General features: G+C 43.7%; 4 protein-coding genes, 3 non-coding genes and 1 pseudogene across 11 annotated transcripts; 1 reads left to right on the forward strand and 7 right to left on the reverse strand.

Annotated features, from left to right (window-relative positions):
- Window positions 1–47,996: 47,996 nt before the first annotated feature.
- SPRY4 (sprouty RTK signaling antagonist 4) lies at window positions 47,997–59,518 on the reverse strand. The gene is made up of 2 exons (XM_065874683.1): window positions 59,353–59,518; window positions 47,997–49,879 (listed from the first exon to the last, which is right to left on the reverse strand). Exon 2 carries the CDS (start codon window positions 49,830–49,832, stop codon window positions 48,933–48,935), a length of 900 nt encoding a protein of 299 aa, XP_065730755.1. The 5' UTR covers window positions 49,833–49,879; window positions 59,353–59,518; the 3' UTR covers window positions 47,997–48,932.
- Window positions 59,519–148,773: 89,255 nt separating this feature from the next.
- Window positions 148,774–148,847, reverse strand: TRNAA-GGC (transfer RNA alanine (anticodon GGC)). Its single transcript has one exon. It is a non-coding gene; the product is annotated as a tRNA-Ala (tRNA).
- Window positions 148,848–281,998: 133,151 nt separating this feature from the next.
- LOC136121719 (U6 spliceosomal RNA) lies at window positions 281,999–282,105 on the reverse strand. Its single transcript, XR_010655742.1, has one exon. It is a non-coding gene; the product is annotated as a U6 spliceosomal RNA (small nuclear RNA).
- A 14,633-nt stretch (window positions 282,106–296,738) lies between these two features.
- FGF1 (fibroblast growth factor 1) lies at window positions 296,739–316,856 on the reverse strand. Of its 2 annotated transcripts, none has more exons than XM_065873460.1 (3): window positions 316,655–316,856; window positions 302,070–302,173; window positions 296,739–297,375 (listed from the first exon to the last, which is right to left on the reverse strand). In XM_065873460.1, the coding sequence occupies exons 1-3, from the start codon at window positions 316,821–316,823 to the stop codon at window positions 297,181–297,183; spliced, it is 468 nt and encodes a 155-aa protein (XP_065729532.1). In that variant the 5' UTR covers window positions 316,824–316,856; the 3' UTR covers window positions 296,739–297,180. The 2 variants fall into 2 exon arrangements, with proteins under 2 accessions (XP_065729532.1, XP_065729533.1); XM_065873461.1 differs by having other exon boundaries at window positions 297,181–297,372; window positions 316,655–316,823.
- A 10,714-nt stretch (window positions 316,857–327,570) lies between these two features.
- On the reverse strand, window positions 327,571–327,721 carry LOC136121771 (small nucleolar RNA SNORA36 family). Its single transcript, XR_010655782.1, has one exon. It is a non-coding gene; the product is annotated as a small nucleolar RNA SNORA36 family (small nucleolar RNA).
- A 137,305-nt stretch (window positions 327,722–465,026) lies between these two features.
- Window positions 465,027–950,425, forward strand: ARHGAP26 (Rho GTPase activating protein 26). 3 transcript variants are annotated; one of them, XM_065873120.1, is made up of 23 exons: window positions 465,027–465,180; window positions 578,589–578,684; window positions 580,312–580,373; window positions 585,357–585,428; window positions 590,914–591,015; window positions 597,596–597,706; window positions 604,674–604,778; window positions 606,237–606,366; window positions 609,784–609,884; window positions 617,282–617,376; window positions 635,456–635,534; window positions 709,432–709,468; window positions 744,375–744,440; window positions 754,759–754,833; window positions 773,905–773,992; window positions 775,675–775,733; window positions 777,468–777,573; window positions 848,123–848,282; window positions 871,497–871,635; window positions 884,736–884,889; window positions 935,045–935,320; window positions 941,118–941,209; window positions 950,337–950,425. In XM_065873120.1, the coding sequence occupies exons 1-23, from the start codon at window positions 465,027–465,029 to the stop codon at window positions 950,423–950,425; spliced, it is 2,448 nt and encodes an 815-aa protein (XP_065729192.1). The 3 variants fall into 3 exon arrangements, with proteins under 3 accessions (XP_065729192.1, XP_065729193.1, XP_065729194.1); XM_065873121.1 differs by having other exon boundaries at window positions 935,045–935,155; XM_065873122.1 differs by lacking the exon at window positions 935,045–935,320.
- LOC136121804 (small nucleolar RNA U3) lies at window positions 800,378–800,449 on the reverse strand (annotated as a pseudogene).
- Window positions 950,426–1,001,317: 50,892 nt separating the features above from the next.
- Window positions 1,001,318–1,128,222, reverse strand: NR3C1 (nuclear receptor subfamily 3 group C member 1). Of its 2 annotated transcripts, XM_065874167.1 has the most exons (9): window positions 1,127,847–1,128,222; window positions 1,124,223–1,125,434; window positions 1,031,462–1,031,625; window positions 1,024,844–1,024,960; window positions 1,018,006–1,018,284; window positions 1,017,365–1,017,509; window positions 1,013,481–1,013,611; window positions 1,002,684–1,002,841; window positions 1,001,318–1,002,109 (listed from the first exon to the last, which is right to left on the reverse strand). In XM_065874167.1, the coding sequence occupies exons 2-9, from the start codon at window positions 1,125,419–1,125,421 to the stop codon at window positions 1,001,957–1,001,959; spliced, it is 2,346 nt and encodes a 781-aa protein (XP_065730239.1). In that variant the 5' UTR covers window positions 1,125,422–1,125,434; window positions 1,127,847–1,128,222; the 3' UTR covers window positions 1,001,318–1,001,956. The 2 variants fall into 2 exon arrangements, with proteins under 2 accessions (XP_065730239.1, XP_065730238.1); XM_065874166.1 differs by lacking the exon at window positions 1,127,847–1,128,222 and having other exon boundaries at window positions 1,031,459–1,031,625; window positions 1,124,223–1,125,421.
- Between the last annotated feature and the right edge of the window lie 25,211 nt (window positions 1,128,223–1,153,433).

Genomic DNA, 1,153,433 nt, shown 5'->3' on the forward strand with positions numbered 1-1,153,433 from the left:
GGTCGAAGGAGATACCGCCTGGTCTGAAATCAGTGACAGCCAGTACTCAGCTCTGTTCCCTTTGGGAACACAATCCATCTGATGTTGTTAGAGTTTCCAATTCCTGGATATCTGAATTTTTAAAAATATAAAACCTCCTCTTTTTTTTCTTTTTCTTTTTCTCTCTCTCTCTCTCTCTCTCTCTCTCTTTTTTTTAACCATTAGCAACGAATTTAAATTTAAGGAAACAATGGTTCTTTTATTTTTTATTCATTTTTAAAAATATCTTTATTGGGGTATAATTGCTTTACAATGGTGTGTTAGTTTCTGCTTTATAACAAAGTGAATCAGTTATACATATACATATGTTCCCATATGTCTTCCCTCTTGCGTCTCCCTCCCTGCCACCCTCCCTATCCCACCACTCCGGGCAGTCACAAAGCACTGAGCTGATCTCCCTGTGCTATGCGGCTGCTTCCCACTAGCTATCTACCTTACGTTTGGTAGTGTATATATGTCCGTGCCTCTCTCTTGCTTTGTCACAGCTCACCCTTCCCCCTCCCCATATCCTCAAGTCTGTTTTCTAGTAGGTCTGTGTCTTTATTCCTGTCTTACCCCTAGGTTCTTCATGACATTTTTTTTTCTTAAATTCCGTATATATGTGTTAGCATACGGCATTTGTCTTTCTCTTTCTGAACAATGGTTCTTTTAAAAGAATATCTTCAAATCATACTCAACCCATGGGATTCTCAGGGCCAGTTTGCCCTTTCACCTGAACCCGCATTGGACTCAGATCCCTTTGTCATATTCACCCCACCCCTTGGAAAAGGAAAGCCCTGCGTGTATCTCTGAGCTCTTGAGAAGGAGACTGAATCCAGAAAGAGTGGATAGCTTGCTTATGGTTTACTGAGTCAGGACCAGAGCTGAGCTGAAACCATACAGGCTCCAGGTTTCCACATGAAACCTGCCCTCTGCCTCAAACTGAAGCCGGCCTTACAAGCATTTCTCTGTACTTGTTCATGCTTCCACAGGTGGGCTGTGTGCACAGTGGTATCCGCCTGTGTTTGCTGTAGTTGGCAGGAGGGGCTCTGAGAAACTAGAAGAGTTGGATATAGTTAATAAGTCAGAATATGAACCAGGATCTCATCCTGCAACATGAACAGCTCTCAGCTTGCCCTTCAAGCCTGTGTTGGGAAACGGAACTTTCCCTGGTCCTTGTGCGGAGTTCCCCCAGAGTGCATCATAGGTGGCTTTTTCAAGTTAAGGGATATGTTTTCATCCTAAGGGCACAACAGGGAGAAATATGCTGTTTGCAAAACAAGCATTATACATGAGACTTCAGGAAGAAGAGACTGAAAAATAGGGACATATCTTCCAGAGGTGTGTGTGGACACTGTCTTTCTAGAGAATCTTAGGGATGCCCTAGCTCAGGGCAGCTTGGAGGGCAAGAGCTGGATCCTTTGAGGATCCCTTCAGGAGAGTGTCAGCCCGGGATACAGATCAGGGCCAAGTCCATATGGTTTGAATGTAGCTGCTCCTCTGAGAGTGTGTCTCTGGCTATATTCCTGAGCCAAATGAAAATGGTTTTTGGATTATTCAGTGTTTTGTTTTAATTCAGGCCTCATCTTCCTTCCATTAGTGTAAGCCAAGCCATTGTTACCAGTACTGGTTCAGTAATTACAAGTTGTCATTCGATGTCTCTATGGACCATGGTGGTGGTGGTGGTGTTTGGAGTCAGATTGTCTGAGTTCTAATCCTAACTCCACCATTATTAGTCATGTCACTTTGACAAATTACTTAATTTCCCTATGCCTCTATTTTCCCATCTGTAGAATGGGAGCAATAACATTGTCTACCTCATAAGGTTCTTCTGACATTGAAACGAGAAGTGCATTCATTCAATTCTGAATATTTATTGAGCACCTGGTTCTGGGAGCTGGAAATACAGTAGAGAACTAGGCAGGCAATGCTCCTGCTCTTGAGATGCTATCATTCTCACGCGTACTCAGCAAATATTAGGTGCCATTATTATTGTTGATGTTTTATTGATGTTCTTGCCACCCAACTCACAGGGAAGGAGAGAGATATTATCCCAATCTGTGGCTCACTAGTTTTCTAGAGTAAGTGAGGAAAGATCTCTCCTTTACTGTACAATAACCATTTCTCAGAGCCTGCTCGGTGTGAGAGACAGGCTCCCAGAGTATCTGGACATTTAAAATATGCCCACAAATTATTTGATGTTCTTCCCGTCAAGAAGTAGAGCTGAATTCCCCACCCTTTGAGTGGAGGTTGTACTTAGCAATTCACTTCTAACCAATAGAATGTGGCCGAAATAATGGGGTGTGTGACATCTAAGGGCAGATCATAAAAGGCACTGCAGCTTCCTCCTTGCTCCCTCTGAAATTATTTGTTCTGGGGGAAGACAGCTGCCATGTTGTGAGGACACTCAAGCAGCCCTAGGGAGAGGCTCACATGGTGAGAAACTTAGGTCTCCTTCTAACAGCAAGGAACTGGGGTCTCCTAAAAACAGCCATGTGAGGGTGCAATCTTGGAAGAAGAGCCTCCATCAAGGCTGTTCTTCCAAGAACAGCCTCCATCCCCATCCCCATCCAGCTGTCAGATGACTGTGGCAGCCCTAGCCAGCATCTTGACTGCAACCTCATGAAAGACCCTGAGTCAGAGCCCCACAGTTTCAGCTGCTTCTGGATTCTTGACCCACAGAAACGGCAAGCGAATCAATGTTTGTTGTTTAAACCACTATGTTTTGAGGTAATTTGTTATGCAGCAGGGGATAACATACAATGCCTTTACTGAGAACAGACCTTGTAGGAATATTCTTTCTTAATATCAAGGTAGAAGTCTGTAGGGTTATGTATATCCTAAATATTTATTGAGCACCTGCTTCTAGTGGATTCTGTCTTAAAACATCTCAAAATCTCAGTGGATTTCTATCTTAATAAATGGAGAAAACAATAAGGTAAGGGAAGCTGGAAGATCTTGAGTGTAGCCGTAGGTCTTATTTCACTGGTGTGGAAATCACCCACTCAGACTGAAATCAGAACACTACAGAAGTGGTGCAGCACGATAGCTTGGTATTAATTGTATAAACCTGAGCAGTCCTGCATGTGCAGGAGATGCAGAGGGGAGGGTTTCAAAGATTCACTTTCCATGTCTGAAGATGGTACCCAGTGTAATTCAGCTTTTCATTGATCCACTTGCTTGGTGATGATGCCTTCACCGCCAAAGGACCAGTTCATGATGGGAGCCGTTTGCCTCAGTAGCTGGCAGGGAAATGCTTTTCTAGAGATGGGGGAAGACAGAAGCTGTAAGAGAGTCTCAGTACTGAGGCAGTGACTCAGCTTTCCTCTCCAATAGGGCAGCGTCCACCAGCCATTGGCTTCTCCATGGTCTCCCCTCTTCACCTCTGCCATTTGGTCCTGAGTTAGGCTACTCAGTGTATATCTCTTCCTGGAACATGAGACCCCCCCCCCCATTCCCTTCCTCCCTCCCTTACTCTCCATCTGTGCTGGTCAGTTTTATGTGTCTACTTGACTGGGTCACAGTATGCCCGGATACTGGCCAGTCATTACCCAGAGTGTCTGTGAGGGTGTTTCTGGATGAGATTAATATTTGTATCAATGGACTGAGGAAAGCAGATTGCCTTCCCTAATGTGGGTGAGCCTCACCCAATCAATTGAGGACATGAATAGAACAGAAAAAGCTGGGTAGGAAGGAACTCCCCCTACCAGTCTGCAGGAGCTGGGACACCGCTCATTTCCAGCCTTCAGACAAAATGTTGGCTCTTCCTGGGTCTCCAGCCTGCCAGCTTTGGAACTGGAATTTACGTTATCAGTTCTCCTGGTTCTCAGGCCTTCAGATTCAGACTTGAACTACACCTTGGCTCTCCTAGTTCTTCCAGCATGGTGACAGCAGATCTGGGGATTTCCCGGTCTCCAGAATCATGTGAGCTAATTCCTTATAATAAATCTTTCTGTGTATCCTTTTGGTTCTGTTTCTCTGGAGAACCCTGACTAATACACCCCCTATCAAACCCATGGCTGCAGTCACCTCCCTCCTCTAATTCGCCATCATCTCTCCCCTGCATAACCACTGAATCTCGTCACGGATCTCCATAGTGGATTGAATGGCGGCCCCCCAAAACACGAACAAACCCTAAACCCTGGAACCTGTGATTGTCCACTAATTTGAAAAACAGGTCGTTGTAGATGTAATGAAGTTAAGGATCTCAAGATGAGATCATCCTGGATTAACAGGACGGGCCCTAAATCCAACAAGTGCCCTTATAAGAAAAGGAGAAATGCAGACACACTGGGCAGAAGACAGAGAGGAGACCATGTGAAGCAGAAGCAGAGATTGGTGTTGTGCTGTCACAGCCAAGGAGCACCTGGGACCCCAGAAGCTGAAAGAGACAAGACTCTGTCCTGGAGCCTCAGAGGGAGTACGGCCCTGTTGATGCCTTAATTTTGGACTTCTGCCCCCCCGAACTGTGAGAATACATTTCTGATGTTTGAAGCCGCCAGGTTTGGGGTGATTTGTCGTGGCCACCTAAAGAAACAAATACAGTCCCCTCCTTCCAGCCTTGATCCACTGTGATCCTTCACCACCAGCAGCCACAGTGATCTTTGAGAAATACAAATCCAATGATAATTTCTATTTAAAATACTACAATGTATTTTTTTAAACTACATTTAGAATAAAATACACCTCACTTTCCTCCAAAGCCCAGCTAGATCCATCCCCCAGCATCTGTCATCTCTGAAGGATCTCGCACCACCCTCCCCCCACCTCAGCACACTCCTGTCATCAGACCATCAGTCACTGTCTGAAGCGCACCAAGCTCTCTCCTGCCTCAGGGTCTTTGCAGCCGCCCTATGGCGCTCTTCCCCCAGATCTTGTGGGGCTGGTCCTTTGCCATCCTTCAGGTCTCAGTTTAAATGTCACGATCACAGAGAGGACCTCCGTGTCCAATCTAAAATGCTCTCCAGGGACTTCCCTGGTGGTGGAGTGGTTAAGAATCCACCTGCCAATGCAAGGGACACGGGTTCGAGCCCTGGTCCGGAAAGATCCCACATGACGTAGGGCAGCTAAGCCCGTGCGCCACAACTACTGAGCCTGCGCTCCACAGCCGGTGCTCCACAACAATAGAAGCCACCGCAAGGAAAAGCACGCGCACCACAACGAAGAGTAGCCCCCACTTGCAGCAACTAGAGAAAGCCCACTCACAGCAACGAAGACCCAACGCAGCCAAAAATAAATAAATAGATAGATAGATTTAAAATGCTCTCCATCCACACCCTTGCACTAACCATACTCTCACCATGTTTTTTGCCTTCATGCCCTCTGTCACTGTCTGTAATTAACTCACTTGTCTGCTTGTTAAATCCTCTTCCTGCCCTCACCATGGAAGTAGGGCCTGTGCTCATTTTGTTTCCCTCTGCCTGCTGGACCTCCAGGACAATTTAGCTTTTGACAAATGATTATAGACACACGCTAGCATGAATTGCTTTTTCCCGTTCACCCATTCACTCAATAAACGTGTATTAAGCACTTATTTTGTGTCAAGCATATATCACAACCTCGCTCAGTGACAAGTGTCAGGTTTTCTTTTAAATTTACATTTTGTGTATTTTTAAAATTAGGTAATACTTTCGATGGACCGAAATTCCAGAGGTCACCCAGCTATTCAGTTAAAGCCTCTGCACCAGTGGCTACGACATTGTCTCTCAGCTCCAAACCCATCCTTTTACACTCAGCTTTTGGATGCTGCAGCTGGGGCTCTGCACAGAGCGTTTCTGCTTTGTCAGCCGCCTCATGGGAGATTCTCCCAAGAACGATGTCCGGGAAATTGTAAGGTCAGAGGAGGCAGAAGAAACTTGCTCCTTCTGTGGGCTTCCTGTCTGCTTCCCGCACTGTGAACAGCCCTCACTATTGCTTCTTCATCCTGCCTTCCTGATGCAGCTGAACGCAATTTTGTAGTTTTTCTAATACCAGCTTCCTGGTACCGCCCTCGCAGACACAGCACCAGCCATCGGTGCCCCCCACCTCAGAGGTATCCTGGCACATTATGGGCGGTCCCCTCCCCAACTTCTAAGCTTGATTCATTCACTTAATTCCAACTCTTCCCTTGGTCCCCCCCATACCCAAGCCAAGGGGTGGTGACAGCTTCCTGCGGTCGTTACTGCTATGAAACCTCGGAGTGTTTACATTGCAGTTACCTGGTTAACAATTTTACATCGTATTAACGATTCTTTATATTAAATTTTCTCAGATCAAATAACTTGTGTGGTTTCTGTTTCCTGGGTAGATGTTGGCTGATTCAGCTTCCTTCCCACATCTGTCCCCGCTTCTCCCTGGAGGCTACCAACAAACTAGATTCTTGTGTATCCTCCAGAGATCAAATGCATTTTTTAAGTCAAACAGTTTCATCAAATGTGGAATAAGATAGAAGCCATCAAACTTTGTTAATAATTAAGGTAATAATAACTAACTTTGTTGTTAGTACCAGGTTCTGTGTGAAATGCTACTTTGTGTGGAAGATTTGATTGTTCACCGTATTTTACAGATGAAGAAACAAAGAGTGATTAAATATCCCACTCCAGCTCACACAGTTAGTAAGTGTCAGAAGCAGTGTTTGAATCCAGGCACCTTGGTTCCAGCATCCTCACACTTACCCACTTTGCAATATTCCTCCCGCACGGCGGTGCTGAGAGCGTGGGCTTTAAATCTAAGACGGGAGGCTTGATTCCTACTTACTGGCTTGTATCTTTGAGCAAAACTAACTAATCTCTTTGGACCTCAACCCCAATATGTGTAAAAATGGGTAAAAATATCTATGTCATGGGGCTTTTACAAGATTATGTGAGACAATATATGAAAGCATCTCATCTAATACAGCGTAGGGCATATAGTACTTACTCTGTAAATGTTAGCTCTTGCAATTAACATCATCACTATGCCTTCCCTATTCACTCAGTGGGTGTCTCGTTTGTGGCCTCTCCCATTGCGGAGCGCAGGCTCCGGACGCGCAGGCTCAGCAGCCATGGCTCACGGGCCCAGCCGCTCCGCAGCATGTGGGATCTTCCCAGACCGGGGCACGAACCCGTGTCCCCTGCATTGGCAGGCGGACTCTCAACCACTGCGTCACCAGGGAAGCCCTCTCCTCTTTTAACACATGTATGCAGTGGTGTGCTGGTAAATGCTCAACAACCAGCTTTCTGAAATTAAAACAAAGCCCTAATTCGTAGCTTGCACTGATTTCCGGGGTGTTAAGACTCCCACCGTGGCCAATTTCAAGCTACCAACACAATAACAATTGGCTGGGACTTCCCTGGCAGTCCAGTGGTTAGGACTCTACGCTTTTACTGCCAAGGGCACGGGTTCAATCCCTGGTCGGGGAACTGGGATCCCACAGGCCGCATGGTGTGACCAATAAAAATAAATTAATTAATTAATTAAAGAAATCCTATTCTTTAAAAAACAAAAAACAATTGGCTTACAGATTTCTTAAAAATATAACATTCTTCTCTTGAGACCTGGTCTTGAGGGGGTACAGCACACCACCCCACCTAAGTCTTGGTGAGAAATCCGAGATTCAAGCATTCTTTGTCTAATGAGAGCTTCAGACGCATACACTTTCCAACCACTTAGGGTTCAGGAAGGCAAATCTGAACCGCTGAAGAAGCCCTGCCTTTTGCTCTTGCATTCATGTATTCCGCAGATATCCCTGGGTTCCTGCTGTTTGCTCTATCTGGAAAGAGTTTTTATTCAAGAATGTAAACCTTCAGCTGCCCTACTGAATGGGCTTCGTCCTGGGCTGTGCTCCCTTTCCTGTCCAGGGAGCATCCTTTTCCCTCCTCAGCCTCCCTTCCTTCCTCTCCTCCCACCAGTATCTCCACCAAGAGCCTGAATTGCTGTCTCCCATGACTCCTCTTTGCCTGTGCTTCAGATCCTCTCATGCACTTGAGCTGTCCCTCCCAACTCCCCCAGTGTCCAGCTCTGTTCAGGGGACACCCTCACATTTTTCTGATTAACTATTTGTTTACCCAACCTCCTCTCCCTCTGTCTCCACCTCTCACTAACTGTGCCCTCGGCTCCTCTCTCTCTGCCCAGAGTGCAGTGTCACCCACCAGACATTTGGGTCCACTCCAGACCAAATGAAGACCTTGAGGGGTTGATGTCTTGTTGTGTAGTGGTTTATAGAAAGTCGTTTGGAGTCAGATGAACCTGGGATCAAAACTCAGCTCTGTCATTTACCAGCGCTGTGAACTTGGGCTAGGCGAGTTAACTATTTAAAGCGTCGTTTTCTTTCTCCCTTCCTTTCTTCTTTCCTTTCCTCCCTCCCCCTACATCCTTCCCTTTCCCTCTTTCATTCCTTAAGAGTTGATGGCTATCTTAGTCTGTTCAGGTTGCTGTAACAAAATCCCACAGACTGGGTGACTTATAAACAATAGAAATTTATTTCTCACTGTTCTGGAGGCTGGCAGTCTGAGATCAGGGTGCCAACATGGTCGGGTTCTGGTGAAGACCCTCTTCAGGATTAAAGATCTCTCACTGTGTCCTCACACAGCAAAAGGGACTAGAGAACTCTCTGGGGTCTCTTATTAGGACACTAATCTCATTCATGAGGGCTCCACCCTCATGACGCAATCACCTCCCAAAAGCCCCAGCTCCTAATATCATCACATTGGGCATTAGGATTTCAACGTATGAATTTAGGGGGACACAAACCTTCAGACCATAGCAGTAGCCACACTTTTACGTTTTAGTTAGTTAGTTTTTGTTTTTTTGTTTTTTTGCAGTACGCAGGTCTCTCACTTGTGGCCTCTCCTGTTGCAGAGCACAGGCTCTGGACGCGCAGGCTCAGCGGCCATGGCTCAGGGGCCCAGCCGCTCCACGGCATGTGGGATCCTCCCGGACCGGGGCACGAACCCGCATCCCCTGCATCGGCAGGCGGACTCTCAACCACTGCGCCACGAGGGAAACCCTAGTTTTTCTTTTAAGTCAAAGTACCACCTGTACGTAGTTTATGTAGTACAAGTACAGAAGTACAGAAGTAGAAGTACAAGTACTTGGGCTTCCCTGGTGGCACAGGGGTTGAGAGTCCGCCTGCCAATGCAGGGGGCATGGGTTCGTGCCCCGGTCTGGGAAGATCCTGCATGTCGCGGAACGGCTGGGCGCATGAGCCATGGCCGCTGAGCCTGCGTGTCCAGAGCCTGTGCTCCGCAAGGGGAGAGGCCACAACGGTGAGAGGCCCGCATACCGCAAAAAAAAAAAAAGAAGTACAAGTACTTCTATAAAGCTTATTTTATTTTATTTTTGGCCAGGCCATGCAGCTTGTGGATCTCAGTTTCCCTACCAGGGATTGAACCCAGGCCCTTGGCAGTGAAAGTATGGAGTCCTAACCACTGCACCGCTGGGGAATTCCCTACAAAACTTATTTTAAAATGGCAGGTCTCCGCTAACCCCATTTTCTCCTCCCAAGAGGTGACTACTTTGAAGTCCTTCAGCTCTTTCTTTTGGTAATTACCTCTGCATATCTAAAGAATATACTTAGATTGACGCTTCTTGATTTTTCAGTTTTAGGCATTATCTTTGACTTTACCACTGTGAACCAGGGCCATACGTATCATAATATAAACTGTATTTTTCTATTTGGCAATACTTCCACATGGAATAAAATCAGATCAAACAGTTTTCTGAGAATTCTAGATTGGGACATGAGGATTGCGCCTTCATCCCATCTTCATCCCCTCCCACCATGTACACACTCCTCGCCCTGCGCCCCATCTCCCAATATAGTTACATCTAATATTTATTAGATCGGTATTCAGCATTTATACTATTATGACTGTGGAATGCTGAGCCACGCAGTATTCTAGTAATATTTTTCCTTTCCTCTGTAATTGTTGTTGTTTCCCCTGGAGGTCATACTTACCCTAATTTTGTTTGTTTGTTTGCTAAGTATTTGATGCGATTCTCATAAATTCAACCCAAGGAATCCCTAATTGTGAGTCTCCTGTCAATACACTAAAATACGTGAGACATTCTGTCGACTTCGCCTCAGTGAAATCCCCACAGCTCCTCTGACCATTGGGCCTGGCCTGGTTTTCTCTGGGCCTCAGGTACAACTATGGTCTTGAGGGCCCCCTACACTGTCATCCAGGGCTCCTGTCACTTTCCTCTGTTGCTGGATCCACTTTTGCCAGAATCTCCCGTCTCCTGGTAGATCGCATCATTCAGCAGCTTCCTTAGACTGCGCATGTCTGAAAACGCCTTATTCTATGCTTACCTTTAAGTGATAACTTGGCTGAAGAATTCTAGCTTGGAAATCATTTCTCTGCAGAATTTTGAAGACATGGCTTTGTGTTTTTCTAAATTTCTGAGCTGCTGTTGAGTGACCTGATGTCATTATGATTCTTTGTCTGAAACTCGTTTTTTCTCTCTGGAATCTTGCTTTCTCTTTGTCCCCAGTTTTTAGAAATTTCACAGTGGTGTGACTTGATGTGAGTCTGTTTTCATATTCAAGGCACTCTGTGGACTCTTTTAATTAAAAATGTCCATTCTGATAAATGGTTGCTCTGTGCTGTGTCATCTTAGCTAAGCTGGAACCACGTCTCCCAGAACCCCATTCTCTATCTGGTGTCAAGCTAGTGTTGGCCACAAAGGACATGTTGTACCAAATCTGGAAGGTGAAAATAAAGCAGCAGCCATATTTGTATGCTCTGAATGTTGGCGTCCGGTGTCAGGCACTGAGGCATCTCCTAGCTCACCTGGCTGGTTTGGGACAGCACCTGGACTCACGGCTTCATTAACCCCCACCATATCTGTTCCTACAACCTCTCCAACTTTTCTGGATGGTGTGTGTGTAGCTCTGTGGTGGTGAAAGGGTGCCAGATTCTCCTGTAGGTCACCCACGGCATTCAGGTTGGAGGGAGTGAGAGACAGACATGGGTTCCAGTTTGCCCTCTTGGGTTCCACCTTGTCTTTGCTCTTTTCCACACCCAGTTTTCCTTCCCAACTGCCAGTCCGTAGAGACTTCAGGCTCAACGCTAGTTTTCAAAGGCAGCTGTTTGCATAGACTGCTCCACCAATTCCACAACGGTGGAGGGCCTAACTCCTGTAACAAATCCCTTATCCTGTATCACTTGTGGTGGTTCTGTCTCTCTGTTCAAACCCCGACTGACTCATTTCCTTAATGATTGACTCTCCTTCAGTTTTTCTATTCTTTCATTCTAGAAACCCTGTTAACTGAAGAACGACCTCCTAGATAGGTCCTCTGCTTTTCTTTCCCTTTCTCTCTTACTTTCCACCTCTCTGGTTTTTATTCTTCATTCCAGGAGAGTTCTTCAGTTTTATCCTCCACCAATTCTACTGAGTTTTCGATTTATGCTATCTATTTGTAATTTCCAGGAGTTCTTTTCTATTCTCTTGGTATTCCTTTTTTTGTAGCATACTGTTCTTTTTTCATGAATGCAAAAATTCTCTTAACACCCTGGAAATAGTAATGATAGTTTTTAAAAGAGATTTCCTCTTCATGTACTTTTTCTGCTTCCTCCAAAATGCTATTTTTATGTTTGCTTTGGTCTCTACCTTTCATTTGGCTTTCCTCAAATGTATAGGGACCCTTGTTTGTTCGTATTTAAGAATGAGGTATTTTTTTGGAAGCTCTGCATGACTGTGATCTTTGCTGTATGCTGATCTAGCTGGCTCCCTCATTGGGAAACTCCTGGTTTTAGTATTTTGTATCTTTCCTCTTGGGCTAGTCAAATTCCCCAGAGAAGGGGTTTCTCTTCTGTTGGAAGAGTACAAGACTGACTGCCAGCTTTCTGGGAGCCAAGGTAGAAAGGAGGGCTGGGGGCTCAGCATTCAATATGTCAGTGTCACCATATCCCTCTGTTTTCCCATGGTACCTTTACCCTCAGTTGTAGGGTTTTCTCTAATTCAGACCCCTCCCATTCTAGCCTCTCCTGAGAAAAAAGCTTAGCCTTTTGTCCAGGTGGGAAAGAGGGAGTCACACGGCTGACTAGAGTGAGTGATGGGATCTGGGATCCACCAGCTTCTTCCTTTTTTTTTTTTAAATTTATTTATTTTTGGCTGCATTGGGTCTGTTGCTGTGCATGGGCTTTCTCTAGTTGTGGCGAGCGGGGGCTACTCTTCATTGTGGAGCGGTGGCTTCTCTTTGTTGTGGAGCACAGGCGCTAGGCGTATGGGCTTCAGTAGTTGTAGCATGTGGGCTCAGTAGTTGTGGCTCGCAGGCTCTAGAGCACAGGCTCAGTAGTTGTGGTGCACAGGCTTAGTTGCTCTGCAGCATGTGGGATCTTCCCAGACTAGGGCTCAAACCCATGTCTCCTGCACTGGCAGGCAGATTCTTAACCACTGCGCCACCAGGGAAGCCCCCGCCAGCTTCTTAAACTAACTTTTAAACCAACCAGTCCCCTGATTTTAGCTCCACCCCACCCCTACTTTAGGAGATAACTAGTGCTCCCTATTCTGACCCCTTGGGGAAAGTCTGAGCTGTAATCTGACTGTTCCTCGGCTTTCCACACAGCTGACTTAGGATTCAAATTTCTCAGGTCTGCAAAGTCCATTCATATTCATTTCAGCTTCCAAAAATTTTTTGGTGTGAGCTCAGTGTCTGTTTTATTTACCTTGTAGGATTATTAATTGTTTTCATTTATTACTTTATTCATTTATTCAACAAATACTTATGAGCCTGTACTATGTGCCAGACATTGGTTATCTTTAAAAAAAATCAGGGTTTCCCTGCTGGAGCAGTGGTTAAGAATCCGCCTGCCAATGCATGGGACACAGGTTCGAGCCCTGGTCTGGGAAGATCCCACATGCCGCGGAGCAGCTAAGCCCATGTGACACGACTACTGAGCCTGTGCTCTGGAACCTGCGAGGCACAGCTACTGAGCCTGAGTGCCACAGCTGCTGAAGCCCATGCGCCTAGAGCCCATGCTCTGCAACAAAAGAAGCCACCTAATGGGAAGCCTGCGCACTGCAATGAAGAGTAGCCCCTGCTTGCTGCAACTAGAGAAAAGCCCACAGGCAGCAACAAAGACCCAACGCAGCCAAAAACAAAAATAAATAAATTTATTTTTTAAATATCAGTTAACTCTTTTAATGTAGTTTTAGATGGGAGCAAACACGTTTATGTGTATTCAATCCTTCATTTTCACCTGGAAGTCAAAATCTTTTCTTTTTTTTTAATCAGTTAAAGAGGGTAATAGGGCTTCCCTGGTGGCGCAGTGGTTGAGAGTCCGCCTGCCGATGCAGGGGATGCGGGTTCGTGCCCCGGTCTAGGAAGATCCCACATGCCATGGAGTGGCTGGGCCCATGAGCCATGGCCACTGAGCCTGCGCATCCAGAGCCTGTGCTCCTCAATGGGAGAGGCCACAACAGTGAGAGGCCTGCGTACGGCAAAAAAAAAAAAAAAAAGAGGGTAATAATATTTACCCATGGGGTTGGGAAAGGATTCATTGAGATACTGTGTATAAAGTGGCTAACATAGTGCTCAGCAAATAATAAGTGCCCAGTAAATTGGAATCACTGTGGTTATCATTTTAGTTTTTACTTGTCTAAGGTAGACCCAGTCTGGATGGTTAGGAATTATATAGACATTTTGTTTTGTCTAGGGCAGTATGTTCAAATAGATTATGCACATTGTGGTTATGTTGCAAATGTTATATTTGGGGGGGACCTCTCCCATTAGGCCATTAGAAATGTGCCCAGAGGACACAGTCTCAGCTTAAGGAAAGCCTACGTGCAATTTGGATGGAGAGGAAATCTTATATAAAGATCCAAAGTCAGAGAGACATCACTTTGAAATTTTCACTACTGGTCCCCTCCATTAATATGATACTTAAAATTTTGTTCAATAAGTGACACTTCACAAAACATGGCCACGTTTATTCTCGCATCAACTCTGACAGGTGAGCAGAGTTGGTGGTGGTGTTTTGTTTCATAACTCAGGAAAATGAGTTTCCAAAAAGTGATGCGCCTTGTCTACTGATGTGTAGCCAACCAACAACTAAGTGAAGAATAGAACACAGGGTTGTTCCCTTTTTCTCTGCAATTCTATTAAATGAGAAGAACCTAGGAATCCTGAACTTCTATTGTGTCGTCATGATGAGGTCTAGGAAATAAATAGTTTCTGTAGGTCGGGAATTCAGGAAGGTCTTGGCTGGGCAGTACACACTTGCGGCCTCTTATGCCATTGCAGTCCCATGGCAGCTAGAGTTGCAGCCATCTGAAGACTGGCGGATCCAACGTGGATGACACACGTGCCTGGCATGTTGGTGCTGGCTGATGGCTTAGGACCGACATGTGGCTCTTATATCAGCTACCTAATGCTGTATAACAAGTTTAGGGACTTAAAACCAATCATCTTTTTTTTAAAAATAAAAAATAGATGAGGGCATAGGGTGGGTTCATTGCAAGATAAAACCTTGCCAGGAAATAGCCTCGATATTCATGAGGGCACTGACAACATGAAACGCTGACAAGGATGTGGAGCAACAGGAACTCTCATTCATTGCTGGTGAGGGTGCAAAAAGTTACAGTGACTTTGGAAGGCAGTTTAGCAGTTTCTTACACATCTAAATATACTCTTACCATATGACCCAGCAGCTGTGCTCCTTGGTATTTATCGAAATGAGTTAAAAACTGATGTCCACACAAGAACCTGCACATGGATGTTGGCAGAAGTTTTATTCATAACTGCCAAAAGTTGGAAGCAACCGAAGTGTCCGTCACTTGGTGAACAGACAAACTTTGGTACATGCAGACAATGGAATATTCTTCACTAAAAAAAAAAAAAGGGGCTATCATGCCATGAAAAGACATGGAGGAGACTTAAATGCATATTACTAAGTGAAAGAAGCTGATCTAAAAAGGCTACTTGCTATATAATTCCAACTATATGACATCCTGGAAAAGGCAAGACTACAGAGGCAGTACAAGATCAGTCAGTGGGTGCCAGGGCTCTAGGGGGCGAGAGGGATGGAAGAATAGATGGAGCACAGGAGATTTTTAGGGCAGTGAAACTATCCTGTGTGATACTGCAATGGCGGATACATGACATTAATGCCTTGGTCAAAACCCCTCGTATAGGACTTCCCTGATGGCGCAGTGGTTGAGAGTCCGCCTGCCGATGCAGGGGACACGGGTTCATGCCCCGGTCCGGGAAGATCCCACATGCTGCGGAGCGGCTGGGGCCGTAAGCCATGGCCGCTGAGCCTGCGCGTCCGGAGCCTGTGCTCCGCAATGGGAGAGGCTGCAACAGTGAGAGGCCCGCGTACCCCGCCCCCCAAAAAAACCCTTGTATATACAACATAGAGAGTGAATCTTAATATAAGCTATAGACATTAGTTAGTAATAATATATCAGTATTGGTTTATCAATTGTAACAAATGTATCACACTAATGCAAGACATTAGTGATGGGGCATTATGTGGGAGAGAGGGAATAGGGCATATGGAGTTTCTCTGTACTTTCTGTTCAATTATTCTATAAACCTAAAACTGCTCTAAAAAGTAATGTCTATTAAGAAAAAAAAAAAAGGCTGGGGATATGGGGTGAGTTGGCTGCAAGAGAAAACCTTTCTAAAAAACAAATATAGCCCAAATGTCCCTGAGTGCTTTGTGCTAAATGTTCTCTGAACAAATCAATTGTGTGGTAAAGATACTTTAAGGACCGCGATATATTTGGGGTAATGCTGCACCATCGTGAGATGAGGTACTGGTGTGAGTGACTTTGAGATTGTTTGGAGATCTCCATTTTTAATACACTTGAGCCAGAGGAAAGGAGAGAAGATACTGATGTTCATAACCTTTCTCTCCCATTCCCTCCCACCCCGGCTCTGCTCTCGCTCTTTATTATTCTTACCATATTTTCCTTCAAAACCTGTGCCATGAAGCCCCAGAGACCCAAAGGGGACAGGAACCCTATTCAAAAAAGACAGAGTGAGTCCTGTGCAATGAATAGGGATTCTCACAGAGGGGCATTGTTCAAAGCCAGCACTGATACCCCCAGCCCCATACCCACCTTCGTGACTCACACCATCACCTTTAGATTGGAAGTGCTGCTGAGGGCACCGAGCCCAGAGAGCTTTCCGGGAGGTTGACAATACTTCAAATAACCCAACTGGCCGCTGACGGTTGGTACTGCTCCATGTACACCTCAGGGAGAACCTGTACCAGGCAGCGGCCACAGGACCAGTCCTTGGCTGGGGCAGTTCGAAAGCCCCCTCCCTGTACACGGTGCTCAGTGGTCTATGAATCTCATATAGAATGTTCCCACTTCAAAATTTTGTTCTTACTTGCTGAACACTTTCTTGAGTTCCTTAGACAGACACGCTCTGTGCCTGTGTATCAGGGGTTTTGCTAGTCATTGGGGTACAAAAATGAATCAGGAATAGTCAGTGTCACCAAGGGTTTACACCTTTCTGATGTGCTTACAGAGATAAATGGAGTCCCAGAGCTGGCATGGGAACCATGTGGGACTCATTGCCTGCATTTTCTGATTGTGTCTGTGGCATTGATTCCATTAACAGTCCTCTGATAGTCCTGTGGGCCAGTTATGCCTGCTTGTGCTCAGGTTTGGGTGGGATTGGCCAGCAAGCCTAGCTCCAGGGGTAAACCCTGATTGGCCTGGATCAATCAGTGTATCCCATCCCATGACCATGGTCGTTGTTTGGAGAGGGGCAAGTGTCCCCAGTTTAAGCCAAAAGCAGAGAAGGAATCTTGACCTGTGTAGGAGCCACTAGAAAAACCCTCTTCCTTCTCCTCGAATGGGAGGTGTAAAGGCATATGGTTTGAAACTGTGTTGACCATTTGGCTACTATGGGAGGATGAAGCAGACACTGTGGAGGCAGAGCAAAGAGATAGAAAGATATGAAGTCTTTCACGATGTCATTTGAAATGCTGGATCAAACCTCACCTGGAGGCAAATACTCCATGACATTTTTAGCTATATTAGCCTATACATCCTCTTTATTGTCTGAGCTGTGTTTTCCCATCATTTGTAATTGAATGTGTCATAATTTACACATGGTGTAGAAAGAAATATACGGAACAGGATAAGAAAAGTGGTGGGTGATATTCTATTTGTCTCCAAGGGGCACAAAGAATTTGTGCGTAGGTAGCCAAGGAGTTAGGAAAAACCAGTGTGTGAAAGTGATAGAGCTCCCTGAGGCTACCCAGCATGTGAACCCCCTCCTATGCTTGGGGATCCCCCACTGTAAGAATCCTGATGGTAGGATCTACCTCCTGCTCCAGAAGCCCTCCCCACCCCCTGGAGGTCAGGGTGCGGCCAAGTGAGTGACACTCAGCCAATCACATGTTCCCACTGGGGCTCAGGGTCCAGGATAGGCAAAGCAAAGAAGCAGGAAAAGAGAATTCACCCCAGGCAGTGGCAACTACATCCAGTTTGCAACAGCAGCAAAGTGTTCGACGGTGTGGGGACAGCATTGGTGTCATCTGGTGGGCGACTGGTCCACCTGGATTCCTGCTTGTTTTCCAAGCTCGATTCTTTACCTTTCTGGCAATTTTGTTACCTTGTAACCTCTAAATAAATCCCTGTTCTGCCAAAACAATCAGAATTCTTTTCTGGTGTTTGCAAATGAGAAGTGACTCACCAAGGTAGAGGTCAGTACAGCTAGGAAAAGAGGGACTGGTCAGGAATGGTCAGGAGAGGAGGCTGTGAAAGTCTCCTAGAGAGAAACAGCCTCCATGTCAAGTGCCAGGGATGTGGGGACAGACACACCTGGATTGAATCCCAGCTCTGTCATTTACTCCATGAGTAGCTGTGGACAAGTGACTTGATCTGTCTGAGCCTTGGTGTCTCACCTGTGAGAGGGGTGTGGCAGTAGGACCTACCTAACAGCCCTGTTGGGATGATTAAATGAGATGATACAAGTAGCAGTCTCAGTCCAGATTCTGGCACAGACCTGGTCTTTAGGGAATGGTAGCTATTGTAATTACCTGTAGCTCAAGAGGTGACCTTGTTCACATGGGACTCCATTGCTCCCTCTTTTTGAGCCCACACGTTCTTCCTCTTTATTCTTCACTTACGGTGGGAAGGGAGAAAATAGTCCTGATGTGCAGTGGAAGACATTTCAATTGAATCCAGGTACATGTTTGCTGGTAAGTGCTTAACAACTAGCTCCGCAGGGAAATAAAAGCACTGATTAGTAGCATTTGCCAATTTCCACAGTGTAAATACTCCCAAGCGGCCACCATGATGTTGCTAAACATGGAAGTGGGAAGAGATGTTCTCTAGCCATTCTTAGGAGCCAGCACTGCTGTACCACTCAACCCAGGGAAAGATATCTTAAAAATGCTGGGGAAAATAGGGCTTCCTAAGCCCTGACGCAGATTGTCAAAAGAAACTCCTTCAGTACTGTTGACAAGATGGGGGATGGGCCCATATTTTAACTTGACTTAAAACTTGAGAGTTCTCTTTCAGTCAGCGGTCCCCAGCCTTTTCGGGTTTCAGGGAAGACAATTTTTCCACGGACGGGATAGGGTGGGGGGAGGATGGCTCAGGTGGTAATGAGCGATGGGGAGCAATGGGGAGCGGCAGATGAAGCTTCGCTCACTCACATGCCACTTACCTCCTGCCGTGCGGCCTGGTTCCTAACAGGCCGCGGACCAGTCTGCAACCCAGGGGTTGGGGACCCCGGCTTTCAATGATACCCTTTAACATCCAACACTTAGAGCCAGTCTGCTTCCAGGCCCTGACTATTCCTTATTTAAAATCTCTCCTACATCCGTCCACCCCTTCCTCTTTATGTCCACAGTGGCCACCCCTGCCCATGGGCTCACCTTGTCAACTCTGAAACATTAGTCCATTCCTTCTATACTAGAATGGACCAAGTCTGCCATCCCCAAGCCAGCTTTCAGTATAGCATCCCCACTCAAGGTTTACTGTCCCATCCACTGTAAATGCTGCTGCCAGGCTGTCCCAGCCTTCCTCTGGCCCCACTGGGTCTGGAAGCGGTCTGAGTGCGAGTCTCGGATCCTCTGCTTACTGGCTGTGAGCTCCTGGGCAGATTACAGAAGAGCCTCCTAGCCTTAACTTCCTTACCTCTAAAATGGTCAACATGGATGTGGGAAGAGATGCTCTCTAAAATAGTGAGAATAAAAGAACTTTCTGAGGGTTGTTTTGAAGATGAAATAAAATAATTCTGTCAAAGGTTTGGTATGGTACCTGGTCCTTGGAAATGTTGCATTGAATATCAGCTCTACGGTGGTGATAATTGTTATTGCTGCTTTTGCTAATGGAAAATGGTAGCTAGTGGAAAGATGATTTTCCTCCCACTTGGAGTTCTACCCCACTCTCCTTTGCTATTCCAACACCACTTTCTCCTCAGCTTTGGTTCTTTTTTTTTTTTTTTTCCAATATGCTTTTCCTCTGCCCTCATTAGCTCTTTTTCTCCGAGCTGCCAAGGCAGTTACACCCCACCATGGAACATTTAATTCAATACTGTCCCTTACTGTTCCCTGTTGATGCCAGTCATGTCTTCCTGTCTCCTCTGTAATCGCCTTGCAGGGAGTGGCCTGTCTCCGGCATTTTCTTCTCTGAAGGGTCTTGAATCAGCCAGCACAGTGCAGCGGCCAAAGTGGCCGATGCTGCTAATGGCCCGGAACTGTGCCTGATATCTTACCTGCATCATCTCCTTTTATTTTTTCCGTTCAACCAAGATTTATTTGAGCACTAGCTATGTGCTAGGCCCTGGCGCCACGCAGTGAATGAGTCTCGGTCTTCTGCGAGCCTGCAGCCCACTGAGCGGAGCTGGCCTTAAACACGGGATCACGCAAATCAGGGTCCAATGATGGATGGGGCCAAGTGCTGTGAAGGGAAAGGAGAGGGTGTTGCAGGAGGTCGAAACAGGGGCCTGATTTAGAGAGGGTTGGGTTGGTTAAGTTAGAATTTAAAACTGGAAAGAGTTATCCAAAGAGAAGATTTTCCAGGAAGCTGGTACAATAAGTGCTGAATGGAACGGCTCAGAGGGCTGATGACCTAGATAAGACCAGAGAGCCCGAGGTCCAAGCAGGAAGGACTGTCATGATGGGCAGGCACATAGCCCAGGGCCTGCTGGGCTTCCTAGGCTGGGCTGGGTGTTTTGGTCCCTCTAAGAGTGGGAAGCATTTTTGTCCTCTCAGAAATCTTATGAGGTAGCTGCTATGATCAGCCCCATTTTCCAACAGAGGAAACTGAGGCCCAGAGTGACTGAGTCACTTGCCTGGGGTCACACAGCTAGTTGGCAGCACAGCCAGAAATGTCATTTTTGCCCAACGTGGCCGGGACCCCCTAACAACTGAGTGACTGATGGTGATGCTGACCACTGCAAGACCCACCAGCCTCATCCTTCCCACAGGCTGTTTGGAAAGGGCCCTCTAGTTGGGGCTTTTCTCTGGGGAGAACCAGCCCGACACCAGTCGGGCACACAAAACCAGTCTGATGGGAGTAAACTGTCAGCAGTTCTGATGTCATAGCCGGGTGTGTACAGCGCCTGGCTTGGACGCACTGCATCCCATGGTCACGTCCATTCCCGGGCTCTGCAGAGCTCAAGAGAAACTCTGCCTTTTTTTTTGTTTTGTTTGTCAGAAGTCTTGGGCTGTGGAACCAAGACAAGGAGGTGGTGGTTTACGGCGAGCAGATTTTCAGAAGTTTCGCTGGGATGGTGTTGGCGGAGAAGCCTAGGCACAAAGGGGCCTGAGGAAGTCTCATGGAAACAGGATGTGCTCGGGAGTCTGAAATAGGCAGCGTTTGTCCTCACAACTCCTCTGAGTCCCCTTTGGTCTAAGACCTCCTTCCTTTCTCACCGCCCCCCAGGGAGATTTGGTCTGGAGCCCCTTCCTTGGGCCTCCCTTACCGCCTCGGCTCCCGGCCTGGCCTCCACGGCCCCTCCCAGAACATTAAAACTTGCTTAAGATGCTAATAGGTGATAATGACACCTCCCGGGGCCTGGGACGCTGGCGGTAGTTAAGAGTGGGAATTTCAGGCACCAAATGGAGCAGGCCTTTTGGTCCCCCTCAAGTCACCCCGACACCCCTGGGAGATAACCCCTTTTATTTCCAGAGTCTTCTGTAGTTGGGATAATTCTCTTCATCCGTCAGGAGCCTCCCGACCCCCAGCTCTTGTTTTGTGGAGAGGAAGGGGCCTGCAGTTCAGTGAGCAGAGGGGCCGTTGGACCAGTGAGAGCTGGGAGGAGAACAAGGCAATTGAGCCTCTCAGCGGCTTCCTGCCAAGGAAGGTCCCTTTGTTCGCTCTGAGCCTGGCCCTTCGGCCGCGACATGACCAGAGGCCCTTGGGTCAGGAGGCTCGCCCCCTTTATGGCCTTCTAATGGACCTTCCTTCCGGCCACTTGACCAAATGCCCCTGCCTGCCCGGGAGGGGGGGCCCCGCAGCTCTCCCTGGTTTCCCCAGGGACCCCTCGCCCCAGCCTCACCCTGTGAAGAAACTAGCACCTTGGGGGCTGGAAGAGGAAGACGCAGCCTGCTTTCCCACGGGCTCTTTTGTCAGATGGAATTGAAAGATTCCCTGTCTCCCCAGCCCTAAGGAGATGGCCTCCGTGCCTTCCTCTTTCTTGTTTGTTTGTCTATCAGTTCACAGCTTCCCCATGCTGTATGTTTTAAACTCCACCATCATTTAGCCAGCACAGGTTGGCCTGCAGTTTACATAATGCGGAAATGGTGTCAGCAGGTCCCAGGAACCACTGGTTACCCCCAAACATACATCCCCCAACAATACCTTCAGCTCACCCTAACCTATCCCCCTGCCTTCTTTGGGTCCGTTTACCCCCCAACATGCATCTTGTATCCTTCCCTCCTTTTTCCATTCTCATAGCTACACTCTTAACTGAGCACCTACTTGGCTAATCTCCAAACTGTCTCCTGCATCTCTAAGCTATCCTGTAACTGGCTAGCACATCCGTTTACCTAATCACAATTGCTACCTCTATGGAGCCCTTACTAATTGCAGCTAACATCCTGTGACAATGTCCCGTGAGTCAAGAAGTGTACTAGAAACTCACATCAAGCTGCCCGATATTACCTCCACTTTGCACTTGAGGAAACAGACCCAAGTCACACAGCTCGTAAGTGGCAGAGCCAGGATTCGAACGCAGTGAGCCTGGAAGCAGAGCCTGCACTCCTAACTGACATTAACACAGCATTTAAAATATTTTTCCTATGTGTTTATTATGAAGAAAGCCCTAGCGGAGGTCCTGAGGGCACTTAAACAGGAATAGACGAAACACGCTTCCTCCTGCAGCTCCTACCTCGGGGAGGTGATGATAACAAAGGTCATCTGAGAAGATGAGTAAGGCAAGTCCAGACATGACCTACAGCAGGAGAGGGAAGAGTACGTGCCACAGAGAAGATACACAGAGGGCCTTTGGTACAGAGGATGGAGAAACCGCATCCGTTTGGGAGACTCAGGAAGTCAGCAAGAGTTCCAGGGAGGCTGCCGGGTGGGGGATGGTTTGGAAAGACAGATGGGGTTTGTGGCATGGTGCTGGGGTTGAGGAAGGGCCAGACTGGAGTGGAGGAGGGCGGTCTGACGCCTGGAAACTGCAGAATAAAGGGTGAGAGAATCAGAGCCGAGGTAAAAGCGTCCTGATTACAAGACACAGATCCCTGAGAAGTGAGCGTGGTAGCCGAAGACAGTGCACTCCCTGGATTCTAATTTCTGCTCTAGGACTTGCTTCCCAGCTCTGTAATCGAGACAAATAACCCCTCCCCCGTGTACCAGTTTCCTCATCTGGAAATTGGGTATAATTCAGGGCCAGGACCAAGGTGAGGGGGGTGAGGCACTAGACCTGAGAACAGAATTTAAGAGGTGCCCCACCTCCTCTACCCCATCCCTGCCAAAAGTTCAGAGATCAAGACAAATAATAGGGGCTTCCCTGGTGGTGCAGTAGTTAAGAATCCACCTGCCAGTACAGGGGACACGGGTTCGAGCCCTGGTCTGGGAAGATCCCACATGACGCTGAGCAACTAAGCCCGCAAGCCACAACTACTGAGCCCACGTGCCACAACTCCTGAAGCCCGCACGCCTAGAGCCCATGCTCCGCAACAAGAGAAGCCACCGCAATGAGAAGCCCGCGCACCACAACCAAGAGTAGCCCCTGCTCGCCGCAACTAGAGAAAGCCCGCGCACAGCAACGAAGACCCAACGCAGACAAAAATAAATTAATTAATTTTTTAAAAAAGACAAATAATAATCTCATGCAATATTTTTCAGGAGTCAAAATCAATGCTAAAACTCCATGATGAACACATTGTCAAAAATGTAAACAAGGGCTTCCCTGGTGGCGCAGTGATTGAGAGTCTGCCTGCTAATGCAGGGGACATGGGTTCGTGCCCCGGTCCGGGAAGATCCCACATGCCACGGAGCGGCTGGGCCCGTGAGCCATGGCTGCTGAGCCTGTGCGTCTGGAGAGACCACAGCAGTAAGAGGCCCGCGTACCGCAAAAAAAAAAAAAAAAAATGTAAACAAAGAAGGACCACACAGAGCCATATTGGAGCCTAAGGCAAAAGAAAAAATCAGTAACACTGATCCTGGTTTTAGTTAAGATAAAGGCACTCAGCTTACCCTGGTTCTGGTCCTGATAACAGCACTAGGCACTGGGTGGCTGCAAGGATTCAGTGAGCTAACACATGGCGAGTGGCACGACATCTGGCCAGGGAGTGCCTGGCAGAGTCTAGGAGTCTGAGGCCAGTGGCTGTGGGGAGATGGAGCTGCTGGAACAGCGCTCCGCAACTTTGCCCGTGTGGAACCCGGGTGGCAGCCTGTTTCCTCATCTATAAGTGGGGGCAGCATCTTGCTCATCAGGCTGTTAGGTAGCCTGGGATGAAAGATGCTTGGTGCTTCATGCAGTACTTGCACGTGGAGACCAAGAATCCCCTGTGTTACTCAGCAAGCGGACCTGCACAGCATACAGGCTTTCTGGAAGTTCTTGGTAAATTACTGTTTGTTGGCTTTTTCGTTTTGTTTTGTTTTGTTTTTTTGCGGTACGCGGGCCTCTCACTGTTGTGGCCTCTCCCGTTGCGGAGCACAGGCTCCGGACGCGCAGCCTCAGCGGCCATGGCTCACGGGCCCAGCCGCTCCGCCGCACGTGTTATCTTCCCGGACTGGGGCACGAACTCGCGTCCCCTGCATCGGCAGGCGGACTCCCAACCACTGCGCCACCAGGGAAGCCCTGGTGGCTTTTTTTAAAACTGGTTTTCATGTTATTAGACGCTGCGGGGAGGGATTTAGCTTTATTCCGTGGTCCTAACCGCCAAGCCCATGCCTTGCTCGTATTCCTCTGGGGCATTTTCCTCCACCACCCTCTGTGCTGCTGCTCCTGACCAGACTGTGAGGGATTCCACGACCCTGACTCCTGGAGTTCTGCTGCTCTGACTGTAGCCCTGTCCACTCCTGCCCCTTCTCTGACCACGTCAGGATGGGTTCTGGATTATCTGGTGGTATTATCACTTGAATGCTTGGGGGCCTTGGCCTGGCCCTTCCTGGCTCTCCCTCTCCCCTCCCTCCCTGTCCCCCTCTCTGCTGCCCCTCCAGTGGGAGCACTGCCACTTGGGCACTGACAGCCCATCTTTGATGCCCTGTGGCACCCACCTGTGTGGTACAGTTGATGGTGCTCTTCTCTGGTTCTTAGACTGAACCACTGTCATTCAGTGACCATTGTCATTAAAATGACCCCTTTAAAATCCATCCCTCCCACCACCTACAGTCAGACTGTTGCCTGTGAGACTAGCAGAGCCATTTCCCACTGGGTGACCTCAAGGCCATCTCAGAAATGTGGTCTGACTCCCGTACAGGAAGGTGACATGGTTCCTCCCCTCCATTATACCGGTTCCCAGAGCAGTCTGGGCTAGAACCTGGCCTCCGCTTTCTACTGGTTGTGGAACCCTGAGCCAATCATCGCATGCCTCTAGCCTCAGTTTCCTCATCTGCAAAACGGTACTAATCCTGATGGCTTGCTGTGAGGATTAAGTGAAAAATCAATGGCTGCTCCCATGTTGGCTATTTATATTAACTCACTTGGTTAGAACATGAATTGAGTGAATTCACTCACTGGGCATGTACTCTGTGTACAGTAATGTTGTAGATTGTACAAGGAAATACAAAGATAGTATACGATCCCTGCACACAGTGGTTGCATGGAGAGGGAAAGAAACATGAGCGAAAGATTGTACCGCGAGAGTGAAGTGTCTGACAGGGTAGGCGCACAATAGGCATTTGTTGAATAAATCAAAGAAAGAAAACTAGGAAGACATGAAAACTTAGGAGAGATTTCCATGGTGCAGTCAGGCAGGCTTCATGGAAGAAGCTGAATTTAAGCCGTCAGTATGTCAACATAGTATTAAAAGATCTTTTTAGCAGGCACCAGAGATATAGCAATACATGTTACAGACAATACTCATGGCTTCAAGGAGTTGACACTTTAACAGGGAAGACAAATCATAGCAAATATTTAAGAATAACTCATCATCACAAGTGTGAAGAGTGTTAGGCAGAGATGCTGGGGGACCATCAACTCCTGGAAGATAGGAAGAGTGCACAGGATTTTCCTTTTCCACCGTGCTTATATAAGCTAGACCTGAAGGAGAAAAGTTTTTAAGTTTACAGATAAATTTTAAAGTCTATGTCTTTTTTGGAAAGGTATTACTTGCACGTGGTCCAAAAATCTTAAAATGCCAAAGGGTGTATAGTGAAAAGTCTCCATGCATCTCCTCCCAGAGGGGAGGATGCCACAGTGCCTTGGGTATCATCCCAGACATCCAGCCATAATCCAGCCCTGAGGAATCACAAAAGTGGGGTCATGCCATCCTTACTGGTTAGCACTTACCTTTCTGTTGGAGATTGTTCTAAACCAGTACATAATTCTTATGGCTGATTTGTTCTATCACAATTAGTGGACACTTTGTCTTTTGTTTTCTTTTTTACACTTAAAAGACTTTATTTTTTTAAAGCAGTTTTAGGTATGCAGAAGAATGAGCAGAAACTACAGAGTTCACACGTTACCCCTTCCTCCCTCAATTTTTCCTTTTATTAACACTTTATATTAATGTGGTACATTTGTTACAATTGATGAGCCAATATTGATACACTATTATTAACTAAAAAGTTCATAATTTACATTAGGGTTCACTCTGTGTTTGTTTTACATTCTGTGGGTTTGGACAAATGTACAATAACATGTAGCCACTATCACAGTATCACACAGGACAGTTTCACTTCCCTAAAAGTCCCCTATGTTCTAACTCTTCGTCCCTCCCATCCTCCCTGAAAACACCTGGTGAAATGTAGTTTTTTCCAATCAAAGTTATTTGTGGTTCAAATTTCAGAGCCTTTATAACCTGCTTGCGACCCTCCTTTCCAGCCTCACCTCCTGCCTCTGTACTCTGGCAGCCCAGCCTTTCTCCTGCTCGCTGAAACACACCAGGCACTGAAACATACTGAGTCCCCTGGCCCACACTCCTAGGGGCTGCTATTCCCGCAGGGTACACTCGCATGCCACCTTCTCTAAGAAGGCTTTCATGGTCCAGTCTTACCTCCCGGCTCCCACAGCAGAGTCAAGGTCCCCTCTTCTGTGTGATTCTTTTTTTTTTTTTTTTTTTTGCGGTACACGGGCCTGTCACTGTTGTGGCCTCTCCCGTTGCAGAGCGCTCCGGACGCGCAGGCTCAGCGGCCATGACTCATGGGCCCAGCCGCTCCGCGGCATGTGGGATCTTCCCGGACCGGGGCACGAACCCGTGTCCCCTGCATCGGCAGGCGGACTCTCAACCACTGCGCCACCAGGGAAGCCCCCTGTGTGATTCTTATGTTAATTTATTCATTCATGCAACAGATACGTAGGGAGTGCCTTCCACATGCCAAGCAGGGTACTGGTGCTAAGGATCTGGAAAGGGCTTGGGCATAAGGCCCAGCTCACAGATGGCCGAAAGCTCCTTGAAGGAGATAAAACCAACTAATGCGACGAAAGATGCCAGCATGGTCAGGGAAGGACTCTCGGATGTAGTGACATTTAGGGACCAGAGGGGAGAATATTCAATGTGGAAGAAATAGCATTTGATGCAAACCTGGAGGAACACCTATGATAGCGCACAGAGCGGCCTCCCGTACTCTTCGCAGGAAGCGAAGAGTCCCTAGTCGCGAGTTAACCTGTGTGTGCTCAGTGACCAGCACGGGGTCAGGGACGCAAAGGAGAGCAGGGGGCCGGGCGGGGCCTGTCTCCTCCCAGCACCCACTCCCCACCTCACTCTCCCAGCTGGGCGCTGGCAGCTTTGTTTGCTGAAGCATCTGAGCCCTGGCTACCAAACCCCAATTACCTGAGAGAAGGTTATTGCCTCTTTAAAGAGTTCAAAAGCCCCAGACTTCTTTATAAATAGCTCGTATCCTTTCACCAGCCCTTAAGACTTGGATTTACGGCCCACTTCCCCAGAGGCAGACAGACCAACAGACAGGTTACTTCCCTTGGAGTCCGGGTTCCTACAATTGTGGGATGCTCCCACTTCCTCTTTGCATTTTATGACCTCCTGGCTGGCTAATCCTGAAATGGGTTACACGGGAAGGAGGTGAATTGTGTAGGCCTGCAGCTGCCTCGGAAGCCAGAGGGCCAAGGCAGACTCAGGAAAGGACTGGCAGGGGTGGGGAGGCCCAGGCAGCTAGGCCCCTTGTCCACGCTGGCTCCTCTGGTTCCCAGGGTCTTTCCGCAGCAAGACACCCAGAGCAGAAGCCTCACTGTGACTGGTCCCGTGTGGAGTCTGCCCCAGCGGAACAGACAAGAGGCAAAAATAACCGCGGTTCAAATATCACAGTCTGGTAGGACAAGGTGGCAAAATTAATGAGGAGTCTCTTGTCACCAGGAAACATCACTCTTTCCCTTTTAGGGCCCCGGCATATTCCTTGTTGCCCTTGATTTAGTTCTTACAGAGCTTGGGTGAAGTAGATCTGTGACATCCTTATGACAGACAAGGAAACTGAGGCAGAGACTAGCCCTGGTTGCACAGCCAAGCGGTGACAGGTCCAGATTCTGATCTTGGCTTCCAGTGTAGGGTTGGGGGTCAGAGGCACCAAGAGCAGTGGGAGGTCAGGAGAGGGAGTGAACTTTGGGACAGATAGGTCAACTTCCAAGAGACCGTGAGAAGGGGCCGGGTGTTCTAGGAGGGAACGCAGCATGAGAAAAGGTGAAGCCTGTCATGGGACAGAGACATTGGGCTGGAGCAGGGCTTGGCGGGGGGCACAGAGCTCCAGAGATTTCTCTGCAAGTCTCTTCCATTGACCGCCGGCCTCTCCTTTCCCACAGCTTTTTCTCTAGTTGCTGACCTCTCACCCAGAAGAGCGAGGCAGTGGTCAGGAGCACGGGCTGTGGGTTCAAATCCTTCTCACCAGCCATGGGACTTTGGGCGGATGGCTGCACTTCTCTGATCTCTAGCACAGCTTGATAACGGTAGGGCTGGGGTGAGCCCAGGGCTCAGCAATGAGAGCTGACATTATATTCTTTCTGGGGTTGTTGTCCCCCAGTCAGAGCTTCTCTTTCTCAAATACAGCTCCTAACTTATCATTTGCTCTGCTCAAAAAACCAAGACTGGATGTGCTACTTTGGCACTCCAGGCCCCCTGAAGTCTGATCCTAAACTCCCCCCACAGCTGGACCATCTGCAGATGGTCTGAAATCCTCAGGGGATGGGGACGTACTGTATTAATTCCCTGTGACACAGCGGAAGGAACGCTAGCTTGGGTGTCAAGGAAAGCCAGTGTTCAAATCCTGGCTCTTCCAGCGGTCCCCGTGTGAGGGGCACCTGGCCTCCCAGAGTCCAGCGGCCTTCCCTATACGGAGGGAGCCCTCGCTTCCACTGGCAGATCTGAGAGCCCAGGACCACGAGGTGCTTCATCTCTGGAGTATTGTGGGCGCTCCTTCAATGTGTTTCCTTTCCTTCTTTTCAACAAGTAGCCTGTTCACGTCACACCATCTCTGCTTTTACCCATGATCAAGGGGCTCACCAGCAGAACCCACACCACGCCCCCGTGCCTGGTTTGTCTCCCCAGCCAGACGGCCCGGCTTCCCCAGGGTGGGCCCCAGGCCTGTCTTGCTCATCCCAGATCCTGGCCTGACAAGCAGTCAGCGCTCAGTAAATATTTATTGGATGAATTAATTTTTGAAGAGAAGACCTGAGCGCTGTGCTCAGTGTACAGGAGGCATGTTTGAAACATGTGCTATGAATCTCAAAGGCCTCTGAAAGAAAACACATGCTCCTAAGACTACGCGAGTGAATTAGAATCGACAGGTACCTTATGGCCACGGGCCCTGGATACTGTGTTTGCAGTATGGAAGGGGATCCCCTTATGTGGGTGACTATCCTGCACTTGGCCCTGGCCCTCCTGGCTCGGGGTCCCCCTCCCTCTGGTGAAATGAACTAACATGAGACAGTGCACCTACTATGTCCTCTGTCCTTGGCATCTTACAGCCCTCGTCCCTCTTAAGCTCAACGACAACTGTGTAAGGTGAGAATTATGATCCCCATTTTTACAGATGAGAAAACCAAGGCCAAAAAAGGACAAACAACCCATCCAGATTTCCCAGTCAGTGGGTGGTAGAGTTGCGATCTGAACCCAAGGCCAGACCCCAAACCCATGTTCCCTGACTGACTACCCCATCCTTCCTGCCTCGGCCAGGTTAGACAGCTGTGGCTTTCAAACTGTATGTCTATCACTTGTTTTCTTGGCGCCCATTTCCCAAGCTAGCAGGACCCCTTTTGAAAGACAAGACCGACCCATCAGAGTTTGTTCCCAGCTTCGGACAAGCCCATACTACTCTGTGTGCTGGGTGCAGGCAGCGTTCAGCTGCGTGCTCCCGACAGCCCCCGAAGGGGGTTGAAACTCAGGGCAAGCGGAAACTTCCCCCAATGTGGTGTTCAGAGATGGAATTTTTTTTTTTTTTTTTTTTTTTTTTCCCCTCTTTCCCAATTTTGAAACAGTCAGGGATCAGGGCTACATTCTGGCCTGGGCTCCTCCGGGCTGGATGATTTATTCATCAGGGGGCTTTGGTACGTATATTCCCCCACAGGAATTTGCTGTAGAGGGAAGTGGAGATACCAGGAAACCCAGGGACCTTGTGACCCCCACCCCGCCCCTCAACCCTCACCCAGAGGTGAGCAATGACAATTCTCCGGCTCTGCATCCGAAGCCGGTCGCTTGATTGCTAAAGAGAGAGCACCTGGGCAGCGGGAAGCAGTTAGCTGCCATTGTATTATTTAGGCTGGAGCCAGAGCCAGGTTAGGGACTGGGTGGGAGATTTGCAAGTTTATTAGCTCTCTCCTTCCGTTTCACACACAAGTGTACACTAATCCCCTTGAGCTCGGAGTTGGCTAAGACGATAGTAAGGTCAAGTTGATTTCTTTCCTTCCTTCCTTCCTTCCTTCCTTCCTTCCTTCCTTCCTTCCTTCCTTCCTTCCTCTTTGAATAGAAGTAGCTGGGTTTACCACTTATTTGGGTGGCAATTTGCTTAAACATTGAAAGCCTCAGTTTCCTTATCTGTAAAATGGCAAAATTTATAGTACCTCGGGAGTTTGTCGTGAGGCTCAGATGAGTTAATCCATTTTAAGTGCTTGGCACTTGGCCTGGAACATAAGGAGGACGTACTGAATGTAAGTTTTCACTATTACTGTTGTCAATTAGCAGACAGTGATTATTAGCCTTGCCATGCATTGTGCTGGGGGTTAGAGAGGGTCCACGCCTTCCAGTAACACCCAACTAGCAGGAGGAGATGGGCCATTAAACAGCCAATTACAACACAGAATTGTGAGTGAAATGACAGATGAAACATGATATTAGGACTTAAACGCCAGGCAATTTTTGGAGGTCATTACTTACTTCATTTAATCTTCACAACAGTCTCATGAGGCCGGTACTATTCTTTTCTGCACTTTTTGGATGCAGGAACTGAAGTGCAGAGGAATGAAGTCACCCACCCAAGGCCATCCAACTGTTGGAAGTGGAGTGGGAAGCCAGGCAGACTCTACTGGGTGCCAGAGGGGGGCCTGGCCTGCCTGGGCAGGAGAGGCCGCATTGAAGAAGAGATGTCTGAGTTGACCTGGAAGGTCCATTAGGCCAGGAAGGCCGAGCAGGAGCGAGCAGGGGCAAGGGGAACAGCATCTGGGGCCCCTTCTGCTTGGGGCTCACCCTGCTGTGGAAGGTTCCGGGCTTGGCCTGGTTTCCTTTGTCTTTAAAATGGGAGCCCCACTTAGTAGTATAATGATTTGAGGACTGAACAAAAGAGTGTGGAGTATGTAAGGCGCCTGCCAGGGTGTCAGGGTGTATGAGTGCTCAGTCCATTCATTCATTCATTTATCCAGCCAACATGTTTTTTTTTTTTTTTTTTTGATGTGGACCCTTTTTAAAGTCTTTATTGAATTTGTTACAATATTGCTTCTGCTTTATGTTTTGGTTTTTTGGGCCTCGAGGCATGTGGGATCTTAGCTCCCTGACCAGGGATTGAACCTGCATGCCCTGCATTGGAAGGTGAAGTCTTAACCACTTGACCGCCAGGGAAGTCCCCACCCAACATATTTTTATTAAGTACCTGCCATGAGCCAGGCATTGTTCTGGGCATTGGGAATATAGTGGTGAAAAGAACAACCTTCTCGTCCTCATAGAGCTTACAATCTAGTGGGCAAGACACAAGATAAACAAGTAAACAAAAAATGCATATGTAATATAAGAGCAGGTAATGGTGAAATATAAAACAGGCTAAGGGGAGGCAGGAGGTTAAAGGGGGGACTATTTGGCACAGGAAGGTCTAATAAGGCCTTTCTGAGGAGGTGACAACTAGGCAAAGACCTTAATGATGTGAGGGAATGAGCCATGCAAATACCTGGGCAAAGGGCTTTCTGGACAAGGGACCAGCAAATGCAAAGGCCCTGAGGCAGAAGAGGCTTGGTGTGATGGCAGAACCTCCGGAAGGAAGGCCGTGTGGCAGGAAGGAAGTGAGTAAAAGGAAGGGGAGTTGGAGGAGATACAGTCAGGGACAGATCACATGAAGTCTTATGGGCCAGAGTGGGGCCTTTAGATACTGTTTTAAATGAACGAGAAGCCACTGGGGAGGGTTTGAGCAGAGGACTGACTTCTGGTGTTGTGCTGGGTGGTAGGTACGGTCCGTGACTTCTGGTAACACCCAATCTAGCGGTTAGAGATGACTCTTAGAAAACTGGTTACCATACAGCATGATGAGGGAAATGACAGATCATACAACTAAGACTTACTATGTGCCAGACACTCTTATTTCATTTAATCTTTACAACAGTCTCACAAGGCAGGTACGATTATTTTCTCTCTTGTTTAGATGCAGAGACTGAAGTGCAGAACAGTGAAATCACCTGCCCGAGGCCACCTAGCTGGTAAATGTTCTCAGCAAATTCGCTCTGGCCAACTGCACGGAGAATCAGTTAACTGTCGGGGCTACAGGAGACAGCTGGGAGACCAGTTAGGAAGCCGGTGCAATAATCCAGAGGAGAGAGATGGTGGGTGGCTTGGATGGTGGCCGCGGCAGTGGAGGCGGTGACAATAGATCAGATTCTGGATATATCTGAATGCAAACCTATACGATTTGCTGCTGGATCAGATGTGAGGTGGGAAATCAAGAGAGAAGCCAAGAACGAGCCCAAGATTTTTGGCTGGAGCTATTGGGTAAATTAAATATTTACTGAGATGGGGAAACCTGCAGGAAGAGCAGGTTGGGAGAGAAAGTCAAGACTTTGGCTTTGCTTAAAATGTGTAAAAATGTTTACTGAATGGAGGAAGCTGGCTGCCAAATGTCCCATATCCACCCTTCCCACACTCTTTCATTATAGTTGAGGGGCATCTGTAGTAGTTACAATGGTTGAAAAGTGCTTTTCGGTCAAGTCCTTTTCAAACCTGCCACCGCCCCAGGGATCCAGAGAGAGGCCCATGCCTCCGTGACCTTCTCACTTTGTTTTTACACCTTTAACTTTGTTTTGGCAGCTTGGACCTGAAGAGAGCAGTTTCAACTCAACTTGTGCTCGGGGGTCAAGGGGAGGCATCCTGCCTTGAACTCTTCCCCCAGCTCCCCCTGGGCTCCCCCCGCCCCCAGGCATTTTTTTGGTCTGTAGATTATAGTCCTGGTGGCCTTGAGGGAAGGTGGAGGCGGGTTGGGGGGGCCTGCAGGGCAGGGAAGTGTGAAGTCCCCCCGACCCCTGCAGCTGTCAGAAGAAGCTCTGGTGATTCCGTGAGCTGAGGCGTTAGCATTAGGAAGGAAAATAGAACACAGCGGGGAAATCTCTATCTGGGCCATTTGTCCGCTGCCCGCTCCCCGCTCATGCCCTGGGAGGGGCGGGCGACTGAGTTCTGAGGAACTGCCCATCCAGTTCGTCTCAGGCCTGTTTCATTTGGGCAGCTCCTGCAGACTTTTCTTTGACTTCTCTTTATGGTGTGTGTATGTGTGTGTGTGTATGTGTGTAAGGACCCGGGTCCTGGGAAAGCCTGCGCGGGAAAGACCATTTCTTTATCCTGAGGCTCAGACCTCAATTTCTCACTGGGTTTCAGCTTAAAACATGCCTCCCTCAGAGAGGCCTTCCCTGACCACTCCCTGGGTCATTCTCCACTAGGTCCCCCGATTTCTTTTCCCTGAAGCACTTCCCACTCTCTGAGTGGACCTTGACCATCTCTCTCTGACGTGGGCCTTGTCTGTCCTTCACTGTGAGCACTGTGATGGTGTTGCGGGTGACTAACCCCGGAGCCCAGGCCTGTGTCTGCACGTGTGCAGCCCTCCGTCCCCGCCGGGGCCGGCAGAGTCCTGGAGCAGGGCCAGTCAGCAGGCACCTCCCCCCACCCCCCTGTTGGAGCTCCGCTTGCTGTGAGAGTCCACATGAGATAGTCATTATTGTGCCCACTTTTTAGATGGGGGAATGTAGGCTCAGGGAGACTTGGTGACTTGTCTGTTGCCACAGCCAGTACGTGGTTCAGCCGGGATTGGAACCCAGGTCCTCTGAGGTTTATACTCTGCTGCGACATGGTGCTGACAGATAACAAATGCTATTCCGTGAGAACATGGGGATCTCAGGTCCGCCACTCCAACAGGCTTCTAAGCAGGGAGAGAGGAGGAGTGAGGAAGTTGAGGCGGGGCAGGCCGAGAGGGTGTCTGGATGCGTGGGCTGGGGGTCACACCCTGCGGTCACCCCCCCCACACACACACTCTGCCTCTCTGAGTCCTGCCCGAGGAGAGAAGTGGGGAGCCCCTTGGGTCTCAGGCCAGGTGCTGCCTGAAGGCCTGTCTGGTTTTTTTATAACCCCAAGGCCAGAGCAACTGGGGGAAGTTAGAGCTGGAAGGGGAGAGGCAGGTACGAACGGCCTCTAAGTTCATCTGTGACAGATGTAAGTGAAAGGCTAACTCCAGCAGATCCTTTTTTTGGAAGGAAGTGGTGAGGACAGGAATAAAACTCTCTTCTTATTCAACCTAACAGAAATAGGACCTCTTCAAACTTTCAGGAGGGTTGAAAGGCCAGGATAGGTCAACGTAAACCACCATCTCCCAGGCTGCATTTTCAAGAGGAGTTTGGGGCAGCCTTGGAAATAGCTACGCCCCAGCTCGCCTGGCAAGCAGAAATTATTGTTAGAGAGTAAGGGGAAAAAATGCACCTAATGCGTTATGCTCCCGGCCTCACCCACTGAGTGGGCTGGTGATGGTTATTTACAAGGCTGGCTTATTCATGGCCACTGAAGCTAGGAGAGGGAGGATGGAGACAGAATCGAACAAACGAGTTATTTATATCTACATCCCAGACCTCAGAAGGAAAATTCCCATACTTAGACGTTCCTAGATGGCCTGTGACACAGGGTATTTAAAGTAACAATGGGCCGAATTCTTGCTCACATTTTTGGCAGTGCGCCAGTCTGAAAGTCCACAGGAGAAAGACTTGTCGGGCTGTGCAGCTTTAGCGGGGTGGAGGGAGAAAAGACTGTTTCTAATTCGGGACTTATTTAAGATCTGACTTCCCCCCTCCTTCCTGGAATTGCAAGGAAACATGATTTTGATTATAGAGACAACAATCCATGTAATCGACTTTGGAAGATTCGGGGGGATGTTAAAGAAACAAATAGGAAAGACTTTGAAAAACCCTTGAACTCCTCCTGCATTTTCTTTACCTGAGGGTGGAAATAGCCACTACCTCTGGGCAGTCTAATAGCTAAACTCTGAATGCTGCAGACTACTGTATAGAGCGGGATGGACACGACTCTACAAAACAGTCACTGGTCCACTTAAGACATGACTTTGTGGCATTTGTTCCAAGGAAAATCTCAGAAAGGATTCAAAATGGTGACTTCTTGTACTTACACAGTTGAGATTATAGTCAAGATGACGTCTTACGGCCCCTCCCAAGCCTATGATATTTCTAAACACCAGCCTTGTAAAGAAGTAGAAAATCTACCAGCTCTATCAGTGAGGATGCCTTTGACTGCAACCTCAAACTGGCTTAAATTATACAAAAGATTTATTCAGATAGATAAAAGAAGTCTCCAGGTAGAATGACTTCAGGATTGGCTAACCAGGCAGCTCAGTGATGTCAAAAAGGACCCAGGCCCTTTCCCTGTTTTCTCCCTGCTATCCAACTTCTAGCCTTTATCCTCAGACCACCTCCATTTATGGTACTAAGAAGACTGCTGTTCCAGTGTCATAAGACACTACCATGTGTTCCTTTTTTCTTGGTTTGTCATTTTAAGAATGAAGAAACTTTTCCCAGAAGCCTCCAGCAGATTTCCCCTCACATTCTATTGGTCATTGCTGTATCACATGTCCATACGTGAACCAATCACTAGCAAAGAGACTGGTCAACATAATTTGATTCCACTCCTTAGGGCTTATCCCTGCAGCTGTGAATAGTTACTTTTGTCTGAACTATATGGCAAAGGGGTGAACTCTGGAAGAAATTTTGGGCTGCAAAAAAAACAGGGGATGGATATCAACCAAGGTGTCTGCCACATTAGCTATGAGAGCAAAAATTTGGAAGCAACTGGGGCTTCCCTGGTGGCGCAGTGGTTGAGAGTCCGCCTGCCGATGCAGGGGACATGGGTTCGTGCCCCAGTCCGGGAGGATCCCACATGCCGCGGAGCGGCTGGGCCCGTGAGCCATGGCCGCTGAGCCTGCGCGTCCAGAGCCTGTGCTCCGCAATGGGAGAGGCCACAACAGTGAGAGGCCCGCGTACCACAAAAAAAAAAAAAAAAAAAAAAAAATTTGGAAGCAACTTAAATGTCCATCGATGGGGGATGAGTTCCTTTGTAAAAGGGAAAAAGTTATTGATAACCAGTATGCCAAGTACTGTCTAGACCTGCAGATATAGCAGTGAATAAAACTGCCCTTGATGGGGGGAGACAGATAGCAAATAAGTAAATGAACACCTGGATATATCATGGCAAATTAAAATAAGCGCAGTGAAGGGAAAGACCAGGAGGACAAGAGACAGCCCAGGAAGTCCTCTCTGAGGAGGTGACATTTCAACTGAGAGATGAGAGAAGTGAGCCATGCATAAAGGAGTGGAAGAATATTTTAGCAGGAGCAAGAGGCAGTGCAGGGGCTCAGAAGCAGGAAGGGGCTTCTTGGGGTTGGGGGCAGAGGGTCAACAAGATGAGGGTGGGAAGACCAGATTAGGCAGGGTCTTGTGGGCTTTAGTAAGGAGCTTGCATTTTCATTCTAAATTCAGTGGCAAGAAACTGAAAATTTAAAAAGATATATTTATTTTAAAAACCTTTTGTAAACATTTAAAATAATTATTTGATCTAAGTATAATTGATTTACAATGTTGTGGCAAATTTCTGCTGTACAGGAAAGTGATTCAGCTATACATTATATATATATATATATATTCTTTTTCATGTTCCTTTCCTTTACAGTTTATTACAGAATATTGAATACAGTTCCCTGTGCTATATAATAGGACCTTGTTGTTTATCCACTCTAAATATAATAGTTTGCATCTGCTAATCCCAAACTCTCAATCCATCCCCCCGCTCCCCTCCTTCCCCCTTGGCAACCACAAGTCTGTTCTCTATGTCTGTGAGTCTGTTTCTGTTTTGTAGATAAGTTCGTTTGTGTCATATTTTAGATTCCACATGTAAGTGATATCATATGGTATTTGTCTTTTTCTGGCTTACTTCACTTAGTATGATAATCTCTAGGTCCATCCGTGTTGCTGCAAATGGCATTATTTCATTCTCTTTTATGGCTGAGGAGTATTGCATGGTATATACATACCACATTTTCTTTATCCGTTCTTCTGCCAATGGACAGGTTGTTTCCATGTCTTGGCTATTGTGTATAGTGCTGCTATGAGCATAGGAGTGCATGTATCTTTTTGAATTATGTTTTTGTCGGGATATATGCCCAGGAGTGGGATTGCTGGATATACGGCAACTCTATTTTGAGAAAAAACTTTTTATTTTGAAATAATTTTAGATTGACAGAAGAGTTACAAAGATAGTACAGAGAATTCCCTATATTCTTCACCCAGCTTCCCCTAATGTTAACATCTTATATAACCATAAAATTAAGAAATTAACATTGGTATAATACTATACACACTTTACTCAGATTTCATGAGTTTTTCCACCATGTAGCATGTCTTCTGTCTTTCTTAGTATGTGACAATTTCCCACTTTTTCCTTCTTTTTCATGGCCTTGACATTTTGAAGAGTACTGATCAGGTGTTTTGTAGAACTTCCCTCAATGTGAGTTTGTCTGCTGTTTTCTCATGCTTCAACAGAGGCTGTGAATTTGGGGAAGAATAGGAGAGGTGACATGCCTTCTCGTCACATGATTTCAGGGAGTACATGACATCAGCGTGACTTTACTGGTGATGTTTAACCTGGATCACTTGGTCAAGATGGCATCAGCCAAATCTCTCCACTGCAGAGTTACTGATTTTCCCCTTCCATGCTCTATTCTTTGGAAGCAAATCGCTAAACCCAGCTTACACTCAAGAGGAGGGAGGAGCTGGAGCGTTTTAAGGGCAGTGACAATAAAGGATTGGATAAATAAACAATGGTCACTGTGGAATACACATCTCTAAGTAGTGCAGACCTGGAGCTGCCAGCCCAGTGAAAGCTGTGTATCTTAAAGACAACTGCCTTTCACCTTCCCTCCTGTTCCCTCCTGTTTATTTTCATGGTCATCTTTAAGGTGAATGCTGCACTACCTAGGATTTTGCCCTATGTCAGAGATGTTTCACTTGGCAGTTCTGGGGAGAGAGGACTTTCCTGTGTCCCCCAGTGATGGCCCCAATGGGCTGCCCTGTGTGCAGCCCTGCCACCCACCTTGCCCCATCACACACACAGTCACGGTCCAGCGAGGCTCCTGTTTTTTTTGTTTTTTGTGTGTTTTTTTGCGGTATGCGGGCCTCTCACTGTTGTGGCCTCTCCCGTTGTGGAGCACAGGCTCCGGACGCGCAGGCTCAGCGGCCATGGCTCACGGGCCCAGCCGCTCCGCGGCATGTGGGATCCTCCCGGACTGGGGCACGAACCCATGTCCCCTGCATCGGCAGGCGGACTCTCAACCACTGCGCCACCAGGGAAGCCCTGAGGCTCCTGTTTTTGACCAATAATCTCCTTGGGCAGGGTGAGCAGAGGGTGTGTCTAGTGTGGTTTAGCTGAGGTTGGTGGCTCGGTGTGGAGAGCAGAGCATATCAAAGGGGAGGTGGGAAGAGGAGCCTATGAGGCATAACACAAAATAACACGCAGCACCAGCTATTAGAAAGGAGAAAGTGGAGTGACGGAGGTATGGAAGAAGGTCCAGGTGTGTTGTTGCGTGAAAAAAGCATTTTGCAGGAACAGCTTTGTGCAGTGTGATCCCATGTATGGCTTTAAAGGCGGAAGGATAGTCCCTAGCACATAGTAGACGCTCACTATTTGTTAAATGAACGAATGGTATATAGCAAAATGTTAAACTGAGGCTGGGAATATGGTGGGGAGTGGGGTTTTTTTTCCCCCTGTTGTTTTCTTTTTAGCAACATTCCTGTTATAATTTGACTTTTTAAATTATTTTTAAAAATGAAATACCACCCTGATTTTTTTCCCTGAAGCTGATCGGTAATAGCTCTCATGTTGGCCGGGTCTGAGTGGTGAATATTCAGTACTGACCCTTAATTAATGCTTCTGGTAAGCACACCTCTTCTAGGAGGGCCAGGAGAACCAAATAACATATGTTCCTAAACTGACTTCCTTTTTTCCTCCTTGGGGATGTTCTGTCACAGGCAAGTGGTGAAGGGAACAGAGCGCTGGGAATTTGCCAGATTCAGGTCTGCATACTACTGGCCCCCAAGATCTTTGCATTCCACGAGTGCTTCTACAGCAATGCAGCCAGGTCTTCCTCCTCTGTAGCCAGGGCTCAGGCCTCTTCCCACACATCAGCCATCCCCATAATTGGCTAGCCAGACACCTTGCTTTGCCTCTTCCCAGTGGGAGCACAGGGGTGGGAGCACAGGTAGGAAAGCAGAGGCTCTGGAGTCAGGCTTGTGTGACCTTGGGCATATGACTTCACCTTCTAGAGCCTCGGTTTCTTCATCTGTAAAATGGGTACAGCCACCGAGCCAGGATGAAAGGAAATAATGGATCAAAAGCACTCGGTTGGCACCAGGCTTTAAATACTCAAGTGCTCGTCACACGAGGTAGAAGCTGGTCCTATTGTTTACATCATTCTGATTACATGGTGGAAACCCAACATCCTCTCATATGGCTAGCTTTAGGAACAGAAATAAAGCCTGAGTCCACTTGTCCCTTCCCCTTTGACTCTCTTCTCGGTATATCATTAATTAATTAACACGTTTAACAAATATTTATTGACTGCCACTCACATGCCAGATGCTGTGCTGGAAGCTTCCCAAGGGGCGTGGTGTATATGGAAATACTGATCCCCATGCTCAGGGCAGTGGGTGTGGCTGAGAGAGGACAGAGGCCCGGACCCTGGAGTGCTGCCCGTCACTGGCAAGTGACCTGCGGGTTTACCGCAGTGGAAAGCTTCTATGTGCGCCGTGACAAAGGCCAGGCAGCCCTGAAATCATGAACAAGAAGCCTCAGAACAAGGGCTCATCTCTAGGGGGGAACAGACAGGCTGTGAACAGACAGGTGTGAACAGGTCATCACAACATGTTGCAGGAGGGCAGGAAGGAGACCAGTAAAGATCAGAGAGGACCGGGGCGAGACTGAGGGTGGAGGGGGCTGCTGGTAGCATCATTACTGTTGATGTCACTTTTGGGGAATTTTTGGTAGGAGACACTAGATTGGCTCACAAGTGCTTGAAAACCACAGTTTCCTAGAGAGACAGAAAGCCTGGCTCCTCTTCTTGGCGTTGCAGCCAACCCATTGCGTGACTTGGACAAGCTGCTTTCAGGGCCTCACCTCCCCGTCCATATGATGGAGGTGAGTGGATTGGACCAGTGATTCTTCACATTTTGATGGGTCACATACCCCTCTGAGAATCTGGAAAGTGTCTCTCAGACAAAAAGCACAAACACACAGAAATTTATCTACAGTGTCAAAGGGCTCCCTCTACCCCACCCCCCTACCCCCAAATCCTAGGCTAAGAAGCACCGGCTTCCGTGACCTCAGATGTCCTCTCTGGGATTATGATTCTGGCACCTGTGCCTGAGTGACATGCCTACAGGGTGGGCATCCTTAGGAAGCCCTCTAGATGGGGGTTGGGACATCTTGTTTTGGGTTTAACTGCCCAAGGAGACCAGTCAGACTTGACACCAGCTGGTGTCAGGAGCAGAGAGCAGGCAGATGATGTAAAAAAGAGAAGCAGACTGGGCTAAGGGACATCAAGGTACAAACACCATGATCAATGCCAGCTGGCGCTCAGCCCAGGGGACTCGGGCAGTGAACTGGGGTGGGGGGGATACTATGTGAGAGTGAGGGGACCCTGCCCTGTTAGCAAAAGCCCGTTAGTTGCCTTTCAACTCTGACCATTTGCTGCAATGGGGAGCCCAGAGCAGCCAGCGCTTTTTTTTTTAATTAATTAATTTATTATTTACTTTTTTTGGCTGTGTTGGGTCTTTGTGGCTGTGCGTGGGCTTTCTCTAGTTGCAGCGAGCGGGGGCTACTCTTCGTTGCGGTGCGCGGGCTTCTCACGCGGTGGCTTCTCTTGTTGCGTGCAGAGCACGGCTCTAGGTGCGCGGGCTTCAATAGTTGTGGCACACAGCCTCAGTAGTTGTGGCTCGAGAGCTCTAGAGCGCAGGCTCAGTAGTTGTGGCGCACGGGCTTAGTTGCTCCGCGGCATGTGGGATCTTCCCCGACCAGGGCTTGAACCCATGTCCCCTGCATTGGCAGGCAGATTCTTAACCACTGCGCCACCAGGGAAGTCCCCTGCCAGCGCTTTTTATTTTTCATGAGAAGTTTTAGATCTAGGCTTGGAAACCTCTTCATTTTCAAAGAACAACCAACAGTTTTTGAAAACACTGTGGGCTGTAGTCTGTGGTCTCCTGCCTACATGGTCCACACTTCCAGGCTAAAGACGGAGAAACTGAGGCTAAGAGGAAAGGAGACTGAGTTCTTCTATTCTCCGCCGTCCTATGAGACATATTTTCACCTCTGAGATATTGGTAACAACGTTTATCAGTGCTGCACACAGCCATTGTTGAATCCTCCAACTGCTGTTAGAAGGGCAGTGACCCTCCCGAGGTCACACTAGAGCAGGTGGCAGAGCAGGGCCCTGGGCATTGGGACCATAAGGCTCAGTTGCTCTTCCCAGCACATGGCCCTAAGAGGAGAGGCCTGCGGAAGTGGCAGTCACTTCTCAGTGAGGCCCAAGGCCCTGGCTGTGCCCCCTCTCTGGGAAACGGCTCCATCTGGATGGACACTAGTTCTTTAATCCGATTAGATCCGGCACCTCAGAGAGCCTTGGTAATCCAGGGCTGGCTGGAGCACTGCCTGGAAACTGGTCAAGCAGTAGCCTGGGGGGTTGGGAGGAACTCAGCTTATAAACATGGGTGTCCCAAGACCCTAGCCCTGCTGCCTTCCACTCCACCCGGGCTACTGTGGCCCTGGTCTGTGCCCTCTTTGTACTTTGCCCCTGGAAGCCCAGAGGGGGACCTTCTCCCTTAAACCCTGTGTGTGCGTCTCTCCCGGAGCAGTTCTGCCGCCCCACACACCCACAAGCCACCAGACTACACTTCTGAATTAGCTGGGTTAAGCTCCCCCTCTCCCCTGTTAAGCTTCTTGTCTCTGGCCACCACAGCCCAAATAATTCCACAGGTCTGGGGAAGCAATTCCTCTTTTAATTGCAGAGGAAATGAGGAAGGCTGGCCAAGAGCAAAGTAGGGAGGGTTGTTACAATGTCATGTGGTAACGCAGCATCCTTCCTGAGATCAGTTTGAGGATGGGGCCACAATATTTCATATGGGGTGCTGTGAAGCGGTGCTTATACCCAGGTTCCAGTCCCATCCCAATCAGTCTATGTATTCTTGTTTAAAGATCACCTACTATACTGACTTCTACAGAAGCACTAGGGGGCATCCCAGGGGAGGTGATCTTTGGATCGGGTCTCAAAGTTAGAATAGGACTTTAGCATGCAGTGCACAGGCTGTGGAGGAAGGTCCACCACGTCTCAGCTGTGTGGCCTTGGGTGAGTGACTTACCGTCTCTGAGCCTGGGGGGGGGGGTTCTCCTCTATAAAATGAGACTGATTATACCAACCTAATTTGATTGTTTTCAAGACTGTAAACGCTAATGCAGTGTCTTTGCTCAGAAGCAGTAGCTTTTGTAGTGGTTTCCTAAGGCCACTTGACCTCTGTTACTCTGTGAAGGCTTCTAGAATACCGCAGGTATTCCAACTACTGACTCCAATAGAGAATCACCTGAAGCTCTTCTCTTGCTTTATCACTGGTGGATTTTCTGTTCAGAGTCCGAAGCAACTCCCTCCCTCACCACGTCCAATGAGAGTGGAGTCAGTCAGGAGGCTGGTTGCATAGTCTCTTCAGGTACAGGAAAGAAAGAGGCCAGACCCAAGGGAGAAAGAAGGTGGGGGAGGAAGGGAGCAGGGAGGGTTCCAACCCTTGCAACAGTTAAATGTTAATATAGGTGTCGGCATAGGAAGTGTCTTCTAATGATAGAAGGAAACTAGGGAGTTTTTCAGTCATCTCCTGCTTAAAAGATACAGATGTATTCATAATTATCCCTTGCCTCAGGCCTTGAGGCCCAGGTGGGCTCCAGAAGGCCTGTGTTCCTGCCAGACAACAGTCCTTAAGGAACATCATGTAGACAATTGGAATGCCGTTCATGGTGCAAAACACAATAAAACCCTGAGCTCTCTTCCTGTCTCAGAGACCCATAAATTATGAAAATTATACCTGCCCCAGGCCATGGACATATTGTTTTATTAAAGTTCCGATGAATAAACTTAAGACTCTTAAAAATGTCCTCTCAGCTTTCATCTGGCACACACCTCCATCACGGAGCTGTCTGCCGGGGTGCATTCGATGAGCTCACAAACGAACTTTGGGAGGTTGAGCTCATTTCAAGGTGCAGAGTCAGCAGGGTGCAGGGGCCAGCTGGGGAGCTGCAGGAGGGGCTGGGGGCCTCCTGGCCTGATGACAAAGTTGCCCAAGGGGTTCTGGTTGTCTGCCGTCAGAGTTGGGACCTCCCCACGCTTGCCCCCACTCTTCTGTCGAATGTGCGCCAGGCTTGTGGTGCCCTCATAGGAGGTGTGTGGTTATGGGTGTGGAGAGGGTTGAAATTCTTCCCTCTTTTTTTTTTTAAATTCTATCACTGGGTAGTCTTTTTATTCCATCCTGTGCTTCTTCCCCAAATGAGGTTGCTAAACCTTCAACTTTCCATCTTCCCGTCTACCGTTCAACCATGTAACTAGCAGGCATGTAACACCTTCTCCTAACCCTCAATTTCTGCATCTCTAAGAGGTAACTAACAATGGTTTTCGGCCAAGTGTGTTCGGTGCCTGGCAAAAAGGAACCATTCACTACATGCTAAGCCACCCAAGTCATTTCATAACTGGGAACAAAGAGGAACAGGGCCGGTCAAAGACAGACAGACAGTGGAGGCACATGTGGAACTTTTTCTCTGGACGCTGTATTTTAAAAAGCAAGCTCCCATTTGTTTAGCTCCCATTTCCTCAAGAGTATTTGGGTGAGTCTAAGCAGTAGAAAAAAAGTAAAACCAGGGGCAGGCCTGACCCATGTCCCCACCTGTCAGGACACCCAGACGTAAAGCCTGGTACAGTATCTGGGACTGAGCCAAGGAAAAAAAAAAAAAAAAACCACCTCCAAGTGTCAGTTACTTACCTTGTCAGTGAAGGGAGACGCCATCACGCAGGAGTGGGACAGGCCACAAGGTCGGCCAAGGAGCAGACAAGACCACAATGAGGCAGGACATCTTTTGTGCCTTCTTGGACGGTGACCAGGGAATCCTTGAAATGCAATGGGTTTGGAGGTCTCAAAGAGGACCCTGAGGCTTTCACAACGCCTTGGAAGACACCATAACTGGTGACCCCAGAGAAAACCAGAGCTGGACCCAGGGCTCCTGATCTCACCTCTCCCTCTAGCCCCTTCCCCCCACCATTGCTGGCTGCCAGACCCCACTTACTGGTAACAGAAAAATGTCTATTTCTCAATTCCTCTTTCAGCAAACAAGAGGTACGTGTTCACATAAAAGTTAAACGTTCCTTGTGATTGGCATATAAATCGAAAGTAGATCATCTGAGAAGTGGCTGCGTGGTGGGGAGATAGAGGGATAGATAGATGGAAGGTGCACTGGAAAGGCAGAGGCAAGCCATCTAATAGATGCAAGTCTTTAGAGGTCAGAGGGGACGGGTTTTGTGCAATACGCACCCATCTAGTGAAAATAAGGAAGCTGCCAAGCGCTTTTGTATTTGCCTTCTGTAAGCCTGTAGGTGTTAGGTACGTGAAAATCTGCTTGGGGGCACCAAGGCTAAAAGGAGAGTTGCAGAATTGTCAACTGGGCAGGTCAGATGAACCTCTCCCACCTCCCAGTTTTGCTGTCCATCTGTTATCAGTGCAACCTCGTGTAGGGGAGGGCTTGCCGGAGGACTTAGCACCTGGCAGGATTCAGCTTCATAAGTGAAGGTTTCCTCCACCGACTCTCAGGTCATCCTAGAGGCAGGACAAGGGCCAGGAGCCCTCTCCCCCTGCCTCTTTGTCTGCCAGAGCTTGGCTACTCACTTCCATTTGTTCTTTGACAAACGTGCCACCTTGCTGGGTGAAGATGTTGGGAGTGTGAACACACAAGACACACAGAGAAACGGCAGTCCTGTGTATATTTAACAATATATATTTATATATATTTTCTAGATCAGTACATTCAGTTTTTAACTTGCTTTTTCTTCACAAACAGAAGAACTCTTACAATAGTAGACTTTCTAAAATAAATACTATTAAAATAGAGCTTCAAAATAAATATTCTATACAAAGGAAACCTTCTGTGGTAACTTTTGATGTGGGGTGAGAAGGGGTTACAGTGAAGAGGGAAAATGTGCCAGGGTGGGACCCTTGAACAGCTTTTCTGTTTGTAACATGAAACCAAACCGTGGGGCAGTGAGAAAGCAGGATAAGACACCACACAGTTACCCACAGCAAAACATGGCAGCGCGAGATTTGTCGTCACCTGTCACAGTAAGCAGAGGGCATGAAAATGCTCACCGAAGGCATGAACCAGGTCAGTGAAGCTTGCGGGATGCCCTGGTGACTTGCGCGGTGCCAAGTCGTGCTGCCTACACCCCACCGGACGTCCCCTGGGGCAGCACAGAGACCATGAAGGTGACGGGATGTGGATGCTGGTCCCAGCCCACACTTTCCACACTTGGACTCATCATAATCTAACTGGGCCTCGCTCGATGCCCAACAGGGATGCACGCAGACTCCAGAACGCGTAAAGAACCAGATGCCATCACGTGATGGTCTTCCATCTCGGTCCGCTGTGAGGGGCCCATATCAATAGCAGGGAACTGGTCTTGACTCCTCCCAGCCAGGGACCTTCAGGAGCCTTGGTTGTACCCCGTCTACCTGCGAGGGCTGGGCTCTCCTAGACCCAGTTCCCAGGGTGCCGGCTGGAGTGTTGGGCCTTCACAAACCCACCCTTGAGGGGAAGCAGCCTTGGCCCCTTAGGACAAGCATCCTGGACCCAGGTTTGTGGATCCCACCCCTGGTTCCAGGCAGAGCCACCAGCCACCCCAGGTTGAAAAGAAGTGGGAAGCAGCTGGCACTTTTCAAAAAAAGGTCAACACGAGGCATAATCCAGCCAAGCAGGCCACTGGTGACAGGACACGCAACCAGCCAGAAGCAGCCGCAGAAATGTGTCGTGTTTCTGAGAGCTTGGTTCCTCAGTGGCCCTTGACTGGCCCCCGGGGGCCACGGGCAAGCCAGTTTTATTTTTTCTTTTTGCCAAGGAAAACATGCTGAGGGATAGCTATGCAACAAAGCTGGGTGAACCGAAGCTGAGCACACAGGAGAGAGTTCTGCAGACATCCATCTAGCAGGCTAGATGCAAACCAAAAAGAACAAGCCAAAACAGGGGGAAGGGAAAAAAGAAAGCCAAAACCCAGAAAAATCCATGTTTATAACTATATACACAAAAAGTCAGGGTTCAGGAGGCTGTTTGCCAGGTAACAGGGTCTATGTAGATAGAGACGGTGGGGTAGGGGTATATGTATGTATGTATGTATGTATGTATGTATGTATGTGTGTGTGTGTGTGTGCACAGCTTATGTAAGTCAATTCTCCACAGAATGTGCGTGTAGAACTCCAAAGATCACCAAAGTGCAACTTGCCACTGGGTCAAGTTTCCCATGGAGACATTTGAGGGAGGGGCTTTGGGAAAAGTTCTGAGGTCTCACCAAGCGAGGACGTGTGCCCTCTTTTTTGGGGTAACCTCTGCACACCTGTTCTGAGAAAACATCTCCAGTCCCTTCAGTACACATCTGATACATTCAATTAGGACAAGTGGTTGGCTGAATGTGTTTTTTCTACCATTCCCTCTGATTTGTGCAAGAAAATCCATACATCCATCACGACTGTGGCAAAGGTAGCTACAGGAATCAGCCTTAGAAAACGCAGATGCAGTATTTCATATTTGCCTTTTACAAGCCAGCATATGTTATATAAATAAAGCCTAAAATAATAAGACCCTCCCCTCCTTTCCACCAGTCAATAAATACCTACGGTTACAATTAACTTATTCTAAATCATAAGATGTTACTACTAGTCTTCAAGAAGGAGAAAAAAAAAAAAAGTCCTTGAGAAGCACTGGGCGCATGACCATGGCAGCTACCTGCCTCCTTGCCTCCTTCCTGGAGGCTGTTCTGTTCCTACAGAACAAACTGGAAATGCTACAAACGCTGTGCCTAGTGCACTTCCGATATCACCTGGGGTAGCTTTTCTGACCCAGACTACTTTCTCTCATGGGGGGAAAGAGAGGGAGGCACAAATTACCACACTAAGCAAAAACCCCGCACAATAGCTAGGGAGGAAGGACCGGACACACTACAGCTTTTGCATGCAACAAGTACCTACCCACCGGACGAGCTGCACTTTCTGAGTCCTTTAGCACCTTGAGAGAAAGAGTTGCTACGTCTTTGGGGGCTGTTGGGAGGGGCTCATTATAGCCACGCACAGAAGCAAGGCTCAATCCCAAGAAGCCCCCGGAGAATCTTTCCCCCACCCGCATTCTTCTGACTCCCCCGCCAGGGCTTCCTAACACTAAAATAGACTCTTTTTTCATCATCTGTCTATTTACATTAAAGATACAGACACTGTACACAAAAGGCTATGACAGCAAGCAGCAGAATCAAGAGAGAAGAAACCCACACCCAGCTCGCCTCAACTCTCACTCTGCCAATGGGAGGTGCTGCCTCTCTTCTTTGCTGTTAAAATCCTCTTCTTGGTGGGGAGGGGGATTGTGTTCCTTGAGGTTGCTCACCCCCCAGATTTTGAAATCAGCCCTTCCTGGGGGTGGCCCAAAAGGAAGCAAGTGTTTTACTATTATTTCTTAAAACACCGTTAGCATCTGGTTTAATGCTTCTATAAAAACATAATGACTGGATCCAGAGACCACAGCCTCAGACTCATTGGCAAAATGCTATTTGGTCTCGAATTTGCCGCCCTGGACTTCTCTACCCATAAAGTTTCTGGAAAAGATCTGGGTAGAGAGAACTTGGGACACGTAGTGGGCGGGTGAGTCTGTGACCCAGTAAGAGCCGAAGGACGGTGTTATGAGTGGAACACCCCCAAGAGTTAGTGAGGAAGCTGGAAGGGAGAAAAGGTACTGTGCAGTGGTTCCTAGATCCATCCGTGGCTCCGGGCAGAGCGAGGAACGAGGGGGGTCCCAAGTATATACAACAGGGATCGCCAGGGTCTACACCTTCCCCAAGATGTCGGGGCAAACCGGGGTAGAGGCTGGGAGAAGAAGGTATAGACGGCGAAACTCCAAGGGTCTTCTTCCAAGGTCCCCTGGCCGCTCAGTTACCGATTCCTCCCAGGCAGCCAGAGAGAATGCAAAAGAGCGGGGAGAGAGGGAGGGAGGAGGAGGGCTGGGAAGGCATTCAAGCAGCTGCAACTTCCGGATATGTGTCCACATCTGTGTTCCATCTTCTGAAAAAGAAAAATCGCCCCCAAACCACACCACGCCCCTGCCACTATCTGTTTCACACAAGTTCCAGGACCCTGAAAAAAAAAAAAAAAACCCAAAGTGCTTCTTCATCCTTTTGGGGAAGAGAAGGATGGGCGATTGTGGTCTCTGTTTCTTCAGAAGCTGGGGGTAGGGAGTGGGCAGACTGGCAGGGTCAGCCTGAGGATGCTAAAACCTCTGGCCTCGCTGTGGTGGCCCCCTCTCAGGTGTGAGAAGGGAACCAAGTTTCCAGGGGGAAGCGCCGGGACTTGACCCCAGGTGTCAGAAAGGCTTGTCGGGTCTGCTGGCCTTGGCGTCCCCGGCGGCTGCCTTGCAGATGACGCTGTTCGTGTGCTTGCAGCGGCATCCGGGGCGGCGCAGGCGGTCATAGCCGCGCTGGGCCAGCTTCACGCAGCCGGTGGCGGGCAGGTAGCAGAGCAGGCAGGGCAGCACCAGGGAGAGGGCGCCCATGAAGGACCAGCGGGCGCAGCAGTTTGAGCGCGAGCAGGAGCAGGGGTGGTCGGCGCAGGAGCCCTCATCGTCCTCGTTGGTGCAGTGGTAGAAGACGCCCTGCACCAGGCACATGCAGGTGCCATAGTTGACCAGCGTCTGGGCGGAGCACAGGCACTCCTGGTTGCAGACCCAGCAGGAGGGCAACGTCCGGGGGGACGCGCACTCCTTGCACTTACACTTCCCGCAGGCCTCGCACAGCAAGAAGTGCTTGTCCAGCTCTGGGGGGACGGCTGGGCCCTTGAGGTCCAGTGGCTTGCAGTGGATGGCCTTGGGCTGGATGCGCACGGCCCTCGGGGAGGCCTGGTCAGCCACGGGCGGGGGGGCCATGTGGTCTAAGAGGCGCTGGTCAGAGGACGTACTGCTGCTGCTGCTCACAGAGCTGGGGCGCCCGCTGAAGGAGATCCAGTGGTGGGTGATGTCCTGGTCACAGCGGGCGGGTGTCAGGGCCAGCTCCGGGGCTGCACCCCGGGTCCGCTTGGGGCCGGTGGGGGGTGCCAGGCCAGGATTGTCGATGTAGTCGTTCTCCACGTGGCTGGTCTTCATCTGGTCGATGGGGAGAATGGTGAGGGGGTGCTGGAGCCGGCCGTGGGCCATACGGCTGTCCAGAAGGGGCTGGACCATGACTGAGCTGGGAGTCAAGGGGACGCTCTGTGGGATCGGGGGCTCCATGGGGCCAGAAGTCCTGGGCTGTGCAGAGAAGCAGGCTTCTAGGGGCCCTGGAGTCGGGGGCGGAAGAGAGAATGGATTCCAGGCATCAGTATGTGGCCTGTTAACACCCCCCACCACCCCCACCCCCGTCAGGTCCTCGGGAGCCCAAATGAAATGGGAACTGGAATTCCTTTGGTGGACTCTCCAGCATTATGGCTTAGATGATTAATAATGACAGCAACAACAATAGTAAGTGATAGAAATAACTTATTTAGTACTTACTATGTGCCAGGGACTCTTCTAAGCACCATATTTATTACGTCATTGACTCTTCACAATAAACCTAAAATGTAACTACTATTATTATCCCTTTTCTAGTTACAGGAAACTAATGTTCAAAGTAACTTGTCCACAGTCACACAAAACCATCAGTAGCAGAACTAGGGCTCAAAGCTGTGCCGTCCGAGTTCATTCTTATAACCCCCATGAAACATGCTTCTGATTTAAGACAGATACAGCTTAGCAGTTATAAACACAGGCTCCGGAATCAGATCCAAGTTCAAATTCTCACCTCTGCCTAGCAGCGTTACTGTGAATGAGGTTCTTTAACCTCTATGCCTTAGTATTTTCATCTGTAAAATGGGTTCTTGTGAGGACTAAATGAGAAAATGCATATCTAGGACCTAGCATTTTGCCTGACACACAGCACATACTCTAATTTATCACCATCCCAGAGGGCAACAGTTTAGATTTCCTGAGCACTAATAAGCACGACTATTAAGTACCAAGCGATGTGCTGCGTGCTGAGGATGTGGTGACCACGACAGACGGTCCCTGTATGCTCCCATGTAGTTTATCAGCTGGATAAACAAAAGCCTTTATTTCAGATAATCACGAGAGAAGGAAGAGCTGTATCTGATGCCTGCACATCCAGGATATTAACTTATTACCACTACTTCTGAGAGCAGCAACATCTAGTGGCTAATAACCCCTGGGTAGGTGCACCTCTGACAACTTGGATGGGAAATCCTCCCGAGGGGCTCTCACATCACCCATTGCCAAGTGCTGAGCTGAACATTCAGCCTAAATGCTATTTACTAGAATAGCTAAGCCAACCCTGGATCAGTTTCTAATTTCACCGAGAGAGTGCAATTTTAAGTTGGAATCCGGCCAGAGATTCAACTGCAGTGCCTGACACGGAACCCCAGGAAGTCACTTAAATCAAAGAGCGGAAACGGCTTGGTTCAAATTTAGAAAGTGCACATTGTTTTCTATTAGAAGTGCCATTTCCTCGCCCGCTGACCTTTACATTCAGAATTCGGCTGGAGATCAATTTAAAGAAATAGCAACAGAGGCCAAGACCTCTGCCCAAGGGGGCACGATTTGGAATCCCAGACAAAGATTAGACTCTGGGAAGATTCCACCGGGCTTGGGAGTGGGGGACACAACAGATAGCCAGAGTTCGGATAAAAGGGAAAGATAACCACCTTTGGGGGGGGGCGGAAAAAAGACCATTGGATTAACGTGCTACGGGATGGGGTTTTGGTAAATGCTTTTTCAAGACGCTAATGATGTTCTGATTTGGAGAGCTGACCCTGTACCTCCGTTATTAGGTTCACCTTGCCTCAAAGGTGATGCTTAAGATGGGGATGTGGATAGGTTTCCACTTCCAGTTCTAATCCTGTATCCCTCCAGACTTGGGACACAGCTGGTGATCCCAGTATTCCAATCACAGGAGAATGACACCTGCCCCGAGTGACACATCCATACTTATCAGTGTCTCTATAGTAAAGAATGAAGAGAGAAAAAAAAGGCATTCAGGGCAACTCTGTATTATACTTCCCCTGCTTGGAAACAACAGTTTGATCAGAAATGGTTAAATTGGGGAAGGGCCTCTTTAGATGCTTTCCAGCCTGTCTGAAATAAAGAGCTAGGTCTAGATGCGAAGTTCATGAAGTGGATGAAAGGGAGCTTATCCACAAGGTTCTCATCTGTATACTGCAAGGAAAAAACCATTAAGTCTTTTCTGCAAGGTTCATTGCTCAGTCAACTGATATTTCCCCTTCGCAAAGCCATGAACTATGGGCTCATGAACAAGGGCTCTGCTCCCACAGTCCTATCTACTTAAGAGAGATTTCTGTGCACAGTTTCTCCCATCTCAGAGGATGTCTGCCTAGAGGTAGCCTGCCTCCTGCCTCTGTGTTCCCTCCACATGTCAGGAGAGCATCGTCTTCAAAGAAGAGACTTCCCCGTGGCAGAGTTAGACTTAAGTGTCTGGCAGGTCTGCCACCAAGAAATAGTCATCTGCCAAGGCAGCCTCCTTTGGGGATCCTGGGGTCAGGGCTGGATGAGGGGGGGGATGTTAGTTAAGCATTCAGAGAGAGGAGTTTTTCCAAGGATCAAGTTGGCCATGGGGCAGAACTTCAGGGGATGCTACCTCAGCCCACTTTATTCTTTGCAGGCACTCCAAAGCCTTGCTTCTAGAATAAGTGGGTTTGGGGTCAAGAGAAGGTTAGGAGCCACGGGTCCCAGACCTTTGCCTGGAGGAAAACGTGTGACTAGGCAGAAGAATGGAAAATGCTGACAGAGGCACAGGAGACGACTCTGGCGCCAGCCAAGAGGTGCCTCAGCCAGAACCCTGCAACCAGGGCAAAGACAACACGATTCCCTTATTCCAGAAGCTCAGGGTCCTGCCAACAGAACGTCAGTGGTGGTTTGAAGGCTGTATTGCCCCATGTAGTTGGGCTTTTTGCCTCTTAGGACTAGGATTGGGACTGGCCATGCTGTGGGTACTCCCTCCCCTATACAGTTTATCCACTCTCCTTCCCCTGGTCTATTCCTGGGGTTCTATAAGAACGGGCACACTTTCTATGGAGGAAGCAAAAGGCATGGGCAGTGCCTGGGGATTTTAATAGGCCCTGGAATCACAAGACAGATTCATGGAAAAAGTCCCATGGAAAAGTCCCACCAGGAAGCCAGGGTGGGAGCAGCGCCTGCAGGCGATGGGGATATTGGCATTAGCAGGCTCCCATCACTCTCCAGAGGCAGCTGTCAACATCTGGGCCTGCACTCAGGGCCAGACATGGGGGTGGGAGCTCAGTCCACGATGACTCAGCTCTCTTGGGACATGCCGCATCCAAGATGGCTCCGGCAGGCATATTCTAAAATGCATCTTCCCTATCATAACCCTGATGGAAGATGCCTTCCGGCCACCAGGGGCTCAGAGTTGTACCACTCCAACCTTCTCAGGCTTCATGGCCTCACCTCCCAATTAGCCGGGACCCTCCGCAGGAGGGTGGAATTCATTTGGCTGACAAGAAAAACAACTTCCGGATAGCCTGTTTGATAACCCCTCAACACAGCTCAACGGTGTCTCAAACCCGCCTCCCCCACCAAGTCCTCGGCTTAGAAGATTGATCCCTACTCACTGGGACACACCCACCCTCCAGTCTGAGCAACGCTGCCGAACTTAAGTACAGTTTAATATGTACTCTGCCTCCCCTGCAAGGAAGGAAGAGATTTATAATACAAATAGGAGAGAGGAGGCCTTGCCTCATTTAGGCCGTTTGGGAGACCGATGGCCAATTTGGAAGACTGTGGACAGAGAAACAAAGCCAGCAGTCCACTTAGCCAGAGACGCACCTCTATCGAATTTTTGGTGGCAGCCTTATGGATTAGCATGAGGAAGGGAAACTTTTACCTCCGTTCCAACCTTCTAATAATAATAATTAATAATTAGGGGAGGGCTTCCCTGGTGGCGCAGTGGTTGAGAGTCCGCCTGCCGATGCAGGGGACATGGGTTCGTGCCCCGGTCCAGGAAGATCCCACGTGCCACGGAGCGGCTGGGCCCGTGAGCCACGGCCGCTGAGCCTGCGTGTCCGGAGCCTGTGCTCCGCAACGGGAGAGACAGCAACAGTGAGAAGCCCACGTACCGCAAAAAAAAAAAAAAAAAAAATTAGGGGAGCAGCAAGCATTTATGAAACATTTCTTGGTGTCAAGCTCTGTGCTAAATCCTCAATGATTTTCTCCTTCAATCCTCACCATCCCCTTGGAGGATAATACCCATTTTGCAGAGGAAGAACAAAGGGTCATAGAGCAGGCAAGTGGTCAGGGCAGGATTCGAACCCAGGCAGCAGAGGCTCCAGAGGCTGCAACTTCAGCCCTGCGACCCTGACTTGCAATAACTCCTGGGTATTCATGGAAGGGCACGGAAGCACCCCTCTCTCTTATAGCCATGAACTCCGCCAGTCTCCCAGGTCTGCCACCAGCCCTCAGGGAACCTCATTGGGCCATCTTCGGGTTCTTACCCAACCAGCCTGGAAATGAAGCCAGACAGGGCTGACATCAGACTGGCCCCCCAGTTAGGGGAATTTTCAGTGTGGAAAGCAGAGGCTGGGGGGTTGAAATCTGTCATCAAAGGAAGGGTCAGAGCGCAAGACATCTTCACTTCCATTTTCTTTGGCATCCCTTTTGTCACCTCACACACCCCCATTTTTCTAAGAGTTTTCATTTTTAGTTTTCTTAAGGTTGAATGGGTCTCATTTGTAGGATCTCACCACAAAGCAGTTCCTAAAAGGAAAGCCTAGAGTGGGTGGGAATCCCGTCTCCTCCCACCTATAAAGTTGAACTTAAGGGTCCCTCGGGCACGTTCATGGATGCAGCTTCCTGGTCCAGGTCTGTGGGGAAGGGAAGGAGGAGCTAGGGTAAAAGGAAGGCAGAAGAAGAGAATCCTAGAACACTGAATCAGCAGGATATCGAAAAGCCCAGAGCACACTGTCCTGTATTTGCGGCTTCGTCTGTGAGCCTGACATTGCATGTGTACCTGTGGGGAGGGGCTGAGCATCAAGGCGGCAGACAGCTCAATGCAGGCTGGCTGGAAAGAATCAAGAGGCATGTTAAATGTCTGTTCCACCCATCCACCCCTTCCCCTGGACTTATCCCAGGGAGAGGAGTTGGGAAATATTAGGAAAACCTGACAGTTGTACTTTGAAAACAACAGGTCAGCTAATGCCAAACTGGCAAGGGGCTCTGAATGAAAGGGTAGTTTCTGCACTGCCCCATTCAGTCCCAGCAGGTGCCTTCAGGGAAGGCTGTTTAAGCCTTTAACAGCTCAGAGAAAAAGGTCTCTAGGCTTCATGAGAGCCCGCCCACCACTATCTACCACTCTCGCTTGGGTTCTTTGGGACAACACTCCAGTTTAGTTCATTAAGCTCCAACTAAATAATGACTTATTGCTTCAAAAAGACTTTTTAAAGGGGGGAAGGGGGATGAGGGAAGCCAGGGACTTGCCTTCCCTACACCCCACTGAGGGGGACAATCTCTTCTGCAAATAAAGCATTTAGGCAGCTGGATTTGCCTGAGAAACCTTGTTCCTCCCTGCCACCCACCACTAGCACCAAGGAGCTGACCTCTGGTCATAACCTGTCAGAGATCACAAAAGCAGCTGCTTTTCCTCACGTTGTCCCATCCCCAGTTATCAGTTCCCAACCCTCTTCTCTTCTTTTTCCACAACCAGCTGAGCTCCAAAGCCCCGGTGCTAGGGTGAGTGGGAGAGGTCTTGCTGTACTTGGCTCTGGGCTATTCTAACCCGCTACAAATTTTGGCTTCGATGTATTCCCCTCTGAATTGTTGTCTGCTCAGATCCCCTTAAAGAGGTATCAGAAGTCAAGAGTGAGAAAAGAATGGGGCTAGAAGTCTGTTAACTACTGGTACAGTTGGGGAACCACTGGGCCACATCAAAGTTTGGGATGGGGCACCAGAAATCTAAACCCCAGGGGAAGACCCCCCCTCTCACTGACACCAAGATCATTTTATTTGTCCACTAAGAATTGGACTTACAATAATAGACGTTAGCTTACTCCTGGGATGGGGCAGGAAATGACTCCTCCTTCCCCCCAACCAGAAAGAGACAAGGGAAACCACTTTTCTGCAAAGGGCCACCTGCCCCAGAAGGGCCCCTTCCCTCCTCCGTGAGATCCAGCACATCTGTGCTCCCTCCCCGGTGCCCTTGCTTCCTCCACTGACTGTCCTTGGAAAGAACAATCGTGATCACAGCTGAACGGTGGAGCCTCTTAAACCCAGCCACATGTCCCGGATACATCCCCAGCCTTGTCAGCTGTCCGGATCTGCAGGGTGGCCCCAGGCCCCCTGGAGAGCTAAGCATCCTTCGCCTCTTACATCACACAGCACCCCACATCTCCTGTGGAGGAAGGGGCTCCCTTACAACCAAGCCCTCCTTGCTAGGCACCCAGTAGTAACAAGGGGCACAGTCCCAGCCCTGCACACTTGCTAGCTGCTCAGCTGGCCCTGGCCCCTCGGGAGGAGTTTCTTCTCCCCACTCTGCAGATGGGGAGACTAAGGCCCAGGCTTAGCACATTTCCTAGCCCTTATCTGCTTTGACCCAGCCCCTACCTTGGTCTGGAAGAGGTAATACAGTCTTCGGTTATGTTGCCCTTCATCACCTTCTTCCTTTGGCTCTTTTGAGAGAGTAAAAATATATTCCAATGAGTCATTGCTTTCCCTTCTGTCAGGTAGATCCAAGTTGACCATGAGATGGAACCTTCTCCACTCTTGCCATGTCGACATCCTAAATCCAAAACTTTTTATTCTATCCCTAGATCCAGAGGCTTTCCTCACAAGGGAACTTCCACCTCAGTAGGGCCCAGATGACAGACAACTCTGGATGCAGAACCACATTGAAAGCCGTAACTTTCTAAGAACACTGACCTTCTTCTCTGAAGAGAAGGGGCTCCTCTCTAATAAGCCTCCTGGTACGGTACCATCACCCGGGCCCTACCCAAGAGGATGGACCGGGGAAAGAAAAATAATCGTGGGGGCCGGAAGACGTCACATGAAGGGACTAATAGCATTAGACATTGGAACAGAATCCCCCACAAAGGATTTATACTTTGGTGATACCAAAGTATTAAACCCCAGAGCAACACACCTCAGGGCCATTTCTGAAGGTGTTAATGGGTGTTTTTTCCTCCCTTAGTTTTAAAAATCACTGACTTTCAAATTCTGCACTGAAAGGCTGCCTTCATTTGTTTTTCAAGTCAGCCAAACCTCTGGGCAGAGGCAATGTCAGGTTTACCAAAGTGGGGGGGTGGAGTTCCAAAGAGCCCATCTCTCCACCTATTCTGGAAGGATGAAAACAAAAATGACATCTGTGAGCTCCAAATGCCCCCAGCCTCTGCCCTGCTTTAACCGGGAATCATACTATTCCATGTGATCAGTCTCTGCCCACTTCACCCTACCAAAGCTTTAAGGAGATGTTGCCATTTCAGAGAATAATTTGGTAAAGGTCATGGAATGAGCAGGAGAGCACTTACTCTAGAGTTCAGAATCTACGAAGGAAGATAACCAAGAGACATCTTTAAAGTCTTCCTCATCAAGCTGACCAACATTTGTCCATCAAGGAGATTTTAGAAATCTGCCACCAAAATGCCCCCTACCCAGTACTGGCCACGCAGCTCAGTTGGTCAGGATGTGCACTGCTCATATTAGAATTCGTCTGGAGCCTTCTGGCAAGTGAGGACCCTCCCAAGGGCTAGGAAAGACAGAAAATTTGATTTCACACTGGACACATCTACAACTTCTTTCCCACCCTTCTGCTGAAAGAGAGAGAAGGAGACAGAGAAAAGAGAGAGGGAGAAAGAGAGGGCTGGGGGTGGGGGGGTGAGGAGAGAGAGAGAGGTAGGTGTGGGGGGCATTGTCAATGGCTGCCCTCCCTTTCCTAGTCCTCCCCACACCCACACACTAAGGGAAAAACTGAAACTTTCAGATGTTTATGCTCCATTCCTATGAAGATCCGGGGGAACACTAAACATTGTGAAATCACCAGTGCAATATTGCGTAGGGCCTGAGGCCAGACAGCGCTTATTAAGAGATTGATAAACCCACATCTCCTAAATGCTCTGGGCCTTCACCTGCCAGCTTTGTATCCCCCAAGAGGCTCAGAGAGACTGGAGAGCCTTGGTCAGCTAACCGGACAGAGATGCACTTGCTCTCACCCCTCCCCAAACTGGAGAGAATCATGCCACTGGTTTGGAAGCAGGAAAGAGGGGGTTCACACTGGGTCTGGGCGCCCCACCGAACCCACAACCTTCCTTTCATCGCGAATCATGCTGGGGTTGGGGTGGGGGAAGTGGTCTCTGAGCCTTGATGAGCCAGAAGGCAGCCTTCTGCCCTCATCCAGGCCTGACAATATGGATACCCATCCAGCAGCCGGTACAAGAGGCAGCCAGCAGCTCTTCCCTCTGCCCACCATCCAGCCCCTCCAGCCCAGTTCGCTTCTCCCGTCCATCGCTCAGCCCATCAAGCCATGCAACCATTTTCCGCCTCTCCTGCCTCCTCTGCCCACAACCCCCAGCCCCCAATCAAAGAAAATTGAGAAACCGTCTTCTTGCACAAGAGCAGCTACTGTCTAAATGCTTTTTGATCGTCTGTATGGAGGGGAAACTGGCCAAAGCCCTGCTCCCAGTGATGCAGCCAAGCTCCAGCTGTCCTGGCTGACCGAATTTGCCCTCACCCCCCTTCACTGCCCCCATAGGCTTGGCGATTCAGAATTTTCAGAACGTACCGTCTCTATCCTTCTCTTTTCTCGGTGATGTCAAGCCTGGTACCACCAAGAAGGAAGGAGAGAAAGCGGGAGCCTTATCTCTCCTACGCACGCAGCCTCTTCCTCCAGCTCCCACACGCCCGGCGTTATGGAAACGCACCTTCAGCCCCTACCACAGCCCCAGCGCGGCCCGGGGGCCCCGGGACCTGGCACAGCTCGGTGCCCGGAGATAGGGAGGCACGAGGAGGCCGAGGAGCCCCTCGGGCCCTGCAGAGGCCGGGGAAGAAAAAGGCAACTGCAAGGCAGCTGCACAGCATAAAATGCGGCAGCAGAGCAAAGGTCAGACGGCAAGGAACCGCCTCGCCAAAGAGAGAGAGAGAGCAGAAATGCCCAGTCCCGGCCAGCCCCGCTCTGACCATCGAGGGGGAGGCAGGAGGGAAGAAAATCCAGTCCCTCACGGCTCCGAAGGGCAAAGAAAAACCTACGTCGAGCATAGGCCGCTGCGGCGGGCTGTGGAGATCTACGGCGGAGCTGGCACCGTGGGCAGCGAGCCCGGGGTGGGCGAGCCGCCCAGGGCGAGGGCGCCCGCCGGACCCAAGAGGTGGCTCCTGACGGAGCGTAGAGCCGCCTGTTACAGCGCCCGAGGCCGGTGGTGGCAGGGGTAAAAAGGCCAGGCCAGAAGCAAACTCCCGGGACACGCACGGAGCTTCCGAGTCGTAGAGAGTGGGGAAGCTGTGCTTGGCAGTGCCCGGGGGTCGGGAACGCCGGTGCCAAGCTGTGAACACCCCCGGCGCCTTGCCGGCCCACCCGAGGGCGTCAGGGAGCTGCGGCGCACCGCAGCGGCTCCAGGAGGCGCAGGGAGAGGGAAGGAACACTGAGGCGCGCCTAGAAATAGCGCACCATTTGCCCCAGCCCGAGGGGGAGTCGCGTCGCGACTCAGAGAGGGGCAGCTTCACATCCCGAAGCCGGCCGGGGACTTACTTTGAGGAGCCGCAGAGTCACAAGCATTGCTCCACGTCTGTGTGAATTCCCGAACCCGAGTGGGTCTGACGCCGCTGTCCTCACAGACGCCGGCCGGAGGAACCGGCACTGCTCCCTGCGCTGCTCAGCGCCAGCACCGCGCTGTCAGCCCCTCTCGCTGCCTCCGCGGCGATGTTGCAACCACTGCCTGGGAAAATGGCTTTTTTATGAATGGGAGGGAAGGGAGCTCCTGTGCGCACGCGCGCAGTTCGCGATTCTATGAATGGGTGGGCACAAGAGACCCCGCGCGCGCATGCGCCGCGCTCCTTTTTTTATGAATGGGGGGCCGGAAAAGAACTTAACCCGTGATTGCTGGGGCTGGCTCTCGCTCCTCCAGGGGCCGTCGTTATTTTACAAAGAGGGGTGGAGGTTGTTGTTGCCTTTTTTTTTTTTTTTTTTCCTTTATGAATGGAGGGCGGCGGCGACTGCTGCAGCTGGCTCAGCTGCGCGGGCTGTACCCCCTCCCAGCCTGCGAGAGGAGGTAAAGGCCACCTTCACGCCACTGCGGGCCTGGGCTGGAACCGTCAGTGTTGCTGGGGGGCGGGGGGACAACTGCGGCCTCAGGATCCTGGACTGAGAGCTGGGTGGGGGAGGACACACCTAGATCTAGGGATTTCTACCCGCCGCAGGCAGTCGGGAGGGCGGGGGAACGGGAAAACCCCTGCTGAGGGCCTTCTCTTTCTCTAGACTAGGGGCGTCGGGGGGCGAGGGGTCTTGAAGCTGTGTTTACCAAAAATTAAGAAAATGTCAAACGTCCATATCAAAGAAGGGCGGAGTGGGGATTGCTGAGTGAATCTGGTTCCTTTCCTGACGCTGAGTCTCCCTTGAGTAAGCGCAGACCACCCCTCCCCCCATTTCTTGGGTGTGGACAGCGACTGGGCCTAGGCCTCTTCCGGCTCTAGTACCCCCCAGGGTGATACTGGCTACTCAGCTAGAGACCTGGCTCTCGCCTGGCAGCGACCCCTTCCCCCCCCCACTCCAGGGTAATGTCCGCAGTGCTCCGGCGTCCGCCCGCCCTCAGCTGCCCTGGCTAGTGCTCCCCTCTCCGTGCGTTTCCCAGCCCTCACGGGACGCGGGCCTGAGGGACCCTGTGTCCTCCGAAGGCCACAGCCCTTTGCTGCTGTAGGCGCCTCTCCCCAGCCACCCCTACTTGCGCCCCTCCGGGGAAGCGGGAGCGGCCGAGAATTGGCCAGGTGGATGGGTGGAGCCGTCCGCGCCGAGGATGCTGCCGGGGTGGCCACGGGATTAAATAACAACAGAGCTCTTGAGCCGCAGAGGAAATGGAAATGGCCGGGATCTTTTCTTTGCAGTTAATGATGGGGCGGCGGGGGCGGGGGGAGCGCATCAACCCTAGGCGGTGAAAAGAAAAGCCCCCGCCATTAGGCCTGACTCCGGGAAGGCGGGGAGCCCTCGCAGCAGGCCCAGCTCCGCCCAGGAACGAAGGAGGCTGTAGCCTCCGGGGAGTCCGGGGTAGGGGGTGGCTTTGATGCGGGGATAAGAGCTGGGCCAGGGTCTGAATCCCCTGTAAGGTTCGTCTTGATGGTGTTTTCGCTTCACGGGGAGGTTGTGAGGCAGGTTTTTTCTTCCTACGCCACCATAGATCTGTGCTTGGCTGTTGTCAAGGGAGCCGATGAAAGGCTTCCAGCCCAGGCCAGAGGTCTGGCCTTGGGCTGGATCTGGTGCTGGGGCTGGTGCTGGGGCTGGTGCTGGCGCTCTGGAGACAGGCAGAGGGAGAGACATTTTGCAAACCCAGACCAGAACCCAAGGTCACCGAGTCCAGGCTAAAATGGCTTCTCGCTACTCAAACGCACCTTTGCAGTGTGATTTCCTTACTCAGCTCCTGGGGGCAGAGCAGGCTCTCCCCCGACGAAAGCTCAGTCTTCCTTTCAGGGCCAAGACCTTACTTAATGCCAAGAGAAAAACTCTTTACTAGGACAATAGGGTATTTTACAGTTGTTCAGGTCTTCCCTTTACAGGCATCCAAGCTCAATATCATTATTCCTATTTGTCAGATGTAGAAATTGAGGCCAAGGGTCCTGCACCTGATAAATGAAAGATCTAATAAATGGTGGTGCTGATTTTCTAGATCTTTGCAACCCGGATCTTTCTACTTTGCTACCACCCCATCTTCATATCACAAGCCTAAAAACTTGTTTCTTGCAAGTCACTGAAGCACATTAAACGAGGAAAGTTGGAGCAGTGATTTTCCAGCCAGTGGTTGCTCATGGGCCTTGCTGGGACAAGTAAAAGGATGGGAATAAGGAAATCCTTTCTAAACTATGGAAGAAAGTCAAGATGAGGTAGGGGGTGGCTGTCCTGTGTCCTTAATTAGAGGAATTAGCCAAGAGACAGTGTTCCTTCCATTCCTGGTCTGTTCTCAGCTTTCCTGAAAGAGAAGTGAGGAGACCCCAGCTCTGGTGGGGCTCCATGCAGGAGCCCCCCATCCTGAGCTGGGAGGAGTCTCTGATACCTGAGCAGACTGTGACTCGGTGTCTGGGAGGGCGCTGGGGACCATATTCCACTCTTCCTTGGAACCTAAAGAGAGGAGAGGTTTGGGGGTAACTGTTATGAGAAATCCATCCATCCATCCATCCATCCATCCAGTCAGTCATTCATATATTCTGCCCTGGGGCCTGCCCTGACTCTGAGGCCTTGGTGAGAGACAGACAGTCCTCCCTGCCCTAGTGAAGCTTACAATTCGGGGGGAAGACAGACTGTGCAATTTGAGTCTATGATAAGTGCTAGGAGGGAGACGGAAGCAGGATCTGAGGGTATGGGGAGAGCCGCGAAGGACCTGATTTTAATTTGGGCACCAGGGGGTCTCTTTCTGACAGGGGGCTGTGGTTATGAGTTGAGACTTGGAGACTGGGGAGGCGTGACCTGAAGGAGGATGAGGGGACAGGTTGGGAAGCATCTGCATGAGGAAAGGCTGATGTGAAGGTGCCTGTGGGGAGGCATCTCTGTGACCTACACCCTCTGGTTGGTTGTGTTTTAATCCTGTCTGCAGCCCAGGGGCCAGAGGTTGGGGGAGAGGGGACAGAGTGAAAGATGGTGGGGAATGCAAAGCATTTGTGCCTTCACAGTTTAACGGTACCACCTTCATTCTTTGGATTGAGTGGCTGGTAGGCCTGTGCTGGATTTTTTTTTTTTTTTTTTTTTTCCTACTTCCTGTGACTTTGTTCATTCCAAAGCTGCCCTGTCTCTTCCCCAGGTATAACTCTTCTGCTGGAGGTGGACCCTAACAGCCCTGCATTCCTGCCCGTGCTAATTATAGTCGTTTCACCCTATCACCGTCTTCACCCCTACCAGATCGGGTACAGGGGAGTCCAGTGGCTTCAGTTCTGGGCTTTGCCCTCTTATCAAGCTGGGAGCTGAGTGCAGTGGGAGTGAGGAGAGGCAGGAATTCTAATTCAGTGGCAGACATTTATGGAGCATTTACTGTGTGCCGTTCCTGTGCTGGGCCTGTTTTTATATGTCATGTAGCTTTAAAAAGCTGTGCTCTGGGTCTTATCTTCCCTCCTTTTCAGATAAGAAGTCACAGGCTCTGTTTTAATTATTTACTAATTCCACAAAACATTATTATACACCTCCTGTGCATCAGGCACGGTGCCAGGTATTGGGTTTACAGTGATAGATGCTATTTTTGTCCATATAGAGCTTACAGTCAGTGGTGACACCATGGTGTCACGTATAATCTTCCTCAGCACCCTCATTTATTTCTGTATGCAATTGACCTTTCTCACCCTTATATCAAATAGGAAGCACTGGAACCAAGCCCCCCAATGCAAGTAAATGACCTGCCCCTACCTATAAGGAAACTCTGGAACTGCTACTGTTTATATAGTCAGGAGGGGAGAGAGATGTTAAACAAATAATGATTTATTTGTTTCCAAGAATGATTTAATTACAGTTAACATCAGTGGTGCATTAGAGAGTACAGGAGAGCAAAGGAGGGGCCACAGCCTGGGGGCCCTGGAGAAGTTTCCCTGCATTTCGCATCTGCAGAATGCAGACTCAGCCAGGCAAAGGGGTGGCAGAAGGAACCTTGGGAAGTGCTAGTGCAAGCGAAGATAGCCAGGGCGATGTGTCACACCCGAGGTTAGAACTCTGTTCTGGCAGTAGCAGCCCCTAGGCTTTCTGGCTTTCAGCTTTGGAGCCTGGAGGACTTGAAAGACAGATGTACAAACACTGACCGCAGACTGCTGGGGTTCAATCTCACCTTTACAAGCTCCACAGCCTTGGACAAGTTACCCAAACTGAATGTGCCTCAGTTTCCTCCTCTGTCATATGAAAACTAATAGTAGTACTTAGCAAAAAGGTCTGAGTGGACCTTGAATGGAATAATGCACATTAAAGCCCTTGGAACAGCGTCTAGGTGCTGAATACACGTTTCGATGATTATTCAACACACCCAGCCATTTTGATGAATGGGAATAAGTTAGAATTTTAAGAGAAGCCTATTTATCTGTGCGCATCAAAACTTCAGAAAGTGGAAAACACTCTCAAGTGCAAACGAAGTTTTCTTTATCAAGAAATAGTTCAAAACAGTCATACTGTGCTGTCACTGATGCTTTAACTAGTACAGTTTTTGCAGGATAAAAGTTATATTTTTAACGGTGTGACTGGGTATCTTAAATAGTTCACCAAAGAGTTGATTTTAGATGCTTGGATTTCAGTGGTAGCAGATAAGTGTGATATAAAGCTGGGAATGATGATTCTCTTGTATCAGTATTGGGAGGGGCGGTCGTTAAACACTTGGTGACTTTGCATAATTCTTAATCTCTTCAGATCTCTATTGTAAAAAGGGCGCTAGTCATAGTATCTGCTTCAGGGGATTATCGTGAGCCCTAAAGGGCAAGATATTTTTCAAGTAATCTAGCTGAGAGCCAAGTGCACAGCGGGTTTTGAGGTCCCTCTAATTGCTCTGTGTAATAGGGAAATTTTGAAGATGTTAGTTTGGTTACAATAATACAGGTCACTAGCTTCCTCTTCCCCTATTCTTCCTCCAAGACCCTTGGTTTTCACTCTTTGCTGAACAGGGCAGTGGAAGGTTATGCAAAGAAGCTTTCCTGAAGACCTCACATAGTCCAGAGTGGTTTCCTCATAGGTGTGACTATAAAGTCAGATTTGCATTGTTTCAGCTTTGGCTACTGAATCAAGATTGGCACAGTTCAAATTTGCACTAGTCCACATAAAATGAAGCGCACTGCTCATTTCAGATGTGGGAGCCAAATCCAGAGCAACCACTGAGAGCAGTAGGAAGAGAAGGAGAAAAAAATAAAAGGTCAAGAGGAGCTCCTTTGGTCCTTGCTTGCAAATCACAGAAATTCCCTGGTAATGTTGAAAACTCAGCTGATGCAGTGATTGGTGAGCTGTGACTTTGGGAATGGACGTATTTAGACTTTGCCCAAAGAACTGCCACTTCATTGTTGATGGATCTCAGGTGAGTTACTGATCCTTTAGACTCTCGATATTATATATTTAATGGGCATGATAATTCTACTCCATAGCGTGGTTCAGTAAATACCTCATAAGTGTCTGTGTCCTTCGTACAACAGAATGGGGACCCTGAGAGAAGCACAGGGATAAGGAAGGGATATGTGGACTCTGGAGGGGTCAGCAATTTTCTGGAGGCTGAACTTGGCTTTCACATTCCATGAGAGGGATGGGGGGTTGCGTGCTTCTTTCTGACTTGACTTGTGATTTGGGCTACCCTTTCTCCCCTGGCCTCTATTCATGCCATTTCATTTGGTCAGTCATTCATTGGCTGATTCATTCAGCCAATATTTAAGCAGATTCTAGGTACTAGGCACCATCCCAGGCTGTGAGGGTGCAACAGTGAACAAGTTGTAGGAATCTCCTGCTCTCATATACCTCTCATTAGTCCAATGAGGGAAGCAAATAATAAAAAGTAAACACCCAGATAATAACATAAATTCAGATGTTGGTCAAATCCATGAAGGTGATCATAAAGGGATGTGACAGTGATTGGGGAATGATCTTTAAGGAGGTCAGGAAGAGCCTCTCTAGGAAGTCTGAAGGCTGAGGAATGGGAACCTTGCAAGTGTTTAGGAAGGAGGCCACAGTGAGTGCAAAGAGCAGGGCAGGTGTGACCTGGTGTGTTCCAGGACCACTGACACCTTGGGCCTGAGGCCGGAGAGGCTCATCTCTGCTCGAGGACATTCAGGCCTCCTCCAGCTGACTTGCACTACACCAGGGCTGGCTGGACTCCGGACTCCGGGGTACACGACCACGTGCACCAGCCTCAGGCCCTGGGGAAGAATTTACAACCATCCTGGGCCTGTTTACCACCTGCCAAAGAACACTTGGAAGGCACAGGCTCTTTCTCATAACTAGTTTTTTCAGAGCCACGTATAATACGAAGCAATTAAACTGGGCAGGATTTATTTTTTCTTAAGTAATCCTCTCATTGAAGTATAACATTTTAGTTGGGCCACGTGAAGTTGCTAATATGCAGCGACTTTTCATGGACAAAGTGGCATTTCATATGATTCAACATAAATATATTGTTTTACAACGTAAAAGTGTACAAATTAGAAGTTTATAACTGAATGAATTTTCATGAACTGAACACAACTGTAGAACTAGTGTCCAGGTCAAGAAACCAAACATTACCCAATTCGGGAAGCCCCACTCATGCTCTTCCCATCCCAAACCACCACCATGCCCCACCTCCACCCACAAGGGTAGTCACTATTTTGACTTTTAGCAACATAGATTAACATGGTCTATTTTTTAAAATCTTTCTTTAAAGGGAATTATACGGTAGATACTTTTTCTTGGTGAGATTCAGCCATGTTGCATGTAGTTGTACTTTCATTTTTGTTGCTGTATAACATTCCATTTTATGACTATACTACAATGTGTTTATTTTTTAATTTTTAAAAATGTTTTGGCCGTGCCATCCAGCATGTGGGAATCTTAGTTCCCCAACCAGGGATCAAACCCACGCCCCCTGCGTTGGAAGTGTGGAGTCTTAACCACTGGACCACCAGGGAAGTCCCTACAATGTGGTTTATTCATTCTGCTCGATGGACATTTAGGTTGTTCCAAGCATTTGGTTTTAAGAATGCTGCTTCTGTGAACATTCTTGTGCGTGGCTTTTGGTTGGACACATATTAATATATCTGTGGATATAAACTGAGGACTGGGTCAGTGTTAGTATTTCCAAACAGTTATCCAAAGCGGTTGTACCAGTTCATACTCTCTGCACTGCTTTATTCAATGCCTCCTTGCTGCCTAGCTCTTGGGCCAGGTTCAATGTAAAGAATGAATATGGGGGGCTTCCCTGGTGGCACAGTGGTTAAGAGTCCACCTGCCATTGCAGAGGACACGGGTTCGAGCCCTGGTCCGGGAAGATCCCACATGCCGTGGAGCAACTAGGCCCATGCGCCGCAACTACTGAGCCTGCACTCTAGAACCCGCAAGCCACAACTGCTGAGGCCCGCGTGCCACAACTACTGAAGCCCACGTGCCTAGAGCCTGTGTTCCGCAACAGGAGAGGCCACCGCAATGAAAGGCCTGTGCACCTCAACGAAGTGTAGCCCCCACTCGCCGCAACTAGAGAAAGCCCGCGCGCAGCATGGAAGGCCCAACACAGCCAAAGATAAATTAATTAAATAATTTTTTTTTAAATTTAGCATTTCTTTGAAAAAAAAAGAATGAATATGGGGGTAGTAGTGGGGAGGATACATGACAGGATTCATGGGTTGAATCTCAGTTTGTGTAGTGATTAAGAGCACAAGTCCTGGAGCAGCTAGGCCTGGTTACGATTGTTACTCTTCTCCTCTATTTACCCTCTGCCTCTGTGACCTTGGGCATGTCACCCAATGTCACTAGACCTCAGGTCCTTCATCTACAAAATGGCATAAGTATAGTAGCTCTTATTGCACAGTGTCTGTCACCCATTTTTTTTTTACTTGAGAAATGTTTGTGGAAAGCCTGAAGTGTACTAGGCTCTGTTCTGGGCACTGAGATTTCAAGAGTGAACAAGATAGATGGGACTTTGCTCTCATGGAATGTATGTTCTAGTTAGGGGAGACAGATAATAGTGGAGCTAACAAAAAATTAAGATAATTTCAGATAGCGATACATGCTATGGCAGCAGTAAAACGGTGCGGTGATGGAGCAATAGGGTGAGGGGGGTAGGGGAGTCAGGGAGGTAGTGACTGAGCTGAGAGGCACGTGACCAGCAGGAGGCAGCCATGCGTGGATCTGAGGGATGAGCGCTTCAGGCAGAAGGGCTAGCTGGTACAAAGGCCACGAAGTGGGAACAAGCTTGGTGTCTGTGAGTTGCAGAAAGAGGGTTGATGCTGCTGGAGCCGACTGAGGGGAGAGACCGTTTTACATAAGACAGCAGAAATCATATTCCTGTGGGGCCTTGACTGCGGAGGTAAGGAGTTTACATTTTATTTTAATATCAAGGGGAGTCATTGGAGAGTTTTAAGCAGGGGAGCAACATGAGCTAATTGACGTGAAGATTGAGATACTATATATATGTATATGTGTATGTATATGTATATGTGTATATGTATGTATATGTGTATGTATATGTGTATATGTATGTATGTATATATGCATGTATGTATATATGTATATGTATACGTAAATATGTACGTATGTAAATATGTATGTACGTATAAAGAGCTTAGCACAGAGTCGAGCATAGAGTGATGTTCGGTAAATGTTAGTTGCTGCTACTGCTATTATTATTTATTGATGCTCTTAAACAACAACCTAAAAACTTTCATCCTTATTGAGGATGAGGAAGCCAAGGCATAGACCCATTACCATCCACGTGTAAAGTCAATCAAATCAGAGAACAGGATGTAGATTTTAATAATCAAAGGAAATGCATTTGGTCCCTTTCCCAAATGGGAATTTTGAGGCAGAGGATTTTTCGCTGTGGTTAGCAATTATCTGGAGCCAACCAAATGCAGCTCCTTCCGCTCCACTTTGCCAAAATGGCCAGCGTTCCATCACTTGGGTGCCGTTGACTGTGGCCCTGGCCACCATTTAGGGCCCTGGGAAAAGCTCACGGTTGATTGTTCAATCCATCTGCCTTTGCTCTGGGTCTGATGGGCCAAGAATGGGGAGGCACTCCCTGTTCTCCACCTCGAGGGCCCACCAGGTTTACTGAGATGCCATCCACTGCCCTGGCTTGGAGGCTCTCCCACCACGTTCTTGCCATATGTTCATAAAAGGCTTTTGAAGGAAGCTGCCCTTTGTTATCTCTGACACAGAGAAATGGCAAGTAAATAACCTGTGAATGAATGAATGCAAATTGTGTAACGAAACTGGGCAAAGCTTCTTAGGGTATTTAACACTCATTTTGGGGCAAAGTGTCCTTCTCTTAGTAAGGATGTTTTCATTCCTTCATTCATCAATATGTATTGAGTTTTGCTAGATGCCAGGTGCCAGGCAGTGTACAGTCGTGAGCAAAAAGGGTGCCATTCTTGCCCTCATGGAGTTTCCAGTCTAGTGGAACACACCTTCATCAAATACTTGTACAAATATGAATAGAGAATGACAATAGTGATAAGTGCTCTGCAGGAGACGTATTAATGTCCTGAAGGTATATAATGAAGGTGGAGCTTTGGGAAAGTTCCTCCAGTAAGTGACACTTGAGCTCAGCCCACAAAGATGAGTGGGGATAAGAGGATTTAGAGGGTAGAGTGAGAAGTACTCTAGCCAGAGAACAGCATATGCCAAGGTCCTGAGGTGGGAAGGAACATGCATGGTGAATCCAAGAATATAAGAGAAGGCCACAGTGACTGAAAATGAGGTGGACTCTGGTCCCAGTAAAAGCTGGCGATGTGGCAGAGAAGACTGGTCACAAAAGGCTTTGGAGGCTATGTTAAGGCACTTTTAGCCATCTCAAGGACTATGGGATGCTCTTAAAAGACTTGAAGCTGTAGATGTGTATGAGTGAGTGTGTGTGTTAGGGAGTGTGTCATTCTAGCCACAGTGTGGAAAATGGATTGGAAGGAGCCAGAATGGGTTCTCATAACTGCCTGGCCCTCCTTGGCCTTTCAGTGCTAGAGGTGGTAACAGAGGCCTGTTTTTCCCAGTTCCAGGGTGTTGTGCTTTCCCTGTGGTTTCCTTACACTCTGCCCACGTGTTTGCAAATAGTTCCTTTATCAAACTCTCGTCACATGACCAAATTTGTTCTGATTGACTTTATGGAAAAGTCACATATGGACAAAGCAGGAGAAAACTTTAGCAGCTCCCTAACTTAGCTCTTTTACTTTATTTGTAATAAGCCCCTATTACTGGATTTTGTTTTCTAGCCATTCTGACAAGCTTTGTCTTTTCAATGCAGAGCAAAACATTTCAGTTAGAATGTATTTACGTAAGAGCTAGAAATTACTGAATTAGTCAGATTTCTCTCTCTCTTATTTTGTGCTGTTTGTCCTGGGTGTTTTTTTTTGTTTGTTTGTTTGTTTTTAAGACGTAATTTTTTCAGAGCAGTTTTAGATTTATAACAAAATGGAAAGGAAGGTACAGAGAGTTCCCATGTACCCCCTGCACCTACACATAACTTCCCCTATGTCCTGGTTTATTTTTATTTTTTCCTTCCACTTTATCTTCTTATGGATTGAAGTTTTTAATCACCCCATTGACTGCCTTGGAAGTTACAGTCTCTCTGTCTGTTTATTCTTTTAATGGGTCCTCTAGATATTAAAAATTTAATCACAGGGACTTCCCTCGTGGTCCAGTAGCTAAGACTCTGCATTCCAAATGCAGGGGGCCTGGGTTCGATCCCTGGTCAGGGAACTAAGTCCCACACGTTGCAACTAAAAGAGATCCCGCATGCCGCAAGGAAGATCCTGTGTGCTGCTACTAAGACCTGGCGCAGCCAAATAAATAAATTAATATTTTTTTAAAAATAAGTAAAATTTAATCACAATTTTTACCCTCTTAAACAAAACAATAAGTGACCTTAAACTACTTTAACTTAAACTCCCCCCATCATTTATTTCCTGTTGTAGTCCAGTTTTTTCACTCTTTTTTTTTTTCAGGACAGATGAGACATCATTGTTTCTTTACACAATCAAATGTTGTTCATTGGTGGCTTACAGAAGTACCAATCTCTTTGTTCACGGTTCCTTTTTATAAGAAGCCATCTGAGATTGGCTTCCCTCTGTCTGAAATTCATCCTGCAGTATTTCCTTCAGCGAGAGTCTGTTGGTAGTAAATTCTCTTGGTTTTTGTGAGTTTAAAAATGACTTTCTGGGCTTCCCTGGTGGCACAGTGGTTGAGAGTCCGCCTGCCTCTTCAGGGGACATGGGTTCGTGCCCCGGTCCGGAAAGATCCCACATGCCGTGGAGCGGTTGGGCCCGTGAGCCATGGCCGCTGAGCCTGCGCGTCCGGAGCCTGTGCTCCACAACGGGAGAGACCACAACAGTGAGAAGCCTGCGTACCACACACACACACAAAAAAAAGAGACTTTCTTTCACTATCATATTTAAATTCTTGGATGAAATTCTCGATCACCAGTTATTTTATCTCAGGACATTGAAGATACCGTTCTGACTTCCACTGTGGCTGCTGAGAAGTCTGTGGTCTAATTGTAGTTTCTTTGTCATTGATTTGTATTTGTCCCAAGCCCTGTGCACTTTCACTTTGATGTAAGTACACATGAATATATTTTTCTTTATTCTTCTTGGGATTTCTGAATCCAGAGTTTGGTGTCTTACAACAATTTGGAAAAGTTCTCAGCACAGCCAGCACTAGTGTATAGCCAGTGAGGGCATCAGATTTAAAAAGATGCTCATTCTTGAGTTTGTACGAATGCAGGATTGGCTCTGAGAGTGATTGTCTAAAATAAATTTTAGGCCCTAGGCCCCTCACTCACCTCACACTAGTCCTGGTGTTGACTCTACAAGTACCTCTTCTTCCTTATTCTTTCTTCTTATTTTCTTCTGTAAAGACAATTAAATATATATTAGACCATCTTATTCTATCCTCCAATGTCACATATGTAGTTCTTTTATTCTTTATCTCTTTGTATCCCTGGTCACTTTCTAGATTTCTTCAGGTCCATCTTCCAGTAAATGAATTCTGCCTTTAACAGTATCTAATCTGCTATGTAATCCATTCTAGTTCCTCCCTGCATACCCCCACACCCCCACACCCCCACACCCCCACCCAAATTGGCTTCGTTACTTTTTATAGTCTGTTAGTCTTTTGTTCCTGGCTCATATATTTAAGGCTCACATTTATTGTACTCGATAATTTCTATATCTCAAATTTTAGGGAGTCTAATTAGTTGTTTTTTGTTTCTGCTGGTTTTCTTTATGGTACCTTGTTTCCTTGTATGTTTTGTGAGTTTTAACTTTAGGCACAATTTATTAGAACTTCATGGGCATTCTTTGAGGCATGAGTTGAATTGTAGTCCTTCAGAGAGGATTTGTATTTGCTCTTACCTGTTACTAGGATTCAGTTCCCACCTGAAACCTCCTTAAATTAAATTTTATGCTTGACGTTTTTCAGATTATATAGGGCAGCGGTCTTCAACCTTTTTGGCACCAGGGACCGGTTTCATGGAAGACAAATTTTTCCACAAACCTGGAGGTGGGAATGGTTCAGGTGGGAATGCGAGCGATGGGGAGCAGCAGGCTGCATTCCAGGACCTTGGCCTTAAGCTCATTCTTTTTATTTGGCTGGGTCTCGTGGTCAAGCCAGGGAGAATAGGACATCTTTTCTCCTAGGAATAGAGGGAGAGAAAGAAGTGAGAATGGAGTGATGTGAGGTTGGAGAGCCCTTGGGAGTCACTTTGCAATTTTCTTATCTGCCCATCAGAAATGAAGAGGTTATTCATTCATTGATTGGAAAAAAAAATGTCTTAATTAATCACCTGCTCTGGACTGGGCACTGTGCTGGGCGAGGGGGACAAGTATCAGTGAAGCAAGTATCAGAGATTGATTGACTGCTTATGTAATGCCAGGCCCTGTGTTAAGTGCTTGGTGTACTTCCTGCTCTCAAGGGCAATATAAGACAGGGACTGTTGATGTTGCTTTGGCTTTTTTTACAGGTAGGGGAATGTCCTAACTGAAGCTTAGGATGGTTTGGTAACCCACTGTGGGTCACAGACATATAAGTAAGCAACTTAGACCCAGCCCAGGGGCACTTTTTCCAGCCCTAACTTCTCCCAGGCCCCTGGGCCTTCTATCAGGGTACAGTAAGTGGCTGGCTTAGGGTCCTGCATGAATCAGGCCAAGCTGGGGATAAGCAGTCCGAGTTCCTGCCGTTCTATCCTGTGCTTGGCCTGAGAAAGGAGGTGGCGGAAAGGGTCGGATGTAGGCTAGGATAATAATGCCGAGTCACTGACGATGAAAGCCCTGTGTATGCCCCTCCTCCTAGCCACCACCTAAAGCCCGGCTCAGCCACTGTCTTTGTTGTCACACTCACATCCCTCCCGGCCCCACTGACAACAGCTGGGATTGTGTCTCACGAACCAAAAACGTGTTTCCTTCCTTCTCTGGAACTTCCTCAGAACTACCAGAGAACACAGCCAGATTCTGAAATCCTATTCCCCATTGCCAGGGATTTCCCCTGTGGTCCCAGAGAGAGGGAGAAACGGGTTCTGTGACTCGTATTGCGTGAGATCCTGAGGAAACAGTCCAGTGACCTCTTTCTTCTATTCTGAGGTGAGGAGGAAGGTGGTCCTGCTGCAGTGAATCAGTGGGTCTTGGGACTGAATGCTCGGTGTGAGTGGAGAACTCAGGAGGTAGGACCAAAGGTGAAGAATCACCCCCAGTCTGCTCTAATCTGGCAATCAGAGGCCATAAAGACTTAGGGAGTCCACAGATTTATATATATATATATATATATATATATATATATATATATATATATATATATATATATATGTATAAAATACGTATGTATGTGTATATATATAATTTATGTATTTATATATACAAACACACACACACATATATATTCATCACAATGTTTTAGTAGTAGCAACCTACCGGCCCATCTGTAGAGGACTCATGAAATCAATGAAGGTTGCTCTCTACAAAAGAAATCTAAGTTGCCATAAAATAGCGTGTGCTGTACCTATCAAGTGTGGCTATAGACTGTTAAGTGAGTAAAGCAAGCCACAGAACGGTGTACGTGTGTGTATATGTTTCAGTAGCCATGGATGATTTCTAGAAATACTCGTGAGAATCTGCCAATTGGTTCATTCCGAAGAGTAAGAATGGAGCTTTGGATGGGACGCAAGACATTTGCTCTTCACTTTACACTCTTATATACTTTAAAAAGATTTTTTTTTATAATGAGCATGTATTACTTTTATAATACAATGAGAATGAGAAAGAAAAAGTAGAATAAAGAAAGGCATAAGAAGGTTCACAAGCCAAAGACACCTAAAAGTTTTCAGCGCTGAATCCAGGAGTGCTGAGGGCAGGAAGAAAAACAAAGTGGGGCCTGAGATTACCTTGCATGATGGAACTTGCCCCTAGCCACCGTTTGTAGGCATATGCTTTGACCAGCCAGGGGTGGATACAGAGGTAGGGACTGGCAGGAAATCCCTGTTTGCAAGGCTGACTCAGTGATAGAAAGTCTAAAATAAAATCAAGGCCGAAGTTCAACTTCAAGAAGAGGGATTGGAGTCTCCTATAACCCTGGCTAACATATATTGAGTATTTACCATGTTTCAAAGCAATGTACAAATTGCTTCACTTAGTGTTACCTAATTTATCTTCCTAACAGCGCTATGAGTTAGCACTGTTATTATCCCAATTTTACAGACCTGAGGCTCAGAGGGTCCAAATTACTTGCCCAAATACACACAGTCAGTAATTGGTTAGGCTGGGATTAACCCAGGTCTGTCTGTTGCAGAGGGCACCTCTCTTATCACCTCCTGAATACTACTATGTGTTGAACTCTAAGGGGCCCTTGGGTACAAGAACAGGACATCCTTACACCTTTGCCATCAAGGAGCAGCTGGGCTAGGTGGAGAAGTCCACACTAACCTATGTAGACTGTACAGTGATTGATTTATTTATTTATATAGATTTATTTATTTATTTTTATTTTTGGCTGCATTGGATCTTCGTTGCTGCATGTGGACTTCCTCTAGTTGCAGTGAGCGGGGGCTACTCTTCGTTGCGGTGCACGGGCTTCTCATTGCAAATCAAGCATACGATAACACTGAAACAGGGAAGAGTAAGAGCTCATGGCCGTGCTGGAGGTGTTCATATGGAGGGCCAGGAAAGAGGAAAAGAGAAAGGGGAACATGGCGCACACACTCAGGAGTGCTGTCTCTTGTTGCAGAGCACGGGATCTAGGTGCGCAGGCTTCCGCGGTTGTGGGACGTGGGCTCAGTAGTTGTGGTGCACGGGCTTAGTTGCTCTGCGGCATGTGGGATCTTCCCGGACCAGGGCTCGAACCCGTGTCCCCGGCATTGGCAGGCGGATTCTTAACCACTGTGCCACCAGGGAAGCCGTGTGTAGTGATTTATATAAGGCATCCATCCGGATTTAATTGTGCTGCAAAGATAATAAGCACTATTTGGATTTTAAAGTTGGAGAGATCAGCGAGACCTGAAGTTGTCGATGAAGGCATCTTGGAGGAGGAAAGATGTACATCAGGTCTGGAAGGATGGATGGAATTAAGAGAGGGGCAAGGAGAACATTCCAGAGAAGAGAATGTGCAAATTGTGCAGGAGCCTGCTCTGTTGTTTCTGAGACAGTGAAGCATCTTGCCTAACAGAGTGAACGTTGTATATGTGTGATAAGTGAGCTGGTGTGTTTAGGGAGGGAAAACAGAGCATTAGAAGTCATTCTGAAGGTTGAAAACTGGGAGAGGAGTGATGACTTAATGTGGAAAGAAATTAAGAGCCTCCGAAGGTGTTTTAGACAGTGAAGAGACACTATGAAAAGTAATGCTTCAGAGAGGTTAATCCCATAGAGATGTCAAAGTGACAGAGTGAAAGAGGGGGCCATGTGAAAACCTAGGTGTGGGGTGATGGGGACCTTGAGGGGGGTACCAGCAAGAGGAATGAAACAGGAGGGCTGGTGTGAAAGCTGCTTGTAAAGGGAGAGGAGGCAACAGGACTTGATGATTGAAAAGAAACAGACTATGAAGGAGCAAGTCTGAGCCTAAGAATTCCAGGGCTTCAGATACAGATGTCCAAGGAAGGGAACACCTATATCTGGAAAAAGGAATTGGGAGAGGGTTTTGGTTTGCTATTGGAGATGTGGTGGGAGGAGATGATGAATTGTGTTTTCATTCCAAACCTCTTTTTTTTCCCCAAGACTGTAAGACAGCTTAGGGACTTTTTTTCGCTTCATTTTCTTGGTAGTATAATGCATAGGACTTCCTTTGTCTGGACTAGTTCATTCATTCGACAGCTGTTTATTAAGCTGTCTTATGATTTGGTTGTTGGGAACACAGCAGTGAGCAGGGCAGACCTGGTCCCTGTCCTCATGGAAGATAGATATTGAACAAGAAATTATAAGGGTTCTTTCTGTGCTCCTAATATCAAGGTGGCATTTCTTCCCCCAGACCAATTCTGTTCTATACCTGCAAAATCTGGAGGATGCATCAACTGGTAAGGGCATTTGTTAAACACTTTATTATAGATTGTATCTCATAATAAAGAAAAAACATTGCAACCATTCATTTATTCCTTTGCTCTACAAATATTGAGTGGCACTGTGGCTCTGTATTTTTAGCCCTTATGCTCACAAAGTAGTGGAGGACATAAACAAGTAAACAGGTAACGATAATATGGTGTAATAAGTGTAATGAAGGGGTAAACACCAGGTGTTGTGGGAGCACCTAGGAGGGGGATTTATCTGGCCTTGGGGGGTGCAGCTGGCTGGTCAGGGAATTTTCCCTGACAAGAATAATGAGATGTTAGCTACACAAGGGCGTGGGGTGAGGGTGAGGGTATGTGTTCCACGCAAAAGTAACGTCTAGTTCAAAGACCTGGACACTGGAGAGGCCTAGACTTGATGGGGAATGATTTACAACCTAGAATTTTATACCTACCAAAACTACCAATCAAAATGTGAAGAAAGAATGAAAGGAAAGGCATGATCGGATATGTAAGGTGACAAAAAATTTACCTCCCATGTGTCTTTTCCCAGGAAGCTAGAGGAGGACCTGCACCAACAAAACCAAGGCGTAAATCAAGAGAGTAGACACCATGGAAATAACTGCATGGCGCTCAGGTAGGCAGAGACTGGATAAAAAGTGTTCTATAGGCATAGTGAGGAGTTTGGACTTCATTATAATGACAAAATTACTTAAAGTAATAATAGAATGAGGGACTTCCCTGGCAGTCCAGTGGTTAAGACTCTGCACTTCCACTGCAGGGGGCGTGGGTTCAATCCCTGGTCAGGGAACTAAGATCCTGTTTGCCACATGGTCTGGCCAAAAAATAAAAACTAAAATAAATAAATAAATAAATAAAGAATGATGTTCTAAAATAGTGCTTTTTCCCCCCAAAACTTTGAATTCTAGGGACCATTTTAAGCAACATTGTGATTGGCTTCAACCAGGAACCATAGTTTTAATCTGTTCTTCATATTTTGTGTTCCTTTGAAAAGAATGCTGCTGAGTTTTAAAGAATTTGGAAGTCATCGTACTAGGAAAACCTAAGCGTGTGTGTAACTACTTCTTAAGCAGTCTTGGGCAATTTGGCGGGGCCCCCAGAAACTCCCAGGGTCAAGAGGTTGTAGAAATTTTATTTTATTTTATTTTTTATAAATTTATTTATTTTGGGCTGTGTTGGATCTTCGTCGCTGCGCATGGGCTTTCTCTAGTTGTAGCGAGCAGGGGCTACTCATCATTGTGGTGCGCAGGCTTCTCATTGGGCGGCTTCTCTTGTTGCGGAGCGTGGGCTCATTAGTTGTGGCTCGCGGGCTCTAGAGGGCAGGCTCACTAGTTGTGGTGCATGGGCTTAGTTGCTCTGCAGCATGTGGGATCTTCCCGGACCAGGGCTGGAACCCATGTCCCCTGCATTGGCAGGTGGACTCTTAACCACTGTGCCACCAGGGAAGCCCGAAGAGGTTGTAGACATTTTAAGGTCTATGCAGGTGGCCACAGGGCTATGAAAGTTCCTGGAGCAGTGCATTGTGGGAGAGGGGACAGTGGTATAGGGAGGTGATAAGGGCCAGCTTCCAAATTCCAACAGGACTCTTCACTAGTCAGCCTTCCGCAGCAGAGGAGATCCCTAGAAGAACATTTTTACTAGAACAGATCTGCTTATGAATTCAGTGCTGAAACTGCCTTCCCCAGTGGCTTTCAGACTGCCAAGAAATAAAATTTAAAAATGCAAACATGGGATAGGGGAAACACTGCATGACCAAAGCTCCTTTCCTGCTGAACTTTGCCACAGCTGGACTAAGACAGGGTATGGTTGAGAGACAGAGAGAGAGAGAATGCATGTGTGTCTGCGGGCTCAGAAAAAATTTATGGCTGTGTTATATTTTAGCAAATCATTGTCAAAGCCAGAGCAGGGATCCAGGTGTTCCCTAAGTCTGAAGCCAAGGAGAACATTTTATTTATGGATTCAGCAGACAGACGTTTGTTTTCTTTCTCATATCCGCATTTCAAGTTTGGATGATAAAAGATTAGCGCAGAAACCAAGCAGCGTGCTATGGTGTTTGCTGGTTTTACTGGCCATAACAAAGGGTGTTTCCCAGTTCCCTGTCAGCTGGGAGAAATCCTTTCCCACCGTCTCCTGGTCAACCTCTCTTCCTCCCCCTAAGCAAGTGAATTTTAAACACCACTCTAAAGTTGTTGGCTGGTGACCAGGAAAATTCCTTTTGCTTTGTTCTGCTGTTAATGGCCCATCAGTTTAAACCTCCTACCCCCAGAAACTTCTTTCTCATAACTAGACTGAGGAAGGAGGAAGCAGAATTAGGAAGGATGGAAGGAAGGAAGGAAAGGAGGAAAGGATGAAAGAAGGAAAAGAATCCCTATTTTTAAGGGCTTTGGGAAGATTCAAAGATGGCCTGGGCCGGATGAATGGAAAGAAGGAATTTCATTTGTCTTGACCTATCTGTACAGCAGCCAACACAAGGGCATACGTAAGTAGGGCCTTATTGAATGACTTTGAAGGAAGGTGATAATTTTTGAATGCGGCAATAGCTCAACCATGTGGGATTTTAGTGGACACAGGTCTTCTGGAAGACTTCTAACTCTGGGGGCCAAGGTTCGGACTTGTATTTGAGCTGTGTAAGCTAGTAAACGTGTGACCATTATTGAGCCACTAAGGTCAGTCACCTTCCTTATTCTCATTGTATCATATTTAAAGATACAGTTAATAACTGCCTTGGATCTTGTTACTGTTAGTTATAAAACCAATAATTATTGATTGTGTGTGCCAGGTATAGGGCTCAGGACACTCCCTGTATTATCTCATTTAATTCTCACTGAATAACTCTATGAGGTAAGTACTATTATTATTTCCATTTTAAAGAAGAGGAAACTGAGGCTTAGTGAGGGTGGTAGAGCTGAGACTCCCACCTGGATTCTCTGTCTTTCTAGCTCATGCTCTTAACCTCGACATTTTTCTGTTTATAAAGTACAAAGATCTAAGAAAACATAAATAAGAGGAAGCATCGAGTGGCCATACAGTTCCTCCCTAGAGCATGACGGTTGGTCACCTAGGTCTTGGATTTGCTCAGTAATCACTGGAGGGGACAGTTCTGCATGTAATGTTATAAGCGGATCCCTGTCCCTGGCCTTTCAGATTTCTGGAATAAGGTTCTGACCACAAATCTTTCTCAGGTCTTTGTCTGTCAGATTCCACTTCTCAGCTTCCAAAACAACATATAGACACACAGAGAAATCAGAGCCTTTGAACACCAGTGCCACTCCCTTCCCCTACCTCCACTGCCAAGTAGCACCTGTGGTAATTTTTCCCTCTCAAATGAGCTTTGTCATCTCTTATATCACTTGGAGCTGGCAGCTCTCAAATCCATCTTCTGTAACCCAGAAATGCTGTGGGACCCCCCCCCTGACTGGAGGGGAGGCAGCTGACCAGGTGAGAGACTGCTACTGACATGACACACTGAGGACAAAGCAACTGTGGAAGAGCAATGGGATCATTAACACCAGCTGGAAAGCTCTGCAAAGATGGCATTGCTGGGGGTGTACCCCGGATGGAATTCCCAAGGCCCAGGGTGGGCTTTTACGCTCCCCCTTTAATATTTATCTTTATTATATATAAATAGAAGTATCTTTATCTTTGAAAAATTAATACATGATTGTTGTCAACAATTTAAATAACGTGGAGATTAATACAGAGAAAGTAGAAGTATACCATTAATAGGACACACTCCCCCACTGCCCTCCCCTGACCCCGCCCCTCACCCCGCCATGCATCTGCCCTGGCACCACTAATGACAGTTTGATGTCTGTTCTTCCAGAAGGTTCCGCTGGTTTCCTCTGTGTGGTGTTTACATAATAATCAGTGAGAAGATCCTATTCTGTGCCTCGTGCGTCACAGGCATATTTCTAGTCTACCCATACGGCTCTCTTCTCCTTTTTCACAGCAGCACAGTATTCCACTGTAAGAATGGATCAACTTCCTTATTTTTTCTAATCTCCACTCTAACAGATCTTTTACTCTCCTGGAAACCTGTCTCAGCTCCCACCTACCATGCCCTCATCTGGCTTCTGCCTCAGGAAACTGCACCGATGGGAAGGTGGTCAAGAGGTGAAAGGGGCAGTGGTGGGCCCCATATGGGAGACTGTAGGATGAGTGTAGTCTATCCTCGCCTTGCTGGGGTACACAGGAAGTTCTTCTCTCTTCCTCGCCCTGCCAAATGGTTCTTCTGTCTGGCTGAGACAAAGCTGCACGTTTTATGGGAATCACCTTTGAAAGGATCAAGAGGATCATTTCAGAGAAACATAAAAGACTGTCTTCTTAGACTGTCACACTGTATCATTTGGGACCCCCCCACTCTGGGCATGCACACCTTGGGGCTGTCAGGATGACCAGAGATCATCCAGGCCAGTCTCCTGCCTCTGTCCAAGATGGATGAGCAGCCCCTTGATTAAAGTTCTTCTCTTGGTAGATACTTTGTGTGATTAACAACTCCATTAGTTAGAAATGTGCTGCTCCTTTTCCCTGGAAAGGCACGCTAGCTTCAAGGATTCAGGCGAGACCACTTATTAGCTATGTGCTCTTGATCAAATTTCATATTTACCTGTATCTCAGTTTCCTCACCTGTGGAATGGGGATATCTAATTTGGTACGGCTTTTTTTGTTTTGGTAACTTAAATTAAACATTGATATATACATAGCATATTTGGTGTATTATGTAATAGATCCTAAGCACTCAACGATGGGAATGATTATACCCTGAGTCCGAATAGTTCTCATTGTGCTTTAAACCCAGACTTTAGAGATCATCTAGATCACTGGTTCCTAACCCTGGCTGCACACTAAATTTACCTGGGGAGCTTTAAGAAAAAAGCCAGTGCCCAGGCTGGTCTGAGGTGGGATCAGGGAGAGGGGTCAGTGTTTTTGAAAATCTCCCTGGGGAATTCTAATTTGTACCATGGTTGAGAACTACTGAGTCTAGTCCAGTGATTTCATTTTCCAGATGAGGAAACGGTGAGGCCTAGAGTGGGGAAGGACTTGCCCTGGTTATAGAGCCCCGACCAGAAGGACCCAGGCCTCTCTTATCCTGGATGCCAACCTCCAAGACTTGTCCTTATGCAGGAAACCTGTCCTCTGGGTGCCCTTCAGGTGCTGTGCCAACTTTCAGTCTCTTTCCTGAGAATACTGTATGGATCCCTCAACTAATTCTTCCCAGGAATGGTGCTTTTTCACCCTCTGGTCCCAGTCTGATGGTCACCTGCTCAAAGAGTTCTCTGGATTAAAAGCTGCTGTTCAAGAATATGACCCTTTAATCATAGCACTTAGAGCGTGTGAAATAATCCTGTTCAGTCACTTGTTCGTTCGTTCATTCATTCATTCAAAAATCTAAGCCCCCTGGGGGCAGGGGTTGATTCTATCTTGTTCCTGCTGAACAGAGCCTAGAATGGTGACCAGCGCTTAGTGAAAAATACTCATTAAATGACTGAACGAAAGAAGTCCCAGGAGGGCAGTTGAGTATATTTTATTTTTCTAGTCCTAGCCATCTGATTCTCATTACTCCTACAGCTTGGGAAGCCTCTCTGTGCTTTGGCGTTTTATAAACCTCGTGTGTGTACGTCGACATTTTAACCATAAATCCAGAGTTTAGGGGTGGAAAAATTCGAGGCCAGGAGATTGGAGGAGGTGGAGGTCTGAAGCAGCGGCGGCGCTGCCCCAGGGTTGGAGGGGAAGAGGGGAACCGTCGGGCGGGCGCCCCTCCGCCCCCTCTGTGTCGCCTCGGCGGGTGTCCCCGGGCTGCGACATCTATCAGAGGGGTGCGCAGCTGCAAACTTCTCCTACAGTCCCGAGATGGCGTGGGAGGGAGGAGAAAGCCGCCGCCGCGGGGGAGGGTATGTGGCCCGGGGGCTGCTCGGGCAGCAGCCCCCGCATTCCGGCCGAGCGCGCGCCCCGGGAGGTGGCGCCTTGGGGAGGCTGTAATTTTTTTTTTTTTTTTTTTTGGAGCCGCAGGGGAGCGGTGGGTGGGAGGGAGGGGGGGGGCCAGTGTGTGTCCCTTTAAGAGCCCGAGCGCTGCCCCCGCCTCGCAGGCGCCCGGAGCCTCACAAAAGAACAGGATGTTGTTGATTTGTCACCAAACCACAGAGAGGAAATGATTGTAAATTTCCTTTAAACATCCCCACCGCGCTCCGGCCGCCCCCGCTTCCGCCTCCGCCGCCCCCGCCCGGCCGCGCGCAGCGGGGCCTCGGCGCTCCAGCGGGGCACCCGCGCCCCGGCCTCCCGGCCTCCCAGGCCAGGCCACAGGCCCGGGCCGGCTCCGGGGCGCCTGCGGGAGGAGCCCCCGCCCCCCCGCGCCCCCCGCTCGCGTTCCAGTTGCTTTCTTCTGATTATTTTTTCAGCAGCTGCCGCAGAGAAAGGGCCTCAGCTCGTGTGCAGCCGCGCGCGCCGCCCTTCCTTCCTCCGCATTTTCCTTCTTGAACGGAGGAGACCCGCGCTGTCGCCCCGGGCCCTGCCCAGGAAGGGCCTGAGCGCTCCTCCGCCCCGTTGAGCCTCGCGACTCCTTACACAGGCAGTGGTCATTAGCTCCCCAGGGTCGGGAGGCGGGGAGGAACTAAGGCCCGGGGAAGTTAAGTGATAGCTGAAAGTCACCAGCTCCTGGAATCCCCTGGGTTTGAGACACCCCTACCTAGGTTTGAGACACCCCAAGCTTATGTTTGTAACCCCGCAGCCACACAGCCACCGGAACATCCCAGAAGTCCCAAGCCATCAAAGCAGTTTCCAGTGGGAAGTCCAATGTAACAGTTAACATCAGACCAGGTTATTTCATGAGGCGCATCCCACCGTTTACAGCCGGACACCCGTTTCAGGAGCTGCTTGGGCCTCAGTTACACCCGTGACTTTCAGCGCCGTTACCTGTCCCGCCCCCCTCATTGCTTGGTAAGATTTCTAGAAGCCTCTGGTGGAGTTCAAGTTTGCTCCCAACTTGCGGCCTGTGGTGGAGTGGTCGTCTGGTCTGTGGTCTAGGGAAGGGCTGCCTTTGCTGTGCAGTGTTCTTCGGGAGCAATTAACGCTTGTGACTCCGGCACTGGCTGCACTGGGCTTCTTGGCTTGAATGTTCAAAGCACCAGCTAATGTGCGGTGGTTAGTGCGTTCTCTCATTCCGTCCTTACAATAGTCTCATGAGGTTGGCATTGCTATTCTGTTTATACAGATCAGGAAATTGAGGTTCAGAGAGGTGAGGAACCTGACCAGCTCACACAGAGTAAGGTGCCGGCGATGGGACTCATTCAGTCACCACTCTCTGGTTACTGGTGGTGTCCCTCTTTGGTACTTTAAATCTGATTATTTGGTTAGGGGGACTGGTAGTAAAAGGACGCAGGGAATTTTCGTTGGGTGTTTTGTCACCCCACCCTCCAGGGAGCTCTGGGCCAGATCCCACTTTCTGGGAAAAAAGAACCTGAGCGGCTGATACCCTCAGGCTGGAATCTTCCCTTCTGGGGCTGTAAGAGGTCCTGAGTGGCTTGGAGGAAGAGGGGCGCCTGGTGTGGAGTCTAAGTTCTTTCCACTCTACTGGAATGGGAAAATAGGATCCTTGAAAAAGATTGACCTGGTGCTGTATTCCTAAAGCCAAATAGCCTCTTCATTTCAAGACCCTGGATTCTAAGGTCAGAGCTGGTGAGGTGGATGCGGGTGGGGAGGGGTTGTGTTTGCCTCGGGCTAGCACCAGCGTCCTGTAGAACAGTCACTGGCATCGCATGCCTGCCGTGTGCCCTGCACTGTGCCATGTGCTGTATCTGGGCTTTCTCATTTGATCCTAAGAAGGATCCTAAGAGATGAAAAGTTGGTTTCCAGGGAGGCTGTGCCCCTAGGAAGGGTGGAGTGGGGATTTCCATCCTTCCCCACAGGGTGCCCGTGTATGTGTAAGAGGGAGCCATCCAGGCACCCCAGAAACAGTGCTGCAGTGCTTTCTTTCAGTCGGTGCGGAAAGCCAAGAGGGTCCTCGATGCTGGTGAATTTTGAGAGAGGAGTGCAGTGGCCTTTGGCTCCTTTGTGCTGCAGCTGTCTGCAGTTCCTCAGCACTGAGCACATTTGTTGATGGATTTCCAGAGTGGCTGCGGTATCTCCACCTGTCCTTTTTGCTTTTATAGATTGCCAGTCACTGAGGCATCCGGGTCCGGAGCACTTGGGAGGGAGAGCCATCTGCTTAATTGTTTCCAGTCCTCAGATGAGGAGCACTGGGTACCAATATGCTGAGTTGTTGGTCTGAGCCGGCTGCCTTGAGGCAGGGCAAGACACCAGGAGTCAGGGTCCCCATCCTCCACAGCCATGCAGTTCTAGGCAAGCAGGAACCAGAGGCAGGACATCTAATGTCTCTCGGCTTTAGTTTCCTAGCCTGTGAAGAACTCTGGCCTCTGTGGTCTCTCACGGCCCTTTTAGTCATCGTCATCAGAAAAAATAGCTTCTGTTTATTCATTCAGCTAATATTTATTAAATACCCACTCTATACCAGGCGCCTCTGTTGTAGGTGCTGGAGATACAGCAGTCAACAAAACAAAAGCTCTGCCTTCTTGGAGTTTATCTTTTAGGTGGAGGAAACAAAAAATATATATATATTTATTTATATATGTAAATTAAAAAAATATATATATGTTTGACCCTTTACCCAGGGGTTAGGTTCTCTGACCCCCGCTCAGTTGAAAATCCACGTACTACTATCTCTGCCTCAAAAACAAAGGATTCGATAAATGACTCATCCAAGGGCAGGAAGCTGAAAGAGTTTGGATAGAATCAGGACTCAAAGGCTCAACATGTTCTTTGAATTCCATATATTGTGATCTCTAATAGAACACAAACTTTTCCCCACACTTAATTTAAACATCTGTAAAACGAAAATACAGGTGCTATATTTACTGAAAATATTCGCATATAAACGGACCTGCACAGTTCAAACCCATGTTGTTCAAACTGTGTGTGTGTGTGTGTGTTTGTGTAATACGTCAGGTAGTGTTTTGTGCTATGGACTCAAATGAAGGGGGGATGCAGGGTGTGTGTATGAGAGAGGGGAGTAGTATTTTATTTTATTTAAGGTGGTAAGGGAAGGCTCCCTGATAAGGTGACATTTGAGCTTTGAGATGGAGGGGAAGGACTGAGCCACGCAGCTTTCTGGAAGTTTGCTTTAGCAGTTGGAATGGCAGCACTGAGGGCCATAGATGGGAGCAGGTTGCATAGCACTTAGAGTGTGTTAGGTACTGTGCTAAGTGCTTTATGTCATACATTTAATCCTGTTATCCATGTATTTTATTTGAAGAAGCCGAGTTTCAGAGAGGTTAAGTGATTTGCCCAAGGCCACGCAGCTAGTAGGTAGTGGAGGTGAAATTCAAATGCTTATCTTAACCATCATGTTGCTTCCCACTCGGGGACTCTCCTTATGGAGCTGGTGTTTAATTCATGACGTGTTTTTTGTTTTGTTTTGTTTTTGCCACGCTGCACGGCTTGTGGGATCTTAATTCCTGGACAAGGGACTGAACCGGGGCCATAAGCGCAGAGTCCTAACCACTGGACCGCCAGGGAACTCCCCATGACCTGGTTCTTATGATTTCTTGGGGAGTAAGTGTCAACAGTGGCCAAGGTGACTCCTGGCCCCTGAGTTGCGTGGTTTTGAGGGGGAGAGCTCAGGGCCCGAAGTTCCTTTTTATGAGTGGAAGAAGGTAATCTGTTTGATGCTAGAAAACCCCGTGTTGTGTTTATGGCCGAGTGAAAAACACCTTCAGATAGTGTAAACAAGAGAAATGGGAGAACAGGTAGCCTGAATCCCTCTGCCCCCCTCCTTGGTTTTAATTTCCCCAAGATGGGTCCCACACAGCATGTTGTATGATACAGCGATAATGAAAACACTTGGATTAGTGAACTGAGATTTATAGGGCAAACAGGAGCCAGAGGAGAAGATAGCAGTCATCTCTCTTATTTGCAGGCAGATATCCAAATTGCCACTTGCTTGCTTTTTCTTTCCGACACTGTCACCTACTCTGCTTAATTAGAACCTTCTTCTTCCCCGTATCATTTCCAATGCCTGCACGGCCGGCTGCTCGGCAGAGTTTGTGAAGCTGCATGCAGAACGCTTTCCCAGAGCCCAGGGAAGATGAGTCAGAAACACAGCACATGACAGCCAGGGACGGGACCTGTGCATCAGGCTGTGAGCCTGCCTGTCCACTGGTCTCGTGGAGCAGGACGAGGAGGGCTGGACCCAGGGCCACAGAGAGGAAGCTCCACGTGTCTCCCAGCTCTCCTCAGTTTCCCACCCGAGCACCCTCTTTGTTGTGGGCAGCAGAGACAGTGAATTCCCCAGACAGCAGACCCCTGCCAGCGCACTTTCCAAAACCACATCGAAAGAGTTCAGTCCTGCCCCAAAATATTTATGGAATATTTTACTATGTTCAAAATACCGTTCTAGGGCTTCCCTGGTGGCGCAGTGGTTGAGAGCCCGCCTGCCAATGCAGGGAACACGGGTTCGTGCCCCGGTCCGGGAAGATCCCACATGCCGCGGAGCGGCTGGGCCCGTGAGCCATGGCCGCTGAGCCTGCGCGTCCGGAGCCTGTGCTCCACAACGGGACAGGCCACAGCAGTGAGAGGCCTGCGTACAGCAAACAACAACAACAACAACAAAATTGTTCTAGACTCCGAGAGGGATGAGAGGTAGCCGGGGACTGAGGTGAACAAAACACTGCCAAATCCTACAGTAGAGTAGAAAGGACAGACAAAAATAGCTCATGAGGATTTTTGGCCAAATTCATTTCTTTAATAAATATTTATTGAGTACCTACTATGTATCAGGCGTTGTTCCAGGCACTGAGAGGACCCCGCAGCGGCAAGACATGCAAAAAAGTCCCTGCCCACGTGGATTTACAGTCTACCCGAATGGGGGAGGGGCAGGGCAGTAAGTTCATTACTAAAGAGCCTAAGAACTATGGAGAAAAACAAAGTGGGGCAGGTGGTGAGAGAGCCCCCTGGCTTAGAATTTTAAAAGGAAGTAAGTGAAGGCAGGGTAGTGTGGTGGAGACGGACAGATCTGATCTGGGACCTGGGCTTTGACGTCTACTAGCTGTGTGATCAACTGGTCTGAACCTTATTTCTCATCTGTAAAGTGGGGCTAGTCATAGACACTCCTAAAGGGATTAAGTGAGGAAAAATATATATAAAATACATAATTAGGGGTCTGTGACTGTTAGTTGTTCTTAGTCTTGTGTGTGCTTATAAGGGTGATGGGGAACTGAAGTAGTGGCTAATTACGTTTGGAAATAAAGGGATTATTATCCGTGTCACCTTTCCTTTCTTCTAGGAATCAGTTTGCTCGTACACAGGGAGAAGGCAGGAGTACGGGTGAACTCTGGAAGCTAGGATTCAGATTGGAGGGGATTTAGATAGGGGTTTGGTATATGGGATGTAGTAGGAAGTTGGACGATTGTAGGTATTTTGCATTCTCTTTTTAAATTGATTTTCCGCATGCTTTGTGTTCACCCCAATATTCCAATAACAAGCCTGGCAGGGAGGCCGGGGCTGCCCATTAGACAAATGGGAAAACAGGCACAGGATGTGAGTGCCCAGCCAAGGTCACCTCCAGTCTCCAGAGGAGATCTCCTGCTGGCCCCGAGATGAGTCATCCTGGAGTGTTGCTCCGGGGTGAAATCACAAAGGAAGGAAGGCTTGGATTTATTGCAGGCAGTCCAGGAAGTTTCCTGTTCTTGAGAAATCTCAGAAACAGTAACCCTCCACGGGGGGGGGGGGGCCTTATTCTTTGGAGGTCTGCCTCCTGCGTAGTCCCAAATCCCCAGAAGCTATGGGATCTGACTTGTGAGGGAGATGGTCTTAGAAGCCTTTGGCATAAACAGTGGAGAAAGAAAGGAGATGAAAAGAGGGAGAGGGTGCAGTGGTTGAGAGCTTGGGATCTGAGTTTGGTGGTTCTGCCACTTACCAGCTTGGGAAAGTCCTAGAACCTTCTCCAAGCTTCATTTCCTCATTTGTAAGATGGAATAGTAACAGTCCCTAACTCCCAGGTTGTTGGCAAAGTGACATGCCATGGTGAGTGCCAAGGGTTTAGCACAGCGCCTGGCAGGAGGATGCCCTTAGTAATGTGAGCTGTTATCACTGGAGAGGAAAATGGGGCCGCGCTGGGTAAAGGAGTGAGGGTGAGAGGGCCCCCAGGTTACTGCATCCCTCCTGATGCTGAGCCATTTAGATGAGGTCTTAATGAAGCTCTTTCCACCTGGGGCACTTAGCGTCAGTCACACAGTAGATGAGATCTTGGCCCTCAAGGAGTTTCTGCTGGGACCAGCAGAGCAGGAACAGACAAGCATCCCATGTCCTCTGGTCCTTGCTCACCCTCACTGGCATCGTGATTCAGAGGGCATGGCGGGCCTGCCTGGGAGGGTTCCCCCTCAGTTACCTCTCTCCCCCTCACCTTAACCTTTGCTTCTCCGCCTCAGACCTATTATTCGTCCTGTGTCTGTTGGCTCCATAGAATGAAAATAATGAGCCCATCACCACTGATAACTGTCTACAAACGAATCAAGCCCCATCCCAGTCATCTGCCTCTGGGTGAATACCCTCTGTCTGCTGCGAACCGTCCTGCTGGAGCCTGGTTCCCAAACCCAGGCAGTGCGAACCCACCACCTTTCGAGGGTGGTGACACCCTACTGGGCAGCCTTGTGGTTTGCTGAGGGTGCCTAAGGGTTCTGCAACCAAGGTGGAAAGCTCTTAAGAGTTTTTTTTTTTATGAATCTGCCCTTCATCCTCCAGCCTTACTTCCTCACCACTCCCTGTCCCCCTTCGATGTAGATTTCCTTAAGAAAGCTGATTCCAGCCCATTCCATTTGAGCTGAAGTGTTGCATGGGCTTGGGGTGGGAAAGCTCCAGAGGCTCCAGGTTTTTCTGTTTCATAGAAATTGTCCCAAGAGCAGACCTCTTAGGAATAGTACCCCCTAGCGTGAGTGAGAAGGGCAGGGGTTTTGGTCAGAAGAATCTTATTTAATTGTATTAATCTAGTCCAAAAGAGTCTAATCCTATTAATGTTTGTGTATTTTGTTAAGATATAGCAATCTTAAGTGGGAAAAAAAACCCCAAAACACCATGTGTCTTCTGCTCTTTAATGGACCCTGACCTTTTGCCTGGCATCTGTTCTCATCTTTATCCTCCCACATATGCACATAATGTGAAGTCTCTCAGCAGGAGCCTGGATTGTGCTAAACCTCTTACGTACATTCCACCAAATCTCGCAATAACTCTAGAAGGAAGGAATTATCATCCCTATTCCTTTGATGAAGGGACCGAGGCTCTGAGAGGTCATGTCGTCATGATTGGCAAAACTGGGATTCAAACCCACTTCTGATTCCATCCAAAGCCTGCAGACTATGCGATAGGTATGATTTCTGTGACTGTGTTTTTCATTCAGCATTATAGTATAGACCTTTCCCCCGTGTGCCTCTATAGCCTTCCTAATTACTGTTTAAAATGGGAACGTAAGATTCCCTGAACCATCATTGTGTAACCATTTTCTCCTTTTGGGCGTTTGTGGGCAAGGTCATTGGCTAAGGGCTGCTGAGCTGTGGTGGCAGTAAAGGGACACAGCATGGGAAGGGGGAAAGTTTGGGCTGTTGGAAGCAGGAGCACACTGCCGCTGAGGGGAACACACGGAATGCACACCCCCTCGCTCATTTTTACATTAGGAACTTGAGTTGGCCACTCTGCACTACCTGGTCATTATTTCAGCCATGTGAATTGGTGTGGGGCTGGGTCATGATGGTAGCAGTTCTCAGCTCTAGTGAGGGAGGTAGGGAAGGACTCATCCTCTTGAGGTAGACAGGAGAGGAGTTTTTAAGCTCCATTTTACTGACAAGGAATCTGATCTCGGGGATGGCAGGCGACTTGCCAAAGCATAGGTCTGAAGTGGCGAGCTGAAGAATAGAGCATTGGCGTTCGGACTCCTGGTGCCCTTCTCCTCCGTTGACCTAGCGTTTGTTTCTCCTCCTCTGGTCATCTCATCCAGGCCTCTTTTCTTCCTGATACATGGGGATGTTTCCCAGGTAAACCTTAGATGTACAAATGCAGATTAGATACAGACCTTACGTGGGAATTCCCTGGCGGTCCAGTGGTTAGGACTCCACACTCTCACGGCCAAGGGCCAGGCTTCAATCCCTGGCTGGGGAACTAAGATCCCACAAGTCACATGGCGTGGCCAAAAAAAAAAAAAAAAAAAAGATACAGATGTTACAGAAGGGCTAGCCCCATGTGGATAAGCTGTTTCTAAAGAAGGGCCCAGTGGTTAGCAGAGAAAATCAGAACTTGTTTCCTATAAACTTCCAGGTAGAGGCGGGTTTTTGTCTTGTTGGCCCAGGGTGGAGATGGTAGCTCAATTTCCTCCTTTAAATCTTTAAGATTTAAAGAAGCCTCTCAGCCTCTGCCTGGAGCAGTACTATAAACATCTTTTTCGAGTCCAAGCCGTGGTCACTGCACATTTTTCTTTCACAGGAGAAAGACTGGAGTCCTTTATAGGGGCTTTTGCAAACAGCATCAAGTTTATAGAATGACAAGCCAGATTTAAATGAAAAAAAAAAAATGTTTATGTCAGCTCTGCAGCTTATCAATATAAAATGAAGATTAAGATTCATTTATATGAATAGACCATTTTGGGGAGGGGTGTTAAAAATTCATATGCCTTTGCTAATGGAACCATTTCCACATTCACAATGGGGAAAAAAAAACACAAAAAAACAAGGTTCATAAAAGCTTCCCTGGAACAACCAGAAAAAGGAGTGAGTTCCTGAAAATACAAATTGGCGGTATATCTTTGCATATTAGCAAAATTCTTTAACCTTTCAAATAGTGTATTGTGGACCTGGTATGCTGTTTCGTGAATTTAGCATCTTCTTTTAATTCAGACCTTCTCTAGACTGTGTTTCTCTGCACTCACTCTGAGCCAGCCTGTGCTAGCCCATTTTGTACTCACCGTGGCCTTGCATCCTGACAACTCACCTTTCAGACAGTCGGGGATCCTGTGTGCCTCGCTCCATGAACACAGTTTAAGAATAGCTCCCTCTAGAGTTTTACGACCTGGGACCCTGGAGGTTTAGTTATGAGTGATGACCAAATTCTGAAAGGTTTCTAAGGGGAAGTGAGCGGCAGAGCAAGATTTGAATCCAGGTCTGAATAGCCCATAACACATACTGTTTGGCACTACCGAATTCTGCCTTGAAATGGGCAAGTCTGTGCTGAGCCTCTTCTTTGGAGTAAGACACCCTGTCAGGAAGGTACCTCAAAGGAAATGCCAAGGGGAGTTAGACTGTTCCCTCTCTTCAAGGTACCTTCAATCTAGCGTGTGTTGGAGGGTCATCCTTTATTGCAGAGAAACATTTATTACTTTGTAATCTTCGTTTTAGGGATAAGGAAACAGTGAATCAAAGAGGGCAAGTGACTTGCTCAAGGTCACATAGCTACGATGAGACGAGACTTTTATTAGGTAGGTGCCTGTTGCTGTTAAGTGCTCAGCGGTCCGAGATACTTACATAGACCACCTCATTCCTAGGTACAGGGCCCGTGAAGCCCTTACAGGTCACTCGGAGGCCGAGGTGCCAAGTGCTTGAAGGGTCCATGCTCAGCGCTCCTGAATTGAGTGGAGGGTCTAAGACAGATTTATCCCCAAGGATGCCTCTAGGCTCCTGGGTCCCTATCTGTACGTGCAACAGAACTCAGGGCTCACCCACCTCTCTCTCCCTGTGGGGAAGTGTCCCTGCTTTGGCAGGCCGACTCAGGAGACCTCCCATCCCCAGAGCTTCCCCCAGAGCTTCCCTAGCAGGACAGAGGCCACTGAGGCCTGCTGAGCTGAGCTGTGCAGTGTAGAAATATTTGCTTTGGGCTGTACACGCTGAGGAAAGCCTGCAGGGATGCCCTTTGCTGTCAGAGAGCTGTGAGCCCCGGGGCCTAGGTTTTCCAGGTCCCACCACCTAGGAGCTTTGAGAACTCTCACAGCCCACCTGCTCCGCTCAGAAGTGGGCATCAGGATAACACGGACTCCCTTGCAGAGTTGGGTGGATAGGTGAGAAATGGCTGACTCTGTCGGACACAGGAGTTGATACTTCACTCATGTTTCTTTCCCTCCTCTTTCCTTCTTGCCTCCCTTCCCTTTTAATCTCTAGCTGGTTAATAAGCCCTGTAGGGCTTTCTTGCTACCTTCACATCTGCAGTGACAGCACTTTCCTGTCCTATACTCTAGGCCCCCCAGAAGCTGTCCTGCTGTACATGAAGCTTGTTGGAGCGGCACAGAAGAAGAATGAAAAAATGCTGGGGTCCCCACGTAACATACCAGGAGGGGGTCCAGTGAGTCCATATTTTAGAGGCACCCAGCCTGCGTGTTCATCCTAGCCTCTGCCACGTTGGCTGTGTGACCTGGGGTATGTTATTTAACCTCTCTGTGCCTCTGTTTCCAAATTTGCCAAATGGGAATGAGAACAGTACTTAGAGATGCAGGGAGTATTTAAATGCAATATTGCATTAGAGCCGCTGGCACAGGTGAGTGCTGGGAACTGTTATGTAAAACAGGCACCAAATCCAGTTGGAAGGGACTTTAGACAGCAGGACCTACCTCTCTATTTTAAAAAATTAATTTATGTATGTAATCAACAATAACAAGAGCTAACAGCAAAAGGTAACGTTTATTGAGCACTTACCACGGGCCAGGCACTGTTACCAAGTACTTCTCATTAACTTGTTAAAAAATGTGAAGGTACGGGGCTTCCCTAATGGCACAGTGGTTAAGAATCCACCTGCCAATGCAGGGGACACGGGTTCGATCCCTGGTCCGGGAAGATCCCACGTGCCACGAAGCAGCTAAGCCCGTGCGCCACAACTACTGAGCCTGTGCTCTAGAGCCCGCGAGCCACAACTACTGAGCCTCTGTGCTGCAGTTACTGAAGCCCATGCGCCTAGAGCCCGTGCTCTGCCACAAGAGAAGCCACCGCAAGGAGAAGCCCGCGCACCGCAACGAAGAGTAGCCGCCCCCCGCTCGCTGCAACTAGAGAAAGCCCGCGCGCAGCAACGAAGACCCAACGCAGCCAAAAAAAAAAAGTGAAGGTACAAGTGAGGTGTGTCTCCTTCCCACCCCCAGTTGCCCTCCACAGAGGCAGTCACTCTTACCAATACTCTGTGTGTCTTTACTGATGTCCTCTGTGGATGTACAAAGATTTAAATCTCTTTTTACCCCTTCAACTTTAAATAGAGGAAACTTGGGCTCAGGGAGGAAACACAGCAATTTGTTGTAATAGTTCCTATTCTGTGTAGGGCCGCTGCTCCCTGTGCTGTGTGATTTTGAATCCTTCCTTCAACCCTGCAGAAAAAGCTGTATTGTGTAGAATAAATGCTCCAAGCCTTAGTTTACCTCAGTGCATTGATCGAGGATTAAATTAGATAATCTGTGTAGAGGGATTTATCAGCGTTCCTGGCACATCAGAACTGCTCAGGAGATGGTGGCTGCAGGGGAGGATCAAGATTTTATAGGGGCTCGAAGCTTGTACAATTTGAGAGCTGTCTTTAAGAGAAATAATACAAAATTATGAATCCAATATTAAGAATATTTATTTAGAGTGAGAAAAGAGCTCCAACAGTTTACATATTTTAAAAGCCATCAAGGGCTTCCCTGGTGGTGCAGTGGTTGAGAGTCGGCCTGCCGACGCAGGGGACTCGGGTTCGTGCCCTGGTCCGGGAAGATCCCACCTGCCACGGAGCGGCTGGGCCCGTGAGCCATGGCCGTTGAGCCTGCGCGTCCGGAGCCTGTGCTCCGCAACGGGAGAGGCCACAACAGTGAGAGGCCCACGTACCGCAAAAAAAAAAAAAAAAAAAAGCCATCCAATACCTCCAGCACTATAAAATCCATAAGAATAAATAACAGAACATTTTTGTTAATTAACTGCCTGACACGCCTCTATTATACTTTTCATTCCTACATTTTCTGGCCTCATAGTCATTGTGATCACTTCTTCGTTTGATAACAATTTTCTAAAATAATTTTCTGAAGAGAGAATAAAAGATAATTCAGCCTTTTCTCTGGCCTGGTTGATCAAACTTCGCTTTTTATTATTGACAATTTATTTTATTTTTAAAATTTTTATGGAAGTATAGCTGACTTACAATGTTGTATTAGTTTCAGGTGAACAACAAAGAAATTCAGTTATATCTATATATATCTATTCTCTTTCAGATTCTTTTCCATTATTGGTTATTATAAGATAGTGAGTATAGTTCCCTGTGCTATACAGCAGGTCCTTGTTTATCTATTTCATATATAGTAGAGTGTATGTGTTAATCCCAAACTCCTAATTTATCCCTTCCCTCCCCGCCTTCCCACTTTGGTAACCATAAGTTTATTTGCTTTGTAAATAAGTTCATCTGTATAATTTTTTTTAGATTCCACATATAATTGATATCATATGATATTTGTCTTTCTCTGCCTGACTTACTTCACTTATTATGATAATCTCAAAGGTCCATCCCTGTTGCTGTGGATGGCAATATTTCATTCTTTTTTTGTGGCTGAGTAGTATTCCATTGTATATATGTATCACGTCTTCTTTAGCCATTCCTCTGTTGACGGACACTTAGGTTGCTTCCATGTCTTAGCTATCGTGAATAGTGCTGCTGTGAACATAGGTGGTGTTGTTGACAGTTTAGATGTGGAAAATGAGTAAATCATACAGATACACTCACTGTTTGTAGCATTACTACCTGTTTGTGTCTCATAAACAGAGGAATTTTGGTAAATTCTATTTTGTACAATTCTCATCAAAAATGAAAAAGAAGCTCTGGTATGTTATAACTGACTGCATGGAGGATGTTTCTGACAGAAGAGAACTTCCCTCAACTGGGGGAACCGAATCCTCTCCTTGGGATTTTACAGGTCTATGAATTGTTAGCATTTCTCATAGGCTGGTGTCTGATGCTATACATTTTAAACTTTCCTCCTTCTTCCCTACCACACACGTCCATGTTGGGCTCTGTTGAACACGTTCATGTGGTGATTCCACCACTGATGTGGCGTCAGGAAGTGGCTGGTAGGCCCTGGGTGCAGGCGGACTCCTGGGAGCTGGGCCTCCACTGGACGTTAGCAGTAATTCAGCACATGTGGAGGTGATGGCGCACCACATAAACGTAGCCCACTAAACTCAAAACTCAGTGTCCGCCTCCCGGCTTTGCCTCCTGCGTTGGGAGTCCCTGAATGCCCAAAGCCGCTGGAACATTACCCAGCACGAGGGCAGGAGTGACAGAGGGAAACTGGAGTGAGGAGAGACAGCGCTCTTTCCCATCATGGTCAAGACTTGACTTTGGCAAAGCTTAGAGAAACCCAAGATCACGTGAACACGTTTCTTTGCAGGCCCCCTCCCGGGACCTTGGAAGGGGCTGTTATAAGCAAGGGCTCTGAAGCTTCAGGTCTTTGAGCTCCGCCGAGCACCTGGTTAGTTGTGACCGTGTTCTGGTTAAGAGCAGTGTCGTCTGAGAGAGAGCCGTGCAGCCCGCTTGGGAGCTGTGTGATCCCGGCTTACTGATTCCCTCCAGGAACCTGCTTCCTCAGGAGTAAGCATGACACTCTTCCTAGTATTTAGCTCTCTGGGAACGTGAACTCCATGAGGGCAGGCACCGGTCTGTTTGTTGCCGTGTCCACAGTGTCCAGGACACATGTCCACACCCAAACATCTGTTTTGTGGATTTAATGAAATGCAGGATGTTTGCATGTTGAGCCCTAGGCTCTCAGAGAAAAGGAATCCAAGGCACAGTGAGCTTAATTCCCTTTCCTGTACTATACGTTGCCTCTAGTCAGACCTAAGGCAGACCCTGGGTCTCTGGGCCTCCTTTCCTTCCTGCTGACCCTCCCACGTGAGCTGAATAGGAAGGGGAAGCTTAACTCACTTCTGAGAGCCTGAGATAATCATCTGAGTTATTCCCTCTGTTATGGACATGAGCCAGGGTCCCTGGGTCACATCCCTGGAATTTGCTCTGATCCATGGAATCCACTGTTCCAGAGACTTGCCTGCCTTCTCCCCTTCCCTGACCTGCCCTGCCCTGAGTCCTGGGGGATGGTGGGAAGCAAGGGAGAGTTGGGAGAACCAAGGTGAATGGTTTAGAGCCATGAAATAGCCTGAGAATCAAGTCTGGAAGATGAATGGCTCTGGGGTTTGCAGGGCTTAGCAGGGGCAACACTGGTAATTATGTTCCTACCTGTGGACTCCGGGAGGCCCCTACTTCACAGCTCCCCTGGATTCTGAGAGGTCCTTGAGCACAGCTGGAAGTCATTCTGTGTGGCAGAACCTTGGAGATGAGGCCGGAAGGGCCACCTCAGTGAGTAGTCACCTTGTCACTGACAGGAGCTATGATCTAAAGAGCCAGGTGGCTGCAGGTGGGCACTCGGCCAGCCGTGCAGAGCAGGCAACAAAACTCCAGTCTGGGCCCTGCAGGTGGAGCCCACCTGTTTGCCCTACTTCCCCTCTGCCTGGCATAGATTTCCAGCCAAGCCCTGCACCAGCTTCCACCTCTGTTTTATGATAAGCTGTTCTGATGGGGAGGGCCTGTGCTAGGATGCTTCCCTTTTATCGTGGAGCTCAGGGCAAGGATGGGGGTACACACCGCCCACCCCTGCCCAAACCCTGCCCCATGAATAAGACAACTGGGATGTTGCAGCCTCTGCTTCCAGCCTGATTTGATTCTCTCTCCAGCCCTTGGATAATATTTATATACAAGTGCTAGCTCTGATCTCCACCCAGGAAAACACCAGCTGCTATGGAGCTCTTGTTACACATTATAGAGAGCAGAGCCTCACGTGGGCCCCCGTGAGCTTCTCTGGAGGATGTCGGGGAATGTTCTGTTTGTGTTTTACCAACTTATCCCAGGGCTGTGTCCAGGCAACTGAAGTTCTGTCAGAGCCGAGAAAACATCTGATTCCTTTTAGAAAAGACAAAAGGATTAGGTGTCCCTGGGACTTTGGCAAATGCATTGCTAGTGGTTTTGATTGAGCTTTCGTTTAGGGAAGGTTGAGTGCAGAAGTGAGAATGCCAAAGACCCAGGCTGTCAGTGCTGGAGATGGGCACAGATACACCATTCGTTGGTAGGGATGTAAAGTAATGCAGCCTTTTGGAGGGAAATTTGGCACCATCTTTCAAATAAAATGAGAATGACCTTCGATGCAGTCATTCCATGCCTTGGAACCTACCCTACAGTGTGCCTGCCCATGTACACAAAGACCTATGTTCACAAATGCTCACTGCAGCAAAAGTAGGAAATCACCTGTGTTTCTCAGCGGGGAGCTGGCTCAATGAATTGCGGTTCATCCTAATAATGGAATACAGTCGTCCATTAAAGAAGAACAGGGTAAATCACAACAGTGGCCAACGCATAGAGGACTTACTCTATCCACTATTCTAAGTGCTTTATGTATTTTACAATATTTACAATGTTAACTCATTTAATCTTCACAGCAATCCTTTGATTACTATTGTTAGAATATTTTTATAGATGAGAATAGAGCTGTTAATTAACTTGTCCAGGGTCACACAGCTAGTAAGTTGGGGAGCTGGGCTTCAAGCCTGCTGGCCCCAGGGTCTATAACTACCTCACAAACCCCTGCATGTTCAAATATGGAAAGATGCCTCTGACTTATTAGTAAGTGAAAAATTCAAGTAGCAGAGATACAGAGTGTGGTTTTATTTATGTAAAAAAATTTGTGTATGTGCACTTGTGAACACATCACATGTATTTGTAAAGGTAAAGTAAAAGTTCTGGAAGAATACATATCCAATCGTTGGTTCCCTTCAGGGAGGGATATAATAAGTAAAAAGGATTTTTTTTTGTTAACTTTTAACTGAATATAGTTTTAAAAAGTTTTTTTAAATTGAGGTATAGTTGATGTACAATATTATATTAGTTTCAGGTGTACTGCATAGTGATTCACAATTTTTAAAGGTTATACTCCATTTATAGTTATTATAAAATATTGACTATGTTCCCTGTGCTGTACAATATGTCCTTGTAGCTTATTTATTTTATACATAGTTAACTAGATACAGTTTTATATTTTCTTGAACAAGTGCCTTTGGAATTTTAGAAAAAGTTAGCTTGAGCCCACCGTCAAGGTAATCATAATAAAATAATCCTTTGGTTTCTACTTCTCAATAGCCCCTTAGAAAGGAGAGGCTTCCTATAAACATGGACTCACAGTAACCCTTAATGATTAACTCCAAAGTATAAGACGTAGAAGGAAGCCTAATAGACCTTGCCATAAATTAGATGAAGGTAGTCCAAGGAATTGTTCTTCTGATTGGCTGAAAGGCATTTGAGATAAATACTCTTTTTTTCATTACCCTCAGAAATCTCACCTCCTCCTGGAAGCCTTGGGCCAGACAGTGGAAGAATAATGGTGATTTTCTTGGCATACAACCCCTCCCCACTCCATCTTCACTCCCCCGCCCCCTGCATTTAATGAGTTCACTTAGTGCATTATTGCATCTCAGGTAAACACTCCAAGTACTTGGGCTTTGTTTAATCACTGTCCCTTCAGGGTCATCCTGTAAAAATGGACTCATGTGCATTACATTTTTAGGTGCTTTACAGTTTGTAAATCTTGTCTTCATTCATGATGTCAGTGAACTGGGGCTAGTGCCTTGTCACTGTAAAGCCCTATGTACAATATCTCTTTCAGAGTTAAACCAAGCAGGGGCCTGGGAGAGGGGCTGATGAGGAAAATGCGGGCTATCAAAAATTTAATCCCCATTTTACACCAAGGGGGTAAGGGGTGGGGTGGGAGGAACTGGGAGACTGGGATTGACACATATACACTATTGATACTATGTATAAAATAGACAGCTGATGGGAACATACTGTATAGCACAGGGAACTCTACCTAATGCACTGTGGTAACCTAAATGGGAGGGAAGTCCAAAAGGGAGGGGATATCTGTATGTGTAAGGCTGATTCATTTTGTCATGCAGGGGAGGCTAACACAACATTGTAAAGCAACCATACTCAAATAAAAATTAATTTAAAAATATTTAATCCCCATTTTAAAGTCCCCCGTATTTAAGTATTGATTTGTGAAATGTGACCCAACAGAAAGAATATAGAAAAATAGCTCTACTTACTGTGTCAGGTCATAAAGTACCCCATGTTTCCATGTGCTTTCTTATTTTAATTCTCAAAGCAAGTTTAGGGGATAATTATTTCCATAAGGAAGCTGAGGCCCAGGGAGTTTACATAAAGTCCTCAGTTATACATGTGGACATGAGAGATGAATTTCTCACCCAGGCCTGTCTGTCTGCAAAATCCGAGTTGCTGAGCCTCTCAACAGAGGAAATAATAGAGAAAAAAGTATCACTCAAATACCACCTCCCTAACATACTGTTAGCAACTTAGGTTTATTTCCTTTGTTTATCTATCTAAACAAAACTAAATTAAAAAAACACCACCTTGGTAATCAGAAGTAGTCATGTCAACAGTTGATATCCTGTTTTCTTTTTTTTGCTATCTTTCTTATTGCTTCGTGACGTCATTTTAAAATGACTGCATACTTCTTCCAACTCAATAGTTAAAAAAGCTAATAACCTGGGACTTCCCTGGCGGTCCAGTGGTTAAGACTCTGTACTTGCACTGCAGGCGACACAGGTTCCATCACTGGTCAGGGAACTAAGATCCCACATGCTGCAGGGAGAAGCTGAAAAAAAAACCCCAAAACAAAAACTAATAACCTGATTAAGAGATGGTTTAAGAACTTGAACAGATATTTCTCCAAAGAGGGCTAGAAATGGCCAACTGGTATGTGAAAAAAAGGATCAACATTACCAGTCATCAGGGAAATGCACATCAAACCACAATGAGATACAACCTTACATCTGTCAGGATGTCTATTATCAAAAAATGAAACGCCTCAAAAAGTTGGGTGAAAATTATACTGGAAAACATTAAAGCCCTGTTTTGTGAGTGCTATGAGTCTGAGCTACTCCAGTCGTTGACACCTGAGTCCTACGGACAGTTGAAGTGAATCTTCTTTCCTCGCGGCCAATTTCTTCTGTCAACTCTGGAGCATTTATTCTACTCGATAGAGGAAAGCCATGTACCAATTTGTGCTGTTTGTCAATCGCTTGCTTTTTCGTAAATGTAATTGCTACTCTGATGAAATGTTCAGATTTCCTTGGAAAAGAATAAATAGCTATAAACACTTTAAAACAAAACAAACAAAAGAAAAGCATTGGCAAGGATGTGGAGAAATTGGAACCCTTGGACACTGTTGGTGGGAATGCAAAATGGTGGAGCTGCTATGGAAAACAGTATGGACGTTCCTCAAAAAATTCAAAATAGAATTACCATATGATCCAGCAATCTCACTTGTGGGAATTACCCCAAAGAATTGAAATCAGAGTCTTGGAGCCGTATTAGTACTCCTATGTTCATAGCAGCAGCATTCACAATAGCCAAGATGTGGAACCAACCTAAATATACATCGACAGATGACTTGATAAAGAAACTGTGGTGTATGCACAAAATGGAATACTATTTTGCCCTTAAAAGGAATGAAATTCTGCAATATGTGACAACATGGATGAACCTTGAGGAGATAATACTAAATGAAATAAGCCAACCACAGAAAGACAGATACTACATGATTCCACTTGACATGAGGTTTCTATAGTAGTCAAATTCACAGAATCAAAGAGTGGGACAGTGGTTGACAGGGGCTGGGGGCAGGAGGAAGAGGGGAGTTACTAATCAGTGGGCATAAAATTTCAGTCAAACATGATGAACAAGCTCTAGAGATCTTCTGTACAACACTGTCTAGCGTTAGCTATGAAGTACTATACGCTTAAAAATTTGTTAACAGGGCTTCCCTGGTGGCGCAGTGGTTGAGAGTCCGCCTGCCGATGCAGGGGACGTGGGTTCGTGCCCCGGTCTGGGAGGATCCCACATGCCGCGGAGCGGTTGGGCCCGTGAGCCATGGCCGCTGGGGCTTGCGCGTCCGGAGCCTGTGCTCCGCAACGGAAGAGGCCACAGCAGTGAGAGGCCCGCATGCCGCAAAAAAAAAAAAAAAAAAAAAAAAAAAATTTGTTAACAGGGTAGATCTCATTTTGTGTTCTTACCACAATTAAAATTTAAAAAAAAAAGAAAAGAAAACATACTATTCCAGGAGAGTGATGTTCTTTGGAGAGATTCCTAGACATGGAATTGGTAGGTCCAAGAGTATGAATGTTTTTATGGGTTTTTAAAAAAGTTTTAATGAAAAAAATTGAGATATAATTGACATATAACATTGTATAAGTTTAAGGTATACAAAATATTTTTATATTTTTGGATACACGTTGCTAAATTGCTTTTCAAGAGGGCTGTATTAATTTGCACTTCAACTAACAACTTTGAGTGTCATTTTCATCACATTCTTGTAGGCATTAGTTATAGTTAAAAAATGAAAACACACAAACAAAAGTCTGACGTGTTTGCTTAATATATACCAAATTGTTTGCAGTGGCTAGTTTGGAGAGTGGGTTGGGGCTGGTGGTGGTGAGAGCGGTGAAGGGGGTGTCCCTTTTCCACCTTATGTCATGTGGCGCTATTACAGATATTTTACTATAGGCATATATTACTTGTGTAATAAGTATATTTTAAACTTTTGAAATAATTTGTCTTACAGACAAGTTGCAAAAAGAATACAAAGAATTCCCTTTGTAATATGTTTTTAAAAGATGAAATAATTAAGAAGTGTGCCCCGAATATCAGATGTCAGACCTTCTACCACCAAGACTCTGTAAGTCAGTTTCTTTTATTTATTCATTTATTTATTTATGGTTGTGTTGGGTCTTGGTTGCTGCATGCAGGCTTTCTCTAGTTGTGGTGAGCCGGGGCTACTCTTGGTTGCAGTGTGCGGGCTTCTCATTGCGGTGGCTTCTCGTTGCGGAGCACGGGCTCTAGGCGTGCGGGCTTCAGTAGTTGTGGCTCGTGAGCTCAGTAGTTGTGACTCGCGGGCTTAGTTGCTCTGTGGCATGTGGGATCTTCCCAGACCAGGGCTCGAACCCGTGTCTCCTGCATTGGCAGGCGGATTCTCAACCACTGTGCCATCAGGGAAGTCCCCAGAGTTTCTTATCAGGTAGAGTAGAGCCTAACAGCAACTTGGGGAAATGCTCATTAAAATGCAGACTCCTAGGCTTTAGCAGGATCTATGAAATCAGAATGTTTGGGGGCGGGCCTGAAAATCTGCATTTTAAACAGGCCCCCCTCATCCACACTCCTCTATGCTTCTGAGACCCCTCAAGGGCTGAGAACTACTGTTAAAAAGGTTCCTCCTTTTGATTTTATTTCCTCTAGTAATATTGTGGCTTCCTTACTTGGAAAGCCCTCCAACTTGCAGGGCTGAAGAGAAAAGTGAGTGAAATCTGAGCATCTTTTTTGCAACTTTTCACACTTTGTGCTGCTACTGCTTAGCTGCAGCCAAGCTGTCTGTAATTTGTTTCCTCAAAAGCCTGCTGTCTCCCTCAAACTAGAAAAGACCGTTCCAGGGGAGGCCCGGTCCAAAAAGCCATGTGTTGTGGATGGTGTTGACCCTTCTCCCCAGCGGCTCTCTCATCCTGGATGTTCCAGGGAGTGGCGGTCGGAGGCTTCTGGTCTCCTGCCTTGCAAGTGCAGCCAGGAGGCCCTGAAATGGGGAGGGAGCCCAGATTACAGCCCCAGGTCATTATTCTGTTGTTTCCTTTGCTTTTCCGTGCACAGTTTGTTTCCCTTGGCCACCCTGCGCATGGCCTTGCCCCATGTGTGTTACCTGTATGTTACATGTGTGTTACATTGCCTGGTCAGCTTCACGGGGGCCAGCCTGCTCAGTTCCTCACCTGCCCCCACCTTCTGCACCCCCTGCCTCTACCATCCCACCTTCGTCTCCACCCCCAGAGCTGTTCTTTCCAGCTCATGGATCTGACCATGTCACCTAATAACTTATCTTGGGGACTGAACGACTAGTGACCAGAAGGATAGCAGAAAGCCAGACCGTGGAGAACTGAATTCGAGATGAAAGAGAATTTTTGTCGTTCTAAACGTTGTTTGGTCATAAGTTTATTGTTTTCTACATTAAAAAAGTAATACCACCCACCAGGTGTTACATGCCTGTATGACCTTCGAAGAGGAAGGAAAAGTTAAGGAAAAAATGTACTAATGGTTAATATAGACAATTTGGAAAATAAAAAAGTAGAAAGTAGAGGGGCAACAAGTTGCCAGCCGTTCCACTAGCCAAATTAAGCTACTGTCTGCTTTTGGGTGTGGTATAGCTTGGAGGATAAGGGCACAGGCTCTGAATCGGGCAAATCTTGAGTTCAGATCCCTTCTCTCCCTCGTCAGCTGTGGGCAACCATTGGGCAGTTTCATTATCCTCTTGTAGCTTCCGTTTTCTCCTTGGTTAAGTGAGGAGAAAAATAGTTCCTATCTTGCCGTGAAGATTAAATGAGATAAGAAGGTAAAGCAGTTAGCAGGATGCTTGGTGTTAGTTCCTCTTCATCTTGTTCACTTCCTTTCAGTCCTTTCACTGTAAGTAGTGTTTTTGTTTTCACATAGTTGTGATCACACTGTCTTTATAATTTTATTTCCTGCAGGTATTTCTTAACATGACAGCCCAAGCATTTTCCATGCTGTTTTCAACTCCTCATAAACATACATTTTAGTGGTTGTGTAATATCCAATTGAACAGATATATCAGATACATCACAGTTTCGTTAGCCATTTCTTTATTGTTAGTCATGGGCATTATTCCAGGTTCGTTGTTCGACATAACCTTACGTATGAACACCTTTACGTGTAAAATGTCACCCTCCTCCCGATCACTACCAGTTACAACCATTTCCTTGAGCAAAATTCTTAGAAGGGAGATTATAAGGTCAAGCGGCATGAACACTTAAGTTTTCTGACCTATCCTGCCAAATTGGTTCCTGTAAAGTTGGCCTCCACTTATATTTTCAAGGCAATGGATGAGACTCAGGCTGAGGGACCTAGATTTTGTTATGCAGGGCAACTCTTGGGGGTGTCAGGGTTGGACACAATCAGTTGGAGTTTTAATGGATGCATCTAGCAGCCACTGGGAGGGTGGATGGGGGTAGGGCCAATGTTAGGGGTTACCCGGTGAGACTCTGCACCAGGGCAGAGTCTGTCTATGAACCTGGCCCTCTTCTCATGGCAGCTATGGGTCCCATCTATAGGAGAACCTGTGGTCACAGTCTCACAATCCCGCTTTCTTTCTTTTTTTGTAGGTTCCATACAATTTATTTATTTTTTTCTCTTAAAAAAAAACTGAAGTATAGTTGATGTACAATATTATATAAGTTACAGGTGTACAATAAAGTGATTCACAATTTTTAAAGGTTGTAATCCATTTATAGTTATTATAAAATGTTGGCTATATTTCCCATGTTGTACAATATATCCTTATAGCTTATTTTATACATAATAGTTTGTATCTCTTAGTCCCCTACCCCTATATTGTCCCTCCCCCTCCCCTCTCCCCACTGGCAACCACTGGTTTATTCTCTATATCTATGAGTCTGCTTCTTTTCTATTATATTCACTTGTTTGTTGTATATTTTAGATTCCACGTATAAGTGATAGCATATAATTTTTGTCTTTCTCTGTCTGACTTATTTTACTTAGGGTAATACCCTCCAAGTCCAACCATGTTGCCGCAAATGGCAAAATTTAATTCCTTTTTATGGCTGAGTAATATTCCATTGTGGGTAATATATATATATGTGTGTGTGTGTGTATATATATATACACACACATACACTATGTACATATAGTGTGTGATATATATACATATATATATATGTATATATATCACATCTTTTCTATCCATTCATCTGTTGATGAACACAGGTTGTCTCCATATCTTGGCAATTGTAAATAATGCTGCTATGAACATTGGGGTGCATGTATCTTTTCTAATTTGTGTTTTTGTTTTTTTCAGATACATATCCAGGAATGGAATTGCTGGGTCATATGGTAGTTCTATGTTTAGTTTTTTGAGAAATCTCCATACTGTTTTCCACAGTGGCTGCACCAGTTTACATTCCCACCAACAGTGTTTAAAGGTTCCCTTTTCTCTCACGATCCTGTTTTTTTCGTGTGTTGCTCCACATATGTGAATTTATGCCCTTTCAGTCTTGCATAAGTAGCTTTACATTGTTTTCATCCTCCGTGATCAAAATGACAAGGATTCTTCATCTTTAGGGATCACAGATTAATATAGTGAATCAGTCTGTGAGCCCTGGCGTCACTGCCTGCATTGGAATGTCAGCCCTACCACTTATTATCTGTGATCCTGAGCCTCAGTTTCCCAGTCTGGGAAATGGTACCAACCTCACAGGATTAATTGAACAAGGTATTGTATGTTCAGTAAAGTGCTGCGTGTCTGGTATTATTCTTATCTATTTTCCTTTTTCTAAGTTAAAAGACTCTGGTAGAAGGAAACTAATTCAACCTCTAGATTTACCACTTTCCTTTCTTCTAAACCCAGCAAGGGCATCAGGATTAGGGAGCAATACCAGGAAGCCCACCTTGCCAAAATATGTGCCCTTGTGAAACTGTGGGGATGGGAGGGGAGAAGGTTGGGGAGGCCACAGTGATAGGTGACCAACCATCCTGGGATGCAGTACTTTCAGTGCTAAAACCCGGACAGTCCTTGGCAACCTGGGTGGTTGGTCACCCTAGCGTGATGGTAGTAGGTGACAGCATCTGGTAAAGTTGTCCAAGGGAGAGAGAACCAGATTCTGGAGTATTTGAGAAGGGTTTGCTATTCCTTTAATTGCTGTTGGGCAAACTCATTTCACCTGGGAGGGAACTGGCTGCCAAAAATGAGGCCCACCTGGGGTGCGGGGTAGGGGAGGGGAGATAATTGCCCTGCCCCCAGGAAGCCGGGCCAGGGTAATTCAATATCTTCTAGATTTGAAGGGTGTGCGTGGAGTGAGCGTGCCTTGGCGTGAAGGCTGCGTGCAACCCTTGCTTTCCAGTCCCGGCCGGTTTTCTGCTCTCATGAAGCCGCCTTTCTTGGCAGAAAGAGGGGTCAGTAGCCCTTAGTGGACGACTGAGTGGATGAGGGTTGGCTCCCGCTTCTGCCCAGGTACCTTCCGATTCTCTGGGTCTCTGTACGAACAGTACCCCCAAGACAGAGGCCGAGGGAGGGGAAAGTGGCCACGCTTAGGCTGCAGGCCAGTGCAGGGGGTGGTCAGTAGTTGGTATTTCCTCTTCCAGCCGTTTCAAAGCATTTTAAAATCGGATTAGCTTTTTGACAAACACTTGAAGGTTTGCTCTCCTCTGAGAGGCTCAAAGGGCTGAGGAAGAGCCTTCATCTGTTTACTTTTCCTTTATGTGGAAACTTACTTGGGCTGTTTCTATAACCAGCTTCCCCTCCCCCAGACTCCCTCCCAGAAGCTTTGGAGCTGGTGGGAACGCACCAGCCACTAGGGCCGTGGCCCTCCCTCCGTGGTTTTCGGGCCTAATGAACTCTCATGCCTTCCAGGATTGCAGCTTTGAGCAGTAGGACTCGGGCGGCTTAGTCTGCCTGGCATTGGCCTTGTAAGTTTGCTGGGAGTGGAGAAGTGAGCTGAGAAGGGCTGGCCTGTGGACTCCATTGCCCTCTTGCAGGGCAGCCAACAGAAGTGGCATCTTTCCTCCCCGGGGGTGGAGGAAGCCAGGAAGACGGGGGTGGGTAGCGGGGGTGATGGCAGGGGGGCAAAGCTGGGCCTGGTTTTAGAGAGCAGACCCCATCAGGGCTCCTGTTCCTCTCCCTTTTTAATTAGCTCCCTGCTAGGGGGTCAGGCAATGTGTGTGTTGGGAAGAGCAGGGAGAGAAGACAGGTGATCAGGTGTGTGCATGGATGTACGTGACAGAGGATTCAGGCTGGAGGTGGGTGCTGGAGCTGTGGAAGGGAAGGAGGGCAGGTGGTCAAGATAGACTTCTGTGTTTCATTTTGTTAGTATGTTATATAACAAGTTAAAAGTGCGTATTAAGCCAGAGAAGTATCCCCTGTGATCAGTCTGACCACGGCTAGACGAAATGTAGGGTAAGGAAGATTCAGGAATGGCTTCCCAGAGGAGGTGGCAGGTAAACTGAGACCAAGAGACAGTGGGGGTCACTAGATTTGTACATTCAACGAAGATTTGGGGAGTGTCTGCTGCGTGTCAGATACTGCTCTAGAAGCTAGAGAGCTGGAGGAGAGGAAAACTCATAGAGACCCTGCCCTCATGGAGCTTATAGTTTATAGCCCAGTGGAGGGAGACAGATGAACAGAAAGACCCTATGATGTCGAGTGGTGTTAAAGAAACAGTCCTCTGACACCTGTTGAAGCGGTAGGGAAGCCTTGATTGAAGGCGAGTGCAATAGGGAAAAGAGATTGGGTTCAACTCTGAGCATGGCAAAGACAGCTGGGGTTTAGAACCAATCAACAGACTGAGGGGGTCAGTGGATGAGGTGGACATCAAGGGGAGGCGATTCTCGCTAAACCAACTTAACAAGATTCTTGCAGACGGCAGGCCAAGGACTTAGACATCAAAGATGGGTAATGAGGAACTTGATCGGATCTCAAGGGTAGGGGAAGACTTAGCAGGATTCTTTGCTGAAGGCAGGCCAAGGGCAGGACCTCATTGAGAAGAGGGCTCAGAGGAGCCTGATTAAAGTTTGGTCAAGGAGAGAGCCTTTGTGGGGAAAGGAGCTGTGAACGAAAATAAAGCAGGTGTGGGGTAGAGCGAGGAGAGAGTGATGGGGGTGCTTTTTAGGAGCAAGGCCCCTCTAGGGAGGTAATTTTCAGGCAGAAATTTATATCTCGTGAGGCAGCCAGAATTTCAAACACCCCAGAAGAAGGTCCTCTGGGTAGAAGAAACAGCAAGTGCAAAGGCCCTGAGGTATGTTTGAGGAATAGCAAGGAGGAGGTAGTTTGTAAGGTCGGAGGAGGGGGTGGGTGAGGGTAGAGCACAAGGGCCTTGGAGGCTGTGATGAGAAGGGGTGAGAGGGCAGGAAGGAAGGAGAATTTGGAGCCATGGTAAGAGGAAGCCTGCAAGGGGCTCTGGGTTGCACCAGCATAAAAAAGGAGTATGTGCCCAGGAGCACGCTTGGGGGTGGGGGAGGGAAGGCAGCAAGGAGTGTTTCTGAAATCCTAGGTGTACAATGCGGGAAAAACAAAGGAGGCGTGGGGTGTGGGGTCGGGGCGGGCCTGGTGCAGAGGAGAGGAAGGTGAGGCGCCAAACGGGGAGCGGCAGATGGGGGGGGGTTCATTTGCCATCTTCTCAGTCAGGGTTTCTCAATCATTTAAATGAGAGCCTCTGTCCTTGCGTAAAAATCGGGCAATTCAGGGAGGAAGGCCTCTTTAATTTCAAGGAGAACTATAGAAGCCGGAAAGAAGGGTCGGTTGAAATAAAGTTGGAACTCGTCTAGTCCCTCCGGCTGCGCTTCTTGTAAATAGCGCCCTCCCAGTGTTGGAAAGGCATCAGTAGGGACGTTGCAGCTGCTGGGTAACGTCCTTCCTGTTGAGATGCGCAGGACTTGGCTGCGCCTGTGCATCCGTGTGCCGAGTGCCTGGATGCAGGGCGTGAGAGCGCAGGTCAAGAAGTCCAGGCCCCCGAGCCCACTCATTTTACCCTCAGGGGCGGCCCCACTTCCTCTGGGGGCCCTGGCTTCCCTCTGGCAGGTCTTCAGCTAAGAAGTCTGCAGAAGTCATTGGCCAGGCTTAGAACAGATCCTTTGTGCCAAAGGGGTTGGTGGTGTGGTGTGGAGGGGTGGGAGCTCCTTGGCTGAACCAGGATGCCCTTCACGAGCGGTGAGCCCTGCTGAGCACCGGGATTTTGGGGGGAGAGGGAGAAATGGGATTGGGCGGCCAGGGTAGTTTGGCCACATGTGAGTTAAAAAGCAGATGAAAACCCACAGAGTAACCAGACATTCTTCTCTTTGCATGCAAGATCCTGCCCAATGCTGGAAGAGGAAGGAGTATTTTTCTTGCTTTTTAGACATTACATCCTGTGAGGGGAAGATTTGGAACAGATGGGGGCCAGGGGGCCCCATTGTATTTGCTTATTTCCCCCTCCCCTCCTTCCACAACCAGAAGTGTGTTTTTTTCTTTTTCTTTCTTTTTTTTTTTTTAAACCTAGAGAAGTTAACTCGGGGGAAAAAAAAGTCCTGTATAGTGGGAAAGTAAGATTATCAGGGGTCAGGGAGAAAAATCCACAAGGTTCCAGAAAGAATTTACTTTACCTTGCAAAGCCTTCTTCTAAGTCCAAAGACAGATAATTAACTCAAAATTTCGTTTTAGGTTTAATGGCTCTTCCAGCGACATCTGCATTTATGAGGGGGGAAAGAAAAAGGATCCCTAACAGATGGAGAAAGAGGCCCTCTGGGTGGAGAAAGGTAAGGAGTGTTTCTGAAATCTTAGGCGCACAATGTGGGAAAAACAAAGTGGGTAGTGTCTTGTGAGAGCTGCTCAAGTGTTGGCATGAGTTCCACCCCCACCTGTGTTCTGCTGGATGGGCTGCCTTAGAGAAGACCGTAGGAGAGGTGATGTAAAGTGGTCTGTGATGTATTTGATTGGCTGCGTGGGGTCCCTGGTAGAGTGATGTCCCTGGCATGGCTGTGGGCAGCTGGACGGCTGGTAGGATGTTTGCCCCCAAACCACAGCTGGTCTTTTATGCTGATGAATGTCCAGAGCAGGATTCTCCTTCTTGGGAACCCGGAAGGGGGCTCTGCCCATGGGGTCGGATGGCAGTAACTAGTCCGGGTGGACCAGCTGAACTGCCCACTGCTGTTTTATCTGACCCCCCCCCCCCCCCCCCGCACCCGCCGCAGGGAATGTGGGCTGACTGCCTGTGAAAAGGAGAGGGCAGGACCGAGAGAGCAGCCTTTGTGTTTTCCTTCTAACTGTCCTTCCTTTCTGGCTCGTTGGAGCCTGTGTTGGGCTGGTTTCTTCCTTCTAGGGAGGGGATTGTGTGCTCTGGGGTCTGGTTGAAGAGACAGATTACCAGCTCAGGTTCCCAGTTGCTATGGAGAGCCATGTCTGGGAGTGGAAGGGGCTAGGAAGTTGGGTTCCTCCTCATCCGGTGAGATACATGCAAGTTTCTGCAAGAAAGACACAGCCTAAAAATCACGTGACAGGAGAGGAATAAGGCCTAGTGCCTAGGTAGGATGGGATCTCCTGTCTTGATTCTGTCTTAACTTCTAGCACTAGACGTTATAACTAGATACAGTGCAGCCGGAGCGCTGGGCTGTCCCTCCCTCTGTTGTTAAAATCCCCATAGGCGTTACCTGGTCCTTGGAAAAGATGCTAGAAGCACAGCAGACATTACTTGAGTACCGTTACCTACTGGGCGCTGCATTTTGGACTTCGGGGGACATGTCAGTGAATGAAATAAAGGTCCCACTCCCACAGAGCCCAAATGCAAATGTAAGAGTATTTCACTCTGTAGTGACATCACCAGGGTCAGACAAGCATACACATGAGAGACCATATGAGTTCATTTAGCTGCAGGAATTGAGCACCTGCTCTTTGGGAGACCCTGTGGATGCCCGCAGTGGAGGACAGGACACATCCAGACCCCACCTCCTTGGAGCTGCAGTCTGGTTGGGTATATGGACTCGTAAGAGGTTCTTGAGCTACAGGCTGTGAGCAGTGCTGCAGCAGAGAACCTAAAGGGTGCTGTGGGTCCTTCATGCAGATTTGGGGAATTGGGAACACCTACCCGGAGAAGTGAATGTCAAGTTAATGCACGAGTAAGAAGAGGTAACTATAGTGTTGACTCTCAGTTGGCCCGGGAAGGTCTTCTGGTTCTGACATCATTTGTTTTTTTTAAAAAAAAAAAATTTATTTTATTTTTATTTATTTTTGGCTGTGTTGGGTCTTCGTTGCTGTGCGCGGGCTTTGTCTAGTTGTGGTGAGTGGGGGCTCCTCTTCATTGTGGTGCGCAGGTTTCTCATCACAGTGGCTTCTCTTGTTGTGAAGCACGGGCTCTAGGTGCACAGGCTTCAGTAGTTGTGGCACGCGGGCTCGGTAGTTGTGGCTCACGGGCCCTAGAGCGCAGGCTCAGTAGTTGTGGCGCATGGGCTTAGTTGCTCCGCAGCATGTGGGGTCTTCCTGGACCAGGGATCGAGCCCGTGTCCCCTGCATTGGCAGGCAGATTCTTAACCACTGTGCCATCAGGGACGTCCTAATGTACCCTCTTTTACTCTGAAAAGTGCTTAATTAAGGTGGTGAATTGCATGGCACCCTACTGCGTGCCGAGCAGTTCTGTAAGAGCTCCATGATTAGAATCGTGCTGGCTCATAGTTAAGTACTCATAACTGAGCTATTTGCTGGTCACTTACCTCAAGTCAAAGACTAACAGTGGCGAGGTGGTGGGTGTGGAGACTGAGTTTGCCCTGGCTCTAACGTGGGGGATAGTCTCCAGCAGGACCCAGCCCCCTGAATGTCAGTGTGGAGCAGGCAGATGGTGTGGGAGGTCTGGATTAGACAGTTTGCCATCTCACTTGAGTGAAACCCAAAGGCGTCATCACCTTGCTTTGTTTGAGGCCCTGCCCTTCTCTCCCACCTCATCCCCAGCCTCTCCCACCCTTGCTGTGCTCCCTGCAGCCTCGGGGCAGCTTGCTGTTCCTCAGACACTCCAAGCTCTGGTAGTTCCGGCCTCTGCTCTGGTAGTTCCTTCTGCCCGGAATGCTCCTCCTCAAGGTAATAGCAAGGTGTATGGCCCTTGCTTGCTGTGAGTCCCTCAGAGCCCCTTTTTCACCACGGCACCACCCCCTCTGCCAGCCAGGCTGCTCTGTTTTTTTGCGGTACGCGGGCCTCTCACTGTTGTGGCCTCTCCCGTTGCGGAGCACAGGCTCCGGACGCGCAGTCTCAGCGGCCATGGCTCACGGGCCCAGCCGCTCCGCGGCATGTGGAATTCTCCTGGACCGGGGCACGAACCCGTGTCCCCTGCATCGGCAGGTGGACTCTCAACCACTGCGCCACCAGGGAAGCCCTGTTCTGTATCTTGATTGTGGTGGTGGTCACACAGCTGCGTGTACTCACTAACATTGGTAGAACTCTACTAAAAAGGGTGAGTCTTACTGTAGGTAAGTCATACCTCAGTAAACGTGAGTAAAAAAACCGCTTTCTCACCTAGATTTTCATTGTAGTATTTGGGCATTTCTTGTGACTGTTGGCTAATAATTCATTTTGACTGGGTGGCAAAGTAACCCCAGCTCGATGGTGTCATCCATGCTTACTGCTGCCAGTAAATACCTGTGCCAAGAAACTAACTTGTTCTTATAGTGGAAGAGATTTGTTAAGGTGGAACTCTGTTGGTTTCCTTTCCAGCATCTCCCACTTCCTTCTAGGAAGAGAACACCTTTTCCTGTGTGGCTAGAAGGGACTGACCTTTGCCCTGTGTCCCTAGGACTGGGCTGTTGAATGTAGCCAGTTGAGTCCTTCCTGGCACTTCTCTGCCAGAGCTCTTGAGGAAGATGATGTACTTTTGCTGGAATTGGTAGGATGTAAATGTGAGCCTGTTGGTGAATCCTTTTATTTTAAAGATTTCTTCCACTGAAGGCAATTTATTGATTCTGTTGGTGAATATCTTGCTTGCTGAATGGAGAAAGAAAGACAAATAGAGCGCTGATGTTTGAGCACCTAGATCCAGCTGTGCCTGAAGTCGAACGTACACTCTGGACAACCCAGTAACATGAGCTAATGAATTCCACTCTTCTCCACTTAAGCCATGTCGACTTTGGTGGCTTCTATCAATCATAGCTGAGTTCTGGCTCATACGTTGAAAACGAGAAGTTCTTGATCTATGAGGTGAGAGGATAGTAAAAGATGAGACAGTTAACTAAATTAATGAGTTGTGAGAGGAGGTTCTCCTAATTTCTCCGAGCCTTTTTTTTTTTTTTGCGGTACACGGGCCTCTCACTGTCGCGGCCCCTCCCGTTGTGGAGCACAGGCTCCGGACGCGCAGGCTCAGCGGCCATGGCTCACAGGCCCAGCCACTCCGCGGCATGTGGGATCTTCCCGGACTGGGGCATGAACCCGCATCCCCTGCATCGGCAGGCGGACTCTCAACCACTGCGCCACCAGGGAAGCCCTCTCCGAGCCTTTTTATTATGGAAGCAGGAGCAGGGACAGAGGGTTGAGATAGGGATGAATGAGGGAGATTGAAGGGTCAGTAGACAGGTATACCCCTGGCCAAATGGGGCTGGGAATGCCAGGGCCCCATGCCCTACCAGCTGGGGGTCCCTGGCTGGCTGAAGAGGGTCTGGAATCAGTGGGATTGGAGAGAGCTGGACTGTAAGCCAGCTCTGGGCTCCTGCCCTCAATTCCTGAGCCTTGCTTTCCTTCTCATAAACCCGGGGTGCTGCCTGCCTGCCTGCCTGCCTGCTTGCCCTCCTCAGGGTTTGTGAGAGAGGCTGCAAGGAGTTGACAGTCTCTGAAACAATCATGAAAACCATTGACACTCTGTGGCTTCATTTGGTTAAAGGTAGGAGGCTGGACGAGACAAGGACTAGACAGACCCTCGGTGTCTGAGGGACTGGGGCTGTGATCCACCTTCTTTGCGTGAATTGTGGATGACAGATCTTTGGTGAAAGGAGGGCGAGAGGAAGCATGAAAGTAGGGCCCAGGGACTGAGAGTTCCTTAGGGGTCGGCGATGTGCTTGAGGAAGTTTTCTGAAGGGTGTGCTGAGCAAGGGGCCTGTGGCAGTTTTCTGGCTGGAGTTGTTTAATGCCTTTTACGTATTAGAAAGAAGGAAAGACGTCTTTTCTCCTTTCTGTCTTTTAAAAAATGATATACAGTTTTTCCAAATACAAAAGAATTGCTTATTTAAGGATTTTGAAAATACAGAAAAGTAAACATGAGGAAATAATACCTCCTATGGTCATGCTACTTCTAGAGATAACACTGGTAATACTTCTTTTAACAAATAAATTTATTTATTTATTTTTGGCTGCATTGGGTCTTTGTTGCTGCATGCGGGCTCTTCACTAGTTGCGGCAAACGGGGCGCTACTCTTCATTGGGGAGCCGTGGCTTCTCTTTGTTGCGGAGCATGGGCTCTAGGTGAGTTGTGGCATGTGGCCTTAGTAGTTGTGGCACGTGGGCTTAGTAGTTGTGGCTTGTGGGCTCTAGAGCGCAGGCTCAGTGGTTGTGGTGCGTGGGCCTAGTTTCTCCGTGGCTTGTGGGATCTTCCCGGACCAGGGCTCGAACCCGTATCCCCTACATTGGCAGGTAGATTCTTATCCACTGCGCCACCAGGGAAGTCCCCAACCCTGGTAATACTTTTGTATTTCCTTCTAGTATTTATTTGTGTGCCTGCGTGTATTAGCGATGGCTAATATGTAAATTTTGATTCTACTGTCTATATAGCTTTAGAATTTGTTTTTCACTTAATAGGTAACATAAACATTTTCCTATATCTTTGTGTTTTTGTAGCCTGATTTTTTAGTTTAGTTGTATTTCACCATATAGATGTATCTCTTATTGGACAGAAGGTCATTTCCCATTTTTTTGGATTATAAAATATTGTGGTTAAATCTTTAGATGTATTTTTTTGTACACATCCTTGAATAATTTTGTAGGACAGAGCTTTAGAAGTGGAATTATTAGGTCACATGGGCTGTCCACTTAAGAATTTTTGTCCTCATCTGGCCAGGTTGCCCCTGGTTAAGTCAGGCCACCTTGCTGTCTACTGGTGATGCACCAGGATTCAGATTTCTCTGATCCCTGGCCCTTGCTGGGTATTACTGGGTTTTTAGGAACTTGCTAATTGATATGTGGGAAAAGCTTTCTCGTTTTTATTTTAATTATGCCCTTTTCTGGTTACCAGTAAGGCTGCCCATTTTTTTTCCCCATAGAATTAAGTTATTTGTATGTTTTTGTGAATTGCTCTTCACACCCTTCATTCATTTTCCAGTTGCGGTGCTTGTATTTTTCTTACTGATTTATAATGACTCTGCTTACCGTGAGAGGGTTAGCCCTTTGTGGGGATTGATACATTTTTCAGAGTGCAGTGAGATATCTTAATAATGGATCTTTTATCCAGGTCAAGGCAGAAGTCTTGATTCTGGCGGTGGTGACGGTGGAATCTGATGATGTCCACCCGCTTCCCTGCACACAAATCCAGAAATAGAGTATCTTATAATGTCTTAGAGTGCAGCTGGGCTGTTACCTTTATTTCAAAGACTGTTACCCTTAGCCTGGAAAGGGGTAACTGGCCCAACCCCACAGAGCCGGCTACAGGCAGAGCAGGGGCTCTGCGCTTGTGCTCAGATGACCGCTTTGCATCGCCTGGGAGGTCTACGTCTCTTCTCGAAGGCTTCCAGACCCTCCTCCCTGGAGGCTTTGGGGCCTAGATGATGCGTATTTTTATACTAGCCACTCTACTAGAAAACAAAATCTGTTCAAAGCCGTGTTACAGGTTTTTCCAGAACTTCTAGCTTTTCAGAATCCACCTGCTTCCCTTGCCTCCAGCAGTTACCATTTGAATTTCCCAATCTGCAGCTTCCTTTGTAACCACGCGTTCACTGGGTCCAAAGGGACCTTTCCCCCAAGGGATTTGGTTTCCTGGGTCGGGGCTGGGCAGGTGGAGCCCTTCCACTGACTTGGGGCAGCCCCCCTAAGAGCACTCCCACTCCTGGCATGCGTCCCCCTCCAGGCGTTTCTGCAGGTCCGAGACGGATGTGGACTCTCTTTCCCTCTCTCTCAAAGGTTCTTTCATTTAAATATGTGCATACATTTTTCTTCTGCCGCTCTCCCCCCCCCACAAAAGAATGAAGTTAGAGGCTTCGTTGGCTAAATTTAGCTCCTGCTGACGCACCATCCCTCCTGCTAGCAGTCTCCTCCTGTCTCAGTGTTTCTCTCAGCCTCGCTTGGGGTAGATGAATACCATCACATCCTACATAATGTTTAGCTCTGAGGCATTTCCAGATGGGAAATAACATTTCAGTATTTTCGTGTTCTCTGCGTGAATAGATGGTTGAGAAGTGGGGGGCTGGCAGCCAGCCTGTTAGAAGCAAAGATCCACAGGGCGGTGGCAGGAGAACCAGTGCAGTGGTTGTTAGAGGTTTGCTCGTGCTGGGCAGGGGAGAGAGGTGGCTCTCAGGAGATCCGGGATGGGATTTGACTGGGACATGACTGGAGAATTTTCAGGGAGGGGAGGCCCTCCTACTTGAAGCAAGCCTTAGGGCGGTTAAAGAAAAAATTATTCTGACACTCGTTAAAGTGATAAGGAAAATTCTATTCAGGGCTATTGCAATAGGGGTACTGCAGTAGTGGGGAGAGATGGGGCTCAACTCTGAATACAAAGACAGGTGGGGATTTACCCCCAAGGAACAGGGTGAGGGCCTCAGTGGATGGAAAATTACTAAGAGGTGACATCAAGGGTAGGGGATTCTTGCTAAACTGATCTAACTGGATTCTTGCTAAAGGCAGGCCAAGGACTTGAGACATCAAAGGTCGGGGATTCTCTCTAAACTGAATTAGCAGGATTCTTGCTAAGACTGGGCTGTGTAGGCCTGGCAAGGAAGGCCAAGGTCAAGGCCTCATTGAGAAGAGGGCTTGGCGCTCAGAGAAGCCTAACGACCGTTTGGTCAAGGAGAGAGTCTTTGTCGGTCTGTCCTCTTGTTCAAGGACAGAGGAGACATTTCTCCTTTTAAACATGTAGGTTCATGTCACATTCAGTCACCTTTTGTTCATTAAGGACCAGCTGAACCATCTGTTGGACTTGGCAGTGGAGGATGTTTGCTGGATGGTGTGAACTATCAGGCATTTAAATGAGAGAGTTCATGACCTGTTGTGGTGATGAGTCTTTTGAAGTTTTTATCACATTGTAGTCTAGCTTCAGCTTGCAAGGCTTCTTTAGATCTTGGCGGGAAAGGTCAGTCACGACCAGCCTGTACTTCCAATAAGGAACCGGGCAGTCAGGCTGTAGTGCTCAGTGAATCCACGGCAGGAGGGTGGGAGAAAATGGGAAACTAGAAGAATGGAGTATTTGGTAAGGGCAGAAAATGTGCAGGATGGCAGGATCCAGTACAATTTACAGGGAGGTAACAAAGTAAAAGGGAAAATGTAATTTACCAAGAGGTGAAAAACAGCTCAAAGACAATGAACAGGAGCAGAATTGGATACCCATAAGGGCCTGCTGTAGTTTTTTATTGAAACATAACATTTCTCTCTCCAGTGTCCAGTGTTGGTCACTGAGTGGGTGTGTTAATGTCCATGTGGAAGTGGCCTGGGGTCAGGCAGGCTGGGGGGCGGGGGGGGGGTGGTGGTGGTGGTGTCAAATCCCTCAACCAGCTGTGAGATGTCGAGCAAATTGGTTTCCTTTCTAGGGTCTGTTTTCTGGATTAGGAAATAGGATGCAATCAGGAGCTAACATTTATTGTTTCTCATGGGTCAGGTGCTGCTCTAAGCATTTGACATGCTTCACCTCTTTGAATAATTATTGGGTGCAGGTGAGTGATCATCTCTTCTACAGGAAAGTAAACCAGGGTTTTAGTAAATCACGTGAACTTGTCCACAGATGATGCTGACGTGCAAGGAGAGATTGGTGCTCGTGTATTTAAAGTGAATTGGGCACTTACTAGGTGCTGGCAGAGCGCCTGTCTTCTGCCTTCTGGGGGCGGCTCTCCTGTGAAGGACAGGGAGACTCCGACCCAGCCCTTGGTGGCCACCGGGCAGGACCCAGCTGGGGGAAGTGGCAGGGCAGCTGCGGCCACTTGAGGCTTGCCCAGAACCGCTTCTCACGGGCTGTGCGGGCCTGGCTGCGTACCTGCGGGCCTGTGTCTCCATTGCTCTTCGCGCCTCTGGGGTGGGCCTCTCCCACCCTGCCGTGCAGATGAAATCGAGATTCTCAGAGGGTGAGTACCTGCCCAAACACACAAGAAGTGGTGAGGCAGGGATTTGAGCCCATGTCTGTCTGGCCCAGAGCCCTTGCTCTCTGCTCTGCTGTGCACTGTCAGTGACGAAAGAGGCTGACCCAGGCTAGGGGAGAACCCGTATGGGCAGTGTGGAGGCACTGGGGAAATAGTGGGTAATGGCATGGCCTTTGAAATCAGACAGACCGGGGTTCAGAGTCCTAGCTCTGCGACTTCTGAGCCGTGTGAGCGTGGAAAGTGAGTTAACCTCTCTGACGCTTGGTTCCCCCTCTAAAATGAGGTGGTCATAACTATGAAGGAGAGTGTGGGGAGGACATGAGAGCAAGTCTGTACATAAGCATCCAGTAAATGGTGGCTGCTGTGGTTATGTGGGGCTTGCTGAGCCCTATTTGATTCTTAGGGAGGGCAGACTCTGGAAGGCAAGCCTCTCAGATGTAGGAGAGGCCTTGGGCTTTACTTACTTGTCTTGGGATGTGTCCCTGGGAGCCATATATCAGAAATATAGCCACTAAAATGTGGAACGATGATGGGGGAGACTGGGTCTGGGTACAGTACCCCCAGATCTGTCCAACTCCACTCTTCCTGGTGATGGTCCAACAGGAGAGGCCGGTGGGATGCGGTGGGGATTAAACACTCACGTACATGGCAGGCTTAGCTTCGTGCTTCACATGTGGGGAGTCCCCCAGCTTCTAACTGCGGCTCATTAACTTGTTGATTCCAGCAGTGTTTTAGATTCAGAGGTCACAGTGATGAACAAAACAAAGTCCCCACCCTCACGGAGGTCACATTCTAGCGGAGAAGATGGATAATAAACACGTAGGCAAGTAGATTTGAATGCAGTATCGGGGAGTGCAGAACAATACAGCAGTGTAAGGGGACAGAAGTCTTTTGGGGTGACCAGGAAGGTGACTTGTGAGCGGAGACCCTAATGAAGCGAGGGCACCAATCATGAGAACGCTGGGGGGCTCATCCCAGGCAGAGGCCCCGAGGTGGGGCTGAACCTGATACAGAGCGAAGGCCCATAGGAGTGCGGCTGGGGGAGGGGTAGGTGGGAAATGAGCCAGGGTGGAAGCTACCAGATGTCATCAGGCCTTAAATGATTTTAATATGTTTTAAACAATCATTATTTCCAGATTTCCCCAGGCAGGTTTAGCTCTCCTTCCCCGTCTGCGCACAGCCATTGCAGCAGTGGTCACACGGGGTTGGCTGTTTGACCCCCACCCAGTGAGCCCTTTAGGCCAGGGACCATTGTCTGTTTTGCTTATACCTAGCACGAAGTACGTGCTTCACACATTTAAAAATGAATTTGAGTGATAATGGGTCCTGTCTTTCAGGGGGCTTATGTGTGCCAGTCATGATGGTAAGAACTTACATATTTCATCATCCGATTAAGTCTTTCCAGTAGCTTCTCCCCAGGGTGTTGTCCCCATTTTATTTTATTTTTTTCAATTTATTTTTTTTAAATTGCCTTCTTTTTAAAAATTAATTAATTCACTTATTTTTGGCTGTGCTGGGTCTTCGTTGCTGCGTGCCTGCTTTCTCTAGTTGCGGCGAGCAGGGGCTACTCTTCGTTGCAGTGCGCGGGCTTCTCACTGCGGTGGCTTCTCTTGTTGCAGAGCATGAGCTCTAGGTGCGCGGTCTCAGTAGTTGTGGCCTGCAGGTCCTAGAGCATGCAGGCATCAGTAGTTGTGGCTCAGTAGCTGTGGGCTTGTGGGCTCAGTAGTTGTGGTGTACAGGCTTAGTTGCTCTGTGGCATGTGGGATCATCCTGGACCAGAGATCGAACCTGTGTCCCCTGCATTGGCAGGCGGATTCTTAACCACTGGACCACCAGGGAAGTCCCATGTCCCCATTTTATAGGTAAGGAAATAAGCTCCAAGGCTGGCCTGTGTCCCAAGGAAACACACCTAGGAATCTGCGGAGCTGGGATTTGAAGCCAGGACTGTGTTGAAGTAGCCATGCTTTCAGCTGTGACAAAGCCAGGAGCAGTTGTGGTTTCTGCCCTTACCAGGGTTGTGGTGTGCACTGCCGTGGGTCCTGGCATCCCTCGGTATTCTCGGTCCCTAAGGGGTCACTTTGCATCCCTGTGTGCCTGTGGCATCCTGTGGGGCCGTCCCTTAGCCCTCCTTGCTGCTTCATAATCCACAAATGGAAAAGTGGCACTTAGAGCAAATGTATTCAGGTGGGAGCTGCGTAAGACGTGAAAATAAGGCTTTTGAGCTGCTGCACGTAAACTGGAGTTTAAGTGAAAAGCTTTTTATTTGGTTTCGGAGCCAGACTTCGAGCAGCCAGTGGGGCCGTGTGGTCTGGAAGCGTGCATTACAGGCAGTGGGTCGGAACGGGGGCACTTTGATGGCGAGGAGGGCGAATGGCTCTGGTGCAGCTGGACCAGCCAAGAGGCCAGGATGTCAATAAACGGGACACAGAAAGCCTTTTCCGAAAAGATGGAAGGCGGGGAGGAGAGGAAAGACCGTGCCTCGCTCCTGGCGTATTTGAGAAGGAACATGCTTGAGGTAACACATGTTGGCAGCTTTTATAGCTTCCTCCCACTAATGTGTTGGGCAGGCCCAGAACAGGCCGGTGTTTTATTTTCATGTAACGAAACCCGGTGGATCAGAGGCAGCTCTCCAGCAGCGGCTCGCCTGGGGCCCTGCCCGTGGAGGGAGGCGGGTCCAGGGCAGTGAGACGACCCCGCCCCGCCCCCCCCACGCCCCGCCACTGCCTGCTGCCCCTGCGGGCCTCAGGGAGGTGGGGGCGGGATGCGGGGTGGGATGCCCGGCCGGCTCTGGATGTTGGCTTGGCTTGTCGTGGTCCTTCAGTGTGGTGCCCTATGGCCAGTACCGCTGAGGAAAGTGGTGGCGTTGTGAGAAGGTAGCCGTTCTGGAAGGCAGGCAAGTGCTGGTCGATGCTGAGTGTTGAGGGTTAGGACCTGCGTAGGAACCGTAGCGCCGGGAACCTACAGAATGTTCTTTGTGCCTCTGGTTGCTGCTTGCCAAGGCCCTTTCCATGACTAGATGTAACTTGCATTTATAATCTCCTCTCTTTGGTAATATGTACATATGTGTGTGAGGTATATTTGGACATGGGATTATGTGTGTGGGTAAAAATAACATCTCCATTATGTTTTTGACCCACATGGGTGTGTTCTGCAACATTTTTGAGAGCCATGTGCTTGGGGACACTCCCAACTAGCTACTTTGAGACACTAACAAAACTCAGACTGCCCTTGGATGAGGGTAGGATCTGCTGTTTTGTTTTTGTTACGGACTCTTTCTCCAAGTTTTTTTTTTTTTTTCTCCAAGTTTTTTGTAAAGCATTTTTTAACCTAAGAACTTTAGATTTATTTTTAACCTGTATTAATTGTGGGAAAATGAGAATATCAGCAAAAATAAGCTAAAAGTCTTATCATTCAGTGTTATATATAAAATAGCTAAAGAACAAGGACGTACTGTATAGCACAGGGAAATATCAATATATTAAATATCTTGTAATAACCTATAATGGAAACGAATCTGAAAAAGAATAGATAGATAAATGTATAACTGAATCACTTGGCCATATACCTGAAACACTGTAAATCAACTATACTTCCATTAAAAAAAAATCTTATTATTCAGGATGATGGCTGCTGCCGCTTTTGGTGTTTGTATGTGCTTCCAGATGCTTTCCTAATGACTATAAATTAGTGTGAAATAAAATCTAATTGATGATGGCTAACACTTGAACGTTATTATTCGCCAGCACTTTACATGTGTGCACTGATTTAATCACTCAACAATCCAATGGTTGGTTTTATGATTGAACCTATTGTACAGATGAAAAAGCTGAGGCCCAGAATGGTTAAATACCTTGCTTAAGATACTAAGCTGAGATGTGAACCCAGGCAACCTGGTTCCATAGCCTATGCTTTTAGCTACTCACTACGCTATCTTTAAAAAGAATAGGGTAAAACTATCCATACTGACTTGTAACCTGCTTTTTTTCGCTTAACATATTATGAACCCATTTTTGTGTCAGTAGTCTTACATCTAGAGCATTATTCAAAATGGCTGTGGTGTGATCTATACATGCTGAAAATGAAATTCTGGTTTCCTCTGTGGCCATCTTGGGTAATAATTATTACTGCATTAAAAAATAGCAAACATTGGGGCTTCCCTGGTGGCGCAGTGGTTGAGAGTCCGCCTGCCGATGCAGGGGACAAGGGTTTGTGCCCCAGTCGGGGAGGATCCCACATGCCGCGGAGCGGCTGGGCCCGTGAGCCGTGGCCGCCGAGCTTGCGCGTCCGGAGCCTGTGCTCCGCAACGGGAGAGGCCACAGCAGTGAGATGCCCGCATACCACAAAAAAAAAAAAAAAAAAAAATAGCAAACATTGAGGCTCTGAGCCTGGCGCTATGCTAAGAGCTGTATACATATTATCTAATTTAATCTTCATAGTAACTAGGGCTTCTGGCAGAATAATAAGTTAGGGAGGATCGGGATAGACTTTCCGGGGTATCTCATTTACATAAAACCTCAAATTTAGATTTTTGACTTTATTTTCAGATAACATTATAGATGCAGTAATATTTTTGTGTGTGTTAGTTTTTTGTTTTTTTTTTTTGCGGTATGCGGGCCTCTCACTGTTGTGGCCTCTCCCGTTGCGGAGCACAGGCTCCGGACGTGCAGGCTCAGCGGCCATGGCTCACGGGCCCAGCCGCTCCACGGCATGTGGGATCTTCCCGGACCGGGGCACGAACCCGTGTCCCCTGCATCGGCAGGCGGACTCTCAACCACCGCGCCACCAGGGAAGCCCCTGTGTGTGTTAATTTTTAAAACAACTTGTTATTTTGAAATAGTTTGACTCAGAGGAAGTTGCAGAATAGTACAGAGAATTGCTGTGTACCCTTCTCCTTGCTTCCCCCAATAATACCTTCTGTAACCATAGTAGACTGTCAAAACCAGAAAATTGACTTTTCTATTAGGTCAGGTTCTACATTTGTTATTAATGTTAAAAATTTTTAAAAATAAGTACTTAAAATGCATCATACCTGATAACCTAGTTCAGTACTTTTTGTTAAATATAGAATCTCCAAGTGGAGAGGCTTGAGTTTCTCTCCTGCCTCAGAAAGGTGAACACTGTTATTAGGTAATAACAGTAATGGGTGGAAGTTGAGAGGTTCAGTCACTTTAATGTGGTCACACAGCTATAGTGAGCTTCGGAGCTGGGACTTAAGCCCTCCGATTCTAAGATCTACACTGAGCCCCCATACTCCCCAGCATCCCTCCTGGTTTGTTGCCATTCAGGGCGAGGCTCTGAGTATAAGTAGGTGTGTGTTTATATGCATCCATGCGTGTGCGTGCACACACACGGGTACACACCACAGACGTTGCCCCGCACTCCATAGCTGGAGCTGGAGAGGACCTGGAGTGGGGCGTTTAGCCTCACTCCTCACTTAACAGAGCAGTAAGGCTGGCATAGGGAAGCATCTACTGTGTCCTCTGTTGGCCCAGCCCCTAGGGTTACAGGCCGAATTCTCCCATAAACCCTCTCATTTTCTAGGTTACGTTTTGCAGCTCTCCTCGGGTTGCTGGTTTCCACGTTTGCTGGCTTCCAGCCGCCTGGCTGTCCGTGGGCTCCACTCCTTTCTGGAGGTGCCAGGGGAGCCTGGGCGGTCAGGGGCTGAGCCTCCTGGGTTTCTCCACCCTCCCGTTGCTTTTGCCACCCACCCACTCTGTGCCTCTCAGCCAGCGGCCGGGACTGCAGTAAAGAGAAAAAGCCATTTGTGTAGGGAAGAGACCCAGGAAATCACATTTTGCTGAAGTCCTGTCAGTAGGAAGAGATGGTCACCCGCACCCCCGTCAGGCCCTCTCTTTACTGCCTTCCCTTCCACCTGCATTCAGAGCTTTAGCTGCCTTTTAGGTGACTTTTGTCACACCCAGAACAGACAAAAGCCACCCCCTTCCCCTGCCTTCCCAGCCACAGTCATGGCCTGTCAGCAAAAGCAAGGCTGACGTGTGGGATTGAACACCTGTGTTTCTTGGAGAAATCAGGGTGCCCTCTAGTTGACCTCTGAAACAGCTCTGCCCAGACCGTTACTGGATTTTGCGCCTGGAGCCGTGGGAGTGCAGAGCAGGTTTGTTCCAGACCCTCACCCCCCCCCCCCCCCCCGACTTCAGGAATCCCAGATGTGCCTGCCACTCTCAGCTGACCTGTCCATTGTGTGTGCGTGTAGGTGTGGAAGAGCGTCTGGTGGCCTACATGGACCTCCTGAGCGGCTGGGACCAAACCCTTGCTTGCCGAAGCTTCTGACCACTCTTGGTGGAAGACAGATCCCAGTCCAGGGGCTGCACCTGGCAGGGCCGGGGTGGAGGGTGGTAACTTAGAGGAGCGCCGTCTGAGACAGTGGCGAGAGCTGGTCTGCCAGTTAAATGAGGGTTGCTAAAGGGCATCGCCACCCTAACCTCATTCTGTGCTGAGTCCCGTCCCTTGCCATCCTCTGAGGCACGCAGAGAGATGGGATTTCCTCACCAGAAGCCTCTCCAGGCTGAGAGGACAGAAGGGAGAGGGGATTAACTTGCTCTCCCCTTGGATCTGCATTTCCTTAGCTCCACAAAGCCCAGTCTGAGGTTGAGACCTCTGGTATGCAGGGGTGAACAGCTACCTTCCCTAAACCTAGGGGCGAGCTACCGGGAGAACATTCCAGGCCAACAGGTGACAGGTGCCTGCCAAAGAGGTTTCTTTCTGAAGAGCAGCTAAATGAGGGAAATAGCAGGAGTTCAGCTGCCCTAGTTTTTCAAGTAGTTTGCAGCATTTTAGTATTCACTCATTCTTCCAACCTTGGACCATGCAATATATAATACAAACATGAGTAAGACTCGGTCTCTGCCCTCAGGGATGGTCCATGGTCCAGTCGCATCAGCAGCCCCAGGGAACCTGATAGAAACAGGTTCATCCCAAGTCTTATCCCAACTTGACTGTATTAGTTTGCTTTATCACAGGCTTATATTGTCCCAAGAGCCCCCTGTGTGTCACATGCCCATTCGAGCCCACATGTTCTGCCCCTGCCTTATTCCTTCACCTGTGACAGACAGCTCGTCTGTCGAAGAATTTTTTCACTACTTACATATTTGAGTTGGCACAGGTGGTAAAGTCTCTGTCATCCCTGTTGAAAAAGGAGAGAATTCACTAAAAAATAATTAGAATGCAGTATGATAATTGCACTAAGTGAGGTACAGGCTGCGGGCAGCTAGAGGAAGGTCCAGCCCTTTCTGTGGGGAGTTAGGTATTACATTATGCCCCCCCAAAATATCAGGGAGTCTTAACCCCCAGTACCTCAGAATGTGACCTCACTTGGAAGTAGAGTCATTGCAAATGTAACTGGTTAAGATGAGGTCATTCTATAAAATAGATAGCTAATAAGGACCTACTGTATAGCACAGGGAACTCTACTCCATACTCTGTAATGGCCTATATGGGAAAAGAATCTAAAAAAGAGTGGATATATGTGTATGTATAACTGATTCACCTTGCTGTACACCTGAAACTAACACAACATTGTAAATCAACTATACCCCAATAAAAATTTAAAAAGAGAAAAAAAAGATGAGGTCATATTGGAGTAGGGTGGGCCCCTAATCCCATGTGACTAGTGTCCTTAGAAGAAGAGGAAATAGAGAGGCAGTAAGAAGGCCACGTGAAGATGGGGGCAGAGATAGGAGTTATCTAGCTGCAAGCTAAGACATGTCGAGGGTTGTTGGCAGGACACCAGAAGCAGGGAGAAAGACATGGGACAGTTTCTTCCCTAGATCCTTCAGGGAGCATATGGCTCTGTTGACGCCTTGACTTGGACTTCTAGCCTCCAGAACTGTGAGAATATATTTGTTGTTTTAAGCCCCCCCAGTTGGCAGTACTTGGTTATGGCAGCCCTGGGAAACTAACACAGGGGGCATGGAAGACTTGACAAAGAAGGGCAGTTGAGTGGTTTAGCTGGGCACACCAAGGGAAGCTCATCTCTGTAGAAACAAGGGAGGCCGAGACAGGGAGGGGAGAGGGAGCAGGGGCTTGTTCACATAGTCAGGGGGTGGGTGCTTGAATTTTAAATAGGGAAGGGACAGATTTTGCTGTTTGGAGAGAGGAGCTGGGGCTGAGACCAGCCTTGCTGCTAGTAGAAAAGCAGTGAGGTTGTGTAGAGCTGCCTCAGTATAAACATACAAATACCTTAAATGCTAAAGTAGAAAAAAAATGAAAGGGCAGGAATCCTCATCCCTCATCTGTAGGACAGATAGGTAGTAACACTTCCACAAAGCTTTTTCATTCTCTTGGTGAACATTTGTTGTGCATTGTGCCTGGTGCTGTGATAGCAGAGGGGTGTAGTCAGACAGCGTTCCTGCCTGGAGGAGCTTAAATTGCATGTGGAGGGCAGATGATAAGCAGGAAAGAAACATGCAAACAAGATAACTATGGATGGTGATAAAATTCTTTGAAGGGAATAACCGGGGTGATAGGAGAGAGTGATCTCACATAGGGCAGTCAGGGAGTTGAGGATTAAATGAGATAACTCCCTACAGCACGTGATAGGCACTGGATAAGGTTATTATCCTTGCTTCAGGGGTGAACGTTTACTCTTTCCAGGGGTTTTTAATTTGCAGCAGTAGATGATGAATTTCCACCCCCAAACAAGACCTCTCTTTCCTTGATATGTTTGGGGCAGCCTAACATTTGTCTTACTGCCACGATGGCCAAATGGGCTTCCCAGCCTCTGACCGCAGAGTTCACCTATGCTGTCTTCTCTGTCAAAAACAAGAGTCTACACTGTGTAGAGAGGATTTCAGGGCCTTCTGCTGTTTCCTCCAGTCATGGTAGTCAGCTCTCTCAGAGCGGTCTCTGATGCCTGACCCAGTCCAGCTCTGCATTTTGGAGGAAGGCTTTTTCTATCCTTACACTGCCTTCTCCTGTCTTCCCTTGGAAGCCCGATCCCATTCCCCCTTCTGAGTTGGATGCACGTCTCACCTCACCACTTTTACGGCTCTGCCGGACCACACTAGTGCCTGTTAAGTCTCCCCTTCCCCGGTCTCCTACTTGCCTGCTGAGTGCTTGTTCTGTGCCAGGCCCTGCGCGAGGTACAGTCTCTTGAGTGAAGGGGCACGCTCCCTATCCCTGGAGTGCGGGCGTGTAGACACTTCTCACACTGTCAGACACACCAAAGGAAAATCCCCCGGGACCTAGATGGGTGCCTGCTACCATGAGAGTCTACAGTGGGGCATCTAGCCTGGTCGGGAGAGCTTCCCTGGGGAACTGAGATCAAGGGTACAGCATGTGCAGAGACGAGGTGGTGAGAGAGAAGCCGGGGAGGGAAGGGTAGAAGCTTCCTGGGGGCAGCGAGAGAGCTCTGCCTACCTTGTCTGTGCCATACAGCTCCCCAAATAGCCTGGCTGCCCACCCTTCTAACATCTGTTGTCCAATCCAACAGTCACTTCTCCAACATTGTCGTTTGACCTGTGAGGACTTCCCTGGTGGCTCAGTGGTTAAGAATCCGCCTGCCAATGCAGGGGACACGGGTTCGAGCCCTGGTCCGGGAAGATCCCACATGCCACGGGGCAACTAAGCCTGTGCACCACAACTCCTTAGCCTGAGCTCTAGAGCCCGTGAGCCACAACTACTGAGCCTGCGTGCCTAGAGCCTGTGCTCTGCAACAAGGGAAGCCACTGCAATGAGAAGCCCGCGCACCACAATGAAGAGTAGCCCCCGCTCACCGCAACTAGAGAAAGCCCGCGTGCAGCAACGAAGACCCAACACAGCCAAAAATAAATGAATTAATGTTTGACCTGTGAGCAGTGTTGGGCATGATTGATCATTTCCTTCTCTTTGAAACAGTTTTTCCACGTGGCTCCCAGGACACCACACTCTGCCCGTGTTCTTCTTGCCACCTAGCAACTCCTTCTCAGACTGCCTCCTTGATCCTCTTCTTCAGGCCTCACCTGTTGAGCTGTCCCAGGGTTTTGTCTTGGACCTCTTCTACCTACCCTCACTCTCTTGGTGACCCTCAATGCTGGCTTTAAATACCCTCTCTCAGTGGACCCTCTCCAGCTCTGACCTGACTCCTCAGTGTCGGACTCATATTATCCAACTACCCACTTAGCATCCCCACTCAGATATCCAACAGGCATCTTAAAATTAACAAGCAGCGGGCTTCCCTGGTGGCGCAGTGGTTGAGAGTCCGCCTGCCGATGCAGGGGACACGGGTTCGTGCCCCGGTTGGGGAAGATCCCACATGCTGTGGAGCCTGCGCGTCCAGAGCCTGTGCTCCGCAATGGGAGAGGCCACAACAGTGAGAGGCCCGCGTACCACAAAAAAAAAAAAAAAAAAAAAATTAACAAGCAGCAGTTTTGTCTGCTCCTCCCTACAATTTTGTTCTTCCTACAGTCTTCCCCGACCCTGGGAAGTAATTATTCCACAGTGTACTCAAGCCACAACCCTTAGAGTCAACCTTGACCCCTCTCTCCACCTCCGCTGACACTGAGTGCTTCAGCACACTCTGTCCACTCTGCCTTGTTTATCTGGAGGCAGTTCAGTGCTTTGCATCTCCATCACCACGCTGGCTCTAAGCCACCGCTGCCTCTTGCCTAGAATACTGTGATCAGCTCTTAACTGTGCTTCTGCTCCCAACCCTACCATTCTCAACATGCAGCCAGAAGGATCCCTCTAAAGTATAATCAGGTCATGGTCATGCCACTCTGCTCAAAATCCTTCAATGGCTGCACATGTCACCCGCAATAAAAGCCAAAGTCTGTTAAAATGACAGTGGCCTACAAAGCCCTACCGGAACTGGCCATCTGCTCTTTCTCTGATCTCATCTACTATTACCCTCCCCCTGTTCTCTCTGCTCTCCTTGTTGTTCTCAGAACATTCTAGGCTTGTCCCCATCTTAAAAAATTTTTGTTATTTCCTCTGCCTAGAGTACTTTTCCCGCTAGGCATGATAAGCCTCCCTTCCACACTTTTATCAGGTCTTTAAGACGGCTCCACCCCATCTGAGTTTTCAGTTCCTTTCTCCTGGGTCATTCCTTATCCCCTTGCCCGGCATTGTTTTCCTCCCTAGCACTTATCACCATATGAAGTACATATTTTGTTTATTTTGTCTTTCCTGATTAAAATGTAAGCCCTATGGGGCAGGCATTTTTTTTTTTTTTTGCGGTATGCGGGCCTCTCACTGTTGTGGCCTCTCCCGTTGCGGAGCACAGGCTCCGGACGCGCAGGCTCAGTGGCCATGGCTCACGGGCCCAGCCGCTCCGCGGCATGTGGGATCCTCCCAGACCGGGGCACGAACCCGTGTCCCCTGCATTGGCAGGTGGACCCTCAACCACTGCGCCACCAGGGAAGCCCCAGGCATTTTTTTTAATCTTCCTCACTGCTAAGTCTTTGGCATTTAGAACAGTGTCTGGGACATAGGAGATGTTAAAACATATTCAAATGAATTAATAAATCTATACAGATGAATTATTTAAAAATAGTGAGTCTTCAAATCTGTGAACGTGATAGACCTCTCTGTTAAATTTCGTCTTTTTTTCTCCCAGCAGTGGTTTGTAGTTTTCAGTGTACAGGCCATGCCTGTCTTTTGTTAAATTTATCTGTAAGCATTTTAAGTTTTCAGAATGCTGTTGTAAATGGTATTATTTTTCTGGCTTTATTGCCCTGGCTAGGATTCTAGGACAGTGTTGAATAGAAGTGCTGAGTGGACATTTTTGCCTTATTCCTGTATGTGGACAAGTTTCTTTCCTCTCTGCCTCTCTCCCTGCACAATCTTTATCTCTAGCAGTTTACAGTCCCCTCTATACTGCCTCTGAGGACCCTCACACCAGAATCAGGTGTCATGTTAGTGGTTTGGGACCCTGCCCTTTGTGGTGGCGCTGGAATGTTGCAGGAGCAATGCTCGGCTCTCCTGCACCGTCCATGAGGCCATCTGCATCTTTCACCTTCTTAGGTGTGTAACTATAAATGAGCCTTAGGGTAGGCAGGGACCCTGGACAAAATATTTTAAGATGTTATTTTGTTTTTTTGACTGGTCCTCAGGGGCAGGACACTGAACGAAGTGTACCTCTCCGTGTATCGCACAGCCTTGTCATCGTCTGTGCAAGGCGCCTGCCCCTCCTGTGATGCTGTTGTTTCCCATTCCTCCTCCTGCCCTGCTTCCATTTCCTGCTTTCCTTAGGCCACTGTGTGTATAAGGTGTAGCCTTTTCTATGCATTTTTAGAAAATTTGTATAGTTAACTTATGGGCAAGTTTCTAAAACCTTTAATTATCTAATTGTGATATTTTAACATCTAAGTGGTATGGCTGTAGATGTCATTCTGATTCTTCACTCAGTCCAGTGTCTTTAATCTCTTTATGTTGCTAATGTATGATAACATTACCAGCTACACACACAAGATAAAAGAGTAATGCCATAATTGAATTAAAAAGGAGAAATGAAATTACTTTATAATAAAATACATAATTCGATATATAAATGCACAGGCACAAATGTACTAGAAGACATGATGAAATGGCTGCTTTTAAGGAAAAACTTTAGATTTAAGAGAAAGAAAGATTTGACTATGATTTTTGAAACTTAAAGTTTTTAGTACTTTGAAATAAGAGCTAAATAGATATCCATGCGACTATAAGCAGTTGGTCCACATGCATGTCTGGCAGGACATTTGAAAGTCCTGTGGGGCATGGTGTGTATGTTTCCTGTGCATTGTAAGACCTTGAGCATCCCTGCCCACCAATTGCTGGTTGAACCCCTCCCTCCAGTCACTATGACAAATAACAATACCCCCACAGGTGTTCAGATTGCCCCCCTGGAGATGGACCGTAAGCCTAAATCTAAAACCTAAACTATAGTACTTCTAGAAGAAAACATAGGAGAAAAATCTTTGTGATCTTTGCTTAGGCAAAAATTTCTTAGCTATGACACTAAAAGCATGACCCATCAAACAAAAAATGGATGAATTTGACTACATCAAAACTGAAAACTTTTGCTCTTCAAAAGATACTGTTAAGAGAATGAAAAGATAAGCCACAGACTGGGAGAAAATATTTGCAAAGCATTTTTCTGATAAGGGGTTTGTATCTAGGATATATATAAAGAACTCTTAAAACTGAGTAATAAAACAACTCGATTTAAAAAAATGAGGAAACGATGTGAAAAGACACTTCATCAAAGAAGGTATATGGATAACAAATAAACAGATGAAAAGATTTTCAGCATCATTAGTCATTAGGAAAATGCAAATTAAAACCACAATGAGATAGCACTAGTACCTATTAAAATGGCTAACCATACTAAGTGTTGGCAAGGATGTGAGTACTGGAACTCTGCTACAGTAAAATAGTATGGCCACTTTGGAAAACAGTTTGGCTATTTCTTAAAAAGCTAAGCACACACCTTCTTTGTGATCTAGCCATTCCACTCCTAGTTATTTACCCAAGAGAAAAGAAAGGAAGCAAGATGACTGGATGTGTGAATATTCATAGCACCTTTATTTGTAATAGTGAAAACCCAGAAACAACACAAGTCCATTTACAGATGGATGCGTAAACAAATTGTGGTAGATCCAAAATGCTCCTGGAGTGGTATTTCCCCTCTGACAACCTCAAATCCAAATTTCTAAACTTCATAGGCAAGGCCCTTCAATCTCAATTTCCATTTCTCTTTCCATCCTTCTCTCCTGGCATTTCCCTTCTAGAAGCTCTCAGAATGCTCTGAGTTCTCTGAACACACTGGGTGCTTTTACAAGATTTTGTAAAATAAGGTTGCCCTGTCCTTTATTCTGGCTTTCTTTTCCCAGCAAACTCCTACTGAAGGCACTTCTTAGCTGTTTCTTCTCAGGCACCTCCATCTCCTCCAGAGTTAGATGCTCCTTTACTTTAACCTAGAAGAGCTCTTAAACTTGATGCAGAATGCATTGATGAGTATGTCTGCCCATTGAATTCTTAGTTCCTCAAGGGCAGGAAGTGAGGCTTGGTCTTTTGTTTAACCTTTTGGGCTTAACATAGAGCTTGGTAGACCACAAGTACTTGAATGTATAATTGAGTGAATGAATGATTTGGTGTTCAGTTATATGTTTTACTGTTGAAAAGCTAGTAATCTCAGCAGCTGGGATGGTTTTATTTATGAGTTGGATCTTTTATTCAACTGAAGGTATGCTCCATTTTAGCAACAATACCAAACATCGTAACCCTAATCAGCTGATGGGTCACTGGGACACATACTGTCAACTAAAGGTTCTTAAGATGTACATACTATTTTAACACCCAAAATAGTAATAACCCAAATGTTCTTCAAGTAAGTGATTAAATTTCAGTTCTTGCACATAAGGCAGTTGTGTTGATTAAAAACACTGGGGTAGTTTGGTACAAACTGACATGGAGATATGTAAATAAATACGGTATTGAATAAAAACTTCAAAACTATAGAATATGATCCTGAGTTTGAAAAAGAAAACTGTATATGCACATAGATCTATATGTATACGATGTTAGTATGTTCTTGGAAAAATCTTGAAAGATACTCAAGGAGTTGGAACATGGTGGGGAAAAGTTCTTTTCTTTCTCACTTTGTCCCTTTATTAAAAAACTTTATATGCTTCAGTATTATTTGAATTTGTTATGAGCATGTTTTCGCTTTAGTAATTAAAAAACCCAAACAGATTTAAAAACATATGCCTGACCAGTAAGACTTATTATTAGGAACTTATTTCAGGTACCTCTAAATAACATTAACATTTTAGGTTTATGTAGCATCTGCCTATAATGCAAGCCACTTTTACCTTATGAACTGATTTTCTTTTTCTTTCTTTCTTTCTTCCTTCCTTCCTTCCTCCTTCCCTCCTTCCCTCCTTTCTTTCTTTCTTTCCTTCCTTTTGGTTGCATTGGGTCTTTGTTGCTGTGCGTGGGCTTTCTCTAGTTGTGGTGAGCTGGGTTACTCTTCAGTTGTGGTGCCCGGGCTTCTCATTGTGGTGGCTTCTCTTGTTGCAGAGCATGGGCTCTAGGCGCATGGGCTTCAGTAGTTCTGGCTCGCAGGCTGTAAAGCGCAGGCTCAGTAGTTGTGGTGCACGGGCTTATTTGCTCCACGGCATGTGGGATCTTCCCCGACCAGGGGTCGAACCCGTGTCCCCAGCATTGGCAGGCGGATTCTTAACGACTGCGCCACCAGGGAAGCCCTGAACTGATTTTCATCTGCAGATATCTTTTGGGTGAGGTGGAGTGGGCAGGTGAAGGCCTGGAAGGGTGGCTGCTACATCCAAGTTAGTGTCTGAGTGTAGAGTGTGTCTTTGTTCTCCTACTCCTAGGAAAGCTCAGCTACCACGTCACTGAAATAGGATGATCTTCTTTCTTCAGGTGGGTAAGCACAGGGCTTTGCAGTCACAAACCTGTTTTTTGTTTGTTTGTTTGTTTGCGGTATGGGGGCCTCTCACTGCTGTGGCCTCTCCCGTTGTGGAGCACAGGCTCCGGACGCGCAGGCTCAGTGGCCATGGCTCACGGGCCCAGCCGCCCCACGGCATGTGGGATCTTCCCGGACCGGGGCACGAACCCGTGTCCCCTGCATTGGCAGGCGGACTCTCAACCACTGCGCCACCAGGGAAGCCCACAAACCTGTTTTTTTGACCTCTTGCTTTACCACCTACTAGCTGCCTGACCTTGGCCAAGATTCTTATAGGCTGTGAGTTGGGTTTCCTCATCTGTAACATTAGGATCCTGGTGGTATTTGTGTCCTGGGGTTATTGTGAGGCTTGGATGTGAGGGTCTGAAATGAGTGTGGTGCTTAGTAAATGTTAGCTTTTGTTGTTACTATTGCGAAGGAAAACACAGCACGTGAAAGAAATGAGACTAGATTAAAGGAAATCAAAGGAAGAAAAGGACGATTTTTAATATGGGTTGAAGATACGACTTCAAATTACTATCTCCTCCCACTCCCCACCCCCCTCCTTTTTTTTTAAACTAAGCCTTCTGTTGTTAAGTGCTAGCAGATACATCACTGTTAGCTCAGTAAGAATTGTAGGAAGGCCTGGAGAAAACACTTTTCAGTGTGAGGAGTGAGAGAATTGCCTGGGCTGGTGAAAAACATTTATAGGCAAGGGGCTTGGAAAACCTCTTTGCAATACTGCAGTGATCCAGGAAGCCAGGACTGCTGATATGTGCCTGGTAGTCCCCAGGGTGATGATCCATCATAAAAATATGGCGGAAGGACCAATGCACTAGCCTTGTGCTAAAAGCTCCATGAATTGCCAAGCAGGACCAAGCTTTCCAGTGGGCTTTGTGCCCAGAACACCTCTGTGACGGAAGGTGCTGGCTGAGGAGGCATCCTCAGCTGTTCTGTCTGCCTAGCGGAGTGATCACCAGCCCACTCTCACCCCTGGGGAGTGAGGGGACCAACACGGAGAGGTAACTGATGTGCATTAACGTGCAACGCCCAGAATCCTCCATGGGTCTAGCTGCATGGTGTCCCTGAGTCTCTGGGGATGGCTGGCAGGTGGAAGCAGAGAGCACCTTCTCACCAAACCTTCACAACTGTAGGAGGCTGAGGTCTGTGGTCCCATGAATGCATTAGGTGCTAATGAGACTAAGGTCTCAAAGTGTTGGCCTATACAGGAACTTATATTTATTTATTTATTTTTTAGGCTGCGCTGGGTCTTTGTTGCTGTGCGCGGGCTTTCTCTAGTTGCGGCGAGTGGGGGCTACTCTTCGTTGCGGTGCGTGGGCTTCTCACTGCGGTGGCTTCTCTTGTTGCAGAACGCGGGCTCTAGGCATGCGGGCTTCAGTAGTTGTGGCGTGCAGGCTCAGTACTTGCGGCTTGCAGGCTCAGTAGTTGTGGCTCATGGGCTTAGTTGCTTCAGGGCATATGGGATCCTCCCGGATCAGGGCTCGAACCCGTGTTTCCTGCATTGGCAGGCGGACTCTCAAGCACTGTGCCACCAGGGAAGTCCCTACAGGAACTTCTTGAGAGAAGTTTCTTGTTTGTTCTACACAGTGTTTGCCAAAGTAACAGTGGTACTAGCTAAAACTTGTATGGTGTTTGCTATGGGCCAGGCTCTGTTCTAATCACATATATATTATATATTTATACATACATAAATTTATATATATAATCTACATATTTATGTATCAGATTATGTAGTAAAATTGATATAGAGCCTTTATTCCTCACACTAGCCTTATGAAATAAGCACTGATACCTGTTTTTCAGGTGAGGAAAATGAGACACGAAGAAGTTAAGTAAGTTGTCCAAGGTCACGTGCAGGTAAATGGCAGGACTGGGCTTCAGAAACCCAGCTGATCTGGTTCTAGAGCCCAGGCTCCTAACAGTTGTATTACATTGTTTGCAGATTTGTTGAAGCCAGTTTTTTTTTTTTAATTTTATTTAAGTAATTAATTTTTTTATTGGAGTATAGTTGCTTTATGCTGCTGTGTCAGTTTCTGCTGTACAGATAAGTAAATCAGCCATATGTATACATATACCCCCTGTTTTTTGGATTTCCTTCCCATTTAGGTCACCACATGGAGTCAGTATTTTTTAATTGGGAGATTCCGTATAAAAATCTAGAGCTGGCTTCTCTTGACACATCAGAAGAACTAGGGACACCGGACTGCACCCCTTTGTGGGAACAGTTGCCTTGTGCCCAGTCAGGCCAGGCCCCTCAGTGGTCTCAGCTTCCCCCCCGACCCCCGCTTGTCCTTCTCATTCCTGACTCTGAGTCTCTGCTCACTTGACCCAGTTCCCATACCTGTTTGTACCTGCAGACATTTCCATTTTCAACTCCTGGGTTAAAGTTAAATGACATTTGTGGATAGGAACATTTATAAAAATGTCAGGCACTTTTCCTCCGGGATGGGGAGTATCTTCAGCCCCGTTTTCCCTGTGAGGTTATCACGTAGAGTAACATAGACATGAACTTTGCCCTGGCTCTGTGCTTTGGTTACTGTATTATTCCTCCTCGCCTTGGGACCTGGGGGTTCTTGCGACCCTGTTAGAGATTCTATGGAAAGGCTGATATTAGAGCAGAAGAAATTGCGATATTGAAGGAACTGAGTGTGAAAAAGCCAACAGCCCATGTCTGTTTTTGTCTGTGCACAGAGTAGACAGCTACAGAGCATAGTTGGCTCTCTGTATTGGTTGAGTGAAAAACAGACCAGAAAGAGTTATTCTGGAACAGAGGAGAGAAATCTGACAATATTTCAAAAAGTGAATCAGCACCTGGTATATAAGTTTTAAAATGTTTTGTTTCCTGAACTTACCCCCCTTTATTACTAGAGGAAACACCCTGCTTTTTCTAGCCAGTATCACCCAGGATCTTTGTTTCTTTGGAAGGAAAATACACTGTGGCCCATTTCTCAGGCAAGTTTATTTTAAAATCGCCAGAATTCTCTTGAATCGGTTTGAGAGTTGGAGCACACGCTAACAAGAGCAGCTGAGAAAGGAGGTTTTGGCCTGGTTATTGTCTAACCAGGTGGGTTGGGGGTCTTTGAACTTCAAGAAGCTTTTGTGTTTCCAGCTGTACCGGGGATTAGTGGCTTAGTCCTACCTCATGGGAGCAAGTTTTATTGTTACCTCTTTTAAAGCTGAAACCATAATGTTAGGGTTTTTTACACAACACCATGTGCTTCAGGAGCCCAACATGCTTAGTTAGTTTTCTCCCCCCTGTGACCCCCCCCCCCTTCCAAATGTATCTGCAAGAGTGAATTCACTTTGAACGTAGCAACAGATGTGCTTGGTAATATGTAAGATTCCATCGGTTAGTTTTCAATCATTTCCATGGTCGTTGACCATCTAACGTAGGCAGGGCCGTGTGCCAGACTGCTGTGAAACAAAGCCGTTACCTTCGGAAACAACGGTAACCTAAGAGGCGGTGCCTGCCTTAAGGGACCCAGTTGGGGCATATAAGGCAAAAGCATACAAGAGTATAGTAGCTATAGGAAATTAAAAATGTAATAAGCCAAAGGGAGAATATGCAGCCCACGATGAATTTCCAAATGAAGGGTGCAGATGTTTAGTACTAGAGGGAGTCTGAGTTCTCTTTGATAAGGTTCCTCCTTGAGAAGCGGCAGAGTCTAAAGTGAATGTACACAGTGCAATTAGAGGGACACTTTGAAGGGGAACAAAGCTGCTTGTGTGAGAGCGAGGGGGAATGCTAGTCTCTTCAGCATGGTCCGGAAATTCATTTTGTAACAAAGAACTGTAATTCCAAGTCAATGACACCTTCTAAATCCTCTCAGACTATGCCCAAAATTACAGAGAAGGAATGGCGAGTCAGTTCCTTTCAGCCAGAACTGGATAGTTGTGTACTTTGCTCAAATGCCTGGGATCTAATGGCGATGGGACAGCAGCCAGGAGATAAAGCAAGTCAATACAGGACTGGGAGGACTCTGATGCTGGAGCAGATAATGAGGAAGGGGCCAGGATTTGAAAGCGTGACCTCTAAGTCTTCCTGTGTAATGAACAGAATGTAATGGAGGGCTGAGATCTGAGACCTCGGTGCACCTGTGTCTGGAGCTGCCCAGCCAGCAGCCTGGCTACATCCCTGGATAACTTGCATGAGCTGTGTGGGAACCTGACAGCTTCGGGCTACCTTTACTGCTTATTGAAAAGAGCAGAAGATCAGAGATTTCCTCTAAAGGCGATAGGCATGTAGCTTCATGGTTCAGAGCTCGAACTTAGGCATCAAGGCCTGGCTCTCCCATTTACTGGCTGTGTGGCCTTGAGCAAGTCACTCACCCTTCCTGAGCTTCAGATTCGTCATCTGTAAAATGAAAGAAAAAACTGATAGTCACTACCTTACAGGGTTATCATGAAGACTAAGTAAGATAAGGCATTAAAAAACTAAAAAACCAGGTAGCAGGGTTTCTGGCCCATGTGAGTGTGTGATAAATCTTATCTTTCTTTTTAGTAAAGGAGATGATTATGAAGATAACTATTTAAAATTGCTTTTTCACTCTTTAAGTTCTGGACCTGGATTAGAGACAAAGTGGGAATTATTCCATTCTTCCCCTTAGTTTTCCATCTGTAGCTTTTGAGATGATCAAGAAATAACTCAAGCAATGAGTTGAGGACGGGAAAAGGATTTAGGGAAGGGTCCCCACTTTATAGCCTCAAAACCCAAACTTACTTAAAATTAAAAGGGCGGGGGCTTCCCTGGTGGCACAGTGGTTGAGAGTCCACCTGCCGATGCAGGGGACGCGGGTTCGTGCCCCGGTCCGGGAGGATCCCACGTGCCGCAGAGCGGCTGGGCCCGTGGGCCATGGCTGCTGAACCTGCGCGTCCGGAGCCTGTGCTCCACAACGGGAGAGGCCACGGCAGTGAGAGGCCCGCGTACAACAAAAAATAAAATAAAATAAAATAAAAAATGGCGGATCTCTGGAGGCATAGGTGAATACTGCTGCTGAGGGACCACAGTATTGTTATTTCTCTCTCCTTAGAGAATCTTAGATACCTTAGAGCAGTGCATCTTAAACACTGACATGAGTAGGAGTCACCTGAGATTCTGCATTTCTAACAAGCTCCCAGGTGATGCTCCTGGTCTTCAGAACACATTTTTCAGTAGCAAAGTCCTGAAAGGCCTTGGCTCACTGAGTCCAGTGGCATGGTTGAACCTCTTTACTACCTCCCTGAAAATGCTCTTCCGGTTTTTGTTTGAATACCTCCAATGAAGATAAGCTCTCTACTTGCCAGACAGCCCTTTCTGTTTCCAGATGGCAGGCATGGTAGAAACCTGTGTCTTTTTTTTTTTTTTTAAATTAAAAACTTTCTTTCTCTGAACAGTAATTCTCAACTTAGACTGTGTGTATTTGCATGCTTGTGTGTTTTTGTTTTTTATTGAAATACAGTTGATTTACAATGTTGCATTAGTTTCTGGTATATAGCAAAGTGATTCAGTTATACATATATACATATTCTTTTTCATATTCTTTTCTATTGTGGTTTAATACAGGATATTGAATATAGTTCCCTGTGCTATGTTGTAGGACCTTGTTGTTTTATCTATTTTATATATAGTAGTGTGTATCTGCTAGTCCCAAACTTATTTGTCCCTCCTCCACCCCCTTTCCCCTTTGGTGACCATAAGTTTGTTTTCTGTGTCTGTGAGTCTGTTTCTGTTTTGTAAATAAGTTCATTTGTGTCATATTTTAGATTCCATATGTAAGTGATATCATATGGTATTTGTCTTTTTCTAACTGACTTCACTTAGTATGATAATCTCAGTGCCATCCATAATGGCATGATTTCATTTTTTTATGGCTGAGTAATATTCCATTGTGTATATATATACTACATCGTCTTTATCCACTCATCTGTTGATGGACATTTAGGTTGCTTCCATGTCTTGGCTATTGTAAGTAGTGCTGCAGTGAACATTGGGGTGCATGTGTCTTTTTGAATTATGGTTTGCTCCGGATATATGCCCAGGAGTGGGATTGCTGGATCATGTGGCAACACGATTTCTAGTTTTTTAAGGAACCTCCGTACTCTTTTCCATAGCAGCTGCACCAGTTTACATCCCCACCAACAGTGTAGGAGGGGGAATGTGTGTCTTTTACTGAGCTGATGCTTGCCTCCTTATAATAGCATCCATTGCTACTAGTTCATTACTGCGGCAGGGGTGGGTGTGGGGATATCACACAGGTAATGCCTAATCCTGATGAGGATTTAACCTGGTTTTGGTCTTCTATGGAGGAAGTCCATGGATGGGCTTCTATGGTAGTAATGGGGGTTGCGGGGGGGAAAGCAAGCCCCTGAAAATACTTGTACATTTTCCTGGGGAGAGTTTCCGTAGCTTTCAGTAGTTTTTCAAGAGTGTTCCTTCTAGAAGATTAAGGAGCATTGGTTTCCTTCTTCATGGAATGCTGTGTCCCTCACAAATCTTCTATTTGGAAGGCTAGACCCTCCCGAGTCTCTGTATCTCTTGTCTGTCTGTCTCTCTTTTTAAAATTTCTTTTACGTAATTCTTTGTGTAACATGGTTTGAGGCACCCTGTTCATCCTGCTAAATTTTCCTAGTTTGTCTCTGTCCCTCTAAGGTTGGCACCCCAGAACCATGCACAAGCGAAACTCCAAGAGTCATCTGACCAGCCAGAAGGGTGAGACCTCTCTCCTTGATTTGAGACTTCTTTCATTTCTTCTTCTTCTTTTTTCTTTCTTCCCTCCCTCCCTTCCTCCCTTCCTCCCTCCCTCCCTTCCTCCCTCCCTCCCTCCCCCCCTTCCATTTTTGGCTGTGTTGGGTCTTCGTTGCTGCGCGCGGGCTTTCTCTAGCTGAGGCGAGTGGGGGCTGCTGTTCGTTGCAGTACGCAGGCTTCTCATTGTGGTGGGTTCTCTTGTTGCAGAGCATGGGCTCCAGGCGTGCAGGCTTCAGTTGCTGTGGCACGCGGGCTCAGTAGTTGTGGCTCGCGGGCTCTAGAGCGCAGGCTCAGTAGTTGTGGTGCATGCGCTTAGTTGCTCTGCGGCATGTGGGATCTTCCTGGACCAGGGCTTGAACCCATGTCTCCTGCATTGGCAGGCGGGTTCTTAACCACTGCACCACCAGGGAAGCCCCCATTTCTTCTTTAAAGTGTATCGCCTTTGGAAACCTTAGTATACTTGACAGTATTATCCATTTGGAATGTTTATGTTGCAGATTAAAAAAAAAAAAGAAAGAAAGAAAATTCAATATTTAAAGAGAATTTGTTGATAAATGTAACAGGGCCCTGGGCTGGGGGTTGGCCCTGCTTTCAGGTGAAGCTTGTTCAAAAGGCTCAGATGCGGGCTTCCCTGGTGGCGCAGTGGTTGAGAGTCCGCCTGCCGATGCAGGGGACACGGGTTCGTGCCCTGGTCCGGGAGGATCCCACGTGCCGCGGAGCGGCTGGGCCCGTGAGCCATGGCCGCTGAGCCTGTGCGTCCGGAGCCTGTGCTCCGTGACGGGAGAGGCCACAGCAGTGAGAGGCTCGCGTACCGCCAAAAAAAAAAAGGCTCAGATGCTTTCACCAAGGACCCAGCTTCTTGTCTTCCCTCTTCATAGTCAACAGAGTTCCCAGTCATTTATGCATGTACTACAGTGAGCCCCATCTTCCACCATCCTGAATGTGTTATTGTGTTATTGTTGGACCACATATGCAGGACCTGATATTTATCCCTTTTAAGTGTCTTGTTTGCCCATAGTCCTGGTTTTACCATCTCTCCTGTCAGCTTCCCTGTCCAGCTTAGGATCATCTTCCAATCTGATTGGCATGCCAACAGATTAATGATGTTGAACCAGACGGGGTCAAGAACAGAGCCATAGCTTACCCCCCAGACACTCCTGCCAGGGTTGATGTCATGTACCCTTTGGACATGAATAAACATTTCTCAAAGTGTATTCTGAAGGACACTAGATGGCAAGTTGGTTCTCAAAAATGGAACCCTATAATCGAATACATGGGGATAGGGCTATAGAGCATAATCCTTTCTTGAAGACTCACGCTGCTTCTGAGTTTATTAAAAAATCTAATAACAAATTGTTAAACATAGTTTTCTAAAAACACTTGACTATTAAATTCTCCTCCCTTGCCTGTGGATGTCTCCCTCCTGGTTTTCTGCTCTAGCTGTTCTCACAAATCCCCTCCTTGGTGTCCATCTCTCGCTCGTCCCCTTGGCCTCTGCATGTCCCCAGGGGAAACCACTAACCTCGTGGCTCCTCCGTTCTCGGTCAGTGGCAAACTCCCAGCTGACATCCACAGCGCTTGGAGGTGACCTAGTTTGAGTGAAGTGGTGGCTTTTCAGTTACATCTTCAATAGGCTGAATTGGCAGCTTGTCAGCAGGCTTATGTCACCTAACGACTGTGTCAGTTCCCTCCTTGTCTGGCTTCCTGTTGGTAAGTATCCTCAGGGTGCTCTTGGAACCCAGAAGGTGTGAGAGGCCTGGTAAGGGAGCCAAAAAGAAAGGGGGAGAAAAGCAGAGAAGGCCTACCCTTCCCTGCAAAAAAAAAAAAAAAATTGTACACTAAGAGAAAAAAAACCCCTCAGAATGGAGGGAGAGAAGCTTGCTGAGAGCTGTCTCCCTGCAGAACGATTTTGCTCCAAGAAGGACATTTGTTTTTTTTTTAATTTTTGTTTTTCGGACCTGCTCTGATCTCCTTTATCCCCCACCATGCCCTTCCTTCCTGTTTGGCACTTTTAAAAACGTATTACTTTTCTTCTACAATAGCGGCCTGCTGGGAGTAATAGCAGAGACATTTCCTCTCCTGTGGCTCTAGCTGTCTTTTTAATAACGATCCTCACCCCACCCACTTCCCCTCTGCTGCCCTTCATAAGCATGTTCCCAAGGGTGTGGGTGGAGAAGCTTCAGGTGTGTGCGTAGTGTACCCCAAAGGTTAGCTGAGTTTGAGGCTTTGATTTCCACCCTCTCCCGGGCTGCAGCGCCCCAAGCTTTGCACCCTGACCTCCCCTTTGCACGGGGAACTGCAGCCTTGAGGTTAGGTGGTATAGACTCAGAGGTTTGGCTCTCACATTTGAAGGTAATAGTAATTGCGTGAGCGCATTCCCAGAGGAGCTCCTTTAGGGATTCTAGGCCCTTCCAGCCGGTGTTCTTGGGGTAAAAGCTTCAAGCAGTGTTGAGGGTGCTTGCCTGTCCGACCTTGCCCGGAGTCACACAGGGTCATCCTGGGCAGTTTCATGGTCCTCTCCAAGGACTGCCTCTTTAGAGGGCAAAGTTCATGTTCGCACGAGTCAGAACAGATGAATGGGTTGGAGTTTTCTGTAGGTCACTTTCTCCAAAAGCATGGGTTCATAATCTTGAAGTCTAGTCTCAAATTTTTCACCAAAATACCATTACTCTTAGTGAAAGCGTATCTCCCTGAGTTGAAGGCCTAAGGTAACCGTTCTTCCTTTCCTGCAGCTCTTCCTTCCCTTGATTAATGAGTTCATTAATTCGTCCGTCCGTTTGTTCGTTCATTTAGTAAACATTTGAGTGCTTCACTGCCTGGCGCCAGGTGAACAAAACAGAAAGGTTCCTGTCCTCGTGAGGTTTGCGGGCAGTGGGGGAAACAGTGTCCAGATATAGAAGGTGACTGTTGGCCACCTGCTGGGAACAATGCCATGCAGGGGATGGCACGGGTGCTGGGCTGGAGAAGCAGGGGGAGACCTGGACAGGGTCATCAGGCAAGGCCTATCTGAGATGGTGACATCTGAGCCCAGACGTGAAGGACAAGGGGCCGGCTGGGTGGAGAACTGGCAGGGTCTGTGCAGCATTCCCAGCAGAGGGTCACCACGTGTAAACCATTCCTTGTCGGAAATGAACTTGGCACCTTCCAGAAACTGAGAAGAGGCCGGAGTGGAGAGAGGGAGGCGGGGGGAAAAGAACTTGGAAGAGTTAGCAAGGCCTGGATGTTGAAGTCCTGTATTTTATCTTAAAAACAAAAAAACCCACAAAGACCATGAGATGTGCCGCTAACTCCCATAACATCGCTCTCATTTTCTGTAAAGTGGTTTGAAGAAAGGTAGTGTAGTGTAATGGTTAACAGTGGACTCGAGCTACACGCCTGAGTCTGAACTCCACTGCTGCTGCCTGCTGTCTGTATAACCTCAGACAGCTTATTTAACCTTCCTGGGCCTCGGTTTCTACATTGGAAAATGGGGGCAACTCATAGTACTCACTGTGTGGGACCCTTTTGAAGGTTAAATGAACTGACACACGTGCCTGGGACATAGCAAGTACTCAATAAATGTTACCTGTTGAAAAAATGCTTTCAAGTATTAGACTGACTGTCCAGGAGGGTGTACTTTCTTATCCTGTGGATTTGTGCATTCCTTAGCCTAAGCACATGCCCTCAGATGTGCAAATCCCATTTTGAGATGGGCAGTCCCAAGACTGGCGTGACTGGGACGGCTGCCCAGGCCCGAGGCAGCTTCCGAGGAATGCCGGTTCTCTCCTTAGGCAATACGTGGATGTCCTCCAGTTGCTCTGAGCATCCAGGTCCTGGCTCTCCCAGGGCCGAATGTGGGCTCCATCAATCCGGAAGCCTTCTGTTTCTTCCCTTCCTCAGACCTAGGGGCTCTCCGTTGAACTGCCCATTGTGCTTCTGTTTGGGAGTTGGAGGTTCATTTCAACTCAGCAAACATTTGTTTTGGTCATTGGCAGTGTTCAGGCACGGTGGTAGGTGCTGGGGAATGTATGGGATCCAGCCTACTCATTACCTGGAGGAAGGTAATACCTAGTTAGGGAGTCAGGCTCGTGGACCTGTAATTCCAGTTTAACTAGTTTAAACTAGACCGTGGGACCAGAGGAAGGGTCTTTGGCCCTAACTTTGGCTTTAGAGAGCACATCCTACAGGAAGTGCCCCAGTGAGTCATGAAGACTGATAAGAGGTAGCCAGAGATGGGAAGGGCTTTCCGGGAGGTAGGAAGAGATAGCAAAGGCCCGGGGTGGGTGGGTGGGTTGGGGGGACAGCGTGGAGGGTGAGGGGAAACTGAAAGCAGCTTGATAAGATGAAGGAGGAAAGGGCAGCGTGGAGGCTGAAGCTGCTGAATGAGGTGAGGCTTACATGCCTTCCCGGGGAATGTGGGCCCTGGAGGATCCTAGGAAGGGGCTTCTGTGGTCTGAGCGTTCTAGTCGGACCGTTCTGATTGCAGAGTGCAGGGTGGATTGGGGGAGGGGCGGGGCAGCAGCATGCCACAGCCAGGAAGACTTCGGGGAGGCTGTGGCTCTAGTCCAGGTGAGAGGTAATGAGGACAAAGGTGGGGCTATGGTGGTTGGTGTATGCGGGGTGGATTAGAGGGAAAGGAGGAGATACGGGCAGGCTTTGGTGGAGACGTGAGGGACGGATCCACGGAAGGGGGCTTTCAGGGATGTTGGGACACAGGACAAAGATACTGTTCAGGGACCTGGGCACTGATTCTGCTTCCTGCTCTCCCCACCTCCCCCCGCCCTCAGGGTGATGATGTGTCCTGAATGCTGAGTTCCGTTCAGGGACCAGAAGATCCCCATGTGGGCGAACACTTCCCTAAACAGAAACACAATGAATTTTGGGCTAAATTCTCAGTTGGTGATGTATGCTTGTGTGTGTATAAAATGTAAAAGACAGTGATGTACAAAAATTGTCTTCTCAACACTCATGGGACCCTTGGGGGAAGAGTGCACCATGTCAAGTATTTGGCTTGTGAAAATCTGGGGCCCAGGAGTAGGGGGTGGGGTAAGGAATGCGAAAAAGATATGCAGCATCTGTGCCTACTATGTGTATGGCCCCAGCAAGTTTTATAACCTTGACTGAGTACGTGATGAATTTCTAGCACGTATCTGTGTGCTGTCTCTTCTAATTGAGTCTGTAACCCCCTGGCAAACCTGCTCTTTCATACTCTCCCGATTCCTGCAGCTCATCTGTTCAAGGGAGCAGATTTCCTGAATCCTGTCACAGTTTGAGAGTACTCTGTACAAGGTGTATCATTTACAACATGCTGGGTTATCTGATTATCTTCTTCATTTCTACTCACAGTCCCATGAGGAAGGTGTCGACCACCATTCATGGCGATTGGAACTGTGTTTCCAAGAGGTTAAGTAACCCGCCCAGCTCACAGGCTATTGGAGGGAGGGAGCTGGGAATCAAATCTGCATTGTCGGACTGTTTTTCCACCACGTGGAGTTGCAGTTACCGTCATGGATACCAGTAGGGTAGAGTTTCTGTTTGGAGTCTTCCTTGGAAGGATTAGAACGAGTGAAAAACTGCCCCATAGTCAAATCCTCAGAACCCCCAAAATTTGCATCCTGCAAATCTGCCCCTCCTGCCACCCGTGAAGCCCATTCTGCTTGTCCCACCCTGGTGAGACTTTAAAGCTGATCCCTGAGCTGAAATGACCAGATGGAGTGAGCAGTATGTATTATTATTTAATAAAGCATGTGTTGTTCCCTACTTGGCAATGCGGCCAAGTCGCTGTTCTAGCAGGTGGTGGGTAACTGGACCCAAGCCCCCTGATCCTGGCTCAGGAACTCCCTGGTCCAGCCTTTGATAACAGAACAAGAGGAGAAAACAGTGACACAGGACACTTCCTGTCCCAAAGGGGATGTGATATAGGACACCTGAAACAACAGGCAGAAGAAAAGCTTCACTAGAGCTGCTTGGGGAGAGCTGGCCCCAGGCTGCCCTCCACGGGTCATCTAAGATCTCGTGAAGAGTGGGATTGGGCCAGCTCTTTCAGTGGAGTTCCGCTCAGTGGATTATCACTTGTACTCTGTGGGCTAGGCACAGGCTCACCACTGACAACCCAGCTCCTGCCCTTGTGAAGGGTGTGTTCCAGTGATGGGGAACAACAAGCAACCAGGCAATAAAAATTAGAATGATGAGGTTTAATTTTTTTGTACAGAAAGAGAGCCCAGATGAAGGGTTCCTAAATTATCCTGGAGAAATCAGGGAAGTCTTCCTGGAGGAAGAGGAATCTAGGTTGGGAGCCAAAGGGCGAGTAGGAGTTTGACTATGCACAGTTGCACAGGCTCCAGATGTCATAGGTGGAAAAGAAACAGGAAAGATTAAGCTGACTAATTTGAATAAAAATAGAAAATTAAAACTTCAGTGCTAGTCTTTCCCGCTCCACCAGTTCTGTAGCTCACTATTATTAGAGGTATAATCCACATACCATGTGGGGGCAGGCAGAACAGGCTTGGGCTTATGTTTGATTGATGGTCTCTGGTCTAGATGTATGCAAATTAGAAGGCTTTTATTTTGTAATGTAAAATGTCTGGAAGCAGGAGTCCCAGATTAAGATCACCCAACATCATTTTGAGTTTTTTTTAAGCTGGTGCATATCCAACCAGTAATTCAATTCAGGGCCCTAAAGTGACCTGTTTGAGACTGTCACGAGTCCAAGTGGGTTGTTTGATGCAGTGGAAATGGAGAAAGTCAGGGAGTTTGGGTATTTCAGTCATAATCTCGACCCTGCCACAGGCTTTTCATATGATCTTGGGTAAATCACATCACTTCAACCAAAAATGAGAAGTAAAACTCTTTTATTTGTTTATTTATACATCTATTAGTTTATTCCCTCCCACCCCCCACAACTTTTTACTTTGAAAAACCTAAAACCTACAGAAAAATTGCAAGGATTGAACAAATGCAGTATGTGAGTGTGTGTAGACATAAACAAATATATTTATTTTTGCTGGACTTTCGAAAGTAAGTTGCAGACATCATGGCACTTCCCTCCTAAGGTATTTCAGCCTGCATCTGTGTAGTTTTCTAGCTTAGAGTGGTGGAATTATCAAACTCAGGAAATTTAGCATTGATACAATACTCTTCTCTGATGTACAGTCTGTGTGTGTCACAAGTTCCCTTACGGTCTCAATCTTGTCCTTTATTATTATAAATTTTATTTCTGATCCAGTCTAATCAAAGACAGATGGCATTCAGTTGTCATTCTCTGGTGCGCTCTGGTCAAGAATGGTTCCCCAGCCTTGTTTCTTGGCTGAGTGGACATTTTGGAGGTGTCCGCAACAGTCGTTTTGCAGAGTCCACAGTGTATTCATTCGACAGTTGGCAGTGATTGGACAGCTCCTGTGCGCTGGGCACTGTGCTGGTGGTAGGAAAACATCGCCATCAGGGCCAGTGAGGTCTTTTTCCTTTCGGAGCTCACAGTCTAGTGGGAGAGCGTAAGGAGAAATATGCGAATTGTAGAAAAGTGGAAGATGCCGGGAGGGACTGGAGAGAATTCCTGGTTGGGGCACGCATCTGAAAAAGAAAGAAAATAGGCCTGAGTTGAGGCTGAGCGGGAAGAATATTACTTCCGGTGATGCGACTAAGGAAGGCCTCTGAGGCAGTGATATTTAAGTTGAGATCCAAGAGATGAGAAAGTGCCAGCCGGAGGCAAGTGGTGATTTCATTCCCGGCGAGGGAACAGCACGTGCAAAGGCCTGGAGGCTGGGGCATGTTTGGCCTGGTGGAGGAATGGAGCAAAAGGGCATTTTGACTGCAGAATGGTGAGCAGGGGGCAGGGGGGGATGAGGTGAGCTTGATGCCTTGGGTAAGGACCAGATCATGGAGTGGCTTTTCGACTTCATGTTAGATGCGGTGGGAGCATCAACTTGGAGAGTTGATAACTGGGGCACCTCGTGAGCTGAGGCATGTTTTATAAAGATCCCTGGCTGCTGTTTGAAGCACGTCTGAGTGTGGTCGCCAGGTTGGAATGAAGTCTCTTACACAAACTGAAAATAGTTATACATTGAAGGTATTGTTTGCAAGAACTTAGAGGTACCACAAAAGATGATTGTAAAAATTGTCAGTTATTTTTGTATTTGAAATTAGACCTGAGTAATATCTGACTTGGCCTTCCAGAGAGCTTGGTGGGGACATGTCTTATTTCCTCATCTTGTCTTTGGTTTGTCACTGATGGGAGGTGACGTCCTCCCACCCTAGAAACAACCCAGTGGTCCTGTTGCCTCCCAGGCAGCTTTTAACTTGGTGGTGGGCTAGGGTCTCTGGGGAAACCTGCCTCCTCTGGCTGTGGGGCTCTTGCCTCCCACCTGCTCTTATGCCAACCCCTTCCCAGAGCCCACCCAGCTTGCTTCAGGTCCTTTAAGTGGACCACGCTGGAATCAAACCAAAGCTTAAGAGGAAACAGGACAGCAGGCATAGTGAGGTACCAGCCTCCTTCTGGGCACTGGCTGTTCCCTCTACTGGAATGTTTTTCCTGCCCCACTCGCTTGCTACCCTGGGAAGCCTTCCTTCCCTGACCATACTCCTACACCTGATCACCTTATTACATGCGTGCACGGGGCTATCTCTTTCCTTCAGAGTACGTGATTCTGTTTTTTTTTTCTATTATTATTTATTTGTTTATTTGGCTGTGCAGGGTCTTAGTTGTGGCACGTGGGATCTTTAGTTGCGGCCTGCGGACTCTTAGTTGCGGCATGTGGGATCTAGTTTCCTGACCGGGGATCGAACCCCGGGCCCCCTGCATTGCCAGCACAGAGTCTTAGCCACTGGACCACCAGGAAAGTCCCCGTGGTTCTGTTTTGAATAATGCATGCATGAATGTATGTGATCATTTGATTACTGTTTCTCTCTCCTACTTGGCTATAAACTCTGTGAGGGGCGGGAACGTGTCTGCGGTTGCTCTTCACATCGCCCCAGTGTACCCCGTGCTTAACACTTTGGTGGTCGGGTTCTGCAGAGAACTGCTAGGCACAGATCGAAGCGTGGGAAGTCTGTGCGTGTGGGCGGCTCCCGAAGGCTGGAAGGCAAGGCTCTTTCTCCTGAGGGCCCGAGCTAGTCTGTTGTTGACAAATCCTCTGCAGACTTCAGAGAATCCAGTAAGATGGAAATGAGAGAGGGCTGGAATGCTGAACATGAGAGAGTGTTGGGAGATATTGGGCAGTTCCTGTCCTTCTAAGCAGCAGGAACCCAGGACACCTGAAGTAATAGCCACCCTTTTACCTTCAGAGCAGGCCACAGGGCACCTCCCTCTTCATTTCACGGATCTCACTCCCACCTCTCACCTTTTACGTCTTGGCTTCTATTCCCCCTGTTGGGATTTTCTAGAGAGGAGCCGGGGTGTGTTTCATTTTTCTGTTCTATGCCAAGTCTTGGCTAGGGAGAGGAAGCTCTGCAATCAGCAGTGTTTTCCCTCCTCGGCTCCTTTGTGAGGACGCTGCTCTGAAAGAATGTCCCGTTTTATTGAAGACCCGAGCCAGCCTCAGCATGAGCCCTTATTTCACTTGGATTGTATTTATTCCCAAACGGTGCTGGGCAAACGCTTCTGTGTCCCCACTTCCCTGGGCTGTCCTGCTGGACAGCCTTTTGAATGAAAGCTTAGAATCCACGTGGCAGTGGGTGAATAACTCAGGAGCTGTGTGGAGATGGGGTGGTGACAAGATGGAGGGAGGGTCTCTTCTTGGGTGGTCCCAGACTGGGATGCGAGCCAAGTAGCTTGGGATGAGTACCCAAGTAGCCTTTCTCCTTGACCTCCCAATAAGAATAAAATAGCAACAGTCAGAAGTCAGAGTCTCAGATGTCTATGAAGACGAGGCAGGTGGAGCTCTCCTATAGTTGAAGGCTGCATTCTCTAGTTAGCCCCAGTCTCCACCACTCCCTTTTGCCCTGAAGATAAAAATGACTGTTAGTTTTAAAGGAACAGCCTTCTTAGGTGGTCACACCGCTTAGTTTCTGTTTTAGTTGTTAGGTGTTTTGGGTGGGGACTATGGTGAACCAGAAAGCTTGCGGCTACTCAGGAGGGCGGCTGCCTCAACTCAAGACAGTTGTTGCCTTGTGAGAAGGTGGACCCAATGTCACCAGATAAACTGGGTTTTCAAGAGAAGCTAGATATCTGGATTTGTATGTAAAATTTTCAAACTTTTCAATGTTGACAAGAAACCCATGTTTTGGAAAATTCCGTGTGGGTCAAACAAAGCTTACCTGTGAGTTACCTTTTGACCAAGGGTTGGCAGTTCCCGGATCAACGCAGGGTGGGTCGTCAGGAAGGCTCCATTGCTTTGGGTGGTAGAACCCGAGCAAATGGGTGTAGATGAGAGAAGGATTTAAACCTAAAGAAGAGCTGCAGGGAAGCCACACAGGTAGTGGAGGGAGATGGGCTTTAGTCCAGGGAGGCCCCATCAGTCTACCTCACTGTGCCTCAGATTTCCAGTGTGTGAAATGGGACCAACGGCGTTTGTTTCTTAGAGCATTTCTGGGTGCTCTGTGCGGAGCTGAGTAGCTGTCACCCCAGCAGGCGTTCCTTCAATGTGCTAAAACCACACTTGGCATGGCCCTTGGGTCTTCCTGCTGGGTTTTTTTTTTTGTTTTTTTTTTTTGCGGTACGCGGGCCTCTCACTGTTGTGGCCTCTCCCGTTGCGGAGCACAGGCTCCGGACACGCAGGCTCAGCGGCCATGGCTCACGGGCCCAGCCGCTCTGCGGCACGTGAGATCTTCCCGGGCCGGGGCACGAACCCGTGTCCCCTGCATCGGCAGGCGGACTCTCAACCACTGCGCCACCAGGGAAGCCCATTCCTGCTGGTTTTTAAACAGCCCCACGCTCCCAGTCCCCAGGTAGGGCTCGGCTTTCCCCCTTGATGCCTAGGCATCCTTACAGGCCTGTCCCTCCCCTCTCTGCTGACTCTTTGAATTCCTTCCCTCCTCTTTACTTCTCCTGCCTCCATCTCCTCCAGGTACTTGCCACCTTTCCCCTGGTTTATGTTGTTTCCGTACCACCAGTCCTGCTTCCTCCCTAATCTCCTGACTCCTGTCTCCAGATGACTGACCTTGGAGGTGTAGCTCTGCTTGTGGCAATGTCTGCTTCCCCCAGACCTACTGGTGGAGGGAGGTTCCTCAGCCTGGCTTGTGAGCTCCCTGCAACCCGGCCTCCCATCACTTTCTCCATCTTCTCTGCTGCCGAGCTCTCCAGACTCCTCTCCTGTTCCCTGCCTCCCTTACCTCACCCATGCACCCAAGTCTCTCCACTCTACATCATTTCCTCAAATTTGCCATGTTCCTTCCAGGGTCCTGATACTTGGCACGTTCACTCTTCACTCAGCTAACCCTTACAAGGACCTGCCTCAGATTTCTCTAGTTGCCTCTCTTTGTCTACACGCATCACACCCTAAACTCCTCATCTCATGTCCCAGCATTCATGAATATACACAGGTGATGTGCATAAACTTGTCCGTCTCTGGCTTTCTTACTAGACTGAAGCTCCGGAAAGGCGGTACCAGGCCGGGCTGTTCTGTACATCTTTCATGTTCATTGAATGAATGTCGACGCCCCCTCGTGTCTCTTTGTACACCTGCCGCTGCAGAGAAACGGAAGGACTTGCTGTTCCCCGCACACGCTTCAGGTTCTTCTGTGCCTGGGCGCTGGCATCATCTGCCTGGCCTTAAGTCCTCCTTCTACCCGCTACGGGCTGTACCACGTTGGACAGGTCACTTGACCTCTCCATGTCTTAATTTCTTCAACTGTGAAATGGAGCTGATGATGGTACCTACTTCGCAGCCTCCCTGCCCCACCTCCAGTTAGCTGTGTTCCCCTGGGCCGCTTTGCCTCCCTGAGCTCGGGTCTCCCCATGAGTGAGATGCAGATGGGGATGACAGTATCATCGTCCCCATGTTGGGAGGAGTAAACGAGGGAACACAAGGCAGTGCTGGCCTGCTGCCTTGCATGTGCCCCACGCAGTAAGTGATTTTTGCTGTTCTGATTGTCATTAATCTAGCGGTGGTTCTGGCACAGGTTAGAGAGACCTGTGTTTCTGCTAATGATTCAGGGCCATCTGTGGGAGGTGAATTCGATTCTCCTGGGTCCATCCTGCGCTAACCTTTTCATGCTTTGGCGGTGGGGGTGCGAGGAGAGGATTAGACGGGAAAGACCCTCAGTCTAGTACTTCTCCTTTAACTTGTTCTCAAGCACTTATTCCTCGGACCTGTTAATTGCCTTGAAAATAAAGAATTAGCTAGATAGCCTTTTCTTTGGTCACTGGTGCAGTGTTGGGCCCCATATCCCCTTCCTCGGGGCGGCCTTCCCGGGCCACCCCACCTGAGATCCTGTCCCTGGTCACTGTCCACCTCCTACATGGAAGGAAGTTTATTTCCTTCAGAGGACTTTTCCTGATTGATGATGTTATGGTCTGTCATCTTCCTTCCTAGACTATAAGTTCCGTGAGGTCAGACTGTATGGTGCACTGCGGGAAGGGAATTGCAAGGGACGGAAGAAAAGAAAACCCTATAGAGGTTCTTAAATTTACTCTAAAGGTCTAGGATTTGGATCTGGTGTCAGCTCTGGTCTGGGGGCTGGAAATGACAGGAAACAGGAAGGCAGCTCCCTCCGAGTCAGTGCATTGTGACCTGGCCACCGGTGGATTCTCTAAATTTCACACAGATCTTCCCTTCCGTGTAGCCTGTCAATTTCCAAGGAGGACGCAAAGCCTCCTCACCCAGTTCCAGCCGAAGATGTTTTTCTCCTTTGTCAGCTCGTGCCTGTTTGGCGTCTGCTAGCCCGGCTGTCCCTGAGCCATCTCTGGATGACCTAGATCATGGTGGGAACAGAACAGGTAGTAGGAATAATAGCAACTAGCATTCACCTGTGGAACTTTTCCTTCATGCTCAGTAACTCAGTAAGGATTCCTACCGTCCCCATTTTATGGAGGAAGAAACTGAGGCTTAAAGAGCATAAGTTACTAGCCTAAAATCGTAAAATTTGTGAGTAACAGGGCCAGCGTTTAAACCGTGTCATCTGTCTTAAAAGCAACTGCTCAGCTGCTGGGCTGCCGAGCTGCGGCAGACTTCAAATCACTGCAGTTTGGCTGTGGGATATGCTGTGGGCAGGGAGACAGGGGGACTAAATGTTGCAGATTTATCTTTCTAATTTTCCTTGGCTTCGGCTAATATTAAAATTATTTCGAGCACTCCACCGACAAAGGCGGAAGGAAGAGAGAACCCAGTTCGATATTAAATATTTGCAATGGAAAATTCACAACGTCCTTTTGAGTGGAAGATACGTCCGAGTAATTCCCATGGGACTAATTCGGCCAGTTGTTGCTGCTGCCTGCTTCCTGTGGTTGCTTCATTGTTCTCAGAAATGAACATTCCTGACTTTGAAGTCCTGGGGTTACGCCGGGCTACGCCGGGCTAGATGCTGAACTCTGCCTTGGTTTCCCCGGGCAGTGCGTGGATAAAGGGGAGAGGGCTGTGTGGTGCGCTCAGTTGCTGGCCTTGTAGTTCGGGGCTTTACGAAAACTACATTAAACCAGGCACCTCCAGGCAGGGAAGTGGGATCTGTCACAGTCGTCATAGCCCCAGTAGCTGATGCTGAGCCCTGTGAAGGGTGCTCAGTGCTTTACATGCCCCAACTCTCCTAATTCTCACAACTACCCTGTGGTCAAGGTCCTAGTAACCCTTAACCCTCTTTTATAGACTAAGAAAGAGAGGCTCAGAGAGGGTAAAGCTCTGGGTCCAGTTGGCACGTGGCAGAGCTGGGATAAGAAGCCAGTTCTGTTTGACTCAAAAATCCCATGCCGCACAAAGCACTTTGCTCTGTGCCAGAACTGTCTTCAGGACTTAGAACTGATTGATGGCGGGCCTGGAGACCATTCCAGACCCCTGGCCACCGTGGGCCGGAGTTGCCAGCCCAGGGGAATGGGTGCTCTCCTTGTCTGATTGGGTTGGCCTGTCCCCTGCTGCGTTCCCACGGGTGATCTTGGTTTGGCGTCCATCCAAGCAGGGAAAAATGAGAGTAGCTGCTCACTTGAAGTTGGTGGCCCACGCCGTGAGCCCTTTGGATGAGAAAACCCTTGCGTGTATGAAGTAGCCCTGTCCATTGCTTCATCATGGCCAGGCAGCCTGAATTACTGGTCACTCTGCTGGAGTCTGGTTCCCGACGAGGTAACATCTGGGAAGCAAACTCCAGGAGGACAGGGATTTTGTGAATTACGTTCACGGCCGTGTTCCTGGTACTGGGTACAGCGTCTGGCATGTTGTGAGGCTTTGTACACATTGGTTCACTCTTTACTCCTCGCAGGTCTTTTGCTAACTGTGGACCCCTCCAGTCTGTCTCCCCTTCGGCTAGGCTTTCTAATATGCTGCTCGCTTTGCATAAAACGCTGTTCTCTCTGCATAACGTTACTGTTCCCTACTCTGTGCCTGCCCAGCTCCCTCTCCCCTTCAGCTTAATTGACACCCCTTTAGATTGGGCCCACCCAGATCTCCATGTAGCCTGGCCCCCGTGTCCAAATGGTGTCTCTCTGTTAAATTCTCGCATAACACCCTATACTTTTTCTTCAAGGCACGTGTCCCAGTTTATAATTATGCATATATGAGTGAGTGGAAGTGTTGAACATCTGGCCTCTCAGTAAATCATTAGCTCCACGAGGGCAGAGATCTGTCTGTCTGGCTCACTCTTGTCCTGCCAGGGTTTGGTAGGCACTCACTAAACACTTGAGAATGAGTGGGGTCTTCACCCTCCCCTCTGACACCACATGCTTGCCTCCAGAGTGATGGGTTCTAATGTATTGAATGTTTACAGCTGGATGAAGGTTTTTACCCGCCCCCCCGCAACCCCGCGCCCAGCCACTTCATTAGCATGAATCAGACTCACTGCATTGCGGAAGGGAGTGGTTTCTTTTCCCTTCGGATCTGAGAACACTCAGGTTCGTGGAAGGCTCTCATCATGACACCCTCATCATAGTTACCCATCCCTAGGCCAGGGGAGCCAGGGCTGCTGTTTTGAGGGCCACTGGCTATTTCCGGAGTATTTTAACATTCTTAAGAGTCATACATAAAGAGTCTTAGTTCTCAGCCATTGAGTCAGTCGGCAAGGTGAAAGAAGGTGTGTATCTGCAGACCTGGCTGGCTAGCCCCCCACCCTTCTCTCTCTCTCCTTTCCCCACCTCATGGTGTCTTCCTAGCTTTGAAATGAATGAAACTTGCACTAGAAGATAACGAAGAGGTTGGGAAAAGTCAAAGCCCATTATCCTTTTCATCAAGTGGGCGCTGGGTTAGTGCAGTGTGGGGTGAGCAGAGAGCTCTCCTGTGTGAGGCCAGAGCAGGAGGGAAGCCTCGGAACAAAATCTTTAGCAGATGGAGCGAGCTGTTGCTGGGCTCTGGTATCCTTGGCCTCTCTCACAAGTGACCACTCTGAAGGGTAGGACCTGCAAGAGAGACCAGAAATCCTGCTCAGGCCTCTCCGACCTGGCTCTGTCCTCCCTTCCGCTCTCTTCTTATTGACGAGCGCCACTCAAGCTCATCCTCGCTTGGCCGTTCCTCGTCGGTATTGGCTTTCAGCTTGCCCGGCCGACATCCTGTGGACGCTGCAGTTCAGACAAACAGCAAGATCATCAAAGAGCAGAGCATGAATGAAAAACTGCTTTATGACATGCCTTCAAAGTGTCCTTTTAGGAGTTCAAAGGATGTGGAGAGGAGGCAGGGGAATCAAAGGAGACGGGAGAGCAATGAACTCTCCGAGGAATCATCGGGTTTTTCATTGTATATTTTCTATGACGCTTGTGATGTAAAAATCAAAAGTAATCCCAGCCCTCAAGGGTTCTCTGTGTGCAGATCTGACGCAAAGAAGGAAACGACTCACCTTGCTGGTTGGAGGGCTTTGACCCCTGCCTTCTAAGTCACCTGTTTGGCATCTGCGTTTCCTGTTTGGACCTCAGTTGAATATTTTGATCTGGGAAGACTGTGTCCACAGTTGGAGATTGAATGCTGCTTATGTCGTTCGATGGAGGTGAATAATTTAGTCTGTGCAGAAATTCCCCATTACCTTTTGCATTTAAAGCCAGGCCAGAGTCCAGCTGTAGCAATGGATATGCAGAGCTCAGAAAAGATCTGGCATAGATTGTAAGATTCCAGAGACTTCTGTTCTGACAGATAGAAGGAGAATTGAGACTACTTGAGGCTGGAGCTGGACCTAATTAATATACTCATGGGAACACCACTGATATTTTGATGCTGAAATGCCTTATGCCCAGTCCACTCAGAATGTTTTGGCAACTAACATAGCGCCATCCATGGAGGGTGCTTGAATGAAGTGAATGAATGACCAAACAAATGGACAGCTCTGGTTTGGTAACCCTAGAGTAAATTCTTTCATGGCAATGTTTTCTCTTCTTTTGGGGCCATTCAGGCTCAGAATACGAGGGTGCTATTTCAGTCAAGTTGCCAAGGGATTTCAACTGCAAGGGACAGATACCCCAGCTCAAACTGGATTGAGGTAGAGGAGTTTTGTTGGTTAATATTTTTAAAAACTCCAAAGAGAGATTTGATTTCTGGCTTGTCTGGTGCAATAGACTGAATGTTCGTGTCCCTGCAAAATTTGTGTGTTACAACACCTGTAACCCCCCAAGGTGATGGTATTAGGAGGTGAGGGCCTTTGGGAGATGATTAGGTCATGAGGGTGGAGCCATCAGGAATGGGATTAGTGCCCTTATAGAGAAACTCCAGAAAGCTGTTTCACTCCTTTCACCATGTGAGGACACAGTGAGATGACAGTCATCAGATACTGAGTCTGCCAGCGCCTTGATCTTGGACTTGCCAGCCTCTAGAGCTGTGAGAAGTTTATTGTTTATATGCTACCTAGCCTGTGGCATTTTTGTTATAGCAGCTGTACAGAGTAAGACAACTGGTTCAAGGTGCCCTGAGAATGTCCTCAGGACTCTGTTTTACCCTCTCCACCTCTCAGCTCTGTTTTGTGTGTGTTATCTCTCCGTTTTCTGCAGACCAAGGTGATGCCCTAGGGCACAGGAAGTACTGTTTCATGGTTAAGAACATAGTCTCAGGAATTCTGTGGTGGTCCAGTGGTGAGGACTCCGGGCTTCTATTGCTTGGGGGCATGGGTTCGATCCCTGGTTGGGGAACTAAGATCCCACAAGCCACGCAATGCGGCCAAAAGAGCAAAACCAAACCAAAACCATGGTCTCTATAGCCAGAAGCAGTCTTGATTCAAATCCCCAGGCCATCACCTACTAGTTGCACAACCGTAGACATGTTTCTTAACGTCTCTGTGCCTTAGTTTCCTTGTCTTTAAATGGGACATGATGATGATGGTGATGGTGACAGTGATAGCTAAAATTTGTTGAGCACTTGCTGTTCTGCCTCGTGTTCTTCCAAGTACTCTATGTAAATAAATTCGCTAATCTTCACAACCTATGAGGTAGGTGCTCTTAGTAGCCCCATATTATAGATGAGGAAACTGAGGCACAGAACGTTTAAATAACTTGCCCGTTACACGACTAGTAAATGATGGAGCCAGAAGTTAAATCCAGGTAGTCTGGTTCCAGAGTCAGTACTATTGATCTCCAAACTATGCTGCCTCATATAATAGAACTTATAACTCATGGGGTTGATGTGGGAATTAAATGAGACAGTATATACATAAAGACACTTAAGACAGTTCTTGGCACATAAGGGTCATCTTAAAAAAGAAAAAAAGCTGCCAGTAGCTTTTGGCCCATATTCTGTGCTCTCAGTAACCACAGCAGGGAATGATTTTCTTTTCTAAGAGTTCCACAAAACTCTCAGAACTCAGTCTTGTGGACTGTTTTTTGAGTCGTGTCCATTGTTGAACCAGTCGCTGTGGCCAGGAGATTGTGGTGTTCTGATGAGCCAGGCTGGTGCTAGGGGTGGAACTGACACCAGCTGAACGACATCAACTGAAAAGTGAAGGAGGGTTGTTTCATCAGAGTGAAGAAGCAGAGTTACTAGAGGTAGATAGGGAAATGAGAGAAACCCTCATATCAAGTGTTCACACTGGCAGTAGAGGCTGTCTGGATTTCTCTGGGAAGTCAGTTTGCAGCTGACAAATGAAAAGAGAAGGTGGTCAGAGGCCCTACCTCTAAGTCTCCTGAATCCTCCAGCGGTGGGTAGTGAGGGAAGAGGGATGAGTAGGTTTGAAAAGAAGTACCATCTCTAGGGCTCAACTCACTGTACCACTCAGGGCAGCACGCAGAAGTGAAGTCAGGAGGTGAAGTGCTGGTTCATCTGGATCTGCTGGAAGGTAAAGAGGACGTAATTACTCAGATGGCGTGTGGGCAAGCCCCAAGGCCACCTTGTGAGAAGTGCTGGGCAAGCATTCGCAACCACTAATGATGCCCCTGACAGCCCTGGTGCTGCTCAGAGATGGCGCCACCGGCCCCAGAGTGCCCATTCCCACGGTCCGGGGTGAGTCAGGCCACGCTGAAGCAGGGCCCCTGCCTGATTCACCAGTCCCACTTCCTCTGCTTCCTGGTGGTCCCCACCTACACAACCACCGCGCCCAGCTTAGCATTGACCAGCGGGCCCAAAATTAGCATCTGAGGCCAAAGTGGGCATCGTGGCCCAAGATCCTGTGGGTGGTGGATGAATTACAAAGGGGCCTAGAGGTATAGATATCAGTTTACCAGTTTCTACTTAAGTCCCTACCAACCTCCGCTTCCTGGGCGCTTCCCGTTGCTGGAGGAGGCGTGGAGGGACATTGCCCTCAGTGGCCAAGTCTAATAAGCAGCTGACTCCTGTCAACCATCTCAGGGTTACATCAGGAATGTGAGCGTGTGGTGGGTACCACTGCCGTAAAAAGAGCTTGATGATAGATCTTCAGCTGCTTCCTCACAACTGCTTATTTATATGTGGGTCCACATCTAGTCAGTTCTGCACATTATTGCCTATGCTGCTTGTTCCAAAGACTCCTCTCCTACCTTCTCTTCCCCCTTGCACTGAAGACCTTGCTTAATAATTCATTAAAGACAGCTTTCTCTCTCACAACTCTTTACTGAGGCCCCAGAACCATCTCCTTCTGCAGACCAGGTATTTCATCCGCAGTGTTTCCTTCTCTTCCCCCTGCCCCCCAACTTTATTAATGATCTATCTTTTCTGACTCCTTCCTTTAAACCTACGTTAAAATGACCCATCCTACATGGAATCACCTTCCCTCAACTCTCCACTCTGCCTGTAGCTGTACCCTTTCTCTTCACCCAGTGTCTTGAAAGAGAAGTGTGTTTGTTGCCCTCACCTGTCAGTAGCTATAACAATCTGGTTTCCGCTTCTCCCACCCCAACCAATTTGGAGGTCTCCACACGTTTGGGTTTTTTTTAATATCAATTTATTTATTTATTTTTTGTTGCATTGGGTTTTCGTTGCTGCGCGCGGGCTTTCTCTGGTCGCGGCGAGTGGGGGCTACTCTTCGTTGTGGTGCGTGAGCTTCTCATTGCTGTGGCTTCTCTTGTTGTGGAGCACGGGCTGTAGGCACGCGGGCTTCAGTAGTTGTGGCTCGTGGGCTCTAGAGCGCAGGCTCAGTAGTTGTGGTGCACGGGCTTCGCTGCTCCGTGACGTGTAGGATCTTCCCGGACCAGGGCTCGAACCCGTGTCCCCTGTACTGGCAGGTGGATTCTTAGCCACTGCGCCACCAGGGAAACCCTGTCCCCGTGTTTTAAATGGTTCATCCCTATCAGTGAAAAAATATGGAGGATGTGCCTCAATGAATGAATATTCATTTGTAAATTACAGTTGACCCTTGAACAACGTGGCTCTGAACTGTGCGGGTCTGCTTATACACAGATTTTTTTCAATAAGCGTGAACCACAGTACTACACGATCCACAACTGGTTGAATATATGGATACAGAGGGCCGACTGTAAAAGTATATGAGGATTTTCTACTGCGTGGGAGTCGGCACCCCTAACCCCTGCCTTGTTCAAGGGTCAACTGTGTATACATATGCTAATGTACACATATATTGTCTATATTATAAAATAGAAACCAAAATCAGTATTTTAAAGGATGGTTTATAGAAGTTTGAATATTTTCCCTAGTGAATAGTCTCCTCCATGCTTGGGTCTAAATACTGAGTTCAAAGGTGTTTTTTTTCAGCTTTGAGATATAATTGAATACAGTAAAACCAATTTTAAGTGTACAAGTCAATGAGTTTAGATAGGTATATAAAGTCTTGTAACCACTACTCTAATTATGGTGTAAAACATTTCTATCACCCCAGAAAGATCTCTCATTCCTCTCTGCAGTTAATCCCTGACCTCTACCCCAGCCCCTGGAAACTACTGACTTGCTTTTAATTGCTGTAATTTTGCCTTTTCTAGAATTTTATGTAAATTAAATCACATAGTGTGTAGTTTTTGTGTGTCTGGCTTCTTTCACTTACCATGATACTTTTCAGATTCATCCATGCCGCTGGTGGTTCATTCAGTTTGATGAACTTGATACAGTCTTTTAAATTTTAGACATTCAAATGGGTGTGTAGTGGTAGCTATTGTCATTTGCCATCGATATCTGCTCTTTGAAATATCTCTTCTGCCCATTTTATTTTTATCAGGTTCTTTCTTCTTACTGTGTTGTAAGAGTTCTTCATATATTCTGTATACATTTCTTTTATCAGATATATGTTTTGCAGATATTTTTTCCCAGTACGTAGTTTGCTTTTTTGTTAAGTGTCCTTTGAAGAGCAAAAATGTTTAATTAAAAAAATTTTTTTAAATTAATTAATTAATTTATTTTTGGCTGTGTTGGGTCTTCATTGCTGCGTGCGGGCTTTCTCTAGTTGCAGCGAGCGGGGGCTACTCTTTGTTGCGGTGAGTGGGCTTCTCATTGCGGTGGCTTCTCTTGTTGTGGAGCACGGGCTCTAGTAGGGCACGCAGGCTTCAGTAGTTGCAGCACTTGGGCTCAGTAGTTGTGGCTCACGGGCTCTAGAGCTCAGGCTCAGTAGTTGTGGCACACAGGCTTAGTTGCTCCACGGCATGTGGGATCTTCCCAGACCAGGGCTCGAACCCATGTCCCCTGTATTGGCAGGCGGATTCTTAACCACTGTGCCACCAGGGAAGCCCAGAAATGTTTAATTTTGATGAAATAACGATGTATAAGTTTTTTTCTTTTATGGTTTATATCCTATTTTAAAAATCTTTGCCTAACCCAATTCACTTAGATTTTATCCTATGCTTTCCTCTAGAGGTTTAATAATTTTGGCTTTTACATTGAAGTCTTTGGTTATTTTGAGTTAAACTTTTTGTGGTGTGAAGCAAGGTTTTTTATCTGTTTTTTTGCTTGTTTATTTATTTATTATTTGCATAGGAGTATCCAGTGGCTTCAGTACCATTTGGTGAAGAGATGGTTTTTTTCCTCATTGAATTGCTTTGAGAAATTTAGTTGAAAATCAATTGACCATAAATACATGTATCTATAACTGGATTTTATTCTGTTTCATTTATTTGTATGACTGTCTTTATGCCCATAACAGACTGTCATGATTTCTGTAGCTTTATAATAATTCTTGAAATCAGGTAGAGTAATCCTTCAACTTTTTCTTTGTCAGAATTGTTTAGACCTCTCTACTTTTTAATGTGTTTTAAAATCTGTCATATTGCTATTTGTTTTTTATTGGTCCCATCTGATTTTTGTTTTCTTTTTTCTTTCTGTATTCTTTTGGATTAAGTGTCTTTAATTTTTTAGCAACTTTATTGAGGTATAATTTAAATACCATAAATTTACCCATTTTAGATATACACCTCAGTGATTTTTAGTAAATTTACAGAGTTGTGCAACCATCACCACAGTCTAGTTTTAGAATATTTCTAACACCCTTAAAAGATACCTTGTGCCAATTTGCAGTTGATATGATTCCATTTTATCTCCTTTATTGGTTTAATAATTTTTTTAAAAAATTAATTTGTTTATTTTTGGCTGTGTTTGGTCTTTGTTGTGGTGTGCGGGCTTCTCATCGGGGTGGCTTCTGTTTGTTGTGGATCACGGGCTCTAGAGCTCAGGCTCAGTAGTTGTGGCTAATGGGCTTAGTTGCTCTAACGGCTGTGGGGTCTTCCCCGACCAGGGCTCTAACCTGCCTCCGCTACCTTGGCAGGTGGATTCTTAACTACTGTGCCACCAGGGAAGTTTTCCTTTATTGATTTAATTGACTGTACCTCTTTTTATTTTTTTTCAGAGGTTCCTATAGGTTTTACAGTATACATCTTTAACTAACCACAGTCTTTTTTTTTTTTTTAACATCTTTATTGGAGTATAATTGCTTTACAATGGTGTGTTAGTCTCTGCCTTTTAACAAAGTGAATCCACTCTCCATATACATCTATCCCCATATCTCCTCCCTCTTGCATCTCCCTCCCACCTCTCTAGGTGGTCACAGAGCAACGAGCTGATCTCCCTGTGCTATGTGGCTGCTTCCCACTAGCTATCTATTTTACATTTGGTAGTGTATATAAGTCCATGCCACTCTCTCACTTCGTCCCAGCTTACCCTTCCACCTCACCGTGTCCTCAAGTCCATTCTGTACATCTGAGTCTTTATTCCTGTCCTGCAGCTAGGTTCTTCAGAACTTTTTTTTTTTTAGATTCCATATATATGTGTTAGCGTATGGTATTTGTCTTTCTCTTTCTGACTTACTTCACTCTGTATGACAGCCTCTAGGTCCATCCACCTCACTACAAATAACTCAATTTCATTTCTTTTTAGGGCTGAGTAATATTCCATTGTATATATGTGCCACATCTTCTTTATCCATTCATCCGTCGATGGACACTTAGGTTGCTTCCATGTCCTGGTTATTGTAAATAGAGCTGCAATGAACATTTTGGTACGTGACTCTTTTTGAATTATGGTTTTCTCAGGGTATATGCCCAGCAGTGGGATTGCTGGGTCATATGGTAGTTCTATTTGTAGTTTTTTAAGACACCTCCATACTGTTCTCCATAGTGGTTGTATCAAATTACATTCCCACCAACAGTGCAAGAGGGTTCCCTTTTCTCCACACCCTCTCCAGCATTTACTGTTTGTAGACTTTTTGATGATGGCCATTCTGACTGCTGTGAGGTGATACCTCATTGTAGTTTTGATTTTGCATTTCTCTAATGATGAATGATGTTGAGTGTCCTTTCGTGTGTTTGTTGGCCATCTGAGTGTCTTCTTTGGAGAAATGTCTATTTAGGTCTTCTGCCCATTTTTGGATTGGGTTGTTTGTTTTTTTGATATTGAGCTTGCATGAGCTGCTTGTAAATTTTGGCGATTAATCCTTTGTCAGTTGCTTCATTTGCAAATATTTTCTCCCATTCTGAGGGTTGTTTTTTCGTCTTGTTTATGGTTTCCTTTGCTGTGCAAAAGCTTTGAAGTTTCATTAGGTCCCATTTGTTTATTTTTGTTTTTATTTCCATTTCTCTAGGAGTTGGGTCAAAAAGGATCTTGCTGTGATTTATGTCATAGAGTGTCCTGCCTATGTTTTCCTCTAAGAGTTTGATAGTATCTGGCCTTACATTTAGGTCTTTAATCCATTTTGGGTTTATTTTTGGGTATGGTGGTAGGGAGTGTTCTAATTTCATTCTTTTACATGTAGCTGTCCGGTTTTCCCAGCATCACTTATTGAAGAGGCTGTCTTTTCTCCATTGTATATTCTTGCCTCCTTTATCAAAAATAAGGTGACCATATGTGTGCTAACCACAGTATTTAACGGAACATCATACCACTTCAGATTTAGTATAAGAATCTTAGAACAGTTCATTTCCACCTTTTCCCCCTTCCTCCTTTTGTGCCATTGTTATCATTCATTTCGTTTCTGCGTGTGCTGTGAACCCCTCAAAGCATTGTTGTTAAATTTATTTCCTTTAAATAGTTGCTTCTCTTGTAAGGAGATTTCTTAAAGTAAGAAAAAAGTATTTTATATTTCCCTACATATTTTTCATTTCTGGTGCCCGCCATTCTTTTGTGTAGACCCAAATTTACATTCGCTGTCATTAACCCTCTGAAAGACTATCTTTAACATTTCTTGTAGTGGTGGTCTGTTCATGATGAGTTCTTTCATTCTTTGTTCAAAAATGTCTTTATTTGACCTGTGTTTTTGAGAAGTAGTTTTGCTGGGTATAGAATTCTAGGTTAACACTTGATTTTCTTTCAGTACTTGAAAGAAATTACTGTCTTCTGGACTGCATTGTTTCTGAAGTGTGCTTTCTATCTTTAGTCCTCTTTGTCTTTTTTTTTTTTTTTTTCTAGCCATTCAGATTTCTTTATCACTGGTTGTAAGCAATGTGATTATGATACACCTTGGTGTGGTCATCTTTATGTTTCTTATATTTGAGATTTGTTGAGCTTACTGCATTTTATAGGTTTCATTAAGTTTGGAAATTTTCGAGCCATTATTTTTTCAAATACATTTTTATTCCCCCACTCATGTCCTCTTTTCTTGGACTCCACTTACAAGTATAATAGCCTACTTTATGTGTTCAGTAGCTCACTGATGACTCTCTTTTTGTTTTGCAGTGTGTTTGGTTTTTTTTTCCCTGTCATTGTTTCATTTTGGGTTGTTTCTATTGCTGTGTCTTTAAATTCATTAATTTTGGTTTTTCACCTGCAATAGCTAATCTGCTGTTAACACCATCAAGTTTATCTTACCTCTTGCATTGTATTTTTCATATGTAGAAATCTGACTTAAAACTTTTTTTCTATCTTTCATGTCTCTCCTTAACATGCTCCCGCTTTCCTTTAACTTTCTTAAGCTTATACAGTATAGTTATAATACTGTCTTAATGTTTTTATGTACTATTTCTATCATATGTGACATTTCTGGGTCTGTTGTTTTTCCTCCTTATTATGGGCTTTATTTTCGCTTCTTTGCATGAATTTTTGATTGGATTCCAGATATTGTAAATAATTTTGAGTGCTGGAATTTTTGGTGCTCCTCTAAATGTTGTTGGGCTTTTTGTTCTGGGGTGCTATTAAGGTCTTTGGGGTTAGTGTGGTACTTCTGAGGCTTGCCTTTCAGCTTTGCTTGGGTGACTCCAGAACAAACTTTAGTGTAATCCAGAGGTTGGCAAACTGTGGCCCACAAGCCAGCTGCCTCCTTTGGGAAGTAAAATTGTTTTGGAACACAGCTACACCCATTTGATGACATATTATCTGTGGTATGTTTTATGTTGACATATTTTATGCTCCAACAGCAGAACTGGGTGATTGCAGCGGAGGCTGTGTGGCCCACAGCCTAAAATACTTAGTATCTGATCCTTTAAGAAGTTTGCCAACATCTGATTTAAGCTAATTGGGCCTCGGTATTGAAGCAACACCCTCCTGAGGACCTTCCTGATATTCCATATATTAGGAATTCTCTCCATTCTTGTCAGTTGGAATGTGAACTACTCTTGGCCCCATATGAGCCTCTGGGGGTTGTTCTATCTGTTTCATTAGCCCTTCCTGCACTGCAGCCTGAAAATGCTCTTCAGGCGGTGAGCTGGGGTACCCTTAGGGTTTAATCTATTTGTTTCCCTTCCCTCAGGGGATCATTATCTTGTGCTTTCTGTTGTCCAGTGTTTTAAAAACTGTTGTCTCCTAAATCTTCTGTGTTTTTCTGTTTGTTGAAGGGGTAGAGTCAGTCTCTGTTGCTCCATCATTGCTGGAAGTCAACACCCCTCAACTTTCTCATTTTAACTTTTTCTTGCCTGATTGGAAGAGTAATGTGTTTATAACCTACTGATTTCTCTGCAGCATTGGATCTGATTTGCCACTCCTGACTTCTGTAATTTTTCTACTTTCACAAACGTATCTCCCCCATTTGTGATCTGTTTCTCCTCTTCTTTGCTGGCTCTGCCTCTTCTTTCTGCCTTAAATATTAGGATAGCTGATAGTGCTAACCCTGGTCTGTCCCCCTTCCTTTATCGTCCTGTAACTTCAACCACCATCCGGATAGGGTTGCAATAAATGCTTAGGGATCTAAAGTACAGCTTGGAGTTGTTCAGTCCTGGATTGAAATCTTGGTTCTACCGTTTGTTGTAATGTGGACAAACTCAAGTTCTCTGGGAGTTAATAAGAATAATGTCTATTTTTTTTTTTTTTTTAGTGCCCTTAATATATACCTGGTGATGTACTAAGAATTTTGTTCATGTCATCTCTAACCCTTCACAACAGTTCTATGAGGGAGATACTTTTTTTTTTTTTTTGCGGTACACGGGCCTCTCACTGTTGTGGCCTCTCCCGTTGCGGAGCGCAGGCTCCGGACGCGCAGGCTCAGCGGCCATGGCTCATGGGCCCAGCCGCTCCGCGGCATGTGGGATCTTCCCGGACCGGGGCACGAACCCGTGTCCCCTGCATCAGCAGGTGGACTCGCAACCGCTGCGCCAGCAGGGAAGCCCGAGAGAGATACTTTTGTTATACCCATTTATAAATGGGAAAGCCAGAGTTCCAAGAAGTTAAGTCACTTTTCCCAGGTGCACAGGCCAGAATTTGGACCCATATCTGTCTGACCAGACTAGGTTGACCACCTGCCCTGGTTTTGCTGAGATTTCCCTGGTGTTATAACTGAAAGTCCTCACTAGGGAACCCCTCAGTCAAGTGTGTTTGGCCACCCTAGTAAATTGCTCTGCTCTCGCTGGATCTTCTCTCTTCTCTATACCCACGTAATACTTTTCGTGTAGTTTAAACTCTGTCAATGCATGTGAACCACTTTATGTAGCGCCTGACATAATCAAGGGCTTAAAAGTGGGAGCTGTTATTACTATTCGCATTGCTAACCTTTCTGAATCTCTTGCAGCAGGCATTTGTTATTCTGATTGGATGCCCACTAGCTGAGCATCATTCTTCTGTACAGGGAATCTCCCCGCTTATGAGGCAGGACCCATTTCCGACTCCAGAGACTAATCCCCACTCCCTGTCCCCAGCCTGGTAGCTAGAGCACAGGCAGGTGGCCCAGGCCGTACTTGTGAGATGCTTGTGACCCCAGCTCTGATCAGAAACAGGGCCCATGCAGAATCCGTCCTTTGAGGATGGCGGTGACGGCCACGTTTCAGAATTCAGCAGTGTCCTGGAAGCAGAGTCCTGAGTCAGAGCTGTGAGCTACAGTCTTGTTTCCAGTGGTTTCAACAAGGGGTTCCTCACTGGACCAGATTAGGATGAATGTAATGCTTGCTCCTGGCTGCAGAGGTTCCAGTCTCGGCTCCGTGGCCAGTCTGGAAATTCTGTAAATTGCTAGCTCTCCTTTAGTAATTTCCTCATCTACTTGAATTAGCCGCAGTTGCTTGCTTTTCTCTGCAGCTGAGACTCAGCTCTGATTGATACCTGTACCGTCTGAATGTTGTGGGCATTTCAAACTTAGTGGGTCCCAAACAGAACTCATTCCCTTCCCTCAGGGACCTACAGCATTTTACTCTGAATCTCAAGCACGTTTCCTCAGGATTTATGGATTTATGGAATTAGAAACCATAGTCACCTTCAACTCCTCTTCCCTAACCCCAGCCCCCTCAGTGTTTACCAAGGGAGGGTCCACCTCCCCTGGCTTTTCCTCAGCCTTCGCTGCCTCTGTCTTCACCCAGGCCTTGTGGCTTCTTGCCTTGATCATGGCGCAGCCTCGGATCTGGTCTTTTTTCTGCCATTCTCAGGAAGCAGAGAAGCAGAGAACATCCAGCATGGCTTGCGAGGGTGGAAGATGAGGACAGAACGCCAAGAGAGAGCAAGGGGGATGAGGGTAGATTCAAACCCGAGAAATTCATGCCTGGAGTGGAAGAGAAAAAAAACTTTCTTTAAGGGTTTGAAGGGAGAAGGAGTAAAACAGTTGTTTCTTATTATTCACAGATTCTGTAGTTAGAGTTTCACCTACTCACTAAAATTTGTGACCCCCCAATCAGTGCTGGTGATGCTTTTGTGGTCATTTGGGACGTGATCAGAGTGGAGAAAAATTTGAGTCCCCTGACGTGCACGTTCCCAGAAGAGGTGGAACAAGGTGACGCTTTGCCTTCTTTTCAGCTCGTGTACAATAAATGTGTCCTTTTTACATTCTGTTCTGTGTCACATTTTTGGTACTTTTTCTTGGTGATTACACTGTGTAAAATAGACCCCCCAGCATAGTGTGGAAGTGCCGGCTAGTGTTGCCAAGTGCAAGAAGGCTGTGATGTGCCTTATGGAGAAGATAGGTGTGTCAGATAAGCTTCCTTCAGGCGGTGGAAGGAAGTGCTGCTGACCCTGAGTTTAATGTTAATCAATCATACATATTAAACAAGGTCTTAAATGGAAGCACACATAAAACAAAGAACGTATTGATCAGTTGATGAAATGTGACGAGAGGCTCACAGGAACCTAACCATCTATTTCCCTTAGGAACCGTGGTTCACTTTCATTAATTCAGTGTTCGCGGTGACTGTATGGCACAGAACTCCTGTGAATAAAAAGAACCAACTGCATTCTGGTGCTCACATTCAGCCCCTTGATCCTTAACAGTGCTCGATATGGAAAACGGGAAGTGGTTCATTGCCTCCCCAAGTTTACTCTCTGGGAAATGATTATGTCAGTCAGGATTCAACCAGAGAAGCATAAACCAGTAGGAGATATCTATTCTAATAGATGTATTACAAGGCTTATGTAATTGTGCAGGTTGGCTAAGTGAGCCCCAAATCCGTAGGTCAAGCCGTCAGGAAGGGAAGATGACAAGCCAGCTAGAACCCCATGGGCATGACGGAAGCTGTTGTCCATAGCAGTCAGAAAGGGAAAATCCAGCAAAGCAGTTGTAGATCCAGCTGCTGTTGAAGTCTCTTTCTCTACGAAAAGCTCAGTCTCTTTCAAAGGCTCACCTGGTTAGGTTGGACCCATTGAGGATAATCATCCCTCCTTGTTGTCAGCTGAATAGAGCCTTTGATCACATCTGTAAAATCTCTTCACAGAAGTCCCCACATTCGTGTCTGAATCACTGGGAGAAGGTGTGTGCACACCACAAGCTGGCCTCTGCCCTCTTCTGTCCGTGTCACTGAGTCTAGCCAGGTTAACACCTCTAAAGATCGTCACCATGACGCATCAAATATAAGTTCTGATGCAGCTTATTTCTCAGAGTTGGGATGATGGGTTCTGTGTGAGTGAAGTCACGTGATTTCACTTGGCTGTCTTCAAATCAATCCGAGTTTTATTCAACCTCCACCTCTCTCCTAGGACCAGGCACCATTCTAAGTGTTTTCCATAGAGAAATGTACTTAGACAACATCCTTGTTCTATGTGTGGGGACACTTAGGCACAGAAGTTAGCTGACTCAGTTAAGTGACGGAGCCGGGATTCGACCCCAGGCAGGCCAGAGCCAGAGCCTGTGCTCTGCCCCTTCATGCTGTGCTGAATCTCAACATGGCATTGCGACAAGTCATTTCCATTCTGGACTCCGACTTGTTTTGGGAGGGCAGGGTCTGTACAGGACCATATGGGAACTTGGGGGCTTTGGTGGTCTGGTGGCAGAGGGGGAATGCTCTCTTGTTGGGGACATTAGTGTCCCTTGTAAGGGTTGGGCTGTTAGACTCTACTTGCAGAACTCTGGTCCCTCTTGCTTTTCTCCTGGGGCATGTGCCACCCAGAGTTCCTTGAATCATCTCAACCTCTGTTTTACAGATTCTCCATTTACCCCACACTCAGGCCTTATTCCACAAACACTGTCCCAGATGTTTTCTGAAGCTTCAGCTGAATCTCCTGGCCAGGGTTAGACCCTCCCCAGAACTTTCCTGTAGAGCTCTGGCCATTCACGCACTCAAGCAACCAGTGTGGAGGCATTTACTGTGTGCCAGGCACCTTGCTAGGTTCTGGGGATACAGCTGTTCATAGGACAGACAAGCCCTCAATGCCTTCAAAGCCATTACATCCCCAGGTCCCAGAGAAAAGGCCTGGGGAGTAGGAATGCCTGTCAAACAGGAAAGCTGGACCCACTAAGCCTTGCATACTGCCTTTCTTCCTCATTCAGCAGTTATTTGCAAGTTTGTGTGTTCGTCTTTTCATAGGTGCACACATTAAAACAATTTTACATCGTTAAGAGTTCTTCATCTTCCTTGCCCCTTTTCTCCCTGCCACCCCACAGGTGACCCTTATCCATTTAATGCCTATCTTTCCAGATCTTTCTTTCATGTGTTTATAAACAAATATGAATATATTATATTTGAAAATGTTTATAATTGCACACAGTAGTCATTCCGTAAATGCTTATTGGTGAATGAATGGATGAGTTTCCACATGTGTTTCTCCCAATTTCCTTGCTGCCCTCCCTGATTTCTGTACCCTCTTTGGGCACAGTGGCCACGCAGGTGAGGAGGGTAAGAGCTCTGGATTCCTGGTTTTCCTTGTGAACCGTGTTGTCTGGATGTGGACAAAAGAGCTTGCTGTCAGTGTTAATTAGCTCAGGCTGCCATAACAATATATCACAGGCTGGGTGGCTTAAACAGCAGAAGTTTATTTCTCATATCTCTGAATGCTAAGAAGTCCAAGATCAAGGTGCCAGCGTGGTTGGTTTCCAGTGAGAACTCTTCTTGGCTTGTAGACCGCTGCCTTCTGGTTGTGTCCTCACATTGTTGGGGGAGATAGAGAGATTGAGAGATCTCTTCCTCTTCTTAGAAGGCCACAGTCCTATTGGATTAGGTCCCTACGCTATGGTTTCATTTAACCTTCGTTACCTCCTATGGGCCCTTTCTCCAGATGCAGTCGCATTGGGGTTTAAGGTTTCAACATAAGGATTTTGGGGGGCCACAAGTCAGTCCATAGCGCTGTCTATGATGTCTGCATATGCCTCAGGGCCACCACATACAGAGCTGGGCTGCTCCAGTGCCCTGGTTCAGGCTCTGCTCCCAGCAGGCATGCTCTAGGATGTTTGTTGATGCATGCATTTCTTAGAGTTGAACTACTTGCCCTGGGACCTGGGGGAAGCTGAGGCCCTCCCAATGGCCTCCATCCCTAGCATTCCATGTGAATTAGTGGAAATTTCAGCCACCACTTTGTGAATGGTTCCAGATGTGCACGCTTGGGGAGAGTGAGATGGCTGGAAAGCCAAGCTTGAATTAAAAGTTCAATTAAGCATAGGATGGTAGATAGCTACTCTCTCCTAAGGATCCAAGGAGGGGAAACAGGAGTATCATGAGATACCTCAGGCCTTTTGAAAATGGGGGCTAGCTCTATGCCTTGATGAAACAAGTGGCACGCGAAAGCAGGATAATTAACTTTGTCCTTGGCTCAGATCTTGGTCGGTTTTAAAGGCTCAGAAGGATAAAGAGGCAAGAGAAGGAACTAGAGTCCACAGAGAGTTGCTGAGAAGGGAGGAGAGTTCACTGGGAGATTAAGGGCTAATTAGTTTTCGGAAGGCGGTTTCAAAGGAGAAAGTGTCAGGAGTCACTGGGCGTGGCTCTGAGACACATTCATGTAGTGGTTTGGATGCTAGGGTGAAAGAGGGTGATGCAGGGTTTTAGGGGGATGGAGTGGATGACATTTGTGGAAGAATGTTGGGGGGAAATGAGCTGCTGGCTCGATGTGGCAAGAACGCTCACAAGGCAAGCCGAACACAAAGACTGTGTGTTCTCCAGAAATGAATTGTCCGCTTGATGTGGCCCAAGCGTGTGGCAAATGGGACTGAAAGTTAGATCAGGAAAAACCAAAGGGTTGATGGAGCAACAGGAGGACTGTGAAGCTGGTAAACCTGCTGTCTGGGTGGGTCGACTTACAGCAGCTATGAACTTGGACTTGGGGACAGTTGTTCAGTGTGGGGCATCCATTCCAGGTACCTGCAGTGGGGACAGTCACCGTGTATCATCAGGTAGTGTAGAAAGAATGTACCAGGATGGTTAAGATCAGACAAACTCCAGCACTTTCTGTGGGCAAGTTATAATCTCTGCAAGCCTCGGTTTCCTCACTGGTAAAGGTGGATAAAAATAGTACCTACCTATTAGGGCTGTTGAGAGGACTAAACTAGGAAACGCCTGGTAAATGCATGGTAAATGCTTAACAAATGTTAGCTGTAGTTTCACAGTAAAGCAATACAATTTGTGTCCTTGTGATAAGGAAGGACATTTTTACTTCACTTTCTTAACTCGCCAAGAAAAGGCACGTGGAGAAGGAAATAAACAGAACACAGGTGCAGTCAAATGGATTTTAGCCAAAGTCAGGCCAAAGGGAGCAGAGGAGAGGGCTCGAGCTGTGGTAGAGTGTTTATCAGTTAGGAGAGGGAATTGAGTAACACAGGAATGGGAGGATCGAAAGGGAGACAGAGGAGAAAAAGGAGGGAATTTTATCATTCTGTTACTCTGGCCGTTAGCAGCTTAGGTAGAGCACCCACTCTGTACAGCGTGCCCCATTAGATAGGGGGTTACATGGGGATAGATGGACCGGCCCTGTCTCATGGTCCTCACGGCCCACCTTGTCATGATTGGCAGAGTGAGTGTAGCAATGACAGAAGAATTAAATCCTGAACACGGGCAGGAGCATTAGTCCAGCAGAGGCCTGATGCTGCCTGACTGAAGGCCCACGCCCTCAGGGACTCTCTGTGTATCCAGGACAGAATTGGAGTGCCCACTCCTGTACTGCAGTGTGCCAGGTGCTCTGTGAAGCATGCAGCCTGATCTCTGATTTTAGTCCAAGTTCAGAAGGAAGTACGTGGAGAGAACATTCAGGAGGCTCTGATGAAATTCCAGGAGAAAGGAGATGAACCCCGAACAGGGGCCAGCGGGATTGAAGAAGAGAGGACAGGTGCAGGAGCCAGGGACACAGTGTTGGCAGATATCAGGAGGACTCAGCGAGAATGTGGGAGAAAGGGCAAGAAGCCCAGTGGTCCTCATATTTTAGGGTGTTTGAGTCACCTGTAGGGCTTTAATGTGACAGATTCCTAGCACCCCTCCCAGACCTACTGAGTCTGAATTTCTGCCTTGGGCCCAGGATCTGCCTTTTTTAGCAGGTACCCCAGAGGCTTCTGATGTAGGTGGTCTGCAAGTCATGCCTTGAGAAATGCTGGATTAGAGAAGGTAAACATCTCAGCCTGGCCCTGCAGAGAGCAGAGTCTGAGGCAAGGACTAAGGCACTTAAGTTTTATCAGGGAGGTGAAATCCCAGGAGTGGGAGGGGAAGCGGAGAAGAGGCAGTAGGACACGTGGAATTTTCATGCTGGCCGCTATTTCAGAATAAGCCATGAAGGATCAGGCAGCTGACTCGGCACGGGGGCTGCTGCAGGCAGTTTGCAGGAGGAATCGCACCTCAGCGTAGTTGCGGGGTGATGGATATAGGGGAGTCTGGTTCTCTCCCCGTCCCGCCTGACCCTGTTTCCCGTGGGTGAAAGTCATTGCACTGGAGCTCGCTCCCCTGCCTTTCGGAGTTGTGTCAACTGTCCCCTTGGTGACTTCTCAGCAGGCCAGGTCCCATACCCCTGGCAGTAGAGGGGCAACAAGGGTGGGCAGGGTGCTGGCCTAGAGAGAAAGGAAGAAGGAAGCAGTGAGATGGGGCCCAGCTTTGTCTCCCAGTAGAGGAGGAAGTCAGGCTGGGAAGGGTGGATTGCCAGTTCCCGTAAGGAATTAGAGTTTTGAAGCTGGAGAGTAAGAAGAAAGATTTCTAGGGAAATGATCTAAATGGAATTACATTAACAATGGCAATAAGAAAGGAAGAATTTGTATCCATAGTAAATGTCTTTAAATTCTTCTTTGTTTGTATTTCTTGCCCCAGAAAAACACCAGGGGTCAAATGACACGTGTGAGCGGTGGCGAGTTTTGGCAAAAGGGAGGCGGCAGAAATTCAAGGTATCACCTGTATATTTTTTAATCCTGAATTAAGTTTCTCCCTTCTCAGCCCAAAGTTCTAGTAAAAGGTTCCACTTGGATTGAAGAGCAAATGAGTTTGTGAATCTCATTCAAAATCCCACATCTTTTTTCCTCTGAAGACCTATAAGTTCCTAAGATGCTCTGAAAGGAATTTAAAACTAATCATTGTAATTCTTAAGGGCTGCCAGTGGCCTACGGGATTCCAGAGAGTAATAACCTCATTTAACACTTACGTGAAGCTTTCTGTCTGTGTGTTACCAGAACTTGGTTAACATTACACACTGGCAAATGCATTCGTCTGTCGTAGAAGTAGGGAGAATTTAGTCACAGGAAGTTTAAATAACCGATCGTGTCGTGTAAGGAGCCAACAACGAATAGATGCTTAGATTTATTTTCTGCTGTCATCGTGAACAGAAGTATTTTATCATCCTGAATAAAAGTATTTCAGATGGCTAAGAGGTCAGATCCTAGGAAGAAGATCAGATCAGATCTCTTGACAGTCATAAAGATGTTGATAACTCAGTGGTGACAAGTTGACTTTAGTTTGAATGTGTGTGATGTCTGTGGGCAGGGGGTAAAAATTTGCAGCTGTTGTTTATTTATTTATCTATTCATTTATCTATCTAACTGAAGCGTAGTTGATTTACAATGTTGTGTTAATTTCTGTGGTACAGCAAAGTGATTCCATGTATGTGTATATACACTCTTTTTCATATTCTTTTCCATTACAGTCTGTTACAGGATACTGAATGTAATTCCCTGTGCTATACAGTAGGACCTTGTTGTTTATCTAGTCTCTATATAATAGTTTGCACCTGCTAATCCCAAACTCCCAACCCATTCCAATCCAATGCTGCAAATGGCATTATTTCATTCTTTTTTACGGCTGAGTAATATTCCATTGTATATATGAACCACATCTTTATTCATTCATCTGTAGGTGGACATTTAGGTTGTTTCCATGTCTTGGCAATTGTGAGTAGTGCTTTACAGCTGTTTTAAATACAATCACGGTGCTTGTGAGTAGAGGTAAAAGATGGGTGAGGATGGGTAGAAAACTCATGATTTGAGGTAGAAGTTAAAGGACAGGCAAATGAATAAAGTGTGGATTATTAAGTGCCTGTAGTCAATGTCATTACTTTGAATTGAGAAGTAAAGGTTTTGAGCAACTGAAAGGGCAAAATGGGGAATAGGAAGAAATGCCACGCTAGCATCACGTAAAGAAAGAAAAGGGCGAAGAAAGAGAGATTATTGTAGGAAGTAAATGTAGTCCATTAAGGAATTTATCGCAAGAGATATTGGGCATAAAGAGAGAAGACTCATGAGCTGCATGTTTTAGAGGGAGTGGTTATTGGGGACTGGATCTATAGCGCTCATGCCACAAAGTTTTACTGAGCAACAGATACATACACGGCACTGAGACAGCAATGAGAAGAGTTTGTGTCTTGCTTCCTTGGTCACGTCTTTCCTCTCTGGACCATCAGGTACTACATACCTGTTTAGAAAAAGAAAGACAGAAAATATCGTTAAAAAGGATGCTTTGTCCACAAGGTCTCTTCTAGCTCTAGAATTCTTTGATTCTGGGCCAAGATCCCAAGAGCTCCACAGAGGCTGTAGCAAGTGTATTCTTTTCAGGCTGGATCCCTATAGGGTTGGATGGTTGTTGTTGTGATTGTTTTAACGTCCTGCCTCCCAATCTTATTTCTGCCAGATAGGTTCATTGATTTTTTTGCAAATGGATGGGAAGCCTAACTGAAGCCAGCTTAAGCATGGAAGTAATTTATTGGCTCCCAGTACTGAAAAGTCGTGAGTGGATTTATTCAGGAATGGCTGGATCCAGGACCTTAAGTGCTATCACAGTATTCTGAGTTCCCTCCTTCTCTCTCCTGGTTCTGCTTCCCCTGGGTTGTTTCCATTTTCAGATCTGCTCTTCCCTGTGGCAGCAAGGTGACTGCCACAGCTTCAGACTCATCACCTATACACCTCCAGCTTGGATAGGGAACGTATCTACCCAAGCAGGAGCTGCCGCGCACATCCTGTAAGTCACGCTGATTGTACTGGTTTGGGTCAGATGCCCATCCTGGAATCAGACGCTGCGGCCGGAGGGATGAAATTGTCCTGATTGGTCAGAACTGGGCCAGTGTTCCTCCCGGCCAGCGCCTTGTGGACTGGGAAGCTTGGGACAGCGTAACCAGGAGACGAGGAAATGGATTCTGGTGAGCCAAAAATTAATACTCTGCCACCCCAGGCCCAGTGAAACCTAGGGAGAGACCTGAGGTTCTGATCCCAATACGAAGAAGAGGTCAGAGGGGGGCAAGAAAGACTTCCAACCCAGAAATGGCTCCGGGATGGAATGATGTGTCCCGGGTGGCAGCTCGCTGCCCACGCAGCATGCCGTTTGTTCCACGGGCTGACCGGGGATTCTGTGTAACCCTGGTACATAGCTGCTTTCAGGAGATCACGGGGTGGTGTGTGTGGAGGGGGAATCCTCCACTTCCTGTTTAGGATTACACTCCTCACCCTCCCCTCCCACGCAGGCCATATGTTCATTCTAAGCCTCAGCATCCAGCCAGAAAAACCCTTTGTGTTTTCTTGGCAAAACTAGGGCCCAGTAATTGAAGTCCATATGCAAAGCTGCTCCCCCCAGCCCACACCGAGGGATTTTAATTAGTATGTAATTGGTCAGAGAGGTACTATCAAATAGCTCCCAGTCTGGCCGGCTGGAAATGCGGTACTTGAAAAGTCCCAGACCAGAGAGGGATAATAAATGCTTTCAGTTCCATCTGTTGGAATGATTTGTGTAAGGTAGAAATTTCTGTTCTGTTACTATTTTTAACGCTTCTGCTCCTAGCGTTTCTTCAAATCATGTAACAGCTACCAGAGTATTTACAGGAGGTAGGACTGTAAGCGAACTAGAAGAAGGCTTAGCAAATCCATGTTTCTCCCTTCAGAGAAATTCATAAAATTCGGTGGGGATGGGGATGGAAAGAGGTGAGCTGGGCATTTGGTTTGAGTAGCTGGGCAGGAACTTCGGCTTATGTCCATTCACGACAACAGCCATCAGGGAAATCGGCCTGTTGGCGATTTGTGATCTTTGAAATGAAGAGCGCCCGTGTCCTTTAGCGTTGCCTCCAAAGCACCGTGTGAGTGAGCCCGTCTCCACGGGAGGAGGGACTTGGAATTCACCTTGGTGGACAAGGCTCATCAACAGAGGAGAAGCAATGGGGGCAGGAAACAGGGAGGCAGGGATCTCGTTGCCCTGTGGCAGCGTGCAGGCTAGAGGGAAACTGCAGTGATGAGAATGATAATGGTAAGTGTTACTGTCGTAGTAGCGATGCTCTCATCACCATCATCATCAGGGCAGCCAGCATGTACTCTGTGCTCACTGCAGACTTGACACCACGCTCAGCATCTGCTGTGAATCGTGATGTTCACGCTGTCTGTGACGTTGCTCCTGTCGCTGCCCTGTTGCATAGATGAGGAACTGAAGGCTCCTATGGCTTGGCTGGCTTGCTTGAGGTTACCAGCTAGTCAGTGGCCGAGCCGGGGTTTGAACCCCAGTGGTCTAACTCCAGAGTCTGGGCTCTCAACCACCAGGCTCGCTCCCTCCTCCCCAGCATCACCAAGTGCCTTGGTTTTGCTTGAAGAACATATCCTGGAAAAAGGAAGGTAGAATGAGGTCTGTCTCAGCTCCTGTGCTTTCCTACCCAGCTCTCAAGTATGGAAGTGAGGTGTTGATACCTGCCAGGGCCACACCTAGAGGAGGGGTTGAGAATGTGTGTGGAAGGGATGGGGGCAGAGTATGGAGCGTTCAGGCCCCTAGAAGGCCCACCTAACCTTGGATGGGCCTCTCTGTCCCTTCATGTGGCCGGAACCCTGAGGGTCCAGGCAGTGTTCCCTGCAAGGGACTTTCTCTCCTGTCTTCTCACTCTGCTACTTAGGGGCTAAAAGATGGGCCCTGCTCCTGCCCTGTTTGCCCTTCTAGGTGGAAGTCGTCTTTGAAGCGATGCTTGCGGTCAGTCATTTGGCTTGAGGCCTGCGCCCACTGGGAGAAGGCCTGGCTTGTCTTTTTCCAACCTCTTCTTGTTCTCTTGTCTGTCTGTCCATGCATCCATTCATTCAACCCTGGTCCTTCTCTCCAGTGCACTCATTTTCTCTCCCTTGGCTGGAGAAGGTCTGGGAAGGTGGCCTGGGTTTACTCCACTCTGGGCATGGAGTCCATCACCCCATTTCCTCTGCGTGCTGTTCTCCCTCGGGCGTCACAGTGGTGGCTGGCTCTTGTTGGAGGCTCAGAACTGGGCCTGGGAGTGAACGTTCTGCATCTTCCCTCATGGTCAGCTCGCTCTAGTAGGGAGTCCACAGCCCAGCCGGTCTCTCTGGAGTTTTGCTCGGAGCCCGAGGCCAACACCCACCAACAATAAAGTGTCATTTGGCCTTGCTTGGTTCTCTGTGTGCCCTATTCCCCCACGGGCCTTGTGAGGACAGTGGCTGGTTTGTGGCAGGACTTGGGGTTTTCTGTGTCCCAGCCAATCCCATCATGATGCCGTGTTGCTCTCACTTCTTCAGACGCTGTGTGCACGTACCCTGTACTTGCCCGCCGGCGCTAGACAGACTGTTGCCAACCAAGATGGGTCAATCTGTGTGAATGGGATATGGATTGAGGGAGAGGGGAAGAATTTGTGCTTGTGTCATGGGGCCCTGAACAGAATTCAGGAGATGAAGGCGTTTGTGTAAAGCAGCACAGAACCAGGAAATAGGGAAAAGGAAGGAAGGAAGGAAGGAAGGGGGGGAAGGGGGAGGGGCAGTTGTTGGAAATGACAAGAAACGAAAGTCAGGAAGTCTGGCTTCTAGATGCAAGTCCTTATTGAAGAGAAAACTAGTGATTGTTTAAAAATGCTGTATTGAACATAAATTAGAGGGGATTAAGGCTAGAATCTAGAGTAGGTGTTGTTTGTCTCACACTGAAATCCTTGCTTCTAGAAGGCTTTCTCCTTGCAAAATAACAGTATTCTGGGTTTGGGTCGTGATGCTGTATGAATAGATGTTGGTTTAGAAGAATAATTTTACTAGCTGCCCTATGAGAGCTATATATAGTATTTTTCCTTTCTGTAACATCTAAAACAAAGGTTGGTTTAAAAAAATCTTTGTAGCATTCCTGGTAAAACTAAAGGCCTTGCCTGACACTGCATATGGTTTGGTTTATAATCTAGGGATGGCTCCAGCATGCAGAGATTCAAAGTGGGTTTCTTTGTGGCTTGCTGCACCTGCCGGAGATCTGGTGCGCCGATTAAAGTTACAAGGCAGCTATTAGCCACCAACTGACACCAAGGTTATAGGTTAAAGTCTGAATTGGTTTAAACGGTGTCATGTGTCCAGCAAGGCAGAGAGTGAGGTGGGGGACATGTGTTTGGCAAATGGTAAGAAGCCACTCCATTCTGGGGAAGGACGTCTTCTTCTTAACAGTTACTCACCAAGAGAAGTGGGGTCGGGGTAGGTTTGTAGGAAAAGCCTTGAATCTGGAGTCAGGCAGACTTAAGTTCTGAGTCCTGACGGTGTGACCCCGGTGAGCCTCAGTTTGTCATCTTAAAAATGGGAATGATAATCCCTGATTTATAAAAAGAATTCAGTGAATTGGAAATCACATCATTCTTGCTGGCATTAATGCAACAGAGTTACACTGAGTTGCATTAATAGAAAATGAGCAGCGGGACTTCCCTGGTGGTCCAGTGGTTAAGACCCCGTGCTTCCAGCACTTCCACTGCAGGGGCGCGGGTTCGATCCCTGGTTGGAGAACTAAGATCCTGCGTGCCATGCGGCGTGGCCAAAAAATTAATAAAAACAAAAAAAAAAAGAGAAAGAAAATGAGCAGCCGCAGCATTGGAAGGAGGAGAATGTTGTAGAAGCATCGAGCCTGCTGGATTGGGGTACAGTGTGATGGAGAGAAAGGAGTCCCCCAGCCCTGGATTCAAGTCCTGGCTCCAGAACTTACTAGCTACTTGACCTTGGGCAACCTCTCTGAGCCACGGTATCCTCATCCGGACACTGGGGACAACACTGACAGCGACCTCACAGGGCTGTTGTGAGGAGTAGATGATTCGCTCCAGGTCAGCGCTGGGCTCACGGGCTCCGGAAATGCTCGCAAATGTTAGTCACTTTCGCTGTTAGTCACCTTGCTCCATCAAGCAACACTTCTCCCTCCGGCATCACCACTATTTATTCTAAACTGGGATTTCTTTCTCTTCCTACAAGTATCCTCAGAGGCTTCCTACAAGCATTCCTCAGACTTCAGTAATTGGAGGCCCCCTGCCCAATTCTTGCCACCTATGCATGCCTCCTCTCTTGTTATTTATTATTTTTTCTTCAAGTCAACTTTTTAATCCTTCAATGCACTTAAAGGAAACTTCACATCACAATGGTAAGTGATCTTAAAATAGAATGTTTATGACTCACCTGAAATCTCTGCATGCACTGCCACACACATGTGTATTATACTTGGGGTAATATTGGTCTAATCCTTTGCTAGTCGAAGTGTGGTCCCTGGACCAGCAACATCAGTATCCCCTGAGAGCTTGTTAGAAATGCAGAATCTCAGGCCTCACCCCAGACCTCCTGACACAGAATCTGCTATTTAAGAAGATCCTCAATGATTGGTATACTTTTGGGGGGGGGGCAATTATACATTTTGTTATTGAGGTGAAATTCACATATATACTTTTAAGGTTTGAGAAGCAGTCGTCTAGGGGATCTTTAAAGTTCTTCCAACTCTGAGAACTAATGCCATATATGATATTTCTCCCTCTTTCTGAGATCCAAGTCCATTCTTCCAACCTAGGTGTTCTACTCTCAGCCTAAACCCCACCTCCGGCCTCTCCTAAGAGCTCCCATTCCCCCAGATGCACCTAAAACCATCTTAAACCCCTTCCTCCCCCACCTGCATTTCAGTTCCTGCCAAGCAGACCCAACTCGATCTCCATCAAGACGTTCTCCTTGGACTTCCCTGGCGGTCCGGTGGTTAAGACGCCGCGCTTCCACTGTGGGGGGCACAGGTACAGTCCCTGGTCAGGGAACTAGGATCCCGCATGCTGCATGGCATGGCCAAAAAAAAAAAAAGGTATCTCCTCGATTCCTGTAGCTCCCCCTGCACTGCAGGCCCCTCATCTGAGGGCTGGCTGTTGCCCTCTCCCTGTATTCTTTTTCCTCCAGGGGATCCTTGCTAGCTCCGTGTTCTCGAGGCACCAATGTGGTCATATCATCCACTCTTCAGTCACCTTGTGTGATTCCCTATTACCTACCATGGAGCGACCAGACTCCTCAGTCTGTCCTTTAAGGCCCTCCATTATTTTACTGATACCAGGCTCCCGCCTACATATACCCTGAGCCGTAGACAAGTCGTACAAGGCATTGTTTTATACAAAGCTTTCCCTGCCTCCGCGTCTTTGCTTATGCTTTCCCATTTCTGAAATGCGTTTCTCTCCAGCCTCATGATTTCACGTCTCCACCTCTCAAAACTCTTCCAGTCCAAGACCTCTGCTCACGTTTCACCTCCTTCCTGAAGCCTTCCAAGGCTCCCCAGCTCCATAGCTCTCCTTAATTTCCACCGCCTATGGTGACCTCTGCCTTTTAGCGTGGTTGTATTAGGACTAATCTTAACTCTTCAAGCCTGTACAGCAGGTATGACTCTTAGTGCCACCATGTCAATTTAACTCCCTTTAACTCAGTTTCTATTCTGAGCTCCCCATCTGCTTGCAAATATACCATCCCATTCTCCATTACACTCTCTTTGGCCCCAGGCCGCATTCTCAGTGCTAGAGGATTGGGGCCAAGGCACCTGCGAGGTGGTATATCGCGTCCTCAGATGCCATCTGTCCAGCTGGCATCTACTGGAATGTACATCATTCTGTTAAGCCTTCAATCACTGGACATGTAGGTCGCTGCTGCCTTATCTCATGTTTCCCTTTGCAAGGCCTCTTTAGGTCCAGCAGCTGTACTCTCTTTACTGCACTGGTGTCTCTCTTGGACGCACAGGGCCCTTTTCTGCCCTGTGCCATGCTGGAGCCATACAACTCTGCACAGCTGCCTGATATTTTAGTGTATCACGTAGCTCTACCGCCTAGCTGAGGTCTGGGTGCTTCACAGGGCATGGGTCAGCCCTGCGCTCAGAGCTTCCAAACCTATCTGGAATTTTTGTTGTTTCCTTCTTCCTTAGAGGTCACCCAGTTGGAAAGGTTGGAGTCAGGAAGCCTTATACGATCATGTATTTTCCCTCAAAGTGTTAATTACCAGAATCTGCTCCATTCCAACAGGCTGTAGACTTTGAAGCTCAAAAGGAATTTTTTCTCTCTGCTTTCTTATCCCCAGACTAGCCTGTCAGACTGATTAGGGTGAGGGCCATGGATACAAAGAAACCTGGGGAAAAATCCACCATTAATATTATCAACTATTATCCTGCTACATGATTTGTAAACTGCTTGGGGACAGGGAACTCTGTTAATTCATCCTGATATGTCCCTACAGTAACTGAAATAGTGCGTGCACAGAGAAGGCACTAAACACACGGTTATTAGGCAAGAATATAAATGATAGGTTACTTAAAAAAATTATTTAATTTATTTATTTTTGGCTGCATTGGGTCTTTGTTGCTGCCTGCAGGCTTTCTCTAGTTGTGGCGAGCAGGGCTACTCTTCGTTGCGGTGCGTGGGCTTCTCATCACGGTGGCTTCTCTTGTTGCGGAGCCCGGGCTCTAGGCGTGCGGGCTTCAGTAGTTGTAGCACACAGGCTCAGTAGTTGTGGTGCACGGGCTTAGTTGCTCTGCAGCATGTGGGATCTTCCCGGACCGGGGCTCGAACCCGTGTCCCCTGCTTTGGCAAGCGGATTCTTAACCACTGTGCCACCAGGGAAGCCCTAGGTCACTTTGATTCTGTATTATTAGTGTCATATTCATGGTTTTTCATCTCACTGATGCTAACAGATATCCATCTCTCTCTATATGATGATAAAATAGGAAGAGAGAAAAAAGAAAACCTGGTGATTGGGCTGACTGGATAAAATCTACTAAATAAATGAGAATAATGATATCTGACAGTCATTTATTCATTCAGTCTATTGAATGAGGACTTTCTCTGGGCCGTACACTATTGTGGGGGGCATTGGGAGATATTTGTGGGTGAGACATTCCAGGCCCGTGGTGCATTTGTGAGGAAACAAGTAATTGACACATCCTCAAATAAACAGGGTAACTTCAGAAATAGACAGGTGCTGTGGAGATGGTCACACGCGTAAATGTACAATTGGTAAGCAAGACACGCAGAGAGACCTGGCAGGGGTGCTTGTGCCAAGATCTGAAAAAGGGGTAGGAGTAACCAGCCAAAGGAGACAGTGAAGGTGAGGGAGAGGAGGAGGGGCAGGTCGTTTCAGGCAGAAGGAAGGGCACGTGCAATGGCCCTGTGGCAGGGAGAAGCATCGTATGTATACTAAGTATATAGAGAACGAGGGGTGTGTGAACATGAGGAGGGAGGTGAGCCGAGGCAAGTGCTTCCTTTCATCTTCTCATCCAGTGGGCAGGTATTTGTTGAATGCCCCCTATGTGCCAGGCACACACCGAGGCGCGGTGGTGAACCAATGGACGTGGTCCTTGCCCTCGTGGCGCTCACGGCCAGTCAGTGGAGAGAATGCCCTTTACGCTATTATGGCAAGCTAATGGCTTGTTTAATTGCTGCCTTTTATTTATTTAGGAACTCCTATCTTGCTAAATGTAATTTCTTCCTTTTAAAGGAAATGACGGCATGTTCTTAGTGCATGCTGTTGTGGAATAACATATTCCTGATGAGAACATCACTTTTCAGCTAGGTAAGTCATGAGGTTGAGACCGAAAAGGCCAACATGGGTGTTGATTGTAGTTAGTCTGCTGATTGACTTTACTTACAACCCCTGATAAGGTCTTATGAAAACTCAGCATTTGCAGATGCCAAAGTGAGGCTGTCTAGAGGAGATGGGTAAGATCTGAGCTGTGTATTAGTTCATGGAGCACCAGCTGCCGTGAACAGATACACACCAACATTTCAGTGGCTTATTATGTACAGGTTTATTTCTCACCAGATGTCTCTGGTCAGCAGATGGGTCTCCTCTAAGTGGTGCTTCAGGCTCCCAGGTTCCTTCCATCTCGTGGCTCCACCTTCTTCAACTTGTAGCTTCCAAGGTCACACAGAAGGGGAAGGAACATGGCAAATTACCTGTGGGAGGTTTTTTTTTTTTTGTGGTACGCGGGCCTCTCACTGTTGTGGCCTCTCGCGTTGCGGAGCACAGGCCCCGGACGCGCAGGCTCAGTGGCCATGGCTCACGGGCCTAGCTGCTCCGCGGCATGTGGGATCTTCTCGGACCGGGGCATGAACCCGTGTCCCCTGCATCGGCAGGCGGACTCTCAACCACTGCGCCACCAGGGAAGCCCCCGTGGGAGGTTTTAATGGGCCAGGCCTGAAATGGCATCTGTCACTTCTGTCCGTGCCACTGGCCAGAACTCAGTCACATGGTCACAATGACTGCAAGGGAGGCTGGGAAATGTAGTCTAGCTACGGGCCCCAGAAGAAATGGAAACTGTTTTAATGACTAATGAACCGGGCTCTGTACCATCTGCAGTTTAATTAATCCTGGTGCCTTTTGTACTTGGGTTCACGTTATTCTGTGGCCTTTGTCTATTCCTTTAAAAAAGAAAAGGCCCAAGTTGGAAATATTTGAATTTTTCTTTGTTGATATATGGTTTAAATAATGACACCCCTAAAAGGGTTTCATTACTTTCACTTCCTTTTCTCTTTTCTTCTTCCCTCCTTCCCTTCCTTTCTTCCCTTTCTTCCTTCCTTTCCTCCCTCCCTTCCTCCCTGTGTTGAGAGTTAGGAATTTCCATTAATTCTGATTTAGAATTCACAGGTTTGAATATAGCCAGCTTGCCTTTCATATATTTGTCAGTCTAAAAATGTCAGTGGACAATTAATAAAAATTTAGAAACCACTTATCTCCCTTTGGAGGGGGAATTAGAGGGGTATAGTTAGCTTTGAGAGCATAAGATCATTTGGTTTTGGGGCCACCTTATCTGACCACAGGAAAGGAGGGGAAGGAATTCATGCTCTTCATGACCTAAACCCTCAGTATCTTGTTTCCATCCTTAATAACAAATGGGAAGGGGAGCAGTAACGGGGGCCTGTTTCTGAGAGCTGTTCATTTTCTCCCTAATCATACAGGGCTGTGAAATGTGAAAAGCATCAGGGACTCTGAGCACGGTTCCCCTAAATGCCCCGTTGCCCACAGGGAACCAGCCAAAGGCTGGGGTTGGCTTCAGATGGCTGGACAGGTGGCCTTGTAATTAAAACCTTTCCCTTCTAACTGCAGGCCTTGTTTTGCCAGGAATCTGAGGTGAAGAAAATGTTCTAGTTAGATTCCTATACCAGCTGCTTTGAAAGCTTCCTCACAGTTGTCCCCAGACCACAGCAGACAACCACATCTCTGCTTTCAGAATCTTGGGGACTTAGTGTTACTTGAGATGGGTCAAGCGGGCGTAGAGATGAGGGAAGATTTCTTCCTGATCTCAAAAGTTCGGAGCCTTTTGGAAGACTGGAACAGCACAAAAGAAGGTCTGGAATGTGTACATTTCCTCTTTATATCAACTTTGTGAGATAGGGGCCATTATTAGTCCTTACGTTGTGGATGAGAACACTGAGGCACACAGGGTTTAAGTAGCTTGATCGTGGTCAAGAGGTTAAGCATCAGTCAGGATTCACGTCCAACTAGTGTTGACTCCAGGTTCAGGCATTGGTAACCTCTACTCTCTTTTTTGGCGGTACACGGGCCTCTCACTGTTGCGGCCTCTCCCGTTGCGGAGCACAGGCTCCGGACGCGCAGGCTCAGCGGCCGTGGCTCACGGGCCCAGCCGCTCCGCGGCATGTGGGATCTTCCCGGACCGGGGCACGAACCCGCGTCCCCTGCATCGGCAGGCGGACTCTCAACCACTGCGCCACCAGGGAAGCCCAGTAACCTCTACTCTTAATCAGGTCCAAAATTTAATTCCTGAGCATCCTCCCCGTATACTCTCCATCTTCACTCTTCCCGCCATCCTAGTTCACGGGCCCTCCACCCTCCCAGTTCCTCAGGCCAAAAACCTGGGAGTCATCCTTGACTTCTCCTAATCTCATCCCCCCAGTGGAATTTACCAGGAAATTCATTTGCTTGTGTTTACAATCTATATCCAGAATCTGGGTACATCTCGCCATTTCCAGTGCTCCCAATACCTTAGTCAAAGCTCTACCTGTTCCGTCCTCTAGTCTACAATAGCCTTGACACTGATCTCTCTGCTTCTAGTCTTGCTGTCCTCTGGTCTCTTCCTGTGAAGAGCTCTGCACAAGATCATCATGGACCTGAGCCTCCTTTTCTCTCATTTACCGTCCCTAGGTGGCTGTGTTCATCTTTGTGGTCAGAGCTGCCTCAGCTCCTTGTCTCCCAGAAAGGGAATTAGAGAGGAAATCCTGGCAAACAGTTTCCTTTTAAACAAATGATGCACGATTTGTACACATCATTTCCACTCACATTTCACTGGCAAGTAAAGAGTCACACGGCCAACTTGGCTGCAGGGGCATCTAGGAAATGTGGTCTTGGAATGGATTGTCATATTCCCAACTCCTCAGGAAGAGGAGACTGGATTTGGACATAAGTAGCCGTGTGCCAGAGTCCAAGAGGGGAAGCAGGTAGACCTGTCAGGAGGCTGTTCAGGACCCTTAGGTAAGTGTTGACAGTAGCTCGACCTAGAGAAGAGGCAGTGGGGATGGAGAGAGATGGACAGATTTGCAATGTATTTTGGAGGTAGAATTGGGGGGTGGGGGGTGTAGGGTTGAGGAAAAAGTGGGGATCAAGGATGATTCCCAGATATTTCTGTCTTGAGAGACACAGTGATGCCATTTTCTGGGCTGAGGAGGCAGTCAGGAGCGGCCACCTGGGGACAGTGTGTGAGGCCTGTCGCTTAGAGGGCCCATCTTACGTCATAGTGGAAGCAGCCACACCATGTTGGAATGGCTCCCGGGGAGAGTCTGAGGGGTGGTCTGCCCCGTGGATCAAATGCGTTTTACCTTAAAATGCTTCAAAGGAAGGAGGAGGGCAGCCTATTTTTGGTGCGTTGGTAGGCCAAGTTACTGGCAAGGTAGAGGTTGATTCGAGAAGCCGGGTGCCGTGGAGCCCAAACGACATGTGGTTGCAGCCGCGGGTTAGGCCAGCAGAGCTGCTTTCGGTTTGGGGGAAGGGAGGAGCTCGGTAGAGGCACTTATTTTCCAGCACCTGGGCCAGAAAAGGTCATGCGCCCAGCACCTGGATGCCCCTTGACATTGAGGGCTCCTAAGTGTTTTTCTGTCTCCTGTTTGCCTGAGTTGGAGGTGGTGTAAGAACATGTGTTTGCAGTTAAAGTAGTTAAGAGACGAGGGTCTGGAAGGATGACTGACTCACCCAGCTGGGTGGTTACAAGGCCTGCTCTGGCCATTTTGAGAGGCAGTGTGGACCGGGGCAGGGGTGGAAGGCTCAGGGGTCAGACCCAACTTGAGGCTGATCAATTCTGAAAGAACCTACAAAGCCAAGTTGCTCACCCTGAGTCTGGGGCCAAGATGCTCAGCCTGAGATGAGCCCAGCTGGTTCTGCCACCTCTGAGAAGTGTGCCTGGGACAGTGCTAGTTTTTATAAATGTTCGCTATTTAAAAACATTGTTTAGTATTAATTTCTAAATCACTCAGTATTGTGCCATGTGAGGTTCTTTTCACCTTTCTTTATTTTTGGCTGCGTTGGGTCTTCGTTGCTGCACGCGGGCTTTGTCTAGTTGTGGCGAGCGGGGGTACTCTTTGTTGTGGTGCACGGGCTTCTCATTGCGGTGGCTTCTCTTGTTGCAGAGCACAGGCTCTAGGCTCACGGGCTTCAGTAGTTGTGGGCTCTGGGCTCTAGAGTGCAGGCTCAGTAGTTGTGGCTCGTGGGCTCTAGAGCACAGGCTCCGTAGTTGTGGCTCACGGGCTTAGTTGCTCTGCAGCATGTGGGATCTTCCCAGACCAGGGATCGAACCCATGTCCCCTGAATTAGCAGGCGGATTCTTAACCACTGTGCCACCGGGGAAGTCCCTTTTCCACCTTTTTACTTCACCACTGTGAGAGTTGAAGTTCAGTCTCTAGTACAGAGTACCATGGTAAGGGTTTGAAACATTGCTTGTGAATACGTTGGTGTCCAGCTCACAAACTGGCTCTTTCGGCATCCCCAGGGTTAAGCGTCATCAGGGCCAGGGTAGGTCATGGCCCCCATGGTCCTGCAGTTCAGGAAAAGGGCGTGAGGTCACAGGCCTGGGGTTGAGGCCAGATCCCCCTTCTCTAGCTCTGGGACCCTGGGCCTTTGAGTAACTTGTGTGGCCTCCTGGGGTCTGTTGCCTTTTCTTTAAAGTGGGGAGTAAGCATTTCCCTGCCTACCTTGAGGGTATTGTTGGGAGGATGCCACGAGATGGCCCATGAAGGCATTTGGAAATCAGTAAACCGCAGCACAGCGCAAGATGTCTCTGTGATCTCAAAGAAGTGATCAGAATATGGACATGAGGGCTATAGTGCTTTTAATTTCTGCCTGTAGTTACCATTGATGAGGAGGGAAAGGTGGTTTGATGTTGGGAAACCCAACTTGCGTTTATGGTAGAAGAAAAAAATACCTTTAGATCAATGTTAATAAGAGAAGTGGGGAAAGGCCTTCATTTCCCTGTGATGACTGATGTGTTATTTAGTGATAACTGAGATTCTTGGACCAGCGAATTTGTTGTTATAGCCATACTCTCACCCAAGGGTCAGAACGTGGGGGACAGAGGAGTGGTCATGATCCCATCCAACAGAGGTGGTGAAGGCAGACCTGGACCCCCTGCTGCCATGCAGCATCTGAGCCCAGGGCTCACTCTGACCTACCACCTGGGGAACCCGTGTTAAATTCACCGGGGACTGAGCAGGCTTGGAGTTCCCGTACCAGCAGCAGAGCCTGACTCGTAAGCCAGAGTGCTAACTTAGCAATGTAGCTGGGAGGAGAAAACCTGCGATGTGCTTCTGGGAATTGCATTCTCAGTATCAAGGAACTGGATTGGTCTTAGTAAGCATGAAATCAAAGCAAAGGAGTTAGTGAGACTTGGTGGGCTATTTTATCTAACCTGTTCTGGATGAAGACTTTTTCTTTTTTTTTTTTTTGCCGTATGCGAGCCTCTCACTGTTGTGGCCTCTCCCGTTGCAGAGCACAGGCTCCGGATGCACAGGCTCAGCGGCCATGGTTCATGGGACCAGCCGCTCCGCGGCATGTGGGATCCTCCCGGACCGGGGCATGAACCCGTGTCCCCTGCATCGGCAGGCGGACTCTCAACCACTGCGCCACCAGGGAAGCCCTGGATGAAGACCTTTTGAGCTTTATGTTTGTCACTGACCTTTCAGCAGAGCAGAATTCTCCAGCCCGCCATAGGCAGGGCCTCCTGAGTAAACTCTGATCCTGCTCAGCCTTTCCTTGGAGTCACCAAAAACTTCCGGCCTCTCCACTTTGCTTCCCTTAATCATATGACCGTTCCTGAGGGCTGACCTTCTCTGCTGCTTGCTGCATTGAAATCAGTGGGCTTCCCTGGTGGCGCAGTGGTTGCGAGTCCGCTTGCCGATGCAGGGGACACGGGTTCATGCCCCGGTCCGGGAGGATCCACATGCCGTGGAGCGGCTGGGCCCGTGAGCCGTGGCCGCTGAGCCTGCGCGTCCGGAGCCTGTGCTCCGCAACGGGAGAGGCCACAACAGTGAGAGGCCCGCGTACTGAAAAAAAAAAAAAAAGAAAAAAAAAAAAAGAAATCAGTGTCTTCCTTTTGAGTTACGTAGCCTAGGAGCCTTTAGAAGTCAGACACTTAGACATCTCATTTCTTAGGTAGGTAAATTTCTGGGGGAAAAAGTGCACATTCAACTAACCTCCTATCTTTGATGTTGGGTCTTTTTAGCTTCCGTACAAGAATGAGGCATCTTTTAACCTGCTCTCCGTATTCTAGGTTACACCGTCTTTGATCTTGCCCCCTCCTCTGCCCTGAATATATTTGAGTCCATCCGGTGACTGTTTGTCAGAGGCCTCCCATGTACGAGAATAATGCTTTAGTTAAAAGGCACAGGCTTTTGGATCAGACCTGGGTTCATATCCCAGCTCCACCACTGCTGGCTGAGTCACCGTGAGCGAGCTTTTCTAACTTTAGTTTCACCCCCTGTAAAATGCGGTTAAGAGTACCCACCTGAATAGGGTTTTCATGAGGATTAAATGCCATAGTGTGTGTAAAGTGCTTATAGCTTAGTGGTTGTACATAAGTGCTTAATAAAAATAAACAAAACTTTGAAAATGTGTAGAATGCTGTATGCATTTATTCATATGTTTCGAAACAAATTTGTATGGAGTCCCCTGCATATGCCAGACCGGCTCTAGGCTCTAAGGAGCAGCAGTGGTGAAAGCACATCCTCATAGAGCTCATTTCTAGTTGAGGTGTAGGCAATAAGCAGATAAACTCATAAATGTGATGTCAAAGAGCAAAAAAATGCCTTGAAGAAAAATGAAACAGGGAAAGGGGACAGAATGACAAGGGTGGGGTAGAGGTTTCGTCCCTCAAACCTGCCCCTTGATGTAGGACCTTTGCATTGGCTGTGCCCTCTGCTGGGATGTCCCCCATCCTCCAGGATTGTTCTTATTTCTTTCAGGTGTCTGCCTAAGCATCACCTCATCAGAGAGCCACCTCTTACCTAAAAAATGATACACACACAAGAAATACATAAAGAGATGCCATTCCTTGCTTTGAAGTTTATAGTCCTATAAAGCTGACAAGTAGACAAATGACTGTCCTTCTAGATGAAGGTAGTGGCCTTAACAGAAGTACAAATAACATTCAGTTAAGGGAGTCAGGAAAGGCTATATTCAAGAATAGTACTTGAGATGTTGCTTGGCATAAAAAGAACGGGGACTTTGGAATTGGAGCAAGCTACCCTGGTGACGTGGGGCATCACTCAGAGCATGAAGATAAGGACACGTACCTCCGAGGCCTGTTGTGTTCATTGAGAAACAGGTGAAATCCCAAGTGCCCACGGTAGTATGGGAGGTCGGCTCTCAATGGTGCCCTCTTCCCACTAATAGATAATTAATAGTGGTGTTTAGGGTATGTTCCCATCAGCATTCAGCTCTCATAATGTGCTATTGTCTTGTGATTGTTTATCTGGGCACCCGGCTCTAACAGGAGAAGGAGAGCCTCTTACAGACCTGCACGGCTGTGTCCTTGGCTTGGGTGGCGCCGTGCCTGTCATGCGGGGGCATTTGATCAAGGCCAACGAGTACATCATCTTGCAGAGGCAGAAGTGTTCTGCACAGGCAGGGACCTCAAGGGATGGTCTGTTCTATTCTTCATCTCTGTACCTCAGTACCCCCAAATTGTTTCTGACAGATGGGCGTTTAGCGTGTTCTTGAAAGAAGACTCCACTTCCTCTCTAGGGAAATGCATGCTGGGTTTAACCACATAATTCAAAGCAAGTAAAATGATGCCAGCATGCCTCCCTCTTAGAGCTTTGATTCTATTTTAATGCCCCTGGTTTTTAGAAGGAATTAAAGAATATTGATTTTTCCAGTGCAAGGGCTGTAAACAGATTATTGTTATTTTTAAGATCAGAGATAGTCTTTAAGACATGGAGGTTTTCAGTATCAGTGAAATCTTAGTTATCCTGGAGATGCTGAATATCAAGATAGTGGCCTTTCCAGGCATATTTCTCTTCCTGTATTGTTTTTATTTAAAAAAGAGCTTTCTGTTTGTTTTTGTCTCATAGGAACTCCACCATAAAATAAGCCAGACACAGAAGAGAAACAATCTGAATAATTATGCTTAGGCCATTTCATTAAAATGTGGGAAAAAGGAGAGTGGATGCTGTAGTCTACTGGCGGGCTTGGGGGGGTTCCTCATTGATGGTACTCGGTCACCTTTCACCTCTGTCCTCAATCAACATAGTTTAAGGTGAAAGTCACTGAGAATTTGGAAGTCACATCTGGAGCTGGACGTCGACAGGGGCTCGTGTGTGTTGTTGTGGGAAACTCTCCCTGCTGCTCAGAGCTTCCACCGTGATTGCGGAATGTGGACCACAGAGGCTGGTCTGGAGCTGAGGGCCTCGGGCAGCCCTGCAAGTGCTGCAGCCCCAAACCAGGAGGGGATTCGTTTGTCCCAATGAAAGCCTTGACCCTAACCGTGGGCTGCCAGGGGAACCATTGCCTTAGAATCTGCCTGATTCCCCAGGATAGAAAGTTGCCTCAGAAAAATGCCATGGGGTGCTTTCTTCCTTCCTTCCTGTCTCCCTCCCTTTTAAAAAGTTTATTTATTTATTTATTTATTTGGTTGCACTGGCTCCTTAGTTGCGGCTTGCGGGCTCCTTAGCTGTGGCACGTGGGCTTGTTTTAGTTGCTGCAGGTGTGCTCCTTAGTTGTGGCGTGCATGTGGGATCTAGTTCCCTGGCCAGGGATTGAACTCAGGCTCCGTACATTGGGAGCGTGGAGTCTTAACCACTGCGCCACCAGGGAAGTCCCACGAGGTGCTTTCTAATCATCAAAAATTGCTTTGGCCAACATCTCCTCTAAAGGAAGCCCAAAGGCCTTGGGTAAAAGTGGTACCAACAGTTACTGGGCTTCAGAGTTGAGTGCGACATCAGGCAAACACACTCGCTTTCTCAGATAGATTGATGTACTCATGGGGGAGGGGTGAGTAGAGTTACGTTTACTGTTGCCTTGGTTATGGCAGTTGCTTTTTGTTTTTTGGTTTTTTTTTGTACGCAGGCCGCTCACTGTTGTGGCCTCTCCCATTGCGGAGCACAGGCTCCGGACGCGCAGGCTCAGTGGTCGTGGCTCATGGGCCCAGCCGTTCCGCGGTATGTGGGATCTTCCTGGACCGGGGCACGAACCCGTGTCCCCGGCATCAGCAGGCGGACTCTCAACCACTGCGCCACCAGGGAAGCCCTGGCAGTTGCTTTTGAGGAGAGTTCAGCATAGGGGACGGAGCAAGACATTCATCTGAACCAGGGTGCGCACCAGAGAGGACCCAGCGACTGTGCTGTGGCCACCTCTCAAGCGGTGCGTGGTGCTGTGAGCTTTCCCCTCCACCCGCAGAGCTGCTGCATCCCCTTCCCACAGAGACTCATCATCCAGGTCATCCAGCGTGCGCTTCCTTCCCTCTGCCCCAGGGCTTGGAAGCCAGCTCTGCCCTCCACCACTGCTGCCTGTAGTTCAGGGCATGTGGTGCTAGGCGTCCCCAGGCTCCCCACCCTGGCCTTCGTACCTAATGGGAAAGGATGGACACCTGGGAGCATCCCTTTGAAAGGTTACTAAGCCCCCACCTTGTGAAGGTCCATTAGTAGCCCTCCCATTTCTGAGCATCCTCGTCTGCTGACAGGTTTATCTTCACCTCCAGTCCCCCAGCCTTGGAGTCCTTCTTGTGGTGAATCCGGGCACCTGTGCCTGACCATGGCCTCTCCCTGCTCCCACTCCCTCGTCTTGGACTCGGTTCTGTTGTTCATCCCTCTAGCTTAATTTCTGTAGCCTCCTCTCACTGCTAGCTTCTTTCTTCCCTTTAGAATGTCCAAGTCTCTCTGATCCTACAAAGGGCCCATGCCTTGACCCCATAACCTCTCCAGCTTCTGTTCATCCTTTCTCCTCCCTTTCTCACCTGAGCCATCTATGTGCCCTGTTTCCACTTATCTCTCATCCTCCATCCAGCCCATTGCCATCTGCCTTTTCCCTCGCCGTGCCACCAAGGTGGCTCCCAGGGCACCCACGACTCATCTCCCCAGTGCCGTGTTTCCTTTGGACCCTCCTTTCCCTGGACCTCCCGTTGCATCTGGCACAGGTGAGCACTGTCTCCACCTCCAGACTCTTAGCTCCTGAGACTTCAGGCTCACTTGCTCCATTCTAGTTTCTCTCTCCTACCTGAATTTCTCTTTCTCCATTTCTAAAAAAGTGATGGCTCCAGGGTGTCTTCCTTGACCCACTTCTCCTTCCACTTTGTCTTTGTGTGATGGCATCCACAGCCAGGGCTTTGACCACCATCTAAATGCTAGTGGCTACCAGATGTCTATCTGCAGCTCTGACCTCTTCCCCCTCTCCTGCAGCCCGCCGTTCTCAGCGGGGCATCAGATGGAAATGCCTTCAGGGGCCGGGTGGGTAAAGTTAGTGAATGAAATGGATTGAGTGTGGCAGGCCAGAGAACCTCTTGCTCTAGCTGAAGGGAATGGCTGCCCCTGGTTTCCACCCAACTGTTGACATGTAGGAATTCAGGACCCGTGTTGTCAGATTTTCCAGTTTTCCCTGAGAAGCCTACATAATCCTCTTTGGACTCTCTCAGTGATTAAATGTTGGTTCAGAAACGTCTGTATGGACCAAAGCCTATCTGAGAACCATGTCTGAGTATGGACCACCTGTCTGGGATAATGGTTTGACTCATATACTCCACTGACGGCCCAACACAATTATTTCAATGCCCACAGACCCTTCAGGTTGAACGTGCCCCAAACCAACTTTTCCCCAAACCCTCCCCTCCTTCTCTTGGATTCTTTGGCTCAGTTAGTGGCACTTGCTTTTACCCACTCACCCAAGCTGGAAATATGGAGGGGAGGGTGTCCTTTCCTCCTTCGTTTCCCTTCTCTTCCACATTCAATCCACCACCAAGTGCTACCCACATAACTTCCTAAAGAAATCTTGAATCCATTATCATCTCCCCATCTTTTTACCACCGTTCTCATAGTTTAGGCTTCTAGCATCCTTTGCCTGGACCAGTAGCCTCCCAAGTGTTTCAGGTGATGATTCAGAGTAGTTGATTCCTCCTGTGTATAAGTTATTATTCTAAGCCAAATATGTCATTTTATTTCCTCGATAGTGGATGGTTTTGGAATGGGTTTGTGACCCCATCTGGGACAGTGGGATGGGGAGGGAAGGTTTGCTGGGAAGCTTCTGGGAAAGTTTTCCTTGCTAAGAAGGAGACCAAAGAAGAGACTCCCTTCTGTCTGTGGTCTTTGCTGTGTCCATATGTCACTTGAGGAGCTGCTGCTGCCTCGTCTTCTGAAGATGAGGAAAGGTAGTCTGCAAGCAGAGCCGACTACAGAAAACCCTAGAGTGGAGAGAGATGGCACCTGGGCCCATGGTGACGTTGCTGAGCCACTGAATCAACCACCTGTGCTGTCTGTCATCTCGAAGCTTGCAGCTGTGTTGGATAATGAGTGTCTTGATGAATTCAGCTGGTGAGAGCCAGGGCTTTGTGCAAAGGCAGCAACGGCATCCTGACTGGTGCCCTTGTTTCCTGCCTCCAGGTCTGTGCTCCATCGCTCCACGTGCTACCTGACTGCCAGGGTGGTCCCTCTGGATGCTAATCTGACACATCACCTCCTGCTGTGGCTCCCACTGCCCACAGGATAAAGTCTCAGGACTTGAGCAGAATATACAAAGGCTTCTGCCACAGGCGCCCTGCCTCCGCGGCCCAGTCAGCTGGCACTCCTTAACACAGACTCTGTGCGTCCTTTAGTCTGATCTGCGTGCAGGTCCCTGCATAGCGATGCTGTTTAACTCCTTCATTCAGTTGACAGATTTATACAAGTGCCAATTCTGGGCCAGGAGCAGTTCGATACATACCAGCTACTACCCACAAATCCTCTGCTCCAGCCATCTCCTCTCCCTGGAGTGCCTCCCTTCTGTCTTTATCTGACTCCCACTTTCCTTTTCCCAGTCCAGTGTTCAGCCCTTGTAATATTTATTTACACACACACACATATATCCATGTGTATATGTATATTTTAAGTTGTTTATCCAGTGGTTTTTGAAATTTTTTAAGCATATAGTAAATTAAAAGAATAGTACAATGAACGTTTGTATACCTAGATTCACCAACACTTTGGCGTATTTGTTCTCTCTTCTCCCAGCCCCTGTATGTGCATACGTTATACATACACAGATATGTCCTTTTCTGAACCGTGTGAACGTAATTTATCAATCTCATGATTCCTCGCTCGTAAATAGTTCAGCTTGTATCTCCGAAGAACAAGGAGATTCTCTTACGTAACTGCAGTGCTGTTAACACATCTAAGAAATTTAACATCAATACAGTAACTTTATCTAATACGGAGTCCACATTCATATTTCCTCAATTGTCCCAAAAGTTTATGGCTTTTTTTTTTTCATCCAGAATCTTCTAGGCTAAATTCTCACCGTCTTCGGGAGCCTTCCTTGAACCCCTTCTGTTCCTCCGTGCTTTCCAGTGCCTTGTGCAGATTGCCGTCAGGGGGCTAACCGCTCTGTTTCTCTGGGCTCCCTCCTCTTCACGTGGCGTCCCATTTCATTCTCATCTTCATATTCTCCATGCCCGGTGCAGTGTGTGGCACATAGTAGGTGCTCGGCATTTGTTGGCTGAGTGGGTGATTAAGTGGCAGAATTGGAGATAAAGCTGTTTTTTTCTTCCTTCTATATTTAACTGCTTTTTGCAGACAGTGATGTTAATAGCGTAAGAGCAGAAAGACCCACCTGCCACACAGTGAGGAGAGAGTTAATCCAGATAGAAAATTGTGAACCATGGAAAGAGCCAGCAATTAATGATGGCCAGGGCCGTGCTCATATAGAAGCATGTCCCAGAGAACTGAGAGTATCAGTGGAGAAAAACACCAGCCTTCTAGCAGTTGTTGCAAAGCCCTCATTGTATTTGCAGGTCCATCTTATAAACAGAAACCAGGACCCCTTCCAAGTGAGATTACTGCAAAACCCCACATCTACCCAGAGCTGTCCTTTCTCCCAGAATGCATTTGTCAGCCATCAGAATGGGTCTGATCATACCAGGCAAAGGGAAGTGTCTCTTAGCTCTGATGGCAGTGTTTTTTCCCTCTCAGTTTGACATTTATTTTTGAAGTCAGGTCTGGAAAGTTATCTAAGTTTATAACAGCTGATACCATAATGAATATTTGGATCCAGAGACTCTAAATGTGAACCCGAAGAACATTTCATTCTGCTGCTGCCACTCCCTCAGCCAAGAAGAACGTGGAGTCAGGATCGGGACCGGCGAGGTCGCTAAGAAAGCTTCTGGCCGTTTGCGAGGAAGTGACCACTTGCTGTCTTCCTTGGAGGGCTCATATTTCTTTCCTAACTGGCCACAGTGTTTTTTTGCTTGGCCTCTTAAGACCCCCCTGCATTCCCTGGGAGGGTTCACTGATGAATTAAAAAATAAATTCTTCATAAGCCACTCAAATACATAGGGAGATAGTCTTTCCGGCTACCATAGGGACTGATCCAAAGACAGGGCAATCCAACTGCCCTGCTCTCCTGCTGGACGACAGCTCTGGGCATCTACAAAGGGCCAGGCATTGTGGGTACAAAGGTAAATAAGCAGCTGCCTTCAGGAGCTCATCGTCTACTGGGATGAGGAGACACACAGAGTCTCCACGTTTATGAGGAGCTGCGTGGGCCACCAGCCCAGCTTGGGGAGGGCGAGGCAAGAAAGGGCCGGTAGGTGGAAGCAGGTATAGGATAGGTAGGAATTAGGTAGGCAGGTTGGGGGCGTTCAAGGCCCAGGGCAGGGGGCAAATAATAGGAAGACTTTGATCATCGTGGTGAACACAGGGACAAAGCAGGCATTGCCTCTGTGTGTAGGTGATGCTCGGAGTGTGCCATTTTTGATAACGTCAGTTGCCAACACCAAATCTAAAGGCTGCCTCTGAGCTGACTTGGGAAGACTTTGCCTCCTTGGCTCTGGGTGACCCTTTAATGTTACTCCCACTAAGGGTTAAAGGTAGGAGACCCACCACCCCCCCTCCAAAATAAAAAAAGCCAGTGAAGGTAATTACACCGCCATCTATTTAGCTGCTGAAGAATTTACCATTCAAGGAGATAGGACCCTGCCTCACCAGAGGCGTTTAACAGTCCAACACTATCACATTACCCAGATTGTATAAAGAGTATGAATGATTTCCGCTCACAGACCTCTAATGGAGGTATCTCTTTACAAAGCCCCTACTTCAGGCCAGCTGAATGCCTCAGCAGTGCCTCCGAAATCCCGCAGCCCTAATCCCTTTAGCAACAAAGATCTGTTTCTTTGCTTAGCATGAAGTAGGCCTCAGAGGTCTGTGTGTGTCTTCGCCTGTAGACCAGAAGCCTCCTGTTTACAATTTCCCTATTCCTGTTTTTAATGTTGTTCTGAGAGCAGCCACAAAGGGCTAGTTTTGTCCAACAGGAACAAGGGAGCTATTAGAGAGAGACGGAGGAAGGAAGGAAGGGCGATCGCAGGGAGGACTCCTCGAGGGATTAGCAGACACAGCTGTTCCCGAAGGGAGAGGACCTTTAGGCTGTTTATAATTTCCGTCACATTTACATTTTTAAATATTTTATTTCCTTAATTTTTTTTTTTTTTTCTGATCAGTTTTCCATCCACCATTTAAAGCGAGCATCTTGCTGCCATATTGATCGACTTAGGGACGTGTTTTAATATATTTAGTTGAGATGTGGCTCTTTACTTCAGTGCTGTGCGGCTCTGGTGTGGTGGTCTCTGCTTCCTGTGAGGTCACAGACCCCAGACCACCAGGTGCCTGAGGAAATTGCTGGAGGGGACCGGTTTCACATCTTGTCCCATTTGTGCAAACTGTTGGAATTCTTTAGGCTGTATCTGACTCATTTGGATCCCGTATACCACCCTGTCCTCACCCACTTTTCAAATGCACCTCATTTTTGTCCTAATGTTACGTTTCTAGCTCGTGTGTTATAAAGCGTGTTAAGTGCAGGTAGAGACTTTCATATTGCATATTGCTAAAATGCACTGACTTTAAGAGAAGTATTCATGGTTTCATCCCGAAAGCAAATAAGTTTCCGTTTTTTGTCATCTTCTAGTTCTAGTCTTTGTGCATATTCAATTTTTGCACATTTGTAATAAAACCATAGAACTTTAGTTTTAATTTTCCATACTATTAGACTGTGTATATTTTTCCTATCCAATGACAATCAGTCTGTCTCTCTTTTTAAAAACTCTTTTTCCCTCCTTTCTCTTACTCTCTTCTCTGTTACGAAGACTGGCATCTTGTATATCTTTTCACACCTAGTTCGGTGCGTGAACAATCATATGGAAAGAAACATTTTTATCCTGGATTGGGAGGATTACTGTTGATTTTATTAAAACGGGGTTATGTATTTCCCTACATCTTGGCTTCCTCTCTTAACAGCGTACAGAGGAAATCGCATTTAATATATTTTTAACCTAGCATGGTCTGTGCAGGATCATTTTGCCTAAGACGACTCTGGCTCAAGTGGAGATTCCCATTTATGTGGCAATTTAATTTTCACTCTGTTTTTGTTAATTTTGACTTTTTCCTGGTGAGCTTTAGTCAAGAAGCAAGTGATTTTCTCAAATGTCCACTCAGCCCATTGCTGACCCTTTGGGCTCTTGCTGCCTCAGGGTACGTTTCCAGACTCGAGTGTCTTTTAGATCCGGCTGACTTGCTACTACTGTTACAGAAGTATTCCTGACGATTGTCTCAAAAGTTAAGTGTATGCGGTTTCCTTTTGCAGAGGCCTGGGATGTGAGCTAATCTTTAAGTCCAGGAGAGAAGGGACAGTGATTAACATTCTCCCAACTCACTCAGGGACAGCTGTTCCAAACCCTTCCTTCCTGCTCAAAGTAGTAACTAGTTTTTAAGAGGAACTTAAAATTTTTTTTTTCTTTAAAGAAGAATATGGAGTTCTTCCAGGATTGCTCAATTTTTTTCTTTCTCTAAAGTAAGATAATACAAACCACGTGCCAATCCAAATGCACTGTCTGAATTCGGCCTCACTGGAAATGTGGACCATTAGGTAAGGTGCATAGCCTCTGGGATATTGTTTTCCAGCACTGGCCAGGAAAAAGCCACAATTTCAGTTGCTTTGATTCCCCCCTCCACGTCTTAGAGAGGAACGCTAAGGATATTTGAGGGAACACGAGCTTCCGCAGCCCCCTGTCATCTGCTGCTACTCCTCTTGTACAGGCTCCTTCGGCAGGATTACAGATGTGAGATGGTGATTATTGTTTTGGTGATAATATGCATTTCGGGGGATCGCTTTCTGATGAAAAAAGTTTTTAAGGTGTCTTCCCATTCCAAGTATAAATTAAAGACCCTGTGATTTTTAATAAATGCTTTTATTAAAAAAATAGAATTACCTAATATACATATCCTGTAGGTTATGAGTGTTTTGATTTTAGTAGCCTGTGCCAAAGACGTGCCCTGGGAAGATGGACCTGCCTTGAAGGAGGATCTGTCTTTCTTCTTCTGGGAATGTGGTTTCTTTTTTCTTTTAATTAAGTTTTTAAAATTGCAGTATAGTTGATTTACAATGTTGTGTTAGTTTCTGCTGTACAGCAAAGTGAGTCAGTTATACGTATACACATGTATCCACTCTTTTTTAGATTCTATTCCCATATAGGTCATTACAGAGTATGCAGAGAGTTCCCTGTGCTATTCAGTAGGTTCTTATTAGTTACCTATTGTACATATAGTAGTATGTATATGTCAATCTGAATCTCCCAATTTATCCCTCCCCCTGGGAATGTGGTTTTTTTGATAAGAGGTAGTGGGAGGTACATCCGTGGGACCGTGATGGTGGGGGAGGATTTCTTTCTAGCCATCTAAAGAAACAGAATCAACCCTGACCATCAGTGGGTGACAGACATCACAGTGCAAGCATCTTACATTCATAAAGACTATGTAAATGAAAACGTATAGGAGATAATGCACAGGACCCTTTTATAACTGTATAGTGTATATCAACTTGAATAATTCCATAGACATGTGTAGTAGTTGGGTCACATTATAGGTGGAGGTGCTTTTATTTTTTTTCATTTGCTGATAGGCAAACAATTGAAAAGAAGTATTAACCAAAAGACAAAAAGGAAACTTGGTAAGATATTACTTTTCTTCAAGAGATATTTTCTAAAAGGTAAAAACTGCGTTGGGGGAGGTAAATAATAAAAAAGCAAATGGCACAGAATCCAGCAAAGTAAAAACAAAAATCCACGTGCCCAAATTCCACTCCCCGGTAATTTCTATTTATGTGAGCTCTTAAAATTCATTGAGGAGACATCAGTTCATGCTCCTGTGGCCAAAATAAGGACTAGCTCTAAATGGTGCCAACTCACTTCATTGAAAAATGAAAAAACTGGGACTTTCCTGGGGGCGCAGTGGTTAAGGATCCACCTGCCAATGCCGGGGACACGGGTTTGAACCCTGGTCTGGGAAGACCCCACGTGCTGCGGAGCAACTAAGCCCGTGCGCTACAACTACTGAGCCTGTGTTCTAGAGCCCACGAGCCACAACTGCTGAGCCTGTGCGCCACAGCTACTGAAGCCCGCGTGCCTAGAGCCTGTGTTCCGCAACAAGAGAAGCCACCGCAATGAGAAGCCCGCGCACCGCAACGAAGAGTAGCCCCTGCTCGCTGCAACTAGAGAAAGTCCACACGCAGCAACGAAGACCCAATGCAGCCAAAAATAAATAAATAAATACATTTATTTTTAAAAAATGAAAAAACTCATTCTGAAACGATTTGTTTCATGTATTTGTTTATCCAGTCAGTAGCAGACAAAGAAGATTATTGGGTGGGGAGTAGGGGGAGAGGGCTGAGCTTCTAGAACCACTGCTTTACTAGAGCAATTTCTCTTCTATCCGTTTTACACATTCATCTTCTGCCCAAGACACTGTGTGTGTTTTTATGGCGGGGGGTGGGGGCGGTGGCGGAAGGGGAGGTGGAAGGGGAAGCATTCTGTTGTTGTGAGAAATTACTTGAAAATGAGTTTTATCTAGAGGATAGCTCTTTTTTTTTTTTTCTGCAGTTTTAAAAATTGTTGCACTAGTTTTAATGCTGCATCGATTAATAGTATTTTATTTGGGTCTCATGGGGCAAAGTCACAGTTATGGCTACGAATGGAGTTTTGAAAAGGTGCATACTTTAGAATAGTTCAGATTTTGAATCTTTCAGGGGTTGGAAGTGATTGGGAAATATTTTTCCATGTTGAATATCAAGAGAAAAAACAAACTCCAAATGCCCTAAGATCTATCTATGTTACAAATCTCCCAGACCTTTGAGAATATTTTTCTGTAGGAAAAAATTCATGGTGGCCATCCACACAAAATGTTAACTTTGAGTTGTTGACAAACGCTGCTAGACCACAGTCATGGTCCAACAAATTAAGTTTGTGGAGTGAAGGAATCAGAGGTCTTCCTTCCTATTTTTGATGGTTCGCCTTTTCTCATTCTGATAAAATATTCTTTCCTTGGACTTAACCAGTGACAGTGTACAGAATTAGATCCACATGTGCCTGCTGATTTTCCATTCTCTTTATTTCCAGTTACTTTTTCTTAAATAAGTCTGAAGAAAAGGGGATAGAACATCAACCCTGGATCGCATACATCAACACTGTTAGAGAGTCCTTTATGTAACAAATACTTTATTCTTCGTAGCTGGGAGTGCTGAAGTTATACTGAAATATCCATTATAATCCTCGTTTTCCTTTGCTTCTCACTTTCCAATAAGGTATCCTTTTGGGCTGAAACTTTCCATGCTTAGTTTCAGCTCAAAGGTGAATTTATTTTGGAAAGTTCACACTAATCTAATTCAGGGACTTGGAAGGGAATGTGAGAGTAAAAATATACCTTCTTCGATTCTACAAATAAATGTTAAGACTTCGGTCATAGATAACTCCAGAGCAGCCAAGTAGTGGAACAATAAACAGGTCTTGGAAAATCTCTGTTAAAGTAAAGCAGGTTGAAGTGATTAATCACAAATTTCCTGCATACACTGAACAGCCTGGGCTTCCTTGAGGCTCCATGGTCCCTTCTGAAGGATGATGGCCACAACGGGAAATTTGGGGGTCTATTTGGAAGAGATGAAAGATTTAGTTTGGATCAGAGCAAACTATTTTATGGCCTACGAAGTTTTTTGTTTCGTTTTTTTAAAATTTTATTTATTCTTTGCTGCATTGGGTCTTTGTTACCGTGTGCGGGCTTTCTCTAGTTGCGGTGAGCAGGGGCTACTCTTCGTTGCGGTGTGCGGGCTTCTCATTGCGGTGGCTTCTCTTGTTGCAAATCACTGGCCCTAGAGCGTGCGGGCTTCAGTTGTTGCGGTGTGTGGGCTCAGCAGTTGCAGCACACGGGCTCAGTAGTTGTGGCACGCAGGCTCTAGAGCGCAGGCTCAGTAGTTGTGGCGCACGGGCTCAGTTGCTTCGCGGCATGTGGGATCTTCCCGGACTGGGGTACGAACCTGTGTCCCCAGCATCGGCAGGCGGACTCTCAACCACTGCGCCACCAGGGAAGCCCAAGAGACTTTATTGGGAAGGGGCACCCGGGCAGAGAGTAGCAGGGTCAGGGAACCCAGGAGAACTGCTCTGCCACGTGACTCGCAGTCTCAGGTTTTATGGTAATGAGGTTAGTTTCCGGGTTGTCTCTGGCCAATCATTTCTGACTCAGGATCCTTCCTGGTGGTGCGTGCATCGCTCAGCCAAGATGTATTCCAGCGAGAAGGATTCTGGGAGGTTGGTAGGACATATGGACTGGCGTCTCCTCTCTCCTTTTGACCCTTCTTAAATTCTTTCGGTGGGTGGTAGCTTGTAAGTTCTGCGTTCCTTACCAGGACCTCCTGTCGTAAGGTAACTCATGCAGGTAGTTACCGTCGGGCCTGGCCAGGGTGGGAGGATTCTGTCAGTGGTTCCCCAAACAGGTCCCTCAGTTGTACTTAAGTTTTTTTGCATCTTGAATTCTTCCTTCTCCAGTGAAGCCTTTCCCTCAACCCTCAACCATGTTTCAGAATCTCCATCTTAGAAAAAAATTAGCTGCTCTTATTATTAGAATTTTTAACGTAAAGAAGAGCATTGACTCACCCTGTCAGCAAAAGGTAGCACTAACCACAGCTAGCATGTGTGCCTTTTCCACCTTGACAGTGTTACTCTGTGGTGGGTACTGTCCTATCCTCATCTTCTAGGTAAGGAACTAAGGCACAAGGAAGTGAATGAAGGGGTTCAAAATCACACAGATCCCCACATCTCTACAAGGCCTCCTTACTGTCATTTCAAGGCAAAGTTTTAAATATGCCTTTAAGAATCCAACAAATATTAAGTAAGACAGGGACTTCATCCTGTACATTGGGTAATGCAATGTTGAACACAGTGTCATCCCTGCCCACAGGATGGCCAGTAGTCAGAAGACTTAAACAGACGTGAACCTCAGAGAACAGTGCGAAACGTGAACTGTTACTATAATAAAAGTACAAGCCAAGGGCTATTGGAGTAGAGGCTGCAGAGGCTGTTTAACCTGGAATGGGAGAAAATCAAGCATGTAGATCCCCTTGGGGTACAACACTGTAGTGCCTCCTATGAGACCCACCGTATGGCAAGGACCGTACTAGGTGTGAGGGATGGTGCTTACGATACATTGGGGTCTGGCAGATGTGAATCAGATGACCACATGCATTTAGGTGAGAGAGTCTAGATTTGAAAGAGACATGGTACCATGAGAGTATCTGAGAGATTGGACCAACTTTAGATGGGGCAGAGGTCAGGGAAAGTTTTCCTGAGGAAATGGTGACTAACATGAGAGCTGAAGGATGAGGCATTGGCCAGCTGAGTGGAGTGTGTATATGCGTGCGTGTGTGTGTAGAGATGTACGTATATATGCACATTGTGGGGGTGGGCGATGAGCATGTTTGAGGCCAAGAACCAGCATGTGCAAAGGTCCTGGGGTTAAAGAGAACACAGGGAGCACAAGGCACTAGAGGAAGCCATTGAGACTGGAGGGCAGGGAGTGAGGGGGAGCAGGGGCCAGAGTCTGCAGAGCCTTGTGGGCCTTGATAAGGATTTTACTCTTTATTGGAAGAGCAGTGAACATCATTAAGGGATTTGAGGAAGATGGGTGACATTATCTGATGTGAGTTTTCAAAAGATCCCTTGGGCTGCAGTGTAGAGAATGGATTGAAAGGAGCCAGGATAGATTTGGAGTCATTGTGGTAGTTCAGATAGAAGACCACCACGGAGCACAAAGGCCCGTAAGTGTATTTGCTTTTGTTCTCTTTCATTGAAAGATTTTGCTCATTTAAAAGACAAAAAAAAAAAAATCCAATAGGGTTCCATTCCTAGTTAGCTGGTTCCATGCCTCTCTCCTAGATTTGGTGATTGCTGACAGTTTTTGTCATTCCTTGACTTGTAGATACGTCGCTCCGTTCTCTGCCTCTGTCTTTACATGGCGTTCTTCTCTGTGTGTTTGTGTCTCTGTGTCTCTCCTCTGCAAGGAAACCGGGCATTGGATTTAGGGTCTGCCCTAATCCAGTATGCCCTCGTCTTTATTTAACTAATCACATCTGCAAAGACCCTATTTCTTAATGAAGTCACATTCTGAGGTTCCAGGTAGACATGAATTTAGGGGGACATGGTTCGGCCCACGACACAGACTATCCTGACACTGTGTCGGGATATTGCGTATGAACTTACTTTCAATCAGAAGAGATCTGCAAAAAAACTCTTCCAGAAAAGTGTTCTGAAGTTACAGCTATCGACTAGAGGTGAAAGTAGCTTCTCTCTTTCCACAGGCAGGGTCCCTTCTGGTTGTCACTAGCCTGCTTCGGTCATTTATGTTATCTGGCTGGCTCCCATGGATGTGTGAGTCTGCAATCCCTGATTTAGAGTAAAAAGTGAACAAAATCATGATGCAGAGAGCAAGGGAGGCTTCTGGGTAGTGTGTAATAAGGGGACCCAATACCATAAACATCGCTGAATAAATGAATGGCTCTGTTGGGAGAGTGCAGCCGGGCTGTACTGGCGACTTCGTCTCTGGAAGACCACAGATGATGTCTGTTATGTCCCCACGCGGCAGCCATTACCTTGGAAGCAGGCCGTTCTGACAGCGTGTCAAGGAAATTGTTACAGGGAATTTTTTCAGCCAGAAGAGATCTCTGCAAAGCAATCTGTTCCAGCCTACTGTGTCATGGAGTGGTCCCCATGTCCCCGACTTTTTGCTGGAATTGCAGCAGCAACCAGCATGAAGCCTACACCTGTCATGAGCTAATGTGCGATTCCTGCCAAGGTTTGCACTTGGGCTCCATTAACGGGGGAGAAGAGACCTTCCAGGGAAGTGTGTTAATGTTTAACCCTTTACCCACAAATTCTCTCTCCCTGAGAAACCTGCCACTTGCCAAACCACCCCCAGGCCTTTTGGGATTTTGATTTTTAACATTTTTTGGTTTGGGAGGTAGACCGGAGAAGGGCAAGTTAGTAGAAACTGACCTTCAAGTGCAGGGTCCATAGGCCTTTTTAAAAAATCAAGGAAGAATGAAGCTGAGCCTTGGCCCGGAGAGTGTTCCTTGGCAGAAATGATTTAAAGCTGAGATGAGAACCAAATCTCATTAGCGTCGGATGTCTCCTTTCTCTCCAGCTGCAGCCAGAGCAAAACCTGGATGTCTGGGAAGGAGGTCAGCAGATCCCAAACTTCAAAATAACAATCTGCTGTTTCTGTGTATAGCAGGGGGTGGGGGCAGTTTTCAGATGGGATCTGTGTTTCACTGTGGGTTTTTTTCTACCATGAGACTTGGGTGGGGAGAGATTGGTGAGGAATATCTCTCCCCATTCCTAACCTTTGTAGACTTGGGAACACTCCCCATCAGGTCAAGGGTGGAGTAAATGTAGTTATGTGGTACAGAGGTTAATGGTTACGTTAATATTTGTGGCGGAAGAGTTGAGTGCCTGGGAGGTCAGTTCCTGGGATGGCTGAGGCTCAGGGTCAGAGTTTGGAAACCAGAGCTCAGGAGTTTGGGGGTCCCCAGGGGAAAAGGGCTTGGCCTTAGGAGATATGCTGTGGGGAGTATTAGGGAGTGAAGAAACTCGAGAGAGGGAGGCTCTGTGCTGAAGGAAGAGACTAGTTTACAGAACACGGCTCTGCACACAGTAGGCCCTCAGGAAACATTTGTTAAGAGGGAGAAATCACACGGGCAGTCTCCTGGGGGTGGAGGAGAGGTACTTAATTTTGTTTCTTTTAGGTGTGTTCAGGGGGAGGGGCCCCTTTGCTAGAAAAGACCTATCTGATTTATTTAAACATTTTAATATCATTTCTAATTATGTAAGTAATGCACAAATGCATTGTTCTTATAAACAAAGTCAGAAAATTTCAGGGTAAGACTGAAGTCTCCTTTAACCACTAGTCCAAATCCCAGGGCCCTTTCCCTTTATTCTTTAGAGGACCTAAGGTTTTTCAAATTGGTCTGTAGCCTTGCAGATCTTGATATGCTTATACGTTTGTGTGTGTGTGTGTGTGTGTGTGTGTGTGTGTGTGTGTGTGTGTGACTATATAAAACATACGAATTTATGGTGATGAATGATGACATGTAAATCATATGGTAGGTATTATTCTGCCAGTTGCTTTTGTCACTCAACAAAATGCCCTAGAGCCTCTCCATGTTAGTCTATGTAGATCTACCTCGTTCTTTCTACCTGCAGTGCTGTGTTCCTTGGATTGACTATATCATAGTTTATTGATCCACTCCCCCTAGGTAGTTTCCAACTTTATGCTGTGACCAACGGTACTATGAATAAATATCCCCATATATGCCTCCTTGTCAAGTATGTGGACTTAACCTAATTAATTACCCATCCGGAGTATGGCTGGCATCCTGAGATGGTTGGCATCCCGTAGTAAAATGGTTTGTAAACCTTGACAATTGACTGTGTGCTCTACCGTAAATGGATTTTATAGGGAAGGGACAAGACTTGATAACTGATAAGAAAAAGATGGATACCCCTAATCTAGGGTCTTTGGAGACAAATAATTTACCCCAGGCAGTGTCAGCAGAAAATTCCTAGAGTTTGGGGGAACCATGTGTCATTGCAGGAACCCTTGAGGGGTCTGGAACATAAACTCACTGTGAACAAACCACAGAAGAAACTCTGTGGACTTGAGAGGCGCAGTTCTCTATGCCTACTACTCTGGGGCAGGCTGCCTTCCAGCCCCAATCTGGCCCTTCATCCGCCATGGAAAACCATTGTTCTCTGGATGACACATGCAATGTATGTTTGCTGGCATGTGCTTAAGGGTATCTACACTTGGTAGTGTGTATGTGTGAGTATGTATATGTCACCCTGCAAACCCAGGTCTGCCTGTCTGTGGTCACTGCATACGTGTGGCGGTGTCCCGGCTGTAGGTGGGGAAAATTCCTGATGGCATTTGCGTCTGTCATGTGGGGTTGGTTGTCCCTTCCATCTGAGCTGAGGCTGGAGCCTCCATCAATGAGATTTAACCCACCTACTCTGTTGAGCAACAAAGACTGTATATATTTTAGACACAGAAGGAGTCAGGTCTCTTTGGTGATCTCTTGTCGGACTGAAGCATTCTCTGTACTGTCCACCAGATCGCCTTAACCACTTCAATGCCTTATGCTGCCCATTGTTAGGTCTGCAAATCATTTGTGGACCAAGTTAATAATCCCATCACTAACATCCTCATAATCTTCAGAGCAGTCTGAAACATATGTCATCTCTGTAGATAACAAATAGGGATATCATAATTTCTTACCATTTTTGTGTATGCTGGGCTGCATACTTCTGATCCAGGGGCTTGGTGCTAAAGAGACAGGGTAAAGAGGTTATTGGCAACAGGAATATTTTTCTTGCACTGGATCTTTCAAAAGACAAGGATAAATAAATGCAGGTTTGATTTTCTTTTCTTTCTTTTTTTTTTGTTTTTAGACTATTAATGAAAACTCTTCTCTGATCACTTCTAACAATACTACTTATAGACTTCTTAAAAGTCCTCAAAGATGACACCAAAGGGCATGTTCTTAGCAGTTTTCCTGTTGTCTTTAGTCACCTTTGGCAGACTTCTCTTAGGCAACTCAGTTTACTGAAAGAGAACTTGGACTTCCAGGGAAATCCTTTAACATGCCTCTCATATTTTAATTTGCCTCTCATATTCCTGGCCAGACCCAGGAACCTTCAAAGGGAAAGCTTCCCAACATTATGTCCCTAAAGAAATCAGTGGTTTTCTACCCTTTTTTTTTGATTCAAGAAATCTATTTACTCATAAATTTCTCACCTGGTACACTGAAATCCCTTCAAATTGTAGTAATAATTTTTGTACCACTGCATCTGGTTTGGCTTAGCTATACATGAAAGTCAAGTCTTCAAACTTTTCTCTATTTCTTTTTTTTTCTGTCTTACTTCAGCCTGACCTTTACTGGGTAAATTGAGGTAACACCTCCTTTGTCTCTGTGCTGCTTCAGTGCACAGGTTTTGTAGTGACTTTGAGTCCTGGCTCCATCATTTGCCAGCTGTGACCTAGGCTGTCATTTAAAAATTTTGTGCCGTGGATTTATCACCTGGAAATGCTGATAATGATGGTCTACATTGCAAGTGTATTGTGAGAGTTAATGAGGCAATGTGTATAAAACATAATGCCAGGCACACAGTAAGGGCTCAAAAATGAGGATTGAGGATGATGAAGGTGACATTATTGAGTATTTTGGAGAAATCACCAGTCCAGAAGCTGAAAGAGGAGATTGAGGGCTGGGGGCTGCGGGCAATATGGGTGGAAAACAATAGCTACTTTTCCCCTTCCCCAGTTTTGCATAACTATGCTCTCTTTACATGTGGACAAGTGATGAGCCACAAACTTGTCCTTCTGATGCTTTTAGGTGGTTTTCTAGAAACTTTCAAGGCCAAGACCTATAATAAACAAGATTTTCTAAAAACTGAGAATTCCCATTATTTTTTTAATTTTTTTTTTGCGGTACGCGGGCCTCCCACTGTTGTGGCCTCTCCCGTTGCGGAGCACAGGCTCCAGACGCGCAGGCTCAGCGGCCATGGCTCACGGGCCCAGCCGCTCCGCGGCATGTGGGATCTTCCCGGACCGGGGCACGAACCCGTGTCCCCTGCATCGGTAGGTAGACTCTCAACCACTGCACCACCAGGGAAGCCTGAGAATTCCCGTTATTAATTGGAGAGAATATACGTCAAACCCCTAACCCTCCCCTTGTTCTTGCTGAGAAACTGCCTGTCCTGTTGTTGTTTTATTTACTTATTTATTATTTTTTGGCTGTGTTGGGTCTCTGTTGCTGCACGTGGGCTTTTCTCTGGTTGCGGCGAGCGGGGGCTACTCTTCATTGTGGTGCTCGGGCTTCTCATTGCGGTGGCTTCTCTTGTTGTGGAGCATGGGCTCTAGGTGCGCGGGCTTCAGTAGTCGTGGCTCGCAGGCTCTAGAGCGCAGGCTCAGTAGCTGTGGCGCACAGGCTTAGTTGCTCCGCAGCATGTGGGATCTTCCTGGACCAGGGCTCGAACCCATGTCTCCTGCATTGGCAGGCGGATTCTTAACCACTGCGCCACGGGGGAAGCCCCGCCTGTCCCGTTTTTAAGGGAGCTTCCTGGATCTGCTCCGGTAGAACAGATTCAAGAGTCCACCCACTGGCTGTTCACTGGAGGTTGATGTTGACAACAGGTCACAGGAACAGCCAGCTAAGGCAGTTAAAAGTGATGATAGAACTCAAGACCTTCGAAGTCTCTAGTTCAGCCTGAGATGCTAAAAATGCAGAGTCTCAGTCTTCGGAGGGTTTTCTTATTAGGCGTATCAGCTGCTGAGAGTTTTCTGAGAAATCGCTTATTATAAATCAAGAAAAGGGAAAGAGGGTGAAAAACGTCTCCCTGAAAAAGTCATTTCTCTAGTCCACCCCATGCTGGTCCAAATATCTGGCGACTGCCAGAGTCAGCATAATCTCTTGCTAGATTTCAGGCCACATTGCTGATGTGGTCGATAGCGGTATTGAGGCTGAGTGATTTCCTCTGTTTTTCCATTTTTGTCTTGGCCCGAGCACCTGAAAACCCATGGAAACTATTGTGCTAGGCTAGTGGTTTTCAAGCTTTTTGAATTTTTTGTTTGTTTGTTAATGTTTCTCGATCTGACACACTGATCTATGTAGTCAGGGCCTGGAGGCGGTGGGACAGACACATGGAGAGCACAAGTGTAGAACAGAGTTTGAAAACCAGCGTGGTAGGTAGCCTTGTCCGAAATCCAAATGGGCAGAAATACAATAGCGTTTGACTGTATGACCAATGGATTCTTGCCCAAGGCAGATTTGCTCTACGCCTCAACGGATGGCATGCCCAGCATCCCACCTCACAGGAAATAAGTTGTTTCTTACCGAGCAATGGAATTTTTAATAGTTATCAGACAGGGTTTCCTTCTGGTCGATTTCTCTCTTGTTTAAGTTGGATCAGCAGAGCTGAAGCCACATTGCTGCCATCTCCGGAACCTTCCATGGTGTGCACTGTGTGCTGGCGCTTTCTTTGAGAGGAAACCAGTGTTCCTCACAAGCCTGTTTTATGGTTGACATGGAATTCTTGGAGAATTTTTCCCCTGTTTATTTGTAGAACTAAAATTCATGCAAAACTTGGGCAAGAAGTTCGTTCCATCCTCATTTGAACGCTTCTGGTGGTTGAAAAGATGCAGGGAAGGAGGGCGGTGAAGGGCACTGTTGTGGAAAAGAGAAATGGAGACCGTGAACCTGGGAAGGACAGTGACAGAATCCTGCGAACTCATGCAAAGTTAGAGGGAGACGGGGGAGGGCCACTGGAGGCCGACGGAGATGTCACAGAAAGATGGAAATCCACTGGGAATCTCAGGAATGAGTTCCTCTTCAGAGACGGAAATTGCTTCTCAGCTCACCAGGGCACTGATAAAGTGTATCAGCATCTGTTCCCCCAACAGCAGAATATCTAGTCGGTGTTCCCTGAAGCAAGGTATTGGGATCTCACTTTGGGCTAGAATGTGATTCACAGCTACTGTGTTTCCTCTCTCTTGGACCATGTTGATATAGTGAGAAGAGAGGATGCACAGAACGGTCTCATGACCATCTGCAAAGTCCATTCCCTGCAGCTATCTCTGCCACTCTCTTCTTGTCACCTCGGAGTGAAGAATGCAGGCTCAGAAAAACTTCTGTCCGTGTGTGAGAAATCCCTGGTCTCTGCAAGGGTCTCTCCAACCAGCAGCGGACTTACTGCCTTGGCACAGACCTAAGTGGATTTATTTCTTCCTCACATGGCGTGAAGGGGGCTGTGCTCTGTGTGTCCCAATCAAAGAACTAAATAAGGGCAATGTAGGGAGCTAAGAATTATTGGCAAATTTGATAAACGTGTTTTTGTTTACACATTTTTTCCCCACAGTAGATTGCCCAGAAAAGTGACAAAGTCTTGCTTGTGTTTGTTAGTGTTTTCGTTTTCTCAAATATATTAATATTTTAGAAGCCCTGCGTTTCACACAAGGGAGCCAAACTCATCTTCTTCTGGACTTGTAGGAGCGTTTAGAGTCAAGTTATAGGACCATGTGTACACTGGTGAGTGTTTCCTTACTGCAGCCGTTTTCAGTGTGAGCTCCAGGTTTTAGATCCCTTTAGCATTAAACGCAGCACCTCATGGGAAGGCTCTTATGGATGGAGACAGGGAGGAACGATGGAAGGGTGGATGGGACAGAGGGAGGGCGAGCAGGAAGGGTTCCATAGACAGCATGTGACAGAAGAGTGGTTTTTCAAACATGGGAGTGGGAAAGAATCCCCAGCAGAGCTATTTTGTCAGTGTAGATTCTGGAGCCCGGTTCCCAAGAACTTCCAGTTCGGCCATCTATGTTCTCGACAAGTCCCCCTGGTGATCTTGACGCAGGTAGGCCACTGGCCTCACGCTGAGTAACGTTGTTATAGAAACTGCGAATGTGACGAATCACTTTTACCTTGTAGAGCATGACAGTGGGTGGATCGGCCGCTAGAAGTGTTTCCCAGAGCTGCAGTCCTGACAATGGTTGGAGAAGGAGAGTCGTTGATAGAGTTTTGCAGCGTGCTGGTGAGGGGACAGGCTGATTTACCATTTCTACTTTCAGGGGGATGTAAGGATGTAGTAATCACTGAAAGGTCGGTGTCTTTTAATCCCACAGGGAAACTTGTCCCTGCACACCTAGCAGTTCCCTTTTCCTGGGACTCTTCGCTTTCCTTGAGATTCAAGCCAGCTGCGTCACACGACTTTTATTTATTCGGGGAACGGGAAAATGTAGTGTACCGTAAGTTTAAACTTTGTGGAAGTCTCCACAGCTGGAGTTGGTGCGGCTGCTTCCTCGAGATGGAGATGTTATATAACCGAGCCTCTGCTGTTTGCCCTGTGCCCCAGCTCTTCTCTGGAACTCGTATTTCTTGCAAAGTGGAACCTGCCACTGACTAACAGGATTCTTTTCCAGGCGTTTTGATCCCTTGTCTGACCTCTCTCCGCCCTCACCTCCCCATGTCAAATTGTACGGGGACTGCTGTCGTGCACCGATGTCCTGCCAGCCTGTGTGCTAGATGAGGTGGTATTTACTTGGTGCTGCATCAACCTTGGGAAGGGTTTCCTGTGAAAATAAAGAATTCTCCATCAGTTAAGTCACTTGTGTGCTGAACTGCCTTCCAGGGACTGGCCTTTGGCAGACACAAAAGATCTTTCACCCCGCGCCATCCTCAGCTTCTGGACTGAAGCAGATGTCTGTTGCTTTTGGCTTTTATGTTTGTTGCTGGTAGAGGAGGCAGCAGAAGCCTCCAAATGAGCCCTGTCATTGATACAAATAGGAAACCGAAGCGACTCCTGGGCGGTTGCATTTGGAGGCCTCTTCTGCTTTTGTGACCCTGCGATCAGTGGCACTGTCGTAGCGGTCTCTGATTTGGGAAGATTTCATTCAGGATGCTGGCTGTGGGATGTGGCCGGAGGAAGTCTGTGCTGCTTTATCTTATTGGAAAGGCCAGATGGCAGCGAGCTCTAGAGTTCTCAGTCCCACTTTGCTCCAAGGTGCCTGAGGAATCGCAGCCCTCTGACAGCTTGAAGTATGGCGTGCTGGGTAATTGGCTTCCTCATTTAGTAATTTGTCTGCTTTCTTTCCTCTTCCTCTGCTTCCTCTCTTCTTGTAAACTGATAGCCTCCTGCCTCTTCAGTAGACTGAGAGAGAGTCCTCCGAGCAGTGGCGGAAGGGAGGGGGTGGCCAGAGCCCCACGTGGAGGGTCATTTGGAAACTGACACTGAAAATCACCATCTTTCCTCCTTGCCTTTCCTCTGGCTACCCATCTTGATTCTGTCTCTCTTTCATTTTCTCCTTATCTTCCTCTGTCACTGTCCCCTCTTGCCACTTCACCCTCATATTTTTCTTTCCCTTTTATGGAAGGATTTCCCTATTTTGTCCCCCTCTTTTTCCTTTTTCTATCCTTCCCTTTTTCTTTCATTCTTTGAGTCCCCTCATTCTTTGCCTTCTTTGCTTTTGCAGTTGATCTAAAGTCAATTCAAAAAAGGAAATTGCACCACATTTATGCAGGCTAACCTACCTTTGTCTTTCTTTTTTTTTGTCCTCCAAGGAAGAAAAAAAATGTGGAAACACATTTCCGGCCCTTTCTGGCACCTTCATCCTCTCCAGTGTGTTTGTCTTTAGGTGTCGGAAGTCCCAGAGCACAATATCTCTGCTTCATTGAAAGTACGGATGCACTGCTTTGAGCTTTTACCCCTGGACCTGGGGAATGATATCTGGTTTCACTTAATAAGTCATTTTGTTCTCCAGGTGGAATTCAGATTATTTCGTTGCAAACTTAGGAGCAGACCTGACCCTGGTGCTGGGAGACTTAAGTCAAATGTCTTTGCCCCTCTAGATTGCAAGCAGGCTATGTTGATGTTAACCACCTCTTCAAGGTGTTTTCCCCAGAGGTTGGGCCATCCTGCTGGCAGAGATAGAAAAGGGTTACCATCTCTGCCTTGTGGCAGACCAGTTGGCTCCACCATCACAAGGCAGTCTGAGTGAACCCTATGGACAGGGACTCTGCTCAGAGGTAAAGGGGACAGCTACTGCAGTTCGCCACACTTCCCCATTTTTTGTCTTTAATTATAGTTTACAGACGGCCTAGGTCGGTGGCTCCCATTCTGTTTTATTTATTTATTTTTTAAAAACTTATTTATTTTATTTTTAGCTGTGTTGGGTCTTTGTTGTTGCGCACGGGCTTTTCTAGTTGCAGCAAGCGGGGACTACTCTTCGTTGCAGTGCACGGGTTTCTCATTGCGGTGGCTTCTCTTGTTGTGGAGCACGGGCTCTAGGCACGCAGGCTTCAGTAGTTGTGGCTCGCCGGCTCTCGAGCACAGGCTCAGTAGTTGTGGCGCTCGGGCTTAGTTGCTCTGCGGCATGTGGGATTTTCCCGGACCAGGGCTCGAACCTGTGTCCCCTGCATTGGCAGGCGGATTTTTAACCACTGCGCCACCAGGGAAGCCCCCCCCCCCCCGCCCCCCGCCTCCCTTTCTGTTTTAGAGAGTAGAGGGCAGGCTCTGGAGTCAGGATGCTTGAGTTCACATTTTAATTCCACCAGCTGTGTGACCTTAGGCAAATAATTTGTCCTCTCAGAATCTCAGTTCCCACATAAGCTTCATGGGGAACTTTGTCTCTCTCTTTTTTTAAGAGCTGTATCCCCAGCATCTAATACACACAACACATAGTAGATGTTCAGGAAATGAATTTCAGGCATGAATGTAATGCTTAAGAGCAAGGACTTCATGCGAGACTCTCTGGGTTCAAATTCCAGTTCTGCCACTTACTGACTTTGTAAAGAATAGGATTTATGTTAGTTTCCTAGGACTGCTGTAACGGTTTAGCATAGACTTGGTGGCTTCAAACAACAGGAGTTTATTCTTCACAGTTCTGGAGGCCAGAAGTCCAAAATCAAGGTGTCTACGGGCTGCACTTCCTCCAGAGGCTCTAGGGCAGAATCCTTCCTTGCCTCTTCCAGCTTCTGGTGGCTCCAGCTGTTCTTGGCTTGTGGCTGCGTCTCTGCAGTCTCTGCCTCTGTCTTCACTTGTCTTCCGCTCTTCCCTATGTCTTCTCCTTTTCTGTCTTCTAAGGACACTTGGCAATGGATTTAGGACCTGCCTGGATAATTCAAGAGGATTTCATCTCGAGATTTTTAACTTAATCAAATCTGCAAAGACCCTTTTTCCAAAACGAGTTTACGTCCGTAGTTTCTGGGGGTTAGACCATCGACATACCTTTTTAGGGTCACCCTTCAACTCACTCCAGGGTGTCCCGAGGATCAGTTGAGTTACCACATGTAAAGTGCTTAGGTTAGTGCCTTGCAGGCGGTGAGAGTGAAAGAAGTGATTTTTTTCGACTTCAGTCGTCCTCCAACAAAAGCTGAGACAAGTGTGTATAAAGTAGTACAGTACGTGGCACACAGTAAGAGGCCAGTGAATGGTATTAATTTCGTAAGTTGGTATCAAAGGCCTACTGTGTGCCAGGTGCCCTAAGTATCAGGAATGCAGTGATAATAAATCATATATAATAAGTAAATAATAATAAAGGGTAAAGAACACAGGAAAGGCTTTTCCCTTGACTGTGCTTACATTCCAGTAGTTTTCATCAGGACTGTCTCCATCACCACCACCATCATGGACGCAAGTCTCATAATACCGAACCATCCTAACAAGATGCTGAAGAATTTTCCTAGGTGGAAGGGGTCAAAGCCCACAGCAGGAACCAAATTTCAGCTTGTGGTTCCAGAGGCATGAAAGATCAATTTTAGTTTTAGCGAAACTGAGTTCGAAGGTTTGGGGGTTGGTTTTCTAGGGAGGTTTTGCTTGTTTGTTTGTTTTTGCAATTTGTTGGGATCTGGTAGATGAACAAAGGGCATCAATCTTGTCTGAAAACTGCAGCCGGCTCTTGGTCTGGCAGTGGTGGCAGGCTGCTGGGGGGCAGGGCACTGCCGCATCCTGGCTCAGGGCAGGCAGGGTTGTTGGAGAGGAGGCTGAGGCCTGCAGGCAGTGGGCCACAGGGTGCATTAACCTCAGAGAGCAGCCTTGCTGGTCCTTGTTGCCGTGACAACAGCGGGCTGTGCCAGCAGCCCCAAAGAACGAATTAAATGGAAGGAAATTGCTGGTGCCCTCAGAAGCAAAAAGAAATTAAAGCAGGCTTCTCAGGAATCTGTGGATGTCTCTTTGACCTCCATACTCATGTTAAACATGTCAGCAAGAGATGCTCTCGGGGGTGCGGGTTGGAGGGACCTGCCCTGCCCACAGGATGTCCTTCAGAGAAGAAAGGCAGATGGCACGGCTCACAGATGCTGACTTTCCCTGGCTGGCCCCGGAACAAGAACCCCACTCAGCGGTGGCAGCCTGGGCTCCGCATTGGCGGTGATGGCCTGTTTTATCTCCCAGCTCATCCCACATCTGTCGAGTTTGCCCTGATGGGACGCTGTGACCTGGAAACTCACACAGAGCTCTGTTTCGGAATAGACTATAGAAAATAAACATGTGGGATAAATAAAGCACAGGGCAGGAAGTAATGGTTTGAAAAAGTTACCAGGAAAACCACGGGTGAGGTCAGGTTCAGAAACCGAATGGCTTTCGGAGGCCCTTGGTCCTGACATCACTCAGATTGCTCAGTAGAGACCTCCAAGTGGAGCGGTTGCTTTTGGAGTTTGCCCAGTGCTCAGTGTGCTAGCAGGCAGAAGAGCCCTGACCTACTTTCTTTTCTTTCTTTCGTTCTTTATTTTTAAAGAAAGTTTCACTGCTTGTTGTGAGATCTCCAACAGGGCAGTGAACTTGAAGAAGTGGGGTTTTTTTTTGGGGGGGGGCACTATTTAATATGTCAGGTTCCACATCTCCTTTGTGGAGAGGAGCCAGCCTCCTGAGTGGGCTGTGTGGGGATCGGACCAAAATGAGAGCCTCGGCACAGTGAAATCCCTCCCTCTGTCCACCTCAGCTTAGGCTGCATCCCAGGGCACTGCGATCCGTGTTCAGGGCTCTGCCTCGCTGAGAAAGAGATAAAATGGCCTTTTTGAGCAGTCAGACCAGAGGGCAGGCTGCAGTGAAACCTGGTAATTGGATCATGGGTTGTCATGGCCTCCTGCGCATGCACCAGTGGCTTCCCTCTGCACTTAGAATAACATCCAGGCTCCTTGCCGTGGTCTTCAAGGCCCTCCCTGACCTGGTTCCTGCAAACAGCTTCGACTTCAACCTCTGCCTCTCTCGCATGCCTCTCCAGCTGCTCACATGTTCTTTCTGCTCCCGATGCATTCCACGCTCATTTCCTCCCCAGGTCTTTGCACGTGGTCCTCACCTCTGCTTGAGAAATTGTCCCCAGATCCCCATGTGCTGGCTCCTTCACTGATTCGCATGCAGATGTCACTTCCTCAGCGAGACCTGTGCCAGCACCTTGTCCAGAATGGTCCTGCGCCCCACCAGTCACTCGCCATCCCAGCACTGTGCTTCCTTTCCTGCACGGCCCTATCACTCTCTGACGTCATCTGTTTACTTCTTTGTTGACTCATTTATCGTTGTTGCCCCTCACGCTCGAATGTCAGCTCCATGAAAACAGTGACTGCCTCATTCTTGGTCGCCGCCACTGTAATTCCCCACTTCTAAAAGAGTGCCTGTCGTATTGTTGGTACCCACACTTTTGTTGAGTGCCTGAAGGCTTTCCAAAATTGTGGGCTTTCTAAAATGCTACACAGGAGAAGAGAGATTGGAAATCCGCAAGAGGCAAATGTCTCTTGGCCCAAAATGACCCCTATTTTAAAAGATGTGGACAGTCTTCACAGAGATGCTTTTGGCCAAGAGCTCACGTAAGGGAATCTGGAAATCATAGTTTGGGGTTGGAGGTAACTGTTGGGATAGTTTCTGCTACAAGAAACAGAAAACCCACTTAAAAGCAACTTAAATATTTAGGGTATTTTCTAGCTTATTTAACAAGCAATCCTAGGGTAGGGTTGTTGCAGCGTTGGTTAGTGGTAGTGTCAGGTCCTTACCTTCCCTCTCTCTTCCATTCTGCCACTCTCCATGTATGGCTTTTCCGCTTAGATTTGTCCCCATGTCACAGGATGGCTGCAGTCGCTAAGGGTATCATCTCACATAGTCAACTAGAAAAGTAGGAAAAGGGAATGGTCCTGTCTTGTGACCTTCTTAGGGGCAAAATGAGTTACTGAGCAGACTTTCCTCCTATCTCTTGGCCGGAGTGGCAGTCATACTCATTCCTAAAATAGTCACTGGCAAGAGGAATCCTACTATGTTTGGCTTTGACTAACAAAAATTCATCACCTGGTACAGGGGAGGGGCCCAGCACCCCCTGGCGCACTTGGCTTATAGATCCCTGTGTCGGATAGGGGCTGCTGGGTTGACATCAACAAGTTCCTTTACCAACTGAAAGGCTTTTTTAAAGCATACATCGCTCCATCAGCAAGTGACAGTCCTGGAGACATCCTTAAAAACTGGAGCAAATAACTCTTGGGGCCAAGTTGACAAAAGCATAAGTAGAAGGAAACAGGAAAATGGAGCAAAACGGGGTAAAAGCAGAAGTAAAAGGAGAAAGAGGAAAGTAGAAAGTTTACATGGTCCGTGAGGATGGAATTTTACTGAGAGATGTATCACTTACCTTTGTCTAGTTGCCTCGGTTGTCCTCTATTTATGGAGGCAGTTCTACAAGTTCAACAAACGCTCCCCAGGCATCTGTGATACACTAGATTCTGATCTGGAATTCCTTTTTTCCCCAAGCAGTATGTCACTCAAGCATGACCCTTGTGTCTTCTCAAAGATTTCCAGAAAAGGAGATGCTTACACTAACCTACTAGCCCTTCGGCTGTGACTTCAAGGGAAACTTTTTGCCTAGGGTGCACCTAGGAGAAGAGCAAGCCCTCTGGGTCTTGGAATATGGTTTGTTTGGAGACCAACCTCTTCCAGTCTATGACCGAATGTATTTTTTCAGGATATCACAAAGGATACCTTCGTTTTCCGGATTTCACACTAACTAGGCCTCCTCATTTCTTTGGGTTCTTTGGTGCTATTTTTATGACAGGTTTATTTAGTAAGAAAAAGTGTAACCACATTATCTCCTGTCTGCTGAAAACACTTGGTTTCAAGGCAGCATTTCACATGTGTAGTTATCAGCATCTCCTTTGCTCTGTCCATGAGTAAATACTACTTCTCCAATTTTGCTTTAACCAAATCCTGTAGGAGTTAGCCCTTGCAAAAATCTTTCCATTTCTGCTTCCCACCAGGCTTCTTTCAAAAAACTGGTGACCTAGACTCCCACCCACCTGGCCTCCTCCATGTATTATGGGACTATAACGGACTGTAGCAGTCTCACACAACCTGCTAACGTCTTTGTGGTTGATTTTTGTTTTTATATTAAAATCTTTTTCTTGTCATTATGAAACATTTCAGCCTACACAAATAATACAAACAGACATCCATTTACTCACCGCTCAGATGAACATGTTAACATTTTGTCATATTTGCTTCAGGTCAGTTTTTTAAGACGTGAAACGTGAGGGCTAGTCCTTCCCCAGAAGAAACCATTAACTGAACATTGATGTACATCATTTGCATGCATGCTTCATACTGTTCATTATACCTAATGGTTCACCTAACAGTATATCCTATTTGCATGTTAAGGAGTTATTTAAATGGTATTCTGTGCATAGCCTTTTGGAATATGCTTTTCTTTTGCCGTTGTGTTTTGCAGATTTATCCCTGTTACTTCAATAGACCTACTTCATCTTAATTGCTGGTGACCCACTCTATGGATATGGCACAGTTTGTTTATTCACTGCCCTGTTGATGGATATTTGGGCTTTTAAGGAAAACATTCCCCTTATTTTCCTTTTTTCTTAACGTATAATCGTAAACAGTGCCAAAATGAACATTCTTATACACATTGCCTTGTGCACATACAGGAAATTTTCTTCACTGTTTATAAGTAGAATTGATGGGTCATAAGGTAATGTACATTTTACAATTAAGCAGAGATTAAGAGATTGCTCTCCAGACTGATTCAATGAACTTGTAATACCGTTAGCAATGTACAAGAGCTGTCATTTCTTAAGATTCTTGCAAACACTTAATATCTTCAGATTTAAAATATTTTTTCCAGTCTGATGGGTATGAAAATAGTATACAGTATATAATTTTTTAAATGTTTGCATTTTCTGGAGTGTTAGTGAGATTAAGCATTGTTTTTCATTTGCTTGTTGGGGATTTCATTTGTTTATTTGTATATTGTGAATTGTCTGTATCCTTTGTCCATTTCTATATTGGGTTTTCTATTTCCCACTGATTTGTAGAAATTCTTCATTAAGTATGACTAGTAGGCTTCTGTCAGCTCTGAGTGTTCCAAATATCTTCTCCTAGTTGGTTGCTCATCTTTTCTATTTCAAATCTTATATATAAAGAATTTTTAAAATTTCATGTAGCCAAATTGATAAGTCATTCCTTTATAATTTGTTCTTTTTGCAACTTGTTCAAAAAAATCTTTCCCTATCACAAAATGAAAAAAAAAAAAATTCTCCTTTTGTTCCTTGTAAAGGGAAAGAATTGCTGATTTTTCACATTTATTTTTTTCTATTTACCTAGAATTAATTTTGAGTATGGTGTGAGGCAGGAGTCACTTTTATTTTTTCACATGGGTAGCCGGTTGTCCTGGCTCCGTATTTTGAACAATCTTACCTTTATTATGTATGCAGTAACCTTGGCCTGTTTGAAAATAGGGATGCAGGAAATCTGTTTGTTTTCTTCCACGAGGCTCAGCCCTGTAATAGTTCTTCTCATACCCTGTGCTAGTGATTCTCAAGCTCTAGGGCACCTGAGAATCACTAGGGGAGCGTGTCGGGAATGCAGAGTCCTAGGACCCACCTCTGATCACTAAATGAGAATCTGTGAGCCCAGGAATCTGTATTTTAAACAGATGCCACAGGGGAGTTTGATGCAGGTGGCCTGTAGAGCACAGTGAAAAATCCTGCCCTTAATTTAATACCAGGAAGTACAGTTTTCCCTCTCCAAACTGTACATCTTCCAGGGGACACAGCTGAAAATATTATGCTTTCTCTTTTATACACACATACTCTTACACTCATCAATTAAAGGGCCCCAACCAACCCCTTTGATGAAAATGGAAAGGATTCCAATCTTCAATCTTCTGTGATTGTTGTGGTCATGTTAATTCTCCTAAGGAAGCCAGGTAATATTTGTTAGGCTGGTAAAAATGATGCTAGGAGTCCAGAGAGACTAGAGATCCACAGCACAGGCCGATTTCCTGTTCAGTTTGACCACCATGCATATTCTATACTATTAATTCCTCTCTCCATAATTTTGCTGTTTCCTGCAGAATCTGTGCTGTTCACTCTGGTTGGACCTGGAAGGAGTTTTACAATTTAAAAATCATAATAATTCACCCACAAGCCTCCACCTTTGGTGGTGGTTTCCACTGCTGCTGTCATCAGGGCTTTCCCAGGGGAGGGACTGTGTGGCCTACGATCTAAGCCCTTTCTTGGGATACCTAGACTCCTCGGCACCATGGGGCCGAGGCAGCCTTTCATGGTTTAGAAGCAAGAAGATTGAGTTTCTCAGACTGGCGTGTATGTGTGTGGAAGGGGCAATGTGGATGAGTTGCTGGTGGTAACAGAGGCTTGTCTGCTCATTTCAAATGTTAAAGAGGCCAGAGAAGGAACATTCCTTAATGCAAGCATACAGGAGCTCCATTTGCTGGGACAGTATGTAAAACTAGATGAACACTCAAAAGCCTTCCCCCAAATATTTATTTTTTTACTTGTAAACGAGTCGCTGTTTTCTCTCTTTCACTCTGAAGTGTACTATTAGTTTGATACTATAATGGTTTTGGCTGTCAGGGTAGCATAGCAAGTATATGCAAATCATTAGGAAACATCTATTCTTCCTGTCGCTTCATTTTCAGGAAAATTCCAGACCCTAAAATGAGAACAATGGGAAATCTAATCTTTGAATAAATGACTCTCAATATAATTTCTAGTGGTAACCACACGTTACCACTCTCAGATCTTTTCCTTTGACTTTAGATGGGAAATCTGATCCTTTCCATTGATGTGGAGAGTGCCCTGGCTTTTAATAGGTTTCATGGGGAAGTATTACTTTTGTCTTTGTTCTGAGTATTACTAATTCAGATAGAGGGGGAAAGAGTGACTTATGTGGACAAATATGACCAGTTGTTGGAAAACCAGTAGGAATTCCCAGGAAAAGCGTAATCTTTGTAACAGGTGCAGTTCTCTCTGACTTATCTCTCTGGATCTCTCTTGGGAAATGCTTTGTTGTGTGTTCGCCTGGTGTTGACAACACTGAGTCTACCTCCCTAGCCACAGATAGAATAAGTTGTTCATGATTAACCTCTTGGACTTTGCACGGACACCTGCTTTTGCAATCTAGTGATCCCTGGTGGCCGGAAACTCTTGGGGGGTGTGGACTGTCTCACATCCGCAGTGCAAATACTGAGTGCGGGGATCAGGTCACCTACACTCACAGGTTCCCAGTGCTGAGGTAGATTTTAACGTGGTTGCAGGACATATCAACTACAGTTATATATATGTACAGGGTAATCATTGAGTACAAGAATGGAAAGTCAGATACAGAAGTGAAGTCTAGGAGACACACAAATAGTTGGCCAGTGATCTGTGTTTATTGTTTTAAAAATAGATAGTGCATTAGGAAGAGGCAGAACCAGAACTTGAACTTAAATCTGAGTGATACCAAAGTCTGTATTCTCATCACTAACCTGTATTGCTCCTCTAGGGATTGTAGGAAAGGCCCACGTAACTCATCATTAAGAGGATTGACTGACCACATCACCCGGAGAAAAATTCTCTTATTATACAAAGATTTTCATATATATGTATTCAACATTTTACAAAGGGTGTTAAATGTAGAGCTGTTAGAATCATTGACCACGAGGTCCCTGTTGATAATTAGATGGCAGTGGGATTCTGTATCCATTGATGATAGCTGCATAGTGAAATATACGCTTTTTCCCCTCTTTGGGGACATGTGGAGTACGAAAAGGGAAGCCAAGAACATACAGGCTGCATTTGAATCCAGCTATGCCACACAGTAAAGGCAAGTGGATTTTCCCTATCAGTATACAAACATGTTCTCGTAACTCCAGAATTAAACTGAAAAAAGCTTTCTTTGACCCACATCCCCATTCAGCCACTGGCCAATTTCTTTCCCATTCGCAGTGTAACTTCTACAAATATTCTGCATAATCACCAATATGACGTGCCCCTTCCCTCCAGTTTTCTCCTCAAGGATGACCCACATGGGCTTCAGACCCTCACTCACGGATGCCTTCCCACACAAAATCTAAAGGTTGTTCCCTGTCTTCATTTTCCTCAAATTCAGAGCAGCGTTCAATTCATGATTCCTTCTTTTTTAAAATAGGGTCCTAATTGGCATAGCATTACACATTAGTTTCAAGTGTACGACATAATGATTTGATGTTTGTATATATTGTGAAATGATCACACAAGTCTAGTTGACATCTGTTGCCTTACCTAGTTACACAATTTTTTCTTCTTGTGATGAGGACTTCTAAGATCTACTCTCTTGGCAACTTTCAGATATGCAATACCTTACTATTAGCTAGAGTCACAATGCTGTACATTACATCCCTGTGATGGACTTATTTTATAACTGGAAGTTTATACCTTTTGACCCTCTTCACCCATTTTGCCCACCCCCACCCCCTGCTCTGGCAGCCACTCATCTGTTCTCTGTGTCTGTGAGCTTGGCGCCTAGGTGTTTTTGTTTGTTTGTTTGTTTTTGTAGATTCCACATACAAGTGAGATCATACTGTATTTGTTTTTCTTGGTCTGACTGACTTTATTTAGCATAATGCCTTCAAGGTCCATCCATGTTGTCACAAGAGGCAGGATTTCATTCTTTTTTATGCCTGAATAATATTACCTTATAAATATATACACCATATCTTCTTTATTCATTCATCCATTGATGGAGACAGGTTATTTCCATATCTTGGCTATTGTGAATAAAGCTGCAGTAAACGTGGGAGTGTGTATATCTTTTTGAATTAGTGTTTTCATTTTCTTTGGATAAATACCCAGAAGTGGGGCTTCCCTGGTGGCGCGGTGGTTGAGAGTCCGCCAGCCGATGCAGGGGAGACGCGGGTTCGTGCCCCGGTCCGGGAGGGTCCCGCATGCCGCGGAGCGGCTGGGCCCGTGAGCCATGGCCGCTGGGCCTGCGCGTCCGGAGCCTATGCTCCGCGACGGGAGAGGCCACAGCGGTGAGACGCCCGCGTACCGCCAAAAAAAAAATAAAAATAATAAAATAAAATAAAAAATACCCAGAAGTGGAATTACTGGATCATTAAGTAGGTCTATTTAAAAATTTTTGAGGAACCTCCGTACTGTTTTCCGTAGCGGCTGCACTAGTTTACGTTCCCATCGACAGTGCACGAGGGATCCCTTTTTTCCACATCCTCACCAATACTTGGTATTTCTTTTTGATAATAGTCATTATGTCTTTTTGAAAATAGTCATTCTAACAGGTGTGTCAGCATCTCTTCTTAAAGCTTTTTTTTTCTTTCTAGGATTTTTCTCCTAGCTTACTAGATACCTCTTTGATTTCTCTTCTGCTGGCCTCCTCTCCTCTGCTGAACCTCTAAATTTTGATGAGTCTGAGGGCTTGTTCCTGCAACCACCTCTCTCCACCTCCTCTTTCCTCAATCCCATTGTGTTACATACCTTATGTAAACTGAAGAAGTCAAATCTGTACCTTCAGCTCTCACCTCTGCTTTGAACTCCAGTGTCATATCCAGCCACCTACCTGACACTTCTTCTTACATATCTTATAAGCACCTCAGACTTGATATGTCTTAATATGCCCCACCCCACCTACTTCTTCCTGAGTCTTCTCTATCTCATGAAAAGACACCATTATCTATCTACCCAAGAGCTCAGGCTGTAAACCCACCAATTATCCAAGCGTTTTCTCTGTCTCACCCACCACATCTAATCCTTTAGCAAATCCTGTTGACTTTACATTTGCACATAAATCTGTCTGCTTCTCTCCATTTCTTCAGTTCCCACCGTGGTGTAAGCCACCCCAACTCTTTCCTGGACCATGAAAGTGGCCTCATAACAGGTTTCCTTGCTTCCACTATTGATTCCTGCTACAATTCATTCCCCCATGTAGCAGCCAAAATTATTTCTTTAAGAAGGAAATAAAAGCAGAAACTAACACACCAATGTGAAGCAATTATACTCCAATAAAGATGTTAAAAAAAACAGTAAATAAGTTCTTGTCACTGTCTCATTTAAAACTTTACAATGGACTACTTCCAGTAATACCTAACTCACTCCTATCAGACCAGCTCTCACACAGATAACAACTATAAACTCAGGAAAGAATAGACAAACAACTACCTGGAGGGGCTGGTGAGCCATCAAAAGCAGATACAATTGGAAAGAGTCTGGGCTTGAAAAGTGGGATAGAGCAAAGAAGAGTTGCCCAGAGTCCCGGCTGATCTTTGAATTATGCTTGCGTGGGGTAGACTCCCAACAGCCCAGAATAAGGCCTATAGAACTCAACAGAGATATCAGCTGTCACCCATGGCAGGGGAAGCAGAACTTAGAGTTTCAAGTTAGTCAAGTCAGTTGGCCTGCTAAAAGTGAACAAGATAATAATAATAACACTACTTGGAGAAATATAACAGAGTCCAGAGGTTCTATAGCATTTCATTCTCTCTGGTCAGGAAATAATACAAAATTACTAGACATGGAGAAACAGAATAACATGACTTATACTCAAGCAAAGACAATCTTTGGATACCCACCACTAGATGACCTATTTGTTGTATTTAGCAGACAAAGATTTTACAGCAGCTATTATAACTGTATTCAAGTACCTATAGGAAAATATTCTCACAGTGAATGAACAAACGGAAATCTCAGCAGAAAAAGAAACTACTAAAAGAACCAAATCAACATTTTGGAACTGAAAAATACAGTGTCTGGAAAAATTCACTGGATGAGATTAATGGAAGATTGGAGATAACAAAAAAGAGAGTTCATAAGCTTGGAAGTAGATCAGTAGAAAGCATCCAAGCTGAGGAACAGACAGGAAAAAGATTTTAGAACCTCATGACCTGTGAACAATATAAAAAGGTCTAACATGCATTTGATTGGAGTCCCAGAAATAGAGGAAAGAGAATGGAACAGAAAAATATTTGAAGACATAATGGCTGAAAATGTCCTATATTTAAAGTCATACATTATAATAATTTATGAAACCAAATAAGCCCCATGTGGAATAAGTAAGAAGAAAACTATACCCAAGACAAAACATCATACATCTGAAGAAAACTAAAGATGAAGAGTAAATTTTTTTTTTAAAAGAATATTTAGATTTTTTGAGCACATAAAGGATGGAGACCTTTTTTTTAATTAATTAATTTATTTTTGCTGTTTTGGGTCTTCATTTCTGTGGGAGGGCTTTCTCTAATTGTGGCAAGCGGGGGGCCACTCTTCATCGTGATGCGCGGGCCTCTCACTATCGCGGCCTCTCTTGTTGCAGAGCAGAGGCTCCGGACGCGCAGGCTCAGTATTTGGCTCATGGGCCCAGTCGCTCCGCGGCATGTGGGATCTTCCCAGACCAGGGCTTGAACCCATGTCCCCTGCATTAACAGGAAGACTCTCAACCACTGCACCACCAGGGAAGCCCCTGAAGAGTAAATCTTGAAAGCAACCAGAGAGATGGAATATGAATGACTGGGGGCTTTGTTCCCACTGTTTTCAGGCTTCTGGAGATGACAGTAATTTTAAAATGCTGAAAGAAACAAAAACCAACCTAGAATTCTATATGCAGCAAAAATACCCTGTAAGAAGGAAGGGGGGCACAGAGGGGACATTTTCAGATAAATCAAGTTAAGAGAATGAATTGCCAGTTGACTGCACTACAAGATGTGCTACAGGGAGTTCTCCAGGTGGAAGGGAAATGATACCAGTGGGAAATCTGTAATATCGGGAAGGGATGAAGAGCACTGGATATGGTGAATATGGAGATAAATAGCAAAGGCCATTTTTTCTTCTGATTCCTTTAAAGTACATATGACTGTTTAAAAGAAAAAGTATAACATTGTGTTTTGGGATTGATTAACGGCTCACATCTATAAAAACTACAGTATAAAGAATGGGAATGGAGAAAATGGGTATATACTGTTGTAAGGTCCTTAAACTCATGTGAAATGGTATGATATTAACTCTAAGTAGACTGTGAAATGTTAAGGGTATATATTGTAACCTCTGGAGCACCTGCTGAGTTAAAATAAAACAAAACGGCAAAGAGGGTACCTGAAACGCTAATAGATAAAGTGGGATCCTAAAAAAAATGTTTGATTAACTCAAAAGAAGGTAGACAAGGAAGAACAAAAACAGAGAGGACAGGCAGAAAACAAAATAGTAAAATGTTAGACCTAAATCCAACCATATAATCGTTAAATGTAAATAGAATAAGCACTCCAGTTAAAAGCAGAGATTGACAAACTGCACGAAAATACAAGATCCAACTAATATATGCTCTCTCTAGCCATTTTAAGTATCGAGACACAAACAGATTGAAAATAAATGGATAGATATAACATGCAAACAGTAAGCATAAAATGGCTGGATTGGCTCTACTAGTATCAGGTAAAGTAGACTTTAAGATAACGAGTTCAAGAGAGACATATCATAATGATAAAATGGTCAGTTCATAACTGATCAATCATAGGTATGCATGCTCCTAGTAACAGAGCTTCAAGATACATGAACAGGGGCTTCCCTGGTGGCGCAGTGGTTGAGAATCTGCCTGCCAATGCAGGAGACACGGGTTCGAGCCCTGGTCTGGGAAGATCCCACATGCCGCGGAGCAACTAGGCCTGTGAGCCACAACTACTGAGCCTGCGCGTCTGGAGCTTGTGCTCCGCAACAAGAGAGGCCGTGACAGTGAGAGGCCCGCGCACTGCGATGAAGAGTGGCCCCTGCTCTCCACAACTAGAGAAAGCCCACGCACAGAAACGAAGACCCAACACAGTCAAAAATAAATAAGTTAATTAATTAAAAAAAAAAAAGTAAGATTTAAAATAAAAAGGATACATGAACAAAAGTTGACAGCATTAAAGGGAGAAATAGACATATCCACAGTCATTATTAGAAAATTAACACTACTCTCAGCAATTGATAGAACTACTAGACAAAAAGATAAGTAAAATCATAGAAGATACGAGGAGGGCTATCAACTGTTTTGATCTAATGGATATGTATGCAACAGTGTGTAACAACTGCAGAGTACACATTTTTTTCAAGTGCACATGGTACATTCATCAAGATAGAACACATCCTGGGCCATAAAACATGTCTCAATAAATTTATAAGGATTAAAATTATATGGACAATATTTTCTGACTACAGTAGAATTGCATTAGAAGTTTAAAACAGTGAAAAGTCTAGGAAAACTCCAAATATTTGAAAGACAACACACTTCTGATCGGCTCCTTTTTCTCATTTGAGCCTCACCTTAAAATTTACCTCCTTTATGAGGCCTTCTCTGACTGCCAATTTAGGGTAAGCTCCCCAATGAAGTTTTACTGTATGGCTTTGCTTTCCTTTCACCGTAGTACTATTCGCATTCCCAGATATTTTCTTCTTTGGCCGTTGGTTTAACTGTTTCCCCCCCGCCACTAGTATGTAAGTTCTAAGGAGGTAGGGATCTTTCTTTATTGTTCACTGCTAGAATGGTGACGAAACACAGTAAATGCTCAATAGGAATTGCTGAATGTATGAACAGTAAATACGGGTCCTCCACAATCCATCATAAGCTCATCTAGATGCTGAGAGTGAGAATCATGATAACATCACCACTGATAATAATAAATAAGATTCTACTGGTATTAGTATTGCTCTGACACTTTAACTGCTGTAATCCTCACAGCTGCCTTGCAGTAGTACTTCTGTTATCCCCATTTTACAGAGGGAGAGACTGAGCTACTAAATATTGTAATCGGTGTCACTTGGATAGTGAAGAGGGAGCTAGAAAACGTGGGTTTTCCGATTCCATAGTGCTTGTTTTGAGCCATCAGTAGTTTGTGATGGGAGAGAGGAAGGCTGGTGGTTGTGCGTGCACATTGGTAAATGAGGCAGCACAAGCTCTGTCAAGTGTTAGAAACAAGGCTTTGGTCCTCTGCCTCAAAGCCACAGTCTACTTTCAACTAAAGATGGAGAAGAGTCTTTTCAATATTAATGTCAGTTTCATGTTTCTGTGGACCAGTCCTGATAATGACAGTATTTTAAACCAGTGGAGAAAGGATAGGTTAGTCAGTAAATGGTGTTGAAACAACTGACTAATATTTGGAAACAAACAAAATTAGATTACTGCTTTATGGAATAAATCTAAACAATTTCTAAAAGAATTAAAGATTTAAAATTAAAATATGAAATCGTACACAAGGATGTTAGGGACAAAATGTAGGTGAATATTTAAGCTTGGATGAAGTGGCCTTTCTAAGTGTGGTAGTATGCCCTAGTTGAGCCTGAACTGGGATTCAGATTTTAGTGACTTTTAGTGATCCAGTGGGCCAGCACAGAAGGTGCAGCATATATCTGAGGGTTGGGAAGGAATCCCTTCACCTGTCTTATAAGAGCTTTTAACAGCTGTTCCAGCCTTCCTCTGCTGCAGGAGATGACTCATCTCCCACTATCCAGAGGAAAAAGGGACTAGGGGTTTTAAAGTATAAAGTGATAAACTCATTCATCCTTACCTTCTTGTCATGGGTTTCAGAGGAAGTGGTGTCCATCTTCTTGACCTAAGCCACTCCTTCTACAAATACTTTAAAATTTATTACTTTACAACAAGAAATTGTCAAGCACATAGGTGCCATCCTAAAATGTGTGAGATGATATCTCACTGTGGTTTTGATTTGCGTTTCCCTAATGATTAGTGATGTTGAGTACCTTTCCATGTACCTGTTGGCTATCTGTATGTCTTCTTTGGAAAAATGTCTCTTTAGATCCTCTGCCCTTTTAAAAATTGAATTGTTTGGGTTTTTGCTATTGAGTTGTATGAGTTCTTTATATATTTTGGATATTAATCCCTTATCAGATATATGATTTGTAAATATTTTCTCCTGTTCAATAGGTTGCCTTTTAATTTTGTTGATGATTTCCTTTCTTGTGCGGAAGCTTTTTAGTTTGGTGTAAACTAGTTTATTTTTGCTTTTGTTGCCTTTGCTTTTGGTGACAAATCCAAAAAAAAAAAATCACGAAGAGTGTTGTCAAGGAGCTTACCACCTGTGTTTTCTTCTAGGAGTTGTATGATTTCAGGTCTTACATTTTGAGTTAATTTTTGTGTCTAGTGTAAGATAGTGATCCAGCTTCATTCTTTTGCATGTAGCTGCACCATTTATTGGAGAGATGTCCTTTCCCCATTGTATACTCTTGACTCCTTTGTCATAAATTAATTGACTATATATGCATGTGTTTGTTTAGGAGATGTCTCTTCTGTTCCACTGATCTATGTGTTTTTACGCCAGTACCATACTTTTTTGATTACTATAGCTTTGTGATATAGTTTGAAGTCAGGGAGCATGATGCCTCCAGCTTTGTTCTGCTTTCTCAAGAATGCTTTAGCTATTTGGGGTCTTTCATACAAATTTTAAGATTGTTTTTTCTGTTTCTGTGAAAAATACTGTTGGAATTTTGATAGGGATTGTGTTGAATCTGTAGATTGCATTGGCAGTATGGTCATTTTAATAATATTAATTCTTTCAGTCCATGAGCACAGCATATTTTTCCATTTATTTATGTCTTCTTCAATTTCTTTCATCAGTGTCTGAAAACTTTCAGTTTTTGGCACAAATCTTTCCCCTCGATTAAATTTATCCCTATGTATTTATTATTTTTGATTTAAATGTAAATGGGGTTTTCTTAATTTCTTTCCTGGTAGTTTATTATTAGTGTATAGGAATGGGCAGAATTTTGTATATTGATTTTGTATCCTGCAACTTTACTGAATTTGCTTATTACCTATAACAGTTCTTTGGTGGAGTCTTCAGGCTTTAAAGTATATATAGTTATCATGTTATCTGCAAGTAGTGACAGTTATATTTCCTCCATTCCAATTTGGATGCCTTTTATTTCATTTTCCTGAATAATTGCTCTGGCTAGGACTTCTAATACTATGTTGAATAAAAATGGTGAGAGTGAGTATCCTTGTCTTGTTCCTGATCTTAGAGGATATGCTCTTAGCTTTTCACCATTGAGTATGAGGCTAGCTGTGGGCTTGCCAGATATGGCCTTTATTATGTTGAGGTATGTTCCCTCTATACCCCATTTGTTGAGAGTTTTTATCATCAGTGGATGTTGAATTTTGTCAAATGCTTTTTCTGCATCTATTGAGATGATCTTATGATTTTTATCCTTCATTTTGTTAATATGGTGTATCATATTGATTGATCTGCAAATGCTGAAACATCCTTGCATCCCTGGGAGAAATCCCACTTGATCATGGTGTGTGATCCATTTAAGATACTGTTGAATTTACTTTGCTAATATTTTGTTGAGGATTTTTACATGTGTATTAGTCAGGAAATGTAAATTTTAAATTTAAATGTAAATTTTCTGTGGTATCCTTGTTTGGTTTTGATATCAGGGTAATGCTAGCTTCGTAAAATAAGTCTGGATGTATTCCTTTCTCTTCTGTTTTTTGGAAGACTTTGACAGGATTGGTATTAATTCTTTAAATATTTGGTAGAATTCACCAGTGAATCTGCCTGGTCCTGGACTTTTGTTTGTTGGGGGGTGAGAATGTCTTATTTATCTTTATATTCCCAACCTCTAGGACAGTGCCTGGCTCATAGTGGATTGTGGTAAATATTTAAGGGTAAGTTAATAATATCAGCTAACATTCATTTAATATTTACTATTTTTTGAGCACATGCTAAACTCTATAGATGCACTATCTCATTTATTCTTCACAAGAACCCTGTAAGATGTGGTCTGTTATTTTCTTCATTTAGCAAATGAGGAGACCAAGAAAACTGGCTCAGAGACTACAAGGCTAGATTGAGATCACACAGTTAGGAAGTAGCAGAGCCAGGATCTGACTTCTGAGCTGGTGATCTTTACACTAGGCAGCAGTTATTGTGTGACCTTGGGCAAGTCACTTTCCTTCTCTGGTATTCCACTTCCTCATTGAAACTGATGGGGCAATCTAGACTATCTTTAAAGCCCCTTCCAGTTTTGCTACTCTATTACTCCATTAGAAGTAGAAGACAAAGTTATAACAAATTCCACGAAAATGGAAATCTCCTTAATAGAAAGACTTCCAGGTCCCAGTTAGTGCTCCATTTCTCTACAAACACTAATCATTACATTGACCTTTCCGTTGAATCAAAGAGCTTCCATGGTTTCTCGGAGTTCATTGCCTTCATATTTGGCCAACCCAGTGGACAGGGACCTTGAGCAGGTTCTTCGTCGCCAGCCCCAGAAGCCATTCCGGCGAGTTGAAGCAGAAATGGAAATTTATTGAAGGATATTACGTGGTTCACAGGTTCTTCAGAGGGCTAAGCAGTATCAGACTGTGGCCAGGGACGAGGGCCAAGCCACACGGACATACTGTCCTGGAAAAGCTCCGGGTTTGCCACAGCGAGGTGCAGAGTGCAGTTTGCACCATGGTACTGGACCCTGGGTGCCTAAGATTCCCCTGGGCTGCCCCCCAAGCACCAGATGCTTGGGCCCCTGGCCTCCCTACAAAACGGACTCTGCATGTTACTCTTGAGAAGAGAAGGCTCTCTGGCTCTGATTAGAGAACACCAGTCCCACACCTGCACTCCATCTTTAAGGGCAGCCAGGAATGTGGGTAGGCACCTTCTACCTTCAGGAAGCAGGACTTAGGATGTGGGCCACTCCCTAAACTGGATGATCACACACACTGGTACAGTTGACCACTCTATAGATTTATTACACTGCTCTAGGAAGGCAGCTGGACCTCATCATATAAGTATGTGTCTTAAAACTGAGAACCTCTTTGAATTCGGACGTTGAAATAATAGCGGCTAATACGCACTCTTGGTCAGGCCTTGTGTTAAGCTATGTACACACATTTTCCACTTAGGCCTCGCAACGCTCCCGTGAGGAATACACTATTGTCCTCCGTATGGATTACCTTCCTCATCTGACAGTTGAGGATACTGAGGCCCGGAGAGGAAGTACCGCGTCCTCTATCACTCAGCTAGTAAGTGGTGGAGCGTGGACTCGAACTGGGTGAGCCCCTGCATCGTTTTGCCTCGGGCAAAGAGGTTTGTTGGGTTGACCAACAAACCCTGGTGCTGGGTCACATCTAGCTCTGGCCGTCCTCAGGTCTGAATCTGGGGTGTGCCCAAACCAAAGAGAATTTCCCGAGAAAATTAGGTTGACCAGATTTGTAAGAATCGTTATGCATCTTCCTCTTAATGTTTTCCTAGTGTCAGTGAGTTTCAGACACTAAGATGCTCTTACGTCTAGTTAAAATTGAAGCTTTGAAAATGCTTGGGGTCTTTGTCGTTCACCCTAATGTTCTGGGAACTGGGTCCTGATGGAAAACTATCGCATAAACTCAGTTCCCTGGGGTCCCCACTTCGTACTATGCTGCTTCCTCAAGTTCACACTTGCTGTAAAGTTCTGGAAACCTGGTCTAGGGGAGGAAAAGAATTTTTCTTGACACTCGTAGTGTCCCTGGCTGGGTCCGAAAATTAACCTGGCGAAGACAACTTAACGGGAGAAAAGAATACAAATTTAATATAAGTTTTACATGACACCGGAGCCTTCAAAAGGAAGTGAAGACCTGAAGAAACAGTTAAACCTGAGTGTTTTTATGCTGGGTTTGATGGAGAGCAGACAGCCGTGTAGAAATATGGTAGAACAAAGAGTATGAGGAAATAAGTGTAGTGAACTGGGGAAAACTTAGCAAGTCCTGTTTGGTTTCTTTTCCATGTTTCTCTGACTTGAAGATAAAGATGCTTCTTTCCTCCAGATATGGAGAAAATATCTCTTACAAGAGGGTCTAACGACCTGCTTCAGGGAAGAAGGGGAAGAGGAAGGTCAGAGAGACGTTCCTGCTTCTGCCATTTTTTCAGACTCCTTCAGCTTAAGATAGTCAGTATGCCAAGGTGCTCTGCGCTGCGGTAGTATGTCTTGAACGCCATCACTTGATAGAAGTGGTTCCTGTTCTTACCCCTTCACATGTATTCTTGCAGCTTTTCCAGACAGAGTCAGCAGCCACTTCGGAGAAACAAATATTTAAAACAAAATAACCCTGCCTTCCACCTTGCCATAAATATACGAGCATAAACTCTGGTTGTGAAATTCAATGCTTATTTGGCCTGAGGCAAAACCGTAAAGCAGTTTTACGGGCCCCATTCAGGATAGAGATAAATGCACCAGTGAAAATACACATAACTTGGGGAACACATGCAATTAATGATGACCCGAGGGAAGCACCCTCCCTCCCCAGGCAGACAGCTCTCCTGCATGGTACTGGTTAGAGAGACTTGGCAGGAGGCAGGAAGAGAAGATGCTGCTGCTTCAGCTCGAGATGACAAGTGAAGCCAGAAGGGGAAGGAAGTGGGAGGAGAGGCCAGAGCAGAGGGCCATAATTTCATTATGAATTCCTGCCTATTCAGAGCAGATTGTCCCCAAATTTGTCATTAAAAGTGTAATTTCCTCTATGAAAACTTTCCAAGGACCCCAGGAAAGATGCTGAGAACAGGAAGTGGGGCATCCAGTTATTCATGTGGGTAATGAACTTTATTCTGTATTAATTATTTATGAATTCTGAGTTCTATCCAATCTTTGTTTAGTAATAAAGTTAGTATTACTTTTTGTTCCTTCATTTGTGCGTTTGTCCAACAGACATTTATTGACTTTCCGCTGTGTTGGGACACTGGGCATACTGAGGAGGTCCTGGTTACTTACTGTCCTCTGATGCTTACTCTGTATCAGGAGAGGCAGACATTAAGCATCTAATTACACACCGAAGTTAAATAGTTATCGGGTTGTTATGTGCTATGACGAATCAAAGGATGTGATGAGAGCAGGTAACAGGAGAGGCTGACTCTGTCAGAGGGTCAGGAAAAGTGCATTTGAGCCTGAGGAAGAAAAAGCAATCAGATGCAAGGAATGGGTGTGAAAAGATGTAAAAGTGGTTTCTAAGCATGGGTTTATCATCTCTTTTTCTTATCGTCTTTAATTACATGAGGGTTTTTCTAAGCGTGATCTTTGAGCTACCTGCATCAGAATCACTTGGAAGCGTGTTAAAAATTCAGATTCCCGGGCCCCACGGGCCACTAAATCAGTATCTCTAGGAGCAGGGCCTGGCAAGCTGCACTTAAATATAGCACACTCCCCAGCCCGCCAACGTCCCTGAGATGATTCTTACCCTCACCGTTTGATTTGAAAGCCACTTCCTTATAGTAGAGGAAGCTTTATAATTCTTACAGAGGTTTCTGCTTATGACACTCTTTGATCCCCACTGCAAACTTATATAGTACACAAGCTAAGTATCATTATTCCACGTTTACAGATGATGTATCTGAGACCTGGAAAAGAGAAGGGTTTACCCCCTCATCAGTGAGCCTTGTGCCCTTCTCCTTATACCACGGTGGATTACAGTGGCCATACCTGCTTTACACATGGGATGTAATACACCCAGGAGTGGATTGCAAGCTTGAAGACATACTTACATTTCCTTCACAGTGATTGTTATTGGCATAGTATCACCTAGTAGTTCAGCAGGTCTAAAGTCAGACAGACCTGGAGTCTAGTCCCAGCTCTGCCACTTAATAGCTGTGTGACCTTCACTCTCTACTTCAGTTATCTCATTTGTTAAATAAGGATAAATAATAACGCCTACACCATTGAGTTGTTTCAAAGATTAAGTGAAGTACTGTGTGCGAAACACCAAGTGTAAAGCTTTTGAGTACTTAGTAAGTACTGCAAAGATGACAGCTGTTGTACCTATAATATTCAGGATCCACTGAATGTGCAGTAGTGTTACCTACTGAGTGAAACCCAGATAAAAATCACAAGAGATGTTACACATGGAGGGTTTAAGTAACTGTTATGAGTCATTCAGGCAAAAACATCTGAGACAACTCAGTAACAATCCAGCACCCAAATCTTGGTTTCTAAATACCATTATTCACTAAAGAAACCAGGTCTTCTTGAAGAAATGCTGCTTTAAGTTCTGGAGAAGGGAAAATATGAGGTGATCTGGAACATTTTATTGTGTCACAAAGTATTGAAGTGCTTAAAGACTGATGGGGACATGTCAAAAAGGGATGAGCTAGCCCGAATTGGCTCCCTCTTCTCAAATTTGGAACAGTTTGAACATCAGAAAAAAAATGACAGGGATGTTGACTATAACACATTGAGAAAAAAAATTCGTGAGTTGACAATGGTGGTTAAAAAGGTGGAACAGAGCCAGGAAAGCTTTTTTTAAAACAAAATTCCAGCAACTGTATGTGGAAGGAATGAACAGAGTTAGAAAAGTCACAAAATTTCTGTTTTGTAACACGTATAATAATCGGATTCAGGCAAGGATCATCATGGGAGGCTAAAATCTTTTGTTAAAGGTTGTTGGGAAAACATATTCAGTCTTAAAGATTACTTATATCAATATTATTTATTTTACTATCATATAAAGAGAAAAGTATATCTTTCCTATGGGGAGATCTGGTAAATACCAAATAATCAAATGATCAAATTTAACATCACAAATTATGAGACACACTGACATTATATTCCTCCTGATGTGATGCAGCAGGAAATACACGACCTCACCCATGTGGCATTATTGCCAAAATTGTCTAACCCGAATCAAATTGTAGGAAACAATCAGACAAATCCACGAGGATATTCTATAAGACAACCAGTCTCTACTCTTCAAAAAATTTACTGTTGTAAAAGATAAAAAGTAAAAACAAGGGAAGAATGTTCTAGAATCCAGACTCATGTTCTAGAATTAATGATGTAGAATGGTAAGTGATTTAGATTAAAGGAAACTAAAGACCTGGCAATTAAATGCAGTGTGTAGTCCTTGATTGGACCCTGGCTTTTAAAAAGCTATGAAACAGGGCTTCCCTGGTGGCGCAGTGGTTGAGAGTCCGCCTGCCGATGCAGGGGACGCGGGTTCGTGCCCCGGTCTGGGAGGATCCCGCGTGCCGCGGAGCGGCTGGGCCCGTGAGCCATGGCCGCTGAGCCTGCGCGTCCGGAGCCTGTCCTCCACAACGGGAGAGGCCACAACAGTGAGAGGCCCGCGTAACGCATAAAAAAAAAAAAAAAAAAAAAAAAAAAAAGCTATGAAACAACCCAAATGTTCATCACCTAACAAAGGGATAAACAAAATTCGGTATTTCTGTACAATGTGATCTTTTTCAACCAGGAAAGGAATGAAATAATACATGCTACAACATGAATGAACTTCAAGAACATTATGCTAAGGGAATGAAGCCAGATATAAAAGGCCACATGTTTTATGATTTTATTTCCTTGAAATTTCCAGAATAGGCAAATCCATAGAGACAGAAAGTAGACGAGTGGTTGTCAAGGGCTGCGGGGGAGGGGAGAATATGGGGAGTGACTGATAATTAGTTACTGGATTTCTGTCTGGGTTGATGAAGATGTTCTGGAATTAGATACGGATGATGGTTACACAACCTTGTGAATATATTAAAACTCTGAATTGACTGCTTGGACAGAGTGAATTTTGTGATGCGTGGATCATATCTCAGTTAAAGTTATAAGGACATTGATTGGGGCAAGTGGGGAGATTTGAATACGAGTTGTCAGATGATATTTTTTCGATTTTAAATTTCCGGGATGTGATGATGGTATTGTGGCTGTATAGGAGTATGTCCTACCTCATAGGAAATATTGAGGGATGTATTTAAGTATGAAGTACTGAGGGATAAAATTGTCATGATATTTGTACTTTACTTTGAAAGGAATCAGAAAAAAAGTATTGGGAGAAAGCAAATGTAGTATTTGAACAATTGGTGATGTAGGTAAAAGATATACAGGAGTTCATTGAAGTATTCCTTTAACTTTTTTGTAGCTTGACTTTTTCAAAATAAAACGATTTGAAGGGGGGCCCACTTTTGGGTGTCTATTACACACCAGACCCCTGCAGATTGTGACAAGGAAATTAGGAACGTGAAGGCACAGCCCTCCCTCCTTAGCGAATCCTCGAAGGAGAGTGAACTGTATGCCTCCCTTCAACGCTTCTCTTGGTCCCACTGGCATCAGAGACAAATGGTCAGGCTGTGTTCCAGAAAGTGACTCTGTGCTTGGGCTTCTTAGGTAGAGTGGGCTCCCTGACCATGTTGTCTGACTTGATAGCACTGTCTAGGGGTGTTGAGATCTTCCAGAGATAAAGCGTTAACTGTTATCAGTGAAATCGAAAGGGCAGTGAGATGCAAGTAGGTTGGGGGTGAAGGCCTAAGGACAGGACGGAAGAAGGAGGCGGCATGAGCGCCTATTTAGAGGGAAGGCAAATGGTCCCGGCCAGCAACCAGGGCTTGGCCATTGTTTGAGTAACAAGCAGGAAGGGAGGTGAGCCAATGCCCCAGCCCCATTTGCAGACTCTGAGTAATAAAACCAATCCTCGTGTGCTTCTCTGTTCGGGTCCCAGCTGCTCCTGGCTGGTGGTTAGAAAAGTCCCTGATTGTCCCCCCTACTCACGTCACCCCTTTCAACCAAGGAATCATTGTCATCTGGGGCCTCTTTTTAAAGCCTTTGTTCTATTATTTTTCCCTCAAGGATGCTAGGAGAGAGTCTGCTAGAGTTGAGCTAACTGGTGTTTACTCTTGGACCGAGATGGGCTGGGAGGGGTCTCAACTTGGAAGAGGGGTCGGAGATGTGGAAATGGCTGGTCAGCAGCGATGTAAGGAAAGTTTTGTGAGGCCTACTGGGGAGGGTGGGGAGGACTGGATTTCTGGTCCATCCCGGGCACTCAGGCCTTCTGTTTTTAAAACAGACGTGCTTCATCCTTCCCAGAGCTGGGGCCAACGATGGGAGCTCAAAATGCAAAGTCGCAGCCAGGGAAAGATATTGACTGTTTCTTTTTTTAAGCTAATATTCCAAATTTCTTATGAAAGTCAACTTAGACATTCAGGACACAGGAAACAAGGCAAGAGGCCGCAGCCAGCTGCCTCAGAGGACCCGGGACACTTTCTTAATAACATCCAGATGGTTCCACAGAAATTGTTAACATCTTGAAAAAAGAAAAAAAATCAACTGCAAGAGAAATGAGATTCAAGTGGTTTAGGAAGGACAGCCTGGAGGAGAGTCCCAAGGGATGAGAGTGGGTCTGAAATAGAAACCTCTGTGGTGGGATTACTGCTTCCTATGGCGAGGCTGGAGGGGAGTGGGTGTAAAAGTCCAGGGTTTTAGTAGAGCCTTTGGATTGGAAGGGAGCCCCAACAGAACTGAACTGAACTTCTGGTCATGTTTATCCATTTGCTACCCTGGGTTTGCAATAACTTCACACATTAATATTTTTTTGTTTGTTCTTGAGAGGACTATTTAACTCCCAAATATATCTGTTACGCTCGATAGGCCCAGGGCTTAGAGCCCATGAGATTTTAAGGGCCTCAGGCAATATTTAACCCTGAAAAAATTCTATATAGAGAGAGTATTTTTGTTATATATATATATATATATATATATATATATATATATATATATATATATATATGAGATAGCATAATATAAATGTATTTTTCAACATATGAAAAGAAACCCAGGGACTTCCCTGGTGGTCCAGTGGGTAAGATTCTGTGCTCCCAATGCAGGGGGCCCAGGTTCGATCCCTGGTCGGGGAACTAGATCACGCATGAGGCAACTAAGAAGGCTGCGTGCCGCAACGAAGATCCCGTGTGCCACAACTAAGACCCAGAGCAGCCTAAATAAATAAATATTGAAAAGAAGAGAAACCCGCAAAATTTAGATCAGTAAATGTGTAATTTAATGCCTGCAATAGCTAGCATCATGGCAACTGAATCAGCTTAAATTGTGTCCATTAGATACTTTCATTGGAGAATAATTTATATGTTACATTTTTGCATTTCCCACGCATTGTTCAGACATTAGTTCCCTAGACCCAAATAATTTTTTTTAAAAATTTATTTATTTTTGCTGTGTTGGGTCTTCGTTTCTGTGCGAGGGCCTTCTCCAGCTGTGGCAAGCAGGGGCCACTCGTCATCACGGTGCGCGGGCCTCTCACCATCGTGGCCTCTCCTGTCGCAGAGCACACGCTCCAGACGCGCAGGCTCAGTAGTTGTGGCTCACGGGCCCAGTCGCTCCACAGCATGTGGGATCGTCCCAGACTAGGGCTCTAACCCGTGTCCCCTGCATTAGCAGGCAGACTCCCAACCACTGCGCCACCAGGGAAGCCCCCCCAAATAGTTTTTAAAGTGAAATTTTAAAATCCTTCCATAATCTTACCAGGGAAGAAACACACGTCTTTAAGAGGGGATATAAGTGTTGTGTAATATGTTTACATCAAGTGGAGAAGAGTGGAGCCCTCAAATGAAGAGCCCAAGGGCGTAGGAAGGCCTTAACACGATCCCCCTTTTTCTAAAGAGGTGTGTTTCTTCTGCCCTCTCCTCTCAGTTGCCTTCGCCCAAGGAAGAGGAAATGGTTTGTTTGTGGAGTGTAACTGTTTGCACGCAAATCACTTACTTACTTGGAAACAAAAGTCTGGGAGAGGGAAGTGGGGACCACAGATTCAGGGCTCAGTCGGCATTCAGCAAGCTGCCCCGTGTCACGCCTCTCACCTGGGCCACTCAAAGCCCGTTAGAGGCACCTCCTGCCTCCCACCCTGTTTGAGTGTCCCCCCACCGTAGTAGGATTGGCTTCTCTGTCTGACCGAGATAATAGGAGATAGAGCTGGAGCGACTGGTGAGGGCAGGTTGACTGGCCTTCCTTGCAATTCCCATATCCTAAATAGCATGTAGGAGTGGGGCCTGAAGAGTAAGAGTATACACATCCTGGTACTGCTGGTCTGAAATGCCTAGGGTATTTAGTATGAAAAATCCGTGTATAATTGCAAAAACAACCAAACCAAACCCCAGAACACCTAGTACAGGAATCGGAATTTTCTACACCAAGCAACATTACCAAAGACCAGCAAAGAGAGCCCAGAACTGGGTTATGGAGTGCTAACCAGGTAAACTCATTAGATGGGGGCATCTCTTTCCTTTGGGAGAACATTGACATTGAAACTTTGGCTTCTTGGGATTCAGCTGGAGGACTCCTTGGTGGAATGCAATGACTCCTTCCTTCCTCCCCAAACTGAAATCCGGGCTATTACAATTCCAAATGGACACAGAGTCCTGCCAAGTTTATAGGAAATTGGAATGACAGTATAGGTTCCCACCGCTGGGGATACCAGAAGCTGAAGGCTCTGAGAATAAGTAACATTTCCCTTGTGATTCCCAAATGAGTCTATTTTTATTTTAAGGGGCTCTGTGTTTTCATTCAGTTTTGTGAACTGAGGAATCCATATGGAATTTTCACCAGCTCTACTAAAATAAAAGCATGCAGCTTCTCAGCAGTGTACTGAAATAGCTGCTATGATAGGTCAGAGAGAACTGCAGAATTCACTTCTCAAGATCTGTGAAAAATCATCCACTGATTTTCAATGGGTGCCTTCTAAGCACGTGGCAGAGTACGTACAGTATCAACTGCTTAATTCATACACAAGAGATATTGTCTTTGACATGGTATAGTTCATCATTTAAAAGAAGTCATAAAGTAGCTGCTCTGAGATGGACAGCTTGTATTAATTTAATACATATGAAATACAAGTATATATATACTTTGATTTTAAGTGCAGGATTTTTTGTGGGGCGAGGGTGTCGAAAGAGACTCACAAGTAAGTCCCCATGTATAAAACAGATATATTTTTATTGGTAATTTTAAGAAAGATTTCTTAAAAATACGCATTATTAATAATTATTTAACAATCTTGTTTGCTTCTTGATGGTATTCTTTCCAGCTTCTTCAACTTGAACCTCTGCCTCCCTGTTCCCTCTGTAGCATAAACTCCACAAAACAAGGAGCTTTCCTGTCTTGACTCTATACTCCAGAACCAGAATAGTGCCTGAGACATAATAGGTGCTCAGTAAATGGTTTTCCCCCTCATTCAGTCAACAAATAGAAAATTTCCTTCTCCTTCGCTTTTTAATGGGTTTGTTATGGAAAAAATGAAAAGGTTAGTTGTGGGAAAAGGCATTACGCATTTTCATATAGACGACTGGGTTTTCTATCGTCCTTGGGGCTGTTTGTTTGGTCTTATGCCGCCTGTGAGCCGAGCAGTGTGCGACATCGTTTGTTTTTCAAGTATTCGCTCTGTACCAAGCACTGTTCTAGGGAGAAAATATCCTGTATCCGTGGAACTTGTTTCAGTGGGGAGAGATGGACAGTAACCAGTAAATACATATTCTTTCAAGTGGGGATAAATACTACGAAGAAAAGTAAAGTAGGGTAAAGGGGTAGTTGGGGAAGGTTTCTGATCGGGGGTGTGTGGGGGGGCATGCGAGAGCACCTTGCCGGGAGTGTAGGAGCAGACTTGGCTGACGGCTGGAGGGAGAGCAATGTGGGTAGTAGTGGGTGCTTGCCTGGCGGGGGGAGGGGGCTGGAGCACAGCCAGGGAAAGGTGTGGCCGTGAGGTGGGAGAGGAAGGCTTGGAGGCTGGTATGGATGTGGACTTTTACTCCTCATGAAATGGGGAGGCCCCCCAGAGGGTCTAGAACCAAGGGGTGCCCTGACTTGGCTTAGGATTTCCAAGGTGAAGAGAATGGGTGAAGGGGGTTGGTGAGAGGAGAGCGGCGAGTTAGGAGGCTTTATAGTAACCCAGGTGAGAGGGGGAGTCTCCTAGACCAGTGGGAGTGGTGAGAAGTGGTCAGGTTCCAGATAGGCTTTGAAGGCAGGGCCAATTGGATTGGCTGATGGTTTGGAGGTGGGGTGTGAGAGAGGGAGCTTTCAGACTGAGCACTTGGCAGAAAACCCTGGTCGTTTAGTGAGATGGAGAAGACTGGGAGATGCAGGTTTGGGAAGAACTCAGGAGTCGATTTGGGGTCGTGTCTTAGGTTTCAGCACCTAAATAGAACCTGTAGGGCCCAGATCCAGTAGGCAGTGGGTGGAGTCCTAGCTTGACACATTCGCTGGCATGATGACCACTGAGTCCCAACTAGCCAAGGGCCTAAGAACATGGGCCAAACGTGGGGCCAGTGTCCAGCTACACAGATGCTGAAACGAAGTGGTCTCACATCTGCAAGTCTGGAGCAATGCTCCTCCATCGTTACCAGAAAAAGGAGTCTCTGATTCCCACCTCTCTGAGTCAGCCTCAGGGGGCCGGTTTAGTCTGTTCATGTCACTGTTCTCTTCCTTTGTCTCTATACTCTTATGCTATTTCTTGATCAAGGAACCATAAAGTGACTTGTTTTTAACAAGACAGAAAGCCACAACATGGAGGTTCACTTTGGGGTTTAAACATTTGGCTTTTTGCTGCTAACTGGTGGCCTGTAGGCTGGGACACACAAAAGCATCCTAATTGTAATTCCTAGTGAAGAGCTGTCCCGTGCATGTCTGGGAACCTGCTGTAAGTGACAGGTACAACAGGGGCAGGGACGCTTCAGGTCCCTCGTGGCAGAGACTCCCTGAACCACCAGTCTTTGGTGGCTCTGAAGACGGGTGTCCGATAGGAATGCCTGGAGAGCTGCCACTATCTTCTCTGCAAGAGGAATTAGTCCTTCTTAAACTTGGGCATCTCTGAAGTCCCAAGTCCTTTATGACTGTTAACACTACTGTCTGTGGTCCCCAGGGATCCTGTTTAATCAGCTGACGAATTCCTCTTTCCTTGATTCTAAATCTGATGCCCCACGGGCTTTTCCCATAGTATAAATAGTATTCTATTCCAGTGCATATCATCTTATTCACAGGAAATAGTCTCTGAATTACATCACCAACCAGTTCTACTGTATTCTGCGGACGTTTATTGTGGAAGTTTCATGGGAGTGACATCGCTTCTGTCCCCAAGAGTTAGTATATCCCATTCATGTTCAAGATTATAGAGCTGGGTTCAGAGATGGGAGAAACAGGTGAGTGAAACTCCAGCACATTTTGCTGTCCTTTCATTCTTAAAATATTAGCAAAACATTTTTTCTAAGCTTATAAAGGTAGGTATATGGCAAAGCACGGTACTTTTTCTTAACTATGCCATTCGGTGAGATGATATTTATCTTTGAAAAGTAGGTACTTGGGCAAGGGAAAGTAGGTTAGATCAGTGTTGGAGAAACCACTAACCATCTCCCAGGATCTACTCTTCCCTTCTTCTGTGGTAATAACATAGACACCCCAGTTTTAAGATGTGCGTATAGCTACTTGGCATTAAGACGACATTTCCCAGCTTCCCTTGCAGCTAGGTAGGCCAAAGGACTGAGTTCTGGCCAATGTGAGTAGGTAAAAGTGCCTGGTGGCAGCTTCCAGAAATCCCACTTAGGAGGCATTATGTGTACATACTTTGCCCCTTCTTCTTCACGTCTTCCTCCATCCTGCTCCCTGAAATGTAGAAGCAGCCATCTTGCCCCATGAGGTTGAAGCCATGCACGATGAAGCAGCAAGAGAAAAGGCGTAGCCCACTGTGCCCTGTCTTTGAGGCCTTTGTTTCGATCTTAAATTTTTAATTAATGAGTTAATTAATTAAGTAAGCAAGCCCCTTTGTGGCTTGTGGGATCTCAGTTCCCCGACCAGGGATTGAACCTGGGCCACGGCAGTGAAAGCTCTGCAGTGAAAGCCCAGAATCCTAACCACTAGGCCGCCAGGAAACTCCCCTGAGGCCTTTTACATGAGGGAAAAAAAAGGACTTTTATCATATTTAAGGTGCTGTTACTTGAGATTTTCTGGTCCTCACAGCTGAGCCTAATCCCAACTCATACAACCATATCTAATCTTTCCTTGAACTAGAGGGCTCAGGGCACAATATCATTCTCAGCCGAGGAGAACAATGTACCCGTTCCTGCCAAGTCACCAATCTTTCGTCTCCCCAAGATACTGCACTGTATCATTCGGATCATTCTTCATAAGAGCCTCGTGTAGCGTGCATCACTTACTACCCGAGAACCAAAAAGTGAAAATAATGGTGTCATACCTAATGCGATTTGAACTCATGTCCCCTCAGCCACAGGAACATTGTCCTCCACTTTTGTGTTTCTGTCACTTGGACTCTAGATATAGATGAATAAAGCCAACAGAGTTTCTAAAGGCAGGTGAGAGGGGCGCCCCCCACTCCTGGAGACTGGTTTTTATGATCACAGAAGTAACACACGTAAAAAAGTCAAAACCGTCTATGAGAAAACATGCCCCATACCCCCAGTCCCGCTACCTCAAAGTCACAAAAGCTTTGGGGACACCCTTATAGAACTTTAGCATATGTGTAGAGCCCTTCTTTTTTTTTTTTAAAAAGTGAATATATACATAAATGTATATATGTATAACATAAATGGGAACATATTACATACACCATAGTATACTTTGTTTTTTAAATTAAATAATAATTATAAACATCCTTCCAAATCAGCATCTACACATTGACTTCTGTCTGATGCATAGTATCCCATTGTACAGCAGGTGTCCCACAATTAATTTAAGCAGTCTCCTGTTAATGGCCATTTCTTCCAGAGTTTTGCCATGATAAACACTGGTGAACAGTTTCACTTGTATGTATATCTTTGTGCATATGGACCAGTGTATCTGTAGGAGTAAATCATAGACTTGGAGTTGCTAGGTGAATTGGTATGTTAAATATGTAAGCAGTGCCCTCTGCGTTTATACTCCCACCAACAGGATCAAGCTTTTTAAACTCAGGTTCCCCTCAGGAGCCACAACTTAACGTTCAGTTTATTTCCTGTTCGCTTACTACTTTGTTAATTGGGGTTTCTGTTCAAGGCAGACATCTGCCTTGTCAAAAGACAGATGAGAAGCAGGTGAGTGATCTGCTTCAGTTTAATACTGTGTATCGTTTAAAGGGGATTATGAGCAAAAATCCCACCTTATTGCTGAGAATATGCTAGCAGTGTTTCCTGTTTAAGGTCTGGGCCTAGTGAGCTGAAGGGCTTTGGGGAGAAAGGATCAGCGGTGCAACTAAGAATGTAGAGGCCAGCCTTCTGGATCCCAGACTCCAGAGAAGTTATTCCACCACAAAGACAAAAGGGACTTTGAATATCGTTGGAAATAGAAAGATACCTTATATAAGGGCTGGGAGAAGGTCCAAATTTAGGGTTTATTCAATATCCCATGATCTCTAACCACCTACCCCTACATTTAACACTTCCCTTCTTTTCTCAGGACCTTTTATTTATTTTATTTAAAAAAATTTTTTTTTTTCATTAAATTTAATTTAAAAAATTTTTTGGCTGCATTGGGTCTTTGTTGCTGTGCGCGGGCTTTCTCTAGTTGTGGTGAGCGGGGGCTACTCTTCGTTGCGGTGCGCGAGCTTCTCATTGCGGTGGCTTCTCTTGTTGCTGAGCACAGGCTCTAGGCGTGCGGGCTTCAGTAGTTGCAGCATGCGGGCCCTAGAGCGCACGGGTTTCAGTAGTTGTGGCATGCAGGCTCAGTAGTTATGACGCATGGGCTTAGTTGCTCCGCGGCCTGTGGGATCTTCCCAGACCAGGGCTTGAACCCATGTCCCCTGCATTGGCACGAGGATTCTTAACCACTGTGCCACCAGGAAAGTCCCTCTCAGGGCCTTTTAAAAAAAACCATTAGAGTATGTAAAGGGGTTCATTTAAACCCCTTTTAAAAAAAAGCCCTTAGAGTGGTGATGGGTTATTTAAAATGTTATCCAGAGCCCAGTAAGCTGCTTGGATAAATGCTTGGAACAAAAGGAGAAGCTTTGCGACTGTTTTGCTGATACGTTCATGCTCCCTAGACTCCTAGCTGTCGTCCAATTTAGAAGAAGAGGTCCTTGTATCAGAGGAGGACACGGGGAGTCAGAGCATTTCCCCCCCACCGCACTGGTAAAAGGGCTGCTCAGAAGCCCAAACCCCAGCCTCACTTCAGGGGACAGGCCCTGCCCAGCGTTCTTGGCGAGATTGTCTTAGAAGTAGGTAGCACCCTCTCCTGGGCTAAATCCAAATGTTTTCCGTTTGTCCTGAAGTCATCTAGGATAATAACCGGCATCTCCCTGTCTCTGGTAAGCTCTGCCCCATCACTGCCCCCTCCTGGCCCCTTCTAGTTTTTATTTGAGCGGTGCTCTGGACTGTTTGCAAACCAGTTAACATTGGACATTAGAGATTCCAGGTAAGATTTGTCAGGGAGTAAGAACTTATTTGCATACTTACTATGGGCAGGACACCAGGGCAGGGGTGCGAATGAAAATAAATAAAAGCTTATAGTTACTATAGATAAGGAATATGAAGAATGAATAGTTAAATGCACACAAAATACTATTTTAAACAATTATAAGACAACAGAAGCACTGAAGGGACTCCACTTATGGCAGAAATTTTGGAGTGGTGAGGGGATATTTGTTACCTAGCAGTCTCCTTATGAAATGGCAGATGCTAGGGAAGGAGCTGCCCAGAGAAAGGGGGTAAATCCTCACCCCTAAGAAGTAGTCTCTGGAAATAGTTGCATTGGAAGTTCCTTTCACTGAACCAGTTAACATACAACTGCAAATTTTAAGCCTCTGGGAACCCTTTACCACCTACCACCATTTTCTACCTTCTTTTTTCTTCACTAGACATTAGTATCTCAATGAAATTTACAGAAAACGAAGAGATTTTAATGGTGCCTTCTCAGTTCTGTGTTCTAGTTGCTATTTCATCCAGACATTTATTCTAACTGGCATGTAGGTTCTGCTTTCTCTAACTCTGTCTATGTGCTAAAGACCATGAGCACCGTTCATTTTATCTCATAAGTCACGTCTGTTTTGCATGTTCAGTTTTCAGTGTGGCAACACCAACAAACATGGCTGTCGCTTAGTGGGTCCTTACCTGAAGCCAGGCACAGATGACGCTACATCTTTTCATTTGATGCTCACAGTTACCCGATGGGATAAGAATTATCTCTATTATCCCTGTTTTTACAGATGAGGTGTTTAAGGTTCAAAGACGTTCAGTAACTTGCCCCAGTGGCAGGGATAGGATCTGACCCCGGAAGTCTAGCTCTCGAGGCCTTGTTTTTTTGCCTACGTTGTATATTGTCCGCCTTAGCGTTTGCAAGTAATTAATAAGTGTGTGACTGAGGAAATAATCGTGTGACCAGGTATAGTTCATTTCATAAAGATGCGATTTGGGTATGGTGCAGTTGAGCTAGGGAGGAAGTAAAGCATTTCTGTTGGCCTTTTTGCCTGTTTTGTAATAGAGGAGGCAGTGGGAGCAGGACTGGCTGATTCCAGCACACCCAGCACACACCCTCAGGGTCATAGCCAAGACTCAGTGAACGTTTACCACGTCCTGGGAAGCACTCCCGCTCAAACCCGGCATGTTGTTTCATTTAATCCTCATGACAGTCTCACTTTACAAGACAGGCTCAGAAAGGTGAAGCACCCTGCCCAGGGTCACACAGCTAGTAGATTGGTGGAGTCAGGACACTTGACCGCTGCTCTGAACTCCTCTTACGTGCCATGAAGGAGCTTCTAAGAGCTTCACTTTCTCAGCCCATGAGGGAAAGGTCAGATTGTCCACCCCGCGCCCCCGGCCCCTGAACAAATGTCCTGCCACCTCCCAGAGCATCCCCTCTGAGATGGGGGTGGTGGGCAAGAGGCCGGAATCTGCCAGGACTCTGTCAGATGTGTGCGCTGGGAAAAGTTCCTGGTCCTGAGCCTTTGAAGGAATGTGTCTGCTCCAGGCAAACCCAGGATGGACCTAGAAGTATCGTATTGAGGCCCAGGAGGAGACTGCAAAGATATTTGGACTCTTAAGTCTGTAAAATGTGTCTTCTCATTGTCTTCAGAAGCAGGAGTGCGTCTTGTACCTAACTCTGCTGGTCGGTCATACCACTGGTACTTAAAAAATATAAGGAAGGAAGAAAGAAAGGAATGAATAGATGGATGGATGGATGAATGAATGAATGATGGACAAGGAGAAGGCAGCACCTGTGTTTGGGTAGAAGTCTGCTTAGGAATCTCTTTCTACCAGTGGTTCCGGATGCTCTTATGAAAAATACCTGTAACATATGTTTTCAACTGGATTTTGAGTGTGGGTCTCTGGAGGCAGAATACTGGGGGTCAGATCCTTGCTCTGCCACCCCTAGCTAGTTGTCTGTGGCAGGTCACGGAACCTCTCTGGGTCTCAGTATCCCCTGGAGGGTTGTCGTGTGAGTTAACATACGTGATGCGCCTGGCTCCAGTGAGCATTTGGTAAGTGCCAGGAATGGTCATCGCAGTCCCAGCATGCCAGGCCAGCTGGAGTCAGTGTGGCCGCCGTGCTTGACAAGGGCATCAGGGACTTGTGTCCCTCAGCATGTGAGTGTAACTGCTCAGTCCCAGGTTGAACCTGAACGTAGGGCAACAAACACCTGGCCCCAAATATAATTTCCTCTTGCAGCTCACTGCAGCTGTGAGGGCATCGCAGGGGGAGGGCCGGGGAGTGTGGCACGGTAACCCCATAATTTCCAGAGCCCTTCTCCTAGACTGACACATAATTGTCAGATTGTTTTATGAGAGCAGCTTCCTGCCCCCTTCCTGCCTCGCTTCCAAATGCGCTCATTCCCGAGGAAGCCTCACTTCTCCCTCTCGCCCTTAATCGCTCCTTTCCTGCCTGCCCCGGGGGCTGGGCCGATTTCCTAAATCACTCAGAATTGGCTTCCAGCGCTGGCGCCCAGGGTGGGCTGTAGGAGAGGGTGCGTTTGTTCTAAGTGGCTTGTGACCCAGAGGTCAGAGATGCTTCCATTCTGTTTGATGTCTTTCCCAGGGGGCCTTCCTTCACCCACCCCTTCTCCTTCCCTCCCGAGCTGACTTTAATTCTAAGGTCACGAAGAGATTAAGGAACCAAGTCCTGCTGCTTTTCCTAACCAGTGTGGCACTGGAGACCCAAGTGGGCGAGGGGCCGGTGGGTTGGGGGTAATAGGTGCTGGAGGGCAGGATCCCTGCCTCAGTTCCTCAGCCCTTTAGCCCCTTCCTCACCCACACTCAGGGGATTTCAGAATATTCCATTTCAGATTGAGCTGTGAAAGATTCATCCAAGAGATTCCTCTCCGTCTGGGCATTTCCCTGTCCCTCTCTCTCCAAAAGCCCACACTTAGGAGGAAGTGATAAGTCCTAACATTTTTAGCTTATTTTTTCCCATTTGAGGAATTTCAGAGGAAGCAACATGGGGCGTTTTGTATTTTCACTGTATTTTTTTTTATTGCTAAAGCAATACACAATCACGGTAGTAATTTCAGAAGAATCATTTCCAGACGTAACCACCCTTCACAGCATTTTGTATATCCTTCCAGAAACGTTCTCGGCACATACGAGCGTACAAATCTATATGTATTTTTAACACAAATGAGAGCAAATTGGACATCTTGTTCTACCACTTGCTGTTTTTCACTTTGTTTTGACTGTTTTTCATTTCAATAAATTCAGATTTACTCATAAAAAAAAAAAGTGCTCTAGAGCGTTCCATTGTGTGAAGGTACTAACGTATTTAACAGCTTCCTGTTAATGAATATTTAGGTTGTTTTGCTTTATTACAAACAATGCTACCTATATCCGTATTCAAGTCAGAGTAACTTCCACTTAGAGGTGTATTTTTTAGATTAAAGGGTCTGGGAAGTTAACATTTTGACAGGTGTCAAATTGTCCTTCAGAAAGGTCATACCAGTTTAAAGTCCAGAATTAATGTATGAGAATGCCTGATTACCTACACCGTCACAAATGCCTGTAAAATCAAACTTTTTAACGCTGTCGACCTTAAAATAAGTGTATTTTATTATTATTTAAATTAATATTTCCTTCAGAGTAGTCATCCAGCCTTACTCCCAGATAAATGAGCATTGTTTGATGAACTTCCTGCTCATGTAAACTTGACCATTTTCCTATTATATTATTTATCTGCATCTTAATGAGTTGAGAATCTCATTATATATAAAGGAAAATAATCCTTTTCTGTCCCAAGTATTTATCAGTAGTTCCCCTTTGTGTCAATTGCCATTTGGTTGTGTTTATTTTTTTTCCAGCTAATATGTGAAAAATTATTTTAATGGCAAACTTGTCAATTCTCTCTCTCTTTTTTTTTTCTTCTGGACATACTCAGAAACTCTAACATAAACTATGATTTTTTTTAAAAAGTCACTCATGTTTTCTATTTGTTACATTTAAATCTTTAATCCTGCTAAAATTTGAGGGGGGGAAGAATAAATGATACAATAGAGGGCAAATTTATTTCTCACATAGCCAGTTGTTCCATACTATTCATTAACTAATGCATCTTTTCTTAGCACTTTAAAAAATGAAACTTCTTAACATAAAAACACTTACCATTCCGTAATGATGGCTTTCCCAATGTGTGAAGCTCTTTCGAGAAGAAAATAATTTGATCCTTGACTAACTTTAAGGACACTGAGACCCATCTTCACGAAAGAAGCACAAATTAATTGCTAATATTGGCTAGGTCTTTGTGAAACCAATGAAACCTAAGATGGATTTCCAGAGGCTGTGTTTTCCATTCATTGAGTCCAGGAGCCCTCTGTTGCCACTTTGTGTAGTGGCCTATGGGATCACAGAAATGATTACCAACAGTATTTGCCCTCAGGAAGTTTATAATCTAATAGGGAAGTAGTGGGTCTTTCATTTTGTGGAGTGTGCCTGCATTCATATGTTTACAACTCATTGAGGGGCCTTCAGTTCCTGGGGCCTTGAAAACGTAAGAAAAGGAGATTTACATTTGTTGAATCCATTCTTGCAGGAAATGAGCTATTAAGTAAGTGAAAATTGGAACAGAACCGAAAATATTGTAAGTTAGCTGCATTTTAGGAATAGGTACTCTGTGTGTTTTCATTTGCTGTAGAAACAAAGTCCTTTCTGAGGAGAGCCCCCTCAGATTTAGAATTTCAGAGTTGAGGGGTCAAAAGGAGAATAACTATAGATTATTATATCCATTTTACTGAACTCAAGCTCTGTGTCTTACTCATGGTCATTGCTCAGTAGCACAGGTTGTAATCCAGCTCTTTCTGCTCAAGAGTTGTGATAAATAATATTGTTAGTTGCCTACCCAGTAGCTACCACCACAACCCTTTATGCCTTCGTGTGCTGGGAACACTGGTTTTGTATGGGGTGAGAGTGCCAGCCTAAGACAGTCACGCTGTCCCATTTCCTTTCCTAAGTCTCCCTTTTAGAGACCTTTTGCAGCTAGGGGACTGTGTTAGTTCATTCGGGCTGCCATAAAAAACACCACAGACCGGGTGGCTTAAACAACAGAAATTTATTTCTCCCAGCCTGGAGACTAGAAGGCCATGCTCAGGGTGCTGGCAGGATCACTTCCTCCTGAGGCCTGTCCCTGGGCTTGCAGATGGCTGCCTTCTCGATGTGTCCTTCCTCGTCTTTCCTCTGAGTGCAGCATCCTTGATACACCTCAGTGTGCCAAATCCCCTTGTCTTATAAGAGCACCAGTCAGACTGGATCGGGGCCTACCCTAATGGCCTTATTTTAACTTAATCACCTCTTTAAAGGCCATGTCTGGAGTACAGCCCCATTCTGAGATACTGGGGTTAGGGCTTCAACATATGAATTGAGGGTGGGGGCTGGGGGGTGCTGCCTTCAGCCCATAAAAGGGACCAAACCTAGTTGGGCCATTGAGACCTAAAGAGAAATCTACTGAGTGCTACTAGGTTGGATTTTCTTCCCAGATCAGTGGACCCTTGTGAAGAGAAAGCATGGGATGGTGATGCCTGGAGCAGTGGCAGCTATCTTGACATCATGAATTGAAAAATGTAAGCACAAAAAGCCTCTCTCCACACTGGGTATGATTAAGCAGAAGGATGGAAAGACAGACCTGCAACCTTCCCAAAATTGTTGAGTTGCTGAATGAACTCTGAGATCGTCAATTTCCAGACTTCTTGTAAGTGAAGAATAAATGTCCCAGCAGGGGTAATGCCATTATTAGGTTTTCTGTTATTTGCAGCAGAAAAGATTCCTAACTAATATGTAACTTCATTATTTCTTCAGTGAACTTTACTGACTCCCAGGGGGAGCATGGCTCAGCTCTCTCATGATAATTTTGAAACATGGGGATGCTACTTCTCTCAACAGCCTGCAAGGGCTCATCAGCCAGGAATTCATCTTAAAGCCTCCAGAGAGCTTTTACCTTTTCTGTTCATGCCAACTCCCCAGAGAGAGAGTTTTAGGAGTTCACTTTATGCTAAATCTGGCTTTTGTTTATTTATAAAATTACTCCTATAAAGTTCTCAGGGCTACCAGGGTTCTCATATTCAAGGATTTGGTGAACAAATCTGTATTCTCTCTCTGCATGAACTCTTGTCTTTATGGACCTTAAACGTACCCTTTCTTATGCTGATGATTGGAACTAGAGGTTGGGTGTTCAGGGAGGGTTTTGATTTCTATTTTAGATCCTTCTTTGTGGCTTTACCGTGTTTAAATAATAACGTGTTCACCATGTTATTATTTAACGCATGACTACAAATTGTGGTAACTTGGAAGGGGGCAGGAAGGAAACAGAGCCCATCTCTTAATCTTCGTCTTTGTAATGAGAGCCCTAATATTTTTGTGCCTTTATTATATACTATCTTATCTCTTTGAGTTACCATTCAAGGAAGTGTTTCCCCATCTTGTGAAGGAAAGAGATGAAATGGGAGGTGCTGTGGCAATGGCAAGTAAGAAACAGTCTTTGGAGTTATTCTGTCTAGGTCTGAATTGTGCCTCTGCCCCCTACCAGTTTTGCGACCTTGGGTTCGTTACCTGACCGCTCTAAGCTTCAGTTCCCTCATTTAGGAACAGGGGAGGAAGATAGGGTTCAGGTCATAGAGTTGTTGAGAGGGTTCAGTATGTACTCTCAGCCGAGGGCATGGCTCAGTGCCCAGCATATCATAAACACTTGTGAGGCGTCTGCTATGCTCTTGCTACAAGGTTTCCATGCTGTGCCATCATCATGGATTTTACTTTCTCAGAATTGTATTTTAAAAACTTTTATTTTGCTATAATTTTAGGTTTAAAGAAAAGTTGCGAAGAGGTACAGAGGGTTTTCATATACCCCTCACCCGGTTTCCCCCATGTTTAACATCTTATATTGCCATGGTGCATTTGTCTGAGAAACTAGGAGACATGGGTACATTACTATTAACTCAGCTCCAGAATCCAATCCACATTGCATTCAGTTGTCCTGTCTCCCTAGGCTCCTCTGGTCTTCCGGTTGCTCAGTCTTTCCTTGCTTTTCATGACCTTCACAGTCTCGAGGAGTGAGTCCTGGACATTTGAGCAAAAGTAGGAAAACCCATGCTACTTCCCCCAGCCTGTACCTTTTCTGTTCCAGAGTCTCCTGAGCCCACAGACAAGAGCAGAGGGCACTGATGATCAAAGGAGGTGAACTGCATCCTTCTGTTCTGAGGGTGCATGTACATCTGCTTTTGGAGGAGATCCTTTTGGAAGACTCCACTTGCAACAGGGTTCTGTATATTGATGGAGGGCAGAGTAGGGTGTCCCAGGGGAAAGCTTTGATATATTTGTGGTCAGCTTGGTAACTGGTAAGTCTTGCTTCTCATTTCTTTTTCTTTTCTTTTTTTTTTTTTTTTTTTTTGGCTACGCCACACAGACTGTGGGATCTTAGTTCCCTGACCAGGGATTGAACCCGGGTCCTCGGCAGTGAGAGCACAGGGTCCTAACCACTGGACCACCAGGGAACTCCCATGTGTTGCTTCCCATTTCTGTTGAGAACTGGGTGACATCAGAAGCTCTCTCTCTCTCTCCCCTCATCCTCATCCCTTTCCCTTGGCCCCATTGGATAGCCCTACAGCTACCCCTTCAAGCTTTAGGTGTCCAAGGGACAAAATCCATCTATAAAGGAAAGAGAAAGTCTCCAGTTGAGAAGATCCACAGCCGTGCACGCTAATACCTCCTGGGGCTTAGTAATTCTCCATTCATGGTCACGTCAGACAATCCTGAGGGTCATCTGAGGCTGATTAAGTCCAGATTTACGTTCTTCTCCAGCAAATGGCCGTGCTTCAGAAAGTTTGTTTGTTTAACATAAAATGCAATTGAAAAAAAGTTTTAGGCCCTAGAGTGCAGGAGTTCATGTGACTTCATGCCCCTTTTTCTCGGGTACAATAAACAAAACAGGAGAATGGCAAAGTCTATAGTGTTTTTCCTCCGTCCTCATGGATGGCTAGTTTTTTGTTTATAATACTGTGGGGCAAAACTCCTATTTTGCAGGAAAAAAGAAAAGTTGTTTTCTCTTGAATGGAGTTGTTTGTATTCATATTCCTGGAAGCTGATTACTGTTGGAAAACCTAACTCCTTCCTTATCATTTTTTAGTTAACTTTATTCTTTCTACTTCAACTTGGGAAATTACTCTCATTGCCCGTGTGTGTTCGATATCTTGGGAGGGAGGTTGGACTTGGTGGAATTGAATTATTTAAAACTGTTCCTTATGCAGATGTGTGTGTCTGTGTGCTTGCGTGTGGCTCAGCTGTCCTCCTTAGGGGTGTGTCATAGCCTGTGGGCTTGATAGGTCCCAGCAAAGCTTTTCAGCTAACCAAACCCAGAACCCAGAGTGAGGGGATATCCCTGGGGTCAGGCAGTCCTTCCCAAAGTGAATTTCAGAGATCCTAAAATTAAAAAAAAAAAAAAAATTTAACAGCTTTATTGAGATATAATTTACATACCGTAAACTCACTTTTTTAAAAATTGAGGTTTAATCGACATATTAGTTTCAGGTATATGACATAAATACTCGATATTTGTATACATCGAGTAATGGTCACCACAAGATGTCTAGTGAACATCCGCTACCCAGAGATCTTTTAAACAGTCTTTGAGCCAAGAGATGCCACTTCGAGATGGAGCAGGTATCAAGATAGAGGGCACAGGGAAGGCAGGCTTGGGGAGATCAGAGTCAGAGAAACAGAGAGATAGCATGTAAATGACAAATGGTCATAATGGTATTTGAGAGAGACGTAGGTCTTGATATGAAACATCTCAAAGCTCTATACAGTTGTCAGTCATTGGGAATAATTTGTAGAAAAAGCTAATATTTGACTAAAGAGTTTTTCTCTTCAGTGTATTAATACATTCAACCTGAAAAAACTCCAAGGGATTATCAGACTCTTGGATTGTCTTGGAGTTACATGGTATTAAATATCGCTAGAAATAAATGAGTCTTGGGGGGAGTTTGGAATTATTTTTTGTTGTAGTTATATTCACTGTAATGAGATTTGGTCTACCTGGAACCAAAAGTTCCTGCTAATACAGCTTTGTTAAAATTCCCACATCTATCACAGGTTTTAAGTGGCACTTAGAGTTGTTTTTTGGAATGCTATGAAAAACTGTCAGCTTCTCATTTCAGAGGTGAGGGACACAGATTGAGAGGCGGGGCGTGAAGTCATACAGCACACGGTTGATAGGCACGATTCCTGGCCGCAGGCCTTTTCATGGGCTCTGGGAATCCATGTTCTGAGCTGCTTTCCTGATCTGCAAGCCGCTGCCCTTCACAAATAGCACTAGGAGTGGGACTGAGGACTCGGGGGTCCTGGAGGATGAGCCAGTTTGCTCTTGGGATAAATAGTCCCTGGGCAGGCGAGGTACACGCAGAGGTGAGACCAGGTCCTCGTGTAAAAGTGGTCAGCCTGGAGGTGGGCCTGATGCTGACCATTGTTACCCCTCACTGCCGCCGCAAGGTGCCAGGCAAGGGCAAAGAGGCCCCACCCTTTAACTTCCTTCCCTTTGAGACTGTGTCTTATTTTCGTGCTGTTTTCTCCAGTCTTTCATCATGATTCTAACGCCCATCCTGTCAACATGCTATCTTTGGGAGTCGCCGAAAAGGCTCCACTTTTGGAGAACGTGTCAAAGGAGAGCGAGGGTAGCTCTCCATCCTGCCCCTGTCCCCGTGGCTCCTTTCCCTCAGTGAGCCTGCTGAATGAGTCAAGAATATTCCATTAACCAAATGGGTGCAGCTGCCAACAGGAGTGCTCCAAAGAAAATAAATGAAAACTTGGCTGCTTTGCACTGTTTTGATGGGCGGTCTCTTTTTTCAGTCATGGTGCCTGGGCTGTTTCTTCTCAGGTTGTAGCAGAGTAGAACAAACTCACACTGAAAGGCCTGGCAGTGTTTTCATGCGGTGATAATTCACAGCTCCAAATTTACAGGACTCTGCACTGCTCTCTCCTCACTACCTAAGGCACCGCCTGGTAAGAAACTAAACATTGAAGGAGGCGCATTAAGTCTTTGGAGCCATTGGCTTGCTGATCCAAACTCTGAATGCAGTTACAACAACAACAAAGCAATAACAACAGTTACTGTTATTTTAAAACGTAATCTATGAGCAGTTCAACAACAAAGCAACAACAATTACTGTTATTTTAAAACGTAATGAGCGGGCTTCCCTGGTGGCGCAGTGGTTGAGAGTCCGCCTGCCGATGCAGGGGACACGGGTTCGTGCCCCGGTCTGGGAAGAACCCACATGCCGCGGAGCGGCTGGGCCCGTGAGCCGTGGCCGCTGAGCCTGCGCGTCCGGAGCCTGTGCTCCGCAACGGGAGAGGCCACAACAGTGAGAGGCCCGCCTAACGCAAAAACAAAAACAAAAACAAAAAAACCGTAATGAGCAAACCTCATTATGAATGCCCCTATATCTCTTCAAATGATAAGTCATTGTCAACTGAGTTTGAAGGAGTGAAGAGAACTCCCATCAAATGACCAATGCCATCTTTCTCCACTTTGGAAAATATGGAGTTCTCTTGGTAGATACTGAAGACTCCAAAGCTGGAATTTTTAAAGAGCTAATAATGCACATCCTCAAGGTCCAAATTCTCCTGCTTGTTATTATCCCCACTTTTCGGATGAACCTGCTTGTCTTTAGTTAACTAGTCAAGAGAAGCTACGTAGTAAAGTGGGTAAGAGTCTGACTTTGTCTCAGACAGGTTTGAGTTCAAGCCCCAGCTCTACCACTCATAGCCTGAGTGATCTTGGGTATGTTCCCTAAGCTCTCTCAGCCTGTACTTCACCTACTCCAAGTCCATCTATGTTATTGCAAACGGCAAAATTTCATTCTCTTTTCTGGCTGAGTAGTATTCCGTTGTATGTATACTCCACATCTTCTTTATCTGTCGCCTGTTGATGGACACTTAGGTTGCTTCCATGGCTTGGCAATTGTAAATAATGCTGCCATGAACATTGGGATGCATGTATCTTTTCAAATTAGTGTTGTTTTTTTTTTGGGGGGGGGGTATATACCCAGGAGTGGAATTGCTGGGTCACATGGTAGTTCTATTTTTAGTTTTTTGAGAATCCTCCATACTGTTTTCCACAGTGGCTGCACCAATTCACATTCCCACCAACAGTGTACAAGGGTTCCCTTTTCCCCACATCCTCGCCAGTATTTGTTATGTGTGTTCTCTTTGTTGATAGCCATTCTGACCAGTGCAAGGTGATATTTCATTGTGGTTTTAATTTGCATTTTAAGCACAGTTATTTATTTATTGGCCACGTGGGGTGGCATGTGGAATCTTAGTTCCCCGACCAGGGATCAAACCCATGCCCCCTGCAGTGGTTACAAAGTCTTAACCTCCAGGGAAGTCCTCAAGCACAGTTATTTTAAAGTCCTTCTCAGCTAGCTCTGAAATTGGAATCATCTGTGAATCTGATTCTCTTGTCTGCCTATGATTTTTATCCTTCATTTTATTATTGTGGTGTATCACATTTATTGATTTGCATATGTTGAACCATCCTTGCGTCCCAGGAATAAATCCCACTCTATCTTGGTGTATGATCCTTTTAAGGTACTGTTGAATTCAGTTTGCTAATATTTTGTTGAGAATTTTTGCATTTATGTCCATCAGGGTTGTTGGCCTGTAATTTTCTTTTCTTGTCATGTCCTGATATGGCTTTGGTATTTAGATAATACTGGCCTTGTAAAATGAATTTGAAAGTATTCCCTCCACTTCATTTTTTGGCAAGAGTTTGAGAAAGATTGGTATTAATTAATCTTTAAATGTTTTGTAGAATTCACCAGTGAAGCCATCTGGTCCTGGACTTTTCTTTGTTGAGAGTTTTTTTTTTTTTTATTACTGATTCAGTCTCCTTACTGATAATTGTTCTGTTCATATTTTCTGTTTCTTCTTGATTCAGTCCTGGTAGGTTGTATATTTCTAGGAACTTACCCATTTCTTCTAGGTTATCTAATTTGTTGGTATATAATTGTTCATAGTAGTTTTTTAATGATCATTAGTATTTCTGTGTTATCAGTTATGATGTCTCCTTTTATTTCTGATTTTATTTATTTGAATCTTCTCTCTCTTTTTTTTCTTAGTCTAGGTAAAGTTTTTCAATTTTGTTTAGCTTTTCAAAAAAAACAGCTCTTAGTTTCATTGATCTTTTCTATTGTCTTTCTAGTCTCTATTTCATTTATTTCTGTTATGATCTTTGTTATTTCCTTCCTTTACTAACTTTGGGCTTCATTCATTCTTTTTCTACTGCCATGAGGGGTAAAGTTAGATTGTTTATTTGGGATCTTTTTTGTTTCTTAGTGTAGGTGTTTTTGCTGTAAACTTCCCTCTTAGAACTGCTTTTGCTGCATCTCTTAAGTTTTGGTATGTCATGTTATCACTTTCATTTGTCTCAAGTTGTTTTTTAATTTCACTTTTCATTTCTTCTTTGACCCATTGGTTGTTCAGAAACATGTTGTTTAGTCATGTTTCTGTGAATTTTCCAGTTTTCCTCTTGTAATTGATTTGTAGTTATATACTATTGTGGTCAGAAAATATGCTTGATATGATTTCAGTCTTCTTCAATTTGTCCAGACTTGTGGCCTAACAAATGATCTGTCCTGGAGAACGTTCCATGCATACTTGAGAAGGATGTGTATTCTGCTGCTGTTGGATGGAATGTTCTATATATGTCCACTAGGTCCCTCTGGTCTAACATGTAAGTTCCCTCTGGTCTAACATGTAAGTTAAGTCCAATATTTCCTTATTGATACTCTGTCTGTCGTGATTTATTCATTGTTGAAAGCGGGGTATTGAAGTCCCCTGTTATTATTGTATTGCTGTCTATTTTTCCCTTCAGATCTGTTGATATTTGCTTAATATAGTTAGGTGCTCTGGTATTGGATACATAAATATTCACAATTATTATATCCCCTTGATGAATTGACCCCTTTATCAATATAATGACCTTCTTTGTCTCCTGTTACATTTTTTTGACTTAAAGTCTATTTTTCCCAGTGTAGGTATGGTTACTCCTACGTTCTTTTGGTTTCCCTTTGCATTAAATATCTCTTTCCATCCCTTCACTTTCAGTCTATGTGTGTCCTTAAAGATAAAGTGAGTCTCTCGTAGGTAGCATATAGTTGGGGTTGTTGTTGTTTTATCCAGTCAGGTGCTCTATGTCTTTTTATTGGAGAGTTTAATCAATTTACATTTAAATTAATTATTGGTAGGCGTGGATTTACTATTACCATTTTGTTTATTATTTTCTGGCTGTTCTGTATTTCCTTTGTTTCTTTCCTCCTCTTTGGCTTTTTTCTTTTGTGATCTCATAATATTCTATGTTAGTATGCTTTTATTCCTTTCGTTTTATCTTCTGTGTATTTACTATAGTTTTTTAAATTTTGTAGTCACCATGAGGCTTACATTAAAACATCCTATAACAGTCTATTTTAAGCTGATAACAACTTAACTTCCATCACATACAAAAGCTCTACATTTTTACACTCCCTACCACATTTTATGTTTCTGATGTTACAATTTATATCTTTTTATATTGTGCATCCATTAACAAATTAGTTTAGTTACTGTTATTTTAAGTACTTTAGCCTTTTAACCTTTATACTAGTTATACGTTATTTATCTAGCACCATTACAATTTAGAGTATTCTGAATTTATATATTTACCTTTACCAGTTTGTTTTATACTTTCATATGTTTTCATGTTACTAATTACTGTCCTTTTCTTTCAGCTTGAAGAACTCTCTGTAACATTTCTTGTCCAGCCAGTCTACTGGTGATGAACTCCTTCAGTTTTTGTTTGTCCAGGGAACTCTCTCTCCTTCAATTCTGAAGGACAGCTTTGCTGGGTAGAGTATTCTTTTTTTTTTTTTAGTGGCTGCGCTGGGTCTTCATTGCTCTGTGTGGGCTTTCTGTAGTTGCAGTGCACGGGGTCTACTCTTTGCTGTGGTGCATGGGCTTCTCATTGCAGTGGCTTCTCTTGTTGTGGAGCACGGGCTCTAGGTGCGTGGGCTTCAGTAGTTGTGGCATGTGGGCTCAGTAGTTGTGGCGTGCGGGCTCAGTAGTTGTGGCGTGCAGGCTCAGTAGTTGTGGTGCACGCGTTTAGTTGCTCCGTGGCATGTGGGATCTTCCCAGACCAGGGATCGATCCCATGTCCCCTGCATTGGCAGGTGGATTCTTAACCACTGTGCCACCAGGGAAGTCCCGGGTAGAGTATTCTTGATTGGCAGGTTTTTTTCTTTCATCAGTTTGAATACATCGTCCACTCCCTTCTGGCCTGAAATGTTTCTCTGCAAAATATGCTGAACAAGGGTTCCCTTGTACATAACAAGTAGCCTCTTTCAAGCTGCTTTTAAGATTCTCTGTCTTTAACACTTGACAATTTGATTATAACGTGTCCTATTGTGAATCTCTTTGGATTCTTTTTAGGTATGTTTTGGGCTGCCTGAATCTGGATGTCTGTTTCTTTCTCCAGGTTAGGGAAGTTTTCAGTCGTTATTTCTTTGGATAATCTTTCTGCGGCTCTCTCTCTCTTCTTTTTCTCAGACAACAGTATTATTTATATGCATTCACTTAATAGTATGTCATAAGTCTTTTGAGCTATCTTCACTCTTTTTATTCTTTTTTCTTTTTGTTCTTTTGATAGGGTAGTGGAAATCACCAAATCTTCAAGTTTACTAATCTTTTCTTTTGCTTTAGCTAGTCAGTTGTTGAATCCCTCTATTGAATTTTTCAGTTTAGATATTGTATTCTTTATCTCTGATTTCTCTTTGACACTTTTTTATATTTTTAATTTTCTTTTGTTGAAATTCTCACTTTATGCATTGCTCTCCTGACCTTAGTGACCATTTTATGACCAGTAGTTGGAACTATCAGATAAATCACTTATCTACATTTCATTAAGATTGTTTCTAGAGATTTATCTTATTCTTTTGTTTGGAACATATTCCCTTATTTCTTTATTTTCCTTGACTCTCTGTGTTGGTTTCTACACATTAGATAAAACAACCATCTCTCTCAGCCTTGACAGACTGGACTTGTGTAGGAGATGAGCCTAGTCAATTAGCCCACCTTGAGCTCCTAGTTGCCTCTCAAACCTCTGTGATTGTCCAAGCCATACAACTACATATATATATTGTTTTCAGATTCTTTTCAATCATAGGTTATTACAAGATACAAATGCTATGCTGTACAGTAGGTCTCGTTGTTTATCTATTTTATATATAATAATGTGTATTTGTTAATCCCAGATTCCTAATTTATCCCTTACTCCTCCTTTCCCCTTTGGTAACCATAAGTTTGTTTTCTATGTGCGTCTGTTTCTGTTTTATAAATAAGTTCATTTGTATCTTTTTTTTTAGATTTCACATACAAGTAATCTTTCTCTGTCTGACTGACTTCACTTAGGATGATGGTCTCTGGGTCCATCCATGTTGCTGCAAATGGCATTATTTCATTCTTTTTATAACTGAGTAATATTCCATTATATACCACATCTTCTACATCCATTCCTCTGTTGATGGAGACTTAGGTTGCTTCCGTGTCTTGGCTATTGTAAATAGTGCTGCTATGAGCATGGGGGGCGGTGCACGTATCTTTTTGAATTAGAGTTTTCATCTTTTTTGGATGTATGCCCAGGAGGGGGATTGCTGGATCATATGGTAGCTCTATTTTTAGTTTTTTTTTTTTTTTTTAAATTTATTTGTTTATTTATTTATTTATTTTTTGCGGTACGCGGGCCTCTCACTGTTGTGGCTTCTCCCGTTGCGGAGCACAGGCTCCAGACGCGCAGGCTCAGCGGCCATGGCTCACGGGCCCAGCTGCTCCGCGGCATGTGGGATCTTCCCGGACCGGGGCACGATCCCGTGTCCCCTGCATCGGCAGGTGGACTCTCAACCACTGCGCCACCAGGGAAGCCCTATTTTTAGTTTTTTTTTAAGGAACCTCCAAACTGTTCTCCATAGTCAAGCCACCATCTTTGTTCTTAGTGGTTCCCAGTAGATGAGGATGGGCCAAGATCTGCTGGTGTATGAAAGACATGGGAAATGCCACGTGCCTGTTTGGGTTCCCAGAGGACTACCCATTGCTTCCCCTTTCAGCCCCCTATGCAGGCTAATTGGAAGCCTGACATTCAGGCAGCAGCTGGGAAAACCAGGACATTATATGTAGAGTCTAGCACCTATCAGGAAGAAACTGGGATCTGGGTATTTTTGTTTACTCCCTCTGCGCTGAGCCAGAGAGAATATTTGGGCACATAAGCACTCCCACAGACTAGAACCACCTCTTTGTTTCATGTGGTCCTGGGGGGCTCATGAATGCTGAGCCCCATCAGTTCCCAGAGCTAGGTAATTTGGGAGCCTGTCCCTTGGGTAGTAGCCATAATAGTTGGGGTGCTAGAAGTATGGACAAGTTCCTTCCAGGGAGAAGCTGGTGACTTGGTTTTAGTATTGGAGTGAGCCGTGGGGAGACAGTAGAGGATGTGCCCACCAGCTCTCTTGGGCTTCCAAGAGGATCCCTGTCAGTTCCCACACGCAGGCTGCTTAGAAGCCAGAACCTCAGAAAGCATCTGGAGAAGTTTGCAGTCAGATCACTTCCAGGGAGAAACTGAGGGATGGACATTTTTGTCTGATCTCTCTGAGCAGAGTTGGGAGTTGGGGGGTTGGTAATAGCCATGGAGAGTCCTCATGTACCCATTTAACAACTGCTTATTTATTTGCTATAGTTTTGTGGGATTTATGAATGCAAGCCCCATTGGCTCTCAGAGCTAGGTGATTTGGGGACATGTACCTCAGGTGGCAGCCTTAAGAGTTGGGGCACTAGATGATTTGTGATCCAGATTCTTTGTCCCCCTGGGCAAAGCTTGGAGTTAAGGGTTCCCTCCGAATTGTGAACTGCTATGCCAGGGGCTGAGTTTCTGGGGAGAGTGTTTCTCAGCTTTTCCTTCCCATCTTGATGTGGTTTTTTTTCTCAGTCACCAGTGTGTAGGAGTTACTCAACTAGTTTTTGGATTTCTCTGAGAGAAAATTGATTCACCTGTTCCTGTATACTCAGTGCATCCATGGGAGGCGGAGTCAGGAGCCTCTTATGTCACCGTTGTTTAATGGGTACAGAGTTTTAGTTTGTGCCCAACCATGTGAATGTACTTAATGCCCCTGAATTGCACCTTCAAAAAACGGTTAAGGGCTTCCCTGGTGGCGCAGTGGTTGAGAGTCCGCCTGCCGATGCAGGGGACACGGGTTCGTGCCCTGGTCCGGGAAGATCCCACATGCCGCGGAGCGGCTGGGCCCGTGAGCCATGGCCGCTGGGCCTGCGCATCCGGAGCCTGTGCTCCGCAACGGGAGAGGCCACAACAGTGAGAGGCCTGCGTACGGCAAAAAAAAAAAGAAAAAAAAAACGGTTAAAAAGACAAATTTCATGTATATTTTACCATGACAAAATTTTTAAAAATCCACAATGAACAAAATACCAACATTACCCTTTCACATTACTAATAGTGTCTGTGGATGAACAAAGTAATTAATTTTGTATTAATAATGGAAGTGTTAATTTGTAGATCAATATAATCCAGTTGGTCAGTTGTTCCCCTCTGTGGTAGAATGCTTGTGTCCTATATAAGAAATCTTTGCCTTCCCCCAAATCATGAAGATTTTCCGCTTAGTTTTCTACTACAAGCTATATTGTCTTATTTTTCACATTTAGATCTTCAGTCTATCTAAAATTTACTGATGTGTAGTTTGAAGTAGGGGGTCAAGGTTCTTTTTTTTCTATATGAATATCCAATCAACTCAGACCATTTTATTGAAAAGACTATCTTTTCTCATACTAGTACACACTCAGGTGTGGGTCTGTTTCATCAGTCAGTTTGTCCATTTTTGCATGAATTAGTATAGCCAATGAATGCCTTAATTAATGTAGCTTGGTATTTGGTAGTTTTCAGTCCCTCAATTTTGTTCTCAATTCAAGATTGTCTATTTTATTCTAGCTCTTTGTTTTTCCATATGAATTTTAGAATCAGCTGGTCAATTTCCAGGAAAAAGAAGAAACACCTATGCTGAGATTTTGTTTGTACTTGAGTAGCATCTGTAGTTAAGTGTGGGGAAACTTGAAATAATTGAATTTTGAACTTTCCTGTCTATGAACATATTGTATCTCTTCCTTTTTTAGGTGTTATTTTTCTCAGTAGTGCTTTGTAGTTTTCAGTGCAGAGGTCTTACAGATCTTTAATTTCTTTCCAGGTGTTTCATGCTTTTTGATCCTATTGTAAATGGCATCATTTTAATTTTCCTATTTGTTTGTTGCTTGCATATAGAAGAAAAGTTTGTAATATCAACCTTAAACCAGTGACCTTGTTAAATTTGCTTATTTAAACCTAGTAGATTCTTCTATATTATTCACATATATATAATCATGTCATCTCCAAATAGTGACAGTTTTATTTTTTCCTTTCCAATCCTAAGCCCTTTTATTTATAGCTGTTACCTCTACTTTTTCTTCTTTTATTATTATTATTATTCTAAGAAGGGCCTCTGATAAAATGTCAAAGTCAGGTCTTTTGGTCTTACTCCGTCTCTCAAGCAGAAAGCTTTCAATATTTTACTAATATTTCAGTTAGCCTTTGCTGGGACAAGCCACTCCAAAACACAGTGGCTTAATACAATAATGATTTATTCTTTCTCACCATTCCGTGAACTGGTTGGGTAGTTCTTCTGCTGGATTCGGGCAGGTTCACTCATGTGGCTGCGTGGCTGTTTGCATCCAGGCTGCAAGATCCAAGATGGCCTCACTTACATGTCTTGCAGTTGATGAGGGCTGCTGGCTTGGGCATCTCCTTTGTCCTCCAGGAGGCTTTTCATCCTCCAGTAGCTAAGACCGGCTTCCTTAAAGGTGTCCTAACAGCAGTGTTCCCTGAGGCAGCTTGTCTTTTTAACAAACCATGGTTGACAATTGCAATTAGACATGGCAGCTAGAAAGAGGGAGAAAGCAAAACGAAAGACCTGGAACGTCTATAGATAATTAGCTTATAAATAATCTAGTGTAAGAATCCTTAAAAAAAAATTAAATGTCTGGGTGCTTTGGAAATAATCTTAGGTGTGAAGAAGTGGATGGAAATGTAGGAAATATGAAAAGGCACTTCACGTTTGTACAGTGGAATTATCATCTGGAATTAGGGAAGAATAGGAACTTCCCAGCCACTAACCTTTTGAAAATATTTCTCCTAGTGAAGACTAAAAATACATCCCTGCCCCAGGCAAGCCCCTGACACAGTGATCAGTGGGCCATCCTGGCACCATCTCCATTATTTCAGAAAGTTGGATATAAAATAAAAAAAATTTTAAAAGACCCTTTTAACTAATGCATTATAAAATCAAATAGTTTTAAAGGTAGCTTTTGGATTGGTGTAAACTCCAGTGATTTCCAAGGAGCCACGTGCCAGTCTCACCTCTGCCTGGGTGTTATGCTACTCTAACGTCAGGTTTCTAAGCGAAATATTTTATTCAAAACTTTCTAAGGGGAAAAAAAGGGTATTTAGTAAGTTGCCGCTGCTTAGTGAATCAAGGGAGAGTATCTCACAGATTTCTAATAAACCATTTTGATTATACCTGGAAAATCCCATCTTTAAAAACGAAAGTCTTGCTTAACCTTGAGACTTTCTTGTATACTTATAAGGTTGATGTAGTGAAAGTTGTGTGTCCGGCTTTTAAGAATAGTTTTGAAATCACAGCTAATTCTGTATGTAGAGTAAAATGTTAGTATGTAGAGTAAAATGTTAAATATTCTTTCCTTCAGAAATCAAAGAAAGTCTCTTAGCAAAGTTCACCTCTGTACTGTAATGAAGAAAAACTCGAATCTTTTGATGCAAACAGAAGGTCTGCTGTAAAGATGTCATCTCTTCTATATGAAATTTCACTTCTTGGAATTATTCAGGTAAACCAAAGGGGAAATTGAAAGTTTAATGTTAGGGATATAGACCAGTAGATAGACATGTTTTAAGTTACTTTTATCATGAAATGTGAACAAAAAGAAAGACATTAGAATTGTGACATTGATTCTCTCTTCTCTTTGGTTTTTTAGTCTAATAAAATCTATAGTGGGACTTTCGTGGCGGTCCACTGGTTAAGACTTCGCCTTCCAATGCCGGGGGTGCAAGTTGGATCCCTGGTTGGGGAGCTAAGATCCCATGTGCCTCTCAGCCAAAATCCAAAAGATAAAACAGAAGCAGTATTATAACAAATTCAATAAAGACTTAAAAATAAAATCTATAGAATTCCTATATATGGTTATTATTGTTATAACGTGTTAAGTTTTCAATTGGTGCCATAACAAATTACCACAAACTTAGAGGTTTAAAATAGTACAAATTTATTATCTCACAGTTTTGTAGGTCAGAAATCTGAATGAGCTTGGTCCTTTGTTCTTGGTCTCACAGCCCGAAATCAAGGTGTGGGCAGGGCTGAGTTCCTTTTAGGAGGTTCAGGGGGAAGAATCCACTTCCAAGCTCATACAGGTTGTTGGCAGAATTCAGTTGCTTGTGGTTTCAGGACTGAGGTTCCCATTTCTTGATGGCTGTCATCTGGCGCTGCCCTTAGCTCCTAAACACCTCTCATGAGAAAGCCTTGCCAAAACAAAAAAAAAGGCTTTTAGGACTTGAAGGAAGGGTCTTAACCCCTTGAAAGCCTTGCAGCCTGAGCTCTCAGGGACTGTCAAGGGACATCAAGCCCATGGCTTTTTAGATGCAATGTCTCTTCTAGTTAGTTATTGAGTATTCAAGGGTTTTTAGGGTTGGGGTTGCCACCTTTCCCGAGACTACCGTGGTACCACTTCTAGGGAATCCTCGGTGCTGAAAGTCAGCGGTCCCCAACCTTTTTGACACCAGACACTGGTTTCGTGGAAGACAATTTTTCCACGGACAAGGGATGGGGGATGGTTCAGGTGGTAACGCGAGCGATGGGGAGCGATGGGGAGCGGTTGATGAAGCTTTGCTTGCTTGCCTGCTGCTCACCTCCTGCTGTGCGGCCGGGTTCCCAACAGGCAGCGGACTGATAGCAGTCCGCAGCCCGGGGGTTGGGGACGCCTGCTGTAAGTGATTACGGTTCTTTTGGCCAACCCTTAGCAAGTGTTGTGGTCTTTTAAAAATTAGAGCCTCTATTAGACAAAATTGCTTTCCCAAATTTTTTTTTTTTTTTTTTTTTTTTGCGGTACACGGGCCTCTCACTGTTGTGGCCTCTCGCGTTGCGGAGCACAGGCTCCGGACGTGCAGGTTCAGCGGCCATGGCTCACGGGCCCAGCCGCTCCGCGGCATGTGGGATCTTCCCCGGACCGGGCCACGAACCCGTGTCCCCTGCATCGGCAGGCGGACTCTCAACCACTGCGCCACCAGGGAAGCCCTCAAATTTTTTAAAAGTGAAATTTATTGAACTGTTTTTTACATAAAATAAAAAGCACCCGTCTTAAGCGTACATCTTGATAAAGGTTTGAGAGAGTTATACATCCGTGTGACAGTTCCCAGAGTCATGGTATACAGAATTTCCTTCCTCACCCCTCACCCCTCATCCTCCCTACCCTACCACACCCCAGGCAACCACTGATCTGTTTTTTGTCACCATACAATTGATTCATCTTCTTTACAGCTTTATAAGCTTTATACACACACACACACACACACACACACACACACACACACACACACGATACATACATACACACTTTGTCGGGCTTCTTTTGCTTTGTGTAGTGTTTTTGCGGTTCATCCATGTTGTCCTGCATATCGGTAGTTTCTTCCTCTTCGTTGTTGAGTAGTTTTCTGTTATATAGATACACCCCAGTTATCCTTTTCTGTATCACTAGATTAAATCTGCTAATATTTTGTTAAGCATTTTTGTATTTACGTTCATGAGGGATATTGGTCTGTCGTTCTCGTATAATCTCTTTGTCTGGTTTTGGTATCAGAGTAATGCTGGCCTCATAGATTGATTTGGGAAGTATTGGGAACATTTACTGCTATTTCCAGATGGCTTTTCCTGGCCGTCTGTTGGGCATTACTTCTCCAAGAGGCCCAGAGATGTCCTTCAAAGAGCTCCTTTTACAGGCCCAGGGAAGACACAGAAGCCCCTGGCACTGCCCTCAATTTTCATGGCTTAGCAGCAATCCCCGTTCCTGTTCAGGGTGTGGTACATCAGCAGAGTACAGATGTTCAAGTACTATATACGGCAACTCCCAAACCCTGACCTTCCAAAGAATTTCATCCACCCTCTTGAGTACGGCTGCTTCTGCTGCTTTGGTGCGAAGCAGAGGCCACACTCCTTCCCTCTGGGATGATCTAGTGCAATCCCCTAAATCAAAAATGCAGTTTTCTTCTAAGAGTAGAGGTGAGGGAGAGGGAAGAGGGGAAGAAGGGATGGTGAGATGGGTAGGGTGCTCAGGCCTTGCCTGAGGGTGGAATGGGAAAAGGAAGCATTTTATTGTTCCCTTGTAAGTACCCAGAAACAAAAGTTCAAGAAAAAAGTTAGCGTTCCCCCTGAACACTCTCTAAAAGGCAAACCGAGGAATCTAACACATCGTATAATGTCCATCCTCAACCATTTATCTTTTACAAATGTGGAGAGTGTCTCTCATCTCTATCCGTCAGAGATAGCCAGATGTTTGAAAACTATTATCTTATAAGGTTTTGGGGGCCTGAAGCAAATATGATTGCTGCTGACCTAGGCTGATTCCTCAGATATCCTGAGTTGGCATGCAGATCAGGCTCTTAGAGCCCTGGCTAGCAAAATCAGGATAAGGAACACATTATGATGACTCCCGGCTCAGGACTCAGTTTACTGCATCACGCTGTATAAAATCTCATGTTCTTCAAGTGCCTTCTTGTTGATATTTTGGGCTAAATGTCACAGCAAGAATAATCATCCTCAATACATTGGTTATAATTCTTATTGTGTGAGTGTGTGTGTGTATACACATATATATACAAGTGCAGTAATTAGAGTTATGATTAAGGCATTAATATATTGAAGATGTAATACATAACATTTGAGAGTCTGTTTCCCTGTGCTGTTTGGGAGACTCACTGTAGACTCCTAAATGGGCTGGAACAAGTTACCTGAACCACGGCCATTCACAGAGACTCAGGGATGTCAATCCCCATTCCCAGGTAACTACATTGTAAACCAGACTTGTTGCTTGGATGGGAAACCAGGACTGAGTGGAAGGTTTATAAGGAAAAAGGGTTGTTTGGTTTGAGTGGTTGGAGTTTGACCTTGACTATAGAAAGATAATTGGGTGAACCAGTTCCCATGAGCCAAGGAACCAAGGTGGTTCGGGGAGGCCACGTAGTAGAGGCAAGGAGGAGCGAACCTCAAGAGGGAGGAGGGAATCAAGACCTTTTTTAAAGAGTAGTATCATAAGAGAATGAAAAGGACATAAGATGGAGAGGCAAGTCCCCAAATTCAGGTTCTGCCTCTACCACACTGTAGTTTTGTGGCCTTGGGCCCTTCACTTACTCTCTTTGGGCCTTAGTTTCCGCATTTATAAAAAGAAAGTTAAAGAGTTTGGTGATTAAATATGTCTGGATTTCAAATTCTAAAACTGTCTGTGAGGACATAAGGGTTCCTTATTTATGTTTTCTTGTTTGTTTTATAATGCTGTTGGTAAAGTCATCAGCTGATCTGAGACATTATAAATGGAAACAAAGAAAATTTATTTTGTCTCTGCTTCAACTAGAGGCAATGGTCAGGCACAGTCGAAGAACCTGAAGGAGGGGGCAAGAATCAGAGACTGCTCAACATTCATTCCTTCTAGAAGATTTTTCTCTCATTCTTTCAATGATTTTATGTTACTTAAGCACATGGTGACTTTGCTAAAGGAAGCTGTAAAAGTCCTGATATCCCAAGATGTAAGCAAACCCCACAGAAATCTTGTAATTTTCCTTACTTATGAACAATAAGGTAGGTCCTCTAAATGATTATACTGAGCATAAATATGGAAAACTCTTGGAGTTGGCAGTGGATTGTTTGACCAGCCTCTCCAACTTTCAAGGAACCACTGCTGTCTCCTGGGAACTGCTCCCCATGCATCCCCCCATACCTCCCCACACCCATCCACCCATCCACCTAGCCTGCCCAGGGTGGACAGGTGTGTCTGTAACGTGGTCACCTTCTGGCTGCCTTCTCTTTGCTGGTACTCTGTTGATTTTGAGACTAAAAAAGCATCATGGGAATCACTTTGGAGTAATTTTTGCTTTGGAACTCTGAATTTTCGTGGGTTAATGAGGAGGAATAGATTCGGGACTGAGCAGGGCAGAGCTAAAGACTTTCAAGGTTTTTGCTGATCACCCAACTGGCAATGTCCGGTGAGTCCTTGAACATACAGACCCACAGCTCCCCAAGGAAGGGCAGACACAGGGTGGGGGGCGTCGGGAGAGAGGCTCTCTTTGAAGATGTAGGAACAGCTGTAGTCACCCAAGGAGAGTGGAAGAGGCCAAGAACAGACCCTTATGCAAAAAAAAAAGAGGAAAAAAAGGCAACCAAAAGAGATGCTGAAAGATGGTTAGGGCTGTGGGCCAGGCACGTGTCACTGTCCTTTGCTCTCGGAGGAGAGAGCCAGGGGCTCATTCACGTGTCCTCTGTTCTACAAATCACCAGTTTTCGATATTTTGTGCCTAGGATGTCAACATTCCCAGAATATATTAGTGTTCCAGCTTGTCTAGCAATCTGTCCACATGCACCATTCATTCCTAAGTAGGAGAGAGAAAGTATCTGGCCTTGCTGTGTCTGCCACATTTCCCATCGCTTCCATTCTGTTCAGATTGACGAAGGTACCCATCAGACCTTTTGGAGGGGATCCAAGAGGCTGGACAGCAGTGTCACAGCCCTGGTGACTTGCTCTAGGCCAAAGAAGATAGGGAAGTGTGTTAGAATTCATCTTCTGGCCTCTTGATGTCTTCTTCTTTTTTTGGTGGTGGTGGGGGGAATGGGCTCTGTAACTTTCTTTTTATAGGGGACCAAGAAAGGAAGGGCTTCTGGATCTTGTGGGCAAGCAAGAATGCCCAAGATTCAGATAAGGCCTAGAGTTTTAGATTCTTCCCTTGGGCTTCTCCCTAAGTCTTACCAAATTCTCACCAGTAATGAGATGGAGTTGGATGCTTTTGCTCCAGTAGAGCCTAGTAGCTTCCTCCCGTGTCCATGATACCAGACAGAGAAATATTTGTTTGGTTGAGTGAATGTTTTTATATTTCATTTTATCTGTTTCAGAAAATAAATGGACATAGTTTCAGTTTGAACTACATTCCTAGGCTTTATTTATGTATTTAAAACCTAAGTTTAGGGCTTCCCTGGTGGCGCAGTGGTTAAGAATCCGCCTGCCAATGCAGGAGATACGGGTTCGAGCCCTGGTCTGGGAAGATCCCACGTGCCGTGGAGCAACTAAGCCCGTGCGCCACAACTACTGAGCCTGAGTGCTACAACTACTGAGCCCACGTGCCACAGCTGCTGAAGCCCGTGTGCCTAGAGCCCATGCTCTGCAACAAGAGAAGCCACCGCAGTGAGAAGCACACGCACCGCAACGAAGAGTAGTTCCTGATCGCCACAACTAGAGAAAGCCTGCGCGCAGACAAAACAAATAAATTAAACAGACAAACAAACAAACAAAAAAAACCCCTAAGTTTAGTTTTGCCATTGAGAGGAAGAAAAAAAAAGAAATACTTGGGCTCAGTTCAAAATTCACAAAACGTGCAGCTTTTGGGTACACAGTATGGTTCAAATCCCTGGCTATTTCTTCTCAGATGTCTCCTTCGGAGAGAAGTGGGGTAACATCTTCCCCTTTACTAGAAAGGCCTATGAAAAATTGGTTATTATTTATGATTCCTCCTCTGTTTCTCTCTGGATAAAGATGAATATCCCTAAGTTTACTGAAGTCTGGGTAGATCTTCTTCTCCTTGTCACGTCCTTCCTGTTTTATCTGTGATCTGGCACAACTCTTGTGGTCATACGGGGGGGTTCTTTTTCAGGCAAAGTGTTGCTGTTTCTTTTTCTGCTTGAGTGTTCAGGACGGAACCTCTGTAGTAATTCCCGAGGTTCTTGCCCTCGACAGAAGAACAGTGACGAGGTTAATGAGGTGTCGGAAGATGACAAAACCAGCTCCAGAGTTACGCTTTCCAACTTTTAAATTAGGAACCTGATGAATGGCTTGCTTGTAAAGTATTCTTTCACTGGGTGACACCCCTGCCCAGCGGGGAGAGGTGAGGGAGAACATGATGAGATCAAGCAGGCCAGTGCCTCTCTGTCTGCTTTCTCCCATCTGCCCAGCTCCCACCCAGAGCCTGGAGCTGTCTGTAGCCTCCATAAATAATGCCCCAGGGGCTTCCAGTGTAGCACGAATTGCCACACTAGCTGGGAGCTTTCTCTTCCCGTTTTTCTCCTGCAGACCATTGGTTTGGATCCAAAGTTTCCCACAGCTTTTTGGTGTGTTTGTTAGATGGAGCATTAGATGTGGGCTCTTGTGGGACTGGATCCTTACAGGCACTCAGTCCTGAAACCAGAAGGTTTGGGATGGGGGGACTGTCCTTGTTAAACAGTCTAGGAAGCTCCACTGCTAGAACACAAATTTGCCGAGTTTGGACCTCAGAGGAAGCACTCTGAGCGTTCCCCTCATTGTGTCGTGGTAGATGTGTGCTCTGATACTCTGCAGGACCCTGTGGACGGTAGCACTTGGACACAGCCACATTTCTTTTACCGAGTGAATCAGGTTTTGTCCAGGAAAGGTATCAAGGCTAGGAAGACAAACAGTGTGATTATATGTGGATGGATGAGGTACAGGGAAAATAACTCCTTCTAGGAATAGCAATATGGACCCTTCATTATAATTTTACAAAGCATGTTTTCCAGACTCTGATCTTTGGGTATTTTAAGAGGTAGAGAAATCCATGGGAAACACAGGGAGGTGCAAGAGAGGAGGCGGTGATCAGAGGTTACAAAGAGCAGTGATAGCAATGAGTGCTATTTCTCCTTTTACCCCACTGTTTTTTTAAACTTCACTTTAAAAAACTTTTGATGAGTAGTTCTGAATTTTTTTTTTTTTTTTTGGCTGTGTTGGGTCTTCGTTTCTGTGCGAGGGCTTTCTCTAGTTGCAGCAAGCAGGGGTCACTCTTCATCGTGGTGCGCGGGCCTCTCACTATCGCAGCCTCTCTTGTTGCGGAGCACAGGCTCCAGACGCGCAGGCTCAGTAGTTGTGGCTCACGGGCCTAGTTGCTCCGCGGCACGTGGGATCTTCCCAGACCAGGGCTCGAACCCGTATCCCCTGCCTTGGCAGGCAGATTCTCAACCACTGTGCCACCAGGGAAGCCCTGAATTTTAACATATGCTTAGATTCATATGACTACCACCGCAATGAGGTACAGAACTGCTTCATCTCCCCACAAAAGAACCACTGTGCTATCTCTTTCTTTTTTTTTTTTTCTTTTGCGGTATGTGGGCCTCTCACTGTTGTGGCCTCTCCCGTTGCGGAGCACAGGCTCCGGACACGCAGGCTCAACAGCCATGGCTCACGGGCCCAGCCGCTCCGCGGCATGTGGGATCTTCCCGGACCGGGGCACGAACCCGCATCTCCTGCATCAGCAGGCGGACTCTGAACCACTGCGCCACCAGGGAAGCCCCTGTGCTATCTCTGTATGAGCACACACTTCCCTTCATCCCCAGCCCTTGGCAACCGCTGGTCTGTCCTCCATCCTCGAGTTTTTCTTTCTGAGAATGTAATTAAATGGAATCTTACAGTGTGTCACCTTTGGAAACTGGCTACTTTCACTCAGCATAATGCCCTTGGGATTAATCCCAGTTGTTGTGTGTATCGATAGTTTGTTCAATTTTATTACAATTTATGATGTACCACAGTTTGTTGATCCAGGCACCTGCTGAAGGACATTTGGGTTGTTTTCAGTGACTTGATTCTCTCATTTTAAAAAATTGTGGTAAAAAAATATACATATAACACAAAACTTGCCACTTTAACCATTTTTAAGTGCATAGTTTTATGGTATTAATTACATTCACAGTGTTATGCAACCATCACTACCATTTGTTTCCAAAACGTCTTCATCACTCCACACAGAAACTCTGTAACCATTAAGCAGTAACTCTCCATTCCCTCCAGCCCCTACTAACCTCTTGCCTACTTTCTGTCTCTGTAAATTTGCCTATTCTAGATATCACAAATAAGTAGAATCATCCAATATTTGTCCTTTTGTGTCTGGCTTATGTCATTCAGTACAGTGTTTTCAAGATTCATCTCTGTCGTGGCATGTGTCAGCCTTCGTTCCTTTTTATGGCTGAATAGTATTTCCTTGTATGTACCGCATTTTGTTTATCCGTTCATCTGTTGAGGGATACTTGGGTGGTTTTCACCTTTTGGCAGTTGTGAATAGTGCAGTTGTGAACATGGGTGTACAAGTATCTGTTTGGGTCCTTGCTTTTAATTTGTTGGCCACTCCCATATTTTAGTTTAAATTGGCAACTGGAGCCATGGGGGGGCTTATATGTGAGAATTCTGTTTTCTAAGAATCTGGTGTTTGAATTTGGATACAGGGAAAGTGGAATCCAGGTGATGGACTGGAGCCCACTACTGGAGCCAGCCTCTGTGTGCAACTTTCTCAGGCCATGGTATAATGGCTTGCTTGAGTCAAAGTGGTCTTTGTTAAGTATTTCATGTGATCTACTTTATGTGGTCTTTGCTACATTTCACCAACGTTTGCCATGCCAGTAGGAGGGCACTTAAAGATAGAGGCAGAAAGTGCCAAGTGAGAAATAAGTTTCTCAGAAGAATCTGCTTTTATTTGTAAGATATGTCTGGACCTACCTAGACTCAGGAAACTCAGCTAATTCCTTATCCGTTTAGAATAATTGGCATAGGGCCAACCTAAACTATAAGTATGGGGAATAGATTTTGATTACCTTCAAGGATGTACCTTTGGGACCAAGAGCTTGATAGACTTTCCTTAATTAAGAGATAGCTATAATTTAAGTCACTGCATTTGTATATGATAGGAGCTAAAGTCATTTTTTAAAAATGATTGTATTTTTTAGTGAAAAGTTTCTCCTCCAATGTTGCTAGTTTGCTTATTAAATTTCCCTTGATAAACATGGTAGAGATGGTTCAACCCAGCCTTTCTTATCGTAAATTGCCATCCCATAAAGACTAAAATGATAAGATTTTGTTCTGTACGGTTGGGCTTGCCCTCTTGGTAGACTGAGTTGGTTGTTGTTTGTATATTTTTTGTTTGTTTGTTTTTTGTTTTTAACGTGTAAGCATTCTTTGCCCCTAAAGGATGACAAACCCTCCTTTTTCCGGTCTCCTGCTACAGCCGGTCACCAGGTCTAGGATTCTCACCCCTGGAGGGACTCCTTTGGCTTAAATCTCTTCATGTCCAGGAAGCTGTTAAATCTTAGAGTGGTAATGGTGGTAGTGTGTGTGCGTCTTTCTGTTTCTGGGAGGATCTTTAAAAAGGACTGTAAACCTATTTTGGATCACCTGGATGATTACCCTGTGACTCAGACTGGCCATATTTTTTCAGTTCCCAGGTTTGCATGGGAGTTTAAACTCACAGTGGAACCAAAGGAAGGCCATTGACATCCTGTCACAGGGTAGACTGAAGAGAAAACAGGGTGTGTGAACTGAGTACTTAGGTGGCTCCCACTAACAGAGGCTTTCCAATCTCAAAAGCCTGGCATAGTTGGTACCTTTTTCATTACAGGCAAAGATGCAGCAAAGAGCCAACTTTGTAAGTCCTACCGTTCATTAGGATTTTTGTCCTTGAATGGAATTTTTTTGGTTTTGTATTTTAGGGTACCACATTTAATTGATTACCCTTTCAGAATAATGGAATAGAAGATATAATGGGTTTATTATCAAAAAGAACAAATTACCACCACAACAATAATAATTTATAAACCCCTTTTTGTGGGCTAAGTACTTTGCTCGTGTTGTTGCATTTAATCCTCACAACATCCCTCTGAGTAGGTACTCATCATCTTCATTTTACAGGGGAGGGGATGGGGCTTAAAGAGATGAAGTCACTTGCCCGTATCAAACGGTGGGAGTTCAGCCCAGGCACCCTGACTCCAGACCCATCACACTGAACCTCCTTTGGTAAACGAGAAGACACACAGCTATATCTTTCTGCCATTAAACACAATTTCAGTTCTTTAATCTCAGCAAAATTGTATCTATCACATTTATGTCTGTATTTTGGATTTTATTGGCATTGAAATTTTTAAAAATTTCTTTAAAATAAATCACATATGCTTATTTATAATTTTGGTTTAATAGTCGTGTAAGAACTATAAGCATAAGAGTTTATACCCAGTTTTATATATTTGTGTGTATTTAACTAATTTTATAATAAAAATGGCGTAAGTCAACACAGGCAGTCCACAGTATTAAATCATTAACACCCTCAGTGCATTAACACTGTTTACTTTAAATAAAATCCCTTAATAGCCTAAGAGACTGGACATATTTTGATGGACTGGGAGTGAAGAGGTAATAAGAAAGCTCACAGCAGAAGGTGCTGTTCAGAAATGACTCTAGCTGGTTACGAAGTATCAGCAGGGAGTGGGTTATTTATTTTTTCACAGCATTTAGAAGACCAGATTCTACTCTTTCTTGGCCACTATTGTGCTGAAGAGTCTGCTGCCAGTATAAATGCCACTTTATAGGTAACCACTCTTTCCTCTAGCTGCTTTTGAGATATTCTCTATGGCATTCTCCATAATCACAACTGTGGTTCTAGACGTGGTCATAGTTTTATTTATACTGCATAGGACTTCTTAGGTGTCCTAAACCTTAGGATTCATGTCTTTCATCAAAACTGGAAAATTCTCAGTGAAAATTGCCCCAAATACCATCAGTCCCCATTTCCACTCATCTCTCATACCACAGCTCTTCCTTTCATTCTATTTTCCTTGTCTCTTGAGCTCTCATTGATCTCACGGTGTTCTGGTTAATTTCTTCAGATTTTTTTTTCTGTTTACCCATATTCTCTCTTTAGATGTGTCCATAATATTTAACCCATCTTGTAAGGATTTTTTTAGTGGACAGGAGAGGTATATTTCATCATTTACATTTTTGAACTTTATTGAGATACAGTGTATGTACAGTAAAGCACATCTGTTTAAATTGTACAATTAGATGAGTGTTGGTAAAGGTATGCACACATGGAACTACCACCACAGTCAAAACACAGAACATTTCCATCACCCCTAAGAGTTTCCTTGTGCCCATTTGGGAAGTTTTCAACAATTATTTCTTCATATATTTTTCTCTGGCTCTTTGTCTTTCTCCTCATCCTTTGGAATTCCAGTTTCATACGTAATGAACATTTGGACATTGTACCCTCAGATCTCTGGGATTCTCCTTAATTTTCCCCAGTCTTTATTCTTTCTGTCATTTGGGCGCTTCTGTTTTTCTGTCTTCAAGTTCTCCGATTCTTTGTTCTGCCACCCCCAAATGTGGTTGAGCTCATCTAGTAAACTTTAAAAATTTCAGTTTTTTACTTTTCACCTCTAGAATTTCCATTTGTTCTGTCTTGCTTTAGTTTCCATTTCTCTATTGAGAATTCCTAGCTGTTCATTTGATATTATACCCCAATTTCCTTTAATTCTTTGAACATATTTATAGTAACTGCTTGTCTGTGTTTACTAAACCCAACATCTGGAACCTTTCAGAGTCAGTTTCTATTGGCTGCCCTTTCCCCTGAGTATAGAGCACACTTTTTTTTTTTGCGGTACACCGGCCTCTCACTGTTGTGGCCTCTCCCATTGCAGAGCACAGGCTCCAGACGCGCAGGCTCAGCAGCCATGGCTCACGGGCCTAGCTGCTCCGCGGCATGTGGGGTCTTCCCGGACCGGGGCACGAACCCGTGTCCCCTGCATCGGCAGGCGGACTCGCAACCACTGCACCACCAGGGAAGCCCTAAGAGCACACTTTAATATTTCTTTGCATGTGTAGTAACTTCTGGTTGAAAATTGGGCCTTGTAGATAGTACATTACGGCAACTGTAGATTCTGTTGTATTCATCTTATATATATATCAGATATAGATAGATAGATAGATAGATATAGATATATAATTGGTTCTAGTAGGCAATTAACTTGTCTGGGCTCCAACTGCAAACTTTGTCACCCTTCTGATATGCAGCTGCTAATATCTGTATTCTTATGGCTTTCCATTGCTACTTTTTTTCCTGATCCTTTGTGATTTTTCCTTTTTCTCTATGATTTGCTGGTTAGTCAAGGATTTCAACAGAGATGGAGGTCATTCTTTTTTGATTTTCTTCTAGGGGTTCCCTTCTGCCCAATTTCTAGCTATTTGGATGGTTTGGGGCTCTGTCCCTTATATTTCAAGCTCATAAGATCCAACTTTCTGGCACCTGACTTGTGCATGGTTGGAAAGTTTACTCAGTTTAAAAAAAAAAAAAAAAAGGCAGCAGACTCACAGATAGGGCTGCACATAACTCTGTTATTCAGGAGCAGATTTGTCTCTGGCTCCTGCCCACTTTTTTACCAGGCTGCTTAGGACCTCCTCCTACACATGCGTAGTTTACCTCTCAGCCAGGGATTTGGGCAGAGTTTATACTCAGAGTTGTATATTCCTTCTGTGGTTATTTTTTGCTGCCAGTATTTTTCCTGTAGACTTCTAGCTCCATTTTCAGCCTTGGACTCTGATCTCTGGCACCTTAGCTGGTAAGGCTGTGGTTTTCCACTGCTATTTTTCTTTTTACAGCTCTAGCTGTAAGAGTTGGGCATTACCTCAGGCCAGGAAGACATAAACTCTCAATTCTTACCCTTTACTGTGACAATTTTTTGAGAGTAAACTCTCATCCTTCTTCTTCTTTCAGACTCTCTCCAGGGTTGCTCTTTTAAAAAACTTCTTTAAAATCATGTTTTTATCATTATTATCTGTGTGAGTGTTTCACGATCACTTCAGTCGTCTGGAAGTAGTCCACCCATTTGGTTGTTAATTTCAATATCTCTATTTTTCATTTGAATTTCTATTTTATTCCTTTCTGAATTAAATCTGACTAGGGCCCATGATAGTCTTCTTTTTTAAAAAATTAGTTAATTAATTAATATTTATTTTTGGCTGTGTTGGGTCTTCGTTGCTGCACGTGGGCTTTCTCTAGTTGTGGTGAGCAGGGGCTACTCTTTGTTGCGATGCGCGGACTTCTCATTGCGGTGCCTTCTCTTGTTGCGGAGCACGGGCTCTAGGTGCGCGGGCTCAGTAGTTGTGGCATGCGGGCTTCAGTCGTTGTGGCATGCGGACTCAGTAGTTGTGGCTCGCAGGCTCTAGAGCACAGGCTCAGTAGTTGTGGCGCACGGGCTTAGTTGCTCCACAGCATGTGGGATCTTCCTGGACCAGGGCTCGAACCCGTGTCCCCTGCATTGGCAGGCAGATTCCTAACCACTGCGCCACCAGGGAAGTCCGATAGTCTTTTAGTTTCTCACATTATAAGTCCCTTTTGAAAAATGTTTTTAACTATGCTTATTTTATGGTCTATATCCAATTAATATCTAGTATTTCCAGCACGTGAATTTCTTGGGTGTTCAGCAGTGCTGCTAAACAAGTTATTGTGTCTGCTGTCTCTGTCTCATTCAACTTTTTTTAAAATTAATTTTTATTTGAGTATCGTTACTTTACAATGTCGTGTTAGTTTCTGCTGTGCGGCAAAGTGAATCAGTTATACGTATACCTATATTCCCTCTTTTTTAGATTTCCTTCCCATTTAGGTCACTGTAGAGCATTGAGTAGAGTTCCCTGTGCTACACCGTAGGTTCTCATTAGTTATCTATTTTATACATAGTAGCATATAGATGTCAATCCCAATCTCCCAATTCAAAAAATGTGGAACACTTCACGCATTTGTGTGTCATCCTTGCGCAGGGGCCACGCGAATGTTCTCTGTATCATTCCACTTTTAGTATACGTACTGCCGAAGTGAGCACTCTCATTCAGCTTTTTATAAGTAGTTTTTGGATTATGGACCAGTGATTGGGAGCGCATTAAACATGGAAAAATAGTACATCCTGATTTGGGGGCTTGAATCTGCAGAGAGGTTTTTGTTTGCTTTTCCTGGCGTCCAGGGAATATCATGGACCATCGTCTTATTTTAATTTCTAAGGCCAGGGGCTCTTAGGCCAGGCATGTAGTATAAATTTGTAGCTCAAATCTACTTGAGCACAGGCTCATGATTATAAATTCTTAGAGGGAAACTCTTCTTTCTCATAATACAGAGCTGAGGACACCCATATCCGTAGGCCAATGGATAGACTTCTTTTCCTTGGTCCATCCCTTCACTGACAGTATAGCTCTCGAAACTCCTGGTGAGCAGTAGTCTTGATAATAGTTCTTGCCTCCCTCCTGCTCAAGAGTCTCCTGTGTACCCCACTTCTCTACAGAAGAAGCTTTTAAAACTTCATCTACTTGATTACCAGAGCCATCAGATGAATCCCCAACAGTGCCAATTCCTACTTACTGCCCTGATTTTTCATTTTCTTATTTGATTTGACTTTCTATTCTGGGAAGTTTTGAACAGAAAAGTAAAAAGGATATAATAAAGACCCACACACTCATCCCGTGTATTTAGTAGTTAACATTTTGCCGTATTTGCTTTATCTGTGTGCGTGTGTTTGCTGAACCATTGTAAAGTAAATTATACACATCATGACATTTTACCCCTAGATACAGCGTGCATCTCCAGACATCAGGCTTTTCTTTACAAAATCGTATTACTATTTTCATGCTTAACAAGTTGTATTAATTAGGGGTCTCCAGAGAGATAGAACTGTGAGAGGTGGGGGCGGGGTGGGGGGGAGAGAGAGTGTGTGTGTGTGTGTGTGTGAGAGAGAGAGAGAAAAAAAAAGAACTGAGTAAATGGGAAGGAGAAAATTAAGAAGTTTTACCAGAAAATTCCTTAGCTCAAAAGGTCATGCATTTCTAGATTAAAAGGGTCCAGTGCACACCCAACACAACGAATAAAAAGATCTGCACCAAGGCACATTATTATAACCTTTCAAACACTGGAGGTGTTTGAAAGAGGATATTGAAAACTTCCAGAGAGGAGAAGAGCTGATACTCAATTGATCGGGAATGAGAATGGCATCACACTTCTTCACCTCAGCACCTGTAAGCTTGGGGGACAGAAGAGCAATGCCTTCATGTTTCTGAGTGAGAGTCATTTCCGGCTAAGACTTTCATACTCAGCTAGACTGTCAACCAAGTGTAAGGTTAGCATGAAGACATTTTCAGGCACAAAGTTCTTTTAGAGTAACTTTTCACGTGACCAGTTGTAACACTACTGGAGGAAATATTTGAAACTGGGGGACTAAATAAAAAAGAAGACTGCGTGAGATCCTGGAGCAGCAGAGCTAAAACAGGAGAGAGGCACAAGAAATCCCAGGAAAATAGTGGAGGAAATCACAGGGAGATTGTCCCACAGGAGGCCCTGAGGGCAGCCTCACAGATTGGAGGGCTTCGAGAGGGACATCTCAGTGAAAATTGAACTGATAAATAATGTGGTTGATTGTACTGAGAGGTTTATTAGAGCTTTTGTCAGAAATTTGGGGGCTGAATTAGTGATGAGAAAGTTGAAAATGAAGGAAATGAAAAGCATACTTGTATAAGAAAAGACATGCAGTCATCCGTGTGGCTTATCTGTAACTAATGGTTACATAGTTTTAGTAATGTAAGCATTGAATCTTGTACTGACCAGTAATGTCATGTGAATGTACAGGGAGGATGGGAAGGTCACTCGGATGGGCTGGAGGCTATAGTATAGCTGGCTGGGGGCTAGGGTAAAAAGCTAAATCCTTATCTTCCATAGAATGAAACCAATAGATACTATTTAATATTGAAGAAAAATCAAGAAATGAAATATCAACGTGTTGTTTAGAAAAACAAAGGTAAGTATCAGGAGAGATGTTTAGAAGGAATGAAAGTGGTTGCCTCTGGGAAGCAGGAACCAGGAGTACGATAGGAAAGGGGACAACTGTTTTTTGTTAAAAACCTGTAGTACCATATGACTTTTAAAACAATATACCTACGTTAGTTTGATTTTTTAAAATATTGTTTAAATACAAAAATAAAAAATTTCAGAATTTTAAAAACTCTTTGCAACTAATTAACTGTGACACATTTCATGATGCATTGTAACATTGCCATGTTGGTAAAGGTCTAAGTCATCCTCACTTTCTTCAAGGGCAGGGTGTTCCGAATCTTTACTTCGCATTGTCCAGTGGAGTGGCCAGTAGCCATGCATGACTACTTAAATTAAAATTAGTTAAAATTAAATAAAATTCAAGCTTCAATTCCTCAGTTGCACTGATCACATTTCCAAGTGCCCAGTAGCCACGTATAGCTAGTGGCTACCATATTGGACAGCACTGTCCTAAACCACTCTCAGATTCATCCCTTCGTCCAAGCGCATTGCCATTCTCTCTGAGGCAGTATACAGTGGTGATTGAAGGTGTGGGCTTTGGAGTCAGACTACATCAGCTCAAGCATGGGCTTCATCACTTACTAGCTGTGTGACTTTGAACATATCACATAACCTCTTGGTGCTTCCGTTTCCCCATCTATAAGATGGGGATACTAATAGCGTCATCGTGTTCTAGGGATTGTAAGAAAGACTGTAACATAATGCCTTTAAATGAAGTGCTTAGCACCGTGCCCGGCCCGTAGTAAGCACTCACAAGGTTACCTCTGTAGCTAGTACCATCATCATCTTCACGATCATCATTGTCACGCCCTGCTGCATATCTCTTCAGCCACTTCTGAGCTCGCGTGCAGTCCTGGTGGACAGTCCCCATACAGACTGACAGCTTCTTATTCCAAGGGCCTGCCTCCCTCTTTTTCTCTGCCCAAGGACTTCCTTGGGTGTTACATGACTTTGCTCAGTCGGGAGACAGAGAAGCCCAGAAATGCCGGGACTACGCATCCAGTGGAAGCTCACAACCAGAGAAGTATGGCGTCAGTGGATAAGTACCCACTTTCCTTGTTGGGGCAATTCTGAGGTGTCTTCTCCACTATCTCTAAGAGGCTCCCAGGGGAACTGAGCCCGCCCCACCCCCCACCCCCCCAGTCCACAGCAGTGACCTGATTGGCGAGGCACCTTCGTTGGTCCTTCTGCCATCCCTGTCTTACTTTCCCTCCCTCACTTGTGCTTCTTGGGGTCTGCTTCCAACCTGTACCCGTGTCATGGTCTCAGGATCTGTTTTGGTGGAACCCGCACTAAGACAGTCATCACCACCACCATCATCATCGTCATCAGTTCAGGTTCTCATTATCTTAAGGCCAAGCTCCTACAGTAGCTTCCTGGCTTGTTTTCCCATCTTCTCTTCCATACTCCAACCAGACCTATCTCAGTTTAATATAAATGTGGAGTTATGACTTACCTGCTTGAAGTCCCCATTGCTTCCTTCTTGCCCAGAGGCAGAGACTGAACGTAGTCCTGCAATAAAGAACTTGTACAAATTCCCCAGAGCCTACCTTACTAGCCTCACCTCTTGCTAGTTATGCTGCATACCATCCTTTAAACACACCATTCTCCTTTGCACTTCTAGGTCCTAACACACACTGTCTCCTCTGATTGGAGTAATAATAATTGCAGTGAATGGTTATTGACTACCTACCCTGTACCAAGCAGAGTTCTGTGCAGTCTGCACGGATTAGTTCATTTAATCATTAACTTTATGAAGAAGGTTTTAATATTCTCCCTGTATTAGAGATGGAGAAACCCAGGCTTAGGGAAGTCACATACTTAATAGCAGAGTTGGGTAATTCCAAGCTGATGCCCTATATTTGGCAGGAAAGTGACATCGCACACATGTAGGTAACTTAGAAGAAACCAACTTTACTCACCGAGGAGGGAGAGATGGGGGAATAAAGAGAGAAAGGGAGAGAAAAAAAGGAGAAAGGTCAATAGCGTGGGTGATCTGCCTGCCAGTCTACTCCATGCATATGTGCTTGCAGCGGAGAGAGGGCAAGGCAGGACTCTGCTGTTACCCACGTTTTCTGGGCCCCTTGTACTGGGAGCGCTTTGCTGGCTCAGTGTGATTACAGTGTTTACTTATCTACAACGTTCATATGACATAGCTGCCCAAACACATGCCAGAGACTTCCTGGGAGATGGTGCATCCATCTCCCTGCAGGTTTTCAGGGCTGCCTTTGACTGTGTGTAACTCGCCTGTTACAAGCTAACTCTCCAGTGCCTGATCCATGAACGAGGTGAGACCCCGTGGTCCTGCTTCCTTTCCCCACTTTCCCATCTGGCAGACACCTGCTCATCTCTTCCAACACAGGTCACACACCACCTCTGGGAAGCTTTCCCCGCCTCCCCTGGAAAGAACCTTTCCTCCCACCTGGGCTCCTGCTGCACCCTGTACACGTTTGTTTCAGCGCTCTCCCCTGCTGCCTTCTAATGATTTGTTCATATATCATGTTCCCCAGCTGGGGAGCGGATTCCTCATTAGAGCCCTTTTCTCCCTTCTTTCTCCAGTATCTGCTACAATCCCTTCTCTGTAGCAGCAGGAACTTTTCTTCTTTGTTTGGTTGTCAGGAAGGCAGGTCTCTGTGCCGTCTAGAAAAAGGAGTAAGATAAATTCTGAATGGCTATTTTAATCAGTCATGTTCTTACAGAATCTGGAGACAGAAAATAATCTATTATATCTATATTCTCTTTCTGTCTCTTTCGTTTCTTTGTTCTTTCTATGGGGTTGCTATTTGATCATAGGTCTTTTAGAAGCCAGTTACTGCAAGGGTAATGTGGTCGGTCAAGTTTTCCTCATTAGATCTGTGTAAACATTTTTTAAAAATCTATTTTCATACCCAGATTAAGACGTCTCCATCAGGCAGCCAAATCTCCCCGCCTCCAAACCCTGAAACTGGCACCATGCCTGAAGAGTTTCCAAGTTATCCTTCTGTTTTTCTATCTTGTGAAGGATGTGGTTTTTGGTTGTGTGATTCTTTTTAAGCTGCTTCATTTGTTTTTGGACTGATTAATAGCATAGCTACCCAAACTTGGACATAAACGTTAAATTCAGAATCTCTGGAAGCAACAGCACGAAGACACTAATTAGTTCATGTTTTCCATATGAATGGAACTCAAACACACAATCCCTGCTTTCTTGTTTTCTCTCTCACCCTTGACTATGCTGGCAAACCTTGCTTTCCTTTTTGGATATAAGGGGATTTGTTGGGAACAAAAAACCTTTTCCTGTACTTCACCTGCTGGATGGAATGAATAAAAGCCTCAGGGGAAGATCTAAATATTTAACAAATATAACCTCAACCCCCAAAGTTTTAAGTCTGGAATACATTTTACAGTCCAGATTTGAACCCAGGCCAGAAACATGCATGCGGATACCGATTATTTGTGTTCTTTGGCAGAGGGTCTAGAGAAGTGATATAAATTCAGTTGTGTGGGGAAGGAAAGGGGGAGAGAGAATGATCGTGTAGATATATTTAGCTTCCACTTGGTTATCTACACGTGCTGGAGAGTGGAGTCCACCTACCTTCCCTCTTCCATCGCTGACCTCTGCCTTGCTGGCTGGCTCAGTGCACCCCATGCTTTCCACTCTTGAGCCTCACTGGCACTGTGCTCCCTCCTGCCACAGGGCCTTAGCACATGCTGGTGCCTCTATCTGGAATGTTCTTCACAGCACACACTCCACCTCTTTACCTAGTCAACGCTTACTCTTCTTGCAGATATCAGCTCACTTCCTCAGGGAAGCCCGCGAAGTTAAACTCCCCCCATTATATATTCTGAGGGCACTGAATACTTCTCCTTTGTAAACACCTGTCACACTTGCAATTTTACATTCCCCTGTATGATCCTTTGTGTGAATAGTTTCCTAGGGTGTGGCATATGTATATGGGAAAGATGATATGCAGGTGTTCATTTTTTTCTTTTAAAGTTCTATGTTTAATAAATCCTAAAAAGAAATCTATGTAGTAGTAGCTTATCCCTTTGTGAATATTTCTGCTTATAGTAGGCCTAAAGTAGATAAAACTGTGAACCCACCTTTCATAAGCCATATGAATAAGAAGTACCGTGATCAGGCAATGGGCATATAGGCAAAAATTTTGGAAGCAGTGTGCAAATGACTGAAATTTGGGAAATAGTATGTTCATATGTTTCCCGTCACTAGAACGTAAGCTCCAAAAGAGAGCCTCTTTGTGCACTGTTGTACCCTACCCACCAGGCCTGGTGCATATTTGGGCCGTCGTAAATATTTGTTGAAAGGCTGGACAAGTGATTGAATGAACAACTTAATGACTCCACAGGTGCCCCTCCCAGTGACGTCAGGCCAGCCGCAGGTCAGGTGATTAGAAAGAAGGCCGAGATTTCTCTTGAGGATCATCCATATGGATGCACACAGTAGAGACAGGTTGGAACTTTGTAGACTTAGAACATTCAGCTTTGGATACCCAAAGACTGTGTAGGGTCACGGGGCTGTGGGGGACCTTTGCAGTTACGCTGCTCAGAGCAGTGCCTCGAGCATCCTGGATAGGTGTTATCACAGGCAAGCTTCTCTGATAGCAGACTCCGTGATGAAGCTTAGCATGCCAGAAGTTTATTAGGGAATCTTAGGATGAACACCTGTAGGAAGGGAGGAGGCAGGACAGGGCAGAAGGAGAAGTTGAGGCAGTCTCAATGTAGAGGCCTCAGCTGACTTTATGAGAAGGTCTGAAGCTGGAATGATCCTTCAGGGCTGCCCGAAGTTGGCCGGGCAGTTATGTACATACGTAGGCCGCCTCAGAGGGGCGTGCTCTTGGGCAAGGCAGCTCTCCTCACCAAGGCCATCTACCTGCAGGTAATACTGTCAGCAGCTGGAAGGGTCATTTCTGAAGGGAGACCTGGATGATGCCTCACAGGGTCGACCATAGGTGCCCATCCAGGCTTCGAGGCGGGAGTGGCAGATGTCAGTCACTGTCTGTGGATGTGCTTCAACCATGGTTGGAATGGCTGTAGTTGTTAGAAATGTTTTCTGCTTTATACTGAACCAAAAATCACTTCCTCGTCAAGTTCCAAATACCTGTATTCATTTTGGCTATGACCAAGAAAAACAAAATGAGCCTTGAACGATCTGAAGAGAGCCATAATATCTCATTTTAAATCTTCCCTTGACTGACCTCACCTCATTTCTTCCACTGTTTTTTTGGCATATGCTTTTCTGGCCCCTCACTCTTCGTCTTTTAGCCTCCACGTGACATGTTTTAAATTCGCGAAACTTAATATGCAGCATCTGAAATGAGTCCAATAGCCCAGATGTGGCCTAACCAGCTCATTCTGCAGTAGGACAATTCCGTAACATAATCTGTGCCTTACAGAAGTAAGCTTGGAGGCAGTTAAGATTCTTGTGTCTTTTTCAAATGAATTGCTGTGAAGGAACCTCTCTCCAAATGTAAGTTCATGAAAACAATCACTGGGAACCTAAATGGAGACTCTAAAAGATCATTTTAAGCCCTATCATATTACATAGTGTGTATAGTCATATTTTAATAAAAATAATAGCACATGTTTATTGAGTCCTTATCATACGCCAGATATTGTGTTAAAAATTCTTGCATGTCTGCATCTCACTGGAACCCCCCAACAAGCCTGTGAGGTTGGTACTATGTGTATCCTCATTTTACAGAGGAGGAAACGGGGGACAGAGGATTAAGTAACCTGCCCCAAGTTACCAAGTCAGTAGATGGAAGAGCCAGGACTCCAACTCAGCCAGTCTGACCCCAGAGTTACCTTCTTCTGTATGTGGGTAGTACTTTGGTTTGGGTGATTTAAATGAGTGACTGACTTAACAATATCTAAAGGAAGTACCTTGAACATACAGAGAAGCTTAGAGGGCTTTAGAAAGATGGCATTTTTTAAAGGGACAAAGCTGAAAAAACTTGATGCTTTCATGTAGGGACTTTCTTCACTGCTGTCAGAAGCTTTTTCAGGGTGAGGACCGCATTTGTTCATCTTCTAATTGTGCCCAGCATGGTATTTAAGTCATGTTTTGATACTGGAGCTGGACCATGTAATCATTTCTCCTTTGCCAGCAACCAACTTAAGGTTTGTCAGTAGAGGGCGCTGGAGGGCCACTGCGAGAGGAAGGGGCTTTTCCCTGCGGTTCTTGTGCTTTTCTTCTTGCTCCTGTGGCCCAGTGGCCACTGTGCAGCTTCCTGCTGGAGACCTAGTGCTACACGACCTCCAGTGAGTGTCACTGGCACCCCAGCAAGTTGCTTCCGGAGTTTCACCAGTGTTCCAGTGGGAAGCTCCCTGAAGCACCGTAGTGAGATACTGCATCCCCTGTGGGCCATAGCCCATGAAGTCTGAATCTCATTCTCCAGAGAAGGGCCCCTCGCAAATTTGTTCCTCCTTGAATACTTTCCTCAGCCTTGGGGATAGTAACTGCTTCCTACATCTGCTGTTCCATTTATCTTCAGAGATCGCTTTACCCCTTTGTAGTCAATCCCTTTTTACTAGTTAAAAATTCTTTCCATTAACATTTTCCTGTTTAAATTATTGCCATGGTTTCTGTCTCCTGATCAGACCCTGACTAACCCAGTGCTAGACGCTCAACAGGCGGTGGGTGAATTAGTGGGGAACTGAGGAAGAATGCTTCATTTTCAATTTATTGCTGCTGTTCATCTTGCGGACTGGACTGGATGGACTAGACTTCTGCCGTATCGAACTCTCCCCAGATGTTTAAGTTGCTTGGGAGTTACATATTTTCAAGCAATCTGTAAAACCATCTCTCTTCTTCACTCCAATTAAATATTATGTGACATGTTCCAGTAGCACCAAGGATAAAGAAACCAGTTTCTCTCTCATTTGTCCCCTCTGCACAACCACCCTGGATTGGGTTTTTATCCTGTATTTAATCAGAAATAATCTGGCCAGTGCTAAAACAAACACCACTTCCCAGGTCAGATTCAGGGATCCTAATGCAGGTGTTCCTATTTTGAGAATGCCATAGATTTTACCGTTCATTTCTATAGGAATTGACTGAACTCTGAATGCAGTTGACATTCTCAGGCTATGAGCAGTCCTGCTTCTACAGTTTACACAAAACATGTTAATACGGAATAACATTCCTATAACTTATTTTGGAGAGAATGTTTGGGGCTGAGGCAAATCAGTAAAATAATCTGGCATCTTGCTCTTATGTATCTCTAGGTCACACACAAAATTTTTCTCCTAAGGCAGGAAAACATGAAATACGAAAATCACAATGACATGTGTTTCTGTGATGATTTGCACAAATTACCTGCCTACAGCTACATCCCAGAAGCTGCAGCCAAGTGCACCAAATCCGGACACTGAACACAGTTGCAAAGAGGGAATGCCCAACCCTTCATTAAGGCTGATAGAAAAGCACATCGGGGACATGGTGAGGTTTTGCTTGTTTATATAATAAAATAGACACCAATGTTTAGCTGCTGAGTGTATAAATTTAGCCTGCGTGACAGTGGGAGGCCAAGAAGGAAGGAAGCAATTTGGGAAGCACGCCCTCCCCACATCACAGACATTCTCAGACCCCTCAGAAGACCCCAAAACACCAAAACAAGGTCCTACAATATATGCGTTTTTTAAAGCAAATCCACTCTCTGGCTTCAGGCTGTGTGTGACCTGGTTTCTCTCTTTAATTTTATAGCTATTAGTGGAAAGCTAACAGTGTAGTATGTCATGGTCAGTATGTCAACCGCAAAGTGGGTACCATGTTACAGAAAGATCCCAAGACTCACTTAGTACATTTCCCTTGTAACCTGAGAGGATATTCGATGAATCCTTGGGATCCGGAGCGGCCGATGTCAGATCCCCGCGTCTCAGGTGCTAAGTTGTCTGCCTAGATTTTAGAGTAAATTTTATGTATGGTGGCAAAGAGAGTCTTTCTGGGGGTGAAGAGCAGGTTTAGGGAGCCAAGTAGGAAGGAGGGGCGGTGTGCCACTTTTTATGAGCTATCATTTCAACTTCTAACGCTTGTCAAACAAATCCTTAGTAATTTTGAGATGGAAAGCATACACGTCCCACTGCCTACCTGGGCTTCTTACTTTGCACTACTGCTCCTGAAAAGCATTTTTTTAATTTGTGAAAGTCGAGTTAAGGGCACATCTTTGTTTAGTGTGTCACTTTTACCATGCTTATTAATATGCTAACAACCCAAAAGCGATTAAGGATTTGGGATTCCCCTCCCCCCTTTGCCACAGGGCAGGCAGGACGTCACTCAGGGAAATATGAAAGGTGACTTCGTTTATATTTTTCTCTTTGCAGTCCAGTTCACCCATAAGAGGCCAATTCTCAGCCACCCTAACCCCCCAAACATTTAGGGCATAGGGTTACACTTTTTGGTTGGTTCAGCAAAGATGGGAATTTTTGAATCTCTGAATAAGATATAGTCTGGTAGCAATGATGTTTATCTTGTGACTGAGTCATGAATGGTATACTCTTTTTTTTTTTTTTTTTTTTAGGTAGATAAGAGTGTCATTTCCAAAAAGTGATGGGGGCTGGGGAGGATGCTCAGAGGCCCTGGGTTTCTAGTCTTTTCCTGGCTCAGTCCACTTTTCATGTATTGTTTAGAAATGGTTACGAAGTAGGAATTGTTGGGGCTAGAGAGAGGAATGAAGTGAAGACTGTGGGAGTTAAGGAGGGAATGACCTCAAGCCCCAAAGTGATGAGAAAAGTCCGTAGCAGGGGAGAGGGTCAAAGTCTCCGGGGCTCTGAGAGCAGAAATCTGCTAAGACCAGCATTGGAGGCAGCAGTGGCTGCCCGTGGGGCCTGCATCATTGCATTCATATTGCTTTAGTAGCAAACCAGCTAAAAGAATTCACGATGCCCTCAAAACAGGTGGTTCGTGGGTAACAGGATGTCCCCTTGTATTGTTTATTCAAGAACAAACCGTGCCTTTGAAAACACTAAAGTCATAATACAGGATCCTGGTAGGGTCTGGTCATCTTTGGGAAGAAGAATGGTTGCATTAAGCCAGTGTTTTTCAAACTGTGGTTGTGACTCTGAATGTCATGACCCCATTTAATTGATCTTTGACCAGCCTCTTTTAGGGGAGTGTAATAGAAAAATCTCAGAGCATTTCATATATATAATTTTGTGACATCTTTTGGTTTCAGTTGTGTGTATGTTAAAGGTAATATATGTGCTGGGTTGGAAAATGGGATAGAAAAAATGTAGTTCTTACAGTTGCTCAAGCTCCAAAAAGTAGAAGAATACTGCCTTAGGCAACTTTAAAGAGAAAAGGAGGGATTGATGGTGATATAATTCGTTGAGTGAGCAAACACCGCCCAACAGTTTTTTATAGATGCATGTGTATATGTGAGCATGCATGCATATGTAAATGTGTGTGAGTGTGCATGTGTGTGATCTATTCTGCCACAATGTCTAGGCAACGGTGTACTTCCTCCTCAGAATAAGAAGTCATAAGATTCAGGAGTTTATTTGAGGAGATGTTTTTTAATGTGATAATAATTTCAGAAAATCTGACGGGCAAACCTCTAGCCCCACTTCAAGGTCCTGGAGATGCAAGAGTTGCACCTCTTGCCATTGACTTAAAATTGTAAATAAGTCCTTAAAATTTTTTTCAGGTCACTGTGTTTTTGCCGAAGCGCAAGCTGGTCAGCTTTACAATAGTAGCATAATTTCATATGCTACAGATGAAGAAATAGTGTCAGCTGAGTTAGTTATGGTCCTTGGCGCTTCAGGGGACAAACTTCCTGAATATATTTCCCTAATGGATCCCTAGAAAAGCACCACGATTGCCTTAGGTTTCTAAACAAAATGAAAAATATTATTCCTATCAGCCTTCAAAGTTTCGTATCTGGTAACAAGCTAAGTGTAGAAAACCAAGCAGCCACACCTCAGGGATGCTGGCTGAGTCCTTCAAAAGGAAGATGAGACATGATGATGCTCAAAAAGTCAGAGAGACATTATCCCTTATAAGTGGAACATTTATTAATATTTTTAAGTTGCAAAAAAAAAAAAAAAAAGAGAGAGAGTGATGTAAAATGACAGGCATCTTCTTCTTCAGAGGTCTGCTTTGTAGCCCAGGAACTTGGTTGATTTGAACAGTATGTTCTACAAGGCTGAGGGCCTGGGCTCCATCTCTAACACAAAGCAAGGACCCTGATCTTCATTAACATGTGATGCTCCAGTCAGTTTTTTGTAAGTCCACACTGTTGGCCATAGGAGGCTTTAATTATCACCCCTTCCAAGGAAACAGATCTCCACCACCTCCACCACCACAATGAAAACAATCCAAAAGCATATACGTTCCTGATGCTTTGTATAGAATGTCAGGCAATTCATAACAGTTGGCCTGAAAGTGAATCCACGCGAGAGGCACCTGATGGGCAGATGGCTCCAGGACTTTCTCAAGGGAGAGAGAGAGCAACAGGAATGCTCCATGTTTGAGGAACGAGAACATGTTCAAAACGGAGCAGGCAGCTGCCACTGACTCCCTTCTTACAAGATCGGACAGCCTTTTTTTTCCTGATTTGAAAGTGGTCCCCCTGAACTGACACGGTTCTGCAGTTGAAGTGTTAGGTTTACCTTGCCATGTCCTCTGACACTTCCATAGAGGTTTATCTTACGCTGGGGGTTGCTCACTCTTCCAAAACCTTGGTTTCTGGGCCTTGTTCATTCAGCAGGAACCTACAAAGTCTCTGTTTTTACTTGACTGAAAGAAATGGATCCTCAGCATCTTGCGTCATAAATATAATGCCCTGGGAGAGAATACAGCAGCAAACCAGACAGACAAGGTCCCCAGGAGCCCCAGGACCCAGTAAAACGCCTGGCACACCGTTGGCACTTACATATTCATTGAACAAATACAGGAATAGCGACTGCGCTGAGGTTGTCAAGGTCACAGTAGTATTTCCTCTCAATGCCTTGGGTCTCTGCAACCACAGACTTCCATCTCATCTGTTAGCCACAGCTTTCATTTTTTTTGGCCAATGTTATACTTGAATTTGATTCGTACACTAAAAATTATGGACCTTTATAAATATCTTGGATTTCCTCTGTGGGTACCTTTTTCTGGCCAAATCTTCATAGTCAAGAGATGTCAAGCCACAGTGCACTATTCCCAACTTGCCTGCAAAGATTTACTAAAATAAAATCAAATTGTCTTATCCAAGTTACAAAAACAAAAACAGTTATGAAATGCTTTGCTGTACAAACGCAGAATGATATATAACTGTAGCGTTAACGTGTTTCAGTTCCACAATTGTAGTATCACACTGAACTTTCACAAATTGTCATTTTTCTTCCATTCAGAATAGTTCAGTTACTAAGGAATTACCTTTCAATTGATAATTACTGCAATTGATCATAAAACATGAGCTAGCATTCTCATCAGTTTTTATGCACAATTATATCATTGCTTAAGAATCCCCATTTGCAAAGGAAAATTTATAATAGCACAGTGGAAAACAAAGAAAAATCTCATTTTCTAAGGTAAATGTAGTCTAAGTAGTAGATAATTGAGGAGCTTATATATCGTATCCTATTATTATCATTCTCAGTTTAACTGCCTTTGAGCTATATATTTTTAAATGTGACTAAAAGGTATAGTCTCACAGTAAATTTAAATGGCTTATTAAAGGCCTTTACATGGCAACAGTATCATGTCAGAGATGAATGGTATTTCTAATTTGCTAGCCGCTTGGGTCGGGTTTACTTTAAGCAGGAAGCATATTTATATAAGTAACCGTCACACAAATGGCGTCTTGGGAAAAGCAGTTTGTGAGGGTTTAACATTTTTGAAGTATGCTTTTGTATATCTTCTAAATTGGGCATTTTACAGGCACTGGGCCAAAGTGCCTTAAACCCCGACTCCCTAACTCAGGCATAACTGCTGGTGCTGCCTGAGTGCGGGAAGATCCATGGGACATGCATTTTTAAGGGTGTGGCCGGGAGGGTCGGGGTTTGAGCCCCCTTCATTTGAATAATGCTTTTAGGGACTTTGCTACTTAAAGTACGGGGGCTGGGGAGAGGCAGCAGCATCTACAGCACCTGGGAGCTTGTGAGAAATGGGAAAACTCTACGGCAGACCTACTGAACCAGAACCGCCCATATGATTTGTAAGCACTGCCCCAGGACCCCAAAGGCTCCGCTTTCTGGTGGCCAAGCACAGGTCATGGCGTCCCCTTCTCTTTCCTTCTCACTTCTAGAATCACCCTTTTTGGAGGATAATGTCCCCTCAGCCCATGTTTCCCTTTCTCATCACTCCCACACCCACTCCCCAGACCCAAATGAATTTCCCAATACCCAGAGTCCTGGCTTTTATCAAGAACCTAGTCCTCTTCTCCACCTGACATCATCGAGGGGCTTCCTGCTGCCGAATAACCTTGGGGAAGTCAAGGCGTTGTAAGAAGTCGCAAGGCTTTGCCTTCATTCTGCTCTCCTGTGCCTGAGCCTCTCAGCCTTCATTCATTGCGCATTGAGATCCCATCCGTCTAAGCTGTCCGCTAGAATCCAGTCAGTCTCCCCTTGCCATTTGAATCCCTTCTGAGAGGGGATTTATTCATCCCTGTTTCCACTCATGGAAAGCTGCCTTCCTCTAACGTAGCCATAGCTTCTCTGCTAATAATCGTGGGGGATTGAAAGGATGAAAGGGAGTCATGCCAGGTATTCAGGGGACTTGCGGGCGGGGTTTACTCTGTAGAGGGAATTGCATGCAGTTACAACCCACTCGGCAGCCCTCTGCTCGCACTTCATTTGGTTCCACCCGTGCATTAGGAGGTTCAGCCTGCATCAGATGCCCAGGGGCAACTGGACTTCCAAACCAGACCCAGACTGGCCAGCCAGTTGGCCCCTAAAAGCCATTTGGTCCCTCGGTTCCAAACTGTGCCAGGGTGAAGGGCTTTACAAAAAAAGTGAACTGGGCGTTTAGAAGCACATTACAAGTTTAGGCTCTGTGGGCCAGGGGTTAGCGCGGCCAATGATCAGGGGTACAATTTGGGGTCAGTCGGGTGAGGACCCCTTCGGGCTCCTCTGGAGTGATCAGCACCCAGCACAGATTTCTTTAATCAGAGGAGACTGGCAGGGGAAGAAACAAGATTGCTTTCTGGCCGTAGTGAGTCCGAGGACCGCGTTTGCAGCTACCGTTCTTCTTGAGACCAACGAACCAATTCTTTTCTGCATGCTTCTTGGATGCGTAGGTGTTGTAATGGTTCTCCTCCAACCTTTCCAGGAACAAACATTCCTCATTGGGTGTCTGCTAAAAAAAATAAAACCAGGAAAGAGTAGAATGATTAGTGAGTGGGTTTAGATCGGGTTCCTCTGTTTACTGGCTGTGTGACCTTGGGCAAATTAGTGAGGCTCTCTGTGCTTCGGTTTCTTCTTCAGTGACATTGGGAAAATAACGGAACCTGTCTCTGAGGATAGAAATGACGACTTGGAACGGGACCCAGTACATAATGAGCCTTCAATGTACATCTGCTATTATGTAAACTCCCCTCACATCTGCTCTGCTCAGGACCCTAGAGTCTCCCACTTGGGAAATCCTGAAAGACTTTAAGTACCTTAAGGGTAGAGCTGGGTCTTTTGTCTCTGCAGAGGCCTGGCACCTAGGTTTGACCATGAAAAGCGTCCAAAATGGGTAAAACCAGACTGTGATGCAGTGGGGCATTCTAAAGTTTGGTCTTGAAGAATAAATGAAAACCTACCAATTATACTTTACAGCCTTGTGATTTTCACCAACAGTATCAGGGTTTTACTTTAGTGTTGTTATGAACATAAATGCTTGCATAAAATGTGTCCTAAGCATAAAACATGTCCTGGAACTTAAAGGATTTTTTTTTTCAGTGAGAATAGATTTTTTTTTTTTTTGCTACTTATCAAAAGAATGGAAAAAAAAAAAAGAATGGTACTTGTAAAAACGAAAATCACAACTTTACTTTAAAAAAAGAAAGAAAAAAGAAACAATCACCCCAAAGCACACCCACCCAGATATAGGCACCTATTAACAGTTGATGAACGTCCTTCTGTACCTCTTTATGTATGAGCACACAGAGAGACATAGATAGGGCCATATCGATAGAAACTTAGGGTATTATCAAAATGGCGTACTATGTCTGCTGTTTTAAAAATGGGTGATAAGGGCTTCCCTGGTGGCGCAGTGGTTGAGAGTCCGCCTGCCAATGCAGGGGACACGGTTCGTGCCCCGGTCTGGGAAGATCCCACATGCCGCGGAGCGGCTGGGCCCGCAAGCCATGGCCGCTGAGCCTGTGCGTCCGGAGCCTGTGCTCCGCAACGGGAGAGGCCACAACAGTGAGAGGCCCGCGTACCGCAAAAAAAAAAAAAAAAAAAAAAGGGTGATAAACCTATGAAAACATATTTAATCTCACTAGCAAGAAGATGCAAATTCAAAAATGATTTAACATGTTGGCAATAGTATCTGCAAAGAGCAAAAAGATTTACAAGTCTTAGTATGGGGCAGAGTGTGGGAAATAGTCACTGTCAGACACTGTTGGTGAGGTAAGTTGGTGGAAACTTTGTGAGGGGACTTTGGCAATATGTATCAAAATTTAAAATATGCATTACCTTTGACTCAGGGTTTTCACTTCTAGGAACTGACACTTATGAGATAGTGGTATTTTCAAGGATGTTCTTTGAAGTATTGGCTATAATGGTGACATATTGGAAATAACGTAAATACCCATGGAAAGGTGATTAGTTAAGTGGATAGCGGTACATCCATACAGTGGGATCCAATGCAAATGTAAATTTATTAAGTTGGATAGATAGTTAAAACATATTAAACAGTGCAATTACATTGAAAATATGTACCAACAGTTACTGTTTTACTAAAATTCATCTGTTAGAGTGGGAGGAATCCCAGTTCTTTGCCCTTTCTGTTTGTCAAGATTTTAGAATACATTTATTATATTTGGATATAAACAGGAGTATTAAAATACATATGCTGTGTATGGACTTTGCTCCAATTCCAAGTCATGGGATCTCTGTATTACCTCTTCACCCATATAGTGGTTGGTGAGTCCCTTTCTGGTGGTTTCCAGTCCTATTGTTTATTCTCTATTTGTGGCATGTTTATCTGTTAGACTGTCAATTCTACTGAGGGAAGAGATGGAATCTTGTCAGCCTTGTGTCTCCCCCAAGACAAAGAATTTTGCAGATAATAGGTGCACACCAGCTAGGTGATGAATGTAATCTGATTCTTGAGTTCATGTAAAGTATTCAAAAAAGTTACCTTGTTTAGTAAGGAACTACATAACAGGAAGTATTCTGCCCCTTTTTCATCTGTAGTCTAGTGCAGTGACAACTGGGTGAGACACTTCAGATCATTTTGGAACAAGATGGGACATAGACATAATATTTAATTAGGTGACTCTGTTGCCTCTAGAGGAACTCATCCAGACATTAGTGTTCGATGCACGTTGTCAAGGGTGGGAGGAGGTAGGCAGTTTTGGATCTGGGTGGGTTGCCCACTCTCCTGCAAGGGAGGACTCACCCCATGACACGGCTCAGTGGGCGTCAGGCCTGTGTTCTGTGACGAAGCTCGGGGCGGCCACGTCCCCCACCTGATGTGTCTGTTACACTAGAGCGGTTGACACACAGAATGGCTGAGTCACAGGCTGAGTACGCAGGCCAAATTGGAGAGGCTCTATCTGTGCCCCAACCAGGATTTGTCAGTGCCTACTGTGCACTTCGTGCAATGCCACGGGCCCGGGGATTAAGAGTTGGTTCATGCCTATTGTTTTAATTAACTTCTTTTTTATATTTAGCATGCTTTTTCCCGATTACATAGGTGACAGATACCAACTGTAAAAAATTTGGAAAATTCAGAAAGGCATTCATATATTATAAGATCAGCCATGTACCACTCCCAAAGATAAATATATTAATGTTTTAGAGCCTTTCAGACTTATTTTTTTTAATAAATATGTCCTTTCCACACACATGAATTTGTATCAGGATGGATGAATACCTAAAATTGGTTAAGAGCATGGGACAGAGCCCTGAGATATTTTAGAACTTATCTTTATCAATGGGGGAATATAAAAATTCTTAGGCATAGTATATTAGTATCACCCTATGAATATTTCAGGTGAATCAGTGATGTCCAGGACTATGGTGGGAGAAGGGGGTGTCTGGAGCCTAGACGTATCTGGATTTAGGGGAGTCTTTATCAGATTTTTATACAAGTAAGAGAAGGTTTTAATAAACATCAGAATTGATTTAAAGGAGGAAAAGCCATAAAACTGTAACACATAATGCAAGAAATAATGAGGGTAAGCGATTTGTACACCGACTGCCTTATAGCTGCCATTGCTACACCAGTGGGCGGGTTCTGTGCGTTGTCTCTCTGACTCTTCTTAAGTATGTAAGCATGCGGTAATTATCCGTTACTGTCCTCGTTTCACACAAGGTTCAGAGTAGGTGAGTAACTTGCCAAAGTGGCAGAGGCATGAGATTCATTTATGAGTCTGAGATTGAATGATTGATTGGCCTGTTGATTTTATTGCTGATTGGAAGGCCTGCCTGAAAAAAAACATCTACTCCCTATGTACCAGTCACTGCCTAGCTCCAAACCCTTTCAAGTTGTCCACATCAATCCATATTTCAGCAAACAGCCTGCAGGAACTACCTGTTGCTCTGATGGTCTCATCTCCTGAGCCCTAGTGGGCAGCATGAAAAAAAATGAACTTGTGTTCACATCCCAAACTCTGGCTGAGATTACAGCTTCAAGAGAGAGTTTCCTTTGCCCATTGCCACTTGGCGATTTGATGTAAGTTAAAGGGAGCCCCAAACTAAAATCCCACCTACTGGCTGCCTTTTGGTAGACATCTTTCATAAAAGGGAAGAAGGGGGTTTGGGGAAGCCTTAATGTTCAGTTGTTAGGCTACAGAGAAAGGATCGTTGAAATCCAGAAATATTTTCAAAACTTGCAGCCGTTGGCTTCAGCTGTCTTTCCATTCAAATCGTTTACCGGAGATACCAATGGGGACAAAATCAGATTGACCCTATTCTCTTCTTTTCTCACAAAGATCAATGTGTACCGAGTCAAACATATATAAAGCATTAACTAGGAGAGAGATGGAGCAGGAGATGCAGCAGGATTTTAGCTACTGAATAAACTCTTGGACTTTGCTTCTCCAGGGCAAGGATGTGGCTTATTCACCTTTGCACCCTCTCAGTACCCAACTGTACTTGGACAACAGGAGGCGTTTGCTCAATGTTTGTTGAATTAAGTTATTAAACTTTTTTTTTCTTTTTTTTTTTTGCGGTACGCGGGCCTCTCACTGTTGTGGTCTCTCCCGTTGCGGAGCACAGTCTCCGGACGCACAGGCTCAGCGGCCATGGCTCACGAGCCCAGCCGCTCCGCGGCATGTGGGATCCTCCCGGACCAGGGCACGAACCCGTGTCCCCTGCATCGGCAGGCGGACTCCCAACCACTGCGCCACCAGGGAAGCCCAAGTTATTAAACTTTTTATCCTTTTAGGTGACGCTTCCAGAATAAAAGGGCTATTTTCAAAGTTTTATGCATGAAATATCAACTGCTAGAGTCTGGGCTCTGCAATTTTTGTAAAAAGCCTTAAGAGACACACCTATATAGCCCATGGTAGATGCTCAAGAAACATTTTTGGAATGAAATAATGAAGTGAGATTGGGTATTCTGGAGCGAGTGACTGGATGAGTTACTAAAATTTCAATCAACGTTTTTTCTCTTTGTCTATGTGATAATACGTTGGAGTATTTTGAGAGAATCCCGCAAGAAACTCTTTTATGTTTGTGCCTAAAATAAGGCAGGGTGGAGGGTGGGAATCCTGCTGGAAAAAATAACAAACAGAGGCTAATTGACGCTTTATAGTTTGCATCACTCCATGTAACAAGATTTCTGGAAACCTCAAACCTTGGCCGAGTCTGGAAGCATGTCAGCCTCATACTTACTGAGCCGTACAAAAGCCCGTCGGTGTCCATGGCCAAGTACTGGCCAGTCTCCGTACTCTTTATATACACCTCCCCCACGCTTTCCGCACTGAGCTGCAGCTGAACTGAAATAAAAATAACACGAGCAAAAGTAAATAAACACTAAGCTTTTGCCGATAGGGCCTGGCGGCCAAGACAGTTAGCCACGGAAAATTCTGCTCATCCATCTCACAGAGCCCTCAAGGGTGAGCCTCAAATTAATCAAAACACAGAAATACAGTTCCTTTTTCTTTGCCCTCCAAAGAAAGCTGTCCATTGGGAATCATGTTCTCGAGGGAAGGAGAGATGATGGCGGGCTCGCCCACCCATCTGCCTTGTTCGTTACAGCGTGACCCCACGTGCACTTTACAGGGCACGGTCACAGGAGGAAACAGCATTCACTTCCCTGGCTCCATCATCCCAGTGATCTTGGGGGGATCATAGAGTCAGCAACCGGCCAGCCTGAGGGTGTTCAGTTTCAGTTATCAACCTGCTTTGGCAAGGGTACCTTTTTATGGCCCGGGCCTTCCTGGTGTGGGAGCTTCTCGTGGACAGATTGTTATTTTTCAAAATCTGATAGTGTTATTTTCCCAGATAGAAGAGGTTCCCAGGAAGTTAGATTGCTTGGCACATAAGAAACTCAGGTAACTCACCCACAATGAAGTTCAGTCAACCCCCAACCTCTGTGGCAACCCCACTGGGATACAGGCAGAGGGGAAACCCTGGCGTTTGAAAGGGAGAATGAAGCAGCCACCTGGGAGGGGAATGGTGCTTCTTACCTGGGGATGATTTTGTTCTAGAGGGAACAGTTAGCCATGTCTGGAGACATTTTTGGTTTTCCCAGCTGGGGTGGGATGGTGCTACTGGCATCTAGTGAGTAGAAGCCAGGGATGGTGCTAAATAAATATCCTACAGCGCCCAGGCAAGCCCTTCTCATCAAGGAATTATTCAGCTCAAAAAGTCAATAGTGCCGAGGTTGAGAGACATTGAAGTTGAGGGCGAGGACTGAGATACCCTGAGTTGCCTTCTTTCCATTTATACTGACTGATACTCCCATGGTGCCTTGCTCACTGCTGGATACCTCACTGGAGTCCCACTTGATAATTATTCATTTGTTCATCCTCCCTGGAGTGACTCTGGAGAGAGGTGATTTGATGGTTGCCATTTGGGAATTGAAATGAATTCTGGATTCTTCTGGAAAATTTCTTTGGTCATAGCCATTGTTATGATAAGGAGTGAAATCTAGACTGGGAACCAGTGAGCACCCAGTAGTTCTCTTGGAGTCACCTGACCCCTCTAAGGGTTGACTTTGTCAAAGTTTGAGGCGCAAGGGGTGCTAGAAGGAATACAGGGTTTCGGTTGGCACCTCTAGACCCCTTGTTTTCACTTAATTTCTTAGAATCAGAAATATATTCCCATGTTTCAGACTTGGAAACATAGAAGAGGAGATGGTGAATGTCTTCTCTCAGTCCTTCCAGCCTCCCACTCCCAACTGATGGGGCTACAGGACAGACAGGATCCTTGCCCTTCCTCTGGGGCACGTTCTCCTGGGGAGACAGAGACAAACAAGTAAACTACTCTGAGACATTTTTTTTTTTTTTTTTTTTTTTGCAGTACGCGGGCCTCTCACTGCTGTGGCCTCTCCCGTTGCGGAGCGCAGGCTCCGGACGCGCAGGCTCAGCGGCCATGGCTCACGGGTCCAGCCGCTCCGCGGCATGTGGGATCCTCCCAGACCGGGGCACGAACCCGTGTCCCCTGCATCGGCAGGCGGACTCTCAACCACTGCGCCACCAGGGAAGCCCCCTGAGACATATTTTGAATATATCCTTCTAGAGAGATGTTATCCCTCCTGCCTTTTTTTTTTTTTCTCCTAAGCAAATGGTGAAATACCATACAGTTCTATACCTTGTGTTTTTCGCTTAACAACTGACTGGAAATCTTTCCACTTCAGTGGTTACCTTCTTTTTGCCAGTTGAATTGTGTTCCATTATGTGGCTGTACCATAATCATTTCACCACTTCCTTATTAATGTGTCTGTATTTTCTCATTTCCCTCTTTTTTCCTTATCTTATGATTCATCCTAAGGGTGATACATAGTTACATCACCCGTATTGAAGATGCAGTTCTCTTGTCCTTGGAAGTCTTAGCCACAGAAGCTCAGGGCCTCCTCTGGCAAGTGGCGTTTATTTAATTCACAGGAAGGAAAGCGGAAGCCACAATCTCCTTTCCCACCGGTCTTCCTAACTCCGCTTAGCTCTGAGAGGTAGGCATGAGAGCACAGACCAGAGGCCTCCCCTCTCCAGCCTCGGGTCACACCACTTGCTCCCTGAGTCATTGCCCCACCCCGAGCTCCCTCCTGCCTAAGGCTCTTGGCCTCCACGCTCTGCACAGCAAGTCCTTTCAGCCAGGACCCCTGCCACCCTAGTCCCTGCATCAGTGTCCTTCTCGGTCCCTGTTTGTTTCTTTCACGGCATTTTGTACAGTGTGCACTTATTTTTATCGTTTAGGGCTTTACTCATTAATTTCTACCTCCCCAGGGGACTGCACACTTGGGAGAAAGGGCAGGAATCTTAGCTATCCTGTTCCTCCTTCAGTCTCCAGTGCCTCCCATTGTGCCCTGTGCTCCGGGTACAGACAGTATGCATTTGCTGAATGAATGATGTGAGGCTGATCGTTGCAGAGATGATTCTGTTGGCCCATCATCAGTAAGCTATGCGTTTTGAATTCCGTTTCCAATAATGCTTTGTGGAGTGAAGTAGGATGGGGCCACGTTGAGAGTTGTAAGGGTCAAGGCTGGGCTCTGCTACTGACCAGCAGGGTGACCTTGGCTAGGCTGTTTAACCTTCAGGCTACAGTCTCCTTGTTAGTAAAATGGGAGTGGTTTGGATTCAGTCTCTAGAGTTTTTCCAGCTCTAACAGTCTAGGAATCATGTAAATACATTTAATAACAATGCTGTATACAATAGAGTATTATTTGGCCATAAAAAGGAACAAAGTACCGATGCATGCTGCAACATGGCTGACCCTTGAAAACATGCTAAGTGAAGAAGCCACTCGCAAAGGACCACATATTGTATGATTCCATTTAAAAGAAATGTCCAGAGTAGGCAAACCCATAGAGACAGGAAGTAGGTTGGTGGTAGCCAGGGGCCGAGGAGGGGCTTGGAGAGAGAAGGGGAAACTGTGGTTAAGAGGTATAGGGTTTCTTTTTGGGGTGATGAAAGTTGATTATAGAGATGGTTGCACAAATCTCTGAATGTAAAAAAAACCACTGAATTGCATACTTTAAATGGGTGAATTGTAAGGTGTGTGAATTTATCTCAATAAGTTTTTTTTAATGCTCTCTATTTTCATTGGACTTCACGGTTTTCAGAGAACTTTCAAATGTATTTTGTATCAATTTCCCATCATAATCCTGTATATTTAAGAGAGACCAAAGGAAGGGAATAATCGTTTACTGATTACCTACGATGTGCCAGGCATCATGCTAGTTTCTATCTTGATATAAAGAGTCAACAAAAGAGTTTGGGCTCCAGAAGCAAACTGCAGGAATTCAGATTTTGGCTTGGCTGTGTATTAGCTGTGTGATGATTGGGCATGGTATTTACCTCTAGTTCCTTATCTGTAATGATAGTATCTGCTTCATGGAATTGTGGGGTTTAATGATCTGATGCCTGGAAGTGTCCAGTACGATGACTGCCATTTTTACTGTGTTTAGGTGACCTCATCACTCTTCACGGCATCCCTGGAGGAAGGTGGCGCTGGCTCTGTCCCACAGGTAAGGAAACTGAAGTTTGGTAAGCGCATGTTTTACCAGACATCATACTTATAATCAGGGGCACAACCATGACCAGAACCCAGGCTCACCTATTTCAGGTATCCTACTTTTTCCTCTCTTTCGTACAATACCTTGAGCTCCAGTTATCAGGGAGATGGGTCCAAATCAAGCCATATTCACTTCCCTCCTCGGTCCCCCTTGTGTTCAAGGTCAGACGTGTACCAGATGGCAGATGACCGATGACCATCCAGGATCCCATTTCATGGCCGTAGAATTGAGTGATGTTAGTTGCCTGGGACTTTTTTTTCCACCTACCATCCATATAAGTAGGTATTTAGTCAGACGCATTATAGGTGCAACAAGAGTCCTAAAGGGCAAGTCCTTTTGGGTAATCCAGGAAGATCTTCTTAAACGGACGTTATTTTGTAGAGCAGTTTGGGGTTCACAGCAAAAATAAGGGGCAGGTGTAGAAATTTACCGTACGCCTTCTCCCCTGCATTGTCATCATCCCCCACCAGAGTGATACAGTTGTTATAACTGATGAACCTACACTGACACATCGTTATCACCAAGGAAGAGGTTTTTTTAAAGCTTTTCATTCTCTAGTCCATTTCTGTCCTATGCCTTAAATAGTGCCCATTTGTCTCTCTGTGGGGCTAAGTAGGGTTGACTTTGCTGTCTGAGGAGTCCCGTCTTGGCTGTGTAAACGCCCCACGGAGGTAAACATGAAGCAGAGCTGCCTGGCACACGACTCAGTCCTCGGCCCTGAGCCCCAACACCAGGGCTGTGGCACTGTTGAGAGTTCGTCTCAAGAGTTTCCTCTGTAAATATTATTTCTCCAGGATGTCCAAGTTTCATAGCTCATTTTCACTGGATTTCTTTCTGGCTGAGTTTCTTAAGCATATATCCTTCTGCAAGCAGAGCTGGCAGGAAGGAGTAACACCCAGCGCGTTGCTCGTGTAACTGACTAGGTGTCCAACTCCCTAGTGTGACTTCATTCCAGTTTTCCAAACCTACATCCTCCCGCGGCTGCTGCTCGGGGGTGGGAAGGAGAGCGAGTGAGAGAGGGGGGCTCAGAAAGAGAGGAAGGGCCTGGCCAACAGCCTGGGTGGAAGCAGCAGCTCCTCCCTCCTGGAGCAAGCAGGGGGCTCAGGGAAAGCCACCCAGTCACCACGTTTTCATGCACCGGCCATCGTGTGCTGGGCACTGTGCTCAGTGCCGGCAAGGTCCCTGCCTTCAGGGGCTGACACCCAGTTAGGGGTACAGACGACCCAGAGTGATCAAGCAGCACCGTAGCAAAAACCCCACTTGTTTTTGAGCTAAAAGCAAACAAAAGTGCAACTACAACAAAAACTCTCTTTTTTCTCTCCCTCTGTTTTCCCTTTCAAAGAACAGCAGAAAATAATGTGCAGTGAAAGAAAGCAAATTGCAGAAGACTATTTATGGTAAATCCTTGATGAAATTTTTGTAAAAAACATAAAACTGCGCATAGCTCATGAATAGATAGGGAGTAAAAGATAAAAATGTGCGCTCGATTCAGACCAAATGCATAGCAGTGGCTGCTCTGGGGAGGATGGGAAGGATTGAGGCTGGGGAGGGGAGTGGAAGGAACTTTCCCTTCATCGTAACTCTTCATTTCTTTGAAGACACAGTTCTGAGGTAAGAACAGCCAGGTGATAACAGTGGTTAACTTTGGGTGATGGGGCTGCTGATGTGTTCGTACTTTTGGGGGGTGGGGTGTGGGTGGTTGATGTGTAAAGCCTGGTTCTTGGTTGGTGGGCAGACACTCAGTTTCTTGCTGCTGCTGACCCCTGCCGTGCTCTATGACCCAGTGCAGACTTGACCTCAGGTACCATGTAGACCTGAACATAGGTATCTGCAAAAGGTGCGTCTTCTTAAGGGCAGACAGGGAACCAGGAAAGATGGTGAAGGGCCACTAAAGCCACACCTGCTCTGTTCATTTTCTTCTTCCAGCACCTTCCACCAGGTTAGCACCCAGCTCACAGAGCGGGAGCATCTCTTCCCTCCCATACGGGGAATTTAGGACTTGCTCTCTATGAACGGGAAGGTCAGTGGCTCTGTAGCATCCCAAGGATGAAGGAGCGAGTACTTTTTGAAAAACGAGACAAATCATTTAGCTCTATGGGAACTCAGTGTTCCCTAGTTCTGAAATGCGGACAGCGACTTTTGACTTAGCAGAAGAAATGGAAAGCAGTTGGTTTTTTCTTTTCGGTACACAGGCCACTCACTGTTGTGGCCTCTCCTGTTGCGGAGCACAGGCTCCGGACGCGCAGGTTCAGCGGCCGTGGCTCACGGGCCCAGCCGCTCTGCGGCATGTGGGATCTTCCCGGACCGGGGCATGAACCTGCGTCCCCTGCATCGGCAGGCGGACTCTCAACCACTGCGCCACCAGGGAAACCCGGAAAGCAGTTTTAATAAAGGTACTCCAGTGATAGATACAAGTTTCTTAGAGAAATTCAAATTTATAAAGCACTGCAGGAAGGCTGGAGGCGTTTGCCTGGTGGATTCGTAACCATAGTGTCCCCAGTGGAATCCAATCCTGCTCCGTTTCTAGGAATGCATTAGGGTGTGCTGGTTTGGAAAGAGCTGATGTAGCAAAAGTAAATGTCAAATAACTGAAATGTACCAAATCGCCTTTGCAGACCCTGCTCCTGCTTCATCCTTTGGACCCTCATCCTTTGGATGCCTTCATGCGTCTTTACTTAGGGGAACCTACGTGAGGAGGAATCCAGGGCTTTGAGTGGATATGCTGGTCCCCGACTAGATGTTCTTCCTTTTTTTCCTGAGGAAATATAAGCCGGTATCTCCGGCTTTCTCTTCTGCTCCTCAGACCCTTCCATTAGCTATCAATAGTAGTTGATTCACAGTAAGACACATGATCGCTTACTTTCCAAGGATAGAAAGAAAGAACAGGTGTTAGGAGCCTGCCAGTGGCAAGAGACATGAGCCTTGGGCACCATCCCAGTATCTTCCTGTCCTGCCCTAGGAATTTTTAAAGATAAGATTACAGCCGGTGCATTCAGCAGGATGAACGTCTGCAGGTGGGGGTTCTGCTTCTGCAGCACGTTCCTCCGTGGCCTTTAAAAGAGGCCTGCGTTCTACCTCTGCTCTCCAGAGAGAGGCCAAGAGAGATTACGTGCCTGGTTTATTCTGGGTTGGAGACTTCCCGTCCTTTGCCGTGTTTACCCAAAATGAGGTCACCCTCATTCAGAACGCCGTGAGGTTGTTTTATGTCAGTGGCATTTATAATTAAAATGTAGCCACAAGCCGGGCGCCGTAAAACATTAGAGAAAGACGGAGAAGAAATAAAATGGAGTTTGTGGAAGAAAAAAGTTCCAGTGGTTTAGAATAGGCGCACACACACACACACACACACACACACACACACACACACATGAAAAAGACTTTTCTTAGAATGTGTGAAGGTGTCTGCTTCCCCTTTAGGGTCTGAAAAAGGTGCCTGGGAAATTTTGATATAGTCCATGGACTGTGTGATAGTTAAAAAAAAGTTTATCTGGAAAACCCCCTTCTGTATAAGCAGATAAGGGAGCGGTGGGGAGGAGAGGGAGGGAGGCCTTCGGCATGGCATCCCGCTGGGGAGAGCGTTCCTGCCTGAACACTAGCCCCTCTTTCTGACGCCTGACAGCCTGGCCCGGCTCTGCCCACCATGGTCCTCTGAAAAGCTGTTTTCACTTTTGGCCCAGGCTGATGGGGAACACAGTGCCTTCACCATTAGGTGCCAAGTGGCAGCAGAACCGGAGTCCAGACTGCCCCCAGAACTAGGGGCGGGAGGGATTCACTGCAGGGAAGGAGCCTGCCCTTTGTAAAGGGCTGCCGAGCAGGGTTCTTGGGACCAGTGAACTCCTCTACTGCCTTTAGGATGTGGTTTGATTTATAAATATTTGATTGGCACACACTTTGCTCAGGAACATTTCCATTTGTGTGGTGAGTGGTGCCGGTAATCCCGCTCTCCGTGCAACCTCCTACGTGCCTGGCGAGGCGAGGGGGTGCGCGCCGCAGGAGGGGCTGCAGGTTTGGGATGCTCGTGAGCATTTTCCTATCCTTCAGTTGCTGTTCCAGTTATGAATCCCGTCCAGGAATAAGTCACGGCCCCCTTAGGCAGAGAGGGAACTCCAGCAGGAAGAGCAGAATCAGGCATGGAGCTCCTCCTTGCTTTGCCCAAGACAGCTTGCCGCGCGGAGAGGTCAGACAGGGCAGGGCTTGTGGGGCTGGCGCCTGGGCATGAGGTACCTATGTGCCAGGCCTTCAGAGCTCCAAGCCTGGACAGTCTCGGAGACGCTGAGATGGAGGGAGCTAGTGTAGCATTTGGCTTAACTCAGCAGACTCACAAGATCATATGGTTGGGTAAGGAAGGCCGAGCAAGCTTCAGGGTGATTGATGATGATGAGAAACACCATGTTCCAAGCGCTTATCACGGGCCTGGCAGGGTGTTAAACACTTAAACACTTTCACAAACCACCATAGTTAGAATTGCTACTTTTCTATGAGGGTGGGTACTGTTTTTAGAATGAGGAAACTGAGGCACGTGGAGGAAAAGTAGCTTCCCCGAGGTGACAGGAAACCAGTAAACAGCAGTGATGGGCCCTGCACCTACACCCACCTGACCCACACAGTGGACTCTGTGAATTCAGCAGGTTTATTTGACAGTGTGCGGGATGCACGGCTGTGCTGTTGGTGTCGGGGGTGGTAGTGGGCTATGGAGAGAGTCCTGGAAGATGCAGCTGTGGGTCGGTACCAGGTTTCCCAGTTGCTGGCTGGTGCCAGGCCCTGTGTTCACAGGGCAGTTAGTTTTGAATGATAATTAATAACCTCACAGGATCGTGGCTAAGAGGAAATGAAAGAGTCTAGTGCAGTGCTTGGCATATATCAGGTGCTCGATAGATATTTATGGAATATATTGTTGAATTTGAATTTACCTGCCACCAACACAGTTCATTAACTCATCAGATTAATATTTCTTGAGCATGATCCCAGCTGCCGGGCAATGTGCTAGACACACAAATTGCAGTGTTGAGCTGTAAGAGACAAAGTCCCCGTCCTCAGGGAGCCCAGTGAGGGAGAGAACCATTAAATAATCGCACAAGTAAATGTGAAGTGATAACCCCAAGGAGGGCTGCCTGGTCCACGAGGCGCTCCTCAAACGCCCTGTGTCTGAGATGGACCAGGTCCTCTTTCCCTGCCCCTGTTCCTCCTCCAGGAGCCTCCCTCTCCTGGTGACACGACCATTTACTAGCCTCCCCAAGTCAAGCCCTAGGAGTCAGCATGAAGCTTCTCACACCCTGCCCCCAATGCCCCTTCTCGCAGTCGGCAGCTCTCCTCTGTCATCCTGCCTGGCCTTCCTGGTATGGCGAAGTAACAAACGTAGCCACAACTACTGAAGCCTACACGCCTAGAGCCCATGCTTCACAACAACAGAAGCCACCACATTGAGAAGCCCGTGCACCGCAATGAAGAGTAGCCCCTGCTTGCTGCAAGTAGAGAAAGCCAACAGGCAGCAATGAAGACCCAAGGTAGCCAAAAAAAAAAAAAGCAAAACTGTCACTGTTTGCAGGTGACATGATACTATACATAGAGAATCCTAAATATATCAACAGAAAACTACTAGAGCTAATCAATGAATTTGGTAAAGTTGCAGGATACAAAATTAATGCACAGAAATCTGTTGCATTCCTATACACTAACGATGAAAAGTCTGAAAGAGAAATTAAGGAAACACTCCCATTTACCCCTGCAACAAAAAGAGTGAAATACCTAGGAATAGACCTACGTAAGGAGACCAAAGACCTGTATGCAGAAAACTATAGGACACTGATGAAAGAAATTAAAGATGATACGGACAGATGGAGAGATATACCATGTTCTTGAATTGGAAGAATCAACATTGTGAAAATGACTATACTACCCAAAGCAATCCACAGATTCACTGCATTCCCTATCAAACTACCAGTGGCATTTTTCACAGAACTAAAACAAAAAATTGCACAATTTGTATGGAAACACAAAAGATCGCGAATAGCCAAAGCAATCTTGGGAAAGAAAAACGGAGCTGAAGGAGTCAGGCTCCCGGACTTCAAACTATACTACAAAGCTACAGTAATCAAGACAGTATGGTACTGGCACAAAAACAGAAATATAGATCAATGGAACAAGATAGCCCAGAGATAAACCCATGCACATATGGTCACCTTATCTTTGATAAAGAAGGCAAAAGTGTACAAATGGAGAAAAGACAGCCTCTTCAGTAAGTGGTACTGGGAAAACTGGACAGCTACATGTAAAAGAGGGAAATTAGAGTACTCCCTAACACCATACACAAAAATAAACTCAAAATGGATTAAAGACCTAAATATAAGGCCAGACACTATCAAACTCTTAGAGGAAAACATAGGCAGAACAGTCTATGACGTAAATCACAGCAAGATCCTTTTTGATCTGCCTCCTAGAGAAATGGAAATAACAAAAATAAATAAATGGGATATAATGAAACTTCAAAGCTTTTGCACAGCAAAGGAAACCATAAGCAAGATGAAAAAGACAACCCTCAGAATGGGAGAAAATATTTGCAAATGAAGCAACTGACAAAGGATTAATCTCCAAAATTTACAAGCAGCTCATGCAGCTCAATATCAAAAAAACAAACAACCCAATCCAAGAATGGGCAGAAGACCTAAATAGACATTTCTCCAAAGAAGATATACAGATTGCCAACAAACACATGAAAGAATGCTCAACATCACTAATCATTAGAGAAATGCAAATCAAAAGTACAATGAGGTATCACCTCACACCGGTCAGAATGGCCATCATCAAAACATCTACAAACAATAAATGCTGGAGAGGGTGTGGAGAAAAGGGAACCCTCTTGCACTGTTGGTGGGAATGTAAATTGATACAGCCACTACGGAGAACAGTATGGAGGTTCCTTAAAAAAACTACAAATAGAACTACCATATGACCCAGCAATCCCACTACTGGGCATAGAAAACCATAAGAAACCATAGTTCAAAAAGAGTCATGTACCACAATGTTCATTGCAGCTCTATTTACAATAGCCACGACATGGAAGCAACCTAAGTGTCCATCGACAGATGAATGGATAAAGAAGATGTGGCACATATATACAATGGAATATTACTCAGCCCTAAAAAGAAATGAAACTGAGTTATTTGTAGTGAGGTGAATGGACCTAGAGTCTGTCATACAGAGTGAAGTAAGTCAGGAAGAGAAAAACAAATACTGTATGCTAACACATATATATGGAATCTAAAAAAAAAAAAAAAAAGTTCTGAAGAACCTAGGGGCAGGACAGGAATAAAGATGCAGACATAGAGAATGGGCTTGAGAACACGGGGAGGGGGAAGCTGGGACAAAGTGAGAGAGTGGCATGGACATACATACACTACCAAATGTAAAATATGTAGCTAGTGGGAAGCAGCCGCATGGCACAGGGAGATCAGCTCGGTGCTTTGTGACCACCTAGAGGGGTGGGATAGGGAGGGTGGGAGGGAGACGCAAGAGGGAGGAGATATGGGATGTATGTATATGTATAGCTGATTCACCTTGTTATAAAGCAGAAACTAACGCACCATTGTAAAGCAGTTATACACCAATAAAGATGTTAAAAAAATTTAAAAAAGGAAAACCTGTGAAAGTAGGTTTTCTGTGTTTTTGCCTTGTAGGGCTGGAAGGCGTAAGGTTCTATCTTGTATAATTTATGTAGATTTACCTAAATATTTGATTGGCTTTTAGAAATATTCTTCCTGAAGGAAGTCTTAGGGTGTGGCTCTCTGCTTGTCACCATGGCCTCCAGTCATGCTCAGACCAATGCTCAAAGAATAGAAACCATTCCATCGCCAGGCTGTGCCAACCACTCAGGGATCATCCACTCCATGTCTGCCCAGGTTGATTCTGTTTCTGAAGAAACTTGCAATTCAGAAGGCTTGTGGCAGTACCATCACTGGGCAGAAGAGGGCAACAGAACCACACTTACAGGGCGCATCCATGGTAGGAAGGGAGTCCTCTCGGCTGCAGGATCTCATATAAGAGTGTTCGGCTTTGTCAGGTACACAAGGCAGTGCTGCTCTTTCCGTTGCACAGGTGAGGAAACTGAGCCTCAGTATTTTCCCCCAAGATGAAATAGCTGGGAACACTGGAGACTTTTACATTGCCAGACAAGAGAGAATGATTGGAAGGGTCTTGGGGATGGGGGATGGGAAGCTGCTTTGGCAGAGCACCTTATGCGAAATGGAGAGAATGGTCATTGTCTAGTGCTGCTTCCGTTAGAAAGTGGAAGCATAGGAAGATGAACGCAAGGTCTCTGTCTCTAACTCTAGGGCCCCTGACTCTGCAGGGGCTGTGTGGATTATCCAGTTCTCCTGGCATTGACAGGTACGGGCATGTACTTCTGCTCACTCACCCGACTTTGATTTCTCTCCTCCTTGGCCCTTGTTCTTAGTTCTACACTAAGTAAATGAGCCAACGCAATGACTCTGAATGTTGCCAGAGAGGCCTTGAATCAAAACCTGAATCTAGACCCTTGGCCTTCCTGGAGGGCAGTGTTATTGATTGAAGAGAAGAGACTAGGCAAGGTCCTTAAGTGTTATACTGTATCTCCGTGTGCCGCGTTGAATACATGGAAGTCTTGGTGGTGGTGGTGGTGGTGACAGTGGTGGCAAGAATAGCCACACGTGCTGAGTTGTGGCTCTGGGTCAGGGGACTGTGTCAAGAACTTTCACTGTGTTATCTCACGGAACCCTCCCAAGGAGCCTGTGAGGCAAGTAATATATCATTCTTATTTTACACGTGAGAAAAGTGAGGCCAAAACGGTTAAGTAACTAGCCCAAACTCACTTGGAAAGTAATTAATCCAGCATCACTTGTGTGCAGACCGCCTCACACACACTCCTACGCTATTGTATGCTGCCCTCCAGGGCTCCTGACATCTGAGGTCGGGCAGCTGAATTCACAGCACTATGCAGAAGTTGTCCCAAAGTTCCATACCCAGAGTACAGTCTATAATGTTAACAGTGAAGTCATCTACCATTTGTACAGAAGTTCCAGTACTTGGAATTGTAATTGTAGCTTCTTGTTACCTCAGAATTTAAGGTTTCCCAGAAGAGACAGCTTAACGCCGTGGAACACATCACCAAGGTTGTTTTTTCTCCTGGGACTCTAAGGACCAGGGAGCATCCCCGTTGGTTCGGAAAGCTAAGACTTATTAGAAATGTTTAAAACCTTGGAGAAATTACAACTTGTTCCCTTTGTGTTGTATGAGGCAGATCACATGAATTGTGTAGCTTGTCTGACACAACACAACAGACTGCAGTCTGAGTCCATTTATTTGCAGTAAACATTGCGTCTTCTGTAGGTGTTTGACCTACTCAGCAGTCTTTTTTTTTTTTTTTTTTGCTTCACTCTGGTACCTGTTTTGCATCGGGTATAAGGCATTCAACAGGCCCATCTGAAGACAAGCCATCTAAACCAAGCTAAAAAAATCTAACCCTGCAGAGTCCAGCCCCAACCTCAGTCTTCCTGCTTCTCATCTCAAGGGTCTGCTTGGTGGGCGGGAAGGACAGGACAGTGCCGCCTGGTTTGGTAAGCGCTGGCTTCCATCCCCACCACCTGTGCATCTGAGGATGGAGAGTGAGCGCCACTGGGGTGACCGTTAGTGCTTCGTGCCTGCAACCTTTGGTGCATATCCTATGAATAAGAAAGACTCCCTGATATATAAACCATCACATCAAAGCCAGTGTTCTGCATTTCATTTTAAAGCCATCCCGCAGCAACTTTAATTTCCACCCGTGCTATTCTGTGTCTCCTGATTTCATCCACACGTTCCTTCTCTTGGTGCGTGACACGTCTGACCCTACAGACCCTCCTATCAGGGACCAGATCTGACTTCTGGCTCCTCTCCAACATCTAATGCCTTGGTGGTGCTCAGGGAATCCCCGAGCACATCACAGTAGGACCCAGACACCTAACATCAAACATACACACCACCGCCGCCGGAAGTACTAAAGCACAACGAAGAGATTTTGTTTCTTAGATAGTCGAGGAGATTCTTTTCTCCAAGGTCATACCTCCATTTATCAACACCATCTGGGAGCTGGGCTGGCAGGAAAGCCCGGAAGAGATAGTCAGCCTTTGGCTGGAATCGCTCTTGCCCTTTGGTTTCTATAAGGTCTGGAGAATGACTTCACTCTTCCCGGTTACCCCAAACACATCTGCACGATATGCAGGTGTGAGAGCAAGCACAATTTATGATGTGTAAGACTACGATTATGAACTAGGATTTCACAAATCAAGCCCAGTAGGAAGATAACCTGGAGAGTCAGTTAACTTGAAATTGAGCCCATGTCTTTGGCGGGGGGGGGGGGGGTGGTTTGCCAACCCTGCCCCATGTGGCCCTTCCTGTCATGGAGCGAGCAGGGCCCTGGGGGCCAGACCTCTCGCTAGTTACAGAAATCTGGAACAACTGAACATTGGTAGCCAGTCTGATCTCACAGCAGTTGTGTTAGGTCAACAGAGAGTCCTCTTAAACTCTTGAAATAGGACCTCTTTAGGCAGGCTGTAGCCTTCACAACTCCCCCTTTTCCACACCTAGACCCTTTACACCTTGTTCCCCCTGCCTCTGAGGGTGTCATGCCTGAATAGAGCCTTGGGGAAGAGGGTACAGCCCTTCTTTAGCTATCCTCCCTTCTTCCGTCCTTGACTAAGGAAGGCACCAGAAAGGTGAGATGGGTGCTTACTGTGCTGGTCACTCCTGTCCCTTGTCCCATCCACTGTGCCATCTGGAAGGATCCTCAGGAAGTGGCCCCCGTTGCTACAGTAGAGGAGTTTGGGCTTCTTGTAATTCCCTGGAGGCAGATTAAACTTCTCGGTCAGGGCTGTGAAGGTTGTGATTTCCCCTTCAGCCATGGCTGAGCAGCTCCTGGTTATGACGCTTTCAAGGCTGTAAGAAATTAAACAACCCTGTAGAATGTTCTTCCAGCGAAGGTACAGCGTGCACTTTCAAGAAGGGAAGGAGAGCCTCAGGGCACAGGCTCCTGGGCGGGTGGTAACCACAGACTGCCCAGGTGCTGTCCACAGTAAACAGGCCTGTGCTGTGGCCAGTGGTTAAGGAAGGATGGTCCCTGGTAGGGGAGGGATTTTCAGGCATGTCGCACTTCCCAATTGGACACAGCTCTGGACCAGGCTGTGTGTTTTTTAGAACATCAAATTTGATCGTTTGGCGGAGAGGAAAAAAAATAATGTTTTGGTTCCTCCTTCTGATCCACACACATCCTCAAATTAAACGCCGAAGTTGCACTAAAATAACACTCAGGGTCTGGCTGAAACCCGCAAATGCCGAGAGGCCAGCACTGAGGTTGTGCCCTCCACCCTCCCGCTGTTTTGGCCAGGTGCTGAGGCCCTTGTATGGAGATAGCCCCGGGAGCTTGGGCATGGGAGACCCATGGGGAAGGCGGGGGCGGGGTAGGTGGCGGTGAGGGGCATTTCCGAGGCAGCCAACAGTTAATTTGTAAAGGACAGTTCTGGGTTTACTGGTGGGAACAGAACCAGAGCTGCAGAAGAAGGCACGTGGAGGTGTTGCGGTTTGTTTTTTTTTTTTGCGGTACGCGGGCCTCTCACTGCTGTGGCCTCTCCCGTTGCGGAGCACAGGCTCCGGACGCGCAGGCTCAGCGGCCATGGCTCACGGGCCCAGCCGCTCCGCGGCATGTGGGATCCTCCCGGACCGGGGCACAAACCCGCGTCCCCTGCATCGGCAGGAGAACTCTCAACCACTGCGCCACCAGGGAAGCCCCCATCAGTGGGGTTTTTAAAGGGCAGTCACTGCCAAAGGACAGTTTATGGGGTGGAGCATTTTGAAGGTTCTGCTAGCAATTGTCTGGGTCCACAGCTTCCTGTATATCGTCAGATCACACAGGGAAGACGGTAGTCTGTTCCTAGGACTAAGGCCATCTTCCTCCTGATTATTTTCTAATGAGACGTACTTACTGTTGACACAGAAACCACCATGCTGCCTATTATAATCCTCTAATGTTGTGTATACCCACTATATACAAATTTATATTTTGAGTGTGAAAATGCATCCGTGACACCGCTGAGGACTAAAAAGCAAAGCCAATAAACTTCAGTATTTTAAAATATCTACTTACCCCACCGTTTAGGAGAATGAATTGGTGCTGACTACAAGGACTGTACAAGAAAGAGGTGAAGAGGAGACTGGGAAACCAACATGAGAACTTCACCTTACAAGAGCGAGTAGGTGCTAATTGTACACGTTGATTATCAAGTGGCCTTATCATAATAATGACCATCATTAACATATTGTGGGCTGCAAGTTAACTCCTGTCCCCCTCACCATAATTCTTTGAGGCAGATGCTAATGTTATCCTCATGTTTTTATAAAGTGAAACCAAAGCTTACAGCTGCTCAGTGGCCTGTCCGAGGTCAACAGCTAGTAAGTGAGCCTCAAAAGGGGTCTGTTGAAAGAAAGCCCGAACTTGCCTTTAATCGCCATGACAAGGTGAAGTGACTTTACTGGTACCGCAGTAGTGTTATTAGAAGTGGGGATTTTACCCATTGCCTGGCACCTACATCTGCCCCCACGACCTGATCATTCATTAAGTTACTCATCTGTGACCCAGGTATTGGCTGTCACCACCCACAGCCTCTGCTTTTGCCCCCATGCATCTCTTCATTTCCCAGAGAACCCAAGTCACCAGGTGTTAGGAGCCCTGTGAACTTGACGGAAGGCCAGCCAGCCTCCTGCATTTCTCACACTCCCATCCGCGCATCCTTGGAGCGGCCTCACGGAGCTGCTTGCATAGAAGGTAATTCCATCAGAAATCAAGGGAGCAATTTGGGTGATTTGTCCCGGTGACTTTGGAATTAGGGTTCATGTTGGAAGCCTGCATGTGTTTCCTCTGCTCTAGGCATTTTAATGTGTCTAGTACATCTCTCCCAGTCTACAGCCACAAGGGCTGTGGTTTGAAGTCCCTCCAAGGACCCCCAAAGAGAGTTTTGCATACACCATATAAACTATCTTTAAAGTCAGACCACTCCAAATACCCCCTTCACATATGGTGAAACTCTGTCCGGCCCTTTTCACATAGTCCAATAACAGATGGAAAATTAATTTCATATACATCAGTTTCATAGGGCAGACTGCAGAGTTCACCTTGCACAGCACTTTGCATTTCCTTCCCAAACCCTCACTCTCTCTTCCAAAACCCTCTCTTTATCCACAAGCCTCTGAGCCTCTGTGCCCACCTCTGTCTCTCTCACTCTCTCTCATTGCCTCTGTACTCAGTCCTTTTCCGTCCCAGCCTTTCAATCTTCCTCTCCCTCCGCTTCCTCCTCCGCTCCATTCTGGATCCCCTCAATGTAAAGCAGATTAGTGCTTCCAAACATGGGCATCTTCACCCATCACCTCTCATTAGCATACAACAGTGATCCTTCTTCCTTAAATTACAGCTAAGAGATAATCCATATTTTTTGTTCCATCTTTTTTTGTTTGTTTGTTTTCAAGCATTTACTGAGTACTTAATTTGGTATAGGAGAAAATAGTCATATAGTGGTTGTGGCCATTTCACTGTACCAAGAGCCATTTGTGTTGTCCATCTTAGATGGGCAGAATTCTGTTTCTTGCCGTCCCTGGATTTTCTCAAATGGAGGTCCCCATTAGCCCTGGTTGTGCAGCAATTGCGTGGTGAGGACAGCCTCCCTTCTAGATCCAGCACCCGTGGGGAGTCTCCATTAAGTTGGTTTCTACGTGTTGCGTATGGATTTGGCTCTACCCATTTACATTCTTTCTTCCATCCCACTGGGATGCAGGGAACAGATGCACCAAAAGACTGGCCGAGGTTGGAGGCATCAGTTCTGGCCAAGAATTATACTGATGCTCACATTCATGTGTGTGTAAACCATGAAGCTAAAGGCCTTCTGTCAGAGGCCGGCGGGCATCCCCTCCCCCATGATTGCATTGCAGCCTGGGGTTATACAAGCCCATGCCTCTGATCTCTGCCTGCTCCCCCCAGTAAGAGGGACAGTGATGGTGTGGCTGCACTGACTTCAGATTTCTCCCGTCGCCCTCAAGTTCAGATCCATGCCTGAAACCTGAAGGTGACTTGCTGATGCCTGAAAATAAGCCTTGTGTCAATGTGAATTCGATAGACTGTGTCAGTGGGATTATGAATCGGCCAAAACATACAAAAAAAAGAAATCTCTTTTTGTTGGTGAAGGGAACTGCAGAGGCACAGAATTCCCCTCCCCCCGCTTCGCTTTATTTACAGTTTACCTATATTTTTAGCAGTGGTTGGTCCAGAGTTCCTCGCCAATCTAGTATTGTTAAACGATAGGAATGAAGGAAGTATATGACGCGGTAAAACCATTAGGCAGCAGCCTTACCAGGCCCTTGGGGATTTTCACAAATTGCTCTAACAAATGAATCCATTAACTGTGTGAAATCAGGCATTGAGCATAATGTATAAGCCCTGCTTGTGGTTAGTATTATCTTTTTGTCGGCTGTCAGGGGAAGGGGTTATCTGTGTGTGTGTTGGGAGATGGAAAAGACGAAGCCCAATGGACTCCATGTCATCGCGGTGTGCTAAGCCCAACCCCCTGAGATTTGGGGACCTGGGGAGATTTTTCTGGACTTACCAGTGACACTAAAGTGAGGGGAACACCAAGCCTATTGGAACGTCCATGTTAAGCCTGCTATATTTTGTTAGCTGTAGCCCCGGAAGAGATCCTGAACTCTGACACATGGACAGGATGTTAAGTATACGCTCTCACGCAGGAATACAGGAGTCACTTCTCAGTGTGGGAGAGTGAGCAACACTGTACAGCCCCAGCTACACACAGATTGGCTCTGGGAGCCTGGGCAAGTCATTTGTTCCTTCCGAGATGTTTCCTCTAATCATCCCCACCCTGCCTACCTCAGAGTTGTCTGAAGGGTTAACTGGGCACAGTATTCATAACACTACTTGGAAAGTTTACAACTGTGACCTGACCTCTAGGAGATACAAGTAAGTGGTTTTGTTGAACTAGTTGAATCCTGATGTGCTCTAGGTCAGCTGCGATTGAATGCTTAATTTAAAATAATTTTTTCAGTTGGTATGGAAATAGAGTTTCTCCTTCCCTCTCATATGTGGCAGAAATTAGCTAAGCCCCTCCTCCCTCGTCATTTAAGCCACAAACATAGTAGAGAAGATGGAGGAGGCAAAGGTAAGCCATCGTTATGTAAGAGAGAATCCAGGTCACTGTTTCAGACTCAGTTCTCAGCTTATCGACAGTTATCGAAGGAATGTTTGTGAAGCTTGCTGTTTCTAGGACACGTTAGTGTTCAGTTTGGCCCTGGTGACTAGGTCAGAAGGGAAGACATGGTTCTAAGAATCAAAGGAAGGCAAACAGTGATGTTTATTTTTTTAATTTTGTTTTTAACTCCTGTCACTGCTTAAGCAATGCAGAATACCCATGAAGGAGGATATTTTGCAAAGTATATTAAGCCACTGAAGGTAGATGTGTAGGCATCCGTTAAGGTGATAATTGGGTATGTGCCCTCAAACCCAGCATATGTAAAACAGATCTCACCTTTGGTCTCAAATGTGCCCTAAGTCCTTGATCCTGTGTCTTTGAATGGAATCACCCAAAAGCCTTAACTCTGCCTTAGAGATATTAATTAACCTTAGAATTTGATAAGTCAAGTATGCATGTTTAAACGTTAAGGGTAACTACTAAAGGAAAAGAAATAAAATGCATTAATTCCAGTCAGCAACTGGTAGGGATAAGGGAAAAGAGGTGAAATAAATAAAATTGTACTTATCCAAAGGAATCTAGAAAAAAGAGAAAAATAATAGAAATGTTTTTAGGGCTTCCCTGGTGGCGCAGTGGTTGAGAGTCCGCCTGCCGATGCAGGGGACACGGGTTCGTGCCCCGGTCCAGGAAGATCCCACATGCCGCGGAGCGGCTGGGCCCGTGAGCCATGGCCGCTGAGCCTGCACGTCCGGAGCCTGTCCTCCGCAATGGGAGAGGCCACAACAGTGAGAGGCCCGCGTAACGCATTAAAAAAAAAAAAAAAAAAAAAAGTTTTTAAAAATTACTCATAATTATGTGGCAGAAATAAATTCAAATACATTTATAATCACAATAAATGTAAATGGGCTAAATTTACTAGCTACTGGATTTTAAAAAAATCCATCTACACTCTGACTACAAGAGACACATTTAAAACATGAGGACACAGAAAGGTTAAAAGCAAAAGAATGAAAAACAGACACACACACACACACACACACACACACACACACAACTAGACACCAGATGTTAACAAAAAACTAAAAGTTGGTATGGCAATATTAATATCATATAAAGTAGGTCTAAGACAAAAAGAATGATCAGGAATAAAAGGGATCACTGCATAATGGAGAGTGGATCAGTTCAACAGAAAGATATAAAAATGCTAAACGTGTATACTTAATGACATAGTCTCAAAATATATAAAGTGAAAATTGACAAATACGTAAAGAGAAGTTGTTGACCAATTCATAGTGACGGTGGGAGATTTTAACACATTTCTGTCATAAATGATGGAGCAAACAGACAAGAAAATATTAAGGATGTGGAAGATCGAAATACACAATTAACATGTTTAATGGAATGAACCATGTAAGAGAACCCTGCACCCCACAATTAGTCAACACCGTTCTTCCCAAGGACACATGGAGCATTTACAGAAATTGACCATGTACAAGGTCATAAGGCAAGACTCAGCACAAATAGAAATCATTTTGTTGAGACTATTCTTTGATTAGAGTAGAAATCACTCCCACCCATCTCACTGGTGACAAAGCCCTTTCATCTGTCCCTCTTTAATGTCTCCTAGCATCACCCTCCCTACTCCATTCTCACTGTGCTGCCTGAGTGCAGGTGCAACACCTTCTCTCTCCTGGGCTGCTGAGGCAGGCGGCAGCGGCCTCTCTGCTCCAGCACTGCTCTCTTCCAGTCCACTTTCCACCCTGCTGCCAGGGACTCTTCTAACATGTGAAAATGAGTATCCCTCTCCTGCTGAAGATGTTTGACTGTGTCAGTGGGTTCCCTGCTGCCGTCAGGATAAAACCCAGACCCCACCATGACCTGTAAGGCTTTCCTCATCTGGTCTCCACCTAACCTTGTTGCCTTTTCTCTTATTGGCCTGCTCTTCTTGGAGTCCTCCCATACCCTCACACTCACCCAGCCACGTTCTGTCTCTCCCCCTTCCTCCACCCTTCCACCGTTGCCTTTCTAAGTCATACTCATCCTTCAGAAATTCGTCGCAGATATTTCTTCCTCCAGGAAGCCTGCTTGGACACATCCCCAGCCCTGACATCCCTACTCTTCCTCCATTCCACACACACCAGTTCAGATTAGTTGATTCCCTAATGCTCTCATAGCAGCATTCCATTTACTCTGTCACAGCACTGGGTGTAATGGCTGTGCATATTCCCTGCTTAAAGCCTTCATTGTTTTCCGTTGCTCTGGGATAAAGACTAAGGCCAGAACAAGGCCTGCGGGGCTCTGGGAGGACCAGCCCCGGCCTCTTCCTCTGCCTCATTCCTCATCTCTCCAAACTAGCCTTCCACTTCCTTGAAACCATGCATTCCCGCCTGCCTGAGGACCTTTACCTACTCTGTTCCCTCTCTGGAGCGCTGTTCCTTTCCTCCTCCTCTTTACCCCACTCACCTGGTTAACTCCTACTTTTTCTTGCAGTCTTAGTTCAGTTGTCAGTTCCTCAAGGAAGCCTTACCTGACTTCCCTTAATTGGATCAGGTTCCTCTAGTTCTCAGGGGACCATCTAACATTTCCTCAGAGCTCTTACTTCAGTTTCTAATTACACCTTCATTCTTGTGATTATTTAATTCATGTCTCTCTTCATGACTGAGCTGTCAGCTCCATGACAGTACAAACCAATCTGCCTTGTTCACCATGGTCTCCTAGTACCTGGTAAAATGCCTGGCACTGAATGGGCATTTGATAGATATTTGTTGGAAGCGTGAATAAATATAATTTAACTATATTTGCTTGACTATCTCCTTCATTAGTCTCTGAGGCCCTGAACAGACGCTGTGCCTTTTCTTTCTAGACCCAGCTCTTAGCAGGTGGCTGCACGTCATCAGTGTCTTGTGCACGTTTGTTGATCAAATACCAGGCCAATCCCTTCTCGGGAGACTCTCATGGAAACATATTATCAGCACACCTAATTAGAAGGTGATGTCCTACAGGTATTAACAGAGTAGTTAAGCCAAGAGCACACATGTATTTTAACTGGGTTCAAATTAGGGCTGGAATATCCTACCCTGGGTTAAAAGCAGGGCCAAACCTGGTTCCCATCTTGTAGAAGATACTTCCTTACTTCTTCAAAGGAAATATTAAGGAAATAAAGGATCTAAAGGAAGGGGTCAGACCCTTTGGGCTCAAGTCTGACCTCCTTATCTGACCAAGAGAAAGTTGGTAGGGTCTGGAAAAATGTTCCAGGTGTTGTTATTTCTGCCAGAGAGTGTCAGGTTGGCAGGGACCCACTTCATTCCTCTGGTGAGGAAAGGGAGTGTCTTCTTTCTTTTCTTCCTGCTCCACCCTTGGTGATCTGCACCAGGTCTGAGGAAGGAATGGAGTCATGGCTGACTGGCTTGGGCAATCACTTCCTAAGGCAGTTCTGTTCCATGAGCTGAAATCTCATCTTCCAAAGTTAGCAGTAAACTATGGACATGGCCGGGGGATGGACTTGGCAGTGGTGTGTAGGGGGTGGCTCCTACAAGTTTGGGAAAGCCAATTTTGCGAGCCAGTTGTTGAAACATTAGTGGCTTGAAATTGGCCCCAGTGAGAGTATTTATACCACAGAGAGTGGCAAATGCTTTAAGTCAAGGCTTTTTTTTTTCTTTCTCTCTCTATTCTTCCTTTTCTCTGCCTCCCTCCTTCCCTCCCTCCCTCCCTTCCTTCCTTCTTTTTCCCTCTGACTGCTAAACTCAGGTTGGAGTCCTGGCTGGACACTCACTAGCAAATTCCTCAGAGCCTCAGTTTCCTCATCTCCAGAATGGGGCCCCAAAACTGTAGCTGTTGCACAGAGTTCCATAAGTCTTAAAGATAATGCATGCAAAGTGCAGAGCCCAGCACTTGGAAACTTGTAAGCATTCAATAGACGTTAGCTTGATTTTATCAGCCTCTGTATATCTTATTGTTCAGTTTTGCCAGTCATCCGTGCTATTGACTTAGGACTGAACAAACGTGATTTTTAACATTGAGTGATCTTTGAGCGATATTTGAAAATATCATTTTCTAAGTGATAGGGTAGAATTTTTCCTTATCCCTGATGTACAGTGAAGCTCTCTCTTCTCATTTGCTTAGGTGCTCTGATACACTAGTGACCAGTTCTCAGTATATTTCTTGGGTTTGTGTGTGTTCCCGTCCAGGATGACAGAGAACCTATGGGGTCAGTAGTCTTCGTTTCCTGTTCTTTAATTTAGGATCCTTCTAATCCTTAAAACTCCCAAAGTCACTGAGAATAAACTATTCCCTGGCTTCCAGAATCAGGTATTATATCAGGGAGAGAAAGATGTCATACTCGGGCTTCCCTGATGGCGCAGTGGTTAAGAATCCGCCTGCCAATGCAGGGGACACGGGTTTGAGCCCTGGTCTGGGAAGATCCCACATGCCGTGGAGCATCTAAGCCCATGCATCACAACTACTGAGCCTGCGCTCTAGAGCCCACGAGCCACAACTGCTGAGCCCGCGTGCCACAACTACTGAAGCCCACGCGCCTAGAGCCCGTGCTCCGCAACGAGAGAAGCCACCGCAATGAGAAGCCCGCGCACTGCAACGAAGAGTAACCCCCGCTCGCCGCAACTGGAGAAAGCCCGTGCGCAGCAACGGAGACCCAACTCAGCCAATAAATAAATTTATATTAAAAGAAAAAGATGTTATACTCTGATTGACAACTTCTACTCAGCGCCTGCCAGGAGCAGGACGCTGCAGATGTCCTGGAAATTTACAAAAGAAAAGAAGGGGAAAAAAGGAAAAGAAAAAGAAAGGCCTGAAATCCCTAATCTGTAATTCTGAAATGCAAAAGACTCTGAAAACCAGAAGTCCTTTCATAACTCAAATGTGGCAAAACCTGACCCAAACTGTCCTGAGACTATTTAAAGTCTTTATTTATTCTACTTCGTGTTAATATTCATATAATCTGGTTCAAAGGTACTGACATGCTTGATTATAGGCTATTAGACCAGCGTCTACTGGAGTTGTTCCGTAATATACAGTATACATACCATACTACCTTTCTAAAATCCCCCAAATTCTGGATTCTGAGACATATCTAGCCCCAAGTCTTTTCAAATAAGGGATTCTGGACCTGTAGTAGAAATCACAGTGTCTGCCTTTAAGGAGTTTACAGTTTGGCCCATACCAGAGTCATCAAGCTGTGCTTCGGATAAGAGGGGCATAGATGCTTAGACAGAGTGTAGCCGACAGGAAGTAGGGGGATGTTCATCTAACTGGGCTGTATCACCCAACTGCTCAATCCCAGTCTTAGCTCTCAAACTCCTCAATGAAGAGTAGAAAATCTGAGCAGACATATACATTCTGAAGACTCTCCTCCAATATCCTTCATTCCTTCCCTTGATTATGGGTCTTTAATTCTCTGCAGTCTGGCTTATCCACCCCTAAAACACTTTCCCCATAGAGCCTCATTTAGTTGGAGGTCAGGAATTCTCTTAAGTGCTTAGAGAAAACAGCCTTCATTCGAGAGGAAAAACAGAGCGCTCCCTGGTGCAGCGGTGTGCTCTGCGGGCCCCAGTTCTGTTTGAACTTTAATGGTACACCCCGGACCAGAGCATCCTGCACGCACTTAGTCATCCTGAAGACCTGCACACATCTTCAACGGAAATATCCTTCCTGCAGACGGATGCTTTAAAGCCCTGGGGCTCCGAGTCAAATGCAAAGTGATTCTGCAGGGGCTCTGGCAGCCCTCGCCCCCTTAGTCTAGCCTTCTCTTATTGATGTGTCTCCAAAAATCATTTGAATCTGTTGTGCAAGTTACAGTCTCCAGAACCAGCCCAGGAAGGACATTCCTTTCTTGAAATCAGCAGACCTTCCAGCTCATAGAAAGAGAGTCTGTTTGCTGAGTCTTTTTTTTTTTTTTCTTCTCTCCTGACCTAGAAAATCTGGCTTCTCCAAACTCAGTCTTTTGAAGCATGTGTTTGTTATCTCTTTGGAAATACTGAGGGCTTGCTCTACCATATGTTTCCCAAAAGCCTCCTATGGACATACCCATAAATAATAAAATGTGTCCATAAATAATGAAATAGTGACCTTTTCTCAAGCATTTACTGTGTACCAGGTACTGTCTTAAGTGCTTTACATACATTATTTTTTTTAATTTAATAACTTTACTGGAGTATGATTGCTTTACAATGTTGTGTTAGTTTCTGCTGTATGACAAAGTGAATCAGCTATATGTATACATATATCTCCATATCCCTTCCCTCTTGCGCCTCCCTCCCTCCCACCCTCCCTATCCCACCCCTCGAGGTGGTCACAAAGAATCGAGCTGATCTCTCTGTGTTACATACATTATTTTAATTAATCTCAAAGAAATTCTGTTAGGCAGGCACTGCTATTTTTCCTTCTTTGTTTTTATAGGCTGGGAGGTAAATGAGTAGAGTAATATTTTCTTTTTTTTTTTTTTTTAGAGTAATATTTTCTGTGCAGTGATCCACCCTAGCCAGTTTGATGTCTCAGAGTTTAATTAACAGAACAGGGGAGCTGCCCTGAGCTGAACTCAAGGTATTGCTTTTTTATTCTGCATTTTGCAGTTGAGGACACCAAGGCTCAGAGAGCTGCAGATAATTTGTCTAAGGTCACACAGCTACATAAATGTGAAAGCCGAGAGCTGAAGGGAGGCTTTTCTGACTCCAGAGTCTGTGATTTGAATCGCCAAAGAAATGTGGGAAAGAGAATAAAATGCCCCTTGGACTGAGTGTTCCTTAGTTTTTGTGCTCGTTTTACTCCACCAGCCTCCATAGGTCACAAAGCCCCATGGCCTGGGTTCTGCAGGAGGTACTTCTTTTCCTTGAATGAAGTCTTTGCAAGTTTCTGCTTTGACACATGACTGTCGCCTTCCACAGCGGTACAGTGGCCCTCACCAGCACTTTCCTGATCGTCACTGTGATGCTTCCCCAAAATGACCCAGTGTTGGCCAAGTCCGTCTTGACTTTTGTCACAGCAGGGTCATTTGCCTTTGCTTTTAAAGGGGCTGGGGTGAGGCCAGAGGCCACTGGGCAAACTGAGTAAAAGATCTTCCTTCTTGACTGGGTTGGAAAGGCCATGAAAAAGGGAAGTTCTCATAGACACGGCTTTTGGTTTCTCCTGCATCTTTAACTACTTGCATGACCAGGCAAGTCATTTAATCTCTCTGATCTTCATCTGTAAAAGGAAGCTGTTACGAGGACCGATCCCATCATGGGGCCATGAGGAAGGAGTAGAGTGAGGCCTGGGAAGGGCCTTGCAATGTAGTGAGTGCTTTGGAAATAAAAGGTATCATGAGTGTTATTAATAAGAGCCTATGTTTTAGCGTGTTGATTATTTACATTTTTATAACACTTGGGGTTTCACAAAGCATTTTATATGAGTAAACAAGCATCTTGGGGTGTCTGTTGTATAGACTCTACGTTAGGTACTTGATAATCATTTCGTATTTGCTCTTTCTTCTGTTATACCGGATGGATGAATGGCTCTCCTTTTTCTTTAGCCAAGAGAACCGGGTCGCCCAGAGGCTGCCGGCTTATCAAAGCAAATCTGTGGCTTAGCCAAGAATAAAACCCCAGTCCCAAGACATCAGTTTATCCTGCTGCCTCTCCATGGGGCAGCCTCGTTTCCAAGGGCCCCATGCTCGCTCAAAACATTCAAAAATAAAAAAGACAGAACTCCCATTTCTGCCAGAGAGAGATATCCAAGCATCTCTGGAAAAAGAGTTAGCAGTCCTGGCTTGCGGTTTTGTGTTGTAAGGTGCTTGGATGCGAAGGAGGAACTGTAAACCCCATGGAACTCGTTTCACATGTCAGAGTCTATTCTGGATCTTGAAAGCGGGCCACGGAGGCCCCAGCTGTGCCCCAAGAGCTACGTTCCTGCAGAGGCTTCCAGCACCATGCAGGAAGTGGGCGGGGGAGGGGGGCCCAGGATTCCCAAAGGGACCCAGTGGGTGTCACAGCCCAAGGGCAGGAAGAAAAGAATCCCCCACCCCAACGCCAGCCTTCCAGGGCCTAGTTTTTGCAGAGCCTGTATCAGGACATATAAAACTTGTTTCCTTCTGCATTATTTCTTTTTAAGGACTTTGGCTATTTTTACAGGTTCCTTTCACTTGCCAATTCTCTTTGATCCCACGTGAAAAGTCCAAAATGGACCAGTCTTCAGTTTGCACTGTTTGCCCTGTTTCAGCACATCTGATAGCTCTCGGGTCCTGTGACCAGGTCACTGTCACTGGTATTCCACACACAGGTCCACACGCAGCTTGGCTATTGGCAGGAACCAGGTGGGCTTTATGGGAAGGAGATGGAGCAAGAGAGCATCACCACTGAAGGCCCCGGGAAATGACTGGTGTTTGATAAGGGGTGAAAGAGCTTGGAAGTGAGTTGAAATCTTCTATCCAAGAAGCTCAACTAAGAGATAAATCTGCCCCTGGTATCTAGCGTCTCCAGGGATGTGCACATTGCAGTCAAGATGCCATTTATCAGAAAAATCACAATGGTAGCCCGGGACCAATAATGAGGACAGTACACTCATATGTCAAACATGGCCTCACGGGAGTTGTCTTTAATTTTGGCAGGTAGCTGGAAGCATGGTTTGCCCTCATCCCTTCTGCTCTTCATGGTTTCTCTCCTTGTTTATTTCTTTTCTTCTAACTGACCTTTCAAAGCCATTAATATCCTCCACCACCCACTGCTCCTCTCTCATGTTTTAGAGATCAAAGCACCATTACGTTGGGTGGAGTGGTTTGAAAAATGGAGCACTTCTACGTTATCGGCCTTTGAAAGCAGATTAGGCAACAAGAAGTAAGGAGAAATGTCAGAGAAACTTCTTACTTCTCTGGGCTGCCATCTTTTTGCACATAATTCCTCTTGACTTTCAAGGAGCCTACCTTCCTTGGTTCCTTGACATTGTCATGTTCAAGGGGCTCCTCTGGAATTCGATAAATCTAGACATTTAGGTGGGCCCATGGGGTGGGGCGGTCAGAAGGAAGAACACTTCCTAATGTTTTCATGATACTGTATTCCTAAACCCTTGATGGTGTGAATAACTTTTCTATGGATTTGTTTGTACAGAAAATAGATAAACGGGTGTTGCTTTTCAAAACCGTTCTGCATAGGAGCAGGTCATTAGGTTGTCAAGTTTCACATTCCATAGGGAGCTTGGTTGATCTGATTTGCAAAAGTTCTAACAGCATTATTTGGCAGCATGACTGTTGGGAGCCTCCCTGAGTCTACTTATGTTGAGCCCACCCTGTCTAGGGGAGGTCCCATCCCTTCCCTATGTGTTTGACCCAAATGTGTTTATTGTGTAACATTTATGATAATTTATGATTTTATTTATGTATTTGCTTACTTGTTACTGTCTCACACACATTCTCTCTCTGTCTCTCTCTCTCTCTCTCTAATGGAAGCCTCAGGAGGGCCCAGATCAGGTTCCTTTGGCTCACTTGGTATTGTCAGCACCTAGATCTGTGCCTGATGCATAGTAATTGCTCAGTAAATATATGGAATGAATGAATTCAAGAAATGTGTTCTGAGAAAAGCTGTTGGGAAAAGGTGTAAAAAAACCCCAACTTATCAAAAATATTCCCTGTGGAAGAAGGTGATATTTAAGGTTAGCTTCCTTGCTCTACCAATCCTTTTAAGCAAGGTGAGTAGCACTTTTTAGAGAATAGTGTTTGCCAGACTTGGAGTCACTAGTTATTCCTATAGGACTTTGAAGAAATAGTGGAAGGCCCATCACTTTTCCTTTCTCTTATTTTCCTTTCTATCTATTCATCCTTCCTTTCTTCCTATATTTATTAAATGCCTATCAAGTATACGTAAAACAGGGGTAATAATATACCTACCTCAGAATTGTTGTGAGAATTAAATGAGATAATTGTACTTAACAGTTTTTGGCAAAGTATCTAACATGTTAAGAGCCTGATAAATTTTAGCCATTAACACTTCCATCAGAAATATTTATGAAGCAACTATTTTGCACCTTCTGTCTGAATCTCCAGAGTAAGGAGAAGGGATACTGTCTAAACCATCAGGGAGCTTGTGATGATTTATGTCATTAGTTTTCTTTCCATAATATCTACTTCAGAGCAGAGGGTTACATGGTGGCTTCTTGTGGTACAGGTGGGGACGGTCAGCTAGACAGGACAAGAATGAGGAAATGAACAAAATGTCAAACTTTTACATAAAGACAGGATCAGTTACTCATTTTTCCCTTTTGCCTCAGCTTCCTTATATGGCTTAGCACAGCACTGTTACTGATCCTTTTTTTTTTTTTTTTTGCGGTACGCGGGCCTCTCACTGTTGTGGCCTCTCCCATTGTGGAGCACAGGCCCCAGACGCGCAGGCTCAGCGGCCATGGCTCACGGGCCCAGCCGCTCCGCGGCACGTGGGATCTTCCCGGACTGGGGCACGAACTCGTGTCCCCTGCATCAGCAGGCGGACTCTCAACCACTGCGCCACCAGGGAAGCCCTGATCCTTTTTTTTTTTTTTTTTAAAGAAATTTGATATTTTGTTCAGCATGGGCTTTTCTGCATTAAATTTGATTTTTTAAAAACCTTGCATTAAAATAGTATTTCTCTTGATTTCTGAGTAAATTTTGGACCTGAAGCAAAGTGCCTCCCTCTTCCCACCCTGGTCCCAGCCCTGTTAGCTAGTCAACCTCTCTAAGCTCTCATGATCAAGCCCTTTGACTCTAGTTAAGGGCTATTGAATTTATGTTCTTATCGTCCACTGTCAATACCCAGTCCAATGCACCACCAGCTCCTGTCTTAACTTGTAAAGTAGTCCCCTCTTTTGTTCTTGGCCCCCTCCAGTCATTTCTATACACAGAATCAGATTTCTTAAAACCTATATCAGATGATCACTCCCTGGCTTAAAACCTTCTGTGGCTTTCTACTTCCATGAAGTAAAACCCAGACTCTTACCATGGCCTGAGACCCTGTGACCTGGCCTGACCTCCCATTCCTCCCTCCCTTTGCCTGTTATGTTCCATGCACTCCTGTCTTCTCTTAGATCCTTGAGTCCATGGTGGTCTCCTCCACATGGCTGCCTTCGTACACATGGTTCTCCAGCAACGCCCTTCCCGACCTCTTTCCGCCTCGCAGATGGCGGCTGATGTGTCACCTCCTCAGAGGTCTTCCCTGACCTCCTGGTCTAAGTTCTGGCCCTCTCTGCCTCTCTTAATCTCTTCTGTTGCCTCTTGTTCTTTCCCTTTTCAACACTTCCCATCATTTGTAATTTCATTGTACGTCCATCCATGTGTTTACTTGCTTGATGTCTTTCTCCCCCACTCGCCTGTAAGCTTCTGGAGGACAGAGTCATGCTTATTCACCACCTTCTCCCCAGCCTCTAAACCATGCCGGGCACAGAGGAGTTGCTCAACCCTTTCTTGAGTAAATGAGGGAGGGAAGGGAATGAGTGAGTAAATCAGTCTTCAGCTTGCAAAATCTTGACCTAAAGACTCTGCCACACACTGAGGAACAATGGGACACTTTTATGTCGCATTCTGCTCTCTGTTGTCATGAACTTTGCTCTTCTAAAGCAAGTGTTTTTCCTCTGGATTATTTTTATAGAAAAAGAGAAGCAAATATAGAGATAATTATTGATTCTCACTCATCAAGTCCCTGCTCCCTATCACCAGCATCCTTCTGAGAGCCTGCTGCAGAATTCCTGGGAACCACAGGAAATAAGTCCACTAACCACTTGAAATGCTCTTATAAAAATAGACCGGACTTGACCTTCTTCCTGTGGAAGGGCCTCTTTCCTCAGGGCAAACATTACAAAGAAATTCTATCTGCTCTTAGGAGCCTCCTCCTTCCATCAGTCTTCCAGCAGGACTTATCTGGACAAACTTGGAATCCTCTTCTGAAGTTGTCCCCCATCTGCCTGGGTCACCATCTGAGCAAATTCCTCATTTATTATTTCCATGCTCTTGTTTTTATATTGAAATGATAAGATAAACAGACAAAAATCAAAACCTTGGGGAGCCAGCTATTGGGATGTTCTGCTGTGCACTGATAGTCCATTGGGGTGGTTTTACCCTCACCAGAGGTTACTACCACTGTCCTTGGGCTTCAGTACAGGGGTGCACCTACATCACTCTGACCATTATCCCCTTACCAAATTCCTTACTTTTAAATTTTATTACTGAAGTGCAGTTTTACTTAAGTTCAGTTTCCTTATTTAAAGGAAGCTTTATCTCTCTAGTGTAATTGCAAAAACATCCCATAAATGGAAGGCAGTCGTAAAGACAAATACAGTCAAAGGACAGCAGTCACTGGCTTCTGCTTAGGTGCTGTTGCCTGCCTGTTCAGCTCTTTTGGTTACACAGAGAGAACAACAATTCTTCTAGGGGGGTTGAAAGCAAAATTGTACCAAGCTAAAGCCTCCTCCTTGAATAGTGAAAATGATTGAAGGAGGCTTCAAAGGTTACACCCTTTCTCTCAGCAGTGGTCCTGAAAGGTGTCTTAGTACCACTCAGAATTTCTCCTGTATCAATAGGGGCACATGCCTCATACTCTGGGAAATGAAGGGTTAATACTTGGGCTTTACTCTTATATCAGTTCAACAGATAAGCAGAGGATGCCCGTCAGTCCCCTTAGAAATCCTGAAATATGAGGGAGTGATAGAAAAATTAGAAAATACAGATAAACAGCAGTAAAAAGTTTTAAAAGATTCTCCATGATCCTATCAGCCAGAGATAATTTCTGTTAACATTTCCATTCATGGAGATGTAAGCATTTTACAAAGTGGAATCACGTATGCGGTTAGATGTGGGTTTAGGCCAGATGTGATGTCCGTTCTTCACAGCTGCCCGGCCAGTAGCCTTGGTTACACAGGCCCAGTAGCCTTCCCTGAGAGGGATGGCAGCATCCAGCCAGCGCATGGTACCAGCAGATTAGCTAAAGTCGGATTGAAAAATCTCACCACCAGATATACCCGGAAATATAATTTCCACGGGAGAAGGTGCTGCTGGGGGCATGTGGGCTCATCGATCTTCAGGACCAGATTGGGAAGCGAGGCACCTTGGTGTCTCAGTAGGTGACACAGAATGCAGGGGAGCCAGAGGGACCTTGCCGCCCGACCTGCCGGCTGGTCATTGAGGACCCTTGTTCTTGCTCTTTTCCATCCTGCCCTGACTCACCAGGTGACCGGACAAGTCGTCTGTCCCTCGGCTGTATGTGTATGACTTCAAGAAATGACTTTCCGAGTCATGCTGCTACTAACTTTATAAAATCTACAAGATGGTGTCATCTCTGGCAGGTCTGAGGGCAGGTCAGACAGGCTGGAGGGGACAAAGTGGACCAGCTGGCTCTCAAGATGCCTCTTGGTCTTATGATTCTGTGGGGCTTGGTGACACCAGAGGAGAGGGCTGAGGTCACCTTCAGGGGACTTCACTTGTTCACTCAGGAAATGGTTGTTAAGAGTCTGCTGTGTTGCTGGGCCCGCCCCCAGACGGTGAATGAAACGGCAGAGTCCTGCCCCTGTGGAGCTTACACTGCAGTCATTTCCTGAGGTGTCACTGGTGACCCACACTGCCTCCAAGCTTTCCTGGTCTTGGTATTGAGTAAGAAAGCCCAAGAGTCCCTGGCCTCGAATCCCTCGGTGGCCTCTGAGGAGGGTAAATGTCTTTTGGTTCCAAGCTTGCTGTCACCTCTGGGCCTTTGAACTTGCTTCGCCTTGGCCTGCACCTCTCTTTGCCAACATTCCCCACTGCCCACTCTCACCCAGGGTGTTCCTACTTCTCCCTTAGAATTCCGCACAGGTGTTCCTCAGACGAGCCTTCGCTGACCACTGGCCGCAGGTCCAGGCCCAGCCCCCCGGCGGGTGCCCTTGTCCCTCTGTATTTCACCGCAGCTGCTAACTGACGGTACCTCCCCCTCGGCTTTGCTGCATCAGGGCAGAGCCCTCGATTTTGTTGCTCAGCTTTTTATCTCTAGTATCTTGCACCGACCGGCACATAATACATGCATAGTAGTGTTTGTTGAAAGAAAGGAGGGTGGAGGGCGGGGATGATGGTCCCGGTGTGCTGTGTATTGTATCAGTTTTCCTGAAAAGTCACGTGCTACGCTTAGAAGTCCCCTCGTGAACCAAAGCCTGAGAAACTATACTGATTTGCCAGCTGCCATACTGAACCCAAATATGAGTATTTTCAGTAGATGAAATCAATGTGAAATTCATCCTATATGTTTTCTAAAACCATTGATCCCACACCACCAAAACTAACAAACCAGCCAGGGAGATGAAGAGACTGCAGGAGGAGATGAGGTTGAATCAGTCTATTATTCATTAATTCATTCAACTGAATGCTGTGATTTATCGGGCACTGAGGACACATAGGCAAACAGAACGAGCAAAGTCTCTGCATTCATTGTCTGTTTTTATTCCTATGGGGGAGATATTAAGTTTTTATCCATTGCATCACTGACCTCCCTGCAATATTAAGTTTTAAAAAAGTGAACAGGGACTTCCCTGGTGGTGCAGTGGTTAATAAGAATCCGCCTGCCAGTGCAGGGGACAAGGTTTCGAGCCCTGGTCTGGGAAGATCCCACATGCCGCGGAACACATAAGCCCGTGTGCCACAAGTACTGAGCCTGCACTCTAGAGCCCGCGAGCCACAACTACTGAGCCCGCGTGCTGCAACGACTGAAGCCCGCGCACCTAGAGCCCGTGCTCTGCGACAAGAGAAGACACCGCAGTGAGAAGCCCGCGCATCGCGATGAAGAGTAGCCCCCGCTCACCGCAACTAGAGAAAGCCCGCGTGCAGCAACGAAGACCCAACGCAGCCAAAAATAAATAGAAAGAAAGATGAAAAAAAAGAAGTGAACAGCTGAATGAGAACGTCAGTGCCAGTGCGTGTATCTCCCTGTTGAAATGAGATAGCCGTGACTGGAGGCGGAGAGGGTACCAGTAGATAGAGAGTGGTCGAGATGTCTCGGAGGAAGTGACATTGAGCTGAGACCTTGGAGGGTGGGCAGGAGTTCAGTGGGTGGGCCCAGGGACGTGTGCACGGCCGCATGTGTCCTAATCTGTTTCACCAACTGGAGGGGACTGCATAATCCTCCTGGGTAAGGAGCTGGCACGTTTCAGGAAAGAAACGTTAGGATGCTAAACCTTCTTGCGGTAGTTAGCCCAGCATAGGCAAGGGACTCAAGATAACCCACCAGTTGGGGGGCCACAGGAGTTCATATAATCTTTCCAAGGACAGATGCGTCTCCGGGGGGCCAGTGCTGCCTCGTGACTGAACCTGTCCTGAGCCTCACTAAGCTGAAATTCATTGTTTCCTCCTGCGGCATCCTGCAGCTTGTTGGCTGGAGCTGTTTGTGGCAGTTACTACCTTCTACCCTGCAATTATAGTTATTTGCATCCTCCGGTTGGCCTCCCTAGTGAATTTTCACCCCCTCGAGGGCGGGGACTGGATCTTACGCACTCCCTTCCGCCATAGACACACACTCTTGGCTTGTACCTAATAGATGCTCGGTGCATATTTGTTGGCATTTATTAAACAGGATAACTAAAATTTGTGGCTAATGCTTTGGAAACGTACCTATTTTAAAGAGAGTGTGATTTGGGGGGTGGGAATGATCATTTTGGAGCATGGAACTCTTGCGGGAGACACACCTGGATGGTTCTAGCGGAGACCATTGAATGCCTCAAGGCTTTGCGGCGGGAGGGGGGGGTGCCAGGATAAGAAAAGAAAGCTGTGGGGAGCACAAAAAAGGGCTGGGGGCCAATGAGGACTAACTGGCTGTTTTGGTCTTGATGGTGGTAAAAAGCCATTGAAAATCATCTTGCATTGCTTCGTCCAACAGTATGCCACGCTTGTCCGTGTTTGCTCTGAGATTGTGTCACCTGATTGACTAGCTGGTTGATTTGGGGTTTGATTGGGGTTTCATGTCTTCTTGTGTTCTCTTTGTCATTTCTTTTTTTGAGGGGGTTTATTTTCTATATATACAGAATCTATGGTCCAGAATAATCTAGATATACGCAGCTACAATTTTGTTTTTTTGTATTTTTGTGATAATTAGTATTTTTGAAGTTGAATCAGTGTTCAATCTGGAATTCACGTCAAATGGAAACTTAGTATCACTACTGAAAACGTAAAACCAGTGTCACTTGCCACAGGAGGTAATTATAAGAGTAAATATCAAATAATCCACGTTAAGAAATTTTAAAGATCAAAAGCATGTAACTAAATCTAAATCTAAGGTACTGTCTTATTAAGTATTTCATAGAGATCATCTCATGATTTCGTATAGGAGCTGAAGTAGCATAAACATTGTTGTTCTTGTTTTCACAGAGGAAAAGTCTGAGATTTTGAGAAATTAAGTGGCTCCCGGAGTTAGGAGGTGTTTTAATCTGAATTAGTGTTTAGTTTTGTTTGCAAATGAGACACTGCAGCTGAAAGGTAGAATAGAGGTGGGCCTGGAGGTGATTAACTTTTAAAATGGATACTAAAGTGTTGTTTAACTGTTTACTTTTGTAACTAAAAATAAAATCTAATGAAGCATGGGGAAACAAAGCAAAAAGCAGGAGTAGAAAAGAGCTCTGTCCTGGGAGGGGTGAGGTAGAGCATCCACTGTTGTCAGGGGAGCCAGCTGACCCTTGGCCTGCTGGGCCACCACGTGGATGTCCTTGGCAGTGACGTTGCCTCAGTTCAGGATGAGGAATGGTGGTCCAGGAAGAAAAGGGGGAAGGAACCAGGTGCTTTGCTTCCCTCTTGGCTGTTACTTATTAACTAAAACTCCAGTCCATTTTCTTTGTCCCCTTGGACTGGTAGCAAAGTCTGATGGCGGCCTGAGGGGATAGTTCTGTGGGGCCTTTTCAGGGTCAGAAAACTCACATGCAGGCAGCTTTGTTTACATCAGCGAATCCAGCTACATCGTGCGAGCACTTGACCGGCCAGTGACTCCCAACACAAAACAGATGCCTGGGCTGTGCAGAGGGAGCATGTAGGGCTCCTCAGCTGCTAGGACTTTGTCTTGATGAATTGGGAAAAGGACAGGAGACAGCTGGCACTGGGTGTGCCAGGAGTCGACAATAGCAGCGACCGAATAGACCTGGCTTTGTGCTGGCTTGAGCCATGTGGGCTCCGGAAGGAGATGCTCAGCGGGGGCTGTGAAGGCCAAACCGCATTCCTGCCTGAGAAGGCCACATCGCTGTGTGTGCTGGACTGTGGAGGTTTGAACTCCCTGTGACCAGGATGTGGGAAGGGATGGGGTCCCCTAGGCCAGAGGAGGGGAAGTGGGATCAGAACCAGGATTCCATTCGGTGCTCAGTTCTTCAGTTCTAAAAGCTATTCTTCTACTTTTTTGTCCACATAGCATTGTTCAGTGTCATCCTGCGGTAGATTGTGGTAGATAAATCTCTCGTAATGAATAAGTGATTACCTGATTAGGTTAATCATTACGTTAAATGTTTTTCAGGCAGTGCTTATCAACTAGAAATATTAATAAATAATGAAAAACCAAATCCTCCTGAAAGAACCAGGCACACACACTAGATCCAGCGTACCCCAGGAGGCCCCCATGTCTTCTGCCCACTCATTTGAACAAAGGACCTTGCATTCAATATCACGTTCTACTCTGTCTACTGATATTCGTTTAGTAGATTTGCCAGTTTGAATACTCCAGTACAATTCTCCCTTGAGGAAAAAGGTGAAATTGAGGCAATAACAATTATTTAAGATATTAAGAACTATGATTTTAAAACACAATCCCTATATATATGCGTTGGAGAGAGAGACTACAGATTACACACACAGACATACATACATACATACACAGAGACCCCCCAAAGTGTGACCATAGCCATTATTAGGTGGCAAGGTTACAGGTGATTTTTGTTTTCTTTTCCATAGTTCCCCAATATTTTTATAAGTAGCATATAGTATTTGTGTAGAGACATTTTTATTTTAAAAATTCATTAAAAATACTGTATATACCTCTTGCTGCAATCTAGAGGTTAACACCCTGAGTCACTGCTAAAAGTACCTCGCTAAAGTATAAAATTTGAAAATTTCTCAGTAGGGAGCAATAACTGACCTTAAGATTCAAAATGGTACCCATGAGAGAGGTAATCGCTAAGGAATGAGGCTTCCAATCTCTTAGCATAGAAACAAAACTGTTTTCTTCTATGACCACTTTTCTTCATCTGATGCTCACTTCTTTGCGTCTTCTGTCAACCGACCCTCAGTTTAGTAAAGTAAATCTACATTTGCATCCCAGCTCCACAGTTTGCTAACAGTGGGACCTCGGCCAACCCATTTATAATCTTTGTGCCTCCGTCTGTTGGTCTGCAAACTAATAGGCTTATAATGAGGATTAGATGAAATAATGCACGTAAGCGCATGACAGCACAAGCAATAAAGGCCGGTTATTATCATTATCCCATTGGCTGGTCCAAACCATCTTTTCTAACTGTTTTGCAGAGAATATTTTTCTGATTTATCTGGGCTCTGTAATCTCAAGCATGTACTCAGAACTGTGACCTTACAGAGTGGCCCCAGGAACACCAAAAAAGAAAAAAAAAAAGAGGAAAGCTCAAAACATAGTTCCTACTTACCTGCTGGCGATAGGCTTTTTTCCCCACAGAGCCTCGAAGTCTTGGGTTGAGCAGCAAACTTCACTCATTAAGGAAGTGTCTGAGGGCCTGGCTGTGGCCCCAGTGCCCGCTCCCCTCAGTTAAGTCAGTGCTTCTTTAAGCTGTTCCTTTTGGTTTTTCTGACTCAGTATCTTAGGTCATTCTGAGACAGCCTTCTGCCCCCCGTCTTCCCCACTTCTACCTGTTGTCCTGGACATTTGTCATCCTTTTTGACTGCCCAGCATCTAAAGCCCCGTCCTGTATTCGAGGGATACCCCGCCAGACACGCACACTGGTCTTGGTCTGGCTGGACCCTTCTTGCAGTGTGATTCAGTCCTACCACACCTTCCCAGTGATTCTGTGGGCAACCCCAGCTTCTCCAAATTCTCTTTCTGTTTATTATCAGTCAAAGTTATTTTTGGTTGCTTACAATTAAGGAACTTAGCCAGCTCCTGATTCTCCTATGTTGACATAAATTCTTCAGCTGTTAGTTCCCCAAGCTCTCTGAGCTTCCCATCGTCATAGTCTTTATTACATTCTCCTGGTTATGACATGTTATTGGAATCATCTGCTTATTCTCCCCTAGACTTAGCTCTCTGAAGACAAGAACTAAAGCCATGTAGATCACTGCAGTAGCTCTATCATGGAACAGAGTGCCTGGCACATAGTAGGTCTGCCACAAATGCCAAATGAATAAACAAGCAACCACCCAGGAGAGGACCAGAGCGACCACGGTAGTTCCACTTGGAGAACGAGTTAACTTGCCAACTTTCTGATAGCCTGGCACCATTCCTAGCCTGATTCCGGGAGAAACCAGATTTCCTTTAGGCTTTGGCAAGGAAGAGGATATTCCAGCAGCATCCTGAGTGGGAGGGTGAGATGTTGGCTGCATCCTATAGTGGGTGAGTAATCCCCCAGGCAGCGCTTAGCTTTCAACCCTGGCTTATAATGCGGTCATCTCCTGAAGCTCCCAGCTTAAAATGGAAAGTGGCGTTACTCATGGCGAAGAGCAGACAATAAAAAAACATTGAGGTGGGACCTGACACAATGGAGTGAGTATTCCCTGATGACGGATGAGAGCATCTCTGCTCCGAGGGCTCACGGACCCGACAGACAGCTCAGTCATGGCAGGGCTTTTGAAGTACACCTCCAAATTAGCTCATCACCAAGCTCCTCACTCTTGGGGATGTTGGAAGACATTGCGTTTCCTAGCCTACACCAGGCATGGCGAGAGGAAATGCCCCTGAATCAATATCAGAGGTGATAGAGAGCAGCAGTTATGAATTGAGGCTTTGACGTCCAACAGAGCTGGGTCTGAGTCCTAGTCTTCTAGTTGCTAGCTCTGTGACCCCAAGTGAATTTCTTAACCTCTCTGATTTTTACATCCCTCATCTGTAAAATGGGTTAAATGGTAGTACCTACTACAAGGTCATGAGAAAAGTAAGTCAGACAGTCTGTATAAAACCCTTATCACAGTGCCTGGCTTGTAACCAACACTCAGTAGGTGATGGCTGCTGGCATTGAGAATGTTGTTCTTTTACCATCTTCCTCCAGCAGCTCCGTTACTGCCCCATCCTTTATGTTTTGTTTTGTTTTTGCGGTACACGGGCCTCTCACTCTTGGGGCCTCTCCCATTGCGGAGCACAGGCTCCGGACGCACAGGCTCAGCGGCCATGGCTCATGGGCCCAGCCGCTCCGCGGCATGTGGGATCCTCCCGGACTGGGGCACGAACCTGTGTCCCCTGCATCGGCAGGCGGACTCTCAACCACTGTGCCACTAGGGAAGCCCCCCATCCTTTATGTTTTTATTCTCTTTTCATCTCACTCGACCTCCATACCCTTGCTCCTTCAGGAGGCCTCCCTTACCACTCACACCCTTCTGAGCTGAGGCCACTGCCCAGCCTCCCTCCGTGGTCACTCCTCTCCATTTCTAGCTCGTCTTTCTCTCACTTTTCTCAGTGTCTGTCATCTTGTGTGCCAAGATCCAATGTCTGACCTGTTATGGTCTCTTCCCCACTTCAGAATCCATGACGTGGCACACGGTGACGCAAAGGGCACTGGAATAAATCAATCTGATTTTAGTGACACCTCGTGGACAGATTGGGCCTAAGGTCATAAAATGGTCAGGGCCCAACACCCGTTTCCAGTGCGCCAGCATGATGAACGTGTATCCACAGAAAGCAGAGTGGACCAAAGTCCAGTCTCATCACAGCTGGGCCTGGAGCAGCAGTGGTGACGATTACAAATGCAGTATGTTTCTTAGGAAAGACCGTACCACCAGCTTTTCTAATAATAGGCTTCTTTAGTGAGTTCATAAATTAGATTCAGATTTTTTTAAGGCGTACACTCTTGGCCTAAGCAGGTTACGTGCATTACTGTTGAGAGATGAACAATGATGTCCATGTGCCAAGACTCTTAGCATTGTACTAGGTAGTTCCGTACCAATGATCTGGGGAGTCGGCAAGCATCAGTTCCTCCAGGGTTAAGAAAACCTCCCACCTTTGATCTCCAATGACTAGATTAACCACAGGCTATCATCCCAGGGCGTGTCCTAATCATTTATTTATTCAGCATGTTTAATGAACAGCCTTTTATGTGCTGGGCACATTTCTGGATGTCACTGACAGATACGGTACAAGAGTCGGATGCAAGCCCCGCCCTCCAGGAACTTACGCCCAGCATGGGAGGTAAATACCCACAAATGGGGGGAGAAAGTGACGAATGCTACAAACGAGGTATCACGTTTTAATGAGAGTTCCCAGGAGACACAAATCACACGAATGACAGAGATATTAGGAAGGAGATATATATATATATATTCTTTTTCAGATTCTTTTCCATTGCAGGTTATTGCAGGATAGTGTATATAGTTCCCTGTGCTATACAGTAGGACCTTGCTGTTTGTCTGTTTTCTATATAGTAGTGTGTATCTGTTAATCCCAAACTCCTAATTTATCCTCCCCCACCCCTGCCTTTCCCCCTTTGATAACCATAGGTTTGTTTTCTGTGTCTGTGTCTGGGAAGCAGTATACTTTGAATTAAGGATGGCTCATATATAATGAGTTCATGGGGAAGGGGTAAGGCTGGAAAGGTAATTTATAGCCAGATCTTATAATCCACTTCCTGCTCAACATCTCTACTTGGATGTCCAATAATTATCTTAAACCTAAGATGGTCTAGACAGAACTGTTGGTTCTCCCCACCCAATTCCCCAGCTTTTTTTTCCTCAGGTATTTAAAAATCTTCCTGAGTATCCCTAAAAAGGAACAGTTGTTGTTTCTCTGTCCTTCACCTAGCCCCATTCAGTTCATCAGCCAGCTCTATCTCCAAAATATATTCTCAGTCCAGCCTCTTCTGTTGTCTCCACTATGTTCCAATCCATCATCATTTCTTACCTGCCTTCTTGTTTCATTTCTTGCCCTCATATAGCCGCTTGCTTAAGTCAGATCATATCCCCTTGCTTGCTGAAAACCTCCTAGCATCGGCTTCCCGTTGCTCTATCCATGGGAAGACCGTGTCCTCCAGGCTCATGGTGAGGCTCCAGCCTCTTCCCAGCCTCACCCTCTCCTCTCCTCCCTTGCTCCTCCCTGCTCCATTCACACCACTGGCTCTTCTTGTCTTCCTTGAGCTCACCAAGCATGGACCTGCCGTAGCGTCTTTGCATTTACTGATCCCTCTGTCTGAAACACTGTTCGCCCAGCCTGAAGTGCTCCTCTTTCCTTAGACCTTTGCTTGTCCACCTTCTCATGGCTCGTATCTCAGCTCGGATGTCACCTCTGCAGGTCACCCCTGACCAGCCTAACTAAAGTAGCCCCTTCTCAGTTTTCCTCTACCTCAGAACTCCATTTTTTCCTTTATAGCACTTACCTGAAATGCTCTCCAGTATTTTTCTCTTTTATCACCATCACTTCTACTAACTTGTAAGCTCCATAAGACTTCGTCTTATTTACCACTGTCTCCTTAGTCCTTAGCACAGTCCCCAGCACGTGCTCAGTAGTCATTTACAAATGCAGGTGCCTACACCAGACACCCAGAAATTCTGATTCATTTGTCTGGGTTGGGGCCAGGCAAAAGAGGAGTTAATTTGCTTGAGCTTTTTTTTATCGTATGCATAGTTTTAACTGTGTTATACCTAATACAATTCCCAGGAGTTTTTTAGACGGAGTTAAGAACCCCTGACCTAGAGAATGGAAATCTCTTTTGCTACTCAAAACGGGGTCCTTGGATCAGTATCACCCAGGTACTTGTTAGAAATGCAGATTGTCAGGCTTTACCCCAGCCTTAGAGCATCAGAATCTGTGTAACAAGACGCCCCGGCTGACTTGTATGCGTATTAAATTTGAGAAGCACCTACCGCAGAAATACAGAATTCCTGAGGAGTAAGTGCTTTGAATTTGGCAGGTCGAATTTGCTCTGTCTGCAGGACAGGGAGATGGGTGTATCCCTCAGACAGTTGGAAATGTGGTTCTGAGGTCACGGAAAGCGAACCCAAAAGGAAGTAAGCATCCTCACTAAAATGGTTTTTGAGGGTCAGAGTGTGGGGTGTGGTGAGGTCATGAGTGGAAAGAAGAGAAGACGAAAGCACTGGTGGACCGTGGGGGCAGCCCTGGTATGGGTGTGGGAGAAGGGGAGCCGCGATGAGGAAGTGGGGAAAGAAAGAGACGGATGGAGAATGATGGCACACGTCAGGGCAGGAGGTGAGGTCAGGAATGGGGTGACCCGAAGCATCAGATTCTGCAGAAGAGTCAAGAGACATAGAGACCAAGAAGTGGCCATGGAGTTCTTTTCCCACAGATGGATGGATGGAGGAACCAAGTGAGGGGAGGAGAGGCTTGAGTCAATGGTGAGCGGTTGGAAGCAGTGAGTCCACGCCACCCGCCCAGGAAGGACTGTGGTCACACCAAGAGGAGAATTGTGCCTTGAAGGAGTAGGAATGGAGAGAAGCTTTTCTCAAATGAGAGACCTGGGAATGTTTGTCAAGAAGAAATGTTCAGGGAAAGGGATTGAATAGATTGGAGATTAAAAGAGAATTTAATTGATGAGACTGGGTCCTGGAGGAGGTAGGAGAGAATCACATTAGACTTTGTATGCTTGTTAACACATTGACTGACCTAGACGGGTACAAAATAAACATCCGGCTGCCTTCAGGGAAGGAAACTGGGTGACTAGGGAGGCAGGGTAGCTTTCTTTTTTATTTAAGAAAAACAAACAAACAAAAATTATTAAACACCTGTGTGTGCTCTACCCAGATTTAACAGATGTTAACATTTTCTCAAATTTACTTTAGACTTTTTTTTATATGAAGGAAATAATTGCAGGAGAATGTAGTTACTAGTTCAAAAATAAAAGATAATTTTTGATACCCACTGGAAAAAAAAAGAAATAAACCATTAGAGAGAAAGTTGAAGTTCCTCGTTTCCCTTTTTCTGAACATTTTTGTCCTCCCTCCTCTGAGGCAGCCACTATTATAACTTGTGTGTGTGTGAGAGAGAGAGAGAGAGTCTAATGCCCGTAAACGGTGCACTTTGTATAGTTCTACGATTTGCATTTATTCACGCAACATTATATATGAGATCTATCCATTTTGATACCTTTTATCTGTAATGTTTAACAACAAATATCATATACGTAAATTCTAGAAGTAAGTTCTGATCTTACAGGTAGCCTTTACCGTATTTGCATATATTCTCCAGGGATGGCCATTTACGTTACTTTTAGTTTTCCACTGTTATCCAAATTCCTGCCATGAACACCCTTGCACATGGAGAGATGTACTTATAACCAGCTACTCTTTTAAGGTTTCTAAATTTTTTTAACCACATGCATTTTTAAGTAGTGTTGCAAATAAGAAACATTGGTTTTCTTAAAAAATTTCTCAGTATGATCCAGAGAGCACCCAAATCAGAATTACATGGCCCTTTTGTTATAAAATGCAAATTCCTGGGTCCACATCAGACCTACTGGGTCCACATTATAATGAGCCTCCCCAAGTGATTCTTAGGCATCCTCTAGTTTGGGAAGCACCCAGTAGACAGCTCATTCCTCTGAGAGGAGATGGGGGTGGGGGAGGGCAGGGGCAGATAGATGGTGGAGGAAGGGTGCTCTTGGGGAGGGATGGAGAGTAACATTGATCAGCAGCTCCCCTGTGCCAGGCTATGTGCTAGGCTTTAAAGTAGGAGGGAGAGGGGATCCATGGGGATTTATCAAGATGAAATGTCCAAAAGGTTCAAGAGGCCAGGAAATGTGAGTGTTGCAGTTAAATACAGTCTGTGGAGTCCACTACTTAGTTAGTGGCTGTGTGCCCTTGGGAAGTCACCTAACCTCTCTGAGCTTCAGTTGCTCCATCTGCAAAATGACAGTAGTAGTACTACATACCTAAAAGGAGAAGATCAAATGACATAAGGCACATAACCTGCTCGGAACTTGACACTTCTTACGTGGCTAATAAATGATGACAGTGGTGGCAAGAAGGATGCTTATGGCTGTGATTGTTCAATCCCCTTTATAGTCAATACATATATTTTATAGTTTGGCTCGTAACCTCATTATTTGAAACTCTAACGGTGGTTGATAGTAGCTGGGTATTGCTTTAATATCTCATTTTGGACAGAGATCTTAAATATATAGCCCCCCCGTCACTCTATTATTCTCATGGAAGAATATGATCAATACCTATAATCGGCTACAAGGTGCAGGTTCTAGAAATGTGTTACAGTGGAGAATGGGGAGTTCTTGTGTTGTTGGAGGTGAGGGCCTGAGTCGGAGGGGAAACATTTCAAACTGTGAGTATAGATATATCGCTTACACACACGCTCATTCCAGCATGCAAACACCCAAATGATTCCCCCAGGAGCTGAGTGTGTGTTAACAAGGGAAGGTGGTAACGCAGCCGCATCCATGTCTCCATCCCGTGAACCTTTCGGACAGGGCCACTGGCTCAGAGAGGCAAGCGTTGGGGATCCCTTCTGTAGACCAAGGAACACATAGAGATAACACAGAGGTGCCCGCTGTCCTTCCTGCTGAGCCTCAGCCCGCTTCTTCCCTGTGCCCTGCTTCAGCCCAGAGGAGCTCGAATCTACCACCACAGCCGAGGAAAGCGGGCGAGACCCCTGGCTCTGAGTCTCAGCTCCCGAGAGCTGTGTCACTTAACCTTTTTATCTTTTAATTAATAGACTTTTTTTTTTTTAAGAGCAGTTTTAGGTTTATAGCAAAACTAAGAGGAAGGTGCAGAGATGTCCCATGTGTCCCCTCCAGCACACAAGCAAGCCTCCTCCACTGTCAGCATCCCCCCCACCAGACAGGTACATCTGTTACAATTGATTGACCTACCCTGACATATTAGAGTCACCCCAAGCCCATAGTCTACATTAGAAGTCACTCTCGGTAGTGTACATTCTGTGAGTTGGGACAAATGTATAATGACATGTATCCACCGTCGTAGTATCAGAATAAATTCACGCTCCTAAAAATTCTGTGTTCCACCTGTCCATCCCTACCTTCCTCCCCCTGAAACCTTGGCAGCCACTGATCTTTTTACTGCCTCCGTAGTTTTGCCTTTTCCAGAATGTCGTGTAGTTGGAATCATACAGGATGTAGCCTTTTGTCACATTGGCTTCTTTCTCAGTAATATACATTAAGGTTCCTCCATGTCTTCTCATGGCTTGATGGCTCGTTTCTTTTTAGCTCTGAATGATACTTCATCGTGTGGACACCCAGCCCTTTTTCAGCCTCCGTTTCCTGGGCTGTCATAAGGGGTGATGGGTAGCATAGACCAAGGGAATTCATAATGATGATAAGCATGAAGGTTGAAGTGCTCAGTTCCAGGCTCTCTGCGCTACCTCATCTAGTCCTTCCTGAACCCTATGACGCAGGTATTATGAACACTCCCGTTTTACAGATGAAGAAACTAAAGCCCAGGGAGGTTAAGTCACTGCTCAAGGCCACAGATCCAGGAAAGCATTGGTCTATTATTCGAACCCAGACATTCTGACTTCAGGTGTTAGTATTGGTGCTGTGACCTCCCTGGAAAGTTCTTAACAGTGTTTGACACGTAGTGAAAACATGCTAATGTTACCTCTTATTATTGTAAATATTTCTGATGCAGAGCCACTTAAATGGTCAGGTTGCAATTCTTTTTTTTTTTTTTTTTTAATAAATTTGTTTATTTTTGGCTGTGTGGGGTGTTCGTTGCTGCGCAGGGGCTTTCTCTAGTTGTGGCGAGCGGGGGCTACTCTTCGTTGCGGTGCGCGGGCTTCTCATTGCGGTGGACTCTCTTGTTGCGGAGCACGGGCTCTAGGCACGCGTACTTCAGTAGTTGTGGCACACCGGCCCCAGAGCACAGGCTCAGTACTTGTGGTGCACGGGTTTAGTTGCTCCACGTCATGTGGGATCTTCCCGGACCAGGGCTCAAACCCTTGTCCCCTGCATTGGGAGGCGGATTTTTAACCACTGTGCCACCAGAGAAGTCCCTGCAGTTCTTTTCTAATGAGACATACAAAGCACTGAGATATTCGGAAATTCCCTAGTGCCATGCTGCCAAGGGGTTATAGAACTGGGATGAAAAGCCGTGGGTACAGGAAGCTCCAGGTTGCTCTGAAGAGAGCGCTAATTGATTTGTTAGCGGATGTTTACTGAGAGCAGTTACCGGATAGGTTATCCCATTCCACGCTACAACAGCCCATTTCAGGAAACAGGTGCCCAGGAGCCCAGCCCTGCTCTGCCTACTCCTCTGAAGCTCCTTCCACGTTTCCCATCGCGCCCTACATCCCTTCTCCCCATCTCAGCCCGGGGACCAACATCTGCAGCCCGGGCACGTGTCAGAGCGCAGAAGCAGCCCGGGAGCGCTGGGGTCTGTCCCCAGGTGTGGGTGCCTTGGCAGCCAGCACAGCCCTTCGTCATCACTCTGGTCACGGTACATGCCGGTCCGCAGGCAGGCAGCCTCGGCCTGGGCACACCTGCTCTCACTCCCTGTCCCCTCCACTTCCTTCTGCCCTGCATTTCCAGACAGAGTCAAAAATGGGTTCACATCAAGTGCGATTTGTCTTCTTTCAGTGTAATTTTCTATTTATAGACAGCCTGCTCTCGGGAGGCACTGTCGTCCTTCCTCCGTCTCGGTTTTTTTTCTAGGTAGTTGGGGATAAACTCTTTGGTGGTTGTTTTTGAGCCCTGTGGTCAACAGTCCAGCTGGTCATTCATTCAGAATGTCTCCAGAAAGCCAGCGGTCACCCTTATAGGAGTCTTTGCTGATTTCTGGGGCCTCTGAGACCTCTATGGAACTGTGCCCACGTAGCTAGTGTGAAGTGTTAAAAAGAAATACCTGACCTGGGCCAGCAGGGTCCTCATCCCCAGGCTCATCCTGGTGAGATGATGAGGATGATAATTACAACATTATAACAGCAGCTGATACTCACAGGCACTCCTCGAAGTGCTAAAAGGAATTCCCTCATTCCTTCGAGGTATATGCCTCTCTGATCCCCTTTACACAGATGAGGAGATAAGCACACAGAAGTGAAGGCCATGGCTGACCAGGGGATGCCTGGGATCCAGCCCTGCAGACCTCTTGGCCCAGCCACCCTACCATCTCCCTCCAGCCCTGTGTTCTAGCCACACCAGCTTTGGTTTGGTCCCTTGGATACCCTATGTGATCTCCTGCCACGGGTCCTTTGCACATGCTTTCCCACGCAGGACCACCGTTCCCTCCACTCTACAGCTAATGCACCCTGAACCATCTTTCACATCTCAGTTGCGACTTCTTCAAGGATGTCCTACTCAGCCTTCCCTGACCACATGTCCCATGAAAGCTCCGATGGTGCCGCCTGCCTCTCCTCGATGGCGCTGGTCGAAGTTTCAACTCTGCTTTTAATTGTGCAATTTTCCAATTAATGTCTGGCTCTCCCCCCAGACCATAACTCCATGAGAGGCTTAAAAGTGCTGCCTTGTACATAATTCTACCATTGCACCTACCATGCTGGACTGAAATGATTTGTTTATTCATCTGTCTCATCCCTTGGTCAGTGAATTTCCTGAGGGCAGCGTTCAGGTCTTTTGCTAACACAGTGCTCGGCTCAGTAAATATTTGGTGAGTTGAATTGAATGAACTGGGTTTAATTAAACAGTGTAATTTGGGAAAGGGCACCTGAAAGTTCAGAATTTTGGTTGGAGCGAGCCCACAAAATGCAGTCGTTGAGAATCACCCCTTGGAAATCTGGAGCGATTTTAGAGAGAAGGTTAGCTTTTTTAAAAAGCCAAGTTCACTTATCATTTGGATAGCAGACTAGAAGGATCCATGACTTTCCTAAAGAAGCATCGTATTGCGGTTACAAATCTAAGAGAACTGAGGACGAAGGGATGTCTGCCTCTCCGAGGTTCATCTGAAGTTTAGTAAAAGTCAGAGCATAAATAACTAGTGGAATCTCATTGGACGTTGTGTTGGGATTTGGTGCCTTAAGCACTCGGCCTTGCGTCATTTCCCTGTCTCTCCTGGAAGACCTTGCTGGCTCACTCCCCAGTGCTGTTATTGTTGTCTTTGACTCTGTAAACGTTGTGGTCTGGTTGCAAGGGAGCATTCCCCTCTTTGGGGCTGGTCCTTTCCAGGACCTGATGCCGCTCAGTCTGGCAAATGGGCCCCAGGTCTTCCTTGAAGGAGAAAGAGAAAGGGGGCTTCTCTTCTGCCCAGAGGATGAGCGGGGCAGGGGGCAAGTCGCTGGTTAGAGGCTGGTGCTGACCCAGCAGGGTTCACGAAGAAAGTGCCAGGTAAGTGTGGGCTCCCACATCCAAATGGGGGCCGGCCTCAGCTCTGGCCACCCTGGCTCCAAGGAAAACAGGCAGTTTTTCAGAAGAGCTGTTTCCTTTCATCCTAGCCCCTCCTTCTTGTCATAACAGATTATGAGCGTGTTCTTTGGCGGATTGAATAGCCCCTTTAAAGAAGCTAGAAGCCATTTCTGAGTTGAGAGGATTAACCTAGTTAAATGTAATAGTTGCAGCACATGATAGATTAACAGGTGATTTGAAAGAACTTTATTGAGGCTCCAGTAACCCATTATGATGCTCATAGATTTTCAGCTGTTTTGCAGTAAAAACACATGAGGGATTAAAGTGACACGATCCTCCTCTTGTCCCCCATTGTGAACACCCCTGGCACAGAGTAGGTGCTTGGCAGTATTTGTTAAAGGAATAGGGGAAATAGGAGGCTGACCTAAGGTTCTGACAACTTTCTGCAATGAGACAAAAACCCACAGTCTTAAACAGACTTTGCTCAAATGCATTGGGTAATGACACATACAACTGTTTGACGTTCTCCGTGGGTTTCTAGACCTAGTTCACACTTATCCAAAATTATGAATTTATTCCCGACAGTTAACAAACGTACGAGGAATCCCAGTGACTTAACTCAGATCTAAGGAGGGTATTTTTTTTTAAAAAAAACAGTCACCAAGGAATCATTCTTAAGGGGAGGCAGAGTCCTGTGTAACCTGAAAATGTAGCACAAATATTGAAAAAGAACATCTTGGGGTTTCAGTGGCTAAGGCAGAAGAAACTCAAAGATGTGTTGAAGCTAGAACTGGAGCCGCTTTGCAAACTGAAAATCGGACTTGTCCTGCCTTTGGTGGGCTGGGCCCAGGCTGGTGCAGTGGAGCCCAGGTCCAGAAGAGGGCGCTCTGAGCTAAGTGTGCCGACCGCAGCCGGGAAATCAGGGTCCCTGAAAGAGGCTGTTTATGCTTCACCTTGTTTGTCCTGCCTGTTTTTGTGTTCTCTGTAGGAATGAGAGAGGGTTTTCCCTCCTCTGTACCAAAGAATGATCTTCTGCAAATATAATTAAACTGATGATTTCACGGACCAAATACCAAATCCTAGGCGTTTAATTTTGTTTAAAAAAATTTTTAATAGCCTTCAACCTTTGGTCTCCCTGAAATACGTGATCAAATTTCTCACGTTGTGGCTCTTTTAAGGTATTTCACTGGGCCCTCGGGAATCAGTATCTTCTTCAAATATTGACTCTCATCCTAGAAGGTGGATGTTCAAACCAAGAAGAGTAGAGTGTTATTTTCTCTGAAAGTTATTTGTATTTGTCCCATCTTTATCAGGTTAATGAAGGCGTTACCTATGAATAAGTACCACCCTACTCACAGCATCCTGATTAAAAAGAAAGCTGTATAGTCATCAGATTGGGATACATTGAAGCCTTGTTTTCAATTGTATATAAGCTTCCTTGGAAACAAACCTTCTTCCCTGCATTTTTTTATACCCAGGCCCTGAGGAAGAAGCAGACAGATTGAACAAGTCCTTTGAGGAAGCCGCACACCGTGTGCGGACTCTGTGACCAGTGAGTCCAATATTAAGAGTTTGTCTTATGGAGGGACTCCCCCCAGGGCCCAGAGATCAATGTATGAGGTTCACAGCTGCGCTGTTTGCCACAGAAAGAGCTTGGAAACCATGGTGCATGAGTAGTGAAATGATAAATTATACAGCCAAGCAAATCCCAGGCAGGTGGGAAAAAAAAAAGAGAGAGAGCTGGACATAAAATATATGAACCTAGATAAGTGGGGAAGAGAAAGCTCTAGAACAATATGTGTGAAATTATCCCGTAACTGATTTTTAAAATTACATGTGCCTGTGTAGATACATAGATAGAAACCTGAAAAAATGATTACCTCTGGGGAGTGGGATGGAGTCGGTGGAAATACATCGCAGGTATTCTTCTAATATAAAGAGAAAACAATAACACTTGTAAAGCCCTCTGAAAAGAGGGCAAGAATGCTGTGCTCTCAGCCTTTCCTTTCAGCCCCAAACTTGCTAAACGTCTTCCACCTAAAGGCTCCTTCCCACCGTCCCTGGGGCCTTTCTGCTCCCTCCTCACTATCAGCTTTCCCCACGGCCGAGCTTCCCCCCCAGATGTCACTGCCTCCACCCCTTCTCACTCATCCCCAGCCCTCTGGAGTCCTCCTTCCACCAAAACTGCCCTTGGAAAAGCTTGCCCATGAGGTTCTCCAAAACTGGGCTTGCAGACTGGTGACCCATGAGCCAGAGGTGGCCGGAGGCTGTGTGGTTTGCTGGAGCCGCACTTTGGTCGTAGTTGCTCTTAATCGATTCAACATGTGCCAGTTGGGAGATTTCACTTGGACCCAGCGCCGTCTGCCCTCGCTTTAACCATCAGAAGATCTGACCCATTGCACCCACCTTCAGGCTGAGGGGCAGCCTGACCCAGGGTGTCCGCTGTTTCCTCTTATGGACTCTTCTACCCCCATGGGCAGTAGAGCTTTCAGTCCCGTTCCAGGCAATTCTCCTCTGTCTGGTTTCGACAGTTGCACTGGCTTCCAGGTCCTCTTTAACTGCACTTGCTCAGCGTCTTGTCCTGGCTTCTTGTCGGTTAGCCCCCCTTTGACGTCCAGCATCCCTCAGGGGTCTGTCCGAGCTGTCCTCTCTCAACCATGTGCGTGCTGTCGTCCTCTCCCTGCGTGTCCTTGTCTGCCTCAGCTTCCACCTGTGTCTCCAAAATCCCACACTGCCTCTGCCTTAATGAATGACAGTACAGTGGTTACGGAGTAACCCAGACTCTACAGACCTTGGTCATATCCCCTTTCCCTCGCTACCCACAGGCATCTCCTAATGATTTGACCTAAATATTCCTTACACGTTCGTTCCTTTCCTTCAGCACCATCAGTGTCTTGGGTCGGGCCAGCAGAATCTTGACTCCTATCCAAGGCGATTGCTTCTCATTTTTCTCTCTGTAGCTTATTCCTGTTACCTCACCCACGACACCTCCAGCCTTGTCCTCCCAAGCCACAGATCTGAGCATGCTTCCTCCTCACTCACATACCCTCTGCTCATTCTTCACTGCCTGCAGGCCAAAGCCCAAACTTCTTAGCTTGGCATTCAAGGCCTTTTATGATCTGGTTCCAACCTTTATTCATTCAGGCAACAAACCAAGCACCAAACAACAAACCAAGTATGTCAGGCCTTGGAGATACTTTTGTGAAAAAGGGAATGTTGTCCCTGTCCTTACGGGACCACATTGTACCTGGGACTTCACAGATAATACACGCACCCGCACACATGAATTAAAGGACAAAGACAGAAGAATTCAGTCTCAAGGAACCGAGGCAGAGAATAAAGGGTAAATCCAACTCTAGAATCGTCAGGCAAGACTCCTTGAGGAGGTAACATTTAAGCTGAGACCTGAAGGAAGAGAAGGTGCAGAGATCTGGGGGTAGCTCACCAGGCAAAGCCCCTCCTTCTCATGCCTGCCTCTCTTCGCTCCTTTTTTTTTTTTAAATCTGTTCTGTACTCCATGCCTGCTGAACCACCATCTGTACCTGTATACACTGTACTCTGGGGGTGCTTCTGCCCCAACTGTGAACTTCTCAAAGGAAGGAACTTCCTTGTTCATTTGGGTCCCTGGTGCTCTGTACATATTAGGCTCAATAATTGTGAGATGAAAAAGTGGATGGATCAGTGTATGGGTGGGTGGGTGGGTGGATGGATGGATGGGTAGGTAGGTGGATGGATGGGTGGATGGACAGATGGATGGAAACACACATGCTTTGAGATGAGCTGGGTGTAGTGTCTTTTGGGTATAGTTACATAACCAACAAAGCTGAGGCCTTGAGTTTGCTGGAGTTGCCTTGTGCTGGGGGAAGAGTCACTGAAAAGAATTCTCACTCAGTTTGGCTACTTGTCATTTTTCTATTTAACCATCCTTATTGTTGTGAAGTGGGCAAGTATTTTTTTTTTTACAAATATGAAACAATAACATTAAAAATTTTTTCTTTAATAAACAGCTCTTGCTTCAATTCTAAGGGGAATTTTTAGATAGAAAAATAAGAGGCCGTATACCCGGTGGTCCAGTCCCTGGCCTCTGCAGCCAGGTCACTGTGTTCAAATACTGATCCAAACAGCCACAGAAGATCCTGGGAAACCTCACCAAGCCCCCAGTTTCTTTACCTATAAAGCATAACTAATAAGAGTCCCTACTTTCACAGTGTTGCTGGGAGGATTCGGGGACATGTGTAAGTGTTAGCATAGCACCTGAAACAAAGGGAGGGCTCAAAAAAATGGGAGGAGCCGCAGTTAGAGGAGAGATGTTTTCTCAGCCTGGCCCATCCACATGCCTCCAAAAGCTTCTCAAAGCATCCTAGGTAAACATGGCAAAGGACGTGCACTCGGAGCTGTTTTTCTGGTTCTGGTGGAGAGTTGCCCAGACGGTCCTTGACTCCAGAAGGGACCGCTGGAAGTGGCCACAGACACAGCCACAAGCAGACTTAGGTTGGATTCCACCCACATCCTGTGCCCACTGCCCTTGTGGGCCTGGCTCACTGCTGAGCGAAGCAGCTCACCAGTTTTGTCACCAGTTTTGTCACCAGTTTTGTCACGCAACGTGACTGGAGCTGCTTTTCATTTGTCTGTGGCCTGGACTTCCTCCCAAGACCTCACCTGTTAGGTAGCTGAAGAGCGGCCTCAGTCTCATCCAGTACAAGAAGCTAAAAGGTCCTGTTGGGTGATGCTCCGCCCCCTAGAGTGTCCCCCATCTTTGGCCACCCTCCCTGCTCCTCTCGGAAACACCGTCTAGCTATAAGGGGAGCAGAGGTCACTCAGCCTCTCACTGGAAGAGTCGAGACCCTCACTCAGGGGCCTTTGGGGCCCAAGGTCTAGGTGTGGAGCCCTCTTCCTGTTCTCTTACTGCCCACCCGCGGCCTTCACGGCTCAAGTTGAGGCCCTGGTCTCTCTTGGCTTGGTCAGGACCCAGGGCGGCTCCCCTGGCCGACTAGCTCTTACCGGCCAATGGGCCCTTCTGGGTCTCTGCCTCGCAGCCCAGGAGGTCTGTCCCTAGCACTGCTACAGGTCACCACACAATGGCCTCTGACCCTCATCTCAGCATCTGTATCGCATAGGAACAGCAGGACATCTGGAGTACAGACTACGCCCACTTGCCATGGGCTCAGGCCTGTCCACCCTCTCAGTTCTCCAGGCCTCCCCATGTTGCAGGGCCAGGGTTACCCCCGGCTCACTGGGATGTTGCCAGAGACACAGCCACCTCCACCCCCTACACACACACGCACAGTCATATCATCTTCAAGGCTGACCCCCTGTGGCAGGTGGGCATCCCCTTACACGGTGGTAGAAGCTCCACCGTCTGTCTGCCAGGCCCAGCCCTTGCTATGTTAAAAGGGAGCTCAAGCAATTTCTCAAATCTTCTGTCTACAAATCTTGGCAGTTGAGCCGACTGCCCTCTTTATTTGGCGTTCCCATTTCCTTCCCTGGCTCCAGGTGACGGGGCTCCTGACCTAGCCTCCGGGAAGGGAGGCTCCAAATGGAACATGGTTTAAAGGCAGCAGGATGGGGTAAGGGGGATCAAAATACATTGCTTCACTTTTGCAAAATATTCTCCCTCATCCAAGTCCTCTTCCAGGCCTGCCGTAGCTCATGGAGCCGGTGTCCTTCAAGGCACTTTTCTTTGCTCCATTCTTAGTTACGTTCATTCAGCAACGTTACTGAGCACCTGTGACATGCACGCACTGTGCTGGGAATCAAATCAGTGGCTGCCTCGCAAACATAGTACAGATATTCTCATCTCCATGTGAAAAGACGCTCAACGTCATTAGCCTTCAGGGACACGCGGATCAAAACCACAGTGAGATACCATTCACATCTACTAGGATAGCTATAATCAAAAGATGGATAATAACAAGTGTTGCCAAGGATGTGGGGAAATTGGAGCCCCTGTACGTTGCTGGTGGGAATGTAAAGTTGGTGAGCCGCTTTGGAAAACAGTTTGACAGTTCCTCAAATGGTTATCCATAGGGTTACCATATGACCCAACAATCCCACTCCTAAGGATATACCCAAGATACATGAAAACATATGTTCGTACAAAAACGCACGTATTAATGTTCAGAGTAGCATTGTTTATAATAGCCAAAAGGTGGAAATAACCCAGATGTCCATCAAATCATGAATGAATGAATAAACAAAATGTGGTATATCCATTCAGTGGAGTGTATTATTTGGCTATAAAAAGGAGTGAAGTACTGATAAAATGCTGCAACATAGATGAACCTTGAAAACAATATGCTAGTGAAAGAAGCCGGTCACAGACACTGTATATTATACAATTCATTTATGTGAAATGTCCAGAATTGGCAAATCTGTAGAAACAGAAAGTGGATTTGTGGTTGCCAGGGGCTGGGAGAGGAGGGACTGGGGGGTGATGGCTTAATGGGTGTGCTGGTTTTAGCACAATGAAAATGCCCTGAAATTAGATAGTGGCAGTATTTACACAACTCTGTCATTATAGTAAAATGCATTGAATTGTACACTTTAAATGGGTGAATTGTATGGTATGTAAATTACATCTCAATAAAGCTGTTAAAAAAGTCCTCATCTCTTTCTCTAACTGACTCTCCCTTTCCCAGTTTCTTAGCTCTCCCAGGGCGAGCATGAATTCAACTTGCGGTCGTTTCGAGACTTTCTCCAACATGCTTATTAGAGTCCAGTATTTGGTGGCTAGACTCCAATTTAATGATGTTTAAACCATCCTTGTCCATTAGAAGTGAAGCTTCAAGAGAGCAGGGACTCTTGTTCATGCTTAATACTGGGCCTGGCACATGGTAGGGTACCACAGAGATGTGTCGAATGAAAAGATGCTTCATGACGCTCACATCCTAAACGGATGTAGAAGCCCAGCAGTGGCTGTGAGTCGTTCATTCCCTCAGCACGTATTTACTGTGTCCTCTTGATGCATGGATGGAGTGAATGTATGAAGCAGACAGGTCTCTGCCCTGGGGGAACTCAGAGCACAGGAAACCGCTACTGAGCAGGGTTAGCACTTTAATCAAACACGAAAACAAATGATATTGAACCTTCAGTAAAAGTTTACATAGATGGAAAGTGGAAATTTTGTTGAACTGGGGCTTTGTGGGAAGTTAGGCTGAGTTGAGACGGTCATGCAGAAAAGAAGAGAGATTCTGAAGGACAGGGGCTGCGTGAGAAGAAGCTTAATCAGGAAAAAAAAAGAACATGGGCATTTCCCACTAGAATGATTTTGCCATTAGGAGACGTGTCCAAGTTGTGATTTTAATTTCTCATTGAAGTGGGGAGCAGTATTGAGAAAGTACCCTCCCTCATTTCCAGTGTCGGGAAAGCTCTGAGAAGAGATGTGCAGGGAAAGAGTGACTCAGTGGCCCGGAGGGGAGGGAACAAGGGTGTTTCAAAGAGATGGAGAAGATTTCTTGAAAGCACAATTGCCTCCTTCACTATGGAAAATCATGGGAAGGACAGCCAAGGGGTCACGACAGTGGGCAAGCAGATATATGATGATACACAGCTGGGAAACCAAGAGGCCATCTTGTAGCTACACAGCCCACAGTGGGTGATAGAGGTCTTGGCATCAAAAATTAAAACAAAGAAAGTTGTCCATTTGGTTTTCTCCACACATACTACCTCCTCATTCCACATCTCTTTTCCCCATGTGTTCATTTTGACACGCAGGGATTCTAGAAAGCCTTAAATGAGAAGGAGGTGTGAAACGGGGCTAGGAAGTGATTAAGATGTGAATAAGGCTCTTGAACAAGGGAGGGTCAGGCCAAAGAGTTAGGACACTTGAAAAGATGGGAGGAGGCAAGGAAGATGTGGGAAGAATAAAGTTCAGGGTCAAGGATGATGCAAAATCTGGCACAAATCACCGACTGGAGTTTGGGAAAAGGAGAGATGGGTCAGAGAAAGGCCCAGGACTGAAGAGGTTTATGAACTAGGCGAAGGAAGGGCAGAGCTGCAAAATCTTCTCAAATGGGTCACCTGACCTGGCAACCAGAGGATGACGCATCCCCAGAGTGCAGGGGGAGCTGGAGGCTTGGAGTAAATCCAGGCATAGATGAGCCTGTGAAGATGAGCGAGACAAGGTTTTCTTTTCTCTTGAAGTCAGCGCCTCTGTTGTGTTTTTGGTTTGCTTAGCTGGCTGCCCACCAGAAGGAACAAGTGACAAAGATGGCCCATCTCTTTCAGAGGCAGTGTTGCCTGACGGTTAGGGACAGGGATTCGGGACACAGGAGGTTGCCAAGGACACATCCAGGCTCTCCAGCTCCATAGTGCTGTGTCACTGACCATGACACAGCCTCTGCTGTGTTCTCCTCTCTAAGAGCAGGGGTGAGAAGAAAGGGCTATTTGTTGGCTTGAAGTAAGGTAGCAGAGGCAAGGCTTTTAGCACATCGTGGCACTTAGAACGTTTCCCCAAGCCTCAGATGCAGTTTTCTTTTGGTATTTTAACATCTCTAATATTAGGATATGCATTGATTTCTTAGTGGTACCTAAAATGATGGCATATCTTACAACTTATGGTGCCTTAGGTTTGATACAGAAGGAGCCATCCAGTAAGTGACAGTGGAGGTGTTTTGTGGCTGTTCTACCCAGGCTAGATTTGTGGCTGTGTCCACATCCTGGGTTTCCTTCTCTTTGAGCTGATGGAGCCTTTTCCCTGGGGGACAGGAACCTGGGCCCTGGAGCTAGCCCTGCGGAAGGCAAGGCTTGTCTTGGCTACTACTGGACGTGAGACCGAAGCTAAACAGTGTCACGTCTCTGAACCTCAGTTTCCTCTGCTCTACAAGGGGGATAACAATATTACCTACACTCCCTTATATAACAAGATTACATCTTGTTGGAAGTATCCATGTTGTTATTATTATTCCTGAGTTACCTCAGGAGCCCCACCACAAGCATCCATCTCAGACTCTCGGTGGGAAGAGATCTCAGAACCCAAGTCAGGCCTCATGCTCTGGGACTGTGGCTGGGACTGTAGCCTCCCACCGTCTCACCTTGGACCCCTCCCCCTTCCCTCTGCCTCCCTCAGGACTCTGGACACATGACTTCAGGAACTGTTTTTCTTGGGAAGAGGGCTGGCTCGCTCCCCCTTGGAAAAGGCATCCCAAACCCTGGCTGGGGTTTTCTCAAGCAATTAATGACCCAGGACCTCCCCCAGCAAGGCTCTTCTCTGTCGCTTCATCTTCCCGTCTCCTCTTGTGCCCTTGCTCACTTCACCGAGCTATCTGCCTCTGTCCTTGCTGGCATCCTGTGCCCGAAATGTAAATGGCGTGTTTTTCTCCAAGCTTCTTACCTCTACCTAATGAGTCTTATGTATCAGAATCAATCGAGCTTTACATTTTTAACATTAGTAACTCACACACCCAGAGCCTCCCCATGTCTTCAGATCCCCCCTTGGTCTCGCCCATCCAGAGCTCTCCGTGGTCCTGAGAGCATCACACAGCCTTCCTCTTCAAGTGCCACAAATGAGCTTTTCTCAGGGGACGCTGCAGAGCCTCTCGGGTAGACAGACTTGGCTAATCCCTTTCTTTAAAAAAAAAAAAAAATTAACTAATTAGTTAATTAATTTTTGTCTGCCTTGGGTCTTTGTTGCTGCGCGCGGGCTTTCTCTAGTTGCGGCAAGCGGGGGCTACTCTTCAATGTAGTGTGCGGGCTTCTCATTGCGGTGGCTTCTCTTGTTGCAGAGCACTGGCTCTAGGTGCATGGGCTGCAGTAGTTGTGGTACACGGGCTTAGCAGTTGTAGCTCGCGGGCTCTAGAGCGCAGGCTCAGTAGTTGTGGCGCCCGGGCTTAGTTGCTCTGCGGCATGTGGGATCTTCCCAGACCAGGGCTTGAACCCGTGCCCCCTGCATTGGCAGGCCGATTCTTAACCACTGTGCCACCAGGGAAGCCCGACTAATCCCTTTCTTGAGCCCTAATCTTTCTCGTCATTTCGTGAGCACAGAAGATGGAGCTAATGCCTTTTCCCCAGGTTGGCTCTCTGGCAAGCCTTTCTCTTTTGTGATGAGACATGGTCCCCCACCCCACCCAACCCCCACCAACCCCTGCCCTGCAGTCTGCCTTGTTCTGCCTTTTATAATTGGCCTGCCTTGCTGCACCTTGGCTGGGGGGATTCCGTGTAACACAAGCCACTCTAGTGCGGCATGGCATCTGATAAAAGTCTCAGGCTTTGTCAATGAAACAGCCGCTGCCTCCCTGTCAAGGTCACTTTCAGAGGACTGGCTCTGGAGCAGCATCGTGGGCCTACCCCTCAGCGAAGCTTGGTATTAGGAGTCTTCACTGCATTTGTAACAGAGTGACTCTCGTGGTCTGAGTGTGTTCAAAAAGTCCCAGCTCCTCAAAGCTTGTTTCTGCCCACTTAAAAATCTTCAGGATGGCGGGTAATGTGCTGGAGGGTGTGGGATGGAAGATTTCACAAAATGCAGCAGCAGCAATGTGGCATGGTTGAGTCAGAAAGTAGAAAGCACGGCATGTTAGACAAGATTCCCCACATTTACTTATTTACTAGTCTGTCTGCCTGTCTGTACATGCATGCTCTGACTTGTTCAGAGAAGGGCATATGGAATTTAAGCCAAGATACGGAGCCCAGAGTGGTGTATTGAGATATCTACAGGTTAGTAAGACGAGCAGACTCAAGGCTAGTGAAGATGTAAAGCGAGAGGAGGCCCCCTGGAGCCCCTCCCAGGCCCTTGCAGGGAGAGGCAGTAGGAAGGCAGGAGTGATGCTCTCCCACTACTGAATGTCCCACGCTGCAAGTGTTTTCTTCTGGGGGCGGCTCTGAAAGGTCAAAGTGCCTGATGCTCTCAGGCTTTGGAGGCTGGGGCTCCATTCCTGCAGGCTCTCGGGGGCGAGCTCCTGCCTCATTTATCACAGAAACGAATGGAGTGGGCACCTGGATGGCTTGGTGGCGGCTGCGTGTTCAGCCCTCTGGGAAAGCAGCCCTATTCCGTTCCCAGCCTTCCTGTCCCAGCTCTCCCCTCTGGCCCCGCTCCCAGGACGTGGGATGCCAAGCAGTGCCCGCCCGCCCACCCGCCTGCCCTGCTCACAAAGGCAGGTCTGTCTGGAGCTGAGCAGGGCAGGCCCACGGGGAGGACTGGCGCTCCACACCATGCCCTGTCCTTAAGGAAATGGACAGATCTAGTCCAGTGTCGGGGAGAGGGTATTCCCCTCATGAAGTACCTCCTCTCAGACTCAGTAGAGAGGCCGCGGATATGTGAAAGGAAAGTACTTTGGATGCCTGGACCAACAAGGGCTGTGAATGCAGCCTGTCGCCACCCAAATCCAATCAGATTAAATCCTCTTGGATTCAGTAAGCCTCCATCTAATCCTTTGCCCCTGAATCAGTCAAAAATGTTTAGCTTTGCTCTGAAAACTGGCTCCATTTCCTAGTTAACACATGTAAGAGGAGACGCGGCCACTAAACATCCTGCATTTGCCCAGCGATTGTGATTTGCCATATCACCTTGAGGAGACTGCTCTTGGCTTCACTGTCCCCATTCACTTAATTGAGCCACACCTACTAAGGGCCTATTAAGCACAGGGACCTGACAAGACACAACGAGGGAATAAAGGTGGAGTTGAGGTCAAAGGCATGAGCTCTGAAGTCTGGCTTCCTGGGTTTAAATCCAGAGTCAATTCACCTCTCTGAGCATCAGTTACTTGACCTGTAAAGTGAGGCCAGTGATAGCACCCACCCCACACGTTCATCATGAGGGTGCAAGGAGGTAATGCAGGTAAAAGCACTTAGCACAGCGCCTGGCACATCTAAGGCATCTCATAGTTTTAGCTATTATTTTGTTGTTCGATTGTTCAAGATAAATAAGACAAGTTCCCTGTCCTTGATGGAGGATGAGAAGCTGAATCGTAAGCAAGACAGACTGTGATAAATGCTGTGATGAAGGTGCCAAAGGCTGGAGGGAGAAGCGGTCCAGGAGGATTTAGTGGAAGCTGTGGCAGAGGAACGGGATAGCTTGAACAAAGCCCTGGGCATGGGCAGGTAGAGGTGGTCTGGTCTCAGCCTGAGTGACTGGTGCCGTTGTGGGGGCAGGGGGGTGCATGCAGGATGTACAGGACCTTGCATCTAGTTTGAAGTCACACCATCAAGGACCCCCTAATGATGCCGTCCTAAAGAGTGTAGACTTTTATCTGCAAGCAGTGGGGAACCAGTGGAGAATTTTAAGAAGGGAATGGGGAAGATGCTTCTGGTAACATTTTATAGGAAAATCTTGGTGGGGGTGGGGAAGGACTGGGCAGAGGCAGAGCAGAGGCTGAAGGGCACTTGCTGTGTGTTTCCATCTCAGAAAAATTCATCAGTCTTCAAGTCCTTGCTTTTTTTTTTTCCCCTGTGGTACATGGGCCTCTCACTGTTGTGGCCCCTCCCATTGCGGAGCACAGGCTCCGGATGCGCAGGCCCAGCGGCCATGCCTCACGGGCCCAGCCGCTCCGCGGCACGTGGGATCTTCCCAGACCGGGGCACGAACCCGTGTCCCCTGCATCGGCAGGCGGACTCTCAACCACTGTGCCACCAGGGAAGCCCTTCAAATCCTTGCTTAATCTTCATCTTCTTTACTTGACTGCAAGCTCATGTAGGACAGGGGCCGTGCGCTTCCTTCACACACCTGTACCCCCAGCACAATCCCCAGTGCTTCATAAATAGTTGTTGAATTGAAATAGACAAAAGATGTGAAACTAGAGCTGTGAGAGTAGAAGGGAGGGAATGGGTCTGAAGTCACATGGGGAGATTGGTTCAAGATGGCAGAGTAGAAGGACGGGCACTCACTTCCTCTTGCGAGAGCACTGGAATCACAACTAACTGCTGAACAATCATCAACGGGAAGACACTGGAACTCGCCAAAAAATACCCCACATCCAAAGACAAAGGAGAAGCCGCTATGGGACCGTAGGAGGGGCACAATCACAATAAAATCAAATCCCATAACTGCTGGGTGGGTGACTCACAAACTGGAGAACACTTAAACCACAGAGGTCCACCCACGGGAGTGAAGGTTCTGAGCCCCACATCAGGCTTCCCAACCTGGGGTTCCGACACGGGAGGAGGAATTCCTAGAGAATCAGACTTTGAAGTCTAGTGGGATTTGATTGCAGGACTTCGACAGGACTGGGGGAAACATAGACTCCACTCTTGGAGGGCACACACAAAGTAGTGTGCACATCAGGACCCAGGGGAAGGAGCAGTGACCCCATGGGAGACTGAACCAGACCTACCTGCTAGTGTTGGAGGATCTCCTGCAGAGGTGGGGGGTGGCTCTGTTTCACCGTGGGGACAAGGATACTGGCAACAGAAGTTCTGGGAAGTACTCCTTGGCGTGAGCCCTCGCAGAGTCTGCCATTAGCCCCACCAAAGAGCCGGGTAGACTCCAGTGTTGCGTCACCTCAGGCCAAACAACCAACAGGGAGGGAACCCAGCACCACCCATCAGCAGACAAGCGGATTAAAGTTTCACTGAGCTCTGCCCACCAGAGCAACACCCAGCTCTACCCACCAACAGTCCCTACCATCAGGAAACTTGCACAAGCCTCTTAGATAGCCTCATCCACCAGAGGGCAGACAGCAGAATCAAGAAGAACTACAGTCCTGCAGCCTGTGGAACAAAAACCACATTCACAGAAAGATAGACAAGATGAAAAGGCAGAGGGCTATGTACCAGATGAAGGAACAAGATAAAACCCCAGAAAAACAACTAAATGTGGGTGGAGATAGGCAACTTTCCAGAAAAAGAAGTCAGAATAATGCTAGTGAAGATGATCCAGGACCACGGAAAAAGAATGGAGGCAAAGATCGAGAGGATGCAAGAAATGTTTAAGAAAGACCTAGAAGAATTAACGAACAAACAAACAGAGCAGAACTATACAATAACTGAAATGAAAAATACACTGGAAGGAATCAATAGCTGAATAACTGAGGCAGAAGAACGGATAAGTGACCTGGAAGACAGAATGGTAGAATTCGCTGCTGCAGAACAGAATAAAGAAAAGAGAATGAAAAGAAATGAAGACAGCCTAAGAGACCTCTGGGACAACATTAAATGCAACAACATTCACATTTTAGGGGTCCCAGAAGGAGAAGAGAGAGGGAAAGGACCTGATAAAATATTTGAAGACATTATAGCTGAAAACTTCCCTAACATGGGAAAGGAAACAGCCACCCAAGTCCAGGAAGCGCAGAGAGTCCCATGCAGGACAAACCCAAGGAGAAACATGCCGAGACACATAGTAATCAAATAAAAATTAAAGACAGAAAAATTATTGAGAGCAACAAGGGAAAGATAACATACAAGGGAACGCCCATAAGGTTAACAGCTGATTTCTCAGCATAAACTCTATAAGCCAGAAGGGAGTGGCATGATATATTTAAAGTGATGAAAGGGAAGAACCTACAACCAAGATTACTCTACCCAGCAAGGATCTCATTCAGATTCAATGGAGAAATCAAAAGCTTTACAGACAAGCAAAAGCTAAGAGAATTCAGCACCATCAAACCAGCTCCACAACAAATGCTAAAGGAACTTCTCTAAGTAGGAAACACAGGACAAGAAAAGGACCTACAAAAACAAACCCATAACAATTAAGAAAATGGTCATAGGAACATACATATCGATAATTACCTTAAACGTGAATGGATTAAATGCTCCAACCAAAAAACACAGGCTCGCTGAATGGAGACAAAAACAAGACCCATATATATGCTGTCTGCAAGAGACGCACTTCAGACCTAGGGACACATACAGACTGAAAGTGAGGGGATGGAAAAAGATATTCCATGCAAATGGAAATCAAAAGAAAGCTGGAGTAGCAATACTCATATCAGATAAAGTAGACTTTAAAATAAAGAATGTTACAAGAGGCAAGGAAGGACACTACATAGTGATGAAGGGATCAATCCAAGAAGAAGATATAACAATTATAAATATATACACACCCAACATAGGAGCACCTCAAAACATAAGGCAACTGCTAACAGCTGTAAGAGAGGAAATCGACAGTAACACAATAATAGTGGGGGACTTTAACACCTCACATACACCAATGGACAGATCATCCAAACAGAAAATAAGGAAACACAAGCTTTAAATGATATAATAGACCAGATAGATTTAATTGATATTTATAGGACATTCCATCCAAAAACAGCAGATTACACTTTCTTCTCAAGTGCACATAGAACATTCTCCAGGTTAGATCACATCTTGGGTCACAAATCAAGCCTTGGTAAATTTAAGAAAATTGAAATCATATCAAGCATCTTTTCTGACCACAACCCTATGAGATTAGAAATTAGTTACAGGGAAATAAACGTAAAAAACACAAACACGTGGAGGCTAAACAATATGTTGTTAAACAACCAAGAGATCACTGAAGAAATCAAAGAGGAAATCAAAAAATACCTAGAGGCAAATTACAATGAAAACATGACGATCCAAAACATATGGAATGCAACAAAAGCAGTTCTAAGAGAGAAGTTTATAGCAATACTAGCCTACCTCAAGAAACAAGAAAAATCTCAAATAAACCATCTAACCTTACACCTAAAGGAACTAGAGAAAGAAGAACAAACAAAACCGCAAGTTAGTAGAAGGAAAGAAATCATAAAGATCAGAACTGAAATAAATGAAACAAAGAAAACAATAGCAAAGATCAATAAAACTAAAAGCTAGTTCTTTGAGAAGATAAACAGAATAGATAAGCCAGTTGCCAGACTCATCAAGAAAAAGAGGGAGAGGACTCAAATCAATAAAATTAGAAATGGAAAAGGAGAAGTTACAACAGACACTGCAGATACACAAAGCAACCTAAGAGACTACTACAGGCAGCTCTATGCCAATAAAATGGACAACCTGGAAGAAATGGACAAATTCTTAGAAGGTATAACCTTCCAAGACTGAACCAGGAAGAAATAGAAAATATGAACAGACCAATCACAAGCACTGAAATTGAAACTGTGATTAAAAATCTTCCAACAAACAAAAGTCCAGGACCAGATGGCTTCACAGGTGAATTCTATCAAACATTTAAAGAAGAGCTAACACCCATCCTTCTCAAACTCTTCCAAAAAATTGCAGAGGAAGGAACAGTCCCAAACTCATTGTATGAGGCCACCATCACCCTGATACCAAAACCAGACAAAGATACTACAAAAAAGGAAAATTACAGACCAATATCACTGATGATCAATGCACAGAAACCTACTGCATTCCTCTACACAAATGATGAAAAATCTGAAAGAGAAATTAAGGAAACACTCCCACTTACCATTGCAACAGAAAGAATAAAATACCTAGGAATAAACCTACCTAAGGAGACAAAAGACCTGTATGCAGAAAACTATAAGACACTGATGAAAGAAATTAAAAATGATACAAACAGATGGAGAGATATACCATGTTCTTGGATTGGAATAATCAATGTTGTGAAAATGACTATACTACCCAAAGCAATCTTCAGATTCAGTGTAATCCCTATCAAATTACCAATGGCATTTTTTACAGAACTAGAAGAAAAAAATCTTAAAATTTGTATGGAGATACAAAAGACCCCGAATAGCCAAAGCAGTCTTGAGAAAGAAAAATGGAGCTGGAGGAATCAGGCTCCTGGACTTCAGACTATACTACAAAGCTACAGTAATCAAGACAGTATGGTATGGCACAAAAACAGAAATATAGATCAATGGAATAGGATAGAAAGCCCAGAGATAAACCCACACACATATGGTCAACTTATCTTTGATAAAGGAGGCAAGGGTATACAATGGAGAAAAGACAACCTCTTCAATAAGTGGTGCTGGGAAAACTGGACAGCTACATGTAAAAGAATGAAATTAGAACACTCCCTAACACCATACACAAAAATAAACTCAATGGATTAAAGACCTAAATGTAAGGCCAGACGCTATAAAACTATTAGAGGAAAACATAGGAAGAACACTCCATGTCATAAATCACAGCAAGATCTTTTTTGAACCACCTCCTAGAGAAATGGAAATACAAACAAAAATAAACAAATGGGACCTAATGAAACTTAAAAGCTTTTGCACAGCAAAGGAAACCATAAACAAGATGAAAAGACAACCCTCAGAATGGGAGAATATATTTGCAAATGAAGCAACTGACAAAGGGTTAATCTCCAAAATTTACAAGCAGCTCATGCAGCTCAATATCAAAAAAACAAACAACTCAATCAAAAAATGGGCAGTAGACCTAAATAGACATTTCTCCAAAGAAGACATACAGATGGTCAAGAAGCACATGAAAAGCTGCTCAGCATCACTAATTATTAGAGAAGTGCAAATCAAAACTACAGTGAGGTATTGTATTCACACCAGTTAGAATGGGCATTATCAGAAAATCTACAAACAACAAATGCTGGAGAGGGTGTTGAGAAAAGGGAACCCTCTTGCACTGTTGGTGGGAGTGTAAATTGATACAGCCACTATGGAGAACAGTATGGTGGTTCCTTAAAAAACTAAAAATAGAATTACCATATGACCCAGCAATCCCACTACTGGGCATATACCCAGAGAAAACCGTAATTCAAAAAGACACATGCACCCCAATGTTCATTGCAGCACTATTTACAATAGCCAGGTCATGGAAGCAACCTAAATGCCCATCAACAGATGAATGGATAAAGAAGATGTGGTACATATGTACAATGGAATGTTACTCAGCCATAAAAGGGAATGAACTTGGGTCATTTGTAGAGATGTGGATGCATCTAGAGACTGTCATACAGAATGAAGTAAGTCAGAAAGAGAAAAACAAATATCGTATATTAACGCATATATGTGGAACCTAGAAAAATGGTACAGATGAACTGGTTTTCCTGGCAGAAATAGAGACACAGATGTGGACACCAAGGGGGGAAAGTGGCGGGTGGTGGTGGTGGTGTGATGAATTGGGAGATTGGAATTGACATGTGTACACTGATGTGTATAAAATGGATAACTAATAAGAACCAGCTGTATAAAAAACTAAAATAAAATTCAAAAATTCAAAAAAAACCCCATACACAATAACCTTAGCTATTTAAAAATGCATAGGAGAGATTATATTAAGAAAATATACAGGGCTTCTCTGGTGGCCCAGTGCTTAAGAATCTGCCTGCCAACGCAAGGGACACGGGTTCGAGCCCTGGTCTGGGAAGATTCCACATGCTGCCGAGCAGCTAAGCTTGTGTGCCACAACTACTGAGCCTGCGCTCTAGAACCCACGAGCCACAACTCCGGAAGCCTGTGCACCTAGAGCCTGTGCTCCGCAACAAGAGAAGCCACTGCAATGAGAAGCCCGTGCACCGCAGCAAAGAGTAGCTCCCGCTCACCGCAGCTAGAGAAAGCCTGCACGCAGGAATGAAGACCCAACACAGCCAAAAATTTAAAAATAAATAAAATAAATAATTAGAAACATATATAGGGACACGGGTTCGTGCCCTGGTCCGGGAAGATCCCACATGCCGCTGAGCAGCTAGGCCCGTGAGCCATGGCCACTGAGCCTGCGCGTCTGGAGCCTGTGCTCCTCAACGGGAGAGGCCACAACAGTGAGAGGCCACGTACAGCAAAATATATATATATATATATATATATATATATATATATATATATATATTTATTTATATACCAATTGCTAATGATGATCTTCACTAGGATTCTGGGTGAGTTCTTTTTCTTCATTTAAATTTTCTGTATATCACAACATTGCTCTAATAAGTATGCATTACCCTATAGTCAAATTATATTACTTAAAACTTGATTCATGCAGTTTTGTTAATGCAAGAAGTTGAAACTATATAAAACCAGCAGAAAGTCTGGAAGTATGCCAAAATATTGTCTACACTTTTTTGTATTTTTAGTTTTCTATCAATATATAGAATATGTATTTCTTCTATAGTGGCTGCCACAGCAGTTTCAGTAAATGTCTATGAATGAATGAATAAATAAATAAAGTCACTTGGGGAGGAACATGAAGAGGATTTGGCAAATGCTAGGAACTCAACAAAGGAATAGTCAGAGGTAGCTCAGGGCGCGGGTTGGGAGGATGGGGGGAATGGATGGGAGAATGGACAGAACCAGAAGCCCGATCAGCGGGGCAGGTGCCAAGCGCACTGTGGAGTGGGCTGCATCCCAGGTGAGAGGCACCATCCGTACAGAGCAGAGTGTGAAGCGGGACCTGAAAATGGGACTCTGGAGAGAAGCCAGAGTTGGAAGCAGATGCGGGAGGGTCGGGGCCAAGGGGAGAGAGGGGATATTCAAGGGAGAACGACCTGAAGAGAGAGGCGGACAGAGGCAGTCGCCCTGGGGGACACCCCACATTCTTAGAGACCCCCAATGCAGCCGGTGATCTCAAAGGAGATGTCACGGGAGACTAGAGGCCCCAAGGTATAGGATCACAGAATTCAGAGGGGAAACTGGCTCTGGGCCATGCTGCCCAAAGCTGCTAACAGGCTAACCAGAAAAGGAAAACGGAAGCCGTAGCCTTGAGATTGGTCTCGCAGCGTTGCTGTTCTAATCACTTCTCCGCACGGCCACCCAGTCCCTCTTCTAAAGGAGGACGTGCGCTCTTCCATTATCAGAAACCTTCAATTTCTTTCCACTTCCCAGACATTAAGGCCCTAAGTCCTTGGCAGAGGATTTCCTTGACCCCGTATCTTGTCTGAAAACCTTACCTTCCACCCTGTCCTTCCCCCTCTCAGCCACGTGGGGCCCTCCCCTCCTTGTTGCTTGTCCAGAGCCTGGAAGGCCCTTCCCTTCCAGTCTCTATCGGCTAAAATTCTTCTTATCCTTCAAGGCCTACATCACATTTTACATCCACTGCAAAGCCTTCCCTCATCTCTCAAGTAAGAAAGGTCCTTCCTTCCTTCCTTCAAGGACCCACGGTGCGGTGCTTTGCCTAGCAATACTTTGATGCCTTCTAAGATCCCATCCAGTTGTTGGTTTGTCTCTCCCCTCCACTGGCTTATGACATCATGAGAGCAGAAGACATATCTTGTCTTTGAATCTCCCCTAGTGTGATCTCCACCGACACCCTCAAAGCATAGGAAGAAACGAATACCTAAGGGCAGTAGATGCTGGCAGTTCTACCACTTCCAGTGATTTACTTGGAAATTACAGGGTCTCAGAGTTATTCGACTTCAGGGCTTTGACCTGCAATTAAAATCTTGGCCCAGCATTGGGTTACCTTACAATCAGACGTGTTATCTGTGATCCCCGGAGCCATTTCGATATTGAGAATACACTATTACACATACACTAAGATTTTTCTGAACATTTCCCATATTTAGACAAAAATGGAAAAACTTGGCCTGGTCCTCCAAAGTGCTTTATCACACGTGCTCCCCTGATGGAGGTTTAGAGAAATCCCTACACGGTTCCACCAGGATCATAAACATATTTCAAGAGCCGTGAATTGGGAGGAGAAAGTTTCCCAACACTCAATTTACAAACTCAGAAAGCATCTGTTCATTTAATCATCTGTCATCTTCTTCAGCCCCTCCGAATAGGCTCTGACAGTATTTAGATGAAATGAATATACTGATTTATTTTGCGACAGCTTGCTGTTTGTAAGGAAAACATATATTCAATAAATATATTCAACAGGGTTCAGTGAGCACCTACTATGTGCCAGTAGTGTGTCTTTGCTAAACAGTGTACGATAGATGAGTCAGGTTAATTCTTTCTGTGGTCTGTGTCTTAGGGGTTAGATATTCTCTGTTTTGTTATATAAACCTGAGAGCAATTTAGAACTGTTGTAGATAGTCCTGCAATTTTTTGGTTTGCTTTGTTTTTATTTTAGGATAGACAGTTATAAAACACAGCTGGCAAAATGGAAAGAAAAGGTACATTCCTTATGCAGCTGTGAACAACAGAATTTAAATATATCTCTAATCTAACAGACCTGGTTCTTGGCAAGTAAGGGAAACTGAGTTCATTGTTTTTTTAACACTTTAGACTTCACACTCACACACGTGTGCGTGTGCATACACAAAGGGTAAAAGGGCAATATAGCCAGAGGGTATGTTGAGTGATTTTTTTTTTTTTTTTTTTGGTACGCCGGCCTCTCGCTGTTGTGGTCTCTCCTGTTGCGGAGCACAAGCTCCAGAGGCGCAGGCTCAGCAGCCATGGCTCACGGGCGCAGCCGCTCCGCGGCATGTGGGATCTTCCCGGACTGGGGCACGAACCCGTGTCCCCTTCATCGGCAGGCAGACTCTCAACCACTGCGCCACCAGGGAAGCCCTGTTGAGTGATTTTTAAATTCATTTTCCTCAGATCCTACGGTGTAGGTTGGGAGGGAGTTTCCCAAAGCACTAAACTTGTGAGGAAAGTCTTCCTCTACCTTCATAATAATAGAAATCACCATCTCCTGAGCATTTGTTCCATGCTGGACAGATGCTAGAAGAGCTTTACCTGTTTTACCTCATTATATCCTCTGAGGTATGTGCCATTTACACACAGAAACTGAGGCTCAGAACAGTGAACCAGCTGAAGGTCATATAGCTGCTTAGGGATAGCACTGGGATTTAAATCTAGTTGTCTAACTTTAGGGCCCACATTTTAGCCACAACTGGGATTTTCCTTAACCCACCTCCATTGTAGCAGAATTGCAACAAAAACATACCTGAGAGGTGACAAGTGACCAGGCCTGGGAAAATGTGGAACATTCCAGATGACATCTCCCCATCTTTTAAGTGATTCTGAAGGACAGATGCAAGCAATGTGGTTGGCCTACCCAAAAGAGCCCTAAAAATAGATGTCTTTCTCTCTTTTGTATTTCAATATATAATGTTCTTTCCTCCTTAATTGTAATAGAGCTATGTTTAAATGTTTTTTATGGCATTATTAATAATGGTGACAATGAACTGAATATCCAATAACAGAGGACTCATTAGATTATAGAGGAATACACTGCCACCATTAAAAATTCTGTTTTAGGGCTTCCCTGGTGGCGCAGTGGTTGAGAGTCCGCTTGCCGCTGCAGGGGACACGGGTTCGTGCCCCGGTCCAGGAAGATCCCACATGCCGCAGAGCGGCTGGGCCCGTGAGCCATGGCCACTGAGCCTGCGGGTCTGGAGCCTGTGCTCCGCAACGGGAGAGGCCACAGCAGTGAGAGGCCCGCGTACCGCAAAAAAAAAAAAAAAAAAAAAAAATTCTGTTTTAGAAGAATATTAATTGGAATGGAGAATGCCCATGATATGTTGCTAAATGAAAAAGTAAAAGTCTGTGAAGACAGTATGACCCCACTTTTGTTTCTCACGCACACAGGCAGGTAAGGAGACAGACACACAAATACAGACATACGTTAACACAGGAAAAGAACTGGAGGGTACCAATATTATCAGTATTTTAACTGTGATTATCTCTGGATGATGGGTAGATTTTAATTCTCTTAAATTGTATTTTCTAGTATGACTTAAATTTCCTATAATGAAATAAATTACTTATCTAAAAATAAATTTTTAAGTAATGCATACTCATTAACTCAACAACTTCATTATACAAAGTTTTTGAGAATCCACTATGTACCAGACTCTGTGAATTCAAAACATTAAAAGGAAAACCAAAAAACAGAAAAAGAAAACAAAGTTACTCATATCCCTGTTCTACTGGCATTTTGGATGATATCCATGAGGTCGTTTTCTGTGCTGCTTTTAAACACAGTGGTGACCAAAGCAGACAGCCACCAAGCCCTGGGACGAAGTCAGGAGTCCTGCCAATGGAGGCCGACCAGCCTCTGGGCTGTGACTCGGCCACTTCTACCACCAAACATCATTTCCCTTCCCTTTAAGCCACAGCTCCATCATCAGTAAAAAGGATTAAGAGTGTTACCTACCTCAACAGCCTTTTGGAGAATTAAATGAGTTACAAGTAAAGTGCCTTGAAGTACACAACAAATAGTAACTATTATTACTGTTATTCTATGTAGAATGGCTACCCTGCTGTTCTGCTTTGTTTTCCATCTCCTTTCTTCCAAAGAGTATAACATAGCCGTATTTCTCTTGGAGAGCAGGGACCACTGTTTAGGTCATTCAGGCATATAAAGTCACCTTTGAGTTTTGCATGTAGATCAGATCACTTAGTCAAAGCCATTCGACCTCATATCCCAGGCAAAGTTGTAATGGATAGAGAGAGCTGACGTGGCTTAAAGAGAAACCAGAATATTTCTACACCTTTCAGAAACTCTCGGGAGCCAATGTTGGACAAAGTTCTTACTTAATTCTGTGTGGAGACCTAACACACGTGGCTAGGTATAGGCATTAGGGTAGGTAAACTCTGTTGCTTATTCTGACCAAGTCCATGACTTGGGGGCTTGGTGTTCTGTTTTGTCTTAGTAGCTCTGTTCTCTGAGCTCCTTGGAAGCAACATGCTTAGCAGCCAGCTAATTCCTGGAAGAGACAGCCTGTTTCTAGCTGTGGCCCTGCCTCACTCTTCTAGCCTCTGCCCGGATCATCTCCTTTCTGCATGACTCCCAGGCCTCCTAACTCAGACCCTTGCCTTCCCTCCACCCCTCTTAGAGTTAAATCTCCACTCAGGATCAAATGAGGATCTTAAAATGTCCACTGCTGCGTGGCGCCTCTAATTCGAATCCCCCAGTGGCTTTCAGTGCATTCAGAATAAAGCCCCAACTCTCTGCATGACTCCAGGCTGTACATGATCTTGTCCTTGCATGCCTCTCCAGCCTCATTTTTTTTTTTTCCCAGCCTCACCTTTCCTCCATTGTCTACTCTACTTGATGTATCCTGGCCTCTGCTGGAGTCTAGAACACAAGTCTGCTCTTGCCCACCTCGGGGCCTTATCACATGCTCTTCCCTCCACAAAGGATAGTCTGCTCTTCACCCCTTCTCTTTGCATACCTGGAGCCCCTTAATCCTTCTGGCCTTTGCTTCTATGTCACCTTCCAGAGGCTTTCCCTTTCTACCCAATTTGTAACAGCTTCTCTTGTTCCAGGACCTTGTTTGTTTCCTTTGTAGATCTTATCACAATTTCTACTTATTTCTTTATTTGTTGGCTTACTTGGTGTGTGTGTGTGTGTGTGTGTGTGCGCGCGCGTGCGTGTGTGTGCCTGTGTTTGTATATACTCTGTCCCCCACTCTCCTGCCTCATTAGAATGTAAGCTCCTCAAGGGTGGGGACCATGTCTCTCTCTTCATTGTTGTATCCTTGGGGCAGGACCCCTCATGGAGAAGGTATCCAATACATAGAGAAGGAGGGGAGGGAGGGCGTCTCCGAAAAGGGGGATGCTTTTCCAGGCAGCCCAGTTTCCCGTGAATGTGGGCAGTGTGTCCTGCTCAGCCCTAACATTACCGTACAAGTTTAAAAATAAAACCCCTGGGTGGAGTGAGAAGCCTTTAAAGAGGATGGGGGAGAGATAATGAGAAACAGGAGCTGGCCAACACAGGCCCAGCAGGATGTGGGACTGGCCAGGAAGAGAAAGGGACCTTGACTTCAAGAAAATACTGCAAGAGTCTGATGAAGGTAGGACTCCTCATTAGTCACCAGAGATCTTCCTCTTGGTCTGCAGCAGATGAAAAGACTTTAAAGTCACCAATTCAGGATATGCTTCCATCCTAGAGCAAGACATGTTTAGAGTTTTTTTTTTTTTTAAGAGCTATTCTTTATAGTTCCTGAAACAGAGGCCTCCACACCCCACATCTGACTGCCATGCTGTCAGCAGAAGCAGGAAAGGCGAGAGGTTACAGGGAGGTGATGAAGCCTGCTTTGGCTCACCCTCCCCCTGACCTTCCCCAGGGCCCATTCCAGCGTGGGATCCGAACCTCCCACCACAGTAGGGTCCCAGCCAGACATCCCAAGGTGTAGCCGCCCTCCACAGTCTTGGCTCAGTTCTGGGGCAACGCAAGGCGGGGAGGGTCAGGTCAGTGGGTTGCTAGAAACAACTTGGACATCGCCTTGGAAACGCTCTCCCCCAACTCGCGCTGTGTGCATTTGGACCCATCCTGAACCAGCTGTGTGTTAAATCCTCCGGCCGCAGTGGGAGGTAGGGAGGCATCTGCGGAAGGTCAGAGTGTGTCAGGAAGGGGTCCACCTCCATGATGGGAGACCATCGATCTTCAGGCCTTAGTGAAAGGTCTGATGACCCAGGAGAGCCACGGGCTGAAAATCCGTACTCTGGGCCTGGTCTCCGTGGTGCAAGAATGGGCTGGACCGAGGGTTAGGGCTGCCAGCATCCCCTCCTCCAGACTATGACCTGGACCCCTTCCCGTAATCCATCTCTCTGTGCTGCTCCAAAAGCCAAGTGATGTGCTCATGGTCACCTAGTGCAGGGGAATATTTGCAAACCTCTGCAACATTGATAACCACTGGGTTTTTCCATATTCCCCACTATGTGATGGTCAGGAGGGCCACAGAGGAATGGGAAGGAAATTAGCAAGTATGGAGAGAGACAGCTGGAGCTGTCCACGTCCCCTTAATAACCTCCACAACCCCCTCTCGAGAGGAACTCTTGCAGAGAAGGAAAACAGCACAGAGAGGACAAGTTCCTTACCCACAGTCACTCAGGAGGGTGGGGCAGGGCATCTGGCGGCCTGAATGTAGAATAACTGTGCAATTCACAGCCTACAGCAGGCCGTCAAGTTCGCCCTGCAGTCAGACTTCAAATAATTTAAACTCAAAGCCCAGGGTCAGGGGACACGGAGCAAAAGTTTGAAGGAATCCATGCCCCGAGGAACCGCGCACCCCCTGGAGGGGTGGGAATCCCAAAGCCTTTTAAGGAATTGTGCTAAAGGAGCCTCGCTGAAGTCAAAGATTCTTTAATTGTTTGTTGCAAACGCCTGCAGCTTAAAACTGCTGAACGGGGAGGCTTGTCTGCTCTATGCTTGAACTCTTTAAGGGGGCTTTTGCTTTCTTAGCTAGTTCTAGGTTCCTGACATGTGGATTTTAAGTGCTGAAAGAGCATAGGGTGATAATTGTCCCTTGGAACAAAAAAAGACTGACAGGGGAACAGCAGGGCAGCAGGTGACCTTCATGTTCCAAGATCATTTTTTTTTTTAATTTTTCTAATAGGAATTTTAGTAATAATGATTTTTGTAAAAAACAAAAAACAAAATGATAACACAGAGTGCACACACGAGCACCACAAAAGCCTAACACAAGATCATGTTTTTCAGTTCAAATACATTCTTAGGAAAGCTTCCAGAAAACCTTAGCCAGACTGCGAAGATTGTCAGTAGCAATAATATTTATTTATTTATTTATTTATTTAGGCTGTGTTGGGTCTTCATAGCTGTGTGCAGGCTTTCTCTGGTTGCGCCGAGCAGGGCTGGGGGCGGGGGGCTACTCTTTGTTGCGGAGCACGGGCTCTAGCTGCGTGGGCTTCAGTAGTTGTGGCATGAGGGCTCAGTAGTTGTGGCTCGCGGGCTCTAGAGCACAGGCTCAGTAGTTGTGGCTCATGGGCTTAGTTGCTCCACGGCACGTGGGATCTTCCCAGAACAGGGCTTGAACCCATGTCCCCTGCATTGGCAGGTGGATTCTTAACCACTGTGCTACCAGGGAAGCCCAATAATTAATATTTTATTGAGCAAACACTGTGTGCTATGCATTATGTAGTAAAACATTTTTGTCTCACTGAAGTCTTAAGTCAGCCCTATGAGGGAGTAACGGCTAATGCTGATAATATAACACTTACACTCTCTCAGACTTCACCTGTATGAACTCACATAGTACTGTCAACGACCCTAGGGTATGGGCGCCGTTATTATGTCTCTTTTACAGAAGTGGAGAGATTACGGAACTTGGCCAGGGCTGTGCAGCTATTGTGTGTCAGAGCCAGAATTCAAACCCAAGCGGTCCTGCCCCAACCATTATACTCCCTAGCGTCACGGCCCGCAGACTGTCACTCTGAAATAAGAAAAGGATGCTGAGAGAGACAGGGCAGAAGTGGAGCCATCAGGAGAATTCTTGGTCTCCCACGTCAGCTCTCTTTCCAAGGAACTTAGGGCACTGCCTCCCGAGCCCTCAGCAGAGATCCCAGGACTGACCTGGGAGAACGGCAGCAAGTTCTGTGAGGCCAGCGGAGTGGGGATTTTATCCTTGTGAAGAAACCATCCTGAAGCCGACCTGAATCTCTGCCCCTAGAAACATCCCCATTAGCATTTCAAACACGAAAAACCAGTGGAGGCTTAAGGAGGAACATTTTGCCCCTTTAACGTAAACACCACCCTAGCACTAAAGGCCAAGAAGCTGGGGCCAAGCCAGCCTGGGACCCTGAACCTGGGACGCACTCTCCCAGGGCTGCAGCTTGCCGTGTAGACTCCAAGGAGGGACCCTGAAGTATTCATTCTCCGCTGTCCTCCAGGTGCCATTTCTAAATTCTGACGAAGATTCTGAGGAAGGACAAGCGCAGCCTGGTTTTGTAGCAGCTCTTTGTGTCCCGGAGGTACTGGGGCAGCACTGTGCATGCACTGATTTATCAGTGCAGACGCTGCTTCCGCTCCCATGGGACCTGGTGGCAAAGGCGAGGATGAGCGGCTCCACCCACCTCCCTGGGTGCGAGGGTTGGAACGCGCTGGATGGATGTCTCCCTTCTGGGTGCCTGACATCACTTGTTTGCCTTTGATGCCCATCAGCCAAAAGAAGTTATTCATCTTTGAGCATGAATAATACAACTAGGCTGGATTTTTCCAGGCTCCCAAAGCGAGTTCTCTGAAGAGCTGAGATTGCACACATTAAGCCAGAGCAGCCGACGCAAAGTATGGGGTCCTGGGCCTGCCCACTCGAGTCAGGGTCGGGGACCCCGATGCGCACTTGTCGGTGCTGCTTTCAGACGTAACGTGCCCCTTTCTAGAGCTGTGAGGAGCGACAGAGGCTGGGGGGATCCCACTGCTGTCCTTGGTCTTGGCTTTCCCACTCCCAAGATTGAACCAGTCGCTCATTCACTCATTCATTGGGCACGTACTATGTGCCTAGGCTCTGTCCTAGGCCCTGGGGATATAGCAGGGAACCAGACAGATGAGGTCCTCCCCTCCTGAGGCTTACGTTCTAGGGGCGAGAATGAATCATAGCAAACTTTAAAAATTGACAAGACGACTACAGACTGGTGTAAGTGCCATGAAGGAAACAGAGGTAGGATAGGGAATAACAGGAGAGAAAGTCTCTTCGAGGGGTTGACAAGAGGTCTGCTATGTGAAGAACTGTGGGGAAAGCACTCCAGGCAGATGGAACAGCAATTGCAAAGTCCCAGAGGCAGGAGAGGGCGTGGAACAGCAGAGGAATGGAAGAGAGGCTCGTGGGGCTAGAGCCAGTGGGGGATGTGAGAGAAGTGGGAGGATCTCGCTCCCCACGAGGCCCCCTGGCTGCTCTCACCTTCCTGAAAGTCCCTTCTCTTCTCCAAAGTGTGTTCCACTTGTCCCAAGGGCTCATCCTTGCTAAGCCAAGTCCGGTCCCTCTGCTGGAAGGAAATTCTTTTTTTGTTTGTTTGTTTGCGGTACGCGGGCCTCTCACTGCTGTGGCCTCTCCCTTTGCGGAGCGCAGGCTCCGGACGCGCAGGCTCAGCGGCCATGGCTCACGGGCCCAGCCACTCTGCAGCACGTGGGATCTTCCCGGACCGGGGCACGAACCCGTGTCCCCTGAATCGGCAGGCGGACTCTCAACCACTGCGCCACCAGGGAAGCCCAGGAAGGGAATTCTTTTTGTGGCTGGCAGGACATAAGGCAAAGGCGTGGCGTTCAGTTTGACGTCAGGACTCGTTCATGGATTATGCCGACAACTGCTGGCGTCGATGTGGAGTTTCCCAGTGATGGGAATGGGGTGTGCGTCTCTGGTAGCAGGGGCACAGGAGAGGGCTGCAAACCCCAAGGTGGACTTCCCACAGCTGCGGGCCCACCTTGCTGCTGCTTGTGTGAAATCACGAATAAGACAAATTTTGGCGTCAAGCTCTTTGCGTTCCTCCTTTATACTCTCTGCCTCTTTTCAGACCTGTCTCTGCCCACGTTCACCCCTGGTGCCTCAGGGGGTCTGCCTGGGCTTCTTGCCCCTGCCTCTTTCCCCTTCACAGCTTGAATCTTATACTGAATAATTGGCCTGCTGACTGCTGGCCCTCTCCCATAGCTTCAGGCAAAGTTCAGCAGGCAAAGGAGAGGTTATAGTCACAAGGCCTCTCTGTGTCCTTCAAATGATACCAAAGAAGGGGCCACCTGGTCAACCCCAGTCTGAGCCTGGCCTGGCTGCCAAGTTCACAAATGAACCTCATCAGCAGGAGACAGCTGTCCCCATTTAAACCCTTTCCAGTGGGGCCATGACCAACACCTAGAACATGCTCAGCTGAGGGGGACTGCGCTAGAACACTATTTGGGAAGTGGCCTGGAACTTTATTCCCTAATCATGACACAGCCAACCCTAGATTTGTGAGCTCAGGAAGCCTGCTGTCTTGCTTCAGGGCTGACCCACTGCTGAACCATGCCAGCAACTTGTTTGTCCTTTGCTGAACTCAGAGTTTTCCCTATAGGGGATCTCCTCCTTCTCTGGCTTTCTGTGGCTCTCAGCAAAGGACCGAAATGCTCAGTGTGGCCACTGTGGTCCAGCCTACATCTGCCCCTTTGACGCCAACTTGCCCCCCTGCTTCCCTGCCTTCCAGCTGCACTGGCCTCCCCTCCGCTCCTTGGTGAAGCCACACTTTTTACACCATGTGACCTTTGCTCATGCTCTCCCTCCACCTGAAACATTCGGCCCTCACCCATCTGACCCCTACTCATCCTCCAGATCTCAGCCCAAGCATCACCTCCCCACCGAAGCTTTTCCAGAGCCCCTGACTGGGTCCAGCACTCTGCCCTGTGCCTGCAGGGGGAGTTCCTGCACGATGGATGTCGGTGGACCCACCTAGCCTCTGCCTTGCATGAAAGTAGGGACTGGTGGTCCCAGGCCCGGTGGCCTGCTCCTGGCACCAGGAGGGGCCCAGGAATGAGCTGCATGACCTGAACTGGTCAGGGGTGGCCTCCAGTGTGCCCATCCTGGTCTGCACTCTCTCTCTCTCTGAACTGGTCAGGGATGGCCCCCAGTGTGCCCATCCTGGTCTCCACTCTCTCTCTCTCTGAACTGGTCAGGGGTGGCCCCCAGTGTGCCCATCCTGGTCTGTACTCTCTCTCTCTCAGAACTGGTCAGGGGTGGCCTCCAGTGTGCCCATCCTGGTCTCTACTCTCTCTCTCTCTGAACTGGTCAGGGGTGGCCCCCAGTGTGCCCATCCTGGTCTCCACTCTCTCTCTCTCTCTTTCTGCTCCTGCCTGAACTGGTCAGGGGTGGCCTCCAGTGTGCCCATCCTGGTCTGCACTCTCTCTCTCTCTGAACTGGTCAGGGATGGCCCCCAGTGTGCCCATCCTGGTCTCCACTCTCTCTCTCTCTGAACTGGTCAGGGGTGGCCCCCAGTGTGCCCATCCTGGTCTGTACTCTCTCTCTCTCAGAACTGGTCAGGGGTGGCCTCCAGTGTGCCCATCCTGGTCTCCACTCTCTCTCTCTCTGAACTGGTCAGGGGTGGCCCCCAGTGTGCCCATCCTGGTCTCCACTCTCTCTCTCTCTCTTTCTGCTCCTGCCTGAACTGGTCAGGGGTGGCCTCCAGTGTGCCCATCCTGGTCTGCACTCTCTCTCTCTCTTTCTGCTCCTGCCTGAACTGGTCAGGGGTGGCCTCCAGTGTGCCCATCCTGGTCTCCACTCTCTCTCTCTCAGAACTGGTCAGGGGTGGCCTCCAGTGTGCCCATCCTGGTCTGTACTCTCTCTCTCTCAGAACTGGTCAGGGGTGGCCTCCAGTGTGCCCATCCTGGTCTCCACTCTCTCTCTCTCTGAACTGGTCAGGGGTGGCCTCCAGTGTGCCCATCCTGGTCTCCACTCTCTCTCTCTCTCTGAACTGGTCAGGGGTGGCTCCCAGTGTGCCCATCCTGGTCTCCACTCTCTCTCTCTCTGAACTGGTCAGGGGTGGCCCCCAGTGTGCCCATCCTGGTCTCCACTCTCTCTCTCTCTGAACTGGTCAGGGGTGGCCCCCAGTGTGCCCATCCTGGTCTCCACTCTCTCTCTCTCTGAACTGGTCAGGGGTGGCCTCCAGTGTGCCCATCCTGGTCTCCACTCTCTCTCTCTCTGAACTGGTCAGGGGTGGCCTCCAGTGTGCCCATCCTGGTCTCCACTCTCTCTCTCTCTGAACTGGTCAGGGGTGGCCCCCAGTGTGCCCATCCTGGTCTCCACTCTCTCTCTCTCTGAACTGGTCAGGGGTGGCCCCCAGTGTGCCCATCCTGGTCTCCACTCTCTCTCTCTCTCTCTGAACTGGTCAGGGGTGGCCCCCAGTGTGCCCATCCTGGTCTGTACTCTCTCTCTCTCAGAACTGGTCAGGGGTGGCCTCCAGTGTGCCCATCCTGGTCTCCACTCTCTCTCTCTCTGAACTGGTCAGGGGTGGCCTCCAGTGTGCCCATCCTGGTCTCCACTCTCTCTCTCTCTGAACTGGTCAGGGGTGGCCCCCAGTGTGCCCATCCTGGTCTCCACTCTCTCTCTCTCTCTCTGAACTGGTCAGGGGTGGCCTCCAGTGTGCCCATCCTGGTCTGCACTCTCTCTCTCTCTGAACTGGTCAGGGATGGCCCCCAGTGTGCCAATCCTGGTCTGTACTCTCTCTCTCTCAGAACTGGTCAGGGGTGGCCTCCAGTGTGCCCATCCTGGTCTCCACTCTCTCTCTCTCTGAACTGGTCAGGGGTGGCCCCCAGTGTGCCCATCCTGGTCTCCACTCTCTCTCTCTCTCTTTCTGCTCCTGCCTGAACTGGTCAGGGATGGCCTCCAGTGTGCCCATCCTGGTCTCCACTCTCTCTCTCTCTTTCTGCTCCTGCCTGAACTGGTCAGGGGTGGCCTCCAGTGTGCCCATCCTGGTCTGCACTCTCTCTCTCTCTTTCTGCTCCTGCCTGAACTGGTCAGGGGTGGCCTCCAGTGTGCCCATCCTGGTCTCCACTCTCTCTCTCTCAGAACTGGTCAGGGGTGGCCTCCAGTGTGCCCATCCTGGTCTGTACTCTCTCTCTCTCAGAACTGGTCAGGGGTGGCCTCCAGTGTGCCCATCCTGGTCTCCACTCTCTCTCTCTCTGAACTGGTCAGGGGTGGCCTCCAGTGTGCCCATCCTGGTCTCCACTCTCTCTCTCTCTGAACTGGTCAGGGGTGGCCCCCAGTGTGCCCATCCTGGTCTCCACTCTCTCTCTCTCTGAACTGGTCAGGGGTGGCCCCCAGTGTGCCCATCCTGGTCTCCACTCTCTCTCTCTCTGAACTGGTCAGGGGTGGCCCCCAGTGTGCCCATCCTGGTCTCCACTCTCTCTCTCTCTGAACTGGTCAGGGGTGGCCTCCAGTGTGCCCATCCTGGTCTCCACTCTCTCTCTCTCTGAACTGGTCAGGGGTGGCCTCCAGTGTGCCCATCCTGGTCTCCACTCTCTCTCTCTCTGAACTGGTCAGGGGTGGCCCCCAGTGTGCCCATCCTGGTCTCCACTCTCTCTCTCTCTGAACTGGTCAGGGGTGGCCCCCAGTGTGCCCATCCTGGTCTCCACTCTCTCTCTCTCTCTCTGAACTGGTCAGGGGTGGCCCCCAGTGTGCCCATCCTGGTCTGTACTCTCTCTCTCTCAGAACTGGTCAGGGGTGGCCTCCAGTGTGCCCATCCTGGTCTCCACTCTCTCCCTCTCTTTCTGCTCCTGCCTGAACTGGTCAGGGGTGGCCTCCAGTGTGCCCATCCTGGTCTCCACTCTCTCTCTCTCTGAACTGGTCAGGGGTGGCCCCCAGTGTGCCCATCCTGGTCTCCACTCTCTCTCTCTCTCTCTGAACTGGTCAGGGGTGGCCCCCAGTGTGCCCATCCTGGTCTGTACTCTCTCTCTCTCAGAACTGGTCAGGGGTGGCCTCCAGTGTGCCCATCCTGGTCTCCACTCTCTCCCTCTCTTTCTGCTCCTGCCTGAACTGGTCAGGGGTGGCCTCCAGTGTGCCCATCCTGGTCTGCACTCTCTCTCTCTCTGAACTGGTCAGGGGTGGCCCCCAGTGTGCCCATCCTGGTCTCCACTCTCTCTCTCTCTGAACTGGTCAGGGGTGGCCCCCAGTGTGCCCATCCTGGTCTCCACTCTCTCTCTCTCTGAACTGGTCAGGGGTGGCCTCCAGTGTGCCCATCCTGGTCTCCACTCTCTCTCTCTCTGAACTGGTCAGGGGTGGCCCCCAGTGTGCCCATCCTGGTCTCCACTCTCTCTCTCTCTGAACTGGTCAGGGGTGGCCTCCAGTGTGCCCATCCTGGTCTCCACTCTCTCTCTCTCTGAACTGGTCAGGGGTGGCCCCCAGTGTGCCCATCCTGGTCTCCACTCTCTCTCTCTCTGAACTGGTCAGGGGTGGCCCCCAGTGTGCCCATCCTGGTCTCTACTCTCTCTCTCTCTGAACTGGTCAGGGGTGGCCCCCAGTGTGCCCGTCCTGGTCTCCACTCTCTCTCTCTCTCTCTGAACTGGTCAGGGGTGGCCCCCAGTGTGCCCATCCTGGTCTGTACTCTCTCTCTCTCAGAACTGGTCAGGGGTGGCCTCCAGTGTGCCCATCCTGGTCTCCACTCTCTCTCTCTCAGAACTGGTCAGGGGTGGCCTCCAGTGTGCCCATCCTGGTCTCCACTCTCTCTCTCTCTGAACTGGTCAGGTGTGGCCCCCAGTGTGCCCATCCTGGTCTCCACTCTCTCTCTCTCTGAACTGGTCAGGGGTGGCCCCCAGTGTGCCCATCCTGGTCTCCACTCTCTCTCTCTCTGAACTGGTCAGGGGTGGCCCCCAGTGTGCCCATCCTGGTCTGCACTCTCTCTCTCTCTGAACTGGTCAGGGGTGGCCCCCAGTGTGCCCATCCTGGTCTCTACTCTCTCTCTCTCTGAACTGGTCAGGGGTGGCCCCCAGTGTGCCCATCCTGGTCTCCACTCTCTCTCTCTCTCTCTGAACTGGTCAGGGGTGGCCTCCAGTGTGCCCATCCTGGTCTCCACTCTCTCCCTCTCTTTCTGCTCCTGCCTGAACTGGTCAGGGGTGGCCCCCAGTGTGCCCATCCTGGTCTCCACTCTCTCTCTCTCTCTCTGAACTGGTCAGGGGTGGCCCCCAGTGTGCCCATCCTGGTCTGCACTCTCTCTCTCTCTGAACTGGTCAGGGATGGCCTCCAGTGTGCCCATCCTGGTCTCCACTCTCTCTCTCTCTGAACTGGTCAGGGATGGCCTCCAGTGTGCCCATCCTGGTCTCCACTCTCTCTCTCTCTTTCTGCTCCTGCCTCCTTTTTTCTTTGCTTTCCCTTCCCTCCTTCCTCTTCATCCTTTCCATTCAGTCCTTGTTCCTTCCTGGGCCTTGGGCTTACCTGTGGCTCCCAAAAACACTATTTAAGCCAACAGAAAAGCACTCAGACTTAAAGAAAAAGTTGCCACAGCTTGGCAGAATGTGTTGGCCTTCACCTAGATCAGCCCAGACCCAGGGCCTAGAGGGGGAATCTGCTTCCTACTGTAGCCGTTTCCTAAGGCCGCTGTAACAAGTACCACAGACTGGGTGGCTTACACAGCAGAGATTTCTTGTCTCACAGTTCTGGAGGCCAGAAGTTCAAAATCACGGCATCTGCAGGGTTGGTTTCTCCTGAGGGCTTTGAGGGAAGGATCTGGCCCAGGCCTTTCTCCTTGACTTGTAGATGGCCATCTTCTCCCTGTGTCTTGTCACATCATCTTCCCTCTGTATATGTCACTGTGTCTCAATTTCCCCTTTTTAAAAGGTCACCAGTCATACTGGATTAGGACCCACCCTAATGATCTCTGATAACCAGGCTTCCCTGATGGCACAGTGGTTAAGAATCTGCCTGCCAATGCAGGGGACACGGGTTCGATCCCTGGTCCAGGAAGATCCCACAGGCTGTGGAGCAGCTAAGGCTGTGCGCCACAACTACTGAACCCCGCGTGCCTAGAGCCTGTGCTCTGCAGCAAGAGAAGCCACCGCAATGAGAAGCCCACGCACCGCAAGGAAGAGTAACCCCTACTCGCCGCAACTAGAGACAGCCCGCAGGCAGCAATGAAGACCCAACGCAGCCAAAAATAAATAAATAAATTTATAAACAAAACAAAACAAAGCTGGATGACCTCTGTCAGGACACTATCTCCAAATAAATGAAGTCCTCTGTCAGGACTTCAGTATGTCACATTCTGAAATACTGGAGGTTAGGAGTTCCACATATGAATTTGAGGGGGAAACACAATTTAACCCATAACAACTACCTTCTACCCACCCGTTGACCACACCCTTTTTGATTTATTGAATGAGATAAAAATAGGGAACTACAGGGACACATCATCTTCTGAAGAAATTATATGGGAGTCTTGGGATGGGGGAGGACAAGATAGGAATGTGAAGGGGAGAAAGACACCCAAGAATGAGAAAGGAGGGTTGAACTGACAGAGAAGCTAAAACTATGTTCATAGCCTCGCCCAAGGGTTCTGTGGCTGTGCTCTGGGGATCTGCGGGGCCTGGGTTCATATCTCAGATCTGCCACATACTGGCAGTGGGGTCTTTCCCCTCCCTTGTCAAATGTGATAATAATGGCACCTAACTTACGGGATGGTTGTGAAGGGCTTAGTACTGTGCCCGGCACATGGTAACTCAATACGCAGTAGGCGGGCTGTCGCTGTTATTACCAGCAGCGGAGGTCTAGCCTAAGTAAAAATGGTCCAGGAAGAAGCTGTGACAGAGAAGAGGCTAATTGCCACTGATTCAGGCCCCCTGACTCTGTTCTCATGAACAGCAATGAAGACAAGGGAACCAGAGCAACAGTCAGCCCGAGGTCTCTTCAGCTGTAACCTGTGGACCAAAGGCATCAGAACCAGCTGGGCCCCAGCCAGGAAATGCAGAATCCTGGGCCCCTCATGAACCCGGCTACTTCAGGACTTGTGTGGGTAGGTCCCAGGAACCAGAAGTTTAAAAAATCTTTTTAATTAACTTATTTTTTGAAGTATAGTTGATTTATAATGTGTTAATTTCTGCTGTACAGCAAAATGATTCAGTTATCCATAGACATACATTTTAAAAATATTCTTTTCCATTATAGTGTATCACAGGGTATTGAATATAGTTTCCTGTGCTATACAGTAGGACCTTGTTGTTTATCCATTTTATATGTAATAGTTTGCATCTGCTAACCCCAAACTCCCACTCTGTCCCTCCCTCCTCTTCCCCTTGGCAGCCACAAGTCTGTTCTCTATGAACCTGGTGTTTTAAAGAAGCTCCCATGTGATTCTCATGCACATTAAAGTCTAAAAACACCTGGGCTAGACCACAGGTTCTGGAGCGGCAGAGATGAGGCTTGTCCATCAGTAACCCCAGATCTACACAGCCCTGGTGTGAGGTAGGCACACTCTGACACCTGTTCCTATCGCCAGCATTCCTTGGCTGAAGTCAGAGAGGTGGGCTTGAGCCATTATGCATAAAACAAATCTCTGTGTGTCATGTTCTAAACGTTCAATTGAGAGAGATTGCATTGGCAAATCAAGCCTTTTACATCACTATAAACTTCACTGAGCCCAGATACTACGTTCTGGGTTGCCCATTCCTCCTCTCTCCACTGCTGGAGTCACCTAGTCTTGACCTCGGGCTTAGCTCAAGATGACCTCTGACCTTAGGCTAGAGGGGTGTCAGGATATCTGGCCCAACACCCTTGCTGTGTCCGTCTCTGTACCATTTCCTCTCTTCTTGGGCACCGTCCACTGCCTGCTGCAGGAAGGCCTGAGGCCCACCTTGTCCCCCAGGGCCTGCGTTCATGTCTTGTTCCCAAACACCGAGCCCCAAAGGTCATGGGTCCTCAAGGCTGAGGTTCTGTCCCCAGGCCAGTTTAGGGTTCTGCCGTCTTCTTGGCAAAGCTTCCAAATTCTGGTCTACTTTCTAGGGCCTTCAGATCTCATCTGTTGCTGAAGTCCATCTGTCACCAAACTCCACCTGCCTCTCAGGACACCTCCAGTGATCCCCCAAATCATAGACGGCATACTGGTTAGCAGCACAGCCTGGGTGTAAGCCTGGCTCTGCCGCTTGGAAACTGTGTGACTGTAGGCAAATGGCCCAGCCCACCAAGCTCAGTTCCTGCAGCCGTGACAGCCCTACCTCACAGGGTTGTTACGAGAATCCGGCAAGGTCACACACGTAAAGTCAGGCACGGTGCCTGGCTCATATAAGGGCTCAAGAAACGCTGGCCACCAGCACAGAAGCTCCTCTATTCTGAAAGCTTGGAAATGCAAGCAAAACTCCACACCAAGCAAAAGCACCTCCAGCTGCCCAGAAGGTGGCACCGATGGTCACTCAGAGAGTCACTTTGGACCTTGGAACAAATGGACTCGTGAGCAGCCTTTTCAGAACTGACCTTTCAATGACAATAATAATAGTAATAACAGTAACAACAAGAAATACTTAGGTTTTACTCATTATAAACCAGGCACTGAGCTAAGACTATTACTCATTTGATCCTTTCAGTAATAAGGCTGGTACTTTATTACCCCATTTTACAGATGAGGAGACTGAGGCACAAGGTCACAGGACTAGTAAGTGTCAGAGTCCGAACTGAACCCCAGCTTCTTCCTGGCTGCAGAATCTATGTACTTAACCGCTATTCTGCTGCCTCTCTTAAGTAGTAACATTTAGGAATCAAAATAATTACTATTGGGCTTCCCTGGTGGCGCGGTCGCAGTGGTTAATCCACCCGCCAACGCAGGGGACCCAGTTCGAACCCTGGTCCAGGAAGATCCCGCATGCTGCGGAGCAACTAAGCCCGTGCGCCACAACTACTGAGCCTGCGCTCCAGAGCCCGCGAGCCACAACTACTGAAGCCAGTGTGCCTAGAGCCCGTGCTCCACAACAAGAGAAGCCATACCAACAATGAGAAGCCCGCGCACCGCAACGAAGAGTAGCCTCCGCTCACCGCAACTAGAGAAAGCCCGTGCGCAGCAACGAAGACCCAACGCAGCCAAAATAAATAAATTAAAAAAAAAAAAAAAAGACTTTGCACTCCCAATGCAGCGGGCCTGGGTTCAATCCCTGGTCAGGGAACTAGATCCCACATGCATGCCACAGCTAAGAGTTTGCATGCCACAACTAAGGAGCCTGGGAGCCGCAACTAAGACCCAGGGCAACCAAAAATAATAATAATAATAATTACTATTCCCTCCCTCCCTCTTCTCTTGCTATAGGCCACTGGCCCAGATGCTTGTCCTTGTTCCTCTACCTTGGACTACTTTACCTCCCAGCTGAGTTGGACATCCTGTCAGCCCAGGTTCATTCTCTGCTACCTGCCCCCCGCCCAGGTAAGTCCCCACCTTTCTCTATGGCTGAATGGGCTGGATCCAGTCCCATCTTTAGGTGGGACACCTTGACAGTATTTGATGAACTTGACGAGTGAATCCTTTCTTAAGGAAAAACAGTCATTCACTTACAATTTATGTGTCCTGGATAGTTGTTAGATTGACCTAAAACAGGGTATGTCTGTAGCACGACTGATTGCAGATTATTTTTCCAGTAGCTTAAATCAAGGAGTATTGCATTAGCCAAGTAATGCCTATTTGATGAGGTGGAAGGGGTGTGTCTTCCCCTCTGTATGGTCTCTGACTGCTGGAAGCTGGCACAGGGGGGCGGCGCTCCATGACCTGTAATAGTTTATTCAGGGTCCACATAATGCACGTCAGCAGAGTGAGCGAGCACATCTCTGTCCTGGCATCAGACGTCCCTTTCCTAGGTGTAGATAGAACGCATGGATGTCTGTCCACTGTCACCGTGGAAATATCATCATCAGAGTTGGTGCTACCTGCCTGTGAAATCAAACCATTTTAATTAACTGGTTACTGCTTCCTTAAATCCTTTTTGGAACCTGGCAAGCCATATATGTGTATGTGCACACCAGATTTGGGAGGAAGTTTACAAGTAACTCAATGTCTTGTCCCTTAATTTTTCGTGTATTAACTTTGTTTTTGATGAAGTACTGCATTTACAAATCCATTTCCTCATGCTAAAAAGGTAGAATCAACAGAAGACAGTCAGGTACATGATCTCAAAAGGGGAATTTCCTCGGAAGCCCTCAATGACAACACAAAGAAAACAAAGGGAGTTTGCGACTGTGAATCACAGTCTCCACCAAAATCCACATTCATTCACCCAGACAGCCCTGGGAGGCAGCTGGCCAGCCCTTTTGCTAGACACCACTTGGCAAAGCTGATTTCTCTCCAACCCTTTGCCACTGTTGGGCTGGCTCGCCCCCACTCAGAGCCCAGTTCACCCTCTGCCCGGATGATTGCATCCGCCCACTGGTGTTCACGGAGCTAAATCATAAACAATTGCATCCCTATAGCAAATGAAAGGGAAGGTGCCAGTTACCAAAGCAGGAAAGTGGGGGTGGATTTAAACAGCTGGAGAGAGCACAGAGCATTTGTGTCTGCTGGGGCACAGAGCAAGCCCTTGCACCTGAGAGGCGAGATAAGTGGGTGCCCTCTGGGGTCTCTGAAAAATGGGTCCGTGATTAAACGCCTGAAATTCCCACCCCAGCACCTGGAGGTCTGAAGTTTTCGAGCGCTCCGTCTAGAAGCCTTGCATAACTTTTGGCATATAGTAGTGACGTAGGTGTGGATAGCGTCAGTGCCAGGGAATGTGCCCGGTGGCTAGCCATTCCCATTCCCTCTCTGCCGGTGCCTATCTGGAGGGGCCCTGAAATGAGGGTGTGATTTTCAAAGGGGATCAGGACAGTAAGAAGTAATCCAGGTGACCAGCAGGGCCATCAGAATCCCACCCTCTCAAACACACTCAGAGAATCCTATGTTTCAGCCCAACTTTTATATCAAAAGGTTGAACAAATCTAAGGTGCCCACCCAGTGGACAGGATTTCTAGGTGCCTGAATTTCCAGGCTACCTAAGAGGGTAAGTGTGGCAAGCAGGGTGATGCCAGGCAGGCTCACGAAGGCCACAGTGTCCTGCTGAACCACAAAGGCTTTAGTGAATGAGAACCTTCCGCCCCCTCCAGTCCTCATGGCCCGGCAGTGCAGGGATGAAGATAAAGGGGGCAGCGGGTGCATGATTATTCTCACAGTCTCTGCACTCCAGGTGCTATTTTTACATGTCTGTGCGATTAGCCAGCCCTGCTTTTTTTTCCCAAGCAGCCTTATACTTGCACTGGGACGGACACACACACACACACACACACACACACACACACACACTCTCTCTCTCTCTCTCTCTCTCTCTCTCTCTCTCTCTCTCTCTCTCTCTCTCTCTCTCTTTCACCTCAGCTCTGGATATATTATAACCTGCTCAGAACAGAAACCCTGATTCTTACCTGAACAGCTTGCAGGCTGAGGGCTGCTCCTCTCTCCGGTCGAAGGGAAAGGGGATCCACTTGGTCTCGTCCGCTCTGTGGTGTCACTGTCACCGCGCTGCAGCTGCTTCTCCAGCAGCCCCAAGCCGACTCTCTGAACCTCCCGGTGGCCGCGGCTCTGTGTGGGGAGAGGGGACGGGCCGTGGCATGTACATCAGGTTGCTGGTCCGCCTGCAGACACCGTGCCACAGAGCTGGCTCCCAGTCCCGCAGGGCTGTGCGGGAAGCAGGGAGGCAGGCGGGGGACTGACAATGCAGCCTCTGGGTCTCTCTCTGGCCTCGTTGATCTGCAGAGGGGACCTGCCTTAGCGACCCCACCCACAGGGATGCACACGGAGCTCTAAGGGCCCCCAACCCTGGGCAGCCAGTGGCAGGCCCAGGGGCACAGAGCTGGTGGCCAGCAGGGAAGGGAGGCAGAGACAGCAGACGGCCGTGGCAGCTCTCCTGGGTGTTATTTTAGCGTGGTTTGTCTTGGGGCAAATGGCTGAGCCGAATGGACTACTAGCCTGTCTGAGCAGATTCCTGTTTATTTTGAGGCCTCAGTTGGCAGGGAAACAGCGGGTCGCGGCTCAGAGACACTCCTCTGCAATCAGAAGGCTGCTGGATGAAAGGGAATCCTTTTCGGTTCTGGCATCTGGCATCCCGCACAGGGTGTAGATGTCTGTGTGTGGCAGTGTGTGTGTGTGCCTGTCTGTGCTGTTCCCATTTTGCAAAGCTGCTCGAGGGAGTGGCCATGCAGTTAGGGCTGGGGAGGGGCTGCAGAGAGAATATTTCTGCCCTTCCTCACCAGTGGTCAAGCCTGTCCATGCTGAACTAGGTGAATCATCCGGTGGGGATTTCTTCAATGGACCATGGGTGGCATCTTTGTGCCCCTGGCCAGGATGGGGTAACGAAGAGAGGAAGCTGCCTGTACAAATAACTCTTTGGCTACAAGGTGAGGAATGAAACTGGACTGAAAGGATACAGCTTGGGAGGTGTCTTTGAAGAGACCAAATGGAAACATGATTAATAGTTTCTTATAATTGATGAAGAGTCCTACCTGCTTATGCAGGCGTCTGAGCCTGGGAGGTGTCACAGAGTGTGTGTGCAAGCCTGCCCACCTGGTGATTCAGATAGGAGGTACAGATTGGCCTGTTGGAATTAGAAATATGCTCACTGGTCTCTCCCTCCTCTGGGAAGGTGGGGGTGGAAAACTGTTCTCCAGACTCATCAGGGAGCAGCCAGGGAGACTTCATGTGCCTCTGAAGGGACAGGCTCAGAGAAGCTCACCTCCTGTGACAGAACTAGAGGCACAGACATCACACAGCTCCGATAATGGATGAGCCACAGATCTCCTAAAAGGGACTTGAGAGGTGCAGAAAGAGTTGATTTCTGCAAACTTTATTAACAGGGACCTCCATGAATTGCCACTACCACATATTCAAAGGTCCTAATAATTTGCTTTTTAAAAAACAGTAATTTTCTCGAGCATCTGCACGATTCCAGAGGACCTTCGGACAGTCATCTTCTCAATATTGGAGGATTGCTCTGCTGCATGTAGGGGGCAGGTGCACTGTTTTTAACCGCATGGAATGATAGATTGTAAAGTTAGGAAACACCCTGAAAACACCGAGGACAGAGATACAGCTCAGCGTCTCACCCAGTTTGCCCCCATAGTTTCTTAAGTCCTCACTGGGTCTGAAAGCTGGTCCCCCACCTCAGGCTAGCACCCTTGAACCTGCCCACACAGGGCTGTTGACCATTTCTGGGCTGCTCAGCACCTCAGGGCCCTGACTCCCTGCTTCCTGAAAGAGATTCATGAGGCTTTCCGAGCCACGTCTTTCCCGCAAGCCAACACGATTATGGTGACAATCAAATGTGCCCGAGCGTGTGACGGCACCTTGAACACCGGTAATGCAAGTGTAAGTCATTATTTTAGTGTTACTTCTCCATTACATCTAGTTGTGAAATGCTGTTAAAAAAAAAAAAAAAAAAAGCCAAAAAACCACACAGCTTTCAGGCAAATACAACCACTAGCTACTGATATAAACCAGTTTCTTTATTACATATCAGGTGGTGTTCGGCAATGTTCCTGTCCAGATACTGGGAACTGATTCCTCAGTTCCTTAAAGTACTTACTGTAATATAATTCTCCTTAATATTGAATTTTTTAATGTTTTGGTTTAACTTCCCTCAAGTTCCATATTTATTTCAACTTCCATGTTGAAATGTCTAGATTTATCATTTTTAAAAAATTTATTTTATTGAAATATAGGTGATTTACAATGTTGTGTTAATTTCTGCTGTACAGCAAGGTGATTCAGTTATACATATATATATTCTTTTTCATATTCCTTTCCATTGTGGTTTATTACAGGATATTGAATATAGTTCCCTGTGCTATACAGTAGGACCTTGTTGTTTACCCATTCTCTATGTAATAGTTTGCATCTGCTAATCCCAAACTCCCACTCCATCCCTCTTCCACCTCCCCTCCCCCATAGCAACCACAAATCTGTTCTCTATGTCTGTGAGTTTGTTTCTGTTTCATAGATAGGTTCATTTGTGTCATATTTTAGATTCCACATATAAGTGATATCATGTATTTGTCTTTCTCTTTCTGACTTATTTCACTTAGTATGACAATCTCTAGGTCCATCCATGTTGCTGCAAATGGCATTATTTCATTCTTTTTTATGGCTGAGTAGTACTCCATTGTGTGTGTGTGTGTGTGTGTGTATACCACATCTAGATTTATCATTTAAATAATGTATGTTCAGATGCTTGGAGTCATGAGACATGATAATGTTAATACTTCCTGGCCCCTCTGTTATTTAACATGGGAAGGGACAGGACGTTTCCTAGTTTAAAAGTCTGGCCTCAGAATAGCCTTCCAGCTCTGGGCTAGGAAATAGTCCATGGAAATAATAGCTGTCCAAGCCACTTATTAAGCGTTCACAAGATGCTAGATCCTATAGAGAGTATGTAACAGAAACCATATCTTCCCTCAAAGCGTTTAGACCACTTTTAAAGCCATTAAGACTATTTAAGGTGTTTAAGTGATTAAAACTTTATATGCTTACTAGCCCTGCAGAGGGTGGATCTGAGAAAGGAAGAAAATGACAGATTTCGAGAACCAACAAAAATCCTAGTAGAAGCCGGGTAGGTTTATCCACAGAGGTGTGGCCTTGGCCGGAGTCAGCCACGTCTAGAATGTTCTGGCCGGTGCTGGAGGTGAGATTTCTCCTTCCGTGTCCTAAGAGATTGACTCACTATCAAGCACTTCAGCAGCAGCTATTACAGAAAGTGGTTCTAAACCTCTTATAAGAGCTTTAGAAGGGCGAGAAAGGTAGAATGGGGCGTTTCTTTGGTTTTTTTCTTATTCTGTGCTCAGTGCCTCTGAAAATCAGACGTAAGACTGTCCCTTTTTGACAAATACCGTATGCTAACACATATATATGGAATTTAAGGAAAAAAATGTCATGAAGAACCTAGGGGTAAGACAGGAATAAAGACGCAGACCTACTGGAGAACGGACTTGAGGATATGGGGAGGGGGAAGGGTGAGTTTTGACAGGGCGAGAGAGTGTCATGGACATATACACACTAACAAACGTAGTAAGGTAGATAGCTAGGGGGAAGCAGCCGCAAGGCACAGGGATATTAGCTCGGTGCTTTGTGACAGCCTGGAGGGGTGGGATAGGTAGAGTGGGAGGGAGGGAGACCCAAGAGGGAAGACATATGGGAACATATGTATATGTATAACTGATTCATTTTGTTATAAAGCAGAAACTAACACACCATTGTAAAGCAATTATACCCCAATAAAGATGTTTAAAAAAAAAGACTGTCCCTTTTTAACTGCACCAACATGAAAAAGGAATCAGAGCGTGATAGATTCAGTAGGACTCCAAATGTCCCAGAAAATAAATTTTCTTTCTCTCCCGGCATAACACATAAGTCCTGGCTTCTTGTTCTTGAACCTTGAGGCTGACATTCAGTATTTGCTTTAAAATTTCCCCTTCACACATCCTGTTTACATAAACGGTACAGTTATGTGAAATGCATACCAGACACTGCATTTTCTTTCTAATCTCATTTGACCTTGTTCAGACTCCACAAATCCTAATCAGCTGACAAGAGAAATCAGATACTGCCTGCCAGCTTTCTCCCTGCAGTAAAGTATTTCCTTCTGTTTATGCCCAATCATGCAATTAAATGAAGGGCATGCTGGCCTCCTGGCGAACCAGCTGCCAAGATGACGGAGGGGAGCAATTTGACAAATAGGGCACAGGGAAATACAGCAGACATTCACAGGAAATTGTATTGGTTGCCCAAGGAGACCTGACAGACACAAACATCACCAGAGCTACAGGACAGAAATGGGGTCCAGAGGTCCTCCAGTGAGAAGGTGCCTCGCTCTGATCCCACTCTAACCCAAGAACAGGAACTTGTCCCCGTTTGTCAGCCTGGCTCTCAGTGGCTTCAGGGGAGGAGGCGTAATTAGGGAGGGTCACACCCATGAGAAGTAGGCTTCCTCTTTCTGATCTTGGTCACCCATAGCCTATTGTATGTTTTCCTAGATCTCAGCTTTTCAATTTTTATTTTAAGATATTTTATCTTTAAATAAAAGTAATGCCTTGTGCACATGTTAAAAATGCACAATGTACAGAGAGGTATAAAATGACCCTCACTAACCCCCTTCTTCCCAAGATAACCACTATTTACTTTTTTTTCTGGATCCTTTGAGGGACAGAAATGTCTTTACACATTTGAATGTGTGTATGCTTAAAAGCGATTTACTAGGCACGGTCCTACATTGTTTGTTTTTCACTTAATAATAGATCTTTGCACATTGGTCTGGTACATCCAAGTGCCAATATTCCTTGCCTGCATTATTGCAATACCTCCTCGTCGACTTCCCTGCTTCTTTCTACCCTTACCCCCTACAGTTCATTCCAGAGGGATCCTGCTAAAAGGTAAATCGGATCATGTTTCTATTTGGTCAAAACTGCCCAGTGCCTTTCTTTGGCACTAAGAACAAAAGCTAAGCTTGCTGTTACCACCTGCCCCTCCAAATCCATCCCCGATGCATTCCTCCTTTTCACTGTGCTCCAGCCTCACTGTTCCTCATACAGGCCAAGTGTGGTCCTACCTCAGGGCCTTTGTACTTACTGTTCCCCCGGCCTGAAGTGCATGCATTTCTTTTCTGCCCCTTGATTCTTTACATGGCTGGGCCTTCCTTACCATTCTGGTCTCATTTCAGACCCTCCTCCCTGACCACCTGTTCTAAATCAGCCCCTCATAGATCTTTCTTTTTCTTCATAGATCTTTTTACTAGCCGAGAATTATCATGTTCAGTTATTTGTTTACTTATATGTTGTCTGTCTTCTCCTAGCACACACAGTGGAATGTAAAGTCCGTGAGGAGAGCAGGGATTTTATCTGTCTTTTCACCCTTATATTCCCAGTACTTGGACCAATGGTTCTCAAACTTGAATGTGCATCAGAATCGCAGATGACTGTACCCCAGCTCCAGAGTTTCTCATTCAGTAGGTCTGGAGCGGGCCTGGGAATTTGCATGTCTAACAAGTTCCCAGGTGATACGGATGCTGCTGGTCCGTGGACCAGACTTTGAGAACCACCAGTCTAGACAGTGCCTGGCACACAGTGAGTTGCTTATACGTTTATTATGTGAACACACGAGTCTGCACGGAAGGATCTGCTATTTTCTTTGGAATGGCAGTTTTATTTTCACTATATCGTTTATTTATATTTATTGGACAGGAAACCTCCTCCAATTCTTTGTGACAGGAGGGCCCCAAGTTCTGTCAGCTAAAGTGATGTATCAGCTCCATTGGTTTGTCAGCCAATGATAGAAACCTAAAGTGTTATAGGCCCAGGGGAGCCAGTGAGAGGCACCCCTCGTTCTCTGCCTCAGTAACACGTCAAAGCCAAAGGGGGTGGGATTCTCCCTTCATATGTGACAGAGAACTTTCCCTATGGGGAATCACTTAGGCCTCCCCTGTAATTGTTTAACAACTGTCCTGTTGACTTGCCTTGGTGTGTTGGAATGTATACAACACACACACACACACACACACACACACACACACACACACACACACTTTTTCATACTGAGTTTCAGGAAGTTACAAGATGCCCCAAGTCCATTTTAATCTCAAATTTTAAAACTCCTGATCTAATCATTGGCTATCTATTTGGCAAAACAAACAAAAACAACCTGGATCCCCAGTTTGTTTTTAAATTCCCAATTAAATAAGAGGTTTAAATGTAATAAGACAAACCTTAGAGGACAACATTAGAGAAGAGCATTAGAGGAAAGCATTAGGTAATGAGATTTACCGTCTTAGGATGGGGAATGCTTTTTGAAGCATGATTTGAAACCCAGAAACAAAAACAGAATAGTGAGATTGATTCCATAAAATTTTAAATGATCTGTACAAGAAAGAAGAAAAAAGATCCTCCAGTTTAGACTCTGGGGAGAAATCTATGGAGCCTATCTTTTCCGTCTATATTCTTTCCACTTGAATTGTCTGGGTGGCCTGTGGCCAAGCGTGGTGGGATGAGACATAAGCTTATCAGAGCAGACGGGGTAAGACCACATCCTTCAGCAAAGCCCTGTCACTGGGTTCATTAGCCATGGTTTGGGGGTTTTCTGAGCAATTTTATTGAGATGTAATTCACATACCATGGAGTTTGCCTATTTCAAGTATACAATTAAGTGGTCTTAGTACGTTCACAAAGTTATGCAACCATCACCACTGTCTAATTTAGAACTTTTTTTGGTCATCCCCAGAAGAAACCCCATACCCATTAGTAATCATTCCTCATCCCTGCCCTCCCGCCAGGCCTACACAACCACGAGTCTACTTTCTGTCTCTGTATCTTCGCCTGTTCTGGCCATTTTATATACGTGGGATCATACAGCGTGGGTTTCTTTTCCTTATAAAGCATAATGTCTTTAAGGTTCATCCACATTGTAGTTCGATCCATATTTATCAGAACGTCATCCCTTTTTATTGCTGAATAATATTTCACTGTATGGATATGCCATCTTTTATTTGTTCATCAGTTAATGGACATTTGGCTTATTTCCTCTGTTTAGATATCATGAGTAATGGTGCTGGAACATTCGTGTTGTATACAAGTTTTTGTGTGAATATTTGTTTTTATTTCTCTTGGATCTAGTGGCGGTTTTTCTCTTAAATATTTACCCAAAGGTTATTACTTAGCCTATTTAATTCTTTGGGTTTTAGCTTTGTTCTATCATGACCACCTGGGGAAGCAAGCAGGCTTGGACCTCAGAGGCCCGCTTCCCGGAGTCCCGGCCCCTCCCTGCTTCTGTGTATTTGGGAATGTGCTTTCATCTCACTGTGCCTCACTCGTGGGGATGCCAGCTCTCTGAGCCTCTCAGGGATACTGTGAGGATTCATGGCATAAACCCAATAGGATCTGCTCTCGAGAAGGTGCTAACCCACAAGAGCAGGTTCACGTGCATGAGAGAAACAAGATACCCTCAGACCAAGGGCTCCCAGTACCACAGGTGATGGCATCAACCAAGAGGCCAGTGGCTGGATGCAGAGGCACAGACGTTATAAAACACAAAGTACCGTTTACTTAAGATTTGGGTTTCCTTGGAGATCTGAATTTGCTGAATTTGGTTGCTTTCCAAATCCTGCAAGCTGCCCTCTGAGTGAGGCCTCTGGCCTGGTCACCCTGTTCAGGGGGCAGGAGAAAAGGACAAGGCCATGCCTGGTGATGGGCAGCCGGACGGGCAGACAAATTCTAAAGCCCACCCTCCAGCTAACGTTTCCCCAAAGACCATTCTAATCGAAGAACTCATCTAATCCAAAAGCACCTAGCTCTCTGCAGAGCCCCAGAGGTACCTCCTTTTGTGAAATTCCTCTGCCCCTGACCTTCTTGTTGGCTCTGGGGTAGGGGTGTGACCCCTCATCGCTGGGCGAACCCCCTGTAGAGGCACTGGGAGCCCCGGAGGCAGAAGAGGGGCCTGAAATACCTGAACTTTCTCCTGCTCTCTGACCATCACCTGTGCCTCTCGCTCTTTCACATCAGGCAGCAGGAAGTACCACTGATAAACATGTAACTGAGGAATCTAATAGGAAAGGAGATGGTAGGCTTGCCTGGGTTGTGGCTCCCAGGCTGCCACTTCCTAGCTCTCTGATCTAGGACAAGTGACTGAGTTCTCTGAGACTCAGTTTCCCCATCTGTTAGATGGGGATAATAGTGGTATTTACCTCATAGGGTCCCTGTGAGGATTACCTGAGATGATGCCTGCCAGGGGCTCCAGTATACATTCAGAGCTCCATCGGTGTTTGTCATAGTAGTCAGAATTAAGGATCTCAAGTAATCTAGCCATCCTCTCTAAGCTATTTAGGGAGGCTGTTTTTATTTTTATCTATTTTTATTGGTTGGAAGCACCTAATGTGTGTTAGACACCACAGGGAGGGCTGGGGATGAAACTTAGTTTTCCCCAGGAATGTAAAATTCAAGCTGGGAGAGAAACTAAGATACATGCAGTTCTTAAAGAACAGGTAAACAGTGGACTGCAATGCCAAGGGGCAACGCTGTCCCAGTGTGGAGAGGGAGAGAACAGAAAAGGCTGGATGGGCCAGATGCGGCCTCGGAGGGGAGGCAGCACGGAGTCTGGCCCTTGAAAGGCAAGATGGGTTCACATTAGCAGAGAAGAGAGAGGAAGAAGTGGGCAAAGGTGGGTGAAGGGAAGGGGAGACCCGTGGGAGCAGAAGCCGGTTGGGGGCCCAGTGGGTCTGGGCATGGTGGGTAGTCTGAGCCAGAGACAAGCCTTCTGGTGTCTTTCCCACTCTCAGGTCTCTAGGGATGACGTACCATGGGGTCTTTTAGTCACCTGTTCTACTAATGATTATCCTTTCTATGAGACTTTCTGTCACGCATACATTTTTGTGGACTATAAGAGGGAGGAAAGAGGCGGGGTTATGTTGGAGGAGCTCTGGCTCTTAATCTAGACGATCACAAAAAATGCCGTACAAAGTGCCAACCAATGACCTTGGCCATCCTGCATGCAGCCCCCTTGATTGTCTTTGGGGACCCAGCCTTTCATTGCTTTCAGGCCATGTGGTTTTGGGTGGGGATGACTACACCCCCATGGCAGGGATGGCACAATACCCACATTGGTTCAGTGAATTGTGACCCTGAGACTCTAGCTAGAACTGTTGGGAAAGGGAAACACCTATTCTTGTAGGTTGGCTGGGCCAGTAGGATGTCAGCCCCCAGCTGCTGGCAGCCACCTTACCACCAGGATGAGTGAGTCTTCCTGGGAGTAGAATGACACAGGGATGCAAAGCAAGAAATGGAGAGAGACAGATTCAGGATAATATCATCTGGGCACCTGGATCCCACCATATCAAAACCCTGGCTGTTTCAGTTACATGAGGAAAACATTTTTCCCTTTTTTGGTCTAAGTCTCTTCAAACTGGATTTCAGTCCATTGTCACTAGAAGAATCTTGACTTATTCAAGGAGTTATCTTGTTCCCAGCAATGTTGTTGGCTTTACTCTTAGCATAGATATCTGTGGTCCTGAGCCGAGGGGTGGTGTGTGTCAAGGAATAACGGTATGCGTGTGCAAGCGATGGAGACACCTATCCATACCCTCAATAGGCACAGGTACATGTCACGTGCTCGGGTGGCGGAGATGTTAGAAGGAGAACCCAAAACTCTGCAAAATGTCGTTCTTCTTTGCCCCTTGACTCTGCTTACAGAGCAATTCTCCCCAAACCCTTGATTTTATTCCTCTTGTTCTCAACCAAAGAAGAGAGTTCTTGGATCTGTTAAGTATATTTTGCGGGGTCCTAAAGTCATCAGGGAGAGATGGGGAAGGGGGGAAAGGAATCTCTACAGATGCCGTTTGTGTTTCCTCCCTTTTGCCCAATTACAGGGAATCGGCTGGCATCCTTTTATTTATTTCCTATTCGATGCAGAGCTTTTAAAAAACTAAGCATTCGCATTACTGCAGTGGGATTTGTCTAATGATTTTCTGGGAAATGTCTTCTTGGATCTCAGCAAAGATAATTCACTTTGTAGAAACCCTTTCCTGCTTCCCTGCTAAGAATTCGACTCACCCAGTTCTTTCTGGAAGCAAGCTGGCCTCCGAATGAGAGAAGGGAGTACAGGAATGCTTTAGTCTAGCATCCATCACACAGCCTCAAGCCTGCCACCGACTCAGATCAGGGAGAAGCGGCGGGCGGGGGGTGGGGAGAGCGTTCATGCAGAGCACAAGCCTGAAGCCAAGCGGAAAGTCCACAGCAATCGGAGCCCCTTGGAGAAACGGATGCACTCACCTCTGTACTTTGCTTCTGGGGCACTTTCTTTCTGGGTGATGGCAGCTGCGTAGCCTATGGCATCCACACTGTCCTACCAGGACCGCTGCAGGCAGGCCACCGCGGGAGGAAGGGCGTGGCCTTCACCAAAGGAGGCAATGCCCTTATTCCCCTGGAGTCCAGGCTGTTGGAGCTGCTTGTTCTCTCTCTCCTGCTCCCTCTCTGATGTGTATGGAGCTCAGGGAGCCCCCAGAGAAGGGCCGTGTGCACACCACACACCACACACCACACCCGCCCTGATGCAGGTGGGCTCCGCAGCCTTGGGGAGCCTGGGGAGTGCGTCGTCAGGCCACCCTCATGGGGTCCCTACCAGTGCGGCTGGTGTACCCACAGAAAGCCCAAGGACAAGCACTTGTGTATTTATTTCTCCCCCTCTCATGTGATCTTATTTTTGGACCAAACACAAAAGCTATTTGGGGGCTGGACAGCTGCCAGGTGAAAGGGCAGTTATCTCATCCAACTTGTCTCCATGCCTCTCTCTGAACTATGTCCCTGTTACCTTTCCACGTATAAGGCAGAAGGCGGGGAGGGGGGCTTGCTCTGAACCTTACTTTTAATATATCTGAGCTATTAGTCCAAATTACTAACTGTATTTTAACCAGTTCATCCCCACCCTTTGAGATTTCACAGAATATCTAATGAACAAAGTCACCGCTTTTATATCTGAGGCTGGTGGGCATGTCCTGCAGTCAACACGCATCTGGCCGTCATCTGCACACTGCTGTAGACACAGAGTCCCTCTTAGCAGCACTGGGTGGGACCCCACCCCTGGAAGGCACTTGTGAGCAATGTGGAGGAGTGAGGCCCTTCCACTGAATCACACTGATTCCCCTGGCTGTTTCCGCTTCTAATTCCTAGGCTTGTAAAACTGAACATATTTAAAAAGCTTGGGTTTTTGCCTCTGGTTCTTCCTCTTCAGACCTGAATGGGAAGCTTTGAAACCCTCATGCCTGACAAGAGGCCAATTCCATATCATCTTCGCCATCACCACTGTCATTTCTTGAGCCCTTGCTAAATGCCATTTTCATGCTGAGCTCTCTTCTCGCGTTTGTCTCATTTATCCTCGCAACAGCTGTGTGGGGAAGGTCATCCTATTCCGATCTGACAGCCAGAGAGGCAGAGGCTGGGGAAGGTGAGCTTGCCAAGGAGAGAGATCCCAGCCCCCATCGTCTGACTGAATAGCAGGAACTTTCCTTCACTTTGCTCCCTGTCTCCATAAATTATTGAGATTTCACTGTTGTTTTCATTTTATAAGAAGAATAACAAAAACCTCACATTTGATTCAGACCCATGACTTCAATCCTCAGTTTCTTTTCCCAACCTCAGTTCTTGAAGGGGAAAAAGAATAAGGTTTTCATCTGTTTACAGTCCCAGGCCCTGATTCTAGGTACAGGATGGAGCGTCTCTGGCCTCCATTCTCTGTGGAGCCAGTTTCCTATGAATAATTCACTGTGCAAAGACACACACACCAGAGAGGACTGGGTGGGGCCGCCCAGGCTGTGGTCCCCACTGCATCCAAGGTGAATTGCCCTTTCTGTCTGCTGCCTTGAGGGAGAGCCAGGGAGGTGGAGCCCAATAGCTTGTCCAACACTGCCCTCTGCTGGCCACTGGCATGCATTACCCCTAGGATGGTGGTCTTCAAGACTTTCCAGTGGGCACACCAGGGATCATTTTTAGAGAACCAATTTCCAGGTTCCCAGTTTCTTTAGGTACCTTTTCCTAAAACTGATTTGCCTGAGAACATGTCTGTGTTCATAATAATCCTACCTTTACTGGAAAGCATACCCCTCACTCTTCAAAATTCTTACTAAGGAGCCATAACCCTGAATGTAAAAATTTCCAGGTCCAGGTTCTCAAACTGGAAGCTTCCTTTAAAAATTTAATTCAACTTCCCTTAATAACTAATTAAGGCAGTTTTTAATTGAACAACTTTGTCTCTTCCATCCCTTGAATTTGAGGGAGAGTACCGTGAAAGTTGTAGAGAATATTAGAAATAAAAATAACAGATTAATAGGTACATTTAAAGAATGTTGTCACAGCTTAAATTTTTAATTACAATATTTACAATATGCTGGAAGCTATTATCTTGAATCCATATGAACTTAGTGGTGAACCTTTAACGTCAATTTTTAAATGTGAGTATAAGTAACATTATTTTTCAAAATTGTTTTAGGAGGCACAAGGGCAAAAATGGGTGAATCAGTCAGCCCTTGGCTTTTATCCATCCATCCACCCATCCATCCATCTTTCCACCCATCCAGCCAACACCCATTGAGCATCTATCAGGCATTGTTTTGGGCACTAGACATGAAAATGGTGAGCAAAAACTGACATGTGACATGCCAAATTCTTACTTATGAGTCCCTCTAGGGAATTGAGTGAGGGGAAACAGATTAATTTAGTACTTTCTCAAATAAATGTAAGAATTCACATTTGATAAGTACTTCCAAGGAGGGGTATTCAGTGATGAGAGAACGTATAATGAGGATTGTATGTTACAAAGATTGACCTAACTCATGGTGGAGATGTTAGGAATAAAGTCTGAAGCCAGAAAAAGGTATTCGGCAATCTCTATGAAAGAACTGTGAGAACCCAGGAAGAAAGGCCATTTTAATGTGGGAGGATTGGTGAATAGGATCAACCTTTGCAGAGTCAGTTGTTTTTAGAAAGGGCCTTTGCCCTTACACAAATGCAGTCCATATTTAACAATCACTGGGACCAAATTTTCCCCAGGGAACATTTGGCATTTTGGGTTGCAGCAACTGGGGTTGTGCTCACGGCACCTCGTGGGTAGAGGCAAGGGATGCTGCTAAGCGTGCTGCAGTGTTCAGGATAGTGCCCTCCACAACAAGGTATCCAGGCTAGCCCTAAAGTCAGTAGTATTGGAGTTGAGAAAGCCTGTTATGGATGGGGGCAGGGCAGGCCTCGTCCACGTGTCTACAGTGGATGTGGACCTAGTCATCCATTCATTCATTCGACAGGTGCTTATTGAGTACCCACTATGTTCAAGACACCATTCTGGGCATAATCGAGGCATACCAGGCACCCCCTAACCAAAACTGCCATCTCAAATGGCCTACCTGGGTGTGTTCCTGTTACCCAGCCTAAACTTTTCACCATTAAAATGGTGGCAAAACTGGTCTTGCTATCTGTAGAAAAAGAGACAAAAATCTATGGATATGATTCACAATATGGTTGCTGCAACATTGCAAGAGTGAAAACAGCCTAAATGTCTGTCAACAGGGGAGTAGCTACATCGTTTGGTACATCCATACAATGGTAGACTGAGCAGCCAATAAAAAAAGAAAGAGGCAAATTTCTTTGAGATGACACAGAAAATAACCATGAAGATATTAACTGGAAAAAAATTTCAGAACGGCAGGTTAAATGAGATTGATCTGAGTTGTGTTTTTCAAATTGGTTTTTTGTGTGTGTTTGCTTGTGCATGCAATTGCTGGGAAAGGTCTCACCAAGTTCTTAAAAATGGCTACCCCCAGAAAGTGGGGAAAAATGTGTAACACGTTCGTTGGGAAAAGTTCCCCACCTAATTCCCTCGTTTCACACCAGTTAGATTCTCCTCAGTTCATCCTCTCAGTTACTACCAATATTCAGCCACTCACCAACTTCTGGAGAACATTCAAAAAACTTCCAGGATAGTATCCATTCCTTATTATTAACCCAGGGTCCTTCAAAACTTGCCTCCAGGCAGTCTTTATGGGCTCTTCTTGGGAGCCGCTCTTCCTGCGACAGCCCTGTTCCCACCCCACCTCCCCAGAGCTTAAGTCATAGTGAACTCACCAGGACTTGTCACACCGTACTCTTTCAAGACAGGCTCACCTCTGTGCCTGAAAAGTAGTCCTTTTCCTTTTCTGCTTGTATTAGTCAGGATAGACCAGGTTATACTACGTTTATAAATAATCTCCAAATTTTAGTGACTTAAAGTAACAAAGGTCTGTTCCTCATACATCAACATTGACATGTCCATGTGTAGGTTGGCTGGGCAGGTCTGCTCCATATCATCCTCAGTTGAGGGCCCAGACTGAGAGAGGTCCAGCCCTCTGCTTACAGGAAGGAAAGGGGAGAGATGGTTACTGTTACACTAGCACATGGCAGTTACTCCTACTCACATTTCACTGGTCAAAATGAGTCTTATGGCCACACCTGACATAAAATGAGGTGGAGAATTTTAGTCCTATTATTTGCTTGGAAGGTGAGGAGGTGAGAGTCATAAATATTTGGGGAACCTGAATTCTATCATTGCTGGGGGGGCCTCCCTGGTGGCGCAGTGGTTGAGAGTCCGCCTGCCGGTGTAGGGGACACGGGTTCGTGACCCGGTCTGGGAAGATCCCACATGCCGTGGAGCGGCTGGGCCCGTGAGCCATGGCCGCTGAGCCTGTGCGTCCGGAGCCTGTGCTCCGCAGCGGGAGAGGCCACAACAGTGAGAGGCCCGTGTACCGCAAACACAAATAAATAAATAAAAATATATAATTGCTGGGTGAAAAAAAAAAAAATATATATATATATATAAAATATATATATGTATATATCTCCACGAAGTCAGGTTTACTGATCATGTTCAAACAATCTATATCCTTACTTGTTTATCTGGTCATTTCTTGTGAGTTTTGTCCGTCTTAGCTTCATACGTTTTGAAGCCACATCATAAAATGTATACAAATTTTATAATCACTCTATTTCCCTTGTGAATTGAAATTTTTAAAATTATGATGTATCCTTCTTTAGCTGTAGTAATGCTTTTGGCCTGAAAATATGTTTTGTCTGATATTAATATATACTATAAATATTAATAAGATTTTGCTTAATATTTATGTTTTGTCTACCCTTTACTTTCAACATTTTAAAACTAATATTTTAGATGTGTTTTTTATAAACAATATATAGATTTTTAAAATCCAGCTCAATACTCTTTGACATCTAATTGACATATTTTGTTCATTTACATTTAATGAAATTACTGATATATTTGGATTCAAATCTACCATCTTATTAAATGTTTCCATTTGTCACATGCTCTACATTCTTTTTATCCTCTTTCTTTGTTTGCTTTTGGAGTGGCTAAATATTCTGTTTTACCCTCTCTTACGTTGCAAGTTATATACTTTTTTTACTGTTCTTTTAGAAGTTATCCTAGAGGTCACAATATGTATCTTTGATTTATCAAAGTCTTAACATTTTAATCTTCTTCCATAGTAATACAAGGACCTTAGAACATCTTAGTTCCATTTACCCCTCCCTCCTTACTTATGTGTACTTGTTATATATTTTAACTTTTTAAATCCCCAGTGGACATTGCCATGTTGTTTTGTACAGTCTACTTCATTTGGATTTCCTCAAATTAATCTCTGCATTGTTCTTCGTTTTTTTCCTGCACCTGTAATCTGTCATATTAAATCATTTTCCTTTCCCTTAAAGAACATGCTTTAGTGTCTGCTGCTGGTAAAGAATCCTGAAAATGTCTTAAATTAACCTTTGTTATTAGAGGCTCTTTTCACTGGGCATGGTTTTCTTTCAGCACTTGAAAGATATTTAAATTCTACTAATTTCTAGCTTCCATTGTTTCTGTCAAGAGGCAAGCTAACAGTCTATTCCTTTTTTCAAGTAATGATAGCTGCTTTTAACATTTTTTTCTTCTCTTTGTCTTTGGTTTTCATATATTTTACTATGACGCACCTAGGTGTAGTTTTTATTTATCCTGCTTGGGGTTCCCAGGGATTCTGGGATCTGTGGCTTGTTTTTAGTCAATTTTGGCAATTTCTCAAATATTTTCTCTTCAAATTATTGCTCCTGCCCTATTCTCTCTCTCGTCTCCTTCTAGGACTTCAATCTTCACTTTATCTTCCACATCTCTTATTCCCTCCACTGTATGTTCCATCCTTGTGTGTCTCCATGTTTCATCCTAATGTTTTCTTCTAACCGACTTCCCAGTTCATCACTTCTCCCTTTGACTGTGTCTAATCCACTTTAAACCCATCCACTCAGCTCTTTACCTTTGTTATTATATTTTCAACTCTAAATTACTATTTGGTTATTTTTCAAATCATTATTGTCCCTTTTTTTTTTTAATTTCCAGTTCTCTGCCATATTTTAAAATCTCATCTTTTATCTCCTTTGCACAAAGTCTGTGTCCAGTAACTCCAAAAGTGGAATTCTCTGGGATTGTTTCTATTGTAGTTGTTTCTGTTGGATCTCATTCACGTTGCCTTGTTTCCTCATGTGTCTGGGTACCTTCAGACCGAATTGTATGTGAAAAATTGTTAGTAGAAGTAAAGTGAGACGTTATGGTGTTATCTTCAGAGAGTAGAGTAAGTCCCCTACATACGAACAAGTTCCGTTCTCAGAGTGCGTTCATAAGTCCAGTTTGTTTGTAAGTGCAACAAAGTTAGCCTAGGTACCCAACCAACACAATTGGCTATATAGTACTGTATTGTAATAGGTTTATAATACTTTTCACACAAATAATATATAACAAACAAACAAAAAATAAACATTTTTAATCTCACAGTACAGTACCTTGAAAAGTACAGTAGTGCAGTACAACAGCTGGCATACAGGGGCTGGCATTGAGTGAACAGGCAAGAAGAGTTACTGACTGGAGGAGGGAGAGGAGGTGGGAGATGGCAGAGCTGAAGGATCGTCAGTGATAGGAGACAGAGGGCAAGCTGCAATTTCACTCACGCCTGATGTTGATGGCACAAGTTCTGGTTCCTTGCTGGATTCAATTCTATCTACCCTCTTCAAAAAATCGATCCTGTGATGTCTGGGTAGTAGCTCTTTTTTTTTTGTCACTGTAGATGACACAGTAGCACTGGATTGCATTCTGAACGACTGCTGCAACCCTTGTGTACCGTTCTGTGTTCCGGTGTGCCTCCTCAAACTGAACTATCTTAGGTGATTGGACACACGAACGCACGTTCGCATCTTTGAAACTTTGCAACTTGAAGGTTTGTATGTAGAGGACTTACTGTACTTAGGTTTGCTTCTGCTAGGCACCTGGGGATACTAGCAATCTGGTCTGGCCAATCTGGCCTTAATCCAGTCGGAAGAATTAAGCTCATTGGAAGCTGGGTTGGGACTCTGCAAAATCTGGTTATTTTCAGTTCACCTAGTCTTAAGGTGCAATTTCAGGGTCTTTGTCTAAAACGGGGAGTTACAGTACCCCGGCTCCTTCGGTGGGCACTGGATCCCACCTTGTGTCCCCTTAGACATGCAGAGCTGCCTAGGTACTGCTTAACCTCTCGGCCTCTTAATTGTCTCTTCCTGAGGCAGCAAATATCCCAAGGGGGAAAGGGCCCCCAGTTGTTGGGCTTGTCTCCCTGAATGACCATCCTTTCCCAGAACTTGGTTTGGCAATCCTTCACGACCTTCTTAAGTGTTTGGTGCCTTCAGGCTGATTTTATTCTTATTTTGTCCAGCCTTTCTAATTGTCCCCAGCAGGAAAGCAGACCCGGATGATCTAGTCTGCCGTTACCAGATGGTCAGAAGTGCAAATGTAGGAAGTTGTCCAGGTGTTCGTGCACGTGCACGCCTTACGTGAGTGGTGGGCACTGGGGTCAACCAGAGAGCGTGTGCTCATGTTTGCCTTATGGGGATGAAAGTCTCATGTTGCCAGATCTTCCAGTTTTTTTCAAGAGAAGTAGGAAATGTGGGCTTTTTAAATGTGAAATCCCAATTTTCAATGGTGGTTAAAAAAAATTAACTCTCAATGAGCCAAACAAGAGCCATCTGGGGTCCAAACCGAGCCCACTGGATACCAGTTTGAAATAGCTGGACTACAGTCTGTGTTGATGGGAGAAGTGGGGTGAAGGGTGGCTCTCCTTTACCAGTAAACGCTAGCCTCCAGCGGTCCAGGCTGCCTTGAATAAACACCAGGCCCTCATACAAAAAAATAACTTTAAAACCACTTTATGTCTCTACGGAAATCTCTTAAAAATGCCAAGGGGGAGGATGGATTCCAATCATAACACCAAGAACATTTCTGAAAAGCCGTCTCCCATCTCTCTCCCAAATCCTCCTCATGGCAGCTCAGCAGCTACTCCAGTCCCCCAGAATTCCTCTCTTTAATTCCTCCCAGTTCAGCCCACCCCTGGCTCTTATCTCCCTTGTTCCCCTTCTCACCTTCTGATCTGTTCTGCTTCTTCCATTAGGTGATTCTCCGCCTTTGCTTCGGTGACCCCATCAAGTCATCTGAGTCATAGAACCACACAGGGCAGAACCCCTTCCCATGGTTTCCTACCTTCTGCACGAGACAGGCTCCAAAACTTAGTGGGCCAAAGCTAAATCCTCCTTCACAGGAAGTGGGGGCAGGGAGAAACGATGCTGTAAATACTCGAAAATATGTGTGTTTTCCTGTCCCATCAGCTATGCCATCTGGGATGGGGTGAAGCCAGGACAAGACGTCATTTTGCAAAGGAGGCAGAGCCCATATCAGGATGCCTTGGCACCGGGGTGAGTTTTCAGATGGCTGCCATCTCCTTGTCACTTACCTTCTATTGAAAGGACAGGGTCCCACCCAACCCACCACCCCTCCCACAAACAGGGAGGGAGAAGCCAGAAGGAAGAGAAATCAAAGGGGACTTTTTCTGATGTGTCTAAAAATAGAAAGTTGGCAAAGCCTGTCACAGAATACAAAGTATTTGATAAAAATAGCATCTGTTGAGCTTGGAACTCAAGCTAGAGATGCGTGGAAATGAAACTTATTCCTTCCTTTAGTGTTTCCATATTAGTGTAACAATTCTGTCTCTCTCTCATTGATGAGGGTTCAGATGCTGCTTTCTGTGGCCAAGTGGCTTCCTTTCCCAGGGTCTGATGGTGGAGGAGGTGCTGGCCGAATTAAAGAAAGCACTAGACTCAGAGGGTCATGGGTCATGGGTGTGGGTCCACCACTCTCACACCCACCCTTGACTTTGACTCACAGTGTCAGGGCTCACGTACGCCAGCTTGTGAGTTTTCTAAATAAGCCAGTGTTGCTGACTCACAGAAGCATGAATAGTAATAATAACTGTGTAGTAGTATTACTCCCCCAGAGGGAAGCCACTTGCCATTTTGGCAAGTCCACAGAGGCTGCTGTCTCCCTTCCCCGCCCCCCCCCCCCAGCAGCTCCCCAAGGTGTCTGGGGCTCACATTCTCCTCCTGCTACTGAGGACCCCACAGGGCTGTCTCTCTCAGGTCAGGATGGGACTCAAGACCTGCCCTTTCTCAAAGCACATCCCATAGCCCAGGGAATTACTAGCCACGGGGACTGTCGCCTCTCATCAGCTCTCCCAGATCCCAGCTCCCCAGATGTCCTGCTTTCTGCTGACTTTCCTTTACTGAGAAGCAAAGCTGAGCCAGTCTAATAATAAATGAGAACAAGGGATCAAGTGGCCCCTTTTAAATGAGCTAGGTTTTTTAATGAGTTCTTTTAATTGTGGTAAGATACTCATGACATAAAGCTACCAGCTTAACCATTTTTAAGTCTATAGTTCAGTGGCTTTAAGTACACTCGCATTGTGTTGCAGCCGTCACTGCCATCCATCTCCAGAACTCTTTTCATCTTCCCCAAATAAACTCCTTACCCAGCAACTCCACATTCCCCCCTCCCCCCAGCCCCTGGCAGCCACCATTCTACTTTCTGTCTCTATGGATTTGACTACTCTAGATAGCGCATGTGGATGGAATCATACTGTATTTATTGTTTTGCGACTGGCTTATTTCACGGAGTATAATGTCCTCAAGGTTCATCCATGTTGTAGCCTGTATCAGAATGTCCTTCCTGTTTAAAAAGGGCTGAATACTGTTCCATTGTATGAACATACATACCACCTTTTGTTTATCCATTCGTCCACTGATGGACACTTGGGTTGCTTCTACCTTTCGGCCGTTGTGAATTATGCTGCAGTGAATGTGGGTGCTCTCTTCCTGCTTGTTTTGACCCGTTTGTATTTTAACGGGATTTTTAAGGAAGGTAATCCAAATGGTGCAATATTTCAGGGATCTGAGGATGACCCCTTGCGAGCTGTTTTAGGTGGAGACAGATTTGGTGCTCTTGTATCAAACTATGTCTCGTGCATATGGGGCTGCCCGGGGATATGTGTTCTGGTATCGTGTGATGTGTGCTTTCCTCACTGACAGGGATAGGAACTTATGTCCAGTGGAAGGAAAATGTTTCTGACTGTAAACACTTAAGCTGCTCGGCCATGGGAATCTTGACAGTGGTTGACTGGCAGACAGTGGCGGTGGGAAGTGATGGGGCGGTGCAGATACAAGAAGGCTTTGATATCAAACCAGCAAACATGTGTCCCCCACATGGGCTTCAAACACCTGCCTTGTCCTGATTCTTTAGGGTCCTTGCTGATTCACATCCACCCCCTCCCGAAGATCTCCCGTATCTTTAACTCTTAATTGTCCCCCCATCAGCATTGCAACATGCTCAAGTGTAATGAAACAAAACTGCAAAGCAAATCATAACCTCCCCCCCGACCCTGAGCCCTATCACACTTCTTCTCCCACCCTCTCTCCCTCTCTTCCTCCTGGAGACCTGTCTTCCCTCCTCACTTTCACACCCCCACCCCCACTCACTCCTAAACCCATGACACTCTGGCGCCCATGCTCTCCTGGCTCTGGGTTCCGATATGACCTTGCTGAGCCTCCTGATTTGACCTCCTGACGGACCCGAGTCTCAGCCCCCTGTTCAAGGCAAGAACCCTGCATCCTGAGTGGTCCTGGCATCTTGCTTCAGAGGCAGTCCCTAGAACACCAAGAATTTTATATTTTATTAATTTATTTTTATTTTTACACAGTTTTTAAAGGTTACACTCCATTTACAGTTATTACAAAATATTGGCTGTATTCCCCGTGTTGTACAATACATCCTTGAGCCTGTCTTACTTCCCCACCCCTACACTTCCCCTCCCCACCCTTTCCACTGGTAGCCAGTAGTTTGTTCTCTGTATCTGTGAGTCTGCTTCTTTCTTGTTATACTCACTAGTTTGTTGTATTTTTTAGATTCCACATATAAATGGTATCATACAGTATTTGTCTTTCTCTGTCTGACTTATTTCACTTAGCATAATGCCCTCCAATTTTTTGTAGCTTAGTAATATTAACTTGTATATATTAGCCATAACTGCTTTATCCGTTCATCTGTTGATGGACACTTAGGTTGCTTCCATATCTTGGCCATTGTCAATAATGCTGCATTTATCTATCTATCTATCTATCTGTCTGTCTGTCTGTCTATCTATCTATCTATCTACCTATCTTCCCCATCAAGAGAATGAGATGTAATCCAGAACCACACCCTTATAAACTCAGGAATAAAAGCAATATTTGCAAATCACTTTTCAGACAGTGGAGTGTAGAGATGAGGCAATCACCTCTATCATTAAACAGATTTTGATACAACTCCCGGTTCTGCTAGTTGCTAGCTGGGAGACCTTGGGCAAGTTTCTTAAATGCTGTGCCTCCTCTCCTCACCTCGAGATGCAATTTTAGTTGCACCTACCTGGTAGGACTATTAGGAAAAATAAATAAGAAAATGTGTGTCGACGGAGCAACTAAGCCTGTGAGCCACAACTATTGAGCCCATGTGCCACAACTACTGAAGCCTGCATGCCTAGACCCCGTGCTCCGCAACAAGTGAAGCCACCGCAATGAGAAGCCTGCGCACCACAACGAAGAGTAGCCCCTGCTCACCGCATCTAGAGAAAGCCAGCATGCAACAACGAAGACCCAATGCAGCCAAAAATTAATTAATTAATTTTAAAAAAAGGAAAAAAATGTGTGTTGAGTGCTGAGCACAGCGCACGGCTTATAGAAAGCATTTCATAAGGCTGAGCTCTTATTACTCCTTTTTAATTGGTGTAAGTTGACCTTAGAACTTAAGTCTGTTTTGCTTTTCATACCTGTAAAATTTGAACGAACAAATGTGCTAAGACTAAGGGGTTTATTGCAACATTCTCTAGAGAATAAATGGTTTCCTAAGAGATCAGAAACGTTTACTAAAGACTGCATGAGAATTGCAGGGAGAAACATCGTCTAGAGGCTGCTGAAAGGCAGAGTCCCTGAATGAGGGTGAACATTCCTAGATGTTGGGAGATAAACCAAAAGACTCGAGAGTGTAATTAAACGTATGCCTCGGTGATTAGCGTCAGATGAGATGAATGATCTCTATCATGCAAGTACAAACACAGACTGTGGGAAAACAGCCACTGGAAAAGCTATTGGAACTAAAATTAGATGATAGTCAACAGTCTGGCCACCAGATGAGGAATCTACTGTTTGATAAATTTCACAAAACTGTAGCCCTCATTTTAAAATAAGTAGAGGTATTTCAAGAACAGATTGCAGGGTCCATGAATAGGTATAGGGATCTGATAAAATAGCTGAATTGTAGGCAGAAATTGAAGGACATTGAGGTGACATTGACACATGCTGCTCCACACATGGAGGCTGGAGGGTGGCTGGACTGAGGTGGAGAGTCTAGTCCTGTGTGATGCTGTGTGGCAGCTGGGAGCATGTGTGGCTCTCCAGTACCTGACCTGTGGCTGGTGGACACTGAGAGGTGCCGCGAGTGTAAAAGACGCACAGCTTTCAAAGGCTGAGTAAAAAAAAAAACAATGTGAAATATATCAACAATGTAAAAAATATTAGTTGCATGTTAAAATAGCAGTTTAGATGTAAATGTTGGGTGAAATAAAAGATACGAAAATCAATTTGACTGTTTACACTATTTTAATGTGGCTTCTAGAAAATGTAAAATTACACACGTGGCTTGTATTTGTGAGTTGCTTTATATTTTTACTGGACTCTGCTGGTTGGTTCAGCTCCACACTCCCCTTGCACCACCCAGATCCAGCTGGTATTAACCATGACCTTGGACAAGTTATTTAAAACCCATGGAAGCTTCAGTTTCCTCATCAGTAAAAGAGTGGTTGTAGGAATTAAAGGGGGTAATTAAAAAGCATTAACAGTGTGCCTTGCCCCAGAGTAGGTAGTCAACAAATGTAAGCTATTCTTTTCTGTTAGTTAAACTCACAGAGCTGGAAGTTTCCTATAGGTCAGTAGCATTACGTATTTAAGGCAATACTAGAGGATGCCATCACAGTCTACCAAATGAGAGAGGAAACTCTGCCCACCTTTTAGAGCAGCGGTTCTCAACTGCGGACGTCACGTCTGGTGATGCCTGAGAGGGCTGCTACTGGCCGTCTAGTGGGTAGAGGCCAGGGATGCTGCTAAACATTCTACAACATACAGAATAACCCCCACCCCCAAAAAACACACGCACCAAATCATCACGTCAAAATATCAATAGTGCCCAAGGTGAGAAACCCTGAATTAGAGGCCCTTGGTTATTTGCAACTTACACTGATTAATGGTCAAGGTCTAGAACATGTGTGACATAAAGAGAAACTTACAGATGCCACCCAGGTGCATGCCCCCCAACCAGCAGCATCAGTATCGCCCAGGGAGTTATTAGAAGTGCAAATTCTCAGGCTCCATCCCAGTCCCGCTGAATCAGAATCTCTGGAGGCGGAGCCCCCAAATCTATGGTGTAACAAGCCCTCCAGCTGATTCTAATGTACTGTGAAGTCTGAGAAGCCCGCTGAGCTGACAGTTTCCTGGTTACCATCTCCTGCACATCCCAGGCCCGGGCAGCAGGTGGCAGCAAAGCCTATAAGGATGTTGTAACGCCTGTGAGAAGCTGCGTGCTTGCGATGAATCCGTTGGTAACCGAGCTGGGTGCCGGAGTGTTTGTACACTAGATCACAGTTAATAATGCCAGCCTTCTAATTTCAGGAAAGTCAGAGGGGAAATTGTTCATAATCATCCTAAGGTTCTTTCTTAGTCATATAGTGTTTCCAGGGCTTTGAAATTGTTCAGTTCTAACGTCTGTTACAAAGGCGTCTTCTCCAACAGAGAATTTAGTGAGTAATCCGGTTTGGACTATTCTCCTAAAATACTTCTCACCCTATAAAATCCCAAAGCCATGAGAATAAATCATTTCTGCTGTCCCCAGGCAACTTTGGGCCAAGTATTCGACCCATCATCCGCCTTAATGGACCCTTGGCCCCTCCTCTACACGTGGACCAGATCTAGTGAATAATGAACATCTCACGCTTCCCAGGATCTTTTGTCCAGCAGGTAAAACTAAATTTGTTCAGTAATCTTTAAGGGTAAGAGCGAGCAGGTTACAGTTCAGGTAATTTTCCATTTGTGCCACATGGGGGCGCCCTCCACATTGCCATGGGCATCCATGGTCCAGGTGAAGGCATTGAAGCAGAAGGTTGAGTGACCTGCTAGGCAGTGAAGGGGCGGGGGGGGGGGGGGGGGGGGGGGGGGCGGTGAGGAAACAGTTACTTTTCTTCTATAAAGTAGCTGAGTGATGTGGCTTCACTTAGACCGCAGCCCTGCACTCTAGAGCTGGGTTTCTCAGACGGTGATCCCTGGTCCAGCAGCATCAGCATCACCTGGGAAGTAGTTAGAAAAGCAAATTCTTGGCCCCATCCCAGACCAGCTGCATCAGACGCTCTGGAGGTGGGGCAGTGATCTCTTTTAATAAGTGGCTCCCCACCCCCTCCCTCCAGGTGATTGCGCTGCAGGCTCTAGCTTGAGCACCACTGCTGTCTAGTCTGGAGCATCTCCCTAGTTACCGGCTGGGACACAAAACCACGTTGCTATCTGATCTCATCACACTTCTGCCAGGAGGTGAAATCTAGGAGCCCACCTTCTTGATGCCCAACGTCGTCTTCAGGTCACTTACCTGAGAACACCTGAGGATACTGAGGTCAGTCACTCTGCATGAACCTGTGGAATCCCTGGGCTCTGAGGGATATAAAAGAGCGTTAAGTAGGGTTTCCACCCTCACGGAGCTTCCACTCTCCTGTAGGAGATGGGATTGCCACCGGGAACCAAAAACGGAGAGGGGCCCGGAGGCTGTATTTCTGGCTACAGGGGGAGGCAGCGTGGAAGCACACACCTGCCAAGTTCCCTTCTCTGTCCTTGGCCTTCCATTCTCTCCCGCTGCGGCCGCAGCCCGTCCTTCTCTCCTTCCTGCTCAACCGCCTGCCCTAGGGTTGCCCTGTTTTTCTCTTCCTTTTCCCCCAACCTCACAAATCTCTTGTCCTATTTCTCCCACTCCGTTCTGGTTTTGTTTTAAATCACAAAAGTCCAGGAATAGGTCCATCAGGGACGGGGACCCCAAGGGGCAGGGAGAGAGGAAAGAACCGAGTGGACAAGGGCAGATTTCCACGTGGGGTAAATCCCGAGAGCCCCTGACTGCGCTGGGATCGTGGTTGCTTTTGCCCCAAGTGCTGTGCAAGCCTGGGGGAGGGAGAGGACTCCAGGATGCAGAGTATGGGAGAAGCTTGAGGCGGGGTGTGGCTGGACCTGAGCTTAGCTTTGGCAGGGGCTTCGGGTGAGCAGAAGGGAGGGAGGGCCCGTGCCAGCCCAGTACCAGGAGGATCTGGGGTGTGATGGGGAGTCCTGGGAAGTGAGGCTGGATGAGTCCCCAGATTGAGGAGGTGACAGTTAAAGTTTGAGTTTGATGATGGAAGTACTAGGGAGATATACTAGATTCTTGAGCAAAGGAGAACCGTGCATAAGAATAAATTGTGATTGAGGAGGCATCACCTATGACAGGGGTCACAAACTCAAATGCCTATTTTGTGAAGCGGGCCAGGTAAGAAGCAGTAGGGAGGGGGGAGGGGGGTTGCTGGGGGAGCTAGAGAGCTGGTGTTTGCTCTTAATAAATGAGCGGTTATTACACAAATCAGGACAGTTATCACCATGGGGAAGTAGAAGCCCAGAGCTGCCAACTCTTCGTGCTTCTCAAGAGAAGGCAGAACTCTGGAGTTTTGCTTAACATGAAGTTTCTTAATTTTTAGATACGGCAGCTAATTACAAACTTGAAAGTCTGCGCCTCTGGTTGGCCAGTTCTCACCTGTATTTTTTTTCTAACTTGGGGGTTTGTACCATAGTCTCAAAATACTATCTCATTTCTTCCTAGTTTCCTCCCTCACTCTTACTATCAAATCCATATATTATGAACAAAAAATAAATATAACATTCACCAAACATTAACAATGTGCTCCTTTAAATGCTTCACGTGGATTATCTCATTTAATCCTCCCACAACCCTGTAAGATGTTAGTCCCATGTACAGATGGAACACAGTGTCAGAGAGGTGAAATCAGTGGCTCCAGGTCACATAATTACCAGGTGGAGGAGCTGGGACTCAAACCCAGGTGGTCAGATTCCTGAGTCATGTATTGAACCTGTGTGCCTTTCCTGTGTAGTTTTTGTTACCATATATCTGTCCTGTTTTTCTCTCTTCTGAGCATGAGTGATATTCGTGAGGTTACGCCTACCTTCTTGTGTTAAAATATCAGGCCTGCTTTTTTTTATTGCCTATACCCTGATGCATAAGGCATGTGAGTCAGTTCTGGTCAGTCTGACAGACATTTATTGGGAACCCATCATGTGCCGTGATGGAGGGGGACGGGCACCAGTACAACGTCACGAAGCCATTTTAATAGGGGATTCTGACAAATAGAAATGCCACCTGTCATAATACGGGATATCACATTGGGACAAAGGCATTCTCAGTATGCAATGAGGTCACACTGTGGAGTCGTGAATGTGGGGAGGGGGTGGGTCAGGGGTGTCTTCCTGGGAGAAAGGTTGTGGAGCTGAGTGTCAGAGAACTCTGAGTGGCACCAGGGCTCGAGAGGCCAACCAGTGGGTGAGCCTCAGGGTGGAGGGAAGATCGAGAGAGTGGTGACAAGGCTTCAGGAGGAGCCAGGAGAATCTACCTAGGAGGGCTGTTAGATAGGAAGAAGGGCCAGTGCCAGAGGGGGCAGGGTGGATAGGCTGAGGGGCAGAGTGCATAGAAAGAATAAAGGTTTGATTGTAGAGTGACGAGATCAGTGAACCCACCTAAAGGCAGGAAGAGGACATTGCCTCAGCTCAGCCTGGCACACAGGAAGGGCTGACCGTCCAGCAGCCTGCTGTATCTCTTATTGGTCGTGGCACCTTAGGCAACCTGCTTTGCCTCTTTGATCCCCAGTGTCCTCATCTGTAAAATGGAGTCCCTCGCTCATATAGTTTGGTGAGAATTGCATAAGACGCCCATGCCAGCTCTAGCCCAGTGCCTAGCCCGGGGCGATCACTTAGACAATGTGAGTTAGATTATCACTGTAGGCACTTGGTAAATGTTTGTTGAATGAATGAGCGAGAGCAGTGGCTTAAGCATCCCCAGTGACACCCGCTGGAGGTGGGAGATCAGGACAGGAGCTTAAGCTTAAGAATGACCCATGGGCTTCCCTGGTGACGCAGTGGTTGAGAGTCTGCCTGCCGATGCAGGGGACACAGGTTCGTGCCCCAGTCTGGGAAGATCCCACGTGCCGCGGAGTGGCTGGGCCCGTGAGCCATGGCCGCTGAGCCTGTGCGTCCGGAGCCTGTGCTCCACAGCGGGAGAGGCCACAACAGTGAGAGGCCCGCGTACCGCAAAAAAAAAAAAAAAAAGAGTGACCCATGATTCCACTTGTCTTTGACTGGGAAATGAGGGTTACATTCATTTGAATGAAACTTCAGTTTTATCATAAACTCCAAATGAAGCCGTCTGGTCCCCTTGAGAAGCATCCCACCCAACAGGCAAGTCTGACCACAGCTTCTGCAGTTGAATCAGCCATAATTCAGTGCTGAGGCTGCTGACTTTCCCCAGTGGACTTGTCTGCATGCAGGCGAACCTGGCATTCCTGGAGGTTACCTCGTTCCCACCAGGTGCAGTTAGCCCCTCCGACAGAGCGCTGTCTCCAGGGCAGTTGCAGCAACCTGGCACCTGACGCCGCCGCAGAGTCAGCCCACCAGGTGCTGCTGTGCAGCTGTTCAGGGTGAGCGCCAGACTCGCTGACTCTGGGTGATGGACAGATACAGCTACCGCCACTGCCCCCCTTGCTCCTGAACCATGGAGTGGCCAGTCTCCCAGCCAGGTGGGTGGCTCCAGGTGGCCACTTTCACCTTGGGAAGTCCCACGAGACCCAGGAAAAGAGAGAAAAGCTGTGTAAAATGATCACAATCATACTTTCCATTTCTGTAGTCATTTTTGTTGAGGATCTCAACTGCTGGGGCACATGGGACTTCTTCTCCAGGGTTTCTGTGTCGACAGCTGTCGTACCTTGATTTTCAGCGGGTGATGGGTGCCCCTGGATGAAGAGACCTCAGAAATGAATTCTGGCTGCTGCTTTCTGAATGAAATGCTTTCTGTGGCAGTGGAGCCCCAGCTGTGTGCTGGGTTCCTCTGTGGAGAAGGACACACATAGAGCTGCAAGTTCTGAATCGGTAGGTGGGTGGCCACACCCAGACACCGGGATCTTTAACGAGCTCCTTAGGAGGTATTTCTCACAGTGTGGTCCGCAGGCTGCCTGCATTCAGTTTCCTGGGCACTTGTTCAAAGATGCAGGGTCCTTGGTCCCACCCCAGACTCACTTAAATAGACAGGGTGCGGATGGCTTCCTGTTTAACAGGTGACTTTAACCACAGGTCCCTCAGCAATTTGAACACATTTACATTTGAGGACTGCTGCATAAGTGATGCTGATATACCAGGACACTTGGAAAGCCACTGCTCTACAACAATTAAGCTTGAATTTCTGTCCCACAGACCTTAGATTTTTTTTTCCTGATTCAACTAGACTTGCCTCAGCAACTTAGGCAAGTGTTGGCCAACAGAACACAAAGAAGCAAAGAAAGTAGAAAAGTGATGTAATCTGAGGCCATGTTGAGTCTGAGGCCAAGAAATTGTGATGGAAAAACACCAGGGCTCCTCACCTGGCCTGTGACAGAGCCTTGGTGGGTGAAGGGGAGTGTGTGAGAACTTTCAGAAAATGGTCCACACCACCCTGTTCTTTTTTTTTTTTTGACGGAAGGAGTCTTGTATTTTATTTTTATATATTTTTTTAATTTTAATTTTATTGAAGTATAGTTGATGTACAGTGTTGTGTTAGTTTCAGGTGTACAGCAAAAGTGATTCAGTTATGCATATATTCATTCTTTTTTAGATTATTTTCTCATATAGGTTATCACAGAATATCGAGTAGAGTTCCCAGTAGGTCCTTGTTGGTTATCTATCCTATATATAGTAGTGTGTATATGTTCATTCCAAGCTCCTGATTTATCCCTCCCCCACCCCCCGTTTCCCTTTTGGTAACCATAAGTTTGTTTTTGATATCTGTAAGTCTGTTTCTGTTTCGTAAATAAGTTCATTTGTATCACTTTTTTAAATTAGATGCCGCATATGAGTGATGTCATATATTTGTCTTTGTCTGACTTACTTCACTTAGTATGATAATCTCTAAGTCCATCCATGTTGCTGCAAATGGCATTATTTCGTTCTTTTTTATGGCTAAGTAATATTTCATTGTATATATGTACCACATCTTTTTTTAAAAATTATCTGTTTTTTTTTTACATCTTTATTGGATTATAATTGCTTTCCAATGTTATGTTAGTTTCTGCTGTACAACAAAGTGAATCAGGTATATGTATACATACATCCCCTCCCTCTTGAGCCTCTCTCCCACCCTCCCTATCCCACTCCTCTAGGTGGTCACAAAGCACCGAGCTGATCTCCCTGTGCTATGCGGCTGCTTCCCACTGGCTATCTATTTTACACATGGTAGTGTATATATGTCAATGCTACTCTCTCACTTCTTCCCAGCCTCCCCTTCCCCACCATGTCCTCAAGTCCATTTTCTACGTCTGCATCTCTATTCCTGCCCTGCCACTAGGTTTATCAGTACCATTTTTCTAGATTCCATATATATGTGATAACATATGGTATTTGTTTTTCTCTTTCTGACTTACTTCACTCTGTATGACAGACTCTGGGTCCAGCCACCTCACTACAAATGACTCAATTTCATTCCTTTTTATGGGTGAGTAATATTCCATTGTATATATGTACCACATCTTCTTTATCCATTCATCTATCAGTGGACATTTAGGTTGCTTCCATGTCTTGGCTATTGTAAACAGTGCTGCTGTGAACACTGGGGTGCATGTATCTTTTCATATTATGGTTTTCTCCAGATATATGCCCAGGAGTGGGATTGCTGGATGATATGGTAGCTCTATTTTTAGTTTCTTAAGGACCCTCCATACTGTTCTCCATAGTGGTTGTACCAATTTACATTCCCACCAGCAGTGTAGGAGGGCTCCCTTTTCTTCACACCCTCTCCAGCATTTATCATTTGTGGCTTACTGACATATCATTATTCTTTTTCAGTTGTATGCTATTTTTCTTTCTTATAACAGCTTTATTGAGAGCTAATTCATATACCATAAAATTCACCCTTCTAAAGTCAACAGTTTGGTAGATTTTAGTATATTCACATGATTGTGCAAACATCACCACTATCTAATTTCAGAACATTTTCGTCATCCCAAAAGAAACCCCATACCCAGTAGCAGGCACTGCCCAGTACTCTGTCCCCTCAAGCCCTTGGCAATCAGTAATCTACTTCCTCTCTATATAGATTTGCCTCTTCTGGACATTTCATAAAAATGAAATCATATAACTTATGGCCTTTTGTGTCTGGCTTCTTTCACTGAGCATGATGTTTTCAAGGTCCATCCATCAGTATCAGTATTTCATTATTATGACTGAATAACGTTCCATTGTATGGATATGCCGTAATTCGTTTATCCCTTTATCAGTTGATGGATAATTGGGTTGTTTCCGCTTTGGGGCTATTATGAATAATACTGCTGTGAACATTCATGTACATGTTTTTGTGTGAACACATGTTTTAGTTCTCTTGAGTATATACTTTGGAGTGGAATCCTAGGTCATAGGGTAACTCTATGTTTAATTTTTTTGAGGAACTTTAAAGCTGTTTTCTAAAGCAGCTGTACCAATTTAAATTCTCACCAGCAATGTATGAGGATTCCAATTTCTCCAGATACTCAATAACACTTGTTGTTGTCTGTCTTTTTGATTATAGCCATCCTAGTGGGCATGAAGTGGTATCTCATTGAGTTTTGATTTACAGTTCCCAGAAGACTAATGATGTTGAGCATTTTTTCTTGTGCCTATTGGTCACTTGTGTATCATTTTTAGAAAAATACCTATTCAAATTCTTTGCCCATTTTTAAAAAGCTTTTTATTTTATATTGGAGTATAGCCGATTAACGATGTTGTGATGGTTTCAGGTGCACGGCAAAGCACCTCAGCCACACATGTACATGTATCCATTCTCCCCGAGACTCCCCTCCCACCCAGGCTGCCACATAGCATTGAGCAGAGTTCCCTGTGCTACACAGTAGGCCCTTGTTGGTTATCCTTTTTAAATATAGCAGTGTGTACATGTCAATCCCGGACTCCCTAACTATCCCTTCCCTCCACCCTTCCCCCCACCCCCCACCCAGCCCCGGTAACCGTAAGTTCATTCTCTACGTCTGTGAGTCTGTTTCTGTTTTGTAAATACGTTCATTTGTATCATTTCTTTTTAGAGTCCGCATATAAGCGATACCGTACAATATTTCTCTTTCTCTGTTTGACTTACTTCACTCAGTATGACAATCTCTAGGTCCATCCATGTTGCTTGCAAGTGGCATTATTTCATTTTTTTTTTATTCTTTGCCCATTTTTAATTGGATTATTTGTCCTTTTATTTTTGGGTTCTAAGAGTTCCTTGTGTATTCTGGATACAAGTCTCTCTCTGAAATACGATTTACAAATTTTATTCTCTATTCTGCGGGTAGTCTTTTCCTTTCTTGATTATGATCTTTGAAGGACAAAGTTTTTAATTTTGATGAACTGACATATAAATTTGGGAGCCATCGGCATACAGGTGTTACTTTAAGCCACAAGCCTCCATGACATCCTCTAAGACGTTAGTTTAATAAGGAATTAAAGAATGGAAGAATCCAAGGACTTGCCCATCATTCACAGGTCCAAGATGTGAGAAGACACCAGCAAGGGAGGATAAGAAGGACCCCACTCCCACTTTCCCTCTTCTGGCAGTTTTGGAGTGTTCATCTCTTTCCAGGGCGGTAACAGAAGATTCAGATTTCTTGTTCATTTGTTAGGTAGTGTCTCAATTCTCTCCTTTCAGGCCAGGTGCACCCCAGGAGCCTCTCCCATTCCAATAAGGAGCCCTTTTTCTTCCACGATGCTGATCAGATGACCTGATGGTTTCAGCCCATAAATCTCTATATGTTCTCACCTCAGATTACTTTTGCTTTCACACAAAATGGGTGACCACATGCATCACTTGCGGCTGTACCAACTGAGAAGATTTTCTGTCTCCTTCTCGTCCATTCAAGACCGCCCTTGAATGTGGCTATATTGCAGCCACCATCCATTTTGGCCTTGTACCTGGCAACCAGGCCAACTCATCTGTAAAGCCAGCTAGGCCTTCTTCCTCTGCCTGCAGCTGACCTAAAGGACACCCAACATGGCATAGGTGTGAGCTGGAGACGGGATGCTTGTGCACCTGTGATAGGTGACCTGGGAGTCTGGATCCATGCAGCTCGGTCGCAAACACACCATTTCCAACTTACATTGTACTGCTGCTGGGCCCACCCAACTCTGTGACTTGGTGGATCTGACAGACCCCAGCTCATAACAGGCAGTTGTAGGCTGTCTCTGCCGGGACCCAGCAACACAGCACGAGTTGTTTCTCCAAAGGTGTATGCTTGTCTGCTGTGGATCGCTTGGCCCTGCCTTAGAATCCTGGAACTGCGTCATGATTCTGCCACTGGGTCTGTCAGCAATGCGTCTTTTACTTTAGAGGGGACGTTCTGATACATCTCTGACCCTTGGACCCCTAAAAACTTCACAGTGGCTGTGGCTGGTCCCTGGATCTTCACAGCGTTAGTATCCTGCTCTGTGTGATGCACTTGTCTTCCTAAGTCTTCCAGTGTCTTGTTCATCCTTTTCTTGCTCTTCCTGTCTTATCAGTCTGATGCCATCAATGTAATGAATCAGTGTGATATTAGTTCCGTGGGATGTCCAGGTCTCTTTGGACTGTATTATTACAGAAGGTGAGAGAGTTAAAAGAGCATGGAAGCAGAACTAAATAAGTGTCAGTTTTATGATAATGTGAACTGCTTCTGATCTTCTTTTCTGACAAAAATAGAAAATGCATTTACCAAATCAAGAGCTGCGTACCATGTACTTTAGGCCTTATTAATCTTCTAGAATAAAAATACCACTTCCAGCAGAGTAGCTGCAATCAGGGCTACTAATTGGTTGAGTTGCAGCAATCTACAGTCATTTTCCAGATCCATCTGGTCTCTGCAGGGCTCTAACTGGCAAATTAAGTGAAGATACAAGAGGGACCACCATCCCTGTATCCTTTAAGTTTTTAATGGTGATATGAGTCTTTTCCATCCATCCAGGATGTATTGATAGTATTTTTTATTTACATTCTTGGCCAGGAAGGAGGCACCACCTTCAGAGGTTTCCATTTGACCTTCTTCACTATGACAGCTCCTATGCCAAAGGCCAAGGACCCAATACAGGTATCATACCAACTGCTGAACTTATCAATCCCAATTTTACACTCGGGGATGGGGGAAATGATCACTGGGTGGTTTCACAGACCCAGGGGACCTACCATGAGCCAGACGTTATACCATGATTCCATTTATAACCTGATCCCTACAAGCCACTCCTCTATAGGGGGGACCATGATAATGCTTTGTGTCTCTGGCTATCATTGTCACTTCAGATCTGCCCAGGGGTCTCTTAAATATCTGGATATTCCCATTTTCTTAGTGTACAATCACCTGAGTAAATGTTCTAGTGTGTACTTGCCATGGTGTTGCTGGGTCCTTTCTGTTAAGGACCTGTCTACCTCTTCAATCAGCAGGTTCTGGATCTGAAACTTGACTTGATCCGGAAGCTGAGTGAGGGACCATGACTCTTTATTGGGCCAGTTGCCCCCCATCTCCTGCTCCTCCACTCTTGCTTTGTCGTTGTTTTTATAAATGGTGTCACTCTGAGATGCCCACCTATTCTGCATCTAGGAATGCCTTGCTCTGTCAGCAATCTCCACAACCCCCTGTAGGTTCGTCTCCCTTGGCTGCCCCTCCCAACTTGCCAGTGGTTACGATGAAAGCCAGCAGAGCTGGCTTCTGATGATCGATACCTGGCTTCTGTTACTTGAGAATGAGGGGTCATCCCCATGGACATTAACAAGCCCAGCTCTGTGACTGCCCTTCTGGCCTGCAGAGGAGAGCCACCACTAAACTTCATAGTGACACTGAGTTAATAAGGTCCTGGTGGTCTTAGTTAATGGTGTGTCATCTGGACCCTCCCATGGAACAGTATCCTGTGATCCGCTGGCCTCACATAATGGATCCACTCCAGCATTCAGCTTCTCTATTCCTCCCTCTCCTGTCTTTTAGAGCAAATCAGGCATTTCCACTCTGTTCAGCATGGCTCACTTACTCTCTCCAGCCTCCTAAGAGCTATTGGATTTGTTGTCTCTTGCTATGGAACAAATCCCCTAAAACTTGGTGGCTTCAAACAACAAATATACATTATTTCACAGTTGTTATGGGTCAGGTCGGAAGTGGCTTAGTTTAATGGTTCTGGCTCAGGGACGCTCATGAGGTTGCAGTCAAGGTGTCAGCCGGAGCTGCATCGTCTGAAGCCTTGGTTGGCAGGGGAGGGGCTGCTCCCAAGAAGGCTCACTCCCGTGGCTGGCAACTGGTGCTGGCTGGGATGTCGTGGCTCTCTTCCACGTGACCTCTCATCCTCCAGGACCTCCCTTCTCCGTGTGGCTTCTCCCGCAAGACAGTCTGGACATCTTTACCTGGTGGCTGGACTCCGTGAGAGAAAGAAAAAGTGTGTGTTCAGGAAGAAAGAAAGAGCACCAAAAGGAGAAAGAGAACCGGAAGGAGAGAGAGAAAGGCTAAGACTTAAGCCAACCTAATCATGGAAGTGCCATCCCATCACTTCTGCCATAGTCTCCTTGGTAGAAGTGAGTCATAAGTCCAGCCTATAGGGAAGGGATTACACAGGGGCACGAGTACCAGGAGGCAGGGGGCATGGGGGCCCTCTTGGAGGCTTACCCTAGCAGTAAGTTTGCCTTGACCCCTGGGGTACTGAACAGGAAGTATTAGCTCCCATGTACCAAGAAAGTATCTCCAAGTCCAAGTATTTAGAATCCCACGTTCTTACCCTTTGGTCAGGAACCCTCCAGTCGAATCCCCGAGGTCTCCAGCTCCTGCTGGCACATGCTAGCTAAGTCTTACAGCTCTCATTGTACAGCCTCTTTCCTTCCTTATCAGGCCCAGCACATCCTGGAATTTAATCCTTATTAGCGAAAGGCGAGCGCAGCTCCCGAGAGGCTTTGTGAGGAGAAGCCTCTGCAAGACCATCCAGCACAGGGGAGTGCTAACTCTTACTAGAAAGAGGTGAGCTACCTCTGCGGAGGCACCTCCTAGAGCATCTGTCCAGATGTCCCCATCCCACCACTTCAAGGGCCAGATTTTCCAGCCAGGGTTTGACCTTAGCACAACAGCTAGTCTAGGCTGAACTTTTGAATGCCTCTGGAACTCTGAAACACAGACAATCAAGTCCTGCTTCAGTTCCTCGGCTCTGTTAGCTTCTCCACTGCAGGAAATAAGGGCCTCTTTGTAAACTACCAAACAAACCCTCTGGCTCTCACACTTAGCCTTTAACTGTTTGTTTAACTGTTTGTTAAGGACCCTGGGTTTCTCTTCTGTGGCTGCAGCTTCAAGACATCTTAGCAATAACCAGCTAACTCTGCCCTTCTTGTAGACACTCACCCTCCCTGCCAGTATCATTCAAATTCCTCGACCTGTCAGGCTGTTTCCTTCCACCCGGACACGTCCCCAGGCCACCACCAGTGAAACTCAGCCACTAGGCTGCCGCCTTGTGCCAGTGGTTCTCTGTGTCCCCTGTTCTACTCAGGATGATGTCCTCAGCCTTCCTGGTGGTGAGTGAGGCAGGCCCCAAGCCCCATCTTTTCTGCCTGCCTTCTCAACCATTCCTGTGCTAGTTTGGGTTCTCTGAGAAGCAAATGCCAAGATGTGATGAAGTGCAAGAGATTATTTGCGGAAAAGGGAGGGAGCAGGATTGGGCAGGGAGTGTCTTCAGACTGTTGTGCTGGTCTGATAGCTGTTTAAGGAGACTTGGGGAATGCTGATTGTTAGCATTGAGACTCAAGACCACAGTGTGGTTCTAAGAGCTTCAGCCAGGCCAATGGAGGGTCCTTCAGCCAGAGTTAGAGTCGTGGGCTAGGACCCCACCATGCTCAGTCATTGCTGGGAGCGGCTCTGGAAAGTGCCTGGGCACCAACCCTGGGGAGGATTCAGAGGGGCTGTCAGTCAACTCCACACCCAACCCCTCCCCAGCTTCTGGAAGCAGCAACAGGACTGAGCAGCATTTTTAAAAAAACATTTTATTGGGGTATAGTTGATTTATAATGTGTTAGTTTCAGGTGTACAGCAGTGAATCAGTTATACATATACATATACATATATCCAGTATTTTTTTAGATTCGTTTCCCATATAGGCCATTACAGGGTATTGAGTAGAGTTCCCTGTGCTCTACAGTAGGTTACTGAGCAGCCTTTTGATGGCCCCTAGTCCACAAGTGCCCCGAGTATCAAGAACTCCATTGACTAAGCCTGTTAACTGAGCCTGGTGAGAATATGTAATTACCCTGAACCGCCAAGTACCTGACATTGAGGCCACTTCTGTCCTAGAAGCTCAGCCTGTCCTGGGCTGCCTCCACCCCTCCTCACTGGCCCTGGGTGCAGGCTTAGTTTCACGAATAAAAACTGGTAGCACATGGGATTGTGGAGAGGTGGGCAGAGACAGAGTGGGACACATATGGCATCCTAGGATTTACTGGTCAGGCCCCAAAAAAGCTGGGATGGGGAAGCTCCCTCAACAGCCAAGCAGATTCCTCAGGCCCCAGCCAGAGACTTGCGTTGTGATGTGATGGGGTCCCAGCTATCTCTTGCCCTGCCTTTGTGTCTGAACTTCCATCACTGGAGTCATTCCTTTGTCCAAAACATAATCTTCTCTAGGCTCCTCTTTTTTTTTTTTTGCGGTACGCGGGCCTCTCACTGTTGTGGCCTCTCCTGTTGCGGAGCACAGGCTCTGGACGCGCAGGCTCAGCGGCCATGGCTCACGGGCCCAGCGGCTCCGCGGCATGTGGGATCTTCCCAGACCGGGGCACGAACCCACGTCCCCTGCATCGGCAGGCGGACTCTCAACCACTGCGCCACCAGCAAAGCCCTAGGCTCCTCTTTTTAACTGCTATTCCTCACCCTCATCCCCATCCTGCCCTCACTTCCCAAGAAGGAAGTGATTAAACCTCAAATGCTCCCTTAGGAACTCATTTTCCTGGATCTTTCCTCCATCCAGGAAAAACCCTGGGCAGTAGGGCTGCACTGGGGGTGCAGTGAGGAATGTGGTTAGGGCAGCAGATGGGAAGCCCCAATGATTTAAAAAAAAAAAAAAAAAAAAAGATACACTGCATAATAGACTGCTGTTCCTTGCTAGAAAGGTTCAAGTGATCATATATTTTTCTTTGTGGTATTTGCCCACTTCACCTGCCTCCAGGTATCCTAGGAAGAGATCTTTGTGTCTTTGAGGCAAGAAAACAGTCTTTGATATCATGCAGTGGGTAGGAACGAACTGCTAAGATGAGGCAGTGTTTCTGGCTCCTTTGGTGCCTCCAGCAGATGCTGGGGGAGGGGAGGCACCTCAGTGCTTGCGTGTTGTAACCTCTTCAGGGTGAAAATTATCCCAGCCCAAACCTCTAGAGGAAAGCAATCCCCCACCCCCTTCCCTTGCCCTGCAGCCGTGCAGGACTGAACACCTTGTTCCACCCGGAGAGCAGACTCGGGGATTGTTGTCATCCACAGACAGGCAGGCAGCCCGCTCTTGCTTGTTTCCAGAAGCAAGACAAAGAACTGATGCAGAAAGCCCTAGCCAGGGGATTGGCTTTTGGTCAGGAGTTCACAGACCTTGCAGGCGGAGGGGGTAAGGGCAGGGGTGCAGGTCTCAAGGGGACTGACCTCAAAGTGGAGCCGCCTCTGGGTGCTGAGGGGCAGGGAGCCCCATACTCTGCCACGTACCCCAGAGGGACCTGGAGCTGGCTGCCAAGCATCTCTAGACCTCGGCTTCTCAATCTGTTAGTAGATGGATAGATAGATAGATAGATAGACGGATGATAGATTAAATAGATAATAGAAAATGATAGTAATGATAAATAATAATGATAGCTGGTAATAGATAGTGACAACTAGATAATGATGGTAGATAGATAATAGATAATAGATAATAATAGCACCTCCCTCATAACCTTGTTTTGTGGTTTAAGGGGAGTAAGGGGCAAAAAGTGCCCAGGCCAGGCCTGGCATTCTAAAGTCTTAATAAATGAAGGTTGCTGTAAGTGTGGGTATTTCTTTAGTAGGTATTGGAGCAGCAAGTGGAGTGTTTCCAGAATCACATGCATCTGAAATGTCCCATCGCTTCCTAATTTTTAAAAAATCAAATGAAATCCAACTCTAAGGCCCCATTCCGTCAGACTTTCAGGAGACTCAGTGTCAGTTATTATTCCGGGTTTCACAGGGTGCCCGGATGTGAGGGAGATGCCGATAGGGGACACAAGGACTGAAGCATGCACCTTGTCCAGGTTTAGGTGAGCATTTGACGTCTGCGGACCCTACACTTCCATGCCTCTAGGGCACAGGGCCAGCCTTCACACCTGTCTCCGTGAGCCACCCCATCCTGCAACTCCCAGGTCTCCAGGTGACCCCAGGGAATGTCTCCAGGGCCTCATCACTCACCAGCCTGCGGTCCTCCTCTCCCCATCAAAGCCAGGCCCTCACCCTTCCAGCTCCCTGAGTCCCCTACCATCTGCTCTTCAACGTGGTAAGATCTTCATAACAGAGAAGGACAGGCTGGCTTCAGACAGCTTCTGCTTATAGCTCCACATCAGAGATTCCCCCATGGCGGGGAGGTGGGGAGAGCGGAGGGTTTAAGAGACTGAAATGCACATTTATTTACTTATTTATTCAAGAAATCTTGTCTGTGTGCCAGGTGCCACTGTAGTCCCTGTGATTCATTCGTGAACAAGTTTCCTCTCTCCAGAAGCTCAGTCCTGGGGCAGGGAGGATGAGTCAGATGATAAGTGTATAAACACACATAGTGATTTTGCCCAGTGGTACAGCAGAAAGTGATAGAATAGAGAATGGGGCGGGAGGATGAACAGTTGGTTGGGTGGTTGAGGAAGGCCTCTCCAGGAAGGTGAGGTCTGAGCAGAGCCTCACATGCTAGGAAGCCAGCCAGGCACAGATGTGGGCAGGGGCGGTCCAGGTGGATGGAACAGCCCTGCAGCAGGATGATGGTGCAAAAGGGGGCCAGAGAAGCAACGCGAGGCCAGATCGTGACCTTTCAGGCCACGGCTGGGAGAGTGGATTTGACTTGAATTCCAGCGGGAAGTGCTAAGAGAAGATGTGAAGCAGAGCAGTAACATAATCTGATTTATAGGTCGGTTTTTTTTTTTGTGTGTGTGTGGTACGCGGGTCTCTCACTGTTGTGGCCTCTCCTGTTGCGGAGCACAGGCTCCGGACGCGCAGGCTCAGCGGCCATGGCTCACGGGCCCAGCTGCTCCGCGGCGTGTGGGGTCTTCCCGGTGCCCCCGCATCCTCTGCATCGGCAGGCGGACTCTCAACCACTGCGCCACCAGGGAAGCCCTGATTTATAGTTTTAAAAGATAACTTTGGCTGCTGGGTAGAGGACAGTTTGTATGGGGGCCTAAGTGGGAGCAGAAAATCATGAAGCTGTCTCCGTGGTACTGGGGAGACCAGGGCTCCTGAAATAAGGCAGTGGAAGAAGTGTTCTCTGGGCACACGGCTGCCTCAGTGCTTTGATACTACAGCAGCATGGCTTTCTGTCCCCCCTCCAGTAGACATTTTAATTCTCCTCTTTTTATTTAGGAATAAACACATGAAGTTTCCTGCCAAGTTACTTTAAATGTTATCCTCTGTCACAGTCAAATGAATTTGTGCTTATGGGTAGACGTGTATTCTTACACTGGGCTCTCTCTCTTCTCCGTCTTCCGTTCCTGTTTGGTGTTTCAGAGCCTTACTCCCTCATCCTCCTCTTCTCTCTTCCTTTATCTCCTTATAAGGTATGGATTTGGTCAAATCTTGCCCCATTTCTGTGTCAGTTCCTCTTTGTACTGTTAAAATATAAATGCAGCCATATTAAAATTTTTGAGAGTTTATTTGAGCAAAAAATCATTTCGTATCAGGCAGGGCCCTTCCAGAAGTGGTTAGGAGCGCTCCTCTGACAGGGGCTGGGGAGAGACTTAATGGAGAGAAAATCTGGAAGCAAAGAAAAGAAGTTCTTTGATTGGCTGTAGCTTAAAGCCTAGTTGGCTGTTTGTGATTGGTTGTCCTCAGGTGTTGATTTCGTAAGCTTGAGGTACTTCCAGGCTTAGATTTTGGTTTGCTTACGTAGGCTGTCACATCATGGCATTAGAATCATCTCAGTCTAATGGTCTCCTTGTTTAATTAATTTAATAGTATCCTTTGATGTTCTGCAGTGGGGAAGGACATCAAAGGTAGAATGGAGATTGCTACAATAGAAATCAGTCATACTTAGTTGTAATCATGCATTTCTTAAGCACTTACTGTGAGTCAGGCACCGAGCTAAAAATTTGCTTCATTTAATTTTGCATGGCAACCTATGAAGGAGGTATTGGTTTTGTCCCCGTTTTACAGAAGAAGAAAAGCTCTGGAAAAGTAAGCACATTTCCCCCAGGGCTCATACTAGAGTGAGTGTCGGGGCCAGCTTTCAGACCCAGGCTATCTGATTCCATCCTGCCCTCTTGATTAAACCTCTCACTCCTTCCTGCCCCCGTCGTGGGTTGTTTTAGGCTTGGCTAATGAACCCAGTTTGAAATTAGAAGGATGTGGGGCTATGTGAGCATAGACTGCAGTTCCCTTCTCTGCACCTAAGTAAAATAAACAACATGCAAATTCAAGTTTGAATGCAAATAAGCACCTATTTGTTTTCTGAGTCAACCATTCAAGCATTTTCTGTAGCAAGTCTGTGGCTTTCTGGGTCAGACTAGGACTTGATTGAATGTGATGTTGCTGTCAGTCCAGATTTGTGCCTACACATGTGTGATGGTCCCCGGAGGCCACACAACACTTAGATGTAGCCCAGCAAGGGCTCTTGTGCAACGGTACCTTCCCCCCAAGAGCACAGAGCTGGTGCAGCTCTCCTAGCCCGTCCCAGCCTAATGACTTTCTTCATTTTCCTGCCTTTTGTTAATGATATCTGGCCATCGCACACACACACACACACACACACACACACACACACACACACACACACTAAATAGAATTAGGATGTACTGGAAAATGTGACTTCTGTATAGGAAGTTAAAAATCCAAAAATGGCCATCTGGATTTTATGTCTTCTTACACAGTAAGGCTGCCTCTCAAGACGGCACGTTTTGGGGGCTGCTTGGCAGCATCGTTGCAGCTAGCTTCCTCTCCATCCTTCCAGCTCCCAGCTGCTGAGTCCAGCTCTGTAGCTTGTGGGGTAGGAAATAGGTCAGTGGATACAGAATCCAAGGCTGTGCCTTCTTGTTCTCTGACTGTGACCGCTGATGGGCTAGGCTGCTTCTCTCTGTCTTTGCTCAGGCTACCATGAAGGCTTCTTTTCTCTTCTTTGAAATCTTAATGAGGGACTTCCCTGGTGGCACAGTGGTTAAGGATCTGCCTGCCAATGCAGGGGCCATGGGTTCGAGCTCAGGTCCGGGAAGATCCCGCATGGCGCGGAGCAACTAAGCCCGTGTGCCACAACTACTGAGCCCCCGTGCTGCAAGTACTGAAGGCTGCTTGCCTAGAGCCCATGCTGTGCAACAAGAGAAGCCACTGTATTGAGAAGCCTGCATACCGCAACTAAGAGTAGCCCCTGCTCGCCACAACTAGAGAAAGCCTGGGCGCAGCAGCAAAGACCCAATGCAGCCAAAAAAAAAAAAAAAAAAATGAAACCATCCTCTAGCAAAGTCTGGCCCTCATTCTCTGCATAGGCAGCCCTTAATTGTTTCAGCTGATACAGTGTCCCAGAGGAAGGCAAGCAAGGAGAGGGTAAGCATAAGCTCTCAGTAAATGCTAACCATTCCTACTGCCACTGCTACCACTGGTAAAATCCCTGATGCAGGATCCATGCCTTGTAAGTCTCTTATATTCTAGAAGAGTGCTGGGTACACAATAGACATTTATTAAACACTTAGTGGCCTAGCTATATGCTTCTGTGTCACTACCTATAAAATACTCATCGGTGTTTCCCAAACTTCAGTCATTTCCTCATTACCTTTGCGTATTGGTATACCATCTGTATAATTGTTTTTTTCACTATTCTTCTTTAAATCCATGGATCACTTTGGTTTTACTTGATTTCTTTTACAATTTATTTATTACATCACTTTCACAAATGGAAAAGCAACATCTTATGCATTAAGTAAAAGGGAACTTTAAACCTAATTTATAACTATTAAAAAAAAGTTTGTCCATGTGCCATCCAAAGACTTCTCCTATATTACCTGCGAAACAGGATATTGATGTCAGAGCTTTATTTGAAGGAGGCTGTAGCAGAGGTTCATTGCCCTTTAGACCTTACTTCTTCCTTGTGCTCTAGACCTTTCTAATTAGCCAGGATCTGCACCTGTGTGCTTGAGGGCTTTGTCCAGGACCATAGAAGGCCACCCATGCCTCTGCCCTGCTCTGCGGGCTGTCAGGGAATTCACATCCCCGAGAGTAGCCTCAACCAATGATGATGGAAATTGGTATAAAAGTACCGTAGCTCCCTCACCCCTCTGGTGGGCTACTTCTGAGGCATGGCTTTTATACTGTTTCTCAGAGTTTCTCTGTAGGGTTAAGTTCCAGACACTTGCTGTAGTTGCTGACTAACCAGCACACCCCTTGTTGGCGGCTTTCCTTCCCTCTATCACCTTTACCTCCCACATCAACTAGTTGCTCTCAAATCCAGGTCGGCTTCTGGAGGAACCCAAACTCAGTCAGGGGTTGCTTGCAAATCAGGAGTCGATGGTCAAGTTTACACTCCCCAGCTGAGGTTTGCATGTGTGCTTTGCATGACTGTGCACTGTCTATGCAAATTTATTAAATCCTGAGTGGGAAGAAGTACGACCGCACTTTGACAAATATTTATCCAGGTAACACGTTTCTACCAAAGCAACAATTTGAAAATATTTTCCAGGAAAAATGAAATTGAACGAAGTCTAAACAGTTTCTGGTAGTAATGGCTCTTTCCAACACACACAAGTAAACATGAGACAAAAGTTTTATTTGGATAATGTCCTCCCATAGAAGAAAGTCAATATGCTAAAACCTGGGCATTACTAAGCAGAGAAATTGGTTATAAATGCAAATAATTACTTTGAAAGAATAGTTGAAGGAGATGGTCACCAAATAGTAGTGTCATCACAACAGTGACCATGGTTAATAATTCCAAAATTCTCACAGCTTTATCGTATGTGCTCTCATTTAACTGAACCCTCTGTATAAAAGCTGTGCCATTGTCTCCTGCAAAAACTTAGTCCAGGCGATGAAATAACAAGACAGCTTGGGTTAAAAGGGCAAGTTTATTCTGCTTTGTTGTTGATCTAGATGCTCGGCTTATTTTCTACTTTGTCTCTTCAGAGATTCCAACATTAGTGCAGTTCCTTTGAAGGACTCCTGTGTGCTTTCTTGACATTCAGACTGTTTTTTCAGTCATTGGTGGGGCCGATTAGCAATGGAATCCAATGGTCACCCCCAAAATCTAGTCCAGATTTCTAGGTGCTGGGAATATAACAGCGAGCAAAGGAGAATGAGTCCCAGACTTCCTGGAGCTTATAGACTATTAATCAAACAAATAATTATAAAGCTGAAGTTCTGTGAAGGAAAAGGACAGTATGTTTGAGAGAGAAATCAAGAAAGTATCCTTACTCGTGTGAGGATTATCAGTGGAGGTTTTATTCAGCTAGGAGTAACAGAAATCCAATGAACTGTAGCTTAAACAATTTAGGGTTTGTTTCCTCCCATTGGGGGATGAGAAGTCTGGAAGTAAATAGACCAGGGTTGGCATGGCAGCTCTTCAGTGTCATCAGAGTGTTAGCTTCCTTCTAACTTTCTGCCATCATCAGAATATTGTCCTTGACCTCATGCTGAGTAGAAGGCTGCTGGAGTGCTGTTCGTCATGACAGAGGTCCAGGAGCAGCAAGGGTCAAATGCAAACAGGGCTAGCTTGCTTGCTGTTTGAATTGACCTCCCTTTTAGGGAAATTTTCCAGAGGTACAATCTTAACAGCTTCTCTTCACACCTCATTGGCTTAAACTGTGTCACGTGGCTACCCCCAGTTGCAAGGGGGGCTGGGAAACGTAGTGTTTTACTGGGAACTTCACCACCAACAAAACCAGAAGGATGCACCTAACAAGGAAGAAGGGAGAATGAATCCTGGATAGGCAACTAGCAATCTCTGCTACAGAATAAAGGTTGGAGGAAGCTCCTTTGAGGAAGTAACATCTAAGCTAATATCTAAAAGTGAAGAAGGGCTTCCCTGGTGGTGCAGTGGTTGAGAGTCCGCCTGCCGATGCAGGGGACACGGGTTCGTGCCCCGGTCCGGGAAGATCCCACGTGCCGCGGAGCGGCTGGGCCCGTGAGCCATGGCCGCTGAGCCTGCGCGTCTGGAGCCTGTGCTCGGCAACAGGACAGGCCACAGCAGTGAGAGGCCCGCGTACCGCAAAACTAAATAAATAAATAAAATAAATAAATAAATAAAAATGAAGAAGAGTATCCTGTACTAACAGCAGTGGGAGAGGCACTGCAGGAAGAGAGACCAGCAATATAGGAGAGACAGAAAGAAGGGGAGTAGGAAAGAGCTTAGCTTTCCAGGTTGAGCATCCCATCATGAACAAGGTGAGAGGATTCTAGCCCTTATCTGGCTTCCAATGAAAGGCACGAGGACTGTAGTCAAAGTATGCTGAGTAGGAATATTAAATGCCTGTTCTCAGAAAGAGAATATTATGTATCATCACTCCTCCATGACTCATGCCTTCCCAAATATCTTCAATGTTGAGCGCTTAGTACTTTTTCCACCAGAAGTATGAAATGGTGGTCCCTCTTCCTGCCAAACTTCACGTCAGCTTTGTTCTGGGCGTAGGAATAAAAGAAATCCTGTTTCCTGTCCTTTGTTTCCTGGCTGCAGCCTCTGGTTCCGCCCCCTTCTTGGTCTCACAGTGTCTGTTTCCGTCTAAGGCTCTCAAACAAGCCCACAGATCCCTTTTCTCTTCCACAGTTACTAGTTAGTCACACAGAATTATCAAAGTGGAAAATAACTTCTCTCCCTTTGTGAGGTTTTATTTTTCCCCCTTGGATCTTTTTGTTTTGCTTTATTCTTAGGTTAATTTCCCAGACTCTTCTCTGCAAAGCCAGGAAGAAGCTAAGCAGGTGTGGAGAGCCTGCTTCTCCTAGGGAATATACTGGAGCCTGCTTCTCCTAGGGAATATACTGGAGCAACGTTCTGGTTCCAGACCAGAAATGACATAATCAGGTCACTGGCAACAAAACGAAGACAAGGAAAAACTCCAGGGTTTTCTATCTTGGGTGTGGGAATTGAGATCTAACACTATGGCCAGGACCAGGAGTAAAGGGTACCTTGTCTAAGAGAACAGCTTCTGAATTTGTATAGGTTCTCCCATTTCTAGGCTGGCCGACTTTCGACAAGTTATTTAACTGTTCTAAAGTTTGTTTTTTTGCATTTATAGAAGAGGAGATAATAGTTCCTACCTAATCGAGTCATTGTGAGGATTAAATAAAACAATGAAAGTAAAGTGTTTGTTGAGTGCCACATTGAAAGCACTCAACAAATGATCATCATTATTATTACTAGTGAGATTTAGATCGGGTGCATTTTTTTTTTTTTTTTTTTTGCGTGGGCCTCTCACTGTTGTGGCCTCTCCTGTTGCGGAGCACAGGCACCGGACACGCAGGCCCAGCAGCCATGGCTCACGGGCCCAGCCGCTCCGCGGCACGTGGGATCCTCCCGGACCGGGGCACGAACCCGCGTCCCCTGCATTGGCAGGCGGACTCTCAACCACTGTGCCACCAGGGAAGCCCTAGATCGGGTGCATTTTTAATTAAAATAATAAATAATGTTATTGATTCCAACAATAAGAAGAAAATATATGGAAGATTACTGGTTCCTTCATGGAGAGGCTGGCTTGGGAATCGAGGACATGTACAAGATTGGTATCACCCTGAGCCCTTCCTCTATTATAAACTCCTTAGAGCGAGGGTTACTTAGCCTGGATGATATTATCCAAATGTGTTCTCAGTTTGAGGTCAGTCCCAGCTCTCCAACTCCCCTGGGCAGTGCCAGAGGATGAGGGAGAGACAGCCTGCTCTGGGTTCTCTCTAGATAACAGTGGACTAGTCTATAGATAAATGAGAATTCCAGATTTAGGAATTGTGTTTCTCACTCTCACGATGGCAGAGAAATCTCTTTGATCTCTTTTGGAAAGGTCTCTTTGAATCTTTCCGCTGCTCCGTTAAAACTATTCTGACGGGGCTTCCCTGGTGGCGCAGTGGTTGAGAGTCCGCCTGCCGATGCAGGGGTCACGGGTTCGTGCCCCGGTCCGGGAATATCCCACATGCCGCGGAGCGGCTGGGCCCGTGAGCCATGGCCGCTGAGCCTGCGCGTCCGGAGTCTGTGCTCCGCAACGGGAGAAGCCACGACAGTGAGAGGCCCGCGTACCGAAAAAAAAAAAAAAAACAACTATTCTGACGTTGACTGTGATTCAGAGCTTCATTTCTCTATCCCACCAAACCACTAGCTTCTGGAAATTAATTGTTGACCGAGATGAGCGGATTTAAGCATGGCACCATGAGTATGCCTGTTTTCCATGTCACATGCATTTATTAGCTCTTTGCTGTTTCGGTTGGGATAAGCTAGGTTATGCTGTAGAATCCAGTGGTCGTGAAATCTCTGTGGCTTCAAACAACAAAAGGTTATTTTGCTCACACTACACATCCAGATCCATCTCAACTGACCCTGGCAGGGAGAAGGGGGACATATAAAATCATGTTCTGATTGTTAAAGAGTACTGCCCACATTTCAGTAGCTCATGTAGGTCCTGGTAGCCACACCTAACTTTAGAAAAGAGTTCTGTTGTCCCTGTGTAAGGGTTTTTCTCATTCAAGTGGGCCTACCTGTAGCCAGTGTGATCTAGTGGGTTTCTTGAACCTTTGAAATCATCTGGTTTGAAATTGTCAAGGACTGACCAGTGATCTAATGAAACTGAGGGAGGATGGGGGTTTTGAAGTGCCCGTTAAGAGTCCCTTTTGAGAAAGCAGTAATGTGTCATCTTTGCACTATGTTCAAAGTCAAACCTGTTCCATGCCTCACACTTGAGCCTTGAAATAGAAACAGAAAGTTTGGGCCGTAAAACAGTCAAGGTTTGTGCAATACCAATGGTTATTTTCCTTGAGAAATGATCAAAGCAATCTTTGTAAGGGTAATAGATTTAGTTTCTTGAAACTTTTCCAAGGGAGAGTTCAGGACAGAAGTGTTATGATAAATATGTCCATGCGGCTTCATTGCCTTATTCCCAATGAATTCTGCTCATAATTTAGAAGTTGAGAAAGTCATCTACATGGTTGAAGGATGACTTCAGATTGCACCTGCCACTTAAAACACCAAGAACACACTGGAGTTTTGGACTGTTTTGAATGAAATGTGTAAGTGGAGCCAGCAGAGATCTCGCTGTTCCTAAGTCACAGCTTATTGCCTGCCTATCACGCGCCCTGCACTGGGCAAATCATTCTGTACACATTATCACATTATCATTCTGCCAACAACAGGCAAGACTGCAGAAGCTTTGCGAGCTTACGGAGTTCTGCCCAAGGTCACTCGGCTGGTACAGGGCCCAGCCAAAGGCCTGAATCCAAAGGCCAAACTCTGAAGTAATAGCAGGGAATGAACAAGACTCTACTGAGGGAACCGTATAGACTTGGTGGGAAATTTTGGTTGGTTGTTTATGTCCTTATTTGGCTGTTTTCCACATTTGAGGAACGGAGGCACAAAAGGATATAAATGGGTCTTATATCTACCAAAGATTAGCTCTGGTTCTGAAAGTAATAAAATAACATTATATCCGGTCCTCAACGGAGAGCATCATAGCTAGATTTGAGCATTTTGTGAGCTAACCAGCCCTGGAAAAAAGTATGATTGATACTTCAGCCTTTAGCTTATACTTCCCCTTTCAGATTTTTAGAAACTTCCACTCCTCATAAACTCAAGCCAAAGCATGACTGTGCCTAAAAGATGGAAGAGGAAGAGCTTCCAGGGGTCCCAAGTTCAGAATCATCTGATGCTATTTAAAGGCTTAACCAAACTTACATTGGCTGAATTTTCTAGGGGTACCTAAATTTTCTATTTCCTGGGAAGGGGCTTCTTGACACTAGCCCTTCTTTCTCCTAACCCCGTGCTGGTCCTTAGGTCTAAAGACCCTACAAAATAGTTGTTAGTTCCACAATAATTTTTTGAGCACTTCCTCCATGCTAGACACGTGTGGTGAAACCGTGATGGACAGAACATAGTTCCTATCTTCCAGTACTTTATAGTCAGGAAACAGAACATGACACGAACAGTGAGTTCAATTGCCATTGTATTTGAGATGCAGTGCCTCATTTAATACTCTTTCCAATGATGCTTTGGACTAAGCAGGCACCTTCCATTAAGGCAATAGGGCACAGTGGAAGGAAGGCTTGGGGACAGGTAGGGACACACAGATAATAAATGATTAAGTGATCCTGTTGCCCACTAGCCCTATTGTTTAACCTTACTGAATTCAGTTTTCCCCTCTGTAAAATGGGGATAATAATATGAGTATGAAGGGCCGTTACAAGGATTAAACGAGGTAATGCATGTAAAACATCCAGCGTCATGCCTGGTTCACAGGAAGTGCTCAATAACTGTTAGCTAGAATCATAATAATGAAGACGTCAACAAAGGCAAGAGATAGTAATAACTGTAACAATGAGATGGGGTAGAAATAAAATAGAGGTTGCTGAGAGGAAAGGGTTCAACCACTAAACCACTAAAGCTGTTTCCTCTGTGGTAGTTATGCCTTAAAATGCATATTTGGATGCAATTTCCAACCTCCTTTTAAGTACTTAAAGTGTAGGCCTTTTCTTAAATTTGTGTGTAAAGGTTGAGATGCAGCTGAAGGAGAGATGGTTTAAATGGAAACCAAGCTCTTTTCCTTTTTCCCTTTTCTTTTCCTTCCCTGAGGTCCAGAACAATGAACCTCCTTTAGATAAAGAGTATTTACCCAAAGCCTGTTTCCATTTAAGGTATTTCAGCAGGATAGTGAATAATCTCTTATCCTATTGAGGAGGTTTCACTGTCATTACTGGAACAAAGATGTCATTATTAAAATAAACTGGACTTCCCATAGAATGGTTACTTTAGTTAAAAGAGCATTATTCATAATGGCTTTATAAGAATGGAAGCTATGACACCGTTATCATATAGAGCACTATCAACTCGATTCTAAGAAACAGGATTCCTTGGTGGCAAGCAACAGACCCAACTGTGGCTCATTTAACCAAAAAAAAAAAAAAAAAGAATTTATTAGAAGGGTATGAGGTTGCTCATAGATGCCAAGGAAAAACTGGCGAACCAGGTTCCTGAAAGCACAGGAACCAGAATAGCTCAGGGAGCAGGGTCCCTGGTCACCCCTACCAGATGAATCAACTCCATTTATTTTCAGTCTCTGCTTCATTTGTCCCAAGATTTAATTTCCTGAGAGAGAAACTCTGGTTGGCCAAACTTAGGTCTTGGGCCTACAGGTCAGCCAGGGGGCATAGGAGCACCTTGATTGATATTCCCACCAAGCCCGCCTGGAGTGGAAGAGGGCTTGTTAGTCCCAGGAGAAACTGAGGTGCTGCCACCACAAGGGGGACTAGATTATGGGAAGGCAACAAGAGTTTTACAACACAGAGAGCCTCTGGGGAAGAGGTGTTAGGGAGGGATCATCGCCACAGGACTTAGTGGGGAAACTGCGGCCCTGAATGAGAGTAGTTTGCCTGAGGGGTCACATGTAACAACAGAAATGAAACGTTCTGACTCCTGCCAGCCACATGGGAATTTCTTCCTTATTCTGTCCAGCTTGCTAAAGCAGTGGTTCAGAGACCTGGCAGTGTCTCAGGATTACCTGTGGAACTTGTGAAAAATAGAGGAGCTGGGTTTGGCATGGGGCTGGTGCCTCTGTATTTTTAATAAGCTTCTTATCTGATTCTGTTTACAACCAACTTGGAGGCCCACTACGCCAAGCCCCCACAGGCTCCAATATAGAAGAGGAACATTGTAGAACTAAAAAATGGAAGAAAGTGGCTTTAGGGAAAAGATTCAGGTTTGTTGATAAAAATGTTTGAGGTCCAATTAGTGTTAGCTATCTTCATGGTTTGTGGTTTGGGGGATGTGAGGACAGGGAGAATTCTTCCTTGTTTATGACGAGCCTAGGCCAACTGGATCAGGAGGTTAGGCTGTTGTCCCAGGAAGCACTTGCAATGGAGCACCGGAGAGAGAGGGCTGGGGCCCCTCTGGGGCTGTCCTGACCATCTGTGGTGCTGCAGGAGAAGGGTCAGATTATGTGGGTAGATTACCCAAGTGCTAAGATCTGGAGCACAGAAAAGGGTTGGGAAAAAGACCTGAGCTGGCACAGACAGGAAAGGGATCTGTTACCTTTATCGTTTGTCTCATCACAACTGATGACAGGCCAACCTAAGTCTCTTAACCAACTTGGAACATGGAGGAGAAGGAGGAATGCTATTCTTCTGCTGGGGATCTGCATTCCTCCACTTCTCACCTGGCTACTCACATCCATCCTCCAGATCCTTGCTTAAAGATCGTCCTCTGGGCTTCCCTGATGGCGCAGTGGTTGAGAGTCTGCCTGCCGATGCAGGGGACACGGGTTTGTGCCCCGGTCCGGGAAGATCCCACATGCCGCTGAGCGGCTGGGCCCGTGGACCATGGCCGCTGAACCTGCGCGTCCGGAGCCTGTGCTCCGCAATGGGAGAGGCCACAGCAGTGAGGGGCCCGCGTATCGCCAAAAAAAAAAAAAAAAAGATCGTCCTTCTTCCTGGCCCCCCTAATCTAACTAGGCCCCCCGCTGTTCTCTCTTGTGGACACCTGCTCTTTTCCGGGGCCAGTTTCTTGGCCGTGCAACCTGGGCAATCATACAGGGCCTTGTGCTTAGAAGGACTCCGTGCTTAGTTTAATGCTCTGCTGTTGCCATCTTGAAATTCCTCATAATTTTTGAACAAGGGGCTCTCCATTTTCATTTTGACTGAGTTTTGCTGATTATATAGCTGGCCCTGTTCTTTCCTTTCCTTAAACTTAGCACCATTTAATTGCAGTAGCTCTAACATCTAGCTCTATGCCTACCACTATAGTATAGGTTTGCTAAATATTAACTTTAACCATTTGAAATTATTGTTATTTATGTTTGACTTATTAAAAAAAACATTCATATGGTTCAACCTAAAATACTCTGGATGGATGAATAAATGAATGATAGGAAGAAGGAAGATACCTTGAACACAGTGGGTTGCTGACCCAATATCCACTTCCTTCCTTCCTACCTTTCTTCCACGAATTTTGATCAAGCGTCCGTCCTTTCCCTAGTGACTCAGAGGAGGAGACTCCATCCCTAATTCCAGAGTAGATCCTGATCAGTCTCCATATTCTTTCTCCTAAGAACAATCTTTCTTCTTCCTCTAGACATTGTCAGGTTTGAAGGAGACTCCAGGAACTGCTGCAGCCATCTGCCAGTCTAACAAGTAGACCAGCTCAAAGCAGAGAGCAGAGGCCAAGGAATTTCAGAAAAGCAGAACCAGGATATGTTGTGGATGGACCCTAATTTACCCCTGAACTTCTTGTTACGTGAGGTAATAAAATTTCTGTATTGTTTGTTTTGGTCATCTATTGCTGTGAAACAATTATCCCAAAATGGAGTGGCTTACAACAGCATCCATTTTATTTTATTTTATTTATTTATTTTCTGGTGATGTTTTATTTTTTATTTTTTTTCACATCTTTATTGGGGTATAATTGTTTTACAATGGTGTGTTAGTTTCTGCTTTATATCACAGTGAATCAGTTATACCTATACATATGTTCCCATATCTCTTCCCTCTTGCGTCTCCCTCCCTCCCTCCCACCCTCCCTGTCCCACCCCTCCAGGCGGTCACAGCATCCATTTTATTACAGTTCACAATTTTGTGGTCCAGGAAGCCAAGCAGGTGATTCTTCTGTTCCATGTAGCATCAACTGAGGTCACTCAGTGGTATTCAGCTGGCCGATGGCCTATCTGAAGAGTCTAGGATGGCTTCTCTCATATTTGGCATCTTGGTGGTGATGGCTCGAAGTTTAGGTTCAACTGGAACCTTCAACCAGAGCACGCCCATGTGGACTTTCCTGCGTGGCCATCCAAGGTGGTCAGACTTCTTGCATGAGATGCAGGGCTCCAAAAGTGTTGTAAGAGGCAGAAAGTGGAAGATGCCAGGCTCTTCAGGCCCAAGCGTGGATTGGCACAGGGTCATTTCTATCATGTACTGTGGGTCAGAGCAGGCACAAAGCCCACCCAGCTTCAAAAAGAGATGACATAGCTTCTACCTCTTGATGGGAAAAGTACCAAAGAGTTTATGGCTATCGCTAATCCTCTGTGTTACATAAGTCAACTGGAAACAGGTTTTCTGTTATTTACAGTCAAAAGGATCAGAAATCATTAAAGAAATTCAAGGTTCTCTCAAGACTGGGAAGGTCTTTCTTCCTGTTCCTCTATTATAGCGGTCTGTAAACTTTTTCGCAAAGAGCCAGATAGTAAATGTTTTAAGTTTTACAGGGCACACAACCTCTGTTGCAACTACTTGGCTTTGCCAATGACGTATGAAGCCAGCCATGGAAAATATATAAATGAATGAGATGTGTTCCAAAAAATTTTTATTTATATCACTGAAATTCGAATTTTGTATAATTTTCATGCATCATGAAATATTTTTTTTTCCAGCCATTTAAAAATGTAAAAGCCATTCTTAGCTTTTGAGCTATACAAATAAAGAAGGCAGGCGGAATTTGGTCCCTGGACCATATTTTACCTACCCCTACCGTAATGCAAGCTTGCTGCAAGCTCAGGGGCTTCGCATGTGCTGACCCTCTGTCCTCTCCGAGGTCTTCATGTGGTTTGTACCTTCTCTTCATTTGGGTTTTAACTCAGATATTACCTCCTCAGAACAGCCTTCTCTGATCACTCTATCTAAAATAGTCCCCTAACTCTGAAACATATTATCCCCTTATATTTTCTTTTATTTTTAATGTCTTTTTACTGTGGTAAAGGTCACATAATATGAAACATACTATTTTAACCCTATTTAACTGTACCGTTCAGCGGCTCGAAGTACATTCACGTTGTTGCGCAACTCTCACCATCATCCATCTCCCGAATTTTGCACCTTCCTAAACTGAAACTCTGTCCGCTTCAAACACTAACTCCCCATTCCCCTCCTCCACACACCCCCTCACTCCCAGGCCCCTGGCATCTACCAGTGTACTTTCTGACTATGAATTTGACTATTCTAGGTACCTTGTATAAGTGGAATCAAACAGTATTTGTCTGCACTTAACGTATATTGGAATGCATTTTTAAAGTTAATATATATCCTGCAAACAGATTGTACCTGTTTTTTTCCCCTTGTGCAATACAGTAGGTACTCACCAGCCAACTACTTCGTATATAGTAGCGTACATACATCAATCCCAGTCTCCCAATCCATCCCACCTCTCCTCTCCCCTTGGTGTCCATACCCCTTATATTTTCTTGATAGCACGTCTCACTGTCTGACGTTTTGTTCATTTATTTGTTACGTTTATGTGCTACCTCTCTTTAACCTTCACTGGAGTAGGACCTAGAAGCAGGCCTCTTGCCTGTCCTATTCTCTTCTGTACACCCCTTACCTAGCACAGTGCCTGGCATGTAATAGATGCTCAATTAAATATTTGTTGAATTTGAGTTGAATGGTTACAACGCAGTGCTCTGGGGCTTGACAAGAACATGGAAGACTACTGAATTTATACTTATGTAATGAGAGAAAGATAATTAAAGCAGAAGAAGGAGATCACCTTGTCATCTGCACTCAGAGAAGCATTGGTCCCTTTGTTATTTCCCTGTTATTTCAGGAAAAAGCCAAAGGAAAAATTCTTATCCTCATATAATTCTGAAGAAAGTTATTTTCCATTCTTGGCAGATGTCTCCAAACAGGTACCTTGCCTGTATGGAGGCAGGAAACGGGGATACAACCTTATTTGAGGAGAGAGAGTGTCATCTTGGTAGTTGTGAAATGGTGTCTGGAAGCTAGATTCTTCTAGACCACTAAGGTATGATTTCCCAGAAATTCCCAAGACTCCTGAGGGAAAGTGGCAAAGGTCCTGGGTGTCACGGCAACGGTAGAGATGACAGAGTTGGGAATCACATCAGGCTAAACTTGTCATCAGGAGAGAGGGAAAAAAAGCAGCAGGTACGACATTTGGGACAAGAAGACTTGAGCTCAAACAGAGTGTACCGAGTGGTGTTGGGTGGTGGCCAGAACCCAACCATTTGGCAGTGGGCTTTCCAAGCCTGGGCACAGAAGTGGCTTCCATCCAGTCCTGCCTCTACTTATTAAAACAAACAATTGGCAGGGTAGAAAGAGCCTGCTGTAGGTGAATACAATAAACAGGAAGAGTCCGTGGGAAGCTGTGAGGGCCACAGCAGTGGATCTTAGAACTTAGGGCTTTGTAAGTTCAGTGAGCTCAGGTGATGAATAGAGCTCTGGGACACAAAGTAGCAATGGAGAGGGAGGCTGATGCAGGAGGTGACGAGAGGCTGACCTGAAAATGCCGAGTGTAGTGTGGATTGCATTCATAGGATGGCTGGCCGAAGGAAGTGACTTTGACTTTAGACAGTTGATTCCCAGTTGGTGGGTGAAGCAGAAACAAGAGAGGTGGTATTGTGTCTCTCACGTGGACTTTTTGGTTGCAAGTGGTAGAAAAGCTAACAAAATGTTGCCAAAGTTTAAAAAGGGAAATTTTTAGTTCACGTAATTGAGAAGTGTAGCTTCAGGTGTGGCCAGATCTGGGCTTTCCAAGAATGCCTTTAGTACTTAGTCTCTCTCTCTTTCTTCATCTCTCAGCAATTCTTTCCTGTGTATTAGCTTCATTCTCGGACAGGCTCTCCCCGTGATGAAGTGTTTCACATTAGCTCCTGGTGTATACCCATCCAGCTTTAAGTTCAGTAAAGAATTATCTTTGGCCTGGTCTCTCTAGCAAGTCCAAGAATACTACCTCATTGCCTGATTGGTCATGTACCCATTCTTTAGCCAGTCACTGAACCCAGGGGGTTGCAGTGTTTTATTGACCAGCTCTGGGTCACATGCCCTCTCCTTGAAGCCCAGTGCAGTCAGCTCCACCCAAATGACCTGGACTAGAAATGGGGAAGAAAGTGGTTCCCCAAGAAAAACTCAGGTGCCATTACCATAAAAATGGGTATGGATGCTGGGTAGGCAAAAAACAAAACAAAATGAAAACAATAAAAAACCAGATGATCAGATGTCTACTACCAGTAATCACCACACTCACATGGAATTGACCAGAAGCCACCATCTTTATCACCAGCACATGAAAATAATACTAACTGAATGCTATTGTCAGGTCTTAGACATTCAGCTGTTCTCATACTGACAGTTATATCCTCTGGTTTAAATCAGCATTAGGGAGTTAACACCAAGAACAGAAACTAATCATCGTAAGTGGAAAAAAACCAGTTATCCAAAGTGATTTAAAGCAAAAGCACAGAATAGCACAAACTTGGTAATGAAATTTGGTAACTAGAAATTCAACTATTGCCCAGTAGCCCTTGGATTTCAAGCTTCCGAAACTCTAGAAAAAAAGAAATGCTCATTTTAATCTAGATTTTTCTAGAGACCTATTTCACCTTCAACTTAGAAATAATTCATGAAGCCTTTCTGATACCTGATAATGTGTGTGTACTTGGGTCCTATGTGTACCTCACTTTATTTCCATGACACCACACCCTTCCAGTCCTCCACATTTCTGACTACTCCATTTCTGTGTCCTTTGCCCAAACCTGAACCATTGATGTTTTCTAGAGCTTCATCGTTGATCCCCAGCTCTTCTCTTCTTACAAACTCTCACAGGGTAGCTCTTCATTCATTCTTTTCAACAGGTACCCAAGGAGAGCGTCCTTTGTGCCAGGTACTGTGCCAACCATCCTTGAAGGTTAACTCCTGATCATCCCATGTGCTAATGACACCCAACTCTCTGAAGTCCAGACCCCTCTCCCTTCAGATTCACACTTGGACATTCACAAGGTAGGTAATTTATAAATAGTTCTTGAATGAATGGATAAATGAATGAATGCTTTTCCCTTAATGTTTCAAGTTCAACATACCTAACAATGAAATCATCTTCCTGCCTGATCCTATTACTACTTGTACTTGGTAATGCCCTCAAGGATAGAAACCTCGGTGTTATCCTTACCTCCTCCTTCTTGTCTCCTTCACATCAAGTTCCACTAATTTTAACTCAATATTTCTTAAGTCTGTCTCCTTCTCCCCCATCTCCCCAGCTCCTGCCCTAATTCAGACCTGTAGCACCTTCTACCTGGACGTTGCCATAGCCTCCCTACTGGTCTGCCTGCCTCTAAGCGTGTTCGTGTAGCAGTCACACTCTCCTGCTTCAGTGGCTCTCTGTTGCCTATGAACAAAGATCATACTCCTTAAAATGCTAAATAAAGTTCCCTGTGTCCTGCTCTCTGTCTTCCTTTCCAGTCTCACCTTAAGAGTGGTTTGCCTCGAACGTTTGTGGTTTCCTACACACAGCACACAGATTCATGGCTTTGCTCGTGCTGTACTTCCTGTTTGGAATATGACCTACCCTATACCCCCATTTCTGCACATAATTTAAGCTTCAGCTGAGGTGCCATGTCCTCTAGGAGGCCTTGTCAGTCCTCTTCAGGCTGAGCTGGGTGTCCTCTGGTCGGCTTTCATAGCACACTGGGCATCCCTCTGTCATTGCACTATTAAGATCAGGTCCTCTTGCTGCCACCTGGATTCCCTTGTGAGTTCCTTGAAGACATGGGCATGTCTTGTTCATCCTTGATTCCCCAATGCCTAGCCAGTACCTGAAACACAGTAGGATTTCAATAAACGTCTGTTGAAAGTCTATGTTTCCTCTTAAGTAGAGCAGGTGTTTTAGCCTTGGTACTTTTATAGTGTGAAAAAGGCACCCCCTAAAATACTAAAAGCTAAAGGGTATGTTATTCAAGACCAAGATCAAGATCGTCAAGGGTTATCAGAGGAAACTTGGAGGTAATCTAATTTGCATTTTCTGGCCCAAAAGATTAACTCCAGGCAAGTGTTAAAGACCCTAAAATATTTATGCTGATCTGATGCCTTGGGATCAGAGAATGACTAATAAAAAAAAAAATCAGGGCTTCCCTGGTGGCGCAGTGGTTGAGAGTCCGCCTGCCGATGCAGGGGACATGGGTTCGTGCCCCAGTCCGGGAAGATCCCACATGCCACGAAGCGGCTGGGCTCGTGAGCCATGGCCGCTGAGCCTGCGCATCCGGAGTCTGTGCTCCGCAACGGGAGAAGCCACAACAGTGAGAGGCCCGCGTACCGCAAAAAAAAAAAAAAAAAAAAAAAAAAAAATCAGGCATTTCTCCAGCATAAACAGTTTATTTACTTATAGTCAGATCTTTTAAGCCTTTTCCCAAATTTTCAGACTCATATTTTCTAAATTAATTTGAAGTCCATATGGATTGTCAACCAGATGGAGCAGAGTGAGTTGGGGGAAAAGATGGAAATGAGATGAGAAGAGGCATCCTGGGTCAGATCATGCTTTTCCTTTACTTTGGAAAGATGGAAAACCATTGGAGGGTTTTGCTCAGAGGAGATTATTGATGCAATTTAATGTTCTGAAAGGATCACTCTGGCTGCTTGGAGGAGACTTAACTACAGGCAGCACGGGCAGAAGTAGAGAGACTAGTTTGGAGGCTGCCGTAATAATCTAGGCAAAAGAGGATGGTGGCTTGGACCAGCGTGGGAGCCAGGAGGTAGAAAAGTAGTCAGATTATAGGTGTATATTGGAGACTCAGTCAAGAGAATTTGCCAGTGATTAGATGTGGATGGTAGAGAGGGAAGAAAAGGACAGCTCTAAGGGTTTTGGCTGGAACAACTACGAGGATGGATTTGCCATTGGGAAGAGCAGGTTTGGAGAGAAAATCAAGAGTTCAGTTCTGGTCTCTTTTTAAGTTTGAGATGTCTATTTAGATATATAATACAAGGAGAGTTTGAGCATTCAAGTTATGTGTACCTGTCTGGAGTGCAGAGGAGAGGTCGAGGTGAGGATAGATATTTGGAGGCTGTTAGTGTGCAGATGGTATTTGCAGCCATGAGCCAGGTTGGGGTCATCTAGGAGGTGTGTGTGGAGCAGAGGTTTGAGGAACAGCCTGGAATGATCCAGTGTTCAGAAATTGGGAAAATGAGGAGGAATCAGCAAAGGAAACCAAGGAGGAGGGACCAGTGAGAAAGGAGACCCAAGAGGCAGTGAGTGGGTGGTGACCCAGAGGCCAAGGAGAGAAAGATTATTGTGCCTGAAATAAGAAACAACCTACCAAGTTCTAATTTACCCCAAGTCTCACTGGATAGTGTATTTCTGTACGCATGCACACATGCGTGTGTGTGTGTATAATTTTTTGGCCTGGGGTTGCCCAGCTACCATATATTTCCTTTGTTCCCTCCCCCTAGAAATTCTGCATCCATGTGGTCCCAGACTCCATTACTGGGTCTGGGTGGTCATGAATCTCACTAGTTCTCTTTTCCTCTTGTGGCCACTACAAGATCATTTCACCTTCGTTTCTACACTTCTAAGGAAAGCCTGAAGCCCTGAGCACCTGCCAGGACTGCCCATTCATAAAATCATTCATTTATTCATTCGTTCATTCATTTCACTAGATAGTTACTGGGAATTTACAATACACAGACACTGTCCTAGGCCCTGAGGTTACAGCCATGAACCACATAGTCCCAGCACCATCTTTGCCAACAGGGACCTTACATTCTAGCAGAGTGGGGAGGAGTGGGGCAGAGGAAGACAATGTGTGTAGGGGGTCAACAAATAAACAGAATAACTTCAAATTGTTGTGTCTACACTGAAGAAAACAATCAGGGGTCTAAGATTTAGAATAACAGTGAAGACTAAGACTGGGGACTAGTTTCTAGTAGGAGGGCAGGGAAGCTTCTCTGAAAACTAAGATCCTGATGTCTCCAAAGTAACCAGCAAATCATTTTCTTTTAGGTCCTGAAATGATCCTGGGGCTCTTATAGAACAAGCGTGGAAACCCACCTCCGGTTCCACCTTTACGTGAGCACCTGCCCTTGACAATTTATGGGATTATGCTGAAAAATCAATCTTTTACAATTTCACCTAACATCTGCCAGAGGAAACAAAAGCTTATTAAAAGGGCACTCATCAAAGTTCATCTTCCAACAAAGTGGTTAGTTACCATTTAATTTAGCTAACATTTTTTTGGGGAACACTTACTGCAGTGCAGACACTGGTCTAAGTAAGCTTTTTATATGCATCCTATCGTTTAATCTTCACAAAATTCCTGTGAGGTGGGTACTGTTACTATCCCCATCTTACACTTAAAAATCTCGAAGCTTAGATGGATTAACTCCAAGGTCACAGGGCTAGCAAGTGGCAGGGCTCTGGTTAAAACCCATGTCTGTCTAACGTTCAAGAGTTTGCTTTCGGCATTCCTTTGAAAAAGATGATTTGAGGATGTTCTTTTTTTTTTCTGAGGACATTCTTAACTAGGTTTTAAGTACTACATTCCTTATCTTCACAAAATTTTGTCAGGTAAGAAACAAAAATACAAGTTTAGAGGTGCTAGGATTTCTCTGTAGTTGAATAATCTTTGGGGTATTTCAGTGACAAACTTGTTTTAAGTGGTGTCAGGCAAATCCCTTCCTAAAGTGAAAGTATGTTGGTGATTTCAAGTTTGAAAACAGCCTTACGTTGTCTTCCAGGAATGCTATAAACAGAAATTCAAGGAAGTATTTCAACTAATAAAGATAAAAATATTTTTGGTAGAGCATCAAATATTTAGGTCTTATTTCTTAGCTCAGTTTAAAAACCACAAATTTAATATTTTTTTTTAGCAGGTATGGTAAATTGTGAGATTTTAAAAGTTCATATAATAGAAATTCAAGTTATAATTTATTGAGCATTTATTGTGTGCCTGACAATGTACTGTGTATATTATTTTACTTGTTCTTAACTATAATTCTATGAGATATTAATTATCATTCCTGTTTTGAAGATGAAGACATTGAGACTCAGTTAAGTAACTGAGATTCAAAACCATGTGTCAAATCCAGTGTTTAAATCTGGGAATGGAAACCCTGTGTTCCTTTCATCATAAGAATGAAATTTCTGATTATTTATTTCTGATTCAGGCTTCAGAAGGTATCTTTTCTTATTAGACGAATTTCATTCTCTAAATTAGTGACCTTGGGGAAGTATCTTCCCTAGTATTCAGTTTCCTTGCCTTTAAAACAATGTGATTGCACTGGATGTTTCCCATAATCTCTTTCTGTTCTTCTCTTTTTTATTATTATTTATTGATTTATTTTTGGCTGTGCCAGGTCTTAGTTGCGGCATGCAGGATCTTTTTTTTTTTTTTTAAATTGCAGCATGTGGACTTCATGTGGACTCTTAGTTGCGGCATGCGGACTTCTTAGTTGTGGCATGCAGACTCTTAGTTGCAGCATGCGAACTCTTAGTTGCAGCATGCCTGTGGGGTCTAGTTCCTGACACGGATCGAACCCAGGCCCCCTGCATTGAAAGCACGAAGTCTTACCCACTCTACCTCCAGGGAAGTCCCTCTTTTTATTCTGAAGCTTCACAGTTCTGTGATTCCATAAATAGTTCAGTTCAAAGATAATTCATAGGCGTTCAGTGGGACTCCTGCTTTCATCATTTTTTAAAATTGAAAACAGTAGGAAATTAAATCTTTTAAATCAATTTAGTAGATCTATCTACTGTCAATATTTTCTCTTTTATATTCACGGATATATTATTTGATCCTTCTTAGTTGCAAAATGTTTCCCCACTGTCATTTATAATACTGATCAGTAACAACAGCTCTAAGAAATAGATTTGAATTGCGTTCGCTAACTTAGAGCTGGGAAAACAAGTTATTCCAGTGCTTTAATTTGGTCATGGTTACTCAGTGCCAAGGAAGGATTGGGACCTACACCTCTGGAATTTCTAGCCTTACTCTGTGTTTGGTCACTCATTTTTTCATTTGGTTAGCCCAGCGGTCAGTATCCTATGGTCTGTGGGCCAAATCTAGCCCACTGCTTGTTTCTGTATGGTCTACAAAGTAAGAATAGGTATTACATCTTTAAATGGGAAAAATAATAAAAAGAAGAATATTTTGTGACACATGGAAATCACGTGAAATTCAAATTTTACTGTCCATAGGTAAAGCTCTTTGGGACACCACCACCAAACTCCTTCATTGATGTAGTCTGTGGCTGGTTTCCTGTCACAACGGCAGAGTCAGGTAGGTGCAACAGACCCTGTGGGGCCCTTTATCGAAAAGTCTGCCAACCTCTGGTTAGTCTGTGTTAAATTAAACAAGGAGGCCAAGGAGGCCATCAAACTGAGGTGGCTCTAATGCCTTGGTGGCCTATGTAACCAAAACCTAAACCAAGCCAGTCAGTGTACTGGAATCTGAGAAAATGAAACTTAAGAACAACCAATCACAAACAGCCAATGAGGCTTTCCCAAATAAGGCAACCACTTAAGCTATAGCCAATCAAATAGTTGCTTTGCTTTGCTTCCGAGTCATCTCTCTTAGCTCCTGTGGGTGGAGTACTCTTAACCACTCCCAGTTTCATGCTGCCCAATTCTAATTGATGTTTGCTCAAATAAACTCTTGAAGATTTTAATGTGCCTCAAGCTTTTAGCATCTGTCAAACTGTGTTGATAGTCTACTATTGCTAGGCTCTCTGCAGGTCACAGGGAACACAGCAGCCAACAAGACACACAGGTTCCCTTGGCCCAAGACACTTTTTCTTAACCATCAAATAAAAGATAAAACAAATAATAAACAAAGTTGGAGGGACAGAGGACTTCCAAGTTTTAATTTGCGGAAGGATATTTAAAAAGACTACAGCTACTATCTTCACTCATCATCTTAAAAAAAAAAAGGAGTATGTTAATACCAAAAAATGAGTATACCAGTACCAAATATGTAGGAAGGACATATCTCAAAAAGCACTCATTTAAGTGGAATGCATGTAGCATCATAAAAAACTCATTACACAGTCACTGGTTGTTTTTGTTTTGTTTTGTTTTGTTCATTTCATGACAGATCAGAGAATACTTCTTTCTGGGCAGGCCCAGGTCATCACACCAGCTTTGGGAAGCATAGGGGTAGTTCACACTGTTACTTTTTAGACAACGCAACCTTTAAAATATGTCTAGTTTTTAAGTTGGAAAATTTTAGTATTTTAATTTGAGAGTATTACAGCCATGAGTTTTGTAATAAAATTTTTTTATAGATGAGTTTTGGGTAATAAAAATATAATGATGGTGAATTCTGGAAAAGAACTACAAAGGGAAGTAGGGAAGAAAATAAAAGAAGTCTGGGACTTCCTTGGTGGTTCAGTGGTTAAGAATCCGCCATCCGGGCTTCCCTGGTGGCGCAGTGGTTGAGAGTCCGCCTGCCGATGCAGGGGACGCGGGTTCGTGCCCCGGTCTGGGAAGATCCCACATGCCGTGGAGCGGCTGGACCCGTGAGCCATGGCCGCAGAGCCTGCGCAAACGGAGCCTGTGCTCCGCAACGGGAGAGGCCACAACAGTGAGAGGCCCGCGTACAGCAAAAAAAAAAAAAAAGAATCCGCCTTCCAATGCAGGGGATGCGGGTTCAATCCCTGGTTGGGGAACTAAGATCCCACATGCTGCAGGACAATTAAGCCCAGAGATTGCAACTACTGAGCCTGCGCGCTCTGGAACCTGTGCAACACAGCTAGAGAGCCTGTGCAACGCAACTAGAGAAGCTTGCGCGCTGCACTGAAGAGCCCGTGCAATGCAACGAAAGATCCCAAGTGCCGCAATGAAGATCCCGTGTGCTGCAACTAAGACCCGACACAGCTAAATAAATAAATAATAAAATAAATTAAAAAAAAAATAAAGAAATCTGCCATCACCCACTGTTGTAAATACAGCAGATATTATATCCTCTTTGCGCAGTGTTTAGATGAAGGTAACCCATTTTAGTATTGATTTTTCATACTGGCTTCTCCCTAGAAGAAAGTGATGGAATAATTTCTCTTTTGAAGTATTGCCCTCCTCTGCCCCCAACAGTGCCACCTTCAGTAGACCCAGGCACCCACTAAAAACCACAGCATCACCTCAAAACCAGAGCCATCTAACAGAATATGAATTCCCATGGAAGAAAAGTTCATCCATTAAGTATTTGAAGTTGGTTATGACAGTTTTCTAGTTGCTTTAGAAAGTTTATTAATTCCCCATGACAAAATTTCTATTTTGCAACCACTGAAATGGCAACCAAAAGATTAACAATTAACACTTTCTCCTTATGTCCCTATTCCTGTTGTCTGTGATATTGTTCATTTCCTGAATGTGTTTCCTAGAGCACTATGTGGAATGTAACACTGGAGGAAAAACAGGATTCTGTGTTCCAAGAAATATGAGAAATACTGGGTTAAGCAAAATCTCACAGGATTATTTACTGCAGGACTTCTCAGGACCTCTAATATGCTAATGTGAATTTAAAGTATGCACATGTATGAGAAGATCCAGAGGCAAGAAAGAGAGCAAGGTGTACGGGCCTACTTTAGGTTACTTCGTGTAAGTAAGCTGATTCATTTGGTCATTTCAGCAGCAACAATGGTAAGAAATAGGCCAGTTACTTTTATTGATCCAAGTGACCCAGAGGCTGTATTGAAATTGTCTTCTGACAATTTTCTGGTTTCATCTCAGCTTTTGAAAAAGTTTATGTTTATTAATGGTTTATTGTTTTTCTTAAATATCTTTCCTCATTTAATACACATGCCTGCCCTGTAAATCAGATATTGTCTTTACTCTAAATGTTTAAGAAAACTTTCTTATAAACTTGACCAAGGAGGTGAAAGACTTATATTCTGAGAACTATAAAACACTGATAAAGGATACTGAAGATGATTCAAATAAATGGAAAGATACCCCATGCTCTTGGATTAGAAGAACTAACATTGTTAAAATGGTCATGGTCATATTACCCAAAGCAATCTACAGATTTAATGTGATCCCTATCAAATTACCCATGGCATTTTTTCACAGAACCAGAACAAAAAATCTTAAAATTTATATGGAACCATAAAAGGCCCAGAATGGCCAAAGCAATCCTGAGGAAAAAGAACAAAGCTGGAGCATCACGCTCCCAGACTTCAGACGATACTACAAAGCTACAGTAATCAAAACAGTTTGGTATTGGCACAAAAACAGACATATGGATCAATGGAACAGAATAGAGAGCACAGAAAATAAACCCACACACCTACAGTCAATTAACCTTCAACAAAGGAGGCAAGGATATACAATGGGAAAAATACAGTCTCTTCAGCAAGTGGTGTTGGGAAAGCTGGACAGCCGCATGTAAATCAGTGAAGTTAGAACATATCCTCATACCATACACAAAAATAAACTCAAAATGGCTTAAAGACTTAAATATATGACACCATAAAACTCCTAGAAGAGAACATAGGCAAAACATTCCCTCACGTAAATTGTACCAGTGTTTTCTTAAGTCAGTCTCTCAAGGCAGTAGAAATAAAAGCAAAATAAACAAGTGAAATCTAATCAAACTTACAAGCTTTTGCACAGCAAAGGAAACCATAAACAAAATGAAAAGACAACCTGTGGACTGGGAGAAAATATTTGCAAACAATGCAACTGACAAGGGCTTAATTCCCAAAATATACAGACAGCTCACACAACTCAATAACCACCACCACAACAACAACTCAATCAAAAAATGGGCAGGAGGGCTTCCCTGGTGGTGCAGTGGTTGAGAGTCCGCCTGCCGATGCAGGGGACACAGGTTCGTGCCCCGGTCCGGGAGGATCCCACATGCCGCGGAGCGGCTGGGCCCGTGAGCCATGGCCGCTGGGCCTGCGCATCCGGAGCCTGTGCTCTACAACAGGAGAGGCCACAGCAGTGAGAGGCCCGCATACCACAAAAAAAAAAAAAAAGGGGGCAGGAGACCTAAATAGGCATTTCTCCAAAGAGGACATACAGATGGCCAACAGGCACATGAAAAGATGCTCAACATTGCTAATTATTAGCAAAATGCAAACAAAACTACAATGAGGTACCACCTCACAGTGATCAGAATGGCCATCATTAAAAAGTCTACAAATAAAAAATGCTGGAAAAAAAAAATGCTGGAGAGGGTGTGGAGGAAAGGGAACCCTCCTACACTGTTGGTGGAAATATTTATAAATTGGTGCAGCCACTATGAAAAACAGTATGGAGGTTCCTTAAAAAACTAAAAGCAGAGTTGTCAGATGATCCAGCAATCCCACTCCAGGGCGTATATCCAGGGAAAACTCCAATTCGAAAAGATACATGGACCCCAGTGTTCATAGCAGCACTATTAACAATAGCCAAGACATGGAAGCAACTTAAATGTCTATTGACAGGAGAATGGATAAAGAAGATGTTGCATATATACATAATGAAATACTACTCAGCCATAAAAAATAATGAAATAATGCCATTTGCAGCAACATGGAGGGACCTAGACTTTATCATACTAAGTGAAGTAAGTCAGAAAGAGAAAAACAAATACCATATTATATCATTTATATGTGGAATCTGAAGTATGACACAAATGAACTTATTTACGAAACAGAAACAGACAGACATAGAAAACAAACTTACAGTTACCAAACGGGAAAGGGGGTGGGGGGGGCAATAAATGGGGAGTTTGGGATTAGCAGATACAAACTACTTATATAAAATAGATAAACAATAAGGTCCTAATGTATAACAAAGGGAACTATATTCAATATTCTGTAATAAAGCATAATGGAAAAGAAAAAAAAAGAAAACACCCTTAAAACTAATAATTTTCCATTTTGGAAACTACCTAAGAACCACATATTAATGCAGATGACCAAATTTCAGGAGAAGGTAAAACGGTAGGTTTTGTTATTAGCGCATCTTATCAGTTAAAGTTTGTTTGGCTTTGAGTAGCAGCAAACCCCATTAATGGAGCTTAAAGAGGTTATGTTTTTTTCCCCTTCATGTGATGAGTAGTTGAGAGGTAGGCACTTTGGGGATAAGCTTTGTGGCTCACGGATGTCACCAAGGCATCTGTCTCCCACTGTCTTCCTCCATCAGTCCTTAGCATGTGGTATTCTTTCTCATGATTGCCAAATGGCTGCTGTTCCTCCATGCATTGTACCCACATTCTAGGCAAAAAGAAGAGGGAAGGAAGGTGGGCAAAAGGCATGTGTTAGTTGTCTCCTTATGAAAAAGAAAACCCTACCCAGTAGATTTCCAGTCATATCTCAATGGCCAGTAAAGTGGCCCATGGCCACGAGCAGCTGTGTGAAAGCCAGAGGAATTGAAATCTGTAGCTGGGCACTTGAGGTTCTGCTAGTAACATAGGCTAAGTCTGGAGCTACACTACCAGTTAGAATCTCAGCTCTGTTGCTCAGTGGTTATGTGACTATAGGTGATTCATTTTCATTTTCCTCCTCTATAAAATGGAGATAAGAGTGTTGTTATGAGATTAAGTTTTATAAAGTGTTTAGAAGAGTACCTGGAACATAGTAAATGTTATATAAGTACTTCCTCAGTAAATGAGTAAAGAAGATAGGAGAATGGACATTGGGTAGAAAAGCAGCAGGCATAGAATAAATAAATTATGAAAAAATGGAGGGCTTCCCTGGTGGTGCAGTGGTTGAGAGTCCGCCTGCCGATGCAGGGGACATGGGTTTGTGCCCCGGTCCGGGAAGATCCCACATGGAGCAGCTGGGCCTGTGAGCCATGGCCGCTGAGCCTGCACGTCCGGAGACTGTGCTCCACAACGGGAGAGGCCACAACAGTGAGAGGCCCGAGTACCGCAAAAAAAAAAAAAAAAAAAAATATTGCTAACATATAAAACAGATTTGTGTAGTAGAAGTAATATGAGTTTCATTGATATCTTGAGCCAAAGAATGTTAATTAAGTGCTGTTACCTCCCTTAAAGAACTGCAAGCCAGTGTTTTATAAGGATAGATTACTCTTTTTTCTTTGGAGGAAGATGAGAATTTCATGTCTGCTTCAGTCAGTTGCTACTACACGAATTGTAGGGCCTGGGATTTAAAGCCAAAACAGATTAGAGGCTAGTATAATGATTGATGTATTGGGGACATACTAGCAAAAGGTCCTGGAAAAACACATAGAATTCTCCTCCTCTCTCATTCATGTGTGATTTTATTCCATTTTTAGGTATTTGACTATTATTATTAATTTTTTAACATGTATAAAATGTCTTTCTGATAGACACCTTGTATGGAGATAGTTATTGAAGGCAGATAGATTTGAGTAATAAGCCTAGTTCCACCACTAACTATGTGACCTTAGGCATCTTACGTCTCGAAGCCTTAGCTGCCTTATCTCTTAGGTGGGCCAAAAATTTCTTTCCTTTTTTTTCCGTAAGATGGCTCTGGTAGCACTTAGTTGTCTTTAACTTCATTTGAAACAATTTTGTTAGATTGTATGTGACAGCTGTCATACCAGCGTGCATTTAAAAATAGACTTAACAAAATTGGTGAATTTTTGTGTAGCCATTTTAATATTGAAGATGGAAGAAAAAACCAGCATTTCAGCATATTATGCTTTATTATTTCAAGAAAGGTAAAAATGCAAATGAAACACAAAAAGATTTGTGCAGTGTATGGAGAAGGTGCTGTGACTGATCGAACGTGTCAAAAGTGGTTTGCAAAGTCTCGTGCTGGAGATTTCTTGCTGGATGATGCTCCATGGTTGGGTTGACCAGTTGAAGTTGATAGTGATCAAATCGAAACAATAATTGAGAACAATCAACGTTGTACCGTGCGAGAGACAGCCAACATACTCAAAATATCCAGATCAAGCTTTGAAAATCATCTGCACCAGCTTGGTTATGTGACTCGCTTTGATGTTTGGGTTCCACATAAGTTAAGTGAAAGAAAACCTTCTTGACCATACTTCCACATGCGATTCTCTACTGAAACATAATGAAAACGTTCCGTATTTAAAGTAAATTGTGACGGGCGATGAAAACTGGATACTGTACAACAGTGTGGAATGGAAGAGATCGTGGGGCAAGCGAAATGAACCACCACCAACCACACCAAAGGCCGGTCTTCATCCAAAGAAGGTGATGTGTATATGGTGGGATTAGAAGGGAGTCCTCTATTATGAGCTCTTTCTGGAAAACCAAACGTTAATATCAACAAGTACGGCTCCCAGTTAGACCAACTGAAAGCAGCACTCGATGAAAAGCATCCAGAATTAGTCAACACAAAATGCATAATCTTCCATCAGGATAACACAAGACTGCATGTTTCTTTGGTGACCAGGCAAAAACTGTTACAGCTTGGCTGGGAAGTTCTGATTCATCCGTCATGTTCACTGGACATTCCACCTTCGGATTTCCAGTTATTTGGATCTCTACAAAATTCTCTTAATGGAAAAAATTTCAATTCCCTGGAAGACTGTAAAAGGTACCTGGAACAGTTCTTTGCTCAAAACGATAAAAAATTTTGGGAAGATGGAATTATGAAGTTGCCTGAAAAATGGCAGAAGGTAGTGGAACAAAACAGTGAATGCGTTGTTCAATAAAGTTCTTGGTGAAAATGAAAAATGTGTCTTTTATTTCTACTTAAAAAACCAAAGGCACTTTATGGCCCACCCAATATGAAGGGTATCAGTAGCTACTTCCCAGGATTCTACTAAAGGTTAAGTGAGGAAATACAATAAAGTGCTTAGCATGAATCCTACTACACAGCAAAAGCTTAATAAATATCGTTAACATCACCACCATCATCATTTTTTAAAACCAACTTTATTGAGGTGAGGTGCAGTTTATATACAATAAAATGCAGCCATGAATTTTGACAAATGTTGATGCCTATGTACCACAATCAAGATATAGATTTTCCATTACCCCCAAATCAGTATTTTAAAATAGGAAAATTGATGTCTTATCCAGTAAGAACACAAAGGTGAAGTCACGTGTAGAGAGACATGGTATCAACTATACAAAAGACTGAATAAATGCTAAGGAGAACTACAAAACCAGGAGAATGTAGCAGAAGGAACACTCATTTTGAGGGGGATTGGGGGACCGGTCAGGTGTACTGCATATTATTCCTTCTGCCTCTTCAGCAGCAATTAATTCTCTCTTCTCCTGTTAACAGCACTTTGCTTGTCCTTTGCGGGAACGACTCCTCCCAACGCTTTATGTGTTAGGAGTGGGGCTGTTTCACCTCTGGTTTCAGTCTTGTAATTTCTGCTAGACTTCTTGGAAAGAAAACTCTCTTACTGCTAATAGTGCTTGATGTAAGTTTGGAGAAGCAGAAGGAGTCACTGAAAATGAAGGCATCACAGAGGACGGTCAGCTGGAGTGATGCAGAGAAAGACCTTATACTGATGTCATCACCTAAACTGCCAGAAGCTGCCCTGAAGCTACACTATCCCTGGTCCTCAGTTACGTGAGGACTGATGAACTTTCATCAAAGACCAGCTCCATTCTCTAGCTTGTGTTCAGGAATCATGAGCCAGTGACCCTTGCCCACCTCTGATTGTGTGGGCTTGGAGATAACATATGTGAGAGTGCTTTCCTGTTTTCTACAAATGGGAGGTAATTGTGTGGTAGATATAAAGTTAATTGGAGGGACTTCCCTGTTGGCGCAGTGGTTAAGAATCCACGTGCCAATGCAGGGGACACAGGTTCGAGCCCTGGTCCGGGAAGATCCCACATGCCGTGGAGCAACGAAGCCTGTGGGCCACAACTACTGAGCCTGTGCTCTAGAGCCTGTGAGCCACAACTACTGAAGCCTGCGCACCTAGAGCCCACGCTCCGCAACAAGAGAAGCGACCACAATGAGAAGCCTGTGCATTGCAACGAAGAGTAGCCCCTGCTCGCCACACCTGGAGAAAGCCCGTGCACAGCAAAGACCCAATGCAGACAAAAAAAAAAAAAAAAAAAGTTAATTGGACAATTGAAGGCAGAAATAATATGGATTTAAAATACATTGATATCAGAACTAGAAGTATTTGAACTAACTGGTTAATTTGAAGGAATTCAGATATTCATCCAAAGAAATTCGGCCACATCACGTTGCCTAAATAGTTTCTATATTTCATATGACAGTGATTTCTGGGCCTTAACTGTTCTGTTTGCATTCATGGCCACAACCTATGTTGTTACATGACTCATTGTTTCTTCCTTATTAAACAGGTGCCCCTCCCGCTGGCATTGTGCATTTTTGAAGTGCCCCTTGCTGTCCTAGGTGCTGGGGCTGTATAGTGAACACAGAATCTCTATCTCATGGAGCTTATTTTCCAGGGAGAGAGAGACAGCTGCACCTTCCAGGGGCCAGTTTCTGTACTCAGTACTACTACATTCTGATCCTCTTCTGACAATATTGCAGAAAGTGTGGGAGGTCTTTGTGGAAATTCTGGATTAAATTCAGAAGAAGTTACACACTTGTGAACAGGCACATTAAGGTATATGTTTGTGTATGTGTCTGCGCCACACACTCTTCTTAGCTAGGTAACCTGGTTCAAGTTACAACTCTGGGCCTCAATTTCTCATCTGAAAAATGGGGATTATCCATTATCCTAGTACCAGTCTTCCCTTGTAGGGACTAAATGCATGTACATAATTTAGCATAGTGTCTGGCACAAACTAAGAGCTTAACAAATGATGGGTAATATTTATCATTATCATTCTTACTAATACATATATGTTTATGCACATTTGCCCAATATTACTCAATAGAATAAAAATAAATAATTGTGGACCTCATTTTGTTTCATTCATTTAACATTTATTGAATACTTTGCCTTGTGCTAGGCCCGCAGTGGCAGATTGGTTTTTTTCAGAGATGGCTGCATTAATATCTCCCTTTCTTGTTACTTCCCCATCTGGAGGTACAGTCTAATTACTCTCTCCTTAAATCTGGGCTTGTGACTTGCTTGTACCCAATGAAGGTGGAAGAAGTGTTTGTCTTCCAAGGCTAGGTCATAAAAGGTGATTCAGCTTTCCTCGTGTGAGCTGGAACGTTCACACTGGGGCGCTGAGGCTGCCGTGCAGTGAGGAAACTCACCTAGACCACATTGAGAGACCACATAGTGAAGTCCGGAGCCCACCGAAGAGAGGGAGATGGTCCTGTTACCATATGACTGCAAACATGTGTGAGACCCCAAGCCAGAATCACCCAGCCAAGCTCTCTCCCAAATTCCTGACCCACAGAGATTATGAGAGAAAATAAAGAGATCATAGTTGTTTTAATCCATTAAGTTTGGGTGTGATTTGTTATGTACCATTTAAGAGTCAGAACACCTACTTTTAAGTGCTCAAGATATTGCATTAAACAGATTCAGTTTCATGGGATTTCCATTCCACATCTTTCTCATTCTTGGCAGGTGAGGAACAACTATTTTCAGGGTTTTAATTATCCATCTGATAGCTGTTTGGGCCTGCTATCAAGTCTGAATTTGTAGCTGCAACTGGCAAATAGATCACATTCATTCATTTATGCATTTAATAAATCAGTACCTCGACATCAGTGCCTTCTCTGGCTCCCTGAGTTAGCAATCCCTTCTCCACGTTCCTGAGCACCCAGGCCTTCTATCCTAACTTACCATGCAGCATTGCTATTGCTTGTCGCTTGTCTCTCCCACTAACCAGTAGCCGTCAGGTTTATTCTGTGTTATTCATCTTTGCATCTCTAGCACCTAGCCTAGTGCCTAAACATAGCAGACCTATGTGAAAAACAACAGCAACAACCCCCCCCCCCCCCCCCCGCCGCTCCACCACACAAAACCACCTGACTGGAGGGCTGCTAGTTCCTAGACATACAAATATTTTATTCCAAGACAGTCCCTATCTTGTAGGAGTTCATAGTTCAGCCCTAGACACTGTGGGATCCAGCCTGGCAAGTGCAGTGCGTGAGCTGCCTGGATTGATACTTGTGGTGGAACCAAAGGGCTACAGGGCAACGCATTGGGGGTGGGGTGGGGTAGGAGAGGAAAGGATCCATTCATTTATTCCACAAATATTTATCAATCGCCATAGCACACGGTAAGCGCTCAATATCTGTTATATCTGTTATTAGATGCCGGCCACTGTTTTAGGTGTTAGGGATGCGGCAGCGCACAAGAAAACTGCGGTGGCTCGTGTTCTTGAAGCTCACGATGCAGCAAAGGACGACAGGCAGTGGAGGTAATTATGTAAAATTGTGTTAGGTGCCCAGCAGTGAAACAACAGGCGGCTGAAATTCTCGTAAGGATGTTAGATCCTTCGGCTGAGAGCAGCCGTGGGCGGGTTTTGAGTAGGAGTGGCCGTGAAGGGGCCGGACTGTAGGGGGCGGGAAGACTGCAGGCAAGAGGAGCTGGTAATTTTTAAGATGAAAATATTTTCTGCTCTACTGGAAGAAGGAGCTTGTTCCTAGGGGCGATGTGGTCGCTTGGTGCGCTCGGGGTTCCTCTGGGGCAGGGGGCTGCATTTTGAGTGCAAGCTCGATTGCCTGAAGTGTGAGGGGGACTGCAGCCCTAAATTCCCAGATTTTTCATGTTCGGCACATCTAGGCTCTTCCGCTCCCCAGACCTTCAGACGCACCATCTCGGATGCGGGCGGGCAAGGTACGGGGCATGCCGCAGCGCTCACCTTCGGGTCTCCGGGTCTGCAACACCGCGCGGGCGGGTGCGGGCGGAGCTTGTGCTGCGGACCTAGGCAGTGGCGTGGGTCCCGCCCCCTGGACCAGGCCCCGCCTCCGGACACCGCTGATTGGGTTATAGCCGCGGAAGGGCCGGGCGTACCCGGGAGGCCCGGAGGTCTGATTGGCTTGGCTGGGATTAGGTCATTGCTAGCAGGTTAGTGCGGCCCGAACGCCGGCGGAGCGGCCCAGGCTGCTGTGAGAGGGCGCTCGAGGCTGCTGGAGAGCGAACAGGCGAAGGAGGCGGGGAGGAGGCGGCTGCACTCGCTCGACTTCTCGTTCCCTTCCCGGCGCCGCTGCGGGTCCGTCTCCGCGCTTCCTGCTCCCCGGCCGCTCGGTTGCACGCCGCCGGAGCAGCCGCCCTTCGTTCGAGTCCCGGCTCGGTTCGGAAGTCGTGCGCGCCCGCGGACACCGCGCGCAGGGCTAGCCGGCGCCACACCTGTGGAGCCGGCGTCCGTCCGTCGCGGGTGCCGGCCGGGGTCCCGCCGCGTGCGTGCTCGGGGCTGCGGGCCGCCGGGGCCCCGGGGGAGGCGCGCCCCCCGGCTGGGCGCCGCAGACACCATGGGGCTGCCCGCGCTCGAATTCAGCGACTGCTGCCTCGACAGCCCGCACTTCCGAGAGACGCTCAAGTCACACGAAGCGGAGCTGGACAAGACCAACAAATTCATCAAGGAGCTCATCAAGGACGGGAAGTCACTCGTCAGCGCGCTCAAGAGTGAGTGCCCCCGAGCCTGGCGGGGACGGAGTTCGGGGGCGGGAGGGGCCGTCGGGAGGCGCTCAGCCCTGGGGGTCGCGTGTCCGGCTGGTGTTCTGCCCCCGGGCGCTGAGGGACGGGTGTAGATGCTTGTAGTGGAGCGGGAAGGATACGTAAAATGGGCGAACTAGCAACAAGACGGTGAGGGAAAAGATCCGTCGCCCGGTCGTTTGCGTTCCGGGGTGGCTGGGAGGAGACCGAGCGCGAGTGGCGCTCTGGGGCGCCGCGGCGGGTGTGCGCGGCACACAGGTGTCCTGGGAGTAGGACTGGAGTGCCTGGTGCGCCGCAGCCTGCTGGGAAACCCCTTCGCGTCCACGACTCCCGCTCCCTTGGGGAAGAGTTGCTCACCCCTGGGTGTCCATCCTTGGGAATGGAGTGGGCCCCGCCAAGGGGGCGCTGCCTCCCCTCGGAAAAAGGCGGGTTGTGCCTTCTTCGCTCCCTGGGCGCAGCGCCAGCCTGCTCAGGGCCGCCGGGTTCTCCGAAAGGCACAGCTGCTGCCCAGAGAAGGGGTGGGTGGGATGGTCGGTCAGCTCGAGATTCTCTGGAGTACTGGCAGCCTGTACCTCCCAGATCTAGAATCAGGGTCACGTACGTGTGCAGGTTCTGATTCTTGTGTTTAGCAGAAGGTGATAAGGGTGGGAGTACAGAATCAGAGTGTTCCTTTACTCTAAACTGTGGGCGAGGGTTTAAAAATAGAACGAACATATCCTCTCCCTCTCCCGCTCCCTCGCTCCCCTTTTTACCTCTCCCAATATCCTTGAAAACTCAAAAGTCTGAGAAGGAATGTCCTCGGTCCTCACTCAGAAAGGAGAAGTTTAAACTCATCCTTATAGATCCTCAAACCTTTTGTAAAACAATTTTTGCAAATTTCCCTTTGGCAGGGGAGAAATGAGTTTTGCATTCTGTGTATGATTTGCCTTGTCTTCTGCAGAGCCAGGGAATGTCTCCTTCTGGCCAAACAGGAGTGCTCTAGGGAAGAGCGCCTTGGATTGTTGAGATCTTTTTTTGGGTGCCTTTTCAGTCTACCCATTTAAAAATAGTTTGGTCCATCTTTTAGTTTTGAGAATCAGGAAAAAAGGCAGACAGTGGAATTGTCTTTGACTTTTCCTTTCTCTGTGATGGATTTCTTAATAGGTGGTGTCTTTGAGCTAAGAAAGCTTGCATTGGCAGAGTGGGGCCCTAGCTGTGAGAATTGTCCCCAAGCCTCTATAAAGGAGATGTAAAGTCAAGTGCCTGAGGTGTCATTTTGTGAGCCTGTTGCTTCTAAAAATGAAGAGGGAGACAGTGGAGTCCCAGGGCAGCAAGTGCCAGTGTTTTGGGGTGAAATAAACATGGAACTTTGATGTGATAAGGCTCCTCAGAGGCAGGGTCTCTGCTGGAGGCTGTGACCTGAAGCATATGAACAGACTCTTCTTTTGTCAATGACCAGGACCATCGTTGGTTCAGGGAATATGTGACCCTGGTTTGGAGTAAGTTAGGGGCCCACTTATAGGTTGGGCCCATGAATTTTAAAAAAAAAATTTTTTTTTTGCGGTACGCGGGCCTCTCCCGTTGTGGAGCACGGGCTCCGGACGCGCAGGCTCAGCGGCCATGGCTCATGGGCTCAGCCGCTCCGCAGCATGTGGGATCTTCCTGGACCGGGGCACGAACCCGTGTCCCCTGCATCGGCAGGCGGACTCTCAACCACTGCGCCACCAGGGAAGCCCCGGGCCCATGAATTTTGAGTGACTCTCAGGCTGGCTTTAACTGGGCCTCTGCTTTATTCAGCAAACATTTAGAGTGTTTTCTGTGTGTTAGATATTGCCCCAGGCACTGAAGTAGTAGTGACAGTTCTGCTGCCCCTGTGGTTGTGAAGACTTACTCCATGCCAGGCACTGCTTCAGCCACAAATTATCTCATGTACTGTTACTCATTTTACAAATGAGAAAACAGACTTGGAGAAATCACTAGCGCAGAGCCACCCTGCTCTAACGGCAGGGTGGTTTTTGAGCCTCCACATGGTCTGAGCCAGAGCTGGAGTTCCTGCTGATGCTGAGCTCTTAATTCTGCCCCATCCCTCTTGCCCAGAATGGACCCCCTGGACCAAGCCTGTTGGAACCTGGACTTGCATTTTGTATCTCAGCCTTGAGTCTGAGGAGGATGCCTTTGTGTGACTGGCAGTTTATTTGCCTGCTGCTGTTGTTTTGGGGGGTGGGGAGGGCATGTAAGAATTCTTTGGGTAGGAGGAAACAGTGTAGTGATAAAATTAAAAGAGTTCTTCAAATTGGCTAGTGGAATGGACCAGCTCTGTAACTTGGGGGAGAACTAGGTGTTCTAATCTCTTAATATCCAGCTCTATTTCTAACTATACTCTTCTTACTAGTGCTTGAACAGGTCATGTGACCTCTTAAAAAGGGTGCAGGTGATTACTATTTACCAGACTTCGGGCATTGTGTCGTCATTAGGTGCTTCTTGCATTGTATATTACTATATTAGTGTTTGTGTATTCATTTTCTTTGGATCATCTTTATCACTACTGTAAATGTAAAGCCAGTGTTTTAAAAAAATACATACGTAAAAATAAATACGTAATTGTGTAAGTAACACTGGTTTAGATGATTTATAGGCTTTTCCAGCTCTAAAATTTTATGGTTTTATTTTGTAATTAATTTTCACAGATCTTTGGGGTAAGGTTTCCATTGTGTGTTAATCTGAGACAATAAAACTGGGATTGCTGAAGTTCAGCTAGATCATTATTCTTGCCACTTCCCCTTTATGAAGGAGGAAACTGAAGCTCAGAGAGATTAGTAACCTGCCCAAGGCGTCACAGCAATTAAGTTGTCTGATTCCAGAGCCTGTGCACTTAACTCTGAAGCAAGACTCTAGGTTTGTCTCTTGATTCCCCTTGATAATCTGATAAACAAATGAACTCCTTGAAGTCTTTCCCTGGAGTTCAAACCTCTGGGCTGGACACCTGGAAGATAAGCAATAAAATAATTTGGGACCTACATTTCGAAAAATCCTGCTTTTGGAGAAAGTTCTTGTTTGATGTGGTGACTCCGAGTCACTTTTTTCTGTGCTGATTTGTCCAGGCCTTTTCTGTGGGCACTCTTTCCTCGACTTGATTAATCTGTGTCTCAGTCAAGAGGATTCTGTGTGTTTTAGTCCTTTTTTCTTTCTGTAAAGATGATAGAGGCGGGTGATGAAGTTCAGACTCGTAGAATTAAGAGTTTTAGGATTTTCTGTGTTTCATTCTTGACACCATCACCTACTGATTGACTCTGGGTGAGTCACTAAGCCTGAGCTCCTCCTGTGTAAAATGGGAGTAGCCACTCTGACCTCCTAGGGTTGCTGTGAGCACAAAATGAAACAGTGCGTGTAAAGAAAGCACTTAGCTTGAAGCCTGGTGCATAGCATTGCTCAATTAATGATAGCTGTTATGATCTTCCAGCATTCAGGGTTGTCAAGACTTGGAGCAAGAGTCACTAAGAGCAGAATTGTCCATCCAAATGAACAGTTTTTTGATGTGGATGCAAGGAGTTAGGCCCATGCCTTCTTCACGCCAGTTGTTGGTAACTTACACAGTTGTGTATGTATTAACCACTGGTGGGAAGAAGCCTGGTAATCCTATTTGTATAAAGTCATGGTTATGACAAAAAAGCCCCACAAGTTAAAGACAAAAAATAAAAAGTCTCTCAACATCTCTGTTGTTCCTAATATTCTGATAGCTTAAATTTTCCATCTTCTTGCTAGATTAACCCCTCTACCCCCCCCCCCCCTCCCCCCGCCCCGCAACACCCATCCAGTGGCTGAGCTGGCTGCCTCTCTTTGCCTTGCAGGAAAAGCTTGCAGAACGCACTGGACTTAATGTCTGGCTGTCTCATGGACTCGATGGCAAACCAAATGTAGTTTCACAGAACTGAAAGTGAGTTAGGTTGTTGGTTTTGAGAGGTGATGTGGGTTTTCAGGAGCTGTGTTTCTTTCCACCTTCAGAGTTGGTTTATGGACTTACTACTGGGGATATACCCCTTTAAGTTTGACTTCTTTCTGAGACAGAGTGAGTTCTCTTATTTTGATAGTCTTAGGTGGGAGGAGTGGGGCAGGAATGCACATTTTAGAATATCTTTATTGAGATATAATTTGCCTTAGTATACTGTTCACTCACTTAAAGCATCCAGTTTATGGTTTTTAGTACATTCGCAGAGCTGTACAGCTATCACCACAGTCAGTCTTAGAACATTTTCATTGCCCCCAAAAGAAATCCCGTTCCCATAAGCAGTTATTCCCCACCATTTGCTCCCAACTCCTCCTTCCCCATCCTCCCGCCCTCCAGCCCTAGTCAACCACTAATGTATTTTCTGTCTCTATGGATTTGCCTCTTCTGGATATCAGAAGTGTAATTTTAATAGTTTTCTCTTAGATGGTGGTGGGCATCTTGAGGCACAGTTTTCTTGGTTGGAATTTCAGGTGGGAAACTTTGAACCCATAAGCTACTCTTCTTCAGTGGGGTTTAAGTAGAGGTTGGAGTCCCAAAGACTGAACCATGTCCTAGGGAAAACCCAGGTGTCTCATGAGGGGGAGGGGATGGATTCATTCTAGTTCATGGTACTTTGAAGGACGCAGGGGAGACTACCGAAACAAGACCAAGGATCCAACCCCTTCTGTCAGTGAGCTTTTCAGTCAAGTTGGGGCAGGGTGTGTGATACTGAAAAAAGCCTTGGTAGCCTGCCGGGAGACACGTTTTGTTTTTTTTTTTTACAAAAAAACTATGAGACCATAGTTTTCATGAGACTTTTTGGGGATGACATGCCTTTTTCATTGTATTCGCGGAGGTTAGTAATTCTGACCTGCATCACATCTCCAAGGCAACCACAGAAAATTTTAACAGAAATAAGTAGTTTTATAAGAATGCCAGCAAAAACCACGATAAATTTTAGCTGCTGTTTGTCAATAATCAAATCTTAAATTCAACGGACATTTATCTTTTAGCAGAAATAGGGTTGTATAAATCTGTAGTCATAACTATATATACAAAGCAAAATTCTGTATTTTGGAACTTGAACCCTAGGCATAGAGACACATAAAAAGTCTGCTGTACTTAAGTGAGATCACACTTATAAGATTTTTTGCTAAGGCATGAAGAAAGAATATTTAGGTAGTGCATTACTTAAGGAAAAAAAAAGATGAGATCTAAATAGTTTTAATAATATATGCTAGAGGGCATTCATGAGGCTCAATAGGGACCCTAAACTCACATTACAGGAAAAAAAAAAAAGTAAAAATTATATCTATATTCTTATATAGTGCAAGCTGTCATTAATTGCCATAATCTAAATGCCCAGTCTGACAGATGTGTTCCAGAAAAAGCATGTCTGTCTTAAATGTTTCAGAAATCTTCTCTGGTCCTGGGTTGATAACCACTCATCTCCACGGATAATGTCACATTTCAGAGTGGTCTGGATTCTGGACATTAGTAATCCTAGTGGGCATTGACATAACATTCTCTTTATAGCAGTCCTTCCACAAGATGCCTTCCAAGAATGCATTTATATATGGTTCCGGCCCTTTTATGTAGATAGGGAACACATCAGTATTGAGTTCATTTAAGAAGTGGACTCGGAGGAGTTAACTTGGAGCCCATAATATGCAGCCTGAGGAGACCCAGGTCTGGGGAGCAGAGTGCAATGCAAGGAGCCAGGCCTCTGTTATCAGGCAGATCTGATGTCTAGTCCGAGCTCTACCACATATACGCTGTAAGACCTTGGGGGCACTGTCAGTTTCCTCAGCAAACAAACAAGCAAACAGAAAACCTGAAACCTGGCCAGCAGCTTTTGTTTATTGAACACTCACCAAGGGCCCGGCCCTATGCTAAGTGCACACATTGTCTCGTGAGTCTTTATACCTCTGTCCGGTGGGATGAATACTTATTTGTGTGCACGTTACAGTTTGGGTAACTTGTCTAAGGTCACACAGCTAGGAAGTTGTGCAACCAAGTTTTGAAGCTGACCGTGGACTGCAGGGCCTTCTCTTGAACGTGACCCTTCAGTGCTTCAGTAGACACGCTGGCAGTGAAGATGCAAATTGTTCGGAGATCTAGACACTAGAAAGAAGAAACATGCAGCAGGTGCTAGATTAAGTGAGAATATTGTCCCCGTTGTTTTTCAGACTCTGAGTCCTGAGTAGCAAAGAATAGCTAAGATTCTGTATTGTGCTCTGAAGTTTTGTGTTTCTCTCTTCATCATATGATTAAAGAGCCATTGTAGGCTGGTGAGACAAATGAGGGCGTCTGATTATCTCTTGGCTTTTTGAAGCAGTAGAGTTGCTCTTTGGGGGTAGTAGCACTGATTACCAATGACTCTCTCTCTTTTTAAATATTTTTTATAAAATGCATACGTTCCTAGCATTCATTTATTTTTTTAATTAAAAAATTGAGATATAAATGACACATTTTAGATGTTAGATGTACAACATGATGATTCGCTATTTGTATATAATATGAAATGATTGCTGCAGTATGTCTAGTTAGCATCTGTCACCATACATAATTACGAATTCTTTTTCTTGAGAACTTTTAAGATCTACTCTCATAGCAGCTTTCAAATATACAATTATAGTACTATTAACTATAGTCACCATGCTGTACATCACATCCTATGACGTATTTATTTTATAACTGAAAGTTATTCTCTTTTAACTGGGTAATAAAACATTGAACATGGAGGCCCAAAACTTGTTCTTGAGTCTGATTTGTTAAGATAAATAGTTCATCCTATTTGCTCATTAAAACAAGAGTAAAAAAAAATCAACATCAAGAGTTGTGTGCTTAGAGCATGTCACCCTTTTATACTTCTTTAGGACTTGGTGTAGGCTTTTTATAGTAGTGAGGTGAGTCCTTCATTAATGGTATAAATTCCCAAAGCCTGTTCAGTGCCAACCTGCTTTGTTTAGGAGTAATTATATTACTCACAGACTCCTAATGGAACAAATGCTTATGGAGTTAGGTAGCAAAAAGTTTTTTCTCAGCTCCTTTGCTTTGCTTTAGCACCTTTCAAATAAAAGAAAAAAAAAAGGCATTTCCTAATTATTTGTAAACAGCGGTAATTTGCAGTACTGACATTTGGAGTATTTCTCATACAAATATAAACAACGGCAAATTATATCCAAACAAGATTTTGTAGTTTTTATATAACACTGGCTTTAAAAAAAGTCCTTCTACTTCAATCCAGTTATTCTGTTCTCAATTGGATTGAATAAATTGCGTCTAATCTGTTGCACTCAGCACACTGATTGAGGCTTAAGTTCTCCCCTCCCTCCTTTTTTTAAAAAATATAATTAATAGACTTTATTTTCTAGAGACGTTTTTAGGTTTACAGAACAATTGAGTGGAATGTATAGAGAGTTCCCATAGAGTCCCTCACACCCTTTCCTCTCAGGTGGTACATTTGTTACAAAAGTGATACAGTGTTATAACTAAAGTCCATTGTTTACATTAGGGTTCACTCTTTGTGTTGTATATTCTATGAGTTTTGACAAACGTATAATAATGTGTGTTGGCCATTACAGTATAATGCAGAATAATTTCAACCCTTGAAATACATGTCTTTGTGCAGACATGTGTTTTCATTTCTTATTTCATTTCCTACCTAGGAGTAGAATTGCACGGATGTATGAATAAACTTATGTTTATTTTTTTTTTTTTTTGCGGTACACGGGCCTCTCACTGTTGTGGCCTCTCTCGTTGCAGAGCACAGGCTCCGGATGCGCAGGCTCAGCGGCCGTGGCTCACGGGCCCAGCCGCTCTGTGGCATGTGGGATCTTTCCAGACCGGGGCACGAACCCGTTTGCCCTGCATCCGCAGGTGGACTCTCAACCACTGCGCCACCAGGGAAGCCCATTATGTTTAATTTTTTAAAAAACCTGCCGAAAGGTTTTCTGCAGCAGAGGCATCCTTTAAAATTCCCACCAGGATCGTCTGAGGGTTTCAATTTTTCCACATCATCACCAGTACTTGTTACTGTCTGTCTTTTTGATTGTAGCTATCCTAGTGAGCGTGAAGTGAAATCTCTTGGTTTTAATTTGCATTTCCACAATGACTAACGATGATGAGCATACTTTCATATGATTAAGGACCATTGGTGCATTTTCTTTGCTGACATGTCTATTCAGATCTTTTTGTTGGGCACTATTTTATACCTTGGATTTTTTTTTTTACCCTTTTACTTTGTCCCATACAACTTTTTTTTTTTTTTAGTCCCATAAAACTTTTGATGATTAAGTGAACACCACTCCCCTCGGTAGATTTTCTCTATTTGCCCTCATTTGAGGACTTTCTTCTTCCATTTGCCTCAACCTCAGATGCACTTGACTGATGAGTTTCACATTCCAGGGCTTGGAAGGTGATTCTGACACCGCTGTGGTTCAGATCTCTGCTCCAGCTAGGCCAGCCAGCATCCCTCTGGGCAGAGGCCTCAGGCTGAACTTCCTAGTGCTGGCCAGTGTAAGCTAATGATCACAAACCCCAGGAATTGACCACATGAGAATGGGTCAGGGAGGAACCATTATCACCACCAAGCTATTGGGGAAAGCAATTCATGAAGGTGACTTTGCTACCCTGTTTAGGCCATTGCATTTTTAAAAGTTAGCCAAAGGAGGGATGCCAGTATGAAGCTAACAAAGTGGATTTTCTAGATTAAATTTCTGACTGACCCTAGTTTCAATTTTTAAAATTACAACCCAGTATGTTCCAAATTATATATCTTAGGCCACCAGAGGAAGGCTTTCATTTCAAATATGGAGCTTTGCTCCACTCTTACTGTGTCCTCCAAGCCCTAGCCTAGAGTAAGGGCTTTTAAGGTGGTGGTAACAGGTGCAGAATTCGTGAGGCGGGAGAGATCATGGGGTGTCTGAGGACTAGCAGGGAGACCAGTGTAGCTGGAGCAGAGTGATGGCAAATGAACAGGGAGAGAGGTCGGGAGCCAGGTCCTAGAGGTCTTGAGTCCCAGAAAGGACTTTGGGTTTCATTCTAAGTGTGATGGGAAGCCAGGAGGAGGTTGTGACATCATCCTGCTTGTGTTTTTAAGAGATTATGGGGGCCACTGTGTGGAGAATAATTTAGTGGGGCAAGAATGGAGGCAAGGAGAGCAGTTAGAAGGCTGTTATAATAGGTGAAGTAAGAGGCAATGGCACCTTGGGCTAGGGCGGCAGTACTGGAGATGGTGGTCAGATTCTGGGTGTTTGTGGAAGTAGAGCCCACAGATTTGCTATTTGATTGGATTTGGGCTTTGGGAATAAAAGTCAAGAATGATTAGGGACTTCCCTGGCAGTCTAGTGGTTAATACTTCACCTTCCAATGCAGGGGGTGTGGGTTCGATCCTTGGTTGGGGAGCTAAGATCTCTCATGCCTCAGGGCCAAAACACTAAAACATAAAACAGCAGCAATATTGTAACAGATTTGATAAAGACTTTAAAAATGGTCCACATCAAAAAATCTTAAAAAAAAAAAAAAGAATGATTCCAGTGTTTTTAGCTGGAGCAATTATGTGAATGATGGCGCTATTTTCTGAAATAAAGATGACTTGGGAAGGATTCGTTTTGGAGGTAAAATGGACAGTATGAATGGATGACCTAATCTTACAGTGCAAAGACAAAAAAAATTCATGTACGCAGTTCATGAATACGTTCTCATAAAAGAATCACAGAGTGTGGAACTATACAGAGTAAAGCACCCTTTTGCCCGAGTTAACCAGTGGTGTGCTTTTTTTCTTGTCCTTTTCCTGTGCATATTTTTTTTTTCTTAGGGGGGGTTATAGAATATGAATTATTCTGTGTTTTGCTTTTCTGGTTGAGACTCTCTTTTAGAGATCTTCCATGTCAGTACACATACACAGTGTATTCTTTTTAATGCCTGCAGAGAGCTCTGCTATGTGGAGATACCATAGCTTATTTACCCCCTCTCCTGTTGAGGGATATTTGGATTGCCTCAGCATAGAAGGTGCTGCAGTGATTATTTGCACACCCACCTTTGTGTGTGGGTCCTAGGAGTTCCATGGGATAGATTCCTCAAGGTGGAGTTGTTGCCAGCCTCCATTTTTTAAAGCTCTTTGACATTGACTGTTTAGGTCCTTGCATCCCTGAACAAGCCCTTCTGTTAGGCACTGACACGGATTCTAAAGGAAACGGGGATGGGGTGGGGGTGGGGGGGAGAGAGAGAGATAGAGAGAGATAGAGATTACAGTTAATTGGCTGCGTCCTAATTAGCCTTGGACCTGTCAGAAATCCTTTCTGAGGTGCAAGTTCTTAACAGATAAAATGGGAGATGGAATGTGGCTTTGCCCATATATAATAGGCTATCCTGACCTCAAATTTCAGGGAAATCACATTTGGTAGGGTGAGGAAAATAGCCTTAGTGGCCAAAGGAATATTTACAAATTAGCGTCACTGGGGTTTACACATTTTTGTAGAAACCCAGAGTGGAGAAAGAGAGGAAATAGTAAGGAAAACAGCTTGGCAGTGTGGGCCAGAAGCTGTCACGGTGTGTTTATATCTGGCTCATTTCACCTCGGTTGGAAGGCACAGAATGCTACAGAGGGTGAGCTTGGAGACTGGGCAGTACTTACTATATTTAGAAAGAGGAGATTCCTGGGGCTGGGGGTGTCCGTGTGTGTGTGTGTGTGTGTGTGTCTGTGTCTGTGTATGTGTGTGTTTTCTTTGCCAGATGGACAAAGGGTTGAGGGGCTTGGGAATTCTGGATTAAACCTTGTTAACTGGCTGGCTTCTCTGGGCCAAGCCAGTAGCTAAGGTTTGACTCCTGCTGCTGCCACACAGGAAAAGCCAAAATAAACCCCATTTTACATGGTTTGTAAAACCACCACAGGTAGGTTTCAAAGCTCATCTGATCTTGCTATCATATGTGCTTTTAAGTTTATTCCAGGCTGATTTGAACACTTTGAAAATATGAACTAGCTTCTCCCGTGAGACTTTAGATAGATTTCCAGGCAGATTGAGTTGAACTTGAGGCTGTTTCTGTGCCACAGAGACTGTCAGGCAGATAGGACCCAAACCGTAACAGATTCCTGACTGCACATCTCACTATTACACTTGTGGGTCAGGTGTAGAAGATGATTATCAGTTGAGCAAATGAAACAAAATTAAAAAGCATTTTTATTTTAATTCATACCTGTGTTTCTTTTTCGAAAGTTTATGTCAGTAAGTAATACCTATAAATAGTACACAATTTAGAGGGGACAAGAAGGAATGTTGGCATCCTCAAATTTCTCCTGTCTCCAAATCCTTAGTTGTTCTACTGCAGGCAACATTTTACCCATTCTTGAATATTTTTCAGATATAATTTATGCATGTGCCAGCAAATACAGATTTATATATTTCTCCAGTAGCATACCATATGCACTGTTCTGCATATTTTTGCATTTTGCACGATTTTAATGTATTTTGAATATTATTCAACATTGGTAACGTATAGAGCAAATTCATTTTTAGCATCGCATTGTATTGCACTGGATGGACATAACATAGTTTATTTAATCAGTCCCCAAATAGTAGACATTTAGATGATTTCCAACCTTTTACCATTATAAGCAATGCCGCTGTGAACCTCCTGGTACCTGTCATGGGCATATGAGTGAGTAGATCTGTAGGATGCATTCTAGAAATGGAACTGCTGGGCCAGAGGGTATGTACATTTTTCATTTCAATGAATATCTCATAGGAGTGTTTCTGAAAAGCTCTGAGTGAACTGAATTTTATAAATCACATTTTAGAGTAGAAAGGAAACTCACTATTTGGTTTATTATAGGGTGGCATCTGTAATAAAACAACACTTAGAATTTTCTCCATTTCCTACTCCCCAGTTTGTATGTACTGTTCATTCTGGGATCCGAAGTCACAACAAAGTCATTCCCTAAAATGAGACAGAGCTGGATTGGGGATCACTTGCATGCGGGGCTCCAGAGAGCTTGTTTGTGGTTCTAGTGAGGGTGCTGTTGAGTTTTTATCTTTGTGCAGTGTGCACATTATTTCGGAAGTTTGGCAGGTGTAAAGGAGGGCAGTCTCCCACCTTTGGTGACTGGAGACCGTGACTTTGGGCCAGTAGGCACACCTTGTCTGTCTGCGAAGCTTCTCTGGGGAGTGGCGAGGGAGCTGGGCGCTTTTGTCCTTCTCTCTTCTGGCTGCCTCTTCGGCAGAGCTTAGCACTTCCCCGGTGGAAGGCACGTGTTGGCTGTGGTCTCTATTCCCGTGCCTGGGACTGCTCACGTTGGGGTGGAAGGCTCCTGGTAGTGGAGTTCTGGGACAGGGCGGGCATAGTCCCTGCTCTTCAGGAGGCCAGGGGAGAACAGACAGTCCACAGTACAATGATTCCTATCAGTTTAAAAGGGTCTCTGGGGGAGGGAGCAGAGAACTTGGGGAGAGGCAAGTGAAGACATCAAGTCCGAGGAAACAGTGTTGCTAACCATCAGTCTTTTAAAACCACCTAGGTTATTTCTGCCCCACCTTTACCACATGTATTTATTTTGAAAAGGTCTACTCATTAAAAATTATGTTTATTTCAAACGGGAACTTTATAGCATTCTGAAATCATAGGTTTGATGTGGTTAGCAATATATTTTTTTCTAGAATATCTTTAAATAGTCATTAAATCATAATCATTAAATTGAACAATATTTGTCATTGTATCATCTAAAATAGTCTTATATTTTACCAGTGATTTGAGCTCCACTCTGCTTCGCACTGCCCTGAAGCAGAAGTGTGTGAGAGGACGGACATGTGGCCATCATGCCGGGAGGGGAGAGGAGGGAAGGGCAAAGATGTGCTTCTCATGGGCTTTCCTAGTGGCGCAGTGGTTGGGAGTCCGCCTGCTGATGCAGGGGACGCGGGTTCGTACCCCGGTCCGGGAAGATCCCACATGCCGCAGAACGGCTGGGCCCGTGAGCCGTGGCCGCTGAGCCTGCACGTCCGGAGCCTGTGCTCCGCAACGGGAGAGGCCACAACAGTGAGAGGCCCATGTACCGCAAAAAAAAAAAAAAAAAAAAAGATGTGCTTCTCAGACTAAGGTACAGGTGTCAGGGTAGGTGGCACTGTGCCAGGGAGTATGCAGAGCAAGTGGCGGGGACTACACTTTACTGAAAATCTGTTTTACTCAATGGAATCGTTATTTGAATATTCAAACAAACGCCCATAAATTATAGAGGAGAAATCAAGATTCCATGGCACTTTTCATGGGAGACCTGCTGGTGTGGCTGAAGAGGAGAATGTAGTCAACAGTGGACAGAGGAGGGAGGAGCAGGGGTGTCCCCAGGGTTTCTGTCTTAGGGCTCGGGGCACTGGCTGAACTGTGCACCCCAGGAGAAGAACCGTGGTGTGTGATGGGGGATACAGGGTTAAGTGTCCTTGCTGAGTTGTTTCCATGGGACCTACAGGTGGAGACACCTACCAGGTGGTGGGGAGCACAGGTCAGGTGCTCTAGAGAGAGATGGAGGTACTGCTGTAGGTTTGGGTTTCACCAGATGCTATTAGAGGTCCAGGCAGTGGTTCTCCACCTTAGCTGTCCATTGAAATCCCCTCCAGGTAGATGAGTCTGGGACTCATCCCCAGAGATTCTGATGTAATTTTGTCTGGGCTGCAGCCTGGGCCTGGGGAATTTTAAAGGTTCTCCAGGTACCGCTTGTGCAGCACAAGTAGAGAACCACTGGCACGGAGTAAGAGGAGAGAGTGGGGGCTGTAATTGTGGGGAGTATCCACATTCCGCAGAATAGGTGGGTAGAATAGGGATGGAGAGATTTGTTCTGGTTAAGTACGCGGTGTGTCCTCCTGGCAGTTTGGGTGAGGGCTCGCTCGAAGGTCTTTGGATTTGCCCTTTGGAGGTGAAACTAGAGAAAGCAGTTTAAGTGAGAGGGTGATAACTATTCACCTTCCAATATGATTCTGAGGAATAAATGAGATTCTTGTAGGTATTGTGAGTAGCAGGGTAAGCAGGCCCATGGTAAGTGCCCTGTGATCAGAATGTCATTATTGTCATTTCTAGATTGTCCTTGTTATAAGGTAGCGGTTCTTAAATGTGAATGTGTGTAAGAATTTCCTTAATTGCAGATTCCTGGATTCCCCCCAAGGAGATTATGGTACACAGGCTCTGGGGTGAGGTCCGGAAATCTGCATTCCTTCCAGGGACCTCCGCAGGTGGTTTGCATGGAGGGGGTTCTCGGACCACACATTGAGTTGAATAGGCCTGAGGAGATTCTACATAAGCCTGTCTCAGATCCTTTGTCCCCTCCTTGCAGTGCACAGCTATGCCGGCCGTCCTCAGGTATCTGGAAGGGGAAGTTATGGCAGGTCAAGGAATGATGGGGGATTGTCTCCAAAGGGTGCGAGTTCTCCCGACTTCAGATATCTCAGCATGTGGCTCCATGCCTGGGATCCAGTTGTCCCATGAGCTTAGCCTGTGAGCCAGGACCCTTCTGTGGCATTGGGGGTCGGAGAAGCTCCTGCAGGGAAACTTCATGCTCACGGGCAGACACAGGGCACACATTTTCCCACAGTGAGTCCTGTCAGGGTTAAAGTCATTTGGGGTCAGAGCTTGTAATTACGTTGCACATTTTTTTTCTCTAAAAACCTTGAGGAAGCGTAATGAGCTGTCAGAGCTGTTGCATAGCTAGGGGGGACTCTTGTCTTGGGGAGAGCAGTAGAGGGACTGGCGGATGGTCCTGGAAGGTGAGGTGCCCCAAACCCAGAGAAGGCTCACCTTCACCTGCTGCCTCAGAGCTGCCCTCGGGCAACTCATTTCTGGCAACCGCTCCTCCTTATCTCTGTTCTGATCTCAGCTGGTTTTCAGCCTCTGTGGGAGGGCTGGGTGACAAAGCAGACGCAGCCACTGATGGTGGGACTCCGGGGTGATGGGCCCTGCGGCTTTCCTGCCGCCTATTGTATCTGACTAGTGCCTTGAGATGTTTGACACAAATCCTGCCCTGGGCCGGTACCCAGCCGAGCATCAGTCTCACAACTCTGGCTGTGGGAGGTATGGAGGCCAGGCAAGCCCTGGGGAGGGATGCCTGGCCCAGTCCCGGCTGCGCCCGAGGCATCTGGTCCTCTGACCAGGCCTTGGAGACTACAGATGGCTTTGCTTGCTGCCATCTCCTGGCCCTCTGATCGAAGCCGCCCTGAGCTCAGTGTGCAAGGTCAGCAAGCTACCACTGTTGCCAGCTCTGTGTAGAGCTACAAGATGGTTCTGGCTCCGGAAAGAAATCCCATTTCCCCTTTACAGAGCCAGCATGCTTGGAATCAGTTTCCCAGCAGGGAAGCTCTGCTCCACTGCATAGAAAACTGGAGTGGAACTGAGAGCTTTTGGCCCCCGTGTCTTTTGGGATCTGTCTTTGGCTTGCTTCCTTCTCCCCCACCTCTTCCGGCTGGCATGAGTTCACACCATACTGCAATGAAAAGACAACCCAACAGGGCTTGGGGTTTTTTTTTTGAGGCACAGAGTTCAAGCGTAAAGATGGTCATCAACTGACGAGAACCCAAAATTGGCTTGTTTTCACAAGTTTCAGTTCTGAATGTTGGGGTCTCATCTTCCCCCTCCCCTCAAATCTGGAGAACTGAGTCTCTTTAAGAAAGAAGATTGAAATGCTTTTGGTGGTTATCTTAAATGAAAGACTTGTGAAATGTTACAGAGGAGAAGGATGACTCATGTCTTTTACTGTGACATCTCAAGCAGCAAGATACTGAGCTCCTCAAATGTGCCAGCATGGGTTAGGCAATGGTGGGCAGAGACCTTGGAGGTCCTGTCTCAGGACTTTTTAAAGCAGCTTAATGAGATATATAATTCACATACCACACAGTTCACTCATTTACAGTGTACAGTTCATGGCTCTTAGTATGGTCACAGAATTTTTCATCCATCTCCACAAGTAGTTATAGAATATGTTTGGTCATCATCCGCCAAAGAAACCCTGCACTCCTTAGCCATCATCCCCAACATCCTTCCCATTCCCCCCAGCCCTAGGCAACCACTTCCTCAGGATTTTAACCCACGGTCCAAAGTGTGGTGCTCTCCTGTCTGCTCTCTCCTTAGATAGTGTTAAGCTACATATCCTTTTCCTTCAGTGCATTCAAACAATTTGTGCTTCTCCAGAATGCTGCATTTTCAGTGCCAGGGTGTTTGAATCTGGAACTCCTTCTCTGTTCTGTTCACCCCCCTGACAAATGTGCTAGTGCGGCAGGCCTAATTCACATTCATTCCTGAGTGCATGTAGGTCTCTGGTTAGGACTTCTTTTATCCTGTCTTTCTCTGGGTTTTGATCTTACTTTGGAGAGAGTAATCTCCTGGTGTTAAGTGGGAAGGAACACCCAGTATCCAGTAGGTAGATTCCTTTGTTTTGAGCTGAAGAGAGTAACATCCTTTATTTCTACAGAGGACAAAATTTCAGTGATACACTGATTTGGATAGTCACATTTGGAGGGTTTTAGCTTTATTTTAGGAACTGTTGGTAAAGAAGTAAGTTTCATAGGTGCTGAAATGGCAGTGGTTTGGGGCTATCTAAGGTCTTAACATGAAAGTCCTTCTTCCCTACAAAAGACCTTGTATTGTTCTAGGAACTGCCAGCCCAGATGTAGCTAACGCATTCTCTACCATCTGTTTGTGTTCTCTTTCTCTCAGTTGCTTCTGTCCCTTCTTTTTCTTTCCCTTCTTTTTTCCTCTCATTCTTTCACTGTGCCCTCCCCCCACTCCATTTTGCCTTGCTAAAGGGCCAAAAAAGTGACTGATCTCTAATCTCTTGATTTTGGGAAAAACAAAGACTTTTGTGAAGGGAATGACCTGAAACCAATTTCCAGAGTTTTAGGGCTGTAGTTAAAAAGACTTCTAGATTTGAGGTGATTGTGAATCTGTAGAACTGGGAAGAAATGTGGGCTATCAGTGGTCCCATCTTGTAGAAAACACTGTGTGGGGTCCCCTTTCCTGTTACACTTCCTGTGTTAGATTCCAGAGGTGAAAGGATGCTCAGAACCAGAGAGGGTATAGAACGGCTGGCCAGCTGGTTAGCTTTTCTGATGGGGACCTTATTTTTTTCTTCTCTAAGGGGACCTGATGGCAAGCCTCATTTTTTATCATTGAGATGGGGGTGCTGTTAAGATTGTCTTCAACAAAAGTGGGTCAGTGATTTATATTTCACGAAAATAAATTTTGGGACACTGAATGAGAGCATGGTATTTGGGTTAGTTGAATAGGTCCAGATATAATTATGTATATTTATAATGCCAATTGGGGACCTAGAAACCTATTTAGGATAAGGTTAGGAAAGTGGGTATGAAATCTGAGTCTTTACCAGTAGAATCTCTGGAAACAATTTATTTTGGACATATGTAAATGAGACCTGGATCAGAGAGCTTACATCTCTCTCCCTCCCGCTGACAACCCCATGGTTCGCAAAGTCGTTAACATGAAAAAAGCAGGATGCACCTTCTACCTTCTTTTGAGGTGTATATCCCTGGCCTTTTTCATCATGTAGGCTAATCATTAAAAAAACAAAACAAAACAAACCAAGCATTCCAAAAACAAACTTGTAATTTTTTTTTCTGATTATACCAGTAATGCATGTTGATGAGAGATAACTTAGAAATTACAGGTGAATAAAATACAAATCATACCAATAGTACCGATTAGAGAGACTCATTTTGGTTTTTATCATCTTTTTACTCAGGTTATGATCATCTTTCCATATCATTACCCACTCTCTGAGATTGTTTTTAGTGGCTGTGTAATATTCCATGTGTACTGTTTCAGGACTTACTAATGACCTACTTTTGGACAGTTAGGTTGTTTCTCTCTTTTTTCCACGATCATTAACCAATCTATAATGAACTTTCTTTTAGCTATGCCATCATTAGCTCCTTAGGCAAATGTATATAGGCTGTCCCATTTCTTTCCATATCTTTAAGATTCAGCTCCCATCTCTTTACTTGTTCCCTTTTTTTTCCTGCCAGTTGAGCAGAACCTTGGAGACAAAGATGTCTTTTGAGAGTTCCACAGAATGAAGAGTCCCATATATTGAATGCATGTGGTTACATTCATTTGAACAATAATAATAGTAATAGCATGTTTACCACCATGTAACTTTATTATATGTCAGAACCTTTTGTTACGTGTTTTACAAACTTTATTTCATTGCACCTTCACAACAGTATTATATGGTATGTACTAATACCGCAGTTATAGACTGGAAAACTTGAGACACAGAAAGCAAAAGTAATTCATCCAAGTAAAAAGTATTGGACTCAGGATTGGAGCCTCTATCCACTGTGAACTCTTTTGCTCTCAACCAGTGCTATGCTACTGACTATAATCTTAGCCCATTCCCTTAAATCTTCTGTTTCTTCATTTATAAAGTGGGAATAATAGTGCTTGCTTGAGAACACTCTAAGGGTTAAATGAGCTGTGAACAGCATCTGGGCCCAAGTCACTGCAGCTATTGCTACTCTAATGACTGATGACTTCACCTTTTGTAAGGTAGGAATAATATAGATATTTAAAAAACTGTCTTTGTGCAGTGTCTACATCTGAGTCTCTGGCTTTCTCACTGGAGATGAACCCATGTATTGGGGATTATCTCTAGAAATTAGACTGGGCTTCATACTCTGGTCATTACTATATTGATGTCTTTGTTTTACACACATCCACTCACAAGATTCTGCAGCTTCTTCAGGACTGTTTGGGATGCTGACTTGTCAGAAGCCATTCTAAAAGTAACACATCCCATGGGTGCCTGCCCCACCCCACCCCTAGCCTCACTACCTAGAGGTGAACACCTTCACTTTTTTGAGCAGGCAGCTGACTTCTAACAGGGAGTTCTATCCTTAAGTCTAACCTAAGTATCTGTTGCAGGACTGGACAAAAAGTTGCCTTTTAGATAAGTGTTGGTGTTAAGTGGAGGTTGGTGGTCTCCATCCTCTGGTCATGAGTTATCTCCGTTTCGAACTCCAGTCCTTTTATTTCCCCCCCCGCCCGCCACCTCCCCATCACTCTTGTCTCTCAGCAGACTTGAACACTCAGGCGGTTCTGAGGAAAACAACAGCACACGACATTCTGAGAACATATCTAGGCTGGCTTCTCCGGGGATTCAGGATAAGGCACTTTCTAGCCATAGGACCTTTCCATTGCTTGGAACACCTTTGCTACAGCTCTTCATGGGGTCGGCTTCTTCTCCTCCTTCAGGTTTCAGCCAAAGGTCCCCTTAAAGAGTCCTCCCCTGACCACGTGACCCCCTCCTCTATGCCGTTACCCCATTTTATAGGTAATGTACCTGTCCCACCCTTTAAACTCCCCAGTGCGTGTTGAATGAATGATAGCAAGTGTCCCTTCAAAGAGCCCGACCACTTGACTGTGTGTTCTGAAAGCAACTCTGAGTGTTCATGGCCTCAAGCATCTCTTGGTTCTCTTTAGATTTTATTTTGTTTAAAGAGTCCTTCTTGGACAGATCAGATGTGACTGCTCTGATTGGGTGACAATCCAGTCTACCTTTGGGGTAGCACAGGAAATGATGATGAGTTAGAAGAAGCAAGAATCAGAACGAAGAGGTGCTTGAGGCTTCACCCGCCTCCTCCTTGCTGCCCATCCCTCTGTCTGTGCTGGCTCTTTTTCTCTCTTAGATCTTTCTTTACCTCTTTATCTTTATGTTCAAGAGGCAGAGGAAAGGAAAGAGAAATCTAACGTTTTAAAATCTGTGTCATAAGTAGCACCACGCGAGAGGCCTAGGTCCCCTGGGCTGGGCCAGTTAACCTTCTATGAGGTGATTCTTTTCATAATCTTCACACCTAGAAGAAAGGGACTTACAGCTGATTCTTAAGTCAACGAGGTTGACTGTTCATGTCTTTTTCTTTAAAAAGAGAGATTTTGAAAATTAGGGTAGTCTCTGTACCCTCTCATTTAAAGGTGTTAAGTTTTAACAGTCATTTTAGTTAAAGTAGCACAAATGGGAAGGCATCCTTGATAAGCCTGATAATCAATTTTGAAAGACTTGTTTTTCATTTTCCTCCAAAAAGATTTAAAAAATATTTCTTTTGTTCGTGTTGCAGGCTGTATGTTGTTTGCTGACAGCGTTTCCAGCCGGAACCACATTGTTCGCCCAGGGTATTACTCCCACCCAGGCACACTGTCTGTAGAAAATTTTTCTGAAACCTTGTCGTGACTTTTTTACAAGATTGAATATCACTTCATTTGGATAGTTTTATGTGGACAAACGGGTCTTAACAGGAATCAGCCAACAAAAGACAGTGCTTCCCGTAGAGTCCTTTACTTTCTAGGACTGCTGTCTTGCTAAATAGAATTTAAGCACGAGCATCAGTTTCTTGTCCCTGTCTTTCTTGGGCTCTGTCTCTGTTTTGTGTGGAAAGCCACCGTTCTTAGATATTTAATTTAGGAGTGGGCAGGGAGAGAGAAGAAACAGCATCACTTCTCTCTGTGTGCACACGTATGCCCTGCTTGGCGACATCTGAGCACTAGAGACTCACTGACCCACATTCTTTCCCTCCCTCCCTTGCAGTGTACTGACTGTGCAGGGCTCTGGTGCCACAGTTACTTCTAAAACGTGTTGCCAAAGGCAGAAATCTCTGTCCCCACTCACTTCTCAGTTGTTGGAAATGAGCTCATGACCTAGAGTCACAGAGCATTGTGGCAGTGCTTTCGGCATCCAAATCCTTGGAGGTGGCCAGGGAATGCACAGGATCATGGAGGATTCCAGAAAGTCCTGAACCTGAAACACCAGCTGGCCCGTGTTTTCCCGACTGTGCACCATGCCCTCCGCTCCCTGCTGATTTCTACTATCTTCATAAATAAAAACAGAGCTCTTTCCGTGTCAGAACCTTTTCTCTGTTTTGCTAACAAGGTGTTTCTGAAAGTATTTTTAATCTGTTTTGGGGGCACATCCACATCCACAGCTTACGTTCATTGAAGGGGAAAGTTCGAGGCCGGTGTGGGAGAGCCCCTGAAGACAGCAGGTGCTCTGTGGGCTGGATTTGGCCACTTTTGTAGAACAGCACGAACCCACCCCTGCCCTGGAGTCTCGGGGCATAAACAGGACATGCTGCGTGACCTGGAGGTCTGACATTCGTTCCTTTGCTCTTCCACAGGAATGACAAGGCTGAGGCCCGTTGCCGAGCAACCTTGGACATAATAGAAGCAAGAGAACTCACCCACTGACTGTTAAATTCCCTTTGCCTTTTTTCTCTGTTTTCCCTTGGAGGCTTGAGGGTTACTAGTTTTCGGTGGGAGGAGATCAAGTGTACTAATTTGAAAGACTGACTGTGAGAGTCTTAACTGTTTTAGCCTCACTGGTCTCAGCTCTAATCAGGTAACTCGGCCTTAAATGAGAAGGACAGCTCTCAGGGAGCCCCACATTCCGGGAGCAGTTGGGAGAAGAGGGGCGAGCTTCCCCTGCTGTCAGCATGGACGTGGAGTGTTGGTGAGGTACTTTGCTGACTGTGAAGGCAGCTTTTGTTATCACCATCCTTGCAGTCGGTTTTCATAAAGCACATTGTAGACATGACGATTCCATTCCACTCTGACCATGCCAGACAGGCCACTTTCTATCTCGAGGGAGGGAGGACCCAGTCCAGGCTGCTTACGCAGGAAGAGAATTGATTGTAGTCTGGAGCTGGAAAGCCCAGGGATGTTCTGACTTCCGACCAGCCCGGGTCCCGTGGCTCACACGGTGTCTGTAGGCCCCAGTCTCTCTGCATCTCTCCATGCTGTTTTCCTATAGGTTGATGCCATTCTCAGCCTCTTCCCTCACGTTGGCAAGAGGACCTGTGACCAAGAGTTCGAACTGAAGCCCTGAGCGTGGTTCCCATTGGCTTTTCGTTGAATCACGTGCACATCCTTGAGATAATCCTTGAAGCTCCCCTGGCCTGAGCCCAGAGTGGAGTCAACAGCATATGAGGTCCATGTTCCAAGTGTCAGGAATGGATGGTTTCCCAGAGGAGTATTAGGGTGCTGTAAATACAGAAGAAGAGGGGATAGCTGCTGGGCTGCCAGGGCAACAAAATTCCTCCACCCTGGCCTGCATAGATTGAACAGGGTCATCCAGGGAAGAGAAAGGGCTCTGCTTCCCAAATATCTCATGGTTCTTGGCCATGTTTGGATAAGTTAATTTGGGCTATCAGGCTATTTTTAAGTAAAGTAACCCTGGAAATTCAGATTTGGAGGGCAAGAAATGAGACAGTGAGGAAGCCCTGGGGACCACCAGGATTGGGCAGACCATGGGCAGCTGAGAATAGTGTTTGGGAGCCGTGTGCCTAGTGAGCAGGGCATGGGGTGTCTGGTGGATAGGAGGGTGAGAGGGGACTGCCCCTGCTGGGACAAACTGTAAAAAACACACAACTCTGTATGAGAACTATTAAGTAACGTAGCAGATCCATAACCTCCCAGGCGACAGCTGATTATCTTACAGCCCAGCCAGTACGCGAAAATAGTTCTCCATTTTCCAGAGCCTGTTTCCCCTTGTGATACTTATGATTTGGGAAGCAGAATATATCCTGCAGCGCTTGTTTTGAATCTGCTGATGGCTAGTTTAGTGGATTAGACCACAAGGATCAGCGAACGTTTTCTGTAAAGAGCCAGATAGTAAACGTTTTAGGCTTTGTGGGCAACATACAGTCACTGTCGCATAGTCTTCTTTTATGCCTTTTTTTTTTTTTTTTCTTTTACAACCATTTAATAAGGTAAAACCCATCGTGGCTCAGGGGCCACAGTTTGCTGAGCCCCAGTATGGGTTGTGGAGTCAGACCTGGGTTCCATTCCTGTCCATGTTGCTTGTGAACCGTGTGGGCATTTTAACCTCTCAGAGGCTCAGTTGTCTGAGTTTTCTCATCTGTAAAGTAAGTCTGATAGAAGTACCCACCTCATCGGGTTATTGTGAGGATGGCTCAGAAAGTATTGGCTCCTTGGAATCATGATGGTGACCCTTTGCCACTACACAGCATACTCTGGGGGGAAGATGGGGTTGAGCTCTAAGAGTTGTAATTTCCATTGTTCTTCCTCTTTTGATGCCTGCTTTTTCTCTGTTCTGGACAACTCATCATCAGGTTTTGAGAACTTGGTGCCAATCTCAGTTTCATTTCTGGTCTGTTCAGGAAGCGACCCACATTTTAATCCATATTTGGCAGTAACCGAAATAAATTGTCTTGGTTCATTATCAAAATGCAGAATATGTACTTGTTTTGCTTCCAGCCTGAAATTCCCTCCTTATCCACTTTTTCACTACATTCCAGTTCATCAGCCTATCAAGGCCTCTTATTAAAGCTGGAAGGAGAATTGTTTTTTTTCTGTATATCAGAGAGAATGTTAGTTTTGTGGATTTTTGTTTGTTGAACTTGGTGGATGGATGTCAACCTATTACCTGCACTTCGTACAGGCAAATTATGATGGAATGGGTAGAAATCACATGACCTTTCAAATCCTCAGTATCCTGCAAACTCCCACCTTCTTTAAGTCTTTGCTCAATTGACGCTTTTTCGGTGAGGTCTAACCTGGCAGCCCCTCCCATTCTACTTCTCCATTCTACTTTTTCCTGTAGTACGTTTCTCATTCTAACATACTATATAATTTGTTTATTATGGTTTCTTTTTTGTCTGTCTCTCCCTACTAGAATGAAAACTGTATAAGGTCAAGGATATTAATCTTTGTTCACTTCTGTATTCCCTGTGCTTTGAATAGCATCTGGTGCATAAATAAATATTTGTTGAGTGAATGAATGAATGCTTTGATTCCTATATTGGAATGTTTACTGCATCCCGTTCTCCCTTGCCTAGAAATCCGTGAGACTTGGGTTTGAATATTGACTCTGCCACAAATTGCCTCTGTCTTTGAGCAAATCATTTAATCTCTGGGGACTGTAGTTTGCTTATCTTTAAAATAAGGGTTTAGAGTAAATGATTGCTAGATTTCCTATTTGGTCTATAGTTCTGTGATTATAATCTCAGGTTAAAAGAGACGATGTACTACTATTAAATTTGCCACAGATATTTCCTGAAAACAGTTTGAATTTCATTGGTGGGCACAGTGGGTTGAAAGAGGTTCATAAGACGTTTTTAGAGGTACCTTCTGCCTTCCCTAAAACAGTTCTCAAGTATTATAGTTTGGTTGTTTTCAACCTTTTTTTTTTTTTTTTGCGGTACGTGGGCCTCTCACTGTCGTGGCCTCTCCCGTTGCGGAGCACAGGCTCCTGACGCGCAGGCTCAGTGGCCACGGCTCATGGGCCCAGCCGCTCCGCGGCATGTGGGATCTTCCCGGACCGGAGCACGAACCTGGGTCCCCTGCATCGGCAGGCGGACTCTCAACCACTGCGCCACCAGGGAAGCCCAAGAACCTTTTCACTAGCCCTTTTAGGATAAGGTGCAGATGTCTTGATAGTACTTTCTGAGCCCTGTGTCCTCTGGCCCCTGCCTGCACCTTAGTTTCACATTGTCTTCATGTCTGTGCTCTGTGTTCCAGTCCTCCTAAATTTATTTTGGTTTCTCCAATGGATGATGGGTTCAGCCCATTGAATATTTCTGTTCTTTCTGCCTGGTATCCCTGGTGCCTTCCCCATCCCCTTTGGCCAACGCCTACACATACTTTGGATCTCAATACACAGTGGGTATGGACTTAGGAGGGATTGGCAATAGGGTTCCTAGTAGTAGTGAGATTCTACTAGGAATCTCACTAGCTAAAGCAGAGACTGAAAAGGCCTGAGTTTGCTCAGGAACCGTAACCAGTCTGGGTTGGCTGGAGCATCTGTGCAATAAGCATGCCAGGGTTTTGGGGATTAGGCTATAGAAGACTTGGGTGCCACAGTGAAGAGACTGTCTTCATTTAGTGGATACTGGGAAGCCAGTGTGAGTGTTTTGAGTAGCACAGTGACATAATCAAGGCTATATGAACTAAATAGCACAGATGTACATCTAAGAGCATTGAAAACATCATTTCCCTAATCCGTAAAGCATACTTGGGGGCATAAATGCTAGGGTTCCTGTTTTGCAGTTGGGGAAAAGCTGGGACACATAATGATTAAGGGACTTATTTTAGGCGTCACAGAAAAGCAGTGACTGAGCCAACAAGTATCTTTATAATTAGATAGCATTGTAATCTACAAGATTGATGAATGTTGCAAGTGGCTTTGTTCATTTTTCAAGTGGGTAGCAAGGTGAATAGTTGTGTGAGTGTCTCTCAGAGGTGACTGACTCATAGGTATTTCTGGAATCTTTGGCAGAGGCTTGGATTCTGTTTAGGTGATAACTGGATCCTCTGAGGGTAGATAAAGGATGCTTCATTGTGTCATAGCTGTTGTCGCCCTACATGGTTGCTATATGTGTAGATTTAGCAAAGTCAAGGAGCAGATAGATGCCAATTTCCTCTCCTGGCTAGTTTAGGAAGAGTTCTTTCACAGCAAGCCTCGTCTGTGATTCCAGTTTACTTAAGCTTTACGGGAGGTATTGGGTTTTGCAGCTTCGTTACAGACTGTGTTTTTTTTTAAATTTATTTTATTTTTTAATTTTTTTAATTTTTTGCGGTACGCGGGCCTCTCACTGTCGTGGCCTCTCCCGTTGCGGAGCACAGGCTCCGGACGCGCAGGCTCAGCGGCCATGGCTCACGGGCCCAGCCGCTCCACAGCATGTGGGATCTTCCCGGACCGGGGCACGAACCCGCGTCCCCTGCATCGGCAGGCGGACTCTCAACCACTGCACCACCAGGGAAGCCCTACAGACTGTGTTTAAAGCTGGGTTTAAAAATACAAGACCTCAGTGGTATAATTGATGATCTCCCAAGACTAATTCCCAGCCTGTGATGAAACAGTGCTTCTCAACCTTCAATGCTCATCCAAGTCGCCTGGGGACCTTGTTAAAATCAGGTTCTAATATAGGGCTTGAAACTCTGTATTTCTCACAAGCTCCCAGTTGATGTTGATGCTGTCAAGTTGCAAGGGAAAGACCTGGATCTCCCTTCACCTGAACTTTCTTCCTTTCCTTTCTTCCCCAGCCTTCCTCCTTGGTGTCTCAGACCCTTGTCTCCATTTTGTGGCTGCTAGTATTTGCCACCAAGACTCATTGTTTAGCTTGTGACTACCTCGGTAGCCAGAACGGTCTTTGCAAAGTAAAAACCTGATCGTGTCACCTTACTGTTTAAATCCCTTTAGCGGCCCCCAGTGCACCCCCGTATCCTGGTATGGCCCATTTGCCTTTCCAGTTTCATCTTGTACCATCTTTGCATTTTCCAGCTGCGAGGTGCCTTTTCTGACCCCTTTGATGCTCACGTGCCTCCCATCACAGGGCCTTGGCACTTGCACACACAGTTCCCTCTGATGCTGCCCTCCTCTGCCTCCTTTCCCCTAACTACTACTCCTTCAAATCTCAGCTCAAGTGCTACTTCCTCTGGAAGCTGCCCCAGGCCTCCCTGTTCAGTGACCTTCTGCCTTGGCCTCTTAGGCCATTGCCAGGCCCCTTTGGTCTCTGCCTGGGGTCAGCAGCAAGGAAGTGGGGGGTTTGGCTGGGGCCTAGCTGGATATTATGTTCCAATAGTCCACTCAGTTCAAGCATCGTGCATCATTTTAGGAAGTTGTAGATTGCCCAAGAGCTGCTTTTCAAAAACACCCTGCCTGGGTGGTGATGGCGAAAGTGTTCTTCGTAGTGTGAAGGAGGAAGAGGAAGAGCACAGAGTATCCACTAGGAACCACGTCATGTCATCTTAAGCTGGCTTTCAGGGCTGTTGTTTGTGTGCACGCACTCGGTGAAATCGTCCTGTGTCCCCCTCTCTGCTCCCACACTTCTCCTTTTTCTGTTGTTCTTGCAGTTTTATAATTGCAGAAACTATATCCCAAAGAGAGCAATTGCCTAGCTCAGGGCTGTAGGACATAAGGCTGAGCTGAGAGAAGAATCCAGATGGGATTGCTCCTGGGCCTCTTCACCTGCTGTGCTTGTGCTGCTCTGCATGGGGGGTGGGGGCGTCTCCTTAAAGCCCAGCAGCCCTTTGGCAGCTTCCTGGGCATGCACACAGCCCTGCTGAGGTGAGGCTCTTCCTTCCCAGCTGGAATGCCTTGAAGGGGTACCCGGAATGTGTTCTGCAGCAAACCTACCAAACCTCAGTAATGTGGTCACCTTTCCTGCTGTGTCACAATTCTAACAGCAGTGAATATTATCATGAGTAACAACAGTGGGTTTTTTTTTTTGAGGTAAGATCTATAATTTATTATCCCATTAAAATTTTTTTTTTATTTGTGTACAATTTTTAAAGGTTACTTTCCATTTACAGTTATTGTAAAAGTTTGGCTATATTCCCTGTGTTGTATGATACATCCTTGAGCCTATCTTACATCCAATAGTTTGTACCTCCTACTCCCCCACCCCCCGCATTGCCACCCCTCACTGGTAACCACTGGTTTGTTCTCTATATCTGTTAGTCTGCTTCTTTTTTGTTATATGCACTAGTTTGTTGTATTTTTTTTTTTTTTTTTTTTTTTTTTTTGCGGTGCGCGGGCCTCTCACTGCTGTGGCCTCTCCTGTTGCGGAGCGCAGGCTCCAGACGCGCAGGCTCAGCGGCCATGGCCCACGGGCCCAGCCGCTCCGCGGCATGTGGGATCCTCCCGGATGGGGGCACGAACCCATGTCCCCTGCATGGGCAGGTGGACTCCCAACCACTGTGCCACCAGGGAAGCCCTGTTGTATTTTTAAGATTCCACATGTAAGTGATATTCAGTATTTATCTTTTTCTGTCTGACTTATTTCACTTAGGCTAATGCTCTCCAACTTCTTCCATGTTGCTGCAAATGGCAGAATTTCGTTCTTTTTTATGGCTGAGTAGTATTTCATTGTATATGTGTACCACATCTTCTTTATCCATTCATCTGTTGATAGACTGCAACTATGGGTTTTTTTTTTTTTTTAATTTATGGCTGCGTTGGGTCTTCATTGCTGTGTGCAGGCTTTCTCTAGTTGCGGCAAGTGGGGGCTGCCCTTCCTTGCAGTGCGCGGGCTTCATTGTGGTGTCTGCTCTTGTTGGGGAGCACGGGCTGTAGGCGTGCAGGCTTCAGTAGTTGTGACACACAGGCTTCAGTAGTTGTGGCACACAGGCTCAGTAGTTGTGGCACACAGGCTCAGTAGTTGTGGCACGTGGGCTTAGTTGCTCCACGGCATGTGGAATCTTCCCAGACCAGGGCTTGATCCCGGGTACCCTGCATTGGCAGGCAGATTCTTAACCACTGCGCCACCAGGGAAGCCCACTATGGGTTTTTTTAGAGGCATATTTTAATGTGTTCCCCCTTTCCCCTTTGGAGATTTGTCCTCTGTATTTTGGATCCTTCTCGTAACTTTTTACGACTTAGACTGAAGGGTGCGCCTAGCTTCTAAGCTCCATGAGGACAGGGTCTGGGGCTGTATCCTCAGTTGTCTGCACAGTGACTGGCAAATAATAGCCGCTCCACAAATGGTCATAAGGAGAAACTTATTAATTTGCAATATGGTGAGACTCCCAAGCTCATCTGTCCCCCACTGATCTGATCTTTCAGCAGCCCTAGCAGTGATGCTTTGAGGCGGAGAGGCTTTGTTCTGCCAGCTGTAGGGAATGACATAAGCCACAGGAGCATCGTTGTAATTGGCTTCACGGCTGCTTATTGTCCTGCTTGACTCACTGGCCTGATGCAGTGGGACGCACAGTATTAAATGAAATGGCTGATCCACTGGGGCAAATCTAGAGGTGGTACCTTGTTATCTTCCTTGTATCCCTGAATGCGAGCTCTGAGAGGAGCCGTACTTATCTTGCCTTTGTCTGGCATGGTGAACCAGAGAGCACTGGCTGCAGAATAAATAACTATAAAAAACCCAGACTAAGTGGATGAATGATGAATACATTTGTCCTCACTTAAATGTTGGGGTGCAGAGCTGGGGAGGATCATAGAGACACACAGCTTACTCACGTCTGTTCTTTATGACTCATCGGAGTACCCCCGCTCCCCGGCCCTTTATTTTGGGCTTCTCTTCCATTGAACTACCTTCAGAAGGCCAAGCTCTTTTTCTCTTTTCTTGTCTAATCCCATTGTTTGTGCTTCATTAATGGACCTGCTTGTGGTGGTAGTGCAGTGATTTCCTGACTTTCTGCAGTTCTTCTTGGGAACCCAGCAGCGTGTTTCCAGTGCTCACGTGTGCTTGGAACCTCCTAGTCGTGTGGTGTCTGTCTGCTGGAAGGTCTTGGCATCAGGGTGAGGGGAAAGCAGGGGTCGAGATGATGAGCCAGGCTTATTTCTTGTTCCAGTCTAAGCAAGTGTCTAGGGAGTTACCTGGTGGTCCAGTGGTTAGGATTTGGCACTTTCACTGTGGAGGCCTGGGTTCAACCCCTGGTTGGGAAACTGAGATCCCACAACCCGCGTGGCATGGCCAAAATGAAATTTAAAAAAAAAAAAAAAAAAAAAGCAAGTGTCCAGACCTCCCCATCCTATGAGGAACATCAGGGCACAGACAGGCTCCAGATGGAATGTGTGTGTTTGTATGTATGGTTCAGTCGTCAGCTCACTGTAGGTGCTGTTTCCTGTGCTTGAGGCACCTTTAATTGTGTGGTTGTTGGTTGGGGCCCAGGGCTGATTGCTTTTTCTTTGCTTTTAAAATTGTTTTGACATGGCTTTAATTCACTTCTTTGGTCTTGAGCTGGGGAATTTCCACAGGAACCTTTGAATCGTGTCTTACACACCATACAGTTCTACGTCCTGTCATCTCTAAGCTAACATCCATGCTCCTAGTGCTGTGCTGGGGAATAGTGACAGTCCTAACTAATATGTATCGATGACGCCCTGCGTGGCAGACTTCTGTAAATCCTGTACACGCTCTCAGTGAATCATCAAAACAACCTTAGAAGGTAGTGATGCTATCACCCTTGCCACCATCTCCATTTCATAGGTGAGGAAAGCCATGAGATCCACGTGGAAAGATATTAGAGGCCCTTTTTTGATAAAAACAAACAAAAGGAAACAAACTAAGCATCCTTTGAGAAAAAGTAATGGGTATCTTGCCTGAATCACAGGCATATTTTCTAGGCTGCCTGCTAAGGTGTAAGATTTAGTAGAGGCTTTTTTTTTTTTTTTCCCCTTTTTCTTTTTTAGAATTGTTACCAAGGAGATATATTGCCTCCGAAAGGCAAATATGATGAAGAAATCCCCCCCGCTTTTGTCTACTCCCGTGTTTGAAGAATGTCACCATACCCAACTGTTTTCCTTATAGGGAATAAGGATGAAAAGTCCTTGTCCTGAACTCTGGTGGTTAGAGTATAGCCCACACGTCTCAGGGAAACACTGCATTCTTTAAAAATGATTTAAATCCATGCCATTCATGCTCATCTGTAATGCCAGCCATTGGTTAGAGTATCCATATAAGCTGTGGCCTTCAGTCTGGTGAGACTAGAGTGGGCGTGGGTCAGATTGAGTAACCTTGGAGAAAGTGGATAAAAACTGGACTGAAAAGAAGAACGTCATAGAGGATCTGTTCCCTCTTAAACCCCTGGCAGCTCTAAAGACTGTGAGCCTTGGGGTGAGAAAAACTGTTCTGTGGTACCTTCTGTAAGAATGAGGCCTTTGTTTACAATGAATGTCCAGGGAATTTTCTGTTTTTTAAATGTTATTTATTTATGGCTGCTACTCTTGTTGTGGTGCACGGGCTTCTCATTGAGGTGGCTTCTGTTGTTGCTGAGCATGAGCTCTAGGTGAGTGGGCTCAGTAGTTGTGGCACTTGGGCTCAGTAGTTGTGGCACACGGGCTCAGTAGTTGTGGCTCGCGTGCTCAGTAGTTGTGGCACACGGGCTTAGTTGCTCTGTGGCATGTGGGATCTTCCCGGACCAGGGCTCAAACCCATGTCCCCTGCATCAGCAGGCAGATTCTCAACCACTGCACCACCAGGAAAGTCCCCAGGGAATTTTCTTTTTTACAGTAATGGCTACAATTTTCTCAATTGTAGCCCAGCTCTGATCACTGGTGGTGATGGAGATAAATGGATGTGTTGAGTTGACATTTTTCAAATTGCATTTTGATTCTAGTCTTACTTTCAGAGCATCCTTTAACAGAGTTGTATCCAGTCAGAAGGATTTAACTCGTTTAAGGTTTGGTCACCTTTTTGTTTTTTCTGTCCTTAATTTTAGTGGAAAGGCTCATTAGAAGTGAAATTGCTGAGATCTGGCGGTAGAATGGCAGAGAGGAAAAGCAATTATAATCATCAACCGAAGTGGCTCTAGAGTGTTTTGTGGATTGAAGTTTCTCAGTTTTATTGATAGAGAAGTAGATATTGGATAAACATTTTTTAACAGCTTTTATTGAGATATAATTCACTTACCAGAGCATTGGGAATGTGGAATTAGCTCAGGGACACCTGATAGATTGTAGGCTGAGCCTGGGACTCTGGTGAGAGGCCTTGAGACTTAATAATTTTTAGGTTCAAATTGAGAGGCCCAAACTGGGGTTTGATTCTGTCTCCCCTAAGCCTCAGTTTCCTCACCTGTAAGATAGAGATAATAGTACATGCTCCTCCCTCATAGGGCTAATTTGAGGATTCAGTGAGCTAATAGTGCATAGAAAGTGCTTAGCAAAGTGCTGGTTACAACCTCAGTAAACGGTGGCTTGTATAGACCCTTTAATCCAGCTTCATACAGAGATTCTCGCTAAGTTTGGGAACCTTATCTTTCTGGCCTGCACAGTTTTTCTGTGGTTAAAGAACAATTAATTGAATTGAAGATGCATTCTCCTGTGTCAGAGAAATAAAGTAGTTCTGTGGTACCACTTTAATCTAGAGTTACCAGATGAAATACAGGATACCCAGTTAAACTGGAATTTCAGATAAACAATGAAAATTTTGTAATGTCGGGACAGTCCCTAATATTTGCCGTTTACCTTAAATTTAACCGGTTGGGGCTTCCCTGGTGGCGCAGTGGTTGAGAGTCTGCCTGCCGATGCGGGGACACGGGTTCGTGCCCCGGTCCAGGAAGTATCCCACATGCTGTGGAGCGGCTGGGCCCATGAGCCATGGCCGCTGGGCCTGCGCGTCCGGAGCCTGTGCTCCGCAGCGGGAGAGGCCACAACAGCGAGAGGCCTGCGTACCGCAAAAAAAAAAAAAAAATTTAGCTGGTTGTCTTGTATTTTTATTTGCGAAATCTGGCAACCCTAATTTAATCCCACTGTTTCCCCTGTTTGGAATCATTGTCTAACTTTATGATTACTACAGATGAGTTGAGGAATTTTGAATAGGATGTAGGGATAGAATTTTATTTGCTTCTCCCCTGCAGCCACCATCCTTTGTTGTTGCCAGTAGAAACCCATCATCCACTAAAACGCTCGTTGCATAGCAGCCGGACGTCTTTATTGAGAAATAAGCCAGAAGGAAATCTCTCTGATGGCATTTCCTCTACTGCATGGTATTGCTGAGCTTGTGGTGAGGAGGATGTTGGGAATGGAATCGCAAGAGTCCTGCAGCGATGTTTGCGGTTCACCTTGGAGGAGTTGGGGGTCCGCAGGCAGGGACTCTGGTGGCATCCAGGAAGCTATGTTCTCAGGCTTCAGGAGCCATTTGGAAGCTTTCCCTGGGCAGGACTCCAGCAATGAGCATCCTTTGTCTGCAGGTCTAGGGAACACACGAATACAAAAAATCCCAGTCCTTGGTAACTGAGGAATATATAGTTTCATAGAGAGATAGGATCAGCACGTACCAATAATTGCTGTAATTTACTGAGCACTTCCATGGTGACTTTGCCTCAACACCGGTAGGTGCTTTCCATGCATTGTCCCAGTAATCCTCACAGCTTCCCTAGGAGCAAGGTCCTATGATTATCCCCATTTTTCTGCCAGAGGAAATTGAAGCTTCAAAAATGGGATGGAGCCCGGAGCCACACATAGGTTGGTCTGACTTTTAAATGCCTCTGTTCTCTCTTGTCTCCTACATCAAAAATTGCATGTATAGGTTGAATCACATGAAATTACCAATATTCTACCAACCATTTTTGACCTACAAAAATGACAATTTCATATAGTTCAACCTAATCCAAAGATTTAGATGATATAGGTACACACATATACATACACACATACGCACACATATATGTAACACAATTCATTGTTATATAACTATTACACATAACTTGCTGAGGCTGACAGGAGTGAATGAAGTATGTGGTTCAGGTTACTAGAGAGGGCTTCTGGGAAATTAGTTATCATTTGTTCATTCATTCACGCACCCACTCACTCAGTGGCTCCCTCACCAAATAGAAACTCACTGAATTCTGCCAAACATCATATTAAGCATAGAATTGAGCAGGGACTTTTTTTTTTATTATTATGAAAAATGTCACTCTTGCCCATTTGTAGTCAATCCTGCTCTCATTTGTAGGCAACCACTGATCTGTTTTCTGTATGCTGGTCTTTTCTGGACATTTCATAGAAATGGAGTCATATATATACAATATGTGGTCTTTGTGTCTGGTTTCTTTCACCTACCACATAATTTTCAGGTTCATCTGTTGTAGCATGTATCACTAGTTTGTTACGTTGTACAGATGGACACATTTTGTTTTTCCTTTCACCAGTTCATAGATATTTGGATCATTTCTGTTGTTTGGCTATTATGTATATTGGTACTATGAACATTCTCTACTTTGTGTGGCTTTGTTTTCATTTCTCTTAGGTAGGTAACTAGGAATGGAATTGCTGGGTCATATAGTACATTTCTCCTTGAGCAGATTTTTGAGGAAGGAGAGTAAAGAATGGGTTTACACGAAGGCTCAATAGCGGAAATGAGGTTTGGATTAGCCAGCAAGGCAATGATGACTTGGAGTAAAATGCCAGAACCCAGAAAGGTGAGCTGGACAGATTTTAAATTAGGACAGTTAGGAAGGGCAGCTGGAGTTAGCCAGAAAGATCCTGATGTCCACGGAGGCTAATGCTGCTTCTCTTTTCATATTTGGCAGAGTGGGCAAAAGGCTTCTCTTTCCATTGCTGTTTTTGGACACAGGTATTGGAATACATTTTATAGTCTTCCCACAGTGATAGTCCTTTACAGGAAAGTAGCAATGTCTCCTTCTGGAGCGTCAGTTCTCAAATGCCGGGCCCCACAGTTTTTGCTGAGAAAAATACAGACAATATAACGGGTTTTTCACAAAGCTAAATTTATATAATATGTCTTATTCTGAGAATGCATCTCTCCTATTATTTTGGAATAGTTAAGACTGTTCTTTTTATATTCAGTGATAGTAATAAATTTTTTTTTTAATGGTTGTGGTTGGAATAGTAAAATTGGCACCCAAATGCGCGCATGTGTGTGCGTGCACGTGCACGTGTGCTTCGGTATTTAGTTTAAGTTGGTTGTTGAATCTGGGAACAACTTTTCCAAAGAAGGTTTTGGCAAAGAGGTTGTTGGCATCCATGGTGGCCCTTGTGTTTTGCCTCCTTCCTGATTTTCTTATATAATTGTGGATTGTGGGCATCTGGAGTGATGCCTGGGTGAGACCAAAATAGAAGATTAGAGAAACCAAGAAAGGACTCTCCCAGGCACGTCACCCCCTTCCTTCCTTAGCCGTCTGACTCTGTAAATATATGCAGTGGATGGGCTCATGCCGTCTTCAGTCTCTTTGGTAGTGTGAGGAAGCCAGGCTAAGCTCAGGATGGATTTCTTAGGCATGTTTGGGGCTACCCGACATTTGATTCTCTTCAGGGTAGGCGGTTGTTTTCTTTGCATCTTCTGCTGAGGCTGGAGTCTCTGTAGAAGCGGAACTGTGGTGAGAGCTGTGGGACAGAATAGCAGCCCTGGGTCCCGAGGGGGAGGGGCGCCCCCAGTCTTGCTCTCCAGTATCTACACTCTAGCCTGGGGTCAGGCAGTAGAATTTTTCTGTAACGTGATCCTTAAGTACACATAGCCATTTTTCCCAGTTAATCACAAAAGTGTGGGTTTGACGCAGGAAATTAACAAGAATGCAATGCATGGAGCCCAGCACAGTGCTAATGAGTGCGCTCAGGCATGGTGTAATTTGACCCTAGCAACAGTTGTGTTAGAGAGGTGTGTTTATTCCATTTTTGTGTGAAGCAACTTCCGGTCAGGAATGCTTAGTAACTTGTTCATTTAACTTGCCACTGCATGAGAGATGAAGAGCCGGGGTTCAAACCCAGCCTGTTCTCTTAAAAACCCAGGCCCCTCCGTTCACCCTTTTACCTCAAATCTCATTTCCAGAGGCCCAGCACTTTGGTCCCCCTTCGCTGTGGAGGTCTCGTGTGTGAAAAGTTTGCTGAGGTTGGCTGCCGTGGGCCATGCTTAGCAAGTTCTCCCTGTGGCAGCCCACACAGCTCCGGTGTGTCTGACATACCATACCCTGTTTGCTGCCCCTCTGTCTACAGATGGCTCTATTGATTCAGCCTTGGGAAGTCTTTACCCTGGCTGCCCTCCTCACCCCTTTTGTTGATACATCCCCGGAACGTTCAAGTTCACACCCGAGGTGCAACCCTGGCTCCTGGGGCTGAGGATAGGATGTGAGCGCCTACCCCGGTGCTCATGGGTGTCTGCGGGACAGAGGGTTCTGCTGGGCCATGTGCAAGTGGCTCCCCCCTTGCCTGCCCTTGGGAACCAGGGGCTTCTTATCCGCTGTCTTCATGCAGTTCTTACAGGCCACAGTTTAAATGCTTTGCCATTTCCTGCGGCTAGAAAAGGAGAAATTGCAAAGTTCTATCCATTTCTCTTCTAGTTTCCAGTTTAAGAATTCTGTATTTTAGGTGAACACTGGACTGAACAACAGCGTTGAACCTCTTTTCTGCTCGTTACACTTCAGCCATAGTGAGGTGGTGGAATCCCATGCATCTAACTGGTATCAGATTTTGCTTAGTGGTTCTTAAATAATTTCTCCCTTCCCTTCCCTTTCTTCCCCCTCCCAATTTAACATTTGCCTTGGTTTTTATGCTCAACAGCCTGTGAGATATGGCTGATGGTACTAACCTTTAACGGAGTGACCAAGGCATGCAGTCGTTGAGTTGTGCAGGGTCTGGCTAGAACTGGACCTTGAAATTAGGTCTTTTGATGGCTAGATCAGCTGCTTTCCTTGTCACCACTTTGTGGGACAGACTGGCCATTGACAGTGAGGTCCGAGGACTGGGCAGAAATGGAGGCCCTTCTTAGCCGGTGGTTACGAGCTGCTTAGAGCATGGTCCATCTGTTTGGGACCAGGGTTGGGCCCCAAAATGGACCAACCAGCCCCACGAAGAGAGGAAAGCTCTTCTATCACTGCAGAGGGTACCCTGGCCCCTGTTGGCTTCTGGAGGTTTCTGCCCCAGGAAAGGGTTGCTGCACAGCTTTTCTTACCGTGGATGAATTAGAACATATGTTTTAAACATATATAGCACATTATTTATTAAGCTTGTGTCCTTGTATTTGTCTAATTCTCTGGCACTTTGCCCGGCAGATAGTTGCCCCTTTTATAAGATAAGTGCCTGTATGACCGGGTGTTCTGATTTTAAGTCATGAGCTTTGACTTTTATCAGAAATTTACAATTTGCTTTTCAGAGGACTTGGTTGAGTGCAATTGCATGACATGGCAGTGTTAAATTTTGTAATGTAGAAACGTTCAAGTGAAACTCTATAAAATATGCACTTTCAGTGTCCTTTTTGAATGGTCTTATTTGTGTGTTTCATCAGTCTGTGTTAGACATTTTTATAACTCCAGTAATCTACGTTCATTGTAAAATGATTAGAAAATGCAGATAAGCAAAGAGAGAAAGAGGAAAAGGAAAGGAAAAAAATTATATTCTCTAAATAAAAGTCCCTCTAGAGAAGCCAGGATGTGAAGGACTTTGAACTTTTCAGAAGGAGGAGTCAAGTCTGTTGGTGCAAGTCATTATCATTCTCAGAATTGCTCTTCTCTTCCTTGGTCCAGAGATCAAGACACAAGTTGGGAGTGTCTAAGCATGTCCTGGAGAAAGTCAAAGTTGCATTTGGTTTGCTGCTTTCTGCTATAAGCCCAGTTGGTTCAGGGGTCAAAGGTCCTGCTGTTAATCCACCACCTGCTGTGGGTGGCGGTGAAAAGGGAAAAGTAGCCCTTTGGGGTCTCCTGTTTATACAGATGCTAGTTCTCAAGCAGAAAGGGAGAAAATAATCTTACAGTCATACATACTTCTTCACTTACTCCTTCCAGCACTGCTGGGGCCATCCATCCATCCATCCATCCATCTGTTCACTCACTCATTCACTCCTTGACTGATTGATTGATTCATAATACGTGTTAACCGTGCACCTCCTGAGCACCAGTCACTGATTACGTTTGACTTTGGAGTCAGACAAGCCCCTGCTCTTGTGGAGCTCATGTTGGATTAGAGCAGGTGGTGGTACCGTTGCTTCCCTTTCAGCTTTTCCTTACATGGCCTTGAAGGCATTCTTCTCTCCCAGGAACTGGCCCGACTCCTAGGTTCCGTCCTGGAGCTTAGCTTGTCCTCCCACCCACAGCCGACCTGAAACTTGATTATCCCCAACAGGGAAGGTGAGGAGGAGAAGGCCGCATGTGGCTGGCAGAGTTCTTCTCAAAATGGGACTTTACTTTTGTCTGGGAGGAGCAGGGGGGCAGATCACAGAGGGAGGGGCTCCTGGCTTTATCAGAGAGAGAAGGCCTCATTGTGTGTTGTTGTTGGAACAGGTCCCAGAGACCTCAGTACGAGTCTTTGGACAGGGCTGAGCTCAGCTACCATGCAATAAAATAATAGCCGAAAGAATCGGTGTGGAATTCAGGATGGTATCAAAAGGAGCTCTGTGTTACAGCTCTCCCCAAGCAGAGGGCAGGGCTTTAGCCCCAGCTCAAGCCCTGTTGTTAACTTCATAATATCTTAATGAACATGCCTTTTGTGTTTGTGTCTGTGCGCTCTCTCTCTCTCTCTCTCTCTTTTTCTGTCTTTGTCTCTCTCAATCTCTCTGTCACTGTCTGTGTCTCTCATGTGTAGTCATTTATTAAGAAATTTTGAAGGAAATTCAAAAATTTAGTCTCTGGAAATTCTCTTCCTTTTGAGCTGTGGCATGTCTGGGTGGACGCGTGAGGGGCAGGGATGGGAACATTTGACGCAGAGAACTTAGAAAGTTTCAGGAAACCGCAGTTCCCAAACTTCAGTCACTCACGTACTTCCATGATGATTTTCTGTCACATAACGCAACACCTATTGTTTACCTCATGTGTTTACATAAATGGGAGTACTGTTCTTTTTGAAAGGCCTCTCTTTGTTTGAAAAGGGTATTTTATAATTTGGCCATAAATAAAGTACCAGTATACTTTGGTCAATATAGAAAGTAACCTCAGAGATCAATACATCAGCTCTATTGTGTATTTATGTGCCATGTAAGATGATTTTGTACGCTACGAAGTTGGATGCTCACCGTACTTTGGGAAGTTCTGTCGTAGATGGTACCAGCTCTACTGAACATATTCCTGGTGAGTCAGATGAATCAATCTCTCTCCTTCCAGTCACTTTCCCTCCAGCTCCCCGTTCCACACTCAGGTGAGTTACTGGATATGACACAAATTGGTATGTGAGGCCTCAGGGAGTGTCACAGGTATGAGGGAAGGGCACGTTCTTGGCTGCCCCTTTTTCCGATCATCTATGGGCCCTGGCCCCTTGGTTGACTTTGCTGTGTACTCTGGGTGCAGAGTACCATTGCCTGTGCTAAGGAGCAGAAGGTGTAGACGCTGAAAAGTGCAGTGGACCAAGCTGTCTTCACACCAGGTGATTTCCCCAGCTCTTTAGCGAGCTTTCTCCATTGTGTGTGGCAGAGCAGAAGCTGAGAGCGTGGGATCTGGCACCAACAGCATGGGTTCAAATCCCGGGCCTGCTCCTTCTGTGACATTGACCTGTAACCTCTGTTTTCATTAATTCACCTAATAAATACTGTGTGCCTGCTGTGTCCCAGCCACTGTTCTAGGCACTAGGAATATACTAGTGAACAAAATAGAGAAAAAACTCAGGCTTTCGCAGAGGTTACATTCTGGTCTTATTTTCATGTGTTGAATGGGGGTGGTAATGATGGTTCTCCCTCCTGTGGTTGTTGTGAGGTTTCAGTGAGCCGGTGTGGGAAGTGTGCTTACACAGTGCCTGGCTCAGCGGTTGCCTCGTAAATGCCAGCTGTTTTGTTATGGTACTTAGGTGCCCAGCATCGTACCAGGCTTTGAGCCCATTGAGCCCACCCCTGCCTGCTTTTGCTTCCGCAGCGCCCAACGGAAATATTCTCTCCTTATTTCTTGGCCTTTAAGTAATTCTCGAAGCCCCAGAGCCTCTGGGAAACTTGCATGGCTTGGAGCCTCCTCACCTAATCATAGGACTCTTGAGAACTCCTGGCACCCCCTGAAATAAGCTTACTCATCACCTCACTGCCGTGAAGAGTTGACGTTCTCATTCCCTGGATGACGTCTTTTGCCCTTTTGTTAAGGCTCCCTCTCTCCTGCTTTTCCCCCAGAGCCGCCTCCTCTCTTCCTGTAGTAGGAGGGTTGTTTGGGCAGAAATCCTCCCCCTGCAGTGTGCTGTAAGGAACTGTTTAACACAATTCTTTATTATTGCATATGGGAAAAACTCCCTATAGCGTGTTTGGGCTAAAACCGAGGTATTGGAGCTGGGCCTTGGCACCTGTCCATGGAGGGGTGTGACTGCATTTGAATTCCATTCATTTCCAGAAGGAAAAATTCTACTTATCGCCTTTGTAATTAACTACGCAAACATAAATGGTTTTGTCCTGGGCTCCCAGTCCCAATGACAAAAGTCTCCATTGACTCAAGCACTCAGTACCTGTCTGATCGTGACTTTTGTGCCCAGATGCCCTGCTGTATGTGCCCAGTGTCTGACTGCTTCAGAGGGGAAACCAGTCTGCCTGTGCCCTGCCAAGAGTGGGTGACGGGGAGTGACTTGGAGTTTGGAGTGACTCGAATAGTGTGCATATGTAGTTTGCTGGGGCTGCCATAACCCAGTACCACAGACTGGGTGGTTTAAACCACAGAAATTAATTTTCTCACAGTTCCAGAGGTTCGGTGCCTGAGATCAAGGTCAGCAGGGTTGGTTTCTTCTGAGGCCTCTTTCCTTGGCTTGTAGATGGCTGTCTTTTCTCTATGTCTTCACATGGTCTGCCCTCTGTCATTGTCTAAATCCTAGTATCTTCTTATAAGGAAACAGTCGTATTGGATTAGGGCCACCCATATGACCTCATTTTACCTGTATCACCTCTTTAAGGGCCCTCTCTCCAAATATAGTCACACTTTGAGATCCTAGGGGTTAGGACTTCAACATATGGATTTTGAGGGGGGTGGGGGACACACTTCAGCCCATAACGGTGTGGTTGAGGAATGCAGGTCTAAAATGCACTCCTATCACCTAGGCCTTTACGTGCTCAGATGGGTCTTTGAGGGTGTTAGGGAGGATCATAAAGCCAGCCAGCTTCAGGCTTGGGCTTTGGCTCTTTGGGGGCCACCATTACTGATTTAATGAGATCTTGCTGGTGTCTTACTTAGGCCACCACCACCCTCCTTAGGAGGGTCAGCCAGGCCTCAAGTAGGTGGACAGTTTTGCCCACAACAGGTAGGTAAACTTTGATCATTTACCCTGTGTCCTGGCTACTTCAGACAGGATTTGAGAGAGAGGAGTAGAAATAGATTGGGGAAGGATTTGTTGACAGGGAAAGCATGATATTGTCCTTCATAGACAAGACTCAGAACTTGTCAAGAGTTGGGAAAACCATGGCAAGAGCTTTCCAGTAATCTGAAACCCCGTCTCCTTCCGGTTAGATGTACTGTAAACAGCGACTGCCTACGAGAGGGGTTTGGAGTCTGTTGACTTTGGCTGAGATGTGGCCTGAGAAGATTCATCCGTTTCCAATTCCTGTTCTCTCAGGATATTAAGTATTGCAATGAACTGGAAAACTTTTCCTTATTAAAATTGGAGGAAGAGTTGGGGTGTTTTGAGGGAGACCTAGAACGGGAAGGGAGCTGACACTAGAAATTTCATTGCATTCCTTCAGAAATTATTTCATCTTGTTTGCAATGTCCGTGTTTAGTAGCTTAAATATGGGGGGAGGTAAAAAAATAAATACAATTCCAGGGCTTCCCTGGCGCAGTGGTTGAGAGTCCGCCTGCCGATGCAGGGGACACAGGTTCGTGCCCCTGTCCGGGAAGATCCCACGTGCCGCGGAGCGGCTGGGCCCGTGAGCCATGGCCGCTGAGCCTGCGCGTCTGGAGCCTGTGCTCCGCAACGGGAGAGGCCACAACAGTGAGAGACCCGCGTACCGCAAAAATAAAATAAAATAAAATAAAAAATACAATTCCAGAAGTGCTGACATTATAGCTGGCTTGTGAGGCAGTGTAGCATGGTGGTTAAGGGTAAAGCTCTGGCATCCCACTGATCCTGGCTGTACCGTTCATCGCCTTTGTGACCTTGGACCAGTTATAAATCTCTCTGAGCTTCAGTTTCCTTCTCTGTGAAATGGAAGTGACATTAGTACCTGCTTCATGGGATGTTGTGAAGTCAAATGAGAGAATGCAGGTAACACTCTTAGTTAATGCTCAACAGTTGTTAGCCAGTGGTTAGCCTCTGTCCTTATTATTGATGCAGGATGATTCACAGGCTGTTTATTTTCCCAGTCCGGTGGCCAGCTTCATTCTACTACTTACGGAGTTATATGATTTTTATCAGGTTTCAGCCTTGCTTGCTTTTCCATTCCTAGCTAGGAGAACTTTCTTTAATCTTTTTCTGGGAACAGTGCTCATGCTTAAGGAGGAAATTTCTTTCAAATGGGAAAGAAGCATATATATATATTTCTTAACTTTAGTGTTCTGCTATAGAGCTAAGGTTGGTTGCTTTTACTGACAAAAAATGTATGCTATAGTATGAGTGTGTTTCGTGTTTGGTAATTGCAAACATTGTTGCTTTTGTTGTGGTCATCCATTTATAATGCTTGGTGTCAGTTTATCTATCTCTTGTAAAAATAAAATACAGTGTGTGTGTGTGAAAAAAAATGTATGCTAATTAGGTGTAGGTCATGTATTCATTTTCACTCCATGCATTTACTGAGATGCCCCAGTCACAGTGCATCCTTCTCCTGTTTCCTTCACATTGTCCAATTGCAGTGGCCTGCCATTCTTACCCACCACAGGGCCTTTGCATATGCCACCACCGAAACCTGGAGCACTTTTGCCACTTCCCCTTCTCACCACTCCTCCTTCAGACTCATCCCAGCCTCACTCCTCTGGCTGGCCTTCCTGGCTCCCTGTGCTTCTGTAGGGCCCTGGTTCTTGCCTACTGCAGCACAGAGCCATGCTGACTGCACATTCATCTGGGTAAGCACTGGTTAAAGTTTGTCTCTTCACTAATTGGGAAGCCCGTGAGGGTGGGAACCATGTCTTTTTTGGTTCACCATCATATACCGAGCACCCTGTAGCACCTTGGGACCTAGTAGATGCTGGATAAATACGTGTTGAATGAATGAATGGATATTGTTTTGGTGAAAAGAGCTGTGTTAGGTATGGTGGGGACTGCAGAGATAATCCTGTTCGGTCCCTGCTCCTAAGGCACGTCCAGTCTCATAGAGGAGAAGGCAATTCAGTAGTGCCATCGGAGGAGTACATGAGGGACTCCTGAGTTCACAGGAGGACCCGGTCATTCTCCACAGGGGAATAAGCAAATGCATCTTCCAGGAGGTGCCATGCCTGCACCAGGCCGAGGAGAAAGAGGAGGTGAGTCTGAAAAAGTGGGAGAAAAAGGCACACTGGATGGAGGGAACTGTGTGCTGAGGCTTGGAAAGCACAGCCTGGCTTCAGGGACAGGAGTCACATGGCTTGGCTGGAGCCCAGCAGGCTGGCGGGGAAGCAGTGAGCAGCAGTATGTTGGAAGGTATGTGAAAGCCAGTTTGTGGCAGGCCTCCAGGGCCAGGCAAGGCACTTGGGGTTGGCATGGAGGAAAAGGGGAGGTGCCGTAGAAGGTCCTGGTGACGTGGGTGCTGTGCTTTAAGAAGATAGTGTCTAGTACGGGGTGCCTACAGGCAAGACTGTGGTGGGGAGGCCAAGTGGGAGACACTTGGAGTGTCCTTTTTTTTTTTTTCATGGGGACATGAAAGTGTTTTACTGTACCAGGATTTCCCAAATCTGTGCGCAACACACACCAGTGAGGACTGCACGTCATTGGGGAGGGCAGATGGGGTGGTGCTCAGGACCTGGACAGAGACAGGGACAGAGCCCTTGGACCCACTGTTCACACAGCTTCACATTGGGAAGGGTCAGGGGAGAAGGAACAGGCGGGGTTGGGTGTAGCCCAGCTGTGGGTTTTGGAGAAAGATTGCATAAACTGTGTTCTTTTTTTTTTTTTCACTTTGCCCTGGGCAACCAGGGTGCCTGCCCAGCACTTGGACAGTGAGATGAGAGAGAATGCTGATGCTGACGGGGCGGATCACTGATTAGCCACCAGAGACAGAGGCGATGGTGGGAGGCTGTAATGATTTTTAGCTGTAGGAGCGTGGAGAACACCCAGCACGGTGCCTGGCAAGTGCTGGAAGTTCAGTAAATGCTAGTTCTCTTCCCTGTGCCAGAAATAAGGAACTCAGGCAGAGAAACAGGTAGGAGGGGAGGGAGCAAGATGGAGGTGCCAGCATAGCGCTCAGGTGACGAAGCTCAGCAGGTGGCTGGAAAAGCAGGAGTGGAGTTGGCCGGGGAGAGAGGTGCGTGCCACCTTCGCAGAGTTATTGCTGCAGCCAAGGGAGGGAGAAGGGGTGTCTTAGTGCGTCTGGGCTTCTATGACAAAGCACCACAGACTGGGTGGCTCATAAACAACAGAGGTTGATCTCTCATAGTTTTGGAGGCTGGAAGTCCAAGATGAGAGTGCCAGCATGGTCTGGTTCTTGGGAGGGCCCTCTTCTGGGCTGCAGACTGTCGACTTCCCATTGTATCCTTACTTGGCAGAGAGCAGAGGGAAGGAGCAAGTGCTCTTGTGACTCTTTAGGGCACTAATCCCATCATGGGGCTCCACCCTTATGACCTCATCTAATCCTAATTACGTCCTGAAGGCCCCACCTCCTAAAACCATCACTTTGGGGAATAGGGTTTCAATATGTGAATTTTGGCAAGGATGCAAACATTCAGTCTATAGTAAGGGGTTTGGGCAGCACTTGGGGGACCATCTCCCTCTGAGGGTAAGAGAAGGAAGCAGGGAGCCAAGTGAGGAAGACCCAGAGATACAACAGGTGGGACCCTGAGGGGATGGTGCCTTGAAAGCCTTGGTTTATAAGATGGGTTTTCCTGTTCTCTACATGATGAAGACTAAGAGGACCTTAGGCGGTCTATGGGTGGCATTGGATCTTGGGTCGGCCGCCATTTCAGCCAGCATCTTTGTTACTCAGGTTCCCTGACCATAGGCTGCAACCCCAAATCCCTGCGGCCATCCAGTAAGTGCCCACCTCTCGTAAGCTGGTGAGGACAGTTTGGTGGGACTTCAGTCCTTGGCTCAGTGCCTTGGCCAGAACAGTCATATCATCCAGCCTTGTCAAATTGCACTGTACATTCCTCCCGCAAAGATGGTGAGAAGTGGATGCGTCAGCACTGTTTTCATAGGAAAACTTGCTGCACAAACATTGAAAAGTTCAGGTGCCTTATTTAAAACTCCTGACCACACTTGAGATCTACTTGGAGTTTGGGGAACCTGTCACCTGAACTGTGACAGGTTAGCTGTCCGCTCTGGGTTTCAGGTTTTAGGAATGAGATATGAATAACAGGGGTATCAGAGCAGGCTCTGGGGTCATGATTGAGGTTCTGCTTTCCCTCCCTTAGCATGTCATCCAGTCCCAAGCCCGGGAATATGATTTCTGTCCCAGTATTTGTTAGGAGCTCTGATAGCATGGCTCTTGGACAGGTTTGCTTAGATCTGCCTGACCTGGGAGTGTATCTTCCTTTCCACCCCATGTGGGACCACAGAGGAGATGCCAGGTACCAGTTACTGTTTAAAAAAAAAAAAAAATCACTCTACTTTAACCCTGTGTCTGTGATCTGGACCCAAGCCAGGCTCCACTGGGCCTCGTTTGGGCCAGCCAAACCACACCCCAGCCAGGTGGCACCCCTCTCCCGGCTTCTTACCTTTGCACACCCTTATGTACTTGGTGCTGCGCCCACAGGTGTGGTACTGCTGGCTGGGGTCGGGGACTGGCACAGGAGGCAGGGCTGCTGGAGGGAAGACCCTTTGGTGGCTGCACCTCTGCTGTCACTCAGACACGAGCTCTGCATGGGGTCTCTGTGCTGTCCTGTAATATTGTTTCATAAAGCAACGTAGCGTGATGGGTAAGAGCTCAGACTCTGGAGCTTTATCACCTTGGCAAGCACTCAACTTTTCTGAGTCTGTTTCCTCATGTATAAAGTTGGGAACATAACATTACCACCTTCCTTGGGCTCTTGGGAAGAATAAGTGAGAGCCCAGCTCATATGCCAACACTCAGTAAATGCCAGCTGTGTTTGTCATCTTTCTTACGCTTTGCCACCTTCAGCCTGTGAACCTCTCACTTGGAATGATGTGGAGGGGACCCCCACAAGAATCCCCCTTCCGTGTTCCTGTGATAGGGTTCCAGCCTCACCCTTTCTCTGGGTGTGTCTGGAAGGGTGCCCGCCCTGGCTCCAGCTCCTGGCTGTTGGCCCCTGGCCTTTCTTCCCCTCCACCTGGTCATCTGAGCCGGGGCTGTGCAGCACTAGGAGTCTTAGTTTAGCGGTGATTGGGTTGCAAGGAGCAGCTGCCTGCTCAAACCAGCTGAAGCCGAGAGGAGAAATTTATTGCTGGGATGCTGGCATGTCCCATGGACCCTGAGGGCAGGAAGTGCAGCTGGCCGGGAACCAGGAATTGGGAAGTCTGGAGCTGGGCTGAGTGTACTTTCTCTCGGGGGCTGCTGCTGTCTCCTCTCACTTGACCTCCACAGACCAGCTTTCTCCGCTCAGTGTGTGCACGAGGGAGAAAGAGGCCGCCCCAGCCCAGTTCTGAAACATTCCCCAGTTTGAATGCTCAGCATCAATGAACAGGCTCCTCTGTGCCCTAATTACAGATTCCCCAAACAGAAGCAGGTTGGCCCTGCTGGCTCAGATGCCCACCTCTGTCCCTGCAGTGAGGAGGCAGGGCTGGAGATGGTATGGGCGTGTCTCACCTCATTGATGGGGGCAGGCCGGTCACAGAAAGGGCATGTGGACAGGTCAGTGTGTCATATCTCCTGGCCTTCTGGCAGGAAGGAAAGCCCTCTCTCCCAGAGCCGGCTGTGCCAGGCATACGCAGACTGAGGCTGTGAGGTCGTCTGGGGTTTGCCAGGATAGACAGCCCCTCATGCCACAAGCCACGAGTGCCTCATAAAATCCCCCAGTGGGTCCGTATCTCTGGATGACACTAAAGTGTTGCCCGAAGAGGGGTCGAACTTATGTCACTTAGGTAACGTGGGAGATGGTTTTAGGATATGCAGTGACAATTTTTTTGGTGTTGATAATTATATATTTTACTTGGAAAACTTACAGCTAAGGATCAAACCCACAATTTCACAGCTATTACACATAAAATTTCCTTTCAGAATACATGTAAGTAAAAATGAGTTTATTTAAAAAATTTAAACAAGTATGGATTTGGAAAAAGAAAGTGAAGGTGGTATGTGAATGACTATTGTTGGGAAACAGTGATCGGTGATGTTATAGACAAGGAGTTTTTACCTGTGAGGCCAAGGGAAGACTTCAGAAGGTCTGTGAATCCCTTGAAGTTGTAGGCAAAATTTTGGGTGTATTTATTTGTCTGCCTTTTTTCCTGGGGGATAGGTCTTAGCTTGGTTTAAAATTTTAGTGTGAGTTGGAACTTTCTGGGGGTGATTTATTAAAAACTGGAGTTTCCTTCCCCAGAAATTTTGATGTAGCAGTTGTAGTGGAACCCAGGAATGTGTATTTTCATAAGCATTTAGGTGACTAAAGCTGGTGGTTCTTGGACCTTGCACTGAGGAACACAAGCTTAAAGAGCTCCTGGAGACCCCAAAGTTGAGTACCCAATTCTTACCCACCCCGGTGTCCTTAGGATTGTTGTGCAAACTAGTAAAACTGGCTTTTTTTTTTTTTTTTTTCACTGTACGCGGGCCTCTCACCGCTGTGGCCTCTCCCGTTGCGGAGCACAGGCTCTGGACACGCAGGCTCAGCGGCCATGGCCCACGGGCCCAGCTGCTCCGCGGCACGTGGGATCCTCCCAGACCAGGGCACGAACCCGCGCCCCCTGCATCAGCAGGCAGACTCTCAACCACCGCGCCACCAGGGAAGCCCAAACTAGTAAAACTTTCTTGTTAAGAGTTTCTGAGGTCTGTGGACAAAAGGTTGCTGGATAAATTAACATCACAAATTATTAAGGGTTTCTTACCATTGTGGCTCTTTTTTTTTCTTCTGAACAGCCATTTCGTGTTTGGGTTTGGCCTGGTTAGTTCAAGATGCTAATAAAAACTAAGGCTCGTATTGAACGATGCCAGCCTGGAACTGGAGGCTTTGGATATGATCTTGATTCCGGTGGTAGAGAGACACAATGCCTGGCCACAGTGGTTGTTAAAAGACAATCACAGTGTATTTTACCACAATAAAAAAAAGAAGCAGAAAAGACAGCCACAGGGTTTGTGACTGGCAGCAGCAGCCACCAGCATGGTTCTCTCATGGCTGTTGTGTATCTGTGCAGTGGCAGGACAGTGGGAGCTGGCCTTTGCCCCCCAAGATGCAGCACAGCATTTAAGTTCTTCCATTTAGAAAAGAAAGAACTCTTTCTTTGGGAATGGGTCTTGATCTCTGCAAGTTCATAAAGGGCGTAATAATCAAAACATAATAATAAGGAAACATTTTTAAAGCACTTGCAGTGTGCCAGGCATATCCTGTATGCACTTTCTTATTTTTCCCCAGAATGCTATGAAATGGCATCTGTTCTTAATTGCATTTTACAGGTGAGGAAACTGAGACTTCAAGAGTAAGTAGGCTTTGTTATAAAGCAGAAACTAACACACCGTTGTAGAGCAATTATACTCCAATAAAGATGTTAAAAAAAAGAAAAGAAAGAAAGAGTAAGTAGGGAGGAGAGTCTTCTACTCCTAGGTCTAGACTAGAAACCTAATCATCTGGGAAGGCAATGCCACATAATGGTGGGATGCAGACAGCCTCTGCTCTGCTTAGGACAGACAATGCCGGAAGGGAAGGCTCCTTGAGGTGGAACTCAGGCTCAAGGTGAGTCAGCCATATCTTGGAGACAGATTATGGAGCTTCCTGATATTCTTTCTTTATTTCTCATTTATTATGCATCATCTTTATGGTGTCTTAACTGTGTTACCTTCGACCAAGGGAAGAGCGCATGAATTGCTCACACATGGGCCAAAGTGGTCAAGGGGATGCATCCCTCTACCCCACACCCAGCTTATCTGGTGTTGGCAACAGTAACCGGCAGGCTCCTAAGGCAGAGGTTCTTATCTTGGGTTCCATGGACCACCTCACAGAGGTGGGGAGGCTCCTTCAATTTTGCGTGTATGTGCCCATGGCTGCAAGTGCATTTTTCTAGGTAGTGGAGTCCTTGGCCTCCACTATACTCTCTGAGCCGTCTATAATCCTGAACAGATGCCTCACTGCAAGGGGGATGTTCATTGCTGGATCATGGCTGGCTGGTCTGGGTCCTTGCCTCTCCAGGTATGGCTTGTGGGCCAGGAGCTTCCGTATCATCTGGGAATTTGTTTACAAATGCAGAATCTTGAACCCCACCTGGTACCTACAGAATTGGAATTGGCAGTTTAACAAGATACCCAGGTGATTTATATGAACATTAAAATTTGAGAAACACTGGTCTGGGTAACTCTCTCCATATGGTGAGTGAATCCGTTTCCAATGTCAACTCTGTGCTAGGAGGAATGTTTGTTAAAAAGCCATATTAGCTTAAAATCTGTTTTTAGGAAATAGGGTTCCTTGATGTGTAATATTTCTCATCTTTGTCCTTTGCTCATTGGTGCTCAGCTGATTATAAATTGAGTTAGATCTAGATAAAGGGATTTTTGACCTGCTTTGGTTATTAATTCATGTGAACTTTTATGTTGGCCATAAAGTGGCACCTGACCCAACCCTTTGCGGCAAATAAATTGGAGGTGATAAACGATTGATCTGCTGAACAAACTCCATTCCATAAGGAGTTTCTTCACAGAGTATCACCTTGGGCTTTAAAGAAATAATTGAATTGACTTTTCAGCTGGTCATCATTATCTTGGGGTGGTCTTTGCTCGTTCATTTTCTTCTAGAGTTGGCTCACTCTTCATCTTTCTGTTGCACTCACTTCTCGATGAATTACCCGTTTAGTCTCACACGTGCCTAGAGAGTTGCCTGATGACTCCTACTCACTGAATAAATGCAGCCAGCTGGATGTCTATGAGTCTTCAGTCTTGTGCGTTTTCTGGTGACATACACCCTGGACTCTGTTCATCTCTGAAGGGGGAGGGTATCTTCATTTTGGTGTATATAGATCTGGCAGCTCGTCCAGCTCGTGCTGAACTTTAGCCCACTGTTGAACATTAACTCTCTGTGGGCATGTTGGCAAAAGCAGTGCACGGTTGACTCTTAGGATAATTCCTGTGTAAGGAACAGATACCATATAGTACCTGATATGTATATTTTGGACCCATGTCACAAATAAAATTCATTCTGAATTATGAAAGGGCATTTGTACTGTCTTATTGTGTGGGTGTTTTTTGTTTTAATCTGGAACCTTGGCCACCCTATTGGTTATGTGCACGTCTCCCCAGCAGACTGGAGTTACTGAAGTTTGAGCCGCAGGCTACTCACTGTTGTATCTCTAGCCCCTAGCACGGTGCCTGGCACTTGCGGGAGCGGTCAGTAAATACTTGCTCAATGACTGAGTGGATTAACGACCTTTGCTGCTCTGGTTCACAGGTGAGCCGCCGTTTACGGAAATACTGATGACGTTGCCAAGAGCAGCTGTCATTTATGGAGTGTTCTTGCTGAGACAGGCCCTGTGCTAAGCACTTCCAGTACATTCTGTCATGTAATTCTCTCAACAATCTTACAAGGCAGGTGGTATCACTTTGCCCGTTTTACAGCTGTAGAAACTTATAAAGTAACTTGGCCGGCATCACGTGGCTGGTAAAGATAGAGTGGGGATGGGACCCCGAGCCGTCTGACTTTGAAGCTCGTGCTAAGTACACGAGCATTTAACTCTGTTCAGGTAAGGACACTGACCTGCAGAGAACGATGGGGTACGTGGGGCTGTGGCTTCTGCTTGGCTCCTTTAAAATGTAAACAGATACAGCTAGAAAGTGTTGGCTGCCTAGGTGCTTGGTGGAAGTCCCCACTCGGCACGCTACTCCCCTTCCTCTCTGCAGAAGTAAAGCCACAGACTGGTAAGTGCGGTCCCAGTTCCCCCAGTGTCCACCCTGAAGCCTGGTTGGAGGGCCTCTGTGACCTTAGACACTGCTGTCTTTGTTTTTGGAATACACCGTGTCACCCTGCCGTTATCTAGTGTTAGTGGCAAACCAATCTCAAAGCACTGGTCAGAAGCAAGTATCGTGATTTTAAAAAGGAAAAAAAAAAAGAAGCCTGTTTTCTTTCTCAAGACATAGGATTAAGAGTCTGGTTTGGAACATTTTTTTAGATTAACCTAAAAATCTGTGCTCTGCTGTCTTTAATGTGAATGTCATAATGTGCGTGTTGACAAGCATTTGACAGCTGTAATTGCTTGTGACAGTCTTGCTGATGGTTGTTTAAAGGCAGTCTCTCCTTAGGTTAACCTCCCCCTACCACTGCAGTGAGCAAAACAATTTGTCCTTTTGTAAGGTCTGTCATGGCAGAATTGTCACTTTTTAAAAGTGGGCATCTTATTTGTCACCCTGAAAAGATCTTTTCTTTCAGTGGTTTATAGGTAAACGGCAAACACAATAAGTAGGTATTGTAAAAGGTTTGAGAACCATTTCACTTATTTTCCTGTGGTCCTGGGCTGGGTGTGACTAATACATTTTGGAACAAGCTTCGCAGTTAGTTTCACATCACATATTTTGGTTGTTTGGTTGCGGAACTCTATTTAGGTTTCAAAATGTTTGTGGTGGATGTCGCTGCAGTTTGCTTTCCTCTCACTGTGTCTTACAGGTGTGTGCTGGGATGTTCCTGCCATCCAGGTTTCTGGGAGTATGTGTTGTTGCTTCTTGAGGAGAGCTCTGTCTGTTAGTCGTGCATTTGGCTAAATAGGAGTATTTAAAAATCCCCAAGGAGCTAGGTATGGAGTGGGAGGTATAGACTCTGAGGGTCACCTCTTATCAAACACCTCACCTGGATGTTCTTTGGCAGGACAGAGCTGGAAAGTGTGTGGGCCCTGAGACCCTGGTACCTGCTATTTACCTGCCATCCCGCAGGACTGCAGCCGTAGCATCAGCAGCTGTATAAGCTCCAGGGTGGGTGTCCTGGCAGGAGAGCCAGACAGGTGATTTGTTAAATTATTACCCACGTGCAGCTTCTGGCCTCTGGTGCCAGGCAGCGCGGAGCTTGGCAGGATTAAAAGCAGGCTGATGATGCATCCAGCAAAGGTGGGAGGTGAGACTGCCGGCTGCCACCATGCTTAACTGTCAAGACGCCCACAGAAAGTGGTCCCAGCAGCTGTGTCTCTGTGGGACTTCAGAGCATGTAAGAAATGAGAGATCCAGGCGCAAAGCATTGACTAGAAAAGGATTTCCCAGGAGGCCTTACTAATGGAACATAGCATCAAGAGTACCACCGTAAGGTCTAGGCTTTCAGCAAAATGTCCAGGAACTGTGTTTTAGGAGTTAGGGGAGAATCTGGCTTATGTTAAACAAATACTTATTGAGGGTCTTCTGCCCTCTGCTACTCCAGGCAAAGAAGGGAAGAAGTGGGTTGATACCTTTTCCTGGGATAACTAGTATGAACACAGGCTAAGTGCTCTTTTTATTCATTTATATTTATCCATTGCCTCCTGTATGTGAGATCTGTGTTCTGCCTTCCTTCCAACAAGAAAAAGAGGCTTCTTCCTCTCTCCTTCAAGCTTGGGAAGTGGGCTTGAGTGAAGAGTATGGTTCCCTAGTTGTGTGATCTTAGGTATAATAACATGGCCTCCTTCATAGGCTAGTTGTGAGAATTTAAATCAGCTAATATATTTAAAGTGCTTGCAACAATGTATTACACACAACGCTAACACACAGTGCATACTCTGTATTAGTAATAATAATTCTGTTATCAGAATTATTAATATCATAATATCATCAGCATATTGAGCGAGGAGGAGTAATTCTGGAGGAAGAGGGTGGTTAGATGCTTCCACCCACTGCCAAAGGGTCTGGGGTGGGGGTGGGGGCGTCTCACTTCTTGTCCCGCCTGCTGGAAGTGGACATGAGGATGGGGATATGGAGTCTGAGAGGGAGGACCCCAAAGCCTGGTCCCTCCCCATCGCCCAGCCCAGGAGGGGGCCCAGGTCAGCAGCCTCTTCCTGGAGACTGCCCTCCCAGCCCCCGCCCCCACAGCCTGGGGCAGTGTCGCTGGCTCCGTTGATTTAATCTCTTCCCTGCCCCCAGGCCACCAAAAGTTCAAAGGGTTTTTATTTTTCTATTGTAATTCTTTAGAGGGACGATAAATTCCTCCTGGGACATTCAGGACATTTTTTTCTTTTTTTGAAAAGCAAAATTGGCAACACTGACTGAAGGATAAAGCAAGAAGCACTTAGGAGCCGATATTCTAAGAAGGCCTTTCTGTCTAGCAGAGATTCTAGATCGGAGGGGAGGAAACTTTTCTTGAGCCAGAAAGGATCATTTATAGGTGTCCTTGATGGAATCAGTGCTCAGAACATGTTTTAATATCTGCTTGTGACTTTAAGTGTTGCTTTTCCTCCTGTAGTTGGTCCGCCAGGCCTGGGATTTGTAGAATTCTGCACAGGATGCCTGAGGGTATTCAGTTTCCAGTGGCTGAGCAGAGATGATGAGGAGGAGGAAGCAGAGTCAGAAGGTCTAGATTTTGTCACAGACTTGCTAGTTAGCCCAGGGAAACACAGCTGTGCCCCATGTCTTCATTTGTGAAATTTAGAACATCTTTCTAGCTCACAAGGGTATTAATGACCAGTGAGACAGTATTGAATTTGGGGATTGTTTTTCGAGGAAGGGTGTAGATATTTCCTCAAACTGCAGTTCATATATTTGACAGGCTGGGGCACTTGTGCTTCCTCTGTCCATTATCATAGGGGAGTTGGGGCTGCTTCATAGGTCAGATTTCCAGGTAGCTGAAGATGAGGTGTACAGATGTCACGGTACAGTAAGGCTCCTCTGCAAGTGTTTACAGAATTAACTCGTTTCATCCTTACAATTCTGTAATGTAGGAATTGTCATATCTACTTTGCAGTGCAGGAAAATGAAGTTCAGAAACAGTGAAGTAATTTATTCAAGGTTGCATGGTTTCATTCAGTCACTGAATAATCATTTACTGGATTTCCTCTGTGTGCCAGGCACCGGGGTCATCATCGTGAGCAAACCAGACACGAGTGGCCGGTGGGGTAGTTAGGACTCACCCTAGGATTGCCTGGCTCCAAAGCACATGACTTGTCCCTGTACCGTGTTCTTTCTCACAGAGTTCTAGTGGTGGAAGGGGGAGGGAGGCCCACTCCCTTGCCGAGGCCCCTGAGGTGCGGTGATTTCCCTGGGTCCCTGGCCACAGAGCTGGGTGTGCTGCAGCTCTCAGCACTGAAGCCCAGTGCAGTCCACTGTCCTCTATGCCTGTTTCCACCAAACCCCTCTGCCTCTTACTATTTCAAATGCCAAGACTTGAAAATTTTGAAATACTTGATCAAAACCTGGTTTAAATGTTAGGCATTTGCCTGCTTTTAAAAACAGTGGATGCTTAAGCAGAGGCCAGTTTTTTTCTTGTTGATTCAGGCCTGTTATTATTCGTGTTTCATTCGTGTACCATGTAATTTTGTGTTTTCATTTTTTCATTTTCTTCCCCTTTCTCCGTCATTTGTCACCTCACCTGCAGTCACTGAGATTGTCACTAACTGCGTCTCACTCCCTTTGGGTTGATTGTTTCTAACCTGCTGTGAATGAGGACACTGAGCTTCTGGGCTTTTTATTCTATTTGTGTGTGTGTGTGTGTGTGTGTGTGTGTAATAAAAAGCAGGAAGCTGCTGGGTGAGACTTGAAGAATACGAGCCAGTGACTGTGACAGCCAACTCTGGAGTTGGCCTCCTGGCCTCCGTGGTTGTTTGTATTCAGGTCCCCTGGCCTGTGGTCATGGTCTTGTTACAGCCCTGGTGTCTGCTGGAGGGATTGAGAGCTCAGCCTTTGGAGTCCAAGGGACCCAGCTCAAATCCGGGCTCCCGTACATATTTGAGATCTGAGTCACCTTAACGTCTCTAAGCCAAAGTTTTCTTACCCTGGCACGGCAAGCCTTCCATAAATGATGTCCTCTGTTATTAATGGTGATAGTAGAATTTGTCCTATTGGTGGAGAATGGGGCAGCATGACCAGCCATAGCATTCAGGTAACTGTGTACAGTGTGGGTTAAGAGCATGGCCTTTAGGGCCAGGAAGACCTGGGGTCCAGTCCTTGCCTCCCCTTCTGCCAGCTGGGTGACCAGTAATAGAAGGGTATATATAGTGTAGAGGTCAACAGTGCGGGTACTTGAGTTAACGTGGGGGCCCATTTCTAGCTCTGCTGACCGAAATCTAGAGGTTGCTTCTGGTTTTTCACCTCCGAAATGAGGATGGTAGAAGAACCTGCCTCTCAGGATTGTTGGGGGATGAGCTTAGTGCATATAAGTGCTTCAATTAGTGCCTGGTACATGTAAGAGCTCAATAAATGTCAGTTGTTACCACCTATGACTCCCCCTGGCATCCAGGAAGTGTTAATATGCTTTCTATTCCTTAAATGCTGTGGTTTATGTCCTCTTTTCCAGCGCTGTAATCAATTTCAAGATCACTCTTCCTGGTCTTTGTTCCCTTGGCTTTGCTCGGTCTAGCAAGGATCGAAGTAGGACGAGTAGATGGTTTGTTCTGGGAACAGTTGCACACCCTCTTCTGGGGGAATAGATGCTTTGCTTTGGGAAGTTCCTTCACGGGTAGGAATTATCTCCGTATTGGGGTCCTCAGCCTGACTGCCTGGGAAGCTCTGGCAGGTTGTATGAAATGCTGGAGATACTCAGGAGATAAGTATCTGTTAAAAATGGAAAGTGTTGTCCTCTTTGACATCTCTGCTTGTTCTTATGGAAAAAAATTGGAGTTCATTTTAATGGAAGGATTATTCCTGCACCTTGTACTATTCCACTTTTACCGATTTAATTTTTCTTGTCACAGACTTTTCTTGGGCTTACAGAGTATGCATCATAAAACAAGTCATTATGAATTAAGATTATTTTATTCCCTTTTTGTTTCTTTTAAGCCTAACATATAAACCAAGGTCCTTCCTGGACAATTCTAAAATGGTTGTGAAATTGAAAATTAAAAAAATATATTATTCTTTTACCCAAAGGCTTTTGTTTTGACACAAATTTGCTTTCCTTTTCCTGATAATTAGTAACTAAAATACTATGTCTTTGGGTTAGTTTAAGAAGAAAGGCTTTCCTCTCCTGTGCAGGGACTGCTGATTGACAGCTGCTGTGAGGCTGGGGATGGTCTGATTTTACAAGGATTTGTCGTGTGGGTGATTCTCTGTATTTCAGGAGGTTGGCAGCACCCCGGTACTCTCAGGGAGAGCTGCTACGTGGCTCTTACGTGGTGTTGCCTCCCCTACCAAGACTCGGACTGTTGTGCTGGGTGATTGTGACAAACAGAAGGTGCTTCTCGTTCCTCCGTCAGCCTGACCTTGTCCTCAGCCCAAACCAGCTAGTCTGACTGCATTTCTGCTTGACCTACCTAGGTGCTTCTGTGCTCAAGGTCCTCACTATTGCTGTTATTGGAAATTGGCCACTGTGTTCAAGGGAGAGGCACAGTTTGATGATGTAGGTTAGTAAGTGCTGGTTAGGCGTGTGCTTTTGTGGAGTCAGGGAAAGGCTGGTCCTGAAAGGGAGGGGAGGAGACTTTGAGGTTACTGTAACTTTGTGACCTCTAGATTTCCTTGATTGAAACCTGGTAGAAGGGAGAGAGAAGGCTGTAGACCCACTTCCTCCCTGCCGAGGACCCAGCCAGGATGGACTGTATGTCCTGGGGTCACAGCTGCTATCTCAGAATGATTATTAATAGTGCCCCTTTTCTCAAACCTGCCCTGGTTTGGATATGGTCACCCAATGTATGGATCACATCAGGTTCCTTTGAAACCTTTGTCAGTAGGAATGAGCATCAGCTTCCAGTGGGGTTTTTCCCCAGTAGATGATGACAAGAGTGAGGCTGCCTCCTTGGCCTCCACCCAAGTCAGCAAGAAAGAATGGTTCTGGAAATGGTTGTTACAAGTTCCACCCGTATTAACTTGAAAAAGCTACAGATATGCAGAGCAGTGAGCACTTTAGATCCTCATTCTGGGAGAGAGGAAGGGACGACGTGATGGGATTGGGGGTCTCTGGATTGAAAAAGCAAAACTTCAAGGCTAATTGGCTAAAATCAGATATGATAATTGGGAAGAGTATGAAACCTAAAGGAAATGAGTGATGAGCTTACCCAGTATCACCCAGCCTAGTAGGTAAGGGTGAACCCAGAGTGTCTGGCTCTCTCTGCTGCCCCTTGCTGTCTGCCATATCAGCCTAGTGTCTTCAGTTCATGGCTCTGATATTCCCATCATGCAGGGGAGGAAACTGATTCAGACCCTGAACCACTGTTCCAGCTGGTAACTGGCAGAGGCAACATTCAAACTCAGAGCTTTATACTGTTGTTGCCTTGGAGAGGTACAAATGATGGATATTTTTGGCCTGATGAGAATAGTAGGAAGGGGTGATTAGTGTTAGGATATATTGGTCCATGGTGTACCTTTTTTGAGCCTATCTGTGTGCGTTAAGTCTTTCCCTAGAATGCTGGGCAAGCCTCAGGAACACAGCATGTGGGGATGTTATTCATGTTCAATAAATGTCAAACAGCATCCACAGATTTTTGGGTTTCTAAATCCAAAGAAGCTGCTATTACTGGGGCTTCTTGCAAGCCCTGAATTGCTAGCATTTTTAAAAAAACAATTCTAACAGAACAGCTCATTACTTTCAAGTACAGTTTAAGTATCTGGCTGAGAAAAGCAAGGTGATTTTTGTATCTTTTAATTAGCGCAATTGAGGACATCTATGGTGATAATAAAAAATTATTTTCTGTTGATAATGAGTTGTGGTAGAGGGTAGGAAGAAGAAGTGAAGGATTTCCAAACCCCCCATTTTCCCATTTGTGTAAACTTTCCACAGGTTGGAAATATTTCTGAGAGTGTGTTATACTCTGTTTTTCTATAATTTTCTACTATATTTTGTCGTAGTTGTGATGACCTATGAGTCATCACATTGATTTTTTTCCATGAATGGTCTGCTGAACTCAGACTTTTTAATTAGTATAGCTGTGAAGGTGGATAAGAAAAATCAGCCTTCAAAAATTGTTACTAATAGTACAAGTTTGCACTGGGGCTAACTGACCACATCAGCATGGTTCTGTACGTTTCTCTCCCAAGCAGTTCCTGTGGGAGACAGAGACAGACAGACAGAGAGACACACACACACGCACGCCACACACACGGAGGCCACTGGGAGTTAAATCCATTTGCCATTACAAACATTTTGGGGGTTGTGCTTAGTCCCGCCAGACCACTCCGTACTCTGCCCCCTCTCAGTTTGTATCATTTTCTTTGATAATCTGTTTCCACCTACGTGCCTGCTCTCAAATCTCCATAGCTACATCAAAATATGTATGAGGTTTGTTTTTTCAGACAGGCAAATGTGACGTTGTAGATACGCTCCTTTTATTAACTTTTACACAAAATGCTCTGAATCCAAATTATAATAGCACCTACTTTTGAGGGATGTTTGTGAGGATTAAAGATGATAATCCATACACAATTCCTATCGCGATGCCTGGCACACCCATAGGTACTCAGCCTGTTAGCAGCTGCCTCTTTCTTGCTTTCTGGGGCTCCCTGCTCTGCTCTCACCACCGTTTTGAAACAGCTTGTCCAAGGGTCCCACTGATCACGTGGAAGCCAGATCCAAATGCTCTGTCTCAGCCATTCGGTGTCTCTGTGCCCCGGCTGGTTCTGAGCGCTCCATCCAGCCTGGAGACGTGGCTTTTCTGGTTCATGGCACTGCGTCATGCTGATTCTCCTGCCTCTCTGACCTTTCCTTGTTTCCTTTCCTCGGTTCTTTGGCCTCTCTTTCTGTTGTTTGAAGATGATGGTCTCTGAGTTTCTGTGCTCAGTTCACTTAAGTTTCCTTAGCTATCTTACTTCTGTGGATTGATGTTCGGGTATCCACCTCTGGCCTGACGTCTGGGGTTCATTGCATCCATTTCCAGCTGACTGACTAGCATCACTACCTGGATTTCGCCTGGCAGCTCAGATTCAGCATGCCTCACATGCAAACCACCCTCCCATTCCTTCTGCAGAGCATATCCTCCTCCTCCCATCCCTTGATGTTTGGATGGTCAGCTCTCCCCCCACCTGGCCCCCCCCCCCAGCCCTGACATCTTCCCTTCCCCTTATAACTATCTTTGCCGCTTTTTCCTTCTCTGTGTCTCTCATCTAGTTGGTAACAATTTCCTGTGGATCTGACCTGGGTGATACCCCTTGCATCTACTCTTTCCCCTCTCTCCCTGCTACTAGCACCATAGATATTCCTACTGGCAGCACCACAGCACTCAGTTGACTCCTGAAATGGCTTCTAACGGTAGTTCTCACCTCCTGTGTTTCACATCTGGATCCAGACTTACTGCTCCCTCATTAATTGTTCTAAAGCACAGGTTTGGATATATCACATCCAGGTTCAAATTCTTCCTTTCTTTAAAAATCAAAAAATAGGGCTTCCCTGGTGGCGCAGTGGTTGAGAGTCCTCCTGCCGATGCAGGGGACACGGGTTCGTGCCCCGGTTTGGGAAGATCCCACATGCCGCGGAGCGACTGGGCCTGTGAGCCATGGCCGCTGAGCCTGCGCGTCCGGAGCCTGTGCTCTGCAACGGGAGAGGCCACAACAGTGAGAGGCCCGCGTAACGCAAAAAAAAAAAAAAAAAAAAAATCAAAAAATATTTTAATTTATTTATTTATTTAGGTTTTGCCAGGTCTTAGTTGCGGCACACAGCATCTTTAGTTGAGGCATGAGGACTTCTTAGTTGTGGCATGCGAACTCGTAGTTGCAGCATGCAGGTGGGGTCTATTTCCTTGACCAGGGAACAACCCGGGCCCCCTGCATTGGGAGCGTGGAGTCTTGCCCACTGGACCACCAGGGAAGTCCCTTTTTCATATAATTTTTAAAGGTTACTTTACATTTACAGTTATTGCAAAATACTGGCTATATTCCCTGTGTTGTAAATACATCCTTGAGCCTATCTTACAACCAGTAGTTTGTATCTCCCACTCCTCCACCCCTATATTGCCCCTCCCCCCAGCCCACTGGTAACCACTAGTTTGTTCTCTGTATGTGTGTCTGCTTCTTTTTTGTTATATTCACTACTTTGTTGTATTTTTTAGATTCCACATACAAGTGGTATCATACAGTATTTGTCTTTCTCTTTCTGACTTATTTCATTTAGCATAGTGCCTTCCAAGTCCATCCACGTTGCTGCAAATGGCAAAATTTTGTTCTTTTTTATGGCTGAGTAGTATTCCATTGTATATGTAAACCACATCTTCTATATCCATTCATCTGTTGATGGACACTTAGGCTGCTTTCATATCTTGGCATTTGTAAATAGTGCTGCTATGAGCACTGGGGCGCGTTTGTCTTTTTGAATTAGTGTTTGTTTTCTTTTGGATATATACCCAGGAGTGGGATTGCTGGGTCATATGCTAGTTCTATTTTTAGTTTTTGAGAAACCTCCATACTGTTTTCCACAGTGGCTGCACCAATTTACGTCCCCAGCAACAGTGTACGAGGGTTTCCTTTTCTTTACATCCTCACCAACATTTGTTATTTGTGTTCTTTTTGATGACAGCCATTCTGACTGGTGTGAGGTGATATCTCATTGTGGTCTTGATTTACATTTCCCTGATGGTTAGTGATGTCGAGCATCTTTTCATGTGCCTGTTGGCCGTCTGCATTTCCTCTTTGGAAAAATGTCTATTTCGTGGTTCTTCCCATTTTTTAATCAGGTTGTTTGTTTTTCTGATGTTGAGTAGTATGAGCTGTTTACATATGTTGGATATTAATCCTTTATTGGTAATATTTGCAGATATTTTCTCCCATTTGGTAGGTTGTGTTTATACTTTGTCGATGGTTTCCTTTGCTGTGCAAAAGCTTTTAAGTTTAATTTGGTCCCATTTGTGTTTTTTTTTTAACATCTTTATTGGAGTATAACTGCTTTACAGTGGTGTGTTAGTTGCTTTATAACAAAGTGAATCAGCTATACATATACATATATCCCCATATCTCTTCCCTCTTGCGTCTCCCTCCCTCCCACCCTTCCTATTCCACCCCTCTATGTGGTCGCAAAGCACCGAGCTGATCTCCTGTGCTATGGGGCTGCTTCCCACTAGCTATCGGTTTTACATTTGGTAGTGTATATATGTCCATGGCACTCTCTCACTTTGTCCCAGCTTACCCTTCCCCCTCCCCATGTCCTCAAGTCCATTCTCTAGTAGGTCTGCGTCTTTATTCCCGTCCTGCCTCTAGGTTCTTCATGACCTGTTTTTTTTTTTTTTTTTTAAGATTCCATATATATGGGTTAGCATACGGTATTTGTTTTTCTCTTTCTGACTTACTTCACTCTGTATGACAGACTCTAGGTCCATCCATCTCACTACAAATAACTCAATTTCATTTCTTTTTATGGCTGAGTAATATTCCATTGTATATATGTGCCACATCTTCTTTATCCATTCATCTGTCGATGGACACATAGGTTGCTTCCATGTCCTGGCTATTGTAAATAGAGCTGCAATGAACACTGTGGTACATGACTCTTTGAATTACGGTTTTCTCAGGATATATGCCCAGTAGTGGGATTGCTGGGTCGTATGGTAATTCTATTTTTAGTTTTTTAAGGAACCTCCGTATTGTTCTCCATAGTGGCTATATCAATTTACATTCCCACCAAGGGAGCAAGAGGGTTCCTTTTACTCCACACCCTCTCCAGCATTTACTGTTTGTAGACTTTTTAATGATGGCCATTCTGACTGGTGTGAGGTGATACCTCATTGTAGTTTTGATTTGCATTTCTCTAATGATTAGTGATGTTGGGCATTCTTTCATGTGTTTGTTGGCAATCTGTATATCTTCTTTGGAGAAATGTCTCTTTAGGTCTTCTGCCCATTTTTGGATTGGGTTGTTTGATTTTTTGATATCAAGCTGCATGAGCTGCTTGTAAATTTTGGAGATTAATCCTTTGTCAGTTGCTTCATGTGCAAATATTTTCTGCCATTCTGAGGCTTGTCTTTTCGTCTTGTTTATGATTTCCTTTGCTGTGCAAAAGCTTTTAAGTTTCATTAGGTCCCATTTGTTTATTTTGTTTTTATTTCCCTTTCTCTAGGAGGTGGGTCAAAAAGGATCTTGTGATTTATGTCATGGAGTGTTCCACCTATGTTTTCCTCTAGGAGTTTTATAGTATCCAGTCTTACATTTAGGTCTTTGATCCATTTTGAGTTTATTTTTGTATATGGTGTTAGGGAGTGTTCTAATTTCTTTCTTTGACATGTTAGCTGTCCAGTTTCCCCAGCATCACTTGTTGAAGAATCTGTCTTTTCTCCATTGTATATTCTTGCCTCCTTTATTGTAGATTAATTGACCATAAGTGCGTGGGTATATTCATTCGCTCTCTATCCTGTTCCATTGATCTATATTTCTGTTTTTGTGCCAGTACCATACTTTTTTTTTTGGCTGCATCACATGGCATGTGGGATCTTAGTTTCCCAACCAGGGATTGAACCTGTGCCCCCTGCATTAGAAGTGTGGAGTCTTAACCACTGGACTGCCAGGGAAATCCAGTACCTAATGTTTTGATCACTGTAGCTTTGTAGTATAGTCTGAAGTCAGGGAGCATGATTCCTCCAGCTCTGTTCTTCTTTCTCAAGATTGTTTTGGCTATTTGGGGTCTTTTGTATTTCCCCATATTCTTTCTTGACCTGCTGTTGTGCATGAAATTATGAAGACATACCAAAATCTTATACCTGTCTTTGGTGCACCTTATCAGAAGACACATAGGATGAAGTTTTTCAGCCGTTGTTCTGGTCACAGGTAATAGTCTATTTTTGGTGTCACCTTATTGGTCCACCAGTGAGGTGAAATGTCAGCTTTCATTTAATAATGATATAGACTGAATTGTGCCCCCCCCCCACTTATATATTGAAGCTTTTATACCCAATGTGACTGTATTTGATAGGGTCTCTAAGGAGGTAGTTAAGTTAAATGAGATCATAAGGGTGGGATTGGATAGGATTAGTGTCTTTATAAGAAGAGACATGCGTGTGCACATGTGCTCCCTTGTCTCCTCTCTCTCTTCCTCCCTCTCTCTCCTCCCCTCCCTCCCTCCTTCCCTCCCTCCTTCTCTCTCTCCCCCCCCCCCCCATGCATATGCTCGAAGAAGAAGTCATGTGAGCCCATAGCAAGGAGGTGACTGCCTGCAAGGCAGAAAGAGAGTCCTCCCCAGAACCCAACCATGCTGGCAGCCTGATCTCAGACTTCCAGTCTTCAGAACTGTGAGAAATAAATATCCATTGTTTAAGTCATTCAGTCTATGGTATTTTATTATGGCAGCTTAAGCTAAGACGAATAACAAATACTTATTTTGGATCTTTTGTGTGCCTGGCATGGGACATATAGGAAAACATGGCCACTGCTGCCATGCAGTTTAGGTAAATCCTCTTGTCGTTACCCTGACATCCGGCAACTTTCAGTCAAAATATATTGAGTGCCCATTAAGAGCAAAACACTGTGTTGAACATTGGGTTTACAAAGAAAATGAAGAGCTCAGAGCCTAGAGGGAAAGAAAGATAGATAAATATATTATTGTGATTCAGTGGGAGTTGAGTCTGGTAAAATGTTCAAGATATGTAAACAGCTGAAGTGATGATTCCAGGCAAGGAATGTAAGTAATGGATGAATCATAAAGAGATACTAAAATCATAAAGAGATACTAAAAGAGAAATAGATTATAATGTTAATCACCTTTATTTCAACACATTTTTCCAGGTTTTTACTTTCTTTTCTCTTTTAAGTAAAAAGTGAAGAATGCTTGTACCTTGTAGAAAAATTGAGAATTACAGAAAGTTATAAAGAAGTAGGAAGAAAGACACTCATAATCCTACCACAAAGAGAGAACCTGTTTTCTCTCTCTCTTTTTTTGTTTTTTTGGGCCATGCCTTGTGGCTTGCGGGATCTTAGTTCTTAGATCTTAGAACAGGGATTTAACTGGGGCCGTGGCAGTGAAACCACCAAGTCCTAACTACTTGACCACCAGGGAATTCCCTCTTTTCTCTTTTTAAATGTCATTTAAAAATATCATTTTAAATGTATGTGTATTTCTACTTTATGGATATAGTATAATCTCCTTATCTGATCTCCTAACTTTAACCATTTAGAGTATTTCTGTTCTTATATTTTCGCTGTATTAAAGAACTTGATAGTTTCATACATAAATCTTTGTCCCCATTTAATAAAATCATTTCCTTTGAATAGAGTCCTTGAAGAGGAATTATACTTAGTCAAGGGATATAAACATTGTTAAGGGCTTTGGGGATGTCCTACCAACCACAGACATTTGTTGAGTTCTTTCTGTGAGAACAAGTGACTCTGCTTGGCTTTGGCATGAGAGTGCTGGGACTGGGGGACAGAGAGATGAGAAAGAGATGTGGCCTTATGGAGTTTGTGTGATCTCTTGCAGAACGTTTGGTCCATGCCAAAAAGTCCTTGAAATTTGGTCCTGTCCAAAACTTTCATTGAGAGATTTGGTCCATGATTCATTAAATGATACAAACATTTACTTAGTTAAAATTTTATTTACATTATTTTTATTGTAATTCACGATGAATTTTGGGTTTCACATTTATTCATCCTCATCATGAAGTTTGTCAGGGTTACTCTTAAGTCACTGAGCAATCTTTCAGGTATATATTGACTGATTACTCGTTTTATATTCATTATATGTGTAAACAATTTCAGTAATATGAATTTGATTTTGTTGGTACTTGTATGGGAGTTAATTAAATGCCTGGTATCCCCCGCATGGTGACTCTCACACCCAGACCTCTAGGAGACAAGCAAGGTACTTTGTAAAGTGTTTACATTACACTTGCCTCCCGTTTTACATAGCAGCTTGACCTCTTTCTGTGTGAACAAGTGGCTCTGCTTGGCCTTGGCATGAGACTGCCAAAAAGCTCCTCTTTTCAAACTCAGCTCTTATTGAATGACCCAGCCATATCCAGCCAAATGCCCAGTAACAACATGTTAATGCACCATACATCGCGAGATTCCATCCTCAACTTGTCAGCCATCCTCTGTTCATTTCTCTAACTGTAGGACTCTTCCTGGCTATGCATAGTTAATATAAATCCTGCTCTTTTGTAGGATTTGAACCCTGACCCATCTACCTAGCCCCACGTGGCATTGCCAGCTAGACTACTGAGGCAAAAAGGGTTATCATTGGCAATACAGCCTCAATACAATTATTGGACCAATAAGACACGGCAGTATTTTTTAACGTATTAATCCTGTAAACCAAAAGTGTAAGTAAATGTTACGGGCTGTTTGAACCCAGGGACATTTTCTAAGCATTGGTGTTTTTGGCCGGGCCAAACCTCAAGGACCATGTAACATGGACCAAATATACTCATGGATTCTTTGTTTTTAAAAATAAATTTTATTTATTTATTTATTTATGGCTGTGTTGGGTCTTCGTTGCTGCATGCGGGCTTTCTCTAGTTGTGGTAAACGGGGGCTACTCTCATTGCGGTGGCTTCTCTTGTTGTGGAGCACAGGCTCTAGGCGCAAGGGCTGCAGTAGTTGTGGCACATGGGCTCAGTAGTTGTGGCTCGCGGGCTTAGTTGCTCTGCAGCATGTGGGATCTTCCTGGACCAGGGCTCGAATGTCCCCTGCATTGGCAGGTGGATTCTTAACCACTGTGCCACCAGGGAAGCCCGACTCATGGATATTTTTGATAGGACCAAATTTCAAGGAACTTTTGGTGTGGACCAAATGTCTTAGTGGATGTTTTGGACAGGAGCAAATATCCACTAATCATGTGACCTACCAAGGGAGACATACCTGTGAGTGCAGAAGCTCTGAGGACCTTTTACTTGGGAAATGATTTATACAATCTTTCTGAAATGACATGAAAATTTCAGCACTTGAATATCTTGACCTAGGCATTACAAAGTTTCCTGGGGTTTCAGGATGTCTTTAGATTCATAAATGGGTCATGTTTCTGGCAAGGAAGAAACATGCTCATATTTAACAAGTGAGGTTCAGTTTTTCAAACTGGACTTGTGTGTGTTATATGCTTCTCTGAGGAAATTTTGATCAACATAAGAAATTGTGAGCACGATCATTTATTTCCTTTAGCTACATACCTTTGCTTCTCAATGAGGCTTTGCCAAGAGAGGCTTATTTTAAACTTGGAAGTTTAGTACATATCCAAAAAAGTCCACGGCTTCAGGATTGCACAGTTTGATTATCACAAAGTGAATGCACCCGTGTAATCACTGCTCAGGCCAAGAAATAAAATTATCAGCATCCCATAAAGCTCCCATCCCATCCCTCCTCTCTTAAGGTAACCACTATTGCTAAGTTCCAGCAGCCTAGCTTTTGCCTGTTCTTGAGTTTGAGAAGTTTGAGATAATTTTTGAAATGAGTTTCCACAACAAAGTAAAATCCAGTTAGTGTACCTGTATCCCCTTATCTCTTGCTGTACAACCAATCATCCTGCACCTTTGAGACTGAAGGTGACAATGGTGTCTATTCCGGCAACTCAGTAGATTGGCTGGGTGCTTCTCTTAGCCTCTCCTGGGCTCACTCATGCAAGTGTGTTCGGCTGGGACACAAGGTCTCTCCCATGTAGTCTTTCTTCCTGGGCTTCTCCATGGAATGGCAGTCTCAGGACAGTGTTCCAAGAGGGCAAAGGTGAAAGCTTCAGGTCCTCTTGAGGCCTAGGCTCTGGAATTCACGCAGCATCAGTTCCGCCACGTTCTGTTGGCCAAAAGCAAGTCACAGGGCCAGCCCAGATTCAAGGGAGTGCAGAAATGGACTCCACTTCTGTATAAGAGGAATGGCAAATTCACATTGCAGAGAAGCTTGCGTTAAAGATCTGTGGCCATTTAACAATGTGCCATACTCCTGAAGAGTGCCATTCCTACTGTGTAGACCAAGATTATTGTTAGTAACAGAACTTTACTTACAACATTGAGGCTCTGGTCCACCTGGTCCATAGGTGAACACTGTCACTTGTTAGAGCAAAGTAGCCTGGGGCAGGTGGGGCATCAATTTTATCTTCCTCTGATAGAAAAGGATTGGATCAGAAATAGAAAGAAGTGCTTTTAGGGATTGACATTTTTTTGAACCAAGTTTGAGCTTTATCACATCTTTTCTTGGTATTTCTTTCATGGTTGAGGTGGCCTCTGCCTAGCTCATGAAGTGATATAAAGCTAATGCTTTACCAGCACACAAGCTTTTCTGGATTTTAAATAGGTGTTCTCAAAGCGCATGGCATTTTGAACCATCAGAGGTAAGATTTGTGGTATAGAGACCCCTTCTCTTCTCTTCTGGCCATAGACTCCCAGTGTAAGAGAGTATCAAGGAGACCTTATTTATTTAACTCCTGGGTCCTGGAATCTGAATTAAAATGAAATATTCAAGGTAATATCAAGGCTTGATACAACAAGAGGCTGACTCATAAAAATACCCAATTTGTATGTTACCCAATAGATGCTAATGGGTGATTTTCTTTGAATTGTTTTTACCCAGGTGTCTTTTTAGAACTCTTTAGAATTGTTTTTACCCAGGTGTCTTTTTAGAAGGGGTGTTTTGGGCTTGATTGGGTGATGACGGTAGCAAGAGTGGGTCCCCTTTGTTGAGCCTTTTCTGTGTTCAGGGAGAGCATTGAGCTCAGTGCTTTACTTTCATTGACTCATGGAGCTTTGGGGGACTAAAGGAAGCAACCTATGGTTAGCACATGGTACAGAAGAAAAGCCCAGTAAGGGCTGGCTAATAACACAATGAGGTAGGCAGTAATAGCTTTCATTTAATTGAGCACTTGCTGTGATCAAGGCTCTTTATTTGTATTCACTCATACAGTCCTCACAAAACTGTTTAAGATTGGTTCTCTTATTATACCCATTTTACAGATGAGGAAATCCAGGCACAGAGAGTTGAATCACAGAGCTAGTTAATGGCAGAGCCAGGATTTAAGCCCATGCTGAATCCAGAGCCTTGGTAGCCATTAATGCTTCTCTCAGGAATGGAACTCTTGCATACCTTGACATGATGTCTGGATTGTTAGAGAGCGAAGGCAGGATAGCTGACCCTGTTGCCAGACCCCAGCCTCCTCTGTTGTTGAATTCCAGGGCCAGGCACCTTAAGTCACAAGGCCCTGAACTGACATGCCAAGTCACTGCCTCACTCGGTTAATGATCTCTCTGGGGTTTGGCTTCTCCCTGAATCTAGGGTTCATTCTTAGCCCCTGGAGAGAGGTGCTGGCTTCCTGAAAACCTGATAGCCTTCTCCTCTGTGATGAACGAGTCCTATAGATCATTTACAACTTTAAAGAAGTTTTCCTTCCTCCCAGTACTGGAATTCAATATAACACCTGTAAAGCAAGAGCTAAATGCCCTTACCTGGGTATGTTTATTAGGCCACCTTTTCTCTTTGCTCTGTTTTGGGCTTCGGATGATACTGAGTCTCTTATGCACCCAGTCTGAAGTAATCACCATGGTTTTCATCAGTGGGTGTTTTGACACATCTCAAAGGCATTTGTTTTCACAGGAGTTGTCCCTGGGTTACTTAGAAGAGTGAAGATTGGAAGAGAATTGCAGGGTGCCCCCATCTTTAGTTTCCCTGCAGAGTAGTTTGAAGAGGTCTGAAACTGAACAAATATAAAGATGACTTTATGGCACATTTTTTGCTTGCCTCTTTCCCAATTTAGAAAAACTTTGGGTCAGATACCATGTTGGCATCTCACATACATTAGTGCCTCTGTTCTTTAAGACAGGTCTATGATGTCGGTGTTATTGTGCCCATTTTACAGATGTGGAACCTGAAGGAAGATGATGTAACTTGACCCAGGTCAGATAGGACGTATCCCATGTGGTGCTGGGATCCGAACTTGGGGTTTTCTGATTTCAAGTCCTGTGCTTTTTCCTTGCGACTTACCCCAGGCTACCTGTCCTTCAGACACCCCTTTAAATCTCTCACAGAACAAATTTGGAAACCCAGTGTTTGTATAAACCCATCCTCTGGAACTTGCCATAGTGAATACTTTTTCTCCTCCTCTGTACCAGCTTTCTGTTTTCCCTCTGAGTCCCCAGGATGAAGTAATGAGGTTTGGAGGCGAGAGGCCTGGGATTAGGTTCCCTTTAAGTTACTTGGCAAGAGAAAACAAAAGAGTGAACATCATGAGAAACGTTCCCATTGTATCTCTAAGCACGGTAGAGGATACTCTGTTGGAAAGTCCTGTTCTTCCCATAAGAGCAATTAAGAAAGGGAGGGAAGATCTTGGTGAAATACTATTTGTTTACCCTCTCCTGCCGACCAACCTCAGCACTTGTGTTCACTTCTTTGCTCTCCTCTTTTCCCACCTCCCTTGCAGTTCCTCCTACTAAAGACATCATTCTGACGTGGTATCTTGTTTTTTGAGCTTCATTTGAGCTCTTTTGGGATGATAAGACCCACTTTTTCTGCTGTGGTTCCCAGCTGGCCCACTTTCTCTCCTCCTCTGTCCTGTTCTTGTCCTTTGGTTCTTTGCAGAGCTGAGGAGTATAGGCATTTACCTTTAATTCTCAATGGAACAAAACAAAACAAAAAAGAAATGCAAAGAAATGAATTTTGCAGTGAGACGGCCAAAGGCATAATGGTGTAAGAACACAGGTGTCGGGTCAGGTAAACCTGGGATCGAATCAAGGCTCTGCCACTTACTGGCTGTGTCACCTCAGGCAGTTATTGAACCTCTGACGGTTGTGAACATTAAAAATAATTAAATGAATGAAGCATCCCAGGCAGTGGTCTTGCACCCAGTGGGGCTTAATAAATTAGAGCTCTTAGCTCATTTGCTACAAATGCACAAAACAAGGGGGTATCTGAGGGACTTGGTTCTAGTGGTCAGTTTGTGGGATCAATTTTGAGAAGGAGGCACCTTTGGGATTACCTAGTCTGAAGCCTGCATTTTATTGAGACCCGGAGAAGTTAAGGGACTGTGTCCCACCTGTAGAACTAGTTAGAGGCAAAGCTGAGACTAGAAGCCAGAACTTCTGACTCTGAGCTTTTGCTCTTTCTGTGGCATCATGACTGATTTAGTCCAGATATTTACACCAGCATCTCTAGGGTAGGGTTTGTTGGAGTCATCTGTGGGGGTGTTAAGAAAGCAACTTCCGGGGGCTTCCCGGGTGGCCCAGTGGTAAAGAATCCGCCTTACAATGCAGGGGACTCGGGTTCGAGCCCTGGTCAGGGAACTAAGATCCCACATGCCACGGGGCAACTAAGCCTTTGTGCCACGACTACTGAGCTCGTGTGCCTCAACTAGAGCCCACGTGCTGCAAACTACGGAGCCCATGCCCTCTGGAACACTCGTGCCACAACTATGGAGCCCGCGCGCCCTGGAGCCTGCACACCACAGCTAGAGAAGAGGAAACGTGCACGCCACAACTAGAGAGAAGCCCGGACACCACAACGAAGAGCCTGCACACTGCAACGAAAGATCCCGCATGCCGCAACTAAGACCCAATGCAGACAAAAATAAATTTAAAAAAAGAAATAATAATAATAATAAAAAAAAGAAAGCAACTTCCTGGACTCCATCCCAGACTATTGAATCAAAATCTCAGGAGGTGTAGCCAGGGGTCTTTGTTTTAACAGACACCTCTGATGATCCTTATACATCTTATGAGTTTACAGTTTTATGAGTTGACTATAAATTTGAGCCTCATGGTTCTTGTGCTGTAATAAGAGTTGATACTTACAGAGTTATCCCAAAGCATTATGGCTTCAGTCATAGGAAAAAAATCATCATCTACTGATGTTAACGTTAGTAATAATGATGCTCATGGCAGCCGCTGCTTATGGAGTACCCACCCTCGGCCAGGTATGGTCTGAGTGCCTTTGGGCACTAAGAATAGTGTCTGGCATATGGTAAGCACTTTATAAGTGTTGGCTATACTAGCTCACCCCTTCGAGGGTTATTATTATCTCCATCACAGGTACAATAAACTGATGTACAGAGAAGTTAAGTAACTTGCCCGAGGTCACACAGCTGCTAATTGGTCGAGCTGGTATTTGAACTCATGTATGTCTGATGCTGACACCCATGTGGGATCATAGACAGATGCATGTGAAATGTTCTTTCAATAAATAGTGAAATTTAAAGGATTTTCCTCATTAGAAGAATATCCTTCCAAGTTCGGTTGATTAAAGTCTGCCAAAACAGATCTAAGAGAGCTCTCACACAGGTAAAGAATCCCCATTCTGGCCTATTCAAAACAAAAAAGTTCTGGAGTAAGGCTTTTCTGAGAGTGAACAAGCTGGTAAAAAGAGCTTGTTCAAAAGGGGAATGTTCTCACTTTCCATTCTGTTCGTGCGAATGAAAATGGACAGTGAAGGGGGAAAGTGGCAGCTGGCCGAAGAGCCAGACTCAGCTTCTCTGAGTCCAAAGAGCTTGGAGACCGGAGAACTTGGAAGAGCTTTGTGTGCTGTGCAGTTCTGTATTTTTTCTGCTTCTTGTTTCCCAGAGATTTTGGGATTGTATATTTGTATGTAAATATACACTGCATGTGGACTGAAGTGTTGTTCCCAACCCCCACCCCCCCCCCATTAGGACGTGGCGGTGAGAACTACAGATGAGGGACTGTTATTACTGATTTGGTATGTTGTTCCAGCTATGGTGGCTGAAAAACAAACTACCTCAAAACTCGATGGTTTTAAAGCAACGAGGTTTATTTTACTCATGGATCTGCAGTGTGGGAGGGCTCATTAGGGACGCCTTGTTTCGGCTCTCCCCAGCGTCATCCAGGGTGACCTGAGGGCTGGGGCTGGAATCACCTGACTCATTGGCCCACTCACGTGTCTGGCACCTGGGCTGGGAGGACCAGCACAGCTGGGGGTGGGAGCAACTGGTCATCCCTTTATGTGGTCTCTCTGTATGGTCTCTCCAGCTCCACAAGGTGGCTGCGGGCTCCCAAGTCACGTGTCAAGACCAGGAGGGAGTGCACACCGGGCAGATGCCATCTTGGCTGTTGATCTCGCCTCTGAAGTTGTGCAGTGTCGCTTCCGCCACGTTCTTTTGGTTGAGGCTGTTGCAGTGGCCCATTTGGTTCAAGGGGAGGGGAATGTAGTCCCACTGCTTAATGGATGAGTGTCTGTGTCTCACTCATCGTGAGAAAAACATGTGGGTTGGGCTGTGTTGGTGTGGCCATCTTTGGAGCGTATAATCTGCCACGTGTATGTTGACTCTACTCTTGCTGAATAGGCCCATTCAGGGCCTGGGTAGTTTATTGAGTCCCTGTATCATCATGGTTAGTGTGATTCATGAATTTGCAGTTGTTACAGAGGCTAAGCTCACACAGTTTTTGGGTGGAGCCTGAACTGAGTGCGAATATATCATGGGGAGGGGCTGGCAGAGCTTTACCTCATCATGGAGGAATAATCCATAGACTACTTTTTTCTTTCAGGAAGGAACAAGCCCATCGTCTTTGTTCAGAAGCCTAGGCAACCTCACAAAGCACGTAGTTACTGTTAAGTTCCTTTGACAATTGTTTAATGGGGCCAAAAATGTTCTACATGCTTGTGAACAAGGCAGACAAAGCTCTACTCTTATGACACTCAGATTCACGTGAAAAAGACGGACGGTAAACAAGTAAATGGATAGAAATTTCAGATAGTTACAAGGTTCCTAGGTAAACAGATGGGAGAGCCCGGGGTAAGTGGTAGTTGCCATGATATTATTTCAGCCTCGTTAGTTGGCCAGCAGAGTCAGCAGAAAAGATATCTGTGGAGTTTCACATAGCCTTCTTCTTGGGCTCCCCGTATACATACTCCATTCATAAGCTGGGAGAAAATTTTCAAGGAATGGCTAGGGTAAGCGTGGGCTTGTTCACAAAATCCTAGAATAATAGTTGGATTAGCCACCCCTTTAACATCTATCCTGCAAGTTTTTTCCCTTCTGTTCCCCTCTAAGAAAAGGTTCAATAGAGGTAATTTAGGAACATAAAAAGAAATGTTCCTTTCACACGGTAGATAGTAAACACATGTAATTCATTTATTTTCCCTGAGACTGAAAGTGTGAAAAGTCGTAAGAACAGATTTTATAAACGTATGAAAACTGGATCCGTAACAGTTTATTTCGGGAGGTTAGTAACGTTAGGATCTATCTTTTACCGCATGAGGATCTCCAAGGACTCACTCTGAGCCCAGGTCTGATGGAAACTATGGATTTCTTGGCTCTGCTTGAAGCTTGTCCCATGAGGGCACGGGAGCAAGAGTTGTCAAAAGTCTGACTTCATCTTGGCTTCCTAATTTCAGTTTCCCAGTTTTCCTTAGTATTTTGTTGGAGAGTAGTTGCTAAGGGACAGATCCCCCCGGCTGGTGCAAAGGAGATGGCCAATTGAAGAGGGTGTGAGTCCTGTTGAAGGATGACCTAGGAATAGATATCCAGAGAGAGTGAGAGTTTCATTTCCAGAGGGCGGTACTGTTGCAGAATTTCCCACGTTCACTGTGTCTGCCTCTCCCCACTGCTCTTGTGATCTTTGCTCTCGGTTTTGGGGTTCATAGACTTTTGCTGGCTTGGTCAGAGCCAAGCAAACCTCAAGTCTGGTGGTAATTACTGGAGTGAGGTGGCCTGGTGTACGAGAGTGCATTTACCCTGGTAGAACATTGTAGAACTCTTCAAGGGGGAAAGGGCCTTTAAATGGGAACATTTGGTTCAGATTATTTTGATTTGTGTTAATGGGTGGGTTCCAAAGTCATGACTTGCTTTGGGAAATCTAATGGAGAACACTTGCATGGTATTATGTGTGTGCTTTTTTTTCAAGTGATATTTCCTTTCCATTCTCTTTGGTCACCTTTCCTTATTCTAGAGACACTCTACTAATGTTTTTGGAGTTTTGTTCTCTTGGGAGAAGGCATCTTTTCTTGAAATTGTTCTTGAGAAGAGAGGAGTGTGGAATGTTCTGGGTATGTCGGTCTGTGCGACAGAAGATTCATGGTCACATCCTCCTTTCCCTCATCTGTTAATATCCTCACCTCACGTATACTGTGTATTATTTAAGCCCCTGTCTTGTGTGCTTCTGAGCATAACTGATGCTTGGCTTAGTGGAGTTTATCTTGGGTTCAGTACCTAGCATAAAAAGTATTTTGGATTAGGATAGAGTGGAATAAGTAAGTTCCTCACTTTCTGGAAGGACTAGGAGAAGTAGATGTCTAGAGGCCCCATGGGTAGAACCCAATATTTTGGTTCTGGTTCAAAAGCAATCTCTTTTGTCACCTACTAGCCCTATGACTTTGGACAGGCTACTTTAACTTTCCAAGGCTAATTTCCCATCTGTAAAACAGGGATGGGAATTATCTCAAAATTCCATGCATTTTGAGGCTTAGATGAGATAATATATGTAAGGGACAGTGCAGAGTCTAATTATTTAATAAATGCAGCTGTTATTGTTAACAGTTGTTTTTTGTGTGGAGACGTCATCGATGGTGCTAGAGTTGGTATATTCTGGCTGTGAAGAGTGGGTCCAACTCATGAAAATTATCTTCCTTGAAGAATCACATCAGTTAGATGGGTTTCTTGTAGGGATGAAGCGCCTGTGAGTCAGAGGTCTCCCAAACCTTTGTTCTCCCAAGCCCTTGTCCACCAAAATCCTGGCTTCTTCACCTGTTGGCATATCTGGCTCAGAGGTGGACCTGCCCCACCTTTGAGAACTGCTTATACTTATTTTCTGCTTTTCTTTTCAGTATCTGGAGAAGCCTTCCATGAATATTCCCTACCTCCTGTAATCACCCTGGAGGTTTCCAAGACCTCTCTGCACCTCAGATGATGTCGGAGAGTTGGCTCTGGGACCCAGGCTTGCTCCCAAGTCTTGCTGGCTGCCGCAGCTGGCTTCCCTGGTTGATCAGTGCTGGGAGCCAAAGTGAGGACTCTCTTTCAGCAGCATTTGAGCAGAGTTCAGGGATACAGGGAGGTGGGCTCATTGAAGCAAACAGTGTGGGGTTCATTGACATAAAGATGGCACCTTCGATCACTAGGACATGCGATTTCACCAGATGTTAATAATTAAAATGATGCCGTACCATTCATGAATGCTTACTGCATCCCAGATGTGCATGGAGTAGTCATTTATAATCCCCACTTTTCCAGCAAGGAAATTAAGGCTTTTGGTACTCATGTAACACACCCAGCTTTCTGTATACTTCCTTACGGCTTCTTGTTTCTTTCCTGACATCTAGAAAATTTCTCAGTGTCAGTGTGTGAAGACAGGAAGGGTGGGTGTAGTGGAAAGATTGTTGAACTGTAAGTCAGGTTCTAACCCCCGCCCCCGCTTCCCTTCTGCCCTTCCTTCCACCCTTCCTTCTAGTTTGTAAGATCTGGGGCTTGGCCTGGAGAAGGTGACACTATGATGTGGTGACGAGGATCCTGAGCCCTGGCCTCAGACACTCTTGGGGTTGCATCCTGGTTCTGCCATTTGCTCATCCAGGGGCCTTGGGAAGTGGTATCCTCTTCTAAGCCTCAGTTTCCTCATCTGGGGATGGTGAGTGTCATTTTCCCCTGTCGTGGGGACTGAGTGACGTGACACATGGTAAAGCACCTGGTAAGTATCATTACATGTGAACGAAAAATTAGAGATCATTTTATGTTATTCTCTTTTTCTCAGACATTCTTGTTTTCCCTTAATGAGTTGGTGGTTTTAAAGCCTTTTTTTGAGGGGAGTATCACAGACTTTGTTGAGAGTCTGATGGATGTTCTGGACTGTCTCCCAGGAAAGTACATGTTCACCCCAAATCATATTCAGTTTCAGAGGATTCAGGCAGGACCTTCTAAAGCTCCTTGTCTGTGAACTCCAGAAGGAAACCCTCTCAGACGATTGTGGCCTTCTTTCCGGAGGGACACTGCCTTATCTTCCCTCTGCCCCCGGTCCTTAGCTGAGGCTGGGGTGCATGGAGCAGCCCTCCCTGAGGAATGGGGGATGGGCTTTCTTTTCCTCCTCCACTCCATCTGCTAACAAGCAGCCTCCTGCTTGCCTGGCCCTGGAGTTGCTGCCCAGAACACACACCAGCAATGGCCTTCAGGAGTGAGCTGCCCGGGGAGCAGGAAAATCAGTCTTTGTCTTCCTGGCTGGCTTATTTCAGGGATAAGAGAGGGATGAAGGGAGAGGGAGACCCTGGGATTCCAGGAATGACCAAGCTCCTGTGTATTGATGGCCTGCTGTGTGCCAGGAACTGTCCTAGGTGCTTTGCAGTCTTTTTTAAAATAAATTTATTTATTTTATTTATTTTTGGCTGTGGTGGGTCTTCGTTGCTGCCCGCGGGCTTTCTGTAGTTGCGGTGAGTGGGGGCTACTCTTTGTTGCAGTGCGCGGCCTTCTCATTGCAGTGGCTTCTCTTGTTGCGGAGCACGGGCTCTAGGCGTGCAGGCTTCAGTAGTTGTGGCACGTGGGCTCAGTAGTTGTGGCTCGCGGCTTTAGAGTGCAGGCTCAGTAGTTGTGGCGCACAGGCTTAGTTGTTCCGTGGCATGTGGGATCTTCCCGGACCAGGGCTCGAACCCGTGCCCCCTGTGTTGGCAGGCAGATTCTTATCCACTGGGCCACCAGGGAAGTCCCTTTGCAGTCATTTCGGATCCTCACAAGAACCCTACCAGGTGGATGCGGCGGCTCTCACTCTCACTTTACAGATGAGGAAACTGAGGCTGAGAGAAGTTAACTGAGCAGGGCAAGTGGCAGAGGTGGGAGTTAGGTCCAGTCTGTCTCAGTCGCGGAGTACCTCTGGGCCATGCTGTTCCCCGAGACAGAGTCATCCTCCGGGTGAAGGGTAACTTTACACCCTTTGCTGTTGATAAAGGAAATGCTTTTCCTTCTGGGGCCCAGACATCTGCAGATGCCGGCTTTGTTATGGGCTCTAGATGGCCTTCTCAGTGCTGAACTGCAGATGTGTATTTTTAGAAAAGGAAGAGACTTCTGTGTCTGCTGTTTATGTACAGAGGCATATCAGTTTCTGAAGACTAAAACCAGCTAAAGCAGCCAAGTTGTCTGCCCTGGTTGATGTCCAAATGCTGGTGGCCGATCTCCCAGCTGGCTGATATGTGCTGTGATGGCTCGAGGGGCAGGACTGACACTCGGGTCTCTTTTGTTGATAGACTGAGTGCTGAGTCCCCGAAGGGATCTGTGTCTGCTTTCTCCTGAGTCTGGGCTTGCCACCAGCACAGCTCTCGGCATATCGGCAGCTGGTTAGGCGACATCCTTCTCTTCCATTTCCCTTTTGCATTTTCCCCTTTCTATCCCCACCTACTGGTCTTACCCACTCTGTAAGACCAGCTGCATTTTAAGTTCTTGTTATTGTCAAAGAGGTATAGTTCATGTGCCACACTGAGATCGGCCACATAATTCCTGTGAAGAACCATGCACTGGTTGCTTGGAGTGCACGGGGCCAAGCTGCCGTTCCTGGAAGCAAGGGCAGTGCAGGGCGATGTTGGGGTCCCTCTGTGTCCCCATTGTCTGCCTACGTTTATAGCTGACAGACACCAAGTGCTCCTTACGTGCCAGGCAATGGCTCCGTGGATTATCTGTCCACTCCTCCCATCAGCACTCTGAGGGTAGTTCTGGGATTATCTGGATTTTCCAGATGAGAAGAATGAGGCTTGGATAGGCCCATGACCCGCCCAAGGTCACATGCTGGGATAGTGGCTGCACTCAGGTGGGAGCTGAGGTGCTTGCGTGTGTGAGGCGAGGATGAGTCAGCTCAGAGCAGGAGGAGGGTGGGGTGTGCCACCCTGAGGCACGTGTCTTGCTCCCGGGAGGCTGTCCTTTGGTGTGGCACGGTGAACCAGAATTCCAGGTCCTCTGGAGGATTAGTCTTGTTGACCTTCTCTGCCCCGACAAAGAGGATTTGGATGGGATTTCCCTCCAGTGGGGATTTTGTCTTAGGGAGGGCTGCAGAACTGGGCCTGCTGCTCCTGGGAGGTGCTGTGTCATTCCTGCTCACCCCGCTGCTGTCACCTCTCACACGTTGCCCCTTATAACAATGCATCGGAAAGAGGCTACATTTTGTGCTGCCCTGTGAGGGTCTATATATAGAATGTTAAGTAACCGCTTCTAAGATGCTTCCTTATTTTGGTAGTTCAGCTGATGCCCTTCATTCTTTTCATTTCATGCATTCATTTATTCATTCATCCATTATCTGTTGATTAGTATGATTAAAGCACACACATGTGCCAATAGCTCTCCCTTAAAGGATGCTACCTTTCTGGGGACAGAAAGACCCAGAACCGGTCAGTGTGCTAAGGCCTTTTCCTGTATTATCTCAGAACAGCCCTGTGAGGTAGGTAGGAAACTGAAGAAAAGAAGGGCAGTAGAGCCTAGTGATTAAGAGAGGGCCCGGGTGGAGGGCTGCCGGAGTGGGAACCTCTGGCTCTGCTGCTTGCTGTCTGTGGACTTGGGCAAATCACTCAGCGTTTCTGATCTTCTGTTTTCTCATCTATGAAAGGAGGATGACAGTGCATGCCTCATAGCATTCTGAGGATCAAATGAGACAATGTTTGTAAATTTCACAACGTTTCTCTGGTACATGGTAAGAACTCCCTAAAAGGTGGCTATTTTTCCTTTTATTATTTTTAGGTATTCTTATCTCCTTGTTTTAAAGATACAGAAACTGAGCCTTGGGGAGGCTGTCCCAGCCCAGCCCAAGCCCAGGTCACAGTGAATACTGCAATGGACAGTAACATATTAATTGCCATTACATGCACAAGTAGAGTGACATGAAGAAGTTCAAGGGAGGGGAGTGACGCCTGCTTTGTGTGGGTGGAGGGAGAAGCTGCAGTCGGGCCGGTGTGGCATTGGGGTGGATTTCATGGAGGAGATGGTATTGGACGGATTGGTCCATCTGGACGAGAGGAAACGGGGAAGTTAAACATTGTTGGTGGAGGGAACAGCAAGGGCAAATGCTCAGCCAGGAGGGTTGGGTGGTGTGTGTGTTTGGGGACCCTGGGATCCCTCTGATTCAGAAGAGAGCAGGGCTGTGTAAGCCCCAGGAGGGTGGAGCCTGGGCTGGGTTTGTTCTGACCTAAAATAGTGCCTGCACCTGGGAGGGGCTCCATATAGAGTTGTTCAGCCCAGCAGAATGGCAGTGTCTGGAGGGGGTGGAGTTTTAGTTGGTGAAGGGGTGTGACTTGGGAGAAAGGAATTTTGAACTTCAGTTGGAAAAGTTGATTTCTGCCCACAGTGCGACCTGGGACTGTTTATTTCTGCTGTAGAACGCCAGCCCTCTCAGCCGCCTTACTTATAAACTGTAAGTCACTCTAGACACTAGTTTTGATTTTGCCTGGACTGTGAACAGATACTCCCTGAGCTTTTGGTCAGCATTCTGATGGTGATAGAACATTACAGGACTGGGTGGCCACCTTTCTTCCTGGGGTCATTTAAATTTGAGATGATAGGACCTTGAGCCAAGTAAAAACTTGTTTGAAGTAAATGTCGTGAGTGGCCCTGTGGTTTTCCCAATCATGTTTCCCTCCTTTACTCTCTTCCAGTTTTTCCTTATTTTTTGTGGTCAAGTTCTCACCGTAGGTAGTTCTCAAGCCTTAGCTCATCAGCCAAGGTGAATGCTTCTCGCTTCATGTAACATGGGGTTAGAGAAAGCTCTGTTGTGTATGTGGTGTGGTTGCTACCTAGGTGAGCACTTCATAAAAGAATCTTGCCTACAGTGATTTCTTTGCAAGGCAAAGAATTACTTTAGTTTTTTTGTTTTCTTAACATCTTCATTGGTATATAACTGCTTTACAATGGTGTGTTAGTTTCTGCTGTATAACAAAGTGAATCAGCTATACATATGCATATATCCCCGTATCTCCTCCCTCTTGCATCTCCCTCCCTCCCACCCTCCCTATCCCACCCCTCTAGGTGGTCACAAAGCACCGAGCTGATCTCCCTGTGCTATGCGGCTGCTTCCCACTAGCTATCTATTTTACATTTGGTAGTGTATATAACTCCATGCCACCCTCTCACTTCATCCCAGCTTACCCTTCCCCCTCCCCGTGTCCTCAAGTCCCTTCTCTACTTCTGTGTCTTTATTCCTGTCCTACGCCTAGGTTCTTCATAACCATTTTTTTTTAAGATTCCATATATATGTGTTAGCATATGGTATTTGTTTCTCTCTTTCTGACTTTCTTCACTCTGTGTGACAGACTAGGTCCATCTACCTCACTACAAATGACTCAATTTTGTTTCTTTTTTATGGCTGAGTAATATTCCATTGTATATATGTGCCACATCTTCTTTATCCATTCATCTGTCAGTGGACACTTAGGTTGCTTCCATGTCCTGGCTATTGTAAATAGAGCTGCAATGAACGTTGTGGTACATGAGTCTTTTTTTTTTTTTGTGCGGTACATGGGCCTCTCACTGTTGTGGCCTCTCCCGTTGCGGAACACAGGCTCTGGACGTGCAGGCTCAGCGGCCATGGCTCACGGGCCCAGCCGCTCCGCGGCATGTGGGATCCTCCCAGACCAGGGCACGAACCCGTGTCCCCTGCATCGGCAGGCGGACTCCCAACCACTGCGCCACCAGGGAAGCCCTGCATGACTCTTTTTGAATTATGGTTTTCTCAGGGTATATGCCCAGTAGTGGGATTGCTGGATCGTATGGTAGTTCTATTTTTAGTTTTTAAAGAAATCTCCATACTGTTCTCCATAGTGGCTGTATCAATTTACATTCCCAACGGTGCAAGAGGGTTCTCTCTTCTCCACACCCTCTCCTGCATTTATTGTTTGTAGTTTTTTTTTTGATACATGGGCCTCTCACTGCTGTGGCCTCTCCCGTCGCAGAGCACAGGCTCCGGACGCACAGGCTCAGCGGCCATGGCTCACCGGCCCAGCTGCTCCGCGGTGTGCGGGTTCCTCCCAGACCGGGGCACAAACCCGTGTCCCCTGCATCGGCAGGCGGACTCTCAACTACTGCGCCACCAGGGAAGCCCTGTTTGTAGATTTTTTGATGATGGCCATTCTGACTGGTGTGAGGTGATACCTCGTTGTAGTTTTGATTTGCATTTCTCTAGTGATTAGTGATGTTGAGCATCCTTTCATGTGTTTGCTGGCAATCTGTGTATCATCTGTGGAGAAATGTCTATTTAGGTCTTCTGCCCATTTTTGGATTGGGTTGTTTGTTTTTTTTGATATTGAGCTTGCATGAGCTGCTTGTAAATTTTGGAGATTAATCCTTTGTCAGTTGCTTCATGTGCAAATATTTTCTGCCATTCTGAGGCTTGTCTTTTCGTCTTGTTTATGATTTCCTTTACTGTGAAAAAGCTTTTAAGTTTCATTAGGTCCCATGTGTTTATTTTTGTTTTTATTTCCCTTTCTCTAGGAGGTGGGTCAAAAAGGATCTTGTTGTGATTTATCAGAGTGTTCTGCCTGTGTTTTCCTCTAAGAGTTTTATAGTGTCTGACCTTACATTTAGGTCTTTGATCCATTTTGAGTTTATTTTTGTGTATGGTGTTAGGGAGTGTTCTAATTTCATTCTTTTACTTGTAGCTGTCCAGTTTTCCCAGCACCACTTATTGAAGAGGCTGTCTTTTCTCCATTGTATATTCTTGCCTCCTTTATCAAAAATAAGGTGGCCATATGTGCGTGGGTTTATCTCTGGGCTTTCTGTCCTGTCCCATTGATCTATATTTCTGTTTTTGTGCCAGTACCATACTGTCTTGATTACTGTAGCTTTGTAGTATAGCCTGAAGTCCACGAGCCTGATTCCTCCAGCTCCGTTTTTCTTTCTCAAGATTGCTTTGGCTATTTGGGGTCTTTTGTGTTTCCATACAAATTGTGCAATTTTTTGTTCTAGTTCCGTGAAAAATGCCATTGGTAGTTTGGTAGAGATTGCATTAAATCTGTAGATTGCTTTGGGTAGTATAGTCATTTTCACAATTTTGATTCTTCCAATCCAAGAACATGGTACATCTCTCCATCTGTCTGTATCATCTTTAATTTCTTCCGTCAGTGTCTTGTAGTTTTTTACATACAGGTCTTTTGTCTCCTTAGGTAGGTTTATTTCTAGGTATTTTATTCTTTTTGTTGCAGTGGTAAATGGGAGTGTTTCCTTAATTTCTCTTTCAGATTTTTCATCATTAGTGTATAGGGATGCTAGATATTTCTGTGCATTAATTTTGTATCCTGCTACTTTACCAGATTCATTGATTAGCTCTAGTAGTTTTCTGGTAGCATCTTTAGGATTCTCTATGTATAGTATCATGACAGCTTTACTTCTTCTTTTCCAATTTGAATTCCTTTTATTTTTTTTTCTTCTCTGATTGCTGTGACTAAAACTTCCAAAACTATGTTGAATAGTAGTGGTGAGAGTGGTCAGCCTTGTCTCGTTCCTGATCTTAGTGGAAATGGTTTCACCATTGAGAACTATGTTGGCTCTGGGTTTGTCATATGTGGCCTTTATTATGCTGAGATAAGTTCCCTCTATGCCTACTTTCTGGAGGCTTGTTACTTTAGTTTTGAACATCTGTGCCCTAACATATGATTCTTTGGGAAGTTTTTATCGTTGGGTTTTCCAAGAGCAAGATTGGAAGCTCTTTAAAACAGGGATCTGCTCCCCCACTCTATGTGGTCCAGCCATGGCTTGTGGGAATTAACCAGTGGATTTCTGATCTCTGGGCCAAGCAGTCCTTCCTTTCCTCCTGTTTGGTTTCTTGACCTTATCAAGAAGTGACTGTCAGAGGATAAATATTGGTGTGTTATGGATCCCAGGAGCAGTTAGTTATCTTTGCACTAAAGTGATTTTAAACTGGAAGTAATGCTCCAGATCATCTTTTACTGACTGTCTCTGCTGTGATATTTATCCCTTCCATGCTGATTCCATTCCCAGCTCCAACCTGATTTAAAAAGAATGGTTTTATCGGGACTTCCCTGGTGGTGTAGTGGATAGGACTCTGTGCTCCCAATGCAGGGGGCCTGGGTTCCATCCCTGGTCAAGGAGCTATATCCCACACACATGCCACAACTAAGGAGCCCTGGAGCTGCAACTAAGGAGCCCTGGAGCTGCAACTAAGGAGCCCTGGAACCACAACTAAGGAGCCCGCCTTCTTCAACTAAGACCCCACTCAACCAAAGAAAGAAAGAAATAATTTTTTAAAAAAGGTTTTATCACCATCTTCTCTGAACCACAAACAGCACTTTAAAGGGAAGCAAAGGATGGGAATGAAGATCTGCAGTTTTAAATAATGTTATGAAAGATTGAAACCATTAAGAAGACAGGATAACTTTCATCTTAGTGGAAGCAATTCAAGTAGGTTTTCATGGTGAGTAGGAGTGGACTCTCTCCACTCTGTTGTTTCCTCATCCTTGAGCGAGACATGTTCTCATACAAAACAAGAACAAAACCAACAACACACACAATGACCAGAAATCACAAGACTTCAGAGCAGGTGAAGCAACTGCAGCCGCATCTTTTCTCTTCCCTCCCAAAGCACTCATGTTTGTGTTGGCTTGTCTTCCAGAAAGATGAATGGTGCTCAGGAAGGAACGTGTGTTCGTTTTCAAATATTACCGCCATGTGGTTTCTGAATAGCATATGCTCTATGGTTGGAGACACAGTTAATCAGTAGAGAAGATGGTCACCCTCCTTTCCAGGGAAACCTACTGGTGCTCTTAAAGCTCTCCCTCTTTCTTGCAATCCTCCTCCCTCTCTGGACACTTGCTCTGTTACTGTAGTGCTCAGTGCGTCCTCCTTCCCCCCACGGTGCATCATTAGACTCTCCTCCTTTTCCAGCGGCATATTTTCCTAAAGTTAGGATAAGCACTTGTTCTAGAGGGTTCTGCAGGTTTTCTGTACAGAGGCAGGTAATGCTGGGTTGAGAAATATTAATGAGAAACAAAAGGGTCTTGTGAGTGAGGTAAGCAGTAGGGCTAAATGTTAGAGGACCCTTTACCAGGTAGGGGCTCAGAGCAGCAGGAGGTAGTTTGGAAGGGGCAGGTCTCAGATGGGAGACACTTAGCTTTTGAGGCATTGTGGAATGTTCACAGCTGTTAGTGGGTGTTGTCGAGGGGACCCCATTGTCCTTTGGAGACATGGGACCAGCCCTTTGCACACTCATTGCCGGACTCCTCTTGATCAATGTGTCTGCTGGCCAAGGTAAAAGGCCTTCTTAGAAAAGAAAGTGTGGCAGGATCTGGATTCTTAAACCCATCCTTGTATCTCTCATGACATTCAGAGAGTTTGGTTTCTTCATGGAGGCTGTCTTAGAGCAGATTTATCTTATTTTTCCCTGAATGACTCTAATGATAGGAGTTGTGCTATTAATACAGATGCCTATGACTTGTCGTCACAGGGGTTTTTATCATTTCACACATGCATTCTCACATGTTGATGCAGTTTTGGCTCCTTGCTGCATGTGTACTGCCAGCAGTTGAATTGATTTTACATGATCTGGTTGAGCCCCTGGGTGAGGGCTTATGGAAAGTGTCTTTGATCCAGAGGAGGTCTGTGTTCTGTGTTCCTCCGGACTCTCTGTCATCGTTATAACTATGATCTCTCCCAGTAAGTTTGTGTCTTACCTGTGCATTTTTTTTTGATATTTACTTATTTATTTGGTTGCACTGGGTCTTAGTTGTGGCACGCATGTGGGATCTAGTTCCCTGACTAGGGATCAAACCCGGGTCCCACCGCCTTGGGAGCATGGAGTTTTATCCACTGTGCCACCAGGGAAGTCCCTTACTTCTGTCTTAAAAGACCAACAACAGAAAAGTTTACCAGCCAGAAGCCTTGGGTATCACTCTGCCTGTAGCCAGGGAATTGAACTGTTGTCTTTCCATGCACCATTGAGCCCTTCTTTTGGCACAGAGAGATGTCAGAGTCAATCTCTCTCTCGAAGAGTCTTGCTGCTCTGAAACCTGTGACCTCCCTCACTTCTCAAAATTGCCTTTGTCAGGCTCCAGAGGTGGTGGAAGTACTAATGGGGGAGTGTCAGAGAATCTGCTTAGCAAAATTTGGACTGGAAGAATCGCTTAGACTATAAAGTGGCTTTCTGGGGCAGTTGATGGGCAACTTATCCTTTTGCTGTTATAGCTTAGATTTTAAAATTGTGGGATCTAGAGCCTGACCCTGGGTTTATATCTTGGTTCTGCCACTTAACTGGCAATTTTCCCATTTGTAAAATGGATTTAAACAATAATACTTATCTTAAAGGGATTGGGGGAGAATTAAATGGCATAATACCTTTGAAGCACTTGGGGGCTGGGCACATAGTAAGCTTACAAGAAGTTGTTGTCTTTCATGATGGTGAAAATTCTTCAGAGTAGCCTTAACTCCGTGTTCTGAGAATCTTGCAAGTCCTTCTCAGTATGTAGACAGCATTCTGCTTGGGTGTGCAATTGTAGGAAGCTACAAGCTCCAGGAGAGCTGGGTTATATATGCATTTGTTCGTCGTATAATGGAGAACACAGGGGACAGTATCTGACCTGTAGTAGGTGCTTAATAAATCCTTGTGGAATGAATGAATGAAGCTGTGAGCAGATCAAGAACAGGAATATGGCTGGGAGGGATGTTTGGGGTAGCTAAGTCATTTTTATTGGTTTGTAGCTACAGGAACCTTCATCATCCTGGAGATCATGAGAGGTAGGTAGCAAATTTGGGAGGAGGGGCGGAAATTCTTTTTTTCTTTCTCTTAAACAACTTAATTGGCATACAGAAAACTGCACATGTTAAGTTGTACAATTTGATAAATTCTGACATCTGTGTACACCTGTGAAGCCATCACTACAATGTTAGGGGAATTCTTAATGCCTGTCTCAAGTCTTTTGTTTCTGGATAGCTGATCAGCCACTTCCCCCTCTGCCTTGCATGTGGCTCTCTGCCTCATGGGGAGGGAGGGGGAGTCTGCTTTTCTCCTCTTTACATCATTCCTTCCCAGCTGCCATCCGCATTTTTACATTCTTGCCAGTGAACTTTTAGATGATTAGTGTGTGTGTGTGTGTGTGTGTGTGTGTGTGTGTGTGTGTGTGTGTATCTGTTGAGTGTCTATCCCCACCGGGTTGCAGCTTGGGTAGCACAAGGACTATTATCAGTTTTGTTCAGTGTTTTATTCTCATTGCCTCCCATGGTCCCTGGCACATGGGAGGCACTCAGTGGAGAGGTAAAGCATGAGTGAATGAACTGTTGCTCCGGAAGATACATGTTCCTGTTGGGCCTGAATTGGGAGCAAAGGAAACAATTGTTCTGAGACTCAAAAGTTCTTCTTACCTTCAGCAGAGGGAAATCAAAGGGAAGAAAGGCCTCCTTGGGTCTGAATGACTTGAACTTCATTACTGATGGGAGACCAAGGAGAGCCTGGAAATGCAGGAAATCTAACCTGATACAAGCCAGACCCAAAGATGAGGTGTGTGGGGATCTCCTCTGTTGTTCTGGGACTCAGCTGTTCTGTGCAAGGGTAAACATTTATGTTGGGGCTCTGTTGTGTTTTGTTTGTTTGTTTGTCTTACTACAAACAGTTTCTCTACTACAGCCTGCCATAGAAGTGGGCTTTAACCGGACATGCTGTCAGAGGGACCCCACCCCCACCCTATCCTTTTTCTCTCCAGCTTGTGGTATTTCTACCTGCCGTCCCACAGCCACCCCCCCCCCCCCCCGTCCCCAGGTGTAAATGGTAGTAAATTTTCAGAGCCAGCTCTGATTCCCTCAGAGAAAAGTCTCTCTTAGGTACTTAAAGAATCACAAAAATAATAATTAAGAATGACACAACCAGGTAAGTGGTCTGTGGTGTGCATTTTGGCAAGAGTCAACATTTTAGAGCAGTAAATACTCACCGTGGTGGAGAAGAATGAACCAAACAGGCTTTTTTTTTTTTTTTTTTTTTGTGGTACACGGGCCTCTCACTGTTGTGGCCTCTCCCGTTGCGGAGCACAGGCTGCAGACGTGCAGGCTCAGTGGCCATGGCACGGGCCCAGCCGCTCCGCAGCATGTGGGATCTTCCCGGACCGGGACACAAACCCGTGTCCCCTGCATCGGCAGGCGAACTCTCAACCACTGCGCCACCAGGGAGGCCCCAAACAGGCTTTTAAAACCCCCATTACAGAAAGGGGAGGGGTGGGAAGCAAGAGAGAACATATTTGTGCTGGTGAAGCTGATTTTCTACTAAATATTTACAGAAGAGGTGGATACCAGATTCATTTAGAATTATTATTTCTTTCAGATGCTAGGAGGCAGCTGGTTGGTTTGGGATGAAATGAGGTGGTTCCAGAGGTACCACTTAAGAAGGTTCTGGAACTTTTTTGCACGATGAGGTTGTATTTTGTACAGGTTTCATCCCAGGTGCTTTGCTCCCTGGATATCCATCCATCCATCCTTCCATCTGTCCATCATTATTGAATGCCTGTTATGTATGAGGCTTATCCATATACTAATCTGTCCATCCATCCATCTGTGTATCCATCTATCCTATTATTGACTGCCTGTTACATACCAGGCACTGTCCCCACCCCTCCTTCCATCCATCTACCCATTCTCAACCTATTCTTCCTCCAGCCATTCAGAATTATTGATTGCCTATTATGTGCCAGATGCTGTTCTAGGCCTTGGCAACCCAGAGTAGGAAATAATTTACCAGAGGAAACAGGCTCATGAACAAGATTGGTTTATTGTTTTTCAGCTTCGATGTGAGGTTATTAATGACTGACTGACACCTCATCATCACCATTTATAATGCTATAAAGTCACAGGCTGTGTCTGCTTTTTGCTTACATTTGTCTCTCCAGACTAGTGTATCAGGCACATAGATGCTCATGACATAGTTTTTTGAATGAATAACAGGATAAATGAGTGATCTGTATAGTGTGGGACACGCTGTAACAGGAGTATAATCACAGCTGTGAGAAGTCACACGGAGGCACAATTACTGACACCCATCCCATTTCTGGGCTGAGTAATGAAGAACGAGAGCTGGACATGCATGCCATTGACTTTGCTGTTTGTGCATTGGCTCATGCACTTGATGACATTTTTTTTGTTTTGTTTTGTTTTGTTTTCTTTGCAGTACGCGGGCCTCTCACTGTTGTGACCTCTCCCGTTGCGGAGCACAGGCTCCGGACACGCAGGCTCAGCGGCCATGGCTCACGGGCCTAGCCGCTCCGCAGCATGTGGGATCTTCCCGGACCGGGGCACGAACCCGTGTCCCCTGCATCGGCAGGCAGACTCTCAACCACTGTGCCACCAGTGAAGCCCCCAAGCATTCCTTTTTGTGTTGTTGCAGAAGCCCTAGATTTTGGCCACAATGTGACTTAAAGGCTTAGGCTTCCTAAGAAAGGAGGTGTATTAGCATCCTGGGGCTGCCATAACAAATTACCACAAACTGGGTGGCCCAGAACAACAGAAATTTATTCTCTCATGGTTCTGGAGGCTAGAAGTCTGAAATCAGGGTGTTGACAGGACTGTGCTCCCTCTGAAGGCTCTGTGGAAGGATCTTTTCTTGCCTCTTCCTAGCTTCAGTGGCTCTTGGTAATCCTTGGTGCTGCTTGGCTTGTAACTACATCACTCCAATCTTTGCCCCCTCCTTCCCAGTGTGTCTGTGTCCTCTCCTCTGCTTATGAGGACACCAGTCCTTGGATTTAGGTCCCATTCTAATCCAGTATGACCTTATCTTAGCTAATTACATCTGCAAAGACTCCGTTTCCAGATAAAGTCACATTCTGAGGTTCCGGGTGAGCATGAACTTGGGGGACATTATTCAGCCCACTGCAGGAGGGGATATTGAAGTTGGTGGAGGCGTGCTGAGAGGCTTCCTGTGGGCCTTCTCATTCCTCAGGGCTTCTGGATTGACAAAGAAGCAGGAGACAGGTGGTGGGGAGGGTGGACCAGCAGTGGCTGGAATTCCAGTCTCTCAGGAGGGCTCCTGGCTGTAGGACCCTCCTCAGCCTAAAGGAAGCTGTGAGACCGCAAGAGGTGGCCCTGCTTGTGCATTCCCCGGCTCATGTTCACCCTGTCCTTCCTGCAGCGAGGGGGACAGATGTCAGGGTTCCTTACTGGCTGTCCCTGGAGCACCTTGAAAGAGGAGGAAGTGTCTATAAGAATAAACTGGCCAGAATAATTAACGACCCTAGCCGACAATGACTGAGGGTTTTTCCAGGCTCCTTTTCTTCTCTGGGAACAGTTTCCTGCTTCTTTCTTGGAGGCTTGTTGCCAGGGACTTTCTGGGTCCAGGACGGGACATCGCTTTCCTTTTCTTTCTTGTGTCCCTGCTTTCTCAGGTTCAGTGTCAGTAGTTTCCTCCAGTCCCCTTGCATTTAAACAGATGACTCAACAATGTCTTCCTATAACAGCGGTTCTTAAAGTTACTCTGATTTCCAAATTTTATTGCCAATCTGGAAATTTGATTTTCAGATCTGACTTCCAGATTTGATTCCCAGAACTTCTGATTCAAAAAGTCTGGGGCGGGGCTTCCCTGGTGGCACAGTGGTTGAGAGTCTGCCTGCTGATGCAGGGGATGCGGGTTCGTGACCCGGTCTGGGGGGATCCCACATGCCGCGGAGCGGCTGGGCCCGTGAGCCATGGCCGCTGGGCCTGCGCGTCCGGAGCCTGTGCTCCACAACGGGAGAGGCCACAGCAGTGAGAGGCCCGCGTACCGGGGAAAAAAAAAAAAAAAAAAGTCTGGGGCGATCTGGGTCAGGTGACCTACCAAAGCCAAATCAAGAAACATTGCCCCCACAGGTATGTTTCTGTGTGTGTGTGTTTTCCCTCAAGTGGTACCTGGTGTATTAGAAAGGATGGCTTCTGCATTTGCAAGACGTAATTTGTCACCAGATTATGTATTTAAACTTCTGATATACCTAGATATGCTGTCTAGGTATACAAATGTAAATTCTTTTCCTATAGGCAAAGTGATTTTAAGATAGAAATAGTGGTACCTTGAAAACATTGTAGGCATTCTGTTGGATGAGGAAGAAAGTGAGTGGAGAAAGTGTGTCTTGTGGCTTCAAGGCTAAACCTAGGAAATGGGGTTCCCATTGTTTGATTTCGTGAGTGTAATGGAGTGAATAAAGGGATGGCTGGTCTTCATTTCAGTGATCCAGCTTTCCCTTTATGTAAAAAGAGGGTTGCAGGGTTTGTCACTCTCCTGACTCAACTCTTAAAAAGAGTCACTTGAATTAATTAATTTATTTAAAAAAGTTATTAGGGGCTTACTTACTACATACTAGGATTGTGATAACTGTCCTGTTTTTTTTTTTTTTTTTTTTTTTTTTTTTTTTGCGGTACGCGTGCCTCTCACTGTTGTAGCCTCTCCCGTTGGGGAGCAACAGGCTCCGGACGTGCAGGCTCAGCGGCCATGGCTCATGGGCCTAGCCGCTCCATGGCATGTGGGATCTTCCCGGACTGGGGCACGAACCCGTGTCCCCTGCATCGGCAGGCGGACTCTCAACCACTGCGCCACAGGGAAGCCTGATAACTGTCCTTTTATGAACAAAACACATTGGCTACTGCCTGCTTGGTGTTTCTTATGTCATTGGTGGTACACATTAAACAGCCACGAAAATCAAAGGAAATTACCTATCGTGTAAAGGGGTGGGAAGGGAAGTTCTAGGAGGTGGGAGAGCTTACCATTGAGGGTGGGTGGGGGATGAGAGGAGGCCACTTCCCTGAGGAAGTGACCCTCTGAGCGGAATCTGAAGGGTGACAGCAACAAGGTGGAGAGGGTTGGGGGAGTGCTGTGGGCAGAGGGAACGTGCTGGGCTTTGTGGCTGGAGGGGTCCTGGCACATTAGAGGATCTGAGCCAGCCAGAGGGCCGAGGGAGGGCGAGGCCAGTGGCATGTCCCCTTGAGGTGAGTTTCCCCCACCCACAAACTCTAGTCAGATTTGTAGTTATTTTGAGATGAAAGGGAAGAGTTACAGTTTGGAAGGGGCCGTGACAAGATCAGATCTGCTTTTTGAAAAGGTCATCCTGGGCAGCTGAGTGACACATGGTCTGGAGGGGAGCGGGAGGGGGTGGGCAGACCAGTGAGGAGTGCAGGCCAGAGATGTGCCGGCCTGGGCCCCGTGATGCCGCAGCAGTGGAGCTCTTCCTCAGGGTGCCAGCTGGAGGAAAGGAGAAAGTTACTGCAGGTGGGAAAGCAGTCTCGGGCATGCCTGTGCCCAGGGCTGGCTGCCTCATCTGTGGGGCCCCTTGTTTGTAAACCCCGAATGAGTGCTGGTAAAGGTATTAAAATTAAGGCCTTTTCTTTTATGGTCTCTCTTATAGTGTGTGTTTGTTTGTTTTTTAATTTGTTATTTAATGCTATTTTAAAGAAAGAACAATCGAAAATTTAAACTATTAGTATGAATTTTACTGTTCACCTTGATATTGTGCAATGCCAGTTTAAAATGTAAATGTGAGATCAGCTGACTTGTATGTAGAATCACTGAAATTATACAATTCATATCGCGTAGCTTATATGCATATTAATTTTGCTCTGACCAGAACACTGCACATAATGACTCAACTGGTTTTTTTTTGTAAATAGTTTTTCTATTGAGATATAATTGGCATATGACATTATATTAGTTTCAAGTGTACATTGTAATGATTCAATAGTTGTATATATTGCAAAATGATCATCACAATAAATCTAGTTAAAATCTGTCACCATATGTAGTTACAAGTTTTCTTTTCCCTTGTGTTGAGAACTTTTAAGATGTACTCTCTTAAAAATGAAATTCAAGTAAGCAATGCAGTATTTTTAAGTATAGTAACCATGCTGTACGTTACATCCCCATGACTTTATTTTATAGTGAGAAGTTTGTGCGTTTTGCCCACCTTTACCCATTTTGCCCACCTTTACCCATTTTGCCCACCTTTACCCATTTTGCCCACCTTTACCCATTTTGCCCGTCTGCCACCCCCTGCCTCTGGTAACCACCAGTCTGTTTTCTGTATCTATGAGGTAGTGTTTTGTTTTGTTTTTTTTTCCGTAAGATTCCACATACAAGTGAAATCTCACATCATTTGTCTTTCTGTGGCTTATTTCACTTAGCATAATGTTCTCAAGGTCCGTCCAGGTTGCCACAAATAGCAAGATTCCATTCTTTCTTATGGATGAATAATATTCTAGCATGTGCGCGCACACACCGACACACACCCACATCACATTTTCTTTATCCATTAATGGACACGTAGGTTGTTTCCATGTCTAGGGTATTGTAAATAATGCTGCATAGAACATGGGGTTCATATATCTTTTTGCATTGCAGATATTCCTTGACTTATGATGGGGTTATGTCCTGAAAAACCCATTGTAAGTTGAAAATGTAAGTAAAAAATGCATCTAATACATCTTACCTACTGAATATCATAGCTTAGCCTAGCCTACCTTAAGTATGCTCAGAACACTTACATTAGCCTACAGTTGGGCAAAATTATCTCATGCAAAGCCTATTTTGTAAGTGTTGAATATTTCATGTAATTTATTGAATATTGTACTGAAAGTGAAAAACAGAATTGTTGTCAGTGTATCAGTTGTTTACTCTTGTGATTGTGTGGCTGACTGGGAGCTGTGGCTTCCTGCTACTGCCCAGCATCATGATAGAGTCTCATATTGCATACTGCTAGCCTGAAAAAAAATCAAAATTTGAAGTATGGTTCCCACTGAGAGTGTTTTGCTTTTGCACCATTGTAAGTTGAACCATTGTAAGTCAGAGATCATCTGTATTTTTGTTTTCTTAAGATACATATCCAGAAGGGGAATTGCTGGATCATTTGGTAGTTCTGTTTTTAATTTTTTGAGGACCTTTGATACCGTTTGCATAGCGGCTGCACCAGTTTACATTCCCACCAATAATGCACAAGTGCTCCTTTTTCTCCATATCCTTGCCAAAACTTGTTTCTTGTCGTTTTGATAAACAGCTGTTTTAACAGATGTGAGATAATATCGTATTGTGGTTTTGATTTGCATTTCCCTGATGGTCAGTGATGTTGAGCTTCTTTTTATGTACCTGTTGGCTATCTGTTTGTCTTCGAAAATTGTCTATTCAGATCCTCTGCCCATTTTTAAATTAGACTGTTTGGATTTTTGCTGTTGAGTTGTATGCATTCTTTATATATTTTGGATATTAGCCCCTCATCGGATATATGATTTGCAGATATTTTCTCCCATTCAGTAGGTTGCCATTTCATTTTGTTGATGGTTTCCTTTGCTGTGCAGAAGCTTTTTAGTTTGATGTAGTCTCACTTGTTTATTTTTACTTTTATTGCCTTTACTTTTGGTGTCAAATTCAAAAAATCACCTCCAAGACTGATGTCATGAGGTTTACCGTGTATGATTTGTTCTAGGAGTTTTATGGTGTGGGGTCTTATAGTCAAGTCTTCAATCCATTTTGAGTTAATTTTTGCATATGGTGTAAGACAGTGGTCCAGTTTCATTCTTTTGCATGTGGCTGTCCAGTTTTCCCAGCACCATTTACCGAAGAAGCTCTCCTTTCCCCATTGTATATTCTTAGCTCATTTCTAGTAGATTTATTGACCGTATGTTGTGGTTTATTTCTAGGCTCTCTATTCTGTTTCAGTGATCTGAGTGTCTTTTAAATTTCAATACCACATTGTTTTGATTACTATAGCTTTGTAATATAGTTTGAAACCAGGGAGCATGATACCTCCACCTTTGTTCTTTCTAAAGATTGCTTTGGCTATTTGGGGTCTTCTTTGTTCCATACAAATTTTAGGATTGTTTTATTTCTGTGAAAAGTGCCCTAACAGAGCTGTTTTTATTTCACTTCCTGATAACTTGCACATTCTACCAACACTTTCTCCCTTTGGCTTACTGATGAATAAACAAGGACTGAAAGGAAATGGGACTGTGTTGCTACATCCTTCTCTGCCCTATTATACTGACCATGACTGCCCTGTCATGGACAGTATAATAGTTCACTTATCCAGGGAAATACTGTGAGTAAGGAAGGCCACGGCAGGGTTCCTCAGTCATTCATGTTTCTTAGGATGCTCTTGCCACCTTTTTGCATTTCGCGAGTTCTGGTTTGAAAGGAAAGCGTAGCTTCTCAGGGCTGTCGGTGTTCCCGCTTATTCATTTGTAGACATTACACACTTACCTTGTGCTCGCTCTTAGTCTGGCTCAATTCCCACACATTGTGGGTCCACCAAAGTCCTTTATTCAAGGGGCATCACACCCTATGCACATGGGGCCAAAAGGAACCCTGGCAGACATGCATGACACTCATGTTGTAGCTCTTGCCTCAGCTCACATACATTCTCTACCATCACACCAGACTTCACTTAAAAAACTCAAGTTCAAAGATAAAAATTAAAGAATCTCAAGATGATGACAGGATAGCATTAAACCAAGCAGGCCCTTCCAAGTGTGGGTCCCTGAACGAGGTTGCACACCCCGGAAGCGCCTCAGGTGTATTCTGGATTCAGTGCAGTCTGTGTCAGGTTTACTATTAGCAGGCTCAGAGAAGATTAACTGGGCAGAGCCTGTATTGGCAGCCCCAGCCCAGGCCTGGTCCAGGAGCACTTGGCTCCCCAGGCGCTGAAGGTAGCTGCCACTTCTTTGGGAAGCCTGATTTCTGAATCGGTTTCTAGGCAGTCAGGGCCATTCTTCAGCTCCCAAGTGCCGTGAGCCTGGTCTGTACAAATCAAGTCCTAAATAGAGTGGCTTTCCTAGTTGGTTGTTTGGGCTTCACAGTAGGAGATGTGATTGAGAACATTCTTGGGAAAAGGCACAGGGTTCGGAATTTGTGGTTTTTAAATTGAAGTGTGGTTTTCCCTCCTCCCACCTCTACTGTCACTTTGGGAACATTTGTAAACCTTCTGCCAGAAGTCAGAAGTTCCGGCTTGCTCTTTGCAGAGGAGCTCCTTCATGATCTGGAGAGGTTCCATTATTGGTACGAGTATGAGATGTTCTGAGGGTTCAGGTGGTAGCAGTTTTCAAACTTCAGCATGTATGAAAACTTCTGGGGAGTCCAGATTCCTGGGCCCTAGCCCCAGAAGTTGAATTCAGGTAGCTGGCCTGGACTCCCTAGGAGAGTCTGTCACAAGTGATGCTTCACTATGTTTTGAGAAACACTACTCTTTGGTCTCTCAAATTCTGTGATGGTGTGGGTGAGGGGGTACTCTGAGAACTAGATGAAGCCTGATTTCTTATGTGGACTGGGGGACAGCGCTGGGGAGGGGACAGTTGGGGAAGGAGGCAGTACGGCGGGGAAATAGGGTTTCCTGTGGAACCTGCGAGGAGGGTGGAATGGTACCCACCTGGACTTCCTTGCTTGGTCCGGGGGCACAGCCTCCCTTAAGGGGGCAAGCAGGGAAGTGGCTCGTTAAACAGGGGATAAAAGAAAGTGAAACTAACTTTCCAGAACATTATTAGGTGTGGCTGTGTTCAGAATTGCTAGGTCCTTTCTTTTTTCCCCCTCAGGAGACATGAATTTAATCCAGGGGCAACAGGCAGATTTTCCATTTTTAATTGAACTTTTCTGGTGCTGTGGCGTGGTATTAGTGAGGAGGAGAGTCTGAGCTGTCCCCAGGGATTAGGTGGATTCTTTTTAGATCATAGGAATGGTGGGAGGTCAGCCGGGTGGTGGACGTAAAGGTGGGTGGAAGGAGGCCGAGTGGCTTGGCGGTCCTCTCATCTTTACCCAGAAATACGGCAGCCTGACATTTGATTACGTTATTGCGTAAAACTCTATACTACAAATACCTATCATTTATTGCCTGCTGGCTTAGCCAGGCCTGGTGCTAAGCACTTCTGAGCATCATTTCTTTCTTCACAGAAATCCCCAGAAGCAGCTTTCCTTTCTTCTCCATTTCATACAGGTGGAAACTCAGTACAGAGACCAATGTAGGGGGCTGAGGTGGGCTTTTGAACCTTGCGAGTTTGTTCCCAAAGCCACAGCTCTTACCCACTATTCTAGGCTTATGTGGCTGGTGGAAAGCCTCGCTTTACTCGCTGCGCCTTGTCTTGCCTTGACTACCCTTAAATTATCATAGCTGTTGATGAGAACCACCGGTGATATCGCTGATTTTGTGTTTCAGCTCCAGGTTTTGCTGCCCTGGACTTTCTGAGTTAATAACAGTTGAATGGAAGTTGAGCCCTGATTCTTTTGGTTTGTCTGTTGTTTTCTTTTTGTCCTTTGCTGGAAAGGGTTTGGGGGTTATAGGGAGGTGATGGGCCTTGGCTTCCCTTTTCCTGCTTATCAAGTGAGGTTCTTGCTTGCCTGAATTTGTTCAGAGTGAACATGATTTCACAGACCCAGGAAGAGGCAGGCCTGAGGGTGTGTAAAGATGGTAAATTATAGAACTTACAGATGCTGCATTTTCTTTTCCCAATTCCAACTCCAATCTGAAGACCTTGGAGCAGGAAGATCTGCACCCCAGGATGAGCTGTACCATCCCTAATTTACTATTTTGCAAACGTCCTCTTTTTTATTTTAAAGCTTTACGGTTCTTTTGCTAAATCTCTTAGAAGCCTTTTCTGAGGGAGCAGTATTGGTGTCCTTTCATTATACGCATGAAGGAGGCATGGAGAGACGACAGTTACTTGCTAACTCCCTGGTAGAAGTGATGGCACTCAGATCTGCAGCTGGTTAACCAAGTTCGGGATACACATCTGGGTGATGGGCTGTGTCTGTGTGGATCTAGGATAGGCAGGGCGGCCTTGCTCCAGTTTCTCATCAACTCAGGTTTTCTGGCTCCCTGTCCCGTCTTTGTTTTATTGGCAGGGCCTCTCTTTTACTTATAAACCTCTTCCAAGAAGGTCTGGCTTTCACTGTAAATTTACGACGATAAGTTTTGAGATGGTACACGTCACCCTGTTAATCTAATTGAGCCAGCACATCATTGTGAAGACATCATTTAATTTGGGGGGTATTAGTTGCTATGGTTATTTGCTGAGACCAACAGAATCTGTGTTCTCTCAATTGGATTTTTGGAAACTACTGTCTGAGAATGATAGAGGTGTGCCTCGCTGGAGGAATATCTAGTATATATCCTCACCATTAAAATGATTTTTAAAAAAAGACACAGAAAAAAATATTTTGGGCGGAGTTGTAGAGCTAGAAGGCCTTAAAGATCAAGTGGTTCATCCTTCTGGCTTTCAAATGACTTTGCTAAGGCCGAGCACGTTAAGTAACTCTCCCTAGGTTCACATGCATGGTTGGTGGATAAGCAAGGATGCAGCCCATTTCTGGTTCTGTTTTAGATTCTATTCTGTCCTTTCTGCTACAGTTTAAGTCCTCTCAAGGAAACCATTCTTCCCATATATATATTGAAGTCCTGTATGCCCTAAGCACTGTCCTGGAAGGATAAAGACACCGTGATCTTTGTTTTCAGGGTCTCGGGTGGGACTCCCAACCCTTGGAGAGTGTGATGCTTGGACCAGCAGCACTGACATCACCTGGAAACTTGTTAGAAATGCAGTCTCAGATTCCCAGGCATACTGAATCAGAATCAACATTTTGACGAGATCCCCGGGTGACTGGGTGCATCTTAAAGTTTGAGAAGCTCTGCTCTAAGGGAGGACATTCTAGAAGCAAAAGATAAGTCTTGAGGCCCAAGCTGGGCTTAGTTGTCCCTCCCCCAATCTGTTCCTCTGCTCAGTCTTGAGCATAATGCAGTGATGTTGACCTAGAGGACACTCGCCCTTCTCAGCCTGCACTCTAGCTCCGCCCCCCTGGCCCCTCCTGGTCTTCTCAGTACTCGTCTGACTCACTCTCCCTGCCGGTCCTTTGGTCTGACTTGTGTGGTCTCTTCTTCATGTCCCCCTCCCACCGTTTTCTAAAATATGCCTGTTTTAGGGGCAAAGCACAAATTTCAGCTTCTCAGGAAGCTAGCTAGGCACTTCAGGCCTGTGAATCCTGAAAATCCCGTTTAGCTTGATGTCATGTGAGCACGCTCACTCTTTTATCTGTTTCATCTGGGTCTGGCCTCCTTCCCCAGGCAATTGACATAAAGGGTTTGATGATACCACTCTTTCCCCAGTACATTTAAAAGGTACCACTTGAGTTTAATAAACTTCTCAAGAAGAAACACATATTGCTTTGAGTTATAGGTCAGTTAAAAAACAGTGTTATTTAGTCCAGGACTTTTGTCTTTGCTTTCATCTGCAGTGTGTGAAAGGAAAATTTTAATTTGTAGATGCATTAGGGTTTTCTAAGCATGTGAGGAAAGCCCTTAAGGACTCAAATGTGTTTTTCATAGTTCACTAGAATGGGGTTCTTTGATTAGTTTGGTGAATCAGTGAGGCAAAAATTTCTTAACTCTTATTCTAATTGAGTCTCCTTTTGTCGATTCTGTTATCTCTAACCTGCAAGTAAACTTGCACTCAGCCTGTGCTGTGAGCATCTAAGTTACCAGCATCTAAGGGCTTCCCTGTGCTTTGCTCTTTCATAATATATTTTCTCTTTCTTTCTCTCTTTCTCTCTTTGTCTTTCTTCCTTCCTTCCTTCCTTCCTTCCTTCCTTCCTTCCTTCCTCCCTTCTCTCTCTCTCTCTTTCTCTCTCTCTCTCCCCTCTGTCTCTCCTTCCTTCCTCCCTCCCTTCCACCCTCCCTTTCTTCCTTCCTTCCCACGAGGTACATATTATCCTCATAGTTTTCTGAACGTTTGGGAAGGTTGAGTAATCTGCCCAAAGTCAGACATCTGGTAATTGGCAGATCCAGGGTTTGAACCCCTGTTCATGGCATCCATGCACTTCACACTCTTCTGAATTGCCCTTGACTTTGCTCTGTGCGTGTGCTTGCGCACACATTTGTACTTGAATGGCCTGGAAATACCCTTTTTTATTCCTTTCACTTGATTAGTCCCTCACAAAATGGATTTCTTTGTTTTAACTAAGCAAACCATCACTCTTTTCCTTCAGGGAGTTTTTCCTATGCTGACCTGCTGTCTTATAGGGTCTCGGGGCATTATGTAAATGTAATTGTTCTGAATCCTGTACCTCAGTGTTCTGTGTTCTTGTTCTGCTTTGTGTCAGGGCTGAGCAATTCACATTTAGGGCTGGAGTCTTTAGAGGTTGAGTTTTCATCTGTTGACCTAAAACAAATAGACTGCCAGTTATTTTTCCAGCAAAAAGGGGTTTATTCAGGGTCAACAAAGAATTGCAATGTGGGTTCTGCAACCATGGTGAGCCACATGTGAGTCCCTGCCCAGCAAGGAGAGGTGAACTCTTTTAAATAGGGGAAAAGGAGGTTGGAAGGGCTATAGTAAACAAAGAGTCCATTGGAGGAATTGAGTGTTTAAAATATAGTGGCTTTTCACTGGCTGAGTTTTGACAGTGTCTCATAGGATGAGCTCTTGCCAACAAGAAGAGGAAGTCTTTCCTTTTGGGCTCTGCTATCACTGTTGGGTGTGAGAGCTCCCCCTTCTGGCCTCCCAACTCTATAAATTGAGGTTTTTGTTTATCAATTTTTTCATTTCCCCCTTTTGATCAAGATCCTTCTCTGAAAGCATCACTGGTCAAGAGTTAGGTTTTCTGGTTTTAGCAGCTTTTTGTCCCTCAAGGTAAGGAAGGAAATTTTCTGAGTGTAGTGTTCCACATCGGAGGGAAAGTGCACAGAAACCTACTGAGGTCACATCCAAGTAATAAGGAGGGGTAGGAGGGGGAGCCCTCAGGCACTTTTATCTAAAGTCCATATGTTGTCAAGATCATAGTCATTGGAGACCATCTGAAATATTGTGTCATCATCAAAGGTTTGGCAGGCAAACTTTCTGCAGGCCTGGTCCAGATATCTTGGAAAAGCTGTCTCATCAGATACTGTCTGCTTCAATTCCAGGGAATCTTTACATTCAGGTCACCAGATGATGTGCAGATCCAGTTTGGTTTGCTGCTTTCTTTAGGTGTGTTATGTAAATACAAGAGTCTGTTCCCTGGATTTCGGCTTCATAAAGGTTGGTTAGTAGTACCTGATAGGGTCCTTTCCAGTGAAGTTGAAGAGAGTCTTTCTGGAGGTGTCTTTTCCAGTAAGTGAAACATCCAGGTTGCAAGTTGTGATACTTAAGGTATTCACCTCCCGAGAGTGCACTGTGAAAAGATTGCTCTACCAAAATTTTTTTTAATTTTTATTTATTTTTTTATACAGCAGGTTCTTATTAGTTATCCAAAAACGGTTATTTTTAATAGAAGCAATTAGGCCTTTGCAATATTGGAGTAGCTATCCTTTTACCATATGTGAATTAAAAGAAGCATGAACCAAGTGCATTGGGCATCTTGCGACTGTGTCAAAGGGTGAAAGTTTGAGTTTCAGAAGGGGTGGATCCCAGATTTAGAAAGGTCGACGGCAGTGCTTTTTGCAAAGGTATTTGGAGGGCTGCTACAAATTTTTCCAGTTGAGTCTTAATGATGCCATTAGTGCATGCAACTAAAACAGAGAATTGAGGGTGATAAGCTCAGTGAAAGTGTTATGAAACCAGCCAAACAGTGCAGACTTGTTGAAGTACTTGATCAGTAAAGTGGGTTCCATGATCATTATGAAGGTTGAGAGGAGTTCCCCAGGTAGGGACAATCTTTTCCAAAAGAACTTTAGCCACAGGAGAGGCAGTAACCTGTCTGCAGGCAGAGGCTTCATTCAGTCCGGTATGAAAACATACAATGACTAAAATATATTTATATCAACAGGAGGGAGGAAGCTGTATGAAATCTATTTGCCAGACTTGAATGATCTATTAGGCAGTTTAAAATGTCGGAGAGCAGTACCCAGACTTCCCTAGGTTGTACTTTGGACAAGTGGGACAAGTGAGGTAGGCACTTTTTGCAGTCTTGTTAATGTTTCCCACCAATATTGATTCACAAATGCTATCATTTTGTCAGTAGACCAATGGCTGAATGGATGTACAGTGGTGAGGAGTGGGAATTTTAGAGTTTCTAGTAGGACTGGTTGTTATTTGGTATGAACCAGTGCTTTCTCTTTTTATCAAACCAACGATTGTTTAATTTTCAACCTTGTTTTTCCTTTTTTGAGGCCAATTGTTAGGCTTCTCTAGCCAGCTTTTCTAAGTTACCATTTGGGGAACTATTTATTTGGACTATGACAGAGGTTTGGCTACTTTTGGTTTCTTTAAGGGCAGCATTCCTTGCAGAAATGTCAGCAGGTGATTTCCCATAGCTTCCAGAGAATCAAGTTTAGAATGCCCTGGAATCTTAATAATAACTAAAGTGGTGGGTTAAAGTATCACAACTGATAATTCCTGAACATAGGGGCCATTTAAAATTTTATTTCTCCTGGAAGTAAGGAAGCCATGTTGCTTCCACAACATTCCAAAATCATGAGCTATTCTGAAAGCATATCTACTATTAGTATAAATACTGGCAGTTTTGCCCTTACCGAACATATCGGCCTATGTAAGAGCGTATAATTCAGCCTGTTGGGCTGAGGTAGCCATAGGTAAAGATGTTGCCTCAACAGTATCAAAAGGAGTTGAAATAGCACACCCAGCACAACGTTCGCATTGTCATCTTTTAAATAAGAAGCATCAGTGAACCATGAGAAGTTAACCTTACCCAAAGGAATTTACTACAGGTTGTCACAAAGAGTCAGGAGGTGATCTCTCAGCATTGAGCAGTTGTGAGGGACTTTTTTGGTGACATAGGAGAGAAGAGTAGCTAGGTGAAGTGTATTATAATGTAATAAGTGAGGAGCAGTTAACACAAGGACTTCATAGGAGGTGAGGTGGCTGACAGAAATGTTGAGTGTGATGAAAATTCAGGAGGGCTTCTACTGCATGAGGTACAAAAATGTTTAAAGGGGATCCTACAATGATTTTCTTGTTGGCCTTAACCAAAAGGGCAATGACAGTAATGGGTCTAAGGCAAGAGGGTTTTCCCTGTGCCGTAGCGCCCAGTTGCTGGCTGTAATGCTATCTGGTCGATGGTGGTCCCCATGTTTTTGGGTGAGTACCCCAAGGATGTTCCCTTCCGTTCATTTCCCTATACAAAAAGGAAAAGGGGAATCTGATAAATGGGATGCCCAAGGGCAAGTGGGTTCACTAAATTCTCCCTTAAGCCTTTAAAAGGCTGTGTTGTCTGGTTCTTCCCATAAAATTAGGTCAGGGTGGTTGTTCTTCAGTAAAACACACAGAAGTTTGACCATAAGAGAGAAATTTGGAATCCAGTTTCAGTAATAACCAACTAGCCTGAGAAAACCTCACAGTTGGTTGCTTAGTTTTGGGTTTGGGGGGAACTTAAGACACCATGAAGGCTATCTGGATCTAGGTGTAGCCTTTGTTCTGATACCAGATACCTTAAATATTGAACCTGGGTTTTGGCAAACTGCAGTTTTTTCTTGGTGACCTTATGTCCCTTTAAGGCTAAAAGCTTTAGCAAGTGTATGTTACCTTCCAGTGAGGAGGCTCGAGGAGAAGAAGAAGAAGAACAAAGAAGTAAATCATCAACGTATAGCAACAAAGTAGAACTTCCAGAGAACTTTTTATCATCCAAATCAGCCTTCAGGATTTGTGAGAAATAAATTTCTGAGGCATTACTGTTCAGATGAATTGTTTTTTCTTCCCAATTGAAGGCAAAGAGGTGCTGGCTAACTTCAACTGGAATACTAAAGAACGCCCTGCATTCATCAATTACAGTAAAGAATTTGCTTTCATGGGGGTGGATGTTAGTAATGTATGAGGGTTAAGAACAGCAGGGTGTCGAGGGATAATGTTGTTTCTTGCTCAGGGGTCCTGGACAAACCTCTACCCTCGGCCCTTAGATCTTCTTACCATAAAAATAAGAGTATTACAGGAAATAGTGCCTAGTGCAAGGGATAATGAGGCCTTGAGACTTGTAGTCTTCTATTATGGGCTTTGTACCTTGAAGGGCTTCTTATAGGGTATTGATTAATTCTGGGGAGAGGTTTTGAGGGATCTGTTTGAATCTTGATGCGAGGTGCGCTATGAATTTTGACAATATCAGTTGGAGATTTTGCCCTTAAGAAGGTTGGTAGCTGATTCAATAGGGACAAATGATCAGTGTTTCCAGAATCAGCTCTAGTATCATCAGAAATGGAGCAAATATAAGATGTCAAAGGGTCCTTTAATTCACCTGGCTGGCTGCTTTGATGACTACTGTCAACTCCTAGAGTTATTTTCCCTTTTTAGGAGAAAGAAATCTCAGCACGATACTTTTCTAAGAAGTCTAAGCCTAATAAATGGATGGGGCAGAGGAACTACAGAGGAAAGGGGGTTATCTCTCAAAGAGCCTATACAAAAGGGAGTAGGTTCAGAGACAGGAACCTTTTGAGGTTCATTAGAGATCCTCACTATTTGAACTCATTTAGTATCCTGAGGCTGGGGCTGTTTTGTCATAGTGGGGTTGAGCACTGAGAGTGTAGCTCCAATGTCAGGACTGGAAGAGATTCATCCATAATCTGGAGAAATATTTCTCCTAGCCGATTAAGAAGGAGGGTTGGGAAGAGCCTCTATAGTTCGTGGCAGCCCCGCCATTGAGAATTGGGAGGACGTTGGAAAGGCTGGTTAGAGAGCTGAAGGTACCTGAAGTGCTTACATTTGTAGTAATCTCTTTTCCAATGTCCTGGCTCTTTACAGTAATAGCAGAAACTAGGAGGGTTTTGGTTTCATTTTGGGGCCTTCATTTGCTGTAGTTGAAGATTAAGAATTACAGCAGTCTTCCTTTTAGGTGATTCATCCAGAGTGTGAGAGAGCTGGTTTGCCAGATTAACTAAATCTGGAGTGGATTCCATCCTGGTCCTTTTTACTAGAAGGGAAAGGTCCCAGTTTAGCCCATTAATAAACATAGAGTTAAGAGCTGTGTGAATGGAATCAATATCTGAAGGAAGACCAGAATTTCTTTTAAAAATAATCTGAAGTCAGTTGTAATACTTATGAACAGGTTCATCAGAGTTTTGTTTGAATGCCTGAATTTTGTTTTGATCAACAGACTTTGGAAAAGCCCTAGGAATTGCCTGATGAAATTGCCTAGTGATTGCCTGAGCCTGTTAATACAGTAAGTCAGTGAGTGGGCTGGTTTCCCAGTTGTAATTCTAGGGACTTTCAGGATTTTCCCTATTAGCAGTTTTCATCCAATGCTGGGCCTGGCCTTCACCTACAAGCATATGACTAGCAGATATAAGTCAGAGCAATAAGGTTGATAAACTTGAATGGCTATATTAAATTCCCCAGCAAATCTGTGAGGATTTTTGGTTACTTTGGGAAAATCTTTGACTGTGGTTTGCAGTTCCAACTTTAGTCCAGGGAATATAAGAAATTAAGTGTTTAGCCTCTGGATCCTTAGAAAACTTAATTAGAGGATCAGGTTCTGATAGGTTTAGAGGAAAAGGGGGTGGGAAGAGTTTCAGGAGTAAAGGGAAGTTCGACCAGAGACTTATTAGTATGGGGGAATTGAGGGTATAGAGGTGTAGGTGGCAGAGAAGAAAAGGAAGAAGATGGCACCAGAGGCAGAGCCTGGGACAAAGGAACCCGGGAAGAGGAGCTGGAGGCTTCAGAAGCCACTTTATCTTTCTTTAATCATTTGTTTGTCTCAGTTAATCTTAAGATCTTATTTTGCAGAAAGGCAATTTTAGGCTTCTGATAATGTTTAGAAGCCTCAAAATACCAATCAAAATAGGCATTTCATTCAGTTTTGGAAATTTTTGAGCTGTGGTTGTCCAATTCGGTTTTAAGAAAAGTTTGGGGATTTCAAAAGTTCCCCATAATGGCTTTCATATTCTAAATTGCCTTTGGTTAGGTAGGTCCATTTAGTTAGAAATGCGCCTGAGGAAGGACTGTGGTATTTAAACAAAACTGGCTGGAATCCCGATGTGGGGGAGTGCCCTCAAAATAGTCACATAACTGGGCTCCCATCTCTCAGAGGTTTTTCTCTTGAGCAGAGAGTAATTTTCAAACAGCCTAAACAGCTCAAATAGACTTCAGGTCGAATACCAGCCAGTGCTAAGGGAACAATCTGGTCTTGAAAGAGTTGGGCTGAAGGCTGCACAGCACAGCTCTAATGACACAGCCTAATTCTGAAGGAGTCAGGCCAAAGATATAACAGCACAGTTCCACTAGAGCAGTTCAGTCCCCAAGGAGTTAGGCCAAAGGCTTAACAGCACAGTTCCAGTAGAACACCACCAGCCCCTACTTCAAAAGGAATCAGGCCCAAGGCTGAAGTGGCACAGTTCCAATGAAACAGCCCCTATTCCAAAAGGAATGGACTGAAGGCTAGCACAGTTTGAATTGGAACAGCCTGACTTCAAAAATCAGGCTGAAGTGCCAGGTGAGTGCTTGAATATAGAACAAGGCCTTAACCAGAAAGGACAAAGTCTTAAAAATAGATCCCAAATAAGATCTGCAGAGGTTCAAAATGCAGAGAGGGCAGAAGCTTGGATTTGGAGAGAGGGAGAAAAACTTACCCTCAAACCCCAGGGTTGGTGAGAAAAGCAGTGAGCAATAATGGGCTTGAAGTGGGTGTCACACCTGTTTGCTCACGAGCCTTGGAGTCATTGGGGGTCTTCTCTGGATCCCCATTCGGGCCACCAAAATCTTGACCTCAAACAAATAGACTGCCAGTTATTTCTCTAGTACAAAGTGGGTTTATTTGGGATCAACAAAGATTTTCCCTTTGGGGTCTACAATCATGGTGAGCCACATGTGAGTCCCTGCCCAGCAAAGAGAGGAGAACCCTTTCAAAGAGGGGAGAAGGAAGCTGGGAGGGCTGTAGTAAACAAAGAATCCATTGGAGGAATTGAGAGTTCAAAGTATAGTGGCTTTTCATTGGCTGACTTGTGACAGTCTCTCATTGGCTAAGTTCTTGCCAGGCAAGAAGAGGAAGTCTTTTTCCTCCTGAGCACTAACTTTGTAGGGCTTGAGAGCTTGCCCTTCTGGCCTCCTGACACTATTTTAATTAGAGTTTATTATTTTTTATTAATTTTTATACTTTGTAGGTCTGATGCTGACTCACTTAACATAATGATCATTGATTAGCAAATATTCATTAAGCACCTACTATGTGACATGCACTGTCATTCAGCTAGTCCTTGATTTCCTTATCTATAGAAGATCAAATGTAATCACTTAAACTCTCAATATTCTTATGAGGAAAAGCTAATATAGCACTTGGGAAATACAAATGTCTTTGTATACATCATTTGTATATACAGTTGACCCTTAAACAACGTGAGTTTGAGCTGGGTGGGTCCACTTATATGTGGATATTTTTCCGTTGTAAATACTACAGTACTACGTGGTCTGTGGTTGGTTGAATCTGCAGATGTGGAAGAACTGTGAATACGGAGGGCCAACTATAAGTTACATGTGATTGACCCCCGTGTTGTTCAAGGGTCAGCTGTAATTATGTATATACCATGATGATGCTATTGATCACTCATAACTGGACCTGAACTTGGACTTTTTGGTAGGGAGCAGAGTTTCTTTGAATCCCTCATGCTCTCCTTATCTCCAGGCTGAGTGGTGGGCACCATTGTCCAGGTTGAGAGGTGTCATCCCACAGGGAGAAAGCCCCTTGACTGTGGTTGTGTGTTCTCGGGTGAAGTGGGATGGAAAGTCAGAGTAGAAGTTCCCAAACTAAGTTCTGCGCTAGCTCCTTAGTGAAAGGCTTAATCAGTGTTTAAGTTGATCTAGTCTCTCTTCTGTATAAAAATCTGGTTTCCATTTCCTTGGGGATGAAGTTCAAATTCATTAGCTTGGCATTCAGTTCCTTTTAACTTCTCTTCCCAGTCTTATCTCCTATCCATCAAGCTGGGCTTCCTGCTATTTCTGGGTAGGTCCTCTCCTTTTGCATCTCTTTGCTTCCCATTCCTGCTTCTAGAATACCTTCCCATCCCTGCCTCCCTGCCCTGCACCTCCTCCCATTTCTAGATATCCAAATACTACTGAACTTTTAAGGTGCACTTCAAATGCCACTTCCTATTCTTTTTTTTCTGGGAAGCCTCCTTCAGTGGCCCCAGCTGAAATAGTATCCCTCTTACACTTCTGTGGCTATTTTTTTTTCTTTTAATTCTCAGATTGACTTAACATGCACTGCTTAAATTTATGTTTGTATACACAGATTGACCCTTCTAAATTGTATTCTCCTCCAGGATATGGAATGTGTACATGTCATCTTTTTATTCCTTTGAGCACACTGATATTAGATTCTCAAATATTTGCGTAAATTAGACAATATGGTATAATAGTTAAGAGTTTGGGGATCAGAGAGACCAGGTTTCTTAAACTACCGGTTATTAACTGTGTGGCTGTGACAGGTTATTTAACCTCTCTGAGTCTGTTTACCGGTCTGCAAAATGGGAGTAATAATACGTGCTCAGTACGATGGTTGTAGGGACAAAATGATTTAAATTGCTTAGTAGGTACATATTACACAGTAAGTATCCAATAAACTAATGCATAATATATTTAAAGTTATTTTGATATAGATGAAGGTGGGTTTGGTCTCCCATATTCTTGAAGGATGTTTCATGCAAATAGAATCAGAAACCTCATCCGGAAAAGGATGACACACCTTTCTTTGTTCTCTATTTGATTTCATTTTAAAAATCAACTCTGAAAATTTAATTACCCTTAGTGCTCTGGTTGAAAAAACAGATTCTCCGGAGTCAGTGCTGGCTATGGCCTCATTTAGAAAATGAAGTTCTAGGGGAAATGACCTTAGGGAAACGCACGCAGATGTGTAATCAGAATGGACTTTATGTGACGTGCCGTGGCTGTTGTGGTTGGTGGGCATATCACCCTTTGGAGAGATGAGAGGTTTTCCGAGTCTTCTCCAGCCAGATTTGAAAGAATGCGAGAGACACTTCGGTGGTGACTTCATCCCTCCAGCCCTTCTCCGTGTCTCAGGCTTGAATGGATAAGATCAACACAGCTTCTTGGAATGTATTAGGACACTTCTTCCCCCGTGGAGGCCAGGGCCCCTCCCTCTATTGCTGATTGACAAATGTCCACTGGACATTTGCTTCTCCGGTGGGTGTCTTCATCAGTGGGACAGGTTGAAGGTTGGCCCTGTTGTTTCTCCTTGAGTCTTGGCACACCTTCTCTGATACAGCTGCTCGCCATCTAGAGGCCACAGGCAAGGCTGCACATCACAGTAACTAGACAAATGTTAGTATTGTAAGATTTGAACATGGTCTGTTTCTTTTTGCTTATATAATGTAGGGTTCAGGCCATTTAACAAGGGGACGTCGCTTGCTTTTCTTACAGGTACTCAGTTTAAAATGCCACATGCAGACCTGGGGAAATGCCTCTCTCCAATCACAGGTTTTGGTAGGATGTGTTCTCAGCTTGCCCAGATACCGGGAAAGAGAGAAGAGTCAACTGGGAATGCTTCTTTCATCTGTTTTAGCTCCAGGCTTGGGGACGTGCTGGGGCTGAAAGGGGACACCTAGCTGTGACCAACAGTTGGCGTGTTTGTAGCTCATTTTCCCTGGTCACTTAGTGTAGAGAAGGTTTTACTTTACATGCACGCTGCCAGCTCTTTCTTCAGCTCCGTGGGAATCTTCCTCAATGGACAGCATCAGGGCAGGTGCCTGTATGTTAACAGTAAGCACATTCTTACATATGTAAGCTCCAACCAGACTTACATAAGTTGGAAAGTTTCACCTAATGTACCTAATCTGCTTTTTTTCACTCATCAAGCATAAAATCGGGAATTTCACCTTTGAGTGTGATGAACTAGTGGAGTGCCTGACTTCCTCTCTCCCTTTGTTCTTTCTGTGACACCCGCTCTCAGTCAGGCACTGTGCTAGGTTCTGAGGATACATGATCTGAGGATACAGTGGTGAGCATGAAGGGACACAGTCCTCACCCTTATGGAACTTACAAGTCAGGGAGATACTAATCAGATAATTACCTGAGCGATATAAAATTGCTGTGAAGAAGAGGTACATAGGATTCTGGGAGTGAAATTGGGGCAGGGTTTGGTCTGATTAGACGAGTCAGGGAAGGCTTCCTGGAGGAAGGAATTGTTGAGCTGAGGGCTGCAGGCAGGAGTTGGGCCCGTTCCAGGAACTGGCAGAGGCCAGGGTTTCTAGAGCCCGCTGGGAGGTGGTGGCCCAGACCCTGCAGGACCCCTCAGGCCTTGGAAGGGTCTTTGGTCTTTGTTCTTAGAGCTCTGGGAAACCGTCGCAGGGTTCACTGCTGGAGCCGACACGATTGGGTGGAGAACTGCCGGAGGGACGAAAGTGGATGTGGGGAGACCAGGGAGGGGCAGCTGCAGTTATCCAGGCAATGGGGGTATTTGGTTTAGGGGTTGCTGGTAGTGATGGAGTGTGCAGAACCGAGATACTTAGGAGGCAAAATGGACAGACTTGGGAAGGACACCGTTGCCGTCAAGGACGATGCATGGGTGTCTGACTCTGACTTGTGTGGCAGGATGAATGATGGTGCCCTTTGCCCAATGAAGGACATAGGAAGGGGCCCTTGGTTGGCTCTCTGGGGAGCCAGTAGGAGGGGAGAGAGAATTTCATTTTGAGTGTGTTGAGTTTTACCTGGGAATGGGGCTTGTGGGGAAAAGCTGTAACCTCTTGGGCTCACGTCCACCTCTCAGCTCTCATCGTGGGTCCTCTTATCTGGGGAATCTCAGACACTCCAGACAAGACAAGTTGTGTTGCTGTGGCCAATCGGACGGATGCAACAGGCTTTGAGGGCTACCTTGTTCAGCCCTGTCCTAGGCACTCATTGTGCATTGTGATACAAAACCACTCATGAATAGTTCCAGAGTCATTCTAAATGCGGGGTGATGGGGCACAGAGTGTAAGTGTAATTTGGCTTTCAGAAAAGGGAGACATTAACAAGGCCTAGGGACTTTGGTGTTCTTGTGTTTGAAGCAGCCAGGAGGCCAATCCTGTTGCAAGTGCTTCTTTCGGCAGTTGGTCTTTATTAACTGTAATCAGTTTGTAAGTCCAGGAACATGTGACAGAGTAGCAACACGTTTTAAGGGTAGTTATATCCGATCTTGGTAACTTTGGAGGTCAGATGCACTGAAAATAAATATAATTGTAAGGTTACCTTGAGTCCTTCATTATGTGCGTGTTCACGAGCCTGTGTGTTTGTGCACATGTGTGTTAAGTCTTACCAAAGGAAAAAAAGGAAGTGGCTTGACTGGTGCTATTACTGGTAAAGCTTGTGTAAATCAAGGTATATTCTAACTTTAAAAATTAGGATAGGGCTTCCCTGGTGGTGCAGTGGTTGAGAGTCTGCCTGCCGATGCAGGGGACACGGGTTCGTGCCCCGGTCCGGGAGGATCCCACGTGCCGCGGAGCGGCTGGGCCCGTGAGCCATGGCTGCTCAGCCTGCGCGTCGGAGCCTGTGCTCCGCAACGGGAGAGGCCACAGCGGTGAGAGGCCCGTGTACCGCAAAAAAACAAAACAAAACAAAAATTAGGATAAACCAGCTGTTTTGGTGAAAGAAAGGTTTATGCTTGGCTTACTCTCTTAAACTCTGCAGAATTAGTGTCTGCTGTGGCAGAGCATGGCGTCTCCAGGAAGAGAAGGGCACTTTTCTCTCGTCCCCCAGTGAGCAGGCAGCTTTAGGAGCAGCCCGTCAGGGCCCAGACTTCCAGCTGCTTCCATATCCGAACCCGCCTGGTCTCCTCACTCAGCGGCAGAGCCTCCTTAACTGTGTAAAGCAGATCCTTGTCCTCCCCAGAGGCTGCCAGTCACGCCTTCTCCCCACTCTGGCCAGCATTCTGCCTTTCTAGCAACAGATGTTTCTGCAAAGTAAATATTATTGCCTCTGCTTGGCTGCTCGCTGTGTCTTGCACTGCCTGAACATGAAACAGTGGGGTTATATGAGCAGGGGGCCACGGAGCTTGGCATGCACCCAGCGCCAGCCTCCCTGCCTTCTCCTCTCCTCTTACTGGAATGTGCATGTGAGATTCCTGTGAGCATCGGAGTGAAAGGCTCCAGAAAGAAGTCTCTGCAGCTGCATATCCAACATGATCACCTGCATAAGTTGCCAGCACTCTTACTGGGTGGCAGTAGCCAAGAGGCAGTGGCTCTTGGGTGTTCTCTTTTTGATGTTCTCTCTGTTGTCCCAAGTAATGCATAGGAGTTGATCCGAACGGGGTGAGGCAGCAGGGTGTGCCCACAAGGACCTCAGTTCAGAGGACTCGGTCGAGTTGCAGATCTACTTCTTAGAGGTTGTGTGCTCTTATGTCAGTCCTTTAACTTCTCTGAGCTCTCAGTACCAGTAATCATGCTTCCCTTCCCTGGGTCCTGTTACTGGGGGACTAATGCATTAAGGAAGAGTAGCCCAGCCTTGAATAGAACTGAAGCTGACAGTGTACAGAGTGCTTCCCCCGTGCGTCTCGCTGGCTATCCTGACAGCCCCGCAGCTTCGGTGGGTCTCCTCACTCAGGGGGTGACAACTTCTGTGAGGTGAGTTGACAGAGACTTTATGACTAACCCAGGATTAGCTACATAGCTGGTAAATGGTGGAGCTGCAACTCGAACCCAGAGGCCAGTGGAGGTTGGGGTGAGGGCAAGGGGCTGGGGAAGGGGTTGACCAGTGTAGAACCAGGACCCCATGTAACACAAGTGGAGAAGGGAGGTTCTCCAAAGCAAGCTGGAGATGATGTTCCTAAGTTCGGGGAGTAGATGCTGAATAAGGAAACAGCAGGTGTCCACTGTACCTTTACCCAGAGAGTGCTGTGTCTGGCATGTGTCGTTCAAGCCCATGGTGAGTTCCTTTTCAGATTCCAGTAACTGGGCTTCTCACTCTACCCAGCTGTCCTCCTGGGCCCACAGCCCAGTATTGACTCCATACCAGGACTCGTTACCTAATCTCCCATCCAGGGCACCGGCCTCTTTATCGGCTTCGTGGGGCCCACAGCGCTTCTCGGGGTGTGCTGTGTGCCACCGCACAGGGAATCAGGTTACCTTCTGGTTGTAAGCTAACGGGCCTGCTCCTGGTTCAGTGGGCCTGCTGTGGAAGGCCCCACAGAGGCCCCGTCTTGCATTATGAGCCACTCCTTGATCCTTCCTGGCAGCTGCCCCTGGCAGCATGACTTTTCAGGTGTGTGCCGGGAACTTTCCCAAGCCTGGCTGACTTCTCTCTTTTTCCACTTTGTTGAGAAGATGGTCCAGCTTGAGTCCTGCTTGCCCTATTGGGGAGGCACAGGGGGGTTGCTGAATGGACAGAGAAGCAGTCCTGTTCTTACTCTTTGCTCAGGCCTTTCTCTGTGAGTTCTGATCAGGGAAACATTCTGGCAAAGCCAAGACTGAGTACCACCTGCCCAAGACTGAGTACCATGCACTCCACACGTGGGGCCTCTCGGAGGGCTTTGTCTTTGTCTGGGAAAGATTATTCTCTCTCGTTTTCTTCCTGCCTGCCTGTGGCCGCCCCTGTCCTTCCTCCCCACGGTGTTCTGACTTTCAGATGCATCTGTTTCTTTCTTGACTTGCCAGGGACTGATGTGTGTTCTCGGGGATCTCCTCAGCCTGGGTTGGCCAGTCTTAAGAGATGCCTGATTTCCCTGTCGGCATCTTTGGACTTCTGGCCAAGAACATTCCATTTAATTGACCGAACCAGGGAGAGACCAGAGACTGCTGGCCGTTGGCTCCTGTGTTCTCCTCCACTCCAAGTGCCTTCCTCTTCTGGTGTCGAGTGAGTGGAGGGCCTTGCGCAAGCCACGGCTAGCTGGGGACCCGCGTCATCCGAGCTCAGGTTGGGAGGGTGGTCCCGGAGCAGGAGCCCCTGGTATCCATACGGTGGTCGGAGCCTCAGACCTGAGAACAGCAGGACGGCCCTGCTTGGCTCTTCCACTGGCACCGTTGCTTGGAACGAACACTGGGATCGGAGAACTCAACACTGGCAGCTGGATTTGTGTACAGTCCCCCAGCCCCCTCCTCCATACACGCGCGTTATTCATCATGTACTGAGCAGGGTGCAGTGCCAGGTACCTGGAGAGGAAACACACAAACCAGCAGATGGAAAAAACGTGACCCCTAACGTCGAGGGACAAATCTAAGAGCTGAAGAGAAGGGCTGAGGATCGTGGATGCTTATATTCCAAGAGGCTCTGTTGATCTGTGAAGCCAGAATCCCCGCCCTCCGCTCCCCCCAGTACCTTATTAAAGCCAGACCTCGTTGCCGGTTATGCCGCATCTTTCCCTCCTCTGGGAATTGGAACATAATGCCATTTCCCCTTCAATGAGGGAAACATGTCCGAGGGTAATTTGAATGATTAGCCTCATCTGCAGGAAGGCTGCACGTGGAATTAAGTTAAGCGTGTTTGTGCCTAGCAGCCTTGTCTGTCAGGCCACTTAAAGGTGCCTCGGTGGTTTATACCCTTAACAGAAGCTGAGGGTTCAGGAAGGATCATTGGCTTTTATTACTGTCTTAAATGAAAGCTTATTTTTTAAATTGGACAAGGGCCTCCAAGTGGTTTCTTTATAGATACCATGTGTGGGGTGTGTTTTTACCCCAACTCAGAACACTGCCAGGGCTTTGTTCTCGGGGCAGCGGTGGAACGAGGTGACCCAGGAAACTGGTTCAGGTGGAGATTCGTCAGGTTGGCGGCTGCTCTGCTTTGAGTGGAGCCCAGAGGGTTCTGAGAACTCGGGCCTCCCGCGTCCTTGAGTCGGAAGGGGTGGTCTGGTTGCTCCTGTGAAGTTCCAAGCCCTTTGTGCCAGCTCCCTTGTACCGTTGCACTGGGATGGAGGTATTGTTGAGTCTCATGTGAGGGCAGCTTCACTGACCCCCACGGGTGTCAGCTGGAGGCGGCAGGACTCGATGCGTAGCCTGAGGAATTAGAGAGTGAGGACCAGACTTGTTAAAGCAAATGTAGCGAAAATATTAACTTCTGAATTATTTCATGTTATAAACAAGTATTCACTCTTTTGAATTTATATTCTTTTGTGCTCTGAGATGGACTCAGGAACAGATCTGCTAGCTGCTGTATTAGTAAAAGGACTAAAAAGTGCAGGAAACATGAAAGCAGGTTTATTTCAGTAATTCGTATTTTTTACTCTTTTTTTTTCCTTTTTCGCTAGATTTGTCTTCAGCGAAGCGGAAATTTGCAGATTCCTTAAATGAATTTAAGTTTCAGTGCATAGGAGATGCAGAAACAGATGATGAAATGTGCATAGGTAAGTTCTCACCACATGCAAGAGTTTAAAAAGTCCACTGTGTACCACAGCTTTCAGTGTCCTTCCTGAGTCTTTCCCCTGGAATAGGGAGTATGTAGGTGTTGTAAATTAAGAAGTCAGTATTAAGAGTGGAGCGGGCAGAGTTGAGTGAAGGTCAGGGCCCGGGGCTCTCCAGGGCTTCTCCTCAGAGCCCTGGGATTGCAGTGACTCTCACCCTGCGGCCTGCAGGAGAAAGCGGGAAGGTTTGCTGTGGGGCTCCTGTCTCTGCCCTCTGTTAGCGTTCTGCTTCTGGCTGGCTCTGCAACGTTCTTCCCCCAACCACAGTACTTTAGAATTAGAGCAAAAGCAGAACACGGGTAGATGGGTGAAGAGTTAGATCAGAGGTTGCAGGTGGTGGCTCATGGGCTGAGGTCCTAATGCAGCCATGTTTTCTTGGGCACTCATTTTTTAAAATTGAATTACCATGGAAGTTGAATTTATGTAAAGTTCCAGTTTTCTAGCTTCTTTGAAAATTGGGGAACCTGAGCAGCCGGCCCCTCATTCTGCCCTGGCAACAGTTGGCTAGAGCTCTGTAGCCGTCGCTGCCTTCGGATGGGGAGAGGAGCTCCGTGTCTGGGTCACGGCCCCACCTCTCCCATGCATTTTCCTTAACAAGAGGCTGCGAGCGGAGGTTACCATTTGTTAGCTTTGCAGCGCCGTGTCGCTCTTCACCATCCCCTATCCATCTTCTGTGGGCAACGCTGAGCACAGAGGATTTGCAATGTCAAGACACCTGTCTTTGTCAGGGCCTAGTCATTGCACCTTTTTCTTCCATTGGGCATCTTGGTTGACTCCATTAAGTGAGGAAGAGTTGAGCAAGTTACATTGAATTAAGTCACCAAATGCTTATGGATTCCCTGTTAGCATGCAGAAAATCAGGATCTGGGGATGAGCAGAGGGAATTGGGAGACAGCTGAGAGCGGTGAAAACGTATCATTGTTGTAACTCCTGAATATACAGATGTTTTTCCCAGCATTACATGAATGTCTCAAATATCCTTAGGGCTATTGTATTCAATGCTTATTGCCTTTGGAATAATCCCGGCGAAAGAGACTGTCCACATCTGACTGCTGTGCTGTCAGCTGTGTTGCAGTAATAAGGGGCTCGAGGACTCAGAGAGGAGGAACCCAAGGAAAAGCCAGAGATGTGGCTTCCAATGCCAGCAGTGTTGTTTGTTTAGCTCTGGTGCAAAGAAACGGTTGGGTTCTGACGCAACCCCACGACAAAGGTTGAGGAGGTCAAATCCTGGGCAGGAAATCCTTGAACTCCAGAGAGGAACTCTGCCTGGTCCAGCCTGGAGCCTGGGAGCTGGCCAGGATCCCATCAGTCTTGGGTTCTCTCAGGAATAGGCAGGTCTTTTCCTTGAAGGAAACCCTTCCCTAGCTAGAGTGCCCGGTGGATTATCCTGCATTTCTGGGTCATCCTTAATGGTTAATGATGAAAAGATAAGGGGAGCCTTGGGAAGAGTTGTCTTTAGGTCTCTGCATATGCCAAGGGATTTCAGTCCATAACACAATAGCTGTATCTGGAAGGGTCCCCAAAGGCCTGTCACTCTACTTCCACCTCATGGCCTCTTTCTCTTTTTCAGCAAGGTCTTTGCAGGAGTTTGCCACTGTCCTCAGGAATCTTGAAGATGAACGGATACGGATGGTGAGTATGGCTGGACTGCCATTGGTCCTGGACAGTGTGGTCACATCGAGGGAACACAGGATTTGTTGTCAGAAGAACAGGGTTTGAGTCCAGGCTCTGCCACTTGAGTGCTCTGGGCTCATGAGCAAGCCTCATCTTCTCATCCTTGCTGGGTTTGAAACCTTTTGTAAATATTTAGAGGATTACCCTGGATAACTTAGAACCACATTGTTGTCTTCCTAAAGATTCACTATAAGGTGTATATATAAAGTGTATGACTTAAGGTGGGTCTTTTGAATTATTTAACTTTTGGGAGCCTGAGATTCCTTACTGGCAGAATGGGAATGAAGGTGCCCCACCCTGCTCCCCTCCTTCTCACCTTATTAATAAACCCATCCAAGAGCTCTCCTTCACTTTTTTTTTTTTTTTTTTTTTTTTTTTTTTGCGATACGTGGGCCTCTCACTGTTGTGGCCTCTCCCGTTGCGGAGCACAGGCTCCAGACGCGCAGGCCCAGCGGCCATGGCTTACGGGCCCAGCCGCTCCGCGGCATGTGAGATCTTCCTGGACTGGGGCACGAACCCGTGTCCCCCGCATCGGCAGGCGGACTCTCAACCACTGTGCCACCAGGGAAGCCCCTCCTTCACTTTTAGTTCCAGGGTATCTGACGCAGTGCCTGCCATGTTGGTAGGCATCCAGTCAAGGGGTACTTAGTAAATGATGGGAACTGTAAGAAGTTCTTCAAAGAGAGGCAGTGTGCAAATTCAAGAATCAAACACTGATCTCCAGGTTCTTAAGAGAGATCTTCTGTACAAGGCTTTATTCTGATGTGGTTCAGCATTCATAGATGAGGGATTTTGGATCCACAGGAAGCTCTTTGGGGCCTCCCTCTTATTCCTAAGACATCAGAAATGAAGCTGCATGCTGATCTGTCGCCAGGTGGGCTTGTCTCTAGGCAGCAGTGCTCCAGAGGCCCAGGGAAGAGTCATCAATGAGGATTTTTCTTCTCTTTCCATACTGACAGCCAGTGGTTTCAGGACTAAGTCTACTGAGTTAGTCTGCTTGGGTTGCCGTAACAAAATTCCGTAGACTGGGTGGCTTAAACGACAAACGTTTATTTTTCACAGTTGTGGAGACTGAGTAGTCCAAAATCAAGCTGCTGGCTGATTTGGTTCCTGGTGAGGGCCCTCTTCCTGGCTTGCAGACAGCCACCTCTTTGCTGTTTTCTCACAGGGCAGAGAAAAGGTTGGGGAAACTGTCCTGTCTCTTACAAGGTCACTAATCCCATCACGAGGATTCTCTCCTCATGACCTAATTATCTCCAAAGGCTCCATTTCCAAATATCAATACTATCACATAGGGGGTGTTAAAAGATAAACTGAGGCATGTTTAATTTTTAAGTTTATTTAAACAAAAATTAATTCAAGGGGGTTTCCCTGGTGGCGCAGTGGTTGAGAGTCCGCCTGCCGATGCAGGGGACGCGGGTTCGTGCCCTGGTCCGGGAAGATCCCACATGCCGCGGAGCGCCTGGGCCCGTGAGCCATGGCCGCTGGGCCTGCGCGTCTGGAGCCTGTGCTCCGCAATGGGAGAGGCCACAGCGGTGAGAGGCCCGCATACCAAAAAAAAAAAAAAAAAAAAAATTGATTCAAATTGGGGAGAACCAACCCAGAAGTGGTTAGGAGCACTCCATCAGCAGGAGGTAGGGCAGACTTTTATATAGCAGATGTGTAAACAAAGCAAGGAAATTATTTGATTGGCTCTAGCTTAAGCGGTTGCCTTATTTGGGAAAGTCTAGTTGTTTGTGATTGGTTTCAGCTTCTTAGATTTCAGTTTCTTAACCTTGAGGTTTTGGTTTGCTTATGTAGGCTGCTAAGGCATTAGAGTCACCTCAATCTAATGGCATCCTTGTTTAATTTAACAGGGGTTAGGGCTTCAATATATGAATTTTGGAGGGGATGCAGTTCAGTTCACAGCCTCTACCAAGACATGTAGCCATGCATTTTCTACTTTAACCCTCATGATGACTCTGTGAAGTGGGACCTTTATCATCACCGTTGTCCAGATGAAGATACCAAGGTTTACAGCTGTTTACAGCTGTTAAGTAACATGCCCAAGATCACACAGTTTAATAAGTAGCACAGCCTGGATTCAAACCCAAGTGCGTGTGATACCAAAGCAGCTGGCATTTCTTTAAAACTCCAACCAGAGCAGAAGCCTCTCACTTTCTGCTCTGCGGAGAGAGACACTATTTGCCTTGATTGCTCACTGCTGGGTGCCTGAACCAGAATCAGGAGGGCGGCGGCGGCAGCAGCAGCAGCAGGGATGGCAGTGGGTGGAGGCGGAGGAAGGCTTGTGTGTTTGTGCACGTGCTAGTGCCTCAGAAAGGGAAGTGATTCTTTTGAGTCTGATTCTTGGCAGAGTTATTATTTGGGGGTGGAGGGTATGGTGAGCAAATCACGATGAATACCCTGCAGATTGCTAAGGTCTGGGGTAAGGGAACAATGACTGGATTATACTTTCCAGCTTGCCTCTGCAATTTTATTATTAATGTCAGTGAATCTAGTTTCTACTGTCTGCCTCTGAGTATCTGGCCATCGCAAGCCCCTTCCTTACCTCCTCACCCTGTGACAGCTTCATCATCAATTCGGCTTAGCCTAGCAAAGCTGTACCTTCTTTGGGAAGCCTTCCCTGACTCCCCAGATGGGATATTTGGCCATCCCTTGTGTTTTCTGAATGTCTAGTTCATGCCTCTGATTCTGCATGTACCACACTGTGTCCTGAGAGTCACTGCACGTGTCTGTGAGTTCTTTTTTTGTTTTTCTTTTTTTTTTTTTGGCGGTACGTGGGCCTCTCACTGTTGCGGCCTCTCCCGTTGCGGAGCATAGGCTCCGGACGCGCAGGCTCAGCGGCCATGGCTCACGGGCCCAGCCGCTCCGCGGCACGTGGGATCTTCCCGGACCGGGGCACGAACCTGTGTCCCCTGCATCGGCAGGCAGACTCTCAACCACTGCATCACCAGGGAAGCCCGAAATATGAGTTCTTGAAGGGCAGAGAATGGACTGCTGTGCCTCGAATATCAGCACAGTGCTTGGAACTGAGTGGAAATCACATAGTCATAGAATCTTAGACCCAGACAGACCGTATTCCTCACCGTGTGCAGTCCCTCATTTAAGAGCTAAGAAAAGTGAGGTCTCCTGAAGGCTGATGGCGTGCTGTAGCAGGACTGGGACAAGGACTTGGGTGTCCTGATTCCCAGGTGGGAAGTTAGGGCTTTTGTATATTTAGCATCTAGTTAGGGCTGGATTCTCTCCCATGGGTGTCCACTGGAACAACTTGGGGAGTTTAAAAAACACTGTTGCCTGGATCGAAGTACAGAGATTCTAATTTATTGGTCTGGAGTGTGGCCTGGACATCGGGAATTTTAAAAGCTCCCCAGGTGAGCCTAACCTTCGGCTAATGTTGAGAACCAATGGCTTAGTGGCTCAGAGCTCCATTGTGAGTTTCAGAGACTTACACTTGATTTGTGGAAAAGACTGAAATAAGTGAGCCAATAAAGCAACATCAAATGACAATAAAAATCAAGCAAGTTAAATAACATTGCAACACTCTAGAGTTAAAATGCTCTCTTTTAAAGTAAGTGCTCTCAAAATTGAAGAAAAGGCAAGTGGCAATAAATTCGGAGACCTGCCACCTTCTACCCCTCACATTGTCTATTAGTTCTTTGCTCTCTCCATCTATGGCTTCTGGCATTTACCCTGTTGGTTTCATTGCAATGGATAGGCATGTGATTTAGAAAAATAATGCTTTGTTGTGACGAGATTCCTGGAATAATTAGTTGAATGACAGTGAGCAATGAATGACCTAAAAGGAAAGCTTGTAAAATATTGTGCTGTCTTAGAAAAGACCATAGAATCTTAGAGCTGGAGCCATCCACCCCTCTCATTTTGCAGATGAGGAAATTAGAGCCCAGAGGGGTTAAATGTTTTGCCTGTGGTCACACAGTTGGTAGCCAATCAAGAAATCATTCTTTCATTTAGTCATTGAAAAATGTTTGAGTGCTCCTTTTTTCAGCACTCTTCTGTGTTTTGGGGATGGTGGTAGACAAGTGAACATTTAGAAGAGGGTGGCGTGTGTGTGTGCGCGTGTGTGCGCATGCATGTGCACGTCTTGTAATGCTGAACCAGAAAACTTCAGCTGGCTTACATCTTCTGAAGAAAACACTTGGTGGGGTAGTGGGAAGTTTCTTTGGATTGCATTGGTGGTCAGAGAAGGCCTCTCTAAAGAGGTGACCTGAATTACAATAAGTAATGAGTTGTGCACACAAGTATTTGGGGACAAAGCATCTGAGGGAACAGCCAAATGCAAAGGCTCAGAAGTGGGGCAGGTTTGGCCCATTTGAGGTGCATTCGGGTGACCATTTAGTTGAGGGCAGGACCTGAGGGGGTGAGCGCGGTGAGATGAAGTTGAAAAGCAGCCAGTGGACAGGAGGTACAAGCGACCTGATCCCCGTCCAGAACAGGTAGGGCTACACAGAATCAGGCTTGGGTGGTTTTCATGCCACCAAAAGTGGAGGATTTTTTGGGGGGAGGGTTAACCTAGACTCAGTGTTGACCTCAGTGTTTAAATATATCTACTTAAGTATAACTTGGCTGAATGAGCATTTACAAGAAGATGTCACCTGAAGCTTGAAATTTAGACCCTGCTCTGCCACCAATTCCGCTCTGCCATCAGTGTGGTTGCTTACATTTTTAGAGGTCCTCATTTTTACTTTTAAAGAATCTATCTTACTCATGCACAGGAAGAATGCTGTGTTTTGAACCGATGACTAGATTTTGATTTGGCCTGCTCTTGGGTCAGGTGTAAGGAAGAGGTGACACGTGCACCATTGTGCTTACTGAGATCTTATACTGAAGCATGCGGAGGCCTTTTGTGCCAGCACTGCTGTGGTTCTTTACTGACCCTGCCTCTCTGTCCCCCTCCCCGACCCCTCTGCTTTTCCTCTCCAGATTGAGAATGCCAGCGAAGTGCTCATCACTCCCTTGGAGAAATTTCGAAAGGAGCAGATTGGGGCTGCCAAGGTGAGAATTTCGCAAGCCTTGTTCTTGGGTTTTAGGGCAGGAGGTCTGGAAAACACAACACCTTCTTCAGAAGATCTAAGCCCACCATTTTCAGGGAATCCTGGGCAAATAAGCTTAGAGCCCAGCTGATCTGTTCTTCACAAGTGTCTGAAGTAAGACTGAGGGGTCAACCCCAGAGCTGTCATTCTATTGTTTTGACATCTAATCATGTTGTGCTAGTTCATAAATCATCCAAAGGAAGAAACCACGCCTCCTTTGTGTGAGTAGATACCTGTGTGTTTGGACACCATGGAATTGTATGTTTGTGGAGGTCCAGGACTGGAGCCTAGGACAGGGGTTGCAAATAGGCCCCTGGGGGCATGGGGACCCTCTTCTTAGCCCACTTTAGCTGTGTATGAAAAGGAGCCCTCTGTCATTAGACCGTTACATTTTTTTCAAGAGAAACTGAAAAGTTAAAGAGTTTTGTATGAAATTTCCTGGCTTTCAAAAAATGCTGGCAAATAATTTAAAAAATATATATTACACATTGTGCAAGTCAAAAAGCGGGACTGCTTCAACCCAGAGGTCACCATTTGTTATAGCTGACCTGGAGGGACTGTAGCTGAAAGTTGGCTGACTCTAACCTGTTACTGAAAGACTGAGAAGGAAATTTTATTCATTTTTTAAAGGTGGATTCTCTAGGGTCCCCTGCCCTGTGATAAATCACTAGACAACCCTAGCGAGATTGACCTTCAGTAGAGTGTTAGAGACCACCTGCGGGCAAGATGTTTTCATTGGAATCAATGAAAGCAAAAAGATTTTCAAGATTTTCTTCCTGTTTTTTTTTTTTTTTTTTTTTTTCCTGGAGCTGTGAGTCATTCGGCCTCAGTCCCTTGTGCCACCTGCAGGGGGTTTTGGGCAACATCACCCTCTTACTTGTGGAGAAGGTGTGGATTTTACTCAGTTGTGAAATGGCCTTGAGAGATGCCTGCCTGTAGGTGGGAAAAACATAGCTGAAGTGTAACGAAGTGTGCTCACCCCTCAGCCCCCAACTAAGTGCATGTGCTTTCTAAAAATGAATATGATTAGGACGTGACAGAGATGTTCGGTTCAGTCAGGGTTATTCAGAGGGAGGAATGGCCCTAGTTTGAAGGAGGGACCATGGCCAAGATTCTTCTTCCACTGCTACAGCACTTCCCTACCAACTTTACAGTTTTCATTTATGAAGATACTGGAGCTCATTGGTCTTCTGTCAGAGGTTAAGGAATGTATAATTTAAAGGAAGTCTTATTCCACTAAGATTTTTGTCCGAGACTTGGAAACAAGCCCAGGGATGGATGGGAAAATGCCGAGTGCCCTTCCCTGAGTTCTCAGACCCAAGGAGCACTGTCTCTTTCGTGGCCTTGGGGCCTGTGCTTTCCCCTCCCGCAAACACCCAGTGGCTCATTCACTGAGTTATCTTTCCAGAAGTCACTTCTCCAGTAGGCGTCTCCTGACGCCTCTCACTCCAGCCTCTTCCCTGGGCGGCGTGGGGGTTACCATAGTTACCACGGAGGAAGAGCAGAAGGCTCAGTGGGTTCCTTTGGGGTTAGTATCAGTGATCCGAGTGACAGGAGCAGGTACTTTGCTAGGGGCTATAGATGGTGAGAAACACAAGAATTAAAAAATTTATATGCAATAGTCACTCACCAAAACATGTTTCCCCTCACACACATTCTCTTCTCTCATTCCTGTTGAAGAATGAGGTGATGACGTTGGGGTTGATTTCTCATCCCTCCCCCTTCGTTATTTTATTTTTTTCAGTCTACCTGTTCCTCTTCCCCAACCCCCATCCCCGTACATGTATATCACAGTATTACGTGTGTTTAAGAGAACACAGAGAAACAACCCCTCTACTAGGCCATCTAGGGAGCAGACTCAGGAATACCTCAAAGACCTTACTTCTGGGGCTTCCCTGGTGGCACAGTGGTTGAGAGTCCGCCTGCTGACGCAGGGGACACGGGTTTGTGTCCCGGTCTGGGAAGATCCCACATGCCGCGGAGCGGCTGGGCCCGTGAGCCGTGGCCACTGAGCCTGTGCGTCCGGAGCCTGTGCTCCGCAATGGGAGAGGCCATAACAGTGAGAGGCCCGCGTACCGCAAAAAAAAAAAAAAAAAAAGACCTTACTTCTGAAGTCTGCCCATGTGATGCTAAAATTACCCTTCCTCCTCCTCCCAGGTCTGGTGCACTTCGGTTGCTATAACAACCTGTTGCTACTTGCAGGAAGCCGAAGTTAGAGTTCTGGGGGTGAAGGCTGCATGTGAGGAGGATTCTTGTGCTAACGTGGCTGCTCTGGGGTAGGGCGGACCCTGGGGCTTGGCATAGCTGTGGCTCTGCTTTTAGATTTCTGAGTTTGGGGGAGTTTATTTTCCCTGCAGCCGAAGCTGGGCTCTCCAGTGAAGGTAGAATAGACATCAGAGAGAGTGCCTAAGAGTGGGACTGCTTGAGTCCAAATCCCACTTGTGCCGCTTGCATGTAAACGTGGAGAGGTTGCTGACCTTCTCCACACGTTTCCTGAGCTGAGAAATGGGGATACTGAGAGTGCTTACCTTACAGAGTTATTACGAGGAAGAAATGAGGGAACTCTGATAAAGTGCCGCTCAGAACACTGTCATAAAATCATTTGACGTTAACTATTCTATTCGATACACACAGTTCATTCCTAAAAGACAGGGGAGAGCCTGCTGTGTACCCGGCACCGTGCTCCACACTGCTGTTCGGTGCAGGTAGATGCAGATGTGGTCACCGTGCTCATGGTGTGCAGGGAGAAAGGCACTGGACAGCATGGTATGAATAAGCGTGTGACTGCAAGTTGTGGTGGGTGCTGTGACGGGTCGCCTTCATGGACGTGGAACTTGGAAAGCAAGTGGTGTCCTAATGAGGAGGAGGTGGGGTTAGATGATGGACCACATCATTGCCGCCGCCACCGGCGTCATCAGCACTGAATTCTATCGAGCACTTTCCATGTGCCAGACACTCTACCAAGTGCTGGATATGGTTTATCTCATTTAGTCCTGACAGTCCTACGCTGTGATGAGTGTTCTTTTGCTTTCTTTTGTTAGACAGTCTCTGAGCTGAAAGGGGAGACTTGCGCCATTATTTCGTCTAGTCATCCTTAGTTTATAGATGAGGGAACTGAGTCCCAGAGGGGTAGTGGTTTGTACGGAGTTGGGAATAATTTCCAGGATCCTAACTCTGTCCTGGATCCATTTCACCACCCACCGTGGACTCCCTGGAAGGGGAACACCATCTCCGTACCTGAGTGTCTGAGTCTTACCACCCTCCTGTCTTCTAAGAACATGATCTCAATCCTAGAGGAGTTATTCCCCCAAAGGTCGAGTTGCCAGAAAGTCACAGAATGCCAGTGACTCATGTTGCTGAGCCCTTTCTCACCTCTGGCCCGCTGGACTGTGCTGGCGCAGGGTTCTCTTTTGGGGGGTTGTCGACGAGGCTGGTGGAGTGCCTGTGCGAGCATCAGTCAGAGTTGGAACCCCAGCTCAAAGTCGCTGACTTCCGTGAAGGAAAAGCATTGCTCGAGTCAAGTGTCTTGCCTGTACCTCTCCTCGTTTGAAGGAGTAATGTCTCCTCCAGCTTTGTCTTCACATGCTTCTGTGTGTTTGTTTGTGTATGTAAAACTTTGAAGCAAAATTCAGATTTGTAGAAATGGATACATACCAGCTCAAATGGGTATATGATGATTCTGCCCACTCTGTGAGGCTTAGAGTCTTGCCGTTGACCAGATAAATGGTGTTCTGCGGTCACGGGTGCTGTTCAGAGCTTCCGGTGACGGCTTCTTGGTAATGCCTCCACGCGTAGGCCCAGTGCATTCTGCCCAGAGCATCTGCGCTTACTAGTCTGGAAGGCTCCACCCTGCCCCTTACGAGGTGGGCAGGTCTTGGATCATACCTCCCCTCCCCAGTGAGGCCTCTCTGGAGCACTTCTCTGCAGGAATCTCTGGGACTGCACCCTGTTTGTTTCCTTTGTGGCACCTGCAGCGGTCTGGAATCAGGCTGTTTGTTTACTGGTTAATTGTGTTTCTCCTTCTGCTGGAACGGCCCCACCACGAGGGTGGGGCCGTTTCTGCCTTGTATTGTATTATATTTCCAGTGCCTGAAGGATCCTAACACAGAGTGCTTGCTTGTTATATCGTCATTAAATGAAGAGATGTATCTGAGCTTCCTTATCTGGCTGCAATTCTTTTCTCCTCTTGTAAGCCTTGGAGTTGCAGAAAAATATCTGCTGTGGGCTCCACGTGAGTCAAAAGCCGGAATGATGCACCCAGTTAGTACATTTGATCCTGTTTACCAGGCCATGGTAGACCTTCTTTCAGTCCCCTTGTCCGCCATCCCCACTGAAATGTGGAGGGAAGACAGACCGCCTATGACAGTGTTTCCAGGTGTGGCCGAGAATGTGGACTTGGAGGCAGCTTGTCCTGGGCTCGGACTCCAGCTCCGTCACTCTCTGTGACTTTTTACAGAAGTTAACTTCCCGCATCTAAGTTTTCTTATCTGTAAAATAAGGAATAGACATAGAACTTCAGTGACTTTGGGGGAGCAGGGATTATTCTGTGTAATATGATATATATATATATATTTTACTTTGAAAGCAATAATATAGGATAATAAACATTTCCCAAATGGAGGAAAAAAAAGTCACCCATTATCCCATTTTCTTAACTCATGTATTTTCACTGAAGTATCTTCCCATCTAATGTTTGTCTGTAGGTAGACACATTCTCTGTAGGATGCACCGAGTTTGTATCATGCTAGCCTTCCTAGTTATGTTTATTGGATGCCCCATACTTTAATTATCCCAGATTCTATTCTTGGGCAGCAATGTTGCTGTTGCCTTTTTGTTTTTTTTTTTTGCTATTATAAATGATGCCACAGTGAACATATTTGGGAAGATAATGTCTTCTTTGTTTTGAATTTTTCCTCAGCTTAAAGACCCATATGTGATATTATTGCGTCAAGGAATATTTAGGTCTACAAATTAAGACATACTTTGTGAACACAGTTAAAGCTGGATCTACTCTTAGTCTAGACTTGTCCCATTTAAGGTGTAAGTGGATCTTCCTGTTTGGGGATTAGCTTCACAGGTAACTTCCCTTCTTCCTTTGGCTTTGAACATACTTGTGAGTTAGAAACAAGAGATTTCTGTTTTACAACTGAAATTTCTAGAAGGTGGAATCCTGGCTCTGCCACTATGAAATGCTGGTATTTACCTCATTTCTGGCATAGTAGTGGCACCTCTGTGATAGACCCTTAAAACGGTTGGGCTGTTGTTGATGGGTGGTTGCTTGCTTTCATGGCATTATTGGAAGAGTAGGAGATGGGTGGTGTGCCACTGTTCTGGGTCTGAGGGAATGACGAAGCCATGAAGATGAGCAGGAAGAGTTTGACCCAGGTTGCTTTCATTCCTGCAACATTTTAGTCTTTTTCTCCTTTCCTCTTTTTTGTTTTTGCCAGGAAGCCAAAAAGAAGTATGACAAGGAGACAGAGAAGTATTGTGGCATCTTAGAAAAACACTTGAATTTGTCTTCCAAAAAGAAAGAATCTCAGCTGCAGGAGGTAAGAAACTTTACTAGTGTCTGAATAAAGTGTTTAATCTTTCCATGGTGCTGTGGATATGTTCTGGTTACTCTCTGCTGGAGCTTCATTCTGATCCCTCATTCCACGCTTGCTGCCCGCATTGCCTTTGTCCCTTCCCGATTCAGCCACGCTGTACGGCTGTCCCGCCTGTCCACGGCAAGGAACATGCAGCTGGTCCAGATCACCCTAATCACTAGACTGTGCTTCTTCCTTTCAAACTGAGATCTGTTTTCCTGTTTCTCTCACCCTTGACCTTGATTCTGTACTCTCTTACCCTGCCTTTCGACCTCCTCCTTACATCACTGATTTGAAATGTTAGCATCTGAAACACTTTGGTCATCCTTCCTTAATGTGAAATGAAAAAAAAATTATTACAACCAGTGCTTGACGTTAGTCTTTTTTTTTTTTTAAGCACTATTTTATTGTCTCATGTATTTTGTGCTTAGATAACTTTGTTTCTAAAAAGTAAATTCTCTGGTCTGCCCCTGTTTTTTTTTGGATTTGCATGGGGTCTTTTTTAAGAGTAGTTCTCTTGGAAAGAAAAGTCAGATTTGTGGCCTTGGAGCTGTGACCATTTTTATTTAGTTCATGGAGATTTGCGTGGCGAGGGGGTTTATGTTTTGGGGAGACAGGGCAGTTTGCTAGTGGAACTCCAAACTTGGCTACATGAATATCATCTTATTTAGCTCTTAACAATTTGCTTGAACTATCTCAGGTGTGTGCTAAAGCGAGGCTATGGCTTCCAAGCTAGCCCTCATTCTTCAGTTTCCTTTCTTTTTGAGCAAATTCCTTGCCAGTACTTCTGTTCATATGAAGATGGTAGGGTCAAAGGTTGAAAGATGAGGATTACTCAGGAGATGGTGGAGCCCAGGATTTGTTACACACCCTCAGTTAGGAGTGTGCTCAGAACTCTTTCTTTGAAATGAGTGTTTGAATCAGTTGTTTGAGTGATGGATACAGACTTATTAACAGGAAGTGTTTATAGTGGGCTTTGCAGATCAGTTCTTGGCCAACCAAGCAGCAGCAATTGTATTTGGGGTGAGCTGTAGGAAGTAAGAAACTGCTGACCTTTCCTTGAAGATTTTTTGCTTGAGTTAGGGAGAAAGAAGCCAACGCAGGAGGAAGAGATTCTTGAAGTAGCAAAGCTGCTCGGGTAAATCTTGTCAAATGTGATTGAGAAGGTTAAGGAAATGCTGATTTTCACTGGATGATACAGAAAAGGCTATTCCCAGCTCTACATGGGTCTATGGGCACTAGGAGATACTCAAGGATATGTGAATTGTCCGTGATAAATACGTAATTCCATTTAGGATCTGTCCTGATTGGTTATCATTCTTCTAACATCATTTGGCGTTTAGGGTTTGGAAACGATAGGGAAAGGCATTTTGGCTGGAGCTCACAATCACCAGATCTGGCTAACTCTGTAGTTCCTAAGCAGTTAGGTGACCATGCACCATGAGTGCAGTTTTTCACAGCTGAGAGAATATGTGATTGTTCTAGCACCTACTGGTACTGGGAGGCCCGCAGTACAGTTATCCTACCTGCATGACTTCACCAGACTGAGGCTGCTTCTCCTCTCGGTCTGCTCTCTCGGTGCCTGGCTCCTGGTGAGTTGGTCTGGAATGAGTCCTACATTTTCTTTTAGGGCTGTGCCAATAGCATCTCCCCCTGAGATAGCAATATGGGGACCAGAACACTGGACTGGCAGAGATACCTTCTTTACAAGGCTTGCTCTGCTATGTAGTTGACTGTGTGACCTGGGACAAGTACTTGGTCTCTCTGAGCTCTAGTTCCTTTGTAAAATACTCATAAAATACCTGTCCTGCCTACTTCATGTATGAGAGGGTAAATTACAGCCGCTACACAAATATAAAGTATTATCCCCATAACTGGCCTGTTCCTCCCCCTCCCCTGCTCCCAAATTGGATGGCATTCTTCCTGGCTGCCTTAGTCTGTTCAGGCTGCTATAACAGAATACCCTAGACTGGGTGGCTTATAAACAACAGAAATTTGTTTCTGACAGTTCTGGATATCGGGAAGCCCAGGATCAAGGCACTGGCATATTTGGTGTCTGGTGAGGCCTGCTTCCCAGTTCGTAGATGGCTGTCTTCTAGCTGTCTCCTCACATGGCAGAAAGGGTGAGGGAGCCCCCTTGGCCTCTTTTGTAAGGACTCTATCCTCATGACCTAATCACCTCCCAAGGGCCCCACCCAAATGCGATCACACTGGGGATTAGGTTTCATCATATGAACGTAGTGGTGAGGTGGGCAAACATTCTGTCTGCAGCACTGACTGTCAGTATTTATCTCAGTGGAAACTTTTTCATTATGCTTTTTTGTTACAATCCTTGTCTTTTTTTTTACCCATTCACACTTCCTAAATACTTTGAAGGCAAGGAGTGGGCTGCAGGTCTTTCTTGCAAGTCCTGGTCTGTTCTCAAGCATTGCTTTTTATACCTAAGCTGAATTAAATTGAATAAAAAATCTCATAATAATAACAATAATAATGATAATGTTTTTACTAACAACAGCAATAATAGCAGCCAGTGTTTACTGAATGCGTATTTATGTACCAGGCGCCATGTTAAGCGCTTTATGTGGAATCTGCTCAAATCCTCATAACCCCCCTATGAAGTACAGGTGGATTCCGTCTCTTTTACATAGGAGGAGACTGAGGCTCAAAGATGTTTAAATAGCCTGCCTATAGCTAGTCAGCAAGGATTTGAACCTTGGCTCCTGACTCTGGAGCTGTTTCCCTTAACCCAGTAAGCTCTTCTCTGGCCATCTCGCGGCCATCTCTGGGCTGCCTGCCAGCCATTGTTATTCAGTGCGAGTGTCAAGCTAAGGGAATTGGAGAGCGGGACCTTGGTGATCCCCTGGTTAAACCTCTTAGAATTTCGTACGCAGGACCTGAGTTCCTTGCAGAGGTTATGTGATTTACTCAAGGTCTTCTAGCTATTTAGTGATGATTTTCCTTATATTTATTAAAAGATCAACTTTTAACAATATTATGAATCACCTACTGCACATTTAACGGAAGCTACTTCCTTTGATGGTCCAGAATTATTCCCTGATTGCAGGCCTGAATGAATACTTGTAAATTCTAGCCCATCCTGGACCTCTGGTGACTGAAATGACTGGGCAGCGATGTGGAGTGACACTGCCATCTAGTGGAAGACTTTTTAAAAGCCAGTGTTTTCTTCAGTGGCTCAGAAGCTGGCTTCAAAGATAATAAATCATTCCTTGGACAGATTATTTCTTGGACGCTTCTGTGAAAGTCCGTTCAGGAGTTGGGTGTGTTGTGGGGAGTGAAATGAATGATCGGAACCTACAGTCTAGGAGAATTTTTTTCTTTTCCAAGAAGCACAGAATGGTTGGTGGGTCATGGACAAGCTGGTAGATTGACAGCTTCTTAAGTAACAGGGCAGGGGAACTGCCTGCCCAGGGGTTGGAATCTGGCTTCTGATTCCATCACAAGAGGAGCTAAGGATGTGGTAAATTCTATGGCCCATATGAGAGGGGCATTGGCAGGAGCAACCTGCCATTCCACTCGGGATTTCATCTTCCTTTTCCTTTGGAAATGCATTGTTATGCTTTTTTTCTCAGTGCTGGGCCACATAGAGATCAATTCATTTATTCCTCAAGCATCAGTTGAATGTTTGCTGTGGGCCAGGCCCTGTTCGGGATCTGGAATGGAAAAGTGAGGCAAGGCCTTTGCTGTTATCGACTTTATATTCTAGTAGGCAGTACATGAAAAGAGAGAGAAATAAGTAAGAATTTCATGTAATGATAAGGAAATAAATTGGGAGATAGGATAGAGACTCCCTGGGGTAACATACCTAAAATAACGTCATTGTAGGCTTCTCTAAAGAGGTGACATTTGAATTGAGACCAGAAGGAAGAGAAAGAGCACGCTGGGTGAAAAGCTAGGACAATGTTCTTTAAATTCTGGGTGTGTCATAAGATCTGAGTTACTGGGTCATGACATAGAATAGGCTAGACTAGAGTGAAAAATATGAAAGTGTGTTGCACCTAATTATAAATGTTTGTTTATTGGGTCATAATGTAAAAGGTATTTCTTACTGTGCATTAAAGTTTAAAAAAATTGAATATTTATCTAGGGGAAGAGGTTTTCAGGCAGAAGGAACAGCAAGTGCAAAGATTGCATGGCAGGAAAGAGTTTGGAGTGTCGGAGGGTAGCTAGGAGCCCCAGCTGGAGCTCAGTGGGAGAGGGGTAGGGAAGGAGGGCTGGGCCGGTTCCTCAGGGTCTTCAGACCATGGGAGAGGCCAGGGGGAGGTGTTGAGGGAGCTGTGAGAACAGCTGATGGAGATTTTAGGAAAGTCATTCTGGCTGCTGGGTGGAGGCTGGATTGCGGGAGCAGAGAAAGAAAGCAGGGAGGCCAGTGAGGAGAGGGTTGGAACCGCCCAGAGAAGATGTGGCTGGCTTAGGGTAGGAGCAGGGATTACAGCCCATCTGCTCAGATGTCCCTGGTGATAACCCCCAGTGTGCACAGAACACTTCCTGGTTTTCAAATGTCCACATCCTTTAGCTCATTTTCTCTTTGAAACAGCTCTACTCAGAGCAAGGGCAGATCATAACATCTCCAGCCTTCAGGTGTGGGGAAGAGACCCGGAGAGGATAAGTGACTGGAGCGGGTCCCACCGGCTAGAAAATGATAGAACTGCAATTCCCACCCAGATTGTTGCTCTCCTGGCTCTCTCACTGATGCTGGGCTCTGCTCTTCTTCTCGGAGGACTTTGCTCCTGGCTCCTCCAGCCCTGCCTAACTTGAAGCTTTTCCGAATGACTTTTATTTCTGTTGTGTCTCACTTGGCAAGCCCAAGCAGAGAGGATGTATCGGGGGTGTGGGGGAGGTCAGGGAAATAGATGCATCCCTAGGTGTAAGTGTGTTGGATTTGCACTGTGAGAAATGAAGGACTACAGGGACTTAACGGGCCTTAGCCGGCAGGAGCCCAGGTGGAAGGTGTGTCAGGCACTGGTCCACCGGCTACACCTGGCAGGGGGCGTGGTGCAAGCACTTTCTGAAACCCGGTCTCCAAATAAAGCTCTGTCAGTGCTCAGACATCAGCTCTCATGCTTGGAGGCTTAGGTGATGCCCCCAGGCTTAGCCCTTCATTTTGGTTTTGTGCAGCTGTTACTTAGGGGACTGCCTTCTGCATATTAATATGGAAGTTGCCCCGCGAGGAAGTTGCTAGCAGGAGACTTGAATGGAGTCTTTTGGGTTGTTTCATGGCACCTTGTGCTTTTCCAGAGTTTGTCATTTTCTTTTTATTTACATGATTATTTAATTATCTCTTTTCCTCATCATGCTGTGAACTCCATGAATGAATGAATGAATGATTGGCCAGCTCCTTAAGATGTCAGGTTAGCAATACCATATTTGGCATAATGAAGTAGAAGGTCTGTCCCAGTTTTGTTCTGCAGGAATCTTGACAAAGGAACACTGAAAGAAATACTCCTTTGGGGGCTTTGTCTTTGTAAAGTATGTTATCGAATGACATACTTCATTTCTAAAGAAAAGAGTGGAAAGGGTATGAGCTTTATAGTGATAGTTAAGGTACTCCCCAGCACATGCTCATTTTCTCCCCTGGGTTCTGGATCCCAGATCAGCGGCTTAATTGTAGCCAGGTGTGGACCTTTACAGCCCACACACCTGCACAGAGAGGGAGGTGAGGTTCTGAGGCAGCAATGTAATTACTCTGCTTGGGGTAAACCAATAGTTCATCCTCGTCCAAAGAAAGTATGTGCGACCGTGTGAAAATGTTCTTTTCTGAGGTCCCCTGCCCCCTATCAGCTTGTTTTGTTCATTGAGAAGGATGGGAGGAGGATGGCCCTGCATGTTTTCTTTTTCTCTTTAAAAATCTGTCTTGCATGGAACTTAGGTCGGCCCTAGGGTGTGGGGAGGTGGTAGAGTCTAGTGGTTTAGGAATGTGCAGGGGTCTTGGAGGCAGATCAGCCAGGACAGAAATCCCAGCTCTGCCTCGTACCAACTAGGTCAGGTTCCTTAACGTTAGCAGATTTCATTTACTTCCTGTAAATTACGGGTAAGGATATCTTCTTTTTAGGAACGTAATGAGGGTTAAATAACTGAAAGTATAATGAGGATTGAATAAGATAATGATGTACAGCTTTTTTTTTTTTTTTTTTTTTTTTGCGGTACGCAGGCCTCTCACTGCTGTGGCCTCTCCCGTTGCGGAGCACAGGCTCCGGACGCACAGGCTTAGCGGCCACGGCCCACAGGCCCAGCCGCTCCGCGGCACATGGGACCCTCCTGGACCGGGGCATGAACCCGCGTCCCCTGCATTGGCAGGCGGACTCTCAACCACTGCGCCACCAGGGAAGCCCTGATGTACAGCTTTATGGGCATGGTTCCTGGCACAAAATTAGCACTTGGGTAACCATGATCATTGTTCTTATTTCTGCCTCATGCTACTGGATTTGTTTTTAAAAACCATCTCAAGAGATTTTTTTGCCTGCTTGCTGAATCCTCTCCTCAGATAGTGACCTGATTTTTCTCTGAAATTCCATCTTGTTTGTAGGCAGACAGCCAAGTGGACCTGGTCCGGCAGCATTTCTATGAAGTATCCCTGGAGTATGTCTTCAAGGTGCAAGAAGTCCAAGAGAGAAAGATGTTTGAGTTCGTGGAGCCTGTAAGTAGATGCTCAAGGTTTCATTGTGTACCCAGACTTTCACCCCCCACCCCCTCATTCCAACTACCTAGATGACGAAATGCTCTAAGTTGTTAATGAAGAGATTGACCAGCCCTGATGCTGTGCCTTCTGCTAGTAACAGTGCTTGGTCAACTGGCTACCCTGGGTTCTTCCCAGTACAACCAAAGACATGGGTGTAGAGCATTCAGCAATGGTTCTGTCCTCTAGCTACCTTGCGTTGTGCTGGTTGGTTTCCGAGTCAGAGTAGGGGAGGGGAGGAGTTTTCATCTTGCCAAACAATAGTGATGACACCTTAACTTTCCTCCTTCCTTCCCTGTTTCTTCTCTCCTTCAAGTAACGCAAGTGTAGCAGTAACCCAAGGAAACCATTCTCTTTTTGCCTCCTAAGTTCAAAGCCCCTCCTTATCCCAGGCATGTATTAAAAGATGCGATGTAAAGCAGTTTCTCACTCTAAGTTTGTTATAACCAAGCAGCATGGAGATCGTTCTGAGTGAATCGTGACGGGATTTGGACTTGGACAGAATGTTCCATTGGGCCTGAAGGGTTGCAGTGTGGGGACACGTCTGGCTGTAGCTTAGGCCACCCCAGTGTGGTTGTGGTTTTGTGCAGATGTGGTATTGCTCTACCCCTCTGTGGCACTAGTGTTCAGAATCCATGGAAACACCAAATAAGCATGTGGGCCTCAATTTAAAACTCTTGCAGATCTTGAATTTTTCAGCTGAATGCAACCTCTGATCTAGACCCAAGCCTGGGGTCTCTATACAAATGAGATTACCTACCTAGATTTAAGAAAGTGATTTTCTTAGGCAAATAACAAAACTATAAGAAACTGAAAGAAAGTGACTGCTCTTTTTGGTCAAGAATGTTCTGTGCCCTGTTTCTAATTTATAAACTTTGGGGATGCCTTTTAGGCACGTAGACTTACTGGTAGTTTCAAGACTCCATTTGGCCTTGGAATTTGTTGCGTCCATCTTTTACTTTGCTGGAGCTATTTTGATCTTGGGAGTCTACTCCCAGCCATGTCATCTGGCAGATTCTTCAAAGCTATTAATTACCTCAGTCTTATCTGAATAATGGAAACTTTAGAGCCAGCTTCCTTTCCAGCAATGATCTCTGCCAAGATCTCAGGTCAAAATCCACATCTTTCTGCAGGGTCTGTGAGATGGGGAAAGCCATCTGTCAGAGAAAGCAAGCTTGTTGATTTCCCTGCTTGGGGCCCAGAGGTGTTAAAACTAGCCATTCACTCACAGGTTGACTAAAAGAAAGTCTCATCTCTCTCGTGGCTGGAGGAGGAATTCAAACGCTGTCATGAAGAATTAGCCTTTGGCTTTTTCACTTGCTTTTACTAGAATTTCTAGAGGAAAAAAAACCAGTGTGATTCTCATAATCTTTATGTATACTTTGGTCGATATTATTCTATAAATACCTGATTTTGATGAGTTGCATTTTAATTGACCCATCTTATTTTTGAGTTGTTTTTTTTCTGTGTCCATTTTGATGTCTCCATAGAGTGAATCAGATAGCGTATCTGTTAGCTTTTGCTGGCTAACAGATAACCATAAAACCTTATACAACGATAGACGTTTATTTCTTACGCATCTGTGGGGTTCATCTAGTCTAGGCTGGGCTCAGCTGGTTGACTCTGCTCATCTAGGTGGGCTTTCCTCTCCTCCTCCCCCACCGTATCCTCCTCCTACCTTTCTTCCTCCTCTTTTTTTCTTTTTTAAAGAAGTCTATAAAGATTTATCCTTCTGTTTCCTGGCATGCTACTGTAGTATATCAGTGTCTTAGGTTTTTTGAGAGGCAGTGTAGCATCATCGTCAAGGGCTCTAGAACCAGACTGCCTGCATTTAAATCCCAGCTCAGCCATTTTCCAGCTACGCATTCTGGGGGAAGTTAGTTTTTGAGCCTTAGTTTTCCCCTCTGTGAAATGGGTATAATAATACCACTTATCTTATAAAGATGTTAGGAGGATTACCTGAGTTCATCCAGGTAAGATGCTTAGAATAGAGCTAACCTAAGTAACACCCAGTTACTATATAATTGCTTATTAGGACCCAGTTAGTGATTATTTTTTGTTCTGAAGTAGAGGAATATATCAATTTTGGCCACCCAGGGTCTTCTCAAGTGAGCAAATGAGTCAAGTGCCAGTATTAACAGGGCCTACTTGGTTTAATATAGTCTTGGTAAATCTAAAAGCATTTATTTTCTGAATAGCGTAGAAAATGCTGATGACCCAGCTGCTCTGTCTGAGGAGCTCACAGTCTCCTTGGGGGAATCAGTGTCTATGGTAAAGAGCTAGCCAAGGTAGCAAGCAGTTCAGTGCCAGCATGCATAGGATGGATGTACCAGAGGGATTTAAAACGTAGAGAACCATTGTGGTTTGCAGATGTTTTTGAAGTCATAAAGTGAGGCTCCTGGAGAGCTAATGAAAAAAGTCTCATGTTAGAGTGAAGAGAAAGCGGTAGGGGCTTGTCCTGAGTTAAGTTAAATGAGTTGGCGGAGAGGTTGGATGTAGATGTGTGACCTTCGCTTTTCTGTAGAAGTTCTTGTTTCTGAGCACACCAGTCGATAGGCAGGTGAGTGGCTGGAGCTGTGGGTAGGGAGAAGAGAGTCACACAATGAAAAAGCTACTGACCGGATCACTGGTTCTTAAAGTCATAGAAATACAAATTCTCAGGCTCTACCCCACACCTGAAATTTGTGGGTAGGGCCCAGTCATCTATTTTTTTGTAAGCCTTCCAGGCGATTCTGCCGCACGTTAAAGTTTAAGCCGCTGGCCTAGATTGTACAAAAGAAGAACGTGAAATAACAGTCGATGCTATCAGCTGAAACTCTGTCATGTTCTGTGTGAGTAATAAGTGCTTTACCACATTATGTCATTCAATCCTTATATCATCTCTGAGGGTACGTACTGTTTTTGTTTTCAGGTAAAGAAATGGAAGCACATTTATTTACTTCTGCAAGGTCACACCTAGTAAATAGCAGAGCTGCGGTGGTCTGACTCTTAATCTCTCTGAAACAGCATTTGACTACTTAAGGGTGGAAAGGAAACAAGCAAAAAAATCGATTGGACTAAATTGTTGGGGTGGCTGGTGTGCGTATTCATGTGTTGAGTTGGTTGCAGTCAAGGGAATCTTCCAGCCCTTCAAGGAACCTCCATGTACATCAACTATGTTCATTTGTTTCTTAGAAAGTAACTTCAAGTGCCGGAAGTTAACTGACCTTCAGGAAAAGAAAATTTTAGTATGCTAAGGAAGAAAAATCAGACTCTGGGATCTAAACCGTATATTTTTGTGTGCCCTGGAAACCTTAATTTTCTTGTTGAGGTACTAAATGTTCTGGAGATGGGGATCGCAGATAATGACATGACTGGCTCCATGAAGGTGAAGCCACATTCCGTCTGTTGCCTGAGTTTTCCTAATTGAAGGTTACCTACTGCTGCAGAGAGCTCACTCTCTACATTCGTCACGCTCCACAGCCTCTGAATTTCGCCTCCAGAGTATTTCTTGGTGCTATGCCTTCCTGTCCTTTCTCACGGCTTCTGCCCCATTGCAGGTTGTCATTCTTTCGCTTTGGTCAGTGGCATCCTGTCCTGACCCTGTCAGCACAGTGCCTTTTCTGACACATCGGTCTGATTCTGTCCTTCTTGCTGAGCAGCCCCTGCCAGCACGCCTGTGCTAATTAAGCCCATTACATAGATGATCTCAATCTCTACCATAATCCACTGCAGTAACAGGTTAAAGACAAGTTAAAGGGAGTTACCTGGCTTACCCAGCCCAGCTTTTCATCCCTTTACTGGCTGCCCTTCTCTTCATCAGTGTGAATGAATGGCTCTTGGTAGCTGTATTCTTCTGCTAGGGATGCTGTCACAAAGTACCACAAACTGGGTGCCTCAGAACAACAGAAATGTATTGTCTCATAGTTCTAGAGGCTAAAGGTCTGAGATCAAGGTCAGCACGGCCCTGCTGCCCCTGAAACCTGTAAGGAAAAATCCTTCCTTTCCTCTTCCTAGATTCTGGTGGTTTCCTGGCAGCATCTGTCATTCCTTGTTTTATAGATGCATCACTTCAGTTCCTCATCTTCACAGGACTATCTTCTCTCTGTGTTTGTTACCGTGTCCAAATTTCCCCCCTTTCTAAGGACACCAGTCATTTTTGATTAGGGCCTAATGGATTCATTTTAACTTGATTATCTCTGTACAGACCCTATTTCCACATAAAATCACATTGTGAGATAGTGGGGTTTAGGACTTCATATCTTTTGGGTTTTGGGGAAAAAATTCAACCCAAAACAGTAGCTCTATTCTATAAATGGAAAAAAACTTAAATTTATCACGTAGTCCAGAATGATGTAACCATCACTAATAACGCAGTTACATTTTTGTGTATTATTTTTTAAAAAAATCTGTGTTATCAGCTAGGAAATAGGAATAAATTTTCTTAGTTATTCTCAGAGGAAAACAAGGAAGGGGAAGAAGGCAAAGGAGGGTTGGGAAGGTCTTCCTCTGGCACTCCCTTTGTCATGCTGTGATTGCGTGTCTGGCTGTCCAGGGAGGAGCCTGGGTGGACGACGTGCTGGCTTCTCTTACCTGATAACCAGGTGAGGCTACAGCAGGCGCTTCCTCTGTGTGTGTGAGTAGAACCATTTCTTTGAGGCAGACAGATCCTTGCATCTCGGGGGTCCTTCTGTGGGCCGTGCCCAGCTCCCTGAGCAGTGGACTTTCATTTCCCTTGGGGTCATAGGTTCAAAGATTCATACAGTATGTGGGAGGTAGGGGAGGGGACGAAAGATGCTGTGAGGGGAGAAGGAAGGAAGTGGCCCAAAGATAACAATACCTAAGGCATCATTTCCTGTAGAAAAAATGGACAATCAGCCATGATACCAGAGGAAGTGAAAACCAAAATAAACATTGGCAGCTCTCTGCCTTTGGAGTGCTTGTGTGTATACCCAGGTGGCATCTTAGCAAGCTGTTTGAGATAGTTAATTACCCTGAGTAAGAGAGGCCCTGTTGACGGTACGTGAAGCATACATCAGCGTTAGTAGAAGGGATGACTCGAGAATCAGCTGCTTATCTTCTGCAGTATTCTCCACTAGAGGGTGACTCAGTGCCCTGGAGAAGTGATGGGGCGCAGCCTTCAAGGACAACAGGGAGGGAAGAGATGAGAAAGGACTGTTGTCCTTGTGAATACTGGCACTAGGTTTGGCATAAGAGCTCCTTCTTCTCCATTACTGGAGCCATTTAGAAGGAAAAGTGTGGGCCACGTTCTCAGAAATGTATTTTACATAGAGGACTTTGCAAAGACTTTGGTCATCTTTGAAGAAAAGAGTTCATTATTAGTCTTTGGTGACTCTCGGTGGCTTACCACCCATTCCTTAATTTAGGTGAAGGGTGTATATGTGCTGCCTCTAGATGTTTTTATAGCCAGAGGACCCAGCAGTGCCTGTTCCCTCTCTTCCTGTAAGGATCTAAGGGAACAGATGCTCCAGGGACAATGGCAGCAGGAAGTCAAGGGATCACATTGTTATAAGCTGGGGTTTTGCCTGACTTTCCAGTGCAGAGCTCTTTGATAAAGTGGGCTGGGCATGTGGCTTTGTCTGAAGACAGGTCAGTATATACCTCGGTGCTTACTGTTCCTGCCACAAGCAAAGTGTAAGAGTTTCCTTTACTCTCATTATTAGGGCTGCTTCTCAAAAAAGGAGAGTAGGTGAAACAAAGTGAGATTGTGTTTAATAAGTAAAGGTATGTTCATTTAAGGGCTAGAAGATTAAACACAACAACATAAAGTGGTGCAGCTGTGTCTTGGTGTAACATGTATTTGAGGCAGGTCAGAGGGGACAACTCAGACGGCATGAGTTGGCATTGAGAAGTTCAAGTTAGAATGGGGCTGGTCTCCAAATGTAGTAGAAATGGGCTTGTGATGGAGGTGAGGTTCTGGTTCTTCTGAACCTTGTTCAGGCTTTAACTATAATCCTGTCTTCAGGTTGAGATTTGGGACTGAGACAGGATATGTAGAGCTTGGGAAGGGGCCAGGGAAGCATAACAACAGTGAGGTTTACATATGGGCACTGGGAGGAGAGACGGCAGGAACGTTTATTTAGCTTGGAGAAGTGAAGGCTGGCAGGGGCTCAGCGTGGGGACGTTAATGGTTTTTAAGTATATGAAGGCATGTTGTGAGAATTGTAGTGAACAGATGTTTTCACTCTTCACTGAAGACGAGACTAAACAAGGAATGGGCTTACCTTTTAGGCTGTGACACTTTAAGTGAGAATTTAGGGAAACCACCTAAATGAAAATGTGGAAACATGAGATTATTTTAATAAAGGAGTCCAGAGTGTTTACTTCTGGAGAGCTTCTGGAAAGTACAGAAACATGCTTGAGCTGAAATCTGATCTGGGTGATTTTCTTTGATTTGACTTTGCCTGTTAGACTGCAGACTCAGGACACACCAGCTTCCTTTTCTCCCTTCCTTGTTGGTTATCAACATAACCACACCCTTCTGCATGATAACCTGATATTATGAATATACTAGAAGGAGACTGAGTGGGAGCCCTGGTCTTCCGCTTCTGAAGAAGTGATTTTCTTAGGAGGTGATGAGGCTTCACAGGGGAAGAGCTTGGATGTTGGTGCCAGGAGGCCTGCTTTCAAATCCTGGCTGCCACTTACTGTGTGTTTTGGGGCAAGTTAGTTAACCTCTTTGAATCTGCTTCCTTACTGATAAGTTGGAGATGATAGCAGTATTCATTTCATAGGTTGTTATGAATATTCAGTGAGACACAGGGCATATGAAGTTACAGTGCCTGGCATGTAAGAAGTGCTCAGTAAATGATGGCCATTATTATTACCTTATTCTAGACTTTGAAACCGGGGCTGGGAACTCAGGTACAGCTCCATAACACCTTTTGAACCTGCCTATGTGAAGTGTGCCCTTCTGCCTTCATTACAGCTACTGGCATTCCTACAAGGACTCTTCACTTTCTACCACCATGGTTATGAACTGGCCAAGGACTTCAACGACTTCAAGACGCAGTTGACTATCAGCATACAGAACGTGAGTAGGCGAGGGGACAGGCTTCCTTTCCCTTGCTGTGGGTCTGGTTGCATACAGATCGCTTAAATGGACTGAGATGCAGGTGGGGAGGATGGGTCTTGCTTGGGTTCAAAGGGCAGTGGGGGTCAGGCATTTCTAGGGTGCTTGATGGTCCCAGGTTAGAGCATCATCTTCTCCTCCATTATTGCAAAGCACTATTTATGTTCTCGGAAATGCTGCTGCTGATTATGTTTTAAATCTGTAGCGCCAGAATCAGGATTTCCTTTGGCAGTGGAAGTCCCAGCCCCACCCAGCCTAGCCTCCCTCTGTGCATCTAGCCGCCTGGCCCCATGAAACCATAGAGTGTGTGTGTTCAGGGGATGGGGATGGGGTACACGTGCTGGCCTTGGGCTCAAAGGATGTGCTGTTGTTCAACTCTCAGTGAGGCTGCCAGGAGATCCAAGTAGGTGCGCCTTACTCCCAATCTCCTTTCCCAAATTGTAAGCAGCAGGACCTTTGCGTGCACGGAATCCTGCTGAGGACTCTGGTTAGCGGTCACTGGGGCTCAAACCCCCTTCTTCCCTGTGTGATGGGGCCACTTTAATCTGCATGTTGTCTTTGTCTCTGGATGATCCTGTGTCCAAACAAACCCAAGTATGCCTGTGCGGGTTGGACTGCATGCTTTAAGAAGCCTGAGCTTGCCCCCTCATGGTTCTCTGCAGTGCCTCAGAGAACAGGAATTTGCAGGGTCTTGGATGAGCTGTCACAAAGCATGGCTTCCCTTGGGCCGGGTCCCTCAGAAGGCAGACTCTGAAGTGGAGATTTATACAGAGCAGGTCCCCAGGAGGCAGTGTTGGCAGAAGCACCTGTGACAGAGTGAGGGCAGCAGGCCCTGCTGGAGGAGAAGCTGAGTGGTGAGGACTCAGCCGATGCCCTGGGCCCCCTGGAGCTGGGATGGCCCCTTGACCCTCCCCCTTTGACCCCTGGCTTCGCCTAGTTGCTGGGTGCAGGGTGCCCTGGGGGGAGGGGTAACCTTAAGTGAAGCAGCTCCATTTGAGGAGGGAGCCATCAGCAAACAGCTAGAGAAAGAGCATCTCTGTCCTGGAGGGAGGTGGAGGGCGTACCCTGCTGTGGACCATCTGAGTCAGAGTGGCCTGGGATGCTTGTTAAAAATGCGCATGTCTGGGTTGAGAGTCGCTAAACTTATCTTTCAGGGTGAGAACTGGTCATTTGCATTTCCTGCCGGTTCCCCAGGTGATTTTGATGGTCCCTAGAGTTTGAGAGTCATTCTGACATAGGGCTTTAAGGCCCTATGAAAGTATATTTCTTAAAAGGGAACATTTTTGCCTGATTCCTAGATGGCTGAATGTTCCTTACCTGGTTTTAGATCTAAGAATTCTGTAGGTTGATGTTCTGAAGTGCTAGAGATGGGAACAGGGTTTCATTTCTTTGATTTGAATAAAATTCCTTTCATCCTAGACAAGAAATCGCTTTGAAGGCACCAGGTCAGAAGTGGAATCCCTGATGAAGAAGATGAAAGAGAATCCCCTCGAGCACAAGACCATCAGTCCCTACACCATGGAAGGGTACCTCTACGTCCAGGAGAAACGTGAGTGCTAGGTCGGCCAGCAGTGTGGATGTACTCTTGCCTTTTTCCCAGGAGCTGGGGGGTGTATCCAGTAGTGCCTGGCCTGGAGTACGTATTTCGATGAAGGAGAGTGATTTTATAGTTAGGTTTCCTAGGGCAGAGATGCTGTCCGCCAGGCCTTGTCTACCTCCCAGTGATGTGTTATGTTTCCTTTGTAACTGGGAACTTCCTTGCAACCTGGAATTCATTGAGGCTCTGCGGTGCCACTTCTCTCCCTGGTGTCACCCTACTCTTGAGGTTCCTGTACCTTCAGTATAGCTTTATATACCATACCCTTGGTGTAGAGGCCTGGGAAAGGTCTGGCCGGCTGGACCTTATGGTCATATCCTTCGGTAGACTTAATAGTTGGTGATTCTGTTTTCATTTGAGACTTGTTTCAGCAAGGCCCAAACAATCATGACTTAGGCCCTTTCTCTCTTCTCCTCAGCCCCTGTCATTCCAACACTTAAATTTTATGAAAAGTAGAAACAAAAGCTCACTTCAAGGGCCAGGAAGAAGAGCCATTGACTTGCCCATATGACATCAAGGAAAGAAACGCCAGGTGCTGCTAACCCAGAGTTCACAGCGATGACTCAGATTCGTGCACTGGGCTGTTGCACTCCCAGACTTAATTCATGCGTGAGGTGCTAGAGATTAAAGAAAGTGCATTGTTTTTCTTTAATGGGTAGCTCTTCTTGTAGTCTCGCACGTGTGCTTTCTGGCTGGGCACTGTTGATTTAGGATTAGTTAAATATCTTCACTCCTATCTGCTTCCTAATGGAACAAAACACTCAGTTTCAGTGATTATTCTATTCAGTGATTACTCAAAAATTTCCTTGGACTTAAAATTGTTCCCTGGTGACAAAGGTGTAGTAATGGGGTTGGAGGTTGGGTCATCAGTTGTGATGAGAGTTTTATTTCCCTTATTCTTGCAGGTATGAGCTTGTTTAAGGCTTGTAAAAAACAGAAGCTACTTTAGTTGTGTGTTATACCTGAATATATGGTCATATCTTCTTTGCCCAATGAGAAGACCATCCCCAAAAGTTTTAAGTCAACTTGAAAATAAAAAATTTTAAGACTATAAAAATACAGTTCAGTGTCCACTTATAATACTTAATTTATTAACGTTGGTCACTTACGTGTAAAGTCAGTATAAGCACTCACGTGACATTATACAATTTTATTCAAACACTTCATGTGTTTTTTCAACATTAATGTCTTGATTATCATTAGAACCATATTTTGATTCTCCAGCACAGTGGTCCAGAGCATATCATTAGAATACAGCTTTTTTTTTTTAATTTGGAAGTTTTTGTAACATTATTTTGAAGTAGTTTCAAACTTACAGAAAGTGGCAAGAATAGTATAAAGAACGACCATATGACCTTTACCCAGATTCACGAATTTTTACCATTTTTCCAGTTAGATCATTCTTTCTCTCTCTGTATGGGTGTGTGTGCATATCACAGTCAAACACACACACACACACACATTATAATTTTTTCTGAACCATTTGAGAACAGGTTGCATATACCATGCTTCTTGGCTTCAGTGTGTATTTTCTCAAAACATTCATTTATGTAACCACAGTTACATATCCAGGAAATTTAACATTGATAAGGTATTTCATCTAAACAATATTTCATATTCCCATTTTGTCAGTTGTCCCAGTGATGCCCTTATAGAGCATTTTGTTTTCCTCCAGTACAGGAGCTTATACAGCATTTAGTTGTCATATGACGACTTTAGTCTCCTTTACTAAAGGAGTGTGGGTGTGCATCCCTGGTCAAATCCTACATGAGTAATGCTGTGTTTTTCCCGGGTGCCACATCCGGAGCAAAGGATGTTCCTCTGCCCTCCGTGGTCTTGTTGATTTTGATCACCCAGTCAAGGTACTTTCTGTTTTCCCCACTGTGCTGTCACTATGTTTCCCTTGTAACTGATAAGCGGTCTGTGGGGCGGACACCTTAAGACCGTGCCCTTCCCTCATCAGACTTTGCCTCCCACGGAGTTAGCATCCATTGACAATCCTGGCCTGGACTGACCTTTACTGTGATGGTCGCAAAATGGTGATTTTGCAGCTCTGCCACTCCCTCCACATTTATTAGTTGCCTTTCGGTGTGCTGTAAGGAAGCGTCCTCCCCCTTTCTACCTCCCTCCTTCTCTCCTTTCCTTCCTCCGTCCCTCCCTCCCTTCCTTCCTTTCTTTCTTTCTTTCTCTCTCTCTTTCTTTCTTTCATCTGTCTATCCATCCATCTTTCTACTGTCAGTATGGACTTTTGAGTTCCCATTTTGTTCCTTAGGCTAAATCCATTACTGTCCTTGTTTATTATGATGCTCAAAGTGTCCAAGATACAGCACTTCTGAAATCTTTGTGTTGTGCTGTCACTGGAATTTATTCTCTAAGCCACAGAAACACAGTTGAATGGTTGGTGTTTTCATTTGTCCTTGATGCTCCAGGGTAGACACTCTGTTGCTTTTTAAGTATACTAAGTGACATCCAACACTTGCAATGGGCATTCACACCCTGAAAAAAATTATTAAGTGTCTGCTAAATCTGTTTTCATGTTATCATTATTGTTTTTTAATCATATCTGCTATGTGATCTCTATAAGCATCCAGAACTTGTATTGATTGAGGTCCTTGCAGGCTAATAATGCCAATCATGCCTTCTTTCTCTAACAATACTTTGTTGTTTGAAATAAGGTAATTGGCCAGGCACCTGATAAAATCAGATACTGTCAGAATTTGTCTGTAGGGCATCTGCCTCTTTCCTGAGGGATAATTTTGAGGGACAAACTCCTTAGATTACATTTGAGCATTTACAGTTACTTCTGTTCCACATGTCTGGTGTCTCTGGGTTTTCCTTGTCTGCTTTTCAGATCTTCTTGAGTTCTGCTAAAGTAAAAATTAGGGGTTTGGAAGTAGGTCAGAACCCCTGTACGTGTGTGCACATGGTCGCAGAACAGCTGTGTGGGAAGCATGAAGCCATCACGCCAGATGGGAACAGTGACAAGCACTTTGAGGAGCTTTTCTGTGTTCCTTCTCAGTCATCTTACTCCTGTCAGGGGAGAGAAAGGAAACTTCAGATGGAGATTGATAATATGGGAAAGTGAATTAATTTCCCCAGGGAACCTCTACTTCCCTTGTATTTTAAGACCCATCTGATGCAGCATTTAGTGGCAAACAGTCTTCCTTGGTCCTTGGGGAAAGCCCTGGGTCGGTTCCATTTCCAGCTTGTGGAATCAGATTTCTGCCTGTTCGCGTCTAGCTGGTGTGGAGAGTATATCGCCCCTAGAAACAGTTTAAGGATAGGTGAGCATTGTGAGTTACTGGTTGTGTGCTTTTCCAGCATGCAGTGGATGTGTAGAGATGTTTTATGGGGAATATTACCTTGCAGGTCATTTTGGAACTTCCTGGGTGAAGCACTACTGTACATATCAACGGGATTCCAAACAAATCACCATGGTACCATTTGACCAAAAGTCAGGAGGAAAGGGGGTGAGTTCACTTTTAAATTTCATGCTTGATTTGCTTGGTTAACATATGATGACTATAATGCGTGTTTGAAGTTAACATCTCCAATTTTCACTGTAATTTTCTTAATTTTTATACAGTAGTTCAGGAGGCATGGCACCTGAAAAAGTAAATAAAACAAGATGATTATTTTGAGCACTAAGTTACATTGGCAGCCGCAATTAAGAAAGCTTTTTGTGTTTCACATATATACAGTGTTAAGTGTGTATAATGTGTTTAGATGCTAGAAATTCTTGGATGACCTCATCCTGTGAAACTGATTCTTGTCACTCTCACCCAATACCCAGAGGGCTGCCCGTTGGCAGTTTAGATGTCCTAATTATCTGTTGCTGTGTAACAGGTCATCCAAAAATGTAGCGACTTTGAAAACAACACCAGTCATTTTAGCATTTCCTACACTTTCTGTGGGTAAGATCTTTGCGGAGCATTTGGATAGATGGTTTGAGCTAAGGGTTTCTTATACTGTTTCAATCAGATAGTGACTGGAGCTGGATCATAAGGGTCTGAAGCAGCTCTGGGCTGGTCAGATATAGCTCTCTTCCTTTCTCCTGACCTCCTCTCCCATTCTCTTCCTTCTTTTCCTCTTGCTCTGTATAGTCTCAGGGCCTGTCCTCTGGCCTCTCTACGTGGGCTATTTTGGGTTTCCTCACAGCATGGCAGCCTCAGGGTAGCTAAAGGATTCAAGAGTGAATATTCCAGCAACAAAAGGAGACCCTGCAAAACCTTTTAATGACCGAGGCTTAGAAGTCATATTGCCTTAGGTTGGCCCCATGTGTTGGTTGAAACAGTCATAAAAGCCCACCCAATTTCAGTGTGAGAGGACATAGGCCCTGCCTCTTGATGAACGGAGTATCAAAGTCACATTGCATTGAAGAGCATGTGGGATGGAAGGTATTCTTGTGGCCGTCCTTGGAGGAGATAGTCAGGCTGCATCTGCGGGGTCCCCACTGCTGGGAGCTCCTTGCTGTGCCCCAGTGCTTCTCCTTTCCTCTGGGAGTACTCTGTCTGTCTGCATTTTCTTTTTAGGTGATCTGTCTTTTCTCTCTGGCTCCTCATAATATCTTCTTTTTTTTGTTCTTTTGGTATTCTACATTTCATTATGACAGTCCTTTCTCTGATTTTTTTTCTTTTTTTCCCCAATCTGTTGTGCTTAGGCATTTTGGCCTTTCTGGATTTGAAGGATTGGTGTCTTTCAGTAACTTTGGAAAATTCTCACCAACTATCATATTGAATATTGCCCCCCTCCCCATTCTTTCTATTATTCAGTATCTCCTTCTGGAGATATTTAAATATTTTTTAACAAAAATATTTATATGTTTCATTTCTTTGAATCTCTGGGCTCCGCTCTGGATAATTTCTTTTGTTCTGTCTTTAGTTTAAATAATTTTCCGGCTGTGTCTAATCTGTTGATAAAGTAGTCCTCTGTAAGTATTCCAACCCTGGCCCTCTTCTCTGTGGCAAATTTTTGTGCATCCTGTTGGGTTTGCATATGTGCGGGCATTACAGTGTAGAGGCTAAGAGCACTGGCCCTGAGGTTGGACTGCCCGGGTCACTGATGTCACGCTGTTGTCATTACTGTTAGCTACTCCCCCGTGCTGTCCCCTTGCTCTCTGCCATTTCCAGTTTTTCTTCCTGGCTTTCTTTCTCTTAGACCACAATGCAGGAGTTGATCAGCATCTCTGTACTTCCCTGTATCAAGGCAAAAAAAGCCAAGGCTCTTTTTTTTTTTTTTTTTTTTTTTGCAGTATGCGGGCCTCTCACTGTTGTGGCCTCTCCCGTTGCGGAGCACAGTCTCCGGACGCGCAGGCTCAGCGGCCATGGCTCGCGGGCCCAGCCGCTTCGTGGCACGTGTGATCTTCCCGGACCGGGGCACGAACCCGTGTCCCCTGCATCGGCAGGCGAACTCTCAACCACTGTGCCACCAGGGAAGCCCTAGCCAAGGCTCTTTTAATGTGTCTTGTTAGCGGTAGAGTTGACTTATAAATAATCTCAGGAAAGCAGATATGTGAAAATATCAGAACATAGAGAAATTACAGAGTTAGAAGGAGTATTAAAAATCTCTGTTAATAGGAGTTCCTTATTATTCGTGAACTGGAAATAAAGTTAGGTCTGCCTTTCTTGGGTCAAGTCATAGTCCTTTTCTAACTCCTAGTCCTTCTAGAAATCAGATTCACTGAGTCATTCTCTCACACAGTCTTTATTTTGGGACCATTTATCTTGTGCTTTCCTAAAGCTGGAGTGAAGAACTCTCTTGTATTTTCTCTACTCCTTTCTTACCACGCTTGAAAATGAAGGGCAGAGACGAATTATGGTATGTGTTTGGGACTCCTTAGACTTTAGTGGGATAATAGGAAACACCTCACTGAGTTGTTAAGAGGTTTATATACATTAGTGTATATAAACTTCTTGGGACTGAGCCTGACACATAATAGAGGCTGCCATATTAGGAGCTTGATATTATATGAAATAATTTTTCTAGTAATAATTACTTATATTTAGATTTTGTTTTATATTTTTCTAAAACATTGTCCTTTATCATCCTGTTTTATCCATTTTTCCTACTTTACAAAAGAGGAAATTGGGGGTTGGAGAGAGAGAATGATTTCTAAGGATGTAAGTTGAAAGAGTTACTTTGAACCAGTGCTCAAACCCTGATTCTGGAGCCTACATCTCCTGATTCTGAGGTTCATCATCATAATAAAAGAGAAGAATACTGTATATGTGTAAAATAATAGTTTTCCATGACGCCACTCTGTTTCCTCATCCTCAGGGTGAGGAAATGTGAAGACTGGCCGTCCAGCGGTGATGTCTTCTCAGTTTATACAGGAGAATCATGTGACGTCATTGTATGTGTGCTTGTACAAAGCTCTCCTAGGAGCTGGCGGCAGACTTAACGTAGAATATAGGGTGTTTTCTTTTCCTAACACGCTCTTTGTCTACCCTGTCTCTCCTTCCCTGTTCCTTTCATTTGGATCATTTTCCTTTGAAAGTACCTGCTTTTCTCTTAGCTTCAGTCCAGGAGATGTGAGCGATTTTTCTGCATCCTCTTGGAGACAAGGCCTGTGTGTGGTGAAAGACAGTTCCCCGCGTTCTATCCTGTGAGATGAGGGTGCTCTCTTTGGGAGCCTTGGAGCAGCCCAGAGCTGACCCCGTCCCTTTCCTGGCTTGAAACCCTTCATATGTTCCCACTGCTCACAGTATACAGACCACAGTCTGCATGATCTGGTCCCTGCTTCCCTCAAGCCCTTTCTCAGCCCAGTTTCCCTCTTGCACAGGGATTCCGGACGCACTGGCTTCCCTTCAGTTCCTCCAGGGCTCCATGGACCCCCACCACAGGGCCTTTCCACCTGCTGTTCTCCACCCCTGATCTGTGCTCCTGGTTTTGTCTCCTGTAGATCCTTCGGGTCTCAGCCCAAGAAAGCCTTTGCTGACCTTCCTGCCGAGGTCACATCCCCTTAATGTAGGCGTTTGTAGCACAGCATGCCTCTTTTTTTTTTTTTACATCTTTATTGGAGTATAATTGCTTTACAATGGTGTGTTAGTTTCTGCTTTTTAACGAAGTGAATCAGTTATACATATACATATGTTCCCATATCTCTTCCCTCTTGCATCTCCCTCCCTCCCACCCTCCCTATCCCACCCCTCTAGGTGGTCACAAAGCCCTGAGCTGATCTCCCTGTGCTATGTGGCTGCTTCCCATGCCTCTTTTATTGTAGTGTTTGTTACGGTTGTAACTCTTCATTTATTTGTTTAAGTGATTGTTATCTCCATCCCCTGTTTTTTTAACCATGAGTACTTGAACAGATCATCTTTATAGATTTTGCCTCATATGGAATGGTCGTCTTGGGAACAGCGTCTTATCGTTTTCTTATTTCTGCTTATATTTGACAATCTTTTATAGTTCCCCTGTTTTCTCCTATTTCTCAGGGACACCTCCCCCTAAGCTTTCAAAGTGAGAGGTAGTCCAACGCCATTAAATCAGAAATAGAGTTAGACGTTAACATGGTCAGAAGTCCATATGTTTGGGCATTTCCAGTCATTTACGTGTTGCAGAAGGAGCAGTTCTCAATCTGAGAAATTAATCTTAGCCATTCAGTAAAAGACAATAGATGTAAGACTTGTGAATATAAACTATCTCTTCCTAGGTCTTCTGTGTTTTGTGTGCTATTCTGATATTAGTGGGTGGTTAAGTTTTACCATACGCAGTCACATTTCCTATTATTCAACAAACTAGGCAATTTTGCTAATTTCCCCCCTAGTTTAGGAGAAAAGATTGGCAGATATAGGAGAAAAAGGAACCCTAAAAAATTCCTACGTGACAGGAAGAGAAGAAATCAGGGGCAGAAACCTCTATGTTTTTAGACAATAAATTAGTCTTGTGCGATAAAACTGTTGCATTCCATTTGTACAATGGAATACTACCCAGCAATAAAAAGAACTAAGCCCTTTTTTTTTGTACCATGGATTTTAAAAATTACCTTTATTGTTTTAATGTTTAATTTTTATTTTTTTTATTGACGTATAGTTGATTTACAATATTACCTAAGTTTCAGGTGTAAAACATAATGATTCACAATTTTTAAAAGTTATACTCCATTTATAGTTATTATAAAATACTGGCTATGTTCCCTGTGCTGTACAATATATATCCTTGTAGTTTATTTATTTTATACATAGTAGTTTGTACCTCTTAATCCCTATCCCTGTCTTACCCCTCCCTCCTTCCTTATCCCCACTGATAACCACTAGTTTGTTTTCTGTGTCTGTGAGTCTATTTTTTTTTTTTTTTTTTTTTTTGCGGTATGCGGGCCTCTCACCGCTGCGGCCTCTCCTGCTGCGGAGCACAGGCTCTGGACGCACAGGCCCAGTGGCCATGGCCCACGGACCCAGCCGCTCCGCGGCATGTGGAATCCTCCCGGACTGGGGCACGAACCCGTATCCCCTGCATCGGCAGGCAGACTCCCAACCACTGTGCCACCAGGGAAGCCCCTATTTCTTTTTTGTTCTATTCACATTTGTTTTATTTTTTAGATTCTACAGTGATATTATACAGTATTTGTTTTTCTCTGTCTGACTTATTTCACTAAGCACAGTACCGTCCAAGTCCATCCATGTTGTTGCAATGGCAAAGTTTCTTTTTTAATGGCTGAGTAGCATTCCTGTGTGTGTGTGTGTGTGTGTGTGTGTGTACACCAGTACTTTTTTTTTTTAACATCTTTATTGGAGTATAATTGCTTTACAATGGTGTGTTAGTTTCTGCTGTATAACAAAGTGAATCAGCTATACATATACATATACCCCCATATCCCCTCCCTCTTGTGTCTTCCTCCCACCCTCCCTGTTCCACCCCTCTAGGTGGTCACAAAGCACTGAGGTGATCTCCCTGTGCTATGCGGCTGCTTCCCTCTAGCTATCTGTCTTACATTTGGTAGTGTATATATGTCCATGCCCCTCTCTCACTTTGTCCCAGCTTACCCTTCCGCCTCCCGTGTCCTCAAGTCCATTCTCTACATGTGTCTTTATTCCTATCCTGCCCCTAGGTTCTTCAGAACCTTTTTTTTTCTTTTAGATTCCATATATATGTGTTAGCATACGGTATTTGTTTTTCTCTTTCTGACTTACTTCTTACTTCACTCTGTATGACAGACTCTAGGTCCATCCACCTCACTACACATAACTCAATTTTGTTTCTTTTTATGGCTGAGTAATATTCCATTGTATATATGTGCCACATCTTCTTTATCCATTCATTCGTCGATGGACACTTAGGTTGCTTCCATGTCCTGGCTCTTGTAAACAGAGCTGCAGTGAACATTGTACACCACTACTTCTTTATCCATTCATCTATTGATGGACACTTAGCTTGCTTTCATATCTTGGCAATTGTAAATAATGCTGTGAACATTGGGGTTCATGTATCTTTTTGAATTAATGTTTTGTTTTCTTTGGATATATACTTAGGGGTGTAATTGCTGGATCATATGATAATTCTATTTTTAGTTTTTTGAGGAACCTCCACACAGTTTTATGTAGTGGCTGAACCAATTTACATTCCCACCAACAGTGTACAAGGGTTCCCTTTTCTCTACATCCTCACTAACATTTGTTATTTGTGGTCTTTTTGATGATAGCCATTCTGACAGTAGTGGGGTGATATCTCGTTGTGGTTTTGATTTGTGTTTCTCTGATGTTGAGTGATGTTGAGCGTCTTTTCATGTACCTGTTGGCCATCTGCGTTTCCTCTTTGGAAAAATGTCTCTTCAGGTCTTCTGCCCATTTTTTAATTGAGGTGTTTGCTTTTTTGTTGTTGAGTTGCATGAGCTGCTTTTATATTTTGGATATTAACCCCTTATTGGTCATATCATTTGCAAAAAGAAATAAACTTGATTTGTACGACATGAGTGAATCGCAGACGAATTATGCTGAGTGAAAAACGTCAAACGTAAAAGAGCATTCCATTTGTATAAAGTTACAGAATATGCAAACTAATTTGTGATGACAGAGAACAGATTCAGTGTTTACCTGGGAATGGACTGGGTGGAGGGATGATGGATTACAAAGGGACTTACCAGGAAACTTTTGGGGCTGATGGAAATGTTCACTGCCTTGATTGTGGTGATGATTTCATAGATGTATACAGATGTCAAGACTCATAAGTTGTATGCTTGAACATGTACCATATATTATACATTTAAAAATTATACTTCAATAAAGCTGTTAAAACATACTTATTGCACACCTACTCTGTTCCTGGGACTGTTTGGCCGCTGGTGACACAAGGGTAAGCAAAAACAGACACAGTACAGTATGCCCTCAAGGAGCTTAGAGCCTAATGAGGAAAGAGACATTATTTGAATCATCACTTACAGCAACAGCAAATCTTACCTGTGATCAGTGCTGTGAAGGAAGGAGGGGTACATGGTGCTATATGAACATGTCTGGGGGTGTTTGACCCAGCCCAGAAATGTTTCCCTGAGAAGTGACCATTGAACCAAGGTCATAGAAATCCAGAGTTGGAAGGAGACCTCAAGGTAATCTTGTTTCAACTCTTATCAAACCTATAAATTAAACCTATTTAAGCCAATATCAACAAGAATTTAACCTAGCATGGGTTGATGCTGTACCATCATCTATTAGTACTCAAGACATTGGGCTCTGAGTATTAAACATGGCTTACAGATTTTATTTGCATGAGGCTGTGGTCTGAGAAGGTTTATGACCAACCTTCCACCTCCTGTGGTCCTGAACACTCAGGTTTGAGAAGATGAAATGATCGCTTCTGTTTATGTGGCACGTTTGTCCTGGAGAGGAGCATGGCCTGAGTTCTGGCCTCATCTTGATAGTCTGTGTGTTCCCAACAGGGAGAAGATGAATCAGTCACCCTCAAATCCTGCACACGGCGGAAAACAGACTCTATTGAGAAGCGGTTTTGCTTTGACGTGGAAGCAGTAGACAGGTGAGTAGTTGTCACACTTTTTCTCAGGAACAAACATTGCCAAATTTGGATTTCTTTTCCATTCGTTCAAAATTTTCTGTTTTTTTCCCCCCTCTTTCCCTTCTCCATATAGACCTCAGGCCAGTTACTGATTTGCAAGAATCAGTATAGCCTCCCCATCCTATAGATTCAGCCCTGAACCCCTGATCGGTTGGTTTAATTTTAATGTCAGGGATTCCCTTCTTGGGAATGTGTATTATGTCTCAGGAGGATGAATATATGTTTAAAGAAAACTGTTTAGCATGACTGTTTCAGCTCTTTGAGATTTTTTACTTAAAAATTTTTATGTAATGATTCAAAAGGAGTTAGGTAAAGGGAAAAGTGGAAGAAGTTCTATCAATTAAAGAAAAAGCTTTTATGAGAGAGTAGCATTGACATGTATACACTACCAAATATAAAATAGATAGCTAGTGGGAAGCAGCCGCATAGCACAGGGAGATCAGCTCGGTGCTTTGTGACCACCTAGAGGGGTGGGATGGGGAGGGTGGGAGGGAGACGCAAGAGGGAGGGGATATGGGGATATATGTATACATGTAGCTGATTCACTTTGTTATACAGCAGAAACTAACACAACATTGTAAAGCAATTATACTCCAGTAAAGATGTTAAAAAAAAATTTTTTTTTTTAGTTACAGTATTTCGCCTACCACTGTGTGCGTGCATCCAGGAAAGAAAGCAAACCGCTTTCGATATCAGTCTTAGGAGAGGGAGCTCTGTGTTGCGTTCCTCAAGATTTACAGTCTCATTAAGTTGTACCATTTCATGGTGTTAAGCTAGTTTGACAGCATTCCAGTTCTTTGAGACACTTTACTTGGCAACAGGTTAATTCTTTGAATGAAAGCCATGAGTTAAGCTTATTTGAGCTGTGTATTCAAGATCAGCAGTGCTAGCACAAAGATCCTTAAGTCTCATCATGATTGTTCTATAATGCTGTTAATTTATCCCTTTTATTTTTTACTTGTTTTAAAAAAGCTACACCACTTAGTCAAGCCAGTATCTACCCTGTCTGGGACGTTTACCTGTGGCCACTTTACGGCAGCTCTAGAGGATCTGGAGCGCGAGTACCACCTGGCGTGGGCTGCTCCGTGTGCTGCCAGGTTTGAAATGCCTTCTTGAGGCACGGTGTGTCCCTGTGTTGTGGCCCCTGAGGCTGCTAGAGCACCCGTGGAGAGAGCATGCCTGTTTAGCCTAAATCAGACGTTCATGGAAACTAACCGTGTCTCATTAGCAGTCTAGTTATTACAGCTTTGGCTCTCAGGTCGGCCAACCCGGATCTCAATTTTGACTTTGCTGCTTAGTAGCCATGTGACTTCGGGCAAATCACTTCATCTTGCAGGGTCTTGATTTCATTCTCTGGAAAATGAAGATGGTTATAGTACCTGGTTCCTAGCATTGTCAGGATTCAAGAAGAGAAGGCGTATAAAACACTTGGCAGACTGGCAAATAATAAAAGCTCAACAGTTAGCCTTTATTATTTGTTAATTAGCATGTCCTGCATGTTTACCTGACTTGATATTTCAAGAGCTAGACTCTAAATGCAGAGAAATCAGTGTCATTTGTAAAGAAAAGAGAGTACCCCAATCGTTCACCACGTGTGGGTCGTGAGAGGGGAAGGGAGTGGAGAAGGGCTGTATGGTGGGGTAGGTGGAATTGGGGTAGCAAAGGGGGATTGCAAAAAGTGTGCCTCAGACTAAGATGATGCTTGACTTTAAACAGATCCTGAGTCAGGATGCCTTAAGCCCTTGTAGGCGTCTCCTCTATTCTAAGCATGGAATTTACTGGAGTTCATATTGTTGGAATCCATGAAAGATGGGTTAGCGGGTGTACTTGTGTGGAAATGGAGCCAGTTGTTTGATGCTGGTCAGCTGAATAGTTCCCAGAGCTGATCGCGTGTTTGCAGGACTTCCTGGGTGAGGGCAGTGCCCTGCATTGCAGCTCTTGTTAGATTTGGAAATGAGGTCAATGATTCTTTCTGAAGCTGAATTGTTTTCTTCTTCAGAAGTCTCCCAGAAGTTGCCGAGAGTTGCTTTTTAGGCAATTAAAACTCACCATGGTTCCTCCATCTCATTTCCACCCTTACCAACACTTCCTACCACCTTCCCCCTGTATTATGCCCAGAAAAGCTTTGCACGTCCCAATTATAAGCTGAGAGCAAATGTGTCACATTCAGCATACTGAGTGGGTTTGGGCAGTCGATTTCTTCTAGGTCATCATCTCTGGTTCCCTTGGCATGAAGTGGAGGGGCATGCAGTTGTGGTACAGAATGAGGCTGCTAAATCTCCTCTTAATAAGCAGGAGGGGAGTAGATAGCACTGTTGTATTATTTGTAGTTTTGATGTTCTGTGTATTGTGATGCTTTCTGCCTGGGGAGAGCCTTCCGCCTTTCGGGGCCGACCAGTTCTTAGAGTCAGCCGAGGGCTCAGCGTGGTGAGCGCCATTGATGTGTGGACTTCCGGTCCAGAGCCACAGCACCTCTACTGGCTCCAACAGCCCAGGAGGCAATATTCCTCTACCAGACACCTAGGGACCACTCCCACAGCCTATTAGCACCTGTGAAATTATTCAAACCAGCCACTCCTAAACGGTTTACCTATCCCTGCCTTGCCTTTGCTGCAGAAACTCTTAACAAAGGTCGTGGTCTAGGCTCTCCCCTCCGACCACTTCTGCCTCCTGGATGGTGTTGGTGCTTCGCCATGTGGCCCTGTGTGGTGTGCCAAGCGTCCTGTTTCTAACACCTGTGAATATAAGAAACTTGGTTTGCCTGAGCCCCTTCTGTATCTCCTTTTGTGGTCACACCTGACTGGCCATCACCCGAAATAACACAGAACATCAATGAAACCCCTTCTCTCCATTTTCTATATAGGTTGTCGTCTTTGGTCTCAAAGGTTAGGGTACTGTTGGCAGTATTTTCTTTAGTGTCTTTCTGCATTTCCCCCCCACATCCAGGAAGGGACTGAGGTGAGAGGGAAAAGGCATTTCCACACACTCAGGGGAGGCATTCCTGGGAACTCTGCCCGGAGTCCTGTTCTCTGGAAAACTCCTACACCTTGCTTTTTCACTAGCGTACTTTAGCAAGGAGGTGATGTGCTGCTAGCTGTCGTGCTGTCTTTTCAACCTTCCACAGACTTCTCAGCTTCTACCTGCTGAGCTGGGTAGACAGAGGGGCAAAATGCAAAGTTTAGCACCTAGGAAATGTGAAAGTAAAAGAGGGAATGGTTATATTTAATAGCATGACGTTTTAGACTGTTCCCAGAGTATGTTAACCTGTAGCATGGATAAGCATTATGTAGTATCTATTAGTGTTTTATTCTATCAAAATATTAATACATGCTGAAGTGTGGATTATTTGACTTAGAATATGTGATGATGTGTGGTTTTAAGGTCGAATACTTTTATCCTTCAGGCTCAGTGATGATGTTTCACGTTGCTCTGTAGCCTTCAGGAAGTGATGTTCTAGGAGGTCGGGGTTGCAAGCTGATGACATCAGTGTCTCTTACTGTGTGGTGAGAACCACTCACTCAGCATCCACAGGGGTGCTTGTTAGAACTATAGCTATAGGCCCCAGACCTATATAATCTGACTTTATGCAAGAGAGACCCTGAAATCCACTTTTTGAATAAGCTCTTCTGTTGTCCTCTATTCTTAGTCAGAATTGGTACATTAAACAGCAGGCATATCACAGTACAGTTTTCTCAGAGCACGTGAAAGCATTTTCCTTATTAGAAACATAACAAGCAACAGTAAAACAAAAATAAAAAACCCTCAGGTTTCTTTACTAAGGAGCTTAATTCTTAGCCTTGTGGAGGAGAATATAGCTAGTAGTAAAGGTGATCACCAGCCTCTGTTACAGGTTACCAGGAAAAAAGCAACAGCGATAACCACAGTAAAACCCACTTTTTTAGTTAACTATGGAGGTGGGGTGAGGGGACCAGCAGTGAGGGAGCACTTTCTGGAAGCTGAACACTGTTCATGTATTTCATGTAATTCACATGTAATCCTCACTACAGCCCAGGGTGGCTTGTGCTCCAAGTATCTCATGGTACTGAGGAGGAATCTACAGTTTAGAGGGTGAGTCTTACCCAAGTTTCAGGTGGGATTTGAACTGAGGATCATAGGACCTCATTGTAGGGCACTTTGCTGCCTCAAAACTCAGGGTTTTTAGAAACATTTCGAGTGATAAGCCCAGTGCTATCTGTACTTGGATTTCAGGGCCACCACTGACAGTCACCTTACTGACTGTGAAATCTGAGGAGGGCTTTCTCACTCTTATCATTGGCATTTGGTGCGTAAACTAATGGTGGGTGAACTAAAGCAGCACACTTGCTTCTGTTCCCATATTTCCTGCCCTGTACCCTTCAGAGAGCCCTTGCGTGACTAACGGTTTAAAGAGGCACTGCAGAGAGAGCACAGGCCAAGCACAGGGCACATGGTTCCATAAATGCTATGTATTTTTTGTACACCTCTTCTTTTACCTTTTATTCTTAAGATGACACTCATTTCTGTTTATCTCAGGAGACTAGCATAAGTAAGAAGTCAAAGCAATAGTGCCATTTATCAGTTGATTGTTTTCATTGTATCCCAGCGCGTTGCCGTCAATTTGTTAACCCTCAAATCCTGCTGGAAAGGGCTTAATCCCTGACATTTCCGTCCTCTAGGAAGAACTGTTGTGACTCTGACCCATGAATGAGCTAGAAATCAAATTAAGGGTTAATCCAGAGCTTAGGGATTTAGATTTATAGTTCTTGAACTTCTTGTGTCAAAGATCCTCTTTAATACCGTGGATACATTTCAGAACGTTACTTTTAATTCTTACATCTAAGTTCTCTTACAACTTTGACATCACAAAACTAGACCTGTACTCCCTTCTCTGTATCCTCCATCCTTCCATATTGACTTCCACATAATTATATAACTCTACGTAATTACATCTCATCTATCCCTTTTCTCTAGGGTCTGCCTTTTTTTTTTTTCCCTTTTCCACAGTACTAGTTTTGGGGGGAGGTTCAGACCTAAGAAGATGCTGAAGACCCCCGGACTTTTCTGAGCAAATGTTGCACAGGCTCATATTAGCTCTTCATGCCTTTGGCTTTCTTTGAAGAGAATTTCATTGTTTGCCACATTGAAAAGTGAAAGTCAGTAGAAATTCTTGCGACTTCAGTTCCAAACTGAAACATTGCTTAGCCTGAGGTATCATGTCCATCAAATCAATGTGATGCTTCTTTGAATTTCCCTTCTGGTTTTGTTTTTCAATTCATTTTCAGGACTCTAGCATTTAGAATATTACGTGGCTTTAAATGAACATGTGTGGGTTGTAGTAGTTGCTACAGCATTCTCCAAAGAAGAATATTTTCTTATTTTCCTAGAAGATATTTGTTGACTTGAGTCGTGTACCTCCCAAATTCATACGTGGAAATTCTAATCTTCACTCTCTGACAACGAAAATTATTTGGAGATAGGGTCTTTGCAGAGGTAGTTAAGTTAGAATGAGGTGATTAGTAGGGTGGGCCCTAATCCGGTATGACTAGTGTCCTTATAAAATGGGGTAATTTCGACACAGAGCCAGACAGGTACACAGGGAGAATGCCATGTGACCATGAAGGCAGAGATCAGGGTGATGTGTCTTCAAGCCAAAGAATGCCAGAGATTGCTAGCAGACCACCAGAAGCTAGGAGAAAGGGATGGAAAAGATTCTCCTTTCCATACTTCAAAAGGAACCCATCTGCTGACACCTTGTGCTCAAACTTCTAGATCGAGACTTGTGAGATAATACACTTCTGTTGTTTATGCCACTCAGTTTGTGGGTCTTTTTACAGCAGCCCTAGCAAACCAATACAGTATTGAATAGGAGGGCCTTTCTCACTGAAACAGCCATAAAAGGGGCCCCCGACAGCCTTTTAGATGGATGGCCCAACGCACACTCCTTTCACGTAAATTATCTTCCGTATTCTGGATACTCTTTACGGCAGCCTAAGCTTTCATTAGCTTTTTAAAAAGTCATCCTTTCTTATCCCTTAATAAAGAAGCATTCTTTGGTGCCTTTGTATCACCTTACCATAGAACCAAACATTTGAAAGTTTATATGTTATATTGGTTAATGGACTAAAGAATAGATTTATCATTTCTTCTTTAAAGTGTGTTAACTTTTTGAGGGAGCTTAGTGTAAAATTCCTGGGTAAAAATGGGACTTCATCTAAAAGCAGCTGTTAGGGGTAGTGGCATGTTATACTTGCCAATGTCTGTCTTCAGTCACTTTGAACCATTAACTCCACCGTGCAGTAACTTATGGAAATGAACGAGCAAATGTAGGGGAAATATTTGTTTAAGCTAAAGAATCATGGTGGTAGTCATCTCCCAGCATCTCTGCATTTGTTTATCTTTAAGAGATGTCTCACAGATGTATGTGACACATGTGTATTTTCTCCCAAATGTCTTCCAGGAGGGACCACTAAACCATATGGAAAGTAATAGAAACAAAAGGCTTCTTTTTGATGCACTGAATCAATGTAGTCTCTTGAGAGGTGGTGTTTATACTTGGGGAAAGGAAATAATTAGAATGCTTTATGTTTTCCAGGACTAGCTGACCCCAACAGAAGTCCATACATTTCAAGACGTTATGTAGGGTGTTGAGTGCCCCATTCCCACCCTTGGTACTCTCCAGAGGTGGGCAGCAAAGGACAACTTATTAGGATGACAGGGGTACTGGGTGCTAGTGGTGTCACGGGGACCAAGACAAGCACAGTCCTTGCCTTCATGGATCTTACTGTTGATTGTAGAATGGGCAGACACATACACATACATTCGTGCAACTGAACGTATAAGTACTAGTATGTTGAGTGTTCCAGCAAACTTGAAGGACCAGAATGCTGTAGGGAAGATGTAACACACAGAAGGACTTCACCCTTCTACTCTTACAGAGAATGATGGCATGACTAGAATGCCCTGAATTTTCATTCCCTCTCTCCTCCCCGCCCTTCCTCATTTATTAACCATAACTACATGCTGGAGACTCTACTGACCGTGGACATATAAAGTTTAATGAAGCATTATGAATCTAATGGACTTTCCTTCTTAAAAGTCATCTGATTTTTCTTGCAAACCAAATCCAAAGTCCTCCTTCTGTGAGCTTTCCACGAATAGGTAACGAGAGACAGCTTTCTTCTGAACCAGTCCCAGCCTGGTGTGTCATACCCACTGTCAACTCTATCCTCGCGTCCCACCGTGTACTGTGTATTTGTACAATGTACGAGCTTTTCTTTGTATTGGTTGGCTGCTTGTTTAATTAGGTATGTTTTATATAACTGTTCAATTCTAAATATCTGTCTCAGGTAATTTGCTCCCAGAGGCAGAATAACGTCATTTTATCCAGCTCTTAATCCGGTACTGTGTGCGTGTGGTTGTTCAATTTTGTTTTTTATGGTAATGCAATTTTTGAGTTAGATTATTTTGTTCTTTCCTTCGGGACTTTGGTGAAGTACTGTGTAAGAGACTACAGGAGCTGAATCATATTAGTTGATATTTAAACTAAAATTTGAGCGAGTACACACACAAACTGCATTTCTGTATAGGTAGGACAAAAACAAAACAAAACAAAACAGGAAAATGGGAGATTGGTAAGAATAGTGGCGGCTAGAAAGATTAATGGAAAATCTGAGTAATCTACCCCAACCCTCCAATGAGTCACCACTCTTATTTCAAGTCCATTTTTATAGAAGGCTGCATGGTGCTGGTAAAAGATCGAGGCAGCCCTAAGTTTGAATTTGAGATCTGCTTCTTTACTAGCTGTGTGAGTCTGGGCTGGTGGTTTAACCACATCTGTAAGGTGGGGCTAATCATACCTACCTTGCAGGATTATTTTGAAGGTGGAATGCTGTAATATTCTACCCTGATGGTAGTTCTCTGTCGGAAGAGGTTGTTCCTTTGAAATTTTTTGCTCTACCCTAAAACCCGGGACTTCCTTGTTCTTAATGGTGAGCCATAGCTTTGGAGGGTATTTCTTTGAGCCCGTTTATTTCATTTTGATGGCGTGCCTTTTTCCTATAGTGCCACGACTCTTCAAGTCATCTGTAAGCTGTGGGTGAATACAGGTGCTTTAAGTGTATATCCGCAAAGGGGCTGCCAGGGAAAGAATCTGTTTTCAAATTATATATGCGATTACCCGTTATTTATCTACATTTCCTATACAAGATAAAAGGTTTAAACCCCTCCTTCCAATTTATGGTGTCAAAAGGAAACTGTACTAATTTTAAGTTAAAGTAATACTCTTTTAGTTTGGTATGTGGTGTGTATGCATGTACTTGTTTGTGTGTCTTCGTGAGATTGTGTGAGTGAAGACTGTTTTCCAAAAAGAATCATCTTATGTAACAGACTTTGTTTCAGCGCTCAGCCTCTAGATGGCAGTTTTGTATATGTATTAGTAACTATTAGCTGGTCCTGTTGAAAATTAGCCGTCCTTTATACATTGACATTTAGTAGTCAGTGGTGCGTGCGTGTGTGTGTATGTGTGTGTTTCTGTGGAAGAAATCATCATGTGAGTATTACCTCTTAAAGGAATGGTATTCTAAGTGACTCATTCTTTCTCTAGAAATTCCTTCCTCCCACCCTTTTGTGATACATCATTTCATACCCAGTTTCCTGCAGAAGCAAGCATGCTCAGTTAATGTAACTTCTGTTTAAACATTACATTTAACCTTGCTTTCTGAGCTCAAGTGTCGGGCTCTTTGCTTCAGGGACAGCTTATTTGAGGATAATGAAAACAGATGAGTGATTGGGACAGTCCAGTGTGTATGCTGAGAACCAGCCAGTCCTGCTTTTCCCTCTTGGTGTGGCCTGTCTTTATCTTTTGCAACAGATGAATCCATTTTTCCTGGTTTCAAACTTCCCCTCCCCTCCCCTTCTCACCCCTTGTTTGAAATAATATTTGATTTTGCCTTCCTGCTGGTTGGTTAGAGTGCTGGTCTCAGTGCCATTGACATTTTGGAGAGGAAATGGCTTTTTCCTTCCTCAGAGGGTGTTCTCCTGCTCTGACTTCCATGATTTGGGTGGGTGGGCGGGGCGGGGGGATATTGTACTTTCTGAATTGCTCCTTGGCTGTTCTGTAAAATGAGCTAGCTAAGAAGTTCTTAGAATCTTTAGAATTCATGTACTTTTTAAATTACTGTTTTTTTTCCCTTTTAAAAAGTTAAATGAGAAAGTATTTGCTGATGGATTCTGGTTTAAGTAAGAGTGGGATGTGTTCGTTAATGGACTGTGGTGTGAAGTAAGGCAACCTTATTTATATTACTTCTGTTACTTATTTCTATTCTTATTACTGTTTCTATTCTTTAGCCTGCAGAGTGAAATTTGGAGTTTTACTGATTGAGTATACCAGTTTATTTGCCAGTTTCTAAATATAAAATGAGTTTATTTTTAAAAAATTGAAACGAAAATGTTGCTATCACATAAGTCCAAAGAAAGGAGATGGTTCAACCAGCAAACTCCACTTACCTGCATGTCTGATCATCATGAGATAGAATACTAACAAAGAAAAATTGATAAATGACCTAGAAGATTTCTTGAATTCGAGTATTTTTTAGTTTGTTATCAAAATAACAAGTGTTTGCATTTCCCCTGAGTGTTACTCATCCTGGCAGTTAATAATGCTTTCTCCTGGTGCTGGGCGTTGAAATCTGCTTACTCCTATTTCCTCGGTGCCCATGGCACGCACATCACTGGCACTCAATATGTTTCATTTAAGACCGTGTAACTTAATGTGCCAAAGATGTCTTTGTCTGGGCTTCCTGTTTCATGACTTCAGTCTCCTTTAAAATAAAAGTATAGGAAATTATCTGATGTGATTGGCAATATTACTCTTCAGACTATTATCATTGCTATGGTCCTAATTATTTTAGGACCTTTCCTCCCAGGACGTCACTGCTGTAGGTTATAATAGGTTATGGTTCATTCATTCATTAGGATCAGATCCTTTCTAAACAACTGATTAGAAGCCTGCTTCTGAAAACTTCTTAAGGGGTGTGTGTGTGTGTGTGTGTGTGTGTGAGAGAGAGAGAGTGTGTGTGTGTATGTGTGTTTGGGGTGGGGGGCGGGGGAGAGGAAGTCCCTTCCTCCCTCTCCCCTTTCCTTCCTCCAGAGAGAGAGAGAATGAAAGAGAGAAGTGCCTTCTTTCCCCTCCCTCCCTCCTTCCTCCTAAGGAACTGGTCACCCTGGATCCCCAGGGCACAGACTCTGCCTGCACCAGGGGGCAGTACAGTGTTGTGCTTAAAGTATGGGCCTTGCTGTAGAGTCAGGCCGACTGGGTTCAAGTTGAGGCTTTCTTGCTACCTAGCAGTGCAAGATTGTGCAAGTCATTTCTGAGTCTCAATTTTTAAAAGAAGTATAATGATAGTACTGCTTCATTGCAAGGAACACATGATAATGCAAGCGAAGTCCTTAGCCTGGTGCTTGGCCCATAATAAACACTCAGTAAACCTTAGCTGCAGTTGGTGGGCCACTGGTTTGCAACGTCTGGTTTCCCTCTCACGTTCTGTTTCTCTCACCTGTACCCCACCCAGGTTACCATGCCATATGTATTCTTCTCATGTGCAAGGATAGGTAATGCACAAGCATCGTCAATGGTTGATTATCTCAGAGCATGCATAGTTCTGCAGATTCATAAGTTTTTGTCTCCAGATAGTAGATGAATGTTGCCCTCCTGTGATGACACTGGGTCCACAGTATTGGAAAAAATGGGAAAGTATCCCAGGGTCCTCCTTCATTGATGAACTGGGAAGGCTTCTGCTAAGTTGGACTGTGAGATGCATCAAGAATACAGACATGCATCATTGTTGGTCCCGGTGCACAGGATGACGTTATAACATGTGTTGATGGCCTGGGGTGGAGCTCAGGTAGGGAGAGGCAGAGAAGGACGAACACAGACCCCAGAAATCGCAGGCTGGTGGTCCACAGACATGTTTGGTTTGGCTTGAGTTGTTTAAGGCAACATTTTAAAATGGGAAAAATCTGTAAATGTTGATCGTGACTTCCCATGTGCCAGCTGTTTATACGGCTGAATGGCAGATGCCTCCTTTGGGTGGGGTGTGTGCTCTTCACTTTGCTGCAGTCTCCACCATGCCCTGTTGTCCCCCATCATGATGACAGGGGACAGCTGCCACTTTGCCTTGCATTTGCACTGTTGTTTTTCTCATAGAGGGGAAACTCCCTTTGTTCCTATGACTCTATCAGAAAGCAAAAGTGCAGAAGAATAACAGGCTGCATGTTTTAAGGAAAATGAGACCAAGCCTATTTTCCTTGGGGCAGGGAAGAATCTTACCCAGTTTCACTCATTTTGCTTACTTGCCTGGTCACTATAGATGTCTGACTCTGTAATTTCATACACGCACGGAAGAGGTGTCATTCTCCAGGATTATTCTGCGTTGGCCATATCTTTGTGTAAATGAAGATATGCCATATGTTTGTGTAAATGAAGATCTACTGAAACCTTGCACATTTAAAATTGCCAAGGAACGGCTAGGGACCAGTTTTCCAAGTAGCACTTTAAAAGCAAAGGACCACTTCCTTGGGTGCTTGCGTATCTCTTTTCACCAGTGGATGGCAGTCCATTCTCCAGACCTTCATTGTTTCCCTCTGTCTTCCTATCTAAACATAGTGAGGTAGTTTTCATGTACAGGCTGTGAGTACATGTGTTTCTGTGGATGCCACAGTCCTTCTTTTACTCTGAACTTGACCCTTAAATGTGCCATAGTGTGGATAGAAGCTGGGGAATGAACTCTTGCCAGCAGAAGATTTATAGTCTTATGAATGAGTAAACCCAAGATCTTTGGAGGTCGATTTAGAAAGAACAGTACTGTTAGATTCTGAGTGTGTTTGTTTCAGCGGGGTGGAGCGAGTTAGTAATAGCATTTCCTGGTCCAGTAGGAAGTGGGTGAATTGCCAAGCCACTGAGATCACCACTGTTGACTCAGATTCAGGAATAAGATTAGAGTAGGGAGGTTGTCGAGTAAGCCTGGAATGAGGGCTGGTTGTGATTCTGCTTGCTCCTGGCTGATGAGAAGGCTGTGAGCTGACATCAGTAGTCCCAGGTTCCTGGATGTGCCGATAAACTATGTATTGCTTTATGAGGGCCCTTTGTGTTGGCCAGAGTTGGAAGGAGATAGGGCGGTGGGTAGCAGTTTGCCCTGTGATAGGTGAATAACTGTTTTCTGCATCGCCTATGTAGTGTGAGAGGTGAGGTGCTTAGAGAAAGTTGCAGATCCTTGTTCATGCTTCTCAAGCTGATCCAGATATAGCACTAACCAAGGACATATTCAGAGTGAACAGGAGGTGCTGTATTTGATGTAGAATTGTAGGATTGAGCCACAGGAAGGACTGTAAGTCATTTGTTCCTTCTCTCATCTGGTGGGTAGTGGGAGCACCCTGGCAGATTTTCTAGAATTTGCTGAAGGCTCCTTCTTTGTCCTTAGCAGTTATCGGACATTAATTCCAAAAGGGGGAAGTAGGCCACTGTGATGCTTTATTCAGGAGGAAAAAGGAAATGGCTGTGATGTCAGAACCTGTATGTCAGTCTTTGGCCTGGCTGCTTTCTGGTAGAGGTGTGATTTTTCAGTGCTGTGTGACAGTGTTTTGGGGGTGGGGTCATGCGTATCAGAGGCACCGTGGCTCATTTCTTTTCCTTTTTAGCCTGCTCTTCTCCCTCCATAATTTTGACTTACTGTCCATTCCTTCCACTGACCTGCCGCTCATTTGTCCCTGTGATAACAACTAATTTTTGGAGCATTTACTGTGTGTCTGACACTTTGAAATGCCTTACACATATTTCACTTAACCTTCACAACAACCCCATGAGGTAGGCATTCATTATCTACCTTTTAAAGAATAGCATAGAGTAGTTCAATTACTTGTCTGCTAGGGAGCACTTGAGTCAGGATAACTACTGAGTTTAGATGAGAAGTAGTATATCTTGGGTTTTTTAAAACTTTTTTTTTTTTTACTGAGGTGTAATCAGAGTGAAATGCATAAATCTTAAGTCTATGTCTTAATGACATTACACACACAGACGCACACACAGACACACACAGACACACACACCTGCGTGACCACCCAGGTCAAGTTGTAGAACATTTCTGTTACCCTAGAAGGTCTCCTTGGGCTGCTTCCCACTCACGGCCCCTACTCCTTCCCCAAGACAAAATCACTGTTCTGACTTCAGTCACCACAGGTGACTTTTGTGAGTATTTGAACATCATATAAATGGAATCACATCGTTGGTAGTCTTTTATGTCTGGCTTCTTTCCCTCATTATTATTTTGTTTGTTTGTTTGTTTTGTGGTACTCGGGCCTCTCACTGTTGTGGCCTCTCCCGTTGCGGAGCACAGGCTCCGGATGCGCAGGCTCAGCTGCCATGGCTCACGGGCCCAGCCGCTCCGCGGCATGTGGGATCTTTCCGGACCGGGGCACGAACCCGTGTCCCCTGCATCGGCAGGCGGACTCTCAACCACTGCGCCACCAGGGAAGCCCTCTTTCCCTCATTATTAAGTCTATGAGATTCATTCATGTTGTTGCAGTAGTTGGTTCTTTTTTGTTGTTGTTCCATTGTTTAAGTATACAACAGTTTATTCTTTTATGGATGGGTATTTGGCTTTTTGTTGTTGCAAAATTTGGCCATTATGAATAAAACTGAGTATTCTCGAATGTGTCTTTTGGTGGATGTATGCGCTCATTTCTCTAGGGGATACATCTAGAGGTAGAATTACTAGATCAGAAGGCAGGTGTCCATTTAGTTTTAGTAGATATTTCCAACGTGGTTTTATCACTGTACTCTCTCACTAGCAATGTATGAGAGTTCCAGCAACTCTGCATTCTTGCCAGTACTTGTTATTGGTGGTCTTTTGAATGCTCTCCATTCAGAAGGGTGTTTGTTTTATTTCATTGTGGTTTTAATTGCATTTTCCTGATGAGTCATCGTGTTCACCCTGTTTCTTATGCTTGTGACCACTGGTGTGTCCTCTTTTATGAAATGCCTATTCAAGTCTTTTATCCATTTTATTAATTGGGTCGCTCATTTTTTTCCTATTTATTTGTTGGCATTCTTTGCATATTCTGGATATTCATCTCATTGGAGATAAAAATCACAAACATCTTACTCTCTTAATAGTACCTTTTGATGACTGGAAGTTCTTTATTTTGGTGAAGTCCAATTTATCCTTATTTTTTGTGATTAGTGCTTTTTGTGTTCTTTTACAAAACTCATTGCCTTTCCATCTCTTGGGTATTTAGAGGCAGAAAAAAATGTGGAGAACGACTGCTGTAGAAAGTAAGCCACAGTCACACTGGCCATTATTGGATTCCTGTTTTTGGATTGGCTGTTTGCCTACAGTGGTGTTCTGAGCCCTCATATTTAGGAAGCACTTTAGGTTTCACAGAGCTCTTTATCATTCGCCCTCATTTGATCCCAGGCAGGAGCTCACTAAAGGCCTTGCAGGAGCGTACTAAAGGCCTTGCAGGAGCGTCTAGTCCCTTTTGATGGCAAGGGACGTGGGTGGTCAACACGAGCTCTCTGGGGGCCACAGTATCTCCAACGTTTCCCGTGGCTTTGTGCTTGAGGGCAAAGCATTAGACTGCTTGGTTCAGATCCTGGCTCTGTAACTGTGGACAAGGTACTTAACCTATTTGAGCCTTGATCTTCTCATCTGCTAAATGGGATAATGAGAGTATACCTCCCTCATGATGTAGCTGTGAAGATGAAATGAATTAATTAATAGATAATGCTTAGCACACTATCTGGCACACGGTGCTGGGTTATTATTATTGTAGTTCTTTTATTATATTGTTTGATAGGGTCACAATTTTGTTTTTAAATTGAAGTATAGTTGACTTAAAATATTAGTTTCAGGTGTACAACATAGTGACTTGATATTTTTATAGACTACACACCATACAAAGTTATTATGAAATATTGACTGTATTCCCTGTGCTGTACGTTACATCCCTATGACTTATTTTGTGGTTTGTACCTCTTAATCCCCTTCACCTATTTTGTCCCCCCTCTCACTCTTCTCGCCTCTGGTACCCACTAGTTTGTTCTCGATATCTGAGGGTCACAATTCTTTGCAGAGCTGGAAAGAGCTCTGGTCATTTACTCCATTTCTCTTTTATTGTGTCATATTTTCCTTTTCTCATTCCACACTCCCACCTCGTGAGTTCTGTCTCTTTCCCTCTCTTTTTCTTTCCACTTTTGTTATGAAAAGCCAGATGCATTTCAGAAATGAACTAAATTGATACCTGAATGAAAGCATACTGTCTTACAGGGACTGACATGGAACGTGTAGGGCCATTGAGAGTTTTGTTTGTTTTCTTTTGTTTTGAGGGATGGTGGTTAGTAGGGGCATAGGGATGGTAAATATGGAAAGGAAGTTAACTGCTTGATTCCAAAATAAAGTTGACACATTTACCTTGGTTCTAGGAATTACACACATAAGAGATTTATGTAATAGTGGTTTAAGGTATAACAAAGGAAAAGAAATTTGAAGCTGAGTGTTTTCTAGATGCCTAGAAAGGATAGTACATACAGATCTAGATGTACATACACCAGGCTAAGAGAAAGTTTTCTGAACCTGGGGTGATAGGATTAGAATCAAGTGTGTCAAATCTACTTTATTCAGCTCTCCACCACCCCCTCACACAATAAAAAAGGAGAACAAAACCACATGTGGAAAAGAATGTATATTTTGATATTTCTTCTCGAAATGAAAACAAATCCTGTTGACTTTCCTGGTTGCTAAGGCCAAGTGGCCCACCCTTCACAGCCTCTGAGTTTGTCTGAACTTCCTCTTTGTGGCTCTGGGTAGAAATTTCACACTGTGTGCCATGAAGCTGATGTGACATCTGCGAAGTTCCTGAGACCTTGGTCTGCTAGGCAGCTATTGTGGTCTCACTGTTTGCTGGTGAATACCTAGCAGGAAATGAACTGGAGACACATTGGCATGTAGAGAGTAGCTCTACCCCAGCGGGGAGAGGAGGGCGTCTTTGCTCTCCAGTGTGGGGGGAACAGGAAGGAAAAAGGGGGGCGTCTGGGTGGGCAGAGGGGCCTCAGACCTAACTGTGCCTCAGGATCCCCTGGGGAGATGGTTAAAATCCAAGTTCGCAGGCCCAGCCCCAAAGTTCAGGTTCAGTGAGGTGGGGCTGGGCTGGGCACCTCATATGCATGATTCTGAAGCCAGGGGTCCAGGCACAACAACACACAGAGGTCCAGGCCCAGGGACTAGAGTTCCACAGTGGACTGCAGCTTCGTAGACTTTTTATCTCAAAGCCGTTAAAGCTTTGTGTGTGGCTGGCTTTAAGGTGGAAAAGTAGAATCAGTCCTCCCAGCCCCCGGCCGTAGGGCTGTGGCTGCCAGCAGTCTGCAGATACCCAGTGGGTCAGGCACACTGGGTGTGCTGATAGTGGTGGGAAATGGGCCCTTGGGCCTGAGAATGAGAATTTCTGAGAAGAAGAGGGAGTGTCCTGGCTGGTTCAGGGAGTCACTGTGTCTTCTGAGTCACTGTGTCTGGGTGCCAGCATGCAGTGTGGCCTTCACGGGAGTGACTGCCCTCTCGGGAATCAGCGTCCATCCCATCACCTGCCTCTCATCCACCTGTTACCCCCCTCTCCCCCACTGCTCCTCCCTCTCTGCCCCCCCCCCCAACCTCGTTCACCACCTCACGCACTCACACCCGCACCCCAGTGCCCCTCATCCCCGGCCCATCTCTACTTAACATGTTCACATCTTTGAAAACTTTTTTTCTTCAGGGATGTTGAGGGATGATGACTGAAAAGAAACAAATATGATATTTAAAATACATTAAACATAAGTATTAATAGATCTAGCCTATTCATTGAAACTATGGAAATAAGCCAGGAACAGTGACTATAGGTGGGTTGAATAAACAGGCTTTGGTGCTTGTGGGCCCAGGCTTGTGCTGCGCAGGGCATCGCGGAGCTCGTTTCTGTGTGTGTGTGTGTGTGTGTGTGTGTGTGTGTGTGTGTGTGTGTGTACACTCTTCTGTGATGCTGAGCAGTGCTGCAGTCTTAATTCTTGCTCAGGGGACTTCGGCCTTCCTTTTAGGCTTTCTCAAACTTTAAAGATGAGGATTTGAGTCACTAATTCTTAACTTTTTGTGGGTTGCAGTTTGAATTGTTTGTCCAGAAAAATACATACACATTTGGTGGGGGAGGGTGGCTTATAGACTCTCTGGGACCCATCTGTGGACCCTAACTCAAGAACTCCTGCATTAATGAGCTAAGAGGGCTTGTAGCCCCTTCTACCAAGTTCATGTTTGTGGCACACACCTCTTCTTGTGTGACATGTGTAAGGGGTACGCAACAAACACCATTTGATATTGTGTGCATGCTTTCTGAAGGGTTTGTGCTCAATTTGAAAGAACAAGCAGATTTCAAGGAGAGAGTGAAAAGAGCTAATGCATGTGAAGACCTTAGCATCTGCCATGGTAAAGATTCACTTAAAAATGCTGTATACATTTAGTATAATCATAATTATAACACCCATTACCCCCATAAGGCTTTTTCATGTCAAAAGCAGTTTAGAATCATTGGACTAGATATTAAACCAGGATCCCTCCAGCGTGGATGTTCCCCCTCTTTTTATTGAGCCCAGTAATTCTCTTCACTTAAGAACGTGTTTATTGTACTCCTACTGGGAGTAAAGTACCCTAGTAAGCATTTTGGAGAAGAGGAATGAATATGATCTCAAACGCCGAAGGGAATCAGTTGACTCCTCTGTGTCCCTTACCTGTATGTAGAGTCCTGTCTTCTGTGTTTCCTCCCATCTCCCTGAGGGAGGTGGGCTTATTGAGAGGGATTTGGGGGTGATAGCTTTGCTTTCTGAGGCTGGAAGGTGGCTCTGAAGAGCTGAGGGGTGCTCTCTCTCTCTGTGCCGTCAACCCCAGCAGGCTCTCACTCGGTCACTTAGATGTCTCTTTAAGGCTCACCTTCATCAGGATCTCTCTACCTGTGGCGCTGAGTTCACATCTGTGTCCTCATTTCTCCGCAGGCCTGGAGTTATCACCATGCAGGCATTGTCTGAAGAGGACCGGAGGCTCTGGATGGAAGCCATGGATGGAAGGGAACCTGTAAGTAACAATTCAGGGAAGTAGAGCAAGAATAAAGGTCCCGAGTTGTTTGTTGTTTCCTTAGTGCAGTGATTTTTACCGTTGCTCTAAATAAAGCCTTGGGCTCTTGAGACCAATGTACCAGAGGGACTTTTTTTTTTTAATTCCTGGACTGATGTTTGTGGATATTGACACCGCTTCTGTGTAGATGCAACTCCTAAGCTTTGGCCTCTCAGTCTAAGGCATGGGTCCTGCACGACACCACACCAGAGACCCCCACCCCCCGCCCTTCACCGAGGCAATTGTAGCACCCTGAGGACTCTTAGAGGAAGCACAGTCCAGTCTGGCTTACTGAATACCTATCGATGCCTCCACAAAGTGCAGCGCAAAGCGTTACCTCAGATCCATTTTAACAGGTTTGATGATGATAAAAGTATATACAGATGGTGCAGAACCTTTACTCATTGCCCTCTGGTTCAGCCTCCCATTGCCGTAGTTGGCTCACATCCCATTATAAGCAGTGGGATTACCCGGGCCCACGAAAGGAGTTAAGCCTAGTAATGTGATCCATGCTCCCATTTCAGAGATGCTAGTCTTTGCTGGGTGATGTAATCTTGTGGTTTTTGTGCATCTTGTGACATGAGAAACGCACGGAAAAACCTTGGGGGAAGTCCCTAGAGTCACAGTAGTCATCTTAATTTGCGGCCAAGGATCTCAACCCCAGTATTCAGCATATCTCAAGGTTATAGAAGTTGTAAGAGTACGGTCTAACCACGTCCTATCAGTAAAAGATAAAAAGAACCCACATTGTCAGAGGGCTAGTAATTGGACCAATAATGGTCACTTATGAAGGCACTGTCAAAAGGGGGAAGTGTGTGCAAGGGACATGAGGCATGCATAGCCTCTATTGACTGTAGAACTCTGTGCATCAAGTGGGGTGTCCAGTATAGATGATTCCAGTTCATTTGTGTGTCTCTTTCTTAGCCTACCCTGGTTAGGTGATCTGTATCGATTCATGTCATTTTCTACTCAGGTATTTTGTATCCAAACATGGAACTCAATACAGGCAACTAAGCATAAGCAAATAACTAGTGTTTGTATAACATTTAATAATACAGAGCAAGATTTAAAGAACTATTTAAAGATTTAGGTGCAGTTTGCTAAACTCTAGTTAATTAAACATTATTTAATCTTAATTCTTCTGCTGGGCTAAAATACAGGATACCCCTGATTTTCCCCGAATACTTTGTTACTGATAACTTTTGATAGCTCTCTCAAAAGCAGATACACATTTCTACCTTCGGGGCTTTGTGGGCACAATAGCTGCTTGATGTCATAGGCCTTTGGAAGCAGTTTCCTAAGTAGTCCTTCATGTCTTTGCTGTTGTCAGCTTCCGTTAGTTGTGTGTAAGGCACAGATTTGGCACACGACTTCTCGTAACCCATTTACTCCTCTTAGTGCCTTACAAAGTAAGTGTTATGATTCCATTTCACGGATGAGGAAACCGAAACTTAGAAGAGGTTAAATAACTTGCCCCAAGTTACACAGATTGTAAGTGGCTATATTACTAGGGTACAGGCTATGTTGCTGTAACAGAGGGACTTGAAAGTGCAGTGGCTTAAATAAGATAGAGGTTTATTTCTGTCTCAGAGTTCAGAAGTGAGCAGTCTGTGCCTAACAGGGTCATTGTGCTGAGACAGGCTGGGGACCTGGGGCCCTTTGCTGCAGTGCTTGCACCTGGACACACCTCTCCTCGAGCAACAAAATACAAAGAAACTATAAGGGACTGAAAATAACTGGGTGCATGCGCAGTTAGAGCAAATTCTGGACAAAAGATAAAAAGAGGCCAAAAACCTTACAGCCACTTTTGAAGAACCCAGAGCAAAAGCAGGGGGTCGGGAGCAAAAGCCCGGTACTGTGCATGCCCCCTGCACACAACACCACCTAAGGGGTGGGCAAACCACCTAAGCTACCCCTCCAGCCTGACCCCTGGACACACCCCTACCCTCACCCCATATAAGGAGCAATCTCGACACCCCTCAGGGACTTGTTACTTGTTCTCACTCCCCCTCACCTGCTGCAGCAGTGGACCCAATAAAGCCTTGCCTGAATTTCTTGTCTGGCCTCTAGTCAATTTCTATTGATTGGGGAAGGCCAAGAACCCTGGTTGGTATCAGTGCCATCCTCAACCCATGGCTTTCCATGTTCCATTCATTTCCATTTTCCAGGCAGATAATGGAGATGAGAGCATCTGGGAACCAGAAGATGCAAACCTCACTTCTGTGGGCCCCCCAATAATTACATGGCCACATATATCTACCAAGGAGGATGGGAAAAGTAGGCTGAACATAGGCAGCCATGGGCCCAGCCAGTGCCCAGGGGATCTTATCACTTCAAGGAGGAAGAATAGAAACTGTGGGGTGGCTCACAGTTTCCACCACAGTGGCAAAGCTAGAATTAGAACCCATATCTAGCCCTAAATGTCTTTGGTTTTCATCTTTAATAGAGGTAAAATGTCAAATTGCCTTCTAAGAGTCCTCGCTCAGTACATTTTTACCGTACTTTCTCTGACTCTCTTGAATGTTTCTTCAACTCATAGGGGAGGAAATACCCAGGAAGAAAAATCCTGTCAGGGCATACTATTCTTCGTATGAGTGAAAAACCCACTTTTGTGTGTGTGTGTATGTGTGTGCGTGTGTGTGTGTGTGTGTGTGTGTGTTCCCTCCGATAAGCTGGAGTTCTAAAACTGCTCCACTCACTGCGTTTTAAGCCTCCCCACCTCCCTCTCCCACCACTTGATATTTGCTTTCTGTCTGCATATGCTTGGTTTTCTTACTAACCACCTTAGTTTTCCCGTAGATTAACATCTGGCCTCTGCAGATGGAAAGTGTGCTGTTGAGAGAGACATCTCCTTGCTCCAGAATGTGCACATTAAAACAAGTTTAAGCACAAATAATTGTTTTCTAAACATAATATAAATTTATTTCCTCTCAGCAACATAGAGTTTGCATTGAAAACCACACCTCCGTGTGCTTTTAAGTTTCCTAAAGACAGAGAAATAGAGAAATGTGATGACAGTATTATTGGCAGGAATATTAGGCCTGATTTTGTCTCCCATTGCTGAGAGCCTCTAGGGAGTGTTACCGGCGATATATACCCAGTAGACAATGAGCAGCTCCGGCTTTAATCACCATCTCCCTAATTAGTTAATGCTGTCCCCTTGGGAGTTTTGGCTTTGGTAAGGGAGCAGAAACCTCTTTCTCTAGCTGATCTTAGAGTATTTCCCTTACTTCAGGGAGATGTTAATGGCAGCACCTATCTTTTGTTTTTATACTTACAGCTCGGTTGTTCTGTGATTGATTATTAAGTGTTGGGTATTTTATTTCTTTTTTTTTTTTTTTTTTTTTTTTGGAACCGTTGGTAGTCTTGGTTTCCACCCTTTTTGTTCTTGCATTGTTCAATAACACCTCAGGATGGTTGGTTGGGAAAAAAACCCGTAAATGAACCCCAAATCAGTTGATTTTACAATGTTTTAGTTAATTGTTAAATAAATTACAGTTTTTAGCACCCAGTGACATTCTAGTCTAAAGAAAAGTCAAATGTCTTTCTATTATTGATGGATATGTAATGGAGGAAGAAATTAGAGTTGTGTTTCTATAATGAGCATTATGGTTTTGATCCATGTGATGAATTCGAATTCAAATGAAGGAAACCCAATTCAAATTTGTCTGAGAAAAAGCTGGAGTCATTGGCTTACATAACTGAAAAATATTGGGGTATAGTAGTTCTGGCCCATCTGAATCCAGGGGCTTCCATAATATTTGGAGTTGGTTTCTTCTTTTGTATTGGCTTCATTTCCAAGAGGTTCTTTCTATGTAGTGGTGATATGCTTCCTAACTGTTCCAGGCTTACATCTTATTATCAAGAACAGGAGCCAGGAAACTTTTTCTGTAATGGGCCAGATAGTAAGTAGTTTAAGCTTTGGGGGCTGCATAGACACTATGGCAGGTATTCAGCTTTGCTCTTGTAGCTCAAAAGCAACCATAGACAATATGTAAATGAATGAGTGTGGCTGCATTTCAATAAAACTTTATTTATAAAAACCGGTAGAAGGCCAAATTTCAGTCATGGCCTGATATCCCTGGTCTCTAAGTATAGTAGAAAGAGAGCTTTGCCTAATAATTACAAAGAAGTCCCATATTTGAATTTTAGTGGGCTAAATACTTGGACTAGAGGATGGGATAGGTGAATTGACCAGAGGTGACTCACCCGCCCACTGCACTAGAACTGTATAAACGGTGGAGGAAGGTTGGCTTCCCCTGAGGAGAAATCAAAGTATTGTTATGTGAGGAAGGGCAGTAGACATGAGGTAGACAAAAATGACACAGTTTCTCCCAACTCTGGTATCTATACTCCATTAAATTTTCAGTTCAGAGAGCTTGTTCTTTGATACTTGGCCAGGAGTGAAAACCACAAGTTTACCCTGAACATCATACTTCATGGTGAAAGACTAGATGCTTTCTCCCTAAGAATGGGAACCAGGCAAAGATGTCCACTCTTACCACTCTTATTCAGCATGGTACTTGAAGTCCTAGCTAGTGCAGTAGGGTAAGAAAAGAAAAAAGGCCTACAGATGTTGAAATGATTCTGCTGGATTTTCTTCACTTTCTACTAAATCTGGGTTGACAAGCTATAGAGTCACCATTCCAGCCACATAAGCTTTCATTTTAATATTCTGTGGGCACTGTCTCAGGCTTGAGAATAGACTTTCCATATTTAATGGGACACAGAACCTTAGTTCAAGCTGCATAAACACTGCAACCAGGAGAAATTTTAGAGACAGCAAATTTCCTTTCTCTTGGCTCCTTATAACTGAAGTTCTCTCCTTTTTTTTCTCTTTGTATATTGCTCATAGCATGTTCACTAAATTAAACAAGCAGATTAGAATCAGTACCAGTCTACCGTCATTACCAACATGTATACACCCAACCTGATGTATTTATTATTCTCTCTCCCCCATATGGAAAGATGACTCAGCATGTCATTGGGACTAATAGGGTAACCTGGAGTCTCAGAACCTGGACCACTCTAATCTTTAAACTGTGTTCCCACATATTCCCGTAGCTGTGATTAGTGGCGTGTGTCTGGAAGTGCTTCTCTCACCTCCTTATTTTAGAGGTATTAGTCTTCCTTCACACCCAAAGATTCTTTAGTAAAATTAAATATTTCTCCACTTTGAGCCAGTACTTGAATCTCTTTTGACATCCAGAAAGTTAGAAAGTTGGCAGATGCCAGAATTATGTGGAATTAAATTAAGAGGGAAGAAACTAGCATCAAAGATTGTGTGTAAATACATATATTCGTTTGAAGCTATGAAATTGCCACTTTTGTAAGTCAAAAATGGCCAGATATCGGCGAATTCATACGGCTCAACCTCCTAACTGCAGCAGAATGAAGCCCACAGCCAGGCCAGTATCACGCCCTTATTTATATAAGCGGGAACACTACTAAAAAGGCCAGTCAGTGGTTGATCTTGGGTCAGTTATCCAGGTCTCCTAGCTCCCAGCTCTGTGCTCCTTTTACTACAACCTATGCACTGCTGAATTATTAGGAAGTCTTAGCTGAATGGCATCTACCCATCCTTTTTAAGTGGAACTCCTCTGTTGTGGCTTCTGCTATGGAAGAAGGGAAAAACGGGGAGACTAAGGAAAAACCACTACTCTAGCAAGTGGACAAGACAGCATGGCTTCCTACTGCTCACGTCCATTTTAAAGAAATCTTCCATTTTAGTCCTTGTGGACTTTGAGACTGAACAAAGTGTGCCCTTCTCTCAACCTTTCTCTGCTAAGCCCAAGTTCCAGTCCGTGAGTTCTTAAAGAACTCATAGAATAAATGGGCAGTTGCATTGCATCTTACAGTCTGCACCTGATATCCAAAAGAGTGAGCTGTTTTTTAAAGGAAAAAATAAGATTGATGACTGTTCAGATGAGATCCCGTGGTCAGAGGCAGAATGTCATGGTGGTTAAGAATGTGGGCTCAGGCAGGCTGGCTTTAAATTCCTATTCACCACTAATAGCTCTCTAACCCTGGAAAATGACCTGGTCCCTCTGAGCTTGTTTCTTTGCCTACAAAATGGTGATGACAATAGTATCTTTCTATAAGATTGTTTTGTAAGGACCAACCTATAGGTAAAGTGCTTAGCACAAGGCCTCTACATGGTGAAGTGCTCTTTAAAAGTTAGTTCTTACTATTATCTTCTTGGAGAGCAGGGGCAGGGATACCTGGATTCTCTTTCTAGCTTCGTTTCTAAATTACTTGGCTCATTTAAGCACAGAGTTTACTTACCCACCTTGCCCGGGCTCGCCAGAGTGCAGGGCAGGAACTGCTTTCACTAGCATGGAAAATGTAATTTCATTTAGCAGTCAGTCTGAACTTTCAGGCTATGAGTTGGACAAGCGTGAAGTCATCTTTAGCCTCATTTGCTGCGATGCGGCCCAGGCCTGGTAATTTGTAATCCCAGTTGTATGCCAGGCTCAGCTTATCACTCTACTGCTGATGCTTACATTTTCCTTTCTTAGTAAAATAAGCAATCAAAGGCGTATGGATGGTTAGGAAGGTGTGGGTGGAATTGCTAAGCTCCTGTGTGGTGATGCAGGTCTCACTTCTTTCTGAGTAGAAGGGTGGTTTGGAAGGATACTTCCGCCCGTTTTGTGAAAGCTCTCTTTGTAATGTCACATAGAGTGAACTGATGAAGCGTGTGAAAGCAAGGTTCCTAATTTACTTTCCATTTCCCCACCTCCCACCCCCACTCAGCCCCAAGCTGCTGGGAAATTGGATTATACCTCCATGTTACTTGTTTGTGTTTCTTTTTCTCTTACTGAGTTAAGAAGCCGGTTGCAAGCTTCATCTTTGAATCATGTGTGTGTTTTTATATAGGTAGAATTCATAGCAGTACATATACTGTCACACCAGTGTGCTCAAGTCTTAAAAGAAATTTAGTAATATTCACATCTTTCCTTGTTCCCTTTGGTTAGATGTCCTTTAGAAGAACAGTTTCTCATGAAAATCAGAGAATAGTTAATTGAGGAGCCTGAGCTACAAGTTAGGAGAAAAGAGGAGGTTAGGTGAAATTGTTTTGTGATGGAGAGTTGATGAAACTCTTCTAAGAAATGGAAATGTTGATGGCCAGAAGATTTTGGCTTGAACCTTACACTTTAATAATACACTGGTGGTGCTTCCTCAGCATTTAGCAAACATTTATAGATTGTCCACCAATTACCTTGATGAACAATGAGGATACCAAGATGAGGAAGGGCCACATTAATAGAAATTTCATTTGTTTGCTGCAGTTTCCCCATTGCCGAGCACAGCGGCTGGCCCAGCGTAAGCACTCAGCAAATACTTGTTGAAAAACTAGAGTCAAAACTAAGGGAAGGGGTTGAGGATGACTGAGGTTATTTTCCTTCGCAAACCATGTTGCTTCCGTTACTTGAGACTGTGTGGGTAGATTGGAAGTTATTTGAATTCCTTGATTGTATAGTTCATTTAGATACATATCCACTTACTTGTACCAGAATTTAGCTGAGTGACCATTAATCTTTTTTTGTGCCATGGATGCATCTGGCAATCAGGTAAAGCCTCTAGATCCTTTCTCAGAGTAATTTTTTTTTTTTTTTTTGTGGTACATGGGCCTCTTACTGTTGTGGCTTCTCCCGTTGCGGAGCACAGGCTCTGGACGTGCAGGCTCAGCGGCCACGGCTTGCAGGCCTAGCCGCTTGTGGCATGTGGGATCTTCCCAGACCGGGGCACAAACCCCTGTCCCCTGCATCGGCAGGCGGACTCTCAACCACTGCGCCACCAGGGAAGCCCTCTCAGAGTAATTTTTTAAATGTATAAAACATGTGGCTTACAAAGGAAAAAATATATAGAAATATAATTATCAAAATATTAAAACCAATTGTGATATAATAAATATATACTTCTTTATTACCACAGTAAATAATAAGATATGAGGGCAGTCTGACAACTTCTATAAATAATATTTCAAGTTACCTGCAGCAACAGTAACACATGAAATATCTGTGATTTCTACTGGGGACAAAGTTGCAGATACTGCTAACACTAATGTGGTTGTTTCCCACGTTCATATTTGAAGGAAATGCTAAATTTCAGTTAGAGGCTAATGTAAATAAAGGTTTATTTTCTTCCCCCTGCCATTGAAGTTCATGGACCCTTGTATGCTGTCTATGGGCCCCATTTCTCCATTTCTTTGCAAAGATGTTTTGAGAGACTTTCTTCCTGACTTCCAAGCCTTTGTCCCAGCTTATACTTGTACATCAGTTAGTGCGATTATTTGATTAATATCGGTCCTCTTGCTCGGATAGCCATCTTCCAGAGGACAAGACCATTGTCACTTTTTTTTTTTAAAGGTTTTTGTATCTTTTATACATAGTGTCTGGCACAGAGTAAGTGTTTAGTATCCACTTGTCAGATAATCAGATGAATGAACCTAAGGAAAATGAAAGTATTGGCTTGGTGTGATGCGTTCTAAACTGAAGCTGTTTCTTGGTGATTCCCCACCTACCTTTATCGACCTGCACAGATCCACTGTTTAATATTCTCACTTCTTTGTTCACTTTTTGGGTCTACATAGAACATAAAGGCCCTTTTGCTTGTCTTTAGCATTTTCTGCAAGCCTCAGATCACTGTCAGCTTCATCTCCACACTGCTGCCTTTCTAGGCTTGAGCCCCTGTTATAACATGTCCTCCTTTACTCTCCTGTCATTATTTTTGTCTCTGTTATTTTAGTTTAATCTCAGAGGGTGTAGGATTCATTGTGAGAAGGACTTCTGAATTGTTTGAATTTTTCACAGTCAGCATGTGCTAATTTTGTTAGTAAATAAAAGTAATAATGGAGAGGGTCCCTGTGAGTCACGTTTATTCTTTCAGTCATCTCTCATTCTTCCTTTGTCACTGGCATTAGTTACTTGGGTTGTGGAACCTTTCATTCCTAGCCACATTTAGCTCTAGAGAAGTCCCTCTCTAGAGTTAAACGTGTAGTGTGTGTCCCTCTAGAATTTTCTCTGAGTATTTATTCCTGTACTTGTACATCTAGAAATAAATTCTTCTGTTTTGTAAAATTTTTGAGTTAGTATAGATTTAACATGGATTAGTAGACAGTCTTTGACATTTAGGTTGTTTTCAGATTTTTATTACAAACAATGGTGTAATGAAATCCTCGTTATGTACTTTACCATCTACCTATTTTTTTTTTTTTTTTTTTTTGGGTGATACACGGGCCTCTCACTGTTGTGGCCTCTCCCGTTGCGGAGCCCAGGCTCTGGATGCGCAGGCTCAGCGGCCATGGCTCACAGGCCCAGCCGCTCCGCAGCATGTGGGATCTTCCCGGACCAGGGCATGAACCCATGTCCCCTGCATCGGCAGGTGGACTCTCAACCACTGCGCCACCAGGGAAGCCCCTTTCCTCCATTTTTGTGGCCTAGGTTAACTACTGCTTGACCTTCTCTGAAGAGGTTGGCATAGGCGAGGCTCTAACTCTGAAGGTTTCTGTCGCCAGTTAGTTTTTCATTTGTGTCAGAATTAAGGCCAAATTAAAAGTTCCCTATTTTGTTCCCTCTATCTGCAGGATGATGTTTTTGCAAGTCAAGAATTTATCAGAGGCTGTACGTATGTGTGTGTGTGTGTGTGTGTTTGTGTGTTAGCTTGTTTTTTTTAACTTTTCATTTTAACATTGTTTCAGACTTATAAAAATGTCACAGAAATAGTACAAAGAATTCCAGAGTACCCTTTACACAGGTATCCCAAATGTTACATCTTTCATAACCACAGTATAATTATCAAACCAGGAAATTAACGTTGATGCAATGTTATTATCTGTTTCACAGATCTCAAATTTTGCCAGTTGGCCCACTAAAATATTTTTTTCTAATCCAGGTTTCCACCATGTCACATCTCCTTAGTTTCGTTTAACCTGGAACAGTTTAGAGGTTTGGCTTTTTAAAGGAACATTACCATCAGCAGGCGTCCAGAGGTATGGTCTTAATAGACATTCCGTAGTGGGACCCCCTGCATCTCACAGCAGCACCAATTACTCTTGGCCTTCTTTCAGATATCATGGCAGGGATTCATGGGAGTGGACATTATGGTTGGAGTAGTTTCAATTTTTTTTTCTTCTGCAGGAAAGGCAGTCAATAAAAGAGAGGTTTCTTTTTGAATGACTTTGTTCATTTGAAGAATGATTGAAGTGTTCTTAGGTCTATTTCTGCAGCCTTCTCTTATACCCTAAAAGCCAGAAAGTGGTCATATTTCCTAGTGATTTAAGTCAAGGGTGGTATTTTTTAGAAATATATGGACGGAAGAAGGATTTGGAGGCATTTTGAATATTAGGAGGTCTGCGAGTTAGGTTGTGGTGAGGTGTGGAACAAGGTAAGCATTTTTTGTGAGATTATCTTTGGGTTTGCTGAATCGGGCTCCAGTGTGGTCAAGTTAGGAAGGCTCATGATACCATTGTGACTGCATTCTTTATAGGTGTGTTCCCCAAAATCCTGGCCCACCATCCTGGAAGAAAACACCAGAACAAGTAAACAAATCCGAAAAGTAAAGCCATCTTTCTAATATGGTTTTAAACATCTTTCCTTTTGGTCATTGGGAAAATAGCACAGACGTGTGGTCTAATGGTTACAGCCAAAGGCCGAGCAGAAGGAGAGTGGCCCTGGCCAGGCCCTGGCCAGCTGCCATGGCTCCCGCGTGCTGTGTGGTCTTGACCAAATGCCCAGAAAAGCAAGCTTCCCCCCATCTTCACTTCTATTTTTAAAGGCAAAAAGAGAAGGGGGTGAGGGGAGCCAGAAGCTGAGCTAAGGTTCCTCAGATTAGAAACATGCCCTCTTATAATTAATCATTGCTAATTAGTTTTGCTTTTACCATAAATCTTAAGAGAGCTTTACTTCCGCCAGACTAAGGAAATCATCAACATTGTTGGCGTAAACGGACGTGGATTTTTTAGTTTTGTCTTTTTATTTGTGGGGAGGGGATGCTTAGTGTTGAAGTATGTTGGAGTACTTTTTAACTTTCCCTCTTGGAACTACTTTGCAGAAATGAATGCCATATTTCTCTTAGTGGTTGTTGGCTCTGCCAGACATCTGGATGGATTATGATACCTGGCTTTGGCACTTTCTCCACCTAGTTCATACCTGTGTGTGTTGTCATCTCAGGAGGATGTTGACTTACTTATGGCAGAGAGCGATTATAGTCTTTCTGTCTTTAATATTATTTACCTATAGTGCTTAGTGGTTGGAGTGCATAATAAACACTCATGACTCATTGAATTAACTGGGGGGCAGTGAGTTGAGCTGGGTTCTGTTATGTACTCTACAGTTGAATTCATTTGTTGAATGTCTTGGGTTCTGGTCACTCTTGGGCCCCTCTAAATAGAAATCCTTGAAGGCAAGGATCTTGGTGTTCTTGTTCTTCCCTATATCTCTAGTACTAGAATAGCCTCAGGCCAAATATCGCTGAGCATATTGATTGAGAATCCATGTCAAATAAATATTTTTTGAATGAATGAATGAATGAATGAAGAAAAGAATACCCAGGAGTGTGTTCCTCTTTTTAGCCACAGGCTTTGAATTTAACTACATTTACTTCCGCGCTGCTCAGGAGTTCTTCTCCATTTCTTAGTGATTGTTGGTATGTGGCAGAAGTCAGTGTCCTGAATCAGAGAAAGTCTCAGGTTAGAAGGCTTATTAGAGACCAAAGATCTGGAATTGGTTGAGAAGTTTGTAATATTCTAACTGTTGTATACTGTCTGTAGCACTAACAAAGTTAGGATTCATATGTGTATCTATCTATCTATATACAGATAGATAGATAACACACACATATGTATATATAATATTAGTATACCCATGTACTTGTGTATGTATTGTGTGTGTGTGTGTGTGTGTGTGTGTATGTATCCATCCTTGCTGCTGGCATTCCTTTAATTTATGCAAAATGCATAATTATGCTCAGAGCTATGTTTTTTAGTGGTCAGGTTGCCATGCTGAAGGAGAACCTGTGACCACTAGCATCCTTGTGGCCACGCTGAAGAAGCTAAGAGTGATAGGTTAGGGCTGACCTTAGCCTTCCATTTCCTGAGATGATTACTTTGGCCCTTTATTTATAACATAAAAAATATATACCCTAAGCAAAAGTATGTGCGTGTGTGTGTATATACACATGCACATGCGTGCATGTACACACATACCTGCAGTGATAAGGTACAATCGAGAAGTTGGCAATAGTCATTTATTGTAATTCCACAAATGGGTTTCACTGTGTATGCAAGTGGATTCCTATTGTCCTAGTTCACTTTACTGGTAGGAGGAAAAGTGTTAAATGCATGGGTTTTGGAGTCAGCCAATCTGAATTTGAATCCTGATTCTCCCATGGACCCTTGAACAACTTACCTAACATCTCTGAACCTCAGTTTACCCAGCTGTAAACTGGGGAGAGTAATAGTACTTATGAGACTCGAGGAGATAACATACTGTTTCACATCAATTCTATAAAAATTAGCTGTCCACTTAAAAGTGAATTCCAGAGACTTTTAGATTTTATATATGCCTGCACATAGATTACGTCATTGTCTAGAGACTTGCAAGATCCATCCTGACTGTAGACTGACTGCCTTTTGGGTTAGTTATAGTCAGTGGAACTATAATGATTTATAAAAACCTAAGTATGATGTGCTTACATTTATTTATTTTTTGGAGCAGAGTTTGGAATAGGATATAAAGCAAGAAAGCAAAAATAGTAATACTAAAAAGCAAACAAACAAAAAACCTTGGGGCTAAAAATGTGATTCTCAAGTTGTCAGGCCAGTTTTGTTCATTTATGTCAACATGGCAACAGTACATTAAGCAAGCACAGAAATGTCCTGAGGTTTAATTTCCAGATACCATTGAAGTATCTTGGCAGACAGAATGATGGGGCTACTTAGGGTGTACTACTGTCCAGTCTTTTTGGCAAAGGGCTCAGAGGCCTAGTGATTAATACTTCCCTCCGTGTGAGCGGACTCAGGACCAGAGCCGTTATCACTCTCGCCATAAACGGAATGTGTGCTGTTTCTTTGGGTAGGTGTGTTAGTCAGTATTCTTACTGGGTTGAAGACTGTTCAGTAGATTGTTCTAAACTCCACCCACCGTGTAGTTGACTTGGTCTGTGTACTCATCACAATCCACAGAGGATTGGTACAAGCAGAGGAATTAGACACAGAAGACAAGTTTGAAGTGTGAGGAGGTAGCTAGAACTTGAGTCACTTCCACTGATGCGGTGAACAGGGATGCTAACTCTGGGATCTGAGGGTGGACTAGAGGAGGGGTGTGACAGTAATGTCTGTGAATCCTCTGAAGTGGCATGCAAGATGTCTGTATGTGAGGTGCTAAGGAAAAACGCTCATAGCGTTTCTTAGTTTGTCAGGGGGCACTGTGGTCCACTGCCACCTGGTCATTTCACGTGGACCTGGTTGTTTCATGAGGATAAATATTTGGGGGAGGGCTCTCTCTCTTTTTTCATTTTGTTGCTGTTTTTTTTGGCTGCACCACACGGCTTGTGGGATCTTAGTTCCTTGACCAGGGATGGAACCTGGGCCCATGGCAGTGGAAGTGCTTAGTGTTAACTACTGGACCGCCAGGGAAGTCCCAGCTCTCTCTTCTTAATACCCAGTGAAGGAATGGCATATTGTTTGGTCTGGGTCCATGAAGGAGACTTTGGAAGGCTTTACTGCTAAGTGCATTTGTCTACTGTCTGCTTGCATTTTGAGCTTGCCCAGAGATAAAATATAACATTTCTATTATAGATGAGTTATACAAAGGGCGAACTTTGAAGAGTGAGTGAGTGTGTGTTTGTGTGTGAGAGAAACAAAGAGGGAGGGAGGGTGACAGGCAGAGAACCGGAGGCAGAGGGAGAGAGGGTACACACATGCACTGGGGGGTAGTTTTCAGTCACACCATTGGGCTTCTGTGTTAGGTTGATACCGATATTTACCTCATTTTGGTTAGTGCTTGCATTTTCCTTATTGTGGCTGCCACAATGAACAATTATACTCAGGCTAGTGGTGTGATTTTTTTTTTTTTTTTTTTTTTAATTTTTGAATAGCTTGAAAAAGTTTTGCTTGCCAGAAAAGTAGAATCACCATTGCATTTTCTTTTTCCTGAACAACTCTATTCCTTTCAGTTTCTATTCCCAGTTCAAACAAGAAATCCTTAAGGTGATTCTTTTTTTCTGCATGTTATTTCTTACTTGGTTGCATTGTTCTTTTCAAAGTGTTGTGTGTCTGGCATTGACACCCAGTCTAAATTATTGACCAAGGAAGTCAACTTCATGATTGTAAGGTCTGCGAATCTGCCCTTGTTTTAGTTCAACTTATCCTAGGCCTTTTATGATAGAGATCCCATTGGCACTTGGCAGTTACTGTACTTGCTTGTGTGTTTTTATTAAGATGGTAGCAGCCAGATGGCACGGAGAGGAGGATGTAGCTTTTAACACCTTGCCCCAGCCAGTGCACTGAAGTTGTGCTGTGGTGTAACTTGATAAACTGAGCACCCGTACCACCTAGGATGTCCCTCCCCACTGTCACTCTCCTTCATTGACACATGAGAGGACGTAAGCTGCTCTTCAACATTTTGAGCTTCTGGAGTTCACGTCACTGAACATGTATTGGGTATAAAGTATGTACAGTCACTGTGTAGGCATTGAGAGAATTAATTAACAAGCCAACAGATTAGACACCTGCCCTTGTAGACACCTGCCATAAATAGTTCCCTTTTCCCATCTCTTGTCATACCTTTTTCCAGTCCTGTGCACTACAGTGGCTAGTTGTTTTAAACTTCACAACTTTTTTTGTTTTTAAAACCTCCACGCGAGAGAGTCTCTGTGCACCAAATGTTTATGGATGTGGTGTTTCATAGCTTCAGAGCCTCATTTCCCATAAGTTGGGAGCTTTTGCCAGCCTATTTCAAGCACCTGCTGGTTTCACCACCTCCATCCTCTCTTAACTGGCTGGCCCTTCAAGTCCTGACCCTGGGGGACACTGTCTGTGTCCTGCTGGTTCAGTATTTCAGGACTTGCCAAAATTGAGGCAGCCTGTCTTATATGGACAGGACTGTCCTTTAATTCTTTTTATTTTTTGTGAGGTGGGACTTACGATGGAGTACCAGTTGACAAGAGACCAGCCAAAAGAGTTTTGTTGTAAGGTGCTGTGACTAGGTATTCCCTCTGCCTGAAGGTGAGCTTCAACTGTCCACCTGGGATGGGGCTACAGAGCTGTCTCAGTTTGGTATAAGAGATTCCTGCAGAACCTTCGGACCACTGAGGGGCATGTTTCCACCTATCCTTTTACACATGGTACAAGGCCAGCAAGTGTCTTTTAAACAAAGGGGCTTTTACAAGGGATTTGCGAACACTACATGTTCTAGTTCTGCAGCCTATCTCTGGGAAAGGCCATCTAGACTTTCGGGTGGTTATTACAGACTACCAGACAGTAGTCAAGATCTGTTAATTGCACTCTTCCTGGGAAGTAGAAGAATGTTAAGCCCCATAAATGGGATTTTTTTCTGAGGACTTATTATAATGTTCACCAATTTAGAGCTCAGATCAGGCTATGCGTTTTTTCCTCTGCTCCTGATGTCAGAGTCCCTACATCCACCTTCTTGGCTTCTGGTAGAGTCCCTTTGTTCTTATAATTGAAAATTCACAAGGATACCTCTCCTCTGTGTTATAATGTGTTTTCTAACAAGTTGATGAATTACCCTCTATGCAACCTCAGCCCTTCTGGAGTCATTCATTTGGGCCTGTTTTCTCCCCAGGTCTCTTTTCTTTCTGTCCTAAACACACTCAGCTTCCTTATTAGTTCAGCCTACCAGCTTCCCTTTGGGATCTCTGTATCCTCCCTCTTAGGAACTTGTCAGGTCTTCCTGCCTAGATCAGTAACTTTTTCCAATAGCACAGTATCTGGGACATAGTCCACTCAGGATAGATTGAGAAAGTGCTTGAAACTTGACTAGTATCCAATGGTGATAGGACATCAGCTCAGTTGTGTTTCAGGTGTTTTGATGCCCACCCTGTGTGCTCATGGGGACACTGAAGTATCCGTCTTAGGCTTTTTGGTTTTTTATTCTTTGTTTAGGAACATGCAATTTACCAGTTTACTGATATATTTGATACAGGGCTAATTCCTGTATAGCTGAAATGACATCAATTCAGAGGCACACTGTCAGTTTAATAATCACTTTCGGCGAGCAAGAAGGAGACATTTTATTAAATATAAACAAGGATTATGAGATGCATTCCAATTTCAGGAAAAAAAATTGTCTAGAATTGAGGAAATATGGTCTATATATAAACTCCTAGTTATGTACTGGGATCGGCCTGGAGGAAAATTATGTAGACAGGAGGTATTGGAACAGGGGAGGGAGATGAGAGACTGTTTTAAAAATCCAGTGGATACTGTGGACTATGTGAAAAATGAATATATCCAAATAAGAAGTTTTGGCATAATATTAACGGGCGTTTATGGATCCTCTGCAAACGCCCAGGTTCAAATCTCCAGCATCACACGTTGTAGAATAGCATGTCCTCGTTTGACCCTTTGGGGGAAGCTGTCCAAGGAATAACTGAAGTACTGAAGAAGACATCTTGCAGTGTTTTGTGGTAGGAACCTTGTTTAGGTTAGTAACGCTAAACACTCTGTAGGCCTCTAAAAGGGAGAGTGGAAGTAGACGATGACCGGTTCCAGATGTTAGTGTCCTCGAAGCCTGTCTCTCTGGCCAGGACATGTCTCAGGCTGTCCCCGTGCACCATGCAGCATACCCAGAGTGAGTCCTTGTAAAGCTTGCTGCTTCCTTGGCTTGGCTCACTCGGAATGCCAGAATCCTGGCGTTGGCAAGGAGTGGAATCCAGCCAGCCCAGTTATTTGTTTAGAACAGTCTCTGGAGGGCTTCTTGTACTTATTACTGTAGAAGACAACTGAGGATTAGTTGGGAATGCTTAAACCCACACTACATAATGAAGCTAGGCACGGCTTTAGGCATAATTATGCGGGTATGAGTATTTGTGTTTTCATTATGTGAGTCCCTGAAGTTAGGAGCTTACCTATGGAAGCAGAGGTTATGATTCATTGAAAACATTAACTGATGACAGACCAGTAATAAAATTAGTCACAGCTTAACCCATTGTCCTCCTCCCTTCATACTTTTGTTTGTTGTGAGACATCTTGTCTGTGTCCTGGTCTCACTCTGAATGGCAGATAAATATTCAAAAGCAGGGCACAGGGAAATTGTAAATCTCACAAAAGCTGCAGGATTTTATGAAGTCCACGGAAGTGGTATTGAGTCATACTGAGTGGTATTGAGACCTTTTTGAGTCTTGTGCCTGGTCATAGACAAAGGAGGACCTGGGGATGTTAGACCAGTTAGCAGCTGATGAGGAGAAAACACCTGAGGATGGTAACTTGCTGGACACTTGAAATGAGAATGATTTGAATCAAAGAATTAAGAATGGACCTTGGGAAAATTGATGAGGCTCTTAAATGCAATGTTGACCATATTTTTTATTGTGCAGTTAAAGTTGAACTTAAAGACTATCTTACGGCATTATCAGAGCATCTTCTCTGAAAAGTTTTACTTCTCATCAACAGTCTGTTAAGATTTCGTGCACAGGTGAAATAAGTTAAATCTTGGCGCTTACCTGGTGGTGCAGTGATTAAGAATCTGCCTGCTAATGCAGGGCACATGGGTTCAAGCCCTGGTCTGGGAAGATCCCGGAGCTGCTCCCGTGGAGCAGCTAAGCCCGTGAGCCACAACTACTGAGGCCTGTGTGCCTAGAGCCTGTGCTCTGCAACAAGAGAAGCCACTGCAATGAGAGGCCCGTGCACCACAGCGAAGAGTAGCCCAAGCTCGTCACAACTAGAGAAAGCCCACGCACAGCAACAAAGACCCAACACAACCAAAAATAAAATAAATAAAAAGTAAAAAAATAAAATAAAATACAACTTTGTCATGAATGTAAAAGCTAATGAATCTGGGATTTTCTAAAAACTTCTTTAAAAAAAGTTAAATCTTATATAAAGGAAGCTTATTTTGATTATTTGTTATTTCATTTTTCTAGATAAAGTCCTGATCAACCCCCTCACCCCCACCTAAGACCCCCATTTGATCATAAAATGTTGGTCCCCATGTTAGGGATATTCACCTTGTGGCTTTGATTTTGTAACAATTATCCTGTGATAACGAGGCCCTCCTTCTGATATATGCACACAATGCACTCAGACAGGCAGGTCCTCCTCACTAACAAGGGTCTCTTTTCTGGTTTGATCTAGATTTCTGTGCTGCCCTGTTCTTATTCCCTGCTGCCCTGTATTGGGAAGTATCTTCTTTTATTGCAGCGCACCCTGCTTTTTATAGGAAGTCCTCCAGCACTCTTACGTGACAACTCAGAGTTCAGCTTGAAGTGCAGAGAATTTAGCAATTGAACTGCTTAGGAGACTTGTGCTTATCTAAACACAGCAAAACCCTCTCTCTCTCTCTGTCTGTCTTCTCCCCACAATAATTCCTCCCACTTTCACACATTATCTTGTCATTCGCACATGCTCAGGTTTCCAATGTGGAAAAGTACTTGAACTGCGACACAAGCTCCACACAGCTTTTCTAGAGAGATTTTTATTTCATAGTGTTTCAGTTCAGAATGACTTGCAACTTTAACATGGCATGAGTACATTTGAAATAAGAGGGGAATATATGGAAGGGCCCTTCTCTCTCTGTTTGTTTTAAAACATGAATCAGTAGTGATAAATTCAAAGGATAGATATGAGAATTTGAACAGAGGCCCCCAAACATGTACAGTCATTATTCATTCAGGGAACATTTTTTAGGCTTTAAGTTGTGTATTTAGATATCTATCTTCCCTCCCCCCAACCCCTAATTTGACATCCAGATTGTGTTTTAAATAAGTTTTAGGATTGTGTTGACTCAGCTTTTACACAAAGACGAGCTGTGTAGACTGCCTAAATATTTAGTTAACTATGATATTGAAAAGCCTCTGAGGTGCTCTTACACCAGTGCTAAAAATAAATGCGGCAATCATATGTTGAATATATTTACAACGAGAAGTATTGCAGACTTTTGTTCCGCAACCTTCTTTAAATATTGTGACCCGAGACACAGGTACACTAGCATGCAGGAAAAGATGAGTATCGTTTGAAAGTAAAGTAATAGAGAAAAATGTGCACGTTTGTTTTTAGTTCACTTTTCACTTTTCTTGTGTGATAAGGAATGATTCATCTCACAGAATGTCAGAGCTGGAGGAGACCCTAACAGTCAGCTTGAACATTTCCCTCGTTTGTAGAAGAAAGGCCAAGAAGGAGAATGAATTCCATGCTGAATCCTGCAAGTACTTAGTGGCAGAGCCAGGACTAGACCCCAGGCCTGCTGACTCCTAATTTTATGTGCTTTTCATTATGCTGTGCTCTTACATGGACATTTGTAGGAATGGTATAGTGAGAGCTCATCTGTTTATTCCTTTTGTCATTATTTGGCAGACTGGATACCTGCTTCACCCAGTATATTAATTTTCTGTTGCTTTGTGACAAATCACCACAAACTGGGCTTAAAACAACTCCCATTTATCAGCTCATAGTTCTGAAGCCCAGAAATCCAGCATGGTGTGTCTGGGTTCTCTGCTCCAGCTGAAATCAAAGTGACGGCTGGCTGTGTTCTCCTGTGGATTCAGGGTCCTCTTCCAAACTCAGCCCTGGGATGGGCGGAATTCAGTTTCTTGTGTTTGTAGGACTTGAGTCCACAATCCCCACATTGCCGTCAGCCGGGCCCCACTCGAGCATCCAGAGGCAGCATCTCATTCCTCATCACGTGGCGTCTTCCATTTTAAAGACATCAGCAGCATGTGGAATCCTTCCTATACTTTGACTCTCTCTTTTTCTTTTGCTACCAGCCTGAGAATACTCTCTGCTTTTAAGGGACTCGTGATTAGATTAAGCCCATCCAGATCATCTCTGTGTCTTAAGTTCAGCTGACTTGGGACTTTAATTGGGAAAACTCCGTCACAGTTGTACCTAGACTAGTGTTTGAACAACCACAGGACCAAAGTCTTGGGGGAGCCGTCTTTAGAATTCTGCCTACCATATCTGCTTGATCTGGTGGCCCCACTTTGGACAAACCCTGGCATCTGTGACACTTTTATGAACCTTGAAATAGAGGCAACTATATGGGGTTGATCTATCCTTGTATTCCAAGGGCCTAGTGTTGGAAATAGCCTTTAGGCAGCAATAACTGTCACAAAATCTGTGCATTTGATTGCATAGAAGAGGCAGTGTAATGCATGGCCCAACGGTCATAGCTGAAGTTGTTTCCAATAAGGAAGCTGGGACAACCTGAGTGAAAGTGACTTTTGGTAGTAGAGGAAGAAGAAAGAAGTTGGATGGTAAAAGCCCAGTGATCTTGGTTCAAACGCCTCTGTTCTCCCTGTGGATGACAGCACTAAAGAGTAATGAATACTGAGCCCAAGTCAACAAGAAAAAGTTAAGCTCTGTATCCTCAGTTTCAGAAAAGAAAATCTGTGATCTAATGTGAAAGAAATTCCTGTCAAAAAATGGTCTAACATTTTGGTACCTAAAAAGGCTAAGCTTAATGAGAAAAGTAGTCCACTTTTCGTGGCACCCCAGTAGCTTCCTGCTCACTTAAAATAAAACCCAAACTCCTGGTATGGCCAGAAAGGCCAGCTTCATTGGTCATCTTTCTGTTCCCAAGCCCACCAATCTCTTTCCCTCCTCAGGACCTTTACGCAAACCATTCTGCCAATCAGCTTTCACGTTTTTGTTTTTTTACATAGCTCACTCTTTCATCATATCTCAGCCTAAATTGCAGTTAGTTTCCTAACTGCCCTATTTATAGCATTACCATCTTGCCTCTTCCTAACCTCTGGTACCTTCTGTCCCATCACCCTGTGTATCTTTGGTACACTCTACTCCATTTGCTTGTTTATGATTTGTTTCCCACCTTTAGGATGACACTCCTTGAATTAGACCGTCTCTCACTCACCTTTGTCTCCCCAGTGTCTAGATCAGGGCCCAGCACGTGGTTGACACTCAGTCACTATTTGTTGAATGTTAAAGATGTCCCGAGACATTAAATGTTCCTTTGTCATAAAGGGAAATCATGGCGTTAACAGGAGTAGCACTGTTAGTTTTAGGCAATTTCAGCCTGTCACTGGACCTATTGGTATTCCTGATGACCAGTTTGGCAATAGGGATAAAAATGGCTTGATGACTAGCCTGAGGTCATACAGTTAATCAGAGGAAGAGCTAAGATTAACCTCCCCAACGCTTGATATTTTCCGTCCTCCCACAAGGAACTGGTCTGTGTTGAAAATATTCAACTTTTAGAGGTCTTGCCTTTCTTAAAATTCCATTACTGATAGTCTTCTAATGTCCGTTCTGAACACTGTTTCAGTTCACCCTCCTTACTCTGTTCATATTTTTTCTGCTTGTAGATTCTCTTCCAGATTTGTTGTTTTCATCTTCAATGTCTGTTAAACAAAAATGATGACAGATTCACCTCCCGGTGGAAATTACACATCTTTTGAGCTCTGGCCAATGTTCCTAACCCTCAGCACTCCTGGCTTTGTTAAAAATATCATTTACCCTTTAAGATATAGCTTTGTGGTTGGTATCGGGACTGAATTAATGAGTAACTTCATATTGTTCAAGCAAAGCAGGAGAGATGCAGGTGGCGGAAAAGTACATGGAAATTATTTCCCAAATAAAACTTTCCTGTGCTTATCTTCTACAGATGATGCCAGATATTTCTTTCTCTACTGAGGCTTCTTTCATTTAGGCACCTCCACATGAATTTTACCCTGACAAACTTGAAACTGCTTTCAGTTTTTTGTTTGTTTTGCTTTTTTGCATTCTTTAACCCCCCCTCACCTCTCCCCTCTGGAGTTTTCTTGAGTAAACAGGAATGTACTATTTGGGTGGGGTTGCTTTTGGCTGTTGCCTATGTAGAAGAATGGTGGGGGGGAAGAATAGGAAAAGCCAAGACCCTTTTTGCCAAGTTTCGAGATCATTTGCATTGTTGGGCAGTGATATGATGACTTATATTTGGTATCTTTATAGTCTTAATATATTCCCAGTTTAGGGGCTGCCAGCCAGAAGATCTGCGAGAATTTTCCTTGTTTGACTAACAAGACTGAATGGTGACAAGTCTTTCTTCCTCTTTCTTTTCTTTTTTTTAAATCTCTGGTTGATAAATATCGCTATTTATGTGCGAAGCATTGCTTCTACTTGAGTGGTAAGAGAAGCTGCATGAACCCCAAAACAAACAAGCCAGATGAACTGAGGGTAGAATAGAGTCGGCACAACCTTTTACATAACTACAGAGAATGCTTCATTAACCTTTAATGTCTGAATATCTTGGAAACATAAATTAGGGGCAAGATAACTTAAACGTCAGAAGGATTCCACATAGTCAAACATTATAAAGGGATCACCTGTCTATTTTACTAGAATGTCTACAATATCCATTACAGATGATCTAATAATTAACAAGGGGGAAACTTGAAAGCTGAAGGGTTCCAAGCCCTTAATGAGCAAAAAACAATCAGAAGTCAAGATAAACAAAGTTAAATTATAATGATTTTTTAAATGGACAAAAAGATCAATGAGAAATCAAGATAAAACAAATCTGAAGTTACAGTGTTTTCATTGGACTCACTATGTCTAGTTTTAATCTTTTAACTGACAGCAATTAGAAATGCTAGATGATTTGCTTCTATATAGGTTGCCTAGCAGTTGAAGTAAGACATGATATTAAAATATAACCCTTTCCATTTAAGGATATAACAGTTATGCTGAAGAGATGAAGACATACAAAAGGTGACAAGTATAAAATGTAAATAGGCCTAATGCAGTTTTCCAAACTTCAGTTTTTCTCTACATCCTTCTTCATTTTTGTCACATTCCCAGAACACTTGTCCTATTGTATTTGATTCGTTTCACCTTCTTTACTTAACAAAACTTCCTTTTAAAAAAGAAACAGGACTTCCTTGGTGGCACAGTGGTTAAGAATCCGCCTGCCAATGCAGGGGACACAGGTTCGAGCCCTGGTCCGGGAAGATCCCACATGCTGCGGAGCAACTAAGCCTGTGTGCCACAACTACTGAACCTGTGCTCTAGAGCCCGAGAGCCACAATTACTGAGCCTGCATGCCACAACTACTGAAGCCCGCGTGCCTAGAGCCCGGGCTCCACAACAAGAGAAGCCACCACGAGGAGAAGCCCGTGCACCGCAATGAAGAGTAGCCCCAGCTCGCCACAACTAGAGAAAGCACAGCAACGAAGACCCAACACAGCCAAAAATAAATAAATTTATTTAAAAAAAATATATATATATTTCTCACTAGGTGAACTAGTATCACTTCCTATATAAGGGAACCCTAAAATTAAATAAAATGGAGACAAACCTATATAGTTAAATTTTAACTAGATACATTTACTTGCTGAAACCTCTTAGTTTATGCCCAGCTTTTCTCTCTGTTAAAAAAAAAAAAAGAGTGTTAGCAACTGTTAAATGTTAAAGACATGCCAGTACCAGGTGGAGACTTCTTTTAGATGTACACAAAGCTTAAGAAAGAATAGCAAGGGAATATCTTTCTTACGTTGTAACACAAGTGCTTTTCAAGGATGCACCCCTGGGCCAAATGAAATCTTGTCTTGCACAGGAGCATAGGTGCCACATGTGGGGATGCAGGCTGAGTGTAGGATACTGCTGAGATCCAGCCATGGTGATTTCGTCGGTTTTATGTGCACTTGGGAGTAGAGGCAAGCTTTTGAAAACCATCCAATGTAAATAGGAGGAGCATGGTGATTTAAAGGGCTTGTAAAAATTTGTAGTTTAGTTTAATCTTTAGTAGACAGTTTTAATATAAGACTTTTATTTTATTTTCTCTCCCAGTCCTTTTCCCTTTACATTTTAGACAGTTTGGTTTCTGTTTTTAGTGATTTGCTTTGCAACATACAGAATGGCAATGGTTCTGTATGGCTGGGCTGGTGTAGAAAAGAGTCCAGAAGGGAGTCAAATATTGACACACACTTGCCTTTCTCTCTTGGAGGACTCAGAACCAAGTGGAGTCACAAATAGGAAAGCTATTCCAATGGCATTCACAGCATACCATAGGAGAGGGTGTGTGTACGTACGTACACAGGCAGCTCTCAGGTATCTGTGTGTAGATGACTTCTGGCCTTCTTAGAATTCCGGGACTGATGTCCCCTTGCTCCCCAGCAGCATTCAAATTTGTATTGGTCTTTTAATATTTCAGAGTACTTTCGACATACCTGATCTCTTTTTATCTGCATGCTTTCTGTTGGCATGTGAAGTGTAATTAAGAAGATAAATAATCTGTAAAAGTATGTGTAAATATTTGACCTCCCAATTGTAAACAGAAATAACTTGGATTATCTTCAACTCTGCTTCCTTCTATTAGTGTAGATAATAGTGTTGATTGTAGGCACATTGACTTTTTAAAACTCTTTAGTTTAATAGCCATATGGCTATTAAAAGCCTTAATTTTTTTTTTTTTTTCATAGCCTCGGTCTGATAATCCCAGGGCTGGAAAAATTTATTCCAAGTCCATAATTGAGAAGAAGAAAAGGCATATATACAGGAAGATAACCCGTCAATGAGTTATCTTTTAAAATGGAAGTCATCTATGTTTTCATCAGTAGGGCAATAAATACGTAAACTGTGGTATGACAACTCTTTGAACGTTTATACTGCTCTTAAAACCATAAATAATGAATGCAGAAAAGTGCTTACTCAATAAGTAATATGAGAGTTTGTTATGATTACAACTGTGTAAATTAACACACACACACACACACGTACAAAAACACAGAGAAGATATGAGAAAATAAAACAGCTGCTGTCAGGGTGGTGGCTTTTTAAAAAAATTATTCTTCTTGGGACTTCCCTGGTGGCGCAGTGGTTAAGAATCCACTTGCCAATGAAGGGGACGCGGTTTGAGCCCTGGTCTGGGAAGATCCCACATGCCGTGGAGCAACTAAGCCTGTGCGCCACAGCTACTGAGCTTGTGCTCTAGAGCCCGTGAGCCACAACTACTGAGCCCGTGTGCCACAACTACTGAAGTCCGCGCACCTAGAGCCCATGCTCCGCAACAAGAGAAGCCACCGCAATGAGAAGCCTGCACACCACAACAAAGAGTAGCCCTTGCTCGCTGCAACTAGAGAAGGCCTGCACACAGCAATGAAGACCCAACACAGCCAAAAATAAATTTAAAAAATTAAAAACCAAACAAAAATTCTTCTTCTTCTTCTTTTTTTTTTTTTTGTTAAGATGTTGGGGGTAGGAGTTTATTAATTAATTTAATTTTGCTGTGTTGGGTCTTCGTTTCTGTGCGAGGGCTTTCTCTAGTTGTGGCAAGCGGGGCCACTCTTCATTGCGGTGCTCAGGCCTCTCACTATCGCGGCCTCTCTTGTTGCGGAGCACAGGCTCCAGATGCGCAGGCTCAGTAGTTGTGGCCCACGGGCCTTGCTCCGCGGCATGTGGGATCCTCCCAGACCAGGGCTCAAACCCGTGTCCCCTGCATTAGCAGGCAGATTCTCAACCACTGTGCCACCAGGGAAGCCCAAAATATTCTTCTCCTTAATGTTCTTTTAGTGCTATAATATTTTGTCTGGAATAAAATTCAGGAGAAGGAAAAAAGATACAACTTGACCACATATGTATTAAAACAAGTGACACTAAGACAAAGTCTAAGGCAAAGTCAACTCCAGTTGTATAGGGTAGTTGAGTAATTGGAATCTTAATAGAGACATTAAACTACACGGTTGTGAGAAGTTGTTTGCAGTATCAGTTTAACTTTTGATTGTGTGGTGGTACTTCCCAGTCTCAGTTGCCCACCCTGGCTTAGCACCCAGCACAATGCTGGTCTTCCTATTGTTAATCACTAAAGGGTGGGTAGGTGAATGGCTGGATGGATGGGAAAATTGGAGTTTAAGGTTGAAGTGGTAGTGAAGAAGAAGAATATGCCTCAAACATCAATATATTTAAAGACCAGTCTAGGCACTAAGATATGTAGAGTGGGAAGGGATGGACAGGAAAGGAAAGGGAAGGAAAATAAAACAGTAATTAGGACCAAGAGGATCTACTTGGGTAAGGCTTAATGCACACCACAAAGACAAGGGAAGAACCCAGTTGGAGAACAGAGGAATTTCAAGGCTGGAGAAGTTCAAGGCTGGAGAAGTAACATATGTGTAGCTATGGAGGTAGGAGAAGGTAGTGCATGGATGTGGATTATACTGGCTGGGAGGGAGGTAAACTGATGGGGTTAATGATGAGCAGGAGTTTTCTAGAAGCTCCTGATACCCTTGGAGATGTGCACCTTGCTGCTACGAGAGGAATGGATCAAAGAAAGGCTGGAAGGGCTTGAGTCAGGCTTGTACTTAGAGATGTTTCAAACAGGGCTCCTTGTTCATGGGTAGTATGTCTGAGGCAGCTTGACCTCCTTCTTCTCCAACAGCATCATCATCACCTCCTCCCCCTTTGTTATTAATTGATCTAACCCTCATAGCAACTCTATGAGGTAGGTCTTCTTACTAGCCTCAGTTTACAGTTTGGGGATCTGAGGCACAGAGAGATTAATTTACCTAAAATCACATAGCTCATAAGTGACAAAGGTAAAATTTTGCCCAGATCGTCTGGTATGACAGCCTGTTCTCTTATATATTGTTACATGGGACCATAGCCCCTGGGGTGAGCAATTATTATTCAGTTATTAAAAATAAAGACCTACAACTTCTCCTCAACTTCTCTTTTCTCAAAAGAAAAAGTCACATTAGATCTCCAGCTTGGGTTTTTTGTGATACGTTTCAAAAATTTTTTTAACATGCAAATATTATACGCTCACTCTTAAAAGTCCTGATAATGTGGTGGAAGTAATATGAAGAAGATAATAGTTACCGAAATTTCCACCTTCTAGAGATGACCGCAAGTAACATTTTAGCGACTATCATTTCAGTCCTCTCTAAATAGTTATACTTACTAATGGAATTGCACTCATCCACTGTTTTGTACATGTATCTTTACATGCATGTGATTGTGTGTGTGTGTATTCATTAATTAATGGGATTGTGTTTCGTGTGCTCTTTTGGTTTGTGTGCTCTTTGAATGGCTGTCACAGAGATTTTACCATGTTAATGAATTTAGATGTAGAGCTTTTAGATTTGCAGTTGTGTCTCTACTTCCCAACAGAGTGCTGGCACATAATAGATGTTCAGTAAATCTTTGTTTAATGAATCATGTTGATTGCACTGTCTTATGCTATAATGTTTAAATGACCTTCTTTCTAATGAACATTTAGTTTGTTTCCTATTTTCCACTATAATAAACGACACCATTTCCTCATTTCAGGTAGGCTGGCCATTTTGTGAAGAAACCTTTATAGGTTAGCAGGCTGGGCAGGGTGAGGATGAAGCTCTTTTCCAACTCCATCCAGCTGGACATTTGCAGGCTGCCACTGATCCTTCCATTAGAGACAATTACTCTTGAGAAATTATTCCCTCTTCCACCAGAGGCCAGATTTAAACAAGCACATAAATAAAGTTTGATTTTATGTTGGCCTCTTCCATGGAGACTCTTTATCTTTTGTGGGTAAAACAGCTCCAGTTGAATTATTTCTTGTCTTTTTCCCTGAGTTATGGTCATTTTCACCTAACTGAATTAGCAAGGGAAGAGAAACAAATTGCCAGAAATGCCATTGGTATCCTTTAGAGCAGTGGTTCTCCACCTTTGTGGCATCTTAGACCCCAGTGAGAATGTAACCCAGTTGTGGATCATCTCCATAGAAGATTGCAGACGTGTTCAGAGCAGCGCTCCCCTGAGGGTGAGGCTTACAGGTTGAGAAGCGGGGCACCCAACCGAGCTGTTCCCTCTGCTTTCGTTGCCTTCCTGCTGTGGTCGCTCTGCTCTTCTCATGTGATGGTGTTTCAGTGACACTGCTTTGGAAACTTTGTGGCTTTTGTTGTTGTTGTTGATAGTTTGAGGTTGGGATGTATATAGAGAGTTAATAAATGATGGCTCTTTTGTAGCAAAAGGGAAGAATGCAGCATTTGGTTTTCCACCAGTGTGTATAAACAGCCCCTAATCACATCCCTTCTGTGCATTTTGTTAGTCACATTAAGCTAATGAACCGGGTGCAGGTGAAGCTTTTCTGGAGTAGGATAGTTGGTTGTAGGAAAGTCCCCTCTGAGCACAGTGCTGCCACACATATTGAGCCAGGCCTTCTAATTATGGGCAGAGAAAGGCAGTAAGACATAGTTTCTGCCCTTCATGGGCTCACGATCTTGTGGAGGGCGATGGGCATGTGAAGAAATCAATGGAACCAAGCTGTATTTGTGAGCATGTTTGCTTCCAAATACCAGCAACTGGCCCAAGGCAGAAAAGAGAAGTTTGGGGTATATGTACTGAAAATTCCAGGGGTAGACTTTGTCTATTTCCGTTTTCCTCTCTATTGGTTTCATCTGTAGGTTGCACCTCTGCGTGTGTGAACTAACAGCCATCCACTTCTGGTGGCTCCAGTCCTGCGTCATCATCATCACCAGCAACCCTAATGAGAAGACCTTATTTCCCCCATCTCCCCTGGAGTTCCAACAAAAGTCTTGAATTTGGATTCCATGCTCAGCCCTCAGCCAATCACTGTGACCACAGACAGGAAGGACAGAATATGTTGATTGGCCAGATCTGGGTCATGTGGGTAGGAAGGTCGGGAACCATCTACCTGACATTTGAGGACATTGAGGTGCCATTACGAGAAGTGGGAGTGATGTGGGGAGGTCAGAACAAGGATCACAAAACAGTAATCTACTGTGAATGTTACTGTAAGTTGTGGGTGGGCAAGGGAGGAAAGGCTTTCTGGGGAAGGTGGTGCCTAACTAAGTCTGGAATGATTGAATGAGTCAAAGACTAAATTAGCCAATTTTCAGGATAAGAATACTCTTATATGAAACTTTGTGTGATTCTCTTAGTTTAAATTCAGATTTCAGTCCCACTTTGGTGAAATCCAAGATTCTATAAGTTCTTTAGGTGACATTGGAGATTTGAGTTTGAATGAATTTGGGGACTGAAGTATAGACTTAAAAGTCTTTTTTGTCAGAGATGTGCATTATAATGACACTTGGTATGGTGTTATGTGTGTTTGATACATATTCTAGGTAGAAGAAAGAAAGTTACAGGTGTTTCTCTTTAGCACCTCACATTTGCAAGGGACTGTGTTAGAAACTTTACTGTAAACTCTTGATTACTTAGCAGGGCAGAATTACCACGGTTAAATAAAATAAAATAAAATAAAAAGAACATGTTTGTGAAGAAACCGAAATGGCAGAGGAAGGAAAGCACCTAAAAGGTTCCAATTGCCAGGAACTTGGCCGTAGTCAGTAAGTGTCACACACTATCTTTTGCACCATGGAGACACCCCGCCACACACCCCTTTTCTAGTCAGCTGTGTCCTTGCCTCATTGCAGCCCTGGATTAGCTGCTATCTCCTGGGCTGAGGAGGCCCCAGGGTATAACTAATTAGCCGTACTGCAGGAAGCTTGAGTAGGTTTAATCATATCTCTAAGCAAAAATCTATTTCTTCTGGTAGTCAGAGCCAGAGCACTCTTTTCTGTGCCTGCTCGTTTCTCAAAACTGAGACTGATGATGTCAAAAGTTGCCGACACCTTTTGAGACCTTACTGTGTACCATTCTTTCCGCCAAGAGTGTCACATGTGTTATCTCATGGTCCTGTGAGGTCAGTACAGTTATGGTCCCCATGTCGCATTTGAGGAAATTGAAGCCTAGAGAAGCCATATCCTGAAATGTTTCAGTTCAGCACCAGGCTGATCTGGGGGAAGTTGCGGGGGCCTCTCTGATGAGTGACATCTGAGACAAACAGATGTCTGTGTCATGTCTGGGAGAATGACATTTGAGGGAACTGGCATTAAGCAGGTTAACTTAATTTCCTAACTATGTGATACCTGAGGTTTAGGCTACTAAGCAGTGATACATGGTGCTGAGGTCACTTTGATGGAGAGGAAGAGCAAGTGAGAAGCAGTGAGGGCCACTGGCTGGCTCACCTTCAGTCATTGGAAGGCCTGCTCCCTCTCAGCCTCTGATGCCAGATTGTTTCAAGAGAGTGGTTTGCCCAGAGACCAGCTGCAGCCCCTAGGCTCCCTTCTAACACTGGAGGAAAAGAAAACTCATCTGAATAGGGGACTTAGAGACAACAGGGACTGCCTTAAAAGATTGTTACCACTTTGGATCTTTTTTTAAAAAGACAAAGGCTTGTTCCCAAATCTTTATATTGTATTGTTTTTATTTTTTTTCTATGCTGTTTTAAAAGTGGTAAATATTTCTATATATTGGATATCAGGTTATCCAAGTAAGTCTTCATTTATTCCATTTTACACCATAGTTCAGTAAGTTTTCACTGGTGTTAGGATTGATTTTTGGGTTGTTTTTTAGAGAAGTATTTCCCGACCTTTTTAGTGCAGTTAGTTAACTGCAGGATGAAAACAGACCCTTAATAGCTCAGAGTGGCTTCGAGCGAATGCTAGGGATGCAGATAAGGATGTTCATTGCAGCTTGTTTGAAAAAGCTAATAAATACAGCAGGTGGAGGGATGGATGGATGGATAGATAGATAGATACACAGACAGATACACAGACAGATAGACAGACAGGCAGCCAAAAGAGGAATTGCTCACATGCCTTACTAGCATGGGACTGGTTTATTCCGTTACAGCGCGTCCGTACAGCGGATTACCGTGCAGTGCTTTTGACCTGATGCTGGCCTGCCTGTACTGATGGGAAAAGCAGTGTGACAATGGTGACATGCAAAACTTTTTGAGTAATATGATCTCCTTTGAGTAAATAAAACGATGTTCATGAGTATGCACACGTGCTCTTCCTAGTATATAAATAATTCATTTCCAGGGATGATATTAAAAAATTTAAAGGTTACATCTTTTGTGAGAGAGTCTAGAGGACTTTAACGTTTCATTTTTTATTTTTCTGTATAGTTTGATTTTAACCCATGCATCAGTATTACTTTTATGTAAAAAATAACAGTATTGAAAATAATACCCGTTGGTTATGGCTGAGTAAAAGGGAGGTTTAAATAATAAAATAAGCCCCTTTGAACTGCTTAATGAAAACGATCAGTGTGTTTTGAAGGAGTGAGTTCTGTCACCTACCCTAAGACACAGGACATTTCTCTTCTTTTCTCTCCCTCCTCCCAGGCTTTATGAAACTATGCTTATTTATACCATGGATATTCAAAAGTAGGTCAGCAACAAAACCAAAAAAAACACTCTCCTTTGGCTTTTGGTTGGTGGTGGGGAGAGTGCTGGCAGAGGATGTGAAATTTGCTTCCTTGACCATCCTTGGCTTTTTGTGTTTATTGCTGGCTTCTAAGCCCTTCCCTCTCCTTTTCCACCTACATTTTGAAGAGATTATTGTAGAGAAGGCAATTCCCTAACACTTCTAACTTTTTCTTCTGTATCCTTACGGCATGTTTAGAGTCCATTTGTTGTCTATTTCCTATTTGATCAATTACATTATTTTATATATAGTGTTTTATTCTTACCCTGATTGCTTCTGGTATATTTAGGGGGCGGGTCTGATTTTGGTACTCCCCTGGCTATCTTCTTTGTCTGTACTTCAGTGGTTGCTTTTTGAATATCTGGGTAGTTCAGTGTCTCTGACCCAAATAGCCAGTGGAGCTTTTCTTGGCTTGCCTCCTTGCAATATCCGAAACGGTGTAACCAAGAACCCTCGGGCGGGTGGCCGGGCGGGCCTCTGGTTCTCTGTGTTTCGTTCTCCTGACCTCGGAATCTTGGCAGGCTGATGCCTACAAACGCCTTGTTAATGTTGGAGAATTGGAGGCAAGAGCCCTTTTGACCTTGGCTTTTCATGGGAATGGATTAATTCACATGCAATGATTGCTTACTGTTTAGCTCTTTTTTTTTTTTTAACATCTTTATTGGAGTATAATTGCTTTACAATGCTGTGTTAGTTTCTGCTTCACAACAAAATGAATCAGTTATATATATACGTATGTTCCCATATCTCTTCCTGCTTGCGTCTCCCTCCCTCCCACCGTCCCTATCCCACCCCTCCAGGCGGTCACAGAGCACCGAGCTGATCTCCTTGTGCTATGCGGCTGCTTCCCACTAGCTATCTACCTTAGGTTTGGTAGTGTATATATGTCCATGCTTCTCTCTCGCTTTGTCACAGCTTACCCTTCCCCCTCCCCATATCCTCAAGTACATTCTCTAGTAAGTCTGTGTCTTTATTCCTGTTTTACCCCTAGGTCCTTCATGACATTTTTTTTTTCTTAAATTCCGTATATATGTGTTAGCATACGGTATTTGTCTCTCTTTCTGACTTACTTCACTCTGTATGACAGACTCTAGGTCTATCCACCTCATTACAAATAGCTCAATTTCATTTCTTTTTATGGCTGAGTAATACTCCATTGTATATATGTGCCACATCTTCTTTATCCATTCATCCAATGATGGACACTTAAGTTGTTTCCATCTCCAGGCTATTGGTACATGACTCTTTTTGAATTATGGTTTTCTCAGGGTATATGCCCAGTAGTGGGATTGCTGGGTTATACGGTAGTTCTATTTGTAGTTTTTTAAGGAACCTCCATACTGTTCTCCACAGTGGCTGTATCAATTTACATTCCCACCAACAGTGCAAGAGGGTTCCCTTTTCTCCACACCCTCTCCAGCATTTATTGTTTGTAGATTTTTTGATGATGGCCATTCTGACTGGTGTGAGATGATATCTCATTGTAGTTTTGATTTGCATTTCTCTAATGATTAGTGATGTTGAGCATCCTTTCATGTGTTTGTTGGCATTCTGTATATCTTCTTTGGAGAAATGTCTATTTAGGTCTTCTGCCCATTTTTGGATTGGGTTGTTTGTTTTTTTGTTATTAAGCTGCATGAGCTGCTTATAAATTTTGGAGATTAATCCTTTGTCAGTGGCTTCATTTGCAAATATTTTCTCCCATTCTGAGGGTTGTCTTTTGGTCTTGTTTATGGTTTCCTTTGCTGTGCAAAAGCTTTGAAGTTTCATTAGGTCCCATTTGTTTATTTTTGTTTTTATTTCCATTTCTCTAGGAGGTGGGTCAAAAAGGATCTTGCTGTGATTTATGTCATAGAGTGTCCTGCCTATGTTTTCCTCTAAGAGTTTGCTGTTTTGTTCTTAAATGCGGTAACTTTGTATACTGGTTTAACATTTGCAAAGTATTTTTCTAAACGTTAGCTCATTTAATTTGCTGGTAGTTATAATTGCACTCATCCTCTGTGGATGAGTTAGCAGAGCCTCCTTCTGCATCCAGGCCTTGTGATGCAGGCCCCAGGCCTGTGCTTTTCCCTCCAGACACACACTGTCTCCTCGTGAGGACTATTGAACGTGTCCGGCAGGCATGTCTTCAGGGAAGCTGGTACGTCTTTTTGGAAATAGGTTTTCCTGAGCTATTTAGCATCCCTAATGTGTTCTCCTTCCGTTCCTTTCTCCTTCTCTCCCCTCCTGCTTTAGGTTCTGTCCCTTTCCAAGACCTTCCATTCATTTCACTTGCCACCCTTCTCCCAGACACACATCTCCGCTCTCACACTCTGCATTTCACCTGAATGGCTTTTTCCATTAGTTCAGTTCTGACTTACTTTATAAGATCTAGCACCAAACAAAGTCTTGCCTGACTTGGTATAGCTGACCTTAGTCTTTCCAAATCTCCATTAGCCTTTTGCACACAGTTTTGAAATATCACATCTTATGGATGGGGTGGGGGGTAGTGGAGGGGGCCGATTTGTCATGGATATGGTGGCACACTGAGTCAGGAAAGTCAGTGTCTTGCCCAGTGATGCATTAACTGCATGGCCTTGGGAAAGTTGCTTACCCTTCCTAGGCCTGCAATAATGAAAGCGGGGGAGAATAATCTCCAGATCGGTAGTTTTTCAAAGTATGCTTCAGGAATCTCTGGGATTCTGTGGATTGTTGAGGTGAAAAGAAGGTTTTCTCCCAGCTTCTGCTAGAGCTGCCTCGCTTTCATCTTTTTAGTGTATGGAAGTTGCACATTCGATTGAACCAATGGATTGGTAGATTTTTGATAAAAAGAATTCTGTACTAATAGGTTGAAAACCACCAGATTAGATGGTCCTGATATGATCCCTGTCTCTTACACACAATTAATTACTAGTCACAAAGTAATTTCAATTTGCCTTGGCTTTGTTCCTTAGATGTTTCCCATGTACATAGCCCCCCGCCCCTCTACAGTGTATAACTTCATTATCCCGGGTACCTAAGATTGCTTAATAAAGGACTATATAGGGTGAAGGCAACTCCAGTCTTTGTGTCGTGGGTGACGTGGATAGTGTTAAGTGAAAGCATAATGAGATTAGTTGAGGTACATGCATTTATCTTAAGTGAATTCAACTGTAAGCATCCTGTAAGCAACCCCACTTCATTGTGGCCTCTGAACACAAGCAACTGCTTTGGCAGGTGCTCAGTGGAGGGAGCCACCGAATGGGGGAAAGCCTCTGTGGGACTGACTGATGGGCGGTACAGTACAGTGTAAACAAAGCAGAGTGCACCATGCTATGTGTGCAACTTAAGGGCTTTGCAAGAGAAATTCTCTATCTGGGTTTTGCCTTAAACGTTAGCTTTCGAACCTTATACCCAAGTTAAGGTTTGATATCACCATATTCTATTTCACTTCACTGGCAGTCCTTTCCCATGAAGGATTCTGCAGATTTTTATTACAGGGTGATAATTCCATAATACTGCTTTACTCCTTACAAGCATTTTTGAAAATCTGCCTGAAATAGGAATATGAAACATTTAAAAAGCACCTCCTTTAAGGAAATCATAAGTTTATAAAGGAAATAAGTGAACTGATGTCATACTAGCAGTCTGTGCAGAGCAGCTCCTGTTTCTGAGGGGCAGGGGCTTTTGACTGAGGAAAGGACAGATCCTCTTGGTTTGTGCTTTTGCTGACCCTGAAAGTAACCCAAGGATACGGTATCTGTCATGGCAGGACGTTTGACCAGTCATCATTACTGTATTTTTGTATCGTCTCCATGAAGTCTTTTTTTTTGGCGGTACGCGGGCCTCTCACTGTTGTGGCCTCTCCCATTGCGGAGCACAGGCTCCGGATGCGCAGGCTCAGCGGCCATGGCTCACGGGCCTAGCCGCTCCGCGGCACATAGAATCCTTCCAGACCAGGGCACAAACCCGCGTCCCTTGCATCGGCAGGCGGACTCTCAACCAGTGTGCCACCAGGGAAGCCCTCCCTGAAGTCTTTAACATCCACATGTAATAAATATATCCATTCAACATAAATTCAGCCAAGGAATAAAAGCACACCCAATAAGACTGTGTATTGAAAAATGCAGGGTTCATAAGATATTCTGACAGGGAAAGATATTTTTGACATGCCAAAAATATAAATTGAGAACTTACTAAACTAGATTGGAAAGACAGTTCTGTAGAGACATCTGGTTCCCTATAGGTGGAATTTCAGCTCTTAAAAACAAGCTTATCGGGGCTTCCCTGGTGGCGCAGTGGTTGGGAGTCTGCCTGCCGATGCAGGGGACACGGGTTTGTGCCCCGGTCCGGGAAGATCCCACATGCCGCGGAGCGGCTGGGCCCGTGAGCCATGGCCGCTGAGCCTGCGCAGCCGGAGCCTGTGCTCCGCAACGGGAGAGGCCACAACAGTGAGAGGCCCGTGTACCGCAAAAAACCCACAAAAAACCCAAAAATAACCAAGCATATCAACTTACGTAGTGTGTGAACTACAGAGGATTTAGAGTCTGAACCTGTCAGCTCCTGCTTTTCTTTGCTTGGCGTTGTGCTCAGGTAGGTGCTTCTCACTGTGTCACACACACAGAGGCCCCGGTATACCAGCAGCTCCTGGTTTACACTCTACCCACGTAGCATGCTCAGCACAGAAGAGTTGGAGTTCCAGCAGAAGTCCCGGGGCTGACCGTTTTATTGGCTTGGACCAGGTCTGTTCCCTGAAGTGGTCACTGTGACTGATGGGCCAGACCTGAGTCCTGTGCCAGCCCAGGGGTTGGCTCCACCCGACCAGATAGAGATGAGGGAAGGGGTATGTCCCCAAAGGAAAATTGAGGAGTGTTAACAGTAGAAAGGGGACTAGATCCTGGGCAGGCTGAGGAACGGATAGATGGGCCCCTGAATGAGCAACTGAAAGGGGTCATATAGATGTGCTTCACAGGGGGCTATGGGTGGTGATGGGTAAAGAAAGCTATATAAAAGTAACACATAAGCCCTGGGTTCGTCCCTGAGACTCTGGCTTTGCTTGGTTCGTGATCTGTGCCATTTGTTTTGTGGCATCACTCAGCCAGTAAAGGGAACTTAAAACAGATACACAACACTCAGTTATTGGTGCACAGTCATCAATTAACCTGATGCTGCAAAGAAAGGAGGCAAAGGAAGAATCCTCTTTACATTTCTTGGTTTGTTTCAAAGGCACATAGAAGGTTGGCAAATTGTTGTTGAATTGACTGTACTGGAGGTCACAGGGCTGCCACGGGTCAGCCCAGGTGGGTTTTTTTTCCCCCTGTATGATGCTGATCTTTGGACATTAGCCTCAGGTCTTTGTGCTGCATTCTGCAGTTTCCTGGGTTAGGAACTGACATTTGTGAGCTTGACTTTCTCCACTTGGCAGGGTCCAATGCAGCTGCCTCCAGAAGCCCTGAGCCATCTCCTGGCTGGGGAAGAAGATGGAAGGTGGTAGGGAAAAGAAGCAGAAACAGTTCACACTTGTCCCCCGTCCCCCCCCCCCCCCCCAGAGACACACCTGCTATCCTCCCCTGACCACAGAAATTCACTGAGGAAGTCGGTGAGTCAGAGATGCCCCAGGCTGGACATCGTTAGCACAGTTCAGTGAGCCTCTGGTATCCTGTGTTTTTCTGTTTTTACCGTTATTGCTTTCCTTCCAGGGTAAATTCACCAGCACGAAAAATATGAGTGTTACCTTGAAAGGTTTCCTCAGGCGCTTGGGCAGGTGATTGATGGATCACCTGCAGAGGCATGGGAAGGTGGTCCGGTTCCTCCTGACCACTCTGACTTTATTTTCAATGACTCTGACATCTTGACAACATTTTCCATTTCATCCCTAGGCTCTTGCAGACCTTCCCATGAATGAGCACATTTGAGTCTTAAAATTTTCCTTTCTGCGTTAATTGCAGTGGGGTCAGGTTTTTGTCTCATTAGGTCTTAGCTGTATTCAGAGGGGCTATATGGCATGCCTGAGGTTCAAGGTCATCAGTGGGGGTACCTCAGTGGATGCAGTTTCCCTCAATAGCAGTACTGCCCCAAATGTGTTTTCCCATTTCTTTGCCTCTCTTTCTCTCCAGTGATGAGGAGGTATGAGATAATGTCTGAGAAATCCTTGGTTCCCTTTGGAGAAAGGCGTGCTCTCCATTTACTTGTATCCCTGTCTACTGGCCAGGGTTAGCCAGTAGCCCCTGCCAACCTTGATCTAGGCTATTCAAACTCAAAATTGAAACACCAGTAGAGAATGATGATGAAGTGTGTGATCTGGTTTTAGACAACCTGAGGTTGAATTCGGGACTCATCACATATTATTTGAATTATCTTGTGTCCCAGACTCTTAACCTGTTAAGTGGGGATAATTATAACACTAACCTCATAGCGTTCTTTGTACAGTTAGATGAGATAATCCATCAAAATTCCCTGGCACAGTACTTGCCACTAGTGCACACCCTATAAACATTATGATCTTATTGTTGGAGCTTTATGTCAAGAAGGGAGTATTGCCCTTCTTGTAAGGGTTGAAATTGGGAAGAAAATACAAAGAGGCATAATGGGTGGTATGATAGCTAACCTGTCTGACCAGTCGGCTTTCTCAAATCAAAACCTTTACCAATGGAGTTCCCTGGTGGCCTACTGGTTACGATTCCGAGCTTTCACTGCTGTGGCTGGGATTCAGTCCGTGGTTGGGGAACTGAGTTTCGGCAAGCCACGTGATATGGCAAAAACAAACAAACAAAAAACACCGAAAAAACAAAAGTTTACCAAATTTCTTTTGGATTTTTTTTTTTTGAAGAATTAAAGCATTTTAGATTAAAGTCCTCCAGTGTAGCAACACTATAGTAAAGGAAAAGGGAGGGGAGACTGTTAAAAACAAAAATGACTTGTCACCTAACCAAATGCAATGTGTGGACCAGGGTTGGACCCTGGTTTGAACCAAACAGTTACAAAAAGAGTTTTTGGAGGTAGTTGTGGAAACTTCAGTGTGGACTATCAGATGGTATTAAGGAATTATCCTTAATCTTGTTAAGCATCATAATAGATGGTTGTTATTTGTGAAAAAATAAAATTATTATAAGTTGGGGGGCATTTATAAGAAGTTTTTCTTAATGTTTCCTCTATTTTTCTCTCCTTAATAAATAACATGTCACCTTGGCAGTTTCCACTAGAAACTCTCTCTTCTCTCCCTCTCCTCTCTCTTTTTTTTTTTTTAACACCTTTATTGGAGTATAATTGCTTTACAGTGGTGTGTTAGTTTCTGCTGTATAACTAAGTGAATCAGCTATATGTATACATATATCCCCATATCCCCTCCCTCTTGCATCTCCCTCTCACCCTTTCTATCCCGCCCCTCAAGGTGGTCACAAAGCACCGAGCTAATCTCCCTGTGCTATGCAGCTGCTTCCCACTAGCTATCTATTTTATTTTATTTATTATTATTTTTTTGAAATCATGGTAATCTCTTTATTTGAAACTTAAGACTCACAAAGAAATTGAACATTAACTGACAAAAAAAAATTTAAAAAGGAATATAGGCCTATGTGAAGAGACATACTTGTTTTTTTCTAACAAAGTTAATCAGCTATACATATACATATATCTCCATATCTCCTCCCTCTTGCATCTCTCTCCCACCCTCCCTGTCCCACCCCTCTAGGTGGTCACGAAGCACCCAGCTGATCTCCCTGTCCTATGCAGCTGCTTCCCACTAGCTATTTTACATTTGGTAGTGTATATATGTCCATGCCACTCTCTCACTTCATCCCAGCTTACCACTCCCCCTCCCCGTGTCCTCTAGTCCATTCTCTATGTCAGCGTCTTTATTCCTGCCCCTAGGTTCTTCAGAACCTTTTTTTTTTTTTTTTTTTAGATTCCCTACATATGTGTTAGAATATGGTATTTGATTTTCTCTTTATGCTTACTTCACTCTGTATTACAGACTCTAGGTCCATGCACCTCACTACACATAACTCAATTTCGTTTCTTTTTATGGCTGAGTAATATTCCCTTGTATATATGTGCCACATCTTCTTTATCCATTCATCTGTTTATGGGCATTTAGGGGGCTTCCATGTCCTGGCTATTGTAAATAGAGCTGCAATGAACATTGTGGTACATGACTCTTTTTGAATTATGGTTTTCTCAGGGTATATGCCCAGTAGTGGGATTGCTGGGTCATATGGTAGTTCTATTTTTAGCTTTTTAAAGAGCCTCCATACTGTTCTCCATAGTGGCTGTATCAATTTACATTCCCACCAACAGTGCAAGAGGGTTCCCTTTTCTCCACACCCTCTCCAGCATTTATTGTTTGTAGATTTTTTGATGATGGCCATTCTGACTGGTGTGAGGTGATACCTCATTGTAGTTTTGATTTGCATTTCTCTAATGATTAGTGATGTTGAGCATCCTTTCATGTGTTTGTTGGCAATCTGTATATCTTCTTTGAAGAAATGTCTATTTAGGTCTTCTGCCTATTTTTGGATTGGGTTGTTTGTTTTTTTGATATTGAGCTGCTTGTATATTTTGGAGATTAATCCTTTGTCAGTTGCTTCGTTTGCAAATATTTTCTCCCATTCGGAGGGTTGCCTTTTCGTCTTGTTTATAGTTTTCTTTACTGTGCAAAAGCTTTGAAGTTTCATTAGGTCCCATTTGTTTATTTTGTTTTTACTTCCATTTCTCTAGGAGGTGGGTCAAAAAGGATCTTGCTGTGATTTATGTCATAGAGTGTTCTGCCTGTGTTTTCCTCTAAGAGTTTTATAGTGTCTGGCCTTATATTTAGGTCTCTAATCCATTTTGAGTTTATTTTTGTGTATGGTGTTAGGGAGTATTCTAATCTCATTCTTTTACATGTAGCTGTCCAGTTTTCCTAGCACCACTTATTGAAGAGGCTGTCTCTTCTCCATTATATATTCTTGCCTCCTTTATCAAAAATAAGGTCACCATATATGCATGGGTTTATCTCTGGGGTTTCTATCCTGTTTCATTGATCTGTATTTCTGTTTTTGTGCCAGTACCACACTGTGTTGATTACTGTACCTTTGTAGTATACTCAGAAGTCAGGGCGCCTGATACCTCCAGCTCTGTTTTTCTTTCTCAAGATTGCTTTGGCTCTTCGGGGTCTTTTGTGTTCCCATACAAATTGTGAAATTTTTGTTCTCGTTCTGTGAAAAATGCCATTGGTAGTTTGATAGGGATTACACTGAATCTGTAGTTTTCTTTGGGTAGTATAGTTATTTTCACAATGTTGATTCTTCCAATCCAAGAACATGGTATATCTCTCCATCTGTTTGAGTCATCTTTCTTTCATCAGTGCCTTACAGTTTTCTGCATACAGGTCTTTTTTCTGCTTAGGTAGATTTATTCCTAGGTATTTTATTCGTTTTGTTGCAATGGTAGATGGGAGTGTTTCCTTAATTTCTCTTTCAGATTTTTCATCATTAGTGTATAGGAATGCAAGAGATTTCTGTGCATTAATTTTGTGTCCTGCTACTTTACCAAATTCATTGATTAGCTCTAGTAGGTTTCTGGTAGCATCTTTAGGATTCTCTGTGTATAGTATCATGTCATCTGCAAACAGTGACAGCTTTACTTCTTCTTTTCCGATTTGGATTCCTTTTATTTCTTTTTCTTCTCTGATTGCTGTGGCTAAAACTTCCAAAACTATGTTGAGTAATAGTGGTGAGAGTGGGCAACCTTGTCTTGTTCCTGATCTTAGAGGAAATGCTTTCAGTTTTTCACCACTGAGAATGATGTTGGCTGTGGGTTTGTCTTATATGGCCTTTATTATGTTGAGGTAGGTTCCCTCTATGCCTACTTTCTGGAGAGTTTTTATCATAAATGGATGTTGCATTTTGTGGAAAGCTTTTTCTACATCTATTGAGATGATCATATGGTTTTTATCCTTCAATCTGTTAATATGGTGTATCACATTGATTGATTCGCATATATTGAAGAATCTTTGCATTCCTGGGATAAACCCCACTTGATCATGGTGTATGATCCTTTTAATGTGCTGTTGGATTGTGTTTCCTAGTATTTTGTTGAGGGTTTTTGCATCCATGTTCATCAGTGATATTGGCCTGTAGTTTTCTTTTTTTTGTGACATCTTTGTCTGGTTTTGGTATCAGAGTGGTGGTGGCCTTGTAGAATGACTTTGGGAGTGTTCCTCCCTCTGCTATATTTTGGAAGAGTTTGAGAAGGATAGGTGTTATCTCTTCTCTAAATGTTTGATAAAATTCACCTGACAAGCCATCTGGTCCTGGGCTTTTGTTTGTTGGAAGATCTTTAATCACAGTGTCAATTTCATTACTTGTGATTGGTCTGTTTATATTTTCTATTTCTTCCTGGTTCAGTCTTGGACAGTTGTGCTTGTCTAAGAATTTGTCCATTTCTTCCAGGTTGTCCATTTTACTGGCATATAGTTGCTTGTAGTAATCCCTCATGATTCTTTGTATTTCTGCAGGGTCAGTTGTTACTTCTCCTTTTTCAGTTCTAATTCTGTTGATTTGAGTCTTCTCCCTTTTTTTCTTGATGAGTCCGGCTAGTGGTTTATCTATTTTGTTTATCTTCTCAGAGAACCAGCTTTTAGTTTATTGATCTTTGCTATTGTTTCCTTCATTTCTTTTTCATTTATTTCTGATTTCTTTCCTTCTGCTAACTTTGGGGTTTTTCCTTCTTCTTTCTCTTATTGCTTTAGATGTAAGGTTAGGTTGTTTATTTGAGATGTTTCTTGTTTCTTGAGGTAGGATTGTATTGCTATAAACTTCCCTCTTAGAACTCCTTTTGCTGCATCCTTGGGTCATAGTGTTTTCCTTGTCATTTGTTTCTATGTATTTTATTTTCCTCTTTGATATCTTCAGTGATCTCTTGGTTATTTAGTAGTGTATTGTTTAGCCTCCATGTGTTTGTATGTTTTATAGGTTTTTTTCCCATAATTGATATATAGTCTCATAGTGTTGTGGTCAGAAAAGATACTTGATACGATTTCAGTTTTTTTAAATTTACCAAGGCTTGATTTGTGGCCCACGATATGATCTATCCTGGAGAACGTTTCATGAGCACTTGAGAAGAAAGTGTATTCTGTTGTTTTTGGATGGAATGTCCTATAAATATCAATTAAGTCCATGTTGTGTAATGTGTCATTGAAAGCTGTGTTTCCTTATTTATTTTCATTTTGGATGACCTGTCCTTTGGTGAAAGTGGGGTGTTAAAGTCCCCTACTATGAATGTGTTTCTGTCGATTTCCCCTTTTATGGCTGTTAGCATTTACCTTATGTGTTGAGGTGCTCCTATGTTGGGTGCATAAATATTTGCAATTGTTATAACTTCTTCTTGGACTGATCCCTTGATCCTTATGTCATGTCCTTCTTTGTCTCTTTTAATAGTCTTTATTTTAAAGTCTATTTTATCTGATCTGAGTATCACTACTCCAGCTTTCTTTTGATTTCCATTTGCATGGAATATCTTTTTCCATCCCCTCGCTTGCAGTCTGTATGTGTCCCTAGGTCTGAAGTCGGTCTCTCATAGACAGCATATATACGGGTCTTGTTTTTGTATCCATTCAGCCAGTCTGTGTCTTTTGGTGGGTGCATTTAATCCATTTACATTTAAGGTAATATCGATATGTGTGTTCCTATTACCATTTTCCTAATTTTTTTGTGCTTGTTTTTGTAGGTCTTTTCCTTCTCATGTGTTTCCTGCTTAGAGAAGTTCCTTTAGCATTTGTTGTAAAGCTGGTTTGATGGTGCTGAATTCTCTTAACTTTTGCTTGTCTGTAAAGGTTTTCGTTTCTCCACTGAATCTGAATGAGATCCTTACTGGGTAGAGTAATCTTGGTTGTAGGTTTTTCCCTTTTATCACTTTAAATATGTCCTGCCACTCCCTTCTGGCTTGCAGAGTTCCTGCTGAAGGATCAGCTGTTAACCTTATGAGGATTCCCTTGTGTGTTATTTGTTGCTTTTCCCTGCTGCTTTTAATATTTTTTCTTTGTATTTAATTTTTGATAGTTTGATTAATATGTGTCTTGGCATGTTTCTCCTTGTATATATCCTGTATGGGACTCTCTGCACATACTGGACTTGATTGACTCTTTCCTTTCCCATGTTAGGGAAGTTTTCAACTATAATCTCTTCAAATATTTTCTTAGACCCCTTTCTTTTTCTCTTCTTCTTCTGGGAACCCTATAATTCGAATATTGGTGTGTTTAATGATGTCCCAGAGGTCTCTGCGACTGTCCTCAATTCTTTCATTCTTTTTTCTTTATTCTGCTCTGCGGTAGTTATTTCCACTCTTTTATCTTCCAGGTCACTTATCCGTTGTTCTGCCTCAGTTATTCTGCTATTTATTCCTTCTAGAGAATTTTAAATTTCATTTATTCTGTGTTCATCATTGTTTGCTCTTTAGCTCTTCTAGATCCTTGTTAAACGCTTCTTGTATTTTCTCCATTCTATTTCCAAGATTTTGGATCAGCTTTACTATCATTACTCTGAATTCTTTTTCAGGTAGACTGCCTGTTTCCTCTTCATTTGTTTGGTCTGGTGGGTTTTCACCTTGCTCCTTCATCTGCTGCATATATCTTTGTCTTCCCATTTTGTTGAACTTACTGTGTTTGGGGTCTCCTTTTCATAGGCTGCAGGTTCGTAGTTCCCATTGTTACTGGTGTCTGCCCCCAGTGGGTGAGGTTGGTTCAGTGGCTTGTGTAGGCTTCCTGGTGGAGGGGACTGGTGCCTGTGTTCTGGTGGGTGGGCCTGGACCGTGTCTTTCTGGTGGGCAGGGCCGTGTCCGGTGGTGCGAACTTAGTATGATTTTAGGCGTCCTCTCTGCTAATGGGTGGGGTTGTGTTCCTGTCTTGCTAGTTGTTTGGCATGAGGTGTCCAGCACTGGAGCTTGCCGGCTGTTGGGTGGAGCTGGGCCTTAGTGTTGAGATGGAGATCTCTGGGAGAGCTCTTGCCAATTGATATTACGTGGGGCCGGGAGGTCCCTGGTGGTCCAGTGTCCTGGACTCGGCCCTCCCACCTTGGAGGCTCAGGCCTGATATCAGGCTGGAGCACCAAGACCCTGTCAGCCATATGGCTCAGAAGAAAAGGGAGAAAAAAAGAAAGAAAAAATAAATTAAAAAAAAATTATTAAAATAAAAAATTTAAAAAATAATAATAGTTAAAAAAAAAAAAAAGAGAGAGAGAGAGCAAGCAAACCAGTAAACTCCCCCTCCTCTCTTAAGTCTAGTAAATTCTGAGCTCCCAGCTGGTGTCTGGGTTTTGCTCCACTCCAGTTTTATCTGCATCTCCAGCTGGAGTGAGTCTGCCCAGAAAGCAGATTCTTTCCTGCAGGGAACTGAGGTGCATCCAGCAGGTACTGCGGTCTTCCTTTTGACTCAGTGTTTTCACTTAGGATTTAACCCACACAGATGTGTCTCTTGAGGACTAGGAATGCCACTGATGGGCAGCCCTGTCAAGCCCCGGAGAAGAAAATGGCAGGAACAGACTTATAGCTTTTCAAAGATAGAAACATTTCTTCCATACACCATCAAAAGGAAAAGAAAAATTCAGGGACAAAGTACCCAGATTTGATTCTGGCTACATTATTTATATGGGGGGCAAAGAGGGTATTTGTGTGAGAATTGGGGGAAACTGCCCCACTGTGAGCCCACTCCCAGGTGCTAATCCTACAGTCCCTGTGTTAGACATGTAGGAGGGGAGGGAAGAGAAGGGAGTGGGAGGTTGGCAGAGTCCTGTTTGCCAGACCAGTAGCTAGAAACTCCAGAATAAGGTCTTCTGGAGAGAAATATCAACTCAGGGGCCATGCTTTACTGTCACTTTCAAGCCAAATTTATAAATATATATTCACCACCCAGATCAAGTTATAAAATATGTCCACCAGCTCAGAAGGCTCCCTAGTGCACCCAGTCAGTACCTCCCTTAATCCCCCACCCTCTAGGGAACCACTGTTTTGATTCCATAAACATTGAGCTTCGTGTAAGCGGAATCATGTGGCATATACTCTCTTTGGTGGCCTCTTTCCCTCCACGTATGTCTGTGAAGTTCACCCATGCTTGCATGTAGTACTAGTTTGTTCTTTTTGTTGATATAAAGCATTTCATCATGGGCAATGTATCACAAGTTTTTCATTCTTTTGTTGATGACCATTGGGTTGTTTCTAAATTTGAGCTTTTACGAGTAAAGCTTCTAGGAGTATTCTTGTACATGTCTTTTGTTGACCATAAACACTCATTTTTCTTAAGTATATCCCTAGGAGTGGGATTGCTGGATCACAGGATAGACGTATGTTTACCTTGGTAGATATTGCCAAATAGTCTTGCAAAGGGTTGAACCCATTTCCCTACCCACCATCAGTGCATGAAGGTTCTAATTGTTCCACATCCTCACCTACACTTGGAACTGACCGTCTTTCTAATTGTAGCCAATCTGGTGTGTATATAGTAGTATCTCATTAGGTGTGTACTTGCATTTCCTTGATGAGTAATGATGTAGAGACCATTTGGATATCTTCTTTTGTGAAATCCCCGTACAGTCTTTTGGCCATTTTTTTCCCAGTACAAACTTGTCTTTTCTGTAAAGGCAAGTAGTTACCAGGAAGAGAAAAATGCAGATAGAGAGGCTGCATGCGGAGGCAGTGTCACCTGGTTAGTGATAAAAGGCATGGGTGTTGGTGTCTGACACCACCAATTCCAGTCCCAGCCTCACTAACCTGCGAGTTGGGTGGTTATGTAACTTTCTAAGCCTATTTCCTCACTTTAGATTGTGGATAATAACAGTACCTGTCTCAGCAGTGTGTTGGGGGGATTAAATGAGATATGTGTCACTTAAGGTGCGATGCCTGGCACATAGTAAGTGATCAATAGATATTATACATGAGTAGCCATGCCAGTGGTGATGATGGGGAAGCAGGAGAGGCTCCTTTGGGAGCTCGGGGTATTATAAGTGTGTGAGCATTCAATCTTTTTTTTTTTTTTTTTTTTGCGGTACGCGGGCCTCCCACCATTGTGGCCCCTCCCACCGCGGAGCACAGGCCACGGACACGCAGGCTCAGGGGCCATGGCCCACGGACCCAGCCACTCCACGGCACGCGGGCTCCTCCCGGGCCGGGGCACGAACCCGTGTCCCCTGCACTGGCAGGCAGACTCCCAACCACTGCACCACCCGGGAAGCCCATTCAATCATTTTTAGCCCCAGTGGTCGAGCAACTCCTTTCTCCCACTCTATCTGTCTGGTTGAGATCTAACTGTCCTGCTGTCCATTCTTACCCTGGCCTGTCCCAGCCATTTATCGGCAGGGCTTTGGGCCATCACCCTGATTCTGCGGACAGTTCAGCTCCTGAACTTCTCATTCTAGCTCTGGCCCAACCTTTTTATTTTTCTTCTACTTTGAGTAAGGTGGATAATGCATTTATTAAGCACCTACTTCTTAGACACTGTGCTAGAGTATTTCTAGGGAATCATAACCGTAAAGTCCTGATTCCAGCTCTTAGGAAACTTACCATCTAGTGAAGTAGTAATAATAAGTAGTCACTTCATCGTTTCAGCGTTTATTATATGCTAGACACATCTAGATGTGTTCATGTATTACCACATTTAATTGTAACAGTATTCTGCAGAGGTATGTACTATAATTATCTCTATTATCAATATTGGGGAATATTACCCAAGGTCACATAGCCAGTAAGTGTCAGAACTAACAGCTGAACTTAGATGCAAACCCTTTCCCTTATTGCTATACTACTGCCTCTCTTAAAACATCTCTCCCTGAAGCAACTTGGGACAAATTGACAAAGCATTAACAACCCCAAACCACAAATACAGTCGATACATGTTCTACTGGTCTTTCTCTACTGGTGCATGCATATCCCAGAAGTGGAGAAGCCATGGGCTACCCTCAGGATGAGATTTCCTAACGTCTGTTTTATTAGGTAGGGTACAAGTTAATGTTTGGCAAGTTCTTTGAAGGGCTGAGTGTGCTCCTGGTAATCATTATAAGCAGCGGGTTGGCTACTCTTCTCCAGGGCAGAATTATCCTCAATCACATGATCTTTCTGTATACTTTCTACTTAAAAGGACTAATTACTTCCTCCTCCTCCAGAGCTGCGGGCCAGAATCAAACTGGAGTTGCCTTTGTCCCTGGTTGGGGGGAAGGTACTTGAGTCACATATGGTGTCAGCACACCCCAACCTGGCTTAGAGCTAATTCAGCACTTCCCCCCCTTTTTTTTTTTTTTCCTGCGGTACACAGGCCTCTCACTGCTGTGGCCTCTCCCATTGCGGAGTACAGGCTCCGGACGCGCAGGCTCAGCGGCCATGGCTCACGGGCCCAGCTGCTCCGTGGCATGTCGGATCTTCCCGGACCGGGGCACGAACCCATTTCCCCTGCATCGGCAGGCGGACTCTCAACCACTGCGCCACCAGGGAAGCCCACTTCCCCCCTCCTTTTTAAACTTCAGAAGTTATTGACTAAGGGAAAGAGTCCCATTTTCCTATCGTCTGTTACAGTTATGCATCTGCCTGTATCTTACTCTGTAGGCTGTTGACATAGAAAAGGGACTCTTGGAGGCTCTCATTGTATTAGCCCACTCAGAAGTCTTTTCTCCATTCCATTTGACCTGAGACTCCTTTTTTTGCTGTTGCTGCATGTAAGCTAGTTCGATCCAGTTCACTTTATGTTGCTTTCAAAGGCTAAAAAAGCCCTGTGACCAAATGTTTAGCAGGCTGTTCAGACATGATGGACTGACAGCTCCATCTAAGTCTGTTTCCTGCCTTACACACTCCTCCTCATACCCCAAGCCAAAGGTGGAAACCCAGCAAGTTACATAAGCTGTTGGAGCAGTGCAGATGGCTGGCTGCTGGCCCAGGCAAACTCAGCTTTGGAGCACTTGAGAATGCCTGCACTGGCAATAAGACATGGGCTCATTTTTAATGAGAACAATCATTTCATTTAGCTGTGTAAATTAGAGTAGTAGAGCAGAATCAGGGCAGTGATCCCCTAAACATGGCTGCTGGCTCCCCTCTGGGGCAGGAGAGGGGATGTCTCTTGGTGGGATGGGTTTGTCACTACTGTTCAGACTTTACAGGGAAACTCTGCTGTTTAAACGGGGAAGAGTGGGAAGGACAGCAGGACAGGAGTAACGCAGTTATACAGCCTGGCAGACCGGTGGAGTTCCTTGGGGAATAGAAGGAAGGAATCTGAATTCATCTGGAAGGGAGATAATTGTGTTTGTCCTTGATGTCTGAGGCTGATTCTCCATGCTACTCTATGGTGAATCAGGCTCAAAGATGCTAATCCTTTGTTTCTGTTGTTTTAAAAATGGTCAAATGTGTAAAATGACCAAAAGCATAAGGAGTAAAATGAGTATCACTCATCTCACTCACAGGGAATAGGGGCTACTTTTTGACGTTTGTGTTTTCAAGGTTTTTTTCTATCGTAAACAAAATGGATCACTTTACACATACTGCACTGTAAGTAGGATTTTCATTTAATTTACTATATTTTTCTCATATGTACTAGTTTAGCCATGAGTTTTGCTGTCAACAACTGAAAATCCCCCAATGAAATGGGGGATATTTAGGCTTTAAGACATAGGGTAGGCAGTCTGGGACAGATGGGTGGCTCTGTGAAGCCTTCAGGGACCCAGATTCTTTCCATCTTTCTGCTCCTCCATCCTTAGGGTGTAAGCTTTTGTCTTCCTTGTCACCTCATGATTGCAAGACGGTTGCTGCACTTCATTGCCTTGTGTCTAGGGTTCAAGCAGGGAGAAGGATGGAAGAAAGAAGAGTTGATGTGTGTGTCAGAGGAACAGAAGTTTTCCAGAAATCCCCAGCTTGCATCTGCTGTGTCTCTTTGGCTGGACCTGACTCACATTCCTACCTAAGAGAATTGTAGTGTTTTCAGCTGAATGACGTTTTGCTTCTACATAATCAGGGGTCAGTTCTTAAGGAAGAAGGGAAGAATGGACATTTTATAGACAGTTAGCAGTGTCCATCACACCTTGTTTCTAAAGATTATTCCACAACCAGAAGTTCTCGGGTGACTTACAAACTCCTTTGATGATATTAAGAAAATTGTGTGCACTCTCCTCAGAAAAATGTATAAACACATAACACTTTACATATAATATCAGGGAGGTTTATGTACTCACTAAAATTCCTCTGTGGGCTTCTGTCTATGATTCTCTCCTTAGCATAAATTCATAGAAGTGTCATACTTGGTGAACACATGGATCCATTTTTGAAGCTTGTTCTTCAATGAAGACTGTCAATTTATACTTCTGTAAGTCACACGCGGGAATGTCTGTTTCCTTGAGCCCACATCTATACCGTTACCATTTTTAAAAAATCTTTTAATTTTTTCAAAAATGAAAAATAATATCATTGTTATAATTTCAGTTTGTTTTCTGTCAAATTTGAATATTCTCCATGTTTATTAAATACTTGTCCCCCTTTTGCAAATAGCTTATCCTTTGTTCCATTTGTTTTTCTATTTACCTTTCTCTTACTGATTATAAGAGCTCTTTATATATTAAGGCTACGAGCCACTTTAAGTATTTTATCTTTGCTTGAATGCATCTCCATTCTAAGGTAGATATTCACCTGAGATTTGTTTTGGCATCAAAACAGTGTAAGGTGGAGACCTACCTTGATTTTTTTTTCTCTCCAGATGATTATAATTATCACAGAGTGCTCCAAGATGATTTAAGAAGGGTAGCAGTGATTTTTTACAAATATTTATTTATTTGGCCGTGCCAGGTCTTAGTTGCGGCACAGGATCTTCGTTGCTGCATGCAGGATCTTTCAGTTGCTGCATGTGGGATCTTTAGTTGCCGCATGCAGACTCTTAGTTGTGGCATGTGGGATCTAGTTCCCTGATCAGGGATCAAACCCGGGCCCCCTGCATTGGGAGCGTGGAGTCTTAGCCACTGAACCACCAGGGAAATCCCGGTAGCAGTGATTTTTAAGCACATGGAGTATGTAAAGTGCAGCTGCCATAGAAGAAACTGCGTGAGCCGCCACACGGCTTTAAGCAATGCTGTTTTTTTTCATGGCTGACACACTTCTGGGAGTGAGGAAATTAGGTTCTGTGCCTTGCCCTGATGCTGACTGCTTAACTTTCTTGGTATGAGCAAAACTATAAGTGAGCAATTTGATACTTAAAATGCTGATACAGACGGCAATTTGCTCTTCCCAGATTTGAAGGGTTCTCTAAGTCCTAGAATCATTTTTAATTTCGTAACTTGTTTGGGTGATTGGATTGGCACTTTTTAACTGAGCTTAATGTAAACTGAGTCTAGGATGTGCATTGACAGAACTTTAAATGACTTTGGTTCATCATGTCATTCATCAGATGTTTATTGAATGCTAGCTGTGCACAAGGGCCTCTGGGATCTACAGGGATAAATCTGTCGCCTTGCCTTTATTTCAGAGTGGAAGTGATGCATGTGAGGTGTGAACACAGTGTTTTGAAATAGAAGAGATGATTTTAGACAAGGGATTTGAGGACAGCTTCGGAGAAGAGGCACATATAAGTAGGGCTTTGAAGGCCCTGCCTAGGCAGGGATGAATAGAAGGGATTTCTTGGCCAGAAATACAAGAACAAGGATTCTTAGAACAGCCTGGGGCAGATGTAGGAAATAGCCAGTTGTTGTGTGTAGCTGGGGCATGAGGTCGGGAAAGAGAAAATAGGAAGTAAGATAGAAATGTTGGGGCCAGCCTGCCAGAGGCCTCACATAGAAATTTGGACATTATACTGTCAGGGGTGATCTGACCATAAAGGTTTTGGAGCAGAAGCGATTTCAGAGCTTCGGCTACATGAAGGACGTGTTGGCAGGGGGAGGGCAAAAGTCAAACCAGTTTGAAGACATTCCAAGTAAGAGGTACTAACTCCCCAAAAGTAGTCTTGGGACTAAAAAGGAAGGAATGGATATGGTCATCACTTTGAAAACAAAATATAGTTGTCACTTGATTAGATGTGGGACTAAAAAGACAGAATTTTCAGCTTTTAGGTCCAAGTTACTGAGATTAAAGTGATGCCGTTAACCAAGACAATGATTATTAACTACTGAGCATTTTACTAAACATGTACTCTGTGCTGGGCACTATGCCAGCAGCTTTCCTGCTGATGTCTCATCCTTCGGTTTGGGTGGAATAATCCCTATTTAGTAGGTGGGACAGTGAGGCACTGAGAGGTGTCACAGCTAGAAAGGAGCAGAGTTGCTGTGTGAAAATAGGTTTGTGTATTCTTCTTCCTGTTAAATGGCCTTGTATCAGCCAACTGAAAATGAGTTCTAATTTAGCCGCTGTTCACAAGTTTTGAGGTGTTACTCCTCCCATTGTCTCAAGAAACCCTTCTTGGTGGTGAGAGGAGGAACAGATGTTGGGTTTGAGGTTCAGGGAAATTCCGAGATGGAGATGACCAGCAAGTAGTGAGAAATGGAGGTGTGCTCCTCAGAAAGCCAGGGCGAGGTTGGGGTTACATGTTTAGAGATGGGGAGCCATCTGCATAGAGGCATTTGTTAAAGCTGTGGAAATTTCCAGGTGTTGTGTGTGGAAAGAGATTAGGATAAGTAAAGAGAGCCAAGGAAGGAGCTTTGGGAATTTTTAGAGTAAGCCAAGGAACTCTCAAAGTATGCTGCTGGTGGAGTATGAATTGGAAAATCCATCCAAAACTTAGTAAGGTTGAACATGCACATACCCTACGATGATCTGTGTTGGAACGACTCGGCCCTGCTGTCGTAGCACAAAAGCAGCCACAGACAATCTGTGATTGAGCATAGCTGTTTTCAAAAAATCTTTACTTACAAAACACAGGGCTGACTGGGTGTGACCCTCGGGCTGTAGTTTGCTGACTCTGTTGCCAAGAAACTCACACATGAGTACAAAAGGAGACACGGAAAAAGGTTGTTTACTGCAGCGTGGTTTGTAATAGTGAAAAACTGAGAATAACCTGTATTGTTACGGATAAATAGATGATGGCTTATTAATGGCACACTTTACAGTGGATAAAATGAACAAACTTGATCTGCATGTATCAACGTGGATAAATCTTAAGAACATAATAGTAAGTGAAAAAGCAAGTTGCAAGATCAGATACGTGTATGGTATAAGCGTATGGTATAAGCTATTTATGTACATTTTAAAAACATAAAAGTAATGTCTGTGGACATGTGCACATGTAGTAGAAGTATTGAAACACTTGTAGGAATGGTACATACCATCTCTGGGGTAGGGGAAGAAAGGGACAGAGATAAGGTTAAGGGGGTACGATACTCAGTTTCTTTAAGATCTCAATTAGAAACAAATTTAGAAAACTGCTAATATCTGTTAAATCTGTATCGTGAGTCCCTGGGTGACTTTAGTCATTTTGTAGTTTTATTATGTATGCTCAAAATATTTCATGTATATGTGTGTGTATGTACATAACAGTTAATCCCTGTTATTCGCAGATTCTGTATTTGTGAATTCACCTACTTTCTAAAACTTCCTTGTACCCCAGAGTCAGTGCTTGTGGTGCTTTCACAGTCATTTGCAGATGTGTGCAGAGCAAAGAAAAACTTCAGTTGCTTAACACACATGTTCCCAGCTGAGGGTGGACAAGGTGACCCTCTGGCTTCTTGTTTCAGCCCTCATACTGTAAGTGAGTGTTCTTTTCGCTATTTAGTACAACATATTTTGTGTTTTTGTGCTTTTTTGCTGGTGATTTCACTGTTTAAAATGGCCCCCTGCACAGTGCGAAAGGTGCCAACTACTGTTCCTAAACAGAAGACGACTGTGATGTGCCTTACGGAGCAAACACGTGTTAGATGAGCTTCGTTCAGGCCTCAGTTACGGTCCTGTAGCCATGAGTGCAATGGTGATGAATCAATGGTATATATTAGAGAAGGTGTTTTGAAACAGAAACACACATAAAACAGGGTTCTGTATTGATCAGCTGATGAAAATATTGCGACCAGAGGCTCATAGGACCCTAACTCATGTCCCCTAGGAGCAGTGATTCAGGTTTGCTAATTGTAGTGACTTTAAAGAACATAATTACTGTGAATAATGAGAATCAACTGTGTGTGTAAATATGTATGTCTGTTTTATATTTATAATTATTTTATGTTTATGATGACTGCATTTGTGATGATTTTATATTCATATATAATATTTGTGTACAAATCCCTTTTTATCCAAGTTAAGAAAGATTAGCTCAGGGCAGAGGAACCCGCAGAGTTGCCTGGGGAGCTGGGCCGGAAAGGTTCAGGCGAAGTGAACACTTAAAGGACACAGACTATCAAGTGTATATCAGCCATATCAAGAGCTGCAGGAAAGGGCCCAGAAGTGGCTTTTGATTTGTGTTCACCTGCCATGCTCTCAAATTCAGGTCAGAAGTAAGGCATATCCTAATCTCTTATGTCCGCACCCTAGGGAGGGGATCCCAGCGGGCTTACCCTCCCAGTTGACTTTGGTGGCTGGCTGTGCTCGTAACTGAGCTTGGTGGCCCTGTGTATGGCGTGCTTTGGCGCTCTCTGCAGAAGAGCAAGGGAGGCTTGGGTTGGGTACTTTGTGCTTTTGATGTGAACACTGATAAAAACCCTTTCTTCCTGGTCAGCTTTAAACCATATTGTTCAGTAAGCCGAGCTGGCCTTTGATCAGCAGCCTTCCAACCCTGCCTCCTTTTCCTTTTCAGTCCTTACTTCCTGTTCCTCTAAACTTACAGGACCTCATTCTTAATTGTCAGCAAATTCCAATTTAACAGGTTGCTGATAAGATATAAGGTGCTACACTTCCATTGTAATGGGAAACCCTTAAAGTGAATGCTGTCTTGACATGAGCCCATCAGGCCCAAAGAAATTTATTTTTGATGGTGGGATATTAAAAAGGTTAGGAAGTAAGGGAGTCTGGAATTTTTAAGCAGATCTATTTCCAGCTTCTCTTTTGGTGGATTAGGAAAATAAGATTCAGAAAGAGGGAGAGGCTTGATCAGGGTCACACAAGAAGTGAGTGGCTGATCGAGACCACTCTACTTGTCGGCTCCCAGGCTCCCTGCCTATTCAAATCATAGTTTATAGGTAGCCATGTAGTTAGCTGTGTCCCTGAATATTAGCCTTGAGCGTATATATAGGTCTTTACAAAGTTCAGCATACTTGTCCTGAGCTGAGTGGGTAGGGAGCACATATCAGTTAATAGTGTGCAGACCCCCAGAGGTGATATGGATCAATTCCATGTGACAACTTTCTGGGGGTGGGGAGAAGGGGAGCAAGGCTGGTTAGGGCTACTTGGTCCTAAAATTTGTATTTTAAACCAGTGAGTTCCAAATCCGGGCTATGACTCAGAAGCAGCTGTAAATTATGTTTACAAACTAGGGGAACTAGGGAAATTAATTCAAGATGAATCATAAACTTAAACATAAAAGCTAAAACTATAAAGCTTCCAGGAGAAAGCACAGTACAAAATCTTTGCAATCTGGGGTTAGCATTGGTTTCTTAATAGGGATACAGAAAGGAATAGGCCTACCAAAAAATGAAAAATTTGACTTTACTAAAATTACAAACATGTGCTTATCGAAAGGCACCATTGAGAATGTCAATTGGCAAGACACAGAAGGGGAGAAAATATTGCAAAGCATACATCTGACAAAGGACTTATGTCCAGAATGTAGAGAGAGCTCATAGAACTCAGTAATAAAAGGAACAACTCAATTAAAAGGTGGGCAAAAGGCTTAAAGAGACACCTCATGAAAGAAGATTAAGAATGTCCAGTAAGCCCAAGAAAAAGTACTCAACACCACTGGTCATCAGGGAAATGCATCTTAAAACCATAATGAGATACTACTACATACCCACCAGAATGACTAAAATTAAAAGACTGACAATACCACGTGTTGGTGAGTATGTGGAGTGCTCAGAACTCTCATACATTATTGGTGAGAGTGTAAAACGAACATTTGGGAAGAGCTTGGCAGTTTCTTATTTAATAACAAATTTTAAAAGGCTGCCCCATAATCCAGCAATTCCAGTCCTAGATATTTACATGAGAGAAAATAAAAACATAGGGGTCCTCAAAAAGATTTACACAAAGACATTCAGAGCAGCTTTATTTATGATAGCCAAAGAGGGGGAACAGCCTAGGTGTCCATGAACAGGAGAATCAATAAACAGTGATATATTCAAGTAATAAAATATTACTCAGCAATAAAAAAGCCCAAAAGTATTAATTTAGGGCACAACATGGATAAATCTCAAAAATTTTATGTTGAGTGAAATAAAGCAGCCATAGAGAGTACATTCAGTATTATGCCATTTGTACGACGTTCTAGAACAGGCAAAACTAATGGTGGGAGCAGATGAAAATGCAACAGAACAATGGTTGTGCATGCATGTGTGTGTTTGTGTGTGTGTATGGGGGTAAGATGAAAAGAGGCCTGAGAGAACTGGCCGAAGTGATGGAAAAGTCTCTACTTTTATAGGGGTTCAGGGCGCGTGCACATATGGCTTTGTCACCACTCCCTTAAGAATTGTGAATTTCGTTGTAGGTAACTTTTGCCTTACAAAGACTGATAAATGTTGAACCTTAGTAAATGACAAGCTTACTGAAGGGTTTAGATGAGAAGTCCTGATGTCTGCAACTTACTTTAAAATTTGTCGAAAGATAAGATGGATTGATGGATGAGAGAGAGATGGCCAGATATGTGATAAGGCAAATGTAACAGTATGCTAACAACTGTAGAATGGAGGTCATTTTCCAAGGTCCCAACCTTACCGTTTACTCCCATCACTGTGTGGGAAGCCCTGTGGAATCTTGATAAACCTCCTCCCTTTCACACTGTGTGGAGATGAGGAGGGGCTCAGCCTAGTAACTTCTAACCTCTGTAAAACCAGAAAGAATTCTGGAATCTGCTCTTCTACTTTGCAAACCCCACTCTGTTCCTTGGAGATTGTAGGAAAATACAGAGATTCCTCATGTCATAGAGCTAGGGATCCCCTTTCTGCAAGCTTCAGAGCAAGGAAATCAGAGTGACTATTCCCAGAAACCTTGCTGTGTATGCATGGGTTGGCATCGGGATTATTCCTAGATTTAGGATAGGACCTGCATCTGAGGGAGCTCGGCTTTGAGTCATCTATCTAGAAATGCAGTACTCTGACCTCGCAGTTGTCTGAGGCAAAGAAAGAAGTCACCTGTGTCTGTGTCGAATAAATTCACCACCTGCTTCACAAAGGGACATTGTGAGGATTAATGAGATCAGTGTAAAAGACACTTGCCTTAAGTCCTCTGGAGGATAGAGGGACTGGAAGTCGAAAGGGGTAGGTTTTGTGCAGTGACTCACCCTCTGGCTGTCCTTCCTCCTGGGCAGGTCCCTGCTCCGGCAGCAGGACCTCACATGCTCCTACTTTGGGATCATGTATACTGGACCGAGGAGTTTCTCATTTGCAGTTTCCCAAAGCAAAAAAGAACAAGGTTCCTTCTTCTGTTGATGGCGCTGTGTCACTTTCCACAGACACACAGAGAGAGACAGAGAGAGAGGGAGGAGCTGGGGGAGAGAGGAACACAGAAAGACATCCTCTGTTTAAGATTGCAGTCTTTGTCTGGGGGATGGGGAGGTGATCCCTCCTCTCCGCATGGAAACACCATGCTGATGGGCTAGTGGGTTCACACCCTTTTTAATGTTACACGAGCATGAAGCCAGGAAATGTTAAAGCCAGAAGACGCCCCCCATTATGAGCCAGCCACATTCCACATACATGTCACCTCACACGCTGTCTATTTAACTGTCATGCATTTGCTATCGAGTGAGCTTGTGTCCTTCCTGTTGCCTTTAAAATTTGCCTGCAATAGTTTTCTGTACATTACTTTTTTCCTCTTTTGTGTCCAGTTTTTGTTTACACTGGCTGTGACTCCGATCTTGGGTTGAAAGTTAGGCAAGTTGCTTATAGGGGTTTTCAGGATTTCTGAATATGAAATGCAAGGAAATTGCATAATGTTGCAGAGTTTCCTCTTCTTGTTGCTTGCTTGTTACCCCAAATACAGTAGTTCCTTCTAGAATCTTGAAGGAATTTGGCAGGTCTCACTCGCTGATGATCTATTGTGGTCTCGAGAGTCAGTGTTATCCTGATTTGAGGTTGAGTTTTTCTTGAGGTCAAACAGTAAAACTTCCTGAATTATAACTATGACAACAGTGTTTGTATAGCATGCAAATCGAAGTCCTGTGGGGGAGGAGAAGCGCTCACCCACAACATTCAGTGTTAGTAACCCCAGAAACGTTTTGCTCGTGCTTAATTTACCGGGCCCGGAAATAGGTTAAAATAATTAGCCTACCCCTTCCCTGGATCCCTGGGTGGACCCTACCACCTGCATGCTCCAGGAGGAGCCGTTTCACCTTTTCCCTTGAAATTCTATCAGCTTCGTTCGAGATTTCTCGTAGAGAAGGGCAGCAGGTGCCAGCAACACTCCAAGTAGAACGCTATAAGGATAATTTGCTTATCAAGGTCATCATGACCGGCTTCTGACCCACTGAGGAAGACTCAGACAAGAGAACGTGCATCCTGGGTCTTAAGCTCCTTTCCCTCAGTCAGGAGCGATTTCTGGGACTGAATATATGCCCAGCCCTGTCTGTGTTAGATGCTGGGTGGACCCCCATAGAAGTGTAAGACGGAACTGGCCACCGGGGATTTATTTGGAGATGAAAAAATAATGGGAAATGAAAAGCTGTGTCCCGAAGCATTCAATTCTATAGAGTGGCCTGTTAGAGCAGTGAGAGGTCAGAGAGAGGAGATGGCAGGGAGGTCTGCAGCCAGTAGGAAACCTTTGTGGAGGCAGAGGAAAGGGAGATGCCATTTTTGAGCACTTTCAGGCACTGTGAAACTATTTTTAATTCTCCCAATACTCCCACAAAGTATTATTACTTAGCTGTCCTTCATCATAAGAAAACAGACTCAGAAATGTTAAATAACCATCCAAAGGCACATAGCTAAAAAGGACCATGGAACCAGGCCCGCATGCCAAGTCTCCAGGGCCCTCAGCACACTCTGTCTACCTACTTTGCCTCAACCAACTCCATTTCCCCTTGTTCTGGAATCCATCCAAGTCTTGTACAGGTGAAAGGACAGACTAACAATAAATGAAACCTCAAATGAAGCTGAATGTGTCAGCCCAGGAATGCCTAGGGCCGCCTTCTGGACGAAATGGGGCTTAGCCCTTTGTGTGGGCATGACATTCAGTCAGTCTGCTTGCTTTAGTAGACCAGGAAGAGCTCTTAACTGTCGGTTATTTTCATCCAGCGGAAATCTGCCTTCCTGGGACTCCACCCTGACTTTCATCTCCATTCAGAGCAGTAAGTCTTCCCCTTCTTGGACATGACAGCTATTTGAAGACAGGTATTTGAAGACCAGTATTGTGATGTCTTGAAGGCTTCTCTTCTCCAGCCGGAGCTGTAGTTTAGGGCAACACATCTGGGAGGAGCTATGCGTCTGATAGATTAGAGCAGAGAGAAGAAGAGAGAGGGACCAGCGAGAATCGGGAGAAGGCCAATGTCGAGATCCAGATGAGAAGACAAAACCTGACCTCAAGCAGTAGGAAAAGAAATGGGGATGAGGGATAGATTCAGGATACATGATGGTGAGAAATCTTGTTACTGGACGGATATGTGAGGTAGGAGGAAGGGGGGAACTCAAGGATGAATGAATTTACTTTCTTTCCCCGTCTACTTTGTTGCTTATTTTTCTTTGTTCTTCATTCTAGAGTTCCCTATGAAGCTTAACTAGGCTTTTCTCTCGTGAGCTTTTTTGGTATTTGCCGTGGCTCTTGGCTGCAAGCAGTAGAAACACAAATTAAAGAAAAAAAGATGTTTTGGTTCACTCATGGAAAGAGCAGGGATGACACTGAGCTGCATTCTGAGGCCCAGACAACGCCGTCAGAATCTGGTCTCCCTTCCTATCACAGCCCCACTTTCCTTTGGCCTGTCCTACTCAGGCTTTGCCTCTGTGGTGGCAGGGGTTGGCCACAAAAGCTCCAGGCATGTGTCCTACTCTCCTAGCAACATGACAAGACCTAGTTCCCTACAGTTGTGATAACAAGCGTTAAAAACAAGTCCTGTTCACTGCATTTGGCCTGAGGCAAATCACATGCACACGAGGATACCAGGTCTGGATCCCCTGGCCAAACCTGAAGATGGAGTTGGACTCAGCCCCAGCCCCTGGCAATAGCGTGGTGGGGTGGCTCCCAAGGAAAATGAGGGTGGAGTCCCTGGAAACAGAGGAACATGGATGCTGAGCAGAGGGAGCCAGGAGCACGTATTCTGAGCACTTGGCTTCCCCGCACTGTTACTGAGGAATTGTACAGGAGGTAAGCCCTTTATAGTCTTAGGTGCAAAGCAGCAGGCAATGCTTGAACTAATAGAACAGAAAGTGTGTTTTTCTATCCATCGTCATTGTCATAATTGTGAACAGCAAGTGGTCACTTTTACTCACTGGCTTGCTGGTGTGTTGCTGAGCAAGTCTTCAGGGGCCGTCAAGAGACTATCCAGTTGGCTTTGGGAGCACAGCTGCTTGTGCTGGGCCATTTTCCAAGAGACTGCCTTTGTCCTAAGGTGCCTCTGTTGCATGGGGGAGGGATCCTCGGTACCTTGAGCTACAGTGACCCCTTCCTGGTGACCCCATGGACTATTAGTAGCATTTGCTGTCAGTTGTTGGATGTAGAGCTAGCATTCAACGGTGTCCCATAGAAAATAAATGGCTGTATGAGGGATTCTCACAGCCTTGAGTCAAGCCAAATAAGATAAGTGTACTTTATCTTGTCTCGTAATAAGACCTGAATTGTGTATTTCCCTTTCTCTCTAAGGTAAAGATTCCTAGAGAATTTGCCAGGTGTTTAGAAGAATGAGATATACCCACCTGGAAATGATAGATCTGGCTTACTTCTTCTGTCTGATGGATGCATCAATGCATCGTCCTCCTTGCTTCAACATGAGGATTTTTTTTTTTTTTTAATTTTCCATCTCTCTTTTATTCCTCTACCCACAAACTGTTCATCCAAACAATACTTACTGAGTGGTCTGCTCTATTCCAGTTACTAAACCTCTTTGCATGTAATTCTGCAGGGCAAGAGCAAGGTTTTCATGTTTGTTCAGGAACAGGTCATTGGGAAGAGCCATCAGATATATTTTTATTGGTTTCACTTTCAAAAGGGCCTCCCTAAGACAGCAAATGCAATACCGGTAGCAGTGGAAAAGGCAAGGCAGAGGACGCGTAGCCAGGTGAGAATTAGAAAAGCAGCAGCAGCCACTTTACTTCCTTCTCTGGAGCACCTTCTGTTACTCGGGCTGTGGTGACAAGAGGCCTGTTTCTAATGGGAGAAGGAGAAACCAATACCCAGCTCCCCAGCTCTGAACCTTCGAGTTGAGACATATCCTCATTTACTCCAAGCTCTTCAAACTGGTTTTATCCCCACAGGCTGAAGATTCAAACAATTAGTTTTTTTTCCATTATGGTTTATTACAGGATACTGAATATAGTTCCCTGTGCTATACAGTAGGACCTTGTTGTTTATCTGTTTTTTTTTTTGTTTTTTTTGTTTTTTTTTTTGCGGTACACGGGCCTCTCACTGCTGTGGCCTCTCCCCCTGCGGAGCGCAGGCCCAGCGGCCATGGCCCACAGGCACAGCCGCTCCGCGGCATGTGGGATCTTCCCGGACCGGGGCACGAACCCGTGTCCCCTACATTGGCAGGCGGACTCTCAACCACTGCGCCACCAGGGAAGCCCTATCTGTTTTATATATAGTAGTTTGTATCTGCTCATCACAGACTCCCAACTTACCCCCCTCACCCCCTTTCCCCTTTGTTAACTATAAGTTTGTTCTCTATGTCTGAGTCTATTTCTGTTTCGTGAGTAACTTCATTTGTTTCATATTTTAGGTTCCACATGTATGTGATATCACATGGTATTTGTTTCTGCCTTACTTAACTTAGAATGATAATCTCTAGGTCCATCCATGTTGCTACAAATGGCATTATTTCATTCTTTTTTATGACTGAGTAATATTCCATTGTATATATGTACCACATCTTCTTATCCATTCATCTGTCGAAAAACATTAGGTTGCTTCCATGTCTTGGCTATTGTAAATAATGCTGCCATGAACCTTGGGGTGCAAGTATCTTTTCAAATTATAGTTTTATCTGGATATATGCCCAGGAGTGGGATTGCTGTATCATATGGCAACTCTATTCTTAGTTTTTTTTTTTTTTTTTTTTTGCGGTACGCGGGCCTTTCACTGCTGTGGCCTCTCCCGTCGTGGAGCACAGGCTCCGGAGGCGCAGGCTCAGCGGCCATGGCTCACGGGCCCAGCCGCTCCGCGGCACGCGGGATCCTCCCGGACCGGGGCACGAACCCGCGTCCCCTGCATCAGCAGGCGGACTCTCAACCACTGCGCCACCAGGGAAGCCCTATTCTTAGTTTTTGAAGGAACTTGCATACTGTTTTCCGTAGTGGCTACACCAATTTACATTCCCACCAACATGTCAGGAGGATTCCCCTTTCTCCACACCTTCCCCAGCATTTGTTCTTTGTGGGTTTTTTAATGATGGCCATTCTGATTGGTGTGAGTTGGTACCTCATTGTAGTTTTTATTTACATTTCTCTAATAATCAGTTATGTTAAGCACCTTTTCATGTGCCTATGGGCCATCTGTATGTCTTCTTTGGAGAAATGTCTATTTAGGTCTTCTGCCCATTTTTTTTATTGGGTTGTTTGTTTTTTTTTTACTGAGTTTGTATGAGCTGTTTGTATATTTTGGAAATTAAGCCCTTGTTGGTCACAAATATTTTCTCTCAGTCCGTAGATTTGTCTTTTCGTTTTGTTGATGGTTTCCTCTGCTGTGCAAAAGCTTGTAAGTTTGATTAGGTCCCATTTGTTTATTTTTGCTTTTATTTCGATTGCCTTGGGAGACTGACCTAAGAAAACATTGGTACAATTTATGTTGGAGAATGTTTTCCCTGTGTTCTCTTCTAGGAGTTTTATGGTGTCATGTCTTGTATTTCAAACAGTTCATTCTTGAAAGCTTTTCTAACTGTGGCCTGTGGACCACCATGAGAAGAGAGGGCCTCCTCGATCCAAAAATTCATGTCCGTGATTGGTTGGTGTTGCACGGTTGGTGTTGGCCAAGGGTGTCTTACTGGTAACTTCTGGTGGGTGTTACTAAAAGATCCTACATTAATCCTGTTTAATAGAGCTTGCTTAGTATTCGAATGTGGTGCTCTACTCAAAACTCTGCCTACCACACAGTCCTGGACAAAGCTGTCAGTTCTCTCTGTCTGTGCTCTTAGCTTTTTTTTTGAATTTTATTTAATTTATTTTTTTATACAGCAGGTTCTTATTAGCTATCCACTCTACACATATTAGTATATATATGTCAATCCCAATCTCCCAGTTCATCACACCACCAACACCCCTGCAATTCTCAGCTTGGTGTCCATACGTTTGTTCTCTTCATCTGTGTCTCAATTTCTGCCCTGCAAACTGGTTAACCTGTACCATTTTTCTAGGCTCCACATATATGTGTTAATATTCAATATTTGTTTTTCTCTTTCTGACTTACTTCACTCTGTATGACAATCTCTAGATCCATCCACATCTCTACAAATGACCCAATTTCGTTACTTTTTATGGCTGAGTAATATTCCATTGTATGAATGCACCACTTCTTCTTTATCCATTTGTCTGTCGATGAGCATTTAGGTTGCTTCCATGACCTGGCTAGTGCAAATAGTGCTGCAGTGAACATTGGGGTGCATGTGTCTTTTTGAATTATGTTTTCCTCTGGGTATATGCCCAGTAGTGGGATTGCTGGGTCACATGGTAATTCTATTTTTAGTTTTTTAAGGAACCTCCATACTGTTCTCCATAGTGGCTGCATCAATTTACATTCCCAGCAACCGTGCAAGAGGGTTCCCTTTTCTCCACACCCTCTCCAGCATTTGTTGTTTGTAGATTTTCTAATGATGCCCATTCTAACTGGTGTGAGGTGATACCTCATTGTAGTTTTGATTTGCATTTCTCTAATGATTACTGATGTTGACCAGCTTTTCATGTGCTTCTTGACCATCTGTTTCTCTTCATTGGAGAAAAGTCTATTTAGGTCTTCTGCCCATTTTTGGATTGGGTTGTTTGTTTTTTTAATATTGAGCTGCATGAGCTGTGTATATATTTTGGAGATTAATTAATGGACAAAGTGTCCATTGATTCATTTGCAAATATTTTCTCCCATTCTGAGGGTTGTCTTTTCATCTTGTTTATGGTTTCCTTTGCTGTGCAAAAGCTTTTAAGTATCATTAGGTCCCATTTGCTTATTTTAGTTTTCGTTTCCATTACTATAGGAGGTGGATCAAAAAAGATCTTGCTGTGATTTATGTCAAAGATTGTTCTTCCTATGTTTTCCTCTAAGAGTGTTGAGGCGTCCAGTCTTAAATTTAGGTCTCTAATCCATTTTGAGTTTATTTCTATGTATGGTGTTAGGGAGTATGGTGTTAGGGAGTGTTCTAATTTCATTCTTTTACATGTAGCTGTCCAGTTTACATGTAGCTGTCCAGTTTTCCCAGCACCACTTATTGAAGGGACTGTCATTTCTCCATTGTATATCCTTGCCTCCTTTGGCGTAGATTAGTTGACCCTAGGTGCGTGGGTTTATCTCTGGGCTTTCAATCCTGTTCCATTGATCTATATTTCTGTTTTTGTGCCAGTACCATATTGTCTTGATTACTGTAGCTTTGTAGTATAGTCTGAAGTCAGGGAGTCTGATTCCTCCAGCTCTGTTTTTTTCATGTGCTTCTTGGCCATCTGTTTGTCTTTGTTGGAGAAAAGTCTGTTTAGGTCTTCTGCCCATTTTTGGATTGGGTTGTTTGTTTTTTTTAATATTGAGCTGCATGAGCTGTGAGCTCAAGATTGCTTTGGCTATTTGGGGTCTTTTGTGTCCCCATACACATTTTAAGATTTTTTTTTTCTAGTTCTGTAAAAAATGCCACTGGTAATTTGATAGGGATTGCATTGAATCTGTAGATTGTTTTGGGTAGTATAGTCATTTTCATATTATTGATTCTTCCAATCCAAGAACATGGTATATCTCTCCATCTGTTGGTATCATCGTTAATTTTTTCATCAGTATCTTATAGTTTTCTGCATACAGGTCTTTTGTCTCCCTAGGTAGGTTTATTCCTAGGTATTTTATTCTTTTTGTTGCAGTGGTAAATGGGAGTGTTTCCTGACTTTCTGTTTCAGATTTTTCATCATTAGTGTATAGGAATGCAAGAGATTTCTGTGCATTAATTTTGTATCCTGCAACTTTACCAAATTCATTGATTAGCTTTAGTAGTTTTCTGTTGATATATTTAGGATTCTCTATGTATAGTATCATGTCATCTGCAAACAGTGACAGTTTTACTTCTTCTTTTCCTATTTGCATTCCTTTTATTTCTTTTTCTTCTCTGATTGCCGTGGCTAGGACTTCCAAAACTATGTTGAATAATAGTGGCAGGAGTGGACATCCTTGCCTTGTTCCTGATCTTAGAGGAAATGCTTTCAGTTTTTCACCATTGAGAATGATGTTTGCTGTGGGTTTGTCGTATTTGGCCTTTATTATGTTGAGGTAGGTTCCCTCTATGCCCACTTTCTGGAGAGTTTTTACTATAAATAGGTGTTGAATCTTGTCAAACGCTTTTTCTACATCTATTGAGATGATCATATGGTTTTTATCCTTCAATTTGTTAATAATGGTGTATCACATTGATTGATTTGCGTATATTGAAGAATCCTTGAATCCCTGGCATAAATCCCACTTGATCATGGTGTATGATCCTTTTAATATGTTGTTGGATTCTGTTTGCTAGTATTTTGTTGAGGGTTTTTGCATCTATATTCATCAGTGATATTGGTCTATAATTTTCTTTTTTTATAGTATCTTTGTCTCATTTTGGTATCAGGGTGATGGTGGCCTCATAAAATGAGTTTGGGAATGTTCCTTCCTCTGTAATTTTTGGGAAGAGTTTGAGAAGGACAGGTGTTAGCTCTTCTCTAAATGTTTGATAGAAGTCACCTGTGAAGCCATCTGCTCCTGGACAGTTGTTTGTTGGAAATTTTTAACCACAGTTTCAATTTCATTACTTGTGATTGGTCTGTTCATATTTTCTATTTCTTCCTGGTTCAGTCTTGGAAGGTTATACCTTTCTAAGAATTTGTCCATTTCTTCCAAGTTGTCCATTGTATTGGCATAGAGTTACTTGTAGTAGTCTCTTAGGATGCTTTGTATTTCTGCGGTGTCTGTTGTAACTTCTTTTTCATTTCTAATTTTATTGATTTGAGTCCTCTCTGTCTTTTTCTTGATGAGTCTGGCGGTTTATCGATTTTGCTTCTCTTCTCAAAGAACTGGCTTTTAGTTTTATTGATCCTTGCTGTTGTTTCTATTTCATTTATTTCTGCTCTGATCTTTATGATTTCTTTCCTTCTGCTAACTTTGGGTTTTGTTTTTTCTTCTTTCTCTAGTTCCTTTAGGTGTAAAGTTAGATGGTTTATTTGAGATTTTTCTTGTTTCTTGAGGTAGGCTTGTATTGCTATAAACTTCTCTCTTAGAACTGCTTTTGCTGCATCCCATAGGTTTTGGATCGTCATGTTTTAGTTGTCATTTGTCTCTAGGTAATTTTTGATTTCCTCTTTGATTTCTTCAGTGATCTCTTGGTTATTTAGTAGCTTATTGTTTAGCCTCCATGTGTTTGTGTTTCTTTACGTTTTTTTCCCTGTAATTGATTTCTGATCTCATAGCGTTGTGGTCAGAAAAGATGCTTGATATGACTTCAGTTCTCTTAAATTTAGTAAGGCTTGATTTGTGATCCATGTTGTGATCTATCCTGGAGAATGTGCTGTGTGCACTTGAGAAGAAAGTGTAATCTGCTGTTTTCGGATGGAAAGTCCTATAAATATCAATTAAAGCTAGCTGGTCTATTGTGTCATTTAAAGCTTGTGTTTCCTTGTTAATTTTCTGTTTGGATGATCTATCCATTGGTGTTAATGTGGTGTTAAAAAGTCCCCCACTATTATTGTGTTACTGTTGCTTTCCTCTTTTATAGCTGTTAGCAGTTTCCTTATGTATTGAGGTGCTCCTATTTTGGGTGCATATATATTTATAATTGTTATATCTTCTTCTTGGATTGATCCCTTGATCATTATGTTGTGTCCTGTCCTTCCTTGTCTCTTGTAACATTCTTTATTTTAAAGTCTATTTTATCTGATATGAGTATTGCTACTCCAGCTTTCTTTTGATATCCATTTGCATGAAATATCTTTTTCCATCCCCTCACTTTCAGTCTCTATGTGTCCCTAGGTCTGAAGTGCTTCTCTTGTAGACAGCATATATATGGGTCTTGTTTTTGTCTCCATTCAGCGAGCCTGTGTCTTTTGGTTGGAGCATTTAATCCATTCACATTTAAGGTAATTATTGATATGTCTGTTCCTATTACCATTTTCTTAATTGTTATGGGTTTGTTTTTGTAGGTCCTTTTCTTCTGTGGTGTTTCCCACTTAGAGAAGTTCCTTTAGCATTTGTTGTAGAGCTGTTTTGGTGGTGCTGAATTCTCTTAGCTTTTGCTTGTCTGTAAAGCTTTTGATTTCTCCGTCAAATCTGAATGAGATCCTTGCTGGGTAGAGTAATCTTGGTTGTAGGTTCTTCTCCTTCATCACTTTTATATATGTCTTGCCACTCCCTTCTGGCTTGTAGAGTTTCTGCTGAGAAATCAGCTGTTAACCTTATGGGTGTTCCCTTGTATGTTATTTGTCATTTTTCCCTTGTTGCTTTCAATAATTTTTCTTTGTCCTTATTTTTTGTCAATTTGATTACTGTGTGTCTCGGCATGTGTCTCCTTAGGTTTATCCTCCTGGGACTCTGCACTTCCTGGACTTGGGTGGCTATTTCCTTTCCCATGTTAGGGAAGTTTTCGACTATAATTTCCTCACATATTTTCTCGGGTCATTTCTCTCTCTCTTCTCCTTCTGGGACCCCTATAATGCAAATGTTGTTGCATTTAATGTTGTCCCAGAGGTCTCTTAGGCTGTCTTCATTTCTTTTCATTCTGTTTTCTTTATTCTGTTTTATGTCAGTGGATTCCACCATTCTGTCTTCCAGGTCACTTAACCATTCTTCTGCCTCAGGTATTCTGCTATTGATCCGTTCTAGTTTATTTTTCATTTCAGTTATTGTATAGTTCACTCTGTTTGTTCTTTAATTCTTCTAGGTGTTTGTTCTTTAATTCTTCTAGGTGTTTGTTAAACATTTCTTGCATCTTCTCAATCTTTGCCTCCATTCTTTTTCCGAGGTCCTGGATCATCTTTACTACCATTATTCTGAATTCTTTTTCTGGAAGGTTGCCTGTCTCCACTTCATTTAGTTGTTTACCTTGGGTTTTATCTTGTTCCTTCATCTGGTAGATCGTCCTCTGCCTTTTCATTTTGTCTGTTTTCCTGTGAATATGGTTTCTGTTCCACAGGCTGCAGGATTGTAGTTCTTACTTCTGCTGTCTGCCCTCTGTGTACTCTTTGCTTGACGGGTGTTTTTTGGGTATCCCAAAGTGTCTCAAGCTGGTTGTGGTTTTCAGTTACTGCTATACTTGTATTAATGGAAGTTTGTAGAATTACTGTTATGTTTAAATTGGGTGGAAATTCTGTTCTTACATATTGGTTGTGTTGTTATGATTTTAATTACTGCTTAGCTTCTTTTGAGTTCCTTGTTGGTCACCAAACTTTTTTTTCCTTTGGAAAGTGGGACTGGGTGGGGAAGGCCTATGAAGTTGTGGTTCAATACAGATCTGGTCTAGAAGACGCTGCCACTTGTTGGCTTTGTACCCTTTGGAAAGTCATTTAGCCTACAAGATGGTGTGAAGCGGAGGCAGTGGTAGTACCCCATCAGCTGGAGTATGATATAAAATAATTCATGTAAATGCTGAGTATGATGCCTGGCACATAATCGGTCGTGGATAAGTGATTGTGGTGAGTAGTTACTTTTATATTTAACTGCCATTTAAGAAAACATTGAGAACTCTTGCTAAAGTTGACGTTAGATTTTATGCTTTCTGTTAAGCCTTTAATTAGTTTCATTTGGTTAAATTTCAATGCTAATGAGGCCAATGTCACTGTATCCCTCAAACCACATACCCATCCTTAGCCGTTTATCCCGTAGGGGATAAGTATTGATATGAAGAGAAGGAAAGAGGAGGATTTGGTGATGTCATGTATGGCACTCGGTAAGTGCTGGGTAAACGAAGCCATTCCCACTTAGTGCTATTCCTATGCCAACATCTGGCCTGGTAATGGTGATGAAGGGTCATCTTCACAGAATGCTCTGTGGGCCACAGAATTTGTATTCTGCTCTCTGTGTTAAATGTTTTCTATTTATTCTCTTATTTGATTTTCACAGTGACCCTAAGAGATAGGGAACATTAATGTCCCTATTTTACACTAGCAAAGACTGAGGTTTAGAATTGTGAAGTGATTGGACTGTATAGCCACTAACTGGTAGATCTGGACTTTCAACCTAAGCAGCATATAAGCACAAATCTGCTACCCCTGACAAACAGTTTAAAAGAGCAAGTCCTAGTGATGGTGGATCCATTGTGTCGCATAGAGAGGAGGGACAAAAATTATATCTGATGGTGTAGAACCAGCTTGGGCAGTGTTTTGGGGTGTGGGCACGTAGCTCTGTTTTGTGTGTTCCCACATGTGTGCATCCAAGGAACAAGCCGGTGGGAGGGGTTTAGATGTTCCAGGCTACTTGGAAGAGACCTCTGGGAATGACAAAGCTTAGGTGTGAATTCAAGTGCAGTTGAAAAATGAGCAACAGATTTTAGTGAATTTGCCCATGAATCTGTTTCTCCAACACTTTCATTTTGTGCTGATTTTGATCCAAAGCGTGATGTAGCCAAGTGCTAATGCAGCTGTGTGTCAGAGGGAGAAGTGAGATTGCTTTTTCTACTTATTGCTCTATTTATACCTTTAATTTATAAGTTTAAAAAAATTTCCTTTCTGTGCTTTCTTGGTAAGGCCTGGATAATGGTAATAAAGGACACCCGTGGAAAAATTCTGGGAACCCAAATGACTCTGTATTCTCTCTTAATTCTCTAGGGACACGTAAATTGAATTGGCTCAGCAGTGAACAGAATTGATTGCAAAATCACGTCTTAGTGCAGAGGGAGCATATGAAAGCTTTCCTCACCCTCCTTTGATTTAATTAAATTGTACTCCCATCATAGCTTCTGGGTGAGGACTCATAGAATTGCAGTACCCTGTGATTTGTATCAAAGACCTACTTTCCTGCCCTGGTGTTTATCTTAAGAATCGAGCCCTGTGGTTCAAAGAATATGAAGTGTTACTTCTGTGTTAGGTGCCAGCTGGTCACGTGGGTTAGTGGTGAATGCTTCAGGCTGGAATCAAAGGCCATTCCCAGTTTCATTTTCTCTCCGACTCGTGGCAGATTCTTTCTTCCAGTGACTCACCTTCCCTAGCTGCACAGATATCTCATCACCTTTAGCGTCGTCGTCATCATCATCATCATCATGTCTTATGTATCACGTGGTTAGTGGTTAAGAGCTTGGGCTTTGGAGACAGACTGTAGGAGTTTCTGTCTGGATTCTGCCCAATTCCAGCTGCCTGACCTTGGGCAAGTGACCTAACCTCTCTAATGCCTCAGTTTTCTCATCTATATGTCAGGAATAATTAGGTTGGTGTGAGGACTAAACAAGATAAATGCACATAGAGTGCTCAGAGTGGTGTCTGACACATAATAAGGCTTTTGTCACCATCGTTTGTATTAATCCGTTATTGCTGTTGTAATTATCTTATAATGAATCTCAGATGGACCCTGATAACATAAAGTAAACGTATGTAATCTCTGGAAACATGCACTTGAAAACAAGCGTTCATTGGTATGGATATTTAACAAATTCTCATGCACAGTGTTCAGGAGAAACTAGTGCATCCCTGAATGAAAGTACTATAGAAAGCCAGAGGGCTCAGAGACTTGCACGTGGCCAGGTCTTAGAGTACTCTGGCTAAGCGGGATGGTTAGACTTTAGCTTAAGTTGGGTTGTTGAAACTGTGTATTAACTGATTTATTCTTCCTAGGAGCCGTAATTCAGGAATTGTTGAGGGACTCATGTCCCCTTGAATTGATCCTGGAGATTTGAGTTCTGTCCTTTTAAGACAAAGGCTCTTGAGAGGCTTACTTGAAGGCATACAAACCTAAGATAACTCTACTAATCAATCCTAAGACAGAAGCCACTGCCAAAGAGACCTTTTATTTTAGGAAATTGCCCTTGTCTCTGAACCTCAGTCTGACATTAGTGGGCTACTATGAGATCTAAAGAAGGTTTCTCCAGAACAGACTGAGCATTTCTAAAGGGCAAATCGCATGCCCTCTGCTTCTGCCAGAATGGAAGGTATTTACAAACCATAGGCTACTGGTATGGCTTGGTAGTTGTGTGCATTTGCCACTGCCTGGAAAAGTAAATGACAGTTGGAACATCCCTACAACGGCAAGATAGACTAGTACACCACCTTCCAGCTTTGTGTCCTTGGACAAACTATGTAGCCTCTCTGGGCCTCAGGTTCCATACCTGTAAAATGGGAATAACACTAGTACCTAACCCACAAGGCTGTTAAAAAGATTTGATGATGTCACGTATGGCACTTGGTAAGTGCTGGGTAAACAAAGCCGTTGCCCCTTAGTGCTGTTCCCACGCCAGCATCTGGCCCGTGTGATGGTGAGGCTGTTCCCCCACCCCGGGCCTTCCTTGTTGGGCCATGTAGTCACGCAGTCCTGGCAGGCATGGTTTGTTAGCTTCATTTCAAACTCATTCTCCTTGGCTCATTTACCCAAACCAGACAGAGATTAATGGCCTGGCCTCGGAGGATCGGGCGGCACATGTTCCTGGTGCCTTTGGCTCATTGATATCGCCTCTCTGATTTGAGGAATGCCTGGGTGTTCCGGGACTGGGCCTCCTGAGCCCCAGGAAACATTAAAAGAAAGTAATTTGCTGCAAATTCACCTCCTAGTTAAGGAGGGCTGAAAGCCCTGTATTTTGTTGTTCCTTCTGGATTTTGCCATTTAGAAACAGGAGCAGGTTTCTCTGGGATAGGAAGTTTGAATTTAATGGGAGACATGAAGTGAGCAGGGATGGCTGGAAAACATACTTGCCCAAATATTGTCTCTTCCCCTGTGTTTCCCTCACCTACCTGTCCAATTTCAGTGCATGCCATCAACCGGGAATGGCTGGTCCTCGCTATTACGAGGCTACTCACTATGCTCTGCAGGATTGTGCCGCTGCCTCTCTCTTTGCCACATCCTCATCTCCTGCCCTTCTCTATTGTGCACTAGTTGCCAAGTGCACTGGCCTTCCTCCCTCCAAAAGGCCATACCAGGGCTTCCCTGGTGGCGCAGTGGTTGAGAGTCCACCTGCCGATGCAGGGGACGCGGGTTTGTGCCCCGGTCCGGGAAGATCCCGCATGCCGCGGAGCGGCTGGGCCCGTGAGCCATGGCCGCTGAGCCTGCGCGTCCGGAGCCTGTGCTCCGCAACGGGAGAGGCCGCAGCAGTGAGAGGCCGGCGTACCACAATAAAAAATAAAAAGGCCATACCAGGCTCACAGTCTTTTGACTCCTTTTATGCATATAAACTGATGCCTTTTCATTCATCAGACAATAATGCTTGAAGTTCAGAAACCCCTTTATTCTCATCTTTCTGACCTTCAGTAAGTGCCTGTGTGTCTTTGTAGTCTTCTTCAGGAAATGAATAATGATCATAATAAAATGGAGTGGTTTGTTAAATTATCTGTTTGATAATTCAAAGACCTTCTTGGCTGACTCCTTCAGTTTATAGATGGGGCAGTAGAGACCTGCAGACGGTGAGAAACTTACCCAGTGACACAAGGCAATCGGGGGGCTGTGTTGGAACTATTGCCCAGCTCTTGACCAGCATCTCACTCATATTTCCTAGCAGGTAAAAAGTCCCCTTAGGGTCTCATGGCTCTTTTTTCAGAGATGCTTGGCTCTGTTCCTCAAAGGGTTAAATAAGTGGCTCTCAACCAACAGTGGCCATCACAATGATTTGGAATATCCTTATTTATTTATTTTTTTTAAGTTATGACCAGTTTCATGCTGTGCCTTTTCATACCTACAGAATCATAAGCACCAAAGAAAGATTTGGGCACTATGATTTTTTTTCTAAAGCAGAGGCTTTATTATCTTATTTAATAATGTCAGCATATCAGAGATTCGCAAACTATGGCCCACAGGCCAAATCCAGCTCACCACCTATTTTTGTATGGCCCATGAGCTCAACATGGTATTTACAGATGAACATTTGCAATTGACTTGATGATGAGAAACATTTTGAACTCTATTTAAGCTAAATGTTATCCTTTCTCTATAAAAAATTCTATTCTTCTGATTAGTCAGTCTGTATTTCAAAAAATTGTACTCCTTGGAAAAGATACTCCAAGTGGTTGTACTGACCACTCTTGCTTGAGAACCAGTTCTTTAACCCCTGGGTGAGCCAAGCCAAGCATCCCTGAAAAGAGCCATGAAACCCTGATTTTCGCCTGCTAGGAATATTATACCTGTATCTCAAAAACTTACTATATTTTGAATTTTGTCAAGAAAAAATTGTGGAAATTTGTCTTCTCTCTTGTTTTACAAGTACCTGTATAATATCATTGATTTGACTTTTGCCTCCTGGCCTGCAAAACCTAAAATATTTACCAACCTGTCCTTTACAAGAAAAAGCTTGCCAACTCTTTCAGTGTGTCATTGTTTTTTATTGGGGTACATTCCCTTTTATGAATTCTATAAATCATTAAAGGGTTTTCTATTGTAAAAGTAATATATTCTCCTTATAACATTCAAATTTATGGAAGTATTTGAAGTAAAAAATGATTGGTCTCATTCCCCAGTGTTAGCACTTAAGAGTTTGTAATGTATCTCTGTCCAGACTTTGCCACGTACTAGCTGTGAGACCTTAGTTAACCTCTCTAAGCCTTTCAGATTCTCCATCTGTAAAACAGTGATCATAACCGTTCCTACCCAGCAGAATTGTTGCACAGATAATTGGACATAATTCATGTGAATTGCGTAGCACGTTGCCTGGCGTGCAGTTAATAATGCTTAATGATTTGTAACTAATTACATTTTTTTCTTCCTTTTTAGTTTATATGCAAACATAAGTTTGGGGTTTTATTAAAGGAGGAATATGATTTTTTTTTTTTTAACAATAAAGTTCCAGAGGTGATTCTGATGTGCACACACTTAAGAGCTGAAGTAAATACTGGGAAGTAGGTAATTATAGAAGGGATTCCTATTTGGGGGCCAGAATTGCCTTCCATTGGTCTAGCACAAACCAGGGAAAAGGAAAAGGTAATGATTTTCTTCAGCGAACCTGTAGGGTAGTATAAAATTCACACAAGTAAATGTTATTTCTGTTTTCCAGGTCTACAACTCGAACAAAGACAGCCAGAGCGAAGGGAGTAAGTATATTGCTTGGATACTTTTCTTCGGGTGGGGGTGGGCCTGGGCCTGGAGAAGTTGCTATTCTGGGGAAGAACCACCAGGAGGTGCTGTGGGCATGTTGGGTCTCCCCATTCCTCCAGTGCAGCGGAGCTACTTCTGCTCCAGTTTACGGCGTCAGTGACTCCAGGACGGTCAGTGAGCCCGACTGGCGAGGCCGTGATGACATCTTGCACTGTATAACCCTTCACACTGTACAAAGAATTTTTATGTACATTATCTCAGTTAATCCTTTGTTGTCTTAAGAATGTAGCTCCAGTCACCACTTAAAAGTCACTTAATCCGATAACACCCAGCTCCCCCAGCGCCCTGTCCTGTGGGAAACCAGAATTGACTTTGCCTCCCTCACAGTCTCGCTCCAAGGACTGGAGAGCCAGAACCATCTTAGTGATCGCTTAGTAACTAACTCTGTGTTCCTTGTTGCCACTTTGGGGAGTTAAGAGTGGAGATGAAGAACTCTGTAATAATATTCCTCTTTCCTGGGAGTGACCCTGGGCGGCCTCTGTAGAATATACAGCACATTTCCCCTGCTACTGGCTCGGAGCACTCTGGTTAATCATGTTCCAAGGGCACCTGTAACCTTGTAAAGATGATGGGATTAAAATGAAACCGCTATTGCTAGAGTGTTTGGGCTGATTATCTCCTTGGTGCACAGGGGAAAAAACAAATTCCTGCCACGTTGCTACCAGAGTACAAAGGAAATTCTGTCCCCTTGCCTCAGATTTGTTTTGTAAAATCCACTTGGAAAAAAAATTCCAGGGTAGCCCTACCGTGAATTCCAGTAGTGTCAGTAAAACAAGTACCTCTTCATGTGGACAAAAGGATGAGCTGTTTTTAGTGTGTGTGAAATCCATTATAGGACAGAGATTTTCTTTCTTTCATTCCTTCCAAAATACAGATTCTACCAGAAGTTTTAGATAAAATATTAAGTAATTTGGAATGGTTGCTATTGGTAGGTTAAGAGGCCTTTGGGAGAGGAAAAAATGTTTCTTTTTTTTCCTTCAGGAATTGAACAAGGGGAGTTTTTTTTCAAGTAAATATTCAAGGAAACAAGTCATTCCCTGCGCCGCCCACCGCCCCCCCCCCCCCAGCCCGTGTCAGGTGGGATTGTTTTAGAATATCTGAAATCAACTCTGGTTAACTTGGCCTAAAATAACAGTACAATAATAATAATAATAACAACGAAGGAATACAGAAGGCTTCAGTGTAACTCACAGTAAGGTAGGAAGACCTGAAGAACCAAGGCTTGAAAACAGACCAGTTCTGGAGACCCAGGGACCAATGAGAAAGGGTCTTCTGGATGATATTTGCAGGATGATAAAGCCCTTAAACTCTTTTTTAGTCCTTTGCCTCACTCTTCTGAAGGTCCAGATTCCCAGGAAAGATAGCATCAAGGTGGTCTAGCTGTGGCCTACCCAGGGGAAGACAACACACCTTGATTGATGGTTTCAACAGTATTCATAAAATGGGAGCAGGGTGGTTTACCAAAGGGAGATCGGGGAAGCCACCGGGACAAGAGAGTATAGATGCCAAGCAGGCTGAAATAACAGATGCCCACACCATGCCCTAACCTGGGAGACACTTCTGTCGTGAAGGACCCAGGAACTGTGGGGAACGAGATGCATATGAATGGAGAACCAGCTCCCCCTTCACCCCACACCAGAAGTTTGCCTGTAACTTTTGACCTTACGAACCTACTTCTCTCTCCTTGAGATAAGTGCCACTAGATTTGAAAGACGACCATGACTCTGCTGGTGGCCGTAGCAGCTGGTTGTACTGTTTTGTAAGGCCTTTGGGGCATATGTATCGGAAGCCTTTAAAATGTAAATATCCTTTGACCCAGCGATTTGTCCTAAAGAATAGGCTGGAGTGCAAAGATGTTTCTGTAAAAAAGTTCACTGGAGCATCAGTAATAATAGTGAAGAATTGGAGACCATCTAAATGTTCAATAGGAAGTCCATTAAAAATATCATAAAGTACTATGTAGCCTTCAAAAAGAACAAGAGAGATCTTGGTATATTTGCAGAAATGGTATCCACAGTATACTGTTCATTGAGTTTTTAAAAATTCAGGTTGTAGAACCATGCATTTATTAAAATAAATTAGTTGACTCATCTGGATACATTGATAGAAAAAAAGTCTGGAAATACATTTATCATTAAACTCTTACTCAGGATGGAGGGCAGATTATTGCGAGACACTGACCTTCTACTTTAAATATTCTGTGTACTTTGCGTTGTTGACAAAGAGTATGTATTTTACAATAATGGCGATTAATAGGTAGCATTTATTGACTGCTTACTGTGTTTCAGCGTGTTTTATCCACATTAGTTCATTTAAAGCTCACAGCACTGACTGAGGTAGGTGCTTTTGACCTACTTTGAGGATTAGGAAATTGAGATTGGTGAACTCAGGAGATATGATTTAATCTGAGTTCTGTCTGATTCTAACATCTTTGCTGTCAACCATGAGAATATTCTACCTCCCTAGGAAAAGAACAATACAGAAAGTTCTATCTTGGGAAACACAGACACTTGCAACATTTTGCTTTCGGCATCCCGTTATCCACAGGGTGCAGAGAGTTGGCTGCCTTGAGTCTCTGATGATTCTTCAATGGCTTATGACACTTTCATTTAGGAAGTAGGAAAGAAAAATGTGTTAAACACATTGCCCACTTTTCCAGGAGTACTTTTGATAGAAACAGCTTTTCTAGGGTATTGCTATTCTTTTTTTTTTTTTTTTAAATAAATTTATTTATCTTTGGCTGTGTTAGGTCTTTGTTGCTGCTCGTGGGCTTTCTTTAGTTTCGGCAAGCTGGGGCTACTCTTCATTGCAGTGCACGGGCTTCTCATTGCAGTGGCTTCTCGGTTGCGCAGCACGGGCTCTAGGTGCACGGGCTTCAGTAGTTGTGGCACACGGGCTTAGTTGCTCCGCGGCATGTGGAATCTTCCCGGACCAGGGCTCGAACCCATGTCCCCTGCATTGGCAGGTGGATTCTTCAACCACTGTGCCACCAGGGAAGTCCCGGGTATTACAATTCTAAAAGATGTTCTGTTCACTGATTTCCAAGCTGGCAAAACCAGAGGACTGTTCTGGGTTGGTGCTTCCTCCCTTCCTTTGGCAGTAGGAACCCCTCTTCACATCACACAAGCATTAGCTTTGCTTCCCCTCTCTAGAGCGCTTGTCCCTTTCATATTCCTCATGGCAGTGATTTGCAGTTTCACTGCGCTCATCGCCGCAGGTGGCGCTATTGCCCAGGGTCTGATTGTTCTGCAACTCTGTTTATATGACAGTCAAAACTTTTTTAAAGGTAAGAAGTCAATCTGATAGGAATTTAAGAGCGGGACATCGCACTTTGCACCTTTAATAGCCATTTACAAATGTCTAGCATTTTCCTTTCTAGAAAATATTTTGGTGGGAATTTCAACACCAACATTTTATCACAGAACCAGAATGTTTTCAAGAGACAGGTAGCAAAAGGGAATTCCGTTGGGGACACTTCTGAATTTGTTGCTTTTCCCTTGAAGTTTCTCTCAGGCCGTACAGTGCCTGTGGGGTATAAGACAGGGCCATAAATAATGTCTGGCAGCTGCTGGTATTTTCCAAGTGGCCCAGTTGCCAGGAGAGGATGGCAGCAGATAAATACATGCACATTTCTTTGCAGAGCCCTTTTCACCTCCTCTTTCTTCTCTGTTTGGATCTCAGGTACAGTGAGTGAAATAATCATAATCCCCGGTTTGTGGCACATGATCATCACAGGCCCCTCCCTTTCGCCCTTCATTCATTCATTTATTCATTCACTCACTCCCTTTTAGTTCTTTTCCCACCTCCTATTCCTGTCCTCCCCTTCACCGTTCTAATGTGTACCTTTCAAGTGTATTCTTGGACAATGAGTATCTTTTATCTCTCTGTTTTTTTTTGTTTTTTTTTTTTTTTGCGGTACGCAGGTTGTGGCCTCTCCCATTGTGGAGTGCAGGCTCAGCGGCCACGGCTCACGGGCCCAGCCGCTTCGCGGCATGTGGGATCTTCCCGGACCGGGGCACGAACCCGTGTCCCCTGCATTGGCAGGCGGACTCTCAACCACTGCGCCACCAGGGAAGCCCAATTGTAGATATTTTAAATATATCTTCCCATTTTGCTGACAATTAATATTATGTGTGATATCCTTCCTTGAGTATAAAGGCTTACTTTTTATATATTCAAAAAAATTTTTGCCTTCTGGTTTACAATTTTCAAGTTGTGTTTTGAAAAAGGCCTTTCTGACCCATGTCACAAAGATATGCACCTACATTTTCTTTTATTGGCTTCATGATTTTGTCTTTCACACTTTGGTTTCTAATCCAACTGATACCATTGTATATGGTGTTTCATGAAGATTCAGTTTTGTTTTTATCCACATGAAAAGCCAGTTTTCCCAACAACATCTACCAAGCTATCCATTCTCACCCTCTTTGACTTGTGATACCAGCTTTATTGTGCATTAAGTTTGCACATCTGAGCTCTGTCTCTGAGCTCTTTATTTCCTTGGTCTGTCTGTTCTTGTGCTAATACCTCTCCAGTTTCAATATGATGACTTTGAGGCAGGTCTTGATATCTAGTAGTTTAAGTCTCCTCTCTTTACTCTCCTTTTTAAGGGTTGACATAGCTGACTGTGGACCTTTATCCTTTTATATAAATTCTAGCTTAAGTTTGGTAAGTTCCTCAAAACTTTAAAATTTTCATTTTGGATTGCATTGAAGTGTACAGGTTAATTTGTGGAAAAATGACACTTTAAAAAATATTAGTAATGGTTTAATCATTGAATGTTGTTTCTCACAGTATGCTTTACAAGTAACAAATATTTTTTAAAATGAAAAAAAATTATTGAAGTATAGTTGATTTACAGTATTGTGTTAGTTTCAGGTGTACAGCAAATTGATTCAGTTATACATATATATTCTTTTTCAGATTCTTTTCCATTACAGGTTATTACTAGATACTGGATATCGTAGTTCCCTGTGCTGTATGTTAAATCCTTGTTGCTTATCTATTTTATATATAGAAGTATCTGTTAATCCCACTCCTAATTTATCCCTCCCCCACCTTTCCCCTTTGGTGACCATAACTTTGTGTTCCTGTGTCTGTGAGTCTGTTCCTGTTTTGTAAATAAATTCATTTGTATTATTTTTTAGATTCCACATATAAGTGATATGATATTTGTCTTTCTCTGTCTGATTTACTTCACTTAGTATGAGTCTGATAGTCTCTAGGTCCTTTCATGTTGCTGCAAATGACAATATTTTTTATGGCTGAGTAATATTCCATTGTGTATATATACTCCTTCTTTATCCATTCATCTGTCAGTTGACATTCAGGTTGCTTCCATGTCTTGGCTATTGTAAATAGTGCTGCTGTGAACATTGGGGTGCATGTATCTTTTCAAATTAGAGTTTTTGTCTTTTCCAGATATATGCCCAGGAGTGAGATTCCTGGATCATACAGTAACTCTATTTTTAGTTTTTTAAGGAGGCTCCATATTGTTCTCCATAGTGGCTACACCAATTTACATTCCCACCAGTAGTGTAGGAGGGTTCCCTTTTCTCCACACTCTCTCCAGCATTTATTTTTTGTAGACTTTTCAATGATGGTCATTCTGACTGGTGTGAGGTGATACGTCATTGTAGTTTTGATTTGTATTTTCTCTAATAATTAATGGTGTGGAGCATCTTTTCATATGCCTGTTGGCTGTCTGTATGTCTTTTAAAATTTTTTATTATTTATTTATTTTTATTATTTATTTATTTTATTTTATTTTATGTTTTACTTATTTTTTTTGCAGTACTCGGGCCTCTCACTGTTGTGGCCTCTCCCGTTGCGGAGCACAGGCTCCGGACGCACAGGCTCAGCGGCCATGGCTTACGGGCCCAACCGCTCCACGGCATGTGGAATCTTCCCAGACCGGGGCACGAACCCACCTCCCCCGCATCGGGGGGCAGACTCTCAACCACTGCGCCACCAGGGGAGCCCTATTTTTATTTTTTATTTTTGGCTGCGTTGGGCCTTCATTGCTGCACATGGGGGCTACTCTTTGTTGCGGTGCGTGGGCTTCTCATTGCGGTGGCTTCTCTTGTTGCGGAGCATGGGCTCTAGGCGCACAGGCTTCAGTAGTTGCAGCTCGCGGGCTCTAGAACACAGGCTCAGTAGTTGTGGCGCACGGGCTTAGTTGCTCCGTGGCATATGGGATCTTCCCGGACCAGGGATCAAACCTGTGTCCCCTGCGTTGGCAGGCAGATTCTTAACTGCTGCGCCACCAGAGAAGTACCTATCTGTATGTCTTGTTTGGAGAAATGTCTATTTAGAAATGTTCTAACTTCATTGGTTTACATACAGCTGGGAAAATTGACACTTTTATAATACTATGTCACCTCCTCCAAGAGCTTTGAATGTCTTTCCATTTATTCAGACCTTTACTTTTCTGCCTAGAAGTCTTCTGTTTTCTTGGTTAGGTTAATCCCTACATACTAAATTCAAAAACCAATCTGCTATTTTTGGCAGTCGTATGAGCCGCTCAACCGTGGATCCGGCTGCCATCAGGAACCTTACCTGGCTTTGTTCCTGGAATGTCAGGAATATACATCAGTGACACTGAGTTTTCTCTAGTTGGTCAAATTCTTACCCAGTAGTGGAGGGAAGGGAAAAGATGGGAGTGAGAATAGATAGAGAAGAAGAAAGTCTTGTTTGTTGCTTCCTAAGCTTCTTTACTGAGAAGGTGATCACACCAGTGTCAATCATTCTAAATGGCAAATGACTGTCATTGATTTTCCCCTTTATTATTACAAAGAACAGGACTCTTCCCTGGGCAGGGACCCCTCCTCTTCCCATCTTACCCTTTGCCACCTTAATGTGTATCTCCTGAGTCTACATGTCCTGTTTCTTGCTTTACGTTGGCTGCAGTTGTGAGATTTACTCCCCAAAGGCTCTGTGAGAATTGGTTCATTCTCCTTTGAAATGAGCCCAGGTCAGAAGCAGAAGGGGGAGCTAGGAAGGGACCTATTCTCAGCCCCGCTGCTGTGGTGCTGTAGTCCCACCTGAGAGACAGTTGGGAAGCTGAGAACTTGTCAGAGAGGGTACACAGTCCGGTGCATGAGAGCAAGGGAAAGGCAGGCTTTTCTAGTGTGAGTTCGTCTTTACCAAGTCTGAAGTTTTAAATAATAAATGTCACCGCCAGCTTAGCTCTGAAAAGATTAGCTTGTTTACAGAAATGCTGCTCTTCCGCTGCTTTGCCAGCTGTTTGGAGACTGACAGACTGAGAGAGAGAGGCATGTCTCCTAATCTTGGCTTCTAGTGCCACTTCCCTTACTGTGAGTATTAACTCGAAACCCATGGGTCAGTCAGGTCATTTAAAAGGAATATGCCCGAGTTGCCCTAGGTGTGCCTTGTCACACACTGTTGGCCCCAGCGGGCTTTTCAGAAGAATATTGCAGCCATTTTCTCTGCTTCCCACTCTTGTTGAACATGTTCTTTGCATCGACCTGAACCTCTCACTAGACTCAACTGTAGGAGTCCAGGCTTCATTCAACTAATACCTCTTGGAATTCTTAAGGGCCATGGCCCTGGGTGACATGAGTACTGAGGGGTGAGGACACCAACCAGCTTTACAGTGGCCTCTACCTTTAAGGAGTATGTGGTCTGCTGATGGGGTTAAGACCCCTGGGAGATGATAGACCGATGGCCCATCACACGTGTGTGGGTGTGTAGTACCTGTGCTCTCTGCAGATGCACTCATGTGCAGACAGGTGCCCACAGCCAACTGGAATGGGCTTCAGTCTAGGCTAGAAAGGCTTAAAAAGTGCCCTCCCTTCTCTCCAGAAGAAGGAAATATAATTCTTCCTCTTTGCTTCCCAGGTCTTAATTCCTTCATTCCTTCCAGTTTGTTTTTTATTTATTTTTTTATACAGCAGGTTCTTATTAGTTATCCATTTTGTACATATTTATTTTATTTTTAGCTACGTTGGGTCTTCGTTGCTGCACTTGGGCTTTCTCTAGCTGTGGTGAGTAGAGGCCACTCTTCGTTGGGGTGGACGGGCTTCTCATTGCGGTGGCTTCTCTTGTTGCAAAGCACAGGATCTAGGTGCACAGGCTTCAGTAGTCGTGGCTCGCAGGCTCTAGAGCACAGGCTCAGTAGTTGTGGCACATGAGCTTAGTTGCTCCACGACGTGTGATCTTCCCGGACCAGGGCTCGAACCTGTGTCCCCTGCATTGGCAGGCAGATTCTTAACCACAGTGCCACCAGGGAAGCCCAGTATTTTCTTAATATAATCACTCCTATGCATTTTTAAATAGCTGAGATTATTTTTTATGGTTTTCTTTTTAATTTAATTTAACTTATTTTTTATACAGCATGTTCTCAGTCATCCATTTTATATACATCAGTGTGCACATGTCAATCCCAATCTCCCAATTCATCACACCACCACCACGCCACGCCACTTTCTCTCCTTGGTGTTGGTACGTTTGTTCTCTACATCTATGTCTCAATGTCTGCCCTGCAAACCGGTTCATCTGTACCATTTTTCTAGGTTCCACATATATGCGTTAATATACGATATTTGTTTTTCTCTTTCTGACTTACTTCACACTGTATGACAGTCTCTAGATCCATCCACGTCTCTACAAGTGACCCAATTTTGTTACTTTGTATGGCTGATTAATATTCCATTGTATATAAGTACCACATCTCCTTCATCCATTCATCTGTCGATGGGCATTTAGGTGGCTTCCATGACCTGGCTGTTGTAAATAGTGCTGCAGTGAACTTTGGGGTGCATGTGTATTTTTGAACTATGGTTCTCTCTGGGTATATGCCCAGTAGTGGAATTGCTGCGTCATATGGTAATTCTATTTTTAGTTTTTTAAGGAACCTCCATACTGTTCTCCATAGTAGCTGTATCAATTTACATTCCCACCAAGAGTGCAAGAGGATTCTTTTTTCTCCACACCCTCTCCAGCATTTGTTGTTTCTAGATTTTCTGATGATGCCCATTCTAAATGCTGTGAGGTGATATCTCATTGTAGTTTTGATTTGCATTTCTCTAATAATTAATGATGTTGACCAGCTTTTCATGTGCTTCTTGGCCAATTGTTTGTCTTCTTTGGAGAAACGTCTATTTAAGTCTTCTGCCCATCTTTTGATTGGGTTGTTTGCTTTTTTAATATTGAGCTGCATGAGCTATGTATATACTTTGGAGATTAATTCTTTGTTGATTTGTCTGCAAATATTTTCTCCCGTTCTGAGGGTTGTCTTTTCGTCTTGTTTCTAGTTTCCTTTGCTTTGAAAAAGGTTTTAAGATTCACTAGGTCCCCTTTGTTTATTTTTGTTTTTATTTCCATTACTCTAGGAGATGGATCAAAAAAGATCATGCTGTGATTTATGTCAAAGATTGTTCTTCCTATGTTTTCCTCTAAGAGTTTTATAGTGTCCAGTCTTAAATTTAGGTCTCTAATCCATTTCGAGTTTATTTTTGTGTATGGTTTTAGGGAGTGTTCTAATTTCATTCTTTTACATGTAGCTGTCCAGTTTTCCCAGCACCACTTATTGAAGAGCCTGTCTTTTCTCCATTGTATGTCCTTGCCTCCTTTGTCATAGATTAGATGACTACAGGTGCATGGGTTTATCTCGGGGCTTTCTATCCTGTTCCATTGATCTATATTTCTGTTTTTGTGCCAGTACCATATTGTCTTGATTACTATAGCTTTGTAGTATAGTCTGAAGTCAGGAAGTCTGATTCCTCCAGCTCTGTTTTTTTCCCTCAAGACTGATTTGGCTATTTGGGGTCTTTTGTGTCTCCATACACATTTTAAGATTTTTTATTCTAGTTCTGTAAAAAATGCCATTAGTATTTTTTTTTAAACATCTTTATTGGGGTATAATTGTTTTACAATGGTGTGTTAGTTTCTGCTTTATAACAAAGTGAATCAGTTATACATATACATATGTTCCCATATGTCTTCCCTCTTGGGTCTCCCTCCCTCCCACTCTACCTATCCCACCCCTCCAGGCTGTCACAAAGCACCGAGCTAATATCCCTGTGCCTTGCGGCTGCTTCCCCCTAGCTATCTACCTTACTACGTTTGTTAGTGTGTATATGTCCATGACTCTCTCTCGCCCTGTCAAAGCTCACCCTTCCCCCTCCCCATATCCTCAAGTCCGTTCTCCGGTAGGTCTGCGTCTTTATTCCTGTCTTACCCCTAGGTTCTTCATGACATTTTTTCCCCTTAAATTCCATATATATGTGTTAGCATACGGTATTTGTCTTTTTCTTTCTGACTTACTTCACTCTGTATGACAGACTCTAGGTCTATCCATCTCATTACAAATAGCTCAATTTCATTTCTTTTTAAGGATGAGTAATATTCCATTGTATATATGTGCCACATCTTCTTTATCCATTCATCCGATGATGGGCGCTTAGGTTGTTTCCATCTCCGGGCTATTGTAAATAGAGCTGCAATGAACATTTTGGTACATGACTCTTTTTGAATTTTGGTTTTCTCAGGGTATATGCCCAGTAGTGGGATTGCTGGGTCATATGGTAATTCTATTTGTAGTTTTTTAAGGAACCTCCGTACTGTTCTCCATAGTGGCTGAACCAATTCACATTCCCACCAGCAGTGCAAGAGTGTTCCCTTTTCTCCACACCCTCTCCAGCATTTATTGATTCTAGATTTTTTGATGATGGCCATTCTGACTGGTGTGAGATGATATCTCACTGTAGTTTTGATTTGCATTTCTCTAATGATTAATGATGTTGAGCATTCTTTCATGTGTTTGTTGGCATTCTGTATATCTTCTTTGGAGAAATGTCTATTTAGGTCTTCTGCCCATTTTTGGATTGGGTTGTTTGTTCTTTTGTTATTGAGCTGCAGGAGCTGCTTGTAAATTTTGGAGATTAATCCTTTGTCAGTTGCTTCATTTGCAAATATTTCCTCCCATTCTGAGGGTTGTCTTTTGGTCTTGATTATGGTTTCCTTTGCTGTGCAAAAGCTTTGAAGTTTCATTAGGTCCCATTTGTTTATTTTTGTTTTTATTTCCATTTCTCTAGGAGGTGGGTCAAAAAGGATCTTGCTGTGATTTATGTCATAGAGTGTTCTGCCTATGTTTTCCTCTAAGAGTTTGATAGTTTCTGGCCTTACATATAGGTCTTTAATCCATTTTGAGCTTACTTTTGTGTATGGTGTTAGGGAGTGATCGAATCTCATACTTTTACATGTACCTGTCCAGTTTTCCCAGCACCATTTATTGAAGAGGCTGTCCTTTCTCCACTGTACTTTCCTGCCACCTTTATCAAAGATAAGGTGTCCATATGTGCGTGGGTTTATCTCTGGGCTTTCTATCCTGTTCCATTGATCTATCTTTCTGTTTTTGTGCCAGTACCATACTGTCTTGATTACTGTAGCTTTGTAGTATAGTCTGAAGTCAGTGAGCCTGATTCCTCCAGCCCCGTTTTTGTTTCTCAAGATTGCTTTGGCTATTCGGGGTCTTTTGTGTTTCCATACAAATTGTGAAATTTTTTGTTCTAGTTCTGTGAAAAATGCCAGTGGTAGTTTGATAGGGATTGCATTGAATCTGTAGATTGCTTTGGGTAGTAGAGTCATTTTCACAATGTTGATTCTTCCCATCCAAGAACATGGTATATCTCTCCATCTGTTTGTATCATCTTTAATTTCTTTCATCAGTGTCTTATAATTTTCTGCATACAGGTCTTTTGTCTCCCTAGGTAGGTTTATTCCTAGGTATTTTTTTCTTTTTTTGGGAGTGTTTCCTTAATTTCTCTTTCAGATTTTTCATCATTAGTGTATAGGAATGCAACAGATTTCTGTGCATTAATTTTGTATCCTGCTACTTTACCAAATTCATTGATTAGCTCTAGTAGTTTTCTGGTAGCATATTTAGGATTCTCTTATGTATAGTATCATGTCATCTGCAAACAGTGACAGCTTTACTTCTTCTTTTCCGATTTGGATTCCTTTTATTTCCTTTTCTTCTCTGATTACTGTGGCTAAAACTTCCAACACTATGTTGAATAGGAGTGGTGAGAGTGGTCAACCTTGTCTTGTTCCTGATCTTAGTGGAAATGCTTTCAGTTTTTCACCATTGAGGATGATGTTTGCTGTGGGCTTGTCATATATGGCCTTTATTATGTTGAGGAAAGTTCCCTCTATGCCTACTTTCTGCAGGGTTTTTATCATAAATGGGTGTTGAATTTTGTCGAAAGCTTTCTCTGCATCTATTGAGATGATCATATGGTTTTCTCCTTCAATTTGTTAATATGGTTTATCACATTGATAGATTTGCGTATATTGAAGAATCCTTGCATTCCTGGAATAAACCCCACTTGATCATGGTGTATGATCCTTTTAATGTGCTGTTGGATTCTGTTTGCTAGTAGTTTGTTGAGGATTTTTGCATCTATGTTCATCAGTGATATTGGCCTGTAGTTTTCTTTCTTTGTGACATCCTTGTCTGGTTTTGGTATCAAGGTGATGGTGGCCTCGTAGAAGGAATTTGGGAGTGTTCCTCCCTCTGCGATATTTTGGAAGAGTTTGAGAAGGATAGGTGTTAGCTCTTCTCTAAACGTTTGATAGAATTCACCTGTGAAGCCATCTGGTCCTGGGCTTTTGTTTGTTGGAAGATTTTTAATCACAGTTTCAATTTCAGTGCTTGTGATTGGTCTGTTCATATTTTCTATTTCTTCCTGATTCAGTCTTGGCAGGTTGTGCATTTCTAAGAATTTGTCCATTTCTTCCAGATTGTCCATTTTATTGGCATAGAGTTGCTTGTAGTAATCTCTCATGATTTTTTTTATTTCTGCAGTGTCAGTTGTTATTTCTCCTTTCTCATTTCTAATTCTATTGATTTGAGTCTTCTCCCTTTTTTTCTTGATGAGTCTGGCTAGTGGTTTATCTATTTTGTTTATCTTCTCAAAGAACCAGCTTTTAGTTTTATTGATCTTTGCTATCGTTTCCTTCATTTCTTTTTTATTTATTTCTGATCTGATTTTTATGATTTCTTTCCTTCTGTTAGCTTTGGGGTTTTTTTGTTCTTCTTTCTCTAATTGCTTGAGGTGCAATGTTAGGTTGTTTATTCGAGATGTTTCCTGCTTCTTAAGGTGGACTTGTATTGCTATAAACTTCCCCCTTAGAACTGCTTTTGCTGCATCCCATAGGTTTTGGGTCGTTGTGTCTCCATTGTCATTTGTTTCTAGGTATTTTTTTATTTCCTCTTTGATTTCTTCAGTGATCACTTCATTATTAAGTAGTGTATTGTTTAGCCTCCATGTGTTTGTATTTTTTACAGATCTTTTCCTGTAATTGATATCTAGTCTCATGGCGTTGTGGTCAGAGAAGATATTTGATACAATTTCACTTTTCTTAAATTTACCAAGGCTTGATTTGTGACCCAAGATATTATCTATCCTGGAGAATGTTCCATGAGCACTTGAGAAAAATGTGTATTCTGTTGTTTTTGGATGGAGTGTCCTATAAATATCAGTTAAGTCCATCTTGTTTAATGTATCATTTAAAGCTTGTGTTTCCTTATTTATTTTCATTTTGGATGATCTGTCCATGGGTGAAAGTGGGTGTTAAAGTCCCCTACTATGAATGTATTACTGTCGATCTCCCCTTTTATGGCTGTTAGTATTTGCCTTATGTATTGAGGTGCTCCTATGTTGGGTGCATAAATATTTACAATTGTTATGTCTTCTTCTTGGATCGATCCCTTGATCATTATGTAGTGTCCTTCTTTGTCTCTTTTAATAGTCCTTATTTTAAAGTCTATTTTGTCTGATATGAGAATTGCTACTCCAGCTTTCTTTTGGTTTCCATTTGCATGAAATATCTTTTTCCATCCTCTTACTTTCAGTCTGTATGTGTCTCTAGGTCTGAAGTGGGTCTCTTGTAGACAGCGTATATAAGGGTCTTGTTTTTGTATCCATTCAGCCAATCTGTGTCTTTTGGTGGGAGCATTTAGTCCATTTACATTTAAGGTAATTATCGATATGTGTGTTCCTATTACCATTTTCTATATTGTTTTGGGTTCGTTATTATAGGTCTTTTCCTTCTCTTGTGTTTCTTGTCTAGAGAAGTTCCTTTAGCATTTGTTGTAAAGCTGGTTTGGTGGTGCTGAACTGTCTCAGCTTTTGCTTGTCTGTAAAGGTTTTAATTTCTCCATCAAATCTGAATGAGATCCTTGCTGGGTAGAGTAGTCTTGGTTGCAGGTTTTTCTCCTTCATCACTTTCAGTATGTCCTGCCACTCCCTTCTGGCTGGTAGGGTTTCTGCTGAGAGATCAGCTGTTAACCTTATGGGGATTCCCTTGTGTGTTATTTGTTGTTTTTCCCTTGGTACTTTTAATATGCTTTCTTTGTATTTAATTTTTGACAGTTTGCTCAATATGTGTCTTGGCATATTTCTCCTTGTATTTATCCTGTATGGGACTCTCTGTGCTTCCTGGACTTGATTAACTATTTCCTTTCCCATATTAGGGAAGTTTTCAACTATAATCTCTTCAAATATTTTCTCAGTCCCTTTCTTTTTCTCTTCTTCTTCTGGAACCCCTATAATTCGAATGTTGGTGCGTTTAATGTTGTCCCAGAGGTCTCTGAGACTGTCCTCAGTTCTTTTCATTCTTTTTTCTTTATTCTGCTCTGCAGTAGTTATTTCCACTATTTTATCTTCCAGGTCACTTATCCGTTCTTCTGCCTCAGTTATTCTGCTATTGATCCCATCTAGAGTACTTTTAATTTCATTTATTGCGTTGTTCATCGTTGCTTGTTTCATCTTTATTTCTTCTAGGTCCTTGTTAACTGTTTCTTGCATTTTGTCTATTCTATTTCCAAGATTTTGGATCATCCTTACTATCATTATTCTGAATTCTTTTTCAGGTAGACTGCCTATTTCCTCTTCATTTGTTAGGTCTGGTGCATTTTTATCTTCCTCCTTCATCTGCTGTGTGTTTTTCTGTCTTCTCATTTTGCTTATCTTACTGTGTTTGGGGTCTCCTTTTTGCAGGCTGCACGTTCGTAGTTCCCGTTGTTTTTGATGTCTGTCTCCAGTGGCTAAGGTTGTTTCAGTGGGTTGTGTAGGCTTCCTGGTAGAGGGGACTAGTGCCTGTGTTGTGGTGGATGAGGCTGGATCTTGTCTCTCTAGTGGGCAGGTTCACGTCTGGTGGTGTGTTTTGGGGTGTCTGTGGCCTTATGATTTTAGGCAGCCTCTCTGCTAATGGGTGGGGTTGTGTTCCTGTCTTGCTAGTTGTTTGGCATAGGTTGTCCAGCACTGTGGCTTGCTGGTCGTTGAGTGCAGCTGGGTGCTGGTGTTAAGATGGAGGTCTCTGGGAGATTTCTGCCGTTTAATATTATGCGGAGCTGGGAGGTCTCTTGTTGACCAGTGTCCTGAAGTTGGCTCTCCTACCTCAGAGGCAGAGCCCTGACTCCTGGGCTGGAGCACCAAGGGCCTTTCATCCACATGACTTAGAATAAAAGGGAGAAAAAGTAGAGAGAATTAGTAGAAGTATGAGGAAAGAAAGAAGGAAAGGAGGAAAGGAAGGAAGGAAGAAAGAAGCAAAGAAGGAAAGAAAGGAGGGAGGGAGGGAGGGAGGAAGTAAGGAAGGAAGGAGGGAAAGAAGGAAAAAAAACAGAAAGAAAGAAGATACAGTAAAAATAAAATAAAGTATAATATAGTTATTGAATTAAAAAATATTTAGAAAAAAAAAGGGACGGATAGAACCTTAGGACAAATGTTGGAAGCAAAGCTATACAGAGAAAATCTTACACAGAAGCATACACATACACCTTCACAAAAAGAGGTAAAAGGGGAAAAATCATAAATCTTGCTCTCAGAGACCACCTCCTCAATTTGGGGTGATTCGTTGTCTAAAGGAGGGAAGGAAGGAAGGAAAGAAAGAAAAAGAACGAAGGTAAAGTATAATAAAGTTATTACAATTAAAATTAATTATTAAGAAAAAAATTTTTTAAAAAAAACCATGGACGGATAGAGCCCTAGGACAAATGGTGGAAGCAAGACTATACAGAGAAGATCTCACACAGAAGCATACACGTACACATTCACAAAAAGAGGAAAAGGGAAAAAAATCATAGATCTCGCTCCTAAAGTCCACCTCTTCAATTTGGGATCATTCCTTGTCTATTCAGGTATTCCACAGATGCAGGGTATATCAAGTTGATTGTGGAGCTTTAATCCGCTGCTTCTGAGGCTGCTGGGAGAGATTTCCCTTTCTCTTCTTTGTTCTCACAGCTCACAGGAGCTCAGCTTTGGATTTGGCCCTGCCTCTGCGTGTAGGTCGCTGGAGGGCGTCTGTTTTTTGCTCAGACAGGATGGGGTTAAAGGAGCCGCTGATTCGGGCGCTCAGAAGAATATTGAAGAATCCTTGCATCTCTGGGATAAATTCCACTTGATCATGGTGTATCATCCTTTTAATGTGTTGTTGGATTCTGTTGGCTAGTATTTTGTTGAGGATTTTTGCATCTATATTCATCAGTTATATTGGTCTGTAATTTTCTTTTTTTGTGATATCTTTGTCTGGTTTTGGTATCAGGGTGATGGTGGCCCCATAGAATGGGTTTGAGAGTGTTCCTTCCTCCACAATTTTTTAGAAGAATTTAAGAGGGATGGGTGTTAGCTCTTCTCTAAATGTTTGATAGAATTCACCTGTGAAGCCATCTGGTCCTGGACTTTTGTTTGTTGGAAGATTTTTAATCACAGTTTCAATTTCATTACTTGTGATTGGTCTGTTCATATTTTCTGTTTCTTCCTGGTTCAGTCTTGGAAGGTTATACCTTTCTAAGAATTTGTCCATTTCTTCCAGGTTGTCCTTTTTTTTTTTTTTTTTTTTGCATTACGCGGCCTCTCACTGCTGTAGCCTCTCCCGTTGCGGAGCTCAGGCTCACGGGCCTAGCCGCTCTGCGGCATGTGGGATCTTCCCAGACCGCGGCATGAACCCATGTCCCCTGCATCGGCAAGCTGACTCTCAACCACTGTGCCACCATGGAAGCCCTAGGTTGTCCATTTTATTGGCATAGAGTTCCTTGTAGTAGTGTTAGGATGCTTTTTATTTCTGCGGTGTCTGTTGTAACTTCTCCTTTTTCATTTCTAATTTTATTTATTTGAGTCCTCTCCCTCTCTTTCTTGATGAGTCTGGCTAATGGTTAATCAATTTTGTTTATCTTCTCAAAGAACGAGCTTTTAGTTTTATTGATCCTTGCTATTGTTTTCTTTGTTTTTATTTCATTTATTTCTGCTCTGATCTGTATGATTTCTTTCCTTCTGCTAACTTTGGGTTTTGTTCATTCTTCTTCCTCTAGTCCCTTTAGGTGTAAGGTTAGATTGTTTATTTGAGATATTTCTTGTTTCTTGAGATAGGCTTGTATTGCTATAAACTTCTCTCTTGGAACTGCTTTTCCTGCGTCCCATAGGTTTTGGATCTTTGTGTTTTCATTGTCATTTGTCTCTAGGTATTTTTTGATTTCCTCTTTGATTTCTTCAGTGATCTCTTGGTTATTTAGTAATGTATTGTTTAGCCTCCATTTGTTTCTATTTCTTACAGATATTTTTCCTGTAATTGGTATCTGCTCTTACAGTGTTGCGGTCTGAAAAGATACTTGATATGATTTGAATTTTCTTATATTTACCAAGGCTTGATTTGTGACACAAGCTATTATCTATCCTGGAGAATGTTCCATGAGCACTTTAGAAGAAGGTGTATTCTGTTGTTTTTGGATGGAATGTCCTGTAAATATCAATTAAGTCCATCTTGTTTAATGTATCATTTAAAGCTTGTGTTTCCTTATTTATTTTCATTTTGGCTGATCTGTCTACTGGTATAAGTGAGATGTTAAAGTCTCCCACTATTATTGTGTTACTGTCGATTTCCTTTTTTATAGCTGTTAGCAGTTGTCTTATGTATTGAGGTGCTCCTATGTTGGGTGCATATATATTCACAATTGTATCTTCCTCTTGGATTGATCCCTTGATTATTATGTAGTGTCCTTCCTTGTCTGTTGTAACATTCTTTATTTTAAAGTCTGTTTTATCTGATATGAGTATTGCTACTCCAGCTTTCTTTTGATTTCCATTTGCATGGAGTATCTTTTTCCATCCCCTCACTTTCAGTCTGTATGCGTCCCTAGGTCTGAAGTGCTTCTCTTGTAGACAGCATATATATGGGTCTTGTTTTTGTCTCCATTCAGCGAGCCTGTGTCTTTTGGTTGGAGCATTTAATCCATTCACGTTTAAGGTAATTATCAATATGTATGTTCCTATTACCATTTTCCTAATTGTTAAGGGTTTGTGTTTTAGGTTCTTTTCTTCTGTGGTATTTCCCACTTAGAGAAGTTCCTTTAGCATTTGTTGTAGAGCTGGTTTGGTGGTGCTGAATTCTCTTAGCTTTTGCTTGTCTGTAAAGCTTTTGACTTCTCCACCGAATCTGAATGAGATCCTTGCTGGGTAGAGTAATCTTGGTTGTAGGTTCTTCCCTTTCATCCCTTTAAGTATATCATGCCACTCCCTTCTGGCTTGTAGAGTTTCTGCTGAGAAATCAGCTGTTAACCTTATGGGAGTTCCCTTGTATTTTATTTGTTGTTTTTCCCTTGTTGCTTTCAGTAATTTTTCTGTGTCTTTAATTTTTGTGAATTTGATTACTGTGTGTCTCCGTGTGTTTATCCTCCTGGGACTCTCTGCACTTCCTGGACGTGGGTGCCATTTCCTTTCCCATGTTAGGGAAGTTTTCTACTATAATCTCTTCAAATATTTTCTTGGGTCCGTTCTCTCTCTCTTCTTTTTCTGGGACCCCTATAATGCAAATGTTGTTGCGTTTAATATTGTCCTAGAGGTCTCTTAGGCTGTCTTCATTTCTTTTCATTCTTTTTTCTTTATTCTGTTCCGTGGCAGTGAATTCCACCATTCTGTCTTCCAGGTCACTTATCCATTCTTCTGCCTCAGTTATTCTGCTGTTGATTCCTTCTAGTGTAGTTTTCATTTCAGTTATTGTATTGTTCTTCTCTGTTTGTTTGTTCTTTAATTCTTCTAGGTCTTTCTTAAACATTTCTTGCATCTTCTTGATCTTTGTCTCCATTCTTTTTCCGCGGTCCTGGATCATCTTCACTATCATTATTCTGAATTCTTTTTCTGGAAAGTTGCCTATGTCCACTTCATTTAGTTGTTTTTCCTGGGTTTTATCTTGTTCCTTCATCTGGTAGACAGCCCTCTGCCTTTTCATCTTGTCTTTCTGTGAATGTGGTTTTTGTTCCACAGGCTGCAGGATTGTAGTTCTTGCTTCTGCTGTCTGCCCTCTGGTGGATGAGGCTATCTAAGAGTCTTGTCCCTTCGTTTGTTTTTAACCTAGTACTTTGGCAGCAATCCTTCGTATTTGCATAATGCTCAAGAACCCACTGCAGTTTGCCAACTTGTCATTCACAGTGGCAGTGAGGGGAAGAGCAGTGACAGGAGAAAGTTTGCTAAGTTGGAAGAAGGATTAGTTATCTGTAGGGTGCAGACATTGAATATCTGAACCTCATTCCTAAGGGGGTTGGCAGTGTTGTATTTTTGCTTATTATAAAAATATTATGAACTCTTTGTGGAATATTAAGGAAATTGTAAGGATTTTCAAAAATTCAGTAAAACTCATCTATAATATCATCCCCAGAGATACTTCTTTTCTTCCTTGCCTTTTTTTCATGATGTCTTGTATTTATTTTGCGAATGTCAGTATGTATTTTGACTTAATTGACATTGTACTGAATATGCTGTTGCGATTCTGCTTTTAAAAATTCTCAAGCATTATCCCAGTTGATGAAAGCTGTTTATAAATATTATTTGTAATGGTTGTTGAATGCTCTGTCATAATTTTACATCCTAATTTTTTGAACCATTTCCTGTCAGTGGTCTTGAATGTCCTTTGCAGAGTTTTTCTTTTACCAATGCCATCAGGCTGAGCATCCTTGTGCGTCCGTCTTTGTGCGTATTTCAGGTTATTTCCTGTGGGAAGGTCCTGCTGGGTGGACTGGGAGAGCTTTTGTTTCCGTGAAGGGTACTGTTTGAATGGTGCAGATTATCGTGCGGGCCCACTGGCCATGGAGCTGCAGGTCAGTGCTGGGCCTCTCTAAGCTTCTGTTTCATCGTCTGTAAATGGGGATAAATCACAACCCCTACCTCATAGCCTTGCTGTGAGGATAACAGCTCAGCACATTATCTGGCCTATTAGTGAATAAGTGCCTAATTACCGTTGTTGTTATCCTTATTGTTATCTGGTCGCCTCTCCCATATGAGGAGGAAAGAGCACACTGGATTGGCTGAACTGCTTTTGAGGGGAGCAGGGGAGGAGAACGAAGGGCAGCAGCCGACACCCGTGCTGATTCGGGCTTGATGCCTTATGTTAATTCACTGAATCGTCACGACTGCATTTTTCAAAGTGGGGTGTGTGCACTGCTGGTGATACCCAAGATCATTTTGGATAGGACTGGACAAACATTTTCAGTTGCCATTTAAATTTATATATTTATTTAATGTGTATTGGTGGCGAGGGACACAAGTAAACATACCCCCGCCCTCCACCCCAGTTTTCTAAATGTTACTGCTTAGCGCCAGGGGTGGGCTTTTTCAGGAAAGGGCCAGATTTTCAGATTTGCGGTACTGTTTAACTCTGCTATGGTGGTGTGAATGCAGCCGTAGACAATACGGAAACGAAGGGGGTGGCTCTGTTTACAAAACAAGCTGTGGTGAAGTTGGCCCATGGGCTATAAGTTTGTTAACCGTTAGCGTAATACAAAAATAGGTTTTTAAATATTAGTCTATTCAAGACAGCATGAGGTTATGGCAGGGAGCTTGAGTGTGGTACATGGATGGGTACCATTTGCAGAAATACTTTTCACAGGTGAGTTGCAAGTGAGCAAACAAGCTTAAAGAAGTCAAGGTACCAGAGTTGAGAAGTGGTGGAGCTGATGTTCAAACCAGAGTCTGCCTGATTGCCAGCATCATTTCCCCCACTATTCTTTTTTTTTTTTTTTTTTTTTGCGGTACGCGGGCCTCTCACTGTTGTGGCCTCTACCATTGCGGAGCACAGGCTCCGGACGCGCAGGCTCAGCGGCCATGGCCCACGGGCCCAGCCGCTCCGCGGCATGTGGGATCCTCCCAGACCGGGGCACGAACCCGCGTCCCCTGCATCGGCAGACGGACTCTCAACCACTGCGCCACCAGGGAAGCCCTCCCCCACTATTCTTTTTTTTTTTTTTTTTTTTTTTATGCGTTACGCGGGCCTCTCACTGCTGTGGCCTCTCCCGTTGCGGAGGACAGGCTCCGGACGCGCAGGCTCAGCGGCCATGGCTCACGGGCCCAGCCGCTCCGCGGCATGTGGGATCCTCCCAGACCGGGGCACGAACCCGTGTCCCCTGCATCGGCAGGCGGACTCTCAACCACTGCGCCACCAGGGAAGCCCCCCCACTATTCTTGATGTGCATGAGATCTTTGCTCTGCCATGCCATCTGTCCTTGTGTGGCCAACCCCTTGGGGCTGGTAGGAGTTTCATCATCAGTCTCCAATACCTAACCCACCTGGCTCTTTGAGGGGCCATCCCGTGTTCCTTCTTAGTGAGCCTCCTCTCGAGAGCCATCTGTTGCTCCTCACGTGTCACGCATGATGCTGGGAGAGCCAGAGTCACATGTTTCAGTGGCTCGAGCTTCCCAGGCACAGGACTGTAACATGACGCACTACTCTCCCATGGGCCTTTGACAACACAACCAAAGCTGCTTTGTATGTTGTTTCTGTTACACATGCTCGTTCTTTCGGCCGTTATTCAGGTCAGACTCTCTGATGGTGCTGGGTCAAGGCTTTTGTTTTTTCATGAGGACAAGATTGAGCACTGGGGGAGGAGCTGGGAAGGGCATCATTACCTTTGCTCTGCTTGCCCATTGCCCTGCCTGTGGTGTTTGCATTCCCTTCATCTCTCTGCCTCAGCTTCCCTTGATCTGTAAAACAGAAAAAGAGGTTGAGTCTTGAAGCTCACATGGGAAGACTTGACGGGATCACATGGGTCACTCTTTTTAAAATGTTCTAAAGCCTTCAGCCATCGCTAAAAGTCCAGCAGTCTCATGAAAGCAACGAAGGGCAGGAAAGAGGCTTTTCTTTTGCCTTTTGCTTCCAGTTGCCTTCAGTCTTTTGTGAGAACACCCACAGTTGAGAGGCCGGGGAAGGCAGCCACGGGTAACCAGGATCCCTATGGGATCAGAGCCATCCAGCGGCTGCCAGGTCTCCACTGGTCGATGCCTTATAAATAGAACATTTCCCCTCTTAAACCTGGGAAGGATAGACGGCATTAGTGGGCATGGCAGCCTGGCCTCCTGTGCGCTGGCCCACGAGGCAGTCAGCTGAGGGCACCTTTCCCTCCAGGCTTTTTTCCACGCCTTTCAGGCCAGGCTGATAGAAGACAGGTGCTCACTCCTTCCCTGGCCTGTGTTCCCTTCCCACTGCCCCCAGCCCCTCTCGGCCCTTCTTTCTCCTTTCCCCTCCATGGCAGGTTTCCTTCACCAGCACTTTCGTCTCCTGAGCCACAGTCAGGGGAGATGGCCTCATTCTATCTCCCCAAGTGCTGACCCCCTGCACCCTGCTTTTCCTTATGAGTTGTGTGCACGGCACAGCTGGTTGCTGTGGCCCTTGTGGCGTGGCAACACCCCAGCTTGAGTGTACTGGGGTCTAGCAAGGGAAGAAGGAGAAGGAACGGGTTGTTGTCTCAGAGATACTATTCTTTGGGTTCCCGGCCCTTTTGTTGGGTGACACCCCATCCCCCAAGGACATGGCTGGCTGTGGTGCTCCTCAGACTTACCTGGACAGTCAGGAGCCTTTCTGCTTGTCCTAGAGGACACTTCACAAATCCATCCTCTCCTCAGCCAACTTTAGACTGACAGATGCAGCCAGTGTGTGACCTTGCTGTGGCCTAACACCCCCTTCCGCTCACTGGTGTGGGCTCTGGACAGACAGCAGGCTGTCGCCTGACAGGTGCCAGCTGCCCCTTGGCATCCCAGTTTGGGCTTCAGCCAAGCAACAGTGAGCAGGTCCCTGGTGGCATCTTTAACTCTTAAAGCCCAGTGTAAGGGCTGTTGAGACAGAGACTGAAAGATTTTCCCCACTGCCACCAAGTGCAGGCTCTTGATTAATGATGTCATTAATGGTAAACATTATCGTTAGCACATACTATGTAGGGGGCAATGTGCTCAGTGTCTGACCTACATTATATTATTTGATCTTTGTAAGAATCCTGTGAGACAGATGGTAGTATTGACCCCATTTTCAGATGAGAAAACTGAGGCTTCATCCTAAGTGCAAACTTGTGGTTACTCAAGATCATTCCTTCCGACCCTAATCAGTGTTCAGAGTGTGAAACTCCCATTCAACATGTAGGATTTAGTGGAGGCTATCAAGTACTGTTGCCCACAGCGGAGGGGTGTGGGGGAACAGTGAGTAATGGTTGGGAACCTTGGCTCTAGAGTATTATTACACGCATGCGTTGGAATCCCAGCCTCGTGGCCTGCTGAGTGTGTGGCCTTGGGAAATTAATTTCTCCAGGCCTCGGTTTCTTTATCTGTAAAATGAGGATACTTTTACCGCCTACATCATTGGTTTGTTGAGAGGATCTAATGGGATTAGAATGGAAATTCTTAAATCAGTGGTGCCTGGTATTCTAAGCAGTCATTAAATGTTGCCCTCTGCTGTTATTATCAATAACATCATCGTTATCCGAAACCAGAGGCTATTTTTATAGAAGCCTGACACTGGACAGTTTCTTTTAGAGTTCCTCAGAGTGCCTTCACAGACATTGCTTTATTTGATTTCTGCCATGCCTGATCTTTGAGATGAGGAAAAGGGTTGGAGAGGTGATGTATGCCCGTGTCATACAACTTCATGGTGACTCCAGGTGCAGTTCTTAGGCCTCAGATTCTGAATGGCATCTCTTTCCCTGCCTTTTATTGCCTCAGAGTTTGTTGTGATCAAAAAATAGCTGAACTCTTCCTAGGGCAGATAAGATGGGAGGACGGTTAGGTAGAGGCCGGAAAGGGATCTAGCTGGACAGAGGCAGTTGGTTTTCCACTTGAAACACTTCCACCTTTGGAAAGCTGGCGGTGATCTCTATTGGTTGAGAAATCAGTGCACAGCCACCCAGGCCTCAAGGCAGAAAGGAATTGAGGCCACTGGACTGTAATGCATTCTCAGATGTCCAGAGTCCCAGGTTGGCGACAAATGGTCCTGATTAAGATGGTTCGCATTACCCAGGCTTGTGTGAAGCCGTGCTCCTTCACTGCTATCCTGAGTAGGAATTTTAAGGGGGACTAGGAGATTGCAGATGTAAAAGCCCACAAGGAGACAGTCCTCCCTACCCCACCCCTCCAAGCTGATCTGCAGGCCTCAGCCTGTACTGTGCAAGAGCCCAGACGCAGCCACTTGGGCTGCCTGTGCTGTGTCTGGCTGAGAACTGGAACAGTTTACAGCTGTCTTCGAGCCTCCGTTGACTCAGGCTGAGAGCTGGCAGGTATATTCCAGGCCAGGCAGGGATTTCATCTCTCCTCCTGCTACTTATTTTACTTGCTTTACTCTCAGTCCCTCTCAGCTTATTTTTCCTTTATGTGTGTCCCCAGAAACCGTGAAAAAGAAGATAGGTCCCTGTGTAGGTGGTTAGCTAGGGAAGAAAATTCTGATTGGTGGCATTCATGCATAGAGGCCGGGGGATGAATGAGATCCCTGTCAGTCCTGTTGGTCTTGTGCTTCCCCCTGCAGAGCCCCTGAACTCTAGAAGGTACCAGTGTTCAGCCAGCGGCTCCCCACTCATGTTCCTAGAGTGTGAGGACTTCTTTACCTATTGATTTCTGGTGTCTCTGCTGGTGAAAATGTGGGTTGTATTTGTTGCTTCATTCAGGAAATGTGTATTGAAGCTACAGTAAAGCTGTCAGGCAGGGACTTCATCTGCCTTGTTGAGAGAAGCAGACAGCAAACAGTAAGCAAGCAAACAGAGGGAGGCTTCCAGGTGGAGAGAAGGGCCATGAAGTAAGAGCAAAGGAATAGAGAGTAACAAGGGAAGGGTGGCTATTTTATTTTATTTTAAATTGATTTTTAATTGAAGTATACTTGATTAACAGTGTTGTGTTAATTTCTGCTGTACAACAGAGTGGCTCAGTTATATATATATATATATATATATATATATATATATATATATATACACACACACATATATGCATATATACATTCTTTTTTTAATCTTTTCCATTATGGTTTATCCCAGGATATTGAGCATCGTTCCCTGGGCTACACAATAGGACCTTGTTGTTCATTCATTCCATATGTAATAGTTTGTATCTACTCATCCCAAACTCCCAGTCCATCCCTCCCCTGAAGGGTGGCTATTTTAGATACAAGGAGCAGAGGAGGCCTCCCCCAAGAGGTGACATTTGAGGAGAAACCTGAACAAACAGAGGGAGGGTGGCCTGTCAGGAGCTGGCAGAGGAACCGGCACGTACAAAGGCCCCCGTGGCAGAGGGGATGAACTAGCAGTGTTCAAGGAGTATCAGGAAGGACCCTTGTGACTAGAAAGGCAGAGGCCAGAGGGAGAGTGGTCAGGTAGGCTGGACCATGTGAGGCTGTGGTCAGGAGATAGGATTGTGTTGTAAGTGTCATGAGAAGTCCCTGGAGAGTTGTGATCAGGTGAGTGACATGAGCCAATGTATATTTTTAAAAGATGATTCTGCCTGCCGGCAGAGAATAAACTGTAGGGGGCAAAAGGAGAAACAGTTGAGAGGCCATTGGAGCAGTCCAGGCAAAAGATGATGGTGGCTTGGACCAAGGTATTAGCAATGGACATGGTGAGAGGTAGTTGGATTCTAGGCGTAAGTTATTACTGATGGGACTGGCTAACAGATTGGATATGGGGTGTGAAAGACAGCAAGGAATCAAGGATGACTATTGAAATAGGACAGCTTGCTGGTAGAATGTGGTACCCTCCCATCTTGTCCTTTCAGCTAAGTTGAAGGTGGTGTGTGGTACAAGTTAGGACAGTAGTTCCCAAATGTGTTGTTTGTCACCTTCATTATTTTTTTTAACATATACATATGCCACCTGTAATATTATTTACTTACTAGTTTTTAAAATCAATTCACTCTTTTTAGACTACATTTATTTAAAAAACATATCATGCTTTGTGTGATAAACCAATAAATTTATAATGCTTATTAAAATAAGTGTATAACTACCGCAAATATTTATTTGTGAACTACTTAGAATCATTTCATATACCCCAATGGCACAAGCCAACATTACATTTTGAGGTACATAGCACTGGTGAATCATTATTATCGATGGGGACTGTGGAATAGATATTACCCATTAATTAATAGTCAGTAAGCGTTTGTGTCTGTCTTTAGTGATAATAGTTTTAATTGCTTGGTGTGCAGTACAGTGTTATCTCGTGTGATTCTCACACCTACTGAAGCACAGCCTCTGGGAGGGCACCCAGAATCTGCATTGCAACAAGCATGCCCCTGAGTCTGTGGTCCGCTAGATTTGGGAACTGCTACTGGAGTAGAAAGGGCAGAATCCAGAAAATGTAACCCCAGCCCCAGTCCTTTTCTGACTAATTATGTGAACTTCAGCGGAAGAGCAGGGAGTAGAAGAGGATGAGCCCTGGAGTCAGCCCAAGTTAGAATCCTGGTTCCACCACTCACTAACGCCATAATCACGTAGAAGTTCCTTAGCCTTGTTTGAGCCAAGGTTTCCTGCCTACAAAATAGGGATGGTGATGATGATGATGTGATGCAATTAAGTGCTTAGCCCGGAGCAACGCTGTGTGCTCAGTAAGTGTTACTACTGCCATCATCATTGTTGGTACCACTTTAACATCATGAGCCTGGCTTTGCTCATCATAAAAACTTAACAGATATACTGGAAAAATCGAGTAAGCTATAATTTATTAACTTTTCCATAAACGGTAATGTATTGTCCTTCATCAGACTTAATTTGTGTGGAAACACAGCAAGAAGTTATTAGTAAGAATAGTAATAATAGGTACCCCATCGGATTATTGTAAGGTTAACATGAACTTGGGTATGAAGAGTTTCTCATCAACTGGAAAGTTTGATTCAAATATTATGATGTACTGTAGTTACTACATCCTCATATTGTAGTACTGTTAATGACCATTTTTGGATATCAAGTAAGTCTCAGTTGCTGTGCATTTCATTTGACCTTTGCAACACCTAGGTGAGTTATCCCGACCACACAGGTAAGGAAGGTGAAGCTTCTCGCCTAAGATCATATCCAGCCAGAGGTGGCAGAGGCCGGATTCTAAGCCAGGTCTGTCTGGCTTTAGAGCTCATTGTTCTTTTTCTAGTACATACCACTTCTGTCTGTGTGACTTCGGTTAATATTAAAGTTCATTCGTATTCCCTGAGTACCTCGCTGGGGAGCAGAGTATAGGGCAGGCAGTGGAATGGGATGGGACACAGGATTGGGGAGCTGATCTGGGATTAAAAACTGGCTCTGGGTAATTGCCCAAGTAGAGAGCTCACACCTTTCCTGGGCCCACTGGAAGCTTCATGAGGATGGTTTCCCAGGGGCCACAGCCAGGGAGCCCTGGCAACTGTGGGGCTTCACATGCTGAGGAGAAAGGGTGTGAGCCCCTCTGAGTGTGTGAGCCAATTGGTAATCTCTTCTCCAGATGGGATTTTGTATTCAATTCAATGTGGGTGTTTTTCTTCATGGCTTTTAATGATGCTGAAATGGATTAAATTCAGAATGAGCGAGACAGGCCGAGCTTTAAAGAGCAAATCACAGAGCAAATCACACAGGGAAATTGAGTAAATTTCTGTGGTGAGAACATGTCCCGGGAACTGTCCATAAAATGGTGGGCCGCTCTCAGCAACTCCAGACAACCTCCTGTATCCATGCACATTAAAAGCGCAGCAGTGACTTCCTTTACGTCTCAGTTCTCTTGTTTTTATTTCTAGCAAATTCCATTTCTCCCATAAAAAACACTTGAAAGGTGGTTTTTTGATCAAAGGAAAGTTTGAATAAATTTCCTATGGAAGTTTTTCAGACTAGGAAAAACTTGTCAAATACCAGCTTTAGCAAAGTGGTAATTCCATCTAATTCATGCTGAGCCTAATTCAGGTAGGTCAGCTCCTCTCCTTTTGAGGAGAGGTCTGAGGTCTGTTAGAATTTCTGGGATGCACATATGGGGTAACTTTGGGCATATCCCAAAGCATCATTTTTTCAGACTATATGTCCATCAGTCAACCTATGATATGGAAAGGTCCCTTCTATTCAGAATTGGTGATTTGGCCACTTGTTGCCTAGTTTCTGGGTGTTGTGAATACTAAGGATTTGGAGATAGGCAACAGCAGGTCAGTAATTTTTAGCAAAGGGGCTCCTGGACCTGAAGAGTGCGTAGCACCAAATTCTAGGGGGGAATGCTCTTGTCTTCTAGAGCTTTCTCCATGCTCAGGCCTGTCTGACTGTTTAGATGGCTCAGTTAGTATGACGTGAAAAGAAGTAGCCAGCCTAGTTTCATACCACATGCAGCACAGTGACAGTGATGCCTCAGTGGGCAAGCAAAAGATTTCTAAAAGTGTCCAGGAAAACTAAACTTGGTTTTATCTCTTCTATTCCATGTCTTGGCTTGCACAGCTTTCGTTTTTCCCTTCTCTAGGACTGATTCTTGGGGCTGTACTGCTTGGTGGTAATACCTCTTTGTACTGATACAGGAAGGAAGGAAGCGGTTAGATTAAGCCATTCATTTCTTTATTTAACCTCTATATCCTCACAAAAGATGGAATAGCTGAGGACCAGAAGCTTCCTTAACTCATCTACTTTCATAGGGTGTACATCAGTTGAAGTTTGAAAGGTAATTTTGACTCTAAGACGCTGCCCCTCAGCAACTCTTCCTGCCATTCAGTCACCAATTTACCTATCCTTGCATCCAAAATGAAAAATTACACCAAATGAAAAGTTACAGGCTTCCACTTCATTTCTAGCACTATAGGGGACAGTGAAAGACAGAGATATAGTAGTGAATTAAATAAATAAGTAAAGTTATACATGGACCATTGCCTTTATGAATGCATATGTAGTTTGGTAGACAGACATTTTTTGCAGGATCATACCATTCATTCATTCATTCATTCATTCATTCATGCCATACCATGCAGCTTGTGGGATCTTAGTTCCCCAACCAGGGATTGAACCTGGAACCTTGGCAGTGAAAGCGCAGAGTTCTAACCACTGGACTGCCAGGGAATTCCCAGCATTATACTAATAAAGGTAAACCTGTAATTGTGCTGCATACTCTGAAGGAGAGGTTGATGGCATTATATCCAAGTGCATGATGGAGGCATTAATCTAGGTGGAGGGGTCAGAGAGGCTTTTTTGAGGAGATGATACTTGATGAGGGAGACCTGAGAATTCTGAGTTATTTGGGCCAAGGGGCTCCCAGGTGAAATCCACAGCTTGTGCAAAGGCTGAGGAGAAAGCGTGGTCAGTTGGATACTCGGAGAGGAAGCCAGCGTGGTTGGGATGCTGAGACATAGGGGAGGGACTGAGATGAGGCTGCGGCCAGACCATGCAGGGCTGTGTGGGCCATGTTAAGGGCTGGGGTTATCGTCCCAAGAGCAGTGGGGTGTCACTGAGTGTTTAAGCAGAGAGGTGATGTGGTCTGGTTTTGTCAAGGTCATGGGTGCTGCCGGGTGGAGGGCAGCTTGGAGGGAGCCAGAGGAGGTGTGAAGAGACCAGTTAGGAGGGCCTTGCAACCATCCTGGTAGCAGATAACCAGGACCTGGTCCAGGACCAGGGTGGGTGTGGTGAAGGCAGAGAGAACTAGATAATATTGAGACTCAGTAGGAGGTAAAATTGAGGTGATAATTTGGATATGGGGGGTAAGAAAGAAGGGGAGTGCTGAGGGTTAGACTCATGATTTTATTGGAGTTCTCACCCTCTACCATCACCTATATACCTCTTTGGGGTTTTATTTTTTGTTTGTTTTGTTTTTTTTTTTGAAGGCCAGGCAGTGTCAGGTGAGGTAGTGTGAGGTACTAGAAGCTACAGAACAGGGCATTGAAGGTTATGCTAAAATCCTGTGTGTACCTGGCCCACCAGCCTCCTTCTTTTAAACAATTTGACTGAACCTTACAGTATGTTGTTGTTTTAAGCCCATTGCAGTAAAACAGTCAGTTCCTGAATTTGACCTGCCTCCTTCCTGTCTGAGTTCTTACCCTGGGCATGATAAACATAAGCCCCAGAGGTCGGCCAGGCATCCTCCTCCCACTTCAGCCCTAATATTCTCCAGGTTGGCTGAGAGTCAAACCACCTGTCTCATGTCCTCCTGTTCTCCAGAGAGCTTTGAGAAAATAGGTTTGTGTGACCCTGGCCCTTTCCTTTCTCTAAAAGCAGACAAATAATGCTTCAAAAGTTGACATGACAGTTAAGAGGGTGACCCTTTTCTAACTTGGTGGGTCAACCTGGGTGTTTGGTGCGAGCTCTGTGAAGTTCATTATACGACAGCTGTTTGGCCTGCCCTGCGCGTAAAGCTGGGCAGAGGTGAACTCGAGGGTGAGTCAGGAAGGTAAGCTGGTCCAAGCCTTAACTGCCAGACGGTGGGTGTCAGGCCTGGGAGCCACCGGCCCTGCAACAATTCATCAGCAGTCAAATTAAGGGAATAATGCAAGTAGATATTTGATGAGAGATTATTTCTGGAGATTATAAGGATACAGCAATTGCAAATAAATCCCTGACCTTTTCTGAGCCTGGGCTCAGTAAAAGAGCTGAATCACCTGCTTGAAGGGATTAAGGACAGCCGCTTCCATCTGGCGGGCTGCTCAAACTCTTTCTGTCATTAGCAAACTCTGCTTGGTGGTGGTGGTGTTCTAAACCTTTTAGTGGAAACTGGATTTTCCAAGTAGGAGATCTCAATTAACTTAGATTATGTACCTGCTGGACAGAGATCAGGACTAATGATCTGGGTATGGATGCACTGTAGTCCCTATCACATCAGTGGTACTCGGTACATGATAAATAAGAAAGCAGTTGTTCATCATTAGTAACCTAATCATAACATCAGCAGGAAACTCAGGCTGATGAGAGTAGCAGTCAAACCTGTGTACGTGCGTGTGCATGCCTGCGTGTGTGCGTGTGTGTATGTGTGTGTGTGGTGGAGGGGTACCAGAGACAGAGAGATACAGGGAAGTGCCAGTGCAGGGGGCAGTGTAATAATTTATACCAGTTCCAGTTCAGAGATTTGGAATAATGACAGGTAAACTGTTATTTCGTGAGTTCCTTATTGGGAACTGTTGTTTGATATGAATTCCATTTCTTAACACAGTTTTGTTTATAAAACTGCAATAATTATCAGTACGCGACTTGAACACATCAGAGGCTAATAGAGAGTTACCTTGTGCTCTTAGCATTTGACTTTGCAGTATGTGAATTTGTTATATGTATTTGGACTTAGACAACTAATATATACTAATAAATACTGTTACATGTGTAATGTGGAAGGCCTTTATGTGTAGCATCTGTGTAAGATTTATTTCAAGAAAAGGGGTTTGCTGGTATAAAACAAAATGGAGAACTTCTAATGTTGGGAAAACCAAAGAAGGAACATTTATTCAGAGATTTGTGGGGGGAGCGCAGGGGGTTGCTTTGCCATTTTCCAAAATAAATAATTGTAGTTAATGTAGATTAGTGGAATTTGGTTTTTTTCTGGATATACTTGGGAGGTTCCATTGTGTTCTCTTCCATTAGCAGTTACTTTCCTAGAAAAGAATCCAGCTTCCCACAGTTCCATGAGAAAAGGTCAAGGACTGATTTGTCTCTACAGGGTTATATCTAGCTTTGTCCGTATTTCTTCTGCTAGTTGGGCTGGTGGCTTTATGAGCACATATCTTCTGGCCACTGGGGTCATCACTGTCAGCTGCCAGGTTATTTCCAGTTTTTCAAAACTTTTACCCATGTTCACAGGGTAAGGAAGCAAAATACTCTTTGTCCAGAACAGAAGTTCATCAATGCCTAGAACAAGACCATGTTCACAAACCTACTCTTAAAATTTCCAAATTTGGAATCTGTCTCAGCAGCTCCCCAGAGCACTGTCCACAACTGCAGTTCTTAATCTCCCAGACTTCTTTGACTATCATTCCTATGCAAGGATCCTCTTAAGCACATCTCAAAAGAAGAACCAAAAGGCTTCAACTGACTATTGAATCACATTATGGACATTTGGGAAACCTCCTTAAGTATAGAAAGTAATTTCCCCTCTAACAAATACTTGCCAGTAGGCTCTGTTCTGACTGTTGTATAAAGGAATGAAAATTCTCCCCTATACATGAAAAGGTGCCCAACATCATTAGTCATTAGGGAAATGCAAGTCAAAACCACAATGAGGTACCATTTCACATGCACCAGAACGGCAGTGATAAAAAAGACAATAACAGATGTTGGCAAGGATGTGGAGAAATTGGAACCTTCATATGTTGCTGGTGGGAATGTAAAATGGTCCAGTGCTTTAGAAGGTGGTTTGGCATTTCCTCAAAAAGTTAAGCATAGAGTTACCGTATAACCTAGCACTTCCACTCCTGGGTACATACTGAAGGGAAATGAAAATATACGTCCACACAAAGATTTGTGTGTGGTGTTTCTAGTAGCATTATTCATAATAGGCAAAAAGCAGAAACCAACAGCTGATGAATGGGTAAATGGAATGGGGTATAGCCAGACAATGGAATATTTAGTCATAAAAAGGAATGAAGTGCATTAATGCTACAACATAGAGGAATCTGGAAAACATTATACTAAGTGAAAGAAACTAGATACAAAAGACAGTGTATCATATGGTTGCATTTATATGAAATGTCCAGAATAGGCGAGTCTATAGAGACAGAAGGTAGATTTGTGGTTTCTAGGAGCTGAGGGAGTGGGGGAAATAGGGAGTTACTGCTAATATGTATGAGGTTTTTCATGGGGGATGATGAAAATGTTATGTAGAGAGTGGTGATCTATATACTTGTAAATATACTAGAAATTAATGAATTGTAAGCTTTAAATGAGTGACCCTTACAATATGTGAATTATATCTCAATAAGGTCGTTATTTTAAAAAAATCTTGCCTAGATTCCAACAGATTTTTAGGCTGTGTATTACAGTTTGTTTAAAATTTGGGAAAAGTCTATGGTATGGGTTGAGTTTCATTTGGAAGAGTGATCTCGATCTGAGTCAGAAAGCTTGATACAACCCGATTTGCAGAGTAAACACTTGGTTCATACTAGAAGAAGCAAGGGATTGAGTTAGTAGGCTCCTTATAGCTTTAAGGGTATAAGAACAATGGTTTGTATAGCAGGTGGTCTCCAGGAAGAAGAACATTGTTTTCCTCCTTTTCTGGTACTTTACTTACCATCCTAGAGGCCAAGTATATTTATTAATAAGTACCACCAAGTGATAGTACACATGTAAGAGCAAGAGCTGATTCTCTTTGGGAAGAGAAGTTTGGGAAAATTAGAATTCCTTTTTAATTTGATTTGGGGAATTTTCAGTGATTTTTTAAAAGGATTATTTTCTTCATTGGACCTACATTCACCCGTATATTAAGAATTGGAGAGATTCCATTTGGGTTAGATCCAAGCTGAGTTCAAGTTCAGCTCAGTTCTCATATTTTACAAGTTTATTTCTTGTCCTGGGATGATGACAAATGTTTATAAATACTCACCTTCCTCCTTTCTGCCATTCCCTTTTCCACTCGGAACACTGGTTTGTAGAATGTCTTGTCCTGATGTCCTAAGGAGGTCAAAGATGAACCCATTCTTAAAGATTACCACCCATGTCTAATCATTGGGTAACCAAAGCATGGGGATGAATTTTGGTGGGTTTCCAGCCCTGTTGCCAGGTGGGCAGTTGGTTCTATGCTGTGGAGAAAGTTGCTGCTATTTGCCATTTATTTTCTGAGTGACATTAGGGGGTTTTGGAGCAGATGGAGGACCTGTCACCGCCTGCTGATTTACCACACAGAGGATGGCTCTTCTGCCTTATTGCTTTTTCCTTAGATAGCTTCTTTGTCCTTGGCTATTTTAATTTTCCTCCTGGTCACTTTTCCTTTTTTCTAGTCATCTGAGCAGAATTTTATTCCTCTCTTTAATTCAGAGTCACTTTTTTTTTTTTAATGTTTACTTTTATTTTATTTTTCAGTCACTTTTAAGGCAGTTACGGTTGTACAGGCTCTGGAGCGAGTCTCCCACATATTAACTCTGCAACTTTGGTCAAGATATTTAGCTTTGCCAAATCTCAGTTTCTTCATGTGTAATTTGGGACTCATGATAGTATACCAACCTAGAGGACTTGCTAGGATTAAACAAGGTGAGCTCTGTGGAGCACTTACCTGACATTTATTGAGCATTTACTTTATGCTTTTTGAAGGAGACCAACAAGCAGTTAGTCCTACAGCTCCTGATAATAACAAAACAAGTTAAAGTTTGCTTAGTTATTCCTTCAGTAAAGTGCTCATCGCTCTGCGCTGCAGTTTCGTCAGCTGTAAATAGAGGATAACCTTGCAGAGAGTTACCATGAAAATTAAATGAGATAGTATGTGCAAAATGGTACTTAGCACTGTACCTGGCATATGGTAAGCTCCTCATGAATGCCAGCAATTTTACATTTTGAATCATTCCTGTACTTTCAGTGGAAAAAATGAAAAGGCTCCATGGCCACACCATGGGACTGAGTCATTCTGGGTTGGTCAAGCACTGTTCCGGGGTTGGTGTGCACGGCTAGCAACTTGACTGCCCCTTTCTTCCTCTTTCAGCTGCACAGTTGGACAGCATTGGCTTCAGCATCATCAGGAAATGCATCCACGCTGTGGAAACCAGAGGTAAAGTAGTTCAACAGATGGCGTTATTCTCAGTGAAGGTTACGCATCTGGTGAGGTGGCAGACCTGCTACCTGCTGTTTCCCAATTTCAAGTGACTCATTAACTCTCCAAATGCCATTGGCGGTGTGTTTCCACAAGTCCTGTTGCTCTGGAGTGCAGAGGCTCTCAACTGATTTAGTCGTCACCCTCTTTGGCTGATCAGAAGATTGTTTTAAATGCATGCATATCAAATACATAGGATTATAAGGAATCCAGTTACTGAAATTCAGTTAAAATACTAAAACCATGGTTGTGATATAATAATATATGTGTTTCTTTGCTAACACTTTCAGTTACCGTGGTGGGTCTGACAACTAGCATAATTCAGAAATAGTGATAGTTCAGGGTGTCTGTAACAACTGTAACGCGTTCGGAAAATATCTGTGGTTTCTGACCAAGTTGCAGGTACTGCTAATGCTGTGATTTGTTGCTTATATTGCAGTGGAAGGAAATGTTTAATTTCACTTATAGATTAGTGGAAATAAAGATGTGGTTGTTTTCCTATGGAAGTTGATAGACACCCTGAATTCTCTAGTGGGCCACTTGGGGTCTGTAGACCCCAGGTTAGGAACCCTGCCCTGGGCACTATCTGGGTAGGGAGAAGGGGTCAGGCCCCTGTTTTCCTGCCGTGGTGCTGTGGTCAGGCCCTGCCTGTCAAACACTGACCTTTCCTGGGTCCATAGGAACAGCGCTTTGAGGTCAGGGAAGCTGGTTCATCCCCGTGATCTCCATCCCCTCCGCAAAGATCGCCGCAGAGGGGATTCCTCAGTTCCGGCAGTTTCGAGCTTTGAATGCACTGTCTGTTGTACGCAGAGAAAAGCTGATCACTGTCTTCCCACTGGATTTGATTTGAACCATTGTCAAAGATGGGAATCTTATTTATTCTACAGCCTCTCAACCCTCCAGCCCTTTTTATTTGTTTGAGGAAGTTCTGTCTTTTAAAACAGAAATATGCCAGTTCAGAAATATAAGCATGTTTATAAAGGCTATGAAGCACTGAGTAGAGGGGAAGAAAAAAAAATACCCTTATAAGTTCTATTCCTAGGTATCTAGTCAAAAAGTATTCTTTCCAAGGTAATTATTTTAATGTGTGCTAACATTCTTATAGATGTTTCCTTATTTCTGCTATACCTTCCTTCAATGAAGAGTTAAGGTAGCTTGCAAAGATATGTAAAATATAGGCAGAGAATGTAAAGTAGTAGGCGAGATTTCTGGGAACTGATCTTGAGGAAATAAGGTCATGGGCCAACTTGAGCCACAAAGATGTTTATACTATGGTGTTAAGGTAAAAACATCAGAAACTGGCCAAATGTCTCAAAAATTGGTTACATCAACCGTGTGCTCCATGCATGCAGTGAAACACTGAATCACTAAAAATGCAGTGGAAATACATTTATTGAAATCCAAGATTTTCATTATTATATATCAAGTGAAAAATGCAAGTTACGAACCAGACTGCCCACTCTGAACGGGTTCTGGGGATAATGGGGAGGGGAGAGATCATACCTGCACAGGTTGTCAGTGGGTGTCTCTGCTGGTTTTCACTATCTTCCATGGATTTGTCTATTTTCCATAACTGCAGTTTCTACATTTTTTTAAGTGTGTATTACTAAGGTAATTTTTCAACAGCCAGTTGATTTTTGCTCATCATTTTAAAAGAAAAGAATGAGAAATCAGAGGTACAGGCTTAACAAAGGTAAAGGCATAAAAATAGAGTCAAAAATGAGTTCAAAACAGAAGTCCCCTCCCCTCTACAATGAAGTTCACGTACATGCCGGAGGTGGGCTGACCGCTTAGTCTCTCAGTTTTCAGCCGCCAAAACCAAGAGGGCCACCTAATCATTTAAAATCCTTCACAGAATCTGTGTGATAAATGCAAACGCATAGCTCAGGAGGATGACTTTTTCTGATATAAAACCAGAAAATATGTGCAATAAGCAGTAGAGGAAGAAGAGGGTCACCGCTTGGTCTGGTCTCTTAGCCTCTGCCTCCTCGTCCCCTCCCCCTCTAAAATGAGGATGAACATGATGTATTTTAACAGCTAGAGAAGTTTTCATTTAGCACAAAGAGGAATCGAGGACGGTGTGTGTTAAATGCCATTTTTGCATAAATGCTTGGAAGGAAGTGGGTTGTCTCCCTACTGCAGTACGTGTATGTACACACATATTGGTGGTGACCAGAGGTGAACAGACTTCCCGTACTCTCTGAGGTCCATTAATCATCCAGCAGGAGCTGGGAGTGTGTCAAGCTCCAGGAAAGCACAAGGACAAAAGAAGTAGAGATGTTTCAGAAAGGATAAGCCCTTCAAGCCACCCCATGAATGAATAATGAGTTCTGCTACTCAGTAACTTGGGGCCCATCCCTTAGGAGACCCAGGGTCTCCTAGCCGGTGAAGCAGGCAGGATGATGTACATGGTTTTTTTTGTTTTTGTTTTTTTTTCAGCTGCGTCGGGTCTTGGTTGCAGCACGCAGGCTTGTCTCTAGTTGCAGCGCGTGGGCTTCTCTCTAGTTGTGGCATGTGGGTTCTCTCTCTAGTTGTGGTGCCCAGTCTCCAGTGTGCATGGGCTCTGTAGTTTGTGGCACGTGGACTCCCTTGTTGAGGTGCACGAGCTCAGTAGTTGTAGCGTGAGGGCTTAGTTGCCCCGCCACATGTGGAATCTTAGTTCCCCTACCAGGGATCGAACCCATGTCCCCTGCATTGGAAGGCAGATTCTTTACCACTGGACCACCAGGAAAGTCCTGATGTACAGGCTTTTACAATCCATTTGAGCTGTAAAATCCTCTCATTCCAGACCACTTCCTTTTGTTTATCAGTTCCACTTTTGTAGAGGTCTTGTTGAAGACACTGCAGAATCAGCCTTTTCCCAAGTTTATTCCAGGAAATTTTGTTTTGACCCCAAACTGACGAATGTTTTATTCATTCTGTCCTGTATTGTAGACTGATCTAGGTGCTGGGGATGTAACGGGAAAGAAGACAGAATCACTGTACTTAAAGTTTACATGGTAGTTGTGGGGGAAGACAAACAAGAAACCGAATGAGAAAGATGATTTCAGATACTGTTAACTGCTATAAAGAAAAGACAACTGGGTAAGGCAGTGGCCAATAGTGTTGGTCATTGGGATGCTTTCTATTGAAGAGGTTGCATGTAAGCTGAGACCTGAATGATGAAAAGATCTGGGAGAGGAGTGTTACAGGTAGAGGGAATCTTGTTCAGAGGCTGAGGTTTGGAGGCATGAGCTTTGTATATTGGAGTAACAGGAAGGCCATCAGTGCTGGAGCAGCATGAAGGTGGTTGATAAAGCAGTCAGAGGTGGGCCTGTGCTCAACCATGTAGGGCCTTACAGGCCGTGGTGAGTTTTGATTGTGATCCAGATGCAATGGGAAGCCATTGGAAGGTTTTTAAGAAAAGAGATGGTTTGAACTGATTGATACTTTGAGAAGCTCATTTTGGGTACTGGGTGGAGAATGGACATCAGGGGAATAAGAGTCAGCAAGAGACCAGTTAGTTGAGAGGTGTCAGATATGATGGGCTTAGGACCAGCGGGAGAAAAGTCATTTCATATCACTTGGTCTGAATGTAAATGATACAGTGATGATCTAATCCTTGCAGTTAAATGAACAAAGTACTGAGGCGGGTTAGTTTTGGTTCTTTGTTTGGGTGTTTGAAGGTAAACCCCTTTTAGCCTATTTGAATGTTTTCTTGGGTTTAAGAAAGGTGACCCACTTTTTTCTTTTTTTTTTTTGTGGTACACGGGCCTCTCACTGTTGTGGCCTCTCCCGTTGAGGAGCACAGGCTCCGGGTGTGCAGGCCCAGCGACCATGGCTCATGGGCCCAGCCGCTCCGCGGCACGTGGGATCTTCCCGGACCAGGGCACGAACCCGTGACCCCTGCATCGGCAGGCGGACTCTCAACCACTGCGCCACGAGGGAAGCCCCTCTTTTTTCTTTTTTTTTTTTTTTAACATCTTTATTGGGGTATAATTGCTTTACAATAGTGTGTTAGTTTCTGATTTATAACAAAGTGAATCAGCTATACATATACATGTGCTCCCATGTGTCTTCCCTCTTGCGTCTCCCTCCCTCCCACTCTCCCCCTCCCACCCCTCCAGGCTGTCCCAAAGCCCCGAGCTAATATCCCTGTGCCTTGCGGCTGCTTCCCCCTAGCTATCTACCTTACTACGTTTGTTAGTGTGTATATGTCCATGACTCTTTCTCGCCCTGTCAAAACTCACCCTTCCCCCTCCCTGTATCCTCAAGTCCGTTCTCCAGTAGGTCTGCGCCTCTATTCCTGTCTTATCCCTAGGTTCTTCATGACATTTTTTCCCCTTAAATTCCATATATATGTGTTAGCATACGGTATTTGTCTTTGTCTTTCTGACTTACTTCACTCTGTATGACAGACTCTAGGTCTATCCATCTCATTACAAATAATTCAATTTCATTTCTTTTTAAGGCTGAGTAATATTCCATTGTGTATATGTGCCACATCTTCTTTATCCATTCATCCGATGATGGGCGCTTAGGTTCTTTCCATCTCCGGGCTATTGTAAATAGAGCTGCAATGAACATTTTGGTACATGACTCTTTTTGAATTTTGGTTTTCTCAGGGTATATGCCCAGTAGTGGGATTGCTGGGTCATATGGTAATTCTATTTGTAGTTTTTTAAGGAACCTCCATACTGTTCTCCATAGTGGCTGAACCAATTCACATTCCCACCAGCAGTGCAAGAGTGTCCCCTTTTCTCCACACCCTCTCCAGCATTTATTGTTTCTAGATTTTTTGATGATGGCCATTCTGACTGGTGTGAGATGATATCTCATTGTAGTTTTGATTTGCATTTCTCTAATGATTAATGATGTTGAGCATTCTTTCATGTGTTTGTTGGCATTCTGTATATCTTCTTTGGAGAAATGTCTGTTTAGGTCTTCTGCCCATTTTTGGATGGGGTTGTTTGTTTTTTTGTTATTGAGCTGCATGAGCTGCTTGTAAATTTTGGAGATTAATCCTTTGTCAGTTGCTTCATTTGCAAATGTTTTCTCCCATTCTGAGGGTTGTCTTTTGGTCTTGATTATGGTTTCCTTTGCTGTGCAAAAGCTTTGAAGTTTCATTAGGTCCCATTTGTTTATTTTTGTTTTTATTTCCATTACTCTAGGAGGTGGGTCAGAAAGGATCTTGCTGTGATTTATGTCATAGAGTGTTCTTCCTATGTTTTCCTCTAAGAGTTTGATAGTTTCTGGCCTTACATTTAGGTCTTTAATCCATTTTGAGCTTATTTTTGTGTATGGTGTTAGGGAGTGATCTAATCTCATACATTTACATGTACCTGTCCAGTTTTCCCAGCACCATTTATTGAAGAGGCTGTCCTTTCTCCACTGTACATTCCTGCCTCCTTTATCAAAGATAAGGTGTCCATATGTGCGTGGGTTTATCTCTGGGCTTTCTATCCTGTTCCACTGATCTATCTTTCTGTTTTTGTGCCAGTACCATACTGTCTTGATTACTGTTGCTTTGTAGTATAGTCTGAAGTCAGGGAGCCTGATTCCTCCAGCTCCTTTTTTCGTTCTCAAGATTGCTTTGGCTATTCGGGGTCTTTTGTGTTTCCATACAAATTGCGAAATTTTTTGTTCTAGTTCTGTGAAAAATGCCAGTGGTAGTTTGATAGGGATTGCATTGAATCTGTAGATTGCTTTGGGTAGTAGAGTCATTTTCACAACGTTGATTCTTCCCATCCAAGAACATGGTATATCTCTCCATCTATTTGTATCATCTTTAATTTCTTTCATCAGTGTCTTATAATTTTCTGCATACAGGTCTTTCATATCCTTAGGTAGGTTTATTCCTAGATATTTTATTCTTTTTGTTGCAATGGTAAATGGGAGTGTTTTCTTGATTTCACTTTCAGATTTTTCATCATTAGTATATAGGAATGCCAGAGATTTCTGTGCATTAATTTTGTATCCTGCTACTTTAACAAATTCATTGATTAGCCCTAGTAGTTTTCTGGTAGCATCTTTAGGATTCTCTATGTATAGTATCATGTCATCTGCAAACAGTGACAGCTTTACTTCTTCTTTTCCGATGTGGATTCCTTTTATTTCCTTTTCTTCTCTGATTGCTGTGGCTAAAACTTCCAAAACTATGTTGAATAAGAGTGGTGAGAGTGGGCAACCTTGTCTTGTTCCTGATCTTAGTGGAAATGCTTTCAGTTTTTCACCATTGAGGATGATGTTTGCTGTGGGCTTGTCATATATGGCCTTCATTATGTTGAGGAAAGTTCCCTCTATGCCTACTTTCTGCAGGGTTTTTATCATAAATGGGTGTTGAATTTTGTCGAAAGCTTTCTCTGCATCTATTGAGATGATCATATGGTTTTTCTCCTTCAATTTGTTAATATGGTTTATCACATTGATAGATTTGCGTATATTGAAGAATCCTTGCATTCCTGGAATAAACCCCACTTGATCATGGTGTATGATCCTTTTAATGTGCTGTTGGATTCTGTTTGCTAGTAGTTTGTTGAGGATTTTTGCATCTATGTTCATCAGTGATATTGGCCTGTAGTTTTCTTTCTTTGTGACATCCTTGTCTGGTTTTGGTATCAAGGTGATGGTGGCCTCGTAGAAGGAATTTGGGAGTGTTCCTCCCTCTGCTATATTTTGGAAGAGTTTGAGAAGGATAGGTGTTAGCTCTTCTCTAAACGTTTGATAGAATTCACCTGTGAAGCCATCTGGTCCTGGGCTTTTGTTTGTTGGAAGATTTTTAATCACAGTTTCAATTTCAGTGCTTGTGATTGGTCTGTTCATATTTTCTATTTCTTCCTGATTCAGTCTTGGCAGGTTGTGCATTTCTAAGAATTTGTCCATTTCTTCCAGATTGTCCATTTTATTGGCATAGAGTTGCTTGTAGTAATCTCTCATGATTTTTTTTATTTCTGCAGTGTCAGTTGTTATTTCTCCTTTCTCATTTCTAATTCTATTGATTTGAGTCTTCTCCCTTTTTTTCTTGATGAGTCTGGCTAGTGGTTTATCTATTTTGTTTATCTTCTCAAAGAACCAGCTTTTAGTTTTATTGATCTTTGCTATCGTTTCCTTCATTTCTTTTTCATTTATTTCTGATCTGATTTTTATGATTTCTTTCCTTCTGCTAGCTTTAGGGCTATTTTGTTCTTCTTTCTCTAATTGCTTGAGGTGCAAGGTTAGGTTGTTTATTCGAGATGTTTCCTGCTTCTTAAGGTGGGCTTGTATTGCTATAAACTTCCCCCTTAGAACTGCTTTTGCTGCATCCCATAGGTTTTGGGTTGTTGTGTCTCCATTGTCATTTGTTTCTAGGTATTTTTTTATTTCCTCTTTGATTTCTTCAGTGATCACTTCATTATTAAGTAGTGTATTGTTTAGCCTCCATGTGTTTGTATATTTTACAGATCTTTTCCTGTAATTGATATCTAGTCTCATGGCGTTGTGGTCAGAAAAGATACTTGATACAATTTCCATTTTCTTAAATTTACCAAGGCTTGATTTGTGACCCAAGATATGATCTATCCTGGAGAATGTTCCATGAGCACTTGAGAAAAATGTGTATTCTGTTGTTTTTGGATGGAGTGTCCTATAAATATCAATTAAGTCCATCTTGTTTAATGTATCATTTAAAGCTTGTGTTTCCTTATTTATTTTCATTTTGGATGATCTGTCCATGGGTGAAAGTGGGGTGTTAAAGTCCCCTACTATGAATGTGTTACTGTCAATTTCCCCTTTTATGGCTGTTAGTATTTGCCTTATGTATTGAGGTGCTCCTATGTTGGGTGCATAAATATTTACAATTGTTATATCTTCTTCTTGGATCGATCCCTTGATCATTATGTAGTGTCCTTCTTTATCCCTTTTAATAGTCCTTATTTTAAAGTCTATTTTGTCTGATATGAGAATTGCTACTCCAGCTTTCTTTTGGTTTCCATTTGCATGGAATATCTTTTTCCATCCCCTTACTTTCAGTCTGTATGTGTCTCTAGGTCTGAGGTGGGTCTCTTGTAGACAGCATATATAAGTGTCTTGTTTTTGTATCCATTCAGCCAATCTGTGTCTTTTGGTGGGAGCATTTAGTCCATTTACATTTAAGGTAATTATCGATATGTATGTTCCTATTCCCATTTTCTATATTGTTTTGGGTTCGTTATTATAGGTGGTTTCCTTCTTTTGCATTTCTTATCTAGAGAAGTTCCTTTAGCATTTGTTGTAAAGCTGGTTTGGTGGTCCTGAACTCTCTCAGCTTTTGCTTGTCTGTAAAGGTTTTAATTTCTCCATCAAATCTGAATGAGATCCTTGCTGGGTAGAGTAGTCTTGGTTGCAGGTTTTTCTCCTTCATCACTTTCAGTATGTCCTGCCACTCCCTTCTGGCTTGTAAGGTTTCTGCTGAGAGATCAGCTGTTAACCTTATGGGGATTCCCGTGTGTGTTATTTGTTGTTTTTCCCTTGCTGCTTTTAATATGCTTTCTTTGTATTTAATTTTTGATAGTTTGATTAATATGTGTCTTGGCGTATTTCTCCTTGTATTTATCCTGTATGGGACTCTCTGTGCTTCCTGGACTTGATTAACTATTTCCTTTCCCATATTAGGCAAGTTTTCAACTATAATCTCTTCAAATATTTTCTCAGTCCCTTTCTTTTTTTCTTCTTCTTCTGGAACCCCTATAATTCGAATGTTGGTGCGTTTAATGTTGTCCCAGAGGTCTCTGAGACTGTCCTCAGTTCTTTTCATTCTTTTTTCTTTATTCTGCTCTGCAGTAGTTATTTCCACTACTTTATCTTCCAGGTCACTTATCCGTTCTTCTGCCTCAGTTATTCTGCTATTGATCCTATCTAGAGTACTTTTAATTTCATTTATTGCGTTGTTCATCGTTGCTTGTTTCATCTTTAGTTCTTGTAGGTCCTTGTTAACTGTTTCTTGCATTTTGTCCATTCTACTTCCAAGATTTTGGATCATCCTTACTATCATTATTCTGAATTCTTTTTCAGGTAGATTGCCTATTTCCTCTTCATTAGTTAGGTCTGGTGGGTTTTTATCTTGCTCCTTCATCTGCTGTGTGTTTTTCTGTCTTCTCATTTTGCTTATCTTACTGTGTTTGGGGTCTCCTTTTTGCAGGCTGCACGTTCGTAGTTCCCGTTGTTTTTGATGTCTGTCTCCAGTGGCTAAGGTTGTTTCAGCGGGTTGTGTAGGCTTCCTGGTGGAGGGGACTAGTGCCTGTGTTGTGCTGGATGAGGCTGGATCTTGTCTCTCTAGTGGGCAGGTTCACGTCTGGTGGTGTGTTTTGGGGTGTCTGTGGCCTTGTTATGATTTTCGGCAGCCTCTCTGCTAATGGGTGGGGTTGTGTTCCTGGTTTGCTAGTTGTTTGGCATAGGTTGTCCAGCACTGTGGCTTGCTGGTCGTTGAGTGAAGCTGGGTGCTGGTGTTAAGATGGAGGTCTCTGGGAGATTTCCACCGTTTAATATTATGTGGAGCTGGGAGGTCTCTTGTTGACCAGTGTCCTGAAGTTGGCTCTGCTACCTCAGAGGCAGAGCCCTCCCTCCTGGGCTGGAGCACCAAGAGCCTTTCATCCACACGGCTCAGACTTTTGGGAGCTCTGAGGTCTTCTGCCAGCCTTCAGTAGGTGTTCTGTAGGAGTTGTTCCACGTGTGGATGTATTTCTGGTGTATCCGTGGGGAGGAAGGCGATCTCCACGTCTTACTCTTCCGCCATCTTCCCGCCGACCTCCCTCTTTTTTCTTTATGAAGAATATTTGCACCACAAATGAATGGATTTTCTAATTTCTCAGTTTTGGCTAATATTGTCAAAAATTAAAAATGCCCCAACACCTCAATATTTGCCTTCTCTATGTGAAAGTAATTTGTAAAGTGTTCATCCTTTTCTGTAGTATGAAAATTTTTTTTATCTTTTCATTTTTTTTTTTTAAATTAAAAAACTGGTTAAATATGATAAGTTTAAAAGTATGTATTTAGCATCTTTCAAAACTCTTCAGATGCTGCCTTGGCAAGAGAAGAGGGAGGTTTCCTGCCCCTCTGATGACTGAACTAATACGAGGGCTGAAGTGTACAGCACTTCCATGAAATCCTAGACAGTTGTACCAAATCCCACTCCTTCGCTAAGAGCAGAGCTGAGCGACAGGGGACTTTAATTAGAGCAGCTTTTAGAAGGCCCGAGAAAATGAAAAAAAGTGCATTTGGCTGGGTTGGCCTGACTTGTGTTCTGACGTGCCTCTAATTAAATCATCACTGTTTCTCTTCTCAGGGATCAATGAGCAAGGGCTCTACCGAATCGTGGGGGTCAATTCCAGAGTGCAGAAGCTGCTGAGTATCCTGATGGGTGAGTGCAGTGGCTCTGCCAGGCAGTTCCCAACGGTTGAAGGGGGAGCCTCTTGAGAAGGAATCTGGGTGTCCAAGAGGTAAATCCCAGAAATCAACTGACCCACTCACCAGCGGTCATGGCCATGGGCATTACTGGAAGAGACATTGAATGGAATTGGACAAAACAAAAAATGGCCAGTCGAAGGCTCCACACCCTCTCTGTGGACTTGGTTACCACCAGTCCAAGTAGCGCTCCACCACTCATGTGACCGCCACACCCTACTCTGTCTTTAATAGCTCATGACTCCCTCTGTCCTCTTTGGAGACCGGCACTTCATGGGGCACACCCATTGCCCAAGGAAGCTCAATTCTTCTAGCCTGCAGAGGACCTCAGATCTCATGTTCCTAGTGACTGAGGAGGTGTCATCCCATGACTCCCAGATAAAATGTGTAGAAGCAGATAAGTCTTCTGATCCTCTTTGCTTCTAGATTTCCAGCTAGTCTCTGTCATTTGAGCAGCAGAAGCTCCTTTGCAGCTGGCTGGTATAAATAGAAAACCACTATCTCGAAATGTGCAGCATTTGAATCAAAACCCCATGAGCCAGTGAGCCAGGGGACTTTAATTAGAGCAGCTTTTAGAAGGCCCGAGAAAATGAAAAAAAGTGCAAATTTGCCTAGGCTGCCATTTCCTGTATTTTTAGATATGAATGCAGGCAGCCTCGGTGAGTCACGTGGATCTAAATGGCAAACAGATCAGATTTCACAGATCCGCGGCTGTTACTCATCCCCATGGAAGCCTAGCCATGCAGAGATAGACTGTCGCTCAGGGTCCCCGCTCAGTGTTTTGGGCAGCGACACTGCTCTTTGTCATTTTTTTTTTTTTTGCCATCCCAGTTTCTGAGAATAATATTCATATGTATAGAAATCTCATCTCTCATGTTGATCAGAAAAACTGTCTCTTTTCGAGAGAGCTACTTGCCTCTTGTAAGCAAAAGTCTCATGCATGGTAGTTGCAGTGAGATCAGTTTGTTTAGCCATTCACCCTCTGAAGGACAGCTGGGTTATTTCTAGTCTGGGGGTGAATAATGCTGCTGTAAACACCGTGTACAGGTTTTTGTATGAAGATTAATTTGTTTCTGTGGGATAAACGCCCAAGAGTGCTGTTGCTGCGTTGTACAGTATATGGTTAATTTTTGAAAAGTTCTAATGTAAGAAAGAATGAACAGTCTAACAGGTATCAGTCCTCAGTCTTTCATTTCCAATCAGAGCTGCAAACATTTGTGGAGTGTCTGCTCTCTGAAGCAGATGGTCAGGTGCTAGAGATGAAACTTTAGAAAGAGTCATTCTTTGTTTGCAGAGTATCCAGGTAGGGGGAGTTATGCATGTATGTGAAAACTGTAATGTAAAATATGATGCTGGCACCCAGTGGGAGCTGGATCTAGAAGATGGAGTAGTGAAGGAGAGAACAGAAGAATAATTCAGATTCAGGACATGTCATGAACCAAGAGTATTGATTTCACTAGTAGTGGTAGTAGTATTTTAATATTTGAAAGTACTTGAGGCTGCAACAGGAGAGTGAAAGCTGAAAAGCTGAAATGGCCCCTTTGGTTGAGGAACTTGAATATTGTGCTAAGGAGTTTGGGGTTTTTTTTCTCTGTAGGAAGTAAGATGCTATTAAAATGTCAAAGTAGTGGAGTTGTATGTGTTAGTACTCTTTTTACACAAAAGTGTCAAGAAGACAATTCAGAATAGTCATTTATTTGTTCACATTACTGGTGAGTCCAAGATGGCAGAAGCATGGCAGGGTCTGGTGACTCCACATTTGTTGGAGGCTTTCCCACTCCTTTCTTCTGGCTTCTCATTATTTGTAAGCTCTACTTGTCTTCATATTGACTATATTCTCTGTGGGAAGGTCCCAGATAATCCAGCCTCAGTGGTCCTTGAAGCTTGTATCACTGAAAGAAGCGTGTCTTTCTTGATGGTTTCGACAGAAGGTCCCAGGGTGGACTTTGATTGGTCCATATGGGGGCCATTCACATGATTCATTTCACGGTCTCAGGCCAGTCACATGACGTACAGAAGATTGATCCCGATGGCCTGGATCCTGTGCCTGTCTCTGGTGATCCCGTGCCACCTCTAGGAGGTAGGTGGGTGGGGGGCAAGTAGGGTGTGTGAGGGGTTAGCCCTGGGGACTGAGCAGGATTATTAATAGAATGATAGAGGAGTGCTTTTCTGAAATAATGCTACTGGGTGATTTTTTTTAAAAAAGTATGTCCAACATAGGTGTAACTCTATCAGATGCTAGTTTTAGGAGGATAATGCTGGCAGCAGTGTGGAGCACACATCTGATCATGGAATCACATGGAGGAAGAAGACAGTTGGGATAGATTAGGCAGAGCATACCTGATCAGTGGCTGAACCAGATAGCTGCTCTGAGGTCAGAAAAAAGGACAGGCTCAAAATGACTGGAGAAGGAGAATCGGTGGGACTTTGTAACCAACTAGATACAGGGGAGTCGAAGGGGCAGAGAGATTTCAGAGGCAGCAGATGATTATGTAAGGTGACACTAATGAAAAGAAATACGACATTTTAGACGGGTTTGCTAATTTAAAAAAGAACCATCTTAGCTCATTTGTGCTACGCAAAGAGTGGTATGAAAAGATCTTGTTTTTATCACTTCCCTTAGTGACCTTTGAACAAGATATTTGTCCTGTTCTCTTCCTCAGTTTTCCTAGGGACAGACAAAATAATCATGAACATCTCAGAAATGTCATGAGAAATAAAACCCAGCAGCTGAAAAGTCACAAGGCCAGCTGTCTCTGCCAGGAGGACATTACAGATAGACTGGATCCCAAGCTGAGGTTCAACCAGAGTTGAGAGATGACCACCGTGCAAGATCTAATCAGAAGTGTTGAGAATGGTATCTGGGATTCTTACTATCAATTACGTTAAACATGAGATAGTTAAACATGAGATCTTGGAATTGAGGGATCAATTAAGTTAAACATGAGATCTTGGAATTGAGGGATCACCCATTAGGCCAGAGAAACTCCAGACCTGAAGGCAGAGCCCTGTCTCCCTTCCCCTTTGTGAACATGCTCTCATCTTCATCAGTTCTTGGTACTTGTCCTATACTGGGTTAGCCAAGAGTATAAAAAAATATGGCTCCTATACTCCAAAGCCTCTCCCTGACATGGCTGGGTTGAGTGTGAACCATTCATTCCCTATCCTGGGTTCTGTATTCACTGGATGCCCTATTATGTACCAGGTACTAAGATTTGGATTATTGGTCAGTCTCTCAGAAATGGAATAGTGCATTTTTATTACTGAAAATATGAGTTAGAATTAAGTAAAATCAGAGGTTTCCTTTGATCGCTTGGAGTTGGCTTTGTGTACTCTTGATACATTGGGGGACTGTAGGTAGGAGGAAGAATAGAAGAGCCGGACTATGAGAACATCGTATTTTGCTGATTAGGATTCCTTAAGAAAGCTTGCCAGAATTTCTCGTAGCATATGCGGTGTGGCTTCCTGCTAGTGTCATACCAAGTGCTGCCCCTCATCCCTTCCTCCTGGCAACAGAGGTCATTAGTCTTTGAAGAGTGAAGAGGAGGAAGACTTGTAGATTCCTAGAAATAGCGTGGCTTCCATGTGTGTACTGTTTGTTTGTTTACTTTTTCTCCCCCGGTATGTTAAGTAAAGATAAATCTTTCTAAAGTTTAGCTCAACATTTTAAAAATACAGACAGCTCTGTCTATGCATGTTCAGTACATGTCTGTCTCTCCCTGTATAGTTTTTTATAAGAGATTTTTTTTTAAATTGATTAATTTATTTTGGGCTACATTGGGTCTTTGTTGCTGTGTGGGCTTTTTCTAGTTATGGCAAGTGGGAGCCTCTCTTCTTTGCGGTGGCTTCTCTTGTTGCGGAGCACAGGCTCTAGGCACGCGGACTTCAGTAGTTGTGGCACATGGGCTCAGTAGTTGTGGCTCGTGGGCTCTAGAGCACAGGCTCAGTAGTTGTGGTGCGTGGGCTTAGTTGCTCCGCGGCATGTGGGCTCTTCCTGGACCAGGGCTCGAACCCATGTCCCCTGCATTGGCAGGCAGATTCTTAACCACTGTGCCACCAGGGAAGTCCCATGTATAGATTTTTAAATACCTTTTTCTGATTAAAAGTTATGAGTGGTCGTAGTAGCAAATTTGGAGAAATAGAAAATGTAGAAAGAAGAAAAATAAAAGACAAGTTACAGTAGACCAGAGACAATCTTTACTGACCATTTCATCATATGACTGTCACCTTTTAAATATAATATTCTATCATATAACATAAAAAATACAAATTGGAATCACACTGTGCATATATAATGCTTTTAGCAGTCTTCTTTCACATAACAATACAGTGTCTATTTTATGTTACTCAGGTTCTTCTAAAGTGCAACTTTTTTGGGTCATGTATTGTGTAGGTCAGCCCCCTATTCCCAGATCCATAGACTGATTTCAGTTCTTCATCATTCTAGAAAGCACTCAGGTGAACATCCCCATGGGACAGGATAGCAGAGGTTTAGAGTGTACATTTTGGAGTTAAGCGAGTTATAATTAAACTGCTTGTCCATTTGACTTTACACAAATTATTTAAGCCCGTCTAGTCTTCTATCTCATTATCTGTAGTAATAGCCTCTGCCTCTGTAATAATGGGAGGATTAAATGAAAAGATGCATGTGGGTTGCTGAGTCCAGAGCCTCCACATGTTAGTCACTAAATGTTAGCTGTTGTTATTTTTAATTTTTTTAATAAATTTATTTATATTTATTTTTGGCTGCATTGGGTCTTCATTGCCATGCAGGGGCTACTCTTTGTTGCAGTGCGTGAGCTTCTCTTTGCGGTGGCTTCTCTTGTTGCGGAGCACGGGCTCTAGGCGCGTGGGCTTCAGTAGTTGTGGCGTGCAGGCTCAGTAATTGTGGTGCATGGCTTAGTTGCTCCGTGGCATGTGGGATCTTCCCAGACCAGGGCTTGAACCCATGTCCCCTGCACTGGCAGGTGGATTCTTAACCACTGTGCCACTAGGGAAGTCCCTATTTTTAATTTTTATATGCATATTTAATTATTTCCTTAGGGTTTATTTTAAGATGTTGAATTGCTGGGTCAAGGTATGTACATGTTTTCAAGGCCTTTAATTGATATGCCCAAATTTGCTGTCAGCAAAGTCTGAGGTGAGTGTCCTTTACCACACACATCCTTGCCATACTCTATTACTTTTTTGCATTTAAATTATAAGTATTTTTAAAAAATAATTCTGGTGGAAGCTGACCATTTTTCCTATGTTTCTTGCCGGTTTTTATTCTTTAATGAATTGCCTGTTTGTGTTCTTTCCCTAGTTTTCTATTGATGTATTCATCTTTTGAATTTAAAACCTTTTTAGGTATGGAGGCTATGTTACCAATATTTTTTTTCAGATTATCATCTTGAACTTTATTTATGGTACTTTTGTTTTTGTTTTGTCTTATGAATATTTAAAATTTTCATGAATTCACATCTTTTATGAAGTCAGTCTTTTTCGTATATGGATTATGCCCTCAAAGACCTTACCCGTTTCAGGACTACAAAACCTTTTTATTTTCCTTAAAATCCATCTGGAATATATTCATGCAAAAAGGAAACTAACTCTCCTTTTCCTCAAATACTTATCTGATTGACAAATAACCATGTAAGGAGAAAATTTCTCCCTTTCCACTACTTTAAATATCACCATATAGTCATTCTCTTATACATGTTGGGGTCCAGTGAAGGAGTTTTCACACATATTTTTCTAAAGGAAAACAGATTCTTTTTCTGTTTTTCTGCAATTCTCAGTCTTTAAAAAAATAAATCGTCTTCATTTTTTGATGTTTGTTTTTCTCTTCATTCTTTGCATTATAGCAAAATTCTAAAACTTGCACCCTATATCCATGCCATTTATTTAAATTTCTTTTGGGCTGATTTTTTTTTTTGCTGCTTATAATGCAAATTTTAATTGCGTAATTGAATTTTCAGTGTTTTTACTAACTTATTTAGCTCTTTTCATTTCTGCCTTTCAGCTGTCACCTTTATTATTTCAGCCTGTTTCTTTTTTTGCTTTGATTTCTTATTTCACAACACCCATATTTTTCTGAATTTTATTTATAATACAGAACAGATGCTTTCTGAAGTGTTTTTAGAGTGCTTTGGTTTCTGTGTTTCATGAAAACAAGTATTTTATCAGCTTTTTTATCTTCTTTTTCATTAAACCTAAACACAGACGTTTATAAATCTTTGCAGTTAACTTCACTGTGGGTAGATTCTCCTTGCTCTGCTGCAGTTTTCCTGGGTCCTGTTAGAATCACTGTCTCACATGATATTAGAGCACTGTTGTACATGGTTCCATCCAACTTTCTGGCGCTCTTAAATCTTTCATTTAGTGTGGACCTACCTGTACTCATGAAAAGTTTTCTCCTGGTTCTGCTATTTGGTCATGGTTCTGGGAGAAGTGGAGTTACTTCCTGGTTAATCTGAAGTGTGCTGTGGTTCTTCACTTGTCACTGTCATGTTTCTTCTAGGACTTTCCCCTTCTGAATTCACTTCCCTTTGTATAAGCAGACACCCCTCCACTTCTGTCCCAGTCTCATTTCACTGCCCGGATTGTAATCTCAGGACACTGAGCTGTGCTCTGGTTGGGTAGGAGCAGTGCAGCATGGCACCCCTCCCTGGGGTGGCTTCGGCTATACTTTAGGGTGGGCGAAAGGCCGTCGCCTATCACATTCTTCCCCCAGGTGGGTCTTCCTCCGGGCTTCACCTGAGCTTTGCCTGGTGGATATTCCTCTGGGGACAGGCAGAATGTTCACTGTGAGCCTCATTTTCTGTGCTGTTGAAACTTTCTGTCCCTTCGTGTGTGTATGTGTGTGTGTCTTTATTAGTTTCTCACAGTGGTGGTGAAGGAATGAAAGTTTAGTGTTGCTATTTTTTTCTCTTCTTATCCTGTAACTTTTTCCAGTTTTGTTTTGATTTTATTTTTTGTTTGTTTTACTAATGTTTAAAGTAAGGTTGGTGCTGTAGAGAACACATGGAAGGTATTAAATTGCGATGCTTTAAAGCACCAAGTTACAGTAGAATGCCTTACCCACTGATATCTGATCCAGCCATGAACCGTCCTTCTTACTCCTCTGGGACCTTCATTTCTCACACCCTTTCACAGCGCAGCATAAATAAAAGCAAGCAAGAGCTTCTTCCCTAAGAAACCCTAATAGATATTTTTCATGACAACTTCTAAGACCTAAAGGCTTGCAGAAACAGCCCCAAGGTTTGAAGACTAGTCTCATGGAAGCAGCAGAGTCATGCACGTTGTATACTTCCAATTTTAGCCACCAGTGAAGAGGAGCAGACAAACGATGACCAGGACTGGGAGAGAGTAGACTGCTTGGATGAAAGATTGATCCTTCTGGGAACTAGTAAGGTCACTATTAACCACAATCTGGACTTGCCAGAGAATGGAGACCACAGATGGATGCTCATCTTCCTGTCTGCTCTTCCCACTGTCATCTTTGCTTATAGGGATGCTTCAGGCAGGTTCTCCTAAGACAGGGACTTGAGACAGCATTAGCTTTTGGATCTCAGAACAGAAGTGGCTGTAAGTACTCTGGATTCTTAGGCAGTAGATATGGAAGGTGTTTAAAGTTTTTAAGAGGTACAACTTTTATAATCAGAAAAAAATTGATAAGCAGATTTGCTTATCAAATTGCCAAGTATTAAATCTAGCCTTGCAAGAATTGCCTGTAGGATAAATAAAACGAAGTCTTAATTTACACAGAGGATAGTATACTTACATGAACAACTTCCTCAAAGATGTAATGGAGATGAAGGATGTGAAAGGCTCAAGAAGATTTTAGAAAAAGACAAACAAAATACAACTAATGTTTAAATGCAGGAAAGCAAGATGATATTTTCTTTGGAATGACATATAGATCACTGGAACAGACAGGAGAATCTAGAACTAGGACCCACTCATATATGGTCAATTGATCTGTGATAAAGGTGTCAGAATAATTCAATAGGGAAAGGACATTTGTTTCAACAAATGGTACTAGTACAACTGGACATCCATATGAGAAAAAAATAAATTCAACCCTTATCTTAAACTATATACAAAAACTAACTCAAAATAGATTATAGTCCTAAACCTAAGAGATAAAACTATTAAACTTCAAGAAGAAAACACACAAAGCAGGAACCAAAAAAGAAAAATCTGATAAACTGAACTTTACCCAAATAAAAAAAAGCTTCTGCTCCTAAAAATATATTAAGAAAGAGAAAAGACAAGCTACAAGAGAAAATATTGGCAAAATATGTATCTGATAAATGATTTGTATCCAGAATGTATTAAAAATAACTCTTGCAATTCAGTAGTCAGAATGTAACCACCCCAGTTTTTAAAATGGACACAAGATTTGAACAAACAGTTCACCAAAGAAAATACACAGATGGCCAAAAAGTACATGAAAAGATGACCAACATCAGTAGTCATTAAGGAAAAGCAAATTTTAACAATGAGTTATTTCTACACACCTACTAGAATACCTAAAATTTCAAAATTAAACATATGACCATATCATGTGTTCATGAAGATGTGAAGCAACTAGAGTTCTCCTATTGGCTGGTGGGAATGCAAAATGGCCCAACTGTTTTGGAAAACCATTTGGAAGTTTTGATAAAGTTAAACATATTTATCATATGACCCACTCCTCCATATTTGTACCCAGTTCCACTCCTAGGTATTTACCCAAGAGATGAAAATGTAGTCCATAAGACCTGAATGCAGATATTTATAGCTGCTTTATTTGTAACAGCCAGAAACTGGAAACAACCCAAAGTCTACCAACTAGTCAATGGATATGTCCATAAAATTGAATAGTACTCAGTAATAAAAGGATCAAACTACTGGCCTATGCAACAACAGGGATGGATTTCACAAGTATTATGCTATGGAAAGTGGTTGCCAGGGGCTAGAGATGGAGGGAGAGGGGATTGGCTATGGAGAAAGAGGCACAGGAGAATTTTTGCGGGGGATGGGGGTGATGACGATGACTTACATCTTGATTCTGGTGGTGGTTACCCCATGACTATATATTTATTTGTCAAAAATCATGGAAGTGTATACTTTAAAAGGTTGAGTATATCTCAGTAAACTTGACTTTAAAACACACACATAGGAGAGGATTCTCAATTTTCCTCCTCAGTAAAAAATGCAAATTAAAGCAGATGACTTTTTTTTTTTTAACCAATCAGATTGAATAAGATCAAAGTGTTTGATTACACATTGTTGTCAAGGATTTGAGGAAGGAGTCACACTCATTCTTAAATGTAATGGTACAACCTTTGGGAGGTTAGTTGAGCAGTATCTTTCAAAATTAAAAATGCACATACTTTTTGACTCAGAAATTCCACTTATAGGAATTTTTTCTCTAGGTAAGACATATACAACGCAACAGTGGTTTATATCATTGTTTACCATAGCAACAACCAGTGAACAACCTTCATCTCCATGAATGGGGGCATTAACCATGGTACAGTGAAGTACTGTAAGGTAGAGTTATTATATGGAACAGTTTCTTAAGATATTGTTAAATGAAAATAGCAGTGCACAGAACGACATCTATAATGTGCTTCCATTTGTGTTTTTAGAAAGCTGTACGTATTCATAAAACTGCTTGTTTATGTACATACTGTTAGAGATTGCATACATGCACGAAACCATTATTGAGTCATCTCTGGCACAGGAAAGCATTACCTTTTGATGTTTATCTAATTGTTTTGCTTGAATTTTTTTTTTTTTTTTTTTGGCTGTGTTCATATATTACCTTCTCAATTGAAGAGAAAAAGGTTTTTTTAAAATTTTTTGAATTATATTTTATTATACAGCACGTTCTCATCAGTCATCAGTTTATACACATCAGCGTATACATTGTCAATCCCAATCACCCAATTCAGCACACCACCACCACCACCCTGCCGCTTTCCACCCTTGGTGTCTATACCTTTGTTCTCTGCATCTGTGTCTCAATTTCTGCCCTGCAAACCGGTTCGTCTGTACCATTTTTCTAGGTTCGACATATATGTGTTAATATACAATATTTGTTTTTCTCTTTCTGACTTAGTTCACTCTGTACGACAGTCTCTAGATCCATCCACGTCTCAACAGATGACCGAATTTCATTCCTTTTTATGGCTGAGTCATATTCCATTGTATATATATACCACATCTTCTTTATCCATTCATCTGTCGATGGGCATTTAGGTGGCTTCCATGACCTGGCTATTGTAAATAGTGCTGCAATGAACATTGGGGTGCATGTGTCATTTTGAATTATGGTTTTCTCTGGGTATATGCCCAGTAGTGGGATTGCTGGATCATATGGTAATATTATTTTTAGCTTTTTAAGGAACCTCCATACTGTTCTCCATAGTGGCTGTATTAATTTACATTCCCACCAACAATGCAAGAGGGTTCCCTTTTCTCCACAACCTCTCCAGCATTTGTTGTTTGTAGATTTTCTGATGATGCCCATTCTCAGTGGTGTGAGGTGATACCTCATTGTAGTTTTGATTTGCATTTCTCTAATAATTAGTGATGTTGAGCATCTTTTCATGTGCTTCTTGGCCATCTGTTTGTCTTCTTTGGAGAAACGTCTATTTAAGTCTTCTGCCCATTGTTGGATTGGGTTGTTTGTCTTTTTAATATTGAGCTGCATGAGCTGTGTATATATTTTGGAGATTAATCCTTTGTCTGTTGATTCATTTGCAAATATTTTCTCCCATTCTGAGGGTTGTCTTTTTGTCTTGTTTATGGTTTCCTTTGCTGTGCAAAAGCTTTGAAGTTTCATTACATGCCATTTGTTTATTTTTGTTTTTATTTCCATTACTGTAGGAGGTGGATCAAAAAAGATGTTGCTGTAAGTTATGTCAAAGATTGTTCTTCCTATGTTTTCCTCTAAGAGTTTTATAGTGTCCAGTCTTACATTTAGCTCTCTAATCCATTTTGAGTTTATTTTTGTGTATGGTGTTAGGGAGTGTTCTAATTTCATTCTTTTACATGTAGCTGTCCAGTTTTCCCAGAACCACTTACTGAAGAGACTGGCTTTTCTCCATTGCATATCGTTGCCTCTTTGTCATAGATTAGTTGACCACAGGTGTGTGGGTTTATCTCTGGGCTTTCTATCTTGTTCCATTGATCTATATTTCTGTTTTTGTGCCAATACCATATTGTCTTGATTACTGTAGCTTTGTAGTATAGTCTGAAGTCAGGGAGTCTGATTCCTCCAGCTCTGCTTTTTTCCCTCAAGACTGCTTTGGCTATTCAGGGTCTTTTGTGTCTCCATACACATTTTAAGTTTTTTGTTCTAGTTCTGTAAAAAAATGCCATTGGTAATTTGATAAGGATTACTTTGAATCTGTAGATTGCTATGGGTAGTATAGTCATTTTCACATTACTGATTCTTCCAATCCAAGAACATGGTATGTCTCTCCATCTGCTGGTATCATCTTTAATTTCTTTCACCAGTGTCTTGTAGTTTTCTGCATACAGGTCTTTTGTCTCCCTAGGTAGGTTTATTCCTAGGTATTTTATTCTTTTTGTTGCAATGGTAAACGGGAGTGCTTCCTTAATTTCTCTTTCAGATTTTTCATCATTAGTATATAGGAATGCAAGAGATTTCTGTGCATTAATTTTGTATCCTGCAACTTAACCAAATTCATTGATTAGCTCTAGTAGTTTTCTGGTGGCATCTTTAGGATTCTCTATGCATAATATCATGTCATCTGGAAACAGTGACAGTTTTACTTCTTTTCCAATTTGTATTCCTTTTCTTTCTTTTTCTTCTCAGATTGCTGTGGCTAGGACTTCCAAGACTATGTTGAATAATAGTGGTGAGAGTGGACATCCTTGTCTTGTTCCTGATCTTAGAGCAAATCCTTTCAGTTTTTCACCATTGAGAATGATGTTTGCTGTGGGTTTGTTTTATATGGCCTTTATTATGTTGAGGTAGGTTCCCTCTTTGCCCACTTTCTGGAGAGTTTTTATTGTAAATGGGTGTTGAATTTTGTCAAAAGCTTTTTCTATATCTATTGAGATGATCATATGGTTTTTCTTCTTCATTTTCTTAATATGGTGTATCACATTGATTAATTTGCATATATTGAAGAATCCTTGAATCCCAGGGATAAATCCCACTAGATCATGGTATATGATCCTTTTGATGTGTTGTTGGATTCCGTTTGCTAGTATTTTGTTGAGGATTTTTGCATCTATATTCATCAATGATATTGTTCTATAATTTTCTTTTTTTGTAGTATCTTTGTCTGTTTTTGGTATCAGGGTGATGGTGGCCTCATAGAATGAGTCTGGGAGTGTTCCTTCCTCCACAGTTTTTTAGAAGAGTTTGAGAAGGATGGGTGTTAGCTCTTCTCTAAATGTTTGATAGAATTCACCTGTGAAGCCATCTGCTCCTAGACTTTGGTTTGTTGGCAGAATTTTTATCACAGTTTCAATTTCATTACTTGTGATTGGTCTGTTCCTATTTTCTATTTCTTCCTGGTTCAGTCTTAGAAGGTTATACCTTTGTAAGAATTTGTCCATTTCTTCCAAGTTGTCCATATTTTTGGCATAGGGTTGCTTGTAGTAGTCTCTTAGGATGCTTTGTGTTTCTGTGGTGTCTGTTGTAACTTCTCCTTTTTCATTTCTAATTTTATTGATTTGAGTCCTCTCCCTCTTTTTCTTGATGAGTCTGTCTAGTGGTTTATCAATTCTGTTTATCTTCTCAAAGAACCAGCTTTAGTTTTATTTATCTTTGCTATTGTTTCTTTGTTTCTATTTCATTTATTTCTGCTCTGATCTTTACGATTTCTTTCCTTCTACTAACTTGGGATTTGTTTGTTCTTCTTTAATTCCTTTAGGTGTAAGTTTAGATTGTTTATTTTTCTTGTATAGCTATAAACTTCCCTCTTAGAACTGCTTTTGCTGCATCCCATAGGTTTTGGGTCATCGTGTTTTCATTGTCATTTGTCTCTAGGTATTTTTTGATTTCCTCTTTGATTTTCAGTGATCTCTTGGTTATTTAGTAACGTATTGTTTAGCCTCTATGTGTTTCTATTTTTTACAGGTTTTTTCCTGTAATTGGTATCTACTGTTACAGCGTTGTGGTCAGAAAAGATGCTTGATATGATTTCAGTTTTCTTAAATTTACTGGGGCTTGATTTGTGACCCAAGATGTCATCTGTCCTGGATAATGTTCTGTGCGCACTTGAGAAGAAAGTGTAATCTGCTGTTTTTGGATGGAACGTCCTATAAATATCAGTTAAATCTATCTCATCTGTTGTGTCATTTAAATCTTGTGTTTCCTTATTGATTTTCGTTTTGGATGATCTGTCCATTGGTGTAAGTTAGGTGTTAAAGTCCCCCACTATTATTGTGTTACTGTCGGTTTCCTCTTGTATAGCTGTTAGAAGTTGCCTTATGTATTGTGGTGCTCCTATTTTGGTTGCATATATATTTATAATTGTTATATCTTCTTCTTGCATTGATCCCTTGATCATTATATAGTGTCCTTCCTTGTGTCTTGTAACATTCTTTATTTTAAAGTCTATTTTATCTGATATGAGTATTGCTACTCCAGCTTTCTTTTGATTTCCATTTGCATGGAATTTCTTTTTCCATCCCCTCACTTTCAGTCTCTGTGTGTCCCTAGGTCTGAAGTGGTTCTGTTGTAGACAGCATATATATGGGTCTTGTTTTTGTCTCCATTCAGCGAGCCTGTGTCTTTTGGTTGGAGCATTTAATCCATTCACGTTTAAGGTAATTATCGATATGTATGTTCCTATGACCTTTTTCTTAATTGTCTTGGGTTTGTTTTTGTAGGTCCTTTTCTTCTCTTGTGTTTCTCACTTAGAGAAGTTCCTTTAGCATTTGTTGTAGAGCTGTTTTGGTGGTGCTGACTTCTCTTAGCTTTTGCTTGTCTGTAGAGCTTTTGATTTCTCCATTGAGTCTGAATGAGATCCTTGAACGATAGAGTAATCTTGGTTGTAGGTTCTTCCTCTTCATCACTTTATATATGTCTTGCCACTCCCTTCTGGCTTGTAGAGCTTCTGTTGAGAAATCAGCTGTTAGCCTTATGGGAGTTCCCTTGTATGTTATTCGTCATTTTTCTCTTGCTGCTTTCAATAATTTTTCTTTGTGTTTAATTTTTGCCAATTCGATTACTATGTGTCTCGGCATGTTTCTCCTTGAGTTTATCCTGTATGGGACTCTCTGCACTTCCTGGACTAGGGTGGCTATTTCCTTCCCCATGTTAGCGAAGTTTTCCTTTTCTTTTTTTTTTTGCGGTACGCGGGCCTCCGGACGCGCAGGCTCAGCGGTCACAGCTCACAGGCCCAGCTGCTCTGCAGCATGTGGGATCTTCCCGGACCGGGGCACGAACCCATGTGCCCTGCATCAGCAGGCGGACTCTCAACCACTGTGCCACCAGGGAAGCCCCGTTAGCGAAGTTTTCTACTATAATCTCTTCAAATATTTTCTTGGGTCCTTTCTCTCTCTCTTCTTTTTCTGTGACCCCTATAATTCGAATGTTGGTGCGTTTAACGTTGTTGCAGAGGTCTCTTAGGCTGTCTTCTTTTCTTTTCATTCTTTTTTCTTTATCCTGTTCCGTGGCAGTGAATTCCACCATTCTGTCTTTCAGGTCACTTATTCGTTCTTCTGCCTCAGTTATTCTGCTATTGATTCCTTCTCGTGTAGTTTTCATTTCAGTTATTGTATTGTTCATCTCCGTTTGTTTGTTCTTTAATTCTTCTATGTCTTTCTTAAACATTTGCATCTTCTCAATCTTTGCCTTCATTCTTTTTTCGAGGTCCTGGATCATCTTCACTATCATTATTCGGAATTCTTTTTCTGGAAAGTTGCCTATCTCCACTTCATTTAGTTGTTTTTCCTGGGTTTTGTTTTTTGGGTTTTTTTTGCGGTACGCAGGCCTCTCACTGTTGTGGCCTCTCCCGTTGCAGAGCACAGGCTCTGGACGCACAGGCTCAGCGGCCACGGCTCACGGGCCCAGCCGCTCCGCGGCATGTGGGATCTTCCCGGACTGGGGCACGAACCCGTGTCCCCTGCATCAGTAGGTGGACTCTCAACCACTGCACCACGAGGGAAGCCCTTTCCTGGGTTTTATCTTGTTCCTTCATCTGGCAGATAGCCCTCTGCCTTTTCATCTTGTCTGTCTTTCTGTGAATGGGGTTTTTTTTCCCCAGGCTGCAGGATTGTAGTTCTTGCTTCTGCTGTCTACCTTCTGGTGGATGCAGCTATCTAAGAGGCTTGTGCAAGTTTCCTGGTGGTAGGGACTGTTGGTGGGTAGAGCTGGGTGTTGCTCTGGTGGGCAGAGCTCAGTTAAACTTTAATCCGCTTGACTTCTGATGGGTGGGGCTAGGTTCCCTCCCTGTTGGTTGTTTGGCCCAAGGCAACCCAACACTGGAGCCTACCTGGGCACCTTGGTGGGGCTAATGGCGGACTCTGGGAGGGCTCTCGCCAAGGAGTACTTCCCAGAAATTCTTCTGCCAGTGTCCTAGTCCCCACAGTGAGCTGCAGTCCCCCCGCCTCTGCAGGAGACCCTCCAACACTAGCAGGTAGGTCTGGTTCAGTCTCCCTTGGGGTCACTGCTCGTTCCCCTGTGTCCCTATGCGCACACTACTTTGTGTGTGCCCTCCAAGAGTGGAGTCTCTGTTTCCCCCAGTCCTGTCGAAGTCCTCCAGTCAAATCCCCCTGGCCTTCAAAGTCTGATTCTCTAGGAATTCCTCCTTCCGTTGCCAGACCCCCAGGTTGGGAAGCCTGATGTGGGGCTCAGAACCTTCACTCCAGTGGGTGGCCTTCTGTGGTATAAATGTTCTCCAGTCTGTGAGTCACCCACCCAGCAGTTGTGGGATTTGATTTTACTGTGATGGCGCCCCTCCTACCATCTCATTGTGGCTTCTCCTTTGTCTTTTGATGTGGGGGATCTTTTTTGGTGAGTTCCAGTGTCTTCCTGTCGATGACTATCCAGCAGCTAGTTGTGATTCTGGTTGTTCTCGCAAGAGGGAGTGAGAGCACGTCCTTCTACTCCGCCGTCTTGGTTCAGGGCACATCAACTTTAATTTTGATACATTGTAGTGTGTCATTAGGAGAGTAGGAGTACGTAGGTGACTTTCATAATCCCTTCCTCCAGAAGGTCCTTAGTGTCTCTGTCAGGAGCACAACAGTGGACCTGGGTTTTGTCTGATCCAGTGTGACATTTCTAAGACTACTTCCCCTTGTAACCACCACTTCCAGTCCACATCTCCTGTTTTTCTGAATTCACATGGGAGTAGCTCGTGGAGGAAATGCACTCATTTCGCTGTATCCACGTGATACCTTTTTGTACATTGGACTGCTCCTCTAGCTCTGGTCAGTGTTACTAAGTCCACAATAGTCAAGTGTCCTGGTTAGGAGAGATATGTAATGAGTTCTGAAGAAAATTGTCAAATATGTCTCTGCATCATATGCCAGGAAGCTTCTGTAAGTGAAGGGAGCATCGATAGGGAGGGATGGCAATTGGCAACAGTTTCTGAAAACGGGGTAGCTTGGGAGGCTGCATTCAATTTAGTTTGGACATTAAATGAATTAAAGTGGACGTGCTTAAGTTACGAACCTTGCCTCATCAGTGCTATAAAAACCCCTTTAGCCAGGCTGTAATTTGACTCCCCTCTCTGTAATGTTGTACAATATTCCTATGGTTACAGAGCCTGTATAAGTGGAAGCTAATCATTAGTTTGCTAAATGTGGTTCATGGAACAGTTCACAACTTCCAGACCTGCCAAATGCTGCTTGTTTAGTGTCCTGTTCACTCTTCTTGGGTAGAAGTTGGTTTGTTCCACAGAAGAATGTACAGTAACATTTGTCTCGTGTCCAGGAACCACGAACTATGGCAGCTCTCCATGCTTCTTGGAGATGCAGAGGGAAAAAGGTCACATTAAGCAAAGTTTTTTGGTACATACACTTCCACAGGAAGAAACCATTAAAGGAGTGGGAGATGGCAAAGCAAGAAAAGAATTAAAGCTGGAGAGGTTTTGGATATTTGGAAAACCATACTTTGTTACTTTTCAGAAATGTGCTGTGATTGAACTCTGGAGTTCACAGTTCTGTGGCCCCAGAAATAAAATCATGCTCTTTAGGTTCTTCCTTGTTTGTTTCATATGAAAGACAGGCTTTATTATTGTCCAGGATCACCTGCAAACAAACAGCCATACTGCCATTAGGAACCAAACACTTATTGAACCAGGGCCCTATCCTCTCATCTTGCATGGTGTGTTAGGGGAACACACAGAGAGCTGTAGGTACCAGCTGGATTTGTGTCCTTACTTGGGGATTAGGGCCTAAATCCTTAAGCCACTCATGATTATTTGGCCTCTTCCTACTAGGATGAAAGTGGGTTCTTTCCCATTTAATAGAAAATGTATTGTGCCCACCTGTGACTCATTCCCCTTCCCAGCCGAATGGCTGTGGGCCCTGCAGAAGGAATCTCTTTCTTCTCAGAGACTGTCCAGAAAGAGACAGTCTGGTGGCTGTCTCTACTATATCATTTAGACCTCTGAATTATAAAAAACAGAAAACCTGACCTCAGCTAGCTTAAGGAAATTTATTGGCTTACGTGATTAAAAAGGCATGGCGAGACGCAAGGGCTCAAACCATGTCACCCAGACCTGCTCTCTCTGCCTCTCTCACCTTGGCTGTGTCTGTCAGGCTCTCCTCTCACGCTTCACACTGTGGCACCTAGAGCAGCAGTATAACCTCCCAGTGCAAGCACAGCAGGAGACAGCAGGTGTCTTTTCCCCTGTCCTGGAAAAGTCCTGGATAAATCCTGGATTTCATGCTGCCCAGTCTTGGACCACCTTGAACCAGTCCCGGGGTCTAGAGACGTCTCATTCCCCACCCCTGGAAGGATGGGGCCTCCCCTGAGTAGGTGTGAGAAAAGGGTAGCAGCCCAGCTGAAAAGAGGAACGGGAGCTGGGAGGCACATCGCCAGAAGCTGGATTCCCCCTTCAGTGCCCTGAGAGACTCTACTTCCAACCACCTCGCCAGCCAGAAGACGGAGGTCTGCTGGTTTGTGAAACAGTTCAGCCTCTGCCTCGTACTCTCGCCTGCCTGTGTGCCGCTCAGAAAGACTGCAAGGATTATTTCTCTTTTACAGTACACATTTATCTGAAATACACACATTTGTTTGGAAGTCCACACAAGAGGAAACAAAGGAAGAAATGATCAGGAGTTGATATCATTACGGTGGTTTTATTGCACGTCTTGGTTTAGGGCCATTTAAAATAGATAAGTAGTGGAATCAAGTCATAGTTTAGAAAATATAAAACCCACAATTCTACCACTCTAACCTCACCACTCTTTTCAGTGTAGAGTATTTCCTTTCAGCCTTTGTTCATTTGAGTTTCTCACAAACTTTTCAGTCTTTCTTTTGCTTGACATTACATGATAATTCGGGCGTTTTCCATTTTGCTATATAGTTATCATTATCATGTAAATGCGACATGATATTCCATCAGGAAGATACCATGATGAACTTAATCATTCTGTCATGGGCTGTATAGGTTGTTCTTTTAAAATTTGTTCTGCTCCAAAAAAAAAAAATTGTTCTGCTGTTTTCAAGAGCAGTGTATGTTGAACATGTGGGATGTGTGTAACTTTCTCATGCCTTATCTTATTTCCTGAGGATGGGTTGTGAGAAGTGGGATTACTGCTTCAAAGTGTATAAACCTTTTTAGGACCTGATACGTATTGCCAAATTGTTTTTCAGATCTGTTGCATTTATCTCATCTGCTTCCAGCAGTTTCTTAGAGGATTAGTTTCATTGCATTTTTGCCAGCAGTAAATATTTGGATTTTTAAACATTTTTCTAATTTAATGAGGAAAAAATAGGTGTCCTTTTTTACTTTGGATTTCTTTGTTTAGTAGGGAGGTTGAATGCTTTTATGTATGCTTGGGTTTTAGCTGTATTTTCTGCTCTGTTTTACCCATTGTCTCTTCTTCATTTTAGACCCCAAAACAGCTTCTGAAACAGAAACGGATATCTGCGCCGAGTGGGAGATAAAGACCATCACTAGTGCTTTGAAAACCTACCTAAGGTAGGGACTTTCCATTTGCGGTGCATGATGCCAGCTTGTTGTCATGCAATCAGGAAGAAAGTTTTATTTTCAGCCTCCAGAGAGCTGTTGGGTGGGTGTTTGAGATGTGGAAACAGCTTATGTGTGGGTGCAATTAGCTCAGCTGGTCAAACCGATTATAAATCATCCCTAGTTGATGGGTTGCCATTGTGCAGTGGTGCCATGAGTGATGTAGGAAGCTTTGCTCTTTTTGAGAAGCCACTATGATGATTAGCCTTTAACAGAACCTCAAATGTGGAATTCCCTGCAATCCCCGAATAATCTGCTAAAAAAACAAGAGATTGCGTATCCTATTCTGTTGAGTATGCGTGATTACATACCCTACGTATTTGGGGAGCTCTGCGCCTTGCACAGATAGAGTATACTGCTGACATTGCTCCTCAAAAATGAGAGCTTTATGACGCTCCTTTTTGATTCCTTCTGCTTAGATTGGAGAATATGACTTCATTGGAGAGGAGACTGCTTTCCTTGTAATAATACGTGTAATATTCCTGCTACCTCCCACCCCTCCCTTGGTTATTAAGGGAGTGGGTGATTGACCAGCTGCTCACATCTCAGTTTCCTGAGTAGACCGAAAGCCATGCTGGATGTGAAGTATAGGAGTATGATAGTTCTCCACTGTAGTTCTTCTCACACAGGAAAGTGGGGGTCTAGTCTTAAACAAAGAGGAGAACTATAATCATGAATTGCATAAGCATTTGTACAAGTTTGTCAAGATTTAGTTGTCTCGAAAGCCACAGAAAAGGAATTGGTGATGCAGGTTTTATTGGCTGTTAGGGAATTGCTGGAAGGCTCTTGGAGTCAAGAGTGAGATGTCATACAAGTGATGACTAAGAGTTGAATCAGGGGATCCGATGAGAATAAAATAAAATCTGAACCAAGACTCATGGATCGTCTGTTGAGAAGCTTATCATTTAGACTATCAGTAAAAAACCCTCAAGTTTACAGTTAAACATATTCATAAAACATATTCGTATCCCAAATACTACCATTGTAGTTTACACAAAACCAAATGGTAGAGGTTTGTATTTGGTACTTATTTGTGCATGTTGATATTGATTAGCTAATGGACAATAAGTATAAAATATAAATATATTTTAAATAGCAGATAAAATTTGATTGTATCATGCCTAATATTAAGGGTTCTAGTCCTTTGGCATTCTGGAGCAACACTCCATAGTGAATTTGCCACAAAAACACCTACAAAAGTCTTGCATAGTGTATCGAGATGAAGTGACTAAGGTGCCAGGAAGACGAGAGTTTAAGAGCAGGTGATTGCAAATGTTGGGTTAGTTGCCTGTTTCTCAGACACATCTTAAAATGCTCTTGTGGAGGGCGAGTCACTGACTGAAAAGGAAATCTCTCAGTTTGTGCTAGACTTTTGCATTAGCACTTTTCTGATTGTGACTCTATGAGACATAAGTTGTATCCATTCCCTTAAAAAGGAGAAAGAATGAACATTTCAGGTGAAATCTCAGGACCCTTTCAAAAGGAAACTAAGTTGGACTAAACTGAGTTGCTGTTGTTTGCCTGTGATCTTTGTCTTTGAGAAATGTAATACAGTCTGGCCGCCTCTAGGCTTCTAGGTAGCGAGAATAGGATTGTTTTCATTAAGCTGACTAGTGTGTATCCTTTTATTTCAGAATGCTTCCAGGACCACTCATGATGTACCAGTTTCAAAGAAGTTTCATCAAAGCAGCAAGTAAGTTTTCTTTTCACCACATTTTTAAGGGGAAAGGAATAGATTTTTCTATTTCAAAGAACAGTCAGTGTCCCAAAATAAGTATTACCTAATCCCTCGTATTCTGCATGTAAACTACCCACATAAACACTCATGAGACTGTCACAGAATAAAAGCGAAACCAAGTCAGATTGCTAAGGGCCTTGTTAGCACGTTGAATTTACAGTCGAGGGGAAAAACTTCAGAAGTGAGTTTGGGGGTGACGGAGAGGTGAGAAAAGCAAGTTTGCCTTTCTAATTTTGATTATTGGAGTTCTAACTCCTTGGGTTTTTTCCAGCCCTGGAGTAGCATTTTTCGGAATGAATCAGACTCTGCCTATTACCTAAATTGAGCATCGGACGTATTTCCCTGAATCTGGCACCATTTATATAACTTCCCAGTCCTCTTTCCATCATGGCTTGCATTTATAGCTTCTGATCTTTCTTCAGCTATATCATCTAAGCCCTGAGCGTCATATTACTGGTATTAAAATACATAGGGTTTAGGTGCAAGCCACCCTAAGTATACTGGACTCTATGTGGGGCAGGCCACCTATAAGGGGCAGTAAGATTCTCTATCAGATTTAAGTCTGGCATGAATCCCCACCATGCTATTATGTCCATAGCCTGTGCCTCTCCCTGTTTCCTTTAAGCCGTCAGAGTTTGTTTACCCTGGTAGCTACTACTGGCCTAATTTAGGAGTACCTCTATTCTGGTGGCCTTATCCACACATAGCTGTCCCCGTAAAGCAGGAGAAAGACCTGGGAGAAAGCTGGAAGTGAAGGTGCTGTTTATGTGATTTCTTTCTCTGAGAAATTCCAAACCCACAGCAACCATTCCCTAATTAAACCTCACCTCAGTCCTATAAATAAGTGTGATGAGTGCCATCGATGTATTTCCCAGAGAAACGAAGCCACGTACCCAAGTTCAACCAAGGGAACGTGACAGTCCATGATTTAGGTTATAGGTTGGCAGAAACATTTCCTTATTTTATCTGCCATTCCTTTCTTCTCCCAGGCTGGTTTTCACACATGACTTGAGAATGAATGGACATTTCCCTTGATGTCTTTGATGCTGTCTCGAGGTGTTATTTTGATATTTGAGACCCTCGCAAGGCTGTTCATGTACAATTTGTTTATCCCTTGACGAGTGCATGAAGTTCCTTCCTTCCTTGAAATGAAGCTGCCACTCTGTATAGCCAGCTGCTCCCAAGTTTGTTCCTGCTCCGAGTATGCAGTTGACTGGCTCCATTTCATCACGTCATCATTTTGGCGTGAACTTTTTGATGGTCATTTTTTTTTTCATAGTTGCTTATTCACATCTTTATTTAACAAACATTTATCGGGCACCGGCCACATACCTATCACCGTGTTAGGCACTGGCTCGAAGGGAAAATGGAGGCCCAGAAGTGTTAACTGACTTGCTACAAGTCCCTTGCTGAGAACCTCAACTTTTTGATGCCTGTTGGTCTCAGAAGGTAACTTCTGATTTTTAAAGTGAGATCAGTCATGTTTCTTAATGACCTCTGTTACGGAAAGCAGCATTAAAAGCACTTTTAGATCTACTCAGTCTAGTCACAAGTACACAGAACAGGATCTTATACCTCTGAGAAATCCTCAGTCTCTTGTTCCCAACATTTGGTTTTCTCTGATTTTTGTCTTATAAACTGGTTTAACTGTGGTCCTGATCCAGTATCGCCTCCCTCCTTCCTTCACAGAGCTGGAGAACCAGGAGTCACGGGTCTCTGAAATCCACAGCCTTGTTCATCGGCTCCCAGAGAAAAATAGGCAGATGTTACAGCTGCTCATGAACCACTTGGCAAAGTAGGTTTAAGACTGATTGCTGGCCTTTCTCTCAGCCCTGGAAACTTCTTATCTTAGCACTAAAGCTGGTCTCAGTTCTGCTTATGTTTCCTTCTCCCACTGTTGCATCAGGTATGCTGGAGGCTCAGGAAAGAAATGTGGGAACTATTAACTGCAGTGGGTTAACAGCAGCACATGCCAGATGGGCTTTGCAGCGGAGGCTGGGGAGGTGCCCAGGCCACCAGGCCACCAGGCAGAGTTTGCAGGGGGGGGTTGTGTTCTTGTGATGATCACGGCCAATAAGAGTGTGTCCTCCATGATACCAGATCACCAAACAGATTTTTCAGGAGTTACATGTTCTTGTGATGATTAAGAGCAAACAGAAATATGTTACAAGTTTACAGACCTTGGATTTGGAATAAAGAGGCCTGGCTTCTAGAGTTGATTCTGTTCTTAACAAGCCACTTAACTAGCCCTGGACAAGCCACTGACCCCTCGATTCCTTAGTTTCTTCATCTGTCAAATATGGATAGTAGGCTCCCCCTTCTCTATAATGTCATTGATTTTAAATGTTACGTGTATTAAAGCCTTTGAAGAAGTATAAAGAACAGAGGAGAATCAAAGAAAGTCAGTGGGGGCCTGATTTTCCTGCTCGGGATATTTATACTCTTGGAATGGTTTGGATTTTTTGTGTATTTACTGTTGCCTGAGCTGCTTTGGATTGGCCTTGCTGATACCCCTTGCTGTATCAGGCACTACATGTGTGTATGTTCTAACCTTCTCTTAACTTTGATGGATGTTCTTTATTGGAGACTAGCACATAAGAAAAGACAGACTATAACAGTTAACCTAAATTGTTAAACTCTACATGCTGTGGAACTGACATGTTATAATTTCAGCGCTTACCCACACTTTGTTCTGGCGTTAAGTCATGTCTTTGGGATAATTTGATGCTCTGCCGAGGGAGATTATGATTTGTTTTCATGTTTCTACCAAGCACTTGATTTTTTTTTTTTTTTTTTTTTTTTTTTGCCCCGGACGCGCAGGCTCAGCAGCCATGGCTCACGGGCCCAGCCTCTCCGCGGCTTGTGGGATCCTCCCGGACCGGGGCACGAACCCGAGTCCTCTGCACTGCAGGCGGACTCTCAACCACTGAGCCACCAGGGAAGCCCCAGCACTTGATATTTTGGAGAGAGAGTATAGATGTTACCATAAAGATTTCCATAGGTCTTAATGATGAAGGAACAAGAGTTTTGCATGCTGGTGAGAAGCAGTTAGGCTGAGTAAAGGGTTGCTCCATTCCAGGTCACATGTTTTTTCTTGCCATGCCATCTCTGAACTGCATGTTTAGAAACAATTAAGTGTAGCTGAGAACATATGCACCTCCCCCGCAAATGTCAAAGAATCCTGGTGAGTGTGTTTAAAATAATGGGAACTGGGCTTTAAAAAGTAACTCCAGATGCTCTGACATGACGGTGTGGTGTCTATTCCACACAAACCCAGTCAGGCATTTGTGAAACGGGAAAGCTGGCTTAGATCTTAGTTGCACACTTGAAGGGCCTGCACCCAAACAGAGGAAGTTCCAGGTACATCGTCCAGCCAAGCATGTGTGGCGATGCTGCTGACTGTTTAATGCCCACTGGGTCTTAGGGAGGCCTCCATGGCTTCTGGGAGCAGCTAGAGAAGGGATAGGAAGCAGCTGAAGGCAGTCGGGCTGTTCAGGCTGTGCAGTGTGATGAGAGCTTAATTGGACTGAGAGAGAACAAGAGTCATTGGTGATGCAATAAAGCCAGAACTGAATCTTCCCATTTTTAAAATGCCCGAGGATTGTTAGGAATCCTAAAGAAAAAGAAATAGAAATAAAAAATCCAAAACCCTTAAGGTGCGTATTGGACCAATGAACCTGTTCATCTCCTGGTGGATGCTTCACTTTCTCCCTCTGGTTCCACCCTCTTCTCTCCCAACCCCATTAAGTTCAGTCTTTGTCCCTAAGCCAAGGAGAAGTACAGCTGGAATGTGCATGTTAAAGCTATGGCCTTGACTTTTTGCCTTCTAAAGAATTTAAACCAATTTTGTTGCTGGAGTATTTATTTTATAGCATTTCTGGAGCATTGTGTGTTATCTTTGATACTTAACAGTGATTTTCTTTGGTTCTGTGAGGTTAAGTGGCATTTCTTTGTTCATGTGATCATTAAGAAGTCTACATATAGACAAGCTGTCATGGCTGTAATGTGAGTTGGTCATGATGGTAGAACACACAGACAGACTCCCGTTATCAGCGTGCTGTGTTCTTGGTCTCTGGAGCCTCTAGATTTAAAATGTCCTGGAGGAGATGAGTATAAATGAGCACTGCTGAATCCAGTAAGGAGTATTTACTTCAGTTTGAAAAAATGTTTTGGCACCCAGAGGAGTTCTAAGATTCTGCATAAACTCTCTATTCTCATTTACAGCACTGTCCTATTTTAAAATCGAACAGGAAGGGAAAGTTAACTTGGGACAAGGGGTTTGTCTGTTTCATTCCTGTTTTCTCAGGTTCAGACTTACTCAAGGATATGCCTGAGCTATTGTTCCTCTGGTCTACTTACTTAATGGTCAGCTTCCTTCCTAAGTTTTGGTTTCAGGGTTGGTTCTGCTGGAAAACCTGGTGTTTACTTCTCTCATTACTTACTGTGTTTGCCCTGTACATCCCAGGCATCTGGTTCAAAGGGAAGATATTTTGTGTATTTTTTTAAGTACTCTTTTGAAACACTTTACAAAATTGATTTCCTTTAGCTGTGGAGGAAGAGTTAAGACATTTTATATTTAATCCCAAGTAGAAATACATTCAGAGGGGAAAGAATAAAAACTCCAGACCTCCACGCAAATGATTACCAGGGTACATCCAAATCACAGAGCTCTTGGATTTGTTTCAGACCTCAGAGGGAACATAAAAATTATAGGCAACTCTGCACATATTTTTGTTGTCCCAGCTTAAATCTACTATGAAAATTAGATGTTTTCTATTTGGAACCTGGAATCTAGTATACAGTCTGGAGTCGTGTGCCTCAAAGGATGGTTACACTCACCTGGGGTGCTTGTTTGCATTGACATTTATATTGCTGGGCCCCCGCCTTGATCTGCTGAATTGGACTCTGCCTGGGACTCTGCATTTTTAATTTACTTCCCAGGCAAACAGTCTTTTGAGAACCACTGGCCTAGAGAATGGGCCATATGCAGGGATTCTCTAGGAGGGAGAAATGGTATTGAGAGGAATGGATTGGAATTTAGGAGGTTATTAGAAAAAGAGAAGAAGAAACTCAAAGCATTGAGTTCAGAAAAGCCGATTTTATTTGCATAATTAAATTACTAAAAAAAATTGGTTGTGATTTCCCATGTCTCTACAATTATTCGCCTTTCATTAAATTGAGTGTTCAGCAAATGACCTTGTTTTAAAATCACACACAAAGCATTTTTAATAATAAAGAAAATTGCCCCCAGCTGGCTTTGGGACCTTGTGGAAATCATTCAACATCTCTGAGCCTGGTTTTGTGACTTCCCTTCCAATCACGTGAATCTGTGTTTTCGTCAGATAGAAAGGGGGCAAAAAAAGAAAAAAATTCCCAATCTTATAATTGTAGAAGGAAATAAGAGTAGATGAATAATAAAGACTAATTTCATGGTAGCTCCCCAATGTTTGCATACTATTATGACTCCAAGTACGTTGTATATCCCCACACATACCATTCACAGTGGCTCATTGGAACTTTATTACAGTGTTTATGCTGCATGGGAGGATTTCAAAGAGCTCTTCATACATCCGGAATGGCTATTAACAATACCTTTTCACAGCTGGTTTTCCCGAAACACTTACTGAGAAATAAATCTTAGTCTCTTTTCTTTTTTGAGGCAACTACTCCTTTGTTGCCTGGTGTTGTCAGGAAGCCAGAGCCCTTTTCTTGCTTCTCCAAAGAAGAATTGTATCATTTTAGATGCTTCGGGCTGCAAGAAACAGAAAATCCAATTCACAGTGGCTTAAACAATAAGGGAATCTGTTGTGTCATTACACAAAATCAGTCCTGAGGGTTGGTTAATTTCTTGGCTCACGAAGTACTTGTGTTATTTCCACGGTCCTGCTCACAGCCAGCTTCACTGTGTTGGCTAGCTCCTTTTAGGATCATAAGATGTTATGTTGCATATCTGCACCTGAGCGGTTGTCCAGGGCAGTAAGGTATTACAGTTGATCCCTGAGCAGCATGGGTTTGCACTGTGGAGGTCCACTTATACATGGGTTTTTTTTTTTTTTCCCACTAAATATGCACTGTTTATATGCATAATGCAATATGGTTGAATCCATGGATGCGGAACCACGGATATGGAGGGCCAACTATAAAGTTATATTAGGATTTGCAACTGTGTAGAAGTATGGTTCAGGGGTGACTGTATTTCTTCTCTGAGTCTCTTTTTAAGAGATGTGATGATACTTTTCCCAGAAGTTCTCCAATAGACTTCCTATCACATCTCATTGGTTTGAAGCATTCACTAGCAAAGGGAATGGGACCACTGTGATTTTTTTTACCCCAAACAGGATTTACCTGGGTCATTTGTGGGAGGCATGGATACCCATATAAAAGCAGGGCTCTGAGTAGGCAACTCATAGTGCCTACTGCAAGTAATCCAGGTAAAATAACATTTAACAAAGAGTATTAAGTCTCTTGAATGATCTTTGCATGGTGTGCTAACTTGATCAGGACATGTGGGACAAGACCAGTTTGGGAGGGGAGATGAATACACCTGCCATGTGGGCACATATACCCTGAAACACCAAGATTTGTGGGGATGGAGGGTGAGAGAGAGAAATGAAGAGGGCAAAATCAACTTGAGTCCCATTGCCACTTGCTGATTCTCTACTGTTCTTTTCATTACCCAATTGCTTAATGTTTACTTGGGTAATCTGTTATGTGTGACTTTCCCAAAAGGACAAAATTCTATAGCTTGCAAGGATCAGGAAGGAATATTGTGGGGCAAAGGCTTGGCATACAAGTGAGACCTTATCAAAATAATAGGTAGACTCCATTGCTGTAAGTTATCCATGGTTGAACATCCAGTGGCTTGGCTGTTTTCTCCGTCCTGTGACTGGAGTTTGAGTACTTCCAGGCATCCCTGCAAGTCAGGAAGGACGTATTCACATTTCCTTCATGATCTAGATGCAGAGTGAATTGGGTTCATGTAAAGATGCCTGTGGTTATTAAAAAAAAAAAAATCATTGCTAGGCTTTGGCACCAAGGAGGATGGGCCCTGGTAGTTAACTAGCATCCCTTAAAGTTCTCAAGAAAGGGTCAAAATAAAAGGAAGTGACCTTGGCATTAGCATATATCTTATACATACTCTACTATACCTTCTTCCTCCATCCCAAGTCTAGACGATAAGATTCAGCTTACTGGAGAGCTGTTGAACATACGAGAAGCGCTTCTTATTTCCTTGCCATCAAGAGTAGTCCAAACAAAATAGCCGTGGAATTTTACAAAGCACATTTAAAAGAAAACAGTACTTTTGAGATGATGTCTTTCTAAGATGGAAAGCTCCGGTGAACTTCTCTGGCAGCCTTCCCTTGGCCATACACCCTGGCTTCGGAACCTTTCTTTTCTCTAGTAACCACTAGACACCCACGGCTGCTGGCACAGAATTGCTTGGCTGCCGGGCCACGGGTGTTGTGGCCTGATAGCCCCCCAGAGCCACGTTGACCACATTCTCCAGGTCCATTTGGCTTCTGCCTCCTACCCTGGACCGATAGTTCTGGTGATTTTAACCCCTCACTATCTTTTTTTTTTTTTTTTTTTTCCGGTACGCTGGCCTCTCCCTGCCGTGGCCTCTCCCACCACGGAGCACAGGCTCCGGACGCGTAGGCTCAGCAGCCATGGCTCACGGGCCCAGCCGCTCTGCGGCATGTGGGATCCTCCCGGACCGGGGCACGAACCCGCGCCCCCTGCATCAGCAGGCAGACTCTCAACCACTGCGCCACCAGGGAAGCCCCCTCACTATCTTTTGAATCTGTCCACTTTCCTCCGTGTCCATCACTACGTCCCTAGTCCGAGCTGTCATCATCTCTTCCCCAGGCTGTTTGCAAAGGCCTCTTGCTGGCTTGCTCTAGCTGGTGGAGCTCTGGCTCCCTGCCAGGCCGCAGAATGCATGCTCTGTAGCAGGGGAACTTGGAACACTGTGGATCCCAACTTGTGATTACCCTGCTTAAAAAAACATCAAAGGCAGCTTTCCCCTTGCTCTTAAGACAAAACTCTGGATATGGCCTCCAGGACCTTCTCCGGACTGGGCCCTTTCAGACTTTGTAGCCTCGTCTGTGTCCCTCAAGATCACACCGCATCGCTGCTGCATGGTGCACAGTGGACGTGCATGAGTATTTGTTGGGTAGAAGCATGAAGCATCTCTTAACCATCTCTCAACTATCCTCTTCCCCGCTACCTCTTCTTTTTTTTCCCCTCTGTTTGGAACGGCCCCTCCCCACCTTCTGCCTGCCAAAGTCTACTTCATTCTTTAGCCTCAGCTCCAATGCCACTGCCTACAAGAATCCTTTCTGCCTCAGGTGCCCTCTTGCTTTCCTGAACTCCCATAGCCTTTGCTTATTCCTGTCTTTCAACGTGTGTCACATTCCACCTGTGGGACAGTTTACAAGGTATGTATCTTCTCACTCCTACTAGGTCATAAGCTCCCGGGGGACAGGCAGTCTGTCTTCCTTTATCTTTGTGTCTTACCTAGAGGTTGCAAACAAGGGCCTCTAGCCAGAGCAGCCCACACATGTGCTCGATTTGGTATTGTTGTCCCCCACATTGCTGTTTCTAAAATTTGGACAGGTTTCCAACATTTTTAGCAGGGGTCATTTTACTTGGAAAAATTCAGATCTCCTTGCTAGCAATTGGCTGGAAGTAAGTGAGGGCCACACCGAATCCCCCTGGGCATGCCTTCTTCGGTTTGCCTAGTTCCTAGTAGTCCCTGTTGTGCCTGGCCGTGGGGTAGACATTAGGGTGTTCAGCCCTTGACCTATCTGTCTGCTGATCCCAAAAAAGGGACTTGATATTTGGTGATCACATCATGAACAAACAGAAATGAGCTGGGAGAATTATTTCCCTGACCAGCTCTGTTTTCTTCCTGAAAGATTTATTATTTTTGATAGATTGGAGATCCCTGGAAGAAGTGAGAGATACTGCTTCCAGGCCTGTTTATGTGTATGGGGCAGGGAGAAGAGTATTTTTTTAAGACTAAGAATGGGATTCTCAAAGGACCTTCTCTAGCTATTGTTGGCAGAGCCAAAGGAAAATCTATTTAAAGGGACACTGCAAAGAGGACAAGCACATATTTTAAAGCAAACAGGCAACTTAGCACTTTAAATTAATGGAAATGCAGAAGAAATCAGAGCTCAACCCCTATTCAGCCTACTTGCCAGACTTTCACTTACTTTCAACCCAGGAATTTCTCTTTTGTGGCCTTCCAGCCTTCAGGGTTAGGAGAAGGAAAGACACAAGTTCAGTTTAAATTTTTTGCTTTAAAAAAAAAAAACTCAACAAAATTCCTGAATTCGGGGAACTAAATCTTTCACATCATAAGAAATGCCCATCGTGAAAGGGGAAATGCTCGGCTTCAAGCTGTGAACACTCAGCAGTCTTAGAGCCCCTTTGATTTGGGTCTCTTGTTTGTTTTGATTTGTTCCACTTCTGTTTGGGTGAATTTTTTCAGTGACTTTCCTGGTTTTTGATACACCTTTGATACTTCCTTTTCTGAATCCATGGAGTCACCTATAGAGTTCCCTTTCAAATTCAGGGAGGAGCAAAGGAGAGGATGCTATGTTTTCCTCTCTTAGTGGCTGCCCCCTTTTACTTCAGTATCTTATATACGTGAGAGTATTAACAAGCATGGACATGACTTTGTTTCTTCTTTGCCAACCCTTATCAGAGACAGATTTCTTTCCGTCCCTCCTTCCCTCCCCTGCTCCTTCCCTCCCCCCTTCCCTCCCCCCTTCCCTCCCTCTCTTCCTTTTCTGATTTTGAGTCCTCTCCCTTTTCTTCTTGGTGAGTCTAGCTAAAGGTTTGTCTGTTCTGTTTATCTTTTTAAAAACCAGTTCTTAGTTTCATTGATCTTTTCTCTTTGTCTTTTTTAGTCTTTCATTTATTTCCGCTCTTTTGAGCCAGATTTCTTATGTGTTGGCCATGGGGGTGATTTCATTAAGTGTCTCTCTTTGGTGGAGTGTCAGTGACTAACTGATCCGCTTGCACTGTTTTGAGCACTGAAGCCCTCTCTTGCCGTATCCTCTTTGCATTGCATGGTGAGCATTATCTGTGATATTTATTTTCTTACACTGACTGGTTTTCCAACCAGCTCACAACTATTGTAGCTCAAATGTGGCAGCTGCAGCGAGGCAGCTGGCAGACTTCAGGGTAATTGCAGTTCATCTGTAGGTGCTTGAGAGCTCAGTGATAAAGAGAACATTCTGGAGCCAGACTGCCTAGTTTTGCTCGTCTCTTCTGAAACCTGTGTGAAGTACTTCAGTTTTTCATGCCTGAGTTTCCTCATCTGAATAAGGAGATATAATAATTGTATTAGAAACATTTAAATTAGCATATCAGATTCTCTTGGCTTCTCCTGTGTGTATTTCAGCCACCACTGTGGTGACCAGTTGTGTAGCCTCCAACTCGTTTCACGCAGGTGCAGCCTGATAGCTGGTAGCCTCATGCCCTTACCATGTGCCTCCTGCCTCTTACCTCCCACCCACGGGAGACATGACACAAAGTGCCGTCCACATGTGTACAACCTGGAAGGAAAGGAGTATTAAAAAAATAAAACTTTGACTAATGGGAGGTGAGAGCTGGGCATACTGCATAGCAGTCATTAGGTAGCCTCTCAGAAGATGGTCCCAAGAGATGGAGCAGGTATTGGTGCTTGAAGCAGGTAGGGGTTAGCTTCTCTGCCTCCTTCCTCCTGAGAACCCCCAAGTAGAATAGAATAGTGTCATATAAGCCTTCACCTCAGACTCTTCTTTCTGGGAAACCTAAAGACAACAATAGCACCTACCCTCATAGAGTCATTGTGAGGGTTAAGTTAATTCATCCACCTAAATCTCTTAGGAGAGCATCTGGCAAGTAGTATAATGTAGGCTTTCAGAGAAATCAGGGGATGGAGGAAGGAGGGTCATGGAACTGTACCTGAAGGTGAGGGAAGATGGAGAAATTGTTCTAACGATTAAACCAAAACAAGGCATTCATACTGAAGGGACAGGGCTCTCTTCACAGTTTTGTTCTTGGCAAGCAAAACCCTTAGGGCTGAATGCCGAAAACGTAGCACACATGGCTCTTACCCACTTGGGAGATTTGCATGTGTGCATATGTTTACTTTTGCTTTGCTTTTGTTTTCTTGGCAGTTTGTGTGTGTTCGGGCCAAAGGGCTGAGCATCTATCTCAGTCTTCGTAGCAAAGGGTGAGCCAGCATTGGGTCAGCTGGGAGAAAGCCATTGGTATCTGCTTTCAGGTCACACCTTACACCAAGCCTTACAGTTCCCTGTGAGTGTTCGGAGCTTTTCATGAGTCACATGCCCTGTGGAGTGGTGCACCTGTTTGAAACAAGCTGTGTGGTGCTGATTTCCACGGGAGGTCAGCAGCTTCTCACCCTCACCCTCCTGCTTCTTGGTGTCGCAAGGCTGATTTCATCTCAGAAGCAGCTGTCTTTGCTGCAACTTAATAACTCTTAATTTCCTGGAGAGGGAGCGACACGTTTTTATCACGAAGAGTCATCTTAGTCTGCACGGTCTGGAAATTTCCACTCATCTTCGTGATCTTTGAAATGTTTCTCTTTGTGGAAGAGTCTGACTTACGTTCTTTCTTACTCAGTGTGACTGCCTTTCAGATGCCATTCCCAGATTAAAGAGTCTCATCCAGTGTGAGAACGGTTCTCTGTGCCTCCGGTTTACCCCTTAGTGTAGTCTTCACATGGGTCCCCCTCCCTGAGTCACTGAAATCTGTAATGAAGGATTAATCTATGCTCTAAGAACAGTTGTACATGTATTTGTCTTCATTCTGTCTTGGTAAACACTTTGGCAGTTTAACTCAAAAAGGGGGTTTGAAGAAATGTTAAGGCAATTTGAATTTTGGTATCTGTCTTTTCTGCTTTCTCACATGTATTGAAATGCTTTTGTTTAAGCAGTTTAGCATGCTGATTTAGTGTTTCCACTTTGGTATTGTAAGTATAAATCATTACTTCTTGGTTCTGTGCAAGGTGGTAGAGGAACCCAACACGTCTGGCTTGTTGGTCTACTGCAAGACTCTTCCTGTTCACTTGGAGGTGCATAGGATTTGATAGAACAGAATCACTGTTTCATTAAAGTCAGGATTTCAGTGAGAAAATGGGGTAACCCTAAGGCCCCAAGGAAGAATTGGTGTATTAGGTCTTTGGTTGTAAGAAACAGACGTCAACTGTGGCTAATTTTCAAAAAAGAAGGGAATTTACTGACAGTCTTCTTGGAGTAATTGAAAGCAGAGTTGAACCATCAGACATTGGAATGCAACCTCAATGGCCCTTACGTGCCTCACATCCTACTCCATGTCCCTACACCATTCACCCTTCTGTTCTAGATGATTGTCTCAGATCTTGCTTCCTGTTTCACTGAGAAAATAGATGCGACAGGAGAACGTCCACAAGCCACCACACCTGCACCCGTGTTCCTGTCTTCTCTCCATGGGTGATAGAAGGACACTCAGTGCTTCTACCTAAAGGCAGTCCCATCACTGGGGCACTAGAGCTGATCCCCGATTGCATCCAGAAGCATTTGGCTCCAGTAGTTTTCCCCTCTATCTCCTTACATCATTGACTTTGTAGTTTCTGCTGAATCTTTCTCATCAGCACTTATAATTTCTGTGATCCTTTACAAATGAAGAACAAAAACAATGAAACAAAAAACCTTTCTAGATCTTGCATCCCTTTCTAGATACCATTCCTTTTCTCTGTGCTCTTCTCAGCAGAATGTCTTAAATAGTTGTCTGTGTCACCGTGTCCAAATCCTCTCTTGAACCTACACCATTTGGGCTATTTTTTTTTGGCTGCGCTGGGTCTTCTTTTCTGCGCATGGGCTTTCTCTAGTTGCGGCAAGCGGGGGCCGCTCTTTGCTGCGGTGCATGGGCCTCTCATTGTGGTGGATTCTCTTGTTACGAAGCACGGGCTCCAGGCGCGCGGGCTTAGTAGTTGTGGCTCATGGGTTCTAGAGCGCAGGCTCTCAGCAGCTGTGGCACATGGACCCAGTTGCTTCGCGGCATGTGGGATCTTCCCAGACCGGGGATCGAACCTATGTCCCCTGCATTAGCAGGTGGATCCTTAACCACTGTGCCACCAGGGGAGTCCCACCACTCGGGCTTTTACACCTACTGCTCCACTGAAATGCCTCCTGTTGGTGTTGCTAAGTCAGTTTCAACTTACCTTCCCTGATGGTTCTGAAGGACTTAACACAGTTTCGCACTCTCTCCTTCTTGAAATGCGTTCTTCACTTGGTTTCCAGGTCATCCTACTCTCCTGTTTTTTTCCCCTACCTCCTTGGCTGCTCCTTTTCAGTCTCATTTTCTGTGCCCCAGGATTTATTCGCTCCTTTGATCCTTAGACCTGCTCTGCCCACTTTCCCTCCTCTCTCTCCCCAGTGAGGTCTTGCTCTAGGATTACAACCTCCAGCCCCAGTGCTCCCTACCCACAAGGACTGTTTCATTTTTTTCCCATAACATGTATCACCATCTAATATACTGTATATTTGACTTATGTATTTATTGTTTCTTCTCACTGAAATGTAAGCTCTGTGAGGATGAAAATTTGTCTGTCTGTACACTGCCTGCAACAAAGCTTTGCATGTAGCAGGAGGAGCTCTCCATAGATATTTGTTGGATAGTGAATGAAATAAAGGGTGGAAAATATCCGGGGAACTAACGGGTGGCCCTGGAGCACTACCTTTTGAATGTCTCAACTCTGAACACCTTTGTCTTCTTATGATTCCACTACAGGTTAACGTTACTAATGAAGAGCGCATAATGGCCTCCCTTGGGTAATGCACTCGCTTCTGTGGCGAGGCGGTAGTGGGGTACTCAGCTGACATTCTTGGTAGGACCACATCTAATGGGAGAGGGGCAACCCAAGGAAAAACTGGAGTATTTGTCTTTCTCTGTCTGACTTATTTCACTTAGCGTAATACCCTCTAGGTCCATCCATGTTGTCACAAATGGGAAGGATTTCATTATTTTTTATGGTTGAGTAAAAATTCCAGTGTGTGTGTATGTATCATATCTTCTTTATCCATTCGTCCATCATTGAGCACTTAGTTTACTTCCATATCTTGTCTATTGTAAATAACGCTGCAATGAACATTGAGATGCATGTATCTTTTCAAATTAGTGTTTTTGTTGTCTTCGGCTAAATACCCAGAAGTAGAATTGCTGGATCATATGGTAGTTCTGTTTTTTGAGGAACCTTCATACTATTTTCTGTAGTGGTTGTACCAATTTACATTCCTTACAACAATTCACAAGGTTTCCCTTTTCTCTCCATCATCACCAACACTTGTTTCTTATCTTTTTTTTAAATTTATTTTTGTCTGTGCTGGGTCTTCGTTTCTCTGCGAGGGCTTTCTCTAGTTGTGGCAAGCGGGGGCCACTCTTCATCGCGGTGCTTGGGCCTCTCACTATCACGGCCTCTCCTGTTGCGGAGTACAGGCTCCAGATGTGCAGGCTCAGTAGTTGTGGCTCACGGGCCTAGTTGCTCAGCGGCATGTGGGATCCTCCCAGACCAGGGCATGAACCCGTGTCCCCTGCATTGGCAGGCAGATTCTCAACCACTGCGCCACCAGGGAAGCCCACTGGCAGGAGTTCTTTAGACCCAACCAAGTTGTCAATTACTTGCCGCACAGTCTTAATTTGGATGTTTGGTGGTCGTCTGGGTGGATCTTTTCAAGTCCAAAGAGATAGAGCAATAGGAGAATGAGAAATACTGAGGGGAAAAAGCCTTGGCCTCAGTGCGCTTCTTCACGGCCAGAGAACTGGTCTCTGCCAGTTCCTGCAGGCGATGTCAGCTGCCACTTAACGGGCTACTTGAATCTACATGGCTCAGGATAAGGCCCAGCCACCCTTCAGAGGGGAGCCATAGCCCAGTAGGTGGATCGAGATTATGGCCTTTGAGGCCCCACATTGGGTGCCAGAAAAGATGTTGCAGGAAAGAGAGTGGGGTGTGAGAGGATGGTCACATCCCAAGTCATGTCTGAGTCCCTGGAATGACCGCCAAGTGTGGGTTCTTGGCTTTGTGCAGGAAAGAATTCAAGAGCAAGACATAGTAAAGTGAAAGAAGGTTTATTCAGGGAGATACACACTGCATAGACAGAGTGTGGGCCATCTTGGAAGGCCTTGTTTCTTATCTTTTTGATAATAGCCATTCTCATAGGTGTGAGATGATATATCATTGTGTTTTTTTTGTTTTTTTTTTTTTTGTGCTACACGGGCCTCTCACTGCTGCGGCCTCTCCCTTTGCGGAGCACAGGCTCCGGACACGCAGGCCCAGCGGCCATGGCTCATGGGCCCAGCCGCTCCGCAGCATGTGGGATCTTCCCGGACCGGGGCACGAACCCGTGTCCCCTGCATCGGCAGGCAGACTCTCAACCACTGCGCCACCAGGGAAGCCCCTCATTGTGGTTTTGATTTGCATTTCCCTGGTGATTAGTGATGTTGAGCATCTTTTCATGTGCCTGTCGGCTATCTGTATGTCTTCTTTGAAAAAATGTCTATTCAGGTCCTCTGCCCATATTTTAATCAGACTTTTTGGTTTTTGATATTGAGTTGTATGAATTCCTTATATATTTTGGATATTAATCCCTTATCAGACACATCATTTGCAAATATCTTCTGCTGTTTAGTAGGTTGCCTTTTCATTTTGTTGAAGGTTCTCTTTGCTGTGCAAAAGCTTTTTAGTTTGATGTAGTCCTATTTGCTTAGTTTTGTTTTTGTTACCCTTACCCAAAGGGACAGACCTAAAAAAGTATTGCTAAGACTGATGTCAAAGAGCTTACTGCCTATGTTTTCTTCTAGGAGTTTTATGGTTTCAGGTCTTACATTTAAGTCTTTAATCCGTTTTGAGGTTTTTGTTTTTTGTTTTGTTTTTGTATATGGTCTAAGAAAGTGGACTAGTTTTATTCTTTTGCATGTAGCTGTCCAGTTTTCCTAGCAACATTCAATGAAGAGACTGTCTTTCCTCCATTGTGTATTCTTGCCTCTTTTGTTGTAAATTAATTGACCATGTAAGCATGTGTTTATTTCTGGGCTCTCTATTCTGTTCCACTGAGCTATGTGTCTGCTTTTGTTCCAGTACCATACTGTTTTGATTACTATAGCTTTGTAGTATAGTTTGGAATCAGGGAATGTAATACCTCCAGCTTTCTTCTTTCTCAAGATTGCTTTGGCTATTTGGGGTCTTTTGTGGTTCCATACAAATTTTAGGATTATATGTTCTAGTTCTGTGAAAAATGCCATGAGTATTTTGATAGGGATTGAATAGGTAAGTTTTTTGGGTAGTATGGACACTTTAACAATTTTAATTCCTCCAGTCCATGAGCATGGAATATCTTTCCATTTATTTGCATCATTTTCAGTTTCTTTCATCAGTGTCTTACACTTTTCAGAGTATAGGTCTTTCACCTCCTTGGTTAAATTTCTTCCTCAGTATTTTATTCTTTTCGATGCAGTTGTAAATGGAATTTTTTTCTTAATTTCTCTTTCTGATAGATCATTATTAGTATATAGCAACACTGTAGATTTCTGTAATATTGTATCCTGCAACTTTACTAAATTCATTTACTAATTCTAAAAGTTTTTTGGTGGAGTCTAGGGTTTTTTATATATAGTTTCTTGTCATCAGCAAACAGTGACTATTTTACTTCTTCCTTTCTAATTTGGGTGTCTTCTTTTTTTCTTGTCTGATTGCTGTGGCTAGGACTTCCAATACTACATTGACTAAAAGTGGGAAGAGTGGGCATCCTTGTCTTATTCCTGATCTTAGAGGAAAAGCTTTCAGCTTTTCACTGTTGAGTATGATGTTAGCTGTGGGTTTGTCATATATGACCTTTATTATGTTGAGGTACATTCCCTCTATACCCACTTGGTTGAGAGTTTTTATCATAAATGCATGTTGGATTTTGTCAAATACCTTTTCTGGATCTACTGAGATGATCATATGATTTTTGTCCTTCATCTTGTTAATGTCATGTATCACGTTGATTGATTTGTGGTTGTTAAATCATCCTTGCATGCTTGGGTTAAATCCAACTTGGTCATGAAGTATGATGTTTTTAATGTATTGTTGAATTCAGTTTGCTAGTATTTTGTTGAGGATTTTTGCATCTATGTGCATCAGGGAGATTGGCCTGTAATTCTTCGTTTTTGTAATGTTTTTGTTTGGTTTTAGTATCATGGTAATGCTGACCTTGTAGAATGAGTTCAGAAGCATTCCTTTCTCATCAGTTGTTTCGAATAGTTTGAGAAGAATAGATATTAACTCTTATAAATGTTTGGTAGAGTTTACCTGTGAAGCTGTCTGTTTGGTAGAGTTTACCTGTGAAGCTGTCTGGTCCTGGACTTTTGTTTCGTGAATGTTTTTTGATGACTGATTGCTAGTGATTGGTCTGTTGAGATTTTCTGTTTCTTCCTGATTCAGTCTTGGGAGATAGAATGTTTCTAGGAATTTATCCATTTCTTCTAGTTGTCTGATTTGTTGGCATATAGTTGTTTTAGTAAGGTTATTATTCTTTGGTATCAGTTTTAAGTTCTTTTTGATTTCTGATTTTATTTATTTGGTTCTCCCCCTCACCCCCCCATGAGTCTGGCTAACAGTTTGTCATTTAAAAAAAAACTATTCAAAAACCAGCTCTTACTTTTATTGACCTTTTCTGTTGGTTTCTTAGTTTTTATTTCATTTATTTCTGCTTTCATCTTTATTATTTCCTTCCTTCTGATCACTTTGGGTTTTGTTTGTTCTTTTATAGTTCTTTTAGGTGTAAAGTTAGCTTATTTGAGATTTTTCTTGTTTCTTGAGGTAGGCCTGGATCACTGTGAACTTTTCTCTTAGAACTGCTTTTGCTATCCCATAGATTTTGGAAAGTTGTTTCCATTTTCATTTGTCTCCAGAGATTTTTAAATTTTCTCTTTGATTTCTTTGTTGACCTATTGGTTGTCTAGCTGCATGTTGTTTAGTCTCCATGTATTAGTTTTCTTCTTGTAATGGATATCTCGTTTCATACCATTGTGGTTGAAAAGATGCTTGATATGATTTCAGTTTTCTTAAATTTACTGAGACTTGTTCTGTGACCTAACATGTGATGTATCCTGGAGAATATTCCATGTGCACTTGAAAAAAAACATATTTTGCTCTTTTGTAGTGGAATATTCCGTATATATCTGTGAAGTCAATTTGGATTATGTGTCATTCAAAGCCAATGTTTCCTTATCAATTTCCTGTCTAAATGATCTATCCACTGATGTAAATGGAGTATTAAAGTCTTCTACTATTATTGTGTTACTGTCAGCTTCTTCCTCTGTTTCTGTTAATATTTGCTTTTTGTATTTAGGTGCTCCTATGTTGAGTGCATAAATATTTATGAATGTTATATCATCTTCTTGGGTTGACCCCTTTATCTTTATGTAATGCCCTTATCTTTTGTTGTATACTGTCTTTTAAAGTCTGTTTTGTCTGATATGAGTATTGCTACCCTAGCTTTTTCTGTTTGTTTCCATTTGCATGGAATATGTTTTTCTATCCCTTAACTTTCAGTCTGTCTTTAGATCTGAAGTGAGTCTCTTGTAGGCAGCATATAGATGGTTCTTCATTCAGCCACCCTATGTCTTTTGATTGGAGCATTTAGTCCTTTGATTTTTAAAGTGATTATTGATAAGTATATACTTATTGCCAGTTTGTTAATTGTTTTCTGGTTGTTTTTGTAGTTCTTCTGTGTTCATGTCTTTTCTTAGTCTCTTCCCTTGTGGTTTGATCATTTTCTTTTGCATTATATTTAGGTTCTGTTCTCTATTTTTTGTGTAGCTCTTGTAGGTTTTTGGTCCGTAGTCATCATGAAGTTCATATATATCAACCTATATAGATGTAACAGTTTATTTGAAGCTAAGAGTTGCTTAAGTTTGAACACATTCTAAAAGCAGTAAATATTTCCTCCTCCTCCATGTTTTGTTTTTTGTCATATTTTAATTTTGTGTATTCCTCAACTACTTACAGTTGACTTTACTGCTTTTGTCTTTTAACATTCATACTTGCTTTTTAAGTGCCTGATCCACTGCATTTACTATATATTTGCCTTTACCAGTGAGATTCTTTTTCTTTCATTTTTAAAAAATTTCTAGTTATGACCTTTTCTTTGCCACTTAAAGAACACCCTTCAACATTTCTTGTGAAACGAGTTTAGTAGTGGTAAACTCCTTTAGTTTTTGCTTGTCTAGGAAACTCTTTATCTCCCCTCAATTCTGAATCCTTGCTGTGTAGAGTATTCTTGGTTGTAAATTTTCTCCTTTTAGCACTCCCTTCTGGCTTGTAAAGTTTCTGCTGCAAAATCAGCTGATAGCCTTATTTGTGGTGGGGGGGGGTTCCCTTGTATGTGACTAGTTGTTTTTCTTTTGCTGCTTTGAAAAATTCAATTTTTAACTTTTATCATTTAAATTATGATATGTCTTGGTGTGGCTTTTTTGGTTTATCTTCTTTAGGACTCTCTGGACCTGGACCTGGATACCTATTTCTTTCCCCCAGGTTAAGGAAGTTTTAAGCCATTATTTCTTGAAATAAGTTTTCTGATTCTTGCTCTCTCTTTTCTCTTTCTGGGACCCCTATAACGTAAATGTTAGTATACTTGATGTTCTCAACTGATGTGCCTTAAACAATCCTCATTTTTTAAAATTCTTTTTTCTTTCTGTCATTCTGATTGGGAGATTTCCACTATTCTGTCTTCCAGATTGCTGATCTGTTCTTCTGTATCATCTAATCTGCTGATTCATTTCAGTTATTGTATTCTTCAGCTGTGATTTGTTCTATCTTATATTTTCTAATTCTTTCTTGAAGTTCTGTCTTCTTCCATTCTTCTCCTGCATTCAGTGAGCATTTTAATAACCATTACTTTGAACTTTTTATCTGGTAAATTACTTATCTCCATTTAATTAAGTTTTTTTCCTCCTGGGGTTTTATCTTGTTCTTTCATTTGGAACATACCCTTCTGCTTCTAGTTTCTTTTTTTTTCTTTTTTTCTGTGTTTGTTTCTAAGAGTTAGGCAAAACAGCTACCTCTCCCAGTCTTAAAGGCATGGCCTTGTGTAGGAGTGTTTTCTTTGCAGACTGCATGTGCTGGGCGGGTTTGGCAGGCTGGTTGGCACTGGAGTGGGCATGGACTGGGGTGGGATCCCCGGGCACATGGGCCACCCTGGCAGAACAGCTAGACCTGGAGTATGTAAGGTGTTATGATTCTTGACATGAATAGACCTATCAGAAATTATTTTATTCATGGTTAAGTCTGATCTTACTCAGTTGAAATGTAAGGCAAACCTAATGCAAATGTCATAAGGCTTTCTGTTCTTTGTAATGTCTCCCTTATGACATGTGGAGAATCCAGAAATGAATGCTGGATAAACTAACCTACAAAAGACCCAGAATTGTGCCTCATTTTAAAGTAAAACCAAAAGAATATTCCAAAGTGAAGCACTTTCAGTAGCAAAGATTCTAAGCTCTATGTCAGTTCCTATTAAAGGAGGCTGTTCTTGTATCCCTGTGCTCTTTGGCATTTGGCAGCATGTTAAAAACTGTGTTCTCTGGTGTTACTGATAATTAGCAGCTTCTCTGATGAAGCTGGCTTGGACAGAGCTTAGCTGAGATAAACAGGACAGCCCAGTTGGCATCATTCACGCCACCATGTATTAATTTATTGAGCACCTGTGCTAACAAGGCACTAACTTATCCAAGATTGCTGATGATTTATTTCTATTAGGAGGTGATATGAGAAAGCATTGGCCCAACAGGTAAAAGGTACAGATCTTGAGTTTTTACAAACTCATTTTATTCATGATCTTGAGCAAGTATACCAGGGCTCAGGTTTCTCCATCTACAAAATAAAGAGGATTATTTTTGCATTAAAAAAACACACACACAGACATACATACACACAGTGCAGTTAAGGAAAACAGAGTCTAGAAGGATATCCAGCAATATCTTAACTGTTGTTATCTGTAGGTGCTTATGTTTTCTTCTCTTGCCTTCTTTATTTTTGAATTTTTATAAAATGACTGTGTGCTATTTACAAAGTTATAATTATTTTTAATGAATGGAGCAGATTCTTTGATTCTGAGCCTCTTTTAACTTTGAAGACATCTATGATTTTATGCACAAGACTTGGTAAAACAGGACAGGACAGTCAATGCTTGGGCGTTCTGAGACAGAATCCCTTTGGTCTCCTTTTGCTCCCCATCTTTTGTCCACTTCCCTGCTCATTTGCATTTCTACCTGAGAGTGGGCATCAGAGAGAAAAGAGAATATATCTTAGCAATGCTTGAGATAGGGGTAAAAAGCTTTTGTTTTTTTCCCAACTAGTCTTACTAATGACTTTTAACTATACCAATTTTTTTTCTGACTTCCTTAGCCATTAGTGCATTGAACGTGAGCTTTACTGTTATGGTAGAACTGGTTTAAAATAAAAGAACAGCAGCAAAAAAACTGCATTGTTTTTTGTTTCTGTATTGTATCTTTTTGTCCCATTTTTAGGTACTGTGAGGGTCCACTGGCTTTTCATTCAACATAGACCCCTTTCTTCTCTTCTTAGACTCAGTCTATTCCAGCCTATCTGGTATCTTGAGCTTCTTCCTCCTACCTATGTGCCCAGATCTGCTAGAGCTGGGGTTGCAAAACCCTGCTGCTGGTTTTTGTGCGGCCCACAAGCTCAGAACGGTTGTGTACAGTTTTCAATAGTTGCAAATAATCAAAAGAAGAAAAACAGTTCAGGACACATGAAAATTATATGAGATTCAGATTTCAGTGTTCACAAAGTTGTATTGGAACAGAGGCACATTTCTTTATTTATGTATTATCTCTGGCATCCTACAAGTTACACTGGCTGGTTGAGAAGTTGCAAGAGAAACCATATGGCCCTCAAAGCCCGAAATATTTACTGTCTGGTTCTTTAGAGAAGAGGTCTGCCAACTCTGTGCTGGAGCCTCCTTTTTCATTGGATGTCTTCAAGTCTAAGACCTGTTCAGACGTGCTAACTCATTCAAGAGCTATTTGTTGAGTGCCTACAGCTTGCGAGGCACTATGCTAGACACTGTAGCAAAGAGAGCATGAGGCCTTCCCTGTTAGGAGGCACTCACAACCTAGAGAGGAGCATGGATATGACCACAGGTAAACTACAGCACAGATCTGTGTGCTAGTGCCAGGTGTGAGGTAAGGGCTATGGGAACACTGAGGGGGTGCCCTAACTCTGCTTGGGAAAGCAGGAAGAGAGGAGGTCATCAGTAGATAATGGATAACACAGTCTTGATAGCTTAAAGCTGTGTTATTCTACACTGGTGACTTTTATTTAGTGTTTTTTTTTAATTTTTATTTTATATTGGAGGATAGTTGATTAACAATGTTATGTTAGTTTCAGGTGTACACAGTGATTCAGTTATACACATACATGTATCTTATTGTGGCGGCGGGGGGCGGGGGGCTGCTCCAGGTCTTAGTTGCAGCACGTGGGATTTTTTTTTTTTTTTTTTTTTTTTTTAGTTGTAGCATGTGGGATCTTTTAGTTTTGGCATGTAGGATCTAGTTCCCTGACCAGGGATCAAACCTGGGCCCCCTGCATTGGGAGTGAGGAGTCTTAGCCACTGGACCACCAGGGAAGTCCCACATGTATGTATTCTTTTTCAAATTCTTCAGTGAAAACACTCGAATTGTTCCACTAAAGTTAATTGTTACCTAGAACAAGAGTTTTCATAATTTTAACGAGTGTGCCTTTAACATTTCAATTGTACATTGTACAATGTAATTATTGTCCTGTTACAGGATCAACATTTTATAGAGCTATGTAAATAAACATTGTATAGAATGACTTTAGGTTATCATCATCAAAATATAAAATTTTCTTTTAAGAGCCACTATTAGCTATCTACTTATGGGAAAAAGGGAATAGACTTTTACATTAAAATTGCAGTTTTCATTTACTTTAAGTTTATTTTTAAATGTTTCTCAGTACTAAAAGGCTTTACGGTACTAAGGATATATATTTTTTTCTTAATGAAAAGGAGATTACTGGGCTCCATTCATGATTTCCTGATTCATAATGTTGGGGGCTGGGGTAGGGAGGTTACAGACTTCTATTTTTAATAAACTCCCAAGTGACTTCCATCTACACTAAAGTCTGGGAACTACTACTAAGGATAGTATTGATTAAAGATGCATTTATAAAAGTTATTTTTTTTTATTTTTTATTTTTTTTGCGGTACACGGGCCTCTCACTGTTGTGGCCTCTCCCGTTGCGGAGCAACAGGCTCCGGACGTGCAGACTCAGTGGCCATGGCTCACGGGCCCAGCCGCTCCGCGGCATGTGGGATCTTCCAGGACTGGGACATGAACCCACATCCCCTGCATCGGCAGGCGGACTCTCAACCACTGCGCCACCAGGGAAGCCCTATAAAAGTTATTTTTAACTTCATTTTTAAAAAGTCTTTTCTCTTTCCTATCACCTTCTATCAGCCTTTGACATACACAGAGCTTTTTCAGGTTCCCTAAGACAAGTGAAGGAATCCTTCTGATTTCCTGAAGCATGCCCTCTGTCCCTCTTCTCTTCCTTTTTTTTTTTGGGGGGGGGGGAAAAATAGAGCAAAATGTATATATTTGGAATAATTTTTCATGTGTATATTTAGACATGTATATGTATTGATGTGACGGTTAACATTTTTCTTGTTTGTTCTCTCTCATGTTGACACTGAAATCCTCTTTGGGGTCCTCCCCAGTTTCGTTCCCTTTGCCCTCCAGTGGAAAGTTAACATGAATTTTAATGTGTATCCTTTTGAACTCTGTTTTCATACTTAAAATTGATTTTTTGTGTCCACATATAACCATCTGGTATGTGTATGTATCATACTGTCCGTAAATGGTATCAGAGGGTACTCTCATTTTTCATGTGTTTTTCACTCAGTTTTATCTTTTTGAGATAAATGCTAGTTCAGTCCTGTAAATGCTCTGTAAGAATGACACATTTATTTATCCCTTTCCCCTATTGATAGACACTTAGAATTGTTTCTCATTTTTCACCATTGTAAGCAGTGCTGCAGTGAACATCTTTGCAGACATCCTTTTGCACATGTGTGAGTTTTAACATGATGTATACCTAGCACTGGAAGTGAAGGCATATATGCAGCTTTGCTTTTTTTAGATATTGCCAAATCATTCTCCACAGTGACTGAATCGGTTTATCTGCCTGACATAGTTTTCATTTGGAGCAGTAAGTTCATATAGATACAGAATACTGCATGTGGCATGTCTTGTGTCCCAGGCAGTGCTCTCAGTTCTTTGAATGCATTCAGTGTGTGGGAGCCAGTATGTTACTATCTAACCTGAACTGTTAAAGATTTAAGCAGAAGTTAGGTAGGCTATGGAGGTTGGAGTGGAGGTGGTGCAATGGAGGCCTAGAGTATCAGGGAGGAGAAAAGAACCAAAGGGGCGAATCTCTTCATAGGCTTTTGGACCAGCTGATGTTGAACCACCCAGAGATCTGACATAGAGATACCCCAGCACCTGCCCTTCTCATTGTCCTCCCTGCAGCCTTGGCAGGTCCTGTTTATTCTACAATAACAAACTATAGAAATGATCCCTGGAAGTATAGTCTTAGGTCCTGTTTATTCTAAAATGTGAAGGTTTTTAACATGTGCCACAGCCTCCATAAAATAGCCCTAGCACCCCTGAGACCAAGAAGCTACAAGTCATAAAGTCCTCACTGCAGGTGAGTGGGCTCCAGGGGTTCCTGGCTTAAACAGGTCTCCATGGCTGTGGGGAGCCATCTCTTCTGCTTGCAAAGATGATAAGGCCCTGCCAACTTCTTTGTGGAAGTCTCTTTTGAGGATGAGTGCAAAATTTCTAACTGGTATGAGGAATTTGTAACAGCAAACTGTGCAGACTTTGGGTCTGTTTAGCCATCTGGACCGCCCAGAGGGGTCTAAGGCCAGGACCACTCATTGCTCTGTGGCTTCTCAGTGATGGGAGAGGAGCTCTAGCTGTTGGTCCTTGGCTCTCATCTTCTGGGGTACAGGCTGAGAATATCTCTTTCCCCAACCCTGGTTGCCAGGAACATCCTTAGGCCCCTGATTACCAGCCTCTAAAGGCCAATTAGTGTCTGCCTGCCTTGTTTGTTCTACCACCATTAAAGTGAACCAACACATAACTACTCTGTTTCCTACTTCCTTTGAATGAACAGGAAGTGGAAGGAAGGAAGCAAGGAAGTTGATGAAGAGAGAAAGAAAAGTCTTAACAAAGACTTGGTTCCTACATTAACCAGCCAATAACGTTATGGTGACTCAATAAAAAATGTTGGCCAGTAGGTAAAGTAAGCCAGGACACCAAGATGATGTATCTAGCAGGGTTGGGACTAGGGTGAGGGAAGAGAGACACCTGGGATGTACAATTTAAGGAGACGATGACCCTTAACAATCCTGAGAGGGAGAGCCTCTTTAAATTTAAGTAAGTGCTAAAGATGATCCATTTTTTTAAGTAAAAATATATGTGAATGAGTTTGTGTGTATAAGGAAAAGGGCCTCGAACATGTACCAAATTGTTAGTAACAGTGACCAGATTTCATGGTGGTGACAATGGGGGAGATTATATTTCTCAAAAATGCGGCAAAATTATGGATGATTAGTATTACTTTTATTTCACCTTTTTTATTTTTCAAATAACAAAGGTTAGAAGGAAAAAAATGAAAATATTTTAAAATAAAGTTTTAATCTTAACCTTTTAAAAGAAATAAATAAGGAAGTGCTAAGGAGATGCTCCCTCTCAGGCTGGTTGTAGGTCATCGCCTCCTAAAATTGTGCACCCCACCTGTCTCTCTTGCCTCACTTAGTCCTGGCCCTGGCTGGGTTTAAATTCCCATTTTGGGTGTTTTGTCAGCATCCAGACCTGAGTCCTGCCTCTCATTTCCCTCATCTATGGGCCATGATTAACAAGGCTAAAGAATAGACATTGGTTCAGTGTGTCATTAGTTTGCCATTTCAGATTACATCTGAAATTTTATAGCAGTCAACGGGAAAGGGGGGTTTCAGATACAGAATTTCAGTTTAGAGAGAACTTTTCAGGAATGTGTATGTTGCAGCTTAGCGTGGATAATTGAAAATTGTGCCCCCCCCAACCCCTCTATTAACATCAGTAGTTGAAAGCTGGCTCTGGGTACCACTGTGGCGAAATAGGAACAAGTGGGTTTGATTTGCTTAGGAACTAGAAAACCACCTTAGAGACTTCTGCAACATCAGAGTTCTTTGGGCTTCTTAAGTACTTTGTCCATGGCTGGCTGGTGAAACAGGTGGTTGTGGTGGAGCCATTTAAGGGAATCAGTGGTAATAGAATAAATGAAATTTACATGACATTTTTGTTTCAAGGAACCAGTCCTCCCCTCACGCACATTATCTCCTCACCATGCTCTGCAAATCTGGACCCCAAAGGCAATTTCCAGCTGAAGTGGGCAAGAATAACATTGGTCATGGAAAAGGTCCTGGGATTACCAAATTATCACAGTCTTAACTTTTCCTTTGGTTTTCATAACCAGTCCTGCAGAAGACCTTTCCCTCCTTAAGCTTATGTTCTGTTGGGAGTACTGAGAAGCTTAGCCACATCTGAGTGCCAAGTCAACTTGGCAGGGGTAAAGGTGTGGGAGGGCACAAGGATTTATATAGTTGACAACAAAACAAGTTAGGTGGGGTGAGCCTGTAAAATTAAAAAAAAATTATCCTGACACTCTGAAGTAAGCACCTTCTCCTTTGGGGACTGCTAGAGCAGAAACCCACCTCCCACCTTCTCTTTTCCCCTCTCTCTTTCCACCCTGCATGCCTGTAAGCACCTCCACTTGCTGCCCTTCACTTAGCCTTTGTTCTTCGGTCTTTGCACTTAGCCTGAGAGTAAGGCATATGGGGAGATCACCCAGGAAGCTCTGTTTGCCATTTCAGAGTTAACTGTGCTGTGCAGCTAATTTGATTATCACATTTAACTGAAAACACCTGCAGGGGCTGTCAGAGTACAGCCAGCCTGGTAGTGTGGGCCCCATACAAACCCTTCTCACTGTCAGACTGAATTAAATGAACGTTTTTTAATCATATATGGCTTGGTTGGGCCTTGGAGCAACTCCTTGCATCGTTTTGGTGGCTCCTTGGGGTCAAGCTAGGATGCCCAGATAGCCTGTCTTACTTTTGGACTCATGTCCTTATAGCCTTATCAAGGTAGTGTTTGTGGGAACTGACCCAGTGGTGCAACCTGTCTGGGGAAAATAAGCTTGTTTGATGCAGCCTTTGCAGGGCCTGGGCAGGATCTAGAGATAGGGGGTAAGATGCGGAATTCTCTTGATGCCCCAAACCTAGGCTCTTATTGCCTCATGCTGTCTTCTCCCATTTTGAATGACCAAGCCAGCTGTCACTCAGCTTCAGGACATCTGGATGGGAAAGTTCTAATGTGAAGCCCCAGGATTGAGACCTAGCTCTATATAACAGGGCATTTTGAACTACTTCATCATGAGTTCAGATGGCCATTCCAGTAAGGGAGTGCCTGTTAGGTGCACCTACTCACTATTATGTCCTGTGAACACAGCAGTGAGTTTTTTTTTTTTAATATGGTATAAAAATACAGACTAAATCTATTATAAAGATAATTTTAGAAAGTGTTAAGTGCTCTCAGGGAAGGGGATGCAGTTAGAATGATGGGAGTAGGCAAGGAACTGTTAGATCAGATGGTCAGAGTATGACATTTAAGTCACTACCTGAATGAAGTGGGAGAGCAAACCCATGTGAAGAATTAGAGGGAGATTTTTCAAGGCAGAGGGAACGGTAAGTGCAAACTCCCTGAGAAAGGGACCTGCTTGACCTGGAAACATAAGTGGCTTGTTCAAGGAATAATGTCAGTGAGTCACAAGATGAATTTGGACAGCTAAGCAGGGGCCAGACCAGGTAGGGTTTGGGGAGCCATGGGAAGAAGTTTGAATTCCGTTCCATTAGGAAGTCACTGGACGGTTTTCAGGAGTGAGTGACGTGATCTGTTTTTTTTTTTTTTTTTTTTACATCTTTATTGGAGTATAATTGCTTTACAGTGGTGTGTTAGTTTCTGCTTTTCAACAAAGTGAATCAATTATACATATACATATGTTCCCATATCTCTTCCCTCTTGCGTCTCCCACCCTCCCTATCCCACCCCTCTAGGTGGTCACAAAGCACGGAGCTGATCTCCCTGTGCTATGCAGCTGCTTCCCACTAGCTATCTATTTTACGGTTGGTACTGTATATATGTCCATGCCGCTCTCTTGCTTTGTCACAGCTTTCCCGTCCCTCTACCCATATCCTCAAGTCCATTCTCTAGTAGGTCTGTGTCTTTATTCCTGTCTTACCCCTAGGTTCTTCATGACATTTTTTTTTCCTTAAATTCCATATATATGTGTTAGCATACGGTATTTGTCTTTCTTTTTCTGGCTTACTTCACTGTATGACAGACTCTAGGTCCATCCACCTCATTACAAATAGCGCAATTTCGTTTCTTTTTATGGCTGAGTAATATTCCATTGTATATATGTGCCACATCTTCTTTATCCATTCATGCAATGATGGCCACTTAGGTTGCTTCCATCTCCTGGCTATTGAAAATAGAGCTGCAATGAACATTTTGGTACATGACTCTTTGAATTATGGTTTTCTCAGGGTATATGCCCAGTAGTGGGATTGCTGGGTCATATGGTATTTCTATTTGTAGTTTTTTAAGGAACCTCCGTACTGTTCTCCATAGTGGCTGTACCAATTCACATTCCCACTAGCAGTGCATGAGGGTTCCCTTTTCACCCATCCTCTCCAGCATTTATTGTTTGTAGATTTTTTGATGATGGCCATTCTGACCGGTGTGAGATGATATCTCATTCTAGTTTTGATTTGCATTTCTCTAATGATGAATGATGTTGAGCATTCTTGCATGTGTTTGTTGGCAGTCTGTATACCTTCTTTGGAGAAATGTCTATTTAGGTCTTCTGCCCATTTTTGGATTGGGTTGTTTCTTTTTTTGTTACTGAGTTGCATGAGCTGCTTATAAATTTTGGAGATTAATCCTTTGTCAGTTGCTTCATTTGCAAATATTTTCTCCCATTCTGAGGGTTGTCTTCTGGTCTTGTTTATGGTTTCCTTTGCTGGGCAAAAGCTTTGAAGTTTCATTAGGTCCCATTTGTTTATTTTTGTATTTATTTCCATTTCTCTAGGAGGTGGGTCAAAAAGGATCTTGCTGTGATTTATGTCATAGAGTGTTCTTCCTATGTTTTCCTCTAAGAGTTTGATAGTGTCTGGCCTTACATTTAGGTCTTTAATCCATTTGGAGCTTATTTTTGTGTATGGTGTTAGGGAGTGATCTAATCTCATACTTTTACATGTACCTGTCCAGTTTTCCCAGCACCACTTATTGAAGAGGCTGTCCTTTCTCCACTGTACATTCCTGCCTCCTTTATCAAAGATAAGGTGACCATATGTGCGTGGGTTTATCTCTGTGATTTCTATCCTGTTCCATTGACATATATTTCTGTTTTTGTGCCAGTACCATACTGTCTTGATTACTGTAACTTTGTAGTATAGTCTGAGGTCAAGGAGCCTGATTCCTCCAGCTCCATTTTTTGTTCTTAAGATTGCTTTGGCTATTCGGGGTCTTTTGTGTTTCCATACAAATTGTGAATTTTGTTTTAGTTCTGTGAAAAATGCCAGTGGTTGTTTGATAGGGATTGCATTGAATCTGTAGATTGCTTTGGGTAGTAGAGTCATTTTCACAATGTTGATTCTTCCAATCCAAGAACATGGTATATCTCTCCGTCTATTTGTATCATCTTTAATTTCTTTCATCAGTGTCTTATAATTTTCTGCATACAGGTCTTTTGTCTCCTTAGGTAGGTTTATTCCTAGATACTTTATTCTTTTTGTTGCAAAGGTAAATGGGAGTGTTTTCTTGATTTCACTTTCAGATTTTTCATCATTAGTGTATAGCAATGCCAGAGATTTCTGTGCATTAATTTTGTATCCTGCTACTTTACCAAATTCATTGATTAGCTCTAGTAGTTTTCTGGTAACATCTTTAAGATTCTCCATGTATAGTATCATGTCATCTGCAAACCGTGACAGCTTTACTTCTTCTTTTCCGATTTGGATTCCTTCTATTTCCTTTTCTTCTCTGATTGCTGTGGCTAAAACTTCCAAAACTATGTTAAATAAGAGTGGTGAGAGTGGGCAACCTTGTTTTGTTCCTGATCTTAGTGGAAATGGTTTCAGTGTTTCACCATTGTGGATGATGTTGGCTGTGGGTTTGTCATATATAGCCTTTATTATGTTGAGGAAAGTTCCCTCTATGCCTACTTTATGCAGGGTTTTTTATCATAAATGGGTGTTGACTTCTGCTGAAAGCTTTCTCTGCATCTATTGAGATGATCATATGGTTTTTCTCCTTCAGTTTGTTAATATGGTGTATCACGTTGATTGATTTGCATATACTGAATAATTCTTGCATTCCTGGAATAAACACCACTTAATAATAGTGTATGATCCTTTTAATGTGCTGTTGGATTCTGTTTGCTAGTGTTGTGTTGAGGATTTTTGCATCTATGTTCATCAGTGATATTGGCCTGTAGTGTTATTTCTTTGTGACATCCTTCTCTGGTTTTGGTATCACGGTGATGGTAGCGTCGTAGAATGAGTTTGGAAGTGTTCCTACCTCTGCTATGTTTTGGAAGAGTTTGAGAAGGATAGGTGTTAGCTCTTCTCTAAATGTTTGACAGAATTCGCCTGTGAAGCCACCTGGTCCTGGGCTTTTGTTTGTTGGAAGATTTTTAATCACAGTTTTCAATATCAGTGCTTGTGATTGGTCTGTTCATATTTTCTATTTCTTCCTGATTCAGTCTTGGCAGGTTGTGCATTTCTAAGAATTTGTCCATTTCTTCCAGGTTGTCCATTTTATTGGCATAGAGTTGCCTGTAGTAATCTCTCATGATCCTTTGTATTTCTGCAGTGTCAGTTGTTACTTCTGCTTTTTCATTTCTAGTTCTATTGATTTGAATCTTCTCCCTTTTTTTCTTGATGAGTCTGGCTAATGGTTTATCAATTTTGTTTATCTTCTCAAAGAACCAGCTTTTAGTTTTATTGATCTTTGCTATCATGCCTTCATTTCTTTTTCATTTATTTCTGATCTTTATGATTTCTTTCCTTCTGCTAACTTGGGGTTTTTTTTGTTCTTCTTTCTCTAATTGCTTTAGGTTCAAGGTTAGTTTGTTTATTCGAGATGTTTCCTGTTTCTTAAGGTAGGATTTTATTGCTATAAACTTCCCTCTTAGAACCGCTTTTGCTGCATCCCATAGGTTTTGGGTTGTCGTGTCTCCATTGTCATTTGTTTCTAGGTATTTTTTTATTTCCTCTGTGATTTCTTCAGTGATCACTTCGTTATTAAGTAGTGTATTGTTTAGCCTCCATGTGTTTGTGTTTTTTACAGATCTTTTCCTGTAATTGATATCTAGTCTCATAGCGTTGTGATCGGAAAAGATACTTGATACAATTTCCATTTTCTTAAATTTACCAAGGCTTGATTTGTGACCCAAGATATGATCTATCCTGGAGAACGTTCCATGAGCATTTGAGAAAAATGTGTATTCTGTTGTTTTTGGATGGAATGTCCTATAAATATCAATTAAGTCTATCTTGTTTAATGTATCATTTAAAACTTGTGTTTCCTTATTTATTTTCATTTTGGATGATCTATCCATTGGTGAAAGTGAGGTGTTAAAGTCCCCTATTATGAATGTGTTACTGTTGATTTCCCCTTTTATGGCTGTTAGTATTTGCTTTATGTATTGAGGTGCTCCTATGTTGGGTACATAAATATTTACAATTATTATGTCATCTTCTTGGATTGATCCCTTAATCATTATGTAGTGTCCTTCTCTGTCTCTTGTAATAGTCTTTATTTTAAAGTCTATTTTGTCTGATATGAGAATTGCTACTCTAGCTTTCTTTTAATTTCCATTTGTATAGAATATCTTTTTCCATCCCCTTACTTCCAGTCTGTATGTGTCTCTAGGTCTGAAGTGGGTCTCTTGTAGACAGCATATATATGGGTCTTGTTTTTGTATCCATTCAGCCAATCTGTGTCTTTTGGTGGGAGCATTTAGTCCATTTACATTTAAGGTAATTATTGATATGTATGTTCCTACTCCCATTTTCTTAATTGTTTTGGGTTCGGTATTGTAGGTCTTTTTCTTCCCTTGTGTTTCTTGCCTAGAGAAGTTTCTTTAACATTTGTTGTAAAGCTGGTTTGGTGGTGCTGAACTCTCTCAGCTTTTGCTTGTCTGTAAAGGTTTTAATTTCTCCATCAAATCTGAATGAGATCCTTGCTGGGTAGAGTAGTCTTGGTTGCAGGTTTTTCTCCTTCATCACTTTAAATATGTCCTGCCACTCCCTTCTGGCTTGCAGAGTTTCTGCTGAAAGATCAGCTGTTAACCTTATGGGGATTCCCTTGTGTGTTTTCTGTTGTTTTTCCCTTGCTGCTTTTAATATTTTTTCTTTGTATTTAATTTTTGACAGTTTGATTAATATGTGTCTTGGCATATTTCTCCTTGTATTTATCCTGTATGGGACTCTGTGTGCTTCCTGGACTTGATTAACTATTTCCTTTCCCATATTAGGGAAGTTTTCAACTATAATCTCTTCAAATATTTTCTCAGTCCCTTTCTTTTTCTCTTCTTCTTCTGGAACCCCTGTAATTCGAATGTTGGTGCGTTTAATGTTGTCCCAGAGGTCTCTGATACTGCCCTCAGTTCTTTTCATTCTTTTCTCTTTATTCTGCTCTGCAGTAGTTAATTCCACTATTTTATCTTCCAGGTCACTTATCCATTCTTCTGCTTCAGTTATTCTGCTATTGATCCCATGTAGAGTTTTTTTAATTTCATTTATTGTGTTATTCATCATTGCTTGTTTCATCTTTAATTCTTCTAGGTCCTTGTTAAATGTTTCTTGCATTTTGTCTATTCTATTTCTAAGATTTAGCATCATCTTTGCTATCATTATTCTGAATTCTTTTTCAGGTAGACTGCCTATTTCCTCTTTACTTGTTAGGTCTGGTGTGTTTTTATCTTGCTCCTTCATCTGCTGTGTGTTTTTCTGTCTTCCCATTTTGCTTATCTTACTGTGTTTGGGGTCTCCTTTTTGCAGGCTGCAGGTTCGTAGTTCCCGTTGTTTTTGGTGTCTGTCCCCAGTGGCTAAAGTTGGTTCAGTGCGTTGTGTAGGCTTCCTGGTGGAGGGGACTAGTGCCTGTGTTCTGATGGATGAGGCTGGATCTTGTCTTCTGGTGGGCATGTCCACGTCTGGTGGTGTGATTTGGGGTGTCTGTGCCCTTATTATGATTTTATGCAGCCTCTCTGCTAATGGGTGGGGTTGTGTTCCTGTCTTGCTAGTTGTTTGGCATAGGGTGTCCAGCACTGTTGCTTTCTGGTCGTTGAGTGAAGCTGGTTGCCAGTGTTGAGATGGAGATCTGTGGGAGATTTTCACTGTTTGATATTATGTGCAGCTAGGAGGTCTCTTGTGGACCAGTGTCCTGAAGTTGGCTCTCCCACCGCAGAGGCACAGCACTGACTCCTGGCTGCAGCACCAAGAGCCTTTCATCCACACGGCGCAGAATAAAAGGGACAAAAAGTAGAAAGAAAGGAAGGAAGGAAGGAAAGAAGGAAGGAAGGAAAGAAAGAAGGGAGGGAGGGAGGGAGGAAGGGAGGAAGGAAAGAAAGAATATAAAATAAAATAAAGTAAGATAAAATAACATTATTAAAATAAAATATAATTAAGAAAATAAAATTTTTTTAAGAAAACAAGAAAAACCAAAAAACGGACAGATAGAACCCTAGGACAAATGGTGGAAACAAAGCTATACAGACAAAATCTCACACAGAAGCATACACATACACACTCACAAAAAGAGGAAAAGGGGAAAAAATAATAAATCGTTCTCTCAAAGTCCACCTCCTCAATTTGGGATGGTTCGTTGTCTATTCATGTATTCCACAGATGAAGGGTACATCAAGTTGATTGTGGAGCTTTAATCCGTTGCTTCTGAGGCTGCTGAGAGAGATTTCCCTTTCTCTTCTTTGTTCTCACAGCTCCCGAGTTTCAGCTTTGGATTTGGCCCCACCTCTGTGTGTAGGTCGCCGGAGGGCGTCTGTTCTTCACTCAGACAGGACGGGGTTAAAGGAGCAGCTGCTTTGGGGGCTCTGGCTCACTCAGGCCGTGGGGGAGGGAGGGGCACGGAGTGCGGGGCGGGCCTGCGTCGGCACAGGCCGTCGTGACGTTGCACCAGCCTGAGGCGCACCGTGCGTTCTCCTGGGGAAGTTGTCCCTGGATCCTGGGATCCTGGCAGTGGCGGGTTGCACAGGCTCCCTGGAAGCGGGTGTGGATAGTGACCTGTGCTCGCACACAGGCTTCTTGGTGGCGGCAGCAGCAGCCTTAGCATCTCATGCCCGTCACTGGGGTCTGCGCTTTTAGCCGCGGCTCGCACCCCGTCTCTGGAGCTCCTTTAAGTAGTGCCCTTAGTACTCTCTCCTCAAGCACCAGGAAGCAAAGAGGGAAGAGAGCGTCTCTTGCCTCTTCGGCAGGTGCAGACTTTTCCCCGGATTCCCTCCCGGCTAGCCGTGGTGCACTAACCCCCTGCAGGCTGTGTTCACGCCGCCAACCCCACTCCTCTCCATGCGTTCCGACCGAAGCCCAAGCCTCCGCGCCCAGCCCCGCCCGCTCCGGCGGGTAAGCAGACAAGCCTCTCAGGTTGGTGAGTGCCGGTTGGTCCTAATCGTCTGTGTGGGAATCTCTCTGCTTTGCCCTCCGCACCCCTGTTGCTGTGCTCTCCTCCGCGGCCCCGAAGCTTTCCCCCTCCGCCACCCGCAGTCTCCGCCCGCGAAGGGGCTTCCTAGTGTGTGGAAACCTTTCCTCCTTCACAGCTCCCTCCCACTGGTGCAGGTTCCATCCCTATCCTTTTGTCTCTATTTATTCTTTTTTCTTTTGTCCTACCCAGGTACATGGGGACTTTCTTGCGTTTTGGGAGGTCTGAGGTCTTCTGCCAGCGTTCAGTAGGTGTTCTGTAGGAGTTATTGCACGTGTAGATGTATTTCTGGTGTATCTGTGGGGAGGAAGGTGATCTTCCTGTCTTACTCTTCCGCCATCTTCCCCTCGTCCCTCACGTTGTTCTTCATTTCTCCAGTGTTGGTCTGTTGATCTCTAGAGAATGAGCTGAACTGGGGCAAGAGCGGAGTCAGGGAGACCAATTGGGAGGCTATTGCAGTAGTTCAGGCAGAAGATGCTGGAGGCCTGAACTGGGATGTTGATGGTGGAAGTGGTGAGAAGTAGTCACATTGGGATCTATTTTGAAGATAGAGCCAATAGGCTTGACCTAAGGGCTGGACGTGACATGTGAGAGGAGTCAAGGATGATTTCTGGGGTTTTGGCCTTCTACAGGAAAGAAAGGGGGGTCTAGTTTTGTTGTATGGGTGTGGTGGGGCAGGCAGAGATCAGGGATAAACATATCCAAGGTTCCATTGAGAGCTGTGAGCATTCAGATGCTTTTTCTTACATGTATATCAACATTGAACTGATGACATCGCTTAGGACATCTGTAGAGGTAGAGGACAGGTCCCAGGACAGAGTCCCAGGCACTGTAGCATTTAGAAGTAGGGAGAGAAAGATCTAGCAACAAAAACTGGAAGGAGCAGCCTGCGATCAGAACAGAAGCTCCTGGATGTGTCCTAGTTAGGACTCACACCTTATAGAATGAACCAAAATCGAACTCACAAAGACTAAGCCTGTCTTTTGGGGAGTCGGTTACTTGGTTTATTTAAGATAATAACCGTGTAATTGGTTTACCACTGATGTATTTGGAAATGGCGTGTCGTTCAATAGTGAAGCCCTGGAGTCAGACGGACCTGAGTTCAAATTCCACTTACAGCTGGGGGCCTCCTACAATTTTCTGACATCTGGGCCTCTGTGTCCTCATTTATAACATGGGGGAAACAGTACGACCTACCTCAGAGTCATGTTGTAAAGACTGAGTTGATGCATGGAAAATGCATCATGAAAGTTGACGCTTGCAAAGTGCCTGTCTGTCATGGAGTCAGTGCTCAAAAATGGCAACTTTTACCTCATTAACTGTTGTCAGGGTCTTTTGCTGGGAATGTTTTAATACTTTATGGAATACTGTATTTTCTACTTTGTATTTTTGGGTCTTCATTTGCTATTTATAATGGCTGTTTGGTATCTGTTGTTGGTTCTCAGCTTGTGTTAATGCCCCAGTTGCTTCAGCCATGACACTTGCCCTGACCCCCGGGAGACAATAATGACATCACCCTGGAAGGGTTTGGAGAAATTCCTTCAGGGTGACTGAGCTGAGTGTTCTCTCTGGACTGTCATAGGAATATGGAGCTGTGTTGACTCTTTCCATCTAGGGAGAAAAGCTCCTGTCACTATTTGTTCCTGCTTAAAAGTCAAGAGGGATCAGAATTCATGCTTAAGAATTTATGAACATAAAAAGTTGAATAGTAAAATTGCTTTGCATTTGTTGAAGATCTGCCATGTGTCAGATACTATTCACTATCTGCTATCATTGCAAAAATCCCAAAAAGCAGATACTGGGATTTTTAGTTTACAGAAGAGAACATTGAAATTCAAAGAGTCACACATCTTGCCCAAAGCTACACTGTTATCAAGTTTCAAAGTCAGGAATTGTATCCATGATCCTATCTGATTTCCAAGCCTGTTTTATTCCTCACTACATTCCACCTCCACATAAGCGTTAATTACAGATCTGAAGCCAAGATGATGGGAATTGGTATATAGCTCACTTTAAGCAGACCTTTCCTTCTAATGTATTTTATTTTCTTTTGAATTTCATAAAACAAGATTATTCCTTTTCAAACCAAAGAAGTCTTAGGTGATTTAGTTTTTCCCATGGTGGCTATTTAAATGATCTTTTTCTACAGAACTTCACGAGTTTTGATGAGTGTGAAAAATGGAGGGAAAAGGTTGATGTTGCTTATCTTTATTTGGGTATTCGTAGCTAAACATTTTATTGCATTTCTTAAGATAAAAGGTCATCACTGTTGAGCATATATTTTTCTGGACCACACCAATAGGTTATAGTCATGAAGAATCTCAGCAGAGTATATTTACCAGTTGAGGGCAGTCCTTAATGCACCTTGAGTTTTTTTTCTTTTTCCCCTAGTCCCAGGCTGCATTGTTTCCTAGATGTGGTCTAGTTTACATTATTAATGATCTAAGCCATGGGCAATACTCACCTTCCTGAGGAAGCTGGTCTACCATTTAGAAATACATCTAAAATTCTGGCTTCATTTTCACCCCAAGTGTACACTGTAATAGCTGGTCCAATGGTCAATTTTACTGTAGCCAAATTTACCTTTGTCTCCCTTTCTCCCCTTCGTTCCACTTGGATGTTTCTTCTGGGTTGGGAGATCAAGTCTTATTTGCCTGACTATCCTCAGCATCTAGTCTGTTGGCCACATTGTAGGTGCTCAGTAAAAATTTTTTGAATTGAGAAGAATCTCACCTTTATGTCCTCTTCTTAACTTCTTACTTCGTTACTTCTTAACTCCGATTCAGTATGTCTTTATCCCATCTTGTATCTTGGGGCTTATCTCTCTCATAAGAAGTCCTTGAGATACTTCATTTGCAGAGGACCAATTTTAAGTCATTACACATGATAAAAATTATAGCATGATTTTAGAGCAAATAAAGTTCTCCAAGATAAGACACTGTAGCTCTGTCCACGTTCAATTTATTGAAGGTATCTTGGCAGGATCCATCCATCCATGTTGTTGACATTTGTATCATGCCACCAGCCCAGTCCATCCAGATGCATTCAAAGTATAGTGAAAACTATAATTCAGGGGGAATTTAACAGTCTGAAAAAGATCTTACTTTTAATGATATGAGTGTAGGGGATTGATTAATTTCCAAGGGGATTTGGGATTACAGCCATGGTCACAGTATTCCTGTTGCTTAATCCCATGTTAAAAAATTTAAAAAGAAGTTTCTTTATCATAAGCTATTAAAATAGAAAAAGAAAAGAAAATGAAATTGAAGCAGATTGGACTGTCTGTGCCCCGCTGTGGGCTCTGGATTCTCAGCTCCCTGTGCTGATTGATTTGTGATGGCTCATACAGGTGAATGTGGATTGCAGGGAAAAGCTTCTCACTCCTTTTTGCTCCCTTGAGCGAAATGCATGGAGTGCTCCTGGGAAATCTGGCAGGAGAGCAGGGGAAGGAATACGGCCTGAGTTTCCACAGATTTGGAGGGAGACATGTCTGTAAGGAAAAGGGAACCCTGCCCTTTTCACTGCCCTACTTAAAGCCACAGTCTGCACTCTCCAGCGTGGCATATGAAGGCAGGCTTCATCTGGAAACCGTTTCCCCTTTAGCTTCACTCCTGTCCGCTCCATGCCAAAGGCCTGACGCTCTGGGAACCATCAGCCGCTTGCAGTGCCCGCAGACTTGTGCACCTCTCTACCTTTGCTTATGCCCTTATCTCCATCAAACACTTTCTGCACAGGTAAAATTTGCTTACCCCCACCTCAGCCCTGTGCATTGTGCATGCTGTGGTCACAGCCTCTGAAACACTTAATTCACCAATTTTTCTTCCTGTCTGTTATAGGACAAGCTCCTTGATGACAGACCCAGTGTCTGCCTCATCATTGGTCCCACTCTGCCCGGCCTGCTGTAGGTGCTTCACAGAGCATCCTCTGGTGGGAGGGAGTGGGGGAGTCCTTCACCAGCTAGTCCCATATACACACGTAATGACAAACTGCGGCAGAGTTCACTCCCTTAGTGACAGGGAGTTGGGTGGCTTTGGGGTTGAGCTAAGAGCCAAAGGATTAGTAGAATTTAGTTGGGTAAAGAAAAAGGACATGAGGGAAGAGGCTCCCAGATGATGGCATGTGAGCAGCGTAGTTGGAGCACAGAGGGGAAGAGCCAAGGTGGAGATTAGCTTAGGAGAAGTAGGCAGGGGCAATAAGTGTGTATAACAAATAATTTCTAAGTGAAGTCATTAGTTTTGAGCTTTGTAACTAGACAGGCAGCACTGAAAGCCAGATCCTGTTCAGGCAGTCCTAGACTTTGAGGTAGGTGATGGCATATGCAGAGCGCTCCAAAGCATTTGTTCAGCTAAACCAAGTGTTGATCCCTTCCAGCTGGATTTGAGTGAGTGCCAAAAGTTAGCTGAGGAGCCCCAGCCCTGAGTGGCTGGTGAGGACAAGGAAGGAAGCAGACCTTTTAACCAAAAGAACGCCCTGAAATTCAAGTCCGGTGGAAATTGTCTTGGTTGTTGAGACTGTCTCTTAACTTTTTTTTTATTATAATGTTTGTAATATTTAAATAATTTTGGCTGCATTGATCCCTTTTACGCAAGGGAACTTTCAGCCTCTTAGGGCTGATAGATTGTTCATCAGTGTTTTTCACAAAGAAGCAAGAGAAAACTCTTGTTTTCATCCCAGTCTTTGATTGTCAGAGCTGGCTGTTTGGGGTTCCAGACAGTGGCTGCTAATGCAGCTTCCACTGACCGTATGTCAGGAAGTTGATCTTTGTTGGAAGAATCCTCTTCTCTCCAGAGTATCTGGAAAAAGAATTGTAAAGCTGGAGATAGCCATTCAACGAACTAGAAAACTTCCAGCCCCCTCTGGCATTGCTAAAATGACACAGACCCGTTGTCTGTCATTTATTTAGAATTTCAACTATGGAGGAAATGAACCTGGGCCTCCATCTTTCTTTTTTATTGTACAGACAACTTTTGCCAATACACCTAAATCCCCAAAATGATGAGAAAGTAAGAAATTACCTCAAAGAGCCGTAAATTCTAACCTTGGGTTCTTTTCACCTTGGACTTTGCTTTAGGGTTTATTAGATGGAGATTGAGCCAGTCTTCCTCGTTTAAATCAAGATATTTCCTGCCCTTCCTAGCTCTTCAGGCTGCTGCTGAGATGCTTCCAGTGTAAATTCTCTTCTGCAGCCTCACCACATTCGTGATTCTTCCCTCTCCCAGGGGCATCTTCATACCCAGGGATTGACTTTGTTTTAGTCAATACAGAGGGTACTGCTGGGCATAATTGGTTACTTCCACCGCCAGACATCCATGAACACCTGGAGCTACAAAGCTGTGGATCCTGTTCTCTCTCTCTTTCTCTGTTGGTCTCTCTCTCTCTCTCTCTCTCTCTCTCTCTCTCTCTCTCTCTCTCTCTCTCAAATATTTATTGATCTCATCTCTTTGGTGCAGCTCCTGCAGAGGAGTCTCTGGAGTTTGGCAGGCTCGCTGGGTCGTGTTCCGTTCAGTTTCCCAAGCACTAGATACAGTGTTCACCACGGTCAGTGGCACTGTGACCCAAATTTATTATCAGGGGGCTCAAATACACCGAGCCTAAAGATTTATGCAGAATCCAGAGTACAGTCACTCCCTCTTGAGAGTTCAGACCTTCCTGGTAATGAGGGCCCTCCAAGGCATCAGGAAGTTAATAAGATCTCTTACACACATTCAAATTAAGGCTTTGCAAAACCACCCTGTTGTTTCACTGTGGGGAACCAGAGCTGTTGCCACTTGTGCTATAAGAACTTGGTTCTTTCATTGGAATTAAAGGAATTTGCCCTTCAGCAACTATCAAAGGATGAGTATCTAACTGTTGGGTTTGTTGTTTTGAAAGCAGTTTAGTGCCAGGAAGGCCTGCCTGATAGAGTTCAGGAGACTACAGTCCCTTCTAACCCCTCTGTTTACTCATGCCCAGATTTAGTGTTTGCCAGCCCCTGAGAGCCCCTGTACCGTCCCCCCAGGCTCTTCCTGTTCTGGCTACTATAGCTTTCTTCAGACATGCCCTCCTCTCTCTGACCATAGGGCCTGGGTCTGTTACCTCTGCCAGAATACTCCTTCATCGAATGAACCCCTATCCATTCTTTAGAACAGTGAGTGCTTCTTAGAGGGGAATCACCTGAGAAGCTTGTTAAATAAAATGCAGATTCTCCTTCAGTAGCTCTTGGAAGGGTCTGGGATCTGGCTTTTCTGACAAGCTCCTGGGTGAAGCTGGTGCAACTGGTCCTCTGGGACTCCTTCTTCCTTCTGCAGTTTAGTCAAGTCTTCTATTTTACATGCCTCTGACGTTGTAAGCCTTTCCTTCATAGAGGACTCTTAACTACTGTATCGTTTCTCTAAATGGCGTGCCGTTGTCTGATGAATGTTTTTCTACTAAAGTATGAGCCCTACAAGAGTGCAGAGTGCAGGGACCACCTGTGGTTTTTGCTCACCCCTTTGTTCCCAGCACCTATCACAATATGGCGTACAGGGTGCATTGTGTCCTTAGGATGGGCAGATAAATAGTTGACTATGTGCTGGCTTTTGACAGAATGGTTCAATTTATTGGTCTGAGATGCATGAGATTATAAAACCCAGGAGTTCGAGCCAAGTTGTAAAAACTCAGTCATGGTCTTCATTATTTTCAAGGAAAAGACCTCCTGGAATATTTAAATTTCATATCAAGCAGAAAGAGCCTAAGGTGATTTCAGACTGAGGTGGATAGTAAATGGTCCTTAGTATTCATTCTGTGAAAGGAGTTGTGCCAGACCAGCTGGACTCTTGTGGTTCCAAAGTACTATATTCTTTATTTTTTAACATTCTTTTTTATTGAGGTAAAATTCGTATAATATAAATATAACCATTTTAAAACATAGAATTCAGTGGCATTTAGTACATTGACCGTGCTATATAACCATCAACTTTATTTCCAAAGCATTTTCATCACCCCCAAAGGAATACCCCACCCAAGGTATTATCTTCTTAGCTCAACATTTCTAAAATTTTGTGGTCTCAGCACCCCTTTACACTCGTAAAAATTACTAAGGGCTCCAGCAGCCTTAGTTTTATATGGATTATATCTATCTGTATTTACAGTATTTGAAATTAAAACTGAAAAAAAAATTAAAGATTTATTTATAAATTCATTAAATGATATCTTACATTTTTGTAAATCTCGTTAACGTCTGACTTAGTAGAAGTTAACTAGATAATAATATCTTCTTTATCCAACCTATTGCTGTACATTTTGTCATTAAAGGATTTGGGGAAAAAAATCCCACCACACACATATACGTAGTTTGAAAAGGAAGACATATTTTTAAAAACCTTTTCGGGTGATACTGGATATTGTTTTTTGTTACTACACCAAAACTCAGCAAGTGGTAATTAAAGGTTTGTTGAAGTGTGGAAGATGAAATCATGTCAGTGAGCTTTTTACTCACAATTGCACTAAAACCTAGTGGCCTGCCTTGCTCTTTGAATAGTTCTTTTACCCATGCTTTTTTTTTTTTTTAAACATCTTTATTGGAGTACAATTACCCCACAATGGTGTGCCAGCCTCCGCCCCACAACAAAGTGAATGAGCCACACATACACATACGTTCTGATGTCTCCCCCCAGCCACCTCCGTGTCTCCCTTCCTCCCACGCTCCCCATCCCACCCCCCTAGGCGGTCACAAAGCACCAAGCTGATCTCCCTGTGCTATGCGGCTGCTTCACACTAGCTATCTATTTTACATTTGGTAGTGTATATATGTCCATGCCACTCTCTCATTTTGTCACAGCTTACCCTTCCCCCTCTCCGTATCCTCAAGTCCATTCTCTAGTAGGTCTGTGTCTTTATTCCTGTCTTACCCCTAGGTTCTTCATGACATTTTCTTTTTCTTAGGTTCCGTATATATGTGTTAGCATATGGTATTGTCTGTCTCTTTCTGACTTACTTCACTCTGACAGACTCTAAGTCCATCCACCTCACCACAAATAACTCAATTTCGTTTGTTTTTATGGCTGAGTAATATTCCATTGTATATATGTGCCACATCTTCCTTATTCATTCATCCGATGATGGACAGTTAGGTTGTTTCCATCTCTGGGCTATTGTAAATAGAGCTGCAATGAACATTTTGGTACATGACTCTTTTTGAATTTTGGTTTTCTCAGGGTATATGCCCAGTAGTGGGATTGCTGGGTCATATGGTAGTTCTATTTGTAGTTTTTTAAGGAACCTCCATACTGTTCTCCTTAGTGTCTGTACCAATTCACATTCCCACCAGCAGTGCAAGAGTGTTCCCTTTTCTCCACACCCTCTCCAGCATTTATTGTTTCTAGATTTTTTGATGATGGCCATTCTGACCGGTATGAGATGGTATCTCGTTGTATTTTTGATTTGCATTTCTCTGATGATGAATGATGTTGAGCATTCTTGCATGTGTTTGTTGGCAATCTGTATATCTTCTTTGGAGAAATGTCTGTTTAGGTCTTCTGCCCATTTTTGGATTAGGGTGTTTGTTTTTTTGTTATTGAGCTGCATGAGCTGCTTGTAAATTTTGGAGATTAATCCTTTGTCAGTTGCTTCATGTGCAAATATTTTCACCCAATCTGAGGGTTGTCTTTTGGTCATGTTTATGGTTTCCTTTGCTGCACAAAAGCTTTTAAGTTTCATTAGGTCCCATTTCTTTATATTTCTTTTTATTTCCATTTCTCTAGAAGGTGGGTCAAAAAGGATCTTGCTGTGATTTATGTCATAGAGTGTTCTGCCTATGTTTTCCTCTCAGAGTTTGATAGTGTCTGGCCTTACATTTAGGTCTTTAATCCATTTGGAGCTTATTTTTGTGTATGGTGTTAGGGAGTGTTCTAATCTCATACTTTTACATGTACCTGTCCAGTTTTCCCAGCACCACTTATTGAAGAGGCTGTCCTTTCTCCACTGTACATTCCTGCCTCCTTTATCAAAGATAAGGTGACCATATGTGCATGGGTTTATCTCCGGGCTTTCTATCTTGTTCCATTGATCTATATTTCTGTTTTTGTGCCAGTACCACACTGTCTTGATTACTGTAGCTTTGTAGTATAGTCAGAAGTCAGGGAGCCTGATTCTCCAGCTCCATTTTTCATTCTAAAAATTGCTTTGGCTATTCGGGGTCTTTTGTGTTTCCATACAAATTGTGAAATTTTTTGTTATAGTTCAGTGAAAAATGCCAGTGGTAGTTTGATAGGGATTGCATTGAATCTGTAGATTGCTTTGGGTAGTAGAGTCATTTTCACAATGTTGATTCTTCTAATCCAAGAACATGGTATATCTCTCCCTCTATTTGTATCATCCTTAATTTCTTTCATCAGTGTCTTATAATTTTCTGCATACAAGTCTTTTGTCTCCTTAGGTAGGTTTATTCCTAGATATTTTATTCTTTTTGTTGCAGCGGTAAATGGGAGTGTTTTCTTGATTTCACTTTCAGGTTTTTCATCATTAGTGTAGAGGAATGCCAGAGATTTCTGTGCATTAATTCTGTATCCTGCTACTTTACCAAATTCATTGATTAGCTCTAGTAGTTTTCTGGTAGCATCTTTAGGATTCTCTATGTATAGTATCATGACAGCTTTACTTCTTCTTTTCCGATTTGGATTCCTTTTATTTCCTTTTCTTCTCTCATTGCTGTGGCTAAAACTTCCAAAACTATGTTGAATAAGAGTGGTGAGAGTGGGCAAGCTTGTCTTGTTCTTGATTTTAGTGGAAATGCTTTCAGTTTTTCACGATTGAGGATGATGTTGGCTGTGGGTTTGTCATATATGGCTTTTATTATGTTGAGGAAAGTTCCCTCTGTGCCTACTTTCTGCGGGGTTTTTATCATAAATGGATGTTGAATTTTGTCAAAAACTTTCTCTGCATCTATTGAGTTGATCATATGGTTTTTATCCTTCAATTTGTTAATATGCTGTATCATGTTGATTGATTTGCATATATTGAAGAATCCTTGCATTCCTGGAATAAACCCCACTTGCTCATGGTGTATGGTCCTTTTAATGTGCTGTTGGATTCTGTTTGCTAGTAGTTTGTTGAGGATTTTTGCATCTATGTTCATCAGTGATATTGGCCTGTAGTTTTCTTTCTTTGTGACATCTTTGTCTGATTTTGGTATCAGGGTGATGGTGGCCTCGTAGAATGAGTTTGGAAGTGTTCCTCCCTCTGCTATATTTTGGAAGAGTTTGAGAAGGGTAGGTGTTATCTCTTCTCTAAATGTTTGATAAAATTCACCTGAGAAGCCATCTGGTCCTGGGCTTTTTGTTGGAAGATTTTTAATTACAGTTTCAATTTCAGTGCTTGTGATTAGTCTGTTCATATTTTCTATTTCTTCCTGATTCAGTCTTGGCAGGTTGTGCATTTCTAAGAATTTGTCCATTTCTTCCAGGTTGTCCATTTTATTGGCATAGGGTGGCTTATAGTAATCTCTCATGATCTTTTGTATTTCTGCAGTGTCAGTTTTTACTTCTCCCTTTTCATTTCTAATTCTATTGATTTGAGTCTTCTCCCTTTTTTTCTTGATGAATCTGGCTAATGGTTTATCAATTTTGTTTATCTCCTCAAAGAACCAGCTTTTAGTTTTATTGATCTTTGCTATCGTTGCCTTCATTTCTTTTTCATTTATTTCTGATCTGATCTTTATGATTTCTTTCCTTCTGGTAACCTTCGGGTTTTTTTGTTCTTCTTTCTCTAATTGCTTTAGGTGCAAGGTTAGGTTGTTTACTCGAGATGTTTCCTGTTTCTTAAGATAGGATTGTATTGCTGTAAACTTCCCTCTTCGAACTGCTTTTGCTGCATCCCATAGGTTTTGGGTCATCATGTCTCCATTGTCATTTGGTTTTAGGTATTTTTTTATTTCCTCTTTGATTTCTTCAGTGATCACTTCATTATTAAGTAGTGTATTTTTTAGCCTCCATGTGTTTGTATTTTTTACAGATCTTTTCCTGTAATTGACATCTAGTCTCATAGCGTTGTGATCGGAAAAGATACTTGATACAATTTCCATTTTCTTGAATTTACCAAGGCTTGATTTGTGACCCAAGATATGATCTATCCTGGAGAATGTTCCATGAGCACTTGAGAAAAATGTGTATTCTGTTGTTTTTGGATGGAATGTCCTATAAATATCAATTAAGTCCATCTTGTTTAATGTATCATTTAAAGCTTGTGTTTCCTTATTTATTTTCATTTTGGATGATCTGTACATTGGGAAAAGTGGGGTGTTAAAGTCCCCTACTATGAATGTGTTACTGTTGATTTCCCCTTTATGGCTCTTAGTATTTGCCTTATGTATTGAGGTGCTCCTATGTTGGCTGCATAAATATTTACAACTGTTATATCTTCTTCTTGGATCGATCCCTTGATCATTATGTAGTGTCCTTCTTTGTCTCTTGTAATAGTCTATTTCAAAGTCTGTTTTGTCTGATATGAGGATTGCTACTCCACCTTTCTTTTGGTTTCCATTTGCATGGAATGTCTTTTTCCATTCCCTCACTTTCAGTCTGTATGTGTCCCTAGGTCTGAAGTGCGTCTCCTCTAGACAGCGTATATATGGGTCTTGTTTTTGTATCCATTCAGCCAGTCTGTGTCTTTTGCTGGGAGCATTTAATCCATTTACATTTAAGGTAATTATCGATATGTATGTTCCTATTCCCATTTTCTTAATTGTTTTGGGTTTGTTATTGTAGGTCTTTTCCTTCTTTTGTGTTTCTTGACTAGAGAAGTTCCTTTAGCATTTGTTGTAAAGCTGGTTTGGTGGTGCTGAACTCTCTCAGCTTTTGCTTGTCTGTAAAGGTTTTAATTTCTCCATCAAATCTGAATGAGATCCTTGCTGGGTAGAGTAGTCTTGGTTGTAGGTTTTTCTCCTTCATCACTTTAAATATGTCCTTCCAGTCCATTCTGGCTTGCAGAGTTTCTGCTGAAAGATCAGCTGTTAACTTTATGGGGATTCCCTTGTGTGTTATTTGTTGTTTTTCCCTTGCTGCTTTTAATATGTTTTCTTTGTATTTTATTTTTGACAGCTTGATTAATATGTGTCTTGCCATGTTTCTCCTTGGATTTTTCCTGTATGGGACTCTGTGTGCTTCCTGGACTTGATTAACTATTTCCTTTCCCATATTAGGGAAGTTTTCAACTATAATCTCTTCAAATATTTTCTCAGTCCCTTCCTTTTTCTCTTCTTCTTCTGGGATCCCTATAATTCAAATGTTGTTGTGTTTAATGTTGTCCCAGAAGTCTCTGAGACCGTCCTCAGATCTTTTCATTCTTTTTTCTTTAGTGTGCTCTACAGCAGTTATTTCCACTATTTTATCTTCCAGGTCACTTATCCTTTCTTCTGCCTCAGTTATTCTGCTATTGATCCCTTCTAGAGTATTTTTAATTTCTTTTATTGTGTTGTTCATCATTGCTTGTTTCCTCTTTAGTTCTTCTAGGTCCTTGTTAAATGTTTCTTGCATCTTGTCTATTTCCAAGATTTTGGATCATCTTTACTATCATTATTCTGAATTCTTTTTCAGGTAGACTGCCTATTTCCTCTTCATTTGTTAGGTCTGGTGGGCTTTTATCCTGCTCCTTCATCTGCTGCATATTTCTCTGTCTTCTATTTTACTTATCTTACTGTGTTTGGGGTCTCCTTTTGCAGGCTGCAGGTTCTTAGTTCCCGTTGTTTTTGGTGTCTGCCCCCAGTGGCTAAGGTTGGTTCAGTGGGTTGTGTAGGCTTCCAGGTGGAGGGGACTAGTGCCTGTGTTGTGGTGGATGAGGCTGGATCTTGTCGTCTGGTGGTGTGATTTGGGATGTCTGTGCCCTTATTATGATTTTAGGCAGCCTCTCTGCTAATGGGTGGGGTTGTGTTCCTGTCTTGTTAGTTGTTTGGCATAGTGTGTCCAGCACTGTAGCTTGCTGGTCCTTGAGTGAAGGTGGGTCTTGGTGTTGAGATGGTGATCTCTGGGAGATTTTCTCCGCTTGATATTACGTGGAGCTGGGAGGTCTCCTGTGGACCAGTGTCCTGAAATTGACTCTCCCACATCAGAGGCTCAGCACTGACTCCTGGCTGCAGCACCAAGAACCTTTCATCCACATGGCTCAGAATAAAAGGGAGAAAAAGTAGAAAGAAAGAAAGAAAGGATAAAATAAAATAAAGTAAAATAAAATAAAGTTATTAAAATAAATAAAAAATAATTATTAAGAAAAACAAAATGTTTTAAGTAAAAAAACAAAGAAAAAAACGGACGGACAGAACCCTAGGACAAATGGTGGAAGCAAAGGTATACAGACAAAATCTCACACAGAAGCATACACATACACACTCACAAAAAGAGGAAAAGGGGCAAAAATAATATAGCTTGCTCTCAAAGTTTACCTCCTCAGTTTGGGATGAATCGCTGTCTATTCATGTATTCCACAGATGCAGGGTACATCAAGTTGATTGCGGAGATTTAATCTGCTGCTCCTGAGGCTGCTGGGAGAGATTTCCCTTTCTCTTGTTTGTTCGCACAGCTCCTGGGGTTCAACTTTGGATTTGGCCCCGCCTCTGCGTGTAGGTCGCTGGAGGGAGTCTGCTCTTTGTTCAGACAGTACGGAGTTAAAGGAGCAGCTGCTTTGGGGATTCTGGCTCACTCAGGCCGGGGGGAGGAGGGAGGGGCACGGAGTGTGGGGCAAGCCTGCGGCGGCAGAGGCCAACATGATGTTGCAGCAGCCTGAGGCGCGCTGTGCGTTCTCCCGGGGAAGTTGTCCCTGGATCCTGGGACCCTGCCAGTGGCGGGCTGCACGGGTTCCCGGGAGGGGAGGTGTGGATAGTGACCTATGCTCGCACACAGGCTTCTTGGTGGCGGTAGCAGCAGCCTTAGCATCTCATGCCCGTCTCTGGGGTCTGCGCTGATAGCCGCGGCTCACGCCCGTCTCTGGAGGTCCTTTAAGCAGCCCTCTTAATCCCCTCTCCTTGCGAACCTAACCGGGAAACAAAGAGGGAAGAAAAAGTCTCTTGCCTCTTCGGCCAGTCCAGACTTTTTCCTGGACTCCCTTCCGGCTAGCCGTGGTGCACTAACCCCTTCAGGCTGTGTTCTCGCCTCCAGTCCTCTCCCTGCCGTCAGACTGAAGCCGGAGCCTCAGCTCCCAGCTCCGCCCGCCCCGGCGCATGAGCACACAAGCCTCTAAGGGTGGTGAGTGCTGGTCGGCACCGGTCCTCTGTGCAAGAATCTCTCCGCTTTGCCCTCCGCACCCCTGTTGCTGTGCTCTCCTCCGCGGCTCGGAAGCTTCCCCCCTCCGCCACCCGCAGTTTCCGTCCGTGAAGGGGCTTCCTAGTGTGTAGAAACCTTTCCTCCTTCACCCATGCATGATTTTTTAAATGCACTTGGTTGTTTGGAAAATATTGATTCACATCTTCCAGTGTGGACATATTTCATCATACAATATTTTTTAAAAATCATAGTATCACCACTAATCTCATTTTTTAAAAGGTCATTAAGTATTGGGAAGCTGTCAAGCTCATGGTGGCAAATCCAAGTTTTCTAAAATTATCCTTACTGCTTGAAAGAATGAATTTTATCATTACCCCAAATACCGTTAGTTGTTTTCCTTGAAGTGACAGACTCACTTGGTTCGTTTTTGAGAAAATGTCTGCCGAATACCAAAATCTGAATAACCACAGTTTTCTCAGTCGTTGTTTGAAGCTAAAATGGTGTTTTATAAAAAAAAAGATGTTTGGTTGCAGCTCAAATAATTGCACAACTGCTTTTCCTCAAGTCAGTTTTGGTATGCAGCAGAAGTGCTTTGTGTCGATTTCCTATTTCATTACAATATAAAAAAGATATGTGCTAAAAGGTCAAGATTTAATCAGATTAATAATTTTTACTCCTTTAGGGTATTTTAAAGTAAAATTGTGTCTTTGTTTTTGTTTTTTGTAACATGTGGGTTTGTGGCAGTGGAGAATACAGTGACTGTTGGTGCAGCTTGGTGCCGCTGCTAGATTAGGGCTGAGGCATCAGCAGTTTTACCTATACTGTTTTTGCATCTCATAGAAGCCTTGAAGAGGTCTTGGAGATCTCTCAGGAGTCCGTGGACCACACTTTGAGAACCACTGTCCTAGCTAAAATAAAAATCCCAAAATAGCCTTCCATTAAATCTGATTATTTCAGCCACTTCTTTACAGGAGTACACGGTAAGAATTAGAAGAAATTTCCCTGTGAGTATGTTAAAACAAATGTACTTAATTCTATAAAAAGTAGTACCCTGAGAATGTGACAAATTCTATCATTGCAGAACTAACCTGCATATTCCCCTATGTTGCCTATTAATATCTAATATTTTTTGATTCAGATATATTCAGTATATTTTGTTTGATGACGGTTTCAGTGGGACATATTTTTTATAGCTTACAGAAATCTGGAGGTTCTCAAAAATTGATTTTTGTAGAATTTCAGTTTTTAAAAAGTAGCTCAAACTCGGATTCCTAACTTCTCAGAATTCTATAAATTGTTTTACTGTTGAGAAGAGCTAGTCCTTTACAGCTCTTTCTTGTTATTTTGTTTTTTGTTTTTTTAATGTAAGAACCTGTCTAATTAAATAACTTAGACTTCAAAGTTTAGAATTCTCATTTTAAGTTTCCTTTAAACTCTTCTTGTTATAGAAATGTGCTTGGTATATTTGACCATGAGGTATAATGTTAGAGTACCAACCATGTAGTCTTTCTTTATCTTTGTGTTATATAGCATACCTGTTGTGACTTTTTTTTTTTTTTTTTTTTTTTTTGCGGTATGTGGGCCTCTCACTGTTGTGGCCTCTCCCGTTGCGGAGCACAGGCTCCGGACGCACAGGCTCAGCGGCCATGGCTCACGGGCCCAGCCGCTCCGCGGCATGTGGGATCTTCCCGGACTGGGGCACGAACCCGTGTCCCCTGCATCGGCAGGCGGACTCTCAACCACTGCGCCACCAGGGAAGCCCTGTTGTGACTTCTTTTAACTGTCAGTTTCTTCCGAGCATAAAATTTCCATTCGCATTTTAACAATATCGTAAGATATCCTTTTATTTTTTAATTTTGTTACTGTTTTAATAATTATGTTACTTTTAGTGTGAGTTCAAGTTTAACATAAAATCAGTTCATGGGAATAATCAATAGGAGGTTTAGTTGAGTGTAAGGTAAATGTGAAACAACAGATTGAATTATCTACCTTCAAAGGTAGGACAAAGTTCATGAGAGACTTAATGAACAGGAGTATAGACTTTAGAAGATTGCCAGAATACAATCCAGAGAGATAATGAAATAGAAAATATTTGAAGAGCCCTGGAAGATAGAATGAGAATGCCTATAGGATGTGCTAGAAGGTGACATATTTGAAGAGATTATGGCTGAGAATTTTCTTAACTTGAGAGACCTGAAACATCAGATTCAGTAATCACACCAACTTCCAAAAGGAGGAATAAAACTTAAGTCCACACAAATATGCATCCCAGTGAAGCTGCAGAACACTCTAGACAAAGAGAAAATCTGTAAAGAATTCATGAACAATAAAGAAGGGCCAAACAGCCATGGCACACATGGCATTAGGAAGTAGTGAATGCACTTCCTGTCACTAACCTTGCCTTTGGCACCGTAAGTCCTGGTACAACTAAGTTCAGTGATGCTGGCTTTCTTCTCTTTGAACTTCTCTGTTGTGAAAATGGTTTTTGACTGCTATCTATTAGGCATGCCATTTTATAGCTGAACATTGTTCTGTACTTACTGTCACCTCTAATCTTAGGCTTAATCACCTCCAATGGTCTAAGTTTGGGAGGTTAACCTTCTTTCTTTCAGCTTTAGGTATTCTGGGCATCAAATCAGAATAGTTGCTGCTTGGCAGTCGCCTTGGGGACTCCCCTGGCTTTGTGAAGAGGAAAGGAAATCTCTATGTCTTTGGTGTGGGCTTGACTTTCCTAAGCTTCTCCTTTGCTTCTTATTTCTGCATGTGAATCAATGCACCTATCTCCATTTTCTGGACTTCATAGAGGTCTGAAGCTTTCCCTCACTTGGGAAGCATCCCCGGGAGGGAGTCACGTGCCAGGATGGCTCACTCATGGACAATAACAACAGAGTTAGGAGTGAATGAGAATGAGAATGAATGCTAGCCGGAGGGATGCCTTTTTAGAGATAAGGACAATATAGAAGGTTGCTTCAATCATGGTATAATAGTCCTTATTTCTTTCTCATTATTTTTCATTTTGCATTCCATGCTGGGTACCAACAAGTCCCATAATATAGGATTGTGACTGATACATCACCCTTGATTTCTCTCCAGGGGACTAGTCCTTAAATGTGTCTTTGGCTGGGCTTCCAGACAGCTCTTACTCTTTCCTTTGGCTTCTGTTAACAAAAGGAGATTGTTTTCTCAGCCCTCTGGGGGACTCTTTCTCATCAGCCATTACCATTACTGGCTTTTCTCCCTCTCTTTTCCTCAACATCCAACCAGACAGTGCTTTGGTGTCTCTGAGGTCTAATATTCTTCAGAGAATGTCTTTCTTTAATTACTTTTCATTCTTTTTTTTTTTCTCTTCCTAACCCAAACACACACACACACACACACACACACACACACACTGTTGCTTTGAACAGTTATTTTGTACTTTCCCTCTTTGTGGAAATGGGATTATTAATTTTTCTGTCATTGCTGTAATTGAAATGCCCACATTTCAATTTCTGCTGTGAGCACTACTCAGAATTTAACTGGACAAGACAGAGAGAGAAGCTGGAGGGGAGGTGAAACATAAAAGCTTTTTATTATCATAATAGCTTGGAGTGTGCCCTTCCTGAGAGTGGGGAAAGCAGCTACCATGGCAACAGGTTCTAGTTTCCAGGAGGGCTCTAGTGGCTCTGGTAGTACAGGAGTCTGGAGGGTGTGGAACAGAAATCAGTAGCAGCAGTAGCCTTTCTAACAGGAGCTTGAAGTAGCTGGCTTCCTTCTAGTGATTACTGCCATGTTTCATAATTCAGTCTGTATGTTATATATACATGGCAGGTTGTTAGTGGTTCTGCTTCTGAGCTACATAGGGAGCTGGGAGACAGCAGAACCAGGAATCAAGGGCACGAGCCTTTAAGCCCCTCTCTGTCCCCATCTTGTAGGTGCCTGGGTGGAGAGACTGCTGTGCTCTTGGAGCAGGCCTGATCCCTTCCAGCCCATGCAAACCACCACTGCCTCTTCCTGCATCTCAGGCGTGGGGCTCCTGCCTGGTAAACTCCAATCTGCTTGATCAGGAATTACCAGAGTGTGGATCTTTCCTGTCAGCTCTTCCTAGAAATGCCACCTCACTTGTTTTCAGAGGTTCACCTTCACCAAAGCCTGCTATGCTGGCCCCCGAACATGCAGAAACTGTGTGCTTTTTTCTCTTTCTTCCTTTTTTTCCTTTTTTTTTGACTCTTTCCTAGAGTAAGTTCTTATTGTAGGGAATTTTTTTCTCTCCCAAGTCAGAATGCTGATCCTCATAAAACTTGCACCACAATGCTTAGTTCTGCTAATTGCTAACTTCCTGCTGGACCTGAAATTGAAAGATCTGAAACATCAGATTCACTAGTCACAGCAAATTCCAAAAGGAGAAACAAAACTAAATCCACACACATACACATCCTAGAGAAGCTGCAGAACACTCTAGACGGACAGAAAAATCTATAAAGAAGAACACTTGAATAATCAGTAAGAGCCCAACAGCCATGGCCCACAATTAAAAGTTGGTTTTCAGGACTTGGTGGCCTGGTTACCGCCCCTGCCTCTTGTATCACCCTCCCAGGCTCCAGGGAGACAGGCTATGTCCGTGCACAGCTTACAGAATACCAGAGAAGAAAGCCTCATTTCGTACCAAGGCCTGCTTCACTATAGCGGTGTCTGCGTGTGCCCATCAGTCCTGTCTTTCTGAGTCTTCTGTTTAAACTTGTTCTCCGCCTTCTCCCCAGCCCTCCTTCTCATCCCACTTTGCACAGCACCAAGTAGTTTTCAGAACCCTTTTCACCTCTCTTGCTTTGTCCTTACAACCTCCCTGTGAAGTAGATCAGAGAGGTACGATGATCCTTTTTTGGCCTCTTTGGCATCCACAAACGTTTATATGCTGCCTTCCAAGTGCCCTGGTACCCATTGGCATGGGTGGGCTATATTGAAATCAGCGGGGCTGATATTCTGAACCTCAGGCCATCAGCCTGCGGGTAGCCCACAAATATCTATTAAGCACATGTCCTGCCAGGTACTGGGCATACATTGATGAGCAAGGCAGATCACTACCCTCCTGTAGACACAGTTGTTCTCCTGCGCCAAATGCTGAGGCAGGGAAATTCACCCTTGCCTGGCTTCATAGAGAAGAATTTGACCTCAGGTATTTTTTCTTGCCCATTAAATTTCATGAAAAATAGATGAATTATAATTACAAGAATACTTTAATAGATGTAGAACTGTGTTTATTTTTAAAAACATAGAAATAAGGTTCCATCCTTGCCAGATACTTTTGGTCTTCTTTGTAGGAGACTAGTTGTTATGTCTGGACCCTTAGTAAAGTCATTGGGTCTATAAACATTTGGAAAAAATTTCATATCCTAACTGATCAAAGAAATGCAACTTAATGAGGTGGATGGACCTAGAGACTGTCATACAGAGTGAAGTAAGTCAGAAAGAGAAAAACAAATACCGTATGCTAACACATATATATGGAATCTAAAAAAAAATAAATGTTCTGAAGAACCTAGGGGCAGGACAGGAATAAAGACGCAGGCTTAGAGAATGGACTTGAGGACATGGGGAGGGGGAAGGGTAAGCTGGGACAAAGTGAGAGAGTGGCATGGACATATATACACTACCTAATATAAAATAGATAGCTAGTGGGAAGCCGCCGCATCACACAGGGAGATCAGCTCAGTGCTTTGTGACCACCTGGAGGAATGGGATATGGAGGATGGGAGGGAGACGCAAGAGGGAGAAGATATGGGGATATATGTATACATGTAGGTGATTCACTTTGTTATACAGCAGAAACTAACACACCATTGTAAAGCAATTATACTCCAATAAAGATGTTAAAAATATATATATATATATATATATATAAAGTAAAGTTCTTTAAAAAAATAGGATAGGTACAATATTGTTTACTACTTATTAAAAATTTCAAAATGGTATTGCCTTAGGGCTCAGAGAAATAGGCATGCTAAAGCATTCTAGATGAGAGTGTAAATGATAGAAGTCTCCTAGGTGACAGTTTGGTAATGTGTATTAAAAGTGTTTATGCCCTTTCATCCAGAAATTCCATGTCTGTGAATTTATTCTAGAGAAAGAAAGATGTGCCAGTACTGAAAACAATTGGATTGTCCAATAAAAGGGGATTTCTTAAATAAATTATGGAATATCCATACAGTAGAATACTGTAAACCTTAAGTATGTAGAACATCAGAATGAATGATATGTGAAAAATTCATAGTAGAGCAGTAAAAACAGGTTATAAAACTGTGTACATACAGTATGATTCCAGGTTGTTTTAAGATATGTGTGTCCATGTATGTGTGTGTGCCTAGGAAAAGCATAGGACATAACATGTAAACCTTAAAAACTAACTGGATAAAATTTAGTTATTTCTGATTGGTAGAATTATGAGTGAGTTTTATCTTCTTTGTGTTTTTCTGTCTTTTTCAATTGTACCACAATGGATGCTTTTCACTTATAATACAAAAAAGCAGGGGGAGGGGCATAAGTCTTAGTTTTTTTCCCCTGATGATAACACCAAGAGAAAGAATAAAGGATAGCGATTTTTAAATGGCCACTACACCTTAAAGACCAAACTGACATCTAATGACATTTACTGATTCTGTCTTAAGGGAGATAGAAGCATTTTATTTCGTAAATAACACACTCTGTGTCTGTACTGAGAGTGGGGAAGTCATACATGGGGGTGTATATGTTTAAGGGAGTGTGCATCCAAGTAGGGGTGTGTGTGTGTGTGTGTGTGTGTGTGTGTGTGTGTGTATGTGTGTAGCCAGGTGTCAGAGCCTCACAAGGCTGTGGTCCTTGTGGGAGTCGCAGAGATCTGCATATCCAAAGATACTGCCTGTGCTGAGCTGACATTGTGGTTCACACCCCTGACTCATAGCCATGTGCTCTCTCGTTTGATGCCCAAGGTGCACCTGCAGGCATCCTGCCTTCAATGGGTCAGGAGTCTAAAAGACTTTCAGCTGCACTGAGGCTTCATGAGACAGTCAAGTCTAGAACTGATGCACTCGTTTCTTGAAGCCATTTGCTCTTTGTTTTTTTAAGCACCAATACCAATGCCAATTCATAGAGAAGACTTGTTCAGGTGATTTTTTTGACATTTATATAGTGAACACTCTGAATCCTACCTTCCATAGAGTAGCAGGGCTCCCTGAACCCTGCTACTTTTTCCCCTCAGATTTTCCAGACACATTTCATCTTTCTAAAGGGTTCCTCTTTTGTTTGTGTCCCACTCTTGTTGAATGATTATTTAGCTTTTCACATAGCCCAACCACATGCTGGCATCTATCACCAAGATTGCAGTGTGGTTCTCTCCTTCATGTATATTCCTGGAAGGTGGCCTTCTGTTTGCAAGACTGAGCAGTAGGTCTACTAGTGACCTCTCAGGAAGAGCCGCTTCCGAACTGGGTTGGGGCCACAGAGGTGGATGGGGTGGGGTGAGCCGCTGAAGACCGCGGGAGGTTCTCATCATTCTGTGGGAAACCATAGGGGTGGCAAGGATCCCAGGGCTTCCACTTGTGCTAAAGAGCTGTTGACATAGACTTTAGAATTCCTGTGGAAAAGGAAGCAAACTCCTCTAGCATGTAACTTTTAAAGAGGTCTCAGGCAGGCTCTGATGTTTGTGGTTGAAGATAGGACTTCTTACTTGCCTGTGTGTTTGCATGTGCACTTTGTATTCTCCTCATCTGTAGACTTCCAGACTGCACTCTGATGACTGGGCTCAGCTCACACATCTCCCCCTTAGAGGCCTTCCCCAGCCTGCCTAAGTTGGTTCTCCTCACTGCTTTTTTTTTTTTAACTTTTATTTTATTTATTTATTTTTTTAACATCTTTATTGGGGTATAATTGCTTTACAATGGTGTGTTAGTTTCTGCTTTATAACAAAGTGAATCAGTTATACATATATTCCCATATCTCTTCCCTCTTGCGTCTCCCTCCCTCCCACCCTCCCTATCCCAACCCTGTAGGTGGCCACAAATCACCACGCTGATCTCCCTGTGCTATGCGGCTGCTTCCCACTAGCTATCTATTTTACATTTGGTAGTGTATATATACACTATACACAGAGTCCATGCCACTCTCTCACTTTGTCCCAGCTTACCCTTCCCCCTCCCCATGTCCTCAAGTCCATTCACTAGTAGATCTGTGATTTATTTCTGTCCTGCCCCTAGGTTCTTCATGACCATTTTTTTTAGATTCCATATATATGTGTTAGCATACGGTATTTGCTTTTCTTTTTCTGACTTACTTCGCTCTGTATGACAGACTCTAGGTCTATCCACCTCACTACAAGTAACTCAGTTTCATTTCTTTTTATGGCCCAGTAATATTCCATTGTATATATGTGCCACATCTTCTTTATCCATTCATCTGTCGATGGACACTTAGGTTGCTTCCATGTCCTGGCTATTGTAAATAGAGCTGCAATGAACATTGTGGTATATGAGTCTTATTGAATTATGGTTTTCTCAGGGTATATGCCCAGTAGTGGGATTGCGGGGTCGTAGGTAGTTATAGTTTTAGTTTTTAAAGGAACCTCCATACTGTTCTCCATAGTGGCTGTATCAATTTACATTCCCACCAGGAGTGCAAGAGGGTTCCCTTTTCTCCACACCCTCTCCAGCATTTATTGTTTGTAGATTTTTTGATGATGGCCATTCTGACCGGTTTGAGATGATATCTCATTGTAGTTTTTTTTGTGTGTGTGTGGTGCGCGGGCCTCTCACTGTTGTGGCCTCTCCCGTTGCAGAGCACAGGCTCGAGACGCGCAGGCTCAGCGGCCATGGCTCACGGGCCCAAACGCTCTGCGGCACGTGGGATCTTCCCGGACCGGGGCATGAACCCATGTCCCCTGCATCAGCAGGCGGACTCTCAACCACTGCGCCACCAGGGAAGCCCTCATTGTAGTTTTGATTTGCATTTCTCTAATGATTAATGATGTTCAGCATTCTTTCATATGTTTGTTGGCAATCTGTATATCTTCTTTGGAGAAATGTCTATTTAGGTCTACTGCCCATTTTTGGATTGGGTCGTTTGTTTTTTTGATATTGAGCTTGCATGAGCTGCTTGTAAATTTTGGAGATTAATCCTTTGTCATTTGCTTCATTTGCAAATATTTTCTCCCATTCTGAGGGTTGTCTTTTTCATCTTGTTTATGGTTTCCTTTGCAAAAGCTTTTAAGTTCATTAGGTCCCATTTGTTTATTTTTGTTTTTATTTCCATTGCTTTAGGAGTTGGGTCAAAATGGATCTTGCTGTGATTTATGTCATAGAGTATTCTGCCTATGTTTTCCTCTAAGAGTTTGATAGTGTCTGGCCTTACATTTATGTCTTTATAATCCACTGTGAGTTTATTTTTGTGTATGGTGTTAGGGAGTGTTCTAATTTCATTCTTTTACATGTGGCTGTCCAGTTTTCCCAGCACCACTTATTGAAGAGGCTGTCTTTTCTCCATTGTATATTCCTGCCTCCTTTATCAAAAATAAGGTGACCATATGTGCGTGGGTTTATCTCTGGGCTTTCTGTCTTGTTCCATTGATCTATATTTCTGTTTTTGTGCCAGTACCATACTGTCTTGATTACTGTAGCTTTGTAGTATAGTCTGAAGCCTGGGAGCCTGATTCCTCCAGCTCCTTTTGTCTTTCTCAAGATTGCTTTGGCTATTCGGGGTCTTTTGTGTTTCCATACAAATTATGAAATTTTTTATTCCAGTTCTGTGAAAAATGCCATTGGTAGATTGATAGGGGTTGCACTGAATCTGTAGATTGCTTTTGGGTAGTAGAGTCATTTTCACAATGTTGATTCTTCCAATCCAAGATCATGGTATATCTCTCCATCTGTTTGTATCATCTTTAATTTCTTTCATCAGTGTCTTATAGTTTTCTGCATACAGGTCTTTTGTCTCCTTTAGGTAGGTTTATTCCTAGATATTTTATTCTTTTTGTTGCAGTGGTAAATGGGAGCGTTTTCTTAATTTCACTTTCAGATTTTTCATCATTAGTGTATAGGAATGCAAGAGATTTCTGTGCATTAATTTTGTATCCTGCAACTTTACCAAATTCATTGATTAGCTCTAGTATTTTTCTGGTAGCATCTTGAGGATTCTCTATGTATAGTATCGTGTCATCTTCAAACAGTGACAACTTTACTTCTTCTTTTCCGTTTTGGATTCCTTTTATTTCTTCTTCTCTGATTGCTGTGGCTAAAACTTCCAAAACAATGTTAAATAATAGCACTCCTCACTGCTTTTTATCACATGCTCCTGTTCATTTCTTCTGTCCACTTTCACAGTCAGATATTCTTACTGATGTATTTGTGTACTGTCTTCCCAATTGGAATACAATGCAAACCTATGGAAAGCAGGGATCTTGCCTGTCTGGTTCCCTGCTGCAATGCCTAGAAGGGGCTGTGGGATCTCATGGGTGTTCAGTCATAGTTGGGTATGAGCGGACGTGGTATGTGTAGGGGCCTGCAGAAGGCCAAGGAAGTTGGACCTTTAGAGTGAGGACAGAACAGCATGACAAGATGTTGGAGAGATAGGCAGGGTCAAATCACATGGGCCACAGTGAGGGGTTTGGAGTTACCTGAGAACCTGATGTTCATTAAGTTATTTTATCTCTGCGGGTTGCCACATGCCCAGATTGGTCTGCTAAAGTCACTCCTTAATGGCATTTCTCCTGGGCTTTGTGCACCACTGGGTCCTCAAAGTATTTCTTCAGCCTGTGCTGCATTCTCTCCCCCGTCTCCACTGCCAGCAGCTTGGCATTCTTCACCCACCTTTCCGAAGAGCCCAACAGAGCAAGATGACAAGAACTAAGGTATCAGGGTTTGATGCCTGCACAATTGGAAGCATTCCGGAAGCTTGTCATTAAACACCTTGACTTCCCCATTGAAAAGTATTGGGTTTGAGCTTTGCAGATGATACTCACCAAGAGCCTGAATGACGGGAGATCGGGGCCCAGATCTCAACTGCACTGTTTGAATCATTTGTGTCTCTGTTTCTAGACATTATATACTGTTCTCTGCCTAATGATATGTTGGTTTTCACACATTGGATCTGTAATTCCTGCTTGTCGACACTGTACTTTGTTTTATAATTTGCTCCCAAAGTAGCAGAATTCAGTGAGTTTCCAGTTTTGTTCTGCCTATGAGGAGGATAAATCAGGTTTTGCCTGGCATGCATTGAAAAAAGAAGTCTCCTGGCATAATTCCCTGATGAATCTATTTTTGTAATTAAGGCAATAAATGTAACAGAAGGGTTTGTTTCTTCACTCTTATTCTAACGTGTACCGCTATATATAAACAATTATTTTGTATGTATAGATAAATAAGGTGAGCTGCTGTTTCACTTAGGCTTGGACTACATTAAAATTTTGGGAGATAACAATTCAGGTGCAGCAAGGAGGCTAGGAGATGTTGTATAGAACTTCAGGAATGGGGAGATGTAGTAAGATGTCATTCACTCATATTTTGATTCTAATTTTTGTGGGTTGTGAAATGTATATTGTTGGGGTTGTTTGTTTTTTTTAAGAATTCTATTCTTTAGCATCAGACATGTAAACATATATAAAAATGTTGATGTTCTACCCACATAATTCTTCATGGATGTTAGAGATCTGGGGTTTCGTCTTTCATGGTTAGTACTAATTGACCTCCGGAACTTTTCGAAGGAGTGTCATCTCTTGTACATGAAATGCCATGAACTTTTCAGGACACCTTGAAATAATTGTTTTCTCTATTAATTGCCTATCCACATGTAATTCAGAAGTTCATTGATAGTACATATAGATTTATAAATTACAGTCATTTTGGTACATTGGCCCTTGCTATATAAAGCCAGCTTTTTCAACCTAAGCCTCTTGATTTGTTTCAGACTCATGGCAAGGAATGTAATTTTCTGTCTCTGTTTCCTTTCTGAGGTGAAGGTATACTCCTTTTCAAAACTGTGCCAATCAGATGGGTTATTTCCCTTATTTGAAAAATCTTCACGAAAGGGGATAGATTACCCAGGGCATATGTGTGTGTCCGTGCTTGCATGTATAGATGTGTGTTTCTCTCTCTCTCTGTCTCTGTCTCTCTCTCTCTCTCTCAGTCTGTCAATTTCTCCCTCAGTAACATTTCCCATAATCCCATCAGTGGATTTGGAATCTTGATCCTGCCTCCTGAAAGGATTATCGTCATTTCATAGAAGCAGCAACGAGGTTAGCATTTCATGGAAAGTGAGAACCCCTGACTGCTCAGTCTTAGAGCCATTATTCTTACTGGAGCTAAGTCACATGGTAAGAGGCCAATCCCTTAACCTTTGATGTAGTTCCTTTTGTCCCTGACCTTTCATCTGTAAAATGGATCTAGTAATATGGATCTGTTCTTGCAGTTAATTAAAGGTTGTTAAGATGGTTCAGTTCGATGGGCTTTATAAATGTTTACATAACATGTTTAATATTGGTGTTCTTTGTGGGTGACTATTAGCTAGGTAGCAGGTAACTAGCACCTAGAGGCTGTTACTTAGACTCTAGGCCTCCAGTTCATTGGCTAAACATTCTGTTCTTTTACAACCTCCCAGTGGGGAAGTCAGGGGAAGACTTAGCACATGACAAAGGGAAAAATGTGGAACAACTTCAGAGACCTACCACGTTAACACAGACATAGATGCAAAGGCATAGTGCCTTACACATTTCAGTTACTTAAATAAATATGAAAAGTAGCATATTCTGGGTTTCGCGTGTCTTGAATTCTCTCACGGGGCCTTATGCTAGTTTGTGAAGTTCTTACATCTCTTGTGCCCGTGGAATTGGGGCATTTAAGTCTTAGTAGGTGAGACCTTTCTGAGTCTGCAGAGAGGCATAGCGAATTATGTTATCTCTCTGATCAGAATTTTCTCATGGCTTTTCATCTCGTTGAGTGGAGAGGGAAGCTCCTACAGTGGCCTGCAAGGATTTCCCGCCTCTGAGTCTGTGACCTGACTGGTCCTGATACCTTCCCCTTTGATGGCTCTGCGGCAGGTACGCTGGCTTTCACTGGTGCTGCCAGCGTGCCCCACAGGTTGCTCCCTGAGGCATCTGCATCTGCTCTTTGCTCCCCTGGAGCGCTCTTCCCAGAGATCCACGTGGCTTGCTTCCTTCCTTCCTTCCTTCAGGTCGCTAGTACATACCTCCCTCTCAGTGACCCCTTCCCTCACCACTGTGCCTAGAACTGCAGACAGTCCCCAAGTGCTCCGTTTCCACCCTAGATTTTATTTGCTTATTGTCTGTCCAATCCCAAAAGAACGTAAGCTTTTAAAGCAGGGTGTTTGGGGGCGGGGGGTGACTGTTTTGCTCACGGCTGTATCCCCAGCACTTAAAGAAGTCCCTGGCACATAATAGGCAGTAGAAAGTCCTAAGGCAATTTCTCCATGGCCTGCCTTTTTGGACAGTGCTCGCCTAAAGGTGAGAGGCTGAGCCATTGAAGGAAGTGTCACCACCAGCAGGAACTGATATATTTGCAGTGCTCCGTGACATCAGGTTGGCATGCACCGGTGCAACTATTATGCCTCCTCTGTGCTCCAGCATCTCTCTATAGACTGGAGAACATAAGCCTCAAAATCAGTCAATCAATGATCATGTGAAAGGACTTTAAAAACTGTAAAATGCTTTGGAAATGACAATGACACTGGACTTTATAATGGATTGTTATGTAATTTGAAATAGTTAAGTAATTTTCCAGGAAGCAGGGTTCCCTGGACCAGTGCTGTGCTTCCCCATCTGGGCCTGTGGACTGGGTCCAAGAATACAGCTACAGGCCAGAGCCTGAACCAGCCAGGACCAGAGTGGGGAAGTCTATCCAGTAACCGCTAGACTGGGGAAGTCTATCCAGTAACCCCTAGACTGAGGGGATGTGCCTTCTATGTGCACATCCCTTTGAATGTGCCTTTGAATCCCTATGTATTCAGATACCAAGTAGCTGAGAACATGTAGGGCAAATAGAATTCATGTTGGCCTGGTGTTAGTCTCTAAACAGCTGTGACTAATTTAGAAAAATTAGGCAGTTTAGCAGCAAAAGTATAATTCTTATTGTTAATGAAACCTGGCCTATTCAGGAGGAGGCCAGTAATTCCCATGACCCAGATTAGTTTTCTCCCAGTAGAAAAGCTTAGGGGTTTTATACTGTTGATGGGCAGAGATGAACCTAATATCCTTGTTTGCTTTCAAATCATCCTTTTAAAAATAATCTGGTTCTCCTTATACCCATGTTCTCTTTAAGGCTAGGCTATGTAGAAAAGAAGAGAGGCAAGTGAGATAAAAATGGCAGATTATATACTGTATATATTATATCTCACACATGTTTACACACACACACACACACACACACATACGCACTGCATTGTATCAGAGCATCTAGGAGCAGTAAGTAGCTCTGGACTGCAGACTGCGTGGCATCAGATTCCAGCCCTACCACTTGTTCAGTAGGTGACCTGGGACAAATTTCTGGGTTTTCGGAGCCTTAGCTTCTTCCTGTGGGATAGTATTGGAACTTAACCTCATAGGATTATTGTAAAGATCAAATGGGGTAATCACTGCAGTGCTTAATGCTCGTCTCACAGGAAGTGCTCGCTCGGTCAGTATCAGTTGCTGTTGTTGTTGCTGACGATGTTAATAATCTAAGGCAGGCAGGAAATAAAGGGATTTCAGACAGGGATAAGAAAAGGAAAAGTGAGATGCAAGAGACACTATGCTAGAAGGTTTAAGTATATTGGAAAGAGACCGGTATAATATGGTAAGCTTACGCTGTAATTTATAATGCTTATTAGATCACTCATGTGATAATGATAATTATACCCTATGGGTATTTTATGGTCTTCGTACCTTCCAGATTAGCACTGTGGCCAATGAGAGCTGCCTGGTTTATTCCACGCTCTCGGTGTCAGGGTGAACTGCTCTGGCCACTCCCCTGACCACTGTCCCACTTGGCAAAGGTGCTGAGACACCAGTAGATTATGTGGAAGTTTAAACCAGGCATTCAGTGCAGCTGATCCTTGAGAACCTCAGAGGAAGGTGGCCTCCCAAAGCATGCACGTGTTCTTTTTCCCCCAACACCTGATAAGGGCAAACTCTGTGCTAGGCCCTGGTGATGGGACAGTAAGGGAGGATAATGCCATCCCAGTTTTCTTGGAACTTCTAGTAAGTGGAGGAGACAGACAATGACAATTCCGTGAATAATGACATAATTCACCAAGTGCTAGGAAGGAGAATTGAGGAATTAGTTTTGTAGTGAGGTATCTGACCTGGTATGGGGCATCCAGAAAGACCTCTTTGGGAAGTGAGTGATAAGTTAGGAGAGAGCCAGATCAAGAGGGGCTGCAGGGCTTCCCCGTCAGGGAGCATCAGTATTAGGAAGGAAGGCACCCAGGCCTAACGAGAGCTTTAGCCCAGTTTTAGCCAAGGGGGGCATGGTGGAGAAGGGTCTAGATCTTGTGGGATCTTGCAGGCCAAGGGTTTTTAACCTGTAATTCAAAACAGTCAGAAGCCTTTGGTGGGTTTCAAACAGGTAGTGGTATTGGATTGGAGGAGACCAGAGGGGAAATAGAGCTGGTTGCACGCTCAGATTTTAGAACAATCTCCACTTTAGACTGCAAGCTATATGCCAAGAGGTACCTTGGCTTTGCTGCATTTACCCAAATTCTTTTTCCTTTTCTCTGAAGGATTTTCAGTACCAAGTGGGCTTCTGTAAGCGGGCATTAAAGTCGATGTATATGATACTTGTCAATACTTAACATCTTAGCAGTGATGTTTTTCCGTCTGAAATATAGTTTTACACATGTCACCAGAAACAGAGAAGACATTGGTAGTTATTCACAGAGCTTTGAGACCTTTGGATGAAAGCGGAGCAGCCTGCAGGGATGCACATACGGCCATAATTGTCTTTTTGAGGGGGCTCACGAAATCATCCATTTGGCCCGTCCTCCTTTCTTCCTTTTAATTCATCCTTCTCTCTCAGTCTTAAAGTGTTCACTCTTTCATTATTGCAGCTCTCTGACTCTGCCAGCCAACTGCAAATGGAATGCTGTCATATTTGAGGGATATTTCGTCATTTTCATGTTTTTGTCAAGAATGAAGCCACTTCAGGAAGGGAGTAGAAATGATATTTAGCCCAGTATCACTCTCATAGGCATACATGCTTTTTCTTCCTCTCTCTTGCTTTTTCTTTCCTTCTTCCAGTTTAGTGATTTGGGTGGTGAATGAGGGAGCAGCTTTTTTCCCCTCTATTATAACCACTACTTTTTCTCCCACGTGCCCACGAGCGTGTAACTGCTCCATGTATTGATTTGTGGTTGGATTTTCTGAGGAAACAAAATGCCTCTCTCAGCCCAGCTGAACTGACCCGTAGTTGTGTGGGAGCAGCAGAGTGCTAAGGTGAAGATGATGGGCTCTGCAGCCACCCCGAGTTCCTTTCCTGGCTCTGCCCTTCATTAGCTGTGTGACCTCAGGCAAATTACTTAACTTCTCAGTGCTTCAGTTTTCTCCTCTGTTAAATGGCAGTGATAGTCTCACCTACTTGTCTCAAGGAGCTCTTTTGAAGATTATATTGGGTAAAAGTATCCATCATAAGCAGCATTCAGTTATTCAAAGCTTCCAGTCTGGCTTCTCACTGGATAACCATTCCCAGAAAGATATTAAATATGGTTGGTGAGCATGACCCCAGTAAGTGCACAGAAAAATTTATTTTCAACGCTCATTCTGGTGCCAGCCATCAGGACAGCCCAGCAAAGCTGTATTTATGGCTCTGATGGATTTCCTTGGCAGAAGCATCCTCAGCACCATCCAGACTGGTCCTGTCTCACCGAGTTCAGGTGGTATCCAGGCAACACACACGCACAGTCTGACTCAGTAAAAAACTCTCAGCCAGTGGTTGTGAGGATTCCCCCCACCCTTTCCCCACTCTATACTAAGGATGAAGTTGAAGTTGGTGGAAAGAGCCTCACTGACAACCCTTGAAACTAAACTTGCCTTGGGTAGCCACAATAAAAGTATAAGTTCCAGCAGCTTCCTTTCCAGCTAATCCTTCTTGGCCCCAGACTCGGAGCTTCTCTATCCCTGAGAGGGTAGTAGAGAGATAAGTGATATTTACTGCAGCTTAGGTGCCCACACACTCAACTACTTTCCGAATTGGTAACCTGGGGCCTACCCAGTGCCCGCCTGTGTGCTGCAGAGGATGCACTCCAAGATCTGGATCCAGCCCCCAGTCCTGAGACACTCATGAGAAGGGAAGCAGTCAGGGTAGAAATGTCCCACGGGATTGATTGTGAACAGAATCACTTAGAGCTCTGTGTGGCCTCCTGTCAGCGAGGTGTCTAGAACTGGGCTTTGCAGGCAGGTGGACGGTTAGGGGAGGACTTGCCAGGCAGGCCAGGGGCAAGTTGGTGCCCTTGAAGGCGAAGTGAGTGTGGTGGGTTCGCTGTAGCTTCCTATGAGGCTCTCAGCCTGTCATGTGAGGTGCTTATAGGGTAATGATAGAAAATAAGTAATAATATATTTTGAATTTTTCTGTGGATTTGAAGTATTTCATAATTTAAAAAAAAAGAAGAAATGAAAAAAAAAAAAAAAGGATAACCAGAAGAGAAAAATAGCCCTTGAAATACAGGTGGAAGAGGCAGGGTTCCTTGCTCCAGGCAGAAGCAGGACACCAGGTGACACCACCAATTTACAGTGTGACTTAAATTGGCACTCGCTTCTCCTTTCACCACTGTCATCACCACTACCTTGACCACCACCATGAACAATACTAGCTGTCATTTAGTAAGCCATTATTTCAGGCCAAGAGATTGACTCACCTGGTCTTATTAATCATCCTTAATCTTTGTGAGGTAGGTACTGTTGCTTGTGTTTCATAGGTGAAGAAAGGGGTTTAGGGAAGCCAAGTGACCTGCCTCCTGTCATCTAGCTTGGAATGTCTGTATGACTCCACTCCCTGTGCTATCCTGTCTCCTTTAGCTTTTTTTCCCCCATATTTATAAATTGGAAATAATATTTGTACTCCATACCTATAGAATGGCATTTTTCAAATTTAAGTCATGACACATTAGTGGATTGTAAAATGGATTTAGTAGCAGAAAAATGACCAGAATAGAATAAAAAATAACAGAATTTATCACACTTACTGTTTCTGAAACTTGTGCTTCTAGTAACTTGTGTTTCTGATATGCAAGTATGTATGTGTGTGTACGTCTCTCTATGTGTGTATGTATGTATGTATGTACTAGTGAAGTGTTATATGGGAAAATATGTTTCCTACCATGGGTTATTGTCAGAAAGTTTGAGAGCTACTGTTCTAGACTTATATGAAGTTCAAACAACATTAAAAAGTGTTGCAGAGCTCCTGTAAACTCTATAACACCTTACAAGTCTAAGTTGTCATTACGTAACCCTGGAAGCTGAAACAAACAAATAAAGGATGGCAGATAAAAGTGTTGCTGTGCTGTAACCTCCACCCATCTGGTTCATCGCAGATAGTGCTAATCTGTCACCACGTTATGTCCAGTGGAGCCAGGGTGCAACTTTAACACTCCTCGACATAGCACTGCAGGCCTCAAGATGAAACCTATTTGCAGACCTAGCAGCAGGCTTAGGTATTGTTGGTACATCAGGACCAGTCTGTGGTTATAAAGTACTGCTCAGCACTTCCAGAGCTCTGACTCTCATTTAAATGCTAGGAAGACAGATGTGATCCCCAGAACAGCATGGGCATCTCTGCATTACAGGCCCCAGAAGAGTTGCCTCCACTCTCCTCCCCTCATAGTACTCCCCCACCACCATCTTCATCTGGAAGTAATTTACCTCCTTCTGCCTCTCAGAGGGTATCAGACCAATCCAGAGTCCCCATCCACTTTCCCTTGAAGCAAAGGTGGCAAGAGGCCCTTCTGCCGTGGCCACTTTCCTTGGAACATGCTCCTTCCTCATTGACCGTAATTCATTAGGGAACCACAGGGAACATGGGGTGCCGATCCCCCACCAACTGCCCTGAAGGCATGCCCCTCAGGAGATGCCCTGCTTCTCAGCTGATGTGGCAAACTCTTCACAGTCACTAAAGGAACCGGGCTTTCCCTTAAAATCGCATGTGGAAACTGTTTCTCTGCCGCCTGCAGAGGAAGCCTGTAGAATTGGCAGTTGTCTTAGAATTCTCCACAGAAGAGTCCACATGGACCTAGGGAAGGCCTGTCAAAGACTCCCTCAGTGGAATATGCAATAATGCATGAGAGACTCTTGTGTGTGGATTTTAAGTCAAGACTCAACATGACATTCTGGGCTGTGTGGGGAAGAGCTCAAGCAGCTCAGTTACCAACCCGGAAAGCAAGTTCTCTGTGTTTTGTAGACCTCACTAATGAATGAGCCCCGTGGCCTTGGCTAGACCAGGCTTCCCAGTGCTCTGCCAGCCCTCCTCCCACACATGGGTAAATGCATCAAGTTATAATGGATGGCTGGTGCCAGCAGAGACTGAGGTCTGTGCCTTTCTCTCTGGGATACATAGCAATCTCCAGCCATTAATAATCCATTCTGGAGTAATGAGCATAGCTGTACCAGGTTGTGAGCAGTAATAACCAAGTGATAGATCAATTTGTTACCTCAGTGTGCCAAAAGATAATGGCAGCTAGTCATGAAAGGTATAACCTTTTTCCCCAAAAGTTTCATAAGACTTAGATCAATGTGTTTTTTTAAGTTCTAAAATAAAATGGATCATTAAAAAGGAAATGAGTTACATTGGGTAGCCTCAAGCGTATTTATATTCAGAGATGCTTATCCACAATTACCATAGATTTTTTCCAAATGCCTTTGGTCATTTGGGCCAGTAAATTGGAGTAATTATTGCTCATTAATTAAATCTAAGAAATGTAACACAGTTCCAGACTTTGAAAAGGGAGGTTGGGAGAGTTGAGATACATTCCCCAAAAATCATCAATAATAATTTGAGGTTTTCTGAGTAAGTAGTTGGGTTGAGAATTATTGTTTAATGTCTACTCAGAAACTCCCGTCGTCTTTTAACACCTCATTGAACATTTGTTGTGTTTCTCCTGGGCCGGGCACTGCTCTCAGCACTGGTGCTACCAACTAAAATAAGCACGGTCTCTATCCTAAGGCAGTAGTCGAGACCTTAATAACATGTAATAAATCCAGGGGCCAACACTCCTGCCTTCATTGAGGGGTGGAGGGCTGGGGAGAGACTAGACAGAGACTTCAGAAGGGAAGGGAGCCATTGGCGCTGTGCCTTGAAGAACAACAGTTTGCCAAGCAAAGAAAGAAGGGTAAGAGAACGTTCTAGGGAGAGGATTGACAAAGGCAGATAGATGTGAAAGTGGAAAGAGGATGGGTAGTGAATGATTATAATAATCATCACTGCATTTCCCACACGGTAACACATTTAACTGATACAACAACCTCACGAAGTAGATGTATTATTCACCTCACCCCCTTTTTTATTTTATTTTATTATTTTTTTAATTTATTTTATTTATTTATTTTTGTCTCCGTTGGGTCTTCTTTGCTGCGTGCGGGCTTTCTCTAGTTGTGGCGAGCGGGGGCTGCTCTTGGTTACGGTGCACAGGCTTCTCATTGCAGTGGCTTCTCTCCTTGCGGAGCACGGGCTCTAGGCGTGCAGGCTTCAGTAGTTGTGGCACACGGGCTTAGTTGCTCCACGGCGTGTGGGATCTTCCCGCACCAGGGCTCTAACCCGTGTCCCCTGCATTGGCAGGCGGATTCTTAACCACTGCGCCACCAGGGAAGCCCTCATCCCCTTTTTTTAAAAGATGAGGAACCTAGGGCTTCCCTGGTGGCGCAGTGGTTGAGAGTCCGCCTGCCGATGCAGGGGACATGGGTTCGTGCCCCGGTCCGGGAAGATCCCACATGCCGCGGAGCGGCTGGGCCCGTGAGCCATGGCCGCTGAGCCTGTGCGTCCGGAGCCTGTGCTCCACAGCGGGAGAGGCCACAACTGTGAGAGGCCCTCGTACCGCAAAAAAAAAAAAAAAAAAAAGATGAGGAACCTAAAGCTTAAACATTGAGTCCCTTGCTCAGGGACCCAGAGCTGGGAGGTGACAGAGGGCTTAGAGGTGAGTTGGAAAAGCTGTGCTACGTCATAGGAGTTTGACATTAAAAACAATGGAGCCCACCAGTGGTTTATGGTCACCATCATCAGAACATTCCAGCTGTGCAAGCGTCGCTGAACACTTGCACATACACTGTGTCACTGTGTTCTCTCTCAGCGACCCAGTGAGGTGTGAGGCCATTGTAGTTTTCAACAGAGGACTGCCTTGAGTGGAGCTAAATTGGAGACGGTAGCTGGTGGTGGCAGGCAGGGTGCAGCCAAACCCAGAGAGTCTAGTCAGAGAGCCTCGTTAAGAGGCTGTTGCTTTAGTCAGATTGTGTTGAGAAGCGTGATGGTGAAAGTGATCATCGTCCAAACCCGATATTCTTATATTGGTCTACAATTTAAAAGTGCTTTCATACGTAGATAGCTTGTTGATTCATTTACACAGGGACTTTTGTGACAAGAGGGTAAGTCTACTGACTTGGCTTATTTGGGAGGGGAAGTATAAAGGCATGGAATTCACTTTCTGCACAAAGGAACTGATGTTGAAAGTAGTGGTGTTACAAGCAGCTTGTAAATATGCAGACTTGCTGATTCACTGAGGCCCAGAACCAAAGCCTTTCCCCTTTGCCAGCCTTTCCCCTTGCTTTAACGCTTTCAGACTAGAAACCTGATACAGTTTTGGGTAGAATGGAAAACTATAAGTAACATCAGGAGATTCAGCTAGAACTCAGAAAATGTTTGTAAAATATTATTACTTGGACCAGAAACAGGCCAGGGCATCAGTGGAAACATCTCCTTGCTGCAGGTATTGTTTAGCAATCAGAAAGCAAGTTCCCTTCCTGACTGGGCTGTTCCACAGTTCACGTTTCATAGACTTAACCATCCCTTTCAGAGGAGGAGCTTTTTATGAAATTAGACTTTTAGCCCTAGAAAATGAAAGAAAAATACACATCTGCTGATAAAATTGGTTAATGTAGTGTTCAGTAAAGGCTCAGTTTCAAAACCAGCAGTTAAAGCAGTAGAACCTCTTTTTCCTCCTACAAAATAGAAGTATCCAAGAGAAACAGTGCAAACATTTATAGAATTGTGTGAAAAACAAATACTCAGTATAAATAGCACTAAATGCTAGGGAGGTATGTCTGTGCAAACTGCCATCTCTGCCCAATTTCTCTCTAGTTTCTAGTAATGAATAGTTTCCTTCTAGGTGGAAATATTAGGTGGAAGCCCCTAATATTTTCTTAACAATACTGAATGGCCTTAACTTTTAACTTGTTTGTTGTCAATGGATAATTGGTATATTTTTGTACATGGGGCCAGCAAATGAACAATGAAATTTTATGGCTAGGTCATGGTGCCCTGGGTGTGGAGTTCAGATATATGTTTTGAGTAGTTGTTTATCCAGAAATATGCATATGTGTTTAGCAGTTTACTCAGCCCCGATACTCCTGACTCTGTGTGTTCCCTGGACTTTGAGAGTAAGTGACAATATAAACACAGCCATATACATGGATGTACAGTAGTGCATTTTAATTTCTGTTTATGCAGAAATGTTTGGCTTAATGTAAGCCACGTGTCTAATATGATGGGGCTTTAATACTTTGAGCCTAAAGTGCTGAATTTCCTGACCGAGATCTATCCATTTAAAAAAATTAGGCCTATTTTGGGCCTATATTTGCAAATGTATTAAATCCATCGGGAGTTTTTAATATTTGCACTAGAGAAAATGCTAATGATCACAGCGGTTTAAGCAGCAGCCAAGTTTAAAAGTTGTAACTAAAAGGGATTAGCAGTTACCTGGATTTGCAGAATAGGGATTCAAATGTGCAAAGATTCACATTTTGGAAGGCAAGCTGCTTTGGTTGGTTGGTTGGTTGGTTGGTTGGTTGGTTGGTTGTTTTAGGCAAAATGGGAATTGTAAGGAGTGTCGTATCCTGAAATAGCAAAACAGCCCAAACACTGGAGATTTCTGAACCTTTGGTAGACGAAAATAGGAGTAGAAAAGTCTCTCTTTGGACTCCAGAGGCATCTGAACATGTCCCCAGATCTGGCTCCTACCAGATGAGGCGTCTGAAGATGGGAAGGGTACAGGAGGTCAGCCGTCCGTTCACACACTATTTCTCTCACTTGTGCCATTTCTTTTCCTTCCTACCAGCGTTGCTAACAACCACAAGCAGAATTTGATGACGGTGGCAAACCTTGGCGTGGTGTTCGGACCCACCCTGCTGCGTCCTCAGGAAGAAACGGTAGCAGCCATCATGGATATCAAGTTTCAGAACATTGTCATTGAGATCCTAATAGAAAATCATGAAAAGGTAATATATCCTTGGTCACCACAAGTGGAGAATTTACTTGGGAGGGAGCTGAGTTGAAACTGGCCTACAGGGTTGACTGAGGTTCACATCGGCGGTGGCTTTTACACCGTAGTGATGATGACTTAGTTGCTGGTGGCGGTATGGTGGCGGTGATAGTCATCTTGGGATTGCAGCAGTGGCAACGGTGGCGGTTGTGGTGACGGTAGTGGTGGACAACATATCGGGCATTTCTTTTGTAACAGGAACTGTGTGCTAAGGACTTTACGTATGCTGTCCTTTTAACCTCATAACGATGCAGTGAAGGAGGTACTGCTAGGAGGCTCATTTTGAAAATGCCCTTTACCCATTTGTTTTTTTTTTCACTTGGTTGTCTTCTTATGAATTTTTGAGTTTTTTTAAAACATTAGAATAGTAAACTATTTTCATGTGTTTCAAATATTTTTCCTAACCTATAGTTTCCTTATAGTTTTATAAATGGTGTATTGTTTCATACCGTGTGTGTGGGGGGGTGGGGGGCTTGTCTGTCTTTTCCTTTAGGGCATTGGAGTTTCTGGTCTGTCTTAAGAAGGTTGCCCTCACCCCACATAATGAAGTATGTCAACACAGCTGCCCTTAAAAACTGGGGTAGAGGGACATGAAACTCCACCCATCTGTCCCACCTCAGTTCCTGGTAGCACATCCCTCTGAAGCTTCTCAGAAACTGCAGGGTACCAAACTGCAGGTGCTGGGATATAATAAAAATGCTGTTCCTCCTAAATAAAACCTTTACCTAGAAAGGTGAATGAATTGCACTAGGTCACCGGCCAAATAAATCTAGCATCTGACCGCTAACCACCTGCACCGATGATACTCCAAAATAAGCCATCATCAGCTCTTGTCTGGATTTTTTCAGGAGCCTCCTAATTTGTTTCCCTCTTCCCACCCTTGGCCTGTCTATTCCGATGTCAGCCACCAGAATGAGATTTTTTTAGTGTTAGATCAAATAGTATCAGTTGTCTGCTAAGAACCGTCCAGTGGCTTCGCATTTCACAGAGTGAAAGTCAGAGCTCTCCCAGGAGCCTTGAATGTCCTACAGGGTCTCTGCTCTCCCCTCTGTTACTTGCCTCGTCTCACCTCCTACAGCCCTCTCCCTGAGTTCCCTCCTACGGCCACCTCAACTGCCTTGCTGGTCCTTGCCCACGGCACACACTACCACCTCAAGGGCTTTGCAGTTGCTGTTTGCAGTGCCTGGAACGCTCTTCCTCCTGGCATACTTCTTCACCTCCTTCAAGCCTAAGTGAGGCCCACCGACATCTCTCTATTTTAAATTGCGAACAGTCTCAACCCCGGCATTCCCCGTCCCCTTGATCATGCCGTCTCTCTCCTTACCACTTTCTGGCATACTATGTAATTTACTTATTGATTACACCTGTTGCCTTTCTGGCCTCTTGTAGAATGTGTGTATCATGAAAGCAGGGACTTTAGTCTGTTTTCTTCTGTGCTTTGTCCCCAGTTCCTCAGTATGCGCTCAGTGCATATGTGTTGGATGAATGGATGGGCTCCTGTGGTAGCTAAGCTCCAAAGTGGCTCCCGGTAACCCCTGTCTCTTAGTAGTCGCTCCCTTGTGTATCCTCTTCCAACTGTGAATAAGCGATCGGCACTGATCCCAATGTGATCAGTAGGAATTGATCAATAGGAAATTGCAAAAATAATGGTCTGTGACTTTGCTGAGCAGTCCTAAGACCTTGTCGCATTTGCCTTGGTTTCTGGACTTGTTCACTCCGGGGCAAGCAAGCCACCATGTTGTGATGGTGGTCACACAGCCCAGTGGAGAGAAAGTGAGGCTGCCTACCAACAACCAGACCAAGTTGCCAGCCATGTGTGAGTCAGCCACTTTGGAAGTGAATGGTCATGCCTTCAGATGATATAGCCCCAACCGACACCTTGAGTGCAATCGCATAAGAGACCACTGAGGTAACCTTCTCCTGACTCACAGAAAGTGGTAGAAATATTAAATGCTTTAAACCACTAAGTTTGGGGGATAATTTGTTATAGAGCATTAGTAATTACTAAAGAATCTCTGAATATAAACTTTCACAGAGTAACAGAGATCTCCTGCAAAATTGTGTAAACAACATAGCCTTTTTCTGACATGGTTAATAAAGAGATATGAAATCAGATAATTTATTTGAAGAAATTATCTTCTCTTTCTCTCAAACTTTGGACTCTGTCCAACGACTTCCCACAAATATAGTAAATCAGGAGTAAAAGAAGATTATGTTACGTATGATGAAAATTAACTTGGAAAAAGGGAATATAATCAAATAGCAGTTAATAACATGTTTTCTAAAAACAAAACACTCGGATTTAAATCTGTTACCTCTTAATAGCTGTGTGACCATGAGCAGATTACTCAGCCTCTCTATGCTCATAAAAGTACTTTCAGTACAGTGTAACTGCTGTGACAAATAACCCCAAAATATCAGTGACTCAGGACAATAGAAGTTTATCTCTTGCTCACATACCAGTTTACTGTGGGTATTCTGAGGGTGGGGTACTGCACCGTGATTCAGCAACCCAGGTTCCTTCCACCTTGTAGCTCTGCCTTCTGCTCTGCAGATCTCTACAATCGACCAGTTGGTGGGGGAAATGAGAGAGCAAGGAGGATTGAGTAAGATTATATGGGCCAAGATGCTTTCCTTATTTTCACCGCCGTTCCATTGGCAGAACTCAGGCATGTGACCCCATCCAACTGCAAGGGAGGCTGGGAAAGCACTCAACTGTGCAGAGCAAAGGGAAGCAAGTTTGATGACCAGCTAGCCAGTGAGCCACCTCCCTTAATCTGTTTTGTTGTGAGGATTAGATAAGGTGATTTACGTCAAAGACTTAGCCAAGAATCCAGCCAGGAGTAAGTGTCAATAACTGTAATCCATTGTTTTTAGCAGTCTCAACAGAATTCTCTGAAAATAGAGCATAAGTCCATCTCTGAGTGTCACATTTGCCCCTTTCTCAAAATGATAATTTTTAAACTTAATCTTTTGTTAAATAAAATAATATTAAATGTTGAGACAGATTTCTAAGGAGTTTGATTACGTTTCATGTCCCTAAGGGGCATATACGAGCTTATAGCAGGCAACATCTAATGATTTTTGAACTTTAACAGTTTTTTGGTGTCCTTGGGCCTTTAAAGCCAGAAAACATTCAAAAGTAGTGTGATAGAATAAAGACCGGCTACTGCTAATAACAATATTAAAACTTGTGTAAACAAGCAGCCATCCCGCCTTGAGCACAAAATATAGAAATAGAAATGAAATACGAGATGCATGGCCAGGCCTGCAAGTATATGGGCAGGAACTGGTGAAAAGACTCATCTGACTTGGTGGATTATAAATTCTGTTCCTCTGTGCTGTGCATCTGGTGAGGTACATATTAAAAGAGTACTACATTGCTTCATTATATGTTCTTCTTCATTAGTCTCTGCGAGAGAGAGGGATGATTCACAGCGAGATTTACGTTCCTGTGGAAGCCAGTGCAGGAGTGTCAGTGGAAACATTCCTTAGGATGAAGGCTGCAGCAGAGTGTATGTCTCCAGTCCTGAGGGAGCTAGTGTACCACCATGATAGAGGTTTTTAACCTGGGAGCCATGATGGGCCAAAGTTATATGCAAGACCTGTGTACGTACATGATTCTGGGAAGAAAGTCATTAATATTCATCAGGTTTGCCTTTCTGGTAAAAACAACTTAGAATAAGGCAGTTTGACTCCTTTTCAAATGTCGTTTCAGGCCTGATCTGGTATAAAGTCAGCAGATGCTGCCTTAGTCTCCTTTTGAAACCTGTGATGTTCACCTCACAGGAACCCAAAGCATACATGGCCACGCCCTGAGAGCCCCTGGCTTTCTGGAGACAATGCTTTGGAGGAATTTCCTGCCAAGGGAATTTAACATTATCCATCAACAGAGCATGTTTTTGTCCTCAGGTGAACATTGTTATCTTCCTTTAAAATCCACAATATGAAGATCTTAGTTAACAGTATTTAATGAGCGTTCCCTTAGGCTTGGCTGTAATTTTCTAGAGATATAAATGCACACACAAATGTCGTAAGAGACTACTTCTCTAACTTTATTGTCGGAAGTTGGACAAAATCCTGAAACCTCACTTGAAGAAATGCTTTCCAACAGCATCATTTCATCCTGTCCCCCAACAAGCATTTGATAGCAAATGCCCCCTTTCTTGAACAAGCCCTAGTACAGGTCTTAACTGTATGTCTCCCACAGTTAGTGGTATAATACTCTCTCTTGTGTTGTTAAGAACATTTTACATAAGATGTGTACTTTGTGCCTTGGAATAAAACTGGGAGGGACCCAGGAATAAGTAGAAGACAGCACAGAAGGAGGGTATAGAAACCCAGGCATGTAGCCTTTGGAGCCACTCAGAGAGAGAGAGAGAGAGAGAGAGAGAGAGAGAGAACCGTAAGATGTCTGTTTCAGTTGTCTGTTGCTTCATAACAGATCATCTACAAACCTAGTGACGTAAAACAGCAATGACTTGTTTTGCTCACACATCTGTGGACCAGAAATCTGGGGAGGGCTCATGTGTGTTCCAAGCTGCAGTGGTTTTACTGCAACTGGTGGATCCAAGATGACCTTGCTCCACATGTCTGGGACCTTGGTACTAGCTGTTGGCTAGGACACCTTGGCCCTCCTCCACATGCCCTCTCTCTCCATGAGATCTCTCATCATTTAGTAGTCTAGGCCAAACTCAAGAGGGCAAACACAGAAGCTGCAAGATCTCTGAAATCCTAGGCCTAGAATAGACAAAGTGTCACTTCAGCTACATTCTGTTGGTCAAAGCAAGTCACAAGTCCAGCCAGATTGAAGGGGCAGGAAATAGACCCCACCTCTGGATGGGAGGAGTAGTGTACATGCACAGGCGTGGGAGGAATTGTGGGCTGCCATTTTTGCAGATGATCTCCAAGAATGCCTCACTCCCCATCACTGGAAGGTTTGTATGTAGTTCCCATTGGACAGGCTTCCCTTTCTTATTGGTGGCTGCAACTGCTCAGCGTTTCTTTCTTTTTTTTTTAACATGTGAACATATCCCCCCCCCCTTTTCTTATTGGAGTATAATTGCTTTAAAATGTTGTGTTAGTTTCTGCTGTACAAGCAAAGTGAATCAGCTATATGTATACATATATCCCCTCCTTCTTGGACCTCCCTCCCAGCCTCCCCTGCAATCCCACCCATGTAGGTCATCACAGAGCATCGAGCTGAGCTCCCTGCGCTATACAGCAGGTTCCTAGCTACCTATTTTACACATGGTAGTATATTTATGTCAAACCTAATCTCCCAATTCATCCCACCCTCCCCTTACCCCCTGTGTCCACACGTCCATTCTCTATGTCTGTGTTTCTATTCCTGCCCTGCAAATAGGTTCATCTGTACCATTGTTCTAGATTCCACATATATGCGTTAATATATGATATTTGCTTTTCTCTTTCTGACTTCCTTCACTTTGTATGACAGACTCTAGGTCCATCCACAAATGACCGAATTTCATTGCTTTTGATGGCTGAATAATATTACATTGTACGTATGTACCACATCTTCTTTATCCATTCATCTGTTGATGCACATTTAGGTTGCTTCCATGTCCTGGGTATTGTAAATAGTGCTGCAGTGAATATTGGGGTACATGTGTCTTTTTGAATTATGGTTTTCTCAGGGTAAAGGCCCAGTAGTAGGATTACTGAGTCATATGGTAGTTCTGTTGTTAGTTTTTTAAGGAACCTCCATACTGTTCTCCATTCTGTCTGTATCAATTTACATTCCCAACAACAGTGCAAGAGGGTTCCCTTTTCTCCACACCTTCTCCAGCATTTATTGTTTGTAGATTTTTTGATGATGACCATTCTGACCAGTGTGAGATGATATGTCATTGTAGTTTTGATTTGCGTTTCTCTGATAGTGATGTTGAGCATTTTTTCATGTGCCTCTTGGCCATCTGAGTGTCTTCTTTGGAGAAATGTCTATTTAGGTCATCTGCCCATTTTTGGATTGGGTTGTGTGATTTTTTTTTATATTGAGCTTGCATGAGCTACTTGTAAATTTTGGAGATTAATCCTTTGTCAGTTGCTTTGTTTGCAAATATTTTCTTCCATTCTGAGGGTTGTCTTTTTGCCTTGTTTATGGTTTCCTTTGCTGTGCAAAAGCTTTTAAGTTTAATTAGGTCCCATTTGTTTATTTTTGTTTTTATTTCCATTTCTCTAGGAGGTGGATCCAAAAAGATATTGCTGTGATTTATGTCAAAGAATGTTTTCCCTATGTTTTCCTCTAAGAGTTTTATAGTGTCTGGTCTTACATTTAGGTCTTAAATCCATTTTGAGTTGATTTTCGTGTATGGTGTTAGGTAGTGTTCTAATTTCATTCTTTTACACGTAGCTGTCCAGTTTTCCCAGCACCACTTATTGAAGAGACTGTCTTTTCTCCATTATATATTCTTGCCTGCTTCATCATAGATTACTTGACCATAGGTGTGTGGGTTTATCTCTGGGCTTTCTATTCTGTTCCATTGATCTATTTTTCTGTTTTTGTGCCAGTACCATATTGTCTTGATTACTGTAGCATTGTAGTATAGTCTGAAATCAGGGAGTCTGATTCCTCCAGCTCCATTTTTTTTTTTTCTCAAGATAGCTTTCGCTATTCGGGGTCTTTTGTGTCTCCATACACATTTTAAGATTTTTTTCTTCTAGTTCTGTGAAAAATGCCACGGGTAATTTGATAGGGATTGCATTGAATCTGTAGATTGCTTTGGGTAATATAGTCATTTTCACAATATTGATTCTTCCAATCCATGAACATGGTATATCTCTCCATCTGTTTGTGTCTTCTTCGAAACAGACAGGTCTTTTACCTCCTTATGTAGATTTATTCCTAGGTATTTTATTCTTTTTGTTGCAGTCGTAAATGGGATTGTTTCCTTAATTTTTCTGATCTTTCGTTTTCAGTGTATTGGAATGGAAGAGATTTCTGTGCATTAATTTTGTATCCTGCAACTTAACCCAATTCATTGATTAGCTCTAGTAGTTTTCTGGTGGCATCTTTAGGATTTTCTATGTATAGCATCATGTCATCTGCAAACTGACGGTTATACTTCTTCTTTTCCAATTTTTATTTCTTTTTTTTCTCTGACTGCTGTGTCTAGGACTTCCAAAACTATGTTGAATAATAGTGGTGAGAGTGGACATCCTTGTCTTGTTCCTGATCTTAGAGGAAATGCTTACAGTTTTTCACCATTGAGAATGATGTTTGCTGTGGGTTTGTCGTATATGGCCTTTATTATGTTGAGGTAGGTTCCCTCTTTGCCCACTTTCTGGAGAGTTTTTATTATAAATGGGTATTGAATTTTGTCAAAAGCTTTTTCTGCATCTATTTAGATGATCATATGGTTTTTCTCCTTCAGCTTGTTAATATGGTTAATCACATTGATTGATTTGCATATACTGAAGAATCCTTGCATCCCTGGGATAAATCCCACTTGACCATAGTGTATGATCCTTTTAACGTGTTGTTGGATTCTGTTTGCTGGTATTTTGTTGAGCATTTTTGTATCTATATTCATCAGTGATATTGGTCTGTAATTTTCTTTTTTTGTGATATCTCTGTCTGGTTTTGGTATCAGGGTGATGGTGGCCTTATAGAACGAGTTTGGGAGTGTTCCTCCCTCTGCAATTTTTTGGAAGATTTTGAAAAGGATGCATGTCAGCTCTTCTCTAAATGTTTGATAGAATTCTCCTGTGAAGCCATTTGGTCCTGGACTTTTGTTTGTTGGAAGATTTTAAATTACAGTTTCAATTTCATTACTGGTGATTGGTCTGTTTATATTTTCTCAATCTTCTTGGTTCTGTCAATGGTCTTCTGTTCTGTTTCTCCTCAGAACTGCCATTTTTTTACATAACCAGGGGGCATGCAACATTTGGTGGTAGTGACAAGTTCAGTCCTCACATACCCTTTGTAAGTCTCAGTATGGAGAGCTAACTCATCAGTGTCTAAAACTGGGAAAACATCTTTGGTTTTAAAATTGACATTTAGAAGAGAGTGAGTTTTTTCCTGGTGAGAAAATTCAGTTTCTCTTTCCTCATAAAACATCTTTTTTGAAGAGAAGGAAAAAGGCTTCTGTGTTTTAACTGGCTAAAACATATGGCCTTTCCTCTCCACCCCTCCCCTTTCTTCTCCTCCCCCTCCTCCCTCTCCCTCATTGTTTACTGAGGATTAACACTAGACATTCAGACAAAGGGTTAAAAATGAAGGTAACTTCTGAACTGCTTTATGTTGTCCCTGGCACATCCACACACCCTCAAGACAGCACCTGTTTAGAAGCGAGAAGAGCCTAAACCAAGATGGCGGAGTAGAAGGACATGCTCTCACTCCCTCTTGGGAGAACACCAGAGTCACAACTAACTGCTGAACAATCATCAACAGGAAGACACTAGAGCTCACCCAAAAAAGAAACCCCACATCCAAAGACAAAGGAGAAGCCACAAAGAGACAGTAGGAGGGGCGCAATCACAATAAAATCAAATCCCTTAACTGCTGGGTGGGTGACTCTCAAACTGGAGAACACTTATACCACAGAAGGCCACCCACTGGAGTGAAGGTTCTGAGCCCCACATCAGGCTTCCCAACCTGGGGGTCTGGCAACGGGAAGAGGAATTCCTAGAGAATCAGAGTTTGAAGGCTCACGGGATTTGATTACAGGACTCTGACAGGACTGGGGGAAACAGTGACTCCACTCTTCGAGGGCACACACAGAGTAGTGTGTGCACTGGGACCCAGGGGAAGGAGCAGTGACCCCAAGGGAGACTGAACCAGACCTACATGCTAGTGTTGGAGGGTCTCCTGCAGAGGCAGTGGGTGGCTGTGGCTCACTCTGAGGACAAGGATACTGGCAACAGAAGTTCTGGGAAGTACTCCTTAGTGTGAGCCCTCCCAGAGTCCGCCGTTAGCCCCACCAAAGAGCCTGCACGCTCAAGTGTTGGGTCGCCTCAGGCCAAACAACCAACAGGGAGGGAACCCAGCCCCACCCATCAGCAGTCAAGCGGATTAAAGTTTTACTGAGCTCTGCCTACCAGAGCAACACCCAGCTCTACCCACCACCAGTCCCTCTCATCAGGAAACTTGCACAAACCTCTTAGACAGCCTCATCCACCAGAGGGCAGACAGCAGAAGCAAGAACTACAGTCCTGCAGCCTGTGGAACAAAAAACACATTCACAAAAAGACAGACAAGGTGAAAAGGCAGAGGCTTATGTACCAGATGAACAAGGTAAAACCCCAGAAAAACAACTAAATGAAGTGAAGATAGGCAACCTTCCAGAAAAAGAATTCAGAATAATGATAGTGAAGATGATCCAGGACCTCGGAAAAAGAATGGAGGCGAAGATCGAGAAGATTCAAGAAATGTTTAACAAAGACCTAGAAGAATTAAAGAACAAACAAACAAAGATGAAGAATACAGTAACTGAAATGAAAACTACCCTAGAAGGAATCAATAGCAGAATAACTGAGGCAGGAAAACGGATAAGTGACCTGGGAGACAGAATGGTGGAATTTACTGCTGCGGAACAGAATAAAGAAAAAAAAATGAAAAGAAATGAAGACAGCCTAAGAGACCTCTGGGACAACATTAAACACAGACACATTCGCATTTTAGGGGTCCCAGAAGCAGAAGAGAGAGAGAAATGACCTGAGAAAATATTTGAAGAGATTATAGTCAAAAACTTCCCTAACATGGGAAAGGAAATAGCCACCCTAGTCCAGGAAGCGCAGAGAAGAAGATATAACAATTATAAATATATATGCACCCAACATAGGAGCACCTCAATACATAAGGCAATACATAAGGCAACTCCTAACAGCTATAAAAGAGGAAACCAACACTAACACAGTAATAGTGGGGGACTTTAACACCTCACTTACACGAATGGACAGATCATCCAAAATGAAAATAATTATGGAAACACAAGCTTTAAATGACATAACAGACCAGATAGATTTAATTGATATTTATAGGACATTCCATCCAAAAACAGCAGATTACACTTTCTTCTCAAGTGTGTATGGAACATTATCCAGGATAGATGACATCTTGGGTCACAAATCAAGCCCCAGTAAATTTAAGAAAATTGAAATCATATCAAGCATCTTTTCTGACCACAACGCTATAAGAGTAGATATCAATTACAGGAAAAACCCTGGAAAAAATATAAACACATAGAGGCTAAACAATATGTTACTAAATAACCAAGAGATCACTGAAGAAATGAAAGAGGAAATCAAAAAATACCTAGAGACAAATGACAATGAAAACGCAATGATCCAAAACCTATGGGATACAGCAAAAGCAGTTCTAAGAGGGAAGTTTATAGCTATACAAGCCTATCTCAAAAAATAAGAAAAATCTCAAATAAACAATCTAATAGTACACCTAAAGGAACTAGAGGAAGAAGAATGAACAAAACCCAAAGTTAGCAGAAGGAAAGAAATCATAAAGGTCAGAGCAGAAATAAATGCAATAAAAACAAAGAAAACAGTAGCAAGGATCAATAAAACTGAAAGCTTGTTCTTTGAGAAGATAAACAAAATTGATAAACCATTAGCCAGACTCATCAAGAAAAAGAGGGAGAGGACTCAAATCAATAAAATTAGAAATGAAAAAGGAGAAGTTACAACAGACACCGCAGAAATACAAAGCATCCTAAGAGACTACTACAAGCAACTCTATGCCAATAAAATGGACAACTTGGAAGAAATGGACAAATTCTTAGAAAGGTATAACCTTCCAAGACTGAACCAGGGAGAAATAGAAAATATGAACAGACCAATCACAAGTAATGAAATTGAAACTGTGGTTAAAAATTTCCAACGAACAACTGTCCAGGAGCAGATGGCTTCACAGGTGAATTCTATCAAACATGTAGAGAAGAGCTAACACCCATACTTCTCAAACTCTTCTGAAAAGTTGCAGAGGAAGGAACACTCCCAAGCTCATTCTATGAGGCCACCATCACCCTGATACCAAAATCAGACAAAGATCCTACAAAAAAAGAAAATTACAGACCAATATCACTGATGAATATAGATGCAAAAATCCTCAACAAAATACTAGCAAGCAGAATCCAACAACACATGAAAAGGATCACACACCATGATCAAGTGGGATTTATCCCAGGGATGCAAGGATTCTTCAATATACGCAAGTCAATCAGTGTGATTAACCATATTAACAAATTGAAGAATAAAAACCATATGATCATCTCAATAGATGCAGAAAAAGCTTTAGACAAAATTCAACACCCATTTACGATAAAAACTCTCCAGAAAGTAGGCATAGAGGGAACCTACCTTAACATAATAAAGGCCATATGCAACAAACCCACAGCAAACATCATTCTCAATGGTGAAAAACTGAAAGGATTTGCTCTAAGATCAGGAACAAGACAAGGATGTCCACTCTCACCACTATTATTCAACATAGTCTTGGAAGTCCTAGCCACAGCAATCTGAGAAGAAAAAGAAATAAAAGGAATACAAATTGGAAAAGAAGTAAAACTGTCACTGTTTCCAGATGACATGATATTATGCATAGAGAATCCTAAAGATGCCACCAGAAAACTACTAGAGCTAATCAATGAATTTGGTTAAGTTGCAGGATACAAAATTAATGCACAGAAATCTCTTGCATTCCTATATACTAATGATGAAAAATCTGAAAGAGAAATTAAGGAAGCACTCCCGTTTACCATTGCAACAAAAAGAATAAAATACCTAGGAATAAACCTACCTAGGGAGACAAAAGACCTGTATGCAGAAAACTACAAGACACTGGTGAAAGAAATTAAAGATGATACCAGCAGATGGAGAGACATACCATGTTCTTGGATTGGAAGAATCAGTAATGTGAAAATGACTATACTACCCATAGCAATCTACAGATTCAAAGTAATCCTTATCAAATTACCAATGGCATTTTTTTACAGAACTAGAACAAAAAACTTAAAATGTGTATGGAGACACAAAAGACCCTGAATAGCCAAAGCAGTCTTGAGGGAAAAAAGCAGAGCTGGAGGAATCAGACTCCCTGACTTCAGACTATACTACAAAGCTACAGTAATCAAGACAATATGGTATTGGCACAAAAACAGAAATATAGATCAATGGAACAAGATAGAAAGCCCAGAGTTAAACCCATGCACCTTTGGTCAGCTAATCTATGACAAAGGAGGCATGAATATACAATGGAGAAGAAACAGTCTCTTTATTAAGTGCTGCTGGGAAAAGTGGACAGCTACGTGTAAAAGAATGAAAGTAGAACACTCCCTAACACCATACACAAAAATAAACTCAAAATGGATTAGAGACCTAAATGTAAGACCAGACACTATAAAACTCTTAGAGGAAAACATAGGAAGAGCACTCTTTGATATAAATCACAGCAAGATATTTTTTGATTCACCTCCTAGAGTAATGGAAATAAAAGCAAAAATAAGCAAATGGGACCTAATGAAACTTCAAAGCTTTTGCACAGCAAAGGAAACCATAAACAAGACGAAAAGACAACCTTCCGAATGGGAGAAAATACTTGTAAACGAATCAATGGACAAAAGATTAATCTCACCAATATATAAACAGCTCATGCTGCTCACTATTAAAAAAACAAACAACCCAATCCAAAAATGGGCAGAAGACCTAAATAGACATTTCTCCACAGAAGACATACAGTTGGCCAAGAAGCACATGAAAAGCTGCTCAACATCACTAATTATTAGAGAAATGCAAATCAAAACTACGATGAGGTATCACCTCACACCAATTAGAATGGGCATCATTAGCAAATCTACAAAGAACAAATGCTGGAGAGGGTGTGGAGAAAAGGGAACCCTCTTCCACTGTTGGTGGGAATGTAAATTGATACAGCCACTATGGAGAACAGTATGGAGGTTCCTTAAAGAACTAAAAATAGAATTACCATATGACCCAGCAATCCCACTACTGGGCATATACCCAGAGAAAACCATAATTGAAAAAGACACATGCACCCCAGTGTTCATTGAAGCAGTATTTACAATAGCCAGGTCATAGAAGCAACCTAAATGCCTATCGACAGATGAATGGATAAAGAAGATGTGGTACATATATACAATGGAATATTACTCAGCCATAAAAATGAACGAAGTTGGATCATTTATAGAGACGTGGATGCATCTAGAGACTGTCATGCAGAGTGAAGTAATTCAGAAAGAGAAAAACAAATATCGTATATTAATGCATATATGTCGAACCTAGAAAAATGGTACAGCTGCAGCGGTTTGCAGGGCAGAAATTGAGACACAGATGTAGAGAACAAACCTATGGACACCAAGGGGGGAAGCAGCGGTGTGGGGGGTGGGGGGTGGTGGTGTGATGAATTGGGCAATTGGGATTGACATGTATATACTGATGTGTATAAAACTGATGACTAATGAGAACCTGTTGTATAAGAAAATAAATAAAAGAAAATTCAAAAAAAGGAGACAAGCTTGTTTACAAAAAGAAGAAAAAAGGGAGCACCTGTTTGTCTAGAAACATCCCCTGCTGATTATCTCTTGTCACAGAGATCCCACCTGTTTCTCGTTCGTGGGAGCCTTAGTGATGTGTTTCTCAAAGACATTCAATGTGGTCAGATTAAGTACGCTAACCACATACTTACCCTGTTGTGATGCTTCAGAAACTTGGTCCTTCACCTTCTGCACAGCCCTGGGGAGGGGAGCAATGTTTGGACCAATTTGTACAAAATATATATCCCAACGTAAGTGAAGGCAGAGAGGAAAAAGCCAGAAGATATGGATTATGCATGGGGGCTCCTGATAATTCTTCTTTTTCCATGTTGGTAATACAGACTGATTTCTTTACTCAGTTGAAGGTAATGGGTCTTTTTAATGTACATAGTCTAGCAGTACTAAAAATAATGATAGTAATAGTTAACTTTTACTTACAGCTTATTGTCCCCAAGGCATTGTGCTCAGCAACCTTATATTCATCATACCATTTATTTTTCACAGCAACACTGTAAGGTCGGTATTTTTAGCTCTATTTTATAAATTTTGAACCTAAAGTCCAGAGAGTTGAAAAAACAGCTTGTTAGGAGAAGAACTAGAGTTGAACTTAGGACTCCTTTCATAACCCAAGCTATTAAATCTATTCTTGTTAATCTCTAATGACTGCATTTATTGAGCACCTACTCTTGACCTAAGATAAATGAGACAGGACCATGTTTTCCAAGGCCCTCCTGTTTTCTCAGGATATAACTAACCATAATATAGTGTGCTAAGTGACATCCAGTAAGATGAATAAAGTGTGTGGTACCACTGAGGAGAAATAATTTAATTCTGCTTGTACCTGGCTCTGACAGATAAATAGACAATTTCTAGGCAGAGCAAGAATGGAGATGGGGGGACAGCCTTCCAGAGGAACAGTAATCAGTTAATCAACATCAATCAGCTCGTGTGTATTAAAACGAAATGGTTGTGAAAGAACTTTGGGTTATGTTAGCAAGTGGTCAGAGATGATGCCAGAGATTGGATTGAGCCTCTCTGTCAAGGGTCTTGAAAGCTATGGGAAAAGGTTGGCATTTACTTCTGAAAAATGGGAGCTCTCAGGGGATTCCAAGTAGAGGGAAAATGATTGTATCAGCACTTGAGAAGGACGTCCCTGGAAGGTGAACCAGGTTGTACTCTGGTTGCTGATATCAGAATCACTCACTAAATAAAAACAAAACTATAGAGTTTACCACACTGTAGTAAACTTGTGGCTATATATTTTAAAAGTCTTGCCCAGAGACTGTAACCTTTGACCTACAGCCTTTACTTATTACAGGGTAGAGTAGGATCCTAATGGCTTTTATTTGGGTCTTTTTGCCAGACTTCCTAAAGGGAAATAGTAGCTCATGGCATCATTTCCCATCAACAGCTCCATACCCTGGACTCGACTTGGATTCTCTGAAAGCTAAAGAACAGACTTGAGGGTCTGGCTCTTTTTATCTGTAGTCAGATTTCAGAGTTAAAAGTTCAGAGGGCAGAGACTTTGGCTCTTTCTCTGTTTGCTTTAGGGTAATAATTATTTTAAGTTACCATTTCTATATGCACAGAATCTTTACCCAGCTCACACCTTGTCACCGTGAGCCTTAAAACATCAATTAGCCCAATACTTGGGGTTATAGTGGAAGTTATCAGTATTTATATGCATCTAGTTAAGATTTCAAAATACTGAACGCTGTCATTGTTCAAGATACCGAAAAGCCCAGAAATTCTGCAATTTCTTACAAGGTTTTCCTTATACTTCTCTTTTTAAAGGTTAGCTTGCCAATGACTTTGAAAAATTCAAATGTCTAGGAAAAACAATCCTGTCAAGAATCAAACTGCCGCCTTTTCATAGATTTGGTTAAAAATGAAATCTCAGATTATGTGTATGTCTTAACATCTTCCTGTTAAGTTCCAACATGTAATAGTAGGATTGTTTTGAACAGTCCACAATGTTTCTTTTGGCTGTGGCATTCAAAAGGGTTTCTGCACATGAAGCAGGACATGGGTGTGCACATGTGCCCATGCACCATGTGCTTTTATCAGTATTGCTCCTTTTAATGGCTATTGATGTTTTACAAAATAAGTTATCATGATTCTTTTTCCAGTCCATCAGTAGGCTTTGGAAGAGGTAGGAGTGGTGATCTTTGAGTTGTTAATTCTTACAAATGCCCAAAGATCAGTGCCCCCCCTTTTTTTGCCCCTTTTTAATACATGTTAACTTTTAATCTTATATGCCAAGGAGAAGAGCGAGCAACCATGGATGTCCTTGCTTAACAGCTAGTGTAAGCAGCAAGTCCTAAGCAAACTTGCGTTCCTGTTAAAATCTAGTGTCTTTCAAGGTTGTCTTGATTTGAGTTGATTTGGGCCCACCAAACTGCCTTGATCTGCTTTGACCAAGATGTTGGTGGCTTTGGAATCCATTGTATCAGTGTTGGGGTTTGTACACAAAATGTGCATCAATTAATAGAATGCAATTGATTTGAACAGTTTCTGGCAACTGACAAAGTGTTGGGCAGTTGTATTTCATTTCCTTGTTATTTCAATCGGCTGTTGATATGCAAAATTGATGTTGATGGTGATGGTGATGATAATGATGATGAAGAAGAATGCCTGCACACTTTACTCTTGTGCCTCATGACCATGGCTTTTTTCATCTGTTCGTTGATTTATTGTTGTTGTTGTTACCTTTCCTTACATTGGTTTCTGAGTATATTCTTTTTGGTCCTGTCCATGTTAGGTTTAGAAATAAGCTAGATTTACTTATATGCTCAGCTGGAATGCTTCTGTCACAGGCTTTTCTTCTACTTGCTGTGTCAAGTGCCATGCAAACAGTTCGTTAGGTTGTGGATCTGAACATCTATATTCTGCAGCACCCCCACCCCCAGCCAATAAAGCCCCAGGTAAACCAATCATTGTTTGAGCTCCTTTAATGGTTCTCAGATAAGGGTGGAGTTTTGTTATGTTTTAATCCATTCCTCTCTGTCAGCAAAGAAAACAGGAAATAGAATCTTTCTGGAGATAAGGAAAATCACAGCATCCCATGGATTACTCAGGTTGACTATATATACTGCCAGTTACTAAATGGAATTGTTTCCTTTTGAGGGACTTTTAATAAAACTACTCAAACTACTTTCTGAATTGTTCCTGGGCCAAAATGCTGATGATATCAACAGGACATCGGACTTCCAACTCTCCTGAAAAAAAAAAACTCTCTGTGTCTGTAGCCTCTGAATTTGGCTTCTTAACTGGTATATTAAATGAGCCCTGCTAAGACTTGCCTGGCTTTCCAGCAGAAAAGTGCTGGGTTTATGGCTTCTCGTGCCCTGAGCAGTCCTGTTCTACAGCCTGTGGATAGAAAGAGTGGGCAGTGTGTGAGCCATGCTCCGTAGGCCTGATCCTCCACCTCCAAAGCAGATACTCCTCAGACTAACCAAGCCCATAACTTGTTATTATTTTTTGTTACTTGAAACCCTGATACATTTATGTTTTAGGAAGATGCTTAGTCTCTTCTCTTATAGAAGCCTTTCTCTTTTGCCTTGTAATCCTAGGCCTCTGTCATTGATTTATTGTCTCAGAGCTACTTTGCAGTTACAGACCAGGAACTCTTCATCATGACCTAATTTTCCTCCCATAAAAATCACAGCACGTAATAAAGAGTATACCACACACGTTACGGGAAGGCTTCTAATCCTTGTAAATTGCAGGAGCATGTTACAGATGGGATTGGAAAAGGTATAAAAATGTGTATGTGACATGGCTAAGAATAAATTCCACAAGTGTCAATGGTCTCCAATGTCAAGATGGGCCCGAGGGGGGCCAGTGAAATTTGAATTTTGTAGACAATGCAACAGGAAAAGAACAGCAAATTCTAATGTTGTAAGCAGTTGAGATCGATGTTATACAAAGAGCAGTAATTAAATTTGCACTTATAAATTAAATCTTCATGTCCTGACTGCAGATAATTCATTGTTGAGTCTCCAGTTTTTTCCCTTCTTATGCTTTTTTATTAATGCAATCATGTCTTTTGAACACTGAGTGTCAAACAGTGTTAGGTGCTTCAGTCCTCGCCTCAGTCCCGGGAGTTTTTACAGATGTGACAGCTAAAGGTCAGAGTTATATAACTTGCTCAAAGTCACAGAGCTAGTGAGTGACTAAAATCAGATCCATCAGACTCCAGAACTTATGATCTTTGCATTTTGTCCTCTGTCTCTCAAATTACTGACACGTATAAAGGCCACAGGTGGTTAAGACCCAGACAGTCTAGCTAAGCTGTCTTAAGTCCCAGTCCAGCTGTACTCATTTATGTGACCTTGAACAAATCTGCTAGTCTCAATGAGTGTCAGTTTCCTCACCTACAAGATGACAAAAATAATAGTAGAGTAAAATCCTGAGATAATCCATGTAAATAACAGCATGATAAACACTCAATAAACTTTGGATATTTTTATTGTCACTTATACCACCACTACCTCCAGCCCACTCTGTCAGGTTCTGTGCTCAGCATTTATTATGCATTAGCTTTTCAGTATCCCTGCAAGACAGGTGTTAGATCCCCATTTACACAAGGGAAACAGTCTCAGAGGGGTTAAGGCTCTTGCCCGAGTTGAACCCAAGTCTGTATAGCTCCAACACCTATTTGCTTTATACCCACATGATGACTGTAAATTCCTTTCCTATATATATATATATATATATATATATATATATATATATATATATACTTTTTTTGGATGGTGTTTAGGTTTATTTTTTAATTAATTTTTATTGGAGTATAGTTGATTTACAATGTTGTGTTAGTTTCTGCTGTACAGCAAAGTGAATCAGTTATACATATATTAGATTCTTTTCCCATATAGGTCATTACAGAGTATTGAGCAGAGTTCCCTGTGCTATAAGGTAGGTTCTTATTAGTTATCTATTTTATATATAGTAGTGTGTCTATGTCAGTCCCAATCTCCCAATTTATCCTTCTCTCCCTTTCCCCCTTGGTAACCATAGGCTTGTTTTCTACATCTGTGACTCTGTTTCTGTTTTATAAATAAGTCCATTTGTACCTTTTTTTTTAGATTCCACATGACATGGCAGTGATGCCAATGTCTCTGACAGTGAAGTCAGTGTAGCTGTAGGTCCTGCCCACTGAGCAGCTGGATCAGGACTCAGCCCAGTTCTATGTGACGGCAGAGGCCAAGTCACCCCTGACCACTCTGCCACACAGCTTAAGGAGAAACAGCAGCTTGGTATTTACAGATCTGCTAATTCCACTTATAGGAAGCTTGAAATTGGGGATACTTGGGAGCGTTATCCAGAATCTTTTTTTTTTTTTTTTTTTTTTTTTTGCGGTACGTGGGCCTCTCACTGTTGTGACCTCTCCCGTTGCGGAGCACAGGCTCCGGACGTGCAGGCTCAGCGGCCATGGCTCACGGGCCCAGCCGCTCCGTGGCATGTGGGATCTTCCCGGACCGGGGCACGAACCCCTGTTCCCTGCATCGGCAGGCGGACTCTCAACCACTGCGCCACCAGGGAAGCCCCAGAATCATATTTTTATTTTATTTTACAATCTTACTCCCCGGTAGCTTCCAGAAGGCTTACAGCCTTCCTTGTAACTTTTATTTCTAAGGCATTCCTGACTAAGAATTCGTTTGTAAGTTTGAACAGAATTAATGGGGCACTTGGGGCACAGAATAAATCCCCCCCTTTTGTGTTAAGTTGGAAAGCCTCTGTGAAATGAGATTATTCCAGACACATGGTAGAGCTCCATAAATCCATTGCTCAGAGATTACATGAGCTCATGCTTCCATCGTTCAGCAGAGGCGTTTGTACAGTGATTCTTCTCAACAGAATGAAGGAAACTTCATGGGATTCTCTTGAAGTCAACCCTTCCAAACAAAATAGGATTGGAACAACCAGCAAAACTGTGAAGCATTTGGATTCTCATCAGAATTCAACTCAAGCTTCTTTCACAGACACATCTTTTGGCCTGGCTGAGAAGGTGGCCAGGCAGTGAGCAGCCTTTTAACAACTTGCATGTATTCAGGTTTCAGAGTTAAAGGAACAAAAGTAATTTGGGGAATGATTGCCCAGACTCCTTAGTGAAAGTCTGTGTCTTCTGTTCTGACTTGGTCTGATTTGTAGAGGTGCCCTTGTGCCTGGGAAAACCATGTGTAATAATAGTGGTGACAGTCCCGTGTCTGGCACTCCACATTTCGCAGCAGGCCCCACTTGCACATTAGTGCATTTGATCTCAAGAATAGCCCTTCGGAGTTCAGAAGCCTGGGCCTGGCTCACACTGAGACCCAGAGAGCTGGCCTTCAGGACTATAGCTCTGGCCCATGGTGAAAATCTCCATCTCCTAGAACTGATCCTAGTATGCTCCAGTAGCTTTCCTTTTAGAGCAAACAGCCAATGAGCAGAATGTAATTCTCATGTGTTCCCGTGTCTCCTCCCGTTTGCCCGTGTATAAACACTGTTTTGAAAGCAATTTTCCACGCATCTGTCTAAATCCATGGTCCTTCCTCAACGACTCACTCTTCTTTGTTTCTCCAGCATCTACTACAGTTTTTAGGAAAGAAGAAATGCTCACATTTCTGGGGACAGTTGAAATGAAAATGCATATGCATTATCTTTCTTCACATTGTGGTTGAGTGAGGATCTCATTCTCAGTAGCTCTTTAGGAAAAGAGACAAACTGACACAACATTGTAAAGAAACTATACTCCAATAAAAAGTATTTTAAAAAATAAGAGAAAAGAAACGAAAAAGAAAAAAAAAAAGGAAAAGAGAAAATTTGGAGGCCAGACATAAGGAGGTGGGGACCTATCAGTGTGTCTGAATTCATTTTCAGATGTTTTTTAGCTCAGATTGCCGAACATGCTGTACTTAAGGCCAGAGGCAGAAGGGTGCTAAGGGATATCATTATTTGTTGAAATCTGTACTTGCGGGTTTGGGCACTGGCTTCTGTAGTGTGGATGAGCTGGAGAAGATGAGCTGAATGCTGAGGACTGCTGCAGAGGTGGGGAGTGGAGATGTTAGAAACTACAGCCCTAAGGTCCCATCCCAGCCCCTCTCCTGCTAAGCCATGTGGCATTAGGAAATCTCTCCTTGCGGAATGGTCATCCTGCTTAGTACCTTTGACTTAGAGATAAGTCATGTAAAGTACCTTGCACAGTGGCTGGCAGGGGCAAACACTCCTATATAAGAGCAAGTGCCAGTGGTAATGGTGCACGGGGTGTCACTTAGGAGCAGCCCTGGCTCAGCATTGTTGGAGGACAGAACAAAGGGGGAGAGAACTTCTGAGAAGCTTAGTGGTCCTTGAGCTCAACAACCATAATTTCTCTTTTCTTCCCTTGAAGATGCTCAGAAGGAGCCTGGTGACATGTGTAACACTGGTACTTATTTTTAGGGGTTCCAACTCCTCTGGAAGCCAAAAGTTTTTTTTTGTTTTTTTTGTTGTATGCGGGCCTCTCACTGTTATGGCCTCTCCCGTTGTGGAGCACAGGCTCCGGACGTGCAGGCTCAGCGGCCATGGCTCACGGTCCCAGCCGCTCCGCGGCATGTGGGATCCTCCTGGACCGGGGCACGAACCCGTGTCCCCTGCATCGGCAGGCGGGCTCTCAACCACTACACCACCTGGGAAGCCCAGCCAGGAGGTTTTTGTTGTTTTTGTTTTAGGTCCCCTTCTCTCCTTACATCCTCTCCCCAGTTGAACTCAGCTATGTAGTGATTCAGTTTATTTTGTTGAAAATTCAGTCCCCTAGGGAAAATATGATAATGCTGTTTTCAGACAGCTGTGTTTGGGAGCAAGACTGACTGAACCAGCTGGCTGGCATCATTGGAGCCCAAGGACCTGCCAACTCATGGGGAGCAGCTGTTTTGGCTGAAATTCTTATCATTCTTATGACTTTGCTTCCTATATTTCAGCTTCTGAGTTCTGCTTTTAATGCACGCACAAAGGAGAGAAAGCCATGAGAAAGACTCTGATGTGTCTAGGGCCACCTATAGGTGAGGGGAGTGGAGGTACCACCACTGTGCTCTCATTACTCGTGATTGTTGGGAAAGAGAAAATCCAGAAGGAGGCCAGCTCCAGAGAGTAAGAGATGATAATGAGTGGATCAATGAATATTGATATCTTAATACAGTGGGTGTGTTATACAACCAGGAAGAATCAGGTGTGAAGATTTTCTTCATGAAGGGGGAAATGTTACAATATAGTGTTAGAGAAAACGTATAGGATACAAAACTGTATAAAGAATAGAATTCCAATTATGGAGAAGTGTGCTTTAACATTAAATGAGATAACTCATACAAAGCACTTGATGTGGTAGATACTCAGTAAATCACAGCTACTAGATGCAAATTCTCTAACCACAGGAGACGTGCTGGCCTCAAGCACTGTTGTACCCAGAGTGCCTGGTATAAAGGAGATGCTGAAAAGAACTTTCTAGATTGAATGAATTAGTGTTGTTGTTATTATATGCATCTTAAAAGGAATTGAGAAAATCTAGGGACATAGGTTTCTATGTTATCATCTGTAAGTGTATCTATAATTGTGGCAGCTTAACCTCTTTGCCTCAGTCCTTCATTATAAATGGTGAGGACAGTACTTGAAGTTCAAGGTCACTCAGAACTGAGTGAGCTACATGGAAAATACATGCAGTGACTGGTCCCTAGGGAGCCGACCTTGCATGGCAGTGAGTGTAATCATGGTAAGTGCCAGTGCCATGTAAGTGGTAGCTATTATAATAATTCTGTCGTACTGGATCTGTAGGAAAAAAGATGAGCATTGTCATGATTTTTATGTAATTTTCTTCTCAGTTTTTACCATAGACTTTTTTTTTGCAATGAAAGCTTAAAAGAAAAAACCTCATATGAAAATAAAACTCAAATGCTAACAGTGGTTACCTCTAAATAGTGGAATTGGGAGAATTTTTCTATTTTCTTCTTGACGCTTTTCTACATTTTCCAAACTGTTTGTAGTATGTATGTTACTTCTATCATCAAGATTTGGGGGAAACAACCTTTTTTCCCTTTTTTAAATAAGAAAAAGAATGCTCAGCATCAAAGATAACACAAAGCTGCTGAACTAGATGCTCCATCTGGGGATGGTTGAGGACTAGAAGATGCTGCCCTGTTCTGGGCTTCTTTGGGGGGATGTTATTTAAATGCATGTTTCACAGCCTCAGAAAGTTGTGAAGCAGTTGTTAAGAACTGGGAAACAGAACCAATGAGGAAAAGTAAAGTAGTTTTAGTTCATCCGTTCTGGACAAAGTGGTCAAAAAACTTTAAGCCCTCTTCGCAGACAATGGCTTACATTTAGCACAACAGCTTTCCATTGGCTCCAGAGAGAGAACAACAAAAAGCAGATCTGTGGAAATGATAGCAGAAAGGGTGAGAAGTGGAAGTGAATGGTTCCCGAACCTTGGGATGCGCTTCCAAAGGAGGATGTTTCATGCCAATTCCTAGAGATGTTTAAAATAGAGTCCTGAGCAAATCCTGGTGGTCGTTTTCAGCCTTTTTCTTGCTGATTCTTAGACTCCATCAAGCTTTTCGGTCGTACTTGTCTGGACCTGTGCTGTCTCCCCAGTTCACAGTAGCGTGTAACCTTTTTATGAAACTATTTTGCAGATATTTAACACAGTGCCTGACGTGCCCCTCACCAATGCCCAGCTGCACCTGTCTCGGAAGAAGAGCAGTGACTCCAAACCCCCATCCTGCAGCGAGAGGCCCCTGACGCTCTTCCACACCGTGCAGTCAACAGAGAAACGTGAGTGCCACTACTCAGGGCCAACGTGGTCCCCGGGGGACATCCAGGCCTCCTTCCAGCTGCCCGGGGTGCTCACCTCCAGCCTCTCTGTGTGCGTTGTTGCCTTTTGTGTCTTTGAGGACACTATATCGGCCATTGTACCCTCCTGGGTTCCGTGGCTGAGTAACCTCGACAGGACAGGAAGCAGGGGTGCTGAGGATGAAAGGGAGGGCCACGCTGCCCAGGATCCTCTTTCCCAGTCCCCTGTGGGCAGACAGCTGAGCCCCTTTTCCTCCAGCTGCACCATCAGATCTAGGCTCAGGCGTCGCTTATTCGGCCCATCTTTTGTTAGCGGCTCCCCTAGAACCAGTTTCCCTTCCTTTTCTCGGGTTGTAACTCAGTGCTTATTTGTGCAAGTCACACGCCCCACTGAAATGGGGCTCTCTCTGCACAGGGACCTTGTTTGGCTTGCTCGTCCTTCCCCTCCACCTCTCCTGGGCCTGACACACAGTGGATGCTTAGTAAATGTGTGGAATTAATTCACGGATTAATAAGAGAGCATTGCCCTCCTTGTTCCAAGTAGCGGAGTGTTCTCACCACAACTGTATTGAATCTTGTTTTCACCTCTGGATTTCTGAGTTCTTTGCAGCAGTTGGGTTACTGGGCCCTCAAATCTCCAGTCTGGTTTCAGCCTTTGTAATGAGGAAGTCCAGTGGTGGAGGGTGGGAGTCGAGGGTCCCAGCTGTGCCCGAAGGCAGGCAGCCCTGGGTCCCTGTGCTGGCGACAGCATTCAGGCAAGCCTCCTACCTTCTCTCAGCCTCAGTTTACTTGTCTGTAAAGTAGGGATGATAGGGCCTACCTCACAGGGAAATGGTGCGGATTCGATGAACTTACGCAGCTAGGCAGCTGGCACAGGCCTAGACGTGGCAAGGGCCATCGATTGAGAGCTGCTGCTACTATTATTAGTTCCTGTTTAATCACACGCAGACACCAAGGAGTATAAAAACGTGACCTCGCCTGTAAGGAGCTCACATTTGAGTAAAGGAAGTAGACAAGTGAATAGGTAATGGTAAGTCGGCAGGATAACTGCTCTCAGGTGTGTGCATTCAGAGAGCCAGGAGAAGGCGGTGGTTGAAAGCACTTATGGGCACCAGGGGCCTGGGTGAGAGTCCTCCTTGGCTGCTCTCTGGCTGTGTGACGTGGGCCAGTTATCTGCTATTGCATGGCCTCAGTCTCCTCTTCTGGAAAACAGGGATAACAGTTTCCTTATAGGCTTGTTGTGAGGAATAAAGCACTTCAAATGGTTCTCAGTAAATGCTGGGAGGTGTGGCGGTGCTATTATTATTATATACTTATTATATTTTTATGTAGTTATATGTTTATTTTTATATATTTATATAAATATATTTATTGTATATATATTATATATATAATATTCTCTATGAGTTACAGTAAAGGCGCAAATCAGAAAAATGACCCACTTTGCTTTGAAGAGAAAAGAGACTCCGTATCTGGATTGGCATCTCTATCTTTGTTACAGAAAATGTTTTTTATCCCTTTGTCGTTCAGAAGTAATGGCCTTCCTTATCATTACTCCTGAACACAAATCTTCCCCACCCTCGGAGGATCACTGCTTTTAAAGAGGTCGTCATATCCCATAATATGGCTGCACGTTGGTGCAACCAGTGAGGTTGTTTCAGATATGCTGCTTTTATGAGTAAAGCCACTATCATCATCCTCATAGCTAAATCTGTTCATATTCATGATTATTTCCTTATGATCAATTCCTGGAAGAATTTCTAGGTCAGCAGATAATGCACAGTTTTAGGGCTTTGACCCGTACTGGGATTGGCTTCCCATTGAACAATAGCCTGTGTTCCCCTTAAGTATCTGGTTGGGGTCGTTCTTGCTGTGGTCTGTAACAAAGAACACTTGGAACAGGCCTGGCCTCACCCACATCTGCCACAAACACAGCATCGAGCTGTGGGGTGAGATGCTTCTCATGTTTCCACGACAGCCACAGTCACCTAAGGTTTTGTACTAAGCAATGTACAGTGCAGACCAGGACAGATCAGACGATATTGGTAAATTCCTCTAAGACTTGAAATAGTGCCGAGTTTATGGTTAGATGGAAACAGAGGCAGCTCTGGATCAGGTCTTAAAGCATATTCTGGGGGCATGTAAGAAAGAAGATGGCGATTAGGAGAAAATCAATTAGATCCTTGCCCAAGATTAATTTTATCACACGAGGCAGCAGGTGAAAGTTAAGGATGTGTGAAAGCAGACGTGCCTGAGCTGCAGATCAAGCCGTCCCTGTCTGTACACAGGGGACAGGAGGATGGGAGACGGGAAGACAGTGAAGCACTACATCTTCCCTCTGAACACGAGGAGACGCTCCCTGGAAATGGGGCTGGAATCTCCATATGCGCAGATATTTGTGGGGTGCTCAACTTTCCTCCCTTTCTCTGCAGAAACATTTTCATTGAAAAGCACATAGGGGTGCGTGTATACATATACTTTTAGAGTTGATTTTAGAAACCCTTGTTTTCCTGGGAAATTAGAGTAATGTCCAGGCTGGCCTGGAAAGGCACCATAGGAGCAGGAGCTGGAAGGTTCTGCCAGCTCTCGCCCCTCCTAGGTTGAGGTGCAGCCACTCGCCACCGTTAGATGAGCAGGTCACAGTGTACTGTTTTCACACACAAACCCTCCCCTTTGGTCTATGGACAAAGATAGAAGACTATCAAAGCACTTCACTGAGTTTACTCTTTGGAGTTAAAATGCTGGGGAAGACTGCAGGTAATTTGTGGGGGGGAAAAATGCTGTATTTCCATACAGTGATGTTTTTCAGATTAAGGCCTCTTTCCATACCTAGCTCAGTACTTCCCAAACTTGAATCATTTACATAGGCCTTCATTCACTCTTTGGGCTACAACCACATAACTTTTGCACTGTTGTTTGTTTAATATATTTATATAAATCAATTTGAAAGCAGCTCACTTCTTTACACGGCCTCATCCTACTCAGTAAAATTTCTACAACGTGAATTTTATTGTCTTACTGTATTACTCTCTAATATACATTAAAATAAATATGACACTGTTCAGCTAAAAAATGTTCATCCACATTTGACCTTAGAATTGTTGTGTGTCCACCTGTGGAATACGTACCACAGTTTGGAGTCCACAGAGCTTGCTCTAAATTTCTGTCTGGCTCAGATCCTTCTTCTTAACCTAAACACACAAACTCAAGATTCCTTTGTCTGCTCAACTGGAACTGGGTTCAGATGTTGTCCATTAGCTGTTTATATCACTGTGGACACTCACCATTCACCTGTCGATTTCACGTTGTGCACTCTGGGTTCGTTGTGACACCTCTCCAGGTTTCACACGACCTTACCTTTCTTCAGATTCTTGCCACAGAGTAGATATCTTGTTACAGGGATCGCACCTGTGAGAACACACACACACACACACACACACACACACACACACACACACGTACACCTGCACAATATCTCCATGTACCTCTCTTCTACCTTCAGACTTCATATGATACTCTCAGAACCTCATTTCCTATTATGTCTGTGTGCCTACTCCCTTTTGAGTTCAGTTATGTTTTTCCTCCTCGTTGGCATACTTGCAGTTTAATATTTGTTCTGTGATCCATGGGTCAGCCCTCTCTTCAGCCCCTAGTTGACATGCTTGATGAGCCCAAAACTCCCAGAGTAGTTCCCTTGGGTGCTTCCCACCAGCACACGTTTCCCCTTCACCTCGCTGCAGTGCCCCTGCCCTGTGCAGAAGTTGGAGCCCATTCTTATCTCTTAGAAGTGCATCTGCGCCAACACTCTGGCCTCAGATTGTCATGGAAGTATCTGGCATGTTAGTTGATGCTCACTGATGTGTGTTTTATTTCCCAGAAGGAGTTTTTCATTCTGTGTGGGTAGACCATTTGTGTGCCCAGGCACCTCTGTAAGACTCGTCCACTTTAATCTGAGAGTGGTAGTGGAGTCTTCTCCAGATGACTTTTTCCTTTTCCCAGTGTTATCTCATCTCATCCTTATAATTGGTAATCACCCCATGAGGTAGGTTCTCATCATCCACATTTTACAAGCAAGTAAACCAGGGCTCGAAGGGTTAAGTAGTCACACAGCGGGCGAACGGCAGAGAAGGGATTTGTACCCAAGTCATGCCCCTTCCCCATGCCATGTTGTCACTTCTTGAGCTGCCGAAGTGAAAACCTTGCTAGACTGAGTTAAGGAAGCAATAAAAACCATCTGTCCCAGAGTCCAGCGTTGCCACGGAGGCAGTTGAACCATATTGAATGGGTTCCTCAATACGTGTGGTGGCAAGCAGCAGCCACACGATGACACCCCCCCCCATGTCACCCCAGCTCTGCAGCAAGCAGTGTGCATTCAACAGTCACTTAATATGCTGGGCCAAGGCAGTCACTCTCGTTTGTGATCACTTTAGAACAGATGGAAGGAGGTTTTTCAGCTGTGCTGCCAGATGAATGGTAGCGAAGGAGATTACTGTTTAATCTCCAAGTTAGCACGCAGATACATCATGAAGCAGAGATTGGACTGGTATGTCTAGGTGAAAGCTATACTTTTTCCAGGCGACTGCAGAAGGTAGAGCCGGAGGATTAGAGGGAACCAAGCACCCAGGTCTTGTGCTTTTTCAGATTTCTTCCAAAAGGTTGCAGGGCGACACGTATCACTTATTTTGTCCGGAATTTTTAGTGCTTAACACAGGCATACCTCTTTCTATTGCACTTCGCAGATACTGCGCTTTCCACAAATTGAAGGTTTGTGGCAACACTGCGATGTCAGATGATGGTTAGCTTTTTTTGGCAATAAAGTTTTTTGTAATTAAAGTGTGCATATTGTTGTTTTAGACATAGTGCTATTACATACTTAATAGACAACAGTGCAGGGTGAACATAACTTTTATATGCGCTGGGAAACCCAAAAATTCATGTGACTTGCCTTCTTGCAACATTTGCTTTATTGCAGTGGTCTGGAACCAAACCCAAAATTTCTCCAAAGTATACCTGTCCCAAGGTGTTAAAATATGTTTCTTGGAAGTGTGGTTTTTAGACTTGGGTGTGCATTGGAATCATGTAAGGAGCTTGTTGAAAGGTACAGATGCCTGGTCTCCTCCCCAGTACATTCTGAATCAGGTCATGCCTGGAGCTCAGGCCTCTGTAATTTTAAAAGCACCCTGGTGATGCTGATGCCAGCTAAAGTTAGAGAAGCACTAGCTTGAGGGAGGGAGGGATTGTCAAGGTTGCTTGTCTTCTGTCATTAGCGGAGTGTCTCTTAGACTCTCTGTTGGGGTTTGGGGCAGGCTGATGCTGGTTGGAAGCAGGGGCTCTGTAGTTTCAATGCCATCTCTATCACCCACCATCTCTGAGACCTAGAGTCCATTACTTTTTTTAAGCTTTTTTTTTTTTCGGTACGCGGGCCTCTCACTGTTGTGGCCTCTCCCGCTGTGGAGCACAGGCTCCGGACGCACAGGCTCAGCGGCCATGGCTCACGGGCCCAGCCGCTCCGCGGCATGTGGGATATTCCCAGACCGGGGCACGAACCCGCATCCCCTGCATTGGCAGGCGGACTCTCAACCACTGCGCCACCAGGGAAGCCTGAGTCCGTTACTTTTCATTTCTGAACCTCCATTTGTTCATCTGTAAAATCAATCACTAATAATAGCTTCCTTGGAGGGGAATTACCGTGATTAAGTGAGCCAGTGCATGTAAAGTACTTGACAGTGAGCCTAGAACATACTCAGCACCTAATAAATGTTAGCTCAGATTACGATGATTATCATCAGGCTATAGTCTTACTTTATGTTTGACTAAGAAAATATTCCCCCTCTGGAGCCTGCAGAGTCCAAAGGAGAGGCCCATATGTGAGGGTAATGCAAAGTCTCCCTGGCCCCAGAGGGAGTCCATTTGATGCTGGAGTGCCAGCACTTCAGCAGCCTGGGACAAGTTGTGCAGCCTTGGTGGGGTGGGAATGGATTCTTGGGCTTTATTTTACATGGATCTTGTTAACTGGCAGCTGGGATTATCGCTCTGATTAATTCTTTTAGTTCAGTTAATTCATCCTGGACCCTCTCCCAGACAGGCCCAGGGAGAGGTTGAGAATTCAGCTCATGTACTTAACATGTGTGTCTTCCTTGCTGAAGAATAACTGGGAATCCATACTGTTCAGAGCTTTATATAATACCTCTCTCGGAGCCATCAAAGCTGCAGCATGTGTCTTTTCTCAGGTTGCCTCTGCAGATCCTGGGCGCTCTGGACACACCTGTTTGTTTTGGCAGACGACATGTTTATCCACAGGGATTCCTGTTGTCACACAGACTGTAAGGTGTAATGTGGTTCTTATCTTAATTATGTATGGTTACCATGTGTGAGTGAGAACCGCATAGTTGATGTGGCCCTTAAAAAATGATGCTGTGGAAAGCTCATGGCAGGAGAAAAGTTCAAGGTAGATCATTAAATAAAAAAGAGCATATTCCAGCCTCTCATCTCTGGCATTATCACTATGTAAAACAGGTATTATAGCATTAGGCATTATGTAATCCCACCATGTTAAAAGAAAAAAATATGTGTCTGTTTCTACGTATAGAAAAACAACTGGGCTTTTACACACCAAAATACATCTAGGTTATTTGTATGCTATTCTGTACTTTTCAGTTGGAGAGGAATGCATATTTATTATGTATTGCCTAATTTTTACGTGATAAAAACAAAACTCTCTAATCATACACTTCATTTACTATCTCAAACCCATTTTGCAATGAGTCATGGCATAAAAATAAGTAAATATATCATTTTCTTCTTTCTCGTGAGCAGTGGTGTAAGCAGTCTGTATGTAGGCTTCCTCAGATACCGGGGAACCATAGACTAAAGGGAGACTGTCCCTCCTGAAAAGTAAGTTCTCAGGGAAGAAAGAGGGCTACGTTGTGAGTAGCAGAGTGTCTGCTTAACTGTGACCATTCAGTTCCCTGTCCAGCCATTAATTAGAGGTGCGTTCCTACGCCGTGGTTTTTGAAATGCTGTTTCAGGAGAGGCTCCCCTTGTACCTCCATGTCTCATCCCAGCGAATCACTTCCGTCCTGGGCCAGCCACAGTGACTTCCCCATTCTCTCATGCACTCCATTTTCATTGGCATTCTTTCCCTTTGCAATGCAGAGGGTTATTATGGGCACCATGGGGAGAGAATGTCAGTCAGTCCACAGGGGACCAAAATCAGTGGTGGTTTTGCTGAAGACAACCTGCCGGAAGTTGTGATATCTTGTCCTGCATCTAGGGTCCAAACAACGTTGACCACATTTTTCACTCATCACCTCCCTGTTTAGTCCATCATTGCCCCAACTACATTTTAAGATTATTTTTTAAAACATTGCCCAACCTATTTTCATGTGCTCAAATATGCTGCCCAAACTACTTCTTCAGATTATTTTTATTGTAGGGACTGAGGCTGGGTCAGCATGAAAGCAGACCAGCTCAGATTTTAGTGGGGCTTGGCACGCCACCCTTATCAGCAGCAAAAGCTACAGAGGAGAAAAATTGCTTTAGAAAGTCTGATTCCAAGCTTCCTGTGTACTTGGGTGTTTCCCAGAGATGGTAAACTCAGAAATTGCTGTGCACTCATTTTTTATTGCAAAATTCATTAAGCTGCTATGCTATTATCATTGTCTTGTCAAGATGATACATTACAGGCTTCATTGCAAAACTTTAACAAGCAGGAGAAAGTACACCTCTCGTTCCACCATAGCCCGGGAAAGCCTCTGGGCGTTTTGCTTTTGCAAAACGTTTTGCTTTTAATATTTTTGGTGTAACGCCCTGGGTCTCTGCAGAACCTCCATCTGTCTTGCGAGATTCCCTTTTCTTCCTGGTTGATCATGTGGAGAGTGAGTTCCCTCCTTTGGGCTCTGTGAGGCGTCAGGAGCTGCTGTTAAAGATCTTCTTTCTGACGACTCGTCTGAGACCTCATGGAGAGCTGAGATATCAGCCTCTATGATGACAGACTTCTGTGCATGATGAGAAACCTCCCTCAAAGTGGCGTCGAAGGTCTATGTTTCCTATTTACCCTCCAGCTCTGAGTATTCAGTGGGCCAGACGTGTTCAGGCCTGCCGAGCCAGGCGGATTTGGCATGTGCGTTCCTGGCCTCGCCTCTGAGTTCTGTGATCAAGAGACCCTGCGTCTTGTATGTGGCACGCTTGTCATCGGAGCGAGCGGGAATCACTTGGTAAATATGGAAAGTGATGGAGCTTAGCTCCCAGATTTCCATGGCAACCCCCAGAACAAGTACAATATCACCAAAATTATTCTGCGGTTGCTTTTTTTAGTTGCAGTGATTTGGTTGCATACTCATGTTTTTCCGCTCCTGATTTGTACAAAAAAAACACAGACTCTGCCCACTGTAACTAGTACTTTGGTTTCAAGGACATTAGTGGTCCCTGCCCGAAGCACCTGAAAAACTCAATCACACAAAACTGCCTCCTGTGTGCTAACAGAATACGTTCTGATGGTTTGTGTTGCCTTATTTATGTTTATTATGTATGTCATGACTGTTGTGGAGCTCTAATCTCTCTACTGTGCACGGCCTGGGCACCAGGAATGTATGAGCTGACACTGACTCACCGGTCATCGTCATGGATGCTTGATGTAGTCTGTGAGGGCAGACGTGGCCCTGCCCTTTGGTAGTGTGTGTTTTTAAGGACCAAGTCCACATCCAGCTTGTCACTCCTTGGAGAACACATGTTCATGAAAGCATCCAACGTGTTACCCATGCATGTTTACAATTGTTTGGGCTTTTATTTTATCGTTTCTGGGCTCTTGTTTTCTGTGACTAATATGAAGAGAGATTCTTGTGGACAAACATGCCTGAGGAAAGCAAGCATTCTCACTGCCTTCAACCAGTTCCAGAAGACTCTTGCATTGGGGGCATTCTTTCTGTTTTGGCCATTTGATCTTGTCGGTTTGACTCGTAGCTGGTTGTTGTTTTCCTTTTTCAGCCCACTAGCCTGTAATTTTTTTTTCTTCAGCAATATAATTGCCATCGGTCCTTCTTACACCTTCTGATGCGGATGCCAGAGCTGGTTTGAATCATCAGTGACTCAGAGAAGTCCAGCTCTGTATTTGAATGATTTGGTTAATTAAAAAAAAAAAAAAGAAAATCTTTTAGGCTGCCTGTTCTCATTCTGTTTTTCTGTCAGGAGCAAGCATTCATTTGCCCACCTGACAAAAGTCCTCCTGTTTTGAGTGACATTGGTGAATCATTTTCTCTTTATTTCTTAACGGATTGCAAATGCTGTAGAATTTGTCATAGTATAGTTTGCCTTAACCACTAAACATTTGATTTGCTATTGATTTCACTCCCCACTCCTTCTCTGGAATAATCACCTTCCTACTCACCCACTGGAAGGATCATCAGCATTTCAGCTTAGACATCTGTCCGCTTAGAAGCTCTCAGTCTCATTACGTGAGGTCTCCTGTCAAAGAAAACTGTAGTGATCTTGTAGTCAGAGAGTGCCAGGTTTCCAGATTTCCTTATCATATGGCCCATGGAGGGATATCAGTAAAGAGTCTGCGTCTTTGGCCATCTTGTCTGCAAAACTATGGAATATTATGATTAATTTTTTGGCATTTTCTCTTTGGACAAAAAACTCCTTTCCCTGATCTTTTGTTTCTGTTGTTGTTTTGTTGTAGGTTACACCATATGTGACAGGTCCTAGATATCTAAATATAAGTCAAAATATAATCTCAAAAAGAATTTATTGTTTGAAAAAAGAATTCTGTGTCCTCCAGTAAATGAATACTGGAAATCCTCAGGCTCAGTTTGGGTGTAGCCATCTGTTTTATTCTGTTGACTTTGCCAGTCCAGGGACAGTCGAGTCCTCATTATCCGCCCATATCCTCGTTCTGTTGTGGGTTTACGGGAGTTTGGGATTAACACACACTACTATACATAAAATAGATAATCGACAGGGGCCCACTGTATAGCACAGGGAACTCTACTTAATATTCTGTAATAACCTACATGGGAAAAGAATCTGAAAAAGAATAGATATATGTATATGTATAACTGACTCACTTTGCTGTACACCTGAAACTAACACAACATTGTAAATCAACTATACCCCAATATAAATTTTTTTTTTTTTGCGGTACGCAGGCCTCTCACTGTTGTGGCCTCTCCGGTTGCGGAGCACAGGCTCCGGACGCGCAGGCTCAGCGGCCATGGTTCACGGGCCCAGCCGCTCCGCGGCGTGTGGGATCTTCCCGGACCGGGAAACGAACCCGTGTCCCCCACATCGGCAGGTGGACTCTCAACCACTGCGCCACCAGGGAAGCCCCCCAATATAAAATTTTTTTTAAGTAAACACGAAAAAACAAATATCATGTTCCACATGCTACAGCCTTCCTCATTAGCTCGTGGAGAGACCCAGTCTATAATACTGTAACGGGAGATATGTTCTTAAAACTTTTACCTAAGTCCATTTTTTAGAATCAGATCTTTTTATGAATATTAGGATTCTGATAAAATATTTTATAAAGCAAAACATCTTTATATAATTTTTTTTTTAATTGTGATTTCAAAGTGTTGTCTGTCACATGCCCAACCTTAGGTTGCTTATAGTCTACTGAGAAAGGTAGACATATGAACAAGTGAATATGTGCAAGTTAATCAATACTCTAGTATACATCTGATTAAGATACCAACGAATTAGTGTCAGAATCTGCTGTCTGAGGTCAGGGTTTGGTACCCAGGAGGAGCTCAATAAATATTTATTGAAAAAATGAAAATCGAAGAAGGTTTCATTTCAGATACTCTGTTTTTCTAATGCATAATGAGGCAGAAAAAAAAAAGTCCTGATAATATTTTAGAAAAGCTGATATTCTTTTCGTATGACATTATTTTTAATTCATAGAATTATAACCCTCTCATGGACAAGTAAATGTAATCACAGAGAAATATGAGCTTTAGTTATACTCTTCTATTTCCTATGAATTCAGATTATTATGTCCTGCGAACTTGGCCTCAAACCAGAGTTAATAAAACTCTTCATCTCTCCTCCCATATGAAGCAGAATACATCTCCACTGAGCCCCAAAGAAGTGTCATCTTTACTCCCCTTGGAATGAAGGTAGTCTTGGGCTCCTCACACTTTTTCAGGAGTCTTGATATGAGTATTTTGTGCAAAGGAAAATTTTACTTATACTGATTCATACTGATAAATGGCATGTCCATTCCCTCAATGATCCTCAAATTATGTAATTTTAGAGTTGTTTTTTTTCCTGGTAGCAAGTACCCATTTGCAGGCCCTGTTAGTCCTTTTACATCTTGGCTCAATGTAACTCTTTTGATTTCTCTTTCTTTGTTGTTTCTCTTTGGAACTCAAGCTTTTGAAATATGAATAGTTCTAAACCTCAGGAATCAATAATCTACTTTTTTCAAAACCTAATTAGAGTTCAGGAATCTCCCACAAGCCTCACGGGGTTTTTAAGTGTTCCGTAGGGCTTCAAACATGGCTTTGAGAATTTGCCAAGATACTAGGTGGTATTGGTGTATACATGTATGTTTGTGTGTTTCTGTATGTGTGTACCTAATGTGAAGATTACTCTAACATCATTTCATAAGCATATTATATTTTTACATACATGAGTAGTGCAAGGGAAGAGTATTTTTTATCATGGCCTCACCCCTTTTATTGCCTAAAGAGAGCTGAGTTCACTTCTTGACCTCTAAACTACCATATCAGCGAGCCTAGTCTTCTTCTTAGGGATATGGTATACCTCTGGCTCATTTCAGAAAGGTCCAGTGAGGATTATTAACCCAGACGTGACATTTCTTGATACGTAAACTGATTGCCCAAAACATCGGTTGATTCCAATATGGTGTATCTGTAAGGAATGTGGAACAATGACATTGTATGTCTCTAATGTTTTGCTGCAGCAGTGGTGCCCATGCCATTTGGCTAAATCATCCCCACAATGTTTTCTTCAGTGCATGGTTCCAAGTTTTTAAAGATATGAAGAAACAGAAAGTTCTTTTCTTTGAGCAAGGTTCTGAAGCTTACAAAACGCATTCTTGCATGTGATCCCACTTGATCCTCATGACAGCTCCCCGAGCTGTGTAAGGCATTTCTCATGCTCCCCATTTTATAGCTGCATTAACCAAGAAACAGAGAGTCAAGGAATATTCCCTGACTCCATACAGCCAGTCAGTGGTGGGAACTCAGGTTTTCTCCCTTCTGACTTGGTAATATTCTCCAAGCACTAATGTGACTGCTTGGAACATGGACTCAGTTTTGTATATGCAGACTACTCTGTAGTCCTTACAGATTTATTGATCAAAGAATTAACTGGAAGCTCAACATCAAATACGTGGAGCTAGAAGCAACCCAGAAGAGTCTATCTGGGGAGTGGTCAGGGGTTTAGACTGCAGAGCCATAAGGAAGTGGCTGTCCAAAGAGTAGATATTTTATGGCATGGTACTATAGGGTCAAAGGTAGGACATGGCTTAGGCAAGTAAGACCATGCTGGGGGCAGGAGTTTTAGAATAAAGGGTGAATGTCACCAAACCAAGAGAATATGATTGATTGTAAGGGGGCTTTGAAGGCTCTCTCTGTTCTGACCATCTGCCAGTCCAAAGAAGACACAATTCGTGGTGCGTTGGTGGGGCCACTCTTAGGAAAAGGCTGGTCATATGAAAGGGGAGATGTGTCCTGTCAAGGGAGATGTGTCCTGTCTGTCAAGGGAGATGTGTCCTGTCAAGGGAGATGTGTCCTGTCTGTCAAGGGAGATGTGTCCTGTCTGTCAAGGGAGATGTGTCCCGTCTGTCAAGGGAGATGTGTCCTGTCAAGCGGAGGACGGAGTTTTGCTGTCAAGCGGAGGACGGAGTTTTGCTCTAAAGTTTCAAGTCACCTGTTACTCTTGGGCTCTTCCTTTCCCACTTGTAATTCTTATCCTTTCCTATGTCCTTTTCATAGCTTCACTGGCACCAGAGAGCTCCATCTAATCTCTTTATCTGTAAACTTTGGTATAGGTAGGAGCAGACTCTCCCTATGGAATAATATTAATATGGAGTTTGTGGCCTTTTCTTCCCCCAGAGGAACAGAGAAACAGCCTCATCGACTCCAGTTTGGAATCTGTCGTCTCATCAAACGCAAACAGCGTCCTTAATTCTAGCAGCAGCTTACAGCCCAACATGAACTCCAGTGACCCAGACCTGGATGTGCTCAAACCCACCCGGCCCAACTCACTGTAAGTATGACGTCGGGCTGCTGGCCACAGGGAGCCCTTGGTCAGCCATTCTGCCCAGAATGTGCTGTCTGGCCCCGTCTGACTTTGAGTATTGTCCCATGAACCTGATTTAAACCTTCTCCCTCAACTTGGAAGCTTGGCTAAGTTTGTTTTGGATTTTTTAAGCATCATCATCTCAAAGGGGAATCATTATTCTTAACATACTGCTTCTTGGCCTTGGTGATGTTTGATTTACCATCCTGCTGAGATGGCTTTGGTGATGGCTCATTGCCTGTGCTGGCTGCTGGGCATGAAAAGCAATTTCTTTTAGTTTTACAAACATCCAGGCACTGTAGTAGCTCAGTAGATTTGTAGCTAAGTCTGCTTCACTCATTTGTGTTGTCACAGTTTCCCTTCTCCCTGATTATGTTGAGTATGTTCAGTGCTATCTCTGTGTCCACTTCTAGAGAAAATAGCTCCCGGGTGCTCTGTGAGTCTTCAACTCCTCAAACCTTAGCATGACCGTGATCACAGAGCAAATTCTCTAAAGGAGAAGAACCTCTGTTGCATCATTCTTGGGTGTTGAGCACCCACAGCTGAGACAGGCAGTTTTGAGGCCGGTTGTCCCACCCTCCACGGAAACTAGATCTACTCTGCTTGGGCCAGAAAGTTCTCTTTTGTGGTTACATCCCACATTACTTAGCCTGCTTCTTCGGACCACCCCATAAATCTCGTCCACTAGAGCCTTTTGCATAAAGAATGTGAGGCCATGACAAAACAGCTGGACTCTCCAGCCACAGTTGTATAAGACTCAGGAAGAACAGAGTTGACTTTGCCTTTCTCTGGTGAAAATAGTTTGAGGTTCAGCCACAAATTGCCTTCAGGACAGTTGTTTCTCTTGGTGAGGCCCCAGGATGTCAGAACCTTTTCCTGCCCCTCTCCCTGCTGTGGTTGCATGATCGCGCTCCGCCATTCTATCTTGCTAACATAGTTACAGATCTGCAAAATGGGTCTAACAATTTTTGCCTTAGAAGGGACTAAGGGATATTAAGGTTTGGAAGGAAAAATGACTCTAAAATGGATATGAGGCACTTAGAAAATGCAGCAACAGTGTAAGATGGAATTGTACATTGAGAAAAATCAGGTCTCTTTTTAATTGTTGGCAGCTTTAAGTCCTACCTTGATATTCAAGAAATGTAATGACCTGTTATCTGGTAGATGATGTGTGGTTTTTTTTTTTACCAAGAACTAGCCTCAAATGCTCAAAATAATTTAACCTCTTCAGCTTGCGGGCAGTGAGTCCTTTCTGGTTCTCCATGGCCAGACTTGCGTGTGGAGTCTCCCTTTTTTGATGGATGGCTCTCCAGGGTACTCCCAGAGCCGTTTTCCTTGCAGTTGCTGGAGTTATTTGTTGCTCAGAAGGAGCAAGGTTGAATTTCTAGCCCAGGTTGCTTAACACTCCCTGATTTTAGCCGGCGGCACCAACTAGTGGCCTTTAATCTTTGTTTTCAGCTGCTGGGGGCTGGGAGCCCCCCAAGGCACCATTGAGTACAGTGTGTCCAAAGAGGCTACTTTGGCAGCTTTGTGGAAATGGGGGGTTTGGTCTTTTAAACAGGTCATGGAGGAGGGGGCTTGGGATTTTTTATTTTTCAGTTATCTAGATGTGATTTGTTTTACATAAAACACTGGGGGGCACTTTGCCTGCTTCACGCCCATCCACCAGATGTATCCCTACCTGGTGTATGTTTGGGGGGCTTTCCCAAGGAAGGGAGGATGAGGCCAGGAACAGTCCACTTGTTTGCCTCTGGTGGAGGATGGGAGGTAGGAATGTGGGTGTGTTTCCCGCAAGACTGTTGTCTTCCAAGCCCAGTGAATAGCTAACTGATACCTGGAAGTCTTGAGCTCCAGGAGGGCTGCTCTTGAGGTGGAAGCAGTGCTGACACCAGCGTTTGCTACGGACCTGATGAGGGCCATGCCAGCAGTCCTAAACACTCTGTAGCTGGTTCTCCACCCATTTCTGAAACCCAGGGCCAGGAGATGTTGTTGCCCACTTTGTGCCTGCCAGATTTATTCTGCCTGGGATTGGCCTGGCCTGGGATTGGACCACCAACAGATGGATGAGAGGTCATCCCGGCAAATGGAAGCCACAATACTTCCCTGAGTCAGTGAATTCTGAGGCACCCTCTGCCATGGTGCTGGGACTCAGTTGCAACCAGCCGAGACCACTTGGGTCTCAGCCTCGGTCCTGGACCCTTTCATTCCTTCCGTTGTTGTTCACTTGGAGGTGCACAACGCTCCTTGAATGGGGACACTTAATGATGCAGATGAAAACACAAGACCAAGTCGAGGGGTGGGGGATTACCGTTACCTTGACTGTAAATTAGGCACAGCGTGGGGAAACCAGTCACCAGAAAACTGTCTGTTCTTTTTATTTCATTCATTTGTTTTTCATTGTTTTCATAATGACTGGAATGATCCTTCTGACCACATAACAATCATAATGAAAGAAATTTGTTTGTGACTCAGCATCCCTTGGTACTTTGGAGGCCACATTTTGCTGTCTCCTTTGTAAATCTTTTCTAATTCTCCAAGGAGATGAAGGTCCTCTTGTTCGTGTGGATATAATGCTAAATCAGGCATCAGAATCAGAGATGCCACCATTTCAGGCCTGCCAGGGCAAGGCTGCAGGGATCCTATCTTTGGCAGGTCCTCAGCTGGACCTCTTGAGGTTGCTGTCTCTCCTAAAGATCAGAGGACACTTGGTGAGACGAGACCAAAGTTTAGCTCATCTAAAATGGTCAGCAAATATTGCTGACCTGGTTTATGCTCAGACCTCTGCTGAGCTACCTGGGGTAAAGGAGAAAAAGAGGATTCCTGGCCTCCCCGGGAGTTTACACTCTGGCTGAGGAGGAAAAATGGTGGTAAATGGCAGTGCTAAATGGGGCTTAGAGCTCAGAAGTGCATTTAGAGTTCAACAACTCTTAACTGGGTATCTGTTAGGTACACAAACCAGTCAGTGTCGGGAAAAGTGGCGTAGATGAAATGTGAGGTGGGCACCAGGTAAGATGATATGGGTGGATGAAGAGCATTTCAGGTAAGGGGATGAGAGAGGCAGAGATAATCCAGGATGGAGAAAAACAGTCTACAGACGTGTGTGTTGGGGGAGGGGGAACTTAGTTTTTCCCCCACCACGACCACCAAAAAAAAAAAAATTGAACAAACCGTTAAGATCAGGTCACTTCACACAAAAATCCAGATTTCATGCTGGAACCACTAGACACACACACACACACACACACACATACACACACACACAAAATAATGAATTTAGACACAGACCTTACAGCATTCACAAAAATTAACTCAAAATGGACCATAGACCTAAATGTAAAATGCAAAACTATAAAATTTCTAGAAGACAACATAGGAGAAAATCTAGGTGTCTTTGGGTTTGGCAATGACTATTTAAAGAAACACCAAAAGCATAATCCATGAAAGAAAAAATTGGTAAGTTGGACTTCATTTAGGCTAAAAGCTTCTACTCTGGGAACGACATTATTAAGAGAATGAAAAGCCAAGCCACAGACTAGGAAAAAGTATTTGCAAAACACGTATCTGACAAAGGACCAGTATACTAAATATATAAAGAACTCTTAAAATTCAACAGTAGGTAAACAAACCACCCAGTTAGAGGCTGAGCAAAGGGGCTTCCCTGGTGGCGCGATGGTTGGGAGTCCGCCTGCCGATGCAGGGGACACGGGTTCGTGCCCCGTTCCAGGAGTATCCCACATGCCGCGGAGCGGCTGGGCCTGTGAGCCGTGGCCGCTGAGCCTGCGCGTCCGGAACCTGTGCTCCGCAACCGGAGAGGCCACAACAGGGAGAGGCCCGCATACCGCAAAAAAAAACAAAACAAAAAAAAACAAAAACCATCGAGCGATCACACTCTTAGGTGTTTACCCAAATGAGTTGAAAGCTTAGGCCCACAAAATCCTGCCTATTCATAATTGCCCAAACTTGGAAGCAGCCAAGTTGTTCTTCAGCAGGTGAATGGATAACCAAACTGTGGCACGTCCAGACAATGGAATATTATTTGGTGATATAAGGAAATGAGCTATCAAGGCATGAAAAGACATGGATGAACCATAAATGCATACTGCTAAGAGAAGAAAGCCACTCTGAAAACACTGCAGTATGGTATGATACCAACTATATGACATTCTGGAAAAGGCAAAACTATAGAATCTGTAAAAAGATTAGTGGGCAGGAAGGACACAGGGCATTTTTAGGACAGTGACACTCTTCTGTATGATATCCTAATAGTAGATATTACTAAATGCATAATGCAAGACATTATGCATTTGTCAAAATCCATAAAACCCATAGAAAAGAAAGAGTGAATCCTAATGTAAACTGTGGACTTTAGTTAATAATAATAGCAATAATAATAATGTATCAGTATTGGTTCATCAGTGGCAATAAACGTACCACACTAATGAAAGGTGTTAATGATAGGGGAAACCTAGGGAAAGGGGAGAGTTATATGAAAACTCTAAGTTATTTTGAGCAATTTTTCTGTAAACCTAAAACTGCTCTAGAAAGTAGTCTATTAGTAAATTTTTTTTTAATCTAGATTTCCAGCTTCTTCTGAAAAGTTAAAAGATTTGCCCACACTAAATTCATATGTTGCTTGGTAACAGATGATACTCTTTAGTCACTATCTTCTCTCTTTTCTGTCTCCAAGGCCTGTGTTAAATTAAATAACGGCCAAAGAATCTTTGCAGCCCCTCCCATTAAGAGGTGGAGTCCTTGAATCTAGGCCGGACTTTACCCTCTGACTTGATTTGATCATTATATGACTTCCAAGCCCAGGCCACAAGGCCTTGCAGCCTCCCATCTCCTCTTGGAACCCAGCCACCGTGTAAAAAGTACAGCCTAGCCTCCTTGAGGATGAAGGACTGTTAGAGAGAGGAAGCCCGCTGTCCCAGCCAAGCCCAGTGCCCAGGCCACCGGTCAGCTAATGGAGCCACATGAGTGAGTCCAGGAAAGACCAACAGAAAAGCTGCCCAATTACCCCCACAGATTCATGAAAAAGAATACATTGTGGTTGTTTTAAGCCCCTGAATTTAGGCCAGTTTTTTCAGCAATAGTTAACTAACACAAGTCAGAGTCATGGGCAACTTCCTTGGGATGGCACTGGCCTGCCTGGGTCAGGTATGGAAGATTCTCACTGTAGCATAGTGGCATGTGGAGATTAGCCTTTCCATTTTCAGAATCTTCTTTGAAAGAAAATGACTCATAAATGAGATTCTAAGAAGTTCAGAAACAAAACAAAACCCATAGCTGATGGCTGAGGCATGGAAAGCAGGAAGCCCTAGGTTTTAATCCTGGCACCATCGACTGGCTGGTGCTCTTCCTTGGCCCTGAACATGCCCCTGAACGTGCCCAATGCCCGCTCCCAGTGGTGGAAGGAGTGGGGCTGACCTGTCTCTAAGAACGGAGGTCATTCACTGGGTGCTTACAAAGGACTGCAGAAATAAGTCTCTCTCTCCTCTCCCAGTGACCAACAGAGATGGCCTCGTGCCATCCATCGCTTTTCTGGGAGATAGTGATTTTTAAGGAGGAAGTAAACAAATGCTGAGAAAGAAGTCAGGGGACATCCCACTAGGGACTTAAGATACTGCAGTAATTCCCCCAAATTAAAACCGACCAGGGGAATGCTTTTTTCAAACCGCTGGGGTAGGGATGGAGGGGCTTGTTAGGATTGAAAGAAGGCCAGGAGAGCAGAGGATGATTCCAGCAATGGAGGAACCCAGCCTTGGAGTTCTCTCTGCCTAAGTGGTCCCCACCCCTAAAAAATAACTCACAGCCCAGTAGCCCCATCAATAAAACTAATTTTTCTCATCCTTTCCGCTTAACACACACACACATGCGTTTCCAAGTTATTTCTGGTTACCTAAAAGATGTGTGCATGCCAGACGCCTTCAAATTCTGCCAGAGTCAACCATCCTCTCTGGTTTTAGTGGCCAGTGAGAGGTGGCAAGAGAACAGTGCCTGGAATTCAGAGGATAAACAAGGCCTGCTTCCAGGCAGAGTTGTTTCTCTGAAGCAGTGTTGGCTCCTGCTGCATTTGATTCAGCGGCTCTCATCTGAAACCTGGGGAAAGCTTGCCTGGAGAGAGATCTCCAAAACTTTACTTCTGTTTTGCTTATTCAGTCAAAATTCACTCAACAAATATTGTTGAATACTGACTGTGGGCCAGGTGTTATTCTGAGTGCTGAAGATAGAGTGATAGAAAGATTAGAGTTTCTGCCCTCATTGATTTTATATTCTAGTAAGGTAACGTATCAGTATCTCAAATATCAAACGTTGAGAAGTTCCGTGGAGAAAACCGACATAGAGTAAAGGAGGTACAGATTTGGAGGGGAAGGAGGCAAGTTACTTTAGGACTTTCTGCCTCCGTTTCTTCATCTGTAAAATGGGGTCATCATACCCTCCACAAAAATGTGTTGTGACAGTTAAATGAGATCACCTTTTGTCATATCATTTACATGTACAGCACTGTGAATGGCAGTTACCGGTAATGACTCAGAGGCCCTCTTCCACACCATCCGTTCTCTCCCTCTATTCCGTCAACCCTGGTGTGTATTTTTCGGGTGCAGAGAGATGTCCCAGGCTGTTCTGCTCATCTCTCCGCACAGGCTTACTATCTTGGTAGCCTGGAGCTCTCTGTCAGGTCAGTCTTTGAGTATCAGTGAAAAGAAGGGGACTTCTACTGTAGAGTCAGGTTCTGCCCCACCTTAAACCTAGACCAGCTGGGGTAGGCAAGCCTGTTCCTGAGACATGTGGGAACCTCCACATCCCATGGGGTACCTGATAAGCTGCATGCCTAGCTGTTATTTATTGGGACCAAATGAATCACTAAAGGAATAAAAGGCATTAGACAACTGATAACTAATGGCATATTTTTTAAAGTAATTTTACCATCTAAGTGCTATTTTATGCCAAAAGAGTTACATCCAAACAGGCAGCTATGATTTTGCTCCAGTGATCTTTGTTTTTTCATTCTTTGGGATGCAGGGATTTGAAAGAGGAAGTTTTCCTCTGTGGTTGAGTCAGTTTGCTGTGTGGGAAGAGGATCTTTCCTGTTAGATTGAGGATACCGTTTCTCACCTACCTCCAAGCAGAAAAGGTCTCTCGAGACAGTTTTGCCTGAAAATTTGGTGGCATTCCCCACCTTGAAAAATAGCTCGAAAGCGTAATGATTTTCACAAGGAGTCATTTGCCTTTTCTTATTACTCCTCACCACCCCCACGGTGGCTCCAGCCTGCTTGGTCATGGTTGTCTCTTGGACAAGCCCAGAACCTTCCCTCTTACGTCTCAGGCTCCTGGGGCCACCATAGCCACAGCTCTTCCAAGTACCAGGCCAGCTTCCCTTGACATTTTCAGAGATTCGTCACTGACATGACCCACATTCTTGTTTCCTGAGAGGCCTCCTGTCAGCTTTTCCCATTCCCCAGCCAAGATCTTCCGGGCCAGTCAGGAGCCCAGCTGGCTTCCCTTGGTTGAGGGTGGAGATTCCTGCCTGGTGACCCATCCGATTTTTATTGGATAAATGTGTTTGGTTATTAGCGGTTCTTCTTTTTTTTCACAGAAAAATCGATCGAGGCAGGCCTCACACTTCATGACCCAGCAGGATTTCTTTCCCAAGCACCAGGGCTGTCCGTGGGCTTGGATCTCTCCAGCGTGTCAGCAGAGGGGGTATGGGAGGAGGCGGGGACTGGACATCATTCCAGTGCTCAGCCAGCATCCCCGTTTTCCAGCAGAGTGGAAGTCACAAATGGAACAATGTTTTCCTTCACACAGATTGTTTTCTTCCCCCCTTTATGAGCTAAAATCATATAAAGGGTCTGCATTTTCTTCTGTACACTAATTAATCTTACCAAATAATCTTAAACAGTTCCCCCATTTGCCATGACATGGAGTAGATGCTGAAGCCTTGGGGTTTAATTAAACATATGAACGAACGAATTTCATTCTGGATTTAGCTGCATTTTATATGTGTAAGTAGGTGTTAGGCATTTTAAATGTCCAGTTTTTGGTAGTGTCTTTAGGGAAGGAAATAGGCTTACGATTTTGCATGGCTTTCAGCACTATTATGCCTATAAGTGGACTTGGAAGGAACTCTGAAAGGCTGTTTTTCTCGCTTTGGGTTAGATCTGAGATTGTCTGTCTCCCTCCCTGTGTATATAATTTGGAGGAATCTTATTGGTTGATCCAGATCCTAAATTGGGTAAATTAAAATCATATTCGAGTTCAAGTACTGCTTTTTAAACCTTTTTAGTCAGTCTGGAAAGCAGATGCATCCTTAGCTAGGAACACATTTCTAGTTGGAAGCAGCCTTGGGGTCTTATTTTTAATGCCTTCTCTGCATTAAGAATATAGAAAACCATGTACTGTAGTCTGCTTTGGTCTCTGCATGCTGCTCTTCCAGGGCAGGGTCTTAGCTAAGCACAGTGTTTGCCAGAGTGTGGCCCTGTGACAGCATCACTGGTGTCACCTGGGGGCTCGTTAGAAATGCATGTTCTCAGGCCCCACCCAGACTTATTGGGTCAGCAACTCTGGAGGAGGATCCCAGCAATCTGTGTTTTAACAAGCCCTGCAGGTCATTCTGACACATGCTCAAGTCTGAGAACCATGGTCATAATGCGTTAGGCTGATAGACTTCACAAGAAAAAAATCTGGATATACCTCAATGTAAAGCACTCAGGGCCAAGCGTGTGTCATCGCTGGCACTTTGTCCCTGCAGTGATAACAGTAGTGGAGCTTAAGAGCACCCTGCCCTTGGCCCTCAGGGGAACCCAGTTAGCTCACCAGTGCTATACTTCACAGCTCACCAAGGAAGCCAGCCAGCTGCTTTGCAAATGCTTGCCTTTTGGTCGTAAATCAAGAGAGGGTGAGTACATCAACTAATCAAGCCAATAGGTATTTTTATTGAGCACATACTATGTGTGTAACACGAGAAAGTCAGGACCCTTGCATTGACAGAAGAAGAGATCTCAGGGTATGTGATACTGAAAGTGGTGGGTCAGCATCAGCATGTACAAAAGATGTGAGACTTCTGGGTCAGCATTCCCCAAACTGAGGCAGGAATGGGAGACAGGTGGAAAGAATGGAGTTGGACAAAGTTCAACCGATTCTTGACAAGAGGACTTCTGTGCCTTTACTATGTCCGTTGTGAATCTCCCAAGGGGCATGTCTTATGCTGCATTTCCTAAATGTATTTGACTACAGAAGATGGTTTTACAGTGATTCTCTTCAGCCTCTTAAAACAGGATCCCACTGTTTAGGAAATGCTATTCTAAAATACTCTATTTTTGAGGGGGAAAATGTATTTCTCATAATGGATGGTATTATTATAGCAGAGATCCTTCAAAAGAATAACGATCTCGGGGCTTCCCTGGTGGTGCAGTGGTTGAGAGTTCGCCTGCCGACGCAGGGGACGCGGGTTCGTGCCCCGGTCCGGGAAGATCCCACGTGCCGGGGAGCGGCTGGGCCCGTGAGCCATGGCCGCTGAGCCTGCGCATCCGGAGCCTGTGTTCCGCAACGGGAGAGGCCACGGCAGTGAGAGGCCCGCGTACCGCAAAAAAAGAAAAAAAAATAGATTATAGATTTACTCATTTTTGAAATTGCCATTCTTTTATTTATTCTCTTAAATTTGTGGAGTACATCTTTGTGAGAAACAATTCTCTTTTTTAACCTTTAACATTTGTTGTATCCTCAGTAACTAATGATCTGAGTGAGATGCCTGCTATTTGATTGAAGAATAAGGGTCCTACAGAAAGGTGATGCTTTTGGTATGTTTTAAATGAAGTTAATGCTGTTTGAATCATTCGTTCAGTGGCCAGGTGACTCCTCCACTCCAGGCTGGTCTGTCCAGGACTCCAGGTCAGTTTAGCAAATGGTAACTCTTGTAGTACAGCAGAGGAAATTTGTCTCAGGGAGCTACGTAGAGTGGATCCAGTTAGACCTCTACGTCTGGACTGATTTCAGATTTCTTATTAAATTAGGAAGCCCTAACTTAGGAAACAAGAAAGTCAGCTAGCTACTCATGAGCTCCTCTTGCATCCTCTCAACCAACATTGTGAAATTTAAGTAGTTCAGTTTTCTTGAGCTATATATAGTTCTTTCACCCGATCTTCATCTGTCATTCTCCATCTGCCATCTACCCAATTTCCTTTAAAAGCGCTATTTTAAAGCAGAATATATAATGGAAAAACCTTAACTCCTGACCTTTATGGAGCTACGCTAGAGTTACTCCATAATAATTAGCAGTTGCTCTGGTAACCTCAGACACATGGCCTAAATCACCTGTGTTCGTCACTATCCATTCCCCACCTTCTGGATAGTAAGATCACATGCTTCCTACTAATGAAAAAGGAACAATTTAGTAATTTTATCATTCTTTTAAGCTTCTATTGTAAGAGTAGAGGAAGCGATACTGTTTGTGATCAGACACACTGAAAATAGGTGTTTTGTTTAGTTTTTTGGTGACTAAAGCAGTGACGTAGGAGAGAAATCATCTTGGGTTTTGAGCAAGTTGGAAAGCCCTGTTCTGTCTGTTTTGTTCACTACTGTACTCAGAACCTTAGACGATTTAAGCAGGTAAAATGGGCAGATTAGAATTTAAGGATAGCGGCACCCAGGATGGAATGGAAGAAGGAAATTGCCAAGGCTGTCGTCGTATCAAGTCAGACCTCACTGAGTGGGATGATTAAAGCCCACTAACTTGAGCATTTAGACTTGAAGAATACTGCTTTGCAAGTTGGGAAATCCAAAGCTGGAGCACAGGAGAGATTTCTGATCTTCAAATAAGTGTGTTGGCTTCAACTCTGTCTTGGAGGAAGCCTACACCCTCACCTCCCCTAGCTTCCGTACACCTTACCTTACAACACAGACGTGGTAGTAGGAGCGCCATGTAACTCCCTGCTTCCTCTGGGGGAGAAACAGCCCCCCACCCCCTCACACACACACATCCTCTTTCCCATTCTTCTCTTGACCCTTTGTGTGAAAGTGGAATTAGAGGAAATATGCCCTGAGTCATCCTGTGGGGGTACTTATGATGCGCAATTGTCACAGTGAAAATAAACTGGCAGAAGATCAAGAATTAAGAAGTGGAATCATGGGACTCCCGGACACACTAATCCAGTAGAGACAAGGTCCACGTGTTAGTGACCGACAGAGCCAAGGTGATCATCGCAGACAGCAGTTAGACCCAGCACTGTCCCAAGTGAAGGCTGCAATTTAAATAATTATTAGCAGAGGAATACCACTGACTGCTTTTGCTCGAGCTTCTACCCTTTCTTAAATCTCAGGGACAGAGACTTCGCTCTGCTTTATGTGTCCTCTTGGAGTATGGCACCACCCGTTGAATATTTGCCAGTGTAGCCTACCTGCGCCTGGAGACCTCACCAACATCAGCCTCCAGAATCAGCCAGATCTGATGGACAGTCCCTTCCCAGGCAGCCAGCAAACACATAATAAATACCTTCTGTTTAAGGTACCGTTCCAGGCACTAGGAAAGAGACTGAACAATACTCTCCCCTCAAGTCTCTGACAGTCCATGGGGGAAATCAGATCTACCGACATGAGGGGAACATTGCTGCCAATGAGAGACAGATTTTAAGTCATAAGTGAGTGGTCTGGTCATTCATTCAAAAATATTTATGGTTGAATGAAGTGCCTTTGCAATTTACGTCGTATAGGCAGGGTTTCCAATAATCTCTTCTAGACCTGCTTTAAGTTTGTAACTTCCTTGTCTGCCTTAGTCCAGTTTACTGAGAGCGGGGGAGGAGGAGTTCTGGTTTTATGACCCAACCTTTTTATTCTGTTACCTGGGAGACTTTCTACCTCTCAGACTGCCTGTTTTCAAGCATTGGGCTTATGAAAGAAAATGGTACCATTCCCAATTGCTTTGTTTTGTTTTTTTCCACTATGGATCTAACATTTTAGATGTCTCAGAATTTTAAATTTGGAGCATAAGAATGATGTAGAGAGGAAAAAAATATTGAAAGAAATGAAAAGTTGGAATTTGATCATTTGAATATGTTACACTTTAAAAATTTTTTCCACACCTAACAAGAGGATTTCTCATTAGGACAATTGTACTTTTCTTCTTCCCCCAAAACTAGCAGTTTACTAATACTTGTTGCAAAAACCTGTGACAATTTCTTGTGTAAAGCCCTACACCAAATACACTGTTAAATTGAAATTTAATTCATACTTTGAAGGATTGTTTTCTGACCTTATATGGAAAAGGAAAGTTCTTGAGAATTAGTAGTTCTTTAAACTCTGTATCAGAGTAGCCAGGAAAAACAAGTAAAAAGAGACTATGCCTTGCTGTGGGTCAAGAGAAGTTTTGCTAGTAAAGTTTCATGCATCACCTAAATCTCTATGGAGGGGTGAGGGCTCTTTTTTCTGGTTCTTTGTCTAAAAGGAAATTCTACGTTAAATTCCCTCTGCCTCACAAGCCAGTTATTAATTCTGCCTTTAATTTCAACGTGAGCCAGTTAGGCGATATGTCCACAAGCAAGCACCCTGATTCATCACTGCAAAGAAAGAAACTCTTCTTGCAGTATTTTTCTTTGCAAAGTCAGCTGATTTTTCCAGGCCTTTCTTCCACTTCCACAAATGTCAACTCCTGGAGTTTGTCCTTTTCAAGGTGTGGTTCAGTAACCAATTCCAGTGGTGATACAAAGGGAGGCTTAATAGAACCTGAGCTGAGTTGATACTTTGAATACAGCTTGCTCTGAATCGGGCCATAGAGAGCTCTGTCAGCAGTGACCTGAATGCTCCTGGCGAAACGCAGTCCGAGCCGGCTTCCCTCCTTATTCCTCACTTTTGGTGCACCTAGTACAAGCAAGCTCACCGTGTAACCCACTGAACTTGGCACCGCTCGGGAAGAATTGGGTCTCTGTGTCCAAAATGTTCAGCAGAAACACAAGACCCTCCTCTAGAATATGAATATATAATCAGTATGCAGGGCCCCCAAAACAGGAGAGCAGTGCGATTTCCAGCAGAACCCTGGATGTGTCCTGCCGCAGCCTCAGGCTTAGCTTTACTCCAGGTTCATCGAGAAATACAAGAATTTGTAGTAAAGGGGACTTCCCTGGTGATCCAGTGGTAAAGAATCCGCCATGCAATACAGGGGACACCAGTTCGATCCCTGGTCGGGGAACTAAGATCCCACATGCCACGGGGCCACTAAGCCCGCACGCCACAACTACTGAGCTCGTGCGCCTCAACTAGAGAGCCCACATGCCCTGGAGCCTGCGTGCCACAACTAGAGAAGAGAAAAACCGCACACCACAACTAAAGAGAAGTCCACACACCGCAGTGAAGAGCCCACATGCCTCAACGAAGATCCAGCGTGCCACAGCTAAGACCCGACACAGCCAAAAATAAAGAAATAATAGATAAATCTTTAAAAAAAAAAAAAGGGATTCGTAGTAAGGAAGAGAAAGAAGATGTCTCTGCTCAGATGAGTTGCCCTGTGTTTCGCCACCTCTAGACATTCCCTTTTCTATGGAGAGAATGTGATCCTTTCCCGACTGCATTCCTGTGCTTCACCGATTCTCCAGTATTTTGGAATATAACACTTCACTGTCTTCATTCAGAGAACAAAATTCATAATTACTGATGAGGCAAGGTACAGAGAACTTAGGAGAAAAAAATACATAAAGATGGTAATAATACAGAGGTCTGGATAAAGAGCAGGTCACCCTTCATACCCAACAGTCCCTTGGGTCACAACTATATGACAGCACAAGACAGTAGTTGACATTTATAATCCTGATTCCTCAATAAAGTAAACTCCGCTTGATATATTCTGGTTTTGAAAGTAGAAAATACGTGTGCTGTATCTTAGAAAGATGTCCACTGGTTGTAATAAAAACATGGGTGCTTAAATAATTAAACTTGATTTCTTTGTAGAGTTACTTGGTGGGAAACCTCGTTCCTCACTGATAGAGATTTTGCACCACAATTCTGGTAATAGTATGGGGAAGTGGGGGGTAGGGGTACATGGCCAAGCCAGGCCAACCCTAATATTTTCATGGGGATTATTTTAACTGGAACTGGGTTAAGAATCTATTTTACCCCCTAGAATGGTGAGAAGCCATGTTCCCCCACAAGGAGAGAGTCCAGTTGCTGTCATTCCAATATGCATAGAGAAACAAAAGATAGAGAGGTGGCTTCCTGTGCCCCTTTTTCCTTCCTCTAGTTCACGGTGTTTCAGTCTTCTGCAACCAAAGTATTCCTCAGCCATTCAATGGTATTTACTGAATGTCCTCAATATGTAAACACATAATGTTAAAGATGAGCTAGACGGGGATAGTGCCCTTAAAGTGAGAGATCCCAGCAATAGATAACATATATAAATATATATTAATTTATTTTTTTATATATAAAAAAATGGGTGAAGGGGGTCAAAAGGTACAAACTTCCACTTATAAATTAAATCCTAGGGATATAAAGGACAGCATGGTGACTTCAAAGATGTTAAAAGAAAAAAAAGAATATATAGACATTCTATATAATCATATATATTATTGATATATAAAATATACAATTACTGTAAAACAAGACTCAAATGGTCTAGATGCTGCAGGATGAGGTACCACTGGAATTCCCCAACAGGAGAGATGACTTTGAGCTAGGACGATCAAGGAAGCCTTTGTGATCAGATTGGCGCTTGAACCTGGGTCTTGAAAGATGGGTTGGATTTAGACAGAAGGGACCAGGGGTGTTCTGGTCAAGGGGGACAGTAGGGAAAGGCTCAGAGGCAGGAACATACCAGGCATATGTGGGGAGCTGCGCGTAATTGACTCTGTCTGAACATAATGCCTTTCATCTATAATATTACAGTTGTTTTGTTTCTTATGTCAATATGGTTCTTTACTTCTTTGGGTGCTACAGCTGGGAAAGCCTAGTAATGTTGTCTTCCCATTCCAGAAGTCTATGGTAGCTGGATCCCAGTGGAACATCTTCTATCGATTTATCTTGTGTAATTGACTTGCCTGAGATGTTCCCTACTTTCATCCCACTTTTGCTTCACAGTCAAATAGACCTCACCATCTGGAACTCTTCTTTATTTTTTTAGGCCAAATTTTTTTCCACAAAAGGCCTGTTTTCATTTCTAAATGTCACACAAGACCCTACAACATTCTGCTGCTGCTTTTTTGCTTTGAGTTTTCTGTTGTAAAAACTGAACAAAACAGGTCTGAAAATAAGCTGTATTCTTCTTGTCTGTGTTATAGTCCAGCACCAAACACATCAGACAAATCCTGACACCTTTAGCTTTCTGCAAGGGCTGCTTACCTTGGAGTTAGGCGATAGCTCAAAGAGAGTAGCTCTGAGCTCAGAATGGGGAAAGCAGCTCGGAGAGAATTGGGGCAGGCCAGAGTCTTAGTGGGCTTAATAAGGAGAGAATATAAATAGGGATCACATAGCCTTACAGAAAATTCCTGCTTATTTTTACTCCTTAGACAGAGTTGCTATGTTTAGCCTTCAGTTACTGTGTTAAACCTACTAAAGTGAGCCTGGTATTTATTTTCATTCGGATCAGTAACATCCATTCTCTTCCTCAAATCATAAGTGAATGACGGAAACTGCATCCCCGCTGTTCAACTCTAGCTGACACATTGTCACAAAGCACCATGCACTGCAGAAGTTACTGTCCGGCCTTTGCTTTTGGAGTGTTTGCATTTCTTGCAATCCAGTGCCTTTCTGAGCTCTCCCAAGAGCTGACTATTCCTGTCCTCCTCACATGTTTCTGGAAATCGAGCACTAGTATAAACTTCCCTAGTAGGACATCTTTTCAGTGAATAGGCAGTCATTATATTCAAGACCGTATGTGTCAGCTTGAGCAAACTTACCAATCAGGATTCTTGATACAAGTAACAGAAAACTCAGCCCAGCTACCTTAGGCTGAAATGCAACTTATTGGTTCACCTACATAATTGATAAGCACAGGAAAATCTGCTTCAGGAATGCATGGATCCAGGCACTCAGGTCTTGCCATCTTGCCGTTGGGACTCAGCTCTTGCCATCTCTCACCTCAGTTTTCCTCTATGTTGACTCTTCTCTTAGGTAAGCACTTTTCCTTTTGATTGTAAGATGATTGCCACCAGCTGGACTGACTTCCTTAAAACTCCAGCTCCAGGAGATGAGAACAGTTTGAACAGTCTTCACTAAAAGTTTGAACAGTCCTTTGGGCCTGATTCTTCCCTGAAAGTTTGAACAGTCCTTTGGGCCTGATTCTTCCCTAAAAGTGTGAGCAGTCCTTTGGGCCTGATTCTTCTCGGTCCAAACTGAATCACCTCTCTAATCCCTTACCCAGCATCTGTGGCCAGAGGGTGTGATGCTCTGCTGGGCTGGGCCTGCGTCGCCTGTTCCTCCTTGTCTGGGTGGAAGGAGGTGAATGGACACTCAGAGCACATGGACTGTGAGAATGGAGAAGGGGTGGTGCCCAGAGGAGAGGCAGCCCAGACCACAAATGTCTACTCTGCAGGTCTTTCTGACATGGATGTAGTGAAGGATCTGGTGCCTTTACATGCCAGGAGGCAAATCTGTACTGCTTTTTACTGTTCCCAGTAGTTCCTCATATGTTCTCTGAAAATGTCCCTTTTTTGAGTCCAAATGGTTGTTGCAGAGTTTCTTATTTTAGTCCTAGTTAACTGGCTTCTTCCAGAATAGCATAGTTTTTGGTTTTAAAAAATGAAGAAAATGTCATCTTTATTACTTAGCTCTGGACAAAGTTGATTCACTTAAAAAACAAATTTCTGGGAAAAGGTTTCATTATCAGTGCCCATTACAGATCATTAGAGGACGCGTGGCAGACACTGGTGTGCCAGGGCCCGGCCTCCATTAGTGTAAATGACAGTGTGCGGAGGAGTGCATCTAGCATGTGATTAACCGGAGGAAAGGGAACCTCAAAGCACTGGCCCCTGCTCTTCTGTGAGAGCCGTGAACACACGGGGACAGTGTATCCTCGGGCTCAGCGGCTCTGGGAGCTCCTCAGGCCACTGGGTGGTGGCATCTTCTGGTGCCCTGCCAGAAACGGCAGGGCAGCCAACAGCCGACTCACTGAGCTATGCACCGGTCTCCAACTTGTGGTGATGTTGTCCAAAGCCTCCGAGAGTGGATAAGAGCTGACTCTTCTGCCAGGATCACATAGAGCTGCTGGAAAATTCCACCTTAGTTAATCCTCTAGGGCCTGATCCTCTAGGGCCTGAGCACAAATTTTGCTCTCAAGGGTTGAAAATATTATGAGGGGAGGTGAAGTCTCCATAAAATATAGGATGATGGTGGTGACAATGATGGTAGCTAACATTCAGGAAGCACGGATGTACCAGGTACTTGACGTGTTTATTTGTAGCGTCATCATAATGCATGAGGAATTACCTCCGCAATTTTACATGTGAGGAAAGAGGACAGAGAGGTTACCTAACTTACCTGAGGGTATATAAGAGGGATTTGAACCCAGGTAGCTGGATTCCAGTATTCCCCACCCCCAACCAACCTCTATGCTTGATTGCTCTATTAGAGGTGGTTGGGTGAAGTCAGACTTCTAAGGCTGGGCTAGAAAAGAGATAGACTGCAGCAGCCCCATCACTGGTTCTCCCTTTCTCACCCTCCATTCCCTGTATCACTAAAGTTCAGGTGCTGGGCAAGTTAGGGGAGCTAAGAAGTATGTAGGAGAATAAGTAGCAGTGAATGAGTGCCTGAAAAAAGAGGTCAGGCCAAAGTTTAAGAGAAGGAGGGAGGGAGAGGAGAACAGGAAGGAGGTGGGATAAGCTGTAACAAAGGACAGAGAATATAAAGGATGAAAATGAGGGATTCCAGGGAGGAAAAAGGGTGAATGTTTAATGGCTGTCTACTGTTGCCAGACACTAGTCTCAGGATTTTACATGCATTATCTAATCTTCCTTACAACCCAGCGAGGTAAACAAACACCACTAGCATCCCCGTTTTACAGATGGGGAAACTGGGTTTCAGGTAGATGAAGTGATATCCCGAAGATCACAGAGCTGGGAGGAAGCAGAACCAGAATGTGAACAGAGGCCTGTATAAGCCCCGAGGTCAACAAGTCTTCCATCCTCTTGAGGACCAGTCCTTCATTCCTGCCCGTGGTTTGTAGCCTGGACATGAGCCACACTTGAGATCTGGAGCTTTGACAGATACTCAGAGATAAGACTGATACAGCCCATCCTTGGAAGGCAGTGGCCGTTTTCTCCCATCACAAGGAAGGAAGGGAAAGGGAATGCAGTTTTAGAGCACGCATCCTTCTAAAGTTTCCAACTTTCTACAGCCAACTCTTTAGACTGCAAGTATGTTGGCAGAGGTGCTAATCTCTCCTTAAGCATTCCATAACCCTCTAATGTCAGGTAAGCAGTGTTTTTTCATACTCATGAGATTTCCTTTCATTTGTTCGTTTTCTGCCATTAAAAACAAAATTAAAAACTTTCCCTCAAAAGCTGACCATCTGTTTGTCGCTTACACTTCCCTCCAAAATGAAGAGGGGACAGCAGGATGTTTGCAAGTCCACCCTTCATCTCTGGTGTCGGCACAATCCTGGAACATACTGATTGCAGTTCCAGTTTGCTCTTAGGTTTGCGATTTGGGGACTGAACTTCCTCTTCGTTTTTTCCCTTTCCTTCCTTTTATTGCTTGGAAGGTACAACTGTGCCCCTAAGGGCTGGAGTGATTTCAGTACACTTGTCGAAGGAGGGCTTTACATCTTGGGCATCGTATCCATTTCAAAAATCTGTGCAGCAACCGTTACATACACAGTTGGCTCCTGTTGCCAGCTAAAACTAGGACAGCTTTTCACGACTCGTAAGCCTTTACCAAGTGCAGGCATTTGTTTTTTACTTCAAGTCTTTGTGTGCCAACAAGTTCTGTATGGTGTTTGTGCGTTTAGAGCACAGTTGGGTAACAGTGCAGGCAAATGTGTTCCATGTGCCAGGTATCTGGTGACACCTGCCCTCCAAGCATTGCTGATAACCAAACAAAAACGTAAGGCTCATTGCTCTTTCTCAAAATACGGACGCAGTAGAGTAAACTGAGAATAAAGAATAGCAGCTTAACAAAGGCTCAGAGAAGAAGAAGGTTATTCACCATCAAAGGGCCCTGAGCTACCTAGCAGCTATGACGAAGAAAGGAAAAATATGACGGAATGTATAATTCAGTTTTCTCTTCAAGCAAAGCATGACCGTTCAGCAAGAGTTGCAAGTTCTGATATTAATTTGTCATATGAGTCTCTGCATTAATGACTTTGAATAGGGCAATAGACCACATCTTTCCTAGCAGTTTTATGCAAAAAATAAGTCAGGCTCTCTAGATACAGCTGTTTCTCCTATTGGTTCTGACTAATTGTAGAGTAAAATGCTAAACTGAAGTATTGAAAGGTCATTTTTGCCGTGCTGCAGGGAGGAGAACAATCTCAACAAAATGTGTGGTTTTCTGGTCACTTGCCTGGTTACGGGGATGGCAGGTAGAAGGCAGGAGCTCTCTTAGAGGAAGGCTGTCCTCTGTCACCTCAGCCCTGCTTTTGACAGGTGGCTCTGAATTGAGGTTTTTAAGAGTATAGACACCTGAAGTGCAGATACCTGTGGTGTTGATTGAAAGAATATACCGGAAGCATAGATTATGTTTTATTGAGGAAATGAAGCAGGCTGACGGGAATCCTTGTCACCATGGGGTTCGTTTGAATTCAGCAAGCAGTTACCAGGTAGCTATGGCGTGCTAACATTGAGCTGGATGCCAGGAATTTAGGGTTCAGTTCCTACGAAGACCTGCTCCCAGGTCCCTTCTAGACGGCTTGACGGTGCTGTGAGGGAGGTGGGCTCAGGACACGGTGGGATCCAGAGGAGGGACACTTAGCCTCACCCTGTGGGCTGTGTCTTGGGAAGTGAGTAAAAGCTACCCGTGTGAAGATGGGAGACTTTGTAGGCAATTGGAAATGCTTGAACACAAACAAGGAGGCGAAGATACTGTGTGCTCAAGCCATTCTGCGGGTTGTGTAAGAAACATGGGGCCTGGAGAGAGAGGAGTCAGGAGACCAGAACATTACCCCAAGGCCAAAATTCACCACAGATCTATTTTTAAGGTGGGGTCAAGGTGTTTCTCAGAAAAAAAAAGAAGTGGCTTTGGATTGTTCTATTAATAGTAGTTAACATTTTCTTGAGCCCTTATGAAGTTCAGGCACTTTGCTTAGCAATTTTCATATGCATTATTTTATTTAATCCTCACAATTACCCTCTGAGGTAGGTATTACTTTCCCATTTTACAGAGAGTAAACTGAGCCTTGGAAAAGTTAAGTAACTTGCCCAAAGTCGAGGCAGTCCAGCTCCAGAGACTTTTTCACCACCTTGCTGTTTAGGGATTTTTTTTTCGTCCAAGGCCTGTGTAAGTACTAAATTAGAGCCCGACCAGAATGAGAGTCCTGCATGATGTTATGTGGAAAGGAGGGGCGACTGTGACCTAGATTCCACACTAGGCTCCCTAACCTAAGAGGTTTAAAAAGAACAAGAGGGCATCTCTTCATGGGCTGATGGAGCGAGTAGTCTGCAGGATATATTGTTAAGGAAAACAAGCAGTGTTCAGAACAATGTAAAAACTTGCTACTATTTGTTCTTAAAAAGAAGGGGGACTGGGAATTCATCACCCTTCCCAGGTGGTGCATCCTTTTGTAGCTGGATGAGAATTGTGGAATCCTGATCCCTCTACACATATTCCCTGGGAAATTTCCCATCCCTGGGAAATGTTCCCTGGAAACCTTCAAGTCCCCTAAGGAGACCACTGACATTGCCAAGTTGAAAAATCCCATAGGCTGTTATTCTGCAACCTTGCTGGACTCTCAGTCTCTGAGCAGTGATGGGTTCAGTGTTAAATGTGATAAATACTGTATTTTGTATTGTTTAAATTGCATCTCCCACATAATGTGAAAGTGGTCCAGAAGAAGGCGGCTTTCTATATGCGGTGTGCTTTTTTTTTTTTTTAACGAGTCACAACTCCTTTTGAGAAACAACAATTTCTACTTTGAAGTCATATCAATGAAAAGATGTATATGCACTTATAATTTTCCTAATAAAGACAGGTACTCAAATGTAAAAAAAAAAGGGGGGGGAATCACACACAGGTGCCCATACAGGCACATCCACACACATACATCCACACATAAGCTTGTATGTTCATGTAATGTCTCCAGAAGGAAGTACAAGAAACTCATAATGATGGTTACTTCTGAAGAGGGGGTCAGTGGGAAGGGACACTTATTTTTCCCTGTCTACCTTTGATACTGATACCCTTTTATAATGTTTGGAGATATCAACTGAGGTAATATCCATTCAAAGCCATCGATTAATGTAAAAATTAAAGAGAGAAACCTCCCCATTCTCCAAACCAGTTGAAGGGTATTCATATATTTTATTTATAGATATAGAGATAGACCTGTAGCCCATGGCTGTGAATTATCCATCATAAGAGTATTTTAAAGCTGTAGTTTATAACCAGGCAACCCTGGAGCAATATAGGATTACCTAGGATCATAGGTAATTGGAGCCCTTATCCAAATACTGGCTGATACACTACATCTGAGTTTCTAAACAAGTGAGCAATGAAGTACTATGTTGAACTCCTAAGCCTCATGCCTGTCAGGGACTGATAAGTGCCCATGGGCAAGTTCTTTGATATGTGTCCAAGTCCATTACGAGAGATAAGCAAGCTTAAGTGTAAACCTGTGATTTAACGACATTTCAAATTTGATATGGAGCTACAGGAAGAATGCCAGAGAACCCACGTGCTCAGAATACATCTGCTGCTCCAGCTCTTTAAAAAGATTTTCCTTTCCTATGTAAAAGGAGCCCCAAAGTCTCTCTCCTGTTTATGGCTGTTTAGGTAACATAAGGGCTAACTCTTACTAGGGCTTCACAAGTGACCTCAGTGGTTGTATTATTTTTACCAGGAAAAGTTCAGGCATCTGGGGTCATGCTTGCAGCTGGCAGAATTTATAAACAAAGGGATTGATAAACATCATGAAAGGCAACTCATGGGACACATTAAGCAAAATGCCTAGGGACTGCGGTACTCTGGTGACACTAACGGAAAATCTGTTTGATATCATCTTGTCATGAAGAAAGGATGTCTGCCATTCCGCAGCTTGGCATGATGTTTTTCTTTTGCAAGTTTGTGTTTTCAGACATGTTTCAGAATAGATTTTGTTTTTTTAACCAAATTTTTAGTGTTTATTAGAACAGGCTGAAAAAAAATTATACGCTTCTTGTTATGAAGGATTATGGATACCAAAATGTAGAAGATTCCTAATATCTACCTGGTCCAGAAATTTTTTACTGTCTAGTATACTTGATGGGGGGAAGGAGTGAGGGTTTTTTTGTAAAAACAGCCTTGTGTTTCTTTCTGATTCTTTTTTTAGATTTGGGAGAGAACTGACATAAGGAATTTTTAACCAACTTCGACTTTTTTTCCTCTTCACTTTTTAAGTTTCTCCTCTGAAATATGACCTGTGAAATGAGACAGAATCATCTTTATGAGATATATGTCTTCTCTGAGCCAAAGGTTGGCCAAGCATTTGTCCCTTAAGAAAGATGGAAAGTCATGTCACCTGTGTAGTGAGACGTCTGCTGCTTTGTAGACTGCAGATAATCTGATATCAGCATATCAGGCCACCAAGTCTGGTTGCATGTTTAGGAACAGAAGCTCGCTTCTTAGATGGTGGGCTTTAATCCAAAGGGACTTTTCTTTGAAAGTGAATTTCACGTGGGAAATTACCTGCAGGCCTGGCAGGGGAGCCCTTTAGGCAGGAGAGTGACTTCTAAACCCCATAACATATGGATGTCTCCAGCATATGTTTAGTCCTTCCTCCAGTTCATCTTTCTGGGAGTATCACCTCCACACTCACACGCATTAAAGTAGAAGCCCTTTTACCACTGGATATAGAAAGCGAGTCTAAAAATGAGAAATTAATTTGGCTTAGTCCTAGGGTAGCTTGGAGAACGCTTTTACATGTTAATATTAAAAAGCACTCAGAAAGTTCCTTTTGGAGCCTGAGGAGGAAATACCTTTAGATGGGGGTTTAACATAAACGTAAGTGGCAAGTCATCAGGCAGAAGGGTAGAAACGTCATGGAAACTTAAATTTCAATACTATAATGTAAATTTCTGCCATTAAAAAAAAAAGGTTCAAGTATCTGATTATCATCCTTATGCAATTTTCAGCTCATAATCTTGGAATCCAAATGCCTTTAGGGTCCAATGTGAAAATATATGTATATATTGCAAGGAAGCGTGAAAAGAGGTGACTAGTTTCCTGGAAAGCAAAAACGTGAGTTACATCAAAGCAGGCTACAGTATCAGTATGCTTTGGTTCTGGGACTTCCCTGGCGGTCCAGTGGTTAAGACTCCGTGCTTCCACTGCAGGGGGCACAGGTTCAATACCTGGTCGGGGAACTAGGACCCCGCATGCCAGGCGGTGTGGCCAAAAATATATATATATATATTGATTCTGACATTTATCTGCCATTACTTTGAGTGAAAATTGGACCCCTATATTCTATCTAGGGACCATAGAGCTCAATTTATGCTTATAGCCCAGGTGTAAATTTAGCAGTGTCGCCCCTCTTTCAACCCCTCTTTCCTGGTTTGAGTGATAGATGATATCATCCCTCCAGTTGGATACAGCATAGCATTATTATAACACCTCTTCACCTTAGTGTCCAGTGTCTTTTTAACTAAACTGATCATCTTTGAACCAGGAGCCATCTTGTTTGCCTTTGTACCCTCCACCTCTCAGGACCTCTCTTAGCTGACGTTTTGCCACAAAGTGCATGTTGAATAAAGGGATCGGCATAGCAGACTGCATCACAAGCCTTTAGGGTTTGGATCCATGAAGTGTATGTGATATCACCAACCATAATGCTACCCAGGGTGGGCAGGCCTTATCGAATGCCAAGATGCTCTGTCACAGTTGCTTACCAGACCACAGAGAACCTAGCAGCATATATAGAGTGGACATATACACCTGTTTGATGTACACGTTGACCCGTAGCTGCCTTGGAAACAAGATGCCGTCAGCAGACTACAAGTTTGGAAAACTTCCTGGGAGATTTAGAATCTGGCTAGCAGTATTAGAATAATACTACAGAATATATTGATAAGGCTTCCTGCTTTTCAGAGCCACTTCATATAGAGTATTTCATTTGATGTTTGCACTTACGCCAATCACAGCACTTTGCACGCTATACTCTAGTTGCCCGTTTACTCCTCTGGCTCGTGCACTAAGCTGTACCATACCTCACAGGCATGCCTGTCCCTGGTGCATGATTGTGTGCCCTGCACTTGACAGTGTTGTTTGTAGGTGTTTGATAGATAGGGACTGGCTGACGGAAGAGTGAGGGCAGCGAGCGCCTACCTTTTGTGAATGAGAGGAACTGAGGCTGAGAGGGCTCGGGTGGTGTGTTCTCTTGGGTGTGGCAATCTTAAGCTGGGAGGCGGCCCTCCAAACCTGGACCTTCTGATTCCAAGTGCTGTGCTCTTGCTGTGGAGTCAGCACCAGAAAAAAACAGCATCGTATTCATTGTGTGGGGTTAACGGCTTTGCAAGAGACGTAGAAAGACAGGAGATTGCAGTTCCCCGTGCCTGGTGTCCCCCACCCCACCTGCACTTGCCGACGTCTGCCAGCCTTCCCAAGACCCACTGTGAGCACCGCTGGGGAACCTTCCCTGACCCCCTTGTCCTTGACTGCACGGGGTACTGCTTTTCTGAGTTGTCACAATAGCCAGGGCCGATTTTTGTCATTAGTACAACAGCTGCCGCCATCCGTCCAGGGCTCCTGTGGTGCCAGACAGTGAGCTGAGACCTTCACGTTTACTCACCATCACCCAGGAGGCAGCCTGCTATGACCTCATTTTTCGGATGGGGAAACTGACACTCAGAAAGATCATTTCCCTTGCATAAGGTCACACAGCTTGCACAGGGCAGACAGAAATCCATCCTATGACTCCAGGCCGCTGAGCCCACCACGCTCCCCTTAACTAACTGCAGAACATTCTTCTGTGTAGATACCAGGTTCCCCCACTGGACTGGGTCTCACTGCTCTTTGGTGTCCAGTACTTCTCCTGGCATCAAGGTGGTGTTTAGAAAATAGTTGTTGGATAGACAAGCGGGAGAGGCAGCGAGGAGAGAGCTTTGGGACCCCAAGCATAATCAGTAACCGTGTCAGCTTTTTGGACCAGCCCATGACCACCTGTGATGCCTTTCATGACCATGACTTTCTCTTCTGCTGGTGGTGCTCTCCTCCCCTGCATGCTGCCCTTGCTTCTCAGAACAGACAGTAAGCTGCAGTTGAAGTCTGGTTCCCTGGCATCACCTCCCCTAGACCTGGGGCAAAGCTCACCGGGAGGGACGCAGGGTCCTTAGCTCCAGGCTGTTGGGTGGCCACCCCACGAGGCATTTGAAGGGAGACATCTTGAGAGGGTTTCTTCAGCTTTTCTTGCCTCAGGCAGTTTCCTCTGAAATGACCCTTTTATTTCCCATTTTTTATATCTGGAGTTATTTCCAATGTTTGGAAAATCCACATTTGATTTGCTAATGTGGGGAAAGTTCTGTGCTGAATTTGTTTCATCCCTATTTTTGAGACTAAATATAGGCATCCCTCCTGTCTCCACGTCCTCCCCCCAACTCCACCCTCCCCCCCACTCCACCCTCCCCGCTCAGCCTGGGCTTTGTCCCTAGCTACCCTGCTGACTCTGCTCAAGTCACCAGTGTCTTTCCTGTCACACCTCACGGACCCTTCTCGGCCCCCATCTTGCTTCTTTTCTCGCAGTATTGGACATGGTCAATGGCCCCCTCTGTTTAAAACCCTCTCTTGGCTTGTCTTAGGTGGCACCACACACTCTGGTTTTCTTGTTCTCTCTCTGCTTGTCTCCTCTGAAGGCTCTTAAAAGTTACTTCTTAACTCTTCAACAGATTGCACCACTTTCTGTGATTCTGGTTGCCAGCAACATGCCAAAGACTGTCCGTATCCCAGATATTCTGCCTGTTCTTTAGACCCGTGTGTCCAACTGTCTGCCGAGCCCCAATGCCAGCTGCCTTCATGCACGAAGGCTTTCTCTCACAACCCTGCGCCCATCCCTCTTCCTCACCCTGTGCTTCCTGTTTCCATGCATTTTACCACTCTCCATCTGGTGCCTGGAAACGTGGCCAGCTTTCTTTACGGTCCTTTTTATTGATCACTGACTTCTCGTCAGTCATCTGGACCTGTCAGTTCGGCCCCTCTCACACCAGCCCACTTGTCTCCATCCCTGCTGCCTCCACCCCTGCCCAAGCCTTGCCCTTCTGGTCTTCTTGACACTTGACTGGTCTCTCCAGCTCATTCTCTATACTGTAACCCTTGGGATGTGCAAATCTGAACTCCCCTGCTTTAAAGTCTTGATGCTTCTCCCCCACCATTGATACCATAAACTCCAGAATCCTTATTAACTGAGAGGCCTTGGGTGATACACCCTTGCTTGACTCTGTTTAAACCCTCTGCTTGGACCCTACCGAACTTTTTTCACTTCCTCAACCTTGCCCTGTGTTTTCTCACCTCCAGGGAAGCTGTGTTATTCAACATGACTTCTTTCAGAAAGCCTTTCCTAATTCTCACCACTCACCCCGACCCTCCCTCCTAGACTGGGTAGGGGAACCCCTGCATATCAGGGAAGCACGTATCCCCTGATAGTGTGTTAACACAGCAAGTTGTCATCGCCTGGTTATTTGTCTCACAGTCTCTGTGGGCCGATGATGTCTCCTCCATTGTATCTCCTCAGCAACCCAGCACAGTGCCTGGAACTTAGTAATACAAATTTGTTTTTTACAGGAATGAGTAGACAGATAAAATACATTGAAAAAGATTTCTGGACAATCAGTTTTGCAAAAAGTAGAATTTGGGCTTCCCACTTAGGAAATGGTACTCACCTTTGAGATTTTCGGGGGTGGGTGGTTTTGTTTTGTTTTGTTTTGTTTCTTAATTTTTAATTCTATAAATACATCGAATGTTTATTAACGCTTCAGATTCAGGAAATTGTTTAGAACTCTCCAGTGCCTTCTAGTTGCACACAGAATAAAATCTCAACTCTGTATCCTGGCCTACGTGACCTGGCCCTTGCTGATTACCTTACCTGACCTCTCCGGCCTCACTTCACATGGCTGTCTCCTTGCTTGCCATGCTCCTGTGCTTACTCCGTTCCTTGTACAAGTCCAGTTCATTCGTGCCACATGACCTTAGCAACAGCTGTTCCTGCTGCCTTAGAAGGTTCTTCCGTGATCCTCGTATGCCCCGGCCTGCCCTGACCCTTCTGACCCCCACCCATCACTGTCTACCCCATCTCTCCGTTTTATTTTCTTTATAGCACTTTCCCTCTGAAATCTCATCCTGCCTCAGAACTCACTTACTTACTTGTCCATCTCTCCTCAAGATGCTCTAAACCCCATGAGAGTAGGCATCGTACTGTCTTACATATCATAGGATCCCCAGCACCCAGGATAAGGCCTGGCTCAGAGTAGATGCTTCATAACTGTTTGTTAAATAAATCCATTTTCGTTTTGAAAAAAATAAAACTTGTTTGTTCATGATCTAAGATTTCCTTTATCCAGAGCTTGTCGTTAACACGGAAGATGTACAAGATAATTTCTCACCTGCCTGAAGTACTTGGCCTAGAAATTAGCCACATAGCGACTGAGTTTTATGTACTCGTCACCCGATGTGTCAGGCCAGAATGTCCTGAAGTTTCCTAGAAATAGAGACAAATCCTTTGCTCTCACTGGATGGTGGCCTGGCCATGCCAGTTCCTAAGTAAATAGTCTCTCTATCTTTAGCCACTCCATTCTCAAATTCAAATCCTTTGTAAGTAGTTGTTTCCATAAATCATGTCAAGGAAACTATTTTTGCACGGTATGGCCCTCGGTTAATCATAGTGCACCTGATCCTTTAGAGCACAGGTCCTTTGGAAAGCTGATGCTGCCACATGCTGAGAGCCCTGACGGGCATATGTCACCTAGTTTTGTTGACTCCATCTGAACCCAACACATCGGCATCAGGATGACTAGTTTGGTTTTAGAGTTATTCTCCTATACCCCATGCAATTTAAAAGCGGCACATGAGCCTGTTTCTTTTCCTGGATAGGGCCTATAGGGGAATTTGGGCTGTAACTTGTGGCAGTGTAACCTCTCAAAACATGTAAACACAACACTTGGCCGAGTACTTCCGGAGATGAGGGCAGGAGGTGGGTTGGGGTAGACCCAGAGCAAAAAAAAATGTCCTGGAAGATTTTCTGTGATTTTCCAGAACACCAAATTCATATATCTAGGCTCCTCATCTGCTGGGTTTGTGGCAGGGAATTGAGGAGATAATGAGAACAGAGCCCTCCGTGACCTGCCTTGAAATGAGCCCTGTGTAAATATTAACTATTACTACTCTTCACTCATCTCAGCTAGTATTCTGGAAGGACACAAGGCCCTGGGCTTTGGCACTAACCCGCTGGGAGTTTGCCCCCCACCCTGAGCAGTTGCAAAACGCACCGACAGTCCGTCATCTGTTGGGGAGCAGCATGCAGAATGAGCTGGCTCCAGGCAACTCATTTCTTTTTTTGCGGTACGCGGGCCTCTCACTGTGGTGGCCTCTCCCGTTGCGGAACAGAGGCCCCGGACGCACAGGCTCAGCGGCCATGGCTCACGGGCCCAGCCGCTCCGCGGCATGTGGGATCTTCCCAGACCGGGGCACAAACCCCCGTCCCCTGCATCGGCAGGCAGACTCTCAACCACTGCGCCGCCAGGGAAGCCCAGGCAACTCATTTCTTAAGCTCTACCCTTCCCTTTCTTTACCCAGAAAGCAGCAGCCGCCCCCCCCCAGTGGAAATTCCCCCGGACCACTCACTGCCTCTGGTTATGGGCAAAGGCGCACCAGGGGAATGGCTTCCCTCACCCGAGCCTAGGCGTCCAGCACGGGCCCCCAGATACCAGTGCAAGCCCTGAGGCTCCACGGCAGTGACCCTGCTCCTCGCAGACATCGAAACAAGCCTCGCTCTGTGGTCCTTGTAAGCAGGCAGAGATTCTGATGAGGGCGATGGTAGAAGGCACTTGCGGAAGGACTCCGTTTTCTTAGTTTCAGTAGAATTTTGGATAACCTGTAGTTCTTGAACACTGTTTGTTCTGTCTCTTCCTCTTCCCTGGTAGCCACCTCATTTGAAGTTCCCTTTGCCCCTGGTCAGAAACTCTGACTGTCCACTAAGTGGGTAAAGCATTCAGATTCTGAAAGTTTCACGGAGGCAAAGGGGTTAAGGGAAAATAGCATATGTGTGCACACGCTGATGGTCTGAATATTACATTATCTATGTCAACAAATAAACCTTAGACCAGATCAGTCTATCAAATACAGAGACAACATTGATCTTTCAGGAGGAATTTGCCAACTCCAAAATGCCAGCTGTCCCTTCTTGACCATCGGGAGCTGGAGAAATGCCTCTTTTTAACTAGCTGAAATACTCTTTATGAATATTTGAGTCTTCAACCCAGATTAATTTTTTATCACATATCCTTTTGTCTCCCCTTTTAAAAAAAATGCATGAGGAACATTCCCCCTTGAGTCCACGAGGGTTATGAAAGGACATTTTACCTGCCGGAGTGTCTCCAGCGTCACATGTTTGCGCTCAGCGTGTGTGTACCTACTATATATAAGCTCATTCATTCCCTTGCTGTAGTTCAGTGTTCAGACACGGCTTGCTGATTGATGGACTGGAGGAAGCCAGTAATTCTCAATTCAGGAGAAGAGGCTGAGGCAGAACAAACCTCCCCTCCCTTCTCTCACCACCCCCTTGTTCTGAAACACTGCAGTGGTTCAGAGCAGTCTCCTCTTAGAGCTCACATTTATTTTGGAGGAATGATTTGAACCTAGATTAGATCAGCCCCATTTTTGTCTCAGTGGTTTGATGGGCTCGTTTGACAGAAGCAACAAAATCCATATACCCAAGAGACCGAAGAAGGGGAGGTCCATTTGTGAGACCAAATTGCCCTGCTGTGGGTGGGATTCTGAAACAGCATGACCTTTCTTGGGAATAGTATGGAAACGGGTCAGATGGCTTCAGATGGGCTAACCCTAACCCGTTGACTCAGTAAGTATTTATCGTAAGGAAATAATCACAGGTATTTGCAAAGGTGGATGGACTTTCATCGCAGTATTACTTATAATAACAAAAAAAAAGAAAGAATTTCAGTGTCCAACAATGGCGATGATTTGGTAATTATCACACAGCCATGGACTACAGTGCAACTATTAAAAATTATGTTGTTGATCAGTTTTATTGGCATGGAAATACTTTTATAATAAACTACTTGGCTGAAAAAAGCAGAATAAAAGAGTATGTAAGCTATGGTGCCATTTTAATGGGCAAAACAAATACGCATGAATGCATATGTATACATGTAAAGGTTCTAAAACAGTCAGCATGTGGTACATGTGGGCGGAAATGTTGATAGTTGGTTTTGTTTAGTTTTTTGTTTTATTGAGGTATAATTGATCTGTAACATTATATTAATTTCAAATGTACAACATAATGATTTGATATTTGTATATATTACAAAATGATCACCATAGTAAGTCTAGTTAACGTTCAACACCATACATAGTTACAAAATTTTTTTTTCTCGTGTTGAGAACTTTGAAGATCTACTCTCTTAGTAATTTTCAAATATACAAAAAGTATTATTAACTGTAGTTACCATGCTGTACATTACACCCCATGACTTATTTATTGTATAGCTGGGAATTTGTACCTTTTAACCCCCTTCCTCCATTTCCCTCACCGCTCACCCCTCACCTCTTTGCCTCTGGCAACCACCAGTCTGTTCTCTTTATCTATGAGCTCAGTGGAATTTTTTTGGTTTTGGTTTTGGTTTTAGATTTCGTATATAAATGAGATTATATGGTATTTGTCTTTCTCTGTCTGACTTATTTCACTTAACGTAATGCCCTCAAGTTCCATCCACGTTGTCACAAATGACACCATTTCTTTCTCTTTTATGGCCAAATAATATTGTATATACGTACCACAACTTCTTTACCCATTCATTCATTGACGGACACTTAACGTTGTTGCCATATCTTGGCTATTATAAATAATGGTGCAATAAACATGAGGGTGCAGATACCTTTTCAAGTTAGTGTTTTTGTTTTCTTCAAAGTGGAGTTGCTGGATCATTTGGTAGTTTTATTTTTAATTTTGAGGGTTGTATTTAGTTTTATTTTTGCCTTTCATTGTTTCTTTGATTTCTACATTGAGCACAAATTGCTTTTATAGCTAGAAACAGGAACAATAGGTTTTCTGTCTGTATTAAAAAATATATATTTTGGGACATGCCCCCTTTTTGTTTTTTACCAAAAACCATGGGGTGGGAAGGAGGAGAGAAAATAAGCTGGCCTTGGATATGTGAATTAAGCAAAGCCCTGGCATCCTTCATCCTGGTGAGTTTTACTTTGGAAAGGCAGATATAACTGCCCAGAACCTAAGGTTATTTATTCCTTTCCTTAATTCTGCTAGTTTGTCAAGCTCAGGAAGTTATCAGTGCTTGCTATTATGGGGGCACTTTCTAGTGCCGGTTGTGGCACCCGGCCCTTTATGGATATAGGTTCATGCAGTCTTCACTGAGGCCCTTTGGGGTAACATTTTCCCTGGTTTTCAAAGGAGAGCGAGATGAAGTCGGAAGGATTCCCGCCCTCACTCTACCTGCTCCTAGAGCCCTTAACTCTTCCCACTCAACCTTGCATTCCCTGTGGGAAGTTTCTCAGTGAGTCTTCCCTACGCCTTTCTTCCTGAAAGAGCCTCCCTATTTAAAGAACCAGTGTTTAGCCTGTGGGTAGAGGGGTGAAGACAGGGATGGGGAAGTTAGATGTTGAGAAACCTGTGGCTTAGAAGGCAAAGAAGGAAGGGAAGCTGCTGCAGTGGCCTGCCCACCATCCCAAGAAACTAAGCCATTCATTGAGCCCTAATGTCCGAGGGTCTGGCTCAGCCTACCTTGTCCACTTAATGATGGCGACCCTGGCTGCTCACCTTGCAGAATATTATAAGAATGAATGAGCAACACCATCTCCAGCAGCTTCTGTGTGAAACCTGTGCAGTGCTGCTTTTAAGCGTGTGTAATCATCCTTGGGGGAAGGCCCACGCCAAGAAGGAAGTGTTATCCTATTACTCTGTCTCTTCACCCGCCCTCTCCACGTGGGCTTCTCAGGCGGCTGTCACAAGTGCACCCGGGAATTCAGATCCTCTCCCTAGACACGCCCAGAATGAGTGTGGGCCGGTGGGCAGTGCCTGTCCGCCCACCTTCCCAGGCCCACTTTCCGTAACACCACCAGCTTTTCTGTGAGAGCCGATGGAAAAACAGACACCTCCTGTCGGCCTGCCCTGAAAAAGAGGCTGGGGCTTAATTAAGGTCCCTAGATGAGCCACAGCTCAGTATTGACACCTCCACTTGCACATGAACTTCTGGGCTTTGGGCGTAGGTTATTTGATCCCAGTGGACTGATCTGCCCTGGTAACATAACCCAAGCGCCTCTGAACTTGCCTCTGTGTGTTTTCCACTGGGGGCTTTGCTGTGCAGACACAAGTGACAGGGCTGTGCTAAGAGGGGAAATGATCCTGGGATGAAAGCCCTAGAACTGGAGGCAGATTACTTTTTCTCTCCTTTTGGTGCAGGTACTGGTGCAGTTTCATCTTCATTTTCACTTGTTTGAATCAGTGCCTTCGGATTTATAGATGGTACAAGTACTGCGTCCTTAAGCCCACATTTCATTTTAAAATAAAAGGATCACTTTTTCAGGACAAGTCAAGCATATCCTAATCATCATAGCTACCATTTAGCGAATGCTTACGGCGTACCAAGCTTCAGTATGCTAAGTGTATTATGTGTATGATCCCCTTTAATTCTCACCAATCCTCTGAGGTAGAGTTATTATTGATTATCCCCATTTTAAGCAGGGGAGGAAAATGAGGGGCACAGTTGCCCATGGTCACACTGCTAATAAGTGGCAGAACCAGGATTCAAAGCAGTTTTGGAGCCCTGTCTGACCCCAGATTCTTGCACTTAACTGTTAATTCACTATTGTTAAGAATAGTGTTTTCATCTACAAGTCTGTTTATCAAATACGGCAGGTATTCTCTGAAAACAGACAACCAATGAAAGTGTTCAGAGGCTCCCAAACCATTTTTCTTTTATTTCTATGTAATGTTATTTGTAACATTTGATCTTGGAACTGGAATTTACCTGCTTTAACAGATTCTAGGGCGCTTCAAGCAAATTCCCTTTTAAGTGGGGCACTGTGTTTGCATCAGCCATCTCCAGGCACTTCTGTGCGCCTCGCCTGTGGAGTATGCATGCCCAGGACTCCGTGAGGGGCCAGGGGGAGGCTGGAGGGGAGTGGCGGACACAGGCTTTCAGAAGAGGCTGTACTGGAGTCAGGCTGCCTCACTTCAGTCTCAGCACCACCGCTTTCTGGCTCTTAGAAAACGACTCAACCCTCCAAATTTCCTCTTACCCCTCTGCCAAGTCAGGGCAGCCCTCTTGGGTTATTGGGACGAGGCAGAGACCAAAAGTGCTCGGCCCAGAGCCTGGAGGGTTGTAAGCAGTCTACACCAGTGGGAGTTGTTATTTTCAAAGCAAGGCTGTGTATATGCTGTTGCCACGTCTTGTTTCAGCAGAGAGCGGGGGGCTCATTTTGCCTTGGACACTGATTCTCCTTTTCCAACTGCAAGGCTGACCACAGCCCCCTTAATCTGAAACCCCAAAATGGAAAATGGGAACATTCCAACTCAAGGGAAACTTTCCCAAACTCCTCCAGCTTAAACTGATCCATCTCCTCAGAACTCCTTCAGTTCTTTTGACCAAATCACAGATAAGCACTGACACTTTATTAAGACACTGGCGAAGAAGTTTACACATACTTGCTGTGTCAAAAATAATAACAAGAGCCATGTGAATAAATCAAAAATTTTATAGGAAGAAAATAATCACCAAGGTGCATGCTACTAAGTCCCCGGTGTGTTCCCATTTCCCAGTAATCTCCAAAGCTGACTTGGAACTCTGTAGAAGCCAAGGATCAGTGGTTCCCATCTCTGCTTGCATATCAGAACCACAGGGCTGGGGTTGGAGTTGTGGGCAGTGAGGAGAACATTTTTTAAATACAGATTTTTAGGCTCCAACCCAGCTGGACTCATTCAGCTACGCAATGGTGCAAGAACTTCTTATTTTGGAAAATACATTTTATTCGCTTTCATTTTTGTATTTTCCTAAATTGTATGATTTGCAATATTCTTCCCTTGGGGAGATTCTCCTTTCCTTTCCATAGTTTCCTGGGAGGATGAGATAAAGGTTAAGTATGTGCAGAGTACCATTTTGTCCCTATAAGCCTGGGTGATGATGAGGAGAGGATCTGGCAGAGACATGGTGTAGGCCTTGGAGGATGACATGGTAGAAGGCTTACCGCAAATACCCTTCTAGGCAAATTAACGTGCATATAGTGACAAAAAGTGAGTAGAACTTCAGAGATGTTACATACCTCAGGTAGTGAAAGAGTGATCCAGAAAACCGAGGTGTAATATCTAGGGTGTCTAACCTCATGCTTGGTTCTGTAGGGACCTGGAGATGTGGCAGTTCACACAAGGGAAGAGACATCTATCTGCAGGCTGTTTGTCGGTTGGTTTGGGATTTATGTAATTCCTTTCTTCTGAAAAGAAACAAGCAACATACTTATTTTAGGGCACATAGAGACTTCATTGAAAAAGCACACACTTATTTCCCCCAAAGGAATGACTTTTTAGCTTTACGAGGAAACAGTTTCTTGCAGAAAATCTATGTTTGGCTGTTACCAGCCACTACTGGGAATTCTGCTACAGCCAGGACAGCCTTTACTACTGATGTTCTTTCAATAGTTCTTCCCTTCAAAAATGGGACCCTTTCCATTAAGTTCACACGGTGTTCCAGGAAAAGGCTCTATGATTAAGCAAAGAGACTGTGAGGGTGCTTAGGAGGAAATGAGGCTTGGTTTTTGTTTTAATCCCAAATGGTTAAAATTAAAAGATGCCCTGGTGTTTAAGAGAAGGAGGCTTGAGCACTCTCCTGCGTGGACCTCTCAGCTGAGATGTTACTCCTGAAAGAAGCAGCCCCATCCGTGGAATCCAAATCATCCCACCCACCCTTTCCCACTTGGCAGTCACCTTCACACGGCTTTTTAAATTTTCTTCGTAGCTCTTAATACCATCTAAAGTGATGTGTTGTTTACTTGTTTGTTAACACACACACACAAGAACAGTGTTTCCTAAACAATTTTAATCACTAAGATGATCAAAATACTATCAGAAAAAAGTATTTGGGGCAGGTACCTCTAATACGTGTCTGTTGTTTTTATTTACCTATTTATAAAGTATTTACCTATCCTACTCATCGTTTTATACACATTAGGAAGCATCTATAAAATACAGATCTTATAAGGATCAGATGAGGAATGCAAATGGTTGTTTTGATATTTTCCCTCCACCCAGCCTGTGCTCATACCCTGCCTTGAAGTTCACTGTGAGTGAACATAAGCTGCTTGAGAGCAGAAGCCTCTCTCCACCTGTTTTCTGCTGTGTTCCAGGTGCCTGCAAAGCACCTGCTGTGTAGTTAAGTGTGCAGGAAATATTTGTTTAGTAAATAGTTATCATTGAGTAACAAACAAGATTAAGGCACAATTCACTCTGCCAGGCTTTGAAGAGCTGAGGTTTTATTGCATCTGTGCAGGGCAAGGGGATAAAAACCCTGGGTTTTAGGGTCAGAATGCCTTCCTAATACAATATGTGCTGAATAAGGGATTTACTGTAATGATTCAAATCCTTCACCAAAGAGGTAATTACAACTTCCTTGATAAGAGCAGAGCTCAGGCAGACAGACAGGTGGTTTCCAGTTTCCCTTGTAACAGATGGCACAAATGGACCAGCTTGAGGCTTTTGGAGGAAATTTGCTCATAAACAGCCTTAAATATATTATTTTTTATGTCTTCCAATGCATGCTTTCTAAATAAAGTGAAAAGGCTGCAGTAGATTGAGGGCAAGAGCATATATAATGAAGGGTACTGCGAGGAACAGGCCGCTTCCGGTTTGCCTGGGAGGCAGGAGCAGTGAGCCTGGAAGGTGGGGCGGGGCGGGGGGCGGGGGGGGGTGCGGTCTGTGCCCCGTGGAGGCTCGCTGTGCTGAGCAGGTGCTGGAGTGCCCGCTGTGGTGAACCTTCCCTTCCAGGCACCCTCAAAGGCTTTTTCCCTAGCACCATGAACTCTATATTGCTTTCTCCTGTGAGTTGAAAAGTTTTTGTTTGTTTGGTTTTTGGTTGGTTGTTTTTTTTTAAAAGGAAAACCTCAGTTGGTTTCATCTTGAGACTTTTTTTTTAAACACCAGGCAGATAGCATAGTGGCTAAGAGTTAGGGCTAGTTTCAAATCCCAGCTCATCCATTAATTAGACGATTGACTTTAAGCAAAGATCCTTAAACTTTATGAGCTTCTGTTTTGTCATCTGAAAAGTGAGAATAATAGTACCTATTCCTGAGGTTGTTTGGAAAAATTAAATAAGGTAATGCCTCCCAAAGCTTGGCAGAATGACTGGTACATACCGAGTATTCAATAAAAGTTAGTACTCAGTGTTTGTTACCATCTTCATTTCACCTGCCTTTTGAAAGCTGTTGGCCCACTATAAACATCTGCAGGTGAAATAAGCCAGACAAAAAAGATCATACATTGTATGACTCCATTATGGTGAAATGTTGGAAAAGGCAAATCTCTAGAGATAGAAAGTAGATGAGTGGTTGCCCATGGCTGGTTACAGGAGCAGGGCTTGGCTGCAAATGGCAGGAGGGACGTTTTGGGGCTGATAGAAGCATTAAAAAACTGGATTATGGATGATGATTACACAACTCTCTCCATGTTGTACACTTAAAATAGGGAGTCAACTTCATAGTATTATCCCTTAATAAAGCTACCTTTAAAAATCCTGCTCTCACAAGAATGCAGAACACAGTAAGTAAATGTTGACGATAGTATAGACAAATGATATCAAAGTTAAGAGGGGAAAAATATTAAATGACTGTCAACACCTTGCCTGAAATGGACATACACATTTTTTATTAAATAATTTCGCTCTTTGGGGTAATTAAATAGATCTTGGGAAAATAGATGCTATGTTTCTGCAAGAGGAAATAAAAAGATTGGTAACTGAGAACAGAAATGTCCAAAATGTGAGCCTTGTGGCACTGAGGTACTGGAAAGTTTTAAATGGTGCCTGGGTGAATTTTTCTTCTTCATTTTAATAATAATGAGGTTTTATTATTTAGAATGGACTAACGTAGATGCTTCTGTTTTATTAAGAAGATCAATTTAGAGAAAAACATTAAAATGTTACGTATTAATATTATATACTGTATGTTATAGTATCTGTTGTTATATTAAAACACATACAATGGTAAGAAGATTGGAGGCCGAGGCCCAGATGACTTGAGTTTGGGCAACACTATGCAGTAGTCAGAAGGGACTGCTGACTGCTCACACGAGTGAGCAGGCTGAGACACAGGAGTCCATCAAAGCCTAGACCAGCGTGCCCCTCTCCCGCCCCACCAGGACCAAAATGTCCGAAATGTCCCTTCTGTCGTACTTGTTCCGCATAACCACCCTAGACAAGCAAACAAGTGGCTGTACTACAGCTGTCATGGCAACGCTGGAGTGAGAGCTGTTCTGTTTTATGATGTCAGATAATTCTGATTCAGAAATGTCTGGCTTCCCTGGCTTACCCTGTGCTTCTGGTGGATCCATAAACCTTTACTAATTACTTCCATCCTGTGGAGTTCTTTTGTTTCTTGGGGGGTTTTTTTTGTTTGTTTTTTCAGTGTAGCCTTTAGATATTGTCAATTCCAAAGAAACTGACTAAGCATTCCCAGTGTGCAAGCTGCAAGAGGATTAGGAGAACTACAATGCAAGGTAGGGTCAAGACTGGAAGAGAAATCGAGTCCTCCACTCCTCGAGGATTCAGGGGAGAAAGACCTCACTTTGTTGTGGTATCAGAGAAGCCTCAGGTGGGAGTTCACATTTAGATGGGCTTTGAGTGGTGGCTGGGTAGTAGTTAGTGGCAAGGGAAGAGATGTTCCAGGGGAGAAAAACATCACCAGCAAGAACATTGCAATGAAAGGCTTACAGCATGCTCATGGCTCATGTAAACCAGTTTGACTACAAGAGGGGTTGGAAAACGATGGCCCATGGTCCAAATCCAGCCTGTCACCTTGGTTTTGTTTGTTTGTTTGTTTTTATTTTTACTTTACAGCTCATAAAATAAGAATGCTTTTTACATTGTTAAACTGTTACATTTTAAAAGTTTATGTAAGTAGCTATGTAATGCCCTTAATTTTTGCCTGTTGTTCCACAGTCTAAAATATTTACCAAATGGCCCTTAAGAAAGTTTGCTGACTTGGAGGCAAGTAATGACTGCAAAGAAGAGCATTGAGGACGTCTTGTGAAAGACCGTCAAATGACAGAAACCCAAGTAGCTTAGGGAAAAAGTGGAAGTTATAAGCTTACAATTTTGGGAAATCTCAGGGCGAATCTAACCTCAAGCACAATTGAATCCAGGAGCCCAAATTATTATTTTGCTTGGCTCTTCTTCCCTCTTTTAAAAAACAAAACAAAACAAAACTTCATTTGCAGACAGATGTTTGCCATGTTATAGGAAAAAAAGGATCTCTGGTTACTCTCAGCCAATACATTTAGATTTTGCATCCATTAAGAAGAGCAGTCATATATTAGACCCCATGGATGAACTGTGATCAGTTACCTGTCCATCACTGACCCACTGTGGCCAGGAGGAAGGGGGGTCCTCTCACTGGCCGGCCTGGATCACATGCCTGCCAATACGGTGACATCGGTGGGACGCTGGACCCACCTGTATTGCTTGGGGTCTAGAAGAACTTCTCCAAATGAACCAGAAGAACGGGAGTTGGAAAACTGGTGGGCACGAGTAAATTGTAACTACCTATCCCGCTCGACTAGGGCAAGCAATTTATTCTACATGCAGTAGGTATTGGTGAGCTTATGAGTGGGAAAATACTATTTGTTGAACAACATTCAACAAGTAGTTATTAAGCTATGTGCTTAGGAGGTTCATGTAGTTATGATGTGCAGTAGGATGGATTCAAGTGGTAAAAGGTAAGGAAACCAGGCTAGCGATTCTTAAGAGTAGTCAAGGTAGGAAGGCCTTGGTCTTCAACCTAGAAACAATGGGGAATCTTTGAGTGAGTATTTTATGCAAAGACATAACATGATCAGATTTGCATTTTGAAATCATCACCACGGATGGTTCTTTTAGGTTAAGCAATCTGTATTGAAAAAGCTTGTTGACATTGTAAATTGGCTTAGTCACTCATAGATTGTTCATAGTAAATTTGGATCTACCTCAGGTCTGAAAAAAATAGAAATTTTAAGTTTGTGAGATTAGAATTAATGGTACTTTGCTGTGTCTGTTTTCATTGAATTCTTAGTGGGTGTTTGGCTTTGGAGTACAAGAACTAGAGAATATATAAATCATTTTCCTTCAGTTTGTTTTTGTTCACAGATGTTAAAACTCTTTTTTTCCACTGGAAAGGGTGACTTTGCTGGAAAATCATTTAAAGTTTTTTCCAGTCCAGTCAGTAAGCTCCCCAGAACCAAATGAACAAGGGGTGAAAATCACCATGAAGCCCAGTGAGATTGCATTTCTTGGCTGCAGCCTGAGCCAGCCATTGTGGAGGGCAAGCATGGTAGTAGGGAGAAAGTGGGGTTTGGGTATGGTCACACTGAAGGAGCAAGGCCAGGGATAGATGATACAAATGGAGTGGGGAAGACATTTGAGGAGGTTAAAATCGGATCAGAAACAATTTTCTACATGTTTAGACTAAAGAGTAAACACTAGAATTTGAGAGAAGCCAGCTATTTGCTTGCAGGGAGAAAAGTCCAATGGCCTTAGCATCAAAGTTCATGTCTCCTTATCTCTTTGCCTCATACGCCTTTCATGGTATCCGGACCAAGCTTTGTGTGTTGTAGGAGTTTAATTTAATTGTCCTGGATATTATCTTTAGCAGGAGTGCTTTTTCTATTGCTGAGAGTAGTGAACATAGTGAAATATTTTAGGCTCCTTTTTCAAGGAATCCTCTTGCCCTAGGGTAACTGGTAGGCCACCCAAGTATCTTGGGCCACCACTTCTAATTTTAGATATTCCTTTGTTTTCATCAGTGGACATTTAGAGTCTTATTAAATCCTTTTCCCTCCTTTTCCTCTCCCTAGTCCAAACAGGAAGTACTCCCTGAAAGCAGACCATATAGAAAGAGATGCCAGATGGCCAAGGACTTTCAGCCAGTGTTCTTAACTTGTCCGCAGACTCAGAATGCGATATCAGAGATGTCCTTCCTCGACCTCCCCATGCGCGGGGGAAAGGAAAACACCACTGATTTACTGTAATAACTTTACCAATAAAAAAGGCTCTAGAGGAGTCAACATAATTCCTCAGTGAGGACAGAAGGATGGGAAATTTAGTTCTTGCATATTGGGAGGCACTCAGTAAATAGTTGCTAATTGTATTTGACTGAAAAAGAAGAAAAACAGTAAAAACAGTTGGGAACTGCCAACTGTGTCGTGCAACCTAAACCACGGCTTGGTGCAACAAAGACGGAATTGTCATTTTGCCCCTATTAAAACATCCTTCCTTTAGAGAATGAAAGTAGCCATTTGTATGATTAGGGAGAGTATTTCTTCTATTAACATGTATTAATTTTTTTGGTTTTAAATGTAACATATTAATTGTAGAAAATATGGAAAATATTTTAAAAGCACAAAGAATAAAGATTACATTTACTCTCATCACCCAGAGAATGCTGTTAATACACTGATATACTTACTGTCCCTAAGTGTTTTAAGGTAGGTTTGCACGTATTTTTTATTATATAGAAAAGTACGTGAGATGTATTATACAACTTCACAAATTACTGTTTAGCAACTGCCTCCCAGGTCAAAAATACAACCTTGCCAGGACCCCAGAAGCACCCGCACCTCTTTCTCTTCCCCTGTCACAGTCCTCTCCTTCCCCATAGGGGTAACCACTAACCTGATGTTTACAGTAATCAATTCCTTGTTTTTATTTATATTTTTAGTTCTCCGATACAGGTTCTTGTTATTTGCAATAGTAACAGTCCATGAAGTAACCACAGACACTGAATTAGTGAATATCATACCATTGCTCCTACAGGAAATACAGGGTTAGGTTCCTACAAGCCTCTGGTTACAACTTTTTTGTCAACCCATCAGTACATAACCTTGTTTTACATGGGTTTCTATTTAAAGACACCTTACTTAATATTACTATTGATTCATTAACATTAAACTCAGGACAAACAGCGCTATAAGTCATGCCTGAATGAAACTTACTAAGCACATGTTTTCTTTGTAAGGCGTGTCACAGCCTTCTTGCACATAGGGACACTACAGAGCTGGAGCAGAAGGCAGAGCATCCCTTTGCTTGACCTCAGCTGGGAATGTGCATGTTGGGTGACTCAGGGTGACTTACGTTTTTCATCGCTCTGTGTGTGTCTGCAAATGACTATGAAGGCACCTTGAGTATTGATTCTGGACTTACAAATAAATTTAACAAATAGGTGAATTCACGACTGCAGAATCTGCAAATAATGATTGACTTGGTACATCCCTAAAATGAATATTTTGCTTTATTATTTTGTGTCTGACTTCTTTTGCTCAACAGTTTTAAAAGTCATTCATGTAGCTGTAGTTCATTTATTTATTTTCATTGTAGCAGAATGCATAATTGCATTAATATACTAAAATTATTTCTCCATTCTACTTTTGCTCAACTTCTAGCTTGTTTCCAGTTTTTGGTTTTACAGATTAATTGCTCTACACATTCTCATATATGTCTTCTCATATATACACACTGTGCTCTAGGGCAGTGGTCCCCAACCTTTTTGGCACCAGGGACCAGTTTTATGGAAGACAGTTTTTCCACGGACTGGGGGGTGGGGGCAGGGGGGGACGGTTCAGGTGGTAATGTGAGCAACAGGGAGCAATGGGGAGCGGCAGATAAGCTTCACTCTCACTCATCCGCCACTCACCCCCTGCTGTGCGGCCCGGTTCCTAACAGGCCGCGTGCAGTCCCAGTTTGGGGACCCCTGCTTTAGGGTATACATCTGGGAATGAACTGCGAGGTCATGGAGGATGATAGCTTCATTTCTGCTAGATAAGGCCAAAGTGTTTTCCAGAGTGGGTGGAGGAGTTTGCACCCCTCCTTCAGCAAAGTATAAGAATTGCAGTTCCATGTTTTGTAAACACTTGGTATTTTCAGCATTTTGATATTAGCTATCTTAGTCGTTCTGGTAGGTAAGCAGGATCATCTCACTGTGGTTTTAATCTACGCTTCCTGCATTACAGAAAGGGTGAGCCCCCTTCTTTTGCATTTTCTCTTCTAAGTCCCTGCTCAAGTTTCTTGCCCATTTCCCACTTGGTTGTCTACCTTTTTCTTACTGATCAGTAGGAGTTCTGTGTATAGTCTTGTATGTGCCCTTATGTATTTTTATGTTGTAGGCTGTCTTTTTACTCTCTTTTAAGGTTGTCTTTTGATACTTAAAATTTCTTATTTTAATGTAGTCGTGTATATCAGTATTTTCCTTTATGCTTAGTGCTTTTTATGCCCTGTTGGATAAATCCCAACCCCAAGTTCTCAGAGGCATTCCCTCATTTATTGTTTGCCTTTGGCAATTAGACCTGTAATACACCAGGAAATCATTTGTTAGGTATGATATGAGGTAGAGGTTGTGTCACTTTTTCCATATAGATATCCAGTTATCCTAGTGCCATTTATAGAAGAGTGCTTTCCACTATTATTATAAAATAATATAGGCTCATGATTTAAAAACTCAAACAGTATAAACAAATGTAAAATATAAAGTGAATGTCCAGTCTGTGCCTGTGTACCCAGTCCCCATTCTCAGTCCCCTGAGGCAGTTACAGTTTCTTGCTTATAAATTTTAAGATTAGTTTAAACACACCCAGCATTAGAATGGTGGCTTTAGAGCAAACCTAAGTTATGCCTCAGGATAGTAGAGGATTGAGTCTAGTGGCACTGTGGCTTTTCTGTTTCAGTTACAGTGAATGCATTTGTTTTTGCAATATCTTCACTATATAGAGAATGACAGTTGTACTGCTCTCGATATAGTAAGGAGATGCTGGGATTTCTCGGCAACCATTCCAGTCTTTTGAAGTAGCAAGTGTCACCTGATAGACCCTTCGACGTGCTCCCCAAACGCTTCCGTGTTTCCTTAAAAATAACTTCATAAATTGTGAGGTTATTTAGTTGAAAGAAAGTAAATACATTCTATTTTAAGAACCAGTTCTGATGTAGCCGAAATGTGATTTTGAAGAAGATTGAGGGGCTATCCTCAGGTTTAATTAAGAGGAAAGAATACTCCCCTCCATTAGTATTATGCAGGCAGAACACAATAGAGGCATCTGTTCCACTTACCCTGCTGGTCCTTTCTTTCCCTTGAGGGTTTTTCCCCTGCAGTGAGCAGTTGAACTGAGACCATTGTCCAGGCATCTTTACTTCCGATCCAGAGTTGTTTCCTCTACCTTGTACTTTGTTATTCTGCATGAGAGGGTTCGATTTATTGACTTGGAGGAACCTTAAGGATAACAGATTCTCTATTCTAAGATTTTGGATTTTATTTAATTGCAGAATTATATGCCTTTTCCAATGTACTCCCTCTGAGTTTGAAACTTATTTGGAATTTAAACTTCAGAAATTTTTTTGAAAAGCTGGAAAAACAGAACCACTGCCCTGTAGACTTCTCAAGCTATTTTAAAAGCAAATTATTTAAAAACTATTTTCAAAGCAATTGCGTATAATTGCTAAGGCCTTATGGGGATTTCACCAGCTAGTCTCATTAAAATAAGAATCAGGACTCTGTTATTATCTGAATAAAAATGTGTATTAAATTATATTAGATGTGGGGAAAGAATCTGTAAATACTGTGCATACTTGTAAGAGTCAGAAAAGAATACAGAGCAGTGCAACTTGGGGGCATGTGGACTTTTCCTCTTGTAAAGTCGTGAAGCACATACTGAAAATTCAGGACATAGATAGGATTTCTGTGTTGTAAAAGCTTCAGCAGACACGTACAGAATATGTTCAATTTTTCAACAAGCAGAAATTGGTTTTTGTGTCATTTACTCTGATTCACCACTCTCCAGCTTACCAGGACTCCTTTTGACCCTGTTTTCCCAACTGGAGTTTGATCTTCCCTCTCTTTTTATGGCACTTTAACTCAAGACATAAAGGGATATTTTCCAAGGAAGAAGAAGTCACTAATTCAGGACTAGATAAGATGGGACTTTACAGGTTTTCATGGAATTTTCTATCCTCTCTCATTATAGGGGGAAAGAAAAAAATACAGGCAGTCCCCCTTGAACTTAATAGCACCATCCCTGTTCTAGGCCTAATGGGGAAAGGGGACTGAGGGAGTGAGCATTCAGGTCAAGCCTGAGATCCGTGACGGGGAACCCAGCCTGTAGGTCTCAGACCACTGCCTGGCAGAGAGATGTCGATGCCAGTTTTGTGACCTCTCCACACTACGCAGCTGGCGAGACACTCTTTGGCTCCCCATGTGTACCTCATCCCTCCTACCTAGCCCTGTCTTTGAGAGTCCTAGACTAAGCCAACCACCCACCACTCCCTGTTTCTCTTGGATCAGCCACGCCACATGGCCAGGGGTTCAGCACCCCCACAGGCTGCGGTTGTCTGTCTCTCTAACCATCTCCCTGTCTCCTTCCCCACACTACCTTCTTGGCAGAATGCCCTTTAGAAAATTAAACATTGCTTGCAGATGGAAACGACACGGGAGAGGAGTTGTATTTGTTTTTACCATTGGAAATGCTAGGAAAGAGAAGAGTCCGAGGTTTACCTTTGTGGACTGGGGGAAGAAAGTCCATCGTATTTTTTTTTTTTTTTTTTGCGGTACACGGGCCTCCCACTGCTGCGGCCTCTCCCGCCGCGGAGCGCAAGCTCCGGAAGCGCAGGCCCAGCGGCCATGGCCCACGGGCCCAGCCGCTCCGCGGCACGTGGGACCCTCCCGGACGGGGGCACGAACCCGTGTCCGCTGCATCGGCAGGCGGACTCTCAACCACTGCGCCACCAGGGAAGCCCCATCGGATTTTTTTAATGCTCATTCTCTGTGCTGGTGGGGCTGTGGTGAGAGGGAAGGGGCAGCCCCCATACGCTGTTGGTGGGAATACAATTCAGTCGAACCTTTCTGCAAGGCCATTTGCTAGGATGTATCAGGACCCTTAAAAAAGGCTCCTAGCCTTTGACCCACTAATTTGACTTCCAGGAATTTATGCTAAGGAAACAATTGGAGACACAGGCAGTGATCCTCTACAAGAATGTGAGTTGCAGTACTATGGCCAAAGAGGGATAATCTGAATGTACACAATAAGAAAAGGGGTACATAAATCAGGGTATACCATACAGTAGAATATCCTGTGGGTCTGAGAATACTATGGGGTTTGTAGAGAGGTCTTCAGGGGGTCATCTGCCAAGATTGTACTTTAAAGATTATTTTCGCTGAACTAATGTCAGTTGTTTGTTATTTTTAGCCTCATTAGTGGGAAAAGAGTTTTATGGTTTTTAAAATATATCAACGGCTACTTAATGACATCAGAAAATACTTAAGTGAAAAAAATACGCTACTATGTATGTAGTATTATCTGCAACACCACCCCACCCAAGACAAGTGAAGAAATTTGGCAAGCTGTTAACAGTGATTATCAGCAGTATAAACTATGTGTGATTTTACTGCTTTTCTTGTGCTATTTCCCAGTTTCCTACACAGCCATCTGTAATTTTGCATATCAGAATTAAAGATTAATGGTCTGCCGACTGCTTAGCTTATACCAGCTCAGGTTTTTCACTCCCATGCTGTGGAGCCGTGAGAGGGTCTGCCACATCCGTGATCAGATTGGGAGCCTGCTGGGACAGCCCTGTCCACGGCCTGGTAGTCATGCCCTGGCTGGTACTCCAGATGCCCCATCAGTCAAGTGAGTCACCACAGAAGGGTGTCAAGCCGACGATATTGCCACACACCGTACAGGCACACTCAGCCACATCCCAGCATGCTGCCAGGCCTTTGAGCCTTATCTTCCCAAACCATTATTTCTTCCCTGTCCAGTGAATGTCAAAGGGACTGACTGGGGCTGTGTGACTCCTTTTGAGGACACCGTGGACTAGCAAACTAAAGCCGATGCAAGCCTTCCACTTGAACCCAAACCAGGCCAACAAGTGTTCCTTAAAGTTTAAGCTGCTGTTGCTATAGTTGGGCCCTGATGTGGGGGGCCTGGCAGGACCCCAGGAATATTTAGGGTGAAAAATGTGCTAGGGCATTCAGCTGGACTCTGAGGTTGTAGAGAAGCCTTCGGGGATCATCTGCTAAGATTGTAGTTATAAAATTATTTTCTCCTATCCTAACACCAATCATTTGTTATCCTTGTCCTCATTAATGGGAAGAGAGTTTGAGAATTCGATATTGGAGGTTTCAGAGTCAACACCAAAGCTGGCCATTTTTAGTTTGTTTTGTCTTGGATTTTTTTTTTTTTTTTTTGGCAGTACGCGGGCCTCTCACTGTTGTGGCCTCTCCTGTTGCGGAGCACAGGCACCGGACGCGCAGGCCCAGCAGCCATGGCTCACGGGCCCAGCCTCTCCGCGGCATGTGAGATCTTCCCAGACCAGGGCACGAGCCCACGTCCCCTGCATCGGCAGGCGGACTCTCAACCACTGCGCCACCAGGGAAGCCCATGTCTTGGATTTTTTTAGGAGTGCTGTTGTCACTTTAAGTAGCCAGACACTTCTGTGGTCAGAGTATAAGATTATACAAGTAGTCTTGGGCCATTATCATCATCCCTGTGCATCTTATTTTCCACCTGTGTGTTCTCTAAGTTGCATCAAAACTGATACATAATATGCTCTCTGTTTCTTTGAGGAACATTTATATGTTTACGGCCATTCTGTTGCTACAGGCATCAGTCATTGTGGTGTATAACAGTGTTCAGTACTATTGTTGACGTTGAGTTTTGTTGACGTGCCTCTGGAGCACAAATTAACAAAGAGTATAATTCCAATCCATAGTTTAAAAAATCATTGAAGTACTGTGGAGTATGCATTTTACTGTTACACTGAAACATAGTGGTAATAAGTTTTAGATTGTGGTTATTTTATGGCAAATAAATGTTATTGCTATGACCAAAACACAAGCAAACAAATGAAATTCTATTAGTTCTTAAAAATCACAGTTAATACTATGGGAATGGACATGGAGATTGAAGAGTAACTTCTTATAATCGTTATGAACGTCCTGCATTCCAACCGCACCCCCAGATAATTTCAGCCATGTACTAAGTGGCCAAGAACCACTTAGATATCCAGGGATGTGAAAAAACATTCAGAACCCACATTGTGTTCATAGAATATGTTTCCAACTATGCCTTTAGCCAAAGGCATGATTCTTGGTACACTTGAGGTAGGAAGCTGGAGGTGTTTCCTACTTAGAAAAGCCACTAAAAAGAAAACTCAAAAAAAAAAAAGGTCTTAAGGACTATTTAATTGTCCTGTGTTGGCCACTGACCAAAGGAACAGATTAGTTCAGGCCTCTGGGCCTGGGCTGCTCTTATAAACCTCCAGATTGTCCCTGGTCAGAATTTGGGTTCCCAGGCTGGGCTGCAGTTGGAATAGCCAGGCCTTGCCCACTGGGTCACCATCTAGGGGGGCCAGTTGTAGGGAGGGGACAGAAAGCGAGGCCCTTCTTACCAGCCGCAGTTATGGATTAACCGAGGACTGACTGCCCAGTAGAAATAAGGCGGCACTTCCTTCCGGGACCCAAGACAGAATCAAGTGTGGGAGCAGGTATTAAACTAATCATAGGGTAACTGATCCCTTAGCTGATGAAGCTTACTTACTGTCTTATGTTACAGTTGTGTTTTAATCTGTCCCATCTTGTCAAATACACTGTAAGCTCATCAAGTCGGGGACCTTGGTAAATGCTGAGTTGTATACCACTTACTGTCTTGATCACACAATGTGTTCAATAAGTAGTTATTGCTGGAATAATTGAGGCGAAGAGAAAAAAGCCATACTCTTTGAATTCTGTCTCTTCTGTTATATGAATTCCATCTGCTATAGGAGTCTACCACACACAAGACTGGAGGCAGAATTGGGGATTTTGTTGGAATTTACAATGTGTTGAGTCTTGCTGGGCCTGTCTGTTTGCTGCATTCCCGTTTTCCCCTGCAAATGTGGTAGGCATCTAAAGGAAACTCATAAATCAGTGGTTAAGGTTTCTAGTGCTCTGGCGGGGTCTGTAAAGAAGCTTGGTACAGCCTAGAGGATCAGAGCAAGTCCTGCTACCCCAGAGGTGGTACACTGTGGTGGCAACAGCCCTGGGCTTGGAGCCAGGGCATTGGGGTCTGAACCTCGGCCCTGACGCTTACAGCCTGGATATCTTCTAGCAAGCCTCAAATTGGCCCAAGTTCCCACATCTATGAAATGGGAATTGTAATAGTGCCTCTTGGCTAGATGGCTGGGTTAAATGAGATTCATTCATTTACTCAATATGGGCACTATTTTAGGCATTGGAGACACAGCAGTAAACAAAATAAACAAAAATCCCTGCTCATGAAATTTATATTCTAGAAATATAATGCATATAGTGACATTTAATAAATGTTTCTTTCAGTTAGTCCGAGGTTATCTGATGAACTCACACAATGGGTTTTTACTGTATATTTCCATAGGAATTTATGTTATAGCTGTAGATGATTAAGGCCATGATTGAGTCTCTCATCTGAATTGAAGATGTCTCATTCAGTAGGACATTTATGTGTTCTTGCTAAATCCCAGCATGTTTAGAAAGTCTGTTCCCCTGGAATTGGATTGCTGTCATTTTCACCTCTGTACAGTGCTTGGGCCACATAATCCAGCCACCGGCTGGGGCTCAGGGCTGCAGGTGGTGTTGTGGCTGGGTGGTTTCCGGGCTGTTTTCTCAGTCATTGATGTTTGTTTGCACTATCTGTGACTTAATGCAATTTTACAGAGTTACTAAGATGTTTATTTGTGTAATTTGTGGAAATAAAGTCAAAGGGCTAGCGTGACTAGTTAAAATCCACAAACCATATTTTAGTGAGTAATTTCAACCTGTCCTCTCCAAACTTTTGATCAGCCACCCATCAAAAAGCAAAACAAAATGACAAATTTAAGCTTTCAGTTCCTCATTTTTTCATTGCCTTCCATCTGAGACTTTTTCTTTGAGCGTCAAAATGCCCAAAATCCATGAAAACAGAAAGAATAAGCCTGGAGAGCAAACCTCAGAGGGACAACCATGCCCTGCCCATAGCTGTATGCCCTCTCCTGAGAGGTGTGTGTCCAGCCCTGTCCTCCATCCGCTATCACTTTTCTAATGCAATCCTTCTCCGGGACTCCAATGGCACACGGCCCGTTTCGTTCAAAATGTAAACAGGAAATTGTTTTCTGGCGGAATGGCCTGTGTGGCCCAGAAGAATGGTCATTTTTGCTGAGGCACGACTTTAAAAACACTCACACGGTGGAAGCTGAAGGCTGGTTATGAGCTAGCCCTGCCCCAGATGGAGGTCGGTGATAGGATGTGGGTGTGGGAACCCATGGACGTGGGTTCAGGGCCTTTTCACCCGTGGCCAGAAGCACAATGGACCCGATTGAGGAAGCTCCTGCCACCTAGGAAGCAGTTGTTCTGCAGGGCGAAGAGACATGTTAACACTCCGAGGAGTTCCAGAGCGGGCATTACTTGGAAGACACGGAGTTTGGTCTGGAGAGGTGTGACTTGGCACTGAGGACAGTTTCAGTGCTCCTCCGGTCTCCAGCTCCCTGTCATTTGGCCTCCCCTGAACCTCCTGTGCTCCCGTGTGGTTTCCCTGTGTGCTGATGAGTTTTCTGGTGGTTATGTCTTGCAGCCCCCCGAATCCAAGCCCAACTTCACCCCTCTCGCCATCTTGGCCCATGTTTTCGGCGCCATCCAGCCCTATGCCCACCTCATCCACGTCCAGCGACTCATCCCCCATCAGGTCTGTTGCAGGGTTTGTTTGCTTTTCTGTTGCTGCTGTTGTTCTCTCATTGGCTTGGTCCTCTCTTCATGCAGTGTTCAGCCTCCTCGTCAACTTTGTTCCCTGCCATCCAAACCTGCACTTGCTTTTTGACAGGCCAGAAGAAGCGGTTCGTGAAGACTCCAGGTAAAGTCACGGATGATGACCAATCCGTTCCTGCTTACCCAAAGCTGATCAGGGATTCCAGCCTCAGAGACCAAAGCTGGGAGGGACTATTTGCATGAACCAGCATGGCATTTTCCACACCCTTCTGAGCCCTTCCTCTGGTTACTGAATTTATCCGTGATGCCTACAGTTTGGGGAGAGAGTGCCTCTTGAATGGGCTCCTGTTTGGATCACTCTCTGAACCATGGGGCTCTCTGTGCTTTAGCATAAGATAATATCAAAGGGAGCAGTGCTGAGACACGTACCGGCCTTTTCTTCCCTCATTTTTATCAGATAGCATCAGGAAACATTTATCTGTGGGTTGGGCTTTCAGCCTTGTGTACTGACACGTAGTTGATGAGACCCAGACCAGTTGGGAGAGAGATGAATATAACACAGAGTAAAGGCTTGGGATATGAAGCAGTTTCTCTTTAAGTTGTTCGTGGCTGCCTCCTCACCTCCTATGTAGTCCCAGGAATGCTTGGTGCTCGCAGCCTACATCTGTCTCCACGTGTTGTGAACCCTTAGCTCTCACGGGAACAGGCGACACCTCATTCTGAGGGTTGACCTAGTTCCTCCCCCCAGGGGCCAAGCTATAGTTTTTCCCTGCTTTGATGACACTTAATTCTTTACATTTGAGTTTTTTGGAGAAAAGAAGCTGTTTAAATCCAGGAAAAAGAATCCCTCTGCTATGTAGGTTCTGAGCATGTGTGTCTCTCGAACTTAATCTCTGCTTTCAGACAACCAAAACGCAGAGCCCAGTTGAAGCATCATAAGTATTTGGGGCCTTGGCAGTAATTTTTCATCCATCTTTTCTCATAGCTGTTTTTTTCCTAAGGGGTGGGCCCAGCATAGGGGCTTAAATAATTTATAAAGCTGAGTCTCACTTTTAAAAAAAGAAACCCCATGCTATTTATACATACATATATATATACACATACACACATATGTAGATATGTGTGTGTGTATGTATATATGTGTGTGTGTGTGTGTGTGTGTATATATATATATATATATATATATATATATATATATATATACACACATATATAAACTTAATTCTCCTCCAGGCACTTCCATATCTATCATTTCATTCTGTCTTCGTGTGAGAATGAGAAGAAATGGCCTGAACCCTATTACAGAGAAACAAAACTAAGGCACAGAGAAGTGACTTGTGCGTGGTCACACGACTCATGAGATCCAATCCAGAATTCAGGACTTCTTGCCCTCAACCAGCATTCTTTCCTCCAAACACATGGGTGGCCCCAAATTTAAGTTTCCATGTTTCCCGGCCCCAGAGCCTAGCCTGCTCCTCTAGGTTTTCTGTCTAGCTTTTCCCTTGAAGATGGAAAAGATAGCTTTTCACTATACTGTTTTATCCTCACCCTGGGAATAAGGTAAAAATTCAGATTATACTTTTTCTGACACTCAAGTTATTTCCTAATTATTTCTTAGGTATATTCTAGGCACTTTGGGAGATGTTAACTTTCTAGGACACCAGATATGGTTCGGGCTGTTCTGGTTAGATCATTGATTGCCCCATGAGACCTGAACCAGAGCCAAAATGTGGCCCCTTCAATTTGTTCAAAAGGAAATAAAATCTTCAGAATATTGGCCCTTGGACAGAATGGGTTGGGGGACTCAGGACAGTAGAATCATTCAGCTAAAAACACTGAAGTGCACTCTGCTTGGATGGTATTCACTTTTTTTATATCTCTAAGCTTTGGGGCCCTATTGCCTCTCCAGTATCTCCACCTCCCCACTCCCATCTTCCAGGATATTTCCAGGTTTTACTTCTTGAGCTACACCTTTCCCAGAGTATTGATATTTCCAGATTGGCAGTGGACAGTGGCAGTAGAATCTACTCACCCCATGTGTTTGGGTTCATGGTTACACAGTACTGTTCACTCTGGCCGTCATTATAATGGCACCATTTGGTTGATGCTGTCCCACACCCCTGTAGGAAGCTGCCTTTTTGAAATAGGCAAGGCAGAGTAGGGCTTGCAGTTGGCTATCACTGAGCTGACCATGTGTGCCAAGCTGAGCACGGATGGGGACACAGCTGGGGAGCTAGCCAACAGAGAGGGCAAAAATCCCCTGATTGCTGTTGCAGTATGCAGCCAAGAGGTGGGGGCATACACCCATTATTCAGGTCCAATGAACTGTTCCCCCAAATCCACTTCCAGATCATGAAGCTTCAGATTTCCTTCCCTGGGCAGAGCTTTTAAAAATAAAAACTTAGTTAGACCTAATTAATGGGCCCATGAACTTCTGTATAACATCTCCTCTGGAAGTGGCTTGGTCTCCCCTCTCCAAAGCATTGTTAGTGCTTGTTAGTTCAAGCTCAGGAATGGAGATGCTTTTCACAGCACAGCAGAGAAAGGGAACTCTGGAGGAGCAGTTCCCTTTCCTTTCACTTGTTCCCCTAGAAAAGCTCCCAGCCCCGAACTCATAACTTGGATTCACACAGGGGCTCCTGGAAATTATGCCTAAATGATCAAGCTGTTGCGCCCTGCCAGTCTAGCTGAGCCCAACTCCCTGTACAGTGCAGAGTGGGTTGTCATTCTGCAGGGTTTGCAAGGGCAATTGAGGGAAACTCCTCTGAGTGCTTTTCCTGGCCCTGTGCCATGCTCACAGGCGAAAATTAACAATGAACACGCAGAAGGTTCCAAGCTTGTTCAACGCCCTTGAAGGCCCTGCTGAGGTCTGAAGGGCGCCGTCACAGAAGAGTCACAGGCACCTCAGGCTCTCTGTGTGCAGTGTGGAGATGCTTTGCAGAGAATAGGGAGCTAGGGAGCCCAAGAACCAAACATGCTTAGGGGGGATTTTTTTTATTTCTTTAATCAGAGCCAAAGCCTACAAACAAAACCTCTGTGCCAGCAGGATCTGTTTTGGTAGAAACCCTACCTAACACAAACCGCTCAGGGCTTTTGATAGGGAGAGAGTATGGCATGGGACGGAGGACTCGGGCTGACAAACTTTTACAAAGAGAAGACTTTCCCCTGAGTAGGGCTGCCAGAGTTCGCAAATGAAATGAAAATACAGAATACCCAGTTACATTTGAATTGTAAACAACAAATGATTTTTTTTTTAAGTATAAGTATATCCCATGCAATATTTGGGACATACTCATACTAAAATAGTATTCCTCATTGATCTGAAGTTCAGATTTAACTAGATGCCTTGTATCTTATTTGGCAGCCCTAATCCTGGGGAACAGGAATAGCTCCTTTTTAAGCACCCCTCTATCATCCCTCCCATTCCTGTGCACATCCCAAGGGGGCAGGAGGAAGTCTCAGAGGAAAAGACCTTCTTGTAGACTGTCTGTCCCCTCTCAATTTGAGAGAAAAGCAAGAAAAAAAAAAAGCTCTTTCCTGACCTTTGTTTTCATTTTTAATGTACTGTTTTATTGAATGTTATCATTATTAAATTCCTAAAACCGGATATTAGTGGAAAATTTCTCCTCTTGAATGATAATCTTGGGCACTTGAGCCATTCCCTCTGCTTACTTCCTGCTAGATACCCCAGTTGGTTTCCCTGGCTTGTCCCTGTTTTGTCCCATTCCCTTTATTTGAGGAGGTTAATAAGTAACCTCTGTGAAAATCCAGCCGGAGGAGCCTTGCCTCAGATGATTTTCACCTCACCTTTTATCTCCCTGTCCCTGGTCCCTGTGCTCTCTCCCCATCCTCAAGGGACAATGACCCTGGCTCATGGCTACTGGATTCTCCTTCCACCTTCCATGTCATCACAGGCTCCACTTGCCTGTCCGTACGGAGTTTTGGCTGTTTTAACACGTTTCACAGCCAGATGACTCCTCCTCTCTGTTCCCTACTCCCTCCAAAAACAAAAACAAAATTTTAGCGGCGCATTGGCTGTTTGGCCCTTGCTGGCCAACACACAGACTTGCTTTAGTTAGATCACAGAGTGTGCCCCTTGTCCTGAACTTGATTGTGACATTAATGATAAGTACACAGGAGGAGCTGGTTTCTAGTTGGAGCTGTTATGTCCTAAAGGCTCTTTTTCCCTTCACTACCAGCGAACCCACTTGGTGTTCTCCCACTTTCCCAGTTTTCTACCACCCAGTTATCATTTCCTGGCTACTAGAAGACCAGTGAGAACACCAGTAAACTGTACCCTGGCAACAAATTCTGGATAACCATTTATCTGTACAACAGACCCTTTAAATCATCTTTCCTTCAATTTTCATGGAACCAAGACTAAAAGTTTCAGGTTTTTGGCCCTGGTATAGGTTTCCAAACATCCATGGCTCCTCTTTCCCAGAGGGAAGCTGGACTTGGTGACTCTAAGAGCATCAGTTCCATAAGGATCCAAAGTGCCCTGCCTCTTCTGACCCTTTCTGGATTTACCTGAGACCAACCATGGCTCAGCTAAAACTCATTCAGCCACTAGAAATAAGTGCGCCATGAAGGTTTAGCATCCCTGGGCCGTTGAGGCTCTCCATTAGCCAAATAAAGAGAAAGCAAATAATATATATCCCTTGAATAATTGTCTAACCCAGGGGACCTACTTGCTCTTTTGTTACTCCGCCCTAGAGCCCCTAAATATGCTGGCTTTGAGGGAGAGAGAGATTGCTTTCAGCAAATAAAGAGCCAACTTTTGACTGCTAAATGTCATTTTTCTTGTGACCCTTGAGAAGTCCATAGCTCATTTGGGACTGGTTGGATATCAAAGCAAAAATTGATTTACCAGTACTTGCGACTTGCACTCTAGAATGTGGGTTAGCAATCTGCAGCCATTAGGTCAAATCCAGCCTGCCCCCTTTGTTTTGTAAGTAAAGTTTTGGTGGAACGCAGCCACACTCATTCATTTACATGTTGCCTGTGGCTGCTTTCATGCTACAATGCAGAGTTGAGTAAATGCAACAGAGACCATACGGCCCATGAAGCCTAAAATATTTACTGTTTGGCCCTTTACAGAAGGAGTTTGCCAACCCCTGCTCTGGAAGGATGGTTCTCAGCCCTGGTTGCTCATGAGAGTCACTTGGAGAGCTTTATAAAAATACTGATATCTGCAAGTCAGGGTAGAACCCAGACATCTGCGTTTTTTAAAGTGATTCCGATTCGCAGTGAGAGTGGCTGTCAGCACTCCTGGGATGAGAAAGGCACAAAAAAATTGCATCATGCCCCCCTCCCTTCTTGCTCCCCACACGAGTGCACACGTATGCTCATACGCACACGTGTGTAACCGCTCACACCCACACCTTGTCTGCTCCCTGCCCTACCCTGGGGTTCCAGGAGTTGCAGCTCTGGAAACCTGCTCCACCAGCCCAATGAGAAATAAGTAACATGTGGGAGAGCCAACATCAGCCCGGGCCCTGGAGCTGAAACCTGGCTTTGCTAGAATTTCTCCTTTTGACTCACTGAGCATTGGCCACTTTCAGCAGGGTCTGCGGTGAGTGTTCTCCAGAGTTAGGGGTTCTTTCCTGCCTCCACTGCCCCCCCTAGCTAGTCCTGCTCCAGAAATGGGGTCCAGCCTGCCCTCCCACTGTTCAGCTCTTACAAGTCAGGTTTAAACTTGGCACAAGGTGAGCCCACGAGAAGTGTGGTTTTTCCAGGCTTATGGCTGTTCTCTGCATATTTCTCGTTTCTGCTCTGGTGACCTTTGCAACGTTTCCACCTCGTGTTTTGCCATCTGACTGCCTTGTCAGGCTCTTCCCGTGAGAGAAGGCTCGGTGGCTTGCAGGGAAGGGGGAGGAAAAGAGATTAAATATCTTTCAGAGGTATGCTAAATAAATGCTAAATAAACTGCTTTCCCCCAGCACACCGTTCCGGAAGGCAAAAGCCTTATATGCCTGCAAAGCGGAACACGACTCAGAGCTCTCATTCACGGCAGGGACGGTCTTCGATAATGGTGAGTTTCTCAAATAAATCACTGGAGTTGTCAAAGTTCCTTTCTACCTAAGGAAAATCTCAACAGAACAGGTAAGACTAAAAAGGAGCATGGGCTGGGGTGGGGTGTCTTTTCCCAAAATAACAGAGCAGCGGCAGAGCTTTAGGAGCCACTATCAAAAGAGGATGAGTGAAAAAAAAAAAAAAAGGACGAGTGGAATCACCTCCTCACTGTGACAGAGCCAGTGTCATCGAGGTGTCGTGGGCATTAAATGGGATGGTACCTGCACAGGTTTTGAGCATCTGGGGGCTGGACAGAGGGAGGAGATGAAGGAGTGGAGAACGGGGATCCTGCAAGTGGTCAGAAGCTCAGGGAGGAGGCTAAAGCCGCAGGGGCTATGCCCAGCCTTGGGTTCAGTGGGATTCACTATCCATGGCAGGAGAGGCCTGTTTCTGAGACGGTGGGGCATTGGGTGAGCTCCCGGCAGATAAGCTGCGCTGCATTCCTGCTCGTCCTCCCCCAGCTGCCGGGAGCGGGTAGATGACCCCACAGTGAAACCAGCCCTGCCAAGCACCAGCTGGTGCACAGGCATCCTGATGGGAAAATGGATTCGGAGCCCTTGCCCCATGAGCCTGGGACTTGCTTGATGCACCGTTTCCTTGTTTCATTTGTTTGTTTTCCTCCCTAAAAAAAGAAAAAAGGGGGGGGGAATATTTTTCAAAATGCAATTTGATGGAATTGTTGTTATAATTTGTCATAACTTATTATCTGCCTACAAGAAAAATCAGGATTCTGGGGAAAGGCCCAAGTTTCTGTTACAGTTGAGATTTCCTCCAGATGTAGTTCTCCTTTGGGGTTAATCCTTCTGGATCCCTGGGTAAAAGGGTCTGTTTGTTTTGCTCAAAGGAGGAAGCAAAAACCAGCTGTCTGGTTTCAGGAACTGGACATTTTCTGGGCCTCCCTTCTTGACCTCAGGTGGGGTGAGGCAGGGTTCCCTGGCAGGGGTGAGTGCACACTACCCAGTGTTCCTTTCCCATCACGGCTGCACGGTCCCACCCAGGTCGGGACCGTGCCTCCTACCACCCGCCTGAGACCCAGAAATGCAGGGCAGCCAAGGCTCCCATGTAGCACTGGAGAGCCTGAACTCTAGATTCAGGCAACCATAGCGCAGGCCCTGACTTGACCACGTGATTCTATGTGACCTCAAGCAGTGACTTAACCTCTCTGTGCCTCAGTCCTCTCCTCTGTCATAGAAAGATACCAGACAGCTCTGAGAGAAAATTGAGGTAGTGTGCATCACACGTTTAAAATAGTTCTCAACACATATTAAGCTTTCGGTGTGGTGTTACTGTTACGATGATGGCCATCACTTTGTTACGTCCATCTCAGAAAAAGACCCTGATGCTCTGATCGTTCACAGTGACAGTTTTTCCTTTTTAGCTGCTACAACCCAGCTGGGCAGTAGGTACTGCACCTAGCTAGACACCCTGGGTCCTGGTTATTTGTAAGGGCCCTGAGGTCCCAGCCAGAGCAGAGATGGGCTCCTGGGGAACAGACTTGACTGCATCCATATGCAAAGGGACTGCCCCCCCTGTGTGGCCAGCCCCTGCACTCAGCATGGCAGAGATAGTAATCAGGCATATGGGTAGACAGAACGGGAAAGAGGTCACAGAGCACCTGGGGGATTCCCAGGTCCCACTCGGCAGACCTCGACCTTCTGAGCCAACAGGGCTGGGGATGAGCCTACAACTGCGTGTGGCTTTCTGGGCCTGCATCCTCACTTAGGGTTCTCAAAGCCTCTAAAGCACTGTCCTTAAACCTTTGTTCCGCTGACTTTCATTTGGGTCCTTTAAAAATCAACGCGTACAAACAGCCAGCCCAGCTGCCTCTCCTGTCAGCAGCTAGAGCTTTTAGGTCCTGGCACACCTGTAGGAGTGGGTCCCCTGAAGGCTGTCCAAGACCATGTCCTTGGAGAGTGTCCCCTGAACAGGCCAATGTGGGAGAGTCACTGCCCAGCCATAACATGACACAGTTCGCACGGCAGACGAATCAGAGTGGGTGCATGCACAGGCTCCATGTCCTATGCTGTCGACAGGGGAGGGCCTTCTGCCGACCAGTGAGCAAGGTTTGAGAGATGCCTACATCTACAGGCGAGTCCAGAGCTTAAAGGTCTGTCCTCTAAACCACAGTCCACTACTCCCATGGGCAAGGGACTGCTGTGTTCCTATCAGCTCTTCACTCTGACAACACAAAGGACCCCCGATCCCGGGGGGAAGAGTTGGTTTAAGCTCTCAGAAGGTCTGTATGTGTGTGTGTGTGTGTGTGTGTGTGTGTGGCTTGTTTGGGACTCCTCTTCCTGAGTGCAGCCCTCTTCCATTTTTTAAAGAGCTTTATTGAGGTAGCCACATACCATACAAGTTACCCATTTAAAATGTACAGTTCAGTGGGTTTTAGTATATTTAAAGTTGGGCAACCATCATCACTATCTAATTCCACAATATCTTCCTCACCCCCAAAGAAACCCGGTTCCCTTTAGCAGTCATGCCCCATTTACCCCAACCCTACTCCATGCCACCTAGGCAACCACTAGTCTACTTTCTGTCACTGTAAATTTGCCTGCTCTGGATGTTTCATGTGAGTGGAATTATACAGTACATGGTCTTTGTAACTGACTTATTTTGCTTGGCACTATATTCAGTGTCATCCGTGCTGTAGTAAGCCTCAGAACCTCATTCCTTTTTATTGATGAGTAATATTCCATTGTATGGATATACCACATTTTGTCTATCCATTCATCGATTGATGGACATATTGATTGTTTCCACTTTTTGGCTGTTATAAGTAATGCTGCTATAGACACATGCATACAAGTTTTTGTGGGGACGTAGGTTTTCCGTTCTCTTGGTGATACGCCAAGGCATGGGCTTGCTGGGTCATATGGTAACTCTAGGTTTTACTGTTGGAGGAACTGCCCAACTGATTTCTAGAGGGGTTGCACCACTTGGCATTCCCACCTTCTTCAGTTTTTAAGTCTCCTTTTTGAAGTGGTTTAACTAGCTAACCAAAGAAAGAAATTAAAAGACACTTGATTTTTAACTGCCAAGTCCTTTCCTTCCCAGCAGGTTCTGTTACTACTCCCGCCCCTCCACTCAGTAATTGTCATAAATCCCACAAGGACAGATGAGAGCAGGAGAGAGTCAGAGGCCTTACCCCGCCTTCCCATGGTCTCCAGGGGCAGCGTTCATTGACACTAGTTTCTTTTTAACTAGCAATGCCAGTGACCTTTTCCAATTCCCTGAAGAGCAAAAGGCCAAACTAAGCCCCAAAGACAACACCTCACAGTGTTGACTGAGCTGCCGTCGAAGAAGGATCTGACAAAATGTCCATCCAGATTTTAGACTGGTTGGACGGTAATATTTTATGATGTCCAATTTTTAGAAAATACTACCTCGACCCTACTTTCCCCATCCCTTCACCTCTTTAGGAGTAATCGGGCATTAAAGGGGGAAAGCACTATTCACGTGTTAGAGAGCTCTTTTTCCTTGTACTCTCTCTTGGTAATTTGTTGCTGAAGATTCCAGGTAAGGACGGTATAAGTTGGATGCTCTGTAGCTGTCAGATTAAATCATCAGACCAATCAGAAGAAAGTTTCCTTATGACAGAGTTAGAGTGAGTGAGTGAGTGTGTGTGTGTCTGTGTGTGTGTGTGTGTGTGTGTGTGTGTGTGTGTGTGTGTGTGTCTTGTCTTTTTTCAGGATCAAGAAGAAGAAAGGAGGAGGAGGAAGAGGGAGGGGCACCTTGAGGGGAAAGTCTATTGTTCGTAATGATTAATCTCCAAGCCTCTGGATTCCAGGGGCCCACTGTGAATCTGGAGAGGCTGCTCAGTCAGCTCTTGGACTTTGTGCAGTGGGCAATGGCTGTGCAATACTCAGAAATAACTCCAGTGTCAGCCCTTGCCAATATACTAGGAAACTGGCCATTTCACCAAGAGCACCTCATACAGTAACTGGAAAGAAAAATAACTCACGTTCTCAGGAACATTAGTCATCTAGAAGCAACATGATTAGTGATACCTGGAATATTCACATGGCGTTCACTAAAATTGGGTTCTTGGGATACTTTTATCAAGAACTGACATGGGCTGGATCCTTCATTGCTGGGGTACCGGGTGCAATGTGAGTGCACAGTAGTAGGGCTGCCCTGGGTTTCCTTTGCTGATAAAGGCTATCTCAAGCAGCGGGGTTCCCAGAGGGTTCCTCGGCGGAGTCTTTCAGCCTCCTCAGCCTCTCCATGTCTCCCCCGGGCGTTTCCACCAGCTGCTTCACTGGTCTTGCTACGTACACTCTTACCCCATAACCCAGGCTCTACACAGCAGCCAGATTGATCTTTGAGAAATGGAAGTCACATCATGTTATCTTGCCTCCTGTTGTTCTTAGAATTATTGACAAGGACCTGCAGGTCCCGCCCCTGCCGTGTGGCCCCCTTTCACCCTCCCTTGATACAAAGCAGCCTCCCAGGCTTCTTTATGCTCTCGAATAAGGCTGGCAAACTATGACCGGCCAGTGAAATCCAGCCCGCTGCCTGCTTTTGTAAATAGAGCTTCACTGGAACACAGCCACTCACGCCTTTGTGTTTACATATTATCTATAGCAAGACAGTGGCAGAGTTGAGTAGTTACACATTGACGAGCCGGCTTTTCAAGAAAAACTTACACATCACTGTTCTGAAATCACAACAAGCTTCTCCCCATCTTGGGGCCTTTACACTTGCACTACCCACTGCCTGGCTGGCTCCTGTGGATGATTTGGGTTTTAGCTTTTCGAACTCTTGGCCACCCACCCACTTCCCTATCCCCGTCTCTTTCCTTCCCCTCATCACCACCTACAATTGCATGCTTACTTACTGTAGATGGTCCCTCCCCAAGAGCAGAATCTCATCTGCTTGTTCTATCCTATGTGCAGGGACCTAGCACAGTGTGTGGCTCGTGGTAGGTGCTGAATGAACGTTTGTTAAATGAGCCCATGCGTCCAACTACACGGGGGTCTGCACCTGTTCCAGCCAGTGCTACTTCCCTGTGGGGCAGCCCGCCGTTAGAGATCTTAGTCACACACTTGTTCCTTGTGCACCGTGAGCGAAGGAGAGGGGAGAGCATGAGTTGCCTGTGCAGGGGTGTATGGAGTGTATATGGATTGAGCTGAGAGAGAGTAGTTGGCAGGAAGCACGCCCGTGTCAGCAGCAGCTTATATTTATTGTATGCCTGCTGGGCTGGAGAGCTGCCCAGGCAGCTCACTGCAACACCTTGTGTGTTTATATAGCACATGGGACACTGGTGCAATTCAGAAGGTTGGACATTGGTGCGATTCAACCCAACGAGTACTTACCATGAGCATCCTCCATGTCCAGAGCATTAGGCTAGGCCAAAGTGGTAGTGCTTAAGACCACAGACCCTAGGGTCAGCTGTCCTGAGTTCAGATCCACCTCCATCATCTACCAGCTGTGTAATTTGGGGCAAGGTGCTTAACTTCTCTGAGCCTCAGTTTCTCATCAGTAAGATGAGGATAATAGAACCAACTCCATAGTCCTTCTGAAGGTGGAAAGAGGTGATGCAGAGGAAGCACTTAGCAAAGGGCCCACTGCTTAGTATGTGCTCACCGTGAGCATCATCATTCTTATCCTCAAGGATCACATTCTCTGGTTGGATAGAGGCATAATGTAGTGGAAAAGGGCTCGGTCTCTGGGATCAAGCAAGCTGGATTCAAATTCTGGTTCTACCGTTGGGAGCCTGAATAAACTAATTTACCTCTCTGAGCCTTAATTTTCTCATCTGTAAAATAGGGAAAATAATAATACAAGCTAGGATCCTTAGGTCCGAGTGAGTCAATAAATATTTAACTCTCTGAGTCCACGGCTGTTTCCCAGTCATCATTTGTAGCGTGTTCGCTTCTATCATTATAATTCACCAGAGGGGAGTCAGTGAAGAATGTTGAGTGATAGAATACAAAATTAAATGCACTAAAAAACCAGTTAGGAGGTTTCCCTGGTGGCACAGCAGTTGAGAGTCCGCCTGCCAATGCAGGGGACACGGGTTCGTGCCCCGGTCCGGGAGGATCCCACATGCCGCGGAGCGGCTGGGCCTGTGAGCCATGGATGCTGAGCCTGCGCGTCCGGAGCCTGTGCTCCACAACGGGAGAGGCCACAATAGTGAGAGGCCTGTGTACCGCAAAAAAAAAAAAAAAAAAAAAAAAAAAAACTAGTTAGGGAAACAAAGCTTAACACATTTGAACAGCATTAAAAGGACCTATGGGTCTTCCCTGGTGGCGCAGTGGTTGAGAATCTGCCTGCTAGTGCAGGGGACACGGGTTCGAGCCCTGGTCTGGGAGGATCCCACATGGCGTGGAGCAACTAGGCCCGTGAGCCACAACTACTGAGCCTGCGCCTCTGGAACCTGTGCTCCGCAACAAGAGAGGCCGCCATAGTGAGAGGCCCGCGCACCTCGATGAAGAGTGGCCCCTGCTTGCCGCGACTAGAGAAAGCCCTCGCACAGAAACGAAGACGCAACACAGCAAAAATTAATTAATTAATAAACTCCTACCCCCAACATCTTCTTTAAAAAAAAAGGACCTATGAATAATATGTGGAATGTACTATGAGCGTTCCAGGGGAAGGGAGGGAGCAGGTAGATGGGGTTCCATGAGGATATTTATGGAGGAGGTAGGGCTTCAGCTAAGCCTTCAAGTGTGAGGAAGGGCAACGAAAGACAACAGAAAGCCAGAGGCATCTGGGGCTGCCTCTGTCCTCCACTAGTTAATTCTTATTATCACCCTTATTACAGAGGCATTTTGGCACAGAAGAGTTATAGCTTAACTTTATGTGAATGAGTTAAAATGCAGATCCCTGAGCCCCACTCCTATAGATTCTGCTGTAACTGATGTGTGCTGGGGCCTAGGAATCTACAGTTTTAATAAGCATCCAGGTGTTTCTGTTGCACCTGGTCTGGTACCATCCCTTACTAAAGCCTGACTTGCTGACTCCTCTGAGTCAGCAATCTGACCCAAAGGCTGCACTGTCCCTTGTCTTCCCCCATGACATATCTCTCGTTCTCTAGTTTGGAGGGCCTCCTTTGTCCCCTCTGATTCTCCCCTTATTCTGCAAATTCCATTTCTGATGTTTACAGACATTACCGCCTCTGCACCTGAGCTGTGTTTGAACAGCTGGCCAGGAAGGGAGAAAGTCTGAAAGAGAGGGACTCGGTGCATCCGGTAGAACAACAACTCAACTAGGAGCTTTGCTGTCAAATGGGGGCGGAGGGTTTGTCTTTTTTTGTTGTTTTTCGTTTTGTGTGTTTGGTTGGTTTCTTCTTTCTAGGTCTTTTGTTTTGGGGAGTGAGTTTGATTTGTTTGGTTTTGGTTCTGAACATCTGAGATTTCCCCAAGTTTAGGTGGTTGTGGAGACCAGGTCCTTACTTGGTTTTTACCAGGAGGATCCTGCTGACCATTCTGAATGACTGATCAAATGACACAGGGTCTCCTACTGACTCATCTGTACTGAGTATTTACTGTGCTTTCTCCATATTGGTTCCTGAACCCTCACAAGAACCCACAGAGGGGGAGAGAGTTTTATTATCACTTGATAGGTTGAAGAAACTGAAGTGATCTTGGCAGTATGAGCTGGATGGATGGGCAGAAGGCAGGGGTGTTTGGGTGCTAGCATTTTAGCGGTAGGCTGGGAGATCTTGGTTGTCGGAGAGACCAGGTTGCTTTTAAGTTGTGTTGTGTTCTTTCTTCCATGGCACTTCTCCCCCAGACTCCTCCTTGTGTGGTGTCATGAATCCGAAGTACCCTCGCTACTTGGGTTTATTCCTGAGGCCTAGAGATATGAAATCAGGGAAACATGTTGGAGGCCACCTCATAGATGATTGACCTTGTCTTTTTCCTAAAGAAGCCTTCAAGATCTAGCCAAGGTTGATCATGATCTTCTATGAACCTCAGTGTGTGTCCTTCTGTTGCTTCTCCATTTACTTCCTTTGGTCTCTGTTCTTTCTTATTTCCCTACAAACTGAAACTAGAGTTTTATAGTAGTGTTGTGGGCGGAAATGCTTTTCTAAAACAAGCTCAGGAAGTCACTTAATTGGCCTAGGAAGGGAATAGAGGAGAATTCATTCTCTCCAAACAATCTCGAAGGATTGGAGTTTCCCTAAAACGGTAAGAACAAATGTTCTGCCTCGCCCAAGAGTGATTTGTATATTCCCAGTTCAAAAAACATGAACAACCCTCCTCTCCAAGTCCAGGATTCCTTCTCTCTTCCTTCCTGCTGTTGGCTGCTTTGCAGACTCAGCTGGATTGTATATAATTTTTATAGTATCACAGTAGTTTCCATGGAGATGGCTTGTGACATCACAGAACATTGGGTATATATTCTTTGGATATGGAAAAATCAAAAGGGTAGAAGTTTTTTAAATTGCAGTAGAGAGAGGGAGAAGACAGCTTTCAGACTTGTGTATAGGAAGGAGGAAAACTCCAGAGAACAGGAAAGAAAACTAAAGAAGGGTATGGTTGGAACCACGAGAGGGCTATTTGAAGACTATAAAATACATAAAAAAAAAAAAATTGCAGAGGGAATTTGCAAGGAAATTAGAAGCAGAGGGTATGGATTCGGAGGGAAGTACAAGGCATGATTAGGAGCTACATATCTTTAGGGACTAGTTCTTAGCAGTCCTCCATAGGTACTTTATCTGGTACATAGTCAACACTGGGTAAGTAAATGAGTACAGGGATGGATGGATGGATACCTACGTAAATATATAGGTGGAATATCATAACTGTGACCTCTAACCGAAAATGCAGAAGTCTGTTACTTCTTTATAGTTTAAACCAGGAACTTCAGAAAGTCCTTGAAACTCCTAAAATTGTATGCAGAATTTTGAATGCCTGTGTCTCTTCCCCTTTTAATTATGGAGAAAGTTCAGAATGACCTTCACCAGGTCCCCCAGTGGGTTGAGAAACTCTGGTTTAAACAAATCTGAGAATTATGTAACTTAACGAGCGACTGCACCGATCTGTAAACTTCCTTCACACATGCACAGTATGCGTCCACCTCCTACCCTATCTGTAACATCATTTCTTGTCACTCTCTCCCCGCTTCCTGTACAGTGCATCCCTCTCAGGAGCCTGGCTGGTTGGAGGGGACTCTGAATGGAAAGACTGGCCTCATCCCCGAGAACTACGTGGAGTTCCTCTAACCATGGGCCCTGGCAGAACTGCTAAGCTTTTCATGGTGTCCATGACAACTGCTGATTCCATTGTTGTGGGCCGTTGCTCTTCGCCGCTGAGAAGTGCAGGGTGACTGACTCTGCTGCTACCTGTCAACACGAATGTTTCTGTGAACTCTGGTGTCACCCATCCCCATGATAATCTCAGCTGACGTGCGGTGATACTGCAAGAAACAGAAGTAAATCAGCGGAGGAGGCCGTTTGATTTTGATAACAAGAAAGGCTTACAAAGCCATTTCTCTCATTTAGCACCCTACGTGGGGTGCTCATTTTGTTTCAGTAGTCATCCAAACCCCAACCTTCTGATAAAGGAAGTAAGTGAGATGTAAGCAGTCCCCAGGAGGTTGCAGTATAGCTGGCTCTGACAGGGCTGGGCAGTGGCCTGAGATCCAGTCTGGATCCACAGCTATTGTTTACAGTAGACACTCTCTCTACCCCACCTCTAAATACTTGAGACCTGCCGTGCTATAGGCGGCTGGGTCTGTTTGTTTGCATGCAGGATGGAGAAGGGTTATGGCGCTGTTTACATAAGATCCAGTCTCTCACCATCTCTCAAGCAGCCGCTGTCCCAGCACCAGCAGAATTCTGTCCAGTCCTCTCATGCAGGGGAGCACACACCCCCCCATGGCCCCCCTCCCAAGCTAGGAACATAATATCCCAAGCTAGGAACTTCTCTGCCACCGAGGGCTGCCATTGTCTCGTAACCACGGCAACCCAACCTACTCTAAAACCAAACCAAAAAATAACACTCTTTGCATGACGTATTTTTTTCTCCCTGCTTTTTGGCCGTTTTTTGAATGGTTTTCCAACAACCTGAAGCCGAAGATCAAGGTCTACTTGGGGGCAGATAGAATAGCAGCTGGGAACTGCTCCCTTTCTGATGAATTTCAGCAGCACCAGGATATATTTGGAACAAACTCTAGTAACCTCTTGAGATTAAATTACATACAGGCTTAATATTTCTGTTCTTCCATGCAACTAGTGTCTGCTTTCTAGAGGGCAACATGCTGCCTCCCAAAGGGAAATACCCTCCCTCTGACTCATTCCCTCCCGTTCACCTGTCCCTTCCCCTGTCCTTGCCTGCCTGTAGCCCTTCACTGACTAGCCCCCTGGCAGTGCCCTGGGCTGCTCAGCACTGGTGCCCTGGCAGTTTTCAGGCATGATTCCTGGACTAACCCCATGGCCTCTAGTTTAAAAGGACATACATGTTCACTGCCACTCAGAAAAAGGGAATTGTTTCTCAGGCTTTTGAGGCATGAGACTAATATCATAAGCCATTGTGATTTAGGAGGATGCCAGAAGGTTGGGGCATGGAAGGTGGGATGGGTTCCTTCTGAGAAAGAGAATTTCCTGGTCCAGAAGGGGCTGGGTCATGTGGAAGACTGCCTTGGGTGGGGAAGTTTGGCCTGGACATTTCAAATTCACTTGGCTTTCCAAAGAAGAGAGTCCCAGTATTTCCACACTTGAATGTCCTTGCGAGAGTGATTCTGGGCAGACAAACTCCGAAGTGAGGGACCGTCAAGCTCTCCAGGACAGGAACCCCTCGGGATGGTGGCGTTGTTCCAGAGTGTGTCCTGCTTCTGGAATTCCTCTTGAGGGAACTTTTAAAGAGGAAAAGAAAAACTTGAATTGTGTTGAATTACTGTATCTTTTACATTTTTTTTTGAAAAGATAAACGTGTAAATAGAGTGATTTGAAATACTATATGGCAAAGTTTTATATTTGATATTCTATAAGCTAGTTGCTTCACACATTTAAGCTTTGATTGCTGAACAGGTGTGTATACGAGGGAGAGAGGGGACACAAGGTGGAAGAGAGTCAAGATCATCCCTTCTCTGGCCTTGAGGAAGGAGAAGATATTTCCACACACTCTGCTGGCTCTTGTTGGTGGGCGTGACACATTAATGGTGTTCAGTCTTCTTTATCCAGATGTGGTTTTTTGAGCATTTCTTGGGCTTTGGATTTGGAGATGGAAGGAGCATCTTCAGGCAATGAACTTTTCCAAGAACTCCTACCCAGTAGTAAGATGAAGCTCAGGATTTAAACAGGTGAGGCCAGGGGTTAGATATATTTTTTTTTTTTTTCATTTTTCTTCTCAGGTGTATTTCTTGATACCCCAAGGTACCAGGACAGAAGACGGGATAATTGCATGCTCCTTGTATCTTACTCTTCCGCGCATCTTCTAAGGCTTTATAAAGGAGTCCAAGCTAGTTTGCAAATGTGTGTGTCTAAGTTCCAAGAAAACCTGGCTTCTTAAGGATCTTTAGTTCTTGACATGCTGCCTCTTCCCCTTTCCCTAAACATGTTTATTCATCTCAGATTCCCTATAGCTCCAAAATAAGACAAAGAAAAACCTCCAAAGAGGGGTGGAGATTGTGCTGTTATAGCTTTCTAGATGACTTTAAAGTTAATAGGAGTTTGTCATTGTGATTCATTCCATCAGCTCAAGGATGACACAGCTATTACCCAGGAGCTCACCCAGCAGTGAGCGAGACACCACCACTGAATCAGGGAACAAGAATTAAGACTGGAGAAGACCGAGATGGGACTCAGGAAAGCTATCATTGAAAACCCAAGAAGAAAGGGCACGTATGAGCAGGCTATATGAGCAGGCTATACCTACTCCCTGCGGACTTTGAACAGCTTGGGGACCTGTTCAAAGGGGCTAGAGGGACAAGCACACTCTATACCACTGTGCTTCCCAAATAGAGTGCAACATAACGCTTTTAACACATCGGACGTTTGAAATCACCACCTGCCCCATTGGAACCTTGATTAGAGCTAACGTGGGGACGGCCGGAAGTCCCAGGCCCTGGATTTGGAAGTTCCTCTGAAGCTTACCTGCCGACACTTGGCCCCAGCTTGACCACTTGGAAGCATGTGCCTCCCTCCTCATTTGCCTCTGATCCAAAGCCGAGGGAAATGGAGCTACTGCCAATGGGAATTTTAGGTAGACCCCTTCCCAGCTTCTCTGGGCCGTGCTGGGCCCTGACAGATGGCTGCTCTGCTTCCTTACCCTGGCCAGGCTCCCCTCCTTCCCATCGTCTACAGAACTGGAGACACTGTTCAGGATATGAGCCGACAAATAAGAAGGAACTTGAAGGCTGAAAATAGCTTTTACCCTCCACTATCTTTGCTCCCCACCTCTAACTCTGTCTTCTGGAATAGGGAATCTTGGGGCACACTAGGGTATCAGAGTGGAATACTATTGCACAAAATCCCTGAGCTTTCCTAGGAGCCTCGTGTTGCTTTTGGAAGGCCCTGGGATCAGGTAGGCAGACATAGCCTGAGTCTTTTGGGGGCATCAAGATCAGTCTCTCCCACCTCCTCCAGGTACTCAGCAGAGTTCTGTAGTTACAGAATGCCATGCCTTGAGAAGACAACTAGTTTCACATTCTTCCCCCACCGCCCAGGCAAATAAAGTCCTGGCTTGCTCAAGACTGATGATATTCTCTTCTGTTTTCAAATCTGGACATAGAGGGATGGACCCTGTATAGCACTGCTGACCTTTGTATCCTAGGATTGGAGCCGGTTTTTAGCTTAGTGTTTTAGTATTTCTACAGCCAATGTGTGTTTTCTTCTGTCACACCAAACTGGGGTTTGTTTCTTTGTTTCTTCAGCATAATTCCAGTTCATGTCCTCTTGCTGAGTGCTTTTTGGATAGAAAGGCAAAGAGAAGGAGAATAAATGAACAATCGGGTATTGGCCAGCCGGCATTAGCAACACAGAGTCATGCTAGTGACAAGGTGATTTCACTGTTTGCCACTGTTGCAGTTATGTGTGCCATACCTGTAGCTCACAGGGAAGTCCTTCTACCGTCAGAGTTTGTGTCTCTTGAAAACAGCAACCCCTGTCACACCAAAAGCTCTGTCTTGACTGTATAGACTCTAAAAACATCCATGATTGTGGAGTGGGGAGACAGAAATAATCGACTGAACATAACATGATCAACTACTCATGACTGTCTACTGGCACCTTTCATCCTCTGGCTTCTGTTTCCAGAAGAAGCAAGTCTGGAACATCCATTTTTATAGACCCAGGACTCCCAGGTACAGCAGTGGCCATCATGGCACTCACAGTTCGCCCTAGCATCGAATGTTTTATGAGCAACCGTGTTACCCAAGTAGGTAGCCAGCCCTGAAGAAACTAAACAGCCACTTAGCTACCTGACTTTAAAAGGAATGTCCTGGCTATACTGTCTAGGGAGTTAATCTGTCATGACTGGCAAACTTGACAGTAATCATTTACCTAGACAGCCCTGCCCCACATCTCTTTCAAGTCAACTGGGTGTCCTCTCACACACCCTGTGTCGGCGTTTAAAAAATGTATCTTATCATGCTCAAATGTGTTTGGCAGCCAGGCTGGTGTTCTGGGTGCTGAACCACTTTTCTTTAAATGTAACCTCCAAATGACAACAGCCATAGAATAATGGACCTTGCACAAACCTACAGCATGCCTGAGACCAGACTCCACCAAGTCATAATTAGCTTGTTTCCTTTCACCACCTACAGTACTTGTCTAACTAAAGAGCTTCCCAAAGCACAGGGAGAGGCCATATAGAAAATTCAGACGTCATTCAGAGCCAGCCCTGGCTAAAATGTGATCTCCTAATGGAAGCACTTGTATTCTTAGGAGAAAAAGGATTGGGTATAAAGTAATGCTAAGAGCAGAAAGAGAAAGGCAAACCATCCTGAAGAACTTTGGATTTTTAAAAAGAGGGATAAATAGAGTTCTTAATGGGGGGAAAATCTATCCCATAAAAAGTTCACAGCTAATTTTTTTACAGAAGTTTTACAGGACACTACAAGATGAAAACATTTTTCAAGGCAGAATGCCTTAGAGAGCAAAGGCTTAGCACAGTCCTGGACCCGTGTGAGTATAGGAATTACTATTACATCAAAATTCTATTTAGTGTAGTCAGCGAGAACCAAGAGTAGTGATAAAGTGTCAGAATTACCTGGAGAGGCCAAGACATTTGACATCAGTCATTTCTACATCTACCATTTCTACCAAATTGTCCAAACAGACCCTACACGCGGCTTCCTTGGGTATCCAGATGCCAGGGTCAACCCTGAACCTGTGAAAAGAGGTTCATCTGATGATTCTTAAGTGTATACGTATTAGTGTGTGTTTGTGTATGTATGTGTACAGCTCACATTTACATATGTAAAGATACAGACTGTCTTCTAGAAAAACCCGCCTAAGCTGGTGGTTGCTGAGCCTTGACAGCCTTTAAGATTTGAAGTTGGAGAATCAGAGAAACAAGAGAGGCTATCGATTGACTATCAGAATGAGCAAAGATGTAGCTTAAGTGCCATTTGAAAACTTCGTTCCTATTTATCAGATGATTACTATCTATAGCTATATTCCTTATTAACTTATTAAGAGTCATGTTGAAAAAAAGATCAAACTCATAAACAATTAGGGGTTCATAGTAGGCTAGTGTTCACAAGCACTCTAAAGGACATTTCGTCCATATTTTGGAGAAGAAAATATTTGCATGTTTAATTCACAACTTAGGCTACCTTTGAGTATATTATAAAGTGCTGTGTGATGTAATATCAGTAAACTACTTAAAAATGGCACTTTAATGTTTTTTTGAAAAACATAAATGCACTGTTTTAAACTTCGATTCAGTATTGAATATCGACTGGTGTGTGTAGAATCCTATTTCGTAATTAAAAAGTAACTTGTGACTAGAATAGAACTTTTTCCCTGTTATTCATAAAACAGTGTTGCCATGTTCAGGCTTGAAAAGAAAAAAAAATGTGCTTTGGTGTCACTAAGTATATCTGTAAAGAAAATACAGTTTCTGTTGGGTGGCCTCTGAAACTTGGCTTTCTTACTTTTGGTTGGTTTATGTGACAATCCCTGTGAAACTAGTGGAAGTATGATTTTTGAATTAAATGACTTTTCCATTTGGTGGTATGTTTGTTTCTTGAGTTTCTGATAAAGTTTTGACAGGATGCATATTTTAATATTTTTTTCAAATAAGCAAAGACCATGATCAAAGATCACAAGTCTGGGCTCCTGAGGTCACTGGTGACAACCACAGTGCTGATTTCTGATGTGCTCTGGGGAGCTCTGATTTCCTTTAGGGAGAGGTCAACTGCTCGTGAACTTGAGGGGAAGCTGTCATGCATGTTAAACAGTTAAGCCCCAAAGAGTCACATTCCAGTGAATGTTTCTGACTTTATCTCCTACAATACATATTTTATTCTCCCTAAATTTGATCGTCAAATCAACCATTTTCTGGAACTTCATTAACACAGGATGGAATAAAGAGCCAAAATACAGACAGTCCCACCACACAGCTGGGCGTGTCCCCCAGGGTTGTAAATCAGTCACTTGTAACATGCTGTCCCAGGCCAGCTCATGTTATTGAGTTGTCTCATTCATCATATCCCCTCCAGGTACATCCTGAGTTGCAGCCTGGGACCCAGGTTTACAATTCACTCCCAGCTTCTGCTGTGAGAACAGAGGAGCCAGAAGGAGAGGGCAGGGGAGCCTGGACTCTGGGGATGGAGGGCAAGGCTTCTGGCTCCAGAAGCTTGCCCTGGGCAAGCAGAAGGCGAGTGAGTATCCCCTGGTGCCTCGTTCTGAGGGATGACTATTTGAATATGTGGGTCACATGTGAACTGTTTATACTGTCCTCATTTGCCACTTAATAAGGGCTGTTTACCCCTATGAACAGCACAGATTCACAGCACCTCTGCCTTCACCAAGCTTACACCCTGTGCTGGAAAATTGTCCCAGCATCTGAAGCATCATAGATGTGTGGGGTCATATGGTACCTAGGTAAGACCCCCTGAGTGGCACACATGTATAACTGATGCCCATCATGTGGAGAATGAAATGTATGTACGGATTTGTATCTTATCTATGTCCTTGCCCTTTCCACCAGACTCCCCATCACTCCCCCATCACTTCTACTCTTACGGTTTTTCTAATGGGAAAGGTTTTCATTTTCTTGTTGCTTTTAGCAGCCAGAGCAGAGCTCAAATTGTGTCACATCATGTGGTTGGTTTGGTGTTTTTCGCTTATTGGCTCCGGCCGCATGATTGGTCCTAAGAGCACTTTGGTTAGACGTGGACTTGATTGATACTTGAAATCACGTAAATGAAAGATTTTTCTCAGACCTCAAACACACTTGCTCTTTTGGGAATTAAATCAGGGTTTTCATTCCTTCTTTTCTCAGTTCTCTCTCAGCCTCTGCTCCGATACCACATGTCTCTCTTACCCAGATGTGAAGTGTCTTTGGCTCGCCCTGCTTTTAATAGGACTGTGCTAAGCTGCAGCTAATTAACTGTGCTGGGCTAGTCAGGATTGCCTGAGTTCAGCCTGTACAGCAGCCAAGGGAGCCTCTAACCAACGTGGTTCCTGCTCGGGGTCGGTGAGGCTCAGCGCATGGGAGAGTCTGCAGCGGTACCCAGCCAGGCTGCATCCTTCACAACCACCACCCTGCGTTACCTGGCCGGTATCAGCCAGTGGGGACCAAAGCAGGATGGTTTTCGGCTGAAATGATCAGAGCCTTGACTCACTGTATCCCACAGCACTTGGCAACTCCTGTCACACTGTGTATTGTGACATGGACCCCAGGAGGCCTGCCCCAGGCTCTGTTTGCTAAAACCCAGGTAGCCGATATGCCTTCCCAAGACCAACCAGCAAATTTAGCCAAGACTTGAATTCACAGGTCCTTTCTCTAGGCACCAAATCACATTTGGTGACCTCTTGGTCTCGTGTGTACCCTAAAACTAAAAGGTTCCTCTCGACGCAGTGGCTGTATGTCATTTTTGCATTCGGGGGTGTGGATTATTGGAAAGACTTTTTTTTTAAATTATTAAATGATTCTTTGCCTTTTCTGAACCTTTATGTGTGAAAGAGATGTGGGAGAGTAATGCTTGCCTTGCCTGTGTTAGATGGAGGAATGACAGTGAAGGGGAACCATCTTTCTTTCTCCACCTTTTCTCCTGATCATACCATTTTGCCCTTTCATAGTACTTTCTACCTATAGTTAGCTCATTATTTGTCATCAAATGTTTGACATTTTATGTCGCCCTCTTAATACCTCCATCAGGACAGGGCCTGGCATGCGGCAGGGGCCAGATGGCCCCTGGGGGGCTGACCATGTGACAGGAGGTGGGAGGCCACTGCTTTGGACTCCAGTCCTTCCTTCCTGTCTTCCTCTGCGCTTCCGGTTGAAAGAAAGAAATGGGATCATTAGACGTGGGTGCTTGAACACACGGTGACGATGTTGTGGTCCTTGGCCAGCTACTCTATTCACTTGCGTCCCGGGATTCAGGCTTGTGGGAGAGACTTCCCAGCCTCTGTTCAGACACACACAGCCACATTCTTACCCAGCCTCCTTGCTAGCACTTGGTGCAAGAAACCATCTGGATGGCCAGCTGACCAAGAGCCCAGACCCTTCTCTGTTATCTAAATTACTTATGGGTGGTTTTATGAACTTCAAACCAGGCTGGAGACCTGCCTTCAAGCAAACCCGCATCAGAACCACCCACAAGAAGTATTCCTTTTTCAACACCCTTAAAGGAAATTCCACACTGTCCCATGGGGACTTGGTCTGGTATCTAACACTCTCACCAAGGGAATTCTTTGTGTCTAACTGAAGTTTCCCAGGATGCAGCTTCTGTCCATTTCCTTTCTGTTTTTCCTTAGAGTGGAGCCATCATCTTTTTAGAGCAGTCACCCTCTATTTTCATGCTTCCATTCAGCAAACACTTCGTGATGACCTCTTGTGTGCCAGGAGCTGTTTAAATCAGGAAGTGTATGACATGATCTCTGTCCCCAGGGAACTCACAGTTGGCCTCGGTGATGGCAGGTCTACAAGAACCAGAGTTTACCATGTGCAATTTGCTACACTTTCTGTGTGTGGTAGGTAGTCCCGGGCTCCAGGGAAGGTTGATCCTTTCTCTTTGGGAGGCAGGTACCAGAGAAAGCTTCACAAAGAAGTGACATTGGAGATCTTGAAAAATGGAGAGAAAGCACAAGGACAGCAAGGACTGAGGCATGAAGGGGAAAGAGAGAAAGAGAAAGAAAGAAAGAGAGGTGAGTTCACTATGATTGGAACATGAGCAGATAAGGTCTTTCTGAGAATTGTACCCCTACTCCCTTAGTCTTTAGCCTTCTGTCTCCTCTCAATAAATGACAATATTTATTAGCTAACATTTATCACTGTGTTACTGGGTACCAGACACTACTATACATGCCTTAACTCACTGAATCCTCAAAACATGTGAAGGGAATACTATAATTTCATAGATGAGGAAACTGAGGATCAGGGAGGTCACACAAGCTAAGAAGTGGTGAAACTGAAATTCCAACATAGGTCTGTCTGCTTCTAGAGCCCAGACGCTCTTACAGTTTCTTTTTAAATTTTCTTTATAGATATGCACACGTGATTTTACATAAAGGCGTCAACTTTTTTAATTGGATGGAAGTTTTTCCTTCCATTTTTGACTTGGTTCTTCAGTCCCCCACATCAGCCTCCTCCCTCCTTGGAACTATATCAACCACCTCCTTACGGCCTTTGCAGTAGTGAGCCCTTCAGAAAGTACAATTTCTGACAAACAGCTTGGTTTTACAGTGGCTGGAGTAAGAGCAGGCAGTTTTTTGATTAAAAACTTTCTTTTCTCCAAGGAACCCTTTGCTCCCTCATCTTGCGAGAAAAGCTCCCCGCTTCTGGAGCTCTGTGCAGACACTCCTGGTTCTCTGGGCAGCCCCAGGGACTCCAGCTGCAATCTTTGGCCAGTCCCAGCATCCTTGAGGACACAGCAAGGAGGCAGTCCCTGCAGAGGGCTCAGCCATGTTTTTCTGGCTGGCAATATATAATGTGCAATTTTTTAAAAATTTTAACAATTTGGGCTTCCCTGGTGGCGCAGTGGTTGAGAGTCCGCCTGCCGATGCAGGGGACACGGGTTCGGACCTCGGTCCGGGAAGATCCCACATGCCGTGGAGCGGCTGGGCCCGTGAGCCATGGCCGCTGAGCCTGTGCGTCCGGAGCCTGTGCTCCACAACGGGAGAGGCCACAAACAGTGAGAGGCCCATGTACGCAAAAAAAAAAAAAAAATTTTAACAATTTGAAAACGGTCCCTTTCCCCACCCCAATCCAGCTGCCGACGACAGACCTTCAGGCTGTTATGGGACTGCCAGAGAAATCCCACAAGCATGTGTCTTCTTGTGGGAGAGCCAGTGTTTCTAGCGTGATCTATTAATGCTCCAAAATAGAGAATTTTGGCATTTTAACCCCCCTCTTGAACTTCATGAGATCTTAAAAATTCAGAGCTTGAGGAAAGAGCATGTGAACTCAAAGCAGACGGTGGGTGGGTGCTTTTAGGACACAGAAAACATCTGACTTCCACTAGGGTCTGCTTACAGAGTGAGGCTCTCACCCAGGTCTCCCCCAGGGAGTGGGGTTGAACTGTTGCATGTCAAGATGACAGTGACCTAGTCAGTTTCATTTATGGAGCACTTCCGTTATACTAAATGCCTTACGTGCATCATCTCATTTAATCCTCAGATCGATCCTACGAAATAGGTTCTGTTGGTACCCTATCCTGGAGAGGAGGAAGCCAAATATTAGGTTGGGTAACCTGTTCAAAGTCACTGAGCTAATGAGTAACAGAGCAGAAATTCAACCCCAGTGGGCAGATGCTCTTAACTCCCACACTGTCCCAACTCTGGGGAAGGTTTCTGGAGCTCCAGCCCTCAAATGTCCTTCACTTCCCTCACCCTTTGGTGGGAGGAGGGAGTCCTTGTTGTTTTCGCCTGTTTGGCAGCCAGTACCCCTTCTTCTGATAACAGCACCTCAGTTTTTCTTTGGGGAGCCCCACCCTCAGGTTCCATGGGGTTGGGTGGGCTGGCATCCATCCTCGATTCAGTGGTGAACCTGTGACCCTGGTTGGGGCTATGAGATCATCACATCCACCCAACCAAAGTGATTGGTTGGTTCAGGAACAGGCCCGGGACCTAGTGAAATCCACAGTGCCAGGGCTTCATCCTGGGACAAGGTATCCAGGTCACAGCAGGTGAATTCGTCATATCAGGGAAGCGTGGTAAGTGCCGTCCCCTCGCCCCCATCCTCAAATGACTTCTTAGCATGAACTCTGTCTGCTGCTCCTCTTTATTTGAGAGACCTCATCCTTTATGTTGAGTATTTATCGGTTGAGATTCTAGTAGTTCACCTCTTAGAAAAGTTGCTTCAGAAAGCAAGCAGAAGTTCTGAAATAGTCACTGCAGTATAAAATGGGCAAGCACTGCTCCAGTGTGATCACTCCTGGAATGAGTTCAGCAAAAGAGGAGCCTTGATGCCTGAACCCACCAAGCACAGCTTTTTTCTTTTTTTTTTAATAATTCTGACATTTGTTCTCCATTCTGGACCAGAAGCAGCCATGACTGCTCGTAAGAATAGGGAGGAATCGTGTCATTCCGAGCCCTCTGCCCATACGCTTCCAACCCCAGTTGATACAAGTCGTCTCTTGACGATTTGGCTCATCCCGGGGGTACATTAGTGTTGAGACGTTTCATCCTGGAATTCTCGTCAAGGACCCCCAGTCAGTTGTGATAGAGAATGCCCATAAATCACGCCTAATCATGACATGGAATTGCATGGCATCAAGTGCTCCTTGGTTAAGAAAGGTGTTCACACACCCTGAGGGCCACACCCAGACCTGTTCAACCATCCCGCAAATGTGAGTCTGAGAAACTCCAGTGTCTTGGAGTTCAGACCTTCACCTTCATCTGGGTAGGACTACATACTTGGAGGCCCTGAAGGGGTGCGGGTGTATCTAATCGGGCTCGGATTGCCTGCTGCTACCCTTCCCCATGACATGCTCACCGTTTTCTTGTCTCAAGGAGTTTCAGATAAAGGGATTCCGCATCTCACAGGAAAACCTTCACAGGCAAGCAGGGCACTCCTGGCCCACAGGAGATAATGCTCTCACTTAGTATAGCACTTTAAAATTTTCAAGGTTTATTTCCTCCTCCAAATTTTGACCATGGCACACCCCTGATCAGAAACCCTTCAGAAGCTCTCATGGCCTGAAAAAAAGCAGCATGGCACACAGGGTGCTTCTCAGTATGGCCCCAGCATCTTTTCTCCAATGTTCCTTTATGTATCCTATGCCCCAGAGGCCCCCACTCTTCATTATTCTACAACAGTCTGAACCAACATTCATTCATTCATTTATCAATATTTATTGGGCACCTACTCTGTCCACACCCAAGTGCAAGGTGCTGTCTCCCACTTGTGCCCCCGGGGTTCTCTCAGGCTCAAATGCTCTTCATCTTTTCCACCCCAAGGGGAATAGCTGTTTTTTGCCAGTTTGGCAGCCATTACCCCTTCTTCTGCTAACAGCACCTCAGTTTTTCTCTGGGGAGCCACCCCTCCCTTACTCTCAGGTCCCAGGATTTTGGGTAGACTGACACCAACCTACCAGTGGTGAACCTGTGACCCTAGCCAGTCCTATGAGATCATCAAATCCACTCAGCCAAAGTAATGGGTTGATCCAGGAATGGGCCCAGGACCTAATGAAGTCTGAGAACCAACTTCTGGATTTCTTAGACTGTCGTGATGAGAGACTTTCTCTTTCTGGATTTGAAGCGTGATGAGAGACTTTCTCTTTCTGGATGTGAAGCTGTGAGGACTGCTGGCGGCCCTCTTGTCTCCTTGTTGGGGAAGTCTGCCTACGAATTGGAAAGCCTCGAAGTGGTGCCAAGAGAGTCGATACCAGCACTCCCTGTTCACAGTAGCCAAGACATGGAGACAACCTAAAGGTCCATGACAGATGAATGGATAAAGATGTGGTACATGTATACAGTGGAATACTACTCAGCCATAAAAGAAGAATGAAATAATGCCATTTGCAGCAACATGGACGCAACTAGAGATTATCATACTAAGTGGAGTCAGAAAGAGGAAGACAAATACCATATGATATCACTTACATGTGGGATCTGAAATACGACACAAATGAACCTGTCTATGAAACAGAAACAGACTCACAGGCATAGAGAACAGACTTGTGGTTGCCAAAGGGGAAGGGGGTTGGGAGAGGGATGGAGTGGGAGTTTGGGGTTAGCAGGTGTAAGCTATTATATATAGAATGGGTAAACAACAAGGTCCTACTGTATAGCACAGGGAACTATAGTCAATAGCCTATGATTAACCATGATGGAAAAGAATATTAAAAACAGAAAGAATGTGTATATATATATGTATAACTGAATCACTTTGCTGTACAGCAGAAATTAGCACAACACTGTAAATCAACTATACTTCAATCAAAAAATTAAAATAAAATAAAATAAAAAAGAATACCAGCACTCCGTGTCGAGTCCAGACGTACCTGAGCTCTTCTGTTACATAAGCCAATAAACTCTTATTTTGCTCCAAAGTTGGAGTTGAATTCTTTCACTTACAGCCGAAGTCCTGAGCTCTAGACAAAGCTTCAGCGTGGTTTCTGTGCAGTCCTTTCTCCCCCTTGATTGTCTGATCCTTTCCCAGGAGGAAAGAGCACTGGATTTGGAGTCAGAAAAACTGACATGAAGTCTGGTTCTGCCATTTCCAAACAACTGGACCTTGAGGTAATCACTTACGTTCTCTGAGTGTCAGTGTCCTCATCTATAAAATGGACCTAAGAATGCTTCTAAGGTTGTTTCCATTAAATGAAATGACACTTACTAATGTACTTGATAAAATTGGCCATCCTCCAAAATCAATAATATAGTATTACAATGTGGATTTCTTCAATACCTTGGGAAAAGTTGGCAGTTTCTAGATGTTTGTTGCATTGTTTCATATTCATTAGTGTGTCCAGTCTACCAGTCTTGGGAAGCACCTAGGGCTGTGTGGGCTCTGCCCATTGCCCCCGTACAGGACAGCCCTGCATATCATGTGTTTCTCCCCACTTTCGTCTCCAGTCATGGCCAAAATGAACACACCTGGGCAGACACCAAAGCCATAACTTGTCAGAGTGCAGTGTCCTGTGACTCACATGGCTTGGCTTGAACACATGATGTAGGTCAATTCGATTTTTCACTCCTGTAAATTTGATCTCCAAGGGAAGTTGCCCTTAGAAGATGAGAACTCTTGATGTTGATCAGGGTACTTGAGGGATGATGCATTCCCTCTGCTGCCTGCTTCCTGCAGGAGGGAGGAGATGGGAGCCCACCCCAGGCTCATTCCCCAAGGGCAGTGAAACTGGCGGATTACCCTTCCCTTGATAACTGCTGTGGGCAAGAGGCAAGGCAGAAGTCAAGTAGCCTAAAGGCTGACTTTGCTGGTATGAAGCCAGCATCATTGTGAGTACGCAGGAACAACGTCAGAGGCCCTAGCATCCGTTTCCGCTTTAGTGAGCATCAGGGTTCTCTGGGAAGCTTGCTAAAACTGAAGAATTTTGATTCAGTGGGTCTGGGACAAGGCCCCAGATTCTGTGTTTGTATTGTTGTTGTCGTTTTTATAATTTTATTGGAGTACAGCTGGTTTACAATGTTGTGTTAGTTTCAGGTATACAGCAATGTGATTCAGTTACACATATATTCATTCTTTTTTCAGATTCTTTTCCCATATAGGTTATTACAGAATATTGGGTAGAATTTCCTGTGCTATACAGTAGTCCTTGTTGGTTATCTATCTTACATATAGCACTGTGTGTATGTCAATCCCAAGCTCCTAATTTATCCCTTCCCCCCCACGTTTCCCCTTTGGTAACCATAAGTTTGTTTTCAAAATCTATAAGTCTGTTTCTGTTTTGTAAATAAGTTCATTTATATCATTTTTAATTAGATTCCACATATGAGTGATATCATATGATATTTGTCTTTCTCTGTCTGACTTACTTCTCTTGGCATGGTAATCTCTAGGTCCATCCATGTTGCTGCAAATGGCATTATTTCATTCTTGTTTATGACTGATTAATATTCCATTGTATATATATACGTACCACATCTTCTTTATCCATTCCTCTGTCGGTGGACATTTAGGTTCCTTCCATGTCTTGGCTATTGTAAATAAATGCTGCAGTGAACATTGGGGTGCATGTATCTTTCGGATTATGGTTTCCTCCGGATATATGCCCAGGAGTGAGATTGCTGGATCATATGGTAGTTCTATTTTTAGTTTTTTTAAGGAACCTCCATACTGTTCTCCACAGAGGCTGTACCAATTTACATTTCCATTAACAGTGTAGGAGGGTTCCCTTTTCTCCACACCCTCTTGAGCATTTATTGTTTGTAGACGTTTTGATGATGGCCATTGTGACTGGTGTGAGGTGATACCTCATGGTAGTTTTGATTTGCATTTCTCTGATAATTAGTGATGTTGAGCATCTTTTCATGTGCTTTTTGGCCATCTGTTTGTCTTCTTTGGAGAAATGTCTATTTAGATCTTCTGCCCATTTTTTGATTGGGGTGTTTGTTTTTTTGACGTAGAGCTACATGAGCTGTTTATATATTTTGGAGATTAATCTCTTGTCAGTCACTTTGCTTGCAAATATTTTTTCCTATTCTGTGGGCTTTATGGTTTCCTTTGCTGTGCAAAAGCTTTTACGTTTAATTAGGTCCCATTTGAAAACAGCTGGAAGAATCAGGCTCCCTGACCTCAGACTACACTACAAAGCTACAGTAATCAAAACAGTATAGTACTGGCACAAAAACAGAAATATAGATCAATGGAGCAGGATAGAATGCCCAGAAATAAACCCACGTACCTATGGTCAATTAATCTATGACAAGGGAGGTAAGAATATACAATGAAGAAAAGACAGTCTCTTCAACAAATGGCACTGGGAAAACTGGTCAGCTACATGTAAAAGAATGAAATTAGAATATCCTCTAACACCATACACAGAAATAAACTCAAAATGGATCAAAGACCTAAGTGTAAGGCTGGACACTATAAAGCTCTTAGAGGAGAACATAGGCAGAACACTCTTTGACATAAATTGCAGCAAGATCTTTTTCGATCCACCTCCTAGAGTAACAGACTCTGTGTTTGTAATGGGCATCTGGGGTGATTGTAAGTCTGGTGGTCCTCAAACCTCATTTTGAGGTCACCTGGGGTCAAAGCTGGACATGATTGATGCTTTAATACACACATTTCCTTTTCAATTAAATATCAAAAATGTCTGGGTTCTCCTTAGGTAGCTATTAGCAACTCTCCTTGGCCTACAGATTCATGAATGAGAAGTTTCTTCACTGTGCTGTGATTAACACAAGCATAGTAATGGAAAAATCCGTATTTACATAGACAATAAATCCAAGGGTGACTATATGGTGAACGACCTCACCAAAGTCTTCCTTAAAAACTGGAATGAACACATTCACCTTGAGAGATTAAATTTTTTAGTAACTCAATTGCCATGAACTTCCAAGAGCGCCAAGGATTCTGGCAAGATCTAAATCACCACAACTTCCTAGCTTCCTAGCTGATTAGAATCAGGGTAGCTTTTAGCCAAAGCAAAAATAGTTACAAATGCAGGCAATGAGTAAAAAAGCCACAGTTTTACCTCCTCTGTCCTGAGTAGAATTAAGTAAGACTAGATGCTTATGGATCCCATCTGCAAAAGGAAAAACAGCTTAAAGGGGCAACGTAGTCTGCTGAAGAACAACATAGGATTTCAACTAGGCCTCCGAATTCTCATCACAGCTTTTGTGACTGATTACTTAACCTCTCTGAGCCTATTTTCCCATCTTAAAATAGGAGGGGAGGGGATAATTCCTATATGGCAAGGACATCAGGAGGATTGGGGGGGGGGGCGGAATTCATATACCTGTATATGTATATATATATCAAGCATTTGGCATCAAAATTTGGAAACTCCACCAATTAAATATTACAAAAGTTAATCTCTCTGAGTTTCAACTTCTCTGTCTGCAAAATAGGGATAATCATAATCCCCACTACACAGAGTTGCTTTGAGAATTATATGAAATATCTTACATAAAGTACCTGGCAGATATCTGGGACAATTTGAGTGTCAAAATAAAAGATGGTAGTAAAGAGTTATAACAAACTGAATAAAGTAAGAATTCGCGAGTCCATGCCAATATAAATAAATACGGCGAACAAGAAAGCTCCTCCTTACAGTTGAGAGCCAACTCGTGATGGTAGAAGGAATGACTGAATTAAAATGCCACCATTTGGCAACCATAACAGTATTTGAGTCAGTCGAGAATCATCAATGGATGATTCATCACAGGATATTTGCCTAGTCTCAGAGTATCTCCTCACAAGAGACCCATTGATCACAAGGATAAAAGAGTGCCTTTACAGGGCTTCCCTGGTGGCGCAGTGGTTGAGAGTCAGCCTGCCGATGCAGGGGACACGGCTTTGTGCCCCGGTCCGGGAGGATCCCACATGCCGCGGAGCGGCTGGGCCTGTGAGCCATGGCCGCTGAGCCTGCACGTCTGGAACCTGTGCTCCACAACGGGAGAGGCCACACAGTGAGAGGCACGCCACCACCCCCCCCAAAAAAAGAGTGATTTTACAGTGGAGAAAACCAGAGGACACTACCTTTTACTAGGACTAATTGACAGCATGTCTCTTCTGTGCGGCATTGAGAAGAACTCATCATGTCTTCAGTGGAATTCCTAAACACAATACATAACCTGAATCTCACCACGAGGAAGACAAACCAAACGGAGGTGTGTTCCTTTCAAAAATGTCAATGTCATGAAATAGAAGGATTCAGGAATTGTTCCAGATGTCAAGACATGTGACAAAGGGAATGCAACACCTAATCGTGGATTTTCTTGGGCTAAAAAGAACATTACAGGGACACTTGGCAACATCTGAGTAAGGTTTATTGATTAGGTAACTAACGTATTGCATCAGTGTTAATATGATTTAGATGATTGCATTGTGGTTTTGAGAGGCCGGATTTGTAGGCAGACTTTTAGGAAATATACACAAGTACTGAGGGATAAAGGGCATCGGATCTACAACATCTTAAATGTTAAAAGAAATAAATGATTGATAGATAAAGTAAATAGAGCAAATGCTAACATTTGAGGTGGGGGGGGAAGGGTGTCCAGGAATTCTTCACTATTTAAGCAATATTTTGTAAGTCTGAAATTATGTGGGTTTTTTTTTAATATCCAGCGCACAAAGTAACTGAGAGCAGTTTCTGTTGTTAATCAATTAACAACAGTAATGAAACCCTGGGTGTAGTCTAAAGAGTTTAGAAGCCAAGGGGAAAATGAGTACAAAACCAACATGAGGATTTGCTAAAGAGTGCGTTCTGGGTTTGCAGTACAAAATGTGACTCTCCATCTGCCTTCTGTGACTCACTTTGTTTCAGTTCCTCTTGGCAGCTGTGGTCCAAGGATTGGGGTCCCTGTGTGGTCTTATAGGAAATGCAGGTTTTATGAAGCGCATCCTGCATAAGGTGGAGGCCAGTGGGGTAGACTGATGCTGTGTATCAGGCTCATATGCCTGGAAGGGACAGCAGTGTACCAAATCCTGGGTCTCCCTTCCAGCCCCAGTGAACTCCATAGAAAGGCATTTCAGCTTAAAAGTTTAGTCCTGGCCCTGTCGCTGTCAATCTGGAGGACATAAATATGTGGCAGTACTTTTAGCAGCACAAAGTTGCACACATATGCTGGGGAGCCTGGGGCTTTGTGGTTAAGAGGGCACCTCTGGAGTCAGACAGACTGCTTCCAAAACTCAGATACACCACTCATCAGATAGACAATTTGGGGTAGGTCATGAAACCTCTATGCCTCCAATTTTCCTCATCCACAAAATGGGGGTAATAACTTTAATACAGAGCCGAACTCGCAGGGATGGTGTTTAGTAAGTGAGATAATGCAAATGATATAGCTTTTATGCTCATGCATCCTGACGTATCTTCAGGTATAAACTAATGTTATTATGATGTCATTCTGAAATGATCTAGAGTCAGAGCCATTCCATTAAAATATGCTGGAACTTCTTTCCTTCTCCTTTACCTGCCCTGGCCAGCCCATCTTCTGATAACACCAATCACCAACTGCTTTTAGTGTTGATTTTCTTCTGACTTCAGTTCCTACTGGGCTCCTGGGGATGGCGGGCGGGGGTGTGGGGAGAGAACTTCTTCCTGCCTCTCTCTCTCCCATCTCAAGGTTCCAGTTCGCTAGCTGGGCCCTGGGGTTCTGGAGACTTCTGTGATTCTGCAAGAAGTTCATCTTGTGTGAGAAGTTTACCTGGAAAACATGTGGCTGAAGATGGAACTTCAGTGCTAGGCCCCCGGAACAGTGGAATATGTTTTCACTTCCGCTCTCTGCCAGGCACATGAGCCTGTGCAAATTCTGGTCCCCACACAGAGGCAGAGGAAGAAACCTGCCTCGCTCTTAGGACTGGGAGACTCTACACTCAGGATCTCAGAATAGCACTCCCCGCCACCAATCTGTCCACAGAGGCCTTAGCCAAACCCCAGGAACGGAGGCTTAACAGGAATGTGTCATAAGAAAGATATTCCTCCAGACTCCTCTCTCCCGGGTTCCATACCCATATTTCTGCCTGCTTGCTGGACATCGCTAGATGACCCGCAGGCACCTCAGCCTCGGCATGTCCAAAATGACACCTCGCCCCCCTTTCTCCTATGCCCTCTGTTTTGGGTGATGTCACAAGCCAAGATGGACATCTCAAAATCATCCTCCCCTGAGCTGTTCCTTTAGGAAGGTCCTGTCCATTCCAAATCCCAAACGGCCCAGACCTGATTCTCCCTCTTCATGTCACATGTTGACTTTCAGGTCTTTATGATCTCTCTCTCCCTTGGACTATTTCAGCAGCCTCCTGCCTAGTTTCTCTTCTACCAGGTCCTACAAGTCTGGTCCACTCTTCACGTTAAGGGCAAAGTTACCTCCGGAGTAGGAAATGTGATAATTCTCCCACCATGGTGAAGCATGTGCTGGCTCCCCCAGAGACTCAAGGATGGAGTGTGGACTCTCAAGTGGGCATGCAAGGCTCAGCCCATCTCTCCAGCTTCATCTTTCCCCAAATCCCCACCCTCCAGCATACCAGGCTGCTTGCTGGTTCCCTGAATCCTCCTTATTCATTCACTAGTGAGCCTTTGAACGAGGTCTTCCTTCTGTTTGGACTCTCCTTTCTCCTCCATTTTTTAACCCAGAAGATCCCTACTTACCTTTCAAACTGAGTTCAAAAGTCACCTTCTCTGGAAAGGAAGTCTCCTCGTCTCCCTCTTCTCTGCTCCCAGAGCATGTTTTCCGCGCCTTTGTTAGTATAACCCGCGAGTCTGCCTTGTCGTTGGTTGTTTCTGTGTTTATGCTGCATCCTCTTCATGATCAAGGATTCTGTGCTGTTGACTTATGTACTCCCAGTGCTGAACTTGCCTGTCTTGGGGAAAAGACATGTGTAACGGGCCTAGAGTACCACAGAGCACCACTGTGCCCTAGAAGCATCGCCCTTTTGCTGTAGCTTTATAATCTTGCCTAAATACTAGAATGTTGGTTCTTATGCAAGGTAGAGTCCAAGGCTCCAAATTCACCTTTATCTCAACCTTCTTCCAGGTGAACTTGTATTCTTTCTTTACCTGTCTCCCTGATCTGCCTTCTCAGCAGATCTCTGAGGGGATGTCTCTGGCCATTAAAAAAGAAAAAAAATGTATCCTGGATTTGCTGGCTGGGGTAATTTACTTTCTATGGGATCAGAGAAAGAGCTGATCTTGTTAAAAGGCTTTAGCTATTATCCCCCAGAGATAGAATAATATGTAAACAGCATAAAATGCTGACATGTGAGGTGTCCATTTGCACACATGGTCATGTTTTCCTATGATTTTTAGAAGCAGGGTTAGACTGACCCTGGCATTCACTTAACAGCCTTCGTTCTAATTTCTTCCACATTGAGTTTTGTTCCAACTTTCTGGTCATTTCTACTTTGGGAGGTGGCCAAGGTCCAGGCAGTACCTGCGGTCACGCCAAGGCTCTGCGCCCCTCCACCCCGGGGGCTTGGTCTGCCTCTTGGAGTGCATGCATTCTGACAGATGCAGTACATGCAGGGGGCAGACCCCATAGTCTGAGGAGATGGGCGCCTCCTGCACGGGATCTCATTTTTCTCCATCTGTACAAACATTTGGGGCCTTGGGCTTTGTGATTCACACAATGACTATCCATCTGCACATTTACTCCAGAAAGGAAGAAGGATTTCTTCACACACAGTTGGCCCAGATTCAGACATGAGCTGAGTCATTCTGTCACATATTCTGGAGCCACCTGTCTGACCCATACACTGTAGTAGATCTCCATAATAATAAGGCTTCCCATTACATGAAGATGAGTATTACTTGTGTACTACCCTCTAAACTCCCAAACCAACCTGAAATTCCCAGCCCGGGCCAATAATGGGATAGGTCAGGGCTGGCCGATGTTGTAGCTCCCGCCCCTTGGTCCCTCCCTACACCTGGCAGACGTGCTAATTGATTGATGAACTCTCCTCCTCCGAGCCCAGTAGGGGCTTCGGCATCATTGTCAAGACAGCACTCCTAGAAACAAACCCTCACAATCGGTCGGACTTGGCACCAGAGATTAAAGCATATTGATACCTGAAGGTTAGATTGGGAAGACTTGGTTATTTTCTGGGTGAGGAGTGTAGTCTCCTGAAGGCTACTTTTATTTGCTTGTATATATAATGATTTATTGGGGGTTGGGGTGGGGAGCTTGGAGGAACTCAGAAGGTAATACATACACACACTGAGTCCAAAATTCAAAAGGTATAAAAGAAAAGTGAAATTTTTCTTTCCCACCTCTATTTCCCTCCGTGGAGGCAATCCATATCATTGGGCTTTTTGTGTGTGTTTTTGTCCACACACACACACACACACACACACACACACAGAGGCTGTGTTAGCTTACCAAGGCTGCTGCAGGCTAGAAGTCTAAGAACAAGGTGTTGGTAGGGTAGGTTCCTTCTGAAGTCTGTGAAAGAGAGTACGTCCCATGCCTCTCTACTAGCTTCTGGTGTCTTGCTGGCAATCCTTGACATTCCTTGGCTTGTAGATGCATCACCCCAATCTCTGCCTTTGTGTTCACATGGCATTCTCACTCTGTGCATGTGTATCCAAATATCACCTTTTTATAGGGATACCACTCATATTTAATTAGGGTCCAATCTCATGGCCTTATTTTAATTAATTACCTCTGTAAAGACCTTATCTTCCAAGTAAGATCATATTTGGAGGTACTGGGTGTTAGGTCCTCAACGTAAGAATCCAAATTGGGGATGACATAATTCAACACATGTAACACGCATTTAGGTATATGCTGATTTTTTTTTTTTCGTTACGCGGGCCTCTCACTGTTGTGGCCTCTCCCGTTGCAGAGCACAGGCTCTGGACACACAGGCTCAGCGGCCATAGCTCACGGGTCCAGCCGCTCCGTGGCATGTGGGATCTTCCCGGACCGGGACACAAACCCGTGTCCCCTGCATTGGCAGGCGGGCTCTCAACCAGTGCGCCACCAGGGAAGCCCTATGCTGATTTTTAAGTAAATGACAGCATGCTCTAAACACTCTTCTGCATCTTGCTTTCTTTAATATTCTTGGGAATATTTCTGTATCAATACATAGAGACCTTCCTTTTTAATGGCTACGTAGGGCTGCATCACATGGGGATGTAGTTATTTATTTATTCAACATCTCTTAGGGATGGACATTAAGCTCCTTTCAATCTTTTGCTATTACAACAAGTTTTCCCTGAATGTCCTTGAACATGTCCTTTCACACTTTGAATGCAAATGTCGCTGTAATAGAGATTCTTACACAATTCAAAGGGTAAGTGCACTTTGATTTCAATATGCGTGTAAACTGCTCTTAATTGCCAAGAGAAAAGGCAGAGAAGAGGGGTTTATCTGATTAGCTAATTGCCACAATGGATCCCTTTCGGGGTTAAAATACAGGACCAGAAAGAGCCCACCGAAGGGGGGAGGAGGACCTTTCTAAAACTGGCACTTGTGAACCCCCAACTGGAAATGACATCCTTAGTCTGTGCCATGGACAGGCACTTCTCTGCGTCTGCGGTAAGACTATCTCCTCCCTCTGAGCCCAGAGACTGGAGCTGGGTCCAGGGACTCCTGCCTGCCTGAGCTTTCAGTCCAGGGCTCTGGGGGGAGGGGGGAGAGGCTTGGGGGACTGGAGGGTGGAGGGTAGAGCCCCAAACACAGAAGAAGATGCTTCAGCTGAAGACCAGGCCTAGTGTGGTCCAATCGCCTTTATTCTTTCTCCCTGGTACCCTTCCTGTTCAGCTGCTGTGGCATGCTAAACCTCCAGTTGCATTTTGGCCAGGAATCCCCATTCCGGTGAGGTCTCTAACCTTGCTGAGGGTGTGAGGGCATCTGCAGTCAGTCATCCGACAACGGCATGGCACAGCTTTTGAACATAACTGCTAGCTGGAAACTTGTAAGCCCTCCCTCAGTTTTTGCTTATATGTGGGAGTCTGACTCATGGAGGTGAACTTGTCCGGGCTCTTTGTAGCCCTCTCCTCACAGAATCACAGGGTTTTCAGTATTGTCAGGTAATCCAGAAGCTTGTCCTTTGTTGTTGGAGAAGCTGAAGCCCAAAGAAGTGACATGGGTGAGACCCATTCAACACCCACCCACTGGGGCCCAGGCGCAATGCTAAATCCTGGGGTTGCAGGTATGATTAAGACAGACTTGACCCCTCCTCTCCTCACAGCCCTGTAGAGAAGACAGCCACGAACAAATGATTTGCATTAGTCAAACGTGCACAAATAAAGAAATGAACAAAGATGAAAGATGTGAGAGTTGTGAAGGAGACATTCCTGGTGCCAGAAGGATGTATGGGGTCAGGGACAGCTCCAAGCAGGAGGCAACATTTAAGCTGTGACTCAAAGAAGGCTCCATCTGTGAAGAACAGAGCTGCTGAAAGGGCCTTGTCCCATGGTCATCCTGTCGGGACCAACAAAGTAGGACAGAAACCATTCCTCTCACAGGCCACCGCAGACTTCAACCATAAAGGAGAAAATTCCCTCTGAAGACAGTCGGCTGCTTCCACTGCAGAAGCCTTCTATAGGGAATTTGCTGGCCTAGGAAGAGTTTGGAAGATTCTTTCAGGATGAATAAAGGATTGTTTGCTGCAGGATGGAGCGCTCATGCCTCCCTTCTGGGAAGGGACTTAGAGTACCTTGCCTCTACCTTATTGTTAAAAAAGAAATCAACCAGGTTTGTTTGGAGGTGGGAGGCCACAGCCAGGCAAAACAGCTGCTAACTCTTCAGGCCCAGCTGTTGCTTCCCACTTGGCAGATGAGGGCCTGCTGGCCTCCACTCTGGGCCAGGGCGGGAACAGCGCCGGAGGGGAGTTTTTCTCTGTGCTCTGTCAGCCTGACCTTCCTTGGGCCCTGTTTTGTTTTGTGCCAGCCATAATTACCTAATTTATGTATTTCTGGTAAATATGAGTGTAGCTCGGAGCCATTAAAGACATTAGTACAGGTCTGAGACCGAGGATGTCTGGAGTTGAGCTCGAGCAGGACCGCTGACCAGGTCAACGACCCCGCGAGTGCCCCGCGGGCCTCTGTTGCTGGATTGTATGAGTGTGGAGGTGTGGGGAAGGAACTTGGCAGGCAGTAATCTGACCTGGTAACTGTCATCCCTGAACACTAAAGGGAGAACTTACTTGACTCCCTTTCACTTTAGCACCCTGTGAAGCTGGTACGATGGGCTCCGTTTTACAGATGAGAAGACTGAGGCACAGAATGATTCATCCAGGTTCACAAAGCCTGTAACTGCTGGAGCTGGTGTTTGAACCCAGATCTTCAGACACCTGACCTTCCTTGTAGACAGTCGTCTAGGACCAAATGCCCAACAGAAAATCAATCTAATAACACAGTAGTTTTGTCCTTCTCTACCCCTTCTTTCTCGTCAAGGTACTTGTATCACTGCCCAGCAGGACCAAATCAAGGGTGTAGGCAGAAATGGAGAGAGCAGCCTTTCTGTTTGTTTTACAACTAACCCAGGGTAAGAGTGACTAAAGGGAAAGATGTTTGGGGTGGGGGTGGGGGGATGGGAAATGCAGTGGGGATTTTGTTGTTTCCAGAACAGTCATCTAACTTTGATCAGGGAGGGGCGGGTCTAGGGTCTCAATCTTATCCCTCATCAACATATGTGAAACTATAACTGCTGGTGGACCCCTAATCCGGAGATGTCCGTAAACTGTTTTAGGGACAGTTTCCTAGCTTTTCATCCACAAAAGCCCTTCCGAGAACTCCTGATCTTAAGATGGTGTGTGCCAGTGTGAGGAGGTACAAGGGATTTGGTGAGATCTCTGCTCTTCCAACCCAGCTCTTCAGCTGTGTTTGAAACAAAGACGTGGTCCAAGTGCCAGAATCTCTGCCTGGATAAAAATAGACTAGTCTTTTGAGCTGATGGCTGTGGCTGAATCCTTGAGCGTGAAAGCAGTAGACTGAAAAAAACTCCCCACTCATACCCACACCCGGTGGATAGCAGAGGGCACGGGGACAGAAATGCCCCAGGCCCACGGAGGATTTTTATTTTATGTTGCTCATCTGTTTCATGGGTTACTCGGGCACTCTGCTGCCCCTTCTTAATGCTTCTCTGAACCAACGCAAGTCAGACCTTGGCCAAATGTATTCGCTCTCCAGGTCTTAGTTCCTTATTGATAAATGGGGTGATTGAATTAGAGCCTTTCTGAGATCATACACATTTCAAAATCTATGATTCCTCTTCATTGACTGTATGGGACCAGGGCAGAGATGGGGAGTGGGGATGGGGTGGGAGGGGACGGCAGGAGCAGTGTGCCTGGGGCCACCAATAAGGAGATACATTGTCTATAGAGAAGTCAAGCAGCTAAGAGCTGCTGTGCTTTTTTACTGAGCTGGCAATTCTAAACCAGGTCATGATAAAAATTCCTCCCTGCAAGGTGTTCTGTTGGTATGCCTCCTTTTGGTATGCCACTGAATGAGACTTTTTTTTTTTTTTTTTAAGATGAACTGGTTTTCAAGGCAGAAATAGAGACACAGATGTAGAGAACAAACGTATGGACACCAAGGGGGGAAAGCGGGGGGCCGGGGTGGTGGTGGTGTGATGAATTGGGAGATTGGGATTGACATGTGTACACTGATGTGTATAAAATAGATAACTAATTTAAAAAAAGATTTTTTGATGTGAACCATTTTTAAAGTCTTTATTGAATTTGTTACTTTGCTTTGTAATTTTGCTTCTGTTTTAATATTTTAATTTGTAACATTGCTTCTGTTTTATGTTTTTGGTTGTTTTTTTTTTTTGGCCAAGAGTCATGTGGGATCTTAGCTCCCTGACTAGGGATCAAACCCTCACCCCGTGAATTGGAAGGTGAACTCTTAACCACTGGACTGCCAGGGAAGTCCCTGAATGAGACTCTTTTGGTTGGTAGTGATAGAAACCAAACTCAGAATGGCTTAAATAAGAAAGGATTTTGTTGGCCCACAGAAGTGAAGAGACCAGGAGATGCAATTGCATTCAGAAATGGTTGTATCCAGATGCACAATGACGTCATCAGAGAGCTGCCCCCTCTGTCTCTTCCCTCAGCTTTATTTCATTTTCAAGCAGGGTTTCTCACAGTACCAACATAGCCACCAGGTGGGCATAGCTCCAGGTGGGCATTCTATCAGCTAAAGTACCTCAGAGAGTCCCTCTGTCCCCAAAATTTCAGCAAAACTTCTAGGTTTTACCCTGGACCAACTTGGGTCCCATGACCACCTCTAATCAGCTGGGATGGAATATGCTGACTCATCATCTGCCTAGTCAAGCTCAGGGGCAAGATCAGCACATGAACTGAGAATGATAGAGGGTCCTTTCTCCCAAAGAATATGGAGCGAGTGTTACTAGAAGAACGGTAAACAGATGTTCAGCACCAAAGCAGTAACTGTCCATCATATGTTCCTGTCCCCAAAGATGGGTTCGTATTATTCCTCTGGTGTATCCCCCCTCCCCCACCCACTTCCTTCCCTGTCTTCCTCCCAGAGCTGAAGATTCCACCTCCTGCTCCAGTGAGGTCTTCCAGCTCACAGTAGCCCATCTTCCTGTCAACTTCAAAGAATTATTGTGCATGCCTGTCACTCTGATATTTAACTAAGATCAACTGTTTATTTGTTGTTCATTGTAAAAGTAATACGTGTCTATTTTAGAAAAATAGAGAAGAAACAAAAATATTATCTGTGGCTTGCCTTCTTAGTGGCAGGGCATCCAGGATGGCATTATCATAGAACAGGACCAGTCTACCTTATATGAGAGCAGCCTGCCTTCTCCCAATTCTTCCAGCTAATAAGAGGACTATTTTAATGCTTTATCAGCCAGAGAACAGGTGCCTTTCCTCTCCTAGTTTCACGTACAGTTTACAAGAAAGTAAAGCTGATTTGGGATGGATTTATTGTGAATGGTAATAACGGCTAGCATCCATTAAATATTCAGTATACTGACCATTCACCTATGTTTTATTATTGAATCCTCACAAAAACATTGTGAGGTAGGAACTGTGGTTTCTCCATTTGGCAGATAAGGAAACAGACGTCCAGAGGTTAAGCAACTTGTCCAAGATGACATACCTAGTAAATGGTAGAGACAGGATTTGAACCCAGGCCTGTCTCCAAATCCTGTGCTCTTAAGCCCAAGTTACACTCTACATACTGCCTGACTCGTACTACTTGATTGGTAATGTTAATGGTGGTCTGCCTAATTGCTGATAGCTTTCCAATGAAGTCATTTCGGGTATGCTCAGATGACTGTAATTATATGGAACTCAAATCAAAAGCAGCACCCCTCCCCACCCGTCCTTCCCCGGAAAAAAAAAATCCTTCAAAAAGAGCACATATTCCATTATATTATAGAGTCAGCCATTCATTACTCTATCCATTCCTTCACCAAATATTCATTTACTGGGTGCTTTGTAATAGACAGTGCGATTGACTCTGAAGCGTCCCTTCCACCCATTGATTAGGCTTTAAGACAGTCATGATTAGTCAGCTCTCTCTTGCTACTGATTGGTTGAAGGGTAGGCAGGCCCAAGCCAGTTTGGGCCAATGAGAAGTGAGTATGGGCTCTTAAGCTGTCTGGAGGGACGCCCTGCCTCTCTGCCGCAGGCAAACTGGTGGCCGGCGCCATGTTGCAGCCCGAGGGAGAAACCCATCTCGGCTTGAGGCGGACGTGTGCAGAGGTGAGTGCTGCCAGAAGCCGATTGTGAGCTTCAACATCGTACTCTCTGAGGTACGGCTTTTTTTTATTGTAGTATTGCTTAAGCTGGTTTGAGTCGAGTTTTTAGCACTTGCGGCCCAGCTTTTTAAGTACCTGCTCAGGTGTGTAGGGTGTCTGCCTCACACTGGCTAGGCAGGCGTTCAGCCGCAGCCGGGCCTGCCTAGTGATAAGTCTGTATAGCCACTCAAGCTGCTCATCTCCTGAGCCTGACTGTACATTCCCCGAGGGCAAGGACACCCTAATTCTTTTTGGCATCCTGGATGCACGTGCTGGAAAACTGCCGTGTAACCCTTTGTGGAGTGTGTGTGTGTGTGTGTGTGTGTCTGTGTGTCTGGGTTTACCTCTGATACCAGTGACAGGTTCAGGGAGGGGATTTATGTTTTTGAGTATCTGCTCTCTGTGCCAGCTGTTTTACATATACAGAAGCTAATTTCTTCCTTGAGCAAATCCCGAGTCAGCTGCGGTGATGATTACGTGTTTTATCGATGAAGAGCCTAAAGCCTAGACGAGTTTTAAGCTCACGTAACTTGTAGGTGGTGGAGGTGAGAGCCTGCTGTCTGTTCACGCTACACAGTTATCACAGGATACTGTAGTGCAGCCTATAGAGGCTTCATTATCGGAAAGTGGGTGGTGGCCCCAAACCAGAGGAAACCCTTTTCACTACAGGTATAATCTATTAACGAAACACCTAGGATTTGCCCTCTGCTCTCTCTTTGTGTTTGTACGGGAAGTCCATTGTAAACACGTGTGGCCAGCTTGTCCCTAGAACCTGAGAACAAATGACTTCATTTTAATCCTTTATTATGGGGTCAAAAGAGAATAATCAGTCCCTTCCTGTGGGCAGCCTGGCTAATAAAGTATTTAACTTATCCAAGCTCATCCTTTGCCTCAGATGCAAAAATGATGGTAGACTTCTATTGTACAGTATTTCTTTGTACTTATTTAATTTGCTCTTGGAAGAGTGACTATAGTCAGTATGTGCTTTAAAAGGGAACTTGAGGGCTTCCCTGGCGGCACAGTGGTTGAGAGTCCACCTGCCGATGCAGGGGACGCGGGTTCGTGCCCCGGTCTGGGAAGATCCCACATGTCGCGGAGCGGCTGGGCCCGTGAGCCATGGCCGCTGAGCCTGCGCGTCCAGAGCCCGTGCTCCGCAACGGAAGAGGCCACAGCAGTGAGAGGCCCGCGTACCGCAAAGGAAAAAAAAAAAAAAGAAAAAGGGAACTTGAAAAATCCCTCTAAAAGTTCTCGTCCTCTACTGCTTTCGTAAGTAGAGATATAAGAGGGATATGTTGTATTTTTTTAAATTCCCATTTTACAGTGGCTTAAGGTCATTATTTTAGAGTGAATTTCATCAAACATTAGTTTAAGAAATGTTACTAATAAAATGCTAATCACTGTGCTAAGCTCTGGGGGTAGGTGATCAACACAAAGGTAGGCTTTTGCTCTGAAGCACATGTAATCTGTGGTACTACAAGCTTGGTTTGAGTGTCTGTGTTGACTATAAGAGCCCCTGATAACATCCTACAAGTTTGGATTTGGAGTGTAAACACTAAAGGCATAATCCTTTTTCTTTACAAATGGAGTGCTAAAAGCTGTTGTCAGTGAATTTTAATGTTCTGGGTAATTGACCCTTTATTGACCCTCATTATAATTGAAGGTCAACCTCTGCTGTAGTCAACAGCTCTTTTCCAGATTATTGAATATCATTGGTGATATTAATTACTATACTTGGGACAGATTTCTTCCCATCTACCCATAACTGGTAGGGGAAATGGGTCCTTTTAGGATCATATTTATTAGTGCCTTATTCCCATGTTGTAGACACAGAACACAGTTTCTTTCTTTCTTTTTTTTTTTTTGCGGTACGCGGGCCTCTCACTGCTGTGGCCTCTCCCGTTGCAGAGCACAGGCTCCGGACGCGCAGGCTCAGCGGCCACAGCTCACGGGCCCAGCCGCTCCGCAGCATGTGGGATCCTCCCGGACCGGGGCACGAACCCGCGTCCCCTGCATCGGGAGGCAGACTCCCAACCACCGCGCCACAAGGGAAGCCCCAGAACACAGTTTCTTATAAAACACTTCACTCAGTCAGGAATTTAGTATATTCTGGAAACATTCGTATTAAAGGTAAAAATAATGCTGAGACTTTCTTCCTGTGGTTCTGAAGACCAAAAGATGGATCTGGCTAGAGCAAGAAGTGCTTGGGAAAAATATTTTCTCAGCTCTGTACTTAAATGTGTATTTATTGATGAATTCTTGGAACGCATCAACCATAAAAGAGGTTTCAGCAAAATCCAGTCTTTCAGCTGAATCTCTGGCAGCTTTGTACATGAGAGGTGGTGTCATATCAGCTTTCTGGTTCATGTTTTGATTTGACAGTGTCTGTCTTTGATACGTGGCCACAAGAAGGTATGTAATTTGTGATATATTTAAGTGGGAAACAGCTGAACTGTTCATGGCCCCCAGGTCACAGAGATTATGCCTTGTTTAATCAGATGTATCACCCTGCTCTGATGCATTGTATCTTTCAAAGTGTACAATTCAGTGATTTTTAGTATACTCACAGTTCTGCAATCATTAGCACTAATTCCAGAACATTGTTATCACCTGAAAAAGAAACTTTATGCCCATTAGCAGTTATTTCCTCTCTCCCTGCTTCCCTTGCTCTGGCAACCGCTAATCTACTCTCTGTCTCTATGGATATCTCTTATAAATGGAATCATACAATATGTGGTCTTATGTGACTGGTTTCTTTTACTTCACATGAATTTAAGGTTTGTCCATGTTGTAGCATGTAACAGTACTTCGTTCTTTTTTTTATGGCTGAATAATGCTACATTGTATGCATATATTATATTTTATTTATCCACTCATCAGTTGATGGACATTTGGGTGTTTACACCTTTTGGCTATTGTGAATAATGCTGCTGTGAACATTCATGGACAAGTTTTTGTGTAAGAAAAACTATTTTGTAAGAAAAAGGATTCTCTTGAATATATACTTAGGAGTGGAATATCGGGGACATACAGTAATTCTAGGTTTAACTATGTGAGGAAGTGCCAAACTGTTTTACACAGTGGATGCACCATTTTACATTTCCAACAGCAACGTATAGGGATACCAGTTTTTCCACATCCTTGCCAACACTTTTTATTGTCTGTCTTTTTAATTGTAACAATCCTGGAGGATGCTGACACACTGTATTTCGATGGTAGAAGGTATATTTTCACATTTTTAGGATTAGAGGTCTATTCACTACAAAATCAGCATTTTAATCTAAATCTTTGTTTTATTTTTGACCTCCTGAAGCCTGCAATTTGAATAATTCTACTGTTGTGTTATTTGCTTTCATGTACAGATTAATCTTTGAAAATTCTTAATTATAGCTTGAGATTTGCCAGCTCTCTTGTGGACTTTATTGAAAGTACCAGCTATACTTGAAAAAGCTCATAATTTAGATAAAAATTATTTTTAGTCTTTTGACTACATTCCCCTGCCCCAGTCCGTTTTTAATGCTTCAGACTGTTAAATAATGTTATTGAAACAACTGCTAAACACAGATTTTCAAAGGCATTACTAAACACATGCAGTAACAAAACTTTCTTCTTTGCTTTATAAGTCACCCTCACCATTGGCTTTGAAGGTATCTCCAAATTATTTATTGACATTATACATTAAGCTCTTTCTTCAAGGAGGGCTCTGTGAGCCAGAAAAATAGTAAATTTTTCCTACCCTCGTAACAAATTTTTAAGTGTACAATACAATATGGTTAACTAGGCACAGTGTTGTTCAGCAGATCTTCATCTTGCAGAACTGAAATTTTATGCCTATCGATTAGCAACTTCCTGACCTTAACCTCCTCCCCTCAGCCCCTGGCAAGCAACATTCCACTCTGTGATTCTATGAGTTTGACTATTTTAGATGTCTCATGTAAGTGGTATCATGCATTATTTATTCTTCTATGACTGGCTTACTTCCCTTAGCATAATGTCCTCTGGGTTCATGTATGTTGTTGCATATTGCAGAATTTTCTTCTTTTTAATGCCTAAATAACATTCCATTGTATATGTATACCACATTTTCTTTACCTCTTCATCCCCTGATGGACATTTACATTGTTTCCACATCTTGGCTGTTGTGAATAGTGGCTGCTGTGAGCTTGGGGGTGCAGATATCTCTTCAAGATCCCGATTTCCATTCTTTTGGATATATACCCAGAAGTGAGATTGCTGGATCATATGGTACTTAAATTTTTAATTTTTTAAGGAGGCTCCGTGCTGTTTTCCATAGCAACTCCACCATTTTGCATTCCTCCCAACAGTATACAAGGGTGCCTGTTTACCCACATCCTCACCAACACTTGTTGTATTTTGACTTTTTGGTAATAGCCATCCTAACAGGTAGAAGCTTTGTGGTCTTAATTTTGTGTTTCCCTAATGATGAGTGAAGCTGAGCCATCTTTTCATATTCATGTGGGCCATTTGTGTATCTTCTTTGGAGAAATGCCTATTTAAGTCTTCAGCCCATTTTTTTTTTTAATTGGGGTATAGTTGTTTTACAATGTTGTGTTAGTTTCTACTGCACAGCAAAGTGGAGTTTCCTGTGCTATAGAGCAGATTCTCATTAGTTATCTAGTTTATACATATTAGTGTATATATTAATCCCAATCTCCCATTTCATCCCACCACCCCTTTACCTGCTTGGTGTCCATACGTTTGTTCTCTACATCTGTGTCTCTATTTCTGCCTTGTAAACCCGTTCATCTCTACCATTTTTTTAGATTCCACAAATATGCATTAATATACGATATTTGTTTTTCTCTTTCTGACTTACTTCACTCTGTATGACAGTCTCTGGGTCCATCCACGTCTCTGCAAATGACCCAATTGCGTTCCTTTTTATGGCTGAGTAATATTCCATTGTATATATGTACCACATCTTCTTTATCCATTCGTCTGTCGTTGGACATTTAGGTTGCTCCTGTGACCTGGCTATTGTAAATAGTGCTGCAGCGAACATTGGGGTGCATGTGTCTTTTTGAATTATGGTTTTCTCTGGGTATATGCCCAGTAGTGGGATTGCTGGGTCATATGGTAATTCTATTTTTAGTTTTTTAAGGAACCTCCATACTGTTCTCCATAGTGGCTGTATAAATTAACATTCCTACCAAAACAATGCAAGAGGGTTCCCTTCTCTCCACACCCTCGGCAGCATTTATTGTTTGTAGATTGTCTAATGATGACCATTCTAACCAGTGTGAGGTCGTACCTCATTGTAGTTCTGATTTGCATTTCTTTAATAATTAGTGATGTTAAGCATCTTTTCATGTGTTTGTTGGTCATCTGTATGTCTTCTTTGGAGAAATGTCTATTAACTCTTCTGCCCATTTCTGGATTGGGTTGTTTGTTTTTTTCATATTGAGCTGCATGAGCTGTTTGTATATTTTGGAGATTAATCTTTGACCATTTATTTGTTTGCAAATATTTTCTCCCATTCTGAGGGTTGTCTTTTCATCTTGTTTATGGCTTCCTTTGCTGTGCAAAAGCTTTTAAGTTTCATTAGGTCCCATTTGTTTATTGTTGTTTTTATTTCCATTACTCCAGGAGGTGAGTCAAAAAAGATCTTGCTGTGATTTATGTTAGAGAGTGTTCTTCCTATGTTTTCCTCTGAGAGTTTTATAGTGTCCGGTCTTACATTTAGGTCTTTAATCCATTTTGAGTTTGTTTTTGTGTGTATGGTGTTAAGAAATCGTCTAATTTCATTTTTCTACATGTAGGTCTCCAGCTTCCCCAGCATTGTTTGTTGAAGAGACTGTCTTTCCACCATTGTGTAGTGTTGCCTCCTTTGTCGTAGATTAATTGACCATAGGTGTGTGGGTTTATTTCTGGGCTTTCTCTCCTGTTCCATTGATCTATATTTATTTTTGTGCCAGTACCATACTGTTTTGATGACTGTGGCTTTGTAGTATAGTCTGAAGTTAGGGAGCCTTATTCCTCCAGCTCCATTTTTCTTTCTCAAGATTGCTTTTGCTACTGGGGGTCTTTTGTGTCTCCATACAAATTTAAAGATTTTGTAAAATTCATTTTTCTGTGAAAAATGTCATTGGTAAATTGATAGGGATTGCATTTGAATTTGTAGAATGCCTTGGGTAGTATAATCATTTTAACAATATTGATTCTTCCAATCCATGAACACGGTATATCTTTCCATCTGTTTGTGTCTTCTTTCACTAGTGTCTTATAGTTTTCTGAGTACAGGTCTTTTACCTGCTTAGGTAAGTTTATTCCTAGGTATTTTATTCTTTTCGTTGCAGTGATGAATGGGATTGTTTCCTTAATTTCTCTTCCTGATCTTTTGTTGTTAGTGTATAGGGAATGCAAGAGATTTCTGTGTGTTCTTATTTCTGCAACCTTACCAAATTCATTGATTAGTTCTAGTAGTTTTCTGGTGGCATGTTTAGGATTTTCTATGTATGGTATCATGTCACCTGCAAACAGTGCCAGTTTTACTTCTTCTTTTCCAATTTGTTTTATTTATTTTTCTTCTCTGATTTGGAAGCTAGGACTTCCAAAAACTATGTTGAATAAAAGTGGCGAGAGTGGACATCCTTGCCTTGTTCCTGATCTTAGAGGAAATGCTTTCAGCTTTTCACTGTCGAGTATGATGTTAGCTGTAGGTTTGTTGTATATGGACTTCATTGTGTTGAGGTATGTTCCCTCTATGCCCACTATCTGGAGAGTTTTTATCATAAATCGGTGTTGAATTTTGTCAAAAGCTTTTTCTGCATCTATTGAGATGATCATATGGTTTTTCTTCTTCAATTTGTTAATATGGTGTACACATTGATTGACTTGCGTATATTGAAGAATCCTTGCATCCCTGGGATAAATCCCACTTGATCACGGTGTATGATCCTTTTAATGTGTTGTTGGATTCTGTTTGCTAGTATTTTGTTGAGGATTTTTGCATCTATATTCATCAGTGATATTGGTCTGTAATTTTCTTTTTTTGCTAAACTCATTAGTTCTAGTAGCTTTTTTAAAACTAGTAATTTATTGAGATGAAATTAATAACACATAAAATTAACCATTTAATTCAGTGGCATTTAGTATATTCTCAGTATTGTGCAACCACCATCTCTGTCTAGTTCCAAAATATTTTAATAACCCCAATGTAAAACCCTTACTCATAAAGTAATTTCTCCCCATTATTCTCTTCCCCCAGAGCCTGCCAGCCAACAGCCTTCTTTCTATATCAATAGATTTGTCTATCCTAGGTATTTCATGTGAATGAAATTATACACTATATCACCCTTTGTGTCAGCTTTTTTCACTTAATTGGAGGTTCATCCACGTGATAGCATGAATTCGTACTTCATTTCTTTTTATGGCTGAGTACTATTCCATTGTTTATACATACTACAATTTATTTAACCATTCACCCATTGATGGTCATGTGTGCTATTTCCCTCTTTTGGCTGTGGTGGATAGTGCTGCTATTATGAACATGTGTAAATGTATTTGCTTGAGTACCTGTTTTCCATTCTTTTGGGTTTATACCTAGGAGTGGAATTACAGGGTCATGTGGTAATTCTGTGTTTAACTTTTTTTTTTTTTTTTTTTTTGTGGTATGCGGCCCTCTCACTGTTGTGGCCTCTCCCGTTGCAGAGCAGAGGCTCCAGACGCGCAGCCATGGCTCACAGGCCCAGATGCTCCGTGGCATGTGGGATCTTCCTGGACCGGGACACGAACCCGTGTCCCCTGCATCGGCAGGCGGACTTTCAACCACTGTGCCACCAGGGAAGCCCCTGTGTTTAACTTTTTGAAGTCTAGTACCTTTTTTGTAGATTCCCTAGATAGATGATTATGTTGTCTGTGAGTAAAGATAGTTTTACTTGTTCCCACTAATCTCATTGCATCTTATTCCTTTCTTGCCTAATTGTATTGGCTAAAGCCTCCACTACAGTGGTAAATGGAAGTTGTAAGAGTATATACATCCCTGTTTTTTTTTTTTTTTTTTTTTTTTTACTGAAATTAGGAGGAAAATATTCAGTGTTTTCCCATTAAGTATGATACTAGCAGAAGGTGTTTTGTAAATACCCTTTATAAAGTTGAGGAAGTTTCCTTCTATTCCTAGTTTGCTAAGAGTTTGTTTTAAATTAGGAGTGTATGTTGGGTTTTGTCAAATGCTTTGTCTGTATCTATTTGGATAATCATATGGATTTTTCATTTTCAGTTTTTCACTGTTGTGAATTGCATCAGTTGATTTTGAAATGTGAATCCAATCTTGTATTCCTGGTGTAACCCTTTGATCATGATGTGTCATCCTTGTAATTGATTGTTAAATACTATTTGGTAAAGTTTTGTGTAGAATTTTTCCATTTATGTTCACAGGGGATATTAGTCTGTAGTTTTCTTTTCTTGTAATTTTTGTCTAATTTTGGTATCAGCATAATGGATTAGAATGGATTGAGAAGTATTCCCTCCTGTGCAGTTTTGTTTTTGGAGGAGTTTCTGTAGAATTGGTATTATTTCTTCCTTAAGTGTTTGGTAGAAATCACCAGTGAAACCATGTGGGCCTAGAGTTTTCTTTATGGAAAGGTTTTTAACTGCAAAATCAGTTTAACAGATATTGGGCTAATTAGGTTATCTAGTTCTTTCCTTTCTTATTTTTTAATACATTTATTTATTTATTTTTGGCTGCATTGGGTCTTCATTGCTGTGTGTGGGCTTTCTCTAGCTGCAGTGAGCGGGGGCTGAGTGGGGACTACTCTTTGTTGTGGTGCATGGGCTTCTCATTGCGGTGGCTTCTCTTGTTCCAGAGCACAGGCTCTAGGCGTGCGGGCTCAGTAGTTGTGGTGCACGGGCTTAGTTGCTCTGGGGCATGTGGGATCTTCCCAGACCAGGGCTCGAACCTGTGTCCCCTGCATTGGCAGGCGGATTCTTAACCACTGTGCCACCAGGGAAGTCCCTCTTTCCTATTTTTTCTTTTTTTTTTCTTTTTTGCGGTACGCGGGCCTCTCACTGTTGTGGCCTCTCCCGTTGCGGATAGCACAGGCTCCGGACGCGCAGGCTCAGTGGCCATGGCTCACGGGCCCAGCCGCTCCGCGGCACGTGGGATCTTCCCGGACCAGGACACGAACCCGTGTCCCCTGCATTGACAGGCGGTCTCTCAACCACTGCGCCACCAGGGAAGCCCCCCCTCTTTCCTTTTTTTTAAACATCTTTTTTTGAACTATAATTCAGATACCAAAAAAACGTACCCAGTTAAAATGTACAATTCAAAGGCTTTTTGTATGCTCAGAGTTGTGCAATCATCAATACAAGTTTCTTTTAGAACATTTTCGTTACCTTAAAAAGAAGGTTGGTACCCATTAAGCAGTCACTCTTTAATATACCCTCCTCCTCCCCCAGCCCCTGGGAATCTCAAATCTACTTTCTGTCCATAATCCATTTACATTAAATGTCCAGATTTGTTTATTCTGGACATTTAATGTAAATGGGTTTATAAAATATGTGATCTTTTGTGACTGGCTTCTTTTACTTAGCATAGTATTTGCAAAGTTCATATCCAAAAAATGTATGTATCAGTATTTCATTACTTTTCATTGCTAAATAATATTTCATTGTATGAATATACCATCTTATTTATCCATTTATCAGTTGATGGACATTTAGATTGTTTCCACTTTGGGGGCATTATGAATAATGGTGCTGTGAATATTTGTGTAGAAGTTTTGTGTGTGGATATGTTTTCTATTCCCTTGGCTATGTAAAATTTACAATCTTGATTTTTAGCTCAGATTGTCCTCCCTCTCATTAATAACAGTTAATGAAATTTAGTTCATATTTATATGTATCAGTTACAGTGATAGCTTTGGGAAACTCTCCATGTGGGGTAAACAGGCTGGTTCCCTTTCTTTGCCACACTTCGCATTGACCAAGAAAAATTCTGCACAGTAGATTTAGATCAAATCTATAACTTCCCACTTCTCCTTTGATCTTATGGCCTTGGCACTGGTCTTCTCATGCTTTCAGATATGGGTTGGAAATGGAAGACCCTCTCTGAAGGAATGTTGAGTGCCTCTGGATGACCCCGGCCAAGGTCTGGTATTTGGGAATGTACAGGATAATGAAAATGCAGGCCAGTAACAAAACAGTGTGACTTTTATTAATTAGGATATGTGAGGTTGGAAATTTGTATGCAGTTCTGGTGTTCACATCACTCTTCATCTGATTCACCTTGACCCTTTATGTATGTTTTTTGGGAGAGCATTAAAAACAAAATTCCCCTCTTCTTTTAGATTTCCTTAGATGTCTTAGATTTTTCTCTTATATTTCCTTGAAATCTAACATGTCTTGAGCACTTGCTGTATGGTAATAACTGAACTAAAGCAGCTTAAATATGTCATATCTCATTTAACTCTCATTCCTTTAAGATGTTGGTATTACTTCCATTTTTCAGTTGTGGAAGTAGGCTTAAAGTGGCGGTAGAACTTTCCCAAGGTCGCAGACTTAGTGAAGGACAAAAGTAAGGCTTGAACCCACATTTGTCTCATTATGAAGTTGTAACTACTAAGGTCTAAAATTATTAACAGTATTTGTGCCACACATTCTTTTGTATTTAAAATGAGCAGTCATGTGTATGCTATGAGTTTTTTTATCTGTCACATTGGCAGTCTGTTTGTGCATGGTTGCTATCTCAGGGTGAGTACAACATATAAAAGATTGGGAGAGAAATCTATTAATATTAAATGAGTAAGTCCTTGTCTGTGCTGAACTTCAACTCTTCCTTTAGCACCCAGCACAATGAAAACACCTTTTCATAGGCTTTCCCGAAAAACAGCTGCACTATGTATTCAAAGTACTTTGTACCAGCCTCTGATACAGTGAATGGCAATTATACTTTGCTTGTCCACTCTTAGATATTTTATATATATCTATATATCTATATATAATTTACATACCATAAAATTTACTCACTTTAAATGTACATGTTAATGATTTTTATTAAATTTACTGAGTTGCAAAACCATCATTATAATGCAATTTTAGAACATTTCCATCTTCCCATACAGTTCCCTCATACCTATTTTCACTTAGGCCCTGATGCCATCCCCAGCCATAGGAAGCCATTGATCTGCTTTCTGACTCTATTAATCTTTGCCTTCTCTAGACATCTCATATAAGTGAAATCAAGCAATATGTGGTCTTTTTGGTATGACTTCCTTTACTTAGCATAATGTTTTTGAGATTCATCCATATTATAGCATGCATCATTATCTTTTTTTTATTGCTGTGTAGTATTGTATGGCTCTGCTACATTTTGTGTATGTGTTCATTCATTAATGTTGTGTTTATGTTGATGGACATTTGAGTTCTTTCCCCCTCTTGGCTATTATGAATAATGGTGCTGTGAATATCTGCATGCAACTCATCGTGTGCCCATGTTTTTTTTCTTTTGAATTCAGACACAGAGCAATGGAATTGATGAGCCACGTGTCTCATCTTTGATTCCTTGAGGGCAGGAACATCACGCTGAAGTTTTAGTATTGGCTTAGTGGTCTTTTAATTGACTCCTCTAGCACGCCTGCCACATACTTGGTAGTGAAACTGATCAAGAGGTATTTATGAAATAGTTTCACGTTCCGTGAATCTTTGTTTGGTTTTTATGCACACTATCCCCTATTACCACCACTTGGAAAGAGTTTTATTTTTTTATTTTTTTTACATCTTTATTGGAGTATAATTGCTTTACAATGGTGTGTTAGTTTCTGCTTTATAACAAAGTGAAACAGTTATACATGTGTTCCCATATCTCCTCCCTCTTGCATCTCCCTCCCTCCCACCCTCCCTATCCCACCCCTCCAGGTGGTCACAAAGCACCGAGCTGATCTCCCCGTGCTGTATGGCTGCTTCCCACTAGCTATCCATTTTACGTTTGGCAGTGTATATATGTCCATGCCACTCTCTCACTTTGTCACAGCTTACCCTTCCCCCTCCCCATATCCTCAAGTCCATTCTCTAGTAGGTTTGTGTCTTTATTCCTGTCTTACCCCCACATTCTACATGGCAACTTTTTTTTTCTTAGATTCCATATATATATGTGTTGGCACACGGTATTTGTCTTTCTCTTTCTGACTTACTTCACTCTGTATGACAGACTCTAGGTCCATCCACCTCACTACAAATCTCAATTTCGTTTCTTTTTATGGCTGAGTAATATTCCATTGTATATATGTGCCACATCTTCTTTATCCATTCATCCGATGATGGACACTTGGGTTGTTTCCACCTCCTGGCTATTGTAAATAGAGCTGCAATGAACATTTTGGTACATGACTCTTTTTGAATTATGGTTTTCTCAGGGTATATGCCCAGTAGTGGGACTGCTGGGTCAAATGGTAGTTCTATTTGTAGTTTTTTAAGCAACCTCCATACTGTTCTCCATAGTGGCTGAACCAATTCACATTCCCACCAGCAGTGCAAGAGTGTTCCCTTTTCTCAACACCCTCTCCAGCATTTATTGTTTCTAAATTTGTTGATGATGGCCATTCTGACCGGTGTGAGATGATATCTCATTGTAGTTTTGATTTCCATTTCTCTAATGATTAATGATGCTGAGCATTCTTTCATGTGTTTGTTGGTAATCTGTATATCTTCTTTGGAGAAATGTCTATTTAGGTCTTCTGCCCATTTTTGGATTGGGTTGTTTGTTTTTTGTTATTGAGCTGCATGAGCTGCTTGTAAATTTTGCAGATTAATCCTTTGTCAGTTGCTTCATTTGCAAATATTTTCTCCCATTCTGAGGGTTGTCTTTTGGTCTTGTTTATGGTTTCCTTTGCCGTACAAAAGCTTTGAAGTTTCATTAGTTCCCATTTGTTTATTTTTGTTTTTATTTCCATTTCTCTACGAGGTGGGTCAAAAAGGATCTTGCTGTGATTTATGTCATAGAGTGTTCTGCCTGTGTTTTCCTCTAAGAGTTTGATAGTTTCTGACCTTACATTTGGGTCTTTAATCAATTTTGAGCTTATTTTTGTGTATGGTGTTAGGGAGTGTTCTAATCTCATACTTTTACATATACCTGTCCAGTTTTCCCAGCACCACTTATTGAAGAGGCTGTCCTTTCTCCACTGTACATTCCTGCCTCCCTTATCAAAGATAAGGTGACCATATGTGTGTGGGTTTATCTCTGAGCTTTCTATCCTGTTCCATTGCTCTATATTTCTGTTTTTGTGCCAGTACCATACTGTCGTGATTATTGTAGCTTTGTAGTGTAGCCTGAAGTCAGGAAACCTGATTCCTCCACTCCGTTTTTTGTTCTCAAGATTGCTTTGGCTATTCGGGGTCTTCTGTATTTCCATACAAATTGTGAAATTTTTTGTTCTAATTCTGTGAAAAATGCCAGTGGTAGTTTGATAGGGGTTGCACTGATTCTGTAGATTGCTTTGGGTAGTACAGTTATTTTCACAATGTGCATTCTTCCAATCCAAGGACATGGTATATCTCTCCATCTATTTGTATCATCTTTAATTTCTTTCATCAGTGCCTTATAATTTTCTGCATTCAGGTCTTTAGTGTCCTAGGTAGGTTTATTCCTAGATATTTTATTCTTTTTGTTGCAGTGGTAAATGGGAGTGTTTTCTTAATTACACTTTCAGATTTTTCATCATAGTGTATAGCAATGCCAGAGATTTCTGTGCATTAATTTTGTATCCTGCTACTTACCAAATTCATTGATTAGCTCTAGTAGTTCTCTGGTAGCATCTTTAGGATTCTCTATGTATAGTATCATGTCATCTGCAAACAGTGACAGCTTTACTTCTTCTTTTCCGATTTGGATTCCTTTTATTTCCTTTTCTTCTCTGATTGCTGTGGCTAAAACTTCCAAAACTATGTTGAATAAGACTGGTGAGAGTGGGCAGCCTTGTCTTGTTCGTGATCTTAGTGGAAATGCTTTCAGTTTTTCACCATTGAGGATGATGTTGGCTGTGGGTTTGTCATATATGGCGTTTATTATGTTGGGGAAAGTTCCCTCTATGCCTGCTTTCTGCAGGGTTTTTATCATAAATCGGTGTTGAATTTTGTCAAAAGCTTTATCTGCATCTACTGAGATGATCATATGGTTTTTTTCCTTCAATCTGTTAATATGGTGTATCACGTTGATTTATTTGCGTATATTGAAGAATCCTTGCATTCCTGGAACAAACCCCACTTGATCATGGTGTATGACCCTTTTAATGTGCTGTTGGATTCTGTTTGCTAGTATTTTATTGAGGATATTTGCATCTATGTTCATCAGTGATATTGGCCTGTAGTTTTCTTTGTTTGTGACATCCTTGTCTGGTTTTGGTATCAGGGTGATGGTGGCCTCGTAGAATGAGTTTGGGAGTGTTCCTCCCTCTGCTATATTTTGGAAGAGTTTGAGAAGGATAGGTGTTAGCTCTTCTCTAAATGTTTGACAGAATTCGCCTGTGAAGCCATCTGGTCCTGGGCCAGATTAACTATTTCCTTTCCCATATTAGGGAAGTTTTCAACTATAATCTCTTCAAATATTTTCTCAGTCCCTTTGTTTTTCTCTTCTTCTCCTGGGACCCCTAAAATTCGAATGTTGGTGCGTTTAATGTTGTCCCAGAGGTCTCGGAGACTGTCCTCAGTTCTTTTCATTCTTTTTTCTTTATTCTGTTCTGCAGTAGTTATTTCCACTATTTTATCTTCCAGGTCACTTATCCGTTCTTCTGCCTCAGTTATTGTGCTACTGATCCCATCTAGAGTATTTTTAATTTCATTTATTGTGTTGTTCATTGTTGCTTGTTTCATGTTTAGTTATTCTAGGTTCTTGTTAAATGTTTCTTGCATTTTTCTCTGTTTCCAAGATTTGGGGTCATCTTTACTATCATTATTCTGAACTCTTTTTCAGGTAGACTGCCTATTTCCTCTTCATTTGTTAGGTCTGGTGCATTTTTATCTTGCTCCTTCTTCTGCTGTGTGTTTTTCTGTCTTCTCATTTTGCTTATCTTACTGTGTTTGGGGGTCTCCTTTTAGCAGGCTGCAGGTTCGTAGTTTCTGTTGTTTTTGGTGTCTGTCCCCAGTGGCTAAAGTTGGTTCAGTGGGTTGTGTATGCTTCCTGGTGGAGGGGACTAGTGCCTGCGTTCTTGGTGGTTGAGGCTGGATCTTGTCTTTCTGGTGGGCAGGTCCACGTCTAGTGGTGTGTTTTGGGGTGTCTGTGGACTTATTATGATTTTAGGCAGCCTCTCTGCTAATGGGTGGGGTTGTGTTCCTGTCTTGCTAGTTGTTTGGCATAGACACCTGTCCAGCACTGTAGCTTGCTGGTCATTGAGTGAAGCTGGGTGCTGGTGTTGAGATGGAGATCTCTGGGAGATTTTCGCCATTTGATATTATGTGGAGCTTGGAGGTCTCTTGTGGAGCAGTGTCCTGAAGTTGGCTCTCCCACTTCAGAGGCACAGCACTGACTCCTGGTTGCAGCACCAGGAGCCTTTCATCCACATGGCTCAGAATAAAAGGAAGAAAAAGTAGGAAGAAAGAAAGAGGGTAAAATAAAATTAAATAAGATAAAGTTATTAAAATAAAAAAATTTTTAAGAAAAAAGTTTAAAAAAAACAAAAAAACAACGGACGGTTGGAACCCTAGGACAAATTGTGAAAGCAAGGCTATACAGACAAAATCTCACACCGAAGCATACACATACACACTCACAAAAAGAGGAAAAGGGGAAAAAATCATAAATCTTGCTCTCAAAATCCACCTCAATTTGGGATGATTCGTTGTCTATTCAGGTATTCCAGAGATGCAGGGTACATCAAGTTGATTGTGGAGCTTTAATCCGCTGCCTCTAACCTGCTGGGAGAGATTTCCCTTTCTCTTCTTTGTTTGCACAGCTCCCGGGGTTCAGCTTTGGATTTGGCCCCGCCTCTGCATGTAGGTCGCCGGAGGGCGTCTGTTCATCGCGCAGACAGGACGGGGTTAAAGGAGCAGCAGCTTCGGGGACTCTGGCTCACTCAGGCCGGGGTGGGGGTGGGGGATGGGGGGAGGGGGGAGGGAGGGGCACGGAGTGCGGGGCGAGCCTGCGGCGGCAGAGGCCGGCATGACGTTGCACCAGCCTGAGGCACGCCGTGCGTTCTCCCGGGGAAGTTGTCCGTGGATTCCGGGATCGTGGTAGTGGCGGGCTGCACAGGCTCCCCGGAAGGGGGTGTGGATAGAGGCTTCTTTTGGTGGTGGCAGCAGCCTTAGTGTCTCATGCCTGTCTCTGGGGTCTGCACTGTTAGCCACGGCTTGCACCCGTCTCTGGAGCTCTTTTAAGCAGCGCTCTTAATCCCCTCTCCTTTTGGGAGGTGTGAGGTCTCTTCCACCGTTCAGTAGGTGTTCTGTAGGAGTTGTTCCACGTGTAGATGTATTTCTGGTGTATCTGTGGGGAGGAAGGTGATCTCCCTGTCTTACTCTTCTGCCATCTTCCCCCCTGCCAAGAGTTTTATTTTTATCCGTTCCTTGTAATGCTAGCAAACAAGCCTAATGGCTTTGGATGACCTAGATTCTTATTTCCAGCATAATCCCATGTATACTCAAAGACAGTACATTCCAAGACCATGCCACATTGATAGAAAAGCTATGGCTTATTTACATTGTGCACACATATTATTCTATTGACTATTTATGGTGAGGGTACAGAAGGTGAACAGTATAAACTTTTTTTCAAGTGGGCTGGATAGAGTTAGGAAAGTTTTTTGGGTTTCTGATATGGTCTATATCAGCAGTCCCCAACCTTTCTGGCACCAGGGACCGGTTTTGTGGAAGACCATTTTTCCACGGACCTGGGAGGGAGGTTAGGTTCAGGAGGTAGTGCGAGTGACGGGGAGCAATGAGGAGCAGCAGAAGCAGCTTCGCTTGTTCGCCCGCTGTCGCTCACCTTGCCTGCTGTCGCTCACCTCATGCTGTCCAGTTCCTAACGCGGTCTGGGGGTTGGGGATCCCTGGTCTGTATGAACTGTTGTGAGATTAGCATGTCTGTAACCAAATAAAGTAAAAAATGTTTCCCTAGCAAAATGCTTTTTTTCATTTTAACTGGGAAACAGAAGCTTGATAAAAAAAAAAAAAGGAGACCCCTATAGTTACTAATGCTCTTAAGAGCCACTTACTGCCAGTTAATAGAGATTAGCTGAAGGTCTAAAAAAATATTCAACTAGTGTAAATGCCTCTGTATTTTCAACACCCAAAATCAGGCTCTTACTTGCCAAACTAAGAGTAAATTTTGCATCAATTTTCATTTATAAACAACTGTCTTCCTCACTTTGAGTGTAGCCTATGTGCCCTATATAGCTTGAAGAAATAAGTTTGTTGATTTTCCTTTGTTAGTGAGACAGGTTCCTTGTATATTTGACAAACCAAAGGGTATTGTCATCTCTGGGCAGCTGTTTCTACCATCAACACCCCCAAGGGATAGGACACATGTTTATTTTAAAATAAACTTATTTATTTATTTATGACTGCGTTGGGTCTTCGTTGCTGCACATGGGCTTTCTCTAGTTGCGGCGAGCGGGCGCTCCTTTGTTGCTGTGCACGGGCTTCTCACTGCGGTGGCTTCTCTTTGTTGCGGGGCACGGGCTCTAGGCGCACAGGCTTCAGTAGTTGTGGCTCGCGGGGTCTAGAGCGCAGGCTTAGTAGTTGTGGCGCACAGGCTTAGTTGCCCCACGACACGTGGGATCTTCCCAGACCAGGGCTCAAACCTGTGTCCCCTGCATCGGCAGGCGGATTCTTAACTACTGTGCCACCAGGGAAGCCCAGGACACATGTTTTTAAGAGAAGGAATTATCATTGTTAAATGTCTAAGTCAAAATTGATATGGTAGTAAAAATGATTAGATTAAATGAGATCATGTCAAAAGGCTGATATAGAATGGTCAATATAGGTTCATTTAATCTAGTTAGGAGCTTCGTATTAATAATTTCTCAGTAGTGCTTAAGAACATGGACCTTTGAGCCAGATGCCCAGTGTTTAAAAAAAAAAAAAAGTCGTACTTAACCACTTCCAAGCTTTGTGACCTAGGGAAGTTAGTTGTTTAAGCCACAGTCTCCTCATATGAATACAATGTTAATAGTACTACTTTATAGTAGCACTTTATAGGGTTGCTAAGTTTAAATGAGATAATATATTGAAACATGATGCCTGGCACAAAGTAAGTGCTCAGTAAATGTGAAACACTAGCTTAGTTTAACAACAGAAAAGCAACACCAGTTCCCTGGGAGCTTGTAGACTAGAGGCATGTTCTCTGACATGTAATATGGCCTCATTACAAAGATTTTTCATTCAAACTTCAATAAAATGGGAGTTAGCAGGTATGAATCAGTTTAAACTCTGAGCTTTTCCCCTTTTTTATAAAACAGAGTTAATGTCTTCCTCAGAATTTGTTTTTATTTCATTCATTTATTGGGTAGGCGAGGATTAACTAGTATAGTGTATGTGAAAGTGTTCTACAAATGTAAGGCTAATACTTGAAGTGAATGGTAAAGCAATAATGTGTATGCATACTGGTGCCATATCATCTGGCACTTCTGCATTGTACCTTAAGACACTGGGAAAGGAGGTTTGTTTACACTTTTGCAAGTGACTGAGGGTAGCAATAGTATTTCTCTTGTTCATATTGTAGCTTCAGTATTTATCATATAGTAGGTACATAGCAAATACTTGGTGCGCATATGACGGGGTAAGGCAAACTTGGTTTTAAAATCATAATACCCTTTCCTTAGGGATGGAGGTCACTTGTGGAGAGAAGAGTATTGATAGGAAAGTTTGTTAGATCATCCAGTTCATGGATATGACCTGAACACAATATGCTTTTGGAAATACTAGATTGCTATATTTACTAAATGTTTATGTCCTTTTCTGAAGAAAGCCGATTTGAAATTAAGATAAGAATTTTGACTAGATAAATACATTTATTTACATAAAATATCATTTTCATGATAAAGAAAGACTGTTATAGTTGAAGGCTTAGGAGTGAGTGAGTTCTTCCTTCCCTTAACAGCCTTTGCAGTAGTTGGTACATGACCATTTGAGGCATAGATGGGACGGTCTTCGGGTCTTTGAAGCCAGGGTTAAGCTCATTTTGAATTTCTGCCATATTAGCGTGTAACCATTGCCACATTGACATTTAAATGTCCACTTTAGCATCTTAAGCTTCCTGAAGTGGTAACTCCACCTTCAGTAGAAGAGGGAGGAAAAAAGCAGGAAAATTGGAACTGCATGAGTTCTACAAAAGCATGTTGGAGTCATATAATGAAAAAGCAGATTTTTTTTATTATGTTTCTCCATATTTGGCATTGCTGTAAATGGCTAACTAACATTTACTGCCAACTTCAGTACAAATGTGTGGTTTGGTAATACCAGAACAGCAAATTTAAATGAAAAATAAAAGTTAAACATTTCCACACAAGATTTTACAATCTGACATTTCACTGCGTAGGTAAAAAGACACTTTTTTTTTAAACTACAGATTATTATTCAGCATGAATAAAAAACTACAACTTTTATTTTTAAACAGGAGTCACTGGTTTTAATTTTTACACATTTTAAAATTACTGTGATAAAAAATAATGAAAAAGCTTCTTAATAATGCCATACACAGTATAATATAGATTTGTCCCCATTATATAGCATTTGTTTAATATACAAAATAGAATATTGACACACTTGAATCTATGTGTAGTTAAGCAAGTTATTCGAGGAGGGTATTTTCATACAGCCTTTCATCAGAAAATAAAATCCTTCTTTCAGGCATTTTCTAGAGAGAAGGTAATCCTTTCCCAAAAACCTGGTAACTAATCCTTGGTGGACCAGGCTGACTGAAAACGATGAACTTCCATTCCAAGTGGTTAACATGTCCTCCTTACACTCTTATTTTCTCTTCCAATTCTCAAACCAGGTACAGAAAAACACTTTCTTCTACAGCTACAGTCTTTTGGGTGATCCACCAAGATCAAAATCTCACTGAGGGCTGCCACAGTTCTTGACTTCTATCAGATCCAAGTATAATAATATTGTTTATCTCATGGTGATGTACTTTTAGGATATTTAACAGAGAACTAAAATGGTAAGACTTACGATAATAGGTTGTGTAGACAGATAAGTGAGGTTGGAATTGCTCATTCTCCCATCCCCCAGTTCTGAAGTGAGGCTGGCTTTCCTTTATATGCATATCCAGAGCTCATCCTATGCTAAATATTAAGCTCTTCATAAACACTAATCATGCTAGTTTTCCTTTTGGGGTGTCTTTTTTTTTTTTTTTTTCCAGGAGAAGGAAGGTGCTCTTTTAGGGTTCCCTCATAGTTTTAGACAGTTGGGTATACATATCCCAAAGCACTTGTATAGTATCCCATAGCAAGGCCTAAAAATACAGAGAGGGTCACTTTTTTCCACCAGTAATTAAAAATACTTTTCAAGATTTGTTGTGAGTCACCTAGGCACGTCACCTCTCGCTGAAATTACTACAAACGTCAACAGCTTGGGATGGCAAGATACCACATACATAGAAGATGAAGCTGCTTTCAAATAGCACCATAGCTTTCTTCACTTAAATCCATAATTATACTCACACATAATTCAGGTAAATTTCTTCTTTCCCACATATCCTAAATTGTCACAGCTTCTTTTTCCATTTAATGTACAGCCTCCTATAGTTTTATGAGTGTCAGTCCATTTCCTTTTAACCACAAAGTGCACATATCTTTTATTCACTGAGCTCTATTTTGGGGGAGCCAAGGTCGTTGGGGCTAAAGTCCAGATTCCCGTGTGATGTGCTTTCTGCAGCGTTCTATAAATGAATAATAATTTATCTTTCAGAAGCTCTTTCTGAAACGTAACACTGTCGCTGATGATAATATTCAAGCGGTATTTCTTAGGCACCAAAAATTTCACATCCAGCTGGGTTACAAACCATTTAAAAATACTTTGAGATCAATTTAAACAATTACAAAAGAATAGCCCCTTTTAGAGAGCATTCAAAAAGCAAATGATTACATTTTTTATTAAATAATTTCTCTAAAATACCGAAAAATAAGAACATTCAAAAAGCATTCAAAGAAAACATAAACATGTCCTCATTTGGAAATGAACTCTTGTAAGGAAAGAAAGGAATTAGTGTATTATTGGCAACCTATGAGATTCTGCACTATTTACATATTGCTGGTACCTCTATGCGTATTATTGCCAAACTTCTAAAGCCTCTGTTTTTATTAAACTGTTGGAGAGGCTGTACATGATGGTGCCTGTAGGTGTGTAAGCACCGCCTTTCTGTCCCCTGATTACACACTTTAGCGCAAGGGGAGGTTCAGTAAACTAAACCTGCGCGGACAGACTCACTGTTGGAATGAGAAGGGTGGCCATTCTGGGAGGCAGAGGGTTACTTCCTCTCTGACCTCAATGGGACGGAGCCTCGCGAACCTTCACAGCACACAGGGCCAGTCTCCATTTCCCTCTTCCTCTAGAGCAGACCTGTTTGGTTTCTGAGCCCACTGCTGCCTGTATGAATGCTCGCACACATTATAAATCATAGAGGTTTATCCGTCAACATTTCTTTGACCCCTACAAAAAATATATAACATGTCATGATAAAACAATCTCATCTAAAAAGCATTCTTATTTTACACTATACAAGCTATTTTACAATCATTTTAATAAATTGCATGTAAAGCTGCAGTAGCCCTTCCCTTCCCAGATTAGTGAATACCAATATGATATATATCTGAAACTATAACTAAATATAAAAATATATTAGAAGTTTCATATTTTTAATATTAGATTTTCAGTTTTCTATTACACAAATAATTTGGCCACCTTGAATAGAAATCAGATTTCTTGTGGCTTAGTAAATACAAGTTTTGAGTTTACAGAAAGTTGGTAAGGTGCACACAGAAAGGGCTACTACAGCTTCTATCTCGTTTAAAATGATAATTCTCAACAGTGAGGAGGAGAAATTCACATGACTTTTGTTGAACTCCATGGCACACATAAGGATGTAAGGGATGTATAGTTTTACGAACACGGAAGTCTGACATATAGTCCTAAATCAGAAAAATCAGTAGCTGAGCTTTCCCGTACCCCCAGGAAAGAAAGACCAATTGGTGACAAAATGGGAATGTGAAAATGGGTGTCTAGCCACTTTTGCCATATTACAGATTTTGGGGGGGGGGGGCGCGCGTAAAGTTTAGTGGGAGGAATTACTTGGACAGATTAAAATCTTCTCAGCTGTGTTTCAGCCGGTTATCTGGAATCATAACTTTTAAGAAGTTATACGAACTACAACAAAAGGTCCTGAAAGACAGTTTACCAACTTTCTTGCCATCTAACCGTTGCAGAGATAGGGCGTTAGGTACAAACAGGGCCTCTTGGTAGTTTTATTTTTAAATTTTTTTAAATTAGTCTTTTGTAATCCATGGTTTACCCAGCAGGTCACTGGACTAGGTGCTCTACACCAGTTAGGACGGTTAATTTGCACAATCTATGTAATTCTCCACTGAAGCAGATATGTACAAAATATGAGCTTTTTTGACAAGAAAACTGGAGATTTGAGTCAATTTTTGTGGTCTTCTGATAGCTAAGTGCCATCAGGTTAGAAGCACCAACCCATTTTCACACAGAAGATTAATGTTTAGAGTTTATTTAGGAAAGCTATGAACTAGCTGCCCATCTTAAACAGCTGTACAATAACTTGAATACAAAAATTATGTAAGAAAAAATGAGCAAGCATAGTTCACTGAATATAAAGGAAATTGTTAAAACCAGACAGTAATAGCTATAAAAGGCACAACTTCCCTTTTCTGATATACACTTGTAAACTTTTTTCAGGTTTCCATGCATAAATCAAAAAGTGCTATCCTAACTATACAGGGGAAAGTACACCAACAAAAAGTCTAGAAAATTTTGTCCAGCCAACTGTGAAAAGTATGAGCAGAAAGTTCATCACGCAGACTTCAGGCACTGGTGGTTTAGGTGCCATCCTTCTCTGAAAGTGGAGCTTACCCCCATGTTATTGTTTCTAATTTCTGGGATCCACCAACTATCACTTTCTACTTTTCCCATCACTGAAAAGTGATGGCTCAACTGCTTCTGTTGCCAAGTCTTGGCCCTCTATAAACCACATGTAGTGCGTATTTAAAACAAAACAAAAACCAAAACCAGACAAAAACAAAAAAGAAAAAACTGCTACAGGACAGATTGACAGTGTGTACAATAAAAGCTATAAATTCAACTTTCTTTAAGGCAACCTTTCTTATTAAGGCAGTCACTTTTGATGAAACAGAAGTTTTTTGATATTTCCACTTGAATATTTTGGTATCTGATTGGTGATGATTTCAGCTAACATCTCTGGGAATTCAATACTCATGGTCTTATCCAAAAATGTTTGGAAGCAATAGTTAAGGAGATTTTCAACCACCTGCAAGAGAATATATAGTAATGAACAGTCTTAAAAAATTAGCAGTAGGGATATCTCATGCTTGTTGTTGGCCTCTATTTTTTTTTTTTTTTTTTTATAATTTCTGACTTAGAATATACCAATTTCTGCTGGAATTCCCCAGGTGAAAAAGAAGTTTACCTAAATGAGCACTCAGGTACCAAAAATCTTTGAATTTCTTTAATTGTATATAGAATTATATGGAATTAAGTATTTCGTGAAGAATTGCAGTACCATAGTATATGAAGGACACATTCGAACTTACTGGATAAATTCATACAAAAATAAGGAATTCTACCTTTAAAAAAAATAGTGCTGTTGAATTCTGTACTAGCATCATGATGATAGATGCACATAATTAGATGAAACAGTATTTCGTAATTGGCCTTAGGAGAAATGTGTGCCAAACTGAACTTTATAGGTTGAAATCAAACCATCACGAAAATCGATAAATGGGAGAAAGAAAACCCCAACAACTAGTGGTATACAATTATATACACTAATCAGGACATACTTTATATCTCTTTTGATATGTGGATTTTTGTTTGACACTTACGTCATGCATGGAGTCCAAGAGTTTTGTCAGTTGGTAAAACCGCTGCCAGTTCTGACTGGAGTTTCCTTCCCTCTTGACAATGGCTTTTCCTAGCTCTTTGATGTAGGTCATTCTAATTTCATCAAATAGCTCTTGACTCTTCAAACCTTCCTTAGGAACTAAAAGGTTAAGATGTAAGCAATTAAAGCATTTTCTTGTGATAACTTTTCATTTATGCAAGTAGGGCATTTATTAGTAGTAGCACATTTCATGGTTTACATAGTCTATCTGTTCTTAATGCACTCCATTGAAACATAAGCATTTTCGAAGGATTATGAAAATACAGCCCTGAGAGAATATGGGATAATAGAAAATTGGAAGACTTAACTTTGGGTTTATCAGTTTGTTTCTCATCTATGAATGGAGCTGGTACACACCTTCCCCCCTAGTTCACAAAGCTAACTTGAAGACCAAATGAATAATACAATGACTGTCATTCTGCCCTTGAGTTTAATTCTAGTACAGACATAGACAGTTTCAACGAAACAGTGTTTATTCTTCCAATTACATCTTGGAATATCTGTGATATCACCAGTCAATTAGGACCTTAAAATCAGCATGCAATACATTTTATTAATGTGTTAACATACTGAGTTGGTACAATTCCAATCTAAAAAGAAACTTGATTTTTTATGTGGCTTATACATACGCCTTACTGGGGAGCAAATATATCTGCCTTTCCTTATGTACAGAAACATAGAAGATACCTCATGGATCATAAAGTTGGTATAAAATCAGTTTTTTACACTACTCTTCAAAAAATGATACCAGTAAGAGGGACTGTGAACAGACTGTTAACCATGGTTTCACTTAGTCTTGCAGAGATTATAACTTTTGTGCATGCTAACATTTCTTAAGGTGTGCTCCTAGGAACTCTGGTTCTGTGTTAATGATGATTAGGAAAAAAAGGATTTGATGGTCAGAATTTAACAAAACTGAGTGTGTAATACAAAGTTAGGCAGATTTCTGGATTTCAGGACTTCTCAGAGCTATAATGATGCACTGTCCAGGGAGGGGAACACATTGTTTCCCAAACTTAAACTTCATTGCTGCTGACATCTTAGAAAATGCTGGAATAGAGGAAAAACAGTGGGTTCAGGAGAAGGAAGTCTTTTTCATTCTTACTTGCCCTGTGGACTTGAGTATAACCTCCCTGAACCCGTTTCCTACTCTTTCTCAGTGAATTAAAAAAAATTTTTTTATTTAAAAAAATTTAGATATAATTAGTATATAACATTACATTAACTTCAGGTGTGTAACACAATGATTCAATATTTGTATATATTGCGAAATGATCACCACAGTAAGTCTAGTTAACATCCATCACCATAAATTGTTACAAAACTTTTCTTGTGATCAACTTTTTAAGATTTTACCCTTAGCAATTTTCAAATATACAGTATCATATTATTAACTGTAGGCACCCTGCTGTACATCTCCATGAATTATTTATTTTACAGCTAGAAGTTTGTACTCTCTAAACCCTTCACCCATTTCTCCCATCCGTCAACACCCACCCCCCCAACACACACACAACTCTGGTATCCACCAGTTTGTACTCTGTGTCCATGAGCTTTTGTTTTTAGATTCCACATACAACTAAGATTATATGGTATTTGTCTTCTCTGACTTATTTCACTTAGCATAATGCCCATCCACGTTGTTGCAAATGATGAGATTTCATTCTTTCTTATGGCTGAGTAATATTCCAGCGAAAATATATACCACATTTTCTTTATGCAGTCATCCATCAGCGGACACTTAGGCTGTTTTCATATCTTGGCTATCATAAATTATTCTGCAGTGAGCGTGGGGGTGCACTTCTCTTTTCCATATCTTGTTTCCTATGGTTAAATACCCCAAAGTGGAACTGCTGGATCATACAGTAGTTTTATTTTTAATTTGCTGAAAAACCTCCACACTGTTTTGTATAGTGGCTGCACCAATTTACATTACCTGAAGAGTGCACAAAGGTCCCCTTTTTCTCCACACCCTCGCCAACACTTGTTATCTTTGGGCTTTTTGATAATGGTCATTCTAATAGATGTAAGGTGTGGTTTTGATTTGCATGCATTTCCCTGATGACTAATGATGTTAAGCACCTTCTTATGTACTTGTTGACTGTTTGTATGTCTTTGTGAGATGTCTGTTCAGGTCCTTCGCCCATTTTAAAAACCAGGGTATTTGTTTTTTTGCCATTGAGTTGTATGAGTTCTTTGTATGTTGTGGATATTAACCCTAATCAGATATATGATTTGCAAATATTTCCTCTCATTTGGTAGGTTGCCTCTTCATTCTGTTGATGGTTCCCTTTGCTGTGTAGAAGCTCTTTAGTTTGATATAGTCTCATTTGTTTATTTTGCTTTTGTTGCCTTGGCTTATGGTGTCCAATCCGAAAAATCAACCCCAAGACGGACAATCAAGGAGCTTACGGCCCATGTTTTCTTCTAGGACTTTTATCATTTCGGGACTTATGTTCAAGTCTGATGTATTTTGAGTTATTTTTTGTGTATGGTGTAAGATAGTGGTCCGGTTTCGTTCTTTTGCATGTAGCTGTCCAGTTTTCCCAACATCTTTACTGAAGAGACTGTCGTTTCCCCATTGTATACCGTTGGCTCCTTTGTCAGTATCCGCACGGCTGTATTTCTTGGCTCTCAATTTGAATGGTTTTATGACAGTACCATATTGTTTAGTGACTACAGCTTTATAATATAGTTTGAAACCAGGGCGTGTGTTCAGCTTTCTTCTTCTTTCTCAAGATTGCTTTGGCTATTCTGGGTCTTTTATGCTTCCATACAAATTTTAGGATTGTCTGTTCTGTTTCTGTGACAAATGCCATAGGAATTTTGATAGGGATTGCACTGAATCTGTTGATTGCTTTGAACCGTATGGACATTTTAACAATGTTAATTCTTCCAATACATAAGCACAGAATGTCCATTTAATTTTTATTTCTTTCAGTTTCTTTCACTGAAACGTCTTAGTTGTCAGCGTACAAGTCTTTTACCTCTGGTTAAATTTATTCCTATGTTTTTTATTCTTTTTGATGCAACTGTAAATGGAATAATTTTCTTAATTTTTTGTAAAATGAGTTTGTATCCTGCAACCTCACTGAATTTATTAGTTCAAACAGTTTTTTTGGATGGCATCTTTAGGGTTTTCTATATATAAAATTAGATAATCTGCAAATAGTGAGGGTTTTACAACTCTTAAAAAAAATTTTTTCAAATAGCTTTATTGATTACAATTAAACAGGCAGTAATAATTAGACCACCCAGGATGTGCAGACCCCAGTTAGAGTTTTACTTCTTCCTTTTTGATTTGGATGCCTTTTATTTCTTTTTCTTGCCTAACTGCTCTGGCTAGAACTTCCAGTACTAGGTTGACTAGAAGTGGCTAGCGTGGGCATCCTTGTCTCTCATTCCTTATTTCAGAGGAAAAGCTTTCAGCTTTTCACCACTGAGTATGACATTAGCTGTGGGCTTGTCATATATGGCCTTTATTATGTTCGGGTACCCTATCTCTATACTGGGTTTGTTGAGAGTTTTTATCATAAATGGATGTTGAATTTTTCTTTTTAACATCTCTATTGGAGTATAATTGCTTTATAATGGTGTGTTAGTTCCTGCTGTGTAACAAAGTGAATCAGCTATACATCTATCCCCATATCTCTTCCCTCTTGGATCTCCCTCCCATGGATGTTGAATTTTGTCAAATGTTTTTCCTACATTTATTGAGATGATCATATGCTTTTATCCTTCATTTTTTAATGTGGTATATCACTCATAGGATTTTGGTTAGGATTAGACCAAAGAATTCATATGAAAACGTCCTGATTCCATAAAGCAAAGTCGACACTTAAGAGATGTCAGTGTTAGTGTGAAAATGAAGGCCACTTAATCAGGAGTGATACTCTTATCACTGCCATGTTTAAAGTGGGTTAATTTTTACACATTATTATATTACAAATAATCTAGTTATTGCTAATTTTTAAAATAATGACTGCTTATTTATCAATTTTTTTCCCTGCTGGTTGTCCTCATTCTAAAAATAATTAGGGGAGAAATCCTATTCAGTATTTATATTTAAAAGAATTTCATCCATTCCAAATTACCCCCAGTAGTCCTTGGGATTTTTGCTTTATGTAGTTCAGGGCCATATATTCAGAATTCTTTATCTAATGAGTATCTTTAAATATAGAACTGTTTTGGGGGGCCTTAGAGTCTATTTTGATAATAATGTAGCTGCTTCAGCTTTCTTTTGGGTAAAGCGGTGGTCAGCAATGACCCACTTACCTGCAGCCTGTTTTTGTAAATACAGTTTTACTGAAACATAGCCATGCCTGTTCTCCTTAAGTATTGTTGACGACTGTGGTCACGTCACAAGGGGCAGAGTTTGAGTACTACTGACAGACACTGTATGCAAAGCTGAAAACATTTACCTTCTGCCCTTTTACAGAAAGTTTGCCACCACTGGGTTACACTATGCATAGTATATAAGCCACTCAACATCTTTATTTCGGTGTATCTCTTATAAATAGCACAAAGTTGGACTGTTTTCTTAATCCAGTCTTGCACTTTCTATATCTTTTCATCTTGGAGCCTTGGAGCATTTAGTCCATCTATATTTAATGAAATTGCTGATATATTTGAATTTATTTGTACCATCTGTTTGTTACTTCCTCTTATCATACCTTTGCTTATGCTTCCCCACCCACCACCTCTCATTTCTTTTATCCTTTTGGATTGGTTTTTCTTACCATGTTCTCCCCCCAACCCCTCATGGTTTGGTATGTACTTTGTATACTCTGTACACTCTTTCTATTTCTTGTTGTCATCCTTGAAATTTAAACTCATTTTTAACTTATCAAACTTGCCTTTTTAAAAAAATAAATATTTTATTTATTTATCTTTGGCTGCAGTGGCTCTTTGTTGCTGCGCGCAGGCTTTCTCTAGTTGGGGCGAGTGGGGGCTACTCTGTTGCGGTGCATGGGCTTCTCCTGTTGCGGAGCAGGGGCTCTAGGTGCGTGGGCCTCGGTAGTTGTGGCACGTGGGCTTATTAGTTGTGGCTCGCAGCCTACTGAGCGCAGGCTCAGTAGTTGTGGTGCACAGGCTTAGCTGCTCCACGGCGTGTGGGATCTTCCCGGACCAGGGCTCGAACCCGTGTCCCCTGCATCGGCAGGCGGATTCTTAACCACTGTGCCACCAGGGAAGTCCACCTTCTTGCCTTCTTGCGTGTATGTAATTATTGTGTACTTTAGTTCTATTTTTTAACTCCCCAAAGACACTATTACTGTTATACAGTGTCAGTTTAAATGTATCTAAATATTTACCACTTTCTCTGTTCTTTTTTCCCTCTTTAAAGATGGGATTACTTTCCTTAGCCTAAGTATATCCTTTAATATTACTTTACTGAGGATCTGTGGTGGCACATTTTCTTTTGACCTTCATTTAAAAAAAAAAAGGACTATTGGTATACTGAGGCCTTTCAAATTTAAAGTGGTTGAGATATCTGGATTAATATCTACATGTTTGTGACTGTTTTCTACTCAGTTCTTATTTCCTTTTTTCTGCCTTTTCTAGTTTTTATTGTGTTTCATATGATTCTATTTTTCTCTCCTCTCAGTATATCAATTATTACTTCTTTTTAAAACTGTGTTTAGTGGCTGCCCTAGAGTTTGCAATGTACATTTACAACGAATCTACATCTCCTTTCAAACAGCACTGTACGATTTTATAGGAAGTGCAGGGATCCTTAGAACAGTATTCCCAATTCTTCACCCCCCATCCTTTTAACATTGCGAACATTCATTTCACTTATCCATATGTTATAATCATCCCATACACTGTTGCTATTCTTACTTTAAACAGGTATTAGATCAATTAAGAAGAAAAATGAAATTTTATGTTTCTGAACTAAATTAATCTCCTTTCCTCAGCAGAACTTATTTTAACATTTTATGCAAGGCAGGTCTTCTGGCGACTAATTCTCCCAGATTCTTGTCTGAGAAGGTCTTCCTTTTGCCTTCACTTATGAAGGGTACTTTCACTGGACACCAAATCTTACATGGGTGATCTTTTTCTTTCTTTCAACACTAAATAGCTCACTGCCTTCTTGCTTGCATGGTTTCTAATGAGAATTCTAATGTAATTTTTATCTTTGTTCCTTTATTAGGAACAAGTAAGCTGTTTTTTCCTCTGGCCTCTTTCAAGATTTCCTTATTGTCTTTGGTTTTCTGTCATTTGAGTAAAATATGCCTAGGTGTAGATTTTTTGCTATTTATTTATCTTTCTGGGTATTTTCCGAGCTTCCTGGATCTGTGCTTTGGGGTCTGTCATTAATTTTGGAAATTTATCAGCCTTTGCTGCTTCAAATATTTCTTCTGTTCCTTCCTTTCTTTTACTTCTGATATTCCCATTACTTGTATGTTACACCTTTTGTAATTGTCCTCACAGTTCTTGAATGTTTTGTTGCATTTTTTTTCATTCCTTTTTCTCTTTGCATTTGAGTCTGGGAAGTTTCTACTGAGGTATCTTCAAGCTCAGTGATTCTTTTCCTTGGCTGTGTCAAATCTACTGATGAGCCCAGCACGCTTCATTTTCATTACAGTATTTTTAATTTCTAGCATTTTGTTTTGATTCTTTCTTAGAGTTTCTACCTCTCTGCTTACAAAACTCATATATTCTTATATGTTTACTTTTTCCATTAGAGCCCTTAATATATTAATTGTTATTTTAAATTCCCGATCTGATAATTATAACATGTGTGTCATGTCTGAGTCTGGTTTTGATGCTTTTCTCTCCAGACTGTAGTTTTAAATTGAAAGTTCTATGACATATCAGAACTGAGGTAATTAATTAGGCTTTTAATCTGGCTAGGAGCAGGTTGTGTTTAAGGCTTTCTGAAGCTATAGGTGTTAAGAGGTTTCAGTTTCCTCTAATTTCCTTGTTCTTATTTTTTTCCCCTTTTGTCTTAGAGTTTCCCTAAGAACACCTTCTCTAAATAGCTGTGTTCTGTAGCTCTCCCAGCTGTAATTCTGTATTACACTGGAACTCTGTTAATATGGTTGTAAGGTGTTGGGGATGTGGAGTATTTTATACTTTTATGGTTAAATCTCAGGTTTTTCCTTTTTTTAAATTTATTATAGTAGGCCTGAGTCCCTAGGCTCTGACCTTTAGACGTGCTTCTGAACCTCTTCTTCCCTCCTTCTTCTCCTCCCTTACATGAGACACGAAGGTAAAGGGGGCTGGAATTATCTATTTGCCCCTTTTCTCCAGGTCAGAAACATGAGGGAATCTTTCTCTGATCTTCACCTTGAAAACCTGCTGGGGATTCTGGAGGTAAACCCCAGAAAACTGTGGGGGACAACCCCCCTAAGACTGGGTCCCCAGAGTTTTTAACATGCCAGCTATTCCTCACTTGACCTCCAGAAATTCATCAAAAATACTGTAAGTGTTCCTATGTTACTGGCTCCCCGTACCTTCTGTTTCCAGAAAGCTGATCTTGGCTGAGCTTCTCTGTATTTGCCTGTTTCTCCAGATTTTCAGGTAGTGGTTTGCCCTGTGACCTTACTTCACTGATGGATCTAAAAAACAGTCATTGACTGTCAGTTTGCTCAGCTTTTACTTATTTGTGAGGATGGGAGTGATAACTGCCAAGCTGTTTAATTGTGAGAGCTGAAACTGGAAAGCCACCCTCACTTTTCAGTTTTTTTTTCCTTAGCTTTCTGAAAAAACTTACTCCACTTTCTTCAATTGCTGCTGTCCTGGAAAGTTTTCAGCCATTATATCTTTTCACCTTTCATTTTGGATCTCTGATGATTATAATAAGACCAGAGCTTTCTTCAACTGGTGTGCTATGAATGGGTTATAAATGTGTTGATAATGTCTGTTATGCTGGTTGCCACTGGCTGCAAGTAGCCTTATTCCTTTACCTCGTTGTGCTATGTATGAATGCTATTTTTTATGTTCATTATGACACGAAAAGAGTTGTGAAGCACTGTTTTAGACCTCCTCCCTCAATCATGCCTCTTATCGTTGTTCATCTACATACATACATAACACACACATATATAAATATGAATACATGTATACACACATATATATATGGATCTTAAAAATTGTATTCTGGCTAATTTCGTCAGATACGTATTTCAGATTAAAGTCTCTTCAGATGTGTCTAATCTGCCTTCAGAGCCATCATTGTTTTTTTGTTTTGTTTTGTTTTTACAGTTGCACTTGTCTTTAAACTTACTAAGTATACTAGTTTACCAGGCTTTGCAAATATCCTCTAAGAGAAAGCTAGCTTCGGAGTGCAGCTTACCTCTTTCAGTACCTGCCTGCACAAAGTTTTAGTCCAGCGTTTTGTAGCAGGAGGTAAGGATACCTATCAGTGTTCTATCAGAGTAGAAGTCTAATTATATCTTAAGGTATGTATTTTCATTCTTCTGATTTTTTTTTTTTTTTAAAGAACCAGTGATACATACTGGTTCAATTTACTTTTTCTTATCATCTACAATGAAAAAAAAACAAAAACATACAGCTCAGTGAGTCTGGAATGTATAATAAAACTTAAAGCATCACTTTTTACCAGTAAGGTTAGTATCTTAGCACTGACCTGTACCTGGATATTACCAATCAAAATGACTCATGATCAGAAATTTAACTGTTTCCTCAAGCTTACCTCTTTAACAAGAGTACTGCTACAGATAACCTTAAAAATTAGTATTTTTCTTACTTTGAAATATTAATATTCCTTAACTCTAGTGACATTAAATAACGTTTTATAAAATGAAGATAGTATGAAGGCATTAATATTGATGTGTGCTTTGGAAAAGCTTAAATAGATACAGTCATGTGCAGCATCCATAGCTTACAGTTATTCAGCAACTTTGAAACCACAGTTACTAATGGAATGAAGGCTTCTTTTTGTTGAAAATGCCATATTTTTACTAAGATAGACAAGATACTCTATTTTTCAGAAGTTTTCTAGTATGCCTTTGCTAGCTGAAAGTAGTCTCACTGAAGTTCATATACCAATAACTTCATCTAAACTCTCAAGATTGTTCTATAAACTCTAGATAGAATACCTCTGTCCAGCAGTCCAGCTCCAGTGCTGCATTAACCAACCTTCTAATAGTAATCAAGCGCACCTTTTGTAGGTTATATCTGTTTCTCCCATATTTCTTTTTTTAAACTAATTTTTATTGGAGTAGAGTTGATTGACAATGTTGTGTTAGTTTCTGCTGTACAGCAAAGTGAATCAGTTATATTGTATATGTACATATACCCACTCTTTTTAGATTCTTGTCCTCTATAGGCCATTACAGAGTATCGAGTAGAGTTCCCTGTGCTATATGGTAGGTTCTTATTAGTTTTCTATTTTATATATAGTAGTGTGTATATGTCAATTCCAATCTCCCAATTTATCCCTCCCCCTGCTTCCCCCTTGGCAACCATAAGTTTTTCTACATCTGTGACTCTATTTCTGTTTTGTAAATAAGTTCATTTGTATCATTTGTTTTAAAGATTTCACATATAAGCAATATCATATGATATTTGTCTTTCTCTGTCTGACTGACTTCACTCAGTATGACAATCTCTAGGTCCATCCATGTTGCTGCAAATGACATTATTTTGTTCTTTTTTATGGCTAATACTCTATTGTGTATTACCACATCTTCTTTATCCATTCCTCTGTCGATGGACATTTAGGTGGCTTCCATGTCTTGGCTATTGTAAATAGTGCTGCAGCGAACACTGGGGTGTGTGTAATCTTTTCGGATTATGGTTTTCTACAGATATATGTCCTGGAGCGGGATTGCTGGATCATATGGTAGCTCTATTTTTAGTTTTTCAAGAAACTTTTTATACTGTCCTCCATAGTGGGTGTATCAATTTACATTCCCACCAACAGTGCAAGAGGGTTCCCTTTTCTTCACACCCTCTCCAGCATTTACTGTTTGTAGACGTTTTGATGCTGGCCATTCTGACTGGTGTGAGGTGATACCTCATTGTAGTTTTGATTTGCATTTCTCTAATAATCAGTGGTGTTGAGCAGCTTTTCATGTGACTCTTGGCCATTTCTTTGTCAGTATTTCTTTGGAGAAATGTCTATTTAGATCTTCTGCCCATTTTTGATTGGGTTGTTTGTGTGTTTGATATTGAGCTGCATTAACTGTTTGTGTATTTTTAGAGATTAATCCCTTGTTGGTCACTTTGTTTGCAAATATTTTCTCCCATTCTGGGGGTTGTCTTTTCGTTTTGTTTATGGCTTCCTTTGCTGTGCAGAAGCTTTTAAGTTTTATTAGGTCTCATCCGTAATTTCTTATACACAGTAGTACTCATTGTATAACTAAAATTTGTCACCAAATAGCAGTGTAGTAGAGAAACGAAAATCATTCTTGTTGGCATTCCTTCTCTGTGTCTTCTGTAGTGGCATTGTCAAAGGTTGCAGGAAGGAAGAAGGCTGTAGATATTACAGATCGGTAGAGACCTCCTCCTCCTTGCCATGTGATTCATATACCTCTCCATTTCTCCATGATACCTATCTATCTTATGAATCTTGGTATCACTGGCTGTACCTTTCTAAAATTTACATTTATGAAAATCTAAGGTACCTGACTAGCAGGAAATAGTAGACTTGGTATAATTATTGGTGCTTTGTATACATACAAATAAACCTTTGTTTCTAGACTTCTATATTTTATGCTTTTGAATATTCAGGTGAATATTAGAAGAGAGTAGGTGTTCTACCAACCTGAAGAGAGAAGCAGTAAGGTTTTCATACAGAGATACTCTTCGTAAGATACCTGAAGTCTGTTTAACTCAGAGGAAACATAGAGCATATGTTTACATTGGTCATACATGCAGGGTAAAGCCATTCTCTGCCTGTGAAAGACAAATATCAGTGTTTGAGTTAGTTAGGAAGAAATAATTCTTGTTCCCCAAAGAAGTACTTTTTTGTTCTATTTTGCAAAGCCATGAACTCATCTAACTATTGCAATTAATGCTAATTCTCTCTGGATTAGAATTTTGGAAAACTTAATATAGTGGAGAAATTATTTTTCTACATTTGTTTTATTTAAATATTTTATAATTTATTTCTACAGAATTTATTACCAGTTATTCATTTAAATAAAGGTTTTATGGTAGTATTTGAATATGTCCAGTTAGACAACACAGTTTTAAATCCTACCCACTTGAAAACAAAACGGTATTTTCTTTCACAGCATTCCATTCTAAAGACAACTGTATGTGATACTGTTTACAGTTATGTAGAGAGTCAGAATTAGAACTTGACTCTGATACCCCAAATCTGCCTCTGACTGACATTATGAAACTGAATATTCTTCCAACTAAAGGTACCCCAGATGAATTCTCAATTAGGATTCTCAACAGTTAGTATCACATCTATGATTTTCAAAGAGTGACACTAAGAGCCTGAAACTGAGCCTCATTCATGCTTTTAAAAATACTTCAGGAGCTTTTTTTTTTTTTTAATTTTCTAACAGAAAGTGATCTTGGACTTAAAAAGATGATTATTATCACAACAGCATAAGGACACAAGAATGGGAAATAAGAATGCCCACTTAAAAGCTATTGTTTCTGTAAGCCATTTATCCTCCAATAAAGTTGAACACTGAGAAAAAATGTGTTAACTCCTACTTTATGTAAGAAATACCAGGTTATGCTATAAGGTTATGCTATAACTGTTTAAGTCTAAATTTGAGTGCCCCCCCCAAATAAAAAACTCTGAATTAGATTAAAAGAGGATATGCTGGTGTTTCATATAAACCTGTTCACAGTTTTAATCCCAATTAAATGACTTCAAATTGCAAGTGACTAAGAAGAGTAAATATAGTCAACACGTTGTTTTGGTTTAAAGATTTTTTTGTCTGACGTGGACCATTTTTAAACTCTTTATTTGAATTTGTTACAACATTGATCATGTTTTGGATTTTTGGCTGCGAGGCATGTGGGATCTTAGCTCCCCAACCAGGGATCGAACCTACACCCCGTGCATTGGAAGGCGAAGTCTTAACCACTGGATCGCCAGGGAAGCCCAGTCAACACGTTTTTAACTTTCTAAGCAAGCATGGTCAGATTCTGAAATGAGGAGCAAGTACTAAGAAATTTCAAAGAATTTCAAATGTCTTTGAATAGACATATAAGCTACATATTTTTATCAGTTAGATTTGATCAGACAACTTAAAATCTTGTCAAATTGTGATGCAGTGGTTTTGAGCAGTCTTTTTTTTTGGCAACAGATAGTCAAGGTGACTTCTTTCTTTAAAGTAGATACCTAAGGGTATGTGTGGAGATCTGGTCTGGTGAACCACATGGCAGTGCCTGCCAGCTGACGGCAGAGCTGTGGCCCCTTCTTGGAGTACAAAGAGTGTGATTACAGTACGTATTTCACATGCCTCTTGTCATGTCTCTTCTCACTATGAAGACTGGTCTTCTCCTTCAGGTCTCACTCAGCTCAAATACTAGCCACCCTATCTGAAGAAGGCCTCTCTCTAGTAAAAACTCCATCACAGTCTGAGATTATTTATTTGATGGTTATCTGTGTGTCTCCTCAACTAGAGTGTAAGCCATAAAGGTCAGGAACTTTGTTTGTCTTGTTCTCTGCTAATACTGTACCAGGCACAAATTAGGAGTGTGGTACGTATTTGATGTTCCCCTGTTTGAAACCCCCCTCCCCCGCGCACTGGCTTCTTCATGCTCTGAGAATAAAATCTAAACTCTATTTCATGGCCTACAAGATGCTGCTTGACTTGGTCCCTGTCCACTTCTCTAAACTCATAGAACATCCTCAGTGGCTTTCTCTCAGTTCCTTACACATGCCAAGGTTGTTTCCAGCCTTTGTACTCATCTTTTCTGCCTGAGATGCCCTACCTTTCCTATAAGCTTGTTCTTTGTACTATTTTAGCACTCAGCTCTTTAGAGAGGCCTTCTGTGGTCCCCAAATCTAAAGTAGCCTATACCCTTCTCCCCTCCCCCCACACTATTCTGTCATGGCTCTCTGAAATAATTTTGGTCATTTATTTGATTTTCCTCATCAGTATGTGAGCAGGGGCCTCATCTCTTATAGCTCAAGCTCTCAAATAGTGTCTGGCACTTGGTAAGTACTCAAATATGATTCAATGAATACTGTGCTGGAAAATAAGTATTACCAACAGAGCAACCACACCAAGCCTAACTCAATAATTCAGCCTCTTTTAAAATATTTAGAGCTAGCCATCATCCAGTCTCTACTAAAATAGATACAATAATTCGAGCTTACTACATCAGGCAAGCCCCCTCCCATTTCACACTCAGCTCAGCTCAAATAGATGCTCTTCTGTAACTTCTACCTTTTCTTTTTGTGCCTGGCATACCCAACAGATAAAACAATATGTTTGCTTTCTCTTCACAGGATGTCTTTTTAGGCTGTCCTCAGCGTTCTCCAGTGTCCTTTTCTCCTTCCTCCACTCATCCTCTGTTCATCAGCTGATGTTAGTTTCCAAACTCCTTGCCACTCTGGGCATATTTACAGTCACTGTTACTTTTAATATGGCATCCTGAACACAAACTACTAATGATGGGTTAACTCACATGGAGTACAACGAGACTATTATTCTAATAATGTGGTTTAAGATTTCATTAATTTTTTGGGAATTCTTAGTAGCACCCAGAGCTCACAATTCTAACATCTCTATCTTTTTTCACATGAACACAAATCTCCTTCAGTTTTCACTGTGCCCAGACCAATGGGTAGGTATATGTGAGTGTGTGACTCTCCTGTTTGCATTCTAATAAAGGAAATAGGCTGTGAGTACAAAAAGGTAGTAATAAAAGGTAGAAAGTGGTAAGAGCTAGGGATGTACAGCAGAGAGGTTTTACATGGTGGTATGAACATCATGAGCTAGGGGTGTGTTGGAAGAACAGATCGCGCTGAGTGGGAACAAAGAGTACGTGAAGGAGAACAACGAGAGATAAAAAAGATGAGGCCAGAAACCATGCTGAGTATGCACTGAGTGCTCACTGAAGACACCTGTGTGTCGGGGTGATACATTATACGATCAAACTGCATTAGGAAGAAAAGCTTAGCATGATGGAGGATAAACTGGAGGCGGAAAACTAGTTAGAAAACAACTGCAGTGGGTACGGGGGAATGGATATCTGAAGTATTTCACAGGCCTAGAGGACTAAAGTGTGGTTCTTCTCTCCCAAATTTAAAAATAAAATCTTGTTCCCATGTTCTTTCCGAGTCACAGACATTGAGTGATACCTCTTGTCTCTGGGTCCATACGTGTCATCCCCATCTGTAATTGTCCCTGCTGAAAGCAAGATCAGTATGAATTGCATCATGCAATGCAACCACTGCATCTGTTTCCTTTCTGAAATAGGGTTACATAATTAAAACAAGGCCACAGTAAGATTCCTTTTTACTTGCTGTAGACTTTACTGACCCAAAGCGATGCTCGCTATTTAAAAAAAATATCCTTAAATTACAGTAATAATGCCACGTGTAATTTGCTCTGCATGACACTTGGCCTGCCTTAAGCATTGATAAACTCTATTTCAAGTTTACCCAGTTCCAAGATACCTGGTAGGATTGATTCAGTCCTGAAGGAAAATGACTCACAAATGACTTACTCATTAATAATCAGATCAGGAGCAAAACACAGCAAGTTTGAACTTGATTGTCTGTATGATCTCCACCCCAGGGCGAATGACATGAGGAACATCCATGAATATTGCAGTAGGGTCATTTGGTCATCCAGGTGTAAGTTCCTGAATCCTGAATTAAGAGGAATAAAGGTATGAGGAAACATTCTAGTTGCCAAAGAGAAGATCATCCCTCTCTGGGAACTGCCAAAGACAGTTTTGGAGGACTCTTAACAGATAGAGGAAATGAAGCACAATGTGGGCACAGTATTCCTTTGTCATCTGATATGTTAAGACCAAAGCCCTCAGTACTTTTTAATAGCATTCAATGTAAGAAAACTTAAGAGTTGCCAATTTTTGTCACCTTTTGCCTATGTGAGTAAATATGGACTAAATAGTAAAATCCTATACTAAATAGTAAATTAGAAAGCCAAGAGTCCTGTCCCGGGATGATACTCATTCAGTGAATTTAAGTTAAAAAAAAAATGTCCCCTGATATTTATACCTTTTCCCCCCTTGATGGAGTGGGGATGGCAGGAGGCCGTGGGACCAGGGTGATAGAAAGCCCGAATGTTTTATTTAAAAGATTCTAAGACTTGTGCCTTAGTTGCATTATCTTTGCACCTTACCTGGTATCGCCTTCGCCCATTTCACCGCTGCGATCACCTGCCGCCCACCTAACATGTTGAGTGTAGTCATGATCCGCCAAGTTGTATCTGGAATGGAGCTGTCGTAGCCCGCATATACCACCTCCGGCTCAATGACCTCCAGCAGTGACACCAGGGTAGGGGTGAGTTGCGGTAACGTTGCAGGGACTATTGTTTTGTTAGCAGAATTTTCAGAAGTTTCTTGTGAGACTCCTGTAGTGGCCTGCTGAATTCCTTTTATCTTTTTCTTTGTTTTACGAGCTGTGGGTATATTAAAAAAAAAATACACAGAAATCAGCTGTAATGGGAAAATCTGGGCAGCACAGTTCATTAAAGAGGTATTTTAATTTCTGCAACTATTTAATTTGAAAGAGGAGAAATCTTTTATTTAGCAATCATGATAAGAGAAAAACACATTTTTGCCTGAAAGCAAAGGATCAAGAGGAACCTGTTCATTTATTAATTTCCTCTACAGATAAGCCATTCTTCATTATAGTTATACTTTATATCAAGTGTCTTACAACAAACACTATGTTAAAACAATATAAACAAATCACTCACCTAGATTCTTCCATAAAGTAATTTCTGTTTCAGTTTCTCTCCAAAGTAAAAACTGTCATTAGTTATACAAGGCAAATTACTTTTATTATCAACTGAAAGAAAGAATCTCAGTTTGTAATCCCAGACTAGTAACTGTGGCTTATGGGTATATGTAATGAAGACTGTTATACGCTTGCACAAAGTCCCCTTCTTATCAAGACAGTAAGATGACATAGGAGATCACACACTAAAAACAGTATTAGTTCTAACAGCAGAAGAATCCACTTTTTACCTTTATATAATGGATACTATATGGGACTTAAAAACCTTTGTGGAGATGAAGAGAAAAACTTTAAATTTCTTTACATACATTACCAGTGGATAATTTCCCTTTTATGAGAGATTTATATTCATGACTCTATAAGCCTAAAGTATCCATTTTCATGTACTATATATAAAGTAACTAAAACCATCTTTTATTTTTGACTTAGTTTGGAACAGTATAGTCAAATTACAGCATGGATTCTATAGATTTTTTAGTATTCACTCTTGAATTTACTCGTTCTAGTGAAAAATAAAAATATCAGGCAAGAAAAGAATTTTAGTATTCCTAAAGAGAAAGCACTCAGAACTCCAAGGAAGGGCAAGGAATGTAATTTGTATGAAAGAAGAAATGTACCTATCTCAGTTGTCAGGTGTGCGAACCATTTTGCTAAGGGAAAAGTAAATGCTAATCACATTTAAAATAATTATTAGATCCTCTGTCCCTAAAATGCCGAAGTACCTAGTTTGTGGAGGACAGATGTGGTGGCGAGAACTATGTATCTCAATGTACAGCGTTAGAAAGGAAAAAAACCCTGCTGTCTACACTGAAGAGAATGGTCCCATTTCGTATTGTGCTGAGACATTTAAGAATTTTTAGTTAACCTTTCAAAACAGAGAAACAGGATCACGATAGATCTGTTCTAATTTATTTTACCACGCTCTATTGAAGATACAGTATGCTGTAGTAGTGGAGAGAGCCTAAATATGAAACCAGCATGTTTGAATATAATCCTGGCTCTGCCACTGAGCAGTTGGGTATCTGTGCAAGTTATTCCCTGGGCCTTAGTTTCCTCTTCTGTAAAATGAGGATAATATTAGTACCTACCTCACAGGGTCCGTTGATAACTAAGTCAGTTAAAATATATAAAATGCGTAAAACAGTTCTTGGCACACGTTAAGCGCTGTATAAGAATGATCATTGCCACAACTGGTGGTAAAATACAGTTGTGGAATATTTTGAATTCACATAGTCCAAGTCTACAGAGGAGTGATGAAGTTTTAAAAAAGGAAGAGCTCCTACACATAAGGAAACCCTTTAAACAACCAAAGGTATCTCACTGACACCCAGATCTCCAAATCGTGGAATGTACTTTGTTGTTGACAAAGTAAACAAGAACATGCATATCCCCAGTCAATACACTGAAACAGTACAGTAAAAACTTCAGTTAACCATAACTTTACATTTGTCTAGAATATGTGTTCCTACACTCCACATTAAAACAAAGAAGAAAGGACAATGCCGAACTGGAGGATTTTAAAGTCTTCTCACCATAAAAACTCCTAGAAGAGAACATAGGCAAAACATTCTGATATAAATCGTACCAATGTTTTCTTAAGTCTGTCTCCCAAGGCAATAGAAATGAAAACCAAAATAAACAAATGAGACCTAATCAAACTTACAAGCTTTTGCACAGCAAAGGAAACCATTAAAAAAGGAAAAGACAAATCTACAGACTGGGAGAAAATATTTGTAAATGATGTGACTGACAAGGGCTTAATACACAAACAGCTCATACAACTCGACAACAGGAAAGAAACAACCCATTCGAAAAATAGGCAGAAGACCTAAGTAGACATTTCTCCAGAGAAATACAGATGGCCAATAGGCACATGAAAAGATGCTCAACGTTGCTAATTATTAGAGAAATGCAAATTAAAACTACAATGAGGTACCACCTCATGCCAGTCAGAATGGCCATCATTAAGAAGTCTACAAATAAGAAGTGCTGGAGAGGGTGTGGAGAAAAGGGAACCCTCCTGCACTGTTGGTGGGAATTTAAGTTGGTATAACCACTGTGGAAAACAGTATGGAGGTTCCTCAGAAAACTAAAAATAGAGTTGCCAGATGATCCAGCAATCCCACTCCTGGGCATATATCCACACAGAACTATAATTCAAGAAGATACATGCATCCCTATGTTCACAGAAGCACTGTTCACAATAACAACCTAAGTCTCCATCGACAGATGAATGGATAAAGAAGATGTGGTACATGTACACAGTGGAGTACTACTCAGACATTAAGAAAACCCCCAAAGTAATGCCATTTGCAGCAACATGGATGCAACTAGAGATTAGCATACAAATACCATATGATAACACTTATATGTGGAATCTGAACTAGGACACGAACCTATCTACAAAACAGAAACAGACTCACAGACACACAGAATAGACTGGTGGCTGCCAAGGGAGAGTGTGGTGGGGGAGGGCTGGATTGGGAATTTGGGATTAGCAGATGTGAACTGGTACATAAAGAATGGATAAATAACAAGGCCCTAACTTATAGCGCAGGGAACTATATTCAATATCCTGTGATAAAGTATGACGGAAAAGAATATGAAAAGAATGCATATATATGTATAACTAACTGAGTCACTCTGCTGTACAGCAGTAATTACCACAACATTGTAATTCAACAACATTTGTTAATTCAACTATACTTCAATAAAAAATCGTAAAAAAATAAAGATCAAAGGAAAAAAATTTAAAAATCATCTTCTAATCAGTTTAATTTCTTACTGCTTATCTAAGAACTGATGCTTCAAGCTCAGAAAGGCCTATTGAGCCCAACCAAGTGTGTTGTGCTGACTATGTACTATTTTCACAGAACTGTGGCAAGGAGTCATTAATTGAATTAGTTAAGCAATCACTATTCTTAATCACAATTTAGTTAATAAGATTTTTCTCTAAGTTCCTGACCCCTTGGAGCATACAGGACATTAGCAGTCAATATATGATCTCTACAGAAGTGTTCACGAGTCTGTGATAGCTCCATTTCATTCTTAAGAAAAGTAAAGAAATCTTACTTAGCTTAAAACTTAGCTTAAAAATATTAGTTATGAAATATGATACCATAAGCCTCCTTGCCTATAAGTTCCACTTGACCCTCATGACAAAAATAAAACTATAATTAGGAATAATTACAATACACCTTAAAATGAAAAAACATTTAGGATCACCATTAAAAAACTTACTGTACTCAAATGCCAGGCACTTTAAGCAGTGAAGGAGGTTGCCTTAAACTAAATCTTGAGAGTCACTTGGTATGGAGCAACAGTATCAAAATACAGCACTTGTGGTACTAAATTACATTTATGGAGAGCACTGGGCTCTGACTGCTTCTGCAAAATTACTCTGAGAAGGTTATCGTGAAACTGCTTAGGGGAAACACTCCGATGAACAAGGGAACATTTTTAAAGATTGTTTAAAGAAAAACAAAGAAGAGCAATGTAGTTCAGCCATGTGTTTCATGCCCAAGTACTAAGTATTATTAAGTATTATTGCCCACCAAATACTTCTGGGACACACACATACCTACTCCAAATAAAAGTTTTATATATACTGGAATAATTAAAAACAAAAGTGAGGCTTTCACACTAAAACCACATATACACAAAAACTCTGATTTTTTAAAGCCTTTCTTTAAATTTTTCTACAAGTAGAGCTACATTATCAACTGCATGATATGTGCTACCTAATAGCTAATATATGATTAAATAACAAACTAGAACTGTGTAGTGTAAGTGGACATAAGGTTAATAATCTTGGTCCTACTTGAAGGTGGTTTTAATATGAGGGTCCAAAATAAGCTCTTTGAGTAGAAGAATGTATATCAGAGACTAGCATGTAGTAGCTCTTGACAAAGGCTAGTTTCCCCAGTATTCTGATATTTTATATGACAACTTATAGAAGCATGCAGTGTGGTGGTTTTTTATTTCAGTGTTTTGAGAAATTGTAGCTTAGTTCAAATTGTACATTTAAATCTTATTCTTTCAAAAAAGTTGACTTTTCAATGGAAGACCTGATTAGAAATGGCAGTGATGGTATATTTGATAAAGAGAAAATGAGATGTCACTCGCTGCCTTGGTCTTCTGGTGAGGTAAAGGCAAAGGGCACTACAGCTGTTACTAAATTGTAAGAAGGAGGAGAAATGGGACAAACTTACTAACCTGGTCCATCAGAATCATTATTTTATAGGTGATATATCTTATTTCTTTTGAATAAAAAAATTCCCTTATACTTGGGATAGGGGAGGAATTGCTCAAAAGAGCATTATATGCTTAAAGCTCCAAAGATCAAAGTAAAGCTTGATGTGTATTTGGGAAAGCATCTAAAATGTTACTGGGTAAGCAACCACACTATATTAGGGATATGACAGAATTTTATTTGAGCTTGTCCTTTGAGTAAACTTATTTCTAAATATAAAATAGCTGAGATGAAAACAATGGGGATTAAAGGAAAGTAGAAAAACTGGGGCTGGAGAAAAAAAATACATAAACCAAGCACTAAAACCTGACATGCGCTATTATTTAAATGGTGAGAGAACAGAAAAATGAAACTAAAATATGCACAGAGATGTGATATGTAAGAAAGGAATAACTATCTGGTTTTCTTTGTAACAAGAAGAAATTATCCTTGTGGTACTGAAAGTGAACTTCTACATGAATGTGTAATCAATCTCTGTAGCTTTTGTAACACCTACAAGAAGGTGGGCATTTGTCATTTTCTTTTTTCTTTCTTAAAAAATATTTTTGGGGTTTTGTGTTTTTGGCCGCACCATGCAGCATGCAGGATCTTAGTTCCTCAACCAGGAATTGAACCCATGCCCCCTGCATTGGGAGCGCAGAGAACCGCTGGATCACCAGGGAAGCCCCAGCTATCATTTTCTTTAAAGCAATGTTTAACACGTTGACACTCTGTAATAAAGTGATTGGTGTGTCATGAAGGTCTGTAAAACATGGTGAAGAAAAGACTAATTTAATCTGTCTTTTTTGCTATCGAAGTAATATGAAGAACTGAGAAGATAATGTTGTGTGTCTGGTTTGGGGAATTAGAGTACAGTCACACCCATAAATCTACTTTATATTTAAAAACATATACACACAGTGTGTACTAGACAGCACCAACAGTCTCTCTTCTGTCAAAAGAACCACATGGTTTCCATTCTCCCTCTAATATCACCATATTTGACAAGATTAGTCTTTCCAAAATACAAGTCTAATCATGTCTCTGCCCTTATTTTCCATCTACTCCTACTCAACTTCTCTAGATTTAAAATTCAATGTTGCTTCTTCTAGGAAGCTTTCCCTGCCTTTTAGGACAGAATTAGGTGACCTTCCTTTTGCTCCTGTAGCTCTCTATTCCTTTTGTAGTGTGCTGTACCATTTTGTGATTGACTCTGCAACCTAACTAGACAGTAAGGTACTTGAATACAGGCACTATTTTACTGATGTTCAATGCAGACACTGTTTTACGTCTAGTGCTTGCCTTGGTGAGTACTTGTTGAATAGTGCTTGCCTTGGTGAGTACTTGTTGAATCAAAGTGCACAGGGGTTACTAGATCACCACTACCACCTTCATGGAACTTGCAGTTTCAACTAAGGCAAAATTCCAAACATTTTTTCCAGAGGAAAGATTTTAAATGATGAGATCAATTTTAATTATACAGCTTGTTATATAAACCAGGATATGAAACTTATAACTAGTTTCAGATTTCTTCTTTGCTTGAAAAACAAACAAAACCCATCCAATGCCTCCTTGAGGAGTTTTTTCCCCCCTGTAGATTTGTAACAAAAGATTTATATATACACATATGTGCCAAGTAAAAGGTAAACAACAGAATAATGGACATGTAACTATATCTAGTATAAAAACATTTCTAACCGTAGCAAATAGTTTTGAGGTTGAAAAAAGAAATAAGAAAGATCAAAGTAATGTTTCTTCAAGTCTTATAAGTTTCATTATTACATAATTTTCTTTCTTAGCATATAGTCTGGCTACACTGAATTCAGTGTGTACAGTAAAAGTTGGTGAATAAACTTAGGCAGAATATGAAATACTCATTTAAAATCCTACTTTTAATTATTACATCTGCTTATGTATATTTTAAAAAGTAAAACAATAAATTTTTATATGATGCAGAGACAGTTCATTTTAGATATTTTTACATTACCTTCCAGGTTCATTCCTGCTTGAAGACATTTTCTATAGCGGCATGCTGGGCAGTTTTTTCTTCGAATTTTATCAATGATGCAATCATTTCTTCCAGCACAAAGATAATTGTGCTGTCCTATATGGAAAATAAAGGCACTGTTAAAATTTCACAGGCCTTAAAGGATATTTTTATGGAGAGGCTCTTTGCTGTTGTTGTTGTTTTGGGTGGAACATAGCCAAGGACCAAAGGCATTGATTAAGAAACATATAGTGTACTTTCTTACATTCATTACAAAGCTGAGAGGTCAACTTAAAATAAAAAGCCTTTCATATTCTGTTTGACACACATAGTTCATTAAAAAGAAACTTTACTGGGCTTCCGTGGTGGTGCAGTGGTTGACAGTCCGCCTGCCGATGCAGGGGACGCGGGTTCGTGCCCCGGTCCGGGAGGATCCCACATGCCACGGAGCCGCTGGGCCGGTGAGCCATGGCCGCTGAGCCTGCGCGTCCGGAGCCTGTGCTCCGCAGCGGGAGAGGCCACAACAGTGAGAGGCCCGCGTACCGCAAAAAAAAAAAAAAAAAAAAAAACTTTCCTGCAGTATACATATAGAAAAGCTCACAAATCCTAAGTGTGCCACCTAACCTAATAAATTTTCATAAGCCAAACACTTCCATGTAATCAGCTCTCATATCAAGAAGCGGAACAGTTCCCCCACAAACCCTCTTGTTGCCCCCTTCCAGTCCCTACCTACCAGGGGTAACCTCTTTCTTGATAAGCTGTTCTTTAAATTGTGCTTTAAACAGTTGTTTCTTCTAACAATTACAGAAGATCTCTGTATTTTATTTATTCTATTTATAGAAGATCTCATTATTTTATTATGACTTCTAACTTAATGCTAAGGAGGACTAGAGAAAGAGGAAACTGGTTTAAAAATACTGTGAGAGCCGCAAAAGGAAAATGACTTTAATTCAGCATTGCACCACCGTATGCAAATAAAGCGTGCTCCCCTTCCAAATTTTTAAATAAAGTGATAGGTAAACACTTCAATTATGTTAAGGTTGCCAGCAATTAGTTAGGTGTATCACAGACTTGGCAAACTAAGCTACTGTATATAGGACTTAGGGAGATTTGTTCATCATTTCACATGCTTTTTGACTCCAAATACTAAAGATCGTTACTGTTTAAAATCTTCTGCCACCCAGTATTAAATGTGCTAAGAGGCAGAAATGCAGTTTTCACCTGTCAAAAATTTTCAAGGAAAATTTAAAAGGGACTTCCCTGGTGGCGCAGTGGTTAAGGATCCGCCTGCCAAAGCAGGGGACACAGGTTCGAGCCCTGGTCCGGGAAGATCCCACATGCCGTGGAGCGACTAAGCCTGCGGGCCATAGCTACTGAGCCTGCGCGCCTAGAGCCCGTGCTCTGCAGCAAGAGAAGCCACCACGATGAGAAGCCCACGCACCGCAACAAAGAGTAGCCCCGGCTCACCACAACCCGCGCACAGCAACGAAGACCCAATGCAGCCAAAAATAAATAAATTAATTAAAAAGAACAACAAAACAAGGGACAGACAGAAAGTCTTCCTACCCTCTCCCTCCCCTCAATTGTACCCTATTTTGTTGAAGAAAACTATCTGAAGATTTGCTAGCCTGGCAAAAATTGAAAGGATCCTCCTACACAAGACCAGCGTATCTAAATAGATACACTAGATAATTAAGAGTCTGTGTCTTTACACTAGAGGGGATGGTCTTCAGAAGACTACTGGACATTTGTCTGCTCAAAAATAAATCATATTCAAAGAAAAGAGAAAAAATCATAATCATCAATTCATTAGGTTGAATGTACCTAGCCTAATTTCTGGGAAAAGATACTTTATGCATAGAATAATCTACTTGACTTGGATGAAAATAAACTATATTCGTTTCTTCCTAACATGTTAAATCACACTGCTTCTTAAGCATTAGTTTGGGGTAGATGGTTAACTGTATCAGGTTCAATTCTTTGTGAGAAATAGGCCACAGAATTGACTAATGGTCGACAATTCAGCTTTGTTCCAGAGTTGTCCTCCAATGCCAAATGTCTGTACGAGCTGTTTCAATTCCTTTCTGTATTGTGTAAGTTTGCTAGCTTCTTTACTTGGACGTGAAATGGAAGCACTAATGCAATAATTCTAGCCTCTATACAGTTTAAGTAGGAACAACAGATGCCATCGTAATTGAAGCACTTATAATACACAGAAGTTCTACCCCATAAGAATATCCCTGAATCACTGTCCTGTAGTTAATTGAAAAAATTACTCATTGCTAAACACAGAAAAAGTTTCAGTGCGTTATTTGTATCTAACCAAAAGATGAGAATGTGCATGTTATGCTAATAATGATTTCTTAATCCCAGGCATGTCTCGAGCACAATTAAGAATCTGAGCTACACGATCAGGGGGCATTGTACCTTCGTAAGTTCTAATCAGCTCTTTCTGGTTATTAGTATGAAGTTGGACAAGCCTTTGGGTGTGTTATCTCTAAAAAGAATAGTGGTCACTATTTACAAGGCATGGACATGTACCACTAACAGTCACCCCCTGTCAATCATTTTGATAAGACAATAAGACATCTTAGTTTGGAATTCCTGTGTCCTTTACCACTTGGTAAATTCCCTTTCTAACTAAAAAGAGAGAGATGTCAGGAGAAGAGCCTTCAGGCCAGCTGGAATTTCTCAACATTGTTTTGTTTGCATTGTATTTATATTTTTATGGTAAAAATCTATTTTTGGCAATTGATTCTATTTCTATTTATGGTAGATGTGGTAGCCAGCCTCCAAGATGGCCCCCAGTGGTCTCTGTCTCCTGGTATTCACACTCTTAGATAGTCCCTTCCCAAACTGTACCAGCACTGGTCTGTGTGACCAATAAAATACAGCACAAGTGACAAGTATATCACATCTGAGATTAAGTTATAAAGATATTATGTTCCCGTATTTGTCACAGCCTCTCTTGTGGATCATTTGTTCCAGGGGAGGCCAGCTGCTATGTTGAGAGCAACACTAGAGGAGGCCCACATAATGAGGAACTGAAGCTTCCTGCGAAAAGCAATGTTAATGGGCTGGAAGTGGATCCTCTAGCCCCACTCAAGCCTTCAGATGACTGCAGCTTCCACCAACAGTCTGAATGTAACTTCATGAGAGTCCCAGGACTACCCAGCTAATAAGCTGCTCCCAAATTCCTGACTCTCCAGAAGCTGCGTGATATAATAAACATCTCGTTTTAAGCTACTCATTTTGGGGGTAATTTGTTACACATCAATAGATAACTAATACAGTAGGGATAGTAAAGTTGTTTTAAAATAAAGTTATAAAGAAGAGTGATCCAAGAAGAATATTAGGTAGTAAATATAACAGTGATGCTTGGACATGATCAAGATAATGAAAGTGGTATAGGAAATGGGCAACACAGCAAAGGGCATGTCCTAGGGTTTTCTGTAGTTTGTATACCCTATTGGATTGGAAGTATCCAAGTTTCAAATGTGAACTGTGACCGTCAGCTTGAGCATCTTTCTTTACTGCTCTCAAAAACAGTGTGGTATAGTGCAAAGTGCACTTGGCAAAGGGCCAGGAAGCCCTTGGTCTGATTTGCAGCTCTACTGCCTAGCTGTGTGATCTCAGTAATGTTTATTAACCTTTCTGAACCCTCTGGTTCTCCAACTGTAAAGTTGGAAAATTAGCACCTACCTTGCTGTGCTTCTGCAAGGGTTAAAGGCAGTTGTGTAGAAGGTTCTTAAAATAGTGCCTAGCACATTGTAAGCACTCAATAAACACTAGCTAGTAAATAATTCCCTTGTTATTGCTTTCATCTCAGTATTTAACTAGATTATAAACTGCCAGGAGATGTGATTTTTATCCTTTCAGGAAGTCAGTATAGCATTGAGATTAAGAGCCTGTTTGGAGACAGCTATGTTTGAATCCTAGCTCTGTCAAACTGTGTGAGCTTCAGTTTCCTAGTCTATCAAATATGGATCATAATAGCATCTAAGCTCCCACAGAGCTGTTAATTAAGTGGTATGTGGGCTTCCCTGGTGGCGCAGTGGTTGAGAGTCCGCCTGCCGATGCAGGGGACGCGGGTTCGTGCCCCGGTCCGGGAAGATCCCACATGCCGCGAAGCGGCTAGGCCCGTGAGCCATGGCCGCTGAGCCTGCGCGTCCGGAGCCTGTGCTCCGCAACGGGAGAGGCCACAGCAGTGAGAGGCCCGCGTACCTCAAAAAAAAGAGGCCCGCGTACCGCAAAAAAAAAAAAAAAAAAAAAATTAAGTGGTATGACATAGAAAACATAGTGCTTGGTACATCGTAAATGAAGGGTAGCTGATATCCATCTCCATTATGACCCACCAACAAAGATTATATGCAATTTGTGCAAAGGGAACATAAGAAAAAGGGACTCAGCGAAAAAAAAGATCATTCAGCTGGTATACATCTAAAGAAATGGAGCTACCCAAATTCTTCTCTGTATGCAAAAAAGCAACTCCTAGAATAATGAATAAAAAAATTCAAAATATCAATCCTCGATCTGGGTTGTATGGATAATAAATGAGTAAAACTTTTGCAAATTTCCTAAAAATATTTAAATGTTTGGGTATTTACAATACTTTGCCAGTTTGGTGGACAACCTATGATATCTAGCAGGTGTTAAAAATGGAATGAATGTAGTGTAATGAAAATCATACAAACTTCATCTTTGTAAGTGTTCAAGAAAGTGCTCCAAAATATGTATCTGGACTTAGAAACAGATTTCTATCATGTCTAGAAAGGAAAAGTAGAACTGCCATGAGTTAGTTTAGCAAATGATTACAGAATTTTAGAGCTGGAAGTGACCCTGGAGAAAATTTAAGTCCAAATAAAGGATTTACTTAACACAGTTCACATTTTAACCTTTTCTTATTAATCATGTAATCTAGCTATCATATTTAACTGAAATACTTATATGATATACATTTTGAAATAGTATAGCTAATATTCAATGAAATTTTACCTTAAAACACGTGTAAGAATTTAATTCTAAAGCAGAGATTAAGGCCAGAGGGCATATGGCCTGCAGTGATGTCTTATTTGTAGTATGTTTAGCTTTTTTTTTTCTTTTTTAAATTGCATTTGGATGCTTTTAGGTAGGGCATGCTTGCACTCTCTAACATAAATAACTGCCCTTCCTTGCCCAGTTGTATTATATTTGGCCAGAATGACCCACACTCAGTCCCTGTAGGCATTGGAATTGGAAGCCCTGTTTTAAGGAATAATTTTAGTTAAAATGAGGACAAATGAAAAAAATTTTTTTTTAATTCCTGTATTTCTCTTAAGGCTCCATTGTCTCATTCTGAATTTCACTTTCAGAATTAAAATTTGTCAATATTACTTTGATGTACAGAAATACTGTAATACTGTTATCACTGCATTTATATATACCATGGAAAGAACTAATCAGTGAAGAAAGTGCTGAATAAAGTAAGGACAAGAAGAAGCTTCTGTCTGTGGTAAATAACATCTACTTTGTTAGAGACATTGCATTAATTAGGGGTGGGCTTTACTTAATGACTCTACTCAGTAGTTGGATGATACCAAACTGGTTAAAGCCTGCATCCCTGTGCTCTCTGCGGGATAACACAAGTAGTTTTATAGTTTGTTAATATATGAAAAGCAATCCAAACAAAAGAAAATGACTCATCTAACTCTTAAGGACATGCAAACTCAACTGAAGCCAGATAATAATCTTTCCCATACTGTGAATGAATACGTTAATTTTTTAAAAATCTAATTATCTAATCAGAGCTTTAGGTAATCCATTCAGGCCACGCTGCCTTCCAAATGCTTTACAAATAACTAAATTACAAAACAGTTTTTTCTAAGAGGATTCACTGGTCATATTAGAAAATTTTAGTGTGACTTTCAATAATTTGCTTATGGAATCAATTTTTCCTTCTGTAAGGAGCTGATGTGCAGGCTGAATCTGTAACAAGGGTAAAATTTACATGAATATAATACTTGTCAAGTGAAGTCACCTTCTCTAAAACACCTTCTTTCCTGACCTCCTCAGGCATTTTGTCACTTGCTCCTCTGTATTATAATCTCTGTACCTTGTAACTGTTAACTCATCTTTCACTTCCAAGTACACTGTGACCTACCAGAGAGCAGGGATCAGGTCTTACACCACATTTATATCACAAAGCACAGGGCTGGCTTATTGGAAAACAAAACAAAACACTTTTCCCCCTCACAGTTCTCATTATCACTCATTTTTGCCAGACTGGAATAGTTGGTGGCTTTAAAACCAGCTAATTCATGGGAATTAAAGCCCATAATACTAACACAATGAGCACTAGTTACTGCTGAAACCTAACGCCATCACTTCACATGATAGCACTTTCTTAGTTATCTTCTGTTCTCTGACCATACTCCCTCCCTTCAGTTTATAGTTTTCTATTTTATTCTAGTTTGTTTTTTAAAGTATCTCTTCCCCACTAGAGCACTTAGGAGCTACCCTCCTCCCCCTGCTTTTACTGACTTCTAGCCTTAATGGGCTTTGCATATAATAGAAATTTCAGAATCCACTCTGAGAAATAGGAACCAGAGAAATAATAAAACTCTTCAAAACACACACTACCTTCCACTGCTCTTTTGAAGAATACTTTACAGCTTCCACAAGTTAAGACCCCATAATGACATCCCGAAGCTTCATCAGAGCACACTAGGCAGAGTTTGGGAGGTGGTCCCGTTGCTGCTGAGGAGCTGGATGGAGGAGAGCTTACATCTGGTCTCATTCCAGGGCTAAAAAAGGAAGAAAGCAGTGTGACGATTTAACTGTCATGACTGTCACAGAAGTATCAAAATACAGTTCTCTTACCTTCTCACTCCACAGTGAGCATGTTCACACTGAACTCTGGCTTCAAGTACAAGCAAGCATTAAAAAAATCCTACTCAGGTATAGTCAAATAACGTTTTATTCTTCTATACAAAATTAAGAGTGAGGTAATTTCTTTTTAAGTATTCCCTGGGAGTTCCCTGGGGTCTGGTGGTTAGGATTTGGTACTTTCACTGCCGTAGTCCAGGTTCAATGTTTGGTCGGGGAACTGAAATCCCAGAAGCCATGGGGCATGGCAAAAAAAAAAAAAAAAAAAGAAAAAAGAAACGTATCCCTTAAAAAGAATGGACTTAGATATTATAATTTTTAGTTGCTTGGGAGTTGTTTATAATCACCTTTACTAAAGTATCATTTACATACAATAACATTAACCATTTATAAGTGTACAATTGATGAGGTTTGTTAAATGGATAATTGTGTAACTACCACCATGATCAAGAGATATAGTATATATTCCATCAACCGCCAAAGATTCCTTAGGACATCATTTTTTTTCCTCAAATTTTAAGATATTGTACAGGGATCTTTCTAATTTCATTCAAGTCTCATTACAATTCTACCCATTCCTCTGCTTGAGTTAAAATTTCTTACAATATACACATAATTTGTTCTATTGTGCTTTACTTTATTGCACTTAACAGATGCTGCAAAATTGTCAGATGGTTAGTATTTTTTAGCAACAAAGTATTTTTTTTTAAGTTTTATTTTATATTTTATACAGCACGTTCTTATTAGTTATCTATTTTATCCATATTAGTGTATACATGTCAATCCCAATCTCCCAGTTCATCACACCACCCCCACCACCACTTTCCCCCCTTGGTGCCCATAGGTTTGTTCTCTACATCTGTGTCTCTATTTCAGCCCTGCAAACCGGTTCATCTGTACCATTTTTCTAGGTTCCACATATATGCATTAATCTACGACATTTTTCTCTTTCTGACTTAGTTCACTCTGTATGACAGTCTCTGGATCCATCCACATCTCTACAAATGACCCAATTTTGTTCCTTTTTATGGCTGAGTAATATTCCATTGTATACATGTACCACATCTTCTTTATCCATTCGTCTGTCGATGGGCATTTAGGTTGCTTCCGTGACCTGGCTATTGTAAATGGTGCTGCAATGAACATTGGGGTGCATGTGTCTTTCTGACTTATGGTTTTCTCTGGGTATATGCCCAACAAAGTATTTTAAAATTAAGGTATGTACATTGCTTTTCAGACACACTGCACACTTAACAGACTATAGTATAGTGTAAACATAACTTTTATATGCACTGGAAAGTGACTTCCTTTATTGCAACATTTTCTTTCTTGCTGTGGTCTGGAACCAAACCAGCAGTATCTCTGAGGTATGACTGTATTAAAGTTTGGTCCAGCATCTCTCATTCCCAATGTCATACTGGCTGAAATGACAGTTGTTTTTTATGACTTAGAAGAGAATGGTGCAGAAACATTACCTCCTACAACTTTCTAGTCTGGCTTGCAGCAAGTAAGACTTTTTTCCAGCACTGGGCTTTCAACAGTAAGGACTATGCTGCCCTCCCCACTCTATGTACATATGCCCTGGAGAAAAAGATGGAAAATGGGAACCTGCTTCTCCTGCTAGGTCTTGTTTTCATTTTGTAGATTTCTCACTACAAAAGATAAATATCCCTTTTCTAATTTGTTGTTCTGAGAATTTTCAAACACTCAAAAGTTGAAAGTATTGTGCAATGGATGTACAGTCTTTACTTATACTCACCAATTCTCAACATTTTGCCACATTTGCTTATAAAGATATATTTTTATAAACCAACGAACGAAACAGGGATCCCTTTAATGCTAGAGGAAAAGTTAACTATAAAACCTTCAATATAGATGATACAGTGGTTTCCAATGTTGTATATTTCTAAGGAATGTTCATCTTACACGCTAACTTTAGAACCAAAACTGTATTGTGTGCTGTATAACTCAAACGAGTTCCTAACCTTTCTAACCTTGCGTAACTAAAAAGAGTCCCTGAAAATAGTTCCTAGAGACTGCTAATTCCTTCTCTGGTCATGTGTTCTTCAAACATATGGATGGTAGCAATCTGTTGATTTTGGAACTTTACACATTAAAAGTGTATTGTTCATCACCTATATATCTCTCCCTGAGATTTTCTTTATCTGCCTATTCTCTAAAAGAGATGGCATTTAGGGATAAATTATTCATAAATAATATTATTAAATCTCAATTACAAATATGCTTAAACTAAATCACAGAGCAAACTGACTTAAGAAATTGGGTAATTAACATGGTTAGAAATTATATTTATTAAGTAACATCTTTTTGTTATTCTGTTTTTGGAATAAAAGTTAAAAGTTGGACTTCCCTGGTGGCATAGTGGTTAAGCATCCGCCTGCCAATGCAGGGGACACGGGTTTGAGCCCTGGTCCAGGAAGATCCCACATGCCGCGGAGCAACTAAGCCCGTGCGCCACAACTACTGAGCCTGTGCTCTAGAGGCCGTGAACCACAACTACTGAAGCCCGCGCGCCTAGAGCCAGTGCTCTGCAGCGAGAAGCCACCGCAATGAGAAGTCCGTGCACTGCAACGAAGAGTAGCCCCCGCCCAGCAACGAAGACCCAGCACAGCCAAACATTTTAAATAAATAAATATTTAAAAAGTTAAAGTTGATTGTAGAATGACAATTTGTTTTGTAAATGTCACTTTAAATAATTAGGTCGATAAACTCCAAAGCTCCCCCTGAATTCTGTCCTCAAACGAAGCTAGCCAACCCTATGTTTACCTAGATGCTTAGCGACTGACAGCATTCCCACCACTCCAGTTCTGGGAATAGGCCCCAGGGTTTCATATTGTTCTCTGAACACTGTCAAGGAGAATTTCTGGATGCTTCTGTATCACAGGGCATTGATCCCCTGCTAGATTTGGGAGAGTGTACTGAGTGCATATTGAAAGCCTACAATGGAAGAGAATAACCTGAAATGACTCTGCTGTAGGTCTGGCACGAACCATCCTTGATTAATGGAAACTTGTGACTAATGTAGCTGAGCTGCTCTGGGCCAGAGTTTTACAGAGAAGTAGGAAGGTCTTGGAGTGAGTGAACAGAGCAATGTGTTAGGGAAGCAAAAAATTCCTTGGCTTCTGTTCTGAAGATGCTCCTATTCCTGCTCAGCCAATCTCTGTCATCTGACATCTATTTTTAGGGACCATCCAGTTGTTTATATATTTAGTTTATGGAAAGTAAGTGCAATATTTATTGATTTGAAAGGTTAACTCTACAGTGTTCCCTCAACTAATTTTATATATATATATATACATATATATACACACAGACACAGAAATACATATTAAAAATGTTTAAACAGTACTTTGGTAGTATTTTATAGTATTAAAACACTTTCATGAATAGAATCTCATCTGTCCTCTCAACAACCCTGTGAAAAGGATGCCATCACCTCTAGATGAGGTCACGCAGTTGTTGGAGGTTGATCAGGGAGCCTGTTTGTGGTCAAATTGACATGTTTCAGATCCCAGTTCTACCATTTCAAAGCTTATGTGACCTTGGATAGGTATCTACTACTTTGAACCTCTGTTTTCTCACAAGTAAACTCGAAGGACATCACCTGTGTGTGTGTTGTGAAAACAAAAGAACACACAGAAAGTCTAGCACATAGTTCCTCCCTCCAGCAGGCACCTGATAAATGTTCATTCTTTTCTCTTTCAGGAAAACAAGATTTTATGAGAAAGCCTGATATAAGTATTATGTAAGTAGTATTAAGTCTAAAATCTAGGACAGTATTCCCAAATTCTCAGTTATAATTAGAGCACATGCAAAACACGTTCAGGCCACTCAACTGTGAGCTAGAGATGGCAAACAAGAGAGAAAGTTAAAACTAAATGAACAGGGCTTCCCTGGTGGCACAGTGGTTGAGTCCTCCTGCCAATGCAGGGGACACAGGTTTGAGCCCTGGTCCGAGAAGATCTCATAAGCCGCGGAGCAACTAAGCCCACGCGCCACAACTGCTGAGCCTGCACTCTAGAGCCCGTGAGCCACAACTACTGAAGCCCATGCACCTAGAGCCCGTGCTCTGCAACAAGAGAAGCCACCGCAATGAGAAGCCTGTGCACTGCAATGAAAAGTAGCCCCTGCTCGCCGCAACTAGAGATAGCCCGCGCGCAGCAATGAAGACCCAACGCAGACATAAAAAAAAAAAAGAAAAAAAAAAACTACATGAACAAATGGACTGATCAAATCTGCAACTAAGAATCTGGAACTTAAGTCAGGCCTTCGGCATCCCTTCCGGCAGTCATTCTAGGCTACATCAGATAAAAACTAAATACACGGAAAGCTGCTAAGTGTACCACTGACATCAATGGAAAAAAAATCAGTTTTTGTCACACAAATATGAGCACTATGATGGCCTATAGTGAACCCCACTGGGAGAAATGAATGAACACAAAATGTTATTCAATTGCAACTGTGACCCTATGATACTGCTAAAAGGGCGGGGGTTCAACAAAATGGTTAGAACTCAAAGGAAAACCATATGGAATCATCATCTTTTAATAAGGATACATGACAACAAGAAAGAAAAAGCACACCATAATAAGACTGCATATTACACGCCCCCCACCCTTTTTTTTTTTTGCGGTACGCGGGCCTCTCACTGTCGTGGCCTCTCCCGTTGCGGAGCACAGGCTCTGGACGTGCAGGCTCAGTGGCCATGGCTCACGGGCCCAGCCGCTCCGCGGCATGTGGGATCTTCCCGGACCGGGGCATGAACCCGTGTCCCCTGCACTGGCAGGCGGACTCTCAACCATTGCACCACCAGGGAAGCTCTACACCCGCTTTTGAACAGAAAAGCTGAATTGTCCTGGTCTTTTGCTCAGTGTGTGTTTACAGCTGTGTCAAACAAACATTCTGAAGATGCTAAGAGGTTCTATTATGAACTGACTGTATCCAGAGTGCTTTCTTTTAAGTGAAGAGTGGAAATAACAAAATGTGTTGTTTCAGGTGAATACTTGAATGCTGTCTCCCACTCAAAATGGAAAGTGTGCTGGACATCAAGTTATTCCTGAGGCTACTGAGTTTACATTAGAGAGAGAAAAGATACGTATAAAGCAGGTTTTTCTGTTTAATTTTCTTGCAAGAAAGGCAGTTGATGAAAGGAGGATCACGGATGGATGGAAGTTACACACACCTTGAGAAACATGTAAAACGTGCAGGTAAATGACACCCTTTCAGCACATGGTTCCTGGTATCTGAATGCCAGGCACTGTGAGGATACACAGGTCATATCATACATGAAAATGTGTTACTGAAATGACAGTGGACCTAGAAACTTTGATCTAGGTAGGAGCAGCAGAATACTTTTGGCTGCTTCAGTGTCATGGTAGTACTACTAGGAAGTGATTCAGCTATATATATAGACAAATCTGGACTTACATCCTAGCTCCAGTGCTTTAACAACTGTGTGACAGTGACTAGCTGATAAGCCCTTGACTCTTTTTCCTTATTAGTACCATTTTAGGACCTTCTGTGTAGATTATATATTTGAGTTATATAAAGTAGTGGCACACAACACTTGCTGATCATCAAACAATATGTTTCTCCTTAACCCTCAGGCATTAACTTCTTTTTTCTCCCTCCCCCCAACTTCTCCTTCCTTTCTGGAGGATCCCAAGGAATGAGAAGTGCTTTGAAGAACCTTCTCTGTGAGACAGGGGAAGGTTAATGGTCCTTCAGAAACTTAAGTTCAGGTAATTGTAGATATTCTTTCTTGATTCTGCACCCAAAATCGACAGTTTCGTTTCGTAAACGTTCATGTTGCAATGAGGAATCTAAAACCCTATCAGTGCACTTTTTTGTTATCTATGTTACATTAAATCCACTGGTCTGTCTTGTACTTTGAATGGATCTTTTACCCATGCGTGATTTTGAACTATCATGCATTAGTCATTTGGAAAATACTGGTTCACTAAGTTATGCAGATCTTCCAAATGCTGACACAGTTCGTTATACAGTGTAAGAGTTGCATTTGTCCAGCTCACAGTGGCAGATACAAGGTTTCCAAAATTCTGCATTTTGTTTGGGAAACTCTAACTTTTACTGATTGGCAACAAGTACTGTCACTTGTCTTCCTTGAAGCGATAAGCTCACTTCAGTCATCTCTGAGAAAACATCTGCCAAATTCCCAAGGCTGAAAACCCGTAGTTTATCCATCCTATACCATGAAAAACGTAGTTTGTTCAACTCTCAACTTAAAGAAAAGCACATGTAAGACTGTTTGAGACAACCATCAAATACTATATGCAGCATAAGTGCTTTACACAAAATGGATACTAAGACACATACATTAAAGGGTGGAGACTTATGTGAATTAGTGCAGTGTTTCCTCAAAGGTATCTTTAGGTGGAACTGGCTTGCTTTCTTCTTTAACTGTGAGTATACTGCAGTTAAATACAATGACTACTGTACCCTAAGACACCAGCAGTTTTACTCATCATTGGTTTTGGTACCATCAGTGCAAATGTCAACAGAGTGAAAAATGCAAATAAAGACTATGTATTATCATGAAAATAGTTTTGAAAGGAATGGGGACTCCCAGGGGCCCATAGATCACATGTTGAGAACTGCTGTTAAAGAGGATAGTGAGGGCTTTAAGTCAGACATGCTAGAATTCATAGCCTAACTGCAGTGTAGTAGCTTCGTGACCTTTTAATGTCTCTAAATCTCAACTGCCTTATTTCTAAATGGGGACTGTAATGTACTTGGCAAAATGATACAGTATTGCTTACTAAGTGAGAGGCTTTCCCCCACGGAGGAAGGAAGAGAGACGATAAACTATGATAAACCCAAATGGTGTGGTTGGCTTAGCCTTCAATTTAAGTGAACTTAATCAACAATTTTTCAATGAAATGCTAGAAATTCGTTTTGGAAAAAAGCAAAACTGATATTATCTCAGACAGCAAATATTAATTAACATGGGAAAAAATCCTGGAAATAAAGCTGCTACAACTCGATTAATTTTTACCAACTACAAATGGAATAGGTATATTCTCCCTGGCTTACCAGTTTTTGTCCTAATACCATAAAGCAGTGGTTCTCAATTGGGAGCAGTTTTACTCCCCAGGGGACATCTGGCTACCTCTGGAGACGTTTTTGGTTGTCACAACTCGGGAAATGCCACTGGTATCTAGCGAGAAGAGGCTAGGGTGCCGCTAAGCCTCCCACAATGCACAGCAGACAGTCTTCCACAACAAATAATTATCCAGCTTCAATGTCAACAGTGCTGAGGTTAAGAAATCCTTGCTATAAATCTTTAAGCAACATAAAGCGGGGGAAAAAAAACAAAGAAGAAAATTCAACAAGGACCAGAAACTTATTGTAAAGCCTTCTAAACTATCTTTTAAAATGGAGCAACTGCCCTACTGAGGTAGCTGTAAATATTCTTTGATTCAAGACAAGTCCAAAAAGAGATTCAAAACAGAGCTGAGGCCAGGGACTATACAAGTTTAGTGATTAGCTTGAGTTAGTAATTTACTTTTATTTTCCCCTCTAGCACTAGCACTAAGAGGTGATTTTTACACATTAAAGTCACCTGCACTTTTCTTATCTTTGTTCATTAGGAAAAATGTAAATACTCAGTTGCACACACCAGGTGATTGTATTTTCTGACTGCCCATTTATCCCTGCATTAGCCGAAGGATTACTGATTTGTTTGATAATAAGCTATGGAATAGTTTTCAAATCAAATAGAAAAATACTCTGGGGGAAGGCTTTCATAATATTTCTGTTAAATGGTTTTAGCAGAGTGCATTTTATCTTATTTAGCAAGCCAAAAAAAAAAAGAGAGACTGATTAATCTCTTTGCTTTGCATTTGCTGAGCGAGGTTTCTATTGGTTCTAACTTTAGGTGCCTACTAAGACAGTTTCCTCAAACTATGCCTCATTTATACTGACTCATCTTAGGGAGGAGGTTAGAGCACCAACGCCTGTACTGTAAAGCTGTACTGTAGTGTCCAGGAACATTTTCAGTAAAGGATGACTGTTGGAGGAGATGTCCTTTTTTAGATCTCTGAGACACCAATGGCCTGTCATTTAACATCTCTGCACTTAGTTTCCCTGTCTGTAAAATGAAGGTGTTGAATCAATAAACTCCAAAGAAGCGGTCACTATTTCCCAAGGTAGGGGTGGGAAGTAGGCAAGAATATACTTGGGTCTGTGAAAGACTTCTTTGGACCTGTATTTTTATTTATATGAAGAGAGAATATGGTCACCCTATCTATATGCTCCTTTCTTAAAGTCTAATCTAATGTGTTTTCCTCTGTGTTTCTTTCTCTCTGGAAGGATCAGTCCTCAGTCTAGTGACTGTGCTGGGTAACTTAGTTCCTAAGAGATGAAATCTTGTTTCATGTTTTCAGTTCCATTGGCTCAGGCCTGCACTGAGGGACATGAGTTTCAATGAAAGGAGGAGTAATGATGTTCTAGTAACAGAATACTAAGACCAAGAGTAAGTAGCAAGCACAGTGAGGAGAAAACTTTTTTCTTTACATGGTTATTTCTAGAATGAAGACCTGATTTTGTTCTACCTGATGCTTTCTTGCTTCTTAAGAGCACACAAGAATAACTATGATTTAGTACATGCAGATTTATGAATGTGACGTCTTCGAATAAGGCAAGAACAAAATTTTTGAGCTGGAATCTCATTTGTGATTAATTTTTTAAAATGTCCTTTCATGACTTGTTTTTTCTCATATACCAATGTATTTGTAGTTTTACTTGGGTTTTATTTTTAGGGAGTGGGGTGGTAATACCTTGTCTTCCTACAGTGCTATTCAGTAGGTAACTTAGGAGTCAAGTCCCATAGCTGAATGCTGTGGTTATTACAATTATTTGTAATTCCATTATAAGCTTTAATTGGGGCTTGTACCTGCATCTTTTGTATTTTGTACATTCAGTTATTTGGACTTTCGGAGTCCTCTTTGGTTTGTCATGTGTGTCTACTTTGTAGATTTCACCAACTGTGGTCTATTTTGGGTTTGTACTTTAATTTAGAATAGTGTTAAGTTGATGGTTTGTATTTTATTTCATTTCACATTAGTTTGAAGGAAATTATTTAACTTTTGGATTCTGGAATTTTGATCATTTACTGTAATTTGTAATATAACTGCTGTGAAATGCTTGACAAGAAACAAACACTGTGCATTTCCACCTCAACTACAACCACCACGTATTTCTAAATATCTTACTCTGTTCTCAGAGAGAGACCTGACTTCCTCTCACCATACTTAGTAACCCTCAGTACTTAGTTGCCAGTTCCAACCTTTTTCCACATCCTATTTATTATTCCCTATGATGTACCTTTCCCTTTCTGTCCACTCTGCCTCCATCTTAATGCATGTCTTCCCTCACCTCTTGCCTTAACCACTGCAGTGGTTTATACTAAGTAGTCCTCCTCGCTCTGGCTGCTTCTCTTTCCATTATGTCCCCTACAACGCTAAAACTCATTTTTCTCATCGTGATTAAAAATCTCCGAGGTTCTTCCGTGTTAATAAGCAGTTCAAGCCCAACGTGGTCCACAATCTGGTTCCTCTTTCTTTCTCCAATTATATGCCTTCCCACTCCTCTACACGAACCATCTGGTTTCTTTAACACCTTAGAGATCCTATATTCTACAAATATTTATTTTTTATTTAGTATTGATTTTATTTATTTGGCTGCGCCGGGTCTTAGTTGTGGCACATGGGATCCTCCCCATCATGTCCGGGATCTTTTTTAGTTGCGGCATGAGGGATCTAGTTCCCTAACCGCAGATCAAACCCAGGGCCTCTGCATTGGGAGCGCAGAGTCCCATCCACTGGACCACCAGGGAAGTCCCTCTACAAGTATTTACGAAGGGACTACTATGTGCCCATTTCCCTCAAAGCTTGTCCTAAGATCTCTTCTTCCAGGCTGGAGTGTCTGCCGTGGCCTTTCTGATCCAAGACAACCTCTAGACTCCCTTAAACACTGCCATGTAGCACTTTCCACATGATATCTCTTGATTTATATTTCCATCAATAATTCCTTTTAGGTAGGGTCCATGTCTTAGGCCTCTTATATCACCAGCATCTTGTTACAGTGTCCAGTATATGTTATTTTATTTAGCTTACTTATATGTTACATCTTTTTATATTCTGCAAAAGAATTTGAGGCAGCTAACGTGTTAACTGTACTAGGGGTACAATCTCATAAACATCTATCACCTCACTACTACTAGGAGCTACTCTGCAAGCTCTTTCTTTATATACATTATCCCCTTTAATCCTCTCCACAAACGTACGAGGTGGGTACTGTTTTCAGTGTTTTACAGATGAGGAAGCAGATTTAGAGAAGCTGACCTGCCTACAGTGACACAAAGTCACTGTAGCCAAGTCAGGATTCAAATGCCTAGCTTTCTGACACCAAAATCAGCGTTCTTAACCAGTATTCCACCTCCCTCACTACAATAAAGTGGCAAAACTGAGAAGATGAGGTAGATCTAGGTCTTCAAATTGAGGGATGAACTGCCTTCTGCTTTGAGGGCTGTGGTTTGATGTCTCAGTGATATACAGCAAAAGGAAGCAAATTCCCTGTGCCTGCTTCCAAACACGATCTGCGAAAGATTTCTGGCCAAATAAGGATTGCCAGAGCAGGTCAAATAGGTAAAAACAATTGCCTTATAATTGTGCGACAGCCTGTGTATCATTTGAAAATTTAGTCAAACTAATGTATATCTCATACTGTACAATTAGCACAATTCCTACTAAGATGTTTATAAAATCAAACAAAATGCAGAACAGCTGTGTCTACATTCATTTTTATTTTAGTATAAAGAACAAAACCCTCAAAACCAACCTGAATTTGGTCTAAAGCCACATACTCCCACCTTCAGTCAAAAGCCAAGACTTGATTCTCAATGAGATTAGATTCTTAAATTAGTATGAGAACTTCCTTACTGATACACATTTCCCTCAGGTTTTGATGACGATGCTCTCACTTCACAGCCTGACTCTTAGATATCCACTGAAACAATTTAAAGGAATAATTTAAAGTATTTATATACAGTGAGAACATTGGTGAACTTGTCCCTAGAAGAGGAAGGAAGAAAGGAATAAGAAATTAGTCTCTGGAATGATGTAAAGGTTACTTATTCCTTTCTTCCCTCCTCTTCTAGGGACGTCTGCAGTGCAGGCAGTCAGATGAAAAATTTAAGACTGGGAAGGTTTTCAGGTAGGTGGAACAAACACTCCCATCATAGTAATAATCGTATTGGACACCAATTGGTTGACTTTTAGTTCTACAAACCAAGATCCATGGCTAAGTACTTTAATAACTGTATTATCTCAAATAATCCTTACCACTAGTCCATTTTACAAATGAGAATACAGAAATTAAGCCAGGTGTTTGGCCAGAATCGCATTAGCACAGTCTGGATTTGAATTCAGCACTGTCTGATTCCAGAATCCAGGCTCCTTACCCTCATCACTGTGTTATGTGGCAGGGACCCGCAGGGTAATATCTGTTCAGCTTGACAGAGTTTTTAAAAGAGTGTGTGAGTCATCAAGTAGATAGTCCTGAGGTAAAGGTAAACATCAAAAATAATTTCTGTTTTTCCCTCTTCTGACTATCCTTGTTATCACAATGAAGTAGAAATTATCTATAATTAAAAAGATACAAAAGTATCCTAGTCACTTCCATTTTTCCTTTAGATTCTTGTTATACTGACTTAAGTCTTAAATTAGCATATTCACATTCTACCTTATTAAGACAATGTCACACAAGCCATTAAATACTGAGTTAATAACACAGAGACCTCGTATCAAAAATACAAAAATAGAAATAGGAGTGTTTTGCATATTCAAAACACCATTTTTGCCCTTAGAGGAGCTTTGAAGCAGTTACGCCTGACTACCATATTAGACCTTAGAATTTTTTGAAATGCATTTAATTTTGATGAAATATACTGCTCCACCAAAGTATCCAGCTGGGGATATACAATGATGTGAATAATTTCTGTATTAGTTTGAAAACTTCATAACACTTAATAGGATACAGCCTTAACTAGAAAGGAGCTGTCTAGCCACACTACCGGTTTTATAGATGGAAGATTTACATCTATTGACTAGAAGAAAATCATGGACATAAATTAACATGTCTACAGATGTCAAGAAGACTGATAGAGCCAAAAAAAAAAAAAAAAACACAAACACTGTAGTTATTTAATTTAAAAAAGGTGCTAAGGTAGTAGAATTATATATTCAACTGGACTATATAATAACAGCTACCATTTAGCACTTCTTATGTCTTAGGTACCTGATATACTCTGTAATCCTCATTAATAACCTGAAAGCAGATGTTAACCAATCCCATTGTATAGAAGCATAAATTGAAACTCAGAACTTAGAAATTAAAGCTCAACTAGTTAGAGAACTAGTCCCAGGACCCTTTATACAAAATCAATACACAGAAATCTGTTGCATTTCTATACACTAACAATGAAAGATCAGAAGGAGAAATTCAAGAAACTATCCCATTTACCATCACGTCGAAAAGAATAAAATACCTAGGAATAAAACCTACCTAAGAAGGCAAAAGCCCCATACTCGGAAAACCATAAGACACTGATGAAAGAAATCAAAGATGACACAGATGGAAAGATACACCATGGTCTTAACCTGGACGAATTAATATTGTCAAAATGACTATACTACCCAAGGCAATCTACAGATTCAGTACAATCCCTATCAAATTACCAATGGCATTTTTCACAGAACTAGAACAAAAAAACCTTAAAAATTGTGTGGAGACACAAAAGACCCTGAATAGCCAAAGCAATCTAGAGAAAGAAAAACAGAGCTGGAGGAATCAGGCACCCTGACTTCAGACTACAGTACAAAGCGAGAGTCACCAAAATAGTATGGTACTGGCACAAAAACAGAAATATAGATCAATGGTACAAGATAGAAAGCCCAGAAATAAACCCACGCACCTATGGTCAATCGATCTATGACAAAGGAGGCAAGACTGTACAATGGAGAAAAGACAGTCTCTTCAATAAGTGGTGCTGGGAAAACTGGACAGCTACATGTAAAAGACTGAAACTAGAACACTCTTTAACACCGTATGCAAAAATAAACTCAAAATGGATTAAAGACCTAAATGTAAGACTGGATACTGTAAAACTCTTAAAGGGAAACATAGGCAGAACAGTCTTTGACATAAATTGCACCAAGATGTTTTTCGATCCATTTCCTAGAGTAATGGAAATAACAAAAACAAACAAATGGGTCCTAACTAAAATCAAAAGCTTTTGCACAGCCATAAACGAAAAGACAACCCACAGAATGAGAGAAAATATTTGAAAACGATGTGACCGACAAGGGATTAATTTCCAAAATCTACAAACAGCTCATGAGGCTCAATATCAAAAAACCAAACATTCCAATCGAAACATGGGTAGAAGACCTAAATACACATTTCTCCAAAGAAGACATACAGATGGCCAAGAGGCACATGAAAAGATGCTCAACATCATTAATTATTAGAGAAATGCAAATCAAAACTACAATGAGGTATCACCTCACACCAGTCAAAATGGCCATCATCAAAAAGTCCACAAACAATAAATGCGGAAGAGAGTGTGGAGAGAAGGGATCCCTCCTACAGTGTTGGTGGGAAAGTAAATTGGTGCAGCCACTATGGAGAACAGTGTGGAAGTTCCTTAAAAAACTAAAAATAGAACTACCATATGACCCTGCAATCCCACTCCTGGGCATATATCCAGAGAAAAACATGGTTCAAAAGGATACAGGCACCCTAATGTTCACTGCAGCACTATTTACAATAGCCAAGACATGGAAGCCACCTAAATGTCCATTGACAGAGGAATGGATAAAGAAGATGTGGAACATATATACAATGTCATATTATTCCACTATTAAAAAGAATGAAACAATGCCATGTGCAGCAACATGGATGGACCTAGAGATTATCATACTAAGTGAAGTAAGTCAGAGAAAGACAAATATCTTATGACATCACTTATATGTGGAATCTAAAAAAAAAAAGATATAAATGAACTTATTTACAAAACAGACTCACATACTTAGAGAACGAACTTATGGTTGGGGGCATCGGGGATAGATTAGGAGTTTGGGATTGACGTGCACACTGCTATATTTAAAACAGATTAACAACAAGGACGTACTATATAGCACAGGGAACTCTGCTGAATACTCTGTAATAACCTAAACGGGAAAAGAGTTTGAAAAAGAATAGATACATGTATATATACATATAACTGAATCACTTTGCTGTACACCCAAAACTGACACATTGTTAATCAACTATATATACTCCAATATAAAATAAAAAATAATACTGAGAGGCAAAGTCTAAATCTGAATCAAAATTCAAATTAAAAAAAATATTTAGATGTATTTTCAGTTTATTTGAAAAGTCTACTGCTTTTTAAATTTTTAGCACATACAGTAATAATAGACTTCTGGCTAACTATATGGTAGATTAAATTAGTACAACATTATAGTGATAATAGGATGTTAAGAGCTCCTATTTCAGAGAAACTAAGGTCAAGTGATACCCAAAGTAACAGTTACCATAGATCTAGAATTACTACTTTTCACCAATACTCATTTATTATCTATTTACCGTGCATTCTCCAGACATAGATAAAAAAGGGTGACTACATTTTGAAAACACATGTGAATTGTTCTAAAATTCCTTTGCTAAATTATATAATTAAATATCAGTCAAAACATACCAAAAATATAATGTACTATGCCTTCAATATGTTTATCTATGTACAGATTTTCTCAATAAAATTTCATAAAGGACAGTGGTAAGCAACATAAGCTATCATACAGTTTCACTTTGCTGAACTTAACAATAAAGAACAAGCAAGCTTTCATTTTTCTGTAGATTACTGCAGTTCAATTTAGAATATCGGACAAGTAACTTGTTTCTTCTAAAATGGTGTCTGCTAACATTTCAGAAACCATATGGGAATGGAAAAGAAACTCTGACAGCAAGTGATGACATGATTTTTGCTTTAAAAAGTTTTGGGGATATTCCTAGGAGTATAAAAATGTCAAGGGCACGAGCAGCACTTTTTTGAGAACAGATAAATGGGAGCTACTGTTGCAGTGGGAAACTTGCAATCTACAAGCTCTGAATTTGATATGCAATTATGATCAGATAATAGTAATTCTTTTTCTAAAATAATTTGCATAGGATTTAAAAACAAAATCAACGCTGTATTCTCACAAACGTATCGTAAACACTTTATCAAAAGTATTACAAAAATTATTTTTAACTAAACCACATCCCTTCCTGAAAAGAATAAGAACGTGAATAGTCAGCCATTAGAGAGTGTTTTAAGATTGAGTTCTTACGTAAGCAGTTAGCTCTGTATGCAGGAACAGAACGTGCTGAATACCAGTGCAGGTCTGACATCCCTGTGTGAAATTTCAATTTTTCTCATAGTCCCCAAAAAGAGTAATATAAAGGAAAATTTTTATTTCTGAAATGTAGTGTAAGCCTGAAAAGACTGAGAAACAGTTTTACGATAGAGAACGTGAAAGACTCACACTTTTCTTGCCACTGCAGTGGGCAGCTGAAATGACTCGCTGACTCTCTTTGTGGGCTTGAAGGTCTCATCTGGAATAGAAAATTGCTTTTCTCCCTGCAAGCATCACGTGCGGTAGTTACTTGCTAAGGCGGTTCTAGGTGTGGACTTGCCCTATTTTTCATTCATGTGGGAAAGGAAAACTGAATAAACTCAATACAACTATGATCCCCACACTGAGGAAAACTTGTACTATGTCCATAAAAAGCCCAAACGATTTTTTCCTAGTTTATTTCTTTATATCTAATCCATAATCTACTCCAAGATGGTTGCTTTACATTCATTTAGAAATATACAAGTAGATACATTAAAAAAGTAATTTGCCAAATAAAGCTAAACTGGAAGATACTTTTTAAAATTATAAAAATAATATTTAGTTAAGAAATTTGGAAAACACCGAAAAGTTTAAATTAGAAAAAAAATGCCATCTTACTTTTGTCAGAGAAAACCCAGCAAACGCTTCTATACAAATCCTTCATCTTATTTATTTTGGGGATAATACTATAGATGGCTCAACGTTTTATATGTGAGACATGGTTCATTTGTTGTTCGTTACTTAGCATTTTGAGAAAACGTCCTATATGTCAATAGATAATCTTTTATTACATGATTCTCTGATGATGGCAAAGTTTTAACTTCACCAGTCCCTCATTATTGGTCATTCTTTGTTTTTGTTTTTTCACTATTATAAATACCACTGCATAAACCTTTCCAAACATCTTTGATTATATACTTAAGTTAAATACCTACAAGGTCAAGGAAAGCCAATGGACAATTTAGGGCTTTTCACACATGGTGTTAAACTGCCTACCCTCCCCCTTGTTCCAGGAAAGCAGGCACATGCATGTCCCTACATCCACTCCAAATAGAAAACAAATCTGGTCAGCTGTCAAGTGATGCTCACTGCCTATTTCTCTACTGGGGTATTTGTCTTCTCTTGATTTATAAGAATGTTTTAGACATTATTTCAACACTTAGTCCATTGAGGGTGTATCTATAAAGCCCTAACTTTAAATCAATTTAAAAATATTTCAAGTCTGATGGTACAGTCTCTGATGATCAGAGCCCGTACTGTGGCTCACTTAATACTTCCTGCAGCCATATTATTGTTTGAAGTGTCTGTGAGCTTGAAAATAAAATGACCAGCCATCTATAGTTCTGGTTAAAGATGGTATTTTTAACGCAAGCTTTTATTTCAGCTCCCTCTGGAGCCCAGTAAAATGAGAGTAATGACATTTGTTTTAAAAGGCATAAACCTCTAAGAATAAAGATAAGAGAAGTGATTTTTTGGTCAATTATACCACAATAGCGCTGGGGGGGGGGGGGGTGGGGGGAAAGAGAAGAGATAATACCAGCAATATTTTATATTGGATTGGGTGTCCTGGGGTCTGTTAAGTTACCAGTGGGGAAAGCTAAGAAGCAACCTAATTAGTATGACAGAACTGCCAAAAAGCTCAGAAACTTGGGTTAAAGGTCGGGTCAAAATCAGGAAGATTGGTTCCAAGTCTGTTGAGCATTTACAGCTTTCTTTGTTAGAAATGGCAGGCCAGGTTATGCGGCCAACTTGCCTGACAAAAACAAAATGCTGGATAAAAATTTTTTTGAAAAATCACCTTAAAAGCACTCGTGAGCTGACAAAATGATACAGGATTTAGGCTAAAATTTAAGGAAAAGCACCCTAGCCACTTGTCCTCTGAGAATATTTACAAATTTAGGTTTCAAATAAAAGGACAGAAAACCTGCTAGAAAAAATGGACAAAAAACTTACGCAGATACTTTATAAGATAGGAATTCCAAAATTTTATCAGCCTTGTTAGTAATCAGGGAAATGTAAATTAGAACCACTATGAAATACCATTATACATACACACCAGATTGCCAAAAATTAAACATTTAACAATAAGAAGGAACTGAGTTTAAACGGTACATCACTTTTAAAGGCAGTTTGGCATTACCCGGTAAAGATGAAGACAAGAATAGCCTATGATCCAGCAACTGCACCACCTGACATATACCAAGAAATTAATATTCATCAAGACATTAATGTGCATATACAGTAAAATGTATACCAATGCTGACAGCGGCATTTTTTGTAATAAACCAAAACTAGAAATTACTCAAATGTTCATAATTATGGAATGGATATATAAACAGTGGCACAATTCTAAACAGCAGTGAACTACAGTTAAATATAGTAACATGGATGAATTATGTAATGTAGACTGAAAGAAACTAGACACAAAATAATACATGTAATATTATTCTATTCATTAAAGTTCAAAAAGATGCAAACTAAGATATTAAGGGTGTATGTACAGGTAGTAAGGAAAGCAAGAAAATAATTGTAAGTGTCAGGATAGTGGTTACCTCTAGGGAGGGGGAGCAAAATGGGACTGTAATCTGGGAAGGTCACACTGCAGGCTTCCAGGGTACTGGCAATGTTCTTTTTCTTTTCCTGCATGATACTGACACAAGTGCTAGCTTTATAATTATTCAATAAATTGTATATACATGTGTTTTGTTTATTCTTATGTATGCTTTGTTCTATAGTAAATTCTTTTTTAAACTCTAAGTAAAATAAATAGGGAAAGGCACAAATAACTTAATCTCTATATTACATCTATTCCAATCCCTGATGATTTCTTTCCTTTTGTTGTCTACATTTTCTCTTTCTGGAACTCTTTGGTCCTCTCATTTTCTCTCCTATTTTCCATTTCTTTGTCTCTTTGCTCTTATTTCTGGGTTAATATCCCTATCCTTCTACTGAGCTTTGCATCTATGCTGTCACCTTTTTAATTTCCAAGAGTTTGCTTTTATTCTCCAAAACGTCTTCCCTTTTTTAAAGCCCCTTACTCTTATTTGATGAATGCAATATTTTTCTTATCTCTGAGCATAGAGATGATAGGTTTTTGGGAAGTCCCTTCTCTCTGCATATTTTCTGTTTCCTCCAAGGTGGATTCCTCTGTTATTTTGATCCCAGTTTTTGAAACTAGAAGTTATCATCCTTCCTTTCACCCTGTCTATCCCCTCCTAGACAGAAGATTGAAGGCCTTTCTCTGTAAAGAGCAAAATAAAAGGGCTCTGGAATGAAGGATTCCAGACAGAGCTGAGGGCAGAGGTACCTTACAAAAAACAGGAGGATTAAGTGAACCGTTACATACCCAACATCCATGGAATTTTCATATGGTCTGAAGAACAGAGAGGTAAAAAAGACTTGATGAAAAATTAATAGTACTTAAGGGACCTGAGAGACGATATCAGATGGCCTAACACACATGTAAATGAAGTCTCAGAAGTGGAAGATAGTGAGAACGAAGCAGAAAGATATTCAAAGAAATACTGGCTAAAAAGAAATTGGAATAAATCAATACATTTAGTATGGTGACAGAGCACAATATACAAACATCAACCCTCTTTCTATATATTGCAACAAACAATTCAAAAATGAAATTTAAAATTAATGTCACTTACGAGTACAGCAAAACAAATACATATATATACACACAAAACATAGGAATAAATGGGGAAAAAAGGTAAGAGCTCTAAGGGAAAATTAGAAAACATTGTTGAAAGAAACTAAAGAAGCTCTAACTAAATGGAAGGATATAAAATGTTAGTTATGTGTGTTCTCACCATATTGATTTATAAATTGAATGCAATACCAGTCATAATCTCAGCAGGCTTTTTGTGTGTGTGTAGAAACTGACAAGCTGACTCTCAAAATTTACATGGAAATGCAAAAATTTAGAAGATCCAAACCCTGGTTCTGCCTTCTGGGAGGGTTAAATATTTTGAAAGATGGTATCATTCATTTACCAAATATTTTTGAGTGCCAGCCATTAAGTATACATAATGAAGGCAGTTCATCCATTAAAAATGAAACAACTTTTCAATCTGTGGGCGTATGCAAAACTCTTCTTTCAGATGTTTTCTAAGCTCTTGTAGTTTCAAAATATTAACCTATATTACTTGTTTTAGTCAAAAGCCTGAAATATATTAAACAAGTCATTGCTCCAAAGAAAAAAATCAGCAAAAATTGACAGTAGAATGTTAAAGGAAAGCAAATCAAAGGAAAGTTCCTTTTGGCCAAAGGCTTGGTTGGATATGTTGACTCCGAATTATAGTTGTTCTTTAATTTATGAGGTTCTCATTTGAGTACTTTAAAAAATTAAAGGTAAGTGCTCTGATGGCTTATAGTAAAAGGAGGTGCTCTACTTAAGCAAAATCATTAGAACAATAGTGAGTCTGAACAGAAGAATTGAAAACAGAAGTCAATCACTCGGCAACCAGAATGCCAATCTGTACAAAAGTACAAAGAACTACATCCACCATTGGTCTTTTCAGGGACACCTGTATATACTGTTCACAGCTGCCCTAAGGAACATGCCTTTTCAACACCAGAAGACAAGTCTTCTAACTGCCAAAACTCTTTTAACAGGACATATGCTTCATATCCTTTAGTATTAATATAGTTATTTTGCTTTACAACCAGAAAGTTGAAAGTGAAAGGACATTAAATACTTAATATAAACCTGCTCTTAAATATTCTTAGAGAATTATTATTCTTTCATTATTAAAGTAGAATCCTTGGGAAAGAAAAGACCTATTTGAAATAAATTATGACTGAATATAGCATTATTCAATTTACAACAGATAATATACACAAACACCCTCAATTTTTATTATGAACTGAGCTGAAATGTTCTTATTATGGAACGTTTGGGCTTGACATGACTAGAGTTTTGTGGCAAAGAAAACACAGAGAAGGAAAAGAGGAGAAATGAATGTCTTTCATCACATCATGTCCTGGCTCACACCCATTTGATGCTTGTCCAGGATGACGTGATTGATGAGTCAGAAGTTCTTCTACTGACGCCACGTTCAAAATGACAAATTGGTCTCTCAGACCTTCCACAGGAATCCAGGACAGCCACAGTCAAAACAGTATGAATAACAAAGAGGTGCCTTGCAGGTGTTTCACAGAAAAAAAGGCTCTGAAACATGTTCTAACAGAATTTCTTTCCTTTTGGTTACCTCATTTAATCTGTTAATTTGCTAATTTAATCTACAATTAATTATTGTTAATTTTCACTTAATATGTGTTAGGCACTGTGCCAAATGCAGCACAGGAATTATCTTGATTATTTTCATCTTGGTGACATCTTTCAGAAGGAGCTCTACTACTATCCTCACTTCAAGAATAAAGAAACAGGGCTTCCCTGCTGGCGCCATGGTTAAGAATCCGCCTGCCAATGCAGGGGACATGGGTTCAAGCCCTGGTCCACGAAGATCCCACGTGCCATGGAGCAACTAAGCCCGTGCACCACAACTACTGAGCCCACGTGCCACAACTACTGAAGCCTGCACACCTAGAGCCCGCGCTCTGCAACAAGGGAAGCCACCACATGAGAAGCCCTCGCATCGCAACAAAGAGTAGCCCCCACTTGCTGCAGCTAGAGAAAACCCGCACGCAGCAACCAAGACCCACCACAGCCAAAAAATGAAAAAAAGAATAAAGAAACAGGCTCAGAGGGTCAATTGTCCAAGGCCACCAAGGTGGTAGCTCTTTGAGAACTGGAATCTAGATTCTCAGACCTCTTGCTGAGGAGCTTCTTTACTGAGTTCTGTGCTCCTCTGCATTTTGATGACAGATCAATAACATTTACTATGCATACACATTTGAAGAATCAATTTTTAGGAGAAGTTGGAAAAGCTGTGACAAAGCGAGAGAGAGGCATGGACATACATACACTACCAAACGTAAGGTAGATAGCTAGTGGGAAGCAGCCGCATAGCACAGGGAGATCAGCTCAGTGCTTTGTGACCACCTGGAGGGGTGGGATAGGGAGGGAGACGCAAGAGGGAAGAGATATGAACATATGTATATGTATAACTGATTCACTTTGTTATAAAGCAGAAACTAACACACCATTTTAAAGCAATTATACTCCAATAAATATGTAAAAAATAAAACAAAAAAAGGCAGTAAGAGAAAAATGTTAGCAAAACCAAGAGAAGGAGATGCCCCAAAATGTTCTGAGATGGATGCAGATAGTCCTGAGCAAGGAAGGAAGGCTGACCGAATTCTTAACCGGGAGCCATAGGAGATAGGAAACGTGCTATGTACTTAGGGTCACAATGAGAAGTTAGATAGACACAGATTCTGTTTTCATGGAGCTTCTATAGCCCACTATAAGAGACATGCAAGGAGATGGGCAGTTATAATATTCTGTGGTTCATGCTGCCATGGGAGAATATGGAAGGACCTTTAGGTAGAGAGAGGTGTCGGGGAAGTGTTCCTGGAGGAGATGACATCAATGCTAAAAGCTGGAAAGGTAAGGAGAAGAGGGAGTGAGGTCAAGGGAGAAAAGGTAGCGTGTGCAGAGGTCTTTTGATATAGAGTATGGCTCTTTTGGGAACCTCAGAGTAAAGACAACAGAACAGGACCAAGAAAGATACTAAAGAACAGCAGAAAATACTGTCTAACCAAGGTCCCAAGAGATCTGGACGCCATGAAGTGCAAACGTTAGATAGCATCTAGGGAAAGGTGGTAAGACAGAAATTTTAGTAACAAATGGTCATAGTGCATTTTCGTATTTAGAAAGGCACAGCATTTTAGTGCAAAGCAGATCCCTGTCCCCCCATTCCCAGAAATGAGCAACCAGAGAAATTCCCGATGTCTTACCACCAACTCACTGAGTGACCATTGATAACTCATTTAGCTTCCCTGGAATTTCAAGCTCCCTCTTCTGGGACTCACAGATAAAGCCACTTATCTTGCAGGTGGCAGGAGCTGGACCTGATACTTTTCTCAGGATTCTTTCAGTTCTAATATCCATGATTCTCTAACTCAGACATATAATGGCAAACAACCAGAGATGAACAACAATTAACACTATCTTAGTGAGAACCAGTAATAGCAGGTGTGTATTAAGGACCAAGCAATGTGACTGAACTTGACATTCCTTACCTTCGTCAATCTTCACCGCCGCCATATGAGGTAGGTACTATTACTATCCCCAAACAGACAAGGAAAATGCAAACTCAGAGAAGTTACCTGTCCAAGGTCATGTAACTAGCAATTAGTGGAGCCGGATTTCTCTTCTAGGCATTCCAGCTACACAGAGTCCATGCCCTTAACTGGCAGCATGTGCTCTCTGCTGCCTCTCTTTTATGCACTGTTAGTAGCAATAGTCCCAGTACTGTCATCCTGTGTATACTGATCATACTTAACCTTTTCCAAGTATTTTCACATTAGCAATCTGTCTTATTTTCATAATATTCTTGGAAGGTGAACAGTATTATTATCCCTATTTAGAGATGAGGTAACTGAAGCTCTGCAAGGTCCTGAGGGATTTAGTGATGGCACTAGGACTAAAATCCAGGTTTTATTATCTCCATTTCTGTGCTCTTCCAAATACAGCAAGTAATATAGATTTTAAAAGCCAACATTATAGAGAGAGAAATTGCATATGTTCTCACTCAACTGTTTGTTGTTAATTAATTTATAAAAGGAGTTAATAAAAAGTATTTACTTTTATAAATCAATTTTAGGCTAGCATTTTTTCTGAATTACAGTTTTATTAATTATGTTCCTGTAAGGTATAACATGGAGCAGTCTTTAAGTTACTTTACTGTGATATAGTACTTAGCATTTAAATATTATATTATTACTGTATCTAGTTTGGAGAATCCAGACTTTAAAAGGACTAGGATAAATCAGACACGAAAGAGAGAAAAACAGACTCCCAACAGTCTTCCACGACTTATCATCATTGTATAAAAGTTTGCTTTTCTCTAACACTTCTTAAACTTTATTTCAGTGTATCCTGTTAGCACACAAGTCAACCAAATAGAGCCATAGCAAAATAACAGCAATGATACAATTAATATTGAGTAATTACTATGTACTAAACACTGGTCTAAGTATTTTATAAATATTAGCTCTTTCTAACCCTTAGAAAAACCTTACCTTATGCAATCCTCACTACAACCATATGAGGTAGATACTATTATTATCCCCAAACAGCCAGGGAAAATGCACTCAGAGAAGTTACCTGCCCAAGGTCATATAACTAGCAACTAGTGGCGTCAAATTTCTCATCTTGCACACGCATTATTATTAGCCCCATGTTATGGATGAAGAAATTTAGGCTCAGAAAGGTTAGGTAATTTTCCCAAAGAAAGCGACACAACTAGAAAATATCTGTATCTGGATGCCAGATGAGGTAGACCACTCCAGATGCCACTCTCTTAACCACTGTGCTGAACATACAATGTTATTATACCGTTAATAAAGGGCAGATTATTAAGAGGCATACATTGCATGCTGTCAGAATCCTAAATCTAGGTTATCAAAGTAAGTTACTGAAAAGCTAGAGACAACTGGCAAGCGATTGAGCTGATATCCACTTGGTTAAATGAGCAGTGGCTGTGGTCAGCCAAGGGGCTATGTCAGGGTCACTGTTTCACTGTTTCCTTTTTTCCCCCTTCCTCACAACAAACTTAAAATTTCGGGCATTTGCCATTTGAAGTATGGCACAGTCTCCTAATTTGTTTCCACCTAGGTCCCACCCACAGACCTCAAATCTTCAATCCATACAGAGTGGTCTCCCAAAGAAAAAATGAGACAGGATGGAAGAGGAACATAGGTCTCTATCCCGCTACTTAAAAAGTCAGCATCAGTTGATGATTCTTCCATTTACTATGCCATCAATACATTAAAATAATTTGACAAAAGGCCTAGGGCCTTGAACAATATATAGGAAACTGGATTTTTGTGTTTCTATAATAAAATTATAGATCTAGAACATTTAAATTTCCCAAATTTGGATACTCTCAGGATTACAAGGAAAAGACTGCCACCAAAATAACTTTCAGATCCCAGGAGTGGTCAAAATGAAACATTCTTAAAAGATGTTAATAAAGTATAGCAGCAAAACTGAAATGGCCAGAAACTTCAAAACTTAATTATACTTTTAAAAACTAAAAACGTAGCAAGCAGTTTTTAAATTTAGGGAGAAAAAATTAGAATCAGAAAATCAAGTAAGATTCTTTTATAATTAAAGGTTGCTTGGCAGAAACACAGTACATGTTACAAAGGTTACTGAAAACTGGCTTCTAATGTTACCAAAGCAGCAATAAGTGGGTGACCTTGTATGTGCTCAGTGTCTTATGATTTACAATACAGGCTTCAGCAAGTAGAACTTTAAAAGACATTCCTTTTCAGAGGAGAAGCTCCTCTTAATAAGAAGTCCCCCCCAATCTTTTCCTGATGCTTAGATGTAACAGTATACAAAATGTATATTTGATCCAGAAAACGCCAAATATCCACATATCCATAAATATAAAAATCTTCTGCAATTATCTTTAACTGCAATTTATTCTACTTGTCTTTTATTAAAGTGGTAAGAAAGTAGAGACTAAAATTCAAAATATTCTCATCTGTTACAAAAGGGAATAAAACCTGTAACATTTTTATAAATTGCAGTCACTACCATTTCTAAGAAATGAAACTGGAATTAGTACTGGCATTTCCCCCTTACTTCTATTAAAAAACAAAGAGAAGGGCTTCCCTGGTGGCGCCGTGGTTGAGAGTCCACCTGCTGATGCAGGGGACACGGGTTCGTGCCCCGGTCCGGGCAGATCCCACATGCCGTGGAGCGGCTAGGCCCGTGAGCCATGGCTGCTAAGACTGCGCGTCCGGAGCCTGTGCTCCGCAACGGGAGAGGCCACAACAGTGAGAGGCCCGCGAACCACCCCCCACCCCCCCCCAAAAAAAGAGAAAAAAACCTGCACACGAAAACTTGTAACTTAAGCCAGTGCCACTAGCTCTGTGCCCCAAATCTTATGTTAATTATTTTTACAGGGTTATCACACTGTTAAAGAATTAAAGGCCACCTTCTTCTCTTGTAAATTCCACTTAAATCACATGACATTTCTGATATCTGTCATAGACACGAGAGGGCATACACAATGACTTTTTGGGAAACCCGTTTTACTATGCATAGAAATGGAGATTGTGCCAAGAGCTTAATTAGGTAGGAACTTTTGGTACCCACGAACTTCAGCTCAAAAAAGCCACCACCTCTCCCTAGTCAAGAATGTGCAATCGCACTCCTATGGTAGAAACTCAGACCAAACTGTACACAGAGGAATATCATTTGGTGAAATGATATCGATACTTTCAGGCAGGTAAAAGCTCTATCAACTATATGTCACTAAAATGCAGCTTTTCGGGCTTCCCTGGTGACACAGTGGTTAAGAATCTGCCTGCCAAGGCAGGGGACACGGGTTCCAGCCCTGGTCCGGGAAGATCCCACATGCTGTGGAGCAATGAAGCCCGTGCGCCACAACTACTGAGCCTGCGCTCTAGAGCCCACAAGCCACAACAACTGAGCCCACAAGCCACAACTACTGAAGCCCACGTGCCTAGGGCCCATGCTCTGCAACAAAGAGAAGCCACCGCAATGAGAAGGCTGCGCACCACAACAAAGAGTAGCCCCCGCTCGCCGCAACTAGAGAAAGCCCGCGTGCAGCAACGAAGACCCAACGCAGCCAAAAATAAATAAATTTATTTTTTTAAAATGCAGCTTTTATGCAATCCCTCAAAAGACAATAGCTTTGCTTTGCAGAAGATAGAGGCCAAGTTTCTTCAGTTAGCAAATACAGCTCTCCACTGCCTGTGCCCAGTCTGCCTTTCCAGGTTGAGCTCTATGCTCCTTTAAGTACACACTCCACTGTCAGCTTTCAAACTCTGTCCTCTGACCACATTATCTGAATTCCTGTCCATCTGTGTCTTTTTGGTCTGAGGCCCAGACCCTCAAAATACAGGCAGCCTGATAGAGTTACCCTGCACACGATTCTTTAGTATTCATCTCAAATCTCAGGACCTCCATGAAGGTTTAAAATTTTTTCCAGCTCAAAGTTATGATGATAGATATCTGTTGATTTTGCCTCACATCCTCAACTCACCTTTCGTATAGCATACTTTGGGACTTCAATTATAAGATATGAAACGTGACTTCTGATAAAACTACTGAAAATGCCCACTGAAACTATAAGCTACAACATTGACTAAAAATCAGGGCAGGTTCTAAGGTACTGTAAAACTACTTTTAAAAACATTTAATGATCAGATAAACTGGTATAGGTGATTCTCAGTATTTGCAGCTTCCGTATTTGCAAGTTCGCCTACTTGCTAAAATTTATTTTTAACTCCAAAATCAATTCCTCCCAGTGCTTTCCTGGCCTTTTGTGGATAAACACGGAATGGTGAAAAATTTGAGTTGCTTAATGCACATGTTCCCAGCTGATGTCAAACAAAACGACACTATGAAACACTATGTTTCAGATCTCATACTGTAAACAAGCGTCCTTTTTGTGGTATATTTAATGCCATGTTTTTGCATCTTTTTGCTGGTGACTTCCCTGTTTAAAATGAACTGTTTAGTATTCCTAAGTACAAGAAGGTTGTGATGTACCTTAAGAGGAGTGATATAGTATCAGAAAAGCTTTGATCAGGCCTGATTTACAGTGCTACTGGCCATGAGTTCGATGTAAATGAATCAGTGATACTTCCTAAATAAGGCATCTTTAAATAGGAACACACATGAAACAAGGTTACATATTGATAGGTTGGCAAAAATATTGTGAACAAAGGATCATAGAAACCGAACCCTGTATTTGCCCTGGTAGTATCTGGCTCTCAGTATTTGCTAATTCGATGTTCATTGAGAGTACTCTGGAACATAACCAGAGTGAATAATGAGAACAGACTATATATATCCATATGATGAATATCATACACCCACTGAAAAGAATGATTAGATGAAGGGTCGGCAATTTTTTTCTGTAAAGGGCTAGACAGTAAATATTACACGCTCTGCGGACCATGTGTCACGTACTCTTTGTTTACGTGTTTGCTTTTACAATCCTTTAAATATGTAAAAACCATTCTTGGCTCATGGCTTTTGAAGGGCCAGGTTTGGCTTGTGGGCTGTACACCTGCCAACCCCCGATGTAGATCTAGATGCATTATCCATACCCAGCCATTATCCTTATCACTATGCATATCCATCCATCTATCCATAAATATGTTCATGTATTTATCCACTGAATCACTCCTTCATTCAACACGTTATTATATGAATATACTTTTTTGTCAGAATATTAATTGCTTTTCCTTTTTAAAAAAACCTGAGGGCTCAATTTAAAGTTTGTATATGAATATAGAAAGAGAATGGGTTTTACTATATTGTAAGTATTTTTTCCACAAATACTCCTTGGATTGGCAGAGGAAAACATCCGAATAATTACTTTTCTCTCCATGCATGCCATCCTAGTGAAATTTTATACAAATTCCTAATTATTGCTGAGTAACGTGTGGTAAAAACTGAAATAAGGAATGGGTGGAGGGTAGAAGCTTCTTACACTCAGAAGAATTCTTCTCTTCTTAGCCCTCCCAAGTCCCTGAGAAAGGATGGAGAGTCAAAGATGATCACACTGTCTGTTTTTGACGGTGCTGGTTAAAAAATGTTAGCACAATCTTCCTTAGCTGCGCTGCTTTACAAAACACCTTCCCTGTTGACACCATTTTCCTTACGACACGGTCGAACGATGGCTACTCCTCCTCTCACAGCTTCAATCTGAGATTAAAGGCCAAGAAGAGGAATTAGAAATCTCTTCCTTCCCTCTACCACTGCTGTTACTCTCTTTACCATGACTCAGTAATCCCTTATGTGCGAGAGCTGTACATGGAATGGGCTTGTCTTTCCATCCCCTAATCCTCCTTGCTAGTATTTATCATTTTAGAGGACTTTACTCCTTCTTCTAGGTCTGCTTTGGAGCTTGGATATCTTTCCATTCTGTCACCTACCACTACCCATCGTTTGATGATTCTGCCCACACCCAGGCCTCAGTTTTTTGCTTCAGTTACAGTGGTCTAAAACACAGTATTTCCTAAAACAAATTCAACTCTTCTGCCTCTTATCCTGCTCCTTTCCTACATCTTTCATAGTCTTATTTCCTTGCCTTCCAACTTCTCTCTCTTCCTGCTCACTTTTTCACATTTATTTTTTGCATAAATATTTTGAATATTTATTTAATATTTATTGAGCACCCATCATGTACCAGGCACTGGGTATATCACAGTGAAAAAGACAGACACAGTCCTCTACTCTCACAGAACTTTTAGACTAATGGGAGACAGAGATAGGTAAACAGGTAGCTGTAATAAACTGGGATAAATGCTAGGACAGAGAAAATGCCTGGTACTAAGGAGGGACATCTCACCCAGATGTGGGGGATCAGGAATGGGCTTGCTTGAGGATGTGAGTTTTAGCTGGCTTTTGGCTACCCAGGAGGAGGAGCTGGCTAGCCAGGTGGAAAGGATATGGGGTTAGAGGTGGGGTGATATATACACAACAGCATTATGCAAAGGCACAGAGGCAAGAAAGAGGGAAATAATAGCAGTTTGGAAAGGTTACACAATAAAAAGCTTATTGCCAGATCCTAAAAATCCTTGAAATCACGGTGAACTGTTAAGACTGTCCTGAAGCAATGAAGACCGTAAGGCATTAGAAACAGGGGAGTGATCTGATCATTATTTGTATGTTTGAATGCTCTAGCTGCAGGACAGAGTATAAGATCAAAGAAGGAAGCAAAAGGAAGCATGGCTTGGAATAAGTTGATGAATTATTTTGGACATGTTGAGCTTGAGAGGGCTATAACTCATCCAAGAGAAGACAGTCGGTAGGTAGTTGGAAGTAAGTGTCAGGAGGTCGAGAGAATGCATCTGAGCTGGAGACACAGAAAATACAGGTGTCACTGCATATGGACAGGTTGTAGCCAAAGCAACAGAAGAGATAAGATTATTCAGGAAGAGGGAGAAAGTGAGAAGAAGGCCTAGTTCAGGGCTCTGAGCAACTCTAAAAGGAAGAGGAACTTGCAAAGAGGAGGCCAGAGAGGTAGACGGAGGAAAACTAGAAAGAGTACTATGTTACAAAAACCATAGAAAGAAGCCTTTACAAATAGGATCCTGGTATCTAGCACAGGGCTGGTACACAGTAGGTTCCTGGAAAGTGTCCACTGGATTTAAGAACAAGAAGGTAATTGGTAACTTTGGAAAGATGTCAGTAATGCAGACAAAACCCAGTGATTCTCCAAGGTCAATCGGTTGCCTCATCATATTTTCCAAGTGACTCTCACGTCTGTCCATGTGTTTCCTTCTCCACTGCCACCACTCCAGTTCATGGTTACTCCTACTTGCCTGATCTTTGTTAATGGCTCATATAACCACCTTTCTATATGGTCTCTCTTCTGCAGCTCTCCCTTCCTCAAATAAAACAAAGCAATAAATATATAACTAATCCTACAGGTGACTGCCAGAGTAATTTTTTTAAGATACAGCTTAGAGCAAATCAATCCTGGGTCAAAAACATAATGGTTCTCTACTGCCTTCAGATTAAAATCCGAACTCCTTAGAGTGACACTGAAAGACTTCCATTATCTTGTACCAATCTGTGTCCAGTCATTTTGCCCACACTCTTAAAAGCCCACACTCCACACACTTGACTTTGTAAAAAATGATCTTAAAATTTTTTTTAAACATTTTTTTTTTTTTTTTTTTTTTGTGGTACGCGGGCCTCTCACTGTTGTGGCCTCTCCCGTTGCGGAGCACAGGCTCTGGACACACAGGCTCAGTGGCCGTGGCTCACGGGCCCAGCCGCTCCGCGGCATGTGGGATCCTCCCAGACCGGGGCACGAACCCATGTCCCCTGCATCGGCAGGCGGACTCTCAATCACTGCGCCACCAGGGAAGCCCTTTTTTAAACATTTTTAAAAAGTCAAGATTTTCATTATAAGCACGTAGGTGAGATTAATTTTTTCTTTTATTAAAAAAAAGGGGGATGGATGGGTACGGGGCTGTATTTACCCCACCACCATGAACAAAAACATCTGACAGAGCAGAACTGTCATATAACTCAGATACTCCCTGTTGTGTTATGGCATGAAACATATCGCTTAAAGAGGGGAAATGGTGTTTTATTTTTTTTATTATTTTATTTTTTGGAAATGGTGTTTTAAACCCTTAAAAATGAATTTTATAAATACTAAACTGTTTGTAGAAAATATTTCCACCCTCTTATCAGTTCACTCGTTCTACTACATTCTCAGCTAAGTAAAATGACAAGAAATAATGGCTTTCTTTTTAAAGGTTTTCCCCTACCAATCTTGCAGAAGCTGTCCACTGGTTTGTAATTGGAAGACAGTAGTTTGTACATACTGCACTAGACCACCAAGTGTCACAGCTTCATAACTTTCCAGTTATACCACATGCTTATTAGGAAATAATAATATGGGTCAAAAGCCACTTAAGACTTTCAGACCAATTTTACTCCAAACAGATCAGAGAGGCCTGGGACACATCTAAAAGAGGTATTAAAGATGACCTAACAAAAAAAAAAAAAAAAAAAAAAGATGACCTAACAGGTCAAGTGGGTTTTGTTATGTGATTTTAGGCATAGCTGAATCCCTCACAACATTCCCATTCCCTTAATTTTGGGTGTTTTTTTTTTGTGGCTTTCTAAGATTTTGCACAATGACACATGTGGGTAAACACACACTTGATGCAGTGCAATGATGATAGAAATGCTTAGCAAAATGTTGCCCTTTTATAATTTATGCTGCTTGCCTTCGTACTACATTACGTGGTGAATGAAATAAATGATACACAAATATCAATGCATATATATGTTCACATATAGATATATAAGTGAAATGATCCCAGGATCAATCAGAAGATTACTGTGCGCTTTATAAATTCTATATCCCAAACAAATAATATTTATGATAAACTTTTTCTTACTGAGATTGGTACAGCAAAAATTTATTATTGTGAACTTAAAATTTCACTTAATAGCATGAATGGATTATCATGGACCTATCTTCTTGCTTTATAGAGGAATGCCATGAAGTCTGTTCCCCTTCTGTAATTGTAATTTATCATGTTCTCAATTAGAGGAAAAACATTTTCGTTCATATTGCTGAAAATCTCAACATCTTCTATAACGTGTCCTTTTTTACATGCCGGGTTAATTTTTCAGTCACAAAATATTGTTAATATCTAAATATGACAGAATACTCCTATAATGGCCACAGCTATCATGTTACCAGCAATTCTCAGAAGAAATATCTGAAGCACTTAGAAGGCTTTATCAGTATATAAATAACCAATCCTGAGCCCCCAAATTCAAATTTATTAAATCTGCTATTTTCTCGACAGCCTGAGAATTTCCCAGGGGATTCTAATTTGGTGATTAGCTACTTTTTACTCATCACAGTCTTTGCACCAGTTAGAAGTGACAGAACATATAATTTATATGTTACATTCTTGGGGCACACAATCAAAATAATTTGTTTGGTGCCTCTGTCACTACTAAATTCTAGTTTAATTCAAATTAAGATAAATGTCCCGACTTCACGTTTTTTTGGTAAACTGCCATGGATACTTCTTAGAGGTAACGGCCAATTTCTTAGTATTGTTTACATCATCAAATATCCTAATTTTTAGCCCATTATTACAATTCAAAATAAGTAAAGCATTATTGTATGAAATGGCAAATGCTAATCCCAGTTCTGACCTGCTTTTTTTAGTTTTCAAGAGGAAAGGAGTTTCACATTATTTGAGTTCCGTAAACTTTGGTAACAACAGAGATGTTCAAACCTAACCCTTCTAGATTTTATTCTTTCTGAAATGTTGACAGAACCATAGGGCTTATTTATTAACTTGAGTTTCATCAATGAGCTTTAGCTAGTTTCAAGAATTTCCTCATTGGTAAAATGATAAAATACTGTATGTATCTGTGTCTCGTGAAGTTTTCCTTTGGGATCAGGTCTGTTACTTTCATCAGATTCTCAAGAGGGTTTATGGCCCAAGAAAACTTAAAAATACTGATTCAGGGAGAATTGAAACATTCACTAAAGTACACTGTATGCTCTAAAAAATTAATTTTCATATTTTAACAATGAAAGAAGGACATGCTATCTAAAATCAAATGTCCTTCTGTTTACAGTGTGCAGTTATATTAGTTTTAAATGCATTGAAAGAACAGACAGGAATTTAAGTGATCTTAGAAAGGGAAACATACGCCACCTCAATAAATGTCTCTTCACCAAAGAAAACTTACTGACTTGTTTTAATAATCAGGTATTATGCCATGCAGTTAAATCCTACCTGAAAGACTTTCAGGTATGAAAGAGGTTTTAAAGTATTTAAGGGTGAAAGATACAAACTAATGTACTACTTTATTCTTAAGTGATAATATAAGATTTTACTGTCAAAAGACACGTATTTTTCTTACATATAATGCTTTAATTTTTTTCTTAACATCTTTACTGGAATATAATTGCTTTACAATGTTGTGTTAGTTTCCGCGATATAACATAGTGAATCAGCTATATGTATACATATATCCCCACATCTCCTCCCTCTTGCATCTCCCTCCCAACTCTCCCCATCCCACCCCTCTAGGTGGTCACAAAGCACCAAGCTGATCTCCCTGTGCTATGCGGCTGCTTCCCACTAGCTATCTATTTTGCACCTGGCAGTATATATATGTCAGTGCTACTCTCCCACTTCGTCCCAGCTTACCCCTACCCCTGCGCATGTCCTCAAGTCCATTATCTAGGTCTGCGTCTTTATTCCTGTCCTGCCCCTAGGTTCATCAGAACCCTTTTTTTTTAGATTCCATATATATGTGTTAGCATATGGTATTTGTTTTTCTGACTTACTTCACTCCACATGACAGACTCTAGGTCCATCCACCTCACTACAAATAACTGTTTCATTTCTCTTTATGGCTGAGTAATATTCCATTGTATATATGAGCCACATCTTTTTTATCCATTCATCTGTCAACGGACACCTAGGTTGCTTCCATGTCCTGGCTATTGTAAACAGTGCTGCAATGAACATTGTAGTATGTGACTCTTTTTGAATTATGGTCTTCTCAGGGTATATGCCCAGTAGTGGGATTGCTGGGTCATACGGTAGTTCTGTTTTTAGTTTTTTAAGGAACCCCCATACTGTTTACAGTGGTTGTATCAATTTACATTCCAAACAACAGTGCAAGACGGTTCCCTTTTCTCCACACCGTCTCCAGCATTTACTGTTCGTAGACTTTTTGATGATGGCAATTTTGACTGGTGTGAGGTGATACCTCATTATAGGTTCTTTTTTTTTTTTTTTTTCGGTATGCGGGCTTCTCACTGTTGTGGCCTTTCCCGTTGTGGAGCACAGGCTCAGCGGCCATGGCTCACGGGCCTAACGGCTCCGCAGCATGTGGGATCTTCCCGGACCGGGGCACGAACCCGTGTCCCCTGCATCGACAGGCGGACTCTCAACCACTGTGCCACCGGGAAAGCCCTTTTTTTTTTTTGCGGTACGCGGGCCTCTCACTGTTGTGGTCTCTCCCATTACGGTGCACAGGCTCCGGATGCACAGGCTCAGTGGCCATGGCTCACGGGTCCAGCCGCTCCGCAGCATATGGGATCCTCCTGGACCGGGGCACGAACCGATGTCCCCTGCATCAGCAGGCAGACCCTCAACCACTATGCCACCAGGGAAGCCCCTCATTATAGTTTTGATTTGCATTTCTCTAATGATTAGTGATGTTGAGCATCCTTTTATGTGTTTGTGAAAATCTGTACATATTCTTGGGGAAAATGTCTATTTAAATCTTCTGCCCATTTTTGGATTGGGTTGTTTCTTTTTTTAATATTGAGCTCCATGAGCTGCTTGTATATTTTGGAGATTAATCCTTTGTCAGTTGCTTCGTTTGCAGATATTTTCTCCCATTCTCAGGGTTGTCTTTTGATCTTTTTTATGGTTTCCTTTGCTGTGTAAAAGCTTTGAAGTTTCATTAGGTCCCATTTCTTTATTGTTCTTTTTATTTCCATTTCTCTAGGAGGTGGGTTAAAAAGGATCTTGCTGTGATTCATGTCAAAGAGTGTTCTGCAAATGTTTTCCTCTAAGAGTTCTATGGTGTCTGGCCTTACATTTAGGTCTTTAATCCATTTTGAGTTTATTTTTGTGTATGGTGGTAGGGAGTGTTCTAATTTCATTCTTTTACATGTAGCTGTCTGGTTTTCCCAACACCACTTACTGAAGAGGCTGTCTTTTCTCCATTGTATATTCTTGCCTCTTTTATCAAAGATACGGTGAACATATGTGCACGGGTTTATCTCTGGGCTTTCTATCCTGTTCCACTGATCTATATTTCTGTTTTTGTGCCAGTACCATACTGTCTTGATTACTGTAGCTTTGTAGTATAGTCTGAAGTCAGTGAGCCTGATTCCTCCAGCCCCGTTTTTGTTTCTCAAGATTGCTTTGGCTATTCGGGGTCTTTTGTGTTTCCATACAAACTGTGAAATTTTTTGTTCTAGTTCTGTGAAAAATGCCATTTGTAGTTTGATAGGGATTGCACTGAATCTGTAGATTGCTTTGGGTAGCATGGTCATTTTCACAATGTTGATTCTTACAATCCAGTAACATAGTAAATCCCTCTATCTGTTTCTATCATCTTTAATTTCTTTCATCAGTGTCTTATAGTTTTCTGCATACAGGTCTTTTGTCTCCTTAGGTAGGTTTATTCCTAGGTATGTTATTCTTTTTGTTGCAATGATAAATGGGAGTGTTTCCTTAATTTGTCTTTCAGATTTTTCATCATCAGTGTATAGGAATGCAAGAGATTTTTGTGCATTAATTTTGTATCCTGCAACTTTACCAAATTCATTGATTAGCTCTAGTAGTTTTCTGGTAGCATCTTTAGGATTCTCTATGTATAGTATCATGTCACCTGCAAACAGTGAAAGCTTTACTTCTTCTTTTCCGATTTGGATTCCTTTTATTTCTTTTTCTTCTCTGATTGCTGTGACTAAAACTTCCAAAACTATGTTGAATAATAGTGGTGTGAGTGGACATCCTTGTCATCTTCCTGATCTTAGAAGAAATGGTTTCAGCTTTTCATCATTGAAAACGATGTTGGCTGTGGGTTTGTCATATATGGCCTTTATTATGCTGAGGAAAGTTCCCCCTATGCCTACTTTCTGGAGATTTTTTATCATAAAGGGGTGTTGTATTTTTTCAAAAGCTTTTTCTGCATCTGTTGAGATGATCATATGGTTTTTATCCTTCAATTTGTTAATATGGTGTATCACATTGATTTGCACATATTGAAGAATCCTTGCATTCCTGGGACAAACCCCACTTGATCATGGTGTATGATCCTTTTAATGTGCTGCTGGATTCTGTTTGCTAGTATTTTGTTGAAGATTTTTGCATCTATGTTCATCAGTGATATTGGTCGGTAGTTTTGTTTGTGACCTCTCTGTCTGGTTTTGGTATCAAGGTGATGGTGGCCTCGTAGAATGAATTTGGGGGTGTTCCTCCCTCTGCTATATTATGGAAGAGTTTGAGAAGGATAGGTCTTAGCTCTTCTCTAAATGTTTAATAGAATTCGCCTGTGAAGCCATCTGGTCCTGGGCTTTTGTTTGCTGCAAGATTTTTAATCAGTTTCAATTTCAGTGCTTGTGACTGGTCCATTTATATTTTCTATTTCTTCCTGGTTCAGTCTCAGAAGGTTGTGCTTTTCTAAGAATTTATGCATTTCTTCCAGGTTGTCCATTTTATTGGCATATAGTTGCTTGTAATAATCTCTCATGATCTTTTGTATTTCTGCAGTGTCAGTTGTTACTTCTCCTTTTTCATTTCTAATTCTCTTGATTTGAGTCTTCTCCCTTTTTTTCTTGATGAGTCTGGCTAATGGTTTATCAATTTTGTTTATCTTCTCAAAGAACCAGCTTTTAGTTTTACTGATCTTTGCTATTGTTTCCTTCATTTCTTTTTCATTTATTTCTGATCTGATTTCTTTCCCTCTGCTAACTTTGGGGATTTTTTGCTTTAGGTGTAAGGTTAGGTTGTTTATTTGAGATTTTTCTTGTCTCGAGGTAGGACTGCATTGCTATAAACTTTCCTCTAAGAACTGCTTCTGCTGCATCCCATAGGTTTTGGGTTGTTGTGTTTTCATTGTCATTTGTCTCTAGGTATTTTCTGATTTCCTCTTTGATTTCTTCAGTGATCTCTTGGTTATTAATAGTGTATTGTTTGCCTCCCTATTTTTGTATTTTCCACTTTTTTCCCTATAATTGATATCTACTCTCATAGTGTTATGGTTGGAAAACATACTTGATACGATTTCAGTTTGCTCAAATTTACAAAGATTTGATCTGTGGCTGAAGATATGATCTATCCTGGAGAATGTTCTATGAGCACTTGAGAAGAAAGTGTATTCTGTTGTTTTTGGATGGAATGTCCTATAAATATCAATTAAGTCCACCTTGTTTAATGTGTCATGTAAAGCTTGTGTTTCCTTATGTATTTTCATTTTGGATGATCTATCCCTTGGTGAAGTGGGGTGTTAAAGTCCCCTACTATTATTGGGTCACTGTCGATTTCCCCTTTTATGGCTGTTAGCATTTGCCTTATGTATTGAGGTGCTCCTATGTTGGGTGCATAAATATTTACAATTGTTATAACTTCTTCTTGGATTGATCCCTTGATCATTATGTAGTGTCCTTCTTTGTCTCTTGTAATAGTCTTTATTTTAAAGTCTATTTTATCTGATATGAGTATGGCTGCTCCAGCTTCCTTTTAATTTCCATTTGCATGGAATATCTTTTTCCATGCTCTCACTTTCAGTCTGTATGTGTCCGTAGGTCTGAAGTGGGTGTCTTGTAGACAGCATATATACGGGTCTTGTTTTCGTAACCATTCAGCCAGTTTACGTCTTTTGGTTGGAGCGTTTAATCCATTTACATTTAAGGTAATTATTGATATGTATGTTCCTATTACCATTTTCTTAATTGTTTTGGGTTTGTTTTATAGGTCTTTTCCTTTGCTTGCGTTTCCCACATAGAGAAGTTCCTTTAGCATTTGCTGTAAAGCTGGTTTGGTGATGCTGAATGCTCTTAACTTTTGCTTGTCTGTAAAGGTTTTAATTTTCTCCGTGGAATATGAATGAGATCCTTGCTGGGTAGAGTGATCTTGGTTGTAGGTTTTTTCCCTTTCATCACTTTAATATGTCCTGCCAGTCCCTTCTGGCTTGCAGAGTTTCTGCTGAAAGATCAGCTGTTAACCTTACGGGGATTCCCTTGTATGCTATTTGTTGCTTTTCCCTTGCTGCTTTTAATATTTTTTCTTTGTATTTAATTTTTGATAGTTCAATTAATATGTGTCTTGGCATGTTTCTCTTTCAATTTATCCTGTATGGGACTCTCTGCATTTCCTGGACTTGATTGACTATTTCCTTTCCCACGTTAGGCAAATTTTCAACTATAATCTCTTCAAGTATTTTCTCAGACCCTTTCTCTCTTCTTCTTCTGGGACCCCTGTAATTCGAATGTTGGTGCGTTTAATGTTGTCCCCAAGGTCTCTGAGACTGTCCTCAATTCATTTCATTCTTTTTTGTTTATTCTGCTCTTCAGTAGTTATTTCCACTATTTTATCTTCCAGGTCACTTATCCGTTCTTCTGCCTCACTTATACTGTTATTGATTCCTTCTAGAGAATTTTTCATTTTTTGTGTTGTTCATCATTGTTTGTTTGCTCTTTAGTTCTTCTAGGTGCTTGTTAAATGTTGCTTATTAAACATTTCTTGTATTTCCTCCATTCTATTTCCAAGATTTTGTATCATCTTTACTGTCATTACTCTGAATTCATTTTCAGATAGAATGCCTGTTTCCTCTTCATTTGTTTCGTCTGGTGGGTTTTCACCTTGCTCCTTCATCTGCTGTGTGTTTCTCTGTCTTCCCATTTTGTTGAACTTACTGTCTTTGGGGTTTCCTTTTCACAGGCTGCAGGTTTGTAGTTCCCATTGTTACTGGTGTCTGCCCCCAGTGGGTGAGGTTGGTTCAGTGGCTTGTGTAGGCTTCCTGGTGGAGGAGACTGGTGCCTGTGTTCTGGTGGGTGGGCCTGGACCTTGTCTTTCTGGTGGGCAGGGCCGTGTCCGGTGATGTGTTTTGGGGTGTCTGCGAACTTAGTATGATTTTAGGCAGCCTCTCTGCTAATGGGTGGGGTTGTGTTCCTGTCTTGCTAGTTGTTTGGCATGGGGTGTCTAGCACTGGAGCTTGCTGGCTGCTGGGTGGAGCTGGGCCTTAGTGTTGAGATGGAGAGCTCTCGCCAACTAATATTACATGAGGCTGGGAGGTCTCTGGTGGTCCAATGTCCTCAACTTGCCCTCCCACCTCAGAGGCTCAGGCCTGACACCAGGCTGGAGCACCAAGACACTGTCAGCCACGTGGCTCAGAAGAAAAGGGAGTAAAAAAGAAAGGAAAAAAAATTTTTTAATAAATAAAATAATTAAAATTTAAAAATTAGTATAATAAAAAAGTGCAACCAAACCAATAAAGAAATCCACTAATAAGAAGTGCTAAAAACTATACTACAATAAACATAAAAATCAGAAACAAATCAGATGCAGAAAGGAAACCCCAAGTCTACAGTTGCTCCCAAAGTCCACTGCCTCAATTTTGGGTTGATTCATTGTCTCTTCAGGTATTCCACAGATGCAGGGTACCTCAAGTTGATTGTGGGGATTTAATCCACTGCTCCTGAGGCTGCTGGGAGAGATTTCCCTTTCTCTTCTGTGCTTGCATAGCTCCTGGGGTTAAATTTTGGTTTTGGCCCCACTTCTGCGTGTAGGTTGCCCTCAGACTTCTGTTCCCACCCAGACAGGACGGCGTTAAAGCAGTGGCTGATTAGAAGGCTCTGCCTCACTCATGCCGGGGGGAGGGAGGGGTACGGTAGTTATAATTGGAATGCGGGGCGAGCCTGCGGCGGCAGAGGCCAACATGAAATCACAACAGCCTGAGGCGCGCCGTGTGCTCTCGCAGAGAAGCTGTCCCTGGATCACACAACCCTGGCAGTGGCGGGCTGCACAGGCTCCGGGGCGGGTGTGTGGATAGTGACCTGTGCTCGCACACAGGATTCTTGATGGCTGCAGCAGCCGCAATAGCGGTTCATCCCCATCTCTGGGGTTCGAGGTGACAGCCGCGGCTCACACCTGTTTCTGTAGCTTGTTTAGGCAGTGCTCTGCCTTCTGTGGGCAGACAGGCAAGGAATCCCCTCTCCTCGCACACCCCGACACAATGGTCTCTTGCCTCTTAGGCAGGTTCAGAGTTTTTCCTGGACTCCCTCCCGGCTAGCTGTGGCGCACTAGCCCTCTTCAGGCTGTGTTCATGCAGCCAACGCCAGTTCTTTCCCTGGGGTCTGACCTCCGAAGCCTGAGCCTCAGCTCCCAGCCCCTGTGCGCCTCAGCGGGTTAGCAGACAAGCCTCTCGGGCTGGTGAGTGCTGGTCAGCACTGATCCTCTGTGCAGGAATCTCTCTGCTTTGCCCTCTGCACCCCTGTTGCTACGCTCTCCTCCATGGCTCTGAAGCTTCCCCCCTCCACCACCCGCAGTCTCCGCCCATGAAGGGGCTTCCTAGTGTGTGGAAACTTTTCCTCCTTCACAGTTCCCTCCAGAGGTGCAGGTCCCGTCCCTATTCTTTTGTCTCTGCTTTTTCTTTCTTCTTTTGCCCTACCCAGGTACGTGGGGATTTTCTTGCCTTTTGGGGAGTCTGAGGTCTTCTGCCAGCGTTCAGTAGGCGTTCTGTAGGAGTTGTTCCTCATGTAGATGTATTTTTGATGTATTTGTGGGGAGGAAGGTGATCTCCACGTCCTGCTCCTCTGCCATCTTGAAGGTCCCCCCAATGCTTTAATTTTTAAAGTAAATTTTAATTTAGACAAAATGTCCTTCATCCAATTTCCAAGTAAATAAAAATCTACAAAAATCTTTTAGAAACCTTCAAATTAATAATTTGATTCCACAAAACTGCTCTAACCTTAATTAAAAAAAAAAAACTAACCACAAGCATTTCTTGAATTGTGGATACAGTATAATAGAATATTCAAGAAGACCATTAGGCCTTGACTAGTTTTTCAATAAAAAATTGTACAAAATTCAGGAGCCTCCACTTTTCATGCAGGGATGACCCTCAGTTGGCTTAGGTGGTTAAATGATTCACCAGCTCCAAATAATTGCTTTGGGCATAATACATCTTTAGAGGAAAGGTAAGTTCTTTCCCTCTTTTCCAAGATATTTTTCGGGTTTATCTTATGTAAGTAAAAAAATAAAGTGAAAAAAAAACTCAGTTTTTTTTTTTTTGTGGTACGCGGGCCTCTCACTGTTGTGGCCTCTCCCAATGCGGAGCACAGGCTCCGGACACGCAGGCTCAGCGGCCATGGCTCACGGGCCCAGCCGCTCCGCGGCATGTGGGATCCTCCCGGACCGAGGCATGAACCCGCATACCCTGCGTCGGCAGGCGGACTCTCAACCACTGCGCCACCAGGGAAGCCCAAACTCAGTTTTTTGTACAACATTTTCTTCCCAAAATAGTGTTGGCCAGTAAATTAAATTCTTTGAAACTAGGTCAGAGAAGCTCCCAAATAGAATCCCAAATAGACAAGGTGAGGGCAAGCCAATTCGAAAAATTTCTTTTAATATTTAAAACTGCCTTTTAAAACTTATCATTGTTACGTGAGAGTTATTCAGACCCAGTGAAATAGTACTGATAAGTTCCATGGGATTCCTAAAGATCTTGTAAGCCTTGAAAGATCTTATGAGGTACTTAAAATCAGTATAGTTGTGCCTTTTTTCCCTGTTTAAAAGAAGCGGAAATGAATAAGTTAAAAGGCATTTTCCTAACCCTGACTGCAAATCACAAGCTTGAGGCTGCTTGAAGCCAGCTGGCGTGGTGCCCATTTACAGTAAGTTGTTTACTCCTTGTCGACCAATCACGCCACAAAGAATGAATGCCTACAGACAGAGTCAGACTGTCTTTTCAAGACAGAGCAATAGAGAGGTTTATAAGCTTTATTAAATTCTTAGAGGTATTACTTTTAATACTGCTCTAAAATATTATAATCCAGTTTCCATAACCTCAGCGTTTTAAAGTCAAATAATTGCCCCTCAATAGACAATCTTAAAATAATAGTTTATCAGTGGTGTCCTCTAATCATTTTAAGTACCTTTTAAGTATAACTTTTAAAGGCTACAATATCTATCTTAAAATGGATTTGAACTTAATTAGACTGAAACCTTTAAATACGCAGTGTTTAGTGTGCAGATTGAGAACAGTAAAATAAACAGAATGTCCAGAGGAGGAGTAAAAAACAGAAAAACTGAACTCTCATTAACAAGAGAGACGTGGGTAAGAATAGCACGATGGTTCAAACAAGTGATTCCTGGTCTGCCCTCAGAAATTATGTTTGCTACTTGGCACTTGGGAGAGCCTCTTCCCACCCACACTGGCTAGTTTAGGGAAAACCAGGTAGGAATCAACCTTTTTCTTTTGGACCAAACTTGTCTACTATCGCTATTCCCTAAATGTCTCCCCAAGGTTATCTGCTATCATTGTTATCAGCTGCCATTGAAAAGTTCAGAACCTATCTTTCACTCAGTGTGTTCAATGAATGTTAAAATGAGTGACAGACATAAAAAGGGAATGTCTCATCAACTAATCCTAGAATCAAGTCACCAACCATTTTGAACAAACCCCAGCTCAAAGGGCCCTAGGAACCAAAAGTACTTTTAAAGGTGCATGTCTGGAGCAAAAAGATGACCAAACACAGAAATGATAGATACCTTCAACAGCCTCTGTGGAAAGAGGACGAAGCTAGTAAGACCACAGAAATATCCAAAGCTAACTACTATAAAACAGAAAGAACTATTATGTATGACTTGGCTTCTCTGGCTTCTTCTTACATGCTTCTTGAGTCAATTTTTCAGTAGGTTCTAGAGACTTACACCTTTTACTATTAGAGGACCCTAAACAAATCATTTCATGACAGACATTTTCTAGTTATCTCAGTAATTTTACCTAATTTCCAAGCCCAAATGGCAGAGTGAATCATTTTATTAAATGTAGGATTATTTAGGCCCTTGGAGCTAGTATGGGTTTTTGTCTGTTTGTTTCTCCATGTTCTAAGTCCGTTATGCCCAGTAAATTTGGAGTGTTAGTTCCTGCAACCTTTGGTTCTATGATAATAATTCTTCTGCCACGCCTTTAACTTTTTTGGGTTTCTCAATTTCCATTTCTTTAAAAAAAAAATCATGTGCAAAGTCTATCAAATAACTTACTAAATTATCCTATACTACTTTCTAAAAAAAATTAGGGGTGGGGGGTTTAGTGTTAATGATCATCATACTTACGTTAAATTTCTCTTTTAGGAGCCCCAAAAGAGAGAGAACATACACAGAGTACTGGGACTAGTTACAGGTCAGAGTACATGTTATTTCTAAGATCTCACTAGGGTGTGAGGTTTAAATTAGACTTCACTAGGTAAATAAAAGCAAATTCTATCTTTGTTACAATAGTTAATACCTGGAAAGGTGCCAGACTCATGGCCTTGGGAATTATATAGCTTATAAACAGGATTTCAAAATGATGATGAGGCAAAAGTGGTACTTCCTCACTTTCTCAGTCACTTCTAAACCCAAAGGGCTAACCATCATCAACTATTCATTAAACAGGTTGAAAGTTTTATTTTATATGGGTAATGTATTTCCTAGTACATTTTCTACAGGACAGCAAGTTGGTCTGTCAACACAATGATAAACAGCCCGGTAATAAGATTATGCACAGGATTGACAGAATTCAAATTTAACCGGTTGATAGTTAAATATAATTCTTCTATAAATAGTTCCATTTCTCAGATAAATGTCTAACTTTCCCTTTCAATTTTAACCAATGAAAAAAACATAAACAAAAAACAGTTTTGTTTAACAAAACAACTCTATTCCGCATAAAATTGAGCATCAAAGCACGAGAAAGCTGAAACGGAAGGAAATCAAAAGATGTACATTTTACCTATTAAGTGAAAAATCATTCTATAATTTAAAAAATTTAAATGAATTCTGTAATCCTCATTTTAGAGCTGAACGAAAGAAGGGCAAGGTAGGCACTAGAAATACGGTAATGAACTACAAATAGGGTAATGCCATGGGCTTGTTTTCCTCCTTTTCTTCACCTCCCCCACTATTTTTTATATAGGTTTTTCAGAGTAGTACCTTCAAATTAGCATTTTTAACACTCGATAAAAAAGAAACTACTGTGGTAATATATTAGTTGTCCTCACTGAAAAATACATACCATCATAATTGTAATTTAATTGTCTCTTATATTAAGGTGGTATGTATTCCTAAGGTATCACCTCATCTTCCCCCAAGCCTCACCTTCCCTTAGATAGTTGTTAGACATCCAGAACTAAAGTAGTTCTGAAATTTTGGTTAATAGGTAACCAGAAAACCTGAGGTAAACAAGAAAAAAACCTTAGTAGATATTTTCTTGAATATCTTTTCAAGCCAAATGAACAGTTCTTTCATCTGAAAACAGCCCAGTTCAGATGCCTTGATCTTTAGGTTATTATGTGCTGCTGAATAGGAAATTTATTTTCAGTAAAGTGTGTCAGGATTTGGCTGAATGGGGCTGGGCTACAAGGAAATGAAAGTAGACATCTCTTCTCTTCGTATCCTCTCTTACCAGCAGCTCTTCCCATTCCCCACCCCAATAAACAAACCATTTATAGAATTGTTAGGTTTTGTTCTTTTTACTTTTTTATTCATCCTTTCAAATATTTTGCTGCCGTTTTCCAAAAGACATTATTATTTAACATTCAGTATACAGAGAATTCTCCATCAGAGATGTTTTTTCTTAAATCATATTCAGTGAGACCCATGTTAGTTCAGCAGTGGACAGGTCACAAGAGGACATGAGAAAGGAAGAAAGGCTCTAGGACACTTGCATTAACACAAGTATTCCACACAAGTAAATGATGTAATTTTGAAGAGCGATAGCCTTAATGTCATTTTGATTATGAGTCATGAATATTGTAGCATCCTCTGAACACTTCAGCCATTACAACCGTCTAATATCTGGTACCATTAAGTATTTCTGAAAGGAATGCTACTGTGTAAATGTTACCAAAGAAGTCTGAACACAAGAACCTCGTAACTCTGCTCTTTGTCTGTAGTTTTACCTGCTTTAATCCATTTTCCTAAAACAAGAGTTTTCAAGCCCTTAGCTGCAAAATGCTTCGTTTTAAAAAGTAACCCTTATGTAGAACCCCCAACACATAAAGCAGGTAGAAGTGATATTATACTGATAAAGCATATTTTATACAAAGTCATAGTACTAATCTATATGGGAAGCAATCAGATCAGTGAAGCTGTTTTGCTGAAACCAGTAAAACTGAAATTGGAATGCCAGGCTTACCATCAAACGTGTATTTGTTCTTAAACAGAGTTTGGAAAGCACTGCCCTAAAACTTCACATTGTCTCCGCTATCAGCCCCAAGCCTCATTTCCAAACCTCTATCAAACCTTCTTTTCCTTATAAAAATGAAGCCAGAACTTTAACAAGGCCCACCAAAATCTGGACTGTAGCATATCTCTCACCAGTTTCTTGCAGGAACTGTCTCCCAGTCAGTATGTTTTCTCAGTGTCCCTCAATATGCCAACTTAAATTCCTTCATTCATTTACTTAACGTGTATGTTCTGAGTGCCTATAATGAACCTCTAGATTTTTGCTTATTCTGCCCCTTTTTACCTTAGAATCTTCCTCAGTGATCCTCAACAAAAGCTTTCTCCTCTTATGTCCCAAAGTACTCAGTGACTTCTGCCACTCATGAATTCTGAAGCGACTGCCTTTATTAATTAATGGGCCACATGGTATATAATCAATACTAATAGCGAAAGGTACCAAAGTACACAATTGTTTCCTCGGTTTGGATTTTTAAAAATCAAGCTTTTATTTCTACTAAAGAAAATAAAACCACTTTTGAATTTCAAAATTACAGATTTGCGTTTCATATATTTTATAGGAAAAAGCATACATGAATGCATAGTTTAATTTAAGTGGTATGCGTGGTTTCAAGCTTATTCTGTTGAGTAAAAATTTAAAAGCCACAGTGATACTGTGAAAAGCTTACGAGGTTGCAGAAGAAAACCCACATTTTTCACATACGTGATTAAAGAATAATTATCCAAGGTATTTTTTTATAGCACAATATTTGATCAAAATTTTGGAATATAAAAATTTTTTTTTGAAATATACTAAATGCATGAGTTCTAATCTCCGCCACTAGTTGCAAACTTAGTAATACTACTTCTAGTGTATTGTATGATTTGGTTTTGAAAGATGTTTAGATTTTTAAAAATCATTTGTGATAAGTGAAAAGACACATTTTACAATCCCTAAATCAGCACCATAATTTTTTCTATTTTCAATTAATTTCACTCAAGTTACATAAAAATATAATATAACAAATGGCATTTGAAATAAATTTTAAAACCCTAGAACTCTTTCTTCAAGGAAAAGCTTCACTGGAAATGAGGTATGTAATAAAACCTGGGTAGATTTCTCTGTGTTAGACCCCATCTCCTGGATTTACCACTATAGTTCGTGACAGTTCTTCAGAGCAGTCTGAAAAACACTACTAAATCAATCAGTTGCTCAAATACCACCATACAGATGAAGATGACACTACTACTGAAACTTCTGGATGGTGGGCAGTACCACCATAGAGTGGCTTGAAATGTTTGTCAGCTGCTATAAGAATTTTCTAGGTTTCCCAAGAAAAGCAGTTTGGTGGAAAAGGCATAAATATGTACTTTTCAAACAACTGCAACTTCTTTACAAAAAAGCTCATTTGTTGCAAAGTTGAACTTGTGACAGTTCAGGACCACTTGTGTAGTAGCCAATATACAAGACGATAGATTGTAAAGTTAAGACCAACAGTAAAACAGTTTGCAAGAGCTCTAATGCTGGCTTTTGGCGAATATGAATTCATTTTCCAAACCAAAGGGCCATGATAGTATTTTCCATTTTTCAGAACTGGAGAGACTTCAGAGAAAAAACATTTGGGTTTTACAAAAAGCACTTTTAATATAAGAGAGTGAAATTAGCGCTCTGTAATGACCTATATGGAAAAAGAGTCTAAAACAGAGTGGATATATGTGTATATATAACTGATTCACTTTGCTGTATAGCAGATACTAACACAACGTTGTAAATCAACTACACTCCAATAAAAATTTTAAAAGAGTGAAATTAGCAAAAATGGTGGAGTAAGGAACTCCAGATTCCACCCCCCCCCCAGGAGCAAAGAATAAGAAGGCACAAACGGTCAGAACCAATGTTTCTGGAACTCTCAAAGGCTTGCAGCAACCCAGACAATGCTTATTCCAACACCCACCCCACCCCCAGCCCCGCCACTGATTCTTGGTTAAGAATAGCAAACTTTGTGGTGTTTTTAACTTACCCAGTCCCATCTCCTACTCTCCAGCTTAGCAGTAGTCATGAAAATAACAGCCCACATTCCTAGTACCAGAGGTAGTAAAATGAACCTTATTTGCAAAGAATTCTAATTATTTGTTCTGACCATTCTGGTGGCTCCCTAGAAGACCACCTCAAAAAGAGTGTCTTTATTTTGCCTAACTCAGACCTGGCTCAGTGCTAAAGTGCTATATTTCAGCGGTAGGGGACATGGTTGCAATGTGTGGCTGGGGGTGAGGGATTTGTTGGCAATGTTCATGCTAATGTCTTAGTTTGCTGTTGCTTGAGGTGATGGATAACAGTTGGGGGCAAACAATAAACTAACCAGAAAGCTTAGAAGGCAAGTCTGGAGCTTTGAAAAGGTCTGACATATTCTGGAAATCTAGAAGGCCAAATGCATGGCTTCAGGAAAGATCTAAGAAGGCCTTAGGATTTCACCTCCTATTGACCTTGAATCTCTATGGAAGCTGGAAGTAAAGGCTAAGGCAGAATTGTAAACTCCAGGAGTTAAAAGTTAAAGGCTCACCCTAACACACACACTGAGCCCCTGGGCAAAGATTGGAAAATTTTATGGTTTCCAGATATTTAATAAAAGCACTGTTCAATCATTAATTGACACTAAGCAAATGGAACAGAGACTTCAGGGTCCACAATGGACAAAGAATACAACCTTCACAGAATTAGTTCAAACAGTCACTAAACAAACAACATCTACAATACACATCGAAAACAACAAACACTGCAAAAGGGGAAGAAGTGCCATACTGTAATATTTGAAATATCCAGTTTTCAAAAAAAACTACAAGGTATGCAAAGAAATAAGAAAGTATGGTACATGCACAAAAGAACAGAAGCTGACTGAGGAAGCCTAGATGTTGATCTTTCTAGACAAAGCTATTTTAACTGTATTCCATGACATAAAGTAAACTATGTCTAAAGAACTTAAAGTAAAAACAAAAATGTGTGATTAAATTGAGTAGATTAATAAAGAGATATTATAAAACTGAACCAAATGGAAATTTTGGAGCAGAAAAGTATAATAACTGAAATGAAAAATTCACTATTGGGCCTCAAAAGCCGATGTGAGCAGGCAGAAGAATCAGTAAACTTGAAATGGAAAAAACAAACCAACAAAAACACCAAACTGAGGCTCAGAGACCTGTGGGACACCATGAAATACACCAACATATGCATAATGGGAGTCACATAAGGAGGAGAGAAGGGGGCAGCAAGACTATTTAAACAAATAGTGGCCAAAAATATGCCAAATTTTATGAAAAATATCCAAGAAGCCCAACAAACTCCAAAAGAATAGACGCAAAAAGGTCCACACATAGGCACATCATAAACTATTAGAAGCTAAAGACAGAATCCTGAAAGCAGCAAGAAAGATGCAACTCATTATGTTCAAGTGATTCTTAATAACACTAACAAGTGATTTCTCATCAGAAACTATCCAGGGGCAGCCCAGAAGACAGGAGGATGACTTATTCAAAGTGCTATAAGAATTCAGAGTTAGTCAAGAATTCTGTATCTGGCAACACAATCCTTCAAAAATGAAGGAGAAATTAATACATTCCTAAAGAACAAAAACTGAAGCAGTTCATCATTAGCAAACCTGCCCTCCAGCAAATGCTAATGGGAGTTCTTCAGGCTGAAATGAAAAGACACTATACAGTAACTCAAATACACATGAAGAAATAAAGTACACAAGGAAAGGTAACTACATAAGTAAATGCACAAGACACTGTAAATGTATCTTTTGTTTGTAACTCCTTTTCCCTTTCTTATTGAAAAGACAACTGCATCAACAGTAATTATAAATCTAGGTGGACAGGCACAAAATATATAAAGATGAAATCTGTAACAATAACAATCTAATATAGAGATATATAGAGACTATGTAATCTCCAGGGCAACCGGTAAGAAAATAACTCAAAAAATAGAGTAAAAGAAATGACAAGCGAATTAAAATTATCACACTAGAAAACTTTAATACAAAAGAAGATAGTAATGGAGGAACTAAGGAACAAAAGAGTCCTCCTTGCCAATAATTATATTAAATATCAACAGATTAAACTCTCAAATTAAAAGGCAGAGGATGGCAGAATGGATTTAAGAAAATGATCCAAATATATGCTGTCTACAGAGACTCAGACTTAAAGACAGAAGTAAACTGAAAATAAAAAGATGGAAAAAGACATTCCATTCAAACAGCACACACAAGAGTGGCTATATTAATATCAGATAAAGCAGACAACACAAAAATTGTCTCCAGAGACAAAGATGGACAGTGTATAATGATAAAAGTGAGTAACAAATATAAACATATATGCACCAAACAACAAGATGAAGCAAAACCTAACAAAAGAGAAATAACCCAGTAATACTAGTTAGAAATTTTAATACCCCCACTTTCAATAACAGAACTAGAAAGAAATTTAGCAAGGAAATAGACACTTGAACACCACCCTATAACAATTAAATCTAAGAGACATCTGTAAAACACTCCAAAAGAAAAACACTACAAATGAATAATATTAATTCTTGTCAAGTGCACATGGAACATTCTCTAGGACAGATTATACATTAGGCCATAAAACATGTCAAATAAAATTTAAAAGACTGAAATCATACAAATTATGTTCTCTGATCACAACGGAATGAAGTTAGAAATTAACAGAAGAAAATTTGGAAAATTCACAGATATATATAAATTAAACATTCCAAATAATTAAAGAAAGAAAAAAAAGCACAAGGGAAATGAGAAAATACCTTGAGATAAACGAAAACAAAATATAAAATATACCAAAATTTATGGGATGCAGCAAAAGCAGTGCTAAGAGGGAAATTTATAGCTATAAATGTTTACCTTATAAAGAAGAAAGAACTGAAATCAATAGCTTTATCTCCCACCTTAAGAAACTAGAAAATGAAGAAGCATAAATAAAGGAATAATAAAGACTAGAGTGGAAATAAATGAAGTAGAGAATAGAAAAACAATAGAAAAGATCAACAAAACCCAAAGTTGCTTCAGTGAAAAATCAATAAAAACTTTAGCTAGATTGACAAAAAAAAAAAAAAAAGAGAAGACTTAAATGACTAGAATCAGAAATGAAAGTGTGAACATTACTACTGACCTTAGAAAAATAAAAAGGATTATAAAGGAATACAATGAACAACTGTATACCAACCAATTAGATAACCTGGATGAAATGGACACATTTCTAGAAACTACCAAAACTGTCTCAAAAAGTAACAGAAAATATCATAGACCTATAATAAGTAAAGACATTAAGTTAGTAATCAAAAAAATTCCAACAAAGCCCAGATGGCTTAGCTGGTGAATTTAACCAACTGTTTAAAGAAGAATTAAGAACAGGAGAGGAGGGAACACTTCCTAACTTGGTCTGAGGCCAGTATCATGATATCACAGCCAGACAGATATATTACAATGAAACTACAGAACAATATCCCTTATAAAGGTAAGGGCAAAATCCTCAACAAAATACTGGCAAACTAAATCTAGATGCATACAAAAACTGTTACAAACCATAACCAAGTGAGTGTAATCCCAGGAACACAAGGTTCGTTCAGTGTATGAAATCAATTAATATAATAAACTATATGAGACTGAAAGCAAAACCACATAATCTTCTCAATAGATGCAGAAAAAGTGTTTGACAAAATCCGACACCCCTTCATGATAAAAAAACAAACTAGGAAAAAAGGGAACTTTTTCAATCTGATACAGGATATCTATGAAAAACCCACAATTAACAACATACTGAAACTGAAAGTTTCCCCTCTGAGTTCAGGACCAATACAACATGCCCACTTTCACCACTGCTATTTAGCATTACACTGGAGGTTCTAGCTAGGGCAATTAGGCAGGAAACAGAAGTAAAAGTCATCCAGATTGGAAAGGAAGAAACAAAACTATTTCTACTTGGAAATGACAGGATCTTATGTATAGCAAATCTTAAAGAATCTACCCAAAAAACTTACTAGAGCTAATAAACAAATTCAGCAAATTCAGCAGCTGCAGGATACAAAATAACACAACATATCAGTTGCATAACTATACTGTAGCAATGAACAATCTGAAAATGAAACTAAAAACAAACACAAAAAAACAAATTTACAACAGCTTCAAAAAGAATAAAATACTTAGGAATAAATTTAACCAAAGAAGCACAAGAGTTCTATACTGAAAACTACAAAACACTGTAAAGAAATTAAAGATCTACACAAATGGAAAGACATCATGTGTTCATGAACTGGAAGACTTTAATACTGTCAAGATGGCAATATACCCCAAAGTGATCTACAGGTTCAATGCAATCTCTATCAAAATTCCAACTGCCATTTTTCAGAAATGGACAAGCTGATCCTAAAATTCATGTGGATTTGCAAGAAACACAGAATAGCCAAAATAATTTTGAAAAAAGAACAAAGTTGGAGGGCTCATATTCCCAATTTCAAAACTTAGTATGAAAAAATAGTTAATAAAAACAGTGTAGTACTGGCATAAAATCAGGCATGTAGACCGATGGAACAGAATTGACTGTCCAGAAATAAACCCATACATTTATGGTTGGTCAGTTGCTTTCAACCAGGGCATTGAAATCATTCAATGGAGAGATTAGTCTTTTCCACAAATAGTGGTGGGACAACTGGGTATCCATATGTAAAAGCATAAAGTTTGATCCCTACCTCATACTCTATACAAAAATTAACTTAGATCAAAGAGTTAAATGTAAGCGCTGAAGCTATAGAATTCTTAGAAGGCAACACAGGTGAAAAATCTGTGACCGTGGATTAGGCAACTTGTTATTAAAGATATGACAACAAAAGCACAAGCAAAGAAAAAATGAATTGGACTTCATTAAAATGAAAAACATCTGTGACTCAAATAACACGATCAAGGAAATGAAAGGACAACCCTCAGAATCGGAGAAAATATCTGCATATCATGTATCTGATAAGGGTCTAGTATTCCCAACATATAAACAACTCTTACAAACAACAATAAAAAGACAACCCAGGGCTTCCCTGGTGGCGCAATGGTTGAGAGTCCGCCTGCCGATGCAGGGGACATGGGTTCATGCCCTGGTCCGGGAGGATCCCACATGCCGCGGAGTGGCTGGGCCCGTGAGCCACGGCTGCTGGGCCTGCACGTCTGGAGCCTGTGCTCCGCAACAGGAGAGGCCAAAGCAGTGAGAGGCCCGCGTACCGCAAAAAAAAAAAAAAAGACAACCCAATTAAAAAACAGGCAAAGGATTTGAACAGACATTTCTCCAAAGATACACAAATGGCCAAGAAGCACTTGAAAATATGTTCAATTTCATTTGTCATTTGAGAAATGCAAATCAAAGCCCCAATGAGATACACACACCCACTCAGATGGCCCTTACAAAAAAGACAGAGAATAACAAGTATGGGCAAGGATGTGGAGAAATTAGAATTCTAATATGTTGTTTGTGGAACTGGAAAATGGTATAGCCACTGTGCAAAAGTTTGGCAGTTCCTCAAAAGGTTAAACGTAGGTATCTATTAATGCCCCTCCTAGGTATCTATGAAAGAGAAATAAAAAACATATGTCCACACAAAAACTTGTACACGAATGTTCATAACAACATTATTCACAATAGCCAGAAAGTGGAAACAGCCTAAATGTCTATCAGCTGATGAGTGGATAAACAAAATGTGGTATAGTCATATAATGGAATATTATTTAGTCATAAAAAGGAATGGAGTACTGTTAAAATGTGACAACACAGATGAACCTTGAAAACATTCTAATTGCAGGAAGGCAGACACAAAAGGCCACTTATTGCATACCACTGATGTGAAATTTCCAGAATAGGTAAATGCATAGAGACAAAAAGATTAATGATTGATCCCCAAGGATGTTGCTAAACGGCCTACAATGAACAGAATGTCCCCCAACAATAAAGAATTACCCAGTTCAAAATGTCAGTAGTGCTGAGGCTGAAAAATCCTGTTCTAATGTGAAGTTTAATTAAATAGGAAAAAATAATCTATCATGTAGAATTATATTATTTTGAGACAACTACTCCAAACTTACTAGAGCTCTAATTCCTCATACATTTTGACAATATCAAATCAGATGGTGAAGGTGTGTTCAAGTATCAGTTTAGAGTGTACCTTAAAGGTCACCCATTTTAAGACATCTTTAAGATTTTGCAATTCAAATAAGTTTCTTTTTCTGAGAAGAGTTCAACCATATTGGATATAAGGATTCTGGGAAATTGGAAAGCCATCACAGTGTTTTTAGAACTTGTTTTAAGGATGTTTCATCTGTAGAAATCTCCTACCTATTGTACATTTACCTCTACTCATTGGAGAAGATGAGATTATGGGTTTTGAGGTTGGGATCCAGGACTTCACATTTGGCTTGGTGATCAGGTCATCTGGGCATCGTGCTGAAGAGGCTCTACACAATAATGTGTGTAACTGTAAGAAAGCTGTGAGCACACTGGTACCTGTGCATCTTTTCTAATCAGTTTCCCTGGAACTGGAATCTGACCAATCACTAGTCATTTATCCTTCTTTGAAAGATGAGATAAAAGATGTTCACAAAAGCTTTCAAAGGGAGCTCCTTATGGATGAAAGTGTTTGAAAACCATGAAAATGGGCAGAAATGCCTTAATTTACAAAATCAATGCACTTTTGAATGAAAAATATGAGAAGTAAATATTCATGTTTATAATTCTGTGAAGCAGAAAGCCCTCAAGTATAGTGGGAAAAGGCACAGACTCAGAAGTAATGACCTAGTTTCAAATCGTGGCTCTGCTGAACTAACATCCAAGTCACTTAATCTCTCTGAACCTGTTTTCTTATTCAAAAGAATAGGGATAATTTTATATTTGCTCTAAGTACCTCACCAGATTATGAGGATCAAACAATAATACAATTTGTGAAAGGTGTTATAATAAATACTCACTTGCCTAATAAAGAATGTATTTCAGTGGAGAGGGTTTTTTTTTAATGGACAAAGTTAAAAATTCACGGAAAAGGAGATTAAAATGGAATCTTGCTCTTTGGTTTAAGATACTAGTACAACGCTAAAGCAGCTCAGTGGATCTTCAAAATAGTAGTCCCTCCAAACCCTTTTCCCCCAACCCTCAAAAAAGATGTTTTCTGATATCTATTCAAAAATAATAGCTATGAAACACGTTGCAGATGCTATCAACTTAAGTTTGCTCTCTTTGGCTGACTTTATGTCATCTTGGGCTGGCAGCTAGGAGCCAATGACAAAATGGTACCACTTGCACAGTCTCCAGGCAGAGGAAGCCTATTGACTTTTTGTTTTTAAAAGACCTACAAAATGGTAACTCTGAAGTATAATGTGCGTTATCATCATCCTTCTCAAAAAGCCACTAATTATAAATATGTCATTATTATTTAGCCAACTTTACTTAAAATGAGGGAATAAGTTAATTTTGAGATTCTCTCTTCTGGGGCAGAATGATAATGAATTTCTGAAGCTGCGTATTTACAGAAGGGAGTCTTGAGACATGAAGCCAGTACATTAAGGACACTGGCTACAGATGTGTGTATTACAACACATTGGTCTTCCCAGGCTTTAGCAATGACTGGCCTTTAGCTGAGGTTATATTGGTCTGGCTTCAGGCTATTATCGGTTGTACCCCTACTCAAACACCTACTCGCCTGAACAATTTCATGACAGATGCAGAAGCCCCAAGAGTTCTCACTTAGAAGTTTTTAATGACCCCCAAGAAATCAATAAAATGGCTTGAAGAAAACTCAAGTTCAAATACAATGGAATTAGCTCTATATAAAAGCAAATTATCAGGAACTATAAGTAGTTAGAAGCTTAGTATCTGAGATTGTGAAGGCAATCTGACACTAACGATGTATCAATTCAGAACAACTGTAAAATTTTGTTTTTTACATGTCCATGAATTCTTTAGACCATAGCCAAATGAAAAATCAAATGAAAAGTATGGAGGGCTATTAATAAAAGTATAGAAATATAGGAAACTAAATGTTTTCCATGAGTCGTACTCATAACTAAATGAGTCCTTAATTGACCAAAGACCAGAAAAGGAAAAAACTGTATTTTACATCTGGGTAGTAGTCTTTAAAAATGTTTTTGTTTTTTCATTATATGTACATCCATGTTACATTACGTGGCTACTTGAAGTTACCAGACAAATTAGTAATACCTTAAATACCAGAATGAAAGTGCTTTCCTTAAAAGAAAACTCAATTAGAATTTTGAAAATAACTTTAACTTTCAATTTTTGCACTTTTATTCCATTCTGGAAAGTGCCCTTGATTTCTGATTTACAACTAGAGCAGATTTGTACTGCACAGTCTAGCATTTAATTAGAAACCATTTTGACCTCCTCTTGTTACGTATCAGTCTTTTTCATCACTCCATAAGACTATAAGCTCCTGAGCAGGAATTCAGCTTTTTCTTCTTAGTCCTGACCAGGACATCGGAGCGCTCAGAAGACAGAGGAGCAGTGCTTGTTGACAGACATTGCCCTCAGCAGAAACTGCAGCTGTGACGCTCAGGAGTAAGAAAAGTAGGAAGCAAAAGAACTGTGAGCTTGAGAAGAAGAGCCCTGAGGATGCACGACATCTCTGTCACTTACCAGATGGGTGTCAACTTGTTTCACCTCTCTTACCTTTTGTCTCTTTATCAATAAAGCAATGGTAAATGATACATTTCTCCTAGCATTATCATTAAATGGGATCAAAAATGGGAATGTTCTGTATATTGTTAAGAATTCTGTGTTACTATAACTTACAATTACCTATGCCGCTATTGCTAGGGTAAAATACTAATCACATTTTTCTTTCCTTTCCCAAAGAATTGTTTTGTCTGCCCACAAACTGCTCAAGTGATTCTCTCCAACCTTTTTTCCCACCTCTCTTCCTTAGCCTTCATTTAACACCTGTAGTAAGTTTCAACATTTTCTGCAGTAGGCTCCTATGTTCTAACACAGCTGGTCACCATCATTCTCATCTAACATGAGTCTTTAAAGCTTGTTGGAACTTTTAGCAACTATAAGTTGGGGAGGCCGAAAAGGACTCACAGCAAGTGTCCTCAGTACAGTCACTCAGAAACAGCTTACTATCATTCTGTTCCATAAGCACACTTATTGCTCTGACTTCTAAACCATACATGTGTAATTTAACATACTAGTTTTATTCAATGAGGCAGAGTAGCTCCAGAATACCAAAAAGATTTCCTTTTAGGCACTTTTGTAAACAATGTTTATTCCAAGTCCTAATCTCAATTCCTGCATTAAAAGAAAAACAAAAAAAACCTGCCTTGATTTCTAAATATTTTTTTAAAATCCACTTATATGGTACCATGAAGAACAAAAATGTAAATATTTCACATACACCAAACTGGCACAGAAGACCAGCACTACCACATGTTGGTGAGCATGTGGGGCAAAAAGAACACTTATAACACTGCTTGGAAACAATCTGGAATTATCTGTAAATTATGGATGTGTATACCTTCTCAGTGAGTTGTTCCGCTTCTAGATATAATTCCCTAGGAAAACACTCTTACAGGAGGTACACTAAGAGACATTTTCACAGCAGCATTGCTCGAAACAGCAGAAAACTGGAAATGAACCCAAATGTTCATTAACTGGAGAACAGATAAATGTACTGTATTTATTCAAAGGCATAACATACATCTGTATTAATATACTTCAGACTATAAGGATGAACCTTACAATATTGAATTTAAAACAAATATGTTGTAGGGCTTCCCTGCTGGCACAGTGGTTGAGAGTCCGCCTGCCGATGCAGGGGACACGGGTTCGTGCCCCGGTCCGGGAAAATCCCACATGCCGCGGAGCGGCTGGGCCCGTGAGCCATGGCCGCTGAGCCTGGGCGTCCGGAGCCTGTGCTCCACAACGGGAGAGTCCACAACAGTGAGAGGCCCGCGTACCGCAACAAAACAAAACAAAACAACAACAACAAAAAAATATGTTGTAAAGACTACATTCAACCTGAGTCCATTACATGAGGTTAAAAAGCATCTAAAACAAAATAATGTATCATTTGGGGATACATAAATAGGTAATAAAATCATAAAGCAAAAGAAAGCAAAAACACAAAATTCAGTATTATAGTTACCAAAGGTTGGGTAGGAGGGTGATATGACTGGGAAGGGGCATGCAGTGAGCTTCAAAGGTAATCGTAATGATCTCTTCCTTATGTTAGGGAGGTGAGTACAAAGAAGCGTTTGCTTTATTATTCTGTAAGTCATACATATGTTATATACTTCTTTTGATATGTATGAAATAATTCATTTAAAAAGGTACCTATGGGAGCCTGAACCAAGATGGCGGAGTAGAAGGACGTGCTCTCACTCCCTGTTGTGAGAACACCAGAATCACAACTAGCTGCTGGACAGTCATCGACAGGAAGACACTGGAACTCACCAAAAAAGATACCCCACATCCAAAGACAAAGGAGAAGCCACAATGAGACGGTAGGAGGGGTGCAATCCCAATAAAATCAAATCCTGTAACTACTGGGTGGGTGACTCACAGACTGGAGAACACTTATACCACAGAAGTCCACCCACTGGAGTGAAGGTACTGAGCCCCATGTCAGGCTTCCCAACCTGGGGGTCTGGCAACGGGAGGAGGAATTCCTAGAGAATCAGACTTTGAAGGCTAGTGGGATTTAACTGACTGCAGGACTTAGGACTGGGGGAAACAGAGACTCCACTCCTGGAGGGGACACACAAAGTAGTGTGCGCATCGGGACCCAGGGGAAGGATCAGTGAACCCAGGGGAGACTGAACCAGACCTACCTGCTAGTGTTGGAGGGTCTCCTCCAGAGGTAGGGGGTGGCTCTGTTTCACTGTGGGGACAAGGACACTGGCAGAAGAAGTTCTGGGAAGTACTCCTTGGTGTGAGCCCTCCCAGAGTCTGCATTAGACCCAGCAAAGAGCCCAGGTAGGCTCCAGTGTTGGGTTTCCTCAGGCCAAACAACCAACAGGGAGGGAACCCAACCCCACCCATCAGCAGTCAAGCCGATTAAAGGTTTAATGAGCTCTGCCCACCAGAGCAACAGCCAGCTCTACGCACCACCAGTCCCTCCCATCAGGAAACCTGCACAAGCCTCACAGATAGCCTCATCCACCAGAGGGCAGACAGCAGAAGCAAGAAGAACTACAGTCCTGCAGCCTGTGGAACAAAAACAACATTCACAGAAAGACAGACAAGATGAAAAGGCAGAGGGCTATGTATCAGATGAAGGAACAAGGTAAAACCCAGAAAAACGACTAAATGAAGTGGAGATAGGCAACCTTCCAGAAAAAGAATTCAGAATAATGCTAATGGAGATGATCCAGGACCACGGAAAAAGAATGGAGACAAAGATCAAGAAGATGCAAGAAATGTTTAAGAAAAACCTAGAAGAATGAAAGAACAAACAAAGAGAGATGAACAATACAATAACTGAAATGAAAACTACACTAGAAGGAATCAATAGCAGAATAACTGAGGCAGAAGAACGGATAAGTGACCTGGAAGACAAAATGGTGTAATTCACTACTGCGGAACAGAATAAAGAAAAAAGAATGAAAAGAAATGAAGACAGCCTAAGAGACCTCAGGGACAACATTAAATGCACAACATTTCGCATTATAGAGGTCCCAGAAGGAGAAGAGAGAGAGAAAGGACCTGAGAAAATATTTGAAGAGATTAAAGTTGAAAACTTCCCTAACACGGGAAAGGAAATAACCACCCAGGTCCAGGAAGCGCAGCAAGTCCCATACAGGATAAATCCAAGGAGAAACATGCCGAGACACATAGTAATCAAATTGGTAAAAATTAAAGACAAAAATTATTGAAAGCAGCAAGGGAAAAATCACAAATAACATACAAGGGAACTCCCATAAGGTTAACAGCTGATTTCACAGCAGAAACTCTACACGCCAGAAAGGAATGGCATGATATACTTAAAGTGATGAAAGGGAAAAACGTAAAACCAAGATTACTCTACCCAGCAAGGATCTCATTCGGATTCAATGGAGAAATCAAAAGCTTTACAGACAAGCAAAAGCTAAGAGAATTCAGCACCACCAAACCAGCTCTACAACAAATGCTAAAGGAACTTCTCTAAGTGGGAAACACAAGAGAAGAAAAGGACCTACAAAAACAAAAAAATTAAGAAAATGGTCATAGGAACATACATATCAATAATTACCTTACATGTGAATGGATTAAATGCTCCAACCAAAAGACACAGGCTTGCTGAATGGATACAAAAACAAGACCCATCTATATGCTGTCTACAAGAGACCCACTTCAGACCTAGGGACACATACAGACTGAAAGTGAGGGGATGGAAAAAGATATTCCAAGCAAATGGAAATCTAAAGAAAGCTGGAGTAGCAATACTCATATCAGGTAAAATAGACTTTAAAATAAAGAATGTTACAAGAGACAAGGAAGGACAGGACACTACCTAACGATCAAGGGATCAATCCAAAAAGAAGATAGAACAATTATAAATATATATGCACCCAACATAGGAGCACCTCAATATATAAGGCAACTGCTAACAGCTATAAAAGAGGAAATCGACAGTAACACAATAATAGTGGGGGACTTTAACACCTCACTTACACCAATGGAAAGATCATTTGAAATGAAAATAAATAAGGAAACAGAAGCTTTAAATGACACAACAGACCAGATAGATTTAATTGATATTTATAGGACATTCCATCAAACAACAGCAGATTACACTTTCTTCTCAAGTGCACACAGAACATTCTCCAGGATAGATCACATCTTGGGTCACAAACCAAGCCTCAGGAAATTTAAGAAAATTGAAATCATATCAAGCATCTTTTCTAACCACAACACTATGAGATTAGAAATGAATTACAGGAGAAAAAAGGTAAAAAACACAAACACATGGAGGCTAAACACTACGTTACAAAATAACCAAGAGATCCCTGAAGAAATCAAAGAGGAAATTAAAAAATATCTAGAGAAAAATGACAATGAAAACACGAAGACCCAAAACCTATGGGATGCAGCAAAAGCAGTTCTAAGAGGGAAGTTTATAGCTATACAAGCCTACCTCAAGAAACAAGAAAAATCTCGAGTAAATAATCTAACCTTACACCTAAAGGATCTAGAGAGAGAAGAACAAACAAAACCCAAAATTAGCAGAATGAACGAAATCATAAAGATCAGAGCAGAAATAAATGAAATAGAAACAAAGAAAACAGTAGCAAAGATCAATAAAACTAAAAGCTGGTTCTTTGAGAAGATGAACAAAATTGATAAGCCATTAGCCAGACTCATCAAGAAAAAGAGGGAGAAGACTCAAATCAATAAAACTAGAAATGAAAAAGGAGAAGTTACAACAGACACCACAGAAACACAAAGCATCCTGCGACTACTACAAGGAAGTCTATACCAATAAAATGGAAAACCTGAAAGAAATGGACAAATTCTTAGAAAGGTATAACCTTCCAAGACTGAACCAGGAAGATATAGAAAATATGAACAGACCAATCACAAGTAATGAAATTGAAACTGTGATTAAAATCTTCCAGCAAACAAAAGTCCAGGACCAGATGGCTTCACAGGTGAATTCTATCAAACATTGAGAGAAGAGCTAATACCCATCCTTCTCAAACTCTTCCAAAAAACTGCAGAGCAAGGAACACTTCCAAACTCGTTGTATGAGGCCACCATCACCCTGATACCAAAAGCAGACAAAGATACTACAAAGAAAATTACAAACCAATATCACTGATGAATACAGACTGAAAAATCCTCAACAAAATACTAGCAAACAGAATCCAGCAGCACATTAAAGGACCACACACCATGGTCAAGAGGGATTTATCCCAGGGATGCAAGGATTCTTCAATATATGCAAATCAATGAATGTGATACACCATATTAACAAATTGAAGAATAAAAACCATATGATCATCTCAATGGATGCAGAAAAAGCTTTTGACAAAATTCAATACCCATTTATGATAAAAACTCTCTGGAAAGTGGGCATAAAGGGAACCTACCTCAACATAACAAAGGCCATATATGACAAACCCACAGCAAACATCATTCTCAATGGTGAAAAACTGAAAGGATTTGCTATAAGATGAGGAAAAAGACAAGGATGTCCATGCTCACTGCTATTATTCAACACAGTTTTGGAACTCCTAGCCTTGGCAATCAGAGAAGAAAAAGAAATAAAAGGAATACAAATTGGAAAAAAAGAAGTAAAACTGTCACTGTTTACAGATGACATGATACTATATACATAGAATCCTAAAGATGCCACCAGAAAACTACTAGAGCTAATCAATTAACTTGGTAAAGGTGCAGGATACAAAATTAATGCACAGAAATCTGTTGCATTCCTATACACTGACGATGAAAAATCTGAAAGAGAAACTAAGGAAACACTCCCAACAAAAAGAATAAAATACCTAGGAATAAACCTACCTAGAGAGACAAAAGACCTGTATGCAGAAAATTATAAGACACTGATGAAAGAAATTAAGGATGATACCAACAGATGGAGAGATATACCATGTCCTTGGATTGGAAGAATCAGTATTGTGAAAATGACTATACTACCCAAAGCAATCTACAGACTCAATGCAATCCCTATCAAATTACCAATGGCAATTTTTACGGAACTAGAACAAACCAACTTAAAATTTGTATGGAGACACAAAAGACCCCAAATAGCCAAAGCAGTCTTGAGGGAAAAAAACGGAGCTGGAGGAATCAGACTCCCTGACTTCACACTATGCTACAAAGCTACAGTAATCAAGACAGTATGGTACTGGCACAAAAACAGAAATATAGATCAATGGAACGTGACAGAAAGCCCAGAGATAAACCCACGCACCTATGGTCAACTAATCTATGACAAAAGAGGCAAAGATATACAATGGAGAAAAGACAGCCTCTTCAATAAGTGGTGCTGGGAAAACTAGACAGCAACATGTAAAAGAATGAAATTAGAACACTCCCTCACACCATACACAAAAATAAACTCAAAATGGATTAAGGACCTAAATGTAAGACCGGACACTATCAAACTCTCAGAGGAAAACATAGGAAGAACACTCTATGACATAAATCACAGCAAGATCTTTTTTGATCCATCTCCTAGAGTAATGGAAATAAAAACAGAAATAAACAAATGGGACATAATGAAACTTCAAAGCTTTTGCACAGCAAAGGAAACCATAAACAAGACCAAAAGACAACCCTGAGAATGGGAGAAAGTATTTGCAAACGAATCAACAGACAAAGGATTAATCTCCAAAATACATAAACAGCTCATGCAGCTCAATATTAAAGAAGCAAACAACCCAATCCAAAAATGGGCAGAAGACCTAAACAGACATTTCTCCAAAGAAGGCATACAGATGGCCAAGACGCATATGAAAAGCTCAACATCACTAATTATTAGAGAAATGCAAATCAAAACTACAATGAGGTATCACCTCACACCAGTTAGAATGGGAGTCATCAGAAAATCTACAAACAACAAATGCTGAAGAGGGTGTGGAGTAAAGGGAACCCTCTTGCACTGTTGGTGGGAATGTAAATTGATACAGCCACTATGGAGAACAGTATGGAGGTTCCTTAAAAAACTAAAAATAGAGTTACCATATGACCCAGCAATCCCACAACTGGGCATATACCCAGAGAAAACCATAATTCAAAGACACATTCACCCCAATGTTCACTGCAGCACTATTTACACTAACCAGGTCATGGAAGCAACCTACATGCTCATTGACAGATGAATGGATAAAGAAACTGTGGTACATATACACAATGGAATATTACTTAGCCATAAAAAGGAACGAAACTGAGTCATGTGTTGAGACATGGATGCATCTAGAGACTGTCATACAGAGTGAAGTAAGTCAGATAGAGAAAAACCAATATCGTACATTAACGCATATACGTGCAACCTAGAAAAATGTTACAGATGAACCGGTTTGCAGGGCAGAAGTTGAGACACAGATGTAGAGAAAAAACCTATGGACACCAAGGGGGGAAAACCGCGGTGGGGTGGGGATGGTGGTGTGCTGAATTGGGCGATTGGGATTGACATGTATACACTGATGTGTATAAAACTGATGACTAGTAAGAACCTGCAGTATAAAAAAAACAGGAGACGAGGGAAAGATGGCAGAAGAGTGACACGCGGAGATCACCTTCTTCCCCACAGATACGCCAGAAATACATCTACACGTGGAACAACTCCTACAGAACACCTACTGAAGGCTGGCAGAAGACCTCAGACCTCCCAAAAGGCAAGAAACTCCCCATGTACCTGGGTAGGGCAAAAGAAAAAAGAAAAAACAGAGACAAAAGGATAGGGACGAGACCTGCACCAGTAGGAGGGAGCTGTGAAGGAGGAAAGGTTTCCACACACTAGGAAGCCCCTTCCCGGGCGGAGACTGCGGGTGGCGGAGGAGGAAAGCTTCAGAGCCTCAGAGGAGAGCACAGCAACAGGGGTGCGGAGGGCAAAGCAGAGAGATTCCTGCACAGAGGATCGGTGCCGACCAGCACTCACCAGCCCGAGAGGCTTGTCTGCTCACCCGCCGGGGCGGGCAGGGCTGGGAGTTGAGGCTCGGGCTTCGGTCGGAGCGCAGGGAGAGGACTGGGGTTGGCGGCGTGAACACAGCCTGCAGGGGGTTAGTGCACCACGGCTAGCCGGGAGGGAGTCCGGGGAAAAGTCTGGACGTGCCGAAGACGCAAGAGACTTTTTCTTCCCTCTTTGTTTCCTGGCGCGGGAGGAGAGGGAATTAAGAGCGCTGCTTAAAGGAGCTCCAGAGACGGGCGCGAGCCACGGCTGAAAGTGGGCACCCCAGATACGGGCATGAGATGCTAAGGCTGCTGCTGCCACCACCAAGAAGCCTCTGTGCGAGCACAGATCACTATCCACACCCCTCTTCTGGGGAGCCTGTGCAGCCCGCCACTGCCAGGGTCCCGGGATCCAGGGACAACTTCCCCGGGAGAACGCACAGCGCGCCTCAGGCTGGTGCAACATCACGCCGGCCGCACTCCGTGCCCATCTCTCCCCACGGCCTGAGTGAGCCAGAGCCCCCAAATCAGCGGCTACTTTAACCCCGTCCTGTCTGAGCTAAGAACAGACGCCATCCGGCGACCTACATGCAGAGGTGGGGCCGAATCCAAAGCTGAACCCCGGGAACTGTGCAAACAAAGAAGAGAAAGGGAAATCCCTCCCAGCAGCCTCAGGAGCAGCGGATTAAAGCTCCACAATCAACTTTTACCGTGCATCTCTGGAATATCTGAATACACAACGAATCATCCCAAATTGAGGAGATGGACTTTGAGAAGAAGATTTATGATTTTTTCCTTTTCTGCTTATCGTGAGTGTGTATGTGTATGCTTCTGTGTGAGATTCTGTCTGTATAGCTTTACTTCCACCATTTGTCCAAGGGTTCTATCCATCCGCCTTTTTTTGTTTTTAAGATTTTTTCTTAATAATTATTTTTTATTTTAATAACTTTATTATATTTTATCTTACTTTTATTTTACTTTATCTTCTTTCTTTCTTTTTCCCCTTCCTTCCCTCCTTCCTTCCTTCCTTCCACCCTCTCTCCCTTTTCTTTCTTCCTTCCTTCCTTCCTTCCTTCCTTCCTTTCTTCTACTAATTCTTTCTTTCTACTTTTTCTCCCTTTTATTCTGAGCCGTGTGGATGAAAGGCTCTTGGTGCTGCAGCCAGGAGTCAGTGCTGTGCCTCTGATGTGGAAGAGCCAACTTCAGGACACTGGTCCACAAGAGACCTCTCAGCTCCACAGAATATCAAACGGTGAAAATCTCCCAGAGATCTCCAACTCAACACCAGCACCCACCTTCACTCAACGACCAGCAAGCTACAGTGCTGGTCACCCTATGCCAAAAAACTAGCAAGACAAGAACACAACCCCACCAATTAGCAGAGAGGCTGCCTAAATTCATAGTAAGTCCACAGACACCCCAAAACACACCACCAAACGTGGACCTGCCCACCATAAAGACAAGATCCAGCCTCATCCACCAGAACACAGGCACTAGTCCCCTCCGCCAGGAAGCCCACACAACCCACTGAACCAACCTTAGCCACTGGGGACAGACACCAAAAACAATGGGAACTACGAACCTGCAGTCTGCAAAAAGGAGACCCCAAACACAGTAAGATAAGCAAAATAGAAGACAGAAAAACACACAGCAGATGAAGGGGCAAGATAAAAATGCACCAGATCTAACAAATGAAGAGGAAATAGGCAGTCTACCTGAAAAAGAATTCAGAATAATGATAGTAAAGGTGATCCAAAATCTTGGAAATAGAATAGACAAAATGCAAGAAACAGTTAACAAGGACCTAGAAGAACTAAAGATGAAACAAACAATGATGAACAACACAATAAATGAAATTAAAAATACTTTAGAAGGGATCAATAGCAGAATAACTGAGGCAGAAGAACAGATAGTGACCTGGAATATAAAATAGTGGAAGTAACTACTGCAGAACAGAATAAAGAAAAAAGAATGAAAAGAACTGAGGACAGTCTCAGAGACCTCCGGGACAACATTAAATGCACCATTATTCGAATTATAGGGGTTCCAGAAGAAAAGAAAAAGAAAGGGACTGAGAAAATATTTGTAGAGATTATACTTGAAAACTTCCCTAATATGGGAAAGGAAATAGTTAATCAAGTCCAGGAAGCACAGAGAGTCCCATACAGGATAAATCCAAGGAGAAATACGGCAAGACACATATTAATCAAACTGTCAAAAATTAACTACAAAGAAAACACATTAAAAGCAGCAAGGGAAAAACAACAAATAACACACAAGGGAATCCCCATAAGGTTAACAGCTGATCTTTCAGCAGAAACTCTGCAAGCCAGAAGGGACTGGCAGGACATATTTAAAGTGATGAAGGAGAAAAACCTGCAACCAAGATTACTCTACTCATTCAGATTTGATGGAGAAATTAAAACCTTTACAGACAAGCAAAAGCTGAGAGTTCAGCACCACCAAACCAGCTTTACAACAAATGCTAAAGGAACTTCTCTAGGCAAGAAACACAAGAGAAGGAAAAGACCTACAATAACAAACCCAAAACAATTAAGAAAATGGGAATAGGAGCATACATGTTGATAATTACCTTAAATGTAAATGGACTAGATGCTCCCACCAAAAGACACAGATTGGCTGAATGGATACAAAAACAAGGCCCATATATATGCTGTCTACAAGAGACCCACTTCAGACCTAGAGACACATAGAGACAGAAAGTAAGGGGATGGAAAAAGATATTCCATGCAAATGGAAACCAAAAGAAAGCTGGAGTAGCAATTCTCATATCAGACAAAATAGACGTTAAAATAAAGACTATTACAAGAGACAAAGAAGGACACTACAGAACGATCAAGGGATCAATCCAAGAAGAAGATATAACAATTGTAAATATTTATGCACCCAACATAGGAGCACCTCAATACATAAGGCAAATACTAACAGCCATAAAAGGGGAAATCGACAGTAACACATTCACAGTAGGGGACTTTAACACCCCACTTTCACCAATGGACAGATCATCCAAAATGAAAATCAGTAAGGAAACACAAGCTTTAAATGATACATTAAACAAGATGGACTTAATTGACATTTATAGGACATTCCATCCAAAAACAACAGAATACACGTTCTTCTCAAGTGCTCATGGAACATTCTCCAGGATAGATCATATCTTGGGTCACAAATCAAGCCTTGGTAAATTTAAGAAAACTGAAATTGTATCAAGTATCTTTTCCGACCACAATGCTATGAGACTAGATATCAATTACAGGATAAGATCTGTCAAAAATACAAACACATGGAGGCTAAACAATACACTACTTAATAACGAAGTGATCACTGAAGAAGTCAAAGAGGAAATAAAAAAATACCTAGAAACAAATGACAATGGAGACACGACGACCCAAAACCTATGGGATACAGCAAAAGCAGTTCTAAGAGGGAAGTTTATAGCAATACAATCCTACCTTAAGAAACAGGAAACATCTCGAATAAACAAACTAACCTTGCACCTAAAGCAATTAAAGAAAGAAGAACAAAAAACCCCAAAGTTAGCAGAAGGAAAGAAATCATAAAAATCAGATCAGAAATAAATGAAAAAGAAATGAAGGAAATGATAGCAAAGATCAATAAAACTAAAAGCTGGTTCTTTGAGAAGATAAACAAAATTGATAAACCATTAGCCATACTCATCAAGAAACAAAGGGAGAAGACTCAAATCAATAGAATTAGAAATAAAAGAGAAGTAACAACTGACACTGCAGAAACACAAAAGATCATGAGAGATTACTACAAGCAACTCCGTCCCAATAAAGTGGACCACCTGGAAGAAATGGACAAATTCTTAGAAATGCACAACCTGCCAAGACTGAATCAGGAAGAAATAGAAAACATGAACAGACCAATCAGAAGCACTGAAATTGAGACTGTGATTAAAAATCTTCCAACAAACAAAAGCCCAGGACCCGATGGCTTCACAGGCGAATTCTATCAAACATTTAGAGAAGAGCTAACACCTATCCTTCTTAATCTCTTCCAAAATACAGCATAGGGAGGAACACTCCCAAACTCATTCTACGAGGCCACCATCACCTTGATACCAAAACCAGACAAGGATGTCACAAACAAAGAAAACTACAGGCCAGTATCACTGATGAACATAGATGCAAAAATCCTCAACAAAATACTAGCAAACAGAATCCAACAGCACATTAAAAGGACCATACACCATGAGCAAGTGGGGTTTATTCCAGGAATGCAAGGATTCTTCCATATATGCAAATCTATCAATGTGATAAACCATATTAACAAACTGAAGAAGAAAAACCATATGATCATCTCAATAGATGCAGAGAAAGCTTTCGACAAAATTCAACACCCATTTATGATAAAAACCCTGCAGAAGGTAGGCATAGAGGGAACTTTCCTTAACATAATAAAGGCCATATATGACAAACCCACAGCCAACATCATCCTCAATGGTGAAAAACTGAAAGCATTTCCACTAAGATCACGAACAAGACAAGGCTGCCCACTCTCACCAGTCTTATTCAACATAGTTTTGGAAGTTTTAGCCACAGCAATCAGAGAAGAAAAGGAAATAAAAGGAATCCAAATCGGAAAAGAAGAAGTAAAGCTGTCACTGTTTGCAGATGACATGATACCATACATAGAGAATCCTAAAGATGCTACCAGAAAACTACTAGAGCTAATCAATGAATTTGGTAAAGTAGCAGGATACAAAATTAATGCACAGAAATCTCTGGCATTCCTATACACTAATGATGAAAAATATGAAAGTGAAATCAAGAAAACACTCCCCTTTATCACTGCAACAAAAAGAATAAAATATCTAGGAATAAACCTACCTAAGGAGACAAAAGACCTGTATGCAGAAAATTATAAGGCACTGATGAAAGAAATTAAAGATGATACAAATAGATGGAGAGATATACCATGTTCTTGGATTGGAAGAATCAACGTTGTGAAAATGACTCTACTACCCAAAGCAATCCACAGATTCAATGCAATCCCTATCAAACTACCAATGGCATTTTTCACAGAATTAGAACAAAAAATTTCACAATTTTTATGGAAACACAAAAGACTTCAAATAGCCAAAGCAATCTTGAGAACGAAAAACGGAGCTGGAGGAATCAGGCTCCCTGATTTCAGACTATACTACAAAGCTACAGTAATTAAGACAGTATGGTACTGGCACAAAAACAGAAAGATAGATCAATGGAACAGGACAGAAAGCCCAGAGATAAACCCACGCACATACGGTCTTTATCTTTGATAAAGGAGGCAGGAAAGTACAGTGGAGAAAGGACAGCCTCTTCAATAAGTGGTGCTGGGAAAACTGGACAGGTATAAGTAAAAGTATGAGATTAGCTCACTCCCTAACACCATACACAAAAATAAGCTCAAAATGGATTAAAGATCTCAATGTAAGGCCAGAAACTATCAAATTCTTAGAGGAAAACATAGGCAGAACACTCTATGACATAAATCACAGCAAGATCCTTTTTGACCCACCTCGTAGAGAAATGGAAATAAAAACAAAAATAAACAAATGGGACCTAATGAAACTTAAAAGCTTTTGCACAGCAGAGGAAACCATAAACAACACCAAAAGACCACCCTTAGAATGGGAGAAAATATTTGCAAATGAAGCAACTGACAAAGGATTAACCTCCAAAATTTATAAGCAGCTCATGCAGCTCACTAACAAAAAAACAAACAACACAATCCAAAAATGGGCAGAAGACCTAAAAAAACATTTCTCCAAAGAAGATATAGAGACTGCCAACAAGCACGTGAATGGGTGCTCAACATCATTAATCATTAGAGAAATGCAAATCAAAACTAGAATGAGATAGCATCTCACACCAGTCAGAATGGCCATCATCAAAAAATCTAGAAACAACAAATGCTGGAGAGGGTACGGAGAAAAGGGAACACTCTTGCACTGCTGGTGGGAATGTGAATTGGTACAGACACTATGGAGAACAGTATGGAGGTTCCTTAAAAAACTACAAATAGATCTACCGTATGACCCAGCAATCCCACTACTGGGCATATACCCTGAGAAAACCATAATTCAAAAAGAGTCATGTACCAAAATGTTCATTGCAGCTCTACTTACAATAGTCCGGAGATGGAAACAACCTAAGTGTCCATCATCGGATGAATGGATAAAGAAGATGTGGCACATATATACAATGGAATATTACTCAGCCATAAAAAGAAACAAAATTGAGCCGTTTGTAATGAGGTGGATACACCTAGAGTCTGTCATACAGAATGAAGTAAGTCAGAAAGAGAAAGACAAATACGGTATGCTAACACATATATATGGCATTTAAGAAAAACAAATGTCATGAAGAACCTAGGGGTAAGACAGGAATAAAGACACAGACCTACTAGAGAATGGACTTGAGGATATGGGGAGGGGGAAGGGTAAGCTGTGACAAAGCGAGAGAGAGGCATAGACATATATACATTACCAAACGTAAGGTAGATAGCTAGTGGGAAGCAGCCGCATAGCACAGGGAGATCAGCTCAGTGCTTTGTGACCGCCTGGAGGGGTGGCATAGGGAGGGTGGGAGGGAAGGAGACGCAAGAGGGAAGAGATATGGGAACATATGTATATGTATAACTGATTCACTTTGTTATAAAGCAGAAACTAACACACCATTGTAAAGCAATTATACTCCAATAAAGATGTAAAAAAAAAAAAGAACCTGCAGTATAAAAAAACAAACAAGAAAAACAACTAATACTGTACTTTCTTTGGGTTATTTGTATGGAAATATGTTAATATAAATGTTTCAGACATGACATGAAATTTCTAAAAATCTTATGTGTTCTGGTATAATGTTATAAGTCATAATGCTAGTGATTACTTTAAAATGTATATCTCAGAAATAACTAAATTTCCGTGTCAACTGCATTATTATGAACTTTCATCAAATCTTTAACCATGGTCATTTTTAAGTCTTTTGTCATTTACAGACCGTTCTGGGTGTACTCTGATACTTTTTCAAAAATGTTCCTATAAAAGGGTTTCATCTGCCGAGAATGCATAGAAAAGACTCTGACAAGTACAGGATTCTGGTAACTGACTATACTGCTGCACTGAATGAATAAGCATTTTCAGAACTCTAATGGAAAACTGATGAATTCATAAAAGTGCTAACAAAAGATCAAGATAAAAAAAATTAATTACATGGGACTGAGTGAACTGATGAGGATGATTATAATTTTTGTGACTTTCTGTTTGAATAAAAAAAAATCCCATAAGGACTCAGAGGCAAAAAATATACAAATCAATTTTCACAGCAAAGTAAAGAAGCTGTTACAGTGGACGATTACTGGACTGAATGTCAATATTATGGCATGGTATGAGTGTGTTTCGTGTTTGGTGATTGCAATCATTGTTGCTTTTGTTGTGGTCATCCGTTTACAATGCTTGGTGGCAGTTTATTTATCTCTTGTAAAAATAAAATACAGTGTGTGTGTGTGGCGGGTGGGGGGAAGGGACCGGAAAGCAAATTATAATCATCATAAAACTCAGTGAAATGGCTGAATTTAGGAGTATATGTAATAGGCCTGTAATATTAGAAAGGCATAATTGGGCAGGGGCGAGATGCTAAAAGTATTACAGGGTCTGGTCTGCTGGGGAGAATTAAGCCAAAACAAAATCAACTGGACCAAGTATATAATTAGATAGGCTGCAGGATAACCCTATGATCTGGACTCAAAAGTCAGCAAAGCCTCCAAGGGCCTGAAGCTTTCCTAGAAATTTAAGAAGTGTAATCCCCCCTACCTCTGGGTTTTTCATGTTTACATCTTTATCTAGAAGTCCAAAGGGTTTGTGAGATGTCTGGAGCTTCATGGGTTCTCTAGAGAGCTTCAGTAGAGTTGATGGCACTTGGAAGACCCCTGAAATGTCGTGGATGCTGGCCAACTTAGACATGTAGACTAGGTATCTTCCGTGCATGTTAACCGTGTACTAGAACAATGCTGCTCAAAGTGTGGACCTCAACCAACAGCAACAGCAACATCTGGTAACTTAATAGAACCTGGAGATTCTTAGGCCCCACCCCATGACTCCTGAAGCAGAAACTCTGGGGGTAAGTCCCAGCATCTGTGTTTTAACAAACTCTCCAAGTAGTTCTGATGCAACTGAAGTTTGAGAACCACTGATCCAGAGTAAAATGGAAATGAAGTTCACTAGCCAGACTCTTGAAACATCCTTTATGATGGTTCACATTATTGATCTGTCAGAAGATAATGGAGTTGCTTTTCAGATTAACTCCCAGAAGAACTTTGGATAACTCCCAACTAAGTTCATGAAGAATTATCACGGCTTTAGTGTAGATTATACTGTTAGCTGGTCCTTTATTCCATAAATAAATAGACTCTATAATTATATGGGAAAAAAATGGATTAGAGACCTAAACGTAAGACTAGACACTATAAAACTCTTAGCGGAAAACATAGAAAGAACACTATTTGACATAAATCACAGCAAGATCTTTTTTGATCCAACTCCTAGAGCAATGGAAATAAAAACAAAAATAAACAAATGGGACCTAATGAAACTTAAAAGCTTTTGCACTGCCAAGGAAACCATAAACAAGACCAAAAGACAACCCTCAGAATGGGAGAAAATATTTGCAAACAAATCAACAGACAAAGGATTAGTTTCCAGAATACATAATCAGCTCACAGCTCAATATTAAAAAAAACAAACAACCAAATCCAAAAATGGGCAGAAGACCTAAATAGACATTTCTCCAAAGAAGACATACAAATGGCCAAGAAGCACATGAAAAGCTGGTCAACATCACTAATTATTAGAGAAATGCAAATCAAAACTACAATGAAGTATCACCTCACACCAGTTAGAATGGGCTTCATCAGAAAATCTACAAATAATAAATGCTGGAGAGGGAGTGGAGAAAAGGGAACGCTCTTGCACTGTTAGTGGGAATGCAAACTGATACAGCCACTATGGAGAACAGTATGGAGGTTTCTTAAAAAACTAAAAATAGAATTACCGTATGATCCAGCAATCCCACTACTGGGCGTATACTCACAGAAAACCACAATTCAAAAAGACACATGCGGGCTTCCGTGGTGGCACAGTGGTTGAGAGTCCGCCTGTCAATGCAGGGGACGCGGGTTCGTACCCCGGTCCGGGAAGATCCCACATGCCGCGGAGCGGCTGGGCCCGTGAGCCATGGCCGCTAAGCCTGCGCGTCTGGAGCCTGTGCTCCGCAATGGGAGAGGCCGCAACAGTGAGAGGCCCGCGTACCACAAAAAAAAAAAAAAAGACACATGCACCCCAATGTTCATTGCAGCACTATTTACAATAGCCAGGTCATGGAAGCAACCTAAATACCCATTGACAGACGAATGGATAAAGAAGATGTGGCACATATATACAATGGAATATTACTCAGCCATGAAAAGGAAGAAAACTGGGTCATTTGAGACGTGGATGGATCTAGAGACTGTCATACAGAGTGAAGTAAGTCAGAAAGAGAAAAACAAATATCATATATTAATGCATATATGTGGAACCTAGAGAAACGGTACAGCTGAACCGGTCTGCAGGGCAGAAGTTGAGACACAGATGTAGAGAACAAACCTATGGACACCAAGGGGGGAAAACCGCGGTGGGGTGGGGATGGTGGTGTGCTGAATTGGGCGATTGGGATTGACATGTATACACTGATGTGTATAAAACTGATGACTAATAAGAACCTGCTGTATAAAAAAAAATAGAAAAAAACTATTTATTAGGTTTACAGATATGTGCAATTTAAAGAAAAAACACACACTACTGTTACCTTGAGGGAAAAAAAGGTACCTATGGTAAAACAGAAAAATGTGTTTTCAAGATACCACATAGATTCAATTTTTTCTTTCCTGTCTCTCAGCTTCTACAACTGTCTTATTTAAGCCACTCTTTTAAATATATAAAATATGCCACTGCCTTTATTGTCTTTTCCCGACGTTTGTTCACTCTTCAATATTTATGTTGTTTAACTTTCCAATATTCTAAATCATTAATAACTTGCCTCAGCCTCATATCAGCCTGGTGAGTGTTTTACAGAGCAGTGGGATTAAAAACTCACGGTGAATCAAGAAGAAAGGACCTGAATTCTCAAGTCACGTTTTCATTTAGTATCTAGATTATGCTACTTTTCCTAAGCTCCTTAGGCCTTCATATTCTGCCTGTTTTCAGAGGTCCTATCTTATAACTTGGGATAGTTATCATGGAGTGATGAAAACCACAAATCTCAGTAATGGGATGTTGGCATGCAGGGAGATGCTAGATTCAACACAGTACCTTGCCAGACTTCAGGCTGACATCAGGTCAGCAGCTATATTTGAACTTATCCAAAATCCTTCTCAGGCCCTCACTCTTTCAGCTAAGAAAGTCTAGTCATCCCACCTATTCTTTTTTCTTTTAAATTTAATTTATTTTTGGCTGAGTTGGGTCTTTGTTGCTGTGCGTGGGCTTTCTCTAGTTGCGGTGCTCGGGCTTCTCATTGCGGTGGCTTCTCTTGTTGCAGAGCATGGGCTCTACGCATGCGGGCTTCAGGAGTTGTGGTGCATGGGCTTAGTTGCTCCGCGGCATGTGGGATCTTCCCGGACCAGAGCTTGAACCCGTGTCCCCTGCATTGGCAGGCGGATTCTTAACCACTGCACCACCGGGGAAGCCCCCACCTATTCTTAAACCAAAGGTTTTAGGAATTTTCTGCAGAACATGTCAGTGAAAGCTAATCATTGGAGGACACATAATTTTTAAAGAAAAATACAAGAAAGCTATTTAATGTTTCTTATGTTACTTAAGGCAGTTTCAGAACTTTTCCTTTCTAAGACTTAAACCTACAGAAACACTTGAAAGAGTGAGGGTGAAAATATATAAACAAACACAGAGATGAACCATGCAACACTGACATAGGAACAAATGAGTTAATCTAAATTCCCTTCAGTGGAGATCTGGTTAAATATAGCATATCCATTTAGATGTTAGAAATAAAGAAGCAGATCTACCATATGATCCAGCAATCCCACTCCTGGGCATATATCCAGAGAAAACCATAATCTGAAAAGATACATGCACCCCAATGTTCACTGCAGCACTATTTACAATAGCCAGGACATGGAAGCAACCTAAATGTCCATCAACGGAAGAATGGATAAAGAAGTGGAGTATTACAATGGAGTATTACTCAGCCATGAAAAAGAATGAAATAATGCCATTTGCAGCAACATGGATGGACCCAGAGATTATCATACTGAGTGAAGTCAGACAGAGAAAGACAAGCATCATATGATATCACTTATATGTGGAATTGAAAAAGGGTACAAATGAACTTATCTACAAAACAGAAATAGTTACAGATGTAGAAAACAAACTTACCAGGAGGTAAGGGTGGGGTGGAGGGATAAATTGGAATATTGGGACTGACATATATATACCACTATATATAAAATAGATAACTAATAAGGACCTACTGTGTAGCACAGGGGACTCTACTCAATACTCTGTAATGGCCTATATGGGGAAAGAATGTAAAAAAGAGTGGGTGTGTATATATATATATATGTATATATATAACTGATTCACTTTGCTGTACACCTGAAACTAACACAACACTGTAAATCAACTGCACTCCAATAAAAATTAAGGAAAAATGTGTTTGACATAGAAGATGTCTGTGATACATTTTTAAGAGACAAAATTTTTATATATACACACATTTTACAAATTAGAATGTTACTCAAATTTTTTAAATGTTTTAAAGAATTGAAGATAATGTACTTCCATTTACAAGCAAATCGTCAACTTCTGGAAAGCACACAAAATATCAAAAGTAATCAAAAGGTCAGCATCTATCGTAATAGCACACCGCCACCTAATGTCTGTCAATCTACTTCTCTGAGACTATCAGTTTGCATTACTTGCCCAACTGATTAATGAAAGAGGAATAAAAGAGTTAAGTGTAAAGTGCTTTTTTAAAAAACTAAGAAAAAAGTCCTTATTTCAAAAAAATTTGTGTTAATTTCTTAATGGTCTCTGGATAAATATTTGAGAGATGCAAAAACAGGGCAGGGTTTGGTATTTTGCAACTTTTCGCTCTTTTTCCCCTTTTATAGGAGGCACAGTGCTCTACCACAGTTTTGGAAACCCTCAGTGTTATTTAGCTTTCAAGTGAGGCTTCCTGAAATTAGGTCTGTGCCAATTAGAATTTTTCTAAGCAAAATAGGAAAAGTCATTACCCAGTAGAATTGAAAGGTGTAGAGGAAAAAGAGAGTAAACTTAAATGATTACAGGAAGCTGAAAACGTTCTCATACTTGACGCACAAGTGGGAGAAATAAACTGAAAAATTGGAAGGGTTAAGCACGGCCTTTCTATGTCTCACAAATGCAATAGCAATTCGATTGCTAAGAGTGGTAAGGAACCTTAGATAAGTTCTCCGATAAGGACTTGGAGGCTCTACAGATCTATGACATTAAGGGAGCCTCCTCTTCTACAGGATTCTTTCTATCTCACCTTCTCTGTCTTGCCCTGGAACACTCTTCAGCACCTGCTACAGTTCATTGTTTCTTAATTACTTTATGGATCTACATCCTGTCTCCCCAGCTAGATGGAGGCTCCTTTGAGATCAGGAAGAATATGACTTCTGCACCTTCCCTGAAGCACAAGTGCAACACTGAACAGGTGGAAGGTCCTCAGTCATACACTTAGTGGCCCACATGATCAGCAGGTACTAGTGGGGAGAAACACTCTTCTACTGCCATCTCTTTATGACCATCCACTTCTGAGTACTGAACTTCACAAGCCTGACGAAATTTTCTTCTTTCCAAGTAACTGTCCTTCCAAACTAAGGTTCTTTCCTTAGCACAGTCTATTTTTGTTGGTTTGGCAAACATGTACTGACATGAAATTAGCATTAATGTTTCGGGAAAATATCCCTGGATCCTAAGTATATTTGGGGAAGCTGGTTTCCCTTGGTTTATGGTTGAAAATTGTCTTTGTAAAGAATGAAATTGGGAAATGATCCAAAAAAAAAAAAAACGCAAAGATTGAAATCCATAAATACCAGTAGCTTAGCGTTAAAAAATACTAAGGGCTTCTAAACTAAACACTTTCATTGTCCACACTAAAATATTTTATTTATCATTAATCAAATAAGTCCAGTTGACCCCTGAATAACATGGGGGTTGGCTGCCAACCCCCATCATGCAGTGAAAATCTGAGTATAACTTTACAACTGGCGCTCCATATCCCCTGTATCCTTGGTTCTGCATCTGTGGATCCAACCAACGGTGGATTGTGTAGTATAGTATAGTAGTGTATACTCAGATTTTTTTCAGTAATATAAGTGGACCCTCAAGATTCAAACCTGTGTTGTTCAAAGGTCAACTATATACCCAAATGTTCTTTTCTTAGAATAATGTGTAATTATTAAGCATGAAAGGTGGCTGAGGTACAGACAAATCACCTGACTTGTGTTCACACCCTTAGCTAATGCCAGAGGTGGTTCCATCTCAGTTTTCAGTTTTTGAGATCATGTACCCGGTACCCTCCTAGAAGAGGCAATAAGAACTTCAGCTAACGTTTCTGATTGTCTGGATTCTGAAATACCTGGCTTTTTGTGTGAGTTGAGCTAATTTAATTTTACCATATATATGTGTGTTTGTGTGTGTGTGACCTTTTCTATTTCCTACTAGTAGGATAGAGAGATTTGTGTCTAGTTGCTACCCAATATGACAACTGTTTTCAATACAAGGAAAAGAATTCATGTGATTTTATTTCTAGGTGGCTCCTTTAATTTTTTAAAAGCAGTCTACTTAGAACTGTTAATGTGGGATGATACTGTTCTTTTCCCTATCTCATGGAACACCTGATTTAGGTATGACAGCTCCCCGATCTGATGTTAAGGCACCCAGTGTGTCTAAGAGGGGCCAGAATTCTTTCTTTAAAATGTAGATTTGGATTGTGTCTAATGTTACAACTCTCACCCCACGAATCACAGTGAATCCTACCCAAAGAGACCTATGGATTTTTCTCTCTTAACTATGGGTCTCAGCCATTCTTTTCTTATAGGGAAATTCCCCAGTGAATGGTCACTTCATTTTGAGGCCACAATTAGCCAAATATTCCTCTTCCCTTCCCTAACACGCTTTCCTTCCTTTTTATTCTAAAGAAGTAACTGAGTCTTACACCTTGAGTAGAGTATGGGAGCCATGAATAAAAGCAATTATGTAAGTACTTAGCACATACCTAACCTAACCCTTTCTTTATAATAAATTACACATAAAGAATATGAAATTCAGGTGAATCACCCATTACTGAGTGCCTACCAGGAAGGTTAAGTTGTGCAGGACTGCAGAAATAAGTGATAGAGCTGGAATCTGAACCTCAGTCTCTGAATTCCAGGCTTTTATCCTTTTGGTCACAATGACTCTGCCTTTCCACCCTGGGCAAGTTTCATAAGCAATTAGAATATCACCAACCAAAGGATCACAATTTCAAATCCACCCAATTCCCATAACTATTGGGACACAACGCAAAAGAGGACCCCTCCCTCTAGTCATGCCCTTTGCAGTGTAACTTTGCCGCTCCTGCACCTCCTGCCTGAATCTTGACCTGGACTTATAACTTGCTTTGACCAATAGAACCTTTGATAATAGGTAGAAGTCAGTCTAGGCTTTAAGAAGCTTTGCATGCTTCTGCTGGTTCTTTTGGAGCCCTGCTGGTACACTCTGAATAAGCTCTGGAGAGCCTGCTGGATAATGAGACAGGGCCGTTAGCCTTCATCACTACAGTCAACCAGCCAGCTGCCGCAGACACACTGAGTGAGCCCAGTCGAAATCAGCTGAGCCTGGCCAGAGCAGCAGAACTGCCCAGCTGACCTGAAGACTCATGAATGAGTCTTATTAATACTAAATGGGTATTATTTTAAAGGCATTAAATTTGGGGATGGTTTGTTACAGAGCAAGTACTACCTGATACAGCTATCAAACAAATTCACTTTGAGAAAGCAGAGAAAGTGAAACAAAGTTGCTCCTGAAAGATGGCTCCAGCACGGAAAAGCTTGTTGAAATAGAATAAATTTAGATATCAACATGAACAATTAGGTATTTGAAAATCTACATCCAGAAAGTCAAGTCCTTTTAATTGTGAGATTTAATTCATTTTGAATCATTAAAAAATTATTTTCTTAAAGTCCCTCTTTGAAGAGGTAGAAACTTTATACTGTAATATGACTTTTAGAGAGTTAATATTCTCTTTAAGAAGAAGCTAAAGATACATAAAGAGATCAGATGACAGAAGCAATGAACTTACTTATAAAACCGCAAAAGTTTGTCAAGACATGAGAGGATTGCCCTTCTTCAGACAATTATCCTGATTTACCTTAACGGAGTTCCTAAGAGGTTCAAGTAGTGGAAGAGTGACTCAGAGTAGAGGAGTGTGGTGGGGAGGGAGGATGGAGTGGACAAGAGCCAGAAGGGAAGCACTCTGCACTCATTTTAACAAAACATCCATCACATATGCATTTTTCAGTTCCTCTTCAAACTTACGGCCAAAAAATCTGATAATGGTACCAGAGGTGAAAGGCTCCGTTATGTAACTGTAATTGCTTAGTTTGAAAGTTAAGATCATAATGAAGCTAGTTTAAGAATTACCTTAATTAAAAACAGCTTATGAATAGCATGGTATGGCATAATGGACACAGTCCTCAAGCAGGAACCTTTGGCATTTAAGGAGCTGTCTAATCTTAGCCATGTCACTAAAATTAGCTAATGGTTCACAAGTGCTTTACAACTGCCAGACACTGTGCTATGGGGTTTATACCCATTATCTCACTGTGCCCATTTTAAAGGTGAGGGAACTGAGGGCTTACAGGGTTACAAACTTGCTCAAGGTCACACAACTGTTAAACAGTCATACCCAGAGAATCTGACTGCAGAGTCCTAATTCTTACCCACAGTACTGTCCTAACTGTACTTGGCCTTAGTTTCCTCATATGAAAAGTGAGGACTGGACAGAAAGACTGGCTTCCGCTGAAGTGAATGACAGGAGCACACTCCTTGGTGGTTTGTGTTTTAGGTAGTGATGGGGACTGGCACCCTTCCTGAACAAGGAATGCCCTTGGCGTACATGCCAACATCAACTACTCTATCTATTCCTTTGCTGCTACACACAGATACAGAAACGGTGAAGCTGGTTTGGGAAACAGGTCTATCACCAACAAGCAGTCACCCTCCCAGCAAAGGTCTGGCTGCCTTTGGGCTTTCTCTTCAGTGCCTGGCAGAATTGGCACTAAATGCTGAATGAATAGATAAATATTCCACAGCCTCTGCTGGAAAGAGCCTGAAATTGGACACCATTGCTTTAACATTTCCTACAAATATTTTAAATGTAACATCCATAAGACCATAAGCTTCACAAAGACAGAAGCAACACTGGCCTTGCTCGCTGCTGTATCCTTTGCAACTTGACTTGTGCCTTGCATATAGTAACTGCCGAACACAAATGTTGTTACTGTTATTGCTGGTACTGGATTCTTACAGTTCCAAATTTGCCCCGAAAGGGGTAAAATATATGACTAAAGGTAAAACCACGTTATTTGCTCCTCTTCTCTGTGGTTCTTTGTTTAAAAAGCCAACCTAAATTGAGTATCTTAAGTGCTAAGTGCTGTAGCATTAGCTCTGCTTGTCTTAAAAGAATGGATCTAGTTGAAGAGATAAATAATAAAGAAAGAAGCCAGTATTAATCCAACAAATAGTTATTGGGCACCTACTATGTGCTGTATCACTGACTTAGGTATAAAAACCTGTATGGTTAGTAGTTGCCATTGGATACCATCAGATGAAGGAAGAGGCTGCTATGGGCTGGGCTACATAAAAGAAAGTGTACGAAGTTGAGTGGGCATCAGACTGGTCTAGAAGGTTACACAATGTTAAAAGCAGAGAGGATGAGGCTGAATTCCAGACTGCAGTAGTCCTCAGCTACATCATATGGCACGCTGGTATGTTGTGATCAATTTTAGGATTTGTGGCAGGGAATCTGTTATTAATAGTGATTTACGTATTTTCATTATAAAGTAAAAACACTGCCAGCTTAGAATGATTTGCTGTAACCCTTGTGAAAAGTAATTTGGAAATACCTGTCAAAAATGTAAGTGTATATACCCTTGATTCAGCAACCCTACTTTGGGGGAATCTATGTTTAGAAACAAAGTTGCTACTTGTAAGGATACAGAGAAAAGGGTGTTTATTGCAGCCTTGTTTGTAGTGGCAAAAATCATGAAACAACCTGAATGGAACATTGTACAACTAATTAAAAAGAATGGGATCTACATCTGTTTATCTGGAAGGATGTTCAGCGTGTACTGTTAGAAAAGCAGGCTGCAGAGAAACTGGTATATGATGATCCTATTCTTATTTAAAAACAACCCAGAACGCTTTATATGTGCGTGTGTATGCTTATATGATTATACAGAAATGTGGAAGGGGAAACAGGAAAGGAAGTAAGAAAGAGGAAAGGAGAGACAATGAGGAAAAGTTTATTACATTTTCTTGGTATAATGTTGCTGAAGGGAATGAACACACATCATTTTTGTAAGTTTTGAAAAGGCATTTGTGAAAATAGTAATAAACAAAAACCATCTTTAAAAGAGCCAATTCACAGACTATCCTATGATCTCAGGTACACTCAGATGTGCTTTCCTGGATATGACAGATCAGGATACAGCTGCACGAATTGTGCATAACCCACGTTCTCCAAGGGTTCTGGAGTATCCACGTGGCTGCTATTTGGCGTATGGGTTGTGGTGGAAGGAAGATGGAGAACCACAATGCTATAAGTAACAGAATCACAGACACTTTTTGATTAGGGGAATAACAGTGAAAGCAGTGTTGCAGTCAATTTGAACTAGGGTATGGCCAGTTTTTTTGTTTTTTGTTTTTCTGTTGTGCTGGCTTCTCCGGGAACAGAAACTTAATTCCCACCTGGTTTCCTGCCTTTGTCTCTTACTCCTCACCCAGTGTCAGGGTCTTTGTGGTCTAACAAGCATGTTTCTTATTCAGTATTTTCAACTAAACTTGAAAGACTGATTAAGATCTCAAACTCAGGGTTTCTTCCTTTCTTTCTGAATTTAAATAACTAAATTAAATCTAGTTGTGTTGTTGTTCCATTTAGGATTTCACTTTGAGACTTTTGAGAACGTTTATATATTTTAAAGACTGGCTTCAACAACAGTCTCTCGTATTTATGATATTCTGTTCTCGCTCTTCTATCCTAGTTGACTTGACAGCATATACTACTCTCTCCCGCCCCAATTTAAAATTGTTGTCTCCTAATTCTCCAGCTATTCATTATCTTTTGTGGCTGCTCTCTTTGGATGCCTTCCAGAGCACTGTCCTTGGTCCTCCCCTCTTTTTTTCCTGGATACTAAAGCAGTTCATTCTTAAATGACCACATCTGATTTTCTGGCTTTAGCTAATACCTACTTACCTTACATTTTCTCTTTTCTGTGACTGTCTTTACCATATTAGGCTGAACTCTCCTACCACTCTTAGTGGAAGAGATAACTTATCTTACTAACTTTGAATTGCTGCTATATACCATAGATAGAAGAAGTCAAAACTATAGGTAGAATAAGTCAAATCTAAATAAGCTGAAGAACGATAATCTGGAAGTTCAAGCAAAAATAAGATACCTCCTCTCTTGGAGTGTTCAGTCATTATACACACAGTTATCCGAAAAATGGGCAAATTGATTTCTTGCCTGACTTGTCTAGATAAATCAACACAAATGTACACATTAGATGTCTGCAAGCATAACCTCAATTCTTAAACAAGTGAAAAACATAAAGATGAAAGCCACAAAAGGTTACTAGCTTAAGCAGGATAAATTTTAAAAAGCCAAACCTCAAACTCTTCATTTCAAAGCTTTGGTTACCCTAATTTGTTCAATGGTAAATGTACCAGAGCTGTTGTAAGACACTGTGAAAGAGCAGTTCATTTCAAAGTCTTACAGCCAACTTAAAGGCTGACAACAATTAAAAATAAAATTCTTTATGTACACTTTGTCTCCGGATACATAAACGCTTATCCATCTTAAAACCTGTTTCCTATCTGGAGAAGATAACCTGGGCTATCATCTCTCTCAGTGATACTGTCTGCTGACATTTCCTTTCTCTGGAAAGACAGGAGTGCAATCCATCCTTATACATCTTAGTTTATATGTCAAGTTTGTTTATTCATGCATTCAACGTGTATTTATTGAGGTCTTACTATGTGCTAGACACTCTTCGACTTGCTGGGATATAGGAATAAGCAAGGCAGACAATATCACTGCTCTTATGGAACTCAGGTTTCAGCAGGTGAGCAGATAAGACACAAACAATTAGGTATATAATGTTGAGGGGAAGGGAAGAGTATGTGAAAGATGCTACTATTTCAGATAAAGCAGTCAGAGAGGCCTCTCTTAGGAGCTGATGTTTAAGTGGAGACCTAAATAAAGTGAGAGAAAGAGCTATGTAGATATCCAGGAGAATGTTCCCAGGCATAAAATGCCATCAGGGGACCTAAAAAGAGGATTATGCTTCTTCTAGAGAGTTAGGCGATATTCTTAAGTGACTAGAAGAAAAAGAAAGTCTTACACCAAGGGGGTATAACCTGAAGTTATGCACTAAGCATGCAAATCATGTTTTCTCCTTGTCTTATATCATATAATGTATAGGATGACAACACTGTACATATTAGTTTCCGCCACAGGTGACGAAGTCTCCTGCTGGCTCATTCCCAACTACTCATTCCTCATCTAATCAGCTCATTCTTCCCATCTGTCTCAGACTCCTTGTTACCGCCTTTTTATCCCAAATAACTGAACCAACTCCTGTTTCCCATGCATCCACACACTCTCCTCCTCTATGAAGCTTCAGTTACGCCTTCTGGGGTAAGTGGACATTTCAAAAAGCAAAATGGATGTGGAAAGTTGTGGGGTGGGGTGCAGTGGGAGGCAGGGTGGAACAAGTATGAAGATCTCGAGAAGATCTGTGAAGTCGCGGTCGGGGATATCTCTCTTCTTTATCTCTGGATGCCCAATGCCTAGCTCAGTAAGTGTTTGCTGCTGCCAGGGCAGTTGGAAGGACCTTTGAGATGTTGTGGTTAACCTCCCACTCCACCCATCTCAAGAATTCCCTTCCTAGGACAGGCCTTTGTGGCTCGTCCACCTATTAACACAGTGTAACTAGGCTGCTTATATGTTTCCCAGTATTCATACAGAAGCACTTAGGCATTCGAAAAATCAGACTCAACCAGACACTGGAACTGGCATTTAGAACTTCCATTTTCTTCTTCCATGGATTTCTTAGTTCTAACTTTTTCTTCCGGCTTCTCTGTTTTCTCTTTCAAAGTGTCTTTGGTACCCCCAAAGCACCGCACGGTCTTGTTAAGTGATTATTGTCTTGTTAAATGATTATTATCAATTAAAGGATCACTCATCCCTAATATATTGAATTAGAGATTATTTCACCTATTTTTCTTACCTTTCCTTTAGAAACATTTCTTCTTAGATTATATTCAAAACCTAGTACCCACTGACTGCACCGACACCAGCCCACTGTATGTGTTTAGTGATAGGAAACTGCCACTTAACGTGTTTCTGTACTTGGTTCTTTGTTATCTAAAGAGATTTATATCTTTGGTTTAATCCACTAAATTTTTCTGCAGTTTTCTTCAACCACTTTATCAAAAAGAAAAAAGTCAGTAAATAAAGTCAAATGAGCTTCATAACTCTCCCAAATTTATGAACTTAGGATAAATTTTGGTATTCATTATAGTCAGAAGCTCTTTTTCTCACAGCTTTTCAAATTAAAGTTTCCTAATGACAAAGGATCTTTGCATACTTGATTTTACAAGAATACCAGGCAGTAAAACAGAAAGGGGGGTATCCTGGCGTTTATTTAGAAAAAGGTAACAACGTGATTGAAGTTATCAGTACGGCTATTAAGTTTAGATGGCACTGAAAAGCTAACAAAAACCCCAAACTGAAAAATATATCAGTGTAAAAAAGTGATCTTGGCACTAGAAAGTTTTAAATATATTAGTCCTTATAAAACTGGGATCCATGACCCTTCAGGGATTATACATAGTAGACACTGAAAAAGTCTTAGTGCTTGATAAATAGGAAATACCTCCATAGGCACAGATGTCCCAATGTACTTAAGCCAGTGAGGGTCATGCTGGTTTGAGCTCAGTAGACTTTGCAGAGCTTTAAGAATTCCACGTTGAATTTTTAGAGTACTTTTTAATTTTCAAAGTAAACAACCATGCATAAAACTCGCAAGCAAGAATGCTGGGTGCTCTCCCTATTTTACAGAAGCTGAAACTGTGACAGGGAGCCGTAAGTGACTACACAAATATACGCAAGACAGCAGAGAGGCATGATCCCATTTCTCCTTTATATTTTGTTTACAAATTCACTGACGACAAATAAAAATTATTAAAGATCCAAGAGGGATTTCTAACACAATATCAAATATTTCCCTTCAGATCACTATTAAGTATTCCTATGTTTTTCTTTTTTTCTTTAAATGTCTCAGATTTCCCCACCTATAAAATTAAGGTAAATAACAGCTGCCTTCAATACCACAAAGCTAAGGACAGAATCAGTAACAATATAGAAACTAGAATTAAAAATCTTCATAGGGTTGTTAAGAGGTTTAAATGAGATGAATGCATACAAGGTCCTTAGCACAGTGGTGCCACAAAATTAAAGATTTTTAATAATCTTTTTTCCTAAGATTTTTAAGGTTAAAAATATATAGGAAAGAATATGGACAATACAGTTAACTTCAAAGTAACTTTCATAGAATACCTGCCTCATCTGTATTATGTTTCAGACCTCTACAACTAGAGACCAGATGTTGAGAGAAGCCTGCTGAGGAGCTCAGACTATTGAGAATTAGGTATTCAAAGTGTGATACCACTAATCTGTGCTCTTTCTCTAGACACTTTCTATAGGTCTCATTTCCTCATCTCAGAAATGAGAGTGTGGGGAGTAGATGAGCTCTCAACTCCCTTTAAGCTCTAATATAAAATCATTGTACCAAACATAGAAAGCAAGCTTTGAGAAGCCAAGAGCCCCACCTCTCTGGCTCTACCAACAACAGTGTTTACATATTATTTTCTATGTACCACCAACTACGTTATTTTAAAGTATTATTTCATAAAAATACCAAATCTGGGTTCATTCTTATCTTGTACTTCTTGATAATGTACAAAGACCCAGTTTTAGTATATCATTCCCTACCCCAGTTGCCTCCTTCACGAAAACAATAGGTTAAGAAGATTGTAGAATTTTAGAAACAGAAGTACACACACGTTTTGAAAATAATTCATATATAATTGTAAAGAAAATATTTTGACTCTAAAACACCTAATTACTCAAGGTCATAGATTGGTACAGCTCAGCCTTAGAACTCAAGTCTTCTGATTTTTGGTCTACTTCCTTCTACTATTTCTACTATTGAATAACTAAATTAAATTGTTTGGGAGGGATTTGAAGATTAAAAAAAAAAACACCAAACTTGCAATTTATATCATCTTAAAATTAAGAAAACCCTTATCCCCAATAATTACAAAAGCACAAAAACAGTAAAACAACAACAAAGTAGAAGTGTCCATAGCAAACCGGTAGAGCTTTACAGTTCAACGTGTGACAATCATAAGGTCATAAGTCACTGCATTGCCCCAACCAGCATGAAATAATAAAGCATGTACTAACTTAGATGTCATTTCACAATAGCTTTAAAAAATTGGCTATCAAATATACTTTCATAATAGCCACAGCTAAATATTAAGAATAATTATGAAATCAACTAGAATAAAGGTTAATTTTATTGTAAAAAGAAAAGTTAACATTTATTGCAACAAACTGTATGTCCTAAACACTGCATACTCAAGTTGAACTCTCAAATTGTTAAAAAAATAAAAATTCAATGTAAGATAACGTGCTAAACATTTACAACTAATCATATCATTAAACCTTTCTCTCCCCACAGATATTTTTGGAGCGCTAACAGCGTGAATGAAAAAAATTCTAAAATAAGAGGCTTTCACTAAATTTGTTGCATTATAGATAGTTTTAATCTCGCTGAAACTTGCTCAAAAGAAAAAAGTTTTACAGCGCTCAAAATTAATATTTGAGTTACTCTGGAAAAGTATGTTTAAGCATGCAGCTCTACTAAGATAAGTCATAAATATTTAAACTGGCCCAGAGATAAAATTAGGTGATGACACATTTCCATTCAAAATAATTGGCTTTAAGGACCATATTGCAATATAAATAGTTTAAACGACCATCTGGCAATTGCAGAATCCCATAATTTATTATATATATGTAACATAAATAAGAACTTATTTCCTTAACATTCCAGCAGAAAAATATGCAACCCATGGAAATATATTACTAAAGAAGAGGGTTGTACTCCATAGTCAGATGACAGTGTATGTCAAAGTGCACTAGGAAATATAAAGTGGTTATATCAACATAACACATCATCCTTGTTTCAACTACATGCCAGTAATTAGATTTTTATTGATTAAATAGCAGCCTATAAAGATGGGGAAAATATGAACTTGATCTTAGCTGAAATAATCTAAAAGGAATTAAAATCTCCATTCCATCTTTTTTTTTTTGGTAATAAAGTATAGCAAAAGACAACAACGTAATCCTATAAACATCAGGGTTATATTGCCACAATTAGCTTTAGATTTTTACCTCAGATAAAAGAAACTAAATTGCATTCCTGAAACACAGCCCTAATTTTTTCTTTTTTTAATCCTCTGACTTCATGACAGCTGATCCAAATTGTCGGTTTTCGGAATTGCTCTTGATGTTTCTAAACTTGTCTTCCACCTTTCCACATCTCCACTGCCCCTCCCTCTCTTGCCTGCCTTCCCCCAATACCCTTTAATTCACAAACTCCACTGGAAACCCGTATTCAAGGGACATTTGTGACGGTAGTGAGGAATAAAAAGGCAACCTGTCAAAATTAGGTGTCTGGGGGTTGCAATCACTCTCCACAACTAATTTTTGAACCACTATAAAATTGTTTACTTTCTAAACTATAACTTACTGGGTAAAATCAATACAAAAATTACCATTAGAACTCACACTCTAATCCAGGCTAACATAAAAATGATCATACACAATTCAAAGAGAGAGGAACACTTAACAGATCTTTTCTTTTTTCTTTTTTCCCCTAAATGGAAGTTCCCCATAAGAATATTTTTATTTACTTGAAAATACGAAACACGAGTAGAACAAGCCAGAAGGAAATGAGAGCAGCCGGCTCTCTGAAGTTACAGAAGTAAGGAGAGCATGGGCTTCGAAACACTTCTATGGAGGTCAATAAGTAGTTGATTTTTTTCAGTTATAGTTTAATTCAACAAAATATTTCTTGAAAATTCTTTTGCAACACGATTTACCAATATACATTTTCCTTGACTCAGAAATATGGAAGCAAGTGCCCATTACTTTGGCAAACACCTGTAAAAACGACATTACACAATTACCAGGATGTCCTCAGAAGGGGAAATGCTATTAGGCACAAACCTATTTTGTCTATTTAATTTGCTCAGATAAACAGCAGTACATAATGAGAACTTACTGCTCAGTAAAATTAGGTGTGATCTTAAAAGTAAGAAAAAGTGGGTTTTAAGAAATATGCCCCAGGCTTATTTTAAACCCAACGTAAATTAAGATTTCCTAACAACTAGCCTATTTCAATCACCTGCAGGCCAGTGTGGATTAAGACTTTATAATCAACCAATTAATACAGATGTTCTTTCACATTAGTCACTCTTCAATCTCTCCTTCACTAAAACCTCAAAAAGCCCCTAAAGTGATCTTTACACACATATGAATTTTACTACTATTACAATTTGCATTTAAGCTACATTTATGGAAGGTATGTTTCAGAACAGGTCTTTCATAAAATTTATAAACAGTCAACATAATGTTGAAAGTGGTCAGAGTAACTAAAATATCTGTAACATCAATAGATAAAACCAAAACAGCATTATAATACAAATTATTTTATCCATTATAAAAATATAATGGAATAGCCAAAGAAACATCACAAGAAGTAATTTCAATAAAATCTGACCACACGCTAATCACACATTTCTATACTGCAGTCATTCCACACTAAATTGACACACCTGAATACACAATGTGTTTTACCTTGTGGGTTTTTTTTTTTTCCTTTTACTAATAATATAGCCTTAAAGAAGTAGAGGGTTTTAAGAAAAGGGAAAGATTATCATAAAGCTAAAAATACACAAAGAGCCAAAAGCAAATCTCCTTTAACATTCAGAAATCGTTTTATGAGTGAATATCAGAAACATTAAGGTTAAAAAAGACACTGATTGAAACACTCACTGCCAGAACCTTTGGAAGGAGAGGAAAAAGGAAGTAAAGAAAGTATCCATTAAAAAGGGGGAAAATCAATAAAAATCTCTTCTTTATGCCTCCCTTCTCTGAGAAAACATTCAACACGATGTTAATAAGAAAAATGAAGGGACAGAATTTGCTTCACTCACCCTGTGCTTGTACAGGTCTTCATTTGCATTACGGTAATAAAATCAGACACAGGTGCAATTAATAATGAGCTGTTAAAATCGACATAAATTTTCATAGCTTCATTAAATGGCAACCAACAGAGCCCTAAACTCCACCTAAGACTGAATTTACAAATTCATCTTGCATCATTCTTTCTCTCCAATAATCATACCCTTCAGAAAACGATCAACTTTTTAATACTAAAGTTTCAACATAATCCCAATAGAAGCTCTAATTCCACCTGAAACCATTTACTTCTTTACCTCTTTTCAGCAGTTTCACCATTAATGCTCAAGTGAAACAATGCTGAAAATCAAATCACGCAGAAATCTGCCTTCATCAATGTTACACGTTTATGCTAAATTTACTCAATTTCAGAATTTAAAAAGCATATTAAGGTAGAATGGCTAGTTCGTTTTACTTAAAGAATGTATTTGAGTATCAGTGAGGTTTCTCTTGTTTTACTATCAACAAACTTAAACCTTAAAAAAAAAAATTTACTATGCTCAATCATAACACTCATAATTTTACAATTTAACATAATAACTGGATGTTGTGCTATGTTGACACATCAGAAGGAATTGCCTTCCCTCCCAAAACAGAGTGTAAAGTGTCTTTTTTCAAGCATACTAAGAAAAAGCAATTTTAGGTGACATCTTAAAAAGTCAAATTACAATTTTTGCTTTAAAAAAACTTAAATAAAAGGCAAGTTATTAGTGGATTTAATATTTCTATATCTAAATTCAGAAAGTCAGTATTCAGTATAGTTGTCTCAACATGTTGATTTACCTGCTGATTACTCAGGGTCACTGGCCTTAATGTTTGGCTGGAACCAAAGTAACATATAGAGAAGAGAAAGCAACTAATTTTAGTTATATCAAGGCTATTGTTTGGAAACAACAGGCTAATTCAATGATGGTAAAAAAGAAACATTGTTTCCATTTATTTGGAAGAAGCTTTGTTCTGGGTAATCACAGTTCCCAATGTTAATCCCATTAGATACAAAATTTTCAAACTTTCTCAAACTATCCTGTAAAGATATTATACCTTTTCATTAGGACACAAACTACTGATTATAATTCCAAATCACACACTGGCATAAAATAATCATTTCACTGGATATTAAAGAATCTTGAAAGAGCCACATCATCATTGCTTTGTCTACTATAATATGGCTGTTATGAGGCTGACACACTTTAAATGTTATAAACTACTGGAAAAAGTACTAAAATGATCTTTAATGATTTAAGGATAACTATATTCATCTAAGACTTACTCTCCAGATCCTAGATTCTATAGGGCTTAATGAAAGTTCACTGTGAATGGAAAATGATATGTTCTTGTTCCATGCCTTTTTTATAGTAAGGAAAATGGTAACATTACCATGCTGATTATCAGAACAAAAAGCATTAATAATCACCAAGCTTTTCCTAAGATACATGATTTTTCTTTGTACAATTACATGTTTTATAAATCAATGTAAGTTTCCTACAGAAAACTTAGTCAAACCAACTGTACTTACTCTTTCAAGACAAACAAGCACATTCAATCATCAATTCCACTGCCAAAAATTTGAGATTGAAAAATTTAAAACACAGCATGTCTTTTAACATTTAAACACAACAGCTTATGCGATAACATCTCAAATCTCCTTACTGAAAACATTTTAAACCTTCATTTCAGAATGATAGCAATAAAAAGTTGAAGTGTTCTTCTAAGTAAAATATTATTATTTTAATAATAGATTAGTAGGTAGTTTATGTTAAGACACACAAGAACCAAGGATTTTTTTTTTCTTTTGATAAGAAACATCTAAGCCTTTTAAAGGAACAGAACATAGCCTAAATCTAAGTCTAAATTTCTTCCCCAACAAGCAAAGCTTCCTACTTAAAGAGGAAAGAAAAGAGACACCTCAGTATTAGAATATACCTTTACCAGAAAAAGCATTTTTAAAGTGAGTTTTAAATAAAATCTTCAATGACTAGTTAATGTGAACAGTGACTATCACGAATATTTAAGAACTTACAGTACTTACATACAAAGAAATCACTGTGTCTACTATGCCCTTCCTCCTCCCTTAAAAAAACCCACTGATTAATCAATCTTGTGTCTCTACAATTACATTTTTATATTTTCCTTCACACCTAAAATGTGATATACATTTATCTGAACTGGGGGTGGGGGTGCAGGATAGAGAACTTAACCCCTAGGAAGATACACCTACATTTAGAACTTTCTCCTGGTAATTACATTTTAACAGACCTTTTTGAGGTCAAATGGAAATGTCAATATACTTATAAATAATGGAGAAAAAAGGAGACAGAGAAACAAATCAAACATAGCTGAGACTGAAGCTCAACAATGTTGGCCATCAGCTATCTACTTGAGAACTTGTAAGAACATTTGAAAGTAAAATCAAGCACCCTGTTGCCACCAATTCCTTTCTTAAAGAGACCAATCAGCAGACACAACTTATCTGCTTTAGGTCAGGAACTCTGTGGGCAAGTCCCACGTCTAATACTCTCGGTCAGGTACACTGCGCACTGACTGCATTGCTTTAGCAATCTCAGAACTCAGATTCTTCAAGGTTCAGTTTGAAGAAAAGGGTTCATTGTTAGTACTTCTAATTTTTAACCCTTTAATCTCCTCAGGCTAACACTTCACAAATGTACAAATACAGCACAACGTTTGATTACGTGAAGTATTATGGGTGTTTTTCATCGTAGTGTAAGAGCATATTCTAAAACAGCTTAAAAAAATGTACAATATATTTCTAAACATTATACCCCCTTGAATTTACATATTTTTTACCAAAGACACCTGTAAATGAGCAGTATTCTTTTAAATTTTTACATAAAAATTTCAATTACTGGCCAATGGGATACTAAATACCATTATTTCAGGGGGAAAAAAAAAATACTGGGAAGGGTTTTGTACAGACCAATCACTTAGGTTTTCTACCATGCCTACTTTCAAGAGCCCGCTTAAACTTATTCACATGAAAAAGCACTTGAATTGCTGTCGAACACATTCAAATAAATGAATATTTGAATCTATCAATTGATCTTAAATGTACCATTCTCAAGAAACAGAAAGCATTAATCTTACCTTGAATAGCCGTTAGAAAAAACCGATCGACCGGAGAAGTTCAAAGTCCCTAAGGAAGTCAAGTTATCATCTCCAGATCCTTGGCATCTATTCCAATTTTCTGAACCAACAGGAATTGGTGGAATGACATTAAAAATAGGTTTCTGATCCTGCTGTTGAGAAAGGGATGCTGTATTCATGTCATAGTGGTACATCTGTCCCCCAGAGGTACTCACACCATGAACAGAAATGGCAGACATTTTATTACCAATTATATTTGCTCCAGAAAAGCTGGCCTGACAATAAACTGGGCCCAGTTTCTCCTGCTTAATTACTCCAGGGGTGCAGAGTTCAATAAAATCTTCTTTTTCTGTTTTCACTTGGGGCAGTGGCACACTGTTAGGGCTTGATAAGATCAGATCTCCATTATCCTTAATTTTAGGTTTAGTGTCCGGTAAAACAAGAGGCTTACAGTCCTCTTTTGAGTTTCCTTCCAGAAGGAATGGATCATCCTCTCCTGCCAAAGGAGAAAGCAAACAGTTTTCATCTATCAAGAGGTCTGAGCTCCAAGGACTCTCACTTGTCTCTTTACCTGGGGACCCAGAAGAAAACTCCAAATCCTGGAGTTTTTTCCTCCATATGTCAAAGGTGCTTTGGTCTGTGGTATACAACTTCACGTTACCCCCATTAGTGCCAGTCTGGCCCTTCAAATTTTGCTGTTCTGAAGATACATCAGAGTGAGTTTTTGGAAACTCCTTCTCTGGGGGGGCAGCAGAGGCAGCAGCTGATGCTGAATTCTTGGGGTTCTCTGGAACACTGGTCGACCTATTGAGGTTTGCGATGCTTTCTTCCAGAAGCCGAAAGTCTGTTTCCCCAGAGGAAAGGCTCATTTGGCCCTGCTGTGGGAATCCCAGGTCATTTCCCATTACTTTTGTCTCTGTCTCTCCCATATACAGTCCCATTGAGAGTGAAACTGCCTTGGACAGATCTGGCTGCTGCGCATTGCTTCCGGAGCCTTTTGGAAAATCAACCAAAAGTCTTTGCTGCCTGGAGTCTGCCTGAGAAGCAGCAGCCAGTGCGGGTGAAGATGCAGAAACCTTCACAGTAGCTCCTCCCCTTAGGGTTTTATAGAAGTCCATCACATTTCCCCTCTCTCGACCAAGCACACTGCTGGGGATTTCTTCTCTACTGGGGGGGCTTAATGATTCCTTGGGGTCCATCAGTGAATATCAGCTACAAAAAAAAGAGAGGGGGATATAATAAGCTATAAAATCACATTATCTCTGTGATCCGATTAGTAAGAGCCTGTTAAATGAACCTTTTAGTTAATTCCGAATCTAATTCCTTGTTATCAGAAGATTCTGACTTCCATAATATAAAAGCCATGTCTCCTGCTCACATTCAGTGTGCCACATTTAAAAGTACAATGCAGTCCATTCGCACAGCTGAGAACAAAACTGTATCAAACTAAGCTTGGCTATTCATCCTGCCACTCACAAATTGGTAACTTTGTTAATCACAGACATTATAATTCATTACATCTGTTTATTCTGAAGGTTCAAGTTGATGTCAAAGTATTTAATTTAAAAAAAGGAAGTATGATCATTGAAATTCCTACCTCTTTTCAACCAGTCAAGGCTGTTGGCTTTTCTGAGAACTAATAAACATAAAATCTGATAAACACTATGCTAGAATTCTCTATCTCTAATTACTCCCAATTCCTCTCCTACCGGCTGGTCACACATCCAAACCTTTTAGTACAACCTACTGGTGAACCATGCATTTTACTTGGAAGATAAACAATGATGGTCTGCTCATCTTCCAATAGGGTAGGAAAAGGCTCCTATTTTTAACCGATATTTCTTACTGAATGTGCCTAATAGTGCCTGCTTTCAAATTTTGGATATATGAAATGAAACACACTGTATACAAGCTAACTAAAATTTAGATTTAAAAAGGAATGCGTAGTAGCTTCTCATTACAATATTTTAAATACGGTATAAGAAATATAGCTCTCTCAAACCCTTACAACACAATAAAATCTAGATGAAGCTACATTTTCTTTTAAAACTGCTTAAGACCCTCAGTATGAAATACTATGATGTCTCTAAATTAAGATTTTTCCTTTCCATATATTGAAGTATCGAAAAACAAAGGGAAAAAAAACCACCCCAGAATTGTAAAATCACGTTCATATAAATCCAAGTAAAATAATACAATGCTCAGAACAATTCTCCCTGCATTCTAAACCTTCACCTATCCTAATTCTGAGCCTACTCTCAAGAGGGTTAGGTTGCTAGAAGATTGTTGACAATCAAGATGTTTTAAGAGGCGGGCAGAGACTTTGATAAGCATGTTTGCGACAGTATAGTCAAATCCTGTCCAATGAAAGTATTTTCCCGTACAGAGACTTTAAGAAGCATAAACTTCACTGGCCCTCGCTAAAAGTGGAGCGTGATGAAGGTAGACAGAGAGGTGGGGACGTGCCACTACAAATCTTGAGGTTGAGGGTAAACTGCTCATCTCCCCGCCCCTCCGCCGTGTTTAGCTGATAACGATCTCTAAACACAAGGTATCAAATGGAGCCTAATGAATTTCCACGCCACTGTGACAGCTGCCTTCAAACCCGAAACCAAAACAGTACTTCATAAAACGAAACGATCCCTCAAACGATTTTATCCCCGTTTAAATTGCAAATAACCCTGTCACAGTAATTGGCCTTAATGAACCATGCCAAGGGGTCTTAAGCAGCATTTCAAGGTTGCAATTATCAAGTCTGCAACCTCAAAACGTCCGACTAGCGCTTGTCAAAAATCGCACCACGAAACTATTATGGTTCGGGAGGGTCTTCTTCTAAAAGGGGCCACTTCAAAACGTCAGGAGCGAAGTGAAGCCAAGCGCTAAAGAACAAACCCTCGCGGGGCGGGGCGGGGGGGGGGGTAGAGAAAAGCGCGAGGTTAAAAGAGAAATGTGTCCAGACCTGTTGAGTTCTTTCTCCGACACGCCCACTTCTACCAGATAACACCAGCCCTGGCCGAAGTCTCCGAGTAGCAGGCTGTCAGCCCCCTTCGTGTGTACACGCGCGCGCACACACACACTCACACACACCCCTGCGCGCCCGCCAGAAAGGAGACGCACTGGAGCCTCGACACAAACCCTGCTCGCGCTCGGGCGCTCTAGGGTGGAGCGGACAGAGTCGGGCGAGCAGGATTCAGACGCGGCTCAGCGTTCACCAAAAAAATGGGTGTCTGGGAGGCCCCCTGGGAGGGAAAAGAAAAGGGACTTGGGGAAGAAGGAAAAAAAAAAAGAGAGAGACCAAGATTCCTCACCAGCGAACGAGAGCCTGGAAACCCGGACGGCTCGACAAGGCTCCACTCGCAGAGAGCTCGGGTTCCTCCCCCTCGGCCAGGGGACGGCGGTCCAGGGGACGGCGGTCCAGGGAGAGGAAGAGGCCAGCGCTGTCACCCGCGCGCTGCCCTGTCGTCACCGTCCCCCGGCCCTCGCCAGCCCCCACCCCCACTACCCGAAGCTAATAAAACTTTGCAGGCTCCCGCGGCGCCCCCGAGCCGGCCTCCCGGCCCCGGCCCGCACCTCGGGGAGCGAGCGCCCGTGGGGGCCCAGCCCCCGGCCCTCCCTTCCCCTTACCTCTGCCGGCGGCGCCACTCACCCCACACCGTCCGCCGCTCCCACCGCAGCCGAGACAAACAACTTAGCGTGTGAAAGCAGGAGGAGCGGGAGCGAGAGATTTTTTTTCTCTCTAAAAAAAGGAAGTAAACAGCCGCCCCCTTCTCCATGGGGGGAGGGGAGAGCCCCTATTTGAGAAAGTCTCCCATTTCCCGGCTGACAAGCCAGCTCCTCGCCCCGCGCCCGTCTTCGCGGGCCGGGGCTCTCGGGCGCGCGTCCTCCGTGCCGGCGCCCCGCCGCTCCGGCTGCGGCGTCTCTTTCCACCCACTAGAATCCGTCCCCGACGGGCGGGCGGGCGGTGACTGGGGTTCCCGTCACTGACTCGAGCTCGCAAAATGGAGGAGGAGGAGGAGGGGAGGCAGCGCGGACAAGCGAAAGGGCCGCCCGGCCGCTGCAGACGAGCGGGACCGAGCGGGGGGCGGGCGGAGGCGGCGCCGCGGCGCGCACACACTCGCACACACACGCGCTCCCACCCCACCCCCGGCCGCTCCCCGCCCGAGGGGCTGCGCGGCGGCGCGGGGAACGGTGCAACCTGTTGGCGACGCTAGGCAACTGCAGGGGCGGCCGTGGCCCCCGCCCCCACGCCCTCCGCGCGGGCCCCGCCACCCCGGCCGCGACGGCGCCTGCCCGCCCGCGACCCCCCGGCGCGGCCCCCGCCGAGGCTGCTTCCTGGGTGCTCGAGGCTTCTCCTCGACCCCCACCCCTCACCCCCCCCCCCCCCCAGGAAAGAGAGGAGGCAGCGGCGGGGGCCGACCTGGTCTTTCTGGGGCGGGCTTCGGAGGAAAGCCGAGTTTCTCTAGTTTCTCTTCTCGCTGCTCCTTCCCGCCCCAGCCCAGCTCTGCGACTCCCGACCCACTCCGGAGCTCGCCCGGTCCCTCGGCAGCAACCGTCAGCGCCCCTGCGGGTGACAGTGGGCTGGCTAGGGGAGCCGGGGTGCGGCCCGCAGCAGAGCCGCGAGGGTGGTCCGCGCCGCCGCCCCCGGGCCGAGTTGAGCGAAGTGTGTCACTTCGCACGAGGCTACAGGGTTGCACGGAAACGGTGCAGCGGCGTCTCGGCCCCTCGTAGGGCCGGACGGCCAGACACGCCCTCTGGGGAGTCTTCAGGGAGGGGAGGGCAGGGAAGGGGGTCGGCGCATACATACTCTGGGCCAGGGGTGAGTCGCGTGCCGGCGGTCCCCCACCCCCGCATTGTCTGGGCGGCCCTGTCTGCAGCCGCCGCCGCGTGCTCGCACCGGGAGAGAAGTTGCAAAGCAGAACCCACCCTCCCCTGCGCCCCGACTGTCCCCCACCCTCTTCTCCGAGCCTGCGAGGCGGCGGCGGCGGTGGCGGCGGCAGAAGGAGGCGCCGCCTGCCAAGTTCAACCCCCATCTCTCCCTCCCTCCTAGCGCGCTCACACTTGAAGGAAGTTGCACGCCAAATGCAAAACCTCCAGCGAACTGGATTTCTTTGCATTTTTAAATTATTATTTTTAAGGAAAGCGGGAGGTGGCAGGCTTAAAAGCAAGTTGCAAGCGAAACAGTAAGTTGCTTGCACAGTACGCCCTCTTTCCCCCCACCCCAACTCCTGACCGCTCCTTCCACCCCCTTCGGGGCCCACGTCCAAGTTTCCCGCGGAGGCCCCTCCCCCGAATCTTGACATTTGCTGCACTCGCCTCAATGCGTCGCCCACCCTTTCGTGTTCGTGGGACCCCCCCATCCCTCCAAATAAAACAGAACACACGCAGCTTTAAAATGTCAGCATTAAACTCCTTCCAGCTCTTCCCGTTACGCGCCTCCCCCTCTGTCCGAGGGAAACACGTGGCCTGCCCCCAACGAAAGGGGAGTGGGGGGAGAGGAGTCCGCGCCGGAGGCCCCCGCCCCAGCCCCTTCCCCAGCTCGCCGCGTCTGGAGGGCTTGGGCGACGCCGGGATCGAGCCGCCTACCTTGGGCGGTACATATTATGATTTGTGTGACTCGGAGAAAGGTTGTGCTCTGTTGCTTTAGGGGTTGGGGAGGTAACTTTTGCGACCCCACAGGTGACAGCGCTTGCCAGCTGCAGCCGGGGGCGGAGGCTGCCTCAGCTCCACCTAGCCCTGCCCGGGCGCCCGGCCGTGCTCAGACTGGCGGCGGCCGCTCTGCCCTGACATCTTGCAGAGGATTTGGGGGGAGTGCGTGCCGGAAGCCGCCTGCCGCCATCTTGGTAAAGGCAGCTGACACCGCCCGGCCGCGCGTCCACCATCTTGGCCAAGGTTCTCTCTCGCGGGCATCCTAGGTTGTTGCCCTCTCTCGGTTCTGGGGGTGTAGGCGCTGCCCCGTGTGTCGTTCGAGATGACGGGAGAGAACTAGGCTATTAGCGAGCCGCCCGCCCGGAGGCGATCTGCGCGGGCCGCCTCCAGATGATGCCAGGGCCGCCATGTTGGCAAAGGAAGATACGCGCACAGCCTCGGAAGAGAGAAGGGAACCAAGACCTTTGCCAACCCTCAGCCAACCCTGGCTGGTAGAACCCTCAGCCAGGAGAATTTTTATGAAGAGTGCCGAGCAACCCAGTTGTTAACAAAACCCCTCTGGATACAGACGAGATGACTCCTCTTTTCTTTCCCTTGGTTCAAGTCAGCTGGAGGGAGGCCCCTGTCTTGGGTGCTCATAGTGGATAGTAAATGAGAATTGACTCGAGAACGCTACTTAGCCTACTTGCCAGGTGTCCTACCTTCTGAGTCTCAAATACTAGAATCAGATGTCTTTACTGCATTGGGTCCCCAAACAACCAACAGCTTCATGAAAAAAAAATCAAGACTCAAACCTACAATACATAATATGTTACGCATGTTTTAAAAATGAGTTAAATAACGTACTGAAATGATCATCCTTGTACATCTGCTTAGAAGTAATAGTAGGAACTATTTATATATGTAGTATATTACATATAATAATTTGTACATGTCTATGTAAAGGGACCATAACAGATACCTAATCAAGTACCTCTTCCCATACCATAAACCTATTTCATAGTTGAATCTGTGATCTAAAAAAAAATCCACCTCATCCCTCTTACCTGTTCACATTGTAGGTGGTGGATACCCTGCTTTTAAACAACATCTGCCTTTATAAGATTTCCCAATTAACTTTCTCCCCACTCATTTTTTCCTGCAGGTCCAGTGGATAACTTTAAAATGGGAGAGGACACATCATTTCAAATTAAAAATCGCCCTTGAAAACACTTTCAATGGAGCAAAAGTGTGGAATTTTCCTGATTTTTTTCTTTTCAGTGGTCTAAATATGCCTGTTAATTTTTTAATTTGATAGAAAAAACTCTCATTCTTTAGTCTTGCATGTTCATTTGAAAGCATGAACAAACTGTAGATTAGCCCAGTGTTTGCTTTTCAGAGTTAGAATTGTGCTTCATGGCTAACATTTATTGATTAACCCAACAGACACATACACACACGTCTGCTGCCCACTTCTGCTGACAATAGCTGAATGGATAGGTATTACTCTAATTTTTCAACATGAGGAAACTGAGGCTTACAGAGCTTGAGGTGTATCCAAGATCACACAGCTAAGCATGGAGGATAGAAATAGACAATATTAAAGAGATTTTTCTTCACTGCTCTTGTAACTTCCATGAAAGAGTATGTAAATTCCATGATAGGCTTGCAATAACTGTGTATGGAATTTAGTTCAAGAAATGACATCCAGTGTACCAGAAAAGACATGAGATTAAGCATTGTAATAACAACAGCAATTCTAACAGTAGTTAATATTTATTGAACTTCTACGATCTGCCAGGCACCACTGAAAGTGTTTTATATATACTATCTTAAATCTGTAGGTATGAAAATTACTAATCTGTAACTCTGGGAAGTTATAATTACTACAGGAGAAGAAATAGGATGAATCCCCATCTGAGGGGGAATATATTTGATTGTCTCAGAAGCAAAGGTGAGAATGAAGGTAATATATCCAAACTCAATCAAGGCAAGAACCTTTTCTGTCTTGTTCATTGCTGTATGTCCCACTCCTACAACAGAGACCAGTACGTAGTTATAATAAAACATTCAGTCAACTAGTCATAATATCACTTTTACTGAATTGTTGTGGAGGCCAAATGAGTTAATGAAATGCGTACAGGTAGTACTCAAGATCCTCATTTTAACTGTCTTACGTTTAAACACCCAAGTACTCCTTCCTAAAACAAACAAAGACCTATTACTGTTTGTTCCTATACTGTCCTGTACTTTACTTTGGTAGCACATTACAGTGATAGTTTGTTATTTCTGGATTCATTTGTTAAATTTCTGTGTCCTCCACTAGAATATAAAAGCCCTGCGGTGGCAGAGCCTGTGTCTGTCTTTTTCATCGCTATATCACTAGCGCATAGTAGGTGCCCAGTGGATATTTGTTAAATGAATGAGTGAATGAAGGAAGGAAGGAAGGAATGGAAAGGGTCTGAGACTGTGTCCAAAGGTCAATAAAACCTTAAACCTGAATAGTAACCAAACCACTTTTTACATTTATATAGTAGTTGATATATTATCCAAGTGAGTTCTCCCGTTTTGTTCATCTCTTGTATCATTTCTATTAAAATAATCCAGGCCTCACTGCCAGATTACTCCTCCAAATCAATGAAATCCTGTCATGCTCCTGCTCAAGTATCTACCGTAAATCCCTATGCCAGTGTATACAGATCTCAACTCCCATTCTGGTATGTACTTAAGACCACCGTTTTCACTTGCCCCTCTGTAGAGGGCAAAACCTTCTCTCTGATGGGATTGGACTGGTATTTAATTCAATTAAAAAGTCAGTTAAAAAATAAAAAGTTGGGCTTCCCTGTTGGCGCAGTGGTTGAGAGTCTGCCTGCCGATGCAGGGGACACAGGTTCGTGCCCTGGTCCAGGAAGATCCCACATGCCACGGAGCGGCTGGGCCCGTGATCCATTGGCCGCTGACCCTGCGCGTCTGGAGCCTGTGCTCCGCAACAGAAGAGGCCACAACAGTGAGAGGCCCGCGTACCGCAAAAAAAAAAAAAAAAAAAAAAAAAAAAAAAAAAAGTTAAAGCAAGGGAATCGTAAAAAAAAATATTATACTTGGAAATGTTAAGCTTTAAAACCTACAACCTGTGGTAGAACATTTATTTTCTAATCCTCTGATGAAGGTCTGAAGCTCTGGGGAGCCCACTGAGTGGCGTTCCATGTTTCCATTCATGTATAAACTGTACCCACATGGCATCAGTACAGCATAGCTGTTAAGAGCCAGACTGACTGGCTGGCCTCCACCACCTCTATAAAGAATGTAACCTTGGGCAACCTAACTCTCTGTGCCTCAGTTTCCATCATCTATAAAATGGGGATGATAATAGTATTAATTCAAGTTATTATAAAGAGTAAACAAGTTCGATATATGTGAAGTGCTTAGACTAATTCCTGGGGTATATTAAGTGTTCAATCATCACTAGCAATTATTATTAATATGTAGTATTACGATTTCCCAGTTTTCTTTAAATAGCAACAAATTAAAATACTTACAAAATGAGTGTAGATTTCTAAGTTTTTATGGTTCATCCCCCCTGCCCTTGCCACAATCTTTTAAAGTAGTCTCACATCCACCTAGTTTGACAGCAGTTATTTATAGGGCGTTTTTCCATTTAGATTTTATAGAACAACAACTATTTCTTCTATTACTCATATTTCATCATTTTACTTAATATTTAATTAAATCGAGTAATTACAAGAATGACACAAATGGAATAAACATATTTTTTGGGGAAAAAAACTCCCAAAACACCAGGAAGTGTTGGTAAGCACAGAGCATAACTGGTGGGAACAGCAATGTGTGGAGTACAGGAAGTAATCTCGGCCCCAGTGTTCAGCCTGCCCTGCATCAATCAGTATGTTTTCCAGGGAGAATGGAGAACCTGGATTACTTGAGATGAATGCATTCAGTAGTTTCACTTAAGAGACAGCCTGATGAAGAAAGAGCACAGCGTATACCACATTCATTCCCACCTTTACTGTTGTTTATCACACGTTTCCTTTGACATAAGGAGACCTTGTAACTTATTTTCCTATAGCCCATGATTCCTTGTCGTGGCTGTAGTTTCCATTGATTCTATCATCCTATCCCTCCACCCCACTTTAGATCTATGATATCAAATGAAAATTGGAATCAAATAAATTTTTATCATTTTTGTATGTATTAATAATTTTGAATATGATAGTCCACTGAATATGTTAATTTTATATTAAGCCAACACAAGCATCTTATGTGGGTTGTCAGAACTTACTTTAAAAAAACTGTCCCTGGAATGTCTCTGTGTGTCTCATGGTTCTGTTCAGAATCAGCTAGGACCCCATTTGACAAGGACATCTTATTGCCATGTGGCTGACAGGGTCTTGGTGCTACAGCTGGGTGTCAGGCCTGTGCCTCTGAGGTGAAAGAGCCAAGTTCAGGACATTGGTCCACCAGAGACCTCCCAGCTCCACGTAATATCAAACGGCAAAAGCTCTCCATCTCAACGCTAAGACCTAGCTCCACTCAACGACCAGTGAACTACAGTGCTGGACACCCTATGCCAAACAACTAGCAAGACAAGAATACAACCTCACCCATTAGAAGAGAGGCTGCCTAAAATTATACTAAGTTCACAGACACCCCAAAACACACCACCATACGTAGTCCCTCCCAGCAAAAAGACAAGATCCAGGCTCATCCACCAGAACACAGGCACTAGTCCCCTCCACCAGGAAGCCTACACAACCCACTGAACCAACCTTAGCCACTGGGGGCAGACACCAAAAACAATGGGAACTACGAACCTGCAGCCTGTGAAAAGGAGACCCCAAACACAGTAAGTTAAGCAAAATGAGAGGACAGAGAAACACACAGCAGATGAAGGAGAAAGGTAAAAACCCATCAGACCAAACAAATAAAGAGGAAATAGGCACTGTACCTGAACATTAATTCAGAGTAATGATAGTAAAGATAATCCAAAATCTTGGAAATAGAATGGAGAAAATACAAGAAACGTTTAACAAGGACCTAGAAGAACTAATGAGAAAACAAACAATGATGAACAACACAATAAATGATATTAAAAATTCTGTAGACGGAATCAATAGCAGAATAACTGAGGCAGAAGAACACATAAGTGACCTGGAAGATAAAACAGTGGAAATAACTACCACAGAGCAGAATAAAGAAAAAAGAATGCTAAGAAATGAGGACAATCTGAGAGACCTCTGGGACAACATTAAATGCACCAACATTCGAATTATAGGGGTCTCAGAAGAAGAAGAGAAAAAGAAAGGGACTGAGAAAACATTTGAAGATATTATAGTTGAAAACGTCCCCAATATAAGAAAGGAAACAGTTGAGCCCAGGAAGCACAGAGAGTCCCATATAGGATAAATCTAAGGAGAAACACACCAAGACACATATTAATCAAACTATCAAAAATTAAATACAAAGAAAAAATATTAAAAGCAGCAAGGGAAAAAAAAACAAATAACATACAAGGGAATCCCCATAAGGTTAACAGCTGATCTTTCAGCAGAAACTCTGCAAGCCAGAAGGGAGTAGCAGGACATATTTAAAGTGATGAAAGGGAAAAACCTACAACCAAGATTACCCAGCAACGATCTCATTCAGATTCGACAGAGAAATTAAAACCTTAACAGACAAGCAAAAGCTAAGAGATTTCAGCACCACCAAACCAGCTTTACAACAAATGCTAAAGGAACTTCTCTAGGCAAGAAACACAAGAGAAGGAAAAGACCTATAATAACAAACCCAAAACAAGAAAATGGTAAGAGGAACATACATATGGATAATTACCTTAAATGTAAATGGATGAAATGTTCCCACCAAAAGACAAAGACTGGCTGAATGAATAAAAAAAACAAACACCTGTATATATGCTGTCTACTAGAGACCCACTTCAGACCTAGGGACACATACAGACTGACAGTGAGGGGATGGAAAACGATATTCCATGCAAATGGAAATCAAAAGAAAGCTGGAGTAGCAATTCTCATATCAGACAAAATAGACTTTATTATTTATTTATTTTTTAACATCTTTATTGGGGTATAATTGCTTTACAATGGTGTGTTAGTTTCTGCTCTATAACAAAGTGAATCAGTTATATATATACATATGTTCCCATATGTCCTCCCTCTTGCGTCTCCCTCCCTCCCACTCTCCCTATCCCACCCCTCCAGGCTGTCACAAAGCACCGAGCTAATATCCCTGTGCCATGCGGCTGCTTCCCACTAGCTACAAATAGACTTGAAAATAAAGATTATTACAAGAGACAAGGAAGGACACTACATAATGATCAAGGGATCAATCCAAGAAGATATAACAGTTGTAAATATTTATGCACCCAACATAGGAGCACCTCAATACATAAGGCAAATGCTAACAGCCGTAAAAGGGGAAATCGACAGTTACACAATCATAGTAGGGGACTTTAACACCCCACTTTCATCAATGGACAGATCATCCAAAATGAAAATAAATAAGGAAACACAAACTTTAAATGATACACTAAACAAGATAGACTTAATTGATATTTATAGGACATTCCATCCAAAAACAACTGAATACACTTTTTCTCAAGTGCTCATGGAACATTCTCCAGGATAGATCATATCTTGGGTCACAAAGCAAGCCTTGGTAAATATAAGAAAATTGAAATCGTATCAAGTGTCTTTTCCGACCACAAGGCTATAAGAGTAGATATCAATTACAGGAAAAAAATCTGTAAAAAATAGAAACACATGGAGGCTAAATAATACATGACTAAATAACCAAGAGATCACTGAAGAAAACAAAGAGGAAATCAAAAAATACCTAGACACAAATGACAAGGAATACACAATGACCCAAACCCTATGGGATGCAGCAAAAGCAGTTCTAAGAGGGAAGTTAATAGCAATACAATCCTACCTCAAGAAACAAGAAACATCTCAAATAAACAACCTAACCTTACACCTAAAGCAATTAGAGAAAGAAGAACAGAAAAACCCCAAGGTTAGCAGAAGGAAAAAAAATCATAAAGATCAGGTCAGAAATAAATGAAAAAGAAATGAAGGAAACAATAGCAAAGATCAATAAAACTAAAAGCTGGTTCTTTGAGAAGATAAACAAAATTGATAAACCATTAGCTAGACTCATCAAGAGAAAAAGGGAGAAGACTCAAATCAATAGAAGTAGAAATGAAAAAGGAGAAGTAACAACTGACACTGCAGAAATACAAAGAATCATGAGAGATTACTACAGGCAACTATATGCCAATAAAATGGACAACCATGAAGAAATGGACAAATTCTTAGAAAAGTACAACCTTCCGAGAGTGAACTAGGAAGAAATAGAAAATATAAACCGACCAATCACAAGCACTGAAACTGAAACTGTGATTAAAAGTCTTCCAACAAACAAAAGCCCAGCACCAGATGGCTTCACAGGTGAATTCTATCAAACATTTAGAGAAGAGCTAAGACATCCTTCTCAAACTCTTCCAAAATATAGCAGAGGGAGGAACACTCCAAACTTATTCTAAGAGGCCACCATCACCCTGATACCAAAACCAGACAACGATGTCACAATTAAAAAAAAAACTACAGGCCAATATCACTGAGGAACATGAATGCAAGAATCCTCAGCAAAATACTAGCAAACAGAGTCCAACAGCACATTAAAAGGATCATACACCGTGATCAAGTGGGGTTTATCCCAGGAATGCAAGGATTCTTCAATATATGCAAATCAATCAATGTGATACACCATATTAACAAACTGAAGGGTAAAAGCCATATGATCATCTCAATAGACGTAGAAAAATCTTTGACAAAATTCAACACCAATTTATGATAAAAACTCTCCAGAAAGTAGGCATAGAGGGAATCTACTTCAACATAAAAAAGGCCATATATGACAAACCCACAGCCAACATCATTCTCAATGGTAAAAAAATGAAACCACTTCCACTAAGATCAGGAACAAGACAAAGTTGTCCACTCTCACCATTATTACTCAACATACCTTTGGAAGTTTTAGCCGCAGCAATAAGAGAAGAAAAAGAAATAAAAGGAATACAAATTGGAAAAGAAGTAAAGCTGTCACTGTTTGCAGATGACATGACACTATACATAGAGAATTCTAAAGATGCTACCAGAAACCTACTAGAGCTAATCAATGAATTTGGTAAAATAGCAGGATACAAAATTAATGCACAGAAATTGCTTGCATTCCTATACACTAATGATGAAAAATGTGAAAGAGAAATTAAGGAAACACTGCCATTTACCACTGCAACAAAAAGAATAAAATACCTAGGAATTAACCTATCTAAGGAGACAAAAGACCTGTATGCAGAAAACTCTAAGACACTGATGAAAGAAATTAAAGATGATACAAGCAGATGGAGAGATATACCATGTTCTTGATTGGAAGAATCAACACTACAGAAATGACTCTACTACCCAAAGCAATCTACAGATTCAATGCAATCCTTATCAAACTACCACTGGCATTTTTCACAGAACTAGAACAAAAAATTTCACAATTTGTGTGGAAACACAGAAGACCCCGAATAGCCAAAGAAATCTTGAGAAAGAAACACGGAGCTGCAGGAATCAGGCTTCTGGACTTCAGACTATACTACAAAGCTACAGCAATTAAGACAGTATGGTACTGGCACAAAAACAGAAATATAGGTCAGTGGAACAGGATAGAAAGCCTAGAGATAAACCCACAGACATATGGTTACCTTATTTTTGATAAAGGAGGCAAGAATATACAATGGAGAAAAGACAGCCTCTTCAATAAGTGGTGCTGGGAAAACTGGACAGGTACATGTAAAAGAATGAAATTAGAACACTCCCTACCACCATACACAAAAATAAACTCAAAATGGATTAAAGACCTAAATGTAAGGCCAGACACTTTAAAACTCTTAGAGGAAAACATAGGCAGAACACTCTGCCATAAGTCACAGCAAGATCCTTTTTAGACTCACCTCCTAGAGAAACGGAAATAAAAACAAAAATTAAAAAGTGGGACCTAATGAAACTACAAAGCTTTTGCACAGCAAAGGAAACCATAAACAAGACAAAAGGACAAACTTCAGAATGGGAGATAATATTTGCAAATGAAGCAACTGACAAAGGATTACTCTCCAAAATTTACAAGCATCTCATGCAGCTGAATATCAAAAAAACAACCCGATCCAAAAATGGTCAGAAGACCTAAATAGATATTTCTCCAAGGAAGATATACAGATTGCCAACGAACACATCAAAGAATGCTCAACATCACTAATCATTAGAGAAATGCAAATGAAAACTACAATGAGTTATCACCTCACACCGGTCAGAATGGCCATTATCAAAAAAGCTAGAAACAATAAATGCTGGAGAGGGTGTGGAGAAAAGAGGACCCTCTTTCATTGTTGGTGGGAATGTAAATTGATACAGCCACTATGGAGAACAGTATGGAGGTTCCTTAAAAAACTAAAAATAGAACTACTATTTGACCCAGCAATCCCACTACTGGGCATATACTCTGAGAAAACCATAATTCAAAAAGAGTCATGTACCAAAATGTTCATTGCAGCTCTATTTACAATAGACAGGACATGGAAGCAACCTAAGTGTCCATCGACAGATGAATGGATAAAGAAGACGTGGCACATATATACTATGGAAGAGTATTCAGCCATAAAAAGAAACGAAATTGAGTTTTTTGTAGTGAGGTGTATGGACCTAGAGTCTGTCATACAGCGTGAAGTAAGTCAGAAAGAGAAAAATAAATACCGTATGCTAACACATATATATGGAATCTGAAAAAAAAAAGTTTTTTTCAGAACGTAGCAGCAGGACAGGAATAAAGTCGCAGACATAGAGAATGGACTTAAGGACACAGGGAGGGGGAAGGGTAAGCTGGGACGAAGTGAGAGAGTGGCATGGATTTATACATACAATCAAATGTAAAACAGCTAGTGGGAAGCAGCCACATAGCACAGGGAGATCAGCTCAGTGCTTTGTGACCACCTAGAGGAGTAGGATAGGGAGGGTGGGAGGGAGACGTAAGAGGGAGGAGATATGGGGATGTATGTATTTGTAGAGGTGATTCACTTTGTTATAAAGCAGAAACTAACACACCATTGTAAAGCAATTATACACCAATAAAGATGTTAAAAAAAAAACACAAAAGTGTTCCTACAGCTATCATAGCTATTAGATGTCTCTTTAAAATAGTATCTTGTCTTTGGGAAACACTGCTGTTTTTGTTTAACTTTAGAGGTAAGAGGTTCAAGGGAATCCAGCTGAGCTTCGAATGCCCCATCTCTCTGTGCTTCAATATTTGCATTTTACACCAGACCTGCCTTTTATAAACAATTCACACTTAGAACAGCAAGTTCTTAATCATAATGAATTCCACTTTGGTACTTCGTTTTGTAATTGGAATTAACATTCTCACATGAACTGGGAAATGTTAAATTGTTATCAGCATCCCTGGTGTTTTGCTGCTTCTCATGATGCTTTCAATGATTTCATCTTAAGCTACCTAAAATATCACAATTTGTACTCATATGCATGATATGCTTCTGAGTGTCGTGTTAAGTCTATATTGTTTATGCTGGCAGAACTTAGTCTAAGCAGTACCTGATTCAAAGTTGAAGTAAATATCAGCAGATAAATGAGATAAATGTCGCAGTGAGCAGGAAAGTAATGTTTTTAGTGTTTGGAGATATTAGAGCAAGCACACTGAATCATTGTAACAAGTATTATGTACTTTGTTTTTCATCCGTGGCATTTGTGGCTGGCCATTATGTCATTAGCTTTCTTCCTCTTCTGATTTAATCTCCTTTTACATCCCGTGTTCCTTTGGTAGAGAGTGTCTCAATTGGCTCCGTTTCTAGGTGGGACCTCAGCTCATTTCTGAAAACCTACATTTTCATTTTACTGCTTACACCTTATTTATTTATTAGGTCACCCTGGGCTTTTGTTTTGTTTTAAGCTAAGTTAGAAATAGTGGCGTTAAAAGATCAAAACATCCTTGGCATGGCGGGGGGGGGTGTCCCTTAACAGGATATGAATGTACTTTATATCAGACTCCGAAGCGTTAAAAAGGACATTGGTTACAACTTTTAAATTTGATGTCAGTATTAATTAAACTTTCTGTAGCCTCTTGTTTGTCAATACGAGACCTGAATTTGAAATCCAGTTCTGTCACTGGCTTAACTCAATCAGCTGGGGCCAGTCATTCACTTCTCAGTCTTGCTTTTCTATTTGTAAAAGAAGGATAATGATATCTACCCCTGCTACCTCACAGGAATCTGTAAGTCAAACAGGGTGATGCATACAAAGGCGTTTTTAAACACCAAGCTTGGGAAAACAGGGAGGGATGTGTAGAATTTTTTCATTGTTAATTCATCACAACAAAAGGACTTATTAATTTTATTGAGAATTGTCATTGCCTCTCTTTACTCATTGCCCAGATAATCAGTGCAATGGGTGGCCTGAAAGTTTGAGCAGAGGAGTGACAATTCAGAAGAATGCTGGAGCCAGCTGCACCAGCTTGGGGAGCTGATTGCTAAATTTTCAGCAATTCTATCAGTCAGTTGCTCATCATGGCCAAGATTAAAAACGAAATTATTTAGAAACTTACAATTAAATAAAATACTTTAAAAAGAACGGTAATAAATGCTCAAAACGTCATTTCTTAATTATTTTACTATTATCTATGCTTTAAAGTTACTTCTGTCCATCCTGCATGATGGATATCCTATATAATTGGTGTGATACAGCATCTCTTCCCAACTTTGCATTCAGAAATGTTATTTCAGTAGTTTGAAATCAATCATGGTATAGTATTTACACTATGGAAATTGGAAAACACTGCAAATCAGAGCTTGATTTATTGTGTTGATTGTCTAAACCTAAGAAAGTGATAGGAGAAAATTATAACAGTAAAGATTGAACTTCAAAGTGTGTTCCTTTATGAATAACACAAAAAATTGAGGAAATATTTTTCCAGTACTTGAAAACTATTATCTGATCAGCAAAGAAGCACTCATATTGTAGACGAAGTGTAGTCCGAACGTACATCTTTGTTGTTTCACTTTCATCTCGCCCATTAACGTAAAGAAATCACCAACATTCATGTTTGAACTTCAGTGGCATGAGCACCTTCTTTGCTGAATTGAATATTAACCAAACATGATCTGCTTTTGCCAAACATAATTGAATTGCAGCTGTAGGTTGACTATGGATACAAGAGTTTGGCAAAAATCACTGAAACCGTTCTGTGAAAGTCAATGGGTTATATATGGATAGAATTTACTGTGAAAAAGTGTTGTATATTTTATTACTTTTTGGTAAATTGTGTGATACGCATTCTTTATATCAGTAAAATGTATAATAGATACATAGATACTCTCTCCCAGCAGCTGTTAAACATTTATCAGCACACTGATTATGGATGTAATCTGATTTACTACTTGAAAGCTTATCCCGCCTGTAACGTGGAGCCTGGGGTGCAGAAGCTAAGACAGGAAGCAGGCGGAGCAGCGAGGAGACAGGCGCATTGGTCCAGGGTAAGACACAGGATTGTACTGGGGTGGTGGCGGCAGAGGTGGGAAGATACGGTTGGACAGGGGAAGCATTTTGGAGGCCAAGGGAAGGCGAACCAGTCATTCAGCAGCTCCATGGAAGAGACGGACTTTCAGAAACTGCCCTTGCTGAAGGAAGACTGTCTGGCCAAGACTGAGAAGGCTCAGTGGTTGGAGGAAGTGAGTGCATAGAAAGCTGCACCTGAGAGAAGGAGTCGGGAGCAGCATGTGGAAGGAGGGAAGGAAACAGAAGCAGTGCTAGAGCTCAAGTCCAGATCTTTGAAGCACATGAAGAAAGTTAGGCTTGATTGCTCTGCAGTGGGAAAGGGGAGGGGAAACCCCAAATACCAGTAACATGTCGTAACTGGAACTCAAGTACTCAGAAGTTTTCTTACTCATCTCGAAATTTTATTAAGATTTTTGCCCATATATCTGGAGAAAATCATAATTTGAAAAGACACATGCCCCACAGTGTTCACTGCAGCACTATTTACAATAGCCAGGACATGGAAGCAACCTAGATATCCATCAACAGAGGAATGGATAAAGATGGTGTGGTACACATATACAATGGAATATTACTCAGCCATAAAAAAGAATGAAATAATGCCATTTGCAGCAACATGGATGGACCTAGAGATTATCATACTAGGTGAAGTAAGTCAGACAGAGAAAGGCAAATATCCTATGTCATTGCTTATATGTGGAATCTAAAAAAAAGGGTACAAGTGAACTTATCTACAAAACAGAAATAGAGTTATAGATGTAGAAAACAAACTTAAGGTTACCAAGGGGAAAAGGGTGGGGGAGGGATAAATTGGGCAATTGGGATTGACATATACACACTACTATATATAAAACAGATAACTAATAAGGGCCTACTGTATAGCACAGGGAACTCTACTCAATACTCTGTAATGACTTATATGGGAATAGAATCTAAAAAAAGAGTGGATATATGTATATGTATAACTGACTCACTTTGCTGTACAGCAGAAGCTAACACAACACTGTAAATCAACTATACTCCAATAAAAGTTAATTTTAAAAAGATATTTGCCCACATAGAGGGATTATTTTTTCATCCCAATGCCTTGATCCTATCCCAATCTGTAGTAGATTTTTTTGTTTGTTTTTGTGTTTTTTTTTTTTTTCTTTGCGGTACGCGGGCCTCTCACTCTTGTGGCCTCTCCCGTTGCAGAGCACAGGCTCCGGACGCGCAGGCTCAGCGGCCATGGCTCACGGGCCCAGTCGCTCCGCGGCATGTGGGATCCTCCCGCACCGGGGCACGAACCCGCGTCCCCTGCATCAGCAGGCGGACCCTCAACCACTGCGCCACCAGGGAAGCCCTGCAGTAGATTTTTTGTCTAGAGTTCGCCCATATTAATTGTAAAACTTGCTCTCACTTGATCACCCTGTGCTACACAGATAGTGCTGCCTCTTTTTACACTTCTCAGTATCTTGTTATTCTTTGCTTTGTCACAGAAGGCCCCTACTGTAAGCCACCCTACTGGATTGCCTTGTAGTTACCAGCAAGCTTCTGGCTACCACTGCTCTCCTTGCTTCCACCCTCACAACCTACAACCTAGACTCTATGTTACAGGTTGTATGTTTCAGTCTTAGCATTTTGCAAGAGGTTATTAAATTTTATGGAATTTAAAATATAGCCGATATTTTGCAAAACAAACAAGCAAACAAAAACAACCACCACCTCCTTCCCATTCACCCAGCTTCTCAATTCTAATGACCAGAGAAAAGACAATTTCTCAACTAAACAGCCACCAATGACTGACAGTTTGAGGATTCAGTTTGGATATATCAGTTTGGTATACTTTGGTCTTCTGATACTAGTTATTTTATCCACTGTTCCCATTAATCATGGAATCTTTATTAACAGAAGGGACTTTTCCGACTATTTTTCTCTCCCATTCATTCATTTCTTCAGCAAAATACAATTTCTTCAACAAAATAGCAGCTATTATATGTTAGGCCCCAGTGTAAGGCTGCAGGGATATAAAAATTATGAAGATACAATCTGTGTTCTGGAGGACACGGAGACAGCCACAGTAACAAGTCATTATCAAATAAGGCAGACTGGTAGAAATGTGGTGATAGCTGCATCTACACTACATATGCATCAAGTCACCTGGGTGTTTAAAGGTAGGGAGGAAGGTGTGGGCGTAGAGATGGTGGTCAGGGAGGGCTTCTAGGAGGTGAGCATGACTCGTTTGAATTATGAAAGGTCTTCTCCAGTTTATTTGGTTATTTCTTATGGAAATAACACAAAGAAAATTTGCCATTAGTATTTTATCAGGACATTTTTGTGATGGATTTAAAAGAAACCCAACTGTTAAAGCAAAAAGAAAGTTTTTTGATTTACTTAAAAGTCAAAAGGAAGTTTAGTTTTAGGCATGGTTGGATGCAGGGGCTCAAACGATATCAAAAGGACTTGAACTCTCTCTCTTAGCTTTACTTTCCTCTGTTTTGGCTTTATTCCTGGGAAAGTTATCTCCACCTGGTGGCCCGCAGCACCTGGATTTAAAACACTCTACCAGCTTAGTAACTTCAGTGGAAAGTTCTCTTCCAAAAATTTTAGTGGATATCCTTGGGAGGAGCTTCATAGGTCTAGCTGGGTCATGGGCTCATCCCTGAAGCAATGACTATGACCAAGAGATGTAAGGGATGTATACTCTGATTGCCAAAGCCTAGGTCAAGTGCCCACCACTGACATTTATGAGTAGGGTACAGGGCTTCCCTGGTGGCGCAGTGGTTGAGAGTCCGCCTGCCGATGCAGGGGATACGGGTTCGTGCCCCGGTCCGGGAGGATCCCACATGCCGCGGAGCGGCTGGGCCCGTGAGCCATGGCCGCTGAGCCTGTGCGTCCGGAGCCTGTGCTCTGCAACGGGAGAGCCCACAGCGGTGAGAGGCCCGCGTACCGCAAAAAAAAAAAAAAAAAAGAGTAGGGTACAAATGGGAGAGAGTGAGAGAGAAGGAGAGAAGGACAGAGAGAGAGAGGAGAGATGCTCCTCCCAGTAACTGGGCTTTTAAATTAAAGTAGGAGAAAAGGCCATGCAGAAAACAACAGATGTCCACTACAACAACTATTTATCAAAATACTAACAGTGACACAAATATCATATTTTACATTTTAGGGGAATTAGTCATGACCTAAAATGTTTGTCAGCAAAGAACCCTGAAAATTAAGTATAGTTGTTACAAGTCCTACTGATTCCTCTTCCCAACTTTAATAGAAGAATAAGGATTTGTACTTTAAAAATTTCAGAGTGTACAAATGAATTGACTATTGCTTTGCAGAAATAATACCTCCAGTAATCGGCTCTTTTAGGTTGACGTAGTGATGTTTACAACTTCTAAGCTAGTTTTACAGCCTTTCACAGAAGGAAATTATCTCACTCGCTTGTGATTCCAGTGAACATGATGGGGTATTAGAAGGCTGCTGTGAGCCTCTGCCTGCTTATTTTGCTCCTTCTGTCTTGACAAGCTGACTGTCGTGCAAATGTCTCCAGCCTGGGCACTGGGCAGGCAGGAAGCCAGAACCAGTAATAGAAGCAGGAGGCACACTCTATGAATACTTGCTGATTAATTTTAGCTCCATAGGCCTGATGGGTTTTCCATCCCTATAATTACCATCAGCAAATAGTTATTGAATTATGTCCAGCATATTTTTATTCCTCTTTCCTTGGTCCTGATTTTCATTTCCTATTTTACCTCCCTGTGATTTCGCATGTGTTTCTGTTCATCAGACCAAAAAATCTGTTTCTAATTGCTCAATTTCATTCCACACATGAGATATCTATCTATCTATCCATCCATCCATCCATCGATCCATCTATCCATCTATCTAAATTTAGTTTTATTATAAAGAGTTCAAGTAATCCCTGATATTAGTGAGGGGATAAATTGTGAGGGGGGAAAAAAATAAAAGGTTATTGAATGGCTATTCTGTTAGTACATTCCACATATGCCTTAGAAGTCCATCTTTTTTATTAGAAATAATGCCTAATAATGCTGTAAGTCTTGACTGGGTCATTCTGTAGAGCAAATGGAGAGCAGTGAGGAGTGAGGGTATGAGTTATGAAAATGGTAAGTGGAGAAAGATTTTACAGAGGGAACATTGGGGGCTCCCAAGAAGAAATGACTATCTGCGTATGGATGGCATTAGAAGAATAAAACATAATTTTAATTTATTTTATTTTTGGCTGCACTGGGTCTTTGTTGCTGCACCCAGGCTTTCTCTAGTTGCGGCGAGTAGGGGCTACTCTTCGTTGCGGTGCACTGGCTTCTCAATGCGGTGGCTCCTCTTGTTGCGGAGCACTGGCTCTAGAACGCAGGCTCTAGAGCACAGGCTCGGGAGTTGTAGCACACGGACTAGTTGTTCCATGGCATGTGGGATCTTCCCAGACTAGGGCTCGAACCCGTGTCCCCTGCGTTGGCAGGTGGATTCTTAACCACTGCACCACCAGGGAAGCCCAAAACATAATTTTAGATATTACTTCTGTCTTAAAAAGAACTTTAAACTATACATGCTAAAAAAATACTTATTTTTAAAAATCCAAACATACAGAAGACAGAAATACATAAATTAAAAAGTAAAAACTCTCCCCCATATGATCCCATCTTGCAGGTGTAACAGTTTTAACGAGTTGGTGTGCACTCTTTCAGACCCTTCTTGTCTATGCATGTGCACACAGTTTCTTAAGAAAACAAAAATGGGATTTTACTATACATTTTTTCAACTTTATTCATCAAATAAGATATTTCTGGACATCTTTCCATAAAATATTTTCAGGTAATACCAGCACAGCTTTCTACTGTTTGGCTCTAATTTATTTAACCTTTCCCTTATTGACAGATACTTAAGTTGTTCCCAATTTTTCACAATTTTCAGCCATGCTGCAATGAATATCTTTGTATCTATATCTTTATGCACCATTGTGAAAGTATTTCTGTAGTATAGAATTGGAATTACTCAGGCAAATGTGATTCACGACAACCATCAAGCACCCAAATGTGCCACACCAATGGGCTTATTAAAAAACTGCCTATTACCAGCTCAATTTCTACTTTCATCTTCCTCTAGGCATTCTAGAAAAATTCAGTTAGAGCACTAGTCACGGATGGCTATACAAAACAAGCTACCACCTGAAGATCCTTCACGTCTTGCTTATGGATCCAGTTTTGCTGGATGCATCCTTATGTTAACTTATTATAAATTCAAGAGGATTGGTTTACATATGAACTAAGAAGAGTCACCTGCATGGGATCATTTAGGGGCACCACAAGGCTTCTGATGCTCCATCTCCATCCTATGACGGTACCTGGTATGTCTCCTACGATAACCAGACGGGGTAGATACTGTTCACGCCTGCCACACGTTCACTCTCCACATATGGTACTAGGACCTCAATTTTCCTTTGGAAAACCATCCTCTTCCCAACTTGAGTCCATGTGTTTGTGGTGGGATTAACCCCATCCCAAACTCTATAGATGGGCTAGGACCGGCCTTAGGTCAGAGATGGACATGAGACAGGCACAAATGAGCCTTCATTCTAAGACCTTCAGGGACTTGCCCTTTTGCAACAGGAGTAGCTAAGCTGATAAGCTTCCAGCTTGGAGCAGCTGTATTCTACTACTTAGAACCTCCGTCAGAAAGAGGTTTACAAAAAAATAAGAAAAAGGAAAGGGATCTGAAGATAGATAGATTCTCAATTACATAATATGAATGTCTAGATCCTCAGGCTAGGGCTACCCCTAGACTTGACAATTACACACTCCGATAAATTCTTTTTTTTTTTTTTTTTCCCTTCTGCCAGTTGGTGTTAGCTCTTTAACACTTGCATCGGAAAGGATCCTGACATAAGAAGTAAAGGTCTCAAACACAGGGTGCTGCTCCTTCTGGAAGAGAGAGGCAGGCTAAGGTTACTAGGCATCTAGGGTGACCCCAAAAGAGAAGCCAGAGAGAGAAGCCAGTTGAACACCTGAAAATAAACTTTACCTGCTTCATGAGTTTGGCTAGAGTTTCCAGTTAATGATTAACTAGGTGAGATGGTCAAGCTCCTTCTTTATTTAAAACACATGTCTATAAATGAGAACATCAACCTGCAGTTAATTCACTCATGCTGGCTACATCTGCCTCAGATTTCCTTTTCTTTTTTTTATTAATATAGAAATTGCTTCTCTATTTTAGGTTGTGCTTTAAAAGAAAAAAATAAAGCCTGGTAATATTCCAAAAGAAATGTCTTATCTAGTTTCTCTTTAGGGAAGCCTAAATTATTACTCTGCTTTCCATACTGATTTGTTTATAGTAGACTTGATAATATATTAACTTAAATACAGTACCTGTAAATACAGCTTAGTGAAGTATATATTAAAATATTTTTATATCTTCTTCTAATTTGTGTTTTTGAAACTAACTTGATAGCTGAAGGAAAACCTCCAATAATATGAAAAACCAATCGTCAGTTGAATTAAATCCACAATACTTATACAAATATTGCTATCGTTTTCCATATGCAAACTTTATACTTTTCTCTCATCTGTAGCAGGGGAATGAGAGGTGGTGGTAGATAGGGATATCATTAATTGGATTCAGTAAACATTTATTGAGTTATTAATAGCTCTAGCTCTCTCTGAAACAAACTTGAGACTGTACCTCTTAGTAGACATGCGTCTTTAGGCAAGTTAGCCAACCTCTCTGAGTCTTAGTTTCCTTATCTGAAAAATAAAGGTAATAATAGTATTTGCTTCATAAGTTTCTTATACAGCTTAAACAAGCTATTCTATGTTAAGCATTAAGCACAGTCTCTGACGTTTCATAAGTACTGTTATGTTACATGATTATTGTTGTCACTAAGCCCTGTGCTAATGACTGGCAATGTAAGGAAACCAACAAATCATAAGCCCTACAGAACGTGAGATGGACACATAGGCATACGCCAATCAGAAAGGACACACACACACACACACGCGCGCGCGCGCACTGTACTAGCTTCCTTCAAATTGAACCACTTTCCTCCTTACATCATGGAATGTGAAGTAAGACTTGCTGAGCACCTGCTGGGGATTCTGTAAAAGAAATTCAGCTGGAAAATTTCACTGTATGATTTATCAGGCTCCCCAAAGCTTTGGGGTTCTATAATTGTATAAACCACACAAGTTACAGATCACTGTGGGATTTTATCCTTCTAAAACCCAAGAGAACCACAGATGTTCCCAATCCAGCTGAGCATGCTCAAATAGAGAAAGACATTTAAAAGCACAGAAGTTGATTACATGCTCTTTAACCAGCAAAATTCCACAGCCAAAAAAAAGAAACACACAGAGAAATGGAATGATTTGACTGGAGTCTTCAATGATTTGCCAAGGAACCAAAATGAACATGCAAGCCTTCCTGATTCCTGGTCCAGTTCTCTACACAGTAAACATAGTGACACATAATCTTCAGATGTCAATATTTACCTTTTATGAATTTATTGTTGGCCATGTGTCGACCCACAAATTCATTTGTTTACTTACATCAGTGCCATCAAAACCTCTTTCAGGGGTTTTCCTGGTGGCGCAGTGGTTGAGAATCCGCCTGCCAATGCAGGGGACACGGGTTCGAGCCCTGGTCCGGGAAGATCCCACATGCCGCGGAGCAACTAAGCCCATGTGCCACAACTACTGAGCCTGAGCTCTAGAGCCCGTGTGTCACAACTACTGAAGCCCGCGCCTAGAGCCCGTGCTCTGCAACAAGAGAAGCCACTGCAATGAGAAGCCCGGGCACCGCAACAAAGAGTAGCCCCCGCTCGCCACAGCTAGAGAAAGCCCGCGCAGTAATGAAGATCCAATGCAGCCAAAAATAAACAAACTCACTTGACCATCAATGTTTGTACAATACAGTGGACAAAGCACTGAGCAGGGGGACAGGGACTGGGTTTCAGTTTTGACTTTGGGGACCGCTTCTTGCCTCACCCTCAACTACATGATCTTGGGAACGTTTCTTTTCCTCTTTTCAACTGTCTTTCTCCGCTCTGGTCCCTGGACTTCTCCTCCTTATCTCTTTCAACCCATGCAGAAGTAATCCTGTTCCTAGCTGCAGAGTTTTTACTGGACAGCCCATATTTATTGGCCTCCTCCTGTATGCCTACATGTAAGGCACTGCAGATAGAGATAAATAAGGGAAGCTTCTGACCGTCAAAGCTCTCCCAGTGAAGAGGGGTCAGAAACACAAACAGATGATGTGACACAGTAAATGCAGTAATGAAGATGTGTACAGGGTGTGACAGGAACAAAGGAGGTCAGGGATCAGGGAAGGTTCTGGAGGAGGCATATTGAGACTTAAAGGATGAACAAGAGTTGGTGTTGAGTAGGGGCAGATAGATATAGTGTGAGCCTCTTGAGAGATGACAAAGGTCATGATGTGAGAAAGGAACTGGCTTGGACTAGGGCAGAACCAGAAAGGACACAGGCTCTGATGCTTCTGATCTGATATGTGATCTTGACTTAGTTACCTCAGTTTCCCAGTCTATTAAATGGGCATAATGATTGGATTCTCTCTTAGGGCTGTTGTGAGGATTCAATGAGATTATTTATGCTAATTTTAGCACAGTACTTGATACTAATAACAGTAGTAGTAATAGTTAATAGTAATAATAATAGTAGTATTACCAATTTACTGTCACCAAGAACATATGTGTCCCTCTTCCAAGGACACAAGCATATTCATATCCTGCTATTAAATGTATTTTTGTTTATAAATATTTTTAGGGATAACACCTGAGTATTTGAAGCACTGTGCTTGAAATGTGAACATTTCATGCAAAGCGTGAAGAGATCATAGAGGAGCCATTAATTATAATGGTTTCCCCTGGATCAGTAGTTGTCAACTGGGGGTAATTTTTGCCCAGTGAACAGTTGGTGATGCCTGTTATCACAGCTGGAAGGGGGGGGAATCTCACTGGTATCTGATGGGTAGATGCCAGAGATGCTACCAAACATCCCACAATGCACAGGACAGTCACCATGACAAAGAATTATCCAGCCTAAAATGCCAGTAGTGTGGAGCTTGACAATCCCTGCCCTAGATGTAACCCACTCACTGCTGGCTTTCAGTCACCATCAGGAAACACAGCAAAGCAATGTTTCTAAAGATCCTAAGGTCAGATGCAAAAGTATATCCTCCAGACATTTTACATGTTTTAACATCTCCAGAGATAAAGGGGGCTCCTTCAGAGCTCCTGGTAGCATCGTTCAAACTTTTCTTGCTACCAAAATAGTGGTAATTTTAAAAAGTCATTTTCCCCTACCTAGGTAACTCAGGACAAATACATTCTTTTTTTTTTGGATGGTTGCTTTAATGAAATTTACCAAAAAGAGACTCAATTAACCCTAATTTGGGAGTCTTAGACACTTGGAACAGTCTTGGCTTGTCTCCACTGCCACAGGAGTCCAAATGACCAGCCACCCATGGTGCCCCCTGTAGTCTCTGGGAGGAGGGAGCTAAGCGCCCTTTGGGCTCCCATGGTCTTTCTAACATTCCTACCAGAGCTGGGTCAGCAACAGGGGGCCTCAGAAGGGTTTGTGTGTTCACTTCTCTCAAATGAAAATTTGCAACTAAGTCACTTTTTTTTTTTTTTTTTTGGCCACACCGTGCACCACGTGGGATCTTAGTTCCCCAGCCAGGGATGGAAACTGTGCCCCCGGAATTGAGAGTGCAGAGTCTTAACCACTGGGCCTCCAGGGAAGTCCCTCCAAGTAGCTTTTCTAAATCGCACCATTAATGGCCTCATCCTTCATTCCTTCTTTTTATCTTTCGTCTAGAAGCAGCCTGAGAGTGTGAGCTCTTGTGCAAAAGTTCCTGGGTTTGAATCTGGCTCTGCCATTTGTTACCATGTGACCTTGGCAAGCTTCTTAACCTCTGTGTACCTCAGATTCCTTACCTGTAAAACGAGGGAAGACAATAGTACCTGCCCCATAGGATTGTTATGAGAATTAAGTAAGTTCTTATACATAAAGCATCTAGAACACAGCCTGGCATATAAGAAGAAGTAAATAAATGTTACTTCTTTCTCTTACTATTCGTACTTATTTGCCCTTATGGTTCATTTATTTGCTCGTAGGATGCTCTGAAATCCTATCATTTTAGGTATGATGAGGACTTGGTAGGAGGTACATGTCATTGCAGGATATGCCATACAGTCACAGCCAGGGCCAGCTGGGGGCCAAAGTAGGGGGTGGCTGACATGTTCATTGCTTGGTCAGTTCTACTTCTTGTTTAGACCACCAGTAGCTTGTGTTTTTCTTTTCCCCTCATCTTTACTAGTACCCAGTTTTCTCTTGCTTTTCCTGGCATTTCCTCCCAAGCGTGACATCACAGCAAAATCCTCCTTGCTTTGACCCTCCATTGTGTTTTATTTGGCCATTCCTTACAGCATCGGTTTCCAACTGAGCGCTCCACCAAATCATTTGGGAATTTGTTTAAAGTACAGGTATCTGGGCACCACCTCAAACCTACTGAACCAGTCTCTAAAGGGAGCCCAAGGATCTTTATTTTAGTCTTTATTTGAGAGGCAGCCTGGCATAGTATTGAAGAACATGACCAAGGAGCCAGACTGCCTAGGCTACTTGCTAGCTGTGTGACTTTGTTGAACTCTGTCACTCACGTTCTTTTTTGAAATTAATTTATTAATTTTTGGCTGCATTGAGTCTCTATTGCTGCACGGACTTTCTCTAGTTGCAGCGAGCGGCAGCCACTCTTCGTTGCGGTGCACAGACTTCTCATTGCGGTGGCTTCTCTTGTTGCGGAGCACGGGCTCTAGGTGCACGGGCTTCAGTAGTTGTGGGTGCTGGCTCAGTAGTTGTGGCTCACGGCTCTAGAGCGTAGGCTCAGTAGTTGTGGCACACGGGCTTCGTTGCTCCGCGGCCTGTGGGATCTTCCCGGACCAGGGCTCGATCCT

Source organism: Phocoena phocoena, chromosome 3, assembly GCF_963924675.1.
Source record: "Phocoena phocoena chromosome 3, mPhoPho1.1, whole genome shotgun sequence".
Classification (NCBI taxonomy): Eukaryota; Metazoa; Chordata; class Mammalia; order Artiodactyla; family Phocoenidae; genus Phocoena; species Phocoena phocoena.

Excerpts from the sequence above, each read along its gene's own strand:
- FGF1 (XM_065873460.1), bottom strand. The coding sequence starts at position 316,823 with ATGGCTGAAGGGGAAATCACAACCTTCACAGCCCTGACCGAGAAGTTT. Across the intron at positions 302,174-316,654 it reads GGACAGGAGTGACCAGCACA|TTCAGCTGCAGCTCAGTGCG; the intron begins GTAAGCACCCAT and ends TTTTTATTTCAG. Across the intron at positions 297,376-302,069 it reads ACGGGCTTTTGTACGGCTCA|CAGACACCCAATGAGGAATG; the intron begins GTAAGTATGAGG and ends TATTTTTTTTAG.
- NR3C1 (XM_065874166.1), bottom strand. The coding sequence starts at position 1,125,421 with ATGGACCCCAAGGAATCATTAAGCCCCCCCAGTAGAGAAGAAATCCCC. Across the intron at positions 1,002,842-1,013,480 it reads CTTACTGCTTCTCTCTTCAG|TTCCTAAGGAAGGTTTGAAG; the intron begins GTTGGTAGAACA and ends TTAACCTTTTAG. Across the intron at positions 1,002,110-1,002,683 it reads TCTTGGACTCCATGCATGAC|GTGGTTGAAAATCTCCTTAA; the intron begins GTAAGTGTCAAA and ends ATTCTCTTGCAG.
- ARHGAP26 (XM_065873120.1), top strand. The coding sequence starts at position 465,027 with ATGGGGCTGCCCGCGCTCGAATTCAGCGACTGCTGCCTCGACAGCCCG. Across the intron at positions 604,779-606,236 it reads TGACTATCAGCATACAGAAC|ACAAGAAATCGCTTTGAAGG; the intron begins GTGAGTAGGCGA and ends CTTTCATCCTAG. Across the intron at positions 609,885-617,281 it reads AAAAGTCAGGAGGAAAGGGG|GGAGAAGATGAATCAGTCAC; the intron begins GTGAGTTCACTT and ends TGTTCCCAACAG.
- SPRY4 (XM_065874683.1), bottom strand. The coding sequence starts at position 49,832 with ATGGAGCCCCCGATCCCACAGAGCGTCCCCTTGACTCCCAGCTCAGTC.